The 1,081,643-nt window shown below is 43.8% G+C and overlaps 529 non-coding genes across 529 annotated transcripts; 264 read left to right on the forward strand and 265 right to left on the reverse strand.

Moving 5' to 3' along the window:
- The first annotated feature begins 148,001 nt into the window (after window positions 1–148,001).
- Window positions 148,002–148,083, forward strand: TRNAS-GCU (transfer RNA serine (anticodon GCU)). The gene has a single exon. It is a non-coding gene; the product is annotated as a tRNA-Ser (tRNA).
- Window positions 148,084–148,294: 211 nt separating this feature from the next.
- TRNAT-AGU (transfer RNA threonine (anticodon AGU)) lies at window positions 148,295–148,368 on the reverse strand. Its single transcript has one exon. It is a non-coding gene; the product is annotated as a tRNA-Thr (tRNA).
- Window positions 148,369–151,523: 3,155 nt separating this feature from the next.
- On the forward strand, window positions 151,524–151,605 carry TRNAS-GCU (transfer RNA serine (anticodon GCU)). The gene has a single exon. It is a non-coding gene; the product is annotated as a tRNA-Ser (tRNA).
- A 213-nt stretch (window positions 151,606–151,818) lies between these two features.
- Window positions 151,819–151,892, reverse strand: TRNAT-AGU (transfer RNA threonine (anticodon AGU)). Its single transcript has one exon. It is a non-coding gene; the product is annotated as a tRNA-Thr (tRNA).
- Window positions 151,893–155,041: 3,149 nt separating this feature from the next.
- TRNAS-GCU (transfer RNA serine (anticodon GCU)) lies at window positions 155,042–155,123 on the forward strand. Its single transcript has one exon. It is a non-coding gene; the product is annotated as a tRNA-Ser (tRNA).
- A 213-nt stretch (window positions 155,124–155,336) lies between these two features.
- TRNAT-AGU (transfer RNA threonine (anticodon AGU)) lies at window positions 155,337–155,410 on the reverse strand. Its single transcript has one exon. It is a non-coding gene; the product is annotated as a tRNA-Thr (tRNA).
- A 1,387-nt stretch (window positions 155,411–156,797) lies between these two features.
- On the forward strand, window positions 156,798–156,879 carry TRNAS-GCU (transfer RNA serine (anticodon GCU)). Its single transcript has one exon. It is a non-coding gene; the product is annotated as a tRNA-Ser (tRNA).
- Window positions 156,880–157,092: 213 nt separating this feature from the next.
- On the reverse strand, window positions 157,093–157,166 carry TRNAT-AGU (transfer RNA threonine (anticodon AGU)). Its single transcript has one exon. It is a non-coding gene; the product is annotated as a tRNA-Thr (tRNA).
- A 1,393-nt stretch (window positions 157,167–158,559) lies between these two features.
- On the forward strand, window positions 158,560–158,641 carry TRNAS-GCU (transfer RNA serine (anticodon GCU)). The gene has a single exon. It is a non-coding gene; the product is annotated as a tRNA-Ser (tRNA).
- Window positions 158,642–158,854: 213 nt separating this feature from the next.
- On the reverse strand, window positions 158,855–158,928 carry TRNAT-AGU (transfer RNA threonine (anticodon AGU)). The gene has a single exon. It is a non-coding gene; the product is annotated as a tRNA-Thr (tRNA).
- Window positions 158,929–160,616: 1,688 nt separating this feature from the next.
- TRNAT-AGU (transfer RNA threonine (anticodon AGU)) lies at window positions 160,617–160,690 on the reverse strand. Its single transcript has one exon. It is a non-coding gene; the product is annotated as a tRNA-Thr (tRNA).
- Window positions 160,691–162,378: 1,688 nt separating this feature from the next.
- On the reverse strand, window positions 162,379–162,452 carry TRNAT-AGU (transfer RNA threonine (anticodon AGU)). Its single transcript has one exon. It is a non-coding gene; the product is annotated as a tRNA-Thr (tRNA).
- A 1,392-nt stretch (window positions 162,453–163,844) lies between these two features.
- On the forward strand, window positions 163,845–163,926 carry TRNAS-GCU (transfer RNA serine (anticodon GCU)). Its single transcript has one exon. It is a non-coding gene; the product is annotated as a tRNA-Ser (tRNA).
- Window positions 163,927–167,366: 3,440 nt separating this feature from the next.
- On the forward strand, window positions 167,367–167,448 carry TRNAS-GCU (transfer RNA serine (anticodon GCU)). The gene has a single exon. It is a non-coding gene; the product is annotated as a tRNA-Ser (tRNA).
- Window positions 167,449–169,128: 1,680 nt separating this feature from the next.
- Window positions 169,129–169,210, forward strand: TRNAS-GCU (transfer RNA serine (anticodon GCU)). The gene has a single exon. It is a non-coding gene; the product is annotated as a tRNA-Ser (tRNA).
- A 1,680-nt stretch (window positions 169,211–170,890) lies between these two features.
- Window positions 170,891–170,972, forward strand: TRNAS-GCU (transfer RNA serine (anticodon GCU)). Its single transcript has one exon. It is a non-coding gene; the product is annotated as a tRNA-Ser (tRNA).
- A 1,680-nt stretch (window positions 170,973–172,652) lies between these two features.
- Window positions 172,653–172,734, forward strand: TRNAS-GCU (transfer RNA serine (anticodon GCU)). Its single transcript has one exon. It is a non-coding gene; the product is annotated as a tRNA-Ser (tRNA).
- A 1,973-nt stretch (window positions 172,735–174,707) lies between these two features.
- TRNAT-AGU (transfer RNA threonine (anticodon AGU)) lies at window positions 174,708–174,781 on the reverse strand. The gene has a single exon. It is a non-coding gene; the product is annotated as a tRNA-Thr (tRNA).
- Window positions 174,782–176,468: 1,687 nt separating this feature from the next.
- On the reverse strand, window positions 176,469–176,542 carry TRNAT-AGU (transfer RNA threonine (anticodon AGU)). Its single transcript has one exon. It is a non-coding gene; the product is annotated as a tRNA-Thr (tRNA).
- A 1,394-nt stretch (window positions 176,543–177,936) lies between these two features.
- On the forward strand, window positions 177,937–178,018 carry TRNAS-GCU (transfer RNA serine (anticodon GCU)). The gene has a single exon. It is a non-coding gene; the product is annotated as a tRNA-Ser (tRNA).
- Window positions 178,019–178,231: 213 nt separating this feature from the next.
- On the reverse strand, window positions 178,232–178,305 carry TRNAT-AGU (transfer RNA threonine (anticodon AGU)). The gene has a single exon. It is a non-coding gene; the product is annotated as a tRNA-Thr (tRNA).
- Window positions 178,306–179,992: 1,687 nt separating this feature from the next.
- On the reverse strand, window positions 179,993–180,066 carry TRNAT-AGU (transfer RNA threonine (anticodon AGU)). The gene has a single exon. It is a non-coding gene; the product is annotated as a tRNA-Thr (tRNA).
- Window positions 180,067–183,216: 3,150 nt separating this feature from the next.
- TRNAS-GCU (transfer RNA serine (anticodon GCU)) lies at window positions 183,217–183,298 on the forward strand. Its single transcript has one exon. It is a non-coding gene; the product is annotated as a tRNA-Ser (tRNA).
- Window positions 183,299–185,272: 1,974 nt separating this feature from the next.
- TRNAT-AGU (transfer RNA threonine (anticodon AGU)) lies at window positions 185,273–185,346 on the reverse strand. The gene has a single exon. It is a non-coding gene; the product is annotated as a tRNA-Thr (tRNA).
- A 1,394-nt stretch (window positions 185,347–186,740) lies between these two features.
- On the forward strand, window positions 186,741–186,822 carry TRNAS-GCU (transfer RNA serine (anticodon GCU)). Its single transcript has one exon. It is a non-coding gene; the product is annotated as a tRNA-Ser (tRNA).
- A 213-nt stretch (window positions 186,823–187,035) lies between these two features.
- Window positions 187,036–187,109, reverse strand: TRNAT-AGU (transfer RNA threonine (anticodon AGU)). Its single transcript has one exon. It is a non-coding gene; the product is annotated as a tRNA-Thr (tRNA).
- Window positions 187,110–188,796: 1,687 nt separating this feature from the next.
- Window positions 188,797–188,870, reverse strand: TRNAT-AGU (transfer RNA threonine (anticodon AGU)). Its single transcript has one exon. It is a non-coding gene; the product is annotated as a tRNA-Thr (tRNA).
- A 3,151-nt stretch (window positions 188,871–192,021) lies between these two features.
- On the forward strand, window positions 192,022–192,103 carry TRNAS-GCU (transfer RNA serine (anticodon GCU)). The gene has a single exon. It is a non-coding gene; the product is annotated as a tRNA-Ser (tRNA).
- An 8,726-nt stretch (window positions 192,104–200,829) lies between these two features.
- Window positions 200,830–200,911, forward strand: TRNAS-GCU (transfer RNA serine (anticodon GCU)). Its single transcript has one exon. It is a non-coding gene; the product is annotated as a tRNA-Ser (tRNA).
- Window positions 200,912–201,122: 211 nt separating this feature from the next.
- Window positions 201,123–201,196, reverse strand: TRNAT-AGU (transfer RNA threonine (anticodon AGU)). The gene has a single exon. It is a non-coding gene; the product is annotated as a tRNA-Thr (tRNA).
- A 3,155-nt stretch (window positions 201,197–204,351) lies between these two features.
- TRNAS-GCU (transfer RNA serine (anticodon GCU)) lies at window positions 204,352–204,433 on the forward strand. The gene has a single exon. It is a non-coding gene; the product is annotated as a tRNA-Ser (tRNA).
- Window positions 204,434–204,646: 213 nt separating this feature from the next.
- On the reverse strand, window positions 204,647–204,720 carry TRNAT-AGU (transfer RNA threonine (anticodon AGU)). The gene has a single exon. It is a non-coding gene; the product is annotated as a tRNA-Thr (tRNA).
- A 3,149-nt stretch (window positions 204,721–207,869) lies between these two features.
- Window positions 207,870–207,951, forward strand: TRNAS-GCU (transfer RNA serine (anticodon GCU)). Its single transcript has one exon. It is a non-coding gene; the product is annotated as a tRNA-Ser (tRNA).
- Window positions 207,952–208,164: 213 nt separating this feature from the next.
- On the reverse strand, window positions 208,165–208,238 carry TRNAT-AGU (transfer RNA threonine (anticodon AGU)). The gene has a single exon. It is a non-coding gene; the product is annotated as a tRNA-Thr (tRNA).
- A 1,387-nt stretch (window positions 208,239–209,625) lies between these two features.
- On the forward strand, window positions 209,626–209,707 carry TRNAS-GCU (transfer RNA serine (anticodon GCU)). Its single transcript has one exon. It is a non-coding gene; the product is annotated as a tRNA-Ser (tRNA).
- A 213-nt stretch (window positions 209,708–209,920) lies between these two features.
- On the reverse strand, window positions 209,921–209,994 carry TRNAT-AGU (transfer RNA threonine (anticodon AGU)). The gene has a single exon. It is a non-coding gene; the product is annotated as a tRNA-Thr (tRNA).
- A 1,688-nt stretch (window positions 209,995–211,682) lies between these two features.
- Window positions 211,683–211,756, reverse strand: TRNAT-AGU (transfer RNA threonine (anticodon AGU)). Its single transcript has one exon. It is a non-coding gene; the product is annotated as a tRNA-Thr (tRNA).
- A 3,154-nt stretch (window positions 211,757–214,910) lies between these two features.
- On the forward strand, window positions 214,911–214,992 carry TRNAS-GCU (transfer RNA serine (anticodon GCU)). The gene has a single exon. It is a non-coding gene; the product is annotated as a tRNA-Ser (tRNA).
- A 1,680-nt stretch (window positions 214,993–216,672) lies between these two features.
- TRNAS-GCU (transfer RNA serine (anticodon GCU)) lies at window positions 216,673–216,754 on the forward strand. Its single transcript has one exon. It is a non-coding gene; the product is annotated as a tRNA-Ser (tRNA).
- A 1,680-nt stretch (window positions 216,755–218,434) lies between these two features.
- On the forward strand, window positions 218,435–218,516 carry TRNAS-GCU (transfer RNA serine (anticodon GCU)). The gene has a single exon. It is a non-coding gene; the product is annotated as a tRNA-Ser (tRNA).
- A 1,973-nt stretch (window positions 218,517–220,489) lies between these two features.
- On the reverse strand, window positions 220,490–220,563 carry TRNAT-AGU (transfer RNA threonine (anticodon AGU)). Its single transcript has one exon. It is a non-coding gene; the product is annotated as a tRNA-Thr (tRNA).
- Window positions 220,564–222,250: 1,687 nt separating this feature from the next.
- On the reverse strand, window positions 222,251–222,324 carry TRNAT-AGU (transfer RNA threonine (anticodon AGU)). The gene has a single exon. It is a non-coding gene; the product is annotated as a tRNA-Thr (tRNA).
- Window positions 222,325–223,718: 1,394 nt separating this feature from the next.
- TRNAS-GCU (transfer RNA serine (anticodon GCU)) lies at window positions 223,719–223,800 on the forward strand. The gene has a single exon. It is a non-coding gene; the product is annotated as a tRNA-Ser (tRNA).
- Window positions 223,801–224,012: 212 nt separating this feature from the next.
- Window positions 224,013–224,086, reverse strand: TRNAT-AGU (transfer RNA threonine (anticodon AGU)). Its single transcript has one exon. It is a non-coding gene; the product is annotated as a tRNA-Thr (tRNA).
- Window positions 224,087–225,477: 1,391 nt separating this feature from the next.
- On the forward strand, window positions 225,478–225,559 carry TRNAS-GCU (transfer RNA serine (anticodon GCU)). Its single transcript has one exon. It is a non-coding gene; the product is annotated as a tRNA-Ser (tRNA).
- Window positions 225,560–227,532: 1,973 nt separating this feature from the next.
- TRNAT-AGU (transfer RNA threonine (anticodon AGU)) lies at window positions 227,533–227,606 on the reverse strand. The gene has a single exon. It is a non-coding gene; the product is annotated as a tRNA-Thr (tRNA).
- A 1,687-nt stretch (window positions 227,607–229,293) lies between these two features.
- On the reverse strand, window positions 229,294–229,367 carry TRNAT-AGU (transfer RNA threonine (anticodon AGU)). The gene has a single exon. It is a non-coding gene; the product is annotated as a tRNA-Thr (tRNA).
- Window positions 229,368–230,761: 1,394 nt separating this feature from the next.
- Window positions 230,762–230,843, forward strand: TRNAS-GCU (transfer RNA serine (anticodon GCU)). Its single transcript has one exon. It is a non-coding gene; the product is annotated as a tRNA-Ser (tRNA).
- Window positions 230,844–231,055: 212 nt separating this feature from the next.
- TRNAT-AGU (transfer RNA threonine (anticodon AGU)) lies at window positions 231,056–231,129 on the reverse strand. The gene has a single exon. It is a non-coding gene; the product is annotated as a tRNA-Thr (tRNA).
- A 3,150-nt stretch (window positions 231,130–234,279) lies between these two features.
- TRNAS-GCU (transfer RNA serine (anticodon GCU)) lies at window positions 234,280–234,361 on the forward strand. Its single transcript has one exon. It is a non-coding gene; the product is annotated as a tRNA-Ser (tRNA).
- Window positions 234,362–236,041: 1,680 nt separating this feature from the next.
- On the forward strand, window positions 236,042–236,123 carry TRNAS-GCU (transfer RNA serine (anticodon GCU)). Its single transcript has one exon. It is a non-coding gene; the product is annotated as a tRNA-Ser (tRNA).
- A 5,202-nt stretch (window positions 236,124–241,325) lies between these two features.
- On the forward strand, window positions 241,326–241,407 carry TRNAS-GCU (transfer RNA serine (anticodon GCU)). Its single transcript has one exon. It is a non-coding gene; the product is annotated as a tRNA-Ser (tRNA).
- A 212-nt stretch (window positions 241,408–241,619) lies between these two features.
- On the reverse strand, window positions 241,620–241,693 carry TRNAT-AGU (transfer RNA threonine (anticodon AGU)). The gene has a single exon. It is a non-coding gene; the product is annotated as a tRNA-Thr (tRNA).
- Window positions 241,694–243,381: 1,688 nt separating this feature from the next.
- On the reverse strand, window positions 243,382–243,455 carry TRNAT-AGU (transfer RNA threonine (anticodon AGU)). Its single transcript has one exon. It is a non-coding gene; the product is annotated as a tRNA-Thr (tRNA).
- Window positions 243,456–245,143: 1,688 nt separating this feature from the next.
- On the reverse strand, window positions 245,144–245,217 carry TRNAT-AGU (transfer RNA threonine (anticodon AGU)). Its single transcript has one exon. It is a non-coding gene; the product is annotated as a tRNA-Thr (tRNA).
- A 1,393-nt stretch (window positions 245,218–246,610) lies between these two features.
- On the forward strand, window positions 246,611–246,692 carry TRNAS-GCU (transfer RNA serine (anticodon GCU)). The gene has a single exon. It is a non-coding gene; the product is annotated as a tRNA-Ser (tRNA).
- Window positions 246,693–246,904: 212 nt separating this feature from the next.
- Window positions 246,905–246,978, reverse strand: TRNAT-AGU (transfer RNA threonine (anticodon AGU)). Its single transcript has one exon. It is a non-coding gene; the product is annotated as a tRNA-Thr (tRNA).
- Window positions 246,979–248,665: 1,687 nt separating this feature from the next.
- On the reverse strand, window positions 248,666–248,739 carry TRNAT-AGU (transfer RNA threonine (anticodon AGU)). Its single transcript has one exon. It is a non-coding gene; the product is annotated as a tRNA-Thr (tRNA).
- A 1,687-nt stretch (window positions 248,740–250,426) lies between these two features.
- TRNAT-AGU (transfer RNA threonine (anticodon AGU)) lies at window positions 250,427–250,500 on the reverse strand. The gene has a single exon. It is a non-coding gene; the product is annotated as a tRNA-Thr (tRNA).
- A 1,704-nt stretch (window positions 250,501–252,204) lies between these two features.
- Window positions 252,205–252,278, reverse strand: TRNAT-AGU (transfer RNA threonine (anticodon AGU)). Its single transcript has one exon. It is a non-coding gene; the product is annotated as a tRNA-Thr (tRNA).
- Window positions 252,279–253,671: 1,393 nt separating this feature from the next.
- Window positions 253,672–253,753, forward strand: TRNAS-GCU (transfer RNA serine (anticodon GCU)). The gene has a single exon. It is a non-coding gene; the product is annotated as a tRNA-Ser (tRNA).
- Window positions 253,754–253,965: 212 nt separating this feature from the next.
- Window positions 253,966–254,039, reverse strand: TRNAT-AGU (transfer RNA threonine (anticodon AGU)). Its single transcript has one exon. It is a non-coding gene; the product is annotated as a tRNA-Thr (tRNA).
- A 1,688-nt stretch (window positions 254,040–255,727) lies between these two features.
- Window positions 255,728–255,801, reverse strand: TRNAT-AGU (transfer RNA threonine (anticodon AGU)). Its single transcript has one exon. It is a non-coding gene; the product is annotated as a tRNA-Thr (tRNA).
- A 1,688-nt stretch (window positions 255,802–257,489) lies between these two features.
- Window positions 257,490–257,563, reverse strand: TRNAT-AGU (transfer RNA threonine (anticodon AGU)). The gene has a single exon. It is a non-coding gene; the product is annotated as a tRNA-Thr (tRNA).
- Window positions 257,564–258,956: 1,393 nt separating this feature from the next.
- TRNAS-GCU (transfer RNA serine (anticodon GCU)) lies at window positions 258,957–259,038 on the forward strand. The gene has a single exon. It is a non-coding gene; the product is annotated as a tRNA-Ser (tRNA).
- A 1,652-nt stretch (window positions 259,039–260,690) lies between these two features.
- Window positions 260,691–260,772, forward strand: TRNAS-GCU (transfer RNA serine (anticodon GCU)). Its single transcript has one exon. It is a non-coding gene; the product is annotated as a tRNA-Ser (tRNA).
- Window positions 260,773–260,984: 212 nt separating this feature from the next.
- TRNAT-AGU (transfer RNA threonine (anticodon AGU)) lies at window positions 260,985–261,058 on the reverse strand. The gene has a single exon. It is a non-coding gene; the product is annotated as a tRNA-Thr (tRNA).
- A 5,182-nt stretch (window positions 261,059–266,240) lies between these two features.
- TRNAT-AGU (transfer RNA threonine (anticodon AGU)) lies at window positions 266,241–266,314 on the reverse strand. Its single transcript has one exon. It is a non-coding gene; the product is annotated as a tRNA-Thr (tRNA).
- A 1,393-nt stretch (window positions 266,315–267,707) lies between these two features.
- TRNAS-GCU (transfer RNA serine (anticodon GCU)) lies at window positions 267,708–267,789 on the forward strand. The gene has a single exon. It is a non-coding gene; the product is annotated as a tRNA-Ser (tRNA).
- A 212-nt stretch (window positions 267,790–268,001) lies between these two features.
- Window positions 268,002–268,075, reverse strand: TRNAT-AGU (transfer RNA threonine (anticodon AGU)). The gene has a single exon. It is a non-coding gene; the product is annotated as a tRNA-Thr (tRNA).
- A 1,393-nt stretch (window positions 268,076–269,468) lies between these two features.
- On the forward strand, window positions 269,469–269,550 carry TRNAS-GCU (transfer RNA serine (anticodon GCU)). The gene has a single exon. It is a non-coding gene; the product is annotated as a tRNA-Ser (tRNA).
- A 213-nt stretch (window positions 269,551–269,763) lies between these two features.
- Window positions 269,764–269,837, reverse strand: TRNAT-AGU (transfer RNA threonine (anticodon AGU)). The gene has a single exon. It is a non-coding gene; the product is annotated as a tRNA-Thr (tRNA).
- A 1,393-nt stretch (window positions 269,838–271,230) lies between these two features.
- TRNAS-GCU (transfer RNA serine (anticodon GCU)) lies at window positions 271,231–271,312 on the forward strand. Its single transcript has one exon. It is a non-coding gene; the product is annotated as a tRNA-Ser (tRNA).
- Window positions 271,313–272,991: 1,679 nt separating this feature from the next.
- On the forward strand, window positions 272,992–273,073 carry TRNAS-GCU (transfer RNA serine (anticodon GCU)). The gene has a single exon. It is a non-coding gene; the product is annotated as a tRNA-Ser (tRNA).
- Window positions 273,074–273,285: 212 nt separating this feature from the next.
- TRNAT-AGU (transfer RNA threonine (anticodon AGU)) lies at window positions 273,286–273,359 on the reverse strand. Its single transcript has one exon. It is a non-coding gene; the product is annotated as a tRNA-Thr (tRNA).
- A 1,393-nt stretch (window positions 273,360–274,752) lies between these two features.
- On the forward strand, window positions 274,753–274,834 carry TRNAS-GCU (transfer RNA serine (anticodon GCU)). The gene has a single exon. It is a non-coding gene; the product is annotated as a tRNA-Ser (tRNA).
- A 212-nt stretch (window positions 274,835–275,046) lies between these two features.
- On the reverse strand, window positions 275,047–275,120 carry TRNAT-AGU (transfer RNA threonine (anticodon AGU)). The gene has a single exon. It is a non-coding gene; the product is annotated as a tRNA-Thr (tRNA).
- A 1,393-nt stretch (window positions 275,121–276,513) lies between these two features.
- TRNAS-GCU (transfer RNA serine (anticodon GCU)) lies at window positions 276,514–276,595 on the forward strand. Its single transcript has one exon. It is a non-coding gene; the product is annotated as a tRNA-Ser (tRNA).
- A 212-nt stretch (window positions 276,596–276,807) lies between these two features.
- On the reverse strand, window positions 276,808–276,881 carry TRNAT-AGU (transfer RNA threonine (anticodon AGU)). The gene has a single exon. It is a non-coding gene; the product is annotated as a tRNA-Thr (tRNA).
- A 3,421-nt stretch (window positions 276,882–280,302) lies between these two features.
- On the reverse strand, window positions 280,303–280,376 carry TRNAT-CGU (transfer RNA threonine (anticodon CGU)). Its single transcript has one exon. It is a non-coding gene; the product is annotated as a tRNA-Thr (tRNA).
- Window positions 280,377–281,769: 1,393 nt separating this feature from the next.
- TRNAS-GCU (transfer RNA serine (anticodon GCU)) lies at window positions 281,770–281,851 on the forward strand. Its single transcript has one exon. It is a non-coding gene; the product is annotated as a tRNA-Ser (tRNA).
- Window positions 281,852–282,063: 212 nt separating this feature from the next.
- TRNAT-AGU (transfer RNA threonine (anticodon AGU)) lies at window positions 282,064–282,137 on the reverse strand. Its single transcript has one exon. It is a non-coding gene; the product is annotated as a tRNA-Thr (tRNA).
- Window positions 282,138–283,530: 1,393 nt separating this feature from the next.
- TRNAS-GCU (transfer RNA serine (anticodon GCU)) lies at window positions 283,531–283,612 on the forward strand. Its single transcript has one exon. It is a non-coding gene; the product is annotated as a tRNA-Ser (tRNA).
- Window positions 283,613–283,824: 212 nt separating this feature from the next.
- TRNAT-AGU (transfer RNA threonine (anticodon AGU)) lies at window positions 283,825–283,898 on the reverse strand. Its single transcript has one exon. It is a non-coding gene; the product is annotated as a tRNA-Thr (tRNA).
- A 1,393-nt stretch (window positions 283,899–285,291) lies between these two features.
- On the forward strand, window positions 285,292–285,373 carry TRNAS-GCU (transfer RNA serine (anticodon GCU)). The gene has a single exon. It is a non-coding gene; the product is annotated as a tRNA-Ser (tRNA).
- A 1,973-nt stretch (window positions 285,374–287,346) lies between these two features.
- Window positions 287,347–287,420, reverse strand: TRNAT-AGU (transfer RNA threonine (anticodon AGU)). Its single transcript has one exon. It is a non-coding gene; the product is annotated as a tRNA-Thr (tRNA).
- Window positions 287,421–293,827: 6,407 nt separating this feature from the next.
- On the forward strand, window positions 293,828–293,909 carry TRNAS-GCU (transfer RNA serine (anticodon GCU)). Its single transcript has one exon. It is a non-coding gene; the product is annotated as a tRNA-Ser (tRNA).
- A 1,678-nt stretch (window positions 293,910–295,587) lies between these two features.
- On the forward strand, window positions 295,588–295,669 carry TRNAS-GCU (transfer RNA serine (anticodon GCU)). The gene has a single exon. It is a non-coding gene; the product is annotated as a tRNA-Ser (tRNA).
- A 212-nt stretch (window positions 295,670–295,881) lies between these two features.
- TRNAT-AGU (transfer RNA threonine (anticodon AGU)) lies at window positions 295,882–295,955 on the reverse strand. The gene has a single exon. It is a non-coding gene; the product is annotated as a tRNA-Thr (tRNA).
- A 1,393-nt stretch (window positions 295,956–297,348) lies between these two features.
- On the forward strand, window positions 297,349–297,430 carry TRNAS-GCU (transfer RNA serine (anticodon GCU)). The gene has a single exon. It is a non-coding gene; the product is annotated as a tRNA-Ser (tRNA).
- Window positions 297,431–300,870: 3,440 nt separating this feature from the next.
- On the forward strand, window positions 300,871–300,952 carry TRNAS-GCU (transfer RNA serine (anticodon GCU)). The gene has a single exon. It is a non-coding gene; the product is annotated as a tRNA-Ser (tRNA).
- Window positions 300,953–301,164: 212 nt separating this feature from the next.
- Window positions 301,165–301,238, reverse strand: TRNAT-AGU (transfer RNA threonine (anticodon AGU)). The gene has a single exon. It is a non-coding gene; the product is annotated as a tRNA-Thr (tRNA).
- Window positions 301,239–302,631: 1,393 nt separating this feature from the next.
- Window positions 302,632–302,713, forward strand: TRNAS-GCU (transfer RNA serine (anticodon GCU)). Its single transcript has one exon. It is a non-coding gene; the product is annotated as a tRNA-Ser (tRNA).
- Window positions 302,714–304,392: 1,679 nt separating this feature from the next.
- Window positions 304,393–304,474, forward strand: TRNAS-GCU (transfer RNA serine (anticodon GCU)). The gene has a single exon. It is a non-coding gene; the product is annotated as a tRNA-Ser (tRNA).
- A 3,441-nt stretch (window positions 304,475–307,915) lies between these two features.
- On the forward strand, window positions 307,916–307,997 carry TRNAS-GCU (transfer RNA serine (anticodon GCU)). The gene has a single exon. It is a non-coding gene; the product is annotated as a tRNA-Ser (tRNA).
- Window positions 307,998–308,209: 212 nt separating this feature from the next.
- Window positions 308,210–308,283, reverse strand: TRNAT-AGU (transfer RNA threonine (anticodon AGU)). The gene has a single exon. It is a non-coding gene; the product is annotated as a tRNA-Thr (tRNA).
- Window positions 308,284–309,676: 1,393 nt separating this feature from the next.
- TRNAS-GCU (transfer RNA serine (anticodon GCU)) lies at window positions 309,677–309,758 on the forward strand. The gene has a single exon. It is a non-coding gene; the product is annotated as a tRNA-Ser (tRNA).
- A 1,679-nt stretch (window positions 309,759–311,437) lies between these two features.
- On the forward strand, window positions 311,438–311,519 carry TRNAS-GCU (transfer RNA serine (anticodon GCU)). Its single transcript has one exon. It is a non-coding gene; the product is annotated as a tRNA-Ser (tRNA).
- Window positions 311,520–316,721: 5,202 nt separating this feature from the next.
- On the forward strand, window positions 316,722–316,803 carry TRNAS-GCU (transfer RNA serine (anticodon GCU)). Its single transcript has one exon. It is a non-coding gene; the product is annotated as a tRNA-Ser (tRNA).
- A 1,679-nt stretch (window positions 316,804–318,482) lies between these two features.
- TRNAS-GCU (transfer RNA serine (anticodon GCU)) lies at window positions 318,483–318,564 on the forward strand. Its single transcript has one exon. It is a non-coding gene; the product is annotated as a tRNA-Ser (tRNA).
- Window positions 318,565–318,776: 212 nt separating this feature from the next.
- TRNAT-AGU (transfer RNA threonine (anticodon AGU)) lies at window positions 318,777–318,850 on the reverse strand. Its single transcript has one exon. It is a non-coding gene; the product is annotated as a tRNA-Thr (tRNA).
- A 1,393-nt stretch (window positions 318,851–320,243) lies between these two features.
- TRNAS-GCU (transfer RNA serine (anticodon GCU)) lies at window positions 320,244–320,325 on the forward strand. Its single transcript has one exon. It is a non-coding gene; the product is annotated as a tRNA-Ser (tRNA).
- A 212-nt stretch (window positions 320,326–320,537) lies between these two features.
- On the reverse strand, window positions 320,538–320,611 carry TRNAT-AGU (transfer RNA threonine (anticodon AGU)). The gene has a single exon. It is a non-coding gene; the product is annotated as a tRNA-Thr (tRNA).
- A 1,393-nt stretch (window positions 320,612–322,004) lies between these two features.
- Window positions 322,005–322,086, forward strand: TRNAS-GCU (transfer RNA serine (anticodon GCU)). Its single transcript has one exon. It is a non-coding gene; the product is annotated as a tRNA-Ser (tRNA).
- A 1,679-nt stretch (window positions 322,087–323,765) lies between these two features.
- TRNAS-GCU (transfer RNA serine (anticodon GCU)) lies at window positions 323,766–323,847 on the forward strand. The gene has a single exon. It is a non-coding gene; the product is annotated as a tRNA-Ser (tRNA).
- A 212-nt stretch (window positions 323,848–324,059) lies between these two features.
- Window positions 324,060–324,133, reverse strand: TRNAT-AGU (transfer RNA threonine (anticodon AGU)). The gene has a single exon. It is a non-coding gene; the product is annotated as a tRNA-Thr (tRNA).
- Window positions 324,134–325,526: 1,393 nt separating this feature from the next.
- TRNAS-GCU (transfer RNA serine (anticodon GCU)) lies at window positions 325,527–325,608 on the forward strand. Its single transcript has one exon. It is a non-coding gene; the product is annotated as a tRNA-Ser (tRNA).
- A 212-nt stretch (window positions 325,609–325,820) lies between these two features.
- Window positions 325,821–325,894, reverse strand: TRNAT-AGU (transfer RNA threonine (anticodon AGU)). Its single transcript has one exon. It is a non-coding gene; the product is annotated as a tRNA-Thr (tRNA).
- A 1,393-nt stretch (window positions 325,895–327,287) lies between these two features.
- Window positions 327,288–327,369, forward strand: TRNAS-GCU (transfer RNA serine (anticodon GCU)). The gene has a single exon. It is a non-coding gene; the product is annotated as a tRNA-Ser (tRNA).
- A 1,678-nt stretch (window positions 327,370–329,047) lies between these two features.
- Window positions 329,048–329,129, forward strand: TRNAS-GCU (transfer RNA serine (anticodon GCU)). The gene has a single exon. It is a non-coding gene; the product is annotated as a tRNA-Ser (tRNA).
- Window positions 329,130–329,341: 212 nt separating this feature from the next.
- On the reverse strand, window positions 329,342–329,415 carry TRNAT-AGU (transfer RNA threonine (anticodon AGU)). The gene has a single exon. It is a non-coding gene; the product is annotated as a tRNA-Thr (tRNA).
- A 1,687-nt stretch (window positions 329,416–331,102) lies between these two features.
- On the reverse strand, window positions 331,103–331,176 carry TRNAT-AGU (transfer RNA threonine (anticodon AGU)). The gene has a single exon. It is a non-coding gene; the product is annotated as a tRNA-Thr (tRNA).
- A 1,393-nt stretch (window positions 331,177–332,569) lies between these two features.
- On the forward strand, window positions 332,570–332,651 carry TRNAS-GCU (transfer RNA serine (anticodon GCU)). The gene has a single exon. It is a non-coding gene; the product is annotated as a tRNA-Ser (tRNA).
- A 212-nt stretch (window positions 332,652–332,863) lies between these two features.
- TRNAT-AGU (transfer RNA threonine (anticodon AGU)) lies at window positions 332,864–332,937 on the reverse strand. The gene has a single exon. It is a non-coding gene; the product is annotated as a tRNA-Thr (tRNA).
- Window positions 332,938–334,624: 1,687 nt separating this feature from the next.
- Window positions 334,625–334,698, reverse strand: TRNAT-AGU (transfer RNA threonine (anticodon AGU)). Its single transcript has one exon. It is a non-coding gene; the product is annotated as a tRNA-Thr (tRNA).
- A 1,393-nt stretch (window positions 334,699–336,091) lies between these two features.
- Window positions 336,092–336,173, forward strand: TRNAS-GCU (transfer RNA serine (anticodon GCU)). The gene has a single exon. It is a non-coding gene; the product is annotated as a tRNA-Ser (tRNA).
- Window positions 336,174–336,385: 212 nt separating this feature from the next.
- TRNAT-AGU (transfer RNA threonine (anticodon AGU)) lies at window positions 336,386–336,459 on the reverse strand. Its single transcript has one exon. It is a non-coding gene; the product is annotated as a tRNA-Thr (tRNA).
- Window positions 336,460–337,852: 1,393 nt separating this feature from the next.
- TRNAS-GCU (transfer RNA serine (anticodon GCU)) lies at window positions 337,853–337,934 on the forward strand. Its single transcript has one exon. It is a non-coding gene; the product is annotated as a tRNA-Ser (tRNA).
- A 212-nt stretch (window positions 337,935–338,146) lies between these two features.
- TRNAT-AGU (transfer RNA threonine (anticodon AGU)) lies at window positions 338,147–338,220 on the reverse strand. Its single transcript has one exon. It is a non-coding gene; the product is annotated as a tRNA-Thr (tRNA).
- Window positions 338,221–339,907: 1,687 nt separating this feature from the next.
- On the reverse strand, window positions 339,908–339,981 carry TRNAT-AGU (transfer RNA threonine (anticodon AGU)). The gene has a single exon. It is a non-coding gene; the product is annotated as a tRNA-Thr (tRNA).
- Window positions 339,982–341,374: 1,393 nt separating this feature from the next.
- On the forward strand, window positions 341,375–341,456 carry TRNAS-GCU (transfer RNA serine (anticodon GCU)). The gene has a single exon. It is a non-coding gene; the product is annotated as a tRNA-Ser (tRNA).
- Window positions 341,457–341,668: 212 nt separating this feature from the next.
- On the reverse strand, window positions 341,669–341,742 carry TRNAT-AGU (transfer RNA threonine (anticodon AGU)). Its single transcript has one exon. It is a non-coding gene; the product is annotated as a tRNA-Thr (tRNA).
- Window positions 341,743–343,135: 1,393 nt separating this feature from the next.
- Window positions 343,136–343,217, forward strand: TRNAS-GCU (transfer RNA serine (anticodon GCU)). Its single transcript has one exon. It is a non-coding gene; the product is annotated as a tRNA-Ser (tRNA).
- Window positions 343,218–343,429: 212 nt separating this feature from the next.
- On the reverse strand, window positions 343,430–343,503 carry TRNAT-AGU (transfer RNA threonine (anticodon AGU)). Its single transcript has one exon. It is a non-coding gene; the product is annotated as a tRNA-Thr (tRNA).
- A 1,393-nt stretch (window positions 343,504–344,896) lies between these two features.
- TRNAS-GCU (transfer RNA serine (anticodon GCU)) lies at window positions 344,897–344,978 on the forward strand. Its single transcript has one exon. It is a non-coding gene; the product is annotated as a tRNA-Ser (tRNA).
- Window positions 344,979–345,190: 212 nt separating this feature from the next.
- Window positions 345,191–345,264, reverse strand: TRNAT-AGU (transfer RNA threonine (anticodon AGU)). Its single transcript has one exon. It is a non-coding gene; the product is annotated as a tRNA-Thr (tRNA).
- A 3,154-nt stretch (window positions 345,265–348,418) lies between these two features.
- TRNAS-GCU (transfer RNA serine (anticodon GCU)) lies at window positions 348,419–348,500 on the forward strand. Its single transcript has one exon. It is a non-coding gene; the product is annotated as a tRNA-Ser (tRNA).
- Window positions 348,501–348,712: 212 nt separating this feature from the next.
- On the reverse strand, window positions 348,713–348,786 carry TRNAT-AGU (transfer RNA threonine (anticodon AGU)). Its single transcript has one exon. It is a non-coding gene; the product is annotated as a tRNA-Thr (tRNA).
- Window positions 348,787–351,940: 3,154 nt separating this feature from the next.
- TRNAS-GCU (transfer RNA serine (anticodon GCU)) lies at window positions 351,941–352,022 on the forward strand. The gene has a single exon. It is a non-coding gene; the product is annotated as a tRNA-Ser (tRNA).
- A 1,679-nt stretch (window positions 352,023–353,701) lies between these two features.
- On the forward strand, window positions 353,702–353,783 carry TRNAS-GCU (transfer RNA serine (anticodon GCU)). The gene has a single exon. It is a non-coding gene; the product is annotated as a tRNA-Ser (tRNA).
- A 212-nt stretch (window positions 353,784–353,995) lies between these two features.
- Window positions 353,996–354,069, reverse strand: TRNAT-AGU (transfer RNA threonine (anticodon AGU)). Its single transcript has one exon. It is a non-coding gene; the product is annotated as a tRNA-Thr (tRNA).
- Window positions 354,070–355,462: 1,393 nt separating this feature from the next.
- TRNAS-GCU (transfer RNA serine (anticodon GCU)) lies at window positions 355,463–355,544 on the forward strand. Its single transcript has one exon. It is a non-coding gene; the product is annotated as a tRNA-Ser (tRNA).
- A 1,679-nt stretch (window positions 355,545–357,223) lies between these two features.
- On the forward strand, window positions 357,224–357,305 carry TRNAS-GCU (transfer RNA serine (anticodon GCU)). Its single transcript has one exon. It is a non-coding gene; the product is annotated as a tRNA-Ser (tRNA).
- Window positions 357,306–357,517: 212 nt separating this feature from the next.
- TRNAT-AGU (transfer RNA threonine (anticodon AGU)) lies at window positions 357,518–357,591 on the reverse strand. The gene has a single exon. It is a non-coding gene; the product is annotated as a tRNA-Thr (tRNA).
- Window positions 357,592–358,983: 1,392 nt separating this feature from the next.
- TRNAS-GCU (transfer RNA serine (anticodon GCU)) lies at window positions 358,984–359,065 on the forward strand. Its single transcript has one exon. It is a non-coding gene; the product is annotated as a tRNA-Ser (tRNA).
- Window positions 359,066–359,277: 212 nt separating this feature from the next.
- On the reverse strand, window positions 359,278–359,351 carry TRNAT-AGU (transfer RNA threonine (anticodon AGU)). Its single transcript has one exon. It is a non-coding gene; the product is annotated as a tRNA-Thr (tRNA).
- Window positions 359,352–362,505: 3,154 nt separating this feature from the next.
- On the forward strand, window positions 362,506–362,587 carry TRNAS-GCU (transfer RNA serine (anticodon GCU)). Its single transcript has one exon. It is a non-coding gene; the product is annotated as a tRNA-Ser (tRNA).
- A 1,679-nt stretch (window positions 362,588–364,266) lies between these two features.
- TRNAS-GCU (transfer RNA serine (anticodon GCU)) lies at window positions 364,267–364,348 on the forward strand. Its single transcript has one exon. It is a non-coding gene; the product is annotated as a tRNA-Ser (tRNA).
- A 212-nt stretch (window positions 364,349–364,560) lies between these two features.
- On the reverse strand, window positions 364,561–364,634 carry TRNAT-AGU (transfer RNA threonine (anticodon AGU)). The gene has a single exon. It is a non-coding gene; the product is annotated as a tRNA-Thr (tRNA).
- Window positions 364,635–366,027: 1,393 nt separating this feature from the next.
- Window positions 366,028–366,109, forward strand: TRNAS-GCU (transfer RNA serine (anticodon GCU)). The gene has a single exon. It is a non-coding gene; the product is annotated as a tRNA-Ser (tRNA).
- Window positions 366,110–366,321: 212 nt separating this feature from the next.
- TRNAT-AGU (transfer RNA threonine (anticodon AGU)) lies at window positions 366,322–366,395 on the reverse strand. Its single transcript has one exon. It is a non-coding gene; the product is annotated as a tRNA-Thr (tRNA).
- Window positions 366,396–367,787: 1,392 nt separating this feature from the next.
- Window positions 367,788–367,869, forward strand: TRNAS-GCU (transfer RNA serine (anticodon GCU)). Its single transcript has one exon. It is a non-coding gene; the product is annotated as a tRNA-Ser (tRNA).
- A 212-nt stretch (window positions 367,870–368,081) lies between these two features.
- Window positions 368,082–368,155, reverse strand: TRNAT-AGU (transfer RNA threonine (anticodon AGU)). The gene has a single exon. It is a non-coding gene; the product is annotated as a tRNA-Thr (tRNA).
- A 1,393-nt stretch (window positions 368,156–369,548) lies between these two features.
- Window positions 369,549–369,630, forward strand: TRNAS-GCU (transfer RNA serine (anticodon GCU)). Its single transcript has one exon. It is a non-coding gene; the product is annotated as a tRNA-Ser (tRNA).
- A 1,678-nt stretch (window positions 369,631–371,308) lies between these two features.
- On the forward strand, window positions 371,309–371,390 carry TRNAS-GCU (transfer RNA serine (anticodon GCU)). The gene has a single exon. It is a non-coding gene; the product is annotated as a tRNA-Ser (tRNA).
- A 212-nt stretch (window positions 371,391–371,602) lies between these two features.
- On the reverse strand, window positions 371,603–371,676 carry TRNAT-AGU (transfer RNA threonine (anticodon AGU)). Its single transcript has one exon. It is a non-coding gene; the product is annotated as a tRNA-Thr (tRNA).
- A 1,393-nt stretch (window positions 371,677–373,069) lies between these two features.
- TRNAS-GCU (transfer RNA serine (anticodon GCU)) lies at window positions 373,070–373,151 on the forward strand. Its single transcript has one exon. It is a non-coding gene; the product is annotated as a tRNA-Ser (tRNA).
- Window positions 373,152–373,363: 212 nt separating this feature from the next.
- Window positions 373,364–373,437, reverse strand: TRNAT-AGU (transfer RNA threonine (anticodon AGU)). Its single transcript has one exon. It is a non-coding gene; the product is annotated as a tRNA-Thr (tRNA).
- Window positions 373,438–374,830: 1,393 nt separating this feature from the next.
- Window positions 374,831–374,912, forward strand: TRNAS-GCU (transfer RNA serine (anticodon GCU)). Its single transcript has one exon. It is a non-coding gene; the product is annotated as a tRNA-Ser (tRNA).
- Window positions 374,913–376,591: 1,679 nt separating this feature from the next.
- TRNAS-GCU (transfer RNA serine (anticodon GCU)) lies at window positions 376,592–376,673 on the forward strand. Its single transcript has one exon. It is a non-coding gene; the product is annotated as a tRNA-Ser (tRNA).
- Window positions 376,674–376,885: 212 nt separating this feature from the next.
- On the reverse strand, window positions 376,886–376,959 carry TRNAT-AGU (transfer RNA threonine (anticodon AGU)). Its single transcript has one exon. It is a non-coding gene; the product is annotated as a tRNA-Thr (tRNA).
- Window positions 376,960–378,352: 1,393 nt separating this feature from the next.
- Window positions 378,353–378,434, forward strand: TRNAS-GCU (transfer RNA serine (anticodon GCU)). Its single transcript has one exon. It is a non-coding gene; the product is annotated as a tRNA-Ser (tRNA).
- A 212-nt stretch (window positions 378,435–378,646) lies between these two features.
- On the reverse strand, window positions 378,647–378,720 carry TRNAT-AGU (transfer RNA threonine (anticodon AGU)). Its single transcript has one exon. It is a non-coding gene; the product is annotated as a tRNA-Thr (tRNA).
- A 1,392-nt stretch (window positions 378,721–380,112) lies between these two features.
- Window positions 380,113–380,194, forward strand: TRNAS-GCU (transfer RNA serine (anticodon GCU)). Its single transcript has one exon. It is a non-coding gene; the product is annotated as a tRNA-Ser (tRNA).
- Window positions 380,195–380,406: 212 nt separating this feature from the next.
- Window positions 380,407–380,480, reverse strand: TRNAT-AGU (transfer RNA threonine (anticodon AGU)). Its single transcript has one exon. It is a non-coding gene; the product is annotated as a tRNA-Thr (tRNA).
- Window positions 380,481–383,634: 3,154 nt separating this feature from the next.
- TRNAS-GCU (transfer RNA serine (anticodon GCU)) lies at window positions 383,635–383,716 on the forward strand. The gene has a single exon. It is a non-coding gene; the product is annotated as a tRNA-Ser (tRNA).
- Window positions 383,717–383,928: 212 nt separating this feature from the next.
- On the reverse strand, window positions 383,929–384,002 carry TRNAT-AGU (transfer RNA threonine (anticodon AGU)). The gene has a single exon. It is a non-coding gene; the product is annotated as a tRNA-Thr (tRNA).
- A 1,393-nt stretch (window positions 384,003–385,395) lies between these two features.
- TRNAS-GCU (transfer RNA serine (anticodon GCU)) lies at window positions 385,396–385,477 on the forward strand. The gene has a single exon. It is a non-coding gene; the product is annotated as a tRNA-Ser (tRNA).
- A 212-nt stretch (window positions 385,478–385,689) lies between these two features.
- TRNAT-AGU (transfer RNA threonine (anticodon AGU)) lies at window positions 385,690–385,763 on the reverse strand. Its single transcript has one exon. It is a non-coding gene; the product is annotated as a tRNA-Thr (tRNA).
- A 1,393-nt stretch (window positions 385,764–387,156) lies between these two features.
- Window positions 387,157–387,238, forward strand: TRNAS-GCU (transfer RNA serine (anticodon GCU)). Its single transcript has one exon. It is a non-coding gene; the product is annotated as a tRNA-Ser (tRNA).
- Window positions 387,239–390,972: 3,734 nt separating this feature from the next.
- Window positions 390,973–391,046, reverse strand: TRNAT-AGU (transfer RNA threonine (anticodon AGU)). Its single transcript has one exon. It is a non-coding gene; the product is annotated as a tRNA-Thr (tRNA).
- A 1,393-nt stretch (window positions 391,047–392,439) lies between these two features.
- TRNAS-GCU (transfer RNA serine (anticodon GCU)) lies at window positions 392,440–392,521 on the forward strand. Its single transcript has one exon. It is a non-coding gene; the product is annotated as a tRNA-Ser (tRNA).
- A 212-nt stretch (window positions 392,522–392,733) lies between these two features.
- On the reverse strand, window positions 392,734–392,807 carry TRNAT-AGU (transfer RNA threonine (anticodon AGU)). Its single transcript has one exon. It is a non-coding gene; the product is annotated as a tRNA-Thr (tRNA).
- Window positions 392,808–394,199: 1,392 nt separating this feature from the next.
- Window positions 394,200–394,281, forward strand: TRNAS-GCU (transfer RNA serine (anticodon GCU)). Its single transcript has one exon. It is a non-coding gene; the product is annotated as a tRNA-Ser (tRNA).
- A 212-nt stretch (window positions 394,282–394,493) lies between these two features.
- TRNAT-AGU (transfer RNA threonine (anticodon AGU)) lies at window positions 394,494–394,567 on the reverse strand. Its single transcript has one exon. It is a non-coding gene; the product is annotated as a tRNA-Thr (tRNA).
- Window positions 394,568–395,960: 1,393 nt separating this feature from the next.
- On the forward strand, window positions 395,961–396,042 carry TRNAS-GCU (transfer RNA serine (anticodon GCU)). Its single transcript has one exon. It is a non-coding gene; the product is annotated as a tRNA-Ser (tRNA).
- Window positions 396,043–396,254: 212 nt separating this feature from the next.
- Window positions 396,255–396,328, reverse strand: TRNAT-AGU (transfer RNA threonine (anticodon AGU)). The gene has a single exon. It is a non-coding gene; the product is annotated as a tRNA-Thr (tRNA).
- A 1,687-nt stretch (window positions 396,329–398,015) lies between these two features.
- TRNAT-AGU (transfer RNA threonine (anticodon AGU)) lies at window positions 398,016–398,089 on the reverse strand. The gene has a single exon. It is a non-coding gene; the product is annotated as a tRNA-Thr (tRNA).
- Window positions 398,090–399,776: 1,687 nt separating this feature from the next.
- TRNAT-AGU (transfer RNA threonine (anticodon AGU)) lies at window positions 399,777–399,850 on the reverse strand. The gene has a single exon. It is a non-coding gene; the product is annotated as a tRNA-Thr (tRNA).
- Window positions 399,851–401,537: 1,687 nt separating this feature from the next.
- On the reverse strand, window positions 401,538–401,611 carry TRNAT-AGU (transfer RNA threonine (anticodon AGU)). Its single transcript has one exon. It is a non-coding gene; the product is annotated as a tRNA-Thr (tRNA).
- Window positions 401,612–403,004: 1,393 nt separating this feature from the next.
- On the forward strand, window positions 403,005–403,086 carry TRNAS-GCU (transfer RNA serine (anticodon GCU)). Its single transcript has one exon. It is a non-coding gene; the product is annotated as a tRNA-Ser (tRNA).
- A 212-nt stretch (window positions 403,087–403,298) lies between these two features.
- On the reverse strand, window positions 403,299–403,372 carry TRNAT-AGU (transfer RNA threonine (anticodon AGU)). Its single transcript has one exon. It is a non-coding gene; the product is annotated as a tRNA-Thr (tRNA).
- A 1,393-nt stretch (window positions 403,373–404,765) lies between these two features.
- On the forward strand, window positions 404,766–404,847 carry TRNAS-GCU (transfer RNA serine (anticodon GCU)). The gene has a single exon. It is a non-coding gene; the product is annotated as a tRNA-Ser (tRNA).
- Window positions 404,848–406,526: 1,679 nt separating this feature from the next.
- Window positions 406,527–406,608, forward strand: TRNAS-GCU (transfer RNA serine (anticodon GCU)). Its single transcript has one exon. It is a non-coding gene; the product is annotated as a tRNA-Ser (tRNA).
- Window positions 406,609–406,815: 207 nt separating this feature from the next.
- On the reverse strand, window positions 406,816–406,889 carry TRNAT-AGU (transfer RNA threonine (anticodon AGU)). The gene has a single exon. It is a non-coding gene; the product is annotated as a tRNA-Thr (tRNA).
- A 1,393-nt stretch (window positions 406,890–408,282) lies between these two features.
- TRNAS-GCU (transfer RNA serine (anticodon GCU)) lies at window positions 408,283–408,364 on the forward strand. Its single transcript has one exon. It is a non-coding gene; the product is annotated as a tRNA-Ser (tRNA).
- Window positions 408,365–408,576: 212 nt separating this feature from the next.
- TRNAT-AGU (transfer RNA threonine (anticodon AGU)) lies at window positions 408,577–408,650 on the reverse strand. Its single transcript has one exon. It is a non-coding gene; the product is annotated as a tRNA-Thr (tRNA).
- Window positions 408,651–410,043: 1,393 nt separating this feature from the next.
- TRNAS-GCU (transfer RNA serine (anticodon GCU)) lies at window positions 410,044–410,125 on the forward strand. The gene has a single exon. It is a non-coding gene; the product is annotated as a tRNA-Ser (tRNA).
- Window positions 410,126–411,818: 1,693 nt separating this feature from the next.
- TRNAS-GCU (transfer RNA serine (anticodon GCU)) lies at window positions 411,819–411,900 on the forward strand. Its single transcript has one exon. It is a non-coding gene; the product is annotated as a tRNA-Ser (tRNA).
- A 212-nt stretch (window positions 411,901–412,112) lies between these two features.
- TRNAT-AGU (transfer RNA threonine (anticodon AGU)) lies at window positions 412,113–412,186 on the reverse strand. The gene has a single exon. It is a non-coding gene; the product is annotated as a tRNA-Thr (tRNA).
- A 1,393-nt stretch (window positions 412,187–413,579) lies between these two features.
- TRNAS-GCU (transfer RNA serine (anticodon GCU)) lies at window positions 413,580–413,661 on the forward strand. The gene has a single exon. It is a non-coding gene; the product is annotated as a tRNA-Ser (tRNA).
- A 212-nt stretch (window positions 413,662–413,873) lies between these two features.
- On the reverse strand, window positions 413,874–413,947 carry TRNAT-AGU (transfer RNA threonine (anticodon AGU)). The gene has a single exon. It is a non-coding gene; the product is annotated as a tRNA-Thr (tRNA).
- Window positions 413,948–415,340: 1,393 nt separating this feature from the next.
- Window positions 415,341–415,422, forward strand: TRNAS-GCU (transfer RNA serine (anticodon GCU)). The gene has a single exon. It is a non-coding gene; the product is annotated as a tRNA-Ser (tRNA).
- A 212-nt stretch (window positions 415,423–415,634) lies between these two features.
- On the reverse strand, window positions 415,635–415,708 carry TRNAT-AGU (transfer RNA threonine (anticodon AGU)). Its single transcript has one exon. It is a non-coding gene; the product is annotated as a tRNA-Thr (tRNA).
- Window positions 415,709–417,101: 1,393 nt separating this feature from the next.
- TRNAS-GCU (transfer RNA serine (anticodon GCU)) lies at window positions 417,102–417,183 on the forward strand. Its single transcript has one exon. It is a non-coding gene; the product is annotated as a tRNA-Ser (tRNA).
- A 1,679-nt stretch (window positions 417,184–418,862) lies between these two features.
- TRNAS-GCU (transfer RNA serine (anticodon GCU)) lies at window positions 418,863–418,944 on the forward strand. Its single transcript has one exon. It is a non-coding gene; the product is annotated as a tRNA-Ser (tRNA).
- Window positions 418,945–419,156: 212 nt separating this feature from the next.
- TRNAT-AGU (transfer RNA threonine (anticodon AGU)) lies at window positions 419,157–419,230 on the reverse strand. Its single transcript has one exon. It is a non-coding gene; the product is annotated as a tRNA-Thr (tRNA).
- A 1,393-nt stretch (window positions 419,231–420,623) lies between these two features.
- On the forward strand, window positions 420,624–420,705 carry TRNAS-GCU (transfer RNA serine (anticodon GCU)). The gene has a single exon. It is a non-coding gene; the product is annotated as a tRNA-Ser (tRNA).
- Window positions 420,706–422,384: 1,679 nt separating this feature from the next.
- Window positions 422,385–422,466, forward strand: TRNAS-GCU (transfer RNA serine (anticodon GCU)). Its single transcript has one exon. It is a non-coding gene; the product is annotated as a tRNA-Ser (tRNA).
- Window positions 422,467–422,677: 211 nt separating this feature from the next.
- Window positions 422,678–422,751, reverse strand: TRNAT-AGU (transfer RNA threonine (anticodon AGU)). The gene has a single exon. It is a non-coding gene; the product is annotated as a tRNA-Thr (tRNA).
- Window positions 422,752–424,144: 1,393 nt separating this feature from the next.
- TRNAS-GCU (transfer RNA serine (anticodon GCU)) lies at window positions 424,145–424,226 on the forward strand. The gene has a single exon. It is a non-coding gene; the product is annotated as a tRNA-Ser (tRNA).
- A 1,679-nt stretch (window positions 424,227–425,905) lies between these two features.
- Window positions 425,906–425,987, forward strand: TRNAS-GCU (transfer RNA serine (anticodon GCU)). Its single transcript has one exon. It is a non-coding gene; the product is annotated as a tRNA-Ser (tRNA).
- A 212-nt stretch (window positions 425,988–426,199) lies between these two features.
- On the reverse strand, window positions 426,200–426,273 carry TRNAT-AGU (transfer RNA threonine (anticodon AGU)). Its single transcript has one exon. It is a non-coding gene; the product is annotated as a tRNA-Thr (tRNA).
- A 1,393-nt stretch (window positions 426,274–427,666) lies between these two features.
- Window positions 427,667–427,748, forward strand: TRNAS-GCU (transfer RNA serine (anticodon GCU)). Its single transcript has one exon. It is a non-coding gene; the product is annotated as a tRNA-Ser (tRNA).
- Window positions 427,749–427,960: 212 nt separating this feature from the next.
- Window positions 427,961–428,034, reverse strand: TRNAT-AGU (transfer RNA threonine (anticodon AGU)). The gene has a single exon. It is a non-coding gene; the product is annotated as a tRNA-Thr (tRNA).
- Window positions 428,035–429,427: 1,393 nt separating this feature from the next.
- Window positions 429,428–429,509, forward strand: TRNAS-GCU (transfer RNA serine (anticodon GCU)). Its single transcript has one exon. It is a non-coding gene; the product is annotated as a tRNA-Ser (tRNA).
- Window positions 429,510–431,188: 1,679 nt separating this feature from the next.
- Window positions 431,189–431,270, forward strand: TRNAS-GCU (transfer RNA serine (anticodon GCU)). The gene has a single exon. It is a non-coding gene; the product is annotated as a tRNA-Ser (tRNA).
- A 212-nt stretch (window positions 431,271–431,482) lies between these two features.
- TRNAT-AGU (transfer RNA threonine (anticodon AGU)) lies at window positions 431,483–431,556 on the reverse strand. The gene has a single exon. It is a non-coding gene; the product is annotated as a tRNA-Thr (tRNA).
- Window positions 431,557–432,949: 1,393 nt separating this feature from the next.
- On the forward strand, window positions 432,950–433,031 carry TRNAS-GCU (transfer RNA serine (anticodon GCU)). The gene has a single exon. It is a non-coding gene; the product is annotated as a tRNA-Ser (tRNA).
- Window positions 433,032–434,710: 1,679 nt separating this feature from the next.
- On the forward strand, window positions 434,711–434,792 carry TRNAS-GCU (transfer RNA serine (anticodon GCU)). The gene has a single exon. It is a non-coding gene; the product is annotated as a tRNA-Ser (tRNA).
- A 212-nt stretch (window positions 434,793–435,004) lies between these two features.
- TRNAT-AGU (transfer RNA threonine (anticodon AGU)) lies at window positions 435,005–435,078 on the reverse strand. Its single transcript has one exon. It is a non-coding gene; the product is annotated as a tRNA-Thr (tRNA).
- A 1,393-nt stretch (window positions 435,079–436,471) lies between these two features.
- On the forward strand, window positions 436,472–436,553 carry TRNAS-GCU (transfer RNA serine (anticodon GCU)). The gene has a single exon. It is a non-coding gene; the product is annotated as a tRNA-Ser (tRNA).
- Window positions 436,554–436,765: 212 nt separating this feature from the next.
- Window positions 436,766–436,839, reverse strand: TRNAT-AGU (transfer RNA threonine (anticodon AGU)). The gene has a single exon. It is a non-coding gene; the product is annotated as a tRNA-Thr (tRNA).
- Window positions 436,840–438,232: 1,393 nt separating this feature from the next.
- TRNAS-GCU (transfer RNA serine (anticodon GCU)) lies at window positions 438,233–438,314 on the forward strand. Its single transcript has one exon. It is a non-coding gene; the product is annotated as a tRNA-Ser (tRNA).
- A 212-nt stretch (window positions 438,315–438,526) lies between these two features.
- Window positions 438,527–438,600, reverse strand: TRNAT-AGU (transfer RNA threonine (anticodon AGU)). The gene has a single exon. It is a non-coding gene; the product is annotated as a tRNA-Thr (tRNA).
- Window positions 438,601–440,287: 1,687 nt separating this feature from the next.
- On the reverse strand, window positions 440,288–440,361 carry TRNAT-AGU (transfer RNA threonine (anticodon AGU)). Its single transcript has one exon. It is a non-coding gene; the product is annotated as a tRNA-Thr (tRNA).
- A 1,393-nt stretch (window positions 440,362–441,754) lies between these two features.
- TRNAS-GCU (transfer RNA serine (anticodon GCU)) lies at window positions 441,755–441,836 on the forward strand. Its single transcript has one exon. It is a non-coding gene; the product is annotated as a tRNA-Ser (tRNA).
- Window positions 441,837–443,810: 1,974 nt separating this feature from the next.
- Window positions 443,811–443,884, reverse strand: TRNAT-AGU (transfer RNA threonine (anticodon AGU)). The gene has a single exon. It is a non-coding gene; the product is annotated as a tRNA-Thr (tRNA).
- A 1,393-nt stretch (window positions 443,885–445,277) lies between these two features.
- Window positions 445,278–445,359, forward strand: TRNAS-GCU (transfer RNA serine (anticodon GCU)). Its single transcript has one exon. It is a non-coding gene; the product is annotated as a tRNA-Ser (tRNA).
- Window positions 445,360–445,571: 212 nt separating this feature from the next.
- Window positions 445,572–445,645, reverse strand: TRNAT-AGU (transfer RNA threonine (anticodon AGU)). Its single transcript has one exon. It is a non-coding gene; the product is annotated as a tRNA-Thr (tRNA).
- A 1,393-nt stretch (window positions 445,646–447,038) lies between these two features.
- TRNAS-GCU (transfer RNA serine (anticodon GCU)) lies at window positions 447,039–447,120 on the forward strand. Its single transcript has one exon. It is a non-coding gene; the product is annotated as a tRNA-Ser (tRNA).
- Window positions 447,121–449,093: 1,973 nt separating this feature from the next.
- TRNAT-AGU (transfer RNA threonine (anticodon AGU)) lies at window positions 449,094–449,167 on the reverse strand. The gene has a single exon. It is a non-coding gene; the product is annotated as a tRNA-Thr (tRNA).
- Window positions 449,168–450,560: 1,393 nt separating this feature from the next.
- Window positions 450,561–450,642, forward strand: TRNAS-GCU (transfer RNA serine (anticodon GCU)). The gene has a single exon. It is a non-coding gene; the product is annotated as a tRNA-Ser (tRNA).
- Window positions 450,643–452,615: 1,973 nt separating this feature from the next.
- TRNAT-AGU (transfer RNA threonine (anticodon AGU)) lies at window positions 452,616–452,689 on the reverse strand. The gene has a single exon. It is a non-coding gene; the product is annotated as a tRNA-Thr (tRNA).
- A 1,393-nt stretch (window positions 452,690–454,082) lies between these two features.
- TRNAS-GCU (transfer RNA serine (anticodon GCU)) lies at window positions 454,083–454,164 on the forward strand. The gene has a single exon. It is a non-coding gene; the product is annotated as a tRNA-Ser (tRNA).
- A 212-nt stretch (window positions 454,165–454,376) lies between these two features.
- On the reverse strand, window positions 454,377–454,450 carry TRNAT-AGU (transfer RNA threonine (anticodon AGU)). The gene has a single exon. It is a non-coding gene; the product is annotated as a tRNA-Thr (tRNA).
- Window positions 454,451–455,843: 1,393 nt separating this feature from the next.
- Window positions 455,844–455,925, forward strand: TRNAS-GCU (transfer RNA serine (anticodon GCU)). Its single transcript has one exon. It is a non-coding gene; the product is annotated as a tRNA-Ser (tRNA).
- Window positions 455,926–456,137: 212 nt separating this feature from the next.
- TRNAT-AGU (transfer RNA threonine (anticodon AGU)) lies at window positions 456,138–456,211 on the reverse strand. Its single transcript has one exon. It is a non-coding gene; the product is annotated as a tRNA-Thr (tRNA).
- A 1,687-nt stretch (window positions 456,212–457,898) lies between these two features.
- TRNAT-AGU (transfer RNA threonine (anticodon AGU)) lies at window positions 457,899–457,972 on the reverse strand. The gene has a single exon. It is a non-coding gene; the product is annotated as a tRNA-Thr (tRNA).
- A 1,393-nt stretch (window positions 457,973–459,365) lies between these two features.
- TRNAS-GCU (transfer RNA serine (anticodon GCU)) lies at window positions 459,366–459,447 on the forward strand. The gene has a single exon. It is a non-coding gene; the product is annotated as a tRNA-Ser (tRNA).
- A 212-nt stretch (window positions 459,448–459,659) lies between these two features.
- Window positions 459,660–459,733, reverse strand: TRNAT-AGU (transfer RNA threonine (anticodon AGU)). Its single transcript has one exon. It is a non-coding gene; the product is annotated as a tRNA-Thr (tRNA).
- Window positions 459,734–463,182: 3,449 nt separating this feature from the next.
- On the reverse strand, window positions 463,183–463,256 carry TRNAT-AGU (transfer RNA threonine (anticodon AGU)). The gene has a single exon. It is a non-coding gene; the product is annotated as a tRNA-Thr (tRNA).
- Window positions 463,257–464,649: 1,393 nt separating this feature from the next.
- TRNAS-GCU (transfer RNA serine (anticodon GCU)) lies at window positions 464,650–464,731 on the forward strand. Its single transcript has one exon. It is a non-coding gene; the product is annotated as a tRNA-Ser (tRNA).
- A 212-nt stretch (window positions 464,732–464,943) lies between these two features.
- TRNAT-AGU (transfer RNA threonine (anticodon AGU)) lies at window positions 464,944–465,017 on the reverse strand. Its single transcript has one exon. It is a non-coding gene; the product is annotated as a tRNA-Thr (tRNA).
- A 1,393-nt stretch (window positions 465,018–466,410) lies between these two features.
- Window positions 466,411–466,492, forward strand: TRNAS-GCU (transfer RNA serine (anticodon GCU)). The gene has a single exon. It is a non-coding gene; the product is annotated as a tRNA-Ser (tRNA).
- Window positions 466,493–468,465: 1,973 nt separating this feature from the next.
- TRNAT-AGU (transfer RNA threonine (anticodon AGU)) lies at window positions 468,466–468,539 on the reverse strand. The gene has a single exon. It is a non-coding gene; the product is annotated as a tRNA-Thr (tRNA).
- A 1,393-nt stretch (window positions 468,540–469,932) lies between these two features.
- TRNAS-GCU (transfer RNA serine (anticodon GCU)) lies at window positions 469,933–470,014 on the forward strand. Its single transcript has one exon. It is a non-coding gene; the product is annotated as a tRNA-Ser (tRNA).
- Window positions 470,015–471,987: 1,973 nt separating this feature from the next.
- Window positions 471,988–472,061, reverse strand: TRNAT-AGU (transfer RNA threonine (anticodon AGU)). Its single transcript has one exon. It is a non-coding gene; the product is annotated as a tRNA-Thr (tRNA).
- A 1,393-nt stretch (window positions 472,062–473,454) lies between these two features.
- On the forward strand, window positions 473,455–473,536 carry TRNAS-GCU (transfer RNA serine (anticodon GCU)). The gene has a single exon. It is a non-coding gene; the product is annotated as a tRNA-Ser (tRNA).
- A 1,973-nt stretch (window positions 473,537–475,509) lies between these two features.
- On the reverse strand, window positions 475,510–475,583 carry TRNAT-AGU (transfer RNA threonine (anticodon AGU)). The gene has a single exon. It is a non-coding gene; the product is annotated as a tRNA-Thr (tRNA).
- A 1,393-nt stretch (window positions 475,584–476,976) lies between these two features.
- TRNAS-GCU (transfer RNA serine (anticodon GCU)) lies at window positions 476,977–477,058 on the forward strand. The gene has a single exon. It is a non-coding gene; the product is annotated as a tRNA-Ser (tRNA).
- A 212-nt stretch (window positions 477,059–477,270) lies between these two features.
- TRNAT-AGU (transfer RNA threonine (anticodon AGU)) lies at window positions 477,271–477,344 on the reverse strand. Its single transcript has one exon. It is a non-coding gene; the product is annotated as a tRNA-Thr (tRNA).
- Window positions 477,345–478,737: 1,393 nt separating this feature from the next.
- TRNAS-GCU (transfer RNA serine (anticodon GCU)) lies at window positions 478,738–478,819 on the forward strand. The gene has a single exon. It is a non-coding gene; the product is annotated as a tRNA-Ser (tRNA).
- Window positions 478,820–479,031: 212 nt separating this feature from the next.
- Window positions 479,032–479,105, reverse strand: TRNAT-AGU (transfer RNA threonine (anticodon AGU)). The gene has a single exon. It is a non-coding gene; the product is annotated as a tRNA-Thr (tRNA).
- Window positions 479,106–480,498: 1,393 nt separating this feature from the next.
- On the forward strand, window positions 480,499–480,580 carry TRNAS-GCU (transfer RNA serine (anticodon GCU)). The gene has a single exon. It is a non-coding gene; the product is annotated as a tRNA-Ser (tRNA).
- A 1,679-nt stretch (window positions 480,581–482,259) lies between these two features.
- On the forward strand, window positions 482,260–482,341 carry TRNAS-GCU (transfer RNA serine (anticodon GCU)). Its single transcript has one exon. It is a non-coding gene; the product is annotated as a tRNA-Ser (tRNA).
- A 1,973-nt stretch (window positions 482,342–484,314) lies between these two features.
- On the reverse strand, window positions 484,315–484,388 carry TRNAT-AGU (transfer RNA threonine (anticodon AGU)). Its single transcript has one exon. It is a non-coding gene; the product is annotated as a tRNA-Thr (tRNA).
- A 1,393-nt stretch (window positions 484,389–485,781) lies between these two features.
- On the forward strand, window positions 485,782–485,863 carry TRNAS-GCU (transfer RNA serine (anticodon GCU)). The gene has a single exon. It is a non-coding gene; the product is annotated as a tRNA-Ser (tRNA).
- Window positions 485,864–487,542: 1,679 nt separating this feature from the next.
- Window positions 487,543–487,624, forward strand: TRNAS-GCU (transfer RNA serine (anticodon GCU)). Its single transcript has one exon. It is a non-coding gene; the product is annotated as a tRNA-Ser (tRNA).
- A 212-nt stretch (window positions 487,625–487,836) lies between these two features.
- TRNAT-AGU (transfer RNA threonine (anticodon AGU)) lies at window positions 487,837–487,910 on the reverse strand. The gene has a single exon. It is a non-coding gene; the product is annotated as a tRNA-Thr (tRNA).
- Window positions 487,911–491,064: 3,154 nt separating this feature from the next.
- Window positions 491,065–491,146, forward strand: TRNAS-GCU (transfer RNA serine (anticodon GCU)). The gene has a single exon. It is a non-coding gene; the product is annotated as a tRNA-Ser (tRNA).
- A 212-nt stretch (window positions 491,147–491,358) lies between these two features.
- TRNAT-AGU (transfer RNA threonine (anticodon AGU)) lies at window positions 491,359–491,432 on the reverse strand. The gene has a single exon. It is a non-coding gene; the product is annotated as a tRNA-Thr (tRNA).
- A 1,687-nt stretch (window positions 491,433–493,119) lies between these two features.
- Window positions 493,120–493,193, reverse strand: TRNAT-AGU (transfer RNA threonine (anticodon AGU)). Its single transcript has one exon. It is a non-coding gene; the product is annotated as a tRNA-Thr (tRNA).
- Window positions 493,194–494,586: 1,393 nt separating this feature from the next.
- Window positions 494,587–494,668, forward strand: TRNAS-GCU (transfer RNA serine (anticodon GCU)). Its single transcript has one exon. It is a non-coding gene; the product is annotated as a tRNA-Ser (tRNA).
- Window positions 494,669–496,347: 1,679 nt separating this feature from the next.
- TRNAS-GCU (transfer RNA serine (anticodon GCU)) lies at window positions 496,348–496,429 on the forward strand. The gene has a single exon. It is a non-coding gene; the product is annotated as a tRNA-Ser (tRNA).
- A 212-nt stretch (window positions 496,430–496,641) lies between these two features.
- On the reverse strand, window positions 496,642–496,715 carry TRNAT-AGU (transfer RNA threonine (anticodon AGU)). Its single transcript has one exon. It is a non-coding gene; the product is annotated as a tRNA-Thr (tRNA).
- Window positions 496,716–499,869: 3,154 nt separating this feature from the next.
- Window positions 499,870–499,951, forward strand: TRNAS-GCU (transfer RNA serine (anticodon GCU)). The gene has a single exon. It is a non-coding gene; the product is annotated as a tRNA-Ser (tRNA).
- Window positions 499,952–500,163: 212 nt separating this feature from the next.
- TRNAT-AGU (transfer RNA threonine (anticodon AGU)) lies at window positions 500,164–500,237 on the reverse strand. The gene has a single exon. It is a non-coding gene; the product is annotated as a tRNA-Thr (tRNA).
- A 1,393-nt stretch (window positions 500,238–501,630) lies between these two features.
- TRNAS-GCU (transfer RNA serine (anticodon GCU)) lies at window positions 501,631–501,712 on the forward strand. Its single transcript has one exon. It is a non-coding gene; the product is annotated as a tRNA-Ser (tRNA).
- Window positions 501,713–503,685: 1,973 nt separating this feature from the next.
- Window positions 503,686–503,759, reverse strand: TRNAT-AGU (transfer RNA threonine (anticodon AGU)). The gene has a single exon. It is a non-coding gene; the product is annotated as a tRNA-Thr (tRNA).
- Window positions 503,760–505,446: 1,687 nt separating this feature from the next.
- On the reverse strand, window positions 505,447–505,520 carry TRNAT-AGU (transfer RNA threonine (anticodon AGU)). Its single transcript has one exon. It is a non-coding gene; the product is annotated as a tRNA-Thr (tRNA).
- A 1,393-nt stretch (window positions 505,521–506,913) lies between these two features.
- On the forward strand, window positions 506,914–506,995 carry TRNAS-GCU (transfer RNA serine (anticodon GCU)). The gene has a single exon. It is a non-coding gene; the product is annotated as a tRNA-Ser (tRNA).
- A 1,679-nt stretch (window positions 506,996–508,674) lies between these two features.
- Window positions 508,675–508,756, forward strand: TRNAS-GCU (transfer RNA serine (anticodon GCU)). The gene has a single exon. It is a non-coding gene; the product is annotated as a tRNA-Ser (tRNA).
- A 212-nt stretch (window positions 508,757–508,968) lies between these two features.
- On the reverse strand, window positions 508,969–509,042 carry TRNAT-AGU (transfer RNA threonine (anticodon AGU)). The gene has a single exon. It is a non-coding gene; the product is annotated as a tRNA-Thr (tRNA).
- A 1,393-nt stretch (window positions 509,043–510,435) lies between these two features.
- Window positions 510,436–510,517, forward strand: TRNAS-GCU (transfer RNA serine (anticodon GCU)). The gene has a single exon. It is a non-coding gene; the product is annotated as a tRNA-Ser (tRNA).
- A 1,973-nt stretch (window positions 510,518–512,490) lies between these two features.
- Window positions 512,491–512,564, reverse strand: TRNAT-AGU (transfer RNA threonine (anticodon AGU)). The gene has a single exon. It is a non-coding gene; the product is annotated as a tRNA-Thr (tRNA).
- A 1,393-nt stretch (window positions 512,565–513,957) lies between these two features.
- On the forward strand, window positions 513,958–514,039 carry TRNAS-GCU (transfer RNA serine (anticodon GCU)). Its single transcript has one exon. It is a non-coding gene; the product is annotated as a tRNA-Ser (tRNA).
- A 212-nt stretch (window positions 514,040–514,251) lies between these two features.
- Window positions 514,252–514,325, reverse strand: TRNAT-AGU (transfer RNA threonine (anticodon AGU)). Its single transcript has one exon. It is a non-coding gene; the product is annotated as a tRNA-Thr (tRNA).
- Window positions 514,326–515,718: 1,393 nt separating this feature from the next.
- Window positions 515,719–515,800, forward strand: TRNAS-GCU (transfer RNA serine (anticodon GCU)). Its single transcript has one exon. It is a non-coding gene; the product is annotated as a tRNA-Ser (tRNA).
- Window positions 515,801–516,012: 212 nt separating this feature from the next.
- On the reverse strand, window positions 516,013–516,086 carry TRNAT-AGU (transfer RNA threonine (anticodon AGU)). Its single transcript has one exon. It is a non-coding gene; the product is annotated as a tRNA-Thr (tRNA).
- A 1,687-nt stretch (window positions 516,087–517,773) lies between these two features.
- On the reverse strand, window positions 517,774–517,847 carry TRNAT-AGU (transfer RNA threonine (anticodon AGU)). Its single transcript has one exon. It is a non-coding gene; the product is annotated as a tRNA-Thr (tRNA).
- Window positions 517,848–519,240: 1,393 nt separating this feature from the next.
- Window positions 519,241–519,322, forward strand: TRNAS-GCU (transfer RNA serine (anticodon GCU)). Its single transcript has one exon. It is a non-coding gene; the product is annotated as a tRNA-Ser (tRNA).
- Window positions 519,323–519,534: 212 nt separating this feature from the next.
- Window positions 519,535–519,608, reverse strand: TRNAT-AGU (transfer RNA threonine (anticodon AGU)). The gene has a single exon. It is a non-coding gene; the product is annotated as a tRNA-Thr (tRNA).
- Window positions 519,609–521,295: 1,687 nt separating this feature from the next.
- Window positions 521,296–521,369, reverse strand: TRNAT-AGU (transfer RNA threonine (anticodon AGU)). Its single transcript has one exon. It is a non-coding gene; the product is annotated as a tRNA-Thr (tRNA).
- A 1,687-nt stretch (window positions 521,370–523,056) lies between these two features.
- On the reverse strand, window positions 523,057–523,130 carry TRNAT-AGU (transfer RNA threonine (anticodon AGU)). The gene has a single exon. It is a non-coding gene; the product is annotated as a tRNA-Thr (tRNA).
- Window positions 523,131–524,523: 1,393 nt separating this feature from the next.
- Window positions 524,524–524,605, forward strand: TRNAS-GCU (transfer RNA serine (anticodon GCU)). Its single transcript has one exon. It is a non-coding gene; the product is annotated as a tRNA-Ser (tRNA).
- A 1,679-nt stretch (window positions 524,606–526,284) lies between these two features.
- Window positions 526,285–526,366, forward strand: TRNAS-GCU (transfer RNA serine (anticodon GCU)). The gene has a single exon. It is a non-coding gene; the product is annotated as a tRNA-Ser (tRNA).
- Window positions 526,367–528,045: 1,679 nt separating this feature from the next.
- TRNAS-GCU (transfer RNA serine (anticodon GCU)) lies at window positions 528,046–528,127 on the forward strand. The gene has a single exon. It is a non-coding gene; the product is annotated as a tRNA-Ser (tRNA).
- Window positions 528,128–528,339: 212 nt separating this feature from the next.
- On the reverse strand, window positions 528,340–528,413 carry TRNAT-AGU (transfer RNA threonine (anticodon AGU)). Its single transcript has one exon. It is a non-coding gene; the product is annotated as a tRNA-Thr (tRNA).
- A 1,687-nt stretch (window positions 528,414–530,100) lies between these two features.
- Window positions 530,101–530,174, reverse strand: TRNAT-AGU (transfer RNA threonine (anticodon AGU)). The gene has a single exon. It is a non-coding gene; the product is annotated as a tRNA-Thr (tRNA).
- A 1,393-nt stretch (window positions 530,175–531,567) lies between these two features.
- Window positions 531,568–531,649, forward strand: TRNAS-GCU (transfer RNA serine (anticodon GCU)). The gene has a single exon. It is a non-coding gene; the product is annotated as a tRNA-Ser (tRNA).
- A 212-nt stretch (window positions 531,650–531,861) lies between these two features.
- TRNAT-AGU (transfer RNA threonine (anticodon AGU)) lies at window positions 531,862–531,935 on the reverse strand. The gene has a single exon. It is a non-coding gene; the product is annotated as a tRNA-Thr (tRNA).
- Window positions 531,936–533,328: 1,393 nt separating this feature from the next.
- Window positions 533,329–533,410, forward strand: TRNAS-GCU (transfer RNA serine (anticodon GCU)). The gene has a single exon. It is a non-coding gene; the product is annotated as a tRNA-Ser (tRNA).
- Window positions 533,411–535,089: 1,679 nt separating this feature from the next.
- On the forward strand, window positions 535,090–535,171 carry TRNAS-GCU (transfer RNA serine (anticodon GCU)). Its single transcript has one exon. It is a non-coding gene; the product is annotated as a tRNA-Ser (tRNA).
- A 1,679-nt stretch (window positions 535,172–536,850) lies between these two features.
- Window positions 536,851–536,932, forward strand: TRNAS-GCU (transfer RNA serine (anticodon GCU)). Its single transcript has one exon. It is a non-coding gene; the product is annotated as a tRNA-Ser (tRNA).
- Window positions 536,933–537,144: 212 nt separating this feature from the next.
- On the reverse strand, window positions 537,145–537,218 carry TRNAT-AGU (transfer RNA threonine (anticodon AGU)). The gene has a single exon. It is a non-coding gene; the product is annotated as a tRNA-Thr (tRNA).
- Window positions 537,219–538,611: 1,393 nt separating this feature from the next.
- TRNAS-GCU (transfer RNA serine (anticodon GCU)) lies at window positions 538,612–538,693 on the forward strand. The gene has a single exon. It is a non-coding gene; the product is annotated as a tRNA-Ser (tRNA).
- Window positions 538,694–538,905: 212 nt separating this feature from the next.
- On the reverse strand, window positions 538,906–538,979 carry TRNAT-AGU (transfer RNA threonine (anticodon AGU)). The gene has a single exon. It is a non-coding gene; the product is annotated as a tRNA-Thr (tRNA).
- Window positions 538,980–540,372: 1,393 nt separating this feature from the next.
- On the forward strand, window positions 540,373–540,454 carry TRNAS-GCU (transfer RNA serine (anticodon GCU)). Its single transcript has one exon. It is a non-coding gene; the product is annotated as a tRNA-Ser (tRNA).
- A 212-nt stretch (window positions 540,455–540,666) lies between these two features.
- TRNAT-AGU (transfer RNA threonine (anticodon AGU)) lies at window positions 540,667–540,740 on the reverse strand. The gene has a single exon. It is a non-coding gene; the product is annotated as a tRNA-Thr (tRNA).
- Window positions 540,741–542,427: 1,687 nt separating this feature from the next.
- Window positions 542,428–542,501, reverse strand: TRNAT-AGU (transfer RNA threonine (anticodon AGU)). The gene has a single exon. It is a non-coding gene; the product is annotated as a tRNA-Thr (tRNA).
- Window positions 542,502–543,894: 1,393 nt separating this feature from the next.
- Window positions 543,895–543,976, forward strand: TRNAS-GCU (transfer RNA serine (anticodon GCU)). The gene has a single exon. It is a non-coding gene; the product is annotated as a tRNA-Ser (tRNA).
- Window positions 543,977–544,188: 212 nt separating this feature from the next.
- Window positions 544,189–544,262, reverse strand: TRNAT-AGU (transfer RNA threonine (anticodon AGU)). The gene has a single exon. It is a non-coding gene; the product is annotated as a tRNA-Thr (tRNA).
- A 1,393-nt stretch (window positions 544,263–545,655) lies between these two features.
- Window positions 545,656–545,737, forward strand: TRNAS-GCU (transfer RNA serine (anticodon GCU)). Its single transcript has one exon. It is a non-coding gene; the product is annotated as a tRNA-Ser (tRNA).
- A 212-nt stretch (window positions 545,738–545,949) lies between these two features.
- Window positions 545,950–546,023, reverse strand: TRNAT-AGU (transfer RNA threonine (anticodon AGU)). Its single transcript has one exon. It is a non-coding gene; the product is annotated as a tRNA-Thr (tRNA).
- Window positions 546,024–547,416: 1,393 nt separating this feature from the next.
- On the forward strand, window positions 547,417–547,498 carry TRNAS-GCU (transfer RNA serine (anticodon GCU)). Its single transcript has one exon. It is a non-coding gene; the product is annotated as a tRNA-Ser (tRNA).
- Window positions 547,499–547,710: 212 nt separating this feature from the next.
- On the reverse strand, window positions 547,711–547,784 carry TRNAT-AGU (transfer RNA threonine (anticodon AGU)). Its single transcript has one exon. It is a non-coding gene; the product is annotated as a tRNA-Thr (tRNA).
- A 1,393-nt stretch (window positions 547,785–549,177) lies between these two features.
- TRNAS-GCU (transfer RNA serine (anticodon GCU)) lies at window positions 549,178–549,259 on the forward strand. Its single transcript has one exon. It is a non-coding gene; the product is annotated as a tRNA-Ser (tRNA).
- A 212-nt stretch (window positions 549,260–549,471) lies between these two features.
- TRNAT-AGU (transfer RNA threonine (anticodon AGU)) lies at window positions 549,472–549,545 on the reverse strand. The gene has a single exon. It is a non-coding gene; the product is annotated as a tRNA-Thr (tRNA).
- Window positions 549,546–551,232: 1,687 nt separating this feature from the next.
- TRNAT-AGU (transfer RNA threonine (anticodon AGU)) lies at window positions 551,233–551,306 on the reverse strand. The gene has a single exon. It is a non-coding gene; the product is annotated as a tRNA-Thr (tRNA).
- Window positions 551,307–554,460: 3,154 nt separating this feature from the next.
- Window positions 554,461–554,542, forward strand: TRNAS-GCU (transfer RNA serine (anticodon GCU)). Its single transcript has one exon. It is a non-coding gene; the product is annotated as a tRNA-Ser (tRNA).
- Window positions 554,543–556,515: 1,973 nt separating this feature from the next.
- TRNAT-AGU (transfer RNA threonine (anticodon AGU)) lies at window positions 556,516–556,589 on the reverse strand. The gene has a single exon. It is a non-coding gene; the product is annotated as a tRNA-Thr (tRNA).
- A 1,687-nt stretch (window positions 556,590–558,276) lies between these two features.
- On the reverse strand, window positions 558,277–558,350 carry TRNAT-AGU (transfer RNA threonine (anticodon AGU)). The gene has a single exon. It is a non-coding gene; the product is annotated as a tRNA-Thr (tRNA).
- Window positions 558,351–559,743: 1,393 nt separating this feature from the next.
- On the forward strand, window positions 559,744–559,825 carry TRNAS-GCU (transfer RNA serine (anticodon GCU)). Its single transcript has one exon. It is a non-coding gene; the product is annotated as a tRNA-Ser (tRNA).
- Window positions 559,826–561,504: 1,679 nt separating this feature from the next.
- Window positions 561,505–561,586, forward strand: TRNAS-GCU (transfer RNA serine (anticodon GCU)). The gene has a single exon. It is a non-coding gene; the product is annotated as a tRNA-Ser (tRNA).
- Window positions 561,587–561,798: 212 nt separating this feature from the next.
- TRNAT-AGU (transfer RNA threonine (anticodon AGU)) lies at window positions 561,799–561,872 on the reverse strand. Its single transcript has one exon. It is a non-coding gene; the product is annotated as a tRNA-Thr (tRNA).
- Window positions 561,873–565,026: 3,154 nt separating this feature from the next.
- On the forward strand, window positions 565,027–565,108 carry TRNAS-GCU (transfer RNA serine (anticodon GCU)). Its single transcript has one exon. It is a non-coding gene; the product is annotated as a tRNA-Ser (tRNA).
- A 212-nt stretch (window positions 565,109–565,320) lies between these two features.
- Window positions 565,321–565,394, reverse strand: TRNAT-AGU (transfer RNA threonine (anticodon AGU)). The gene has a single exon. It is a non-coding gene; the product is annotated as a tRNA-Thr (tRNA).
- A 1,687-nt stretch (window positions 565,395–567,081) lies between these two features.
- Window positions 567,082–567,155, reverse strand: TRNAT-AGU (transfer RNA threonine (anticodon AGU)). Its single transcript has one exon. It is a non-coding gene; the product is annotated as a tRNA-Thr (tRNA).
- A 1,687-nt stretch (window positions 567,156–568,842) lies between these two features.
- On the reverse strand, window positions 568,843–568,916 carry TRNAT-AGU (transfer RNA threonine (anticodon AGU)). The gene has a single exon. It is a non-coding gene; the product is annotated as a tRNA-Thr (tRNA).
- Window positions 568,917–570,309: 1,393 nt separating this feature from the next.
- On the forward strand, window positions 570,310–570,391 carry TRNAS-GCU (transfer RNA serine (anticodon GCU)). The gene has a single exon. It is a non-coding gene; the product is annotated as a tRNA-Ser (tRNA).
- A 1,679-nt stretch (window positions 570,392–572,070) lies between these two features.
- On the forward strand, window positions 572,071–572,152 carry TRNAS-GCU (transfer RNA serine (anticodon GCU)). The gene has a single exon. It is a non-coding gene; the product is annotated as a tRNA-Ser (tRNA).
- A 212-nt stretch (window positions 572,153–572,364) lies between these two features.
- TRNAT-AGU (transfer RNA threonine (anticodon AGU)) lies at window positions 572,365–572,438 on the reverse strand. Its single transcript has one exon. It is a non-coding gene; the product is annotated as a tRNA-Thr (tRNA).
- A 3,153-nt stretch (window positions 572,439–575,591) lies between these two features.
- On the forward strand, window positions 575,592–575,673 carry TRNAS-GCU (transfer RNA serine (anticodon GCU)). Its single transcript has one exon. It is a non-coding gene; the product is annotated as a tRNA-Ser (tRNA).
- A 212-nt stretch (window positions 575,674–575,885) lies between these two features.
- TRNAT-AGU (transfer RNA threonine (anticodon AGU)) lies at window positions 575,886–575,959 on the reverse strand. Its single transcript has one exon. It is a non-coding gene; the product is annotated as a tRNA-Thr (tRNA).
- Window positions 575,960–579,112: 3,153 nt separating this feature from the next.
- On the forward strand, window positions 579,113–579,194 carry TRNAS-GCU (transfer RNA serine (anticodon GCU)). Its single transcript has one exon. It is a non-coding gene; the product is annotated as a tRNA-Ser (tRNA).
- Window positions 579,195–579,406: 212 nt separating this feature from the next.
- TRNAT-AGU (transfer RNA threonine (anticodon AGU)) lies at window positions 579,407–579,480 on the reverse strand. Its single transcript has one exon. It is a non-coding gene; the product is annotated as a tRNA-Thr (tRNA).
- Window positions 579,481–581,167: 1,687 nt separating this feature from the next.
- Window positions 581,168–581,241, reverse strand: TRNAT-AGU (transfer RNA threonine (anticodon AGU)). Its single transcript has one exon. It is a non-coding gene; the product is annotated as a tRNA-Thr (tRNA).
- Window positions 581,242–582,634: 1,393 nt separating this feature from the next.
- Window positions 582,635–582,716, forward strand: TRNAS-GCU (transfer RNA serine (anticodon GCU)). Its single transcript has one exon. It is a non-coding gene; the product is annotated as a tRNA-Ser (tRNA).
- A 3,440-nt stretch (window positions 582,717–586,156) lies between these two features.
- Window positions 586,157–586,238, forward strand: TRNAS-GCU (transfer RNA serine (anticodon GCU)). Its single transcript has one exon. It is a non-coding gene; the product is annotated as a tRNA-Ser (tRNA).
- Window positions 586,239–587,917: 1,679 nt separating this feature from the next.
- On the forward strand, window positions 587,918–587,999 carry TRNAS-GCU (transfer RNA serine (anticodon GCU)). Its single transcript has one exon. It is a non-coding gene; the product is annotated as a tRNA-Ser (tRNA).
- A 212-nt stretch (window positions 588,000–588,211) lies between these two features.
- Window positions 588,212–588,285, reverse strand: TRNAT-AGU (transfer RNA threonine (anticodon AGU)). Its single transcript has one exon. It is a non-coding gene; the product is annotated as a tRNA-Thr (tRNA).
- A 1,687-nt stretch (window positions 588,286–589,972) lies between these two features.
- Window positions 589,973–590,046, reverse strand: TRNAT-AGU (transfer RNA threonine (anticodon AGU)). Its single transcript has one exon. It is a non-coding gene; the product is annotated as a tRNA-Thr (tRNA).
- Window positions 590,047–591,733: 1,687 nt separating this feature from the next.
- On the reverse strand, window positions 591,734–591,807 carry TRNAT-AGU (transfer RNA threonine (anticodon AGU)). Its single transcript has one exon. It is a non-coding gene; the product is annotated as a tRNA-Thr (tRNA).
- Window positions 591,808–593,200: 1,393 nt separating this feature from the next.
- TRNAS-GCU (transfer RNA serine (anticodon GCU)) lies at window positions 593,201–593,282 on the forward strand. Its single transcript has one exon. It is a non-coding gene; the product is annotated as a tRNA-Ser (tRNA).
- Window positions 593,283–595,256: 1,974 nt separating this feature from the next.
- TRNAT-AGU (transfer RNA threonine (anticodon AGU)) lies at window positions 595,257–595,330 on the reverse strand. Its single transcript has one exon. It is a non-coding gene; the product is annotated as a tRNA-Thr (tRNA).
- A 1,392-nt stretch (window positions 595,331–596,722) lies between these two features.
- TRNAS-GCU (transfer RNA serine (anticodon GCU)) lies at window positions 596,723–596,804 on the forward strand. The gene has a single exon. It is a non-coding gene; the product is annotated as a tRNA-Ser (tRNA).
- A 212-nt stretch (window positions 596,805–597,016) lies between these two features.
- On the reverse strand, window positions 597,017–597,090 carry TRNAT-AGU (transfer RNA threonine (anticodon AGU)). Its single transcript has one exon. It is a non-coding gene; the product is annotated as a tRNA-Thr (tRNA).
- A 1,393-nt stretch (window positions 597,091–598,483) lies between these two features.
- Window positions 598,484–598,565, forward strand: TRNAS-GCU (transfer RNA serine (anticodon GCU)). The gene has a single exon. It is a non-coding gene; the product is annotated as a tRNA-Ser (tRNA).
- A 1,974-nt stretch (window positions 598,566–600,539) lies between these two features.
- On the reverse strand, window positions 600,540–600,613 carry TRNAT-AGU (transfer RNA threonine (anticodon AGU)). Its single transcript has one exon. It is a non-coding gene; the product is annotated as a tRNA-Thr (tRNA).
- Window positions 600,614–602,005: 1,392 nt separating this feature from the next.
- TRNAS-GCU (transfer RNA serine (anticodon GCU)) lies at window positions 602,006–602,087 on the forward strand. Its single transcript has one exon. It is a non-coding gene; the product is annotated as a tRNA-Ser (tRNA).
- A 212-nt stretch (window positions 602,088–602,299) lies between these two features.
- On the reverse strand, window positions 602,300–602,373 carry TRNAT-AGU (transfer RNA threonine (anticodon AGU)). Its single transcript has one exon. It is a non-coding gene; the product is annotated as a tRNA-Thr (tRNA).
- A 1,687-nt stretch (window positions 602,374–604,060) lies between these two features.
- Window positions 604,061–604,134, reverse strand: TRNAT-AGU (transfer RNA threonine (anticodon AGU)). The gene has a single exon. It is a non-coding gene; the product is annotated as a tRNA-Thr (tRNA).
- A 1,392-nt stretch (window positions 604,135–605,526) lies between these two features.
- TRNAS-GCU (transfer RNA serine (anticodon GCU)) lies at window positions 605,527–605,608 on the forward strand. Its single transcript has one exon. It is a non-coding gene; the product is annotated as a tRNA-Ser (tRNA).
- A 212-nt stretch (window positions 605,609–605,820) lies between these two features.
- Window positions 605,821–605,894, reverse strand: TRNAT-AGU (transfer RNA threonine (anticodon AGU)). The gene has a single exon. It is a non-coding gene; the product is annotated as a tRNA-Thr (tRNA).
- A 1,393-nt stretch (window positions 605,895–607,287) lies between these two features.
- Window positions 607,288–607,369, forward strand: TRNAS-GCU (transfer RNA serine (anticodon GCU)). Its single transcript has one exon. It is a non-coding gene; the product is annotated as a tRNA-Ser (tRNA).
- A 1,679-nt stretch (window positions 607,370–609,048) lies between these two features.
- TRNAS-GCU (transfer RNA serine (anticodon GCU)) lies at window positions 609,049–609,130 on the forward strand. The gene has a single exon. It is a non-coding gene; the product is annotated as a tRNA-Ser (tRNA).
- A 207-nt stretch (window positions 609,131–609,337) lies between these two features.
- Window positions 609,338–609,411, reverse strand: TRNAT-AGU (transfer RNA threonine (anticodon AGU)). Its single transcript has one exon. It is a non-coding gene; the product is annotated as a tRNA-Thr (tRNA).
- Window positions 609,412–610,804: 1,393 nt separating this feature from the next.
- Window positions 610,805–610,886, forward strand: TRNAS-GCU (transfer RNA serine (anticodon GCU)). The gene has a single exon. It is a non-coding gene; the product is annotated as a tRNA-Ser (tRNA).
- Window positions 610,887–611,093: 207 nt separating this feature from the next.
- TRNAT-AGU (transfer RNA threonine (anticodon AGU)) lies at window positions 611,094–611,167 on the reverse strand. The gene has a single exon. It is a non-coding gene; the product is annotated as a tRNA-Thr (tRNA).
- A 1,393-nt stretch (window positions 611,168–612,560) lies between these two features.
- Window positions 612,561–612,642, forward strand: TRNAS-GCU (transfer RNA serine (anticodon GCU)). Its single transcript has one exon. It is a non-coding gene; the product is annotated as a tRNA-Ser (tRNA).
- A 212-nt stretch (window positions 612,643–612,854) lies between these two features.
- TRNAT-AGU (transfer RNA threonine (anticodon AGU)) lies at window positions 612,855–612,928 on the reverse strand. Its single transcript has one exon. It is a non-coding gene; the product is annotated as a tRNA-Thr (tRNA).
- A 1,393-nt stretch (window positions 612,929–614,321) lies between these two features.
- Window positions 614,322–614,403, forward strand: TRNAS-GCU (transfer RNA serine (anticodon GCU)). Its single transcript has one exon. It is a non-coding gene; the product is annotated as a tRNA-Ser (tRNA).
- Window positions 614,404–614,615: 212 nt separating this feature from the next.
- TRNAT-AGU (transfer RNA threonine (anticodon AGU)) lies at window positions 614,616–614,689 on the reverse strand. Its single transcript has one exon. It is a non-coding gene; the product is annotated as a tRNA-Thr (tRNA).
- Window positions 614,690–616,082: 1,393 nt separating this feature from the next.
- TRNAS-GCU (transfer RNA serine (anticodon GCU)) lies at window positions 616,083–616,164 on the forward strand. The gene has a single exon. It is a non-coding gene; the product is annotated as a tRNA-Ser (tRNA).
- A 1,693-nt stretch (window positions 616,165–617,857) lies between these two features.
- On the forward strand, window positions 617,858–617,939 carry TRNAS-GCU (transfer RNA serine (anticodon GCU)). Its single transcript has one exon. It is a non-coding gene; the product is annotated as a tRNA-Ser (tRNA).
- A 212-nt stretch (window positions 617,940–618,151) lies between these two features.
- TRNAT-AGU (transfer RNA threonine (anticodon AGU)) lies at window positions 618,152–618,225 on the reverse strand. The gene has a single exon. It is a non-coding gene; the product is annotated as a tRNA-Thr (tRNA).
- Window positions 618,226–619,618: 1,393 nt separating this feature from the next.
- TRNAS-GCU (transfer RNA serine (anticodon GCU)) lies at window positions 619,619–619,700 on the forward strand. The gene has a single exon. It is a non-coding gene; the product is annotated as a tRNA-Ser (tRNA).
- Window positions 619,701–619,912: 212 nt separating this feature from the next.
- TRNAT-AGU (transfer RNA threonine (anticodon AGU)) lies at window positions 619,913–619,986 on the reverse strand. The gene has a single exon. It is a non-coding gene; the product is annotated as a tRNA-Thr (tRNA).
- A 1,393-nt stretch (window positions 619,987–621,379) lies between these two features.
- Window positions 621,380–621,461, forward strand: TRNAS-GCU (transfer RNA serine (anticodon GCU)). The gene has a single exon. It is a non-coding gene; the product is annotated as a tRNA-Ser (tRNA).
- A 212-nt stretch (window positions 621,462–621,673) lies between these two features.
- Window positions 621,674–621,747, reverse strand: TRNAT-AGU (transfer RNA threonine (anticodon AGU)). The gene has a single exon. It is a non-coding gene; the product is annotated as a tRNA-Thr (tRNA).
- A 1,393-nt stretch (window positions 621,748–623,140) lies between these two features.
- On the forward strand, window positions 623,141–623,222 carry TRNAS-GCU (transfer RNA serine (anticodon GCU)). Its single transcript has one exon. It is a non-coding gene; the product is annotated as a tRNA-Ser (tRNA).
- A 1,679-nt stretch (window positions 623,223–624,901) lies between these two features.
- TRNAS-GCU (transfer RNA serine (anticodon GCU)) lies at window positions 624,902–624,983 on the forward strand. The gene has a single exon. It is a non-coding gene; the product is annotated as a tRNA-Ser (tRNA).
- A 212-nt stretch (window positions 624,984–625,195) lies between these two features.
- On the reverse strand, window positions 625,196–625,269 carry TRNAT-AGU (transfer RNA threonine (anticodon AGU)). Its single transcript has one exon. It is a non-coding gene; the product is annotated as a tRNA-Thr (tRNA).
- Window positions 625,270–626,662: 1,393 nt separating this feature from the next.
- TRNAS-GCU (transfer RNA serine (anticodon GCU)) lies at window positions 626,663–626,744 on the forward strand. The gene has a single exon. It is a non-coding gene; the product is annotated as a tRNA-Ser (tRNA).
- Window positions 626,745–626,956: 212 nt separating this feature from the next.
- Window positions 626,957–627,030, reverse strand: TRNAT-AGU (transfer RNA threonine (anticodon AGU)). The gene has a single exon. It is a non-coding gene; the product is annotated as a tRNA-Thr (tRNA).
- A 1,393-nt stretch (window positions 627,031–628,423) lies between these two features.
- TRNAS-GCU (transfer RNA serine (anticodon GCU)) lies at window positions 628,424–628,505 on the forward strand. The gene has a single exon. It is a non-coding gene; the product is annotated as a tRNA-Ser (tRNA).
- Window positions 628,506–628,717: 212 nt separating this feature from the next.
- Window positions 628,718–628,791, reverse strand: TRNAT-AGU (transfer RNA threonine (anticodon AGU)). Its single transcript has one exon. It is a non-coding gene; the product is annotated as a tRNA-Thr (tRNA).
- A 1,392-nt stretch (window positions 628,792–630,183) lies between these two features.
- Window positions 630,184–630,265, forward strand: TRNAS-GCU (transfer RNA serine (anticodon GCU)). Its single transcript has one exon. It is a non-coding gene; the product is annotated as a tRNA-Ser (tRNA).
- A 212-nt stretch (window positions 630,266–630,477) lies between these two features.
- Window positions 630,478–630,551, reverse strand: TRNAT-AGU (transfer RNA threonine (anticodon AGU)). The gene has a single exon. It is a non-coding gene; the product is annotated as a tRNA-Thr (tRNA).
- A 1,393-nt stretch (window positions 630,552–631,944) lies between these two features.
- Window positions 631,945–632,026, forward strand: TRNAS-GCU (transfer RNA serine (anticodon GCU)). Its single transcript has one exon. It is a non-coding gene; the product is annotated as a tRNA-Ser (tRNA).
- Window positions 632,027–632,233: 207 nt separating this feature from the next.
- On the reverse strand, window positions 632,234–632,307 carry TRNAT-AGU (transfer RNA threonine (anticodon AGU)). Its single transcript has one exon. It is a non-coding gene; the product is annotated as a tRNA-Thr (tRNA).
- Window positions 632,308–633,700: 1,393 nt separating this feature from the next.
- TRNAS-GCU (transfer RNA serine (anticodon GCU)) lies at window positions 633,701–633,782 on the forward strand. Its single transcript has one exon. It is a non-coding gene; the product is annotated as a tRNA-Ser (tRNA).
- A 207-nt stretch (window positions 633,783–633,989) lies between these two features.
- TRNAT-AGU (transfer RNA threonine (anticodon AGU)) lies at window positions 633,990–634,063 on the reverse strand. The gene has a single exon. It is a non-coding gene; the product is annotated as a tRNA-Thr (tRNA).
- A 1,393-nt stretch (window positions 634,064–635,456) lies between these two features.
- TRNAS-GCU (transfer RNA serine (anticodon GCU)) lies at window positions 635,457–635,538 on the forward strand. Its single transcript has one exon. It is a non-coding gene; the product is annotated as a tRNA-Ser (tRNA).
- A 212-nt stretch (window positions 635,539–635,750) lies between these two features.
- Window positions 635,751–635,824, reverse strand: TRNAT-AGU (transfer RNA threonine (anticodon AGU)). Its single transcript has one exon. It is a non-coding gene; the product is annotated as a tRNA-Thr (tRNA).
- A 1,393-nt stretch (window positions 635,825–637,217) lies between these two features.
- On the forward strand, window positions 637,218–637,299 carry TRNAS-GCU (transfer RNA serine (anticodon GCU)). The gene has a single exon. It is a non-coding gene; the product is annotated as a tRNA-Ser (tRNA).
- Window positions 637,300–637,511: 212 nt separating this feature from the next.
- TRNAT-AGU (transfer RNA threonine (anticodon AGU)) lies at window positions 637,512–637,585 on the reverse strand. Its single transcript has one exon. It is a non-coding gene; the product is annotated as a tRNA-Thr (tRNA).
- Window positions 637,586–638,978: 1,393 nt separating this feature from the next.
- TRNAS-GCU (transfer RNA serine (anticodon GCU)) lies at window positions 638,979–639,060 on the forward strand. Its single transcript has one exon. It is a non-coding gene; the product is annotated as a tRNA-Ser (tRNA).
- Window positions 639,061–639,267: 207 nt separating this feature from the next.
- TRNAT-AGU (transfer RNA threonine (anticodon AGU)) lies at window positions 639,268–639,341 on the reverse strand. The gene has a single exon. It is a non-coding gene; the product is annotated as a tRNA-Thr (tRNA).
- A 1,393-nt stretch (window positions 639,342–640,734) lies between these two features.
- TRNAS-GCU (transfer RNA serine (anticodon GCU)) lies at window positions 640,735–640,816 on the forward strand. The gene has a single exon. It is a non-coding gene; the product is annotated as a tRNA-Ser (tRNA).
- A 212-nt stretch (window positions 640,817–641,028) lies between these two features.
- On the reverse strand, window positions 641,029–641,102 carry TRNAT-AGU (transfer RNA threonine (anticodon AGU)). The gene has a single exon. It is a non-coding gene; the product is annotated as a tRNA-Thr (tRNA).
- Window positions 641,103–642,495: 1,393 nt separating this feature from the next.
- TRNAS-GCU (transfer RNA serine (anticodon GCU)) lies at window positions 642,496–642,577 on the forward strand. The gene has a single exon. It is a non-coding gene; the product is annotated as a tRNA-Ser (tRNA).
- A 212-nt stretch (window positions 642,578–642,789) lies between these two features.
- Window positions 642,790–642,863, reverse strand: TRNAT-AGU (transfer RNA threonine (anticodon AGU)). Its single transcript has one exon. It is a non-coding gene; the product is annotated as a tRNA-Thr (tRNA).
- A 1,393-nt stretch (window positions 642,864–644,256) lies between these two features.
- On the forward strand, window positions 644,257–644,338 carry TRNAS-GCU (transfer RNA serine (anticodon GCU)). The gene has a single exon. It is a non-coding gene; the product is annotated as a tRNA-Ser (tRNA).
- Window positions 644,339–646,031: 1,693 nt separating this feature from the next.
- TRNAS-GCU (transfer RNA serine (anticodon GCU)) lies at window positions 646,032–646,113 on the forward strand. The gene has a single exon. It is a non-coding gene; the product is annotated as a tRNA-Ser (tRNA).
- A 212-nt stretch (window positions 646,114–646,325) lies between these two features.
- Window positions 646,326–646,399, reverse strand: TRNAT-AGU (transfer RNA threonine (anticodon AGU)). Its single transcript has one exon. It is a non-coding gene; the product is annotated as a tRNA-Thr (tRNA).
- A 1,393-nt stretch (window positions 646,400–647,792) lies between these two features.
- On the forward strand, window positions 647,793–647,874 carry TRNAS-GCU (transfer RNA serine (anticodon GCU)). The gene has a single exon. It is a non-coding gene; the product is annotated as a tRNA-Ser (tRNA).
- Window positions 647,875–648,086: 212 nt separating this feature from the next.
- TRNAT-AGU (transfer RNA threonine (anticodon AGU)) lies at window positions 648,087–648,160 on the reverse strand. The gene has a single exon. It is a non-coding gene; the product is annotated as a tRNA-Thr (tRNA).
- Window positions 648,161–649,553: 1,393 nt separating this feature from the next.
- Window positions 649,554–649,635, forward strand: TRNAS-GCU (transfer RNA serine (anticodon GCU)). Its single transcript has one exon. It is a non-coding gene; the product is annotated as a tRNA-Ser (tRNA).
- Window positions 649,636–649,847: 212 nt separating this feature from the next.
- Window positions 649,848–649,921, reverse strand: TRNAT-AGU (transfer RNA threonine (anticodon AGU)). The gene has a single exon. It is a non-coding gene; the product is annotated as a tRNA-Thr (tRNA).
- A 1,393-nt stretch (window positions 649,922–651,314) lies between these two features.
- On the forward strand, window positions 651,315–651,396 carry TRNAS-GCU (transfer RNA serine (anticodon GCU)). The gene has a single exon. It is a non-coding gene; the product is annotated as a tRNA-Ser (tRNA).
- Window positions 651,397–653,089: 1,693 nt separating this feature from the next.
- Window positions 653,090–653,171, forward strand: TRNAS-GCU (transfer RNA serine (anticodon GCU)). The gene has a single exon. It is a non-coding gene; the product is annotated as a tRNA-Ser (tRNA).
- A 212-nt stretch (window positions 653,172–653,383) lies between these two features.
- On the reverse strand, window positions 653,384–653,457 carry TRNAT-AGU (transfer RNA threonine (anticodon AGU)). Its single transcript has one exon. It is a non-coding gene; the product is annotated as a tRNA-Thr (tRNA).
- A 1,393-nt stretch (window positions 653,458–654,850) lies between these two features.
- On the forward strand, window positions 654,851–654,932 carry TRNAS-GCU (transfer RNA serine (anticodon GCU)). Its single transcript has one exon. It is a non-coding gene; the product is annotated as a tRNA-Ser (tRNA).
- Window positions 654,933–655,144: 212 nt separating this feature from the next.
- TRNAT-AGU (transfer RNA threonine (anticodon AGU)) lies at window positions 655,145–655,218 on the reverse strand. Its single transcript has one exon. It is a non-coding gene; the product is annotated as a tRNA-Thr (tRNA).
- A 1,393-nt stretch (window positions 655,219–656,611) lies between these two features.
- TRNAS-GCU (transfer RNA serine (anticodon GCU)) lies at window positions 656,612–656,693 on the forward strand. Its single transcript has one exon. It is a non-coding gene; the product is annotated as a tRNA-Ser (tRNA).
- A 212-nt stretch (window positions 656,694–656,905) lies between these two features.
- On the reverse strand, window positions 656,906–656,979 carry TRNAT-AGU (transfer RNA threonine (anticodon AGU)). The gene has a single exon. It is a non-coding gene; the product is annotated as a tRNA-Thr (tRNA).
- Window positions 656,980–658,372: 1,393 nt separating this feature from the next.
- On the forward strand, window positions 658,373–658,454 carry TRNAS-GCU (transfer RNA serine (anticodon GCU)). The gene has a single exon. It is a non-coding gene; the product is annotated as a tRNA-Ser (tRNA).
- Window positions 658,455–660,133: 1,679 nt separating this feature from the next.
- Window positions 660,134–660,215, forward strand: TRNAS-GCU (transfer RNA serine (anticodon GCU)). Its single transcript has one exon. It is a non-coding gene; the product is annotated as a tRNA-Ser (tRNA).
- Window positions 660,216–660,427: 212 nt separating this feature from the next.
- TRNAT-AGU (transfer RNA threonine (anticodon AGU)) lies at window positions 660,428–660,501 on the reverse strand. Its single transcript has one exon. It is a non-coding gene; the product is annotated as a tRNA-Thr (tRNA).
- A 1,393-nt stretch (window positions 660,502–661,894) lies between these two features.
- Window positions 661,895–661,976, forward strand: TRNAS-GCU (transfer RNA serine (anticodon GCU)). Its single transcript has one exon. It is a non-coding gene; the product is annotated as a tRNA-Ser (tRNA).
- Window positions 661,977–662,188: 212 nt separating this feature from the next.
- On the reverse strand, window positions 662,189–662,262 carry TRNAT-AGU (transfer RNA threonine (anticodon AGU)). The gene has a single exon. It is a non-coding gene; the product is annotated as a tRNA-Thr (tRNA).
- Window positions 662,263–663,655: 1,393 nt separating this feature from the next.
- TRNAS-GCU (transfer RNA serine (anticodon GCU)) lies at window positions 663,656–663,737 on the forward strand. The gene has a single exon. It is a non-coding gene; the product is annotated as a tRNA-Ser (tRNA).
- Window positions 663,738–663,949: 212 nt separating this feature from the next.
- On the reverse strand, window positions 663,950–664,023 carry TRNAT-AGU (transfer RNA threonine (anticodon AGU)). Its single transcript has one exon. It is a non-coding gene; the product is annotated as a tRNA-Thr (tRNA).
- A 1,393-nt stretch (window positions 664,024–665,416) lies between these two features.
- Window positions 665,417–665,498, forward strand: TRNAS-GCU (transfer RNA serine (anticodon GCU)). The gene has a single exon. It is a non-coding gene; the product is annotated as a tRNA-Ser (tRNA).
- A 212-nt stretch (window positions 665,499–665,710) lies between these two features.
- Window positions 665,711–665,784, reverse strand: TRNAT-AGU (transfer RNA threonine (anticodon AGU)). Its single transcript has one exon. It is a non-coding gene; the product is annotated as a tRNA-Thr (tRNA).
- Window positions 665,785–667,471: 1,687 nt separating this feature from the next.
- On the reverse strand, window positions 667,472–667,545 carry TRNAT-AGU (transfer RNA threonine (anticodon AGU)). Its single transcript has one exon. It is a non-coding gene; the product is annotated as a tRNA-Thr (tRNA).
- A 1,687-nt stretch (window positions 667,546–669,232) lies between these two features.
- On the reverse strand, window positions 669,233–669,306 carry TRNAT-AGU (transfer RNA threonine (anticodon AGU)). Its single transcript has one exon. It is a non-coding gene; the product is annotated as a tRNA-Thr (tRNA).
- Window positions 669,307–670,699: 1,393 nt separating this feature from the next.
- TRNAS-GCU (transfer RNA serine (anticodon GCU)) lies at window positions 670,700–670,781 on the forward strand. Its single transcript has one exon. It is a non-coding gene; the product is annotated as a tRNA-Ser (tRNA).
- A 212-nt stretch (window positions 670,782–670,993) lies between these two features.
- TRNAT-AGU (transfer RNA threonine (anticodon AGU)) lies at window positions 670,994–671,067 on the reverse strand. Its single transcript has one exon. It is a non-coding gene; the product is annotated as a tRNA-Thr (tRNA).
- A 1,393-nt stretch (window positions 671,068–672,460) lies between these two features.
- Window positions 672,461–672,542, forward strand: TRNAS-GCU (transfer RNA serine (anticodon GCU)). Its single transcript has one exon. It is a non-coding gene; the product is annotated as a tRNA-Ser (tRNA).
- Window positions 672,543–672,754: 212 nt separating this feature from the next.
- TRNAT-AGU (transfer RNA threonine (anticodon AGU)) lies at window positions 672,755–672,828 on the reverse strand. Its single transcript has one exon. It is a non-coding gene; the product is annotated as a tRNA-Thr (tRNA).
- Window positions 672,829–674,221: 1,393 nt separating this feature from the next.
- TRNAS-GCU (transfer RNA serine (anticodon GCU)) lies at window positions 674,222–674,303 on the forward strand. Its single transcript has one exon. It is a non-coding gene; the product is annotated as a tRNA-Ser (tRNA).
- Window positions 674,304–676,276: 1,973 nt separating this feature from the next.
- Window positions 676,277–676,350, reverse strand: TRNAT-AGU (transfer RNA threonine (anticodon AGU)). Its single transcript has one exon. It is a non-coding gene; the product is annotated as a tRNA-Thr (tRNA).
- Window positions 676,351–678,037: 1,687 nt separating this feature from the next.
- TRNAT-AGU (transfer RNA threonine (anticodon AGU)) lies at window positions 678,038–678,111 on the reverse strand. The gene has a single exon. It is a non-coding gene; the product is annotated as a tRNA-Thr (tRNA).
- A 1,393-nt stretch (window positions 678,112–679,504) lies between these two features.
- TRNAS-GCU (transfer RNA serine (anticodon GCU)) lies at window positions 679,505–679,586 on the forward strand. Its single transcript has one exon. It is a non-coding gene; the product is annotated as a tRNA-Ser (tRNA).
- A 3,440-nt stretch (window positions 679,587–683,026) lies between these two features.
- On the forward strand, window positions 683,027–683,108 carry TRNAS-GCU (transfer RNA serine (anticodon GCU)). The gene has a single exon. It is a non-coding gene; the product is annotated as a tRNA-Ser (tRNA).
- A 212-nt stretch (window positions 683,109–683,320) lies between these two features.
- TRNAT-AGU (transfer RNA threonine (anticodon AGU)) lies at window positions 683,321–683,394 on the reverse strand. Its single transcript has one exon. It is a non-coding gene; the product is annotated as a tRNA-Thr (tRNA).
- Window positions 683,395–684,787: 1,393 nt separating this feature from the next.
- TRNAS-GCU (transfer RNA serine (anticodon GCU)) lies at window positions 684,788–684,869 on the forward strand. The gene has a single exon. It is a non-coding gene; the product is annotated as a tRNA-Ser (tRNA).
- A 212-nt stretch (window positions 684,870–685,081) lies between these two features.
- Window positions 685,082–685,155, reverse strand: TRNAT-AGU (transfer RNA threonine (anticodon AGU)). The gene has a single exon. It is a non-coding gene; the product is annotated as a tRNA-Thr (tRNA).
- Window positions 685,156–686,548: 1,393 nt separating this feature from the next.
- Window positions 686,549–686,630, forward strand: TRNAS-GCU (transfer RNA serine (anticodon GCU)). Its single transcript has one exon. It is a non-coding gene; the product is annotated as a tRNA-Ser (tRNA).
- A 212-nt stretch (window positions 686,631–686,842) lies between these two features.
- TRNAT-AGU (transfer RNA threonine (anticodon AGU)) lies at window positions 686,843–686,916 on the reverse strand. The gene has a single exon. It is a non-coding gene; the product is annotated as a tRNA-Thr (tRNA).
- Window positions 686,917–688,309: 1,393 nt separating this feature from the next.
- On the forward strand, window positions 688,310–688,391 carry TRNAS-GCU (transfer RNA serine (anticodon GCU)). Its single transcript has one exon. It is a non-coding gene; the product is annotated as a tRNA-Ser (tRNA).
- Window positions 688,392–688,603: 212 nt separating this feature from the next.
- Window positions 688,604–688,677, reverse strand: TRNAT-AGU (transfer RNA threonine (anticodon AGU)). The gene has a single exon. It is a non-coding gene; the product is annotated as a tRNA-Thr (tRNA).
- Window positions 688,678–690,070: 1,393 nt separating this feature from the next.
- TRNAS-GCU (transfer RNA serine (anticodon GCU)) lies at window positions 690,071–690,152 on the forward strand. The gene has a single exon. It is a non-coding gene; the product is annotated as a tRNA-Ser (tRNA).
- A 3,440-nt stretch (window positions 690,153–693,592) lies between these two features.
- On the forward strand, window positions 693,593–693,674 carry TRNAS-GCU (transfer RNA serine (anticodon GCU)). Its single transcript has one exon. It is a non-coding gene; the product is annotated as a tRNA-Ser (tRNA).
- Window positions 693,675–693,886: 212 nt separating this feature from the next.
- TRNAT-AGU (transfer RNA threonine (anticodon AGU)) lies at window positions 693,887–693,960 on the reverse strand. The gene has a single exon. It is a non-coding gene; the product is annotated as a tRNA-Thr (tRNA).
- Window positions 693,961–695,353: 1,393 nt separating this feature from the next.
- Window positions 695,354–695,435, forward strand: TRNAS-GCU (transfer RNA serine (anticodon GCU)). The gene has a single exon. It is a non-coding gene; the product is annotated as a tRNA-Ser (tRNA).
- A 212-nt stretch (window positions 695,436–695,647) lies between these two features.
- TRNAT-AGU (transfer RNA threonine (anticodon AGU)) lies at window positions 695,648–695,721 on the reverse strand. The gene has a single exon. It is a non-coding gene; the product is annotated as a tRNA-Thr (tRNA).
- Window positions 695,722–697,408: 1,687 nt separating this feature from the next.
- TRNAT-AGU (transfer RNA threonine (anticodon AGU)) lies at window positions 697,409–697,482 on the reverse strand. The gene has a single exon. It is a non-coding gene; the product is annotated as a tRNA-Thr (tRNA).
- Window positions 697,483–698,875: 1,393 nt separating this feature from the next.
- Window positions 698,876–698,957, forward strand: TRNAS-GCU (transfer RNA serine (anticodon GCU)). Its single transcript has one exon. It is a non-coding gene; the product is annotated as a tRNA-Ser (tRNA).
- A 1,679-nt stretch (window positions 698,958–700,636) lies between these two features.
- Window positions 700,637–700,718, forward strand: TRNAS-GCU (transfer RNA serine (anticodon GCU)). The gene has a single exon. It is a non-coding gene; the product is annotated as a tRNA-Ser (tRNA).
- Window positions 700,719–700,930: 212 nt separating this feature from the next.
- TRNAT-AGU (transfer RNA threonine (anticodon AGU)) lies at window positions 700,931–701,004 on the reverse strand. Its single transcript has one exon. It is a non-coding gene; the product is annotated as a tRNA-Thr (tRNA).
- A 1,687-nt stretch (window positions 701,005–702,691) lies between these two features.
- On the reverse strand, window positions 702,692–702,765 carry TRNAT-AGU (transfer RNA threonine (anticodon AGU)). The gene has a single exon. It is a non-coding gene; the product is annotated as a tRNA-Thr (tRNA).
- A 1,393-nt stretch (window positions 702,766–704,158) lies between these two features.
- On the forward strand, window positions 704,159–704,240 carry TRNAS-GCU (transfer RNA serine (anticodon GCU)). The gene has a single exon. It is a non-coding gene; the product is annotated as a tRNA-Ser (tRNA).
- Window positions 704,241–707,680: 3,440 nt separating this feature from the next.
- On the forward strand, window positions 707,681–707,762 carry TRNAS-GCU (transfer RNA serine (anticodon GCU)). The gene has a single exon. It is a non-coding gene; the product is annotated as a tRNA-Ser (tRNA).
- Window positions 707,763–707,974: 212 nt separating this feature from the next.
- Window positions 707,975–708,048, reverse strand: TRNAT-AGU (transfer RNA threonine (anticodon AGU)). Its single transcript has one exon. It is a non-coding gene; the product is annotated as a tRNA-Thr (tRNA).
- Window positions 708,049–709,441: 1,393 nt separating this feature from the next.
- TRNAS-GCU (transfer RNA serine (anticodon GCU)) lies at window positions 709,442–709,523 on the forward strand. The gene has a single exon. It is a non-coding gene; the product is annotated as a tRNA-Ser (tRNA).
- A 212-nt stretch (window positions 709,524–709,735) lies between these two features.
- TRNAT-AGU (transfer RNA threonine (anticodon AGU)) lies at window positions 709,736–709,809 on the reverse strand. The gene has a single exon. It is a non-coding gene; the product is annotated as a tRNA-Thr (tRNA).
- Window positions 709,810–711,202: 1,393 nt separating this feature from the next.
- Window positions 711,203–711,284, forward strand: TRNAS-GCU (transfer RNA serine (anticodon GCU)). The gene has a single exon. It is a non-coding gene; the product is annotated as a tRNA-Ser (tRNA).
- A 212-nt stretch (window positions 711,285–711,496) lies between these two features.
- TRNAT-AGU (transfer RNA threonine (anticodon AGU)) lies at window positions 711,497–711,570 on the reverse strand. Its single transcript has one exon. It is a non-coding gene; the product is annotated as a tRNA-Thr (tRNA).
- A 1,393-nt stretch (window positions 711,571–712,963) lies between these two features.
- Window positions 712,964–713,045, forward strand: TRNAS-GCU (transfer RNA serine (anticodon GCU)). The gene has a single exon. It is a non-coding gene; the product is annotated as a tRNA-Ser (tRNA).
- A 1,679-nt stretch (window positions 713,046–714,724) lies between these two features.
- TRNAS-GCU (transfer RNA serine (anticodon GCU)) lies at window positions 714,725–714,806 on the forward strand. The gene has a single exon. It is a non-coding gene; the product is annotated as a tRNA-Ser (tRNA).
- Window positions 714,807–716,485: 1,679 nt separating this feature from the next.
- On the forward strand, window positions 716,486–716,567 carry TRNAS-GCU (transfer RNA serine (anticodon GCU)). The gene has a single exon. It is a non-coding gene; the product is annotated as a tRNA-Ser (tRNA).
- A 212-nt stretch (window positions 716,568–716,779) lies between these two features.
- Window positions 716,780–716,853, reverse strand: TRNAT-AGU (transfer RNA threonine (anticodon AGU)). The gene has a single exon. It is a non-coding gene; the product is annotated as a tRNA-Thr (tRNA).
- A 1,687-nt stretch (window positions 716,854–718,540) lies between these two features.
- Window positions 718,541–718,614, reverse strand: TRNAT-AGU (transfer RNA threonine (anticodon AGU)). The gene has a single exon. It is a non-coding gene; the product is annotated as a tRNA-Thr (tRNA).
- A 1,687-nt stretch (window positions 718,615–720,301) lies between these two features.
- Window positions 720,302–720,375, reverse strand: TRNAT-AGU (transfer RNA threonine (anticodon AGU)). Its single transcript has one exon. It is a non-coding gene; the product is annotated as a tRNA-Thr (tRNA).
- A 1,393-nt stretch (window positions 720,376–721,768) lies between these two features.
- Window positions 721,769–721,850, forward strand: TRNAS-GCU (transfer RNA serine (anticodon GCU)). The gene has a single exon. It is a non-coding gene; the product is annotated as a tRNA-Ser (tRNA).
- Window positions 721,851–723,529: 1,679 nt separating this feature from the next.
- TRNAS-GCU (transfer RNA serine (anticodon GCU)) lies at window positions 723,530–723,611 on the forward strand. The gene has a single exon. It is a non-coding gene; the product is annotated as a tRNA-Ser (tRNA).
- A 212-nt stretch (window positions 723,612–723,823) lies between these two features.
- Window positions 723,824–723,897, reverse strand: TRNAT-AGU (transfer RNA threonine (anticodon AGU)). The gene has a single exon. It is a non-coding gene; the product is annotated as a tRNA-Thr (tRNA).
- A 1,687-nt stretch (window positions 723,898–725,584) lies between these two features.
- TRNAT-AGU (transfer RNA threonine (anticodon AGU)) lies at window positions 725,585–725,658 on the reverse strand. The gene has a single exon. It is a non-coding gene; the product is annotated as a tRNA-Thr (tRNA).
- A 1,687-nt stretch (window positions 725,659–727,345) lies between these two features.
- Window positions 727,346–727,419, reverse strand: TRNAT-AGU (transfer RNA threonine (anticodon AGU)). The gene has a single exon. It is a non-coding gene; the product is annotated as a tRNA-Thr (tRNA).
- A 3,154-nt stretch (window positions 727,420–730,573) lies between these two features.
- On the forward strand, window positions 730,574–730,655 carry TRNAS-GCU (transfer RNA serine (anticodon GCU)). The gene has a single exon. It is a non-coding gene; the product is annotated as a tRNA-Ser (tRNA).
- Window positions 730,656–730,867: 212 nt separating this feature from the next.
- Window positions 730,868–730,941, reverse strand: TRNAT-AGU (transfer RNA threonine (anticodon AGU)). Its single transcript has one exon. It is a non-coding gene; the product is annotated as a tRNA-Thr (tRNA).
- Window positions 730,942–732,334: 1,393 nt separating this feature from the next.
- On the forward strand, window positions 732,335–732,416 carry TRNAS-GCU (transfer RNA serine (anticodon GCU)). The gene has a single exon. It is a non-coding gene; the product is annotated as a tRNA-Ser (tRNA).
- Window positions 732,417–732,628: 212 nt separating this feature from the next.
- Window positions 732,629–732,702, reverse strand: TRNAT-AGU (transfer RNA threonine (anticodon AGU)). The gene has a single exon. It is a non-coding gene; the product is annotated as a tRNA-Thr (tRNA).
- A 3,448-nt stretch (window positions 732,703–736,150) lies between these two features.
- TRNAT-AGU (transfer RNA threonine (anticodon AGU)) lies at window positions 736,151–736,224 on the reverse strand. The gene has a single exon. It is a non-coding gene; the product is annotated as a tRNA-Thr (tRNA).
- A 1,393-nt stretch (window positions 736,225–737,617) lies between these two features.
- TRNAS-GCU (transfer RNA serine (anticodon GCU)) lies at window positions 737,618–737,699 on the forward strand. Its single transcript has one exon. It is a non-coding gene; the product is annotated as a tRNA-Ser (tRNA).
- A 1,652-nt stretch (window positions 737,700–739,351) lies between these two features.
- Window positions 739,352–739,433, forward strand: TRNAS-GCU (transfer RNA serine (anticodon GCU)). Its single transcript has one exon. It is a non-coding gene; the product is annotated as a tRNA-Ser (tRNA).
- A 3,734-nt stretch (window positions 739,434–743,167) lies between these two features.
- TRNAT-AGU (transfer RNA threonine (anticodon AGU)) lies at window positions 743,168–743,241 on the reverse strand. The gene has a single exon. It is a non-coding gene; the product is annotated as a tRNA-Thr (tRNA).
- A 3,451-nt stretch (window positions 743,242–746,692) lies between these two features.
- On the reverse strand, window positions 746,693–746,766 carry TRNAT-AGU (transfer RNA threonine (anticodon AGU)). Its single transcript has one exon. It is a non-coding gene; the product is annotated as a tRNA-Thr (tRNA).
- A 1,396-nt stretch (window positions 746,767–748,162) lies between these two features.
- On the forward strand, window positions 748,163–748,244 carry TRNAS-GCU (transfer RNA serine (anticodon GCU)). The gene has a single exon. It is a non-coding gene; the product is annotated as a tRNA-Ser (tRNA).
- A 212-nt stretch (window positions 748,245–748,456) lies between these two features.
- On the reverse strand, window positions 748,457–748,530 carry TRNAT-AGU (transfer RNA threonine (anticodon AGU)). Its single transcript has one exon. It is a non-coding gene; the product is annotated as a tRNA-Thr (tRNA).
- Window positions 748,531–750,220: 1,690 nt separating this feature from the next.
- On the reverse strand, window positions 750,221–750,294 carry TRNAT-AGU (transfer RNA threonine (anticodon AGU)). Its single transcript has one exon. It is a non-coding gene; the product is annotated as a tRNA-Thr (tRNA).
- A 1,690-nt stretch (window positions 750,295–751,984) lies between these two features.
- On the reverse strand, window positions 751,985–752,058 carry TRNAT-AGU (transfer RNA threonine (anticodon AGU)). The gene has a single exon. It is a non-coding gene; the product is annotated as a tRNA-Thr (tRNA).
- Window positions 752,059–753,748: 1,690 nt separating this feature from the next.
- On the reverse strand, window positions 753,749–753,822 carry TRNAT-AGU (transfer RNA threonine (anticodon AGU)). The gene has a single exon. It is a non-coding gene; the product is annotated as a tRNA-Thr (tRNA).
- A 1,687-nt stretch (window positions 753,823–755,509) lies between these two features.
- Window positions 755,510–755,583, reverse strand: TRNAT-AGU (transfer RNA threonine (anticodon AGU)). The gene has a single exon. It is a non-coding gene; the product is annotated as a tRNA-Thr (tRNA).
- Window positions 755,584–757,270: 1,687 nt separating this feature from the next.
- Window positions 757,271–757,344, reverse strand: TRNAT-AGU (transfer RNA threonine (anticodon AGU)). Its single transcript has one exon. It is a non-coding gene; the product is annotated as a tRNA-Thr (tRNA).
- Window positions 757,345–759,034: 1,690 nt separating this feature from the next.
- TRNAT-AGU (transfer RNA threonine (anticodon AGU)) lies at window positions 759,035–759,108 on the reverse strand. Its single transcript has one exon. It is a non-coding gene; the product is annotated as a tRNA-Thr (tRNA).
- A 1,690-nt stretch (window positions 759,109–760,798) lies between these two features.
- On the reverse strand, window positions 760,799–760,872 carry TRNAT-AGU (transfer RNA threonine (anticodon AGU)). The gene has a single exon. It is a non-coding gene; the product is annotated as a tRNA-Thr (tRNA).
- Window positions 760,873–762,268: 1,396 nt separating this feature from the next.
- On the forward strand, window positions 762,269–762,350 carry TRNAS-GCU (transfer RNA serine (anticodon GCU)). Its single transcript has one exon. It is a non-coding gene; the product is annotated as a tRNA-Ser (tRNA).
- Window positions 762,351–762,562: 212 nt separating this feature from the next.
- On the reverse strand, window positions 762,563–762,636 carry TRNAT-AGU (transfer RNA threonine (anticodon AGU)). The gene has a single exon. It is a non-coding gene; the product is annotated as a tRNA-Thr (tRNA).
- A 1,393-nt stretch (window positions 762,637–764,029) lies between these two features.
- On the forward strand, window positions 764,030–764,111 carry TRNAS-GCU (transfer RNA serine (anticodon GCU)). The gene has a single exon. It is a non-coding gene; the product is annotated as a tRNA-Ser (tRNA).
- Window positions 764,112–764,323: 212 nt separating this feature from the next.
- On the reverse strand, window positions 764,324–764,397 carry TRNAT-AGU (transfer RNA threonine (anticodon AGU)). Its single transcript has one exon. It is a non-coding gene; the product is annotated as a tRNA-Thr (tRNA).
- Window positions 764,398–766,084: 1,687 nt separating this feature from the next.
- On the reverse strand, window positions 766,085–766,158 carry TRNAT-AGU (transfer RNA threonine (anticodon AGU)). The gene has a single exon. It is a non-coding gene; the product is annotated as a tRNA-Thr (tRNA).
- Window positions 766,159–767,551: 1,393 nt separating this feature from the next.
- TRNAS-GCU (transfer RNA serine (anticodon GCU)) lies at window positions 767,552–767,633 on the forward strand. The gene has a single exon. It is a non-coding gene; the product is annotated as a tRNA-Ser (tRNA).
- A 212-nt stretch (window positions 767,634–767,845) lies between these two features.
- Window positions 767,846–767,919, reverse strand: TRNAT-AGU (transfer RNA threonine (anticodon AGU)). Its single transcript has one exon. It is a non-coding gene; the product is annotated as a tRNA-Thr (tRNA).
- Window positions 767,920–769,312: 1,393 nt separating this feature from the next.
- On the forward strand, window positions 769,313–769,394 carry TRNAS-GCU (transfer RNA serine (anticodon GCU)). Its single transcript has one exon. It is a non-coding gene; the product is annotated as a tRNA-Ser (tRNA).
- A 212-nt stretch (window positions 769,395–769,606) lies between these two features.
- TRNAT-AGU (transfer RNA threonine (anticodon AGU)) lies at window positions 769,607–769,680 on the reverse strand. Its single transcript has one exon. It is a non-coding gene; the product is annotated as a tRNA-Thr (tRNA).
- A 1,393-nt stretch (window positions 769,681–771,073) lies between these two features.
- On the forward strand, window positions 771,074–771,155 carry TRNAS-GCU (transfer RNA serine (anticodon GCU)). The gene has a single exon. It is a non-coding gene; the product is annotated as a tRNA-Ser (tRNA).
- A 212-nt stretch (window positions 771,156–771,367) lies between these two features.
- TRNAT-AGU (transfer RNA threonine (anticodon AGU)) lies at window positions 771,368–771,441 on the reverse strand. Its single transcript has one exon. It is a non-coding gene; the product is annotated as a tRNA-Thr (tRNA).
- Window positions 771,442–772,834: 1,393 nt separating this feature from the next.
- TRNAS-GCU (transfer RNA serine (anticodon GCU)) lies at window positions 772,835–772,916 on the forward strand. The gene has a single exon. It is a non-coding gene; the product is annotated as a tRNA-Ser (tRNA).
- A 1,679-nt stretch (window positions 772,917–774,595) lies between these two features.
- TRNAS-GCU (transfer RNA serine (anticodon GCU)) lies at window positions 774,596–774,677 on the forward strand. The gene has a single exon. It is a non-coding gene; the product is annotated as a tRNA-Ser (tRNA).
- Window positions 774,678–774,889: 212 nt separating this feature from the next.
- TRNAT-AGU (transfer RNA threonine (anticodon AGU)) lies at window positions 774,890–774,963 on the reverse strand. The gene has a single exon. It is a non-coding gene; the product is annotated as a tRNA-Thr (tRNA).
- Window positions 774,964–776,356: 1,393 nt separating this feature from the next.
- On the forward strand, window positions 776,357–776,438 carry TRNAS-GCU (transfer RNA serine (anticodon GCU)). The gene has a single exon. It is a non-coding gene; the product is annotated as a tRNA-Ser (tRNA).
- Window positions 776,439–778,411: 1,973 nt separating this feature from the next.
- TRNAT-AGU (transfer RNA threonine (anticodon AGU)) lies at window positions 778,412–778,485 on the reverse strand. Its single transcript has one exon. It is a non-coding gene; the product is annotated as a tRNA-Thr (tRNA).
- A 21,239-nt stretch (window positions 778,486–799,724) lies between these two features.
- Window positions 799,725–799,798, reverse strand: TRNAT-AGU (transfer RNA threonine (anticodon AGU)). Its single transcript has one exon. It is a non-coding gene; the product is annotated as a tRNA-Thr (tRNA).
- Window positions 799,799–801,191: 1,393 nt separating this feature from the next.
- TRNAS-GCU (transfer RNA serine (anticodon GCU)) lies at window positions 801,192–801,273 on the forward strand. Its single transcript has one exon. It is a non-coding gene; the product is annotated as a tRNA-Ser (tRNA).
- A 1,973-nt stretch (window positions 801,274–803,246) lies between these two features.
- TRNAT-AGU (transfer RNA threonine (anticodon AGU)) lies at window positions 803,247–803,320 on the reverse strand. The gene has a single exon. It is a non-coding gene; the product is annotated as a tRNA-Thr (tRNA).
- Window positions 803,321–804,713: 1,393 nt separating this feature from the next.
- TRNAS-GCU (transfer RNA serine (anticodon GCU)) lies at window positions 804,714–804,795 on the forward strand. The gene has a single exon. It is a non-coding gene; the product is annotated as a tRNA-Ser (tRNA).
- A 212-nt stretch (window positions 804,796–805,007) lies between these two features.
- Window positions 805,008–805,081, reverse strand: TRNAT-AGU (transfer RNA threonine (anticodon AGU)). Its single transcript has one exon. It is a non-coding gene; the product is annotated as a tRNA-Thr (tRNA).
- Window positions 805,082–806,474: 1,393 nt separating this feature from the next.
- On the forward strand, window positions 806,475–806,556 carry TRNAS-GCU (transfer RNA serine (anticodon GCU)). Its single transcript has one exon. It is a non-coding gene; the product is annotated as a tRNA-Ser (tRNA).
- A 212-nt stretch (window positions 806,557–806,768) lies between these two features.
- Window positions 806,769–806,842, reverse strand: TRNAT-AGU (transfer RNA threonine (anticodon AGU)). Its single transcript has one exon. It is a non-coding gene; the product is annotated as a tRNA-Thr (tRNA).
- A 1,687-nt stretch (window positions 806,843–808,529) lies between these two features.
- Window positions 808,530–808,603, reverse strand: TRNAT-AGU (transfer RNA threonine (anticodon AGU)). The gene has a single exon. It is a non-coding gene; the product is annotated as a tRNA-Thr (tRNA).
- Window positions 808,604–809,996: 1,393 nt separating this feature from the next.
- TRNAS-GCU (transfer RNA serine (anticodon GCU)) lies at window positions 809,997–810,078 on the forward strand. The gene has a single exon. It is a non-coding gene; the product is annotated as a tRNA-Ser (tRNA).
- Window positions 810,079–810,290: 212 nt separating this feature from the next.
- Window positions 810,291–810,364, reverse strand: TRNAT-AGU (transfer RNA threonine (anticodon AGU)). The gene has a single exon. It is a non-coding gene; the product is annotated as a tRNA-Thr (tRNA).
- A 1,687-nt stretch (window positions 810,365–812,051) lies between these two features.
- TRNAT-AGU (transfer RNA threonine (anticodon AGU)) lies at window positions 812,052–812,125 on the reverse strand. Its single transcript has one exon. It is a non-coding gene; the product is annotated as a tRNA-Thr (tRNA).
- Window positions 812,126–813,518: 1,393 nt separating this feature from the next.
- On the forward strand, window positions 813,519–813,600 carry TRNAS-GCU (transfer RNA serine (anticodon GCU)). The gene has a single exon. It is a non-coding gene; the product is annotated as a tRNA-Ser (tRNA).
- Window positions 813,601–813,812: 212 nt separating this feature from the next.
- TRNAT-AGU (transfer RNA threonine (anticodon AGU)) lies at window positions 813,813–813,886 on the reverse strand. Its single transcript has one exon. It is a non-coding gene; the product is annotated as a tRNA-Thr (tRNA).
- A 1,393-nt stretch (window positions 813,887–815,279) lies between these two features.
- TRNAS-GCU (transfer RNA serine (anticodon GCU)) lies at window positions 815,280–815,361 on the forward strand. Its single transcript has one exon. It is a non-coding gene; the product is annotated as a tRNA-Ser (tRNA).
- Window positions 815,362–817,040: 1,679 nt separating this feature from the next.
- On the forward strand, window positions 817,041–817,122 carry TRNAS-GCU (transfer RNA serine (anticodon GCU)). Its single transcript has one exon. It is a non-coding gene; the product is annotated as a tRNA-Ser (tRNA).
- A 1,679-nt stretch (window positions 817,123–818,801) lies between these two features.
- TRNAS-GCU (transfer RNA serine (anticodon GCU)) lies at window positions 818,802–818,883 on the forward strand. Its single transcript has one exon. It is a non-coding gene; the product is annotated as a tRNA-Ser (tRNA).
- Window positions 818,884–819,095: 212 nt separating this feature from the next.
- Window positions 819,096–819,169, reverse strand: TRNAT-AGU (transfer RNA threonine (anticodon AGU)). Its single transcript has one exon. It is a non-coding gene; the product is annotated as a tRNA-Thr (tRNA).
- A 1,393-nt stretch (window positions 819,170–820,562) lies between these two features.
- Window positions 820,563–820,644, forward strand: TRNAS-GCU (transfer RNA serine (anticodon GCU)). Its single transcript has one exon. It is a non-coding gene; the product is annotated as a tRNA-Ser (tRNA).
- A 212-nt stretch (window positions 820,645–820,856) lies between these two features.
- TRNAT-AGU (transfer RNA threonine (anticodon AGU)) lies at window positions 820,857–820,930 on the reverse strand. Its single transcript has one exon. It is a non-coding gene; the product is annotated as a tRNA-Thr (tRNA).
- A 1,687-nt stretch (window positions 820,931–822,617) lies between these two features.
- On the reverse strand, window positions 822,618–822,691 carry TRNAT-AGU (transfer RNA threonine (anticodon AGU)). The gene has a single exon. It is a non-coding gene; the product is annotated as a tRNA-Thr (tRNA).
- Window positions 822,692–824,084: 1,393 nt separating this feature from the next.
- On the forward strand, window positions 824,085–824,166 carry TRNAS-GCU (transfer RNA serine (anticodon GCU)). The gene has a single exon. It is a non-coding gene; the product is annotated as a tRNA-Ser (tRNA).
- A 212-nt stretch (window positions 824,167–824,378) lies between these two features.
- Window positions 824,379–824,452, reverse strand: TRNAT-AGU (transfer RNA threonine (anticodon AGU)). The gene has a single exon. It is a non-coding gene; the product is annotated as a tRNA-Thr (tRNA).
- Window positions 824,453–825,845: 1,393 nt separating this feature from the next.
- On the forward strand, window positions 825,846–825,927 carry TRNAS-GCU (transfer RNA serine (anticodon GCU)). The gene has a single exon. It is a non-coding gene; the product is annotated as a tRNA-Ser (tRNA).
- A 1,679-nt stretch (window positions 825,928–827,606) lies between these two features.
- Window positions 827,607–827,688, forward strand: TRNAS-GCU (transfer RNA serine (anticodon GCU)). Its single transcript has one exon. It is a non-coding gene; the product is annotated as a tRNA-Ser (tRNA).
- A 1,679-nt stretch (window positions 827,689–829,367) lies between these two features.
- TRNAS-GCU (transfer RNA serine (anticodon GCU)) lies at window positions 829,368–829,449 on the forward strand. The gene has a single exon. It is a non-coding gene; the product is annotated as a tRNA-Ser (tRNA).
- A 212-nt stretch (window positions 829,450–829,661) lies between these two features.
- On the reverse strand, window positions 829,662–829,735 carry TRNAT-AGU (transfer RNA threonine (anticodon AGU)). The gene has a single exon. It is a non-coding gene; the product is annotated as a tRNA-Thr (tRNA).
- Window positions 829,736–831,128: 1,393 nt separating this feature from the next.
- On the forward strand, window positions 831,129–831,210 carry TRNAS-GCU (transfer RNA serine (anticodon GCU)). Its single transcript has one exon. It is a non-coding gene; the product is annotated as a tRNA-Ser (tRNA).
- A 212-nt stretch (window positions 831,211–831,422) lies between these two features.
- Window positions 831,423–831,496, reverse strand: TRNAT-AGU (transfer RNA threonine (anticodon AGU)). Its single transcript has one exon. It is a non-coding gene; the product is annotated as a tRNA-Thr (tRNA).
- A 1,687-nt stretch (window positions 831,497–833,183) lies between these two features.
- TRNAT-AGU (transfer RNA threonine (anticodon AGU)) lies at window positions 833,184–833,257 on the reverse strand. The gene has a single exon. It is a non-coding gene; the product is annotated as a tRNA-Thr (tRNA).
- Window positions 833,258–834,650: 1,393 nt separating this feature from the next.
- On the forward strand, window positions 834,651–834,732 carry TRNAS-GCU (transfer RNA serine (anticodon GCU)). Its single transcript has one exon. It is a non-coding gene; the product is annotated as a tRNA-Ser (tRNA).
- Window positions 834,733–834,943: 211 nt separating this feature from the next.
- On the reverse strand, window positions 834,944–835,017 carry TRNAT-AGU (transfer RNA threonine (anticodon AGU)). Its single transcript has one exon. It is a non-coding gene; the product is annotated as a tRNA-Thr (tRNA).
- Window positions 835,018–836,410: 1,393 nt separating this feature from the next.
- On the forward strand, window positions 836,411–836,492 carry TRNAS-GCU (transfer RNA serine (anticodon GCU)). The gene has a single exon. It is a non-coding gene; the product is annotated as a tRNA-Ser (tRNA).
- Window positions 836,493–838,171: 1,679 nt separating this feature from the next.
- TRNAS-GCU (transfer RNA serine (anticodon GCU)) lies at window positions 838,172–838,253 on the forward strand. Its single transcript has one exon. It is a non-coding gene; the product is annotated as a tRNA-Ser (tRNA).
- A 1,973-nt stretch (window positions 838,254–840,226) lies between these two features.
- Window positions 840,227–840,300, reverse strand: TRNAT-AGU (transfer RNA threonine (anticodon AGU)). The gene has a single exon. It is a non-coding gene; the product is annotated as a tRNA-Thr (tRNA).
- A 3,154-nt stretch (window positions 840,301–843,454) lies between these two features.
- Window positions 843,455–843,536, forward strand: TRNAS-GCU (transfer RNA serine (anticodon GCU)). The gene has a single exon. It is a non-coding gene; the product is annotated as a tRNA-Ser (tRNA).
- Window positions 843,537–843,748: 212 nt separating this feature from the next.
- Window positions 843,749–843,822, reverse strand: TRNAT-AGU (transfer RNA threonine (anticodon AGU)). Its single transcript has one exon. It is a non-coding gene; the product is annotated as a tRNA-Thr (tRNA).
- Window positions 843,823–845,215: 1,393 nt separating this feature from the next.
- On the forward strand, window positions 845,216–845,297 carry TRNAS-GCU (transfer RNA serine (anticodon GCU)). The gene has a single exon. It is a non-coding gene; the product is annotated as a tRNA-Ser (tRNA).
- A 1,679-nt stretch (window positions 845,298–846,976) lies between these two features.
- On the forward strand, window positions 846,977–847,058 carry TRNAS-GCU (transfer RNA serine (anticodon GCU)). The gene has a single exon. It is a non-coding gene; the product is annotated as a tRNA-Ser (tRNA).
- Window positions 847,059–847,270: 212 nt separating this feature from the next.
- On the reverse strand, window positions 847,271–847,344 carry TRNAT-AGU (transfer RNA threonine (anticodon AGU)). Its single transcript has one exon. It is a non-coding gene; the product is annotated as a tRNA-Thr (tRNA).
- Window positions 847,345–850,792: 3,448 nt separating this feature from the next.
- TRNAT-AGU (transfer RNA threonine (anticodon AGU)) lies at window positions 850,793–850,866 on the reverse strand. The gene has a single exon. It is a non-coding gene; the product is annotated as a tRNA-Thr (tRNA).
- A 1,393-nt stretch (window positions 850,867–852,259) lies between these two features.
- On the forward strand, window positions 852,260–852,341 carry TRNAS-GCU (transfer RNA serine (anticodon GCU)). Its single transcript has one exon. It is a non-coding gene; the product is annotated as a tRNA-Ser (tRNA).
- Window positions 852,342–852,553: 212 nt separating this feature from the next.
- Window positions 852,554–852,627, reverse strand: TRNAT-AGU (transfer RNA threonine (anticodon AGU)). Its single transcript has one exon. It is a non-coding gene; the product is annotated as a tRNA-Thr (tRNA).
- Window positions 852,628–854,020: 1,393 nt separating this feature from the next.
- TRNAS-GCU (transfer RNA serine (anticodon GCU)) lies at window positions 854,021–854,102 on the forward strand. Its single transcript has one exon. It is a non-coding gene; the product is annotated as a tRNA-Ser (tRNA).
- Window positions 854,103–854,314: 212 nt separating this feature from the next.
- Window positions 854,315–854,388, reverse strand: TRNAT-AGU (transfer RNA threonine (anticodon AGU)). The gene has a single exon. It is a non-coding gene; the product is annotated as a tRNA-Thr (tRNA).
- A 1,393-nt stretch (window positions 854,389–855,781) lies between these two features.
- Window positions 855,782–855,863, forward strand: TRNAS-GCU (transfer RNA serine (anticodon GCU)). Its single transcript has one exon. It is a non-coding gene; the product is annotated as a tRNA-Ser (tRNA).
- A 212-nt stretch (window positions 855,864–856,075) lies between these two features.
- TRNAT-AGU (transfer RNA threonine (anticodon AGU)) lies at window positions 856,076–856,149 on the reverse strand. Its single transcript has one exon. It is a non-coding gene; the product is annotated as a tRNA-Thr (tRNA).
- Window positions 856,150–857,542: 1,393 nt separating this feature from the next.
- On the forward strand, window positions 857,543–857,624 carry TRNAS-GCU (transfer RNA serine (anticodon GCU)). The gene has a single exon. It is a non-coding gene; the product is annotated as a tRNA-Ser (tRNA).
- A 1,679-nt stretch (window positions 857,625–859,303) lies between these two features.
- Window positions 859,304–859,385, forward strand: TRNAS-GCU (transfer RNA serine (anticodon GCU)). The gene has a single exon. It is a non-coding gene; the product is annotated as a tRNA-Ser (tRNA).
- Window positions 859,386–859,597: 212 nt separating this feature from the next.
- TRNAT-AGU (transfer RNA threonine (anticodon AGU)) lies at window positions 859,598–859,671 on the reverse strand. Its single transcript has one exon. It is a non-coding gene; the product is annotated as a tRNA-Thr (tRNA).
- Window positions 859,672–861,064: 1,393 nt separating this feature from the next.
- TRNAS-GCU (transfer RNA serine (anticodon GCU)) lies at window positions 861,065–861,146 on the forward strand. The gene has a single exon. It is a non-coding gene; the product is annotated as a tRNA-Ser (tRNA).
- Window positions 861,147–861,358: 212 nt separating this feature from the next.
- Window positions 861,359–861,432, reverse strand: TRNAT-AGU (transfer RNA threonine (anticodon AGU)). Its single transcript has one exon. It is a non-coding gene; the product is annotated as a tRNA-Thr (tRNA).
- Window positions 861,433–862,825: 1,393 nt separating this feature from the next.
- TRNAS-GCU (transfer RNA serine (anticodon GCU)) lies at window positions 862,826–862,907 on the forward strand. Its single transcript has one exon. It is a non-coding gene; the product is annotated as a tRNA-Ser (tRNA).
- A 212-nt stretch (window positions 862,908–863,119) lies between these two features.
- Window positions 863,120–863,193, reverse strand: TRNAT-AGU (transfer RNA threonine (anticodon AGU)). The gene has a single exon. It is a non-coding gene; the product is annotated as a tRNA-Thr (tRNA).
- Window positions 863,194–864,586: 1,393 nt separating this feature from the next.
- On the forward strand, window positions 864,587–864,668 carry TRNAS-GCU (transfer RNA serine (anticodon GCU)). Its single transcript has one exon. It is a non-coding gene; the product is annotated as a tRNA-Ser (tRNA).
- A 212-nt stretch (window positions 864,669–864,880) lies between these two features.
- Window positions 864,881–864,954, reverse strand: TRNAT-AGU (transfer RNA threonine (anticodon AGU)). Its single transcript has one exon. It is a non-coding gene; the product is annotated as a tRNA-Thr (tRNA).
- Window positions 864,955–866,347: 1,393 nt separating this feature from the next.
- TRNAS-GCU (transfer RNA serine (anticodon GCU)) lies at window positions 866,348–866,429 on the forward strand. The gene has a single exon. It is a non-coding gene; the product is annotated as a tRNA-Ser (tRNA).
- A 212-nt stretch (window positions 866,430–866,641) lies between these two features.
- TRNAT-AGU (transfer RNA threonine (anticodon AGU)) lies at window positions 866,642–866,715 on the reverse strand. Its single transcript has one exon. It is a non-coding gene; the product is annotated as a tRNA-Thr (tRNA).
- A 1,393-nt stretch (window positions 866,716–868,108) lies between these two features.
- TRNAS-GCU (transfer RNA serine (anticodon GCU)) lies at window positions 868,109–868,190 on the forward strand. The gene has a single exon. It is a non-coding gene; the product is annotated as a tRNA-Ser (tRNA).
- Window positions 868,191–868,402: 212 nt separating this feature from the next.
- TRNAT-AGU (transfer RNA threonine (anticodon AGU)) lies at window positions 868,403–868,476 on the reverse strand. Its single transcript has one exon. It is a non-coding gene; the product is annotated as a tRNA-Thr (tRNA).
- A 1,393-nt stretch (window positions 868,477–869,869) lies between these two features.
- Window positions 869,870–869,951, forward strand: TRNAS-GCU (transfer RNA serine (anticodon GCU)). Its single transcript has one exon. It is a non-coding gene; the product is annotated as a tRNA-Ser (tRNA).
- A 212-nt stretch (window positions 869,952–870,163) lies between these two features.
- On the reverse strand, window positions 870,164–870,237 carry TRNAT-AGU (transfer RNA threonine (anticodon AGU)). The gene has a single exon. It is a non-coding gene; the product is annotated as a tRNA-Thr (tRNA).
- Window positions 870,238–877,813: 7,576 nt separating this feature from the next.
- Window positions 877,814–877,887, reverse strand: TRNAT-AGU (transfer RNA threonine (anticodon AGU)). The gene has a single exon. It is a non-coding gene; the product is annotated as a tRNA-Thr (tRNA).
- Between the last annotated feature and the right edge of the window lie 203,756 nt (window positions 877,888–1,081,643).

Consider the following 1,081,643-nt stretch of genomic DNA (forward strand, 5'->3'; position numbering starts at 1 on the left):
CAGGCGGAGCGGCGGGCGCCGGACCCCCAGGCGGAGCGACAGGTCTCGGGCCCTCAGGCGGAGCGGCGGGCGCCGGACCCCCAGGTGGAGCGACAGGTCTCGGGCCCTCAGGCGGAGCGGCGGGCGCCGGACCCCCAGATGGAGCGACAGGTCTCGGGCCCTCAGGCGGAGCGGCGGGCGCCGGACCCCCAGATGGAGCGACAGGTCTCGGGCCCTCAGGCGGAGTGGCGGGCGCCGGACCCCCAGGTGGAGCGACAGGTCTCGGGCCCTCAGGCGGAGCGGCGGGCGCCGGACCCCCAGGTGGAGCGACAGGTCTCGGGCCCTCAGGCGGAGCGGCGGGCGCCGGACCCCCAGGTGGAGCGACAGGTCTCGGGCCCTCAGGCGGAGCGGCGGACGCCGGACCCCCAGATGGAGCGACAGGTCTCGGGCCCTCAGGCGGAGCGGCGGGCGCCGGACCCCCAGGTGGAGCGACAGGTCTCGGACCCTCAGGCGGAGCGACAGGTCTCAGGCCCCCAGGCGGGGCGGCGGGCGCCGGATCCCCAGGCGGAGCGGCAGGCGCTGGACCCCCAAGCGGAGCAACAGGTCTCGGGCCCCCAGGCGGAGCGGCGGGCACCGAGTCACCAGGCACGACAGTGGGCTCCGAGTCAACTGGTATGACCGCAGGCACTGGGTCAGACATTGTATGGTCTGGCTGGACAGCGGGCATCGGGTCACCAGGCATCAGGTCATTTGGCTCGACAGCGGGCACCGCGTCATCTGGCAAGGCAGTGGGCTCCGAGTCAACTGGTATGACCGCAGGCACTGGGTCAGACATTGGATCGTCTGACCGGACAGCGGGCATCGGGTCACCAGGCATCAGGTCATTTGGCTCGACCGCGGGCACCGCGTCATCTGGCAAGGCAGTGGGCTCCGAGTCAACTGGTATGACCGCAGGCACTGGGTCAGACATTGTATGGTCTGGCTGGACAGTGGGCATCGGGTCACCAGGCATCAGGTCATTTGGCTCGACAGCGGGCACCGCGTCATCTGGCAAGGCAGTGGGCTCCAAGTCAACTGGTATGACCGCGGGCACTGGGTCAGACATTGGATCGTCTGACTGGACAGCGGGCACTGGGTCACCAGGCATCAGGTCATTTGGCTCGACAGCGGGCACCGCGTCATCTGGCAAGGCAGTGGGCTCCAAGTCAACTGGTATGACCGCGGGCACTGGGTCAGACATTGGATCGTCTGACTGGACAGCGGGCACTGGGTCACCAGGCATCAGGTCATTTGGCTCGACAGCGGGCACCGCGTCATCTGGCAAGGCAGTGGGCACCGGGTCACCAGGCATTGGATCGTCTGGCTCGACAGCGGGCATCGGGTCACCAGGTATGACAGCGGGCACTGGGTCACCAGGCATCAGGTCATTTGGCTTGCCAGCGGGCACCGCGTCATCTGGCAAGGCAGTGGGCACCGGGTCACCAGGTATGACAGCGGGCTCTGAGTCAATTGGCACGACAGCGGGCACTGGATCAGGTACCGGATCATCTGGATCAACAGCGGGCATCGAGTCAACTGGCCTAATAGGATCGTCGGGCTGGATCAGTTCATCATGCGGAGTAGCGGCATCAGGCTGAATGCAGGCATCAGGCTGAGGAGAGGCTTCAGGCTGAAGAGAGGCATCCGGCTGAAGAGAGGCATCCGGCTGAAGAGAGGCATCCGGCTGAAGAGAGGCATCCGGCTGAAGAGAGGCATCCGGCTGAAGAGAGGCATCAGGCCGAGTAGAGGCTTCAGGCTGAGTAGAGGCTTCAGGCCGAGTCACGGAAGGCAGGCTCACCGGTTTGGATACTGGCAGGATGGTATTGGTTGGAAAGAATTTTCGCTTTTTTCTGGTTTTAACTACTGGAGCACTGCAAGTAAACGCAGGTCTGCAAACGAATGGAGCACCTGGAGACAGAGAAAAACTGGAGGATGGAACAGGAGAGGGAGCAGTTGCTACAGAGGGCTCTTTTACAGGGTTAAAGGCAGGATAGGTGCAGCGAGTGGGAACAGGGGACTGACATGCGGTAGATAGCAGGGCAGGAGGAGCTGGTGGGAATACAGGAGTAGAGTTAGAAGCAGGACTGGGTCTTTGTAAGCTGACTGAGGCTGGGTGCAACAAGTCTGTCCATGTCTGCAGTAGGGGTTGAACAAAGCTGAGCTTACACAAAGCCTGTCTGGTCAATGACTGCACTGCGTTGATACAATCTCTTAGTGTCTGTGGTGAACATGTGGAGTAACGCTCCAAAAGGTAACCCACATCATCCTCTAATAACCACACCAGGGACTCTACCTGGTCTGCACTAAATGGTGGCAAAAATTCATCCCTGCATTCGGGGGAACCAGATGAAACCAACTCTGCACAAACCTCAATCAATGGCTGCACCTCAGAGAACACTGTGCCCTGATCTACTAGAACATGAGCGAGCCGTATACATTCTAGCAATTCATCCCGGGTATACTCCTTCAGAGTTTGATAAGCATACTCCCTGTCATCAAACACTAGCAGATATAAATACTCAACCTCATCAAGATCCATCCTTCCCATCAACAAGCCAAGATGGCTTCCCTGTGCAGCCACTTCTGGTCAGGATTGGCCTTGGTGTAATGTCAGGGCTCCCAGGTATGACCAGAGATGTGTGACTGATGCAGGGAAACGCAGACTTCAGAAATGTGATAAACAATATAATTTATTAACACTAACCATACAAACATAAACGCAGGGCAATACTAAACATACTACAGTGCAAACAAACCAAACCAACCACCCACAGATAACAGTACATACAAGCAAGCGTCGTCAGGCAGGCCGGGTCAATATCAATTGGGCAGGTAGGTACGGGGGGAGCAAGCAGAGAATGGTCGGGGTCACAGGCCAGGTTCAGCAGGTAGCAAGCAGCGAGGTACAGAGGGTCAGACAGAGGGGTGGTCAGGGTCACAAGCCAGGATCAGAGCAGGAGAAGTCAGCAGCAGTTCAGATCAGGGTCAGCGAAGGAACAGAAACAGGATACAGGACAGATACAGGGCCCAGGACAAACACAACACCAAGGCAGAGTCTGCAAGTCTGGCCATCCCTTAAATACCCCAGTATCATCAGTTCCAGGTGTTAGCTGGCTGAAAGGTTGAGTCTCTGATTGCTGGGAGCACCCGCTGGCCAGCCCTGGTACTGCAGATCACAAGGCAGCTGAGTCCCACCATTATTGGTGAATTCATTCCTGAGAGAGGGTGTGTTGCACTTGTCTGCTGAGCTCCAGAAAGGCCCAAGAAGCCTGGGGCTAAAGTGCCCTGCCCAGCCCAGGCAGGATGGCGGATCCTGGGCCTGGGTCCAGCGGGGAGAAGGCCCTGGAGGGGCCTAGTACCGGCCTCTCTTTTCCACCAGTAGAGGACCTGGGAATGGCCCCTAGGAAGGGGGAAGTTTATTCTGCCTACCGGGACCGTGTGGCCGCTCGGGCCAGGTTAATAGAGAAGGAGGAAGCCAAGCTCCAGAAGCTGACTCTGGAGCTAAAGAAGCTCCGGTCATCCTACGACCGTGTATGGTCTACTAAGCGGCAGGCCATGAACCCGGACCTGGAGGCGCTGGAACTTCGTGTGTCACAGCAGGGGAGGTATGTGGCGGCGCTGCAGCGCCAGAGCGGCGTCCTAAGTGAGAAGTATCTGAATGAAGCGAGATTTAAGGCTGCAAGAAGCCGCAGTGTTGCGGCGATGCGGGGTCCGGTGGAGGAGGCCTCTTCGGTGGAGGAATTGTCGGGGGAGTTGCTGGTGGAAGGCGAGCAGGGGCAGGTTGAGCCCACAGCACCCTCAGAGGAAATGGCGTCTATCATGGAAGACAGCGTGGTGGCAGGATCATCAGAGTCCCTCCCCCCTGGGCAGCTGCCTGTGGATTGGGGGACCCAGGTGGAGGAGGAGGAGATAGTGGGCGGATTGCAGTTCCTGGCAGAGGCGGTTGCAGAGCTGCGTGGAGCCGACTTCAGGTTTACGTCCGAGGACTCAGAGGAAGAAGCTGAAAGTGATGTCATCCCCCGCAAGCCGGCTAAGCCGGTGGTGAAAGAGCATGCTGCCTTTGTCATGCTGCAACGCATCCCCAAGGACGTGTTGGCAAAGGCAGGGGAGCCACTGGAAGGGGAGAAGGACTCTGCTGATTGTGTTGGTGAGATGGTTCTGGACACTGGGGTAGCGGGTATAATGCCTGCAAAATTGTCTGAGCTGCAGGTTAGCCCTACAGTCCTGGCTAAGGGTGTTTCCCCTCCGGTGGTGGTCCCACTGGGCCCCGCCCCTTTGGGGGGCATGGTGGCCTCTGGTGTGCAACCAGCAGGTCCCCCGGTTTCTCCTCAGGGGGCTCCAAGTTCTCAGGTCCAGGCTCCTGCGGGTCCGGCTCAGGTGGGTTCTCCTGCTGGTATGGGTGGTCCCCAGCCCCGGGCTCCCCCAGGTCATGACTCATCAGCATCTGCCCCTTCAGTTGCTGCTGCTGGTGTGGCGGCTTCCCCTGGTCATGCCCCCTTGATGTTGAGTGCCCCTGGGGCTGGATCGGGGCTCAGTTACTCTGCTGCAGTTAGGGGAGGTCAGGGGTCAGTGGGATCGGCCCGGGCAAGGGCAGGTAACCTACCCACTTCCGCCGCAAGGCGAAATGTTGTTCAGTTGAAATGGTCAGGGGAGGGCCCCCCCCTTAGCAGGAGAGAGGTCATAGACCGCATATTAGAAATGGGCTTCCATGCCGCAGATATTTTTGCGTTTATTGCTCCAGTTGGTACTGGAGAATATGACGTGTCCTTCATGCGGCCAGAATTGTTGGACCTCTTTTGGCAGAGGTATGAGGCCACCTTTGTCACCAGCCCTAGGTGGGTGGGCCTAACCCCGAGGCTCGTCTCTCGCCAGTCCCTGATTAAAAAAATAACGGTGCTGGTGAGAAATGAATCCATCCCTGCATCAGATATTGTGGTCTGGCTAAGCAGATATGGGGATGTGATGGGGCCCCTTGGGAAGATCAAGGATGAGAGGGGAATATGGACAGGTGGGTGGACGACCACCGTCCGCTTAAAGGTGGTTGGAAATGTGCTCCAGCACATTCCCTCTTCCGCTTTTCTAGGGAAGGACCGCCTGATAATTTTTTATGCGGGTCAGCCGAGGGTCTGCCACCGGTGTGGGGGCAAGGGGCATTTTGCGGCCACCTGCCCCGTCATTAGATGTTCCCTGTGTCAGGAAATAGGACACCTGGCCAGGGACTGCAATGTTGTCCGATGCAATCTCTGCGGGGAGCTTGGGCATTCATACAACCAGTGCCCGGAGGCCCTCCACAACCTTCCGGTGGGGGAGCTTGAAGCAGAGTTGGATCGGGTAGATGCTGAAGAGGCGGAGGCGGCATTGGAGAGAGCGGCTTCGGTTGCTGTGGCGGCCCTTGTGAGGGAAGGGGAGGTTTCTGTGGCCCCTCCTGTCTCTGTCCCCCCTGTTTCGTCTACCCCTTTGGAGTCCCCTGTTGTTCCCCCTTGTGTGCCGGTTCCTCCTCCCAGGACTAAGAAACAGCTGAGGGAGGCTGCTAAAGGGGCCGGGATGGTTGAGGCTAGGTCTAGTCCCTCAGTGTCTGCTCCCCCCTTGCTCTTGCCGCTGCGGCGGAGTAGGAGGCCCGGTAGGGAGTCCCGTGAGTCCCAAGGTTCTGCTCCGGTAGGGGCTCGGGTGGAGGAGGGGTGGTCCCTGGTGGGTAGGCGGAGTAAGCCAGTTTTGTCCTCAGCAGGGTCGGTGTCCTCTTTAGAGGCGGGGGAGGTGGCCCTGGGGAATAGGTTTGGGGCTTTGTCGGGGGAGGAGGAGGGGTCAAGTGATCCCGCTTCCCCGATGGAGGACGAGGATGCTGGGGGGTCTCTTAAGAGAGTGAGGGACCCTGCCAAGAAAGTCAAGAGGAGGATTAAGAAACGTCCCTCTCAATTATCTTAATGGCAGTTCCCGCTCCGATAAAGGTGGCAACCATTAATGTTGCCAGCATAAAGTCTGTAAGTGCTAGAGAAACAGCCTTATTTTTGATCAGTGGGATGGAAGCTGATATTTTCTTTTTGCAGGAGACCAGGTTGCCCACCTTGGCTGATGTCCATCTGGCCAAGCGTGAGTGGAGGCGTGGGCCCTCCTACTGGTCTCTTGCGGCTGAGCTTTACAGCGGAGTTGCGGTGCTTTTTACCGGCATGGTAACGTGTCGGCGGATAATTGAGGTAGAGATCGGAAGATGTCTGATTCTGGATGTTCTCGTAAGGGGGCATGAGCTCCGTCTCATTAATATCTATGGCCCACAGTCCAAGTGGGACAGGAAGAACCTCTTTGCGAGGATTAAACCTTACCTCTTTACATCCCGGCTGGTAGTCTTTGGAGGTGATTTTAACACCATTACTAGGCCCAAGGACAGGAGAGGCTTCACTGACGGGCTGGGATATGATAGCAATTTTCTAAATGCTATAGTCAGGGAGGCAGGTCTGGTTGACGCTTGGATTCAAAGTGTCCCAGACGGCACGGGTTTCACCTTTAGGAGAGGTAATAGCCAGAGTAGGATAGACAGGTTTTTTTTGAAGGAGAACTCTGCCTTCTCGGCACCTGAGTGTCAGGCGGTGGAGTTTTCCGATCACCTTATGCTATCTGTCACCTTGAATATTTCAGACACGCCGCTGAGAGGAAAGGGCATCTGGAGGATGAATTCGTCTCTGCTGGAGGACGAGGAGGTGAGACGATCTTTCGAGGAGTTCTTTCAGGCGCAGGAGACGGTGCTGGATTTCTGCGGCAGTAAGTCTGAGTGGTGGGAGCTCACCAAAGTGCGGATCAGCAGGTTTTTCAAGGCTATTGGTAAGAGACGGCAGTTTAAACAGTATAACGCCTACCAGCGGTTGCGGAGGAAGCTCGACCGCCTTGTTTCTAGCGGTGGAGATTCGGGGGCAATCTCGGAGGTGAAGCTTCTCCTTAGGGAACTCCAGTATGATCGGCGTGCCTCTTTGGTTCTGGAGAGGGATTATGGGAAATACCACTCGCCTGACCCTTTCCAGAATTGCAAACAGAGTGCAGCAGTTAAGACGATCTCTGCTCTGAGGGATAGTACAGGGTCCCTGGCTAAATCCAGGTCAGGGATTCTGGAGGTCTCCAGGTCCTTTTATGCGGATTTCCTGAGTGAGAAACACCTTGACCGGACAGGGATGTCGAGCTTTTTGGAATCCACGCCTGGTCTGGACAGTGATGTCCCTCTGGCGAGTTTGACTGGGGAGATTACTGCAGAAGAGGTGTCCAGAGCGATTGATAGTCTGGCCATTAAAAAGACTCCTGGGCCAGACGGTCTGACTGCCGAATTTTTTAAGGCTTTTAAATCCCGCCTGGCACCTCGTCTCGCGGAAGTGTATAACAGCTGTCTGGATGAGGGATCTCTCCCTCCTTCCATGAGACAGTCTGCAGTTATTCTCCTGTCAAAGGGTAAAGATCCTTCGGCTATTGAGAACTGGCGCCCCATCAGCCTCCTCAATGTCGATAGAAAGGTTCTGGCGAAGATCTTGTTCTGGCGCTTGTCGTCAGTGGCAGACAGTTTGCTTTCTCGTCAGCAGCATTGCTCGGTCCGGGGCAGGAGTACCTTCACAGCGGTGTTAGCTGTCCGGGAGGCTCTGGAGCGATGTAAGGCTGAAGGATGGGGAAAGTACTTGCTGGCGGTGGATCAGGCAAAGGCCTTTGATCGAGTTGATCACAAGTACCTCTGGCATCTCCTGGACCGGTATGGTTTGGAGGGGAGGTTCATCGGCTGGTTGAAGACATTGTACCAAGGGGCGGAGAGCTTCATGTTGGTGAATGGTTGGGTTGGGCAGCCCTTTGAGGTTGGATCTGGGGTGCGCCAGGGGTGCCCGCTGAGTCCCTTGCTCTATGCCTTTGCCATTGACCCCTTCGTCAGGAGGCTAGATGGCGGGGCGGTGAGTGGGGTGCTGGTGGGTGCCACTGGAGATCCGCCTTTGAGAGTTGTGGCTTATGCTGATGACGTTTCTGTTTTCATTTCTGGACCGGAGGAGGCGCAGGAGGTGGTTTCAGTAATGGATCAGTATGCCGAGGCATCAGGTTCCAAGGTCAATCAGGACAAATGTGAAGTTCTCTGGATGGGTAGGGAGGGTGAGAGCTTCTCACTCCCGGACGCCTTCCCGGTGCCTCAGCCGAACATCAAAGTGTTGGGCATCAATTTTGGCTCTGCTGATTACAGCAAGCAAAATTGGGAATCCAAGCTGTCGGATGCCGAGGTCAAAGTGAGATGTTGGAAGGGGTGGCGGCTCTCCTTGAGGGAAAGGGTTGATTTGATCAAGACTTTCCTGCTCCCAGTCTTTTTGTACGTCAGCTTCGTTTGCCTCTTGCCAGAATCGCTCTATACGAGGATCTATAGCTGTTTCTTCCAGATGTTATGGGGGAATCGGCTGAACCTCGTCAAGAGGGACGTGACTTACTCATCCAGGCGGGAGGGTGGCCTAGGTATGGTCAACCCGGTGGTCTTTTTCTCTCTGATGTTCTTGAAACATAACTTTGGTAATATGCTGGCAGAGAGACCGCCTGCATGGGTAGGACTGTTCCGGATCTGGTTTGGACCCTTTCTGCACAGTTGGGAGAGTGGCGGGCCAGTGAGAAGCCTGCGGGTCAAGCATGGTAAGCTCCCGGCTTATGTGGCCCTGTGCCTGAAGTTACTCCGGCGGTGGCATGTGACTGCGGAGGAGGTCCGGTCCCTCCCCAGGAGGCTCCTGGGTGAGAGGATTGTGGCATCTGCTTTCCATGCGCCGCTGGCCTTGAGAGATTGCCCGGGCCATGTTATGAGGGAGGGTTTGCGGTTGATAAATCTGGAGCGGATCCCCCTGAAGTTGCGGGACCAGGCCTGGCTCGCCTTCCATGGCAGGCTCTACGTGAGGGGTAACCTGAAGTACCGTCCTGCGGATGACCGTGGTTGTCCGAGGTCGGAGTGTGGGGGTGAAGTGGAGACTATGGACCACTTCTTGCTTCAGTGCCCCTTTAACGTAGAGGTGTATAAACAGGTGGGAGGGGCTCTGGGTGTTCCTTTCCTCCATCGCATGTCGTATGCGGAGTGGGTGTACGGAGCATTCGAGAGTCGCATGGGTTTTAATTTGGACACCCTGTTTTTAGTCAGCTTAGTTGTCCGTTATTACACTTGGATGGCACGGTGTCAGGTCTCCATTCGGCAGAAGGTCCTCCCTGTTCAGGTGGTGGCAAGTGACATCCTTGGTGAGGTGGGGAAAATTCGGGGTCTTGAGAAAGACAGGCTGCGACGCAGAGCTTGGATGGAGGCGTGGAGGAACATCAAGCCTGTTGCTGCGGTCTGTTGATCTCGGGTGGTGGGATCTGTCCCTAGTTTCTGCCTTCAGCACTCCCTAGATTTTTGCGTTCGGATCTTTTTGGTAGCCTTTTGCATGGTAGGTTGTAGGGGTCAGACGTGGAAGATTTGCGGGTTCCTTAGCCCTCCCCTGTGGTGTATATAATAGTATGGTTAGGTCCTTTGTATATAGTTTAGGCCATATAGGCCGTAAGCAGCAGGTTTGAATATGGAAATTGCATATGGTTTATGTTTTTGTCTGAGCCATAAAGGCTCTTAGTCATGTGGTCTCGGCCATAAAGGCCTTGTACTGTAAATATTGTATATAGTTTCCGTTTTTTTTTTTTTCCTTTCAGGTTATGGACTTTTATTTATGAGCCGTTCAGGCTATGTTTGAGTTTTGTTTTTGTTTTTTTTTTTGTTTGTTTTTTTTTTTGTTTTTTTTCCCCAGGGACTGTTGGGACATTTTAGTTTCCTTTCTGTTGAGTTTTGTATTTATTTATTTATTTATTTATATTTATACTTTTATGCATAAGTCTGATGGATATGTATGACATCAATACATAATAAAAAATCTCCATTCCTAACAGATATATGCTTTGCTGTATGTCCTATGTGCACTTCATCTGTACATTTTCGTGTGATAATTTGTATCTTGTTTTCAATAAACTTTGTTTTTTGGAATAAAAAACCTTATATATATACATGTACAGCGATCAAGCGTAGTCAGGCTAGCCGGGGTCATACACGGGAGATCAAGCATGGGACACAGCGTGGATCACAGGTAACAGAGGCTCATGGGAACAAACACCAAAGCCCTGCTTGCAGGCCTGGTTACTGTTTAAATACACCTCCTGCAATCAGCCTCAGGTGATGGCTTGATTGCAGGAGGTGAGATCCTGGCTGCTGAAAAGGCACCTGCTGGTATGTCCCAGTACTGCAACCAGCGGTGAGTCCTTTCCTGACAATTAGGCTCAGAATACGAACCTGAAGAGAGCAGCAGTACCCTGACAGATAGCTCAGAAAATGGAGAAAGGTCCCTTTTAAGGTCAGCCATATCCGACCCCATGCCCAGGTTGATGAAGTGTAAGAATTGCATGATGATTCTCATATCCACAGAGTGCCAGTATTAGTGTCAAACTACCTTTTGGTGAACTGATGAGCAACAGCAGCCTAGTACATCATATGCTTTCACATGCCAGCACTGAAGTATCACTTGGTGGCGTGGCGAGTTCCATAAGGGCAGTACAAGCTGGTACAGTAACTAGCACTTAGTGTCCCGCCGCCACAAAGAATTTGAACTCAGGCCTGTAGAGCCCATAGTGTCCTTCCAGATGTTCTTGCAAATCCTGATTGGCAGCCCCCAAATTCTGAAGCATCTGTACTTCCCCTATCCACTGTCCAACTCGGAATTCAGGTGGAAACAGCAAATTTAACTATTCCCCTTGGCATTTTCCTGATGTCATTCCTGGTACCCCAACTCAAAAGTCACCCCAAAAAAGATGTGTCTGTAGCAAACACAGAATTAGATGTTACACCCTTTTTTTGTCCCTTTTGTCCTAGACAACCTGGTTTCTGCCTCAAGGACTGCTTCTGTCGCTACAACACACTAGTGGGGTATTAGTATAGGGTACAGCATGGTGTAGTCTAGGGTACACATTTACACAGGGTCTCAAAAGATGCTAGGTAGTCAGGAAACTGGCTATCCCATTTTAAGAGACCCTAAAATCAATCTGGAAAGTTTACTGTGTTTTAAGTTACAAAAAAGTTTAAAAAAGTAAAAAAAAAAAAAAAAAAAAGTAAAAAAAACATAAAAAATTACAAAGTACAAAAAAAAGCCAAGAAAAGTAGTTGTTTTATTAAGGTAATGTTCTGTTATTACTGTGTTTTATTGGTAACTGTTGTTGTTTTCTTGGCAGAACAGCATTTAGCTGCAGCACTGATCTGTTTATTCGGACAGCAACAGGGTGTGCTCTCAGAATAGATGTCAGTGTGTAGCACTGCTGGATAAGATTTTTCATTCACAGCTGAAAAAAGTAACCTTTATTTCCAAGCAGGGGTGCCTGGGGTGGTCAGTGGGTGGATCTCTCCTGTTATTCGGCATATATTTTTTTCATATTTTGTGGAACAGATTTCAATAAAAAAAGCTGCTGTTTTATTGAGTTAGTGTTCTATTGTTGCTGTGTTTTATTGTAAACCATTGTTGTTTTCTTTGCAGGAATGCCACTGAGCTGCAGCACCGATCTGTTTATTATTACAGCATAAGGGTGTGCTCTCAGAATATATGACAGTGCATGCAGCACTGCTGGATGACATTTCTTATCTGCAATTAAAGAAAGAATATATATACCCAAGCATGGGGGCCTGGGGTGGTCAGTGGGTGGATTGCTCCTATGCTTTGGCATATATTTTTTTTTTGCAGAGATTTCTTCATCCACACCAATTGATGTGAATGGAGGAATTTGTTAAGTTCTTTTTATTCATTCAGCCCACGGGCTGAATGGAAAAGAAAAGAACATTTCATGTATGCCCAACATTAGAAGTATATTCTAATGATGGGCATACTACACACTGTTTCTGGCAGTTATTTCTTCTCTTTCACTGGACTTTAAGTGGTTATACCAAAATGATCCTCAGCATCATCCTGGTTTCATGTTTTTCATCCATCGATCGGCTTTCATGTAAAACCAATACTAGTGCTGGATTGCTTTTACAACCCCCTGCTGCCATACATGGCTTTCTCGGGCTGTACCAAGCCATTGGGGGAATTCAATAATGCAGCCAACATTTCCACAAAATGACCACAGAGCTGATCAGAGACAGGAATGACTCCAATCATCTCTACAATATAAGAAACTGGAATCTACAAACATTGAGAAACTACAAAAAAAATTGACTAGTTATAGACTCGACAGGAATGGGGGATTAGTATATACAGGTATGTGAATAATACTAAAGGGAAATAATTCAAAAAGGAAGGAAAGGTGGTCAACGGCACACAAACACTTCTTTATTGACACAGACAACGTTAAAATTAAAAAAAAAAGATCATACCACACTCCATAGGTCCCGTGTATAGATCTCCTAAGGGGATACCCACTAGTGATAGATTAGTTATTAAGGATAACTCCCCTCATGAGCTGTAACATATACAGTATTCTATACAACAAAGTATGCAAATCACATATGACAAAGAAAATATGCTCCTATGCCCAATATCGGACCAGCCGAGAACACCAAGATAAGCCCAACACTGGACCACCCATGTACATATGGTGATTAGTGCAATACAGGGGAAGATTTAAAATTCAATACAGCACTTCCCTTATACACTTAATAAACACCCCTCCGAGAGGTGGATATAAACATGTGCCAGGAGAGGACTTGATAGACCAAATAAATATCCCTCTTGCACTACAAAGTATGAAGCAATAGCATCCAGTCCCAAATAGGTGACCACATGTAGTCCAGAGGAGGATGTTGATATTGTATAATATGTGTGGAAAGGCCTGTAGCTCCCTCAGGCACCAAACAATAGGGCACCATCCAGGGGAGATCTTAACAGGCCACCATAACCTCCCTCATACATGACATACAGTTGCAAGAAAAAGTATGTGAACCCCTTGGGATTACGTGGAGTTTTGCATGAATTGGGCATAAAATGTGCTCTGAACGTCATCTAAGTCACAATAGAAGAACACAGTCTGCTGAACATAATACTACACAAACATTAGATGTTGCCATGGTTTAATTGCACATAACATGTAAACATTCACAGTGTAGGGAGGAAAAAGTATGTGAACCTTTGGACTTAATAACTGGTTGACCCTCAACCAAACGTTTCAAACGCAGCAATAACCTCAACCAAACGTTTCCTGTAGTTGTAGACCAGACCTGCACAACGATCTGGAGTAATTTTGGACCACTCCTCTTCACAAAACTGTTTCAGTGTAGCAATATACTTGGGTGTAAGTGTAAGTGAGCATGCCAGCATGGAAATTCCTTGTATCAGAAGTGTTTGGATTGCAGTGTAATATGCACAGTGGCTTATCAAATGCAGAGTAGAGTAGTATAGGCACAAGCATGGCAATCAGTCTGAGCCTTCAATATGTGCAGCAGAAGTATGCAAGAAGATAGATAAGGCAGTCCCTTGAATATAAATGAGCATGCCAGCATAGAGTCTCCTTCAACAGCAGTAATTGAAGTTATAACATGGCATGCACAGTGACTAGCCATATGCAGGATCTGTTAATGCAATAAATAATTTGCGCTAGTAAATGTATATAAATATATAAAAAATATAAAAATCATCAAATCATGTCCAAAAAAATATATATGCCAATACCACAAAAAAAGTGCAAAAAAACTTTTAAAGTGCAAAAAACTTTTGTGCAAAAAAATGTCTAAATATGAAAAATTTCACCAAAAAAACCTTGATAATATGATGGCAGATCATCCATAGATATATTTTCAGAAACGAAACTCTGCAACACACCAATCCTCATAGATCAAATAACAGGATGAAAGAAACTTTGCAATTAATCGGAAATCCACTTCTCCAGAAGAAAGAGACCACCTTCAATCATATCCATGGGGGGAAATGCCAGACACTCGAGAGAAACAGAAAGACTTCATGGTGCAATATTGTAAAAGCCAATTCCTTTATTAGGTACTCATTGCACTTACTCAAGAGGTGTCCCAGCCGACACCAGCATCAACAGCATGACAGCAATCACATAAAACGAGCCTAGCTACTCAGCACATGCGCAGTAGCTGGCAGCCAAAAACGTAACGACGTCACATCAATCAAGCTCCGCCCTACGCGTTTCGTCATCGACGTCCTCACGGAGCAGATCTGGCATGTTTGGAAGAGACACAGTTCCTTTAATACACAGGGGTGCACATGATAGAGCCTCTGAGCAATATAAATGTGTAGCAACTCCTCAATCTATCAAAAAATGGCCACCGCACACTCCCTTTCAAGAGAAAAGCAGGCGGTCCCTTTAAACATTAAGCCTTATAGGTACCTTTTAATTCAGTTAGTAAAAAGTAGGTTTAGAGGTTCAAATATAAATTACGGTATCACCCAATATATGGCTTCCATCCAGTAGCCAAAAAATATGCAGACCAACAAAGAGATTTGTGAAAAGAGATTCACAAGAAAGCGGCTACATTATGGACAGAATGCGATACTCAGAAAAATTTCCAAAAATTATGCTTTATTACACATTAATGATTGACAATCGGGCAATCGCCCTGGTTTACCATCACCTCAGTATGAGACAATACACACAGACCTAAAACCATTAAAATCACACCAAGACCGATCTGGATATATATGTGCTGCAATGGCTATGACAACCATAGCCTAAAGCATTTGCAGCACCGCACATTGGTTACACTCCCTGTAGGAGGTGTTTTCAAAAAATTGTACCATAGGTATAAAATCACATGCTATGCATATAAGCAAATACAGTTACCACATGGGGAGAAGCATAACCCTAAGCCTATATAAGGCAATGTGGGTAAAAAAATTGGATGAAAAAAAGGGGGGTAAACCCCAGTAATATAATTATGGATTCATGCAGTACAACCCTGTAAAGGCACATGTGGTTGGGGCCCATCTATCTGTGGTAGATGCAAATAGTTGCAAGGATTCTTAAAGATGAAAGAGTCCCTGTTGATGTCTTGATGGAGAGATGAATGCAAATAACAGAGGCCTGCTTTATATGGTTTCTTCACCACAACCTGTGGACTGCAAACCACTATAATATTTGAAATAGAATGAGGCCCAATGGGTCTTCCGCCTGTTGCAATATATGTTGTATGCCTTGCATCTAGATAAAGCATCATAATGTCCCCATCCTGCAATAAGACAAATGATATAAGAATAGTCACTCTGGGTACTCTCACTCTGATGTATATATAGTATAGGTAACAAAGAGCCTTCTTCATTATTCCTGTAACAGTCCACTCACCACCTGTGCAATGGGTAGTAGAAAATAGAAATATCCTTCTTAGGTACTGCCGTGTTGATCCAGGGAACTACCGCTTACATCAGCCGACATTTCGCGTGTTCCAACCTCTCCATGGCGCCTGTACAGCTTTTGCATGACTCATGGCATGTGAAAATGGCTGCCTCCTTGTAGGTCGGCGTGCATATCGCCAATGCGCATGACCGGAAGTGACGTATCTGACGTATGACGCAATATAAATGTGTAGCAACTCCTCAATCAATCAAAAAATGGCCACCGCACACTCCCTTTCAAGAGAAAAAGCAGGCGGTCCCTTTAAACATTAAGCCTTATAGGTACCTTTTAATTCAGGCAGAGCATAATGAATAAAAAGTAAGCAAATGATGCAATATCAGCAATCCTTCCAAGTAATTGACAGCAAACCAGCAAGAGGTAGGAGAGTTGAGGCCTCTAGGAGGAGTATCCAAAACAGGTAAAGGTACTTATCGTAAGGTGGAAGTCCATGAAGTGTTCACTGGAGGACCTGGGAGTGTGGTATTGGCCCATTCCTGTCTGGTTTTGCCAGTACAACCGGCTGCTCAGAGGTAGGCTCAAAAATTGCTTGACAGATTTTTGCCTGAGCTGGGCACTTAAACTGGCCACCCTGTCTCCACTGCACATACGCAGGGCGTGACCACGTCATGACGCGGTGTGCATGTGATGTCACACGCATGCGCAGTACCGGGAAGCCAAGAGAAATATACAGGCAGGAAAAGTAATTGGTGCAAGACATCCATTGCATCATCTTGTTTTGTAGCCTTTGAGGCTATTAAACAAGGCCTGTTATTTTATTGAAACATGTGAGTGTCCTTATTCTATTGATTTATATGGTATTGAGTGGCAGTATTACACTATGTAGCCTTTCTTTCCTTGCACACTATTGAGGATTCCATGGAGAAGTAGAGTGGAGTCGATTGCTGTATCTAAGCAGGGTGAAGGCGATTTGAGTTCCTCCTGAGGGGCTATAGGATCCCTTATATCCTATGAGGCTTATTACTCACTTCCATCTGGTGAGTGCGGTCAATATTATTTTTCACGTGGTGATTAGGTGGAAGCACATTTTGGAACATTGTTTTGAAAATCCTTTTGGGAAAATAAGGACTTATGTTTGAAATATTATATATTTATTTTTGCATGGACATTTATTTATTTGTGATTATTTTTATGTATTTAATTTTTGCGCTGTTTTTTGTGTTATTTACTATTGGTGGTTTTCACTGGTGCACAGCTGCATAATTGTATACTTTCTTTGATTGGCGCTGGGATTTTTTTAGTTTGTTTGTGATAAGGATGCTAGCTTCCTATTGACCTAGCAGCCATGGATATATTTAATTTTGTTTCCCAGAAAAGAGTAAATGTAGAAGATATTTTTTCACAAAATGTTGAGCGTTTAGATTTAACCAAGGATTTTAGTAACCTTAAAAATGTCTTAGAAAAGCAAGTAAGGGTCTGGTAGGATATCCTTACCCTTGAAAAATATATCAAGGAGGGGATTACCCCCAGAAGATTAAGGTGGGATATTGGTCCAAATGATGGACTGATTGGAAAAGAATTAGATGATGAATGGTTTTCTTTCTTCAGTCATGTGGAGAAAAAGTTAATGGAACTCATAGTGCAGAGAAGGAAAAAGAAATTAAGGGGTTTGGAAGAAAGGATTCTGAATTTGAAAGAGAAAATGCAACCATTTAGTGAATCCAATGAATTTAAACAGAAAGTGAAGCAAGTTCAGGATCATATCAATAAGGTAGATGAGGACACTCAAAAGAAAAAAATTAAGAAATATTGTAGGGATATGCAGGATTTTAAATCGAATAACGTATATAAATGGCAAGAAGATGTTTCCGGTGGTAATGGTGACTCAAGGAACTCCTCTGTTGAGGAGGTGAGTGATGAGAAAAAAATCTTCCCTGAAAACATCTCTCACTACAACAAATGTGAAGGGTAATCCACCCAGTAGTATTACTAATTCATCTCCTAAAAAGAATTTTTGGAAAGATAACACATCTGGTTATAATGTACCTGTAAAAAATCGGTTTGAACCTCTTAACAATTGGGGTATGGCATCCCCTAGAGGATATAACTACAATACAGGGAGAGATAATAATTTTTCAAGGGGAGGCTTTGCAGGACCACCCCCTTGGAGAGGAGGGGGTCCAAGAGATTCTTTCCATTTGAGGGGGAGAGGGGGACCTTACTACCATCCCGGGAGGGGGAGAGGAGGGTGGGGGCCACCCAGGATGAATCAGTATCCCTATTGGGGGGGAGGAGAAGGAGGGGGTGAAGAGGAGGGCAAGGGAAAAAGAAAAAGGTCGACCTAAATCAAGGAATTTTTAACTTAAGTGATCATGTTTTAACTGAAGAATTGAAAGTGCTATCTTTGGGTCTGAAATTTGCACGAGATAGAGATCTTAACAAATTGGATGCATACATAGATTTACAGAAATATATTAGAAAAATGAATCTAAAGAAATTTTGGAGTAAGAAACAAAGTGGTAATAATGATATTGAGAAGGGTGTTGTTAGTGATAAATCAAGTCTATATCCTATTGGGAATTTGCAAAAGGATACTATAGGCCCTTATTTGCATACTAAATTAAGGAATAAATCAGTCTTTAATCCTAAAATAGCAAATAATCACTGTGTGGAAACTTTTAAAAAAAATGGTAGAGTATGATTTGGAGCATTTATCTATCCCCAAGTTGAGATCTAAACAGGATATAATTTCAGGAATTCGGAAGTTAGAAAAGATATCAAAATATTTCAGGGATTTTTAAGGAATTGTGATCTACATATGTACATTTGTTTTATTTATTTATTTTTTTTTAATTTATAATACATTTTTATTTTTATTCTTTCATTATTTCCAAGAGAGTATTAAAGATAATTGGAATATATGGTGATTTGTATTTATATTTATGAGGAATTTTGTTTCATTGTTTTAATTGCGGATCATTGTCTTGTATTTAAGTTGTGAAGGGTTCTCATGCTGAGTATATAGAGGATGAGGTAAGATCAGAGGGTGGGTACTTTGTATGGTAATTATAATGGTTTAATGATAAGGTGTGGTAGTGGGAGGTAGTTTCTATTAATTTGCATAGGAGATGGATGAGAGCTCTCCCTAAGGGGTATAAAAGACAGCCAGATACTGAAGGTGGTGTCTTGAAAACGCCCTGTGGGTGGGGCGAAATGCATTGATGCACTTCTGGTCTGCCGGCTTCTTGGCCTACGTCACTTCCGGTATTTGGAACGCACGCGACTTTTACGGTTAAAGCAGCCATTTTTGAGGTGGAAAGCTGGTCATCCTCTACAGTGATCCTTAAAGCGTGAGATCCCTATATTTACAATTTGGAAACTTGTTCCTTTGAAGCCTTTGAGGCTATTAAACAAGGCCTGTTATTTTATTGAAACATGTGAGTGTCCTTATTCTATCGATTTATATGGTATTGAGTGGCAGTATTACACTATGTAGCCTTTCTTTCCTTGCACATTATTGAGGATTCCATGGAGAAGTAGAGTGGAGTAGATTGCTGTATCTAAGCAGGGTGAAGGCGATTTGAGTTCCTCCTGAGGGGCTATAGGATCCCTTATATCCTATGAGGCTTATTACTCACCTCCATCTGGTGAGTGCGGTCAATATTATTTTTCACGTGGTGATTAGGTGGAAGCACATTTTGGAACATTGTTTTGAAAATCCTTTTGGGAAAATAAGGACTTATGTTTGAAATATTATATATATATTTTTGCACGGCATTTATTTGTGATTATTTTTATGTATTTAATTTTTGCGCTGCTTTTTGTGTTATTTACACCATAATGCTGTAGCTCAAGAAAGCACTAAATGTTTCTCAAGAAGCATAAAGGGATACAGGGATAAAAAAAAACCATAGGCATTATATCAACTAGCTCCCACCTGCCTACAGAACCCCTCTCCTCCCCTAGGGAAAGACCCCAATGAGGAGAAAATAAATTAGGCCAAAAAGAGCATCCAGCTAAGGGAGAAACAACCATGCCAACAGACCATGGAAATTTTTATTTTGTATCAGATTAAAATTCTTCTCACAGTCATGCACCAAGCTACAAGCATTTCATCACTTCAGTTTCACCGAATATAAACAGTGCCTTTTTTTCAAATGGGAAAGCATCTGATCATATCGATCTTCGTGTGATCAGATGATTTAAGGGCAGAGGAGAGATCTAGAGTCTAATAGACTAGCATGCACAGTTTTAAAGCATGTCATGTTTGGTATCTAATTACTCAGCGTAACATCATCTTTTATATTTTTTCAAACAATTGGCCAATATTTTGTGTGTTAAAATTCCAACAAATTTGCTTTTGAGAAATCACTGTGCAAGTCCTGCGTGATGTAACAAATTGCAACACCCACCATTTTATTCTCTAGGGCCTTTGTTTTAAAAATATGTAATGTTTGGGGTTTAATGTTTTTTTCCAGCAAAAAACACAAATTTTCAAATGTGAACAGAAAAGGCTTGGTCTTTAAGTGGTGAGAAGAGTGGGTGATGTGTGGTAGAAGCTTAAAACGTTGAGCATAAAATGCCAGGATAGCACAACCCCTGATATCACATGCTAAGATGCATGTTGAGTCAATGAAAGATTTAATTTTTTTGGAAAATGACGAAAAAAAATTTTTTTTACACAAAATTGTTACTTAAAGTGCTACTAAACCCACAACAGTAAAATAAGTCTGTATATGCAGTAAAGCATGCTTGTTATGCTCACTGTGGAACCTAAGGGGTTAATCCTCTTCATTGTGTAAAAAGGCTGGTTGATCCTGACTTCTCTGTCCTTCCTCTTGTTCAAATGTCCACGCTGGCAAGACAGGCTGAACCCATAGCCCTTCTGCACATGCTCAGTTTAGTGTGTATTGCTAGAGGTTTTTTTTTTCTTGGGAGAGTGCATGTGATCAGCACAGGGCCAATCAGCACTGTCCAGACAGAGGTCAGAGGTTTTGCATCCTCCTAGTGCAGAAAGAAAACTCCTCCTACAAGCTTTAATCAGTGCTCAGCTGAAGTCACAAGACTGCTCTAACTGCTGATGAGAAAAGGTATTTAGCAGTTTATATTTACTAAAATATTTGCACTTCCATGTTCTGTGTACTGAGGGAGACCAGATATAGTGAATACAGGGTCCTGGGTTTAGTAGCACTTTAAATGATATATCGCTCACACATGCCATGGGTGTATGTTGAATTACACCCCAAAATACATTTTGCTACTTTTCCTGGGTATGGGGATACCACATGTGAGAGACTTTTTGACAGTCTAACCACGCATAGGACCCCAAAATCCAATAAGCATCTTCAGGCTTTAAATGGGTTTATTTCCTTATTACACTTCCTGTTCTGGACACTAATATAGAAACTATTATAGATAGGCAACTCCTATCCTTATATTGATTAGTGGTTTCAAATTAATAACTACTGCGGTAGGAAACAGACACAAAAAGATGCACTCAGCATCTTTCCAAATCTCTTTGGAAGTTTGTTTATTCAGTGCATTTGAAGTTAAAACACATGATTACATAGGTATCACATTAATATTACAATTGTACTTTTAGGGTAACAAAGGGTGTTACATAGGCAGGCTAATTTCTAATCAGGACTTGAAGCAATGCAAACATAATGGAAACATTATTAGTGCTGTGTGCACTAGGAGTGCAGTGTACAATACATAGGCAAAGAATACAAAATAGAATACAATTTTATACAGAATGTACAAATTTAATTTACAATCTCCCCTCTTGATCAATATTTTACATTTTGATTACAGAACACACCTACTATGACCTTTAACCTGGAACCTCCTTACATTTAGGTGGAACTAGTTCTGGTCTAGGAGACAAACTACCCTGGGGAGAATCCAATAGCTGAGAGCAGCTATATCATGACAAAATTGCCTTTTATTATGACTAAAACCTACATAAAACAAGTAATTGGCTGTACACTCAGATCCTGAAGGCACAATGGCCTTGCAGCTTAATTGTGGACATGCTGACTTACCAGCATAGTTAAACACAGACAATTCTACATAGAATGGAAGAAATATAAAAGATAATATGACTTCAACATGGCTGAACTACTTTTCAAATCACATTAAATAGACATACAGTATATCCCTTACTAATATATTTATTGAAGCATTTGAATAAATAATACCCCATACTGTGATTCCAAGAGGAAAGCAAATTAAACACAGAGATACTTTCATTTAGTCATTTTTGCAGTGTCTGGTGTGGATCCAGGTGTCTTTTCCTTCATGTTTTGTAAACTATACATGAACCAGAAGCTGTGTTGTCTCCAACCATTTCTTTTATATATATATATATATATATATATATATATATATATATATATATATATATATATATTGTAAATGTCTCTTAACAGTCCACAAGTCAAATGGCTTTAGTTTATGAGATCCTTCCAAACTGTTAGGATCTGGAACTTGGGGAGAAAATACATAAATTAGTTTGTAAAAACTTTCTGAGATCGGCAAAATTCTCTCTGAGATCCAAGTGGAGGACTTCAGCTGCTGAGTAAGATATAAGCAAGCGAGCAACACGCTTCCACAATAAATATCCCCTTAGGGCAGGGGTGTTAAAATGGTGACCCTCTAGCTGTTGTGAAACTACAAGTCCCATCATGCCTCTGCCTTTGGGAGTCATGCTTATAACTGTCAATTTTGCAATGCCTCAGGGGACTTGTAGTTTGGCAACAGCTGGAGGGCCACCCATGACTTAGGGGATTAAAACACATGACGACATTCAGGACACAGTTTTCTAGTTTCTGACATTACCCTTAGAAGTTACTCTACTTTTTTCCACTATATTGTGGATGGTTGGGGGTGTAAAATAAAACCTCAAAATTTCTTGTAAGAACCCTCCCATAAAATGAGTTGCTCTGTTTTTCTTTCTAGCTTCTGAGGCTCTTTTCTTACAAACTACTTCTGATAACACTCTTTACTGTGGCCTTTGCAGTAACATTTTTTACTGACCAAACTTCTGGCCATTCAGAAAACATGTCCAGGCAGACCACTGCATACTCATAAAATCCTGACTTGGGCATCTGGATATGTCCTTTTGTAATCTCTGGAAGTGATCTTCAGTTTTTGGTAGCATCTTTGGTAATAAGTAACACAAGAAGTGATGAATTCAAAAACAACTGTGGTGAACCCTGGCGCTATCTGAGGCTGATTTACAAAGGCAGCCATAACTGCTTCTGATTGATGACATGGTCCATGTGTCAAGCTGAAGGGAAATGAATGGCTGGCAGACCTAAAAGATCACTTTTTTCCAAAGTCTTGTTTCATAAGAAGTTTCCCCCCCACTGTGGACCACTTTCTCTTCTTGTTATGGAGTCCTCAAAGTTTAATTATTAATCCCAGCTCTACTGAGCCAGAACCAGGGTATTATCTGTGAGTTACAGAGACCCAGCAAGTGTCCGGAGCTGTAATGCAGCATCCTTAGATGTCTGGTCTGCTTCCAATGTGTGCCTTTTAATGTTAGTATGGCTACCTCAGCAAGAAGCTGGAAGGTTGAAGACAGTCAATCAATGAACTTAGCATGCTTGATTGGTTTACCTTCCAAAGTAAAAAACTTCTAGCCCTTCCAATGGAACCAAAATTATGCTCCACCCCAAAAGCTCTCTAATTCTCTACTATCTATATAAATGTATACTCTTTTGATAGCTCACTGGCTTTGCTAAAGCATAGAGCTCTGCCTCTTGAGCTGGGGAAAGAGAATCTAATGACTCAGAATACAGAGCTTCCTTCTGGGTGATAACTGCATATTCAGTATGGGTCTAGCAATCCTCGGTATAAAACCGGGATCAAATCAACAAAAAATCAGGATCAAATCAACAAAAAATCAAATATCTGGGTCTTCAAATAGTGTCCTCACTGGGCTCACAGCAGATTACTCCTACATCATCAATTTATCACGTGATTTTTCTTTGTCTCCAGTCTCCTCCAATATAGGCAATAAGGTGGCTGAGTTCAATGGTACGACTTTTTCATTGTTATATTTTGCACATAAATAACGATACAAATTCATATTTTGTGAACCTTGCATTTGACAAGTATTTAGTTGGGTTGTTTGCAATAATTGCTGTACAAAATGTGGGGACCATTAAAGTTGAATAACACTGTTCAACAAATTTTTATTTTTTGCCAGTTTTGGAAACAAAAGGATCCATTTCTTAATGAATTTCACATTCTGAGTTCAAATATAACAATGAAATTTGTCAATTGGCTCTAGTTTTTCTGTAAACGGAAAGTTTTCTACTATAGGCGTAATGACTACATAATGCACAATAATTATATAGATAGATGTCTTTCCACAAATATAAAGCAAGTGATATTGACTACATAACAAAGCCTAAATGGCATAATATATTGCATAGGATTACCAAGAAAAATTATAGCCATAAGCTAAGTTGAATCATTTTAATACTTAGGATTCTCACTAGTTTTATCTTCAGTTTGTGTCGGTTTTGCTTCTCTTGGCTTTTCTCTTGTATTCGAGGAAAGGGCTATCTCTTACAACTGTCCAGCAATAGTCAGCAAGCATTGATGGGCTCCATTTACCTTGATATCTTCTTTCCATAGCTGCAATGTCTTGATGGAAGCGCTCTCCGTGTTCATCACTCACTGCTCCACAGTTTGGTGGGAAAAAAATCCACATGCGAATGTAGAAAATGAATTTTTAGAGACATGTTTTTAGAGAATTTTTAGAGACATTTTTAGAGACTCTCCAAATCATTGGCACAGCGAAAAGCATAGATGCCTTTTTTCCATTCAACCATTGCTCCAGTGCCGTCCCACAAGAATTGCAGCATATATGTGGTGCCCAGCTCTTGTCCTGGTCTCCTATCTTGCAGCCAAAATACAAGTTGTAGGCTTTCTTAATCATTCCTGTTATCCTCCTTTTTTCTGAGATAAAAGTTATTTCACCGCAGATATAGCAGAAATTATCTGCTTTATTCACACAAGTTCGAGGCATTACTGAGTAGCCTATATAAGCATAAAACGAAATGTAAAGACGCTGTCGAACTACAATCAGCTACAGATACTGCAGCTTTTATGCAGTGAAGTTATGCAATTAAAGGCTAATATTGCATCATCTCAGTATACATGCAATTTTCTATTGGTCACCAGTATCAATTGCGCAATATGCAGCTGAAGTTGCATCATAATTTTGAATGGCTTACATCATTAGATGGGTGAATATATCATGGAAACTAGAGCCAATCAACATTTTTTAGGGTCATTTTCGTTTTCAGCACCCCAAAATTATGTAAGATTAGCTAATTTTATGCCCAAAACTTTTTACCTGTTGAACAGTGTAATTGACCAAAATAATGTCTGTACCTTTGTCTAGTAGCACCTTGCATACAACTACTGCTTTTATATACCTGGGTGAACCCATCATTACTGGGTCCAGCTTACCTAAAATATATTTCAATGGCTTGTTTTTATCTACCATGCTCTTTGTGTAACAGCTCCAGTTTCATGTTCTAAAAAGATAACATTTTCCTGGCAATATTATAATTTCTCTTTTTTTGCTCTGTTAGTTTTAGTTAAATAATACAAGTCCCTAGTTTCCATCTTACATATTTTTCCAAAGTCACAACATAATTGATTACAGTACCATGAGGTCATGCAGAGATGTCCCTAAATCCAAAGTTTTTTTGAGCTTACCACCGCACTTAGAAGGAACAAGGACACATCATTTCACAGTCCACACATTCTGCTTTGGATTTCAAAAGTAAAAATAATTAAACAATAAGTTCCAACAATCTGTATATTTAAGAACAGAAAATCATCAGCCAGATCAAAAAACTATTAAACAGCTGGCTGCAGGTGGCATTTATCCTACCAGGGTGCGTGGACTTAATGAGATGGGGCTATCATTTTATTTATTACTCTCACATCATGGACCACACATCAAATTATTATCGAACCTTTAGATTTAATTTTTATAGAAAAAGTTCTCATCTATCCTGTCCATCTAGGCTGTTAAATATTAAGGTAGCTGCAATATAACCACCTCATGTTAATCTAAAGTAACCCCATACCCACCCTTTTAGATTGTAAGCTCTTATGATTAGGCCTCTCTTAATCTTGTTTTTTTATTGTAAAAGTACCATCTCCCTTTATATTGTAAAGTGCTGCGCAAACTGTTGGTGCTATATAAATCCTTTATAATTATAATAATAATTACAGATTTGCCCAATAACCAATAATGCATTTGCACCTAAATGTTATCTAAACCAATTAAAATGTATCTATATCATTAATAAAATTGTTAACATCATATCAGAAATTAATACTCAATTTCAATTACACAGATACATCTCCTTAAAGGAGGATGCTTTACCTCATTTCACTTTTATAAATGCACCGTTTTCACTGTCAAAGAATATTTCATTTGTGTTATTTTATACATGCTATATGCCCTTTTAAATGTAACCTTCATTTTACCATGATTACTGTGATCACATTGTTTATCAGATTAATGAAGCCGGCACACATAATATGACTACGAGTTTTCATAACATTATGTGTCCTTGCCAGTTATCACTGATATCTCATCCCAGCAAATTCTTCTCATGGGAAAGAGGAAAGGAGGGAGGGGGCAAATCTTCACAGACCTACAGGACTAAAAACCCCAGCAGACCCATTCACACACATACATAATTCCTAGATTGTAAGCTCGAAAGAGTAGGGCCCTCTTACCCCTTGTGTGCTGTTTGATGTTACTGTACTGTTTCATGTATTGTCCCCCCTCTATTGTACAGCGCTGAGCAAACCCTTTGGTGCTATATAAACTCAATAAATAAATAAATACACGATCATCTCTCAAAAATTGCTTGCATCTTTCCCATTTTCTACATAACACATGCTTATCATTCTCTCACTTTCTTTTAACGCTCTTCAAAATTTTCATGCCTAGATTAGTTGTCCTTATTTTGTTCTCTGATATCCCTTCATCCCATGTACTGAAATCCCATACTCAGCTTACTCCAGCTCCTATGATCAGGCGGGCAGCCATAGTGCTCATCCCATCTTCCTTCTCTGTCCATGTACTGTATAAAGCATTCTTTTTGGGCCAGGGCAAAAATTATATTCTTTCTATACACTTTGACTCTCATTTCCCCATGTTTTAGAATGTACTGGTTGTGGTGCCTTACTCTAAATTAGTTCCACAACTTAACATCAAAATTTCCCCTTATGTCTAATGTTACATTGCCTGTCACCCCTCATCCATCCTGCTCAAATAGATAGCTGTTACTCTGTTTAATCTGCATGACTCTTAGTCCCTGTGGACTTGGTAACCCTGTTACCTATTGTGAATCCCTGTCCACTTTAAACATTTATCTAGGGGCTCAGTATAGGCGGAACAGCGCCTTCAGTTTTCTAGCGCTCATCTTGCGCTGGGCATTTTCTTAGGGTACCCTCTTACCTTTCATTCCCTTAAAACTTAATAAAATGCCCAAATTTAATATAATGTCCATAATGCCTGGCCAGACTTATTTTCTCTTCTCTACATGTGCCTATACCCTCTTGCCTCTAGATTTGTTGCAGTAGATGTGTGCTTCATTTAACCTGTTAACCAGCACTATTCTAATTTTTCTTATCTATAACACTCCAATGGACAGTAGACAGTGAGAACATAACATACAACCACCAATCAATACAGTTTGATTAAGGGGAGTAAAATAGGTACCCTTTGTCCTGAAAATGCCTTACCGATCAAGGAATTCCGATGTCTCAAAATGTAAGCAAAGAGCTTACCTCAGATGGCTAATTATCAGAAATTCCCAGATTATCTCAGGCTCCTTGTTTCGGATTCTCAGGGTCACCTGTAAATCCCCTCCTAGCTGGCTCGCCATCTGTTTTGGACATTAATACTGAAAATGTTATAAATAGGCAACTCCTTTCCTCATATTGATTAGTGATTCCAAATTAAGAATAACTACTGCAGTAGAGATCAGACACAAAAAAATACACTCAGCATCTTTCCAAATCACTGTTCTGTTTATTCGGCGCATTTGAAGTTTTTTTATACACATGATTATGTAGGTATCACAATAATATTACAATTTTGTAACTTTTACTTTTATGGTAACAAGGGGTGTTACATAGGCAGGTTAATTTCTAATCAAGGGATGCAAACATAATCAAAACATTATTAATGCTGTGTGCACAAGGAGTGCAGTGTACAATACATAGGCAAAGCATATAAAATAGAATACAATTTTATACAGAATTTACAAATTTCCTTTACCTATCACAGTTTCGGAGGCCCTAAAGTGCCAGAATAGTTCAACCTCCGACCCAAATGACGCCTTTTTGGAAAGTAGACACTCCAAGGTATTTTCTAAGAGTCATGGTGAGTATTTTGCAGATCTCATTTGTTGCCACAAGGTTTTTGAAAAAAGATTTAACAGTAAGGAATTATATTTTGGCCAAAAAATATTAAACTTGCCACCACTACAAGGTAGACTCTTGATCAGGACCCTACACTAACACTAACTGCACTACCTTTTAAATGCCCCCCCACCCCCCCACCCACCTAATCTATCCTTCCCTAGCAGATCAAAGAAAACAAAAAAAAACGACAAAATTAAAAAACAAATATATTCAGCAAACAGACATCCCAATCCAGCGAAGAGTCAGCCCAATCAAGTAAAAGACATCCCCATATAGCAAAGAGACATCCCAATTCAGCACAGACATCCCCATATATTCAGCAAAGATATGGCTCAATCCAGCAAGAGACAGCCCAAACCAGAAGAAACATTCTGATATATAGCAAATAGACCGACCAATCCAGCAAAGAGAGATCCCCATATATTAAAGAGACAGCCCAATCTATCAAAAGACATCCTCATATATTCAGCAAAGAGATGCCCAAACCAGCAAAGATATCCCCATATATTCAGCAAAGAGATGGCCCAATCCAGCAAAGAGATGGCACAAACCAGCAGGGACACTTCCCAATATTTTCAGAAAAGAAACAGCCCAATGCAGCAAAGGGACATCTCCACCTAGAAAAGAGATGGCCCAATCCAACAAAAAGACTGCCCAATCCAGCAAAGAGACATCCCTATATAGCAAAGAGACATCCACATATATTATGTAAAGAGATGGTCCAAACCAGCAGAGACATCCCTATATATTTAGCAAAGAGACATCCCCAAATAGAATAAAGACATCCCCATAAAGCAAAAAGGCAGCCCAATCCAGCAAAGAGACATCCCCATCACAGGCCCACATCCAGCAACATTGTCTGCAGGGAGAGGAAGAGTGCAGACAATATCACTAAGCCTTAGCCCTGCAGCCAGAACTAAGTGAGCTGCAGTGGCTCACTCTGCTGACCCCCTTCTTTAGCAATTGCTAGTTACTACAGCAGCAACCAGGGGAAAACTGACAAACAAGCCTTCATAGACAGTCTCTGTTCCTCATATCTCCTCATGTAAACCTCTGGAGTGTTCTCCCCCCACCACCGAGGACAGTTCAATGCCTGACACAGACTCTGTAACTCATCCTAAGGATCTATAGAGATTTCAGCTGTGCTCTTGTCAGTAAAGAGTGGCAGACTGGATCAATGGCCATGACAGGGCATTGCAGGGACAGACTGCTGGTTGGACAGAAGCAAGTTCTGTTCTTAGCAGGAAGCTGGGAAATTCAGCACTAGAGGCTGCTGGGGAGGCCTTCCTGCAGCTGTTTGGTTGTTAAGACCTGCAAGGGGGGGCACATAGGAGGGCAAGGAATAAACTGGGGGGAATTGCTCCCCCTTGCCCGCCTGTAGCCACTGTTTATAAGGATCCACACATTTATGAATTATGAACACTCAAAATATAGTGTATTTGATTACTTGTTCGATTCGTGCAGTTCAATATGTTGGGATTACAACTAGGAGATTACAAGATCATTGTAGGGACCACGTATATCATACAATCAAGAAGAATAATACTCTACTGAAGCCCATGGGGGTGACACCACTGCTATACGCAATCAGGGCATTGAGAAAATAACTTGTATTAGGAGAGGGGGAGATGCCTTTAAGTTACTGTGCAGATGAGAAGTATATTGGATATTCTATTTGAGAATTAGAACTCAAGTGGCATTTGACACACTTTTATGATTGAATCTTGCAAGCACAATGGTGGAGGCATTTGCAGCTCATAAAAAAAGGGTGTCTCTGTACGGTTTGAAAGTGTAAAGTTCACAATAGCATCCTGTCCTAAGTGAACAGGATGTGGCCTGTTAAGATCTCCCCTAGACGGTGCCTTACAGTTTGTTGCCTGAGAGAGTCATGGGCCTTTACACATATTCCAATCAATACTGACATCCTCCTCTGGACTACATGTGGTCACCCCTTTAGGACAGAATGCTGTTGTAACCTTTACACTTTCCAGTGCAGGGGGGAGGTGTGTTTGGTCCTATGTCTTCCCCTGGTTATGTGAATGTATCTGCCCTTAAGTGTGATGACTGTTTAGTGTATGAGGGACGTTTTGTACATTTGGTTGCATCCTTCCCTGTATTACACTAACTATTACATGTATATGATTGGTCTGGTGCTGGGCTCATCCTGGCGCTCTTGGCTGGTCAATTTTGGGTGTAGGAGTACTTTTATTTTGTTACATGCCACTTGCACAATTTGCTGCATAGAATACATTATAGCTTATGAGTGAGTCATCCTAATAACTAATTTATTAATGGATATCCCCCTATGGGGATTTATATACATGGGACCTGTGGAGAGTGGTATGATTTTTTGTGTTTTGTTTTTAACTTTTAATTTTGTCTGTGTCAATAAAGAAGTTTCTGTGTGCCATTGATCACCTTTCCCTTTTTTGAATCATTATCCTTTAGTATTTACATTTATACAAATTCCCTACTCCGGTTGAGTCCATAACTAGTCAATTACTGGTAGTTTCTCAATGGCTTGGTGTCCAGGGACCCCTGGTATACATCTTTTCATTGGATCACATACTTGGGTACCTTGAGGCTACCTTTGGAAGTTTCAGAAAAAATGAGGAAGGGTTGTAACAGTAACACTGCAAAGTCCTGGGAAATGGTAGTATGGGGTGATCATGGTATTAGTGGCTACTGTATGAAGAGCGTAGGATTCCGTGTGGCACTGAGGGCAAGACTTACAAATAAGCTGTAGCAACCTCTGTAGATGAGAAAAGGAGAGAAGCGCCTCTAAGTGCAATAAGTCTTTTTATTCAAGTCTAAATGTAGAAACATTCACATGTGTGAAGTAATCATAAGCTTAAAAACCGTGGTTAACAATAGTTAACGGTGGGGTGGTAACCCGGGTGAAGAGCCGTCATCTTACTGCGATGTGGGGAGGTCAGCTCTCGGCTGGAACAGCGTGGTGGCTGGAGGGGAAAAGCGGTGAGGCTGGCCGGCGTGCACATCCTCCCTCAGAGCCCGATGGAACGCACGCTGGAACGTAGCGGCGACGTGGCCGTGATGATGTCAGATCCCAGGGTGCACTGCGACGCGTTTCGGAGCATGCGCTGGCCGTGGAAGGCGGCAGTGCCCTCCTTTTTCAAGAAGGGGGAGGTGGATGAACAGGGGTGAATATATAGGGAACGTGAGTCTAATTGATCAATTAACCAATTAACCAGTGATTGACCATTGCTGTAAGGTGAATAGTGTAAAGTCATGGATGTTAAATGGGGTGGTAAAGGAAACCAAATGGAAAAAAGAGAGGATGTAATCAATAAGAAAACAAAAGACGAAAGAAAAATGATGAAAAAAAGAGAAAAATGAAAAAAAATTAATGAAATGAAAAAATACATTAATAAAAGATTTTTGAACAGCTGAAAATCGAAGAAGCTATGTGAAAAAAAGTTGATGGGGGTAATAAGAATACAGAATAAAAAAGGAAACAGAGAGAAAAAAAAGTATATTCTGGGAGATACGTTCCAGCGTGCGTTCCATACGGCTCTGAGGGAGGACGTGCACGCCGGCCAGCCTCACCGCTGTTCCCCTCCAGCCACCATGCTGTTCCAGCCGAGAGCTGACCTCCCCACATCGCAGAGAGATGACGGCTCTTCACCCGGGTTACCACGCCACCGTTAACTATTGTTAACCACGGTTTTTAAGCTTATGATTGCTTCACACATGTGAGTGTTTCTACATTTAGACATGAATAAAAAGACTTATTGCACTTAGAGGCGCTTCTCTCCTTTTCTTACCTTTTGGAAGTTTTACAAGTGAAGCATACTGAGAGCATCAGTTGTACCCATATAACATTGGGATTATGATTATGGTTGTTATTATATAGGTGTGACACTTTATTATTGAAATGAATTCCAAAAAAGAAAGTTGGGTATGTAATTGTCCTCAATGTTTACATCTTGAAGCAAGTGAATAGTGATATGTCATTTGAGTCCCATAAACATTTGCTAAGACACTATATGCCGTTCTAGTCCTGTCAGATGCCAGGCATTGTGGTTTTGATTGGTGTGTGGACATGACAGAATGCATGGATTATTTTTATTTTGTCCTTGGTATGCTCATACATTGATTTTAGCTGTGGTTGAAATTTGTAAAAGTGTGGTTGAAATTTGAAAAGTGTGGGTGTTGCCAGGCGCTCTAGCATTGCAGGGTTGTGGGCTGAGTGTCTGACAGTACACTGAATCAAAAAGCTCATTCACAGCCTATTCCCAGAGTGGTCCCACCACCCCTTCTCCCCCTGTCCAGTCAAGGCTCCTGCTATTGTTGGCTGGGCTGGGAGTATGTGGAAGGAGGGGGGAAGTGGAGGCTGGAATTGTTGATGATTGCAGAAGGTATGTGAATTGACTAATACTGTGTAGTTGAATGATTTTTAAGTGTTTAAATGTTTACAAATGATGTTCTATGTTTTGACTCAAAGTTAATACTGTTTGTAATCTTACTTTGTATTTGATGACCGTGTGTGGGAGACATTTTTCTTAATTACCTCAGCAGCTGATGCTGCCATTAGACTGGATTGGTCTTTATATAGACAGCATAGTAAGCTAATTGATTATGACTAAGTATGAAGTGGGCACAAAATGTATCATCATCTCTTTCTACCTACTACTATATGACTTCCATTTTTCAGCATTGCATGAAATAGACTCAAGAATTGCAGGCATCCGGATTTTGTTTGCATACTGCAGTGTCACTATGGTAACATTGTACTGCTCTGGTCACAGTATGTGAAAAAAACAATTGTAAAAAAAAATGGAAAAAAGAAAAAAACTTTAATTTTTTTTTAAAATGCTATGCCTGTTATTAAATACACATTGGGTGTCTACTTTCCAAAAGGGGGTCATTCGGAGGGTATTTGTGCTGTCCTGGCATTTAAGGGCCTCAAGAAATGAGATAAGCCATCAGTGCATCAGAACTGATCAATTTTCAAATATATATACCATAGTTTGTAGACTCTATACCTTTCACACAGACTAAATAATACCCACTGATTTGGGCTATTTTTACCAAAGAAATATAGCAGAATACATTTTCACTAAATTTATGAAGAAAGATTATTTATTTGTAAAATTTATAACAGAAAAAAAGAAAAATGTGTTTTTATTCAAAATATGTTTTTATATATATATATATATATATATATATATATATATATATATATATATATATATATATATATAGCATAACAATAAATAAAAAACCCAGTAACAAGTAAATACCACCAAAAGAATGCTCTACCTGTCTCAAAATAATGATTTAAAATTGAATTTACATACAATGTTGCATGACTGAGTAATTGGCATTCAAAATGTGACAGTACTGAAATCTGAAAATCGTCCTGGGCAGGAAGGGGGTGACAGTGTCCCGTATTAAAGTGGTTAAGTTGACAGCAAATTATATCAGTAAATTATATTTCCCTCCTGGCTTTTTTTTTTAGCATGCTCTTGTATATTATGTATATTGGAGAACTTTTGGAGGAGTCTTTGTACATTTTTATTAATGAAGCCAGCATTGAAATGTCATTTGTCAGCAATTTAAACTTGTGTTTTTTGCATTGGAAATACCACTTTGCATGAGGTTCCCCTAAAACTCTATACCAGCCTCTAAATCCAGTCATGCAGCCAAGCTGGCTTGCAAAGTAGGAAGACAAGCCTGCACCCCCCTGTTAGTTATAGTTATACTAGGCTACGTGCCTCTCAACATGGCGAGAGTACTTTGCTAGGGGACCCCTGGCAAAGCACCTTGTCCCCATGTTGATCAGGACAAGTGCTTTTCCTCATGGTCCTGGCCTGGTGATTGTGGGGGTCTGAAAATGTGGGTGCTTTTGGAATCTGGATGCCTTTTTTAATAATTGGGGTGCACCCATATACCACCCCTCTTCCCCTATGTGAATGCTTAAGAGGTACATATTAACGTTAGATTGTATGTCCATTGAGGGTTAGGGACTGATGTGAATGTACAATAAATATGTAAAGCACTGCGGAAATTGATGGCGCTATATAAGTACCTGTAATAAATAATTAAATCTCTACTCATTAAAAAAAAAAAGTAAAGTATGAATGAAAAACTGATATCAATGGAATTTTGCTGGGCACATCAACCAAACTATGCTATATGAGATAATGGGATACTGGTCTTGCATCCAAAAAGAAGATAGGGTTTTGGTATAATTGTTTTCAACTATCCTATAGGGTATCGTGAATACATAACTGATTTAAGCTCATGTAAAAGTTCTTACTAGATGGTATCTGGTTCCCTCTTGCATGTCAAAACTCTATCTAACTTCCTTACCCCTCTGCTTTATGGGACACCATCTCCAATGTACTATGTACCATATATGGTGGGAATGCCCTAGACTCAAAGGATTTTGGAATACAGTTTTTGCCCCACTGAAACCTGTTACTGGAGTCTCAATCTCACAATCCTCATGTATGGCTCTATTCAATTAGCCATTCGAGAAGGTCTCTCGTGCTGTTCAAAGACTAATATATTTAATGTTTAGCGACTAAATAAACTTCTGTTAGATTGTGGGAAAATACTTCAGTTTCCATCTCTCAGGTGCTGCAGAAAATATTGTGGATCATGACCCAAGAAAAACTTGCTAGCATCCTTCAGGATACGAGCAAGCATTTTGAAAAGGGCATGCTACATGCGTGTTGATCTCTAATTTTCTTGGGCCATGCATTTATTCATCCCTACTGTCTTCTAGGATTCTCCTTTCTCTTTTCTTTTGTTCTTCTCTACTCCTCCCTTCTATCTCTCTTTCCCTTTATTTATTTCATTGGTCACTATATCCTCATGTAATTTTGACACTCTATTGCATATATATGCCTTATTGTGACTACTACGCTATTTCATGTGCAGTATGTGAGATTCTGTAGATTATCTCCTATGTTTGTCTTTTGAGTAACTTTAGCTAATATTCTTGTTGCAATGTTGGACTATTGTTACATTACTATCGAATCTGATTATCACAATAAATTGTTCTTGCTCTGGATTGTACCTTAATAAAAACATTGAAAACAATAAAAAACTGAGACCATTTTTGACAAGTCCTTTAGTTAAAAAAAGTCCCACAATGTCTGATGACCCTAACCCCACAAAGCTGCTGACTAAATCACAGTCCCCCCCTCCAAGGTATACACCATCTCCTACCAGTCGGTGATTTCCTATACTACTAGGAACTATCACACAGTGACCCATCCATCTTCAGGATAATTCACCGATGCCCTCAACATCCAGGGGTCATAGCAGTAAGCTGTTTCAGTTATCTAATACCAGCATGGTTCATAGGCTATATTGAATGCTATTATGCCAGCTCTACACTGGATATATGACTTAGTGTTGATGTTTGATGATTTTTACATTATTGGACAATAAAACTGTTTTAACCCTTGATATACTGTCTGTTGTTTGCATATGGTATTGATCCATTGGTCACACTAGTACCACTTTATGGCTTTATACCAATAGCGCTCTATTTTCATCCTATTCACACATTACTCCCAGTGGTTATCAGAGCAGCTGTGGTATCAGTCTTCATCCTGTACGTGCTACAATACTGATATATGGATAATAGCACCCATTGGTTTGAATTTTCCAGTTATATTATGTGTATCTAGGAAACAATCTAGGTCTTTTTAAAGCAATCTACTGAGATGGCTGGAATCAGCTCTTGAGGGAGTCTATTCCACATTTTCATAGCTCTTACCACAAAGAAACCATTCCATAATAGGAGAAATCTCTTTTTCTCTAGATGTAATGAGTGCCCCCTTGTCCTTTGTAATGACATTAAGGTGGATAACTCTACATTGAGTTCATTAAATGGACCACTTATGTATTTATACATGTTGACCATATCCCCCCCCCCCCCCAGTCTCTTCTTCTCAGGAGAGAATACATTCAGTTCCTCTAATCTTTTCTCATTTTCCTCTATGCCTCTTATCAGTTTCGTTGCCCTTCTCTGCAATTTCTCCAGTTTTCCGATTTTTCTTTTTCTGAATTGGTGCCCAAAACTGAACTGCATGTTCCAGATGTGGTATTACTAATGATTTGTACAGAGGTAAACTGATATCTCTCTCTATCTCTGGAGTCCATACCTCTTTTAATACAAGAGAGGATTTTGCTTGCTTTTTAAACTGCAGCTTGGCATTGCATGCCATTATTAAGCTTATGATCTATCAGAACCCCCAGATCCTTATCCACCATCGATTCCCCAGTTGTACTCCCCCTAGCATGTATGATGCATGCATATGCTTAGCTCCAAGTGCAAAACTTTAACTTTAGCAACATTAAACCTCATTTGCCACATACTTGCCCCAGCAAGGCAATGAGGTTGGCTTGTAAGAGTGAGACATCCTGTAAGGACGTTATTCCACCTCATAGCTTGGTATCATCTGCAAACACTTAAATGGTACTTTTAATCCTTGGCTCTATATCATTTATAAGTATACTAAAAAGTAAGGGTCCCAACACTGAACCTGTGACAATAGTGGTTGGTGAGGACATGGCCGGTGCAAGCATCCATTGCTTCCTTAGTAATCAATGACAGCTTGAAGCTGCTATGTTTGTCCACCATGAATGCTCTAAAGGTTTGGCCTTCATATACCGAAGCAAACATACCTAACACCATAGTACTAAGGGGTTATTGAGAATTTAGACAACTATAAAGGAAGACCAAATACAGCTGTTTATATTTTACCTCTGGGGGTTGACCTCTGAGGCTGTGGTTCATTATTCCCTCCCCCTTGTATGGGAGGGCATACAGGGGAGAGATTTATTTAAGAAGAGAGAATGTATACAGGCTAGCTTTGCTCTGAAGAAGAGGCCTTCTCCCTTGAAACACATCAGCTGGCACATCTGATGGATGTCAGCATCATATGAGCTTAATCTCTAATCAGAGGACCACCTTGCCATTTGGGTTCATGCATATCGCTGGTTAGCCTATGGTTTTTGTGTGCACTTATTTGTTTGGTTTAATTTTTAATACAAAAGATACTGGTAATGTACTGATCCTCTGCACCCTTTTGTTTAGTCTGTTTATCTGAAATGTTTAGCATTTGGACAGACATCAGGTCTCATGTTTAGATCACCCTAACTCATACACCAATCAATTGCCTGTGAGCAAATGTGCCCCCAGACAGTATTTATGGAAACAAACCTAACTTGAACTTGTCATGTTACGCAGCACAAAATTGAATCCCGACACAGTCCTGGATTCCACATAACTCACTGGTCTTCTGTAAAGTTCGCCATAGACAAACTGAAATTCAGGAGCTTTGTGTGTGCCTTTCTTGTTTGATAGTCGATCGTTAGATCGACAAATTGGAAAACGTTTGTTGATCAACAGCTTATCAGCATATTTTGACAGCGCTGGGTCATGTGATCAGAATACAATGTGGATAGAGGAATAAGTCTGCTGGCCTCCAGATATGTTTAGCAGTTTGCCCTAAATGCACAAGGACACCTTTTTTTTGATGCCAGCGTTCAAGAGGTCTATAGGAGGAGGGTCAGGGATAAATTCCCTTTTTATTTTTACTAAAAAAAGGTGTATATATCCTGTTACGTCTACTTTTCTGTTTTCTTGTAAAGCTGGTCATACTAAGAAATTGTCATTCAATTTTTTAATGAGGTGGTATTGTAAATCATTTTTGTGAAGCATTTCAACCCTGTTCATTACCTAGTATACTTTTACAATCCCAACACACCATAAGAACAGGCCAGCACACAATTGTGGGAAGTTGAAGTGGGGCCCTTGGCAGCTGCATTTTAAGCCAAAGGAGGAGCAGTTTTGATGCAGTAATAATACATTGTGTGGTTTTATCGCCCCTAGGTATAAATGAGCCCTTGGCATACAGATAATACTTTCCACCAATATTTTATTTTAAATACAGTGCATCCAGAAAGTATTCACAGTGCTTAACTTTTGCCACATTTTGTGATGTTATAGTCTTATTCCAAAATGGATTAAATTCTTTTTTTTCTTCAGCATTCTACAAACAATACCCCATAATGACAACTTGAAAGAAGTTTGTTTTGAAATCTTTGCAATTTAAAAATAAAAAATTAAAAAAAAAACACATGTACATCAGTATTCACAGTCTTTGCCATGACACTCAAAATTGAGCTCTGGTGCATCCTGTTCCCACTGATCATCCTTGAGATGTTTCCACAACTTGATTGGAGTCCACCTGTAGGAAATTCAGTTGATTGGCCATGATTAGGAAAGGCATAAACCTGTCTATATACGGTCCCACAATTATCAGTGCATGTCAGAGCACAAACCAAGCCATGAAGTCCAAGGAATTGTCCATAGACCTCCGAGACAGGATTGTATCAAGGCAAAGATCTGGGGAAGGGTACAGAAAAATTGAAGGTCCCAATGAGCACAGTAGCCTCCATCATATGTAAATGGAAGAAGTTTGGAACCACCAGGTATCTTCCTAGAGCCAAAATAAGTGATTGAGGGAGAAGGGCTAGGGAGGTAACAAAGCACCCGATGGTCACTCTGAAAGCTTCAGCGTTTCTCTCTGGAGAGGTGAGAACCTTCCACAAGAACAACCATCTCTGCAGCACTCCACCAATCAGGCCTGTATGTTAGAGTGGCCAGACAGAAGCCACTCCTCAGTAAAAGGCCAATGGCAGCCTGCCTGGAGTTTGCCAAAAGGCAAAGGGACTCTCAGACCATGAGAAACAAAACTCTCTGGTCTGATGAAACAAAGATTGAACTCTTTAGCCTGAATGCCAAGTGTCATGTCTGGAGGAAACCAGGCACCGCTCCCACCTGGCCAATACCATCCCTACAGTGAAGCATGGGGAAGCAGCATCATATTGTGGGGATATTTTTCAGCAGCAGGAACTGGGAGACTAGTCAGGATCGAAGGAAAGATAATGCAGCAATGTACAGAGACATATTTGATGAAAACCTGTTCCAGAGCGCTCTGGACCTTAGACTGGGGAGACGGTTCATCTTTCAACAGGACAATGACCCTAAGCACACAGCTCACATAACAAAGGACTGGCTACGGGCCAACTCTGTGAATGTCCTGGAGTTGCCCAGCTAGAGCCCAGACTTGAACGTGATTGAACATCTCTGGAGAGATCTGAAAATAGCTGTGCACCGATGCTCCCCATCCAACCTGATGGAGCTTAAGAGGTACTGCAATAAAGAATGGGAGAAATTGCCCAAAAATAGGTGTGCCAAGCTTGTAGCATCATACTCAAAATGACTTGAGCCTGTAATTGGTGCTAAAGGTGCTTCAAGAAAGTATTGAGCAAAAGCTGTGAATACTTATGTACATTTGGGGGTTTTTTTCATTTTTTTTATTTTTAATAAATTGCAAAGATTTCAAAACAAACTTCTTTCATGTTGTTACTATGGGGTATTGTTTGTAGAATGTTGAGGGAAAAAATGTATTTTAATCCATTTTGGAATAAGGCTGTAACATAACAAAATGTGGCAAAAGTTAAGCACGGTGAATACTTTCTGGATGCACTGTATGCTGCAGTCAATGCCACCTGAAGCTTGCTACCTTATGTGGTAAACCCAGTAAATGTGTACACTTTCCTATACACACACAAACACACTGAATCTGTATAGTGCAGGCTCAATTCCACTGAGCTATGTTCCTTGCTGGGTCTCTTGCCTCTGTTACAGGTGGCTGTGGCTGCACAGTAACAGCCATGATTGCTGTCACAGAGACCGTTCCCTGCAGTTGGACTGGGAGAACAGCTCAGTGACATTGAACCTGCACTCTACAGCAGGGGCAGACTGGGCTGGGGGTAGGGTGGCAATTGTCCCTTGGGCTGCTCTGCTGCCCCTTAAAAAGGCTCCACTGCTTCTACCATCACCCCTTGCTCAAGGGTTGTCTTAACTCCAAGGCCAGATTAATGTAGGGGTCATTGGAACTGCAGCTCCAGGCCCCTATCTTAATACAGTCCCACATTTTGATTGGCGAGACTTAGGGAGGGGGTTTGGCTGGCCTTGAAGGTGGTCACACCCAGCCCGCCTTCTCTGAGCAAACAAAAATGTGTCCCTGGAATTTTTTTTTCAATGTTGGCAACTATGACATATGAATTGGACAACCCTGAACAGAGACTGATCAATATATGAGTGAAATATCAACAGGAAAGAAATTAGCTGAAATTCTTGTTTCATTTAATTCAGATATGCGACTTGAAAATCATTTTGCAAAAGTAAAGTAGTGTAACCTTTAATTGTTCTGGTTGGAAACACATATGCAATAGGTAAAAATAAAACCAAGTACTGGCGTACCACGGTGCTGCTGTTCAAAACATGCCTGTGCTCCATGTCTAAACCAGTGTGTTCCAGACTTTGATTTTGAAGTAGAGCACAGTCACTGCTGTATGTTCCAGTGGCCTTTAGTGTCAAAAAGCCATTTAATTGTGACAGTCCTAGTCCAGAATTAGGTTCCTTGCTTTTGCTCCTGTACATCGCTGGACTTCAAGCAGTTATAGCGGGACATCGCTGGACTTCAAGCAGTTATAGCGGGAAGAAAGTAGAAGCTGCAGAAAGTATCATCTTTTAACTAGCTGCTCAATTGCTTTTACAGGCAGTGGGAGGTGACGTTGACCCTCCCCTCTCTGCCCTCCATGGCTCTATCGGGCTCTCCCATCCCACCAGGAGACCCCAGTGATTAGCTAGCACATCCACTGTCTGGCTGGACAGCCGAAGAAAGCCAGAATAGACGCTGATCAGTTGTCTGCTATAGTAACCCAGAAGCGATAATCTGACATCACTTTTGGTTTATTCAGAACTAAATGGCGCCATTTTTAAACAATTGAAAGCATTAAAAAACACCAATCTTGGTGTGATTGAATGTTTTTAGGTGCTTATTGACCCGAGATCCCTCCATAAAGAGTACCTGTCACGTGCCTATTGCTATCACAAGGGATGTTTACATTCCTTGTGACAGCAATAAAAGCAATACAAAAATTACAATGTAACAATAAAATAAGTTAGTAATTTAACCTCTTCACGCCAACAGTACGCAAATATGCGGCCTCTCAGTGACCTAGGCCTTGACCCAGAGCGGCCGCATATTTGCGTACCATTTGGAAACAAACGTGTTGAAAGTGCGCGCCCTTCGTGTCCCACAGAAAGGTCCTGATCTCTCTTTGCGATCAGGACCTTTCCGATCATGTGACTGCCATGACAGCCAATCACAGCGGTCACATGACCCTAAACCCTGCCCCACCTCCCAGCATCAGAAACCCCTGGCGTTAAAAAGACAAATGCTGTTCTCACACGTACGCAAACAGCGATCATTCCACACATGTAAGGTATCACTGCAAGCATCAGATCATGGGTAGTAATTCTAGTACTAGACCTCCTCTGTAAACCTAAATTGGTAACCTTTAAAGGCTTTTAAAGCCTTACCTATGGATATCAAAATGTATGCTGTTGCATAGGTGTGCACAATTTTTAAAGCATGCTTGCTATCTATTTACTCTGCATAACATTATCTTTTATACTTTACAAAAAAATGGGTTATGTAAAGTGTTTTTTTGCATTGAAATTCTTTAAAATTGCTTTTAAAAAAACCACTGCACAAATACTACAAAATTGCAAAAATCTAGCAAAATATATTGATATTTACATGTAAACAAAAGTGTCAGAAAAATCCTGGGAACAAGTGGTTGAAGTGGCAGTAAACACTTTCTTTTTACTGTTACTTACAGGTAACTTTATAATAAAGCTTACTTATTGGTAAAATTAATATCTCCTTAATGTGCACCATTTAGGAGATATTCGTTCTTTTTGAGAGCCGGCACATGCTCTCTAAAGGAAAGGCATATCTATTCTGTTCCTCCTGCGCATTCTAGCTCTAGTGTTCTAGTAGCACATTCTGACATTACCTTGCAGGGGATTTTTTTTTTCTAGCTTACGGTTACTACCACTTTAAGTGCCCAGCAGCAGCAGGACAATTCTACACATTGCCTTGGCACTTTTTTAAGGGAAGTGCCAAAATGTCATACGTGGCATAATTTGTGCCTTGATTATATGTTTAAAGCTATAAAAGACATTTTTTTAATAAAAGAAACAAAAATACAGCAAAAAAAAACAAGAAACCTTCCTCAAAGTATGTCTAAGGTTCCATTCACACTTGTATGACTCCTTGACATAACTTTGATGTAACTTTAGATGGGGCAACCTGGATAGAACTTTGGTTTTCATTAATGATTATGGACTGTTGCATGTACTGTAGAGCATTCAGATACAAATTTCATATGACTTTTGAAGGTTCACATTGCAGTCTATGGCACTCAAGTTGCATGAAGGTCATACCAAAGTAATGCATGAACTATTATTTATTTCAGGTACTTATATAGCGCTGTCAGTTTACGCAGTGCTTTACATATATGTTGTGCATTCACATCAGTCCCTAACCCTCAAGGAGCGTACAATCTAAGGTCCCTAACTTACAGTTGTGGCCAAAATTATTCAACCCCCAATGCTGTAAAGGGGTTTAGGGACTATAGTGTACATTTGGAATTGTATTCAGAATCAAATCCTACAAGGACGTTGTAACTACCCAAATGCAACTAAAATGACATCAATTGTTTATGTAATACAGTAGTAAATGGTTCTTATGTGGTTTCTTCATTGCCACAATTATTCAACCCCTTAAAGACTACCACTCTGAAGAACAGAGGTTCATACAGGTGCTTTCCATCAGGTATTGAAAACACCTGTGGATGTCACCGAGCAGCAATCAAGCATAATAAGCACCAATTAGGCAGCTTTAAAATGACTGTGATACTCAGCTCCTTCTAGACATTTACTGGTGTGGTTACAAACATGGTGAAGGCAAGAGAATGGTCCAGGAAGACAAGAGAAGAGGTGATTTCTCTTCACAGGAAGGGCAATGGCTATAAGAAGATTGCAAAGATGTTAAACATACCAAGAGACACCTTAGGAAGCATCATTCGCAAATTCAAGGCAAAGGGCACTGTTGAAACGCTACCTGGTCGTGGCAGAAAGAAGATGCTGACTTCGACTGCTGTGCGCTACCTGAAGCGTAGAGTGGAGAGAAGTCCCCGTGTGACTGCTGAGGAACTGAGAAAAGATTTGTCAGATGTGGGTACAGAAGTTTCAGCCCAGACAATAAGACGCACACTGCGTAATGAAGGCCTCCGTGCCAGAACTCCCAGGCGTACCCCCTTGCTGTCTCCAAAGAATAAGAAGAGTCGACTGCAGTATGCCAAAAGCCATGTGGACAAACCACAAAAGTTGTGGGATAGTGTTCTGTGGACTGATGAAACAAAATTAGAACTGTTTGGGCCCATGGATCAACGCTATGTTTGGAGGAGGAAGAACAAGGCCTATGATGAAAAGAACACCTTGCCTACTGTGAAGCATGGTGGAGGGTCAATCATGCTTTGGGGCTGTTTTGCTTCTGCAGGTACAGGGAAGCTTCAGCGTGTGCAAGGTACCATGAATTCTCTTCAGTACCAGGAGATATTGGATGGAAACGTGATGCAGTCCGTCACACACCTGAGGCTTGGGAGACGTTGGACCTTTCAACAGGACAATGATCCCAAGCATACCTCCAAGTCCACTAGAGCATGGTTGCAGAGGAAAGGCTGGAACATTTTGGAGTGGCCATCGCAGTCACCAGACTTAAATCCGATTGAGAACCTCTGGTGGGACTTAAAGAAAGCAGTTGCAGTGCGCAAGCCTAAGAATGTGACTGAACTGGAGGCCTTTGCCCATGAAGAATGGGCGAAGATACCCGTAGATCGCTGCAAGACACTTGTGTCAAGCTATGCTTCACGTTTAAAAGCTGTTATAACTGTAAAAGGATGCTGTACTAAGTACTAAGATTGAATGTCACTTGGGGGTTGAATAAAACTGATAATGCTGTGAGCACAGAAAAGACATTTGTGGTTATTTCATTATAACTGTTATGTTATATTTGTCTGACCTACAAGTGCCTCTTTAATGTAAATGTAAGCAAGATGACTGAATGATCAAAAGCAATGTCAAACTGGCCAAAACACTCAATTTCAGTGGGGGTTGAATAATTTTGGCCACAACTGTACATGGGCCAATTTATACAGGAACCAATTAACCTACCAGCATGTCTTTGGAGTGTGGGAGGAAATCAGAGGAAACCCACACAGGAACAGGGAGAACATGCAAACTCCAGGCAGGTGGTGCCATGGTTGGGATTTGATCTTATCGACCCTAGTACTGCCAGGCGGAAGTGCTAACCATTTTAGCCACTGTGCTGCCTGTTATGATGCTGCAACTCTAACCACTTGCCCTCCTGAGGATTTATCCCTCCCTTCCTGACCAGGACATTTTTTTGCATTAAGGCGCTGCGTTATTTTAACTGACAATTGCATGGTTATGCAACACTGCACCCAAAAGAAATTTATGTCTTTTTTTCCCCATAATTAAAGCTTTCTTTTGGTGGTATCTGACTGCCTCTGCATTTTTTTATTTTTTGTGCTATAAGAAAAAAATAGACTAACAATTTTGAGAAAAAAACTATAAAAAATGTATTTTGCTACATGTCTTCGCTAAAAAAAAATCCAAATACGGCGGTATATATACTGGGATTTTTTTTTTTTACTAGTAATGGCAGCAATCAGTGTCTTATAGTGGGATTGCGGGACTGCGGTGGGCATTCTGACACTGGGGGGAACTGAATTGGTGTCACTGACATCCCCAATGACACCAATACAGTGATCAGTGCTAATAAAAGCACTGACACTGTACTAATGGCACTGGGTAGGAAAGGTTTAACATGTGGGGCATTTAAAGGGTTAACTGTGTACTGTGTGCTGCTTTACTGTGTGCTGTATGTGTGCTTTACACTGTAAGCACACTGTTTTGTATGGCTCTGATATGCAGAGCCATACAAAGCAGTGTACAGGAGCTGACAGGGGAAATATCTGTGTTGTTTATACACAGGTCTCTCCCCATCTGTGATACTCGGCAATCACCGGGTGCCAGTGGGAAATCACTAGCCAGGACCCGGTGATTGACATGTGGGGTGATCAAAGGGTTAACTGTGTGCTGTGTGTGTGTTTTACTGTGTGCTTTGTGTTTGTGCTTCACTGTAAGCACATTACTATGCTATGCACAGCCATGCAAAATAGTGTGCAGGAGCTGACAGGGGAGAGAACTGTTTTGTATACAAACAGTTCTCCCCCCCTTCGGAGATGCTCGGCAATCACCGATCCCGGCCCGGTTAATGGCGGCCACGAATGTAAACAGAAATGCAAAATCGGGTATATTTATATATATATATACAGTCATGGCCGAAATTGTTGGCACCCTTGATATTTTTCCTGAAAATCAAGTATTTCACACAAAAAAGGTATTGCATTAACACATGTTTTGCTATACACATGTTTATTCCCTTTGTATGTATTGGAACAAATATAAAACAGAGGCAGAAAAGCAAATATGACATAATGTCACACAAAACCCCAAAAATGGGCTGGACAAAAGTATTGGCACCCTTAACTTAATATTTGGTTGCACACCCTTTGGAAAACATAACTGAAATCAGTCGCTTCCTATAACCATCAATAAGCTTCTGACACCTCTCACCCGGAATTTTGGACCACTCTTCCTTTGCAAACAGCTCCAGGTCTCTCTTATTGGAAGGACACCTTTTCCCAACAGCAATTTTAAGATCTCTCCACAGGTGTTCAATGGGATTTAGATCTGGGCTCATTGCTGGCCACTTCAGAACTCTCCAGCGCTTCTTTGCCATCCATTTCTGAGTGCTTTTTGACGTATGTTTGGGGTCATTGTCCTGCTGGAAGACCCAGGATCTTGGACGCAAACCCAGCTTTCTGACACTGGGCCCTACAGTGCGACCCAAAATCCTTTGGTAATCCTCAGATTTCATGATGCCTTGCACACAGTCAAGGCACCCAGTGCCAGAGGCAGCAAAACAACCCCAAAACATCATTGAACCTCCACCATATTTTACCGTAGGTACTGTGTTTTGTTCTTTGTAGGCCTCATTCCGTTTTCGGTAAACAGTAGAATGATGTGCTTTACCGAAAAGCTCTATCTTGGTCTCATCTGTCCACAAGACGTTTTCCCAGAAGGCTTTTGGCTTACTCAAGTACATTTTGGCAAACTGTAGTCTTGCTTTTTTATGTCTCTGTGTCAGCAGTGGGGTCCTCCTGGGTCTCCTGCCATAGCGTTTCATTTCATTTAAATGTCGACGGATAGTTCGCGCTGACACTGATGCTCCCTGAGCCTGCAGGACAGCTTGAATGTCTTTGGAACATGTTTGGGGCTGCTTATCCACCATCCGGACTATTCTGCGTTGCAATCTTTCATCAATTTTCCTCATCCGTCCACGACCAGGGAGATTAGCTACAGTGCCATGGGTTGCAAACTTCTTGATAATGTTGCGCACTGTGGACAAAGGCAAATCTAGTTCTCTGGAGATGGACTTGTAACCTTGAGATTGTTGATATTTTGCCACAATTTTGGTTCTCAGGTCCTCAGACAGTTCTCGTCTCCTCTTTCTGTTGTCCATGCTTAGTGTGGCACAGACAGACACACAATGCAAAGGTTAAGTGAACGTCTCTCCTTTTTATCTGCTTTCAGGTGTGATTTCTATATTGCCCACACCTGTTACTTGCCCCAGGTGAGTTTACAGGAGCATCACATGCTTGTAACATTCTTATTTATCCGCAGTTGTGAAAGGGTGCCAATACTTTTGTCCAGCCCATTTTTGGAGGTTTGTGTGACATTATGTCGAATTTGCTTTCTTTCCTCCCTTTTTTTGTTTTGTCCCAATACACACAAAGGGAATAAACATGTGTATAGCAAAACATGTGTTAATGCAATACGTTTCGTGAGAAATACATGATTTCCTGGAGAAATATCAAGGGTGCCAACAATTTCGGCCATGACTGTATATATATATATATATATATATATATATATATATATACAGTATTTCTGCTATAGGCCAGACAGGAAGCGGTTAAATTGTACATATTTAAAAGGTTGTCATTGAAAAGCATTGGGTACGACTGGAGGGAGGGCTCAAACCACCGTCAGGTTTTTTTTGTGTCTCATTAGGAAGACTTTCCATCACTTTCTGCACTGTAGATTTAAGAAGTGAGAGGATATATTTCCAATTTTAGGTAATTCTTAAACATGGAAACAAACATCCCCACTTGAAGATTTCCTCTCTATTCCTGTTGTGGTGGCTACTCCAAATTTTGGATGTACCCTTACTTTTACTATTGATGACACTGGTTAGCAGAACAGTTGGAGAGAGTAAATCTCCCTAATGGGATTGCAGACATCATTAAAACAGGTTACTCAAACCAGCTGCTAAATGTTACCTTTGTCATGGGAACAAGCATCCCCATTGGAAAATTTCCTCTCTATTCCTGTCCCGATGGCTACTCAAAATTTTGGTTGTACCCTCACTTTCATTCTTGATGACACTGGTTATTAGGACAGTTGGAGAGATTAAATCCCTAATGGGGGTGCCAAAAACATTAAAACAGGTTATTCTTTGACAAAAAAATACATTTAGAGCATAAATCGCCACCCAAGCCCACATGAATAGGTCTCACAATTCCAAAAGCACTGTTGAAGGGGAAATATGTGAACCCTGAAATGCGTTGGCTGCTGTACTAAGTTCATGTTTGGGAAAATACTCACTTTGGAACATTCTGGTGCAGTGTTTTGATTAAAATAAAGCAATAAAAACCTGACAGTGGTTCTAACCCTTGACAATTCTATCCAAATTTCCCAAAAAGTTTTGCTTTTAGTTATGCTTTAACCACTTATGTACATGTGCTGGACGGGAGCAGTGCAGAAGCGGGTGGCTGTTTATAAACGTCTTCCCGCTTCCCTGCCTGTGCGCGCTCCCTGGGACACAGCAGAACACCGATCATTGTATGGGACCTCTGCGTAAGGTCCTGATCAAGTGATCACTGATTGGCCAATCAGTGATCACATGAATAGTAGTAAGCAAGATGTCACTTCTGACATCATTGCTTACTTCTAGTGAAATCTGTGAATGATCGCAGAGGTCACATGGTACAAGGCTATTCACAACAGCCTTGTACCATGTGACAAGCTGTGACCAATCACAGTATTTCTCAATGGCTGCAAGAATGCAGCCAGAGAGGAGAAATTGTTTTTACAGCCTTTATGTGTGTAAAAGCAATCAGTGTAAAAAAAAAAGAAAATCTGCATCACCTCCCACAAGTAGTACAGTGTCACTATGGTGACACTGTACTGCTAGGGTGACAGTATGTTAAAAAAAAACATTAATATTAAAAAAAAAAATACAAATTTAAAAAAAATTTAGAAAAATTATAATTTTTGGTTAACTAATTTGGGTTAATTTTTTTTACTAAAAAGATAGCTGAATACATTTTGGCCAAGATTTATGAAGAAAGTTTATTTATTTGCAAAATAATTTTTTTTTCAAAATGTTTGGACTTTTTCATTTATATAGCAAAAAAATAAAAATTCCAGTGGTGAATAAATACCACCAAAATAAAGTTTTATCTGTCTCAAAAAATGCTACAAAATTCATATGGGTACAGTGTTGCATGACCGCGTAGTTGTCATTCAAAGTATGATAGCACTGAAAGCTGAAAATTGGCCTGGCCAGGAAGGGAGTGAAAGTGTCTGGACTTGAAGTAGTTAAACAGTAGTGTTTCTAGTTTGTCTGTTTGCTACAGGTAGCCTTTAGCCAGCATGAGTTTTGTTTGCTTTTTTGGCATTCTGCAGGTATTTCTAAGCTCATGATTGTATTTGCCTGCTACTGTTGAGGAGGTTCCAGCAGTGAAAGTGGAAGTCATTAGTGAAATTATAAATATGTATCCTCTCCAGGTGCAACTGTGTTGCAAAAGTTTCTGTTGTGAGAGTTTCATGCTACTCTGGGACCTATTTAGAGTGTGCTGCTAATGAAAGATATTTCCCTGCTAAGATCCTGCACAAAAGGAGCTGTGAAGATGCTGCAACTGTATTATTAAGGGTCCATTCACACTGAGTGTGCCAGGCTATATAAATTAACAAAAGCAAAATTCTATGGGAAGACAAAATTCTTTTTTTTTCAATAGGCTCAGTTCAGAGCTCCCATTGCACTTTGTGAAAATGAAACATGCTGCATTAAAATGAAGCACAATGCATTGCAACCCTCCATATGCTGCAATGCACATTAAAGAACTGTAGACAGGAAAGGAAATGGAATAACTGCCCAAACTCTTCATAATATATAAAAACAAGTGTAATGAACTCAGTGATTGTCTCAGGTGTTTATCTTGTATGATATATTGAGTGGTGGATTTTCGCCACCCCCACGCTCTGATACAGGCATCCTGTTTGAGCTTATTTTTTGCCTATCTTCCTGGAAGCCCCATCTGCCCACAAAGCTGGAAAAAACACACCACAATCAGCCTCCATGGCGACTGTAATGACGCTTGTACCTCAAAGCTGAAAAACATTTGCAGACTTCATCCATCCCTGCACATGCATCTGCCTGTTTTTACAAAAGCTTCCAGAATAGTTCTGCTAATTAAATGATGTGCTTTCTTCTCTCTTTACTATGTGTTTTTCCCTCACTGAGTAAATGGTCACATGGATGTCACACTCATCTTTTTCCTTGAATAATATCCAGCTCCAGGTTTTCCATTTGGCACTCAGCCACTAGAAATTCCAGATTTCACTTGAATTATCAATGCCACCCCCAGTGTGGAGACAGTTCTTCAGATCAGCACTGCGGCCAATCAGGAGACAGCTCCTGCGTGGCTTTAAATTGTGAAGTGAAGTGTGGTTTGACATTTTTTAGCTGAGTCCCCTCCTGCTAAAATCCAATAGGAGCCCTTCATGCCTGCCCTCAGTGATCCCTGTCTTCGGAGCCTTCCTTGCTTCAGTGTACATGAGTAAATTGGCCCCTTGTATGCTCCAGTATCTCTGTGCTTGCTTACCCTTGTGTACCATGTGACTCCAAGAGCACCTCAGCATCTTGTGTCATCAAGTGTCATCAATTGTGCCTAGAGCAGTCTGGGGTCACCCAGTGACCCCAGAATATCCTGTGAAATCCAGTGACCCCAGAATATCCTGTGAAACCCAGTGACCCCAGAATATCCTGTGACACCCAGTGACCAGGGGCGGACTGACCATTTGGAAACTCAGGCACTGCCCGAGGGCCTGGGGTCCGTAGAGGGCCCCATGAGATGCCGCTGGTACCTTTTTCATAGGCTTTTTTGAGTTTGGGCAAGGACACAGGGGCCCCATGATCCCCTATTGCCCGGGGGCCCCATGAGTTGTCAGTCCGCCCCTGCCAGTGACCCTAGAGCATCATGTGACCCCAGAACAGACTGTGTCACCCAGTGACTCCAGAGCATCATTTGTCCCAGTGCTCCAGGGTATCCTATACAGTGTCATACAGTGGCTTCAGTGTGTCTTGTCTACTTATGTGACACCTGTGTCTCCAGAATCCTGAAATCTGGACTGCCTCTTTCTCTCTCAGTGAATACATACCATTGTCCATAAAAATGGGAGGAAAAGAAAGGCATTGCAAAAGCTGGGGAAGGAGATAATAGAGAACTTCACATTTTGCCATCATTGCTATGCTGAGAATTCTGCACTGCCCATTCCAAGCGAACTTGACTGAATGAGAAACATGCATAATGGAAGAGGAAGAAAACTTTTCAAAGAGGTAAAGATAGCTAGACTGCTACATATTAGGGTAAGATTTGTTAGAGTGTAAAGTTGTATGGGATAATAAAGTTTCACTTTAAGGATATACCAATGTACTTTGGCCTCTGCTGTGAACAAAAAACCTGCACAACAATGCAACGCATTAAAAATGCACATTAAGTGCAATTCATTTAAAAATGGATGTCTTCACACTTCAAGTCAGATTGCATAAATGCCTGTCAACAAGAGCTAAATGCAATGGAGACAGTGGGAATACAGCCTGACCCTTGGTTCACACCTATGCAGTTTTTAATGCTTTATGTGTTTTGCAGAAATGCACTACATTCCGTTTAATATGGTTTCCTATTAATTTAGTTCACATCTGTGTTTTGAACGGGTGCTTCTTTTGGAAAGGTCAGGGACTTTTTTCCCCCGCAGCAGATTGCGTTTTCCATGTGATAGACTTCAATGAACCTACACCAGAAATGCAAGTGTTATGTTTTTGATGTGTTTTGCAGGAGGTTTTTTGGTAATAGGAAAGAAGGACAATTCTGTTCATGTGGAGTGATTTTGATGAGACTTTACACTCTGTGGCACTCAAGTAGCATCAACGTTGCATCAGAGTCGCATTAAAGTAGTGTAGGAACCTTTATGTGTCCAAAGTCGCATGTTGGAGTTAGGGTTGAAGGCTAGGGTTAGCGTTAAAGGCCAAGGGTTAGTATTAAACGTTAGGGTTAATGGATAGGGTTAGGGTTAAATGTTAGGGTTAATGGATAGGGTTAGGGTTAAATGTTAGGGTTAATGGATAGGGTTAGGGTTAAATGTTAGGGTTAATGGATAGGGTTAGGGTTAAATGTTAAGGTTAAGGGCTAGGATTAGGGTTAAATGTTAGGGTTAAGGGCTAGGATTAGGGTTAAATGTTAGGGTTAAGGGCTAGGATTAGGGTTAAATGTTGGGGTTGGGGTTAAGGGCTAGAGTTAGAGTTAAAGGCAAGGTTTATGTTTAAATGTTAGGGTTAAGGTTAAAATCTAGGGGACAATTCTGTTCATGTGGAGTAATTTTGATGCGACTTTACACTCTGTGGCACTCAAGTAGCATCAAAGTTGCATCAGAGTCGCATAAAAATAGTGTAGGAACCTTTATGTGTCCAAAGTCACATGTTGAAGTTAGGGTTAAAGGCTAGGGTTAGCGTTAAAGGCCAAGGGTTAGCATTAAACGTTAGGGTTAATTGATAGGGTTAGGGCTAAATGTTAGGGTTAATGGATAGGGTTAGAGTTAAATGTTAGGGTTAAGGGCTAGGATTAGGGTTAAATGTTTGGGTTAATGGATAGGGTTAGAGTTAAATGTTAGGGTTAAGGGCTAGGAATAGGGTTAAATGTTAAGGTTAAGGGCTAGGATTAGGGTTATGGGATATAATTAGGGTTAAATGTTAGGGTTAAGGGCTAGGATTAGGGTTAAATGTTAGGGTTAAGGGCTAGGATTAGGGCTAAATGTTAGGGTTGGGGTTAAGGGCTAGAGTTAGAGTTAAAGGCAAGGTTTATGTTTAAATGTTAGGGTTAAGGTTAAAATCTAGGGTTAAAGTTAAATGTTAGTGTTATGGGTAAGGGTTAGTGTTAAATGTTAGGGTTAGTGTTAGCGGTAACTGTTAGGGTTAGTGGTAATTGTTATGGTTAGAACGCTAACTTTAATGATTACCACCAGCCCTAACTCTAACCTTAACCCTTACCATAACTCTAACGCTAACATTTAACCCTAACCCTAAACCTAACACGTGACTTTGGGCACATTAAGGTTCCTGAACTACTTTGATGCAACTTGAGTGAAAAGTCACATCAAAGTCAAACTACATAAACAGAACTGTCATACTGTCCTATTAGCAAGAAAAATGCAAAAGGCATCAAAACTGTGTGTTCAGAAATGGAAATTGCACTGCAAAATGCTCAGGAAAACACATCAACAATACCCTGCATAGATGTTACAGGAAATCTCTTTCAGGCTAGATTCACAAGAGGAAAGCACCTTTGCCGACCCACAGATTTGAGATTCCATTTCTTTTTTAATTGAAACCATGACTTTATTGAAGACAAATGGGAGATCACATAACAGATGCTGAGTTCAAGGCAAAAGGTACATCCATATTTACAGAAATCCCTCAATAATGCAGAGCATAACAAGACAATGGGAGGTACATCATATTACAGTAATGATCAACACGGAGGTTTATATTTGAAAATAACAATCGTCATATCAAGGTACCCACATTGTTAGGCTAGAGAAAGTCTAGACAATAGTAACAAGTGCATAAAAGGGGAATTACCAGTGGTAGGGACATAAGAGCAATAAAATCTATAGGTGCACTAACAGATAATATGAGATATGAGAAACCACAACTAGCTTCAACACATTCAGAGAAAGGAGAAGCCATATACAGTACTGCTACAGTGGATTGCAGCCAATGGTCCAAGATTTGTTAATATTTGGATGGACAATCCCTTTTAATGTATATACATTTCTTACAGGGTAAAGTGTTATTTATTTCACTAATCCAAATGCATGGGGCGGGAGGGGGTACAGCCCTCATTCAGCGTCTTGTAATCAATTTCCTAGCCATGAAAAGGGTTTCATGTAAAAAGATTTTGGTGAATTTGTCAAGGTCTCAATTAGGGTAAAATCCCAACAAACACAGATTAGGGTATAGAGTTAATAGAGAACCCATGGTATTGTGCAAAAACCACTTGTGTACAAAATCCTTGGCTAGTAGGACAAGCCCACAACAGGTGATAAAAGGTACCTGGGCTAAGATGGCACAGAGGACAAAGGGTATTGTGGTCCCGCTGATAATGGTCCAATCTGACCCGGTGAGATAGGTATGATGAAGAACGTATAGCTGAGTAACGCAGTCGGATAACCCGTGATACTACCTTACATGTGTCAAGAACCTCACCCCAGTCCTCATCATCCATTTCTACCACCTGAGCTTCCCAATGTGGTTTAAGCCCATAGGCCAGACTGGTAGTGGAGGAAAGTAACATGCTATAAAATGTGGATATCAATTTTTGAGATTCCTCTCTCTTAATCACCTCCATTAGAAGACTGGACACAAGCTGTAGGTAAGAGGAGGAAAATTGGGTCTGTAGTGTATGACGGACCTGTAGGTACCTAAAAATTGTATGATTATGTAGATAAAACACCTTTAAATGTCTTGAGGGTCCCGGAGGGCAGGACATGATGTAGGAAGTATATACCCTTAGCCATCCAAATATCTCCCTGGGGAATCGTACGAAGTTCTGGGAGAGATTTGTTGTACCAGAGGGGGGTATAGTCATGATATATGTATGATATGTATAATAATGATATACCAGTAGGTAATATGGAAGGGCAGCTCCTCCAAGATTTGATTTTTAGGCCCATGCTAGGACAGTTTGTGTCTTATAGAGCCCCCTACAAATGGTTTAAGGATAGCCTCCAGGAGCTTAAAATAGTTAAAGGATAGATATATGGGGGAGTGCCATTGGAGGTACAATATCTTGGGCAAAAGTGTCATTTTTTACTAAGTTTATTCGTCCCATCACTCCCAATGGTTACCGAGTCCACTCTTGTGTCTTGGATTTAATCAAGGTATATGCTGTTTCGATATTAGTGGAAAGGTAGTCTGCGGGGGATTTGGTGACAGTAACGCTCATGTATTTAACCTTACTAATCTGTTGTAAGGGAAGAGAAGCCTGGTCACTGGGCAGTGGGAAACCATGGAGGGGTAGGATCTGAGATTTTTCCCAGTCTATTTTAAGGCCTGGAAACAGCCCAAACTGCTCAATAAGCTGTAAGATGGTTTGTAGGGAGGGGTCTGTGTCGGCTAAATAAAATATTATGTGTTATCTGCATACATACTAACCATTTTGGGCCTACTCACAGCCCCTGAATAGAAAGGATGGGATTGTAAGTCCAATGCTAGGGAATCTGCCATCAATGAATTCAGAAGTGGGGATAGGAGGGAGCCCTGCTTCATCCCTCTAGAAAGAGGGAACAGGTCAGAGCTCCAGCCATTAGCCAAGACTTTGTCCTCGGAGCCTGATACAATAGTTTCACCAATTTTATGAAGTTAAGGCCAACTCCATAGCATTCTAGCATTCTAGACATTTGAGTAACACCACTCAACCGAATCAAAGGCCTTAGCTGTATCTAGAGCCACGATCACTTGAGTACAATGTTATTGTGCTTTGCCTTTAGGTTAATAAACAGTTGCTTAAGATTAAAGAGGTGTTTAGACCAGTTGACCAATTAGACCTAATTGATCCGGGTGAATGAGGGATAGTATAACTTGATTCAGGTGCAAGGCCAATATCTTGGCAAGAATTTTAATTTCTACTTGCAAAAGTGAAATGGGGGTGCACTAGAAGTCTCAAAAATATGATGAAAAAGGGCAAATATTTTAGGGATTAGTGTGTCTCCGTACTGTGAGTAGAATTCAATAGGTAGACCATCCATGCCCAGGATTTGGAGCAAGAGAGTCGCACTATCGTCTCAGCTATTTCATCGTTCAAGAGTGGTGCTTCCATTACGGTAAACTGTTCTTCAGATAACTGAACTCCCTCAAGAAACAAAAACATAGGCTCCATGTCACATGTCATAGTGGATGTGTAAACATTACTAAAGAAGTCCTTAAATTGTGCAGTAATTATGTGGGGGTCTATAATGACTTCACCTCCCGGGGTCTGCAAGGTAATAACAACTGGGGGACATAGCCTCATGGTGAACCAGGTATGCAAGGAGTTTTCCTGAGTGTTCTCTGGGATAAAAAAATTTCTGTTTACAGAAAAAGAGCTTACAGTTAGTTTGTGTATTGAAGCTGTTCTACTAATCTTACTTGCACTTTTAAATAGGCGGCATGATCAGGTGTCGGAATTGTATTATCCACTTGCTGACCTGCCACAGTACATATACTGTGGCGGGGCTGCACAATCAGGTATCTTGTTGAGAATTTATTCACATCTGCTGTACAGAAGACTTGTAGCTATTGACCCCTACAACTCCAGACATTCAGAGACAGGAAGATGGGGCATCCCAAAAGGTTTCTACTGTATTCAAATGCCTACACAATATTGGACATACTGTACCTCATTACAGGTAAGTTAGCTCAATAAAGCTTTAGAGATTTTTTCTCTTTTTAGCTAAACTTCAGCTTTAATTCATCCAACATACTTTTACTCCAGCAACAACTTAATAATTTCTGAACTATGTGTAAGATGACATCTGGTCTATGGGTCTGTTTGATAAATTGCAAGACTCTCTCACTCCAATACTTTTCTTTATTATGTTTAGAAAAAGAAAAATATTTTCAGTTTTTATACAGGTAGATAAAAAATTGAATATGAATTTAATAAATGTATACGTGAAAATCTGTGCTCAGGTAATAAATAGATATTGTTTAAAAAATAAATCATGTATTCAGAAATGCAGGTTTATACAGTACCTTTAAATATGCATTAGTTTATATAAGCGCATCCTCCACATTATAGTGAATTTACCATCAAACAAATATAAAGTGAAAAATATTGTAAATTGTTCATTTCAAATATTTCTCATATAAAAAACAGTGTCATTGGTGAAAGCATGAACTGTGAAAGATAAGTAGTTCTCAAATACCATGCGTAATATAACATGCAAAATGTTCAGTTCATAGATGCCAAACTGTGAATATAAAAGAAGCCAGCAAAATGTTCCCTGTGATATTCCTGTCAGGAGCGTGTAATATTCCTGTTCCATGACAGCTGCTGGTCGCATTCCAGCATCCTGGTTTTGGCTGAACTGCATTCTCCCTGTCTGCCTGTCCAACTGCAAGATGTAGCCAGTCTCTGGGTGGAGACCAAACCTGTTTTAAGCCAGACAAACCCTCAGAGTCTTGTTTGTGACAGTTTTGTAACATGTGCTTCAAGATCCCTGTTCGTCTGCCCTGCTCTGCTGTTTGGATTCCCCTGTATATGGCCTTGCATTGGAACTTAGACTATTCCCTGAACTCTGCCTGCCTTTTGACTATGGATTGGAACCTGACTATTCTGAACCTTGCCTACCTGAACCTGGACTGTCATTGAAATATTCCACCTGTTTATTACAATTACCCGTTCTCTGTGCTCTCTTCAAGTACTGATTTACTGTGCTCATTCGCTCCTACCATGTCGTGGTAGCCAGGCACTGTAGCATTGTGTATAAGACCTGGGGTCAACTGAGTACCAATAGGCCTGCTTGCCTTCTGGGAAAGGGAGCTGCTATAGGTGAAGAACACAGAAGCTAGCTATAGTGCCTAACCACCCACGCAAATCCACTCTTGCTGGAAGGCAATAATCCTCTGTTATGAAGCTTCATAACAGCCCACCCTGTGGTTCCTAGGACAGAGCTCAGCAGCTCCTCAGTCCCATATCCAGAGCAATACATTACATGGTTATGCCATATAGGAAAAATACAAAGGAAGGAAAGGCACATCGCCAATAGTGTAATTCCACATATGGATCAATTTTATTAAAAACAGCCTAAAGTGGTTTTAAAGTCTTAAGGTTTTTCACCCTAATGCATTCTATGCATTAAGGTGAAAAGCCTTCTGTGCTGCAGAATCCCTCCCAGTCCCTGGTAATGTCATGGTGTCTTGGCTCTGTTCTACACATTTAATCAGATGTGACATCGTTAGGAGTATAGATGAAATCACATCTAATGTCATTTAAAGGTATAGTGCCGCATTTTTTATTACATTATTTAATGTAGGCATCAAATGCAGGTTCTAGGTTCCTTTTCACATGTTTACCAGGTGATGCTTAGCAGCTTTAACTATTTTCTCTTTTTGAAATTTCCCTGAAATAATGCAATTTTGGCAAAATGCATTAGATGCAATAAAAGAAAAATTAAATTAAGGTGGGTTAGGATGGTTTTTTTTTTACAAAGTTTAAAGTTTGTTAGTGTTTTTCCTATTTTCTTGTATTTTTTTACTTAATATAGCCAGGTACTGGTGGATCGGACCCTCCCCCTCTTTAAGCTTTAAAACTGTCAATAATAGAATTGCAAGCTCATACATGTCTATCTACTGTTTTTTTTTTTTTGGGGGGGGGGGGGGGGGCATCATCAGACTACAGAGAAGAAAATGCTGCTGAGAAGGACCATGGGGTATGTAGCTCCACTAGAAGAATGGTGGTGTTGCCCTAAAACTGAAAGGACTGAAAGTTCCCAGGAAGCCATAGTACAGCAGGGAGGAGTAGAGGGATACACAGTACACTGATTGGGAACATTCAGGGCAGTTGGCACCAGGATGCAGAGGAGTATAGACCTCTAGGGTACCGTGTCCAGAAGACCGAGGCAGAAGTATAGCCTGTGTGGTAGCTTCCGCCAGTCAGAAAGAAGCCCTATCATACTCATTGCTCATTGGTTCCAGCATACCCAACGGAAGGCAAGCGGGTTTGCCAGTCATCGCATCATCATCGTTCCTTGTGCGGGTTTGGCAGAGCTCAAGCCATTGCTGCATGAGGGGCCCCTTTTCTATCGGCACCAAACACTGAAGTACAGGACTGGTGAGAGGGTTGTTAACTCATTGTCTCCACTGTAGGGCAGGAACTGAGTCTCCTAAGCACCCGCTATTGCCATACTCTCCCTTTGTCTCTGGGCTATCGCCAATCACACTTCATCATAGACTTCTACCTTAATCTTCACTCAAAATTATCCTACTCCTGTGAACTAACTCTATATTCAATTCTGTAGCACCACTTTTTTTATTGCCTTCTTGTTTAATCCACCACTACAAGCAGGCAGTGCAACCTATTCATCATTCCCAGTGCACTAACAATAAAAGACCCCAACAATAGTCGGCAGAAGAAACTACTCAGAGACTGCACCAAAGACTGCCCCATTTCATTCAAATTGACAAAATTCCACCTTCTGTGATCTATCTTAGGCCGTTAGGCCTGGTAAAGTTGCAGGCAGCCTTGGACTTATCATGGCCACCGCAGTGCAACGGTGGGAGGTAAAGCTCAGAGGATTTAGACATTCTTCATTGTTTGACTACCCATACTGCACCTTCAGTGGCTGTGTTATTGTTTAAGGTGACCTAGGTGCCTAGTAAAAATTTGGGCCCAGGTACCATTGCTAACTGTTGCACATGGGTGATTCTGAATTAATTTACATTTAGACATACTTAGTGCATTATTTTGCTCTATTTATGGACCCTGTATGGTCCGTATGGTTTTAATCTGAGATACTGCACTATGGAATGTGTCTTCCTTCTTTAATATGCACTCAAGGAATGCTCTGTGGGTAGAGATATGTTAGTCGGCCCAGCCACAGAGCATTTTGAAGGCATGGTGATCTCCTTTTGGGATCAATATACTTATATAAAGGAGTGTGTCACACTGGCTGGTGGTGATTTAGTTTTCTGTATTTATTCCAATCTTTTCACTTGAATATCAGTGTGTTGCCATTGTGGATTTCACTGATTATCATATGTGCTGCTAGGGATTTAATTTTATATTGGACAGCCATTTTGGACATTTTCACCTGTGAGACTTTCATTTCACCTGGGTACACTTATGAATTGTGGACACTTATGAATTTCTAATAATATTAATTAATTCATTTATTTATTGTTGTATGCAATATGTATATTCGAGTTTGTTTATTGATTGCATGTATTCATATGTTTTATTTATTTGCAAATTTGCACATTTTGAATGGTTTGGTATATCTTAAAGGGACAGCACGTCTTTTTTTGGTATATGAAAAATATATATGCTTATAGATCTAATAAAATTATCCATTCAGCCCTGGAAATGGCAGATTATATAAAAAGTATAATCACCAGACCTTCATATTTTAAACTTTGTTAAATAAAATCTGATTAAAAAAATAGGCTGAAAAAGCCTGAGAAACTCAAAGTAGCTCCATAGCTGCAGGAGAGGAGTATGGAGAGCTGCAATGCAAGGATAGTATATGGAACAAGCCACAGCTCACAGCATTGCCGTGGGAATTAATGTAAACACAGAGCTTTTAAAAAGCTCAGCAGTTCAGTGACAACTGCTGCTGCTAGATGCAATTAAGCTTTCCCTTACTGCTGGGTACTGGCATAACACTGGGGCATAAAACAACACATAGAGCAAATATATCAGTTAAAATGTATTGTATATGTATAAAAACACATAAAAAATTTAAATAGTAGTATTAAATATAAAAGCATATTGTTATATAAACAATACTAACCAGAGAGACATATACTGTATATCAAGGAGAGTTTACATATGTTTTATGTGCAGTATGAAGAGGAAGAATGTAAGGACATTTCAGAAAGCAAATGCCATAGAGCAAGTGTGCTCAACATTTGATGTGGCCCTTTGCTTCAAACTATGCGGGTTTGGTGTGCTTTCTGAAAGTGCACCAAACCTCTTGAATGCAGGAGTTTTTGTGCACTTTCAGAAAGTGAACCGCACCTGCAAGATGTAATAGAAGTCTACGGCAAAGCGCAGCTAACGTGCAGGAAAGCCGGAGGTGTACTGTGCTGCACCTGTGATGCAGTTAAACTGCAGTGCATCAGTGTGAAAGCAGCCTTATAGGTGACTCAGGACAGTAAGGGCTCATTTACATTTGCAGTATGGGGGCAATAGTACCGGTACAGTATGGGGGCAGTGGTACTGGTGTAACACCATGGGTCACAACTGTGATTCTGCCCCTTGCTCCATGGGGCCATTTGGCCTCCCTGTCAAATTCTGTTTTACACTTGGACAGGAGGTGCAGTAAGGGCAGCATATACCTATTCCTTTCATTTTCCTCCTGCAACCAGGCAGGCTTCTCCTCCTTTCCCTCCCATTGGCATTTAGCGGCTGCAGGAGGAAAATGTTCATTATGCTATTCAAAATTTAAAAAACTAGAAATTCTGAACCACTTCATTTCATTGTGGCTTGCAACCAGTTACCAAATCACTTAAGTGGTCCTCGCTCTTCAAAAGCTTGAGCACCTCTGCTATAGAGTAAAAATAAGTAAAATAGTAAACAAGCGCTAGAAATGTACGTATGGATAGCAGCTTGCATAAATAGGTAAACCTCCAACCCTCTTAAACAATAATCACAAAAATGCAGCGCTCAAATAGACAATCTAGAATATCACCACACAAACATAGGTGTATCACTCAATGGCGTATTGAAAACGCATATAAATATAAGATAAACATTTTCAGTCCAATAAATCATGAAACATAAAATAAAGTGTCATCATCATCCTGGGATGCATGGAACATCACTGGCACCAGGTCTGCATATAGCCTCTCCTCCACTGACACTCTCCGGATTAATAGGAAGATTCTCTTCACTAATACGCACCCACTGGTCAGCACTCCACCTTAGTGGCTGCAGACGTAGATTACAAATACACTGAGTCCTTCTGAGGAATTCTCCAGAAGTGGTGTCTTTGAGACGAACTCCAAGTTCTGAGGACTTTACATTTTGATGGCAGACAGTGTCCTCTTTTCAGGTGTAGCTCTCCTCGGGAACAAGGAAAGCAGGCAAGACTCTTGTTGCACTCTTTTTATGACTGTGGCCTATGTCAGGATGATGATGACCAGGAGTGGTCCTGATTACTCAAAAGCGCTATAATTTGCTGGTTAGTGCAATTTACTCTATTTTCCATGCACACCTGAGACACAGATTTTCACATATAGAAGATTTATTGTGTCACTAATACACTTTCTAGACGTTTTTTACACGAATTTGCACTTTATTTTATGTTTCATGATTTATTGGACTGAAAATTTTTGTTATATTTATATGCGTTTTCAATACGCCATTGAGTGATACACCTATGTTTGTGTGGTGATATTCTAGATTGTCTATTTGAGTGCTGCATTTTTGTGATTATAGAGTAAAAATACATAAACATGTCCACTAGATGGCAACTGTGTTACTAAAGAACAAACAAATATTACAGACCTTTAAAAATGGGGAAAAAGGGGGTCAAGGTGGGTATTAAAGGAGGTTGTGAAAGGGGGATAAGGAAAGAGCATTAAAGCGGAAAGGAAGGGGGACATGAAAGGGTGGGCTAAAGCAGGGCGTGGAAGGGGGGATTGAAGGAGTCCATGAAATGGGGGGGACTGAAAGCACAAAATATTGCACAAACTATATTGTTTATTTAAAAAGCCACTGAAGACATTAAGGCTGGGTTCACACTTGAGCTGTGTGGTATATCGCATGTGTTTTGCACAGGAACCACACCGCATTCCTGTGCAAATCACATGCATTTTGTATGGCTCCAATTGCACTGCAAACGCACCAAGAAAGTGCAGGATCCTTTTTTTGGTCCTCACTAGAATCGGATTGCATGGGTATTCACACCCATGCGATCCAATTCTGCACATCGCACTGCGTTTTGCTTACAGATTTCGGGGTGTTGCTAACTTAACATACACACACGCAGTTTTTCACATGAATGTGGTGCGATCGTGATGCGGTGCGGAATTCACACAGAAAACGCTGCAAATTCCGCACCGCATCAGTGTGAACCTGGGCTAATACTCTTAACTTAGTGTGCCTTTGAGAGAGTGAGAGGTAGAGGAGGCATTGCTCAGCTTAATGGGAAGTTAGTGTGAGGTAGAGGAGACATTGCTTAAAGTTAAGGGGTATTGGTAGATATTTGTTTTATGTATGTTAAAATAATTATATATTTTAAAAGTCTAAAAAAAAGTGTTTTAATAGGTAAAAGTATGTACATTGTAGAATACTACTCAAGTTGTTTTGTGGAATGTATCATATTGTTTTGATAATTGTTATTTTTGGGCCGCGACTCAATGACCAAAGGCAAATGTTGGTCCTGAGGTTCCACAGGTTGAGAACCACTGGTTTAAAGTGTACACCTTCTGAAAGGCTAACATTTATAGCTTTCATCACAAAAACTGTAGGAAACGTATGATCACCACTGTGATGTTTCAAATATGATATGGAACACTATCATCCACTTTCTTATTATTAAATTATTTGTAAACCCTAATTTTATAAAACAGACCATTCAGTTAAAAATCGAAATTAAAGGCAAAACATTTGTGTATACATGTAAAAAACATATAAATATATTTTTTCCCTGTTTATAAGTCATCACATACTCTCTAGGTCAGTTCATTGGAGGAGAGTACACTAAGTTCCCAGAACAGCAAGAGAACTAACCATGCTTTTTTCTCATGCCTAATGTATCAGGTTTTAATAGGAAAGCAGATGGACTGGCAGAGATTTCAAACAGAAGAAGCAATACAAATGGAACAGGAAACGTTTTCATACACGTACATGGTACAGCAGACACATATCAGAAATATTAAATGATGGGTACTCTTTAATTTTCCTTTTGTTTTCTAAACGTGGTCCTGAGGACAAATATAGTATGACCTATATTTTTAAAGCCACAAGAACAGGTTAAATATTACACCACATATGGCAAGGAGCAGATGATAAACTGATGATGTGAAATTCTCTGCTTTTGTTATTTTTGAATGTTTTTTTTCTAGGTATCACACGTTCTACAGTTAAATATAATACATTCCCATTTTAAAAGAAAAGTTTTGGAATAGCAAAAAAAAAAATCATGCCTAAATGACTGCAGCACCGATCTCAGCTGCAGCTGTGCCCTGCTGGCTCTACACCGAGAACTGAATGATTTAACATCACTGATCACTCACTGCTCTCCAGCTCTGGTCTGAGCAGAAAGCTGTGACTGTCAGTCACCAGCGCTCTACTCCTCCAGCACTCACTGGAGCGTCGGGCTGTGGAGGGGGCTGGAGGGGCTGGCTCAGGCTCTGGGCAGTGTGCTGAGAGGCTGAGCCAGCTGCCAGTCCAGGTACCTGGGTGATTCCTGACTGTAAAGTCGGAATCTTTGCAGTCTGGACTGGCTGAGTGATGTCAACCAGTGATTCTCGGCTCAAAATGGGGCACAGGAGTGCAAAACGTACTGCACTCCTGTGATCCATAGGAGAAGCATAGCCAAAATAGTTTTTTCTATACTTCTCCTTCAAGCATTAATTTGTTTTTAACCCTGTTCATGATAAGTGTCATTTAATCACTTTACTTTATCAAATGGTTTTACATGATTGTACCACTGTATGTAAAAAAGAAGCTCTATTATATGTGCAGTTTGTCCCATAATGGATTGCTTTATATCTCGTTATATAGTTAGTCTGGCTGAAAAAAGACAAAAAATCCATCCAGTTCAACCATAAAAAAAAAAAAGAAAGTTAAAATCCTATACATACAGTTGATGACTAGTAATTGTCTAGGGATGAGGAATTATCTCTTAAATTTTTGAAAGAAAATCTGTGCCTTATCATCAAACAAGCATAAAATTCAGGGGGATTTTCAGTACAAACCAGACCCACTTATGTAAGCCGACATTTATTGACTGATATTTCCACATTCACATGAAAGCCGCAAGACCCTGTCCTTTCTTTTCAGATGCCCTTAGAACCATCTTAAATAGAGCCTTGGCTTCTGTTCAATTTCCATCCTCAAATTCAGTATTTATATCATATTCCTAAAATTCATAAAAATATTAATAACCTGGTCACCCATTTATTGCTGGTATGGGTAGTTTAACTAATCTATTATTACAATATATTGAAATATTTTGCAGCCCTTGCTTCATCAGCTACCAGCATTAGTTTTAGATCTTTCACTTATCCTAGATATTCTCCCTAATTATTAATGGGAAATGGATTACACTTGGCCCTCTTTAGATTTAAGATTTTTATTTACATGAATTTCTCAGTATCTGGGCCTGCAATCAGTGTAAAATTTTATACACAAATATTCTGATCTCAATCTCTCACAAGCTACCTTTCTTCTGGGATGTATTAATTTGGCTTTAACTCACAAATAGGTTAGGTTTGTTCCTAGCTATACTAATCTACTTTATAGGTTTCTGAGAAGATTTGCATGTTTGGATCAACAACTCCTTCAGAGCAATCCTTGGCCTCTACATTTGCCATGTAGATGATATTTTGATTCTCTGAAAAGACTCTACTGCTTTAATTCCAGATTTTGCCACAAACTGGAATGAGAACAGAATGGAAGGGCTGGAGCTGGCAATCAACGACTCGTCATCCATTCTTAGATCTCATTTCATTCATAGGAGTTGTAGTATGACTTCTATAAATAGAGCAGCTAGGCCAGGGGTTGTATCTATAAGTATCTGTGTCTGTATAAATGTATTTACTCTTTATCATATAAAATAATTCCCTCTGCATTTCATTATTACCATTTTTAGTAATAACTTAAAACTTAGGCTGTGACGGGCAGGTGCATACTGGCGTGGAGCCCACTCACACTGCTGTAGCAAGTGATGAAAGTCTGAAAAGGAGGGTCGCACACCACTAGTATCATCCACAAGAAACTTTATCGGATACTGCTCAGACAAAACATGGTTCTGCCATGGTGTTCTGTCTGAGCAGACTCCAATAAAGTTTCTGGTGGTTGATACCAGTGGTGTGTGACCCTCCTTTTCAACTGGCATAGGATTGTATTACCCTTATAATAATTAAAATCAGATGTCCACAGCACCCCATGCCCACTTACATCAGATGTCAAGAGCCCCCCTTATCATCAGACATCAAGGGTTTATTTACTAAAGCTGGAGAGTCCAAAATCAGACTCCCTTCTGCATAGAAACCAATCAGCTTCCAGGTTTCATTGCCAAAGCTTCATTGAACAAGCTGAGGTTAGATGCTGATTGGTTTCTCTGCAGAAGGGAGTCTGATTCTGGACTCTCCAGCTTTAGTAAATAAACCCCCAAGTGTCCCCCACTTTCCCTTACATTACAGTGCACCCACCTACCTTGTGCTGATTCCAGGAAAAAAGCTGGAGATGAAGCTGGGAAATAGAAAGTGCAGGGTCTGGAGGAGGACCAGAGGAGGATTGGAATCAGCCACAGGAGTCTGCTGAATGCTGAGATGAAGGGGTGTTGTAGCTGGACAGAGAGGTCCAGGATATGTAGGAGGAGTTCTGTCTTCTCTGCTGTTGGCTGCTGAGATGGGGCATGGAGACAAGCCTCTGCAGCTGCACGAAAAGAGCAGGATCTGGCCAAGGAATTCTGTCCACCTTTCTGCTACCAACTGCTGAGGCAAGGTGGGTGCTGCAACTGCAAGAGAGGTGTGATGGCCACATGAAATGTCTTTATGGACCTTGCTTTTTGCAGTCATGTTGGAACAGAAAGGGACATCCCCAAACTGCTATCACAAAGTTGGGAGCATGAAATTGTTCAAAATGCATGCTGGTATGCAGCTTCTTGGCCATGAAAATCCATTCCATTAGGCTCTCTAGATTGTGCTAATCTGAAGGCCACACAAAGTTTGGAGGACTTTAGCTAATGACTGTGCAGACAGTTGGAGACTTCTGTTCGCTGTGCCCTTCAGCATGCGCTGACCTCGTGGCTGAGTTGCTGTTGTTCTAAGTTGCTTCCACTTTGGTATAATACCACTAACAGCTGACTGTGGAATATTTAGCAGCAAGGAAATTTCACAGATGGACTTATTGCATGGGTGGTAACCTATCACGGTACCAAGCTTGAATTCACTGAGCTCCTGAGAGCGACCCATTCTTTCAAATGTTTATAGAAGCAGTCTGCATGCCTAAGTGCTTGATTTTATACATCTGTGGTCATGGAAGTGATTGGAAAACTTGAATCAAATGATTTGGAAGGGTGTCCCAATACTTATGGCAATATAGTGTATATTGGGGACAGTAGAAGAAGGGTAGGATCAGAGAAGACAGGATCAAACATCCTTTTTGCACAATGCAGAGCATTAATCCCTTAGGTTCCACAGTGAGTATAACAAGCATGCTTTACTGCATATACAGACTGATTTCACTGTTGTGGGTTTAGTCACACTTTAACGCTAAACTAATGCCCTGTAGGGGCTTTTAAATCTTCGCCTATGGAAAGTATAAGGTATAGAGGTTTATTGCCATTTCACAGGTGTACACAATTTTAAGGCTTGACATATTGGGTATCTGTTTACTCGACACAATCTCATCTATATTTATTTAAAAAATTAGGTAATTTATTTTGTTTGTTTGCCCTAAAATTAAATGTATATTTTTTACTGAACTTTTGAATTCCCTAATCTGTTGCACTAATATTGTTTGAAAAAAAAAAAATGAAGATACCACTATTTTATTCACTAGGGTATCTTCTTTCAGAAAAAATATCATGTTTAGGGGTAGGTAATTTTCAGGATTTAAATAATTTTTTAAACATGTGAGCAAAAATAATCAAAACATTTTTCGGCAGCAATGGGTTAAAGCCATGCAATAATATAAAGGTATATATTTGTATAATGTGTGCAAATGATGTGATGTCAACATGAGGTGTCGCAGTCACTGTCATTGAGAATTGTACTGTTGTGTAATACCACATACAGCTTAAAAGCATATTGCAAGTATATAATTTTCATGTTTTAATGTTTCTCCCATGTCAATATCAAAGTCACGTTAAAAACACCATGTTTCTGCTGTATGGTTTTTTAAAAATATCTTTTGCTTAAATGTAATTTTTTTGTTATATGTAGTGTTCAGCATCCTGTGCCCTTTTTTATATTAACTTGTCTATTAGCCTTCAATATACCATGAACTGAACTTCAAGATTCTCTACCATTGACTTCAATGGGGTTCAGTTGAATTTCCAGTATTTACGAGTTCAATGAACCCCCATGATCCCAGACAAATAGGCTCATCATTAATTATGAGTGTGATTTCCACTGGTCTCTTGTTAAGTGCTGCACATTGGCAAATTGCCTTACAAAGTGTTGGGGTGTGAATTGTTGAAGCCATGTCATAGAGCTATATGTCTTATACATTTACCCTCTGGGGCAATTTTTTAAATGCATGAATCTGCATTTTTGGCTATAAAATATATGAAACACCCAAAATATTTTCTAAATACAGTGGCCCTGTAGAACAAAAAAAACAATGTTGCAATTCTTTTGTGTCATGTGATATTTGCACAACTGTTCATAAAATCTATTTTTTCAGGAAAAAAATATACTAAAATTATCTTTAACACAAAGATGCCTAATTTAATCTCCATTTTTTTACAGATGAGGTTGTTTTCAGTAAATAGATATGAAACATTTCATGCCCTAATACTGAGTGTGCCTGTGAAATGGTGAAAAATTACAGTACCCAAAACTATAATTGGTATGAAGGTATAAATGGCAAAAACACAATTTCTTTAATGTATATTCTTGGGAGATGCCTTTAACCTGTTTTTGGTGTTAAAAAAAATATTCTCATTGAGAGTGCCGGTGACAGCATATGCTGGTCCCATGTATTTTGAATATATAATTGATTTTTTTTTTATTTGGCTTCATAGTAGCTCCATAGTTGGCAGCCTCTTAGCAAACAGTGATTCTGATAGTGGGAAGATTCTGTAGGGGAAGCTGAGCAAATTCACGGTAAGGTTCACTTGTGTTTGACAACAGCTAATTTTCAAAGAGATAAAAGTAGGGAATGCTTGGATTCTCAGTTTTCAGAAATTCTTTTTTGTTCCTAGTGAGTAGTCCATTTCTGTAACCCTCTTTGATGAGAAGGGATAGTTCTTGTGCAAAAGAGTTGGTTGGATTAACAGAAAGTATTGTATATAAAGTCTGGTAATTCAAAATCCTTCTTGTTCCCCAAGATAATCTGATTTGTTTTATTCTTTATTTTATTTTATTTCTAATTAAAATATTTTGATTTTGCTTCAAATTCAATAGGGCTTGACATTCTTTCTTTTTTAGGTTATATTTTGTTAAAGGGACCTTTTTATTCAGTTTGTTCTGGTTCTTCTAATATGGAAACAAAATTTCTTTTGAAGTGGATAGGATTAGCTATAGATAAATGTATGAAATCAGTCCTTAATACAGCTCTCAACTATTTCTATAAACATGTATATAGACCGTGCTGTCAAAAATGTGAATCAAGATTACTAAACAGTTTGCCACATGTAAAAGTGCAAAAAAAAAAGTAAGTAAATGAACAACACTAAAAAATACAACTAGAGTCCTATCTATCAGTAAATCCCATTCAAATAATAGTTGCTAAAAAACCCATATGATAAGTGAACTAGTGCTGGTGAGATTAGTAATGGATAAACAGGTGAACACGTCCAAGTGCTCCAGGTAACCCCAAATGGATTTGCACTCACCACAATGGATGGATCTGCTATTGCTAGATAGGTGTCACTGTGCTTTTTTGGTTGGACCCTCTGTGTATCTTGTCATCAACTTGCCCATTCACATGTTCCAGAATGCGATTTCTTCCAATGCAATACACCACCACTTAATATCAGGAAAAAGGTTAACTGCACAAACCAGCCACCTTTATTGAACCATAAAACCTTACAATTACACCACACTCACATGTACAGTATACAGAGCTTGTGGTTAGGATGGCCTCGTCGCCCCAAAACCAGAAGCTGGCTTGTGCTCCAGATATGAGATGTGACGCATTAGTTGGGGAACACTGCCTCAATTAGTTTCATCTGTAATTGGACATCTTCAGGAAGCCAATATGCATCACTGGATGTACCCTTATTACCCCCATATAATCACTTAATATGGGTACACATTCACAGGTCCAGCCTATGTTGCAATAAAATAAGACTAACAAACTGTCATGTAAAATTAGGTGGTAAACCAGGTTTCCAGGGCATCCACTTATTGTTTTACAGTATACCTAAACACTGCCCTAACCTATCTTTTTATGAACGTTGTGTATTTCACTAAAATTGCTTCCATGTGGGTCACATAATACAAGTTAATGACAGAAAACAATACTTAAAAATTATTAAAAACGTAATTCATGTAATCTAAAAATGCACTTAAAATACTAAATACTTTTGAAAATCCAAGCCTACATAATCTAGATTGTGTTTTGACATGATGCTTTTTATTTTCACCAATAAATAACATATTTTTCATAAATTCATGTACACATGCATACCATGTAAGCATGTGTAATTTTTATGAAACTTTAAAATAACAATTACTGATAAACAGTTGAAGTCAATAAATAAATCACTAATACATTATACACAAATGCATAAAACCATGCATGCCATGTAAACACATGTAGATTCTACAACACCTTTCAGAGATTTGAGCCTACATGATCTGGGTATTTTGGCACAATGCTTTCTATTCTCCTCAATAGATAATGATGCATTACACATAAACACATAAAAACATGTAGCCATGCATACCATGTAAATGCAGGTAATCCTACAAAAATTTTAAAATAAAAATTACTGATAAACAGTTAAACTCAACAAATAAATAGATAAGTAATGTATTATATACAAACACATGTACCCATGCCTACGATGTGAACGCATGTAAATTCTGCAAAACCTTTTAAGTTAAAATGTCTGATAAAACAGTTAACATAGATTTCCATATTTAACCAGTTTCCACCTGGCCTACAGGAGAATGATGGCTGAGCAGTACTCTCATCAATCCGGGTGGGCGTCATATGACGCCCTCACAGATCGCCACCTTGCGTGCTCCGGCAGAGAGATCTGTCACCGGCTGTGTCCATAGGACACAGCCAATGACCGATCTGTGTACCAGAACATTGCCGGTACCATGTGGCTGGTGTGACCAGTCACAGCAGATCACATGACAATTGTAAACAATGGATGGCTTCCTTTCATGCCATCCATTTTATACAATTGTGTTGTTAGCTTTGATTGGTCACAATGATCACATGTACAGACTGGGCCAATCGTAGCCCATCTGTATCATGTGATTAGCTGTGGCCTATCACAGCTAATCAGAACAAAAACCACTGAATGAATCAATTTCATTCAGTTAAATGCTTGCCTATAGCAGTAAAATTCACTGATTATAGGCAATCATAATGTGTTAAAAAAAAAGAAAACTTAGCACTTCCCCAGAGTAGTACAATGGTACTATGGTAACATTATATTACTCTGGTCACAGTGTTTTATTAGAAAACATCATAAAAAAAAGAAATAAATAATGTAATAAAATAATTATATATATATATACAGTATATATATATATATATATACAGTTGCAAGAAAAAGTATGTGAACCCCTTGGGATTACGTGGAGTTTTGCATGAATTGGGCATAAAATGTGCTCTGAACGTCATCTAAGTCACAACAATAGAAGAACACAGTCTGCTGAACATAATACTACACAAACATTAGATGTTGCCATGGTTTAATTGCACATAACATGTAAACATTCACAGTGCAGGGAGGAAAAAGTATGTGAGGCTCTAGCTTAATGACTTCTCCCAGAGTTAATTGGAGCCAGGAGTGAGCCAACCTTGACTCCAATCAGTGTGATGATATTGGATGTGTTGCTGACAGCTGTCCTGCCCTTAAAAAACACACGCCTGTTTTGGGTTTACTGGTTTCAAGAAGCACTGTCTGATGTGAACCATGCCTCGCAGAAAAGAGCTCTCAGAAGACCTACGATCAAGAATTGTTGACTTGCATGAAGCTGGAAAGGGTTACAAAAGTATCTCCTTGAGCCTTGATGTTCATGTGTCCACGGTAAGACAGACTGTCTACAAATGGAGAAAGTTTAGCACTGTTGCTACTCTCCCTAGGCGTGGTCGTCCTGTAAAAATGACTGCAAGAGCACAGCGCAGAATGCTGCATGAGGTAAAGAAGAATCCCAGAGTGTCAGCTAAAGACCTACAGAAATCTCTGACACATGCTAACATTTTTGTTGACACATCTACAATAAGGAAAACATTAAACAAGAATGGAGTACATGGGAGGACACCACGGAGGAAGCCATTGCTGTCCAAAAAGAATATTGCAGCACGTTTGAAGTTTGCAAAAGAGCACCTGGATGTTCCACAGCACTACTGGCAGAATATACTGTGGACAGATGAAACCAAGATTTAGTTGTTTGGGAAGAACACACAACACTATGTGTAGAGAAAAAAAGGCACAGCACACCAACATCAAAACCTCATCCCCACTGTGAAACATGGCGGAGGGAGCATCATGGTTTGGGGCTGCTTTGCTGCCTCAGGGCCTGGACGGATTGTTGTCATTGATGGGAAAATTAATTCCAGAGTTTATCAAGACATTTTGCAGGAAAACGTACGACCATCTGTCCGCCAACTGAAGCTCCGCAGAGGATGGGAGATGCAACAGGACAATGACCCAAAGCATACAAGTAATTTAACAAAACAATGGCTGCAACAGCACAGAATACGCCTTCTGGAGTGGCCCAGTCAGAGTCCTGACCTCAACCCGATTGAAATGCTGTGGCATGACCTTAATAGAGCGATTCACACCAGACATCCCAAGAATATTGCTACACTGAAACAGTTTTGTGAAGAGGAGTGGTCCAAAATGACTCCAGATCGTTGTGCAGGTCTGATCTGCAACTACAGGAAACGTTTGGTTGAGGTTATTGCTGCCAAAGGAGGGTCAACCAGTTATTCAGTCCAAAGGTTCACATACTTTTTCCTCCCTGCACTGTGAATTTTTACATGTTATGTGCAATTAAACCATGGCAACATCTAATGTTTGTGTAGTATTATGTTCAGCAGACTGTGTTCTTCTATTGTTGTGACTTAGATGACGTTCAGAGCACATTTTATGCCCAATTCATGCAAAACTCCACGTAATCCCAAGGGGTTCACATACTTTTTCTTGCAACTGTGTATATATATATATATATATATATATATATATACATACATATACACCCAGTTTTTTTTTCCCTACACGGTCACCAGTCAGTATCCCTGATCACTGCCACACCAATTATATGATGACTCAGTACTGCAATGTGTGCAAAAAAAAATTGTGAATTTTTTTTCTATTTATTTATTTTCCAAAAAATTATGACAAAAAATTACAACTTCAAAAAACTTGCCATGCCTCTTACTAAGCAACGCAGACTGTCTACTTTCCAAACAGGGGTAATTTGTGGGATATCTGTACCATCCTGTAATTTTTGTGCCTCAAGAAATGAGATCAGTGCTGTCTGTACATCAGGATTGATCGATTTTCAGATATATACCATAGTTTGTGGACTCTATACCTTCCTACAAACTAAATATGATACACTATTTTGGGTATTTTCATCAAAGAAATGTTACAGAATACATTTTGGCCTAAATTTATGAAGAATAATTATATACAGTTAGGTCCATATATACAGTATTTGGACACAGGCACATTTTCAGATTTTTTCAGGTATTGACCAAAACATATTCAAGCTATAGTTATATAATGGATATGGGCTGAAAGTGCACACTCTCAGGTTTAATTTGAGGGTATGTACATTCAAATTGGAGGAAGGGTTTAGGAATTACAACTCTTAGGAGTAGCCATTCCCCCTTTTTCAAGGGATCAAAAGTAATTGGACAATTGAGTCTAAAGCTGTTTCATGGCCAGGTGTGGCTGAGTACACTAGGTGCCAGGCTAAAGCACTTTATTTGTGAGTGATTTTCTATATATCTATTCTACTATAAAATATAAAACGTTTTTACACTATGGGTTTCCCCTTCCTGTTCTTTTTGTGATATGTCCATCCCAAGATTGCTGTGATCTGGAGAGAACCAACTTCATTGGGAAATGCCACACAAGCATTGCAGACCACTCTAGAAATAGATGGTCTTCTGCTAAGGGTGAGTTTTAGTCCATGTGGGGCACCTTTGAGCACTGTGGAGAACTTTAAACTAGTTGAACAAGTTAAGCACCTAAATCAAGTTGGAACACAAGCACGGGCACTTATTTCACTATTTGGGCAAATTATGTTGTAAACCACTGAGATGGTGTAATGTTTGATTCATAGATGTTCTAAATCTTTAGCAATATAGAGTAACAGGTTTAGCCTCACTCTAGTAGAGGTTACCCATTTAAGGAGGGCAGGTGAAGAGTGTGTCTTCCAGTCTGACTCCTAGAGAGTCAGTTGTGATGTTAATGTAATGATTTTAGATTCCCTATATTTCTTGATACAAGCACTGTGGAGCACTTTAAACTACCGTATTTTCCGGCGTATAAGACAACTTTTTACCCCTTGAAAATCTTCTCAAAAGTCGGGGGTCGCCTTATACGCCAGTATACGGCATACTGACACTTTTTACTTCCAACAGAAGGGACACTAAGTACAGGGGTGGGCAGGGGCTGTTTCTTACCTGGCTCCGGTCCCACGACGATCCGGTCCAGGAAGCACGGCTGCTCCTTCAGTTCGGCCACTGGATGTTTGCGCGGCTGGTCGGCTCCGCCTCCTCACCGTTGATTGGCCGCCAGAACTGTAGCTCAGGAAAGGTACACAGGCGGCGAGGGGGCGGAGCCGAATGGCCCCGCGAAAATCGAGTGCAGGAGCAGCAGGTAAGTGTTGAGTGTAGAGGTGCTGCTGCAACCACATATGCTGGCTGCAGCAGCACCATACTAGAACAGGGTCAGCAAGTGTAATTGGTGTCAGTGGGAGGAATAGTGCCCCATCATTGGTGTCACTGATACCAATGATGGAGCACTATTCCTCCCACTGACACCAATGATGGGGCACTATTCCTCCCACTGACACCAACGATGGGGCACTATTCCTCCCCCCCACTGACACCAACAATGGGACATTATTCCCCCCCCACTGACACCAATGATGGGGCACTATTCCACCCCCCACTGACACCAATGATGGGGCACTATTCCACCTCCCACTGACACCAATGATGGGGCACTATTCCACCTCCCACTGACACCAATGTTGGGACACTATTCCTCCCACTGACACCAATGATGGGGCACTATTCCCCCCACTGATACTAATGATGGGGCACTATTCCTGCCACTGATACCAATGATGGGGCACTATTCCTGCCACTGATACCAAAGATGGGGCACTATTCCTCCCACTGATACCAATGATGGGGAACCTATTCCCCCCACTGATACTAATGATGGGGCACTATTCCTGCCACTGATACCAATGATGGGGCACCTATTCCCCCCACTGATACTAATTATGGGGTACTATTAGTGCCACTAATGCCAATGATGGGGCACTATTCCTGCCACTAATACCAATGATGGGGCACTATTCCTCCCACTGACACTGATGGGGCACTATTCCTCCCACTGGTGTGCATTGGAAGAGGGGTAGTCTTATACGGCGAGTATAGCCCAAACACTACATTTTAGCAGGAAAAGTAGGGGGTCGTCTTATACGCCCAGTCGTCTTATACGCCGGCAAATACGGTAGTTGAACAAGTCAAGCACCTCGGTCAAGTTGGAACACAATCACGGGCACTTATTTCACTATTTGGGACTTTAATAATGGAAAATTATGTTGTAAACCACTGAGATGGTTTAATATTTGATTCATACATGCTCTAAATGTTTAGCAATATATAGTATATATGCACATTTTAAATGTTTAATTTAGATGTGCAGTCCAAACACATTTTTATTGTTTCTTATACTGTGGTAGCATTGCACATTTTTTGGGACTGCTGCAATAGCTTTAATGTTGGGTTGTTCTAAATTGTAATGTATTGCACATCCACAAGCACATGAGAACTATTTTTCAATAAACTTGTTACTCAATGACAAAGCTGAGAAACAAATAAGATGGGCAAAGAGGAATTATTACACCAGAGCTAATAAACCAGGCTCCATGCTCTCTAATCTACTCAACGCACAAGCTACCAGATTTCTCCTCATTAAATTGCTCCTCTCTGATGGTACCATCACAGCTAACCCAGCCACTATTGTGGACCGTTTTCACTCTATATTTTCAGATCTTTATAAAAAACCCTCCACCTTTCTTCCCTTGCTGACCACTTGTTGGCTGATATTTCACTCTACAAATTATCCCAGACAATGAAAAATAAAATGCATGAGGATATCATGACTCCTGAAATCCTCCTAGACATCAAATCCCTTAAACCCTCCAAGGCTCCTGGTCCAGATGGCTTTTCAGTCTTATATTATAAAACCTATGCAGATATTCTCGCTCCCCATATCACTGATTTTTGTATTAATCTAAAATCCTACCATGATCTCCACGCCACCTCTCTACAAACCCATACAGCCATACTGCCCAGGCTGTACAAAGATCACATGGACTTCCATAACTACAGTCCAAAATCTCTCCTTAATTTGGACAGTAAATTATTAGCAAACATATTAGCATTCTGGCTGAACTATTTTCTTCCTACGTTAATTCATAAGGATCAGGTGGGCTTTGTCCCAAGCAGGCAGGCCCCTGATAAAAGTCATGCATCTTATATACCTATTACACTATAATAAAATACAAGGCATGCTACTCTCCCTCGACATGCAAAAAGCATTCAATACTATCTCCTGGGACTACTTACATTACATATTACATACACGGGGCTTTGGGCAACACTTCACCTCTTAGCTAAAATACCTTTACTCCCGCCCGTCAACCACTATTAAATAACTATTACTCTTTCCTGTTCCCAGTTGAATGGGGTACCCTCTTCCCTCACCTATTTGTTTTGGCTTTAGAGCTCCTAGCACTCCTCATAAGAGAGAAGATGAACATCCATGGCATCTCCTCCAGCCAGCATTCCTATAAAGTTAGCCTTTTGCTGATGACCTGTTACTGACCCTGACCCAGCCCACAATCTCATTACCAGGTTCACTTTTTGTCCTCACCTCGTTTGAACCTCCATGTCAGTGAAGATAAGTCTGTGGCCCTCAATATCTCTTTACCTGATCCAACTCTCACAATGCTTAAAGCCTAAACCTTTTAGAGGTAAATGGGAGCAGGGAGATGGGTTTTACGTTGTTCAGGTTGTAGGGGTTCAGGAAGGGCTTTTTAAGTATGGGAGTGTTGTGTGGATGCTTTAGAGGGGAGGGGAAGGCACCGCTAGAGAGGGAGAGATCGAAGATGTGAATGAGGGAGCATAGAATGGAAGAAGAGGGTGACTGTAGTAGTTGTGATGGAACAGGATCCAGGGGGCAGGTAGTGAGACAGGCTTCTGAGAAAACCTTTGTGACTTCTTCGATAGTAGCAAGGTCAAAAGAGGAAAGTGTTGAGGGAGGTTTAGTATAAGGTATGCTAAGTGGGATGGATGTCTGTGCAGTGGAGATGCCCCTACGAATTGCATCAATCTTGTTTTTCAAATGATTTGCAATCTTGTAAGCAGTGAGTGAGGTACTGGGTGGAGGTGAAGGTGGAGAAAGTAGAGAGTAAAAAGTAGACGATGAGGACTGGATGACAAGCTATTGATGAGAGCGACAAAGTAGGCTTATTTGGCAGCATGGAGGGAGGAATTGTATGTTAAGAAGGCAGATTTATATAGGGTAAAAGCTTGGTGAGATTTGGTTTTACACCACAATCGCTCCAGCGCACGACTATGTCACTTAAGATATCTGGTGTCATCAGTGTATATCACATAACCCATCACAAAACCAAAATAAAAGAGTATAAATAATTACTGTCCCTTTATATGGAGTCTGTAAACCATGTGCATGTGATGTAGTATTTCTGCAACAATAATTTTTATTGTGGTATAACATAAGGAAGACACAAAAAAGAGTGATGTAGTATTTCAATGCAGTAAACCACCAATCCATGTGTACAAGAAATAAAAATGATAGCAGTGAAACAAAACAAGTGTCCATGTGTCCTTTAAAACATGTACATCCAGATAGATTCTGGTTCATTAGTACACTTTTCCACCATGTGAACCGCCACCAACACACTGTACTCACCAGAGGGTATGGCTGCTTAAGATATAGGCAGCACATACTGTAAGCACTGTAGTAATTACTCAGGGAACAGGTCTCTTATCTTCGGGAGTGATCCCTTTAGGAATGATAACTCTCTGGTGATGGCATTAATGAAAATGTTGTTTTCCAAGGGCCATTAAGAGTGTAGTGGAACTGAATGAAAAGAGTACTCAACACAAGAGCCAGAAGTACTCACATAGTGTATTTTTTTTAATTAAAATTAAGTTCACAAATATCTGTAAAAAAAAATAGACATTTAAAACTTCCAAGGATAGCTGTCACATGCCAAACCATGAGAGGACATGATGTCAGCACTCTTAGATCCACCCCAGAGGTTTACTTTTTTACAAGGGAGGTTTGGTTCATTGATCTTTTGTGCTAGCTGCTGTTTATTTTTCCACCAAGCGCTGATCTTTAAATTTTTTCCTATTTTTTCACACCTGCCTAAAACCTTTGCACAGTATTGTATATCACTTTATTTTACATATATTTTAAGAATGGAGTAAATATAATATTTCATGTTGTTTGTTTCCTAGCCCTGATGAAGTGGGAGTTTAGAGCCCCAGAAACATTGTGGCTATTTTCTTCTTTACCATGTCAAATGAATATTTTTTTACTGGACCTATCTTCCTATCAGTGTGGTGCCCTAATACACTATATTGCCGAAAGTATTGGGATACCTGACTTTACACACATATGAACTCAATATTGAGCTGGCCTACCCTTTGCAGCTATAACAGCTTCAACTCTACTGGGAAGGCTGTTCACGAGTTTTAGGAATGTATCTATCGGAATTTTTGACCATTCTTCCAGAAGCGCATTTGTGAGGTTGACGAGAAGGCCTGTGTCAGGGATGCCTCCATGCAGCTGTGCGACAGCGCCGTATCCCCTCGGGCCGCAGCATGCACAGAAGCGTGCGGGCACACATACGCAGGAGCGTGCAAGTGTGCGCATGCGCAGTTGTGTACAAGTCACCGCAAGGTAGGCTATTTAAACCTGCAATACAGTGTAATCAATACCTTCTGGTCTATAACGTCCTGCACTCCATAACCTGATTCTGTTGCCTGTATCCTGATCTGACCTGGCTAAGAAAGAACTCTGCCTGCACTGACCCCGGCTTATCCCTGACTATCCGCTTGCCTGCTCCCTTGTACTTGATTTGCTTGTTTGATCCTGACCCGGCTTGTCTGCACCTACTGACCTGTATTTGCATCCTGGTCACCGCCATACTTACCTGCTGCTGCACCCACAGTCCTGCACCCAGCCTGCATCCTGGTCACCGCCATACCTGCCTGCTGCCCCATCCATGCTCCTGTGTCTGTTCCCAACCTGAATCCTGATTGCCACCATACCTGCCTGCTCCTGCATCCGCACCTTGCCTGCATCCGGTTCTCCTGGGTCTTCGCCTACCTGCCACCAGCTCCAGACCTACCCGGCTCTCGCGCCACTCCTGGTTCTGCGCCCTCTGTTCCCACTATCAGGGGCTCCGAGCGGGAGTAGTAAGAGGACGCCTCCTCTATACGTTAGACTCCACAACCAGGTATGTGACAGCCTGGCTCACAGTCTCCGCTCTGATTCACCCCAAACGTGATCTATCAGGTTGAGGTCAGGACTCCATGCAGACCAGTCATGTTCCTCCACTCCAAACTTTCTCATCCATGTCTTTATGGACCTTGCTTTGTGCACTGGTGCGCAGTCATGTTGGAACAGGAAAGGGCCATCTCCAAATTGTTCCCACAAAGTTGGGAGCATAAAATTGTCCAAAATGTCTTGCTATGCTGATACCTTAAGAGCTCCCTTCACTGTAACTAAGGGGCCAAGCCCAACCCCTGAAAAACAACCCCACACCATAATCCCTCCTCCATCAATCTTTACACTTGGCACAATGCAGTCAGGCAAGTACCATTCTCCTGGCAAATGCCAAACCCAGACATCTCCATCCGATTTCCAGACAGTGAAGCGTGATTCATCACTCCAGAGAACATGTCTCCACTGTTTACACCACTGCATGAGACGCATTTGCATTGCACTTGGTGATGTAAGGTTTGGATGCAGCTGCTCGACCATGGAAACCCACTCCATGAAGCTCTCTGTTTTTGTGTTAATCTGAAGGCCACACTGACTTTGGAGGCCTTTAGCTATTGACTCTGCAGACAGTTGGTGACTTCTGCACACTGTGAGCTTCAGCATACGCTGCCCCCGCTCTGTCATTTTATGTGGCCTACCACTTGGTGGCTGAGTTGCTGTTGTTCCTAGTTGCTTCCACTTTGTTATAATACCACTAACAGTTGACCGTGGAATATTTAGTAGCACGGAAATATCATGGATGAACTTAATTAACAGGTGGCAACCTATCAAGGTACCACTCTTGAATTTAATGAGCTCCTGAGAGTGACCCAATCTTTCAAAAATGTTTGTAGAAGCAGTCTGCATGCCTAGGTGCTTGGTTTTATACATGTGTGGCCATGGAAGTGATTGGAATACCTGAATCCAATGATTTTTGAGGGGTTTCCCAATACATTTGGCAATATAGTGTACTTTAAAGACTCAGACTACTGCAAGGACTCTGATACTCTGGCTGACAAAGAGCAAGTTGTTTTAGACCACTGATCATCATACACTGGGAGGTCCAGCTCAGTTCCAATACACAACCAGTATAAAGTAGCAGGAGGCAAAGGAGAAATACAAGGAGGTAGGTCGGGGTGCTGTTGATGAGTGTTGAGGTGCTGGCAAAGAGGGGAGGGAACCAAGTTGGCCCCAATAAACTATTTCCAATACATAACAATGCTGCCTCACAGTGTGCTGATATATAGTGTAGTAGCATTAGCAGCCTATGATCATAGGATTCTGCGCTAGATTTTTGCTGCTGGCATCTGCCCTTTCCCCCAACCAGATGATACCTCTCCCCTCCAATTTTCTGCTGCCTGCCCTTTTCCCTGTGTTGAGCAAAGGTGGGCAGCCTATGGCTTCAGCTATGACTCTAGTGTGGGGGATCTTGCCACCAACAGAAAATGTGGAAAAGTTTCTTCACATACAGGTCCTAACCCTGAATCTCATCCCTAGCCCCCATCTTACCTAACCTCACCTCTAATCTTCAAAGTTTGCAACAGACCAAAATCTTATTGTTTTTCTAGTTAATTTCTATTGCAGCAGAATTTTGAAGTCTGCCAGCCTATGAATGGGAACACACAGTAGGTGTTTCTTTTTTAAATCTTTATTTAGAGGTATGCAACAGTAACAATGAAATGAAATGAAATGAAAAGGTGACTTCACCAACCAGATAAGTTAATCAAGGTAACAGTGGTATAATCAAGAAACAATTACATACTGAAGAACAGAAATAACACTGCATTAACTCGAGGCAATCAATATCATATGTAGATCTGAAGCCCAGTTACAGCATGGACTGAGTAATAGTCAGGAAGATCCCACTGGGCAAGGAAATGATATGCCCCCCCACACACACACAGTGCCTTCAGAGCCTAAAAGAAATGGTCAATCAAAGGGGAAGTCAACTGAAACTATCCCTTAAGGTCAGAGCATACTGAATTTTTTTTATGCATTAAAGTAAAGAAGAAAGAGGAAAGGAAAGAGAGGAAAAGAAAGAAAGGAAAAAAAAGAGGGGGTGGGGGAGAAGGGGGGGGGGGGTAGGTCAGGGGAGGGGCAGCTGGGCATATGTGGCAGCTGGCTCAAGAGTTCTGTGTTGAGATTGCCCGAAACCTAGGTTTACACTATTGCAGGCTGTGTGGCCCACATTTGCTCAGAGGGGACAGCCCATTCATTTGAATGGGCTGCCGTGCCCACATTTGCCACAGGAAAAGGTGCTTGCACTTTTTTAAAAATGTAGGGAAAAGACTGTGCAATTTCCCTGTGGTTCCCACACTATGCCATAAAGAATGAATGGCAGTACCACGCATCTCGTAAGAGCAGCGCAATTTGGCTGTGGGTGATTGTAGGTGTGGGAACAGGTGCGATTCCTGCACCCTCATCTGGCCCACAGACTGCAGGCAGGTGTGAACCTAGCCTTACTCCACTATAGTGACCAAGCTTTCGCCGGTCATCATTCACAACTGGGAGTTGGTGGGAGGGGCTCCCAATTATGTGATCATTGTGACAACCAATCACAGTGATCATATTACTGGGATGTATGCATTAGCACTCTGTCTTTCAAAACTTCTTAAGGGGCTGCAAGGAGCAGGCACCTAGAAGTCTCTAACCCATTTCCAATCTTTACATAAAAAAAAGAAAAAAAAATTTGGCTAAAATTGGGCTTTAAAATGTTTCTTCAGTTTATATTTGTAATGCTCATTTTTACTATATGTTCTTTTTTTAGCAACAGAAGTCACATAGGTTTAATTTTCAGCTTTTTTTTTCTTCCATGGGAATAGGTTATTAAAATATAAGTAATAATAAGTGATGAGAATGTTCTATTTATGTTTTGTGTATTTTGTTAATGGTACTTCATCCCAATTTATGTGCTGGAGAGCAGCTCTTAGAGCCCTCAGAAATTGTCTCTCTTAGAATGAAGTGTTTTTCTTTTACTAGTATGTGGTTGTTTCAAAAATACATATGTTTTAAAAACTTTTATCTGGTCAGGGTCATAGATAATTTTTTCTTTCTGGGGGGTTCAGCTTGCAGCTGAGCTGTGTTTTTTCCAACCCTCAGCTTCTTCCCCTCTAGCTGCAAAGGCAGCAGACAGGCATCCACCAAACATGACCTATTCATCAAACGATTGCAGTACGGTGGGGCAGATTTTTTGGTGTTAAAACAGGCTTGAGTATGTAACTTTAATACTTCTTCACTTCCTGTCAAATGCCCTCTGAAGATCATTTAATACAATTATTTATGACACAATTTTTAAAAGATTAAGGAAAAGCTGTGAGTGTACTGCCTAAAACAAAATGATGCCCTTTGCACATGCTCAGGTTACACACTAAGGACCCTTTCACATAGTTCGCTCTGCTCTGTTCAGCAGGGTGTACATGAGAAGATCTCCTGCTGAATTGGAGCAGAATTGGACAGATATCACTTTATGTGTAGCGCAGTACTGATCAACTTGTCTGTGCCACCACTAGACATTTATAATAATGACTTTGTTGAATCAATGCCTCCCTCTTTTATCCACTATAATGGTGATATTGTGTTTAGTGGCACTGAGAGAGCTGGGGATTGTGGGATATATAGTCCAGATGGGAGGGATTTGCCAGGAACCGATGCTGCTGGGAACTACGGGAGAGGTGAATGCTGGGGAAGGATGTATAAATCAGGCTCCAGGGAATGCCAAGAGGTTGGGACTACGGGATGAAGCTGCAAGCAGGGACCTGGCTGCTGTGGAGAGCTGAGCAGGCCTTGTGGTCCAAACAGAAGAGAAGTCTTTGGCGTGTGAGCTATTGACCATCCACCAAAACACCTGTCTGCAGTTTCCTGTGACTGAACCGACGCGCGAGCATCGTCACTGTCTCATCTATAGCAGAATCCCAGTGTCACAAGGCGCTAGCAGTGTCCCACGCCAGTTGCAGATTCTGCGGGAGCTTTTCAGGACACTCTGGATCCCCCCAACCACAGTATCATCAGGATTGATGAGCAGACAGAAGCCCACACTGTGTACACTCTGAAATAAGGGACACTGCATACAGACACCTTTTATACCTCTCACCTGCTTACAAGTTTGAAGCCTTTACCTGGAATCATCTATTAAAAATATCTATTAGTGCTGGTCACCATTGCACAGCAATCCTTTTGGACCTTATTGAGCTGGCTGAAGACCCCATACATCGCTTCCACCAGGACTCTCCTTGATACTCCTCAATGCTAGGACTCTGTGCTTATCTATGTATATATATGTTACAGGGGGACTCTTCAAAACTGTTCTTAACATAGCTGCTACATTTATTATACAGAGTATGCTGTTTTCAGGACCTGTGGCATCAGGATTCTGAGGGAGCAGGCTGACACCATAAAATATTCCTCTTCCCTTTTTGTACCTAAAATCAGAGGCCCCTTACTGGCCATATTTGAAACTTTATTTGATTTATTGTGTTTATCTCTTCTAAGTTCACCTGTGTTCAAAGTCTGAATTTCTAACAAAGTATTTACTGCCTAAGAGGTGTTCTCATAAATGTTTATTACGGTTTACTGACTGAATAATTCTTAGTAAATACCTAACCGCATTACTACATTCAAGTGTCTGTGGAACTTTTTCCTGTGTGCATTATGTCTGAACCCAGGGTGTCAGAGGTGTTGGCTACCTTGCAAGGGTTAAGGCAGCCTTTGGGGGCCCATGTCTTACAGCAGCCCTCACGAGAGTAGCGCTACACATGCCATTCAGTATTTTGTCAGCAAATGTTTGCAGACTGATGGTGGATCTTGGGGCTGTAGGGTTGCATAGTTGCCAACAGTCCCGAAATGCCCGGGCCACTCATGGATTTTTGACAGCTGTCAAGGACTGTCATTGTTCTGAGTCCCGGAAATGTAGATTTTTCACAGACTTGACAGCTCACAGCTGTCCTGTCAAAACTGATTCAAGCTGATTCTGCTGTCGGCTAGATTTTAGGTACTGCTGTGGCCACAGCCGGGACATATCCTGTCTGTTTCCTCCCCCCACATTCCCCTGTCCTCCCCAATCACTAATGACAGGAAGTCATGTGGTGCTCTCCTCTCATACGTGATTGGTCAGTTCTCTGAGGAGGCATGGCCAGCTGAGGAGCGCGGGGGTGTGGCAGAAGAAGCTGGTGGACTCCAGTGGAAGAGTGGACTCCGGACCAGCTAGGACACACACAGCTGGGGACCAGGTCGAGATGCAGGGACAGGAGAAGACAGACACCTGGGGGCTCAAGGTTTTGTTTTTGGGGGGTGTAGCAACAGATGGGAGTTGTCTATCTAATTTGGCTGTGATAGTGAGTCACTGTTATTTTTTTGGGGGTAATCAGGACCTAGTTTTTTTTAGGGGGGAGTGGGAGCAGTGGGTGAGGGTTGTGTCACTTGGCTGTGATGGAGTGAGTCTGTTTTTTTGGGGGGGTTTGGGGGGGCAAATGGTCCCCCACCCAAAAAAAACCCCACAAAAAAAAACCTCACTCCTCCATCACAGCCAAATGACACAGCCCTCACCCCCTGCTCTCCCTCCCCCCTACAATAAAAATTGCTTCTCTCAGGTCATGATTACCCCCCTCCCAAAAAAAAGCACCAAAAAAACAGAAACTCACTCTCACAGCCAAATGAGACAACCCCCACCCGCTGCTCCCTCCCAAAAGAAAAAAACCTCTCCCCTCAGGTCATGATTACCATAATCATGGCCTGAGAAGAGCAATTTATTTTCTCAGGGGAGGGGAGCAGCAGGGAAAGTTTGTCTCATTTGGCTGTGAAGGAGGAGTGAGTCTGTGGTTTTTTTTGGAGGGGTAATCATTACCCCCCCAAAAATAAAACAGTCTCTGGCCCTCTTCTGTACTATGTCTGCATTCTCTGACCCTCTCCTGTACTACATCTGCAATCTCCGACTATCTCCTGATCTGTGTTTGTAGTCTCTGACCATCTCCTGTAGTATTTCTGCAGTCTATATCTGCAGTCTCTGACCAACTCCTGTAGTGTGTCTGCAGTCTCTGACCATCTCCTGTAGTACATCTGCAGTCTAAGACATCTTCTGTAGTACGTCTGCAGTCTCAGACCATCTCCTGTAGTATGTCTGCAGTCTCAGACCATCTCCTGTAGTATGTCTGCAGTCTCAGACCATCTCCTGTAGTGTGTTTGCAGTCTCTGACCATCTCCTGTAGTATGTCTGCAGTCTCTGACCATCTCTTGTAGTGTGTCTGAAGTCTCTGACCATCTCCTGTAGCATGTCTGAAGTCTCTTGCCATCTTCTGTACTACACCTGCGGTCTCTGACCATCTCCTGTACTACACCTGCAGTCTCTGGCTATCTCCTGTACTATACCTGCAGTCTCAGATCATCTCCTGTAGTGTGTTTGCAGTCTCTGACCATCTCCTGTAGTATGTCTGCAGTCTCTGACCATCTCCTGTAGTGTGTCTGCAGTCTCTGACCATCTCCTGTAGTATGTCTGCAGTCTCTGACCATCTCCTGTAGTATGTCTGCAGTCTCTGACCATCTCCTGTAGCATGTCTACAGTCTCTGACCATCTTCTGTACTACACCTGCAGTCTCTGACCATCTCCTGTACTACACCTGCAGTCTCTGACCATCTCCTGTACTACACCTGCAGTCTCTGGCTATCTCCTGTACTATACCTGCAGTCTCAGATCATCTCCTGTAGTGTGTTTGCAGTCTCTGACCATCTCCTGTAGTATGTCTGCAGTCTCTGACCATCTCCTGTAGTGTGTCTGCAGTCTCTGACCATCTCCTGTAGTATGTCTGCAGTCTCTGACCATCTCCTGTAGTATGTCTGCAGTCTCTGACCATCTCCTGTAGCATGTCTACAGTCTCTGACCATCTTCTGTACTACACCTGCAGTCTCTGACCATCTCCTGTACTACACCTGCAGTCTATGACCATCTCCTGTACTATGTCTGCAGTCTCTGACCCTCTCCTGTACTATTCATGCAGTCTCTGACCAACTCCTGTACTATGCCTTCAGGCTCTGACCAACTCCTGTACTATGCCTTCAGGCTCTGACCAACTCCTGTACTATGCCTTCAGGCTCTGACCAACTCCTGTACTATGCCTTCAGGCTCTGACCAACTCCTGTACTATGCCTTCAGTCTCTGGCCAACACCTGTACTACTCCTGCAGTCTCTGACCATCTCTTGTACTATGCCTGCAGTCTCTGACCAACTCCTGTAATACGCATGCAGTCTCTGACCAACTCCTGTACTACTCCTGCACTGTCTGACCATCTCTTGTACTATGCCTGCAGTCTCTGACCCTCCCCTGTACTAACTGCAGTAACCTCTAGCAACCAATCAGTGAGTGTGGATCCGTTCTTTATGTTTATGTTATTAAAGTTTTTTTTAGATAAGTCTATGTGTGTTTATTTTTTTTCTGGGATGTTGGGGTGGAGAGCAAAATTGCATGGGGGAGTCCAAGAAAATATATTTAACCATACCCCCTTTAAGCCATGCCCAATATTTTTGCATAATTTAAACCACACCCATTCTCCCACAAATGAATGCCCCACCCCCTAATTACCATAAGGCTAAACTGGCTTTCCGGACATACTGAAAAAAAGTGTCCCTAAATTTTTTTTTGAAATGCTGCCAAATATGGAGTTGCCACCTCATCCCTTTAAAACTGGACACATATTAATGACACAGGTTCAGTGGCTGATTAAGGTGGTCATTAAAATCACTTAGTGCCTTATCTGCATTAAATTAGCCTTAGAACCTGTGTAATTATTTTTTGTTTGGTTTTACATCAGGTGTCTGTTTACATCAGGCTTCCTCTGATCTTTCACATTTAGGTCAGGAAAAATGGAAAAGAATGCAGTTTTTTTCTGGACCTGGGGCTTGGAGGTAGGGGGATTTAAATAGACTGAAATCCATTTACATCAGTGGTTCTCAACCTTTCTAATGCCGCGACCCCTTAATACAGTTCCTCATGTTGTGGTGACCCCCAACCATAAAATTATTTTCATTGCTACTTCATAACTGTAATTTTGCAGTGGGAGGAGTAGTGCCATGTCATTGGTGTCAGTGGAAGGAGTAGTGCCCCATCACTGATGTCAGTGGGATGAATAGTGCCCCATTGTTGGTATCAGTGGGAGGAATAGTGCCCCATCACTGATGTCAGTGGGATGAATAGTGCCCCATCATTGGTATCAGTGGGAGGAATAGTGCCCCATCGTTGGTATCAGTGTGAGGAATAGTGCCCCATCACTGATGTCAGTGGGATGAATAGTGCCCCATCACTGGTGTCAGTGGGAGGAATAGTGCCCCATCACTGGTGTCAGTGGGAGGAATAGTGCCCCATCGTTGGTGTCAGTGGGAGGAATAGTGCCCCATCGTTGGTGTCAGTGGGAGGAATAGTGCCCCATCGTTGGTGTCAGTGGGAGGAATAGTGCCCCATCGTTGGTGTCAGTGGGAGGAATAGTGCCCCATCGTTGGTGTCAGTGGGAGGAATAGTGCCCCATCGTTGGTGTCAGTGGGAGGAATAGTGCCCCATCGTTGGTGTCAGTGGGAGGAATAGTGCCCCATCGTTGGTGTCAGTGGGAGGAATAGTGCCCCATCGTTGGTGTCAGTGGGAGGAATAGTGCCCCATCGTTGGTGTCAGTGGGAGGAATAGTGCCCCATCGTTGGTGTCAGTGGGAGGAATAGTGCCCCATCGTTGGTGTCAGTGGGAGGAGTAGTGCCCCATCGTTGGTGTCAGTGGGAGGAGTAGTGCCCCATCATTGGTGTCAGTGGGAGGAGTAGTGCCCCATCATTGGTGTCAGTGGGAGGAGTAGTGCCCCATCATTGGTGTCAGTGGGGGGAGTAGTGCCCCATCACTGGTGTCAGTGGGAGGAGTAGTGCCCCATCACTGGTGTCAGTGGGAGGAATAGTGCCACATCACTGGTGTCAGTGGGAGGAGTAGTGCCCCATCATTGGTGTCAGTGGGAGGAGTAGTGCCCCATCATTGGTGTCAGTGGGGGGAGTAGTGCCCCATCATTGGTGTCAGTGGGGGGAGTAGTGCCCCATCATTGGTGTCAGTGGGGGGAGTAGTGCCCCATCATTGGTGTCAGTGGGGGGAGTAGTGCTCCATCACTGGTGTCAGTGGGGGGAGTAGTGCCCCATCACTGGTGTCAGTGGGAGGAGTAGTGTTCCATCACTGGTGTCAGTGGGAGGAATAGTGCCACATCATTGGTGTCAGTGGGAGGAATAGTGCCCCATCATTGGTGTCAGTGGGGGGAGTAGTGCCCCATCATTGGTGTCAGTGGGGGGAGTAGTGCCCCATCATTGGTGTCAGTGGGAGGAATAGTGCCCCATCACTGGTGTCAGTGGGGGGAGTAGTGCCCCATCACTGGTGTCAGTGGGAGTAGTGCCCCATCACTGGTGTCAGTGGGAGGAATAGTGCCACATCATTGGTGTCAGTGGGAGGAATAGTGCCCCATCATTGGTGTCAGTGGGAGGAATAGTGCCCCATCATTGATGTCAGTGTGGTGGAGGGGAGAATAGTGCCCCATCATTGGGGTCAGGGGGGGGGGAAATAGTGTCCCATCGTTGGTGTCAGTGGGGGGAGGAATAGTGCCCCATCATTGGTGTCAGTGGGAGGAATAGTGCCCCATCATTGATGTCAGTGTGGTGGAGGGGAGAATAGTGCCCCATCATTGGGGTCAGGGGGGGGGGGGGAAATAGTGCCCCATCGTTGGTGTCAGTGGGGGGAGGAATAGTGCCCCATCGTTGGTGTCAGTGGGGGAGGAATAGTGCCCCATCGTTGGTGTCAGTGGGGGGAGGAATAGTGCCCCATCGTTGGTGTCAGTGGGGGGAGGAATACTGCCCCATCGTTGGTGTCAGTGGGGGGAGGAATACTGCCCCATCGTTGGTGTCAGTGGGGGGAGGAATAGTGCCCCATCGTTGGTGTCAGTGGGGGGAGGAATAGTGCCCCATCGTTGGTGTCAGTGGGGGGAGGAATAGTGCCACATCGTTGGTGTCAGTGGGGGGAGGAATAGTGCCACATCGTTGGTGTCAGTGGGGGGAGGAATAGTGCCACATCGTTGGTGTCAGTGGGGGGAGGAATAGTGCCCCATCGTTGGTGTCAGTGGGGGGAGGAATAGTGCCCCATCGTTGGTGTCAGTGGGGGGAGGAATAGTGCCCCATCGTTGGTGTCAGTGGGGGGAGGAATAGTGCCCCATCGTTGGTGTCAGTGGGGGGAGGAATAGTGCCCCATCGTTGGTATTAGTGACACAAATGATGGGGCACTATTCCTCCCACTGACACCAATGATACTTACTTTGCTGACCCCTGCTCCAGCCTGGGCTCGCTCTCTCACTTACCTGTCAGCTGTCTTCCTTCTCTGGCCGCTCTCCTCTTCACTCGCTCCGGCAGCTCCCTCGGTCTTCTTTGGTGCACGCGCGCTGCCGCTCGGCTCCTCCTCTCCAAGCTCCACCTCCTCGCCGGTGATTGGCCGCCTGTGTGCCTCTCCTGAGCTACAGTTCCGGTGGCCAATCAGCGGCGAGGAGGCGGAGCTGCTGAGCAATCCCGGAGGTGTGGCCAGGTGACAGCAGCGTATCATCCCGCCCACACATCGCCGGAGACTGCAGCGGTGTCTCGGTTCCTAAGACCATCGGAAATATGTGTTTTCCGATGGTCTTAGGCGACCCCTGGGAAATGGTCGTTCGACCCCCAAAGGGGTCGCGACCCCCAGGTTGAGAACCGCTGATTTACATCCTCCTGCCCATAAACCTGCATGAAGTTTCTGATTACACATTTCTGAAAAACTGACAGATGGACCTCATCAGAGGCCATTCCAATGTAAAAGGGCCTATTGCCGGCCATAGACGGGTCAAAAATCGTCAGATTTGTCGACCGAAAAAAAAAAATATCGGCCGAATTTTGCACCATTAGTGGGTTAATTGGTCAGGGTCTTTGCACATTTTTTTTATCGGGCATGTTGGAAAGTTCGTGGCCGATTTTGACGTTCGGCCGATTTTCCCGGCAATGATGGGCAAATCGGTCGATTGTTTTACCGATAAAAAATCTGCGCATGAGCCGTGACCTGCAAGAAGAAGAAAAAGAAGAAGTAGAAGAGGAAGAAGAAGAGAAAGAAGAAGAAGAATTCCAGTCCACTATTATATTTTATATGAAAAAGTCTTGTGGTTGCAACAAATGTATCCATTTGTATCCAAATTAAAACATCTGTATTCAAATAAAAACATTGTAATCCAAATAATGTATTACAATGTTTTTATTTGGATACAGATGTTTTTATATGAATTCAAATGGATACATTTGTTGCAACCACAAGACTTTTTCATATAAAATTTAATAGCGGACTGGAATTCTTCTTCTTCTTTGCTGTCACATTGTATGGTGTGATCCCCTGTCTCTGCAATGGACAGAAGTTATGGGGTTAATGCCAGCCATAGACAGGACAAAAATCGGCCAATTTTTTTAATGTTGGTGGTAACGTCGGCCGATCAAATGACCGATTTTTCTTTTTTTTTTTGAAAATTCGGCCGATTTTCAACCCGTCTATGGCCTACATATGGCTGTATGTGCACAGGTGTTTAACCACACTGTGAATCCCAATGCCAAGAATCTCCTGATTCCTGCGGCTGGGGCTGACATTCGTTTGTACAGTCAGTGATTACCTGTGCTGATTGCAGCTGGACATATACAAAGTGCAGGTAATTGCTGGCTGTGTGAACAGTCAAAAATAGCCGCGTCTGCCAACAGCTTGTCATTGCATTGTATAAGCTCGGTGGCCACAGCTACCTACACAAGGTGTCAATCGCAGCATGATTAAAAGCCCACATAAATGCAACCTAAAACTCTATAATAGCCAACTTTCCTGTGCAACCTGAGCAGGTGCAAAGGGCTCCATACTATGGCAGACAGTACACTCATAGGTTTTTATAACACACACTAATTGAAAGATTGAAAAAAAACCTGTACATTACCTGACACAATAAGGTGCTCTTTGCACCTGCTTACTGAACAATCTTTCAATCAGAATATGTGTTATAAAAAGTTGTGAGTGCTCAATGCACTACCGATCATATACTGGTGCCTGCATTAGGGCTGGGGGCTATGTTGGACCAGGGCACTGAGGACAGACATGCGGTGCCGAGTTAGAGGGTTAAAAAAAAAAAAAACGTCAGCCACAATCACTTACCTATGTATATCAGCGGCGGCTGGGTCTGGGTGGTAAGTGGTTTGTGACAGATGGCTCTGAGACCAAAGGGGTGGCAGGTTGCAGGCAGACAACTGTGTCCTCCATTCCTGGCTCTTCCCACTGCAGAAGGCAATGGCAAGCAGTGGCAGGAAAATGCTAGAGAGCGGTGGTTAGGACTGCCAGGCAACAGGTGGAGTGATCTATCAGCTGTATGGCTCTGCATACAGTGTGAGTCCCCACTTACATTGGTGTCCTCAGATTCCCCCTCATTGGATAAAGGTCCCCGGGCATTTTTTGACATGTTTTTGATGCATTTTGTTTTTTCTGTTCCAATTTGTTGCTGCGCAGATTAAAACGCAAAACACATCAAAAACGCACTTCAAGCATTTCTGCAGCGTCTCCATTGAAGTCTACTGAACCGAAAAATGTAACATTTTTGCATTTAAAACAGTCCCTGACCCTTTCCAAAAAATGCATGGTGTGCAAATGCGGAGATGTGTCCCATAGGAAATCATGTTAAATGGACTGCTGTGCGTTCCTGCAAAATGCTATGGAAAATGCATAGGTGTGAACCTAGACTAACATCAGGGTCCCCAGAGTCATCTGCTTACATCAGAGTCCCCCATTTCATTAAGTTCTCCAAAGTTCCCCCCTTACTTTAGAGTCACCCCTTTGATTAGGGTTGCCAGAGTCCCCCCTTTCATTAGGGTGCCTTATGACATCCCCCTAACATCAAGGTCTCTAGAGTCCCCACTTTCATTAGGACGCCCAATGTCCTTCCCTCTTACATTAGGGTCCCCAGAGTTACCCCTTCCTTACATCAGGGTCCCCAGAGTTCCCCTTTATCTCAAAGTCCCCCCTTTCATTAGGGTCCCCAAAGTTCCCTCTGACATCAGGGTCCTCATAGCCCCCCATTATAACAGGGTCCCCAGAACCCCCCTTCCTACATTAGCGTCCCTCATACATCAGGATCCCAAGAGTCGCCCTTCACATCAGAGTCCCCCCACCTTACATCAGAGTCCTCAATTTCATTAGGGTCCTCAAAGTTCCCTCCTTAATTTAGAGTCACCCCTTTGATCAGGGTCCCCAAATACCCCCCTTACATCAGGGTCTCCATAGTCCCCCCTTTCATTAGGGTGCCCAATTTCCTTCCCCTTACATCATGGTCCCCAGAGTCCCCACTTTCATTAGGGTGCGGAATGCCCTCTCCTCTTACATTAGGTCCACAGAGTTCCCCCTTCCTTACATCAGGGTCCCCAGAGTTCCCCTTTATCTTAAAGTCCCCCCTTTCATTAGGGTCCCTCACGTTCCCTTTTACATCAGGGTCCTCATAGCCCCCCGTTACATCAGGGTCCCCAGAACCCCCCTCTTACATTAACGTCCCTCATACATCAGGATCCCAAGAGTTGCCCTTCACATCAGAGTCCCCCCACCTTACATCAGATTCCTCAGAGCCCTCCCTTACATCAGGGTCCGCAGAGTCCCCTTTCCATCAGAGTCCAATTTACATTGAGATCCCCAGAGTCCCCCTTTACATTAGGGCCCACAAAGTCCCCCTTTATATTGGGGTCCCCAAAGCTCCCTTTACATCAGGGTCCCTAGAATCCCCCCACTTTATATCAGAGTTCTCAGAGCCCTCCCTTACATCAGGGTCCCGAGAATCCACCCACCTTACATCCGAGTCCTCAGAACCCTCAATTACATCAGGGTCCCCAGAGCACCCTTTACATCAGAGTCCCCAGAGTCCTTTTTACATCAGGGTCCTCAGAGTCCCTCTTTACATCAGGGACAACAGAGTCCCCCTTTACACCAGAGTCTCCTTTTACATCAGGGTCCCCCAAAGCCCCTTTTGTATTAGAGTCCCCCATACATCAGGGTCCCCAGAGTCCCCCTTTACGTCAGAGTCCCCCCTACCTTACATCAGAGTCCTCAGAGCTCTCTCTTTCATCAAAGTCCCCAGAGTCCCCTTTACATCAGGGTCCCCAGAGTCCCCCACCTTACATCAGAGTCCTCCTTTACATCAGGGTCCCCAGAGTCCTCCCCTTACATCAGGGTCCCCAGAGTCCCCCCTTTATCTTATATAAGTATTCCATCTCCCCCTTACATCACCAAGCTTCATGCCCTTCATGGGCACTGGAATAGGGTAGGTCTCTGAGTAGGAAATTCCGTCCTTCCCTCCTCATTCTCATTCTTTGAATACTGGGGCCTGGTGCAAGCACATGATTGGTTGCTAGGATATCAGCAGTCCTAGCAATCAACCGCTAGCACTAACAACAGTGGGCAAACACAGTGGATGCTGTCAGACAGCATGTATCCGTGAACAGCTCTGATTGCTATGCTGATATGCTATTACAGCAGCTTAATGACATTGCTGCAGCAACATGGACACTGACTAGGCATTTTCTCATCAAGTACTTTTGCTAACTTTTCATAATAAACAATGTATGCATTTTAGTGCTATTTTTTAAGATTGGTACACACTGTACGTCTTTTTTTCGCTCAGCCCAGCGGACTGATTGAAAATTTAAAACCGTGGAGCTTGTAAGGAATTCACTGTACTAACAATGCAATGTTAGTACAGCGATCTCCCCGCTGAGCTATTGTGTTTTGACAGGCGGACTGCCCCCTCCACTGCCAGAACACACCAGTCAGCGCTCGCAGCCAGTGGCTGTGAACACTGATCAGATGCTGATCGGCAGCTGTTTTTCCAGTTTGCCCATTTGACAGATGTCAGATGTTCAGCCGACTTCTGTCAAACAGGATGCTGTACACACATGGACCAAATGTAGGCCGGTTTCTGTTAAACCAGTTGATAATGGCTGATATGTGGCCTTTGTGTACCAGGCTTTACAAAGCAAATCTATGCATCTTTTCAGTGCTGGACTATCAAATTGGAAAAATGGGCACCAGCCTATGTTTAAAGGTCCTTCAACAACATATTAAAATAATATTGATTTGATCTTGAAAGAAAATTACAATGAAGCAATCTTAAATTGTTTACAAAAGATAGAAAAAATGAATCAACTCAAAAAAATGAAAATTTTACATTAAAGACTCCATAGAGAAAATACTGTATTAATGTAATGTACCCAATAACAACTTATGTCTCTCACACGGGGCAGACTCCATTTTGATCAACATGTGATCCTTTTGCTGATTCCTCGCTGATCAGAGTAGATCATCCCCACAGCTCTATGGGTGGTCAGGAATAAATGGACTCCACTGTCCATTTACACCTGACTGCCTTCCAATCCAATCCGCCTAGATGTAGAAGGACCGACTCCCATTTTTTTTTGTTGTTGACCATATCAGAGGTAGGAGGGTGTAAATGGACATAAGTCCATTTACACCTGCTGGTCCAAAGGAGTGAATGGAGGGTCCGATCAGGACCACCTGAAAAACTGAACTGACAGGTGGACCTGATCAGACCCATTGTGTGAAAGATGACTGAATGTATATAAACCATAGAGATCAGGTTCACATTACAGTTTGTCTCTTAAAAACTCATCTTCTTTCAGCTGTCAGTTTGTAAAACATTTTGATCCAATCTATGTAAGTGTAATGTACAGTAGTGATGATCATTTCCATCTAGCAGACAACATGCACACATCTCATTTCAATGTTATTGTACTAGAGCACAGCCACAATAAATTTCCAGAAACCTTCTAGGGGTGCCCCAAGGTTTTGACTGCCTAGTGGCCTGCACAGAGTTTAATCCGGCACTGAGTCTGTTCATACAAACCCACCCCCAATCCTCAAAAATAATGTACACCCATGTGACTCATATCTCTACAGTTGGGAAGCAGAAAGGAGTTAAAGTGGTTTTAAAAATCTTTCTTCATGCAGCAAACCCCCCACCCCCCTAAGACCCCGTACATAGTTATTTGATAGTGATCTTGATTCAGCGATGTGCACAAGGGCAGTGGCTCTCTCAGCTCTCTCTCTCCTCATTGGACAGAGAGGCAGTAGAAAGAGTCATTGGCTCCTGCTGTCATAAAACACAGCCATTAAGGAGAGAGAAAGGCAGGGTGGGAAGAGCTGTCTTGGGAATGAGCATGCATGAGTGCCCCCATAGTGAGTGGCTTGTTATGGGGGGCACTCAGCAGGATGGAAGGGCCAGGAGCTCTGGCGGGGGACATGAGAAGATGAGAATCAGAACTATTCTGTGCAAAGTAAGCCCTGTGTAAGTATGACATGTTTGTTATTTAAAAAAAAATAAAATTTGTGCATTTACAATCATTTTAATGAAGTGTTATTTCCAGATCACTCTAGTGGCAAGTCTACAAATCACTGCATTTTAATACAATAACAAAAATATGACAAAGAGGTCTAGTTAAAAAGTATTTACTGCCAAAATTGCCATTTATTTTTTTCCAGCAATTCACCCCCTATAACAAACCCCCACTTTCACCTGCCATTTTATGCCCATATTCACTTCATGAATGCTACCCACTGCCATTTTGATATGAGCCCATCTGACATTCACAATAGGGAGAGTTGTTTGACATGGGTTCCTGCAAAAAGCAGTACTCCTCTGAAAGCACCCATGATAGATACTGATAGGAACCAGGCTCTTTGCACAGAAGGAACTCTGGGAAAATGTCTAACAGGAGTTCCCTGTGACCCTAAATACCAATTCACCTGGGGCATGAAGCTGACATATTAGCTTACTGCTGCCAACTTATTGTATTAAAATTACGGACACACATACAGTAAATACAGTACAATATATTTTTTTGGGGGAGGGGGGTTCTAAATATATCAATATATTGCAAATTGCATCTAATCTTGTTTCTCCAACATAAAATTGTGATTTCTTTACATAGGTATACTCTGACCCTATGTAAAGAAAACAAACAGATGGCGCACAGGCCTAGTGCATTACCTTTAAAAAAACATTTATTGTTGTAAAAGAAGTGGTAATATACTCACAAAAGACAATATTGTCAAAGGCACATCATGTAAAGAACAGCAATGTCCAGTCCACACTGGGTGATATCAACCATCTAACGCATTTCGAGGACTTACCTCTTCCTCAGAGGCAATCAAGAGGCAAGTCCTTGAATAGCGCTAGCCAGCTGGAGGTCCAGGGCTCCCATTGCAGATATCACCCAGTGCGGACTGGACATTGCTGTTCTTTACATGATGTGCCTTTGACAATATTGTCTTTTGTGACTATATTACCCCTTCTTTTATAACAATAAATGGTTCTTTAAAAGTTATGCACTAGGACTGTGCATCCTCTGTTTGTTTTCTTTGCATGCAGTTTATTTAGACTTCCCTGGTTCATTGAGGGCAGCAAGGCGTGCACTCTTCAAGGCATTCGATATGCGGTTGTAGCCTCTGTGGAGTCCATCCCCAAGCGCAGGAGTATATGTGTATGCTATAGTCTGACCCTAACCAGTGTGGCAGCGCGATATCCTGCTACGGTCAAAATCAAGCTTATAACCCTGGATTCTCAACCAGGCAGGTTGAGGGGCTCCAGAGGGTTTATGTAATGCAGAGGAAACTGGCTTTTCAGTTTCCTCATTTATTCATAAAGTCCGTTTTGGGATCTGGAGCCTGGAGATTTCCAAGTGATCTGGGAGGGATGAAATCTCCAATCTGGGGTCCATGTTTTTAAAAACCCAGCACACTGATTGCACAGGTGTGTGCAGGCCTTTTCACAGAGGCCTAACCATGATTCTGGGCTCCACCCCGACAGACAGGAAGACACTGCCTTGGAGTCAGGTGGGCTTCACTTAGGAAAGGTGAAAGTCAGAGTAGCTGTGTGCTAGTGGCTAGCTGTGTGGGAAACAACCATTTTGGAAAGAGTCTGCAGGAGACAGACGTAAATCTGTGTACAAGCCAGAATATTTGTTGCATTTGTTTGATGGTGGAAACCCCTTGATGGGAAGCATGTTATTGAACTTTCTTTTAAATAAAATTGGGCTAAAAGGCCTTTAAAAAAGAATAAAGTGAGTGGCTGTGTGCTGGAAAAACTCTACCATTTGATGCGAGTTCCCACTCCAGGGGAATAGATCAACTAAAAGAGCTGCTTTTTGTTGGTTCCAAGTGAACCTACTAGCCCATTTGAAGGTGTATTAAACCTGCTCTGTCCAGAAATTCACAGTTGTCTGAACACCTTCAGACAAATTTTGATAGACCATTTCTACCCGTAACAAAATTAGTTCATCTTTCTTATTGCAGGCATACAAAACATTACTTCCCCTAGCATATCAATATTTGTAAGTGGATCAGTCACTGTATACCTCATTTTAACTACACTCATAATGGGATTGAATCATCTTTCCTATTGCAAATATGCAACACATGAAATCCCATAGCATACAAACCACTGTTTATCTCATTTTGACCATGGGACATGCAGCAGTTAGCTATCTATTCACAGATTAGTCTATTTATGACATTTAAGACATCATTAGGCCCAAGAAACAACTACTTCACCCTAAATAGCATGCTGGGCAGCTTCTAGCGAACTTAATAGTCCATTTAAAGGTGTAATCATACATCATCATAATACATAATCAACATACTCTGTCCAAAGGTCCTCAGTAATTCTGACACCTTCAAACAATTGTATATGCAGAGATAATTTTTTACTCATAATAAGATTAGTTTATAAAAAATACAGAACATGAAATGCCCAGCACATCGATCAACACAAGCAGGTCAGGCACCGCTTACCTCATTATCACTGTCAGTCCTTTTACACTCATTGGACATCATAGGACCCATATTTTTATGTTTTCATACAGTCAAATGGAAGCAGTATGCTCATTTGCTTACTATCCTTCTGGTCTTTTTTGGTTGAAGAAAGCAGCCATCCAATTTGAGGGGAGTCTGCTTCTGAAATATGATTTATGGATAGGGTAATTGATTTTTTTTATTGTAAATTATTTTATTAAGGGCCAAAGCCCATTTTTTCAAGACAAAGTTGCAACAACACTTTAGGTGTAAACATTGCATTAAAAGAAAATCACAATTAATATAAAGAAGAACATAAAAGAAATATGAACATAAAATAATTAGACAGCTTGGCAAACTGTATAATACATAAGCACAAAATGACATTAACCTGCACATTGTTGGGTTACATTATTTGTCAGAGGCTTAGCAAGTAGAAAGGTATCTGAGCTATATAAGGTGGGGGGGGGGGGGGAAGGGGGGGGAGGAAGGAAGTCTACTAAAGCGAGAATGATCCCATGGTTCCCAAATAGATCAAAAATGACCTGAGTAATCACCCATTAGAGCTGTAAGATATTCCATTTCTCTGATTTCAGAGATCGCTCTTAAAAGATGATTTAGTGTGGGGATATCGACTGATTTCCAATGTCATGGTATTACCCATCTAGCAGCCATCAGAATATGTATTCCCAACCCCTTAGACTGTTTAGAAATACCCCTAAACGGTAGCCCCAAAAGGTAGTGAAATGAGTCTAGAGAAAGGTTAACATTCAGCACTTGCTCTAAGACAATCTTAAACATAGCCCAATAACTTGTTATCTGTGGACAAAACCAGAAAAATGTGCACCAAGGTGCCTACTCCACTCATGCACCTCCAGCACCTGTCAGACAGGTTTGGGTTGATTGTGTGAAGCACTACAGGGGTCATGTACTAATGCATCAATATCTTTTATATAAAGTTTCTTTGTACACAACACAACGAGAGGTCTTAGTAACAAAATCATTTGCCAACATTGCAAACAGATTGGGTATTGAAGTATAACGGTGAGGGTTATCAACAAGAGAACCTGTATTGAAGAGTAGTTTATATAAAGAGGTAATAAGATGTTGTTGGGAGGGACCTTTAGCAGCTATCCTCTCAAAATCTGTGGGGCGGTCTAGTGTTAAAGAAGAGTTTAAGGCATGTAAAAAGTGACAGAACTGTAGATAGGTATATCTGGCTGATACAGGTATTCTGGGTTTCCACGTCCTAATCTCCTAAAATGACTGTAGCCTTCACAAAACCGGATTGATCAGATGACAGAGTTGAAATATCCCATTGGTTGCCCAAGAGCTCATCTGTGGGTAAGACAGACTATCTGGGAGCTCCAGATTATACAAAACATTCAACAATGGAGAGCATACAGACAATAACTGTTGGGATTTCACACAGGCCGACCAAATTGTGAGGGTGAATTTCATAGATTCAAGCATAGGGAGAGGAGGAGACAGGGGTAATGCATAATGAAAAGGACATAACAAAGAACATGTGTGGATCAGATAGATATATCCTAATTCAATCTCTGCCCATCTATTCTGGGTTTTTTGGGTGAATCATGATAGCGTTTGTCTCAAATGAGTGGCTAGATAGTATTTAATAATATCTGGTACCCCCAGGCCTCCATTGTTTTTAGATGTCAGGAGAACAGTTTTCGCTATTAGAGGCTTTCTGGCATGCCAAATAAATCTAAGAAATGCTCGCTGCAATTGTGTAGTTGAGCTTGTGGTATTGCCACTGGGAGGGTCTCAGAAAGGTAAAGTAAGTTTGATACAATTGACATCTTTAACACATTCACCCTGCCCAGTAAATATATCTTATAGGCATCCCACTGGTTTAGGAGAGTGTAGATTTCCCAAAATAGTGGGGGATAGTTTGCCTCAAACAAATGAGCATAAGTTGGAGTTATATGAGTGCCAAGATATTGAATAGATGACATGCACTAGTGGTAAGAGTAATTTTGCTGGAGCAGTAAAAGGTCTTGGGATGGGGTATTGAAGGGAAGAGCTTCTGTTTTTGAAGTGTTTATCTTATAGCCAGACAAGTCACTAAAAGCTTGTAAAAGTTTATGAAAAGCAGGCAAAGACAAGTGTGGTTTTGTAATAGTCAATAAAACGTCATCTGCAAAAAGTGAGAGTTTATACTCCTTCCCCCTCACAGTCACTCCTGCTATGTCAGGGTGTGCTCTTCTAGCCACTGCCAATGGTTCAAGGCACAACACAAATAGGAACGGAGACAGAGGATACCCATGTCTAGTTCCGTTGAGCATGGGAAAAGTGTCAGATGTGGCAAAGGAAGCTTAACCTGTGCGATAGGTCGTGAATACAGTGCCGTAATTGCTTTAAAAAAAGGCCCTTGTACTCCCACATATCGCAGTAGGTCAAACATATAGGGCCATCATGAGTATATTAGTGTTCATGAGCCATTCAGTATATCAACCAAATGAATCATTTGCCTAGTAATCATTGTGTATGATTTTGGGAAGCAAAGGAGCTAAACGATTAGCTAAAAGTTTCGTAAAAATGTTATAATCCGTGTTTAATAATGCTATGGGCCTGTAGTTAGCTGGGGTCATTCGGTTTTGCCTGGTTTGGGAATGACTGTGATATGAGAATGTTGGAACTGTGAATGAGGTTCTTCTCCCTTCAGCAGGGAGGAGTAAAATTCTAGGGCAGGACCTATATCTGCGATAAATTGCTTATAAGATGTGTAAGAAAACCTGTCTGGGCCCAGCGCCTTGTGCGATGGGAGTTCCTTAACAGCTGCACATAGCTCCTCCATAGTAATGGGTGCATTCAAGATTAATCTATCTTCCCTTTTAAGTTTAGGGAGATGAAGGGCTGAGAAAAAAGTGTTGAAGGAATCTCTATGGAAAGTGGGGTGTACGTTTGGTGATAGACAATTATAGAGCTAACGATAGAAGTCTCCGAACACTTTGGGCTATCTGAGGGCAAAACGTGGGGGTGCCATCCATTTGAAAAAAAAATTCAGGAGCGGAAGTAGCCAAATGTGCTTTCAGTTTATTAACCAACATCCTAAGAGGTTTATTAGCATATTGATAAAACTTCGGTCTCATCCATAACATTTTCTTCGCTATAGAACTGGCCTCAAGTGTCTTAAGTTGATCTTTAAGTTTTATCACTAAGCGATGTTTAGGTAGAGAGGGTGAATCGATACGTTTTTTTTCTGCTTCTGATAATTGGTTCATAAGGTCAGTTTTATGATAGAGCAGGGACTTCTTAAGACATGAGCTTTCCATTAGAAAATGACCCTTAATAAACGCTTTATGAGCTTCCCACAAAGTTGAAGATGCTGACACAGATCCATTACTGAGTTAAAAAAATTCACGCAATGCTTTCGAAATAGAAGTGTTGACACTTGCTTGATGTAAGAGTGTGTCATTCAGGCGCCAATGGCATGTGCATGAATTTGATCAATCTACAAATAGATCTAAAGCCAAAAAAGAATGGTCTGACCAAGAGCTGGGGACAATATCGGAGCCTACTGTCTAAGTAGGGGGGCTGAAAGCAAAAAATAATCTAATCTGGTGTAGATGTGGTGCACCGTGGAAAAGAACAAAAAATGTTCAGCATTTGGATGTTGTGCTCTCCAAATATCAAACAGCTTATGTCCCCTGATCCACTGACGGAAGGAGGTAGACTGTTTCAAAACAAGTTTTGAGGGCAATTGGCCCTGAAGGGATCTCCTATCTTGTGCAGGTGATATAGCTAAATTAAAGTCTCCACCAATAATCGTGAAGGGGTGTGAAGAACCTAAAAGTGGGGATATAGAATCTTTAAAGAACACCAATTGATTAGTATTAGAAGCGTATACATTAATAATTGTAATATAGACATCACCATATTGACATTGGCCTGGGTGTCTAGTACCGAGGACAACACCCGGATAGGGCAACCTTTCTTGATAAGAATAGCAACACCTGCTTTACCAGTGCTATCCATAGCGGAGTATGCTATAGGAAAATACTTAAGAGCAAAGATAAATGAGCTTCCCTTTTTGAAATGTGTTTCCTGGATAAGAATAATATCAGCTTTAGACTGACAGAATTCCCTAAGAGATACAGTATGGACCTCTTCCTCATTGAATTTAAACCTTTAACATTACAAGAATATAGTCATAAAGACAGGTTGGTGTGTTTTTGAACATGAAGCAATTATATGCAGGGTGATATGACAAACCATGCTGTTCTAACAAAGAATAACACAAAAAACAATGACTAAGGAAAACGAATCCAGTGCTTCTCAGAAAAACTAACATACACATAATAAACCATTCCAAAAATGATTTGCAAACATAGTGGGGTACCAAAGTGTGGAGGAGGCCGGAGCAACTGAGGCCACCCAGGCATCTACAGCAAAAGCTGTAGATGTTTGGGGATGACATAGGGAGGGTGAAAACCAGGCAGTAGATTTACTCCTCCCTTCCAAGTTAAACAGCAAATAACAGGATAACATAGGAGAAGATCCCGATAGGGTATCTAATTTATCCCAAAAAGGGTATCAAAATTGACAGACAAGACATGTCTATAGACATTGAGTCTTAGGTAGCAGCTGCTGCAGTTTGCATGATGTCATTAAGTATTAGAAAATAACCGGGAAGCAGGAGACCGTTGAGGAATCGAAAGGCGTGCCTTATTTCTGGATCTTGCAGGGCCCACATCTTGTTAGGAGTGTTGACCGCTCTTGGCTTTTGTAAGGGTAGTGCTAAAGCTTCATCCGGGAGAGGGTGCAGACCCAAGTTACGCAGAAAAGCCTCTCCTTCTTGAAGATCTCTGATTGTGTGTTGAGTGCCATCTTTGGTTATGGTTAACCTGAATGGAGAGCCCCATCTGTATATAATGCAATGTTTCTGAAGGTGGAGAGTAAGCAGACAAAGTTTACTTCTCTTAGACAGTGTGATAGGAGACAAAACACTATAGATTTGAAATTTTTCCTCCTTTAAGTCAACCGAGGCTGTGTTACATGTATAATTTAGCAGAGAGTCCTTACTATCATAGAAATGAAACCGGACAATGATGTCTCTTGGTCTCGCACCCAGTGGAGGTTTCAGGGCAAGAGAGCGGTGGGCCCTATCCATTCGCCAATCTATGTCCAGAACCACCGGGGCCAATGCGGTGAACAGACCCCGCAAATAATCTTGCAGATCAGCGTCACCTATTGACTCAGGAACACCGCATATACGGAGATTCTGTCTCCACTCCCTATATCTGCCGCAGCAATAGTATGGGACAAACTCTGCAGAAGACCATGCAACTTATCATCATGAATGTCTACTGTGAGATAGGGGACAGGAGAAGGGGGGATAGTGCAGAGTGCTGTGTTACCTCCGCCTTGCGATCTGTTGGATCATCCGGTTCTGCCGCTGGGGTGATTTGATCACTCGAGGTCAGGGATACATTCATATGTGTAGGCCTCAACCTACCTTGTTTTCTGTGTACTTTAAGGGACCTTTGGAGGGGTTTGTGTGCTATTTTTACCCTTTTTTTTAAAGAAGAATTTGCTAGCAAATTAAACTGTACACTTTTTCCTTTCTGTCATTTCTGATGTAGCACATCCTACAGGGGATACCAAATGAAAAAAAAAATTGTGTGAGGTCCCGAAGGAAATCCATATCAGATCCTTTATGATTGGTATGGATTTTAAGGGTGATGCCGTACAAAAATCCATACCAGACATACAATACATAATTCCAATACAGCCACCCATAATGTGAATGAGTATGGTGTACATAATACCCCTACACATTCCAAGAAAAAAAGTTGTAACTTAGAAATAAAAAACACTCAAATGTTTTATCAGTCCTTTATTAAAAAAATAAAAATCCAAAATTTCCCTCACTGAAACCCATTGTCATATGCAACGCCCACCACCCAAACAAAACAAAACAAAACAAAAAACAGGCTAAAGTTTGGGTGTTTGTCCGAACACCCAAAAACACCCAAAGTTTGGTCCAAACCTAGGTTCAGACCGAACTGCCAGATGTGGTCCACCAGATTCTGTATTGCATGCTCCCTCATAGAAAGCTCCAATATTTGAAATATTGGGAAGTTTTTCACCCTAAAGAATGATCTTGTAACTGTAACGTCTTGTGTACACTGACATTTACATGCTGAAAAGTCCTCTAGCATAAAACTCCCAGCACTTCCCTACTGCCAAGGAGATGCACGTGCCTTGTACAGCCACCCAAACAAATGAATAGCTATATGAGGCTGTAGTGTTGTAAACACTGATGCTCCTCTGCAACATTAGGAGGAGCACAGCAGACTTCATTGATATAGTATATCAGGTTAGTCTGAGCACCTACAGAGTTTATTATTTTTGATCTACTCATCTGCGATCTTATTGTAATGGTGTTACATGCTGTACATAATTTATTTCCCTGCATAATTTGGTATTATTGGAAAACACTGAAATTAAGATTTGTAATTTCAACCTCTATATCAAGGGTCTCCAAACTTTCTAAACAAAGGGCCAGTTTACCGTCCTTCAGACTTTAGGGGGGCCAGAGTGTGCCCAGTGGGAGTGAACAATGTCCCATCTTTTAGATATATATCCTCCTGCGCTCTTATGGTGAACAGTAGAACAGACTAAAAAGCAGCCAGCATCTATCCCATACCAAGCAAAGGCAATATACATAAAATATAAAAGTTGATGCAGCGCTAAAGATTCTAATATCTAAACAAAATACAACATTGATATATATGAATATATATAGATATATATAGAGATGACCCAAATCCACAGGGGAATACGCTAGGACCAATGACCCTCAATGGACAAATAACAGTGGTTTAAGTGCAGGATAACGTGTCCATAGTTCATATATCTAAAGAAGTGCAGGTGAATCACAGCACACTCCAAACGTGATCCCAGGCAGTCTAGCTGCAGTGGCCTCTCACCTCCACTCTATGACCCCACAGGGCCACAAAGCATACTGTAAATCACCTCGAGATCCTCCAATTCAGTAACTCTTTATATAGGAAGGCATCACATGGACCAGGACAGTATTCATCCAGACCAGTAGGCAAACGGAAAGCACTCTCCTCCGATGTCACAACCGCTCATAAGCTCATAAATGAGGAGATAAACACAGTCCTCATAGTATATTACCGCTTTATTAGCAAATAGGCAACATATATCCAGAGAGAGGAGATAATCCACTTACATGGCAACAGCTTGTATCACAATGTGCTGGGTGTACAGCAAGATCACAAAGGTGCACCAAGATGGCGTCACGCCGGAAGTACGTCACCACGCCAATGCCGTCGACGCGTTGCGTCACGTGACTCGTGACTTCATCAGGACAGCGTGATTGGCCAGCAGTACTTCCTTATAAAGGCCAGAAACCGCACCCATCCAAACTACAATGGACGGTGCGATCGCGGCCATATTCTAATGGTCCAATTTACAAACAGCCTGTACAGCCATATTACTGTGGTCCAGTGTGGGCAGACCTTCTCCCATTAGGTCTGGCAATCCAAATAGGATAACAAAGCTTAGATGGAAAGCACCACACGACCAATACCTCTCACTAATGGGCACATAAACCATGAGAAAACTAATATTAAAAATTAGATGTGGAAAACCACATACTTTAATAGTAAAATTAAAATTTAGAACGAGCATGTCCATAGAATATATATATATATATAACATGCCCTGTATAAATGAATATCATACAAAAATGTATGAACTAAAATAATATAAACACAAATATTAAAAATGTAAAAAATATTTGAAAAATATGTAGAATAAAAAATATAATAAAGAAGCTCCTTTGTAATCATGCATGAACTCTTTACTTCAAATACCATAACACACATTAAATTGACATAAGGAATTTATCGATCACTGATAAAGCAATTTAGGTCGAACTCAATATTGAGTCCCATCGGGGCAAATGTATCCATAAGGAAAATGTATTTAGATTCTGTCTGACTTAACGATCTCACTTTATGGGACCCTCTCCAATGTTTCTTGTATTTTTCAACTCCCCAAAATTTAAGACTAGAGGGGTCTTGATTATGGTACAGCCGAAAATGGTTGGATAAACAGTGTTTCGGGAAACCCTTTTTTATATTCTGGACATGTTCTCTCAACCGGACCCATAAGGGTCTTTTTGTCCTTCCCACATATTGCAAACCACATCCACATTGGAGAACATAAACCACCCCCTCCGTCCTACAAGATATAAAATCCTTGATCTGAAAGGACCTACCATTGCTAGTGGCTGTGAAGGAGCTCAATCTAGTGTTCGAACCCCTTGTAGTTCTGCAAGCATAACAGATCTTACACGGGAAAAACCCTTTCTGATCAAGAAACGTGGTTTTAGAACTTTTAATGGGGGGGTCCAGTACACTACGTACCAATTTGGACCTAAGGGAAGGAGCCTTCCTATATATAAACTTGGGTGTGACCGGTAACAATTTTGAGAGAATGGGATCAGTTTTTAAAATCGGCCAGTAACGTCTAAAGACATTTTCTATCTGTTTATAGTTACTAGTAAAGTCCAGAATAATTGCTGTATGGTCCCCCGAGTCTGCTAATTTGGGTTTATCTATAAGGAGGTTACTCCTCGTCATAGTTCCCACTTCTACGATTTTATTATTAATTGTTTCTCTAGAGTACCCTTTACTACAAAATCTCTCTTCCATAATGTTAGCTTGCTCATAATATTCCTTAACATCTGAGCAATTCCTTCTAAGTCTGACCAGCTGTCCTTTCGGGATATTCATCAGCCAAGGAGGGAAATGGCAACTATCTAATGGAATATATCCATTCCGATCTACTTTTTTAAAAAAAGTTTTGGTATGGAGATTATTATCCCTCACCGAGATGCACAAATCCAGATAATTAATCGAAGTACCACTTATTTCCCACGAGAGCTTGATACATTTATCATTACTATTTAACTGATTTAGAAAGGACAATAAATCAGATTCCAATCCATCCCAGATAATGATAACATCGTCAATAAATCTTTTATAAAGAAGTAGTTGTCTAGGGGGGTTCCGATACACTGCCTCCTCCTCCCAGTGGGCCATGAACAAGTTGGCCACACTGGGAGCAAACCTAGCCCCCATAGCTACTCCTTACATTTGGTTGTAAAACTGTTTTTTATACCAGAAGTAGTTATGGGAGAGACAGTACTCAAGACTTTCCAAAATGAATTTCCTCTGTGGCCATTGAAGGTCACTAAATACTCTAATACCCCAGCCTACTGAGTCCACTGCATCTTTATGATCAATGATGGTATATAAAGCAGAGACATCTGCACTCGCAAGCAGGATACCATCTTTTATGTTAATACCATCTAACAGTTGTATAAGGTGTTTAGTGTCTCTCAGGTAGGCCTTAGTTTTAATGACCAGGGGTTGAAGGAAAATGTCAATATATTGACCCATCCTAGACATAACAGATTGTATCCCATTAACAATGGGTCGCCCTGGTGGATTCAAGGGGTCTTTATGCATCTTCGGTAGGGTATAGATAACTGGTAACCTGCATACATCCGGAACCAAATATAGGGCTTCTTTTTTATTTAGTATCTTGTTATCCTTTCCTTTCTTGACCAATGTGACAAGGTCTTTTCTAAATTGACTGGTCGGATCTTTTGATAAGGGGAGGTATGTACTGGTGTCCTCTAATTGTGACTCCAGTTCTTTCTCGTAATACTCTTTGGAAAGTATCACTATGCTCCCCCCTTTATCAGCAGGTCTGATAACTATATTGTCCCTTTTGGACAACCTCTTCTGTCCAATATATAATGCTTTGTTTTGCCTCACTTTCCCAGGATTAAGTTTTTTCATGTCACTAATGACCATTTTTTTGAAAACCTCTAGCTGATTGTTGTTAGTTATTTGAGGATTAAATAGAGATTTATTCCTCAATCCCGTATGGGTAAAAACATCACTACTCGCATTAGATATCACATTCTTGGCTCCTGGCAGACTATGGAAGTATTTCTTGATATTAAGTTTTCTAACATATTTGAGAGTATCTATATATACATTAAATCCATTCGCAGCTATGGGGGGAGCGTATTTAAGGCCTTTGTCTAACACCAACAGTTCTTCAGTGGTAAGTGTGACTGGGCTAAGATTGAACACCCCTTCCCCTACAACTCTCTTTTTCTTTTTGGCCTTCCAACCCCCTCTACATCCCCTCCTCTGTCGAAACTTCTCCGGACTGGGCTGAGATTGGCTCTGCCCCTCTCTAAAAAACCTTCATTCTGTTGAGACTCAATATGTTGTGTTCTCAAAGGTTCATATCTATTATGTGTAGATATAGGACTGCTGGTATAGGGGTGGTGATAATTCCTCTGACCATAGTACGGACCAGGGCTTCTGCCATGTGAGGATACAGGGCTTCTGCCTTGTGAAGGTCCGTAATATGGTCAGGATGGGGCTTCATTTGGATAGTGATTGTATCTCTGGGGTACATTACAATCACGTCTAGCATAATCCTGATAAGGTTGCTGATAGTAATTTCCCTGTGTGCAATTGGTATTTTTCCATTGTTTCCCCTTTTTATAAGGCTTTTTCTTAGGCTGTCCCCCACTGCGTGGTTGCCAACCTTTTTTGGGGGAATAGTTCATAGGACGATTGGAAGAATAATTGTAAGGAGGTTTGTGACCATTATTGGGAGATTTCAATGGTCCAGGATTTTTCCCGTGTAAGATCTGTTATGCTTGCAGAGCTACAAGGGGTTCGAACACTAGATTGAGCTCCTTCACAGCCACTAGCAATGGTAGGTCCTTTCAGATCAAGGATTTTATATCTTGTAGGACGGAGGGGGTGGTTTATGTTCTCCAATGTGGATGTGGTTTGCAATATGTGGGAAGGACAAAAAGACCCTTATGGGTCCGGTTGAGAGAACATGTCCAGAATATAAAAAAGGGTTTCCCGAAACACTGTTTATCCAACCATTTTCGGCTGTACCATAATCAAGACCCCTCTGGTCTTAAATTTTGGGGAGTTGAAAAATACAAGAAACATTGGAGAGGGTCCCATAAAGTGAGATCGTTAATTCAGACAGAATCTAAATACATTTTCCTTATGGATACATTTGCCCCGATGGGACTCAATATTGAGTTCGACCTAAATTGCTTTATCAGTGATCGATAAATTCCTTATGTCAATTTAATGTGTGTTATGGTATTTGAAGTAAAGAGTTCATGCATGATTACAAAGGAGCTTCTTTATTATATTTTTTATTCTACATATTTTTCAAATATTTTTTACATTTTTAATATTTGTGTTTATATTATTTTAGTTCATACATTTTTGTATGATATTCATTTATACAGGGCATGTTATATATATATATATATTCTATGGACATGCTCGTTCTAAATTTTAATTTTACTATTAAAGTATGTGGTTTTCCACATCTAATTTTTAATATTAGTTTTCTCATGGTTTATGTGCCCATTAGTGAGAGGTATTGGTCGTGTGGTGCTTTCCATCTAAGCTTTGTTATCCTATTTGGATCGCCAGACCTAATGGGAGAAGGTCTGCCCACACTGGACCACAGTAATATGGCTGTACAGGCTGTTTGTAAATTGGACCATTAGAATATGGCCGCGATCACACCGCCCATTGTAGTTTGGATGGGTGCGGTTTCTGGCCTTTATAAGGAAGTACTGCTGGCCAATCACGCTGTCCTGATGAAGTCACGAGTCACGTGACGCAACGCGTCGACGGCATTGACGTGGTGACGTACTTCCGGCGTGACGCCATCTTGGTGCACCTTTGTGATCTTGCTGTACACCCAGCACATTGTGATACAAGCTGTTGCCATGTAAGTGGATTATCTCCTCTCTCTGGATATATGTTGCCTATTTGCTAATAAAGCGGTAATATACTATGAGGACTGTGTTTATCTCCTCATTTATGAGCTTATGAGCGGTTGTGACATCGGAGGAGAGTGCTTTCCGTTTGCCTACTGGTCTGGATGAATACTGTCCTGGTCCATGTGATGCCTTCCTATATAAAGAGTTACTGAATTGGAGGATCTCGAGGTGATTTACAGTATGCTTTGTGGCCCTGTGGGGTCATAGAGTGGAGGTGAGAGGCCACTGCAGCTAGACTGCCTGGGATCACGTTTGGAGTGTGCTGTGATTCACCTGCACTTCTTTAGATATATGAACTATGGACACGTTATCCTGCACTTAAACCACTGTTATTTGTCCATTGAGGGTCATTGGTCCTAGCGTATTCCCCTGTGGATTTGGGTCATCTCTATATATATCTATATATATTCATATATATCAATGTTGTATTTTGTTTAGATATTAGAATCTTTAGCGCTGCATCAACTTTTATATTTTATTTAATGTCCCATCTTTTGTTCCCCATCGTTGCTGTTAGTTGGAGGAATAGTGCCTCCTCATTGGCATCAGTAGAAGAAAAAGAGCCTGATTGTTGGTGTCAATAGAAATGATAGTGCCCTATGGTTTATGTCAGTGGCAGAAATTATGCCCCATTATTGGTGTCAGTGGGAGGAAAAATGCCTCAAGGACCAGATATCAGCAAGCAAAGCGCCACATCTGGCCCCCAGGCTGCAGTTTGGAGATCAGTGCTCTATATCATTAATAAACAAATTGAATTTCATTGGTCTTAAGACAGATTCCTGGGAAACACCAGTCAGAACATTAGACCATTTAGAGAATGAGCTGTTTATGTAGACCTGCTCGTGTGACCAGTTTCCTATGTATGTACACACAATTTCATCAACTCCAGCAGAGCTTGTTTCATAGATTAAACCTTTCAGGAACAATATCAAATGCTTTAACAAAATCTAGATAAACTACATCAGCTTTATTGCTTATTTCCTCATAAAATAACAGGCTGGTGTGACAAGAATGGTCTTTCATTAATCCATGCTGGTTGTCACTTATGATACCTTTTTTGCAGACAAATTTCTGAATAGAACACCTTACTATTCTCTCAAATGCCTTATATATTATTAATGTAAGGCTGACTACTCTTTAGTTTCCTGGTATACATCTTGATTCTTTTTTGTAAATCGGTACCAGATTTGCTTTACACCAGTCAGTTGGTGTAAACTATTTTGATCTGGTGATTTGTTCACATTGGGGTAGATTTCCTAAAGCTGGTGCACTCAGAGTCTGATGCAGCTTGGCATGGTCGCAGTCAGCATCTAACTTCAACTTGCTCAATTAAGCTTTGGCAATAAAAAAAGCTGATTGGTTTCTATGCAGATTTGTACCAGATGTTGCAGTTTTAGTAAATAATCCCCATTGCTTCTCTAGTCTCTTTTTGTACCTGGTTTTCTGTCAGCCTTAGAGGTACTTTCAGAAAAACATAATATGTATTACTGTTAAGACTATCAAACCCATATTTTTTAACTGTACAAACTGACATGAAATAATGATTTATTACATCTGCATTTTCCCTGTCACTTCAAGGTTGCCCAAATTGTTCCTCTGCTGTGCAGCCAACCAGGAACAAAACCCAAGGAGCTCATTCCAACTCTCTGTAAAACGCATCACTGTGAAAGAAAGGACCACACTGCAAACATGTCAAAAAGTCTTAAAAGTTTATTGATTGAAAGCACACACCACGTCCTTTTGCCCTCGGTCCACCTATTTAATATGTTTCACCCATACGGGCTTAATTGTAGAGATGATTAGGCCCGGATGGATAAAGCTTGTTAGAGAGGCGGACCTAGGGTGAAAGGACGCAATGTGTGCTGTCAATCAATAAACTTGTCAGACTTTTCAGACATCATTAGGTTGCAGCCCTTTCTTTTACAATGTGATTGCTCCCTTGCATTATTTGTTGTATTTATTTGTAAATCTGGAATGGCGTCTGGTGTCTCTTATACTTTGTACTTTTTATAGGCCTGTTTTTATCATTTTTTGTTTTTCTTATACTAGCATTTAGCCACATAGGTTTTAACTTTCATTTATGTTTTTTACCCAGTGGAATACAATGACTAATTCACCAATTATTATTGACCTTTTAAACACTCAAACTTGCCTTGGTTGCTCCCCATTGCAAATACTAAAATGCTTCTCTTTTCTGTAACTTATGGCAAATGTGATTGTACCATGATCACAATTACCCAAGATGTCTCCAACTTGCACATCTGTAATGAGCTTTTTGTTGTTTGAAATTACTAGATCCAACAAATCATTTTTCATTGGAGCTTCCACCATCTGCTACATGAAATTGTCTTGCAATAAGTTTAGGAAATTACAAGGCTTTGTAAGTGTGCAGTTCCATTTGCATAATTAATATCAGGATGATTAAAATCACCCATAATAACTTTGCCCTGCTTTGCATCTATTTCAATCTGTGAAACAAGCTTAGCCTCATTCTTTATTTTAGGGGCCCTATAGCATAATCTAACAAGCAATTTGCTAATTTTTGTACCTGTATGAAGCTCTAGCGGTAATGAGGCTGCACCATCACAGTTCTTGTTAGGTTTATCATATCTCAAATATACTTTCAGATCACCCTTCGCCTACATGTATACCACCATTCCCCCAGTAAGCAGAATACCGTCACTTGTTTGGTCCTGTCTGTGTCAGTGTATGTATGTGGTGGCCTCAGCCTACTCTGCACCCCAAGCTATGCACTCTGATGCATTTTGACCTACCCACTGTGGCTTTGTCATAGAGGGAGAGCAACTTGTAAGATACACACTACTGGATGGTGATATGACATGCCAGCACCTCATTCCTGAGACCAGCCGGACAATATGCATTCCTTTCCCTTTCACAAATAGTGCAGCGCTCACTCAAAAATAATAATATTAAATGCTAAACCACTGGGTGTGAATTAATACACTCAAAAGTGCAAAGATATTACAATAAAGTGCCAAAATGAAACAATGAAAATAAGTAATTAAATATAATTAAATATAGTGCCACTATAAATAAAGTGACTCATAAACCATGTATACACACATAGAATGATGTATACCCCTTTGAAAAAAGGGGATATCAAAAGTGCTTATGTGCCAAATAAGTGTCCACACTTTAAAACACTCAAATAATCAAAAAGTCCATACAGCAAACAATATGTGATGGATGCATGCGTTCATGCAATGTGCAATGGTGCTTTGTAATTCCGTGACCGTGTCAACACACTTCTTCTATTGTGGCTAAAATGCCACCTCACCTCCTCCCGGTGACGCCCAGGAGCCAAACAGATTTTAGGATCACCCTGGATCCTTTACCATAAGGGCTGGTAACAATCCTCATGCAGTGGATCTCCTAAAGGGCTCCAGACAGGAAGTTTCTGTAGAACAATAGCTCACCAACCCATTGAGCCAAAAAAGATCCTCTATTGTGCAGTATTTCTTTACACCAAGACTCCTTTATTTAATGAAAGAATGCCACTCACATGTCAAGCAGTTCTCCCTTCTCACGTATGTATGGGTATACTGCATGTGTGTGGGACTTCCTGGGTATACCAAGATGGCCACCAACGCCGGAAGTGCGTCACCGCGCACCGGAAACTGCGTATTAGCGTACCTATGCGTTATGTCACAGACTGCTCGTGACTTCCTCAGGGTATCGCCATAGAAACACAGCTCCTTCCTTTTATACAGGACCTGATTACTAGTGACAGCTATGGCACGCCTCCCATGTTAATTAGTGGTGACCGCAGCCAATTTATTGAAGCTCAACTCGCATTTTGAATACAATGAGGGGAATGGAAAAAGATATTTTAATCCACAGTACCCAGTATAATTATTGCACGGAGACCAGGTAATCTTTACTTCCCAAAAATGAATACATAAACCTCTTTATTAATTACAAATAAAATTAAAATAAAAATACATATAAAAATAGTGTTGTATTTACACTATATTCTCAATATGAAAAATATTAAAAACAAGAATAAAAATAGAAAACAAAAAACCGGACACTAGGGGATAAATAAAACCTCTAACCTGACACTCAGAATCAACTATAAATAAAATAAATATAAAACTGAATATATATAAATAATTCTTGTTGATGAAATCCTCCTTTAAAATTAAAAAATATATATACCATAAAACTTATTATTTAAAATTCTGTCCCTTCATCATGCAATATACCCACATATTAACATAGACCACTGTAACAATAATCAATAATGTACATGAATAGATAAATAGATCCTATCATATATCAAAATAAAAAAAAAAATATCAATATATAAAAAATATATATGAAAAACATATATAAAATATATAATAAACAGCCATATAAAAACCAGCCTGACAATAGAAACAAAATTTAAAATCACTAATAAAACAATTTAGGTCGAATTCAACATTCAACCCCTTGGGGACCTGCGTTTGCATATAATAAATCCACCTGGACTCAGCCTGACTTAAAGCTTTAATTTTGTTACTACCCCTCCAGTGTTTCTTAAATTTCTCCATACCCCAAAATTTCATCTTACTAGGGTCCTTGTTATGGTATGTGGCAAAATGTCTGGAGACACTGTGTTTTGGGAATCCTTTCCTAATATTTTGGACATGTTCCCTTAATCTCTTCCACAATGGCCTTTTGGTTCTGCCTATGTATTGGAGTCCACATTCGCACTCTAAACAATACCCGACCCCCTCGGTCTTACATGAAATGAAATCATCAATAGTATACTCCTGGCCGGTGGCATTAGCAACAAAGCTTTTCCGTCTAATATTTTGTCGTTTTGTGGCTATACAGGCAAAGCAATTCCTACATGGAAAAGATCCTTTTTCGCCTAAAAAAGTAATATGATTTTTAATGGGAGGATCCAATACATTCTTAACCACCTTGGACCTAATAGTGGATGCTCTTCTGTAAATAAATCTAGGAATATCAGGTAACACCCCCCCCTTAAACCGGATCCAACTTTAAAATATTCCAATGTTTTTTATAAATACTCTCTATCTTTTTATACTGTGAATTAAAATCTAAAATAACCGCAATTTGTGAATCCACCTGCTCATCCTTAATTTTATCCTCCAAAAAAAGTTTTCTGTCAATGTTTCCTATTTCTTCTATTTCATAGTTGATCATATCCTTAGATTAACCTTTATCTATAAATCTTGATCTGGATAATGCTGATATAAATCCTTACTTTCCCAATGGGCCATGAATAGGTTTGCTACACTCGGCTCAAACCTTGCACCCATTGCTACTCCTCTTATTTGTTTATAGTACGTATTATTTTGCCAGAAGTAATTGTGATTCAAACAGAACTCCAAACAATCCAATAGATACTTCCTTTGAGTCCAGGATAGATTACTGTATGTTCTAAGTCCCCAACTGACCAATTCCATTGCGTGCTCATGTCCTATGATGGTATATAATGAGGACACATCTGCACTGGCCAAATATATCTCTTGTCCTCCTTTAAATTCTTCCAACAGCTGTATTAGTTGCTTAGTGTCTCTCAGAAACGACTTTGTTTTACCACCGGTTGCAAAAATTCATCAATATACTGTCCCATTCTCGCCAAAACAGATTGTATGCCATTTACTATGGGCCTACCTGGTGGATTCGTGGCATTTTTATGAATTTTGGAGACAGTATGAATAACTGGTACTCTACATGTCTCTGGTATAAGATATTTAGCTTCTTTTTTGTTCAAAATATTTTTCTCTGCACCCTCTTTTACCAATGATTCTAATTCTTTTTTGTATTGCATAGTAGGGTCTCTCCTTAAAATCTGATACATATGAGTATCTTCTAACTGGGTGGCTAACTCCCCAAGATAATATTCTTTGGACAGTATCACGATCTCTCCTCCCTTTTCCGCTGGTCTAATAACTATATCATCCCTCTTGGTTAATCTGTTTATACCTGTTTCCATACCAATGTTCCTATTTATTTTAGGGATGATAAGTTGTTCTAGGTCATGATTGACCATTTTTTTAAAAACATCAATCTGGCTGTTATTTTTAATTTGTGGGTTAAAAAGTGATTTTTAAAATTCGTGTGGGTAAATCTACTACTGGGGGCACTGTTTACAATACTCTTTGCCCCTGGTAATCCTAAAAAATACTTTTTAATATTTAGTTTTCTAATGAATTTGTGAGTGTCAATATAGATATTAAATTTATTCGCAGGTGCAGGGGGGGCATATTTAACCGTTTCAATACCGTGCAATTTTACACCTTCCTGCCCAGGCCATTTTTCAGGTTTCAGCGCTCTCACACTTTGAATGACAATTGCACGGTCATACAACACTGTACCCAAACTAAAATTTTATCATTTTCTTCACACAACTAGAGCTTTCTTTTGGTGGTATTTAATCACCACTGGGGTTTTTATTTTTTGCTAAATTAACAAAAAAAGACCAAAAATTTTGAAAAAAAAACACATTTTTCTTTGTTTCTGTTATAAAAGTTTACAAATAAATAATTGTTCTTCATAAATTTAGGCCGAGATGTATTCTGCTACATGTCTTTGGTGAAAATAACCCAAATTAGGATGTATTTTTTAGTTTTTAGGAAAGTTATAGAGTTCACAAACTATGGTATAGATCTGAAAATTGATCAATCCTGAAGTACTGATGGCCAATCTAATTTCTTGAGGTCCAAGAATGTCAGAATAGTACAGATATCCCCAAATGACCCCTTTTTGCAGAGTAGACAGTCCGACGTACTTCATAAGAGGCATGGCGAGTTTTTTGAAGTTGTATTTTTTTGTCATAATTTTTCGGAAAATGAAAAAATGAAAAAAATTATTTTCACTATTTTTTTTTTTTACATACTGTCACCAGTGCAGTACAGCGTCATCATATAACTGGCATGGCGGTGAACAGGGACACTGACTGGTGACAGTATGAAAAAAAAACATATATATATATTTTTTTATTTTTTTTTATTTTTTTATTATATTTAATTTTTTATTACATTTTTTTTTTATTTTTTTAAGATTTTTTTTCATATTTTACTATGACCAAAATAGTACAATGTTACCATAGTAACATTGTACTACTTTGGGGAAGTGATCAGTATTTTTTTTTTTTTTACATAATTTGCTTATAGCAAAGAATTACTTTGCTATAAGCAAGCATTTACCTGAATGAAATCGATTCATTCAGCTTTTTTTTTTTTTTTTTTTTTGTGCTTAGCTGTGATTTAGTCACAGCTAATCACATGACATGTGCATGTGATTAGCTGTGATCATTCACAGCTAGGCACTAGTATACAATGGATGGCATCATGAATGAAGCCATCCATTGTATACAACTGTCATGTGACCTGCTGTGATTGGTCACAGCAGGTCACATGGTACCAGCAACGGGAGCCGGTACTCGGATCTGTCATCGGCCGTGTCCGCAAACGGCGCATGTGCGGGAGCACGCCAAATGGCGTGCACCCGGAATGCAGATACACATCTGAAGCCGCCAAACGGCCATTGGCCGGGCGGCTAATGGTTAAGGCCCTTATCTAGGACCAATAATTCTTCTTTTGTCAGAGTGGAGCCACTAATATTAAATACCCCTTCTCCTGCTGTTCTCTTTTTCTTTTGTTTTTTGTAACCTGGCCTACATCCCCTCCTTTTCCTGGGCTTCTCCATTTCTCTCAGAGGACTTCTCTCCCCCTGATCCCTCTCTAAAAAATCCCCACAAGGATAATCCGGCCTCAGTGGATCAAACCTATTGTACATGGGAATGGGACTTCTCTCCTCATACCCCAGTGGGAAAGTAAGGATTTATATCAGAATTATCCAGAAGAGCTAAAATTTTATAAAAGATATATTGATGACGTGATCATCATTTGGGAAGGAGAATTAACCACCTTGGTGACATTTCTAAATAAACTTAATGTAAACAATAAAAATATTAAGTTCACATGGGAATTTCATAAAGAAGAGTTACATTTTCTGGACCTAAACATTAAGATTCACAATGGGGAATTTAATACTAAAACTTATTTCAAAACAGTTGATCGTAATGGATATATCCCTATGGGGATTTGCCACTATCCACCTTGGCCATTTAACATTCCTAAAGGCCAGTTTGTTAGAGTTAGAAGGAATTGTACCTCCAAGAATGATTATCTGAAACAAGCAGAGTTATTAGGGTCAAGATTTATAGATAAAGGTTACTCTAAGGATATGATCAACTATGAAATAGAAGAAATAGAAAACATTGACAGAAAACATTTTTTGGAGGATAAAATTAAGGATGAGCAGGTGGATTCACAAATTGCAGTTATTTTAGATTTTAATACACACTATAAAAAGATAGAGAGTATTTATAAAAAACATTGGAATATTTTAAAGTTGAATCCAGTTTTGAGGGGGGGTGTTACCTGATATTCCTAGGTTTATTTATAGAAGAGCACCGACTATTAGGTCCAAGGTGGTTAAGAATGTATTGGATCCTCCTATTAAAAATCATATTACTTTTTTAAACGAAAAAGGATTTTTTCCATGTAGGAATTGCTTTGCCTGTTTAGCCACAAAACTACAAAATATTAGGCGGAAAAGCTTTGTTGCTAATTCCACCGGCCAGGAGTATACTATTGATGATTTCATTTCATGTAAGACCGAGGGGGTCGTGTATTGTTTAGAGTGCGAATGTGGACTCCAATACATAGGCAGAACCAAAAGGCCATTGTGGAAGAGATTAAGGGAGCATGTCCAAAATTGTTTTATTAGTGATTTTTAATTTTATTTCTATTGTCAGGCTGGTTTTTATATGGCTGTTTATTATATATTTTATATATATTTTTCATATATATTTTTTATATATTGATATATATTTTTTTTATTTTGATATATGATAGGATCTATTATTGATTATTGTTACAGTGGTCTATGTTAATGTGTGGGTATATTGCATGATGAAGGGACAGAATTTTAAATAATAAGTTTTATGGTATATATATTTTTTAATTTTAAAGGAGGATTTTATCAACAAGAATTATTTATATATATTCGGTTTTATATTTATTTTATTTATAGTTGATTCTGAGTGTCAGGTTAGAGGTTTTATTTATCCCCTAGTGTCCGGTTTTTTGTTTTCTATTTTTATTCTTGTTTTTAATATTTTTCATATTGAGAATATAGTGTAAATACAACACTATTTTTATATGCATTTTTATTTTAATTTTATTTGTAATTAATAAAGAGGTTTATGCATTTATTTTTGGGAAGTATAGATTACCTGGTCTCCGTGCAATAATTATACTGGGTACTGTGGATTAAAATATCTTTTTCCATTCCCCACATTGTATCAAGCCGACTGTGCATTCAAATGCGAGTTGAGCTTCAATAAAATGGCTGCGGTCACCACTAGTTAACATGGGAGGCATGCCATAGCTGTCACTAGTAATCAGGTCCTGTATAAAAGGAAGGAGTTGCGTTTCCATGGCGATACCCTGAGGAAGTCACGAGCAGTCTGTGACGTAACGCATCGGTACGCTAATACGCAGTTTCCGGTGCGCGGTGACGTACTTCCGGCATTGGTGGCCATCTTGGTATACCCAGGAAGTCCCACACACATGCAGTATACCCATACATCGGTGAGGAGGGAGAACTGCTTGACATGTGAGTGGTATTCTTTCATTAAATAAAGGAGTCTTGGTGTAAAGAAATACTGCACAATAGAGGATCTTTTTTGGCTCACTGTGTTGGTGAGCTATTTTTCTACAGAAACTTCCTGTCTGGAGCCCTTTAGGAGATCCACTGCATGAGGATTGTTACCAGCCCTTATGGTAAAGGATCCAGGGTGATCCTGAAAGCTGTTTGGCCCCTGGGGGTCACCGGGAGGAGGTGAGGAGGCATTTTAGCCACAATAGAAGAAGTGTGTTGACACGGTCACAGAATTACAAAGCACCATTGCACATTGCATGAACGCATCCATCACATATTGTTTGCTGTATGGACTTTTTGATTATTTGAGTGTTTTAAAGTGTGGACACTTATTTGGCACATAAGCACTTTTGATATCCTCTTTTTTCAAAGGGGTGTACATCATCCTATATGTGTATACACGGTTTATGAGTTACTTTATTTATAGTGGCACTATATTTAATTATATTTAATTTAATTACTTATTTTCATTGTTTCATTTTGGCATTTTATTGTAATATCTTTGCACTTTTTACTGTATTAATTCACACCCAGTGGTTTAGCATTTAATATTATTATTTTTGAGTGAACGCTGCACTATTTGTGAATCATTTAACACTGTTTAGGTATCAGTTTTGAGTGTTGGCAGCTTCAAGTGAGGTTACACTTCCTTTTAAGTGCAGGAGGACCCTGGTTTATAACTATGCCTTTCCCTTTGCTTTGAGTTGCATCACAAGTAACAAGTGTATAAACCATTTTCCCAGTGTTGCATATCTTCTGTGCATCTTGCTTTTTTGATCCTGTGCACTCCAGCTTTTACTCTGCTCCAATGTGATACCATGCACTCTAACCTTTACTCTGCTCTAGTGTGACCCTGTGCATTCCAGACTGTACTCTACTTCAGTGTGAACCCAAGCACTTCAGACTGTACCCTGCTCCGGAGTGACTCCTGTACATTCCAGACTGTACACTACTCCAGCATGACCCCATGCACACCAGCCTGCACCCTGCTCCAATGTGACCCTGTTCACTCCTCCTGTATTCTGTTCCAGTGTCCTTGTATGCTACAGCCTGCATGGGGACACTGGAGTAGTTTTAGTCCACTGTTTTTAGGATCTAGTAGCTGCTGTCCAGGTGAATCAGAGGGCTGCAACCTGGGAGCTTTCAGCAGCCAAACCCATCTCTCGCATCAGGAGCTCTTCTGAAGACCATACAGCTCCTTACATCCTGGCACTTTACCCTTCTAAGGGCTCTCACCTTCCTTGATTGAATGGGTACACTAGGCTCTATATGGGTACTCCATGAATTTTGCCTATGTCTGCCCTAGATTCTATAACTAAATCCTGGTTAGCAGGTCTACCACCTAGTTGGGATGCACTCCCATCCATAACTGCATGACATACATTTTTAAACTGATTCTCAGGGCTCTATGGATTACTTAAATGATTTGTTAGATGGTTAGTTTCCTATAGTTTTTTAAACTTCAGACAGTATGGGGTTGATTTACTAAAACTGGAGTGTGCAAAGCCTTGTGCAGCTCTGCATAGAAACCAATCAGCTTCCAGGTTTTATTGTCAAAGCTTAATTGAACAAGCTGAAGTTAAAAGCTGATTGGCTACCAAGCGCAGCTGCACCAGATTTTGTCCTCCCCAGTTTTAGTAAATCTATCCCAATGAGTCTCTGCTGTGACCCATTCACTTGATATCAATTTTATCTTGAGCTACTTGGTTTTCTCAGGCAATATTTTATATTTGCCTGACAGCTTCAGTCCCCACTAGTGACAATTATATCAGCTATAACATTATAATCACATGCAAGATATAAGTTAAAGCCTAACTCCAGCTTTTTGGGCTTAAAGATGGCAGTGTAACTGATTAAATTAGTAACTGTGGACTACAATTACTGTATTAAATATATAATAGTCTAATTATTTTTGTTTTAAATATTGTTTTAATTTTACAACAAATGTGCAAAAATGTTTTAAAGCCATTTTCCAAAAAAAAAGCCCGTGTATATCCTTAAAATAAAAATGTAAACATTATTTGGGCAGGCAAATTAAATGTTATAAAAAAGGTTAGTGATGCATATTAATTCTCCTAGGATTGGTCTGGATATTTATGCTTTATTGGCGTCTGGTCACAAAAGGGTTAAAGCACAGCACAGATATAGCAAACTATAAATATATAAATTATATGCTTTTTCCGCTGCTGATGCTGTGATGTCTCTCTGCCTGACCGCTACATGTGCTCTATTTATATGCTATTCTGCATTATACCTTTTTTAACATTTTACCGCTTCTTTTTCAATAATTTGATCAGATAAGAGACAGGGATGAAATGGTCATGTCCAAAAATATTTTATCTTCAGACAAGAAAAAAAAAATAGAATAATTCTGGGCAATTCTGGTTGGGCAATTTGTACTGGTATACAGTATGGGTTACTACAGGAGGGTGAGAATGAGATTGAGTGAGGTATTTATCTATGCATCATTAAATCAATTACTTGTTCTGAAACATCTAAGTATACAAGAAAAAAAAACATTACAAAAGTAGAATGAAACTTTTCATACAAAGAAATAAACTGTCTCTACTATGTGCTTGACCTATAGGTAGATATTGTGCTAGGGAAAGGTAATTGAGTGGTGAATTAGTGTAGACTGGCCCAAGTTCATGCTAAAGATAACATGAAAAGTATTTGATGCAAAAGTAGTTTAATCTCTGAATGATGAAGTTAAAGCAAACCTTAATGCATGAACTTAGTTTTACAATGTTGACATGAGTTAGTAAAAATGTATATATCTTTGCAACCACTTATTATTGCTGTTTGTATCTTTCTTGTAAAATGCCCTTTACTTCCTGTCTAGTTAATCGGTTGTCACTGCGACCGAAAGTGCAAAATACATTAAAAACCCAACAGGCGTTCCAATTTTTTTTGCACTAACAGGAAGTACCTGGTCAAGGACATTTGTGTTAGAATAATTGGGTATTGTTTTAATCAAAGCTGCAGATTTTAAAATAATGTTTTTATTTATTTTTAAAATTATATTAACATGTTACAGTCCAGATGAGATCTTAGTAATGGGGTTTACATGTGCTTAAATAATTATCCCACCCAAACTTAATACCTGACCTAACCTACAAATTTGACTAACATTCACCTCTTCTCTAACTTCTGCATACTTACCTAACCCTTTGTATTTATAGCAAAAAGTTTCAATGTAAATTAATTCAGTGCTAAAATTCTGACAGGCACCAGATTCAGAAACCTGAATCCTAAGGAGCCATTTACTTATTTGCACAGCACTAACATATGTTATGTTACATGTTAATATACATTACAATTAGGTATTCCATTGAAAATGAATGCGCTGTCAATGCATCTTACTGTGGTCAAAAATTGTAGGTGACAATGCAACACATCAAAATAGTACAGTATCTTGACACCGTAGCTCTAAGGGATTTTAGATAAACCAAACAGACTAGCACAGGTGGTGACCATAAGCTCCCAACCAAGACAGAACAACCAATGCTGTCCTCTTAAGGTAGAGGGATTTTGTACCTGCACAAACAAAAACATAATGAAAGGGAGCAAAGGCCTAGTAAATTTTCAATGGCACTTTATTGCAAGATAAAAGAGAACATACTCACAAGAGCAAATGGTAAACCAGCGTTGTACTGTACATGAAGCCAGGGACAAAAAAGATATTCCACACAATGGAACTCATGGTCTGAATGAACATCATAATACCAGCTGATGGGTTTTGAGGAAATGTCCCCTTCATCAGAAAAAAGTAAAGCATGTGTGGAGCACCCCCTAAGGAGCTGCTGGTGAATGCAGTCCCCCATAGAGTACACCCAGCCAGGCACACAGAATTTTCCTCCTTCTTCATTTGGCTCAGAAAACAGTCTAGGAGTTCTTTCTATGGTTTTTATTGGGAACAATGAACTTGGATTAGGATAGAGAGCATGGAATACCCTTGAACTGTATAACTGGATTGAGAACTTCTCAATTTCTGGCTGCACTTCAGAGAACTGCTGGATGCACTGCACTGACTATTGGCTGCACTGCACACACTGCTGAATGTTCCAAAGTTAAAGCTACACACAGTCACTTTTTCTCCAGTATTGAGGGTCAACTACTCACTTAGCTACAGGATCATCAGTTGCCTCCTGCCTATATCCACCAGGCTCTTTCTTGTGAGGGGGCTGTAGACTGGTTTGTTTTAGTTCCTTGTGAGTGTGTTTTTAATATAAATAAAGCACTTTTTATTTAAACAGTTTTATTGGAGCCCTTTTTTCTTTCTTGTTCACAATATGGGGAGTTCAACAAAAGAGGAGAGTCAGGACCAGAAGTCATAGTAGAAGGAAGTCATCTGTGTATGCCAATCTGTAAAAAGAGTGGCATTGCTGTCTGGTGAGTCTTAGTCAGCTGGGGAGAGGTCTTTTGAGCACTGGAGCACATTCTATTCACGGTGGAGAGATTTAACTATTTTGAGACATTTTTTAAATTGTTTCAGGATGGACTAATCTTTATTTGAGCACTGGAGCACTTTTTATTCACAGTGGCAGGATGGACTAATCTTAAGTTGTCATACACCGGGTCACTTTGGTTTTCATTGTGGTGCTTATCTGATATAACGCACATTTTATGTTTGCAGCACCTTTTTTTTTATTACAGCGCCTGTATAATATAATACAAACCAACATGAATATTAAGAAGTCAGTACAATCCAAAAAAGCATAAGTCAAACAACCAAATATGATGAGGTATAGTACAGTGGAAACCACCAAAATATAATAGCAAACTCAGACATAAAAAGTCATAGAGGAAGGGGGCGTGGCCGAGCCGCGAGTGAGAATGGCCGCATAATTGCAGAGCTCCCGCCGGCCGGATCCTGCCTTGCTGCCGCTCTGCACAGACGGGTGAGACTTCTCCCCTCTGCTATGGGGAAGACTGACAGGGCACCCTCTGGGGCCAGATCGCGGTCCCCACGGGGTCAGAACACACAGGGGAGGCATATAAAGGAGCTCCTCCGCTCCCAGCAGAAAGATGGGCCGCAGCCCTCTCCCTCTCCAGCTTCATCCCCCTCTCCCCCTCCCTCTGCAGTCTCTGACACAGGCTGCTCTATAAGCACAGCCGAATATGCTGTGCTGGACATAGTGCCACAGCTGGATTCATCACCTGCTACACATTCCCTATCATTAAGGGACCTCCAGGCTGTGGCAGCTGATATAAAGACCACCTTGACCACCATATTAACCTCTGCCCTCACTGAATTAAGGGATGACATCCGCTCTATGGGCACAAGAGTGGAACGGGTGGAGCTGGCCACCAGTCAGAATCAGGCCGCCATTACTGATCTACAACAACAATCAGTGCTGCACGTGTCAACCATTCGAGATTTTTATAGACACATTGAAGACTTAGACAATCGTGGACGCAGACGCAACATTAGGGTCCGGGGCCTTCTTGAATCGGTGGAACCTTGTGATGTCCCTAAAGCGGTAATAGGGATCTTTAATGACCTCCTAGGTCGCCCACCTTCAACCATGATTGCTATTGAACGTGTACACCGGGCGACCCGTCCTAGGGGGGGAGACTCAGACCCTCCCAGGGACATAATTTGCTGTCTTGAAAGTTACCCGCTTAAAGAGGATATCCTCAAATGCGCTAGGGGGAGAAGACACCTTGCATATGAGGGGGCGGAGATACAGCTGTATCAGGACCTATCCAATCTGACCCTACGACAACGGCGGGTGCTGCGCCCCCTATTGGATACTCTCCGCACGCGCAACATCCCCTATAGATGGCGGTTTCCGTTCTGCCTTTCTGCTCAAGTGAATGGCTGTAATTTCAACCTACAAGTTCCTGAGGAACTGCCATCTTTTTGCTCTGCTTTGGATATTCCTCTGATTGCCTTACCCGATTGGAACGGGTCTATGTGGTTGCCACGTGCCCAAGATCTGAGAGCTGAAGATAGTGCAATGAGCGGGCCTAGCCCTGCTCAACGACGGCGCCGGACGGCCCCTTCGACACCTCCAAGACTCCCTACAGGGGCCTCTATGGACACTTCCAGTCCCACGGCCTCCCCGGCGCACAGGAAGCCTCGGCACGAGACCCAATGATCCGCCACGCCAGCAGGCGTTAGGCCTCCGTTTTTTCCAATTTTCCTGTTGATTTGTGTTTGGCCAGCTATTTTTGCTTTGAGTTGGGCTTTACTGGTTTGCCCCAACGGTTACTGTTGCCTCTTTACAGTCGCTCCCGCAGGCTTTAATCATCCATGTTGATATGCCACCTCCCCAGGTTTTGGGGTGATATTTTGTTAGCATACAGGTCAGGAGACTTGTTCAAGATCGACACCCGGTGTACACCCCATTAGTTTGCAGATTCACCTTGCTCTAACAAGCCTTTTGATCTTGCTATGGATCTCTGCGCCTATTGCATCGTGGAGCTATCTCTCAGCAGTATACTGACTACTGAAGAAGAACGGTCTTGCTCATACGGCAGGGGTCTCTATCTCCTTCCGGGTGCCTGGTTCACTTCCTGTTTTAAGTTCCTCTCGTTCAGGTTTGGTAACAGCTCGCGGGAAGACCGGCTCCTTCAAGTTTGTACTGCACTGCAAACCCAGGCCGTGACCCGGCTTCATCTGAGGGATTTTTGCAGCCTTTTGGGATTTGTCTGGAGGGAGTTGCCTCTGCTCCTGCTCCGGACACGTGCTCGATATGATACCCGTGGTTACATCTGATATCCTTTTTGAGTTCTGCACTAGATACGGGATTTTGATGGGGGGCAGTTGTTATTTAGGGGGAGGGGGGTGGGACGGGGGGGAGAGGGATCTTCCTCGCAATGTTGCCAGGGGATTGATGGGAGCTCTGTTACACTCTAAACGATGCCGCGTGGATGACCATCACCTATGCGCACTTTGTTTGAGGCCTCACGGAGCCGGTTGGGGTACACCCCTGTGACCTGCTCTTATGTAAGCACTTGCGGCTGTTTTAGGGCTCTATGCATCCCCCCAGTCCTAGGGGTGTACCCCCCCTCCTTTCAGCATTGGTTATGCGAGAGATGCTGCTCATTCTCGTGGGTGTCATAGGGGTTTTGGTGGAATCCGTTCCATATTTTGCAATACGTAGATGAGCTCATCTCCATTGGGTAACAGTTCTGGCACCGAGTCTGGGGATCCTAAGTAGTACGGATGCTTGAAGCTGGGGTATAATGTTTCCTAGGGTTCTCTCCTGACCTCAGTTTTTATATTGAAATTTGTTTTTCCTGTATGGCATTTGTTCATATGTTATGTTGTATTATTGCCTCTTTAATTGATAAGCCTGTATTACTCCTTATGGCCTCTCACAGATCCCCATTTAACATGTCCTGCCTGTAAGTTCTGCTCCTTTACAAATATAATTTGCCCTGTCCTCATGCAGGATTGGTTAGCCCCTAGATATCTTCTCAATACATATATTGGAATATCTGTGGCCTATTATCCAGTCACTGTTGCCCTTTTTTGCCAGCTTGCCTGCCGCGGGCACCCGCATACGCCTCTTGGCTTGTCACCTCTTGGGGCTGTCCAAGGTCTTTTCCCTTTTAGCTTGGCCTTTATAGTACATAGTTTACGTGCCTCACTTGAGCCCCCCCCCCCCTTTTCAACACTCACCCTCCTTTTGTTTTGTCTTTTTGGTCATGCACTTTACAAGGCGACCGGCCGGCGGTTGCTTCACTCTTGGCTCAACGCTTACTTCGTTCCCCACACAGTGAGCTCTGTGAGCTTTCACTGAACACATACGTTAGGCTACTATTATTAGTTTCCTCGCCTCTACTTTTTCTTTTCTCTCGTTTTCCTTCCCTTCTTTTTTGGCTCTACTCTTTTTCTCACTTTCCTCCCTCCTTCTGTACTCTTAATTTCCTACGTGGACTAGCTGGTCTTCTCCCCGAGCCGTGTAGTATTTTCCCCCCTTTCTTCCCTCTCTTTTTTTTTTCTCTCTTGGGAGTTCTCTTATTCCTTCTCTTTTCTCCCGCTCTCTACCCCCTTACCTCTCTCCCTTTTCTCCTCCCCCCCCCTTTTTTTTTTTTTGTTTTTTGTTTTTTTCCTCTCTCCCTGCACGTTTGAAGTTGTGTCATCAGGCTTCCGCGAACAAGCTCTGCAGTCATGCTTTCTCCCGATTCTAACGCGGGACTGCTGTCCTTAAAAATTCGTTCACTCAATGTTCAGGGTTTGAACACTCCCGAAAAGCGATCTATGTTGCTTTCTTACGCGCATAAGCAAAGGGCGGATATACTCCTCCTCCAGGAGACGCATTTTCACCGGGACTCCATACCCAAGCTTTTTAACTTCAGATACCCTACTGTTCTTCATGCCACCAATCCATTGGCTAAATCGAAAGGAGTGGCTATCCTGTTTGCCAGACATCTCCCATTCGTGCTACAAGATTCCCTTGCTGACCCGGAGGGCAGATATCTGTTTGTAAAGGGCTCTTTTTCCAACAGACCCATCACACTTGCCAACATTTATGCTCCTAATACCAAACAGGTCACGTTTATGCGTATGACTGCTGCTACTTTGGCTAAGTTTCAATTGGGTATGCTGATACTGGGGGGGGACTTGAATGTCCCATTAAACCCATTGCTAGACTCCTCCTCGGGCAGTTCGTTTTTGCCTTTTAAGGCCCTTAGGCAGATACACTTACAGTTGCAACACTTGCAATTACACGACTCCTGGCGCACACTCCACCCCACTGTTAAGGATTACACGTTCTTTTCTCCGCCGCACAATAAGTACTCTAGGATTGATTACCTTCTTCTGTCGCAGTCGGACCTCCCATTTCTACATGCTGCCTCTATAGAGCCCATGGTTCTCTCCGATCACCACCCAATAACCGTAACCTTGCAGCTCCCGGAGAAACTTGCTCGCTCGAAGCTATGGCGCTTAGATGCCTCGCTTCTAGCAGACTGTGCTATTGAACAAGACATTCGCTCTCATCTGCGTGAATATTTCTCTTTAAATGGCTCTTCTGATACCTCCCCCCTTACACAGTGGGAAGCTCATAAATGTGTTATCCGGGGTTGCCTTATAGCGGCAGCGACGAGACGTAAGAAAGACAGACAGCAACGTTTGAAGCTACTTACAGATAGGATACGCTCTCTGGAGAGGGCACATAAACAGACTCTGGCTGCGTCGACGCTTTCGGAACTCACAAATGCCCGCTTGCAACTTCTCACTGAGCTGGGCAAAGTGGTCAAGAAACGATTCATCCTCTCCCAAAAGCTTTATTATGAGTTTGCCAATAAAAGCGGGAGGTTTCTTGCTCGGGCTCTTTGGGAGAAACGATCCCATATGACTATACATAAAATAAGAAGCCCTGAGGGTGTGATGGCCACATCTAATCCTGATATTGCCTCTCAGTTTGAACATTTTTATAAGTCCCTTTATAATCTTCCATCGGAACGTCCCCCGATGCACATTGACAGGCCTAGAGCGTCTCTAATCTCTGATTTTCTTCGTCTTCATGGTCCAAACGCTCTCTCTGAGGAGACGGTTTTATCGCTGGACCAAGATCTGACCCTAACCGAATTGCAGTGCGCAGTACGGCAGTTGAAAGCGGTCAAAAGTCCGGGCCCTGACGGCTTGTCTGCGGCTTATTATAAATCCTTTCTGGACATTCTGAGTACCCCATTTCTTTCTGCTTTCAATACCCTTTCTCAGTCCCCTAGGCCACATCATAGGCTGTTGGAAGCACACATTTCCGTCATCCCCAAAAGCGGTAAAGATACTTCCCAGGTATCTAAATACAGACCCATCTCCCTGCTAAATGTGGATATTAAGTTGTTTGCAAAGATGCTTGCTAACCGACTTCTCCCTTTGATCCCCTCCCTCATTAACTTGGATCAGGTGGGATTTATCCCTGGTACAGAAGCTAGGGACAACACTATCAAGGCCCTTAATCTCCAACACTGGCTTTGCAAATCTAACTCTCCGGGCTTCTTCCTTTCATTAGACGCTGAGAAGGCCTTTGACAGGATTGCTTGGGATTATTTGCGGGGATCACTGATGGCTTTGGGCCTGTGCGAGAAAATGCTGAATTTTATTATGACCCTATACTCGGGCCCTACAGCTCAAGTTCGTGTTAATGGACACTTGTCAAACCCTTTCCGCCTTGGAAATGGCACTCGTCAGGGTTGCCCCCTATCCCCGCTTCTGTTCGTCATTTCCCTTGAACCTCTTTTGAGACAAATTCGCGCTAACCCAGATATTAAGGGGATCAGGATAGCAGACAAAGAATACAAACTTGCTGCTTATGCGGATGATATCCTCCTTTTTTTGGCTGACCCTCGCACCACACTACCGAGTTTGCTGAAAGACTTTGCTTTTTTCCGCTTTTTGTCGAACCTGAAAATTAATTTTTCCAAGTCATTCGCCCTCAACATAACCCTTCCCACTGATCTCGTCTCCTTCTGTGAGTCTCATTTTCCATTTCAGTGGGTGAGGGATGCCCTTCCATATCTTGGTATACAACTAACCCGTAATCTGGACGACCTTTATGCCAAAAATTTCTTACCGGTTTTCAAAGTCATTCAGGAAGACCTAAACAAGTGGCATCGCCCCTGCTTCTCTTGGTTTGGTAGGGCTGTAATTATTAAAATGAATATACTTCCGCTTCTCCTATATCTCTTCCAAACTTTGCCAATTCAACTTCCAATGACATTCTTTGCTTCTTGTAAGAAATTATGTTCCTTATTTCTATGGAATCACAAGCGTCCGCGGGTCTCGTTTTCTCAGCTAACTCGTCCCAAACTCAGCGGGGGCATTGGGCTCCCTGACCTTCACCGCTATTACTGGGCGTGTCATCTTTCCCGCATAGTCGACTGGCACATTCATTCTGCTTCCAAAGACTGGGTCCTTTTGGAGAAGGCCTTTTCGCCCACTCCCCTACCATCGATCCCTTGGCTATTGCCGAAACACACACCTCAAGTTCTCCTCTCCCATCCTTTGATAGGTCCCACGTTAGAAGTTTTCCGCAAGGCTTGTAAAACGTCGTCCGTTTCGGACTCTCCTAATCCCTTGACGTCGATCCGCTTGAATCCAGATTTTCCCCCAGGGTTGCACAAGGATTTTTTATCAAATTACTGGCCACACGATCAGATTCTAGTAAAACATTTTCTGCACTCAGGCAAGGTGAAATCATTACAGGAGCTGAAGGTTAGCTTGAATATCCGTGAATTCCCTCTCTGGGCCTTTCTTCAGATTAGACACTTCCTGCTTTTCCATAAATCCCGCCATAATTGGACTCGCCCTGTTACTCCATTTGAATCCTTGTGCTCTAAATCCGAACCGCGGACGCATTTGATCTCTGAGATTTATCCTCTCCTAAGGGACAGCAGGACTTGCAATTCTTTCCCCTCTTGCCGTGCGTGGAGCAGAGACCTAAAGACGGATTTATCGGAGTCGGATTGGGACCGCATATTTATGTACTCCCACACCTGCTCGAGTAATGTTTCGACGCAGGAAAATGGCTACAAATTGGCCACTAGATGGTATCGTACTCCCTCCAGACTTCATCGGTTTAACTCATCTGTCCCTGACGTGTGCTGGAGATGTGGGACACCTGATGGCTCTCTCTTACATATTTGGTGGTCCTGTCCACTTATTCAACCATTTTGGCAGGAGGTCCACCGGTTGGTGACTTCAGTGACCACTCTGCCCATAGTTTTCTCTCCTGCTCAGCTATTGCTTCATCATACCCCCATTCCTAGGAGTCAATATTTTAAGTCCCTAGCTATGCATATGATCAACGCAGCCAGACTCTGTCTTCCTGTGCTATGGGGCTCCACCCACCCCCCAACTGTACGCGATTGGCTCAATCGAGTGGACAAAGTGGCAGAGATGGAGGAACTGATTGCGACTGCACTTGATATGCCAACTAAATACTCACATGTTTGGGCCTGCTGGACACACTTTGTAACTACCCCTGAATTCGGATCTCTCATGGGTCGGGATACCTGATTGAGCTCAGCCCTACCTCTGGTTATGCCCTTGGTTCTTTCATAATCTGCATGGTTATGACCTCCATTTCGGTAATTTATATTTGCCTGCTTAGCTTTGGTGAGTGTTTAGGTTCTTGACACTCTCATTTACGATTTCCAATAGCAATGTTGACACAAACTTCGCAACCCGGACCTTTCGCTTCCCTTGCTTTCCTTTTTTTTTTGCCTCTTATCCCCCCTTCTCCCTCTCCCCCTACCCCCCCCCTCCTTTTTTTTTTTTTTCCTCTTTCTCTACTATGACTACCATTCTTTTCCTTTTCTTGTCCTTTTTCCTTCTTTTCCTTCTTTCTATTCCCCTTTTTTTTTTTTTTCCTTTCTCGACAAGCTCTTAGTCTTTGATCAGGCTTAGTCTTCGTTTCATTCAGGACTACTTGGTATATGGTTAGCTTACCTCCTCTAGGATAGTCAATGGTACTCACGACATCTTCTCTTATACTGCGATGCTCACTTAGCCTCATGATAGCGTACTGCTTTTGGTTTAGGCTCCGAAGGTTCATTTCCTCCATGCATAGGCCAGTACGCCAAATAATCAATTGGTGGAAGTAAGCTGTTATTACCTTCTATATTGTATATTTGTGAAACTTGAGTACTACAGGCCTATCTCTGCCGTAACTTGACATGCTTATGTTGTCCACAGTGTCGCACTCTACCATGTTGTTTCTTCCTGTATTTTGGTTTAAGCTGTGTCTATGACCTGATTGAGGCTATGTGTGCATTTCTTTATATTTTCCTGTAACATGTTGTCACTTCTAAATAAACTTTTATGGAACAAAAAAAAAGTCATAGAGGAGTCACAAGGCTATAACCGTCAAAGGGTTTGGAAATTTAAAAACTAAAGATTCAAGAAGGAGGAACATTTCTGTTCCCAGATAAATAGCGGCCTTCGCTGACGACATCTTACTCTTCTTAACAGACCCACATATTACATTACCTAACCTACTACACGACTTCAAATTATTTCAGTATTTGGCCAATTTTTTTTTTTTGTTTACAAACGGTTTTATTGTATAAAAGTAGACTGTAAAACAACAGTACATTTTCAAATGATATTTACAGCAAAAACAAGGCACTTTTGAAAAGTACAATACAGAAAAGTATATTAATGTAAGAAAGAGAAGAAATAGAAAGGAGTGGATTGCAAGTACATGAAATACGTAAATGATAAGGTAGGTTGAATGATACATCTGTCAACAGTATATGCCAGACAACTTTCACTGGAAATGCTGTTAATCATGCAATAAATGTCTATAATCCCTCCATGACTCCCATTTTTTATCAAAAAAGTGCATCTTATCCAGTAGGGTATAATGAATGCGTTCCATAAGCATTACAGCAGTATTTGGCCAATTTTAAAATAAACTTCAATGAATCCCAAGCCCTCAATATTTCCCAAACCCAAGATACGATCCGACAGGCAAAAATTAATTTTCCCTTCACATGGCAGTCCGAGGCCATCACTTATTTAGGTATTCAATTACGACCCATCTGACAGAACTCTATGCCAAAAACTTTCTACCCATCCTACGTAGCATTACCAAAGATCTACAGACGTGGGATAAACCGTTTTTCTCTTGGTTTGGCAGAGCAGCTATCTTCAAGATGAACGTGCTTCCTAGACTTCTGTACCTACTGCAAACGATTCCAATCAAACGGCCTAATTCCTTCTTTAAGTCTTATAAAACATTATGTACCTCGTTTCTATGGTGTAATAAACGCCCCAGAATCGGTTTTGACCAACTTACCATGCCTAAGAAAAGCGGAGGTATTGGACTACCTGACATCACCCGCTACTACAGAGCCTGTCAAATGGCAAGAATAGTAGACTGGTCTATGAACCGCAATTGTAAGGCTTGGGTTAATTTGGAAGCTGCCTTTTCGGAGACCCCACTCGCCATCTCCCCTTGGCTGAAAAACTCCCACGTTCAGTCTGAATTCAAGGAATAACTTCTTATAGGCCCTACTCTATCCTGTTATTATCAGATAAGTAAGAAAACAGATTTCTCTTCCACCCCTGGCCCACTCTCTCCTGTCAAAATGAATCCAGACTTCCCCCCCGGGTATGTTGCATGCCTTTCTTGCACGATATAGCCCCACAGACAGTTTGAGTTTGCACCAACTTTTTAAAGATGGACATTCTTATCCAGAGACCTCATTCTGAATAAATGGCCATCCCTGACCTTGACGCCGTGGATGTACAGTATAGACAACTCCACCACTTTATACATAGCTCCTTACATATAAAAGACTATACTAGACATGTTACCCCATTTGAAAAACTTTGCTTAACGGACTCTCCCCAGAGACATGTTATATCCCAGCTTTACACATGCCTTGAAACCACTATTGACCTTCCGTCTAGGAAAGCTTGCAAGGCCTGGAGCTCTGACTTACAATTCCAACTATCGCCGGAAGACTGGGACCACATTTATGAACATATACACAGGGTCCATATATGTCTACACACAAGAAAACAACTTTAAATTATACTTTAGATGGTACAGAGTTCCATCCCTGCTTCACCAATTCGACCCCAACATCTCAGATTTGTGTTGGAGATGTCACCAGGCGACGGGTACACTCTTGAATATTTGGTGAGGCTGCCCATTGTTGCAGCCTTTCTGGGGGAAAGTTCAATCTACAATCGCACAAGTAGCTACGTATACCCTAGACATCCCCCCCGCACAATTCTTGCTTCACCACTCCACAATTCCATTTCGTCCGTATCGTAAATCACTCGCCATGCATATGGTAAACACTGCAAAACAATGTATCCCAGTCCACTGGCGCTCATCACATGTTCCCACTATCCGAGAATGGTTTGCTAGGATCAACAAAATTTAGGAAATGGAGGAACTGATTTCTGTAGCTAAGGAACATCCCGAGAGATTCAGGAAGACATGGGCCTGTTGGAGTCATTTCAAAACCACTTCTACTTATCACCTACTAGTACATGAACAACCTATACCCCCTGTCTGAATGATTGGACATAATGTTGTACTGGGGAGCACCCTTTTCACCGGGGACACACTTGATGCACGTTTGGATAGGCTGTGGCTCTACATCATGGCATACCTTTCCGGGTTTTTAGCCCACGTGTTGCCCCATTGACTGACACTGACTGATCTTGCACGTACTGCATCTTAAGCTATATGACTATCTTTCTGGCTCGGCTCAATCTATTTTATCTGCAATTCTCCATTCTACATCCCCTCCACCCCTTACCCACCCCCCCCTTTTTTTTCCCATATTCCCCCCTCCCATTATACCACCCTACATATCTTTCTCTAACTACTCTTCTTTCTGACTTATCTTTATTTCACACCTGTTATACGCCTTTATTATTTACTTATCACCAACAAAATAGAGCATTTACCTTCATACAGGTGTGACTAACTTCACGTAACTCACACATTCCTGATATGGAAACACAAACCATAACATACACATCATCCTGTGCTATCCTTACCCAACACGCCACACTCAATATATCTAAATTGACTTATCTATTATACTCTTTGTATCTGCTAGTTTGCAATATTCACTTGATATAATGTTATATTCCATCTTGATCTGTGTTGCAGTTTGAATCCATGTACCGTCTGCGAAACGAGAGGCAACATGCTATGTCTATGTTCAGACTGTGATCCATAGTTGTATATGCATTGATATGCCTTTTTCCTTCTAATAAAAGTATTTTTGAAAAAAAAAAAGCATGGATCAATCTTTCAACAAAATAAGGCACATTAGGAATAGAGGCAAATAAAAGGCAGTTAGCTGCAGTTAGTTGTACATGTTGGTCTGAAATAATGGATGCCATTGACATAATGTTTTTGCCAGATAGAATAAACCACATCATATGACCAAAGGTCATTGAATTAAAGTGCCAGGACACTTGCATCCTCTAAAACATGTAGCAGGAGAATAGGGGCAAATTGCATGTATCCTGGTGGAGATATAATACCATCTGGCAATAACCTTGACTGCAGTTTCTCTAATTGCAAGAGATTTTGTACATTTTCTAAGGTTCTCAAACATTGTATCCCAATCATGAGGTGACAAATGAGTGTTACAGTTTGCCTTACATTTCCTTCACTGGGGTGGGGCTGAAGTTTGTAAATTAGATATTATATAACAATATACTTTAAGCTGGAAATCAACCACTTTACCTCTAGAAGAATTCTTGCAAAGTCCCTCAAAAATAGTACTGGAGTGAGGGTTGGCAGAAAAGATAGTGTATTGAGTCGAGAAAAAATGTTTAATTTAGAGCATTGTTTTTCTGTTGAAAAGTGGGAAAAACAATAAACTGGTCATCTGTGACAAATTTAGACAATGTGAATAAGTAATGTATCCACCAAGAGAAAGAAGATGGGGATGGGACGTCAGCAGTAAAGGTAAAGTTACCTAGGAACATTGCTCCAAGGAGAGACAAAGAAACCATTTGAAATATATTTTTAAATTGACAACCAAAGTTTAAAGGATTGAGCTGCTTGCAAGTTATAGGGGGCCAAATTACTATATGAAACATTATGTGACCAAAGAATACCAGGGAGATAATATGGTTTTATAGTGCCTGACTCTAATCAAAATCCAAGGGACTTTAGAGTTAGGAATATTCCATTGAGCAATTTGAGAGAGTCTAGATGCTATAAAGTAAGACCAAAAATGTGCTAAACCATCACTCAGATGTGGGCAATATAATGTTTGAAAATGCAATCTAGGTTTCTTTTTTTTTTTTTTTTTTTTTTTTTTTTTTTTTTTTTTTTTTTTGAAGAATAATAGGTCCGCTTTAATGTTCTGTACCATATAACAATATAATATTTAACAATTTGTTTGACATACTTCATACATATTGTTTTTTTTTTTTTTTTCCAAAAAAACGTTTTATTGAAGTATGAAAGGTAAACAAATGATAGACAGATACGGATCGCAGTCCGTGCAAAATTTCTCGTACGTTCTCCCGTAACGCAGACGGGATCAAGACAATATATTAATTTGTAGAACATCAGAGGACGGAGTTCCACAGTAAGGCAAAAGTGATAGACGTAACCATAGTAATACTGACAGCAGCAAGTACTTTAGATAATTATGGTATACACTAGGCTCTATGTAAGGAGAGTACACATAAGCGGATTCTGAAGTGGTCGACAAAAGTATCCTCACAAGGCATCTATGACATATATTTCCATCTCTAAAAAATGTGGGCTACTGTTGTAGAATATTGTTACATCTGTATAGCTATGAGTGTTCCGTACCTAATGAGAATAATAGCTAATTAGATTATGAGAAAAGCGGGTGTAAATGTGAGAAGGAAAAGAAAAGAAAGAGAGGAACGTGGGGATGGAGGAAGAATATGAGATGAGATATCAAAATGAGGTGGGAGGAGACCCACATGACAAATAGAAGGGGGGAATGGGGAGAGAGAGAGGGAGAGAAGAGGGAGAAAAGAAAAAAAAAAAAAAAAAAAAAAAAAAAAAAAAAAACAGGGGGGGGGGGGGGGAAGTGGTTGGATGATGAGGTTCATATTTAAATAAGCATAACCAAACCAGTTACATCTATTAGTAACAGCCTGGCTGTATCTAATTCCATCTTTTTAATTAGCGATATAATTCAGTGAATGACCGTTAATGGAGTTATTGCCGAGGTGAAAGTTCTAGAGGCCTTCTGTGTCTCCAAGTCTTTCTCGTTCAATCCTTCAGCAAGCCAAGGTAAGTATCAGTAGATTGGAAATGGGTCCAACAAGCCCAAGTCTTCCTGAATCGCTCGGGGTGATCTTTTGCCACTGAGATCAGTTCCTCCATTTCAGCAATCCTCTGGATCCTAAGAATCCACTCTCGTACGGTGGGAATATAGGCTGATCGCCAATGAACAGGGATACACTGCTTTGCCGCATTTAACATGTGTAATGCAAGGGACTTACGGTAAATCCTCACCGGAAGAGAGGAGTGATGGAGTAGACATTGTGCTGGTGTAAAGTCTAGGGTGTAAGTGGTTACTTGTCTAATGGTGTCCAAAACTTTTCTCCAGAAGGGCTGTAGCAGCGGGCATTCCCACCATATATGGAGAAGAGTACCTTTTGCCTGGGAGCATCGCCAGCATAAATCTGGCACTTTAGGATCAAATTTATGAATCACAGATGGAACTCTGTACCATCTGGAAAAAACTTTGTAGTTGCTTTCTTGTGTAGAAACACATATGGAACCTTTATGCATGTGATCGTAAATGTGGTTCCATTCCTCAGGTGAGATGGAAATATCTAGATCATGCTGCCAGGCTGCACAGGCCTTCAGTGAGTGAGATGTATTGGAACTTTCCAATAGGGAATATAATTTGGATATTACATGCCTCTGTGGGAGATCTGTAAAGCAGAGTTTTTCGAAAGCTGTAAGTGGTCTTGAATAATCCTTTAGATGTGGGGAGTTACGTAGAAAATGGTGGATTTGTCTATACATCCAAGGCGTTAAGGTAAGGGCTGGCCACGCCTTTGTAATGTCTTCTCTAGATCGGAGCTTAGAATCTTTGAGAAATTGACGTACTGTTAGGTTATCTTCCCGTTTATACCCAGCGAGAAAGGTCGTAGACATCCCTGGAATAAAGTCCGGGTTCAATTTGATCGGAGTGAAAGGGCTCGGAGAGGAAGAAAGTACTTTTTCCTGAAATACTTGCGCGCTACATCGTAAAGTGGGACCTATAAGTGGGTGCATCCGAAATTCAGAAGGGACATGGGCGGTTTTCAGCCATGGGGAGGTGGAAAGTGGTATCTTTGAAAAATCAGCCTCCAAACCGACCCAGATCTTACGAATGTGATTCGTGGTCCAGTCTACTAATCTGGCTAGGTGGCAAGACCTGTAGTAACGAGAAATATCCGGTAATCCAATCCCTCCATTCTTCTTGGGCATAGTGAGTTGGGTGAAGCTGATTCTTGGGCGTTTATTATACCAAAGAAAAGAGGAGCAGAGCGTTTTATATGATTGAAAGAAGCAATCTAGGTTTCTTATTAGACCAGATAAATGTGTTTATGTCATCTTGGATAACATATGTAGTTTTTCTATGTCTATATAGACTGATATGTTCTTGATTGCAATTCTTAGATACATCCTATTGTATATGCCTACACTGTACCTTTTTTATGTTGCTATTGAAATAAAAACTTTCTAAACAAAATAAAAATAGGGTAGTCCTCTTACCTGAATGTTGTAGATTAGAGTTATATTGATAGGGTGGTACTATGGATCAAAACGCATACATTTATAGGCACTTAAACAACATTTTTATATAAAATCTCTATACTCTTTACTGACAAATCACATAATTACAACAATTAACAATGATTTCTAAAATATGATACTAGATAAGTACCACAGTTAACAAAGACAACAAATTGAACCTCAAAGTTGAAATCCTACCGCTCCTAAATGACCATATAACCTTATTGCTACCAAATGTGGATCACCAATGTTTATGATGATCTTGTAATTGATAGAGCGCAGGCGTACTGTCATAGTGCAGAGCTAGTACAACCCCAGCTGAACATGGGTTCTACATGTTTTGCGAATCTCAGTTGCATCTTCAGAAGCTATGAAAAGGTGCATCTATAATAAAACAAAATGTAGTTGTTGGCCTGTATATGCTGATGTGTATAATCCAAAACAACAAAATCAAAAAGAAAACAAATAAAAAAAAATTTCCTACATACAAAAGCGCAAATTGGACAAATATTCACTTACAAATATTGCCATGAAAGCTTATGTATTTTGTTAGTCATCGGAGGAAACAAATTGCTTCAGAGTGGGTATCCAGACATGGAGGCACATCAGGGAAGCAGGGACGACATCATGTGATGACATGATCATCTGTTGAAAACAGAGCAGGTTTATAGGCTAATATTATGGACCAAAAATTTTTTATTTGGCTGAATATCTATTATGCCAATAGTCTATGGGCATTGGTCTACTATTCAGTCAGGTCCATAAATATTGGAACATCGACACAATTCTAACATTTTTGGCTCTATACACCACCACAATGGATTTGAAATGAAACAAACAAGATGTTCTTTAACTGCAGACTGTCAGCTTTAATTTGAGGGTATTTACAGCCAAATCAGGTGAACGGTGTAGGAATTACAACAGTTTGCATATGTGCCTCCCACTTGTTAAGGGACCAAAAGTAATGGGACAGAATAATAATCATAAATCAAACTTTCACTTTTTAATACTTGGTTGCAAATCCTTTGCAGTCAATTACAGCCTGAAGTCTGGAAGGCATAGACATCATTAGACGCTGGGTTTCATCCCTGGTGATGCTCTACTGCAACTGTCTTCAGTTCCTCCTTGTTCTTGGGGCATTTTCCCTTCAGTTTTGTCTTCAGCAAGTGAAATGCATGCTCAATCTGATTCAGGTCAGGTGATTGACTTGGCCATTGCATAACATTCCACTTCTTTCCCTTAAAAAACTCTTTGGTTGCTTTTGCAGTATGCTTTAGGTCATTGTCCATCTGCACTGTGAAGCGGCGTCCAATGAGTTCTGAAGCATTTGGCTGAATATGAGCAGATAATATTCCCCGAAACACTTCAGAATTCATCCTGCTGCTTTTGTCAGCAGTCACATCATTAATAAATACAAGAGAACCAGTTCCATTGGCAGCCATACATGCCCACGCCATGACACTACCACCACCATGCTTCACTGATGAGGTGGTATGCTTAGGATCATGAGCAGTTCCTTTCCTTCTCCATACTCTTCTCTTCCCATCACTCTGGTACAAGTTGATCTTGGTCTCATCTGTCCATAGGATGTTGTTCCAGAACTGTGAAGGCTTTTTTAGATGTCGTTTGGCAAACTCTAATCTGGCCTTCCTGTTTTTGAGGCTCACCAATGGTTTAGATCTTGTGTTGAACCCTCTGTATTCACTCTGGTGAAGTCTTCTCTTGATTGTTGACACACATACACCTACTTCCTGGAGAGTGTTCTTGATTTGGTCAACTGTTGTGAAGGGTGTTTTCTTCACCAGGGAAAGAATTCTTCGGTCATCCACCACAGTTGTTTTCCATGGTCTTCCGGGTCTTTTGGTGTTGCAGAGCTCACCAGTGCGTTCCTTCTTTTTAAGAATGTTCCAAACAGTTGTTTTGGCTACGCCTAATGTTTTTGCTATCTCTCTGATGGGTTTGTTTTGTTTTTTCAGCCTAATGATGGCTTGCTTCACTGATAGTGACAGCTCTTTGGATCTCATCTTGAAAGTTGACAGCAACAGATTCCAAATGCAAATAGCACACTTGAAATGAACTATGGACCTTTTATCTGCTCATTGTAATTGGGATAATGAGGGAATAACACACACCTGGCCATGGAACAGCTGAGAAGCCAATTGTCCTATTACTTTTGGTCCCTTAACAAGTGGGAGGCACATATGCAAACTGTTGTAATTCCTACACCGTTCACCTGATTTGGATGTAAATACCCTCAAATTAAAGCTGACAGTCTGCAGTTTAAGCACCTCTTGTTCATTTCATTTCAAATCCATTGTGGTGGTGCATAGAGCCAAAAATGTTATAATTGTGTCAATGTCCCAATATTTATGGACCTGACTGTATATACCAAGCATTTGCAATGTGGGACCTGAAACAAAACATCCTAAGCAGAAAAAAGGACAAAACATGTATGTATACTTACTAAGTCACATAAATCGAAGGATTTTGATTGGCCTTCAATCAGACTCAAAGTGACTTGATAGGTGTGATTATTTGCTGCAAAATAGGAGGGAGGAAGATGGGAAGGGGAAACAAGTGGGGAAAAAGGGTGCAGACCATCCAATCCCAGCAGAGCACAATGGACGCTAACAAAGCCTGCAGGTCTGCACACCCTTCCCCTCCCTGCATGGGTAACACTGTAAAAAGCAAAACCAGATGATCAATATCCTTCCCTTGTAATGTGGTCGGCTCCCACAGCACAAGGAGTTGGCCCCCAAAGAGAGAAAAAAAGGGGAATAGGTCTGAACTATTATAGCTTTCTCTATTACCTGAAATACTATCGGCACTAGATCCTTCTGTGATGATCAAACCACAATTGTGTGATTTTTTACCTTCTAAAAATTAGATTTATTGAATAAAAAGTAGTATACTCACAAAAGAATAAAATCAAAGGCACATCACAAAAAAGACAGCATGGTCCAATCTCCTTAGATGGTGGCTGTTGGGGGAATGTAGGCCTTCAAATAGTTGACACATTTCGAGGCAGAACCTCTTCCTCAGAGCCTAGTAGAAGGTAATGCACTAGGCCCGTGCACCCTCTGTTTGTTTCTTTGCACACAGCTTCTTTGGATTTCCTTGGTTCATTAAGGGCAACAAGGCTTGCATTCCCAAAAAGTACTAAATGTGGGGTTGCTGACATTGTGGAGCTTATCGTCAGGGCAGGAGTTTCAGCATTCATTTGCTCATGCTTTTTTATCAGATGCTGTCACACTGCCTGACTTTAAATAGCCCCGATATGAACACACACGCCTCTAGGCAGTGGTCTATGACATCACATGATGAGGTCAAAGAGATCCCGCACGTGCAGAAAGACCATGAATGCATGCTGGAATTGGCAGCCTCCCAGAAATCAGCCGCTGGACTGGAAGAACCGTGCTTGCGCGGAGGGACTGGCTGAGGGCCGGATCCAACTACTGAGGAGTGCGCAGTCAAAGGCGCGGAAAGGAGCCTCCCCCAGCCCTCTTGGAATAGCTGCAATGCATGGCAGAGGGGGAACCAAGTGCGCTAATGAAACATATATATGTACACCCCTCAGCCATGCACTGTGACCCCTATGGCTGCATGTCTGGACATATAACTCACCTCCAGCACATTAGTTCCCCCCGATCGATAATCATTTAAACAAATTACAATTTCAGAAATGCAACCAGGCATTTAAATGGGTGTTTTCTAAAGTATAAATACATTTCATTATATATCAACATTGGGTTTATTCAAAATGTATATACATTCCATTACAATTTACATACCAAGTGTCACGTACCTGGTTGGGGAGCCTGAGGTGGAGAGAGGGCGTCCTCTTACAACTCCCGCTTGGGGCCCCTGAGGTGGGAACAGGGGCGCAGAGCCAGGAGTGGCAGGAGTGCCGTGTAGATCCTGAAGCTATTGGCAGGTAGCTGGGGACCCAGGAGATCCGGACACAAGCCAGGTGTGGGTGCAGGAACATAGGTGCAGCAGTGAGCAGGTGAGGCGGCAGTCAGGATGCAGATCTTGGTACCGAGCACCGTTGCGTGGATGCGGTGGCTGACAGGTATGGCAGTGATCCGGATGCAGGCCAGATGCAGAGCCGTGGGTGCAACAGTAGATGAATATGGTAGCTGACAAGAAGCAGGCCAGGTGCAGGTGCAAGCAGGATAATATAGCAGAGTCAGGCAAGCCGGGTCAGTATCAAACGGGCAGATAAATACAAAAGGAGCAAGCAAGAGAATGGTCAGGGATAGCCGAGGTCAGTGCAGGCAGAGTTCTTTCTTAGTCGGGTAATGCAGAATAAAGGTATCAGGATCAGGAATGTATGCAGGAAAATAAATAAATAGCCCGCCTGACGTGACGTGTGCGCTTACTGCGCATATGCGTGTTTTCCTCGCTACTGCACATGCGCGGCCGCACGCTCCCGCGCCTGCGCACTTGCACCGCTGTGACTCGAGGGGATCTGTCGCCATTGCACCACTGCACAGCGACAGGATCCCTTACACCAAGATCTTATTAGATGTGCCAAACAATCCGGGGCTATATAACTGACATTTTCAGTTTGTAAATGTGTCAAAAAGAAAATCCTAGTATACTACTGTATGTCTACTTGATACCTAATTTCACAGAAATGGCTATATGACAAACTTTCATTAATCATTTCATTTCATCAAATTTATGGTAGAGGCCTAAATATCTGCTGACCAGAGCCAGAATTTTGCCATTACTAGAATAGTATATATGATCCTTAATTATTTGTCTAAATTGGCGAATAGTTTTCTGAACATATAAGGCCCCACACCAGCATAACATAAGATAGATGACCCCCTGTATGTCACAATTAGCATAGAAGCGTGGTGTGAATAACTCCCCATTGGGTAACTCAAAACGCCTACCACACTGTATTCAAGGGCAAAAAGGCATTGACCACATTGAAAGATGCCTCTCAAAGAGACCTTGGGAGTAGTTTGTGGTCTGTATAAACTGCATGTGATTTTGTCTCCTATATATTTGGTCAACATTGGGTCCTCAAGAAGTAAATGCCAGTGTTGCTGGAGGAATGAACGTAAATTGTAGATGCTGAGCTGAATATTTAATTATAAGTTTTTCTGTCGGAGAATGAGATTGGATGAGTCAAGACTGAAAAAGTAAAAAAGTGCGTGTTTTGCCAAGGAATTGATTGTAAGCCCTATGCAGAATAGATTTGCTGTAACCATGCATAGGAAGGCACTCCCACAATTGTTTGGCCTGCGATTTGAAATCTTCCAACTGTGTGCAGTTTCATCTTAGCCGTATGTACTGTGCATATGGTATACTCTGAACGAGAGTTGAAGGAAGGGCACTAGTGGCATGTAAAATAGTATTTCCTGCCGTGGTCTTTCGAAAAAGTTTGGTACCCAAACTACTGTTGGCATTTTTGGATATAGCCACATCCAAAAATGAAATAAAATCCATATGGTAATTCATAGTAAAGTAGAAATTATAATTGTTCCAGTTCAATTTAGCCATGAATTCATGGAGTACCTGAACTGACCAAGTCCAAGTCACCAAAATATCGTCAATGTATCTTAGCCAGCATAGCACATGGCAAAGATACATGATGAATGACTCATCTGAAAAGATTTCTGCTATGATGTACAGACCTGACAGTGGGTCATTTTACACACAATACAGTGGCAGCCACCGGGATTGTGTCTAAAACTGACAAGCAGACTCCTGCCTGTCAGGTGGAAGTAGACGGGCGCCGCCATAATCTGCACCCAAAGAAAGGAACTCAAAATCAAGATTTCCTCTTTACTAGACAGGTGCTTTAATCAAGAAACAGCACCACATGAGGATTCTGTGCCCGCACAAGATGCAGACAAGTGTCATCATACACACAGTTGTGTGGAGAAGTTTTACACAGATCAAGCTTCAAAATCTCTGGCGCAGCATGAAAAATAAAGGAGATTACAAAGGTGACTGTACAATGCTATTTTTACCTCATCACTCCTCAAAAAGGATTCTTGTTTTATGCATATTTTTCTTACCTGTTTGATGCCAATTAACATGAGCTTATTAGTAGTTTGCTTCTTTTTGCTAAAAGGTGTCAGGGATCCTGTCGCCATGCAGCGGTGCAACGGTGACGGATCCCCTCGAGTCACAGTGGTACAAGTGCACAGACGCAGGAATGTGTGGCCGCGCATGCGCGGAAGCATGTAAAACTTGCGCATGCACAGTAAGCGCACACGTCACGCCTGGCGGGCTATTTAAACCTGCTTCATAGTAAAATCACTGCCTTCAGGTCTAATACGGTCCTGCATACATTCCAGATCCTGATACCTGTATTCTGCATTACCCGACTAAGAAAGAACTCCGCCTGCACTGACCCCGGCTATCCCTGACCATTCTTTTGCCTGCTCCTCTTATACTTATTTGCCCGCTTGTTACCAACTCGGCCTGCCTGACTATGCTGTATTATTCTTCCTGCACCTGCACCTGACCTGCATCTTGTCAGCTACCATATCCAACTACCGCTGCACCCACGGCTCTGCATCTGGCCTACATCTGGATCACCGCCATACCAGCCAGCCACCGCATCCCCGCACTGGTGCTCGATCCCAAGACCCGCACTCTGACTTCCACCACACCTGCTTGCTGCTGCACCTATGTTCCTGCACCCGCACCTGGCTTGTGTCCGGATCTCCTGGGTCCCCAGCTACCTGCTGACAGCTGCAAGATCTTCACGGCACTCCTGCCCCTCCTGGCTCTGCGCCCCTGTTCCCACTTTCAGGGGTTCCGAGCGGGAGTTGTAAAAGGACGCCCTCTCTCCACTTCAGGCTCCCCAACCAGGTACATGACAAGAGGTTTAAGAGCCAAGACTACAACTTGGATATCTCTTGGAAAGTGAAGAGGTAACAGTCGGTCAATCAAGCTAAATCTTATTTAACACCGTGTTCCAAATTATTATGCAAATTATATTTTTCTCATTTACCTAAATAATTGATGTAAATAACAGTCAGCATAATTCTCATGTTATCAACTATTAAGAGTACAATTCAAATTTTTCTGAACAAACCTTCTAACGATAACAGTATTTTTGTTAAACATAAAAAACTTACAATGCACTTTTCCAAATTATTACGCACAATAAGTTTCAAAACACTTTATAGGTTGTAAAGAACTGAAAATTGTCATTTGTTGTGTTTGCAGCATATTTACTGAAATCAAAAGCTATTTCAATAAAACGTTTAACAACATTTTAACTTTTTAAACATTTTAACAGGTCACGTTACATTGTAACATAGGAATCCTTATTTGATAGCAGCTTCACAAGTCTTGCATCCATCAAACTTGTGAGTTTTTGGACAGTTTCTGCTTTAATTTGTTTGTAAGATGTCAGAATAGCCTCCCAGAGCTGCTGTTTGGATGTAAACTGCCTCCCACCCTCAAATATATTTTGCTTGAGGATGCTCCAAAGGTTCTCAATAGGATTGAGGTCAGGGGAGGATGGAGGCCACGCCATGACTTTCTCTCCTTTTATCCCCATAACAGCCATTGATGCAGAGGTATTCATTGCAGCATGAGATGGTGCATTGTCATGCATGAAGATGATTTTATTAAGGAAAGCATAGTTCTTCCTTCTGTACCAGGGAAGAAAGTGGTCAGTCATAAGCTCCAGATACTTTGCAGAGGTCAAATTTACACCTTCGGGACCCTAAAGGGGCCAACCAGCTCTGTTCCCATGATTCCGGCCCAAAACATGACTCCACCACTGCCTTGCTGACGTTGCAGCCTTGTTGGAACAGGGTGGATGTCCACAAACTATCCACTACTCTATCCATCTGGACCATCCAGGGTTGCACGGCACTCATCAGTGAACAGGACTGTTTGAAAATTAGTCTTCATGTATTTTTCTGCCCAATGCAGCCGTTTCTGCTTGTGAGCATTGGTTAGTGGTGGCTGAATAAAAGGTTTAAGCACAGTTGCAAGACTCTGGAGGACTCTACACCTTGATGTACGTGGGACTCCAGAGGCACCAGCAGCTTCAAATATCTGTTTGCTGCTATGTAATGGCATTTTAGCAGCTGCTCTCTTCATCCAATGCATGGATCTGGCAGAAATCTTCCTCAATGTGCCTTTATCTGCACGAACCCATCTGTGCTCTGAATCAGCCACAAATCTACTAATAGTGCCCTAATAGTGCGATGATCATGCTTAAGTTTTCGAGAAAAATATCTAAAGTTTTCAAACCACATCCAAGGCATTGAACTGTTTCACTTTTTTCGGCAGCACAGAGATCCTTTTTCTTCACCATATTACTTGAAAATGGTGCTCTGCCTAATAATGTGGAACACCCTCCTTTAGTAGTTTTTCCTTAAATTGGGTTCACTGGCCAATTTAATTATCAGAGGTGTCCGAGATTGTTTTCAGTGATCAAAAGAGCCCTGACACACAATGCCAACCATGAGTTAAACTGAAAAACAAAATATTTAATCTTTGTGACACTTAAATAGAATTTACATACTAATTTGGAATGCGGTATAAAAAGACAGAAATTGCCCATCTTTTGGCTTCCACTCCCGTGAAGATGAAATGCATGCGGGCAAAAAGATTTGGGGAAGGAAACTATCTGCATCTTGCTTCAGACCGTTTCTTACGCTTCTAACTTTTCATTTGTCCCTTGGAAGACAGCAGGCAGACATCCTCCTGTTTTTGGAAGAACACAGAGTCCTTGATCTAGAGCTAATCAACAGGCTGAAAATGAACAAAGATGGGGAAGAAAAATAGGAACGCTGCCATTTTTCATACATCCTCCACCCTTGACGTTTGAATTCATGCTCGCCAAGAGGAGTTTGTGAATATGACTATTTGTGGAAAGACATCCTGCATGTGTCTTTTAACCAAATGAATCATTGCCCGAGGTGAAGTCAAAGGGAACAGATACTGAAGCGGTGACAAGAGTTTTGGGACCCCAACCACAGTCCAACACTTTGCATTCATGTAAAAATGCCAGCCAGGTAGGAGAAAAGTGTAGACTTGAAATTGATGGTTGAGCTACATCTCTGAATGTCCTGGCAAAAGAGTGGCTCCATCCAGGCGAATTTCTCTTGACGCGGGCACAGTTCATCATCTAGAGCCAATAAAAAAGGAACAGCAGAAAGTGAAAAAAAAAGATGGGGAATACATGACATTTTGCACCTGTTGACGCTTCCTAATTCCATGCCGTTAGACTGCGTGTCTGCAGCAAAGTTGGTGAGCATTACTACTTGTGACTTGCTTTACACCCTTGATTGCATTTGTAACATTTGATTATACCCTTGGCAGAAAAGGAAGAATGAAGCTTTTGTCACAATGAATTGACAGCACGGAAGCAAGGTGCTCTATTAGGAGGTGAGAAACGGCATCCTGCTTGTGTCTTTTCCTCAAGTTCCTGCTTGTGACATGGAGCTCCCAAAATCAAAGCTCGCAAGCTTGCTGTGGATGAGGTGGCCGAGTGGTTAAGGCGATGGACTGCTAATCCATTGTGCTCTGCATGCATGGGTTCGAATCCCATCCTCATCGAGCCCTTCGTCTAAAGGTGCACTGTTTTGTGCTTGCCGTGGACACCAGGCTGGCATAACCTAGGCTAAAAGGTCCAGCAAACTCGCAGGGCTTTGAAGAGATCAGCTGGAAGCATTAGAGCAGGGCTGCTGCCTAAACCATGCCATTGTGGCAAAAAGCTCCCGAGGCCACTCTTAGAACCTTTTCAAGGGCTTAATCTGCAGCCAAAGAAAGGCGCTGCTGAGAGTCGAACTCAGGATCTCCTGTTTACTAGACAGGCGCTTTAACCAACTAAGCCACAGCACCACACCCAGACGCCATGCTCGTGCCAAAGGCAGATTTGTGTCAGCACAGGCACAGAACAGTTGTGAGGAACTTCTTGACAAATGTTACGCACATCAAGCTTCAAAATCTCTAACGCAGCATGAAAGGCAGAGGAGGAGATAGCAAAGGAGACTATGCAACGTCCTTTTGAACTCATCACTCCTCCAAAAGTTGTTGTTTTTTTCTTTTTCTTCTTTTTTCATTGCTTATTTTTCTTAGCTGTTTGGTGCCAAGAAAAACCAGCTTACGAGTAGCTTGAAAACTTTCCAGCTTTGTACATTGCTGCTTTTTTGCTAAAAGGTTTAAGAGCCAAGGCTACAACTCAGATATCTCTTGTGAAGTCAAGAGGTAACAGTGGGCCAATCCCACCTAATCTTATTTTAAACAGGCAGAGTCTGTGCTCTAGAATCAAACAATGGACCGAAAATAAAAGAAGGTGGGAAAAACCAATTTGCCCATCTTTTGGCTTCCACTCCCGTGAAGATGAAATGCATGCGGGCAAAAAGATTTGGGGAAGGAAACTATCTGCATCTTGCTTCAGACCGTTTCTTACGCTTCTAACTTTTCATTTGTCCCTTGGAAGACAGCAGGCAGACATCCTCCTGTTTTTGGAAGAACACAGAGTCCTTGATCTAGAGCTAATCAACAGGCTGAAAATGAACAGAGATGGGGAAGAAAAATAGGAACGCTGCCATTTTTCATACATCCTCTACCCTTGACGTTTGAATTCATGCTCGCCAAGAGGAGTTTGTGAATATGACTATTTGTGGAAAGACATCCTGCATGTGTCTTTTAACCAAATGAATCATTGCCCGAGGTGAAGTCAAAGGGAACAGATACTGAAGCGGTGACAAGACTTTTGGGACCCCAACCACAGTCCAACACTTTGCATTCATGTAAAAATGCCAGCCAAGTAGGAGAAAAGTGTAGACTTGAAATTGATGGTTGAGCTACATCTCTGAATGTCCTGGCAAAAGAGTGGCTCCATCCAGGCGAATTTCTCTTGACGCGGGCACAGTTCATCATCTAGAGCCAATAAAAAAGGAACAGCAGAAAGTGAAAAAAAAAGATGGGGAATACATGACATTTTGCACCTGTTGACGCTTCCTAATTCCATGCCGTTAGACTGCGTGTCTGCAGCAAAGTTGGTGAGCATTACTACTTGTGACTTGCTTTACACCCTTGATTGCATTTGTAACATTTGATTATACCCTTGGCAGAAAAGGAAGAATGAAGCTTTTGTCACAATGAATTGACAGCACGGAAGCAAGGTGCTCTATTAGGAGGTGAGAAACGGCATCCTGCTTGTGTCTTTTCCTCAAGTTCCTGCTTGTGACATGCAGCTCCCAAAATCAAATCTCGCAAGCTTGCTGTGGATGAGGTGGCCGAGTGGTTAAGGCGATGGACTGCTAATCCATTGTGCTTTGCATGCATGGGTTTGAATCCCATCCTCATCAAGCCCTTCGTCTAAAGGTGCACTGTTTTGTGCTTTGCCGTGGACACCAGGCTGGCATAACCTAGGCTAAAAGGTCCAGCAAACTCGCAGGGCTTTGAAGAGATCAGCTGGAAGCATCAAGAGCAGTGCTGCTGCCTAAACCATGCCATTGCGGCACAAAGCTCCCGAGGGCACTCTTAAAACCTTTTCAAGGGCTTAATCTGCAGCCAAAGAAAGGCACTGCTGAGAGTCAAACTCAGGATCTCCTGTTTACTAGACAGGCGCTTTAACCAACTAAGCCACAGCACCACACCCAGACACTGTGCTCGTGCCAAAGGCAGACTTGTGTCAGCACAGGCACAGAACAGTTGTGAGGAACTTCTTGACAAATGTTACGCACATCAAGCTTCAAAATCTCTAACACAGCATGAAAGGCAGAGGAGGAGATAGCAAAGGAGACTATGCAACGTCCTTTTGAACTCATCACTCCTCCAAAAGTTGTTGTTTTTTTCTTTTTCTTCTTTTTTCATTGCTTATTTTTCTTAGCTGTTTGGTGCCAAGAAAAACCAGCTTATGAGTAGCTTGAAAACTTTCCAGCTTTGTACATTGCTTCTTTTTTGATAAAAGGTTTAAGAGCCAAGGCTACAACTCAGATATCTCTTGTGAAGTCAAGAGGTAACAGTGGGCCAATCCCACCTAATCTTATTTTAAACAGGCAGAGTCTGTGCTCTAGAATCAAACAATGGACCAAAAATAAAAGAAGGTGGGAAAAACCAATTTGCCCATCTTTTGGCTTCCACTCCCGTGAAGATGAAATGCATGCGGGCAAAAAGACTTGGGGAAGGAAACAATCTGCATCTTGCTTCAGACCGTTTCTTACGCTTCTAACTTTTCATTTGTCCCTTGGAAGACAGCAGGCAGACATCCTCCTGTTTTTGGAAGAACACAGAGTCCTTGATCTAGAGCTAATCAACAGGCTGAAAATGAACAAAGATGGGGAAGAAAAATAGGAACGCTGCCATTTTTCATACATCCTCCACCCTTGACGTTTGAATTCATGCTCGCCAAGAGGAGTTTGTGAATATGACTATTTGTGGAAAGACATCCTGCATGTGTCTTTTAACCAAATGAATCATTGCCCGAGGTGAAGTCAAAGGGAACAGATACTGAAGCGGTGACAAGAGTTTTGGGACCCCAACCACAGTCCAACACTTTGCATTCATGTAAAAATGCCAGCCAGGTAGGAGAAAAGTGTAGACTTGAAATTGATGGTTGAGCTACATCTCTGAATGTCCTGGCAAAAGAGTGGCTCCATCCAGGCGAATTTCTCTTGACGCGGGCACAGCTCATCATCTAGAGCCAATAAAAAAGGAACAGCAGAAAGTGAAAAAAAAAGATGGGGAATACATGACATTTTACACCTGTTGACGCTTCCTAATTCCATGCCGTTAGACTGCGTGTCTGCAGCAAAGTTGGTGAGCATTACTACTTGTGACTTGATTTACACCCTTGATTGCATTTGTAACATTTGATTATACCCTTGGCAGAAAAGGAAGAATGAAGCTTTTGTCACAATGAATTGACAGCACGGAAGCAAGGTGCTCTTTTAGGAGGTGAGAAACGGCATCCTGCTTGTGTCTTTTCCTCAAGTTCCTGCTTGTGACATGGAGCTCCCAAAATCAAAGCTCGCAAGCTTTCTGTGGATGAGGTGGCCGAGTGGTTAAGGCGATGGACTGCTAATCCATTGTGCTCTGCATGCATGGGTTCGAATCCCATCCTCATCGAGCCCTTCGTCTAAAGGTGCACAGTTTTGTGCTTTGCCGTGGACACCAGGCTGGCATAACCAAGGCTAAAAGGTCCAGCAAACTCACAGGGCTTTGAAGAGATCAGCTGGAAGCATCAAGAGCAGGGCTGCTGCCTAAACCATGCCGTTGTGGCACAAAGCTCCCGAGGGCACTCTTAAAACCTTTTCAAGGGCTTAATCTGCAGCCAAAGAAAGGCGCTGCTGAGAGTTGAACTCAGGATCTCCTGTTTACTAGACAGGCGCTTTAACCAACTAAGCCACAGCACCACACCTTGACACTGTGCTCGTGCCAAAGGCAGACTTGTGTCAGCACAGGCACAGAACAGTTGTGAGGAACTTCTTGACAAATGTTACGCACATCAAGCTTCAAAATCTCTAACGCAGCATGAAAGGCAGAGGAGGAGATAGCAAAGGAGACTATGCAATGTCCTTTTGAACTCATCACTCCTCCAAAAGTTGTTGTCTTTTTCTTCTTTTTTCATTGCTTATTTTTCTTAGCTGTTTGGTGCCAAGAAAAACCAGCTTACGAGTAGCTTGAAAACTTTCCAGCTTTGTACATTGCTGCTTTTTTGCTAAAAGGTTTAAGAGCCAAGGCTACAACTCAGATATCTCTTGTGAAGTCAAGAGGTAACAGTGGGCCAATCCCACCTAATCTTATTTTAAACAGGCAGAGTCTGTGCTCTAGAATCAAACAATGGACCGAAAATAAAAGAAGGTGGGAAAAACCAATTTGCCCATCTTTTGGCTTCCACTCCCGTGAAGATGAAATGCATGCGGGCAAAAAGATTTGGGGAAGGAAACTATCTGCATCTTGCTTCAGACCATTTCTTACGCTTCTAACTTTTCATTTGTCCCTTGGAAGACAGCAGGCAGACATCCTCCTGTTTTTGGAAGAACACAGAGTCCTTGATCTAGAGCTAATCAACAGGCTGAAAATGAACAGAGATGGGGAAGAAAAATAGGAACGCTGCCATTTTTCATACATCCTCTACCCTTGACGTTTGAATTCATGCTCGCCAAGAGGAGTTTGTGAATATGACTATTTGTGGAAAGACATCCTGCATGTGTCTTTTAACCAAATGAATCATTGCCCAAGGTGAAGTCAAAGGGAACAGATACTGAAGCGGTGACAAGACTTTTGGGACCCCAACCACAGTCCAACACTTTGCATTCATGTAAAAATGCCAGCCAAGTAGGAGAAAAGTGTAGACTTGAAATTGATGGTTGAGCTACATCTCTGAATGTCCTGGCAAAAGAGTGGCTCCATCCAGGCGAATTTCTCTTGACGCGGGCACAGTTCATCATCTAGAGCCAATAAAAAAGGAACAGCAGAAAGTGAAAAAAAAAGATGGGGAATACATGACATTTTGCACCTGTTGACGCTTCCTAATTCCATGCCGTTAGACTGCGTGTCTGCAGCAAAGTTGGTGAGCATTACTACTTGTGACTTGCTTTACACCCTTGATTGCATTTGTAACATTTGATTATACCCTTGGCAGAAAAGGAAGAATGAAGCTTTTGTCACAATGAATTGACAGCACGGAAGCAAGGTGCTCTATTAGGAGGTGAGAAACGGCATCCTGCTTGTGTCTTTTCCTCACGTTCCTGCTTGTGACATGCAGCTCCCAAAATCAAATCTCGCAAGCTTGCTGTGGATGAGGTGGCCGAGTGGTTAAGGCGATGGACTGCTAATCCATTGTGCTTTGCATGCATGGGTTTGAATCCCATCCTCATCAAGCCCTTCGTCTAAAGGTGCACTGTTTTGTGCTTTGCCGTGGACACCAGGCTGGCATAACCTAGGCTAAAAGGTCCAGCAAACTCGCAGGGCTTTGAAGAGATCAGCTGGAAGCATCAAGAGCAGTGCTGCTGCCTAAACCATGCCATTGCGGCACAAAGCTCCCGAGGGCACTCTTAAAACCTTTTCAAGGGCTTAATCTGCAGCCAAAGAAAGGCACTGCTGAGAGTCAAACTCAGGATCTCCTGTTTACTAGACAGGCGCTTTAACCAACTAAGCCACAGCACCACACCCAGACACTGTGCTCGTGCCAAAGGCAGACTTGTGTCAGCACAGGCACAGAACAGTTGTGAGGAACTTCTTGACAAATGTTACGCACATCAAGCTTCAAAATCTCTAACACAGCATGAAAGGCAGAGGAGGAGATAGCAAAGGAGACTATGCAACGTCCTTTTGAACTCATCACTCCTCCAAAAGTTGTTGTTTTTTTCTTTTTCTTCTTTTTTCATTGCTTATTTTTCTTAGCTGTTTGGTGCCAAGAAAAACCAGCTTATGAGTAGCTTGAAAACTTTCCAGCTTTGTACATTGCTTCTTTTTTGATAAAAGGTTTAAGAGCCAAGGCTACAACTCAGATATCTCTTGTGAAGTCAAGAGGTAACAGTGGGCCAATCCCACCTAATCTTATTTTAAACAGGCAGAGTCTGTGCTCTAGAATCAAACAATGGACCAAAAATAAAAGAAGGTGGGAAAAACCAATTTGCCCATCTTTTGGCTTCCACTCCCGTGAAGATGAAATGCATGCGGGCAAAAAGACTTGGGGAAGGAAACAATCTGCATCTTGCTTCAGACCGTTTCTTACGCTTCTAACTTTTCATTTGTCCCTTGGAAGACAGCAGGCAGACATCCTCCTGTTTTTGGAAGAACACAGAGTCCTTGATCTAGAGCTAATCAACAGGCTGAAAATGAACAAAGATGGGGAAGAAAAATAGGAACGCTGCCATTTTTCATACATCCTCCACCCTTGACGTTTGAATTCATGCTCGCCAAGAGGAGTTTGTGAATATGACTATTTGTGGAAAGACATCCTGCATGTGTCTTTTAACCAAATGAATCATTGCCCGAGGTGAAGTCAAAGGGAACAGATACTGAAGCGGTGACAAGAGTTTTGGGACCCCAACCACAGTCCAACACTTTGCATTCATGTAAAAATGCCAGCCAGGTAGGAGAAAAGTGTAGACTTGAAATTGATGGTTGAGCTACATCTCTGAATGTCCTGGCAAAAGAGTGGCTCCATCCAGGCGAATTTCTCTTGACGCGGGCACAGCTCATCATCTAGAGCCAATAAAAAAGGAACAGCAGAAAGTGAAAAAAAAAGATGGGGAATACATGACATTTTACACCTGTTGACGCTTCCTAATTCCATGCCGTTAGACTGCGTGTCTGCAGCAAAGTTGGTGAGCATTACTACTTGTGACTTGATTTACACCCTTGATTGCATTTGTAACATTTGATTATACCCTTGGCAGAAAAGGAAGAATGAAGCTTTTGTCACAATGAATTGACAGCACGGAAGCAAGGTGCTCTTTTAGGAGGTGAGAAACGGCATCCTGCTTGTGTCTTTTCCTCAAGTTCCTGCTTGTGACATGGAGCTCCCAAAATCAAAGCTCGCAAGCTTTCTGTGGATGAGGTGGCCGAGTGGTTAAGGCGATGGACTGCTAATCCATTGTGCTCTGCATGCATGGGTTCGAATCCCATCCTCATCGAGCCCTTCGTCTAAAGGTGCACAGTTTTGTGCTTTGCCGTGGACACCAGGCTGGCATAACCTAGGCTAAAAGGTCCAGCAAACTCACAGGGCTTTGAAGAGATCAGCTGGAAGCATCAAGAGCAGGGCTGCTGCCTAAACCATGCCGTTGTGGCACAAAGCTCCCGAGGGCACTCTTAAAACCTTTTCAAGGGCTTAATCTGCAGCCAAAGAAAGGCGCTGCTGAGAGTTGAACTCAGGATCTCCTGTTTACTAGACAGGCGCTTTAACCAACTAAGCCACAGCACCACACCTTGACACTGTGCTCGTGCCAAAGGCAGACTTGTGTCAGCACAGGCACAGAACAGTTGTGAGGAACTTCTTGACAAATGTTACGCACATCAAGCTTCAAAATCTCTAACGCAGCATGAAAGGCAGAGGAGGAGATAGCAAAGGAGACTATGCAATGTCCTTTTGAACTCATCACTCCTCCAAAAGTTGTTGTCTTTTTCTTCTTTTTTCATTGCTTATTTTTCTTACCTGTTTGGTGCCAAGAAAAACCAGCTTACGAGTAGCTTGAAAACTTTCCAGCTTTGTACATTGCTTCTTTTTTGCTAAAAGGTTTAAGAGCCAAGGCTACAACTCAGATATCTCTTGTGAAGTCAAGAGGTAACAGTGGGCCAATCCCACCTAATCTTATTTTAAACAGGCAGAGTCTGTGCTCTAGAATCAAACAATGGACCGAAAATAAAAGAAGGTGGGAAAAACCAATTTGCCCATCTTTTGGCTTCCACTCCCGTGAAGATGAAATGCATGCGGGCAAAACGATTTGGGGAAGGAAACTATCTGCATCTTGCTTCAGACCGTTTCTTACGCTTCTAACTTTTCATTTGTCCCTTGGAAGACAGCAGGCAGACATCCTCCTGTTTTTGGAAGAACACAGAGTCCTTGATCTAGAGCTAATCAACAGGCTGAAAATGAACAAAGATGGGGAAGAAAAATAGGAACGCTGCCATTTTTCATACATCCTCCACCCTTGACGTTTGAATTCATGCTCGCCAAGAGGAGTTTGTGAATATGACTATTTGTGGAAAGACATCCTGCATGTGTCTTTTAACCAAATGAATCATTGCCCGAGGTGAAGTCAAAGGGAACAGATACTGAAGCGGTGACAAGAGTTTTGGGACCCCAACCACAGTCCAACACTTTGCATTCATGTAAAAATGCCAGCCAGGTAGGAGAAAAGTGTAGACTTGAAATTGATGGTTGAGCTACATCTCTGAATGTCCTGGCAAAAGAGTGGCTCCATCCAGGCGAATTTCTCTTGACGCGGGCACAGTTCATCATCTAGAGCCAATAAAAAAGGAACAGCAGAAAGTGAAAAAAAAAGATGGGGAATACATGACATTTTGCACCTGTTGACGCTTCCTAATTCCATGCCGTTAGACTGCGTGTCTGCAGCAAAGTTGGTGAGCATTACTACTTGTGACTTGCTTTACACCCTTGATTGCATTTGTAACATTTGATTATACCCTTGGCAGAAAAGGAAGAATGAAGCTTTTGTCACAATGAATTGACAGCACGGAAGCAAGGTGCTCTATTAGGAGGTGAGAAACGGCATCCTGCTTGTGTCTTTTCCTCAAGTTCCTGCTTGTGACATGGAGCTCCCAAAATCAAATCTCGCAAGCTTGCTGTGGATGAGGTGGCCGAGTGGTTAAGGCGATGGACTGCTAATCCATTGTGCTCTGCATGCATGGGTTCGAATCCCATCCTCATCGAGCCCTTCGTCTAAAGGTGCACTGTTTTGTGCTTTGCCGTGGACACCAGGCTGGCATAACCTAGGCTAAAAGGTCCAGCAAACTCGCAGGGCTTTGAAGAGATCTGCTGGAAGCAGCAAGAGCAGAGCTGCTGCCTAAACCATGCCATTGCGGCACAAAGCTCCCGAGGCCACTCTTAAAACCTTTTCAAGGGCTTAATCTGCAGCCAAAGAAAGGCACTGCTGAGAGTCGAACTCAGGATCTCCTGTTTACTAGACAGGCGCTTTAACCAACTAAGCCACAGCACCACACCCAGACACTGTGCTCGTGCCAAAGGCAGACTTGTGTCAGCACAGGCACAGAACAGTTGTGAGGAACTTCTTGACAAATGTTACGCACATCAAGCTTCAAAATCTCTAACGCAGCATGAAAGGCAGAGGAGGAGATAGCAAAGGAGACTATGCAACGTCCTTTTGAACTCATCACTCCTCCAAAAGTTGTTGTTTTTTTCTTTTTCTTCTTTTTTCATTGCTTATTTTTCTTAGCTGTTTGGTGCCAAGAAAAACCAGCTTACGAGTAGCTTGAAAACTTTCCAGCTTTGTACATTGCTTCTTTTTTGCTAAAAGGTTTAAGAGCCAAGGCTACAACTCAGATATCTCTTGTGAAGTCAAGAGGTAACAGTGGGCCAATCCCACCTAATCTTATTTTAAACAGGCAGAGTCTGTGCTCTAGAATCAAACAATGGACCGAAAATAAAAGAAGGTGGGAAAAACCAATTTGCCCATCTTTTGGCTTCCACTCCCGTGAAGATGAAATGCATGCGGGCAAAAAGATTTGGGGAAGGAAACTATCTGCATCTTGCTTCAGACCGTTTCTTACGCTTCTAACTTTTCATTTGTCCCTTGGAAGACAGCAGGCAGACATCCTCCTGTTTTTGGAAGAACACAGAGTCCTTGATCTAGAGCTAATCAACAGGCTGAAAATGAACAAAGATGGGGAAGAAAAATAGGAACGCTGCCATTTTTCATACATCCTCCACCCTTGACGTTTGAATTCATGCTCGCCAAGAGGAGTTTGTGAATATGACTATTTGTGGAAAGACATCCTGCATGTGTCTTTTAACCAAATGAATCATTGCCCGAGGTGAAGTCAAAGGGAACAGATACTGAAGCGGTGACAAGAGTTTTGGGACCCCAACCACAGTCCAACACTTTGCATTCATGTAAAAATGCCAGCCAGGTAGGAGAAAAGTGTAGACTTGAAATTGATGGTTGAGCTACATCTCTGAATGTCCTGGCAAAAGAGTGGCTCCATCCAGGCGAATTTCTCTTGACGCGGGCACAGTTCATCATCTAGAGCCAATAAAAAAGGAACAGCAGAAAGTGAAAAAAAAAGATGGGGAATACATGACATTTTGCACCTGTTGACGCTTCCTAATTCCATGCCGTTAGACTGCGTGTCTGCAGCAAAGTTGGTGAGCATTACTACTTGTGACTTGCTTTACACCCTTGATTGCATTTGTAACATTTGATTATACCCTTGGCAGAAAAGGAAGAATGAAGCTTTTGTCACAATGAATTGACAGCACGGAAGCAAGGTGCTCTATTAGGAGGTGAGAAACGGCATCCTGCTTGTGTCTTTTCCTCAAGTTCCTGCTTGTGACATGGAGCTCCCAAAATCAAATCTCGCAAGCTTGCTGTGGATGAGGTGGCCGAGTGGTTAAGGCGATGGACTGCTAATCCATTGTGCTCTGCATGCATGGGTTCGAATCCCATCCTCATCGAGCCCTTCGTCTAAAGGTGCACTGTTTTGTGCTTTGCCGTGGACACCAGGCTGGCATAACCTAGGCTAAAAGGTCCAGCAAACTCGCAGGGCTTTGAAGAGATCTGCTGGAAGCAGCAAGAGCAGGGCTGCTGCCTAAACCATGCCATTGCGGCACAAAGCTCCCGAGGCCACTCTTAAAACCTTTTCAAGGGCTTAATCTGCAGCCAAAGAAAGGCACTGCTGAGAGTCGAACTCAGGATCTCCTGTTTACTAGACAGGCGCTTTAACCAACTAAGCCACAGCACCACACCCAGACACTGTGCTCGTGCCAAAGGCAGACTTGTGTCAGCACAGGCACAGAACAGTTGTGAGGAACTTCTTGACAAATGTTACGCACATCAAGCTTCAAAATCTCTAACGCAGCATGAAAGGCAGAGGAGGAGATAGCAAAGGAGACTATGCAACGTCCTTTTGAACTCATCACTCCTCCAAAAGTTGTTGTTTTTTTCTTTTTCTTCTTTTTTCATTGCTTATTTTTCTTAGCTGTTTGGTGCCAAGAAAAACCAGCTTACGAGTAGCTTGAAAACTTTCCAGCTTTGTACATTGCTTCTTTTTTGCTAAAAGGTTTAAGAGCCAAGGCTACAACTCAGATATCTCTTGTGAAGTCAAGAGGTAACAGTGGGCCAATCCCACCTAATCTTATTTTAAACAGGCAGAGTCTGTGCTCTAGAATCAAACAATGGACCGAAAATAAAAGAAGGTGGGAAAAACCAATTTGCCCATCTTTTGGCTTCCACTCCCGTGAAGATGAAATGCATGCGGGCAAAAAGATTTGGGGAAGGAAACTATCTGCATCTTGCTTCAGACCGTTTCTTACGCTTCTAACTTTTCATTTGTCCCTTGGAAGACAGCAGGCAGACATCCTCCTGTTTTTGGAAGAACACAGAGTCCTTGATCTAGAGCTAATCAACAGGCTGAAAATGAACAAAGATGGGGAAGAAAAATAGGAACGCTGCCATTTTTCATACATCCTTTACCCTTGACGTTTGAATTCATGCTCGCCAAGAGGAGTTTGTGAATATGACTATTTGTGGAAAGACATCCTGCATGTGTCTTTTAACCAAATGAATCATTGCCCGAGGTGAAGTCAAAGGGAACAGATACTGAAGCGGTGACAAGACTTTTGGGACCCCAACCACAGTCCAACACTTTGCATTCATGTAAAAATGCCAGCCAGGTAGGAGAAAAGTGTAGACTTGAAATTGATGGTTGAGCTACATCTCTGAATGTCCTGGCAAAAGCGTGGCTCCATCCAGGCGAATTTCTCTTGACGCGGGCACAGTTCATCATCTAGAGCCAATAAAAAAGGAACAGCAGAAAGTGAAAAAAAAAGATGGGGAATACATGACATTTTGCACCTGTTGACGCTTCCTAATTCCATGCCGTTAGACTGCGTGTCTGCAGCAAAGTTGGTGAGCATTACTACTTGTGACTTGCTTTACACCCTTGATTGCATTTGTAACATTTGATTATACCCTTGGCAGAAAAGGAAGAATGAAGCTTTTGTCACAATGAATTGACAGCACGGAAGCAAGGTGCTCTATTAGGAGGTGAGAAACGGCATCCTGCTTGTGTCTTTTCCTCAAGTTCCTGCTTGTGACATGGAGCTCCCAAAATCAAATCTCGCAAGCTTGCTGTGGATGAGGTGGCCGAGTGGTTAAGGCGATGGACTGCTAATCCATTGTGCTCTGCATGCATGGGTTTGAATCCCATCCTCATTGAGCCCTTCGTCTAAAGGTGCACTGTTTTGTGCTTTGCCGTGGACACCAGGCTGGCATAACCTAGGCTAAAAGGTCCAGCAAACTCGCAGGGCTTTGAAGAGATCTGCTGGAAGCAGCAAGAGCAGGGCTGCTGCCTAAACCATGCCATTGCGGCACAAAGCTCCCGAGGCCACTCTTAAAACCTTTTCAAGGGCTTAATCTGCAGCCAAAGAAAGGCACTGCTGAGAGTCGAACTCAGGATCTCCTGTTTACTAGACAGGCGCTTTAACCAACTAAGCCACAGCACCACACCCAGACACTGTGCTCGTGCCAAAGGCAGACTTGTGTCAGCACAGGCACAGAACAGTTGTGAGGAACTTCTTGACAAATGTTACGCACATCAAGCTTCAAAATCTCTAACGCAGCATGAAAGGCAGAGGAGGAGATAGCAAAGGAGACTATGCAACGTCCTTTTGAACTCATCACTCCTCCAAAAGTTGTTGTTTTTTTCTTTTTCTTCTTTTTTCATTGCTTATTTTTCTTACCTGTTTGGTGCCAAGAAAAACCAGCTTACGAGTAGCTTGAAAACTTTCCAGCTTTGTACATTGCTTCTTTTTTGCTAAAAGGTTTAAGAGCCAAGGCTACAACTCAGATATCTCTTGTGAAGTCAAGAGGTAACAGTGGGCCAATCCCACCTAATCTTATTTTAAACAGGCAGAGTCTGTGCTCTAGAATCAAACAATGGACCGAAAATAAAAGAAGGTGGGAAAAACCAATTTGCCCATCTTTTGGCTTCCACTCCCGTGAAGATGAAATGCATGCGGGCAAAAAGATTTGGGGAAGGAAACTATCTGCATCTTGCTTCAGACCGTTTCTTACGCTTCTAACTTTTCATTTGTCCCTTGGAAGACAGCAGGCAGACATCCTCCTGTTTTTGGAAGAACACAGAGTCCTTGATCTAGAGCTAATCAACAGGCTGAAAATGAACAAAGATGGGGAAGAAAAATAGGAACGCTGCCATTTTTCATACATCCTTTACCCTTGACGTTTGAATTCATGCTCGCCAAGAGGAGTTTGTGAATATGACTATTTGTGGAAAGACATCCTGCATGTGTCTTTTAACCAAATGAATCATTGCCCGAGGTGAAGTCAAAGGGAACAGATACTGAAGCGGTGACAAGACTTTTGGGACCCCAACCACAGTCCAACACTTTGCATTCATGTAAAAATGCCAGCCAGGTAGGAGAAAAGTGTAGACTTGAAATTGATGGTTGAGCTACATCTCTGAATGTCCTGGCAAAAGAGTGGCTCCATCCAGGCGAATTTCTCTTGACGCGGGCACAGTTCATCATCTAGAGCCAATAAAAAAGGAACAGCAGAAAGTGAAAAAAAAAGATGGGGAATACATGACATTTTGCACCTGTTGACGCTTCCTAATTCCATGCCGTTAGACTGCGTGTCTGCAGCAAAGTTGGTGAGCATTACTACTTGTGACTTGCTTTACACCCTTGATTGCATTTGTAACATTTGATTATACCCTTGGCAGAAAAGGAAGAATGAAGCTTTTGTCACAATGAATTGACAGCACGGAAGCAAGGTGCTCTATTAGGAGGTGCGAAACGGCATCCTGCTTGTTTCTTTTCCTCAAGTTCCTGCTTGTGACATGGAGCTCCCAAAATCAAAGCTCGCAAGCTTGCTGTGGATGAGGTGGCCGAGTGGTTAAGGCGATGGACTGCTAATCCATTGTGCTTTGCATGCATGGGTTTGAATCCCATCCTCATCAAGCCCTTTGTCTAAAGGTGCACTGTTTTGTGCTTTGCCGTGGACACCAGGCTGGCATAACCTAGGCTAAAAGGTCCAGCAAACTCGCAGGGCTTTGAAGAGATCAGCTGGAAGCATCAAGAGCAGTGCTGCTGCCTAAACCATGCCATTGCGGCACAAAGCTCCCGAGGGCACTCTTAAAACCTTTTCAAGGGCTTAATCTGCAGCCAAAGAAAGGCGCTGCTGAGAGTCAAACTCAGGATCTCCTGTTTACTAGACAGGCGCTTTAACCAACTAAGCCACAGCACCACACCCAGACACTGTGCTCGTGCCAAAGGCAGACTTGTGTCAGCACAGGCACAGAACAGTTGTGAGGAACTTCTTGACAAATGTTACGCACATCAAGCTTCAAAATCTCTAACACAGCATGAAAGGCAGAGGAGGAGATAGCAAAGGAGACTATGCAACGTCCTTTTGAACTCATCACTCCTCCAAAAGTTGTTGTTTTTTTCTTTTTCTTCTTTTTTCATTGCTTATTTTTCTTAGCTGTTTGGTGCCAAGAAAAACCAGCTTATGAGTAGCTTGAAAACTTTCCAGCTTTGTACATTGCTTCTTTTTTGATAAAAGGTTTAAGAGCCAAGGCTACAACTCAGATATCTCTTGTGAAGTCAAGAGGTAACAGTGGGCCAATCCCACCTAATCTTATTTTAAACAGGCAGAGTCTGTGCTCTAGAATCAAACAATGGACCGAAAATAAAAGAAGGTGGGAAAAACCAATTTGCCCATCTTTTGGCTTCCACTCCCGTGAAGATGAAATGCATGCGGGCAAAAAGATTTGGGGAAGGAAACTGTCTGCATCTTGCTTCAGACCATTTCTTACGCTTCTAACTTTTCATTTGTCCCTTGGAAGACAGCAGGCAGACATCCTCCTGTTTTTGGAAGAACACAGAGTCCTTGATCTAGAGCTAATCAACAGGCTGAAAATGAACAAAGATGGGGAAGAAAAATAGGAACGCTGCCATTTTTCATACATCCTCCACCCTTGACGTTTGAATTCATGCTCGCCAAGAGGAGTTTGTGAATATTACTATTTGTGGAAAGACATCCTGCATGTGTCTTTTAACCAAATGAATCATTGCCCGAGGTGAAGTCAAAGGGAACAGATACTGAAGCGGTGACAAGAGTTTTGGGACCCCAACCACAGTCCAACACTTTGCATTCATGTAAAAATGCCAGCCAGGTAGGAGAAAAGTGTAGACTTGAAATTGATGGTTGAGCTACATCTCTGAATGTCCTGGCAAAAGAGTGGCTCCATCTAGGCGAATTTCTCTTGACGCGGGCACAGTTCATCATCTAGAGCCAATAAAAAAGGAACAGCAGAAAGTGAAAAAAAAGATGGGGAATACATGACATTTTGCACCTGTTGACGCTTCCTAATTCCATGCCGTTAGACTGTGTATCTGCAGCAAAGTTGGTGAGCATTACTACTTGTGACTTGCTTTACACCCTTGATTGCATTTGTAACATTTGATTATACCCTTGGGAGAAAAGGAAGAATGAAGCTTTTGTCACAATGAATGGACAGCACGGAAGCAAGGTGATCTTTTAGGAGGTGAGAAATGGCATCCTGCTTGTGTCTTTTCCTCAAGTTCCTGCTTGTGACATAAAGCTCCCAAAATCAAAGCTCGCAAGCTCGCTGTGGATGAGGTGGCCGAGTGGTTAAGGCGATGGACTGCTAATCCATTGTGCTCTGCATGCATGGGTTCGAATCCCATCCTCATCGAGCCCTTCGTCTAAAGGTGCACTGTTTTGTGCTTGCCGTGGACACCAGGCTGGCATAACCTAGGCTAAAAGGTCCAGCAAACTCGCAGGGCTTTGAAGAGATCAGCTGGAAGCATCAAGAGCAGGGCTGCTGCCTAAACCATGCCATTGTGGCAAAAAGCTCCCGAGGCAACTCTTAAAACCTTTTCAAGGGCTTAATCTGCAGCCAAAGAAAGGCGCTGATGAGAGACAAACTCAGGATCTCCTGTTTACTAGACAGGCGCTTTAACCAACTAAGCCACAGCACCACACCCAGACACTGTGCTCGTGCCAAAGGCAGACTTGTGTCAGCACAGGCACAGAACAGTTGTGAGGAACTTCTTGACAAATGTTACGCACATCAAGCTTCAAAATCTCTAACGCAGCATGAAAGGCAGAGGAGGAGATAGCAAAGGAGACTATGCAACGTCCTTTTGAACGCATCACTCCTCCAAAAGTTGTTGTTTTTTTCTTTTTCTTCTTTTTTCATTGCTTATTTTTCTTAGCTGTTTGGTGCCAAGAAAAACCAGCTTACGAGTAGCTTGAAAACTTTCCAGCTTTGTACATTGCTTCTTTTTTGCTAAAAGGTTTAAGAGCCAAGGCTACAACTCAGATATCTCTTGTGAAGTCAAGAGGTAACAGTGGGCCAATCCCACCTAATCTTATTTTAAACAGGCAGAGTCTGTGCTCTAGAATCAAACAATGGACCGAAAATAAAAGAAGGTGGGAAAAACCAATTTGCCCATCTTTTGGCTTCCACTCCCGTGAAGATGAAATGCATGCGGGCAAAAAGATTTGGGGAAGGAAACCATCTGCATCTTGCTTCAGACCGTTTCTTACGCTTCTAACTTTTCATTTGTCCCTTGGAAGACAGCAGGCAGACATCCTCCTGTTTTTGGAAGAACACAGAGTCCTTGATCTAGAGCTAATCAACAGGCTGAAAATGAACAAAGATGGGGAAGAAAAATAGGAACGCTGCCATTTTTCATACATCCTCCACCCTTGACGTTTGAATTCATGCTCGCCAAGAGGAGTTTGTGAATATGACTATTTGTGGAAAGACATCCTGCATGTGTCTTTTAACCAAATGAATCATTGCCCGAGGTGAAGTCAAAGGGAACAGATACTGAAGCGGTGACAAGAGTTTTGGGACCCCAACCACAGTCCAACACTTTGCATTCATGTTAAAAAGCCAGCCAGGTAGGAGAAAAGTGTAGACTTGAAATTGATGGTTGAGCTACATCTCTGAATGTCCTGGCAAAAGAGTGGCTCCATCTAGGCGAATTTCTCTTGACGCGGGCACAGTTCATCATCTAGAGCCAATAAAAAAGGAACAGCAGAAAGTGAAAAAAAAAGATGGGGAATACATGACATTTTGCATCTGTTGACGCTTCCTAATTCCATGCCGTTAGACTGCGTGTCTGCATCAAAGTTGGTGAGCATTACTACTTGTGACTTGCTTTACACCCTTGATTGCATTTGTAACATTTGATTATACCCTTGGCAGAAAAGGAAGAATGAAGCTTTTGTCACAATGAATTGACAGCACGGAAGCAAGGTGCTCTTTTAGGAGGTGAGAAACGGCATCCTGCTTGTGTCGTTTCCTCAAGTTCCTGCTTGTGACATGGAGCTCCCAAAATCAAAGCTCGCATGCTTGCTGTGGATGAGGTGGCCGAGTGGTTAAGGCAACGGACTGCTAATCCATTGTGCTTTGCATGCATGGTTTTGAATCCCATCCTCATCGAGCCCTTCGTCTAAAGGTGCACTGTTTTGTGCTTTGCCGTGGACACCAGGCTGGCATAACCTAGGCTAAAAGGTCCAGCAAACTCGCAGGGCTTTGAAGAGATCAGCTGGAAGCATCAAGAGCAGGGCTGCTGCCTAAACCATGCCATTGTGGCAAAAAGCTCCCGAGGCAACTCTTAAAACCTTTTCAAGGGCTTAATCTGCAGCCAAAGAAAGGCGCTGATGAGAGACAAACTCAGGATCTCCTGTTTACTAGACAGGCGCTTTAACCAACTAAGCCACAGCACCACACCCAGACACTGTGCTCGTGCCAAAGGCAGACTTGTGTCAGCACAGGCACAGAACAGTTGTGAGGAACTTCTTGACAAATGTTACGCACATCAAGCTTCAAAATCTCTAACGCAGCATGAAAGGCAGAGGAGGAGATAGCAAAGGAGACTATGCAACGTCCTTTTGAACTCATCACTCCTCCAAAAGTTGTTGTTTTTTTCTTTTTCTTCTTTTTTCATTGCTTATTTTTCTTACCTGTTTGGTGCCAAGAAAAACCAGCTTACGAGTAGCTTGAAAACTTTCCAGCTTTGTACATTGCTTCTTTTTTGCTAAAAGGTTTAAGAGCCAAGGCTACAACTCAGATATCTCTTGTGAAGTCAAGAGGTAACAGTGGGCCAATCCCACCTAATCTTATTTTAAACAGGCAGAGTCTGTGCTCTAGAATCAAACAATGGACCGAAAATAAAAGAAGGTGGGAAAAACCAATTTGCCCATCTTTTGGCTTCCACTCCCGTGAAGATGAAATGCATGCGGGCAAAAAGATTTGGGGAAGAAACTATCTGCATCTTGCTTCAGACCGTTTCTTACGCTTCTAACTTTTCATTTGTCCCTTGGAAGACAGCAGGCAGACATCCTCCTGTTTTTGGAAGAACACAGAGTCCTTGATCTAGAGCTAATCAACAGGCTGAAAATGAACAAAGATGGGGAAGAAAAATAGGAACGCTGCCATTTTTCATACATCCTCCACCCTTGACGTTTGAATTCATGCTCGCCAAGAGGAGTTTGTGAATATGACTATTTGTGGAAAGACATCCTGCATGTGTCTTTTAACCAAATGAATCATTGCCCGAGGTGAAGTCAAAGGGAACAGATACTGAAGCGGTGACAAGAGTTTTGGGAACCCAACCACAGTCCAACACTTTGCATTCATGTAAAAATGCCAGCCAAGTAGGAGAAAAGTGTAGACTTGAAATTGATGGTTGAGCTACATCTCTGAATGTCCTGGCAAAAGAGTGGATCCATCCAGGCGAATTTCTCTTGACGCGGGCACAGTTCATCATCTAGAGCCAATAAAAAAGGAACAGCAGAAAGTGAAAAAAAAAGATGGGGAATACATGACATTTTGCACCTGTTGACGCTTCCTAATTCCATGCCGTTAGACTGCGTGTCTGCAGCAAAGTTGGTGAGCATTACTACTTGTGACTTGCTTTACACCCTTGATTGCATTTGTAACATTTGATTATACCCTTGGCAGAAAAGGAAGAATGAAGCTTTTGTCACAATGAATTGACAGCACGGAAGCAAGGTGCTCTATTAGGAGGTGAGAAACGGCATCCTGCTTGTGTCTTTTCCTCAAGTTCCTGCTTGTGACATGAAGCTCCCAAAATCAAAGCTCACAAGCTTGCTGTGGATGAGGTGGCCGAGTGGTTAAGGCGATGGACTGCTAATCCATTGTGCTCTGCATGCATGGGTTCGAATCCCATCCTCATCGAGCCCTTCGTCTAAAGGTGCACTGTTTTGTGCTTGCCGTGGACACCAGGCTGGCATAACCTAGGCTAAAAGGTCCAGCAAACTCGCAGGGCTTTGAAGAGATCAGCTGGAAGCATCAAGAGCAGGGCTGCTGCCTAAACCATGCCATTGTGGCAAAAAGCTCCCGAGGCAACTCTTAAAACCTTTTCAAGGGCTTAATCTGCAGCCAAAGAAAGGCACTGCTGAGAGTCAAACTCAGGATCTCCTGTTTACTAGACAGGCGCTTTAACCAACTAAGCCACAGCACCACACCCAGACACTGTGCTCGTGCCAAAGGCAGACTTGTGTCAGCACAGGCACAGAACAGTTGTGAGGAACTTCTTGACAAATGTTACGCACATCAAGCTTCAAAATCTCTAACGCAGCATGAAAGGCAGAGGAGGAGATAGCAAAGGAGACTATGCAACGTCCTTTTGAACTCATCACTCCTCCAAAAGTTGTTGTTTTTTTCTTTTTCTTCTTTTTTCATTGCTTATTTTTCTTACCTGTTTGGTGCCAAGAAAAACCAGCTTACGAGTAGCTTGAAAACTTTCCAGCTTTGTACATTGCTTCTTTTTTGCTAAAAGGTTTAAGAGCCAAGGCTACAACTCAGATATCTCTTGTGAAGTCAAGAGGTAACAGTGGGCCAATCCCACCTAATCTTATTTTAAACAGGCAGAGTCTGTGCTCTAGAATCAAACAATGGACCGAAAATAAAAGAAGGTGGGAAAAACCAATTTGCCCATCTTTTGGCTTCCACTCCCGTGAAGATGAAATGCATGCGGGCAAAAAGATTTGGGGAAGGAAACTATCTGCATCTTGCTTCAGACAGTTTCTTACACTTCTAACTTTTCATTTGTCCCTTGGAAGACAGCAGGCAGACATCCTCCTGTTTTTGGAAGAACACAGAGTCCTTGATCTAGAGCTAATCAACAGGCTGAAAATGAACAAAGATGGGGAAGAAAAATAGGAACGCTGCCATTTTTCATACATCCTCCACCCTTGACGTTTGAATTCATGCTCGCCAAGAGGAGTTTGTGAATATGACTATTTGTGGAAAGACATCCTGCATGTGTCTTTTAACCAAATGAATCATTGCCCGAGGTGAAGTCAAAGGGAACAGATACTGAAGCGGTGACAAGAGTTTTTGGGACCCCAACCACAGTCCAACACTTTGCATTCATGTAAAAATGCCAGCCAGGTAGGAGAAAAGTGTAGACTTGAAATTGATGGTTGAGCTACATCTCTGAATGTCCTGGCAAAAGAGTGGCTCCATCTAGGCAAATTTCTCTTGACGCGGGCACAGTTCATCATCTAGAGCCAATAAAAAAGGAACAGCAGAAAGTGAAAAAAAAAGATGGGGAATACATGACATTTTGCACCTGTTGACGCTTCCTAATTCCATGCCGTTAGACTGCGTGTCTGCAGCAAAGTTGGTGAGCATTACTACTTGTGACTTGCTTTACACCCTTGATTGCATTTGTAACATTTGATTATACCCTTGGCAGAAAAGGAAGAATGAAGCTTTTGTCACAATGAATTGACAGCACGGAAGCAAGGTGCTCTATTAGGAGGTGAGAAACGGCATCCTGCTTGTGTCTTTTCCTCAAGTTCCTGCTTGTGACATGAAGCTCCCAAAATCAAAGCTCGCAAGCTTGCTGTGGATGAGGTGGCCGAGTGGTTAAGGCGATGGACTGCTAATCCATTGTGCTCTGCATGCATGGGTTCGAATCCCATCCTCATCGAGCCCTTCGTCTAAAGGTGCACTGTTTTGTGCTTGCCGTGGACACCAGGCTGGCATAACCTAGGCTAAAAGGTCCAGCAAACTCGCAGGGCTTTGAAGAGATCAGCTGGAAGCATCAAGAGCAGGGCTGCTGCCTAAACCATGCCATTGTGGCAAAAAGCTCCCGAGGCAACTCTTAAAACCTTTTCAAGGGCTTAATCTGCAGCCAAAGAAAGGCACTGCTGAGAGTCAAACTCAGGATCTCCTGTTTACTAGACAGGCGCTTTAACCAACTAAGCCACAGCACCACACCCAGACACTGTGCTCGTGCCAAAGGCAGACTTGTGTCAGCACAGGCACAGAACAGTTGTGAGGAACTTCTTGACAAATGTTACGCACATCAAGCTTCAAAATCTCTAACGCAGCATGAAAGGCAGAGGAGGAGATAGCAAAGGAGACTATGCAACGTCCTTTTGAACTCATCACTCCTCCAAAAGTTGTTGTTTTTTTCTTTTTCTTCTTTTTTCATTGCTTATTTTTCTTACCTGTTTGGTGCCAAGAAAAACCAGCTTACGAGTAGCTTGAAAACTTTCCAGCTTTGTACATTGCTTCTTTTTTGCTAAAAGGTTTAAGAGCCAAGGCTACAACTCAGATATCTCTTGTGAAGTCAAGAGGTAACAGTGGGCCAATCCCACCTAATCTTATTTTAAACAGGCAGAGTCTGTGCTCTAGAATCAAACAATGGACCGAAAATAAAAGAAGGTGGGAAAAACCAATTTGCCCATCTTTTGGCTTCCACTCCCGTGAAGATGAAATGCATGCGGGCAAAAAGATTTGGGGAAGGAAACTATCTGCATCTTGCTTCAGACAGTTTCTTACACTTCTAACTTTTCATTTGTCCCTTGGAAGACAGCAGGCAGACATCCTCCTGTTTTTGGAAGAACACAGAGTCCTTGATCTAGAGCTAATCAACAGGCTGAAAATGAACAAAGATGGGGAAGAAAAATAGGAACGCTGCCATTTTTCATACATCCTCCACCCTTGACGTTTGAATTCATGCTCGCCAAGAGGAGTTTGTGAATATGACTATTTGTGGAAAGACATCCTGCATGTGTCTTTTAACCAAATGAATCATTGCCCGAGGTGAAGTCAAAGGGAACAGATACTGAAGCGGTGACAAGAGTTTTTGGGACCCCAACCACAGTCCAACACTTTGCATTCATGTAAAAATGCCAGCCAGGTAGGAGAAAAGTGTAGACTTGAAATTGATGGTTGAGCTACATCTCTGAATGTCCTGGCAAAAGAGTGGCTCCATCTAGGCAAATTTCTCTTGACGCGGGCACAGTTCATCATCTAGAGCCAATAAAAAAGGAACAGCAGAAAGTGAAAAAAAAAGATGGGGAATACATGACATTTTGCACCTGTTGACGCTTCCTAATTCCATGCCGTTAGACTGCGTGTCTGCAGCAAAGTTGGTGAGCATTACTACTTGTGACTTGCTTTACACCCTTGATTGCATTTGTAACATTTGATTATACCCTTGGCAGAAAAGGAAGAATGAAGCTTTTGTCACAATGAATTGACAGCACGGAAGCAAGGTGCTCTATTAGGAGGTGAGAAACGGCATCCTGCTTGTGTCTTTTCCTCAAGTTCCTGCTTGTGACATGAAGCTCCCAAAATCAAAGCTCGCAAGCTTGCTGTGGATGAGGTGGCCGAGTGGTTAAGGCGATGGACTGCTAATCCATTGTGCTCTGCATGCATGGGTTCGAATCCCATCCTCATCGAGCCCTTCGTCTAAAGGTGCACTGTTTTGTGCTTGCCGTGGACACCAGGCTGGCATAACCTAGGCTAAAAGGTCCAGCAAACTCGCAGGGCTTTGAAGAGATCAGCTGGAAGCATCAAGAGCAGGGCTGCTGCCTAAACCATGCCATTGTGGCAAAAAGCTCCCGAGGCAACTCTTAAAACCTTTTCAAGGGCTTAATCTGCAGCCAAAGAAAGGCACTGCTGAGAGTCAAACTCAGGATCTCCTGTTTACTAGACAGGCGCTTTAACCAACTAAGCCACAGCACCACACCCAGACACTGTGCTCGTGCCAAAGGCAGACTTGTGTCAGCACAGGCACAGAACAGTTGTGAGGAACTTCTTGACAAATGTTACGCACATCAAGCTTCAAAATCTCTAACGCAGCATGAAAGGCAGAGGAGGAGATAGCAAAGGAGACTATGCAACGTCCTTTTGAACTCATCACTCCTCCAAAAGTTGTTGTTTTTTTCTTTTTCTTCTTTTTTCATTGCTTATTTTTCTTACCTGTTTGGTGCCAAGAAAAACCAGCTTACGAGTAGCTTGAAAACTTTCCAGCTTTGTACATTGCTTCTTTTTTGCTAAAAGGTTTAAGAGCCAAGGCTACAACTCAGATATCTCTTGTGAAGTCAAGAGGTAACAGTGGGCCAATCCCACCTAATCTTATTTTAAACAGGCAGAGTCTGTGCTCTAGAATCAAACAATGGACCGAAAATAAAAGAAGGTGGGAAAAACCAATTTGCCCATCTTTTGGCTTCCACTCCCGTGAAGATGAAATGCATGCGGGCAAAAAGATTTGGGGAAGGAAACTATCTGCATCTTGCTTCAGACAGTTTCTTACACTTCTAACTTTTCATTTGTCCCTTGGAAGACAGCAGGCAGACATCCTCCTGTTTTTGGAAGAACACAGAGTCCTTGATCTAGAGCTAATCAACAGGCTGAAAATGAACAAAGATGGGGAAGAAAAATAGGAACGCTGCCATTTTTCATACATCCTCCACCCTTGACGTTTGAATTCATGCTCGCCAAGAGGAGTTTGTGAATATGACTATTTGTGGAAAGACATCCTGCATGTGTCTTTTAACCAAATGAATCATTGCCCGAGGTGAAGTCAAAGGGAACAGATACTGAAGCGGTGACAAGAGTTTTTGGGACCCCAACCACAGTCCAACACTTTGCATTCATGTAAAAATGCCAGCCAGGTAGGAGAAAAGTGTAGACTTGAAATTGATGGTTGAGCTACATCTCTGAATGTCCTGGCAAAAGAGTGGCTCCATCTAGGCAAATTTCTCTTGACGCGGGCACAGTTCATCATCTAGAGCCAATAAAAAAGGAACAGCAGAAAGTGAAAAAAAAAGATGGGGAATACATGACATTTTGCACCTGTTGACGCTTCCTAATTCCATGCCGTTAGACTGCGTGTCTGCAGCAAAGTTGGTGAGCATTACTACTTGTGACTTGCTTTACACCCTTGATTGCATTTGTAACATTTGATTATACCCTTGGCAGAAAAGGAAGAATGAAGCTTTTGTCACAATGAATTGACAGCACGGAAGCAAGGTGCTCTATTAGGAGGTGAGAAACGGCATCCTGCTTGTGTCTTTTCCTCAAGTTCCTGCTTGTGACATGAAGCTCCCAAAATCAAAGCTCGCAAGCTTGCTGTGGATGAGGTGGCCGAGTGGTTAAGGCGATGGACTGCTAATCCATTGTGCTCTGCATGCATGGGTTCGAATCCCATCCTCATCGAGCCCTTCGTCTAAAGGTGCACTGTTTTGTGCTTGCCGTGGACACCAGGCTGGCATAACCTAGGCTAAAAGGTCCAGCAAACTCGCAGGGCTTTGAAGAGATCAGCTGGAAGCATCAAGAGCAGGGCTGCTGCCTAAACCATGCCATTGTGGCAAAAAGCTCCCGAGGCAACTCTTAAAACCTTTTCAAGGGCTTAATCTGCAGCCAAAGAAAGGCACTGCTGAGAGTCAAACTCAGGATCTCCTGTTTACTAGACAGGCGCTTTAACCAACTAAGCCACAGCACCACACCCAGACACTGTGCTCGTGCCAAAGGCAGACTTGTGTCAGCACAGGCACAGAACAGTTGTGAGGAACTTCTTGACAAATGTTACGCACATCAAGCTTCAAAATCTCTAACGCAGCATGAAAGGCAGAGGAGGAGATAGCAAAGGAGACTACGCAACGTCCTTTTGAACTCATCACTCCTCCAAAAGTTGTTGTTTTTTTCTTTTTCTTCTTTTTTCATTGCTTATTTTTCTTACCTGTTTGGTGCCAAGAAAAACCAGCTTACGAGTAGCTTGAAAACTTTCCAGCTTTGTACATTGCTTCATTTTTGCTAAAAGGTTTAAGAGCCAAGGCTACAACTCAGATATCTCTTGTGAAGTCAAGAGGTAACAGTGGGCCAATCCCACCTAATCTTATTTTAAACCGGCAGAGTCTGTGCTCTAGAATCAAACAATGGACCGAAAATAAAAGAAGGTGGGAAAAACCAATTTGCCCATCTTTTGGCTTCCACTCCCGTGAAGATGAAATGCATGCGGGCAAAAAGATTTGGGGAAGGAAACTATCTGCATCTTGCTTCAGACCGTTTCTTACGCTTCTAACTTTTCATTTGTCCCTTGGAAGACAGCAGGCAGACATCCTCCTGTTTTTGGAAGAACACAGAGTCCTTGATCTAGAGCTAATCAACAGGCTGAAAATGAACAAAGATGGGGAAGAAAAATAAGAACGCTGCCATTTTACATACATCCTCCACCCTTGACGTTTGAATTCATGATCGCCAAGAGGAGTTTGTGAATATGACTATTTGTGGAAAGACATCCTGCATGTGTCTTTTAACCAAATGAATCATTGCCCGAGGTGAAGTCAAAGGGAACAGATACTGAAGCGGTGACAAGAGTTTTGGGACCCCAACCACAGTCAAACACTTTGCATTCATGTAAAAATGCCAGCCAGGTAGGAGAAAAGTGTAGACTTGAAATTGATGGTTGAGCTACATCTCTGAATGTCCTGGCAAAAGAGTGGCTCCATCCAGGCGAATTTCTCTTGACGCGGGCACAGTTCATCATCTAGAGCCAATAAAAAAGGAACAGCAGAAAGTGAAAAAAAAAGATGGGGAATACATGACATTTTGCACCTGTTGACGCTTCCTAATTCCATGCCGTTAGACTGCGTGTCTGCAGCAAAGTTGGTGAGCATTACTACTTGTGACTTGCTTTACACCCTTGATTGCATTTGTAACATTTGATTATACCCTTGGCAGAAAAGGAAGAATGAAGCTTTTGTCACAATGAATTGACAGCACGGAAGCAAGGTGCTCTATTAGGAGGTGAGAAACGGCATCCTGCTTGTGTCTTTTCCTCAAGTTTCTGCTTGTGACATGCAGCTCCCAAAATCAAAGCTCACAAGCTTGCTGTGGATGAGGTGGCTGAGTGGTTAAGGCGATGGACTGCTAATCCATTGTGCTCTGCATGCATGGGTTCGAATCCCATCCTCATCGAGCCCTTCGTCTAAAAGTGCACTGTTTTGTGCTTGCCGTGGACACCAGGCTGGCATAACCTAGGCTAAAAGGTCCAGCAAACTCGCAGGGCTTTGAAGAGATCAGCTGGAAGCATCAAGAGCAGGGCTGCTGCCTAAACCATGCCATTGTGGCAAAAAGCTCCCGAGGCCACTCTTAAAACCTTTTCAAAGGCTTAATCTGCAGCCAAAGAAAGGCGCTGCTGAGAGTCGAACTCAGGATCTCCTGTTTACTAGACAGGCGCTTTAACCAACTAAGCCACAGCACCACACCCAGACACTGTGCTCGTGCCAAAGGCAGACTTGTGTCAGCACAGGCACAGAACAGTTGTGAGGAACTTCTTGACAAATGTTACGCACATCAAGCTTCAAAATCTCTAACGCAGCATGAAAGGCAGAGGAGGAGATAGCAAAGGAGACTATGCAACGTCCTTTTGAACTCATCACTCCTCCAAAAGTTGTTGTTTTTTTCTTTTTCTTCTTTTTTCATTGCTTATTTTTCTTAGCTGTTTGGTGCCAAGAAAAACCAGCTTACGAGTAGCTTGAAAACTTTCCAGCTTTGTACATTGTTTCTTTTTTGCTAAAAGGTTTAAGAGCCAAGGCTACAACTCAGATATCTCTTGTGAAGTCAAGAGGTAACAGTGGGCCAATCCCACCTAATCTTATTTTAAACCGGCAGAGTCTGTGCTCTAGAATCAAACAATGGACCGAAAATAAAAGAAGGTGGGAAAAACCAATTTGCCCATCTTTTGGCTTCCACTCCCGTGAAGATGAAATGCATGCGGGCAAAAAGATTTGGGGAAGGAAACTATCTGCATCTTGCTTCAGACCGTTTCTTACGCTTCTAACTTTTCATTTGTCCCTTGGAAGACAGCAGGCAGACATCCTCCTGTTTTTGGAAGAACACAGAGTCCTTGATCTAGAGCTAATCAACAGGCTGAAAATGAACAAAGATGGGGAAGAAAAATAAGAACGCTGCCATTTTTCATACATCCTCCACCCTTGACGTTTGAATTCATGATCGCCAAGAGGAGTTTGTGAATATGACTATTTGTGGAAAGACATCCTGCATGTGTCTTTTAACCAAATGAATCATTGCCCGAGGTGAAGTCAAAGGGAACAGATACTGAAGCGGTGACAAGAGTTTTGGGACCCCAACCACAGTCAAACACTTTGCATTCATGTAAAAATGCCAGCCAGGTAGGAGAAAAGTGTAGACTTGAAATTGATGGTTGAGCTACATCTCTGAATGTCCTGGCAAAAGAGTGGCTCCATCCAGGCGAATTTCTCTTGACGCGGGCACAGTTCATCATCTAGAGCCAATAAAAAAGGAACAGCAGAAAGTGAAAAAAAAAGATGGGGAATACATGACATTTTGCACCTGTTGACGCTTCCTAATTCCATGCCGTTAGACTGCGTGTCTGCAGCAAAGTTGGTGAGCATTACTACTTGTGACTTGCTTTACACCCTTGATTGCATTTGTAACATTTGATTATACCCTTGGCAGAAAAGGAAGAATGAAGCTTTTGTCACAATGAATTGACAGCACGGAAGCAAGGTGCTCTATTAGGAGGTGAGAAACGGCATCCTGCTTGTGTCTTTTCCTCAAGTTTCTGCTTGTGACATGCAGCTCCCAAAATCAAAGCTCACAAGCTTGCTGTGGATGAGGTGGCTGAGTGGTTAAGGTGATGGACTGCTAATCCATTGTGCTCTGCATGCATGGGTTCAAATCCCATCCTCATCGAGCCCTTCGTCTAAAAGTGCACTGTTTTGTGCTTGCCGTGGACACCAGGCTGGCATAACCTAGGCTAAAAGGTCCAGCAAACTCGCAGGGCTTTGAAGAGATCAGCTGGAAGCATCAAGAGCAGGGCTGCTGCCTAAACCATGCCATTGTGGCAAAAAGCTCCCGAGGCCACTCTTAAAACCTTTTCAAAGGCTTAATCTGCAGCCAAAGAAAGGCGCTGCTGAGAGTTGAACTCAGGATCTCCTGTTTACTAGACAGGCGCTTTAACCAACTAAGCCACAGCACCACACCCAGACACTGTGCTCGTGCCAAAGGCAGACTTGTGTCAGCACAGGCACAGAACAGTTGTGAGGAACTTCTTGACAAATGTTACGCACATCAAGCTTCAAAATCTCTAACGCAGCATGAAAGGCAGAGGAGGAGATAGCAAAGGAGACTATGCAACGTCCTTTTGAACTCATCACTCCTCCAAAAGTTGTTGTTTTTTTCTTTTTCTTCTTTTTTCATTGCTTATTTTTCTTAGCTGTTTGGTGCCAAGAAAAACCAGCTTACGAGTAGCTTGAAAACTTTCCAGCTTTGTACATTGTTTCTTTTTTGCTAAAAGGTTTAAGAGCCAAGGCTACAACTCAGATATCTCTTGTGAAGTCAAGAGGTAAAAGTGGGCCAATCCCACCTAATCTTATTTTAAACAGGCAGAGTCTGTGCTCTAGAATCAAACAATGGACCGAAAATAAAAGAAGGTGGGAAAAACCAATTTGCCCATCTTTTGGCTTCCACTCCCGTGAAGATGAAATGCATGCGGGCAAAAAGATTTGGGGAAGGAAACTATCTGCATCTTGCTTCAGACCGTTTCTTACGCTTCTAACTTTTCATTTGTCCCTTGGAAGACAGCAGGCAGACATCCTCCTGTTTTTGGAAGAACACAGAGTCCTTGATCTAGAGCTAATCAACAGGCTGAAAATGAACAAAGATGGGGAAGAAAAATAGGAACGCTGCCATTTTTCATACATCCTCCACCCTTGACGTTTGAATTCATGATCGCCAAGAGGAGTTTGTGAATATGACTATTTGTGGAAAGACATCCTGCATGTGTCTTTTAACCAAATGAATCATTGCCCGAGGTGAAGTCAAAGGGAACAGATACTGAAGCGGTGACAAGAGTTTTTGGGACCCCAACCACAGTCAAACACTTTGCATTCATGTAAAAATGCCAGCCAGGTAGGAGAAAAGTGTAGACTTGAAATTGATGGTTGAGCTACATCTCTGAATGTCCTGGCAAAAGAGTGGCTCCATCCAGGCGAATTTCTCTTGACGCGGGCACAGTTCATCATCTAGAGCCAATAAAAAAGGAACAGCAGAAAGTGAAAAAAAAAGATGGGGAATACATGACATTTTGCACCTGTTGACGCTTCCTAATTCCATGCCGTTAGACTGCGTGTCTGCAGCAAAGTTGGTGAGCATTACTACTTGTGACTTGCTTTACACCCTTGATTGCATTTGTAACATTTGATTATACCCTTGGCAGAAAAGGAAGAATGAAGCTTTTGTCACAATGAATTGACAGCACGGAAGCAAGGTGCTCTATTAGGAGGTGAGAAACGGCATCCTGCTTGTGTCTTTTCCTCAAGTTCCTGCTTGTGACATGGAGCTCCCAAAATCAAAGCTCGCAAGCTTGCTGTGGATGAGGTGGCCGAGTGGTTAAGGCGATGGACTGCTAATCCATTGTGCTCTGCATGCATGGGTTCGAATCCCATCCTCATCGAGCCCTTCGTCTAAAGGTGCAATGTTTTGTGCTTTGCCGTGGACACCAGGCTGGCATAACCTAGGCTAAAAGGTCCAGCAAACTCGCAGGGCTTTGAAGAGATCAGCTGGAAGCATCAAGAGCAGGGCTGCTGCCTAAACCATGCCATTGCGGCACAAAGCTCCCGAGGGCACTCTTAAAACCTTTTCAAGGGCTTAATCTGCAGCCAAAGAAAGGCGCTGCTGAGAGTCGAACTCAGGATCTCCTGTTTACTAGACAGGCGCTTTAACCAACTAAGCCACAGCACCACACCCAGACACTGTGCTCGTGCCAAAGGCAGACTTGTGTCAGCACAGGCACAGAACAGTTGTGAGGAACTTCTTGACAAATGTTACGCACATCAAGCTTCAAAATCTCTAACGCAGCATGAAAGGCAGAGGAGGAGATAGCAAAGGAGACTATGCAACGTCCTTTTGAACTCATCACTCCTCCAAAAGTTGTTGTTTTTTTCTTTTTCTTCTTTTTTCATTGCTTATTTTTCTTAGCTGTTTGGTGCCAAGAAAAACCAGCTTACAAGTAGCTTGAAAACTTTCCAGCTTTGTACATTGCTTCATTTTTGCTAAAAGGTTTAAGAGCCAAGGCTACAACTCAGATATCTCTTGTGAAGTCAAGAGGTAACAGTGGGCCAATCCCACCTAATCTTATTTTAAACCGGCAGAGTCTGTGCTCTAGAATCAAACAATGGACCGAAAATAAAAGAAGGTGGGAAAAACCAATTTGCCCATCTTTTGGCTTCCACTCCCGTGAAGATGAAATGCATGCGATCAAAAAGATTTGGGGAAGGAAACTATCTGCATCTTGCTTCAGACCGTTTCTTACGCTTCTAACTTTTCATTTGTCCCTTGGAAGACAGCAGGCAGACATCCTCCTGTTTTTGGAAGAACACAGAGTCCTTGATCTAGAGCTAATCAACAGGCTGAAAATGAACAAAGATGGGGAAGAAAAATAAGAACGCTGCCATTTTTCATACATCCTCCACCCTTGACGTTTGAATTCATGATCGCCAAGAGGAGTTTGTGAATATGACTATTTGTGGAAAGACATCCTGCATGTGTCTTTTAACCAAATGAATCATTGCCCGAGGTGAAGTCAAAGGGAACAGATACTGAAGCGGTGACAAGAGTTTTGGGACCCCAACCACAGTCAAACACTTTGCATTCATGTAAAAATGCCAGCCAGGTAGGAGAAAAGTGTAGACTTGAAATTGATGGTTGAGCTACATCTCTGAATGTCCTGGCAAAAGAGTGGCTCCATCCAGGCGAATTTCTCTTGACGCGGGCACAGTTCATCATCTAGAGCCAATAAAAAAGGAACAGCAGAAAGTGAAAAAAAAAGATGGGGAATACATGACATTTTGCACCTGTTGACGCTTCCTAATTCCATGCCGTTAGACTGCGTGTCTGCAGCAAAGTTGGTGAGCATTACTACTTGTGACTTGCTTTACACCCTTGATTGCATTTGTAACATTTGATTATACCCTTGGCAGAAAAGGAAGAATGAAGCTTTTGTCACAATGAATTGACAGCACGGAAGCAAGGTGCTCTATTAGGAGGTGAGAAACGGCATCCTGCTTGTGTCTTTTCCTCAAGTTTCTGCTTGTGACATGCAGCTCCCAAAATCAAAGCTCGCAAGCTTGCTGTGGATGAGGTGGCTGAGTGGTTAAGGCGATGGACTGCTAATCCATTGTGCTCTGCATGCATGGGTTCGAATCCCATCCTCATCGAGCCCTTCGTCTAAAAGTGCACTGTTTTGTGCTTGCCGTGGACACCAGGCTGGCATAACCTAGGCTAAAAGGTCCAGCAAACTCGCAGGGCTTTGAAGAGATCAGCTGGAAGCATCAAGAGCAGGGCTGCTGCCTAAACCATGCCATTGTGGCAAAAAGCTCCCGAGGCCACTCTTAAAACCTTTTCAAAGGCTTAATCTGCAGCCAAAGAAAGGCGCTGCTGAGAGTCGAACTCAGGATCTCCTGTTTACTAGACAGGCGCTTTAACCAACTAAGCCACAGCACCACACCCAGACACTGTGCTCGTGCCAAAGGCAGACTTGTGTCAGCACAGGCACAGAACAGTTGTGAGGAACTTCTTGACAAATGTTACGCACATCAAGCTTCAAAATCTCTAACGCAGCATGAAAGGCAGAGGAGGAGATAGCAAAGGAGACTATGCAACGTCCTTTTGAACTCATCACTCCTCCAAAAGTTGTTTTTTTCTTTTTCTTCTTTTTTCATTGCTTATTTTTCTTAGCTGTTTGGTGCCAAGAAAAACCAGCTTACGAGTAGCTTGAAAACTTTCCAGCTTTGTACATTGTTTCTTTTTTGCTAAAAGGTTTAAGAGCCAAGGCTACAACTCAGATATCTCTTGTGAAGTCAAGAGGTAACAGTGGGCCAATCCCACCTAATCTTATTTTAAACAGGCAGAGTCTGTGCTCTAGAATCAAACAATGGACCGAAAATAAAAGAAGGTGGGAAAAACCAATTTGCCCATCTTTTGGCTTCCACTCCCGTGAAGATGAAATGCATGCGGCCAAAAAGATTTGGGGAAGGAAACTATCTGCATCTTGCTTCAGACCGTTTCTTACGCTTCTAACTTTTCATTTGTCCCTTGGAAGACAGCAGGCAGACATCCTCCTGTTTTTGGAAGAACACAGAGTCCTTGATCTAGAGCTAATCAACAGGCTGAAAATGAACAGAGATGGGGAAGAAAAATAGGAACGCTGCCATTTTTCATACATCCTCCACCCTTGACGTTTGAATTCATGCTCGCCAAGAGGAGTTTGTGAATATGACTATTTGTGGAAAGACATCCTGCATGTGTCTTTTAACCAAATGAATCATTGCCCGAGGTGAAGTCAAAGGGAACAGATACTGAAGCGGTGACAAGAGTTTTGGGACCCCAACCACAGTCCAACACTTTGCATTCATGTAAAAATGCCAGCCAAGTAGGATAAAAGTGTAGACTTGAAATTGATGGTTGAGCTACATCTCTGAATGTCCTGGCAAAAGAGTGGCTCCATCCAGGCGAATTTCTCTTGAAGCGGGCACAGTTCATCATCTAGAGCCAATAAAAAAGGAACAGCAGAAAGTGAAAAAAAAAGATGGGGAATACATGACATTTTGCACCTGTTGACGCTTCCTAATTCCATGCCGTTAGACTGCGTGTCTGCAGCAAAGTTGGTGAGCATTACTACTTGTGACTTGCTTTACACCCTTGATTGCATTTGTAACATTTGATTATACCCTTGGTAGAAAAGGAAGAATGAAGCTTTTGTCACAATGAATTGACAGCACGGAAGCAAGGTGCTCTATTAGGAGGTGAGAAACGGCATCCTGATTGTGTCTTTTCCTCAAGTTCCTGCTTGTGACATGGAGCTCCCAAAATCAAAGCTCGCAAGCTTGCTGTGGATGAGGTGGCCGAGTGGTTAAGGTGATGGACTGCTAATCCATTGTGCTCTGCATGCATGGGTTCGAATCCCATCCTCATCGAGCCCTTCGTCTAAAGGTGCGCTGTTTTGTGCTTGCCGTGGACACCAGGCTGGCATAACCTAGGCTAAAAGGTCCAGCAAACTCGCAGGGCTTTGAAGAGATCAGCTGGAAGCATCAAGAGCAGGGCTGCTGCCTAAACCATGCCATTGTGGCAAAAAGCTCCCGAGGCAACTCTTAAAACCTTTTCAAGGGCTTAATCTGCAGCCAAAGAAAGGCACTGCTGAGAGTCAAACTCAGGATCTCCTGTTTACTAGACAGGCGCTTTAACCAACTAAGCCACAGCACCACACCCAGACACTGTGCTCGTGCCAAAGGCAGACTTGTGTCAGCACAGGCACAGAACAGTTGTGAGGAACTTCTTGACAAATGTTACGCACATCAAGCTTCAAAATCTCTAACGCAGCATGAAAGGCAGAGGAGGAGATAGCAAAGGAGACTATGCAACGTCCTTTTGAACTCATCACTCCTCCAAAAGTTGTTGTTTTTTTCTTTTTCTTCTTTTTTCATTGCTTATTTTTCTTACCTGTTTGGTGCCAAGAAAAACCAGCTTACGAGTAGCTTGAAAACTTTCCAGCTTTGTACATTGCTTCTTTTTTGCTAAAAGGTTTAAGAGCCAAGGCTACAACTCAGATATCTCTTGTGAAGTCAAGAGGTAACAGTGGGCCAATCCCACCTAATCTTATTTTAAACAGGCAGAGTCTGTGCTCTAGAATCAAACAATGGACCGAAAATAAAAGAAGGTGGGAAAAACCAATTTGCCCATCTTTTGGCTTCCACTCCCGTGAAGATGAAATGCATGCGGGCAAAAAGATTTGGGGAAGAAACTATCTGCATCTTGCTTCAGACCGTTTCTTACGCTTCTAACTTTTCATTTGTCCCTTGGAAGACAGCAGGCAGACATCCTCCTGTTTTTGGAAGAACACAGAGTCCTTGATCTAGAGCTAATCAACAGGCTGAAAATGAACAAAGATGGGGAAGAAAAATAGGAACGCTGCCATTTTTCATACATCCTCCACCCTTGACGTTTGAATTCATGCTCGCCAAGAGGAGTTTGTGAATATGACTATTTGTGGAAAGACATCCTGCATGTGTCTTTTAACCAAATGAATCATTGCCCGAGGTGAAGTCAAAGGGAACAGATACTGAAGCGGTGACAAGAGTTTTGGGAACCCAACCACAGTCCAACACTTTGCATTCATGTAAAAATGCCAGCCAAGTAGGAGAAAAGTGTAGACTTGAAATTGATGGTTGAGCTACATCTCTGAATGTCCTGGCAAAAGAGTGGATCCATCCAGGCGAATTTCTCTTGACGCGGGCACAGTTCATCATCTAGAGCCAATAAAAAAGGAACAGCAGAAAGTGAAAAAAAAAGATGGGGAATACATGACATTTTGCACCTGTTGACGCTTCCTAATTCCATGCCGTTAGACTGCGTGTCTGCAGCAAAGTTGGTGAGCATTACTACTTGTGACTTGCTTTACACCCTTGATTGCATTTGTAACATTTGATTATACCCTTGGCAGAAAAGGAAGAATGAAGCTTTTGTCACAATGAATTGACAGCACGGAAGCAAGGTGCTCTATTAGGAGGTGAGAAACGGCATCCTGCTTGTGTCTTTTCCTCAAGTTCCTGCTTGTGACATGAAGCTCCCAAAATCAAAGCTCGCAAGCTTGCTGTGGATGAGGTGGCCGAGTGGTTAAGGCGATGGACTGCTAATCCATTGTGCTCTGCATGCATGGGTTCGAATCCCATCCTCATCGAGCCCTTCGTCTAAAGGTGCACTGTTTTGTGCTTGCCGTGGACACCAGGCTGGCATAACCTAGGCTAAAAGGTCCAGCAAACTCGCAGGGCTTTGAAGAGATCAGCTGGAAGCATCAAGAGCAGGGCTGCTGCCTAAACCATGCCATTGTGGCAAAAAGCTCCCGAGGCAACTCTTAAAACCTTTTCAAGGGCTTAATCTGCAGCCAAAGAAAGGCACTGCTGAGAGTCAAACTCAGGATCTCCTGTTTACTAGACAGGCGCTTTAACCAACTAAGCCACAGCACCACACCCAGACACTGTGCTCGTGCCAAAGGCAGACTTGTGTCAGCACAGGCACAGAACAGTTGTGAGGAACTTCTTGACAAATGTTACGCACATCAAGCTTCAAAATCTCTAACGCAGCATGAAAGGCAGAGGAGGAGATAGCAAAGGAGACTATGCAACGTCCTTTTGAACTCATCACTCCTCCAAAAGTTGTTGTTTTTTTCTTTTTCTTCTTTTTTCATTGCTTATTTTTCTTACCTGTTTGGTGCCAAGAAAAACCAGCTTACGAGTAGCTTGAAAACTTTCCAGCTTTGTACATTGCTTCTTTTTTGCTAAAAGGTTTAAGAGCCAAGGCTACAACTCAGATATCTCTTGTGAAGTCAAGAGGTAACAGTGGGCCAATCCCACCTAATCTTATTTTAAACAGGCAGAGTCTGTGCTCTAGAATCAAACAATGGACCGAAAATAAAAGAAGGTGGGAAAAACCAATTTGCCCATCTTTTGGCTTCCACTCCCGTGAAGATGAAATGCATGCGGGCAAAAAGATTTGGGGAAGGAAACTATCTGCATCTTGCTTCAGACAGTTTCTTACACTTCTAACTTTTCATTTGTCCCTTGGAAGACAGCAGGCAGACATCCTCCTGTTTTTGGAAGAACACAGAGTCCTTGATCTAGAGCTAATCAACAGGCTGAAAATGAACAAAGATGGGGAAGAAAAATAGGAACGCTGCCATTTTTCATACATCCTCCACCCTTGACGTTTGAATTCATGCTCGCCAAGAGGAGTTTGTGAATATGACTATTTGTGGAAAGACATCCTGCATGTGTCTTTTAACCAAATGAATCATTGCCCGAGGTGAAGTCAAAGGGAACAGATACTGAAGCGGTGACAAGAGTTTTTGGGACCCCAACCACAGTCCAACACTTTGCATTCATGTAAAAATGCCAGCCAGGTAGGAGAAAAGTGTAGACTTGAAATTGATGGTTGAGCTACATCTCTGAATGTCCTGGCAAAAGAGTGGCTCCATCTAGGCAAATTTCTCTTGACGCGGGCACAGTTCATCATCTAGAGCCAATAAAAAAGGAACAGCAGAAAGTGAAAAAAAAAGATGGGGAATACATGACATTTTGCACCTGTTGACGCTTCCTAATTCCATGCCGTTAGACTGCGTGTCTGCAGCAAAGTTGGTGAGCATTACTACTTGTGACTTGCTTTACACCCTTGATTGCATTTGTAACATTTGATTATACCCTTGGCAGAAAAGGAAGAATGAAGCTTTTGTCACAATGAATTGACAGCACGGAAGCAAGGTGCTCTATTAGGAGGTGAGAAACGGCATCCTGCTTGTGTCTTTTCCTCAAGTTTCTGCTTGTGACATGCAGCTCCCAAAATCAAAGCTCACAAGCTTGCTGTGGATGAGGTGGCTGAGTGGTTAAGGTGATGGACTGCTAATCCATTGTGCTCTGCATGCATGGGTTCAAATCCCATCCTCATCGAGCCCTTCGTCTAAAAGTGCACTGTTTTGTGCTTGCCGTGGACACCAGGCTGGCATAACCTAGGCTAAAAGGTCCAGCAAACTCGCAGGGCTTTGAAGAGATCAGCTGGAAGCATCAAGAGCAGGGCTGCTGCCTAAACCATGCCATTGTGGCAAAAAGCTCCCGAGGCCACTCTTAAAACCTTTTCAAAGGCTTAATCTGCAGCCAAAGAAAGGCGCTGCTGAGAGTTGAACTCAGGATCTCCTGTTTACTAGACAGGCGCTTTAACCAACTAAGCCACAGCACCACACCCAGACACTGTGCTCGTGCCAAAGGCAGACTTGTGTCAGCACAGGCACAGAACAGTTGTGAGGAACTTCTTGACAAATGTTACGCACATCAAGCTTCAAAATCTCTAACGCAGCATGAAAGGCAGAGGAGGAGATAGCAAAGGAGACTATGCAACGTCCTTTTGAACTCATCACTCCTCCAAAAGTTGTTGTTTTTTTCTTTTTCTTCTTTTTTCATTGCTTATTTTTCTTACCTGTTTGGTGCCAAGAAAAACCAGCTTACGAGTAGCTTGAAAACTTTCCAGCTTTGTACATTGTTTCTTTTTTGCTAAAAGGTTTAAGAGCCAAGGCTACAACTCAGATATCTCTTGTGAAGTCAAGAGGTAAAAGTGGGCCAATCCCACCTAATCTTATTTTAAACAGGCAGAGTCTGTGCTCTAGAATCAAACAATGGACCGAAAATAAAAGAAGGTGGGAAAAACCAATTTGCCCATCTTTTGGCTTCCACTCCCGTGAAGATGAAATGCATGCGGGCAAAAAGATTTGGGGAAGGAAACTATCTGCATCTTGCTTCAGACCGTTTCTTACGCTTCTAACTTTTCATTTGTCCCTTGGAAGACAGCAGGCAGACATCCTCCTGTTTTTGGAAGAACACAGAGTCCTTGATCTAGAGCTAATCAACAGGCTGAAAATGAACAAAGATGGGGAAGAAAAATAGGAACGCTGCCATTTTTCATACATCCTCCACCCTTGACGTTTGAATTCATGATCGCCAAGAGGAGTTTGTGAATATGACTATTTGTGGAAAGACATCCTGCATGTGTCTTTTAACCAAATGAATCATTGCCCGAGGTGAAGTCAAAGGGAACAGATACTGAAGCGGTGACAAGAGTTTTTGGGACCCCAACCACAGTCAAACACTTTGCATTCATGTAAAAATGCCAGCCAGGTAGGAGAAAAGTGTAGACTTGAAATTGATGGTTGAGCTACATCTCTGAATGTCCTGGCAAAAGAGTGGCTCCATCCAGGCGAATTTCTCTTGACGCGGGCACAGTTCATCATCTAGAGCCAATAAAAAAGGAACAGCAGAAAGTGAAAAAAAAAGATGGGGAATACATGACATTTTGCACCTGTTGACGCTTCCTAATTCCATGCCGTTAGACTGCGTGTCTGCAGCAAAGTTGGTGAGCATTACTACTTGTGACTTGCTTTACACCCTTGATTGCATTTGTAACATTTGATTATACCCTTGGCAGAAAAGGAAGAATGAAGCTTTTGTCACAATGAATTGACAGCACGGAAGCAAGGTGCTCTATTAGGAGGTGAGAAACGGCATCCTGCTTGTGTCTTTTCCTCAAGTTCCTGCTTGTGACATGGAGCTCCCAAAATCAAAGCTCGCAAGCTTGCTGTGGATGAGGTGGCCGAGTGGTTAAGGCGATGGACTGCTAATCCATTGTGCTCTGCATGCATGGGTTCGAATCCCATCCTCATCGAGCCCTTCATCTAAAGGTGCAATGTTTTGTGCTTTGCCGTGGACACCAGGCTGGCATAACCTAGGCTAAAAGGTCCAGCAAACTCGCAGGGCTTTGAAGAGATCAGCTGGAAGCATCAAGAGCAGGGCTGCTGCCTAAACCATGCCATTGCGGCACAAAGCTCCCGAGGGCACTCTTAAAACCTTTTCAAGGGCTTAATCTGCAGCCAAAGAAAGGCGCTGCTGAGAGTCGAACTCAGGATCTCCTGTTTACTAGACAGGCGCTTTAACCAACTAAGCCACAGCACCACACCCAGACACTGTGCTCGTGCCAAAGGCAGACTTGTGTCAGCACAGGCACAGAACAGTTGTGAGGAACTTCTTGACAAATGTTACGCACATCAAGCTTCAAAATCTCTAACGCAGCATGAAAGGCAGAGGAGGAGATAGCAAAGGAGACTATGCAACGTCCTTTTGAACTCATCACTCCTCCAAAAGTTGTTGTTTTTTTCTTTTTCTTCTTTTTTCATTGCTTATTTTTCTTAGCTGTTTGGTGCCAAGAAAAACCAGCTTACGAGTAGCTTGAAAACTTTCCAGCTTTGTACATTGCTTCATTTTTGCTAAAAGGTTTAAGAGCCAAGGCTACAACTCAGATATCTCTTGTGAAGTCAAGAGGTAACAGTGGGCCAATCCCACCTAATCTTATTTTAAACCGGCAGAGTCTGTGCTCTAGAATCAAACAATGGACCGAAAATAAAAGAAGGTGGGAAAAACCAATTTGCCCATCTTTTGGCTTCCACTCCCGTGAAGATGAAATGCATGCGATCAAAAAGATTTGGGGAAGGAAACTATCTGCATCTTGCTTCAGACCGTTTCTTACGCTTCTAACTTTTCATTTGTCCCTTGGAAGACAGCAGGCAGACATCCTCCTGTTTTTGGAAGAACACAGAGTCCTTGATCTAGAGCTAATCAACAGGCTGAAAATGAACAAAGATGGGGAAGAAAAATAAGAACGCTGCCATTTTTCATACATCCTCCACCCTTGACGTTTGAATTCATGATCGCCAAGAGGAGTTTGTGAATATGACTATTTGTGGAAAGACATCCTGCATGTGTCTTTTAACCAAATGAATCATTGCCCGAGGTGAAGTCAAAGGGAACAGATACTGAAGCGGTGACAAGAGTTTTGGGACCCCAACCACAGTCAAACACTTTGCATTCATGTAAAAATGCCAGCCAGGTAGGAGAAAAGTGTAGACTTGAAATTGATGGTTGAGCTACATCTCTGAATGTCCTGGCAAAAGAGTGGCTCCATCCAGGCGAATTTCTCTTGACGCGGGCACAGTTCATCATCTAGAGCCAATAAAAAAGGAACAGCAGAAAGTGAAAAAAAAAGATGGGGAATACATGACATTTTGCACCTGTTGACGCTTCCTAATTCCATGCCGTTAGACTGCGTGTCTGCAGCAAAGTTGGTGAGCATTACTACTTGTGACTTGCTTTACACCCTTGATTGCATTTGTAACATTTGATTATACCCTTGGCAGAAAAGGAAGAATGAAGCTTTTGTCACAATGAATTGACAGCACGGAAGCAAGGTGCTCTATTAGGAGGTGAGAAACGGCATCCTGCTTGTGTCTTTTCCTCAAGTTTCTGCTTGTGACATGCAGCTCCCAAAATCAAAGCTCGCAAGCTTGCTGTGGATGAGGTGGCTGAGTGGTTAAGGCGATGGACTGCTAATCCATTGTGCTCTGCATGCATGGGTTCGAATCCCATCCTCATCGAGCCCTTCGTCTAAAAGTGCACTGTTTTGTGCTTGCCGTGGACACCAGGCTGGCATAACCTAGGCTAAAAGGTCCAGCAAACTCGCAGGGCTTTGAAGAGATCAGCTGGAAGCATCAAGAGCAGGGCTGCTGCCTAAACCATGCCATTGTGGCAAAAAGCTCCCGAGGCCACTCTTAAAACCTTTTCAAAGGCTTAATCTGCAGCCAAAGAAAGGCGCTGCTGAGAGTCGAACTCAGGATCTCCTGTTTACTAGACAGGCGCTTTAACCAACTAAGCCACAGCACCACACCCAGACACTGTGCTCGTGCCAAAGGCAGACTTGTGTCAGCACAGGCACAGAACAGTTGTGAGGAACTTCTTGACAAATGTTACGCACATCAAGCTTCAAAATCTCTAACGCAGCATGAAAGGCAGAGGAGGAGATAGCAAAGGAGACTATGCAACGTCCTTTTGAACTCATCACTCCTCCAAAAGTTGTTTTTTTCTTTTTCTTCTTTTTTCATTGCTTATTTTTCTTAGCTGTTTGGTGCCAAGAAAAACCAGCTTACGAGTAGCTTGAAAACTTTCCAGCTTTGTACATTGTTTCTTTTTTGCTAAAAGGTTTAAGAGCCAAGGCTACAACTCAGATATCTCTTGTGAAGTCAAGAGGTAACAGTGGGCCAATCCCACCTAATCTTATTTTAAACAGGCAGAGTCTGTGCTCTAGAATCAAACAATGGACCGAAAATAAAAGAAGGTGGGAAAAACCAATTTGCCCATCTTTTGGCTTCCACTCCCGTGAAGATGAAATGCATGCGGCCAAAAAGATTTGGGGAAGGAAACTATCTGCATCTTGCTTCAGACCGTTTCTTACGCTTCTAACTTTTCATTTGTCCCTTGGAAGACAGCAGGCAGACATCCTCCTGTTTTTGGAAGAACACAGAGTCCTTGATCTAGAGCTAATCAACAGGCTGAAAATGAACAGAGATGGGGAAGAAAAATAGGAACGCTGCCATTTTTCATACATCCTCCACCCTTGACGTTTGAATTCATGCTCGCCAAGAGGAGTTTGTGAATATGACTATTTGTGGAAAGACATCCTGCATGTGTCTTTTAACCAAATGAATCATTGCCCGAGGTGAAGTCAAAGGGAACAGATACTGAAGCGGTGACAAGAGTTTTGGGACCCCAACCACAGTCCAACACTTTGCATTCATGTAAAAATGCCAGCCAAGTAGGATAAAAGTGTAGACTTGAAATTGATGGTTGAGCTACATCTCTGAATGTCCTGGCAAAAGAGTGGCTCCATCCAGGCGAATTTCTCTTGAAGCGGGCACAGTTCATCATCTAGAGCCAATAAAAAAGGAACAGCAGAAAGTGAAAAAAAAAGATGGGGAATACATGACATTTTGCACCTGTTGACGCTTCCTAATTCCATGCCGTTAGACTGCGTGTCTGCAGCAAAGTTGGTGAGCATTACTACTTGTGACTTGCTTTACACCCTTGATTGCATTTGTAACATTTGATTATACCCTTGGTAGAAAAGGAAGAATGAAGCTTTTGTCACAATGAATTGACAGCACGGAAGCAAGGTGCTCTATTAGGAGGTGAGAAACGGCATCCTGATTGTGTCTTTTCCTCAAGTTCCTGCTTGTGACATGAAGCTCCCAAAATCAAAGCTCGCAAGCTTGCTGTGGATGAGGTGGCCGAGTGGTTAAGGTGATGGACTGCTAATCCATTGTGCTCTGCATGCATGGGTTCGAATCCCATCCTCATCGAGCCCTTCGTCTAAAGGTGCGCTGTTTTGTGCTTGCCGTGGACACCAGGCTGGCATAACCTAGGCTAAAAGGTCCAGCAAACTCGCAGGGCTTTGAAGAGATCAGCTGGAAGCATCAAGAGCAGGGCTGCTGCCTAAACCATGCCATTGTGGCAAAAAGCTCCCGAGGCAACTCTTAAAACCTTTTCAAGGGCTTAATCTGCAGCCAAAGAAAGGCACTGCTGAGAGTCAAACTCAGGATCTCCTGTTTACTAGACAGGCGCTTTAACCAACTAAGCCACAGCACCACACCCAGACACTGTGCTCGTGCCAAAGGCAGACTTGTGTCAGCACAGGCACAGAACAGTTGTGAGGAACTTCTTGACAAATGTTACGCACATCAAGCTTCAAAATCTCTAACGCAGCATGAAAGGCAGAGGAGGAGATAGCAAAGGAGACTATGCAACGTCCTTTTGAACTCATCACTCCTCCAAAAGTTGTTGTTTTTTTCTTTTTCTTCTTTTTTCATTGCTTATTTTTCTTAGCTGTTTGGTGCCAAGAAAAACCAGCTTACGAGTAGCTTGAAAACTTTCCAGCTTTGTACATTGCTTCTTTTTTGCTAAAAGGTTTAAGAGCCAAGGCTACAACTCAGATATCTCTTGTGAAGTCAAGAGGTAACAGTGGGCCAATCCCACCTAATCTTATTTTAAACAGGCAGAGTCTGTGCTCTAGAATCAAACAATGGACCGAAAATAAAAGAAGGTGGGAAAAACCAATTTGCCCATCTTTTGGCTTCCACTCCCGTGAAGATGAAATGCATGCGGGCAAAAAGATTTGGGGAAGAAACTATCTGCATCTTGCTTCAGACCGTTTCTTACGCTTCTAACTTTTCATTTGTCCCTTGGAAGACAGCAGGCAGACATCCTCCTGTTTTTGGAAGAACACAGAGTCCTTGATCTAGAGCTAATCAACAGGCTGAAAATGAACAAAGATGGGGAAGAAAAATAGGAACGCTGCCATTTTTCATACATCCTCCACCCTTGACGTTTGAATTCATGCTCGCCAAGAGGAGTTTGTGAATATGACTATTTGTGGAAAGACATCCTGCATGTGTCTTTTAACCAAATGAATCATTGCCCGAGGTGAAGTCAAAGGGAACAGATACTGAAGCGGTGACAAGAGTTTTTGGGACCCCAACCACAGTCCAACACTTTGCATTCATGTAAAAATGCCAGCCAGGTAGGAGAAAAGTGTAGACTTGAAATTGATGGTTGAGCTACATCTCTGAATGTCCTGGCAAAAGAGTGGCTCCATCTAGGCAAATTTCTCTTGACGCGGGCACAGTTCATCATCTAGAGCCAATAAAAAAGGAACAGCAGAAAGTGAAAAAAAAAGATGGGGAATACATGACATTTTGCACCTGTTGACGCTTCCTAATTCCATGCCGTTAGACTGCGTGTCTGCAGCAAAGTTGGTGAGCATTACTACTTGTGACTTGCTTTACACCCTTGATTGCATTTGTAACATTTGATTATACCCTTGGCAGAAAAGGAAGAATGAAGCTTTTGTCACAATGAATTGACAGCACGGAAGCAAGGTGCTCTATTAGGAGGTGAGAAACGGCATCCTGCTTGTGTCTTTTCCTCAAGTTCCTGCTTGTGACATGAAGCTCCCAAAATCAAAGCTCGCAAGCTTGCTGTGGATGAGGTGGCCGAGTGGTTAAGGCGATGGACTGCTAATCCATTGTGCTCTGCATGCATGGGTTCGAATCCCATCCTCATCGAGCCCTTCGTCTAAAGGTGCACTGTTTTGTGCTTGCCGTGGACACCAGGCTGGCATAACCTAGGCTAAAAGGTCCAGCAAACTCGCAGGGCTTTGAAGAGATCAGCTGGAAGCATCAAGAGCAGGGCTGCTGCCTAAACCATGCCATTGTGGCAAAAAGCTCCCGAGGCAACTCTTAAAACCTTTTCAAGGGCTTAATCTGCAGCCAAAGAAAGGCACTGCTGAGAGTCAAACTCAGGATCTCCTGTTTACTAGACAGGCGCTTTAACCAACTAAGCCACAGCACCACACCCAGACACTGTGCTCGTGCCAAAGGCAGACTTGTGTCAGCACAGGCACAGAACAGTTGTGAGGAACTTCTTGACAAATGTTACGCACATCAAGCTTCAAAATCTCTAACGCAGCATGAAAGGCAGAGGAGGAGATAGCAAAGGAGACTATGCAACGTCCTTTTGAACTCATCACTCCTCCAAAAGTTGTTGTTTTTTTCTTTTTCTTCTTTTTTCATTGCTTATTTTTCTTAGCTGTTTGGTGCCAAGAAAAACCAGCTTACGAGTAGCTTGAAAACTTTCCAGCTTTGTACATTGCTTCTTTTTTGCTAAAAGGTTTAAGAGCCAAGGCTACAACTCAGATATCTCTTGTGAAGTCAAGAGGTAACAGTGGGCCAATCCCACCTAATCTTATTTTAAACAGGCAGAGTCTGTGCTCTAGAATCAAACAATGGACCGAAAATAAAAGAAGGTGGGAAAAACCAATTTGCCCATCTTTTGGCTTCCACTCCCGTGAAGATGAAATGCATGCGGGCAAAAAGATTTGGGGAAGGAAACTATCTGCATCTTGCTTCAGACAGTTTCTTACACTTCTAACTTTTCATTTGTCCCTTGGAAGACAGCAGGCAGACATCCTCCTGTTTTTGGAAGAACACAGAGTCCTTGATCTAGAGCTAATCAACAGGCTGAAAATGAACAAAGATGGGGAAGAAAAATAGGAACGCTGCCATTTTTCATACATCCTCCACCCTTGACGTTTGAATTCATGCTCGCCAAGAGGAGTTTGTGAATATGACTATTTGTGGAAAGACATCCTGCATGTGTCTTTTAACCAAATGAATCATTGCCCGAGGTGAAGTCAAAGGGAACAGATACTGAAGCGGTGACAAGAGTTTTTGGGACCCCAACCACAGTCCAACACTTTGCATTCATGTAAAAATGCCAGCCAGGTAGGAGAAAAGTGTAGACTTGAAATTGATGGTTGAGCTACATCTCTGAATGTCCTGGCAAAAGAGTGGCTCCATCTAGGCAAATTTCTCTTGACGCGGGCACAGTTCATCATCTAGAGCCAATAAAAAAGGAACAGCAGAAAGTGAAAAAAAAAGATGGGGAATACATGACATTTTGCACCTGTTGACGCTTCCTAATTCCATGCCGTTAGACTGCGTGTCTGCAGCAAAGTTGGTGAGCATTACTACTTGTGACTTGCTTTACACCCTTGATTGCATTTGTAACATTTGATTATACCCTTGGCAGAAAAGGAAGAATGAAGCTTTTGTCACAATGAATTGACAGCACGGAAGCAAGGTGCTCTATTAGGAGGTGAGAAACGGCATCCTGCTTGTGTCTTTTCCTCAAGTTCCTGCTTGTGACATGAAGCTCCCAAAATCAAAGCTCGCAAGCTTGCTGTGGATGAGGTGGCCGAGTGGTTAAGGCGATGGACTGCTAATCCATTGTGCTTTGCATGCATGGGTTTGAATCCCATCCTCATCGAGCCCTTCGTCTAAAGGTGCACTGTTTTGTGCTTGCCGTGGACACCAGGCTGGCATAACCTAGGCTAAAAGGTCCAGCAAACTCGCAGGGCTTTGAAGAGATCAGCTGGAAGCATCAAGAGCAGGGCTGCTGCCTAAACCATGCCATTGTGGCAAAAAGCTCCCGAGGCAACTCTTAAAACCTTTTCAAGGGCTTAATCTGCAGCCAAAGAAAGGCACTGCTGAGAGTCAAACTCAGGATCTCCTGTTTACTAGACAGGCGCTTTAACCAACTAAGCCACAGCACCACACCCGGACACTGTGCTCGTGCCAAAGGCAGACTTGTGTCAGCACAGGCACAGAACAGTTGTGAGGAACTTCTTGACAAATGTTACGCACATCAAGCTTCAAAATCTCTAACGCAGCATGAAAGGCAGAGGAGGAGATAGCAAAGGAGACTACGCAACGTCCTTTTGAACTCATCACTCCTCCAAAAGTTGTTGTTTTTTTCTTTTTCTTCTTTTTTCATTGCTTATTTTTCTTAGCTGTTTGGTGCCAAGAAAAACCAGCTTACGAGTAGCTTGAAAACTTTCCAGCTTTGTACATTGCTTCATTTTTGCTAAAAGGTTTAAGAGCCAAGGCTACAACTCAGATATCTCTTGTGAAGTCAAGAGGTAACAGTGGGCCAATCCCACCTAATCTTATTTTAAACAGGCAGAGTCTGTGCTCTAGAATCAAACAATGGACCGAAAATAAAAGAAGGTGGGAAAAACCAATTTGCCCATCTTTTGGCTTCCACTCCCGTGAAGATGAAATGCATGCGGGCAAAAAGATTTGGGGAAGGAAACTGTCTGCATCTTGCTTCAGACCGTTTCTTACGCTTCTAACTTTTCATTTGTCCCTTGGAAGACAGCAGGCAGACATCCTCCTGTTTTTGGAAGAACACAGAGTCCTTGATCTAGAGCTAATCAACAGGCTGAAAATGAACAGAGATGGGGAAGAAAAATAGGAACGCTGCCATTTTTCATACATCCTCCACCCTTGACGTTTGAATTCATGCTCGCCAAGAGGAGTTTGTGAATATGACTATTTGTGGAAAGACATCCTGCATGTGTCTTTTAACCAAATGAATCATTGCCCGAGGTGAAGTCAAAGGGAACAGATACTGAAGCGGTGACAAGAGTTTTGGGACCCCAACCACAGTCCAACACTTTGCATTCATGTAAAAATGCCAGCCAAGTAGGAGAAAAGTGTAGACTTGAAATTGATGGTTGAGCTACATCTCTGAATGTCCTGGAAAAAGAGTGGCTCCATCCAGGCGAATTTCTCTTGACGCGGGCACAGTTCATCATCTAGAGCCAATAAAAAAGGAACAGCAGAAAGTGAAAAAAAAAGATGGGGAATACATGACATTTTGCACCTGTTGACGCTTCCTAATTCCATGCCGTTAGACTGCGTGTCTGCAGCAAAGTTGGTGAGCATTACTACTTGTGACTTGCTTTACACCCTTGATTGCATTTGTAACATTTGATTATACCCTTGGCAGAAAAGGAAGAATGAAGCTTTTGTCACAATGAATTGACAGCACGGAAGCAAGGTGCTCTATTAGGAGGTGAGAAACGGCATCCTGCTTGTGTCTTTTCCTCAAGTTCCTGCTTGTGACATGAAGCTCCCAAAATCAAAGCTCGCAAGCTTGCTGTGGATGAGGTGGCTGAGTGGTTAAGGCGATGGACTGCTAATCCATTGTGCTCTGCATGCATGGGTTCAAATCCCATCCTCATCGAGCCCTTCGTCTAAAGGTGCACTGTTTTGTGCTTTGCCGTGGACACCAGGCTGGCATAACCTAGGCTAAAAGGTCCAGCAAACTCGCAGGGCTTTGAAGAGATCAGCTGGAAGCATCAAGAGCAGGGCTGCTGCCTAAACCATGCTATTGCGGCACAAAGCTCCCAAGGCCACTCTTTAAACCTTTTCAAGGGCTTAATCTGCAGCCAAAGAAAGGCGCTGCTGAGAGTCAAACTCAGGATCTCTTGTTTACTAGACAGGCCCTTTTAACCAACTAAGCCACAGCACCTCACCAGACACTGTGCTTGTGCCAAAGGCAGACTTGTGTCAGCACAGGCACAGAACAGTTGTGAGGAACTTCTTGACAAATGTTACGCACATCAAGCTTCAAAATCTCTAACGCAGCATGAAAGGCAGAGGAGGAGATAGCAAAGGAGACTATGCAACGTCCTTTTGAACTCATCACTCCTCCAAAAGTTGTTGTTTTTTTCTTTTTCTTCTTTTTTCATTGCTTATTTTTCTTAGCTGTTTGGTGCCAAGAAAAACCAGCTTACGAGTAGCTTGAAAACTTTCCAGCTTTGTACATTGTTTCTTTTTTGCTAAAAGGTTTAAGAGCCAAGGCTACAACTCAGATATCTCTTGTGAAGTCAAGAGGTAACAGTGGGCCAATCCCACCTAATCTTATTTTAAACAGGCAGAGTCTGTGCTCTAGAATCAAACAATGGACCGAAAATAAAAGAAGGTGGGAAAAACCAATTTGCCCATCTTTTGGCTTCCACTCCCGTGAAGATGAAATGCATGCGGGCAAAAAGATTTGGGGAAGGAAACTATCTGCATCTTGCTTCAGACCGTTTCTTACGCTTCTAACTTTTCATTTGTCCCTTGGAAGACAGCAGGCAGACATCCTCCTGTTTTTGGAAGAACACAGAGTCCTTGATCTAGAGCTAATCAACAGGCTGAAAATGAACAAAGATGGGGAAGAAAAATAGGAACGCTGCCATTTTTCATACATCCTCCACCCTTGACGTTTGAATTCATGATCGCCAAGAGGAGTTTGTGAATATGACTATTTGTGGAAAGACATCCTGCATGTGTCTTTTAACCAAATGAATCATTGCCCGAGGTGAAGTCAAAGGGAACAGATACTGAAGCTGTGACAAGAGTTTTGGGACCCCAACCACAGTCAAACACTTTGCATTCATGTAAAAATGCCAGCCAGGTAGGAGAAAAGTGTAGACTTGAAATTGATGGTTGAGCTACATCTCTGAATGTCCTGGCAAAAGAGTGGCTCCATCTAGGCAAATTTCTCTTGACGCGGGCACAGTTCATCATCTAGAGCCAATAAAAAAGGAACAGCAGAAAGTGAAAAAAAAAGATGGGGAATACATGACATTTTGCACCTGTTGACGCTTCCTAATTCCATGCCGTTAGACTGCGTGTCTGCAGCAAAGTTGGTGAGCATTACTACTTGTGACTTGCTTTACACCCTTGATTGCATTTGTAACATTTGATTATACCCTTGGCAGAAAAGGAAGAATGAAGCTTTTGTCACAATGAATTGACAGCACGGAAGCAAGGTGCTCTATTAGGAGGTGAGAAACGGCATCCTGCTTGTGTCTTTTCCTCAAGTTCCTGCTTGTGACATGAAGCTCCCAAAATCAAAGCTCGCAAGCTTGCTGTGGATGAGGTGGCCGAGTGGTTAAGGCGATGGACTGCTAATCCATTGTGCTCTGCATGCATGGGTTTGAATCCCATCCTCATCGAGCCCTTCGTCTAAAGGTGCACTGTTTTGTGCTTGCCGTGGACACCAGGCTGGCATAACCTAGGCTAAAAGGTCCAGCAAACTCGCAGGGCTTTGAAGAGATCAGCTGGAAGCATCAAGAGCAGGGCTGCTGCCTAAACCATGCCATTGTGGCAAAAAGCTCCCGAGGCAACTCTTAAAACCTTTTCAAGGGCTTAATCTGCAGCCAAAGAAAGGCACTGCTGAGAGTCAAACTCAGGATCTCCTGTTTACTAGACAGGCGCTTTAACCAACTAAGCCACAGCACCACACCCGGACACTGTGCTCGTGCCAAAGGCAGACTTGTGTCAGCACAGGCACAGAACAGTTGTGAGGAACTTCTTGACAAATGTTACGCACATCAAGCTTCAAAATCTCTAACGCAGCATGAAAGGCAGAGGAGGAGATAGCAAAGGAGACTACGCAACGTCCTTTTGAACTCATCACTCCTCCAAAAGTTGTTGTTTTTTTCTTTTTCTTCTTTTTTCATTGCTTATTTTTCTTACCTGTTTGGTGCCAAGAAAAACCAGCTTACGAGTAGCTTGAAAACTTTCCAGCTTTGTACATTGCTTCATTTTTGCTAAAAGGTTTAAGAGCCAAGGCTACAACTCAGATATCTCTTGTGAAGTCAAGAGGTAACAGTGGGCCAATCCCACCTAATCTTATTTTAAACAGGCAGAGTCTGTGCTCTAGAATCAAACAATGGACCGAAAATAAAAGAAGGTGGGAAAAACCAATTTGCCCATCTTTTGGCTTCCACTCCCGTGAAGATGAAATGCATGCGGGCAAAAAGATTTGGGGAAGGAAACTGTCTGCATCTTGCTTCAGACCGTTTCATACGCTTCTAACTTTTCATTTGTCCCTTGGAAGACAGCAGGCAGACATCCTCCTGTTTTTGGAAGAACACAGAGTCCTTGATCTAGAGCTAATCAACAGGCTGAAAATGAACAGAGATGGGGAAGAAAAATAGGAACGCTGCCATTTTTCATACATCCTCCACCCTTGACGTTTGAATTCATGCTCGCCAAGAGGAGTTTGTGAATATGACTATTTGTGGAAAGACATCCTGCATGTGTCTTTTAACCAAATGAATCATTGCCCGAGGTGAAGTCAAAGGGAACAGATACTGAAGCGGTGACAAGAGTTTTGGGACCCCAACCACAGTCCAACACTTTGCATTCATGTAAAAATGCCAGCCAAGTAGGAGAAAAGTGTAGACTTGAAATTGATGGTTGAGCTACATCTCTGAATGTCCTGGAAAAAGAGTGGCTCCATCCAGGCGAATTTCTCTTGACGCGGGCACAGTTCATCATCTAGAGCCAATAAAAAAGGAACAGCAGAAAGTGAAAAAAAAAGATGGGGAATACATGACATTTTGCACCTGTTGACGCTTCCTAATTCCATGCCGTTAGACTGCGTGTCTGCAGCAAAGTTGGTGAGCATTACTACTTGTGACTTGCTTTACACCCTTGATTGCATTTGTAACATTTGATTATACCCTTGGCAGAAAAGGAAGAATGAAGCTTTTGTCACAATGAATTGACAGCACGGAAGCAAGGTGCTCTATTAGGAGGTGAGAAACGGCATCCTGCTTGTGTCTTTTCCTCAAGTTCCTGCTTGTGACATGAAGCTCCCAAAATCAAAGCTCGCAAGCTTGCTGTGGATGAGGTGGCTGAGTGGTTAAGGCGATGGACTGCTAATCCATTGTGCTCTGCATGCATGGGTTCAAATCCCATCCTCATCGAGCCCTTCGTCTAAAGGTGCACTGTTTTGTGCTTTGCCGTGGACACCAGGCTGGCATAACCTAGGCTAAAAGGTCCAGCAAACTCGCAGGGCTTTGAAGAGATCAGCTGGAAGCATCAAGAGCAGGGCTGCTGCCTAAACCATGCTATTGCGGCACAAAGCTCCCAAGGCCACTCTTTAAACCTTTTCAAGGGCTTAATCTGCAGCCAAAGAAAGGCGCTGCTGAGAGTCAAACTCAGGATCTCTTGTTTACTAGACAGGCCCTTTTAACCAACTAAGCCACAGCACCTCACCAGACACTGTGCTTGTGCCAAAGGCAGACTTGTGTCAGCACAGGCACAGAACAGTTGTGAGGAACTTCTTGACAAATGTTACGCACATCAAGCTTCAAAATCTCTAACGCAGCATGAAAGGCAGAGGAGGAGATAGCAAAGGAGACTATGCAACGTCCTTTTGAACTCATCACTCCTCCAAAAGTTGTTGTTTTTTTCTTTTTCTTCTTTTTTCATTGCTTATTTTTCTTAGCTGTTTGGTGCCAAGAAAAACCAGCTTACGAGTAGCTTGAAAACTTTCCAGCTTTGTACATTGCTTCATTTTTGCTAAAAGGTTTAAGAGCCAAGGCTACAACTCAGATATCTCTTGTGAAGTCAAGAGGTAACAGTGGGCCAATCCCACCTAATCTTATTTTAAACCGGCAGAGTCTGTGCTCTAGAATCAAACAATGGACCGAAAATAAAAGAAGGTGGGAAAAACCAATTTGCCCATCTTTTGGCTTCCACTCCCGTGAAGATGAAATGCATGCGGGCAAAAAGATTTGGGGAAGGAAACTATCTGCATCTTGCTTCAGACCGTTTCTTACGCTTCTAACTTTTCATTTGTCCCTTGGAAGACAGCAGGCAGACATCCTCCTGTTTTTGGAAGAACACAGAGTCCTTGATCTAGAGCTAATCAACAGGCTGAAAATGAACAAAGATGGGGAAGAAAAATAAGAACGCTGCCATTTTTCATACATCCTCCACCCTTGACGTTTGAATTCATGATCGCCAAGAGGAGTTTGTGAATATGACTATTTGTGGAAAGACATCCTGCATGTGTCTTTTAACCAAATGAATCATTGCCCGAGGTGAAGTCAAAGGGAACAGATACTGAAGCGGTGACAAGAGTTTTGGGACCCCAACCACAGTCCAACACTTTGCATTCATGTAAAAATGCCAGCCAGGTAGGAGAAAAGTGTAGACTTGAAATTGATGGTTGAGCTACATCTCTGAATGTCCTGGCAAAAGAGTGGCTCCATCCAGGCGAATTTCTCTTGACGCGGGCACAGTTCATCATCTAGAGCCAATAAAAAAGGAACAGCAGAAAGTGAAAAAAAAAGATGGGGAATACATGACATTTTGCACCTGTTGACGCTTCCTAATTCCATGCCGTTAGACTGCGTGTCTGCAGCAAAGTTGGTGAGCATTACTACTTGTGACTTGCTTTACACCCTTGATTGCATTTGTAACATTTGATTATACCCTTGGCAGAAAAGGAAGAATGAAGCTTTTGTCACAATGAATTGACAGCACGGAAGCAAGGTGCTCTATTAGGAGGTGAGAAACGGCATCCTGCTTGTGTCTTTTCCTCAAGTTCCTGCTTGTGACATGGAGCTCCCAAAATCAAAGCTCGCAAGCTTGCTGTGGATGAGGTGGCCGAGTGGTTAAGGCGATGGACTGCTAATCCATTGTGCTCTGCATGCATGGGTTCGAATCCCATCCTCATCGAGCCCTTCGTCTAAAGGTGCACTGTTTTGTGCTTGCCGTGGACACCAGGCTGGCATAACCTAGGCTAAAAGGTCCAGCAAACTCGCAGGGCTTTGAAGAGATCAGCTGGAAGCATTAGAGCAGGGCTGCTGCCTAAACCATGCCATTGTGGCAAAAAGCTCCCGAGGCCACTCTTAGAACCTTTTCAAGGGCTTAATCTGCAGCCAAAGAAAGGCGCTGCTGAGAGTCGAACTCAGGATCTCCTGTTTACTAGACAGGCGCTTTAACCAACTAAGCCACAGCACCACACCCAGACGCCATGCTCGTGCCAAAGGCAGATTTGTGTCAGCACAGGCACAGAACAGTTGTGAGGAACTTCTTGACAAATGTTACGCACATCAAGCTTCAAAATCTCTAACGCAGCATGAAAGGCAGAGGAGGAGATAGCAAAGGAGACTATGCAACGTCCTTTTGAACTCATCACTCCTCCAAAAGTTGTTGTTTTTTTCTTTTTCTTCTTTTTTCATTGCTTATTTTTCTTAGCTGTTTGGTGCCAAGAAAAACCAGCTTACGAGTAGCTTGAAAACTTTCCAGCTTTGTACATTGCTGCTTTTTTGCTAAAAGGTTTAAGAGCCAAGGCTACAACTCAGATATCTCTTGTGAAGTCAAGAGGTAACAGTGGGCCAATCCCACCTAATCTTATTTTAAACAGGCAGAGTCTGTGCTCTAGAATCAAACAATGGACCGAAAATAAAAGAAGGTGGGAAAAACCAATTTGCCCATCTTTTGGCTTCCACTCCCGTGAAGATGAAATGCATGCGGGCAAAAAGATTTGGGGAAGGAAACTATCTGCATCTTGCTTCAGACCGTTTCTTACGCTTCTAACTTTTCATTTGTCCCTTGGAAGACAGCAGGCAGACATCCTCCTGTTTTTGGAAGAACACAGAGTCCTTGATCTAGAGCTAATCAACAGGCTGAAAATGAACAGAGATGGGGAAGAAAAATAGGAACGCTGCCATTTTTCATACATCCTCTACCCTTGACGTTTGAATTCATGCTCGCCAAGAGGAGTTTGTGAATATGACTATTTGTGGAAAGACATCCTGCATGTGTCTTTTAACCAAATGAATCATTGCCCGAGGTGAAGTCAAAGGGAACAGATACTGAAGCGGTGACAAGACTTTTGGGACCCCAACCACAGTCCAACACTTTGCATTCATGTAAAAATGCCAGCCAAGTAGGAGAAAAGTGTAGACTTGAAATTGATGGTTGAGCTACATCTCTGAATGTCCTGGCAAAAGAGTGGCTCCATCCAGGCGAATTTCTCTTGACGCGGGCACAGTTCATCATCTAGAGCCAATAAAAAAGGAACAGCAGAAAGTGAAAAAAAAAGATGGGGAATACATGACATTTTGCACCTGTTGACGCTTCCTAATTCCATGCCGTTAGACTGCGTGTCTGCAGCAAAGTTGGTGAGCATTACTACTTGTGACTTGCTTTACACCCTTGATTGCATTTGTAACATTTGATTATACCCTTGGCAGAAAAGGAAGAATGAAGCTTTTGTCACAATGAATTGACAGCACGGAAGCAAGGTGCTCTATTAGGAGGTGAGAAACGGCATCCTGCTTGTGTCTTTTCCTCAAGTTCCTGCTTGTGACATGCAGCTCCCAAAATCAAATCTCGCAAGCTTGCTGTGGATGAGGTGGCCGAGTGGTTAAGGCGATGGACTGCTAATCCATTGTGCTTTGCATGCATGGGTTTGAATCCCATCCTCATCAAGCCCTTCGTCTAAAGGTGCACTGTTTTGTGCTTTGCCGTGGACACCAGGCTGGCATAACCTAGGCTAAAAGGTCCAGCAAACTCGCAGGGCTTTGAAGAGATCAGCTGGAAGCATCAAGAGCAGTGCTGCTGCCTAAACCATGCCATTGCGGCACAAAGCTCCCGAGGGCACTCTTAAAACCTTTTCAAGGGCTTAATCTGCAGCCAAAGAAAGGCACTGCTGAGAGTCAAACTCAGGATCTCCTGTTTACTAGACAGGCGCTTTAACCAACTAAGCCACAGCACCACACCCAGACACTGTGCTCGTGCCAAAGGCAGACTTGTGTCAGCACAGGCACAGAACAGTTGTGAGGAACTTCTTGACAAATGTTACGCACATCAAGCTTCAAAATCTCTAACACAGCATGAAAGGCAGAGGAGGAGATAGCAAAGGAGACTATGCAACGTCCTTTTGAACTCATCACTCCTCCAAAAGTTGTTGTTTTTTTCTTTTTCTTCTTTTTTCATTGCTTATTTTTCTTAGCTGTTTGGTGCCAAGAAAAACCAGCTTATGAGTAGCTTGAAAACTTTCCAGCTTTGTACATTGCTTCTTTTTTGATAAAAGGTTTAAGAGCCAAGGCTACAACTCAGATATCTCTTGTGAAGTCAAGAGGTAACAGTGGGCCAATCCCACCTAATCTTATTTTAAACAGGCAGAGTCTGTGCTCTAGAATCAAACAATGGACCAAAAATAAAAGAAGGTGGGAAAAACCAATTTGCCCATCTTTTGGCTTCCACTCCCGTGAAGATGAAATGCATGCGGGCAAAAAGACTTGGGGAAGGAAACAATCTGCATCTTGCTTCAGACCGTTTCTTACGCTTCTAACTTTTCATTTGTCCCTTGGAAGACAGCAGGCAGACATCCTCCTGTTTTTGGAAGAACACAGAGTCCTTGATCTAGAGCTAATCAACAGGCTGAAAATGAACAAAGATGGGGAAGAAAAATAGGAACGCTGCCATTTTTCATACATCCTCCACCCTTGACGTTTGAATTCATGCTCGCCAAGAGGAGTTTGTGAATATGACTATTTGTGGAAAGACATCCTGCATGTGTCTTTTAACCAAATGAATCATTGCCCGAGGTGAAGTCAAAGGGAACAGATACTGAAGCGGTGACAAGAGTTTTGGGACCCCAACCACAGTCCAACACTTTGCATTCATGTAAAAATGCCAGCCAGGTAGGAGAAAAGTGTAGACTTGAAATTGATGGTTGAGCTACATCTCTGAATGTCCTGGCAAAAGAGTGGCTCCATCCAGGCGAATTTCTCTTGACGCGGGCACAGCTCATCATCTAGAGCCAATAAAAAAGGAACAGCAGAAAGTGAAAAAAAAAGATGGGGAATACATGACATTTTACACCTGTTGACGCTTCCTAATTCCATGCCGTTAGACTGCGTGTCTGCAGCAAAGTTGGTGAGCATTACTACTTGTGACTTGATTTACACCCTTGATTGCATTTGTAACATTTGATTATACCCTTGGCAGAAAAGGAAGAATGAAGCTTTTGTCACAATGAATTGACAGCACGGAAGCAAGGTGCTCTTTTAGGAGGTGAGAAACGGCATCCTGCTTGTGTCTTTTCCTCAAGTTCCTGCTTGTGACATGCAGCTCCCAAAATCAAAGCTCGCAAGCTTTCTGTGGATGAGGTGGCCGAGTGGTTAAGGCGATGGACTGCTAATCCATTGTGCTCTGCATGCATGGGTTCGAATCCCATCCTCATCGAGCCCTTCGTCTAAAGGTGCACAGTTTTGTGCTTTGCCGTGGACACCAGGCTGGCATAACCAAGGCTAAAAGGTCCAGCAAACTCACAGGGCTTTGAAGAGATCAGCTGGAAGCATCAAGAGCAGGGCTGCTGCCTAAACCATGCCGTTGTGGCACAAAGCTCCCGAGGGCACTCTTAAAACCTTTTCAAGGGCTTAATCTGCAGCCAAAGAAAGGCGCTGCTGAGAGTTGAACTCAGGATCTCCTGTTTACTAGACAGGCGCTTTAACCAACTAAGCCACAGCACCACACCTTGACACTGTGCTCGTGCCAAAGGCAGACTTGTGTCAGCACAGGCACAGAACAGTTGTGAGGAACTTCTTGACAAATGTTACGCACATCAAGCTTCAAAATCTCTAACGCAGCATGAAAGGCAGAGGAGGAGATAGCAAAGGAGACTATGCAATGTCCTTTTGAACTCATCACTCCTCCAAAAGTTGTTGTCTTTTTCTTCTTTTTTCATTGCTTATTTTTCTTAGCTGTTTGGTGCCAAGAAAAACCAGCTTACGAGTAGCTTGAAAACTTTCCAGCTTTGTACATTGCTGCTTTTTTGCTAAAAGGTTTAAGAGCCAAGGCTACAACTCAGATATCTCTTGTGAAGTCAAGAGGTAACAGTGGGCCAATCCCACCTAATCTTATTTTAAACAGGCAGAGTCTGTGCTCTAGAATCAAACAATGGACCGAAAATAAAAGAAGGTGGGAAAAACCAATTTGCCCATCTTTTGGCTTCCACTCCCGTGAAGATGAAATGCATGCGGGCAAAAAGATTTGGGGAAGGAAACTATCTGCATCTTGCTTCAGACCATTTCTTACGCTTCTAACTTTTCATTTGTCCCTTGGAAGACAGCAGGCAGACATCCTCCTGTTTTTGGAAGAACACAGAGTCCTTGATCTAGAGCTAATCAACAGGCTGAAAATGAACAGAGAAGGGGAAGAAAAATAGGAACGCTGCCATTTTTCATACATCCTCTACCCTTGACGTTTGAATTCATGCTCGCCAAGAGGAGTTTGTGAATATGACTATTTGTGGAAAGACATCCTGCATGTGTCTTTTAACCAAATGAATCATTGCCCGAGGTGAAGTCAAAGGGAACAGATACTGAAGCGGTGACAAGACTTTTGGGACCCCAACCACAGTCCAACACTTTGCATTCATGTAAAAATGCCAGCCAAGTAGGAGAAAAGTGTAGACTTGAAATTGATGGTTGAGCTACATCTCTGAATGTCCTGGCAAAAGAGTGGCTCCATCCAGGCGAATTTCTCTTGACGCGGGCACAGTTCATCATCTAGAGCCAATAAAAAAGGAACAGCAGAAAGTGAAAAAAAAAGATGGGGAATACATGACATTTTGCACCTGTTGACGCTTCCTAATTCCATGCCGTTAGACTGCGTGTCTGCAGCAAAGTTGGTGAGCATTACTACTTGTGACTTGCTTTACACCCTTGATTGCATTTGTAACATTTGATTATACCCTTGGCAGAAAAGGAAGAATGAAGCTTTTGTCACAATGAATTGACAGCACGGAAGCAAGGTGCTCTATTAGGAGGTGAGAAACGGCATCCTGCTTGTGTCTTTTCCTCACGTTCCTGCTTGTGACATGCAGCTCCCAAAATCAAATCTCGCAAGCTTGCTGTGGATGAGGTGGCCGAGTGGTTAAGGCGATGGACTGCTAATCCATTGTGCTTTGCATGCATGGGTTTGAATCCCATCCTCATCAAGCCCTTCGTCTAAAGGTGCACTGTTTTGTGCTTTGCCGTGGACACCAGGCTGGCATAACCTAGGCTAAAAGGTCCAGCAAACTCGCAGGGCTTTGAAGAGATCAGCTGGAAGCATCAAGAGCAGTGCTGCTGCCTAAACCATGCCATTGCGGCACAAAGCTCCCGAGGGCACTCTTAAAACCTATTCAAGGGCTTAATCTGCAGCCAAAGAAAGGCACTGCTGAGAGTCAAACTCAGGATCTCCTGTTTACTAGACAGGCGCTTTAACCAACTAAGCCACAGCACCACACCCAGACACTGTGCTCGTGCCAAAGGCAGACTTGTGTCAGCACAGGCACAGAACAGTTGTGAGGAACTTCTTGACAAATGTTACGCACATCAAGCTTCAAAATCTCTAACACAGCATGAAAGGCAGAGGAGGAGATAGCAAAGGAGACTATGCAACGTCCTTTTGAACTCATCACTCCTCCAAAAGTTGTTGTTTTTTTCTTTTTCTTCTTTTTTCATTGCTTATTTTTCTTAGCTGTTTGGTGCCAAGAAAAACCAGCTTATGAGTAGCTTGAAAACTTTCCAGCTTTGTACATTGCTTCTTTTTTGATAAAAGGTTTAAGAGCCAAGGCTACAACTCAGATATCTCTTGTGAAGTCAAGAGGTAACAGTGGGCCAATCCCACCTAATCTTATTTTAAACAGGCAGAGTCTGTGCTCTAGAATCAAACAATGGACCAAAAATAAAAGAAGGTGGGAAAAACCAATTTGCCCATCTTTTGGCTTCCACTCCCGTGAAGATGAAATGCATGCGGGCAAAAAGACTTGGGGAAGGAAACAATCTGCATCTTGCTTCAGACCGTTTCTTACGCTTCTAACTTTTCATTTGTCCCTTGGAAGACAGCAGGCAGACATCCTCCTGTTTTTGGAAGAACACAGAGTCCTTGATCTAGAGCTAATCAACAGGCTGAAAATGAACAAAGATGGGGAAGAAAAATAGGAACGCTGCCATTTTTCATACATCCTCCACCCTTGACGTTTGAATTCATGCTCGCCAAGAGGAGTTTGTGAATATGACTATTTGTGGAAAGACATCCTGCATGTGTCTTTTAACCAAATGAATCATTGCCCGAGGTGAAGTCAAAGGGAACAGATACTGAAGCGGTGACAAGAGTTTTGGGACCCCAACCACAGTCCAACACTTTGCATTCATGTAAAAATGCCAGCCAGGTAGGAGAAAAGTGTAGACTTGAAATTGATGGTTGAGCTACATCTCTGAATGTCCTGGCAAAAGAGTGGCTCCATCCAGGCGAATTTCTCTTGACGCGGGCACAGCTCATCATCTAGAGCCAATAAAAAAGGAACAGCAGAAAGTGAAAAAAAAAGATGGGGAATACATGACATTTTACACCTGTTGACGCTTCCTAATTCCATGCCGTTAGACTGCGTGTCTGCAGCAAAGTTGGTGAGCATTACTACTTGTGACTTGATTTACACCCTTGATTGCATTTGTAACATTTGATTATACCCTTGGCAGAAAAGGAAGAATGAAGCTTTTGTCACAATGAATTGACAGCACGGAAGCAAGGTGCTCTTTTAGGAGGTGAGAAACGGCATCCTGCTTGTGTCTTTTCCTCAAGTTCCTGCTTGTGACATGGAGCTCCCAAAATCAAAGCTCGCAAGCTTTCTGTGGATGAGGTGGCCGAGTGGTTAAGGCGATGGACTGCTAATCCATTGTGCTCTGCATGCATGGGTTCGAATCCCATCCTCATCGAGCCCTTCGTCTAAAGGTGCACAGTTTTGTGCTTTGCCGTGGACACCAGGCTGGCATAACCTAGGCTAAAAGGTCCAGCAAACTCACAGGGCTTTGAAGAGATCAGCTGGAAGCATCAAGAGCAGGGCTGCTGCCTAAACCATGCCGTTGTGGCACAAAGCTCCCGAGGGCACTCTTAAAACCTTTTCAAGGGCTTAATCTGCAGCCAAAGAAAGGCGCTGCTGAGAGTTGAACTCAGGATCTCCTGTTTACTAGACAGGCGCTTTAACCAACTAAGCCACAGCACCACACCTTGACACTGTGCTCGTGCCAAAGGCAGACTTGTGTCAGCACAGGCACAGAACAGTTGTGAGGAACTTCTTGACAAATGTTACGCACATCAAGCTTCAAAATCTCTAACGCAGCATGAAAGGCAGAGGAGGAGATAGCAAAGGAGACTATGCAATGTCCTTTTGAACTCATCACTCCTCCAAAAGTTGTTGTCTTTTTCTTCTTTTTTCATTGCTTATTTTTCTTAGCTGTTTGGTGCCAAGAAAAACCAGCTTACGAGTAGCTTGAAAACTTTCCAGCTTTGTACATTGCTTCTTTTTTGCTAAAAGGTTTAAGAGCCAAGGCTACAACTCAGATATCTCTTGTGAAGTCAAGAGGTAACAGTGGGCCAATCCCACCTAATCTTATTTTAAACAGGCAGAGTCTGTGCTCTAGAATCAAACAATGGACCGAAAATAAAAGAAGGTGGGAAAAACCAATTTGCCCATCTTTTGGCTTCCACTCCCGTGAAGATGAAATGCATGCGGGCAAAACGATTTGGGGAAGGAAACTATCTGCATCTTGCTTCAGACCGTTTCTTACGCTTCTAACTTTTCATTTGTCCCTTGGAAGACAGCAGGCAGACATCCTCCTGTTTTTGGAAGAACACAGAGTCCTTGATCTAGAGCTAATCAACAGGCTGAAAATGAACAAAGATGGGGAAGAAAAATAGGAACGCTGCCATTTTTCATACATCCTCCACCCTTGACGTTTGAATTCATGCTCGCCAAGAGGAGTTTGTGAATATGACTATTTGTGGAAAGACATCCTGCATGTGTCTTTTAACCAAATGAATCATTGCCCGAGGTGAAGTCAAAGGGAACAGATACTGAAGCGGTGACAAGAGTTTTGGGACCCCAACCACAGTCCAACACTTTGCATTCATGTAAAAATGCCAGCCAGGTAGGAGAAAAGTGTAGACTTGAAATTGATGGTTGAGCTACATCTCTGAATGTCCTGGCAAAAGAGTGGCTCCATCCAGGCGAATTTCTCTTGACGCGGGCACAGTTCATCATCTAGAGCCAATAAAAAAGGAACAGCAGAAAGTGAAAAAAAAAGATGGGGAATACATGACATTTTGCACCTGTTGACGCTTCCTAATTCCATGCCGTTAGACTGCGTGTCTGCAGCAAAGTTGGTGAGCATTACTACTTGTGACTTGCTTTACACCCTTGATTGCATTTGTAACATTTGATTATACCCTTGGCAGAAAAGGAAGAATGAAGCTTTTGTCACAATGAATTGACAGCACGGAAGCAAGGTGCTCTATTAGGAGGTGAGAAACGGCATCCTGCTTGTGTCTTTTCCTCAAGTTCCTGCTTGTGACATGGAGATCCCAAAATCAAATCTCGCAAGCTTGCTGTGGATGAGGTGGCCGAGTGGTTAAGGCGATGGACTGCTAATCCATTGTGCTCTGCATGCATGGGTTCGAATCCCATCCTCATCGAGCCCTTCGTCTAAAGGTGCACTGTTTTGTGCTTTGCCGTGGACACCAGGCTGGCATAACCTAGGCTAAAAGGTCCAGCAAACTCGCAGGGCTTTGAAGAGATCTGCTGGAAGCAGCAAGAGCAGGGCTGCTGCCTAAACCATGCCATTGCGGCACAAAGCTCCCGAGGCCACTCTTAAAACCTTTTCAAGGGCTTAATCTGCAGCCAAAGAAAGGCACTGCTGAGAGTCGAACTCAGGATCTCCTGTTTACTAGACAGGCGCTTTAACCAACTAAGCCACAGCACCACACCCAGACACTGTGCTCGTGCCAAAGGCAGACTTGTGTCAGCACAGGCACAGAACAGTTGTGAGGAACTTCTTGACAAATGTTACGCACATCAAGCTTCAAAATCTCTAACGCAGCATGAAAGGCAGAGGAGGAGATAGCAAAGGAGACTATGCAACGTCCTTTTGAACTCATCACTCCTCCAAAAGTTGTTGTTTTTTTCTTTTTCTTCTTTTTTCATTGCTTATTTTTCTTAGCTGTTTGGTGCCAAGAAAAACCAGCTTACGAGTAGCTTGAAAACTTTCCAGCTTTGTACATTGCTTCTTTTTTGCTAAAAGGTTTAAGAGCCAAGGCTACAACTCAGATATCTCTTGTGAAGTCAAGAGGTAACAGTGGGCCAATCCCACCTAATCTTATTTTAAACAGGCAGAGTCTGTGCTCTAGAATCAAACAATGGACCGAAAATAAAAGAAGGTGGGAAAAACCAATTTGCCCATCTTTTGGCTTCCACTCCCGTGAAGATGAAATGCATGCGGGCAAAAAGATTTGGGGAAGGAAACTATCTGCATCTTGCTTCAGACCGTTTCTTACGCTTCTAACTTTTCATTTGTCCCTTGGAAGACAGCAGGCAGACATCCTCCTGTTTTTGGAAGAACACAGAGTCCTTGATCTAGAGCTAATCAACAGGCTGAAAATGAACAAAGATGGGGAAGAAAAATAGGAACGCTGCCATTTTTCATACATCCTTTACCCTTGACGTTTGAATTCATGCTCGCCAAGAGGAGTTTGTGAATATGACTATTTGTGGAAAGACATCCTGCATGTGTCTTTTAACCAAATGAATCATTGCCCGAGGTGAAGTCAAAGGGAACAGATACTGAAGCGGTGACAAGACTTTTGGGACCCCAACCACAGTCCAACACTTTGCATTCATGTAAAAATGCCAGCCAGGTAGGAGAAAAGTGTAGACTTGAAATTGATGGTTGAGCTACATCTCTGAATGTCCTGGCAAAAGAGTGGCTCCATCCAGGCGAATTTCTCTTGACGCGGGCACAGTTCATCATCTAGAGCCAATAAAAAAGGAACAGCAGAAAGTGAAAAAAAAAGATGGGGAATACATGACATTTTGCACCTGTTGACGCTTCCTAATTCCATGCCGTTAGACTGCGTGTCTGCAGCAAAGTTGGTGAGCATTACTACTTGTGACTTGCTTTACACCCTTGATTGCATTTGTAACATTTGATTATACCCTTGGCAGAAAAGGAAGAATGAAGCTTTTGTCACAATGAATTGACAGCACGGAAGCAAGGTGCTCTATTAGGAGGTGCGAAACGGCATCCTGCTTGTTTCTTTTCCTCAAGTTCCTGCTTGTGACATGGAGCTCCCAAAATCAAAGCTCGCAAGCTTGCTGTGGATGAGGTGGCCGAGTGGTTAAGGCGATGGACTGCTAATCCATTGTGCTTTGCATGCATGGGTTTGAATCCCATCCTCATCAAGCCCTTTGTCTAAAGGTGCACTGTTTTGTGCTTTGCCGTGGACACCAGGCTGGCATAACCTAGGCTAAAAGGTCCAGCAAACTCGCAGGGCTTTGAAGAGATCAGCTGGAAGCATCAAGAGCAGTGCTGCTGCCTAAACCATGCCATTGCGGCACAAAGCTCCCGAGGGCACTCTTAAAACCTTTTCAAGGGCTTAATCTGCAGCCAAAGAAAGGCGCTGCTGAGAGTCAAACTCAGGATCTCCTGTTTACTAGACAGGCGCTTTAACCAACTAAGCCACAGCACCACACCCAGACACTGTGCTCGTGCCAAAGGCAGACTTGTGTCAGCACAGGCACAGAACAGTTGTGAGGAACTTCTTGACAAATGTTACGCACATCAAGCTTCAAAATCTCTAACACAGCATGAAAGGCAGAAGAGGAGATAGCAAAGGAGACTATGCAACGTCCTTTTGAACTCATCACTCCTCCAAAAGTTGTTGTTTTTTTCTTTTTCTTCTTTTTTCATTGCTTATTTTTCTTAGCTGTTTGGTGCCAAGAAAAACCAGCTTATGAGTAGCTTGAAAACTTTCCAGCTTTGTACATTGCTTCTTTTTTGATAAAAGGTTTAAGAGCCAAGGCTACAACTCAGATATCTCTTGTGAAGTCAAGAGGTAACAGTGGGCCAATCCCACCTAATCTTATTTTAAACAGGCAGAGTCTGTGCTCTAGAATCAAACAATGGACCGAAAATAAAAGAAGGTGGGAAAAACCAATTTGCCCATCTTTTGGCTTCCACTCCCGTGAAGATGAAATGCATGCGGGCAAAAAGATTTGGGGAAGGAAACTGTCTGCATCTTGCTTCAGACCATTTCTTACGCTTCTAACTTTTCATTTGTCCCTTGGAAGACAGCAGGCAGACATCCTCCTGTTTTTGGAAGAACACAGAGTCCTTGATCTAGAGCTAATCAACAGGCTGAAAATGAACAAAGATGGGGAAGAAAAATAGGAACGCTGCCATTTTTCATACATCCTCCACCCTTGACGTTTGAATTCATGCTCGCCAAGAGGAGTTTGTGAATATGACTATTTGTGGAAAGACATCCTGCATGTGTCTTTTAACCAAATGAATCATTGCCCGAGGTGAAGTCAAAGGGAACAGATACTGAAGCGGTGACAAGAGTTTTGGGACCCCAACCACAGTCCAACACTTTGCATTCATGTTAAAAAGCCAGCCAGGTAGGAGAAAAGTGTAGACTTGAAATTGATGGTTGAGCTACATCTCTGAATGTCCTGGCAAAAGAGTGGCTCCATCTAGGCGAATTTCTCTTGACGCGGGCACAGTTCATCATCTAGAGCCAATAAAAAAGGAACAGCAGAAAGTGAAAAAAAAAGATGGGGAATACATGACATTTTGCATCTGTTGACGCTTCCTAATTCCATGCCGTTAGACTGCGTGTCTGCAGCAAAGTTGGTGAGCATTACTACTTGTGACTTGCTTTACACCCTTGATTGCATTTGTAACATTTGATTATACCCTTGGCAGAAAAGGAAGAATGAAGCTTTTGTCACAATGAATTGACAGCACGGAAGCAAGGTGCTCTTTTAGGAGGTGAGAAACGGCATCCTGCTTGTGTCGTTTCCTCAAGTTCCTGCTTGTGACATGGAGCTCCCAAAATCAAAGCTCGCATGCTTGCTGTGGATGAGGTGGCCGAGTGGTTAAGGCAACGGACTGCTAATCCATTGTGCTTTGCATGCATGGTTTTGAATCCCATCCTCATCGAGCCCTTCGTCTAAAGGTGCACTGTTTTGTGCTTTGCCGTGGACACCAGGCTGGCATAACCTAGGCTAAAAGGTCCAGCAAACTCGCAGGGCTTTGAAGAGATCAGCTGGAAGCATCAAGAGCAGGGCTGCTGCCTAAACCATGCCATTGTGGCAAAAAGCTCCCGAGGCAACTCTTAAAACCTTTTCAAGGGCTTAATCTGCAGCCAAAGAAAGGCGCTGATGAGAGACAAACTCAGGATCTCCTGTTTACTAGACAGGCGCTTTAACCAACTAAGCCACAGCACCACACCCAGACACTGTGCTCGTGCCAAAGGCAGACTTGTGTCAGCACAGGCACAGAACAGTTGTGAGGAACTTCTTGACAAATGTTACGCACATCAAGCTTCAAAATCTCTAACGCAGCATGAAAGGCAGAGGAGGAGATAGCAAAGGAGACTATGCAACGTCCTTTTGAACTCATCACTCCTCCAAAAGTTGTTGTTTTTTTCTTTTTCTTCTTTTTTCATTGCTTATTTTTCTTACCTGTTTGGTGCCAAGAAAAACCAGCTTACGAGTAGCTTGAAAACTTTCCAGCTTTGTACATTGCTTCTTTTTTGCTAAAAGGTTTAAGAGCCAAGGCTACAACTCAGATATCTCTTGTGAAGTCAAGAGGTAACAGTGGGCCAATCCCACCTAATCTTATTTTAAACAGGCAGAGTCTGTGCTCTAGAATCAAACAATGGACCGAAAATAAAAGAAGGTGGGAAAAACCAATTTGCCCATCTTTTGGCTTCCACTCCCGTGAAGATGAAATGCATGCGGGCAAAAAGATTTGGGGAAGAAACTATCTGCATCTTGCTTCAGACCGTTTCTTACGCTTCTAACTTTTCATTTGTCCCTTGGAAGACAGCAGGCAGACATCCTCCTGTTTTTGGAAGAACACAGAGTCCTTGATCTAGAGCTAATCAACAGGCTGAAAATGAACAAAGATGGGGAAGAAAAATAGGAACGCTGCCATTTTTCATACATCCTCCACCCTTGACGTTTGAATTCATGCTCGCCAAGAGGAGTTTGTGAATATGACTATTTGTGGAAAGACATCCTGCATGTGTCTTTTAACCAAATGAATCATTGCCCGAGGTGAAGTCAAAGGGAACAGATACTGAAGCGGTGACAAGAGTTTTGGGAACCCAACCACAGTCCAACACTTTGCATTCATGTAAAAATGCCAGCCAAGTAGGAGAAAAGTGTAGACTTGAAATTGATGGTTGAGCTACATCTCTGAATGTCCTGGCAAAAGAGTGGATCCATCCAGGCGAATTTCTCTTGACGCGGGCACAGTTCATCATCTAGAGCCAATAAAAAAGGAACAGCAGAAAGTGAAAAAAAAAGATGGGGAATACATGACATTTTGCACCTGTTGACGCTTCCTAATTCCATGCCGTTAGACTGCGTGTCTGCAGCAAAGTTGGTGAGCATTACTACTTGTGACTTGCTTTACACCCTTGATTGCATTTGTAACATTTGATTATACCCTTGGCAGAAAAGGAAGAATGAAGCTTTTGTCACAATGAATTGACAGCACGGAAGCAAGGTGCTCTATTAGGAGGTGAGAAACGGCATCCTGCTTGTGTCTTTTCCTCAAGTTCCTGCTTGTGACATGAAGCTCCCAAAATCAAAGCTCACAAGCTTGCTGTGGATGAGGTGGCCGAGTGGTTAAGGCGATGGACTGCTAATCCATTGTGCTCTGCATGCATGGGTTCGAATCCCATCCTCATCGAGCCCTTCGTCTAAAGGTGCACTGTTTTGTGCTTGCCGTGGACACCAGGCTGGCATAACCTAGGCTAAAAGGTCCAGCAAACTCGCAGGGCTTTGAAGAGATCAGCTGGAAGCATCAAGAGCAGGGCTGCTGCCTAAACCATGCCATTGTGGCAAAAAGCTCCCGAGGCAACTCTTAAAACCTTTTCAAGGGCTTAATCTGCAGCCAAAGAAAGGCACTGCTGAGAGTCAAACTCAGGATCTCCTGTTTACTAGACAGGCGCTTTAACCAACTAAGCCACAGCACCACACCCAGACACTGTGCTCGTGCCAAAGGCAGACTTGTGTCAGCACAGGCACAGAACAGTTGTGAGGAACTTCTTGACAAATGTTACGCACATCAAGCTTCAAAATCTCTAACGCAGCATGAAAGGCAGAGGAGGAGATAGCAAAGGAGACTATGCAACGTCCTTTTGAACTCATCACTCCTCCAAAAGTTGTTGTTTTTTTCTTTTTCTTCTTTTTTCATTGCTTATTTTTCTTACCTGTTTGGTGCCAAGAAAAACCAGCTTACGAGTAGCTTGAAAACTTTCCAGCTTTGTACATTGCTTCTTTTTTGCTAAAAGGTTTAAGAGCCAAGGCTACAACTCAGATATCTCTTGTGAAGTCAAGAGGTAACAGTGGGCCAATCCCACCTAATCTTATTTTAAACAGGCAGAGTCTGTGCTCTAGAATCAAACAATGGACCGAAAATAAAAGAAGGTGGGAAAAACCAATTTGCCCATCTTTTGGCTTCCACTCCCGTGAAGATGAAATGCATGCGGGCAAAAAGATTTGGGGAAGGAAACTATCTGCATCTTGCTTCAGACAGTTTCTTACACTTCTAACTTTTCATTTGTCCCTTGGAAGACAGCAGGCAGACATCCTCCTGTTTTTGGAAGAACACAGAGTCCTTGATCTAGAGCTAATCAACAGGCTGAAAATGAACAAAGATGGGGAAGAAAAATAGGAACGCTGCCATTTTTCATACATCCTCCACCCTTGACGTTTGAATTCATGCTCGCCAAGAGGAGTTTGTGAATATGACTATTTGTGGAAAGACATCCTGCATGTGTCTTTTAACCAAATGAATCATTGCCCGAGGTGAAGTCAAAGGGAACAGATACTGAAGCGGTGACAAGAGTTTTTGGGACCCCAACCACAGTCCAACACTTTGCATTCATGTAAAAATGCCAGCCAGGTAGGAGAAAAGTGTAGACTTGAAATTGATGGTTGAGCTACATCTCTGAATGTCCTGGCAAAAGAGTGGCTCCATCTAGGCAAATTTCTCTTGACGCGGGCACAGTTCATCATCTAGAGCCAATAAAAAAGGAACAGCAGAAAGTGAAAAAAAAAGATGGGGAATACATGACATTTTGCACCTGTTGACGCTTCCTAATTCCATGCCGTTAGACTGCGTGTCTGCAGCAAAGTTGGTGAGCATTACTACTTGTGACTTGCTTTACACCCTTGATTGCATTTGTAACATTTGATTATACCCTTGGCAGAAAAGGAAGAATGAAGCTTTTGTCACAATGAATTGACAGCACGGAAGCAAGGTGCTCTATTAGGAGGTGAGAAACGGCATCCTGCTTGTGTCTTTTCCTCAAGTTCCTGCTTGTGACATGAAGCTCCCAAAATCAAAGCTCGCAAGCTTGCTGTGGATGAGGTGGCCGAGTGGTTAAGGCGATGGACTGCTAATCCATTGTGCTCTGCATGCATGGGTTCGAATCCCATCCTCATCGAGCCCTTCGTCTAAAGGTGCACTGTTTTGTGCTTGCCGTGGACACCAGGCTGGCATAACCTAGGCTAAAAGGTCCAGCAAACTCGCAGGGCTTTGAAGAGATCAGCTGGAAGCATCAAGAGCAGGGCTGCTGCCTAAACCATGCCATTGTGGCAAAAAGCTCCCGAGGCAACTCTTAAAACCTTTTCAAGGGCTTAATCTGCAGCCAAAGAAAGGCACTGCTGAGAGTCAAACTCAGGATCTCCTGTTTACTAGACAGGCGCTTTAACCAACTAAGCCACAGCACCACACCCAGACACTGTGCTCGTGCCAAAGGCAGACTTGTGTCAGCACAGGCACAGAACAGTTGTGAGGAACTTCTTGACAAATGTTACGCACATCAAGCTTCAAAATCTCTAACGCAGCATGAAAGGCAGAGGAGGAGATAGCAAAGGAGACTATGCAACGTCCTTTTGAACTCATCACTCCTCCAAAAGTTGTTGTTTTTTTCTTTTTCTTCTTTTTTCATTGCTTATTTTTCTTACCTGTTTGGTGCCAAGAAAAACCAGCTTACGAGTAGCTTGAAAACTTTCCAGCTTTGTACATTGCTTCTTTTTTGCTAAAAGGTTTAAGAGCCAAGGCTACAACTCAGATATCTCTTGTGAAGTCAAGAGGTAACAGTGGGCCAATCCCACCTAATCTTATTTTAAACAGGCAGAGTCTGTGCTCTAGAATCAAACAATGGACCGAAAATAAAAGAAGGTGGGAAAAACCAATTTGCCCATCTTTTGGCTTCCACTCCCGTGAAGATGAAATGCATGCGGGCAAAAAGATTTGGGGAAGGAAACTATCTGCATCTTGCTTCAGACAGTTTCTTACACTTCTAACTTTTCATTTGTCCCTTGGAAGACAGCAGGCAGACATCCTCCTGTTTTTGGAAGAACACAGAGTCCTTGATCTAGAGCTAATCAACAGGCTGAAAATGAACAAAGATGGGGAAGAAAAATAGGAACGCTGCCATTTTTCATACATCCTCCACCCTTGACGTTTGAATTCATGCTCGCCAAGAGGAGTTTGTGAATATGACTATTTGTGGAAAGACATCCTGCATGTGTCTTTTAACCAAATGAATCATTGCCCGAGGTGAAGTCAAAGGGAACAGATACTGAAGCGGTGACAAGAGTTTTTGGGACCCCAACCACAGTCCAACACTTTGCATTCATGTAAAAATGCCAGCCAGGTAGGAGAAAAGTGTAGACTTGAAATTGATGGTTGAGCTACATCTCTGAATGTCCTGGCAAAAGAGTGGCTCCATCTAGGCAAATTTCTCTTGACGCGGGCACAGTTCATCATCTAGAGCCAATAAAAAAGGAACAGCAGAAAGTGAAAAAAAAAGATGGGGAATACATGACATTTTGCACCTGTTGACGCTTCCTAATTCCATGCCGTTAGACTGCGTGTCTGCAGCAAAGTTGGTGAGCATTACTACTTGTGACTTGCTTTACACCCTTGATTGCATTTGTAACATTTGATTATACCCTTGGCAGAAAAGGAAGAATGAAGCTTTTGTCACAATGAATTGACAGCACGGAAGCAAGGTGCTCTATTAGGAGGTGAGAAACGGCATCCTGCTTGTGTCTTTTCCTCAAGTTCCTGCTTGTGACATGAAGCTCCCAAAATCAAAGCTCGCAAGCTTGCTGTGGATGAGGTGGCCGAGTGGTTAAGGCGATGGACTGCTAATCCATTGTGCTCTGCATGCATGGGTTCGAATCCCATCCTCATCGAGCCCTTCGTCTAAAGGTGCACTGTTTTGTGCTTGCCGTGGACACCAGGCTGGCACAACCTAGGCTAGAAGGTCCAGCAAACTCGCAGGGCTTTGAAGAGATCAGCTGGAAGCATCAAGAGCAGGGCTGCTGCCTAAACCATGCCATTGTGGCAAAAAGCTCCCGAGGCAACTCTTAAAACCTTTTCAAGGGCTTAATCTGCAGCCAAAGAAAGGCACTGCTGAGAGTCAAACTCAGGATCTCCTGTTTACTAGACAGGCGCTTTAACCAACTAAGCCACAGCACCACACCCAGACACTGTGCTCGTGCCAAAGGCAGACTTGTGTCAGCACAGGCACAGAACAGTTGTGAGGAACTTCTTGACAAATGTTACGCACATCAAGCTTCAAAATCTCTAACGCAGCATGAAAGGCAGAGGAGGAGATAGCAAAGGAGACTACGCAACGTCCTTTTGAACTCATCACTCCTCCAAAAGTTGTTGTTTTTTTCTTTTTCTTCTTTTTTCATTGCTTATTTTTCTTACCTGTTTGGTGCCAAGAAAAACCAGCTTACGAGTAGCTTGAAAACTTTCCAGCTTTGTACATTGCTTCATTTTTGCTAAAAGGTTTAAGAGCCAAGGCTACAACTCAGATATCTCTTGTGAAGTCAAGAGGTAACAGTGGGCCAATCCCACCTAATCTTATTTTAAACCGGCAGAGTCTGTGCTCTAGAATCAAACAATGGACCGAAAATAAAAGAAGGTGGGAAAAACCAATTTGCCCATCTTTTGGCTTCCACTCCCGTGAAGATGAAATGCATGCGGGCAAAAAGATTTGGGGAAGGAAACTATCTGCATCTTGCTTCAGACCGTTTCTTACGCTTCTAACTTTTCATTTGTCCCTTGGAAGACAGCAGGCAGACATCCTCCTGTTTTTGGAAGAACACAGAGTCCTTGATCTAGAGCTAATCAACAGGCTGAAAATGAACAAAGATGGGGAAGAAAAATAAGAACGCTGCCATTTTACATACATCCTCCACCCTTGACGTTTGAATTCATGATCGCCAAGAGGAGTTTGTGAATATGACTATTTGTGGAAAGACATCCTGCATGTGTCTTTTAACCAAATGAATCATTGCCCGAGGTGAAGTCAAAGGGAACAGATACTGAAGCGGTGACAAGAGTTTTGGGACCCCAACCACAGTCAAACACTTTGCATTCATGTAAAAATGCCAGCCAGGTAGGAGAAAAGTGTAGACTTGAAATTGATGGTTGAGCTACATCTCTGAATGTCCTGGCAAAAGAGTGGCTCCATCCAGGCGAATTTCTCTTGACGCGGGCACAGTTCATCATCTAGAGCCAATAAAAAAGGAACAGCAGAAAGTGAAAAAAAAAGATGGGGAATACATGACATTTTGCACCTGTTGACGCTTCCTAATTCCATGCCGTTAGACTGCGTGTCTGCAGCAAAGTTGGTGAGCATTACTACTTGTGACTTGCTTTACACCCTTGATTGCATTTGTAACATTTGATTATACCCTTGGCAGAAAAGGAAGAATGAAGCTTTTGTCACAATGAATTGACAGCACGGAAGCAAGGTGCTCTATTAGGAGGTGAGAAACGGCATCCTGCTTGTGTCTTTTCCTCAAGTTTCTGCTTGTGACATGCAGCTCCCAAAATCAAAGCTCACAAGCTTGCTGTGGATGAGGTGGCTGAGTGGTTAAGGCGATGGACTGCTAATCCATTGTGCTCTGCATGCATGGGTTCGAATCCCATCCTCATCGAGCCCTTCGTCTAAAAGTGCACTGTTTTGTGCTTGCCGTGGACACCAGGCTGGCATAACCTAGGCTAAAAGGTCCAGCAAACTCGCAGGGCTTTGAAGAGATCAGCTGGAAGCATCAAGAGCAGGGCTGCTGCCTAAACCATGCCATTGTGGCAAAAAGCTCCCGAGGCCACTCTTAAAACCTTTTCAAAGGCTTAATCTGCAGCCAAAGAAAGGCGCTGCTGAGAGTCGAACTCAGGATCTCCTGTTTACTAGACAGGCGCTTTAACCAACTAAGCCACAGCACCACACCCAGACACTGTGCTCGTGCCAAAGGCAGACTTGTGTCAGCACAGGCACAGAACAGTTGTGAGGAACTTCTTGACAAATGTTACGCACATCAAGCTTCAAAATCTCTAACGCAGCATGAAAGGCAGAGGAGGAGATAGCAAAGGAGACTATGCAACGTCCTTTTGAACTCATCACTCCTCCAAAAGTTGTTGTTTTTTTCTTTTTCTTCTTTTTTCATTGCTTATTTTTCTTAGCTGTTTGGTGCCAAGAAAAACCAGCTTACGAGTAGCTTGAAAACTTTCCAGCTTTGTACATTGTTTCTTTTTTGCTAAAAGGTTTAAGAGCCAAGGCTACAACTCAGATATCTCTTGTGAAGTCAAGAGGTAACAGTGGGCCAATCCCACCTAATCTTATTTTAAACCGGCAGAGTCTGTGCTCTAGAATCAAACAATGGACCGAAAATAAAAGAAGGTGGGAAAAACCAATTTGCCCATCTTTTGGCTTCCACTCCCGTGAAGATGAAATGCATGCGGGCAAAAAGATTTGGGGAAGGAAACTATCTGCATCTTGCTTCAGACCGTTTCTTACGCTTCTAACTTTTCATTTGTCCCTTGGAAGACAGCAGGCAGACATCCTCCTGTTTTTGGAAGAACACAGAGTCCTTGATCTAGAGCTAATCAACAGGCTGAAAATGAACAAAGATGGGGAAGAAAAATAAGAACGCTGCCATTTTTCATACATCCTCCACCCTTGACGTTTGAATTCATGATCGCCAAGAGGAGTTTGTGAATATGACTATTTGTGGAAAGACATCCTGCATGTGTCTTTTAACCAAATGAATCCTTGCCCGAGGTGAAGTCAAAGGGAACAGATACTGAAGCGGTGACAAGAGTTTTGGGACCCCAACCACAGTCAAACACTTTGCATTCATGTAAAAATGCCAGCCAGGTAGGAGAAAAGTGTAGACTTGAAATTGATGGTTGAGCTACATCTCTGAATGTCCTGGCAAAAGAGTGGCTCCATCCAGGCGAATTTCTCTTGACGCGGGCACAGTTCATCATCTAGAGCCAATAAAAAAGGAACAGCAGAAAGTGAAAAAAAAAGATGGGGAATACATGACATTTTGCACCTGTTGACGCTTCCTAATTCCATGCCGTTAGACTGCGTGTCTGCAGCAAAGTTGGTGAGCATTACTACTTGTGACTTGCTTTACACCCTTGATTGCATTTGTAACATTTGATTATACCCTTGGCAGAAAAGGAAGAATGAAGCTTTTGTCACAATGAATTGACAGCACGGAAGCAAGGTGCTCTATTAGGAGGTGAGAAACGGCATCCTGCTTGTGTCTTTTCCTCAAGTTTCTGCTTGTGACATGCAGCTCCCAAAATCAAAGCTCACAAGCTTGCTGTGGATGAGGTGGCTGAGTGGTTAAGGTGATGGACTGCTAATCCATTGTGCTCTGCATGCATGGGTTCAAATCCCATCCTCATCGAGCCCTTCGTCTAAAAGTGCACTGTTTTGTGCTTGCCGTGGACACCAGGCTGGCATAACCTAGGCTAAAAGGTCCAGCAAACTCGCAGGGCTTTGAAGAGATCAGCTGGAAGCATCAAGAGCAGGGCTGCTGCCTAAACCATGCCATTGTGGCAAAAAGCTCCCGAGGCCACTCTTAAAACCTTTTCAAAGGCTTAATCTGCAGCCAAAGAAAGGCGCTGCTGAGAGTTGAACTCAGGATCTCCTGTTTACTAGACAGGCGCTTTAACCAACTAAGCCACAGCACCACACCCAGACACTGTGCTCGTGCCAAAGGCAGACTTGTGTCAGCACAGGCACAGAACAGTTGTGAGGAACTTCTTGACAAATGTTACGCACATCAAGCTTCAAAATCTCTAACGCAGCATGAAAGGCAGAGGAGGAGATAGCAAAGGAGACTATGCAACGTCCTTTTGAACTCATCACTCCTCCAAAAGTTGTTGTTTTTTTCTTTTTCTTCTTTTTTCATTGCTTATTTTTCTTAGCTGTTTGGTGCCAAGAAAAACCAGCTTACGAGTAGCTTGAAAACTTTCCAGCTTTGTACATTGTTTCTTTTTTGCTAAAAGGTTTAAGAGCCAAGGCTACAACTCAGATATCTCTTGTGAAGTCAAGAGGTAAAAGTGGGCCAATCCCACCTAATCTTATTTTAAACAGGCAGAGTCTGTGCTCTAGAATCAAACAATGGACCGAAAATAAAAGAAGGTGGGAAAAACCAATTTGCCCATCTTTTGGCTTCCACTCCCGTGAAGATGAAATGCATGCGGGCAAAAAGATTTGGGGAAGGAAACTATCTGCATCTTGCTTCAGACCGTTTCTTACGCTTCTAACTTTTCATTTGTCCCTTGGAAGACAGCAGGCAGACATCCTCCTGTTTTTGGAAGAACACAGAGTCCTTGATCTAGAGCTAATCAACAGGCTGAAAATGAACAAAGATGGGGAAGAAAAATAGGAACGCTGCCATTTTTCATACATCCTCCACCCTTGACGTTTGAATTCATGATCGCCAAGAGGAGTTTGTGAATATGACTATTTGTGGAAAGACATCCTGCATGTGTCTTTTAACCAAATGAATCATTGCCCGAGGTGAAGTCAAAGGGAACAGATACTGAAGCGGTGACAAGAGTTTTTGGGACCCCAACCACAGTCCAACACTTTGCATTCATGTAAAAATGCCAGCCAGGTAGGAGAAAAGTGTAGACTTGAAATTGATGGTTGAGCTACATCTCTGAATGTCCTGGCAAAAGAGTGGCTCCATCTAGGCGAATTTCTCTTGACGCGGGCACAGTTCATCATCTAGAGCCAATAAAAAAGGAACAGCAGAAAGTGAAAAAAAAAGATGGGGAATACATGACATTTTGCACCTGTTGACGCTTCCTAATTCCATGCCGTTAGACTGCGTGTCTGCAGCAAAGTTGGTGAGCATTACTACTTGTGACTTGCTTTACACCCTTGATTGCATTTGTAACATTTGATTATACCCTTGGCAGAAAAGGAAGAATGAAGCTTTTGTCACAATGAATTGACAGCACGGAAGCAAGGTGCTCTATTAGGAGGTGAGAAACGGCATCCTGCTTGTGTCTTTTCCTCAAGTTCCTGCTTGTGACATGGAGCTCCCAAAATCAAAGCTCGCAAGCTTGCTGTGGATGAGGTGGCCGAGTGGTTAAGGCGATGGACTGCTAATCCATTGTGCTCTGCATGCATGGGTTCGAATCCCATCCTCATCGAGCCCTTCGTCTAAAAGTGCACTGTTTTGTGCTTGCCGTGGACACCAGGCTGGCATAACCTAGGCTAAAAGGTCCAGCAAACTCGCAGGGCTTTGAAGAGATCAGCTGGAAGCATCAAGAGCAGGGCTGCTGCCTAAACCATGCCATTGTGGCAAAAAGCTCCCGAGGCCACTCTTAAAACCTTTTCAAAGGCTTAATCTGCAGCCAAAGAAAGGCGCTGCTGAGAGTCGAACTCAGGATCTCCTGTTTACTAGACAGGCGCTTTAACCAACTAAGCCACAGCACCACACCCAGACACTGTGCTCGTGCCAAAGGCAGACTTGTGTCAGCACAGGCACAGAACAGTTGTGAGGAACTTCTTGACAAATGTTACGCACATCAAGCTTCAAAATCTCTAACGCAGCATGAAAGGCAGAGGAGGAGATAGCAAAGGAGACTATGCAACGTCCTTTTGAACTCATCACTCCTCCAAAAGTTGTTTTTTTCTTTTTCTTCTTTTTTCATTGCTTATTTTTCTTAGCTGTTTGGTGCCAAGAAAAACCAGCTTACGAGTAGCTTGAAAACTTTCCAGCTTTGTACATTGTTTCTTTTTTGCTAAAAGGTTTAAGAGCCAAGGCTACAACTCAGATATCTCTTGTGAAGTCAAGAGGTAACAGTGGGCCAATCCCACCTAATCTTATTTTAAACAGGCAGAGTCTGTGCTCTAGAATCAAACAATGGACCGAAAATAAAAGAAGGTGGGAAAAACCAATTTGCCCATCTTTTGGCTTCCACTCCCGTGAAGATGAAATGCATGCGGCCAAAAAGATTTGGGGAAGGAAACTATCTGCATCTTGCTTCAGACCGTTTCTTACGCTTCTAACTTTTCATTTGTCCCTTGGAAGACAGCAGGCAGACATCCTCCTGTTTTTGGAAGAACACAGAGTCCTTGATCTAGAGCTAATCAACAGGCTGAAAATGAACAGAGATGGGGAAGAAAAATAGGAACGCTGCCATTTTTCATACATCCTCCACCCTTGACGTTTGAATTCATGCTCGCCAAGAGGAGTTTGTGAATATGACTATTTGTGGAAAGACATCCTGCATGTGTCTTTTAACCAAATGAATCATTGCCCGAGGTGAAGTCAAAGGGAACAGATACTGAAGCGGTGACAAGAGTTTTTGGGACCCCAACCACAGTCCAACACTTTGCATTCATGTAAAAATGCCAGCCAGGTAGGAGAAAAGTGTAGACTTGAAATTGATGGTTGAGCTACATCTCTGAATGTCCTGGCAAAAGAGTGGCTCCATCTAGGCAAATTTCTCTTGACGCGGGCACAGTTCATCATCTAGAGCCAATAAAAAAGGAACAGCAGAAAGTGAAAAAAAAAGATGGGGAATACATGACATTTTGCACCTGTTGACGCTTCCTAATTCCATGCCGTTAGACTGCGTGTCTGCAGCAAAGTTGGTGAGCATTACTACTTGTGACTTGCTTTACACCCTTGATTGCATTTGTAACATTTGATTATACCCTTGGCAGAAAAGGAAGAATGAAGCTTTTGTCACAATGAATTGACAGCACGGAAGCAAGGTGCTCTATTAGGAGGTGAGAAACGGCATCCTGCTTGTGTCTTTTCCTCAAGTTCCTGCTTGTGACATGAAGCTCCCAAAATCAAAGCTCGCAAGCTTGCTGTGGATGAGGTGGCCGAGTGGTTAAGGCGATGGACTGCTAATCCATTGTGCTCTGCATGCATGGGTTCGAATCCCATCCTCATCGAGCCCTTCGTCTAAAGGTGCACTGTTTTGTGCTTGCCGTGGACACCAGGCTGGCACAACCTAGGCTAGAAGGTCCAGCAAACTCGCAGGGCTTTGAAGAGATCAGCTGGAAGCATCAAGAGCAGGGCTGCTGCCTAAACCATGCCATTGTGGCAAAAAGCTCCCGAGGCAACTCTTAAAACCTTTTCAAGGGCTTAATCTGCAGCCAAAGAAAGGCACTGCTGAGAGTCAAACTCAGGATCTCCTGTTTACTAGACAGGCGCTTTAACCAACTAAGCCACAGCACCACACCCAGACACTGTGCTCGTGCCAAAGGCAGACTTGTGTCAGCACAGGCACAGAACAGTTGTGAGGAACTTCTTGACAAATGTTACGCACATCAAGCTTCAAAATCTCTAACGCAGCATGAAAGGCAGAGGAGGAGATAGCAAAGGAGACTACGCAACGTCCTTTTGAACTCATCACTCCTCCAAAAGTTGTTGTTTTTTTCTTTTTCTTCTTTTTTCATTGCTTATTTTTCTTACCTGTTTGGTGCCAAGAAAAACCAGCTTACGAGTAGCTTGAAAACTTTCCAGCTTTGTACATTGCTTCATTTTTGCTAAAAGGTTTAAGAGCCAAGGCTACAACTCAGATATCTCTTGTGAAGTCAAGAGGTAACAGTGGGCCAATCCCACCTAATCTTATTTTAAACCGGCAGAGTCTGTGCTCTAGAATCAAACAATGGACCGAAAATAAAAGAAGGTGGGAAAAACCAATTTGCCCATCTTTTGGCTTCCACTCCCGTGAAGATGAAATGCATGCGGGCAAAAAGATTTGGGGAAGGAAACTATCTGCATCTTGCTTCAGACCGTTTCTTACGCTTCTAACTTTTCATTTGTCCCTTGGAAGACAGCAGGCAGACATCCTCCTGTTTTTGGAAGAACACAGAGTCCTTGATCTAGAGCTAATCAACAGGCTGAAAATGAACAAAGATGGGGAAGAAAAATAAGAACGCTGCCATTTTACATACATCCTCCACCCTTGACGTTTGAATTCATGATCGCCAAGAGGAGTTTGTGAATATGACTATTTGTGGAAAGACATCCTGCATGTGTCTTTTAACCAAATGAATCATTGCCCGAGGTGAAGTCAAAGGGAACAGATACTGAAGCGGTGACAAGAGTTTTGGGACCCCAACCACAGTCAAACACTTTGCATTCATGTAAAAATGCCAGCCAGGTAGGAGAAAAGTGTAGACTTGAAATTGATGGTTGAGCTACATCTCTGAATGTCCTGGCAAAAGAGTGGCTCCATCCAGGCGAATTTCTCTTGACGCGGGCACAGTTCATCATCTAGAGCCAATAAAAAAGGAACAGCAGAAAGTGAAAAAAAAAGATGGGGAATACATGACATTTTGCACCTGTTGACGCTTCCTAATTCCATGCCGTTAGACTGCGTGTCTGCAGCAAAGTTGGTGAGCATTACTACTTGTGACTTGCTTTACACCCTTGATTGCATTTGTAACATTTGATTATACCCTTGGCAGAAAAGGAAGAATGAAGCTTTTGTCACAATGAATTGACAGCACGGAAGCAAGGTGCTCTATTAGGAGGTGAGAAACGGCATCCTGCTTGTGTCTTTTCCTCAAGTTTCTGCTTGTGACATGCAGCTCCCAAAATCAAAGCTCACAAGCTTGCTGTGGATGAGGTGGCTGAGTGGTTAAGGCGATGGACTGCTAATCCATTGTGCTCTGCATGCATGGGTTCGAATCCCATCCTCATCGAGCCCTTCGTCTAAAAGTGCACTGTTTTGTGCTTGCCGTGGACACCAGGCTGGCATAACCTAGGCTAAAAGGTCCAGCAAACTCGCAGGGCTTTGAAGAGATCAGCTGGAAGCATCAAGAGCAGGGCTGCTGCCTAAACCATGCCATTGTGGCAAAAAGCTCCCGAGGCCACTCTTAAAACCTTTTCAAAGGCTTAATCTGCAGCCAAAGAAAGGCGCTGCTGAGAGTCGAACTCAGGATCTCCTGTTTACTAGACAGGCGCTTTAACCAACTAAGCCACAGCACCACACCCAGACACTGTGCTCGTGCCAAAGGCAGACTTGTGTCAGCACAGGCACAGAACAGTTGTGAGGAACTTCTTGACAAATGTTACGCACATCAAGCTTCAAAATCTCTAACGCAGCATGAAAGGCAGAGGAGGAGATAGCAAAGGAGACTATGCAACGTCCTTTTGAACTCATCACTCCTCCAAAAGTTGTTGTTTTTTTCTTTTTCTTCTTTTTTCATTGCTTATTTTTCTTAGCTGTTTGGTGCCAAGAAAAACCAGCTTACGAGTAGCTTGAAAACTTTCCAGCTTTGTACATTGTTTCTTTTTTGCTAAAAGGTTTAAGAGCCAAGGCTACAACTCAGATATCTCTTGTGAAGTCAAGAGGTAACAGTGGGCCAATCCCACCTAATCTTATTTTAAACCGGCAGAGTCTGTGCTCTAGAATCAAACAATGGACCGAAAATAAAAGAAGGTGGGAAAAACCAATTTGCCCATCTTTTGGCTTCCACTCCCGTGAAGATGAAATGCATGCGGGCAAAAAGATTTGGGGAAGGAAACTATCTGCATCTTGCTTCAGACCGTTTCTTACGCTTCTAACTTTTCATTTGTCCCTTGGAAGACAGCAGGCAGACATCCTCCTGTTTTTGGAAGAACACAGAGTCCTTGATCTAGAGCTAATCAACAGGCTGAAAATGAACAAAGATGGGGAAGAAAAATAAGAACGCTGCCATTTTTCATACATCCTCCACCCTTGACGTTTGAATTCATGATCGCCAAGAGGAGTTTGTGAATATGACTATTTGTGGAAAGACATCCTGCATGTGTCTTTTAACCAAATGAATCCTTGCCCGAGGTGAAGTCAAAGGGAACAGATACTGAAGCGGTGACAAGAGTTTTGGGACCCCAACCACAGTCAAACACTTTGCATTCATGTAAAAATGCCAGCCAGGTAGGAGAAAAGTGTAGACTTGAAATTGATGGTTGAGCTACATCTCTGAATGTCCTGGCAAAAGAGTGGCTCCATCCAGGCGAATTTCTCTTGACGCGGGCACAGTTCATCATCTAGAGCCAATAAAAAAGGAACAGCAGAAAGTGAAAAAAAAAGATGGGGAATACATGACATTTTGCACCTGTTGACGCTTCCTAATTCCATGCCGTTAGACTGCGTGTCTGCAGCAAAGTTGGTGAGCATTACTACTTGTGACTTGCTTTACACCCTTGATTGCATTTGTAACATTTGATTATACCCTTGGCAGAAAAGGAAGAATGAAGCTTTTGTCACAATGAATTGACAGCACGGAAGCAAGGTGCTCTATTAGGAGGTGAGAAACGGCATCCTGCTTGTGTCTTTTCCTCAAGTTTCTGCTTGTGACATGCAGCTCCCAAAATCAAAGCTCACAAGCTTGCTGTGGATGAGGTGGCTGAGTGGTTAAGGTGATGGACTGCTAATCCATTGTGCTCTGCATGCATGGGTTCAAATCCCATCCTCATCGAGCCCTTCGTCTAAAAGTGCACTGTTTTGTGCTTGCCGTGGACACCAGGCTGGCATAACCTAGGCTAAAAGGTCCAGCAAACTCGCAGGGCTTTGAAGAGATCAGCTGGAAGCATCAAGAGCAGGGCTGCTGCCTAAACCATGCCATTGTGGCAAAAAGCTCCCGAGGCCACTCTTAAAACCTTTTCAAAGGCTTAATCTGCAGCCAAAGAAAGGCGCTGCTGAGAGTTGAACTCAGGATCTCCTGTTTACTAGACAGGCGCTTTAACCAACTAAGCCACAGCACCACACCCAGACACTGTGCTCGTGCCAAAGGCAGACTTGTGTCAGCACAGGCACAGAACAGTTGTGAGGAACTTCTTGACAAATGTTACGCACATCAAGCTTCAAAATCTCTAACGCAGCATGAAAGGCAGAGGAGGAGATAGCAAAGGAGACTATGCAACGTCCTTTTGAACTCATCACTCCTCCAAAAGTTGTTGTTTTTTTCTTTTTCTTCTTTTTTCATTGCTTATTTTTCTTAGCTGTTTGGTGCCAAGAAAAACCAGCTTACGAGTAGCTTGAAAACTTTCCAGCTTTGTACATTGTTTCTTTTTTGCTAAAAGGTTTAAGAGCCAAGGCTACAACTCAGATATCTCTTGTGAAGTCAAGAGGTAAAAGTGGGCCAATCCCACCTAATCTTATTTTAAACAGGCAGAGTCTGTGCTCTAGAATCAAACAATGGACCGAAAATAAAAGAAGGTGGGAAAAACCAATTTGCCCATCTTTTGGCTTCCACTCCCGTGAAGATGAAATGCATGCGGGCAAAAAGATTTGGGGAAGGAAACTATCTGCATCTTGCTTCAGACCGTTTCTTACGCTTCTAACTTTTCATTTGTCCCTTGGAAGACAGCAGGCAGACATCCTCCTGTTTTTGGAAGAACACAGAGTCCTTGATCTAGAGCTAATCAACAGGCTGAAAATGAACAAAGATGGGGAAGAAAAATAGGAACGCTGCCATTTTTCATACATCCTCCACCCTTGACGTTTGAATTCATGATCGCCAAGAGGAGTTTGTGAATATGACTATTTGTGGAAAGACATCCTGCATGTGTCTTTTAACCAAATGAATCATTGCCCGAGGTGAAGTCAAAGGGAACAGATACTGAAGCGGTGACAAGAGTTTTTGGGACCCCAACCACAGTCCAACACTTTGCATTCATGTAAAAATGCCAGCCAGGTAGGAGAAAAGTGTAGACTTGAAATTGATGGTTGAGCTACATCTCTGAATGTCCTGGCAAAAGAGTGGCTCCATCTAGGCGAATTTCTCTTGACGCGGGCACAGTTCATCATCTAGAGCCAATAAAAAAGGAACAGCAGAAAGTGAAAAAAAAAGATGGGGAATACATGACATTTTGCACCTGTTGACGCTTCCTAATTCCATGCCGTTAGACTGCGTGTCTGCAGCAAAGTTGGTGAGCATTACTACTTGTGACTTGCTTTACACCCTTGATTGCATTTGTAACATTTGATTATACCCTTGGCAGAAAAGGAAGAATGAAGCTTTTGTCACAATGAATTGACAGCACGGAAGCAAGGTGCTCTATTAGGAGGTGAGAAACGGCATCCTGCTTGTGTCTTTTCCTCAAGTTCCTGCTTGTGACATGGAGCTCCCAAAATCAAAGCTCGCAAGCTTGCTGTGGATGAGGTGGCCGAGTGGTTAAGGCGATGGACTGCTAATCCATTGTGCTCTGCATGCATGGGTTCGAATCCCATCCTCATCGAGCCCTTCGTCTAAAAGTGCACTGTTTTGTGCTTGCCGTGGACACCAGGCTGGCATAACCTAGGCTAAAAGGTCCAGCAAACTCGCAGGGCTTTGAAGAGATCAGCTGGAAGCATCAAGAGCAGGGCTGCTGCCTAAACCATGCCATTGTGGCAAAAAGCTCCCGAGGCCACTCTTAAAACCTTTTCAAAGGCTTAATCTGCAGCCAAAGAAAGGCGCTGCTGAGAGTCGAACTCAGGATCTCCTGTTTACTAGACAGGCGCTTTAACCAACTAAGCCACAGCACCACACCCAGACACTGTGCTCGTGCCAAAGGCAGACTTGTGTCAGCACAGGCACAGAACAGTTGTGAGGAACTTCTTGACAAATGTTACGCACATCAAGCTTCAAAATCTCTAACGCAGCATGAAAGGCAGAGGAGGAGATAGCAAAGGAGACTATGCAACGTCCTTTTGAACTCATCACTCCTCCAAAAGTTGTTTTTTTCTTTTTCTTCTTTTTTCATTGCTTATTTTTCTTAGCTGTTTGGTGCCAAGAAAAACCAGCTTACGAGTAGCTTGAAAACTTTCCAGCTTTGTACATTGTTTCTTTTTTGCTAAAAGGTTTAAGAGCCAAGGCTACAACTCAGATATCTCTTGTGAAGTCAAGAGGTAACAGTGGGCCAATCCCACCTAATCTTATTTTAAACAGGCAGAGTCTGTGCTCTAGAATCAAACAATGGACCGAAAATAAAAGAAGGTGGGAAAAACCAATTTGCCCATCTTTTGGCTTCCACTCCCGTGAAGATGAAATGCATGCGGCCAAAAAGATTTGGGGAAGGAAACTATCTGCATCTTGCTTCAGACCGTTTCTTACGCTTCTAACTTTTCATTTGTCCCTTGGAAGACAGCAGGCAGACATCCTCCTGTTTTTGGAAGAACACAGAGTCCTTGATCTAGAGCTAATCAACAGGCTGAAAATGAACAGAGATGGGGAAGAAAAATAGGAACGCTGCCATTTTTCATACATCCTCCACCCTTGACGTTTGAATTCATGCTCGCCAAGAGGAGTTTGTGAATATGACTATTTGTGGAAAGACATCCTGCATGTGTCTTTTAACCAAATGAATCATTGCCCGAGGTGAAGTCAAAGGGAACAGATACTGAAGCGGTGACAAGAGTTTTGGGACCCCAACCACAGTCCAACACTTTGCATTCATGTAAAAATGCCAGCCAAGTAGGATAAAAGTGTAGACTTGAAATTGATGGTTGAGCTACATCTCTGAATGTCCTGGCAAAAGAGTGGCTCCATCCAGGCGAATTTCTCTTGAAGCGGGCACAGTTCATCATCTAGAGCCAATAAAAAAGGAACAGCAGAAAGTGAAAAAAAAAGATGGGGAATACATGACATTTTGCACCTGTTGACGCTTCCTAATTCCATGCCGTTAGACTGCGTGTCTGCAGCAAAGTTGGTGAGCATTACTACTTGTGACTTGCTTTACACCCTTGATTGCATTTGTAACATTTGATTATACCCTTGGTAGAAAAGGAAGAATGAAGCTTTTGTCACAATGAATTGACAGCACGGAAGCAAGGTGCTCTATTAGGAGGTGAGAAACGGCATCCTGATTGTGTCTTTTCCTCAAGTTCCTGCTTGTGACATGGAGCTCCCAAAATCAAAGCTCGCAAGCTTGCTGTGGATGAGGTGGCCGAGTGGTTAAGGTGATGGACTGCTAATCCATTGTGCTCTGCATGCATGGGTTCGAATCCCATCCTCATCGAGCCCTTCGTCTAAAGGTGCGCTGTTTTGTGCTTGCCGTGGACACCAGGCTGGCATAACCTAGGCTAAAAGGTCCAGCAAACTCGCAGGGCTTTGAAGAGATCAGCTGGAAGCATCAAGAGCAGGGCTGCTGCCTAAACCATGCCATTGTGGCAAAAAGCTCCCGAGGCAACTCTTAAAACCTTTTCAAGGGCTTAATCTGCAGCCAAAGAAAGGCACTGCTGAGAGTCAAACTCAGGATCTCCTGTTTACTAGACAGGCGCTTTAACCAACTAAGCCACAGCACCACACCCAGACACTGTGCTCGTGCCAAAGGCAGACTTGTGTCAGCACAGGCACAGAACAGTTGTGAGGAACTTCTTGACAAATGTTACGCACATCAAGCTTCAAAATCTCTAACGCAGCATGAAAGGCAGAGGAGGAGATAGCAAAGGAGACTATGCAACGTCCTTTTGAACTCATCACTCCTCCAAAAGTTGTTGTTTTTTTCTTTTTCTTCTTTTTTCATTGCTTATTTTTCTTACCTGTTTGGTGCCAAGAAAAACCAGCTTACGAGTAGCTTGAAAACTTTCCAGCTTTGTACATTGCTTCTTTTTTGCTAAAAGGTTTAAGAGCCAAGGCTACAACTCAGATATCTCTTGTGAAGTCAAGAGGTAACAGTGGGCCAATCCCACCTAATCTTATTTTAAACAGGCAGAGTCTGTGCTCTAGAATCAAACAATGGACCGAAAATAAAAGAAGGTGGGAAAAACCAATTTGCCCATCTTTTGGCTTCCACTCCCGTGAAGATGAAATGCATGCGGGCAAAAAGATTTGGGGAAGAAACTATCTGCATCTTGCTTCAGACCGTTTCTTACGCTTCTAACTTTTCATTTGTCCCTTGGAAGACAGCAGGCAGACATCCTCCTGTTTTTGGAAGAACACAGAGTCCTTGATCTAGAGCTAATCAACAGGCTGAAAATGAACAAAGATGGGGAAGAAAAATAGGAACGCTGCCATTTTTCATACATCCTCCACCCTTGACGTTTGAATTCATGCTCGCCAAGAGGAGTTTGTGAATATGACTATTTGTGGAAAGACATCCTGCATGTGTCTTTTAACCAAATGAATCATTGCCCGAGGTGAAGTCAAAGGGAACAGATACTGAAGCGGTGACAAGAGTTTTGGGAACCCAACCACAGTCCAACACTTTGCATTCATGTAAAAATGCCAGCCAAGTAGGAGAAAAGTGTAGACTTGAAATTGATGGTTGAGCTACATCTCTGAATGTCCTGGCAAAAGAGTGGATCCATCCAGGCGAATTTCTCTTGACGCGGGCACAGTTCATCATCTAGAGCCAATAAAAAAGGAACAGCAGAAAGTGAAAAAAAAAGATGGGGAATACATGACATTTTGCACCTGTTGACGCTTCCTAATTCCATGCCGTTAGACTGCGTGTCTGCAGCAAAGTTGGTGAGCATTACTACTTGTGACTTGCTTTACACCCTTGATTGCATTTGTAACATTTGATTATACCCTTGGCAGAAAAGGAAGAATGAAGCTTTTGTCACAATGAATTGACAGCACGGAAGCAAGGTGCTCTATTAGGAGGTGAGAAACGGCATCCTGCTTGTGTCTTTTCCTCAAGTTCCTGCTTGTGACATGAAGCTCCCAAAATCAAAGCTCGCAAGCTTGCTGTGGATGAGGTGGCCGAGTGGTTAAGGCGATGGACTGCTAATCCATTGTGCTCTGCATGCATGGGTTCGAATCCCATCCTCATCGAGCCCTTCGTCTAAAGGTGCACTGTTTTGTGCTTGCCGTGGACACCAGGCTGGCATAACCTAGGCTAAAAGGTCCAGCAAACTCGCAGGGCTTTGAAGAGATCAGCTGGAAGCATCAAGAGCAGGGCTGCTGCCTAAACCATGCCATTGTGGCAAAAAGCTCCCGAGGCAACTCTTAAAACCTTTTCAAGGGCTTAATCTGCAGCCAAAGAAAGGCACTGCTGAGAGTCAAACTCAGGATCTCCTGTTTACTAGACAGGCGCTTTAACCAACTAAGCCACAGCACCACACCCAGACACTGTGCTCGTGCCAAAGGCAGACTTGTGTCAGCACAGGCACAGAACAGTTGTGAGGAACTTCTTGACAAATGTTACGCACATCAAGCTTCAAAATCTCTAACGCAGCATGAAAGGCAGAGGAGGAGATAGCAAAGGAGACTATGCAACGTCCTTTTGAACTCATCACTCCTCCAAAAGTTGTTGTTTTTTTCTTTTTCTTCTTTTTTCATTGCTTATTTTTCTTACCTGTTTGGTGCCAAGAAAAACCAGCTTACGAGTAGCTTGAAAACTTTCCAGCTTTGTACATTGCTTCTTTTTTGCTAAAAGGTTTAAGAGCCAAGGCTACAACTCAGATATCTCTTGTGAAGTCAAGAGGTAACAGTGGGCCAATCCCACCTAATCTTATTTTAAACAGGCAGAGTCTGTGCTCTAGAATCAAACAATGGACCGAAAATAAAAGAAGGTGGGAAAAACCAATTTGCCCATCTTTTGGCTTCCACTCCCGTGAAGATGAAATGCATGCGGGCAAAAAGATTTGGGGAAGGAAACTATCTGCATCTTGCTTCAGACAGTTTCTTACACTTCTAACTTTTCATTTGTCCCTTGGAAGACAGCAGGCAGACATCCTCCTGTTTTTGGAAGAACACAGAGTCCTTGATCTAGAGCTAATCAACAGGCTGAAAATGAACAAAGATGGGGAAGAAAAATAGGAACGCTGCCATTTTTCATACATCCTCCACCCTTGACGTTTGAATTCATGCTCGCCAAGAGGAGTTTGTGAATATGACTATTTGTGGAAAGACATCCTGCATGTGTCTTTTAACCAAATGAATCATTGCCCGAGGTGAAGTCAAAGGGAACAGATACTGAAGCGGTGACAAGAGTTTTTGGGACCCCAACCACAGTCCAACACTTTGCATTCATGTAAAAATGCCAGCCAGGTAGGAGAAAAGTGTAGACTTGAAATTGATGGTTGAGCTACATCTCTGAATGTCCTGGCAAAAGAGTGGCTCCATCTAGGCAAATTTCTCTTGACGCGGGCACAGTTCATCATCTAGAGCCAATAAAAAAGGAACAGCAGAAAGTGAAAAAAAAAGATGGGGAATACATGACATTTTGCACCTGTTGACGCTTCCTAATTCCATGCCGTTAGACTGCGTGTCTGCAGCAAAGTTGGTGAGCATTACTACTTGTGACTTGCTTTACACCCTTGATTGCATTTGTAACATTTGATTATACCCTTGGCAGAAAAGGAAGAATGAAGCTTTTGTCACAATGAATTGACAGCACGGAAGCAAGGTGCTCTATTAGGAGGTGAGAAACGGCATCCTGCTTGTGTCTTTTCCTCAAGTTCCTGCTTGTGACATGAAGCTCCCAAAATCAAAGCTCGCAAGCTTGCTGTGGATGAGGTGGCCGAGTGGTTAAGGCGATGGACTGCTAATCCATTGTGCTCTGCATGCATGGGTTCGAATCCCATCCTCATCGAGCCCTTCGTCTAAAGGTGCACTGTTTTGTGCTTGCCGTGGACACCAGGCTGGCATAACCTAGGCTAAAAGGTCCAGCAAACTCGCAGGGCTTTGAAGAGATCAGCTGGAAGCATCAAGAGCAGGGCTGCTGCCTAAACCATGCCATTGTGGCAAAAAGCTCCCGAGGCAACTCTTAAAACCTTTTCAAGGGCTTAATCTGCAGCCAAAGAAAGGCACTGCTGAGAGTCAAACTCAGGATCTCCTGTTTACTAGACAGGCGCTTTAACCAACTAAGCCACAGCACCACACCCGGACACTGTGCTCGTGCCAAAGGCAGACTTGTGTCAGCACAGGCACAGAACAGTTGTGAGGAACTTCTTGACAAATGTTACGCACATCAAGCTTCAAAATCTCTAACGCAGCATGAAAGGCAGAGGAGGAGATAGCAAAGGAGACTACGCAACGTCCTTTTGAACTCATCACTCCTCCAAAAGTTGTTGTTTTTTTCTTTTTCTTCTTTTTTCATTGCTTATTTTTCTTACCTGTTTGGTGCCAAGAAAAACCAGCTTACGAGTAGCTTGAAAACTTTCCAGCTTTGTACATTGCTTCATTTTTGCTAAAAGGTTTAAGAGCCAAGGCTACAACTCAGATATCTCTTGTGAAGTCAAGAGGTAACAGTGGGCCAATCCCACCTAATCTTATTTTAAACAGGCAGAGTCTGTGCTCTAGAATCAAACAATGGACCGAAAATAAAAGAAGGTGGGAAAAACCAATTTGCCCATCTTTTGGCTTCCACTCCCGTGAAGATGAAATGCATGCGGGCAAAAAGATTTGGGGAAGGAAACTGTCTGCATCTTGCTTCAGACCGTTTCTTACGCTTCTAACTTTTCATTTGTCCCTTGGAAGACAGCAGGCAGACATCCTCCTGTTTTTGGAAGAACACAGAGTCCTTGATCTAGAGCTAATCAACAGGCTGAAAATGAACAGAGATGGGGAAGAAAAATAGGAACGCTGCCATTTTTCATACATCCTCCACCCTTGACGTTTGAATTCATGCTCGCCAAGAGGAGTTTGTGAATATGACTATTTGTGGAAAGACATCCTGCATGTGTCTTTTAACCAAATGAATCATTGCCCGAGGTGAAGTCAAAGGGAACAGATACTGAAGCGGTGACAAGAGTTTTGGGACCCCAACCACAGTCCAACACTTTGCATTCATGTAAAAATGCCAGCCAAGTAGGAGAAAAGTGTAGACTTGAAATTGATGGTTGAGCTACATCTCTGAATGTCCTGGAAAAAGAGTGGCTCCATCCAGGCGAATTTCTCTTGACGCGGGCACAGTTCATCATCTAGAGCCAATAAAAAAGGAACAGCAGAAAGTGAAAAAAAAAGATGGGGAATACATGACATTTTGCACCTGTTGACGCTTCCTAATTCCATGCCGTTAGACTGCGTGTCTGCAGCAAAGTTGGTGAGCATTACTACTTGTGACTTGCTTTACACCCTTGATTGCATTTGTAACATTTGATTATACCCTTGGCAGAAAAGGAAGAATGAAGCTTTTGTCACAATGAATTGACAGCACGGAAGCAAGGTGCTCTATTAGGAGGTGAGAAACGGCATCCTGCTTGTGTCTTTTCCTCAAGTTCCTGCTTGTGACATAAAGCTCCCAAAATCAAAGCTCGCAAGCTTGCTGTGGATGAGGTGGCTGAGTGGTTAAGGCGATGGACTGCTAATCCATTGTGCTCTGCATGCATGGGTTCAAATCCCATCCTCATCGAGCCCTTCGTCTAAAGGTGCACTGTTTTGTGCTTTGCCGTGGACACCAGGCTGGCATAACCTAGGCTAAAAGGTCCAGCAAACTCGCAGGGCTTTGAAGAGATCAGCTGGAAGCATCAAGAGCAGGGCTGCTGCCTAAACCATGCTATTGCGGCACAAAGCTCCCAAGGCCACTCTTTAAACCTTTTCAAGGGCTTAATCTGCAGCCAAAGAAAGGCGCTGCTGAGAGTCAAACTCAGGATCTCTTGTTTACTAGACAGGCCCTTTTAACCAACTAAGCCACAGCACCTCACCAGACACTGTGCTTGTGCCAAAGGCAGACTTGTGTCAGCACAGGCACAGAACAGTTGTGAGGAACTTCTTGACAAATGTTACGCACATCAAGCTTCAAAATCTCTAACGCAGCATGAAAGGCAGAGGAGGAGATAGCAAAGGAGACTATGCAACGTCCTTTTGAACTCATCACTCCTCCAAAAGTTGTTGTTTTTTTCTTTTTCTTCTTTTTTCATTGCTTATTTTTCTTAGCTGTTTGGTGCCAAGAAAAACCAGCTTACGAGTAGCTTGAAAACTTTCCAGCTTTGTACATTGTTTCTTTTTTGCTAAAAGGTTTAAGAGCCAAGGCTACAACTCAGATATCTCTTGTGAAGTCAAGAGGTAACAGTGGGCCAATCCCACCTAATCTTATTTTAAACAGGCAGAGTCTGTGCTCTAGAATCAAACAATGGACCGAAAATAAAAGAAGGTGGGAAAAACCAATTTGCCCATCTTTTGGCTTCCACTCCCGTGAAGATGAAATGCATGCGGGCAAAAAGATTTGGGGAAGGAAACTATCTGCATCTTGCTTCAGACCGTTTCTTACGCTTCTAACTTTTCATTTGTCCCTTGGAAGACAGCAGGCAGACATCCTCCTGTTTTTGGAAGAACACAGAGTCCTTGATCTAGAGCTAATCAACAGGCTGAAAATGAACAAAGATGGGGAAGAAAAATAGGAACGCTGCCATTTTTCATACATCCTCCACCCTTGACGTTTGAATTCATGATCGCCAAGAGGAGTTTGTGAATATGACTATTTGTGGAAAGACATCCTGCATGTGTCTTTTAACCAAATGAATCATTGCCCGAGGTGAAGTCAAAGGGAACAGATACTGAAGCTGTGACAAGAGTTTTGGGACCCCAACCACAGTCAAACACTTTGCATTCATGTAAAAATGCCAGCCAGGTAGGAGAAAAGTGTAGACTTGAAATTGATGGTTGAGCTACATCTCTGAATGTCCTGGCAAAAGAGTGGCTCCATCTAGGCAAATTTCTCTTGACGCGGGCACAGTTCATCATCTAGAGCCAATAAAAAAGGAACAGCAGAAAGTGAAAAAAAAAGATGGGGAATACATGACATTTTGCACCTGTTGACGCTTCCTAATTCCATGCCGTTAGACTGCGTGTCTGCAGCAAAGTTGGTGAGCATTACTACTTGTGACTTGCTTTACACCCTTGATTGCATTTGTAACATTTGATTATACCCTTGGCAGAAAAGGAAGAATGAAGCTTTTGTCACAATGAATTGACAGCACGGAAGCAAGGTGCTCTATTAGGAGGTGAGAAACGGCATCCTGCTTGTGTCTTTTCCTCAAGTTCCTGCTTGTGACATGAAGCTCCCAAAATCAAAGCTCGCAAGCTTGCTGTGGATGAGGTGGCCGAGTGGTTAAGGCGATGGACTGCTAATCCATTGTGCTCTGCATGCATGGGTTTGAATCCCATCCTCATCGAGCCCTTCGTCTAAAGGTGCACTGTTTTGTGCTTGCCGTGGACACCAGGCTGGCATAACCTAGGCTAAAAGGTCCAGCAAACTCGCAGGGCTTTGAAGAGATCAGCTGGAAGCATCAAGAGCAGGGCTGCTGCCTAAACCATGCCATTGTGGCAAAAAGCTCCCGAGGCAACTCTTAAAACCTTTTCAAGGGCTTAATCTGCAGCCAAAGAAAGGCACTGCTGAGAGTCAAACTCAGGATCTCCTGTTTACTAGACAGGCGCTTTAACCAACTAAGCCACAGCACCACACCCGGACACTGTGCTCGTGCCAAAGGCAGACTTGTGTCAGCACAGGCACAGAACAGTTGTGAGGAACTTCTTGACAAATGTTACGCACATCAAGCTTCAAAATCTCTAACGCAGCATGAAAGGCAGAGGAGGAGATAGCAAAGGAGACTACGCAACGTCCTTTTGAACTCATCACTCCTCCAAAAGTTGTTGTTTTTTTCTTTTTCTTCTTTTTTCATTGCTTATTTTTCTTACCTGTTTGGTGCCAAGAAAAACCAGCTTACGAGTAGCTTGAAAACTTTCCAGCTTTGTACATTGCTTCATTTTTGCTAAAAGGTTTAAGAGCCAAGGCTACAACTCAGATATCTCTTGTGAAGTCAAGAGGTAACAGTGGGCCAATCCCACCTAATCTTATTTTAAACAGGCAGAGTCTGTGCTCTAGAATCAAACAATGGACCGAAAATAAAAGAAGGTGGGAAAAACCAATTTGCCCATCTTTTGGCTTCCACTCCCGTGAAGATGAAATGCATGCGGGCAAAAAGATTTGGGGAAGGAAACTGTCTGCATCTTGCTTCAGACCGTTTCTTACGCTTCTAACTTTTCATTTGTCCCTTGGAAGACAGCAGGCAGACATCCTCCTGTTTTTGGAAGAACACAGAGTCCTTGATCTAGAGCTAATCAACAGGCTGAAAATGAACAGAGATGGGGAAGAAAAATAGGAACGCTGCCATTTTTCATACATCCTCCACCCTTGACGTTTGAATTCATGCTCGCCAAGAGGAGTTTGTGAATATGACTATTTGTGGAAAGACATCCTGCATGTGTCTTTTAACCAAATGAATCATTGCCCGAGGTGAAGTCAAAGGGAACAGATACTGAAGCGGTGACAAGAGTTTTGGGACCCCAACCACAGTCCAACACTTTGCATTCATGTAAAAATGCCAGCCAAGTAGGAGAAAAGTGTAGACTTGAAATTGATGGTTGAGCTACATCTCTGAATGTCCTGGAAAAAGAGTGGCTCCATCCAGGCGAATTTCTCTTGACGCGGGCACAGTTCATCATCTAGAGCCAATAAAAAAGGAACAGCAGAAAGTGAAAAAAAAAGATGGGGAATACATGACATTTTGCACCTGTTGACGCTTCCTAATTCCATGCCGTTAGACTGCGTGTCTGCAGCAAAGTTGGTGAGCATTACTACTTGTGACTTGCTTTACACCCTTGATTGCATTTGTAACATTTGATTATACCCTTGGCAGAAAAGGAAGAATGAAGCTTTTGTCACAATGAATTGACAGCACGGAAGCAAGGTGCTCTATTAGGAGGTGAGAAACGGCATCCTGCTTGTGTCTTTTCCTCAAGTTTCTGCTTGTGACATGCAGCTCCCAAAATCAAAGCTCGCAAGCTTGCTGTGGATGAGGTGGCCGAGTGGTTAAGGCGATGGACTGCTAATCCATTGTGCTCTGCATGCATGGGTTCGAATCCCATCCTCATCGAGCCCTTCGTCTAAAGGTGCACTGTTTTGTGCTTGCCGTGGACACCAGGCTGGCATAACCTAGGCTAAAAGGTCCAGCAAACTCGCAGGGCTTTGAAGAGATCAGCTGGAAGCATCAAGAGCAGGGCTGCTGCCTAAACCATGCCATTGTGGCAAAAAGCTCCCGAGGCCACTCTTAAAACCTTTTCAAAGGCTTAATCTGCAGCCAAAGAAAGGCGCTGCTGAGAGTCGAACTCAGGATCTCCTGTTTACTAGACAGGCGCTTTAACCAACTAAGCCACAGCACCACACCCAGACACTGTGCTCGTGCCAAAGGCAGACTTGTGTCAGCACAGGCACAGAACAGTTGTGAGGAACTTCTTGACAAATGTTACGTACATCAAGCTTCAAAATCTCTAACGCAGCATGAAAGGCAGAGGAGGAGATAGCAAAGGAGACTATGCAACGTCCTTTTGAACTCATCACTCCTCCAAAAGTTGTTGTTTTTTTCTTTTTCTTCTTTTTTCATTGCTTATTTTTCTTAGCTGTTTGGTGCCAAGAAAAACCAGCTTACGAGTAGCTTGAAAACTTTCCAGCTTTGTACATTGTTTCTTTTTTGCTAAAAGGTTTAAGAGCCAAGGCTACAACTCAGATATCTCTTGTGAAGTCAAGAGGTAACAGTGGGCCAATCCCACCTAATCTTATTTTAAACAGGCAGAGTCTGTGCTCTAGAATCAAACAATGGACCGAAAATAAAAGAAGGTGGGAAAAACCAATTTGCCCATCTTTTGGCTTCCACTCCCGTGAAGATGAAATGCATGCGGGCAAAAAGATTTGGGGAAGGAAACTATCTGCATCTTGCTTCAGACCGTTTCTTACGCTTCTAACTTTTCATTTGTCCCTTGGAAGACAGCAGGCAGACATCCTCCTGTTTTTGGAAGAACACAGAGTCCTTGATCTAGAGCTAATCAACAGGCTGAAAATGAACAAAGATGGGGAAGAAAAATAGGAACGCTGCCATTTTTCATACATCCTCCACCCTTGACGTTTGAATTCATGATCGCCAAGAGGAGTTTGTGAATATGACTATTTGTGGAAAGACATCCTGCATGTGTCTTTTAACCAAATGAATCATTGCCCGAGGTGAAGTCAAAGGGAACAGATACTGAAGCTGTGACAAGAGTTTTGGGACCCCAACCACAGTCAAACACTTTGCATTCATGTAAAAATGCCAGCCAGGTAGGAGAAAAGTGTAGACTTGAAATTGATGGTTGAGCTACATCTCTGAATGTCCTGGCAAAAGAGTGGCTCCATCCAGGCGAATTTCTCTTGACGCGGGCACAGTTCATCATCTAGAGCCAATAAAAAAGGAACAGCAGAAAGTGAAAAAAAAAGATGGGGAATACATGACATTTTGCACCTGTTGACGCTTCCTAATTCCATGCCGTTAGACTGCGTGTCTGCAGCAAAGTTGGTGAGCATTACTACTTGTGACTTGCTTTACACCCTTGATTGCATTTGTAACATTTGATTATACCCTTGGCAGAAAAGGAAGAATGAAGCTTTTGTCACAATGAATTGACAGCACGGAAGCAAGGTGCTCTATTAGGAGGTGAGAAACGGCATCCTGCTTGTGTCTTTTCCTCAAGTTCCTGCTTGTGACATGGAGCTCCCAAAATCAAAGCTCGCAAGCTTGCTGTGGATGAGGTGGCCGAGTGGTTAAGGCGATGGACTGCTAATCCATTGTGCTCTGAATGCATGGGTTTGAATCCCATCCTCATCGAGCCCTTCGTCTAAAGGTGCAATGTTTTGTGCTTTGCCGTGGACACCAGGCTGGCATAACCTAGGCTAAAAGGTCCAGCAAACTCGCAGGGCTTTGAAGAGATCAGCTGGAAGCATCAAGAGCAGGGCTGCTGCCTAAACCATGCCATTGCGGCACAAAGCTCCCGAGGCCACTCTTAAAACCTTTTCAAGGGCTTAATCTGCAGCCAAAGAAAGGCGCTGCTGAGAGTCGAACTCAGGATCTCCTGTTTACTAGACAGGCGCTTTAACCAACTAAGCCACAGCACCACACCCGGACACTGTGCTCGTGCCAAAGGCAGACTTGTGTCAGCACAGGCACAGAACAGTTGTGAGGAACTTCTTGACAAATGTTACGCACATCAAGCTTCAAAATCTCTAACGCAGCATGAAAGGCAGAGGAGGAAATAGCAAAGGAGACTATGCAACGTCCTTTTGAACTCATCACTCCTCCAAAAGTTGTTGTTTTTTTCTTTTTCTTCTTTTTTCATTGCTTATTTTTCTTAGCTGTTTGGTGCCAAGAAAAACCAGCTTACGAGTAGCTTGAAAACTTTCCAGCTTTGTACTTTGCTTCATTTTTGCTAAAAGGTTTAAGAGCCAAGGCTACAACTCAGATATCTCTTGTGAAGTCAAGAGGTAACAGTGGGCCAATCCCACCTAATCTTATTTTAAACAGGCAGAGTCTGTGCTCTAGAATCAAACAATGGACCGAAAATAAAAGAAGGTGGGAAAAACCAATTTGCCCATCTTTTGGCTTCCACTCCCGTGAAGATGAAATGCATGCGGGCAAAAAGATTTGGGGAAGGAAACTATCTGCATCTTGCTTCAGACCGTTTCTTACGCTTCTAACTTTTCATTTGTCCCTTGGAAGACAGCAGGCAGACATCCTCCTGTTTTTGGAAGAACACAGAGTCCTTGATCTAGAGCTAATCAACAGGCTGAAAATGAACAAAGATGGGGAAGAAAAATAGGAACGCTGCCATTTTTCATACATCCTCCACCCTTGATGTTTGAATTCATGATCGCCAAGAGGAGTTTGTGAATATGACTATTTGTGGAAAGACATCCTGCATGTGTCTTTTAACCAAATGAATCATTGCCCGAGGTGAAGTCAAAGGGAACAGATACTGAAGCTGTGACAAGAGTTTTGGGACCCCAACCACAGTCAAACACTTTGCATTCATGTAAAAATGCCAGCCAGGTAGGAGAAAAGTGTAGACTTGAAATTGATGGTTGAGCTACATCTCTGAATGTCCTGGCAAAAGAGTGGCTCCATCCAGGCGAATTTCTCTTGACGCGGGCACAGTTCATCATCTAGAGCCAATAAAAAAGGAACAGCAGAAAGTGAAAAAAAAAGATGGGGAATACATGACATTTTGCACCTGTTGACGCTTCCTAATTCCATGCCGTTAGACTGCGTGTCTGCAGCAAAGTTGGTGAGCATTACTACTTGTGACTTGCTTTACACCCTTGATTGCATTTGTAACATTTGATTATACCCTTGGCAGAAAAGGAAGAATGAAGCTTTTGTCACAATGAATTGACAGCACGGAAGCAAGGTGCTCTATTAGGAGGTGAGAAACGGCATCCTGCTTGTGTCTTTTCCTCAAGTTCCTGCTTGTGACATGCAGCTCCCAAAATCAAAGCTCGCAAGCTTCCTGTGGATGAGGTGGCCGAGTGGTTAAGGCGATGGACTGCTAATCCATTGTGCTCTGAATGCATGGGTTCGAATCCCATCCTCATCGAGCCCTTCGTCTAAAGGTGCAATGTTTTGTGCTTTGCCGTGGACACCAGGCTGGCATAACCTTGGCTAAAAGGTCCAGCAAACTCGCAGGGCTTTGAAGAGATCAGCTGGAAGCATTAAGAGCAGGGCTGCTGCCTAAACCATGCCATTGCGGCACAAAGCTCCCGAGGGCACTCTTAAAACCTTTTCAAGGGCTTAATCTGCAGCCAAAGAAAGGCGCTGCTGAGAGTCGAACTCAGGATCTCCTGTTTACTAGACAGGCGCTTTAACCAACTAAGCCACAGCACCACACCCGGACACTGTGCTCGTGCCAAAGGCAGACTTGTGTCAGCACCGGCACAGAACAGTTGTGAGGAACTTCTTGACAAATGTTACGCACATCAAGCTTCAAAATCTCTAACGCAGCATGAAAGGCAGAGGAGGAGATAGCAAAGGAGACTATGCAACGTCCTTTTGAACTCATCACTCCTCCAAAAGTTGTTGTTTTTTTCTTTTTCTTCTTTTTTCATTGCTTATTTTTCTTAGCTGTTTGGTGCCAAGAAAAACCAGCTTACGAGTAGCTTGAAAACTTTCCAGCTTTGTACATTGTTTCTTTTTTGCTAAAAGGTTTAAGAGCCAAGGCTACAACTCAGATATCTCTTGTGAAGTCAAGAGGTAACAGTGGGCCAATCCCACCTAATCTTATTTTAAACAGGCAGAGTCTGTGCTCTAGAATCAAACAATGGACCGAAAATAAAAGAAGGTGGGAAAAACCAATTTGCCCATCTTTTGGCTTCCACTCCCGTGAAGATGAAATGCATGCGGGCAAAAAGATTTGGGGAAGGAAACTATCTGCATCTTGCTTCAGACCGTTTCTTACGCTTCTAACTTTTCATTTGTCCCTTGGAAGACAGCAGGCAGACATCCTCCTGTTTTTGGAAGAACACAGAGTCCTTGATCTAGAGCTAATCAACAGGCTGAAAATGAACAAAGATGGGGAAGAAAAATAGGAACGCTGCCATTTTTCATACATCCTCCACCCTTGACGTTTGAATTCATGATCGCCAAGAGGAGTTTGTGAATATGACTATTTGTGGAAAGACATCCTGCATGTGTCTTTTAACCAAATGAATCATTGCCCGAGGTGAAGTCAAAGGGAACAGATACTGAAGCGGTGACAAGAGTTTTGGGACCCCAACCACAGTCAAACACTTTGCATTCATGTAAAAATGCCAGCCAGGTAGGAGAAAAGTGTAGACTTGAAATTGATGGTTGAGCTACATCTCTGAATGTCCTGGCAAAAGAGTGGCTCCATCCAGGCGAATTTCTCTTGACGCGGGCACAGTTCATCATCTAGAGCCAATAAAAAAGGAACAGCAGAAAGTGAAAAAAAAAGATGGGGAATACATGACATTTTGCACCTGTTGACGCTTCCTAATTCCATGCCGTTAGACTGCGTGTCTGCAGCAAAGTTGGTGAGCATTACTACTTGTGACTTGCTTTACACCCTTGATTGCATTTGTAACATTTGATTATACCCTTGGCAGAAAAGGAAGAATGAAGCTTTTGTCACAATGAATTGACAGCACGGAAGCAAGGTGCTCTATTAGGAGGTGAGAAACGGCATCCTGCTTGTGTCTTTTCCTCAAGTTTCTGCTTGTGACATGCAGCTCCCAAAATCAAAGCTCGCAAGCTTGCTGTGGATGAGGTGGCCGAGTGGTTAAGGCGATGGACTGCTAATCCATTGTGCTCTGCATGCATGGGTTCGAATCCCATCCTCATCGAGCCCTTCGTCTAAAGGTGCACTGTTTTGTGCTTGCCGTGGACACCAGGCTGGCATAACCTAGGCTAAAAGGTCCAGCAAACTCGCAGGGCTTTGAAGAGATCAGCTGGAAGCATCAAGAGCAGGGCTGCTGCCTAAACCATGCCATTGTGGCAAAAAGCTCCCGAGGCCACTCTTAAAACCTTTTCAAAGGATTAATCTGCAGCCAAAGAAAGGCGCTGCTGAGAGTCGAACTCAGGATCTCCTGTTTACTAGACAGGCGCTTTAACCAACTAAGCCACAGCACCACACCCAGACACTGTGCTCGTGCCAAAGGCAGACTTGTGTCAGCACAGGCACAGAACAGTTGTGAGGAACTTCTTGACAAATGTTACGTACATCAAGCTTCAAAATCTCTAACGCAGCATGAAAGGCAGAGGAGGAGATAGCAAAGGAGACTATGCAACGTCCTTTTGAACTCATCACTCCTCCAAAAGTTGTTGTTTTTTTCTTTTTCTTCTTTTTTCATTGCTTATTTTTCTTAGCTGTTTGGTGTCAAGAAAAACCAGCTTACGAGTAGCTTGAAAACTTTCCAGCTTTGTACATTGTTTCTTTTTTGCTAAAAGGTTTAAGAGCCAAGGCTACAACTCAGATATCTCTTGTGAAGTCAAGAGGTAACAGTGGGCCAATCCCACCTAATCTTATTTTAAACAGGCAGAGTCTGTGCTCTAGAATCAAACAATGGACCGAAAATAAAAGAAGGTGGGAAAAACCAATTTGCCCATCTTTTGGCTTCCACTCCCGTGAAGATGAAATGCATGCGGGCAAAAAGATTTGGGGAAGGAAACTATCTGCATCTTGCTTCAGACCGTTTCTTACGCTTCTAACTTTTCATTTGTCCCTTGGAAGACAGCAGGCAGACATCCTCCTGTTTTTGGAAGAACACAGAGTCCTTGATCTAGAGCTAATCAACAGGCTGAAAATGAACAAAGATGGGGAAGAAAAATAGGAACGCTGCCATTTTTCATACATCCTCCACCCTTGACGTTTGAATTCATGATCGCCAAGAGGAGTTTGTGAATATGACTATTTGTGGAAAGACATCCTGCATGTGTCTTTTAACCAAATGAATCATTGCCCGAGGTGAAGTCAAAGGGAACAGATACTGAAGCGGTGACAAGAGTTTTGGGACCTCAACCACAGTCAAACACTTTGCATTCATGTAAAAATGCCAGCCAGGTAGGAGAAAAGTGTAGACTTGAAATTGATGGTTGAGCTACATCTCTGAATGTCCTGGCAAAAGAGTGGCTCCATCCAGGCGAATTTCTCTTGACGCGGGCACAGTTCATCATCTAGAGCCAATAAAAAAGGAACAGCAGAAAGTGAAAAAAAAAGATGGGGAATACATGACATTTTGCACCTGTTGACGCTTCCTAATTCCATGCCGTTAGACTGCGTGTCTGCAGCAAAGTTGGTGAGCATTACTACTTGTGACTTGCTTTACACCCTTGATTGCATTTGTAACATTTGATTATACCCTTGGCAGAAAAGGAAGAATGAAGCTTTTGTCACAATGAATTGACAGCACGGAAGCAAGGTGCTCTATTAGGAGGTGAGAAACGGCATCCTGCTTGTGTCTTTTCCTCAAGTTTCTGCTTGTGACATGCAGCTCCCAAAATCAAAGCTCGCAAGCTTGCTGTGGATGAGGTGGCCGAGTGGTTAAGGCGATGGACTGCTAATCCATTGTGCTCCGCATGCATGGGTTCGAATCCCATCCTCATCGAGCCCTTCGTCTAAAGGTGCACTGTTTTGTGCTTGCCGTGGACACCAGGCTGGCATAACCTAGGCTAAAAGGTCCAGCAAACTCGCAGGGCTTTGAAGAGATCAGCTGGAAGCATCAAGAGCAGGGCTGCTGCCTAAACCATGCCATTGTGGCAAAAAGCTCCCGAGGCCACTCTTAAAACCTTTTCAAAGGCTTAATCTGCAGCCAAAGAAAGGCGCTGCTGAGAGTCGAACTCAGGATCTCCTGTTTACTAGACAGGCGCTTTAACCAACTAAGCCACAGCACCACACCCAGACACTGTGCTCGTGCCAAAGGCAGACTTGTGTCAGCACAGGCACAGAACAGTTGTGAGGAACTTCTTGACAAATGTTACGTACATCAAGCTTCAAAATCTCTAACGCAGCATGAAAGGCAGAGGAGGAGATAGCAAAGGAGACTATGCAACGTCCTTTTGAACTCATCACTCCTCCAAAAGTTGTTGTTTTTTTCTTTTTCTTCTTTTTTCATTGCTTATTTTTCTTAGCTGTTTGGTGCCAAGAAAAACCAGCTTACGAGTAGCTTGAAAACTTTCCAGCTTTGTACATTGTTTCTTTTTTGCTAAAAGGTTTAAGAGCCAAGGCTACAACTCAGATATCTCTTGTGAAGTCAAGAGGTAACAGTGGGCCAATCCCACCTAATCTTATTTTAAACAGGCAGAGTCTGTGCTCTAGAATCAAACAATGGACCGAAAATAAAAGAAGGTGGGAAAAACCAATTTGCCCATCTTTTGGCTTCCACTCCCGTGAAGATGAAATGCATGCGGGCAAAAAGATTTGGGGAAGGAAACTATCTGCATCTTGCTTCAGACCGTTTCTTACGCTTCTAACTTTTCATTTGTCCCTTGGAAGACAGCAGGCAGACATCCTCCTGTTTTTGGAAGAACACAGAGTCCTTGATCTAGAGCTAATCAACAGGCTGAAAATGAACAAAGATGGGGAAGAAAAATAGGAACGCTGCCATTTTTCATACATCCTCCACCCTTGACGTTTGAATTCATGATCGCCAAGAGGAGTTTGTGAATATGACTATTTGTGGAAAGACATCCTGCATGTGTCTTTTAACCAAATGAATCATTGCCCGAGGTGAAGTCAAAGGGAACAGATACTGAAGCGGTGACAAGAGTTTTGGGACCCCAACCACAGTCAAACACTTTGCATTCATGTAAAAATGCCAGCCAGGTAGGAGAAAAGTGTAGACTTGAAATTGATGGTTGAGCTACATCTCTGAATGTCCTGGCAAAAGAGTGGCTCCATCCAGGCGAATTTCTCTTGACGCGGGCACAGTTCATCATCTAGAGCCAATAAAAAAGGAACAGCAGAAAGTGAAAAAAAAAGATGGGGAATACATGACATTTTGCACCTGTTGACGCTTCCTAATTCCATGCCGTTAGACTGCGTGTCTGCAGCAAAGTTGGTGAGCATTACTACTTGTGACTTGCTTTACACCCTTGATTGCATTTGTAACATTTGATTATACCCTTGGCAGAAAAGGAAGAATGAAGCTTTTGTCACAATGAATTGACAGCACGGAAGCAAGGTGCTCTATTAGGAGGTGAGAAACGGCATCCTGCTTGTGTCTTTTCCTCAAGTTTCTGCTTGTGACATGCAGCTCCCAAAATCAAAGCTCGCAAGCTTGCTGTGGATGAGGTGGCCGAGTGGTTAAGGCGATGGACTGCTAATCCATTGTGCTCTGCATGCATGGGTTCGAATCCCATTCTCATCGAGCCCTTCGTCTAAAGGTGCACTGTTTTGTGCTTGCCGTGGACACCAGGCTGGCATAACCTAGGCTAAAAGGTCCAGCAAACTCACAGGGCTTTGAAGAGATCAGCTGGAAGCATCAAGAGCAGGGCTGCTGCCTAAACCATGCCATTGCGGCACAAAGCTCCCGAGGCCACTCTTAAAACCTTTTCAAGGGCTTAATCTGCAGCCAAAGAAAGGCGCTGCTGAGAGTCGAACTCAGGATCTCCTGTTTACTAGACAGGCGCTTTAACCAACTAAGCCACAGCACCACACCCGGACACTGTGCTTGTGCCAAAGGCAGACTTGTGTCAGCACAGGCACAGAACAGTTGTGAGGAACTTCTTGACAAATGTTACGCACATCAAGCTTCAAAATCTCTAACGCAGCATGAAAGGCAGAGGAGGAGATAGCAAAGGAGACTATGCAACGTCCTTTTGAACTCATCACTCCTCCAAAAGTTGTTGTTTTTTTCTTTTTCTTCTTTTTTCATTGCTTATTTTTCTTAGCTGTTTGGTGCCAAGAAAAACCAGCTTACGAGTAGCTTGAAAACTTTCCAGCTTTGTACTTTGCTTCATTTTTGCTAAAAGGTTTAAGAGCCAAGGCTACAACTCAGATATCTCTTGTGAAGTCAAGAGGTAACAGTGGGCCAATCCCACCTAATCTTATTTTAAACAGGCAGAGTCTGTGCTCTAGAATCAAACAATGGACCGAAAATAAAAGAAGGTGGGAAAAACCAATTTGCCCATCTTTTGGCTTCCACTCCCGTGAAGATGAAATGCATGCGGGCAAAAAGATTTGGGGAAGGAAACTATCTGCATCTTGCTTCAGACCGTTTCTTACGCTTCTAACTTTTCATTTGTCCCTTGGAAGACAGCAGGCAGACATCCTCCTGTTTTTGGAAGAACACAGAGTCCTTGATCTAGAGCTAATCAACAGGCTGAAAATGAACAAAGATGGGGAAGAAAAATAGGAACGCTGCCATTTTTCATACATCCTCCACCCTTGACGTTTGAATTCATGATCGCCAAGAGGAGTTTGTGAATATGACTATTTGTGGAAAGACATCCTGCATGTGTCTTTTAACCAAATGAATCATTGCCCGAGGTGAAGTCAAAGGGAACAGATACTGAAGCGGTGACAAGAGTTTTGGGACCCCAACCACAGTCAAACACTTTGCATTCATGTAAAAATGCCAGCCAGGTAGGAGAAAAGTGTAGACTTGAAATTGATGGTTGAGCTACATCTCTGAATGTCCTGGCAAAAGAGTGGCTCCATCCAGGCGAATTTCTCTTGACGCGGGCACAGTTCATCATCTAGAGCCAATAAAAAAGGAACAGCAGAAAGTGAAAAAAAAAGATGGGGAATACATGACATTTTGCACCTGTTGACGCTTCCTAATTCCATGCCGTTAGACTGCGTGTCTGCAGCAAAGTTGGTGAGCATTACTACTTGTGACTTGCTTTACACCCTTGATTGCATTTGTAACATTTGATTATACCCTTGGCAGAAAAGGAAGAATGAAGCTTTTGTCACAATGAATTGACAGCACGGAAGCAAGGTGCTCTATTAGGAGGTGAGAAACGGCATCCTGCTTGTGTCTTTTCCTCAAGTTTCTGCTTGTGACATGCAGCTCCCAAAATCAAAGCTCGCAAGCTTGCTGTGGATGAGGTGGCCGAGTGGTTAAGGCGGCCGAGTGGTTAAGGCGATGGACTGCTAATCCATTGTGCTCTGCATGCATGGGTTCGAATCCCATCCTCATCGAGCCCTTCGTCTAAAGGTGCACTGTTTTGTGCTTGCCGTGGACACCAGGCTGGCATAACCTAGGCTAAAAGGTCCAGCAAACTCGCAGGGCTTTGAAGAGATCAGCTGGAAGCATCAAGAGCAGGGCTGCTGCCTAAACCATGCCATTGTGGCAAAAAGCTCCCGAGGCCACTCTTAAAACCTTTTCAAAGGCTTAATCTGCAGCCAAAGAAAGGCGCTGCTGAGAGTCGAACTCAGGATCTCCTGTTTACTAGACAGGCGCTTTAACCAACTAAGCCACAGCACCACACCCAGACACTGTGCTCGTGCCAAAGGCAGACTTGTGTCAGCACAGGCACAGAACAGTTGTGAGGAACTTCTTGACAAATGTTACGTACATCAAGCTTCAAAATCTCTAACGCAGCATGAAAGGCAGAGGAGGAGATAGCAAAGGAGACTATGCAACGTCCTTTTGAACTCATCACTCCTCCAAAAGTTGTTGTTTTTTTCTTTTTCTTCTTTTTTCATTGCTTATTTTTCTTAGCTGTTTGGTGCCAAGAAAAACCAGCTTACGAGTAGCTTGAAAACTTTCCAGCTTTGTACATTGTTTCTTTTTTGCTAAAAGGTTTAAGAGCCAAGGCTACAACTCAGATATCTCTTGTGAAGTCAAGAGGTAACAGTGGGCCAATCCCACCTAATCTTATTTTAAACAGGCAGAGTCTGTGCTCTAGAATCAAACAATGGACCGAAAATAAAAGAAGGTGGGAAAAACCAATTTGCCCATCTTTTGGCTTCCACTCCCGTGAAGATGAAATGCATGCGGGCAAAAAGATTTGGGGAAGGAAACTATCTGCATCTTGCTTCAGACCGTTTCTTACGCTTCTAACTTTTCATTTGTCCCTTGGAAGACAGCAGGCAGACATCCTCCTGTTTTTGGAAGAACACAGAGTCCTTGATCTAGAGCTAATCAACAGGCTGAAAATGAACAAAGATGGGGAAGAAAAATAGGAACGCTGCCATTTTTCATACATCCTCCACCCTTGACGTTTGAATTCATGATCGCCAAGAGGAGTTTGTGAATATGACTATTTGTGGAAAGACATCCTGCATGTGTCTTTTAACCAAATGAATCATTGCCCGAGGTGAAGTCAAAGGGAACAGATACTGAAGCGGTGACAAGAGTTTTGGGACCCCAACCACAGTCAAACACTTTGCATTCATGTAAAAATGCCAGCCAGGTAGGAGAAAAGTGTAGACTTGAAATTGATGGTTGAGCTACATCTCTGAATGTCCTGGCAAAAGAGTGGCTCCATCCAGGCGAATTTCTCTTGACGCGGGCACAGTTCATCATCTAGAGCCAATAAAAAAGGAACAGCAGAAAGTGAAAAAAAAAGATGGGGAATACATGACATTTTGCACCTGTTGACGCTTCCTAATTCCATGCCGTTAGACTGCGTGTCTGCAGCAAAGTTGGTGAGCATTACTACTTGTGACTTGCTTTACACCCTTGATTGCATTTGTAACATTTGATTATACCCTTGGCAGAAAAGGAAGAATGAAGCTTTTGTCACAATGAATTGACAGCACGGAAGCAAGGTGCTCTATTAGGAGGTGAGAAACGGCATCCTGCTTGTGTCTTTTCCTCAAGTTTCTGCTTGTGACATGCAGCTCCCAAAATCAAAGCTCGCAAGCTTGCTGTGGATGAGGTGGCCGAGTGGTTAAGGCGATGGACTGCTAATCCATTGTGCTCTGCATGCATGGGTTCGAATCCCATCCTCATCGAGCCCTTCGTCTAAAGGTGCACTGTTTTGTGCTTGCCGTGGACACCAGGCTGGCATAACCTAGGCTAAAAGGTCCAGCAAACTCGCAGGGCTTTGAAGAGATCAGCTGGAAGCATCAAGAGCAGGGCTGCTGCCTAAACCATGCCATTGCGGCACAAAGCTCCCGAGGCCACTCTTAAAACCTTTTCAAGGGCTTAATCTGCAGCCAAAGAAAGGCGCTGCTGAGAGTCGAACTCAGGATCTCCTGTTTACTAGACAGGCGCTTTAACCAACTAAGCCACAGCACCACACCCGGACACTGTGCTCGTGCCAAAGGCAGACTTGTGTCAGCACAGGCACAGAACAGTTGTGAGGAACTTCTTGACAAATGTTACGCACATCAAGCTTCAAAATCTCTAACGCAGCATGAAAGGCAGAGGAGGAGATAGCAAAGGAGACTATGCAACGTCCTTTTGAACTCATCACTCCTCCAAAAGTTGTTGTTTTTTTCTTTTTCTTCTTTTTTCATTGCTTATTTTTCTTAGCTGTTTGGTGCCAAGAAAAACCAGCTTACGAGTAGCTTGAAAACTTTCCAGCTTTGTACATTGTTTCTTTTTTGCTAAAAGGTTTAAGAGCCAAGGCTACAACTCAGATATCTCTTGTGAAGTCAAGAGGTAACAGTGGGCCAATCCCACCTAATCTTATTTTAAACAGGCAGAGTCTGTGCTCTAGAATCAAACAATGGACCGAAAATAAAAGAAGGTGGGAAAAACCAATTTGCCCATCTTTTGGCTTCCACTCCCGTGAAGATGAAATGCATGCGGGCAAAAAGATTTGGGGAAGGAAACTATCTGCATCTTGCTTCAGACCATTTCTTACGCTTCTAACTTTTCATTTGTCCCTTGGAAGACAGCAGGCAGACATCCTCCTGTTTTTGGAAGAACACAGAGTCCTTGATCTAGAGCTAATCAACAGGCTGAAAATGAACAAAGATGGGGAAGAAAAATAGGAACGCTGCCATTTTTCATACATCCTCCACCCTTGACGTTTGAATTCATGATCGCCAAGAGGAGTTTGTGAATATGACTATTTGTGGAAAGACATCCTGCATGTGTCTTTTAACCAAATGAATCATTGCCCGAGGTGAAGTCAAAGGGAACAGATACTGAAGCTGTGACAAGAGTTTTGGGACCCCAACCACAGTCAAACACTTTGCATTCATGTAAAAATGCCAGCCAGGTAGGAGAAAAGTGTAGACTTGAAATTGATGGTTGAGCTACATCTCTGAATGTCCTGGCAAAAGAGTGGCTCCATCCAGGCGAATTTCTCTTGACGCGGGCACAGTTCATCATCTAGAGCCAATAAAAAAGGAACAGCAGAAAGTGAAAAAAAAAGATGGGGAATACATGACATTTTGCACCTGTTGACGCTTCCTAATTCCATGCCGTTAGACTGCGTGTCTGCAGCAAAGTTGGTGAGCATTACTACTTGTGACTTGCTTTACACCCTTGATTGCATTTGTAACATTTGATTATACCCTTGGCAGAAAAGGAAGAATGAAGCTTTTGTCACAATGAATTGACAGCACGGAAGCAAGGTGCTCTATTAGGAGGTGAGAAACGGCATCCTGCTTGTGTCTTTTCCTCAAGTTCCTGCTTGTGACATGGAGCTCCCAAAATCAAAGCTCGCAAGCTTGCTGTGGATGAGGTGGCCGAGTGGTTAAGGCGATGGACTGCTAATCCATTGTGCTCTGAATACATGGGTTTGAATCCCATCCTCATCGAGCCCTTCGTCTAAAGGTGCAATGTTTTGTGCTTTGCCGTGGACACCAGGCTGGCATAACCTAGGCTAAAAGGTCCAGCAAACTCGCAGGGCTTTGAAGAGATCAGCTGGAAGCATCAAGAGCAGGGCTGCTGCCTAAACCATGCCATTGCGGCACAAAGCTCCCGAGGCCACTCTTAAAACCTTTTCAAGGGCTTAATCTGCAGCCAAAGAAAGGCGCTGCTGAGAGTCGAACTCAGGATCTCCTGTTTACTAGACAGGCGCTTTAACCAACTAAGCCACAGCACCACACCCGGACACTGTGCTCGTGCCAAAGGCAGACTTGTGTCAGCACAGGCACAGAACAGTTGTGAGGAACTTCTTGACAAATGTTACGCACATCAAGCTTCAAAATCTCTAACGCAGCATGAAAGGCAGAGGAGGAGATAGCAAAGGAGACTATGCAACGTCCTTTTGAACTCATCACTCCTCCAAAAGTTGTTGTTTTTTTCTTTTTCTTCTTTTTTCATTGCTTATTTTTCTTAGCTGCTTGGTGCCAAGAAAAACCAGCTTACGAGTAGCTTGAAAACTTTCCAGCTTTGTACTTTGCTTCATTTTTGCTAAAAGGTTTAAGAGCCAAGGCTACAACTCAGATATCTCTTGTGAAGTCAAGAGGTAACAGTGGGCCAATCCCACCTAATCTTATTTTAAACAGGCAGAGTCTGTGCTCTAGAATCAAACAATGGACCGAAAATAAAAGAAGGTGGGAAAAACCAATTTGCCCATCTTTTGGCTTCCACTCCCGTGAAGATGAAATGCATGCGGGCAAAAAGATTTGGGGAAGGAAACTATCTGCATCTTGCTTCAGACCGTTTCTTACGCTTCTAACTTTTCATTTGTCCCTTGGAAGACAGCAGGCAGACATCCTCCTGTTTTTGGAAGAACACAGAGTCCTTGATCTAGAGCTAATCAACAGGCTGAAAATGAACAAAGATGGGGAAGAAAAATAGGAACGCTGCCATTTTTCATACATCCTCCACCCTTGATGTTTGAATTCATGATCGCCAAGAGGAGTTTGTGAATATGACTATTTGTGGAAAGACATCCTGCATGTGTCTTTTAACCAAATGAATCATTGCCCGAGGTGAAGTCAAAGGGAACAGATACTGAAGCTGTGACAAGAGTTTTGGGACCCCAACCACAGTCAAACACTTTGCATTCATGTAAAAATGCCAGCCAGGTAGGAGAAAAGTGTAGACTTGAAATTGATGGTTGAGCTACATCTCTGAATGTCCTGGCAAAAGAGTGGCTCCATCCAGGCGAATTTCTCTTGACGCGGGCACAGTTCATCATCTAGAGCCAATAAAAAAGGAACAGCAGAAAGTGAAAAAAAAAGATGGGGAATACATGACATTTTGCACCTGTTGACGCTTCCTAATTCCATGCCGTTAGACTGCGTGTCTGCAGCAAAGTTGGTGAGCATTACTACTTGTGACTTGCTTTACACCCTTGATTGCATTTGTAACATTTGATTATACCCTTGGCAGAAAAGGAAGAATGAAGCTTTTGTCACAATGAATTGACAGCACGGAAGCAAGGTGCTCTATTAGGAGGTGAGAAACGGCATCCTGCTTGTGTCTTTTCCTCAAGTTCCTGCTTGTGACATGGAGCTCCCAAAATCAAAGCTCGCAAGCTTCCTGTGGATGAGGTGGCCGAGTGGTTAAGGCGATGGACTGCTAATCCATTGTGCTCTGAATGCATGGGTTCGAATCCCATCCTCATCGAGCCCTTCGTCTAAAGGTGCAATGTTTTGTGCTTTGCCGTGGACACCAGGCTGGCATAACCTAGGCTAAAAGGTCCAGCAAACTCGCAGGGCTTTGAAGAGATCAGCTGGAAGCATTAAGAGCAGGGCTGCTGCCTAAACCATGCCATTGCGGCACAAAGCTCCCGAGGGCACTCTTAAAACCTTTTCAAGGGCTTAATCTGCAGCCAAAGAAAGGCGCTGCTGAGAGTCGAACTCAGGATCTCCTGTTTACTAGACAGGCGCTTTAACCAACTAAGCCACAGCACCACACCCGGACACTGTGCTCGTGCCAAAGGCAGACTTGTGTCAGCACAGGCACAGAACAGTTGTGAGGAACTTCTTGACAAATGTTACGCACATCAAGCTTCAAAATCTCTAACGCAGCATGAAAGGCAGAGGAGGAGATAGCAAAGGAGACTATGCAACGTCCTTTTGAACTCATCACTCCTCCAAAAGTTGTTGTTTTTTTCTTTTTCTTCTTTTTTCATTGCTTATTTTTCTTAGCTGTTTGGTGCCAAGAAAAACCAGCTTACGAGTAGCTTGAAAACTTTCCAGCTTTGTACTTTGCTTCATTTTTGCTAAAAGGTTTAAGAGCCAAGGCTACAACTCAGATATCTCTTGTGAAGTCAAGAGGTAACAGTGGGCCAATCCCACCTAATCTTATTTTAAACAGGCAGAGTCTGTGCTCTAGAATCAAACAATGGACCGAAAATAAAAGAAGGTGGGAAAAACCAATTTGCCCATCTTTTGGCTTCCACTCCCGTGAAGATGAAATGCATGCGGGCAAAAAGATTTGGGGAAGGAAACTATCTGCATCTTGCTTCAGACCGTTTCTTACGCTTCTAACTTTTCATTTGTCCCTTGGAAGACAGCAGGCAGACATCCTCCTGTTTTTGGAAGAACACAGAGTCCTTGATCTAGAGCTAATCAACAGGCTGAAAATGAACAAAGATGGGGAAGAAAAATAGGAACGCTGCCATTTTTCATACATCCTCCACCCTTGACGTTTGAATTCATGATCGCCAAGAGGAGTTTGTGAATATGACTATTTGTGGAAAGACATCCTGCATGTGTCTTTTAACCAAATGAATCATTGCCCGAGGTGAAGTCAAAGGGAACAGATACTGAAGCGGTGACAAGAGTTTTGGGACCCCAACCACAGTCAAACACTTTGCATTCATGTAAAAATGCCAGCCAGGTAGGAGAAAAGTGTAGACTTGAAATTGATGGTTGAGCTACATCTCTGAATGTCCTGGCAAAAGAGTGGCTCCATCCAGGCGAATTTCTCTTGACGCGGGCACAGTTCATCATCTAGAGCCAATAAAAAAGGAACAGCAGAAAGTGAAAAAAAAAGATGGGGAATACATGACATTTTGCACCTGTTGACGCTTCCTAATTCCATGCCGTTAGACTGCGTGTCTGCAGCAAAGTTGGTGAGCATTACTACTTGTGACTTGCTTTACACCCTTGATTGCATTTGTAACATTTGATTATACCCTTGGCAGAAAAGGAAGAATGAAGCTTTTGTCACAATGAATTGACAGCACGGAAGCAAGGTGCTCTATTAGGAGGTGAGAAACGGCATCCTGCTTGTGTCTTTTCCTCAAGTTTCTGCTTGTGACATGCAGCTCCCAAAATCAAAGCTCGCAAGCTTGCTGTGGATGAGGTGGCCGAGTGGTTAAGGCGATGGACTGCTAATCCATTGTGCTCTGCATGCATGGGTTCGAATCCCATCCTCATCGAGCCCTTCGTCTAAAGGTGCACTGTTTTGTGCTTGCCGTGGACACCAGGCTGGCATAACCTAGGCTAAAAGGTCCAGCAAACTCGCAGGGCTTTGAAGAGATCAGCTGGAAGCATCAAGAGCAGGGCTGCTGCCTAAACCATGCCATTGTGGCAAAAAGCTCCCGAGGTCACTCTTAAAACCTTTTCAAAGGCTTAATCTGTAAACTCAGGATCTCCTGTTTACTAGACAGGCGCTTTAACCAACTAAGCCACAGCACCACACCCAGACACTGTGCTCGTGCCAAAGGCAGACTTGTGTCAGCACAGGCACAGAACAGTTGTGAGGAACTTCTTGACAAATGTTACGTACATCAAGCTTCAAAATCTCTAACGCAGCATGAAAGGCAGAGGAGGAGATAGCAAAGGAGACTATGCAACGTCCTTTTGAACTCATCACTCCTCCAAAAGTTGTTGTTTTTTTCTTTTTCTTCTTTTTTCATTGCTTATTTTTCTTAGCTGTTTGGTGCCAAGAAAAACCAGCTTACGAGTAGCTTGAAAACTTTCCAGCTTTGTACATTGTTTCTTTTTTGCTAAAAGGTTTAAGAGCCAAGGCTACAACTCAGATATCTCTTGTGAAGTCAAGAGGTAACAGTGGGCCAATCCCACCTAATCTTATTTTAAACAGGCAGAGTCTGTGCTCTAGAATCAAACAATGGACCGAAAATAAAAGAAGGTGGGAAAAACCAATTTGCCCATCTTTTGGCTTCCACTCCCGTGAAGATGAAATGCATGCGGGCAAAAAGATTTGGGGAAGGAAACTATCTGCATCTTGCTTCAGACCGTTTCTTACGCTTCTAACTTTTCATTTGTCCCTTGGAAGACAGCAGGCAGACATCCTCCTGTTTTTGGAAGAACACAGAGTCCTTGATCTAGAGCTAATCAACAGGCTGAAAATGAACAAAGATGGGGAAGAAAAATAGGAACGCTGCCATTTTTCATACATCCTCCACCCTTGACGTTTGAATTCATGATCGCCAAGAGGAGTTTGTGAATATGACTATTTGTGGAAAGACATCCTGCATGTGTCTTTTAACCAAATGAATCATTGCCCGAGGTGAAGTCAAAGGGAACAGATACTGAAGCGGTGACAAGAGTTTTGGGACCCCAACCACAGTCAAACACTTTGCATTCATGTAAAAATGCCAGCCAGGTAGGAGAAAAGTGTAGACTTGAAATTGATGGTTGAGCTACATCTCTGAATGTCCTGGCAAAAGAGTGGCTCCATCCAGGCGAATTTCTCTTGACGCGGGCACAGTTCATCATCTAGAGCCAATAAAAAAGGAACAGCAGAAAGTGAAAAAAAAAGATGGGGAATACATGACATTTTGCACCTGTTGACGCTTCCTAATTCCATGCCGTTAGACTGCGTGTCTGCAGCAAAGTTGGTGAGCATTACTACTTGTGACTTGCTTTACACCCTTGATTGCATTTGTAACATTTGATTATACCCTTGGCAGAAAAGGAAGAATGAAGCTTTTGTCACAATGAATTGACAGCACGGAAGCAAGGTGCTCTATTAGGAGGTGAGAAACGGCATCCTGCTTGTGTCTTTTCCTCAAGTTTCTGCTTGTGACATGCAGCTCCCAAAATCAAAGCTCGCAAGCTTGCTGTGGATGAGGTGGCCGAGTGGTTAAGGCGATGGACTGCTAATCCATTGTGCTCTGCATGCATGGGTTCGAATCCCATCCTCATCGAGCCCTTCGTCTAAAGGTGCACTGTTTTGTGCTTGCCGTGGACACCAGGCTGGCATAACCTAGGCTAAAAGGTCCAGCAAACTCGCAGGGCTTTGAAGAGATCAGCTGGAAGCATCAAGAGCAGGGCTGCTGCCTAAACCATGCCATTGTGGCAAAAAGCTCCCGAGGCCACTCTTAAAACCTTTTCAAAGGCTTAATCTGCAGCCAAAGAAAGGCGCTGCTGAGAGTCGAACTCAGGATCTCCTGTTTACTAGACAGGCGCTTTAACCAACTAAGCCACAGCACCACACCCAGACACTGTGCTCGTGCCAAAGGCAGACTTGTGTCAGCACAGGCACAGAACAGTTGTGAGGAACTTCTTGACAAATGTTACGTACATCAAGCTTCAAAATCTCTAACGCAGCATGAAAGGCAGAGGAGGAGATAGCAAAGGAGACTATGCAACGTCCATTTGAACTCATCACTCCTCCAAAAGTTGTTGTTTTTTTCTTTTTCTTCTTTTTTCATTGCTTATTTTTCTTAGCTGTTTGGTGCCAAGAAAAACCAGCTTACGAGTAGCTTGAAAACTTTCCAGCTTTGTACATTGTTTCTTTTTTGCTAAAAGGTTTAAGAGCCAAGGCTACAACTCAGATATCTCTTGTGAAGTCAAGAGGTAACAGTGGGCCAATCCCACCTAATCTTATTTTAAACAGGCAGAGTCTGTGCTCTAGAATCAAACAATGGACCGAAAATAAAAGAAGGTGGGAAAAACCAATTTGCCCATCTTTTGGCTTCCACTCCCGTGAAGATGAAATGCATGCGGGCAAAAAGATTTGGGGAAGGAAACTATCTGCATCTTGCTTCAGACCGTTTCTTACGCTTCTAACTTTTCATTTGTCCCTTGGAAGACAGCAGGCAGACATCCTCCTGTTTTTGGAAGAACACAGAGTCCTTGATCTAGAGCTAATCAACAGGCTGAAAATGAACAAAGATGGGGAAGAAAAATAGGAACGCTGCCATTTTTCATACATCCTCCACCCTTGACGTTTGAATTCATGATCGCCAAGAGGAGTTTGTGAATATGACTATTTGTGGAAAGACATCCTGCATGTGTCTTTTAACCAAATGAATCATTGCCCGAGGTGAAGTCAAAGGGAACAGATACTGAAGCGGTGACAAGAGTTTTGGGACCCCAACCACAGTCAAACACTTTGCATTCATGTAAAAATGCCAGCCAGGTAGGAGAAAAGTGTAGACTTGAAATTGATGGTTGAGCTACATCTCTGAATGTCCTGGCAAAAGAGTGGCTCCATCCAGGCGAATTTCTCTTGACGCGGGCACAGTTCATCATCTAGAGCCAATAAAAAAGGAACAGCAGAAAGTGAAAAAAAAAGATGGGGAATACATGACATTTTGCACCTGTTGACGCTTCCTAATTCCATGCCGTTAGACTGCGTGTCTGCAGCAAAGTTGGTGAGCATTACTACTTGTGACTTGCTTTACACCCTTGATTGCATTTGTAACATTTGATTATACCCTTGGCAGAAAAGGAAGAATGAAGCTTTTGTCACAATGAATTGACAGCACGGAAGCAAGGTGCTCTATTAGGAGGTGAGAAACGGCATCCTGCTTGTGTCTTTTCCTCAAGTTTCTGCTTGTGACATGCAGCTCCCAAAATCAAAGCTCGCAAGCTTGCTGTGGATGAGGTGGCCGAGTGGTTAAGGCGATGGACTGCTAATCCATTGTGCTCCGCATGCATGGGTTCGAATCCCATCCTCATCGAGCCCTTCGTCTAAAGGTGCACTGTTTTGTGCTTGCCGTGGACACCAGGCTGGCATAACCTAGGCTAAAAGGTCCAGCAAACTCGCAGGGCTTTGAAGAGATCAGCTGGAAGCATCAAGAGCAGGGCTGCTGCCTAAACCATGCCATTGTGGCAAAAAGCTCCCGAGGCCACTCTTAAAACCTTTTCAAAGGCTTAATCTGTAAACTCAGGATCTCCTGTTTACTAGACAGGCGCTTTAACCAACTAAGCCACAGCACCACACCCAGACACTGTGCTCGTGCCAAAGGCAGACTTGTGTCAGCACAGGCACAGAACAGTTGTGAGGAACTTCTTGACAAATGTTACGTACATCAAGCTTCAAAATCTCTAACGCAGCATGAAAGGCAGAGGAGGAGATAGCAAAGGAGACTATGCAACGTCCTTTTGAACTCATCACTCCTCCAAAAGTTGTTGTTTTTTTCTTTTTCTTCTTTTTTCATTGCTTATTTTTCTTAGCTGTTTGGTGCCAAGAAAAACCAGCTTACGAGTAGCTTGAAAACTTTCCAGCTTTGTACATTGTTTCTTTTTTGCTAAAAGGTTTAAGAGCCAAGGCTACAACTCAGATATCTCTTGTGAAGTCAAGAGGTAACAGTGGGCCAATCCCACCTAATCTTATTTTAAACAGGCAGAGTCTGTGCTCTAGAATCAAACAATGGACCGAAAATAAAAGAAGGTGGGAAAAACCAATTTGCCCATCTTTTGGCTTCCACTCCCGTGAAGATGAAATGCATGCGGGCAAAAAGATTTGGGGAAGGAAACTATCTGCATCTTGCTTCAGACCGTTTCTTACGCTTCTAACTTTTCATTTGTCCCTTGGAAGACAGCAGGCAGACATCCTCCTGTTTTTGGAAGAACACAGAGTCCTTGATCTAGAGCTAATCAACAGGCTGAAAATGAACAAAGATGGGGAAGAAAAATAGGAACGCTGCCATTTTTCATACATCCTCCACCCTTGACGTTTGAATTCATGATCGCCAAGAGGAGTTTGTGAATATGACTATTTGTGGAAAGACATCCTGCATGTGTCTTTTAACCAAATGAATCATTGCCCGAGGTGAAGTCAAAGGGAACAGATACTGAAGCGGTGACAAGAGTTTTGGGACCCCAACCACAGTCAAACACTTTGCATTCATGTAAAAATGCCAGCCAGGTAGGAGAAAAGTGTAGACTTGAAATTGATGGTTGAGCTACATCTCTGAATGTCCTGGCAAAAGAGTGGCTCCATCCAGGCGAATTTCTCTTGACGCGGGCACAGTTCATCATCTAGAGCCAATAAAAAAGGAACAGCAGAAAGTGAAAAAAAAAGATGGGGAATACATGACATTTTGCACCTGTTGACGCTTCCTAATTCCATGCCGTTAGACTGCGTGTCTGCAGCAAAGTTGGTGAGCATTACTACTTGTGACTTGCTTTACACCCTTGATTGCATTTGTAACATTTGATTATACCCTTGGCAGAAAAGGAAGAATGAAGCTTTTGTCACAATGAATTGACAGCACGGAAGCAAGGTGCTCTATTAGGAGGTGAGAAACGGCATCCTGCTTGTGTCTTTTCCTCAAGTTTCTGCTTGTGACATGCAGCTCCCAAAATCAAAGCCCGCAAGCTTGCTGTGGATGAGGTGGCCGAGTGGTTAAGGCGATGGACTGCTAATCCATTGTGCTCTGCATGCATGGGTTCGAATCCCATTCTCATCGAGCCCTTCGTCTAAAGGTGCACTGTTTTGTGCTTGCCGTGGACACCAGGCTGGCATAACCTAGGCTAAAAGGTCCAGCAAACTCACAGGGCTTTGAAGAGATCAGCTGGAAGCATCAAGAGCAGGGCTGCTGCCTAAACCATGCCATTGCGGCACAAAGCTCCCGAGGCCACTCTTAAAACCTTTTCAAGGGCTTAATCTGCAGCCAAAGAAAGGCGCTGCTGAGAGTCAAACTCGGGATCTCCTGTTTACGAGACATGCGCTTTAACCAACTAAGCCACAGCACCACACCCGGACACTGTGCTCGTGCCAAAGGCAGACTTGTGTCAGCACAGGCACAGAACAGTTGTGAGGAACTTCTTGACAAATGTTACGCACATCAAGCTTCAAAATCTCTAACGCAGCATGAAAGGCAGAGGAGGAGATAGCAAAGGAGACTATGCAACGTCCTTTTGAACTCATCACTCCTCCAAAAGTTGTTGTTTTTTTCTTTTTCTTCTTTTTTCATTGCTTATTTTTCTTAGCTGTTTGGTGCCAAGAAAAACCAGCTTACGAGTAGCTTGAAAACTTTCCAGCTTTGTACTTTGCTTCATTTTTGCTAAAAGGTTTAAGAGCCAAGGCTACAACTCAGATATCTCTTGTGAAGTCAAGAGGTAACAGTGGGCCAATCCCACCTAATCTTATTTTAAACAGGCAGAGTCTGTGCTCTAGAATCAAACAATGGACCGAAAATAAAAGAAGGTGGGAAAAACCAATTTGCCCATCTTTTGGCTTCCACTCCCGTGAAGATGAAATGCATGCGGGCAAAAAGATTTGGGGAAGGAAACTATCTGCATCTTGCTTCAGACCGTTTCTTACGCTTCTAACTTTTCATTTGTCCCTTGGAAGACAGCAGGCAGACATCCTCCTGTTTTTGGAAGAACACAGAGTCCTTGATCTAGAGCTAATCAACAGGCTGAAAATGAACAAAGATGGGGAAGAAAAATAGGAACGCTGCCATTTTTCATACATCCTCCACCCTTGACGTTTGAATTCATGATCGCCAAGAGGAGTTTGTGAATATGACTATTTGTGGAAAGACATCCTGCATGTGTCTTTTAACCAAATGAATCATTGCCCGAGGTGAAGTCAAAGGGAACAGATACTGAAGCGGTGACAAGAGTTTTGGGACCCCAACCACAGTCAAACACTTTGCATTCATGTAAAAATGCCAGCCAGGTAGGAGAAAAGTGTAGACTTGAAATTGATGGTTGAGCTACATCTCTGAATGTCCTGGCAAAAGAGTGGCTCCATCCAGGCGAATTTCTCTTGACGCGGGCACAGTTCATCATCTAGAGCCAATAAAAAAGGAACAGCAGAAAGTGAAAAAAAAAGATGGGGAATACATGACATTTTGCACCTGTTGACGCTTCCTAATTCCATGCCGTTAGACTGCGTGTCTGCAGCAAAGTTGGTGAGCATTACTACTTGTGACTTGCTTTACACCCTTGATTGCATTTGTAACATTTGATTATACCCTTGGCAGAAAAGGAAGAATGAAGCTTTTGTCACAATGAATTGACAGCACGGAAGCAAGGTGCTCTATTAGGAGGTGAGAAACGGCATCCTGCTTGTGTCTTTTCCTCAAGTTTCTGCTTGTGACATGCAGCTCCCAAAATCAAAGCTCGCAAGCTTGCTGTGGATGAGGTGGCCGAGTGGTTAAGGCGATGGACTGCTAATCCATTGTGCTCTGCATGCATGGGTTCGAATCCCATTCTCATCGAGCCCTTCGTCTAAAGGTGCACTGTTTTGTGCTTGCCGTGGACACCAGGCTGGCATAACCTAGGCTAAAAGGTCCAGCAAAATCACAGGGCTTTGAAGAGATCAGCTGGAAGCATCAAGAGCAGGGCTGCTGCCTAAACCATGCCATTGTGGCAAAAAGCTCCCGAGGCCACTCTTAAAACCTTTTCAAAGGCTTAATCTGCAGCCAAAGAAAGGCGCTGCTGAGAGTCGAACTCAGGATCTCCTGTTTACTAGACAGGCGCTTTAACCAACTAAGCCACAGCACCACACCCAGACACTGTGCTCGTGCCAAAGGCAGACTTGTGTCAGCACAGGCACAGAACAGTTGTGAGGAACTTCTTGACAAATGTTACGCACATCAAGCTTCAAAATCTCTAACGCAGCATGAAAGGCAGAGGAGGAGATAGCAAAGGAGACTATGCAACGTCCTTTTGAACTCATCACTCCTCCAAAAGTTGTTGTTTTTTTCTTTTTCTTCTTTTTTCATTGCTTATTTTTCTTAGCTGTTTGGTGCCAAGAAAAACCAGCTTACGAGTAGCTTGAAAACTTTCCAGCTTTGTACATTGTTTCTTTTTTGCTAAAAGGTTTAAGAGCCAAGGCTAAAACTCAGATATCTCTTGTGAAGTCAAGAGGTAACAGTGGGCCAATCCCACCTAATCTTATTTTAAACAGGCAGAGTCTGTGCTCTAGAATCAAACAATGGACCGAAAATAAAAGAAGGTGGGAAAAACCAATTTGCCCATCTTTTGGCTTCCACTCCCGTGAAGATGAAATGCATGCGGGCAAAAAGATTTGGGGAAGGAAACTATCTGCATCTTGCTTCAGACCATTTCTTACGCTTCTAACTTTTCATTTGTCCCTTGGAAGACAGCAGGCAGACATCCTCCTGTTTTTGGAAGAACACAGAGTCCTTGATCTAGAGCTAATCAACAGGCTGAAAATGAACAAAGATGGGGAAGAAAAATAGGAACGCTGCCATTTTTCATACATCCTCCACCCTTGACGTTTGAATTCATGATCGCCAAGAGGAGTTTGCGAATATGACTATTTGTGGAAAGACATCCTGCATGTGTCTTTTAACCAAATGAATCATTGCCCGAGGTGAAGTCAAAGGGAACAGATACTGAAGCGGTGACAAGAGTTTTGGGACCCCAACCACAGTCAAACACTTTGCATTCATGTAAAAATGCCAGCCAGGTAGGAGAAAAGTGTAGACTTGAAATTGATGGTTGAGCTACATCTCTGAATGTCCTGGCAAAAGAGTGGCTCCATCCAGGCGAATTTCTCTTGACGCGGGCACAGTTCATCATCTAGAGCCAATAAAAAAGGAACAGCAGAAAGTGAAAAAAAAAGATGGGGAATACATGACATTTTGCACCTGTTGACGCTTCCTAATTCCATGCCGTTAGACTGCGTGTCTGCAGCAAAGTTGGTGAGCATTACTACTTGTGACTTGCTTTACACCCTTGATTGCATTTGTAACATTTGATTATACCCTTGGCAGAAAAGGAAGAATGAAGCTTTTGTCACAATGAATTGACAGCACGGAAGCAAGGTGCTCTATTAGGAGGTGAGAAACGGCATCCTGCTTGTGTCTTTTCCTCAAGTTTCTGCTTGTGACATGCAGCTCCCAAAATCAAAGCTCGCAAGCTTGCTGTGGATGAGGTGGCCGAGTGGTTAAGGCGATGGACTGCTAATCCATTGTGCTCTGCATGCATGGGTTCGAATCCCATCCTCATCGAGCCCTTCGTCTAAAGGTGCACTGTTTTGTGCTTGCCGTGGACACCAGGCTGGCATAACCTAGGCTAAAAGGTCCAGCAAACTCGCAGGGCTTTGAAGAGATCAGCTGGAAGCATCAAGAGCAGGGCTGCTGCCTAAACCATGCCATTGTGGCAAAAAGCTCCCGAGGCCACTCTTAAAACCTTTTCAAAGGCTTAATCTGCAGCCAAAGAAAGGCGCTGCTGAGAGTCGAACTCAGGATCTCCTGTTTACTAGACAGGCGCTTTAACCAACTAAGCCACAGCACCACACCCAGACACTGTGCTCGTGCCAAAGGCAGACTTGTGTCAGCACAGGCACAGAACAGTTGTGAGGAACTTCTTGACAAATGTTACGCACATCAAGCTTCAAAATCTCTAACGCAGCATGAAAGGCAGAGGAGGAGATAGCAAAGGAGACTATGCAACGTCCTTTTGAACTCATCACTCCTCCAAAAGTTGTTGTTTTTTTCTTTTTCTTCTTTTTTCATTGCTTATTTTTCTTAGCTGTTTGGTGCCAAGAAAAACCAGCTTACGAGTAGCTTGAAAACTTTCCAGCTTTGTACATTGCTTCATTTTTGCTAAAAGGTTTAAGAGCCAAGGCTACAACTCAGATATCTCTTGTGAAGTCAAGAGGTAACAGTGGGCCAATCCCACCTAATCTTATTTTAAACAGGCAGAGTCTGTGTTCTAGAATCAAACAATGGACCGAAAATAAAAGAAGGTGGGAAAAACCAATTTGCCCATCTTTTGGCTTCCACTCCCGTGAAGATGAAATGCATGCGGGCAAAAAGATTTGGGGAAGGAAACTATCTGCATCTTGCTTCAGACCGTTTCTTACGCTTCTAACTTTTCATTTGTCCCTTGGAAGACAGCAGGCAGACATCCTCCTGTTTTTGGAAGAACACAGAGTCCTTGATCTAGAGCTAATCAACAGGCTGAAAATGAACAAAGATGGGGAAGAAAAATAGGAACGCTGCCATTTTTCATACATCCTCCACCCTTGACGTTTGAATTCATGATCGCCAAGAGGAGTTTGTGAATATGACTATTTGTGGAAAGACATCCTGCATGTGTCTTTTAACCAAATGAATCATTGCCCGAGGTGAAGTCAAAGGGAACAGATACTGAAGCGGTGACAAGAGTTTTGGGACCCCAACCACAGTCAAACACTTTGCATTCATGTAAAAATGCCAGCCAGGTAGGAGAAAAGTGTAGACTTGAAATTGATGGTTGAGCTACATCTCTGAATGTCCTGGCAAAAGAGTGGCTCCATCCAGGCGAATTTCTCTTGACGCGGGCACAGTTCATCATCTAGAGCCAATAAAAAAGGAACAGCAGAAAGTGAAAAAAAAAGATGGGGAATACATGACATTTTGCACCTGTTGACGCTTCCTAATTCCATGCCGTTAGACTGCGTGTCTGCAGCAAAGTTGGTGAGCATTACTACTTGTGACTTGCTTTACACCCTTGATTGCATTTGTAACATTTGATTATACCCTTAGCAGAAAAGGAAGAATGAAGCTTTTGTCACAATGAATTGACAGCACGGAAGCAAGGTGCTCTATTAGGAGGTGAGAAACGGCATCCTGCTTGTGTCTTTTCCTCAAGTTTCTGCTTGTGACATGCAGCTCCCAAAATCAAAGCTCGCAAGCTTGCTGTGGATGAGGTGGCCGAGTGGTTAAGGCGATGGACTGCTAATCCATTGTGCTCTGCATGCATGGGTTCGAATCCCATCCTCATCGAGCCCTTCGTCTAAAGGTGCACTGTTTTGTGCTTTGCCGTGGACACCAGGCTGGCATAACCTAGGCTAAAAGGTCCAGCAAACTCGCAGGGCTTTGAAGAGATCAGCTGGAAGCATCAAGAGCAGGGCTGCTGCCTAAACCATGCCATTCTGGCAAAAAGCTCCCGAGGCCACTCTTAAAACCTTTTCAAAGGCTTAATCTGCAGCCAAAGAAAGGCGCTGCTGAGAGTCGAACTCAGGATCTCCTGTTTACTAGACAGGCGCTTTAACCAACTAAGCCACAGCACCACACCCGGACACTGTGCTCGTGCCAAAGGCAGACTTGTGTCAGCACAGGCACAGAACAGTTGTGAGGAACTTCTTGACAAATGTTACGCACATCAAGCTTCAAAATCTCTAACGCAGCATGAAAGGCAGAGGAGGAGATAGCAAAGGAGACTATGCAACGTCCTTTTGAACTCATCACTCCTCCAAAAGTTGTTGTTTTTTTCTTTTTCTTCTTTTTTCATTGCTTATTTTTCTTAGCTGTTTGGTGCCAAGAAAAACCAGCTTACGAGTAGCTTGAAAACTTTCCAGCTTTGTACATTGCTTCATTTTTGCTAAAAGGTTTAAGAGCCAAGGCTACAACTCAGATATCTCTTGTGAAGTCAAGAGGTAACAGTGGGCCAATCCCACCTAATCTTATTTTAAACAGGCAGAGTCTGTGCTCTAGAATCAAACAATGGACCGAAAATAAAAGATTGTGGGAAAAACCAATTTGCCCATCTTTTGGCTTCCACTCCCGTGAAGATGAAATGCATGCGGGCAAAAAGATTTGGGGAAGGAAACTATCTGCATCTTGCTTCAGACCGTTTCTTACGCTTCTAACTTTTCATTTGTCCCTTGGAAGACAGCAGGCAGACATCCTCCTGTTTTTGGAAGAACACAGAGTCCTTGATCTAGAGCTAATCAACAGGCTGAAAATGAACAAAGATGGGGAAGAAAAATAGGAACGCTGCCATTTTTCATACATCCTCCACCCTTGACGTTTGAATTCATGATCGCCAAGAGGAGTTTGTGAATATGACTATTTGTGGAAAGACATCCTGCATGTGTCTTTTAACCAAATGAATCATTGCCCGAGGTGAAGTCAAAGGGAACAGATACTGAAGCGGTGACAAGAGTTTTGGGACCCCAACCACAGTCAAACACTTTGCATTCATGTAAAAATGCCAGCCAGGTAGGAGAAAAGTGTAGACTTGAAATTGATGGTTGAGCTACATCTCTGAATGTCCTGGCAAAAGAGTGGCTCCATCCAGGCGAATTTCTCTTGACGCGGGCACAGTTCATCATCTAGAGCCAATAAAAAAGGAACAGCAGAAAGTGAAAAAAAAAGATGGGGAATACATGACATTTTGCACCTGTTGACGCTTCCTAATTCCATGCCGTTAGACTGCGTGTCTGCAGCAAAGTTGGTGAGCATTACTACTTGTGACTTGCTTTACACCCTTGATTGCATTTGTAACATTTGATTATACCCTTGGCAGAAAAGGAAGAATGAAGCTTTTGTCACAATGAATTGACAGCACGGAAGCAAGGTGCTCTATTAGGAGGTGAGAAACGGCATCCTGCTTGTGTCTTTTCCTCAAGTTTCTGCTTGTGACATGCAGCTCCCAAAATCAAAGCTCGCAAGCTTGCTGTGGATGAGGTGGCCGAGTGGTTAAGGCGATGGACTGCTAATCCATTGTGCTCTGCATGCATGGGTTCGAATCCCATCCTCATCGAGCCCTTCGTCTAAAGGTGCACTGTTTTGTGCTTGCCGTGGACACCAGGCTGGCATAACCTAGGCTAAAAGGTCCAGCAAACTCGCAGGGCTTTGAAGAGATCAGCTGGAAGCATCAAGAGCAGGGCTGCTGCCTAAACCATGCCATTGTGGCAAAAAGCTCCCGAGGCCACTCTTAAAACCTTTTCAAAGGCTTAATCTGCAGCCAAAGAAAGGCGCTGCTGAGAGTCGAACTCGGGATCTCCTGTTTACTAGACAGGCGCTTTAACCAACTAAGCCACAGCACCACACCCGGACACTGTGCTCGTGCCAAAGGCAGACTTGTGTCAGCACAGGCACAGAACAGTTGTGAGGAACTTCTTGACAAATGTTACGCACATCAAGCTTCAAAATCTCTAACGCAGCATGAAAGGCAGAGGAGGAGATAGCAAAGGAGACTATGCAACGTCCTTTTGAACTCATCACTCCTCCAAAAGTTGTTGTTTTTTTCTTTTTCTTCTTTTTTCATTGCTTATTTTTCTTAGCTGTTTGGTGCCAAGAAAAACCAGCTTACGAGTAGCTTGAAAACTTTCCAGCTTTGTACATTGCTTCATTTTTGCTAAAAGGTTTAAGAGCCAAGGCTACAACTCAGATATCTCTTGTGAAGTCAAGAGGTAACAGTGGGCCAATCCCACCTAATCTTATTTTAAACAGGCAGAGTCTGTGTTCTAGAATCAAACAATGGACCGAAAATAAAAGAAGGTGGGAAAAACCAATTTGCCCATCTTTTGGCTTCCACTCCCGTGAAGATGAAATGCATGCGGGCAAAAAGATTTGGGGAAGGAAACTATCTGCATCTTGCTTCAGACCGTTTCTTACGCTTCTAACTTTTCATTTGTCCCTTGGAAGACAGCAGGCAGACATCCTCCTGTTTTTGGAAGAACACAGAGTCCTTGATCTAGAGCTAATCAACAGGCTGAAAATGAACAAAGATGGGGAAGAAAAATAGGAACGCTGCCATTTTTCATACATCCTCCACCCTTGACGTTTGAATTCATGATCGCCAAGAGGAGTTTGTGAATATGACTATTTGTGGAAAGACATCCTGCATGTGTCTTTTAACCAAATGAATCATTGCCCGAGGTGAAGTCAAAGGGAACAGATACTGAAGCGGTGACAAGAGTTTTGGGACCCCAACCACAGTCAAACACTTTGCATTCATGTAAAAATGCCAGCCAGGTAGGAGAAAAGTGTAGACTTGAAATTGATGGTTGAGCTACATCTCTGAATGTCCTGGCAAAAGAGTGGCTCCATCCAGGCGAATTTCTCTTGACGCGGGCACAGTTCATCATCTAGAGCCAATAAAAAAGGAACAGCAGAAAGTGAAAAAAAAAGATGGGGAATACATGACATTTTGCACCTGTTGACGCTTCCTAATTCCATGCCGTTAGACTGCGTGTCTGCAGCAAAGTTGGTGAGCATTACTACTTGTGACTTGCTTTACACCCTTGATTGCATTTGTAACATTTGATTATACCCTTGGCAGAAAAGGAAGAATGAAGCTTTTGTCACAATAAATTGACAGCACGGAAGCAAGGTGCTCTATTAGGAGGTGAGAAATGGCATCCTGCTTGTGTCTTTTCCTCAAGTTTCTGCTTGTGACATGCAGCTCCCAAAATCAAAGCTCGCAAGCTTGCTGTGGATGAGGTGGCCGAGTGGTTAAGGCGATGGACTGCTAATCCATTGTGCTCTGCATGCATGGGTTCGAATCCCATCCTCATCGAGCCCTTCGTCTAAAGGTGCACTGTTTTGTGCTTGCCGTGGACACCAGGCTGGCATAACCTAGGCTAAAAGGTCCAGCAAACTCGCAGGGCTTTGAAGAGATCAGCTGGAAGCATCAAGAGCAGGGCTGCTGCCTAAACCATGCCATTGTGGCAAAAAGCTCCCGAGGCCACTCTTAAAACCTTTTCAAAGGCTTAATCTGCAGCCAAAGAAAGGCGCTGCTGAGAGTCGAACTCAGGATCTCCTGTTTACTAGACAGGCGCTTTAACCAACTAAGCCACAGCACCACACCCAGACACTGTGCTCGTGCCAAAGGCAGACTTGTGTCAGCACAGGCACAGAACAGTTGTGAGGAACTTCTTGACAAATGTTACGCACATCAAGCTTCAAAATCTCTAACGCAGCATGAAAGGCAGAGGAGGAGATAGCAAAGGAGACTATGCAACGTCCTTTTGAACTCATCACTCCTCCAAAAGTTGTTGTTTTTTTCTTTTTCTTCTTTTTTCATTGCTTATTTTTCTTAGCTGTTTGGTGCCAAGAAAAACCAGCTTACGAGTAGCTTGAAAACTTTCCAGCTTTGTACATTGCTTCATTTTTGCTAAAAGGTTTAAGAGCCAAGGCTACAACTCAGATATCTCTTGTGAAGTCAAGAGGTAACAGTGGGCCAATCCCACCTAATCTTATTTTAAACAGGCAGAGTCTGTGCTCTAGAATCAAACAATGGACCGAAAATAAAAGAAGGTGGGAAAAACCAATTTGCCCATCTTTTGGCTTCCACTCCCGTGAAGATGAAATGCATGCGGGCAAAAAGATTTGGGGAAGGAAACTATCTGCATCTTGCTTCAGACCGTTTCTTACGCTTCTAACTTTTCATTTGTCCCTTGGAAGACAGCAGGCAGACATCCTCCTGTTTTTGGAAGAACACAGAGTCCTTGATCTAGAGCTAATCAACAGGCTGAAAATGAACAAAGATGGGGAAGAAAAATAGGAACGCTGCCATTTTTCATACATCCTCCACCCTTGACGTTTGAATTCATGATCGCCAAGAGGAGTTTGTGAATATGACTATTTGTGGAAAGACATCCTGCATGTGTCTTTTAACCAAATGAATCATTGCCCGAGGTGAAGTCAAAGGGAACAGATACTGAAGCGGTGACAAGAGTTTTGGGACCCCAACCACAGTCAAACACTTTGCATTCATGTAAAAATGCCAGCCAGGTAGGAGAAAAGTGTAGACTTGAAATTGATGGTTGAGCTACATCTCTGAATGTCCTGGCAAAAGAGTGGCTCCATCCAGGCGAATTTCTCTTGACGCGGGCACAGTTCATCATCTAGAGCCAATAAAAAAGGAACAGCAGAAAGTGAAAAAAAAAGATGGGGAATACATGACATTTTGCACCTGTTGACGCTTCCTAATTCCATGCCGTTAGACTGCGTGTCTGCAGCAAAGTTGGTGAGCATTACTACTTGTGACTTGCTTTACACCCTTGATTGCATTTGTAACATTTGATTATACCCTTGGCAGAAAAGGAAGAATGAAGCTTTTGTCACAATGAATTGACAGCACGGAAGCAAGGTGCTCTATTAGGAGGTGAGAAACGGCATCCTGCTTGTGTCTTTTCCTCAAGTTTCTGCTTGTGACATGCAGCTCCCAAAATCAAAGCTCGCAAGCTTGCTGTGGATGAGGTGGCCGAGTGGTTAAGGCGATGGACTGCTAATCCATTGTGCTCTGCATGCATGGGTTCGAATCCCATCCTCATCGAGCCCTTCGTCTAAAGGTGCACTGTTTTGTGCTTGCCGTGGACACCAGGCTGGCATAACCTAGGCTAAAAGGTCCAGCAAACTCGCAGGGCTTTGAAGAGATCAGCTGGAAGCATCAAGAGCAGGGCTGCTGCCTAAACCATGCCATTGCGGCACAAAGCTCCCGAGGCCACTCTTAAAACCTTTTCAAGGGCTTAATCTGCAGCCAAAGAAAGGCGCTGCTGAGAGTCGAACTCAGGATCTCCTGTTTACTAGACAGGCGCTTTAACCAACTAAGCCACAGCACCACACCTGGACACTGTGCTCGTGCCAAAGGCAGACTTGTGTCAGCACAGGCACAGAACAGTTGTGAGGAACTTCTTGACAAATGTTACGCACATCAAGCTTCAAAATCTCTAACGCAGCATGAAAGGCAGAGGAGGAGATAGCAAAGGAGACTATGCAACGTCCTTTTGAACTCATCACTCCTCCAAAAGTTGTTGTTTTTTTCTTTTTCTTCTTTTTTCATTGCTTATTTTTCTTAGCTGTTTGGTGCCAAGAAAAACCAGCTTACGAGTAGCTTGAAAACTTTCCAGCTTTGTACATTGCTTCATTTTTGCTAAAAGGTTTAAGAGCCAAGGCTACAACTCAGATATCTCTTGTGAAGTCAAGAGGTAACAGTGGGCCAATCCCACCTAATCTTATTTTAAACAGGCAGAGTCTGTGCTCTAGAATCAAACAATGGACCGAAAATAAAAGAAGGTGGGAAAAACCAATTTGCCCATCTTTTGGCTTCCACTCCCGTGAAGATGAAATGCATGCGGGCAAAAAGATTTGGGGAAGGAAACTATCTGCATCTTGCTTCAGACCGTTTCTTACACTTCTAACTTTTCATTTGTCCCTTGGAAGACAGCAGGCAGACATCCTCCTGTTTTTGGAAGAACACAGAGTCCTTGATCTAGAGCTAATCAACAGGCTGAAAATGAACAAAGATGGGGAAGAAAAATAGGAACGCTGCCATTTTTCATACATCCTCCACCCTTGACGTTTGAATTCATGATCGCCAAGAGGAGTTTGTGAATATGACTATTTGTGGAAAGACATCCTGCATGTGTCTTTTAACCAAATGAATCATTGCCCGAGGTGAAGTCAAAGGGAACAGATACTGAAGCAGTGACAAGAGTTTTGGGACCCCAACCACAGTCAAACACTTTGCATTCATGTAAAAATGCCAGCCAGGTAGGAGAAAAGTGTAGACTTGAAATTGATGGTTGAGCTACATCTCTGAATGTCCTGGCAAAAGAGTGGCTCCATCCAGGCGAATTTCTCTTGACGCGGGCACAGTTCATCATCTAGAGCCAATAAAAAAGGAACAGCAGAAAGTGAAAAAAAAAGATGGGGAATACATGACATTTTGCACCTGTTGACGCTTCCTAATTCCATGCCGTTAGACTGCGTGTCTGCAGCAAAGTTGGTGAGCATTACTACTTGTGACTTGCTTTACACCCTTGATTGCATTTGTAACATTTGATTATACCCTTGGCAGAAAAGGAAGAATGAAGCTTTTGTCACAATGAATTGACAGCACGGAAGCAAGGTGCTCTATTAGGAGGTGAGAAATGGCATCCTGCTTGTGTCTTTTCCTCAAGTTTCTGCTTGTGACATGCAGCTCCCAAAATCAAAGCTCGCAAGCTTGCTGTGGATGAGGTGGCCGAGTGGTTAAGGCGATGGACTGCTAATCCATTGTGCTCTGCATGCATGGGTTCGAATCCCATCCTCATCGAGCCCTTCGTCTAAAGGTGCACTGTTTTGTGCTTGCCGTGGACACCAGGCTGGCATAACCTAGGCTAAAAGGTCCAGCAAACTCGCAGGGCTTTGAAGAGATCAGCTGGAAGCATCAAGAGCAGGGCTGCTGCCTAAACCATGCCATTGTGGCAAAAAGCTCCCGAGGCCACTCTTAAAACCTTTTCAAAGGCTTAATCTGCAGCCAAAGAAAGGCGCTGCTGAGAGTCGAACTCAGGATCTCCTGTTTACTAGACAGGCGCTTTAACCAACTAAGCCACAGCACCACACCCAGACACTGTGCTCGTGCCAAAGGCAGACTTGTGTCAGCACAGGCACAGAACAGTTGTGAGGAACTTCTTGACAAATGTTACGCACATCAAGCTTCAAAATCTCTAACGCAGCATGAAAGGCAGAGGAGGAGATAGCAAAGGAGACTATGCAACGTCCTTTTGAACTCATCACTCCTCCAAAAGTTGTTGTTTTTTTCTTTTTCTTCTTTTTTCATTGCTTATTTTTCTTAGCTGTTTGGTGCCAAGAAAAACCAGCTTACGAGTAGCTTGAAAACTTTCCAGCTTTGTACATTGCTTCATTTTTGCTAAAAGGTTTAAGAGCCAAGGCTACAACTCAGATATCTCTTGTGAAGTCAAGAGGTAACAGTGGGCCAATCCCACCTAATCTTATTTTAAACAGGCAGAGTCTGTACTCTAGAATCAAACAATGGACCGAAAATAAAAGAAGGTGGGAAAAACCAATTTGCCCATCTTTTGGCTTCCACTCCCGTGAAGATGAAATGCATGCGGGCAAAAAGATTTGGGGAAGGAAACTATCTGCATCTTGCTTCAGACCGTTTCTTACGCTTCTAACTTTTCATTTGTCCCTTGGAAGACAGCAGGCAGACATCCTCCTGTTTTTGGAAGAACACAGAGTCCTTGATCTAGAGCTAATCAACAGGCTGAAAATGAACAAAGATGGGGAAGAAAAATAGGAACGCTGCCATTTTTCATACATCCTCCACCCTTGACGTTTGAATTCATGATCGCCAAGAGGAGTTTGTGAATATGACTATTTGTGGAAAGACATCCTGCATGTGTCTTTTAACCAAATGAATCATTGCCCGAGGTGAAGTCAAAGGGAACAGATACTGAAGCGGTGACAAGAGTTTTGGGACCCCAACCACAGTCAAACACTTTGCATTCATGTAAAAATGCCAGCCAGGTAGGAGAAAAGTGTAGACTTGAAATTGATGGTTGAGCTACATCTCTGAATGTCCTGGCAAAAGAGTGGCTCCATCCAGGCGAATTTCTCTTGACGCGGGCACAGTTCATCATCTAGAGCCAATAAAAAAGGAACAGCAGAAAGTGAAAAAAAAAGATGGGGAATACATGACATTTTGCACCTGTTGACGCTTCCTAATTCCATGCCGTTAGACTGCGTGTCTGCAGCAAAGTTGGTGAGCATTACTACTTGTGACTTGCTTTACACCCTTGATTGCATTTGTAACATTTGATTATACCCTTGGCAGAAAAGGAAGAATGAAGCTTTTGTCACAATGAATTGACAGCACGGAAGCAAGGTGCTCTATTAGGAGGTGAGAAACGGCATCCTGCTTGTGTCTTTTCCTCAAGTTTCTGCTTGTGACATGCAGCTCCCAAAATCAAAGCTCGCAAGCTTGCTGTGGATGAGGTGGCCGAGTGGTTAAGGCGATGGACTGCTAATCCATTGTGCTCCGCATGCATGGGTTCGAATCCCATCCTCATCGAGCCCTTCGTCTAAAGGTGCACTGTTTTGTGCTTGCCGTGGACACCAGGCTGGCATAACCTAGGCTAAAAGGTCCAGCAAACTCGCAGGGCTTTGAAGAGATCAGCTGGAAGCATCAAGAGCAGGGCTGCTGCCTAAACCATGCCATTGTGGCAAAAAGCTCCCGAGGCCACTCTTAAAACCTTTTCAAAGGCTTAATCTGTAAACTCAGGATCTCCTGTTTACTAGACAGGCGCTTTAACCAACTAAGCCACAGCACCACACCCAGACACTGTGCTCGTGCCAAAGGCAGACTTGTGTCAGCACAGGCACAGAACAGTTGTGAGGAACTTCTTGACAAATGTTACGTACATCAAGCTTCAAAATCTCTAACGCAGCATGAAAGGCAGAGGAGGAGATAGCAAAGGAGACTATGCAACGTCCTTTTGAACTCATCACTCCTCCAAAAGTTGTTGTTTTTTTCTTTTTCTTCTTTTTTCATTGCTTATTTTTCTTAGCTGTTTGGTGCCAAGAAAAACCAGCTTACGAGTAGCTTGAAAACTTTCCAGCTTTGTACATTGTTTCTTTTTTGCTAAAAGGTTTAAGAGCCAAGGCTACAACTCAGATATCTCTTGTGAAGTCAAGAGGTAACAGTGGGCCAATCCCACCTAATCTTATTTTAAACAGGCAGAGTCTGTGCTCTAGAATCAAACAATGGACCGAAAATAAAAGAAGGTGGGAAAAACCAATTTGCCCATCTTTTGGCTTCCACTCCCGTGAAGATGAAATGCATGCGGGCAAAAAGATTTGGGGAAGGAAACTATCTGCATCTTGCTTCAGACCGTTTCTTACGCTTCTAACTTTTCATTTGTCCCTTGGAAGACAGCAGGCAGACATCCTCCTGTTTTTGGAAGAACACAGAGTCCTTGATCTAGAGCTAATCAACAGGCTGAAAATGAACAAAGATGGGGAAGAAAAATAGGAACGCTGCCATTTTTCATACATCCTCCACCCTTGACGTTTGAATTCATGATCGCCAAGAGGAGTTTGTGAATATGACTATTTGTGGAAAGACATCCTGCATGTGTCTTTTAACCAAATGAATCATTGCCCGAGGTGAAGTCAAAGGGAACAGATACTGAAGCGGTGACAAGAGTTTTGGGACCCCAACCACAGTCAAACACTTTGCATTCATGTAAAAATGCCAGCCAGGTAGGAGAAAAGTGTAGACTTGAAATTGATGGTTGAGCTACATCTCTGAATGTCCTGGCAAAAGAGTGGCTCCATCCAGGCGAATTTCTCTTGACGCGGGCACAGTTCATCATCTAGAGCCAATAAAAAAGGAACAGCAGAAAGTGAAAAAAAAAGATGGGGAATACATGACATTTTGCACCTGTTGACGCTTCCTAATTCCATGCCGTTAGACTGCGTGTCTGCAGCAAAGTTGGTGAGCATTACTACTTGTGACTTGCTTTACACCCTTGATTGCATTTGTAACATTTGATTATACCCTTGGCAGAAAAGGAAGAATGAAGCTTTTGTCACAATGAATTGACAGCACGGAAGCAAGGTGCTCTATTAGGAGGTGAGAAACGGCATCCTGCTTGTGTCTTTTCCTCAAGTTTCTGCTTGTGACATGCAGCTCCCAAAATCAAAGCTCGCAAGCTTGCTGTGGATGAGGTGGCCGAGTGGTTAAGGCGATGGACTGCTAATCCATTGTGCTCTGCATGCATGGGTTCGAACCCCATTCTCATCGAGCCCTTCGTCTAAAGGTGCACTGTTTTGTGCTTGCCGTGGACACCAGGCTGGCATAACCTAGGCTAAAAGGTCCAGCAAACTCACAGGGCTTTGAAGAGATCAGCTGGAAGCATCAAGAGCAGGGCTGCTGCCTAAACCATGCCATTGCGGCACAAAGCTCCCGAGGCCACTCTTAAAACCTTTTCAAGGGCTTAATCTGCAGCCAAAGAAAGGCGCTGCTGAGAGTCAAACTCAGGATCTCCTGTTTACGAGACATGCGCTTTAACCAACTAAGCCACAGCACCACACCCGGACACTGTGCTCGTGCCAAAGGCAGACTTGTGTCAGCACAGGCACAGAACAGTTGTGAGGAACTTCTTGACAAATGTTACGCACATCAAGCTTCAAAATCTCTAACGCAGCATGAAAGGCAGAGGAGGAGATAGCAAAGGAGACTATGCAACGTCCTTTTGAACTCATCACTCCTCCAAAAGTTGTTGTTTTTTTCTTTTTCTTCTTTTTTCATTGCTTATTTTTCTTAGCTGTTTGGTGCCAAGAAAAACCAGCTTACGAGTAGCTTGAAAACTTTCCAGCTTTGTACTTTGCTTCATTTTTGCTAAAAGGTTTAAGAGCCAAGGCTACAACTCAGATATCTCTTGTGAAGTCAAGAGGTAACAGTGGGCCAATCCCACCTAATCTTATTTTAAACAGGCAGAGTCTGTGCTCTAGAATCAAACAATGGACCGAAAATAAAAGAAGGTGGGAAAAACCAATTTGCCCATCTTTTGGCTTCCACTCCCGTGAAGATGAAATGCATGCGGGCAAAAAGATTTGGGGAAGGAAACTATCTGCATCTTGCTTCAGACCGTTTCTTACGCTTCTAACTTTTCATTTGTCCCTTGGAAGACAGCAGGCAGACATCCTCCTGTTTTTGGAAGAACACAGAGTCCTTGATCTAGAGCTAATCAACAGGCTGAAAATGAACAAAGATGGGGAAGAAAAATAGGAACGCTGCCATTTTTCATACATCCTCCACCCTTGACGTTTGAATTCATGATCGCCAAGAGGAGTTTGTGAATATGACTATTTGTGGAAAGACATCCTGCATGTGTCTTTTAACCAAATGAATCATTGCCCGAGGTGAAGTCAAAGGGAACAGATACTGAAGCGGTGACAAGAGTTTTGGGACCCCAACCACAGTCAAACACTTTGCATTCATGTAAAAATGCCAGCCAGGTAGGAGAAAAGTGTAGACTTGAAATTGATGGTTGAGCTACATCTCTGAATGTCCTGGCAAAAGAGTGGCTCCATCCAGGCGAATTTCTCTTGACGCGGGCACAGTTCATCATCTAGAGCCAATAAAAAAGGAACAGCAGAAAGTGAAAAAAAAAGATGGGGAATACATGACATTTTGCACCTGTTGACGCTTCCTAATTCCATGCCGTTAGACTGCGTGTCTGCAGCAAAGTTGGTGAGCATTACTACTTGTGACTTGCTTTACACCCTTGATTGCATTTGTAACATTTGATTATACCCTTGGCAGAAAAGGAAGAATGAAGCTTTTGTCACAATGAATTGACAGCACGGAAGCAAGGTGCTCTATTAGGAGGTGAGAAACGGCATCCTGCTTGTGTCTTTTCCTCAAGTTTCTGCTTGTGACATGCAGCTCCCAAAATCAAAGCTCGCAAGCTTGCTGTGGATGAGGTGGCCGAGTGGTTAAGGCGATGGACTGCTAATCCATTGTGCTCTGCATGCATGGGTTCGAATCCCATCCTCATCGAGCCCTTCGTCTAAAGGTGCACTGTTTTGTGCTTGCCGTGGACACCAGGCTGGCATAACCTAGGCTAAAAGGTCCAGCAAACTCGCAGGGCTTTGAAGAGATCAGCTGGAAGCATCAAGAGCAGGGCTGCTGCCTAAACCATGCCATTGCGGCAAAAAGCTCCCGAGGCCACTCTTAAAACCTTTTCAAAGGCTTAATCTGCAGCCAAAGAAAGGCGCTGCTGAGAGTCGAACTCAGGATCTCCTGTTTACTAGACAGGCGCTTTAACCAACTAAGCCACAGCACCACACCCAGACACTGTGCTCGTGCCAAAGGCAGACTTGTGTCAGCACAGGCACAGAACAGTTGTGAGGAACTTCTTGACAAATGTTACGCACATCAAGCTTCAAAATCTCTAACGCAGCATGAAAGGCAGAGGAGGAGATAGCAAAGGAGACTATGCAACATCCTTTTGAACTCATCACTCCTCCAAAAGTTGTTGTTTTTTTCTTTTTCTTCTTTTTTCATTGCTTATTTTTCTTAGCTGTTTGGTGCCAAGAAAAACCAGCTTACGAGTAGCTTGAAAACTTTCCAGCTTTGTACATTGTTTCTTTTTTGCTAAAAGGTTTAAGAGCCAAGGCTAAAACTCAGATATCTCTTGTGAAGTCAAGAGGTAACAGTGGGCCAATCCCACCTAATCTTATTTTAAACAGGCAGAGTCTGTGCTCTAGAATCAAACAATGGACCGAAAATAAAAGAAGGTGGGAAAAACCAATTTGCCCATCTTTTGGCTTCCACTCCCGTGAAGATGAAATGCATGCGGGCAAAAAGATTTGGGGAAGGAAACTATCTGCATCTTGCTTCAGACCGTTTCTTACGCTTCTAACTTTTCATTTGTCCCTTGGAAGACAGCAGGCAGACATCCTCCTGTTTTTGGAAGAACACAGAGTCCTTGATCTAGAGCTAATCAACAGGCTGAAAATGAACAAAGATGGGGAAGAAAAATAGGAACGCTGCCATTTTTCATACATCCTCCACCCTTGACGTTTGAATTCATGATCGCCAAGAGGAGTTTGTGAATATGACTATTTGTGGAAAGACATCCTGCATGTGTCTTTTAACCAAATGAATCATTGCCCGAGGTGAAGTCAAAGGGAACAGATACTGAAGCGGTGACAAGAGTTTTGGGACCCCAACCACAGTCAAACACTTTGCATTCATGTAAAAATGCCAGCCAGGTAGGAGAAAAGTGTAGACTTGAAATTGATGGTTGAGCTACATCTCTGAATGTCCTGGCAAAAGAGTGGCTCCATCCAGGCGAATTTCTCTTGACGCGGGCACAGTTCATCATCTAGAGCCAATAAAAAAGGAACAGCAGAAAGTGAAAAAAAAAGATGGGGAATACATGACATTTTGCACCTGTTGACGCTTCCTAATTCCATGCCGTTAGACTGCGTGTCTGCAGCAAAGTTGGTGAGCATTACTACTTGTGACTTGCTTTACACCCTTGATTGCATTTGTAACATTTGATTATACCCTTGGCAGAAAAGGAAGAATGAAGCTTTTGTCACAATGAATTGACAGCACGGAAGCAAGGTGCTCTATTAGGAGGTGAGAAACGGCATCCTGCTTGTGTCTTTTCCTCAAGTTTCTGCTTGTGACATGCAGCTCCCAAAATCAAAGCTCGCAAGCTTGCTGTGGATGAGGTGGCCGAGTGGTTAAGGCGATGGACTGCTAATCCATTGTGCTCTGCATGCATGGGTTCGAATCCCATCCTCATCGAGCCCTTCGTCTAAAGGTGCACTGTTTTGTGCTTGCCGTGGACACCAGGCTGGCATAACCTAGGCTAAAAGGTCCAGCAAACTCGCAGGGCTTTGAAGAGATCAGCTGGAAGCATCAAGAGCAGGGCTGCTGCCTAAACCATGCCATTGCGGCACAAAGCTCCCGAGGCCACTCTTAAAACCTTTTCAAGGGCTTAATCTGCAGCCAAAGAAAGGCACTGCTGAGAGTCGAACTCAGGATCTCCTGTTTACTAGACAGGCGCTTTAACCAACTAAGCCACAGCACCACACCCGGACACTGTGCTCGTGCCAAAGGCAGACTTGTGTCAGCACAGGCACAGAACAGTTGTGAGGAACTTCTTGACAAATGTTACGCACATCAAGCTTCAAAATCTCTAACGCAGCATGAAAGGCAGAGGAGGAGATAGCAAAGGAGACTATGCAACGTCCTTTTGAACTCATCACTCCTCCAAAAGTTGTTGTTTTTTTCTTTTTCTTCTTTTTTCATTGCTTATTTTTCTTAGCTGTTTGGTGCCAAGAAAAACCAGCTTACGAGTAGCTTGAAAACTTTCCAGCTTTGTACATTGCTTCATTTTTGCTAAAAGGTTTAAGAGCCAAGGCTACAACTCAGATATCTCTTGTGAAGTCAAGAGGTAACAGTGGGCCAATCCCACCTAATCTTATTTTAAACAGGCAGAGTCTGTGCTCTAGAATCAAACAATGGACCGAAAATAAAAGAAGGTGGGAAAAACCAATTTGCCCATCTTTTGGCTTCCACTCCCGTGAAGATGAAATGCATGCGGGCAAAAAGATTTGGGGAAGGAAACTATCTGCATCTTGCTTCAGACCGTTTCTTACGCTTCTAACTTTTCATTTGTCCCTTGGAAGACAGCAGGCAGACATCCTCCTGTTTTTGGAAGAACACAGAGTCCTTGATCTAGAGCTAATCAACAGGCTGAAAATGAACAAAGATGGGGAAGAAAAATAGGAACGCTGCCATTTTTCATACATCCTCCACCCTTGACGTTTGAATTCATGATCGCCAAGAGGAGTTTGTGAATATGACTATTTGTGGAAAGACATCCTGCATGTGTCTTTTAACCAAATGAATCATTGCCCGAGGTGAAGTCAAAGGGAACAGATACTGAAGCGGTGACAAGAGTTTTGGGACCCCAACCACAGTCAAACACTTTGCATTCATGTAAAAATGCCAGCCAGGTAGGAGAAAAGTGTAGACTTGAAATTGATGGTTGAGCTACATCTCTGAATGTCCTGGCAAAAGAGTGGCTCCATCCAGGCGAATTTCTCTTGACGCGGGCACAGTTCATCATCTAGAGCCAATAAAAAAGGAACAGCAGAAAGTGAAAAAAAAAGATGGGGAATACATGACATTTTGCACCTGTTGACGCTTCCTAATTCCATGCCGTTAGACTGCGTGTCTGCAGCAAAGTTGGTGAGCATTACTACTTGTGACTTGCTTTACACCCTTGATTGCATTTGTAACATTTGATTATACCCTTGGCAGAAAAGGAAGAATGAAGCTTTTGTCACAATGAATTGACAGCACGGAAGCAAGGTGCTCTATTAGGAGGTGAGAAACGGCATCCTGCTTGTGTCTTTTCCTCAAGTTTCTGCTTGTGACATGCAGCTCCCAAAATCAAAGCTCGCAAGCTTGCTGTGGATGAGGTGGCCGAGTGGTTAAGGCGATGGACTGCTAATCCATTGTGCTCTGCATGCATGGGTTCGAATCCCATCCTCATCGAGCCCTTCGTCTAAAGGTGCACTGTTTTGTGCTTGCCGTGGACACCAGGCTGGCATAACCTAGGCTAAAAGGTCCAGCAAACTCGCAGGGCTTTGAAGAGATCAGCTGGAAGCATCAAGAGCAGGGCTGCTGCCTAAACCATGCCATTGTGGCAAAAAGCTCCCGAGGCCACTCTTAAAACCTTTTCAAGGGCTTAATCTGCAGCCAAAGAAAGGCGCTGCTGAGAGTCGAACTCGGGATCTCCTGTTTACTAGACAGGCGCTTTAACCAACTAAGCCACAGCACCACACCCAGACACTGTGCTCGTGCCAAAGGCAGACTTGTGTCAGCACAGGCACAGAACAGTTGTGAGGAACTTCTTGACAAATGTTACGCACATCAAGCTTCAAAATCTCTAACGCAGCATGAAAGGCAGAGGAGGAGATAGCAAAGGAGACTATGCAACGTCCTTTTGAACTCATCACTCCTCCAAAAGTTGTTGTTTTTTTCTTTTTCTTCTTTTTTCATTGCTTATTTTTCTTAGCTGTTTGGTGCCAAGAAAAACCAGCTTACGAGTAGCTTGAAAACTTTCCAGCTTTGTACATTGCTTCATTTTTGCTAAAAGGTTTAAGAGCCAAGGCTACAACTCAGATATCTCTTGTGAAGTCAAGAGGTAACAGTGGGCCAATCCCACCTAATCTTATTTTAAACAGGCAGAGTCTGTGCTCTAGAATCAAACAATGGACCGAAAATAAAAGAAGGTGGGAAAAACCAATTTGCCCATCTTTTGGCTTCCACTCCCGTGAAGATGAAATGCATGCGGGCAAAAAGATTTGGGGAAGGAAACTATCTGCATCTTGCTTCAGACCGTTTCTTACGCTTCTAACTTTTCATTTGTCCCTTGGAAGACAGCAGGCAGACATCCTCCTGTTTTTGGAAGAACACAGAGTCCTTGATCTAGAGCTAATCAACAGGCTGAAAATGAACAAAGATGGGGAAGAAAAATAGGAACGCTGCCATTTTTCATACATCCTCCACCCTTGACGTTTGAATTCATGATCGCCAAGAGGAGTTTGTGAATATGACTATTTGTGGAAAGACATCCTGCATGTGTCTTTTAACCAAATGAATCATTGCCCGAGGTGAAGTCAAAGGGAACAGATACTGAAGCGGTGACAAGAGTTTTGGGACCCCAACCACAGTCAAACACTTTGCATTCATGTAAAAATGCCAGCCAGGTAGGAGAAAAGTGTAGACTTGAAATTGATGGTTGAGCTACATCTCTGAATGTCCTGGCAAAAGAGTGGCTCCATCCAGGCGAATTTCTCTTGACGCGGGCACAGTTCATCATCTAGAGCCAATAAAAAAGGAACAGCAGAAAGTGAAAAAAAAAGATGGGGAATACATGACATTTTGCACCTGTTGACGCTTCCTAATTCCATGCCGTTAGACTGCGTGTCTGCAGCAAAGTTGGTGAGCATTACTACTTGTGACTTGCTTTACACCCTTGATTGCATTTGTAACATTTGATTATACCCTTGGCAGAAAAGGAAGAATGAAGCTTTTGTCACAATGAATTGACAGCACGGAAGCAAGGTGCTCTATTAGGAGGTGAGAAACGGCATCCTGCTTGTGTCTTTTCCTCAAGTTTCTGCTTGTGACATGCAGCTCCCAAAATCAAAGCTCGCAAGCTTGCTGTGGATGAGGTGGCCGAGTGGTTAAGGCGATGGACTGCTAATCCATTGTGCTCTGCATGCATGGGTTCAAATCCCATCCTCATCGAGCCCTTCGTCTAAAGGTGCACTGTTTTGTGCTTGCCGTGGACACCAGGCTGGCATAACCTAGGCTAAAAGGTCCAGCAAACTCGCAGGGCTTTGAAGAGATCAGCTGGAAGCATCAAGAGCAGGGCTGCTGCCTAAACCATGCCATTGCGGCACAAAGCTCCCGAGGCCACTCTTAAAACCTTTTCAAGGGCTTAATCTGCAGCCAAAGAAAGGCGCTGCTGAGAGTCGAACTCAGGATCTCCTGTTTACTAGACAGGCGCTTTAACCAACTAAGCCACAGCACCACACCCGGACACTGTGCTCGTGCCAAAGGCAGACTTGTGTCAGCACAGGCACAGAACAGTTGTGAGGAACTTCTTGACAAATGTTACGCACATCAAGCTTCAAAATCTCTAACGCAGCATGAAAGGCAGAGGAGGAGATAGCAAAGGAGACTATGCAACGTCCTTTTGAACTCATCACTCCTCCAAAAGTTGTTGTTTTTTTCTTTTTCTTCTTTTTTCATTGCTTATTTTTCTTACCTGTTTGGTGCCAAGAAAAACCAGCTTACGAGTAGCTTGAAAACTTTCCAGCTTTGTACATTGCTTCATTTTTGCTAAAAGGTTTAAGAGCCAAGGCTACAACTCAGATATCTCTTGTGAAGTCAAGAGGTAACAGTGGGCCAATCCCACCTAATCTTATTTTAAACAGGCAGAGTCTGTGCTCTAGAATCAAACAATGAACCGAAAATAAAAGAAGGTGGGAAAAACCAATTTATACTATAGGTAGTTATTAAGAGGTTGTTAATTAAGTTATCGTGTCACCCAATGTTTGGTTTCCATTCAGTAGCCAAAAAAGGCATTCAAAAAAGGGGGGTTTGTGAAAAGAGATTCACAGAAAAGCGGCTACATTATGAACAGACCGTGACACTCAGAAAATTTTCCAAAAATTATGCTTTATTACACAGATATAAATATGACATATGGGCATTCGCCCTGGTTTACCATCACCTCAGTATGAGACAGTAACACACAGACCTAAAACCATATAAAATGACATCAAGACCGGTCTAAATGTATGTGCAACAGAAAAAGTGACTGCAAGAGTCTAATATCTCTGTAGTACAAACACACAGGTAAACACTTCCCAAAAGAGGTGTATCCAAAAATTATACCATAGGTATACCATAATATTGAATAGTGAATTTACACCAATATCATAATGGTGAATCCCGAACAGGGAATCCAAAAATTATACTATGGATATACGTATATCACATGTATGAAATGCAGTAAGCACAATAAGCGTGAAGAGGGGAACAGTAAGCCTCAGGCCTGTTTGGAAAAAGACATAAATGTCAAATATATGATGCAATACATTCCTGTGCCGGCACACGTGGTTGGGGCCCGTTCATCTGTAATGTGAACAGCTGTGTCATAAAGCTCTTGAATGGAAATAAGCCCCATTTATTCCCAGGATGGGAGAAAAGGTGCAGATTGCAGCACTCTGCTTGAAATGGTGTCTTCACCACTGTATGTGGACTACACACCACCCTTTGTAGGAAAAGCAAGACATATCCCAAGGAATCTTCTGCCTGTTGAACTATATGCGGTATGTCCTGTATCCTACACAAAGCACCATAATGTCCCCATCCTGTAGTGAAACAAATAATGTTGGAAGTCACTGACAGAGCTTGCACTCAATAAGATATGTAGGTCATATTGATCACAGAGGACCATATATCTAATGTCCTGTAACAATCCACTCACCACCTGTGCCGTGGATAAAGGGAATGAAAGAGATGTCCTTCATGGATATTGCCAAACACGGCCACAGAGGCCCAGGAACCACCGCTGACATCCGCCGATATACCGCGGGTTCCAGCCCCCTCTCAGCGCCTGTGCTGCTCACGCTTGCCTCATGGCATGTGAAGATGGCTTCCTCCTTATGGGTCAGCGTGCGTTCCACCTAGTGCGCATGACCGGAAGTGACGTATCTGACGTATGACGTCAACGCGTTTCGCCGATGGGCGTATCTCACTCAGCTTCGTCAGGACCAATGGGACAACTGCATTTCAATATCCTATTTATAGTGGGTAAAGACCCACCCATTTATGCAAAAGAGGTGACCTGCAGTTGTTCCTAATGGAAGAAAACAAGGGGGGGGGGCTAAATACTTAGCACAACTACTGGTCTTAATTAAAATTAAAAAGGCAGGCGGCTGGAGTCCACAGAGAGGGGAGAGGCTTAATATTTTTACCAAAACATATATTAATCAAAGGTCATAAATTACATATACCAGTCTGTTGGGGCTTTTGTCACACTTTAACCAGGAGATGGCGATATAAATCAGAGAATCACCAATTCCATCCACTGAATCGGGTTTTTAGGGAGACAATATCAATTATCAAAAGATACCAACAAATACCACAAGATGGCAATATAATCTGAAAATTCACATGAGGGTCATTATAACAAAAATACCCCAATTTTTTACATCCATCCTATGGTATGGTTATTGTTCAGAGACGAAAGGTATTAAGGGACATATAACCAGACAGTGAGTCCTTTTGCATTATTTAGAGCTATATAAAAAACTCATATCGTAATGTCATCCATATTTACGTTAACATTCCCAATATACACAGGTTTATCGCAATTCCAGCCATTAAGAGAAACTGAGAAATGCCATCAACTAACCGCCACATGGCAGTAAATCAGAGAATCAACAGTTCCATCTACTGAATCGGGTTTTTTGGGGGAGACAATATCAATTATCAGAAAATACCAACAAATACCACAAGATGGCAATATAATCTGAAAATTCACATGAGGGTCATAATAACAGAAATACCCCAGTTTTTTAACATCCATCCTATGGTATGGTTATTGTTCAGAGGCAGAAGGTATTAAGGGACATTTAACCAGACAGTAAGTCTTTTTGCATTGTTTAGAGCTATATAAAAAACTCATATCGTAAGATCATCCATATTTTCATTAATATTCCCAACACCGGTACATAGTCCCATAAACCTATTTTTCCAAAAACACTTGGAGATCACATTCCACATTTAACCCCTTAGGGTACAGTGTATCAAGTTTATATATCCAATGTTTCTCCTTTTTAAGCAGTTCTCTATCAAAATCACCTCTCCTCTGTGGGAAGTGCAGTGCATAGAAACCTTTTACTTTAGTGCCGTCCAGTTTACCTCCATGATATTTAGCGTAATGTTGGGCAAGGTTACTATCAGGATCATTTGATCTAATATCTCTAAAGTGTTCACCAATTCTTACTTTAAGTTGTCTTTTAGTCTTACCTACATACATCTTTTTACAGGGACAGGTTAAGATATATAATACCCTTACTGTGGAACAGTTTATAAGACTCTGAATCTTATAGTGAGTGTTATTTCCTGAATCATAAAAGGAATCCGTGCGATCCACATATTTGCAGATTTGACATTTTCCACATTTAAACATCCCCTTGGTACGTGATTTTAACCATGTTGTTTGTTTTAATGGTTGATAATCTGAATGAATAAGGAGGTCACCAAGATTTGGTGCTCTTCTTGCTACCATCTGGGGACGTTCACCTACAATCTTACTCAACCTGGGGCATTGAGTAAGAATCTTCCAGTGTTTTTCCAATATTAATTTAACATCTTGCCATTGAGCTCCAAATTGGGTAATCATTCTCACAGGCTGATCACTCAATCTAGCCTTCACTTCCTTTTTGGTAGATAATAAATCCTCACGATCAATTTGATATGCCCGTCTCCGAGCATTTCTAATTTGGGAGTGGGAATATCCCCTTTCTCTAAATCTTCTATAGAGATCCTGAGCCTCCATTTTAAAGTCATTGATGTTTGAGCAGTTTCTCCGACATCTCAAAAACTGTCCCACTGGAATCCCTGAGATCAGTGAACGTGGATGGTAGCTTCTTGCCTCTAATAGGGTATTGGCAGCAGTAGGTTTCCTATATGTCTTAGTGAGGAGTTTTCCATTTTCAAGTCTAATCTCCAGATCCAGAAAAGAAATACATCTTTCGTCACATATATATGTAAGTCCAATATTGAAGGAGTTCTGATTTAACTCTCCCAAAAATGATTTTAATTCCTCAGATGTTCCTTGCCACACAAGGAACACATCATCTATATATCTCAACCAGATCTGGACATTAGCAAGAAATCTTGATGATTTAAAGACAACCTGTTCCTCCCAAAACCCCAAATGGAGACATGCGTAGGCCGGAGCCCACGGTGCTCCCATACTAGTACCTCTAGTTTGTTGATAGAAGGTATTATTAAATTGAAAAAAGTTATGTTTTAAAGCAAACTCCAATAACTCACTAATGAATTCATTCTGTCCTCCCAAAGTAGGATATGTTTTTTCAAGAAAATAGGAAACTGATCTCACGCCACATTCATGTGGGATAGAGGTGTAAAGTGATTCCACATCTATTCCCACTAGAATGGAGTTATCCTTAATGATCATATTTTCAATCTTAGCCAACACATCCTTAGTGTCCCTCACATAAGAGGGAAGATTCGGAACCATATCCTTAAGAAACAAATCTATATATTTCCCTGTTTTATCTAGGGGACCATTAATGGCTGAAACAATAGGTCTACCTGGAGGGTTTTCTTGGTTTTTATGTATTTTGGGGATAATGTAAAACGTAGGGTGATTGAATTCTTCAGTTCTCAAATAGTCATATTCTTTCTTAGTTAACAAACCCACTTCTTTTCCTAGTGTCAAAATGGAATTTAATTTTTTAACCACCAGATGGAAAGGATTCGCAGTCACTTTCCTATATGTGGATGAGTCACTCAATAAGCGCTTCACCTCCCTGACATAGTCTTGTTCATTCAAAATCACTACATTGCCCCCTTTATCACTTCTCTTAATGACAATATCTTTGGTCTCTTTTAGTTCTTTAAGAGCTTTTCTTTCTTTTTTGGTAAGGTTATCACCAATTGGCATTTTCCACTCAAGATTTTTAAGGTCTTCAGCAACAAAATCTAGAAATGTCGAGATCCTCATATTGGAACGAATTTTCGGCATTTTTGTCGATCTAATATTTAGATCAACCTTTCTAATTATATTGTTGGAATTATTCAAGTTTGTTATACTTTCATCACCATCCTCATTTTCCTCTATGAGAGATATCAACATATCCAGTATCTTGCGGTCCTCCATGGACGAGTCGGAGGCCATATCCTCCAAACTGGTAGGATTACCATGTATCATTCTCAAGAAGACTTTTCTTAGAAATAAGTTCACATCTTTGAATACCTCGAACTCGTCCATGGGGGTCACTGGTGAGAAGGACATACCTTTGTTTAATAGAGAGATATGTTCCCTTTTGAGTGGAAAATTGGCCAAATTAATTACCTTTTTGTCATGAATATTCTCTTCTACTACCTCCTCTGACTTCTTGTTCTGCCCTTGTCCTCCTGATGTTTGTTTTTTAAGGATTCCTCTACTTTCTTTTTGGATCCTCTTCCCATCTGTGATTGATGGATATGAGGAGGTTCTCCATTTTGTTGGTCTAAAAAAAAGAAACAGATGTCATTGATGTCATTTTATATGGTTTTAGGTCTGTGTGTTACTGTCTCATACTGAGGTGATGGTAAACCAGGGCGAATGCCCATATGTCATATTTATATCTGTGTAATAAAGCATAATTTTTGGAAAATTTTCTGAGTGTCACGGTCTGTTCATAATGTAGCCGCTTTTCTGTGAATCTCTTTTCACAAACCCCCCCTTTTTGAATGGGAAAAACCAATTTGCCCATCTTTTGGCTTCCACTCCCGTGAAGATGAAATGCATGCGGGCAAAAAGATTTGGGGAAGGAAACTATCTGCATCTTGCTTCAGACCGTTTCTTACGCTTCTAACTTTTCATTTGTCCCTTGGAAGACAGCAGGCAGACATCCTCCTGTTTTTGGAAGAACACAGAGTCCTTGATCTAGAGCTAATCAACAGGCTGAAAATGAACAAAGATGGGGAAGAAAAATAGGAACGCTGCCATTTTTCATACATCCTCCACCCTTGACGTTTGAATTCATGATCGCCAAGAGGAGTTTGTGAATATGACTATTTGTGGAAAGACATCCTGCATGTGTCTTTTAACCAAATGAATCATTGCCCGAGGTGAAGTCAAAGGGAACAGATACTGAAGCGGTGACAAGAGTTTTGGGACCCCAACCACAGTCAAACACTTTGCATTCATGTAAAAATGCCAGCCAGGTAGGAGAAAAGTGTAGACTTGAAATTGATGGTTGAGCTACATCTCTGAATGTCCTGGCAAAAGAGTGGCTCCATCCAGGCGAATTTCTCTTGACGCGGGCACAGTTCATCATCTAGAGCCAATAAAAAAGGAACAGCAGAAAGTGAAAAAAAAAGATGGGGAATACATGACATTTTGCACCTGTTGACGCTTCCTAATTCCATGCCGTTAGACTGCGTGTCTGCAGCAAAGTTGGTGAGCATTACTACTTGTGACTTGCTTTACACCCTTGATTGCATTTGTAACATTTGATTATACCCTTGGCAGAAAAGGAAGAATGAAGCTTTTGTCACAATGAATTGACAGCACGGAAGCAAGGTGCTCTATTAGGAGGTGAGAAACGGCATCCTGCTTGTGTCTTTTCCTCAAGTTTCTGCTTGTGACATGCAGCTCCCAAAATCAAAGCTTGCAAGCTTGCTGTGGATGAGGTGGCCGAGTGGTTAAGGCGATGGACTGCTAATCCATTGTGCTCTGCATGCATGGGTTCGAATCCCATCCTCATCGAGCCCTTTGTCTAAAGGTGCACTGTTTTGTGCTTGCCGTGGACACCAGGCTGGCATAACCTAGGCTAAAAGGTCCAGCAAACTCGCAGGGCTTTGAAGAGATCAGCTGGAAGCATCAAGAGCAGGGCTGCTGCCTAAACCATGCCATTGTGGCAAAAAGCTCCCGAGGCCACTCTTAAAACCTTTTCAAAGGCTTAATCTGCAGCCAAAGAAAGGCGCTGCTGAGAGTCGAACTCAGGATCTCCTGTTTACTAGACAGGCGCTTTAACCAACTAAGTCACAGCACCACACCAAGACACTGTGCTTGTGCCAAAGGCAGACTTGTGTCAGCACAGGCACAGAACAGTTGTGAGGAACTTCTTGACAAATGTTACGCACATCAAGCTTCAAAATCTCTAACGCAGCATGAAAGGCAGAGGAGGAGATAGCAAAGGAGACTATGCAACGTCCTTTTGAACTCATCACTCCTCCAAAAGTTGTTGTTTTTTTCTTTTTCTTCTTTTTTCATTGCTTATTTTTCTTAGCTGTTTGGTGCCAAGAAAAACCAGCTTACGAGTAGCTTGAAAACTTTCCAGCTTTGTACATTGCTTCATTTTTGCTAAAAGGTTTAAGAGCCAAGGCTACAACTCAGATATCTCTTGTGAAGTCAAGAGGTAACAGTGGGCCAATCCCACCTAATCTTATTTTAAACAGGCAGAGTCTGTGCTCTAGAATCAAACAATGGACCGAAAATAAAAGAAGGTGGGAAAAACCAATTTGCCCATCTTTTGGCTTCCACTCCCGTGAAGATGAAATGCATGCGGGCAAAAAGATTTGGGGAAGGAAACTATCTGCATCTTGCTTCAGACCGTTTCTTACGCTTCTAACTTTTCATTTGTCCCTTGGAAGACAGCAGGCAGACATCCTCCTGTTTTTGGAAGAACACAGAGTCCTTGATCTAGAGCTAATCAACAGGCTGAAAATGAACAAAGATGGGGAAGAAAAATAGGAACGCTGCCATTTTTCATACATCCTCCACCCTTGACGTTTGAATTCATGATCGCCAAGAGGAGTTTGTGAATATGACTATTTGTGGAAAGACATCCTGCATGTGTCTTTTAACCAAATGAATCATTGCCCGAGGTGAAGTCAAAGGGAACAGATACTGAAGCGGTGACAAGAGTTTTGGGACCCCAACCACAGTCAAACACTTTGCATTCATGTAAAAATGCCAGCCAGGTAGGAGAAAAGTGTAGACTTGAAATTGATGGTTGAGCTACATCTCTGAATGTCCTGGCAAAAGAGTGGCTCCATCCAAGCGATTTCTCTTGACGCGGGCACAGTTCATCATCTAGAGCCAATAAAAAAGGAACAGCAGAAAGTGAAAAAAAAAGATGGGGAATACATGACATTTTGCACCTGTTGACGCTTCCTAATTCCATGCCGTTAGACTGCGTGTCTGCAGCAAAGTTGGTGAGCATTACTACTTGTGACTTGCTTTACACCCTTGATTGCATTTGTAACATTTGATTATACCCTTGGCAGAAAAGGAAGAATGAAGCTTTTGTCACAATGAATTGACAGCACGGAAGCAAGGTGCTCTATTAGGAGGTGAGAAACGGCATCCTGCTTGTGTCTTTTCCTCAAGTTTCTGCTTGTGACATGCAGCTCCCAAAATCAAAGCTCGCAAGCTTGCTGTGGATGAGGTGGCCGAGTGGTTAAGGCGATGGACTGCTAATCCATTGTGCTCTGCATGCATGGGTTCGAATCCCATCCTCATCGAGCCCTTCGTCTAAAGGTGCACTGTTTTGTGCTTGCCGTGGACACCAGGCTGGCATAACCTAGGCTAAAAGGTCCAGCAAACTCGCAGGGCTTTGAAGAGATCAGCTGGAAGCATCAAGAGCAAGGCTGCTGCCTAAACCATGCCATTGCGGCACAAAGCTCCCGAGGCAACTCTTAAAACCTTTTCAAGGGCTTAATCTGCAGCCAAAGAAAGGCGCTGCTGAGAGTCGAACTCAGGATCTCCTGTTTACTAGACAGGCGCTTTAACCAACTAAGCCACAGCACCACACCCGGACACTGTGCTTGTGCCAAAGGCAGACTTGTGTCAGCACAGGCACAGAACAGTTGTGAGGAACTTCTTGACAAATGTTACGCACATCAAGCTTCAAAATCTCTAACGCAGCATGAAAGGCAGAGGAGGAGATAGCAAAGGAGACTATGCAACGTCCTTTTGAACTCATCACTCCTCCAAAAGTTGTTGTTTTTTTCTTTTTCTTCTTTTTTCATTGCTTATTTTTCTTAGCTGTTTGGTGCCAAGAAAAACCAGCTTACGAGTAGCTTGAAAACTTTCCAGCTTTGTACATTGCTTCATTTTTGCTAAAAGGTTTAAGAGCCAAGGCTACAACTCAGATATCTCTTGTGAAGTCAAGAGGTAACAGTGGGCCAATCCCACCTAATCTTATTTTAAACAGGCAGAGTCTGTGCTCTAGAATCAAACAATGGACCGAAAATAAAAGAAGGTGGGAAAAACCAATTTGCCCATCTTTTGGCTTCCACTCCTGTGAAGATGAAATGCATGCGGGCAAAAAGATTTGGGGAAGGAAACTATCTGCATCTTGCTTCAGACCGTTTCTTACGCTTCTAACTTTTCATTTGTCCCTTGGAAGACAGCAGGCAGACATCCTCCTGTTTTTGGAAGAACACAGAGTCCTTGATCTAGAGCTAATCAACAGGCTGAAAATGAACAAAGATGGGGAAGAAAAATAGGAACGCTGCCATTTTTCATACATCCTCCACCCTTGACGTTTGAATTCATGATCGCCAAGAGGAGTTTGTGAATATGACTATTTGTGGAAAGACATCCTGCATGTGTCTTTTAACCAAATGAATCATTGCCCGAGGTGAAGTCAAAGGGAACAGATACTGAAGCGGTGACAAGAGTTTTGGGACCCCAACCACAGTCAAACACTTTGCATTCATGTAAAAATGCCAGCCAGGTAGGAGAAAAGTGTAGACTTGAAATTGATGGTTGAGCTACATCTCTGAATGTCCTGGCAAAAGAGTGGCTCCATCCAGGCGAATTTCTCTTGACGCGGGCACAGTTCATCATCTAGAGCCAATAAAAAAGGAACAGCAGAAAGTGAAAAAAAAAGATGGGGAATACATGACATTTTGCACCTGTTGACGCTTCCTAATTCCATGCCGTTAGACTGCGTGTCTGCAGCAAAGTTGGTGAGCATTACTACTTGTGACTTGCTTTACACCCTTGATTGCATTTGTAATATTTGATTATACCCTTGGCAGAAAAGGAAGAATGAAGCTTTTGTCACAATGAATTGACAGCACGGAAGCAAGGTGCTCTATTAGGAGGTGAGAAACGGCATCCTGCTTGTGTCTTTTCCTCAAGTTTCTGCTTGTGACATGCAGCTCCCAAAATCAAAGCTCGCAAGCTTGCTGTGGATGAGGTGGCCGAGTGGTTAAGGCGATGGACTGCTAATCCATTGTGCTCTGCATGCATGGGTTCGAATCCCATCCTCATCGAGCCCTTCGTCTAAAGGTGCACTGTTTTGTGCTTGCCGTGGACACCAGGCTGGCATAACCTAGGCTAAAAGGTCCAGCAAACTCGCAGGGCTTTGAAGAGATCAGCTGGAAGCATCAAGAGCAGGGCTGCTGCCTAAACCATGCCATTGCGGCACAAAGCTCCCGATTCCACTCTTAAAACCTTTTCAAGGGCTTAATGTGCAGCCAAAGAAAGGCGCTGCTGAGAGTCGAACTCAGGATCTTCCTGTTTACTAGACAGGCGCTTTAACCAACTAAGCCACAGCACCACACCCGGACACTGTGCTCGTGCCAAAGGCAGACTTGTGTCAGCACAGGCACAGAACAGTTGTGAGGAACTTCTTGACAAATGTTACGCACATCAAGCTTCAACATCTCTAACGCAGCATGAAAGGCAGAGGAGGAGATAGCAAAGGAGACTATGCAACGTCCTTTTAAACTCATCACTCCTCCAAAAGTTGTTGTTTTTTTCTTTTTCTTCTTTTTTCATTGCTTATTTTTCTTAGCTGTTTGGTGCCAAGAAAAACCAGCTTACGAGTAGCTTGAAAACTTTCCAGCTTTGTACATTGCTTCATTTTTGCTAAAAGGTTTAAGAGCCAAGGCTACAACTCAGATATCTCTTGTGAAGTCAAGAGGTAACAGTGGGCCAATCCCACCTAATCTTATTTTAAACAGGCAGAGTCTGTACTCTAGAATCAAACAATGGACCGAAAATAAAAGAAGGTGGGAAAAACCAATTTGCCCATCTTTTGGCTTCCACTCCCGTGAAGATGAAATGCATGCGGGCAAAAAGATTTGGGGAAGGAAACTATCTGCATCTTGCTTCAGACCGTTTCTTACGCTTCTAACTTTTCATTTGTCCCTTGGAAGACAGCAGGCAGACATCCTCCTGTTTTTGGAAGAACACAGAGTCCTTGATCTAGAGCTAATCAACAGGCTGAAAATGAACAAAGATGGGGAAGAAAAATAGGAACGCTGCCATTTTTCATACATCCTCCACCCTTGACGTTTGAATTCATGATCGCCAAGAGGAGTTTGTGAATATGACTATTTGTGGAAAGACATCCTGCATGTGTCTTTTAACCAAATGAATCATTGCCCGAGGTGAAGTCAAAGGGAACAGATACTGAAGCGGTGACAAGAGTTTTGGGACCCCAACCACAGTCAAACACTTTGCATTCATGTAAAAATGCCAGCCAGGTAGGAGAAAAGTGTAGACTTGAAATTGATGGTTGAGCTACATCTCTGAATGTCCTGGCAAAAGAGTGGCTCCATCCAGGCGAATTTCTCTTGACGCGGGCACAGTTCATCATCTAGAGCCAATAAAAAAGGAACAGCAGAAAGTGAAAAAAAAAGATGGGGAATACATGACATTTTGCACCTGTTGACGCTTCCTAATTCCATGCCGTTAGACTGCGTGTCTGCAGCAAAGTTGGTGAGCATTACTACTTGTGACTTGCTTTACACCCTTGATTGCATTTGTAACATTTGATTATACCCTTGGCAGAAAAGGAAGAATGAAGCTTTTGTCACAATGAATTGACAGCACGGAAGCAAGGTGCTCTATTAGGAGGTGAGAAACGGCATCCTGCTTGTGTCTTTTCCTCAAGTTTCTGCTTGTGACATGCAGCTCCCAAAATCAAAGCTCGCAAGCTTGCTGTGGATGAGGTGGCCGAGTGGTTAAGGCGATGGACTGCTAATCCATTGTGCTCTGCATGCATGGGTTCGAATCCCATCCTCATCTAGCCCTTTGTCTAAAGGTGCACTGTTTTGTGCTTGCCGTGAACACCAGGCTGGCATAACCTAGGCTAAAAGGTCCAGCAAACTCGCAGGGCTTTGAAGAGATCAGCTGGAAGCATCAAGAGCAGGGCTGCTGCCTAAACCATGCCATTGTGGCAAAAAGCTCCCGAGGCCACTCTTAAAACCTTTTCAAAGGCTTAATCTGCAGCCAAAGAAAGGCGCTGCTGAGAGTCGAACTCAGGATCTCCTGTTTACTAGACAGGCGCTTTAACCAACTAAGTCACAGCACCACACCAAGACACTGTGCTTGTGCCAAAGGCAGACTTGTGTCAGCACAGGCACAGAACAGTTGTGAGGAACTTCTTGACAAATGTTACGCACATCAAGCTTCAAAATCTCTAACGCAGCATGAAAGGCAGAGGAGGAGATAGCAAAGGAGACTATGCAACGTCCTTTTGAACTCATCACTCCTCCAAAAGTTGTTGTTTTTTTCTTTTTCTTCTTTTTTCATTGCTTATTTTTCTTAGCTGTTTGGTGCCAAGAAAAACCAGCTTACGAGTAGCTTGAAAACTTTCCAGCTTTGTACATTGCTTCATTTTTGCTAAAAGGTTTAAGAGCCAAGGCTACAACTCAGATATCTCTTGTGAAGTCAAGAGGTAACAGTGGGCCAATCCCACCTAATCTTATTTTAAACAGGCAGAGTCTGTGCTCTAGAATCAAACAATGGACCGAAAATAAAAGAAGGTGGGAAAAACCAATTTGCCCATCTTTTGGCTTCCACTCCCGTGAAGATGAAATGCATGCGGGCAAAAAGATTTGGGGAAGGAAACTATCTGCATCTTGCTTCAGACCGTTTCTTACGCTTCTAACTTTTCATTTGTCCCTTGGAAGACAGCAGGCAGACATCCTCCTGTTTTTGGAAGAACACAGAGTCCTTGATCTAGAGCTAATCAACAGGCTGAAAATGAACAAAGATGGGGAAGAAAAATAGGAACGCTGCCATTTTTCATACATCCTCCACCCTTGACGTTTGAATTCATGATCGCCAAGAGGAGTTTGTGAATATGACTATTTGTGGAAAGACATCCTGCATGTGTCTTTTAACCAAATGAATCATTGCCCGAGGTGAAGTCAAAGGGAACAGATACTGAAGCGGTGACAAGAGTTTTGGGACCCCAACCACAGTCAAACACTTTGCATTCATGTAAAAATGCCAGCCAGGTAGGAGAAAAGTGTAGACTTGAAATTGATGGTTGAGCTACATCTCTGAATGTCCTGGCAAAAGAGTGGCTCCATCCAAGCGATTTCTCTTGATGCGGGCACAGTTCATCATCTAGAGCCAATAAAAAAGGAACAGCAGAAAGTGAAAAAAAAAGATGGGGAATACATGACATTTTGCACCTGTTGACGCTTCCTAATTCCATGCCGTTAGACTGCGTGTCTGCAGCAAAGTTGGTGAGCATTACTACTTGTGACTTGCTTTACACCCTTGATTGCATTTGTAACATTTGATTATACCCTTGGCAGAAAAGGAAGAATGAAGCTTTTGTCACAATGAATTGACAGCACGGAAGCAAGGTGCTCTATTAGGAGGTGAGAAACGGCATCCTGCTTGTGTCTTTTCCTCAAGTTTCTGCTTGTGACATGCAGCTCCCAAAATCAAAGCTCGCAAGCTTGCTGTGGATGAGGTGGCCGAGTGGTTAAGGCGATGGACTGCTAATCCATTGTGCTCTGCATGCATGGGTTCGAATCCCATCCTCATCGAGCCCTTCGTCTAAAGGTGCACTGTTTTGTGCTTGCCGTGGACACCAGGCTGGCATAACCTAGGCTAAAAGGTCCAGCAAACTCGCAGGGCTTTGAAGAGATCAGCTGGAAGCATCAAGAGCAAGGCTGCTGCCTAAACCATGCCATTGCGGCACAAAGCTCCCGAGGCAACTCTTAAAACCTTTTCAAGGGCTTAATCTGCAGCCAAAGAAAGGAGCTGCTGAGAGTCGAACTCAGGATCTCCTGTTTACTAGACAGGCGCTTTAACCAACTAAGCCACAGCACCACACCCGGACACTGTGCTCGTGCCAAAGGCAGACTTGTGTCAGCACAGGCACAGAACAGTTGTGAGGAACTTCTTGACAAATGTTACGCACATCAAGCTTCAAAATCTCTAACGCAGCATGAAAGGCAGAGGAGGAGATAGCAAAGGAGACTATGCAACGTCCTTTTGAACTCATCACTCCTCCAAAAGTTGTTGTTTTTTTCTTTTTCTTCTTTTTTCATTGCTTATTTTTCTTAGCTGTTTGGTGCCAAGAAAAACCAGCTTACGAGTAGCTTGAAAACTTTCCAGCTTTGTACATTGCTTCATTTTTGCTAAAAGGTTTAAGAGCCAAGGCTACAACTCAGATATCTCTTGTGAAGTCAAGAGGTAACAGTGGGCCAATCCCACCTAATCTTATTTTAAACAGGCAGAGTCTGTGCTCTAGAATCAAACAATGGACCGAAAATAAAAGAAGGTGGGAAAAACCAATTTGCCCATCTTTTGGCTTCCACTCCTGTGAAGATGAAATGCATGCGGGCAAAAAGATTTGGGGAAGGAAACTATCTGCATCTTGCTTCAGACCGTTTCTTACGCTTCTAACTTTTCATTTGTCCCTTGGAAGACAGCAGGCAGACATCCTCCTGTTTTTGGAAGAACACAGAGTCCTTGATCTAGAGCTAATCAACAGGCTGAAAATGAACAAAGATGGGGAAGAAAAATAGGAACGCTGCCATTTTTCATACATCCTCCACCCTTGACGTTTGAATTCATGATCGCCAAGAGGAGTTTGTGAATATGACTATTTGTGGAAAGACATCCTGCATGTGTCTTTTAACCAAATGAATCATTGCCCGAGGTGAAGTCAAAGGGAACAGATACTGAAGCGGTGACAAGAGTTTTGGGACCCCAACCACAGTCAAACACTTTGCATTCATGTAAAAATGCCAGCCAGGTAGGAGAAAAGTGTAGACTTGAAATTGATGGTTGAGCTACATCTCTGAATGTCCTGGCAAAAGAGTGGCTCCATCCAGGCGAATTTCTCTTGACGCGGGCACAGTTCATCATCTAGAGCCAATAAAAAAGGAACAGCAGAAAGTGAAAAAAAAAGATGGGGAATACATGACATTTTGCACCTGTTGACGCTTCCTAATTCCATGCCGTTAGACTGCGTGTCTGCAGCAAAGTTGGTGAGCATTACTACTTGTGACTTGCTTTACACCCTTGATTGCATTTGTAATATTTGATTATACCCTTGGCAGAAAAGGAAGAATGAAGCTTTTGTCACAATGAATTGACAGCACGGAAGCAAGGTGCTCTATTAGGAGGTGAGAAACGGCATCCTGCTTGTGTCTTTTCCTCAAGTTTCTGCTTGTGACATGCAGCTCCCAAAATCAAAGCTCGCAAGCTTGCTGTGGATGAGGTGGCCGAGTGGTTAAGGCGATGGACTGCTAATCCATTGTGCTCTGCATGCATGGGTTCGAATCCCATCCTCATCGAGCCCTTCGTCTAAAGGTGCACTGTTTTGTGCTTGCCGTGGACACCAGGCTGGCATAACCTAGGCTAAAAGGTCCAGCAAACTCGCAGGGCTTTGAAGAGATCAGCTGGAAGCATCAAGAGCAGGGCTGCTGCCTAAACCATGCCATTGCGGCAAAAAGCTCCCGAGGCCACTCTTAAAACCTTTTCAAAGGCTTAATCTGCAGCCAAAGAAAGGCGCTGCTGAGAGTCGAACTCGGGATCTCCTGTTTACTAGACAGGCGCTTTAACCAACTAAGCCACAGCACCACACGCAGACCCTGTGCTCGTGCCAAAGGCAGACTTGTGTCAGCACAGGCACAGAACAGTTGTGAGGAACTTCTTGACAAATGTTACGCACATCAAGCTTCAAAATCTCTAACGCAGCATGAAAGGCAGAGGAGGAGATAGCAAAGGAGACTATGCAACGTCCTTTTGAACTCATCACTCCTCCAAAAGTTGTTGTTTTTTTCTTTTTCTTCTTTTTTCATTGCTTATTTTTCTTAGCTGTTTGGTGCCAAGAAAAACCAGCTTACGAGTAGCTTGAAAACTTTCCAGCTTTGTACATTGCTTCATTTTTGCTAAAAGGTTTAAGAGCCAAGGCTACAACTCAGATATCTCTTGTGAAGTCAAGAGGTAACAGTGGGCCAATCCCACCTAATCTTATTTTAAACAGGCAGAGTCTGTACTCTAGAATCAAACAATGGACCGAAAATAAAAGAAGGTGGGAAAAACCAATTTGCCCATCTTTTGGCTTCCACTCCCGTGAAGATGAAATGCATGCGGGCAAAAAGATTTGGGGAAGGAAACTATCTGCATATTGCTTCAGACCGTTTCTTACGCTTCTAACTTTTCATTTGTCCCTTGGAAGACAGCAGGCAGACATCCTCCTGTTTTTGGAAGAACACAGAGTCCTTGATCTAGAGCTAATCAACAGGCTGAAAATGAACAAAGATGGGGAAGAAAAATAGGAACGCTGCCATTTTTCATACATCCTCCACCCTTGACGTTTGAATTCATGATCGCCAAGAGGAGTTTGTGAATATGACTATTTGTGGAAAGACATCCTGCATGTGTCTTTTAACCAAATGAATCATTGCCCGAGGTGAAGTCAAAGGGAACAGATACTGAAGCGGTGACAAGAGTTTTGGGACCCCAACCACAGTCAAACACTTTGCATTCATGTAAAAATGCCAGCCAGGTAGGAGAAAAGTGTAGACTTGAAATTGATGGTTGAGCTACATCTCTGAATGTCCTGGCAAAAGAGTGGCTCCATCCAGGCGAATTTCTCTTGACGCGGGCACAGTTCATCATCTAGAGCCAATAAAAAAGGAACAGCAGAAAGTGAAAAAAAAAGATGGGGAATACATGACATTTTGCACCTGTTGACGCTTCCTAATTCCATGCCGTTAGACTGCGTGTCTGCAGCAAAGTTGGTGAGCATTACTACTTGTGACTTGCTTTACACCCTTGATTGCATTTGTAACATTTGATTATACCCTTGGCAGAAAAGGAAGAATGAAGCTTTTGTCACAATGAATTGACAGCACGGAAGCAAGGTGCTCTATTAGGAGGTGAGAAACGGCATCCTGCTTGTGTCTTTTCCTCAAGTTTCTGCTTGTGACATGCAGCTCCCAAAATCAAAGCTCGCAAGCTTGCTGTGGATGAGGTGGCCGAGTGGTTAAGGCGATGGACTGCTAATCCATTGTGCTCTGCATGCATGGGTTCGAATCCCATCCTCATCGAGCCCTTCATCTAAAGGTGCTCTGTTTTGTGCTTGCCGTGGACACCAGGCTGGCATAACCTAGGCTAAAAGGTCCAGCAAACTCGCAGGGCTTTGAAGAGATCAGCTGGAAGCATCAAGAGCAGGGCTGCTGCCTAAACCATGCCATTGCGGCACAAAGCTCCCGATTCCACTCTTAAAACCTTTTCAAGGGCTTAATGTGCAGCCAAAGAAAGGCGCTGCTGAGAGTCGAACTCAGGATCTTCCTGTTTACTAGACAGGCGCTTTAACCAACTAAGCCACAGCACCACACCCGGACACTGTGCTCGTGCCAAAGGCAGACTTGTGTCAGCACAGGCACAGAACAGTTGTGAGGAACTTCTTGACAAATGTTACGCACATCAAGCTTCAACATCTCTAACGCAGCATGAAAGGCAGAGGAGGAGATAGCAAAGGAGACTATGCAACGTCCTTTTAAACTCATCACTCCTCCAAAAGTTGTTGTTTTTTTCTTTTTCTTCTTTTTTCATTGCTTATTTTTCTTAGCTGTTTGGTGCCAAGAAAAACCAGCTTACGAGTAGCTTGAAAACTTTCCAGCTTTGTACATTGCTTCATTTTTGCTAAAAGGTTTAAGAGCCAAGGCTACAACTCAGATATCTCTTGTGAAGTCAAGAGGTAACAGTGGGCCAATCCCACCTAATCTTATTTTAAACAGGCAGAGTCTGTACTCTAGAATCAAACAATGGACCGAAAATAAAAGAAGGTGGGAAAAACCAATTTGCCCATCTTTTGGCTTCCACTCCCGTGAAGATGAAATGCATGCGGGCAAAAAGATTTGGGGAAGGAAACTATCTGCATCTTGCTTCAGACCGTTTCTTACGCTTCTAACTTTTCATTTGTCCCTTGGAAGACAGCAGGCAGACATCCTCCTGTTTTTGGAAGAACACAGAGTCCTTGATCTAGAGCTAATCAACAGGCTGAAAATGAACAAAGATGGGGAAGAAAAATAGGAACGCTGCCATTTTTCATACATCCTCCACCCTTGACGTTTGAATTCATGATCGCCAAGAGGAGTTTGTGAATATGACTATTTGTGGAAAGACATCCTGCATGTGTCTTTTAACCAAATGAATCATTGCCCGAGGTGAAGTCAAAGGGAACAGATACTGAAGCGGTGACAAGAGTTTTGGGACCCCAACCACAGTCAAACACTTTGCATTCATGTAAAAATGCCAGCCAGGTAGGAGAAAAGTGTAGACTTGAAATTGATGGTTGAGCTACATCTCTGAATGTCCTGGCAAAAGAGTGGCTCCATCCAGGCGAATTTCTCTTGACGCGGGCACAGTTCATCATCTAGAGCCAATAAAAAAGGAACAGCAGAAAGTGAAAAAAAAAGATGGGGAATACATGACATTTTGCACCTGTTGACGCTTCCTAATTCCATGCCGTTAGACTGCGTGTCTGCAGCAAAGTTGGTGAGCATTACTACTTGTGACTTGCTTTACACCCTTGATTGCATTTGTAACATTTGATTATACCCTTGGCAGAAAAGGAAGAATGAAGCTTTTGTCACAATGAATTGACAGCACGGAAGCAAGGTGCTCTATTAGGAGGTGAGAAACGGCATCCTGCTTGTGTCTTTTCCTCAAGTTTCTGCTTGTGACATGCAGCTCCCAAAATCAAAGCTCGCAAGCTTGCTGTGGATGAGGTGGCCGAGTGGTTAAGGCGATGGACTGCTAATCCATTGTGCTCTGCATGCATGGGTTTGAATCCCATCCTCATCGAGCCCTTTGTCTAAAGGTGCACTGTTTTGTGCTTGCCGTGGACACCAGGCTGGCATAACCTAGGCTAAAAGGTCCAGCAAACTCGCAGGGCTTTGAAGAGATCAGCTGGAAGCATCAAGAGCAGGGCTGCTGCCTAAACCATGCCATTGCGGCAAAAAGCTCCCGAGGCCACTCTTAAAACCTTTTCAAAGGCTTAATCTGCAGCCAAAGAAAGGCGCTGCTGAGAGTCGAACTCGGGATCTCCTGTTTACTAGACAGGCGCTTTAACCAACTAAGCCACAGCACCACACCCAGACGCTGTGCTCGTGCCAAAGGCAGACTTGTGTCAGCACAGGCACAGAACAGTTGTGAGGAACTTCTTGACAAATGTTACGCACATCAAGCTTCAAAATCTCTAACGCAGCATGAAAGGCAGAGGAGGAGATAGCAAAGGAGACTATGCAACGTCCTTTTGAACTCATCACTCCTCCAAAAGTTGTTGTTTTTTTCTTTTTCTTCTTTTTTCATTGCTTATTTTTCTTAGCTGTTTGGTGCCAAGAAAAACCAGCTTACGAGTAGCTTGAAAACTTTCCAGCTTTGTACATTGCTTCATTTTTGCTAAAAGGTTTAAGAGCCAAGGCTACAACTCAGATATCTCTTGTGAAGTCAAGAGGTAACAGTGGGCCAATCCCACCTAATCTTATTTTAAACAGGCAGAGTCTGTACTCTAGAATCAAACAATGGACCGAAAATAAAAGAAGGTGGGAAAAACCAATTTGCCCATCTTTTGGCTTCCACTCCCGTGAAGATGAAATGCATGCGGGCAAAAAGATTTGGGGAAGGAAACTATCTGCATCTTGCTTCAGACCGTTTCTTACGCTTCTAACTTTTCATTTGTCCCTTGGAAGACAGCAGGCAGACATCCTCCTGTTTTTGGAAGAACACAGAGTCCTTGATCTAGAGCTAATCAACAGGCTGAAAATGAACAAAGATGGGGAAGAAAAATAGGAACGCTGCCATTTTTCATACATCCTCCACCCTTGACGTTTGAATTCATGATCGCCAAGAGGAGTTTGTGAATATGACTATTTGTGGAAAGACATCCTGCATGTGTCTTTTAACCAAATGAATCATTGCCCGAGGTGAAGTCAAAGGGAACAGATACTGAAGCGGTGACAAGAGTTTTGGGACCCCAAACACAGTCAAACACTTTGCATTCATGTAAAAATGCCAGCCAGGTAGGAGAAAAGTGTAGACTTGAAATTGATGGTTGAGCTACATCTCTGAATGTCCTGGCAAAAGAGTGGCTCCATCCAGGCGAATTTCTCTTGACGCGGGCACAGTTCATCATCTAGAGCCAATAAAAAAGGAACAGCAGAAAGTGAAAAAAAAAGATGGGGAATACATGACATTTTGCACCTGTTGACGCTTCCTAATTCCATGCCGTTAGACTGCGTGTCTGCAGCAAAGTTGGTGAGCATTACTACTTGTGACTTGCTTTACACCCTTGATTGCATTTGTAACATTTGATTATACCCTTGGCAGAAAAGGAAGAATGAAGCTTTTGTCACAATGAATTGACAGCACGGAAGCAAGGTGCTCTATTAGGAGGTGAGAAACGGCATCCTGCTTGTGTCTTTTCCTCAAGTTTCTGCTTGTGACATGCAGCTCCCAAAATCAAAGCTCGCAAGCTTGCTGTGGATGAGGTGGCCGAGTGGTTAAGGCGATGGACTGCTAATCCATTGTGCTCTGCATGCATGGGTTCGAATCCCATCCTCATCGAGCCCTTCGTCTAAAGGTGCACTGTTTTGTGCTTGCCGTGGACACCAGGCTGGCATAACCTAGGCTAAAAGGTCCAGCAAACTCGCAGGGCTTTGAAGAGATCAGCTGGAAGCATCAAGAGCAAGGCTGCTGCCTAAACCATGCCATTGCGGCACAAAGCTCCCGAGGCAACTCTTAAAACCTTTTCAAGGGCTTAATCTGCAGCCAAAGAAAGGAGCTGCTGAGAGTCGAACTCAGGATCTCCTGTTTACTAGACAGGCGCTTTAACCAACTAAGCCACAGCACCACACCCGGACACTGTGCTCGTGCCAAAGGCAGACTTGTGTCAGCACAGGCACAGAACAGTTGTGAGGAACTTCTTGACAAATGTTACGCACATCAAGCTTCAAAATCTCTAACGCAGCATGAAAGGCAGAGGAGGAGATAGCAAAGGAGACTATGCAACGTCCTTTTGAACTCATCACTCCTCCAAAAGTTGTTGTTTTTTTCTTTTTCTTCTTTTTTCATTGCTTATTTTTCTTAGCTGTTTGGTGCCAAGAAAAACCAGCTTACGAGTAGCTTGAAAACTTTCCAGCTTTGTACATTGCTTCATTTTTGCTAAAAGGTTTAAGAGCCAAGGCTACAACTCAGATATCTCTTGTGAAGTCAAGAGGTAACAGTGGGCCAATCCCACCTAATCTTATTTTAAACAGGCAGAGTCTGTACTCTAGAATCAAACAATGGACCGAAAATAAAAGAAGGTGGGAAAAACCAATTTGCCCATCTTTTGGCTTCCACTCCCGTGAAGATGAAATGCATGCGGGCAAAAAGATTTGGGGAAGGAAACTATCTGCATATTGCTTCAGACCGTTTCTTACGCTTCTAACTTTTCATTTGTCCCTTGGAAGACAGCAGGCAGACATCCTCCTGTTTTTGGAAGAACACAGAGTCCTTGATCTAGAGCTAATCAACAGGCTGAAAATGAACAAAGATGGGGAAGAAAAATAGGAACGCTGCCATTTTTCATACATCCTCCACCCTTGACGTTTGAATTCATGATCGCCAAGAGGAGTTTGTGAATATGACTATTTGTGGAAAGACATCCTGCATGTGTCTTTTAACCAAATGAATCATTGCCCGAGGTGAAGTCAAAGGGAACAGATACTGAAGCGGTGACAAGAGTTTTGGGACCCCAACCACAGTCAAACACTTTGCATTCATGTAAAAATGCCAGCCAGGTAGGAGAAAAGTGTAGACTTGAAATTGATGGTTGAGCTACATCTCTGAATGTCCTGGCAAAAGAGTGGCTCCATCCAGGCGAATTTCTCTTGACGCGGGCACAGTTCATCATCTAGAGCCAATAAAAAAGGAACAGCAGAAAGTGAAAAAAAAAGATGGGGAATACATGACATTTTGCACCTGTTGACGCTTCCTAATTCCATGCCGTTAGACTGCGTGTCTGCAGCAAAGTTGGTGAGCATTACTACTTGTGACTTGCTTTACACCCTTGATTGCATTTGTAACATTTGATTATACCCTTGGCAGAAAAGGAAGAATGAAGCTTTTGTCACAATGAATTGACAGCACGGAAGCAAGGTGCTCTATTAGGAGGTGAGAAACGGCATCCTGCTTGTGTCTTTTCCTCAAGTTTCTGCTTGTGACATGCAGCTCCCAAAATCAAAGCTCGCAAGCTTGCTGTGGATGAGGTGGCCGAGTGGTTAAGGCGATGGACTGCTAATCCATTGTGCTCTGCATGCATGGGTTCGAATCCCATCCTCATCGAGCCCTTCATCTAAAGGTGCTCTGTTTTGTGCTTGCCGTGGACACCAGGCTGGCATAACCTAGGCTAAAAGGTCCAGCAAACTCGCAGGGCTTTGAAGAGATCAGCTGGAAGCATCAAGAGCAGGGCTGCTGCCTAAACCATGCCATTGCGGCAAAAAGCTCCCGAGGCCACTCTTAAAACCTTTTCAAAGGCTTAATCTGCAGCCAAAGAAAGGCGCTGCTGAGAGTCGATCTCGGGATCTCCTGTTTACTAGACAGGCGCTTTAACCAACTAAGCCACAGCACCACACGCAGACCCTGTGCTCGTGCCAAAGGCAGACTTGTGTCAGCACAGGCACAGAACAGTTGTGAGGAACTTCTTGACAAATGTTACGCACATCAAGCTTCAAAATCTCTAACGCAGCATGAAAGGCAGAGGAGGAGATAGCAAAGGAGACTATGCAACGTCCTTTTGAACTCATCACTCCTCCAAAAGTTGTTGTTTTTTTCTTTTTCTTCTTTTTTCATTGCTTATTTTTCTTAGCTGTTTGGTGCCAAGAAAAACCAGCTTACGAGTAGCTTGAAAACTTTCCAGCTTTGTACATTGCTTCATTTTTGCTAAAAGGTTTAAGAGCCAAGGCTACAACTCAGATATCTCTTGTGAAGTCAAGAGGTAACAGTGGGCCAATCCCACCTAATCTTATTTTAAACAGGCAGAGTCTGTACTCTAGAATCAAACAATGGACCGAAAATAAAAGAAGGTGGGAAAAACCAATTTGCCCATCTTTTGGCTTCCACTCCCGTGAAGATGAAATGCATGCGGGCAAAAAGATTTGGGGAAGGAAACTATCTGCATATTGCTTCAGACCGTTTCTTACGCTTCTAACTTTTCATTTGTCCCTTGGAAGACAGCAGGCAGACATCCTCCTGTTTTTGGAAGAACACAGAGTCCTTGATCTAGAGCTAATCAACAGGCTGAAAATGAACAAAGATGGGGAAGAAAAATAGGAACGCTGCCATTTTTCATACATCCTCCACCCTTGACGTTTGAATTCATGATCGCCAAGAGGAGTTTGTGAATATGACTATTTGTGGAAAGACATCCTGCATGTGTCTTTTAACCAAATGAATCATTGCCCGAGGTGAAGTCAAAGGGAACAGATACTGAAGCGGTGACAAGAGTTTTGGGACCCCAACCACAGTCAAACACTTTGCATTCATGTAAAAATGCCAGCCAGGTAGGAGAAAAGTGTAGACTTGAAATTGATGGTTGAGCTACATCTCTGAATGTCCTGGCAAAAGAGTGGCTCCATCCAGGCGAATTTCTCTTGACGCGGGCACAGTTCATCATCTAGAGCCAATAAAAAAGGAACAGCAGAAAGTGAAAAAAAAAGATGGGGAATACATGACATTTTGCACCTGTTGACGCTTCCTAATTCCATGCCGTTAGACTGCGTGTCTGCAGCAAAGTTGGTGAGCATTACTACTTGTGACTTGCTTTACACCCTTGATTGCATTTGTAACATTTGATTATACCCTTGGCAGAAAAGGAAGAATGAAGCTTTTGTCACAATGAATTGACAGCACGGAAGCAAGGTGCTCTATTAGGAGGTGAGAAACGGCATCCTGCTTGTGTCTTTTCCTCAAGTTTCTGCTTGTGACATGCAGCTCCCAAAATCAAAGCTCGCAAGCTTGCTGTGGATGAGGTGGCCGAGTGGTTAAGGCGATGGACTGCTAATCCATTGTGCTCTGCATGCATGGGTTCGAATCCCATCCTCATCGAGCCCTTCATCTAAAGGTGCTCTGTTTTGTGCTTGCCGTGGACACCAGGCTGGCATAACCTAGGCTAAAAGGTCCAGCAAACTCGCAGGGCTTTGAAGAGATCAGCTGGAAGCATCAAGAGCAGGGCTGCTGCCTAAACCATGCCATTGCGGCACAAAGCTCCCGATTCCACTCTTAAAACCTTTTCAAGGGCTTAATGTGCAGCCAAAGAAAGGCGCTGCTGAGAGTCGAACTCAGGATCTTCCTGTTTACTAGACAGGCGCTTTAACCAACTAAGCCACAGCACCACACCCGGACACTGTGCTCGTGCCAAAGGCAGACTTGTGTCAGCACAGGCACAGAACAGTTGTGAGGAACTTCTTGACAAATGTTACGCACATCAAGCTTCAACATCTCTAACGCAGCATGAAAGGCAGAGGAGGAGATAGCAAAGGAGACTATGCAACGTCCTTTTAAACTCATCACTCCTCCAAAAGTTGTTGTTTTTTTCTTTTTCTTCTTTTTTCATTGCTTATTTTTCTTAGCTGTTTGGTGCCAAGAAAAACCAGCTTACGAGTAGCTTGAAAACTTTCCAGCTTTGTACATTGCTTCATTTTTGCTAAAAGGTTTAAGAGCCAAGGCTACAACTCAGATATCTCTTGTGAAGTCAAGAGGTAACAGTGGGCCAATCCCACCTAATCTTATTTTAAACAGGCAGAGTCTGTACTCTAGAATCAAACAATGGACCGAAAATAAAAGAAGGTGGGAAAAACCAATTTGCCCATCTTTTGGCTTCCACTCCCGTGAAGATGAAATGCATGCGGGCAAAAAGATTTGGGGAAGGAAACTATCTGCATCTTGCTTCAGACCGTTTCTTACGCTTCTAACTTTTCATTTGTCCCTTGGAAGACAGCAGGCAGACATCCTCCTGTTTTTGGAAGAACACAGAGTCCTTGATCTAGAGCTAATCAACAGGCTGAAAATGAACAAAGATGGGGAAGAAAAATAGGAACGCTGCCATTTTTCATACATCCTCCACCCTTGACGTTTGAATTCATGATCGCCAAGAGGAGTTTGTGAATATGACTATTTGTGGAAAGACATCCTGCATGTGTCTTTTAACCAAATGAATCATTGCCCGAGGTGAAGTCAAAGGGAACAGATACTGAAGCGGTGACAAGAGTTTTGGGACCCCAACCACAGTCAAACACTTTGCATTCATGTCAAAATGCCAGCCAGGTAGGAGAAAAGTGTAGACTTGAAATTGATGGTTGAGCTACATCTCTGAATGTCCTGGCAAAAGAGTGGCTCCATCCAGGCGAATTTCTCTTGACGCGGGCACAGTTCATCATCTAGAGCCAATAAAAAAGGAACAGCAGAAAGTGAAAAAAAAAGATGGGGAATACATGACATTTTGCACCTGTTGACGCTTCCTAATTCCATGCCGTTAGACTGCGTGTCTGCAGCAAAGTTGGTGAGCATTACTACTTGTGACTTGCTTTACACCCTTGATTGCATTTGTAACATTTGATTATACCCTTGGCAGAAAAGGAAGAATGAAGCTTTTGTCACAATGAATTGACAGCACGGAAGCAAGGTGCTCTATTAGGAGGTGAGAAACGGCATCCTGCTTGTGTCTTTTCCTCAAGTTTCTGCTTGTGACATGCAGCTCCCAAAATCAAAGCTCGCAAGCTTGCTGTGGATGAGGTGGCCGAGTGGTTAAGGCGATGGACTGCTAATCCATTGTGCTCTGCATGCATGGGTTTGAATCCCATCCTCATCGAGCCCTTCGTCTAAAGGTGCACTGTTTTGTGCTTGCCGTGGACACCAGGCTGGCATAACCTAGGCTAAAAGGTCCAGCAAACTCGCAGGGCTTTGAAGAGATCAGCTGGAAGCATCAAGAGCAGGGCTGCTGCCTAAACCATGCCATTGCGGCAAAAAGCTCCCGAGGCCACTCTTAAAACCTTTTCAAAGGCTTAATCTGCAGCCAAAGAAAGGCGCTGCTGAGAGTCGAACTCGGGATCTCCTGTTTACTAGACAGGCGCTTTAACCAACTAAGCCACAGCACCACACCCAGACGCTGTGCTCGTGCCAAAGGCAGACTTGTGTCAGCACAGGCACAGAACAGTTGTGAGGAACTTCTTGACAAATGTTACGCACATCAAGCTTCAAAATCTCTAACGCAGCATGAAAGGCAGAGGAGGAGATAGCAAAGGAGACTATGCAACGTCCTTTTGAACTCATCACTCCTCCAAAAGTTGTTGTTTTTTTCTTTTTCTTCTTTTTTCATTGCTTATTTTTCTTAGCTGTTTGGTGCCAAGAAAAACCAGCTTACGAGTAGCTTGAAAACTTTCCAGCTTTGTACATTGCTTCATTTTTGCTAAAAGGTTTAAGAGCCAAGGCTACAACTCAGATATCTCTTGTGAAGTCAAGAGGTAACAGTGGGCCAATCCCACCTAATCTTATTTTAAACAGGCAGAGTCTGTGCTCTAGAATCAAACAATGGACCGAAAATAAAAGAAGGTGGGAAAAACCAATTTGCCCATCTTTTGGCTTCCACTCCCGTGAAGATGAAATGCATGCGGGCAAAAAGATTTGGGGAAGGAAACTATCTGCATCTTGCTTCAGACCGTTTCTTACGCTTCTAACTTTTCATTTGTCCCTTGGAAGACAGCAGGCAGACATCCTCCTGTTTTTGGAAGAACACAGAGTCCTTGATCTGGAGCTAATCAACAGGCTGAAAATGAACAAAGATGGGGAAGAAAAATAGGAACGCTGCCATTTTTCATACATCCTCCACCCTTGACGTTTGAATTCATGATCGCCAAGAGGAGTTTGTGAATATGACTATTTGTGGAAAGACATCCTGCATGTGTCTTTTAACCAAATGAATCATTGCCCGAGGTGAAGTCAAAGGGAACAGATACTGAAGCGGTGACAAGAGTTTTGGGACCCCAACCACAGTCAAACACTTTGCATTCATGTAAAAATGCCAGCCAGGTAGGAGAAAAGTGTAGACTTGAAATTGATGGTTGAGCTACATCTCTGAATGTCCTGGCAAAAGAGTGGCTCCATCCAGGCGAATTTCTCTTGACGCGGGCACAGTTCATCATCTAGAGCCAATAAAAAAGGAACAGCAGAAAGTGAAAAAAAAAGATGGGGAATACATGACATTTTGCACCTGTTGACGCTTCCTAATTCCATGCCGTTAGACTGCGTGTCTGCAGCAAAGTTGGTGAGCATTACTACTTGTGACTTGATTTACACCCTTGATTGCATTTGTAACATTTGATTATACCCTTGGCAGAAAAGGAAGAATGAAGCTTTTGTCACAATGAATTGACAGCACGGAAGCAAGGTGCTCTATTAGGAGGTGAGAAACGGCATCCTGCTTGTGTCTTTTCCTCAAGTTTCTGCTTGTGACATGCAGCTCCCAAAATCAAAGCTCGCAAGCTTGCTGTGGATGAGGTGGCCGAGTGGTTAAGGCGATGGACTGCTAATCCATTGTGCTCTGCATGCATGGGTTCGAATCCCATCCTCATTGAGCCCTTCGTCTAAAGGTGCACTGTTTTGTGCTTGCCGTGGACACCAGGCTGGCATAACCTAGGCTAAAAGGTCCAGCAAACTCGCAGGGCTTTGAAGAGATCAGCTGGAAGCATCAAGAGCAGGGCTGCTGCCTAAACCATGCCATTGCGGCAAAAAGCTCCCGAGGCAACTCTTAAAACCTTTTCAAAGGCTTAATCTGCAGCCAAAGAAAGACGCTGCTGAGAGTCAAACTCAGGATCTCCTGTTTACTAGACAGGCGCTTTAACCAACTAAGCCACAGCACCACACCCAGACACTGTGCTCGTGCCAAAGGCAGACTTGTGTCAGCACAGGCACAGAACAGTTGTGAGGAACTTCTTGACAAATGTTACGCACATCAAGCTTCAAAATCTCTAACGCAGCATGAAAGGCAGAGGAGGAGATAGCAAAGGAGACTATGCAACGTCCTTTTGAACTCATCACTCCTCCAAAAGTTGTTGTTTTTTTCTTTTTCTTCTTTTTTCATTGCTTATTTTTCTTAGCTGTTTGGTGCCAAGAAAAACCAGCTTACGAGTAGCTTGAAAACTTTCCAGCTTTGTACATTGCTTCATTTTTGCTAAAAGGTTTAAGAGCCAAGGCTACAACTCAGATATCTCTTGTGAAGTCAAGAGGTAACAGTGGGCCAATCCCACCTAATCTTATTTTAAACAGGCAGAGTCTGTGCTCTAGAATCAAACAATGGACCGAAAATAAAAGAAGGTGGGAAAAACCAATTTGCCCATCTTTTGGCTTCCACTCCCGTGAAGATGAAATGCATGCGGGCAAAAAGATTTGGGGAAGGAAACTATCTGCATCTTGCTTCAGACCGTTTCTTACGCTTCTAACTTTTCATTTGTCCCTTGGAAGACAGCAGGCAGACATCCTCCTGTTTTTGGAAGAACACAGAGTCCTTGATCTAGAGCTAATCAACAGGCTGAAAATGAACAAAGATGGGGAAGAAAAATAGGAACGCTGCCATTTTTCATACATCCTCCACCCTTGACGTTTGAATTCATGATCGCCAAGAGGAGTTTGTGAATATGACTATTTGTGGAAAGACATCCTGCATGTGTCTTTTAACCAAATGAATCATTGCCCGAGGTGAAGTCAAAGGGAACAGATACTGAAGCGGTGACAAGAGTTTTGGGACCCCAACCACAGTCAAACACTTTGCATTCATGTAAAAATGCCAGCCAGGTAGGAGAAAAGTGTAGACTTGAAATTGATGGTTGAGCTACATCTCTGAATGTCCTGGCAAAAGAGTGGCTCCATCCAGGCGAATTTCTCTTGACGCGGGCACAGTTCATCATCTAGAGCCAATAAAAAAGGAACAGCAGAAAGTGAAAAAAAAAGATGGGGAATACATGACATTTTGCACCTGTTGACGCTTCCTAATTCCATGCCGTTAGACTGCGTGTCTGCAGCAAAGTTGGTGAGCATTACTACTTGTGACTTGCTTTACACCCTTGATTGCATTTGTAACATTTGATTATACCCTTGGCAGAAAAGGAAGAATGAAGCTTTTGTCACAATGAATTGACAGCACGGAAGCAAGGTGCTCTATTAGGAGGTGAGAAACGGCATCCTGCTTGTGTCTTTTCCTCAAGTTTCTGCTTGTGACATGCAGCTCCCAAAATCAAAGCTCGCAAGCTTGCTGTGGATGAGGTGGCCGAGTGGTTAAGGCGATGGACTGCTAATCCATTGTGCTCTGCATGCATGGGTTCGAATCCCATCCTCATCGAGCCCTTCGTCTAAAGGTGCACTGTTTTGTGCTTGCCGTGGACACCAGGCTGGCATAACCTAGGCTAAAAGGTCCAGCAAACTCGCAGGGCTTTGAAGAGATCAGCTGGAAGCATCAAGAGCAGGGCTGCTGCCTAAACCATGCCATTGCGGCACAAAGCTCCCGAGGCCACTCTTAAAACCTTTTCAAGGGCTTAATCTGCAGCCAAAGAAAGGCGCTGCTGAGAGTCGAACTCAGGATCTCCTGTTTACTAGACAAGCGCTTTAACCAACTAAGTCACAGCACCACACCAAGACACTGTGCTCGTGCCAAAGGCAGACTTGTGTCAGCACAGGCACAGAACAGTTGTGAGGAACTTCTTGACAAATGTTACGCACATCAAGCTTCAAAATCTCTAACGCAGCATGAAAGGCAGAGGAGGAGATAGCAAAGGAGACTATGCAACGTCCTTTTGAACTCATCACTCCTCCAAAAGTTGTTGTTTTTTTCTTTTTCTTCTTTTTTCATTGCTTATTTTTCTTAGCTGTTTGGTGCCAAGAAAAACCAGCTTACGAGTAGCTTGAAAACTTTCCAGCTTTGTACATTGCTTCATTTTTGCTAAAAGGTTTAAGAGCCAAGGCTACAACTCAGATATCTCTTGTGAAGTCAAGAGGTAACAGTGGGCCAATCCCACCTAATCTTATTTTAAACAGGCAGAGTCTGTGCTCTAGAATCAAACAATGGACCGAAAATAAAAGAAGGTGGGAAAAACCAATTTGCCCATCTTTTGGCTTCCACTCCCGTGAAGATGAAATGCATGTGGGCAAAAAGATTTGGGGAAGGAAACTATCTGCATCTTGCTTCAGACCGTTTCTTACGCTTCTAACTTTTCATTTGTCCCTTGGAAGACAGCAGGCAGACATCCTCCTGTTTTTGGAAGAACACAGAGTCCTTGATCTAGAGCTAATCAACAGGCTGAAAATGAACAAAGATGGGGAAGAAAAATAGGAACGCTGCCATTTTTCATACATCCTCCACCCTTGACGTTTGAATTCATGATCGCCAAGAGGAGTTTGTGAATATGACTATTTGTGGAAAGACATCCTGCATGTGTCTTTTAACCAAATGAATCATTGCCCGAGGTGAAGTCAAAGGGAACAGATACTGAAGCGGTGACAAGAGTTTTGGGACCCCAACCACAGTCAAACACTTTGCATTCATGTAAAAATGCCAGCCAGGTAGGAGAAAAGTGTAGACTTGAAATTGATGGTTGAGCTACATCTCTGAATGTCCTGGCAAAAGAGTGGCTCCATCCAGGCGAATTTCTCTTGACGCGGGCACAGTTCATCATCTAGAGCCAATAAAAAAGGAACAGCAGAAAGTGAAAAAAAAAGATGGGGAATACATGACATTTTGCACCTGTTGACGCTTCCTAATTCCATGCCGTTAGACTGCGTGTCTGCAGCAAAGTTGGTGAGCATTACTACTTGTGACTTGCTTTACACCCTTGATTGCATTTGTAACATTTGATTATACCCTTGGCAGAAAAGGAAGAATGAAGCTTTTGTCACAATGAATTGACAGCACGGAAGCAAGGTGCTCTATTAGGAGATGAGAAACGGCATCCTGCTTGTGTCTTTTCCTCAAGTTTCTGCTTGTGACATGCAGCTCCCAAAATCAAAGCTCGCAAGCTTGCTGTGGATGAGGTGGCCGAGTGGTTAAGGCGATGGACTGCTAATCCATTGTGCTCTGCATGCATGGGTTCGAATCCCATCCTCATCGAGCCCTTCGTCTAAAGGTGCACTGTTTTGTGCTTGCCGTGGACACCAGGCTGGCATAACCTAGGCTAAAAGGTCCAGCAAACTCGCAGGGCTTTGAAGAGATCAGCTGGAAGCATCAAGAGCAGGGCTGCTGCCTAAACCATGCCATTGCGGCACAAAGCTCCCGAGGCCACTCTTAAAAACTTTTCAAGGGCTTAATCTGCAGCCAAAGAAAGGCGCTGCTGAGAGTCAAACTCAGGATCTCCTGTTTACTAGACAGGCGCTTTAACCAACTAAGCCACAGCACCACACCCGGACACTGTGCTCGTGCCAAAGGCAGACTTGTGTCAGCACAGGCACAGAACAGTTGTGAGGAACTTCTTGACAAATGTTACGCACATCAAGCTTCAAAATCTCTAACGCAGCATGAAAGGCAGAGGAGGAGATAGCAAAGGAGACTATGCAACGTCCTTTTGAACTCATCACTCCTCCAAAAGTTGTTGTTTTTTTCTTTTTCTTCTTTTTTCATTGCTTATTTTTCTTAGCTGTTTGGTGCCAAGAAAAACCAGCTTACGAGTAGCTTGAAAACTTTCCAGCTTTGTACATTGCTTCATTTTTGCTAAAAGGTTTAAGAGCCAAGGCTACAACTCAGATATCTCTTGTGAAGTCAAGAGGTAACAGTGGGCCAATCCCACCTAATCTTATTTTAAACAGGCAGAGTCTGTGCTCTAGAATCAAACAATGGACCGAAAATAAAAGAAGGTGGGAAAAACCAATTTGCCCATCTTTTGGCTTCCACTCCCGTGAAGATGAAATGCATGCGGGCAAAAAGATTTGGGGAAGGAAACTATCTGCATCTTGCTTCAGACCGTTTCTTACGCTTCTAACTTTTCATTTGTCCCTTGGAAGACAGCAGGCAGACATCCTCCTGTTTTTGGAAGAACACAGAGTCCTTGATCTAGAGCTAATCAACAGGCTGAAAATGAACAAAGATGGGGAAGAAAAATAGGAACGCTGCCATTTTTCATACATCCTCCACCCTTGACGTTTGAATTCATGATCGCCAAGAGGAGTTTGTGAATATGACTATTTGTGGAAAGACATCCTGCATGTGTCTTTTAACCAAATGAATCATTGCCCGAGGTGAAGTCAAAGGGAACAGATACTGAAGCGGTGACAAGAGTTTTGGGACCCCAACCACAGTCCAACACTTTGCATTCATGTAAAAATGCCAGCCAGGTAGGAGAAAAGTGTAGACTTGAAATTGATGGTTGAGCTACATCTCTGAATGTCCTGGCAAAAGAGTGGCTCCATCCAGGCGAATTTCTCTTGACGCGGGCACAGTTCATCATCTAGAGCCAATAAAAAAGGAACAGCAGAAAGTGAAAAAAAAAGATGGGGAATACATGACATTTTGCACCTGTTGACGCTTCCTAATTCCATGCCGTTAGACTGCGTGTCTGCAGCAAAGTTGGTGAGCATTACTACTTGTGACTTGCTTTACACCCTTGATTGCATTTGTAACATTTGATTATACCCTTGGCAGAAAAGGAAGAATGAAGCTTTTGTCACAATGAATTGACAGCACGGAAGCAAGGTGCTCTATTAGGAGGTGAGAAACGGCATCCTGCTTGTGTCTTTTCCTCAAGTTTCTGCTTGTGACATGCAGCTCCCAAAATCAAAGCTCGCAAGCTTGCTGTGGATGAGGTGGCCGAGTGGTTAAGGCGATGGACTGCTAATCCATTGTGCTCTGCATGCATGGGTTCGAATCCCATCCTCATCGAGCCCTTCGTCTAAAGGTGCACTGTTTTGTGCTTGCCGTGGACACCAGGCTGGCATAACCTAGGCTAAAAGGTCCAGAAAACTCGCAGGGCTTTGAAGAGATCAGCTGGAAGCATCAAGAGCAGGGCTGCTGCCTAAACCATGCCATTGCGGCACAAAGCTCCCGAGGCCACTCTTAAAACCTTTTCAAGGGCTTAATCTGCAGCCAAAGAAAGGCGCTGCTGAGAGTCGAACTCAGGATCTCCTGTTTACTAGACAGGCGCTTTAACCAACTAAGCCACAGCACCACACCCGGACACTGTGCTCGTGCCAAAGGCAGACTTGTGTCAGCACAGGCACAGAACAGTTGTGAGGAACTTCTTGACAAATGTTACGCACATCAAGCTTCAAAATCTCTAACGCAGCATGAAAGGCAGAGGAGGAGATAGCAAAGGAGACTATGCAACGTCCTTTTGAACTCATCACTCCTCCAAAAGTTGTTGTTTTTTTCTTTTTCTTCTTTTTTCATTGCTTATTTTTCTTAGCTGTTTGGTGCCAAGAAAAACCAGCTTACGAGTAGCTTGAAAACTTTCCAGCTTTGTACATTGCTTCATTTTTGCTAAAAGGTTTAAGAGCCAAGGCTACAACTCAGATATCTCTTGTGAAGTCAAGAGGTAACAGTGGGCCAATCCCACCTAATCTTATTTTAAACAGGCAGAGTCTGTACTCTAGAATCAAACAATGGACCGAAAATAAAAGAAGGTGGGAAAAACCAATTTGCCCATCTTTTGGCTTCCACTCCCGTGAAGATGAAATGCATGCGGGCAAAAAGATTTGGGGAAGGAAACTATCTGCATCTTGCTTCAGACCGTTTCTTACGCTTCTAACTTTTCATTTGTCCCTTGGAAGACAGCAGGCAGACATCCTCCTGTTTTTGGAAGAACACAGAGTCCTTGATCTAGAGCTAATCAACAGGCTGAAAATGAACAAAGATGGGGAAGAAAAATAGGAACGCTGCCATTTTTCATACATCCTCCACCCTTGACGTTTGAATTCATGATCGCCAAGAGGAGTTTGTGAATATGACTATTTGTGGAAAGACATCCTGCATGTGTCTTTTAACCAAATGAATCATTGCCCGAGGTGAAGTCAAAGGGAACAGATACTGAAGCGGTGACAAGAGTTTTGGGACCCCAACCACAGTCAAACACTTTGCATTCATGTAAAAATGCCAGCCAGGTAGGAGAAAAGTGTAGACTTGAAATTGATGGTTGAGCTACATCTCTGAATGTTCTGGCAAAAGAATGGCTCCATCCAGGCGAATTTCTCTTGACGCGGGCACAGTTCATCATCTAGAGCCAATAAAAAAGGAACAGCAGAAAGTGAAAAAAAAAGATGGGGAATACATGACATTTTGCACCTGTTGACGCTTCCTAATTCCATGCCGTTAGACTGCGTGTCTGCAGCAAAGTTGGTGAGCATTACTACTTGTGACTTGCTTTACACCCTTGATTGCATTTGTAACATTTGATTATACCCTTGGCAGAAAAGGAAGAATGAAGCTTTTGTCACAATGAATTGACAGCACGGAAGCAAGGTGCTCTATTAGGAGGTGAGAAACGGCATCCTGCTTGTGTCTTTTCCTCAAGTTTCTGCTTGTGACATGCAGCTCCCAAAATCAAAGCTCGCAAGCTTGCTGTGGATGAGGTGGCCGAGTGGTTAAGGCGATGGACTGCTAATCCATTGTGCTCTGCATGCATGGGTTCGAATCCCATCCTCATCGAGCCCTTCGTCTAAAGGTGCACTGTTTTGTGCTTGCCGTGGACACCAGGCTGGCATAACCTAGGCTAAAAGGTCCAGCAAACTCGCAGGGCTTTGAAGAGATCAGCTGGAAGCATCAAGAGCAGGGCTGCTGCCTAAACCATGCCATTGCGGCACAAAGCTCCCGAGGCCACTCTTAAAACCTTTTCAAGGGCTTAATCTGCAGCCAAAGAAAGGCGCTGCTGAGAGTCGAACTCAGGATCTCCTGTTTACTAGACAAGCGCTTTAACCAACTAAGTCACAGCACCACACCAAGACACTGTGCTCGTGCCAAAGGCAGACTTGTGTCAGCACAGGCACAGAACAGTTGTGAGGAACTTCTTGACAAATGTTACGCACATCAAGCTTCAAAATCTCTAACGCAGCATGAAAGGCAGAGGAGGAGATAGCAAAGGAGACTATGCAACGTCCTTTTGAACTCATCACTCCTCCAAAAGTTGTTGTTTTTTTCTTTTTCTTCTTTTTTCATTGCTTATTTTTCTTAGCTGTTTGGTGCCAAGAAAAACCAGCTTACGAGTAGCTTGAAAACTTTCCAGCTTTGTACATTGCTTCATTTTTGCTAAAAGGTTTAAGAGCCAAGGCTACAACTCAGATATCTCTTGTGAAGTCAAGAGGTAACAGTGGGCCAATCCCACCTAATCTTATTTTAAACAGGCAGAGTCTGTGCTCTAGAATCAAACAATGGACCGAAAATAAAAGAAGGTGGGAAAAACCAATTTGCCCATCTTTTGGCTTCCACTCCCGTGAAGATGAAATGCATGTGGGCAAAAAGATTTGGGGAAGGAAACTATCTGCATCTTGCTTCAGACCGTTTCTTACGCTTCTAACTTTTCATTTGTCCCTTGGAAGACAGCAGGCAGACATCCTCCTGTTTTTGGAAGAACACAGAGTCCTTGATCTAGAGCTAATCAACAGGCTGAAAATGAACAAAGATGGGGAAGAAAAATAGGAACGCTGCCATTTTTCATACATCCTCCACCCTTGACGTTTGAATTCATGATCGCCAAGAGGAGTTTGTGAATATGACTATTTGTGGAAAGACATCCTGCATGTGTCTTTTAACCAAATGAATCATTGCCCGAGGTGAAGTCAAAGGGAACAGATACTGAAGCGGTGACAAGAGTTTTGGGACCCCAACCACAGTCAAACACTTTGCATTCATGTAAAAATGCCAGCCAGGTAGGAGAAAAGTGTAGACTTGAAATTGATGGTTGAGCTACATCTCTGAATGTCCTGGCAAAAGAGTGGCTCCATCCAGGCGAATTTCTCTTGACGCGGGCACAGTTCATCATCTAGAGCCAATAAAAAAGGAACAGCAGAAAGTGAAAAAAAAAGATGGGGAATACATGACATTTTGCACCTGTTGACGCTTCCTAATTCCATGCCGTTAGACTGCGTGTCTGCAGCAAAGTTGGTGAGCATTACTACTTGTGACTTGCTTTACACCCTTGATTGCATTTGTAACATTTGATTATACCCTTGGCAGAAAAGGAAGAATGAAGCTTTTGTCACAATGAATTGACAGCACGGAAGCAAGGTGCTCTATTAGGAGATGAGAAACGGCATCCTGCTTGTGTCTTTTCCTCAAGTTTCTGCTTGTGACATGCAGCTCCCAAAATCAAAGCTCGCAAGCTTGCTGTGGATGAGGTGGCCGAGTGGTTAAGGCGATGGACTGCTAATCCATTGTGCTCTGCATGCATGGGTTCGAATCCCATCCTCATCGAGCCCTTCGTCTAAAGGTGCACTGTTTTGTGCTTGCCGTGGACACCAGGCTGGCATAACCTAGGCTAAAAGGTCCAGCAAACTCGCAGGGCTTTGAAGAGATCAGCTGGAAGCATCAAGAGCAGGGCTGCTGCCTAAACCATGCCATTGCGGCACAAAGCTCCCGAGGCCACTCTTAAAAACTTTTCAAGGGCTTAATCTGCAGCCAAAGAAAGGCGCTGCTGAGAGTCAAACTCAGGATCTCCTGTTTACTAGACAGGCGCTTTAACCAACTAAGCCACAGCACCACACCCGGACACTGTGCTCGTGCCAAAGGCAGACTTGTGTCAGCACAGGCACAGAACAGTTGTGAGGAACTTCTTGACAAATGTTACGCACATCAAGCTTCAAAATCTCTAACGCAGCATGAAAGGCAGAGGAGGAGATAGCAAAGGAGACTATGCAACGTCCTTTTGAACTCATCACTCCTCCAAAAGTTGTTGTTTTTTTCTTTTTCTTCTTTTTTCATTGCTTATTTTTCTTAGCTGTTTGGTGCCAAGAAAAACCAGCTTACGAGTAGCTTGAAAACTTTCCAGCTTTGTACATTGCTTCATTTTTGCTAAAAGGTTTAAGAGCCAAGGCTACAACTCAGATATCTCTTGTGAAGTCAAGAGGTAACAGTGGGCCAATCCCACCTAATCTTATTTTAAACAGGCAGAGTCTGTGCTCTAGAATCAAACAATGGACCGAAAATAAAAGAAGGTGGGAAAAACCAATTTGCCCATCTTTTGGCTTCCACTCCCGTGAAGATGAAATGCATGCGGGCAAAAAGATTTGGGGAAGGAAACTATCTGCATCTTGCTTCAGACCGTTTCTTACGCTTCTAACTTTTCATTTGTCCCTTGGAAGACAGCAGGCAGACATCCTCCTGTTTTTGGAAGAACACAGAGTCCTTGATCTAGAGCTAATCAACAGGCTGAAAATGAACAAAGATGGGGAAGAAAAATAGGAACGCTGCCATTTTTCATACATCCTCCACCCTTGACGTTTGAATTCATGATCGCCAAGAGGAGTTTGTGAATATGACTATTTGTGGAAAGACATCCTGCATGTGTCTTTTAACCAAATGAATCATTGCCCGAGGTGAAGTCAAAGGGAACAGATACTGAAGCGGTGACAAGAGTTTTGGGACCCCAACCACAGTCCAACACTTTGCATTCATGTAAAAATGCCAGCCAGGTAGGAGAAAAGTGTAGACTTGAAATTGATGGTTGAGCTACATCTCTGAATGTCCTGGCAAAAGAGTGGCTCCATCCAGGCGAATTTCTCTTGACGCGGGCACAGTTCATCATCTAGAGCCAATAAAAAAGGAACAGCAGAAAGTGAAAAAAAAAGATGGGGAATACATGACATTTTGCACCTGTTGACGCTTCCTAATTCCATGCCGTTAGACTGCGTGTCTGCAGCAAAGTTGGTGAGCATTACTACTTGTGACTTGCTTTACACCCTTGATTGCATTTGTAACATTTGATTATACCCTTGGCAGAAAAGGAAGAATGAAGCTTTTGTCACAATGAATTGACAGCACGGAAGCAAGGTGCTCTATTAGGAGGTGAGAAACGGCATCCTGCTTGTGTCTTTTCCTCAAGTTTCTGCTTGTGACATGCAGCTCCCAAAATCAAAGCTCGCAAGCTTGCTGTGGATGAGGTGGCCGAGTGGTTAAGGCGATGGACTGCTAATCCATTGTGCTCTGCATGCATGGGTTCGAATCCCATCCTCATCGAGCCCTTCGTCTAAAGGTGCACTGTTTTGTGCTTGCCGTGGACACCAGGCTGGCATAACCTAGGCTAAAAGGTCCAGAAAACTCGCAGGGCTTTGAAGAGATCAGCTGGAAGCATCAAGAGCAGGGCTGCTGCCTAAACCATGCCATTGCGGCACAAAGCTCCCGAGGCCACTCTTAAAACCTTTTCAAGGGCTTAATCTGCAGCCAAAGAAAGGCGCTGCTGAGAGTCGAACTCAGGATCTCCTGTTTACTAGACAGGCGCTTTAACCAACTAAGCCACAGCACCACACCCGGACACTGTGCTCGTGCCAAAGGCAGACTTGTGTCAGCACAGGCACAGAACAGTTGTGAGGAACTTCTTGACAAATGTTACGCACATCAAGCTTCAAAATCTCTAACGCAGCATGAAAGGCAGAGGAGGAGATAGCAAAGGAGACTATGCAACGTCCTTTTGAACTCATCACTCCTCCAAAAGTTGTTGTTTTTTTCTTTTTCTTCTTTTTTCATTGCTTATTTTTCTTAGCTGTTTGGTGCCAAGAAAAACCAGCTTACGAGTAGCTTGAAAACTTTCCAGCTTTGTACATTGCTTCATTTTTGCTAAAAGGTTTAAGAGCCAAGGCTACAACTCAGATATCTCTTGTGAAGTCAAGAGGTAACAGTGGGCCAATCCCACCTAATCTTATTTTAAACAGGCAGAGTCTGTACTCTAGAATCAAACAATGGACCGAAAATAAAAGAAGGTGGGAAAAACCAATTTGCCCATCTTTTGGCTTCCACTCCCGTGAAGATGAAATGCATGCGGGCAAAAAGATTTGGGGAAGGAAACTATCTGCATCTTGCTTCAGACCGTTTCTTACGCTTCTAACTTTTCATTTGTCCCTTGGAAGACAGCAGGCAGACATCCTCCTGTTTTTGGAAGAACACAGAGTCCTTGATCTAGAGCTAATCAACAGGCTGAAAATGAACAAAGATGGGGAAGAAAAATAGGAACGCTGCCATTTTTCATACATCCTCCACCCTTGACGTTTGAATTCATGATCGCCAAGAGGAGTTTGTGAATATGACTATTTGTGGAAAGACATCCTGCATGTGTCTTTTAACCAAATGAATCATTGCCCGAGGTGAAGTCAAAGGGAACAGATACTGAAGCGGTGACAAGAGTTTTGGGACCCCAACCACAGTCAAACACTTTGCATTCATGTAAAAATGCCAGCCAGGTAGGAGAAAAGTGTAGACTTGAAATTGATGGTTGAGCTACATCTCTGAATGTTCTGGCAAAAGAATGGCTCCATCCAGGCGAATTTCTCTTGACGCGGGCACAGTTCATCATCTAGAGCCAATAAAAAAGGAACAGCAGAAAGTGAAAAAAAAAGATGGGGAATACATGACATTTTGCACCTGTTGACGCTTCCTAATTCCATGCCGTTAGACTGCGTGTCTGCAGCAAAGTTGGTGAGCATTACTACTTGTGACTTGCTTTACACCCTTGATTGCATTTGTAACATTTGATTATACCCTTGGCAGAAAAGGAAGAATGAAGCTTTTGTCACAATGAATTGACAGCACGGAAGCAAGGTGCTCTATTAGGAGGTGAGAAACGGCATCCTGCTTGTGTCTTTTCCTCAAGTTTCTGCTTGTGACATGCAGCTCCCAAAATCAAAGCTCGCAAGCTTGCTGTGGATGAGGTGGCCGAGTGGTTAAGGCGATGGACTGCTAATCCATTGTGCTCTGCATGCATGGGTTCGAATCCCATCCTCATCGAGCCCTTCGTCTAAAGGTGCACTGTTTTGTGCTTGCCGTGGACACCAGGCTGGCATAACCTAGGCTAAAAGGTCCAGCAAACTCGCAGGGCTTTGAAGAGATCAGCTGGAAGCATCAAGAGCAGGGCTGCTGCCTAAACCATGCCATTGCGGCAAAAAGCTCCCGAGGCCACTCTTAAAACCTTTTCAAAGGCTTAATCTGCAGCCAAAGAAAGGCGCTGCTGAGAGTCGAACTCGGGATCTCCTGTTTACTAGACAGGCGCTTTAACCAACTAAGCCACAGCACCACACCCAGACACTGTGCTCGTGCCAAAGGCAGACTTGTGTCAGCACAGGCACAGAACAGTTGTGAGGAACTTCTTGACAAATGTTACGCACATCAAGCTTCAAAATCTCTAACGCAGCATGAAAGGCAGAGGAGGAGATAGCAAAGGAGACTATGCAACATCCTTTTGAACTCATCACTCCTCCAAAAGTTGTTGTTTTTTTCTTTTTCTTCTTTTTTCATTGCTTATTTTTCTTAGCTGTTTGGTGCCAAGAAAAACCAGCTTACGAGTAGCTTGAAAACTTTCCAGCTTTGTACATTGCTTCATTTTTGCTAAAAGGTTTAAGAGCCAAGGCTACAACTCAGATATCTCTTGTGAAGTCAAGAGGTAACAGTGGGCCAATCCCACCTAATCTTATTTTAAACAGGCAGAGTCTGTGCTCTAGAATCAAACAATGGACCGAAAATAAAAGAAGGTGGGAAAAACCAATTTGCCCATCTTTTGGCTTCCACTCCCGTGAAGATGAAATGCATGCGGGCAAAAAGATTTGGGGAAGGAAACTATCTGCATCTTGCTTCAGACCGTTTCTTACGCTTCTAACTTTTCATTTGTCCCTTGGAAGACAGCAGGCAGACATCCTCCTGTTTTTGGAAGAACACAGAGTCCTTGATCTAGAGCTAATCAACAGGCTGAAAATGAAAAAGATGGGGAAGAAAAATAGGAACGCTGCCATTTTTCATACATCCTCCACCCTTGACGTTTGAATTCATGATCGCCAAGAGGAGTTTGTGAATATGACTATTTGTGGAAAGACATCCTGCATGTGTCTTTTAACCAAATGAATCATTGCCCGAGGTGAAGTCAAAGGGAACAGATACTGAAGCGGTGACAAGAGTTTTGGGACCCCAACCACAGTCAAACACTTTGCATTCATGTAAAAATGCCAGCCAGGTAGGAGAAAAGTGTAGACTTGAAATTGATGGTTGAGCTACATCTCTGAATGTCCTGGCAAAAGAGTGGCTCCATCCAGGCGAATTTCTCTTGACGCGGGCACAGTTCATCATCTAGAGCCAATAAAAAAGGAACAGCAGAAAGTGAAAAAAAAAGATGGGGAATACATGACATTTTGCACCTGTTGACGCTTCCTAATTCCATGCCGTTAGACTGCGTGTCTGCAGCAAAGTTGGTGAGCATTACTACTTGTGACTTGCTTTACACCCTTGATTGCATTTGTAACATTTGATTATACCCTTGGCAGAAAAGGAAGAATGAAGCTTTTGTCACAATGAATTGACAGCACGGAAGCAAGGTGCTCTATTAGGAGGTGAGAAACGGCATCCTGCTTGTGTCTTTTCCTCAAGTTTCTGCTTGTGACATGCAGCTCCCAAAATCAAAGCTCGCAAGCTTGCTGTGGATGAGGTGGCCGAGTGGTTAAGGCGATGGACTGCTAATCCATTGTGCTCTGCATGCATGGGTTCGAATCCCATCCTCATCGAGCCCTTCGTCTAAAGGTGCACTGTTTTGTGCTTGCCGTGGACACCAGGCTGGCATAACCTAGGCTAAAAGGTCCAGCAAACTCGCAGGGCTTTGAAGAGATCAGCTGGAAGCATCAAGAGCAGAGCTGCTGCCTAAACCATGCCATTGCGGCACAAAGCTCCCGAGGCCACTCTTAAAACCTTTTCAAGGGCTTAATCTGCAGCCAAAGAAAGGCGCTGCTGAGAGTCGAACTCAGGATCTCCTGTTTACTAGACAGGCGCTTTAACCAACTAAGCCACAGCACCACACCCGGACACTGTGCTCGTGCCAAAGGCAGACTTGTGTCAGCACAGGCACAGAACAGTTGTGAGGAACTTCTTGACAAATGTTACGCACATCAAGCTTCAAAATCTCTAACGCAGCATGAAAGGCAGAGGAGGAGATAGCAAAGGAGACTATGCAACGTCCTTTTGAACTCATCACTCCTCCAAAAGTTGTTGTTTTTTTCTTTTTCTTCTTTTTTCATTGCTTATTTTTCTTAGCTGTTTGGTGCCAAGAAAAACCAGCTTACGAGTAGCTTGAAAACTTTCCAGCTTTGTACATTGCTTCATTTTTGCTAAAAGGTTTAAGAGCCAAGGCTACAACTCAGATATCTCTTGTGAAGTCAAGAGGTAACAGTGGGCCAATCCCACCTAATCTTATTTTAAACAGGCAGAGTCTGTGCTCTAGAATCAAACAATGGACCGAAAATAAAAGAAGGTGGGAAAAACCAATTTGCCCATCTTTTGGCTTCCACTCCCGTGAAGATGAAATGCATGTGGGCAAAAAGATTTGGGGAAGGAAACTATCTGCATCTTGCTTCAGACCGTTTCTTACGCTTCTAACTTTTCATTTGTCCCTTGGAAGACAGCAGGCAGACATCCTCCTGTTTTTGGAAGAACACAGAGTCCTTGATCTAGAGCTAATCAACAGGCTGAAAATGAACAAAGATGGGGAAGAAAAATAGGAACGCTGCCATTTTTCATACATCCTCCACCCTTGACGTTTGAATTCATGATCGCCAAGAGGAGTTTGTGAATATGACTATTTGTGGAAAGACATCCTGCATGTGTCTTTTAACCAAATGAATCATTGCCCGAGGTGAAGTCAAAGGGAACAGATACTGAAGCGGTGACAAGAGTTTTGGGACCCCAACCACAGTCCAACACTTTGCATTCATGTAAAAATGCCAGCCAGGTAGGAGAAAAGTGTAGACTTGAAATTGATGGTTGAGCTACATCTCTGAATGTCCTGGCAAAAGAGTGGCTCCATCCAGGCGAATTTCTCTTGACGCGGGCACAGTTCATCATCTAGAGCCAATAAAAAAGGAACAGCAGAAAGTGAAAAAAAAAGATGGGGAATACATGACATTTTGCACCTGTTGACGCTTCCTAATTCCATGCCGTTAGACTGCGTGTCTGCAGCAAAGTTGGTGAGCATTACTACTTGTGACTTGCTTTACACCCTTGATTGCATTTGTAACATTTGATTATACCCTTGGCAGAAAAGGAAGAATGAAGCTTTTGTCACAATGAATTGACAGCACGGAAGCAAGGTGCTCTATTAGGAGGTGAGAAACGGCATCCTGCTTGTGTCTTTTCCTCAAGTTTCTGCTTGTGACATGCAGCTCCCAAAATCAAAGCTCGCAAGCTTGCTGTGGATGAGGTGGCCGAGTGGTTAAGGCGATGGACTGCTAATCCGTTGTGCTCTGCATGCATGGGTTCGAATCCCATCCTCATCGAGCCCTTTGTCTAAAGGTGCACTGTTTTGTGCTTGCCGTGGACACCAGGCTGGCATAACCTAGGCTAAAAGGTCCAGCAAACTCGCAGGGCCTTGAAGAGATCAGCTGGAAGCATCAAGAGCAGGGCTGCTGCCTAAACCATGCCATTGCGGCACAAAGCTCCCGAGGCCACTCTTAAAACCTTTTCAAGGGCTTAATCTGCAGCCAAAGAAAGGCGCTGCTGAGAGTCGAACTCAGGATCTCCTGTTTACTAGACAGGCGCTTTAACCAACTAAGCCACAGCACCACACCCGGACACTGTGCTCGTGCCAAAGGCAGACTTGTGTCAGCACAGGCACAGAACAGTTGTGAGGAACTTCTTGACAAATGTTACGCACATCAAGCTTCAAAATCTCTAACGCAGCATGAAAGGCAGAGGAGGAGATAGCAAAGGAGACTATGCAACGTCCTTTTGAACTCATCACTCCTCCAAAAGTTGTTGTTTTTTTCTTTTTCTTCTTTTTTCATTGCTTATTTTTCTTAGCTGTTTGGTGCCAAGAAAAACCAGCTTACGAGTAGCTTGAAAACTTTCCAGCTTTGTACATTGCTTCATTTTTGCTAAAAGGTTTAAGAGCCAAGGCTACAACTCAGATATCTCTTGTGAAGTCAAGAGGTAACAGTGGGCCAATCCCACCTAATCTTATTTTAAACAGGCAGAGTCTGTACTCTAGAATCAAACAATGGACCGAAAATAAAAGAAGGTGGGAAAAACCAATTTGCCCATCTTTTGGCTTCCACTCCCGTGAAGATGAAATGCATGCGGGCAAAAAGATTTGGGGAAGGAAACTATCTGCATCTTGCTTCAGACCGTTTCTTACGCTTCTAACTTTTCATTTGTCCCTTGGAAGACAGCAGGCAGACATCCTCCTGTTTTTGGAAGAACACAGAGTCCTTGATCTAGAGCTAATCAACAGGCTGAAAATGAACAAAGATGGGGAAGAAAAATAGGAACGCTGCCATTTTTCATACATCCTCCACCCTTGACGTTTGAATTCATGATCGCCAAGAGGAGTTTGTGAATATGACTATTTGTGGAAAGACATCCTGCATGTGTCTTTTAACCAAATGAATCATTGCCCGAGGTGAAGTCAAAGGGAACAGATACTGAAGCGGTGACAAGAGTTTCGGGACCCCAACCACAGTCAAACACTTTGCATTCATGTAAAAATGCCAGCCAGGTAGGAGAAAAGTGTAGACTTGAAATTGATGGTTGAGCTACATCTCTGAATGTCCTGGCAAAAGAGTGGCTCCATCCAGGCGAATTTCTCTTGACGCGGGCACAGTTCATCATCTAGAGCCAATAAAAAAGGAACAGCAGAAAGTGAAAAAAAAAGATGGGGAATACATGACATTTTGCACCTGTTGACGCTTCCTAATTCCATGCCGTTAGACTGCGTGTCTGCAGCAAAGTTGGTGAGCATTACTACTTGTGACTTGCTTTACACCCTTGATTGCATTTGTAACATTTGATTATACCCTTGGCAGAAAAGGAAGAATGAAGCTTTTGTCACAATGAATTGACAGCACGGAAGCAAGGTGCTCTATTAGGAGGTGAGAAATGGCATCCTGCTTGTGTCTTTTCCTCAAGTTTCTGCTTGTGACATGCAGCTCCCAAAATCAAAGCTCGCAAGCTTGCTGTGGATGAGGTGGCCGAGTGGTTAAGGCGATGGACTGCTAATCCATTGTGCTCTGCATGCATGGGTTCGAATCCCATCCTCATCGAGCCCTTCGTCTAAAGGTGCACTGTTTTGTGCTTGCCGTGGACACCAGGCTGGCATAACCTAGGCTAAAAGGTCCAGCAAACTCGCAGGGCTTTGAAGAGATCAGCTGGAAGCATCAAGAGCAGGGCTGCTGCCTAAACCATGCCATTGCGGCACAAAGCTCCCGAGGCCACTCTTAAAACCTTTTCAAGGGCTTAATCTGCAGCCAAAGAAAGGCGCTGCTGAGAGTCGAACTCAGGATCTCCTGTTTACTAGACAGGCGCTTTAACCAACTAAGCCACAGCACCACACCCGGACACTGTGCTCGTGCCAAAGGCAGACTTGTGTCAGCACAGGCACAGAACAGTTGTGAGGAACTTCTTGACAAATGTTACGCACATCAAGCTTCAAAATCTCTAACGCAGCATGAAAGGCAGAGGAGGAGATAGCAAAGGAGACTATGCAACGTCCTTTTGAACTCATCACTCCTCCAAAAGTTGTTGTTTTTTTCTTTTTCTTCTTTTTTCATTGCTTATTTTTCTTAGCTGTTTGGTGCCAAGAAAAACCAGCTTACGAGTAGCTTGAAAACTTTCCAGCTTTGTACATTGCTTCATTTTTGCTAAAAGGTTTAAGAGCCAAGGCTACAACTCAGATATCTCTTGTGAAGTCAAGAGGTAACAGTGGGCCAATCCCACCTAATCTTATTTTAAACAGGCAGAGTCTGTGCTCTAGAATCAAACAATGGACCGAAAATAAAAGAAGGTGGGAAAAAGCAATTTGCTTATCTTTTGGCTTCCACTCCCGTGAAGATGAAATGCATGCGGGCAAAAAGATTTGGGGAAGGAAACTATCTGCATCTTGCTTCAGACCGTTTCTTACGCTTCTAACTTTTCATTTGTCCCTTGGAAGACAGCAGGCAGACATCCTCCTGTTTTTGGAAGAACACAGAGTCCTTGATCTAGAGCTAATCAACAGGCTGAAAATGAACAAAGATGGGGAAGAAAATTAGGAACGCTGCCATTTTTCATACATCCTCCACCCTTGACGTTTGAATTCATGATCGCCAAGAGGAGTTTGTGAATATGACTATTTGTGGAAAGACATCCTGCATGTGTCTTTTAACCAAATGAATCATTGCCCGAGGTGAAGTCAAAGGGAACAGATACTGAAGCGGTGACAAGAGTTTTGGGACCCCAACCACAGTCAAACACTTTGCATTCATGTAAAAATGCCAGCCAGGTAGGAGAAAAGTGTAGACTTGAAATTGATGGTTGAGCTACATCTCTGAATGTCCTGGCAAAAGAGTGGCTCCATCCAGGCGAATTTCTCTTGACGCGGGCACAGTTCATCATCTAGAGCCAATAAAAAAGGAACAGCAGAAAGTGAAAAAAAAAGATGGGGAATACATGACATTTTGCACCTGTTGACGCTTCCTAATTCCATGCCGTTAGACTGCGTGTCTGCAGCAAAGTTGGTGAGCATTACTACTTGTGACTTGCTTTACACCCTTGATTGCATTTGTAACATTTGATTATACCCTTGGCAGAAAAGGAAGAATGAAGCTTTTGTCACAATGAATTGACAGCACGGAAGCAAGGTGCTCTATTAGGAGGTGAGAAACGGCATCCTGCTTGTGTCTTTTCCTCAAGTTTCTGCTTGTGACATGCAGCTCCCAAAATCAAAGCTCGCAAGCTTGCTGTGGATGAGGTGGCCGAGTGGTTAAGGCGATGGACTGCTAATCCATTGTGCTCTGCATGCATGGGTTTGAATCCCATCCTCATCAAGCCCTTCGTCTAAAGGTGCACTGTTTTGTGCTTGCCGTGGACACCAGGCTGGCATAACCTAGGCTAAAAGGTCCAGCAAACTCGCAGGGCTTTGAAGAGATCAGCTGGAAGCATCAAGAGCAGGGCTGCTGCCTAAACCATGCCATTGTGGCAAAAAGCTCCCGAGGCCACTCTTAAAACCTTTTCAAAGGCTTAATCTGCAGCCAAAGAAAGGCGCTGCTGAGAGTCGAACTCAGGATCTCCTATTTACTAGACAGGCGCTTTAACCAACTAAGCCACAGCACCACACCCAGACACTGTGCTCATGCCAAAGGCAGACTTGTGTCAGCACAGGCACAGAACAGTTGTGAGGAACTTCTTGACAAATGTTACGCACATCAAGCTTCAAAATCTCTAACGCAGCATGAAAGGCAGAGGAGGAGATAGCAAAGGAGACTATGCAACGTCCTTTTGAACTCATCACTCCTCCAAAAGTTGTTGTTTTTTTCTTTTTCTTCTTTTTTCATTGCTTATTTTTCTTAGCTGTTTGGTGCCAAGAAAAACCAGCTTACGAGTAGCTTGAAAACTTTCCAGCTTTGTACATTGCTTCATTTTTGCTAAAAGGTTTAAGAGCCAAGGCTACAACTCAGATATCTCTTGTGAAGTCAAGAGGTAACAGTGGGCCAATCCCACCTAATCTTATTTTAAACAGGCAGAGTCTGTGCTCTAGAATCAAACAATGGACCGAAAATAAAAGAAGGTGGGAAAAACCAATTTGCTTATCTTTTGGCTTCCACTCCCGTGAAGATGAAATGCATGCGGGCAAAAAGATTTGGGGAAGGAAACTATCTGCATCTTGCTTCAGACCGTTTCTTACGCTTCTAACTTTTCATTTGTCCCTTGGAAGACAGCAGGCAGACATCCTCCTGTTTTTGGAAGAACACAGAGTCCTTGATCTAGAGCTAATCAACAGGCTGAAAATGAACAAAGATGGGGAAGAAAAATAGGAACGCTGCCATTTTTCATACATCCTCCACCCTTGACGTTTGAATTCATGATCGCCAAGAGGAGTTTGTGAATATGACTATTTGTGGAAAGACATCCTGCATGTGTCTTTTAACCAAATGAATCATTGCCCGAGGTGAAGTCAAAGGGAACAGATACTGAAGCGGTGACAAGAGTTTTGGGACCCCAACCACAGTCAAACACTTTGCATTCATGTAAAAATGCCAGCCAGGTAGGAGAAAAGTGTAGACTTGAAATTGATGGTTGAGCTACATCTCTGAATGTCCTGGCAAAAGAGTGGCTCCATCCAGGCGAATTTCTCTTGACGCGGGCACAGTTCATCATCTAGAGCCAATAAAAAAGGAACAGCAGAAAGTGAAAAAAAAAGATGGGGAATACATGACATTTTGCACCTGTTGACGCTTCCTAATTCCATGCCGTTAGACTGCGTGTCTGCAGCAAAGTTGGTGAGCATTACTACTTGTGACTTGCTTTACACCCTTGATTGCATTTGTAACATTTGATTATACCCTTGGCAGAAAAGGAAGAATGAAGCTTTTGTCACAATGAATTGACAGCACGGAAGCAAGGTGCTCTATTAGGAGGTGAGAAACGGCATCCTGCTTGTGTCTTTTCCTCAAGTTTCTGCTTGTGACATGCAGCTCCCAAAATCAAAGCTCGCAAGCTTGCTGTGGATGAGGTGGCCGAGTGGTTAAGGCGATGGACTGCTAATCCATTGTGCTCTGCATGCATGGGTTCGAATCCCATCCTCATCGAGCCCTTCGTCTAAAGGTGCACAGTTTTGTGCTTGCCGTGGACACCAGGCTGGCATAACCTAGGCTAAAAGGTCCAGCAAACTCGCAGGGCTTTGAAGAGATCAGCTGGAAGCATCAAGAGCAGGGCTGCTGCCTAAACCATGCCATTGTGGCAAAAAGCTCCCGAGGCCACTCTTAAAACCTTTTCAAAGGCTTAATCTGCAGCCAAAGAAAGGCGCTGCTGAGAGTTGAACTCAGGATCTCCTGTTTACTAGACAGGCGCTTTAACCAACTAAGCCACAGCACCACACCAAGACACTGTGCTCGTGCCAAAGGCAGACTTGTGTCAGCACAGGCACAGAACAGTTGTGAGGAACTTCTTGACAAATGTTACGCACATCAAGCTTCAAAATCTCTAACGCAGCATGAAAGGCAGAGGAGGAGATAGCAAAGGAGACTATGCAACGTCCTTTTGAACTCATCACTCCTCCAAAAGTTGTTGTTTTTTTCTTTTTCTTCTTTTTTCATTGCTTATTTTTCTTAGCTGTTTGGTGCCAAGAAAAACCAGCTTACGAGTAGCTTGAAAACTTTCCAGCTTTGTACATTGCTTCATTTTTGCTAAAAGGTTTAAGAGCCAAGGCTACAACTCAGATATCTCTTGTGAAGTCAAGAGGTAACAGTGGGCCAATCCCACCTAATCTTATTTTAAACAGGCAGAGTCTGTACTCTAGAATCAAACAATGGACCGAAAATAAAAGAAGGTGGGAAAAACCAATTTGCCCATCTTTTGGCTTCCACTCCCGTGAAGATGAAATGCATGCGGGCAAAAAGATTTGGGGAAGGAAACTATCTGCATCTTGCTTCAGACCGTTTCTTACGCTTCTAACTTTTCATTTGTCCCTTGGAAGACAGCAGGCAGACATCCTCCTGTTTTTGGAAGAACACAGAGTCCTTGATCTAGAGCTAATCAACAGGCTGAAAATGAACAAAGATGGGGAAGAAAAATAGGAACGCTGCCATTTTTCATACATCCTCCACCCTTGACGTTTGAATTCATGATCGCCAAGAGGAGTTTGTGAATATGACTATTTGTGGAAAGACATCCTGCATGTGTCTTTTAACCAAATGAATCATTGCCCGAGGTGAAGTCAAAGGGAACAGATACTGAAGCGGTGACAAGAGTTTTGGGACCCCAACCACAGTCAAACACTTTGCATTCATGTAAAAATGCCAGCCAGGTAGGAGAAAAGTGTAGACTTGAAATTGATGGTTGAGCTACATCTCTGAATGTCCTGGCAAAAGAGTGGCTCCATCCAGGCGAATTTCTCTTGACGCGGGCACAGTTCATCATCTAGAGCCAATAAAAAAGGAACAGCAGAAAGTGAAAAAAAAAGATGGGGAATACATGACATTTTGCACCTGTTGACGCTTCCTAATTCCATGCCGTTAGACTGCGTGTCTGCAGCAAAGTTGGTGAGCATTACTACTTGTGACTTGCTTTACACCCTTGATTGCATTTGTAACATTTGATTATACCCTTGGCAGAAAAGGAAGAATGAAGCTTTTGTCACAATGAATTGACAGCATGGAAGCAAGGTGCTCTATTAGGAGGTGAGAAACGGCATCCTGCTTGTGTCTTTTCCTCAAGTTTCTGCTTGTGACATGCAGCTCCCAAAATCAAAGCTCGCAAGCTTGCTGTGGATGAGGTGGCCGAGTGGTTAAGGCGATGGACTGCTAATCCATTGTGCTCTGCATGCATGGGTTCGAATCCCATCCTCATCGAGCCCTTCGTCTAAAGGTGCACTGTTTTGTGCTTGCCGTGGACACCAGGCTGGCATAACCTAGGCTAAAAGGTCCAGCAAACTCGCAGGGCTTTGAAGAGATCAGCTGGAAGCATCAAGAGCAGGGCTGCTGCCTAAACCATGCCATTGTGGCACAAAGCTCCCGAGGCCACTCTTAAAACCTTTTCAAGGGCTTAATCTGCAGCCAAAGAAAGGCGCTGCTGAGAGTCGAACTCAGGATCTCCTGTTTACTAGACAGGCGCTTTAACCAACTAAGCCACAGCACCACACCCGGACACTGTGCTCGTGCCAAAGGCAGACTTGTGTCAGCACAGGCACAGAACAGTTGTGAGGAACTTCTTGACAAATGTTACGCACATCAAGCTTCAAAATCTCTAACGCAGCATGAAAGGCAGAGGAGGAGATAGCAAAGGAGACTATGCAACGTCCTTTTGAACTCATCACTCCTCCAAAAGTTGTTGTTTTTTTCTTTTTCTTCTTTTTTCATTGCTTATTTTTCTTAGCTGTTTGGTGCCAAGAAAAACCAGCTTACGAGTAGCTTGAAAACTTTCCAGCTTTGTACATTGCTTCATTTTTGCTAAAAGGTTTAAGAGCCAAGGCTACAACTCAGATATCTCTTGTGAAGTCAAGAGGTAACAGTGGGCCAATCCCACCTAATCTTATTTTAAACAGGCAGAGTCTGTGCTCTAGAATCAAACAATGGACCGAAAATAAAAGAAGGTGGGAAAAACCAATTTGCCCATCTTTTGGCTTCCACTCCTGTGAAGATGAAATGCATGCGGGCAAAAAGATTTGGGGAAGGAAACTATCTGCATCTTGCTTCAGACCGTTTCTTACGCTTCTAACTTTTCATTTGTCCCTTGGAAGACAGCAGGCAGACATCCTCCTGTTTTTGGAAGAACACAGAGTCCTTGATCTAGAGCTAATCAACAGGCTGAAAATGAACAAAGATGGGGAAGAAAAATAGGAACGCTGCCATTTTTCATACATCCTCCACCCTTGACGTTTGAATTCATGATCGCCAAGAGGAGTTTGTGAATATGACTATTTGTGGAAAGACATCCTGCATGTGTCTTTTAACCAAATGAATCATTGCCCGAGGTGAAGTCAAAGGGAACAGATACTGAAGCGGTGACAAGAGTTTTGGGACCCCAACCACAGTCAAACACTTTGCATTCATGTAAAAATGCCAGCCAGGTAGGAGAAAAGTGTAGACTTGAAATTGATGGTTGAGCTACATCTCTGAATGTCCTGGCAAAAGAGTGGCTCCATCCAGGCGAATTTCTCTTGACGCGGGCACAGTTCATCATCTAGAGCCAATAAAAAAGGAACAGCAGAAAGTGAAAAAAAAAGATGGGGAATACATGACATTTTGCACCTGTTGACGCTTCCTAATTCCATGCCGTTAGACTGCGTGTCTGCAGCAAAGTTGGTGAGCATTACTACTTGTGACTTGCTTTACACCCTTGATTGCATTTGTAACATTTGATTATACCCTTGGCAGAAAAGGAAGAATGAAGCTTTTGTCACAATGAATTGACAGCACGGAAGCAAGGTGCTCTATTAGGAGGTGAGAAACGGCATCCTGCTTGTGTCTTTTCCTCAAGTTTCTGCTTGTGACATGCAGCTCCCAAAATCAAAGCTCGCAAGCTTGCTGTGGATGAGGTGGCCGAGTGGTTAAGGCGATGGACTGCTAATCCATTGTGCTCTGCATGCATGGGTTTGAATCCCATCCTCATCGAGCCCTTCGTCTAAAGGTGCACTGTTTTGTGCTTGCCGTGGACACCAGGCTGGCATAACCTAGGCTAAAAGGTCCAGCAAACTCGCAGGGCTTTGAAGAGATCAGCTGGAAGCATCAAGAGCAGGGCTGCTGCCTAAACCATGCCATTGTGGCAAAAAGCTCCCGAGGCCACTCTTAAAACCTTTTCAAAGGCTTAATCTGCAGCCAAAGAAAGGCGCTGCTGAGAGTTGAACTCAGGATCTCCTGTTTACTAGACAGGCGCTTTAACCAACTAAGCCACAGCACCACACCAAGACACTGTGCTCGTGCCAAAGGCAGACTTGTGTCAGCACAGGCACAGAACAGTTGTGAGGAACTTCTTGACAAATGTTACGCACATCAAGCTTCAAAATCTCTAACGCAGCATGAAAGGCAGAGGAGGAGATAGCAAAGGAGACTATGCAACGTCCTTTTGAACTCATCACTCCTCCAAAAGTTGTTGTTTTTTTCTTTTTCTTCTTTTTTCATTGCTTATTTTTCTTAGCTGTTTGGTGCCAAGAAAAACCAGCTTACGAGTAGCTTGAAAACTTTCCAGCTTTGTACATTGCTTCATTTTTGCTAAAAGGTTTAAGAGCCAAGGCTACAACTCAGATATCTCTTGTGAAGTCAAGAGGTAACAGTGGGCCAATCCCACCTAATCTTATTTTAAACAGGCAGAGTCTGTGCTCTAGAATCAAACAATGGACCGAAAATAAAAGAAGGTGGGAAAAACCAATTTGCCCATCTTTTGGCTTCCACTCCCGTGAAGATGAAATGCATGCGGGCAAAAAGATTTGGGGAAGGAAACTATCTGCATCTTGCTTCAGACCGTTTCTTACGCTTCTAACTTTTCATTTGTCCCTTGGAAGACAGCAGGCAGACATCCTCCTGTTTTTGGAAGAACACAGAGTCCTTGATCTAGAGCTAATCAACAGGCTGAAAATGAACAAAGATGGGGAAGAAAAATAGGAACGCTGCCATTTTTCATACATCCTCCACCCTTGACGTTTGAATTCATGATCGCCAAGAGGAGTTTGTGAATATGACTATTTGTGGAAAGACATCCTGCATGTGTCTTTTAACCAAATGAATCATTGCCCGAGGTGAAGTCAAAGGGAACAGATACTGAAGCGGTGACAAGAGTTTTGGGACCCCAACCACAGTCAAACACTTTGCATTCATGTAAAAATGCCAGCCAGGTAGGAGAAAAGTGTAGACTTGAAATTGATGGTTGAGCTACATCTCTGAATGTCCTGGCAAAAGAGTGGCTCCATCCAGGCGAATTTCTCTTGACGCGGGCACAGTTCATCATCTAGAGCCAATAAAAAAGGAACAGCAGAAAGTGAAAAAAAAAGATGGGGAATACATGACATTTTGCACCTGTTGACGCTTCCTAATTCCATGCCGTTAGACTGCGTGTCTGCAGCAAAGTTGGTGAGCATTACTACTTGTGACTTGCTTTACACCCTTGATTGCATTTGTAACATTTGATTATACCCTTGGCAGAAAAGGAAGAATGAAGCTTTTGTCACAATGAATTGACAGCACGGAAGCAAGGTGCTCTATTAGGAGGTGAGAAACGGCATCCTGCTTGTGTCTTTTCCTCAAGTTTCTGCTTGTGACATGCAGCTCCCAAAATCAAAGCTCGCAAGCTTGCTGTGGATGAGGTGGCCGAGTGGTTAAGGCGATGGACTGCTAATCCATTGTGCTCTGCATGCATGGGTTCGAATCCCATCCTCATCGAGCCCTTCGTCTAAAGGTGCACTGTTTTGTGCTTGCCGTGGACACCAGGCTGGCATAACCTAGGCTAAAAGGTCCAGCAAACTCGCAGGGCTTTGAAGAGATCAGCTGGAAGCATCAAGAGCAGGGCTGCTGCCTAAACCATGCCATTGCGGCACAAAGCTCCCGAGGCCACTCTTAAAACCTTTTCAAGGGCTTAATCTGCAGCCAAAGAAAGGCGCTGCTGAGAGTCGAACTCAGGATCTCCTGTTTACTAGACAGGCGCTTTAACCAACTAAGCCACAGCACCACACCCGGACACTGTGCTCGTGCCAAAGGCAGACTTGTGTCAGCACAGGCACAGAACAGTTGTGAGGAACTTCTTGACAAATGTTACGCACATCAAGCTTCAAAATCTCTAACGCAGCATGAAAGGCAGAGGAGGAGATAGCAAAGGAGACTATGCAACGTCCTTTTGAACTCATCACTCCTCCAAAAGTTGTTGTTTTTTTCTTTTTCTTCTTTTTTCATTGCTTATTTTTCTTAGCTGTTTGGTGCCAAGAAAAACCAGCTTACGAGTAGCTTGAAAACTTTCCAGCTTTGTACATTGCTTCATTTTTGCTAAAAGGTTTAAGAGCCAAGGCTACAACTCAGATATCTCTTGTGAAGTCAAGAGGTAACAGTGGGCCAATCCCACCTAATCTTATTTTAAACAGGCAGAGTCTGTGCTCTAGAATCAAACAATGGACCGAAAATAAAAGAAGGTGGGAAAAACCAATTTGCCCATCTTTTGGCTTCCACTCCTGTGAAGATGAAATGCATGCGGGCAAAAAGATTTGGGGAAGGAAACTATCTGCATCTTGCTTCAGACCGTTTCTTACGCTTCTAACTTTTCATTTGTCCCTTGGAAGACAGCAGGCAGACATCCTCCTGTTTTTGGAAGAACACAGAGTCCTTGATCTAGAGCTAATCAACAGGCTGAAAATGAACAAAGATGGGGAAGAAAAATAGGAACGCTGCCATTTTTCATACATCCTCCACCCTTGACGTTTGAATTCATGATCGCCAAGAGGAGTTTGTGAATATGACTATTTGTGGAAGGACATCCTGCATGTGTCTTTTAACCAAATGAATCATTGCCCGAGGTGAAGTCAAAGGGAACAGATACTGAAGCGGTGACAAGAGTTTTGGGACCCCAACCACAGTCAAACACTTTGCATTCATGTAAAAATGCCAGCCAGGTAGGAGAAAAGTGTAGACTTGAAATTGATGGTTGAGCTACATCTCTGAATGTCCTGGCAAAAGAGTGGCTCCATCCAGGCGAATTTCTCTTGACGCGGGCACAGTTCATCATCTAGAGCCAATAAAAAAGGAACAGCAGAAAGTGAAAAAAAAAGATGGGGAATACATGACATTTTGCACCTGTTGACGCTTCCTAATTCCATGCCGTTAGACTGCGTGTCTGCAGCAAAGTTGGTGAGCATTACTACTTGTGACTTGCTTTACACCCTTGATTGCATTTGTAACATTTGATTATACCCTTGGCAGAAAAGGAAGAATGAAGCTTTTGTCACAATGAATTGACAGCACGAAAGCAAGGTGCTCTATTAGGAGGTGAGAAACGGCATCCTGCTTGTGTCTTTTCCTCAAGTTTCTGCTTGTGACATGCAGCTCCCAAAATCAAAGCTCGCAAGCTTGCTGTGGATGAGGTGGCCGAGTGGTTAAGGCGATGGACTGCTAATCCATTGTGCTCTGCATGCATGGGTTCGAATCCCATCCTCATCGAGCCCTTCGTCTAAAGGTGCACTGTTTTGTGCTTGCCGTGGACACCAGGCTGGCATAACCTAGGCTAAAAGGTCCAGCAAACTCGCAGGGCTTTGAAGAGATCAGCTGGAAGCATCAAGAGCAGGGCTGCTGCCTAAACCATGCCATTGTGGCAAAAAGCTCCCGAGGCCACTCTTAAAACCTTTTCAAAGGCTTAATCTGCAGCCAAAGAAAGGCGCTGCTGAGAGTCGAACTCAGGATCTCCTGTTTACTAGACAGGCGCTTTAACCAACTAAGCCACAGCACCACACCCAGACACTGTGCTCGTGCCAAAGGCAGACTTGTGTCAGCACAGGCACAGAACAGTTGTGAGGAACTTCTTGACAAATGTTACGCACATCAAGCTTCAAAATCTCTAACGCAGCATGAAAGGCAGAGGAGGAGATAGCAAAGGAGACTATGCAACGTCCTTTTGAACTCATCACTCCTCCAAAAGTTGTTGTTTTTTTCTTTTTCTTCTTTTTTCATTGCTTATTTTTCTTAGCTGTTTGGTGCCAAGAAAAACCAGCTTACGAGTAGCTTGAAAACTTTCCAGCTTTGTACATTGCTTCATTTTTGCTAAAAGGTTTAAGAGCCAAGGCTACAACTCAGATATCTCTTGTGAAGTCAAGAGGTAACAGTGGGCCAATCCCACCTAATCTTATTTTAAACAGGCAGAGTCTGTACTCTAGAATCAAACAATGGACCGAAAATAAAAGAAGGTGGGAAAAACCAATTTGCCCATCTTTTGGCTTCCACTCCCGTGAAGATGAAATGCATGCGGGCAAAAAGATTTGGGGAAGGAAACTATCTGCATCTTGCTTCAGACCGTTTCTTACGCTTCTAACTTTTCATTTGTCCCTTGGAAGACAGCAGGCAGACATCCTCCTGTTTTTGGAAGAACACAGAGTCCTTGATCTAGAGCTAATCAACAGGCTGAAAATGAACAAAGATGGGGAAGAAAAATAGGAACGCTGCCATTTTTCATACATCCTCCACCCTTGACGTTTGAATTCATGATCGCCAAGAGGAGTTTGTGAATATGACTATTTGTGGAAAGACATCCTGCATGTGTCTTTTAACCAAATGAATCATTGCCCGAGGTGAAGTCAAAGGGAACAGATACTGAAGCGGTGACAAGAGTTTCGGGACCCCAACCACAGTCAAACACTTTGCATTCATGTAAAAATGCCAGCCAGGTAGGAGAAAAGTGTAGACTTGAAATTGATGGTTGAGCTACATCTCTGAATGTCCTGGCAAAAGAGTGGCTCCATCCAGGCGAATTTCTCTTGACGCGGGCACAGTTCATCATCTAGAGCCAATAAAAAAGGAACAGCAGAAAGTGAAAAAAAAAGATGGGGAATACATGACATTTTGCACCTGTTGACGCTTCCTAATTCCATGCCGTTAGACTGCGTGTCTGCAGCAAAGTTGGTGAGCATTACTACTTGTGACTTGCTTTACACCCTTGATTGCATTTGTAACATTTGATTATACCCTTGGCAGAAAAGGAAGAATGAAGCTTTTGTCACAATGAATTGACAGCACGGAAGCAAGGTGCTCTATTAGGAGGTGAGAAACGGCATCCTGCTTGTGTCTTTTCCTCAAGTTTCTGCTTGTGACATGCAGCTCCCAAAATCAAAGCTCGCAAGCTTGCTGTGGATGAGGTGGCCGAGTGGTTAAGGCGATGGACTGCTAATCCATTGTGCTCTGCATGCATGGGTTCGAATCCCATCCTCATCGAGCCCTTCGTCTAAAGGTGCACTGTTTTGTGCTTGCCGTGGACACCAGGCTGGCATAACCTAGGCTAAAAGGTCCAGCAAACTCGCAGGGCTTTGAAGAGATCAGCTGGAAGCATCAAGAGCAGGGCTGCTGCCTAAACCATGCCATTGCGGCACAAAGCTCCCGAGGCCACTCTTAAAACCTTTTCAAGGGCTTAATCTGCAGCCAAAGAAAGGCGCTGCTGAGAGTTGAACTCAGGATCTCCTGTTTACTAGACAGGCGCTTTAACCAACTAAGCCACAGCACCACACCCGGACACTGTGCTCGTGCCAAAGGCAGACTTGTGTCAGCACAGGCACGGAACAGTTGTGAGGAACTTCTTGACAAATGTTACGCACATCAAGCTTCAAAATCTCTAACGCAGCATGAAAGGCAGAGGAGGAGATAGCAAAGGAGACTATGCAACGTCCTTTTGAACTCATCACTCCTCCAAAAGTTGTTGTTTTTTTCTTTTTCTTCTTTTTTCATTGCTTATTTTTCTTAGCTGTTTGGTGCCAAGAAAAACCAGCTTACGAGTAGCTTGAAAACTTTCCAGCTTTGTACATTGCTTCATTTTTGCTAAAAGGTTTAAGAGCCAAGGCTACAACTCAGATATCTCTTGTGAAGTCAAGAGGTAACAGTGGGCCAATCCCACCTAATCTTATTTTAAACAGGCAGAGTCTGTGCTCTAGAATCAAACAATGGACCGAAAATAAAAGAAGGTGGGAAAAAGCAATTTGCTTATCTTTTGGCTTCCACTCCCGTGAAGATGAAATGCATGCGGGCAAAAAGATTTGGGGAAGGAAACTATCTGCATCTTGCTTCAGACCGTTTCTTACGCTTCTAACTTTTCATTTGTCCCTTGGAAGACAGCAGGCAGACATCCTCCTGTTTTTGGAAGAACACAGAGTCCTTGATCTAGAGCTAATCAACAGGCTGAAAATGAACAAAGATGGGGAAGAAAAATAGGAACGCTGCCATTTTTCATACATCCTCCACCCTTGACGTTTGAATTCATGATCGCCAAGAGGAGTTTGTGAATATGACTATTTGTGGAAAGACATCCTGCATGTGTCTTTTAACCAAATGAATCATTGCCCGAGGTGAAGTCAAAGGGAACAGATACTGAAGCGGTGACAAGAGTTTTGGGACCCCAACCACAGTCAAACACTTTGCATTCATGTAAAAATGCCAGCCAGGTAGGAGAAAAGTGTAGACTTGAAATTGATGGTTGAGCTACATCTCTGAATGTCCTGGCAAAAGAGTGGCTCCATCCAGGCGAATTTCTCTTGACGCGGGCACAGTTCATCATCTAGAGCCAATAAAAAAGGAACAGCAGAAAGTGAAAAAAAAAGATGGGGAATACATGACATTTTGCACCTGTTGACGCTTCCTAATTCCATGCCGTTAGACTGCGTGTCTGCAGCAAAGTTGGTGAGCATTACTACTTGTGACTTGCTTTACACCCTTGATTGCATTTGTAACATTTGATTATACCCTTGGCAGAAAAGGAAGAATGAAGCTTTTGTCACAATGAATTGACAGCACGGAAGCAAGGTGCTCTATTAGGAGGTGAGAAACGGCATCCTGCTTGTGTCTTTTCCTCAAGTTTCTGCTTGTGACATGCAGCTCCCAAAATCAAAGCTCGCAAGCTTGCTGTGGATGAGGTGGCCGAGTGGTTAAGGCGATGGACTGCTAATCCATTGTGCTCTGCATGCATGGGTTTGAATCCCATCCTCATCGAGCCCTTCGTCTAAAGGTGCACTGTTTTGTGCTTGCCGTGGACACCAGGCTGGCATAACCTAGGCTAAAAGGTCCAGCAAACTCGCAGGGCTTTGAAGAGATCAGCTGGAAGCATCAAGAGCAGGGCTGCTGCCTAAACCATGCCATTGTGGCAAAAAGCTCCCGAGGCCACTCTTAAAACCTTTTCAAAGGCTTAATCTGCAGCCAAAGAAAGGCGCTGCTGAGAGTCAAACTCAGGATCTCCTATTTACTAGACAGGCACTTTAACCAACTAAGCCACAGCACCACACCCAGACACTGTGCTCGTGCCAAAGGCAGACTTGTGTCAGCACAGGCACAGAACAGTTGTGAGGAACTTCTTGACAAATGTTACGCACATCAAGCTTCAAAATCTCTAACGCAGCATGAAAGGCAGAGGAGGAGATAGCAAAGGAGACTATGCAACGTCCTTTTGAACTCATCACTCCTCCAAAAGTTGTTGTTTTTTTCTTTTTCTTCTTTTTTCATTGCTTATTTTTCTTAGCTGTTTGGTGCCAAGAAAAACCAGCTTACGAGTAGCTTGAAAACTTTCCAGCTTTGTACATTGCTTCATTTTTGCTAAAAGGTTTAAGAGCCAAGGCTACAACTCAGATATCTCTTGTGAAGTCAAGAGGTAACAGTGGGCCAATCCCACCTAATCTTATTTTAAACAGGCAGAGTCTGTGCTCTAGAATCAAACAATGGACCGAAAATAAAAGAAGGTGGGAAAAACCAATTTGCCCATCTTTTGGCTTCCACTCCCGTGAAGATGAAATGCATGCGGGCAAAAAGATTTGGGGAAGGAAACTATCTGCATCTTGCTTCAGACCGTTTCTTACGCTTCTAACTTTTCATTTGTCCCTTGGAAGACAGCAGGCAGACATCCTCCTGTTTTTGGAAGAACACAGAGTCCTTGATCTAGAGCTAATCAACAGGCTGAAAATGAACAAAGATGGGGAAGAAAAATAGGAACGCTGCCATTTTTCATACATCCTCCACCCTTGACGTTTGAATTCATGATCGCCAAGAGGAGTTTGTGAATATGACTATTTGTGGAAAGACATCCTGCATGTGTCTTTTAACCAAATGAATCATTGCCCGAGGTGAAGTCAAAGGGAACAGATACTGAAGCGGTGACAAGAGTTTTGGGACCCCAACCACAGTCAAACACTTTGCATTCATGTAAAAATGCCAGCCAGGTAGGAGAAAAGTGTAGACTTGAAATTGATGGTTGAGCTACATCTCTGAATGTCCTGGCAAAAGAGTGGCTCCATCCAGGCGAATTTCTCTTGACGCGGGCACAGTTCATCATCTAGAGCCAATAAAAAAGGAACAGCAGAAAGTGAAAAAAAAAGATGGGGAATACATGACATTTTGCACCTGTTGACGCTTCCTAATTCCATGCCGTTAGACTGCGTGTCTGCAGCAAAGTTGGTGAGCATTACTACTTGTGACTTGCTTTACACCCTTGATTGCATTTGTAACATTTGATTATACCCTTGGCAGAAAAGGAAGAATGAAGCTTTTGTCACAATGAATTGACAGCACGGAAGCAAGGTGCTCTATTAGGAGGTGAGAAACGGCATCCTGCTTGTGTCTTTTCCTCAAGTTTCTGCTTGTGACATGCAGCTCCCAAAATCAAAGCTCGCAAGCTTGCTGTGGATGAGGTGGCCGAGTGGTTAAGGCGATGGACTGCTAATCCATTGTGCTCTGCATGCATGGGTTCGAATCCCATCCTCATCGAGCCCTTCGTCTAAAGGTGCACTGTTTTGTGCTTGCCGTGGACACCAGGCTGGCATAACCTAGGCTAAAAGGTCCAGCAAACTCGCAGGGCTTTGAAGAGATCAGCTGGAAGCATCAAGAGCAGGGCTGCTGCCTAAACCATGCCATTGCGGCACAAAGCTCCCGAGGCCACTCTTAAAACCTTTTCAAGGGCTTAATCTGCAGCCAAAGAAAGGCGCTGCTGAGAGTTGAACTCAGGATCTCCTGTTTACTAGACAGGCGCTTTAACCAACTAAGCCACAGCACCACACCCGGACACTGTGCTCGTGCCAAAGGCAGACTTGTGTCAGCACAGGCACGGAACAGTTGTGAGGAACTTCTTGACAAATGTTACGCACATCAAGCTTCAAAATCTCTAACGCAGCATGAAAGGCAGAGGAGGAGATAGCAAAGGAGACTATGCAACGTCCTTTTGAACTCATCACTCCTCCAAAAGTTGTTGTTTTTTTCTTTTTCTTCTTTTTTCATTGCTTATTTTTCTTAGCTGTTTGGTGCCAAGAAAAACCAGCTTACGAGTAGCTTGAAAACTTTCCAGCTTTGTACATTGCTTCATTTTTGCTAAAAGGTTTAAGAGCCAAGGCTACAACTCAGATATCTCTTGTGAAGTCAAGAGGTAACAGTGGGCCAATCCCACCTAATCTTATTTTAAACAGGCAGAGTCTGTGCTCTAGAATCAAACAATGGACCGAAAATAAAAGAAGGTGGGAAAAAGCAATTTGCTTATCTTTTGGCTTCCACTCCCGTGAAGATGAAATGCATGCGGGCAAAAAGATTTGGGGAAGGAAACTATCTGCATCTTGCTTCAGACCGTTTCTTACGCTTCTAACTTTTCATTTGTCCCTTGGAAGACAGCAGGCAGACATCCTCCTGTTTTTGGAAGAACACAGAGTCCTTGATCTAGAGCTAATCAACAGGCTGAAAATGAACAAAGATGGGGAAGAAAAATAGGAACGCTGCCATTTTTCATACATCCTCCACCCTTGACGTTTGAATTCATGATCGCCAAGAGGAGTTTGTGAATATGACTATTTGTGGAAAGACATCCTGCATGTGTCTTTTAACCAAATGAATCATTGCCCGAGGTGAAGTCAAAGGGAACAGATACTGAAGCGGTGACAAGAGTTTTGGGACCCCAACCACAGTCAAACACTTTGCATTCATGTAAAAATGCCAGCCAGGTAGGAGAAAAGTGTAGACTTGAAATTGATGGTTGAGCTACATCTCTGAATGTCCTGGCAAAAGAGTGGCTCCATCCAGGCGAATTTCTCTTGACGCGGGCACAGTTCATCATCTAGAGCCAATAAAAAAGGAACAGCAGAAAGTGAAAAAAAAAGATGGGGAATACATGACATTTTGCACCTGTTGACGCTTCCTAATTCCATGCCGTTAGACTGCGTGTCTGCAGCAAAGTTGGTGAGCATTACTACTTGTGACTTGCTTTACACCCTTGATTGCATTTGTAACATTTGATTATACCCTTGGCAGAAAAGGAAGAATGAAGCTTTTGTCACAATGAATTGACAGCACGGAAGCAAGGTGCTCTATTAGGAGGTGAGAAACGGCATCCTGCTTGTGTCTTTTCCTCAAGTTTCTGCTTGTGACATGCAGCTCCCAAAATCAAAGCTCGCAAGCTTGCTGTGGATGAGGTGGCCGAGTGGTTAAGGCGATGGACTGCTAATCCATTGTGCTCTGCATGCATGGGTTTGAATCCCATCCTCATCGAGCCCTTCGTCTAAAGGTGCACTGTTTTGTGCTTGCCGTGGACACCAGGCTGGCATAACCTAGGCTAAAAGGTCCAGCAAACTCGCAGGGCTTTGAAGAGATCAGCTGGAAGCATCAAGAGCAGGGCTGCTGCCTAAACCATGCCATTGTGGCAAAAAGCTCCCGAGGCCACTCTTAAAACCTTTTCAAAGGCTTAATCTGCAGCCAAAGAAAGGCGCTGCTGAGAGTCAAACTCAGGATCTCCTATTTACTAGACAGGCACTTTAACCAACTAAGCCACAGCACCACACCCAGACACTGTGCTCGTGCCAAAGGCAGACTTGTGTCAGCACAGGCACAGAACAGTTGTGAGGAACTTCTTGACAAATGTTACGCACATCAAGCTTCAAAATCTCTAACGCAGCATGAAAGGCAGAGGAGGAGATAGCAAAGGAGACTATGCAACGTCCTTTTGAACTCATCACTCCTCCAAAAGTTGTTGTTTTTTTCTTTTTCTTCTTTTTTCATTGCTTATTTTTCTTAGCTGTTTGGTGCCAAGAAAAACCAGCTTACGAGTAGCTTGAAAACTTTCCAGCTTTGTACATTGCTTCATTTTTGCTAAAAGGTTTAAGAGCCAAGGCTACAACTCAGATATCTCTTGTGAAGTCAAGAGGTAACAGTGGGCCAATCCCACCTAATCTTATTTTAAACAGGCAGAGTCTGTGCTCTAGAATCAAACAATGGACCGAAAATAAAAGAAGGTGGGAAAAACCAATTTGCCCATCTTTTGGCTTCCACTCCCGTGAAGATGAAATGCATGCGGGCAAAAAGATTTGGGGAAGGAAACTATCTGCATCTTGCTTCAGACCGTTTCTTACGCTTCTAACTTTTCATTTGTCCCTTGGAAGAGAGCAGGCAGACATCCTCCTGTTTTTGGAAGAACACAGAGTCCTTGATCTAGAGCTAATCAACAGGCTGAAAATGAACAAAGATGGGGAAGAAAAATAGGAACGCTGCCATTTTTCATACATCCTCCACCCTTGACGTTTGAATTCATGATCGCCAAGAGGAGTTTGTGAATATGACTATTTGTGGAAAGACATCCTGCATGTGTCTTTTAACCAAATGAATCATTGCCCGAGGTGAAGTCAAAGGGAACAGATACTGAAGCGGTGACAAGAGTTTTGGGACCCCAACCACAGTCAAACACTTTGCATTCATGTAAAAATGCCAGCCAGGTAGGAGAAAAGTGTAGACTTGAAATTGATGGTTGAGCTACATCTCTGAATGTCCTGGCAAAAGAGTGGCTCCATCCAGGCGAATTTCTCTTGACGCGGGCACAGTTCATCATCTAGAGCCAATAAAAAAGGAACAGCAGAAAGTGAAAAAAAAAGATGGGGAATACATGACATTTTGCACCTGTTGACGCTTCCTAATTCCATGCCGTTAGACTGCGTGTCTGCAGCAAAGTTGGTGAGCATTACTACTTGTGACTTGCTTTACACCCTTGATTGCATTTGTAACATTTGATTATACCCTTGGCAGAAAAGGAAGAATGAAGCTTTTGTCACAATGAATTGACAGCACGGAAGCAAGGTGCTCTATTAGGAGGTGAGAAACGGCATCCTGCTTGTGTCTTTTCCTCAAGTTTCTGCTTGTGACATGCAGCTCCCAAAATCAAAGCTCGCAAGCTTGCTGTGGATGAGGTGGCCGAGTGGTTAAGGCGATGGACTGCTAATCCATTGTGCTCTGCATGCATGGGTTCGAATCCCATCCTCATCGAGCCCTTCGTCTAAAGGTGCACTGTTTTGTGCTTGCCGTGGACACCAGGCTGGCATAACCTAGGCTAAAAGGTCCAGCAAACTCGCAGGGCTTTGAAGAGATCAGCTGGAAGCATCAAGAGCAGGGCTGCTGCCTAAACCATGCCATTGCGGCAAAAAGCTCCCGAGGCCACTCTTAAAACCTTTTCAAAGGCTTAATCTGCAGCCAAAGAAAGGCGCTGCTGAGAGTCGAACTCGGGATCTCCTGTTTACTAGGCAGGAGCTTTAACCAACTAAGCCACAGCACCACACCCAGACACTGTGCTCGTGCCAAAGGCAGACTTGTGTCAGCACAGGCACAGAACAGTTGTGAGGAACTTCTTGACAAATGTTACGCACATCAAGCTTCAAAATCTCTAACGCAGCATGAAAGGCAGAGGAGGAGATAGCAAAGGAGACTATGCAACGTCCTTTTGAACTCATCACTCCTCCAAAAGTTGTTGTTTTTTTCTTTTTCTTCTTTTTTCATTGCTTATTTTTCTTAGCTGTTTGGTGCCAAGAAAAACCAGCTTACGAGTAGCTTGAAAACTTTCCAGCTTTGTACATTGCTTCATTTTTGCTAAAAGGTTTAAGAGCCAAGGCTACAACTCAGATATCTCTTGTGAAGTCAAGAGGTAACAGTGGGCCAATCCCACCTAATCTTATTTTAAACAGGCAGAGTCTGTACTCTAGAATCAAACAATGGACCGAAAATAAAAGAAGGTGGGAAAAACCAATTTGCCCATCTTTTGGCTTCCACTCCCGTGAAGATGAAATGCATGCGGGCAAAAAGATTTGGGGAAGGAAACTATCTGCATCTTGCTTCAGACCGTTTCTTACGCTTCTAACTTTTCATTTGTCCCTTGGAAGACAGCAGGCAGACATCCTCCTGTTTTTGGAAGAACACAGAGTCCTTGATCTAGAGCTAATCAACAGGCTGAAAATGAACAAAGATGGGGAAGAAAAATAGGAACGCTGCCATTTTTCATACATCCTCCACCCTTGACGTTTGAATTCATGATCGCCAAGAGGAGTTTGTGAATATGACTATTTGTGGAAAGACATCCTGCATGTGTCTTTTAACCAAATGAATCATTGCCCGAGGTGAAGTCAAAGGGAACAGATACTGAAGCGGTGACAAGAGTTTTGGGACCCCAACCACAGTCAAACACTTTGCATTCATGTAAAAATGCCAGCCAGGTAGGAGAAAAGTGTAGACTTGAAATTGATGGTTGAGCTACATCTCTGAATGTCCTGGCAAAAGAGTGGCTCCATCCAGGCGAATTTCTCTTGACGCGGGCACAGTTCATCATCTAGAGCCAATAAAAAAGGAACAGCAGAAAGTGAAAAAAAAAGATGGGGAATACATGACATTTTGCACCTGTTGACGCTTCCTAATTCCATGCCGTTAGACTGCGTGTCTGCAGCAAAGTTGGTGAGCATTACTACTTGTGACTTGCTTTACACCCTTGATTGCATTTGTAACATTTGATTATACCCTTGGCAGAAAAGGAAGAATGAAGCTTTTGTCACAATGAATTGACAGCACGGAAGCAAGGTGCTCTATTAGGAGGTGAGAAACGGCATCCTGCTTGTGTCTTTTCCTCAAGTTTCTGCTTGTGACATGCAGCTCCCAAAATCAAAGCTCGCAAGCTTGCTGTGGATGAGGTGGCCGAGTGGTTAAGGCGATGGACTGCTAATCCATTGTGCTCTGCATGCATGGGTTCGAATCCCATCCTCATCGAGCCCTTCGTCTAAAGGTGCACTGTTTTGTGCTTGCCGTGGACACCAGGCTGGCATAACCTAGGCTAAAAGGTCCAGCAAACTCGCAGGGCTTTGAAGAGATCAGCTGGAAGCATCAAGAGCAGGGCTGCTGCCTAAACCATGCCATTGTGGCAAAAAGCTCCCGAGGCCACTCTTAAAACCTTTTCAAAGGCTTAATCTGCAGCCAAAGAAAGGCGCTGCTGAGAGTCGAACTCAGGATCTCCTGTTTACTAGACAGGCGCTTTAACCAACTAAGCCACAGCACCACACCCAGACACTGTGCTCGTGCCAAAGGCAGACTTGTGTCAGCACAGGCACAGAACAGTTGTGAGGAACTTCTTGACAAATGTTACGCACATCAAGCTTCAAAATCTCTAACGCAGCATGAAAGGCAGAGGAGGAGATAGCAAAGGAGACTATGCAACGTCCTTTTGAACTCATCACTCCTCCAAAAGTTGTTGTTTTTTTCTTTTTCTTCTTTTTTCATTGCTTATTTTTCTTAGCTGTTTGGTGCCAAGAAAAACCAGCTTACGAGTAGCTTGAAAACTTTCCAGCTTTGTACATTGTTTCTTTTTTGCTAAAAGGTTTAAGAGCCAAGGCTACAACTCAGATATCTCTTGTGAAGTCAAGAGGTAACAGTGGGCCAATCCCACCTAATCTTATTTTAAACAGGCAGAGTCTGTGCTCTAGAATCAAACAATGGACCGAAAATAAAAGAAGGTGGGAAAAACCAATTTGCCCATCTTTTGGCTTCCACTCCCGTGAAGATGAAATGCATGCGGGCAAAAAGATTTGGGGAAGGAAACTATCTGCATCTTGCTTCAGACCGTTTCTTACGCTTCTAACTTTTCATTTGTCCCTTGGAAGAGAGCAGGCAGACATCCTCCTGTTTTTGGAAGAACACAGAGTCCTTGATCTAGAGCTAATCAACAGGCTGAAAATGAACAAAGATGGGGAAGAAAAATAGGAACGCTGCCATTTTTCATACATCCTCCACCCTTGACGTTTGAATTCATGATCGCCAAGAGGAGTTTGTGAATATGACTATTTGTGGAAAGACATCCTGCATGTGTCTTTTAACCAAATGAATCATTGCCCGAGGTGAAGTCAAAGGGAACAGATACTGAAGCGGTGACAAGAGTTTTGGGACCCCAACCACAGTCAAACACTTTGCATTCATGTAAAAATGCCAGCCAGGTAGGAGAAAAGTGTAGACTTGAAATTGATGGTTGAGCTACATCTCTGAATGTCCTGGCAAAAGAGTGGCTCCATCCAGGCGAATTTCTCTTGACGCGGGCACAGTTCATCATCTAGAGCCAATAAAAAAGGAACAGCAGAAAGTGAAAAAAAAAGATGGGGAATACATGACATTTTGCACCTGTTGACGCTTCCTAATTCCATGCCGTTAGACTGCGTGTCTGCAGCAAAGTTGGTGAGCATTACTACTTGTGACTTGCTTTACACCCTTGATTGCATTTGTAACATTTGATTATACCCTTGGCAGAAAAGGAAGAATGAAGCTTTTGTCACAATGAATTGACAGCACGGAAGCAAGGTGCTCTATTAGGAGGTGAGAAACGGCATCCTGCTTGTGTCTTTTCCTCAAGTTTCTGCTTGTGACATGCAGCTCCCAAAATCAAAGCTCGCAAGCTTGCTGTGGATGAGGTGGCCGAGTGGTTAAGGCGATGGACTGCTAATCCATTGTGCTCTGCATGCATGGGTTCGAATCCCATCCTCATCGAGCCCTTCGTCTAAAGGTGCACTGTTTTGTGCTTGCCGTGGACACCAGGCTGGCATAACCTAGGCTAAAAGGTCCAGCAAACTCGCAGGGCTTTGAAGAGATCAGCTGGAAGCATCAAGAGCAGGGCTGCTGCCTAAACCATGCCATTGCGGCAAAAAGCTCCCGAGGCCACTCTTAAAACCTTTTCAAAGGCTTAATCTGCAGCCAAAGAAAGGCGCTGCTGAGAGTCGAACTCGGGATCTCCTGTTTACTAGGCAGGCGCTTTAACCAACTAAGCCACAGCACCACACCCAGACACTGTGCTCGTGCCAAAGGCAGACTTGTGTCAGCACAGGCACAGAACAGTTGTGAGGAACTTCTTGACAAATGTTACGCACATCAAGCTTCAAAATCTCTAACGCAGCATGAAAGGCAGAGGAGGAGATAGCAAAGGAGACTATGCAACGTCCTTTTGAACTCATCACTCCTCCAAAAGTTGTTGTTTTTTTCTTTTTCTTCTTTTTTCATTGCTTATTTTTCTTAGCTGTTTGGTGCCAAGAAAAACCAGCTTACGAGTAGCTTGAAAACTTTCCAGCTTTGTACATTGCTTCATTTTTGCTAAAAGGTTTAAGAGCCAAGGCTACAACTCAGATATCTCTTGTGAAGTCAAGAGGTAACAGTGGGCCAATCCCACCTAATCTTATTTTAAACAGGCAGAGTCTGTGCTCTAGAATCAAACAATGGACCGAAAATAAAAGAAGGTGGGAAAAACCAATTTGCCCATCTTTTGGCTTCCACTCCCGTGAAGATGAAATGCATGCGGGCAAAAAGATTTGGGGAAGGAAACTATCTGCATCTTGCTTCAGACCGTTTCTTACGCTTCTAACTTTTCATTTGTCCCTTGGAAGAGAGCAGGCAGACATCCTCCTGTTTTTGGAAGAACACAGAGTCCTTGATCTAGAGCTAATCAACAGGCTGAAAATGAACAAAGATGGGGAAGAAAAATAGGAACGCTGCCATTTTTCATACATCCTCCACCCTTGACGTTTGAATTCATGATCGCCAAGAGGAGTTTGTGAATATGACTATTTGTGGAAAGACATCCTGCATGTGTCTTTTAACCAAATGAATCATTGCCCGAGGTGAAGTCAAAGGGAACAGATACTGAAGCGGTGACAAGAGTTTTGGGACCCCAACCACAGTCAAACACTTTGCATTCATGTAAAAATGCCAGCCAGGTAGGAGAAAAGTGTAGACTTGAAATTGATGGTTGAGCTACATCTCTGAATGTCCTGGCAAAAGAGTGGCTCCATCCAGGCGAATTTCTCTTGACGCGGGCACAGTTCATCATCTAGAGCCAATAAAAAAGGAACAGCAGAAAGTGAAAAAAAAAGATGGGGAATACATGACATTTTGCACCTGTTGACGCTTCCTAATTCCATGCCGTTAGACTGCGTGTCTGCAGCAAAGTTGGTGAGCATTACTACTTGTGACTTGCTTTACACCCTTGATTGCATTTGTAACATTTGATTATACCCTTGGCAGAAAAGGAAGAATGAAGCTTTTGTCACAATGAATTGACAGCACGGAAGCAAGGTGCTCTATTAGGAGGTGAGAAACGGCATCCTGCTTGTGTCTTTTCCTCAAGTTTCTGCTTGTGACATGCAGCTCCCAAAATCAAAGCTCGCAAGCTTGCTGTGGATGAGGTGGCCGAGTGGTTAAGGCGATGGACTGCTAATCCATTGTGCTCTGCATGCATGGGTTCGAATCCCATCCTCATCGAGCCCTTCGTCTAAAGGTGCACTGTTTTGTGCTTGCCGTGGACACCAGGCTGGCATAACCTAGGCTAAAAGGTCCAGCAAACTCGCAGGGCTTTGAAGAGATCAGCTGGAAGCATCAAGAGCAGGGCTGCTGCCTAAACCATGCCATTGTGGCAAAAAGCTCCCGAGGCCACTCTTAAAACCTTTTCAAAGGCTTAATCTGCAGCCAAAGAAAGGCGCTGCTGAGAGTTGAACTCAGGATCTCCTGTTTACTAGACAGGCGCTTTAACCAACTAAGCCACAGCACCACACCAAGACACTGTGCTCGTGCCAAAGGCAGACTTGTGTCAGCACAGGCACAGAACAGTTGTGAGGAACTTCTTGACAAATGTTACGCACATCAAGCTTCAAAATCTCTAACGCAGCATGAAAGGCAGAGGAGGAGATAGCAAAGGAGACTATGCAACGTCCTTTTGAACTCATCACTCCTCCAAAAGTTGTTGTTTTTTTCTTTTTCTTCTTTTTTCATTGCTTATTTTTCTTAGCTGTTTGGTGCCAAGAAAAACCAGCTTACGAGTAGCTTGAAAACTTTCCAGCTTTGTACATTGCTTCATTTTTGCTAAAAGGTTTAAGAGCCAAGGCTACAACTCAGATATCTCTTGTGAAGTCAAGAGGTAACAGTGGGCCAATCCCACCTAATCTTATTTTAAACAGGCAGAGTCTGTACTCTAGAATCAAACAATGGACCGAAAATAAAAGAAGGTGGGAAAAACCAATTTGCCCATCTTTTGGCTTCCACTCCCGTGAAGATGAAATGCATGCGGGCAAAAAGATTTGGGGAAGGAAACTATCTGCATCTTGCTTCAGACCGTTTCTTACGCTTCTAACTTTTCATTTGTCCCTTGGAAGACAGCAGGCAGACATCCTCCTGTTTTTGGAAGAACACAGAGTCCTTGATCTAGAGCTAATCAACAGGCTGAAAATGAACAAAGATGGGGAAGAAAAATAGGAACGCTGCCATTTTTCATACATCCTCCACCCTTGACGTTTGAATTCATGATCGCCAAGAGGAGTTTGTGAATATGACTATTTGTGGAAAGACATCCTGCATGTGTCTTTTAACCAAATGAATCATTGCCCGAGGTGAAGTCAAAGGGAACAGATACTGAAGCGGTGACAAGAGTTTTGGGACCCCAACCACAGTCAAACACTTTGCATTCATGTAAAAATGCCAGCCAGGTAGGAGAAAAGTGTAGACTTGAAATTGATGGTTGAGCTACATCTCTGAATGTCCTGGCAAAAGAGTGGCTCCATCCAGGCGAATTTCTCTTGACGCGGGCACAGTTCATCATCTAGAGCCAATAAAAAAGGAACAGCAGAAAGTGAAAAAAAAGATGGGGAATACATGACATTTTGCACCTGTTGACGCTTCCTAATTCCATGCCGTTAGACTGCGTGTCTGCAGCAAAGTTGGTGAGCATTACTACTTGTGACTTGCTTTACACCCTTGATTGCATTTGTAACATTTGATTATACCCTTGGCAGAAAAGGAAGAATGAAGCTTTTGTCACAATGAATTGACAGCACGGAAGCAAGGTGCTCTATTAGGAGGTGAGAAACGGCATCCTGCTTGTGTCTTTTCCTCAAGTTTCTGCTTGTGACATGCAGCTCCCAAAATCAAAGCTCGCAAGCTTGCTGTGGATGAGGTGGCCGAGTGGTTAAGGCGATGGACTGCTAATCCATTGTGCTCTGCATGCATGGGTTCGAATCCCATCCTCATCGAGCCCTTCGTCTAAAGGTGCACTGTTTTGTGCTTGCCGTGGACACCAGGCTGGCATAACCTAGGCTAAAAGGTCCAGCAAACTCGCAGGGCTTTGAAGAGATCAGCTGGAAGCATCAAGAGCAGGGCTGCTGCCTAAACCATGCCATTGCGGCACAAAGCTCCCGAGGCCACTCTTAAAACCTTTTCAAGGGCTTAATCTGCAGCCAAAGAAAGGCGCTGCTGAGAGTTGAACTCAGGATCTCCTGTTTACTAGACAGGCGCTTTAACCAACTAAGCCACAGCACCACACCCGGACACTGTGCTCGTGCCAAAGGCAGACTTGTGTCAGCACAGGCACGGAACAGTTGTGAGGAACTTCTTGACAAATGTTACGCACATCAAGCTTCAAAATCTCTAACGCAGCATGAAAGGCAGAGGAGGAGATAGCAAAGGAGACTATGCAACGTCCTTTTGAACTCATCACTCCTCCAAAAGTTGTTGTTTTTTTCTTTTTCTTCTTTTTTCATTGCTTATTTTTCTTAGCTGTTTGGTGCCAAGAAAAACCAGCTTACGAGTAGCTTGAAAACTTTCCAGCTTTGTACATTGCTTCATTTTTGCTAAAAGGTTTAAGAGCCAAGGCTACAACTCAGATATCTCTTGTGAAGTCAAGAGGTAACAGTGGGCCAATCCCACCTAATCTTATTTTAAACAGGCAGAGTCTGTGCTCTAGAATCAAACAATGGACCGAAAATAAAAGAAGGTGGGAAAAAGCAATTTGCTTATCTTTTGGCTTCCACTCCCGTGAAGATGAAATGCATGCGGGCAAAAAGATTTGGGGAAGGAAACTATCTGCATCTTGCTTCAGACCGTTTCTTACGCTTCTAACTTTTCATTTGTCCCTTGGAAGACAGCAGGCAGACATCCTCCTGTTTTTGGAAGAACACAGAGTCCTTGATCTAGAGCTAATCAACAGGCTGAAAATGAACAAAGATGGGGAAGAAAAATAGGAACGCTGCCATTTTTCATACATCCTCCACCCTTGACGTTTGAATTCATGATCGCCAAGAGGAGTTTGTGAATATGACTATTTGTGGAAAGACATCCTGCATGTGTCTTTTAACCAAATGAATCATTGCCCGAGGTGAAGTCAAAGGGAACAGATACTGAAGCGGTGACAAGAGTTTTGGGACCCCAACCACAGTCAAACACTTTGCATTCATGTAAAAATGCCAGCCAGGTAGGAGAAAAGTGTAGACTTGAAATTGATGGTTGAGCTACATCTCTGAATGTCCTGGCAAAAGAGTGGCTCCATCCAGGCGAATTTCTCTTGACGCGGGCACAGTTCATCATCTAGAGCCAATAAAAAAGGAACAGCAGAAAGTGAAAAAAAAAGATGGGGAATACATGACATTTTGCACCTGTTGACGCTTCCTAATTCCATGCCGTTAGACTGCGTGTCTGCAGCAAAGTTGGTGAGCATTACTACTTGTGACTTGCTTTACACCCTTGATTGCATTTGTAACATTTGATTATACCCTTGGCAGAAAAGGAAGAATGAAGCTTTTGTCACAATGAATTGACAGCACGGAAGCAAGGTGCTCTATTAGGAGGTGAGAAACGGCATCCTGCTTGTGTCTTTTCCTCAAGTTTCTGCTTGTGACATGCAGCTCCCAAAATCAAAGCTCGCAAGCTTGCTGTGGATGAGGTGGCCGAGTGGTTAAGGCGATGGACTGCTAATCCATTGTGCTCTGCATGCATGGGTTTGAATCCCATCCTCATCGAGCCCTTCGTCTAAAGGTGCACTGTTTTGTGCTTGCCGTGGACACCAGGCTGGCATAACCTAGGCTAAAAGGTCCAGCAAACTCGCAGGGCTTTGAAGAGATCAGCTGGAAGCATCAAGAGCAGGGCTGCTGCCTAAACCATGCCATTGTGGCAAAAAGCTCCCGAGGCCACTCTTAAAACCTTTTCAAAGGCTTAATCTGCAGCCAAAGAAAGGCGCTGCTGAGAGTCAAACTCAGGATCTCCTATTTACTAGACAGGCACTTTAACCAACTAAGCCACAGCACCACACCCAGACACTGTGCTCGTGCCAAAGGCAGACTTGTGTCAGCACAGGCACAGAACAGTTGTGAGGAACTTCTTGACAAATGTTACGCACATCAAGCTTCAAAATCTCTAACGCAGCATGAAAGGCAGAGGAGGAGATAGCAAAGGAGACTATGCAACGTCCTTTTGAACTCATCACTCCTCCAAAAGTTGTTGTTTTTTTCTTTTTCTTCTTTTTTCATTGCTTATTTTTCTTAGCTGTTTGGTGCCAAGAAAAACCAGCTTACGAGTAGCTTGAAAACTTTCCAGCTTTGTACATTGCTTCATTTTTGCTAAAAGGTTTAAGAGCCAAGGCTACAACTCAGATATCTCTTGTGAAGTCAAGAGGTAACAGTGGGCCAATCCCACCTAATCTTATTTTAAACAGGCAGAGTCTGTGCTCTAGAATCAAACAATGGACCGAAAATAAAAGAAGGTGGGAAAAACCAATTTGCCCATCTTTTGGCTTCCACTCCCGTGAAGATGAAATGCATGCGGGCAAAAAGATTTGGGGAAGGAAACTATCTGCATCTTGCTTCAGACCGTTTCTTACGCTTCTAACTTTTCATTTGTCCCTTGGAAGAGAGCAGGCAGACATCCTCCTGTTTTTGGAAGAACACAGAGTCCTTGATCTAGAGCTAATCAACAGGCTGAAAATGAACAAAGATGGGGAAGAAAAATAGGAACGCTGCCATTTTTCATACATCCTCCACCCTTGACGTTTGAATTCATGATCGCCAAGAGGAGTTTGTGAATATGACTATTTGTGGAAAGACATCCTGCATGTGTCTTTTAACCAAATGAATCATTGCCCGAGGTGAAGTCAAAGGGAACAGATACTGAAGCGGTGACAAGAGTTTTGGGACCCCAACCACAGTCAAACACTTTGCATTCATGTAAAAATGCCAGCCAGGTAGGAGAAAAGTGTAGACTTGAAATTGATGGTTGAGCTACATCTCTGAATGTCCTGGCAAAAGAGTGGCTCCATCCAGGCGAATTTCTCTTGACGCGGGCACAGTTCATCATCTAGAGCCAATAAAAAAGGAACAGCAGAAAGTGAAAAAAAAAGATGGGGAATACATGACATTTTGCACCTGTTGACGCTTCCTAATTCCATGCCGTTAGACTGCGTGTCTGCAGCAAAGTTGGTGAGCATTACTACTTGTGACTTGCTTTACACCCTTGATTGCATTTGTAACATTTGATTATACCCTTGGCAGAAAAGGAAGAATGAAGCTTTTGTCACAATGAATTGACAGCACGGAAGCAAGGTGCTCTATTAGGAGGTGAGAAACGGCATCCTGCTTGTGTCTTTTCCTCAAGTTTCTGCTTGTGACATGCAGCTCCCAAAATCAAAGCTCGCAAGCTTGCTGTGGATGAGGTGGCCGAGTGGTTAAGGCGATGGACTGCTAATCCATTGTGCTCTGCATGCATGGGTTCGAATCCCATCCTCATCGAGCCCTTCGTCTAAAGGTGCACTGTTTTGTGCTTGCCGTGGACACCAGGCTGGCATAACCTAGGCTAAAAGGTCCAGCAAACTCGCAGGGCTTTGAAGAGATCAGCTGGAAGCATCAAGAGCAGGGCTGCTGCCTAAACCATGCCATTGCGGCAAAAAGCTCCCGAGGCCACTCTTAAAACCTTTTCAAAGGCTTAATCTGCAGCCAAAGAAAGGCGCTGCTGAGAGTCGAACTCGGGATCTCCTGTTTACTAGGCAGGCGCTTTAACCAACTAAGCCACAGCACCACACCCAGACACTGTGCTCGTGCCAAAGGCAGACTTGTGTCAGCACAGGCACAGAACAGTTGTGAGGAACTTCTTGACAAATGTTACGCACATCAAGCTTCAAAATCTCTAACGCAGCATGAAAGGCAGAGGAGGAGATAGCAAAGGAGACTATGCAACGTCCTTTTGAACTCATCACTCCTCCAAAAGTTGTTGTTTTTTTCTTTTTCTTCTTTTTTCATTGCTTATTTTTCTTAGCTGTTTGGTGCCAAGAAAAACCAGCTTACGAGTAGCTTGAAAACTTTCCAGCTTTGTACATTGCTTCATTTTTGCTAAAAGGTTTAAGAGCCAAGGCTACAACTCAGATATCTCTTGTGAAGTCAAGAGGTAACAGTGGGCCAATCCCACCTAATCTTATTTTAAACAGGCAGAGTCTGTACTCTAGAATCAAACAATGGACCGAAAATAAAAGAAGGTGGGAAAAACCAATTTGCCCATCTTTTGGCTTCCACTCCCGTGAAGATGAAATGCATGCGGGCAAAAAGATTTGGGGAAGGAAACTATCTGCATCTTGCTTCAGACCGTTTCTTACGCTTCTAACTTTTCATTTGTCCCTTGGAAGACAGCAGGCAGACATCCTCCTGTTTTTGGAAGAACACAGAGTCCTTGATCTAGAGCTAATCAACAGGCTGAAAATGAACAAAGATGGGGAAGAAAAATAGGAACGCTGCCATTTTTCATACATCCTCCACCCTTGACGTTTGAATTCATGATCGCCAAGAGGAGTTTGTGAATATGACTATTTGTGGAAAGACATCCTGCATGTGTCTTTTAACCAAATGAATCATTGCCCGAGGTGAAGTCAAAGGGAACAGATACTGAAGCGGTGACAAGAGTTTTGGGACCCCAACCACAGTCAAACACTTTGCATTCATGTAAAAATGCCAGCCAGGTAGGAGAAAAGTGTAGACTTGAAATTGATGGTTGAGCTACATCTCTGAATGTCCTGGCAAAAGAGTGGCTCCATCCAGGCGAATTTCTCTTGACGCGGGCACAGTTCATCATCTAGAGCCAATAAAAAAGGAACAGCAGAAAGTGAAAAAAAAAGATGGGGAATACATGACATTTTGCACCTGTTGACGCTTCCTAATTCCATGCCGTTAGACTGCGTGTCTGCAGCAAAGTTGGTGAGCATTACTACTTGTGACTTGCTTTACACCCTTGATTGCATTTGTAACATTTGATTATACCCTTGGCAGAAAAGGAAGAATGAAGCTTTTGTCACAATGAATTGACAGCACGGAAGCAAGGTGCTCTATTAGGAGGTGAGAAACGGCATCCTGCTTGTGTCTTTTCCTCAAGTTTCTGCTTGTGACATGCAGCTCCCAAAATCAAAGCTCGCAAGCTTGCTGTGGATGAGGTGGCCGAGTGGTTAAGGCGATGGACTGCTAATCCATTGTGCTCTGCATGCATGGGTTCGAATCCCATCCTCATCGAGCCCTTCGTCTAAAGGTGCACTGTTTTGTGCTTGCCGTGGACACCAGGCTGGCATAACCTAGGCTAAAAGGTCCAGCAAACTCGCAGGGCTTTGAAGAGATCAGCTGGAAGCATCAAGAGCAGGGCTGCTGCCTAAACCATGCCATTGTGGCAAAAAGCTCCCGAGGCCACTCTTAAAACCTTTTCAAAGGCTTAATCTGCAGCCAAAGAAAGGCGCTGCTGAGAGTCGAACTCAGGATCTCCTGTTTACTAGGCAGGCGCTTTAACCAACTAAGCCACAGCACCACACCCAGACACTGTGCTCGTGCCAAAGGCAGACTTGTGTCAGCACAGGCACAGAACAGTTGTGAGGAACTTCTTGACAAATGTTACGCACATCAAGCTTCAAAATCTCTAACGCAGCATGAAAGGCAGAGGAGGAGATAGCAAAGGAGACTATGCAACGTCCTTTTGAACTCATCACTCCTCCAAAAGTTGTTGTTTTTTTCTTTTTCTTCTTTTTTCATTGCTTATTTTTCTTAGCTGTTTGGTGCCAAGAAAAACCAGCTTACGAGTAGCTTGAAAACTTTCCAGCTTTGTACATTGCTTCATTTTTGCTAAAAGGTTTAAGAGCCAAGGCTACAACTCAGATATCTCTTGTGAAGTCAAGAGGTAACAGTGGGCCAATCCCACCTAATCTTATTTTAAACAGGCAGAGTCTGTGCTCTAGAATCAAACAATGGACCGAAAATAAAAGAAGGTGGGAAAAACCAATTTGCCCATCTTTTGGCTTCCACTCCCGTGAAGATGAAATGCATGCGGGCAAAAAGATTTGGGGAAGGAAACTATCTGCATCTTGCTTCAGACCGTTTCTTACGCTTCTAACTTTTCATTTGTCCCTTGGAAGACAGCAGGCAGACATCCTCCTGTTTTTGGAAGAACACAGAGTCCTTGATCTAGAGCTAATCAACAGGCTGAAAATGAACAAAGATGGGGAAGAAAAATAGGAACGCTGCCATTTTTCATACATCCTCCACCCTTGACGTTTGAATTCATGATCGCCAAGAGGAGTTTGTGAATATGACTATTTGTGGAAAGACATCCTGCATGTGTCTTTTAACCAAATGAATCATTGCCCGAGGTGAAGTCAAAGGGAACAGATACTGAAGCGGTGACAAGAGTTTTGGGACCCCAACCACAGTCAAACACTTTGCATTCATGTAAAAATGCCAGCCAGGTAGGAGAAAAGTGTAGACTTGAAATTGATGGTTGAGCTACATCTCTGAATGTCCTGGCAAAAGAGTGGCTCCATCCAGGCGAATTTCTCTTGACGCGGGCACAGTTCATCATCTAGAGCCAATAAAAAAGGAACAGCAGAAAGTGAAAAAAAAAGATGGGGAATACATGACATTTTGCACCTGTTGACGCTTCCTAATTCCATGCCGTTAGACTGCGTGTCTGCAGCAAAGTTGGTGAGCATTACTACTTGTGACTTGCTTTACACCCTTGATTGCATTTGTAACATTTGATTATACCCTTGGCAGAAAAGGAAGAATGAAGCTTTTGTCACAATGAATTGACAGCACGGAAGCAAGGTGCTCTATTAGGAGGTGAGAAACGGCATCCTGCTTGTGTCTTTTCCTCAAGTTTCTGCTTGTGACATGCAGCTCCCAAAATCAAAGCTCGCAAGCTTGCTGTGGATGAGGTGGCCGAGTGGTTAAGGCGATGGACTGCTAATCCATTGTGCTCTGCATGCATGGGTTCGAATCCCATCCTCATCGAGCCCTTCGTCTAAAGGTGCACTGTTTTGTGCTTGCCGTGGACACCAGGCTGGCATAACCTAGGCTAAAAGGTCCAGCAAACTCGCAGGGCTTTGAAGAGATCAGCTGGAAGCATCAAGAGCAGGGCTGCTGCCTAAACCATGCCATTGTGGCAAAAAGCTCCCGAGGCCACTCTTAAAACCTTTTCAAAGGCTTAATCTGCAGCCAAAGAAAGGCGCTGCTGAGAGTTGAACTCAGGATCTCCTGTTTACTAGACAGGCGCTTTAACCAACTAAGCCACAGCACCACACCAAGACACTGTGCTCGTGCCAAAGGCAGACTTGTGTCAGCACAGGCACAGAACAGTTGTGAGGAACTTCTTGACAAATGTTACGCACATCAAGCTTCAAAATCTCTAACGCAGCATGAAAGGCAGAGGAGGAGATAGCAAAGGAGACTATGCAACGTCCTTTTGAACTCATCACTCCTCCAAAAGTTGTTGTTTTTTTCTTTTTCTTCTTTTTTCATTGCTTATTTTTCTTAGCTGTTTGGTGCCAAGAAAAACCAGCTTACGAGTAGCTTGAAAACTTTCCAGCTTTGTACATTGCTTCATTTTTGCTAAAAGGTTTAAGAGCCAAGGCTACAACTCAGATATCTCTTGTGAAGTCAAGAGGTAACAGTGGGCCAATCCCACCTAATCTTATTTTAAACAGGCAGAGTCTGTACTCTAGAATCAAACAATGGACCGAAAATAAAAGAAGGTGGGAAAAACCAATTTGCCCATCTTTTGGCTTCCACTCCCGTGAAGATGAAATGCATGCGGGCAAAAAGATTTGGGGAAGGAAACTATCTGCATCTTGCTTCAGACCGTTTCTTACGCTTCTAACTTTTCATTTGTCCCTTGGAAGACAGCAGGCAGACATCCTCCTGTTTTTGGAAGAACACAGAGTCCTTGATCTAGAGCTAATCAACAGGCTGAAAATGAACAAAGATGGGGAAGAAAAATAGGAACGCTGCCATTTTTCATACATCCTCCACCCTTGACGTTTGAATTCATGATCGCCAAGAGGAGTTTGTGAATATGACTATTTGTGGAAAGACATCCTGCATGTGTCTTTTAACCAAATGAATCATTGCCCGAGGTGAAGTCAAAGGGAACAGATACTGAAGCGGTGACAAGAGTTTTGGGACCCCAACCACAGTCAAACACTTTGCATTCATGTAAAAATGCCAGCCAGGTAGGAGAAAAGTGTAGACTTGAAATTGATGGTTGAGCTACATCTCTGAATGTCCTGGCAAAAGAGTGGCTCCATCCAGGCGAATTTCTCTTGACGCGGGCACAGTTCATCATCTAGAGCCAATAAAAAAGGAACAGCAGAAAGTGAAAAAAAAGATGGGGAATACATGACATTTTGCACCTGTTGACGCTTCCTAATTCCATGCCGTTAGACTGCGTGTCTGCAGCAAAGTTGGTGAGCATTACTACTTGTGACTTGCTTTACACCCTTGATTGCATTTGTAACATTTGATTATACCCTTGGCAGAAAAGGAAGAATGAAGCTTTTGTCACAATGAATTGACAGCACGGAAGCAAGGTGCTCTATTAAGAGGTGAGAAACGGCATCCTGCTTGTGTCTTTTCCTCAAGTTTCTGCTTGTGACATGCAGCTCCCAAAATCAAAGCTCGCAAGCTTGCTGTGGATGAGGTGGCCGAGTGGTTAAGGCGATGGACTGCTAATCCATTGTGCTCTGCATGCATGGGTTCGAATCCCATCCTCATCGAGCCCTTCGTCTAAAGGTGCACTGTTTTGTGCTTGCCGTGGACACCAGGCTGGCATAACCTAGGCTAAAAGGTCCAGCAAACTCGCAGGGCTTTGAAGAGATCAGCTGGAAGAATCAAGAGCAGGGCTGCTGCCTAAACCATGCCATTGCGGCACAAAGCTCCCGAGGCCACTCTTAAAACCTTTTCAAAGGCTTAATCTGCAGCCAAAGAAAGGCGCTGCTGAGAGTCGAACTCAGGATCTCCTGTTTACTAGACAGGCGCTTTAACCAACTAAGCCACAGCACCACACCAAGACACTGTGCTCGTGCCAAAGGCAGACTTGTGTCAGCACAGGCACAGAACAGTTGTGAGGAACTTCTTGACAAATGTTACGCACATCAAGCTTCAAAATCTCTAACGCAGCATGAAAGGCAGAGGAGGAGATAGCAAAGGAGACTATGCAACGTCCTTTTGAACTCATCACTCCTCCAAAAGTTGTTGTTTTTTTCTTTTTCTTCTTTTTTCATTGCTTATTTTTCTTAGCTGTTTGGTGCCAAGAAAAACCAGCTTACGAGTAGCTTGAAAACTTTCCAGCTTTGTACATTGCTTCATTTTTGCTAAAAGGTTTAAGAGCCAAGGCTACAACTCAGATATCTCTTGTGAAGTCAAGAGGTAACAGTGGGCCAATCCCACCTAATCTTATTTTAAACAGGCAGAGTCTGTACTCTAGAATCAAACAATGGACCGAAAATAAAAGAAGGTGGGAAAAACCAATTTGCCCATCTTTTGGCTTCCACTCCCGTGAAGATGAAATGCATGCGGGCAAAAAGATTTGGGGAAGGAAACTATCTGCATCTTGCTTCAGACCGTTTCTTACGCTTCTAACTTTTCATTTGTCCCTTGGAAGACAGCAGGCAGACATCCTCCTGTTTTTGGAAGAACACAGAGTCCTTGATCTAGAGCTAATCAACAGGCTGAAAATGAACAAAGATGGGGAAGAAAAATAGGAACGCTGCCATTTTTCATACATCCTCCACCCTTGACGTTTGAATTCATGATCGCCAAGAGGAGTTTGTGAATATGACTATTTGTGGAAAGACATCCTGCATGTGTCTTTTAACCAAATGAATCATTGCCCGAGGTGAAGTCAAAGGGAACAGATACTGAAGCGGTGACAAGAGTTTTGGGACCCCAACCACAGTCAAACACTTTGCATTCATGTAAAAATGCCAGCCAGGTAGGAGAAAAGTGTAGACTTGAAATTGATGGTTGAGCTACATCTCTGAATGTCCTGGCAAAAGAGTGGCTCCATCCAGGCGAATTTCTCTTGACGCGGGCACAGTTCATCATCTAGAGCCAATAAAAAAGGAACAGCAGAAAGTGAAAAAAAAAGATGGGGAATACATGACATTTTGCACCTGTTGACGCTTCCTAATTCCATGCCGTTAGACTGCGTGTCTGCAGCAAAGTTGGTGAGCATTACTACTTGTGACTTGCTTTACACCCTTGATTGCATTTGTAACATTTGATTATACCCTTGGCAGAAAAGGAAGAATGAAGCTTTTGTCACAATGAATTGACAGCACGGAAGCAAGGTGCTCTATTAGGAGGTGAGAAACGGCATCCTGCTTGTGTCTTTTCCTCAAGTTTCTGCTTGTGACATGCAGCTCCCAAAATCAAAGCTCGCAAGCTTGCTGTGGATGAGGTGGCCGAGTGGTTAAGGCGATGGACTGCTAATCCATTGTGCTCTGCATGCATGGGTTCGAATCCCATCCTCATCGAGCCCTTCGTCTAAAGGTGCACTGTTTTGTGCTTGCCGTGGACACCAGGCTGGCATAACCTAGGCTAAAAGGTCCAGCAAACTCGCAGGGCTTTGAAGAGATCAGCTGGAAGCATCAAGAGCAGGGCTGCTGCCTAAACCATGCCATTGTGGCAAAAAGCTCCCGAGGCCACTCTTAAAACCTTTTCAAAGGCTTAATCTGCAGCCAAAGAAAGGCGCTGCTGAGAGTCGAACTCGGGATCTCCTGTTTACTAGACAGGCGCTTTAACCAACTAAGCCACAGCACCACACCCAGACACTGTGCTCGTGCCAAAGGCAGACTTGTGTCAGCACAGGCACAGAACAGTTGTGAGGAACTTCTTGACAAATGTTACGCACATCAAGCTTCAAAATCTCTAACGCAGCATGAAAGGCAGAGGAGGAGATAGCAAAGGAGACTATGCAACGTCCTTTTGAACTCATCACTCCTCCAAAAGTTGTTGTTTTTTTCTTTTTCTTCTTTTTTCATTGCTTATTTTTCTTAGCTGTTTGGTGCCAAGAAAAACCAGCTTACGAGTAGCTTGAAAACTTTCCAGCTTTGTACATTGCTTCATTTTTGCTAAAAGGTTTAAGAGCCAAGGCTACAACTCAGATATCTCTTGTGAAGTCAAGAGGTAACAGTGGGCCAATCCCACCTAATCTTATTTTAAACAGGCAGAGTCTGTGCTCTAGAATCAAACAATGAACCGAAAATAAAAGAAGGTGGGAAAAACCAATTTGCCCATCTTTTGGCTTCCACTCCCGTGAAGATGAAATGCATGCGGGCAAAAAGATTTGGGGAAGGAAACTATCTGCATCTTGCTTCAGACCGTTTCTTACGCTTCTAACTTTTCATTTGTCCCTTGGAAGACAGCAGGCAGACATCCTCCTGTTTTTGGAAGAACACAGAGTCCTTGATCTAGAGCTAATCAACAGGCTGAAAATGAACAAAGATGGGGAAGAAAAATAGGAACGCTGCCATTTTTCATACATCCTCCACCCTTGACGTTTGAATTCATGATCGCCAAGAGGAGTTTGTGAATATGACTATTTGTGGAAAGACATCCTGCATGTGTCTTTTAACCAAATGAATCATTGCCCGAGGTGAAGTCAAAGGGAACAGATACTGAAGCGGTGACAAGAGTTTTGGGACCCCAACCACAGTCAAACACTTTGCATTCATGTAAAAATGCCAGCCAGGTAGGAGAAAAGTGTAGACTTGAAATTGATGGTTGAGCTACATCACTGAATGTCCTGGCAAAAGAGTGGCTCCATCCAGGCGAATTTCTCTTGACGCGGGCACAGTTCATCATCTAGAGCCAATAAAAAAGGAACAGCAGAAAGTGAAAAAAAAGATGGGGAATACATGACATTTTGCACCTGTTGACGCTTCCTAATTCCATGCCGTTAGACTGCGTGTCTGCAGCAAAGTTGGTGAGCATTACTACTTGTGACTTGCTTTACACCCTTGATTGCATTTGTAACATTTGATTATACCCTTGGCAGAAAAGGAAGAATGAAGCTTTTGTCACAATGAATTGACAGCATGGAAGCAAGGTGCTCTATTAGGAGGTGAGAAACGGCATCCTGCTTGTGTCTTTTCCTCAAGTTTCTGCTTGTGACATGCAGCTCCCAAAATCAAAGCTCGCAAGCTTGCTGTGGATGAGGTGGCCGAGTGGTTAAGGCGATGGACTGCTAATCCATTGTGCTCTGCATGCATGGGTTCGAATCCCATCCTCATCGAGCCCTTCGTCTAAAGGTGCACTGTTTTGTGCTTGCCGTGGACACCAGGCTGGCATAACCTAGGCTAAAAGGTCCAGCAAACTCGCAGGGCTTTGAAGAGATCAGCTGGAAGCATCAAGAGCAGGGCTGCTGCCTAAACCATGCCATTGTGGCAAAAAGCTCCCGAGGCCACTCTTAAAACCTTTTCAAGGGCTTAATCTGCAGCCAAAGAAAGGCGCTGCTGAGAGTCGAACTCAGGATCTCCTGTTTACTAGACAGGCGCTTTAACCAACTAAGCCACAGCACCACACCAAGACACTGTGCTCGTGCCAAAGGCAGACTTGTGTCAGCACAGGCACAGAACAGTTGTGAGGAACTTCTTGACAAATGTTACGCACATCAAGCTTCAAAATCTCTAACGCAGCATGAAAGGCAGAGGAGGAGATAGCAAAGGAGACTATGCAACGTCCTTTTGAACTCATCACTCCTCCAAAAGTTGTTGTTTTTTTCTTTTTCTTCTTTTTTCATTGCTTATTTTTCTTAGCTGTTTGGTGCCAAGAAAAACCAGCTTACGAGTAGCTTGAAAACTTTCCAGCTTTGTACATTGCTTCATTTTTGCTAAAAGGTTTAAGAGCCAAGGCTACAACTCAGATATCTCTTGTGAAGTCAAGAGGTAACAGTGGGCCAATCCCACCTAATCTTATTTTAAACAGGCAGAGTCTGTGCTCTAGAATCAAACAATGGACCGAAAATAAAAGAAGGTGGGAAAAACCAATTTGCCCATCTTTTGGCTTCCACTCCCGTGAAGATGAAATGCATGCGGGCAAAAAGATTTGGGGAAGGAAACTATCTGCATCTTGCTTCAGACCGTTTCTTACGCTTCTAACTTTTCATTTGTCCCTTGGAAGACAGCAGGCAGACATCCTCCTGTTTTTGGAAGAACACAGAGTCCTTGATCTAGAGCTAATCAACAGGCTGAAAATGAACAAAGATGGGGAAGAAAAATAGGAACGCTGCCATTTTTCATACATCCTCCACCCTTGACGTTTGAATTCATGATCGCCAAGAGGAGTTTGTGAATATGACTATTTGTGGAAAGACATCCTGCATGTGTCTTTTAACCAAATGAATCATTGCCCGAGGTGAAGTCAAAGGGAACAGATACTGAAGCGGTGACAAGAGTTTTGGGACCCCAACCACAGTCAAACACTTTGCATTCATGTAAAAATGCCAGCCAGGTAGGAGAAAAGTGTAGACTTGAAATTGATGGTTGAGCTACATCTCTGAATGTCCTGGCAAAAGAGTGGCTCCATCCAGGCGAATTTCTCTTGACGCGGGCACAGTTCATCATCTAGAGCCAATAAAAAAGGAACAGCAGAAAGTGAAAAAAAAAGATGGGGAATACATGACATTTTGCACCTGTTGACGCTTCCTAATTCCATGCCGTTAGACTGCGTGTCTGCAGCAAAGTTGGTGAGCATTACTACTTGTGACTTGCTTTACACCCTTGATTGCATTTGTAACATTTGATTATACCCTTGGCAGAAAAGGAAGAATGAAGCTTTTGTCACAATGAATTGACAGCACGGAAGCAAGGTGCTCTATTAGGAGGTGAGAAACGGCATCCTGCTTGTGTCTTTTCCTCAAGTTTCTGCTTGTGACATGCAGCTCCCAAAATCAAAGCTCGCAAGCTTGCTGTGGATGAGGTGGCCGAGTGGTTAAGGCGATGGACTGCTAATCCATTGTGCTCTGCATGCATGGGTTCGAATCCCATCCTCATCGAGCCCTTCGTCTAAAGGTGCACTGTTTTGTGCTTGCCGTGGACACCAGGCTGGCATAACCTAGGCTAAAAGGTCCAGCAAACTCGCAGGGCTTTGAAGAGATCAGCTGGAAGCATCAAGAGCAGGGCTGCTGCCTAAACCATGCCATTGTGGCAAAAAGCTCCCGAGGCCACTCTTAAAACCTTTTCAAAGGCTTAATCTGCAGCCAAAGAAAGGCGCTGCTGAGAGTCGAACTCAGGATCTCCTATTTACTAGACAGGCGCTTTAACCAACTAAGCCACAGCACCACACCCAGACACTGTGCTCGTGCCAAAGGCAGACTTGTGTCAGCACAGGCACAGAACAGTTGTGAGGAACTTCTTGACAAATGTTACGCACATCAAGCTTCAAAATCTCTAACGCAGCATGAAAGGCAGAGGAGGAGATAGCAAAGGAGACTATGCAACGTCCTTTTGAACTCATCACTCCTCCAAAAGTTGTTGTTTTTTTCTTTTTCTTCTTTTTTCATTGCTTATTTTTCTTAGCTGTTTGGTGCCAAGAAAAACCAGCTTACGAGTAGCTTGAAAACTTTCCAGCTTTGTACATTGCTTCATTTTTGCTAAAAGGTTTAAGAGCCAAGGCTACAACTCAGATATCTCTTGTGAAGTCAAGAGGTAACAGTGGGCCAATCCCACCTAATCTTATTTTAAACAGGCAGAGTCTGTGCTCTAGAATCAAACAATGGACCGAAAATAAAAGAAGGTGGGAAAAACCAATTTGCCCATCTTTTGGCTTCCACTCCCGTGAAGATGAAATGCATGCGGGCAAAAAGATTTGGGGAAGGAAACTATCTGCATCTTGCTTCAGACCGTTTCTTACGCTTCTAACTTTTCATTTGTCCCTTGGAAGACAGCAGGCAGACATCCTCCTGTTTTTGGAAGAACACAGAGTCCTTGATCTAGAGCTAATCAACAGGCTGAAAATGAACAAAGATGGGGAAGAAAAATAGGAACGCTGCCATTTTTCATACATCCTCCACCCTTGACGTTTGAATTCATGATCGCCAAGAGGAGTTTGTGAATATGACTATTTGTGGAAAGACATCCTGCATGTGTCTTTTAACCAAATGAATCATTGCCCGAGGTGAAGTCAAAGGGAACAGATACTGAAGCGGTGACAAGAGTTTTGGGACCCCAACCACAGTCAAACACTTTGCATTCATGTAAAAATGCCAGCCAGGTAGGAGAAAAGTGTAGACTTGAAATTGATGGTTGAGCTACATCTCTGAATGTCCTGGCAAAAGAGTGGCTCCATCCAGGCGAATTTCTCTTGACGCGGGCACAGTTCATCATCTAGAGCCAATAAAAAAGGAACAGCAGAAAGTGAAAAAAAAAGATGGGGAATACATGACATTTTGCACCTGTTGACGCTTCCTAATTCCATGCCGTTAGACTGCGTGTCTGCAGCAAAGTTGGTGAGCATTACTACTTGTGACTTGCTTTACACCCTTGATTGCATTTGTAACATTTGATTATACCCTTGGCAGAAAAGGAAGAATGAAGCTTTTGTCACAATGAATTGACAGCACGGAAGCAAGGTGCTCTATTAGGAGGTGAGAAACGGCATCCTGCTTGTGTCTTTTCCTCAAGTTTCTGCTTGTGACATGCAGCTCCCAAAATCAAAGCTCGCAAGCTTGCTGTGGATGAGGTGGCCGAGTGGTTAAGGCGATGGACTGCTAATCCATTGTGCTCTGCATGCATGGGTTCGAATCCCATCCTCATCGAGCCCTTCGTCTAAAGGTGCACTGTTTTGTGCTTGCCGTGGACACCAGGCTGGCATAACCTAGGCTAAAAGGTCCAGCAAACTCGCAGGGCTTTGAAGAGATCAGCTGGAAGCATCAAGAGCAGGGCTGCTGCCTAAACCATGCCATTGCGGCAAAAAGCTCCCGAGGCCACTCTTAAAACCTTTTCAAAGGCTTAATCTGCAGCCAAAGAAAGGCGCTGCTGAGAGTCGAACTCGGGATCTCCTGTTTACTAGGCAGGCGCTTTAACCAACTAAGCCACAGCACCACACCCAGACACTGTGCTCGTGCCAAAGGCAGACTTGTGTCAGCACAGGCACAGAACAGTTGTGAGGAACTTCTTGACAAATGTTACGCACATCAAGCTTCAAAATCTCTAACGCAGCATGAAAGGCAGAGGAGGAGATAGCAAAGGAGACTATGCAACGTCCTTTTGAACTCATCACTCCTCCAAAAGTTGTTGTTTTTTTCTTTTTCTTCTTTTTTCATTGCTTATTTTTCTTAGCTGTTTGGTGCCAAGAAAAACCAGCTTACGAGTAGCTTGAAAACTTTCCAGCTTTGTACATTGCTTCATTTTTGCTAAAAGGTTTAAGAGCCAAGGCTACAACTCAGATATCTCTTGTGAAGTCAAGAGGTAACAGTGGGCCAATCCCACCTAATATTATTTTAAACAGGCAGAGTCTGTACTCTAGAATCAAACAATGGACCGAAAATAAAAGAAGGTGGGAAAAACCAATTTGCCCATCTTTTGGCTTCCACTCCCGTGAAGATGAAATGCATGCGGGCAAAAAGATTTGGGGAAGGAAACTATCTGCATCTTGCTTCAGACCGTTTCTTACGCTTCTAACTTTTCATTTGTCCCTTGGAAGACAGCAGGCAGACATCCTCCTGTTTTTGGAAGAACACAGAGTCCTTGATCTAGAGCTAATCAACAGGCTGAAAATGAACAAAGATGGGGAAGAAAAATAGGAACGCTGCCATTTTTCATACATCCTCCACCCTTGACGTTTGAATTCATGATCGCCAAGAGGAGTTTGTGAATATGACTATTTGTGGAAAGACATCCTGCATGTGTCTTTTAACCAAATGAATCATTGCCCGAGGTGAAGTCAAAGGGAACAGATACTGAAGCGGTGACAAGAGTTTTGGGACCCCAACCACAGTCAAACACTTTGCATTCATGTAAAAATGCCAGCCAGGTAGGAGAAAAGTGTAGACTTGAAATTGATGGTTGAGCTACATCTCTGAATGTCCTGGCAAAAGAGTGGCTCCATCCAGGCGAATTTCTCTTGACGCGGGCACAGTTCATCATCTAGAGCCAATAAAAAAGGAACAGCAGAAAGTGAAAAAAAAAGATGGGGAATACATGACATTTTGCACCTGTTGACGCTTCCTAATTCCATGCCGTTAGACTGCGTGTCTGCAGCAAAGTTGGTGAGCATTACTACTTGTGACTTGCTTTACACCCTTGATTGCATTTGTAACATTTGATTATACCCTTGGCAGAAAAGGAAGAATGAAGCTTTTGTCACAATGAATTGACAGCACGGAAGCAAGGTGCTCTATTAGGAGGTGAGAAACGGCATCCTGCTTGTGTCTTTTCCTCAAGTTTCTGCTTGTGACATGCAGCTCCCAAAATCAAAGCTCGCAAGCTTGCTGTGGATGAGGTGGCCGAGTGGTTAAGGCGATGGACTGCTAATCCATTGTGCTCTGCATGCATGGGTTCGAATCCCATCCTCATCGAGCCCTTTGTCTAAAGGTGCACTGTTTTGTGCTTGCCGTGGACACCAGGCTGGCATAACCTAGGCTAAAAGGTCCAGCAAACTCGCAGGGCTTTGAAGAGATCAGCTGGAAGCATCAAGAGCAGGGCTGCTGCCTAAACCATGCCATTGTGGCAAAAAGCTCCCGAGGCCACTCTTAAAACCTTTTCAAAGGCTTAATCTGCAGCCAAAGAAAGGCGCTGCTGAGAATCGAACTCAGGATCTCCTGTTTACTAGGCAGGCGCTTTAACCAACTAAGCCACAGCACCACACCCAGACACTGTGCTCGTGCCAAAGGCAGACTTGTGTCAGCACAGGCACAGAACAGTTGTGAGGAACTTCTTGACAAATGTTACGCACATCAAGCTTCAAAATCTCTAACGCAGCATGAAAGGCAGAGGAGGAGATAGCAAAGGAGACTATGCAACGTCCTTTTGAACTCATCACTCCTCCAAAAGTTGTTGTTTTTTTCTTTTTCTTCTTTTTTCATTGCTTATTTTTCTTAGCTGTTTGGTGCCAAGAAAAACCAGCTTACGAGTAGCTTGAAAACTTTCCAGCTTTGTACATTGCTTCATTTTTGCTAAAAGGTTTAAGAGCCAAGGCTACAACTCAGATATCTCTTGTGAAGTCAAGAGGTAACAGTGGGCCAATCCCACCTAATCTTATTTTAAACAGGCAGAGTCTGTGCTCTAGAATCAAACAATGGACCGAAAATAAAAGAAGGTGGGAAAAACCAATTTGCCCATCTTTTGGCTTCCACTCCCGTGAAGATGAAATGCATGCGGGCAAAAAGATTTGGGGAAGGAAACTATCTGCATCTTGCTTCAGACCGTTTCTTACGCTTCTAACTTTTCATTTGTCCCTTGGAAGACAGCAGGCAGACATCCTCCTGTTTTTGGAAGAACACAGAGTCCTTGATCTAGAGCTAATCAACAGGCTGAAAATGAACAAAGATGGGGAAGAAAAATAGGAACGCTGCCATTTTTCATACATCCTCCACCCTTGACGTTTGAATTCATGATCGCCAAGAGGAGTTTGTGAATATGACTATTTGTGGAAAGACATCCTGCATGTGTCTTTTAACCAAATGAATCATTGCCCGAGGTGAAGTCAAAGGGAACAGATACTGAAGCGGTGACAAGAGTTTTGGGACCCCAACCACAGTCAAACACTTTGCATTCATGTAAAAATGCCAGCCAGGTAGGAGAAAAGTGTAGACTTGAAATTGATGGTTGAGCTACATCTCTGAATGTCCTGGCAAAAGAGTGGCTCCATCCAGGCGAATTTCTCTTGACGCGGGCACAGTTCATCATCTAGAGCCAATAAAAAAGGAACAGCAGAAAGTGAAAAAAAAAGATGGGGAATACATGACATTTTGCACCTGTTGACGCTTCCTAATTCCATGCCGTTAGACTGCGTGTCTGCAGCAAAGTTGGTGAGCATTACTACTTGTGACTTGCTTTACACCCTTGATTGCATTTGTAACATTTGATTATACCCTTGGCAGAAAAGGAAGAATGAAGCTTTTGTCACAATGAATTGACAGCACGGAAGCAAGGTGCTCTATTAGGAGGTGAGAAACGGCATCCTGCTTGTGTCTTTTCCTCAAGTTTCTGCTTGTGACATGCAGCTCCCAAAATCAAAGCTCGCAAGCTTGCTGTGGATGAGGTGGCCGAGTGGTTAAGGCGATGGACTGCTAATCCATTGTGCTCTGCATGCATGGGTTCGAATCCCATCCTCATCGAGCCCTTCGTCTAAAGGTGCACTGTTTTGTGCTTGCCGTGGACACCAGGCTGGCATAACCTAGGCTAAAAGGTCCAGCAAACTCGCAGGGCTTTGAAGAGATCAGCTGGAAGCATCAAGAGCAGGGCTGCTGCCTAAACCATGCCATTGTGGCAAAAAGCTCCCGAGGCCACTCTTAAAACCTTTTCAAAGGCTTAATCTGCAGCCAAAGAAAGGCGCTGCTGAGAGTTGAACTCAGGATCTCCTGTTTACTAGACAGGCGCTTTAACCAACTAAGCCACAGCACCACACCAAGACACTGTGCTCGTGCCAAAGGCAGACTTGTGTCAGCACAGGCACAGAACAGTTGTGAGGAACTTCTTGACAAATGTTACGCACATCAAGCTTCAAAATCTCTAACGCAGCATGAAAGGCAGAGGAGGAGATAGCAAAGGAGACTATGCAACGTCCTTTTGAACTCATCACTCCTCCAAAAGTTGTTGTTTTTTTCTTTTTCTTCTTTTTTCATTGCTTATTTTTCTTAGCTGTTTGGTGCCAAGAAAAACCAGCTTACGAGTAGCTTGAAAACTTTCCAGCTTTGTACATTGCTTCATTTTTGCTAAAAGGTTTAAGAGCCAAGGCTACAACTCAGATATCTCTTGTGAAGTCAAGAGGTAACAGTGGGCCAATCCCACCTAATCTTATTTTAAACAGGCAGAGTCTGTACTCTAGAATCAAACAATGGACCGAAAATAAAAGAAGGTGGGAAAAACCAATTTGCCCATCTTTTGGCTTCCACTCCCGTGAAGATGAAATGCATGCGGGCAAAAAGATTTGGGGAAGGAAACTATCTGCATCTTGCTTCAGACCGTTTCTTACGCTTCTAACTTTTCATTTGTCCCTTGGAAGACAGCAGGCAGACATCCTCCTGTTTTTGGAAGAACACAGAGTCCTTGATCTAGAGCTAATCAACAGGCTGAAAATGAACAAAGATGGGGAAGAAAAATAGGAACGCTGCCATTTTTCATACATCCTCCACCCTTGACGTTTGAATTCATGATCGCCAAGAGGAGTTTGTGAATATGACTATTTGTGGAAAGACATCCTGCATGTGTCTTTTAACCAAATGAATCATTGCCCGAGGTGAAGTCAAAGGGAACAGATACTGAAGCGGTGACAAGAGTTTTGGGACCCCAACCACAGTCAAACACTTTGCATTCATGTAAAAATGCCAGCCAGGTAGGAGAAAAGTGTAGACTTGAAATTGATGGTTGAGCTACATCTCTGAATGTCCTGGCAAAAGAGTGGCTCCATCCAGGCGAATTTCTCTTGACGCGGGCACAGTTCATCATCTAGAGCCAATAAAAAAGGAACAGCAGAAAGTGAAAAAAAAGATGGGGAATACATGACATTTTGCACCTGTTGACGCTTCCTAATTCCATGCCGTTAGACTGCGTGTCTGCAGCAAAGTTGGTGAGCATTACTACTTGTGACTTGCTTTACACCCTTGATTGCATTTGTAACATTTGATTATACCCTTGGCAGAAAAGGAAGAATGAAGCTTTTGTCACAATGAATTGACAGCACGGAAGCAAGGTGCTCTATTAAGAGGTGAGAAACGGCATCCTGCTTGTGTCTTTTCCTCAAGTTTCTGCTTGTGACATGCAGCTCCCAAAATCAAAGCTCGCAAGCTTGCTGTGGATGAGGTGGCCGAGTGGTTAAGGCGATGGACTGCTAATCCATTGTGCTCTGCATGCATGGGTTCGAATCCCATCCTCATCGAGCCCTTCGTCTAAAGGTGCACTGTTTTGTGCTTGCCGTGGACACCAGGCTGGCATAACCTAGGCTAAAAGGTCCAGCAAACTCGCAGGGCTTTGAAGAGATCAGCTGGAAGAATCAAGAGCAGGGCTGCTGCCTAAACCATGCCATTGCGGCACAAAGCTCCCGAGGCCACTCTTAAAACCTTTTCAAAGGCTTAATCTGCAGCCAAAGAAAGGCGCTGCTGAGAGTCGAACTCAGGATCTCCTGTTTACTAGACAGGCGCTTTAACCAACTAAGCCACAGCACCACACCAAGACACTGTGCTCGTGCCAAAGGCAGACTTGTGTCAGCACAGGCACAGAACAGTTGTGAGGAACTTCTTGACAAATGTTACGCACATCAAGCTTCAAAATCTCTAACGCAGCATGAAAGGCAGAGGAGGAGATAGCAAAGGAGACTATGCAACGTCCTTTTGAACTCATCACTCCTCCAAAAGTTGTTGTTTTTTTCTTTTTCTTCTTTTTTCATTGCTTATTTTTCTTAGCTGTTTGGTGCCAAGAAAAACCAGCTTACGAGTAGCTTGAAAACTTTCCAGCTTTGTACATTGCTTCATTTTTGCTAAAAGGTTTAAGAGCCAAGGCTACAACTCAGATATCTCTTGTGAAGTCAAGAGGTAACAGTGGGCCAATCCCACCTAATCTTATTTTAAACAGGCAGAGTCTGTACTCTAGAATCAAACAATGGACCGAAAATAAAAGAAGGTGGGAAAAACCAATTTGCCCATCTTTTGGCTTCCACTCCCGTGAAGATGAAATGCATGCGGGCAAAAAGATTTGGGGAAGGAAACTATCTGCATCTTGCTTCAGACCGTTTCTTACGCTTCTAACTTTTCATTTGTCCCTTGGAAGACAGCAGGCAGACATCCTCCTGTTTTTGGAAGAACACAGAGTCCTTGATCTAGAGCTAATCAACAGGCTGAAAATGAACAAAGATGGGGAAGAAAAATAGGAACGCTGCCATTTTTCATACATCCTCCACCCTTGACGTTTGAATTCATGATCGCCAAGAGGAGTTTGTGAATATGACTATTTGTGGAAAGACATCCTGCATGTGTCTTTTAACCAAATGAATCATTGCCCGAGGTGAAGTCAAAGGGAACAGATACTGAAGCGGTGACAAGAGTTTTGGGACCCCAACCACAGTCAAACACTTTGCATTCATGTAAAAATGCCAGCCAGGTAGGAGAAAAGTGTAGACTTGAAATTGATGGTTGAGCTACATCTCTGAATGTCCTGGCAAAAGAGTGGCTCCATCCAGGCGAATTTCTCTTGACGCGGGCACAGTTCATCATCTAGAGCCAATAAAAAAGGAACAGCAGAAAGTGAAAAAAAAAGATGGGGAATACATGACATTTTGCACCTGTTGACGCTTCCTAATTCCATGCCGTTAGACTGCGTGTCTGCAGCAAAGTTGGTGAGCATTACTACTTGTGACTTGCTTTACACCCTTGATTGCATTTGTAACATTTGATTATACCCTTGGCAGAAAAGGAAGAATGAAGCTTTTGTCACAATGAATTGACAGCACGGAAGCAAGGTGCTCTATTAGGAGGTGAGAAACGGCATCCTGCTTGTGTCTTTTCCTCAAGTTTCTGCTTGTGACATGCAGCTCCCAAAATCAAAGCTCGCAAGCTTGCTGTGGATGAGGTGGCCGAGTGGTTAAGGCGATGGACTGCTAATCCATTGTGCTCTGCATGCATGGGTTCGAATCCCATTCTCATCGAGCCCTTCGTCTAAAGGTGCACTGTTTTGTGCTTGCCGTGGACACCAGGCTGGCATAACCTAGGCTAAAAGGTCCAGCAAACTCGCAGGGCTTTGAAGAGATCAGCTGGAAGCATCAAGAGCAGGGCTGCTGCCTAAACCATGCCATTGTGGCAAAAAGCTCCCGAGGCCACTCTTAAAACCTTTTCAAAGGCTTAATCTGCAGCCAAAGAAAGGCGCTGCTGAGAGTCGAACTCGGGATCTCCTGTTTACTAGACAGGCGCTTTAACCAACTAAGCCACAGCACCACACCCAGACACTGTGCTCGTGCCAAAGGCAGACTTGTGTCAGCACAGGCACAGAACAGTTGTGAGGAACTTCTTGACAAATGTTACGCACATCAAGCTTCAAAATCTCTAACGCAGCATGAAAGGCAGAGGAGGAGATAGCAAAGGAGACTATGCAACGTCCTTTTGAACTCATCACTCCTCCAAAAGTTGTTGTTTTTTTCTTTTTCTTCTTTTTTCATTGCTTATTTTTCTTAGCTGTTTGGTGCCAAGAAAAACCAGCTTACGAGTAGCTTGAAAACTTTCCAGCTTTGTACATTGCTTCATTTTTGCTAAAAGGTTTAAGAGCCAAGGCTACAACTCAGATATCTCTTGTGAAGTCAAGAGGTAACAGTGGGCCAATCCCACCTAATCTTATTTTAAACAGGCAGAGTCTGTGCTCTAGAATCAAACAATGAACCGAAAATAAAAGAAGGTGGGAAAAACCAATTTGCCCATCTTTTGGCTTCCACTCCCGTGAAGATGAAATGCATGCGGGCAAAAAGATTTGGGGAAGGAAACTATCTGCATCTTGCTTCAGACCGTTTCTTACGCTTCTAACTTTTCATTTGTCCCTTGGAAGACAGCAGGCAGACATCCTCCTGTTTTTGGAAGAACACAGAGTCCTTGATCTAGAGCTAATCAACAGGCTGAAAATGAACAAAGATGGGGAAGAAAAATAGGAACGCTGCCATTTTTCATACATCCTCCACCCTTGACGTTTGAATTCATGATCGCCAAGAGGAGTTTGTGAATATGACTATTTGTGGAAAGACATCCTGCATGTGTCTTTTAACCAAATGAATCATTGCCCGAGGTGAAGTCAAAGGGAACAGATACTGAAGCGGTGACAAGAGTTTTGGGACCCCAACCACAGTCAAACACTTTGCATTCATGTAAAAATGCCAGCCAGGTAGGAGAAAAGTGTAGACTTGAAATTGATGGTTGAGCTACATCACTGAATGTCCTGGCAAAAGAGTGGCTCCATCCAGGCGAATTTCTCTTGACGCGGGCACAGTTCATCATCTAGAGCCAATAAAAAAGGAACAGCAGAAAGTGAAAAAAAAAGATGGGGAATACATGACATTTTGCACCTGTTGACGCTTCCTAATTCCATGCCGTTAGACTGCGTGTCTGCAGCAAAGTTGGTGAGCATTACTACTTGTGACTTGCTTTACACCCTTGATTGCATTTGTAACATTTGATTATACCCTTGGCAGAAAAGGAAGAATGAAGCTTTTGTCACAATGAATTGACAGCATGGAAGCAAGGTGCTCTATTAGGAGGTGAGAAACGGCATCCTGCTTGTGTCTTTTCCTCAAGTTTCTGCTTGTGACATGCAGCTCCCAAAATCAAAGCTCGCAAGCTTGCTGTGGATGAGGTGGCCGAGTGGTTAAGGCGATGGACTGCTAATCCATTGTGCTCTGCATGCATGGGTTCGAATCCCATCCTCATCGAGCCCTTCGTCTAAAGGTGCACTGTTTTGTGCTTGCCGTGGACACCAGGCTGGCATAACCTAGGCTAAAAGGTCCAGCAAACTCGCAGGGCTTTGAAGAGATCAGCTGGAAGCATCAAGAGCAGGGCTGCTGCCTAAACCATGCCATTGTGGCAAAAAGCTCCCGAGGCCACTCTTAAAACCTTTTCAAGGGCTTAATCTGCAGCCAAAGAAAGGCGCTGCTGAGAGTCGAACTCAGGATCTCCTGTTTACTAGACAGGCGCTTTAACCAACTAAGCCACAGCACCACACCAAGACACTGTGCTCGTGCCAAAGGCAGACTTGTGTCAGCACAGGCACAGAACAGTTGTGAGGAACTTCTTGACAAATGTTACGCACATCAAGCTTCAAAATCTCTAACGCAGCATGAAAGGCAGAGGAGGAGATAGCAAAGGAGACTATGCAACGTCCTTTTGAACTCATCACTCCTCCAAAAGTTGTTGTTTTTTTCTTTTTCTTCTTTTTTCATTGCTTATTTTTCTTAGCTGTTTGGTGCCAAGAAAAACCAGCTTACGAGTAGCTTGAAAACTTTCCAGCTTTGTACATTGCTTCATTTTTGCTAAAAGGTTTAAGAGCCAAGGCTACAACTCAGATATCTCTTGTGAAGTCAAGAGGTAACAGTGGGCCAATCCCACCTAATCTTATTTTAAACAGGCAGAGTCTGTGCTCTAGAATCAAACAATGGACCGAAAATAAAAGAAGGTGGGAAAAACCAATTTGCCCATCTTTTGGCTTCCACTCCCGTGAAGATGAAATGCATGCGGGCAAAAAGATTTGGGGAAGGAAACTATCTGCATCTTGCTTCAGACCGTTTCTTACGCTTCTAACTTTTCATTTGTCCCTTGGAAGACAGCAGGCAGACATCCTCCTGTTTTTGGAAGAACACAGAGTCCTTGATCTAGAGCTAATCAACAGGCTGAAAATGAACAAAGATGGGGAAGAAAAATAGGAACGCTGCCATTTTTCATACATCCTCCACCCTTGACGTTTGAATTCATGATCGCCAAGAGGAGTTTGTGAATATGACTATTTGTGGAAAGACATCCTGCATGTGTCTTTTAACCAAATGAATCATTGCCCGAGGTGAAGTCAAAGGGAACAGATACTGAAGCGGTGACAAGAGTTTTGGGACCCCAACCACAGTCAAACACTTTGCATTCATGTAAAAATGCCAGCCAGGTAGGAGAAAAGTGTAGACTTGAAATTGATGGTTGAGCTACATCTCTGAATGTCCTGGCAAAAGAGTGGCTCCATCCAGGCGAATTTCTCTTGACGCGGGCACAGTTCATCATCTAGAGCCAATAAAAAAGGAACAGCAGAAAGTGAAAAAAAAAGATGGGGAATACATGACATTTTGCACCTGTTGACGCTTCCTAATTCCATGCCGTTAGACTGCGTGTCTGCAGCAAAGTTGGTGAGCATTACTACTTGTGACTTGCTTTACACCCTTGATTGCATTTGTAACATTTGATTATACCCTTGGCAGAAAAGGAAGAATGAAGCTTTTGTCACAATGAATTGACAGCACGGAAGCAAGGTGCTCTATTAGGAGGTGAGAAACGGCATCCTGCTTGTGTCTTTTCCTCAAGTTTCTGCTTGTGACATGCAGCTCCCAAAATCAAAGCTCGCAAGCTTGCTGTGGATGAGGTGGCCGAGTGGTTAAGGCGATGGACTGCTAATCCATTGTGCTCTGCATGCATGGGTTCGAATCCCATCCTCATCGAGCCCTTCGTCTAAAGGTGCACTGTTTTGTGCTTGCCGTGGACACCAGGCTGGCATAACCTAGGCTAAAAGGTCCAGCAAACTCGCAGGGCTTTGAAGAGATCAGCTGGAAGCATCAAGAGCAGGGCTGCTGCCTAAACCATGCCATTGTGGCAAAAAGCTCCCGAGGCCACTCTTAAAACCTTTTCAAAGGCTTAATCTGCAGCCAAAGAAAGGCGCTGCTGAGAGTCGAACTCAGGATCTCCTATTTACTAGACAGGCGCTTTAACCAACTAAGCCACAGCACCACACCCAGACACTGTGCTCGTGCCAAAGGCAGACTTGTGTCAGCACAGGCACAGAACAGTTGTGAGGAACTTCTTGACAAATGTTACGCACATCAAGCTTCAAAATCTCTAACGCAGCATGAAAGGCAGAGGAGGAGATAGCAAAGGAGACTATGCAACGTCCTTTTGAACTCATCACTCCTCCAAAAGTTGTTGTTTTTTTCTTTTTCTTCTTTTTTCATTGCTTATTTTTCTTAGCTGTTTGGTGCCAAGAAAAACCAGCTTACGAGTAGCTTGAAAACTTTCCAGCTTTGTACATTGCTTCATTTTTGCTAAAAGGTTTAAGAGCCAAGGCTACAACTCAGATATCTCTTGTGAAGTCAAGAGGTAACAGTGGGCCAATCCCACCTAATCTTATTTTAAACAGGCAGAGTCTGTGCTCTAGAATCAAACAATGGACCGAAAATAAAAGAAGGTGGGAAAAACCAATTTGCCCATCTTTTGGCTTCCACTCCCGTGAAGATGAAATGCATGCGGGCAAAAAGATTTGGGGAAGGAAACTATCTGCATCTTGCTTCAGACCGTTTCTTACGCTTCTAACTTTTCATTTGTCCCTTGGAAGACAGCAGGCAGACATCCTCCTGTTTTTGGAAGAACACAGAGTCCTTGATCTAGAGCTAATCAACAGGCTGAAAATGAACAAAGATGGGGAAGAAAAATAGGAACGCTGCCATTTTTCATACATCCTCCACCCTTGACGTTTGAATTCATGATCGCCAAGAGGAGTTTGTGAATATGACTATTTGTGGAAAGACATCCTGCATGTGTCTTTTAACCAAATGAATCATTGCCCGAGGTGAAGTCAAAGGGAACAGATACTGAAGCGGTGACAAGAGTTTTGGGACCCCAACCACAGTCAAACACTTTGCATTCATGTAAAAATGCCAGCCAGGTAGGAGAAAAGTGTAGACTTGAAATTGATGGTTGAGCTACATCTCTGAATGTCCTGGCAAAAGAGTGGCTCCATCCAGGCGAATTTCTCTTGACGCGGGCACAGTTCATCATCTAGAGCCAATAAAAAAGGAACAGCAGAAAGTGAAAAAAAAAGATGGGGAATACATGACATTTTGCACCTGTTGACGCTTCCTAATTCCATGCCGTTAGACTGCGTGTCTGCAGCAAAGTTGGTGAGCATTACTACTTGTGACTTGCTTTACACCCTTGATTGCATTTGTAACATTTGATTATACCCTTGGCAGAAAAGGAAGAATGAAGCTTTTGTCACAATGAATTGACAGCACGGAAGCAAGGTGCTCTATTAGGAGGTGAGAAACGGCATCCTGCTTGTGTCTTTTCCTCAAGTTTCTGCTTGTGACATGCAGCTCCCAAAATCAAAGCTCGCAAGCTTGCTGTGGATGAGGTGGCCGAGTGGTTAAGGCGATGGACTGCTAATCCATTGTGCTCTGCATGCATGGGTTCGAATCCCATCCTCATCGAGCCCTTCGTCTAAAGGTGCACTGTTTTGTGCTTGCCGTGGACACCAGGCTGGCATAACCTAGGCTAAAAGGTCCAGAAAACTCGCAGGGCTTTGAAGAGATCAGCTGGAAGCATCAAGAGCAGGGCTGCTGCCTAAACCATGCCATTGCGGCAAAAAGCTCCCGAGGCCACTCTTAAAACCTTTTCAAAGGCTTAATCTGCAGCCAAAGAAAGGCGCTGCTGAGAGTCAAACTCGGGATCTCCTGTTTACTAGACAGGCGCTTTAACCAACTAAGCCACAGCACCACACCCAGACACTGTGCTCGTGCCAAAGGCAGACTTGTGTCAGCACAGGCACAGAACAGTTGTGAGGAACTTCTTGACAAATGTTACGCACATCAAGCTTCAAAATCTCTAACGCAGCATGAAAGGCAGAGGAGGAGATAGCAAAGGAGACTATGCAACGTCCTTTTGAACTCATCACTCCTCCAAAAGTTGTTGTTTTTTTCTTTTTCTTCTTTTTTCATTGCTTATTTTTCTTAGCTGTTTGGTGCCAAGAAAAACCAGCTTACGAGTAGCTTGAAAACTTTCCAGCTTTGTACATTGCTTCATTTTTGCTAAAAGGTTTAAGAGCCAAGGCTACAACTCAGATATCTCTTGTGAAGTCAAGAGGTAACAGTGGGCCAATCCCACCTAATCTTATTTTAAACAGGCAGAGTCTGTGCTCTAGAATCAAACAATGGACCGAAAATAAAAGAAGGTGGGAAAAACCAATTTGCTTATCTTTTGGCTTCCACTCCCGTGAAGATGAAATGCATGCGGGCAAAAAGATTTGGGGAAGGAAACTATCTGCATCTTGCTTCAGACCGTTTCTTACGCTTCTAACTTTTCATTTGTCCCTTGGAAGACAGCAGGCAGACATCCTCCTGTTTTTGGAAGAACACAGAGTCCTTGATCTAGAGCTAATCAACAGGCTGAAAATGAACAAAGATGGGGAAGAAAAATAGGAACGCTGCCATTTTTCATACATCCTCCACCCTTGACGTTTGAATTCATGATCGCCAAGAGGAGTTTGTGAATATGACTATTTGTGGAAAGACATCCTGCATGTGTCTTTTAACCAAATGAATCATTGCCCGAGGTGAAGTCAAAGGGAACAGATACTGAAGCGGTGACAAGAGTTTTGGGACCCCAACCACAGTCAAACACTTTGCATTCATGTAAAAATGCCAGCCAGGTAGGAGAAAAGTGTAGACTTGAAATTGATGGTTGAGCTACATCTCTGAATGTCCTGGCAAAAGAGTGGCTCCATCCAGGCGAATTTCTCTTGACGCGGGCACAGTTCATCATCTAGAGCCAATAAAAAAGGAACAGCAGAAAGTGAAAAAAAAAGATGGGGAATACATGACATTTTGCACCTGTTGACGCTTCCTAATTCCATGCCGTTAGACTGCGTGTCTGCAGCAAAGTTGGTGAGCATTACTACTTGTGACTTGCTTTACACCCTTGATTGCATTTGTAACATTTGATTATACCCTTGGCAGAAAAGGAAGAATGAAGCTTTTGTCACAATGAATTGACAGCACGGAAGCAAGGTGCTCTATTAGGAGGTGAGAAACGGCATCCTGCTTGTGTCTTTTCCTCAAGTTTCTGCTTGTGACATGCAGCTCCCAAAATCAAAGCTCGCAAGCTTGCTGTGGATGAGGTGGCCGAGTGGTTAAGGCGATGGACTGCTAATCCATTGTGCTCTGCATGCATGGGTTCGAATTCCATCCTCATCGAGCCCTTCGTCTAAAGGTGCACTGTTTTGTGCTTGCCGTGGACACCAGGCTGGCATAACCTAGGCTAAAAGGTCCAGCAAACTCGCAGGGCTTTGAAGAGATCAGCTGGAAGCATCAAGAGCAGGGCTGCTGCCTAAACCATGCCATTGCGGCAAAAAGCTCCCGAGGCCACTCTTAAAACCTTTTCAAAGGCTTAATCTGCAGCCAAAGAAAGGCGCTGCTGAGAGTCGAACTCGGGATCTCCTGTTTACTAGACAGGCGCTTTAACCAACTAAGCCACAGCACCACACCCAGACACTGTGCTCGTGCCAAAGGCAGACTTGTGTCAGCACAGGCACAGAACAGTTGTGAGGAACTTCTTGACAAATGTTACGCACATCAAGCTTCAAAATCTCTAACGCAGCATGAAAGGCAGAGGAGGAGATAGCAAAGGAGACTATGCAACGTCCTTTTGAACTCATCACTCCTCCAAAAGTTGTTGTTTTTTTCTTTTTCTTCTTTTTTCATTGCTTATTTTTCTTAGCTGTTTGGTGCCAAGAAAAACCAGCTTACGAGTAGCTTGAAAACTTTCCAGCTTTGTACATTGCTTCATTTTTGCTAAAAGGTTTAAGAGCCAAGGCTACAACTCAGATATCTCTTGTGAAGTCAAGAGGTAACAGTGGGCCAATCCCACCTAATCTTATTTTAAACAGGCAGAGTCTGTGCTCTAGAATCAAACAATGGACCGAAAATAAAAGAAGGTGGGAAAAACCAATTTGCCCATCTTTTGGCTTCCACTCCCGTGAAGATGAAATGCATGCGGGCAAAAAGATTTGGGGAAGGAAACTATCTGCATCTTGCTTCAGACCGTTTCTTACGCTTCTAACTTTTCATTTGTCCCTTGGTAGACAGCAGGCAGACATCCTCCTGTTTTTGGAAGAACACAGAGTCCTTGATCTAGAGCTAATCAACAGGCTGAAAATGAACAAAGATGGGGAAGAAAAATAGGAACGCTGCCATTTTTCATACATCCTCCACCCTTGACGTTTGAATTCATGATCGCCAAGAGGAGTTTGTGAATATGACTATTTGTGGAAAGACATCCTGCATGTGTCTTTTAACCAAATGAATCATTGCCCGAGGTGAAGTCAAAGGGAACAGATACTGAAGCGGTGACAAGAGTTTTGGGACCCCAACCACAGTCAAACACTTTGCATTCATGTAAAAATGCCAGCCAGGTAGGAGAAAAGTGTAGACTTGAAATTGATGGTTGAGCTACATCTCTGAATGTCCTGGCAAAAGAGTGGCTCCATCCAGGCGAATTTCTCTTGACGCGGGCACAGTTCATCATCTAGAGCCAATAAAAAAGGAACAGCAGAAAGTGAAAAAAAAAGATGGGGAATACATGACATTTTGCACCTGTTGACGCTTCCTAATTCCATGCCGTTAGACTGCGTGTCTGCAGCAAAGTTGGTGAGCATTACTACTTGTGACTTGCTTTACACCCTTGATTGCATTTGTAACATTTGATTATACCCTTGGCAGAAAAGGAAGAATGAAGCTTTTGTCACAATGAATTGACAGCACGGAAGCAAGGTGCTCTATTAGGAGGTGAGAAACGGCATCCTGCTTGTGTCTTTTCCTCAAGTTTCTGCTTGTGACATGCAGCTCCCAAAATCAAAGCTCGCAAGCTTGCTGTGGATGAGGTGGCCGAGTGGTTAAGGCAATGGACTGCTAATCCATTGTGCTCTGCATGCATGGGTTCGAATCCCATCCTCATCGAGCCCTTCGTCTAAAGGTGCACTGTTTTGTGCTTGCCGTGGACACCAGGCTGGCATAACCTAGGCTAAAAGGTCCAGCAAACTCGCAGGGCTTTGAAGAGATCAGCTGGAAGCATCAAGAGCAGGGCTGCTGCCTAAACCATGCCATTGCGGCACAAAGCTCCCGAGGCCACTCTTAAAACCTTTTCAAGGGCTTAATCTGCAGCCAAAGAAAGGCGCTGCTGAGAGTCGAACTCAGGATCTCCTGTTTACTAGACAGGCGCTTTAACCAACTAAGCCACAGCACCACACCCGGACACTGTGCTCGTGCCAAAGGCAGACTTGTGTCAGCACAGGCACAGAACAGTTGTGAGGAACTTCTTGACAAATGTTACGCACATCAAGCTTCAAAATCTCTAACGCAGCATGAAAGGCAGAGGAGGAGATAGCAAAGGAGACTATGCAACGTCCTTTTGAACTCATCACTCCTCCAAAAGTTGTTGTTTTTTTCTTTTTCTTCTTTTTTCATTGCTTATTTTTCTTAGCTGTTTGGTGCCAAGAAAAACCAGCTTACGAGTAGCTTGAAAACTTTCCAGCTTTGTACATTGCTTCATTTTTGCTAAAAGGTTTAAGAGCCAAGGCTACAACTCAGATATCTCTTGTGAAGTCAAGAGGTAACAGTGGGCCAATCCCACCTAATCTTATTTTAAACAGGCAGAGTCTGTGCTCTAGAATCAAACAATGGACCGAAAATAAAAGAAGGTGGGAAAAACCAATTTGCCCATCTTTTGGCTTCCACTCCCGTGAAGATGAAATGCATGCGGGCAAAAAGATTTGGGGAAGGAAACTATCTGCATCTTGCTTCAGACCGTTTCTTACGCTTCTAACTTTTCATTTGTCCCTTGGAAGAGAGCAGGCAGACATCCTCCTGTTTTTGGAAGAACACAGAGTCCTTGATCTAGAGCTAATCAACAGGCTGAAAATGAACAAAGATGGGGAAGAAAAATAGGAACGCTGCCATTTTTCATACATCCTCCACCCTTGACGTTTGAATTCATGATCGCCAAGAGGAGTTTGTGAATATGACTATTTGTGGAAAGACATCCTGCATGTGTCTTTTAACCAAATGAATCATTGCCCGAGGTGAAGTCAAAGGGAACAGATACTGAAGCGGTGACAAGAGTTTTGGGACCCCAACCACAGTCAAACACTTTGCATTCATGTAAAAATGCCAGCCAGGTAGGAGAAAAGTGTAGACTTGAAATTGATGGTTGAGCTACATCTCTGAATGTCCTGGCAAAAGAGTGGCTCCATCCAGGCGAATTTCTCTTGACGCGGGCACAGTTCATCATCTAGAGCCAATAAAAAAGGAACAGCAGAAAGTGAAAAAAAAAGATGGGGAATACATGACATTTTGCACCTGTTGACGCTTCCTAATTCCATGCCGTTAGACTGCGTGTCTGCAGCAAAGTTGGTGAGCATTACTACTTGTGACTTGCTTTACACCCTTGATTGCATTTGTAACATTTGATTATACCCTTGGCAGAAAAGGAAGAATGAAGCTTTTGTCACAATGAATTGACAGCACGGAAGCAAGGTGCTCTATTAGGAGGTGAGAAACGGCATCCTGCTTGTGTCTTTTCCTCAAGTTTCTGCTTGTGACATGCAGCTCCCAAAATCAAAGCTCGCAAGCTTGCTGTGGATGAGGTGGCCGAGTGGTTAAGGCGATGGACTGCTAATCCATTGTGCTCTGCATGCATGGGTTCGAATCCCATCCTCATCGAGCCCTTCGTCTAAAGGTGCACTGTTTTGTGCTTGCCGTGGACACCAGGCTGGCATAACCTAGGCTAAAAGGTCCAGCAAACTCGCAGGGCTTTGAAGAGATCAGCTGGAAGCATCAAGAGCAGGGCTGCTGCCTAAACCATGCCATTGCGGCACAAAGCTCCCGAGGCCACTCTTAAAACCTTTTCAAGGGCTTAATCTGCAGCCAAAGAAAGGCGCTGCTGAGAGTCGAACTCAGGATCTCCTGTTTACTAGACAGGCGCTTTAACCAACTAAGCCACAGCACCACACCCGGACACTGTGCTCGTGCCAAAGGCAGACTTGTGTCAGCACAGGCACAGAACAGTTGTGAGGAACTTCTTGACAAATGTTACGCACATCAAGCTTCAAAATCTCTAACGCAGCATGAAAGGCAGAGGAGGAGATAGCAAAGGAGACTATGCAACGTCCTTTTGAACTCATCACTCCTCCAAAAGTTGTTGTTTTTTTCTTTTTCTTCTTTTTTCATTGCTTATTTTTCTTAGCTGTTTGGTGCCAAGAAAAACCAGCTTACGAGTAGCTTGAAAACTTTCCAGCTTTGTACATTGCTTCATTTTTGCTAAAAGGTTTAAGAGCCAAGGCTACAACTCAGATATCTCTTGTGAAGTCAAGAGGTAACAGTGGGCCAATCCCACCTAATCTTATTTTAAACAGGCAGAGTCTGTGCTCTAGAATCAAACAATGGACCGAAAATAAAAGAAGGTGGGAAAAACCAATTTGCCCATCTTTTGGCTTCCACTCCCGTGAAGATGAAATGCATGCGGGCAAAAAGATTTGGGGAGGAAACTATCTGCATCTTGCTTCAGACCGTTTCTTACGCTTCTAACTTTTCATTTGTCCCTTGGAAGACAGCAGGCAGACATCCTCCTGTTTTTGGAAGAACACAGAGTCCTTGATCTAGAGCTAATCAACAGGCTGAAAATGAACAAAGATGGGGAAGAAAAATAGGAACGCTGCCATTTTTCATACATCCTCCACCCTTGACGTTTGAATTCATGATCGCCAAGAGGAGTTTGTGAATATGACTATTTGTGGAAAGACATCCTGCATGTGTCTTTTAACCAAATGAATCATTGCCCGAGGTGAAGTCAAAGGGAACAGATACTGAAGCGGTGACAAGAGTTTTGGGACCCCAACCACAGTCAAACACTTTGCATTCATGTAAAAATGCCAGCCAGGTAGGAGAAAAGTGTAGACTTGAAATTGATGGTTGAGCTACATCTCTGAATGTCCTGGCAAAAGAGTGGCTCCATCCAGGCGAATTTCTCTTGACGCGGGCACAGTTCATCATCTAGAGCCAATAAAAAAGGAACAGCAGAAAGTGAAAAAAAAAGATGGGGAATACATGACATTTTGCACCTGTTGACGCTTCCTAATTCCATGCCGTTAGACTGCGTGTCTGCAGCAAAGTTGGTGAGCATTACTACTTGTGACTTGCTTTACACCCTTGATTGCATTTGTAACATTTGATTATACCCTTGGCAGAAAAGGAAGAATGAAGCTTTTGTCACAATGAATTGACAGCACGGAAGCAAGGTGCTCTATTAGGAGGTGAGAAACGGCATCCTGCTTGTGTCTTTTCCTCAAGTTTCTGCTTGTGACATGCAGCTCCCAAAATCAAAGCTCGCAAGCTTGCTGTGGATGAGGTGGCCGAGTGGTTAAGGCGATGGACTGCTAATCCATTGTGCTCTGCATGCATGGGTTCGAATCCCATCCTCATCGAGCCCTTCGTCTAAAGGTGCACTGTTTTGTGCTTGCCGTGGACACCAGGCTGGCATAACCTAGGCTAAAAGGTCCAGCAAACTCGCAGGGCTTTGAAGAGATCAGCTGGAAGCATCAAGAGCAGGGCTGCTGCCTAAACCATGCCATTGCGGCACAAAGCTCCCGAGGCCACTCTTAAAACCTTTTCAAGGGCTTAATCTGCAGCCAAAGAAAGGCGCTGCTGAGAGTCGAACTCAGGATCTCCTGTTTACTAGACAGGCGCTTTAACCAACTAAGCCACAGCACCACACCCGGACACTGTGCTCGTGCCAAAGGCAGACTTGTGTCAGCACAGGCACAGAACAGTTGTGAGGAACTTCTTGACAAATGTTACGCACATCAAGCTTCAAAATCTCTAACGCAGCATGAAAGGCAGAGGAGGAGATAGCAAAGGAGACTATGCAACGTCCTTTTGAACTCATCACTCCTCCAAAAGTTGTTGTTTTTTTCTTTTTCTTCTTTTTTCATTGCTTATTTTTCTTAGCTGTTTGGTGCCAAGAAAAACCAGCTTACGAGTAGCTTGAAAACTTTCCAGCTTTGTACATTGCTTCATTTTTGCTAAAAGGTTTAAGAGCCAAGGCTACAACTCAGATATCTCTTGTGAAGTCAAGAGGTAACAGTGGGCCAATCCCACCTAATCTTATTTTAAACAGGCAGAGTCTGTGCTCTAGAATCAAACAATGGACCGAAAATAAAAGAAGGTGGGAAAAACCAATTTGCCCATCTTTTGGCTTCCACTCCCGTGAAGATGAAATGCATGCGGGCAAAAAGATTTGGGGAAGGAAACTATCTGCATCTTGCTTCAGACCGTTTCTTACGCTTCTAACTTTTCATTTGTCCCTTGGAAGACAGCAGGCAGACATCCTCCTGTTTTTGGAAGAACACAGAGTCCTTGATCTAGAGCTAATCAACAGGCTGAAAATGAACAAAGATGGGGAAGAAAAATAGGAACGCTGCCATTTTTCATACATCCTCCACCCTTGACGTTTGAATTCATGATCGCCAAGAGGAGTTTGTGAATATGACTATTTGTGGAAAGACATCCTGCATGTGTCTTTTAACCAAATGAATCATTGCCCGAGGTGAAGTCAAAGGGAACAGATACTGAAGCGGTGACAAGAGTTTTGGGACCCCAACCACAGTCAAACACTTTGCATTCATGTAAAAATGCCAGCCAGGTAGGAGAAAAGTGTAGACTTGAAATTGATGGTTGAGCTACATCTCTGAATGTCCTGGCAAAAGAGTGGCTCCATCCAGGCGAATTTCTCTTGACGCGGGCACAGTTCATCATCTAGAGCCAATAAAAAAGGAACAGCAGAAAGTGAAAAAAAAAGATGGGGAATACATGACATTTTGCACCTGTTGACGCTTCCTAATTCCATGCCGTTAGACTGCGTGTCTGCAGCAAAGTTGGTGAGCATTACTACTTGTGACTTGCTTTACACCCTTGATTGCATTTGTAACATTTGATTATACCCTTGGCAGAAAAGGAAGAATGAAGCTTTTGTCACAATGAATTGACAGCACGGAAGCAAGGTGCTCTATTAGGAGGTGAGAAACGGCATCCTGCTTGTGTCTTTTCCTCAAGTTTCTGCTTGTGACATGCAGCTCCCAAAATCAAAGCTCGCAAGCTTGCTGTGGATGAGGTGGCCGAGTGGTTAAGGCGATGGACTGCTAATCCATTGTGCTCTGCATGCATGGGTTCGAATCCCATCCTCATCGAGCCCTTCGTCTAAAGGTGCACTGTTTTGTGCTTGCCGTGGACACCAGGCTGGCATAACCTAGGCTAAAAGGTCCAGCAAACTCGCAGGGCTTTGAAGAGATCAGCTGGAAGCATCAAGAGCAGGGCTGCTGCCTAAACCATGCCATTGCGGCACAAAGCTCCCGAGGCCACTCTTAAAACCTTTTCAAGGGCTTAATCTGCAGCCAAAGAAAGGCGCTGCTGAGAGTCGAACTCAGGATCTCCTGTTTACTAGACAGGCGCTTTAACCAACTAAGCCACAGCACCACACCCGGACACTGTGCTCGTGCCAAAGGCAGACTTGTGTCAGCACAGGCACAGAACAGTTGTGAGGAACTTCTTGACAAATGTTACGCACATCAAGCTTCAAAATCTCTAACGCAGCATGAAAGGCAGAGGAGGAGATAGCAAAGGAGACTATGCAACGTCCTTTTGAACTCATCACTCCTCCAAAAGTTGTTGTTTTTTTCTTTTTCTTCTTTTTTCATTGCTTATTTTTCTTAGCTGTTTGGTGCCAAGAAAAACCAGCTTACGAGTAGCTTGAAAACTTTCCAGCTTTGTACATTGCTTCATTTTTGCTAAAAGGTTTAAGAGCCAAGGCTACAACTCAGATATCTCTTGTGAAGTCAAGAGGTAACAGTGGGCCAATCCCACCTAATCTTATTTTAAACAGGCAGAGTCTGTGCTCTAGAATCAAACAATGGACCGAAAATAAAAGAAGGTGGGAAAAACCAATTTGCCCATCTTTTGGCTTCCACTCCCGTGAAGATGAAATGCATGCGGGCAAAAAGATTTGGGGAAGGAAACTATCTGCATCTTGCTTCAGACCGTTTCTTACGCTTCTAACTTTTCATTTGTCCCTTGGAAGACAGCAGGCAGACATCCTCCTGTTTTTGGAAGAACACAGAGTCCTTGATCTAGAGCTAATCAACAGGCTGAAAATGAACAAAGATGGGGAAGAAAAATAGGAACGCTGCCATTTTTCATACATCCTCCACCCTTGACGTTTGAATTCATGATCGCCAAGAGGAGTTTGTGAATATGACTATTTGTGGAAAGACATCCTGCATGTGTCTTTTAACCAAATGAATCATTGCCCGAGGTGAAGTCAAAGGGAACAGATACTGAAGCGGTGACAAGAGTTTTGGGACCCCAACCACAGTCAAACACTTTGCATTCATGTAAAAATGCCAGCCAGGTAGGAGAAAAGTGTAGACTTGAAATTGATGGTTGAGCTACATCTCTGAATGTCCTGGCAAAAGAGTGGCTCCATCCAGGCGAATTTCTCTTGACGCGGGCACAGTTCATCATCTAGAGCCAATAAAAAAGGAACAGCAGAAAGTGAAAAAAAAAGATGGGGAATACATGACATTTTGCACCTGTTGACGCTTCCTAATTCCATGCCGTTAGACTGCGTGTCTGCAGCAAAGTTGGTGAGCATTACTACTTGTGACTTGCTTTACACCCTTGATTGCATTTGTAACATTTGATTATACCCTTGGCAGAAAAGGAAGAATGAAGCTTTTGTCACAATGAATTGACAGCACGGAAGCAAGGTGCTCTATTAGGAGGTGAGAAACGGCATCCTGCTTGTGTCTTTTCCTCAAGTTTCTGCTTGTGACATGCAGCTCCCAAAATCAAAGCTCGCAAGCTTGCTGTGGATGAGGTGGCCGGGTGGTTAAGGCAATGGACTGCTAATCCATTGTGCTCTGCATGCATGGGTTCGAATCCCATCCTCATCGAGCCCTTCGTCTAAAGGTGCACTGTTTTGTGCTTGCCGTGGACACCAGGCTGGCATAACCTAGGCTAAAAGGTCCAGCAAACTCGCAGGGCTTTGAAGAGATCAGCTGGAAGCATCAAGAGCAGGGCTGCTGCCTAAACCATGCCATTGCGGCACAAAGCTCCCGAGGCCACTCTTAAAACCTTTTCAAGGGCTTAATCTGCAGCCAAAGAAAGGCGCTGCTGAGAGTCAAACTCAGGATCTCCTGTTTACTAGACAGGCGCTTTAACCAACTAAGCCACAGCACCACACCCGGACACTGTGCTCGTGCCAAAGGCAGACTTGTGTCAGCACAGGCACAGAACAGTTGTGAGGAACTTCTTGACAAATGTTACGCACATCAAGCTTCAAAATCTCTAACGCAGCATGAAAGGCAGAGGAGGAGATAGCAAAGGAGACTATGCAACGTCCTTTTGAACTCATCACTCCTCCAAAAGTTGTTGTTTTTTTCTTTTTCTTCTTTTTTCATTGCTTATTTTTCTTAGCTGTTTGGTGCCAAGAAAAACCAGCTTACGAGTAGCTTGAAAACTTTCCAGCTTTGTACATTGCTTCATTTTTGCTAAAAGGTTTAAGAGCCAAGGCTACAACTCAGATATCTCTTGTGAAGTCAAGAGGTAACAGTGGGCCAATCCCACCTAATCTTATTTTAAACAGGCAGAGTCTGTGCTCTAGAATCAAACAATGGACCGAAAATAAAAGAAGGTGGGAAAAACCAATTTGCCCATCTTTTGGCTTCCACTCCCGTGAAGATGAAATGCATGCGGGCAAAAAGATTTGGGGAAGGAAACTATCTGCATCTTGCTTCAGACCGTTTCTTACGCTTCTAACTTTTCATTTGTCCCTTGGAAGACAGCAGGCAGACATCCTCCTGTTTTTGGAAGAACACAGAGTCCTTGATCTAGAGCTAATCAAAAGGCTGAAAATGAACAAAGATGGGGAAGAAAAATAGGAACGCTGCCATTTTTCATACATCCTCCACCCTTGACGTTTGAATTCATGATCGCCCAGAGGAGTTTGTGAATATGACTAATTGTGGAAAGACATCCTGCATGTGTCTTTTAACCAAATGAATCATTGCCCGAGGTGAAGTCAAAGGGAACAGATACTGAAGCGGTGACAAGAGTTTTGGGACCCCAACCACAGTCAAACACTTTGCATTCATGTAAAAATGCCAGCCAGGTAGGAGAAAAGTGTAGACTTGAAATTGATGGTTGAGCTACATCTCTGAATGTCCTGGCAAAAGAGTGGCTCCATCCAGGCGAATTTCTCTTGACGCGGGCACAGTTCATCATCTAGAGCCAATAAAAAAGGAACAGCAGAAAGTGAAAAAAAAAGATGGGGAATACATGACATTTTGCACCTGTTGACGCTTCCTAATTCCATGCCGTTAGACTGCGTGTCTGCAGCAAAGTTGGTGAGCATTACTACTTGTGACTTGCTTTACACCCTTGATTGCATTTGTAACATTTGATTATACCCTTGGCAGAAAAGGAAGAATGAAGCTTTTGTCACAATGAATTGACAGCACGGAAGCAAGGTGCTCTATTAGGAGGTGAGAAACGGCATCCTGCTTGTGTCTTTTCCTCAAGTTTCTGCTTGTGACATGCAGCTCCCAAAATCAAAGCTCGCAAGCTTGCTGTGGATGAGGTGGCCGAGAGGTTAAGGCGATGGACTGCTAATCCATTGTGCTCTGCATGCATGGGTTCGAATCCCATCCTCATCGAGCCCTTCGTCTAAAGGTGCACTGTTTTGTGCTTGCCGTGGACACCAGGCTGGCATAACCTAGGCTAAAAGGTCCAGCAAACTCGCAGGGCTTTGAAGAGATCAGCTGGAAGCATCAAGAGCAGGGCTGCTGCCTAAACCATGCCATTGCGACACAAAGCTCCCGAGGCCACTCTTAAAACCTTTTCAAGGGCTTAATCTGCAGCCAAAGAAAGGCGCTGCTGAGAGTCGAACTCAGGATCTCCTGTTTACTAGACAGGCGCTTTAACCAACTAAGCCACAGCACCACACCCGGACACTGTGCTCGTGCCAAAGGCAGACTTGTGTCAGCACAGGCACAGAACAGTTGTGAGGAACTTCTTGACAAATGTTACGCACATCAAGCTTCAAAATCTCTAACGCAGCATGAAAGGCAGAGGAGGAGATAGCAAAGGAGACTATGCAACGTCCTTTTGAACTCATCACTCCTCCAAAAGTTGTTGTTTTTTTCTTTTTCTTCTTTTTTCATTGCTTATTTTTCTTAGCTGTTTGGTGCCAAGAAAAACCAGCTTACGAGTAGCTTGAAAACTTTCCAGCTTTGTACATTGCTTCATTTTTGCTAAAAGGTTTAAGAGCCAAGGCTACAACTCAGATATCTCTTGTGAAGTCAAGAGGTAACAGTGGGCCAATCCCACCTAATCTTATTTTAAACAGGCAGAGTCTGTGCTCTAGAATCAAACAATGGACCGAAAATAAAAGAAGGTGGGAAAAACCAATTTGCCCATCTTTTGGCTTCCACTCCTGTGAAGATGAAATGCATGCGGGCAAAAAGATTTGGGGAAGGAAACTATCTGCATCTTGCTTCAGACCGTTTCTTACGCTTCTAACTTTTCATTTGTCCCTTGGAAGACAGCAGGCAGACATCCTCCTGTTTTTGGAAGAACACAGAGTCCTTGATCTAGAGCTAATCAACAGGCTGAAAATGAACAAAGATGGGGAAGAAAAATAGGAACGCTGCCATTTTTCATACATCCTCCACCCTTGACGTTTGAATTCATGATCGCCAAGAGGAGTTTGTGAATATGACTATTTGTGGAAAGACATCCTGCATGTGTCTTTTAACCAAATGAATCATTGCCCGAGGTGAAGTCAAAGGGAACAGATACTGAAGCGGTGACAAGAGTTTTGGGACCCCAACCACAGTCAAACACTTTGCATTCATGTAAAAATGCCAGCCAGGTAGGAGAAAAGTGTAGACTTGAAATTGATGGTTGAGCTACATCTCTGAATGTCCTGGCAAAAGAGTGGCTCCATCCAGGCGAATTTCTCTTGACGCGGGCACAGTTCATCATCTAGAGCCAATAAAAAAGGAACAGCAGAAAGTGAAAAAAAAAGATGGGGAATACATGACATTTTGCACCTGTTGACGCTTCCTAATTCCATGCCGTTAGACTGCGTGTCTGCAGCAAAGTTGGTGAGCATTACTACTTGTGACTTGCTTTACACCCTTGATTGCATTTGTAACATTTGATTATACCCTTGGCAGAAAAGGAAGAATGAAGCTTTTGTCACAATGAATTGACAGCACGGAAGCAAGGTGCTCTATTAGGAGGTGAGAAACGGCATCCTGCTTGTGTCTTTTCCTCAAGTTTCTGCTTGTGACATGCAGCTCCCAAAATCAAAGCTCGCAAGCTTGCTGTGGATGAGGTGGCCGAGAGGTTAAGGCGATGGACTGCTAATCCATTGTGCTCTGCATGCATGGGTTCGAATCCCATCCTCATCGAGCCCTTCGTCTAAAGGTGCACTGTTTTGTGCTTGCCGTGGACACCAGGCTGGCATAACCTAGGCTAAAAGGTCCAGCAAACTCACAGGGCTTTGAAGAGATCAGCTGGAAGCATCAAGAGCAGGGCTGCTGCCTAAACCATGCCATTGCGACACAAAGCTCCCGAGGCCACTCTTAAAACCTTTTCAAGGGCTTAATCTGCAGCCAAAGAAAGGCGCTGCTGAGAGTCGAACTCAGGATCTCCTGTTTACTAGACAGGCGCTTTAACCAACTAAGCCACAGCACCACACCCGGACACTGTGCTCGTGCCAAAGGCAGACTTGTGTCAGCACAGGCACAGAACAGTTGTGAGGAACTTCTTGACAAATGTTACGCACATCAAGCTTCAAAATCTCTAACGCAGCATGAAAGGCAGAGGAGGAGATAGCAAAGGAGACTATGCAACGTCCTTTTGAACTCATCACTCCTCCAAAAGTTGTTGTTTTTTTCTTTTTCTTCTTTTTTCATTGCTTATTTTTCTTAGCTGTTTGGTGCCAAGAAAAACCAGCTTACGAGTAGCTTGAAAACTTTCCAGCTTTGTACATTGCTTCATTTTTGCTAAAAGGTTTAAGAGCCAAGGCTACAACTCAGATATCTCTTGTGAAGTCAAGAGGTAACAGTGGGCCAATCCTACCTAATCTTATTTTAAACAGGCAGAGTCTGTGCTCTAGAATCAAACAATGGACCGAAAATAAAAGAAGGTGGGAAAAACCAATTTGCCCATCTTTTGGCTTCCACTCCTGTGAAGATGAAATACATGCGGGCAAAAAGATTTGGGGAAGGAAACTATCTGCATCTTGCTTCAGACCGTTTCTTACGCTTCTAACTTTTCATTTGTCCCTTGGAAGACAGCAGGCAGACATCCTCCTGTTTTTGGAAGAACACAGAGTCCTTGATCTAGAGCTAATCAACAGGCTGAAAATGAACAAAGATGGGGAAGAAAAATAGGAACGCTGCCATTTTTCATACATCCTCCACCCTTGACGTTTGAATTCATGATCGCCAAGAGGAGTTTGTGAATATGACTATTTGTGGAAAGACATCCTGCATGTGTCTTTTAACCAAATGAATCATTGCCCGAGGTGAAGTCAAAGGGAACAGATACTGAAGCGGTGACAAGAGTTTTGGGACCCCAACCACAGTCAAACACTTTGCATTCATGTAAAAATGCCAGCCAGGTAGGAGAAAAGTGTAGACTTGAAATTGATGGTTGAGCTACATCTCTGAATGTCCTGGCAAAAGAGTGGCTCCATCCAGGCGAATTTCTCTTGACGCGGGCACAGTTCATCATCTAGAGCCAATAAAAAAGGAACAGCAGAAAGTGAAAAAAAAAGATGGGGAATACATGACATTTTGCACCTGTTGACGCTTCCTAATTCCATGCCGTTAGACTGCGTGTCTGCAGCAAAGTTGGTGAGCATTACTACTTGTGACTTGCTTTACACCCTTGATTGCATTTGTAACATTTGATTATACCCTTGGCAGAAAAGGAAGAATGAAGCTTTTGTCACAATGAATTGACAGCACGGAAGCAAGGTGCTCTATTAGGAGGTGAGAAACGGCATCCTGCTTGTGTCTTTTCCTCAAGTTTCTGCTTGTGACATGGAGCTCCCAAAATCAAAGCTCGCAAGCTTGCTGTGGATGAGGTGGCCGAGTGGTTAAGGCGATGGACTGCTAATCCATTGTGCTCTGCATGCATGGGTTCGAATCCCATCCTCATCGAGCCCTTCGTCTAAAGGTGCACTGTTTTGTGCTTGCCGTGGACACCAGGCTGGCATAACCTAGGCTAAAAGGTCCAGCAAACTCGCAGGGCTTTGAAGAGATCAGCTGGAAGCATCAAGAGCAGGGCTGCTGCCTAAACCATGCCATTGCGGCACAAAGCTCCCGAGGCCACTCTTAAAACCTTTTCAAGGGCTTAATCTGCAGCCAAAGAAAGGCGCTGCTGAGAGTCGAACTCAGGATCTCCTGTTTACTAGACAGGCGCTTTAACCAACTAAGCCACAGCACCACACCCGGACACTGTGCTCGTGCCAAAGGCAGACTTGTGTCAGCACAGGCACAGAACAGTTGTGAGGAACTTCTTGACAAATGTTACGCACATCAAGCTTCAAAATCTCTAACGCAGCATGAAAGGCAGAGGAGGAGATAGCAAAGGAGACTATGCAACGTCCTTTTGAACTCATCACTCCTCCAAAAGTTGTTGTTTTTTTCTTTTTCTTCTTTTTTCATTGCTTATTTTTCTTAGCTGTTTGGTGCCAAGAAAAACCAGCTTACGAGTAGCTTGAAAACTTTCCAGCTTTGTACATTGCTTCATTTTTGCTAAAAGGTTTAAGAGCCAAGGCTACAACTCAGATATCTCTTGTGAAGTCAAGAGGTAACAGTGGGCCAATCCCACCTAATCTTATTTTAAACAGGCAGAGTCTGTGCTCTAGAATCAAACAATGGACCGAAAATAAAAGAAGTTGGGAAAAACCAATTTGCCCATCTTTTGGCTTCCACTCCAGTGAAGATGAAATGCATGCGGGCAAAAAGATTTGGGGAAGGAAACTATCTGCATCTTGCTTCAGACCGTTTCTTACGCTTCTAACTTTTCATTTGTCCCTTGGAAGACAGCAGGCAGACATCCTCCTGTTTTTGGAAGAACACAGAGTCCTTGATCTAGAGCTAATCAACAGGCTGAAAATGAACAAAGATGGGGAAGAAAAATAGGAACGCTGCCATTTTTCATACATCCTCCACCCTTGACGTTTGAATTCATGATCGCCAAGAGGAGTTTGTGAATATGACTATTTGTGGAAAGACATCCTGCATGTGTCTTTTAACCAAATGAATCATTGCCCGAGGTGAAGTCAAAGGGAACAGATACTGAAGCGGTGACAAGAGTTTTGGGACCCCAACCACAGTCAAACACTTTGCATTCATGTAAAAATGCCAGCCAGGTAGGAGAAAAGTGTAGACTTGAAATTGATGGTTGAGCTACATCTCTGAATGTCCTGGCAAAAGAGTGGCTCCATCCAGGCGAATTTCTCTTGACGCGGGCACAGTTCATCATCTAGAGCCAATAAAAAAGGAACAGCAGAAAGTGAAAAAAAAAGATGGGGAATACATGACATTTTGCACCTGTTGACGCTTCCTAATTCCATGCCGTTAGACTGCGTGTCTGCAGCAAAGTTGGTGAGCATTACTACTTGTGACTTGCTTTACACCCTTGATTGCATTTGTAACATTTGATTATACCCTTGGCAGAAAAGGAAGAATGAAGCTTTTGTCACAATGAATTGACAGCACGGAAGCAAGGTGCTCTATTAGGAGGTGAGAAACGGCATCCTGCTTGTGTCTTTTCCTCAAGTTTCTGCTTGTGACATGCAGCTCCCAAAATCAAAGCTCGCAAGCTTGCTGTGGATGAGGTGGCCGAGTGGTTAAGGCGATGGACTGCTAATCCATTGTGCTCTGCATGCATGGGTTCGAATCCCATCCTCATCGAGCCCTTCGTCTAAAGGTGCACTGTTTTGTGCTTGCCGTGGACACCAGGCTGGCATAACCTAGGCTAAAAGGTCCAGCAAACTCGCAGGGCTTTGAAGAGATCAGCTGGAAGCATCAAGAGCAGGGCTGCTGCCTAAACCATGCCATTGCAGCACAAAGCTCCCGAGGCCACTCTTAAAACCTTTTCAAGGGCTTAATCTGCAGCCAAAGAAAGGCGCTGCTGAGAGTCAAACTCAGGATCTCCTGTTTACTAGACAGGCGCTTTAACCAACTAAGCCACAGCACCACACCCGGACACTGTGCTCGTGCCAAAGGCAGACTTGTGTCAGCACAGGCACAGAACAGTTGTGAGGAACTTCTTGACAAATGTTACGCACATCAAGCTTCAAAATCTCTAATGCAGCATGAAAGGCAGAGGAGGAGATAGCAAAGGAGACTATGCAACGTCCTTTTGAACTCATCACTCCTCCAAAAGTTGTTGTTTTTTTCTTTTTCTTCTTTTTTCATTGCTTATTTTTCTTAGCTGTTTGGTGCCAAGAAAAACCAGCTTACGAGTAGCTTGAAAACTTTCCAGCTTTGTACATTGCTTCATTTTTGCTAAAAGGTTTAAGAGCCAAGGCTACAACTCAGATATCTCTTGTGAAGTCAAGAGGTAACAGTGGGCCAATCCCACCTAATCTTATTTTAAACAGGCAGAGTCTGTGCTCTAGAATCAAACAATGGACCGAAAATAAAAGAAGGTGGGAAAAACCAATTTGCCCATCTTTTGGCTTCCACTCCCGTGAAGATGAAATGCATGCGGGCAAAAAGATTTGGGGAAGGAAACTATCTGCATCTTGCTTCAGACCGTTTCTTACGCTTCTAACTTTTCATTTGTCCCTTGGAAGACAGCAGGCAGACATCCTCCTGTTTTTGGAAGAACACAGAGTCCTTGATCTAGAGCTAATCAACAGGCTGAAAATGAACAAAGATGGGGAAGAAAAATAGGAACGCTGCCATTTTTCATACATCCTCCACCCTTGACGTTTGAATTCATGATCGCCAAGAGGAGTTTGTGAATATGACTATTTGTGGAAAGACATCCTGCATGTGTCTTTTAACCAAATGAATCATTGCCCGAGGTGAAGTCAAAGGGAACAGATACTGAAGCGGTGACAAGAGTTTTGGGACCCCAACCACAGTCAAACACTTTGCATTCATGTAAAAATGCCAGCCAGGTAGGAGAAAAGTGTAGACTTGAAATTGATGGTTGAGCTACATCTCTGAATGTCCTGGCAAAAGAGTGGCTCCATCCAGGCGAATTTCTCTTGACGCGGGCACAGTTCATCATCTAGAGCCAATAAAAAAGGAACAGCAGAAAGTGAAAAAAAAAGATGGGGAATACATGACATTTTGCACCTGTTGACGCTTCCTAATTCCATGCCGTTAGACTGTGTGTCTGCAGCAAAGTTGGTGAGCATTACTACTTGTGACTTGCTTTACACCCTTGATTGCATTTGTAACATTTGATTATACCCTTGGCAGAAAAGGAAGAATGAAGCTTTTGTCACAATGAATTGACAGCACGGAAGCAAGGTGCTCTATTAGGAGGTGAGAAACGGCATCCTGCTTGTGTCTTTTCCTCACGTTTCTGCTTGTGACATGCAGCTCCCAAAATCAAAATTCGCAAGCTTGCTGTGGATGAGGTGGCCGAGTGGTTAAGGCGATGGACTGCTAATCCATTGTGCTCTGCATGCATGGGTTCGAATCCCATCCTCATCGAGCCCTTCGTCTAAAGGTGCACTGTTTTGTGCTTGCCGTGGACACCAGGCTGGCATAACCTAGGCTAAAAGGTCCAGCAAACTCGCAGGGCTTTGAAGAGATCAGCTGGAAGCATCAAGGGCTCCTGCCTAAACCATGCCATTGCGGCACAAAGCTCCCGAGGCCACTCTTAAAACCTTTTCAAGGGCTTAATCTGCAGCCAAAGAAAGGCGCTGCTGAGAGTCGAACTCAGGATCTCCTGTTTACTAGACAGGCGCTTTAACCAACTAAGCCACAGCACCACACCCGGACACTGTGCTCGTGCCAAAGGCAGACTTGTGTCAGCACAGGCACAGAACAGTTGTGAGGAACTTCTTGACAAATGTTACGCACATCAAGCTTCAAAATCTCTAACGCAGCATGAAAGGCAGAGGAGGAGATAGCAAAGGAGACTATGCAACGTCCTTTTGAACTCATCACTCCTCCAAAAGTTGTTGTTTTTTTCTTTTTCTTCTTTTTTCATTGCTTATTTTTCTTAGCTGTTTGGTGCCAAGAAAAACCAGCTTACGAGTAGCTTGAAAACTTTCCAGCTTTGTACATTGCTTCATTTTTGCTAAAAGGTTTAAGAGCCAAGGCTACAACTCAGATATCTCTTGTGAAGTCAAGAGGTAACAGTGGGCCAATCCTACCTAATCTTATTTTAAACAGGCAGAGTCTGTGCTCTAGAATCAAACAATGGACCGAAAATAAAAGAAGGTGGGAAAAACCAATTTGCCCATCTTTTGGCTTCCACTCCTGTGAAGATGAAATGCATGCGGGCAAAAAGATTTGGGGAAGGAAACTATCTGCATCTTGCTTCAGACCGTTTCTTACGCTTCTAACTTTTCATTTGTCCCTTGGAAGACAGCAGGCAGACATCCTCCTGTTTTTGGAAGAACACAGAGTCCTTGATCTAGAGCTAATCAACAGGCTGAAAATGAACAAAGATGGGGAAGAAAAATAGGAACGCTGCCATTTTTCATACATCCTCCACCCTTGACGTTTGAATTCATGATCGCCAAGAGGAGTTTGTGAATATGACTATTTGTGGAAAGACATCCTGCATGTGTCTTTTAACCAAATGAATCATTGCCCGAGGTGAAGTCAAAGGGAACAGATACTGAAGCGGTGACAAGAGTTTTGGGACCCCAACCACAGTCAAACACTTTGCATTCATGTAAAAATGCCAGCCAGGTAGGAGAAAAGTGTAGACTTGAAATTGATGGTTGAGCTACATCTCTGAATGTCCTGGCAAAAGAGTGGCTCCATCCAGGCGAATTTCTCTTGACGCGGGCACAGTTCATCATCCAGAGCCAATAAAAAAGGAACAGCAGAAAGTGAAAAAAAAAGATGGGGAATACATGACATTTTGCACCTGTTGACGCTTCCTAATTCCATGCCGTTAGACTGCGTGTCTGCAGCAAAGTTGGTGAGCATTACTACTTGTGACTTGCTTTACACCCTTGATTGCATTTGTAACATTTGATTATACCCTTGGCAGAAAAGGAAGAATGAAGCTTTTGTCACAATGAATTGACAGCACGGAAGCAAGGTGCTCTATTAGGAGGTGAGAAACGGCATCCTGCTTGTGTCTTTTCCTCAAGTTTCTGCTTGTGACATGCAGCTCCCAAAATCAAAGCTCGCAAGCTTGCTGTGGATGAGGTGGCCGAGTGGTTAAGGCGATGGACTGCTAATCCATTGTGCTCTGCATGCATGGGTTCGAATCCCATCCTCATCGAGCCCTTCGTCTAAAGGTGCACTGTTTTGTGCTTGCCGTGGACACCAGGCTGGCATAACCTAGGCTAAAAGGTCCAGCAAACTCGCAGGGCTTTGAAGAGATCAGCTGGAAGCATCAAGAGCAGGGCTGCTGCCTAAACCATGCCATTGCGGCACAAAGCTCCCGAGGCCACTCTTAAAACCTTTTCAAGGGCTTAATCTGCAGCCAAAGAAAGGCGCTGCTGAGAGTCGAACTCAGGATCTCCTGTTTACTAGACAGGCGCTTTAACCAACTAAGCCACAGCACCACACCCGGACACTGTGCTCGTGCCAAAGGCAGACTTGTGTCAGCACAGGCACAGAACAGTTGTGAGGAACTTCTTGACAAATGTTACGCACATCAAGCTTCAAAATCTCTAACGCAGCATGAAAGGCAGAGGAGGAGATAGCAAAGGAGACTATGCAACGTCCTTTTGAACTCATCACTCCTCCAAAAGTTGTTGTTTTTTTCTTTTTCTTCTTTTTTCATTGCTTATTTTTCTTAGCTGTTTGGTGCCAAGAAAAACCAGCTTACGAGTAGCTTGAAAACTTTCCAGCTTTGTACATTGCTTCATTTTTGCTAAAAGGTTTAAGAGCCAAGGCTACAACTCAGATATCTCTTGTGAAGTCAAGAGGTAACAGTGGGCCAATCCCACCTAATCTTATTTTAAACAGGCAGAGTCTGTGCTCTAGAATCAAACAATGGACCGAAAATAAAAGAAGTTGGGAAAAACCAATTTGCCCATCTTTTGGCTTCCACTCCAGTGAAGATGAAATGCATGCGGGCAAAAAGATTTGGGGAAGGAAACTATCTGCATCTTGCTTCAGACCGTTTCTTACGCTTCTAACTTTTCATTTGTCCCTTGGAAGACAGCAGGCAGACATCCTCCTGTTTTTGGAAGAACACAGAGTCCTTGATCTAGAGCTAATCAACAGGCTGAAAATGAACAAAGATGGGGAAGAAAAATAGGAACGCTGCCATTTTTCATACATCCTCCACCCTTGACGTTTGAATTCATGATCGCCAAGAGGAGTTTGTGAATATGACTATTTGTGGAAAGACATCCTGCATGTGTCTTTTAACCAAATGAATCATTGCCCGAGGTGAAGTCAAAGGGAACAGATACTGAAGCGGTGACAAGAGTTTTGGGACCCCAACCACAGTCAAACACTTTGCATTCATGTAAAAATGCCAGCCAGGTAGGAGAAAAGTGTAGACTTGAAATTGATGGTTGAGCTACATCTCTGAATGTCCTGGCAAAAGAGTGGCTCCATCCAGGCGAATTTCTCTTGACGCGGGCACAGTTCATCATCTAGAGCCAATAAAAAAGGAACAGCAGAAAGTGAAAAAAAAAGATGGGGAATACATGACATTTTGCACCTGTTGACGCTTCCTAATTCCATGCCGTTAGACTGCGTGTCTGCAGCAAAGTTGGTGAGCATTACTACTTGTGACTTGCTTTACACCCTTGATTGCATTTGTAACATTTGATTATACCCTTGGCAGAAAAGGAAGAATGAAGCTTTTGTCACAATGAATTGACAGCACGGAAGCAAGGTGCTCTATTAGGAGGTGAGAAACGGCATCCTGCTTGTGTCTTTTCCTCAAGTTTCTGCTTGTGACATGCAGCTCCCAAAATCAAAGCTCGCAAGCTTGCTGTGGATGAGGTGGCCGAGTGGTTAAGGCGATGGACTGCTAATCCATTGTGCTCTGCATGCATGGGTTCGAATCCCATCCTCATCGAGCCCTTCGTCTAAAGGTGCACTGTTTTGTGCTTGCCGTGGACACCAGGCTAACCTAGGCTAAAAGGCATAACCTAGGCTAAAAGGTCCAGCAAACTTGCAGGGCTTTGAAGAGATCAGCTGGAAGCATCAAGAGCAGGGCTGCTGCCTAAACCATGCCATTGCGGCAAAAAGCTCCCGAGGCCACTCTTAAAACCTTTTCAAAGGCTTAATCTGCAGCCAAAGAAAGGCGCTGCTGAGAGTTGAACTCGGGATCTCCTGTTTACTAGACAGGCGCTTTAACCAACTAAGCCACAGCACCACACCCAGACACTGTGCTCGTGCCAAAGGCAGACTTGTGTCAGCACAGGCACAGAACAGTTGTGAGGAACTTCTTGACAAATGTTACGCACATCAAGCTTCAAAATCTCTAACGCAGCATGAAAGGCAGAGGAGGAGATAGCAAAGGAGACTATGCAACGTCCTTTTGAACTCATCACTCCTCCAAAAGTTGTTGTTTTTTTCTTTTTCTTCTTTTTTCATTGCTTATTTTTCTTAGCTGTTTGGTGCCAAGAAAAACCAGCTTACGAGTAGCTTGAAAACTTTCCAGCTTTGTACATTGCTTCATTTTTGCTAAAAGGTTTAAGAGCCAAGGCTACAACTCAGATATCTCTTGTGAAGTCAAGAGGTAACAGTGGGCCAATCCCACCTAATCTTATTTTAAACAGGCAGAGTCTGTGCTCTAGAATCAAACAATGGACCGAAAATAAAAGAAGGTGGGAAAAACCAATTTGCCCATCTTTTGGCTTCCACTCCTGTGAAGATGAAATGCATGCGGGCAAAAAGATTTGGGGAAGGAAACTATCTGCATCTTGCTTCAGACCGTTTCTTACGCTTCTAACTTTTCATTTGTCCCTTGGAAGACAGCAGGCAGACATCCTCCTGTTTTTGGAAGAACACAGAGTCCTTGATCTAGAGCTAATCAACAGGCTGAAAATGAACAAAGATGGGGAAGAAAAATAGGAACGCTGCCATTTTTCATACATCCTCCACCCTTGACGTTTGAATTCATGATCGCCAAGAGGAGTTTGTGAATATGACTATTTGTGGAAAGACATCCTGCATGTGTCTTTTAACCAAATGAATCATTGCCCGAGGTGAAGTCAAAGGGAACAGATACTGAAGCGGTGACAAGAGTTTTGGGACCCCAACCACAGTCAAACACTTTGCATTCATGTAAAAATGCCAGCCAGGTAGGAGAAAAGTGTAGACTTGAAATTGATGGTTGAGCTACATCTCTGAATGTCCTGGCAAAAGAGTGGCTCCATCCAGGCGAATTTCTCTTGACGCGGGCACAGTTCATCATCTAGAGCCAATAAAAAAGGAACAGCAGAAAGTGAAAAAAAAAGATGGGGAATACATGACATTTTGCACCTGTTGACGCTTCCTAATTCCATGCCGTTAGACTGCGTGTCTGCAGCAAAGTTGGTGAGCATTACTACTTGTGACTTGCTTTACACCCTTGATTGCATTTGTAACATTTGATTATACCCTTGGCAGAAAAGGAAGAATGAAGCTTTTGTCACAATGAATTGACAGCACGGAAGCAAGGTGCTCTATTAGGAGGTGAGAAACGGCATCCTGCTTGTGTCTTTTCCTCAAGTTTCTGCTTGTGACATGCAGCTCCCAAAATCAAAATTCGCAAGCTTGCTGTGGATGAGGTGGCCGAGTGGTTAAGGCGATGGACTGCTAATCCATTGTGCTCTGCATGCATGGGTTCGAATCCCATCCTCATCGAGCCCTTCGTCTAAAGGTGCACTGTTTTGTGCTTGCCGTGGACACCAGGCTGGCATAACCTAGGCTAAAAGGTCCAGCAAACTCGCAGGGCTTTGAAGAGATCAGCTGGAAGCATCAAGAGCAGGGCTGCTGCCTAAACCATGCCATTGCGGCACAAAGCTCCCGAGGCCACTCTTAAAACCTTTTCAAGGGCTTAATCTGCAGCCAAAGAAAGGCGCTGCTGAGAGTCGAACTCAGGATCTCCTGTTTACTAGACAGGCGCTTTAACCAACTAAGCCACAGCACCACACCCGGACACTGTGCTCGTGCCAAAGGCAGACTTGTGTCAGCACAGGCACAGAACAGTTGTGAGGAACTTCTTGACAAATGTTACGCACATCAAGCTTCAAAATCTCTAACGCAGCATGAAAGGCAGAGGAGGAGATAGCAAAGGAGACTATGCAACGTCCTTTTGAACTCATCACTCCTCCAAAAGTTGTTGTTTTTTTCTTTTTCTTCTTTTTTCATTGCTTATTTTTCTTAGCTGTTTGGTGCCAAGAAAAACCAGCTTACGAGTAGCTTGAAAACTTTCCAGCTTTGTACATTGCTTCATTTTTGCTAAAAGGTTTAAGAGCCAAGGCTACAACTCAGATATCTCTTGTGAAGTCAAGAGGTAACAGTGGGCCAATCCTACCTAATCTTATTTTAAACAGGCAGAGTCTGTGCTCTAGAATCAAACAATGGACCGAAAATAAAAGAAGGTGGGAAAAACCAATTTGCCCATCTTTTGGCTTCCACTCCTGTGAAGATGAAATGCATGCGGGCAAAAAGATTTGGGGAAGGAAACTATCTGCATCTTGCTTCAGACCGTTTCTTACGCTTCTAACTTTTCATTTGTCCCTTGGAAGACAGCAGGCAGACATCCTCCTGTTTTTGGAAGAACACAGAGTCCTTGATCTAGAGCTAATCAACAGGCTGAAAATGAACAAAGATGGGGAAGAAAAATAGGAACGCTGCCATTTTTCATACATCCTCCACCCTTGACGTTTGAATTCATGATCGCCAAGAGGAGTTTGTGAATATGACTATTTGTGGAAAGACATCCTGCATGTGTCTTTTAACCAAATGAATCATTGCCCGAGGTGAAGTCAAAGGGAACAGATACTGAAGCGGTGACAAGAGTTTTGGGACCCCAACCACAGTCAAACACTTTGCATTCATGTAAAAATGCCAGCCAGGTAGGAGAAAAGTGTAGACTTGAAATTGATGGTTGAGCTACATCTCTGAATGTCCTGGCAAAAGAGTGGCTCCATCCAGGCGAATTTCTCTTGACGCGGGCACAGTTCATCATCCAGAGCCAATAAAAAAGGAACAGCAGAAAGTGAAAAAAAAAGATGGGGAATACATGACATTTTGCACCTGTTGACGCTTCCTAATTCCATGCCGTTAGACTGCGTGTCTGCAGCAAAGTTGGTGAGCATTACTACTTGTGACTTGCTTTACACCCTTGATTGCATTTGTAACATTTGATTATACCCTTGGCAGAAAAGGAAGAATGAAGCTTTTGTCACAATGAATTGACAGCACGGAAGCAAGGTGCTCTATTAGGAGGTGAGAAACGGCATCCTGCTTGTGTCTTTTCCTCAAGTTTCTGCTTGTGACATGCAGCTCCCAAAATCAAAGCTCGCAAGCTTGCTGTGGATGAGGTGGCCGAGTGGTTAAGGCGATGGACTGCTAATCCATTGTGCTCTGCATGCATGGGTTCGAATCCCATCCTCATCGAGCCCTTCGTCTAAAGGTGCACTGTTTTGTGCTTGCCGTGGACACCAGGCTGGCATAACCTAGGCTAAAAGGTCCAGCAAACTCGCAGGGCTTTGAAGAGATCAGCTGGAAGCATCAAGAGCAGGGCTGCTGCCTAAACCATGCCATTGCGGCACAAAGCTCCCGAGGCCACTCTTAAAACCTTTTCAAGGGCTTAATCTGCAGCCAAAGAAAGGCGCTGCTGAGAGTCGAACTCAGGATCTCCTGTTTACTAGACAGGCGCTTTAACCAACTAAGCCACAGCACCACACCCGGACACTGTGCTCGTGCCAAAGGCAGACTTGTGTCAGCACAGGCACAGAACAGTTGTGAGGAACTTCTTGACAAATGTTACGCACATCAAGCTTCAAAATCTCTAACGCAGCATGAAAGGCAGAGGAGGAGATAGCAAAGGAGACTATGCAACGTCCTTTTGAACTCATCACTCCTCCAAAAGTTGTTGTTTTTTTCTTTTTCTTCTTTTTTCATTGCTTATTTTTCTTAGCTGTTTGGTGCCAAGAAAAACCAGCTTACGAGTAGCTTGAAAACTTTCCAGCTTTGTACATTGCTTCATTTTTGCTAAAAGGTTTAAGAGCCAAGGCTACAACTCAGATATCTCTTGTGAAGTCAAGAGGTAACAGTGGGCCAATCCCACCTAATCTTATTTTAAACAGGCAGAGTCTGTGCTCTAGAATCAAACAATGGACCGAAAATAAAAGAAGTTGGGAAAAACCAATTTGCCCATCTTTTGGCTTCCACTCCTGTGAAGATGAAATGCATGCGGGCAAAAAGATTTGGGGAAGGAAACTATCTGCATCTTGCTTCAGACCGTTTCTTACGCTTCTAACTTTTCATTTGTCCCTTGGAAGACAGCAGGCAGACATCCTCCTGTTTTTGGAAGAACACAGAGTCCTTGATCTAGAGCTAATCAACAGGCTGAAAATGAACAAAGATGGGGAAGAAAAATAGGAACGCTGCCATTTTTCATACATCCTCCACCCTTGACGTTTGAATTCATGATCGCCAAGAGGAGTTTGTGAATATGACTATTTGTGGAAAGACATCCTGCATGTGTCTTTTAACCAAATGAATCATTGCCCGAGGTGAAGTCAAAGGGAACAGATACTGAAGTGGTGACAAGAGTTTTGGGACCCCAACCACAGTCAAACACTTTGCATTCATGTAAAAATGCCAGCCAGGTAGGAGAAAAGTGTAGACTTGAAATTGATGGTTGAGCTACATCTCTGAATGTCCTGGCAAAAGAGTGGCTCCATCCAGGCGAATTTCTCTTGACGCGGGCACAGTTCATCATCCAGAGCCAATAAAAAAGGAACAGCAGAAAGTGAAAAAAAAAGATGGGGAATACATGACATTTTGCACCTGTTGACGCTTCCTAATTCCATGCCGTTAGACTGCGTGTCTGCAGCAAAGTTGGTGAGCATTACTACTTGTGACTTGCTTTACACCCTTGATTGCATTTGTAACATTTGATTATACCCTTGGCAGAAAAGGAAGAATGAAGCTTTTGTCACAATGAATTGACAGCACGGAAGCAAGGTGCTCTATTAGGAGGTGAGAAACGGCATCCTGCTTGTGTCTTTTCCTCAAGTTTCTGCTTGTGACATGCAGCTCCCAAAATCAAAGCTCGCAAGCTTGCTGTGGATGAGGTGGCCGAGTGGTTAAGGCGATGGACTGCTAATCCATTGTGCTCTGCATGCATGGGTTCGAATCCCATCCTCATCGAGCCCTTCGTCTAAAGGTGCACTGTTTTGTGCTTGCCGTGGACACCAGGCTGGCATAACCTAGGCTAAAAGGTCCAGCAAACTCGCAGGGCTTTGAAGAGATCAGCTGGAAGCATCAAGAGCAGGGCTGCTGCCTAAACCATGCCATTGCGGCACAAAGCTCCCGAGGCCACTCTTAAAACCTTTTCAAGGGCTTAATCTGCAGCCAAAGAAAGGCGCTGCTGAGAGTCGAACTCAGGATCTCCTGTTTACTAGACAGGCGCTTTAACCAACTAAGCCACAGCACCACACCCGGACACTGTGCTCGTGCCAAAGGCAGACTTGTGTCAGCACAGGCACAGAACAGTTGTGAGGAACTTCTTGACAAATGTTACGCACATCAAGCTTCAAAATCTCTAACGCAGCATGAAAGGCAGAGGAGGAGATAGCAAAGGAGACTATGCAACGTCCTTTTGAACTCATCACTCCTCCAAAAGTTGTTGTTTTTTTCTTTTTCTTCTTTTTTCATTGCTTATTTTTCTTAGCTGTTTGGTGCCAAGAAAAACCAGCTTACGAGTAGCTTGAAAATTTTCCAGCTTTGTACATTGCTTCATTTTTGCTAAAAGGTTTAAGAGCCAAGGCTACAACTCAGATATCTCTTGTGAAGTCAAGAGGTAACAGTGGGCCAATCCCACCTAATCTTATTTTAAACAGGCAGAGTCTGTGCTCTAGAATCAAACAATGGACCGAAAATAAAAGAAGTTGGGAAAAACCAATTTGCCCATCTTTTGGCTTCCACTCCAGTGAAGATGAAATGCATGCGGGCAAAAAGATTTGGGGAAGGAAACTATCTGCATCTTGCTTCAGACCGTTTCTTACGCTTCTAACTTTTCATTTGTCCCTTGGAAGACAGCAGGCAGACATCCTCCTGTTTTTGGAAGAACACAGAGTCCTTGATCTAGAGCTAATCAACAGGCTGAAAATGAACAAAGATGGGGAAGAAAAATAGGAACGCTGCCATTTTTCATACATCCTCCACCCTTGACGTTTGAATTCATGATCGCCAAGAGGAGTTTGTGAATATGACTATTTGTGGAAAGACATCCTGCATGTGTCTTTTAACCAAATGAATCATTGCCCGAGGTGAAGTCAAAGGGAACAGATACTGAAGCGGTGACAAGAGTTTTGGGACCCCAACCACAGTCAAACACTTTGCATTCATGTAAAAATGCCAGCCAGGTAGGAGAAAAGTGTAGACTTGAAATTGATGGTTGAGCTACATCTCTGAATGTCCTGGCAAAAGAGTGGCTCCATCCAGGCGAATTTCTCTTGACGCGGGCACAGTTCATCATCCAGAGCCAATAAAAAAGGAACAGCAGAAAGTGAAAAAAAAAGATGGGGAATACATGACATTTTGCACCTGTTGACGCTTCCTAATTCCATGCCGTTAGACTGCGTGTCTGCAGCAAAGTTGGTGAGCATTACTACTTGTGACTTGCTTTACACCCTTGATTGCATTTGTAACATTTGATTATACCCTTGGCAGAAAAGGAAGAATGAAGCTTTTGTCACAATGAATTGACAGCACGGAAGCAAGGTGCTCTATTAGGAGGTGAGAAACGGCATCCTGCTTGTGTCTTTTCCTCAAGTTTCTGCTTGTGACATGCAGCTCCCAAAATCAAAGCTCGCAAGCTTGCTGTGGATGAGGTGGCCGAGTGGTTAAGGCGATGGACTGCTAATCCATTGTGCTCTGCATGCATGGGTTCGAATCCCATCCTCATCGAGCCCTTCGTCTAAAGGTGCACTGTTTTGTGCTTGCCGTGGACACCAGGCTGGCATAACCTAGGCTAAAAGGTCCAGCAAACTCGCAGGGCTTTGAAGAGATCAGCTGGAAGCATCAAGAGCAGGGCTGCTGCCTAAACCATGCCATTGCGGCACAAAGCTCCCGAGGCCACTCTTAAAACCTTTTCAAGGGCTTAATCTGCAGCCAAAGAAAGGCGCTGCTGAGAGTCGAACTCGGGATCTCCTGTTTACTAGACAGGCGCTTTAACCAACTAAGCCACAGCACCACACCCGGACACTGTGCTCGTGCCAAAGGCAGACTTGTGTCAGCACAGGCACAGAACAGTTGTGAGGAACTTCTTGACAAATGTTACGCACATCAAGCTTCAAAATCTCTAACGCAGCATGAAAGGCAGAGGAGGAGATAGCAAAGGAGACTATGCAACGTCCTTTTGAACTCATCACTCCTCCAAAAGTTGTTGTTTTTTTCTTTTTCTTCTTTTTTCATTGCTTATTTTTCTTAGCTGTTTGGTGCCAAGAAAAACCAGCTTACGAGTAGCTTGAAAACTTTCCAGCTTTGTACATTGCTTCATTTTTGCTAAAAGGTTTAAGAGCCAAGGCTACAACTCAGATATCTCTTGTGAAGTCAAGAGGTAACAGTGGGCCAATCCCACCTAATCTTATTTTAAACAGGCAGAGTCTGTGCTCTAGAATCAAACAATGGACCGAAAATAAAAGAAGTTGGGAAAAACCAATTTGCCCATCTTTTGGCTTCCACTCCTGTGAAGATGAAATGCATGCGGGCAAAAAGATTTGGGGAAGGAAACTATCTGCATCTTGCTTCAGACCGTTTCTTACGCTTCTAACTTTTCATTTGTCCCTTGGAAGACAGCAGGCAGACATCCTCCTGTTTTTGGAAGAACACAGAGTCCTTGATCTAGAGCTAATCAACAGGCTGAAAATGAACAAAGATGGGGAAGAAAAATAGGAACACTGCCATTTTTCATACATCCTCCACCCTTGACGTTTGAATTCATGATCGCCAAGAGGAGTTTGTGAATATGACTATTTGTGGAAAGACATCCTGCATGTGTCTTTTAACCAAATGAATCATTGCCCGAGGTGAAGTCAAAGGGAACAGATACTGAAGCGGTGACAAGAGTTTTGGGACCCCAACCACAGTCAAACACTTTGCATTCATGTAAAAATGCCAGCCAGGTAGGAGAAAAGTGTAGACTTGAAATTGATGGTTGAGCTACATCTCTGAATGTCCTGGCAAAAGAGTGGCTCCATCCAGGCGAATTTCTCTTGACGCGGGCACAGTTCATCATCCAGAGCCAATAAAAAAGGAACAGCAGAAAGTGAAAAAAAAAGATGGGGAATACATGACATTTTGCACCTGTTGACGCTTCCTAATTCCATGCCGTTAGACTGCGTGTCTGCAGCAAAGTTGGTGAGCATTACTACTTGTGACTTGCTTTACACCCTTGATTGCATTTGTAACATTTGATTATACCCTTGGCAGAAAAGGAAGAATGAAGCTTTTGTCACAATGAATTGACAGCACGGAAGCAAGGTGCTCTATTAGGAGGTGAGAAACGGCATCCTGCTTGTGTCTTTTCCTCAAGTTTCTGCTTGTGACATGCAGCTCCCAAAATCAAAGCTCGCAAGCTTGCTGTGGATGAGGTGGCCGAGTGGTTAAGGCGATGGACTGCTAATCCATTGTGCTCTGCATGCATGGGTTCGAATCCCATCCTCATCGAGCCCTTCGTCTAAAGGTGCACTGTTTTGTGCTTGCCGTGGACACCAGGCTGGCATAACCTAGGCTAAAAGGTCCAGCAAACTCGCAGGGCTTTGAAGAGATCAGCTGGAAGCATCAAGAGCAGGGCTGCTGCCTAAACCATGCCATTGCGGCACAAAGCTCCCGAGGCCACTCTTAAAACCTTTTCAAGGGCTTAATCTGCAGCCAAAGAAAGGCGCTGCTGAGAGTCGAACTCAGGATCTCCTGTTTACTAGACAGGCGCTTTAACCAACTAAGCCACAGCACCACACCCGGACACTGTGCTCGTGCCAAAGGCAGACTTGTGTCAGCACAGGCACAGAACAGTTGTGAGGAACTTCTTGACAAATGTTACGCACATCAAGCTTCAAAATCTCTAACGCAGCATGAAAGGCAGAGGAGGAGATAGCAAAGGAGACTATGCAACGTCCTTTTGAACTCATCACTCCTCCAAAAGTTGTTGTTTTTTTCTTTTTCTTCTTTTTTCATTGCTTATTTTTCTTAGCTGTTTGGTGCCAAGAAAAACCAGCTTACGAGTAGCTTGAAAATTTTCCAGCTTTGTACATTGCTTCATTTTTGCTAAAAGGTTTAAGAGCCAAGGCTACAACTCAGATATCTCTTGTGAAGTCAAGAGGTAACAGTGGGCCAATCCCACCTAATCTTATTTTAAACAGGCAGAGTCTGTGCTCTAGAATCAAACAATGGACCGAAAATAAAAGAAGTTGGGAAAAACCAATTTGCCCATCTTTTGGCTTCCACTCCAGTGAAGATGAAATGCATGCGGGCAAAAAGATTTGGGGAAGGAAACTATCTGCATCTTGCTTCAGACCGTTTCTTACGCTTCTAACTTTTCATTTGTCCCTTGGAAGACAGCAGGCAGACATCCTCCTGTTTTTGGAAGAACACAGAGTCCTTGATCTAGAGCTAATCAACAGGCTGAAAATGAACAAAGATGGGGAAGAAAAATAGGAACGCTGCCATTTTTCATACATCCTCCACCCTTGACGTTTGAATTCATGATCGCCAAGAGGAGTTTGTGAATATGACTATTTGTGGAAAGACATCCTGCATGTGTCTTTTAACCAAATGAATCATTGCCCGAGGTGAAGTCAAAGGGAACAGATACTGAAGCGGTGACAAGAGTTTTGGGACCCCAACCACAGTCAAACACTTTGCATTCATGTAAAAATGCCAGCCAGGTAGGAGAAAAGTGTAGACTTGAAATTGATGGTTGAGCTACATCTCTGAATGTCCTGGCAAAAGAGTGGCTCCATCCAGGCGAATTTCTCTTGACGCGGGCACAGTTCATCATCAAGAGCCAATAAAAAAGGAACAGCAGAAAGTGAAAAAAAAAGATGGGGAATACATGACATTTTGCACCTGTTGACGCTTCCTAATTCCATGCCGTTAGACTGCGTGTCTGCAGCAAAGTTGGTGAGCATTACTACTTGTGACTTGCTTTACACCCTTGATTGCATTTGTAACATTTGATTATACCCTTGGCAGAAAAGGAAGAATGAAGCTTTTGTCACAATGAATTGACAGCACGGAAGCAAGGTGCTCTATTAGGAGGTGAGAAACGGCATCCTGCTTGTGTCTTTTCCTCAAGTTTCTGCTTGTGACATGCAGCTCCCAAAATCAAAGCTCGCAAGCTTGCTGTGGATGAGGTGGCCGAGTGGTTAAGGCGATGGACTGCTAATCCATTGTGCTCTGCATGCATGGGTTCGAATCCCATCCTCATCGAGCCCTTCGTCTAAAGGTGCACTGTTTTGTGCTTGCCGTGGACACCAGGCTGGCATAACCTAGGCTAAAAGGTCCAGCAAACTCGCAGGGCTTTGAAGAGATCAGCTGGAAGCATCAAGAGCAGGGCTGCTGCCTAAACCATGCCATTGCGGCAAAAAGCTCCCGAGGCCACTCTTAAAACCTTTTCAAAGGCTTAATCTGCAGCCAAAGAAAGGCGCTGCTGAGAGTTGAACTCGGGATCTCCTGTTTACTAGACAGGCGCTTTAACCAACTAAGCCACAGCACCACACCCAGACACTGTGCTCGTGCCAAAGGCAGACTTGTGTCAGCACAGGCACAGAACAGTTGTGAGGAACTTCTTGACAAATGTTACGCACATCAAGCTTCAAAATCTCTAACGCAGCATGAAAGGCAGAGGAGGAGATAGCAAAGGAGACTATGCAACGTCCTTTTGAACTCATCACTCCTCCAAAAGTTGTTGTTTTTTTCTTTTTCTTCTTTTTTCATTGCTTATTTTTCTTAGCTGTTTGGTGCCAAGAAAAACCAGCTTACGAGTAGCTTGAAAACTTTCCAGCTTTGTACATTGCTTCATTTTTGCTAAAAGGTTTAAGAGCCAAGGCTACAACTCAGATATCTCTTGTGAAGTCAAGAGGTAACAGTGGGCCAATCCCACCTAATCTTATTTTAAACAGGCAGAGTCTGTGCTCTAGAATCAAACAATGGACCGAAAATAAAAGAAGGTGGGAAAAACCAATTTGCCCATCTTTTGGCTTCCACTCCCGTGAAGATGAAATGCATGCGGGCAAAAAGATTTGGGGAAGGAAACTATCTGCATCTTGCTTCAGACCGTTTCTTACGCTTCTAACTTTTCATTTGTCCCTTGGAAGACAGCAGGCAGACATCCTCCTGTTTTTGGAAGAACACAGAGTCCTTGATCTAGAGCTAATCAACAGGCTGAAAATGAACAAAGATGGGGAAGAAAAATAGGAACGCTGCCATTTTTCATACATCCTCCACCCTTGACGTTTGAATTCATGATCGCCAAGAGGAGTTTGTGAATATGACTATTTGTGGAAAGACATCCTGCATGTGTCTTTTAACCAAATGAATCATTGCCCGAGGTGAAGTCAAAGGGAACAGATACTGAAGCGGTGACAAGAGTTTTGGGACCCCAACCACAGTCAAACACTTTGCATTCATGTAAAAATGCCAGCCAGGTAGGAGAAAAGTGTAGACTTGAAATTGATGGTTGAGCTACATCTCTGAATGTCCTGGCAAAAGAGTGGCTCCATCCAGGCGAATTTCTCTTGACGCGGGCACAGTTCATCATCTAGAGCCAATAAAAAAGGAACAGCAGAAAGTGAAAAAAAAAGATGGGGAATACATGACATTTTGCACCTGTTGACGCTTCCTAATTCCATGCCGTTAGACTGCGTGTCTGCAGCAAAGTTGGTGAGCATTACTACTTGTGACTTGCTTTACACCCTTGATTGCATTTGTAACATTTGATTATACCCTTGGCAGAAAAGGAAGAATGAAGCTTTTGTCACAATGAATTGACAGCACGGAAGCAAGGTGCTCTATTAGGAGGTGAGAAACGGCATCCTGCTTGTGTCTTTTCCTCAAGTTTCTGCTTGTGACATGCAGCTCCCAAAATCAAAATTCGCAAGCTTGCTGTGGATGAGGTGGCCGAGTGGTTAAGGCGATGGACTGCTAATCCATTGTGCTCTGCATGCATGGGTTCGAATCCCATCCTCATCGAGCCCTTCGTCTAAAGGTGCACTGTTTGTGCTTGCCGTGGACACCAGGCTGGCATAACCTAGGCTAAAAGGTCCAGCAAACTCGCAGGGCTTTGAAGAGATCAGCTGGAAGCATCAAGAGCAGGGCTGCTGCCTAAACCATGCCATTGCGGCACAAAGCTCCCAAGGCCACTCTTAAAACCTTTTCAAGGGCTTAATCTGCAGCCAAAGAAAGGCGCTGCTGAGAGTCGAACTCAGGATCTCCTGTTTACTAGACAGGCGCTTTAACCAACTAAGCCACAGCACCACACCCGGACACTGTGCTCGTGCCAAAGGCAGACTTGTGTCAGCACAGGCACAGAACAGTTGTGAGGAACTTCTTGACAAATGTTACGCACATCAAGCTTCAAAATCTCTAACGCAGCATGAAAGGCAGAGGAGGAGATAGCAAAGGAGACTATGCAACGTCCTTTTGAACTCATCACTCCTCCAAAAGTTGTTGTTTTTTTCTTTTTCTTCTTTTTTCATTGCTTATTTTTCTTAGCTGTTTGGTGCCAAGAAAAACCAGCTTACGAGTAGCTTGAAAACTTTCCAGCTTTGTACATTGCTTCATTTTTGCTAAAAGGTTTAAGAGCCAAGGCTACAACTCAGATATCTCTTGTGAAGTCAAGAGGTAACAGTGGGCCAATCCTACCTAATCTTATTTTAAACAGGCAGAGTCTGTGCTCTAGAATCAAACAATGGACCGAAAATAAAAGAAGGTGGGAAAAACCAATTTGCCCATCTTTTGGCTTCCACTCCTGTGAAGATGAAATGCATGCGGGCAAAAAGATTTGGGGAAGGAAACTATCTGCATCTTGCTTCAGACCGTTTCTTACGCTTCTAACTTTTCATTTGTCCCTTGGAAGACAGCAGGCAGACATCCTCCTGTTTTTGGAAGAACACAGAGTCCTTGATCTAGAGCTAATCAACAGGCTGAAAATGAACAAAGATGGGGAAGAAAAATAGGAACGCTGCCATTTTTCATACATCCTCCACCCTTGACGTTTGAATTCATGATCGCCAAGAGGAGTTTGTGAATATGACTATTTGTGGAAAGACATCCTGCATGTGTCTTTTAACCAAATGAATCATTGCCCGAGGTGAAGTCAAAGGGAACAGATACTGAAGCGGTGACAAGAGTTTTGGGATCCCAACCACAGTCAAACACTTTGCATTCATGTAAAAATGCCAGCCAGGTAGGAGAAAAGTGTAGACTTGAAATTGATGGTTGAGCTACATCTCTGAATGTCCTGGCAAAAGAGTGGCTCCATCCAGGCGAATTTCTCTTGACGCGGGCACAGTTCATCATCCAGAGCCAATAAAAAAGGAACAGCAGAAAGTGAAAAAAAAAGATGGGGAATACATGACATTTTGCACCTGTTGACGCTTCCTAATTCCATGCCGTTAGACTGCGTGTCTGCAGCAAAGTTGGTGAGCATTACTACTTGTGACTTGCTTTACACCCTTGATTGCATTTGTAACATTTGATTATACCCTTGGCAGAAAAGGAAGAATGAAGCTTTTGTCACAATGAATTGACAGCACGGAAGCAAGGTGCTCTATTAGGAGGTGAGAAACGGCATCCTGCTTGTGTCTTTTCCTCAAGTTTCTGCTTGTGACATGCAGCTCCCAAAATCAAAGCTCACAAGCTTGCTGTGGATGAGGTGGCCGAGTGGTTAAGGCGATGGACTGCTAATCCATTGTGCTCTGCATGCATGGGTTCGAATCCCATCCTCATCGAGCCCTTCGTCTAAAGGTGCACTGTTTTGTGCTTGCCGTGGACACCAGGCTGGCATAACCTAGGCTTAAAGGTCCAGCAAACTCGCAGGGCTTTGAAGAGATCAGCTGGAAGCATCAAGAGCAGGGCTGCTGCCTAAACCATGCCATTGTGGCAAAAAGCTCCCGAGGCCACTCTTAAAACCTTTTCAAAGGCTTAATCTGCAGCCAAAGAAAGGCGCTGCTGAGAGTCGAACTCGGGATCTCCTATTTACTAGACAGGCGCTTTAACCAACTAAGCCACAGCACCACACCCAGACACTGTGCTCGTGCCAAAGGCAGACTTGTGTCAGCACAGGCACAGAACAGTTGTGAGGAACTTCTTGACAAATGTTACGCACATCAAGCTTCAAAATCTCTAACGCAGCATGAAAGGCAGAGGAGGAGATAGCAAAGGAGACTATGCAACGTTCTTTTGAACTCATCACTCCTCCAAAAGTTGTTGTTTTTTTCTTTTTCTTCTTTTTTCATTGCTTATTTTTCTTAGCTGTTTGGTGCCAAGAAAAACCAGCTTACGAGTAGCTTGAAAACTTTCCAGCTTTGTACATTGCTTCATTTTTGCTAAAAGGTTTAAGAGCCAAGGCTACAACTCAGATATCTCTTGTGAAGTCAAGAGGTAACAGTGGGCCAATCCCACCTAATCTTATTTTAAACAGGCAGAGTCTGTGCTCTAGAATCAAACAATGGACCGAAAATAAAAGAAGGTGGGAAAAACCAATTTGCCCATCTTTTGGCTTCCACTCCTGTGAAGATGAAATGCATGCGGGCAAAAAGATTTGGGGAAGGAAACTATCTGCATCTTGCTTCAGACCGTTTCTTACGCTTCTAACTTTTCATTTGTCCCTTGGAAGACAGCAGGCAGACATCCTCCTGTTTTTGGAAGAACACAGAGTCCTTGATCTAGAGCTAATCAACAAGCTGAAAATGAACAAAGATGGGGAAGAAAAATAGGAACGCTGCCATTTTTCATACATCCTCCACCCTTGACGTTTGAATTCATGATCGCCAAGAGGAGTTTGTGAATATGACTATTTGTGGAAAGACATCCTGCATGTGTCTTTTAACCAAATGAATCATTGCCCGAGGTGAAGTCAAAGGGAACAGATACTGAAGCGGTGACAAGAGTTTTGGGACCCCAACCACAGTCAAACACTTTGCATTCATGTAAAAATGCCAGCCAGGTAGGAGAAAAGTGTAGACTTGAAATTGATGGTTGAGCTACATCTCTGAATGTCCTGGCAAAAGAGTGGCTCCATCCAGGCGAATTTCTCTTGACGCGGGCACAGTTCATCATCCAGAGCCAATAAAAAAGGAACAGCAGAAAGTGAAAAAAAAAGATGGGGAATACATGACATTTTGCACCTGTTGACGCTTCCTAATTCCATGCCGTTAGACTGCGTGTCTGCAGCAAAGTTGGTGAGCATTACTACTTGTGACTTGCTTTACACCCTTGATTGCATTTGTAACATTTGATTATACCCTTGGCAGAAAAGGAAGAATGAAGCTTTTGTCACAATGAATTGACAGCACGGAAGCAAGGTGCTCTATTAGGAGGTGAGAAACGGCATCCTGCTTGTGTCTTTTCCTCAAGTTTCTGCTTGTGACATGCAGCTCCCAAAATCAAAGCTCGCAAGCTTGCTGTGGATGAGGTGGCCGAGTGGTTAAGGCGATGGACTGCTAATCCATTGTGCTCTGCATGCATGGGTTCGAATCCCATCCTCATCGAGCCCTTCGTCTAAAGGTGCACTGTTTTGTGCTTGCCGTGGACACCAGGCTGGCATAACCTAGGCTAAAAGGTCCAGCAAACTCGCAGGGCTTTGAAGAGATCAGCTGGAAGCATCAAGAGCAGGGCTGCTGCCTAAACCATGCCATTGCGGCACAAAGCTCCCGAGGCCACTCTTAAAACCTTTTCAAGGGCTTAATCTGCAGCCAAAGAAAGGCGCTGCTGAGAGTCGAACTCAGGATCTCCTGTTTACTAGACAGGCGCTTTAACCAACTAAGCCACAGCACCACACCCGGACACTGTGCTCGTGCCAAAGGCAGACTTGTGTCAGCACAGGCACAGAACAGTTGTGAGGAACTTCTTGACAAATGTTACGCACATCAAGCTTCAAAATCTCTAACGCAGCATGAAAGGCAGAGGAGGAGATAGCAAAGGAGACTATGCAACGTCCTTTTGAACTCATCACTCCTCCAAAAGTTGTTGTTTTTTTCTTTTTCTTCTTTTTTCATTGCTTATTTTTCTTAGCTGTTTGGTGCCAAGAAAAACCAGCTTACGAGTAGCTTGAAAACTTTCCAGCTTTGTACATTGCTTCATTTTTGCTAAAAGGTTTAAGAGCCAAGGCTACAACTCAGATATCTCTTGTGAAGTCAAGAGGTAACAGTGGGCCAATCCCACCTAATCTTATTTTAAACAGGCAGAGTCTGTGCTCTAGAATCAAACAATGGACCGAAAATAAAAGAAGTTGGGAAAAACCAATTTGCCCATCTTTTGGCTTCCACTCCTGTGAAGATGAAATGCATGCGGGCAAAAAGATTTGGGGAAGGAAACTATCTGCATCTTGCTTCAGACCGTTTCTTACGCTTCTAACTTTTCATTTGTCCCTTGGAAGACAGCAGGCAGACATCCTCCTGTTTTTGGAAGAACACAGAGTCCTTGATCTAGAGCTAATCAACAGGCTGAAAATGAACAAAGATGGGGAAGAAAAATAGGAACGCTGCCATTTTTCATACATCCTCCACCCTTGACGTTTGAATTCATGATCGCCAAGAGGAGTTTGTGAATATGACTATTTGTGGAAAGACATCCTGCATGTGTCTTTTAACCAAATGAATCATTGCCCGAGGTGAAGTCAAAGGGAACAGATACTGAAGCGGTGACAAGAGTTTTGGGACCCCAACCACAGTCAAACACTTTGCATTCATGTAAAAATGCCAGCCAGGTAGGAGAAAAGTGTAGACTTGAAATTGATGGTTGAGCTACATCTCTGAATGTCCTGGCAAAAGAGTGGCTCCATCCAGGCGAATTTCTCTTGACGCGGGCACAGTTCATCATCCAGAGCCAATAAAAAAGGAACAGCAGAAAGTGAAAAAAAAAGATGGGGAATACATGACATTTTGCACCTGTTGACGCTTCCTAATTCCATGCCGTTAGACTGCGTGTCTGCAGCAAAGTTGGTGAGCATTACTACTTGTGACTTGCTTTACACCCTTGATTGCATTTGTAACATTTGATTATACCCTTGGCAGAAAAGGAAGAATGAAGCTTTTGTCACAATGAATTGACAGCACGGAAGCAAGGTGCTCTATTAGGAGGTGAGAAACGGCATCCTGCTTGTGTCTTTTCCTCAAGTTTCTGCTTGTGACATGCAGCTCCCAAAATCAAAGCTCGCAAGCTTGCTGTGGATGAGGTGGCCGAGTGGTTAAGGCGATGGACTGCTAATCCATTGTGCTCTGCATGCATGGGTTCGAATCCCATCCTCATCGAGCCCTTCGTCTAAAGGTGCACTGTTTTGTGCTTGCCGTGGACACCAGGCTGGCATAACCTAGGCTAAAAGGTCCAGCAAACTCGCAGGGCTTTGAAGAGATCAGCTGGAAGCATCAAGAGCAGGGCTGCTGCCTAAACCATGCCATTGCGGCACAAAGCTCCCGAGGCCACTCTTAAAACCTTTTCAAGGGCTTAATCTGCAGCCAAAGAAAGGCGCTGCTGAGAGTCGAACTCAGGATCTCCTGTTTACTAGACAGGCGCTTTAACCAACTAAGCCACAGCACCACACCCGGACACTGTGCTCGTGCCAAAGGCAGACTTGTGTCAGCACAGGCACAGAACAGTTGTGAGGAACTTCTTGACAAATGTTACGCACATCAAGCTTCAAAATCTCTAACGCAGCATGAAAGGCAGAGGAGGAGATAGCAAAGGAGACTATGCAACGTCCTTTTGAACTCATCACTCCTCCAAAAGTTGTTGTTTTTTTCTTTTTCTTCTTTTTTCATTGCTTATTTTTCTTAGCTGTTTGGTGCCAAGAAAAACCAGCTTACGAGTAGCTTGAAAATTTTCCAGCTTTGTACATTGCTTCATTTTTGCTAAAAGGTTTAAGAGCCAAGGCTACAACTCAGATATCTCTTGTGAAGTCAAGAGGTAACAGTGGGCCAATCCCACCTAATCTTATTTTAAACAGGCAGAGTCTGTGCTCTAGAATCAAACAATGGACCGAAAATAAAAGAAGTTGGGAAAAACCAATTTGCCCATCTTTTGGCTTCCACTCCAGTGAAGATGAAATGCATGCGGGCAAAAAGATTTGGGGAAGGAAACTATCTGCATCTTGCTTCAGACCGTTTCTTACGCTTCTAACTTTTCATTTGTCCCTTGGAAGACAGCAGGCAGACATCCTCCTGTTTTTGGAAGAACACAGAGTCCTTGATCTAGAGCTAATCAACAGGCTGAAAATGAACAAAGATGGGGAAGAAAAATAGGAACGCTGCCATTTTTCATACATCCTCCACCCTTGACGTTTGAATTCATGATCGCCAAGAGGAGTTTGTGAATATGACTATTTGTGGAAAGACATCCTGCATGTGTCTTTTAACCAAATGAATCATTGCCCGAGGTGAAGTCAAAGGGAACAGATACTGAAGCGGTGACAAGAGTTTTGGGACCCCAACCACAGTCAAACACTTTGCATTCATGTAAAAATGCCAGCCAGGTAGGAGAAAAGTGTAGACTTGAAATTGATGGTTGAGCTACATCTCTGAATGTCCTGGCAAAAGAGTGGCTCCATCCAGGCGAATTTCTCTTGACGCGGGCACAGTTCATCATCTAGAGCCAATAAAAAAGGAACAGCAGAAAGTGAAAAAAAAAGATGGGGAATACATGACATTTTGCACCTGTTGACGCTTCCTAATTCCATGCCGTTAGACTGCGTGTCTGCAGCAAAGTTGGTGAGCATTACTACTTGTGACTTGCTTTACACCCTTGATTGCATTTGTAACATTTGATTATACCCTTGGCAGAAAAGGAAGAATGAAGCTTTTGTCACAATGAATTGACAGCACGGAAGCAAGGTGCTCTATTAGGAGGTGAGAAACGGCATCCTGCTTGTGTCTTTTCCTCAAGTTTCTGCTTGTGACATGCAGCTCCCAAAATCAAAGCTCGCAAGCTTGCTGTGGATGAGGTGGCCGAGTGGTTAAGGCGATGGACTGCTAATCCATTGTGCTCTGCATGCATGGGTTCGAATCCCATCCTCATCGAGCCCTTCGTCTAAAGGTGCACTGTTTTGTGCTTGCCGTGGACACCAGGCTGGCATATCCTAGGCTAAAAGGTCCAGCAAACTCGCAGGGCTTTGAAGAGATCAGCTGGAAGCATCAAGAGCAGGGCTGCTGCCTAAACCATGCCATTGCGGCAAAAAGCTCCCGAGGCCACTCTTAAAACCTTTTCAAAGGCTTAATCTGCAGCCAAAGAAAGGCGCTGCTGAGAGTTGAACTCGGGATCTCCTGTTTACTAGACAGGCGCTTTAACCAACTAAGCCACAGCACCACACCCAGACACTGTGCTCGTGCCAAAGGCAGACTTGTGTCAGCACAGGCACAGAACAGTTGTGAGGAACTTCTTGACAAATGTTACGCACATCAAGCTTCAAAATCTCTAACGCAGCATGAAAGGCAGAGGAGGAGATAGCAAAGGAGACTATGCAACGTCCTTTTGAACTCATCACTCCTCCAAAAGTTGTTGTTTTTTTCTTTTTCTTCTTTTTTCATTGCTTATTTTTCTTAGCTGTTTGGTGCCAAGAAAAACCAGCTTACGAGTAGCTTGAAAACTTTCCAGCTTTGTACATTGCTTCATTTTTGCTAAAAGGTTTAAGAGCCAAGGCTACAACTCAGATATCTCTTGTGAAGTCAAGAGGTAACAGTGGGCCAATCCCACCTAATCTTATTTTAAACAGGCAGAGTCTGTGCTCTAGAATCAAACAATGGACCGAAAATAAAAGAAGGTGGGAAAAACCAATTTGCCCATCTTTTGGCTTCCACTCCCGTGAAGATGAAATGCATGCGGGCAAAAAGATTTGGGGAAGGAAACTATCTGCATCTTGCTTCAGACCGTTTCTTACGCTTCTAACTTTTCATTTGTCCCTTGGAAGACAGCAGGCAGACATCCTCCTGTTTTTGGAAGAACACAGAGTCCTTGATCTAGAGCTAATCAACAGGCTGAAAATGAACAAAGATGGGGAAGAAAAATAGGAACGCTGCCATTTTTCATACATCCTCCACCCTTGACGTTTGAATTCATGATCGCCAAGAGGAGTTTGTGAATATGACTATTTGTGGAAAGACATCCTGCATGTGTCTTTTAACCAAATGAATCATTGCCCGAGGTGAAGTCAAAGGGAACAGATACTGAAGCGGTGACAAGAGTTTTGGGACCCCAACCACAGTCAAACACTTTGCATTCATGTAAAAATGCCAGCCAGGTAGGAGAAAAGTGTAGACTTGAAATTGATGGTTGAGCTACATCTCTGAATGTCCTGGCAAAAGAGTGGCTCCATCCAGGCGAATTTCTCTTGACGCGGGCACAGTTCATCATCTAGAGCCAATAAAAAAGGAACAGCAGAAAGTGAAAAAAAAAGATGGGGAATACATGACATTTTGCACCTGTTGACGCTTCCTAATTCCATGCCGTTAGACTGCGTGTCTGCAGCAAAGTTGGTGAGCATTACTACTTGTGACTTGCTTTACACCCTTGATTGCATTTGTAACATTTGATTATACCCTTGGCAGAAAAGGAAGAATGAAGCTTTTGTCACAATGAATTGACAGCACGGAAGCAAGGTGCTCTATTAGGAGGTGAGAAACGGCATCCTGCTTGTGTCTTTTCCTCAAGTTTCTGCTTGTGACATGCAGCTCCCAAAATCAAAATTCGCAAGCTTGCTGTGGATGAGGTGGCCGAGTGGTTAAGGCGATGGACTGCTAATCCATTGTGCTCTGCATGCATGGGTTCGAATCCCATCCTCATCGAGCCCTTCGTCTAAAGGTGCACTGTTTTGTGCTTGCCGTGGACACCAGGCTGGCATAACCTAGGCTAAAAGGTCCAGCAAACTCGCAGGGCTTTGAAGAGATCAGCTGGAAGCATCAAGAGCAGGGCTGCTGCCTAAACCATGCCATTGCGGCACAAAGCTCCCAAGGCCACTCTTAAAACCTTTTCAAGGGCTTAATCTGCAGCCAAAGAAAGGCGCTGCTGAGAGTCGAACTCAGGATCTCCTGTTTACTAGACAGGCGCTTTAACCAACTAAGCCACAGCACCACACCCGGACACTGTGCTCGTGCCAAAGGCAGACTTGTGTCAGCACAGGCACAGAACAGTTGTGAGGAACTTCTTGACAAATGTTACGCACATCAAGCTTCAAAATCTCTAACGCAGCATGAAAGGCAGAGGAGGAGATAGCAAAGGAGACTATGCAACGTCCTTTTGAACTCATCACTCCTCCAAAAGTTGTTGTTTTTTTCTTTTTCTTCTTTTTTCATTGCTTATTTTTCTTAGCTGTTTGGTGCCAAGAAAAACCAGCTTACGAGTAGCTTGAAAACTTTCCAGCTTTGTACATTGCTTCATTTTTGCTAAAAGGTTTAAGAGCCAAGGCTACAACTCAGATATCTCTTGTGAAGTCAAGAGGTAACAGTGGGCCAATCCTACCTAATCTTATTTTAAACAGGCAGAGTCTGTGCTCTAGAATCAAACAATGGACCGAAAATAAAAGAAGGTGGGAAAAACCAATTTGCCCATCTTTTGGCTTCCACTCCCGTGAAGATGAAATGCATGCGGGCAAAAAGATTTGGGGAAGGAAACTATCTGCATCTTGCTTCAGACCGTTTCTTACGCTTCTAACTTTTCATTTGTCCCTTGGAAGACAGCAGGCAGACATCCTCCTGTTTTTGGAAGAACACAGAGTCCTTGATCTAGAGCTAATCAACAGGCTGAAAATGAACAAAGATGGGGAAGAAAAATAGGAACGCTGCCATTTTTCATACATCCTCCACCCTTGACGTTTGAATTCATGATCGCCAAGAGGAGTTTGTGAATATGACTATTTGTGGAAAGACATCCTGCATGTGTCTTTTAACCAAATGAATCATTGCCCGAGGTGAAGTCAAAGGGAACAGATACTGAAGCGGTGACAAGAGTTTTGGGACCCCAACCACAGTCAAACACTTTGCATTCATGTAAAAATGCCAGCCAGGTAGGAGAAAAGTGTAGACTTGAAATTGATGGTTGAGCTACATCTCTGAATGTCCTGGCAAAAGAGTGGCTCCATCCAGGCGAATTTCTCTTGACGCGGGCACAGTTCATCATCCAGAGCCAATAAAAAAGGAACAGCAGAAAGTGAAAAAAAAAGATGGGGAATACATGACATTTTGCACCTGTTGACGCTTCCTAATTCCATGCCGTTAGACTGCGTGTCTGCAGCAAAGTTGGTGAGCATTACTACTTGTGACTTGCTTTACACCCTTGATTGCATTTGTAACATTTGATTATACCCTTGGCAGAAAAGGAAGAATGAAGCTTTTGTCACAATGAATTGACAGCACGGAAGCAAGGTGCTCTATTAGGAGGTGAGAAACGGCATCCTGCTTGTGTCTTTTCCTCAAGTTTCTGCTTGTGACATGCAGCTCCCAAAATCAAAGCTCACAAGCTTGCTGTGGATGAGGTGGCCGAGTGGTTAAGGCGATGGACTGCTAATCCATTGTGCTCTGCATGCATGGGTTCGAATCCCATCCTCATCGAGCCCTTCGTCTAAAGGTGCACTGTTTTGTGCTTGCCGTGGACACCAGGCTGGCATAACCTAGGCTTAAAGGTCCAGCAATCTCGCAGGGCTTTGAAGAGATCAGCTGGAAGCATCAAGAGCAGGGCTGCTGCCTAAACCATGCCATTGTGGCAAAAAGCTCCCGAGGCCACTCTTAAAACCTTTTCAAAGGCTTAATCTGCAGCCAAAGAAAGGCGCTGCTGAGAGTTGAACTCGGGATCTCCTATTTACTAGACAGGCGCTTTAACCAACTAAGCCACAGCACCACACCCAGACACTGTGCTTGTGCCAAAGGCAGACTTGTGTCAGCACAGGCACAGAACAGTTGTGAGGAACTTCTTGACAAATGTTACGCACATCAAGCTTCAAAATCTCTAACGCAGCATGAAAGGCAGAGGAGGAGATAGCAAAGGAGACTATGCAACGTTCTTTTGAACTCATCACTCCTCCAAAAGTTGTTGTTTTTTTCTTTTTCTTCTTTTTTCATTGCTTATTTTTCTTAGCTGTTTGGTGCCAAGAAAAACCAGCTTACGAGTAGCTTGAAAACTTTCCAGCTTTGTACATTGCTTCATTTTTGCTAAAAGGTTTAAGAGCCAAGGCTACAACTCAGATATCTCTTGTGAAGTCAAGAGGTAACAGTGGGCCAATCCCACCTAATCTTATTTTAAACAGGCAGAGTCTGTGCTCTAGAATCAAACAATGGACCGAAAATAAAAGAAGGTGGGAAAAACCAATTTGCCCATCTTTTGGCTTCCACTCCCGTGAAGATGAAATGCATGCGGGCAAAAAGATTTGGGGAAGGAAACTATCTGCATCTTGCTTCAGACCGTTTCTTACGCTTCTAACTTTTCATTTGTCCCTTGGAAGACAGCAGGCAGACATCCTCCTGTTTTTGGAAGAACACAGAGTCCTTGATCTAGAGCTAATCAACAGGCTGAAAATGAACAAAGATGGGGAAGAAAAATAGGAACGCTGCCATTTTTCATACATCCTCCACCCTTGACGTTTGAATTCATGATCGCCAAGAGGAGTTTGTGAATATGACTATTTGTGGAAAGACATCCTGCATGTGTCTTTTAACCAAATGAATCATTGCCCGAGGTGAAGTCAAAGGGAACAGATACTGAAGCGGTGACAAGAGTTTTGGGACCCCAACCACAGTCAAACACTTTGCATTCATGTAAAAATGCCAGCCAGGTAGGAGAAAAGTGTAGACTTGAAATTGATGGTTGAGCTACATCTCTGAATGTCCTGGCAAAAGAGTGGCTCCATCCAGGCGAATTTCTCTTGACGCGGGCACAGTTCATCATCTAGAGCCAATAAAAAAGGAACAGCAGAAAGTGAAAAAAAAAGATGGGGAATACATGACATTTTGCACCTGTTGACGCTTCCTAATTCCATGCCGTTAGACTGCGTGTCTGCAGCAAAGTTGGTGAGCATTACTACTTGTGACTTGCTTTACACCCTTGATTGCATTTGTAACATTTGATTATACCCTTGGCAGAAAAGGAAGAATGAAGCTTTTGTCACAATGAATTGACAGCACGGAAGCAAGGTGCTCTATTAGGAGGTGAGAAACGGCATCCTGCTTGTGTCTTTTCCTCAAGTTTCTGCTTGTGACATGCAGCTCCCAAAATCAAAGCTCGCAAGCTTGCTGTGGATGAGGTGGCCGAGTGGTTAAGGCGATGGACTGCTAATCCATTGTGCTCTGCATGCATGGGTTCGAATCCCATCCTCATCGAGCCCTTCGTCTAAAGGTGCACTGTTTTGTGCTTGCCGTGGACACCAGGCTGGCATAACCTAGGCTAAAAGGTCCAGCAAACTCGCAGGGCTTTGAAGAGATCAGCTGGAAGCATCAAGAGCAGGGCTGCTGCCTAAACCATGCCATTGCGGCACAAAGCTCCCGAGGCCACTCTTAAAACCTTTTCAAGGGCTTAATCTGCAGCCAAAGAAAGGCACTGCTGAGAGTCGAACTCAGGATCTCCTGTTTACTAGACAGGCGCTTTAACCAACTAAGCCACAGCACCACACCCGGACACTGTGCTCGTGCCAAAGGCAGACTTGTGTCAGCACAGGCACAGAACAGTTGTGAGGAACTTCTTGACAAATGTTACGCACATCAAGCTTCAAAATCTCTAACGCAGCATGAAAGGCAGAGGAGGAGATAGCAAAGGAGACTATGCAACGTCCTTTTGAACTCATCACTCCTCCAAAAGTTGTTGTTTTTTTCTTTTTCTTCTTTTTTCATTGCTTATTTTTCTTAGCTGTTTGGTGCCAAGAAAAACCAGCTTACGAGTAGCTTGAAAACTTTCCAGCTTTGTACATTGCTTCATTTTTGCTAAAAGGTTTAAGAGCCAAGGCTACAACTCAGATATCTCTTGTGAAGTCAAGAGGTAACAGTGGGCCAATCCCACCTAATCTTATTTTAAACAGGCAGAGTCTGTGCTCTAGAATCAAACAATGGACCGAAAATAAAAGAAGGTGGGAAAAACCAATTTGCCCATCTTTTGGCTTCCACTCCTGTGAAGATGAAATGCATGCGGGCAAAAAGATTTGGGGAAGGAAACTATCTGCATCTTGCTTCAGACCGTTTCTTACGCTTCTAACTTTTCATTTGTCCCTTGGAAGACAGCAGGCAGACATCCTCCTGTTTTTGGAAGAACACAGAGTCCTTGATCTAGAGCTAATCAACAGGCTGAAAATGAACAAAGATGGGGAAGAAAAATAGGAACGCTGCCATTTTTCATACATCCTCCACCCTTGACGTTTGAATTCATGATCGCCAAGAGGAGTTTGTGAATATGACTATTTGTGGAAAGACATCCTGCATGTGTCTTTTAACCAAATGAATCATTGCCCGAGGTGAAGTCAAAGGGAACAGATACTGAAGCGGTGACAAGAGTTTTGGGACCCCAACCACAGTCAAACACTTTGCATTCATGTAAAAATGCCAGCCAGGTAGGAGAAAAGTGTAGACTTGAAATTGATGGTTGAGCTACATCTCTGAATGTCCTGGCAAAAGAGTGGCTCCATCCAGGCGAATTTCTCTTGACGCGGGCACAGTTCATCATCTAGAGCCAATAAAAAAGGAACAGCAGAAAGTGAAAAAAAAAGATGGGGAATACATGACATTTTGCACCTGTTGACGCTTCCTAATTCCATGCCGTTAGACTGCGTGTCTGCAGCAAAGTTGGTGAGCATTACTACTTGTGACTTGCTTTACACCCTTGATTGCATTTGTAACATTTGATTATACCCTTGGCAGAAAAGGAAGAATGAAGCTTTTGTCACAATGAATTGACAGCACGGAAGCAAGGTGCTCTATTAGGAGGTGAGAAACGGCATCCTGCTTGTGTCTTTTCCTCAAGTTTCTGCTTGTGACATGCAGCTCCCAAAATCAAAGCTCGCAAGCTTGCTGTGGATGAGGTGGCCGAGTGGTTAAGGCGATGGACTGCTAATCCATTGTGCTCTGCATGCATGGGTTCGAATCCCATCCTCATCGAGCCCTTCGTCTAAAGGTGCACTGTTTTGTGCTTGCCGTGGACACCAGGCTGGCATAACCTAGGCTAAAAGGTCCAGCAAACTCGCAGGGCTTTGAAGAGATCAGCTGGAAGCATCAAGAGCAGGGCTGCTGCCTAAACCATGCCGTTGCGGCACAAAGCTCCCGAGGCCACTCTTAAAACCTTTTCAAGGGCTTAATCTGCAGCCAAAGAAAGGCGCTGCTGAGAGTCGAACTCAGGATCTCCTGTTTACTAGACAGGCGCTTTAACCAACTAAGCCACAGCACCACACCCGGACACTGTGCTCGTGCCAAAGGCAGACTTGTGTCAGCACAGGCACAGAACAGTTGTGAGGAACTTCTTGACAAATGTTACGCACATCAAGCTTCAAAATCTCTAACGCAGCATGAAAGGCAGAGGAGGAGATAGCAAAGGAGACTATGCAACGTCCTTTTGAACTCATCACTCCTCCAAAAGTTGTTGTTTTTTTCTTTTTCTTCTTTTTTCATTGCTTATTTTTCTTAGCTGTTTGGTGCCAAGAAAAACCAGCTTACGAGTAGCTTGAAAACTTTCCAGCTTTGTACATTGCTTCATTTTTGCTAAAAGGTTTAAGAGCCAAGGCTACAACTCAGATATCTCTTGTGAAGTCAAGAGGTAACAGTGGGCCAATCCTACCTAATCTTATTTTAAACAGGCAGAGTCTGTGCTCTAGAATCAAACAATGGACCGAAAATAAAAGAAGGTGGGAAAAACCAATTTGCCCATCTTTTGGCTTCCACTCCTGTGAAGATGAAATGCATGCGGGCAAAAAGATTTGGGGAAGGAAACTATCTGCATCTTGCTTCAGACCGTTTCTTACGCTTCTAACTTTTCATTTGTCCCTTGGAAGACAGCAGGCAGACATCCTCCTGTTTTTGGAAGAACACAGAGTCCTTGATCTAGAGCTAATCAACAGGCTGAAAATGAACAAAGATGGGGAAGAAAAATAGGAACGCTGCCATTTTTCATACATCCTCCACCCTTGACGTTTGAATTCATGATCGCCAAGAGGAGTTTGTGAATATGACTATTTGTGGAAAGACATCCTGCATGTGTCTTTTAACCAAATGAATCATTGCCCGAGGTGAAGTCAAAGGGAACAGATACTGAAGCGGTGACAAGAGTTTTGGGACCCCAACCACAGTCAAACACTTTGCATTCATGTAAAAATGCCAGCCAGGTAGGAGAAAAGTGTAGACTTGAAATTGATGGTTGAGCTACATCTCTGAATGTCCTGGCAAAAGAGTGGCTCCATCCAGGCGAATTTCTCTTGACGCGGGCACAGTTCATCATCTAGAGCCAATAAAAAAGGAACAGCAGAAAGTGAAAAAAAAAGATGGGGAATACATGACATTTTGCACCTGTTGACGCTTCCTAATTCCATGCCGTTAGACTGCGTGTCTGCAGCAAAGTTGGTGAGCATTACTACTTGTGACTTGCTTTACACCCTTGATTGCATTTGTAACATTTGATTATACCCTTGGCAGAAAAGGAAGAATGAAGCTTTTGTCACAATGAATTGACAGCACGGAAGCAAGGTGCTCTATTAGGAGGTGAGAAACGGCATCCTGCTTGTGTCTTTTCCTCAAGTTTCTGCTTGTGACATGCAGCTCCCAAAATCAAAGCTCGCAAGCTTGCTGTGGATGAGGTGGCCGAGTGGTTAAGGCGATGGACTGCTAATCCATTGTGCTCTGCATGCATGGGTTCGAATCCCATCCTCATCGAGCCCTTCGTCTAAAGGTGCACTGTTTTGTGCTTGCCGTGGACACCAGGCTGGCATAACCTAGGCTAAAAGGTCCAGCAAACTCGCAGGGCTTTGAAGAGATCAGCTGGAAGCATCAAGAGCAGGGCTGCTGCCTAAACCATGCCGTTGCGGCACAAAGCTCCCGAGGCCACTCTTAAAACCTTTTCAAGGGCTTAATCTGCAGCCAAAGAAAGGCGCTGCTGAGAGTCGAACTCAGGATCTCCTGTTTACTAGACAGGCGCTTTAACCAACTAAGCCACAGCACCACACCCGGACACTGTGCTCGTGCCAAAGGCAGACTTGTGTCAGCACAGGCACAGAACAGTTGTGAGGAACTTCTTGACAAATGTTACGCACATCAAGCTTCAAAATCTCTAACGCAGCATGAAAGGCAGAGGAGGAGATAGCAAAGGAGACTATGCAACGTCCTTTTGAACTCATCACTCCTCCAAAAGTTGTTGTTTTTTTCTTTTTCTTCTTTTTTCATTGCTTATTTTTCTTAGCTGTTTGGTGCCAAGAAAAACCAGCTTACGAGTAGCTTGAAAACTTTCCAGCTTTGTACATTGCTTCATTTTTGCTAAAAGGTTTAAGAGCCAAGGCTACAACTCAGATATCTCTTGTGAAGTCAAGAGGTAACAGTGGGCCAATCCTACCTAATCTTATTTTAAACAGGCAGAGTCTGTGCTCTAGAATCAAACAATGGACCGAAAATAAAAGAAGGTGGGAAAAACCAATTTGCCCATCTTTTGGCTTCCACTCCTGTGAAGATGAAATGCATGCGGGCAAAAAGATTTGGGGAAGGAAACTATCTGCATCTTGCTTCAGACCGTTTCTTACGCTTCTAACTTTTCATTTGTCCCTTGGAAGACAGCAGGCAGACATCCTCCTGTTTTTGGAAGAACACAGAGTCCTTGATCTAGAGCTAATCAACAGGCTGAAAATGAACAAAGATGGGGAAGAAAAATAGGAACGCTGCCATTTTTCATACATCCTCCACCCTTGACGTTTGAATTCATGATCGCCAAGAGGAGTTTGTGAATATGACTATTTGTGGAAAGACATCCTGCATGTGTCTTTTAACCAAATGAATCATTGCCCGAGGTGAAGTCAAAGGGAACAGATACTGAAGCGGTGACAAGAGTTTTGGGACCCCAACCACAGTCCAACACTTTGCATTCATGTAAAAATGCCAGCCAGGTAGGAGAAAAGTGTAGACTTGAAATTGATGGTTGAGCTACATCTCTGAATGTCCTGGCAAAAGAGTGGCTCCATCCAGGCGAATTTCTCTTGACGCGGGCACAGTTCATCATCTAGAGCCAATAAAAAAGGAACAGCAGAAAGTGAAAAAAAAAGATGGGGAATACATGACATTTTGCACCTGTTGACGCTTCCTAATTCCATGCCGTTAGACTGCGTGTCTGCAGCAAAGTTGGTGAGCATTACTACTTGTGACTTGCTTTACACCCTTGATTGCATTTGTAACATTTGATTATACCCTTGGCAGAAAAGGAAGAATGAAGCTTTTGTCACAATGAATTGACAGCACGGAAGCAAGGTGCTCTATTAGGAGGTGAGAAACGGCATCCTGCTTGTGTCTTTTCCTCAAGTTTCTGCTTGTGACATGCAGCTCCCAAAATCAAAGCTCGCAAGCTTGCTGTGGATGAGGTGGCCGAGTGGTTAAGGCGATGGACTGCTAATCCATTGTGCTCTGCATGCATGGGTTTGAATCCCATCCTCATCGAGCCCTTCGTCTAAAGGTGCACTGTTTTGTGCTTGCCGTGGACACCAGGCTGGCATAACCTAGGCTAAAAGGTCCAGCAAACTCGCAGGGCTTTGAAGAGATCAGCTGGAAGCATCAAGAGCAGGGCTGCTGCCTAAACCATGCCATTGTGGCAAAAAGCTCCCGAGGCCACTCTTAAAACCTTTTCAAAGGCTTAATCTGCAGCCAAAGAAAGGCGCTGCTGAGAGTCGAACTCAGGATCTCCTGTTTACTAGACAGGCGCTTTAACCAACTAAGCCACAGCACCACACCCGGACACTGTGCTCGTGCCAAAGGCAGACTTGTGTCAGCACAGGCACAGAACAGTTGTGAGGAACTTCTTGACAAATGTTACGCACATCAAGCTTCAAAATCTCTAACGCAGCATGAAAGGCAGAGGGGGAGATAGCAAAGGAGACTATGCAACGTCCTTTTGAACTCATCACTCCTCCAAAAGTTGTTGTTTTTTTCTTTTTCTTCTTTTTTCATTGCTTATTTTTCTTAGCTGTTTGGTGCCAAGAAAAACCAGCTTACGAGTAGCTTGAAAACTTTCCAGCTTTGTACATTGCTTCATTTTTGCTAAAAGGTTTAAGAGCCAAGGCTACAACTCAGATATCTCTTGTGAAGTCAAGAGGTAACAGTGGGCCAATCCCACCTAATCTTATTTTAAACAGGCAGAGTCTGTGCTCTAGAATCAAACAATGGACCGAAAATAAAAGAAGGTGGGAAAAACCAATTTGCCCATCTTTTGGCTTCCACTCCTGTGAAGATGAAATGCATGCGGGCAAAAAGATTTGGGGAAGAAAACTATCTGCATCTTGCTTCAGACCGTTTCTTACGCTTCTAACTTTTCATTTGTCCCTTGGAAGACAGCAGGCAGACATCCTCCTGTTTTTGGAAGAACACAGAGTCCTTGATCTAGAGCTAATCAACAGGCTGAAAATGAACAAAGATGGGGAAGAAAAATAGGAACGCTGCCATTTTTCATACATCCTCCACCCTTGACGTTTGAATTCATGATCGCCAAGAGGAGTTTGTGAATATGACTATTTGTGGAAAGACATCCTGCATGTGTCTTTTAACCAAATGAATCATTGCCCGAGGTGAAGTCAAAGGGAACAGATACTGAAGCGGTGACAAGAGTTTTGGGACCCCAACCACAGTCAAACACTTTGCATTCATGTAAAAATGCCAGCCAGGTAGGAGAAAAGTGTAGACTTGAAATTGATGGTTGAGCTACATCTCTGAATGTCCTGGCAAAAGAGTGGCTCCATCCAGGCGAATTTCTCTTGACGCGGGCACAGTTCATCATCTAGAGCCAATAAAAAAGGAACAGCAGAAAGTGAAAAAAAAAGATGGGGAATACATGACATTTTGCACCTGTTGACGCTTCCTAATTCCATGCCGTTAGACTGCGTGTCTGCAGCAAAGTTGGTGAGCATTACTACTTGTGACTTGCTTTACACCCTTGATTGCATTTGTAACATTTGATTATACCCTTGGCAGAAAAGGAAGAATGAAGCTTTTGTCACAATGAATTGACAGCACGGAAGCAAGGTGCTCTATTAGGAGGTGAGAAACGGCATCCTGCTTGTGTCTTTTCCTCAAGTTTCTGCTTGTGACATGCAGCTCCCAAAATCAAAGCTCGCAAGCTTGCTGTGGATGAGGTGGCCGAGTGGTTAAGGCGATGGACTGCTAATCCATTGTGCTCTGCATGCATGGGTTCGAATCCCATCCTCATCGAGCCCTTCGTCTAAAGGTGCACTGTTTTGTGCTTGCCGTGGACACCAGGCTGGCATAACCTAGGCTAAAAGGTCCAGCAAACTCGCAGGGCTTTGAAGAGATCAGCTGGAAGCATCAAGAGCAGGGCTGCTGCCTAAACCATGCCGTTGCGGCACAAAGCTCCCGAGGCCACTCTTAAAACCTTTTCAAGGGCTTAATCTGCAGCCAAAGAAAGGCGCTGCTGAGAGTCGAACTCAGGATCATCCTATTTACTAGACAGGCGCTTTAACCAACTAAGCCACAGCACCACACCCGGACACTGTGCTCGTGCCAAAGGCAGACTTGTGTCAGCACAGGCACAGAACAGTTGTGAGGAACTTCTTGACAAATGTTACGCACATCAAGCTTCAAAATCTCTAACGCAGCATGAAAGGCAGAGGAGGAGATAGCAAAGGAGACTATGCAACGTCCTTTTGAACTCATCACTCCTCCAAAAGTTGTTGTTTTTTTCTTTTTCTTCTTTTTTCATTGCTTATTTTTCTTAGCTGTTTGGTGCCAAGAAAAACCAGCTTACGAGTAGCTTGAAAACTTTCCAGCTTTGTACATTGCTTCATTTTTGCTAAAAGGTTTAAGAGCCAAGGCTACAACTCAGATATCTCTTGTGAAGTCAAGAGGTAACAGTGGGCCAATCCCACCTAATCTTATTTTAAACAGGCAGAGTCTGTGCTCTAGAATCAAACAATGGACCGAAAATAAAAGAAGGTGGGAAAAACCAATTTGCCCATCTTTTGGCTTCCACTCCCGTGAAGATGAAATGCATGCGGGCAAAAAGATTTGGGGAAGGAAACTATCTGCATCTTGCTTCAGACCGTTTCTTACGCTTCTAACTTTTCATTTGTCCCTTGGAAGACAGCAGGCAGACATCCTCCTGTTTTTGGAAGAACACAGAGTCCTTGATCTAGAGCTAATCAACAGGCTGAAAATGAACAAAGATGGGGAAGAAAAATAGGAACGCTGCCATTTTTCATACATCCTCCACCCTTGACGTTTGAATTCATGATCGCCAAGAGGAGTTTGTGAATATGACTATTTGTGGAAAGACATCCTGCATGTGTCTTTTAACCAAATGAATCATTGCCCGAGGTGAAGTCAAAGGGAACAGATACTGAAGCGGTGACAAGAGTTTTGGGACCCCAACCACAGTCAAACACTTTGCATTCATGTAAAAATGCCAGCCAGGTAGGAGAAAAGTGTAGACTTGAAATTGATGGTTGAGCTACATCTCTGAATGTCCTGGCAAAAGAGTGGCTCCATCCAGGCGAATTTCTCTTGACGCGGGCACAGTTCATCATCTAGAGCCAATAAAAAAGGAACAGCAGAAAGTGAAAAAAAAAGATGGGGAATACATGACATTTTGCACCTGTTGACGCTTCCTAATTCCATGCCGTTAGACTGCGTGTCTGCAGCAAAGTTGGTGAGCATTACTACTTGTGACTTGCTTTACACCCTTGATTGCATTTGTAACATTTGATTATACCCTTGGCAGAAAAGGAAGAATGAAGCTTTTGTCACAATGAATTGACAGCACGGAAGCAAGGTGCTCTATTAGGAGGTGAGAAACGGCATCCTGCTTGTGTCTTTTCCTCAAGTTTCTGCTTGTGACATGCAGCTCCCAAAATCAAAGCTCGCAAGCTTGCTGTGGATGAGGTGGCCGAGTGGTTAAGGCGATGGACTGCTAATCCATTGTGCTCTGCATGCATGGGTTTGAATCCCATCCTCATCGAGCCCTTCGTCTAAAGGTGCACTGTTTTGTGCTTGCCGTGGACACCAGGCTGGCATAACCTAGGCTAAAAGGTCCAGCAAACTCGCAGGGCTTTGAAGAGATCAGCTGGAAGCATCAAGAGCAGGGCTGCTGCCTAAACCATGCCATTGCGGCACAAAGCTCCCGAGGCCACTCTTAAAACCTTTTCAAGGGCTTAATCTGCAGCCAAAGAAAGGCGCTGCTGAGAGTCGAACTCAGGATCTCCTGTTTACTAGACAGGCGCTTTAACCAACTAAGCCACAGCACCACACCCGGACACTGTGCTCGTGCCAAAGGCAGACTTGTGTCAGCACAGGCACAGAACAGTTGTGAGGAACTTCTTGACAAATGTTACGCACATCAAGCTTCAAAATCTCTAACGCAGCATGAAAGGCAGAGGAGGAGATAGCAAAGGAGACTATGCAACGTCCTTTTGAACTCATCACTCCTCCAAAAGTTGTTGTTTTTTTCTTTTTCTTCTTTTTTCATTGCTTATTTTTCTTAGCTGTTTGGTGCCAAGAAAAACCAGCTTACGAGTAGCTTGAAAACTTTCCAGCTTTGTACATTGCTTCATTTTTGCTAAAAGGTTTAAGAGCCAAGGCTACAACTCAGATATCTCTTGTGAAGTCAAGAGGTAACAGTGAGCCAATCCTACCTAATCTTATTTTAAACAGGCAGAGTCTGTGCTCTAGAATCAAACAATGGACCGAAAATAAAAGAAGGTGGGAAAAACCAATTTGCCCATCTTTTGGCTTCCACTCCCGTGAAGATGAAATGCATGCGGGCAAAAAGATTTGGGGAAGGAAACTATCTGCATCTTGCTTCAGACCGTTTCTTACGCTTCTAACTTTTCATTTGTCCCTTGGAAGACAGCAGGCAGACATCCTCCTGTTTTTGGAAGAACACAGAGTCCTTGATCTAGAGCTAATCAACAGGCTGAAAATGAACAAAGATGGGGAAGAAAAATAGGAACGCTGCCATTTTTCATACATCCTCCACCCTTGACGTTTGAATTCATGATCGCCAAGAGGAGTTTGTGAATATGACTATTTGTGGAAAGACATCCTGCATGTGTCTTTTAACCAAATGAATCATTGCCCGAGGTGAAGTCAAAGGGAACAGATACTGAAGCGGTGACAAGAGTTTCGGGACCCCAACCACAGTCAAACACTTTGCATTCATGTAAAAATGCCAGCCAGGTAGGAGAAAAGTGTAGACTTGAAATTGATGGTTGAGCTACATCTCTGAATGTCCTGGCAAAAGAGTGGCTCCATCCAGGCGAATTTCTCTTGACGCGGGCACAGTTCATCATCTAGAGCCAATAAAAAAGGAACAGCAGAAAGTGAAAAAAAAAGATGGGGAATACATGACATTTTGCACCTGTTGACGCTTCCTAATTCCATGCCGTTAGACTGCGTGTCTGCAGCAAAGTTGGTGAGCATTACTACTTGTGACTTGCTTTACACCCTTGATTGCATTTGTAACATTTGATTATACCCTTGGCAGAAAAGGAAGAATGAAGCTTTTGTCACAATGAATTGACAGCACGGAAGCAAGGTGCTCTATTAGGAGGTGAGAAACGGCATCCTGCTTGTGTCTTTTCCTCAAGTTTCTGCTTGTGACATGCAGCTCCCAAAATCAAAGCTCGCAAGCTTGCTGTGGATGAGGTGGCCGAGTGGTTAAGGCGATGGACTGCTAATCCATTGTGCTCTGCATGCATGGGTTCGAATCCCATCCTCATCGAGCCCTTCGTCTAAAGGTGCACTGTTTTGTGCTTGCCGTGGACACCAGGCTGGCATAACCTAGGCTAAAAGGTCCAGCAAACTCGCAGGGCTTTGAAGAGATCAGCTGGAAGCATCAAGAGCAGGGCTGCTGCCTAAACCATGCCATTGCGGCACAAAGCTCCCGAGGCCACTCTTAAAACCTTTTCAAGGGCTTAATCTGCAGCCAAAGAAAGGCGCTGCTGAGAGTCGAACTCAGGATCTCCTGTTTACTAGACAGGCGCTTTAACCAACTAAGCCACAGCACCACACCCGGACACTGTGCTCGTGCCAAAGGCAGACTTGTGTCAGCACAGGCACGGAACAGTTGTGAGGAACTTCTTGACAAATGTTACGCACATCAAGCTTCAAAATCTCTAACGCAGCATGAAAGGCAGAGGAGGAGATAGCAAAGGAGACTATGCAACGTCCTTTTGAACTCATCACTCCTCCAAAAGTTGTTGTTTTTTTCTTTTTCTTCTTTTTTCATTGCTTATTTTTCTTAGCTGTTTGGTGCCAAGAAAAACCAGCTTACGAGTAGCTTGAAAACTTTCCAGCTTTGTACATTGCTTCATTTTTGCTAAAAGGTTTAAGAGCCAAGGCTACAACTCAGATATCTATTGTGAAGTCAAGAGGTAACAGTGGGCCAATCCCACCTAATCTTATTTTAAACAGGCAGAGTCTGTGCTCTAGAATCAAACAATGGACCGAAAATAAAAGAAGGTGGGAAAAACCAATTTGCCCATCTTTTGGCTTCCACTCCCGTGAAGATGAAATGCATGCGGGCAAAAAGATTTGGGGAAGGAAACTATCTGCATCTTGCTTCAGACCGTTTCTTACGCTTCTAACTTTTCATTTGTCCCTTGGAAGAGAGCAGGCAGACATCCTCCTGTTTTTGGAAGAACACAGAGTCCTTGATCTAGAGCTAATCAACAGGCTGAAAATGAACAAAGATGGGGAAGAAAAATAGGAACGCTGCCATTTTTCATACATCCTCCACCCTTGACGTTTGAATTCATGATCGCCAAGAGGAGTTTGTGAATATGACTATTTGTGGAAAGACATCCTGCATGTGTCTTTTAACCAAATGAATCATTGCCCGAGGTGAAGTCAAAGGGAACAGATACTGAAGCGGTGACAAGAGTTTTGGGACCCCAACCACAGTCAAACACTTTGCATTCATGTAAAAATGCCAGCCAGGTAGGAGAAAAGTGTAGACTTGAAATTGATGGTTGAGCTACATCTCTGAATGTCCTGGCAAAAGAGTGGCTCCATCCAGGCGAATTTCTCTTGACGCGGGCACAGTTCATCATCTAGAGCCAATAAAAAAGGAACAGCAGAAAGTGAAAAAAAAAGATGGGGAATACATGACATTTTGCACCTGTTGACGCTTCCTAATTCCATGCCGTTAGACTGCGTGTCTGCAGCAAAGTTGGTGAGCATTACTACTTGTGACTTGCTTTACACCCTTGATTGCATTTGTAACATTTGATTATACCCTTGGCAGAAAAGGAAGAATGAAGCTTTTGTCACAATGAATTGACAGCACGGAAGCAAGGTGCTCTATTAGGAGGTGAGAAACGGCATCCTGCTTGTGTCTTTTCCTCAAGTTTCTGCTTGTGACATGCAGCTCCCAAAATCAAAGCTCGCAAGCTTGCTGTGGATGAGGTGGCCGAGTGGTTAAGGCGATGGACTGCTAATCCATTGTGCTCTGCATGCATGGGTTCGAATCCCATCCTCATCGAGCCCTTCGTCTAAAGGTGCACTGTTTTGTGCTTGCCGTGGACACCAGGCTGGCATAACCTAGGCTAAAAGGTCCAGCAAACTCGCAGGGCTTTGAAGAGATCAGCTGGAAGCATCAAGAGCAGGGCTGCTGCCTAAACCATGCCATTGCGGCAAAAAGCTCCCGAGGCCACTCTTAAAACCTTTTCAAAGGCTTAATCTGCAGCCAAAGAAAGGCGCTGCTGAGAGTCGAACTCGGGATCTCCTGTTTACTAGGCAGGCGCTTTAACCAACTAAGCCACAGCACCACACCCAGACACTGTGCTCGTGCCAAAGGCAGACTTGTGTCAGCACAGGCACAGAACAGTTGTGAGGAACTTCTTGACAAATGTTACGCACATCAAGCTTCAAAATCTCTAACGCAGCATGAAAGGCAGAGGAGGAGATAGCAAAGGAGACTATGCAACGTCCTTTTGAACTCATCACTCCTCCAAAAGTTGTTGTTTTTTTCTTTTTCTTCTTTTTTCATTGCTTATTTTTCTTAGCTGTTTGGTGCCAAGAAAAACCAGCTTACGAGTAGCTTGAAAACTTTCCAGCTTTGTACATTGCTTCATTTTTGCTAAAAGGTTTAAGAGCCAAGGCTACAACTCAGATATCTCTTGTGAAGTCAAGAGGTAACAGTGGGCCAATCCCACCTAATCTTATTTTAAACAGGCAGAGTCTGTACTCTAGAATCAAACAATGGACCGAAAATAAAAGAAGGTGGGAAAAACCAATTTGCCCATCTTTTGGCTTCCACTCCCGTGAAGATGAAATGCATGCGGGCAAAAAGATTTGGGGAAGGAAACTATCTGCATCTTGCTTCAGACCGTTTCTTACGCTTCTAACTTTTCATTTGTCCCTTGGAAGACAGCAGGCAGACATCCTCCTGTTTTTGGAAGAACACAGAGTCCTTGATCTAGAGCTAATCAACAGGCTGAAAATGAACAAAGATGGGGAAGAAAAATAGGAACGCTGCCATTTTTCATACATCCTCCACCCTTGACGTTTGAATTCATGATCGCCAAGAGGAGTTTGTGAATATGACTATTTGTGGAAAGACATCCTGCATGTGTCTTTTAACCAAATGAATCATTGCCCGAGGTGAAGTCAAAGGGAACAGATACTGAAGCGGTGACAAGAGTTTTGGGACCCCAACCACAGTCAAACACTTTGCATTCATGTAAAAATGCCAGCCAGGTAGGAGAAAAGTGTAGACTTGAAATTGATGGTTGAGCTACATCTCTGAATGTCCTGGCAAAAGAGTGGCTCCATCCAGGCGAATTTCTCTTGACGCGGGCACAGTTCATCATCTAGAGCCAATAAAAAAGGAACAGCAGAAAGTGAAAAAAAAAGATGGGGAATACATGACATTTTGCACCTGTTGACGCTTCCTAATTCCATGCCGTTAGACTGCGTGTCTGCAGCAAAGTTGGTGAGCATTACTACTTGTGACTTGCTTTACACCCTTGATTGCATTTGTAACATTTGATTATACCCTTGGCAGAAAAGGAAGAATGAAGCTTTTGTCACAATGAATTGACAGCATGGAAGCAAGGTGCTCTATTAGGAGGTGAGAAACGGCATCCTGCTTGTGTCTTTTCCTCAAGTTTCTGCTTGTGACATGCAGCTCCCAAAATCAAAGCTCGCAAGCTTGCTGTGGATGAGGTGGCCGAGTGGTTAAGGCGATGGACTGCTAATCCATTGTGCTCTGCATGCATGGGTTTGAATCCCATCCTCATCGAGCCCTTCGTCTAAAGGTGCACTGTTTTGTGCTTGCCGTGGACACCAGGCTGGCATAACCTAGGCTAAAAGGTCCAGCAAACTCGCAGGGCTTTGAAGAGATCAGCTGGAAGCATCAAGAGCAGGGCTGCTGCCTAAACCATGCCATTGCGGCACAAAGCTCCCGAGGCCACTCTTAAAACCTTTTCAAGGGCTTAATCTGCAGCCAAAGAAAGGCGCTGCTGAGAGTCGAACTCAGGATCTCCTGTTTACTAGACAGGCGCTTTAACCAACTAAGCCACAGCACCACACCCGGACACTGTGCTCGTGCCAAAGGCAGACTTGTGTCAGCACAGGCACAGAACAGTTGTGAGGAACTTCTTGACAAATGTTACGCACATCAAGCTTCAAAATCTCTAACGCAGCATGAAAGGCAGAGGAGGAGATAGCAAAGGAGACTATGCAACGTCCTTTTGAACTCATCACTCCTCCAAAAGTTGTTGTTTTTTTCTTTTTCTTCTTTTTTCATTGCTTATTTTTCTTAGCTGTTTGGTGCCAAGAAAAACCAGCTTACGAGTAGCTTGAAAACTTTCCAGCTTTGTACATTGCTTCATTTTTGCTAAAAGGTTTAAGAGCCAAGGCTACAACTCAGATATCTATTGTGAAGTCAAGAGGTAACAGTGGGCCAATCCCACCTAATCTTATTTTAAACAGGCAGAGTCTGTGCTCTAGAATCAAACAATGGACCGAAAATAAAAGAAGGTGGGAAAAACCAATTTGCCCATCTTTTGGCTTCCACTCCCGTGAAGATGAAATGCATGCGGGCAAAAAGATTTGGGGAAGGAAACTATCTGCATCTTGCTTCAGACCGTTTCTTACGCTTCTAACTTTTCATTTGTCCCTTGGAAGAGAGCAGGCAGACATCCTCCTGTTTTTGGAAGAACACAGAGTCCTTGATCTAGAGCTAATCAACAGGCTGAAAATGAACAAAGATGGGGAAGAAAAATAGGAACGCTGCCATTTTTCATACATCCTCCACCCTTGACGTTTGAATTCATGATCGCCAAGAGGAGTTTGTGAATATGACTATTTGTGGAAAGACATCCTGCATGTGTCTTTTAACCAAATGAATCATTGCCCGAGGTGAAGTCAAAGGGAACAGATACTGAAGCGGTGACAAGAGTTTTGGGACCCCAACCACAGTCAAACACTTTGCATTCATGTAAAAATGCCAGCCAGGTAGGAGAAAAGTGTAGACTTGAAATTGATGGTTGAGCTACATCTCTGAATGTCCTGGCAAAAGAGTGGCTCCATCCAGGCGAATTTCTCTTGACGCGGGCACAGTTCATCATCTAGAGCCAATAAAAAAGGAACAGCAGAAAGTGAAAAAAAAAGATGGGGAATACATGACATTTTGCACCTGTTGACGCTTCCTAATTCCATGCCGTTAGACTGCGTGTCTGCAGCAAAGTTGGTGAGCATTACTACTTGTGACTTGCTTTACACCCTTGATTGCATTTGTAACATTTGATTATACCCTTGGCAGAAAAGGAAGAATGAAGCTTTTGTCACAATGAATTGACAGCACGGAAGCAAGGTGCTCTATTAGGAGGTGAGAAACGGCATCCTGCTTGTGTCTTTTCCTCAAGTTTCTGCTTGTGACATGCAGCTCCCAAAATCAAAGCTCGCAAGCTTGCTGTGGATGAGGTGGCCGAGTGGTTAAGGCGATGGACTGCTAATCCATTGTGCTCTGCATGCATGGGTTCGAATCCCATCCTCATCGAGCCCTTCGTCTAAAGGTGCACTGTTTTGTGCTTGCCGTGGACACCAGGCTGGCATAACCTAGGCTAAAAGGTCCAGCAAACTCGCAGGGCTTTGAAGAGATCAGCTGGAAGCATCAAGAGCAGGGCTGCTGCCTAAACCATGCCATTGCGGCAAAAAGCTCCCGAGGCCACTCTTAAAACCTTTTCAAAGGCTTAATCTGCAGCCAAAGAAAGGCGCTGCTGAGAGTCGAACTCGGGATCTCCTGTTTACTAGGCAGGCGCTTTAACCAACTAAGCCACAGCACCACACCCAGACACTGTGCTCGTGCCAAAGGCAGACTTGTGTCAGCACAGGCACAGAACAGTTGTGAGGAACTTCTTGACAAATGTTACGCACATCAAGCTTCAAAATCTCTAACGCAGCATGAAAGGCAGAGGAGGAGATAGCAAAGGAGACTATGCAACGTCCTTTTGAACTCATCACTCCTCCAAAAGTTGTTGTTTTTTTCTTTTTCTTCTTTTTTCATTGCTTATTTTTCTTAGCTGTTTGGTGCCAAGAAAAACCAGCTTACGAGTAGCTTGAAAACTTTCCAGCTTTGTACATTGCTTCATTTTTGCTAAAAGGTTTAAGAGCCAAGGCTACAACTCAGATATCTCTTGTGAAGTCAAGAGGTAACAGTGGGCCAATCCCACCTAATCTTATTTTAAACAGGCAGAGTCTGTACTCTAGAATCAAACAATGGACCGAAAATAAAAGAAGGTGGGAAAAACCAATTTGCCCATCTTTTGGCTTCCACTCCCGTGAAGATGAAATGCATGCGGGCAAAAAGATTTGGGGAAGGAAACTATCTGCATCTTGCTTCAGACCGTTTCTTACGCTTCTAACTTTTCATTTGTCCCTTGGAAGACAGCAGGCAGACATCCTCCTGTTTTTGGAAGAACACAGAGTCCTTGATCTAGAGCTAATCAACAGGCTGAAAATGAACAAAGATGGGGAAGAAAAATAGGAACGCTGCCATTTTTCATACATCCTCCACCCTTGACGTTTGAATTCATGATCGCCAAGAGGAGTTTGTGAATATGACTATTTGTGGAAAGACATCCTGCATGTGTCTTTTAACCAAATGAATCATTGCCCGAGGTGAAGTCAAAGGGAACAGATACTGAAGCGGTGACAAGAGTTTTGGGACCCCAACCACAGTCAAACACTTTGCATTCATGTAAAAATGCCAGCCAGGTAGGAGAAAAGTGTAGACTTGAAATTGATGGTTGAGCTACATCTCTGAATGTCCTGGCAAAAGAGTGGCTCCATCCAGGCGAATTTCTCTTGACGCGGGCACAGTTCATCATCTAGAGCCAATAAAAAAGGAACAGCAGAAAGTGAAAAAAAAAGATGGGGAATACATGACATTTTGCACCTGTTGACGCTTCCTAATTCCATGCCGTTAGACTGCGTGTCTGCAGCAAAGTTGGTGAGCATTACTACTTGTGACTTGCTTTACACCCTTGATTGCATTTGTAACATTTGATTATACCCTTGGCAGAAAAGGAAGAATGAAGCTTTTGTCACAATGAATTGACAGCATGGAAGCAAGGTGCTCTATTAGGAGGTGAGAAACGGCATCCTGCTTGTGTCTTTTCCTCAAGTTTCTGCTTGTGACATGCAGCTCCCAAAATCAAAGCTCGCAAGCTTGCTGTGGATGAGGTGGCCGAGTGGTTAAGGCGATGGACTGCTAATCCATTGTGCTCTGCATGCATGGGTTTGAATCCCATCCTCATCGAGCCCTTCGTCTAAAGGTGCACTGTTTTGTGCTTGCCGTGGACACCAGGCTGGCATAACCTAGGCTAAAAGGTCCAGCAAACTCGCAGGGCTTTGAAGAGATCAGCTGGAAGCATCAAGAGCAGGGCTGCTGCCTAAACCATGCCATTGTGGCAAAAAGCTCCCGAGGCCACTCTTAAAACCTTTTCAAAGGCTTAATCTGCAGCCAAAGAAAGGCGCTGCTGAGAGTCGAACTCAGGATCTCCTGTTTACTAGACAGGCGCTTTAACCAACTAAGCCACAGCACCACACCCGGACACTGTGCTCGTGCCAAAGGCAGACTTGTGTCAGCACAGGCACAGAACAGTTGTGAGGAACTTCTTGACAAATGTTACGCACATCAAGCTTCAAAATCTCTAACGCAGCATGAAAGGCAGAGGGGGAGATAGCAAAGGAGACTATGCAACGTCCTTTTGAACTCATCACTCCTCCAAAAGTTGTTGTTTTTTTCTTTTTCTTCTTTTTTCATTGCTTATTTTTCTTAGCTGTTTGGTGCCAAGAAAAACCAGCTTACGAGTAGCTTGAAAACTTTCCAGCTTTGTACATTGCTTCATTTTTGCTAAAAGGTTTAAGAGCCAAGGCTACAACTCAGATATCTCTTGTGAAGTCAAGAGGTAACAGTGGGCCAATCCCACCTAATCTTATTTTAAACAGGCAGAGTCTGTGCTCTAGAATCAAACAATGGACCGAAAATAAAAGAAGGTGGGAAAAACCAATTTGCCCATCTTTTGGCTTCCACTCCTGTGAAGATGAAATGCATGCGGGCAAAAAGATTTGGGGAAGAAAACTATCTGCATCTTGCTTCAGACCGTTTCTTACGCTTCTAACTTTTCATTTGTCCCTTGGAAGACAGCAGGCAGACATCCTCCTGTTTTTGGAAGAACACAGAGTCCTTGATCTAGAGCTAATCAACAGGCTGAAAATGAACAAAGATGGGGAAGAAAAATAGGAACGCTGCCATTTTTCATACATCCTCCACCCTTGACGTTTGAATTCATGATCGCCAAGAGGAGTTTGTGAATATGACTATTTGTGGAAAGACATCCTGCATGTGTCTTTTAACCAAATGAATCATTGCCCGAGGTGAAGTCAAAGGGAACAGATACTGAAGCGGTGACAAGAGTTTTGGGACCCCAACCACAGTCAAACACTTTGCATTCATGTAAAAATGCCAGCCAGGTAGGAGAAAAGTGTAGACTTGAAATTGATGGTTGAGCTACATCTCTGAATGTCCTGGCAAAAGAGTGGCTCCATCCAGGCGAATTTCTCTTGACGCGGGCACAGTTCATCATCTAGAGCCAATAAAAAAGGAACAGCAGAAAGTGAAAAAAAAAGATGGGGAATACATGACATTTTGCACCTGTTGACGCTTCCTAATTCCATGCCGTTAGACTGCGTGTCTGCAGCAAAGTTGGTGAGCATTACTACTTGTGACTTGCTTTACACCCTTGATTGCATTTGTAACATTTGATTATACCCTTGGCAGAAAAGGAAGAATGAAGCTTTTGTCACAATGAATTGACAGCACGGAAGCAAGGTGCTCTATTAGGAGGTGAGAAACGGCATCCTGCTTGTGTCTTTTCCTCAAGTTTCTGCTTGTGACATGCAGCTCCCAAAATCAAAGCTCGCAAGCTTGCTGTGGATGAGGTGGCCGAGTGGTTAAGGCGATGGACTGCTAATCCATTGTGCTCTGCATGCATGGGTTCGAATCCCATCCTCATCGAGCCCTTCGTCTAAAGGTGCACTGTTTTGTGCTTGCCGTGGACACCAGGCTGGCATAACCTAGGCTAAAAGGTCCAGCAAACTCGCAGGGCTTTGAAGAGATCAGCTGGAAGCATCAAGAGCAGGGCTGCTGCCTAAACCATGCCGTTGCGGCACAAAGCTCCCGAGGCCACTCTTAAAACCTTTTCAAGGGCTTAATCTGCAGCCAAAGAAAGGCGCTGCTGAGAGTCGAACTCAGGATCTCCTGTTTACTAGACAGGCGCTTTAACCAACTAAGCCACAGCACCACACCCGGACACTGTGCTCGTGCCAAAGGCAGACTTGTGTCAGCACAGGCACAGAACAGTTGTGAGGAACTTCTTGACAAATGTTACGCACATCAAGCTTCAAAATCTCTAACGCAGCATGAAAGGCAGAGGAGGAGATAGCAAAGGAGACTATGCAACGTCCTTTTGAACTCATCACTCCTCCAAAAGTTGTTGTTTTTTTCTTTTTCTTCTTTTTTCATTGCTTATTTTTCTTAGCTGTTTGGTGCCAAGAAAAACCAGCTTACGAGTAGCTTGAAAACTTTCCAGCTTTGTACATTGCTTCATTTTTGCTAAAAGGTTTAAGAGCCAAGGCTACAACTCAGATATCTCTTGTGAAGTCAAGAGGTAACAGTGGGCCAATCCTACCTAATCTTATTTTAAACAGGCAGAGTCTGTGCTCTAGAATCAAACAATGGACCGAAAATAAAAGAAGGTGGGAAAAACCAATTTGCCCATCTTTTGGCTTCCACTCCTGTGAAGATGAAATGCATGCGGGCAAAAAGATTTGGGGAAGGAAACTATCTGCATCTTGCTTCAGACCGTTTCTTACGCTTCTAACTTTTCATTTGTCCCTTGGAAGACAGCAGGCAGACATCCTCCTGTTTTTGGAAGAACACAGAGTCCTTGATCTAGAGCTAATCAACAGGCTGAAAATGAACAAAGATGGGGAAGAAAAATAGGAACGCTGCCATTTTTCATACATCCTCCACCCTTGACGTTTGAATTCATGATCGCCAAGAGGAGTTTGTGAATATGACTATTTGTGGAAAGACATCCTGCATGTGTCTTTTAACCAAATGAATCATTGCCCGAGGTGAAGTCAAAGGGAACAGATACTGAAGCGGTGACAAGAGTTTTGGGACCCCAACCACAGTCAAACACTTTGCATTCATGTAAAAATGCCAGCCAGGTAGGAGAAAAGTGTAGACTTGAAATTGATGGTTGAGCTACATCTCTGAATGTCCTGGCAAAAGAGTGGCTCCATCCAGGCGAATTTCTCTTGACGCGGGCACAGTTCATCATCTAGAGCCAATAAAAAAGGAACAGCAGAAAGTGAAAAAAAAAGATGGGGAATACATGACATTTTGCACCTGTTGACGCTTCCTAATTCCATGCCGTTAGACTGCGTGTCTGCAGCAAAGTTGGTGAGCATTACTACTTGTGACTTGCTTTACACCCTTGATTGCATTTGTAACATTTGATTATACCCTTGGCAGAAAAGGAAGAATGAAGCTTTTGTCACAATGAATTGACAGCACGGAAGCAAGGTGCTCTATTAGGAGGTGAGAAACGGCATCCTGCTTGTGTCTTTTCCTCAAGTTTCTGCTTGTGACATGCAGCTCCCAAAATCAAAGCTCGCAAGCTTGCTGTGGATGAGGTGGCCGAGTGGTTAAGGCGATGGACTGCTAATCCATTGTGCTCTGCATGCATGGGTTCGAATCCCATCCTCATCGAGCCCTTCGTCTAAAGGTGCACTGTTTTGTGCTTGCCGTGGACACCAGGCTGGCATAACCTAGGCTAAAAGGTCCAGCAAACTCGCAGGGCTTTGAAGAGATCAGCTGGAAGCATCAAGAGCAGGGCTGCTGCCTAAACCATGCCGTTGCGGCACAAAGCTCCCGAGGCCACTCTTAAAACCTTTTCAAGGGCTTAATCTGCAGCCAAAGAAAGGCGCTGCTGAGAGTCGAACTCAGGATCTCCTGTTTACTAGACAGGCGCTTTAACCAACTAAGCCACAGCACCACACCCGGACACTGTGCTCGTGCCAAAGGCAGACTTGTGTCAGCACAGGCACAGAACAGTTGTGAGGAACTTCTTGACAAATGTTACGCACATCAAGCTTCAAAATCTCTAACGCAGCATGAAAGGCAGAGGAGGAGATAGCAAAGGAGACTATGCAACGTCCTTTTGAACTCATCACTCCTCCAAAAGTTGTTGTTTTTTTCTTTTTCTTCTTTTTTCATTGCTTATTTTTCTTAGCTGTTTGGTGCCAAGAAAAACCAGCTTACGAGTAGCTTGAAAACTTTCCAGCTTTGTACATTGCTTCATTTTTGCTAAAAGGTTTAAGAGCCAAGGCTACAACTCAGATATCTCTTGTGAAGTCAAGAGGTAACAGTGGGCCAATCCTACCTAATCTTATTTTAAACAGGCAGAGTCTGTGCTCTAGAATCAAACAATGGACCGAAAATAAAAGAAGGTGGGAAAAACCAATTTGCCCATCTTTTGGCTTCCACTCCTGTGAAGATGAAATGCATGCGGGCAAAAAGATTTGGGGAAGGAAACTATCTGCATCTTGCTTCAGACCGTTTCTTACGCTTCTAACTTTTCATTTGTCCCTTGGAAGACAGCAGGCAGACATCCTCCTGTTTTTGGAAGAACACAGAGTCCTTGATCTAGAGCTAATCAACAGGCTGAAAATGAACAAAGATGGGGAAGAAAAATAGGAACGCTGCCATTTTTCATACATCCTCCACCCTTGACGTTTGAATTCATGATCGCCAAGAGGAGTTTGTGAATATGACTATTTGTGGAAAGACATCCTGCATGTGTCTTTTAACCAAATGAATCATTGCCCGAGGTGAAGTCAAAGGGAACAGATACTGAAGCGGTGACAAGAGTTTTGGGACCCCAACCACAGTCCAACACTTTGCATTCATGTAAAAATGCCAGCCAGGTAGGAGAAAAGTGTAGACTTGAAATTGATGGTTGAGCTACATCTCTGAATGTCCTGGCAAAAGAGTGGCTCCATCCAGGCGAATTTCTCTTGACGCGGGCACAGTTCATCATCTAGAGCCAATAAAAAAGGAACAGCAGAAAGTGAAAAAAAAAGATGGGGAATACATGACATTTTGCACCTGTTGACGCTTCCTAATTCCATGCCGTTAGACTGCGTGTCTGCAGCAAAGTTGGTGAGCATTACTACTTGTGACTTGCTTTACACCCTTGATTGCATTTGTAACATTTGATTATACCCTTGGCAGAAAAGGAAGAATGAAGCTTTTGTCACAATGAATTGACAGCACGGAAGCAAGGTGCTCTATTAGGAGGTGAGAAACGGCATCCTGCTTGTGTCTTTTCCTCAAGTTTCTGCTTGTGACATGCAGCTCCCAAAATCAAAGCTCGCAAGCTTGCTGTGGATGAGGTGGCCGAGTGGTTAAGGCGATGGACTGCTAATCCATTGTGCTCTGCATGCATGGGTTTGAATCCCATCCTCATCGAGCCCTTCGTCTAAAGGTGCACTGTTTTGTGCTTGCCGTGGACACCAGGCTGGCATAACCTAGGCTAAAAGGTCCAGCAAACTCGCAGGGCTTTGAAGAGATCAGCTGGAAGCATCAAGAGCAGGGCTGCTGCCTAAACCATGCCATTGTGGCAAAAAGCTCCCGAGGCCACTCTTAAAACCTTTTCAAAGGCTTAATCTGCAGCCAAAGAAAGGCGCTGCTGAGAGTCGAACTCAGGATCTCCTGTTTACTAGACAGGCGCTTTAACCAACTAAGCCACAGCACCACACCCGGACACTGTGCTCGTGCCAAAGGCAGACTTGTGTCAGCACAGGCACAGAACAGTTGTGAGGAACTTCTTGACAAATGTTACGCACATCAAGCTTCAAAATCTCTAACGCAGCATGAAAGGCAGAGGGGGAGATAGCAAAGGAGACTATGCAACGTCCTTTTGAACTCATCACTCCTCCAAAAGTTGTTGTTTTTTTCTTTTTCTTCTTTTTTCATTGCTTATTTTTCTTAGCTGTTTGGTGCCAAGAAAAACCAGCTTACGAGTAGCTTGAAAACTTTCCAGCTTTGTACATTGCTTCATTTTTGCTAAAAGGTTTAAGAGCCAAGGCTACAACTCAGATATCTCTTGTGAAGTCAAGAGGTAACAGTGGGCCAATCCCACCTAATCTTATTTTAAACAGGCAGAGTCTGTGCTCTAGAATCAAACAATGGACCGAAAATAAAAGAAGGTGGGAAAAACCAATTTGCCCATCTTTTGGCTTCCACTCCTGTGAAGATGAAATGCATGCGGGCAAAAAGATTTGGGGAAGAAAACTATCTGCATCTTGCTTCAGACCGTTTCTTACGCTTCTAACTTTTCATTTGTCCCTTGGAAGACAGCAGGCAGACATCCTCCTGTTTTTGGAAGAACACAGAGTCCTTGATCTAGAGCTAATCAACAGGCTGAAAATGAACAAAGATGGGGAAGAAAAATAGGAACGCTGCCATTTTTCATACATCCTCCACCCTTGACGTTTGAATTCATGATCGCCAAGAGGAGTTTGTGAATATGACTATTTGTGGAAAGACATCCTGCATGTGTCTTTTAACCAAATGAATCATTGCCCGAGGTGAAGTCAAAGGGAACAGATACTGAAGCGGTGACAAGAGTTTTGGGACCCCAACCACAGTCAAACACTTTGCATTCATGTAAAAATGCCAGCCAGGTAGGAGAAAAGTGTAGACTTGAAATTGATGGTTGAGCTACATCTCTGAATGTCCTGGCAAAAGAGTGGCTCCATCCAGGCGAATTTCTCTTGACGCGGGCACAGTTCATCATCTAGAGCCAATAAAAAAGGAACAGCAGAAAGTGAAAAAAAAAGATGGGGAATACATGACATTTTGCACCTGTTGACGCTTCCTAATTCCATGCCGTTAGACTGCGTGTCTGCAGCAAAGTTGGTGAGCATTACTACTTGTGACTTGCTTTACACCCTTGATTGCATTTGTAACATTTGATTATACCCTTGGCAGAAAAGGAAGAATGAAGCTTTTGTCACAATGAATTGACAGCACGGAAGCAAGGTGCTCTATTAGGAGGTGAGAAACGGCATCCTGCTTGTGTCTTTTCCTCAAGTTTCTGCTTGTGACATGCAGCTCCCAAAATCAAAGCTCGCAAGCTTGCTGTGGATGAGGTGGCCGAGTGGTTAAGGCGATGGACTGCTAATCCATTGTGCTCTGCATGCATGGGTTCGAATCCCATCCTCATCGAGCCCTTCGTCTAAAGGTGCACTGTTTTGTGCTTGCCGTGGACACCAGGCTGGCATAACCTAGGCTAAAAGGTCCAGCAAACTCGCAGGGCTTTGAAGAGATCAGCTGGAAGCATCAAGAGCAGGGCTGCTGCCTAAACCATGCCGTTGCGGCACAAAGCTCCCGAGGCCACTCTTAAAACCTTTTCAAGGGCTTAATCTGCAGCCAAAGAAAGGCGCTGCTGAGAGTCGAACTCAGGATCTCCTGTTTACTAGACAGGCGCTTTAACCAACTAAGCCACAGCACCACACCCGGACACTGTGCTCGTGCCAAAGGCAGACTTGTGTCAGCACAGGCACAGAACAGTTGTGAGGAACTTCTTGACAAATGTTACGCACATCAAGCTTCAAAATCTCTAACGCAGCATGAAAGGCAGAGGAGGAGATAGCAAAGGAGACTATGCAACGTCCTTTTGAACTCATCACTCCTCCAAAAGTTGTTGTTTTTTTCTTTTTCTTCTTTTTTCATTGCTTATTTTTCTTAGCTGTTTGGTGCCAAGAAAAACCAGCTTACGAGTAGCTTGAAAACTTTCCAGCTTTGTACATTGCTTCATTTTTGCTAAAAGGTTTAAGAGCCAAGGCTACAACTCAGATATCTCTTGTGAAGTCAAGAGGTAACAGTGGGCCAATCCTACCTAATCTTATTTTAAACAGGCAGAGTCTGTGCTCTAGAATCAAACAATGGACCGAAAATAAAAGAAGGTGGGAAAAACCAATTTGCCCATCTTTTGGCTTCCACTCCTGTGAAGATGAAATGCATGCGGGCAAAAAGATTTGGGGAAGGAAACTATCTGCATCTTGCTTCAGACCGTTTCTTACGCTTCTAACTTTTCATTTGTCCCTTGGAAGACAGCAGGCAGACATCCTCCTGTTTTTGGAAGAACACAGAGTCCTTGATCTAGAGCTAATCAACAGGCTGAAAATGAACAAAGATGGGGAAGAAAAATAGGAACGCTGCCATTTTTCATACATCCTCCACCCTTGACGTTTGAATTCATGATCGCCAAGAGGAGTTTGTGAATATGACTATTTGTGGAAAGACATCCTGCATGTGTCTTTTAACCAAATGAATCATTGCCCGAGGTGAAGTCAAAGGGAACAGATACTGAAGCGGTGACAAGAGTTTTGGGACCCCAACCACAGTCAAACACTTTGCATTCATGTAAAAATGCCAGCCAGGTAGGAGAAAAGTGTAGACTTGAAATTGATGGTTGAGCTACATCTCTGAATGTCCTGGCAAAAGAGTGGCTCCATCCAGGCGAATTTCTCTTGACGCGGGCACAGTTCATCATCTAGAGCCAATAAAAAAGGAACAGCAGAAAGTGAAAAAAAAAGATGGGGAATACATGACATTTTGCACCTGTTGACGCTTCCTAATTCCATGCCGTTAGACTGCGTGTCTGCAGCAAAGTTGGTGAGCATTACTACTTGTGACTTGCTTTACACCCTTGATTGCATTTGTAACATTTGATTATACCCTTGGCAGAAAAGGAAGAATGAAACTTTTGTCACAATGAATTGACAGCACGGAAGCAAGGTGCTCTATTAGGAGGTGAGAAACGGCATCCTGCTTGTGTCTTTTCCTCAAGTTTCTGCTTGTGACATGCAGCTCCCAAAATCAAAGCTCGCAAGCTTGCTGTGGATGAGGTGGCCGAGTGGTTAAGGCGATGGACTGCTAATCCATTGTGCTCTGCATGCATGGGTTTGAATCCCATCCTCATCGAGCCCTTCGTCTAAAGGTGCACTGTTTTGTGCTTGCCGTGGACACCAGGCTGGCATAACCTAGGCTAAAAGGTCCAGCAAACTCGCAGGGCTTTGAAGAGATCAGCTGGAAGCATCAAGAGCAGGGCTGCTGCCTAAACCATGCCATTGTGGCAAAAAGCTCCCGAGGCCACTCTTAAAACCTTTTCAAAGGCTTAATCTGCAGCCAAAGAAAGGCGCTGCTGAGAGTCGAACTCAGGATCATCCTATTTACTAGACAGGCGCTTTAACCAACTAAGCCACAGCACCACACCCAGACACTGTGCTCGTGCCAAAGGCAGACTTGTGTCAGCACAGGCACAGAACAGTTGTGAGGAACTTCTTGACAAATGTTACGCACATCAAGCTTCAAAATCTCTAACGCAGCATGAAAGGCAGAGGAGGAGATAGCAAAGGAGACTATGCAACGTCCTTTTGAACTCATCACTCCTCCAAAAGTTGTTGTTTTTTTCTTTTTCTTCTTTTTTCATTGCTTATTTTTCTTAGCTGTTTGGTGCCAAGAAAAACCAGCTTACGAGTAGCTTGAAAACTTTCCAGCTTTGTACATTGCTTCATTTTTGCTAAAAGGTTTAAGAGCCAAGGCTACAACTCAGATATCTCTTGTGAAGTCAAGAGGTAACAGTGGGCCAATCCCACCTAATCTTATTTTAAACAGGCAGAGTCTGTGCTCTAGAATCAAACAATGGACCGAAAATAAAAGAAGGTGGGAAAAACCAATTTGCCCATCTTTTGGCTTCCACTCCCGTGAAGATGAAATGCATGCGGGCAAAAAGATTTGGGGAAGGAAACTATCTGCATCTTGCTTCAGACCGTTTCTTACGCTTCTAACTTTTCATTTGTCCCTTGGAAGACAGCAGGCAGACATCCTCCTGTTTTTGGAAGAACACAGAGTCCTTGATCTAGAGCTAATCAACAGGCTGAAAATGAACAAAGATGGGGAAGAAAAATAGGAACGCTGCCATTTTTCATACATCCTCCACCCTTGACGTTTGAATTCATGATCGCCAAGAGGAGTTTGTGAATATGACTATTTGTGGAAAGACATCCTGCATGTGTCTTTTAACCAAATGAATCATTGCCCGAGGTGAAGTCAAAGGGAACAGATACTGAAGCGGTGACAAGAGTTTTGGGACCCCAACCACAGTCAAACACTTTGCATTCATGTAAAAATGCCAGCCAGGTAGGAGAAAAGTGTAGACTTGAAATTGATGGTTGAGCTACATCTCTGAATGTCCTGGCAAAAGAGTGGCTCCATCCAGGCGAATTTCTCTTGACGCGGGCACAGTTCATCATCTAGAGCCAATAAAAAAGGAACAGCAGAAAGTGAAAAAAAAAGATGGGGAATACATGACATTTTGCACCTGTTGACGCTTCCTAATTCCATGCCGTTAGACTGCGTGTCTGCAGCAAAGTTGGTGAGCATTACTACTTGTGACTTGCTTTACACCCTTGATTGCATTTGTAACATTTGATTATACCCTTGGCAGAAAAGGAAGAATGAAGCTTTTGTCACAATGAATTGACAGCACGGAAGCAAGGTGCTCTATTAGGAGGTGAGAAACGGCATCCTGCTTGTGTCTTTTCCTCAAGTTTCTGCTTGTGACATGCAGCTCCCAAAATCAAAGCTCGCAAGCTTGCTGTGGATGAGGTGGCCGAGTGGTTAAGGCGATGGACTGCTAATCCATTGTGCTCTGCATGCATGGGTTTGAATCCCATCCTCATCGAGCCCTTCGTCTAAAGGTGCACTGTTTTGTGCTTGCCGTGGACACCAGGCTGGCATAACCTAGGCTAAAAGGTCCAGCAAACTCGCAGGGCTTTGAAGAGATCAGCTGGAAGCATCAAGAGCAGGGCTGCTGCCTAAACCATGCCATTGCGGCACAAAGCTCCCGAGGCCACTCTTAAAACCTTTTCAAGGGCTTAATCTGCAGCCAAAGAAAGGCGCTGCTGAGAGTCGAACTCAGGATCTCCTGTTTACTAGACAGGCGCTTTAACCAACTAAGCCACAGCACCACACCCGGACACTGTGCTCGTGCCAAAGGCAGACTTGTGTCAGCACAGGCACAGAACAGTTGTGAGGAACTTCTTGACAAATGTTACGCACATCAAGCTTCAAAATCTCTAACGCAGCATGAAAGGCAGAGGAGGAGATAGCAAAGGAGACTATGCAACGTCCTTTTGAACTCATCACTCCTCCAAAAGTTGTTGTTTTTTTCTTTTTCTTCTTTTTTCATTGCTTATTTTTCTTAGCTGTTTGGTGCCAAGAAAAACCAGCTTACGAGTAGCTTGAAAACTTTCCAGCTTTGTACATTGCTTCATTTTTGCTAAAAGGTTTAAGAGCCAAGGCTACAACTCAGATATCTCTTGTGAAGTCAAGAGGTAACAGTGAGCCAATCCTACCTAATCTTATTTTAAACAGGCAGAGTCTGTGCTCTAGAATCAAACAATGGACCGAAAATAAAAGAAGGTGGGAAAAACCAATTTGCCCATCTTTTGGCTTCCACTCCCGTGAAGATGAAATGCATGCGGGCAAAAAGATTTGGGGAAGGAAACTATCTGCATCTTGCTTCAGACCGTTTCTTACGCTTCTAACTTTTCATTTGTCCCTTGGAAGACAGCAGGCAGACATCCTCCTGTTTTTGGAAGAACACAGAGTCCTTGATCTAGAGCTAATCAACAGGCTGAAAATGAACAAAGATGGGGAAGAAAAATAGGAACGCTGCCATTTTTCATACATCCTCCACCCTTGACGTTTGAATTCATGATCGCCAAGAGGAGTTTGTGAATATGACTATTTGTGGAAAGACATCCTGCATGTGTCTTTTAACCAAATGAATCATTGCCCGAGGTGAAGTCAAAGGGAACAGATACTGAAGCGGTGACAAGAGTTTCGGGACCCCAACCACAGTCAAACACTTTGCATTCATGTAAAAATGCCAGCCAGGTAGGAGAAAAGTGTAGACTTGAAATTGATGGTTGAGCTACATCTCTGAATGTCCTGGCAAAAGAGTGGCTCCATCCAGGCGAATTTCTCTTGACGCGGGCACAGTTCATCATCTAGAGCCAATAAAAAAGGAACAGCAGAAAGTGAAAAAAAAAGATGGGGAATACATGACATTTTGCACCTGTTGACGCTTCCTAATTCCATGCCGTTAGACTGCGTGTCTGCAGCAAAGTTGGTGAGCATTACTACTTGTGACTTGCTTTACACCCTTGATTGCATTTGTAACATTTGATTATACCCTTGGCAGAAAAGGAAGAATGAAGCTTTTGTCACAATGAATTGACAGCACGGAAGCAAGGTGCTCTATTAGGAGGTGAGAAACGGCATCCTGCTTGTGTCTTTTCCTCAAGTTTCTGCTTGTGACATGCAGCTCCCAAAATCAAAGCTCGCAAGCTTGCTGTGGATGAGGTGGCCGAGTGGTTAAGGCGATGGACTGCTAATCCATTGTGCTCTGCATGCATGGGTTCGAATCCCATCCTCATCGAGCCCTTCGTCTAAAGGTGCACTGTTTTGTGCTTGCCGTGGACACCAGGCTGGCATAACCTAGGCTAAAAGGTCCAGCAAACTCGCAGGGCTTTGAAGAGATCAGCTGGAAGCATCAAGAGCAGGGCTGCTGCCTAAACCATGCCATTGCGGCACAAAGCTCCCGAGGCCACTCTTAAAACCTTTTCAAGGGCTTAATCTGCAGCCAAAGAAAGGCGCTGCTGAGAGTCGAACTCAGGATCTCCTGTTTACTAGACAGGCGCTTTAACCAACTAAGCCACAGCACCACACCCGGACACTGTGCTCGTGCCAAAGGCAGACTTGTGTCAGCACAGGCACGGAACAGTTGTGAGGAACTTCTTGACAAATGTTACGCACATCAAGCTTCAAAATCTCTAACGCAGCATGAAAGGCAGAGGAGGAGATAGCAAAGGAGACTATGCAACGTCCTTTTGAACTCATCACTCCTCCAAAAGTTGTTGTTTTTTTCTTTTTCTTCTTTTTTCATTGCTTATTTTTCTTAGCTGTTTGGTGCCAAGAAAAACCAGCTTACGAGTAGCTTGAAAACTTTCCAGCTTTGTACATTGCTTCATTTTTGCTAAAAGGTTTAAGAGCCAAGGCTACAACTCAGATATCTATTGTGAAGTCAAGAGGTAACAGTGGGCCAATCCCACCTAATCTTATTTTAAACAGGCAGAGTCTGTGCTCTAGAATCAAACAATGGACCGAAAATAAAAGAAGGTGGGAAAAACCAATTTGCCCATCTTTTGGCTTCCACTCCCGTGAAGATGAAATGCATGCGGGCAAAAAGATTTGGGGAAGGAAACTATCTGCATCTTGCTTCAGACCGTTTCTTACGCTTCTAACTTTTCATTTGTCCCTTGGAAGAGAGCAGGCAGACATCCTCCTGTTTTTGGAAGAACACAGAGTCCTTGATCTAGAGCTAATCAACAGGCTGAAAATGAACAAAGATGGGGAAGAAAAATAGGAACGCTGCCATTTTTCATACATCCTCCACCCTTGACGTTTGAATTCATGATCGCCAAGAGGAGTTTGTGAATATGACTATTTGTGGAAAGACATCCTGCATGTGTCTTTTAACCAAATGAATCATTGCCCGAGGTGAAGTCAAAGGGAACAGATACTGAAGCGGTGACAAGAGTTTTGGGACCCCAACCACAGTCAAACACTTTGCATTCATGTAAAAATGCCAGCCAGGTAGGAGAAAAGTGTAGACTTGAAATTGATGGTTGAGCTACATCTCTGAATGTCCTGGCAAAAGAGTGGCTCCATCCAGGCGAATTTCTCTTGACGCGGGCACAGTTCATCATCTAGAGCCAATAAAAAAGGAACAGCAGAAAGTGAAAAAAAAAGATGGGGAATACATGACATTTTGCACCTGTTGACGCTTCCTAATTCCATGCCGTTAGACTGCGTGTCTGCAGCAAAGTTGGTGAGCATTACTACTTGTGACTTGCTTTACACCCTTGATTGCATTTGTAACATTTGATTATACCCTTGGCAGAAAAGGAAGAATGAAGCTTTTGTCACAATGAATTGACAGCACGGAAGCAAGGTGCTCTATTAGGAGGTGAGAAACGGCATCCTGCTTGTGTCTTTTCCTCAAGTTTCTGCTTGTGACATGCAGCTCCCAAAATCAAAGCTCGCAAGCTTGCTGTGGATGAGGTGGCCGAGTGGTTAAGGCGATGGACTGCTAATCCATTGTGCTCTGCATGCATGGGTTCGAATCCCATCCTCATCGAGCCCTTCGTCTAAAGGTGCACTGTTTTGTGCTTGCCGTGGACACCAGGCTGGCATAACCTAGGCTAAAAGGTCCAGCAAACTCGCAGGGCTTTGAAGAGATCAGCTGGAAGCATCAAGAGCAGGGCTGCTGCCTAAACCATGCCATTGCGGCAAAAAGCTCCCGAGGCCACTCTTAAAACCTTTTCAAAGGCTTAATCTGCAGCCAAAGAAAGGCGCTGCTGAGAGTCGAACTCGGGATCTCCTGTTTACTAGGCAGGCGCTTTAACCAACTAAGCCACAGCACCACACCCAGACACTGTGCTCGTGCCAAAGGCAGACTTGTGTCAGCACAGGCACAGAACAGTTGTGAGGAACTTCTTGACAAATGTTACGCACATCAAGCTTCAAAATCTCTAACGCAGCATGAAAGGCAGAGGAGGAGATAGCAAAGGAGACTATGCAACGTCCTTTTGAACTCATCACTCCTCCAAAAGTTGTTGTTTTTTTCTTTTTCTTCTTTTTTCATTGCTTATTTTTCTTAGCTGTTTGGTGCCAAGAAAAACCAGCTTACGAGTAGCTTGAAAACTTTCCAGCTTTGTACATTGCTTCATTTTTGCTAAAAGGTTTAAGAGCCAAGGCTACAACTCAGATATCTCTTGTGAAGTCAAGAGGTAACAGTGGGCCAATCCCACCTAATCTTATTTTAAACAGGCAGAGTCTGTACTCTAGAATCAAACAATGGACCGAAAATAAAAGAAGGTGGGAAAAACCAATTTGCCCATCTTTTGGCTTCCACTCCCGTGAAGATGAAATGCATGCGGGCAAAAAGATTTGGGGAAGGAAACTATCTGCATCTTGCTTCAGACCGTTTCTTACGCTTCTAACTTTTCATTTGTCCCTTGGAAGACAGCAGGCAGACATCCTCCTGTTTTTGGAAGAACACAGAGTCCTTGATCTAGAGCTAATCAACAGGCTGAAAATGAACAAAGATGGGGAAGAAAAATAGGAACGCTGCCATTTTTCATACATCCTCCACCCTTGACGTTTGAATTCATGATCGCCAAGAGGAGTTTGTGAATATGACTATTTGTGGAAAGACATCCTGCATGTGTCTTTTAACCAAATGAATCATTGCCCGAGGTGAAGTCAAAGGGAACAGATACTGAAGCGGTGACAAGAGTTTTGGGACCCCAACCACAGTCAAACACTTTGCATTCATGTAAAAATGCCAGCCAGGTAGGAGAAAAGTGTAGACTTGAAATTGATGGTTGAGCTACATCTCTGAATGTCCTGGCAAAAGAGTGGCTCCATCCAGGCGAATTTCTCTTGACGCGGGCACAGTTCATCATCTAGAGCCAATAAAAAAGGAACAGCAGAAAGTGAAAAAAAAAGATGGGGAATACATGACATTTTGCACCTGTTGACGCTTCCTAATTCCATGCCGTTAGACTGCGTGTCTGCAGCAAAGTTGGTGAGCATTACTACTTGTGACTTGCTTTACACCCTTGATTGCATTTGTAACATTTGATTATACCCTTGGCAGAAAAGGAAGAATGAAGCTTTTGTCACAATGAATTGACAGCATGGAAGCAAGGTGCTCTATTAGGAGGTGAGAAACGGCATCCTGCTTGTGTCTTTTCCTCAAGTTTCTGCTTGTGACATGCAGCTCCCAAAATCAAAGCTCGCAAGCTTGCTGTGGATGAGGTGGCCGAGTGGTTAAGGCGATGGACTGCTAATCCATTGTGCTCTGCATGCATGGGTTTGAATCCCATCCTCATCGAGCCCTTCGTCTAAAGGTGCACTGTTTTGTGCTTGCCGTGGACACCAGGCTGGCATAACCTAGGCTAAAAGGTCCAGCAAACTCGCAGGGCTTTGAAGAGATCAGCTGGAAGCATCAAGAGCAGGGCTGCTGCCTAAACCATGCCATTGCGGCACAAAGCTCCCGAGGCCACTCTTAAAACCTTTTCAAGGGCTTAATCTGCAGCCAAAGAAAGGCGCTGCTGAGAGTCGAACTCAGGATCTCCTGTTTACTAGACAGGCGCTTTAACCAACTAAGCCACAGCACCACACCCGGACACTGTGCTCGTGCCAAAGGCAGACTTGTGTCAGCACAGGCACAGAACAGTTGTGAGGAACTTCTTGACAAATGTTACGCACATCAAGCTTCAAAATCTCTAACGCAGCATGAAAGGCAGAGGAGGAGATAGCAAAGGAGACTATGCAACGTCCTTTTGAACTCATCACTCCTCCAAAAGTTGTTGTTTTTTTCTTTTTCTTCTTTTTTCATTGCTTATTTTTCTTAGCTGTTTGGTGCCAAGAAAAACCAGCTTACGAGTAGCTTGAAAACTTTCCAGCTTTGTACATTGCTTCATTTTTGCTAAAAGGTTTAAGAGCCAAGGCTACAACTCAGATATCTATTGTGAAGTCAAGAGGTAACAGTGGGCCAATCCCACCTAATCTTATTTTAAACAGGCAGAGTCTGTGCTCTAGAATCAAACAATGGACCGAAAATAAAAGAAGGTGGGAAAAACCAATTTGCCCATCTTTTGGCTTCCACTCCCGTGAAGATGAAATGCATGCGGGCAAAAAGATTTGGGGAAGGAAACTATCTGCATCTTGCTTCAGACCGTTTCTTACGCTTCTAACTTTTCATTTGTCCCTTGGAAGAGAGCAGGCAGACATCCTCCTGTTTTTGGAAGAACACAGAGTCCTTGATCTAGAGCTAATCAACAGGCTGAAAATGAACAAAGATGGGGAAGAAAAATAGGAACGCTGCCATTTTTCATACATCCTCCACCCTTGACGTTTGAATTCATGATCGCCAAGAGGAGTTTGTGAATATGACTATTTGTGGAAAGACATCCTGCATGTGTCTTTTAACCAAATGAATCATTGCCCGAGGTGAAGTCAAAGGGAACAGATACTGAAGCGGTGACAAGAGTTTTGGGACCCCAACCACAGTCAAACACTTTGCATTCATGTAAAAATGCCAGCCAGGTAGGAGAAAAGTGTAGACTTGAAATTGATGGTTGAGCTACATCTCTGAATGTCCTGGCAAAAGAGTGGCTCCATCCAGGCAAATTTCTCTTGACGCGGGCACAGTTCATCATCTAGAGCCAATAAAAAAGGAACAGCAGAAAGTGAAAAAAAAAGATGGGGAATACATGACATTTTGCACCTGTTGACGCTTCCTAATTCCATGCCGTTAGACTGCGTGTCTGCAGCAAAGTTGGTGAGCATTACTACTTGTGACTTGCTTTACACCCTTGATTGCATTTGTAACATTTGATTATACCCTTGGCAGAAAAGGAAGAATGAAGCTTTTGTCACAATGAATTGACAGCACGGAAGCAAGGTGCTCTATTAGGAGGTGAGAAACGGCATCCTGCTTGTGTCTTTTCCTCAAGTTTCTGCTTGTGACATGCAGCTCCCAAAATCAAAGCTCGCAAGCTTGCTGTGGATGAGGTGGCCGAGTGGTTAAGGCGATGGACTGCTAATCCATTGTGCTCTGCATGCATGGGTTCGAATCCCATCCTCATCGAGCCCTTCGTCTAAAGGTGCACTGTTTTGTGCTTGCCGTGGACACCAGGCTGGCATAACCTAGGCTAAAAGGTCCAGCAAACTCGCAGGGCTTTGAAGAGATCAGCTGGAAGCATCAAGAGCAGGGCTGCTGCCTAAACCATGCCATTGCGGCAAAAAGCTCCCGAGGCCACTCTTAAAACCTTTTCAAAGGCTTAATCTGCAGCCAAAGAAAGGCGCTGCTGAGAGTCGAACTCGGGATCTCCTGTTTACTAGGCAGGCGCTTTAACCAACTAAGCCACAGCACCACACCCAGACACTGTGCTCGTGCCAAAGGCAGACTTGTGTCAGCACAGGCACAGAACAGTTGTGAGGAACTTCTTGACAAATGTTACGCACATCAAGCTTCAAAATCTCTAACGCAGCATGAAAGGCAGAGGAGGAGATAGCAAAGGAGACTATGCAACGTCCTTTTGAACTCATCACTCCTCCAAAAGTTGTTGTTTTTTTCTTTTTCTTCTTTTTTCATTGCTTATTTTTCTTAGCTGTTTGGTGCCAAGAAAAACCAGCTTACGAGTAGCTTGAAAACTTTCCAGCTTTGTACATTGCTTCATTTTTGCTAAAAGGTTTAAGAGCCAAGGCTACAACTCAGATATCTCTTGTGAAGTCAAGAGGTAACAGTGGGCCAATCCCACCTAATCTTATTTTAAACAGGCAGAGTCTGTACTCTAGAATCAAACAATGGACCGAAAATAAAAGAAGGTGGGAAAAACCAATTTGCCCATCTTTTGGCTTCCACTCCCGTGAAGATGAAATGCATGCGGGCAAAAAGATTTGGGGAAGGAAACTATCTGCATCTTGCTTCAGACCGTTTCTTACGCTTCTAACTTTTCATTTGTCCCTTGGAAGACAGCAGGCAGACATCCTCCTGTTTTTGGAAGAACACAGAGTCCTTGATCTAGAGCTAATCAACAGGCTGAAAATGAACAAAGATGGGGAAGAAAAATAGGAACGCTGCCATTTTTCATACATCCTCCACCCTTGACGTTTGAATTCATGATCGCCAAGAGGAGTTTGTGAATATGACTATTTGTGGAAAGACATCCTGCATGTGTCTTTTAACCAAATGAATCATTGCCCGAGGTGAAGTCAAAGGGAACAGATACTGAAGCGGTGACAAGAGTTTTGGGACCCCAACCACAGTCAAACACTTTGCATTCATGTAAAAATGCCAGCCAGGTAGGAGAAAAGTGTAGACTTGAAATTGATGGTTGAGCTACATCTCTGAATGTCCTGGCAAAAGAGTGGCTCCATCCAGGCGAATTTCTCTTGACGCGGGCACAGTTCATCATCTAGAGCCAATAAAAAAGGAACAGCAGAAAGTGAAAAAAAAAGATGGGGAATACATGACATTTTGCACCTGTTGACGCTTCCTAATTCCATGCCGTTAGACTGCGTGTCTGCAGCAAAGTTGGTGAGCATTACTACTTGTGACTTGCTTTACACCCTTGATTGCATTTGTAACATTTGATTATACCCTTGGCAGAAAAGGAAGAATGAAGCTTTTGTCACAATGAATTGACAGCATGGAAGCAAGGTGCTCTATTAGGAGGTGAGAAACGGCATCCTGCTTGTGTCTTTTCCTCAAGTTTCTGCTTGTGACATGCAGCTCCCAAAATCAAAGCTCGCAAGCTTGCTGTGGATGAGGTGGCCGAGTGGTTAAGGCGATGGACTGCTAATCCATTGTGCTCTGCATGCATGGGTTTGAATCCCATCCTCATCGAGCCCTTCGTCTAAAGGTGCACTGTTTTGTGCTTGCCGTGGACACCAGGCTGGCATAACCTAGGCTAAAAGGTCCAGCAAACTCGCAGGGCTTTGAAGAGATCAGCTGGAAGCATCAAGAGCAGGGCTGCTGCCTAAACCATGCCATTGCGGCACAAAGCTCCCGAGGCCACTCTTAAAACCTTTTCAAGGGCTTAATCTGCAGCCAAAGAAAGGCGCTGCTGAGAGTCGAACTCAGGATCTCCTGTTTACTAGACAGGCGCTTTAACCAACTAAGCCACAGCACCACACCCGGACACTGTGCTCGTGCCAAAGGCAGACTTGTGTCAGCACAGGCACAGAACAGTTGTGAGGAACTTCTTGACAAATGTTACGCACATCAAGCTTCAAAATCTCTAACGCAGCATGAAAGGCAGAGGAGGAGATAGCAAAGGAGACTATGCAACGTCCTTTTGAACTCATCACTCCTCCAAAAGTTGTTGTTTTTTTCTTTTTCTTCTTTTTTCATTGCTTATTTTTCTTAGCTGTTTGGTGCCAAGAAAAACCAGCTTACGAGTAGCTTGAAAACTTTCCAGCTTTGTACATTGCTTCATTTTTGCTAAAAGGTTTAAGAGCCAAGGCTACAACTCAGATATCTATTGTGAAGTCAAGAGGTAACAGTGGGCCAATCCCACCTAATCTTATTTTAAACAGGCAGAGTCTGTGCTCTAGAATCAAACAATGGACCGAAAATAAAAGAAGGTGGGAAAAACCAATTTGCCCATCTTTTGGCTTCCACTCCCGTGAAGATGAAATGCATGCGGGCAAAAAGATTTGGGGAAGGAAACTATCTGCATCTTGCTTCAGACCGTTTCTTACGCTTCTAACTTTTCATTTGTCCCTTGGAAGAGAGCAGGCAGACATCCTCCTGTTTTTGGAAGAACACAGAGTCCTTGATCTAGAGCTAATCAACAGGCTGAAAATGAACAAAGATGGGGAAGAAAAATAGGAACGCTGCCATTTTTCATACATCCTCCACCCTTGACATTTGAATTCATGATCGCCAAGAGGAGTTTGTGAATATGACTATTTGTGGAAAGACATCCTGCATGTGTCTTTTAACCAAATGAATCATTGCCCGAGGTGAAGTCAAAGGGAACAGATACTGAAGCGGTGACAAGAGTTTTGGGACCCCAACCACAGTCAAACACTTTGCATTCATGTAAAAATGCCAGCCAGGTAGGAGAAAAGTGTAGACTTGAAATTGATGGTTGAGCTACATCTCTGAATGTCCTGGCAAAAGAGTGGCTCCATCCAGGCGAATTTCTCTTGACGCGGGCACAGTTCATCATCTAGAGCCAATAAAAAAGGAACAGCAGAAAGTGAAAAAAAAAGATGGGGAATACATGACATTTTGCACCTGTTGACGCTTCCTAATTCCATGCCGTTAGACTGCGTGTCTGCAGCAAAGTTGGTGAGCATTACTACTTGTGACTTGCTTTACACCCTTGATTGCATTTGTAACATTTGATTATACCCTTGGCAGAAAAGGAAGAATGAAGCTTTTGTCACAATGAATTGACAGCACGGAAGCAAGGTGCTCTATTAGGAGGTGAGAAACGGCATCCTGCTTGTGTCTTTTCCTCAAGTTTCTGCTTGTGACATGCAGCTCCCAAAATCAAAATTCGCAAGCTTGCTGTGGATGAGGTGGCCGAGTGGTTAAGGCGATGGACTGCTAATCCATTGTGCTCTGCATGCATGGGTTCGAATCCCATCCTCATCGAGCCCTTCGTCTAAAGGTGCACTGTTTTGTGCTTGCCGTGGACACCAGGCTGGCATAACCTAGGCTAAAAGGTCCAGCAAACTCGCAGGGCTTTGAAGAGATCAGCTGGAAGCATCAAGAGCAGGGCTGCTGCCTAAACCATGCCATTGCGGCAAAAAGCTCCCGAGGCCACTCTTAAAACCTTTTCAAAGGCTTAATCTGCAGCCAAAGAAAGGCGCTGCTGAGAGTCGAACTCGGGATCTCCTGTTTACTAGGCAGGCGCTTTAACCAACTAAGCCACAGCACCACACCCAGACACTGTGCTCGTGCCAAAGGCAGACTTGTGTCAGCACAGGCACAGAACAGTTGTGAGGAACTTCTTGACAAATGTTACGCACATCAAGCTTCAAAATCTCTAACGCAGCATGAAAGGCAGAGGAGGAGATAGCAAAGGAGACTATGCAACGTCCTTTTGAACTCATCACTCCTCCAAAAGTTGTTGTTTTTTTCTTTTTCTTCTTTTTTCATTGCTTATTTTTCTTAGCTGTTTGGTGCCAAGAAAAACCAGCTTACGAGTAGCTTGAAAACTTTCCAGCTTTGTACATTGCTTCATTTTTGCTAAAAGGTTTAAGAGCCAAGGCTACAACTCAGATATCTCTTGTGAAGTCAAGAGGTAACAGTGGGCCAATCCCACCTAATCTTATTTTAAACAGGCAGAGTCTGTACTCTAGAATCAAACAATGGACCGAAAATAAAAGAAGGTGGGAAAAACCAATTTGCCCATCTTTTGGCTTCCACTCCCGTGAAGATGAAATGCATGCGGGCAAAAAGATTTGGGGAAGGAAACTATCTGCATCTTGCTTCAGACCGTTTCTTACGCTTCTAACTTTTCATTTGTCCCTTGGAAGACAGCAGGCAGACATCCTCCTGTTTTTGGAAGAACACAGAGTCCTTGATCTAGAGCTAATCAACAGGCTGAAAATGAACAAAGATGGGGAAGAAAAATAGGAACGCTGCCATTTTTCATACATCCTCCACCCTTGACGTTTGAATTCATGATCGCCAAGAGGAGTTTGTGAATATGACTATTTGTGGAAAGACATCCTGCATGTGTCTTTTAACCAAATGAATCATTGCCCGAGGTGAAGTCAAAGGGAACAGATACTGAAGCGGTGACAAGAGTTTTGGGACCCCAACCACAGTCAAACACTTTGCATTCATGTAAAAATGCCAGCCAGGTAGGAGAAAAGTGTAGACTTGAAATTGATGGTTGAGCTACATCTCTGAATGTCCTGGCAAAAGAGTGGCTCCATCCAGGCGAATTTCTCTTGACGCGGGCACAGTTCATCATCTAGAGCCAATAAAAAAGGAACAGCAGAAAGTGAAAAAAAAAGATGGGGAATACATGACATTTTGCACCTGTTGACGCTTCCTAATTCCATGCCGTTAGACTGCGTGTCTGCAGCAAAGTTGGTGAGCATTACTACTTGTGACTTGCTTTACACCCTTGATTGCATTTGTAACATTTGATTATACCCTTGGCAGAAAAGGAAGAATGAAGCTTTTGTCACAATGAATTGACAGCACGGAAGCAAGGTGCTCTATTAGGAGGTGAGAAACGGCATCCTGCTTGTGTCTTTTCCTCAAGTTTCTGCTTGTGACATGCAGCTCCCAAAATCAAAGCTCGCAAGCTTGCTGTGGATGAGGTGGCCGAGTGGTTAAGGCGATGGACTGCTAATCCATTGTGCTCTGCATGCATGGGTTTGAATCCCATCCTCATCGAGCCCTTCGTCTAAAGGTGCACTGTTTTGTGCTTGCCGTGGACACCAGGCTGGCATAACCTAGGCTAAAAGGTCCAGCAAACTCGCAGGGCTTTGAAGAGATCAGCTGGAAGCATCAAGAGCAGGGCTGCTGCCTAAACCATGCCATTGCGGCACAAAGCTCCCGAGGCCACTCTTAAAACCTTTTCAAGGGCTTAATCTGCAGCCAAAGAAAGGCGCTGCTGAGAGTCGAACTCAGGATCTCCTGTTTACTAGACAGGCGCTTTAACCAACTAAGCCACAGCACCACACCCGGACACTGTGCTCGTGCCAAAGGCAGACTTGTGTCAGCACAGGCACAGAACAGTTGTGAGGAACTTCTTGACAAATGTTACGCACATCAAGCTTCAAAATCTCTAACGCAGCATGAAAGGCAGAGGAGGAGATAGCAAAGGAGACTATGCAACGTCCTTTTGAACTCATCACTCCTCCAAAAGTTGTTGTTTTTTTCTTTTTCTTCTTTTTTCATTGCTTATTTTTCTTAGCTGTTTGGTGCCAAGAAAAACCAGCTTACGAGTAGCTTGAAAACTTTCCAGCTTTGTACATTGCTTCATTTTTGCTAAAAGGTTTAAGAGCCAAGGCTACAACTCAGATATCTCTTGTGAAGTCAAGAGGTAACAGTGAGCCAATCCTACCTAATCTTATTTTAAACAGGCAGAGTCTGTGCTCTAGAATCAAACAATGGACCGAAAATAAAAGAAGGTGGGAAAAACCAATTTGCCCATCTTTTGGCTTCCACTCCTGTGAAGATGAAATGCATGCGGGCAAAAAGATTTGGGGAAGGAAACTATCTGCATCTTGCTTCAGACCGTTTCTTACGCTTCTAACTTTTCATTTGTCCCTTGGAAGACAGCAGGCAGACATCCTCCTGTTTTTGGAAGAACACAGAGTCCTTGATCTAGAGCTAATCAACAGGCTGAAAATGAACAAAGATGGGGAAGAAAAATAGGAACGCTGCCATTTTTCATACATCCTCCACCCTTGACGTTTGAATTCATGATCGCCAAGAGGAGTTTGTGAATATGACTATTTGTGGAAAGACATCCTGCATGTGTCTTTTAACCAAATGAATCATTGCCCGAGGTGAAGTCAAAGGGAACAGATACTGAAGCGGTGACAAGAGTTTTGGGACCCCAACCACAGTCAAACACTTTGCATTCATGTAAAAATGCCAGCCAGGTAGGAGAAAAGTGTAGACTTGAAATTGATGGTTGAGCTACATCTCTGAATGTCCTGGCAAAAGAGTGGCTCCATCCAGGCGAATTTCTCTTGACGCGGGCACAGTTCATCATCTAGAGCCAATAAAAAAGGAACAGCAGAAAGTGAAAAAAAAAGATGGGGAATACATGACATTTTGCACCTGTTGACGCTTCCTAATTCCATGCCGTTAGACTGCGTGTCTGCAGCAAAGTTGGTGAGCATTACTACTTGTGACTTGCTTTACACCCTTGATTGCATTTGTAACATTTGATTATACCCTTGGCAGAAAAGGAAGAATGAAGCTTTTGTCACAATGAATTGACAGCACGGAAGCAAGGTGCTCTATTAGGAGGTGAGAAACGGCATCCTGCTTGTGTCTTTTCCTCAAGTTTCTGCTTGTGACATGCAGCTCCCAAAATCAAAGCTCGCAAGCTTGCTGTGGATGAGGTGGCCGAGTGGTTAAGGCGATGGACTGCTAATCCATTGTGCTCTGCATGCATGGGTTCGAATCCCATCCTCATCGAGCCCTTCGTCTAAAGGTGCACTGTTTTGTGCTTGCCGTGGACACCAGGCTGGCATAACCTAGGCTAAAAGGTCCAGCAAACTCGCAGGGCTTTGAAGAGATCAGCTGGAAGCATCAAGAGCAGGGCTGCTGCCTAAACCATGCCATTGCGGCACAAAGCTCCCGAGGCCACTCTTAAAACCTTTTCAAGGGCTTAATCTGCAGCCAAAGAAAGGCGCTGCTGAGAGTCGAACTCAGGATCTCCTGTTTACTAGACAGGCGCTTTAACCAACTAAGCCACAGCACCACACCCGGACACTGTGCTCGTGCCAAAGGCAGACTTGTGTCAGCACAGGCACAGAACAGTTGTGAGGAACTTCTTGACAAATGTTACGCACATCAAGCTTCAAAATCTCTAACGCAGCATGAAAGGCAGAGGAGGAGATAGCAAAGGAGACTATGCAACGTCCTTTTGAACTCATCACTCCTCCAAAAGTTGTTGTTTTTTTCTTTTTCTTCTTTTTTCATTGCTTATTTTTCTTAGCTGTTTGGTGCCAAGAAAAACCAGCTTACGAGTAGCTTGAAAACTTTCCAGCTTTGTACATTGCTTCATTTTTGCTAAAAGGTTTAAGAGCCAAGGCTACAACTCAGATATCTCTTGTGAAGTCAAGAGGTAACAGTGGGCCAATCCTACCTAATCTTATTTTAAACAGGCAGAGTCTGTGCTCTAGAATCAAACAATGGACCGAAAATAAAAGAAGGTGGGAAAAACCAATTTGCCCATCTTTTGGCTTCCACTCCTGTGAAGATGAAATGCATGCGGGCAAAAAGATTTGGGGAAGGAAACTATCTGCATCTTGCTTCAGACCGTTTCTTACGCTTCTAACTTTTCATTTGTCCCTTGGAAGACAGCAGGCAGACATCCTCCTGTTTTTGGAAGAACACAGAGTCCTTGATCTAGAGCTAATCAACAGGCTGAAAATGAACAAAGATGGGGAAGAAAAATAGGAACGCTGCCATTTTTCATACATCCTCCACCCTTGACGTTTGCATTCATGATCGCCAAGAGGAGTTTGTGAATATGACTATTTGTGGAAAGACATCCTGCATGTGTCTTTTAACCAAATGAATCATTGCCCGAGGTGAAGTCAAAGGGAACAGATACTGAAGCGGTGACAAGAGTTTTGGGACCCCAACCACAGTCAAACACTTTGCATTCATGTAAAAATGCCAGCCAGGTAGGAGAAAAGTGTAGACTTGAAATTGATGGTTGAGCTACATCTCTGAATGTCCTGGCAAAAGAGTGGCTCCATCCAGGCGAATTTCTCTTGACGCGGGCACAGTTCATCATCTAGAGCCAATAAAAAAGGAACAGCAGAAAGTGAAAAAAAAAGATGGGGAATACATGACATTTTGCACCTGTTGACGCTTCCTAATTCCATGCCGTTAGACTGTGTGTCTGCAGCAAAGTTGGTGAGCATTACTACTTGTGACTTGCTTTACACCCTTGATTGCATTTGTAACATTTGATTATACCCTTGGCAGAAAAGGAAGAATGAAGCTTTTGTCACAATGAATTGACAGCACGGAAGCAAGGTGCTCTATTAGGAGGTGAGAAACGGCATCCTGCTTGTGTCTTTTCCTCAAGTTTCTGCTTGTGACATGCAGCTCCCAAAATCAAAGCTCGCAAGCTTGCTGTGGATGAGGTGGCCGAGTGGTTAAGGCGATGGACTGCTAATCCATTGTGCTCTGCATGCATGGGTTCGAATCCCATCCTCATCGAGCCCTTCGTCTAAAGGTGCACTGTTTTGTGCTTGCCGTGGACACCAGGCTGGCATAACCTAGGCTAAAAGGTCCAGCAAACTCGCAGGGCTTTGAAGAGATCAGCTGGAAGCATCAAGAGCAGGGCTGCTGCCTAAACCATGCCATTGCGGCACAAAGCTCCCGAGGCCACTCTTAAAACCTTTTCAAGGGCTTAATCTGCAGCCAAAGAAAGGCGCTGCTGAGAGTCGAACTCAGGATCTCCTGTTTACTAGACAGGCGCTTTAACCAACTAAGCCACAGCACCACACCCGGACACTGTGCTCGTGCCAAAGGCAGACTTGTGTCAGCACAGGCACAGAACAGTTGTGAGGAACTTCTTGACAAATGTTACGCACATCAAGCTTCAAAATCTCTAACGCAGCATGAAAGGCAGAGGAGGAGATAGCAAAGGAGACTATGCAACGTCCTTTTGAACTCATCACTCCTCCAAAAGTTGTTGTTTTTTTCTTTTTCTTCTTTTTTCATTGCTTATTTTTCTTAGCTGTTTGGTGCCAAGAAAAACCAGCTTACGAGTAGCTTGAAACCTTTCCAGCTTTGTACATTGCTTCATTTTTGCTAAAAGGTTTAAGAGCCAAGGCTACAACTCAGATATCTCTTGTGAAGTCAAGAGGTAACAGTGGGCCAATCCTACCTAATCTTATTTTAAACAGGCAGAGTCTGTGCTCTAGAATCAAACAATGGACCGAAAATAAAAGAAGGTGGGAAAAACCAATTTGCCCATCTTTTGGCTTCCACTCCCGTGAAGATGAAATGCATGCGGGCAAAAAGATTTGGGGAAGGAAACTATCTGCATCTTGCTTCAGACCGTTTCTTACGCTTCTAACTTTTCATTTGTCCCTTGGAAGACAGCAGGCAGACATCCTCCTGTTTTTGGAAGAACACAGAGTCCTTGATCTAGAGCTAATCAACAGGCTGAAAATGAACAAAGATGGGGAAGAAAAATAGGAACGCTGCCATTTTTCATACATCCTCCACCCTTGACGTTTGAATTCATGATCGCCAAGAGGAGTTTGTGAATATGACTATTTGTGGAAAGACATCCTGCATGTGTCTTTTAACCAAATGAATCATTGCCCGAGGTGAAGTCAAAGGGAACAGATACTGAAGCGGTGACAAGAGTTTTGGGACCCCAACCACAGTCAAACACTTTGCATTCATGTAAAAATGCCAGCCAGGTAGGAGAAAAGTGTAGACTTGAAATTGATGGTTGAGCTACATCTCTGAATGTCCTGGCAAAAGAGTGGCTCCATCCAGGCGAATTTCTCTTGACGCGGGCACAGTTCATCATCTAGAGCCAATAAAAAAGGAACAGCAGAAAGTGAAAAAAAAAGATGGGGAATACATGACATTTTGCACCTGTTGACGCTTCCTAATTCCATGCCGTTAGACTGCGTGTCTGCAGCAAAGTTGGTGAGCATTACTACTTGTGACTTGCTTTACACCCTTGATTGCATTTGTAACATTTGATTATACCCTTGGCAGAAAAGGAAGAATGAAGCTTTTGTCACAATGAATTGACAGCACGGAAGCAAGGTGCTCTATTAGGAGGTGAGAAACGGCATCCTGCTTGTGTCTTTTCCTCAAGTTTCTGCTTGTGACATGCAGCTCCCAAAATCAAAGCTCGCAAGCTTGCTGTGGATGAGGTGGCCGAGTGGTTAAGGCGATGGACTGCTAATCCATTGTGCTCTGCATGCATGGGTTCGAATCCCATCCTCATCGAGCCCTTCGTCTAAAGGTGCATTGTTTTGTGCTTGCCGTGGACACCAGGCTGGCATAACCTAGGCTAAAAGGTCCAGCAAACTCGCAGGGCTTTGAAGAGATCAGCTGGAAGCATCAAGAGCAGGGCTGCTGCCTAAACCATGCCATTGTGGCAAAAAGCTCCCGAGGCCACTCTTAAAACCTTTTCAAAGGCTTAATCTGCAGCCAAAGAAAGGCGCTGCTGAGAGTCAAACTCGGGATCTCCTGTTTACTAGACAGGCGCTTTAACCAACTAAGCCACAGCACCACACCCGGACACTGTGCTCGTGCCAAAGGCAGACTTGTGTCAGCACAGGCACAGAACAGTTGTGAGGAACTTTTTGACAAATGTTACGCACATCAAGCTTCAAAATCTCTAACGCAGCATGAAAGGCAGAGGAGGAGATAGCAAAGGAGACTATGCAACGTCCTTTTGAACTCATCACTCCTCCAAAAGTTGTTGTTTTTTTCTTTTTCTTCTTTTTTCATTGCTTATTTTTCTTAGCTGTTTGGTGCCAAGAAAAACCAGCTTACGAGTAGCTTGAAAACTTTCCAGCTTTGTACATTGCTTCATTTTTGCTAAAAGGTTTAAGAGCCAAGGCTACAACTCAGATATCTCTTGTGAAGTCAAGAGGTAACAGTGGGCCAATCCCACCTAATCTTATTTTAAACAGGCAGAGTCTGTGCTCTAGAATCAAACAATGGACCGAAAATAAAAGAAGGTGGGAAAAACCAATTTGCCCATCTTTTGGCTTCCACTCCTGTGAAGATGAAATGCATGCGGGCAAAAAGATTTGGGGAAGGAAACTATCTGCATCTTGCTTCAGACCGTTTCTTACGCTTCTAACTTTTCATTTGTCCCTTGGAAGACAGCAGGCAGACATCCTCCTGTTTTTGGAAGAACACAGAGTCCTTGATCTAGAGCTAATCAACAGGCTGAAAATGAACAAAGATGGGGAAGAAAAATAGGAACGCTGCCATTTTTCATACATCCTCCACCCTTGACGTTTGAATTCATGATCGCCAAGAGGAGTTTGTGAATATGACTATTTGTGGAAAGACATCCTGCATGTGTCTTTTAACCAAATGAATCATTGCCCGAGGTGAAGTCAAAGGGAACAGATACTGAAGCGGTGACAAGAGTTTTGGGACCCCAACCACAGTCAAACACTTTGCATTCATGTAAAAATGCCAGCCAGGTAGGAGAAAAGTGTAGACTTGAAATTGATGGTTGAGCTACATCTCTGAATGTCCTGGCAAAAGAGTGGCTCCATCCAGGCGAATTTCTCTTGACGCGGGCACAGTTCATCATCTAGAGCCAATAAAAAAGGAACAGCAGAAAGTGAAAAAAAAAGATGGGGAATACATGACATTTTGCACCTGTTGATGCTTCCTAATTCCATGCCGTTAGACTGCGTGTCTGCAGCAAAGTTGGTGAGCATTACTACTTGTGACTTGCTTTACACCCTTGATTGCATTTGTAACATTTGATTATACCCTTGGCAGAAAAGGAAGAATGAAGCTTTTGTCACAATGAATTGACAGCACGGAAGCAAGGTGCTCTATTAGGAGGTGAGAAACGGCATCCTGCTTGTGTCTTTTCCTCAAGTTTCTGCTTGTGACATGCAGCTCCCAAAATCAAAGCTCGCAAGCTTGCTGTGGATGAGGTGGCCGAGTGGTTAAGGCGATGGACTGCTAATCCATTGTGCTCTGCATGCATGGGTTCGAATCCCATCCTCATCGAGCCCTTCGTCTAAAGGTGCACTGTTTTGTGCTTGCCGTGGACACCAGGCTGGCATAACCTAGGCTAAAAGGTCCAGCAAACTCGCAGGGCTTTGAAGAGATCAGCTGGAAGCATCAAGAGCAGGGCTGCTGCCTAAACCATGCCATTGCGGCACAAAGCTCCCGAGGCCACTCTTAAAACCTTTTCAAGGGCTTAATCTGCAGCCAAAGAAAGGCGCTGCTGAGAGTCAAACTCAGGATCTCCTGTTTACTAGACAGGCGCTTTAACCAACTAAGCCACAGCACCACACCCAGACACTGTGCTCGTGCCAAAGGCAGACTTGTGTCAGCACAGGCACAGAACAGTTGTGAGGAACTTCTTGACAAATGTTACGCACATCAAGCTTCAAAATCTCTAACGCAGCATGAAAGGCAGAGGAGGAGATAGCAAAGGAGACTATGCAACGTCCTTTTGAACTCATCACTCCTCCAAAAGTTGTTGTTTTTTTCTTTTTCTTCTTTTTTCATTGCTTATTTTTCTTAGCTGTTTGGTGCCAAGAAAAACCAGCTTACGAGTAGCTTGAAAACTTTCCAGCTTTGTACATTGCTTCATTTTTGCTAAAAGGTTTAAGAGCCAAGGCTACAACTCAGATATCTCTTGTGAAGTCAAGAGGTAACAGTGGGCCAATCCCACCTAATCTTATTTTAAACAGGCAGAGTCTGTGCTCTAGAATCAAACAATGGACCGAAAATAAAAGAAGGTGGGAAAAACCAATTTGCCCATCTTTTGGCTTCCACTCCCGTGAAGATGAAATGCATGCGGGCAAAAAGATTTGGGGAAGGAAACTATCTGCATCTTGCTTCAGACCGTTTCTTACGCTTCTAACTTTTCATTTGTCCCTTGGAAGACAGCAGGCAGACATCCTCCTGTTTTTGGAAGAACACAGAGTCCTTGATCTAGAGCTAATCAACAGGCTGAAAATGAACAAAGATGGGGAAGAAAAATAGGAACGCTGCCATTTTTCATACATCCTCCACCCTTGACGTTTGATATCATGATCGCCAAGAGGAGTTTGTGAATATGACTATTTGTGGAAAGACATCCTGCATGTGTCTTTTAACCAAATGAATCATTGCCCGAGGTGAAGTCAAAGGGAACAGATACTGAAGCGGTGACAAGAGTTTTGGGACCCCAACCACAGTCAAACACTTTGCATTCATGTAAAAATGCCAGCCAGGTAGGAGAAAAGTGTAGACTTGAAATTGATGGTTGAGCTACATCTCTGAATGTCCTGGCAAAAGAGTGGCTCCATCCAGGCGAATTTCTCTTGACGCGGGCACAGTTCATCATCTAGAGCCAATAAAAAAGGAACAGCAGAAAGTGAAAAAAAAAGATGGGGAATACATGACATTTTGCACCTGTTGACGCTTCCTAATTCCATGCCGTTAGACTGCGTGTCTGCAGCAAAGTTGGTGAGCATTACTACTTGTGACTTGCTTTACACCCTTGATTGCATTTGTAACATTTGACTATACCCTTGGCAGAAAAGGAAGAATGAAGCTTTTGTCACAATGAATTGACAGCACGGAAGCAAGGTGCTCTATTAGGAGGTGAGAAACGGCATCCTGCTTGTGTCTTTTCCTCAAGTTTCTGCTTGTGACATGCAGCTCCCAAAATCAAAGCTCGCAAGCTTGCTGTGGATGAGGTGGCCAAGTGGTTAAGGCGATGGACTGCTAATCCATTGTGCTCTGCATGCATGGGTTCGAATCCCATCCTCATCGAGCCCTTCGTCTAAAGGTGCACTGTTTTGTGCTTGCCGTGGACACCAGGCTGGCATAACCTAGGCTAAAAGGTCCAGCAAACTCGCAGGGCTTTGAAGAGATCAGCTGGAAGCATCAAGAGCAGGGCTGCTGCCTAAACCATGCCATTGCGGCACAAAGCTCCCGAGGCCACTCTTAAAACCTTTTCAAGGGCTTAATCTGCAGCCAAAGAAAGGCGCTGCTGAGAGTCGAACTCAGGATCTCCTGTTTACTAGACAGGCGCTTTAACCAACTAAGCCACAGCACCACACCCAGACACTGTGCTCGTGCCAAAGGCAGACTTGTGTCAGCACAGGCACAGAACAGTTGTGAGGAACTTCTTGACAAATGTTACGCACATCAAGCTTCAAAATCTCTAACGCAGCATGAAAGGCAGAGGAGGAGATAGCAAAGGAGACTATGCAACGTCCTTTTGAACTCATCACTCCTCCAAAAGTTGTTGTTTTTTTCTTTTTCTTCTTTTTTCATTGCTTATTTTTCTTAGCTGTTTGGTGCCAAGAAAAACCAGCTTACGAGTAGCTTGAAAACTTTCCAGCTTTGTACATTGCTTCATTTTTGCTAAAAGGTTTAAGAGCCAAGGCTACAACTCAGATATCTCTTGTGAAGTCAAGAGGTAACAGTGGGCCAATCCCACCTAATCTTATTTTAAACAGGCAGAGTCTGTGCTCTAGAATCAAACAATGGACCGAAAATAAAAGAAGGTGGGAAAAACCAATTTGCCCATCTTTTGGCTTCCACTCCCGTGAAGATGAAATGCATGCGGGCAAAAAGATTTGGGGAAGGAAACTATCTGCATCTTGCTTCAGACCGTTTCTTACGCTTCTAACTTTTCATTTGTCCCTTGGAAGACAGCAGGCAGACATCCTCCTGTTTTTGGAAGAACACAGAGTCCTTGATCTAGAGCTAATCAACAGGCTGAAAATGAACAAAGATGGGGAAGAAAAATAGGAACGCTGCCATTTTTCATACATCCTCCACCCTTGACGTTTGATATCATGATCGCCAAGAGGAGTTTGTGAATATGACTATTTGTGGAAAGACATCCTGCATGTGTCTTTTAACCAAATGAATCATTGCCCGAGGTGAAGTCAAAGGGAACAGATACTGAAGCGGTGACAAGAGTTTTGGGACCCCAACCACAGTCAAACACTTTGCATTCATGTAAAAATGCCAGCCAGGTAGGAGAAAAGTGTAGACTTGAAATTGATGGTTGAGCTACATCTCTGAATGTCCTGGCAAAAGAGTGGCTCCATCCAGGCGAATTTCTCTTGACGCGGGCACAGTTCATCATCTAGAGCCAATAAAAAAGGAACAGCAGAAAGTGAAAAAAAAAGATGGGGAATACATGACATTTTGCACCTGTTGACGCTTCCTAATTCCATGCCGTTAGACTGCGTGTCTGCAGCAAAGTTGGTGAGCATTACTACTTGTGACTTGCTTTACACCCTTGATTGCATTTGTAACATTTGACTATACCCTTGGCAGAAAAGGAAGAATGAAGCTTTTGTCACAATGAATTGACAGCACGGAAGCAAGGTGCTCTATTAGGAGGTGAGAAACGGCATCCTGCTTGTGTCTTTTCCTCAAGTTTCTGCTTGTGACATGCAGCTCCCAAAATCAAAGCTCGCAAGCTTGCTGTGGATGAGGTGGCCGAGTGGTTAAGGCGATGGACTGCTAATCCATTGTGCTCTGCATGCATGGGTTCGAATCCCATCCTCATCGAGCCCTTCGTCTAAAGGTGCATTGTTTTGTGCTTGCCGTGGACACCAGGCTGGCATAACCTAGGCTAAAAGGTCCAGCAAACTCGCAGGGCTTTGAAGAGATCAGCTGGAAGCATCAAGAGCAGGGCTGCTGCCTAAACCATGCCATTGTGGCAAAAAGCTCCCGAGGCCACTCTTAAAACCTTTTCAAAGGCTTAATCTGCAGCCAAAGAAAGGCGCTGCTGAGAGTCAAACTCGGGATCTCCTGTTTACTAGACAGGCGCTTTAACCAACTAAGCCACAGCACCACACCCGGACACTGTGCTCGTGCCAAAGGCAGACTTGTGTCAGCACAGGCACAGAACAGTTGTGAGGAACTTCTTGACAAATGTTACGCACATCAAGCTTCAAAATCTCTAACGCAGCATGAAAGGCAGAGGAGGAGATAGCAAAGGAGACTATGCAACGTCCTTTTGAACTCATCACTCCTCCAAAAGTTGTTGTTTTTTTCTTTTTCTTCTTTTTTCATTGCTTATTTTTCTTAGCTGTTTGGTGCCAAGAAAAACCAGCTTACGAGTAGCTTGAAAACTTTCCAGCTTTGTACATTGCTTCATTTTTGCTAAAAGGTTTAAGAGCCAAGGCTACAACTCAGATATCTCTTGTGAAGTCAAGAGGTAACAGTGGGCCAATCCCACCTAATCTTATTTTAAACAGGCAGAGTCTGTGCTCTAGAATCAAACAATGGACCGAAAATAAAAGAAGGTGGGAAAAACCAATTTGCCCATCTTTTGGCTTCCACTCCTGTGAAGATGAAATGCATGCGGGCAAAAAGATTTGGGGAAGGAAACTATCTGCATCTTGCTTCAGACCGTTTCTTACGCTTCTAACTTTTCATTTGTCCCTTGGAAGACAGCAGGCAGACATCCTCCTGTTTTTGGAAGAACACAGAGTCCTTGATCTAGAGCTAATCAACAGGCTGAAAATGAACAAAGATGGGGAAGAAAAATAGGAACGCTGCCATTTTTCATACATCCTCCACCCTTGACGTTTGAATTCATGATCGCCAAGAGGAGTTTGTGAATATGACTATTTGTGGAAAGACATCCTGCATGTGTCTTTTAACCAAATGAATCATTGCCCGAGGTGAAGTCAAAGGGAACAGATACTGAAGCGGTGACAAGAGTTTTGGGACCCCAACCACAGTCAAACACTTTGCATTCATGTAAAAATGCCAGCCAGGTAGGAGAAAAGTGTAGACTTGAAATTGATGGTTGAGCTACATCTCTGAATGTCCTGGCAAAAGAGTGGCTCCATCCAGGCGAATTTCTCTTGACGCGGGCACAGTTCATCATCTAGAGCCAATAAAAAAGGAACAGCAGAAAGTGAAAAAAAAAGATGGGGAATACATGACATTTTGCACCTGTTGACGCTTCCTAATTCCATGCCGTTAGACTGCGTGTCTGCAGCAAAGTTGGTGAGCATTACTACTTGTGACTTGCTTTACACCCTTGATTGCATTTGTAACATTTGATTATACCCTTGGCAGAAAAGGAAGAATGAAGCTTTTGTCACAATGAATTGACAGCACGGAAGCAAGGTGCTCTATTAGGAGGTGAGAAACGGCATCCTGCTTGTGTCTTTTCCTCAAGTTTCTGCTTGTGACATGCAGCTCCCAAAATCAAAGCTCGCAAGCTTGCTGTGGATGAGGTGGCCGAGTGGTTAAGGCGATGGACTGCTAATCCATTGTGCTCTGCATGCATGGGTTCGAATCCCATCCTCATCGAGCCCTTCGTCTAAAGGTGCACAGTTATGTGCTTGCCGTGGACACCAGGCTGGCATAACCTAGGCTAAAAGGTCCAGCAAACTCGCAGGGCTTTGAAGAGATCAGCTGGAAGCATCAAGAGCAGGGCTGCTGCCTAAACCATGCCATTGTGGCAAAAAGCTCCCGAGGCCACTCTTAAAACCTTTTCAAAGGCTTAATCTGCAGCCAAAGAAAGGCGCTGCTGAGAGTCGAACTCAGGATCTCCTGTTTACTAGACAGGCGCTTTAACCAACTAAGCCACAGCACCACACCCAGACACTGTGCTCGTGCCAAAGGCAGACTTGTGTCAGCACAGGCACAGAACAGTTGTGAGGAACTTCTTGACAAATGTTACGCACATCAAGCTTCAAAATCTCTAACGCAGCATGAAAGGCAGAGGAGGAGATAGCAAAGGAGACTATGCAACGTCCTTTTGAACTCATCACTCCTCCAAAAGTTGTTGTTTTTTTCTTTTTCTTCTTTTTTCATTGCTTATTTTTCTTAGCTGTTTGGTGCCAAGAAAAACCAGCTTACGAGTAGCTTGAAAACTTTCCAGCTTTGTACATTGCTTCATTTTTGCTAAAAGGTTTAAGAGCCAAGGCTACAACTCAGATATCTCTTGTGAAGTCAAGAGGTAACAGTGGGCCAATCCCACCTAATCTTATTTTAAACAGGCAGAGTCTGTACTCTAGAATCAAACAATGGACCGAAAATAAAAGAAGGTGGGAAAAACCAATTTGCCCATCTTTTGGCTTCCACTCCCGTGAAGATGAAATGCATGCGGGCAAAAAGATTTGGGGAAGGAAACTATCTGCATCTTGCTTCAGACCGTTTCTTACGCTTCTAACTTTTCATTTGTCCCTTGGAAGACAGCAGGCAGACATCCTCCTGTTTTTGGAAGAACACAGAGTCCTTGATCTAGAGCTAATCAACAGGCTGAAAATGAACAAAGATGGGGAAGAAAAATAGGAACGCTGCCATTTTTCATACATCCTCCACCCTTGACGTTTGAATTCATGATCGCCAAGAGGAGTTTGTGAATATGACTATTTGTGGAAAGACATCCTGCATGTGTCTTTTAACCAAATGAATCATTGCCCGAGGTGAAGTCAAAGGGAACAGATACTGAAGCGGTGACAAGAGTTTTGGGACCCCAACCACAGTCAAACACTTTGCATTCATGTAAAAATGCCAGCCAGGTAGGAGAAAAGTGTAGACTTGAAATTGATGGTTGAGCTACATCTCTGAATGTCCTGGCAAAAGAGTGGCTCCATCCAGGCGAATTTCTCTTGACGCGGGCACAGTTCATCATCTAGAGCCAATAAAAAAGGAACAGCAGAAAGTGAAAAAAAAAGATGGGGAATACATGACATTTTGCACCTGTTGACGCTTCCTAATTCCATGCCGTTAGACTGCGTGTCTGCAGCAAAGTTGGTGAGCATTACTACTTGTGACTTGCTTTACACCCTTGATTGCATTTGTAACATTTGATTATACCCTTGGCAGAAAAGGAAGAATGAAGCTTTTGTCACAATGAATTGACAGCACGGAAGCAAGGTGCTCTATTAGGAGGTGAGAAACGGCATCCTGCTTGTGTCTTTTCCTCAAGTTTCTGCTTGTGACATGCAGCTCCCAAAATCAAAGCTCGCAAGCTTGCTGTGGATGAGGTGGCCGAGTGGTTAAGGCGATGGACTGCTAATCCATTGTGCTCTGCATGCATGGGTTTGAATCCCATCCTCATCGAGCCCTTCGTCTAAAGGTGCACTGTTTTGTGCTTGCCGTGGACACCAGGCTGGCATAACCTAGGCTAAAAGGTCCAGCAAACTCGCAGGGCTTTGAAGAGATCAGCTGGAAGCATCAAGAGCAGGGCTGCTGCCTAAACCATGCCATTGCGGCACAAAGCTCCCGAGGCCACTCTTAAAACCTTTTCAAGGGCTTAATCTGCAGCCAAAGAAAGGCGCTGCTGAGAGTCAAACTCAGGATCTCCTGTTTACTAGACAGGCGCTTTAACCAACTAAGCCACAGCACCACACCCGGACACTGTGCTCGTGCCAAAGGCAGACTTGTGTCAGCACAGGCACAGAACAGTTGTGAGGAACTTCTTGACAAATGTTACGCACATCAAGCTTCAAAATCTCTAACGCAGCATGAAAGGCAGAGGAGGAGATAGCAAAGGAGACTATGCAACGTCCTTTTGAACTCATCACTCCTCCAAAAGTTGTTGTTTTTTTCTTTTTCTTCTTTTTTCATTGCTTATTTTTCTTAGCTGTTTGGTGCCAAGAAAAACCAGCTTACGAGTAGCTTGAAAACTTTCCAGCTTTGTACATTGCTTCATTTTTGCTAAAAGGTTTAAGAGCCAAGGCTACAACTCAGATATCTCTTGTGAAGTCAAGAGGTAACAGTGAGCCAATCCTACCTAATCTTATTTTAAACAGGCAGAGTCTGTGCTCTAGAATCAAACAATGGACCGAAAATAAAAGAAGGTGGGAAAAACCAATTTGCCCATCTTTTGGCTTCCACTCCTGTGAAGATGAAATGCATGCGGGCAAAAAGATTTGGGGAAGGAAACTATCTGCATCTTGCTTCAGACCGTTTCTTACGCTTCTAACTTTTCATTTGTCCCTTGGAAGACAGCAGGCAGACATCCTCCTGTTTTTGGAAGAACACAGAGTCCTTGATCTAGAGCTAATCAACAGGCTGAAAATGAACAAAGATGGGGAAGAAAAATAGGAACGCTGCCATTTTTCATACATCCTCCACCCTTGACGTTTGAATTCATGATCGCCAAGAGGAGTTTGTGAATATGACTATTTGTGGAAAGACATCCTGCATGTGTCTTTTAACCAAATGAATCATTGCCCGAGGTGAAGTCAAAGGGAACAGATACTGAAGCGGTGACAAGAGTTTTGGGACCCCAACCACAGTCAAACACTTTGCATTCATGTAAAAATGCCAGCCAGGTAGGAGAAAAGTGTAGACTTGAAATTGATGGTTGAGCTACATCTCTGAATGTCCTGGCAAAAGAGTGGCTCCATCCAGGCGAATTTCTCTTGACGCGGGCACAGTTCATCATCTAGAGCCAATAAAAAAGGAACAGCAGAAAGTGAAAAAAAAAGATGGGGAATACATGACATTTTGCACCTGTTGACGCTTCCTAATTCCATGCCGTTAGACTGCGTGTCTGCAGCAAAGTTGGTGAGCATTACTACTTGTGACTTGCTTTACACCCTTGATTGCATTTGTAACATTTGATTATACCCTTGGCAGAAAAGGAAGAATGAAGCTTTTGTCACAATGAATTGACAGCACGGAAGCAAGGTGCTCTATTAGGAGGTGAGAAACGGCATCCTGCTTGTGTCTTTTCCTCAAGTTTCTGCTTGTGACATGCAGCTCCCAAAATCAAAGCTCGCAAGCTTGCTGTGGATGAGGTGGCCGAGTGGTTAAGGCGATGGACTGCTAATCCATTGTGCTCTGCATGCATGGGTTCGAATCCCATCCTCATCGAGCCCTTCGTCTAAAGGTGCACTGTTTTGTGCTTGCCGTGGACACCAGGCTGGCATAACCTAGGCTAAAAGGTCCAGCAAACTCGCAGGGCTTTGAAGAGATCAGCTGGAAGCATCAAGAGCAGGGCTGCTGCCTAAACCATGCCATTGCGGCACAAAGCTCCCGAGGCCACTCTTAAAACCTTTTCAAGGGCTTAATCTGCAGCCAAAGAAAGGCGCTGCTGAGAGTCGAACTCAGGATCTCCTGTTTACTAGACAGGCGCTTTAACCAACTAAGCCACAGCACCACACCCAGACACTGTGCTCGTGCCAAAGGCAGACTTGTGTCAGCACAGGCACAGAACAGTTGTGAGGAACTTCTTGACAAATGTTACGCACATCAAGCTTCAAAATCTCTAACGCAGCATGAAAGGCAGAGGAGGAGATAGCAAAGGAGACTATGCAACGTCCTTTTGAACTCATCACTCCTCCAAAAGTTGTTGTTTTTTTCTTTTTCTTCTTTTTTCATTGCTTATTTTTCTTAGCTGTTTGGTGCCAAGAAAAACCAGCTTACGAGTAGCTTGAAAACTTTCCAGCTTTGTACATTGCTTCATTTTTGCTAAAAGGTTTAAGAGCCAAGGCTACAACTCAGATATCTCTTGTGAAGTCAAGAGGTAACAGTGGGCCAATCCCACCTAATCTTATTTTAAACAGGCAGAGTCTGTGCTCTAGAATCAAACAATGGACCGAAAATAAAAGAAGGTGGGAAAAACCAATTTGCCCATCTTTTGGCTTCCACTCCCGTGAAGATGAAATGCATGCGGGCAAAAAGATTTGGGGAAGGAAACTATCTGCATCTTGCTTCAGACCGTTTCTTACGCTTCTAACTTTTCATTTGTCCCTTGGAAGACAGCAGGCAGACATCCTCCTGTTTTTGGAAGAACACAGAGTCCTTGATCTAGAGCTAATCAACAGGCTGAAAATGAACAAAGATGGGGAAGAAAAATAGGAACGCTGCCATTTTTCATACATCCTCCACCCTTGACGTTTGATATCATGATCGCCAAGAGGAGTTTGTGAATATGACTATTTGTGGAAAGACATCCTGCATGTGTCTTTTAACCAAATGAATCATTGCCCGAGGTGAAGTCAAAGGGAACAGATACTGAAGCGGTGACAAGAGTTTTGGGACCCCAACCACAGTCAAACACTTTGCATTCATGTAAAAATGCCAGCCAGGTAGGAGAAAAGTGTAGACTTGAAATTGATGGTTGAGCTACATCTCTGAATGTCCTGGCAAAAGAGTGGCTCCATCCAGGCGAATTTCTCTTGACGCGGGCACAGTTCATCATCTAGAGCCAATAAAAAAGGAACAGCAGAAAGTGAAAAAAAAAGATGGGGAATACATGACATTTTGCACCTGTTGACGCTTCCTAATTCCATGCCGTTAGACTGCGTGTCTGCAGCAAAGTTGGTGAGCATTACTACTTGTGACTTGCTTTACACCCTTGATTGCATTTGTAACATTTGACTATACCCTTGGCAGAAAAGGAAGAATGAAGCTTTTGTCACAATGAATTGACAGCACGGAAGCAAGGTGCTCTATTAGGAGGTGAGAAACGGCATCCTGCTTGTGTCTTTTCCTCAAGTTTCTGCTTGTGACATGCAGCTCCCAAAATCAAAGCTCGCAAGCTTGCTGTGGATGAGGTGGCCAAGTGGTTAAGGCGATGGACTGCTAATCCATTGTGCTCTGCATGCATGGGTTCGAATCCCATCCTCATCGAGCCCTTCGTCTAAAGGTGCACTGTTTTGTGCTTGCCGTGGACACCAGGCTGGCATAACCTAGGCTAAAAGGTCCAGCAAACTCGCAGGGCTTTGAAGAGATCAGCTGGAAGCATCAAGAGCAGGGCTGCTGCCTAAACCATGCCATTGCGGCACAAAGCTCCCGAGGCCACTCTTAAAACCTTTTCAAGGGCTTAATCTGCAGCCAAAGAAAGGCGCTGCTGAGAGTCGAACTCAGGATCTCCTGTTTACTAGACAGGCGCTTTAACCAACTAAGCCACAGCACCACACCCAGACACTGTGCTCGTGCCAAAGGCAGACTTGTGTCAGCACAGGCACAGAACAGTTGTGAGGAACTTCTTGACAAATGTTACGCACATCAAGCTTCAAAATCTCTAACGCAGCATGAAAGGCAGAGGAGGAGATAGCAAAGGAGACTATGCAACGTCCTTTTGAACTCATCACTCCTCCAAAAGTTGTTGTTTTTTTCTTTTTCTTCTTTTTTCATTGCTTATTTTTCTTAGCTGTTTGGTGCCAAGAAAAACCAGCTTACGAGTAGCTTGAAAACTTTCCAGCTTTGTACATTGCTTCATTTTTGCTAAAAGGTTTAAGAGCCAAGGCTACAACTCAGATATCTCTTGTGAAGTCAAGAGGTAACAGTGGGCCAATCCCACCTAATCTTATTTTAAACAGGCAGAGTCTGTGCTCTAGAATCAAACAATGGACCGAAAATAAAAGAAGGTGGGAAAAACCAATTTGCCCATCTTTTGGCTTCCACTCCCGTGAAGATGAAATGCATGCGGGCAAAAAGATTTGGGGAAGGAAACTATCTGCATCTTGCTTCAGACCGTTTCTTACGCTTCTAACTTTTCATTTGTCCCTTGGAAGACAGCAGGCAGACATCCTCCTGTTTTTGGAAGAACACAGAGTCCTTGATCTAGAGCTAATCAACAGGCTGAAAATGAACAAAGATGGGGAAGAAAAATAGGAACGCTGCCATTTTTCATACATCCTCCACCCTTGACGTTTGATATCATGATCGCCAAGAGGAGTTTGTGAATATGACTATTTGTGGAAAGACATCCTGCATGTGTCTTTTAACCAAATGAATCATTGCCCGAGGTGAAGTCAAAGGGAACAGATACTGAAGCGGTGACAAGAGTTTTGGGACCCCAACCACAGTCAAACACTTTGCATTCATGTAAAAATGCCAGCCAGGTAGGAGAAAAGTGTAGACTTGAAATTGATGGTTGAGCTACATCTCTGAATGTCCTGGCAAAAGAGTGGCTCCATCCAGGCGAATTTCTCTTGACGCGGGCACAGTTCATCATCTAGAGCCAATAAAAAAGGAACAGCAGAAAGTGAAAAAAAAAGATGGGGAATACATGACATTTTGCACCTGTTGACGCTTCCTAATTCCATGCCGTTAGACTGCGTGTCTGCAGCAAAGTTGGTGAGCATTACTACTTGTGACTTGCTTTACACCCTTGATTGCATTTGTAACATTTGACTATACCCTTGGCAGAAAAGGAAGAATGAAGCTTTTGTCACAATGAATTGACAGCACGGAAGCAAGGTGCTCTATTAGGAGGTGAGAAACGGCATCCTGCTTGTGTCTTTTCCTCAAGTTTCTGCTTGTGACATGCAGCTCCCAAAATCAAAGCTCGCAAGCTTGCTGTGGATGAGGTGGCCGAGTGGTTAAGGCGATGGACTGCTAATCCATTGTGCTCTGCATGCATGGGTTCGAATCCCATCCTCATCGAGCCCTTCGTCTAAAGGTGCATTGTTTTGTGCTTGCCGTGGACACCAGGCTGGCATAACCTAGGCTAAAAGGTCCAGCAAACTCGCAGGGCTTTGAAGAGATCAGCTGGAAGCATCAAGAGCAGGGCTGCTGCCTAAACCATGCCATTGTGGCAAAAAGCTCCCGAGGCCACTCTTAAAACCTTTTCAAAGGCTTAATCTGCAGCCAAAGAAAGGCGCTGCTGAGAGTCAAACTCGGGATCTCCTGTTTACTAGACAGGCGCTTTAACCAACTAAGCCACAGCACCACACCCGGACACTGTGCTCGTGCCAAAGGCAGACTTGTGTCAGCACAGGCACAGAACAGTTGTGAGGAACTTCTTGACAAATGTTACGCACATCAAGCTTCAAAATCTCTAACGCAGCATGAAAGGCAGAGGAGGAGATAGCAAAGGAGACTATGCAACGTCCTTTTGAACTCATCACTCCTCCAAAAGTTGTTGTTTTTTTCTTTTTCTTCTTTTTTCATTGCTTATTTTTCTTAGCTGTTTGGTGCCAAGAAAAACCAGCTTACGAGTAGCTTGAAAACTTTCCAGCTTTGTACATTGCTTCATTTTTGCTAAAAGGTTTAAGAGCCAAGGCTACAACTCAGATATCTCTTGTGAAGTCAAGAGGTAACAGTGGGCCAATCCCACCTAATCTTATTTTAAACAGGCAGAGTCTGTGCTCTAGAATCAAACAATGGACCGAAAATAAAAGAAGGTGGGAAAAACCAATTTGCCCATCTTTTGGCTTCCACTCCTGTGAAGATGAAATGCATGCGGGCAAAAAGATTTGGGGAAGGAAACTATCTGCATCTTGCTTCAGACCGTTTCTTACGCTTCTAACTTTTCATTTGTCCCTTGGAAGACAGCAGGCAGACATCCTCCTGTTTTTGGAAGAACACAGAGTCCTTGATCTAGAGCTAATCAACAGGCTGAAAATGAACAAAGATGGGGAAGAAAAATAGGAACGCTGCCATTTTTCATACATCCTCCACCCTTGACGTTTGAATTCATGATCGCCAAGAGGAGTTTGTGAATATGACTATTTGTGGAAAGACATCCTGCATGTGTCTTTTAACCAAATGAATCATTGCCCGAGGTGAAGTCAAAGGGAACAGATACTGAAGCGGTGACAAGAGTTTTGGGACCCCAACCACAGTCAAACACTTTGCATTCATGTAAAAATGCCAGCCAGGTAGGAGAAAAGTGTAGACTTGAAATTGATGGTTGAGCTACATCTCTGAATGTCCTGGCAAAAGAGTGGCTCCATCCAGGCGAATTTCTCTTGACGCGGGCACAGTTCATCATCTAGAGCCAATAAAAAAGGAACAGCAGAAAGTGAAAAAAAAAGATGGGGAATACATGACATTTTGCACCTGTTGACGCTTCCTAATTCCATGCCGTTAGACTGCGTGTCTGCAGCAAAGTTGGTGAGCATTACTACTTGTGACTTGCTTTACACCCTTGATTGCATTTGTAACATTTGATTATACCCTTGGCAGAAAAGGAAGAATGAAGCTTTTGTCACAATGAATTGACAGCACGGAAGCAAGGTGCTCTATTAGGAGGTGAGAAACGGCATCCTGCTTGTGTCTTTTCCTCAAGTTTCTGCTTGTGACATGCAGCTCCCAAAATCAAAGCTCGCAAGCTTGCTGTGGATGAGGTGGCCGAGTGGTTAAGGCGATGGACTGCTAATCCATTGTGCTCTGCATGCATGGGTTCGAATCCCATCCTCATCGAGCCCTTCGTCTAAAGGTGCACAGTTATGTGCTTGCCGTGGACACCAGGCTGGCATAACCTAGGCTAAAAGGTCCAGCAAACTCGCAGGGCTTTGAAGAGATCAGCTGGAAGCATCAAGAGCAGGGCTGCTGCCTAAACCATGCCATTGTGGCAAAAAGCTCCCGAGGCCACTCTTAAAACCTTTTCAAAGGCTTAATCTGCAGCCAAAGAAAGGCGCTGCTGAGAGTCGAACTCAGGATCTCCTGTTTACTAGACAGGCGCTTTAACCAACTAAGCCACAGCACCACACCCAGACACTGTGCTCGTGCCAAAGGCAGACTTGTGTCAGCACAGGCACAGAACAGTTGTGAGGAACTTCTTGACAAATGTTACGCACATCAAGCTTCAAAATCTCTAACGCAGCATGAAAGGCAGAGGAGGAGATAGCAAAGGAGACTATGCAACGTCCTTTTGAACTCATCACTCCTCCAAAAGTTGTTGTTTTTTTCTTTTTCTTCTTTTTTCATTGCTTATTTTTCTTAGCTGTTTGGTGCCAAGAAAAACCAGCTTACGAGTAGCTTGAAAACTTTCCAGCTTTGTACATTGCTTCATTTTTGCTAAAAGGTTTAAGAGCCAAGGCTACAACTCAGATATCTCTTGTGAAGTCAAGAGGTAACAGTGGGCCAATCCCACCTAATCTTATTTTAAACAGGCAGAGTCTGTACTCTAGAATCAAACAATGGACCGAAAATAAAAGAAGGTGGGAAAAACCAATTTGCCCATCTTTTGGCTTCCACTCCCGTGAAGATGAAATGCATGCGGGCAAAAAGATTTGGGGAAGGAAACTATCTGCATCTTGCTTCAGACCGTTTCTTACGCTTCTAACTTTTCATTTGTCCCTTGGAAGACAGCAGGCAGACATCCTCCTGTTTTTGGAAGAACACAGAGTCCTTGATCTAGAGCTAATCAACAGGCTGAAAATGAACAAAGATGGGGAAGAAAAATAGGAACGCTGCCATTTTTCATACATCCTCCACCCTTGACGTTTGAATTCATGATCGCCAAGAGGAGTTTGTGAATATGACTATTTGTGGAAAGACATCCTGCATGTGTCTTTTAACCAAATGAATCATTGCCCGAGGTGAAGTCAAAGGGAACAGATACTGAAGCGGTGACAAGAGTTTTGGGACCCCAACCACAGTCAAACACTTTGCATTCATGTAAAAATGCCAGCCAGGTAGGAGAAAAGTGTAGACTTGAAATTGATGGTTGAGCTACATCTCTGAATGTCCTGGCAAAAGAGTGGCTCCATCCAGGCGAATTTCTCTTGACGCGGGCACAGTTCATCATCTAGAGCCAATAAAAAAGGAACAGCAGAAAGTGAAAAAAAAAGATGGGGAATACATGACATTTTGCACCTGTTGACGCTTCCTAATTCCATGCCGTTAGACTGCGTGTCTGCAGCAAAGTTGGTGAGCATTACTACTTGTGACTTGCTTTACACCCTTGATTGCATTTGTAACATTTGATTATACCCTTGGCAGAAAAGGAAGAATGAAGCTTTTGTCACAATGAATTGACAGCACGGAAGCAAGGTGCTCTATTAGGAGGTGAGAAACGGCATCCTGCTTGTGTCTTTTCCTCAAGTTTCTGCTTGTGACATGCAGCTCCCAAAATCAAAGCTCGCAAGCTTGCTGTGGATGAGGTGGCCGAGTGGTTAAGGCGATGGACTGCTAATCCATTGTGCTCTGCATGCATGGGTTTGAATCCCATCCTCATCGAGCCCTTCGTCTAAAGGTGCACTGTTTTGTGCTTGCCGTGGACACCAGGCTGGCATAACCTAGGCTAAAAGGTCCAGCAAACTCGCAGGGCTTTGAAGAGATCAGCTGGAAGCATCAAGAGCAGGGCTGCTGCCTAAACCATGCCATTGCGGCACAAAGCTCCCGAGGCCACTCTTAAAACCTTTTCAAGGGCTTAATCTGCAGCCAAAGAAAGGCGCTGCTGAGAGTCAAACTCAGGATCTCCTGTTTACTAGACAGGCGCTTTAACCAACTAAGCCACAGCACCACACCCGGACACTGTGCTCGTGCCAAAGGCAGACTTGTGTCAGCACAGGCACAGAACAGTTGTGAGGAACTTCTTGACAAATGTTACGCACATCAAGCTTCAAAATCTCTAACGCAGCATGAAAGGCAGAGGAGGAGATAGCAAAGGAGACTATGCAACGTCCTTTTGAACTCATCACTCCTCCAAAAGTTGTTGTTTTTTTCTTTTTCTTCTTTTTTCATTGCTTATTTTTCTTAGCTGTTTGGTGCCAAGAAAAACCAGCTTACGAGTAGCTTGAAAACTTTCCAGCTTTGTACATTGCTTCATTTTTGCTAAAAGGTTTAAGAGCCAAGGCTACAACTCAGATATCTCTTGTGAAGTCAAGAGGTAACAGTGAGCCAATCCTACCTAATCTTATTTTAAACAGGCAGAGTCTGTGCTCTAGAATCAAACAATGGACCGAAAATAAAAGAAGGTGGGAAAAACCAATTTGCCCATCTTTTGGCTTCCACTCCTGTGAAGATGAAATGCATGCGGGCAAAAAGATTTGGGGAAGGAAACTATCTGCATCTTGCTTCAGACCGTTTCTTACGCTTCTAACTTTTCATTTGTCCCTTGGAAGACAGCAGGCAGACATCCTCCTGTTTTTGGAAGAACACAGAGTCCTTGATCTAGAGCTAATCAACAGGCTGAAAATGAACAAAGATGGGGAAGAAAAATAGGAACGCTGCCATTTTTCATACATCCTCCACCCTTGACGTTTGAATTCATGATCGCCAAGAGGAGTTTGTGAATATGACTATTTGTGGAAAGACATCCTGCATGTGTCTTTTAACCAAATGAATCATTGCCCGAGGTGAAGTCAAAGGGAACAGATACTGAAGCGGTGACAAGAGTTTTGGGACCCCAACCACAGTCAAACACTTTGCATTCATGTAAAAATGCCAGCCAGGTAGGAGAAAAGTGTAGACTTGAAATTGATGGTTGAGCTACATCTCTGAATGTCCTGGCAAAAGAGTGGCTCCATCCAGGCGAATTTCTCTTGACGCGGGCACAGTTCATCATCTAGAGCCAATAAAAAAGGAACAGCAGAAAGTGAAAAAAAAAGATGGGGAATACATGACATTTTGCACCTGTTGACGCTTCCTAATTCCATGCCGTTAGACTGCGTGTCTGCAGCAAAGTTGGTGAGCATTACTACTTGTGACTTGCTTTACACCCTTGATTGCATTTGTAACATTTGATTATACCCTTGGCAGAAAAGGAAGAATGAAGCTTTTGTCACAATGAATTGACAGCACGGAAGCAAGGTGCTCTATTAGGAGGTGAGAAACGGCATCCTGCTTGTGTCTTTTCCTCAAGTTTCTGCTTGTGACATGCAGCTCCCAAAATCAAAGCTCGCAAGCTTGCTGTGGATGAGGTGGCCGAGTGGTTAAGGCGATGGACTGCTAATCCATTGTGCTCTGCATGCATGGGTTCGAATCCCATCCTCATCGAGCCCTTCGTCTAAAGGTGCACTGTTTTGTGCTTGCCGTGGACACCAGGCTGGCATAACCTAGGCTAAAAGGTCCAGCAAACTCGCAGGGCTTTGAAGAGATCAGCTGGAAGCATCAAGAGCAGGGCTGCTGCCTAAACCATGCCATTGCGGCACAAAGCTCCCGAGGCCACTCTTAAAACCTTTTCAAGGGCTTAATCTGCAGCCAAAGAAAGGCGCTGCTGAGAGTCGAACTCAGGATCTCCTGTTTACTAGACAGGCGCTTTAACCAACTAAGCCACAGCACCACACCCGGACACTGTGCTCGTGCCAAAGGCAGACTTGTGTCAGCACAGGCACAGAACAGTTGTGAGGAACTTCTTGACAAATGTTACGCACATCAAGCTTCAAAATCTCTAACGCAGCATGAAAGGCAGAGGAGGAGATAGCAAAGGAGACTATGCAACGTCCTTTTGAACTCATCACTCCTCCAAAAGTTGTTGTTTTTTTCTTTTTCTTCTTTTTTCATTGCTTATTTTTCTTAGCTGTTTGGTGCCAAGAAAAACCAGCTTACGAGTAGCTTGAAAACTTTCCAGCTTTGTACATTGCTTCATTTTTGCTAAAAGGTTTAAGAGCCAAGGCTACAACTCAGATATCTCTTGTGAAGTCAAGAGGTAACAGTGGGCCAATCCTACCTAATCTTATTTTAAACAGGCAGAGTCTGTGCTCTAGAATCAAACAATGGACCGAAAATAAAAGAAGGTGGGAAAAACCAATTTGCCCATCTTTTGGCTTCCACTCCCGTGAAGATGAAATGCATGCGGGCAAAAAGATTTGGGGAAGGAAACTATCTGCATCTTGCTTCAGACCGTTTCTTACGCTTCTAACTTTTCATTTGTCCCTTGGAAGACAGCAGGCAGACATCCTCCTGTTTTTGGAAGAACACAGAGTCCTTGATCTAGAGCTAATCAACAGGCTGAAAATGAACAAAGATGGGGAAGAAAAATAGGAACGCTGCCATTTTTCATACATCCTCCACCCTTGACGTTTGAATTCATGATCGCCAAGAGGAGTTTGTGAATATGACTATTTGTGGAAAGACATCCTGCATGTGTCTTTTAACCAAATGAATCATTGCCCGAGGTGAAGTCAAAGGGAACAGATACTGAAGCGGTGACAAGAGTTTTGGGACCCCAACCACAGTCAAACACTTTGCATTCATGTAAAAATGCCAGCCAGGTAGGAGAAAAGTGTAGACTTGAAATTGATGGTTGAGCTACATCTCTGAATGTCCTGGCAAAAGAGTGGCTCCATCCAGGCGAATTTCTCTTGACGCGGGCACAGTTCATCATCTAGAGCCAATAAAAAAGGAACAGCAGAAAGTGAAAAAAAAAGATGGGGAATACATGACATTTTGCACCTGTTGACGCTTCCTAATTCCATGCCGTTAGACTGCGTGTCTGCAGCAAAGTTGGTGAGCATTACTACTTGTGACTTGCTTTACACCCTTGATTGCATTTGTAACATTTGATTATACCCTTGGCAGAAAAGGAAGAATGAAGCTTTTGTCACAATGAATTGACAGCACGGAAGCAAGGTGCTCTATTAGGAGGTGAGAAACGGCATCCTGCTTGTGTCTTTTCCTCAAGTTTCTGCTTGTGACATGCAGCTCCCAAAATCAAAGCTCGCAAGCTTGCTGTGGATGAGGTGGCCGAGTGGTTAAGGCGATGGACTGCTAATCCATTGTGCTCTGCATGCATGGGTTCGAATCCCATCCTCATCGAGCCCTTCGTCTAAAGGTGCACTGTTTTGTGCTTGCCGTGGACACCAGGCTGGCATAACCTAGGCTAAAAGGTCCAGCAAACTCGCAGGGCTTTGAAGAGATCAGCTGGAAGCATCAAGAGCAGGGCTGCTGCCTAAACCATGCCATTGCGGCAAAAAGCTCCCGAGGCCACTCTTAAAACCTTTTCAAAGGCTTAATCTGCAGCCAAAGAAAGGCGCTGCTGAGAGTCGAACTCGGGATCTCCTGTTTACTAGGCAGGCGCTTTAACCAACTAAGCCACAGCACCACACCCAGACACTGTGCTCGTGCCAAAGGCAGACTTGTGTCAGCACAGGCACAGAACAGTTGTGAGGAACTTCTTGACAAATGTTACGCACATCAAGCTTCAAAATCTCTAACGCAGCATGAAAGGCAGAGGAGGAGATAGCAAAGGAGACTATGCAACGTCCTTTTGAACTCATCACTCCTCCAAAAGTTGTTGTTTTTTTCTTTTTCTTCTTTTTTCATTGCTTATTTTTCTTAGCTGTTTGGTGCCAAGAAAAACCAGCTTACGAGTAGCTTGAAAACTTTCCAGCTTTGTACATTGCTTCATTTTTGCTAAAAGGTTTAAGAGCCAAGGCTACAACTCAGATATCTCTTGTGAAGTCAAGAGGTAACAGTGGGCCAATCCCACCTAATCTTATTTTAAACAGGCAGAGTCTGTACTCTAGAATCAAACAATGGACCGAAAATAAAAGAAGGTGGGAAAAACCAATTTGCCCATCTTTTGGCTTCCACTCCCGTGAAGATGAAATGCATGCGGGCAAAAAGATTTGGGGAAGGAAACTATCTGCATCTTGCTTCAGACCGTTTCTTACGCTTCTAACTTTTCATTTGTCCCTTGGAAGACAGCAGGCAGACATCCTCCTGTTTTTGGAAGAACACAGAGTCCTTGATCTAGAGCTAATCAACAGGCTGAAAATGAACAAAGATGGGGAAGAAAAATAGGAACGCTGCCATTTTTCATACATCCTCCACCCTTGACGTTTGAATTCATGATCGCCAAGAGGAGTTTGTGAATATGACTATTTGTGGAAAGACATCCTGCATGTGTCTTTTAACCAAATGAATCATTGCCCGAGGTGAAGTCAAAGGGAACAGATACTGAAGCGGTGACAAGAGTTTTGGGACCCCAACCACAGTCAAACACTTTGCATTCATGTAAAAATGCCAGCCAGGTAGGAGAAAAGTGTAGACTTGAAATTGATGGTTGAGCTACATCTCTGAATGTCCTGGCAAAAGAGTGGCTCCATCCAGGCGAATTTCTCTTGACGCGGGCACAGTTCATCATCTAGAGCCAATAAAAAAGGAACAGCAGAAAGTGAAAAAAAAAGATGGGGAATACATGACATTTTGCACCTGTTGACGCTTCCTAATTCCATGCCGTTAGACTGCGTGTCTGCAGCAAAGTTGGTGAGCATTACTACTTGTGACTTGCTTTACACCCTTGATTGCATTTGTAACATTTGATTATACCCTTGGCAGAAAAGGAAGAATGAAGCTTTTGTCACAATGAATTGACAGCATGGAAGCAAGGTGCTCTATTAGGAGGTGAGAAACGGCATCCTGCTTGTGTCTTTTCCTCAAGTTTCTGCTTGTGACATGCAGCTCCCAAAATCAAAGCTCGCAAGCTTGCTGTGGATGAGGTGGCCGAGTGGTTAAGGCGATGGACTGCTAATCCATTGTGCTCTGCATGCATGGGTTTGAATCCCATCCTCATCGAGCCCTTCGTCTAAAGGTGCACTGTTTTGTGCTTGCCGTGGACACCAGGCTGGCATAACCTAGGCTAAAAGGTCCAGCAAACTCGCAGGGCTTTGAAGAGATCAGCTGGAAGCATCAAGAGCAGGGCTGCTGCCTAAACCATGCCATTGCGGCACAAAGCTCCCGAGGCCACTCTTAAAACCTTTTCAAGGGCTTAATCTGCAGCCAAAGAAAGGCGCTGCTGAGAGTCGAACTCAGGATCTCCTGTTTACTAGACAGGCGCTTTAACCAACTAAGCCACAGCACCACACCCAGACACTGTGCTCGTGCCAAAGGCAGACTTGTGTCAGCACAGGCACAGAACAGTTGTGAGGAACTTCTTGACAAATGTTACGCACATCAAGCTTCAAAATCTCTAACGCAGCATGAAAGGCAGAGGAGGAGATAGCAAAGGAGACTATGCAACGTCCTTTTGAACTCATCACTCCTCCAAAAGTTGTTGTTTTTTTCTTTTTCTTCTTTTTTCATTGCTTATTTTTCTTAGCTGTTTGGTGCCAAGAAAAACCAGCTTACGAGTAGCTTGAAAACTTTCCAGCTTTGTACATTGCTTCATTTTTGCTAAAAGGTTTAAGAGCCAAGGCTACAACTCAGATATCTCTTGTGAAGTCAAGAGGTAACAGTGGGCCAATCCCACCTAATCTTATTTTAAACAGGCAGAGTCTGTGCTCTAGAATCAAACAATGGACCGAAAATAAAAGAAGGTGGGAAAAACCAATTTGCCCATCTTTTGGCTTCCACTCCCGTGAAGATGAAATGCATGCGGGCAAAAAGATTTGGGGAAGGAAACTATCTGCATCTTGCTTCAGACCGTTTCTTACGCTTCTAACTTTTCATTTGTCCCTTGGAAGACAGCAGGCAGACATCCTCCTGTTTTTGGAAGAACACAGAGTCCTTGATCTAGAGCTAATCAACAGGCTGAAAATGAACAAAGATGGGGAAGAAAAATAGGAACGCTGCCATTTTTCATACATCCTCCACCCTTGACGTTTGATATCATGATCGCCAAGAGGAGTTTGTGAATATGACTATTTGTGGAAAGACATCCTGCATGTGTCTTTTAACCAAATGAATCATTGCCCGAGGTGAAGTCAAAGGGAACAGATACTGAAGCGGTGACAAGAGTTTTGGGACCCCAACCACAGTCAAACACTTTGCATTCATGTAAAAATGCCAGCCAGGTAGGAGAAAAGTGTAGACTTGAAATTGATGGTTGAGCTACATCTCTGAATGTCCTGGCAAAAGAGTGGCTCCATCCAGGCGAATTTCTCTTGACGCGGGCACAGTTCATCATCTAGAGCCAATAAAAAAGGAACAGCAGAAAGTGAAAAAAAAAGATGGGGAATACATGACATTTTGCACCTGTTGACGCTTCCTAATTCCATGCCGTTAGACTGCGTGTCTGCAGCAAAGTTGGTGAGCATTACTACTTGTGACTTGCTTTACACCCTTGATTGCATTTGTAACATTTGACTATACCCTTGGCAGAAAAGGAAGAATGAAGCTTTTGTCACAATGAATTGACAGCACGGAAGCAAGGTGCTCTATTAGGAGGTGAGAAACGGCATCCTGCTTGTGTCTTTTCCTCAAGTTTCTGCTTGTGACATGCAGCTCCCAAAATCAAAGCTCGCAAGCTTGCTGTGGATGAGGTGGCCAAGTGGTTAAGGCGATGGACTGCTAATCCATTGTGCTCTGCATGCATGGGTTCGAATCCCATCCTCATCGAGCCCTTCGTCTAAAGGTGCACTGTTTTGTGCTTGCCGTGGACACCAGGCTGGCATAACCTAGGCTAAAAGGTCCAGCAAACTCGCAGGGCTTTGAAGAGATCAGCTGGAAGCATCAAGAGCAGGGCTGCTGCCTAAACCATGCCATTGCGGCACAAAGCTCCCGAGGCCACTCTTAAAACCTTTTCAAGGGCTTAATCTGCAGCCAAAGAAAGGCGCTGCTGAGAGTCGAACTCAGGATCTCCTGTTTACTAGACAGGCGCTTTAACCAACTAAGCCACAGCACCACACCCAGACACTGTGCTCGTGCCAAAGGCAGACTTGTGTCAGCACAGGCACAGAACAGTTGTGAGGAACTTCTTGACAAATGTTACGCACATCAAGCTTCAAAATCTCTAACGCAGCATGAAAGGCAGAGGAGGAGATAGCAAAGGAGACTATGCAACGTCCTTTTGAACTCATCACTCCTCCAAAAGTTGTTGTTTTTTTCTTTTTCTTCTTTTTTCATTGCTTATTTTTCTTAGCTGTTTGGTGCCAAGAAAAACCAGCTTACGAGTAGCTTGAAAACTTTCCAGCTTTGTACATTGCTTCATTTTTGCTAAAAGGTTTAAGAGCCAAGGCTACAACTCAGATATCTCTTGTGAAGTCAAGAGGTAACAGTGGGCCAATCCCACCTAATCTTATTTTAAACAGGCAGAGTCTGTGCTCTAGAATCAAACAATGGACCGAAAATAAAAGAAGGTGGGAAAAACCAATTTGCCCATCTTTTGGCTTCCACTCCCGTGAAGATGAAATGCATGCGGGCAAAAAGATTTGGGGAAGGAAACTATCTGCATCTTGCTTCAGACCGTTTCTTACGCTTCTAACTTTTCATTTGTCCCTTGGAAGACAGCAGGCAGACATCCTCCTGTTTTTGGAAGAACACAGAGTCCTTGATCTAGAGCTAATCAACAGGCTGAAAATGAACAAAGATGGGGAAGAAAAATAGGAACGCTGCCATTTTTCATACATCCTCCACCCTTGACGTTTGATATCATGATCGCCAAGAGGAGTTTGTGAATATGACTATTTGTGGAAAGACATCCTGCATGTGTCTTTTAACCAAATGAATCATTGCCCGAGGTGAAGTCAAAGGGAACAGATACTGAAGCGGTGACAAGAGTTTTGGGACCCCAACCACAGTCAAACACTTTGCATTCATGTAAAAATGCCAGCCAGGTAGGAGAAAAGTGTAGACTTGAAATTGATGGTTGAGCTACATCTCTGAATGTCCTGGCAAAAGAGTGGCTCCATCCAGGCGAATTTCTCTTGACGCGGGCACAGTTCATCATCTAGAGCCAATAAAAAAGGAACAGCAGAAAGTGAAAAAAAAAGATGGGGAATACATGACATTTTGCACCTGTTGACGCTTCCTAATTCCATGCCGTTAGACTGCGTGTCTGCAGCAAAGTTGGTGAGCATTACTACTTGTGACTTGCTTTACACCCTTGATTGCATTTGTAACATTTGACTATACCCTTGGCAGAAAAGGAAGAATGAAGCTTTTGTCACAATGAATTGACAGCACGGAAGCAAGGTGCTCTATTAGGAGGTGAGAAACGGCATCCTGCTTGTGTCTTTTCCTCAAGTTTCTGCTTGTGACATGCAGCTCCCAAAATCAAAGCTCGCAAGCTTGCTGTGGATGAGGTGGCCGAGTGGTTAAGGCGATGGACTGCTAATCCATTGTGCTCTGCATGCATGGGTTCGAATCCCATCCTCATCGAGCCCTTCGTCTAAAGGTGCATTGTTTTGTGCTTGCCGTGGACACCAGGCTGGCATAACCTAGGCTAAAAGGTCCAGCAAACTCGCAGGGCTTTGAAGAGATCAGCTGGAAGCATCAAGAGCAGGGCTGCTGCCTAAACCATGCCATTGTGGCAAAAAGCTCCCGAGGCCACTCTTAAAACCTTTTCAAAGGCTTAATCTGCAGCCAAAGAAAGGCGCTGCTGAGAGTCAAACTCGGGATCTCCTGTTTACTAGACAGGCGCTTTAACCAACTAAGCCACAGCACCACACCCGGACACTGTGCTCGTGCCAAAGGCAGACTTGTGTCAGCACAGGCACAGAACAGTTGTGAGGAACTTCTTGACAAATGTTACGCACATCAAGCTTCAAAATCTCTAACGCAGCATGAAAGGCAGAGGAGGAGATAGCAAAGGAGACTATGCAACGTCCTTTTGAACTCATCACTCCTCCAAAAGTTGTTGTTTTTTTCTTTTTCTTCTTTTTTCATTGCTTATTTTTCTTAGCTGTTTGGTGCCAAGAAAAACCAGCTTACGAGTAGCTTGAAAACTTTCCAGCTTTGTACATTGCTTCATTTTTGCTAAAAGGTTTAAGAGCCAAGGCTACAACTCAGATATCTCTTGTGAAGTCAAGAGGTAACAGTGGGCCAATCCCACCTAATCTTATTTTAAACAGGCAGAGTCTGTGCTCTAGAATCAAACAATGGACCGAAAATAAAAGAAGGTGGGAAAAACCAATTTGCCCATCTTTTGGCTTCCACTCCTGTGAAGATGAAATGCATGCGGGCAAAAAGATTTGGGGAAGGAAACTATCTGCATCTTGCTTCAGACCGTTTCTTACGCTTCTAACTTTTCATTTGTCCCTTGGAAGACAGCAGGCAGACATCCTCCTGTTTTTGGAAGAACACAGAGTCCTTGATCTAGAGCTAATCAACAGGCTGAAAATGAACAAAGATGGGGAAGAAAAATAGGAACGCTGCCATTTTTCATACATCCTCCACCCTTGACGTTTGAATTCATGATCGCCAAGAGGAGTTTGTGAATATGACTATTTGTGGAAAGACATCCTGCATGTGTCTTTTAACCAAATGAATCATTGCCCGAGGTGAAGTCAAAGGGAACAGATACTGAAGCGGTGACAAGAGTTTTGGGACCCCAACCACAGTCAAACACTTTGCATTCATGTAAAAATGCCAGCCAGGTAGGAGAAAAGTGTAGACTTGAAATTGATGGTTGAGCTACATCTCTGAATGTCCTGGCAAAAGAGTGGCTCCATCCAGGCGAATTTCTCTTGACGCGGGCACAGTTCATCATCTAGAGCCAATAAAAAAGGAACAGCAGAAAGTGAAAAAAAAAGATGGGGAATACATGACATTTTGCACCTGTTGACGCTTCCTAATTCCATGCCGTTAGACTGCGTGTCTGCAGCAAAGTTGGTGAGCATTACTACTTGTGACTTGCTTTACACCCTTGATTGCATTTGTAACATTTGATTATACCCTTGGCAGAAAAGGAAGAATGAAGCTTTTGTCACAATGAATTGACAGCACGGAAGCAAGGTGCTCTATTAGGAGGTGAGAAACGGCATCCTGCTTGTGTCTTTTCCTCAAGTTTCTGCTTGTGACATGCAGCTCCCAAAATCAAAGCTCGCAAGCTTGCTGTGGATGAGGTGGCCGAGTGGTTAAGGCGATGGACTGCTAATCCATTGTGCTCTGCATGCATGGGTTCGAATCCCATCCTCATCGAGCCCTTCGTCTAAAGGTGCACAGTTATGTGCTTGCCGTGGACACCAGGCTGGCATAACCTAGGCTAAAAGGTCCAGCAAACTCGCAGGGCTTTGAAGAGATCAGCTGGAAGCATCAAGAGCAGGGCTGCTGCCTAAACCATGCCATTGTGGCAAAAAGCTCCCGAGGCCACTCTTAAAACCTTTTCAAAGGCTTAATCTGCAGCCAAAGAAAGGCGCTGCTGAGAGTCGAACTCAGGATCTCCTGTTTACTAGACAGGCGCTTTAACCAACTAAGCCACAGCACCACACCCAGACACTGTGCTCGTGCCAAAGGCAGACTTGTGTCAGCACAGGCACAGAACAGTTGTGAGGAACTTCTTGACAAATGTTACGCACATCAAGCTTCAAAATCTCTAACGCAGCATGAAAGGCAGAGGAGGAGATAGCAAAGGAGACTATGCAACGTCCTTTTGAACTCATCACTCCTCCAAAAGTTGTTGTTTTTTTCTTTTTCTTCTTTTTTCATTGCTTATTTTTCTTAGCTGTTTGGTGCCAAGAAAAACCAGCTTACGAGTAGCTTGAAAACTTTCCAGCTTTGTACATTGCTTCATTTTTGCTAAAAGGTTTAAGAGCCAAGGCTACAACTCAGATATCTCTTGTGAAGTCAAGAGGTAACAGTGGGCCAATCCCACCTAATCTTATTTTAAACAGGCAGAGTCTGTGCTCTAGAATCAAACAATGGACCGAAAATAAAAGAAGGTGGGAAAAACCAATTTGCCCATCTTTTGGCTTCCACTCCCGTGAAGATGAAATGCATGCGGGCAAAAAGATTTGGGGAAGGAAACTATCTGCATCTTGCTTCAGACCGTTTCTTACGCTTCTAACTTTTCATTTGTCCCTTGGAAGACAGCAGGCAGACATCCTCCTGTTTTTGGAAGAACACAGAGTCCTTGATCTAGAGCTAATCAACAGGCTGAAAATGAACAAAGATGGGGAAGAAAAATAGGAACGCTGCCATTTTTCATACATCCTCCACCCTTGACGTTTGAATTCATGATCGCCAAGAGGAGTTTGTGAATATGACTATTTGTGGAAAGACATCCTGCATGTGTCTTTTAACCAAATGAATCATTGCCCGAGGTGAAGTCAAAGGGAACAGATACTGAAGCGGTGACAAGAGTTTTGGGACCCCAACCACAGTCAAACACTTTGCATTCATGTAAAAATGCCAGCCAGGTAGGAGAAAAGTGTAGACTTGAAATTGATGGTTGAGCTACATCTCTGAATGTCCTGGCAAAAGAGTGGCTCCATCCAGGCGAATTTCTCTTGACGCGGGCACAGTTCATCATCTAGAGCCAATAAAAAAGGAACAGCAGAAAGTGAAAAAAAAAGATGGGGAATACATGACATTTTGCACCTGTTGACGCTTCCTAATTCCATGCCGTTAGACTGCGTGTCTGCAGCAAAGTTGGTGAGCATTACTACTTGTGACTTGCTTTACACCCTTGATTGCATTTGTAACATTTGATTATACCCTTGGCAGAAAAGGAAGAATGAAGCTTTTGTCACAATGAATTGACAGCACGGAAGCAAGGTGCTCTATTAGGAGGTGAGAAACGGCATCCTGCTTGTGTCTTTTCCTCAAGTTTCTGCTTGTGACATGCAGCTCCCAAAATCAAAGCTCGCAAGCTTGCTGTGGATGAGGTGGCCGAGTGGTTAAGGCGATGGACTGCTAATCCATTGTGCTCTGCATGCATGGGTTCGAATCCCATCCTCATCGAGCCCTTCGTCTAAAGGTGCACTGTTTTGTGCTTGCCGTGGACACCAGGCTGGCATAACCTAGGCTAAAAGGTCCAGCAAACTCGCAGGGCTTTGAAGAGATCAGCTGGAAGCATCAAGAGCAGGGCTGCTGCCTAAACCATGCCATTGCGGCACAAAGCTCCCGAGGCCACTCTTAAAACCTTTTCAAGGGCTTAATCTGCAGCCAAAGAAAGGCGCTGCTGAGAGTCAAACTCAGGATCTCCTGTTTACTAGACAGGCGCTTTAACCAACTAAGCCACAGCACCACACCCGGACACTGTGCTCGTGCCAAAGGCAGACTTGTGTCAGCACAGGCACAGAACAGTTGTGAGGAACTTCTTGACAAATGTTACGCACATCAAGCTTCAAAATCTCTAACGCAGCATGAAAGGCAGAGGAGGAGATAGCAAAGGAGACTATGCAACGTCCTTTTGAACTCATCACTCCTCCAAAAGTTGTTGTTTTTTTCTTTTTCTTCTTTTTTCATTGCTTATTTTTCTTAGCTGTTTGGTGCCAAGAAAAACCAGCTTACGAGTAGCTTGAAAACTTTCCAGCTTTGTACATTGCTTCATTTTTGCCAAAAGGTTTAAGAGCCAAGGCTACAACTCAGATATCTCTTGTGAAGTCAAGAGGTAACAGTGGGCCAATCCCACCTAATCTTATTTTAAACAGGCAGAGTCTGTGCTCTAGAATCAAACAATGGACCGAAAATAAAAGAAGGTGGGAAAAGCCAATTTGCCCATCTTTTGGCTTCCACTCCTGTGAAGATGAAATGCATGCGGGCAAAAAGATTTGGGGAAGGAAACTATCTGCATCTTGCTTCAGACCGTTTCTTACGCTTCTAACTTTTCATTTGTCCCTTGGAAGACAGCAGGCAGACATCCTCCTGTTTTTGGAAGAACACAGAGTCCTTGATCTAGAGCTAATCAACAGGCTGAAAATGAACAAAGATGGGGAAGAAAAATAGGAACGCTGCCATTTTTCATACATCCTCCACCCTTGACGTTTGAATTCATGATCGCCAAGAGGAGTTTGTGAATATGACTATTTGTGGAAAGACATCCTGCATGTGTCTTTTAACCAAATGAATCATTGCCCGAGGTGAAGTCAAAGGGAACAGATACTGAAGCGGTGACAAGAGTTTTGGGACCCCAACCACAGTCAAACACTTTGCATTCATGTAAAAATGCCAGCCAGGTAGGAGAAAAGTGTAGACTTGAAATTGATGGTTGAGCTACATCTCTGAATGTCCTGGCAAAAGAGTGGCTCCATCCAGGCGAATTTCTCTTGACGCGGGCACAGTTCATCATCTAGAGCCAATAAAAAAGGAACAGCAGAAAGTGAAAAAAAAAGATGGGGAATACATGACATTTTGCACCTGTTGACGCTTCCTAATTCCATGCCGTTAGACTGCGTGTCTGCAGCAAAGTTGGTGAGCATTACTACTTGTGACTTGCTTTACACCCTTGATTGCATTTGTAACATTTGATTATACCCTTGGCAGAAAAGGAAGAATGAAGCTTTTGTCACAATGAATTGACAGCACGGAAGCAAGGTGCTCTATTAGGAGGTGAGAAACGGCATCCTGCTTGTGTCTTTTCCTCAAGTTTCTGCTTGTGACATGCAGCTCCCAAAATCAAAGCTCGCAAGCTTGCTGTGGATGAGGTGGCCGAGTGGTTAAGGCGATGGACTGCTAATCCATTGTGCTCTGCATGCATGGGTTCAAATCCCATCCTCATCGAGCCCTTCGTCTAAAGGTGCACTGTTTTGTGCTTGCCGTGGACACCAGGCTGGCATAACCTAGGCTAAAAGGTCCAGCAAACTCGCAGGGCTTTGAAGAGATCAGCTGGAAGCATCAAGAGCAGGGCTGCTGCCTAAACCATGCCATTGCGGCACAAAGCTCCCGAGGCCACTCTTAAAACCTTTTCAAGGGCTTAATCTGCAGCCAAAGAAAGGCGCTGCTGAGAGTCGAACTCAGGATCTCCTGTTTACTAGACAGGCGCTTTAACCAACTAAGCCACAGCACCACACCTGGACACTGTGCTCGTGCCAAAGGCAGACTTGTGTCAGCACAGGCACAGAACAGTTGTGAGGAACTTCTTGACAAATGTTACGCACATCAAGCTTCAAAATCTCTAACGCAGCATGAAAGGCAGAGGAGGAGATAGCAAAGGAGACTATGCAACGTCCTTTTGAACTCATCACTCCTCCAAAAGTTGTTGTTTTTTTCTTTTTCTTCTTTTTTCATTGCTTATTTTTCTTAGCTGTTTGGTGCCAAGAAAAACCAGCTTACGAGTAGCTTGAAAACTTTCCAGCTTTGTACATTGCTTCATTTTTGCTAAAAGGTTTAAGAGCCAAGGCTACAACTCAGATATCTCTTGTGAAGTCAAGAGGTAACAGTGGGCCAATCCCACCTAATCTTATTTTAAACAGGCAGAGTCTGTGCTCTAGAATCAAACAATGGACCGAAAATAAAAGAAGGTGGGAAAAACCAATTTGCCCATCTTTTGGCTTCCACTCCCGTGAAGATGAAATGCATGCGGGCAAAAAGATTTGGGGAAGGAAACTATCTGCATCTTGCTTCAGACCGTTTCTTACGCTTCTAACTTTTCATTTGTCCCTTGGAAGACAGCAGGCAGACATCCTCCTGTTTTTGGAAGAACACAGAGTCCTTGATCTAGAGCTAATCAACAGGCTGAAAATGAACAAAGATGGGGAAGAAAAATAGGAACGCTGCCATTTTTCATACATCCTCCACCCTTGACGTTTGAATTCATGATCGCCAAGAGGAGTTTGTGAATATGACTATTTGTGGAAAGACATCCTGCATGTGTCTTTTAACCAAATGAATCATTGCCCGAGGTGAAGTCAAAGGGAACAGATACTGAAGCGGTGACAAGAGTTTTGGGACCCCAACCACAGTCAAACACTTTGCATTCATGTAAAAATGCCAGCCAGGTAGGAGAAAAGTGTAGACTTGAAATTGATGGTTGAGCTACATCTCTGAATGTCCTGGCAAAAGAGTGGCTCCATCCAGGCGAATTTCTCTTGACGCGGGCACAGTTCATCATCTAGAGCCAATAAAAAAGGAACAGCAGAAAGTGAAAAAAAAAGATGGGGAATACATGACATTTTGCACCTGTTGACGCTTCCTAATTCCATGCCGTTAGACTGCGTGTCTGCAGCAAAGTTGGTGAGCATTACTACTTGTGACTTGCTTTACACCCTTGATTGCATTTGTAACATTTGATTATACCCTTGGCAGAAAAGGAAGAATGAAGCTTTTGTCACAATGAATTGACAGCACGGAAGCAAGGTGCTCTATTAGGAGGTGAGAAACGGCATCCTGCTTGTGTCTTTTCCTCAAGTTTCTGCTTGTGACATGCAGCTCCCAAAATCAAAGCTCGCAAGCTTGCTGTGGATGAGGTGGCCGAGTGGTTAAGGCGATGGACTGCTAATCCATTGTGCTCTGCATGCATGGGTTCGAATCCCATCCTCATCGAGCCCTTCGTCTAAAGGTGCACTGTTTTGTGCTTGCCGTGGACACCAGGCTGGCATAACCTAGGCTAAAAGGTCCAGCAAACTCGCAGGGCTTTGAAGAGATCAGCTGGAAGCATCAAGAGCAGGGCTGCTGCCTAAACCATGCCATTGCGGCACAAAGCTCCCGAGGCCACTCTTAAAACCTTTTCAAGGGCTTAATCTGCAGCCAAAGAAAGGCGCTGCTGAGAGTCGAACTCAGGATCTCCTGTTTACTAGACAGGCGCTTTAACCAACTAAGCCACAGCACCACACCCGGACACTGTGCTCGTGCCAAAGGCAGACTTGTGTCAGCACAGGCACAGAACAGTTGTGAGGAACTTCTTGACAAATGTTACGCACATCAAGCTTCAAAATCTCTAACGCAGCATGAAAGGCAGAGGAGGAGATAGCAAAGGAGACTATGCAACGTCCTTTTGAACTCATCACTCCTCCAAAAGTTGTTGTTTTTTTCTTTTTCTTCTTTTTTCATTGCTTATTTTTCTTAGCTGTTTGGTGCCAAGAAAAACCAGCTTACGAGTAGCTTGAAAACTTTCCAGCTTTGTACATTGCTTCATTTTTGCTAAAAGGTTTAAGAGCCAAGGCTACAACTCAGATATCTCTTGTGAAGTCAAGAGGTAACAGTGGGCCAATCCCACCTAATCTTATTTTAAACAGGCAGAGTCTGTGCTCTAGAATCAAACAATGGACCAAAAATAAAAGAAGGTGGGAAAAACCAATTTGCCCATCTTTTGGCTTCCACTCCCGTGAAGATGAAATGCATGCGGGCAAAAAGATTTGGGGAAGGAAACTATCTGCATCTTGCTTCAGACCGTTTCTTACGCTTCTAACTTTTCATTTGTCCCTTGGAAGACAGCAGGCAGACATCCTCCTGTTTTTGGAAGAACACAGAGTCCTTGATCTAGAGCTAATCAACAGGCTGAAAATGAACAAAGATGGGGAAGAAAAATAGGAACGCTGCCATTTTTCATACATCCTCCACCCTTGACGTTTGAATTCATGATCGCCAAGAGGAGTTTGTGAATATGACTATTTGTGGAAAGACATCCTGCATGTGTCTTTTAACCAAATGAATCATTGCCCGAGGTGAAGTCAAAGGGAACAGATACTGAAGCGGTGACAAGAGTTTTGGGACCCCAACCACAGTCAAACACTTTGCATTCATGTAAAAATGCCAGCCAGGTAGGAGAAAAGTGTAGACTTGAAATTGATGGTTGAGCTACATCTCTGAATGTCCTGGCAAAAGAGTGGCTCCATCCAGGCGAATTTCTCTTGACGCGGGCACAGTTCATCATCTAGAGCCAATAAAAAAGGAACAGCAGAAAGTGAAAAAAAAAGATGGGGAATACATGACATTTTGCACCTGTTGACGCTTCCTAATTCCATGCCGTTAGACTGCGTGTCTGCAGCAAAGTTGGTGAGCATTACTACTTGTGACTTGCTTTACACCCTTGATTGCATTTGTAACATTTGATTATACCCTTGGCAGAAAAGGAAGAATGAAGCTTTTGTCACAATGAATTGACAGCACGGAAGCAAGGTGCTCTATTAGGAGGTGAGAAACGGCATCCTGCTTGTGTCTTTTCCTCAAGTTTCTGCTTGTGACATGCAGCTCCCAAAATCAAAGCTCGCAAGCTTGCTGTGGATGAGGTGGCCGAGTGGTTAAGGCGATGGACTGCTAATCCATTGTGCTCTGCATGCATGGGTTCGAATCCCATCCTCATCGAGCCCTTCGTCTAAAGGTGCACTGTTTTGTGCTTGCCGTGGACACCAGGCTGGCATAACCTAGGCTAAAAGGTCCAGCAAACTCGCAGGGCTTTGAAGAGATCAGCTGGAAGCATCAAGAGCAGGGCTGCTGCCTAAACCATGCCATTGCGGCACAAAGCTCCCGAGGCCACTCTTAAAACCTTTTCAAGGGCTTAATCTGCAGCCAAAGAAAGGCGCTGCTGAGAGTCGAACTCAGGATCTCCTGTTTACTAGACAGGCGCTTTAACCAACTAAGCCACAGCACCACACCCGGACACTGTGCTCGTGCCAAAGGCAGACTTGTGTCAGCACAGGCACAGAACAGTTGTGAGGAACTTCTTGACAAATGTTACGCACATCAAGCTTCAAAATCTCTAACGCAGCATAAAAGGCAGAGGAGGAGATAGCAAAGGAGACTATGCAACGTCCTTTTGAACTCATCACTCCTCCAAAAGTTGTTGTTTTTTTCTTTTTCTTCTTTTTTCATTGCTTATTTTTCTTAGCTGTTTGGTGCCAAGAAAAAACAGCTTACGAGTAGCTTGAAAACTTTCCAGCTTTGTACATTGCTTCATTTTTGCTAAAAGGTTTAAGAGCCAAGGCTACAACTCAGATATCTCTTGTGAAGTCAAGAGGTAACAGTGGGCCAATCCCACCTAATCTTATTTTAAACAGGCAGAGTCTGTGCTCTAGAATCAAACAATGGACCGAAAATAAAAGAAGGTGGGAAAAACCAATTTGCCCATCTTTTGGCTTCCACTCCCGTGAAGATGAAATGCATGCGGGCAAAAAGATTTGGGGAAGGAAACTATCTGCATCTTGCTTCAGACCGTTTCTTACGCTTCTAACTTTTCATTTGTCCCTTGGAAGACAGCAGGCAGACATCCTCCTGTTTTTGGAAGAACACAGAGTCCTTGATCTAGAGCTAATCAACAGGCTGAAAATGAACAAAGATGGGGAAGAAAAATAGGAACGCTGCCATTTTTCATACATCCTCCACCCTTGACGTTTGAATTCATGATCGCCAAGAGGAGTTTGTGAATATGACTATTTGTGGAAAGACATCCTGCATGTGTCTTTTAACCAAATGAATCATTGCCCGAGGTGAAGTCAAAGGGAACAGATACTGAAGCGGTGACAAGAGTTTTGGGGCCCCAACCACAGTCAAACACTTTGCATTCATGTAAAAATGCCAGCCAGGTAGGAGAAAAGTGTAGACTTGAAATTGATGGTTGAGCTACATCTCTGAATGTCCTGGCAAAAGAGTGGCTCCATCCAGGCGAATTTCTCTTGACGCGGGCACAGTTCATCATCTAGAGCCAATAAAAAAGGAACAGCAGAAAGTGAAAAAAAAAGATGGGGAATACATGACATTTTGCACCTGTTGACGCTTCCTAATTCCATGCCGTTAGACTGCGTGTCTGCAGCAAAGTTGGTGAGCATTACTACTTGTGACTTGCTTTACACCCTTGATTGCATTTGTAACATTTGATTATACCCTTGGCAGAAAAGGAAGAATGAAGCTTTTGTCACAATGAATTGACAGCACGGAAGCAAGGTGCTCTATTAGGAGGTGAGAAACGGCATCCTGCTTGTGTCTTTTCCTCAAGTTTCTGCTTGTGACATGCAGCTCCCAAAATCAAAGCTCGCAAGCTTGCTGTGGATGAGGTGGCCGAGTGGTTAAGGCGATGGACTGCTAATCCATTGTGCTCTGCATGCATGGGTTCAAATCCCATCCTCATCGAGCCCTTCGTCTAAAGGTGCACTGTTTTGTGCTTGCCGTGGACACCAGGCTGGCATAACCTAGGCTAAAAGGTCCAGCAAACTCGCAGGGCTTTGAAGAGATCAGCTGGAAGCATCAAGAGCAGGGCTGCTGCCTAAACCATGCCATTGCGGCACAAAGCTCCCGAGGCCACTCTTAAAACCTTTTCAAGGGCTTAATCTGCAGCCAAAGAAAGGCGCTGCTGAGAGTCGAACTCAGGATCTCCTGTTTACTAGACAGGCGCTTTAACCAACTAAGCCACAGCACCACACCCGGACACTGTGCTCGTGCCAAAGGCAGACTTGTGTCAGCACAGGCACAGAACAGTTGTGAGGAACTTCTTGACAAATGTTACGCACATCAAGCTTCAAAATCTCTAACGCAGCATGAAAGGCAGAGGAGGAGATAGCAAAGGAGACTATGCAACGTCCTTTTGAACTCATCACTCCTCCAAAAGTTGTTGTTTTTTTCTTTTTCTTCTTTTTTCATTGCTTATTTTTCTTAGCTGTTTGGTGCCAAGAAAAACCAGCTTACGAGTAGCTTGAAAACTTTCCAGCTTTGTACATTGCTTCATTTTTGCTAAAAGGTTTAAGAGCCAAGGCTACAACTCAGATATCTCTTGTGAAGTCAAGAGGTAACAGTGGGCCAATCCCACCTAATCTTATTTTAAACAGGCAGAGTCTGTGCTCTAGAATCAAACAATGGACCGAAAATAAAAGAAGGTGGGAAAAACCAATTTGCCCATCTTTTGGCTTCCACTCCCGTGAAGATGAAATGCATGCGGGCAAAAAGATTTGGGGAAGGAAACTATCTGCATCTTGCTTCAGACCGTTTCTTACGCTTCTAACTTTTCATTTGTCCCTTGGAAGACAGCAGGCAGACATCCTCCTGTTTTTGGAAGAACACAGAGTCCTTGATCTAGAGCTAATCAACAGGCTGAAAATGAACAAAGATGGGGAAGAAAAATAGGAACGCTGCCATTTTTCATACATCCTCCACCCTTGACGTTTGAATTCATGATCGCCAAGAGGAGTTTGTGAATATGACTATTTGTGGAAAGACATCCTGCATGTGTCTTTTAACCAAATGAATCATTGCCCGAGGTGAAGTCAAAGGGAACAGATACTGAAGCGGTGACAAGAGTTTTGGGACCCCAACCACAGTCAAACACTTTGCATTCATGTAAAAATGCCAGCCAGGTAGGAGAAAAGTGTAGACTTGAAATTGATGGTTGAGCTACATCTCTGAATGTCCTGGCAAAAGAGTGGCTCCATCCAGGCGAATTTCTCTTGACGCGGGCACAGTTCATCATCTAGAGCCAATAAAAAAGGAACAGCAGAAAGTGAAAAAAAAAGATGGGGAATACATGACATTTTGCACCTGTTGACGCTTCCTAATTCCATGCCGTTAGACTGCGTGTCTGCAGCAAAGTTGGTGAGCATTACTACTTGTGACTTGCTTTACACCCTTGATTGCATTTGTAACATTTGATTATACCCTTGGCAGAAAAGGAAGAATGAAGCTTTTGTCACAATGAATTGACAGCACGGAAGCAAGGTGCTCTATTAGGAGGTGAGAAACGGCATCCTGCTTGTGTCTTTTCCTCAAGTTTCTGCTTGTGACATGCAGCTCCCAAAATCAAAGCTCGCAAGCTTGCTGTGGATGAGGTGGCCGAGTGGTTAAGGCGATGGACTGCTAATCCATTGTGCTCTGCATGCATGGGTTCGAATCCCATCCTCATCGAGCCCTTCGTCTAAAGGTGCACTGTTTTGTGCTTGCCGTGGACACCAGGCTGGCATAACCTAGGCTAAAAGGTCCAGCAAACTCGCAGGGCTTTGAAGAGATCAGCTGGAAGCATCAAGAGCAGGGCTGCTGCCTAAACCATGCCATTGCGGCACAAAGCTCCCGAGGCCACTCTTAAAACCTTTTCAAGGGCTTAATCTGCAGCCAAAGAAAGGCGCTGCTGAGAGTCGAACTCAGGATCTCCTGTTTACTAGACAGGCGCTTTAACCAACTAAGCCACAGCACCACACCCGGACACTGTGCTCGTGCCAAAGGCAGACTTGTGTCAGCACAGGCACAGAACAGTTGTGAGGAACTTCTTGACAAATGTTACGCACATCAAGCTTCAAAATCTCTAACGCAGCATGAAAGGCAGAGGAGGAGATAGCAAAGGAGACTATGCAACGTCCTTTTGAACTCATCACTCCTCCAAAAGTTGTTGTTTTTTTCTTTTTCTTCTTTTTTCATTGCTTATTTTTCTTAGCTGTTTGGTGCCAAGAAAAACCAGCTTACGAGTAGCTTGAAAACTTTCCAGCTTTGTACATTGCTTCATTTTTGCTAAAAGGTTTAAGAGCCAAGGCTACAACTCAGATATCTCTTGTGAAGTCAAGAGGTAACAGTGGGCCAATCCCACCTAATCTTATTTTAAACAGGCAGAGTCTGTGCTCTAGAATCAAACAATGGACCGAAAATAAAAGAAGGTGGGAAAAACCAATTTGCCCATCTTTTGGCTTCCACTCCCGTGAAGATGAAATGCATGCGGGCAAAAAGATTTGGGGAAGGAAACTATCTGCATCTTGCTTCAGACCGTTTCTTACGCTTCTAACTTTTCATTTGTCCCTTGGAAGACAGCAGGCAGACATCCTCCTGTTTTTGGAAGAACACAGAGTCCTTGATCTAGAGCTAATCAACAGGCTGAAAATGAACAAAGATGGGGAAGAAAAATAGGAACGCTGCCATTTTTCATACATCCTCCACCCTTGACGTTTGAATTCATGATCGCCAAGAGGAGTTTGTGAATATGACTATTTGTGGAAAGACATCCTGCATGTGTCTTTTAACCAAATGAATCATTGCCCGAGGTGAAGTCAAAGGGAACAGATACTGAAGCGGTGACAAGAGTTTTGGGACCCCAACCACAGTCAAACACTTTGCATTCATGTAAAAATGCCAGCCAGGTAGGAGAAAAGTGTAGACTTGAAATTGATGGTTGAGCTACATCTCTGAATGTCCTGGCAAAAGAGTGGCTCCATCCAGGCGAATTTCTCTTGACGCGGGCACAGTTCATCATCTAGAGCCAATAAAAAAGGAACAGCAGAAAGTGAAAAAAAAAGATGGGGAATACATGACATTTTGCACCTGTTGACGCTTCCTAATTCCATGCCGTTAGACTGCGTGTCTGCAGCAAAGTTGGTGAGCATTACTACTTGTGACTTGCTTTACACCCTTGATTGCATTTGTAACATTTGATTATACCCTTGGCAGAAAAGGAAGAATGAAGCTTTTGTCACAATGAATTGACAGCACGGAAGCAAGGTGCTCTATTAGGAGGTGAGAAACGGCATCCTGCTTGTGTCTTTTCCTCAAGTTTCTGCTTGTGACATGCAGCTCCCAAAATCAAAGCTCGCAAGCTTGCTGTGGATGAGGTGGCCGAGTGGTTAAGGCGATGGACTGCTAATCCATTGTGCTCTGCATGCATGGGTTCGAATCCCATCCTCATTGAGCCCTTCGTCTAAAGGTGCACTGTTTTGTGCTTGCCGTGGACACCAGGCTGGCATAACCTAGGCTAAAAGGTCCAGCAAACTCGCAGGGCTTTGAAGAGATCAGCTGGAAGCATCAAGAGCAGGGCTGCTGCCTAAACCATGCCATTGCGGCACAAAGCTCCCGAGGCCACTCTTAAAACCTTTTCAAGGGCTTAATCTGCAGCCAAAGAAAGGCGCTGCTGAGAGTCGAACTCAGGATCTCCTGTTTACTAGACAGGCGCTTTAACCAACTAAGCCACAGCACCACACCCGGACCCTGTGCTCGTGCCAAAGGCAGACTTGTGTCAGCACAGGCACAGAACAGTTGTGAGGAACTTCTTGACAAATGTTACGCACATCAAGCTTCAAAATCTCTAACGCAGCATGAAAGGCAGAGGAGGAGATAGCAAAGGAGACTATGCAACGTCCTTTTGAACTCATCACTCCTCCAAAAGTTGTTGTTTTTTTCTTTTTCTTCTTTTTTCATTGCTTATTTTTCTTAGCTGTTTGGTGCCAAGAAAAACCAGCTTACGAGTAGCTTGAAAACTTTCCAGCTTTGTACATTGCTTCATTTTTGCTAAAAGGTTTAAGAGCCAAGGCTACAACTCAGATATCTCTTGTGAAGTCAAGAGGTAACAGTGGGCCAATCCCACCTAATCTTATTTTAAACAGGCAGAGTCTGTGCTCTAGAATCAAACAATGGACCGAAAATAAAAGAAGGTGGGAAAAACCAATTTGCCCATCTTTTGGCTTCCACTCCCGTGAAGATGAAATGCATGCGGGCAAAAAGATTTGGGGAAGGAAACTATCTGCATCTTGCTTCAGACCGTTTCTTACGCTTCTAACTTTTCATTTGTCCCTTGGAAGACAGCAGGCAGACATCCTCCTGTTTTTGGAAGAACAAAGAGTCCTTGATCTAGAGCTAATCAACAGGCTGAAAATGAACAAAGATGGGGAAGAAAAATAGGAACGCTGCCATTTTTCATACATCCTCCACCCTTGACGTTTGAATTCATGATCGCCAAGAGGAGTTTGTGAATATGACTATTTGTGGAAAGACATCCTGCATGTGTCTTTTAACCAAATGAATCATTGCCCGAGGTGAAGTCAAAGGGAACAGATACTGAAGCGGTGACAAGAGTTTTGGGACCCCAACCACAGTCAAACACTTTGCATTCATGTAAAAATGCCAGCCAGGTAGGAGAAAAGTGTAGACTTGAAATTGATGGTTGAGCTACATCTCTGAATGTCCTGGCAAAAGAGTGGCTCCATCCAGGCGAATTTCTCTTGACGCGGGCACAGTTCATCATCTAGAGCCAATAAAAAAGGAACAGCAGAAAGTGAAAAAAAAAGATGGGGAATACATGACATTTTGCACCTGTTGACGCTTCCTAATTCCATGCCGTTAGACTGCGTGTCTGCAGCAAAGTTGGTGAGCATTACTACTTGTGACTTGCTTTACACCCTTGATTGCATTTGTAACATTTGATTATACCCTTGGCAGAAAAGGAAGAATGAAGCTTTTGTCACAATGAATTGACAGCACGGAAGCAAGGTGCTCTATTAGGAGGTGAGAAACGGCATCCTGCTTGTGTCTTTTCCTCAAGTTTCTGCTTGTGACATGCAGCTCCCAAAATCAAAGCTCGCAAGCTTGCTGTGGATGAGGTGGCCGAGTGGTTAAGGCGATGGACTGCTAATCCATTGTGCTCTGCATGCATGGGTTCAAATCCCATCCTCATCGAGCCCTTCGTCTAAAGGTGCACTGTTTTGTGCTTGCCGTGGACACCAGGCTGGCATAACCTAGGCTAAAAGGTCCAGCAAACTCGCAGGGCTTTGAAGAGATCAGCTGGAAGCATCAAGAGCAGGGCTGCTGCCTAAACCATGCCATTGTGGCAAAAAGCTCCCGAGGCCACTCTTAAAACCTTTTCAAAGGCTTAATCTGCAGCCAAAGAAAGGCACTGCTGAGAGTCGAACTCAGGATCTCCTGTTTACTAGACAGGCGCTTTAACCAACTAAGCCACAGCACCACACCCGGACACTGTGCTCGTGCCAAAGGCAGACTTGTGTCAGCACAGGCACAGAACAGTTGTGAGGAACTTCTTGACAAATGTTACGCACATCAAGCTTCAAAATCTCTAACGCAGCATGAAAGGCAGAGGAGGAGATAGCAAAGGAGACTATGCAACGTCCTTTTGAACTCATCACTCCTCCAAAAGTTGTTGTTTTTTTCTTTTTCTTCTTTTTTCATTGCTTATTTTTCTTAGCTGTTTGGTGCCAAGAAAAACCAGCTTACGAGTAGCTTGAAAACTTTCCAGCTTTGTACATTGCTTCATTTTTGCTAAAAGGTTTAAGAGCCAAGGCTACAACTCAGATATCTCTTGTGAAGTCAAGAGGTAACAGTGGGCCAATCCCACCTAATCTTATTTTAAACAGGCAGAGTCTGTACTCTAGAATCAAACAATGGACCGAAAATAAAAGAAGGTAGGAAAAACCAATTTGCCCATCTTTTGGCTTCCACTCCCGTGAAGATGAAATGCATGCGGGCAAAAAGATTTGGGGAAGGAAACTATCTGCATCTTGCTTCAGACCGTTTCTTACGCTTCTAACTTTTCATTTGTCCCTTGGAAGACAGCAGGCAGACATCCTCCTGTTTTTGGAAGAACACAGAGTCCTTGATCTAGAGCTAATCAACAGGCTGAAAATGAACAAAGATGGGGAAGAAAAATAGGAACGCTGCCATTTTTCATACATCCTCCACCCTTGACGTTTGAATTCATGATCGCCAAGAGGAGTTTGTGAATATGACTATTTGTGGAAAGACATCCTGCATGTGTCTTTTAACCAAATGAATCATTGCCCGAGGTGAAGTCAAAGGGAACAGATACTGAAGCGGTGACAAGAGTTTTGGGACCCCAACCACAGTCAAACACTTTGCATTCATGTAAAAATGCCAGCCAGGTAGGAGAAAAGTGTAGACTTGAAATTGATGGTTGAGCTACATCTCTGAATGTCCTGGCAAAAGAGTGGCTCCATCCAGGCGAATTTCTCTTGACGCGGGCACAGTTCATCATCTAGAGCCAATAAAAAAGGAACAGCAGAAAGTGAAAAAAAAAGATGGGGAATACATGACATTTTGCACCTGTTGACGCTTCCTAATTCCATACCGTTAGACTGCGTGTCTGCAGCAAAGTTGGTGAGCATTACTACTTGTGACTTGCTTTACACCCTTGATTGCATTTGTAACATTTGATTATACCCTTGGCAGAAAAGGAAGAATGAAGCTTTTGTCACAATGAATTGACAGCACGGAAGCAAGGTGCTCTATTAGGAGGTGAGAAACGGCATCCTGCTTGTGTCTTTTCCTCAAGTTTCTGCTTGTGACATGCAGCTCCCAAAATCAAAGCTCGCAAGCTTGCTGTGGATGAGGTGGCCGAGTGGTTAAGGCGATGGACTGCTAATCCATTGTGCTCTGCATGCATGGGTTCGAATCCCATCCTCATCGAGCCCTTCGTCTAAAGGTGCACTGTTTTGTGCTTGCCGTGGACACCAGGCTGGCATAACCTAGGCTAAAAGGTCCAGCAAACTCGCAGGGCTTTGAAGAGATCAGCTGGAAGCATCAAGAGCAGGGCTGCTGCCTAAACCATGCCATTGCGGCACAAAGCTCCCGAGGCCACTCTTAAAACCTTTTCAAGGGCTTAATCTGCAGCCAAAGAAAGGCGCTGCTGAGAGTCAAACTCAGGATCTCCTGTTTACTAGACAGGCGCTTTAACCAACTAAGCCACAGCACCACACCCGGACACTGTGCTTGTGCCAAAGGCAGACTTGTGTCAGCACAGGCACAGAACAGTTGTGAGGAACTTCTTGACAAATGTTACGCACATCAAGCTTCAAAATCTCTAACGCAGCATGAAAGGCAGAGGAGGAGATAGCAAAGGAGACTATGCAACGTCCTTTTGAACTCATCACTCCTCCAAAAGTTGTTGTTTTTTTCTTTTTCTTCTTTTTTCATTGCTTATTTTTCTTAGCTGTTTGGTGCCAAGAAAAACCAGCTTACGAGTAGCTTGAAAACTTTCCAGCTTTGTACATTGCTTCATTTTTGCTAAAAGGTTTAAGAGCCAAGGCTACAACTCAGATATCTCTTGTGAAGTCAAGAGGTAACAGTGGGCCAATCCTACCTAATCTTATTTTAAACAGGCAGAGTCTGTGCTCTAGAATCAAACAATGGACCGAAAATAAAAGAAGGTGGGAAAAACCAATTTGCCCATCTTTTGGCTTCCACTCCTGTGAAGATGAAATGCATGCGGGCAAAAAGATTTGGGGAAGGAAACTATCTGCATCTTGCTTCAGACCGTTTCTTACGCTTCTAACTTTTCATTTGTCCCTTGGAAGACAGCAGGCAGACATCCTCCTGTTATTGGAAGAACACAGAGTCCTTGATCTAGAGCTAATCAACAGGCTGAAAATGAACAAAGATGGGGAAGAAAAATAGGAACGCTGCCATTTTTCATACATCCTCCACCCTTGACGTTTGAATTCATGATCGCCAAGAGGAGTTTGTGAATATGACTATTTGTGGAAAGACATCCTGCATGTGTCTTTTAACCAAATGAATCATTGCCCGAGGTGAAGTCAAAGGGAACAGATACTGAAGCGGTGACAAGAGTTTTGGGACCCCAACCACAGTCAAACACTTTGCATTCATGTAAAAATGCCAGCCAGGTAGGAGAAAAGTGTAGACTTGAAATTGATGGTTGAGCTACATCTCTGAATGTCCTGGCAAAAGAGTGGCTCCATCCAGGCGAATTTCTCTTGACGCGGGCACAGTTCATCATCTAGAGCCAATAAAAAAGGAACAGCAGAAAGTGAAAAAAAAAGATGGGGAATACATGACATTTTGCACCTGTTGACGCTTCCTAATTCCATGCCGTTAGACTGCGTGTCTGCAGCAAAGTTGGTGAGCATTACTACTTGTGACTTGCTTTACACCCTTGATTGCATTTGTAACATTTGATTATTCCCTTGGCAGAAAAGGAAGAATGAAGCTTTTGTCACAATGAATTGACAGCACGGAAGCAAGGTGCTCTATTAGGAGGTGAGAAACGGCATCCTGCTTGTGTCTTTTCCTCAAGTTTCTGCTTGTGACATGCAGCTCCCAAAATCAAAGCTCGCAAGCTTGCTGTGGATGAGGTGGCCGAGTGGTTAAGGCGATGGACTGCTAATCCATTGTGCTCTGCATGCATGGGTTCGAATCCCATCCTCATCGAGCCCTTCGTCTAAAGGTGCACTGTTTTTTGCTTGCCGTGGACACCAGGCTGGCATAACCTAGGCTAAAAGGTCCAGCAAACTCGCAGGGCTTTGAAGAGATCAGCTGGAAGCATCAAGAGCAGGGCTGCTGCCTAAACCATGCCATTGTGGCAAAAAGCTCCCGAGGCCACTCTTAAAACCTTTTCAAAGGCTTAATCTGCAGCCAAAGAAAGGCGCTGCTGAGAGTCGAACTCGGGATCTCCTGTTTACTAGACAGGCGCTTTAACCAACTAAGCCACAGCACCACACCCAGACGCTGTGCTCGTGCCAAAGGCAGACTTGTGTCAGCACAGGCACAGAACAGTTGTGAGGAACTTCTTGACAAATGTTACGCACATCAAGCTTCAAAATCTCTAACGCAGCATGAAAGGCAGAGGAGGAGATAGCAAAGGAGACTATGCAACGTCCTTTTGAACTCATCACTCCTCCAAAAGTTGTTGTTTTTTTCTTTTTCTTCTTTTTTCATTGCTTATTTTTCTTAGCTGTTTGGTGCCAAGAAAAACCAGCTTACGAGTAGCTTGAAAACTTTCCAGCTTTGTACATTGCTTCATTTTTGCTAAAAGGTTTAAGAGCCAAGGCTACAACTCAGATATCTCTTGTGAAGTCAAGAGGTAACAGTGGGCCAATCCCACCTAATCTTATTTTAAACAGGCAGAGTCTGTGCTCTAGAATCAAACAATGGACCGAAAATAAAAGAAGGTGGGAAAAACCAATTTGCCCATCTTTTGGCTTCCACTCCCGTGAAGATGAAATGCATGCGGGCAAAAAGATTTGGGGAAGGAAACTATCTGCATCTTGCTTCAGACCGTTTCTTACGCTTCTAACTTTTCATTTGTCCCTTGGAAGACAGCAGGCAGACATCCTCCTGTTTTTGGAAGAACACAGAGTCCTTGATCTAGAGCTAATCAACAGGCTGAAAATGAACAAAGATGGGGAAGAAAAATAGGAACGCTGCCATTTTTCATACATCCTCCACCCTTGACGTTTGAATTCATGATCGCCAAGAGGAGTTTGTGAATATGACTATTTGTGGAAAGACATCCTGCATGTGTCTTTTAACCAAATGAATCATTGCCCGAGGTGAAGTCAAAGGGAACAGATACTGAAGCGGTGACAAGAGTTTTGGGACCCCAACCACAGTCAAACACTTTGCATTCATGTAAAAATGCCAGCCAGGTAGGAGAAAAGTGTAGACTTGAAATTGATGGTTGAGCTACATCTCTGAATGTCCTGGCAAAAGAGTGGCTCCATCCAGGCGAATTTCTCTTGACGCGGGCACAGTTCATCATCTAGAGCCAATAAAAAAGGAACAGCAGAAAGTGAAAAAAAAAGATGGGGAATACATGACATTTTGCACCTGTTGACGCTTCCTAATTCCATGCCGTTAGACTGCGTGTCTGCAGCAAAGTTGGTGAGCATTACTACTTGTGACTTGCTTTACACCCTTGATTGCATTTGTAACATTTGATTATACCCTTGGCAGAAAAGGAAGAATGAAGCTTTTGTCACAATGAATTGACAGCACGGAAGCAAGGTGCTCTATTAGGAGGTGAGAAACGGCATCCTGCTTGTGTCTTTTCCTCAAGTTTCTGCTTGTGACATGCAGCTCCCAAAATCAAAGCTCGCAAGCTTGCTGTGGATGAGGTGGCCGAGTGGTTAAGGCGATGGACTGCTAATCCATTGTGCTCTGCATGCATGGGTTCGAATCCCATCCTCATCGAGCCCTTCGTCTAAAGGTGCACTGTTTTGTGCTTGCCGTGGACACCAGGCTGGCATAACCTAGGCTAAAAGGTCCAGCAAACTCGCAGGGCTTTGAAGAGATCAGCTGGAAGCATCAAGAGCAGGGCTGCTGCCTAAACCATGCCATTGCGGCACAAAGCTCCCGAGGCCACTCTTAAAACCTTTTCAAGGGCTTAATCTGCAGCCAAAGAAAGGCGCTGCTGAGAGTCGAACTCAGGATCTCCTGTTTACTAGACAGGCGCTTTAACCAACTAAGCCACAGCACCACACCCGGACACTGTGCTCGTGCCAAAGGCAGACTTGTGTCAGCACAGGCACAGAACAGTTGTGAGGAACTTCTTGACAAATGTTACGCACATCAAGCTTCAAAATCTCTAACGCAGCATGAAAGGCAGAGGAGGAGATAGCAAAGGAGACTATGCAACGTCCTTTTGAACTCATCACTCCTCCAAAAGTTGTTGTTTTTTTCTTTTTCTTCTTTTTTCATTGCTTATTTTTCTTAGCTGTTTGGTGCCAAGAAAAACCAGCTTACGAGTAGCTTGAAAACTTTCCAGCTTTGTACATTGCTTCATTTTTGCTAAAAGGTTTAAGAGCCAAGGCTACAACTCAGATATCTCTTGTGAAGTCAAGAGGTAACAGTGGGCCAATCCCACCTAATCTTATTTTAAACAGGCAGAGTCTGTGCTCTAGAATCAAACAATGGACCGAAAATAAAAGAAGGTGGGAAAAACCAATTTGCCCATCTTTTGGCTTCCACTCCCGTGAAGATGAAATGCATGCGGGCAAAAAGATTTGGGGAAGGAAACTATCTGCATCTTGCTTCAGACCGTTTCTTACGCTTCTAACTTTTCATTTGTCCCTTGGAAGACAGCAGGCAGACATCCTCCTGTTTTTGGAAGAACACAGAGTCCTTGATCTAGAGCTAATCAACAGGCTGAAAATGAACAAAGATGGGGAAGAAAAATAGGAACGCTGCCATTTTTCATACATCCTCCACCCTTGACGTTTGAATTCATGATCGCCAAGAGGAGTTTGTGAATATGACTATTTGTGGAAAGACATCCTGCATGTGTCTTTTAACCAAATGAATCATTGCCCGAGGTGAAGTCAAAGGGAACAGATACTGAAGCGGTGACAAGAGTTTTGGGACCCCAACCACAGTCAAACACTTTGCATTCATGTAAAAATGCCAGCCAGGTAGGAGAAAAGTGTAGACTTGAAATTGATGGTTGAGCTACATCTCTGAATGTCCTGGCAAAAGAGTGGCTCCATCCAGGCGAATTTCTCTTGACGCGGGCACAGTTCATCATCTAGAGCCAATAAAAAAGGAACAGCAGAAAGTGAAAAAAAAAGATGGGGAATACATGACATTTTGCACCTGTTGACGCTTCCTAATTCCATGCCGTTAGACTGCGTGTCTGCAGCAAAGTTGGTGAGCATTACTACTTGTGACTTGCTTTACACCCTTGATTGCATTTGTAACATTTGATTATACCCTTGGCAGAAAAGGAAGAATGAAGCTTTTGTCACAATGAATTGACAGCACGGAAGCAAGGTGCTCTATTAGGAGGTGAGAAACGGCATCCTGCTTGTGTCTTTTCCTCAAGTTTCTGCTTGTGACATGCAGCTCCCAAAATCAAAGCTCGCAAGCTTGCTGTGGATGAGGTGGCCGAGTGGTTAAGGCGATGGACTGCTAATCCATTGTGCTCTGCATGCATGGGTTCGAATCCTATCCTCATCGAGCCCTTCGTCTAAAGGTGCACTGTTTTGTGCTTGCCGTGGACACCAGGCTGGCATAACCTAGGCTAAAAGGTCCAGCAAACTCGCAGGGCTTTGAAGAGATCAGCTGGAAGCATCAAGAGCAGGGCTGCTGCCTAAACCATGCCATTGCGGCACAAAGCTCCCGAGGCCACTCTTAAAACCTTTTCAAGGGCTTAATCTGCAGCCAAAGAAAGGCGCTGCTGAGAGTCGAACTCAGGATCTCCTGTTTACTAGACAGGCGCTTTAACCAACTAAGCCACAGCACCACACCCGGACACTGTGCTCGTGCCAAAGGCAGACTTGTGTCAGCACAGGCACAGAACAGTTGTGAGGAACTTCTTGACAAATGTTACGCACATCAAGCTTCAAAATCTCTAACGCAGCATGAAAGGCAGAGGAGGAGATAGCAAAGGAGACTATGCAACGTCCTTTTGAACTCATCACTCCTCCAAAAGTTGTTGTTTTTTTCTTTTTCTTCTTTTTTCATTGCTTATTTTTCTTAGCTGTTTGGTGCCAAGAAAAACCAGCTTACGAGTAGCTTGAAAACTTTCCAGCTTTGTACATTGCTTCATTTTTGCTAAAAGGTTTAAGAGCCAAGGCTACAACTCAGATATCTCTTGTGAAGTCAAGAGGTAACAGTGGGCCAATCCCACCTAATCTTATTTTAAACAGGCAGAGTCTGTGCTCTAGAATCAAACAATGGACCGAAAATAAAAGAAGGTGGGAAAAACCAATTTGCCCATCTTTTGGCTTCCACTCCCGTGAAGATGAAATGCATGCGGGCAAAAAGATTTGGGGAAGGAAACTATCTGCATCTTGCTTCAGACCGTTTCTTACGCTTCTAACTTTTCATTTGTCCCTTGGAAGACAGCAGGCAGACATCCTCCTGTTTTTGGAAGAACACAGAGTCCTTGATCTAGAGCTAATCAACAGGCTGAAAATGAACAAAGATGGGGAAGAAAAATAGGAACGCTGCCATTTTTCATACATCCTCCACCCTTGACGTTTGAATTCATGATCGCCAAGAGGAGTTTGTGAATATGACTATTTGTGGAAAGACATCCTGCATGTGTCTTTTAACCAAATGAATCATTGCCCGAGGTGAAGTCAAAGGGAACAGATACTGAAGCGGTGACAAGAGTTTTGGGACCCCAACCACAGTCAAACACTTTGCATTCATGTAAAAATGCCAGCCAGGTAGGAGAAAAGTGTAGACTTGAAATTGATGGTTGAGCTACATCTCTGAATGTCCTGGCAAAAGAGTGGCTCCATCCAGGCGAATTTCTCTTGACGCGGGCACAGTTCATCATCTAGAGCCAATAAAAAAGGAACAGCAGAAAGTGAAAAAAAAAGATGGGGAATACATGACATTTTGCACCTGTTGACGCTTCCTAATTCCATGCCGTTAGACTGCGTGTCTGCAGCAAAGTTGGTGAGCATTACTACTTGTGACTTGCTTTACACCCTTGATTGCATTTGTAACATTTGATTATACCCTTGGCAGAAAAGGAAGAATGAAGCTTTTGTCACAATGAATTGACAGCACGGAAGCAAGGTGCTCTATTAGGAGGTGAGAAACGGCATCCTGCTTGTGTCTTTTCCTCAAGTTTCTGCTTGTGACATGCAGCTCCCAAAATCAAAGCTCGCAAGCTTGCTGTGGATGAGGTGGCCGAGTGGTTAAGGCGATGGACTGCTAATCCATTGTGCTCTGCATGCATGGGTTCGAATCCCATCCTCATCGAGCCCTTCGTCTAAAGGTGCACTGTTTTGTGCTTGCCGTGGACACCAGGCTGGCATAACCTAGGCTAAAAGGTCCAGCAAACTCGCAGGGCTTTGAAGAGATCAGCTGGAAGCATCAAGAGCAGGGCTGCTGCCTAAACCATGCCATTGCGGCACAAAGCTCCCGAGGCCACTCTTAAAACCTTTTCAAGGGCTTAATCTGCAGCCAAAGAAAGGCGCTGCTGAGAGTCGAACTCAGGATCTCCTGTTTACTAGACAGGCGCTTTAACCAACTAAGCCACAGCACCACACCCGGACACTGTGCTCCTGCCAAAGGCAGACTTGTGTCAGCACAGGCACAGAACAGTTGTGAGGAACTTCTTGACAAATGTTACGCACATCAAGCTTCAAAATCTCTAACGCAGCATGAAAGGCAGAGGAGGAGATAGCAAAGGAGACTATGCAACGTCCTTTTGAACTCATCACTCCTCCAAAAGTTGTTGTTTTTTTCTTTTTCTTCTTTTTTCATTGCTTATTTTTCTTAGCTGTTTGGTGCCAAGAAAAACCAGCTTACGAGTAGCTTGAAAACTTTCCAGCTTTGTACATTGCTTCATTTTTGCTAAAAGGTTTAAGAGCCAAGGCTACAACTCAGATATCTCTTGTGAAGTCAAGAGGTAACAGTGGGCCAATCCCACCTAATCTTTTTTTAAACAGGCAGAGTCTGTGCTCTAGAATCAAACAATGGACCGAAAATAAAAGAAGGTGGGAAAAACCAATTTGCCCATCTTTTGGCTTCCACTCCCGTGAAGATGAAATGCATGCGGGCAAAAAGATTTGGGGAAGGAAACTATCTGCATCTTGCTTCAGACCGTTTCTTACGCTTCTAACTTTTCATTTGTCCCTTGGAAGACAGCAGGCAGACATCCTCCTGTTTTTGGAAGAACACAGAGTCCTTGATCTAGAGCTAATCAACAGGCTGAAAATGAACAAAGATGGGGAAGAAAAATAGGAACGCTGCCATTTTTCATACATCCTCCACCCTTGACGTTTGAATTCATGATCGCCAAGAGGAGTTTGTGAATATGACTATTTGTGGAAAGACATCCTGCATGTGTCTTTTAACCAAATGAATCATTGCCCGAGGTGAAGTCAAAGGGAACAGATACTGAAGCGGTGACAAGAGTTTTGGGACCCCAACCACAGTCAAACACTTTGCATTCATGTAAAAATGCCAGCCAGGTAGGAGAAAAGTGTAGACTTGAAATTGATGGTTGAGCTACATCTCTGAATGTCCTGGCAAAAGAGTGGCTCCATCCAGGCGAATTTCTCTTGACGCGGGCACAGTTCATCATCTAGAGCCAATAAAAAAGGAACAGCAGAAAGTGAAAAAAAAAGATGGGGAATACATGACATTTTGCACCTGTTGACGCTTCCTAATTCCATGCCGTTAGACTGCGTGTCTGCAGCAAAGTTGGTGAGCATTACTACTTGTGACTTGCTTTACACCCTTGATTGCATTTGTAACATTTGATTATACCCTTGGCAGAAAAGGAAGAATGAAGCTTTTGTCACAATGAATTGACAGCACGGAAGCAAGGTGCTCTATTAGGAGGTGAGAAACGGCATCCTGCTTGTGTCTTTTCCTCAAGTTTCTGCTTGTGACATGCAGCTCCCAAAATCAAAGCTCGCAAGCTTGCTGTGGATGAGGTGGCCGAGTGGTTAAGGCGATGGACTGCTAATCCATTGTGCTCTGCATGCATGGGTTCGAATCCCATCCTCATCGAGCCCTTCGTCTAAAGGTGCACTGTTTTGTGCTTGCCGTGGACACCAGGCTGGCATAACCTAGGCTAAAAGGTCCAGCAAACTCGCAGGGCTTTGAAGAGATCAGCTGGAAGCATCAAGAGCAGGGCTGCTGCCTAAACCGCGCCATTGTGGCACAAAGCTCCCGAGGCCACTCTTAAAACCTTTTCAAGGGCTTAATCTGCAGCCAAAGAAAGGCGCTGCTGAGAGTAGAACTCAGGATCTCCTGTTTACTAGACAGGCGCTTTAACCAACTAAGCCACAGCACCACACCCGGACACTGTGCTCATGCCAAAGGCAGACTTGTGTCAGCACAGGCACAGAACAGTTGTGAGGAACTTCTTGACAAATGTTACGCACATCAAGCTTCAAAATCTCTAACGCAGCATGAAAGGCAGAGGGGGAGATAGCAAAGGAGACTATGCAACGTCCTTTTGAACTCATCACTCCTCCAAAAGTTGTTGTTTTTTTCTTTTTCTTCTTTTTTCATTGCTTATTTTTCTTAGCTGTTTGGTGCCAAGAAAAACCAGCTTACGAGTAGCTTGAAAACTTTCCAGCTTTGTACATTGCTTCATTTTTGCTAAAAGGTTTAAGAGCCAAGGCTACAACTCAGATATCTCTTGTGAAGTCAAGAGGTAACAGTGGGCCAATCCCACCTAATCTTATTTTAAACAGGCAGAGTCTGTGCTCTAGAATCAAACAATGGACCAAAAATAAAAGAAGGTGGGAAAAACCAATTTGCCCATCTTTTGGCTTCCACTCCCGTGAAGATGAAATGCATGCGGGCAAAAAGATTTGGGGAAGGAAACTATCTGCATCTTGCTTCAGACCGTTTCTTACGCTTCTAACTTTTCATTTGTCCCTTGGAAGACAGCAGGCAGACATCCTCCTGTTTTTGGAAGAACACAGAGTCCTTGATCTAGAGCTAATCAACAGGCTGAAAATGAACAAAGATGGGGAAGAAAAATAGGAACGCTGCCATTTTTCATACATCCTCCACCCTTGACGTTTGAATTCATGATCGCCAAGAGGAGTTTGTGAATATGACTATTTGTGGAAAGACATCCTGCATGTGTCTTTTAACCAAATGAATCATTGCCCGAGGTGAAGTCAAAGGGAACAGATACTGAAGCGGTGACAAGAGTTTTGGGACCCCAACCACAGTCAAACACTTTGCATTCATGTAAAAATGCCAGCCAGGTAGGAGAAAAGTGTAGACTTGAAATTGATGGTTGAGCTACATCTCTGAATGTCCTGGCAAAAGAGTGGCTCCATCCAGGCGAATTTCTCTTGACGCGGGCACAGTTCATCATCTAGAGCCAATAAAAAAGGAACAGCAGAAAGTGAAAAAAAAAGATGGGGAATACATGACATTTTGCACCTGTTGACGCTTCCTAATTCCATGCCGTTAGACTGCGTGTCTGCAGCAAAGTTGGTGAGCATTACTACTTGTGACTTGCTTTACACCCTTGATTGCATTTGTAACATTTGATTATACCCTTGGCAGAAAAGGAAGAATGAAGCTTTTGTCACAATGAATTGACAGCACGGAAGCAAGGTGCTCTATTAGGAGGTGAGAAACGGCATCCTGCTTGTGTCTTTTCCTCAAGTTTCTGCTTGTGACATGCAGCTCCCAAAATCAAAGCTCGCAAGCTTGCTGTGGATGAGGTGGCCGAGTGGTTAAGGCGATGGACTGCTAATCCATTGTGCTCTGCATGCATGGGTTCGAATCCCATCCTCATCGAGCCCTTCGTCTAAAGGTGCACTGTTTTGTGCTTGCCGTGGACACCAGGCTGGCATAACCTAGGCTAAAAGGTCCAGCAAACTCGCAGGGCTTTGAAGAGATCAGCTGGAAGCATCAAGAGCAGGGCTGCTGCCTAAACCGCGCCATTGTGGCACAAAGCTCCCGAGGCCACTCTTAAAACCTTTTCAAGGGCTTAATCTGCAGCCAAAGAAAGGCGCTGCTGAGAGTAGAACTCAGGATCTCCTGTTTACTAGACAGGCGCTTTAACCAACTAAGCCACAGCACCACACCCGGACACTGTGCTCATGCCAAAGGCAGACTTGTGTCAGCACAGGCACAGAACAGTTGTGAGGAACTTCTTGACAAATGTTACGCACATCAAGCTTCAAAATCTCTAACGCAGCATGAAAGGCAGAGGGGGAGATAGCAAAGGAGACTATGCAACGTCCTTTTGAACTCATCACTCCTCCAAAAGTTGTTGTTTTTTTCTTTTTCTTCTTTTTTCATTGCTTATTTTTCTTAGCTGTTTGGTGCCAAGAAAAACCAGCTTACGAGTAGCTTGAAAACTTTCCAGCTTTGTACATTGCTTCATTTTTGCTAAAAGGTTTAAGAGCCAAGGCTACAACTCAGATATCTCTTGTGAAGTCAAGAGGTAACAGTGGGCCAATCCCACCTAATCTTATTTTAAACAGGCAGAGTCTGTGCTCTAGAATCAAACAATGGACCAAAAATAAAAGAAGGTGGGAAAAACCAATTTGCCCATCTTTTGGCTTCCACTCCCGTGAAGATGAAATGCATGCGGGCAAAAAGATTTGGGGAAGGAAACTATCTGCATCTTGCTTCAGACCGTTTCTTACGCTTCTAACTTTTCATTTGTCCCTTGGAAGACAGCAGGCAGACATCCTCCTGTTTTTGGAAGAACACAGAGTCCTTGATCTAGAGCTAATCAACAGGCTGAAAATGAACAAAGATGGGGAAGAAAAATAGGAACGCTGCCATTTTTCATACATCCTCCACCCTTGACGTTTGAATTCATGATCGCCAAGAGGAGTTTGTGAATATGACTATTTGTGGAAAGACATCCTGCATGTGTCTTTTAACCAAATGAATCATTGCCCGAGGTGAAGTCAAAGGGAACAGATACTGAAGCGGTGACAAGAGTTTTGGGACCCCAACCACAGTCAAACACTTTGCATTCATGTAAAAATGCCAGCCAGGTAGGAGAAAAGTGTAGACTTGAAATTGATGGTTGAGCTACATCTCTGAATGTCCTGGCAAAAGAGTGGCTCCATCCAGGCGAATTTCTCTTGACGCGGGCACAGTTCATCATCTAGAGCCAATAAAAAAGGAACAGCAGAAAGTGAAAAAAAAAGATGGGGAATACATGACATTTTGCACCTGTTGACGCTTCCTAATTCCATGCCGTTAGACTGCGTGTCTGCAGCAAAGTTGGTGAGCATTACTACTTGTGACTTGCTTTACACCCTTGATTGCATTTGTAACATTTGATTATACCCTTGGCAGAAAAGGAAGAATGAAGCTTTTGTCACAATGAATTGACAGCACGGAAGCAAGGTGCTCTATTAGGAGGTGAGAAACGGCATCCTGCTTGTGTCTTTTCCTCAAGTTTCTGCTTGTGACATGCAGCTCCCAAAATCAAAGCTCGCAAGCTTGCTGTGGATGAGGTGGCCGAGTGGTTAAGGCGATGGACTGCTAATCCATTGTGCTCTGCATGCATGGGTTCGAATCCCATCCTCATCGAGCCCTTCGTCTAAAGGTGCACTGTTTTGTGCTTGCCGTGGACACCAGGCTGGCATAACCTAGGCTAAAAGGTCCAGCAAACTCGCAGGGCTTTGAAGAGATCAGCTGGAAGCATCAAGAGCAGGGCTGCTGCCTAAACCATGCCATTGCGGCACAAAGCTCCCGAGGCCACTCTTAAAACCTTTTCAAGGGCTTAATCTGCAGCCAAAGAAAGGCGCTGCTGAGAGTCGAACTCAGGATCTCCTGTTTACTAGACAGGCGCTTTAACCAACTAAGCCACAGCACCACACCCGGACACTGTGCTCATGCCAAAGGCAGACTTGTGTCAGCACAGGCACAGAACAGTTGTGAGGAACTTCTTGACAAATGTTACGCACATCAAGCTTCAAAATCTCTAACGCAGCATGAAAGGCAGAGGAGGAGATAGCAAAGGAGACTATGCAACGTCCTTTTGAACTCATCACTCCTCCAAAAGTTGTTGTTTTTTTCTTTTTCTTCTTTTTTCATTGCTTATTTTTCTTAGCTGTTTGGTGCCAAGAAAAACCAGCTTACGAGTAGCTTGAAAACTTTCCAGCTTTGTACATTGCTTCATTTTTGCTAAAAGGTTTAAGAGCCAAGGCTACAACTCAGATATCTCTTGTGAAGTCAAGAGGTAACAGTGGGCCAATCCCACCTAATCTTATTTTAAACAGGCAGAGTCTGTGCTCTAGAATCAAACAATGGACCGAAAATAAAAGAAGGTGGGAAAAACCAATTTGCCCATCTTTTGGCTTCCACTCCCGTGAAGATGAAATGCATGCGGGCAAAAAGATTTGGGGAAGGAAACTATCTGCATCTTGCTTCAGACCGTTTCTTACGCTTCTAACTTTTCATTTGTCCCTTGGAAGACAGCAGGCAGACATCCTCCTGTTTTTGGAAGAACACAGAGTCCTTGATCTAGAGCTAATCAACAGGCTGAAAATGAACAAAGATGGGGAAGAAAAATAGGAACGCTGCCATTTTTCATACATCCTCCACCCTTGACGTTTGAATTCATGATCGCCAAGAGGAGTTTGTGAATATGACTATTTGTGGAAAGACATCCTGCATGTGTCTTTTAACCAAATGAATCATTGCCCGAGGTGAAGTCAAAGGGAACAGATACTGAAGCGGTGACAAGAGTTTTGGGACCCCAACCACAGTCAAACACTTTGCATTCATGTAAAAATGCCAGCCAGGTAGGAGAAAAGTGTAGACTTGAAATTGATGGTTGAGCTACATCTCTGAATGTCCTGGCAAAAGAGTGGCTCCATCCAGGCGAATTTCTCTTGACGCGGGCACAGTTCATCATCTAGAGCCAATAAAAAAGGAACAGCAGAAAGTGAAAAAAAAAGATGGGGAATACATGACATTTTGCACCTGTTGACGCTTCCTAATTCCATGCCGTTAGACTGCGTGTCTGCAGCAAAGTTGGTGAGCATTACTACTTGTGACTTGCTTTACACCCTTGATTGCATTTGTAACATTTGATTATACCCTTGGCAGAAAAGGAAGAATGAAGCTTTTGTCACAATGAATTGACAGCACGGAAGCAAGGTGCTCTATTAGGAGGTGAGAAACGGCATCCTGCTTGTGTCTTTTCCTCAAGTTTCTGCTTGTGACATGCAGCTCCCAAAATCAAAGCTCGCAAGCTTGCTGTGGATGAGGTGGCCGAGTGGTTAAGGCGATGGACTGCTAATCCATTGTGCTCTGCATGCATGGGTTCGAATCCCATCCTCATCGAGCCCTTCGTCTAAAGGTGCACTGTTTTGTGCTTGCCGTGGACACCAGGCTGGCATAACCTAGGCTAAAAGGTCCAGCAAACTCGCAGGGCTTTGAAGAGATCAGCTGGAAGCATCAAGAGCAGGGCTGCTGCCTAAACCATGCCATTGCGGCACAAAGCTCCCGAGGCCACTCTTAAAACCTTTTCAAGGGCTTAATCTGCAGCCAAAGAAAGGTGCTGCTGAGAGTCGAACTCAGGATCTCCTGTTTACTAGACAGGCGCTTTAACCAACTAAGCCACAGCACCACACCCGGACACTGTGCTCGTGCCAAAGGCAGACTTGTGTCAGCACAGGCACAGAACAGTTGTGAGGAACTTCTTGACAAATGTTACGCACATCAAGCTTCAAAATCTCTAACGCAGCATGAAAGGCAGAGGAGGAGATAGCAAAGGAGACTATGCAACGTCCTTTTGAACTCATCACTCCTCCAAAAGTTGTTGTTTTTTTCTTTTTCTTCTTTTTTCATTGCTTATTTTTCTTAGCTGTTTGGTGCCAAGAAAAACCAGCTTACGAGTAGCTTGAAAACTTTCCAGCTTTGTACATTGCTTCATTTTTGCTAAAAGGTTTAAGAGCCAAGGCTACAACTCAGATATCTCTTGTGAAGTCAAGAGGTAACAGTGGGCCAATCCCACCTAATCTTATTTTAAACAGGCAGAGTCTGTACTCTAGAATCAAACAATGGACCGAAAATAAAAGAAGGTGGGAAAAACCAATTTGCCCATCTTTTGGCTTCCACTCCCGTGAAGATGAAATGCATGCGGGCAAAAAGATTTGGGGAAGGAAACTATCTGCATCTTGCTTCAGACCGTTTCTTACGCTTCTAACTTTTCATTTGTCCCTTGGAAGACAGCAGGCAGACATCCTCCTGTTTTTGGAAGAACACAGAGTCCTTGATCTAGAGCTAATCAACAGGCTGAAAATGAACAAAGATGGGGAAGAAAAATAGGAACGCTGCCATTTTTCATACATCCTCCACCCTTGACGTTTGAATTCATGATCGCCAAGAGGAGTTTGTGAATATGACTATTTGTGGAAAGACATCCTGCATGTGTCTTTTAACCAAATGAATCATTGCCCGAGGTGAAGTCAAAGGGAACAGATACTGAAGCGGTGACAAGAGTTTTGGGACCCCAACCACAGTCAAACACTTTGCATTCATGTAAAAATGCCAGCCAGGTAGGAGAAAAGTGTAGACTTGAAATTGATGGTTGAGCTACATCTCTGAATGTCCTGGCAAAAGAGTGGCTCCATCCAGGCGAATTTCTCTTGACGCGGGCACAGTTCATCATCTAGAGCCAATAAAAAAGGAACAGCAGAAAGTGAAAAAAAAAGATGGGGAATACATGACATTTTGCACCTGTTGACGCTTCCTAATTCCATGCCGTTAGACTGCGTGTCTGCAGCAAAGTTGGTGAGCATTACTACTTGTGACTTGCTTTACACCCTTGATTGCATTTGTAACATTTGATTATACCCTTGGCAGAAAAGGAAGAATGAAGCTTTTGTCACAATGAATTGACAGCACGGAAGCAAGGTGCTCTATTAGGAGGTGAGAAACGGCATCCTGCTTGTGTCTTTTCCTCAAGTTTCTGCTTGTGACATGCAGCTCCCAAAATCAAAGCTCGCAAGCTTGCTGTGGATGAGGTGGCCGAGTGGTTAAGGCGATGGACTGCTAATCCATTGTGCTCTGCATGCATGGGTTCGAATCCCATCCTCATCGAGCCCTTCGTCTAAAGGTGCACTGTTTTGTGCTTGCCGTGGACACCAGGCTGGCATAACCTAGGCTAAAAGGTCCAGCAAACTCGCAGGGCTTTGAAGAGATCAGCTGGAAGCATCAAGAGCAGGGCTGCTGCCTAAACCATGCCATTGCGGCACAAAGCTCCCGAGGCCACTCTTAAAACCTTTTCAAGGGCTTAATCTGCAGCCAAAGAAAGGCGCTGCTGAGAGTCGAACTCAGGATCTCCTGTTTACTAGACAGGCGCTTTAACCAACTAAGCCACAGCACCACACCCGGACACTGTGCTCGTGCCAAAGGCAGACTTGTGTCAGCACAGGCACAGAACAGTTGTGAGGAACTTCTTGACAAATGTTACGCACATCAAGCTTCAAAATCTCTAACGCAGCATGAAAGGCAGAGGAGGAGATAGCAAAGGAGACTATGCAACGTCCTTTTGAACTCATCACTCCTCCAAAAGTTGTTGTTTTTTTCTTTTTCTTCTTTTTTCATTGCTTATTTTTCTTAGCTGTTTGGTGCCAAGAAAAACCAGCTTACGAGTAGCTTGAAAACTTTCCAGCTTTGTACATTGCTTCATTTTTGCTAAAAGGTTTAAGAGCCAAGGCTACAACTCAGATATCTCTTGTGAAGTCAAGAGGTAACAGTGGGCCAATCCCACCTAATCTTATTTTAAACAGGCAGAGTCTGTGCTCTAGAATCAAACAATGGACCGAAAATAAAAGAAGGTGGGAAAAACCAATTTGCCCATCTTTTGGCTTCCACTCCCGTGAAGATGAAATGCATGCGGGCAAAAAGATTTGGGGAAGGAAACTATCTGCATCTTGCTTCAGACCGTTTCTTACGCTTCTAACTTTTCATTTGTCCCTTGGAAGACAGCAGGCAGACATCCTCCTGTTTTTGGAAGAACACAGAGTCCTTGATCTAGAGCTAATCAACAGGCTGAAAATGAACAAAGATGGGGAAGAAAAATAGGAACGCTGCCATTTTTCATACATCCTCCACCCTTGACGTTTGAATTCATGATCGCCAAGAGGAGTTTGTGAATATGACTATTTGTGGAAAGACATCCTGCATGTGTCTTTTAACCAAATGAATCATTGCCCGAGGTGAAGTCAAAGGGAACAGATACTGAAGCGGTGACAAGAGTTTTGGGACCCCAACCACAGTCAAACACTTTGCATTCATGTAAAAATGCCAGCCAGGTAGGAGAAAAGTGTAGACTTGAAATTGATGGTTGAGCTACATCTCTGAATGTCCTGGCAAAAGAGTGGCTCCATCCAGGCGAATTTCTCTTGACGCGGGCACAGTTCATCATCTAGAGCCAATAAAAAAGGAACAGCAGAAAGTGAAAAAAAAAGATGGGGAATACATGACATTTTGCACCTGTTGACGCTTCCTAATTCCATGCCGTTAGACTGCGTGTCTGCAGCAAAGTTGGTGAGCATTACTACTTGTGACTTGCTTTACACCCTTGATTGCATTTGTAACATTTGATTATACCCTTGGCAGAAAAGGAAGAATGAAGCTTTTGTCACAATGAATTGACAGCACGGAAGCAAGGTGCTCTATTAGGAGGTGAGAAACGGCATCCTGCTTGTGTCTTTTCCTCAAGTTTCTGCTTGTGACATGCAGCTCCCAAAATCAAAGCTCGCAAGCTTGCTGTGGATGAGGTGGCCGAGTGGTTAAGGCGATGGACTGCTAATCCATTGTGCTCTGCATGCATGGGTTTGAATCCCATCCTCATCGAGCCCTTCGTCTAAAGGTGCACTGTTTTGTGCTTGCCGTGGACACCAGGCTGGCATAACCTAGGCTAAAAGGTCCAGCAAACTCGCAGGGCTTTGAAGAGATCAGCTGGAAGCATCAAGAGCAGGGCTGCTGCCTAAACCATGCCATTGCGGCACAAAGCTCCCGAGGCCACTCTTAAAACCTTTTCAAGGGCTTAATCTGCAGCCAAAGAAAGGCGCTGCTGAGAGTCGAACTCAGGATCTCCTGTTTACTAGACAGGCGCTTTAACCAACTAAGCCACAGCACCACACCCGGACACTGTGCTCGTGCCAAAGGCAGACTTGTGTCAGCACAGGCACAGAACAGTTGTGAGGAACTTCTTGACAAATGTTACGCACATCAAGCTTCAAAATCTCTAACGCAGCATGAAAGGCAGAGGAGGAGATAGCAAAGGAGACTATGCAACGTCCTTTTGAACTCATCACTCCTCCAAAAGTTGTTGTTTTTTTCTTTTTCTTCTTTTTTCATTGCTTATTTTTCTTAGCTGTTTGGTGCCAAGAAAAACCAGCTTACGAGTAGCTTGAAAACTTTCCAGCTTTGTACATTGCTTCATTTTTGCTAAAAGGTTTAAGAGCCAAGGCTACAACTCAGATATCTCTTGTGAAGTCAAGAGGTAACAGTGGGCCAATCCCACCTAATCTTATTTTAAACAGGCAGAGTCTGTGCTCTAGAATCAAACAATGGACCGAAAATAAAAGAAGGTGGGAAAAACCAATTTGCCCATCTTTTGGCTTCCACTCCCGTGAAGATGAAATGCATGCGGGCAAAAAGATTTGGGGAAGGAAACTATCTGCATCTTGCTTCAGACCGTTTCTTACGCTTCTAACTTTTCATTTGTCCCTTGGAAGACAGCAGGCAGACATCCTCCTGTTTTTGGAAGAACACAGAGTCCTTGATCTAGAGCTAATCAACAGGCTGAAAATGAACAAAGATGGGGAAGAAAAATAGGAACGCTGCCATTTTTCATACATCCTCCACCCTTGACGTTTGAATTCATGATCGCCAAGAGGAGTTTGTGAATATGACTATTTGTGGAAAGACATCCTGCATGTGTCTTTTAACCAAATGAATCATTGCCCGAGGTGAAGTCAAAGGGAACAGATACTGAAGCGGTGACAAGAGTTTTGGGACCCCAACCACAGTCAAACACTTTGCATTCATGTAAAAATGCCAGCCAGGTAGGAGAAAAGTGTAGACTTGAAATTGATGGTTGAGCTACATCTCTGAATGTCCTGGCAAAAGAGTGGCTCCATCCAGGCGAATTTCTCTTGACGCGGGCACAGTTCATCATCTAGAGCCAATAAAAAAGGAACAGCAGAAAGTGAAAAAAAAAGATGGGGAATACATGACATTTTGCACCTGTTGACGCTTCCTAATTCCATGCCGTTAGACTGCGTGTCTGCAGCAAAGTTGGTGAGCATTACTACTTGTGACTTGCTTTACACCCTTGATTGCATTTGTAACATTTGATTATACCCTTGGCAGAAAAGGAAGAATGAAGCTTTTGTCACAATGAATTGACAGCACGGAAGCAAGGTGCTCTATTAGGAGGTGAGAAACGGCATCCTGCTTGTGTCTTTTCCTCAAGTTTCTGCTTGTGACATGCAGCTCCCAAAATCAAAGCTCGCAAGCTTGCTGTGGATGAGGTGGCCGAGTGGTTAAGGCGATGGACTGCTAATCCATTGTGCTCTGCATGCATGGGTTCGAATCCCATCCTCATCGAGCCCTTCGTCTAAAGGTGCACTGTTTTGTGCTTGCCGTGGACACCAGGCTGGCATAACCTAGGCTAAAAGGTCCAGCAAACTCGCAGGGCTTTGAAGAGATCAGCTGGAAGCATCAAGAGCAGGGCTGCTGCCTAAACCATGCCATTGCGGCACAAAGCTCCCGAGGCCACTCTTAAAACCTTTTCAAGGGCTTAATCTGCAGCCAAAGAAAGGTGCTGCTGAGAGTCGAACTCAGGATCTCCTGTTTACTAGACAGGCGCTTTAACCAACTAAGCCACAGCACCACACCCGGACACTGTGCTCGTGCCAAAGGCAGACTTGTGTCAGCACAGGCACAGAACAGTTGTGAGGAACTTCTTGACAAATGTTACGCACATCAAGCTTCAAAATCTCTAACGCAGCATGAAAGGCAGAGGAGGAGATAGCAAAGGAGACTATGCAACGTCCTTTTGAACTCATCACTCCTCCAAAAGTTGTTGTTTTTTTCTTTTTCTTCTTTTTTCATTGCTTATTTTTCTTAGCTGTTTGGTGCCAAGAAAAACCAGCTTACGAGTAGCTTGAAAACTTTCCAGCTTTGTACATTGCTTCATTTTTGCTAAAAGGTTTAAGAGCCAAGGCTACAACTCAGATATCTCTTGTGAAGTCAAGAGGTAACAGTGGGCCAATCCCACCTAATCTTATTTTAAACAGGCAGAGTCTGTACTCTAGAATCAAACAATGGACCGAAAATAAAAGAAGGTGGGAAAAACCAATTTGCCCATCTTTTGGCTTCCACTCCCGTGAAGATGAAATGCATGCGGGCAAAAAGATTTGGGGAAGGAAACTATCTGCATCTTGCTTCAGACCGTTTCTTACGCTTCTAACTTTTCATTTGTCCCTTGGAAGACAGCAGGCAGACATCCTCCTGTTTTTGGAAGAACACAGAGTCCTTGATCTAGAGCTAATCAACAGGCTGAAAATGAACAAAGATGGGGAAGAAAAATAGGAACGCTGCCATTTTTCATACATCCTCCACCCTTGACGTTTGAATTCATGATCGCCAAGAGGAGTTTGTGAATATGACTATTTGTGGAAAGACATCCTGCATGTGTCTTTTAACCAAATGAATCATTGCCCGAGGTGAAGTCAAAGGGAACAGATACTGAAGCGGTGACAAGAGTTTTGGGACCCCAACCACAGTCAAACACTTTGCATTCATGTAAAAATGCCAGCCAGGTAGGAGAAAAGTGTAGACTTGAAATTGATGGTTGAGCTACATCTCTGAATGTCCTGGCAAAAGAGTGGCTCCATCCAGGCGAATTTCTCTTGACGCGGGCACAGTTCATCATCTAGAGCCAATAAAAAAGGAACAGCAGAAAGTGAAAAAAAAAGATGGGGAATACATGACATTTTGCACCTGTTGACGCTTCCTAATTCCATGCCGTTAGACTGCGTGTCTGCAGCAAAGTTGGTGAGCATTACTACTTGTGACTTGCTTTACACCCTTGATTGCATTTGTAACATTTGATTATACCCTTGGCAGAAAAGGAAGAATGAAGCTTTTGTCACAATGAATTGACAGCACGGAAGCAAGGTGCTCTATTAGGAGGTGAGAAACGGCATCCTGCTTGTGTCTTTTCCTCAAGTTTCTGCTTGTGACATGCAGCTCCCAAAATCAAAGCTCGCAAGCTTGCTGTGGATGAGGTGGCCGAGTGGTTAAGGCGATGGACTGCTAATCCATTGTGCTCTGCATGCATGGGTTCGAATCCCATCCTCATCGAGCCCTTCGTCTAAAGGTGCACTGTTTTGTGCTTGCCGTGGACACCAGGCTGGCATAACCTAGGCTAAAAGGTCCAGCAAACTCGCAGGGCTTTGAAGAGATCAGCTGGAAGCATCAAGAGCAGGGCTGCTGCCTAAACCATGCCATTGCGGCACAAAGCTCCCGAGGCCACTCTTAAAACCTTTTCAAAGGCTTAATCTGCAGCCAAAGAAAGGCGCTGCTGAGAGTCGAACTCAGGATCTCCTGTTTACTAGACAGGCGCTTTAACCAACTAAGCCACAGCACCACACCCGGACACTGTGCTCGTGCCAAAGGCAGACTTGTGTCAGCACAGGCACAGAACAGTTGTGAGGAACTTCTTGACAAATGTTACGCACATCAAGCTTCAAAATCTCTAACGCAGCATGAAAGGCAGAGGAGGAGATAGCAAAGGAGACTATGCAACGTCCTTTTGAACTCATCACTCCTCCAAAAGTTGTTGTTTTTTTCTTTTTCTTCTTTTTTCATTGCTTATTTTTCTTAGCTGTTTGGTGCCAAGAAAAACCAGCTTACGAGTAGCTTGAAAACTTTCCAGCTTTGTACATTGCTTCATTTTTGCTAAAAGGTTTAAGAGCCAAGGCTACAACTCAGATATCTCTTGTGAAGTCAAGAGGTAACAGTGGGCCAATCCCACCTAATCTTATTTTAAACAGGCAGAGTCTGTGCTCTAGAATCAAACAATGGACCGAAAATAAAAGAAGGTGGGAAAAACCAATTTGCCCATCTTTTGGCTTCCACTCCTGTGAAGATGAAATGCATGCGGGCAAAAAGATTTGGGGAAGGAAACTATCTGCATCTTGCTTCAGACCGTTTCTTACGCTTCTAACTTTTCATTTGTCCCTTGGAAGACAGCAGGCAGACATCCTCCTGTTTTTGGAAGAACACAGAGTCCTTGATCTAGAGCTAATCAACAGGCTGAAAATGAACAAAGATGGGGAAGAAAAATAGGAACGCTGCCATTTTTCATACATCCTCCACCCTTGACGTTTGAATTCATGATCGCCAAGAGGAGTTTGTGAATATGACTATTTGTGGAAGGACATCCTGCATGTGTCTTTTAACCAAATGAATCATTGCCCGAGGTGAAGTCAAAGGGAACAGATACTGAAGCGGTGACAAGAGTTTTGGGACCCCAACCACAGTCAAACACTTTGCATTCATGTAAAAATGCCAGCCAGGTAGGAGAAAAGTGTAGACTTGAAATTGATGGTTGAGCTACATCTCTGAATGTCCTGGCAAAAGAGTGGCTCCATCCAGGCGAATTTCTCTTGACGCGGGCACAGTTCATCATCTAGAGCCAATAAAAAAGGAACAGCAGAAAGTGAAAAAAAAAGATGGGGAATACATGACATTTTGCACCTGTTGACGCTTCCTAATTCCATGCCGTTAGACTGCGTGTCTGCAGCAAAGTTGGTGAGCATTACTACTTGTGACTTGCTTTACACCCTTGATTGCATTTGTAACATTTGATTATACCCTTGGCAGAAAAGGAAGAATGAAGCTTTTGTCACAATGAATTGACAGCACGAAAGCAAGGTGCTCTATTAGGAGGTGAGAAACGGCATCCTGCTTGTGTCTTTTCCTCAAGTTTCTGCTTGTGACATGCAGCTCCCAAAATCAAAGCTCGCAAGCTTGCTGTGGATGAGGTGGCCGAGTGGTTAAGGCGATGGACTGCTAATCCATTGTGCTCTGCATGCATGGGTTCGAATCCCATCCTCATCGAGCCCTTCGTCTAAAGGTGCACTGTTTTGTGCTTGCCGTGGACACCAGGCTGGCATAACCTAGGCTAAAAGGTCCAGCAAACTCGCAGGGCTTTGAAGAGATCAGCTGGAAGCATCAAGAGCAGGGCTGCTGCCTAAACCATGCCATTGTGGCAAAAAGCTCCCGAGGCCACTCTTAAAACCTTTTCAAAGGCTTAATCTGCAGCCAAAGAAAGGCGCTGCTGAGAGTCGAACTCAGGATCTCCTGTTTACTAGACAGGCGCTTTAACCAACTAAGCCACAGCACCACACCCAGACACTGTGCTCGTGCCAAAGGCAGACTTGTGTCAGCACAGGCACAGAACAGTTGTGAGGAACTTCTTGACAAATGTTACGCACATCAAGCTTCAAAATCTCTAACGCAGCATGAAAGGCAGAGGAGGAGATAGCAAAGGAGACTATGCAACGTCCTTTTGAACTCATCACTCCTCCAAAAGTTGTTGTTTTTTTCTTTTTCTTCTTTTTTCATTGCTTATTTTTCTTAGCTGTTTGGTGCCAAGAAAAACCAGCTTACGAGTAGCTTGAAAACTTTCCAGCTTTGTACATTGCTTCATTTTTGCTAAAAGGTTTAAGAGCCAAGGCTACAACTCAGATATCTCTTGTGAAGTCAAGAGGTAACAGTGGGCCAATCCCACCTAATCTTATTTTAAACAGGCAGAGTCTGTACTCTAGAATCAAACAATGGACCGAAAATAAAAGAAGGTGGGAAAAACCAATTTGCCCATCTTTTGGCTTCCACTCCCGTGAAGATGAAATGCATGCGGGCAAAAAGATTTGGGGAAGGAAACTATCTGCATCTTGCTTCAGACCGTTTCTTACGCTTCTAACTTTTCATTTGTCCCTTGGAAGACAGCAGGCAGACATCCTCCTGTTTTTGGAAGAACACAGAGTCCTTGATCTAGAGCTAATCAACAGGCTGAAAATGAACAAAGATGGGGAAGAAAAATAGGAACGCTGCCATTTTTCATACATCCTCCACCCTTGACGTTTGAATTCATGATCGCCAAGAGGAGTTTGTGAATATGACTATTTGTGGAAAGACATCCTGCATGTGTCTTTTAACCAAATGAATCATTGCCCGAGGTGAAGTCAAAGGGAACAGATACTGAAGCGGTGACAAGAGTTTCGGGACCCCAACCACAGTCAAACACTTTGCATTCATGTAAAAATGCCAGCCAGGTAGGAGAAAAGTGTAGACTTGAAATTGATGGTTGAGCTACATCTCTGAATGTCCTGGCAAAAGAGTGGCTCCATCCAGGCGAATTTCTCTTGACGCGGGCACAGTTCATCATCTAGAGCCAATAAAAAAGGAACAGCAGAAAGTGAAAAAAAAAGATGGGGAATACATGACATTTTGCACCTGTTGACGCTTCCTAATTCCATGCCGTTAGACTGCGTGTCTGCAGCAAAGTTGGTGAGCATTACTACTTGTGACTTGCTTTACACCCTTGATTGCATTTGTAACATTTGATTATACCCTTGGCAGAAAAGGAAGAATGAAGCTTTTGTCACAATGAATTGACAGCACGAAAGCAAGGTGCTCTATTAGGAGGTGAGAAACGGCATCCTGCTTGTGTCTTTTCCTCAAGTTTCTGCTTGTGACATGCAGCTCCCAAAATCAAAGCTCGCAAGCTTGCTGTGGATGAGGTGGCCGAGTGGTTAAGGCGATGGACTGCTAATCCATTGTGCTCTGCATGCATGGGTTCGAATCCCATCCTCATCGAGCCCTTCGTCTAAAGGTGCACTGTTTTGTGCTTGCCGTGGACACCAGGCTGGCATAACCTAGGCTAAAAGGTCCAGCAAACTCGCAGGGCTTTGAAGAGATCAGCTGGAAGCATCAAGAGCAGGGCTGCTGCCTAAACCATGCCATTGTGGCAAAAAGCTCCCGAGGCCACTCTTAAAACCTTTTCAAAGGCTTAATCTGCAGCCAAAGAAAGGCGCTGCTGAGAGTCGAACTCAGGATCTCCTGTTTACTAGACAGGCGCTTTAACCAACTAAGCCACAGCACCACACCCAGACACTGTGCTCGTGCCAAAGGCAGACTTGTGTCAGCACAGGCACAGAACAGTTGTGAGGAACTTCTTGACAAATGTTACGCACATCAAGCTTCAAAATCTCTAACGCAGCATGAAAGGCAGAGGAGGAGATAGCAAAGGAGACTATGCAACGTCCTTTTGAACTCATCACTCCTCCAAAAGTTGTTGTTTTTTTCTTTTTCTTCTTTTTTCATTGCTTATTTTTCTTAGCTGTTTGGTGCCAAGAAAAACCAGCTTACGAGTAGCTTGAAAACTTTCCAGCTTTGTACATTGCTTCATTTTTGCTAAAAGGTTTAAGAGCCAAGGCTACAACTCAGATATCTCTTGTGAAGTCAAGAGGTAACAGTGGGCCAATCCCACCTAATCTTATTTTAAACAGGCAGAGTCTGTACTCTAGAATCAAACAATGGACCGAAAATAAAAGAAGGTGGGAAAAACCAATTTGCCCATCTTTTGGCTTCCACTCCCGTGAAGATGAAATGCATGCGGGCAAAAAGATTTGGGGAAGGAAACTATCTGCATCTTGCTTCAGACCGTTTCTTACGCTTCTAACTTTTCATTTGTCCCTTGGAAGACAGCAGGCAGACATCCTCCTGTTTTTGGAAGAACACAGAGTCCTTGATCTAGAGCTAATCAACAGGCTGAAAATGAACAAAGATGGGGAAGAAAAATAGGAACGCTGCCATTTTTCATACATCCTCCACCCTTGACGTTTGAATTCATGATCGCCAAGAGGAGTTTGTGAATATGACTATTTGTGGAAAGACATCCTGCATGTGTCTTTTAACCAAATGAATCATTGCCCGAGGTGAAGTCAAAGGGAACAGATACTGAAGCGGTGACAAGAGTTTCGGGACCCCAACCACAGTCAAACACTTTGCATTCATGTAAAAATGCCAGCCAGGTAGGAGAAAAGTGTAGACTTGAAATTGATGGTTGAGCTACATCTCTGAATGTCCTGGCAAAAGAGTGGCTCCATCCAGGCGAATTTCTCTTGACGCGGGCACAGTTCATCATCTAGAGCCAATAAAAAAGGAACAGCAGAAAGTGAAAAAAAAAGATGGGGAATACATGACATTTTGCACCTGTTGACGCTTCCTAATTCCATGCCGTTAGACTGCGTGTCTGCAGCAAAGTTGGTGAGCATTACTACTTGTGACTTGCTTTACACCCTTGATTGCATTTGTAACATTTGATTATACCCTTGGCAGAAAAGGAAGAATGAAGCTTTTGTCACAATGAATTGACAGCACGGAAGCAAGGTGCTCTATTAGGAGGTGAGAAACGGCATCCTGCTTGTGTCTTTTCCTCAAGTTTCTGCTTGTGACATGCAGCTCCCAAAATCAAAGCTCGCAAGCTTGCTGTGGATGAGGTGGCCGAGTGGTTAAGGCGATGGACTGCTAATCCATTGTGCTCTGCATGCATGGGTTTGAATCCCATCCTCATCGAGCCCTTCGTCTAAAGGTGCACTGTTTTGTGCTTGCCGTGGACACCAGGCTGGCATAACCTAGGCTAAAAGGTCCAGCAAACTCGCAGGGCTTTGAAGAGATCAGCTGGAAGCATCAAGAGCAGGGCTGCTGCCTAAACCATGCCATTGCGGCACAAAGCTCCCGAGGCCACTCTTAAAACCTTTTCAAGGGCTTAATCTGCAGCCAAAGAAAGGCGCTGCTGAGAGTCGAACTCAGGATCTCCTGTTTACTAGACAGGCGCTTTAACCAACTAAGCCACAGCACCACACCCGGACACTGTGCTCGTGCCAAAGGCAGACTTGTGTCAGCACAGGCACGGAACAGTTGTGAGGAACTTCTTGACAAATGTTACGCACATCAAGCTTCAAAATCTCTAACGCAGCATGAAAGGCAGAGGAGGAGATAGCAAAGGAGACTATGCAACGTCCTTTTGAACTCATCACTCCTCCAAAAGTTGTTGTTTTTTTCTTTTTCTTCTTTTTTCATTGCTTATTTTTCTTAGCTGTTTGGTGCCAAGAAAAACCAGCTTACGAGTAGCTTGAAAACTTTCCAGCTTTGTACATTGCTTCATTTTTGCTAAAAGGTTTAAGAGCCAAGGCTACAACTCAGATATCTCTTGTGAAGTCAAGAGGTAACAGTGGGCCAATCCCACCTAATCTTATTTTAAACAGGCAGAGTCTGTGCTCTAGAATCAAACAATGGACCGAAAATAAAAGAAGGTGGGAAAAAGCAATTTGCTTATCTTTTGGCTTCCACTCCCGTGAAGATGAAATGCATGCGGGCAAAAAGATTTGGGGAAGGAAACTATCTGCATCTTGCTTCAGACCGTTTCTTACGCTTCTAACTTTTCATTTGTCCCTTGGAAGACAGCAGGCAGACATCCTCCTGTTTTTGGAAGAACACAGAGTCCTTGATCTAGAGCTAATCAGCAGGCTGAAAATGAACAAAGATGGGGAAGAAAAATAGGAACGCTGCCATTTTTCATACATCCTCCACCCTTGACGTTTGAATTCATGATCGCCAAGAGGAGTTTGTGAATATGACTATTTGTGGAAAGACATCCTGCATGTGTCTTTTAACCAAATGAATCATTGCCCGAGGTGAAGTCAAAGGGAACAGATACTGAAGCGGTGACAAGAGTTTTGGGACCCCAACCACAGTCAAACACTTTGCATTCATGTAAAAATGCCAGCCAGGTAGGAGAAAAGTGTAGACTTGAAATTGATGGTTGAGCTACATCTCTGAATGTCCTGGCAAAAGAGTGGCTCCATCCAGGCGAATTTCTCTTGACGCGGGCACAGTTCATCATCTAGAGCCAATAAAAAAGGAACAGCAGAAAGTGAAAAAAAAAGATGGGGAATACATGACATTTTGCACCTGTTGACGCTTCCTAATTCCATGCCGTTAGACTGCGTGTCTGCAGCAAAGTTGGTGAGCATTACTACTTGTGACTTGCTTTACACCCTTGATTGCATTTGTAACATTTGATTATACCCTTGGCAGAAAAGGAAGAATGAAGCTTTTGTCACAATGAATTGACAGCACGGAAGCAAGGTGCTCTATTAGGAGGTGAGAAACGGCATCCTGCTTGTGTCTTTTCCTCAAGTTTCTGCTTGTGACATGCAGCTCCCAAAATCAAAGCTCGCAAGCTTGCTGTGGATGAGGTGGCCGAGTGGTTAAGGCGATGGACTGCTAATCCATTGTGCTCTGCATGCATGGGTTTGAATCCCATCCTCATCGAGCCCTTCGTCTAAAGGTGCACTGTTTTGTGCTTGCCGTGGACACCAGGCTGGCATAACCTAGGCTAAAAGGTCCAGCAAACTCGCAGGGCTTTGAAGAGATCAGCTGGAAGCATCAAGAGCAGGGCTGCTGCCTAAACCATGCCATTGTGGCAAAAAGCTCCCGAGGCCACTCTTAAAACCTTTTCAAAGGCTTAATCTGCAGCCAAAGAAAGGCGCTGCTGAGAGTCAAACTCAGGATCTCCTATTTACTAGACAGGCGCTTTAACCAACTAAGCCACAGCACCACACCCAGACACTGTGCTCGTGCCAAAGGCAGACTTGTGTCAGCACAGGCACAGAACAGTTGTGAGGAACTTCTTGACAAATGTTACGCACATCAAGCTTCAAAATCTCTAACGCAGCATGAAAGGCAGAGGAGGAGATAGCAAAGGAGACTATGCAACGTCCTTTTGAACTCATCACTCCTCCAAAAGTTGTTGTTTTTTTCTTTTTCTTCTTTTTTCATTGCTTATTTTTATTAGCTGTTTGGTGCCAAGAAAAACCAGCTTACGAGTAGCTTGAAAACTTTCCAGCTTTGTACATTGCTTCATTTTTGCTAAAAGGTTTAAGAGCCAAGGCTACAACTCAGATATCTATTGTGAAGTCAAGAGGTAACAGTGGGCCAATCCCACCTAATCTTATTTTAAACAGGCAGAGTCTGTGCTCTAGAATCAAACAATGGACCGAAAATAAAAGAAGGTGGGAAAAACCAATTTGCCCATCTTTTGGCTTCCACTCCCGTGAAGATGAAATGCATGCGGGCAAAAAGATTTGGGGAAGGAAACTATCTGCATCTTGCTTCAGACCGTTTCTTACGCTTCTAACTTTTCATTTGTCCCTTGGAAGAGAGCAGGCAGACATCCTCCTGTTTTTGGAAGAACACAGAGTCCTTGATCTAGAGCTAATCAACAGGCTGAAAATGAACAAAGATGGGGAAGAAAAATAGGAACGCTGCCATTTTTCATACATCCTCCACCCTTGACGTTTGAATTCATGATCGCCAAGAGGAGTTTGTGAATATGACTATTTGTGGAAAGACATCCTGCATGTGTCTTTTAACCAAATGAATCATTGCCCGAGGTGAAGTCAAAGGGAACAGATACTGAAGCGGTGACAAGAGTTTTGGGACCCCAACCACAGTCAAACACTTTGCATTCATGTAAAAATGCCAGCCAGGTAGGAGAAAAGTGTAGACTTGAAATTGATGGTTGAGCTACATCTCTGAATGTCCTGGCAAAAGAGTGGCTCCATCCAGGCGAATTTCTCTTGACGCGGGCACAGTTCATCATCTAGAGCCAATAAAAAAGGAACAGCAGAAAGTGAAAAAAAAAGATGGGGAATACATGACATTTTGCACCTGTTGACGCTTCCTAATTCCATGCCGTTAGACTGCGTGTCTGCAGCAAAGTTGGTGAGCATTACTACTTGTGACTTGCTTTACACCCTTGATTGCATTTGTAACATTTGATTATACCCTTGGCAGAAAAGGAAGAATGAAGCTTTTGTCACAATGAATTGACAGCACGGAAGCAAGGTGCTCTATTAGGAGGTGAGAAACGGCATCCTGCTTGTGTCTTTTCCTCAAGTTTCTGCTTGTGACATGCAGCTCCCAAAATCAAAGCTCGCAAGCTTGCTGTGGATGAGGTGGCCGAGTGGTTAAGGCGATGGACTGCTAATCCATTGTGCTCTGCATGCATGGGTTCGAATCCCATCCTCATCGAGCCCTTCGTCTAAAGGTGCACTGTTTTGTGCTTGCCGTGGACACCAGGCTGGCATAACCTAGGCTAAAAGGTCCAGCAAACTCGCAGGGCTTTGAAGAGATCAGCTGGAAGCATCAAGAGCAGGGCTGCTGCCTAAACCATGCCATTGCGGCAAAAAGCTCCCGAGGCCACTCTTAAAACCTTTTCAAAGGCTTAATCTGCAGCCAAAGAAAGGCGCTGCTGAGAGTCAAACTCGGGATCTCCTGTTTACTAGGCAGGCGCTTTAACCAACTAAGCCACAGCACCACACCCAGACACTGTGCTCGTGCCAAAGGCAGACTTGTGTCAGCACAGGCACAGAACAGTTGTGAGGAACTTCTTGACAAATGTTACGCACATCAAGCTTCAAAATCTCTAACGCAGCATGAAAGGCAGAGGAGGAGATAGCAAAGGAGACTATGCAACGTCCTTTTGAACTCATCACTCCTCCAAAAGTTGTTGTTTTTTTCTTTTTCTTCTTTTTTCATTGCTTATTTTTCTTAGCTGTTTGGTGCCAAGAAAAACCAGCTTACGAGTAGCTTGAAAACTTTCCAGCTTTGTACATTGCTTCATTTTTGCTAAAAGGTTTAAGAGCCAAGGCTACAACTCAGATATCTCTTGTGAAGTCAAGAGGTAACAGTGGGCCAATCCCACCTAATCTTATTTTAAACAGGCAGAGTCTGTACTCTAGAATCAAACAATGGACCGAAAATAAAAGAAGGTGGGAAAAACCAATTTGCCCATCTTTTGGCTTCCACTCCCGTGAAGATGAAATGCATGCGGGCAAAAAGATTTGGGGAAGGAAACTATCTGCATCTTGCTTCAGACCGTTTCTTACGCTTCTAACTTTTCATTTGTCCCTTGGAAGACAGCAGGCAGACATCCTCCTGTTTTTGGAAGAACACAGAGTCCTTGATCTAGAGCTAATCAACAGGCTGAAAATGAACAAAGATGGGGAAGAAAAATAGGAACGCTGCCATTTTTCATACATCCTCCACCCTTGACGTTTGAATTCATGATCGCCAAGAGGAGTTTGTGAATATGACTATTTGTGGAAAGACATCCTGCATGTGTCTTTTAACCAAATGAATCATTGCCCGAGGTGAAGTCAAAGGGAACAGATACTGAAGCGGTGACAAGAGTTTTGGGACCCCAACCACAGTCAAACACTTTGCATTCATGTAAAAATGCCAGCCAGGTAGGAGAAAAGTGTAGACTTGAAATTGATGGTTGAGCTACATCTCTGAATGTCCTGGCAAAAGAGTGGCTCCATCCAGGCGAATTTCTCTTGACGCGGGCACAGTTCATCATCTAGAGCCAATAAAAAAGGAACAGCAGAAAGTGAAAAAAAAAGATGGGGAATACATGACATTTTGCACCTGTTGACGCTTCCTAATTCCATGCCGTTAGACTGCGTGTCTGCAGCAAAGTTGGTGAGCATTACTACTTGTGACTTGCTTTACACCCTTGATTGCATTTGTAACATTTGATTATACCCTTGGCAGAAAAGGAAGAATGAAGCTTTTGTCACAATGAATTGACAGCATGGAAGCAAGGTGCTCTATTAGGAGGTGAGAAACGGCATCCTGCTTGTGTCTTTTCCTCAAGTTTCTGCTTGTGACATGCAGCTCCCAAAATCAAAGCTCGCAAGCTTGCTGTGGATGAGGTGGCCGAGTGGTTAAGGCGATGGACTGCTAATCCATTGTGCTCTGCATGCATGGGTTTGAATCCCATCCTCATCGAGCCCTTCGTCTAAAGGTGCACTGTTTTGTGCTTGCCGTGGACACCAGGCTGGCATAACCTAGGCTAAAAGGTCCAGCAAACTCGCAGGGCTTTGAAGAGATCAGCTGGAAGCATCAAGAGCAGGGCTGCTGCCTAAACCATGCCATTGTGGCACAAAGCTCCCGAGGCCACTCTTAAAACCTTTTCAAGGGCTTAATCTGCAGCCAAAGAAAGGCGCTGCTGAGAGTCGAACTCAGGATCTCCTGTTTACTAGACAGGCGCTTTAACCAACTAAGCCACAGCACCACACCCGGACACTGTGCTCGTGCCAAAGGCAGACTTGTGTCAGCACAGGCACAGAACAGTTGTGAGGAACTTCTTGACAAATGTTACGCACATCAAGCTTCAAAATCTCTAACGCAGCATGAAAGGCAGAGGAGGAGATAGCAAAGGAGACTATGCAACGTCCTTTTGAACTCATCACTCCTCCAAAAGTTGTTGTTTTTTTCTTTTTCTTCTTTTTTCATTGCTTATTTTTCTTAGCTGTTTGGTGCCAAGAAAAACCAGCTTACGAGTAGCTTGAAAACTTTCCAGCTTTGTACATTGCTTCATTTTTGCTAAAAGGTTTAAGAGCCAAGGCTACAACTCAGATATCTCTTGTGAAGTCAAGAGGTAACAGTGGGCCAATCCCACCTAATCTTATTTTAAACAGGCAGAGTCTGTGCTCTAGAATCAAACAATGGACCGAAAATAAAAGAAGGTGGGAAAAACCAATTTGCCCATCTTTTGGCTTCCACTCCTGTGAAGATGAAATGCATGCGGGCAAAAAGATTTGGGGAAGGAAACTATCTGCATCTTGCTTCAGACCGTTTCTTACGCTTCTAACTTTTCATTTGTCCCTTGGAAGACAGCAGGCAGACATCCTCCTGTTTTTGGAAGAACACAGAGTCCTTGATCTAGAGCTAATCAACAGGCTGAAAATGAACAAAGATGGGGAAGAAAAATAGGAACGCTGCCATTTTTCATACATCCTCCACCCTTGACGTTTGAATTCATGATCGCCAAGAGGAGTTTGTGAATATGACTATTTGTGGAAAGACATCCTGCATGTGTCTTTTAACCAAATGAATCATTGCCCGAGGTGAAGTCAAAGGGAACAGATACTGAAGCGGTGACAAGAGTTTTGGGACCCCAACCACAGTCAAACACTTTGCATTCATGTAAAAATGCCAGCCAGGTAGGAGAAAAGTGTAGACTTGAAATTGATGGTTGAGCTACATCTCTGAATGTCCTGGCAAAAGAGTGGCTCCATCCAGGCGAATTTCTCTTGACGCGGGCACAGTTCATCATCTAGAGCCAATAAAAAAGGAACAGCAGAAAGTGAAAAAAAAAGATGGGGAATACATGACATTTTGCACCTGTTGACGCTTCCTAATTCCATGCCGTTAGACTGCGTGTCTGCAGCAAAGTTGGTGAGCATTACTACTTGTGACTTGCTTTACACCCTTGATTGCATTTGTAACATTTGATTATACCCTTGGCAGAAAAGGAAGAATGAAGCTTTTGTCACAATGAATTGACAGCACGGAAGCAAGGTGCTCTATTAGGAGGTGAGAAACGGCATCCTGCTTGTGTCTTTTCCTCAAGTTTCTGCTTGTGACATGCAGCTCCCAAAATCAAAGCTCGCAAGCTTGCTGTGGATGAGGTGGCTGAGTGGTTAAGGCGATGGACTGCTAATCCATTGTGCTCTGCATGCATGGGTTTGAATCCCATCCTCATCGAGCCCTTCGTCTAAAGGTGCACTGTTTTGTGCTTGCCGTGGACACCAGGCTGGCATAACCTAGGCTAAAAGGTCCAGCAAACTCGCAGGGCTTTGAAGAGATCAGCTGGAAGCATCAAGAGCAGGGCTGCTGCCTAAACCATGCCATTGTGGCAAAAAGCTCCCGAGGCCACTCTTAAAACCTTTTCAAAGGCTTAATCTGCAGCCAAAGAAAGGCGCTGCTGAGAGTCGAACTCAGGATCTCCTATTTACTAGACAGGCGCTTTAACCAACTAAGCCACAGCACCACACCCAGACACTGTGCTCGTGCCAAAGGCAGACTTGTGTCAGCACAGGCACAGAACAGTTGTGAGGAACTTCTTGACAAATGTTACGCACATCAAGCTTCAAAATCTCTAACGCAGCATGAAAGGCAGAGGAGGAGATAGCAAAGGAGACTATGCAACGTCCTTTTGAACTCATCACTCCTCCAAAAGTTGTTGTTTTTTTCTTTTTCTTCTTTTTTCATTGCTTATTTTTCTTAGCTGTTTGGTGCCAAGAAAAACCAGCTTACGAGTAGCTTGAAAACTTTCCAGCTTTGTACATTGCTTCATTTTTGCTAAAAGGTTTAAGAGCCAAGGCTACAACTCAGATATCTCTTGTGAAGTCAAGAGGTAACAGTGGGCCAATCCCACCTAATCTTATTTTAAACAGGCAGAGTCTGTGCTCTAGAATCAAACAATGGACCGAAAATAAAAGAAGGTGGGAAAAACCAATTTGCCCATCTTTTGGCTTCCACTCCCGTGAAGATGAAATGCATGCGGGCAAAAAGATTTGGGGAAGGAAACTATCTGCATCTTGCTTCAGACCGTTTCTTACGCTTCTAACTTTTCATTTGTCCCTTGGAAGAGAGCAGGCAGACATCCTCCTGTTTTTGGAAGAACACAGAGTCCTTGATCTAGAGCTAATCAACAGGCTGAAAATGAACAAAGATGGGGAAGAAAAATAGGAACGCTGCCATTTTTCATACATCCTCCACCCTTGACGTTTGAATTCATGATCGCCAAGAGGAGTTTGTGAATATGACTATTTGTGGAAAGACATCCTGCATGTGTCTTTTAACCAAATGAATCATTGCCCGAGGTGAAGTCAAAGGGAACAGATACTGAAGCGGTGACAAGAGTTTTGGGACCCCAACCACAGTCAAACACTTTGCATTCATGTAAAAATGCCAGCCAGGTAGGAGAAAAGTGTAGACTTGAAATTGATGGTTGAGCTACATCTCTGAATGTCCTGGCAAAAGAGTGGCTCCATCCAGGCGAATTTCTCTTGACGCGGGCACAGTTCATCATCTAGAGCCAATAAAAAAGGAACAGCAGAAAGTGAAAAAAAAAGATGGGGAATACATGACATTTTGCACCTGTTGACGCTTCCTAATTCCATGCCGTTAGACTGCGTGTCTGCAGCAAAGTTGGTGAGCATTACTACTTGTGACTTGCTTTACACCCTTGATTGCATTTGTAACATTTGATTATACCCTTGGCAGAAAAGGAAGAATGAAGCTTTTGTCACAATGAATTGACAGCACGGAAGCAAGGTGCTCTATTAGGAGGTGAGAAACGGCATCCTGCTTGTGTCTTTTCCTCAAGTTTCTGCTTGTGACATGCAGCTCCCAAAATCAAAGCTCGCAAGCTTGCTGTGGATGAGGTGGCCGAGTGGTTAAGGCGATGGACTGCTAATCCATTGTGCTCTGCATGCATGGGTTCGAATCCCATCCTCATCGAGCCCTTCGTCTAAAGGTGCACTGTTTTGTGCTTGCCGTGGACACCAGGCTGGCATAACCTAGGCTAAAAGGTCCAGCAAACTCGCAGGGCTTTGAAGAGATCAGCTGGAAGCATCAAGAGCAGGTCTGCTGCCTAAACCATGCCATTGCGGCAAAAAGCTCCCGAGGCCACTCTTAAAACCTTTTCAAAGGCTTAATCTGCAGCCAAAGAAAGGCGCTGCTGAGAGTCAAACTCGGGATCTCCTGTTTACTAGACAGGCGCTTTAACCAACTAAGCCACAGCACCACACCCAGACACTGTGCTCGTGCCAAAGGCAGACTTGTGTCAGCACAGGCACAGAACAGTTGTGAGGAACTTCTTGACAAATGTTACGCACATCAAGCTTCAAAATCTCTAACGCAGCATGAAAGGCAGAGGAGGAGATAGCAAAGGAGACTATGCAACGTCCTTTTGAACTCATCACTCCTCCAAAAGTTGTTGTTTTTTTCTTTTTCTTCTTTTTTCATTGCTTATTTTTCTTAGCTGTTTGGTGCCAAGAAAAACCAGCTTACGAGTAGCTTGAAAACTTTCCAGCTTTGTACATTGCTTCATTTTTGCTAAAAGGTTTAAGAGCCAAGGCTACAACTCAGATATCTCTTGTGAAGTCAAGAGGTAACAGTGGGCCAATCCCACCTAATCTTATTTTAAACAGGCAGAGTCTGTGCTCTAGAATCAAACAATGGACCGAAAATAAAAGAAGGTGGGAAAAACCAATTTGCTTATCTTTTGGCTTCCACTCCCGTGAAGATGAAATGCATGCGGGCAAAAAGATTTGGGGAAGGAAACTATCTGCATCTTGCTTCAGACCGTTTCTTACGCTTCTAACTTTTCATTTGTCCCTTGGAAGACAGCAGGCAGACATCCTCCTGTTTTTGGAAGAACACAGAGTCCTTGATCTAGAGCTAATCAACAGGCTGAAAATGAACAAAGATGGGGAAGAAAAATAGGAACGCTGCCATTTTTCATACATCCTCCACCCTTGACGTTTGAATTCATGATCGCCAAGAGGAGTTTGTGAATATGACTATTTGTGGAAAGACATCCTGCATGTGTCTTTTAACCAAATGAATCATTGCCCGAGGTGAAGTCAAAGGGAACAGATACTGAAGCGGTGACAAGAGTTTCGGGACCCCAACCACAGTCAAACACTTTGCATTCATGTAAAAATGCCAGCCAGGTAGGAGAAAAGTGTAGACTTGAAATTGATGGTTGAGCTACATCTCTGAATGTCCTGGCAAAAGAGTGGCTCCATCCAGGCGAATTTCTCTTGACGCGGGCACAGTTCATCATCTAGAGCCAATAAAAAAGGAACAGCAGAAAGTGAAAAAAAAAGATGGGGAATACATGACATTTTGCACCTGTTGACGCTTCCTAATTCCATGCCGTTAGACTGCGTGTCTGCAGCAAAGTTGGTGAGCATTACTACTTGTGACTTGCTTTACACCCTTGATTGCATTTGTAACATTTGATTATACCCTTGGCAGAAAAGGAAGAATGAAGCTTTTGTCACAATGAATTGACAGCACGGAAGCAAGGTGCTCTATTAGGAGGTGAGAAACGGCATCCTGCTTGTGTCTTTTCCTCAAGTTTCTGCTTGTGACATGCAGCTCCCAAAATCAAAGCTCGCAAGCTTGCTGTGGATGAGGTGGCCGAGTGGTTAAGGCGATGGACTGCTAATCCATTGTGCTCTGCATGCATGGGTTCGAATCCCATCCTCATCGAGCCCTTCGTCTAAAGGTGCACTGTTTTGTGCTTGCCGTGGACACCAGGCTGGCATAACCTAGGCTAAAAGGTCCAGCAAACTCGCAGGGCTTTGAAGAGATCAGCTGGAAGCATCAAGAGCAGGGCTGCTGCCTAAACCATGCCATTGCGGCACAAAGCTCCCGAGGCCACTCTTAAAACCTTTTCAAGGGCTTAATCTGCAGCCAAAGAAAGGCGCTGCTGAGAGTCGAACTCAGGATCTCCTGTTTACTAGACAGGCGCTTTAACCAACTAAGCCACAGCACCACACCCGGACACTGTGCTCGTGCCAAAGGCAGACTTGTGTCAGCACAGGCACGGAACAGTTGTGAGGAACTTCTTGACAAATGTTACGCACATCAAGCTTCAAAATCTCTAACGCAGCATGAAAGGCAGAGGAGGAGATAGCAAAGGAGACTATGCAACGTCCTTTTGAACTCATCACTCCTCCAAAAGTTGTTGTTTTTTTCTTTTTCTTCTTTTTTCATTGCTTATTTTTCTTAGCTGTTTGGTGCCAAGAAAAACCAGCTTACGAGTAGCTTGAAAACTTTCCAGCTTTGTACATTGCTTCATTTTTGCTAAAAGGTTTAAGAGCCAAGGCTACAACTCAGATATCTCTTGTGAAGTCAAGAGGTAACAGTGGGCCAATCCCACCTAATCTTATTTTAAACAGGCAGAGTCTGTGCTCTAGAATCAAACAATGGACCGAAAATAAAAGAAGGTGGGAAAAAGCAATTTGCTTATCTTTTGGCTTCCACTCCCGTGAAGATGAAATGCATGCGGGCAAAAAGATTTGGGGAAGGAAACTATCTGCATCTTGCTTCAGACCGTTTCTTACGCTTCTAACTTTTCATTTGTCCCTTGGAAGACAGCAGGCAGACATCCTCCTGTTTTTGGAAGAACACAGAGTCCTTGATCTAGAGCTAATCAGCAGGCTGAAAATGAACAAAGATGGGGAAGAAAAATAGGAACGCTGCCATTTTTCATACATCCTCCACCCTTGACGTTTGAATTCATGATCGCCAAGAGGAGTTTGTGAATATGACTATTTGTGGAAAGACATCCTGCATGTGTCTTTTAACCAAATGAATCATTGCCCGAGGTGAAGTCAAAGGGAACAGATACTGAAGCGGTGACAAGAGTTTTGGGACCCCAACCACAGTCAAACACTTTGCATTCATGTAAAAATGCCAGCCAGGTAGGAGAAAAGTGTAGACTTGAAATTGATGGTTGAGCTACATCTCTGAATGTCCTGGCAAAAGAGTGGCTCCATCCAGGCGAATTTCTCTTGACGCGGGCACAGTTCATCATCTAGAGCCAATAAAAAAGGAACAGCAGAAAGTGAAAAAAAAAGATGGGGAATACATGACATTTTGCACCTGTTGACGCTTCCTAATTCCATGCCGTTAGACTGCGTGTCTGCAGCAAAGTTGGTGAGCATTACTACTTGTGACTTGCTTTACACCCTTGATTGCATTTGTAACATTTGATTATACCCTTGGCAGAAAAGGAAGAATGAAGCTTTTGTCACAATGAATTGACAGCACGGAAGCAAGGTGCTCTATTAGGAGGTGAGAAACGGCATCCTGCTTGTGTCTTTTCCTCAAGTTTCTGCTTGTGACATGCAGCTCCCAAAATCAAAGCTCGCAAGCTTGCTGTGGATGAGGTGGCCGAGTGGTTAAGGCGATGGACTGCTAATCCATTGTGCTCTGCATGCATGGGTTTGAATCCCATCCTCATCGAGCCCTTCGTCTAAAGGTGCACTGTTTTGTGCTTGCCGTGGACACCAGGCTGGCATAACCTAGGCTAAAAGGTCCAGCAAACTCGCAGGGCTTTGAAGAGATCAGCTGGAAGCATCAAGAGCAGGGCTGCTGCCTAAACCATGCCATTGTGGCAAAAAGCTCCCGAGGCCACTCTTAAAACCTTTTCAAAGGCTTAATCTGCAGCCAAAGAAAGGCGCTGCTGAGAGTCAAACTCAGGATCTCCTATTTACTAGACAGGCGCTTTAACCAACTAAGCCACAGCACCACACCCAGACACTGTGCTCGTGCCAAAGGCAGACTTGTGTCAGCACAGGCACAGAACAGTTGTGAGGAACTTCTTGACAAATGTTACGCACATCAAGCTTCAAAATCTCTAACGCAGCATGAAAGGCAGAGGAGGAGATAGCAAAGGAGACTATGCAACGTCCTTTTGAACTCATCACTCCTCCAAAAGTTGTTGTTTTTTTCTTTTTCTTCTTTTTTCATTGCTTATTTTTCTTAGCTGTTTGGTGCCAAGAAAAACCAGCTTACGAGTAGCTTGAAAACTTTCCAGCTTTGTACATTGCTTCATTTTTGCTAAAAGGTTTAAGAGCCAAGGCTACAACTCAGATATCTCTTGTGAAGTCAAGAGGTAACAGTGGGCCAATCCCACCTAATCTTATTTTAAACAGGCAGAGTCTGTGCTCTAGAATCAAACAATGGACCGAAAATAAAAGAAGGTGGGAAAAACCAATTTGCCCATCTTTTGGCTTCCACTCCCGTGAAGATGAAATGCATGCGGGCAAAAAGATTTGGGGAAGGAAACTATCTGCATCTTGCTTCAGACCGTTTCTTACGCTTCTAACTTTTCATTTGTCCCTTGGAAGAGAGCAGGCAGACATCCTCCTGTTTTTGGAAGAACACAGAGTCCTTGATCTAGAGCTAATCAACAGGCTGAAAATGAACAAAGATGGGGAAGAAAAATAGGAACGCTGCCATTTTTCATACATCCTCCACCCTTGACGTTTGAATTCATGATCGCCAAGAGGAGTTTGTGAATATGACTATTTGTGGAAAGACATCCTGCATGTGTCTTTTAACCAAATGAATCATTGCCCGAGGTGAAGTCAAAGGGAACAGATACTGAAGCGGTGACAAGAGTTTTGGGACCCCAACCACAGTCAAACACTTTGCATTCATGTAAAAATGCCAGCCAGGTAGGAGAAAAGTGTAGACTTGAAATTGATGGTTGAGCTACATCTCTGAATGTCCTGGCAAAAGAGTGGCTCCATCCAGGCGAATTTCTCTTGACGCGGGCACAGTTCATCATCTAGAGCCAATAAAAAAGGAACAGCAGAAAGTGAAAAAAAAAGATGGGGAATACATGACATTTTGCACCTGTTGACGCTTCCTAATTCCATGCCGTTAGACTGCGTGTCTGCAGCAAAGTTGGTGAGCATTACTACTTGTGACTTGCTTTACACCCTTGATTGCATTTGTAACATTTGATTATACCCTTGGCAGAAAAGGAAGAATGAAGCTTTTGTCACAATGAATTGACAGCACGGAAGCAAGGTGCTCTATTAGGAGGTGAGAAACGGCATCCTGCTTGTGTCTTTTCCTCAAGTTTCTGCTTGTGACATGCAGCTCCCAAAATCAAAGCTCGCAAGCTTGCTGTGGATGAGGTGGCCGAGTGGTTAAGGCGATGGACTGCTAATCCATTGTGCTCTGCATGCATGGGTTCGAATCCCATCCTCATCGAGCCCTTCGTCTAAAGGTGCACTGTTTTGTGCTTGCCGTGGACACCAGGCTGGCATAACCTAGGCTAAAAGGTCCAGCAAACTCGCAGGGCTTTGAAGAGATCAGCTGGAAGCATCAAGAGCAGGGCTGCTGCCTAAACCATGCCATTGCGGCAAAAAGCTCCCGAGGCCACTCTTAAAACCTTTTCAAAGGCTTAATCTGCAGCCAAAGAAAGGCGCTGCTGAGAGTCGAACTCAGGATCTCCTGTTTACTAGGCAGGCGCTTTAACCAACTAAGCCACAGCACCACACCCAGACACTGTGCTCGTGCCAAAGGCAGACTTGTGTCAGCACAGGCACAGAACAGTTGTGAGGAACTTCTTGACAAATGTTACGCACATCAAGCTTCAAAATCTCTAACGCAGCATGAAAGGCAGAGGAGGAGATAGCAAAGGAGACTATGCAACGTCCTTTTGAACTCATCACTCCTCCAAAAGTTGTTGTTTTTTTCTTTTTCTTCTTTTTTCATTGCTTATTTTTCTTAGCTGTTTGGTGCCAAGAAAAACCAGCTTACGAGTAGCTTGAAAACTTTCCAGCTTTGTACATTGCTTCATTTTTGCTAAAAGGTTTAAGAGCCAAGGCTACAACTCAGATATCTCTTGTGAAGTCAAGAGGTAACAGTGGGCCAATCCCACCTAATCTTATTTTAAACAGGCAGAGTCTGTACTCTAGAATCAAACAATGGACCGAAAATAAAAGAAGGTGGGAAAAACCAATTTGCCCATCTTTTGGCTTCCACTCCCGTGAAGATGAAATGCATGCGGGCAAAAAGATTTGGGGAAGGAAACTATCTGCATCTTGCTTCAGACCGTTTCTTACGCTTCTAACTTTTCATTTGTCCCTTGGAAGACAGCAGGCAGACATCCTCCTGTTTTTGGAAGAACACAGAGTCCTTGATCTAGAGCTAATCAACAGGCTGAAAATGAACAAAGATGGGGAAGAAAAATAGGAACGCTGCCATTTTTCATACATCCTCCACCCTTGACGTTTGAATTCATGATCGCCAAGAGGAGTTTGTGAATATGACTATTTGTGGAAAGACATCCTGCATGTGTCTTTTAACCAAATGAATCATTGCCCGAGGTGAAGTCAAAGGGAACAGATACTGAAGCGGTGACAAGAGTTTTGGGACCCCAACCACAGTCAAACACTTTGCATTCATGTAAAAATGCCAGCCAGGTAGGAGAAAAGTGTAGACTTGAAATTGATGGTTGAGCTACATCTCTGAATGTCCTGGCAAAAGAGTGGCTCCATCCAGGCGAATTTCTCTTGACGCGGGCACAGTTCATCATCTAGAGCCAATAAAAAAGGAACAGCAGAAAGTGAAAAAAAAAGATGGGGAATACATGACATTTTGCACCTGTTGACGCTTCCTAATTCCATGCCGTTAGACTGCGTGTCTGCAGCAAAGTTGGTGAGCATTACTACTTGTGACTTGCTTTACACCCTTGATTGCATTTGTAACATTTGATTATACCCTTGGCAGAAAAGGAAGAATGAAGCTTTTGTCACAATGAATTGACAGCATGGAAGCAAGGTGCTCTATTAGGAGGTGAGAAACGGCATCCTGCTTGTGTCTTTTCCTCAAGTTTCTGCTTGTGACATGCAGCTCCCAAAATCAAAGCTCGCAAGCTTGCTGTGGATGAGGTGGCCGAGTGGTTAAGGCGATGGACTGCTAATCCATTGTGCTCTGCATGCATGGGTTTGAATCCCATCCTCATCGAGCCCTTCGTCTAAAGGTGCACTGTTTTGTGCTTGCCGTGGACACCAGGCTGGCATAACCTAGGCTAAAAGGTCCAGCAAACTCGCAGGGCTTTGAAGAGATCAGCTGGAAGCATCAAGAGCAGGGCTGCTGCCTAAACCATGCCATTGTGGCACAAAGCTCCCGAGGCCACTCTTAAAACCTTTTCAAGGGCTTAATCTGCAGCCAAAGAAAGGCGCTGCTGAGAGTCGAACTCAGGATCTCCTATTTACTAGACAGGCGCTTTAACCAACTAAGCCACAGCACCACACCCGGACACTGTGCTCGTGCCAAAGGCAGACTTGTGTCAGCACAGGCACAGAACAGTTGTGAGGAACTTCTTGACAAATGTTACGCACATCAAGCTTCAAAATCTCTAACGCAGCATGAAAGGCAGAGGAGGAGATAGCAAAGGAGACTATGCAACGTCCTTTTGAACTCATCACTCCTCCAAAAGTTGTTGTTTTTTTCTTTTTCTTCTTTTTTCATTGCTTATTTTTCTTAGCTGTTTGGTGCCAAGAAAAACCAGCTTACGAGTAGCTTGAAAACTTTCCAGCTTTGTACATTGCTTCATTTATGCTAAAAGGTTTAAGAGCCAAGGCTACAACTCAGATATCTCTTGTGAAGTCAAGAGGTAACAGTGGGCCAATCCCACCTAATCTTATTTTAAACAGGCAGAGTCTGTGCTCTAGAATCAAACAATGGACCGAAAATAAAAGAAGGTGGGAAAAACCAATTTGCCCATCTTTTGGCTTCCACTCCTGTGAAGATGAAATGCATGCGGGCAAAAAGATTTGGGGAAGGAAACTATCTGCATCTTGCTTCAGACCGTTTCTTACGCTTCTAACTTTTCATTTGTCCCTTGGAAGACAGCAGGCAGACATCCTCCTGTTTTTGGAAGAACACAGAGTCCTTGATCTAGAGCTAATCAACAGGCTGAAAATGAACAAAGATGGGGAAGAAAAATAGGAACGCTGCCATTTTTCATACATCCTCCACCCTTGACGTTTGAATTCATGATCGCCAAGAGGAGTTTGTGAATATGACTATTTGTGGAAAGACATCCTGCATGTGTCTTTTAACCAAATGAATCATTGCCCGAGGTGAAGTCAAAGGGAACAGATACTGAAGCGGTGACAAGAGTTTTGGGACCCCAACCACAGTCAAACACTTTGCATTCATGTAAAAATGCCAGCCAGGTAGGAGAAAAGTGTAGACTTGAAATTGATGGTTGAGCTACATCTCTGAATGTCCTGGCAAAAGAGTGGCTCCATCCAGGCGAATTTCTCTTGACGCGGGCACAGTTCATCATCTAGAGCCAATAAAAAAGGAACAGCAGAAAGTGAAAAAAAAAGATGGGGAATACATGACATTTTGCACCTGTTGACGCTTCCTAATTCCATGCCGTTAGACTGCGTGTCTGCAGCAAAGTTGGTGAGCATTACTACTTGTGACTTGCTTTACACCCTTGATTGCATTTGTAACATTTGATTATACCCTTGGCAGAAAAGGAAGAATGAAGCTTTTGTCACAATGAATTGACAGCACGGAAGCAAGGTGCTCTATTAGGAGGTGAGAAACGGCATCCTGCTTGTGTCTTTTCCTCAAGTTTCTGCTTGTGACATGCAGCTCCCAAAATCAAAGCTCGCAAGCTTGCTGTGGATGAGGTGGCTGAGTGGTTAAGGCGATGGACTGCTAATCCATTGTGCTCTGCATGCATGGGTTTGAATCCCATCCTCATCGAGCCCTTCGTCTAAAGGTGCACTGTTTTGTGCTTGCCGTGGACACCAGGCTGGCATAACCTAGGCTAAAAGGTCCAGCAAACTCGCAGGGCTTTGAAGAGATCAGCTGGAAGCATCAAGAGCAGGGCTGCTGCCTAAACCATGCCATTGTGGCAAAAAGCTCCCGAGGCCACTCTTAAAACCTTTTCAAAGGCTTAATCTGCAGCCAAAGAAAGGCGCTGCTGAGAGTCGAACTCAGGATCTCCTATTTACTAGACAGGCGCTTTAACCAACTAAGCCACAGCACCACACCCAGACACTGTGCTCGTGCCAAAGGCAGACTTGTGTCAGCACAGGCACAGAACAGTTGTGAGGAACTTCTTGACAAATGTTACGCACATCAAGCTTCAAAATCTCTAACGCAGCATGAAAGGCAGAGGAGGAGATAGCAAAGGAGACTATGCAACGTCCTTTTGAACTCATCACTCCTCCAAAAGTTGTTGTTTTTTTCTTTTTCTTCTTTTTTCATTGCTTATTTTTCTTAGCTGTTTGGTGCCAAGAAAAACCAGCTTACGAGTAGCTTGAAAACTTTCCAGCTTTGTACATTGCTTCATTTTTGCTAAAAGGTTTAAGAGCCAAGGCTACAACTCAGATATCTCTTGTGAAGTCAAGAGGTAACAGTGGGCCAATCCCACCTAATCTTATTTTAAACAGGCAGAGTCTGTGCTCTAGAATCAAACAATGGACCGAAAATAAAAGAAGGTGGGAAAAACCAATTTGCCCATCTTTTGGCTTCCACTCCCGTGAAGATGAAATGCATGCGGGCAAAAAGATTTGGGGAAGGAAACTATCTGCATCTTGCTTCAGACCGTTTCTTACGCTTCTAACTTTTCATTTGTCCCTTGGAAGAGAGCAGGCAGACATCCTCCTGTTTTTGGAAGAACACAGAGTCCTTGATCTAGAGCTAATCAACAGGCTGAAAATGAACAAAGATGGGGAAGAAAAATAGGAACGCTGCCATTTTTCATACATCCTCCACCCTTGACGTTTGAATTCATGATCGCCAAGAGGAGTTTGTGAATATGACTATTTGTGGAAAGACATCCTGCATGTGTCTTTTAACCAAATGAATCATTGCCCGAGGTGAAGTCAAAGGGAACAGATACTGAAGCGGTGACAAGAGTTTTGGGACCCCAACCACAGTCAAACACTTTGCATTCATGTAAAAATGCCAGCCAGGTAGGAGAAAAGTGTAGACTTGAAATTGATGGTTGAGCTACATCTCTGAATGTCCTGGCAAAAGAGTGGCTCCATCCAGGCGAATTTCTCTTGACGCGGGCACAGTTCATCATCTAGAGCCAATAAAAAAGGAACAGCAGAAAGTGAAAAAAAAAGATGGGGAATACATGACATTTTGCACCTGTTGACGCTTCCTAATTCCATGCCGTTAGACTGCGTGTCTGCAGCAAAGTTGGTGAGCATTACTACTTGTGACTTGCTTTACACCCTTGATTGCATTTGTAACATTTGATTATACCCTTGGCAGAAAAGGAAGAATGAAGCTTTTGTCACAATGAATTGACAGCACGGAAGCAAGGTGCTCTATTAGGAGGTGAGAAACGGCATCCTGCTTGTGTCTTTTCCTCAAGTTTCTGCTTGTGACATGCAGCTCCCAAAATCAAAGCTCGCAAGCTTGCTGTGGATGAGGTGGCCGAGTGGTTAAGGCGATGGACTGCTAATCCATTGTGCTCTGCATGCATGGGTTCGAATCCCATCCTCATCGAGCCCTTCGTCTAAAGGTGCACTGTTTTGTGCTTGCCGTGGACACCAGGCTGGCATAACCTAGGCTAAAAGGTCCAGCAAACTCGCAGGGCTTTGAAGAGATCAGCTGGAAGCATCAAGAGCAGGTCTGCTGCCTAAACCATGCCATTGCGGCAAAAAGCTCCCGAGGCCACTCTTAAAACCTTTTCAAAGGCTTAATCTGCAGCCAAAGAAAGGCGCTGCTGAGAGTCAAACTCGGGATCTCCTGTTTACTAGACAGGCGCTTTAACCAACTAAGCCACAGCACCACACCCAGACACTGTGCTCGTGCCAAAGGCAGACTTGTGTCAGCACAGGCACAGAACAGTTGTGAGGAACTTCTTGACAAATGTTACGCACATCAAGCTTCAAAATCTCTAACGCAGCATGAAAGGCAGAGGAGGAGATAGCAAAGGAGACTATGCAACGTCCTTTTGAACTCATCACTCCTCCAAAAGTTGTTGTTTTTTTCTTTTTCTTCTTTTTTCATTGCTTATTTTTCTTAGCTGTTTGGTGCCAAGAAAAACCAGCTTACGAGTAGCTTGAAAACTTTCCAGCTTTGTACATTGCTTCATTTTTGCTAAAAGGTTTAAGAGCCAAGGCTACAACTCAGATATCTCTTGTGAAGTCAAGAGGTAACAGTGGGCCAATCCCACCTAATCTTATTTTAAACAGGCAGAGTCTGTGCTCTAGAATCAAACAATGGACCGAAAATAAAAGAAGGTGGGAAAAACCAATTTGCTTATCTTTTGGCTTCCACTCCCGTGAAGATGAAATGCATGCGGGCAAAAAGATTTGGGGAAGGAAACTATCTGCATCTTGCTTCAGACCGTTTCTTACGCTTCTAACTTTTCATTTGTCCCTTGGAAGACAGCAGGCAGACATCCTCCTGTTTTTGGAAGAACACAGAGTCCTTGATCTAGAGCTAATCAACAGGCTGAAAATGAACAAAGATGGGGAAGAAAAATAGGAACGCTGCCATTTTTCATACATCCTCCACCCTTGACGTTTGAATTCATGATCGCCAAGAGGAGTTTGTGAATATGACTATTTGTGGAAAGACATCCTGCATGTGTCTTTTAACCAAATGAATCATTGCCCGAGGTGAAGTCAAAGGGAACAGATACTGAAGCGGTGACAAGAGTTTTGGGACCCCAACCACAGTCAAACACTTTGCATTCATGTAAAAATGCCAGCCAGGTAGGAGAAAAGTGTAGACTTGAAATTGATGGTTGAGCTACATCTCTGAATGTCCTGGCAAAAGAGTGGCTCCATCCAGGCGAATTTCTCTTGACGCGGGCACAGTTCATCATCTAGAGCCAATAAAAAAGGAACAGCAGAAAGTGAAAAAAAAAGATGGGGAATACATGACATTTTGCACCTGTTGACGCTTCCTAATTCCATGCCGTTATACTGCGTGTCTGCAGCAAAGTTGGTGAGCATTACTACTTGTGACTTGCTTTACACCCTTGATTGCATTTGTAACATTTGATTATACCCTTGGCAGAAAAGGAAGAATGAAGCTTTTGTCACAATGAATTGACAGCACGGAAGCAAGGTGCTCTATTAGGAGGTGAGAAACGGCATCCTGCTTGTGTCTTTTCCTCAAGTTTCTGCTTGTGACATGCAGCTCCCAAAATCAAAGCTCGCAAGCTTGCTGTGGATGAGGTGGCCGAGTGGTTAAGGCGATGGACTGCTAATCCATTGTGCTCTGCATGCATGGGTTCGAATCCCATCCTCATCGAGCCCTTCGTCTAAAGGTGCACTGTTTTGTGCTTGCCGTGGACACCAGGCTGGCATAACCTAGGCTAAAAGGTCCAGCAAACTCGCAGGGCTTTGAAGAGATCAGCTGGAAGCATCAAGAGCAGGGCTGCTGCCTAAACCATGCCATTGTGGCAAAAAGCTCCCGAGGCCACTCTTAAAACCTTTTCAAAGGCTTAATCTGCAGCCAAAGAAAGGCGCTGCTGAGAGTTGAACTCAGGATCTCCTGTTTACTAGACAGGCGCTTTAACCAACTAAGCCACAGCACCACACCAAGACACTGTGCTCGTGCCAAAGGCAGACTTGTGTCAGCACAGGCACAGAACAGTTGTGAGGAACTTCTTGACAAATGTTACGCACATCAAGCTTCAAAATCTCTAACGCAGCATGAAAGGCAGAGGAGGAGATAGCAAAGGAGACTATGCAACGTCCTTTTGAACTCATCACTCCTCCAAAAGTTGTTGTTTTTTTCTTTTTCTTCTTTTTTCATTGCTTATTTTTCTTAGCTGTTTGGTGCCAAGAAAAACCAGCTTACGAGTAGCTTGAAAACTTTCCAGCTTTGTACATTGCTTCATTTTTGCTAAAAGGTTTAAGAGCCAAGGCTACAACTCAGATATCTCTTGTGAAGTCAAGAGGTAACAGTGGGCCAATCCCACCTAATCTTATTTTAAACAGGCAGAGTCTGTGCTCTAGAATCAAACAATGGACCGAAAATAAAAGAAGGTGGGAAAAACCAATTTGCCCATCTTTTGGCTTCCACTCCCGTGAAGATGAAATGCATGCGGGCAAAAAGATTTGGGGAAGGAAACTATCTGCATCTTGCTTCAGACCGTTTCTTACGCTTCTAACTTTTCATTTGTCCCTTGGAAGAGAGCAGGCAGACATCCTCCTGTTTTTGGAAGAACACAGAGTCCTTGATCTAGAGCTAATCAACAGGCTGAAAATGAACAAAGATGGGGAAGAAAAATAGGAACGCTGCCATTTTTCATACATCCTCCACCCTTGACGTTTGAATTCATGATCGCCAAGAGGAGTTTGTGAATATGACTATTTGTGGAAAGACATCCTGCATGTGTCTTTTAACCAAATGAATCATTGCCCGAGGTGAAGTCAAAGGGAACAGATACTGAAGCGGTGACAAGAGTTTTGGGACCCCAACCACAGTCAAACACTTTGCATTCATGTAAAAATGCCAGCCAGGTAGGAGAAAAGTGTAGACTTGAAATTGATGGTTGAGCTACATCTCTGAATGTCCTGGCAAAAGAGTGGCTCCATCCAGGCGAATTTCTCTTGACGCGGGCACAGTTCATCATCTAGAGCCAATAAAAAAGGAACAGCAGAAAGTGAAAAAAAAAGATGGGGAATACATGACATTTTGCACCTGTTGACGCTTCCTAATTCCATGCCGTTAGACTGCGTGTCTGCAGCAAAGTTGGTGAGCATTACTACTTGTGACTTGCTTTACACCCTTGATTGCATTTGTAACATTTGATTATACCCTTGGCAGAAAAGGAAGAATGAAGCTTTTGTCACAATGAATTGACAGCACGGAAGCAAGGTGCTCTATTAGGAGGTGAGAAACGGCATCCTGCTTGTGTCTTTTCCTCAAGTTTCTGCTTGTGACATGCAGCTCCCAAAATCAAAGCTCGCAAGCTTGCTGTGGATGAGGTGGCCGAGTGGTTAAGGCGATGGACTGCTAATCCATTGTGCTCTGCATGCATGGGTTTGAATCCCATCCTCATCGAGCCCTTCGTCTAAAGGTGCACTGTTTTGTGCTTGCCGTGGACACCAGGCTGGCATAACCTAGGCTAAAAGGTCCAGCAAACTCGCAGGGCTTTGAAGAGATCAGCTGGAAGCATCAAGAGCAGGGCTGCTGCCTAAACCATGCCATTGCGGCAAAAAGCTCCCGAGGCCACTCTTAAAACCTTTTCAAAGGCTTAATCTGCAGCCAAAGAAAGGCGCTGCTGAGAGTCGAACTCGGGATCTCCTGTTTACTAGGCAGGCGCTTTAACCAACTAAGCCACAGCACCACACCCAGACACTGTGCTCGTGCCAAAGGCAGACTTGTGTCAGCACAGGCACAGAACAGTTGTGAGGAACTTCTTGACAAATGTTACGCACATCAAGCTTCAAAATCTCTAACGCAGCATGAAAGGCAGAGGAGGAGATAGCAAAGGAGACTATGCAACGTCCTTTTGAACTCATCACTCCTCCAAAAGTTGTTGTTTTTTTCTTTTTCTTCTTTTTTCATTGCTTATTTTTCTTAGCTGTTTGGTGCCAAGAAAAACCAGCTTACGAGTAGCTTGAAAACTTTCCAGCTTTGTACATTGCTTCATTTTTGCTAAAAGGTTTAAGAGCCAAGGCTACAACTCAGATATCTCTTGTGAAGTCAAGAGGTAACAGTGGGCCAATCCCACCTAATCTTATTTTAAACAGGCAGAGTCTGTACTCTAGAATCAAACAATGGACCGAAAATAAAAGAAGGTGGGAAAAACCAATTTGCCCATCTTTTGGCTTCCACTCCCGTGAAGATGAAATGCATGCGGGCAAAAAGATTTGGGGAAGGAAACTATCTGCATCTTGCTTCAGACCGTTTCTTACGCTTCTAACTTTTCATTTGTCCCTTGGAAGACAGCAGGCAGACATCCTCCTGTTTTTGGAAGAACACAGAGTCCTTGATCTAGAGCTAATCAACAGGCTGAAAATGAACAAAGATGGGGAAGAAAAATAGGAACGCTGCCATTTTTCATACATCCTCCACCCTTGACGTTTGAATTCATGATCGCCAAGAGGAGTTTGTGAATATGACTATTTGTGGAAAGACATCCTGCATGTGTCTTTTAACCAAATGAATCATTGCCCGAGGTGAAGTCAAAGGGAACAGATACTGAAGCGGTGACAAGAGTTTTGGGACCCCAACCACAGTCAAACACTTTGCATTCATGTAAAAATGCCAGCCAGGTAGGAGAAAAGTGTAGACTTGAAATTGATGGTTGAGCTACATCTCTGAATGTCCTGGCAAAAGAGTGGCTCCATCCAGGCGAATTTCTCTTGACGCGGGCACAGTTCATCATCTAGAGCCAATAAAAAAGGAACAGCAGAAAGTGAAAAAAAAGATGGGGAATACATGACATTTTGCACCTGTTGACGCTTCCTAATTCCATGCCGTTAGACTGCGTGTCTGCAGCAAAGTTGGTGAGCATTACTACTTGTGACTTGCTTTACACCCTTGATTGCATTTGTAACATTTGATTATACCCTTGGCAGAAAAGGAAGAATGAAGCTTTTGTCACAATGAATTGACAGCACGGAAGCAAGGTGCTCTATTAGGAGGTGAGAAACGGCATCCTGCTTGTGTCTTTTCCTCAAGTTTCTGCTTGTGACATGCAGCTCCCAAAATCAAAGCTCGCAAGCTTGCTGTGGATGAGGTGGCCGAGTGGTTAAGGCGATGGACTGCTAATCCATTGTGCTCTGCATGCATGGGTTCGAATCCCATCCTCATCGAGCCCTTCGTCTAAAGGTGCACTGTTTTGTGCTTGCCGTGGACACCAGGCTGGCATAACCTAGGCTAAAAGGTCCAGCAAACTCGCAGGGCTTTGAAGAGATCAGCTGGAAGAATCAAGAGCAGGGCTGCTGCCTAAACCATGCCATTGCGGCACAAAGCTCCCGAGGCCACTCTTAAAACCTTTTCAAAGGCTTAATCTGCAGCCAAAGAAAGGCGCTGCTGAGAGTCGAACTCAGGATCTCCTGTTTACTAGACAGGCGCTTTAACCAACTAAGCCACAGCACCACACCAAGACACTGTGCTCGTGCCAAAGGCAGACTTGTGTCAGCACAGGCACAGAACAGTTGTGAGGAACTTCTTGACAAATGTTACGCACATCAAGCTTCAAAATCTCTAACGCAGCATGAAAGGCAGAGGAGGAGATAGCAAAGGAGACTATGCAACGTCCTTTTGAACTCATCACTCCTCCAAAAGTTGTTGTTTTTTTCTTTTTCTTCTTTTTTCATTGCTTATTTTTCTTAGCTGTTTGGTGCCAAGAAAAACCAGCTTACGAGTAGCTTGAAAACTTTCCAGCTTTGTACATTGCTTCATTTTTGCTAAAAGGTTTAAGAGCCAAGGCTACAACTCAGATATCTCTTGTGAAGTCAAGAGGTAACAGTGGGCCAATCCCACCTAATCTTATTTTAAACAGGCAGAGTCTGTACTCTAGAATCAAACAATGGACCGAAAATAAAAGAAGGTGGGAAAAACCAATTTGCCCATCTTTTGGCTTCCACTCCCGTGAAGATGAAATGCATGCGGGCAAAAAGATTTGGGGAAGGAAACTATCTGCATCTTGCTTCAGACCGTTTCTTACGCTTCTAACTTTTCATTTGTCCCTTGGAAGACAGCAGGCAGACATCCTCCTGTTTTTGGAAGAACACAGAGTCCTTGATCTAGAGCTAATCAACAGGCTGAAAATGAACAAAGATGGGGAAGAAAAATAGGAACGCTGCCATTTTTCATACATCCTCCACCCTTGACGTTTGAATTCATGATCGCCAAGAGGAGTTTGTGAATATGACTATTTGTGGAAAGACATCCTGCATGTGTCTTTTAACCAAATGAATCATTGCCCGAGGTGAAGTCAAAGGGAACAGATACTGAAGCGGTGACAAGAGTTTTGGGACCCCAACCACAGTCAAACACTTTGCATTCATGTAAAAATGCCAGCCAGGTAGGAGAAAAGTGTAGACTTGAAATTGATGGTTGAGCTACATCTCTGAATGTCCTGGCAAAAGAGTGGCTCCATCCAGGCGAATTTCTCTTGACGCGGGCACAGTTCATCATCTAGAGCCAATAAAAAAGGAACAGCAGAAAGTGAAAAAAAAAGATGGGGAATACATGACATTTTGCACCTGTTGACGCTTCCTAATTCCATGCCGTTAGACTGCGTGTCTGCAGCAAAGTTGGTGAGCATTACTACTTGTGACTTGCTTTACACCCTTGATTGCATTTGTAACATTTGATTATACCCTTGGCAGAAAAGGAAGAATGAAGCTTTTGTCACAATGAATTGACAGCATGGAAGCAAGGTGCTCTATTAGGAGGTGAGAAACGGCATCCTGCTTGTGTCTTTTCCTCAAGTTTCTGCTTGTGACATGCAGCTCCCAAAATCAAAGCTCGCAAGCTTGCTGTGGATGAGGTGGCCGAGTGGTTAAGGCGATGGACTGCTAATCCATTGTGCTCTGCATGCATGGGTTTGAATCCCATCCTCATCGAGCCCTTCGTCTAAAGGTGCACTGTTTTGTGCTTGCCGTGGACACCAGGCTGGCATAACCTAGGCTAAAAGGTCCAGCAAACTCGCAGGGCTTTGAAGAGATCAGCTGGAAGCATCAAGAGCAGGGCTGCTGCCTAAACCATGCCATTGTGGCAAAAAGCTCCCGAGGCCACTCTTAAAACCTTTTCAAAGGCTTAATCTGCAGCCAAAGAAAGGCGCTGCTGAGAGTCGAACTCGGGATCTCCTGTTTACTAGACAGGCGCTTTAACCAACTAAGCCACAGCACCACACCCAGACACTGTGCTCGTGCCAAAGGCAGACTTGTGTCAGCACAGGCACAGAACAGTTGTGAGGAACTTCTTGACAAATGTTACGCACATCAAGCTTCAAAATCTCTAACGCAGCATGAAAGGCAGAGGAGGAGATAGCAAAGGAGACTATGCAACGTCCTTTTGAACTCATCACTCCTCCAAAAGTTGTTGTTTTTTTCTTTTTCTTCTTTTTTCATTGCTTATTTTTCTTAGCTGTTTGGTGCCAAGAAAAACCAGCTTACGAGTAGCTTGAAAACTTTCCAGCTTTGTACATTGCTTCATTTTTGCTAAAAGGTTTAAGAGCCAAGGCTACAACTCAGATATCTCTTGTGAAGTCAAGAGGTAACAGTGGGCCAATCCCACCTAATCTTATTTTAAACAGGCAGAGTCTGTGCTCTAGAATCAAACAATGAACCGAAAATAAAAGAAGGTGGGAAAAACCAATTTGCCCATCTTTTGGCTTCCACTCCCGTGAAGATGAAATGCATGCGGGCAAAAAGATTTGGGGAAGGAAACTATCTGCATCTTGCTTCAGACCGTTTCTTACGCTTCTAACTTTTCATTTGTCCCTTGGAAGACAGCAGGCAGACATCCTCCTGTTTTTGGAAGAACACAGAGTCCTTGATCTAGAGCTAATCAACAGGCTGAAAATGAACAAAGATGGGGAAGAAAAATAGGAACGCTGCCATTTTCATACATCCTCCACCCTTGACGTTTGAATTCATGATCGCCAAGAGGAGTTTGTGAATATGACTATTTGTGGAAAGACATCCTGCATGTGTCTTTTAACCAAATGAATCATTGCCCGAGGTGAAGTCAAAGGGAACAGATACTGAAGCGGTGACAAGAGTTTTGGGACCCCAACCACAGTCAAACACTTTGCATTCATGTAAAAATGCCAGCCAGGTAGGAGAAAAGTGTAGACTTGAAATTGATGGTTGAGCTACATCACTGAATGTCCTGGCAAAAGAGTGGCTCCATCCAGGCGAATTTCTCTTGACGCGGGCACAGTTCATCATCTAGAGCCAATAAAAAAGGAACAGCAGAAAGTGAAAAAAAAAGATGGGGAATACATGACATTTTGCACCTGTTGACGCTTCCTAATTCCATGCTGTTAGACTGCGTGTCTGCAGCAAAGTTGGTGAGCATTACTACTTGTGACTTGCTTTACACCCTTGATTGCATTTGTAACATTTGATTATACCCTTGGCAGAAAAGGAAGAATGAAGCTTTTGTCACAATGAATTGACAGCATGGAAGCAAGGTGCTCTATTAGGAGGTGAGAAACGGCATCCTGCTTGTGTCTTTTCCTCAAGTTTCTGCTTGTGACATGCAGCTCCCAAAATCAAAGCTCGCAAGCTTGCTGTGGATGAGGTGGCCGAGTGGTTAAGGCGATGGACTGCTAATCCATTGTGCTCTGCATGCATGGGTTCGAATCCCATCCTCATCGAGCCCTTCGTCTAAAGGTGCACTGTTTTGTGCTTGCCGTGGACACCAGGCTGGCATAACCTAGGCTAAAAGGTCCAGCAAACTCGCAGGGCTTTGAAGAGATCAGCTGGAAGCATCAAGAGCAGGGCTGCTGCCTAAACCATGCCATTGTGGCAAAAAGCTCCCGAGGCCACTCTTAAAACCTTTTCAAGGGCTTAATCTGCAGCCAAAGAAAGGCGCTGCTGAGAGTCGAACTCAGGATCTCCTGTTTACTAGACAGGCGCTTTAACCAACTAAGCCACAGCACCACACCAAGACACTGTGCTCGTGCCAAAGGCAGACTTGTGTCAGCACAGGCACAGAACAGTTGTGAGGAACTTCTTGACAAATGTTACGCACATCAAGCTTCAAAATCTCTAACGCAGCATGAAAGGCAGAGGAGGAGATAGCAAAGGAGACTATGCAACGTCCTTTTGAACTCATCACTCCTCCAAAAGTTGTTGTTTTTTTCTTTTTCTTCTTTTTTCATTGCTTATTTTTCTTAGCTGTTTGGTGCCAAGAAAAACCAGCTTACGAGTAGCTTGAAAACTTTCCAGCTTTGTACATTGCTTCATTTTTGCTAAAAGGTTTAAGAGCCAAGGCTACAACTCAGATATCTCTTGTGAAGTCAAGAGGTAACAGTGGGCCAATCCCACCTAATCTTATTTTAAACAGGCAGAGTCTGTGCTCTAGAATCAAACAATGGACCGAAAATAAAAGAAGGTGGGAAAAACCAATTTGCCCATCTTTTGGCTTCCACTCCTGTGAAGATGAAATGCATGCGGGCAAAAAGATTTGGGGAAGGAAACTATCTGCATCTTGCTTCAGACCGTTTCTTACGCTTCTAACTTTTCATTTGTCCCTTGGAAGACAGCAGGCAGACATCCTCCTGTTTTTGGAAGAACACAGAGTCCTTGATCTAGAGCTAATCAACAGGCTGAAAATGAACAAAGATGGGGAAGAAAAATAGGAACGCTGCCATTTTTCATACATCCTCCACCCTTGACGTTTGAATTCATGATCGCCAAGAGGAGTTTGTGAATATGACTATTTGTGGAAAGACATCCTGCATGTGTCTTTTAACCAAATGAATCATTGCCCGAGGTGAAGTCAAAGGGAACAGATACTGAAGCGGTGACAAGAGTTTTGGGACCCCAACCACAGTCAAACACTTTGCATTCATGTAAAAATGCCAGCCAGGTAGGAGAAAAGTGTAGACTTGAAATTGATGGTTGAGCTACATCTCTGAATGTCCTGGCAAAAGAGTGGCTCCATCCAGGCGAATTTCTCTTGACGCGGGCACAGTTCATCATCTAGAGCCAATAAAAAAGGAACAGCAGAAAGTGAAAAAAAAAGATGGGGAATACATGACATTTTGCACCTGTTGACGCTTCCTAATTCCATGCCGTTAGACTGCGTGTCTGCAGCAAAGTTGGTGAGCATTACTACTTGTGACTTGCTTTACACCCTTGATTGCATTTGTAACATTTGATTATACCCTTGGCAGAAAAGGAAGAATGAAGCTTTTGTCACAATGAATTGACAGCACGGAAGCAAGGTGCTCTATTAGGAGGTGAGAAACGGCATCCTGCTTGTGTCTTTTCCTCAAGTTTCTGCTTGTGACATGCAGCTCCCAAAATCAAAGCTCGCAAGCTTGCTGTGGATGAGGTGGCTGAGTGGTTAAGGCGATGGACTGCTAATCCATTGTGCTCTGCATGCATGGGTTTGAATCCCATCCTCATCGAGCCCTTCGTCTAAAGGTGCACTGTTTTGTGCTTGCCGTGGACACCAGGCTGGCATAACCTAGGCTAAAAGGTCCAGCAAACTCGCAGGGCTTTGAAGAGATCAGCTGGAAGCATCAAGAGCAGGGCTGCTGCCTAAACCATGCCATTGTGGCAAAAAGCTCCCGAGGCCACTCTTAAAACCTTTTCAAAGGCTTAATCTGCAGCCAAAGAAAGGCGCTGCTGAGAGTCGAACTCAGGATCTCCTATTTACTAGACAGGCGCTTTAACCAACTAAGCCACAGCACCACACCCAGACACTGTGCTCGTGCCAAAGGCAGACTTGTGTCAGCACAGGCACAGAACAGTTGTGAGGAACTTCTTGACAAATGTTACGCACATCAAGCTTCAAAATCTCTAACGCAGCATGAAAGGCAGAGGAGGAGATAGCAAAGGAGACTATGCAACGTCCTTTTGAACTCATCACTCCTCCAAAAGTTGTTGTTTTTTTCTTTTTCTTCTTTTTTCATTGCTTATTTTTCTTAGCTGTTTGGTGCCAAGAAAAACCAGCTTACGAGTAGCTTGAAAACTTTCCAGCTTTGTACATTGCTTCATTTTTGCTAAAAGGTTTAAGAGCCAAGGCTACAACTCAGATATCTCTTGTGAAGTCAAGAGGTAACAGTGGGCCAATCCCACCTAATCTTATTTTAAACAGGCAGAGTCTGTGCTCTAGAATCAAACAATGGACCGAAAATAAAAGAAGGTGGGAAAAACCAATTTGCCCATCTTTTGGCTTCCACTCCCGTGAAGATGAAATGCATGCGGGCAAAAAGATTTGGGGAAGGAAACTATCTGCATCTTGCTTCAGACCGTTTCTTACGCTTCTAACTTTTCATTTGTCCCTTGGAAGACAGCAGGCAGACATCCTCCTGTTTTTGGAAGAACACAGAGTCCTTGATCTAGAGCTAATCAACAGGCTGAAAATGAACAAAGATGGGGAAGAAAAATAGGAACGCTGCCATTTTTCATACATCCTCCACCCTTGACGTTTGAATTCATGATCGCCAAGAGGAGTTTGTGAATATGACTATTTGTGGAAAGACATCCTGCATGTGTCTTTTAACCAAATGAATCATTGCCCGAGGTGAAGTCAAAGGGAACAGATACTGAAGCGGTGACAAGAGTTTTGGGACCCCAACCACAGTCAAACACTTTGCATTCATGTAAAAATGCCAGCCAGGTAGGAGAAAAGTGTAGACTTGAAATTGATGGTTGAGCTACATCTCTGAATGTCCTGGCAAAAGAGTGGCTCCATCCAGGCGAATTTCTCTTGACGCGGGCACAGTTCATCATCTAGAGCCAATAAAAAAGGAACAGCAGAAAGTGAAAAAAAAAGATGGGGAATACATGACATTTTGCACCTGTTGACGCTTCCTAATTCCATGCCGTTAGACTGCGTGTCTGCAGCAAAGTTGGTGAGCATTACTACTTGTGACTTGCTTTACACCCTTGATTGCATTTGTAACATTTGATTATACCCTTGGCAGAAAAGGAAGAATGAAGCTTTTGTCACAATGAATTGACAGCACGGAAGCAAGGTGCTCTATTAGGAGGTGAGAAACGGCATCCTGCTTGTGTCTTTTCCTCAAGTTTCTGCTTGTGACATGCAGCTCCCAAAATCAAAGCTCGCAAGCTTGCTGTGGATGAGGTGGCCGAGTGGTTAAGGCGATGGACTGCTAATCCATTGTGCTCTGCATGCATGGGTTCGAATCCCATCCTCATCGAGCCCTTCGTCTAAAGGTGCACTGTTTTGTGCTTGCCGTGGACACCAGGCTGGCATAACCTAGGCTAAAAGGTCCAGCAAACTCGCAGGGCTTTGAAGAGATCAGCTGGAAGCATCAAGAGCAGGGCTGCTGCCTAAACCATGCCATTGCGGCAAAAAGCTCCCGAGGCCACTCTTAAAACCTTTTCAAAGGCTTAATCTGCAGCCAAAGAAAGGCGCTGCTGAGAGTCAAACTCGGGATCTCCTGTTTACTAGACAGGCGCTTTAACCAACTAAGCCACAGCACCACACCCAGACACTGTGCTCGTGCCAAAGGCAGACTTGTGTCAGCACAGGCACAGAACAGTTGTGAGGAACTTCTTGACAAATGTTACGCACATCAAGCTTCAAAATCTCTAACGCAGCATGAAAGGCAGAGGAGGAGATAGCAAAGGAGACTATGCAACGTCCTTTTGAACTCATCACTCCTCCAAAAGTTGTTGTTTTTTTCTTTTTCTTCTTTTTTCATTGCTTATTTTTCTTAGCTGTTTGGTGCCAAGAAAAACCAGCTTACGAGTAGCTTGAAAACTTTCCAGCTTTGTACATTGCTTCATTTTTGCTAAAAGGTTTAAGAGCCAAGGCTACAACTCAGATATCTCTTGTGAAGTCAAGAGGTAACAGTGGGCCAATCCCACCTAATCTTATTTTAAACAGGCAGAGTCTGTACTCTAGAATCAAACAATGGACCGAAAATAAAAGAAGGTGGGAAAAACCAATTTGCCCATCTTTTGGCTTCCACTCCCGTGAAGATGAAATGCATGCGGGCAAAAAGATTTGGGGAAGGAAACTATCTGCATCTTGCTTCAGACCGTTTCTTACGCTTCTAACTTTTCATTTGTCCCTTGGAAGACAGCAGGCAGACATCCTCCTGTTTTTGGAAGAACACAGAGTCCTTGATCTAGAGCTAATCAACAGGCTGAAAATGAACAAAGATGGGGAAGAAAAATAGGAACGCTGCCATTTTTCATACATCCTCCACCCTTGACGTTTGAATTCATGATCGCCAAGAGGAGTTTGTGAATATGACTATTTGTGGAAAGACATCCTGCATGTGTCTTTTAACCAAATGAATCATTGCCCGAGGTGAAGTCAAAGGGAACAGATACTGAAGCGGTGACAAGAGTTTTGGGACCCCAACCACAGTCAAACACTTTGCATTCATGTAAAAATGCCAGCCAGGTAGGAGAAAAGTGTAGACTTGAAATTGATGGTTGAGCTACATCTCTGAATGTCCTGGCAAAAGAGTGGCTCCATCCAGGCGAATTTCTCTTGACGCGGGCACAGTTCATCATCTAGAGCCAATAAAAAAGGAACAGCAGAAAGTGAAAAAAAAAGATGGGGAATACATGACATTTTGCACCTGTTGACGCTTCCTAATTCCATGCCGTTAGACTGCGTGTCTGCAGCAAAGTTGGTGAGCATTACTACTTGTGACTTGCTTTACACCCTTGATTGCATTTGTAACATTTGATTATACCCTTGGCAGAAAAGGAAGAATGAAGCTTTTGTCACAATGAATTGACAGCACGGAAGCAAGGTGCTCTATTAGGAGGTGAGAAACGGCATCCTGCTTGTGTCTTTTCCTCAAGTTTCTGCTTGTGACATGCAGCTCCCAAAATCAAAGCTCGCAAGCTTGCTGTGGATGAGGTGGCCGAGTGGTTAAGGCGATGGACTGCTAATCCATTGTGCTCTGCATGCATGGGTTCGAATTCCATCCTCATCGAGCCCTTCGTCTAAAGGTGCACTGTTTTGTGCTTGCCGTGGACACCAGGCTGGCATAACCTAGGCTAAAAGGTCCAGCAAACTCGCAGGGCTTTGAAGAGATCAGCTGGAAGCATCAAGAGCAGGGCTGCTGCCTAAACCATGCCATTGCGGCAAAAAGCTCCCGAGGCCACTCTTAAAACCTTTTCAAAGGCTTAATCTGCAGCCAAAGAAAGGCGCTGCTGAGAGTCGAACTCGGGATCTCCTGTTTACTAGACAGGCGCTTTAACCAACTAAGCCACAGCACCACACCCAGACACTGTGCTCGTGCCAAAGGCAGACTTGTGTCAGCACAGGCACAGAACAGTTGTGAGGAACTTCTTGACAAATGTTACGCACATCAAGCTTCAAAATCTCTAACGCAGCATGAAAGGCAGAGGAGGAGATAGCAAAGGAGACTATGCAACGTCCTTTTGAACTCATCACTCCTCCAAAAGTTGTTGTTTTTTTCTTTTTCTTCTTTTTTCATTGCTTATTTTTCTTAGCTGTTTGGTGCCAAGAAAAACCAGCTTACGAGTAGCTTGAAAACTTTCCAGCTTTGTACATTGCTTCATTTTTGCTAAAAGGTTTAAGAGCCAAGGCTACAACTCAGATATCTCTTGTGAAGTCAAGAGGTAACAGTGGGCCAATCCCACCTAATCTTATTTTAAACAGGCAGAGTCTGTGCTCTAGAATCAAACAATGGACCGAAAATAAAAGAAGGTGGGAAAAACCAATTTGCCCATCTTTTGGCTTCCACTCCCGTGAAGATGAAATGCATGCGGGCAAAAAGATTTGGGGAAGGAAACTATCTGCATCTTGCTTCAGACCGTTTCTTACGCTTCTAACTTTTCATTTGTCCCTTGGAAGAGAGCAGGCAGACATCCTCCTGTTTTTGGAAGAACACAGAGTCCTTGATCTAGAGCTAATCAACAGGCTGAAAATGAACAAAGATGGGGAAGAAAAATAGGAACGCTGCCATTTTTCATACATCCTCCACCCTTGACGTTTGAATTCATGATCGCCAAGAGGAGTTTGTGAATATGACTATTTGTGGAAAGACATCCTGCATGTGTCTTTTAACCAAATGAATCATTGCCCGAGGTGAAGTCAAAGGGAACAGATACTGAAGCGGTGACAAGAGTTTTGGGACCCCAACCACAGTCAAACACTTTGCATTCATGTAAAAATGCCAGCCAGGTAGGAGAAAAGTGTAGACTTGAAATTGATGGTTGAGCTACATCTCTGAATGTCCTGGCAAAAGAGTGGCTCCATCCAGGCGAATTTCTCTTGACGCGGGCACAGTTCATCATCTAGAGCCAATAAAAAAGGAACAGCAGAAAGTGAAAAAAAAAGATGGGGAATACATGACATTTTGCACCTGTTGACGCTTCCTAATTCCATGCCGTTAGACTGCGTGTCTGCAGCAAAGTTGGTGAGCATTACTACTTGTGACTTGCTTTACACCCTTGATTGCATTTGTAACATTTGATTATACCCTTGGCAGAAAAGGAAGAATGAAGCTTTTGTCACAATGAATTGACAGCACGGAAGCAAGGTGCTCTATTAGGAGGTGAGAAACGGCATCCTGCTTGTGTCTTTTCCTCAAGTTTCTGCTTGTGACATGCAGCTCCCAAAATCAAAGCTCGCAAGCTTGCTGTGGATGAGGTGGCCGAGTGGTTAAGGCGATGGACTGCTAATCCATTGTGCTCTGCATGCATGGGTTCGAATCCCATCCTCATCGAGCCCTTCGTCTAAAGGTGCACTGTTTTGTGCTTGCCGTGGACACCAGGCTGGCATAACCTAGGCTAAAAGGTCCAGCAAACTCGCAGGGCTTTGAAGAGATCAGCTGGAAGCATCAAGAGCAGGGCTGCTGCCTAAACCATGCCATTGCGGCAAAAAGCTCCCGAGGCCACTCTTAAAACCTTTTCAAAGGCTTAATCTGCAGCCAAAGAAAGGCGCTGCTGAGAGTCAAACTCAGGATCTCCTGTTTACTAGACAGGCGCTTTAACCAACTAAGCCACAGCACCACACCCAGACACTGTGCTCGTGCCAAAGGCAGACTTGTGTCAGCACAGGCACAGAACAGTTGTGAGGAACTTCTTGACAAATGTTACGCACATCAAGCTTCAAAATCTCTAACGCAGCATGAAAGGCAGAGGAGGAGATAGCAAAGGAGACTATGCAACGTCCTTTTGAACTCATCACTCCTCCAAAAGTTGTTGTTTTTTTCTTTTTCTTCTTTTTTCATTGCTTATTTTTCTTAGCTGTTTGGTGCCAAGAAAAACCAGCTTACGAGTAGCTTGAAAACTTTCCAGCTTTGTACATTGCTTCATTTTTGCTAAAAGGTTTAAGAGCCAAGGCTACAACTCAGATATCTCTTGTGAAGTCAAGAGGTAACAGTGGGCCAATCCCACCTAATCTTATTTTAAACAGGCAGAGTCTGTGCTCTAGAATCAAACAATGGACCGAAAATAAAAGAAGGTGGGAAAAACCAATTTGCTTATCTTTTGGCTTCCACTCCCGTGAAGATGAAATGCATGCGGGCAAAAAGATTTGGGGAAGGAAACTATCTGCATCTTGCTTCAGACCGTTTCTTACGCTTCTAACTTTTCATTTGTCCCTTGGAAGACAGCAGGCAGACATCCTCCTGTTTTTGGAAGAACACAGAGTCCTTGATCTAGAGCTAATCAACAGGCTGAAAATGAACAAAGATGGGGAAGAAAAATAGGAACGCTGCCATTTTTCATACATCCTCCACCCTTGACGTTTGAATTCATGATCGCCAAGAGGAGTTTGTGAATATGACTATTTGTGGAAAGACATCCTGCATGTGTCTTTTAACCAAATGAATCATTGCCCGAGGTGAAGTCAAAGGGAACAGATACTGAAGCGGTGACAAGAGTTTTGGGACCCCAACCACAGTCAAACACTTTGCATTCATGTAAAAATGCCAGCCAGGTAGGAGAAAAGTGTAGACTTGAAATTGATGGTTGAGCTACATCTCTGAATGTCCTGGCAAAAGAGTGGCTCCATCCAGGCGAATTTCTCTTGACGCGGGCACAGTTCATCATCTAGAGCCAATAAAAAAGGAACAGCAGAAAGTGAAAAAAAAAGATGGGGAATACATGACATTTTGCACCTGTTGACGCTTCCTAATTCCATGCCGTTATACTGCGTGTCTGCAGCAAAGTTGGTGAGCATTACTACTTGTGACTTGCTTTACACCCTTGATTGCATTTGTAACATTTGATTATACCCTTGGCAGAAAAGGAAGAATGAAGCTTTTGTCACAATGAATTGACAGCACGGAAGCAAGGTGCTCTATTAGGAGGTGAGAAACGGCATCCTGCTTGTGTCTTTTCCTCAAGTTTCTGCTTGTGACATGCAGCTCCCAAAATCAAAGCTCGCAAGCTTGCTGTGGATGAGGTGGCCGAGTGGTTAAGGCGATGGACTGCTAATCCATTGTGCTCTGCATGCATGGGTTCGAATCCCATCCTCATCGAGCCCTTCGTCTAAAGGTGCACTGTTTTGTGCTTGCCGTGGACACCAGGCTGGCATAACCTAGGCTAAAAGGTCCAGCAAACTCGCAGGGCTTTGAAGAGATCAGCTGGAAGCATCAAGAGCAGGGCTGCTGCCTAAACCATGCCATTGTGGCAAAAAGCTCCCGAGGCCACTCTTAAAACCTTTTCAAAGGCTTAATCTGCAGCCAAAGAAAGGCGCTGCTGAGAGTTGAACTCAGGATCTCCTGTTTACTAGACAGGCGCTTTAACCAACTAAGCCACAGCACCACACCAAGACACTGTGCTCGTGCCAAAGGCAGACTTGTGTCAGCACAGGCACAGAACAGTTGTGAGGAACTTCTTGACAAATGTTACGCACATCAAGCTTCAAAATCTCTAACGCAGCATGAAAGGCAGAGGAGGAGATAGCAAAGGAGACTATGCAACGTCCTTTTGAACTCATCACTCCTCCAAAAGTTGTTGTTTTTTTCTTTTTCTTCTTTTTTCATTGCTTATTTTTCTTAGCTGTTTGGTGCCAAGAAAAACCAGCTTACGAGTAGCTTGAAAACTTTCCAGCTTTGTACATTGCTTCATTTTTGCTAAAAGGTTTAAGAGCCAAGGCTACAACTCAGATATCTCTTGTGAAGTCAAGAGGTAACAGTGGGCCAATCCCACCTAATCTTATTTTAAACAGGCAGAGTCTGTACTCTAGAATCAAACAATGGACCGAAAATAAAAGAAGGTGGGAAAAACCAATTTGCCCATCTTTTGGCTTCCACTCCCGTGAAGATGAAATGCATGCGGGCAAAAAGATTTGGGGAAGGAAACTATCTGCATCTTGCTTCAGACCGTTTCTTACGCTTCTAACTTTTCATTTGTCCCTTGGAAGACAGCAGGCAGACATCCTCCTGTTTTTGGAAGAACACAGAGTCCTTGATCTAGAGCTAATCAACAGGCTGAAAATGAACAAAGATGGGGAAGAAAAATAGGAACGCTGCCATTTTTCATACATCCTCCACCCTTGACGTTTGAATTCATGATCGCCAAGAGGAGTTTGTGAATATGACTATTTGTGGAAAGACATCCTGCATGTGTCTTTTAACCAAATGAATCATTGCCCGAGGTGAAGTCAAAGGGAACAGATACTGAAGCGGTGACAAGAGTTTTGGGACCCCAACCACAGTCAAACACTTTGCATTCATGTAAAAATGCCAGCCAGGTAGGAGAAAAGTGTAGACTTGAAATTGATGGTTGAGCTACATCTCTGAATGTCCTGGCAAAAGAGTGGCTCCATCCAGGCGAATTTCTCTTGACGCGGGCACAGTTCATCATCTAGAGCCAATAAAAAAGGAACAGCAGAAAGTGAAAAAAAAAGATGGGGAATACATGACATTTTGCACCTGTTGACGCTTCCTAATTCCATGCCGTTAGACTGCGTGTCTGCAGCAAAGTTGGTGAGCATTACTACTTGTGACTTGCTTTACACCCTTGATTGCATTTGTAACATTTGATTATACCCTTGGCAGAAAAGGAAGAATGAAGCTTTTGTCACAATGAATTGACAGCACGGAAGCAAGGTGCTCTATTAGGAGGTGAGAAACGGCATCCTGCTTGTGTCTTTTCCTCAAGTTTCTGCTTGTGACATGCAGCTCCCAAAATCAAAGCTTGCAAGCTTGCTGTGGATGAGGTGGCCGAGTGGTTAAGGCAATGGACTGCTAATCCATTGTGCTCTGCATGCATGGGTTCGAATCCCATCCTCATCGAGCCCTTCGTCTAAAGGTGCACTGTTTTGTGCTTGCCGTGGACACCAGGCTGGCATAACCTAGGCTAAAAGGTCCAGCAAACTCGCAGGGCTTTGAAGAGATCAGCTGGAAGCATCAAGAGCAGGGCTGCTGCCTAAACCATGCCATTGCGGCACAAAGCTCCCGAGGCCACTCTTAAAACCTTTTCAAGGGCTTAATCTGCAGCCAAAGAAAGGCGCTGCTGAGAGTCGAACTCAGGATCTCCTGTTTACTAGACAGGCGCTTTAACCAACTAAGCCACAGCACCACACCCGGACACTGTGCTCGTGCCAAAGGCAGACTTGTGTCAGCACAGGCACAGAACAGTTGTGAGGAACTTCTTGACAAATGTTACGCACATCAAGCTTCAAAATCTCTAACGCAGCATGAAAGGCAGAGGAGGAGATAGCAAAGGAGACTATGCAACGTCCTTTTGAACTCATCACTCCTCCAAAAGTTGTTGTTTTTTTCTTTTTCTTCTTTTTTCATTGCTTATTTTTCTTAGCTGTTTGGTGCCAAGAAAAACCAGCTTACGAGTAGCTTGAAAACTTTCCAGCTTTGTACATTGCTTCATTTTTGCTAAAAGGTTTAAGAGCCAAGGCTACAACTCAGATATCTCTTGTGAAGTCAAGAGGTAACAGTGGGCCAATCCCACCTAATCTTATTTTAAACAGGCAGAGTCTGTGCTCTAGAATCAAACAATGGACCGAAAATAAAAGAAGGTGGGAAAAACCAATTTGCCCATCTTTTGGCTTCCACTCCCGTGAAGATGAAATGCATGCGGGCAAAAAGATTTGGGGAAGGAAACTATCTGCATCTTGCTTCAGACCGTTTCTTACGCTTCTAACTTTTCATTTGTCCCTTGGAAGAGAGCAGGCAGACATCCTCCTGTTTTTGGAAGAACACAGAGTCCTTGATCTAGAGCTAATCAACAGGCTGAAAATGAACAAAGATGGGGAAGAAAAATAGGAACGCTGCCATTTTTCATACATCCTCCACCCTTGACGTTTGAATTCATGATCGCCAAGAGGAGTTTGTGAATATGACTATTTGTGGAAAGACATCCTGCATGTGTCTTTTAACCAAATGAATCATTGCCCGAGGTGAAGTCAAAGGGAACAGATACTGAAGCGGTGACAAGAGTTTTGGGACCCCAACCACAGTCAAACACTTTGCATTCATGTAAAAATGCCAGCCAGGTAGGAGAAAAGTGTAGACTTGAAATTGATGGTTGAGCTACATCTCTGAATGTCCTGGCAAAAGAGTGGCTCCATCCAGGCGAATTTCTCTTGACGCGGGCACAGTTCATCATCTAGAGCCAATAAAAAAGGAACAGCAGAAAGTGAAAAAAAAAGATGGGGAATACATGACATTTTGCACCTGTTGACGCTTCCTAATTCCATGCCGTTAGACTGCGTGTCTGCAGCAAAGTTGGTGAGCATTACTACTTGTGACTTGCTTTACACCCTTGATTGCATTTGTAACATTTGATTATACCCTTGGCAGAAAAGGAAGAATGAAGCTTTTGTCACAATGAATTGACAGCACGGAAGCAAGGTGCTCTATTAGGAGGTGAGAAACGGCATCCTGCTTGTGTCTTTTCCTCAAGTTTCTGCTTGTGACATGCAGCTCCCAAAATCAAAGCTCGCAAGCTTGCTGTGCATGAGGTGGCCAAGTGGTTAAGGCGATGGACTGCTAATCCATTGTGCTCTGCATGCATGGGTTCGAATCCCATCCTCATCGAGCCCTTCGTCTAAAGGTGCACTGTTTTGTGCTTGCCGTGGACACCAGGCTGGCATAACCTAGGCTAAAAGGTCCAGCAAACTCGCAGGGCTTTGAAGAGATCAGCTGGAAGCATCAAGAGCAGGGCTGCTGCCTAAACCATGCCATTGCGGCACAAAGCTCCCGAGGCCACTCTTAAAACCTTTTCAAGGGCTTAATCTGCAGCCAAAGAAAGGCGCTGCTGAGAGTCGAACTCAGGATCTCCTGTTTACTAGACAGGCGCTTTAACCAACTAAGCCACAGCACCACACCCGGACACTGTGCTCGTGCCAAAGGCAGACTTGTGTCAGCACAGGCACAGAACAGTTGTGAGGAACTTCTTGACAAATGTTACGCACATCAAGCTTCAAAATCTCTAACGCAGCATGAAAGGCAGAGGAGGAGATAGCAAAGGAGACTATGCAACGTCCTTTTGAACTCATCACTCCTCCAAAAGTTGTTGTTTTTTTCTTTTTCTTCTTTTTTCATTGCTTATTTTTCTTAGCTGTTTGGTGCCAAGAAAAACCAGCTTACGAGTAGCTTGAAAACTTTCCAGCTTTGTACATTGCTTCATTTTTGCTAAAAGGTTTAAGAGCCAAGGCTACAACTCAGATATCTCTTGTGAAGTCAAGAGGTAACAGTGGGCCAATCCCACCTAATCTTATTTTAAACAGGCAGAGTCTGTGCTCTAGAATCAAACAATGGACCGAAAATAAAAGAAGGTGGGAAAAACCAATTTGCCCATCTTTTGGCTTCCACTCCCGTGAAGATGAAATGCATGCGGGCAAAAAGATTTGGGGAAGGAAACTATCTGCATCTTGCTTCAGACCGTTTCTTACGCTTCTAACTTTTCATTTGTCCCTTGGAAGACAGCAGGCAGACATCCTCCTGTTTTTGGAAGAACACAGAGTCCTTGATCTAGAGCTAATCAACAGGCTGAAAATGAACAAAGATGGGGAAGAAAAATAGGAACGCTGCCATTTTTCATACATCCTCCACCCTTGACGTTTGAATTCATGATCGCCAAGAGGAGTTTGTGAATATGACTATTTGTGGAAAGACATCCTGCATGTGTCTTTTAACCAAATGAATCATTGCCCGAGGTGAAGTCAAAGGGAACAGATACTGAAGCGGTGACAAGAGTTTTGGGACCCCAACCACAGTCAAACACTTTGCATTCATGTAAAAATGCCAGCCAGGTAGGAGAAAAGTGTAGACTTGAAATTGATGGTTGAGCTACATCTCTGAATGTCCTGGCAAAAGAGTGGCTCCATCCAGGCGAATTTCTCTTGACGCGGGCACAGTTCATCATCTAGAGCCAATAAAAAAGGAACAGCAGAAAGTGAAAAAAAAAGATGGGGAATACATGACATTTTGCACCTGTTGACGCTTCCTAATTCCATGCCGTTAGACTGCGTGTCTGCAGCAAAGTTGGTGAGCATTACTACTTGTGACTTGCTTTACACCCTTGATTGCATTTGTAACATTTGATTATACCCTTGGCAGAAAAGGAAGAATGAAGCTTTTGTCACAATGAATTGACAGCACGGAAGCAAGGTGCTCTATTAGGAGGTGAGAAACGGCATCCTGCTTGTGTCTTTTCCTCAAGTTTCTGCTTGTGACATGCAGCTCCCAAAATCAAAGCTCGCAAGCTTGCTGTGGATGAGGTGGCCGAGTGGTTAAGGCGATGGACTGCTAATCCATTGTGCTCTGCATGCATGGGTTCGAATCCCATCCTCATCGAGCCCTTCGTCTAAAGGTGCACTGTTTTGTGCTTGCCGTGGACACCAGGCTGGCATAACCTAGGCTAAAAGGTCCAGCAAACTCGCAGGGCTTTGAAGAGATCAGCTGGAAGCATCAAGAGCAGGGCTGCTGCCTAAACCATGCCATTGCGGCACAAAGCTCCCGAGGCCACTCTTAAAACCTTTTCAAGGGCTTAATCTGCAGCCAAAGAAAGGCGCTGCTGAGAGTCGAACTCAGGATCATCCTGTTTACTAGACAGGCGCTTTAACCAACTAAGCCACAGCACCACACCCGGACACTGTGCTCGTGCCAAAGGCAGACTTGTGTCAGCACAGGCACAGAACAGTTGTGAGGAACTTCTTGACAAATGTTACGCACATCAAGCTTCAAAATCTCTAACGCAGCATGAAAGGCAGAGGAGGAGATAGCAAAGGAGACTATGCAATGTCCTTTTGAACTCATCACTCCTCCAAAAGTTGTTGTTTTTTTCTTTTTCTTCTTTTTTCATTGCTTATTTTTCTTAGCTGTTTGGTGCCAAGAAAAACCAGCTTACGAGTAGCTTGAAAACTTTCCAGCTTTGTACATTGCTTCATTTTTGCTAAAAGGTTTAAGAGCCAAGGCTACAACTCAGATATCTCTTGTGAAGTCAAGAGGTAACAGTGGGCCAATCCCACCTAATCTTATTTTAAACAGGCAGAGTCTGTGCTCTAGAATCAAACAATGGACCGAAAATAAAAGAAGGTGGGAAAAACCAATTTGCCCATCTTTTGGCTTCCACTCCTGTGAAGATGAAATGCATGCGGGCAAAAAGATTTGGGGAAGGAAACTATCTGCATCTTGCTTCAGACCGTTTCTTACGCTTCTAACTTTTCATTTGTCCCTTGGAAGACAGCAGGCAGACATCCTCCTGTTTTTGGAAGAACACAGAGTCCTTGATCTAGAGCTAATCAAAAGGCTGAAAATGAACAAAGATGGGGAAGAAAAATAGGAACGCTGCCATTTTTCATACATCCTCCACCCTTGACGTTTGAATTCATGATCGCCCAGAGGAGTTTGTGAATATGACTAATTGTGGAAAGACATCCTGCATGTGTCTTTTAACCAAATGAATCATTGCCCGAGGTGAAGTCAAAGGGAACAGATACTGAAGTGGTGACAAGAGTTTTGGGACCCCAACCACAGTCAAACACTTTGCATTCATGTAAAAATGCCAGCCAGGTAGGAGAAAAGTGTAGACTTGAAATTGATGGTTGAGCTACATCTCTGAATGTCCTGGCAAAAGAGTGGCTCCATACAGGCGAATTTCTCTTGACGCGGGCACAGTTCATCATCTAGAGCCAATAAAAAAGGAACAGCAGAAAGTGAAAAAAAAAGATGGGGAATACATGACATTTTGCACCTGTTGACGCTTCCTAATTCCATGCCGTTAGACTGCGTGTCTGCAGCAAAGTTGGTGAGCATTACTACTTGTGACTTGCTTTACACCCTTGATTGCATTTGTAACATTTGATTATACCCTTGGCAGAAAAGGAAGAATGAAGCTTTTGTCACAATGAATTGACAGCACGGAAGCAAGGTGCTCTATTAGGAGGTGAGAAACGGCATCCTGCTTGTGTCTTTTCCTCAAGTTTCTGCTTGTGACATGCAGCTCCCAAAATCAAAGCTCGCAAGCTTGCTGTGGATGAGGTGGCCGAGAGGTTAAGGCGATGGACTGCTAATCCATTGTGCTCTGCATGCATGGGTTCGAATCCCATCCTCATCGAGCCCTTCGTCTAAAGGTGCACTGTTTTGTGCTTGCCGTGGACACCAGGCTGGCATAACCTAGGCTAAAAGGTCCAGCAAACTCGCAGGGCTTTGAAGAGATCAGCTGGAAGCATCAAGAGCAGGGCTGCTGCCTAAACCATGCCATTGCGACACAAAGCTCCCGAGGCCACTCTTAAAACCTTTTCAAGGGCTTAATCTGCAGCCAAAGAAAGGCGCTGCTGAGAGTCGAACTCAGGATCTCCCGTTTACTAGACAGGCGCTTTAACCAACTAAGCCACAGCACCACACCCGGACACTGTGCTCGTGCCAAAGGCAGACTTGTGTCAGCACAGGCACAGAACAGTTGTGAGGAACTTCTTGACAAATGTTACGCACATCAAGCTTCAAAATCTCTAACGCAGCATGAAAGGCAGAGGAGGAGATAGCAAAGGAGACTATGCAACGTCCTTTTGAACTCATCACTCCTCCAAAAGTTGTTGTTTTTTTCTTTTTCTTCTTTTTTCATTGCTTATTTTTCTTAGCTGTTTGGTGCCAAGAAAAACCAGCTTACGAGTAGCTTGAAAACTTTCCAGCTTTGTACATTGCTTCATTTTTGCTAAAAGGTTTAAGAGCCAAGGCTACAACTCAGATATCTCTTGTGAAGTCAAGAGGTAACAGTGGGCCAATCCTACCTAATCTTATTTTAAACAGGCAGAGTCTGTGCTCTAGAATCAAACAATGGACCGAAAATAAAAGAAGGTGGGAAAAACCAATTTGCCCATCTTTTGGCTTCCACTCCTGTGAAGATGAAATGCATGCGGGAAAAAGATTTGGGGAAGGAAACTATCTGCATCTTGCTTCAGACCGTTTCTTACGCTTCTAACTTTTCATTTGTCCCTTGGAAGACAGCAGGCAGACATCCTCCTGTTTTTGGAAGAACACAGAGTCCTTGATCTAGAGCTAATCAACAGGCTGAAAATGAACAAAGATGGGGAAGAAAAATAGGAACGCTGCCATTTTTCATACATCCTCCACCCTTGACGTTTGAATTCATGATCGCCAAGAGGAGTTTGTGAATATGACTATTTGTGGAAAGACATCCTGCATGTGTCTTTTAACCAAATGAATCATTGCCCGAGGTGAAGTCAAAGGGAACAGATACTGAAGCGGTGACAAGAGTTTTGGGACCCCAACCACAGTCAAACACTTTGCATTCATGTAAAAATGCCAGCCAGGTAGGAGAAAAGTGTAGACTTGAAATTGATGGTTGAGCTACATCTCTGAATGTCCTGGCAAAAGAGTGGCTCCATCCAGGCGAATTTCTCTTGACGCGGGCACAGTTCATCATCTAGAGCCAATAAAAAAGGAACAGCAGAAAGTGAAAAAAAAAGATGGGGAATACATGACATTTTGCACCTGTTGACGCTTCCTAATTCCATGCCGTTAGACTGCGTGTCTGCAGCAAAGTTGGTGAGCATTACTACTTGTGACTTGCTTTACACCCTTGATTGCATTTGTAACATTTGATTATACCCTTGGCAGAAAAGGAAGAATGAAGCTTTTGTCACAATGAATTGACAGCACGGAAGCAAGGTGCTCTATTAGGAGGTGAGAAACGGCATCCTGCTTGTGTCTTTTCCTCAAGTTTCTGCTTGTGACATGCAGCTCCCAAAATCAAAGCTCGCAAGCTTGCTGTGGATGAGGTGGCCGAGTGGTTAAGGCGATGGACTGCTAATCCATTGTGCTCTGCATGCATGGGTTCGAATCCCATCCTCATCGAGCCCTTCGTCTAAAGGTGCACTGTTTTGTGCTTGCCGTGGACACCAGGCTGGCATAACCTAGGCTAAAAGGTCCAGCAAACTCGCAGGGCTTTGAAGAGATCAGCTGGAAGCATCAAGAGCAGGGCTGCTGCCTAAACCATGCCATTGCGGCACAAAGCTCCCGAGGCCACTCTTAAAACCTTTTCAAGGGCTTAATCTGCAGCCAAAGAAAGGCGCTGCTGAGAGTCGAACTCAGGATCTCCTGTTTACTAGACAGGCGCTTTAACCAACTAAGCCACAGCACCACACCCGGACACTGTGCTCGTGCCAAAGGCAGACTTGTGTCAGCACAGGCACAGAACAGTTGTGAGGAACTTCTTGACAAATGTTACGCACATCAAGCTTCAAAATCTCTAACGCAGCATGAAAGGCAGAGGAGGAGATAGCAAAGGAGACTATGCAACGTCCTTTTGAACTCATCACTCCTCCAAAAGTTGTTGTTTTTTTCTTTTTCTTCTTTTTTCATTGCTTATTTTTCTTAGCTGTTTGGTGCCAAGAAAAACCAGCTTACGAGTAGCTTGAAAACTTTCCAGCTTTGTACATTGCTTCATTTTTGCTAAAAGGTTTAAGAGCCAAGGCTACAACTCAGATATCTCTTGTGAAGTCAAGAGGTAACAGTGGGCCAATCCCACCTAATCTTATTTTAAACAGGCAGAGTCTGTGCTCTAGAATCAAACAATGGACCGAAAATAAAAGAAGGTGGGAAAAACCAATTTGCCCATCTTTTGGCTTCCACTCCCGTGAAGATGAAATGCATGCGGGCAAAAAGATTTGGGGAAGGAAACTATCTGCATCTTGCTTCAGACCGTTTCTTACGCTTCTAACTTTTCATTTGTCCCTTGGAAGACAGCAGGCAGACATCCTCCTGTTTTTGGAAGAACACAGAGTCCTTGATCTAGAGCTAATCAACAGGCTGAAAATGAACAAAGATGGGGAAGAAAAATAGGAACGCTGCCATTTTTCATACATCCTCCACCCTTGACGTTTGAATTCATGATCGCCAAGAGGAGTTTGTGAATATGACTATTTGTGGAAAGACATCCTGCATGTGTCTTTTAACCAAATGAATCATTGCCCGAGGTGAAGTCAAAGGGAACAGATACTGAAGCGGTGACAAGAGTTTTGGGACCCCAACCACAGTCAAACACTTTGCATTCATGTAAAAATGCCAGCCAGGTAGGAGAAAAGTGTAGACTTGAAATTGATGGTTGAGCTACATCTCTGAATGTCCTGGCAAAAGAGTGGCTCCATCCAGGCGAATTTCTCTTGACGCGGGCACAGTTCATCATCTAGAGCCAATAAAAAAGGAACAGCAGAAAGTGAAAAAAAAAGATGGGGAATACATGACATTTTGCACCTGTTGACGCTTCCTAATTCCATGCCGTTAGACTGCGTGTCTGCAGCAAAGTTGGTGAGCATTACTACTTGTGACTTGCTTTACACCCTTGATTGCATTTGTAACATTTGATTATACCCTTGGCAGAAAAGGAAGAATGAAGCTTTTGTCACAATGAATTGACAGCACGGAAGCAAGGTGCTCTATTAGGAGGTGAGAAACGGCATCCTGCTTGTGTCTTTTCCTCAAGTTTCTGCTTGTGACATGCAGCTCCCAAAATCAAAGCTCGCAAGCTTGCTGTGGATGAGGTGGCCGAGTGGTTAAGGCGATGGACTGCTAATCCATTGTGCTCTGCATGCATGGGTTCGAATCCCATCCTCATCGAGCCCTTCGTCTAAAGGTGCACTGTTTTGTGCTTGCCGTGGACACCAGGCTGGCATAACCTAGGCTAAAAGGTCCAGCAAACTCGCAGGGCTTTGAAGAGATCAGCTGGAAGCATCAAGAGCAGGGCTGCTGCCTAAACCATGCCATTGCGGCACAAAGCTCCCGAGGCCACTCTTAAAACCTTTTCAAGGGCTTAATCTGCAGCCAAAGAAAGGCGCTGCTGAGAGTCGAACTCAGGATCATCCTGTTTACTAGACAGGCGCTTTAACCAACTAAGCCACAGCACCACACCCGGACACTGTGCTCGTGCCAAAGGCAGACTTGTGTCAGCACAGGCACAGAACAGTTGTGAGGAACTTCTTGACAAATGTTACGCACATCAAGCTTCAAAATCTCTAACGCAGCATGAAAGGCAGAGGAGGAGATAGCAAAGGAGACTATGCAATGTCCTTTTGAACTCATCACTCCTCCAAAAGTTGTTGTTTTTTTCTTTTTCTTCTTTTTTCATTGCTTATTTTTCTTAGCTGTTTGGTGCCAAGAAAAACCAGCTTACGAGTAGCTTGAAAACTTTCCAGCTTTGTACATTGCTTCATTTTTGCTAAAAGGTTTAAGAGCCAAGGCTACAACTCAGATATCTCTTGTGAAGTCAAGAGGTAACAGTGGGCCAATCCCACCTAATCTTATTTTAAACAGGCAGAGTCTGTGCTCTAGAATCAAACAATGGACCGAAAATAAAAGAAGGTGGGAAAAACCAATTTGCCCATCTTTTGGCTTCCACTCCTGTGAAGATGAAATGCATGCGGGCAAAAAGATTTGGGGAAGGAAACTATCTGCATCTTGCTTCAGACCGTTTCTTACGCTTCTAACTTTTCATTTGTCCCTTGGAAGACAGCAGGCAGACATCCTCCTGTTTTTGGAAGAACACAGAGTCCTTGATCTAGAGCTAATCAAAAGGCTGAAAATGAACAAAGATGGGGAAGAAAAATAGGAACGCTGCCATTTTTCATACATCCTCCACCCTTGACGTTTGAATTCATGATCGCCCAGAGGAGTTTGTGAATATGACTAATTGTGGAAAGACATCCTGCATGTGTCTTTTAACCAAATGAATCATTGCCCGAGGTGAAGTCAAAGGGAACAGATACTGAAGTGGTGACAAGAGTTTTGGGACCCCAACCACAGTCAAACACTTTGCATTCATGTAAAAATGCCAGCCAGGTAGGAGAAAAGTGTAGACTTGAAATTGATGGTTGAGCTACATCTCTGAATGTCCTGGCAAAAGAGTGGCTCCATACAGGCGAATTTCTCTTGACGCGGGCACAGTTCATCATCTAGAGCCAATAAAAAAGGAACAGCAGAAAGTGAAAAAAAAAGATGGGGAATACATGACATTTTGCACCTGTTGACGCTTCCTAATTCCATGCCGTTAGACTGCGTGTCTGCAGCAAAGTTGGTGAGCATTACTACTTGTGACTTGCTTTACACCCTTGATTGCATTTGTAACATTTGATTATACCCTTGGCAGAAAAGGAAGAATGAAGCTTTTGTCACAATGAATTGACAGCACGGAAGCAAGGTGCTCTATTAGGAGGTGAGAAACGGCATCCTGCTTGTGTCTTTTCCTCAAGTTTCTGCTTGTGACATGCAGCTCCCAAAATCAAAGCTCGCAAGCTTGCTGTGGATGAGGTGGCCGAGAGGTTAAGGCGATGGACTGCTAATCCATTGTGCTCTGCATGCATGGGTTCGAATCCCATCCTCATCGAGCCCTTCGTCTAAAGGTGCACTGTTTTGTGCTTGCCGTGGACACCAGGCTGGCATAACCTAGGCTAAAAGGTCCAGCAAACTCGCAGGGCTTTGAAGAGATCAGCTGGAAGCATCAAGAGCAGGGCTGCTGCCTAAACCATGCCATTGCGACACAAAGCTCCCGAGGCCACTCTTAAAACCTTTTCAAGGGCTTAATCTGCAGCCAAAGAAAGGCGCTGCTGAGAGTCGAACTCAGGATCTCCCGTTTACTAGACAGGCGCTTTAACCAACTAAGCCACAGCACCACACCCGGACACTGTGCTCGTGCCAAAGGCAGACTTGTGTCAGCACAGGCACAGAACAGTTGTGAGGAACTTCTTGACAAATGTTACGCACATCAAGCTTCAAAATCTCTAACGCAGCATGAAAGGCAGAGGAGGAGATAGCAAAGGAGACTATGCAACGTCCTTTTGAACTCATCACTCCTCCAAAAGTTGTTGTTTTTTTCTTTTTCTTCTTTTTTCATTGCTTATTTTTCTTAGCTGTTTGGTGCCAAGAAAAACCAGCTTACGAGTAGCTTGAAAACTTTCCAGCTTTGTACATTGCTTCATTTTTGCTAAAAGGTTTAAGAGCCAAGGCTACAACTCAGATATCTCTTGTGAAGTCAAGAGGTAACAGTGGGCCAATCCTACCTAATCTTATTTTAAACAGGCAGAGTCTGTGCTCTAGAATCAAACAATGGACCGAAAATAAAAGAAGGTGGGAAAAACCAATTTGCCCATCTTTTGGCTTCCACTCCTGTGAAGATGAAATGCATGCGGGAAAAAGATTTGGGGAAGGAAACTATCTGCATCTTGCTTCAGACCGTTTCTTACGCTTCTAACTTTTCATTTGTCCCTTGGAAGACAGCAGGCAGACATCCTCCTGTTTTTGGAAGAACACAGAGTCCTTGATCTAGAGCTAATCAACAGGCTGAAAATGAACAAAGATGGGGAAGAAAAATAGGAACGCTGCCATTTTTCATACATCCTCCACCCTTGACGTTTGAATTCATGATCGCCAAGAGGAGTTTGTGAATATGACTATTTGTGGAAAGACATCCTGCATGTGTCTTTTAACCAAATGAATCATTGCCCGAGGTGAAGTCAAAGGGAACAGATACTGAAGCGGTGACAAGAGTTTTGGGACCCCAACCACAGTCAAACACTTTGCATTCATGTAAAAATGCCAGCCAGGTAGGAGAAAAGTGTAGACTTGAAATTGATGGTTGAGCTACATCTCTGAATGTCCTGGCAAAAGAGTGGCTCCATCCAGGCGAATTTCTCTTGACGCGGGCACAGTTCATCATCTAGAGCCAATAAAAAAGGAACAGCAGAAAGTGAAAAAAAAAGATGGGGAATACATGACATTTTGCACCTGTTGACGCTTCCTAATTCCATGCCGTTAGACTGCGTGTCTGCAGCAAAGTTGGTGAGCATTACTACTTGTGACTTGCTTTACACCCTTGATTGCATTTGTAACATTTGATTATACCCTTGGCAGAAAAGGAAGAATGAAGCTTTTGTCACAATGAATTGACAGCACGGAAGCAAGGTGCTCTATTAGGAGGTGAGAAACGGCATCCTGCTTGTGTCTTTTCCTCAAGTTTCTGCTTGTGACATGCAGCTCCCAAAATCAAAGCTCGCAAGCTTGCTGTGGATGAGGTGGCCGAGTGGTTAAGGCGATGGACTGCTAATCCATTGTGCTCTGCATGCATGGGTTCGAATCCCATCCTCATCGAGCCCTTCGTCTAAAGGTGCACTGTTTTGTGCTTGCCGTGGACACCAGGCTGGCATAACCTAGGCTAAAAGGTCCAGCAAACTCGCAGGGCTTTGAAGAGATCAGCTGGAAGCATCAAGAGCAGGGCTGCTGCCTAAACCATGCCATTGCGGCACAAAGCTCCCGAGGCCACTCTTAAAACCTTTTCAAGGGCTTAATCTGCAGCCAAAGAAAGGCGCTGCTGAGAGTCGAACTCAGGATCTCCTGTTTACTAGACAGGCGCTTTAACCAACTAAGCCACAGCACCACACCCGGACACTGTGCTCGTGCCAAAGGCAGACTTGTGTCAGCACAGGCACAGAACAGTTGTGAGGAACTTCTTGACAAATGTTACGCACATCAAGCTTCAAAATCTCTAACGCAGCATGAAAGGCAGAGGAGGAGATAGCAAAGGAGACTATGCAACGTCCTTTTGAACTCATCACTCCTCCAAAAGTTGTTGTTTTTTTCTTTTTCTTCTTTTTTCATTGCTTATTTTTCTTAGCTGTTTGGTGCCAAGAAAAACCAGCTTACGAGTAGCTTGAAAACTTTCCAGCTTTGTACATTGCTTCATTTTTGCTAAAAGGTTTAAGAGCCAAGGCTACAACTCAGATATCTCTTGTGAAGTCAAGAGGTAACAGTGGGCCAATCCCACCTAATCTTATTTTAAACAGGCAGAGTCTGTGCTCTAGAATCAAACAATGGACCGAAAATAAAAGAAGGTGGGAAAAACCAATTTGCCCATCTTTTGGCTTCCACTCCTGTGAAGATGAAATGCATGCGGGCAAAAAGATTTGGGGAAGGAAACTATCTGCATCTTGCTTCAGACCGTTTCTTACGCTTCTAACTTTTCATTTGTCCCTTGGAAGACAGCAGGCAGACATCCTCCTGTTTTTGGAAGAACACAGAGTCCTTGATCTAGAGCTAATCAAAAGGCTGAAAATGAACAAAGATGGGGAAGAAAAATAGGAACGCTGCCATTTTTCATACATCCTCCACCCTTGACGTTTGAATTCATGATCGCCCAGAGGAGTTTGTGAATATGACTAATTGTGGAAAGACATCCTGCATGTGTCTTTTAACCAAATGAATCATTGCCCGAGGTGAAGTCAAAGGGAACAGATACTGAAGTGGTGACAAGAGTTTTGGGACCCCAACCACAGTCAAACACTTTGCATTCATGTAAAAATGCCAGCCAGGTAGGAGAAAAGTGTAGACTTGAAATTGATGGTTGAGCTACATCTCTGAATGTCCTGGCAAAAGAGTGGCTCCATCCAGGCGAATTTCTCTTGACGCGGGCACAGTTCATCATCTAGAGCCAATAAAAAAGGAACAGCAGAAAGTGAAAAAAAAAGATGGGGAATACATGACATTTTGCACCTGTTGACGCTTCCTAATTCCATGCCGTTAGACTGCGTGTCTGCAGCAAAGTTGGTGAGCATTACTACTTGTGACTTGCTTTACACCCTTGATTGCATTTGTAACATTTGATTATACCCTTGGCAGAAAAGGAAGAATGAAGCTTTTGTCACAATGAATTGACAGCACGGAAGCAAGGTGCTCTATTAGGAGGTGAGAAACGGCATCCTGCTTGTGTCTTTTCCTCAAGTTTCTGCTTGTGACATGCAGCTCCCAAAATCAAAGCTCGCAAGCTTGCTGTGGATGAGGTGGCCGAGAGGTTAAGGCGATGGACTGCTAATCCATTGTGCTCTGCATGCATGGGTTCGAATCCCATCCTCATCGAGCCCTTCGTCTAAAGGTGCACTGTTTTGTGCTTGCCGTGGACACCAGGCTGGCATAACCTAGGCTAAAAGGTCCAGCAAACTCGCAGGGCTTTGAAGAGATCAGCTGGAAGCATCAAGAGCAGGGCTGCTGCCTAAACCATGCCATTGCGACACAAAGCTCCCGAGGCCACTCTTAAAACCTTTTCAAGGGCTTAATCTGCAGCCAAAGAAAGGCGCTGCTGAGAGTCGAACTCAGGATCTCCCGTTTACTAGACAGGCGCTTTAACCAACTAAGCCACAGCACCACACCCGGACACTGTGCTCGTGCCAAAGGCAGACTTGTGTCAGCACAGGCACAGAACAGTTGTGAGGAACTTCTTGACAAATGTTACGCACATCAAGCTTCAAAATCTCTAACGCAGCATGAAAGGCAGAGGAGGAGATAGCAAAGGAGACTATGCAACGTCCTTTTGAACTCATCACTCCTCCAAAAGTTGTTGTTTTTTTCTTTTTCTTCTTTTTTCATTGCTTATTTTTCTTAGCTGTTTGGTGCCAAGAAAAACCAGCTTACGAGTAGCTTGAAAACTTTCCAGCTTTGTACATTGCTTCATTTTTGCTAAAAGGTTTAAGAGCCAAGGCTACAACTCAGATATCTCTTGTGAAGTCAAGAGGTAACAGTGGGCCAATCCTACCTAATCTTATTTTAAACAGGCAGAGTCTGTGCTCTAGAATCAAACAATGGACCGAAAATAAAAGAAGGTGGGAAAAACCAATTTGCCCATCTTTTGGCTTCCACTCCTGTGAAGATGAAATGCATGCGGGAAAAAGATTTGGGGAAGGAAACTATCTGCATCTTGCTTCAGACCGTTTCTTACGCTTCTAACTTTTCATTTGTCCCTTGGAAGACAGCAGGCAGACATCCTCCTGTTTTTGGAAGAACACAGAGTCCTTGATCTAGAGCTAATCAACAGGCTGAAAATGAACAAAGATGGGGAAGAAAAATAGGAACGCTGCCATTTTTCATACATCCTCCACCCTTGACGTTTGAATTCATGATCGCCAAGAGGAGTTTGTGAATATGACTATTTGTGGAAAGACATCCTGCATGTGTCTTTTAACCAAATGAATCATTGCCCGAGGTGAAGTCAAAGGGAACAGATACTGAAGCGGTGACAAGAGTTTTGGGACCCCAACCACAGTCAAACACTTTGCATTCATGTAAAAATGCCAGCCAGGTAGGAGAAAAGTGTAGACTTGAAATTGATGGTTGAGCTACATCTCTGAATGTCCTGGCAAAAGAGTGGCTCCATCCAGGCGAATTTCTCTTGACGCGGGCACAGTTCATCATCTAGAGCCAATAAAAAAGGAACAGCAGAAAGTGAAAAAAAAAGATGGGGAATACATGACATTTTGCACCTGTTGACGCTTCCTAATTCCATGCCGTTAGACTGCGTGTCTGCAGCAAAGTTGGTGAGCATTACTACTTGTGACTTGCTTTACACCCTTGATTGCATTTGTAACATTTGATTATACCCTTGGCAGAAAAGGAAGAATGAAGCTTTTGTCACAATGAATTGACAGCACGGAAGCAAGGTGCTCTATTAGGAGGTGAGAAACGGCATCCTGCTTGTGTCTTTTCCTCAAGTTTCTGCTTGTGACATGGAGCTCCCAAAATCAAAGCTCGCAAGCTTGCTGTGGATGAGGTGGCCGAGTGGTTAAGGCGATGGACTGCTAATCCATTGTGCTCTGCATGCATGGGTTCGAATCCCATCCTCATCGAGCCCTTCGTCTAAAGGTGCACTGTTTTGTGCTTGCCGTGGACACCAGGCTGGCATAACCTAGGCTAAAAGGTCCAGCAAACTCGCAGGGCTTTGAAGAGATCAGCTGGAAGCATCAAGAGCAGGGCTGCTGCCTAAACCATGCCATTGCGGCACAAAGCTCCCGAGGCCACTCTTAAAACCTTTTCAAGGGCTTAATCTGCAGCCAAAGAAAGGCGCTGCTGAGAGTCGAACTCAGGATCTCCTGTTTACTAGACAGGCGCTTTAACCAACTAAGCCACAGCACCACACCCGGACACTGTGCTCGTGCCAAAGGCAGACTTGTGTCAGCACAGGCACAGAACAGTTGTGAGGAACTTCTTGACAAATGTTACGCACATCAAGCTTCAAAATCTCTAACGCAGCATGAAAGGCAGAGGAGGAGATAGCAAAGGAGACTATGCAACGTCCTTTTGAACTCATCACTCCTCCAAAAGTTGTTGTTTTTTTCTTTTTCTTCTTTTTTCATTGCTTATTTTTCTTAGCTGTTTGGTGCCAAGAAAAACCAGCTTACGAGTAGCTTGAAAACTTTCCAGCTTTGTACATTGCTTCATTTTTGCTAAAAGGTTTAAGAGCCAAGGCTACAACTCAGATATCTCTTGTGAAGTCAAGAGGTAACAGTGGGCCAATCCCACCTAATCTTATTTTAAACAGGCAGAGTCTGTGCTCTAGAATCAAACAATGGACCGAAAATAAAAGAAGTTGGGAAAAACCAATTTGCCCATCTTTTGGCTTCCACTCCAGTGAAGATGAAATGCATGCGGGCAAAAAGATTTGGGGAAGGAAACTATCTGCATCTTGCTTCAGACCGTTTCTTACGCTTCTAACTTTTCATTTGTCCCTTGGAAGACAGCAGGCAGACATCCTCCTGTTTTTGGAAGAACACAGAGTCCTTGATCTAGAGCTAATCAACAGGCTGAAAATGAACAAAGATGGGGAAGAAAAATAGGAACGCTGCCATTTTTCATACATCCTCCACCCTTGACGTTTGAATTCATGATCGCCAAGAGGAGTTTGTGAATATGACTATTTGTGGAAAGACATCCTGCATGTGTCTTTTAACCAAATGAATCATTGCCCGAGGTGAAGTCAAAGGGAACAGATACTGAAGCGGTGACAAGAGTTTTGGGACCCCAACCACAGTCAAACACTTTGCATTCATGTAAAAATGCCAGCCAGGTAGGAGAAAAGTGTAGACTTGAAATTGATGGTTGAGCTACATCTCTGAATGTCCTGGCAAAAGAGTGGCTCCATCCAGGCGAATTTCTCTTGACGCGGGCACAGTTCATCATCTAGAGCCAATAAAAAAGGAACAGCAGAAAGTGAAAAAAAAAGATGGGGAATACATGACATTTTGCACCTGTTGACGCTTCCTAATTCCATGCCGTTAGACTGCGTGTCTGCAGCAAAGTTGGTGAGCATTACTACTTGTGACTTGCTTTACACCCTTGATTGCATTTGTAACATTTGATTATACCCTTGGCAGAAAAGGAAGAATGAAGCTTTTGTCACAATGAATTGACAGCACGGAAGCAAGGTGCTCTATTAGGAGGTGAGAAACGGCATCCTGCTTGTGTCTTTTCCTCAAGTTTCTGCTTGTGACATGCAGCTCCCAAAATCAAAGCTCGCAAGCTTGCTGTGGATGAGGTGGCCGAGTGGTTAAGGCGATGGACTGCTAATCCATTGTGCTCTGCATGCATGGGTTCGAATCCCATCCTCATCGAGCCCTTCGTCTAAAGGTGCACTGTTTTGTGCTTGCCGTGGACACCAGGCTGGCATAACCTAGGCTAAAAGGTCCAGCAAACTCGCAGGGCTTTGAAGAGATCAGCTGGAAGCATCAAGAGCAGGGCTGCTGCCTAAACCATGCCATTGCAGCACAAAGCTCCCGAGGCCACTCTTAAAACCTTTTCAAGGGCTTAATCTGCAGCCAAAGAAAGGCGCTGCTGAGAGTCAAACTCAGGATCTCCTGTTTACTAGACAGGCGCTTTAACCAACTAAGCCACAGCACCACACCCGGACACTGTGCTCGTGCCAAAGGCAGACTTGTGTCAGCACAGGCACAGAACAGTTGTGAGGAACTTCTTGACAAATGTTACGCACATCAAGCTTCAAAATCTCTAATGCAGCATGAAAGGCAGAGGAGGAGATAGCAAAGGAGACTATGCAACGTCCTTTTGAACTCATCACTCCTCCAAAAGTTGTTGTTTTTTTCTTTTTCTTCTTTTTTCATTGCTTATTTTTCTTAGCTGTTTGGTGCCAAGAAAAACCAGCTTACGAGTAGCTTGAAAACTTTCCAGCTTTGTACATTGCTTCATTTTTGCTAAAAGGTTTAAGAGCCAAGGCTACAACTCAGATATCTCTTGTGAAGTCAAGAGGTAACAGTGGGCCAATCCCACCTAATCTTATTTTAAACAGGCAGAGTCTGTGCTCTAGAATCAAACAATGGACCGAAAATAAAAGAAGGTGGGAAAAACCAATTTGCCCATCTTTTGGCTTCCACTCCCGTGAAGATGAAATGCATGCGGGCAAAAAGATTTGGGGAAGGAAACTATCTGCATCTTGCTTCAGACCGTTTCTTACGCTTCTAACTTTTCATTTGTCCCTTGGAAGACAGCAGGCAGACATCCTCCTGTTTTTGGAAGAACACAGAGTCCTTGATCTAGAGCTAATCAACAGGCTGAAAATGAACAAAGATGGGGAAGAAAAATAGGAACGCTGCCATTTTTCATACATCCTCCACCCTTGACGTTTGAATTCATGATCGCCAAGAGGAGTTTGTGAATATGACTATTTGTGGAAAGACATCCTGCATGTGTCTTTTAACCAAATGAATCATTGCCCGAGGTGAAGTCAAAGGGAACAGATACTGAAGCGGTGACAAGAGTTTTGGGACCCCAACCACAGTCAAACACTTTGCATTCATGTAAAAATGCCAGCCAGGTAGGAGAAAAGTGTAGACTTGAAATTGATGGTTGAGCTACATCTCTGAATGTCCTGGCAAAAGAGTGGCTCCATCCAGGCGAATTTCTCTTGACGCGGGCACAGTTCATCATCTAGAGCCAATAAAAAAGGAACAGCAGAAAGTGAAAAAAAAAGATGGGGAATACATGACATTTTGCACCTGTTGACGCTTCCTAATTCCATGCCGTTAGACTGCGTGTCTGCAGCAAAGTTGGTGAGCATTACTACTTGTGACTTGCTTTACACCCTTGATTGCATTTGTAACATTTGATTATACCCTTGGCAGAAAAGGAAGAATGAAGCTTTTGTCACAATGAATTGACAGCACGGAAGCAAGGTGCTCTATTAGGAGGTGAGAAACGGCATCCTGCTTGTGTCTTTTCCTCAAGTTTCTGCTTGTGACATGCAGCTCCCAAAATCAAAGCTCGCAAGCTTGCTGTGGATGAGGTGGCCGAGTGGTTAAGGCGATGGACTGCTAATCCATTGTGCTCTGCATGCATGGGTTCGAATCCCATCCTCATCGAGCCCTTCGTCTAAAGGTGCACTGTTTTGTGCTTGCCGTGGACACCAGGCTGGCATAACCTAGGCTTAAAGGTCCAGCAAACTCGCAGGGCTTTGAAGAGATCAGCTGGAAGCATCAAGGGCTGCTGCCTAAACCATGCCATTGCGGCACAAAGCTCCCGAGGCCACTCTTAAAACCTTTTCAAGGGCTTAATCTGCAGCCAAAGAAAGGCGCTGCTGAGAGTCGAACTCAGGATCTCCTGTTTACTAGACAGGCGCTTTAACCAACTAAGCCACAGCACCACACCCGGACACTGTGCTCGTGCCAAAGGCAGACTTGTGTCAGCACAGGCACAGAACAGTTGTGAGGAACTTCTTGACAAATGTTACGCACATCAAGCTTCAAAATCTCTAACGCAGCATGAAAGGCAGAGGAGGAGATAGCAAAGGAGACTATGCAACGTCCTTTTGAACTCATCACTCCTCCAAAAGTTGTTGTTTTTTTCTTTTTCTTCTTTTTTCATTGCTTATTTTTCTTAGCTGTTTGGTGCCAAGAAAAACCAGCTTACGAGTAGCTTGAAAACTTTCCAGCTTTGTACATTGCTTCATTTTTGCTAAAAGGTTTAAGAGCCAAGGCTACAACTCAGATATCTCTTGTGAAGTCAAGAGGTAACAGTGGGCCAATCCTACCTAATCTTATTTTAAACAGGCAGAGTCTGTGCTCTAGAATCAAACAATGGACCGAAAATAAAAGAAGGTGGGAAAAACCAATTTGCCCATCTTTTGGCTTCCACTCCTGTGAAGATGAAATGCATGCGGGCAAAAAGATTTGGGGAAGGAAACTATCTGCATCTTGCTTCAGACCGTTTCTTACGCTTCTAACTTTTCATTTGTCCCTTGGAAGACAGCAGGCAGACATCCTCCTGTTTTTGGAAGAACACAGAGTCCTTGATCTAGAGCTAATCAACAGGCTGAAAATGAACAAAGATGGGGAAGAAAAATAGGAACGCTGCCATTTTTCATACATCCTCCACCCTTGACGTTTGAATTCATGATCGCCAAGAGGAGTTTGTGAATATGACTATTTGTGGAAAGACATCCTGCATGTGTCTTTTAACCAAATGAATCATTGCCCGAGGTGAAGTCAAAGGGAACAGATACTGAAGCGGTGACAAGAGTTTTGGGACCCCAACCACAGTCAAACACTTTGCATTCATGTAAAAATGCCAGCCAGGTAGGAGAAAAGTGTAGACTTGAAATTGATGGTTGAGCTACATCTCTGAATGTCCTGGCAAAAGAGTGGCTCCATCCAGGCGAATTTCTCTTGACGCGGGCACAGTTCATCATCTAGAGCCAATAAAAAAGGAACAGCAGAAAGTGAAAAAAAAAGATGGGGAATACATGACATTTTGCACCTGTTGACGCTTCCTAATTCCATGCCGTTAGACTGCGTGTCTGCAGCAAAGTTGGTGAGCATTACTACTTGTGACTTGCTTTACACCCTTGATTGCATTTGTAACATTTGATTATACCCTTGGCAGAAAAGGAAGAATGAAGCTTTTGTCACAATGAATTGACAGCACGGAAGCAAGGTGCTCTATTAGGAGGTGAGAAACGGCATCCTGCTTGTGTCTTTTCCTCAAGTTTCTGCTTGTGACATGCAGCTCCCAAAATCAAAATTCGCAAGCTTGCTGTGGATGAGGTGGCCGAGTGGTTAAGGCGATGGACTGCTAATCCATTGTGCTCTGCATGCATGGGTTCGAATCCCATCCTCATCGAGCCCTTCGTCTAAAGGTGCACTGTTTTGTGCTTGCCGTGGACACCAGGCTGGCATAACCTAGGCTAAAAGGTCCAGCAAACTCGCAGGGCTTTGAAGAGATCAGCTGGAAGCATCAAGGGCTGCTGCCTAAACCATGCCATTGCGGCACAAAGCTCCCAAGGCCACTCTTAAAACCTTTTCAAGGGCTTAATCTGCAGCCAAAGAAAGGCGCTGCTGAGAGTCGAACTCAGGATCTCCTGTTTACTAGACAGGCGCTTTAACCAACTAAGCCACAGCACCACACCCGGACACTGTGCTCGTGCCAAAGGCAGACTTGTGTCAGCACAGGCACAGAACAGTTGTGAGGAACTTCTTGACAAATGTTACGCACATCAAGCTTCAAAATCTCTAACGCAGCATGAAAGGCAGAGGAGGAGATAGCAAAGGAGACTATGCAACGTCCTTTTGAACTCATCACTCCTCCAAAAGTTGTTGTTTTTTTCTTTTTCTTCTTTTTTCATTGCTTATTTTTCTTAGCTGTTTGGTGCCAAGAAAAACCAGCTTACGAGTAGCTTGAAAACTTTCCAGCTTTGTACATTGCTTCATTTTTGCTAAAAGGTTTAAGAGCCAAGGCTACAACTCAGATATCTCTTGTGAAGTCAAGAGGTAACAGTGGGCCAATCCTACCTAATCTTATTTTAAACAGGCAGAGTCTGTGCTCTAGAATCAAACAATGGACCGAAAATAAAAGAAGGTGGGAAAAACCAATTTGCCCATCTTTTGGCTTCCACTCCTGTGAAGATGAAATGCATGCGGGCAAAAAGATTTGGGGAAGGAAACTATCTGCATCTTGCTTCAGACCGTTTCTTACGCTTCTAACTTTTCATTTGTCCCTTGGAAGACAGCAGGCAGACATCCTCCTGTTTTTGGAAGAACACAGAGTCCTTGATCTAGAGCTAATCAACAGGCTGAAAATGAACAAAGATGGGGAAGAAAAATAGGAACGCTGCCATTTTTCATACATCCTCCACCCTTGACGTTTGAATTCATGATCGCCAAGAGGAGTTTGTGAATATGACTATTTGTGGAAAGACATCCTGCATGTGTCTTTTAACCAAATGAATCATTGCCCGAGGTGAAGTCAAAGGGAACAGATACTGAAGCGGTGACAAGAGTTTTGGGACCCCAACCACAGTCAAACACTTTGCATTCATGTAAAAATGCCAGCCAGGTAGGAGAAAAGTGTAGACTTGAAATTGATGGTTGAGCTACATCTCTGAATGTCCTGGCAAAAGAGTGGCTCCATCCAGGCGAATTTCTCTTGACGCGGGCACAGTTCATCATCTAGAGCCAATAAAAAAGGAACAGCAGAAAGTGAAAAAAAAAGATGGGGAATACATGACATTTTGCACCTGTTGACGCTTCCTAATTCCATGCCGTTAGACTGCGTGTCTGCAGCAAAGTTGGTGAGCATTACTACTTGTGACTTGCTTTACACCCTTGATTGCATTTGTAACATTTGATTATACCCTTGGCAGAAAAGGAAGAATGAAGCTTTTGTCACAATGAATTGACAGCACGGAAGCAAGGTGCTCTATTAGGAGGTGAGAAACGGCATCCTGCTTGTGTCTTTTCCTCAAGTTTCTGCTTGTGACATGCAGCTCCCAAAATCAAAATTCGCAAGCTTGCTGTGGATGAGGTGGCCGAGTGGTTAAGGCGATGGACTGCTAATCCATTGTGCTCTGCATGCATGGGTTCGAATCCCATCCTCATCGAGCCCTTCGTCTAAAGGTGCACTGTTTTGTGCTTGCCGTGGACACCAGGCTGGCATAACCTAGGCTAAAAGGTCCAGCAAACTCGCAGGGCTTTGAAGAGATCAGCTGGAAGCATCAAGAGCATGGCTGCTGCCTAAACCATGCCATTGCGGCACAAAGCTCCCGAGGCCACTCTTAAAACCTTTTCAAGGGCTTAATCTGCAGCCAAAGAAAGGCGCTGCTGAGAGTCGAACTCAGGATCTCCTGTTTACTAGACAGGCGCTTTAACCAACTAAGCCACAGCACCACACCCGGACACTGTGCTCGTGCCAAAGGCAGACTTGTGTCAGCACAGGCACAGAACAGTTGTGAGGAACTTCTTGACAAATGTTACGCACATCAAGCTTCAAAATCTCTAACGCAGCATGAAAGGCAGAGGAGGAGATAGCAAAGGAGACTATGCAACGTCCTTTTGAACTCATCACTCCTCCAAAAGTTGTTGTTTTTTTCTTTTTCTTCTTTTTTCATTGCTTATTTTTCTTAGCTGTTTGGTGCCAAGAAAAACCAGCTTACGAGTAGCTTGAAAACTTTCCAGCTTTGTACATTGCTTCATTTTTGCTAAAAGGTTTAAGAGCCAAGGCTACAACTCAGATATCTCTTGTGAAGTCAAGAGGTAACAGTGGGCCAATCCCACCTAATCTTATTTTAAACAGGCAGAGTCTGTGCTCTAGAATCAAACAATGGACCGAAAATAAAAGAAGTTGGGAAAAACCAATTTGCCCATCTTTTGGCTTCCACTCCAGTGAAGATGAAATGCATGCGGGCAAAAAGATTTGGGGAAGGAAACTATCTGCATCTTGCTTCAGACCGTTTCTTACGCTTCTAACTTTTCATTTGTCCCTTGGAAGACAGCAGGCAGACATCCTCCTGTTTTTGGAAGAACACAGAGTCCTTGATCTAGAGCTAATCAACAGGCTGAAAATGAACAAAGATGGGGAAGAAAAATAGGAACGCTGCCATTTTTCATACATCCTCCACCCTTGACGTTTGAATTCATGATCGCCAAGAGGAGTTTGTGAATATGACTATTTGTGGAAAGACATCCTGCATGTGTCTTTTAACCAAATGAATCATTGCCCGAGGTGAAGTCAAAGGGAACAGATACTGAAGCGGTGACAAGAGTTTTGGGACCCCAACCACAGTCAAACACTTTGCATTCATGTAAAAATGCCAGCCAGGTAGGAGAAAAGTGTAGACTTGAAATTGATGGTTGAGCTACATCTCTGAATGTCCTGGCAAAAGAGTGGCTCCATCCAGGCGAATTTCTCTTGACGCGGGCACAGTTCATCATCCAGAGCCAATAAAAAAGGAACAGCAGAAAGTGAAAAAAAAAGATGGGGAATACATGACATTTTGCACCTGTTGACGCTTCCTAATTCCATGCCGTTAGACTGCGTGTCTGCAGCAAAGTTGGTGAGCATTACTACTTGTGACTTGCTTTACACCCTTGATTGCATTTGTAACATTTGATTATACCCTTGGCAGAAAAGGAAGAATGAAGCTTTTGTCACAATGAATTGACAGCACGGAAGCAAGGTGCTCTATTAGGAGGTGAGAAACGGCATCCTGCTTGTGTCTTTTCCTCAAGTTTCTGCTTGTGACATGCAGCTCCCAAAATCAAAGCTCGCAAGCTTGCTGTGGATGAGGTGGCCGAGTGGTTAAGGCGATGGACTGCTAATCCATTGTGCTCTGCATGCATGGGTTCGAATCCCATCCTCATCGAGCCCTTCGTCTAAAGGTGCACTGTTTTGTGCTTGCCGTGGACACCAGGCTGGCATAACCTAGGCTAAAAGGTCCAGCAAACTCGCAGGGCTTTGAAGAGATCAGCTGGAAGCATCAAGAGCAGGGCTGCTGCCTAAACCATGCCATTGCGGCACAAAGCTCCCGAGGCCACTCTTAAAACCTTTTCAAGGGCTTAATCTGCAGCCAAAGAAAGGCGCTGCTGAGAGTCGAACTCAGGATCTCCTGTTTACTAGACAGGCGCTTTAACCAACTAAGCCACAGCACCACACCCGGACACTGTGCTCGTGCCAAAGGCAGACTTGTGTCAGCACAGGCACAGAACAGTTGTGAGGAACTTCTTGACAAATGTTACGCACATCAAGCTTCAAAATCTCTAACGCAGCATGAAAGGCAGAGGAGGAGATAGCAAAGGAGACTATGCAACGTCCTTTTGAACTCATCACTCCTCCAAAAGTTGTTGTTTTTTTCTTTTTCTTCTTTTTTCATTGCTTATTTTTCTTAGCTGTTTGGTGCCAAGAAAAACCAGCTTACGAGTAGCTTGAAAACTTTCCAGCTTTGTACATTGCTTCATTTTTGCTAAAAGGTTTAAGAGCCAAGGCTACAACTCAGATATCTCTTGTGAAGTCAAGAGGTAACAGTGGGCCAATCCCACCTAATCTTATTTTAAACAGGCAGAGTCTGTGCTCTAGAATCAAACAATGGACCGAAAATAAAAGAAGTTGGGAAAAACCAATTTGCCCATCTTTTGGCTTCCACTCCAGTGAAGATGAAATGCATGCGGGCAAAAAGATTTGGGGAAGGAAACTATCTGCATCTTGCTTCAGACCGTTTCTTACGCTTCTAACTTTTCATTTGTCCCTTGGAAGACAGCAGGCAGACATCCTCCTGTTTTTGGAAGAACACAGAGTCCTTGATCTAGAGCTAATCAACAGGCTGAAAATGAACAAAGATGGGGAAGAAAAATAGGAACGCTGCCATTTTTCATACATCCTCCACCCTTGACGTTTGAATTCATGATCGCCAAGAGGAGTTTGTGAATATGACTATTTGTGGAAAGACATCCTGCATGTGTCTTTTAACCAAATGAATCATTGCCCGAGGTGAAGTCAAAGGGAACAGATACTGAAGCGGTGACAAGAGTTTTGGGACCCCAACCACAGTCAAACACTTTGCATTCATGTAAAAATGCCAGCCAGGTAGGAGAAAAGTGTAGACTTGAAATTGATGGTTGAGCTACATCTCTGAATGTCCTGGCAAAAGAGTGGCTCCATCCAGGCGAATTTCTCTTGACGCGGGCACAGTTCATCATCTAGAGCCAATAAAAAAGGAACAGCAGAAAGTGAAAAAAAAAGATGGGGAATACATGACATTTTGCACCTGTTGACGCTTCCTAATTCCATGCCGTTAGACTGCGTGTCTGCAGCAAAGTTGGTGAGCATTACTACTTGTGACTTGCTTTACACCCTTGATTGCATTTGTAACATTTGATTATACCCTTGGCAGAAAAGGAAGAATGAAGCTTTTGTCACAATGAATTGACAGCACGGAAGCAAGGTGCTCTATTAGGAGGTGAGAAACGGCATCCTGCTTGTGTCTTTTCCTCAAGTTTCTGCTTGTGACATGCAGCTCCCAAAATCAAAGCTCGCAAGCTTGCTGTGGATGAGGTGGCCGAGTGGTTAAGGCGATGGACTGCTAATCCATTGTGCTCTGCATGCATGGGTTCGAATCCCATCCTCATCGAGCCCTTCGTCTAAAGGTGCACTGTTTTGTGCTTGCCGTGGACACCAGGCTAACCTAGGCTAAAAGGCATAACCTAGGCTAAAAGGTCCAGCAAACTTGCAGGGCTTTGAAGAGATCAGCTGGAAGCATCAAGAGCAGGGCTGCTGCCTAAACCATGCCATTGCGGCAAAAAGCTCCCGAGGCCACTCTTAAAACCTTTTCAAAGGCTTAATCTGCAGCCAAAGAAAGGCGCTGCTGAGAGTTGAACTCGGGATCTCCTGTTTACTAGACAGGCGCTTTAACCAACTAAGCCACAGCACCACACCCAGACACTGTGCTCGTGCCAAAGGCAGACTTGTGTCAGCACAGGCACAGAACAGTTGTGAGGAACTTCTTGACAAATGTTACGCACATCAAGCTTCAAAATCTCTAACGCAGCATGAAAGGCAGAGGAGGAGATAGCAAAGGAGACTATGCAACGTCCTTTTGAACTCATCACTCCTCCAAAAGTTGTTGTTTTTTTCTTTTTCTTCTTTTTTCATTGCTTATTTTTCTTAGCTGTTTGGTGCCAAGAAAAACCAGCTTACGAGTAGCTTGAAAACTTTCCAGCTTTGTACATTGCTTCATTTTTGCTAAAAGGTTTAAGAGCCAAGGCTACAACTCAGATATCTCTTGTGAAGTCAAGAGGTAACAGTGGGCCAATCCCACCTAATCTTTTTTTAAACAGGCAGAGTCTGTGCTCTAGAATCAAACAATGGACCGAAAATAAAAGAAGGTGGGAAAAACCAATTTGCCCATCTTTTGGCTTCCACTCCCGTGAAGATGAAATGCATGCGGGCAAAAAGATTTGGGGAAGGAAACTATCTGCATCTTGCTTCAGACCGTTTCTTACGCTTCTAACTTTTCATTTGTCCCTTGGAAGACAGCAGGCAGACATCCTCCTGTTTTTGGAAGAACACAGAGTCCTTGATCTAGAGCTAATCAACAGGCTGAAAATGAACAAAGATGGGGAAGAAAAATAGGAACGCTGCCATTTTTCATACATCCTCCACCCTTGACGTTTGAATTCATGATCGCCAAGAGGAGTTTGTGAATATGACTATTTGTGGAAAGACATCCTGCATGTGTCTTTTAACCAAATGAATCATTGCCCGAGGTGAAGTCAAAGGGAACAGATACTGAAGCGGTGACAAGAGTTTTGGGACCCCAACCACAGTCAAACACTTTGCATTCATGTAAAAATGCCAGCCAGGTAGGAGAAAAGTGTAGACTTGAAATTGATGGTTGAGCTACATCTCTGAATGTCCTGGCAAAAGAGTGGCTCCATCCAGGCGAATTTCTCTTGACGCGGGCACAGTTCATCATCTAGAGCCAATAAAAAAGGAACAGCAGAAAGTGAAAAAAAAAGATGGGGAATACATGACATTTTGCACCTGTTGACGCTTCCTAATTCCATGCCGTTAGACTGCGTGTCTGCAGCAAAGTTGGTGAGCATTACTACTTGTGACTTGCTTTACACCCTTGATTGCATTTGTAACATTTGATTATACCCTTGGCAGAAAAGGAAGAATGAAGCTTTTGTCACAATGAATTGACAGCACGGAAGCAAGGTGCTCTATTAGGAGGTGAGAAACGGCATCCTGCTTGTGTCTTTTCCTCAAGTTTCTGCTTGTGACATGCAGCTCCCAAAATCAAAATTCGCAAGCTTGCTGTGGATGAGGTGGCCGAGTGGTTAAGGCGATGGACTGCTAATCCATTGTGCTCTGCATGCATGGGTTCGAATCCCATCCTCATCGAGCCCTTCGTCTAAAGGTGCACTGTTTTGTGCTTGCCGTGGACACCAGGCTGGCATAACCTAGGCTAAAAGGTCCAGCAAACTCGCAGGGCTTTGAAGAGATCAGCTGGAAGCATCAAGAGCAGGGCTGCTGCCTAAACCATGCCATTGCGGCACAAAGCTCCCGAGGCCACTCTTAAAACCTTTTCAAGGGCTTAATCTGCAGCCAAAGAAAGGCGCTGCTGAGAGTCGAACTCAGGATCTCCTGTTTACTAGACAGGCGCTTTAACCAACTAAGCCACAGCACCACACCCGGACACTGTGCTCGTGCCAAAGGCAGACTTGTGTCAGCACAGGCACAGAACAGTTGTGAGGAACTTCTTGACAAATGTTACGCACATCAAGCTTCAAAATCTCTAACGCAGCATGAAAGGCAGAGGAGGAGATAGCAAAGGAGACTATGCAACGTCCTTTTGAACTCATCACTCCTCCAAAAGTTGTTGTTTTTTTCTTTTTCTTCTTTTTTCATTGCTTATTTTTCTTAGCTGTTTGGTGCCAAGAAAAACCAGCTTACGAGTAGCTTGAAAACTTTCCAGCTTTGTACATTGCTTCATTTTTGCTAAAAGGTTTAAGAGCCAAGGCTACAACTCAGATATCTCTTGTGAAGTCAAGAGGTAACAGTGGGCCAATCCCACCTAATCTTATTTTAAACAGGCAGAGTCTGTACTCTAGAATCAAACAATGGACCGAAAATAAAAGAAGGTGGGAAAAACCAATTTGCCCATCTTTTGGCTTCCACTCCTGTGAAGATGAAATGCATGCGGGCAAAAAGATTTGGGGAAGGAAACTATCTGCATCTTGCTTCAGACCGTTTCTTACGCTTCTAACTTTTCATTTGTCCCTTGGAAGACAGCAGGCAGACATCCTCCTGTTTTTGGAAGAACACAGAGTCCTTGATCTAGAGCTAATCAACAGGCTGAAAATGAACAAAGATGGGGAAGAAAAATAGGAACGCTGCCATTTTTCATACATCCTCCACCCTTGACGTTTGAATTCATGATCGCCAAGAGGAGTTTGTGAATATGACTATTTGTGGAAAGACATCCTGCATGTGTCTTTTAACCAAATGAATCATTGCCCGAGGTGAAGTCAAAGGGAACAGATACTGAAGCGGTGACAAGAGTTTTGGGACCCCAACCACAGTCAAACACTTTGCATTCATGTAAAAATGCCAGCCAGGTAGGAGAAAAGTGTAGACTTGAAATTGATGGTTGAGCTACATCTCTGAATGTCCTGGCAAAAGAGTGGCTCCATCCAGGCGAATTTCTCTTGACGCGGGCACAGTTCATCATCCAGAGCCAATAAAAAAGGAACAGCAGAAAGTGAAAAAAAAAGATGGGGAATACATGACATTTTGCACCTGTTGACGCTTCCTAATTCCATGCCGTTAGACTGCGTGTCTGCAGCAAAGTTGGTGAGCATTACTACTTGTGACTTGCTTTACACCCTTGATTGCATTTGTAACATTTGATTATACCCTTGGCAGAAAAGGAAGAATGAAGCTTTTGTCACAATGAATTGACAGCACGGAAGCAAGGTGCTCTATTAGGAGGTGAGAAACGGCATCCTGCTTGTGTCTTTTCCTCAAGTTTCTGCTTGTGACATGCAGCTCCCAAAATCAAAGCTCGCAAGCTTGCTGTGGATGAGGTGGCCGAGTGGTTAAGGCGATGGACTGCTAATCCATTGTGCTCTGCATGCATGGGTTCGAATCCCATCCTCATCGAGCCCTTCGTCTAAAGGTGCACTGTTTTGTGCTTGCCGTGGACACCAGGCTGGCATAACCTAGGCTAAAAGGTCCAGCAAACTCGCAGGGCTTTGAAGAGATCAGCTGGAAGCATCAAGAGCAGGGCTGCTGCCTAAACCATGCCATTGCGGCACAAAGCTCCCGAGGCCACTCTTAAAACCTTTTCAAGGGCTTAATCTGCAGCCAAAGAAAGGCGCTGCTGAGAGTCGAACTCAGGATCTCCTGTTTACTAGACAGGCGCTTTAACCAACTAAGCCACAGCACCACACCCGGACACTGTGCTCGTGCCAAAGGCAGACTTGTGTCAGCACAGGCACAGAACAGTTGTGAGGAACTTCTTGACAAATGTTACGCACATCAAGCTTCAAAATCTCTAACGCAGCATGAAAGGCAGAGGAGGAGATAGCAAAGGAGACTATGCAACGTCCTTTTGAACTCATCACTCCTCCAAAAGTTGTTGTTTTTTTCTTTTTCTTCTTTTTTCATTGCTTATTTTTCTTAGCTGTTTGGTGCCAAGAAAAACCAGCTTACGAGTAGCTTGAAAACTTTCCAGCTTTGTACATTGCTTCATTTTTGCTAAAAGGTTTAAGAGCCAAGGCTACAACTCAGATATCTCTTGTGAAGTCAAGAGGTAACAGTGGGCCAATCCCACCTAATCTTATTTTAAACAGGCAGAGTCTGTGCTCTAGAATCAAACAATGGACCGAAAATAAAAGAAGTTGGGAAAAACCAATTTGCCCATCTTTTGGCTTCCACTCCAGTGAAGATGAAATGCATGCGGGCAAAAAGATTTGGGGAAGGAAACTATCTGCATCTTGCTTCAGACCGTTTCTTACGCTTCTAACTTTTCATTTGTCCCTTGGAAGACAGCAGGCAGACATCCTCCTGTTTTTGGAAGAACACAGAGTCCTTGATCTAGAGCTAATCAACAGGCTGAAAATGAACAAAGATGGGGAAGAAAAATAGGAACGCTGCCATTTTTCATACATCCTCCACCCTTGACGTTTGAATTCATGATCGCCAAGAGGAGTTTGTGAATATGACTATTTGTGGAAAGACATCCTGCATGTGTCTTTTAACCAAATGAATCATTGCCCGAGGTGAAGTCAAAGGGAACAGATACTGAAGCGGTGACAAGAGTTTTGGGACCCCAACCACAGTCAAACACTTTGCATTCATGTAAAAATGCCAGCCAGGTAGGAGAAAAGTGTAGACTTGAAATTGATGGTTGAGCTACATCTCTGAATGTCCTGGCAAAAGAGTGGCTCCATCCAGGCGAATTTCTCTTGACGCGGGCACAGTTCATCATCCAGAGCCAATAAAAAAGGAACAGCAGAAAGTGAAAAAAAAAGATGGGGAATACATGACATTTTGCACCTGTTGACGCTTCCTAATTCCATGCCGTTAGACTGCGTGTCTGCAGCAAAGTTGGTGAGCATTACTACTTGTGACTTGCTTTACACCCTTGATTGCATTTGTAACATTTGATTATACCCTTGGCAGAAAAGGAAGAATGAAGCTTTTGTCACAATGAATTGACAGCACGGAAGCAAGGTGCTCTATTAGGAGGTGAGAAACGGCATCCTGCTTGTGTCTTTTCCTCAAGTTTCTGCTTGTGACATGCAGCTCCCAAAATCAAAGCTCGCAAGCTTGCTGTGGATGAGGTGGCCGAGTGGTTAAGGCGATGGACTGCTAATCCATTGTGCTCTGCATGCATGGGTTCGAATCCCATCCTCATCGAGCCCTTCGTCTAAAGGTGCACTGTTTTGTGCTTGCCGTGGACACCAGGCTGGCATAACCTAGGCTAAAAGGTCCAGCAAACTCGCAGGGCTTTGAAGAGATCAGCTGGAAGCATCAAGAGCAGGGCTGCTGCCTAAACCATGCCATTGCGGCACAAAGCTCCCGAGGCCACTCTTAAAACCTTTTCAAGGGCTTAATCTGCAGCCAAAGAAAGGCGCTGCTGAGAGTCGAACTCAGGATCTCCTGTTTACTAGACAGGCGCTTTAACCAACTAAGCCACAGCACCACACCCGGACACTGTGCTCGTGCCAAAGGCAGACTTGTGTCAGCACAGGCACAGAACAGTTGTGAGGAACTTCTTGACAAATGTTACGCACATCAAGCTTCAAAATCTCTAACGCAGCATGAAAGGCAGAGGAGGAGATAGCAAAGGAGACTATGCAACGTCCTTTTGAACTCATCACTCCTCCAAAAGTTGTTGTTTTTTTCTTTTTCTTCTTTTTTCATTGCTTATTTTTCTTAGCTGTTTGGTGCCAAGAAAAACCAGCTTACGAGTAGCTTGAAAATTTTCCAGCTTTGTACATTGCTTCATTTTTGCTAAAAGGTTTAAGAGCCAAGGCTACAACTCAGATATCTCTTGTGAAGTCAAGAGGTAACAGTGGGCCAATCCCACCTAATCTTATTTTAAACAGGCAGAGTCTGTGCTCTAGAATCAAACAATGGACCGAAAATAAAAGAAGTTGGGAAAAACCAATTTGCCCATCTTTTGGCTTCCACTCCAGTGAAGATGAAATGCATGCGGGCAAAAAGATTTGGGGAAGGAAACTATCTGCATCTTGCTTCAGACCGTTTCTTACGCTTCTAACTTTTCATTTGTCCCTTGGAAGACAGCAGGCAGACATCCTCCTGTTTTTGGAAGAACACAGAGTCCTTGATCTAGAGCTAATCAACAGGCTGAAAATGAACAAAGATGGGGAAGAAAAATAGGAACGCTGCCATTTTTCATACATCCTCCACCCTTGACGTTTGAATTCATGATCGCCAAGAGGAGTTTGTGAATATGACTATTTGTGGAAAGACATCCTGCATGTGTCTTTTAACCAAATGAATCATTGCCCGAGGTGAAGTCAAAGGGAACAGATACTGAAGCGGTGACAAGAGTTTTGGGACCCCAACCACAGTCAAACACTTTGCATTCATGTAAAAATGCCAGCCAGGTAGGAGAAAAGTGTAGACTTGAAATTGATGGTTGAGCTACATCTCTGAATGTCCTGGCAAAAGAGTGGCTCCATCCAGGCGAATTTCTCTTGACGCGGGCACAGTTCATCATCTAGAGCCAATAAAAAAGGAACAGCAGAAAGTGAAAAAAAAAGATGGGGAATACATGACATTTTGCACCTGTTGACGCTTCCTAATTCCATGCCGTTAGACTGCGTGTCTGCAGCAAAGTTGGTGAGCATTACTACTTGTGACTTGCTTTACACCCTTGATTGCATTTGTAACATTTGATTATACCCTTGGCAGAAAAGGAAGAATGAAGCTTTTGTCACAATGAATTGACAGCACGGAAGCAAGGTGCTCTATTAGGAGGTGAGAAACGGCATCCTGCTTGTGTCTTTTCCTCAAGTTTCTGCTTGTGACATGCAGCTCCCAAAATCAAAGCTCGCAAGCTTGCTGTGGATGAGGTGGCCGAGTGGTTAAGGCGATGGACTGCTAATCCATTGTGCTCTGCATGCATGGGTTCGAATCCCATCCTCATCGAGCCCTTCGTCTAAAGGTGCACTGTTTTGTGCTTGCCGTGGACACCAGGCTGGCATAACCTAGGCTAAAAGGTCCAGCAAACTCGCAGGGCTTTGAAGAGATCAGCTGGAAGCATCAAGAGCAGGGCTGCTGCCTAAACCATGCCATTGCGGCAAAAAGCTCCCAAGGCCACTCTTAAAACCTTTTCAAAGGCTTAATCTGCAGCCAAAGAAAGGCGCTGCTGAGAGTTGAACTCGGGATCGCCTGTTTACTAGACAGGCGCTTTAACCAACTAAGCCACAGCACCACACCCAGACACTGTGCTCGTGCCAAAGGCAGACTTGTGTCAGCACAGGCACAGAACAGTTGTGAGGAACTTCTTGACAAATGTTACGCACATCAAGCTTCAAAATCTCTAACGCAGCATGAAAGGCAGAGGAGGAGATAGCAAAGGAGACTATGCAACGTCCTTTTGAACTCATCACTCCTCCAAAAGTTGTTGTTTTTTTCTTTTTCTTCTTTTTTCATTGCTTATTTTTCTTAGCTGTTTGGTGCCAAGAAAAACCAGCTTACGAGTAGCTTGAAAACTTTCCAGCTTTGTACATTGCTTCATTTTTGCTAAAAGGTTTAAGAGCCAAGGCTACAACTCAGATATCTCTTGTGAAGTCAAGAGGTAACAGTGGGCCAATCCCACCTAATCTTATTTTAAACAGGCAGAGTCTGTGCTCTAGAATCAAACAATGGACCGAAAATAAAAGAAGGTGGGAAAAACCAATTTGCCCATCTTTTGGCTTCCACTCCTGTGAAGATGAAATGCATGCGGGCAAAAAGATTTGGGGAAGGAAACTATCTGCATCTTGCTTCAGACCGTTTCTTACGCTTCTAACTTTTCATTTGTCCCTTGGAAGACAGCAGGCAGACATCCTCCTGTTTTTGGAAGAACACAGAGTCCTTGATCTAGAGCTAATCAACAGGCTGAAAATGAACAAAGATGGGGAAGAAAAATAGGAACGCTGCCATTTTTCATACATCCTCCACCCTTGACGTTTGAATTCATGATCGCCAAGAGGAGTTTGTGAATATGACTATTTGTGGAAAGACATCCTGCATGTGTCTTTTAACCAAATGAATCATTGCCCGAGGTGAAGTCAAAGGGAACAGATACTGAAGCGGTGACAAGAGTTTTGGGACCCCAACCACAGTCAAACACTTTGCATTCATGTAAAAATGCCAGCCAGGTAGGAGAAAAGTGTAGACTTGAAATTGATGGTTGAGCTACATCTCTGAATGTCCTGGCAAAAGAGTGGCTCCATCCAGGCGAATTTCTCTTGACGCGGGCACAGTTCATCATCTAGAGCCAATAAAAAAGGAACAGCAGAAAGTGAAAAAAAAAGATGGGGAATACATGACATTTTGCACCTGTTGACGCTTCCTAATTCCATGCCGTTAGACTGCGTGTCTGCAGCAAAGTTGGTGAGCATTACTACTTGTGACTTGCTTTACACCCTTGATTGCATTTGTAACATTTGATTATACCCTTGGCAGAAAAGGAAGAATGAAGCTTTTGTCACAATGAATTGACAGCACGGAAGCAAGGTGCTCTATTAGGAGGTGAGAAACGGCATCCTGCTTGTGTCTTTTCCTCAAGTTTCTGCTTGTGACATGCAGCTCCCAAAATCAAAGCTCGCAAGCTTGCTGTGGATGAGGTGGCCGAGTGGTTAAGGCGATGGACTGCTAATCCATTGTGCTCTGCATGCATGGGTTCGAATCCCATCCTCATCGAGCCCTTCGTCTAAAGGTGCACTGTTTTGTGCTTGCCGTGGACACCAGGCTGGCATAACCTAGGCTAAAAGGTCCAGCAAACTCGCAGGGCTTTGAAGAGATCAGCTGGAAGCATCAAGAGCAGGGCTGCTGCCTAAACCATGCCGTTGTGGCAAAAAGCTCCCGAGGCCACTCTTAAAACCTTTTCAAGGGCTTAATCTGCAGCCAAAGAAAGGCGCTGCTGAGAGTCGAACTCAGGATCTCCTGTTTACTAGACAGGCGCTTTAACCAACTAAGCCACAGCACCACACCCAGACACTGTGCTCATGCCAAAGGCAGACTTGTGTCAGCACAGGCACAGAACAGTTGTGAGGAACTTCTTGACAAATGTTACGCACATCAAGCTTCAAAATCTCTAACGCAGCATGAAAGGCAGAGGGGGAGATAGCAAAGGAGACTATGCAACGTCCTTTTGAACTCATCACTCCTCCAAAAGTTGTTGTTTTTTTCTTTTTCTTCTTTTTTCATTGCTTATTTTTCTTAGCTGTTTGGTGCCAAGAAAAACCAGCTTACGAGTAGCTTGAAAACTTTCCAGCTTTGTACATTGCTTCATTTTTGCTAAAAGGTTTAAGAGCCAAGGCTACAACTCAGATATCTCTTGTGAAGTCAAGAGGTAACAGTGGGCCAATCCCACCTAATCTTATTTTAAACAGGCAGAGTCTGTGCTCTAGAATCAAACAATGGACCGAAAATAAAAGAAGGTGGGAAAAACCAATTTGCCCATCTTTTGGCTTCCACTCCTGTGAAGATGAAATGCATGCGGGCAAAAAGATTTGGGGAAGAAAACTATCTGCATCTTGCTTCAGACCGTTTCTTACGCTTCTAACTTTTCATTTGTCCCTTGGAAGACAGCAGGCAGACATCCTCCTGTTTTTGGAAGAACACAGAGTCCTTGATCTAGAGCTAATCAACAGGCTGAAAATGAACAAAGATGGGGAAGAAAAATAGGAACGCTGCCATTTTTCATACATCCTCCACCCTTGACGTTTGAATTCATGATCGCCAAGAGGAGTTTGTGAATATGACTATTTGTGGAAAGACATCCTGCATGTGTCTTTTAACCAAATGAATCATTGCCCGAGGTGAAGTCAAAGGGAACAGATACTGAAGCGGTGACAAGAGTTTTGGGACCCCAACCACAGTCAAACACTTTGCATTCATGTAAAAATGCCAGCCAGGTAGGAGAAAAGTGTAGACTTGAAATTGATGGTTGAGCTACATCTCTGAATGTCCTGGCAAAAGAGTGGCTCCATCCAGGCGAATTTCTCTTGACGCGGGCACAGTTCATCATCTAGAGCCAATAAAAAAGGAACAGCAGAAAGTGAAAAAAAAAGATGGGGAATACATGACATTTTGCACCTGTTGACGCTTCCTAATTCCATGCCGTTAGACTGCGTGTCTGCAGCAAAGTTGGTGAGCATTACTACTTGTGACTTGCTTTACACCCTTGATTGCATTTGTAACATTTGATTATACCCTTGGCAGAAAAGGAAGAATGAAGCTTTTGTCACAATGAATTGACAGCACGGAAGCAAGGTGCTCTATTAGGAGGTGAGAAACGGCATCCTGCTTGTGTCTTTTCCTCAAGTTTCTGCTTGTGACATGCAGCTCCCAAAATCAAAGCTCGCAAGCTTGCTGTGGATGAGGTGGCCGAGTGGTTAAGGCGATGGACTGCTAATCCATTGTGCTCTGCATGCATGGGTTCGAATCCCATCCTCATCGAGCCCTTCGTCTAAAGGTGCACTGTTTTGTGCTTGCCGTGGACACCAGGCTGGCATAACCTAGGCTAAAAGGTCCAGCAAACTCGCAGGGCTTTGAAGAGATCAGCTGGAAGCATCAAGAGCAGGGCTGCTGCCTAAACCATGCCGTTGCGGCACAAAGCTCCCGAGGCCACTCTTAAAACCTTTTCAAGGGCTTAATCTGCAGCCAAAGAAAGGCGCTGCTGAGAGTCGAACTCAGGATCTCCTGTTTACTAGACAGGCGCTTTAACCAACTAAGCCACAGCACCACACCCGGACACTGTGCTCGTGCCAAAGGCAGACTTGTGTCAGCACAGGCACAGAACAGTTGTGAGGAACTTCTTGACAAATGTTACGCACATCAAGCTTCAAAATCTCTAACGCAGCATGAAAGGCAGAGGAGGAGATAGCAAAGGAGACTATGCAACGTCCTTTTGAACTCATCACTCCTCCAAAAGTTGTTGTTTTTTTCTTTTTCTTCTTTTTTCATTGCTTATTTTTCTTAGCTGTTTGGTGCCAAGAAAAACCAGCTTACGAGTAGCTTGAAAACTTTCCAGCTTTGTACATTGCTTCATTTTTGCTAAAAGGTTTAAGAGCCAAGGCTACAACTCAGATATCTCTTGTGAAGTCAAGAGGTAACAGTGGGCCAATCCCACCTAATCTTATTTTAAACAGGCAGAGTCTGTGCTCTAGAATCAAACAATGGACCGAAAATAAAAGAAGGTGGGAAAAACCAATTTGCCCATCTTTTGGCTTCCACTCCTGTGAAGATGAAATGCATGCGGGCAAAAAGATTTGGGGAAGGAAACTATCTGCATCTTGCTTCAGACCGTTTCTTACGCTTCTAACTTTTCATTTGTCCCTTGGAAGACAGCAGGCAGACATCCTCCTGTTTTTGGAAGAACACAGAGTCCTTGATCTAGAGCTAATCAACAGGCTGAAAATGAACAAAGATGGGGAAGAAAAATAGGAACGCTGCCATTTTTCATACATCCTCCACCCTTGACGTTTGAATTCATGATCGCCAAGAGGAGTTTGTGAATATGACTATTTGTGGAAAGACATCCTGCATGTGTCTTTTAACCAAATGAATCATTGCCCGAGGTGAAGTCAAAGGGAACAGATACTGAAGCGGTGACAAGAGTTTCGGGACCCCAACCACAGTCAAACACTTTGCATTCATGTAAAAATGCCAGCCAGGTAGGAGAAAAGTGTAGACTTGAAATTGATGGTTGAGCTACATCTCTGAATGTCCTGGCAAAAGAGTGGCTCCATCCAGGCGAATTTCTCTTGACGCGGGCACAGTTCATCATCTAGAGCCAATAAAAAAGGAACAGCAGAAAGTGAAAAAAAAAGATGGGGAATACATGACATTTTGCACCTGTTGACGCTTCCTAATTCCATGCCGTTAGACTGCGTGTCTGCAGCAAAGTTGGTGAGCATTACTACTTGTGACTTGCTTTACACCCTTGATTGCATTTGTAACATTTGATTATACCCTTGGCAGAAAAGGAAGAATGAAGCTTTTGTCACAATGAATTGACAGCACGGAAGCAAGGTGCTCTATTAGGAGGTGAGAAACGGCATCCTGCTTGTGTCTTTTCCTCAAGTTTCTGCTTGTGACATGCAGCTCCCAAAATCAAAGCTCGCAAGCTTGCTGTGGATGAGGTGGCCGAGTGGTTAAGGCGATGGACTGCTAATCCATTGTGCTCTGCATGCATGGGTTCGAATCCCATCCTCATCGAGCCCTTCGTCTAAAGGTGCACTGTTTTGTGCTTGCCGTGGACACCAGGCTGGCATAACCTAGGCTAAAAGGTCCAGCAAACTCGCAGGGCTTTGAAGAGATCAGCTGGAAGCATCAAGAGCAGGGCTGCTGCCTAAACCATGCCATTGCGGCACAAAGCTCCCGAGGCCACTCTTAAAACCTTTTCAAGGGCTTAATCTGCAGCCAAAGAAAGGCGCTGCTGAGAGTCGAACTCAGGATCTCCTGTTTACTAGACAGGCGCTTTAACCAACTAAGCCACAGCACCACACCCGGACACTGTGCTCGTGCCAAAGGCAGACTTGTGTCAGCACAGGCACAGAACAGTTGTGAGGAACTTCTTGACAAATGTTACGCACATCAAGCTTCAAAATCTCTAACGCAGCATGAAAGGCAGAGGAGGAGATAGCAAAGGAGACTATGCAACGTCCTTTTGAACTCATCACTCCTCCAAAAGTTGTTGTTTTTTTCTTTTTCTTCTTTTTTCATTGCTTATTTTTCTTAGCTGTTTGGTGCCAAGAAAAACCAGCTTACGAGTAGCTTGAAAACTTTCCAGCTTTGTACATTGCTTCATTTTTGCTAAAAGGTTTAAGAGCCAAGGCTACAACTCAGATATCTCTTGTGAAGTCAAGAGGTAACAGTGGGCCAATCCTACCTAATCTTATTTTAAACAGGCAGAGTCTGTGCTCTAGAATCAAACAATGGACCGAAAATAAAAGAAGGTGGGAAAAACCAATTTGCCCATCTTTTGGCTTCCACTCCTGTGAAGATGAAATGCATGCGGGAAAAAGATTTGGGGAAGGAAACTATCTGCATCTTGCTTCAGACCGTTTCTTACGCTTCTAACTTTTCATTTGTCCCTTGGAAGACAGCAGGCAGACATCCTCCTGTTTTTGGAAGAACACAGAGTCCTTGATCTAGAGCTAATCAACAGGCTGAAAATGAACAAAGATGGGGAAGAAAAATAGGAACGCTGCCATTTTTCATACATCCTCCACCCTTGACGTTTGAATTCATGATCGCCAAGAGGAGTTTGTGAATATGACTATTTGTGGAAAGACATCCTGCATGTGTCTTTTAACCAAATGAATCATTGCCCGAGGTGAAGTCAAAGGGAACAGATACTGAAGCGGTGACAAGAGTTTTGGGACCCCAACCACAGTCAAACACTTTGCATTCATGTAAAAATGCCAGCCAGGTAGGAGAAAAGTGTAGACTTGAAATTGATGGTTGAGCTACATCTCTGAATGTCCTGGCAAAAGAGTGGCTCCATCCAGGCGAATTTCTCTTGACGCGGGCACAGTTCATCATCTAGAGCCAATAAAAAAGGAACAGCAGAAAGTGAAAAAAAAAGATGGGGAATACATGACATTTTGCACCTGTTGACGCTTCCTAATTCCATGCCGTTAGACTGCGTGTCTGCAGCAAAGTTGGTGAGCATTACTACTTGTGACTTGCTTTACACCCTTGATTGCATTTGTAACATTTGATTATACCCTTGGCAGAAAAGGAAGAATGAAGCTTTTGTCACAATGAATTGACAGCACGGAAGCAAGGTGCTCTATTAGGAGGTGAGAAACGGCATCCTGCTTGTGTCTTTTCCTCAAGTTTCTGCTTGTGACATGGAGCTCCCAAAATCAAAGCTCGCAAGCTTGCTGTGGATGAGGTGGCCGAGTGGTTAAGGCGATGGACTGCTAATCCATTGTGCTCTGCATGCATGGGTTCGAATCCCATCCTCATCGAGCCCTTCGTCTAAAGGTGCACTGTTTTGTGCTTGCCGTGGACACCAGGCTGGCATAACCTAGGCTAAAAGGTCCAGCAAACTCGCAGGGCTTTGAAGAGATCAGCTGGAAGCATCAAGAGCAGGGCTGCTGCCTAAACCATGCCATTGCGGCACAAAGCTCCCGAGGCCACTCTTAAAACCTTTTCAAGGGCTTAATCTGCAGCCAAAGAAAGGCGCTGCTGAGAGTCGAACTCAGGATCTCCTGTTTACTAGACAGGCGCTTTAACCAACTAAGCCACAGCACCACACCCGGACACTGTGCTCGTGCCAAAGGCAGACTTGTGTCAGCACAGGCACAGAACAGTTGTGAGGAACTTCTTGACAAATGTTACGCACATCAAGCTTCAAAATCTCTAACGCAGCATGAAAGGCAGAGGAGGAGATAGCAAAGGAGACTATGCAACGTCCTTTTGAACTCATCACTCCTCCAAAAGTTGTTGTTTTTTTCTTTTTCTTCTTTTTTCATTGCTTATTTTTCTTAGCTGTTTGGTGCCAAGAAAAACCAGCTTACGAGTAGCTTGAAAACTTTCCAGCTTTGTACATTGCTTCATTTTTGCTAAAAGGTTTAAGAGCCAAGGCTACAACTCAGATATCTCTTGTGAAGTCAAGAGGTAACAGTGGGCCAATCCCACCTAATCTTATTTTAAACAGGCAGAGTCTGTGCTCTAGAATCAAACAATGGACCGAAAATAAAAGAAGTTGGGAAAAACCAATTTGCCCATCTTTTGGCTTCCACTCCAGTGAAGATGAAATGCATGCGGGCAAAAAGATTTGGGGAAGGAAACTATCTGCATCTTGCTTCAGACCGTTTCTTACGCTTCTAACTTTTCATTTGTCCCTTGGAAGACAGCAGGCAGACATCCTCCTGTTTTTGGAAGAACACAGAGTCCTTGATCTAGAGCTAATCAACAGGCTGAAAATGAACAAAGATGGGGAAGAAAAATAGGAACGCTGCCATTTTTCATACATCCTCCACCCTTGACGTTTGAATTCATGATCGCCAAGAGGAGTTTGTGAATATGACTATTTGTGGAAAGACATCCTGCATGTGTCTTTTAACCAAATGAATCATTGCCCGAGGTGAAGTCAAAGGGAACAGATACTGAAGCGGTGACAAGAGTTTTGGGACCCCAACCACAGTCAAACACTTTGCATTCATGTAAAAATGCCAGCCAGGTAGGAGAAAAGTGTAGACTTGAAATTGATGGTTGAGCTACATCTCTGAATGTCCTGGCAAAAGAGTGGCTCCATCCAGGCGAATTTCTCTTGACGCGGGCACAGTTCATCATCTAGAGCCAATAAAAAAGGAACAGCAGAAAGTGAAAAAAAAAGATGGGGAATACATGACATTTTGCACCTGTTGACGCTTCCTAATTCCATGCCGTTAGACTGCGTGTCTGCAGCAAAGTTGGTGAGCATTACTACTTGTGACTTGCTTTACACCCTTGATTGCATTTGTAACATTTGATTATACCCTTGGCAGAAAAGGAAGAATGAAGCTTTTGTCACAATGAATTGACAGCACGGAAGCAAGGTGCTCTATTAGGAGGTGAGAAACGGCATCCTGCTTGTGTCTTTTCCTCAAGTTTCTGCTTGTGACATGCAGCTCCCAAAATCAAAGCTCGCAAGCTTGCTGTGGATGAGGTGGCCGAGTGGTTAAGGCGATGGACTGCTAATCCATTGTGCTCTGCATGCATGGGTTCGAATCCCATCCTCATCGAGCCCTTCGTCTAAAGGTGCACTGTTTTGTGCTTGCCGTGGACACCAGGCTGGCATAACCTAGGCTAAAAGGTCCAGCAAACTCGCAGGGCTTTGAAGAGATCAGCTGGAAGCATCAAGGGCTGCTGCCTAAACCATGCCATTGCGGCACAAAGCTCCCGAGGCCACTCTTAAAACCTTTTCAAGGGCTTAATCTGCAGCCAAAGAAAGGCGCTGCTGAGAGTCGAACTCAGGATCTCCTGTTTACTAGACAGGCGCTTTAACCAACTAAGCCACAGCACCACACCCGGACACTGTGCTCGTGCCAAAGGCAGACTTGTGTCAGCACAGGCACAGAACAGTTGTGAGGAACTTCTTGACAAATGTTACGCACATCAAGCTTCAAAATCTCTAACGCAGCATGAAAGGCAGAGGAGGAGATAGCAAAGGAGACTATGCAACGTCCTTTTGAACTCATCACTCCTCCAAAAGTTGTTGTTTTTTTCTTTTTCTTCTTTTTTCATTGCTTATTTTTCTTAGCTGTTTGGTGCCAAGAAAAACCAGCTTACGAGTAGCTTGAAAACTTTCCAGCTTTGTACATTGCTTCATTTTTGCTAAAAGGTTTAAGAGCCAAGGCTACAACTCAGATATCTCTTGTGAAGTCAAGAGGTAACAGTGGGCCAATCCTACCTAATCTTATTTTAAACAGGCAGAGTCTGTGCTCTAGAATCAAACAATGGACCGAAAATAAAAGAAGGTGGGAAAAACCAATTTGCCCATCTTTTGGCTTCCACTCCTGTGAAGATGAAATGCATGCGGGCAAAAAGATTTGGGGAAGGAAACTATCTGCATCTTGCTTCAGACCGTTTCTTACGCTTCTAACTTTTCATTTGTCCCTTGGAAGACAGCAGGCAGACATCCTCCTGTTTTTGGAAGAACACAGAGTCCTTGATCTAGAGCTAATCAACAGGCTGAAAATGAACAAAGATGGGGAAGAAAAATAGGAACGCTGCCATTTTTCATACATCCTCCACCCTTGACGTTTGAATTCATGATCGCCAAGAGGAGTTTGTGAATATGACTATTTGTGGAAAGACATCCTGCATGTGTCTTTTAACCAAATGAATCATTGCCCGAGGTGAAGTCAAAGGGAACAGATACTGAAGCGGTGACAAGAGTTTTGGGACCCCAACCACAGTCAAACACTTTGCATTCATGTAAAAATGCCAGCCAGGTAGGAGAAAAGTGTAGACTTGAAATTGATGGTTGAGCTACATCTCTGAATGTCCTGGCAAAAGAGTGGCTCCATCCAGGCGAATTTCTCTTGACGCGGGCACAGTTCATCATCTAGAGCCAATAAAAAAGGAACAGCAGAAAGTGAAAAAAAAAGATGGGGAATACATGACATTTTGCACCTGTTGACGCTTCCTAATTCCATGCCGTTAGACTGCGTGTCTGCAGCAAAGTTGGTGAGCATTACTACTTGTGACTTGCTTTACACCCTTGATTGCATTTGTAACATTTGATTATACCCTTGGCAGAAAAGGAAGAATGAAGCTTTTGTCACAATGAATTGACAGCACGGAAGCAAGGTGCTCTATTAGGAGGTGAGAAACGGCATCCTGCTTGTGTCTTTTCCTCAAGTTTCTGCTTGTGACATGCAGCTCCCAAAATCAAAATTCGCAAGCTTGCTGTGGATGAGGTGGCCGAGTGGTTAAGGCGATGGACTGCTAATCCATTGTGCTCTGCATGCATGGGTTCGAATCCCATCCTCATCGAGCCCTTCGTCTAAAGGTGCACTGTTTTGTGCTTGCCGTGGACACCAGGCTGGCATAACCTAGGCTAAAAGGTCCAGCAAACTCGCAGGGCTTTGAAGAGATCAGCTGGAAGCATCAAGGGCTGCTGCCTAAACCATGCCATTGCGGCACAAAGCTCCCGAGGCCACTCTTAAAACCTTTTCAAGGGCTTAATCTGCAGCCAAAGAAAGGCGCTGCTGAGAGTCGAACTCAGGATCTCCTGTTTACTAGACAGGCGCTTTAACCAACTAAGCCACAGCACCACACCCGGACACTGTGCTCGTGCCAAAGGCAGACTTGTGTCAGCACAGGCACAGAACAGTTGTGAGGAACTTCTTGACAAATGTTACGCACATCAAGCTTCAAAATCTCTAACGCAGCATGAAAGGCAGAGGAGGAGATAGCAAAGGAGACTATGCAACGTCCTTTTGAACTCATCACTCCTCCAAAAGTTGTTGTTTTTTTCTTTTTCTTCTTTTTTCATTGCTTATTTTTCTTAGCTGTTTGGTGCCAAGAAAAACCAGCTTACGAGTAGCTTGAAAACTTTCCAGCTTTGTACATTGCTTCATTTTTGCTAAAAGGTTTAAGAGCCAAGGCTACAACTCAGATATCTCTTGTGAAGTCAAGAGGTAACAGTGGGCCAATCCTACCTAATCTTATTTTAAACAGGCAGAGTCTGTGCTCTAGAATCAAACAATGGACCGAAAATAAAAGAAGGTGGGAAAAACCAATTTGCCCATCTTTTGGCTTCCACTCCTGTGAAGATGAAATGCATGCGGGCAAAAAGATTTGGGGAAGGAAACTATCTGCATCTTGCTTCAGACCGTTTCTTACGCTTCTAACTTTTCATTTGTCCCTTGGAAGACAGCAGGCAGACATCCTCCTGTTTTTGGAAGAACACAGAGTCCTTGATCTAGAGCTAATCAACAGGCTGAAAATGAACAAAGATGGGGAAGAAAAATAGGAACGCTGCCATTTTTCATACATCCTCCACCCTTGACGTTTGAATTCATGATCGCCAAGAGGAGTTTGTGAATATGACTATTTGTGGAAAGACATCCTGCATGTGTCTTTTAACCAAATGAATCATTGCCCGAGGTGAAGTCAAAGGGAACAGATACTGAAGCGGTGACAAGAGTTTTGGGACCCCAACCACAGTCAAACACTTTGCATTCATGTAAAAATGCCAGCCAGGTAGGAGAAAAGTGTAGACTTGAAATTGATGGTTGAGCTACATCTCTGAATGTCCTGGCAAAAGAGTGGCTCCATCCAGGCGAATTTCTCTTGACGCGGGCACAGTTCATCATCTAGAGCCAATAAAAAAGGAACAGCAGAAAGTGAAAAAAAAAGATGGGGAATACATGACATTTTGCACCTGTTGACGCTTCCTAATTCCATGCCGTTAGACTGCGTGTCTGCAGCAAAGTTGGTGAGCATTACTACTTGTGACTTGCTTTACACCCTTGATTGCATTTGTAACATTTGATTATACCCTTGGCAGAAAAGGAAGAATGAAGCTTTTGTCACAATGAATTGACAGCACGGAAGCAAGGTGCTCTATTAGGAGGTGAGAAACGGCATCCTGCTTGTGTCTTTTCCTCAAGTTTCTGCTTGTGACATGCAGCTCCCAAAATCAAAATTCGCAAGCTTGCTGTGGATGAGGTGGCCGAGTGGTTAAGGCGATGGACTGCTAATCCATTGTGCTCTGCATGCATGGGTTCGAATCCCATCCTCATCGAGCCCTTCGTCTAAAGGTGCACTGTTTTGTGCTTGCCGTGGACACCAGGCTGGCATAACCTAGGCTAAAAGGTCCAGCAAACTCGCAGGGCTTTGAAGAGATCAGCTGGAAGCATCAAGAGCATGGCTGCTGCCTAAACCATGCCATTGCGGCACAAAGCTCCCGAGGCCACTCTTAAAACCTTTTCAAGGGCTTAATCTGCAGCCAAAGAAAGGCGCTGCTGAGAGTCGAACTCAGGATCTCCTGTTTACTAGACAGGCGCTTTAACCAACTAAGCCACAGCACCACACCCGGACACTGTGCTCGTGCCAAAGGCAGACTTGTGTCAGCACAGGCACAGAACAGTTGTGAGGAACTTCTTGACAAATGTTACGCACATCAAGCTTCAAAATCTCTAACGCAGCATGAAAGGCAGAGGAGGAGATAGCAAAGGAGACTATGCAACGTCCTTTTGAACTCATCACTCCTCCAAAAGTTGTTGTTTTTTTCTTTTTCTTCTTTTTTCATTGCTTATTTTTCTTAGCTGTTTGGTGCCAAGAAAAACCAGCTTACGAGTAGCTTGAAAACTTTCCAGCTTTGTACATTGCTTCATTTTTGCTAAAAGGTTTAAGAGCCAAGGCTACAACTCAGATATCTCTTGTGAAGTCAAGAGGTAACAGTGGGCCAATCCCACCTAATCTTATTTTAAACAGGCAGAGTCTGTGCTCTAGAATCAAACAATGGACCGAAAATAAAAGAAGTTGGGAAAAACCAATTTGCCCATCTTTTGGCTTCCACTCCAGTGAAGATGAAATGCATGCGGGCAAAAAGATTTGGGGAAGGAAACTATCTGCATCTTGCTTCAGACCGTTTCTTACGCTTCTAACTTTTCATTTGTCCCTTGGAAGACAGCAGGCAGACATCCTCCTGTTTTTGGAAGAACACAGAGTCCTTGATCTAGAGCTAATCAACAGGCTGAAAATGAACAAAGATGGGGAAGAAAAATAGGAACGCTGCCATTTTTCATACATCCTCCACCCTTGACGTTTGAATTCATGATCGCCAAGAGGAGTTTGTGAATATGACTATTTGTGGAAAGACATCCTGCATGTGTCTTTTAACCAAATGAATCATTGCCCGAGGTGAAGTCAAAGGGAACAGATACTGAAGCGGTGACAAGAGTTTTGGGACCCCAACCACAGTCAAACACTTTGCATTCATGTAAAAATGCCAGCCAGGTAGGAGAAAAGTGTAGACTTGAAATTGATGGTTGAGCTACATCTCTGAATGTCCTGGCAAAAGAGTGGCTCCATCCAGGCGAATTTCTCTTGACGCGGGCACAGTTCATCATCCAGAGCCAATAAAAAAGGAACAGCAGAAAGTGAAAAAAAAAGATGGGGAATACATGACATTTTGCACCTGTTGACGCTTCCTAATTCCATGCCGTTAGACTGCGTGTCTGCAGCAAAGTTGGTGAGCATTACTACTTGTGACTTGCTTTACACCCTTGATTGCATTTGTAACATTTGATTATACCCTTGGCAGAAAAGGAAGAATGAAGCTTTTGTCACAATGAATTGACAGCACGGAAGCAAGGTGCTCTATTAGGAGGTGAGAAACGGCATCCTGCTTGTGTCTTTTCCTCAAGTTTCTGCTTGTGACATGCAGCTCCCAAAATCAAAGCTCGCAAGCTTGCTGTGGATGAGGTGGCCGAGTGGTTAAGGCGATGGACTGCTAATCCATTGTGCTCTGCATGCATGGGTTCGAATCCCATCCTCATCGAGCCCTTCGTCTAAAGGTGCACTGTTTTGTGCTTGCCGTGGACACCAGGCTGGCATAACCTAGGCTAAAAGGTCCAGCAAACTCGCAGGGCTTTGAAGAGATCAGCTGGAAGCATCAAGAGCAGGGCTGCTGCCTAAACCATGCCATTGCGGCACAAAGCTCCCGAGGCCACTCTTAAAACCTTTTCAAGGGCTTAATCTGCAGCCAAAGAAAGGCGCTGCTGAGAGTCGAACTCAGGATCTCCTGTTTACTAGACAGGCGCTTTAACCAACTAAGCCACAGCACCACACCCGGACACTGTGCTCGTGCCAAAGGCAGACTTGTGTCAGCACAGGCACAGAACAGTTGTGAGGAACTTCTTGACAAATGTTACGCACATCAAGCTTCAAAATCTCTAACGCAGCATGAAAGGCAGAGGAGGAGATAGCAAAGGAGACTATGCAACGTCCTTTTGAACTCATCACTCCTCCAAAAGTTGTTGTTTTTTTCTTTTTCTTCTTTTTTCATTGCTTATTTTTCTTAGCTGTTTGGTGCCAAGAAAAACCAGCTTACGAGTAGCTTGAAAACTTTCCAGCTTTGTACATTGCTTCATTTTTGCTAAAAGGTTTAAGAGCCAAGGCTACAACTCAGATATCTCTTGTGAAGTCAAGAGGTAACAGTGGGCCAATCCCACCTAATCTTATTTTAAACAGGCAGAGTCTGTGCTCTAGAATCAAACAATGGACCGAAAATAAAAGAAGTTGGGAAAAACCAATTTGCCCATCTTTTGGCTTCCACTCCAGTGAAGATGAAATGCATGCGGGCAAAAAGATTTGGGGAAGGAAACTATCTGCATCTTGCTTCAGACCGTTTCTTACGCTTCTAACTTTTCATTTGTCCCTTGGAAGACAGCAGGCAGACATCCTCCTGTTTTTGGAAGAACACAGAGTCCTTGATCTAGAGCTAATCAACAGGCTGAAAATGAACAAAGATGGGGAAGAAAAATAGGAACGCTGCCATTTTTCATACATCCTCCACCCTTGACGTTTGAATTCATGATCGCCAAGAGGAGTTTGTGAATATGACTATTTGTGGAAAGACATCCTGCATGTGTCTTTTAACCAAATGAATCATTGCCCGAGGTGAAGTCAAAGGGAACAGATACTGAAGCGGTGACAAGAGTTTTGGGACCCCAACCACAGTCAAACACTTTGCATTCATGTAAAAATGCCAGCCAGGTAGGAGAAAAGTGTAGACTTGAAATTGATGGTTGAGCTACATCTCTGAATGTCCTGGCAAAAGAGTGGCTCCATCCAGGCGAATTTCTCTTGACGCGGGCACAGTTCATCATCTAGAGCCAATAAAAAAGGAACAGCAGAAAGTGAAAAAAAAAGATGGGGAATACATGACATTTTGCACCTGTTGACGCTTCCTAATTCCATGCCGTTAGACTGCGTGTCTGCAGCAAAGTTGGTGAGCATTACTACTTGTGACTTGCTTTACACCCTTGATTGCATTTGTAACATTTGATTATACCCTTGGCAGAAAAGGAAGAATGAAGCTTTTGTCACAATGAATTGACAGCACGGAAGCAAGGTGCTCTATTAGGAGGTGAGAAACGGCATCCTGCTTGTGTCTTTTCCTCAAGTTTCTGCTTGTGACATGCAGCTCCCAAAATCAAAATTCGCAAGCTTGCTGTGGATGAGGTGGCCGAGTGGTTAAGGCGATGGACTGCTAATCCATTGTGCTCTGCATGCATGGGTTCGAATCCCATCCTCATCGAGCCCTTCGTCTAAAGGTGCACTGTTTTGTGCTTGCCGTGGACACCAGGCTGGCATAACCTAGGCTAAAAGGTCCAGCAAACTCGCAGGGCTTTGAAGAGATCAGCTGGAAGCATCAAGGGCTGCTGCCTAAACCATGCCATTGCGGCACAAAGCTCCCGAGGCCACTCTTAAAACCTTTTCAAGGGCTTAATCTGCAGCCAAAGAAAGGCGCTGCTGAGAGTCGAACTCAGGATCTCCTGTTTACTAGACAGGCGCTTTAACCAACTAAGCCACAGCACCACACCCGGACACTGTGCTCGTGCCAAAGGCAGACTTGTGTCAGCACAGGCACAGAACAGTTGTGAGGAACTTCTTGACAAATGTTACGCACATCAAGCTTCAAAATCTCTAACGCAGCATGAAAGGCAGAGGAGGAGATAGCAAAGGAGACTATGCAACGTCCTTTTGAACTCATCACTCCTCCAAAAGTTGTTGTTTTTTTCTTTTTCTTCTTTTTTCATTGCTTATTTTTCTTAGCTGTTTGGTGCCAAGAAAAACCAGCTTACGAGTAGCTTGAAAACTTTCCAGCTTTGTACATTGCTTCATTTTTGCTAAAAGGTTTAAGAGCCAAGGCTACAACTCAGATATCTCTTGTGAAGTCAAGAGGTAACAGTGGGCCAATCCTACCTAATCTTATTTTAAACAGGCAGAGTCTGTGCTCTAGAATCAAACAATGGACCGAAAATAAAAGAAGGTGGGAAAAACCAATTTGCCCATCTTTTGGCTTCCACTCCTGTGAAGATGAAATGCATGCGGGCAAAAAGATTTGGGGAAGGAAACTATCTGCATCTTGCTTCAGACCGTTTCTTACGCTTCTAACTTTTCATTTGTCCCTTGGAAGACAGCAGGCAGACATCCTCCTGTTTTTGGAAGAACACAGAGTCCTTGATCTAGAGCTAATCAACAGGCTGAAAATGAACAAAGATGGGGAAGAAAAATAGGAACGCTGCCATTTTTCATACATCCTCCACCCTTGACGTTTGAATTCATGATCGCCAAGAGGAGTTTGTGAATATGACTATTTGTGGAAAGACATCCTGCATGTGTCTTTTAACCAAATGAATCATTGCCCGAGGTGAAGTCAAAGGGAACAGATACTGAAGCGGTGACAAGAGTTTTGGGACCCCAACCACAGTCAAACACTTTGCATTCATGTAAAAATGCCAGCCAGGTAGGAGAAAAGTGTAGACTTGAAATTGATGGTTGAGCTACATCTCTGAATGTCCTGGCAAAAGAGTGGCTCCATCCAGGCGAATTTCTCTTGACGCGGGCACAGTTCATCATCTAGAGCCAATAAAAAAGGAACAGCAGAAAGTGAAAAAAAAAGATGGGGAATACATGACATTTTGCACCTGTTGACGCTTCCTAATTCCATGCCGTTAGACTGCGTGTCTGCAGCAAAGTTGGTGAGCATTACTACTTGTGACTTGCTTTACACCCTTGATTGCATTTGTAACATTTGATTATACCCTTGGCAGAAAAGGAAGAATGAAGCTTTTGTCACAATGAATTGACAGCACGGAAGCAAGGTGCTCTATTAGGAGGTGAGAAACGGCATCCTGCTTGTGTCTTTTCCTCAAGTTTCTGCTTGTGACATGCAGCTCCCAAAATCAAAATTCGCAAGCTTGCTGTGGATGAGGTGGCCGAGTGGTTAAGGCGATGGACTGCTAATCCATTGTGCTCTGCATGCATGGGTTCGAATCCCATCCTCATCGAGCCCTTCGTCTAAAGGTGCACTGTTTTGTGCTTGCCGTGGACACCAGGCTGGCATAACCTAGGCTAAAAGGTCCAGCAAACTCGCAGGGCTTTGAAGAGATCAGCTGGAAGCATCAAGAGCATGGCTGCTGCCTAAACCATGCCATTGCGGCACAAAGCTCCCGAGGCCACTCTTAAAACCTTTTCAAGGGCTTAATCTGCAGCCAAAGAAAGGCGCTGCTGAGAGTCGAACTCAGGATCTCCTGTTTACTAGACAGGCGCTTTAACCAACTAAGCCACAGCACCACACCCGGACACTGTGCTCGTGCCAAAGGCAGACTTGTGTCAGCACAGGCACAGAACAGTTGTGAGGAACTTCTTGACAAATGTTACGCACATCAAGCTTCAAAATCTCTAACGCAGCATGAAAGGCAGAGGAGGAGATAGCAAAGGAGACTATGCAACGTCCTTTTGAACTCATCACTCCTCCAAAAGTTGTTGTTTTTTTCTTTTTCTTCTTTTTTCATTGCTTATTTTTCTTAGCTGTTTGGTGCCAAGAAAAACCAGCTTACGAGTAGCTTGAAAACTTTCCAGCTTTGTACATTGCTTCATTTTTGCTAAAAGGTTTAAGAGCCAAGGCTACAACTCAGATATCTCTTGTGAAGTCAAGAGGTAACAGTGGGCCAATCCCACCTAATCTTATTTTAAACAGGCAGAGTCTGTGCTCTAGAATCAAACAATGGACCGAAAATAAAAGAAGTTGGGAAAAACCAATTTGCCCATCTTTTGGCTTCCACTCCAGTGAAGATGAAATGCATGCGGGCAAAAAGATTTGGGGAAGGAAACTATCTGCATCTTGCTTCAGACCGTTTCTTACGCTTCTAACTTTTCATTTGTCCCTTGGAAGACAGCAGGCAGACATCCTCCTGTTTTTGGAAGAACACAGAGTCCTTGATCTAGAGCTAATCAACAGGCTGAAAATGAACAAAGATGGGGAAGAAAAATAGGAACGCTGCCATTTTTCATACATCCTCCACCCTTGACGTTTGAATTCATGATCGCCAAGAGGAGTTTGTGAATATGACTATTTGTGGAAAGACATCCTGCATGTGTCTTTTAACCAAATGAATCATTGCCCGAGGTGAAGTCAAAGGGAACAGATACTGAAGCGGTGACAAGAGTTTTGGGACCCCAACCACAGTCAAACACTTTGCATTCATGTAAAAATGCCAGCCAGGTAGGAGAAAAGTGTAGACTTGAAATTGATGGTTGAGCTACATCTCTGAATGTCCTGGCAAAAGAGTGGCTCCATCCAGGCGAATTTCTCTTGACGCGGGCACAGTTCATCATCCAGAGCCAATAAAAAAGGAACAGCAGAAAGTGAAAAAAAAAGATGGGGAATACATGACATTTTGCACCTGTTGACGCTTCCTAATTCCATGCCGTTAGACTGCGTGTCTGCAGCAAAGTTGGTGAGCATTACTACTTGTGACTTGCTTTACACCCTTGATTGCATTTGTAACATTTGATTATACCCTTGGCAGAAAAGGAAGAATGAAGCTTTTGTCACAATGAATTGACAGCACGGAAGCAAGGTGCTCTATTAGGAGGTGAGAAACGGCATCCTGCTTGTGTCTTTTCCTCAAGTTTCTGCTTGTGACATGCAGCTCCCAAAATCAAAGCTCGCAAGCTTGCTGTGGATGAGGTGGCCGAGTGGTTAAGGCGATGGACTGCTAATCCATTGTGCTCTGCATGCATGGGTTCGAATCCCATCCTCATCGAGCCCTTCGTCTAAAGGTGCACTGTTTTGTGCTTGCCGTGGACACCAGGCTGGCATAACCTAGGCTAAAAGGTCCAGCAAACTCGCAGGGCTTTGAAGAGATCAGCTGGAAGCATCAAGAGCAGGGCTGCTGCCTAAACCATGCCATTGCGGCACAAAGCTCCCGAGGCCACTCTTAAAACCTTTTCAAGGGCTTAATCTGCAGCCAAAGAAAGGCGCTGCTGAGAGTCGAACTCAGGATCTCCTGTTTACTAGACAGGCGCTTTAACCAACTAAGCCACAGCACCACACCCGGACACTGTGCTCGTGCCAAAGGCAGACTTGTGTCAGCACAGGCACAGAACAGTTGTGAGGAACTTCTTGACAAATGTTACGCACATCAAGCTTCAAAATCTCTAACGCAGCATGAAAGGCAGAGGAGGAGATAGCAAAGGAGACTATGCAACGTCCTTTTGAACTCATCACTCCTCCAAAAGTTGTTGTTTTTTTCTTTTTCTTCTTTTTTCATTGCTTATTTTTCTTAGCTGTTTGGTGCCAAGAAAAACCAGCTTACGAGTAGCTTGAAAACTTTCCAGCTTTGTACATTGCTTCATTTTTGCTAAAAGGTTTAAGAGCCAAGGCTACAACTCAGATATCTCTTGTGAAGTCAAGAGGTAACAGTGGGCCAATCCCACCTAATCTTATTTTAAACAGGCAGAGTCTGTGCTCTAGAATCAAACAATGGACCGAAAATAAAAGAAGTTGGGAAAAACCAATTTGCCCATCTTTTGGCTTCCACTCCAGTGAAGATGAAATGCATGCGGGCAAAAAGATTTGGGGAAGGAAACTATCTGCATCTTGCTTCAGACCGTTTCTTACGCTTCTAACTTTTCATTTGTCCCTTGGAAGACAGCAGGCAGACATCCTCCTGTTTTTGGAAGAACACAGAGTCCTTGATCTAGAGCTAATCAACAGGCTGAAAATGAACAAAGATGGGGAAGAAAAATAGGAACGCTGCCATTTTTCATACATCCTCCACCCTTGACGTTTGAATTCATGATCGCCAAGAGGAGTTTGTGAATATGACTATTTGTGGAAAGACATCCTGCATGTGTCTTTTAACCAAATGAATCATTGCCCGAGGTGAAGTCAAAGGGAACAGATACTGAAGCGGTGACAAGAGTTTTGGGACCCCAACCACAGTCAAACACTTTGCATTCATGTAAAAATGCCAGCCAGGTAGGAGAAAAGTGTAGACTTGAAATTGATGGTTGAGCTACATCTCTGAATGTCCTGGCAAAAGAGTGGCTCCATCCAGGCGAATTTCTCTTGACGCGGGCACAGTTCATCATCTAGAGCCAATAAAAAAGGAACAGCAGAAAGTGAAAAAAAAAGATGGGGAATACATGACATTTTGCACCTGTTGACGCTTCCTAATTCCATGCCGTTAGACTGCGTGTCTGCAGCAAAGTTGGTGAGCATTACTACTTGTGACTTGCTTTACACCCTTGATTGCATTTGTAACATTTGATTATACCCTTGGCAGAAAAGGAAGAATGAAGCTTTTGTCACAATGAATTGACAGCACGGAAGCAAGGTGCTCTATTAGGAGGTGAGAAACGGCATCCTGCTTGTGTCTTTTCCTCAAGTTTCTGCTTGTGACATGCAGCTCCCAAAATCAAAGCTCGCAAGCTTGCTGTGGATGAGGTGGCCGAGTGGTTAAGGCGATGGACTGCTAATCCATTGTGCTCTGCATGCATGGGTTCGAATCCCATCCTCATCGAGCCCTTCGTCTAAAGGTGCACTGTTTTGTGCTTGCCGTGGACACCAGGCTAACCTAGGCTAAAAGGCATAACCTAGGCTAAAAGGTCCAGCAAACTTGCAGGGCTTTGAAGAGATCAGCTGGAAGCATCAAGAGCAGGGCTGCTGCCTAAACCATGCCATTGCGGCAAAAAGCTCCCGAGGCCACTCTTAAAACCTTTTCAAAGGCTTAATCTGCAGCCAAAGAAAGGCGCTGCTGAGAGTTGAACTCGGGATCTCCTGTTTACTAGACAGGCGCTTTAACCAACTAAGCCACAGCACCACACCCAGACACTGTGCTCGTGCCAAAGGCAGACTTGTGTCAGCACAGGCACAGAACAGTTGTGAGGAACTTCTTGACAAATGTTACGCACATCAAGCTTCAAAATCTCTAACGCAGCATGAAAGGCAGAGGAGGAGATAGCAAAGGAGACTATGCAACGTCCTTTTGAACTCATCACTCCTCCAAAAGTTGTTGTTTTTTTCTTTTTCTTCTTTTTTCATTGCTTATTTTTCTTAGCTGTTTGGTGCCAAGAAAAACCAGCTTACGAGTAGCTTGAAAACTTTCCAGCTTTGTACATTGCTTCATTTTTGCTAAAAGGTTTAAGAGCCAAGGCTACAACTCAGATATCTCTTGTGAAGTCAAGAGGTAACAGTGGGCCAATCCCACCTAATCTTTTTTTAAACAGGCAGAGTCTGTGCTCTAGAATCAAACAATGGACCGAAAATAAAAGAAGGTGGGAAAAACCAATTTGCCCATCTTTTGGCTTCCACTCCCGTGAAGATGAAATGCATGCGGGCAAAAAGATTTGGGGAAGGAAACTATCTGCATCTTGCTTCAGACCGTTTCTTATGCTTCTAACTTTTCATTTGTCCCTTGGAAGACAGCAGGCAGACATCCTCCTGTTTTTGGAAGAACACAGAGTCCTTGATCTAGAGCTAATCAACAGGCTGAAAATGAACAAAGATGGGGAAGAAAAATAGGAACGCTGCCATTTTTCATACATCCTCCACCCTTGACGTTTGAATTCATGATCGCCAAGAGGAGTTTGTGAATATGACTATTTGTGGAAAGACATCCTGCATGTGTCTTTTAACCAAATGAATCATTGCCCGAGGTGAAGTCAAAGGGAACAGATACTGAAGCGGTGACAAGAGTTTTGGGACCCCAACCACAGTCAAACACTTTGCATTCATGTAAAAATGCCAGCCAGGTAGGAGAAAAGTGTAGACTTGAAATTGATGGTTGAGCTACATCTCTGAATGTCCTGGCAAAAGAGTGGCTCCATCCAGGCGAATTTCTCTTGACGCGGGCACAGTTCATCATCTAGAGCCAATAAAAAAGGAACAGCAGAAAGTGAAAAAAAAAGATGGGGAATACATGACATTTTGCACCTGTTGACGCTTCCTAATTCCATGCCGTTAGACTGCGTGTCTGCAGCAAAGTTGGTGAGCATTACTACTTGTGACTTGCTTTACACCCTTGATTGCATTTGTAACATTTGATTATACCCTTGGCAGAAAAGGAAGAATGAAGCTTTTGTCACAATGAATTGACAGCACGGAAGCAAGGTGCTCTATTAGGAGGTGAGAAACGGCATCCTGCTTGTGTCTTTTCCTCAAGTTTCTGCTTGTGACATGCAGCTCCCAAAATCAAAATTCGCAAGCTTGCTGTGGATGAGGTGGCCGAGTGGTTAAGGCGATGGACTGCTAATCCATTGTGCTCTGCATGCATGGGTTCGAATCCCATCCTCATCGAGCCCTTCGTCTAAAGGTGCACTGTTTTGTGCTTGCCGTGGACACCAGGCTGGCATAACCTAGGCTAAAAGGTCCAGCAAACTCGCAGGGCTTTGAAGAGATCAGCTGGAAGCATCAAGAGCAGGGCTGCTGCCTAAACCATGCCATTGCGGCACAAAGCTCCCGAGGCCACTCTTAAAACCTTTTCAAGGGCTTAATCTGCAGCCAAAGAAAGGCGCTGCTGAGAGTCGAACTCAGGATCTCCTGTTTACTAGACAGGCGCTTTAACCAACTAAGCCACAGCACCACACCCGGACACTGTGCTCGTGCCAAAGGCAGACTTGTGTCAGCACAGGCACAGAACAGTTGTGAGGAACTTCTTGACAAATGTTACGCACATCAAGCTTCAAAATCTCTAACGCAGCATGAAAGGCAGAGGAGGAGATAGCAAAGGAGACTATGCAACGTCCTTTTGAACTCATCACTCCTCCAAAAGTTGTTGTTTTTTTCTTTTTCTTCTTTTTTCATTGCTTATTTTTCTTAGCTGTTTGGTGCCAAGAAAAACCAGCTTACGAGTAGCTTGAAAACTTTCCAGCTTTGTACATTGCTTCATTTTTGCTAAAAGGTTTAAGAGCCAAGGCTACAACTCAGATATCTCTTGTGAAGTCAAGAGGTAACAGTGGGCCAATCCCACCTAATCTTATTTTAAACAGGCAGAGTCTGTACTCTAGAATCAAACAATGGACCGAAAATAAAAGAAGTTGGGAAAAACCAATTTGCCCATCTTTTGGCTTCCACTCCTGTGAAGATGAAATGCATGCGGGCAAAAAGATTTGGGGAAGGAAACTATCTGCATCTTGCTTCAGACCGTTTCTTACGCTTCTAACTTTTCATTTGTCCCTTGGAAGACAGCAGGCAGACATCCTCCTGTTTTTGGAAGAACACAGAGTCCTTGATCTAGAGCTAATCAACAGGCTGAAAATGAACAAAGATGGGGAAGAAAAATAGGAACGCTGCCATTTTTCATACATCCTCCACCCTTGACGTTTGAATTCATGATCGCCAAGAGGAGTTTGTGAATATGACTATTTGTGGAAAGACATCCTGCATGTGTCTTTTAACCAAATGAATCATTGCCCGAGGTGAAGTCAAAGGGAACAGATACTGAAGCGGTGACAAGAGTTTTGGGACCCCAACCACAGTCAAACACTTTGCATTCATGTAAAAATGCCAGCCAGGTAGGAGAAAAGTGTAGACTTGAAATTGATGGTTGAGCTACATCTCTGAATGTCCTGGCAAAAGAGTGGCTCCATCCAGGCGAATTTCTCTTGACGCGGGCACAGTTCATCATCCAGAGCCAATAAAAAAGGAACAGCAGAAAGTGAAAAAAAAAGATGGGGAATACATGACATTTTGCACCTGTTGACGCTTCCTAATTCCATGCCGTTAGACTGCGTGTCTGCAGCAAAGTTGGTGAGCATTACTACTTGTGACTTGCTTTACACCCTTGATTGCATTTGTAACATTTGATTATACCCTTGGCAGAAAAGGAAGAATGAAGCTTTTGTCACAATGAATTGACAGCACGGAAGCAAGGTGCTCTATTAGGAGGTGAGAAACGGCATCCTGCTTGTGTCTTTTCCTCAAGTTTCTGCTTGTGACATGCAGCTCCCAAAATCAAAGCTCGCAAGCTTGCTGTGGATGAGGTGGCCGAGTGGTTAAGGCGATGGACTGCTAATCCATTGTGCTCTGCATGCATGGGTTCGAATCCCATCCTCATCGAGCCCTTCGTCTAAAGGTGCACTGTTTTGTGCTTGCCGTGGACACCAGGCTGGCATAACCTAGGCTAAAAGGTCCAGCAAACTCGCAGGGCTTTGAAGAGATCAGCTGGAAGCATCAAGAGCAGGGCTGCTGCCTAAACCATGCCATTGCGGCACAAAGCTCCCGAGGCCACTCTTAAAACCTTTTCAAGGGCTTAATCTGCAGCCAAAGAAAGGCGCTGCTGAGAGTCGAACTCAGGATCTCCTGTTTACTAGACAGGCGCTTTAACCAACTAAGCCACAGCACCACACCCGGACACTGTGCTCGTGCCAAAGGCAGACTTGTGTCAGCACAGGCACAGAACAGTTGTGAGGAACTTCTTGACAAATGTTACGCACATCAAGCTTCAAAATCTCTAACGCAGCATGAAAGGCAGAGGAGGAGATAGCAAAGGAGACTATGCAACGTCCTTTTGAACTCATCACTCCTCCAAAAGTTGTTGTTTTTTTCTTTTTCTTCTTTTTTCATTGCTTATTTTTCTTAGCTGTTTGGTGCCAAGAAAAACCAGCTTACGAGTAGCTTGAAAACTTTCCAGCTTTGTACATTGCTTCATTTTTGCTAAAAGGTTTAAGAGCCAAGGCTACAACTCAGATATCTCTTGTGAAGTCAAGAGGTAACAGTGGGCCAATCCCACCTAATCTTATTTTAAACAGGCAGAGTCTGTGCTCTAGAATCAAACAATGGACCGAAAATAAAAGAAGTTGGGAAAAACCAATTTGCCCATCTTTTGGCTTCCACTCCAGTGAAGATGAAATGCATGCGGGCAAAAAGATTTGGGGAAGGAAACTATCTGCATCTTGCTTCAGACCGTTTCTTACGCTTCTAACTTTTCATTTGTCCCTTGGAAGACAGCAGGCAGACATCCTCCTGTTTTTGGAAGAACACAGAGTCCTTGATCTAGAGCTAATCAACAGGCTGAAAATGAACAAAGATGGGGAAGAAAAATAGGAACGCTGCCATTTTTCATACATCCTCCACCCTTGACGTTTGAATTCATGATCGCCAAGAGGAGTTTGTGAATATGACTATTTGTGGAAAGACATCCTGCATGTGTCTTTTAACCAAATGAATCATTGCCCGAGGTGAAGTCAAAGGGAACAGATACTGAAGCGGTGACAAGAGTTTTGGGACCCCAACCACAGTCAAACACTTTGCATTCATGTAAAAATGCCAGCCAGGTAGGAGAAAAGTGTAGACTTGAAATTGATGGTTGAGCTACATCTCTGAATGTCCTGGCAAAAGAGTGGCTCCATCCAGGCGAATTTCTCTTGACGCGGGCACAGTTCATCATCCAGAGCCAATAAAAAAGGAACAGCAGAAAGTGAAAAAAAAAGATGGGGAATACATGACATTTTGCACCTGTTGACGCTTCCTAATTCCATGCCGTTAGACTGCGTGTCTGCAGCAAAGTTGGTGAGCATTACTACTTGTGACTTGCTTTACACCCTTGATTGCATTTGTAACATTTGATTATACCCTTGGCAGAAAAGGAAGAATGAAGCTTTTGTCACAATGAATTGACAGCACGGAAGCAAGGTGCTCTATTAGGAGGTGAGAAACGGCATCCTGCTTGTGTCTTTTCCTCAAGTTTCTGCTTGTGACATGCAGCTCCCAAAATCAAAGCTCGCAAGCTTGCTGTGGATGAGGTGGCCGAGTGGTTAAGGCGATGGACTGCTAATCCATTGTGCTCTGCATGCATGGGTTCGAATCCCATCCTCATCGAGCCCTTCGTCTAAAGGTGCACTGTTTTGTGCTTGCCGTGGACACCAGGCTGGCATAACCTAGGCTAAAAGGTCCAGCAAACTCGCAGGGCTTTGAAGAGATCAGCTGGAAGCATCAAGAGCAGGGCTGCTGCCTAAACCATGCCATTGCGGCACAAAGCTCCCGAGGCCACTCTTAAAACCTTTTCAAGGGCTTAATCTGCAGCCAAAGAAAGGCGCTGCTGAGAGTCGAACTCAGGATCTCCTGTTTACTAGACAGGCGCTTTAACCAACTAAGCCACAGCACCACACCCGGACACTGTGCTCGTGCCAAAGGCAGACTTGTGTCAGCACAGGCACAGAACAGTTGTGAGGAACTTCTTGACAAATGTTACGCACATCAAGCTTCAAAATCTCTAACGCAGCATGAAAGGCAGAGGAGGAGATAGCAAAGGAGACTATGCAACGTCCTTTTGAACTCATCACTCCTCCAAAAGTTGTTGTTTTTTTCTTTTTCTTCTTTTTTCATTGCTTATTTTTCTTAGCTGTTTGGTGCCAAGAAAAACCAGCTTACGAGTAGCTTGAAAACTTTCCAGCTTTGTACATTGCTTCATTTTTGCTAAAAGGTTTAAGAGCCAAGGCTACAACTCAGATATCTCTTGTGAAGTCAAGAGGTAACAGTGGGCCAATCCCACCTAATCTTATTTTAAACAGGCAGAGTCTGTGCTCTAGAATCAAACAATGGACCGAAAATAAAAGAAGTTGGGAAAAACCAATTTGCCCATCTTTTGGCTTCCACTCCAGTGAAGATGAAATGCATGCGGGCAAAAAGATTTGGGGAAGGAAACTATCTGCATCTTGCTTCAGACCGTTTCTTACGCTTCTAACTTTTCATTTGTCCCTTGGAAGACAGCAGGCAGACATCCTCCTGTTTTTGGAAGAACACAGAGTCCTTGATCTAGAGCTAATCAACAGGCTGAAAATGAACAAAGATGGGGAAGAAAAATAGGAACGCTGCCATTTTTCATACATCCTCCACCCTTGACGTTTGAATTCATGATCGCCAAGAGGAGTTTGTGAATATGACTATTTGTGGAAAGACATCCTGCATGTGTCTTTTAACCAAATGAATCATTGCCCGAGGTGAAGTCAAAGGGAACAGATACTGAAGCGGTGACAAGAGTTTTGGGACCCCAACCACAGTCAAACACTTTGCATTCATGTAAAAATGCCAGCCAGGTAGGAGAAAAGTGTAGACTTGAAATTGATGGTTGAGCTACATCTCTGAATGTCCTGGCAAAAGAGTGGCTCCATCCAGGCGAATTTCTCTTGACGCGGGCACAGTTCATCATCTAGAGCCAATAAAAAAGGAACAGCAGAAAGTGAAAAAAAAAGATGGGGAATACATGACATTTTGCACCTGTTGACGCTTCCTAATTCCATGCCGTTAGACTGCGTGTCTGCAGCAAAGTTGGTGAGCATTACTACTTGTGACTTGCTTTACACCCTTGATTGCATTTGTAACATTTGATTATACCCTTGGCAGAAAAGGAAGAATGAAGCTTTTGTCACAATGAATTGACAGCACGGAAGCAAGGTGCTCTATTAGGAGGTGAGAAACGGCATCCTGCTTGTGTCTTTTCCTCAAGTTTCTGCTTGTGACATGCAGCTCCCAAAATCAAAGCTCGCAAGCTTGCTGTGGATGAGGTGGCCGAGTGGTTAAGGCGATGGACTGCTAATCCATTGTGCTCTGCATGCATGGGTTCGAATCCCATCCTCATCGAGCCCTTCGTCTAAAGGTGCACTGTTTTGTGCTTGCCGTGGACACCAGGCTAACCTAGGCTAAAAGGCATAACCTAGGCTAAAAGGTCCAGCAAACTTGCAGGGCTTTGAAGAGATCAGCTGGAAGCATCAAGAGCAGGGCTGCTGCCTAAACCATGCCATTGCGGCAAAAAGCTCCCGAGGCCACTCTTAAAACCTTTTCAAAGGCTTAATCTGCAGCCAAAGAAAGGCGCTGCTGAGAGTTGAACTCGGGATCTCCTGTTTACTAGACAGGCGCTTTAACCAACTAAGCCACAGCACCACACCCAGACACTGTGCTCGTGCCAAAGGCAGACTTGTGTCAGCACAGGCACAGAACAGTTGTGAGGAACTTCTTGACAAATGTTACGCACATCAAGCTTCAAAATCTCTAACGCAGCATGAAAGGCAGAGGAGGAGATAGCAAAGGAGACTATGCAACGTCCTTTTGAACTCATCACTCCTCCAAAAGTTGTTGTTTTTTTCTTTTTCTTCTTTTTTCATTGCTTATTTTTCTTAGCTGTTTGGTGCCAAGAAAAACCAGCTTACGAGTAGCTTGAAAACTTTCCAGCTTTGTACATTGCTTCATTTTTGCTAAAAGGTTTAAGAGCCAAGGCTACAACTCAGATATCTCTTGTGAAGTCAAGAGGTAACAGTGGGCCAATCCCACCTAATCTTTTTTTAAACAGGCAGAGTCTGTGCTCTAGAATCAAACAATGGACCGAAAATAAAAGAAGGTGGGAAAAACCAATTTGCCCATCTTTTGGCTTCCACTCCCGTGAAGATGAAATGCATGCGGGCAAAAAGATTTGGGGAAGGAAACTATCTGCATCTTGCTTCAGACCGTTTCTTATGCTTCTAACTTTTCATTTGTCCCTTGGAAGACAGCAGGCAGACATCCTCCTGTTTTTGGAAGAACACAGAGTCCTTGATCTAGAGCTAATCAACAGGCTGAAAATGAACAAAGATGGGGAAGAAAAATAGGAACGCTGCCATTTTTCATACATCCTCCACCCTTGACGTTTGAATTCATGATCGCCAAGAGGAGTTTGTGAATATGACTATTTGTGGAAAGACATCCTGCATGTGTCTTTTAACCAAATGAATCATTGCCCGAGGTGAAGTCAAAGGGAACAGATACTGAAGCGGTGACAAGAGTTTTGGGACCCCAACCACAGTCAAACACTTTGCATTCATGTAAAAATGCCAGCCAGGTAGGAGAAAAGTGTAGACTTGAAATTGATGGTTGAGCTACATCTCTGAATGTCCTGGCAAAAGAGTGGCTCCATCCAGGCGAATTTCTCTTGACGCGGGCACAGTTCATCATCTAGAGCCAATAAAAAAGGAACAGCAGAAAGTGAAAAAAAAAGATGGGGAATACATGACATTTTGCACCTGTTGACGCTTCCTAATTCCATGCCGTTAGACTGCGTGTCTGCAGCAAAGTTGGTGAGCATTACTACTTGTGACTTGCTTTACACCCTTGATTGCATTTGTAACATTTGATTATACCCTTGGCAGAAAAGGAAGAATGAAGCTTTTGTCACAATGAATTGACAGCACGGAAGCAAGGTGCTCTATTAGGAGGTGAGAAACGGCATCCTGCTTGTGTCTTTTCCTCAAGTTTCTGCTTGTGACATGCAGCTCCCAAAATCAAAATTCGCAAGCTTGCTGTGGATGAGGTGGCCGAGTGGTTAAGGCGATGGACTGCTAATCCATTGTGCTCTGCATGCATGGGTTCGAATCCCATCCTCATCGAGCCCTTCGTCTAAAGGTGCACTGTTTTGTGCTTGCCGTGGACACCAGGCTGGCATAACCTAGGCTAAAAGGTCCAGCAAACTCGCAGGGCTTTGAAGAGATCAGCTGGAAGCATCAAGAGCAGGGCTGCTGCCTAAACCATGCCATTGCGGCACAAAGCTCCCGAGGCCACTCTTAAAACCTTTTCAAGGGCTTAATCTGCAGCCAAAGAAAGGCGCTGCTGAGAGTCGAACTCAGGATCTCCTGTTTACTAGACAGGCGCTTTAACCAACTAAGCCACAGCACCACACCCGGACACTGTGCTCGTGCCAAAGGCAGACTTGTGTCAGCACAGGCACAGAACAGTTGTGAGGAACTTCTTGACAAATGTTACGCACATCAAGCTTCAAAATCTCTAACGCAGCATGAAAGGCAGAGGAGGAGATAGCAAAGGAGACTATGCAACGTCCTTTTGAACTCATCACTCCTCCAAAAGTTGTTGTTTTTTTCTTTTTCTTCTTTTTTCATTGCTTATTTTTCTTAGCTGTTTGGTGCCAAGAAAAACCAGCTTACGAGTAGCTTGAAAACTTTCCAGCTTTGTACATTGCTTCATTTTTGCTAAAAGGTTTAAGAGCCAAGGCTACAACTCAGATATCTCTTGTGAAGTCAAGAGGTAACAGTGGGCCAATCCCACCTAATCTTATTTTAAACAGGCAGAGTCTGTACTCTAGAATCAAACAATGGACCGAAAATAAAAGAAGTTGGGAAAAACCAATTTGCCCATCTTTTGGCTTCCACTCCTGTGAAGATGAAATGCATGCGGGCAAAAAGATTTGGGGAAGGAAACTATCTGCATCTTGCTTCAGACCGTTTCTTACGCTTCTAACTTTTCATTTGTCCCTTGGAAGACAGCAGGCAGACATCCTCCTGTTTTTGGAAGAACACAGAGTCCTTGATCTAGAGCTAATCAACAGGCTGAAAATGAACAAAGATGGGGAAGAAAAATAGGAACGCTGCCATTTTTCATACATCCTCCACCCTTGACGTTTGAATTCATGATCGCCAAGAGGAGTTTGTGAATATGACTATTTGTGGAAAGACATCCTGCATGTGTCTTTTAACCAAATGAATCATTGCCCGAGGTGAAGTCAAAGGGAACAGATACTGAAGCGGTGACAAGAGTTTTGGGACCCCAACCACAGTCAAACACTTTGCATTCATGTAAAAATGCCAGCCAGGTAGGAGAAAAGTGTAGACTTGAAATTGATGGTTGAGCTACATCTCTGAATGTCCTGGCAAAAGAGTGGCTCCATCCAGGCGAATTTCTCTTGACGCGGGCACAGTTCATCATCCAGAGCCAATAAAAAAGGAACAGCAGAAAGTGAAAAAAAAAGATGGGGAATACATGACATTTTGCACCTGTTGACGCTTCCTAATTCCATGCCGTTAGACTGCGTGTCTGCAGCAAAGTTGGTGAGCATTACTACTTGTGACTTGCTTTACACCCTTGATTGCATTTGTAACATTTGATTATACCCTTGGCAGAAAAGGAAGAATGAAGCTTTTGTCACAATGAATTGACAGCACGGAAGCAAGGTGCTCTATTAGGAGGTGAGAAACGGCATCCTGCTTGTGTCTTTTCCTCAAGTTTCTGCTTGTGACATGCAGCTCCCAAAATCAAAGCTCGCAAGCTTGCTGTGGATGAGGTGGCCGAGTGGTTAAGGCGATGGACTGCTAATCCATTGTGCTCTGCATGCATGGGTTCGAATCCCATCCTCATCGAGCCCTTCGTCTAAAGGTGCACTGTTTTGTGCTTGCCGTGGACACCAGGCTGGCATAACCTAGGCTAAAAGGTCCAGCAAACTCGCAGGGCTTTGAAGAGATCAGCTGGAAGCATCAAGAGCAGGGCTGCTGCCTAAACCATGCCATTGCGGCACAAAGCTCCCGAGGCCACTCTTAAAACCTTTTCAAGGGCTTAATCTGCAGCCAAAGAAAGGCGCTGCTGAGAGTCGAACTCAGGATCTCCTGTTTACTAGACAGGCACTTTAACCAACTAAGCCACAGCACCACACCCGGACACTGTGCTCGTGCCAAAGGCAGACTTGTGTCAGCACAGGCACAGAACAGTTGTGAGGAACTTCTTGACAAATGTTACGCACATCAAGCTTCAAAATCTCTAACGCAGCATGAAAGGCAGAGGAGGAGATAGCAAAGGAGACTATGCAACGTCCTTTTGAACTCATCACTCCTCCAAAAGTTGTTGTTTTTTTCTTTTTCTTCTTTTTTCATTGCTTATTTTTCTTAGCTGTTTGGTGCCAAGAAAAACCAGCTTACGAGTAGCTTGAAAACTTTCCAGCTTTGTACATTGCTTCATTTTTGCTAAAAGGTTTAAGAGCCAAGGCTACAACTCAGATATCTCTTGTGAAGTCAAGAGGTAACAGTGGGCCAATCCCACCTAATCTTATTTTAAACAGGCAGAGTCTGTGCTCTAGAATCAAACAATGGACCGAAAATAAAAGAAGTTGGGAAAAACCAATTTGCCCATCTTTTGGCTTCCACTCCAGTGAAGATGAAATGCATGCGGGCAAAAAGATTTGGGGAAGGAAACTATCTGCATCTTGCTTCAGACCGTTTCTTACGCTTCTAACTTTTCATTTGTCCCTTGGAAGACAGCAGGCAGACATCCTCCTGTTTTTGGAAGAACACAGAGTCCTTGATCTAGAGCTAATCAACAGGCTGAAAATGAACAAAGATGGGGAAGAAAAATAGGAACGCTGCCATTTTTCATACATCCTCCACCCTTGACGTTTGAATTCATGATCGCCAAGAGGAGTTTGTGAATATGACTATTTGTGGAAAGACATCCTGCATGTGTCTTTTAACCAAATGAATCATTGCCCGAGGTGAAGTCAAAGGGAACAGATACTGAAGCGGTGACAAGAGTTTTGGGACCCCAACCACAGTCAAACACTTTGCATTCATGTAAAAATGCCAGCCAGGTAGGAGAAAAGTGTAGACTTGAAATTGATGGTTGAGCTACATCTCTGAATGTCCTGGCAAAAGAGTGGCTCCATCCAGGCGAATTTCTCTTGACGCGGGCACAGTTCATCATCCAGAGCCAATAAAAAAGGAACAGCAGAAAGTGAAAAAAAAAGATGGGGAATACATGACATTTTGCACCTGTTGACGCTTCCTAATTCCATGCCGTTAGACTGCGTGTCTGCAGCAAAGTTGGTGAGCATTACTACTTGTGACTTGCTTTACACCCTTGATTGCATTTGTAACATTTGATTATACCCTTGGCAGAAAAGGAAGAATGAAGCTTTTGTCACAATGAATTGACAGCACGGAAGCAAGGTGCTCTATTAGGAGGTGAGAAACGGCATCCTGCTTGTGTCTTTTCCTCAAGTTTCTGCTTGTGACATGCAGCTCCCAAAATCAAAGCTCGCAAGCTTGCTGTGGATGAGGTGGCCGAGTGGTTAAGGCGATGGACTGCTAATCCATTGTGCTCTGCATGCATGGGTTCGAATCCCATCCTCATCGAGCCCTTCGTCTAAAGGTGCACTGTTTTGTGCTTGCCGTGGACACCAGGCTGGCATAACCTAGGCTAAAAGGTCCAGCAAACTCGCAGGGCTTTGAAGAGATCAGCTGGAAGCATCAAGAGCAGGGCTGCTGCCTAAACCATGCCATTGCGGCACAAAGCTCCCGAGGCCACTCTTAAAACCTTTTCAAGGGCTTAATCTGCAGCCAAAGAAAGGCGCTGCTGAGAGTCGAACTCAGGATCTCCTGTTTACTAGACAGGCGCTTTAACCAACTAAGCCACAGCACCACACCCGGACACTGTGCTCGTGCCAAAGGCAGACTTGTGTCAGCACAGGCACAGAACAGTTGTGAGGAACTTCTTGACAAATGTTACGCACATCAAGCTTCAAAATCTCTAACGCAGCATGAAAGGCAGAGGAGGAGATAGCAAAGGAGACTATGCAACGTCCTTTTGAACTCATCACTCCTCCAAAAGTTGTTGTTTTTTTCTTTTTCTTCTTTTTTCATTGCTTATTTTTCTTAGCTGTTTGGTGCCAAGAAAAACCAGCTTACGAGTAGCTTGAAAATTTTCCAGCTTTGTACATTGCTTCATTTTTGCTAAAAGGTTTAAGAGCCAAGGCTACAACTCAGATATCTCTTGTGAAGTCAAGAGGTAACAGTGGGCCAATCCCACCTAATCTTATTTTAAACAGGCAGAGTCTGTGCTCTAGAATCAAACAATGGACCGAAAATAAAAGAAGTTGGGAAAAACCAATTTGCCCATCTTTTGGCTTCCACTCCAGTGAAGATGAAATGCATGCGGGCAAAAAGATTTGGGGAAGGAAACTATCTGCATCTTGCTTCAGACCGTTTCTTACGCTTCTAACTTTTCATTTGTCCCTTGGAAGACAGCAGGCAGACATCCTCCTGTTTTTGGAAGAACACAGAGTCCTTGATCTAGAGCTAATCAACAGGCTGAAAATGAACAAAGATGGGGAAGAAAAATAGGAACGCTGCCATTTTTCATACATCCTCCACCCTTGACGTTTGAATTCATGATCGCCAAGAGGAGTTTGTGAATATGACTATTTGTGGAAAGACATCCTGCATGTGTCTTTTAACCAAATGAATCATTGCCCGAGGTGAAGTCAAAGGGAACAGATACTGAAGCGGTGACAAGAGTTTTGGGACCCCAACCACAGTCAAACACTTTGCATTCATGTAAAAATGCCAGCCAGGTAGGAGAAAAGTGTAGACTTGAAATTGATGGTTGAGCTACATCTCTGAATGTCCTGGCAAAAGAGTGGCTCCATCCAGGCGAATTTCTCTTGACGCGGGCACAGTTCATCATCTAGAGCCAATAAAAAAGGAACAGCAGAAAGTGAAAAAAAAAGATGGGGAATACATGACATTTTGCACCTGTTGACGCTTCCTAATTCCATGCCGTTAGACTGCGTGTCTGCAGCAAAGTTGGTGAGCATTACTACTTGTGACTTGCTTTACACCCTTGATTGCATTTGTAACATTTGATTATACCCTTGGCAGAAAAGGAAGAATGAAGCTTTTGTCACAATGAATTGACAGCACGGAAGCAAGGTGCTCTATTAGGAGGTGAGAAACGGCATCCTGCTTGTGTCTTTTCCTCAAGTTTCTGCTTGTGACATGCAGCTCCCAAAATCAAAGCTCGCAAGCTTGCTGTGGATGAGGTGGCCGAGTGGTTAAGGCGATGGACTGCTAATCCATTGTGCTCTGCATGCATGGGTTCGAATCCCATCCTCATCGAGCCCTTCGTCTAAAGGTGCACTGTTTTGTGCTTGCCGTGGACACCAGGCTGGCATAACCTAGGCTAAAAGGTCCAGCAAACTCGCAGGGCTTTGAAGAGATCAGCTGGAAGCATCAAGAGCAGGGCTGCTGCCTAAACCATGCCATTGCGGCAAAAAGCTCCCAAGGCCACTCTTAAAACCTTTTCAAAGGCTTAATCTGCAGCCAAAGAAAGGCGCTGCTGAGAGTTGAACTCGGGATCGCCTGTTTACTAGACAGGCGCTTTAACCAACTAAGCCACAGCACCACACCCAGACACTGTGCTCGTGCCAAAGGCAGACTTGTGTCAGCACAGGCACAGAACAGTTGTGAGGAACTTCTTGACAAATGTTACGCACATCAAGCTTCAAAATCTCTAACGCAGCATGAAAGGCAGAGGAGGAGATAGCAAAGGAGACTATGCAACGTCCTTTTGAACTCATCACTCCTCCAAAAGTTGTTGTTTTTTTCTTTTTCTTCTTTTTTCATTGCTTATTTTTCTTAGCTGTTTGGTGCCAAGAAAAACCAGCTTACGAGTAGCTTGAAAACTTTCCAGCTTTGTACATTGCTTCATTTTTGCTAAAAGGTTTAAGAGCCAAGGCTACAACTCAGATATCTCTTGTGAAGTCAAGAGGTAACAGTGGGCCAATCCCACCTAATCTTATTTTAAACAGGCAGAGTCTGTGCTCTAGAATCAAACAATGGACCGAAAATAAAAGAAGGTGGGAAAAACCAATTTGCCCATCTTTTGGCTTCCACTCCTGTGAAGATGAAATGCATGCGGGCAAAAAGATTTGGGGAAGGAAACTATCTGCATCTTGCTTCAGACCGTTTCTTACGCTTCTAACTTTTCATTTGTCCCTTGGAAGACAGCAGGCAGACATCCTCCTGTTTTTGGAAGAACACAGAGTCCTTGATCTAGAGCTAATCAACAGGCTGAAAATGAACAAAGATGGGGAAGAAAAATAGGAACGCTGCCATTTTTCATACATCCTCCACCCTTGACGTTTGAATTCATGATCGCCAAGAGGAGTTTGTGAATATGACTATTTGTGGAAAGACATCCTGCATGTGTCTTTTAACCAAATGAATCATTGCCCGAGGTGAAGTCAAAGGGAACAGATACTGAAGCGGTGACAAGAGTTTTGGGACCCCAACCACAGTCAAACACTTTGCATTCATGTAAAAATGCCAGCCAGGTAGGAGAAAAGTGTAGACTTGAAATTGATGGTTGAGCTACATCTCTGAATGTCCTGGCAAAAGAGTGGCTCCATCCAGGCGAATTTCTCTTGACGCGGGCACAGTTCATCATCTAGAGCCAATAAAAAAGGAACAGCAGAAAGTGAAAAAAAAAGATGGGGAATACATGACATTTTGCACCTGTTGACGCTTCCTAATTCCATGCCGTTAGACTGCGTGTCTGCAGCAAAGTTGGTGAGCATTACTACTTGTGACTTGCTTTACACCCTTGATTGCATTTGTAACATTTGATTATACCCTTGGCAGAAAAGGAAGAATGAAGCTTTTGTCACAATGAATTGACAGCACGGAAGCAAGGTGCTCTATTAGGAGGTGAGAAACGGCATCCTGCTTGTGTCTTTTCCTCAAGTTTCTGCTTGTGACATGCAGCTCCCAAAATCAAAGCTCGCAAGCTTGCTGTGGATGAGGTGGCCGAGTGGTTAAGGCGATGGACTGCTAATCCATTGTGCTCTGCATGCATGGGTTCGAATCCCATCCTCATCGAGCCCTTCGTCTAAAGGTGCACTGTTTTGTGCTTGCCGTGGACACCAGGCTGGCATAACCTAGGCTAAAAGGTCCAGCAAACTCGCAGGGCTTTGAAGAGATCAGCTGGAAGCATCAAGAGCAGGGCTGCTGCCTAAACCATGCCGTTGTGGCAAAAAGCTCCCGAGGCCACTCTTAAAACCTTTTCAAGGGCTTAATCTGCAGCCAAAGAAAGGCGCTGCTGAGAGTCGAACTCAGGATCTCCTGTTTACTAGACAGGCGCTTTAACCAACTAAGCCACAGCACCACACCCAGACACTGTGCTCATGCCAAAGGCAGACTTGTGTCAGCACAGGCACAGAACAGTTGTGAGGAACTTCTTGACAAATGTTACGCACATCAAGCTTCAAAATCTCTAACGCAGCATGAAAGGCAGAGGGGGAGATAGCAAAGGAGACTATGCAACGTCCTTTTGAACTCATCACTCCTCCAAAAGTTGTTGTTTTTTTCTTTTTCTTCTTTTTTCATTGCTTATTTTTCTTAGCTGTTTGGTGCCAAGAAAAACCAGCTTACGAGTAGCTTGAAAACTTTCCAGCTTTGTACATTGCTTCATTTTTGCTAAAAGGTTTAAGAGCCAAGGCTACAACTCAGATATCTCTTGTGAAGTCAAGAGGTAACAGTGGGCCAATCCCACCTAATCTTATTTTAAACAGGCAGAGTCTGTGCTCTAGAATCAAACAATGGACCGAAAATAAAAGAAGGTGGGAAAAACCAATTTGCCCATCTTTTGGCTTCCACTCCTGTGAAGATGAAATGCATGCGGGCAAAAAGATTTGGGGAAGAAAACTATCTGCATCTTGCTTCAGACCGTTTCTTACGCTTCTAACTTTTCATTTGTCCCTTGGAAGACAGCAGGCAGACATCCTCCTGTTTTTGGAAGAACACAGAGTCCTTGATCTAGAGCTAATCAACAGGCTGAAAATGAACAAAGATGGGGAAGAAAAATAGGAACGCTGCCATTTTTCATACATCCTCCACCCTTGACGTTTGAATTCATGATCGCCAAGAGGAGTTTGTGAATATGACTATTTGTGGAAAGACATCCTGCATGTGTCTTTTAACCAAATGAATCATTGCCCGAGGTGAAGTCAAAGGGAACAGATACTGAAGCGGTGACAAGAGTTTTGGGACCCCAACCACAGTCAAACACTTTGCATTCATGTAAAAATGCCAGCCAGGTAGGAGAAAAGTGTAGACTTGAAATTGATGGTTGAGCTACATCTCTGAATGTCCTGGCAAAAGAGTGGCTCCATCCAGGCGAATTTCTCTTGACGCGGGCACAGTTCATCATCTAGAGCCAATAAAAAAGGAACAGCAGAAAGTGAAAAAAAAAGATGGGGAATACATGACATTTTGCACCTGTTGACGCTTCCTAATTCCATGCCGTTAGACTGCGTGTCTGCAGCAAAGTTGGTGAGCATTACTACTTGTGACTTGCTTTACACCCTTGATTGCATTTGTAACATTTGATTATACCCTTGGCAGAAAAGGAAGAATGAAGCTTTTGTCACAATGAATTGACAGCACGGAAGCAAGGTGCTCTATTAGGAGGTGAGAAACGGCATCCTGCTTGTGTCTTTTCCTCAAGTTTCTGCTTGTGACATGCAGCTCCCAAAATCAAAGCTCGCAAGCTTGCTGTGGATGAGGTGGCCGAGTGGTTAAGGCGATGGACTGCTAATCCATTGTGCTCTGCATGCATGGGTTCGAATCCCATCCTCATCGAGCCCTTCGTCTAAAGGTGCACTGTTTTGTGCTTGCCGTGGACACCAGGCTGGCATAACCTAGGCTAAAAGGTCCAGCAAACTCGCAGGGCTTTGAAGAGATCAGCTGGAAGCATCAAGAGCAGGGCTGCTGCCTAAACCATGCCGTTGCGGCACAAAGCTCCCGAGGCCACTCTTAAAACCTTTTCAAGGGCTTAATCTGCAGCCAAAGAAAGGCGCTGCTGAGAGTCGAACTCAGGATCTCCTGTTTACTAGACAGGCGCTTTAACCAACTAAGCCACAGCACCACACCCGGACACTGTGCTCGTGCCAAAGGCAGACTTGTGTCAGCACAGGCACAGAACAGTTGTGAGGAACTTCTTGACAAATGTTACGCACATCAAGCTTCAAAATCTCTAACGCAGCATGAAAGGCAGAGGAGGAGATAGCAAAGGAGACTATGCAACGTCCTTTTGAACTCATCACTCCTCCAAAAGTTGTTGTTTTTTTCTTTTTCTTCTTTTTTCATTGCTTATTTTTCTTAGCTGTTTGGTGCCAAGAAAAACCAGCTTACGAGTAGCTTGAAAACTTTCCAGCTTTGTACATTGCTTCATTTTTGCTAAAAGGTTTAAGAGCCAAGGCTACAACTCAGATATCTCTTGTGAAGTCAAGAGGTAACAGTGGGCCAATCCTACCTAATCTTATTTTAAACAGGCAGAGTCTGTGCTCTAGAATCAAACAATGGACCGAAAATAAAAGAAGGTGGGAAAAACCAATTTGCCCATCTTTTGGCTTCCACTCCTGTGAAGATGAAATGCATGCGGGCAAAAAGATTTGGGGAAGGAAACTATCTGCATCTTGCTTCAGACCGTTTCTTACGCTTCTAACTTTTCATTTGTCCCTTGGAAGACAGCAGGCAGACATCCTCCTGTTTTTGGAAGAACACAGAGTCCTTGATCTAGAGCTAATCAACAGGCTGAAAATGAACAAAGATGGGGAAGAAAAATAGGAACGCTGCCATTTTTCATACATCCTCCACCCTTGACGTTTGAATTCATGATCGCCAAGAGGAGTTTGTGAATATGACTATTTGTGGAAAGACATCCTGCATGTGTCTTTTAACCAAATGAATCATTGCCCGAGGTGAAGTCAAAGGGAACAGATACTGAAGCGGTGACAAGAGTTTTGGGACCCCAACCACAGTCAAACACTTTGCATTCATGTAAAAATGCCAGCCAGGTAGGAGAAAAGTGTAGACTTGAAATTGATGGTTGAGCTACATCTCTGAATGTCCTGGCAAAAGAGTGGCTCCATCCAGGCGAATTTCTCTTGACGCGGGCACAGTTCATCATCTAGAGCCAATAAAAAAGGAACAGCAGAAAGTGAAAAAAAAAGATGGGGAATACATGACATTTTGCACCTGTTGACGCTTCCTAATTCCATGCCGTTAGACTGCGTGTCTGCAGCAAAGTTGGTGAGCATTACTACTTGTGACTTGCTTTACACCCTTGATTGCATTTGTAACATTTGATTATACCCTTGGCAGAAAAGGAAGAATGAAGCTTTTGTCACAATGAATTGACAGCACGGAAGCAAGGTGCTCTATTAGGAGGTGAGAAACGGCATCCTGCTTGTGTCTTTTCCTCAAGTTTCTGCTTGTGACATGCAGCTCCCAAAATCAAAGCTCGCAAGCTTGCTGTGGATGAGGTGGCCGAGTGGTTAAGGCGATGGACTGCTAATCCATTGTGCTCTGCATGCATGGGTTCGAATCCCATCCTCATCGAGCCCTTCGTCTAAAGGTGCACTGTTTTGTGCTTGCCGTGGACACCAGGCTGGCATAACCTAGGCTAAAAGGTCCAGCAAACTCGCAGGGCTTTGAAGAGATCAGCTGGAAGCATCAAGAGCAGGGCTGCTGCCTAAACCATGCCGTTGCGGCACAAAGCTCCCGAGGCCACTCTTAAAACCTTTTCAAAGGCTTAATCTGCAGCCAAAGAAAGGCGCTGCTGAGAGTCGAACTCAGGATCTCCTGTTTACTAGACAGGCGCTTTAACCAACTAAGCCACAGCACCACACCCGGACACTGTGCTCGTGCCAAAGGCAGACTTGTGTCAGCACAGGCACAGAACAGTTGTGAGGAACTTCTTGACAAATGTTACGCACATCAAGCTTCAAAATCTCTAACGCAGCATGAAAGGCAGAGGGGGAGATAGCAAAGGAGACTATGCAACGTCCTTTTGAACTCATCACTCCTCCAAAAGTTGTTGTTTTTTTCTTTTTCTTCTTTTTTCATTGCTTATTTTTCTTAGCTGTTTGGTGCCAAGAAAAACCAGCTTACGAGTAGCTTGAAAACTTTCCAGCTTTGTACATTGCTTCATTTTTGCTAAAAGGTTTAAGAGCCAAGGCTACAACTCAGATATCTCTTGTGAAGTCAAGAGGTAACAGTGGGCCAATCCCACCTAATCTTATTTTAAACAGGCAGAGTCTGTGCTCTAGAATCAAACAATGGACCGAAAATAAAAGAAGGTGGGAAAAACCAATTTGCCCATCTTTTGGCTTCCACTCCTGTGAAGATGAAATGCATGCGGGCAAAAAGATTTGGGGAAGAAAACTATCTGCATCTTGCTTCAGACCGTTTCTTACGCTTCTAACTTTTCATTTGTCCCTTGGAAGACAGCAGGCAGACATCCTCCTGTTTTTGGAAGAACACAGAGTCCTTGATCTAGAGCTAATCAACAGGCTGAAAATGAACAAAGATGGGGAAGAAAAATAGGAACGCTGCCATTTTTCATACATCCTCCACCCTTGACGTTTGAATTCATGATCGCCAAGAGGAGTTTGTGAATATGACTATTTGTGGAAAGACATCCTGCATGTGTCTTTTAACCAAATGAATCATTGCCCGAGGTGAAGTCAAAGGGAACAGATACTGAAGCGGTGACAAGAGTTTTGGGACCCCAACCACAGTCAAACACTTTGCATTCATGTAAAAATGCCAGCCAGGTAGGAGAAAAGTGTAGACTTGAAATTGATGGTTGAGCTACATCTCTGAATGTCCTGGCAAAAGAGTGGCTCCATCCAGGCGAATTTCTCTTGACGCGGGCACAGTTCATCATCTAGAGCCAATAAAAAAGGAACAGCAGAAAGTGAAAAAAAAAGATGGGGAATACATGACATTTTGCACCTGTTGACGCTTCCTAATTCCATGCCGTTAGACTGCGTGTCTGCAGCAAAGTTGGTGAGCATTACTACTTGTGACTTGCTTTACACCCTTGATTGCATTTGTAACATTTGATTATACCCTTGGCAGAAAAGGAAGAATGAAGCTTTTGTCACAATGAATTGACAGCACGGAAGCAAGGTGCTCTATTAGGAGGTGAGAAACGGCATCCTGCTTGTGTCTTTTCCTCAAGTTTCTGCTTGTGACATGCAGCTCCCAAAATCAAAGCTCGCAAGCTTGCTGTGGATGAGGTGGCCGAGTGGTTAAGGCGATGGACTGCTAATCCATTGTGCTCTGCATGCATGGGTTCGAATCCCATCCTCATCGAGCCCTTCGTCTAAAGGTGCACTGTTTTGTGCTTGCCGTGGACACCAGGCTGGCATAACCTAGGCTAAAAGGTCCAGCAAACTCGCAGGGCTTTGAAGAGATCAGCTGGAAGCATCAAGAGCAGGGCTGCTGCCTAAACCATGCCGTTGCGGCACAAAGCTCCCGAGGCCACTCTTAAAACCTTTTCAAGGGCTTAATCTGCAGCCAAAGAAAGGCGCTGCTGAGAGTCGAACTCAGGATCTCCTGTTTACTAGACAGGCGCTTTAACCAACTAAGCCACAGCACCACACCCGGACACTGTGCTCGTGCCAAAGGCAGACTTGTGTCAGCACAGGCACAGAACAGTTGTGAGGAACTTCTTGACAAATGTTACGCACATCAAGCTTCAAAATCTCTAACGCAGCATGAAAGGCAGAGGAGGAGATAGCAAAGGAGACTATGCAACGTCCTTTTGAACTCATCACTCCTCCAAAAGTTGTTGTTTTTTTCTTTTTCTTCTTTTTTCATTGCTTATTTTTCTTAGCTGTTTGGTGCCAAGAAAAACCAGCTTACGAGTAGCTTGAAAACTTTCCAGCTTTGTACATTGCTTCATTTTTGCTAAAAGGTTTAAGAGCCAAGGCTACAACTCAGATATCTCTTGTGAAGTCAAGAGGTAACAGTGGGCCAATCCTACCTAATCTTATTTTAAACAGGCAGAGTCTGTGCTCTAGAATCAAACAATGGACCGAAAATAAAAGAAGGTGGGAAAAACCAATTTGCCCATCTTTTGGCTTCCACTCCTGTGAAGATGAAATGCATGCGGGCAAAAAGATTTGGGGAAGGAAACTATCTGCATCTTGCTTCAGACCGTTTCTTACGCTTCTAACTTTTCATTTGTCCCTTGGAAGACAGCAGGCAGACATCCTCCTGTTTTTGGAAGAACACAGAGTCCTTGATCTAGAGCTAATCAACAGGCTGAAAATGAACAAAGATGGGGAAGAAAAATAGGAACGCTGCCATTTTTCATACATCCTCCACCCTTGACGTTTGAATTCATGATCGCCAAGAGGAGTTTGTGAATATGACTATTTGTGGAAAGACATCCTGCATGTGTCTTTTAACCAAATGAATCATTGCCCGAGGTGAAGTCAAAGGGAACAGATACTGAAGCGGTGACAAGAGTTTTGGGACCCCAACCACAGTCAAACACTTTGCATTCATGTAAAAATGCCAGCCAGGTAGGAGAAAAGTGTAGACTTGAAATTGATGGTTGAGCTACATCTCTGAATGTCCTGGCAAAAGAGTGGCTCCATCCAGGCGAATTTCTCTTGACGCGGGCACAGTTCATCATCCAGAGCCAATAAAAAAGGAACAGCAGAAAGTGAAAAAAAAAGATGGGGAATACATGACATTTTGCACCTGTTGACGCTTCCTAATTCCATGCCGTTAGACTGCGTGTCTGCAGCAAAGTTGGTGAGCATTACTACTTGTGACTTGCTTTACACCCTTGATTGCATTTGTAACATTTGATTATACCCTTGGCAGAAAAGGAAGAATGAAACTTTTGTCACAATGAATTGACAGCACGGAAGCAAGGTGCTCTATTAGGAGGTGAGAAACGGCATCCTGCTTGTGTCTTTTCCTCAAGTTTCTGCTTGTGACATGCAGCTCCCAAAATCAAAGCTCGCAAGCTTGCTGTGGATGAGGTGGCCGAGTGGTTAAGGCGATGGACTGCTAATCCATTGTGCTCTGCATGCATGGGTTTGAATCCCATCCTCATCGAGCCCTTCGTCTAAAGGTGCACTGTTTTGTGCTTGCCGTGGACACCAGGCTGGCATAACCTAGGCTAAAAGGTCCAGCAAACTCGCAGGGCTTTGAAGAGATCAGCTGGAAGCATCAAGAGCAGGGCTGCTGCCTAAACCATGCCATTGTGGCAAAAAGCTCCCGAGGCCACTCTTAAAACCTTTTCAAAGGCTTAATCTGCAGCCAAAGAAAGGCGCTGCTGAGAGTCGAACTCAGGATCTCCTATTTACTAGACAGGCGCTTTAACCAACTAAGCCACAGCACCACACCCAGACACTGTGCTCGTGCCAAAGGCAGACTTGTGTCAGCACAGGCACAGAACAGTTGTGAGGAACTTCTTGACAAATGTTACGCACATCAAGCTTCAAAATCTCTAACGCAGCATGAAAGGCAGAGGAGGAGATAGCAAAGGAGACTATGCAACGTCCTTTTGAACTCATCACTCCTCCAAAAGTTGTTGTTTTTTTCTTTTTCTTCTTTTTTCATTGCTTATTTTTCTTAGCTGTTTGGTGCCAAGAAAAACCAGCTTACGAGTAGCTTGAAAACTTTCCAGCTTTGTACATTGCTTCATTTTTGCTAAAAGGTTTAAGAGCCAAGGCTACAACTCAGATATCTCTTGTGAAGTCAAGAGGTAACAGTGGGCCAATCCCACCTAATCTTATTTTAAACAGGCAGAGTCTGTGCTCTAGAATCAAACAATGGACCGAAAATAAAAGAAGGTGGGAAAAACCAATTTGCCCATCTTTTGGCTTCCACTCCCGTGAAGATGAAATGCATGCGGGCAAAAAGATTTGGGGAAGGAAACTATCTGCATCTTGCTTCAGACCGTTTCTTACGCTTCTAACTTTTCATTTGTCCCTTGGAAGACAGCAGGCAGACATCCTCCTGTTTTTGGAAGAACACAGAGTCCTTGATCTAGAGCTAATCAACAGGCTGAAAATGAACAAAGATGGGGAAGAAAAATAGGAACGCTGCCATTTTTCATACATCCTCCACCCTTGACGTTTGAATTCATGATCGCCAAGAGGAGTTTGTGAATATGACTATTTGTGGAAAGACATCCTGCATGTGTCTTTTAACCAAATGAATCATTGCCCGAGGTGAAGTCAAAGGGAACAGATACTGAAGCGGTGACAAGAGTTTTGGGACCCCAACCACAGTCAAACACTTTGCATTCATGTAAAAATGCCAGCCAGGTAGGAGAAAAGTGTAGACTTGAAATTGATGGTTGAGCTACATCTCTGAATGTCCTGGCAAAAGAGTGGCTCCATCCAGGCGAATTTCTCTTGACGCGGGCACAGTTCATCATCTAGAGCCAATAAAAAAGGAACAGCAGAAAGTGAAAAAAAAAGATGGGGAATACATGACATTTTGCACCTGTTGACGCTTCCTAATTCCATGCCGTTAGACTGCGTGTCTGCAGCAAAGTTGGTGAGCATTACTACTTGTGACTTGCTTTACACCCTTGATTGCATTTGTAACATTTGATTATACCCTTGGCAGAAAAGGAAGAATGAAGCTTTTGTCACAATGAATTGACAGCACGGAAGCAAGGTGCTCTATTAGGAGGTGAGAAACGGCATCCTGCTTGTGTCTTTTCCTCAAGTTTCTGCTTGTGACATGCAGCTCCCAAAATCAAAGCTCGCAAGCTTGCTGTGGATGAGGTGGCCGAGTGGTTAAGGCGATGGACTGCTAATCCATTGTGCTCTGCATGCATGGGTTTGAATCCCATCCTCATCGAGCCCTTCGTCTAAAGGTGCACTGTTTTGTGCTTGCCGTGGACACCAGGCTGGCATAACCTAGGCTAAAAGGTCCAGCAAACTCGCAGGGCTTTGAAGAGATCAGCTGGAAGCATCAAGAGCAGGGCTGCTGCCTAAACCATGCCATTGCGGCACAAAGCTCCCGAGGCCACTCTTAAAACCTTTTCAAGGGCTTAATCTGCAGCCAAAGAAAGGCGCTGCTGAGAGTCGAACTCAGGATCTCCTGTTTACTAGACAGGCGCTTTAACCAACTAAGCCACAGCACCACACCCGGACACTGTGCTCGTGCCAAAGGCAGACTTGTGTCAGCACAGGCACAGAACAGTTGTGAGGAACTTCTTGACAAATGTTACGCACATCAAGCTTCAAAATCTCTAACGCAGCATGAAAGGCAGAGGAGGAGATAGCAAAGGAGACTATGCAACGTCCTTTTGAACTCATCACTCCTCCAAAAGTTGTTGTTTTTTTCTTTTTCTTCTTTTTTCATTGCTTATTTTTCTTAGCTGTTTGGTGCCAAGAAAAACCAGCTTACGAGTAGCTTGAAAACTTTCCAGCTTTGTACATTGCTTCATTTTTGCTAAAAGGTTTAAGAGCCAAGGCTACAACTCAGATATCTCTTGTGAAGTCAAGAGGTAACAGTGGGCCAATCCTACCTAATCTTATTTTAAACAGGCAGAGTCTGTGCTCTAGAATCAAACAATGGACCGAAAATAAAAGAAGGTGGGAAAAACCAATTTGCCCATCTTTTGGCTTCCACTCCTGTGAAGATGAAATGCATGCGGGCAAAAAGATTTGGGGAAGGAAACTATCTGCATCTTGCTTCAGACCGTTTCTTACGCTTCTAACTTTTCATTTGTCCCTTGGAAGACAGCAGGCAGACATCCTCCTGTTTTTGGAAGAACACAGAGTCCTTGATCTAGAGCTAATCAACAGGCTGAAAATGAACAAAGATGGGGAAGAAAAATAGGAACGCTGCCATTTTTCATACATCCTCCACCCTTGACGTTTGAATTCATGATCGCCAAGAGGAGTTTGTGAATATGACTATTTGTGGAAAGACATCCTGCATGTGTCTTTTAACCAAATGAATCATTGCCCGAGGTGAAGTCAAAGGGAACAGATACTGAAGCGGTGACAAGAGTTTTGGGACCCCAACCACAGTCAAACACTTTGCATTCATGTAAAAATGCCAGCCAGGTAGGAGAAAAGTGTAGACTTGAAATTGATGGTTGAGCTACATCTCTGAATGTCCTGGCAAAAGAGTGGCTCCATCCAGGCGAATTTCTCTTGACGCGGGCACAGTTCATCATCTAGAGCCAATAAAAAAGGAACAGCAGAAAGTGAAAAAAAAAGATGGGGAATACATGACATTTTGCACCTGTTGACGCTTCCTAATTCCATGCCGTTAGACTGCGTGTCTGCAGCAAAGTTGGTGAGCATTACTACTTGTGACTTGCTTTACACCCTTGATTGCATTTGTAACATTTGATTATACCCTTGGCAGAAAAGGAAGAATGAAGCTTTTGTCACAATGAATTGACAGCACGGAAGCAAGGTGCTCTATTAGGAGGTGAGAAACGGCATCCTGCTTGTGTCTTTTCCTCAAGTTTCTGCTTGTGACATGCAGCTCCCAAAATCAAAGCTCGCAAGCTTGCTGTGGATGAGGTGGCCGAGTGGTTAAGGCGATGGACTGCTAATCCATTGTGCTCTGCATGCATGGGTTCGAATCCCATCCTCATCGAGCCCTTCGTCTAAAGGTGCACTGTTTTGTGCTTGCCGTGGACACCAGGCTGGCATAACCTAGGCTAAAAGGTCCAGCAAACTCGCAGGGCTTTGAAGAGATCAGCTGGAAGCATCAAGAGCAGGGCTGCTGCCTAAACCATGCCATTGCGGCACAAAGCTCCCGAGGCCACTCTTAAAACCTTTTCAAGGGCTTAATCTGCAGCCAAAGAAAGGCGCTGCTGAGAGTCGAACTCAGGATCTCCTGTTTACTAGACAGGCGCTTTAACCAACTAAGCCACAGCACCACACCCGGACACTGTGCTCGTGCCAAAGGCAGACTTGTGTCAGCACAGGCACAGAACAGTTGTGAGGAACTTCTTGACAAATGTTACGCACATCAAGCTTCAAAATCTCTAACGCAGCATGAAAGGCAGAGGAGGAGATAGCAAAGGAGACTATGCAACGTCCTTTTGAACTCATCACTCCTCCAAAAGTTGTTGTTTTTTTCTTTTTCTTCTTTTTTCATTGCTTATTTTTCTTAGCTGTTTGGTGCCAAGAAAAACCAGCTTACGAGTAGCTTGAAAACTTTCCAGCTTTGTACATTGCTTCATTTTTGCTAAAAGGTTTAAGAGCCAAGGCTACAACTCAGATATCTCTTGTGAAGTCAAGAGGTAACAGTGGGCCAATCCTACCTAATCTTATTTTAAACAGGCAGAGTCTGTGCTCTAGAATCAAACAATGGACCGAAAATAAAAGAAGGTGGGAAAAACCAATTTGCCCATCTTTTGGCTTCCACTCCTGTGAAGATGAAATGCATGCGGGCAAAAAGATTTGGGGAAGGAAACTATCTGCATCTTGCTTCAGACCGTTTCTTACGCTTCTAACTTTTCATTTGTCCCTTGGAAGACAGCAGGCAGACATCCTCCTGTTTTTGGAAGAACACAGAGTCCTTGATCTAGAGCTAATCAACAGGCTGAAAATGAACAAAGATGGGGAAGAAAAATAGGAACGCTGCCATTTTTCATACATCCTCCACCCTTGACGTTTGAATTCATGATCGCCAAGAGGAGTTTGTGAATATGACTATTTGTGGAAAGACATCCTGCATGTGTCTTTTAACCAAATGAATCATTGCCCGAGGTGAAGTCAAAGGGAACAGATACTGAAGCGGTGACAAGAGTTTTGGGACCCCAACCACAGTCAAACACTTTGCATTCATGTAAAAATGCCAGCCAGGTAGGAGAAAAGTGTAGACTTGAAATTGATGGTTGAGCTACATCTCTGAATGTCCTGGCAAAAGAGTGGCTCCATCCAGGCGAATTTCTCTTGACGCGGGCACAGTTCATCATCTAGAGCCAATAAAAAAGGAACAGCAGAAAGTGAAAAAAAAAGATGGGGAATACATGACATTTTGCACCTGTTGACGCTTCCTAATTCCATGCCGTTAGACTGTGTGTCTGCAGCAAAGTTGGTGAGCATTACTACTTGTGACTTGCTTTACACCCTTGATTGCATTTGTAACATTTGATTATACCCTTGGCAGAAAAGGAAGAATGAAGCTTTTGTCACAATGAATTGACAGCACGGAAGCAAGGTGCTCTATTAGGAGGTGAGAAACGGCATCCTGCTTGTGTCTTTTCCTCAAGTTTCTGCTTGTGACATGCAGCTCCCAAAATCAAAGCTCGCAAGCTTGCTGTGGATGAGGTGGCCGAGTGGTTAAGGCGATGGACTGCTAATCCATTGTGCTCTGCATGCATGGGTTCGAATCCCATCCTCATCGAGCCCTTCGTCTAAAGGTGCACTGTTTTGTGCTTGCCGTGGACACCAGGCTGGCATAACCTAGGCTAAAAGGTCCAGCAAACTCGCAGGGCTTTGAAGAGATCAGCTGGAAGCATCAAGAGCAGGGCTGCTGCCTAAACCATGCCATTGCGGCACAAAGCTCCCGAGGCCACTCTTAAAACCTTTTCAAGGGCTTAATCTGCAGCCAAAGAAAGACGCTGCTGAGAGTCGAACTCAGGATCTCCTGTTTACTAGACAGGCGCTTTAACCAACTAAGCCACAGCACCACACCCGGACACTGTGCTCGTGCCAAAGGCAGACTTGTGTCAGCACAGGCACAGAACAGTTGTGAGGAACTTCTTGACAAATGTTACGCACATCAAGCTTCAAAATCTCTAACGCAGCATGAAAGGCAGAGGAGGAGATAGCAAAGGAGACTATGCAACGTCCTTTTGAACTCATCACTCCTCCAAAAGTTGTTGTTTTTTTCTTTTTCTTCTTTTTTCATTGCTTATTTTTCTTAGCTGTTTGGTGCCAAGAAAAACCAGCTTACGAGTAGCTTGAAACCTTTCCAGCTTTGTACATTGCTTCATTTTTGCTAAAAGGTTTAAGAGCCAAGGCTACAACTCAGATATCTCTTGTGAAGTCAAGAGGTAACAGTGGGCCAATCCTACCTAATCTTATTTTAAACAGGCAGAGTCTGTGCTCTAGAATCAAACAATGGACCGAAAATAAAAGAAGGTGGGAAAAACCAATTTGCCCATCTTTTGGCTTCCACTCCCGTGAAGATGAAATGCATGCGGGCAAAAAGATTTGGGGAAGGAAACTATCTGCATCTTGCTTCAGACCGTTTCTTACGCTTCTAACTTTTCATTTGTCCCTTGGAAGACAGCAGGCAGACATCCTCCTGTTTTTGGAAGAACACAGAGTCCTTGATCTAGAGCTAATCAACAGGCTGAAAATGAACAAAGATGGGGAAGAAAAATAGGAACGCTGCCATTTTTCATACATCCTCCACCCTTGACGTTTGAATTCATGATCGCCAAGAGGAGTTTGTGAATATGACTATTTGTGGAAAGACATCCTGCATGTGTCTTTTAACCAAATGAATCATTGCCCGAGGTGAAGTCAAAGGGAACAGATACTGAAGCGGTGACAAGAGTTTTGGGACCCCAACCACAGTCAAACACTTTGCATTCATGTAAAAATGCCAGCCAGGTAGGAGAAAAGTGTAGACTTGAAATTGATGGTTGAGCTACATCTCTGAATGTCCTGGCAAAAGAGTGGCTCCATCCAGGCGAATTTCTCTTGACGCGGGCACAGTTCATCATCTAGAGCCAATAAAAAAGGAACAGCAGAAAGTGAAAAAAAAAGATGGGGAATACATGACATTTTGCACCTGTTGACGCTTCCTAATTCCATGCCGTTAGACTGCGTGTCTGCAGCAAAGTTGGTGAGCATTACTACTTGTGACTTGCTTTACACCCTTGATTGCATTTGTAACATTTGATTATACCCTTGGCAGAAAAGGAAGAATGAAGCTTTTGTCACAATGAATTGACAGCACGGAAGCAAGGTGCTCTATTAGGAGGTGAGAAACGGCATCCTGCTTGTGTCTTTTCCTCAAGTTTCTGCTTGTGACATGCAGCTCCCAAAATCAAAGCTCGCAAGCTTGCTGTGGATGAGGTGGCCGAGTGGTTAAGGCGATGGACTGCTAATCCATTGTGCTCTGCATGCATGGGTTCGAATCCCATCCTCATCGAGCCCTTCGTCTAAAGGTGCATTGTTTTGTGCTTGCCGTGGACACCAGGCTGGCATAACCTAGGCTAAAAGGTCCAGCAAACTCGCAGGGCTTTGAAGAGATCAGCTGGAAGCATCAAGAGCAGGGCTGCTGCCTAAACCATGCCATTGTGGCAAAAAGCTCCCGAGGCCACTCTTAAAACCTTTTCAAAGGCTTAATCTGCAGCCAAAGAAAGGCGCTGCTGAGAGTCAAACTCGGGATCTCCTGTTTACTAGACAGGCGCTTTAACCAACTAAGCCACAGCACCACACCCGGACACTGTGCTCGTGCCAAAGGCAGACTTGTGTCAGCACAGGCACAGAACAGTTGTGAGGAACTTTTTGACAAATGTTACGCACATCAAGCTTCAAAATCTCTAACGCAGCATGAAAGGCAGAGGAGGAGATAGCAAAGGAGACTATGCAACGTCCTTTTGAACTCATCACTCCTCCAAAAGTTGTTGTTTTTTTCTTTTTCTTCTTTTTTCATTGCTTATTTTTCTTAGCTGTTTGGTGCCAAGAAAAACCAGCTTACGAGTAGCTTGAAAACTTTCCAGCTTTGTACATTGCTTCATTTTTGCTAAAAGGTTTAAGAGCCAAGGCTACAACTCAGATATCTCTTGTGAAGTCAAGAGGTAACAGTGGGCCAATCCCACCTAATCTTATTTTAAACAGGCAGAGTCTGTGCTCTAGAATCAAACAATGGACCGAAAATAAAAGAAGGTGGGAAAAACCAATTTGCCCATCTTTTGGCTTCCACTCCTGTGAAGATGAAATGCATGCGGGCAAAAAGATTTGGGGAAGGAAACTATCTGCATCTTGCTTCAGACCGTTTCTTACGCTTCTAACTTTTCATTTGTCCCTTGGAAGACAGCAGGCAGACATCCTCCTGTTTTTGGAAGAACACAGAGTCCTTGATCTAGAGCTAATCAACAGGCTGAAAATGAACAAAGATGGGGAAGAAAAATAGGAACGCTGCCATTTTTCATACATCCTCCACCCTTGACGTTTGAATTCATGATCGCCAAGAGGAGTTTGTGAATATGACTATTTGTGGAAAGACATCCTGCATGTGTCTTTTAACCAAATGAATCATTGCCCGAGGTGAAGTCAAAGGGAACAGATACTGAAGCGGTGACAAGAGTTTTGGGACCCCAACCACAGTCAAACACTTTGCATTCATGTAAAAATGCCAGCCAGGTAGGAGAAAAGTGTAGACTTGAAATTGATGGTTGAGCTACATCTCTGAATGTCCTGGCAAAAGAGTGGCTCCATCCAGGCGAATTTCTCTTGACGCGGGCACAGTTCATCATCTAGAGCCAATAAAAAAGGAACAGCAGAAAGTGAAAAAAAAAGATGGGGAATACATGACATTTTGCACCTGTTGATGCTTCCTAATTCCATGCCGTTAGACTGCGTGTCTGCAGCAAAGTTGGTGAGCATTACTACTTGTGACTTGCTTTACACCCTTGATTGCATTTGTAACATTTGATTATACCCTTGGCAGAAAAGGAAGAATGAAGCTTTTGTCACAATGAATTGACAGCACGGAAGCAAGGTGCTCTATTAGGAGGTGAGAAACGGCATCCTGCTTGTGTCTTTTCCTCAAGTTTCTGCTTGTGACATGCAGCTCCCAAAATCAAAGCTCGCAAGCTTGCTGTGGATGAGGTGGCCGAGTGGTTAAGGTGATGGACTGCTAATCCATTGTGCTCTGCATGCATGGGTTCGAATCCCATCCTCATCGAGCCCTTCGTCTAAAGGTGCACTGTTTTGTGCTTGCCGTGGACACCAGGCTGGCATAACCTAGGCTAAAAGGTCCAGCAAACTCGCAGGGCTTTGAAGAGATCAGCTGGAAGCATCAAGAGCAGGGCTGCTGCCTAAACCATGCCATTGCGGCACAAAGCTCCCGAGGCCACTCTTAAAACCTTTTCAAGGGCTTAATCTGCAGCCAAAGAAAGGCGCTGCTGAGAGTCGAACTCAGGATCTCCTGTTTACTAGACAGGCGCTTTAACCAACTAAGCCACAGCACCACACCCAGACACTGTGCTCGTGCCAAAGGCAGACTTGTGTCAGCACAGGCACAGAACAGTTGTGAGGAACTTCTTGACAAATGTTACGCACATCAAGCTTCAAAATCTCTAACGCAGCATGAAAGGCAGAGGAGGAGATAGCAAAGGAGACTATGCAACGTCCTTTTGAACTCATCACTCCTCCAAAAGTTGTTGTTTTTTTCTTTTTCTTCTTTTTTCATTGCTTATTTTTCTTAGCTGTTTGGTGCCAAGAAAAACCAGCTTACGAGTAGCTTGAAAACTTTCCAGCTTTGTACATTGCTTCATTTTTGCTAAAAGGTTTAAGAGCCAAGGCTACAACTCAGATATCTCTTGTGAAGTCAAGAGGTAACAGTGTGCCAATCCCACCTAATCTTATTTTAAACAGGCAGAGTCTGTGCTCTAGAATCAAACAATGGACCGAAAATAAAAGAAGGTGGGAAAAACCAATTTGCCCATCTTTTGGCTTCCACTCCCGTGAAGATGAAATGCATGCGGGCAAAAAGATTTGGGGAAGGAAACTATCTGCATCTTGCTTCAGACCGTTTCTTACGCTTCTAACTTTTCATTTGTCCCTTGGAAGACAGCAGGCAGACATCCTCCTGTTTTTGGAAGAACACAGAGTCCTTGATCTAGAGCTAATCAACAGGCTGAAAATGAACAAAGATGGGGAAGAAAAATAGGAACGCTGCCATTTTTCATACATCCTCCACCCTTGACGTTTGAATTCATGATCGCCAAGAGGAGTTTGTGAATATGACTATTTGTGGAAAGACATCCTGCATGTGTCTTTTAACCAAATGAATCATTGCCCGAGGTGAAGTCAAAGGGAACAGATACTGAAGCGGTGACAAGAGTTTTGGGACCCCAACCACAGTCAAACACTTTGCATTCATGTAAAAATGCCAGCCAGGTAGGAGAAAAGTGTAGACTTGAAATTGATGGTTGAGCTACATCTCTGAATGTCCTGGCAAAAGAGTGGCTCCATCCAGGCGAATTTCTCTTGACGCGGGCACAGTTCATCATCTAGAGCCAATAAAAAAGGAACAGCAGAAAGTGAAAAAAAAAGATGGGGAATACATGACATTTTGCACCTGTTGACGCTTCCTAATTCCATGCCGTTAGACTGCGTGTCTGCAGCAAAGTTGGTGAGCATTACTACTTGTGACTTGCTTTACACCCTTGATTGCATTTGTAACATTTGATTATACCCTTGGCAGAAAAGGAAGAATGAAGCTTTTGTCACAATGAATTGACAGCACGGAAGCAAGGTGCTCTATTAGGAGGTGAGAAACGGCATCCTGCTTGTGTCTTTTCCTCAAGTTTCTGCTTGTGACATGCAGCTCCCAAAATCAAAGCTCGCAAGCTTGCTGTGGATGAGGTGGCCGAGTGGTTAAGGCGATGGACTGCTAATCCATTGTGCTCTGCATGCATGGGTTTGAATCCCATCCTCATCGAGCCCTTCGTCTAAAGGTGCACTGTTTTGTGCTTGCCGTGGACACCAGGCTGGCATAACCTAGGCTAAAAGGTCCAGCAAACTCGCAGGGCTTTGAAGAGATCAGCTGGAAGCATCAAGAGCAGGGCTGCTGCCTAAACCATGCCATTGTGGCACAAAGCTCCCGAGGCCACTCTTAAAACCTTTTCAAGGGCTTAATCTGCAGCCAAAGAAAGGCGCTGCTGAGAGTCGAACTCAGGATCTCCTGTTTACTAGACAGGCGCTTTAACCAACTAAGCCACAGCACCACACCCGGACACTGTGCTCGTGCCAAAGGCAGACTTGTGTCAGCACAGGCACAGAACAGTTGTGAGGAACTTCTTGACAAATGTTACGCACATCAAGCTTCAAAATCTCTAACGCAGCATGAAAGGCAGAGGAGGAGATAGCAAAGGAGACTATGCAACGTCCTTTTGAACTCATCACTCCTCCAAAAGTTGTTGTTTTTTTCTTTTTCTTCTTTTTTCATTGCTTATTTTTCTTAGCTGTTTGGTGCCAAGAAAAACCAGCTTACGAGTAGCTTGAAAACTTTCCAGCTTTGTACATTGCTTCATTTTTGCTAAAAGGTTTAAGAGCCAAGGCTACAACTCAGATATCTCTTGTGAAGTCAAGAGGTAACAGTGGGCCAATCCCACCTAATCTTATTTTAAACAGGCAGAGTCTGTGCTCTAGAATCAAACAATGGACCGAAAATAAAAGAAGGTGGGAAAAACCAATTTGCCCATCTTTTGGCTTCCACTCCTGTGAAGATGAAATGCATGCGGGCAAAAAGATTTGGGGAAGGAAACTATCTGCATCTTGCTTCAGACCGTTTCTTACGCTTCTAACTTTTCATTTGTCCCTTGGAAGACAGCAGGCAGACATCCTCCTGTTTTTGGAAGAACACAGAGTCCTTGATCTAGAGCTAATCAACAGGCTGAAAATGAACAAAGATGGGGAAGAAAAATAGGAACGCTGCCATTTTTCATACATCCTCCACCCTTGACGTTTGAATTCATGATCGCCAAGAGGAGTTTGTGAATATGACTATTTGTGGAAAGACATCCTGCATGTGTCTTTTAACCAAATGAATCATTGCCCGAGGTGAAGTCAAAGGGAACAGATACTGAAGCGGTGACAAGAGTTTTGGGACCCCAACCACAGTCAAACACTTTGCATTCATGTAAAAATGCCAGCCAGGTAGGAGAAAAGTGTAGACTTGAAATTGATGGTTGAGCTACATCTCTGAATGTCCTGGCAAAAGAGTGGCTCCATCCAGGCGAATTTCTCTTGACGCGGGCACAGTTCATCATCTAGAGCCAATAAAAAAGGAACAGCAGAAAGTGAAAAAAAAAGATGGGGAATACATGACATTTTGCACCTGTTGACGCTTCCTAATTCCATGCCGTTAGACTGCGTGTCTGCAGCAAAGTTGGTGAGCATTACTACTTGTGACTTGCTTTACACCCTTGATTGCATTTGTAACATTTGATTATACCCTTGGCAGAAAAGGAAGAATGAAGCTTTTGTCACAATGAATTGACAGCACGGAAGCAAGGTGCTCTATTAGGAGGTGAGAAACGGCATCCTGCTTGTGTCTTTTCCTCAAGTTTCTGCTTGTGACATGCAGCTCCCAAAATCAAAGCTCGCAAGCTTGCTGTGGATGAGGTGGCCGAGTGGTTAAGGCGATGGACTGCTAATCCATTGTGCTCTGCATGCATGGGTTCGAATCCCATCCTCATCGAGCCCTTCGTCTAAAGGTGCACAGTTATGTGCTTGCCGTGGACACCAGGCTGGCATAACCTAGGCTAAAAGGTCCAGCAAACTCGCAGGGCTTTGAAGAGATCAGCTGGAAGCATCAAGAGCAGGGCTGCTGCCTAAACCATGCCATTGTGGCAAAAAGCTCCCGAGGCCACTCTTAAAACCTTTTCAAAGGCCTAATCTGCAGCCAAAGAAAGGCGCTGCTGAGAGTCGAACTCAGGATCTCCTGTTTACTAGACAGGCATTTTAACCAACTAAGCCACAGCACCACACCCAGACACTGTGCTCGTGCCAAAGGCAGACTTGTGTCAGCACAGGCACAGAACAGTTGTGAGGAACTTCTTGACAAATGTTACGCACATCAAGCTTCAAAATCTCTAACGCAGCATGAAAGGCAGAGGAGGAGATAGCAAAGGAGACTATGCAACGTCCTTTTGAACTCATCACTCCTCCAAAAGTTGTTGTTTTTTTCTTTTTCTTCTTTTTTCATTGCTTATTTTTCTTAGCTGTTTGGTGCCAAGAAAAACCAGCTTACGAGTAGCTTGAAAACTTTCCAGCTTTGTACATTGCTTCATTTTTGCTAAAAGGTTTAAGAGCCAAGGCTACAACTCAGATATCTCTTGTGAAGTCAAGAGGTAACAGTGGGCCAATCCCACCTAATCTTATTTTAAACAGGCAGAGTCTGTACTCTAGAATCAAACAATGGACCGAAAATAAAAGAAGATGGGAAAAACCAATTTGCCCATCTTTTGGCTTCCACTCCCGTGAAGATGAAATGCATGCGGGCAAAAAGATTTGGGGAAGGAAACTATCTGCATCTTGCTTCAGACCGTTTCTTACGCTTCTAACTTTTCATTTGTCCCTTGGAAGACAGCAGGCAGACATCCTCCTGTTTTTGGAAGAACACAGAGTCCTTGATCTAGAGCTAATCAACAGGCTGAAAATGAACAAAGATGGGGAAGAAAAATAGGAACGCTGCCATTTTTCATACATCCTCCACCCTTGACGTTTGAATTCATGATCGCCAAGAGGAGTTTGTGAATATGACTATTTGTGGAAAGACATCCTGCATGTGTCTTTTAACCAAATGAATCATTGCCCGAGGTGAAGTCAAAGGGAACAGATACTGAAGCGGTGACAAGAGTTTCGGGACCCCAACCACAGTCAAACACTTTGCATTCATGTAAAAATGCCAGCCAGGTAGGAGAAAAGTGTAGACTTGAAATTGATGGTTGAGCTACATCTCTGAATGTCCTGGCAAAAGAGTGGCTCCATCCAGGCGAATTTCTCTTGACGCGGGCACAGTTCATCATCTAGAGCCAATAAAAAAGGAACAGCAGAAAGTGAAAAAAAAAGATGGGGAATACATGACATTTTGCACCTGTTGACGCTTCCTAATTCCATGCCGTTAGACTGCGTGTCTGCAGCAAAGTTGGTGAGCATTACTACTTGTGACTTGCTTTACACCCTTGATTGCATTTGTAACATTTGATTATACCCTTGGCAGAAAAGGAAGAATGAAGCTTTTGTCACAATGAATTGACAGCACGGAAGCAAGGTGCTCTATTAGGAGGTGAGAAACGGCATCCTGCTTGTGTCTTTTCCTCAAGTTTCTGCTTGTGACATGCAGCTCCCAAAATCAAAGCTCGCAAGCTTGCTGTGGATGAGGTGGCCGAGTGGTTAAGGCGATGGACTGCTAATCCATTGTGCTCTGCATGCATGGGTTTGAATCCCATCCTCATCGAGCCCTTTGTCTAAAGGTGCACTGTTTTGTGCTTGCCGTGGACACCAGGCTGGCATAACCTAGGCTAAAAGTTCCAGCAAACTCGCAGGGCTTTGAAGAGATCAGCTGGAAGCATCAAGAGCAGGGCTGCTGCCTAAACCATGCCATTGTGGCAAAAAGCTCCCGAGGCCACTCTTAAAACCTTTTCAAAGGCTTAATCTGCAGCCAAAGAAAGGCGCTGCTGAGAGTCGAACTCGGGATCTCCTATTTACTAGACAGGCGCTTTAACCAACTAAGCCACAGCACCACACCCAGACACTGTGCTCGTGCCAAAGGCAGACTTGTGTCAGCACAGGCACAGAACAGTTGTGAGGAACTTCTTGACAAATGTTACGCACATCAAGCTTCAAAATCTCTAACGCAGCATGAAAGGCAGAGGAGGAGATAGCAAAGGAGACTATGCAACGTCCTTTTGAACTCATCACTCCTCCAAAAGTTGTTGTTTTTTTCTTTTTCTTCTTTTTTCATTGCTTATTTTTCTTAGCTGTTTGGTGCCAAGAAAAACCAGCTTACGAGTAGCTTGAAAACTTTCCAGCTTTGTACATTGCTTCATTTTTGCTAAAAGGTTTAAGAGCGAAGGCTACAACTCAGATATCTCTTGTGAAGTCAAGAGGTAACAGTGGGCCAATCCCACCTAATCTTATTTTAAACAGGCAGAGTCTGTGCTCTAGAATCAAACAATGGACCGAAAATAAAAGAAGGTGGGAAAAACCAATTTGCCCATCTTTTGGCTTCCACTCCCGTGAAGAAGAAATGCATGCGGGCAAAAAGATTTGGGGAAGGAAACTATCTGCATCTTGCTTCAGACCGTTTCTTACGCTTCTAACTTTTCATTTGTCCCTTGGAAGACAGCAGGCAGACATCCTCCTGTTTTTGGAAGAACACAGAGTCCTTGATCTAGAGCTAATCAACAGGCTGAAAATGAACAAAGATGGGGAAGAAAAATAGGAACGCTGCCATTTTTCATACATCCTCCACCCTTGACGTTTGAATTCATGATCGCCAAGAGGAGTTTGTGAATATGACTATTTGTGGAAAGACATCCTGCATGTGTCTTTTAACCAAATGAATCATTGCCCGAGGTGAAGTCAAAGGGAACAGATACTGAAGCGGTGACAAGAGTTTTGGGACCCCAACCACAGTCAAACACTTTGCATTCATGTAAAAATGCCAGCCAGGTAGGAGAAAAGTGTAGACTTGAAATTGATGGTTGAGCTACATCTCTGAATGTCCTGGCAAAAGAGTGGCTCCATCCAGGCGAATTTCTCTTGACGCGGGCACAGTTCATCATCTAGAGCCAATAAAAAAGGAACAGCAGAAAGTGAAAAAAAAAGATGGGGAATACATGACATTTTGCACCTGTTGACGCTTCCTAATTCCATGCCGTTAGACTGCGTGTCTGCAGCAAAGTTGGTGAGCATTACTACTTGTGACTTGCTTTACACCCTTGATTGCATTTGTAACATTTGATTATACCCTTGGCAGAAAAGGAAGAATGAAGCTTTTGTCACAATGAATTGACAGCACGGAAGCAAGGTGCTCTATTAGGAGGTGAGAAACGGCATCCTGCTTGTGTCTTTTCCTCAAGTTTCTGCTTGTGACATGCAGCTCCCAAAATCAAAGCTCGCAAGCTTGCTGTGGATGAGGTGGCCGAGTGGTTAAGGCGATGGACTGCTAATCCATTGTGCTCTGCATGCATGGGTTCGAATCCCATCCTCATCGAGCCCTTCGTCTAAAGGTGCACTGTTTTGTGCTTGCCGTGGACACCAGGCTGGCATAACCTAGGCTAAAAGGTCCAGCAAACTCGCAGGGCTTTGAAGAGATCAGCTGGAAGCATCAAGAGCAGGGCTGCTGCCTAAACCATGCCATTGCGGCACAAAGCTCCCGAGGCCACTCTTAAAACCTTTTCAAGGGCTTAATCTGCAGCCAAAGAAAGGCGCTGCTGAGAGTCGAACTCAGGATCTCCTGTTTACTAGACAGGCGCTTTAACCAACTAAGCCACAGCACCACACCCGGACACTGTGCTCGTGCCAAAGGCAGACTTGTGTCAGCACAGGCACAGAACAGTTGTGAGGAACTTCTTGACAAATGTTACGCACATCAAGCTTCAAAATCTCTAACGCAGCATGAAAGGCAGAGGAGGAGATAGCAAAGGAGACTATGCAACGTCCTTTTGAACTCATCACTCCTCCAAAAGTTGTTGTTTTTTTCTTTTTCTTCTTTTTTCATTGCTTATTTTTCTTAGCTGTTTGGTGCCAAGAAAAACCAGCTTACGAGTAGCTTGAAAACTTTCCAGCTTTGTACATTGCTTCATTTTTGCTAAAAGGTTTAAGAGCCAAGGCTACAACTCAGATATCTCTTGTGAAGTCAAGAGGTAACAGTGGGCCAATCCCACCTAATCTTATTTTAAACAGGCAGAGTCTGTGCTCTAGAATCAAACAATGGACCGAAAATAAAAGAAGGTGGGAAAAACCAATTTGCCCATCTTTTGGCTTCCACTCCCGTGAAGATGAAATGCATGCGGGCAAAAAGATTTGGGGAAGGAAACTATCTGCATCTTGCTTCAGACCGTTTCTTACGCTTCTAACTTTTCATTTGTCCCTTGGAAGACAGCAGGCAGACATCCTCCTGTTTTTGGAAGAACACAGAGTCCTTGATCTAGAGCTAATCAACAGGCTGAAAATGAACAAAGATGGGGAAGAAAAATAGGAACGCTGCCATTTTTCATACATCCTCCACCCTTGACGTTTGAATTCATGATCGCCAAGAGGAGTTTGTGAATATGACTATTTGTGGAAAGACATCCTGCATGTGTCTTTTAACCAAATGAATCATTGCCCGAGGTGAAGTCAAAGGGAACAGATACTGAAGCGGTGACAAGAGTTTTGGGACCCCAACCACAGTCAAACACTTTGCATTCATGTAAAAATGCCAGCCAGGTAGGAGAAAAGTGTAGACTTGAAATTGATGGTTGAGCTACATCTCTGAATGTCCTGGCAAAAGAGTGGCTCCATCCAGGCGAATTTCTCTTGACGCGGGCACAGTTCATCATCTAGAGCCAATAAAAAAGGAACAGCAGAAAGTGAAAAAAAAAGATGGGGAATACATGACATTTTGCACCTGTTGACGCTTCCTAATTCCATGCCGTTAGACTGCGTGTCTGCAGCAAAGTTGGTGAGCATTACTACTTGTGACTTGCTTTACACCCTTGATTGCATTTGTAACATTTGATTATACCCTTGGCAGAAAAGGAAGAATGAAGCTTTTGTCACAATGAATTGACAGCACGGAAGCAAGGTGCTCTATTAGGAGGTGAGAAACGGCATCCTGCTTGTGTCTTTTCCTCAAGTTTCTGCTTGTGACATGCAGCTCCCAAAATCAAAGCTCGCAAGCTTGCTGTGGATGAGGTGGCCGAGTGGTTAAGGCGATGGACTGCTAATCCATTGTGCTCTGCATGCATGGGTTCGAATCCCATCCTCATCGAGCCCTTCGTCTAAAGGTGCACTGTTTTGTGCTTGCCGTGGACACCAGGCTGGCATAACCTAGGCTAAAAGGTCCAGCAAACTCGCAGGGCTTTGAAGAGATCAGCTGGAAGCATCAAGAGCAGGGCTGCTGCCTAAACCATGCCATTGCGGCACAAAGCTCCCGAGGCCACTCTTAAAACCTTTTCAAGGGCTTAATCTGCAGCCAAAGAAAGGCGCTGCTGAGAGTCGAACTCAGGATCTCCTGTTTACTAGACAGGCGCTTTAACCAACTAAGCCACAGCACCACACCCGGACACTGTGCTCGTGCCAAAGGCAGACTTGTGTCAGCACAGGCACAGAACAGTTGTGAGGAACTTCTTGACAAATGTTACGCACATCAAGCTTCAAAATCTCTAACGCAGCATGAAAGGCAGAGGAGGAGATAGCAAAGGAGACTATGCAACGTCCTTTTGAACTCATCACTCCTCCAAAAGTTGTTGTTTTTTTCTTTTTCTTCTTTTTTCATTGCTTATTTTTCTTAGCTGTTTGGTGCCAAGAAAAACCAGCTTACGAGTAGCTTGAAAACTTTCCAGCTTTGTACATTGCTTCATTTTTGCTAAAAGGTTTAAGAGCCAAGGCTACAACTCAGATATCTCTTGTGAAGTCAAGAGGTAACAGTGGGCCAATCCCACCTAATCTTATTTTAAACAGGCAGAGTCTGTGCTCTAGAATCAAACAATGGACCGAAAATAAAAGAAGGTGGGAAAAACCAATTTGCCCATCTTTTGGCTTCCACTCCCGTGAAGATGAAATGCATGCGGGCAAAAAGATTTGGGGAAGGAAACTATCTGCATCTTGCTTCAGACCGTTTCTTACGCTTCTAACTTTTCATTTGTCCCTTGGAAGACAGCAGGCAGACATCCTCCTGTTTTTGGAAGAACACAGAGTCCTTGATCTAGAGCTAATCAACAGGCTGAAAATGAACAAAGATGGGGAAGAAAAATAGGAACGCTGCCATTTTTCATACATCCTCCACCCTTGACGTTTGATATCATGATCGCCAAGAGGAGTTTGTGAATATGACTATTTGTGGAAAGACATCCTGCATGTGTCTTTTAACCAAATGAATCATTGCCCGAGGTGAAGTCAAAGGGAACAGATACTGAAGCGGTGACAAGAGTTTTGGGACCCCAACCACAGTCAAACACTTTGCATTCATGTAAAAATGCCAGCCAGGTAGGAGAAAAGTGTAGACTTGAAATTGATGGTTGAGCTACATCTCTGAATGTCCTGGCAAAAGAGTGGCTCCATCCAGGCGAATTTCTCTTGACGCGGGCACAGTTCATCATCTAGAGCCAATAAAAAAGGAACAGCAGAAAGTGAAAAAAAAAGATGGGGAATACATGACATTTTGCACCTGTTGACGCTTCCTAATTCCATGCCGTTAGACTGCGTGTCTGCAGCAAAGTTGGTGAGCATTACTACTTGTGACTTGCTTTACACCCTTGATTGCATTTGTAACATTTGATTATACCCTTGGCAGAAAAGGAAGAATGAAGCTTTTGTCACAATGAATTGACAGCACGGAAGCAAGGTGCTCTATTAGGAGGTGAGAAACGGCATCCTGCTTGTGTCTTTTCCTCAAGTTTCTGCTTGTGACATGCAGCTCCCAAAATCAAAGCTCGCAAGCTTGCTGTGGATGAGGTGGCCGAGTGGTTAAGGCGATGGACTGCTAATCCATTGTGCTCTGCATGCATGGGTTCGAATCCCATCCTCATCGAGCCCTTCGTCTAAAGGTGCACTGTTTTGTGCTTGCCGTGGACACCAGGCTGGCATAACCTAGGCTAAAAGGTCCAGCAAACTCGCAGGGCTTTGAATAGATCAGCGGGAAGCATCAAGAGCAGGGCTGCTGCCTAAACCATGCCATTGCGGCACAAAGCTCCCGAGGCCACTCTTAAAACCTTTTCAAGGGCTTAATCTGCAGCCAAAGAAAGGCGCTGCTGAGAGTCGAACTCAGGATCTCCTGTTTACTAGACAGGCGCTTTAACCAACTAAGCCACAGCACCACACCCGGACACTGTGCTCGTGCCAAAGGCAGACTTGTGTCAGCACAGGCACAGAACAGTTGTGAGGAACTTCTTGACAAATGTTACGCACATCAAGCTTCAAAATCTCTAACGCAGCATGAAAGGCAGAGGAGGAGATAGCAAAGGAGACTATGCAACGTCCTTTTGAACTCATCACTCCTCCAAAAGTTGTTGTTTTTTTCTTTTTCTTCTTTTTTCATTGCTTATTTTTCTTAGCTGTTTGGTGCCAAGAAAAACCAGCTTACGAGTAGCTTGAAACCTTTCCAGCTTTGTACATTGCTTCATTTTTGCTAAAAGGTTTAAGAGCCAAGGCTACAACTCAGATATCTCTTGTGAAGTCAAGAGGTAACAGTGGGCCAATCCTACCTAATCTTATTTTAAACAGGCAGAGTCTGTGCTCTAGAATCAAACAATGGACCGAAAATAAAAGAAGGTGGGAAAAACCAATTTGCCCATCTTTTGGCTTCCACTCCCGTGAAGATGAAATGCATGCGGGCAAAAAGATTTGGGGAAGGAAACTATCTGCATCTTGCTTCAGACCGTTTCTTACGCTTCTAACTTTTCATTTGTCCCTTGGAAGACAGCAGGCAGACATCCTCCTGTTTTTGGAAGAACACAGAGTCCTTGATCTAGAGCTAATCAACAGGCTGAAAATGAACAAAGATGGGGAAGAAAAATAGGAACGCTGCCATTTTTCATACATCCTCCACCCTTGACGTTTGAATTCATGATCGCCAAGAGGAGTTTGTGAATATGACTATTTGTGGAAAGACATCCTGCATGTGTCTTTTAACCAAATGAATCATTGCCCGAGGTGAAGTCAAAGGGAACAGATACTGAAGCGGTGACAAGAGTTTTGGGACCCCAACCACAGTCAAACACTTTGCATTCATGTAAAAATGCCAGCCAGGTAGGAGAAAAGTGTAGACTTGAAATTGATGGTTGAGCTACATCTCTGAATGTCCTGGCAAAAGAGTGGCTCCATCCAGGCGAATTTCTCTTGACGCGGGCACAGTTCATCATCTAGAGCCAATAAAAAAGGAACAGCAGAAAGTGAAAAAAAAAGATGGGGAATACATGACATTTTGCACCTGTTGACGCTTCCTAATTCCATGCCGTTAGACTGCGTGTCTGCAGCAAAGTTGGTGAGCATTACTACTTGTGACTTGCTTTACACCCTTGATTGCATTTGTAACATTTGATTATACCCTTGGCAGAAAAGGAAGAATGAAGCTTTTGTCACAATGAATTGACAGCACGGAAGCAAGGTGCTCTATTAGGAGGTGAGAAACGGCATCCTGCTTGTGTCTTTTCCTCAAGTTTCTGCTTGTGACATGCAGCTCCCAAAATCAAAGCTCGCAAGCTTGCTGTGGATGAGGTGGCCGAGTGGTTAAGGCGATGGACTGCTAATCCATTGTGCTCTGCATGCATGGGTTCGAATCCCATCCTCATCGAGCCCTTCGTCTAAAGGTGCACTGTTTTGTGCTTGCCGTGGACACCAGGCTGGCATAACCTAGGCTAAAAGGTCCAGCAAACTCGCAGGGCTTTGAAGAGATCAGCTGGAAGCATCAAGAGCAGGGCTGCTGCCTAAACCATGCCATTGCGGCACAAAGCTCCCGAGGCCACTCTTAAAACCTTTTCAAGGGCTTAATCTGCAGCCAAAGAAAGGCGCTGCTGAGAGTCGAACTCAGGATCTCCTGTTTACTAGACAGGCGCTTTAACCAACTAAGCCACAGCACCACACCCGGACACTGTGCTCGTGCCAAAGGCAGACTTGTGTCAGCACAGGCACAGAACAGTTGTGAGGAACTTCTTGACAAATGTTACGCACATCAAGCTTCAAAATCTCTAACGCAGCATGAAAGGCAGAGGAGGAGATAGCAAAGGAGACTATGCAACGTCCTTTTGAACTCATCACTCCTCCAAAAGTTGTTGTTTTTTTCTTTTTCTTCTTTTTTCATTGCTTATTTTTCTTAGCTGTTTGGTGCCAAGAAAAACCAGCTTACGAGTAGCTTGAAAACTTTCCAGCTTTGTACATTGCTTCATTTTTGCTAAAAGGTTTAAGAGCCAAGGCTACAACTCAGATATCTCTTGTGAAGTCAAGAGGTAACAGTGGGCCAATCCCACCTAATCTTATTTTAAACAGGCAGAGTCTGTACTCTAGAATCAAACAATGGACCGAAAATAAAAGAAGGTGGGAAAAACCAATTTGCCCATCTTTTGGCTTCCACTCCCGTGAAGATGAAATGCATGCGGGCAAAAAGATTTGGGGAAGGAAACTATCTGCATCTTGCTTCAGACCGTTTCTTACGCTTCTAACTTTTCATTTGTCCCTTGGAAGACAGCAGGCAGACATCCTCCTGTTTTTGGAAGAACACAGAGTCCTTGATCTAGAGCTAATCAACAGGCTGAAAATGAACAAAGATGGGGAAGAAAAATAGGAACGCTGCCATTTTTCATACATCCTCCACCCTTGACGTTTGAATTCATGATCGCCAAGAGGAGTTTGTGAATATGACTATTTGTGGAAAGACATCCTGCATGTGTCTTTTAACCAAATGAATCATTGCCCGAGGTGAAGTCAAAGGGAACAGATACTGAAGCGGTGACAAGAGTTTTGGGACCCCAACCACAGTCAAACACTTTGCATTCATGTAAAAATGCCAGCCAGGTAGGAGAAAAGTGTAGACTTGAAATTGATGGTTGAGCTACATCTCTGAATGTCCTGGCAAAAGAGTGGCTCCATCCAGGCGAATTTCTCTTGACGCGGGCACAGTTCATCATCTAGAGCCAATAAAAAAGGAACAGCAGAAAGTGAAAAAAAAAGATGGGGAATACATGACATTTTGCACCTGTTGACGCTTCCTAATTCCATACCGTTAGACTGCGTGTCTGCAGCAAAGTTGGTGAGCATTACTACTTGTGACTTGCTTTACACCCTTGATTGCATTTGTAACATTTGATTATACCCTTGGCAGAAAAGGAAGAATGAAGCTTTTGTCACAATGAATTGACAGCACGGAAGCAAGGTGCTCTATTAGGAGGTGAGAAACGGCATCCTGCTTGTGTCTTTTCCTCAAGTTTCTGCTTGTGACATGCAGCTCCCAAAATCAAAGCTCGCAAGCTTGCTGTGGATGAGGTGGCCGAGTGGTTAAGGCGATGGACTGCTAATCCATTGTGCTCTGCATGCATGGGTTCGAATCCCATCCTCATCGAGCCCTTCGTCTAAAGGTGCACTGTTTTGTGCTTGCCGTGGACACCAGGCTGGCATAACCTAGGCTAAAAGGTCCAGCAAACTCGCAGGGCTTTGAAGAGATCAGCTGGAAGCATCAAGAGCAGGGCTGCTGCCTAAACCATGCCATTGCGGCACAAAGCTCCCGAGGCCACTCTTAAAACCTTTTCAAGGGCTTAATCTGCAGCCAAAGAAAGGCGCTGCTGAGAGTCAAACTCAGGATCTCCTGTTTACTAGACAGGCGCTTTAACCAACTAAGCCACAGCACCACACCCGGACACTGTGCTTGTGCCAAAGGCAGACTTGTGTCAGCACAGGCACAGAACAGTTGTGAGGAACTTCTTGACAAATGTTACGCACATCAAGCTTCAAAATCTCTAATGCAGCATGAAAGGCAGAGGAGGAGATAGCAAAGGAGACTATGCAACGTCCTTTTGAACTCATCACTCCTCCAAAAGTTGTTGTTTTTTTCTTTTTCTTCTTTTTTCATTGCTTATTTTTCTTAGCTGTTTGGTGCCAAGAAAAACCAGCTTACGAGTAGCTTGAAAACTTTCCAGCTTTGTACATTGCTTCATTTTTGCTAAAAGGTTTAAGAGCCAAGGCTACAACTCAGATATCTCTTGTGAAGTCAAGAGGTAACAGTGGGCCAATCCTACCTAATCTTATTTTAAACAGGCAGAGTCTGTGCTCTAGAATCAAACAATGGACCGAAAATAAAAGAAGGTGGGAAAAACCAATTTGCCCATCTTTTGGCTTCCACTCCTGTGAAGATGAAATGCATGCGGGCAAAAAGATTTGGGGAAGGAAACTATCTGCATCTTGCTTCAGACCGTTTCTTACGCTTCTAACTTTTCATTTGTCCCTTGGAAGACAGCAGGCAGACATCCTCCTGTTATTGGAAGAACACAGAGTCCTTGATCTAGAGCTAATCAACAGGCTGAAAATGAACAAAGATGGGGAAGAAAAATAGGAACGCTGCCATTTTTCATACATCCTCCACCCTTGACGTTTGAATTCATGATCGCCAAGAGGAGTTTGTGAATATGACTATTTGTGGAAAGACATCCTGCATGTGTCTTTTAACCAAATGAATCATTGCCCGAGGTGAAGTCAAAGGGAACAGATACTGAAGCGGTGACAAGAGTTTTGGGACCCCAACCACAGTCAAACACTTTGCATTCATGTAAAAATGCCAGCCAGGTAGGAGAAAAGTGTAGACTTGAAATTGATGGTTGAGCTACATCTCTGAATGTCCTGGCAAAAGAGTGGCTCCATCCAGGCGAATTTCTCTTGACGCGGGCACAGTTCATCATCTAGAGCCAATAAAAAAGGAACAGCAGAAAGTGAAAAAAAAAGATGGGGAATACATGACATTTTGCACCTGTTGACGCTTCCTAATTCCATGCCGTTAGACTGCGTGTCTGCAGCAAAGTTGGTGAGCATTACTACTTGTGACTTGCTTTACACCCTTGATTGCATTTGTAACATTTGATTATTCCCTTGGCAGAAAAGGAAGAATGAAGCTTTTGTCACAATGAATTGACAGCACGGAAGCAAGGTGCTCTATTAGGAGGTGAGAAACGGCATCCTGCTTGTGTCTTTTCCTCAAGTTTCTGCTTGTGACATGCAGCTCCCAAAATCAAAGCTCGCAAGCTTGCTGTGGATGAGGTGGCCGAGTGGTTAAGGCGATGGACTGCTAATCCATTGTGCTCTGCATGCATGGGTTCAAATCCCATCCTCATCGAGCCCTTCGTCTAAAGGTGCACTGTTTTGTGCTTGCCGTGGACACCAGGCTGGCATAACCTAGGCTAAAAGGTCCAGCAAACTCGCAGGGCTTTGAAGAGATCAGCTGGAAGCATCAAGAGCAGGGCTGCTGCCTAAACCATGCCATTGTGGCAAAAAGCTCCCGAGGCCACTCTTAAAACCTTTTCAAAGGCTTAATCTGCAGCCAAAGAAAGGCGCTGCTGAGAGTCGAACTCGGGATCTCCTGTTTACTAGACAGGCGCTTTAACCAACTAAGCCACAGCACCACACCCAGACGCTGTGCTCGTGCCAAAGGCAGACTTGTGTCAGCACAGGCACAGAACAGTTGTGAGGAACTTCTTGACAAATGTTACGCACATCAAGCTTTAAAATCTCTAACGCAGCATGAAAGGCAGAGGAGGAGATAGCAAAGGAGACTATGCAACGTCCTTTTGAACTCATCACTCCTCCAAAAGTTGTTGTTTTTTTCTTTTTCTTCTTTTTTCATTGCTTATTTTTCTTAGCTGTTTGGTGCCAAGAAAAACCAGCTTACGAGTAGCTTGAAAACTTTCCAGCTTTGTACATTGCTTCATTTTTGCTAAAAGGTTTAAGAGCCAAGGCTACAACTCAGATATCTCTTGTGAAGTCAAGAGGTAACAGTGGGCCAATCCCACCTAATCTTATTTTAAACAGGCAGAGTCTGTGCTCTAGAATCAAACAATGGACCGAAAATAAAAGAAGGTGGGAAAAACCAATTTGCCCATCTTTTGGCTTCCACTCCCGTGAAGATGAAATGCATGCGGGCAAAAAGATTTGGGGAAGGAAACTATCTGCATCTTGCTTCAGACCGTTTCTTACGCTTCTAACTTTTCATTTGTCCCTTGGAAGACAGCAGGCAGACATCCTCCTGTTTTTGGAAGAACACAGAGTCCTTGATCTAGAGCTAATCAACAGGCTGAAAATGAACAAAGATGGGGAAGAAAAATAGGAACGCTGCCATTTTTCATACATCCTCCACCCTTGACGTTTGAATTCATGATCGCCAAGAGGAGTTTGTGAATATGACTATTTGTGGAAAGACATCCTGCATGTGTCTTTTAACCAAATGAATCATTGCCCGAGGTGAAGTCAAAGGGAACAGATACTGAAGCGGTGACAAGAGTTTTGGGACCCCAACCACAGTCAAACACTTTGCATTCATGTAAAAATGCCAGCCAGGTAGGAGAAAAGTGTAGACTTGAAATTGATGGTTGAGCTACATCTCTGAATGTCCTGGCAAAAGAGTGGCTCCATCCAGGCGAATTTCTCTTGACGCGGGCACAGTTCATCATCTAGAGCCAATAAAAAAGGAACAGCAGAAAGTGAAAAAAAAAGATGGGGAATACATGACATTTTGCACCTGTTGACGCTTCCTAATTCCATGCCGTTAGACTGCGTGTCTGCAGCAAAGTTGGTGAGCATTACTACTTGTGACTTGCTTTACACCCTTGATTGCATTTGTAACATTTGATTATACCCTTGGCAGAAAAGGAAGAATGAAGCTTTTGTCACAATGAATTGACAGCACGGAAGCAAGGTGCTCTATTAGGAGGTGAGAAACGGCATCCTGCTTGTGTCTTTTCCTCAAGTTTCTGCTTGTGACATGCAGCTCCCAAAATCAAAGCTCGCAAGCTTGCTGTGGATGAGGTGGCCGAGTGGTTAAGGCGATGGACTGCTAATCCATTGTGCTCTGCATGCATGGGTTCGAATCCCATCCTCATCGAGCCCTTCGTCTAAAGGTGCACTGTTTTGTGCTTGCCGTGGACACCAGGCTGGCATAACCTAGGCTAAAAGGTCCAGCAAACTCGCAGGGCTTTGAAGAGATCAGCTGGAAGCATCAAGAGCAGGGCTGCTGCCTAAACCATGCCATTGCGGCACAAAGCTCCCGAGGCCACTCTTAAAACCTTTTCAAGGGCTTAATCTGCAGCCAAAGAAAGGCGCTGCTGAGAGTCGAACTCAGGATCTCCTGTTTACTAGACAGGCGCTTTAACCAACTAAGCCACAGCACCACACCCGGACACTGTGCTCGTGCCAAAGGCAGACTTGTGTCAGCACAGGCACAGAACAGTTGTGAGGAACTTCTTGACAAATGTTACGCACATCAAGCTTCAAAATCTCTAACGCAGCATGAAAGGCAGAGGAGGAGATAGCAAAGGAGACTATGCAACGTCCTTTTGAACTCATCACTCCTCCAAAAGTTGTTGTTTTTTTCTTTTTCTTCTTTTTTCATTGCTTATTTTTCTTAGCTGTTTGGTGCCAAGAAAAACCAGCTTACGAGTAGCTTGAAAACTTTCCAGCTTTGTACATTGCTTCATTTTTGCTAAAAGGTTTAAGAGCCAAGGCTACAACTCAGATATCTCTTGTGAAGTCAAGAGGTAACAGTGGGCCAATCCCACCTAATCTTATTTTAAACAGGCAGAGTCTGTGCTCTAGAATCAAACAATGGACCGAAAATAAAAGAAGGTGGGAAAAACCAATTTGCCCATCTTTTGGCTTCCACTCCCGTGAAGATGAAATGCATGCGGGCAAAAAGATTTGGGGAAGGAAACTATCTGCATCTTGCTTCAGACCGTTTCTTACGCTTCTAACTTTTCATTTGTCCCTTGGAAGACAGCAGGCAGACATCCTCCTGTTTTTGGAAGAACACAGAGTCCTTGATCTAGAGCTAATCAACAGGCTGAAAATGAACAAAGATGGGGAAGAAAAATAAGAACGCTGCCATTTTTCATACATCCTCCACCCTTGACGTTTGAATTCATGATCGCCAAGAGGAGTTTGTGAATATGACTATTTGTGGAAAGACATCCTGCATGTGTCTTTTAACCAAATGAATCATTGCCCGAGGTGAAGTCAAAGGGAACAGATACTGAAGCGGTGACAAGAGTTTTGGGACCCCAACCACAGTCAAACACTTTGCATTCATGTAAAAATGCCAGCCAGGTAGGAGAAAAGTGTAGACTTGAAATTGATGGTTGAGCTACATCTCTGAATGTCCTGGCAAAAGAGTGGCTCCATCCAGGCGAATTTCTCTTGACGCGGGCACAGTTCATCATCTAGAGCCAATAAAAAAGGAACAGCAGAAAGTGAAAAAAAAAGATGGGGAATACATGACATTTTGCACCTGTTGACGCTTCCTAATTCCATGCCGTTAGACTGCGTGTCTGCAGCAAAGTTGGTGAGCATTACTACTTGTGACTTGCTTTACACCCTTGATTGCATTTGTAACATTTGATTATACCCTTGGCAGAAAAGGAAGAATGAAGCTTTTGTCACAATGAATTGACAGCACGGAAGCAAGGTGCTCTATTAGGAGGTGAGAAACGGCATCCTGCTTGTGTCTTTTCCTCAAGTTTCTGCTTGTGACATGCAGCTCCCAAAATCAAAGCTCGCAAGCTTGCTGTGGATGAGGTGGCCGAGTGGTTAAGGCGATGGACTGCTAATCCATTGTGCTCTGCATGCATGGGTTCGAATCCCATCCTCATCGAGCCCTTCGTCTAAAGGTGCACTGTTTTGTGCTTGCCGTGGACACCAGGCTGGCATAACCTAGGCTAAAAGGTCCAGCAAACTCGCAGGGCTTTGAAGAGATCAGCTGGAAGCATCAAGAGCAGGGCTGCTGCCTAAACCATGCCATTGCGGCACAAAGCTCCCGAGGCCACTCTTAAAACCTTTTCAAGGGCTTAATCTGCAGCCAAAGAAAGGCGCTGCTGAGAGTCGAACTCAGGATCTCCTGTTTACTAGACAGGCGCTTTAACCAACTAAGCCACAGCACCACACCCGGACACTGTGCTCGTGCCAAAGGCAGACTTGTGTCAGCACAGGCACAGAACAGTTGTGAGGAACTTCTTGACAAATGTTACGCACATCAAGCTTCAAAATCTCTAACGCAGCATGAAAGGCAGAGGAGGAGATAGCAAAGGAGACTATGCAACGTCCTTTTGAACTCATCACTCCTCCAAAAGTTGTTGTTTTTTTCTTTTTCTTCTTTTTTCATTGCTTATTTTTCTTAGCTGTTTGGTGCCAAGAAAAACCAGCTTACGAGTAGCTTGAAAACTTTCCAGCTTTGTACATTGCTTCATTTTTGCTAAAAGGTTTAAGAGCCAAGGCTACAACTCAGATATCTCTTGTGAAGTCAAGAGGTAACAGTGGGCCAATCCCACCTAATCTTATTTTAAACAGGCAGAGTCTGTGCTCTAGAATCAAACAATGGACCGAAAATAAAAGAAGGTGGGAAAAACCAATTTGCCCATCTTTTGGCTTCCACTCCCGTGAAGATGAAATGCATGCGGGCAAAAAGATTTGGGGAAGGAAACTATCTGCATCTTGCTTCAGACCGTTTCTTACGCTTCTAACTTTTCATTTGTCCCTTGGAAGACAGCAGGCAGACATCCTCCTGTTTTTGGAAGAACACAGAGTCCTTGATCTAGAGCTAATCAACAGGCTGAAAATGAACAAAGATGGGGAAGAAAAATAGGAACGCTGCCATTTTTCATACATCCTCCACCCTTGACGTTTGAATTCATGATCGCCAAGAGGAGTTTGTGAATATGACTATTTGTGGAAAGACATCCTGCATGTGTCTTTTAACCAAATGAATCATTGCCCGAGGTGAAGTCAAAGGGAACAGATACTGAAGCGGTGACAAGAGTTTTGGGACCCCAACCACAGTCAAACACTTTGCATTCATGTAAAAATGCCAGCCAGGTAGGAGAAAAGTGTAGACTTGAAATTGATGGTTGAGCTACATCTCTGAATGTCCTGGCAAAAGAGTGGCTCCATCCAGGCGAATTTCTCTTGACGCGGGCACAGTTCATCATCTAGAGCCAATAAAAAAGGAACAGCAGAAAGTGAAAAAAAAAGATGGGGAATACATGACATTTTGCACCTGTTGACGCTTCCTAATTCCATGCCGTTAGACTGCGTGTCTGCAGCAAAGTTGGTGAGCATTACTACTTGTGACTTGCTTTACACCCTTGATTGCATTTGTAACATTTGATTATACCCTTGGCAGAAAAGGAAGAATGAAGCTTTTGTCACAATGAATTGACAGCACGGAAGCAAGGTGCTCTATTAGGAGGTGAGAAACGGCATCCTGCTTGTGTCTTTTCCTCAAGTTTCTGCTTGTGACATGCAGCTCCCAAAATCAAAGCTCGCAAGCTTGCTGTGGATGAGGTGGCCGAGTGGTTAAGGCGATGGACTGCTAATCCATTGTGCTCTGCATGCATGGGTTTGAATCCCATCCTCATCGAGCCCTTCGTCTAAAGGTGCACTGTTTTGTGCTTGCCGTGGACACCAGGCTGGCATAACCTAGGCTAAAAGGTCCAGCAAACTCGCAGGGCTTTGAAGAGATCAGCTGGAAGCATCAAGAGCAGGGCTGCTGCCTAAACCATGCCATTGCGGCACAAAGCTCCCGAGGCCACTCTTAAAACCTTTTCAAGGGCTTAATCTGCAGCCAAAGAAAGGCGCTGCTGAGAGTCGAACTCAGGATCTCCTGTTTACTAGACAGGCGCTTTAACCAACTAAGCCACAGCACCACACCCGGACACTGTGCTTGTGCCAAAGGCAGACTTGTGTCAGCACAGGCACAGAACAGTTGTGAGGAACTTCTTGACAAATGTTACGCACATCAAGCTTCAAAATCTCTAACGCAGCATGAAAGGCAGAGGAGGAGATAGCAAAGGAGACTATGCAACGTCCTTTTGAACTCATCACTCCTCCAAAAGTTGTTGTTTTTTTCTTTTTCTTCTTTTTTCATTGCTTATTTTTCTTAGCTGTTTGGTGCCAAGAAAAACCAGCTTACGAGTAGCTTGAAAACTTTCCAGCTTTGTACATTGCTTCATTTTTGCTAAAAGGTTTAAGAGCCAAGGCTACAACTCAGATATCTCTTGTGAAGTCAAGAGGTAACAGTGGGCCAATCCCACCTAATCTTATTTTAAACAGGCAGAGTCTGTGCTCTAGAATCAAACAATGGACCGAAAATAAAAGAAGGTGGGAAAAACCAATTTGCCCATCTTTTGGCTTCCACTCCCGTGAAGATGAAATGCATGCGGGCAAAAAGATTTGGGGAAGGAAACTATCTGCATCTTGCTTCAGACCGTTTCTTACGCTTCTAACTTTTCATTTGTCCCTTGGAAGACAGCAGGCAGACATCCTCCTGTTTTTGGAAGAACACAGAGTCCTTGATCTAGAGCTAATCAACAGGCTGAAAATGAACAAAGATGGGGAAGAAAAATAGGAACGCTGCCATTTTTCATACATCCTCCACCCTTGACGTTTGAATTCATGATCGCCAAGAGGAGTTTGTGAATATGACTATTTGTGGAAAGACATCCTGCATGTGTCTTTTAACCAAATGAATCATTGCCCGAGGTGAAGTCAAAGGGAACAGATACTGAAGCGGTGACAAGAGTTTTGGGACCCCAACCACAGTCAAACACTTTGCATTCATGTAAAAATGCCAGCCAGGTAGGAGAAAAGTGTAGACTTGAAATTGATGGTTGAGCTACATCTCTGAATGTCCTGGCAAAAGAGTGGCTCCATCCAGGCGAATTTCTCTTGACGCGGGCACAGTTCATCATCTAGAGCCAATAAAAAAGGAACAGCAGAAAGTGAAAAAAAAAGATGGGGAATACATGACATTTTGCACCTGTTGACGCTTCCTAATTCCATGCCGTTAGACTGCGTGTCTGCAGCAAAGTTGGTGAGCATTACTACTTGTGACTTGCTTTACACCCTTGATTGCATTTGTAACATTTGATTATACCCTTGGCAGAAAAGGAAGAATGAAGCTTTTGTCACAATGAATTGACAGCACGGAAGCAAGGTGCTCTATTAGGAGGTGAGAAACGGCATCCTGCTTGTGTCTTTTCCTCAAGTTTCTGCTTGTGACATGCAGCTCCCAAAATCAAAGCTCGCAAGCTTGCTGTGGATGAGGTGGCCGAGTGGTTAAGGCGATGGACTGCTAATCCATTGTGCTCTGCATGCATGGGTTCGAATCCCATCCTCATCGAGCCCTTCGTCTAAAGGTGCACTGTTTTGTGCTTGCCGTGGACACCAGGCTGGCATAACCTAGGCTAAAAGGTCCAGCAAACTCGCAGGGCTTTGAAGAGATCAGCTGGAAGCATCAAGAGCAGGGCTGCTGCCTAAACCGCGCCATTGTGGCACAAAGCTCCCGAGGCCACTCTTAAAACCTTTTCAAGGGCTTAATCTGCAGCCAAAGAAAGGCGCTGCTGAGAGTAGAACTCAGGATCTCCTGTTTACTAGACAGGCGCTTTAACCAACTAAGCCACAGCACCACACCCGGACACTGTGCTCATGCCAAAGGCAGACTTGTGTCAGCACAGGCACAGAACAGTTGTGAGGAACTTCTTGACAAATGTTACGCACATCAAGCTTCAAAATCTCTAACGCAGCATGAAAGGCAGAGGGGGAGATAGCAAAGGAGACTATGCAACGTCCTTTTGAACTCATCACTCCTCCAAAAGTTGTTGTTTTTTTCTTTTTCTTCTTTTTTCATTGCTTATTTTTCTTAGCTGTTTGGTGCCAAGAAAAACCAGCTTACGAGTAGCTTGAAAACTTTCCAGCTTTGTACATTGCTTCATTTTTGCTAAAAGGTTTAAGAGCCAAGGCTACAACTCAGATATCTCTTGTGAAGTCAAGAGGTAACAGTGGGCCAATCCCACCTAATCTTATTTTAAACAGGCAGAGTCTGTGCTCTAGAATCAAACAATGGACCAAAAATAAAAGAAGGTGGGAAAAACCAATTTGCCCATCTTTTGGCTTCCACTCCCGTGAAGATGAAATGCATGCGGGCAAAAAGATTTGGGGAAGGAAACTATCTGCATCTTGCTTCAGACCGTTTCTTACGCTTCTAACTTTTCATTTGTCCCTTGGAAGACAGCAGGCAGACATCCTCCTGTTTTTGGAAGAACACAGAGTCCTTGATCTAGAGCTAATCAACAGGCTGAAAATGAACAAAGATGGGGAAGAAAAATAGGAACGCTGCCATTTTTCATACATCCTCCACCCTTGACGTTTGAATTCATGATCGCCAAGAGGAGTTTGTGAATATGACTATTTGTGGAAAGACATCCTGCATGTGTCTTTTAACCAAATGAATCATTGCCCGAGGTGAAGTCAAAGGGAACAGATACTGAAGCGGTGACAAGAGTTTTGGGACCCCAACCACAGTCAAACACTTTGCATTCATGTAAAAATGCCAGCCAGGTAGGAGAAAAGTGTAGACTTGAAATTGATGGTTGAGCTACATCTCTGAATGTCCTGGCAAAAGAGTGGCTCCATCCAGGCGAATTTCTCTTGACGCGGGCACAGTTCATCATCTAGAGCCAATAAAAAAGGAACAGCAGAAAGTGAAAAAAAAAGATGGGGAATACATGACATTTTGCACCTGTTGACGCTTCCTAATTCCATGCCGTTAGACTGCGTGTCTGCAGCAAAGTTGGTGAGCATTACTACTTGTGACTTGCTTTACACCCTTGATTGCATTTGTAACATTTGATTATACCCTTGGCAGAAAAGGAAGAATGAAGCTTTTGTCACAATGAATTGACAGCACGGAAGCAAGGTGCTCTATTAGGAGGTGAGAAACGGCATCCTGCTTGTGTCTTTTCCTCAAGTTTCTGCTTGTGACATGCAGCTCCCAAAATCAAAGCTCGCAAGCTTGCTGTGGATGAGGTGGCCGAGTGGTTAAGGCGATGGACTGCTAATCCATTGTGCTCTGCATGCATGGGTTCGAATCCCATCCTCATCGAGCCCTTCGTCTAAAGGTGCACTGTTTTGTGCTTGCCGTGGACACCAGGCTGGCATAACCTAGGCTAAAAGGTCCAGCAAACTCGCAGGGCTTTGAAGAGATCAGCTGGAAGCATCAAGAGCAGGGCTGCTGCCTAAACCATGCCATTGCGGCACAAAGCTCCCGAGGCCACTCTTAAAACCTTTTCAAGGGCTTAATCTGCAGCCAAAGAAAGGTGCTGCTGAGAGTCGAACTCAGGATCTCCTGTTTACTAGACAGGCGCTTTAACCAACTAAGCCACAGCACCACACCCGGACACTGTGCTCGTGCCAAAGGCAGACTTGTGTCAGCACAGGCACAGAACAGTTGTGAGGAACTTCTTGACAAATGTTACGCACATCAAGCTTCAAAATCTCTAACGCAGCATGAAAGGCAGAGGAGGAGATAGCAAAGGAGACTATGCAACGTCCTTTTGAACTCATCACTCCTCCAAAAGTTGTTGTTTTTTTCTTTTTCTTCTTTTTTCATTGCTTATTTTTCTTAGCTGTTTGGTGCCAAGAAAAACCAGCTTACGAGTAGCTTGAAAACTTTCCAGCTTTGTACATTGCTTCATTTTTGCTAAAAGGTTTAAGAGCCAAGGCTACAACTCAGATATCTCTTGTGAAGTCAAGAGGTAACAGTGGGCCAATCCCACCTAATCTTATTTTAAACAGGCAGAGTCTGTACTCTAGAATCAAACAATGGACCGAAAATAAAAGAAGGTGGGAAAAACCAATTTGCCCATCTTTTGGCTTCCACTCCCGTGAAGATGAAATGCATGCGGGCAAAAAGATTTGGGGAAGGAAACTATCTGCATCTTGCTTCAGACCGTTTCTTACGCTTCTAACTTTTCATTTGTCCCTTGGAAGACAGCAGGCAGACATCCTCCTGTTTTTGGAAGAACACAGAGTCCTTGATCTAGAGCTAATCAACAGGCTGAAAATGAACAAAGATGGGGAAGAAAAATAGGAACGCTGCCATTTTTCATACATCCTCCACCCTTGACGTTTGAATTCATGATCGCCAAGAGGAGTTTGTGAATATGACTATTTGTGGAAAGACATCCTGCATGTGTCTTTTAACCAAATGAATCATTGCCCGAGGTGAAGTCAAAGGGAACAGATACTGAAGCGGTGACAAGAGTTTTGGGACCCCAACCACAGTCAAACACTTTGCATTCATGTAAAAATGCCAGCCAGGTAGGAGAAAAGTGTAGACTTGAAATTGATGGTTGAGCTACATCTCTGAATGTCCTGGCAAAAGAGTGGCTCCATCCAGGCGAATTTCTCTTGACGCGGGCACAGTTCATCATCTAGAGCCAATAAAAAAGGAACAGCAGAAAGTGAAAAAAAAAGATGGGGAATACATGACATTTTGCACCTGTTGACGCTTCCTAATTCCATGCCGTTAGACTGCGTGTCTGCAGCAAAGTTGGTGAGCATTACTACTTGTGACTTGCTTTACACCCTTGATTGCATTTGTAACATTTGATTATACCCTTGGCAGAAAAGGAAGAATGAAGCTTTTGTCACAATGAATTGACAGCACGGAAGCAAGGTGCTCTATTAGGAGGTGAGAAACGGCATCCTGCTTGTGTCTTTTCCTCAAGTTTCTGCTTGTGACATGCAGCTCCCAAAATCAAAGCTCGCAAGCTTGCTGTGGATGAGGTGGCCGAGTGGTTAAGGCGATGGACTGCTAATCCATTGTGCTCTGCATGCATGGGTTTGAATCCCATCCTCATCGAGCCCTTCGTCTAAAGGTGCACTGTTTTGTGCTTGCCGTGGACACCAGGCTGGCATAACCTAGGCTAAAAGGTCCAGCAAACTCGCAGGGCTTTGAAGAGATCAGCTGGAAGCATCAAGAGCAGGGCTGCTGCCTAAACCATGCCATTGTGGCACAAAGCTCCCGAGGCCACTCTTAAAACCTTTTCAAGGGCTTAATCTGCAGCCAAAGAAAGGCGCTGCTGAGAGTCGAACTCAGGATCTCCTGTTTACTAGACAGGCGCTTTAACCAACTAAGCCACAGCACCACACCCGGACACTGTGCTCGTGCCAAAGGCAGACTTGTGTCAGCACAGGCACAGAACAGTTGTGAGGAACTTCTTGACAAATGTTACGCACATCAAGCTTCAAAATCTCTAACGCAGCATGAAAGGCAGAGGAGGAGATAGCAAAGGAGACTATGCAACGTCCTTTTGAACTCATCACTCCTCCAAAAGTTGTTGTTTTTTTCTTTTTCTTCTTTTTTCATTGCTTATTTTTCTTAGCTGTTTGGTGCCAAGAAAAACCAGCTTACGAGTAGCTTGAAAACTTTCCAGCTTTGTACATTGCTTCATTTTTGCTAAAAGGTTTAAGAGCCAAGGCTACAACTCAGATATCTCTTGTGAAGTCAAGAGGTAACAGTGGGCCAATCCCACCTAATCTTATTTTAAACAGGCAGAGTCTGTGCTCTAGAATCAAACAATGGACCGAAAATAAAAGAAGGTGGGAAAAACCAATTTGCCCATCTTTTGGCTTCCACTCCTGTGAAGATGAAATGCATGCGGGCAAAAAGATTTGGGGAAGGAAACTATCTGCATCTTGCTTCAGACCGTTTCTTACGCTTCTAACTTTTCATTTGTCCCTTGGAAGACAGCAGGCAGACATCCTCCTGTTTTTGGAAGAACACAGAGTCCTTGATCTAGAGCTAATCAACAGGCTGAAAATGAACAAAGATGGGGAAGAAAAATAGGAACGCTGCCATTTTTCATACATCCTCCACCCTTGACGTTTGAATTCATGATCGCCAAGAGGAGTTTGTGAATATGACTATTTGTGGAAAGACATCCTGCATGTGTCTTTTAACCAAATGAATCATTGCCCGAGGTGAAGTCAAAGGGAACAGATACTGAAGCGGTGACAAGAGTTTTGGGACCCCAACCACAGTCAAACACTTTGCATTCATGTAAAAATGCCAGCCAGGTAGGAGAAAAGTGTAGACTTGAAATTGATGGTTGAGCTACATCTCTGAATGTCCTGGCAAAAGAGTGGCTCCATCCAGGCGAATTTCTCTTGACGCGGGCACAGTTCATCATCTAGAGCCAATAAAAAAGGAACAGCAGAAAGTGAAAAAAAAAGATGGGGAATACATGACATTTTGCACCTGTTGACGCTTCCTAATTCCATGCCGTTAGACTGCGTGTCTGCAGCAAAGTTGGTGAGCATTACTACTTGTGACTTGCTTTACACCCTTGATTGCATTTGTAACATTTGATTATACCCTTGGCAGAAAAGGAAGAATGAAGCTTTTGTCACAATGAATTGACAGCACGGAAGCAAGGTGCTCTATTAGGAGGTGAGAAACGGCATCCTGCTTGTGTCTTTTCCTCAAGTTTCTGCTTGTGACATGCAGCTCCCAAAATCAAAGCTCGCAAGCTTGCTGTGGATGAGGTGGCCGAGTGGTTAAGGCGATGGACTGCTAATCCATTGTGCTCTGCATGCATGGGTTCGAATCCCATCCTCATCGAGCCCTTCGTCTAAAGGTGCACAGTTATGTGCTTGCCGTGGACACCAGGCTGGCATAACCTAGGCTAAAAGGTCCAGCAAACTCGCAGGGCTTTGAAGAGATCAGCTGGAAGCATCAAGAGCAGGGCTGCTGCCTAAACCATGCCATTGTGGCAAAAAGCTCCCGAGGCCACTCTTAAAACCTTTTCAAAGGCCTAATCTGCAGCCAAAGAAAGGCGCTGCTGAGAGTCGAACTCAGGATCTCCTGTTTACTAGACAGGCGTTTTAACCAACTAAGCCACAGCACCACACCCAGACACTGTGCTCGTGCCAAAGGCAGACTTGTGTCAGCACAGGCACAGAACAGTTGTGAGGAACTTCTTGACAAATGTTACGCACATCAAGCTTCAAAATCTCTAACGCAGCATGAAAGGCAGAGGAGGAGATAGCAAAGGAGACTATGCAACGTCCTTTTGAACTCATCACTCCTCCAAAAGTTGTTGTTTTTTTCTTTTTCTTCTTTTTTCATTGCTTATTTTTCTTAGCTGTTTGGTGCCAAGAAAAACCAGCTTACGAGTAGCTTGAAAACTTTCCAGCTTTGTACATTGCTTCATTTTTGCTAAAAGGTTTAAGAGCCAAGGCTACAACTCAGATATCTCTTGTGAAGTCAAGAGGTAACAGTGGGCCAATCCCACCTAATCTTATTTTAAACAGGCAGAGTCTGTACTCTAGAATCAAACAATGGACCGAAAATAAAAGAAGATGGGAAAAACCAATTTGCCCATCTTTTGGCTTCCACTCCCGTGAAGATGAAATGCATGCGGGCAAAAAGATTTGGGGAAGGAAACTATCTGCATCTTGCTTCAGACCGTTTCTTACGCTTCTAACTTTTCATTTGTCCCTTGGAAGACAGCAGGCAGACATCCTCCTGTTTTTGGAAGAACACAGAGTCCTTGATCTAGAGCTAATCAACAGGCTGAAAATGAACAAAGATGGGGAAGAAAAATAGGAACGCTGCCATTTTTCATACATCCTCCACCCTTGACGTTTGAATTCATGATCGCCAAGAGGAGTTTGTGAATATGACTATTTGTGGAAAGACATCCTGCATGTGTCTTTTAACCAAATGAATCATTGCCCGAGGTGAAGTCAAAGGGAACAGATACTGAAGCGGTGACAAGAGTTTCGGGACCCCAACCACAGTCAAACACTTTGCATTCATGTAAAAATGCCAGCCAGGTAGGAGAAAAGTGTAGACTTGAAATTGATGGTTGAGCTACATCTCTGAATGTCCTGGCAAAAGAGTGGCTCCATCCAGGCGAATTTCTCTTGACGCGGGCACAGTTCATCATCTAGAGCCAATAAAAAAGGAACAGCAGAAAGTGAAAAAAAAAGATGGGGAATACATGACATTTTGCACCTGTTGACGCTTCCTAATTCCATGCCGTTAGACTGCGTGTCTGCAGCAAAGTTGGTGAGCATTACTACTTGTGACTTGCTTTACACCCTTGATTGCATTTGTAACATTTGATTATACCCTTGGCAGAAAAGGAAGAATGAAGCTTTTGTCACAATGAATTGACAGCACGGAAGCAAGGTGCTCTATTAGGAGGTGAGAAACGGCATCCTGCTTGTGTCTTTTCCTCAAGTTTCTGCTTGTGACATGCAGCTCCCAAAATCAAAGCTCGCAAGCTTGCTGTGGATGAGGTGGCCGAGTGGTTAAGGCGATGGACTGCTAATCCATTGTGCTCTGCATGCATGGGTTTGAATCCCATCCTCATCGAGCCCTTTGTCTAAAGGTGCACTGTTTTGTGCTTGCCGTGGACACCAGGCTGGCATAACCTAGGCTAAAAGTTCCAGCAAACTCGCAGGGCTTTGAAGAGATCAGCTGGAAGCATCAAGAGCAGGGCTGCTGCCTAAACCATGCCATTGTGGCAAAAAGCTCCCGAGGCCACTCTTAAAACCTTTTCAAAGGCTTAATCTGCAGCCAAAGAAAGGCGCTGCTGAGAGTCGAACTCGGGATCTCCTATTTACTAGACAGGCGCTTTAACCAACTAAGCCACAGCACCACACCCAGACACTGTGCTCGTGCCAAAGGCAGACTTGTGTCAGCACAGGCACAGAACAGTTGTGAGGAACTTCTTGACAAATGTTACGCACATCAAGCTTCAAAATCTCTAACGCAGCATGAAAGGCAGAGGAGGAGATAGCAAAGGAGACTATGCAACGTCCTTTTGAACTCATCACTCCTCCAAAAGTTGTTGTTTTTTTCTTTTTCTTCTTTTTTCATTGCTTATTTTTCTTAGCTGTTTGGTGCCAAGAAAAACCAGCTTACGAGTAGCTTGAAAACTTTCCAGCTTTGTACATTGCTTCATTTTTGCTAAAAGGTTTAAGAGCCAAGGCTACAACTCAGATATCTCTTGTGAAGTCAAGAGGTAACAGTGGGCCAATCCCACCTAATCTTATTTTAAACAGGCAGAGTCTGTGCTCTAGAATCAAACAATGGACCGAAAATAAAAGAAGGTGGGAAAAACCAATTTGCCCATCTTTTGGCTTCCACTCCCGTGAAGAAGAAATGCATGCGGGCAAAAAGATTTGGGGAAGGAAACTATCTGCATCTTGCTTCAGACCGTTTCTTACGCTTCTAACTTTTCATTTGTCCCTTGGAAGACAGCAGGCAGACATCCTCCTGTTTTTGGAAGAACACAGAGTCCTTGATCTAGAGCTAATCAACAGGCTGAAAATGAACAAAGATGGGGAAGAAAAATAGGAACGCTGCCATTTTTCATACATCCTCCACCCTTGACGTTTGAATTCATGATCGCCAAGAGGAGTTTGTGAATATGACTATTTGTGGAAAGACATCCTGCATGTGTCTTTTAACCAAATGAATCATTGCCCGAGGTGAAGTCAAAGGGAACAGATACTGAAGCGGTGACAAGAGTTTTGGGACCCCAACCACAGTCAAACACTTTGCATTCATGTAAAAATGCCAGCCAGGTAGGAGAAAAGTGTAGACTTGAAATTGATGGTTGAGCTACATCTCTGAATGTCCTGGCAAAAGAGTGGCTCCATCCAGGCGAATTTCTCTTGACGCGGGCACAGTTCATCATCTAGAGCCAATAAAAAAGGAACAGCAGAAAGTGAAAAAAAAAGATGGGGAATACATGACATTTTGCACCTGTTGACGCTTCCTAATTCCATGCCGTTAGACTGCGTGTCTGCAGCAAAGTTGGTGAGCATTACTACTTGTGACTTGCTTTACACCCTTGATTGCATTTGTAACATTTGATTATACCCTTGGCAGAAAAGGAAGAATGAAGCTTTTGTCACAATGAATTGACAGCACGGAAGCAAGGTGCTCTATTAGGAGGTGAGAAACGGCATCCTGCTTGTGTCTTTTCCTCAAGTTTCTGCTTGTGACATGCAGCTCCCAAAATCAAAGCTCGCAAGCTTGCTGTGGATGAGGTGGCCGAGTGGTTAAGGCGATGGACTGCTAATCCATTGTGCTCTGCATGCATGGGTTCGAATCCCATCCTCATCGAGCCCTTCGTCTAAAGGTGCACTGTTTTGTGCTTGCCGTGGACACCAGGCTGGCATAACCTAGGCTAAAAGGTCCAGCAAACTCGCAGGGCTTTGAAGAGATCAGCTGGAAGCATCAAGAGCAGGGCTGCTGCCTAAACCATGCCATTGCGGCACAAAGCTCCCGAGGCCACTCTTAAAACCTTTTCAAGGGCTTAATCTGCAGCCAAAGAAAGGCGCTGCTGAGAGTCGAACTCAGGATCTCCTGTTTACTAGACAGGCGCTTTAACCAACTAAGCCACAGCACCACACCCGGACACTGTGCTCGTGCCAAAGGCAGACTTGTGTCAGCACAGGCACAGAACAGTTGTGAGGAACTTCTTGACAAATGTTACGCACATCAAGCTTCAAAATCTCTAACGCAGCATGAAAGGCAGAGGAGGAGATAGCAAAGGAGACTATGCAACGTCCTTTTGAACTCATCACTCCTCCAAAAGTTGTTGTTTTTTTCTTTTTCTTCTTTTTTCATTGCTTATTTTTCTTAGCTGTTTGGTGCCAAGAAAAACCAGCTTACGAGTAGCTTGAAAACTTTCCAGCTTTGTACATTGCTTCATTTTTGCTAAAAGGTTTAAGAGCCAAGGCTACAACTCAGATATCTCTTGTGAAGTCAAGAGGTAACAGTGGGCCAATCCCACCTAATCTTATTTTAAACAGGCAGAGTCTGTGCTCTAGAATCAAACAATGGACCGAAAATAAAAGAAGGTGGGAAAAACCAATTTGCCCATCTTTTGGCTTCCACTCCCGTGAAGATGAAATGCATGCGGGCAAAAAGATTTGGGGAAGGAAACTATCTGCATCTTGCTTCAGACCGTTTCTTACGCTTCTAACTTTTCATTTGTCCCTTGGAAGACAGCAGGCAGACATCCTCCTGTTTTTGGAAGAACACAGAGTCCTTGATCTAGAGCTAATCAACAGGCTGAAAATGAACAAAGATGGGGAAGAAAAATAGGAACGCTGCCATTTTTCATACATCCTCCACCCTTGACGTTTGAATTCATGATCGCCAAGAGGAGTTTGTGAATATGACTATTTGTGGAAAGACATCCTGCATGTGTCTTTTAACCAAATGAATCATTGCCCGAGGTGAAGTCAAAGGGAACAGATACTGAAGCGGTGACAAGAGTTTTGGGACCCCAACCACAGTCAAACACTTTGCATTCATGTAAAAATGCCAGCCAGGTAGGAGAAAAGTGTAGACTTGAAATTGATGGTTGAGCTACATCTCTGAATGTCCTGGCAAAAGAGTGGCTCCATCCAGGCGAATTTCTCTTGACGCGGGCACAGTTCATCATCTAGAGCCAATAAAAAAGGAACAGCAGAAAGTGAAAAAAAAAGATGGGGAATACATGACATTTTGCACCTGTTGACGCTTCCTAATTCCATGCCGTTAGACTGCGTGTCTGCAGCAAAGTTGGTGAGCATTACTACTTGTGACTTGCTTTACACCCTTGATTGCATTTGTAACATTTGATTATACCCTTGGCAGAAAAGGAAGAATGAAGCTTTTGTCACAATGAATTGACAGCACGGAAGCAAGGTGCTCTATTAGGAGGTGAGAAACGGCATCCTGCTTGTGTCTTTTCCTCAAGTTTCTGCTTGTGACATGCAGCTCCCAAAATCAAAGCTCGCAAGCTTGCTGTGGATGAGGTGGCCGAGTGGTTAAGGCGATGGACTGCTAATCCATTGTGCTCTGCATGCATGGGTTCGAATCCCATCCTCATCGAGCCCTTCGTCTAAAGGTGCACTGTTTTGTGCTTGCCGTGGACACCAGGCTGGCATAACCTAGGCTAAAAGGTCCAGCAAACTCGCAGGGCTTTGAAGAGATCAGCTGGAAGCATCAAGAGCAGGGCTGCTGCCTAAACCATGCCATTGCGGCACAAAGCTCCCGAGGCCACTCTTAAAACCTTTTCAAGGGCTTAATCTGCAGCCAAAGAAAGGCGCTGCTGAGAGTCGAACTCAGGATCTCCTGTTTACTAGACAGGCGCTTTAACCAACTAAGCCACAGCACCACACCCGGACACTGTGCTCGTGCCAAAGGCAGACTTGTGTCAGCACAGGCACAGAACAGTTGTGAGGAACTTCTTGACAAATGTTACGCACATCAAGCTTCAAAATCTCTAACGCAGCATGAAAGGCAGAGGAGGAGATAGCAAAGGAGACTATGCAACGTCCTTTTGAACTCATCACTCCTCCAAAAGTTGTTGTTTTTTTCTTTTTCTTCTTTTTTCATTGCTTATTTTTCTTAGCTGTTTGGTGCCAAGAAAAACCAGCTTACGAGTAGCTTGAAACCTTTCCAGCTTTGTACATTGCTTCATTTTTGCTAAAAGGTTTAAGAGCCAAGGCTACAACTCAGATATCTCTTGTGAAGTCAAGAGGTAACAGTGGGCCAATCCTACCTAATCTTATTTTAAACAGGCAGAGTCTGTGCTCTAGAATCAAACAATGGACCGAAAATAAAAGAAGGTGGGAAAAACCAATTTGCCCATCTTTTGGCTTCCACTCCCGTGAAGATGAAATGCATGCGGGCAAAAAGATTTGGGGAAGGAAACTATCTGCATCTTGCTTCAGACCGTTTCTTACGCTTCTAACTTTTCATTTGTCCCTTGGAAGACAGCAGGCAGACATCCTCCTGTTTTTGGAAGAACACAGAGTCCTTGATCTAGAGCTAATCAACAGGCTGAAAATGAACAAAGATGGGGAAGAAAAATAGGAACGCTGCCATTTTTCATACATCCTCCACCCTTGACGTTTGAATTCATGATCGCCAAGAGGAGTTTGTGAATATGACTATTTGTGGAAAGACATCCTGCATGTGTCTTTTAACCAAATGAATCATTGCCCGAGGTGAAGTCAAAGGGAACAGATACTGAAGCGGTGACAAGAGTTTTGGGACCCCAACCACAGTCAAACACTTTGCATTCATGTAAAAATGCCAGCCAGGTAGGAGAAAAGTGTAGACTTGAAATTGATGGTTGAGCTACATCTCTGAATGTCCTGGCAAAAGAGTGGCTCCATCCAGGCGAATTTCTCTTGACGCGGGCACAGTTCATCATCTAGAGCCAATAAAAAAGGAACAGCAGAAAGTGAAAAAAAAAGATGGGGAATACATGACATTTTGCACCTGTTGACGCTTCCTAATTCCATGCCGTTAGACTGCGTGTCTGCAGCAAAGTTGGTGAGCATTACTACTTGTGACTTGCTTTACACCCTTGATTGCATTTGTAACATTTGATTATACCCTTGGCAGAAAAGGAAGAATGAAGCTTTTGTCACAATGAATTGACAGCACGGAAGCAAGGTGCTCTATTAGGAGGTGAGAAACGGCATCCTGCTTGTGTCTTTTCCTCAAGTTTCTGCTTGTGACATGCAGCTCCCAAAATCAAAGCTCGCAAGCTTGCTGTGGATGAGGTGGCCGAGTGGTTAAGGCGATGGACTGCTAATCCATTGTGCTCTGCATGCATGGGTTCGAATCCCATCCTCATCGAGCCCTTCGTCTAAAGGTGCACTGTTTTGTGCTTGCCGTGGACACCAGGCTGGCATAACCTAGGCTAAAAGGTCCAGCAAACTCGCAGGGCTTTGAAGAGATCAGCTGGAAGCATCAAGAGCAGGGCTGCTGCCTAAACCATGCCATTGCGGCACAAAGCTCCCGAGGCCACTCTTAAAACCTTTTCAAGGGCTTAATCTGCAGCCAAAGAAAGGCGCTGCTGAGAGTCGAACTCAGGATCTCCTGTTTACTAGACAGGCGCTTTAACCAACTAAGCCACAGCACCACACCCGGACACTGTGCTCGTGCCAAAGGCAGACTTGTGTCAGCACAGGCACAGAACAGTTGTGAGGAACTTCTTGACAAATGTTACGCACATCAAGCTTCAAAATCTCTAACGCAGCATGAAAGGCAGAGGAGGAGATAGCAAAGGAGACTATGCAACGTCCTTTTGAACTCATCACTCCTCCAAAAGTTGTTGTTTTTTTCTTTTTCTTCTTTTTTCATTGCTTATTTTTCTTAGCTGTTTGGTGCCAAGAAAAACCAGCTTACGAGTAGCTTGAAAACTTTCCAGCTTTGTACATTGCTTCATTTTTGCTAAAAGGTTTAAGAGCCAAGGCTACAACTCAGATATCTCTTGTGAAGTCAAGAGGTAACAGTGGGCCAATCCCACCTAATCTTATTTTAAACAGGCAGAGTCTGTACTCTAGAATCAAACAATGGACCGAAAATAAAAGAAGGTGGGAAAAACCAATTTGCCCATCTTTTGGCTTCCACTCCCGTGAAGATGAAATGCATGCGGGCAAAAAGATTTGGGGAAGGAAACTATCTGCATCTTGCTTCAGACCGTTTCTTACGCTTCTAACTTTTCATTTGTCCCTTGGAAGACAGCAGGCAGACATCCTCCTGTTTTTGGAAGAACACAGAGTCCTTGATCTAGAGCTAATCAACAGGCTGAAAATGAACAAAGATGGGGAAGAAAAATAGGAACGCTGCCATTTTTCATACATCCTCCACCCTTGACGTTTGAATTCATGATCGCCAAGAGGAGTTTGTGAATATGACTATTTGTGGAAAGACATCCTGCATGTGTCTTTTAACCAAATGAATCATTGCCCGAGGTGAAGTCAAAGGGAACAGATACTGAAGCGGTGACAAGAGTTTTGGGACCCCAACCACAGTCAAACACTTTGCATTCATGTAAAAATGCCAGCCAGGTAGGAGAAAAGTGTAGACTTGAAATTGATGGTTGAGCTACATCTCTGAATGTCCTGGCAAAAGAGTGGCTCCATCCAGGCGAATTTCTCTTGACGCGGGCACAGTTCATCATCTAGAGCCAATAAAAAAGGAACAGCAGAAAGTGAAAAAAAAAGATGGGGAATACATGACATTTTGCACCTGTTGACGCTTCCTAATTCCATACCGTTAGACTGCGTGTCTGCAGCAAAGTTGGTGAGCATTACTACTTGTGACTTGCTTTACACCCTTGATTGCATTTGTAACATTTGATTATACCCTTGGCAGAAAAGGAAGAATGAAGCTTTTGTCACAATGAATTGACAGCACGGAAGCAAGGTGCTCTATTAGGAGGTGAGAAACGGCATCCTGCTTGTGTCTTTTCCTCAAGTTTCTGCTTGTGACATGCAGCTCCCAAAATCAAAGCTCGCAAGCTTGCTGTGGATGAGGTGGCCGAGTGGTTAAGGCGATGGACTGCTAATCCATTGTGCTCTGCATGCATGGGTTCGAATCCCATCCTCATCGAGCCCTTCGTCTAAAGGTGCACTGTTTTGTGCTTGCCGTGGACACCAGGCTGGCATAACCTAGGCTAAAAGGTCCAGCAAACTCGCAGGGCTTTGAAGAGATCAGCTGGAAGCATCAAGAGCAGGGCTGCTGCCTAAACCATGCCATTGCGGCACAAAGCTCCCGAGGCCACTCTTAAAACCTTTTCAAGGGCTTAATCTGCAGCCAAAGAAAGGCGCTGCTGAGAGTCAAACTCAGGATCTCCTGTTTACTAGACAGGCGCTTTAACCAACTAAGCCACAGCACCACACCCGGACACTGTGCTTGTGCCAAAGGCAGACTTGTGTCAGCACAGGCACAGAACAGTTGTGAGGAACTTCTTGACAAATGTTACGCACATCAAGCTTCAAAATCTCTAATGCAGCATGAAAGGCAGAGGAGGAGATAGCAAAGGAGACTATGCAACGTCCTTTTGAACTCATCACTCCTCCAAAAGTTGTTGTTTTTTTCTTTTTCTTCTTTTTTCATTGCTTATTTTTCTTAGCTGTTTGGTGCCAAGAAAAACCAGCTTACGAGTAGCTTGAAAACTTTCCAGCTTTGTACATTGCTTCATTTTTGCTAAAAGGTTTAAGAGCCAAGGCTACAACTCAGATATCTCTTGTGAAGTCAAGAGGTAACAGTGGGCCAATCCTACCTAATCTTATTTTAAACAGGCAGAGTCTGTGCTCTAGAATCAAACAATGGACCGAAAATAAAAGAAGGTGGGAAAAACCAATTTGCCCATCTTTTGGCTTCCACTCCTGTGAAGATGAAATGCATGCGGGCAAAAAGATTTGGGGAAGGAAACTATCTGCATCTTGCTTCAGACCGTTTCTTACGCTTCTAACTTTTCATTTGTCCCTTGGAAGACAGCAGGCAGACATCCTCCTGTTATTGGAAGAACACAGAGTCCTTGATCTAGAGCTAATCAACAGGCTGAAAATGAACAAAGATGGGGAAGAAAAATAGGAACGCTGCCATTTTTCATACATCCTCCACCCTTGACGTTTGAATTCATGATCGCCAAGAGGAGTTTGTGAATATGACTATTTGTGGAAAGACATCCTGCATGTGTCTTTTAACCAAATGAATCATTGCCCGAGGTGAAGTCAAAGGGAACAGATACTGAAGCGGTGACAAGAGTTTTGGGACCCCAACCACAGTCAAACACTTTGCATTCATGTAAAAATGCCAGCCAGGTAGGAGAAAAGTGTAGACTTGAAATTGATGGTTGAGCTACATCTCTGAATGTCCTGGCAAAAGAGTGGCTCCATCCAGGCGAATTTCTCTTGACGCGGGCACAGTTCATCATCTAGAGCCAATAAAAAAGGAACAGCAGAAAGTGAAAAAAAAAGATGGGGAATACATGACATTTTGCACCTGTTGACGCTTCCTAATTCCATGCCGTTAGACTGCGTGTCTGCAGCAAAGTTGGTGAGCATTACTACTTGTGACTTGCTTTACACCCTTGATTGCATTTGTAACATTTGATTATTCCCTTGGCAGAAAAGGAAGAATGAAGCTTTTGTCACAATGAATTGACAGCACGGAAGCAAGGTGCTCTATTAGGAGGTGAGAAACGGCATCCTGCTTGTGTCTTTTCCTCAAGTTTCTGCTTGTGACATGCAGCTCCCAAAATCAAAGCTCGCAAGCTTGCTGTGGATGAGGTGGCCGAGTGGTTAAGGCGATGGACTGCTAATCCATTGTGCTCTGCATGCATGGGTTCGAATCCCATCCTCATCGAGCCCTTCGTCTAAAGGTGCACTGTTTTGTGCTTGCCGTGGACACCAGGCTGGCATAACCTAGGCTAAAAGGTCCAGCAAACTCGCAGGGCTTTGAAGAGATCAGCTGGAAGCATCAAGAGCAGGGCTGCTGCCTAAACCATGCCATTGTGGCAAAAAGCTCCCGAGGCCACTCTTAAAACCTTTTCAAAGGCTTAATCTGCAGCCAAAGAAAGGCGCTGCTGAGAGTCGAACTCGGGATCTCCTGTTTACTAGACAGGCGCTTTAACCAACTAAGCCACAGCACCACACCCAGACGCTGTGCTCGTGCCAAAGGCAGACTTGTGTCAGCACAGGCACAGAACAGTTGTGAGGAACTTCTTGACAAATGTTACGCACATCAAGCTTTAAAATCTCTAACGCAGCATGAAAGGCAGAGGAGGAGATAGCAAAGGAGACTATGCAACGTCCTTTTGAACTCATCACTCCTCCAAAAGTTGTTGTTTTTTTCTTTTTCTTCTTTTTTCATTGCTTATTTTTCTTAGCTGTTTGGTGCCAAGAAAAACCAGCTTACGAGTAGCTTGAAAACTTTCCAGCTTTGTACATTGCTTCATTTTTGCTAAAAGGTTTAAGAGCCAAGGCTACAACTCAGATATCTCTTGTGAAGTCAAGAGGTAACAGTGGGCCAATCCCACCTAATCTTATTTTAAACAGGCAGAGTCTGTGCTCTAGAATCAAACAATGGACCGAAAATAAAAGAAGGTGGGAAAAACCAATTTGCCCATCTTTTGGCTTCCACTCCCGTGAAGATGAAATGCATGCGGGCAAAAAGATTTGGGGAAGGAAACTATCTGCATCTTGCTTCAGACCGTTTCTTACGCTTCTAACTTTTCATTTGTCCCTTGGAAGACAGCAGGCAGACATCCTCCTGTTTTTGGAAGAACACAGAGTCCTTGATCTAGAGCTAATCAACAGGCTGAAAATGAACAAAGATGGGGAAGAAAAATAGGAACGCTGCCATTTTTCATACATCCTCCACCCTTGACGTTTGAATTCATGATCGCCAAGAGGAGTTTGTGAATATGACTATTTGTGGAAAGACATCCTGCATGTGTCTTTTAACCAAATGAATCATTGCCCGAGGTGAAGTCAAAGGGAACAGATACTGAAGCGGTGACAAGAGTTTTGGGACCCCAACCACAGTCAAACACTTTGCATTCATGTAAAAATGCCAGCCAGGTAGGAGAAAAGTGTAGACTTGAAATTGATGGTTGAGCTACATCTCTGAATGTCCTGGCAAAAGAGTGGCTCCATCCAGGCGAATTTCTCTTGACGCGGGCACAGTTCATCATCTAGAGCCAATAAAAAAGGAACAGCAGAAAGTGAAAAAAAAAGATGGGGAATACATGACATTTTGCACCTGTTGACGCTTCCTAATTCCATGCCGTTAGACTGCGTGTCTGCAGCAAAGTTGGTGAGCATTACTACTTGTGACTTGCTTTACACCCTTGATTGCATTTGTAACATTTGATTATACCCTTGGCAGAAAAGGAAGAATGAAGCTTTTGTCACAATGAATTGACAGCACGGAAGCAAGGTGCTCTATTAGGAGGTGAGAAACGGCATCCTGCTTGTGTCTTTTCCTCAAGTTTCTGCTTGTGACATGCAGCTCCCAAAATCAAAGCTCGCAAGCTTGCTGTGGATGAGGTGGCCGAGTGGTTAAGGCGATGGACTGCTAATCCATTGTGCTCTGCATGCATGGGTTCGAATCCCATCCTCATCGAGCCCTTCGTCTAAAGGTGCACTGTTTTGTGCTTGCCGTGGACACCAGGCTGGCATAACCTAGGCTAAAAGGTCCAGCAAACTCGCAGGGCTTTGAAGAGATCAGCTGGAAGCATCAAGAGCAGGGCTGCTGCCTAAACCATGCCATTGCGGCACAAAGCTCCCGAGGCCACTCTTAAAACCTTTTCAAGGGCTTAATCTGCAGCCAAAGAAAGGCGCTGCTGAGAGTCGAACTCAGGATCTCCTGTTTACTAGACAGGCGCTTTAACCAACTAAGCCACAGCACCACACCCGGACACTGTGCTCGTGCCAAAGGCAGACTTGTGTCAGCACAGGCACAGAACAGTTGTGAGGAACTTCTTGACAAATGTTACGCACATCAAGCTTCAAAATCTCTAACGCAGCATGAAAGGCAGAGGAGGAGATAGCAAAGGAGACTATGCAACGTCCTTTTGAACTCATCACTCCTCCAAAAGTTGTTGTTTTTTTCTTTTTCTTCTTTTTTCATTGCTTATTTTTCTTAGCTGTTTGGTGCCAAGAAAAACCAGCTTACGAGTAGCTTGAAAACTTTCCAGCTTTGTACATTGCTTCATTTTTGCTAAAAGGTTTAAGAGCCAAGGCTACAACTCAGATATCTCTTGTGAAGTCAAGAGGTAACAGTGGGCCAATCCCACCTAATCTTATTTTAAACAGGCAGAGTCTGTGCTCTAGAATCAAACAATGGACCGAAAATAAAAGAAGGTGGGAAAAACCAATTTGCCCATCTTTTGGCTTCCACTCCCGTGAAGATGAAATGCATGCGGGCAAAAAGATTTGGGGAAGGAAACTATCTGCATCTTGCTTCAGACCGTTTCTTACGCTTCTAACTTTTCATTTGTCCCTTGGAAGACAGCAGGCAGACATCCTCCTGTTTTTGGAAGAACACAGAGTCCTTGATCTAGAGCTAATCAACAGGCTGAAAATGAACAAAGATGGGGAAGAAAAATAGGAACGCTGCCATTTTTCATACATCCTCCACCCTTGACGTTTGAATTCATGATCGCCAAGAGGAGTTTGTGAATATGACTATTTGTGGAAAGACATCCTGCATGTGTCTTTTAACCAAATGAATCATTGCCCGAGGTGAAGTCAAAGGGAACAGATACTGAAGCGGTGACAAGAGTTTTGGGACCCCAACCACAGTCAAACACTTTGCATTCATGTAAAAATGCCAGCCAGGTAGGAGAAAAGTGTAGACTTGAAATTGATGGTTGAGCTACATCTCTGAATGTCCTGGCAAAAGAGTGGCTCCATCCAGGCGAATTTCTCTTGACGCGGGCACAGTTCATCATCTAGAGCCAATAAAAAAGGAACAGCAGAAAGTGAAAAAAAAAGATGGGGAATACATGACATTTTGCACCTGTTGACGCTTCCTAATTCCATGCCGTTAGACTGCGTGTCTGCAGCAAAGTTGGTGAGCATTACTACTTGTGACTTGCTTTACACCCTTGATTGCATTTGTAACATTTGATTATACCCTTGGCAGAAAAGGAAGAATGAAGCTTTTGTCACAATGAATTGACAGCACGGAAGCAAGGTGCTCTATTAGGAGGTGAGAAACGGCATCCTGCTTGTGTCTTTTCCTCAAGTTTCTGCTTGTGACATGCAGCTCCCAAAATCAAAGCTCGCAAGCTTGCTGTGGATGAGGTGGCCGAGTGGTTAAGGCGATGGACTGCTAATCCATTGTGCTCTGCATGCATGGGTTTGAATCCCATCCTCATCGAGCCCTTCGTCTAAAGGTGCACTGTTTTGTGCTTGCCGTGGACACCAGGCTGGCATAACCTAGGCTAAAAGGTCCAGCAAACTCGCAGGGCTTTGAAGAGATCAGCTGGAAGCATCAAGAGCAGGGCTGCTGCCTAAACCATGCCATTGCGGCACAAAGCTCCCGAGGCCACTCTTAAAACCTTTTCAAGGGCTTAATCTGCAGCCAAAGAAAGGCGCTGCTGAGAGTCGAACTCAGGATCTCCTGTTTACTAGACAGGCGCTTTAACCAACTAAGCCACAGCACCACACCCGGACACTGTGCTCGTGCCAAAGGCAGACTTGTGTCAGCACAGGCACAGAACAGTTGTGAGGAACTTCTTGACAAATGTTACGCACATCAAGCTTCAAAATCTCTAACGCAGCATGAAAGGCAGAGGAGGAGATAGCAAAGGAGACTATGCAACGTCCTTTTGAACTCATCACTCCTCCAAAAGTTGTTGTTTTTTTCTTTTTCTTCTTTTTTCATTGCTTATTTTTCTTAGCTGTTTGGTGCCAAGAAAAACCAGCTTACGAGTAGCTTGAAAACTTTCCAGCTTTGTACATTGCTTCATTTTTGCTAAAAGGTTTAAGAGCCAAGGCTACAACTCAGATATCTCTTGTGAAGTCAAGAGGTAACAGTGGGCCAATCCCACCTAATCTTATTTTAAACAGGCAGAGTCTGTGCTCTAGAATCAAACAATGGACCGAAAATAAAAGAAGGTGGGAAAAACCAATTTGCCCATCTTTTGGCTTCCACTCCCGTGAAGATGAAATGCATGCGGGCAAAAAGATTTGGGGAAGGAAACTATCTGCATCTTGCTTCAGACCGTTTCTTACGCTTCTAACTTTTCATTTGTCCCTTGGAAGACAGCAGGCAGACATCCTCCTGTTTTTGGAAGAACACAGAGTCCTTGATCTAGAGCTAATCAACAGGCTGAAAATGAACAAAGATGGGGAAGAAAAATAGGAACGCTGCCATTTTTCATACATCCTCCACCCTTGACGTTTGAATTCATGATCGCCAAGAGGAGTTTGTGAATATGACTATTTGTGGAAAGACATCCTGCATGTGTCTTTTAACCAAATGAATCATTGCCCGAGGTGAAGTCAAAGGGAACAGATACTGAAGCGGTGACAAGAGTTTTGGGACCCCAACCACAGTCAAACACTTTGCATTCATGTAAAAATGCCAGCCAGGTAGGAGAAAAGTGTAGACTTGAAATTGATGGTTGAGCTACATCTCTGAATGTCCTGGCAAAAGAGTGGCTCCATCCAGGCGAATTTCTCTTGACGCGGGCACAGTTCATCATCTAGAGCCAATAAAAAAGGAACAGCAGAAAGTGAAAAAAAAAGATGGGGAATACATGACATTTTGCACCTGTTGACGCTTCCTAATTCCATGCCGTTAGACTGCGTGTCTGCAGCAAAGTTGGTGAGCATTACTACTTGTGACTTGCTTTACACCCTTGATTGCATTTGTAACATTTGATTATACCCTTGGCAGAAAAGGAAGAATGAAGCTTTTGTCACAATGAATTGACAGCACGGAAGCAAGGTGCTCTATTAGGAGGTGAGAAACGGCATCCTGCTTGTGTCTTTTCCTCAAGTTTCTGCTTGTGACATGCAGCTCCCAAAATCAAAGCTCGCAAGCTTGCTGTGGATGAGGTGGCCGAGTGGTTAAGGCGATGGACTGCTAATCCATTGTGCTCTGCATGCATGGGTTTGAATCCCATCCTCATCGAGCCCTTCGTCTAAAGGTGCACTGTTTTGTGCTTGCCGTGGACACCAGGCTGGCATAACCTAGGCTAAAAGGTCCAGCAAACTCGCAGGGCTTTGAAGAGATCAGCTGGAAGCATCAAGAGCAGGGCTGCTGCCTAAACCATGCCATTGCGGCACAAAGCTCCCGAGGCCACTCTTAAAACCTTTTCAAGGGCTTAATCTGCAGCCAAAGAAAGGCGCTGCTGAGAGTCGAACTCAGGATCTCCTGTTTACTAGACAGGCGCTTTAACCAACTAAGCCACAGCACCACACCCGGACACTGTGCTTGTGCCAAAGGCAGACTTGTGTCAGCACAGGCACAGAACAGTTGTGAGGAACTTCTTGACAAATGTTACGCACATCAAGCTTCAAAATCTCTAACGCAGCATGAAAGGCAGAGGAGGAGATAGCAAAGGAGACTATGCAACGTCCTTTTGAACTCATCACTCCTCCAAAAGTTGTTGTTTTTTTCTTTTTCTTCTTTTTTCATTGCTTATTTTTCTTAGCTGTTTGGTGCCAAGAAAAACCAGCTTACGAGTAGCTTGAAAACTTTCCAGCTTTGTACATTGCTTCATTTTTGCTAAAAGGTTTAAGAGCCAAGGCTACAACTCAGATATCTCTTGTGAAGTCAAGAGGTAACAGTGGGCCAATCCCACCTAATCTTATTTTAAACAGGCAGAGTCTGTGCTCTAGAATCAAACAATGGACCGAAAATAAAAGAAGGTGGGAAAAACCAATTTGCCCATCTTTTGGCTTCCACTCCCGTGAAGATGAAATGCATGCGGGCAAAAAGATTTGGGGAAGGAAACTATCTGCATCTTGCTTCAGACCGTTTCTTACGCTTCTAACTTTTCATTTGTCCCTTGGAAGACAGCAGGCAGACATCCTCCTGTTTTTGGAAGAACACAGAGTCCTTGATCTAGAGCTAATCAACAGGCTGAAAATGAACAAAGATGGGGAAGAAAAATAGGAACGCTGCCATTTTTCATACATCCTCCACCCTTGACGTTTGAATTCATGATCGCCAAGAGGAGTTTGTGAATATGACTATTTGTGGAAAGACATCCTGCATGTGTCTTTTAACCAAATGAATCATTGCCCGAGGTGAAGTCAAAGGGAACAGATACTGAAGCGGTGACAAGAGTTTTGGGACCCCAACCACAGTCAAACACTTTGCATTCATGTAAAAATGCCAGCCAGGTAGGAGAAAAGTGTAGACTTGAAATTGATGGTTGAGCTACATCTCTGAATGTCCTGGCAAAAGAGTGGCTCCATCCAGGCGAATTTCTCTTGACGCGGGCACAGTTCATCATCTAGAGCCAATAAAAAAGGAACAGCAGAAAGTGAAAAAAAAAGATGGGGAATACATGACATTTTGCACCTGTTGACGCTTCCTAATTCCATGCCGTTAGACTGCGTGTCTGCAGCAAAGTTGGTGAGCATTACTACTTGTGACTTGCTTTACACCCTTGATTGCATTTGTAACATTTGATTATACCCTTGGCAGAAAAGGAAGAATGAAGCTTTTGTCACAATGAATTGACAGCACGGAAGCAAGGTGCTCTATTAGGAGGTGAGAAACGGCATCCTGCTTGTGTCTTTTCCTCAAGTTTCTGCTTGTGACATGCAGCTCCCAAAATCAAAGCTCGCAAGCTTGCTGTGGATGAGGTGGCCGAGTGGTTAAGGCGATGGACTGCTAATCCATTGTGCTCTGCATGCATGGGTTCGAATCCCATCCTCATCGAGCCCTTCGTCTAAAGGTGCACTGTTTTGTGCTTGCCGTGGACACCAGGCTGGCATAACCTAGGCTAAAAGGTCCAGCAAACTCGCAGGGCTTTGAAGAGATCAGCTGGAAGCATCAAGAGCAGGGCTGCTGCCTAAACCGCGCCATTGTGGCACAAAGCTCCCGAGGCCACTCTTAAAACCTTTTCAAGGGCTTAATCTGCAGCCAAAGAAAGGCGCTGCTGAGAGTAGAACTCAGGATCTCCTGTTTACTAGACAGGCGCTTTAACCAACTAAGCCACAGCACCACACCCGGACACTGTGCTCATGCCAAAGGCAGACTTGTGTCAGCACAGGCACAGAACAGTTGTGAGGAACTTCTTGACAAATGTTACGCACATCAAGCTTCAAAATCTCTAACGCAGCATGAAAGGCAGAGGGGGAGATAGCAAAGGAGACTATGCAACGTCCTTTTGAACTCATCACTCCTCCAAAAGTTGTTGTTTTTTTCTTTTTCTTCTTTTTTCATTGCTTATTTTTCTTAGCTGTTTGGTGCCAAGAAAAACCAGCTTACGAGTAGCTTGAAAACTTTCCAGCTTTGTACATTGCTTCATTTTTGCTAAAAGGTTTAAGAGCCAAGGCTACAACTCAGATATCTCTTGTGAAGTCAAGAGGTAACAGTGGGCCAATCCCACCTAATCTTATTTTAAACAGGCAGAGTCTGTGCTCTAGAATCAAACAATGGACCAAAAATAAAAGAAGGTGGGAAAAACCAATTTGCCCATCTTTTGGCTTCCACTCCCGTGAAGATGAAATGCATGCGGGCAAAAAGATTTGGGGAAGGAAACTATCTGCATCTTGCTTCAGACCGTTTCTTACGCTTCTAACTTTTCATTTGTCCCTTGGAAGACAGCAGGCAGACATCCTCCTGTTTTTGGAAGAACACAGAGTCCTTGATCTAGAGCTAATCAACAGGCTGAAAATGAACAAAGATGGGGAAGAAAAATAGGAACGCTGCCATTTTTCATACATCCTCCACCCTTGACGTTTGAATTCATGATCGCCAAGAGGAGTTTGTGAATATGACTATTTGTGGAAAGACATCCTGCATGTGTCTTTTAACCAAATGAATCATTGCCCGAGGTGAAGTCAAAGGGAACAGATACTGAAGCGGTGACAAGAGTTTTGGGACCCCAACCACAGTCAAACACTTTGCATTCATGTAAAAATGCCAGCCAGGTAGGAGAAAAGTGTAGACTTGAAATTGATGGTTGAGCTACATCTCTGAATGTCCTGGCAAAAGAGTGGCTCCATCCAGGCGAATTTCTCTTGACGCGGGCACAGTTCATCATCTAGAGCCAATAAAAAAGGAACAGCAGAAAGTGAAAAAAAAAGATGGGGAATACATGACATTTTGCACCTGTTGACGCTTCCTAATTCCATGCCGTTAGACTGCGTGTCTGCAGCAAAGTTGGTGAGCATTACTACTTGTGACTTGCTTTACACCCTTGATTGCATTTGTAACATTTGATTATACCCTTGGCAGAAAAGGAAGAATGAAGCTTTTGTCACAATGAATTGACAGCACGGAAGCAAGGTGCTCTATTAGGAGGTGAGAAACGGCATCCTGCTTGTGTCTTTTCCTCAAGTTTCTGCTTGTGACATGCAGCTCCCAAAATCAAAGCTCGCAAGCTTGCTGTGGATGAGGTGGCCGAGTGGTTAAGGCGATGGACTGCTAATCCATTGTGCTCTGCATGCATGGGTTCGAATCCCATCCTCATCGAGCCCTTCGTCTAAAGGTGCACTGTTTTGTGCTTGCCGTGGACACCAGGCTGGCATAACCTAGGCTAAAAGGTCCAGCAAACTCGCAGGGCTTTGAAGAGATCAGCTGGAAGCATCAAGAGCAGGGCTGCTGCCTAAACCATGCCATTGCGGCACAAAGCTCCCGAGGCCACTCTTAAAACCTTTTCAAGGGCTTAATCTGCAGCCAAAGAAAGGTGCTGCTGAGAGTCGAACTCAGGATCTCCTGTTTACTAGACAGGCGCTTTAACCAACTAAGCCACAGCACCACACCCGGACACTGTGCTCGTGCCAAAGGCAGACTTGTGTCAGCACAGGCACAGAACAGTTGTGAGGAACTTCTTGACAAATGTTACGCACATCAAGCTTCAAAATCTCTAACGCAGCATGAAAGGCAGAGGAGGAGATAGCAAAGGAGACTATGCAACGTCCTTTTGAACTCATCACTCCTCCAAAAGTTGTTGTTTTTTTCTTTTTCTTCTTTTTTCATTGCTTATTTTTCTTAGCTGTTTGGTGCCAAGAAAAACCAGCTTACGAGTAGCTTGAAAACTTTCCAGCTTTGTACATTGCTTCATTTTTGCTAAAAGGTTTAAGAGCCAAGGCTACAACTCAGATATCTCTTGTGAAGTCAAGAGGTAACAGTGGGCCAATCCCACCTAATCTTATTTTAAACAGGCAGAGTCTGTACTCTAGAATCAAACAATGGACCGAAAATAAAAGAAGGTGGGAAAAACCAATTTGCCCATCTTTTGGCTTCCACTCCCGTGAAGATGAAATGCATGCGGGCAAAAAGATTTGGGGAAGGAAACTATCTGCATCTTGCTTCAGACCGTTTCTTACGCTTCTAACTTTTCATTTGTCCCTTGGAAGACAGCAGGCAGACATCCTCCTGTTTTTGGAAGAACACAGAGTCCTTGATCTAGAGCTAATCAACAGGCTGAAAATGAACAAAGATGGGGAAGAAAAATAGGAACGCTGCCATTTTTCATACATCCTCCACCCTTGACGTTTGAATTCATGATCGCCAAGAGGAGTTTGTGAATATGACTATTTGTGGAAAGACATCCTGCATGTGTCTTTTAACCAAATGAATCATTGCCCGAGGTGAAGTCAAAGGGAACAGATACTGAAGCGGTGACAAGAGTTTTGGGACCCCAACCACAGTCAAACACTTTGCATTCATGTAAAAATGCCAGCCAGGTAGGAGAAAAGTGTAGACTTGAAATTGATGGTTGAGCTACATCTCTGAATGTCCTGGCAAAAGAGTGGCTCCATCCAGGCGAATTTCTCTTGACGCGGGCACAGTTCATCATCTAGAGCCAATAAAAAAGGAACAGCAGAAAGTGAAAAAAAAAGATGGGGAATACATGACATTTTGCACCTGTTGACGCTTCCTAATTCCATGCCGTTAGACTGCGTGTCTGCAGCAAAGTTGGTGAGCATTACTACTTGTGACTTGCTTTACACCCTTGATTGCATTTGTAACATTTGATTATACCCTTGGCAGAAAAGGAAGAATGAAGCTTTTGTCACAATGAATTGACAGCACGGAAGCAAGGTGCTCTATTAGGAGGTGAGAAACGGCATCCTGCTTGTGTCTTTTCCTCAAGTTTCTGCTTGTGACATGCAGCTCCCAAAATCAAAGCTCGCAAGCTTGCTGTGGATGAGGTGGCCGAGTGGTTAAGGCGATGGACTGCTAATCCATTGTGCTCTGCATGCATGGGTTTGAATCCCATCCTCATCGAGCCCTTCGTCTAAAGGTGCACTGTTTTGTGCTTGCCGTGGACACCAGGCTGGCATAACCTAGGCTAAAAGGTCCAGCAAACTCGCAGGGCTTTGAAGAGATCAGCTGGAAGCATCAAGAGCAGGGCTGCTGCCTAAACCATGCCATTGCGGCACAAAGCTCCCGAGGCCACTCTTAAAACCTTTTCAAGGGCTTAATCTGCAGCCAAAGAAAGGCGCTGCTGAGAGTCGAACTCAGGATCTCCTGTTTACTAGACAGGCGCTTTAACCAACTAAGCCACAGCACCACACCCGGACACTGTGCTCGTGCCAAAGGCAGACTTGTGTCAGCACAGGCACAGAACAGTTGTGAGGAACTTCTTGACAAATGTTACGCACATCAAGCTTCAAAATCTCTAACGCAGCATGAAAGGCAGAGGAGGAGATAGCAAAGGAGACTATGCAACGTCCTTTTGAACTCATCACTCCTCCAAAAGTTGTTGTTTTTTTCTTTTTCTTCTTTTTTCATTGCTTATTTTTCTTAGCTGTTTGGTGCCAAGAAAAACCAGCTTACGAGTAGCTTGAAAACTTTCCAGCTTTGTACATTGCTTCATTTTTGCTAAAAGGTTTAAGAGCCAAGGCTACAACTCAGATATCTCTTGTGAAGTCAAGAGGTAACAGTGGGCCAATCCCACCTAATCTTATTTTAAACAGGCAGAGTCTGTGCTCTAGAATCAAACAATGGACCGAAAATAAAAGAAGGTGGGAAAAACCAATTTGCCCATCTTTTGGCTTCCACTCCCGTGAAGATGAAATGCATGCGGGCAAAAAGATTTGGGGAAGGAAACTATCTGCATCTTGCTTCAGACCGTTTCTTACGCTTCTAACTTTTCATTTGTCCCTTGGAAGACAGCAGGCAGACATCCTCCTGTTTTTGGAAGAACACAGAGTCCTTGATCTAGAGCTAATCAACAGGCTGAAAATGAACAAAGATGGGGAAGAAAAATAGGAATGCTGCCATTTTTCATACATCCTCCACCCTTGACGTTTGAATTCATGATCGCCAAGGGGAGTTTGTGAATATGACTATTTGTGGAAAGACATCCTGCATGTGTCTTTTAACCAAATGAATCATTGCCCGAGGTGAAGTCAAAGGGAACAGATACTGAAGCGGTGACAAGAGTTTTGGGACCCCAACCACAGTCAAACACTTTGCATTCATGTAAAAATGCCAGCCAGGTAGGAGAAAAGTGTAGACTTGAAATTGATGGTTGAGCTACATCTCTGAATGTCCTGGCAAAAGAGTGGCTCCATCCAGGCGAATTTCTCTTGACGCGGGCACAGTTCATCATCTAGAGCCAATAAAAAAGGAACAGCAGAAAGTGAAAAAAAAAGATGGGGAATACATGACATTTTGCACCTGTTGACGCTTCCTAATTCCATGCCGTTAGACTGCGTGTCTGCAGCAAAGTTGGTGAGCATTACTACTTGTGACTTGCTTTACACCCTTGATTGCATTTGTAACATTTGATTATACCCTTGGCAGAAAAGGAAGAATGAAGCTTTTGTCACAATGAATTGACAGCACGGAAGCAAGGTGCTCTATTAGGAGGTGAGAAACGGCATCCTGCTTGTGTCTTTTCCTCAAGTTCCTGCTTGTGACATGGAGCTCCCAAAATCAAAGCTCGCAAGCTTGCTGTGGATGAGGTGGCCGAGTGGTTAAGGCGATGGACTGCTAATCCATTGTGCTCTGCATGCATGGGTTTGAATCCCATCCTCATCGAGCCCTTCGTCTAAAGGTGCACTGTTTTGTGCTTGCCGTGGACACCAGGCTGGCATAACCTAGGCTAAAAGGTCCAGCAAACTCGCAGGGCTTTGAAGAGATCAGCTGGAAGCATCAAGAGCAGGGCTGCTGCCTAAACCATGCCATTGCGGCACAAAGCTCCCGAGGCCACTCTTAAAACCTTTTCAAGGGCTTAATCTGCAGCCAAAGAAAGGCGCTGCTGAGAGTCGAACTCAGGATCTCCTGTTTACTAGACAGGCGCTTTAACCAACTAAGCCACAGCACCACACCCGGACACTGTGCTCGTGCCAAAGGCAGACTTGTGTCAGCACAGGCACAGAACAGTTGTGAGGAACTTCTTGACAAATGTTACGCACATCAAGCTTCAAAATCTCTAACGCAGCATGAAAGGCAGAGGAGGAGATAGCAAAGGAGACTATGCAACGTCCTTTTGAACTCATCACTCCTCCAAAAGTTGTTGTTTTTTTCTTTTTCTTCTTTTTTCATTGCTTATTTTTCTTAGCTGTTTGGTGCCAAGAAAAACCAGCTTACGAGTAGCTTGAAAACTTTCCAGCTTTGTACATTGCTTCATTTTTGCTAAAAGGTTTAAGAGCCAAGGCTACAACTCAGATATCTCTTGTGAAGTCAAGAGGTAACAGTGGGCCAATCCCACCTAATCTTATTTTAAACAGGCAGAGTCTGTGCTCTAGAATCAAACAATGGACCGAAAATAAAAGAAGGTGGGAAAAACCAATTTGCCCATCTTTTGGCTTCCACTCCCGTGAAGATGAAATGCATGCGGGCAAAAAGATTTGGGGAAGGAAACTATCTGCATCTTGCTTCAGACCGTTTCTTACGCTTCTAACTTTTCATTTGTCCCTTGGAAGACAGCAGGCAGACATCCTCCTGTTTTTGGAAGAACACAGAGTCCTTGATCTAGAGCTAATCAACAGGCTGAAAATGAACAAAGATGGGGAAGAAAAATAGGAATGCTGCCATTTTTCATACATCCTCCACCCTTGACGTTTGAATTCATGATCGCCAAGGGGAGTTTGTGAATATGACTATTTGTGGAAAGACATCCTGCATGTGTCTTTTAACCAAATGAATCATTGCCCGAGGTGAAGTCAAAGGGAACAGATACTGAAGCGGTGACAAGAGTTTTGGGACCCCAACCACAGTCAAACACTTTGCATTCATGTAAAAATGCCAGCCAGGTAGGAGAAAAGTGTAGACTTGAAATTGATGGTTGAGCTACATCTCTGAATGTCCTGGCAAAAGAGTGGCTCCATCCAGGCGAATTTCTCTTGACGCGGGCACAGTTCATCATCTAGAGCCAATAAAAAAGGAACAGCAGAAAGTGAAAAAAAAAGATGGGGAATACATGACATTTTGCACCTGTTGACGCTTCCTAATTCCATGCCGTTAGACTGCGTGTCTGCAGCAAAGTTGGTGAGCATTACTACTTGTGACTTGCTTTACACCCTTGATTGCATTTGTAACATTTGATTATACCCTTGGCAGAAAAGGAAGAATGAAGCTTTTGTCACAATGAATTGACAGCACGGAAGCAAGGTGCTCTATTAGGAGGTGAGAAACGGCATCCTGCTTGTGTCTTTTCCTCAAGTTCCTGCTTGTGACATGGAGCTCCCAAAATCAAAGCTCGCAAGCTTGCTGTGGATGAGGTGGCCGAGTGGTTAAGGCGATGGACTGCTAATCCATTGTGCTCTGCATGCATGGGTTTGAATCCCATCCTCATCGAGCCCTTCGTCTAAAGGTGCACTGTTTTGTGCTTGCCGTGGACACCAGGCTGGCATAACCTAGGCTAAAAGGTCCAGCAAACTCGCAGGGCTTTGAAGAGATCAGCTGGAAGCATCAAGAGCAGGGCTGCTGCCTAAACCATGCCATTGTGGCAAAAAGCTCCCGAGGCCTCTCTTAAAACCTTTTCAAAGGCTTAATCTGCAGCCAAAGAAAGGCGCTGCTGAGAGTCAAACTCAGGATCTCCTGTTTACTAGACAGGCGCTTTAACCAACTAAGCCACAGCACCACACCCAGACACTGTGCTCGTGCCAAAGGCAGACTTGTGTCAGCACAGGCACAGAACAGTTGTGAGGAACTTCTTGACAAATGTTACGCACATCAAGCTTCAAAATCTCTAACGCAGCATGAAAGGCAGAGGAGGAGATAGCAAAGGAGACTATGCAACGTCCTTTTGAACTCATCACTCCTCCAAAAGTTGTTGTTTTTTTCTTTTTCTTCTTTTTTCATTGCTTATTTTTCTTAGCTGTTTGGTGCCAAGAAAAACCAGCTTACGAGTAGCTTGAAAACTTTCCAGCTTTGTACATTGCTTCATTTTTGCTAAAAGGTTTAAGAGCCAAGGCTACAACTCAGATATCTCTTGTGAAGTCAAGAGGTAACAGTGGGCCAATCCCACCTAATCTTATTTTAAACAGGCAGAGTCTGTGCTCTAGAATCAAACAATGGACCGAAAATAAAAGAAGGTGGGAAAAACCAATTTGCCCATCTTTTGGCTTCCACTCCCGTGAAGATGAAATGCATGCGGGCAAAAAGATTTGGGGAAGGAAACTATCTGCATCTTGCTTCAGACCGTTTCTTACGCTTCTAACTTTTCATTTGTCCCTTGGAAGACAGCAGGCAGACATCCTCCTGTTTTTGGAAGAACACAGAGTCCTTGATCTAGAGCTAATCAACAGGCTGAAAATGAACAAAGATGGGGAAGAAAAATAGGAACGCTGCCATTTTTCATACATCCTCCACCCTTGACGTTTGAATTCATGATCGCCAAGAGGAGTTTGTGAATATGACTATTTGTGGAAAGACATCCTGCATGTGTCTTTTAACCAAATGAATCATTGCCCGAGGTGAAGTCAAAGGGAACAGATACTGAAGCGGTGACAAGAGTTTTGGGACCCCAACCACAGTCAAACACTTTGCATTCATGTAAAAATGCCAGCCAGGTAGGAGAAAAGTGTAGACTTGAAATTGATGGTTGAGCTACATCTCTGAATGTCCTGGCAAAAGAGTGGCTCCATCCAGGCGAATTTCTCTTGACGCGGGCACAGTTCATCATCTAGAGCCAATAAAAAAGGAACAGCAGAAAGTGAAAAAAAAAGATGGGGAATACATGACATTTTGCACCTGTTGACGCTTCCTAATTCCATGCCGTTAGACTGCGTGTCTGCAGCAAAGTTGGTGAGCATTACTACTTGTGACTTGCTTTACACCCTTGATTGCATTTGTAACATTTGATTATACCCTTGGCAGAAAAGGAAGAATGAAGCTTTTGTCACAATGAATTGACAGCACGGAAGCAAGGTGCTCTATTAGGAGGTGAGAAACGGCATCCTGCTTGTGTCTTTTCCTCAAGTTTCTGCTTGTGACATGCAGCTCCCAAAATCAAAGCTCGCAAGCTTGCTGTGGATGAGGTGGCCGAGTGGTTAAGGCGATGGACTGCTAATCCATTGTGCTCTGCATGCATGGGTTCGAATCCCATCCTCATCGAGCCCTTCGTCTAAAGGTGCACTGTTTTGTGCTTGCCGTGGACACCAGGCTGGCATAACCTAGGCTAAAAGGTCCAGCAAACTCGCAGGGCTTTGAAGAGATCAGCTGGAAGCATCAAGAGCAGGGCTGCTGCCTAAACCATGCCATTGCGGCACAAAGCTCCCGAGGCCACTCTTAAAACCTTTTCAAGGGCTTAATCTGCAGCCAAAGAAAGGCGCTGCTGAGAGTCGAACTCAGGATCTCCTGTTTACTAGACAGGCGCTTTAACCAACTAAGCCACAGCACCACACCCGGACACTGTGCTCGTGCCAAAGGCAGACTCGTGTCAGCACAGGCACAGAACAGTTGTGAGGAACTTCTTGACAAATGTTACGCACATCAAGCTTCAAAATCTCTAACGCAGCATGAAAGGCAGAGGAGGAGATAGCAAAGGAGACTATGCAACGTCCTTTTGAACTCATCACTCCTCCAAAAGTTGTTGTTTTTTTCTTTTTCTTCTTTTTTCATTGCTTATTTTTCTTAGCTGTTTGGTGCCAAGAAAAACCAGCTTACGAGTAGCTTGAAAACTTTCCAGCTTTGTACATTGCTTCATTTTTGCTAAAAGGTTTAAGAGCCAAGGCTACAACTCAGATATCTCTTGTGAAGTCAAGAGGTAACAGTGGGCCAATCCCACCTAATCTTATTTTAAACAGGCAGAGTCTGTGCTCTAGAATCAAACAATGGACCGAAAATAAAAGAAGGTGGGAAAAACCAATTTGCCCATCTTTTGGCTTCCACTCCTGTGAAGATGAAATGCATGCGGGCAAAAAGATTTGGGGAAGGAAACTATCTGCATCTTGCTTCAGACCGTTTCTTACGCTTCTAACTTTTCATTTGTCCCTTGGAAGACAGCAGGCAGACATCCTCCTGTTTTTGGAAGAACACAGAGTCCTTGATCTAGAGCTAATCAACAGGCTGAAAATGAACAAAGATGGGGAAGAAAAATAGGAACGCTGCCATTTTTCATACATCCTCCACCCTTGACGTTTGAATTCATGATCGCCAAGAGGAGTTTGTGAATATGACTATTTGTGGAAAGACATCCTGCATGTGTCTTTTAACCAAATGAATCATTGCCCGAGGTGAAGTCAAAGGGAACAGATACTGAAGCGGTGACAAGAGTTTTGGGACCCCAACCACAGTCAAACACTTTGCATTCATGTAAAAATGCCAGCCAGGTAGGAGAAAAGTGTAGACTTGAAATTGATGGTTGAGCTACATCTCTGAATGTCCTGGCAAAAGAGTGGCTCCATCCAGGCGAATTTCTCTTGACGCGGGCACAGTTCATCATCTAGAGCCAATAAAAAAGGAACAGCAGAAAGTGAAAAAAAAAGATGGGGAATACATGACATTTTGCACCTGTTGACGCTTCCTAATTCCATGCCGTTAGACTGCGTGTCTGCAGCAAAGTTGGTGAGCATTACTACTTGTGACTTGCTTTACACCCTTGATTGCATTTGTAACATTTGATTATACCCTTGGCAGAAAAGGAAGAATGAAGCTTTTGTCACAATGAATTGACAGCACGGAAGCAAGGTGCTCTATTAGGAGGTGAGAAACGGCATCCTGCTTGTGTCTTTTCCTCAAGTTTCTGCTTGTGACATGCAGCTCACAAAATCAAAGCTCGCAAGCTTGCTGTGGATGAGGTGGCCGAGTGGTTAAGGCGATGGACTGCTAATCCATTGTGCTCTGCATGCATGGGTTCGAATCCCATCCTCATCGAGCCCTTTGTCTAAAGGTGCACTGTTTTGTGCTTGCCGTGGACACCAGGCTGGCATAACCTAGGCTAAAAGGTCCAGCAAACTCGCAGGGCTTTGAAGAGATCAGCTGGAAGCATCAAGAGCAGGGCTGCTGCCTAAACCATGCCATTGCGGCACAAAGCTCCCGAGGCCACTCTTAAAACCTTTTCAAAGGCTTAATCTGCAGCCAAAGAAAGGCGCTGCTGAGAGTCGAACTCAGGATCTCCTGTTTACTAGACAGGCGCTTTAACCAACTAAGCCACAGCACCACACTCAGACACTGTGCTCGTGCCAAAGGCAGACTTGTGTCAGCACAGGCACAGAACAGTTGTGAGGAACTTCTTGACAAATGTTACGCACATCAAGCTTCAAAATCTCTAACGCAGCATGAAAGGCAGAGGAGGAGATAGCAAAGGAGACTATGCAACGTCCTTTTGAACTCATCACTCCTCCAAAAGTTGTTGTTTTTTTCTTTTTCTTCTTTTTTCATTGCTTATTTTTCTTAGCTGTTTGGTGCCAAGAAAAACCAGCTTACGAGTAGCTTGAAAACTTTCCAGCTTTGTACATTGCTTCATTTTTGCTAAAAGGTTTAAGAGCCAAGGCTACAACTCAGATATCTCTTGTGAAGTCAAGAGGTAACAGTGGGCCAATCCCACCTAATCTTATTTTAAACAGGCAGAGTCTGTGCTCTAGAATCAAACAATGGACCGAAAATAAAAGAAGGTGGGAAAAACCAATTTGCCCATCTTTTGGCTTCCACTCCCGTGAAGATGAAATGCATGCGGGCAAAAAGATTTGGGGAAGGAAACTATCTGCATCTTGCTTCAGACCGTTTCTTACGCTTCTAACTTTTCATTTGTCCCTTGGAAGACAGCAGGCAGACATCCTCCTGTTTTTGGAAGAACACAGAGTCCTTGATCTAGAGCTAATCAACAGGCTGAAAATGAACAAAGATGGGGAAGAAAAATAGGAACGCTGCCATTTTTCATACATCCTCCACCCTTGACATTTGAATTCATGATCGCCAAGAGGAGTTTGTGAATATGACTATTTGTGGAAAGACATCCTGCATGTATCTTTTAACCAAATGAATCATTGCCCGAGGTGAAGTCAAAGGGAACAGATACTGAAGCGGTGACAAGAGTTTTGGGACCCCAACCACAGTCAAACACTTTGCATTCATGTAAAAATACCAGCCAGGTAGGAGAAAAGTGTAGACTTGAAATTGATGGTTGAGCTACATCTCTGAATGTCCTGGCAAAAGAGTGGCTCCATCCAGGCGAATTTCTCTTGACGCGGGCACAGTTCATCATCTAGAGCCAATAAAAAAGGAACAGCAGAAAGTGAAAAAAAAAGATGGGGAATACATGACATTTTGCACCTGTTGACGCTTCCTAATTCCATGCCGTTAGACTGCGTGTCTGCAGCAAAGTTGGTGAGCATTACTACTTGTGACTTGCTTTACACCCTTGATTGCATTTGTAACATTTGATTATACCCTTGGCATAAAAGGAAGAATGAAGCTTTTGTCACAATGAATTGACAGCACGGAAGCAAGGTGCTCTATTAGGAGGTGAGAAACGGCATCCTGCTTGTGTCTTTTCCTCAAGTTTCTGCTTGTGACATGCAGCTCCCAAAATCAAAGCTCGCAAGCTTGCTGTGGATGAGGTGGCCGAGTGGTTAAGGCGATGGACTGCTAATCCATTGTGCTCTGCATGCATGGGTTCGAATACCATCCTCATCGAGCCCTTCGTCTAAAGGTGCACTGTTTTGTGCTTGCCGTGGACACCAGGCTGGCATAACCTAGGCTAAAAGGTCCAGCACACTCGCAGGGCTTTGAAGAGATCAGCTGGAAGCATCAAGAGCAGGGCTGCTGCCTAAACCATGCCATTGCGACACAAAGCTCCCGAGGCCACTCTTAAAACCTTTTCAAGGGCTTAATCTGCAGCCAAAGAAAGGCGCTGCTGAGAGTCAAACTCAGGATCTCCTGTTTACTAGACAGGCGCTTTAACCAACTAAGCCACAGCACCACACCCGGACACTGTGCTCGTGCCAAAGGCAGACTTGTGTCAGCACAGGCACAGAACAGTTGTGAGGAACTTCTTGACAAATGTTACGCACATCCAGCTTCAAAATCTCTAACGCAGCATGAAAGGCAGAGGAGGAGATAGCAAAGGAGACTATGCAACGTCCTTTTGAACTCATCACTCCTCCAAAAGTTGTTGTTTTTTTCTTTTTCTTCTTTTTTCATTGCTTATTTTTCTTAGCTGTTTGGTGCCAAGAAAAACCAGCTTACGAGTAGCTTGAAAACTTTCCAGCTTTGTACATTGCTTCATTTTTGCTAAAAGGTTTAAGAGCCAAGGCTACAACTCAGATATCTCTTGTGAAGTCAAGAGGTAACAGTGGGCCAATCCCACCTAATCTTATTTTAAACAGGCAGAGTCTGTGCTCTAGAATCAAACAATGGACCGAAAATAAAAGAAGGTGGGAAAAACCAATTTGCCCATCTTTTGGCTTCCACTCCCGTGAAGATGAAATGCATGCGGGCAAAAAGATTTGGGGAAGGAAACTATCTGCATCTTGCTTCAGACCGTTTCTTACGCTTCTAACTTTTCATTTGTCCCTTGGAAGACAGCAGGCAGACATCCTCCTGTTTTTGGAAGAACACAGAGTCCTTGATCTAGAGCTAATCAACAGGCTGAAAATGAACAAAGATGGGGAAGAAAAATAGGAACGCTGCCATTTTTCATACATCCTCCACCCTTGACGTTTGAATTCATGATCGCCAAGAGGAGTTTGTGAATATGACTATTTGTGGAAAGACATCCTGCATGTGTCTTTTAACCAAATGAATCATTGCCCGAGGTGAAGTCAAAGGGAACAGATACTGAAGCGGTGACAAGAGTTTTGGGACCCCAACCACAGTCAAACACTTTGCATTCATGTAAAAATGCCAGCCAGGTAGGAGAAAAGTGTAGACTTGAAATTGATGGTTGAGCTACATCTCTGAATGTCCTGGCAAAAGAGTGGCTCCATCCAGGCGAATTTCTCTTGACGCGGGCACAGTTCATCATCTAGAGCCAATAAAAAAGGAACAGCAGAAAGTGAAAAAAAAAGATGGGGAATACATGACATTTTGCACCTGTTGACGCTTCCTAATTCCATGCCGTTAGACTGCGTGTCTGCAGCAAAGTTGGTGAGCATTACTACTTGTGACTTGCTTTACACCCTTGATTGCATTTGTAACATTTGATTATACCCTTGGCAGAAAAGGAAGAATGAAGCTTTTGTCACAATGAATTGACAGCACGGAAGCAAGGTGCTCTATTAGGAGGTGAGAAACGGCATCCTGCTTGTGTCTTTTCCTCAAGTTTCTGCTTGTGACATGCAGCTCCCAAAATCAAAGCTCGCAAGCTTGCTGTGGATGAGGTGGCCGAGTGGTTAAGGCGATGGACTGCTAATCCATTGTGCTCTGCATGCATGGGTTCGAATACCATCCTCATCGAGCCCTTCGTCTAAAGGTGCACTGTTTTGTGCTTGCCGTGGACACCAGGCTGGCATAACCTAGGCTAAAAGGTCCAGCACACTCGCAGGGCTTTGAAGAGATCAGCTGGAAGCATCAAGAGCAGGGCTGCTGCCTAAACCATGCCATTGCGGCACAAAGCTCCCGAGGCCACTCTTAAAACCTTTTCAAGGGCTTAATCTGCAGCCAAAGAAAGGCGCTGCTGAGAGTCGAACTCAGGATCTCCTGTTTACTAGACAGGCGCTTTAACCAACTAAGCCACAGCACCACACTCGGACACTGTGCTCGTGCCAAAGGCAGACTTGTGTCAGCACAGGCACAGAACAGTTGTGAGGAACTTCTTGACAAATGTTACGCACATCAAGCTTCAAAATCTCTAACGCAGCATGAAAGGCAGAGGAGGAGATAGCAAAGGAGACTATGCAACGTCCTTTTGAACTCATCACTCCTCCAAAAGTTGTTGTTTTTTTCTTTTTCTTCTTTTTTCATTGCTTATTTTTCTTAGCTGTTTGGTGCCAAGAAAAACCAGCTTACGAGTAGCTTGAAAACTTTCCAGCTTTGTACATTGCTTCATTTTTGCTAAAAGGTTTAAGAGCCAAGGCTACAACTCAGATATCTCTTGTGAAGTCAAGAGGTAACAGTGGGCCAATCCCACCTAATCTTATTTTAAACAGGCAGAGTCTGTGCTCTAGAATCAAACAATGGACCGAAAATAGAAGAAGGTGGGAAAAACCAATTTGCCCATCTTTTGGCTTCCACTCCCGTGAAGATGAAATGCATGCGGGCAAAAAGATTTGGGGAAGGAAACTATCTGCATCTTGCTTCAGACCGTTTCTTACGCTTCTAACTTTTCATTTGTCCCTTGGAAGACAGCAGGCAGACATCCTCCTGTTTTTGGAAGAACACAGAGTCCTTGATCTAGAGCTAATCAACAGGCTGAAAATGAACAAAGATGGGGAAGAAAAATAGGAACGCTGCCATTTTTCATACATCCTCCACCCTTGACGTTTGAATTCATGATCGCCAAGAGGAGTTTGTGAATATGACTATTTGTGGAAAGACATCCTGCATGTGTCTTTTAACCAAATGAATCATTGCCCGAGGTGAAGTCAAAGGGAACAGATACTGAAGCGGTGACAAGAGTTTTGGGACCCCAACCACAGTCCAACACTTTGCATTCATGTAAAAATGCCAGCCAGCTAGGAGAAAAGTGTAGACTTGAAATTGATGGTTGAGCTACATCTCTGAATGTCCTGGCAAAAGAGTGGCTCCATCCAGGCGAATTTCTCTTGACGCGGGCACAGTTCATCATCTAGAGCCAATAAAAAAGGAACAGCAGAAAGTGAAAAAAAAAGATGGGGAATACATGACATTTTGCACCTGTTGACGCTTCCTAATTCCATGCCGTTAGACTGCGTGTCTGCAGCAAAGTTGGTGAGCATTACTACTTGTGACTTGCTTTACACCCTTGATTGCATTTGTAACATTTGATTATACCCTTGGCAGAAAAGGAAGAATGAAGCTTTTGTCACAATGAATTGACAGCACGGAAGCAAGGTGCTCTATTAGGAGGTGAGAAACGGCATCCTGCTTGTGTCTTTTCCTCAAGTTTCTGCTTGTGACATGCAGCTCCCAAAATCAAAGCTCGCAAGCTTGCTGTGGATGAGGTGGCCGAGTGGTTAAGGCGATGGACTGCTAATCCATTGTGCTCTGCATGCATGGGTTCGAATCCCATCCTCATCGAGCCCTTCGTCTAAAGGTGCACAGTTTTGTGCTTGCCGTGGACACCAGGCTGGCATAACCTAGGCTAAAAGGTCCAGCAAACTCGCAGGGCTTTGAAGAGATCAGCTGGAAGCATCAAGAGCAGGGCTGCTGCCTAAACCATGCCATTGTGGCAAAAAGCTCCCGAGGCCACTCTTAAAACCTTTTCAAAGGCTTAATCTGTAAACTCAGGATCTCCTGTTTACTAGACAGGCGCTTTAACCAACTAAGCCACAGCACCACACCCAGACACTGTGCTCGTGCCAAAGGCAGACTTGTGTCAGCACAGGCACAGAACAGTTGTGAGGAACTTCTTGACAAATGTTACGCACATCAAGCTTCAAAATCTCTAACGCAGCATGAAAGGCAGAGGAGGAGATAGCAAAGGAGACTATGCAACGTCCTTTTGAACTCATCACTCCTCCAAAAGTTGTTGTTTTTTTCTTTTTCTTCTTTTTTCATTGCTTATTTTTCTTAGCTGTTTGGTGCCAAGAAAAACCAGCTTACGAGTAGCTTGAAAACTTTCCAGCTTTGTACATTGCTTCATTTTTGCTAAAAGGTTTAAGAGCCAAGGCTACAACTCAGATATCTCTTGTGAAGTCAAGAGGTAACAGTGGGCCAATCCCACCTAATCTTATTTTAAACAGGCAGAGTCTGTGCTCTAGAATCAAACAATGGACCGAAAATAAAAGAAGGTGGGAAAAACCAATTTGCCCATCTTTTGGCTTCCACTCCTGTGAAGATGAAATGCATGCGGGCAAAAAGATTTGGGGAAGGAAACTATCTGCATCTTGCTTCAGACCGTTTCTTACGCTTCTAACTTTTCATTTGTCCCTTGGAAGACAGCAGGCAGACATCCTCCTGTTTTTGGAAGAACACAGAGTCCTTGATCTAGAGCTAATCAACAGGCTGAAAATGAACAAAGATGGGGAAGAAAAATAGGAACGCTGCCATTTTTCATACATCCTCCACCCTTGACGTTTGAATTCATGATCGCCAAGAGGAGTTTGTGAATATGACTATTTGTGGAAAGACATCCTGCATGTGTCTTTTAACCAAATGAATCATTGCCCGAGGTGAAGTCAAAGGGAACAGATACTGAAGCGGTGACAAGAGTTTTGGGACCCCAACCACAGTCAAACACTTTGCATTCATGTAAAAATGCCAGCCAGGTAGGAGAAAAGTGTAGACTTGAAATTGATGGTTGAGCTACATCTCTGAATGTCCTGGCAAAAGAGTGGCTCCATCCAGGCGAATTTCTCTTGACGCGGGCACAGTTCATCATCTAGAGCCAATAAAAAAGGAACAGCAGAAAGTGAAAAAAAAAGATGGGGAATACATGACATTTTGCACCTGTTGACGCTTCCTAATTCCATGCCGTTAGACTGCGTGTCTGCAGCAAAGTTGGTGAGCATTACTACTTGTGACTTGCTTTACACCCTTGATTGCATTTGTAACATTTGATTATACCCTTGGCATAAAAGGAAGAATGAAGCTTTTGTCACAATGAATTGACAGCACGGAAGCAAGGTGCTCTATTAGGAGGTGAGAAACGGCATCCTGCTTGTGTCTTTTCCTCAAGTTTCTGCTTGTGACATGCAGCTCCCAAAATCAAAGCTCGCAAGCTTGCTGTGGATGAGGTGGCCGAGTGGTTAAGGCGATGGACTGCTAATCCATTGTGCTCTGCATGCATGGGTTCGAATCCCATCCTCATCGAGCCCTTCGTCTAAAGGTGCACTGTTTTGTGCTTGCCGTGGACACCAGGCTGGCATAACCTAGGCTAAAAGGTCCAGCACACTCGCAGGGCTTTGAAGAGATCAGCTGGAAGCATCAAGAGCAGGGCTGCTGCCTAAACCATGCCATTGCGGCACAAAGCTCCCGAGGCCACTCTTAAAACCTTTTCAAGGGCTTAATCTGCAGCCAAAGAAAGGCGCTGCTGAGAGTCAAACTCAGGATCTCCTGTTTACTAGACAGGCGCTTTAACCAACTAAGCCACAGCACCACACCCGGACACTGTGCTCGTGCCAAAGGCAGACTTGTGTCAGCACAGGCACAGAACAGTTGTGAGGAACTTCTTGACAAATGTTACGCACATCAAGCTTCAAAATCTCTAACGCAGCATGAAAGGCAGAGGAGGAGATAGCAAAGGAGACTATGCAACGTCCTTTTGAACTCATCACTCCTCCAAAAGTTGTTGTTTTTTTCTTTTTCTTCTTTTTTCATTGCTTATTTTTCTTAGCTGTTTGGTGCCAAGAAAAACCAGCTTACGAGTAGCTTGAAAACTTTCCAGCTTTGTACATTGCTTCATTTTTGCTAAAAGGTTTAAGAGCCAAGGCTACAACTCAGATATCTCTTGTGAAGTCAAGAGGTAACAGTGGGCCAATCCCACCTAATCTTATTTTAAACAGGCAGAGTCTGTGCTCTAGAATCAAACAATGGACCGAAAATAAAAGAAGGTGGGAAAAACCAATTTGCCCATCTTTTGGCTTCCACTCCCGTGAAGATGAAATGCATGCGGGCAAAAAGATTTGGGGAAGGAAACTATCTGCATCTTGCTTCAGACCGTTTCTTACGCTTCTAACTTTTCATTTGTCCCTTGGAAGACAGCAGGCAGACATCCTCCTGTTTTTGGAAGAACACAGAGTCCTTGATCTAGAGCTAATCAACAGGCTGAAAATGAACAAAGATGGGGAAGAAAAATAGGAACGCTGCCATTTTTCATACATCCTCCACCCTTGACGTTTGAATTCATGATCGCCAAGAGGAGTTTGTGAATATGACTATTTGTGGAAAGACATCCTGCATGTGTCTTTTAACCAAATGAATCATTGCCCGAGGTGAAGTCAAAGGGAACAGATACTGAAGCGGTGACAAGAGTTTTGGGACCCCAACCACAGTCCAACACTTTGCATTCATGTAAAAATGCCAGCCAGGTAGGAGAAAAGTGTAGACTTGAAATTGATGGTTGAGCTACATCTCTGAATGTCCTGGCAAAAGAGTGGCTCCATCCAGGCGAATTTCTCTTGACGCGGGCACAGTTCATCATCTAGAGCCAATAAAAAAGGAACAGCAGAAAGTGAAAAAAAAAGATGGGGAATACATGACATTTTGCACCTGTTGACGCTTCCTAATTCCATGCCGTTAGACTGCGTGTCTGCAGCAAAGTTGGTGAGCATTACTACTTGTGACTTGCTTTACACCCTTGATTGCATTTGTAACATTTGATTATACCCTTGGCAGAAAAGGAAGAATGAAGCTTTTGTCACAATGAATTGACAGCACGGAAGCAAGGTGCTCTATTAGGAGGTGAGAAACGGCATCCTGCTTGTGTCTTTTCCTCAAGTTTCTGCTTGTGACATGCAGCTCCCAAAATCAAAGCTCGCAAGCTTGCTGTGGATGAGGTGGCCGAGTGGTTAAGGCGATGGACCGCTAATCCATTGTGCTCTGCATGCATGGGTTCGAATCCCATCCTCATCGAGCCCTTCGTCTAAAGGTGCACTGTTTTGTGCTTGCCGTGGACACCAGGCTGGCATAACCTAGGCTAAAAGGTCCAGCAAACTCGCAGGGCTTTGAAGAGATCAGCTGGAAGCATCAAGAGCAGGGCTGCTGCCTAAACCATGCCATTGCGGCACAAAGCTCCCGAGGCCACTCTTAAAACCTTTTCAAGGGCTTAATCTGCAGCCAAAGAAAGGCGCTGCTGAGAGTCAAACTCAGGATCTCCTGTTTACTAGACAGGCGCTTTAACCAACTAAGCCACAGCACCACACCCGGACACTGTGCTCGTGCCAAAGGCAGACTTGTGTCAGCACAGGCACAGAACAGTTGTGAGGAACTTCTTGACAAATGTTACGCACATCAAGCTTCAAAATCTCTAACGCAGCATGAAAGGCAGAGGAGGAGATAGCAAAGGAGACTATGCAACGTCCTTTTGAACTCATCACTCCTCCAAAAGTTGTTGTTTTTTTCTTTTTCTTCTTTTTTCATTGCTTATTTTTCTTAGCTGTTTGGTGCCAAGAAAAACCAGCTTACGAGTAGCTTGAAAACTTTCCAGCTTTGTACATTGCTTCATTTTTGCTAAAAGGTTTAAGAGCCAAGGCTACAACTCAGATATCTCTTGTGAAGTCAAGAGGTAACAGTGGGCCAATCCCACCTAATCTTATTTTAAACAGGCAGAGTCTGTGCTCTAGAATCAAACAATGGACCGAAAATAAAAGAAGGTGGGAAAAACCAATTTGCCCATCTTTTGGCTTCCACTCCCGTGAAGATGAAATGCATGCGGGCAAAAAGATTTGGGGAAGGAAACTATCTGCATCTTGCTTCAGACCGTTTCTTACGCTTCTAACTTTTCATTTGTCCCTTGGAAGACAGCAGGCAGACATCCTCCTGTTTTTGGAAGAACACAGAGTCCTTGATCTAGAGCTAATCAACAGGCTGAAAATGAACAAAGATGGGGAAGAAAAATAGGAACGCTGCCATTTTTCATACATCCTCCACCCTTGACGTTTGAATTCATGATCGCCAAGAGGAGTTTGTGAATATGACTATTTGTGGAAAGACATCCTGCATGTGTCTTTTAACCAAATGAATCATTGCCCGAGGTGAAGTCAAAGGGAACAGATACTGAAGCGGTGACAAGAGTTTTGGGACCCCAACCACAGTCCAACACTTTGCATTCATGTAAAAATGCCAGCCAGGTAGGAGAAAAGTGTAGACTTGAAATTGATGGTTGAGCTACATCTCTGAATGTCCTGGCAAAAGAGTGGCTCCATCCAGGCGAATTTCTCTTGACGCGGGCACAGTTCATCATCTAGAGCCAATAAAAAAGGAACAGCAGAAAGTGAAAAAAAAAGATGGGGAATACATGACATTTTGCACCTGTTGACGCTTCCTAATTCCATGCCGTTAGACTGCGTGTCTGCAGCAAAGTTGGTGAGCATTACTACTTGTGACTTGCTTTACACCCTTGATTGCATTTGTAACATTTGATTATACCCTTGGCAGAAAAGGAAGAATGAAGCTTTTGTCACAATGAATTGACAGCACGGAAGCAAGGTGCTCTATTAGGAGGTGAGAAACGGCATCCTGCTTGTGTCTTTTCCTCAAGTTTCTGCTTGTGACATGCAGCTCCCAAAATCAAAGCTCGCAAGCTTGCTGTGGATGAGGTGGCCGAGTGGTTAAGGCGATGGACTGCTAATCCATTGTGCTCTGCATGCATGGGTTCAAATCCCATCCTCATCGAGCCCTTCGTCTAAAGGTGCACTGTTTTGTGCTTGCCGTGGACACCAGGCTGGCATAACCTAGGCTAAAAGGTCCAGCAAACTCGCAGGGCTTTGAAGAGATCAGCTGGAAGCATCAAGAGCAGGGCTGCTGCCTAAACCATGCCATTGCGGCACAAAGCTCCCGAGGCCACTCTTAAAACCTTTTCAAGGGCTTAATCTGCAGCCAAAGAAAGGCGCTGCTGAGAGTCGAACTCAGGATCTCCTGTTTACTAGACAGGCGCTTTAACCAACTAAGCCACAGCACCACACCCGGACACTGTGCTCGTGCCAAAGGCAGACTTGTGTCAGCACAGGCACAGAACAGTTGTGAGGAACTTCTTGACAAATGTTACGCACATCAAGCTTCAAAATCTCTAACGCAGCATGAAAGGCAGAGGAGGAGATAGCAAAGGAGACTATGCAACGTCCTTTTGAACTCATCACTCCTCCAAAAGTTGTTGTTTTTTTCTTTTTCTTCTTTTTTCATTGCTTATTTTTCTTAGCTGTTTGGTGCCAAGAAAAACCAGCTTACGAGTAGCTTGAAAACTTTCCAGCTTTGTACATTGCTTCATTTTTGCTAAAAGGTTTAAGAGCCAAGGCTACAACTCAGATATCTCTTGTGAAGTCAAGAGGTAACAGTGGGCCAATCCTACCTAATCTTATTTTAAACAGGCAGAGTCTGTGCTCTAGAATCAAACAATGGACCGAAAATAAAAGAAGGTGGGAAAAACCAATTTGCCCATCTTTTGGCTTCCACTCCTGTGAAGATGAAATGCATGCGGGCAAAAAGATTTGGGGAAGGAAACTATCTGCATCTTGCTTCAGACCGTTTCTTACGCTTCTAACTTTTCATTTGTCCCTTGGAAGACAGCAGGCAGACATCCTCCTGTTTTTGGAAGAACACAGAGTCCTTGATCTAGAGCTAATCAACAGGCTGAAAATGAACAAAGATGGGGAAGAAAAATAGGAACGCTGCCATTTTTCATACATCCTCCACCCTTGACGTTTGAATTCATGATCGCCAAGAGGAGTTTGTGAATATGACTATTTGTGGAAAGACATCCTGCATGTGTCTTTTAACCAAATGAATCATTGCCCGAGGTGAAGTCAAAGGGAACAGATACTGAAGCGGTGACAAGAGTTTTGGGACCCCAACCACAGTCCAACACTTTGCATTCATGTAAAAATGCCAGCCAGGTAGGAGAAAAGTGTAGACTTGAAATTGATGGTTGAGCTACATCTCTGAATGTCCTGGCAAAAGAGTGGCTCCATCCAGGCGAATTTCTCTTGACGCGGGCACAGTTCATCATCTAGAGCCAATAAAAAAGGAACAGCAGAAAGTGAAAAAAAAAGATGGGGAATACATGACATTTTGCACCTGTTGACGCTTCCTAATTCCATGCCGTTAGACTGCGTGTCTGCAGCAAAGTTGGTGAGCATTACTACTTGTGACTTGCTTTACACCCTTGATTGCATTTGTAACATTTGATTATACCCTTGGCAGAAAAGGAAGAATGAAGCTTTTGTCACAATGAATTGACAGCACGGAAGCAAGGTGCTCTATTAGGAGGTGAGAAACGGCATCCTGCTTGTGTCTTTTCCTCAAGTTTCTGCTTGTGACATGCAGCTCCCAAAATCAAAGCTCGCAAGCTTGCTGTGGATGAGGTGGCCGAGTGGTTAAGGCGATGGACCGCTAATCCATTGTGCTCTGCATGCATGGGTTCGAATCCCATCCTCATCGAGCCCTTCGTCTAAAGGTGCACTGTTTTGTGCTTGCCGTGGACACCAGGCTGGCATAACCTAGGCTAAAAGGTCCAGCAAACTCGCAGGGCTTTGAAGAGATCAGCTGGAAGCATCAAGAGCAGGGCTGCTGCCTAAACCATGCCATTGCGGCACAAAGCTCCCGAGGCCACTCTTAAAACCTTTTCAAGGGCTTAATCTGCAGCCAAAGAAAGGCGCTGCTGAGAGTCAAACTCAGGATCTCCTGTTTACTAGACAGGCGCTTTAACCAACTAAGCCACAGCACCACACCCGGACACTGTGCTCGTGCCAAAGGCAGACTTGTGTCAGCACAGGCACAGAACAGTTGTGAGGAACTTCTTGACAAATGTTACGCACATCAAGCTTCAAAATCTCTAACGCAGCATGAAAGGCAGAGGAGGAGATAGCAAAGGAGACTATGCAACGTCCTTTTGAACTCATCACTCCTCCAAAAGTTGTTGTTGTTTTTTTCTTTTTCTTCTTTTTTCATTGCTTATTTTTCTTAGCTGTTTGGTGCCAAGAAAAACCAGCTTACGAGTAGCTTGAAAACTTTCCAGCTTTGTACATTGCTTCATTTTTGCTAAAAGGTTTAAGAGCCAAGGCTACAACTCAGATATCTCTTGTGAAGTCAAGAGGTAACAGTGGGCCAATCCCACCTAATCTTATTTTAAACAGGCAGAGTCTGTGCTCTAGAATCAAACAATGGACCGAAAATAAAAGAAGGTGGGAAAAACCAATTTGCCCATCTTTTGGCTTCCACTCCCGTGAAGATGAAATGCATGCGGGCAAAAAGATTTGGGGAAGGAAACTATCTGCATCTTGCTTCAGACCGTTTCTTACGCTTCTAACTTTTCATTTGTCCCTTGGAAGACAGCAGGCAGACATCCTCCTGTTTTTGGAAGAACACAGAGTCCTTGATCTAGAGCTAATCAACAGGCTGAAAATGAACAAAGATGGGGAAGAAAAATAGGAACGCTGCCATTTTTCATACATCCTCCACCCTTGACGTTTGAATTCATGATCGCCAAGAGGAGTTTGTGAATATGACTATTTGTGGAAAGACATCCTGCATGTGTCTTTTAACCAAATGAATCATTGCCCGAGGTGAAGTCAAAGGGAACAGATACTGAAGCGGTGACAAGAGTTTTGGGACCCCAACCACAGTCCAACACTTTGCATTCATGTAAAAATGCCAGCCAGGTAGGAGAAAAGTGTAGACTTGAAATTGATGGTTGAGCTACATCTCTGAATGTCCTGGCAAAAGAGTGGCTCCATCCAGGCGAATTTCTCTTGACGCGGGCACAGTTCATCATCTAGAGCCAATAAAAAAGGAACAGCAGAAAGTGAAAAAAAAAGATGGGGAATACATGACATTTTGCACCTGTTGACGCTTCCTAATTCCATGCCGTTAGACTGCGTGTCTGCAGCAAAGTTGGTGAGCATTACTACTTGTGACTTGCTTTACACCCTTGATTGCATTTGTAACATTTGATTATACCCTTGGCAGAAAAGGAAGAATGAAGCTTTTGTCACAATGAATTGACAGCACGGAAGCAAGGTGCTCTATTAGGAGGTGAGAAACGGCATCCTGCTTGTGTCTTTTCCTCAAGTTTCTGCTTGTGACATGCAGCTCCCAAAATCAAAGCTCGCAAGCTTGCTGTGGATGAGGTGGCCGAGTGGTTAAGGCGATGGACTGCTAATCCATTGTGCTCTGCATGCATGGGTTCAAATCCCATCCTCATCGAGCCCTTCGTCTAAAGGTGCACTGTTTTGTGCTTGCCGTGGACACCAGGCTGGCATAACCTAGGCTAAAAGGTCCAGCAAACTCGCAGGGCTTTGAAGAGATCAGCTGGAAGCATCAAGAGCAGGGCTGCTGCCTAAACCATGCCATTGCGGCACAAAGCTCCCGAGGCCACTCTTAAAACCTTTTCAAGGGCTTAATCTGCAGCCAAAGAAAGGCGCTGCTGAGAGTCGAACTCAGGATCTCCTGTTTACTAGACAGGCGCTTTAACCAACTAAGCCACAGCACCACACCCGGACACTGTGCTCGTGCCAAAGGCAGACTTGTGTCAGCACAGGCACAGAACAGTTGTGAGGAACTTCTTGACAAATGTTACGCACATCAAGCTTCAAAATCTCTAACGCAGCATGAAAGGCAGAGGAGGAGATAGCAAAGGAGACTATGCAACGTCCTTTTGAACTCATCACTCCTCCAAAAGTTGTTGTTGTTTTTTTCTTTTTCTTCTTTTTTCATTGCTTATTTTTCTTAGCTGTTTGGTGCCAAGAAAAACCAGCTTACGAGTAGCTTGAAAACTTTCCAGCTTTGTACATTGCTTCATTTTTGCTAAAAGGTTTAAGAGCCAAGGCTACAACTCAGATATCTCTTGTGAAGTCAAGAGGTAACAGTGGGCCAATCCCACCTAATCTTATTTTAAACAGGCAGAGTCTGTGCTCTAGAATCAAACAATGGACCGAAAATAAAAGAAGGTGGGAAAAACCAATTTGCCCATCTTTTGGCTTCCACTCCCGTGAAGATGAAATGCATGCGGGCAAAAAGATTTGGGGAAGGAAACTATCTGCATCTTGCTTCAGACCGTTTCTTACGCTTCTAACTTTTCATTTGTCCCTTGGAAGACAGCAGGCAGACATCCTCCTGTTTTTGGAAGAACACAGAGTCCTTGATCTAGAGCTAATCAACAGGCTGAAAATGAACAAAGATGGGGAAGAAAAATAGGAACGCTGCCATTTTTCATACATCCTCCACCCTTGACGTTTGAATTCATGATCGCCAAGAGGAGTTTGTGAATATGACTATTTGTGGAAAGACATCCTGCATGTGTCTTTTAACCAAATGAATCATTGCCCGAGGTGAAGTCAAAGGGAACAGATACTGAAGCGGTGACAAGAGTTTTGGGACCCCAACCACAGTCCAACACTTTGCATTCATGTAAAAATGCCAGCCAGGTAGGAGAAAAGTGTAGACTTGAAATTGATGGTTGAGCTACATCTCTGAATGTCCTGGCAAAAGAGTGGCTCCATCCAGGCGAATTTCTCTTGACGCGGGCACAGTTCATCATCTAGAGCCAATAAAAAAGGAACAGCAGAAAGTGAAAAAAAAAGATGGGGAATACATGACATTTTGCACCTGTTGACGCTTCCTAATTCCATGCCGTTAGACTGCGTGTCTGCAGCAAAGTTGGTGAGCATTACTACTTGTGACTTGCTTTACACCCTTGATTGCATTTGTAACATTTGATTATACCCTTGGCAGAAAAGGAAGAATGAAGCTTTTGTCACAATGAATTGACAGCACGGAAGCAAGGTGCTCTATTAGGAGGTGAGAAACGGCATCCTGCTTGTGTCTTTTCCTCAAGTTTCTGCTTGTGACATGCAGCTCCCAAAATCAAAGCTCGCAAGCTTGCTGTGGATGAGGTGGCCGAGTGGTTAAGGCGATGGACTGCTAATCCATTGTGCTCTGCATGCATGGGTTCGAATCCCATCCTCATCGAGCCCTTCGTCTAAAGGTGCACTGTTTTGTGCTTGCCGTGGACACCAGGCTGGCATAACCTAGGCTAAAAGGTCCAGCAAACTCGCAGGGCTTTGAAGAGATCAGCTGGAAGCATCAAGAGCACGGCTGCTGCCTAAACCATGCCATTGCGGCACAAAGCTCCCGAGGCCACTCTTAAAACCTTTTCAAGGGCTTAATCTGCAGCCAAAGAAAGGCGCTGCTGAGAGTCGAACTCAGGATCTCCTGTTTACTAGACAGGCGCTTTAACCAACTAAGCCACAGCACCACACCCGGACACTGTGCTCGTGCCAAAGGCAGACTTGTGTCAGCACAGGCACAGAACAGTTGTGAGGAACTTCTTGACAAATGTTACGCACATCAAGCTTCAAAATCTCTAACGCAGCATGAAAGGCAGAGGAGGAGATAGCAAAGGAGACTATGCAACGTCCTTTTGAACTCATCACTCCTCCAAAAGTTGTTGTTGTTTTTTTCTTTTTCTTCTTTTTTCATTGCTTATTTTTCTTAGCTGTTTGGTGCCAAGAAAAACCAGCTTACGAGTAGCTTGAAAACTTTCCAGCTTTGTACATTGCTTCATTTTTGCTAAAAGGTTTAAGAGCCAAGGCTACAACTCAGATATCTCTTGTGAAGTCAAGAGGTAACAGTGGGCCAATCCCACCTAATCTTATTTTAAACAGGCAGAGTCTGTGCTCTAGAATCAAACAATGGACCGAAAATAAAAGAAGGTGGGAAAAACCAATTTGCCCATCTTTTGGCTTCCACTCCCGTGAAGATGAAATGCATGCGGGCAAAAAGATTTGGGGAAGGAAACTATCTGCATCTTGCTTCAGACCGTTTCTTACGCTTCTAACTTTTCATTTGTCCCTTGGAAGACAGCAGGCAGACATCCTCCTGTTTTTGGAAGAACACAGAGTCCTTGATCTAGAGCTAATCAACAGGCTGAAAATGAACAAAGATGGGGAAGAAAAATAGGAACGCTGCCATTTTTCATACATCCTCCACCCTTGACGTTTGAATTCATGATCGCCAAGAGGAGTTTGTGAATATGACTATTTGTGGAAAGACATCCTGCATGTGTCTTTTAACCAAATGAATCATTGCCCGAGGTGAAGTCAAAGGGAACAGATACTGAAGCGGTGACAAGAGTTTTGGGACCCCAACCACAGTCCAACACTTTGCATTCATGTAAAAATGCCAGCCAGGTAGGAGAAAAGTGTAGACTTGAAATTGATGGTTGAGCTACATCTCTGAATGTCCTGGCAAAAGAGTGGCTCCATCCAGGCGAATTTCTCTTGACGCGGGCACAGTTCATCATCTAGAGCCAATAAAAAAGGAACAGCAGAAAGTGAAAAAAAAAGATGGGGAATACATGACATTTTGCACCTGTTGACGCTTCCTAATTCCATGCCGTTAGACTGCGTGTCTGCAGCAAAGTTGGTGAGCATTACTACTTGTGACTTGCTTTACACCCTTGATTGCATTTGTAACATTTGATTATACCCTTGGCAGAAAAGGAAGAATGAAGCTTTTGTCACAATGAATTGACAGCACGGAAGCAAGGTGCTCTATTAGGAGGTGAGAAACGGCATCCTGCTTGTGTCTTTTCCTCAAGTTTCTGCTTGTGACATGCAGCTCCCAAAATCAAAGCTCGCAAGCTTGCTGTGGATGAGGTGGCCGAGTGGTTAAGGCGATGGACTGCTAATCCATTGTGCTCTGCATGCATGGGTTCAAATCCCATCCTCATCGAGCCCTTCGTCTAAAGGTGCACTGTTTTGTGCTTGCCGTGGACACCAGGCTGGCATAACCTAGGCTAAAAGGTCCAGCAAACTCGCAGGGCTTTGAAGAGATCAGCTGGAAGCATCAAGAGCAGGGCTGCTGCCTAAACCATGCCATTGCGGCACAAAGCTCCCGAGGCCACTCTTAAAACCTTTTCAAGGGCTTAATCTGCAGCCAAAGAAAGGCGCTGCTGAGAGTCGAACTCAGGATCTCCTGTTTACTAGACAGGCGCTTTAACCAACTAAGCCACAGCACCACACCCGGACACTGTGCTCGTGCCAAAGGCAGACTTGTGTCAGCACAGGCACAGAACAGTTGTGAGGAACTTCTTGACAAATGTTACGCACATCAAGCTTCAAAATCTCTAACGCAGCATGAAAGGCAGAGGAGGAGATAGCAAAGGAGACTATGCAACGTCCTTTTGAACTCATCACTCCTCCAAAAGTTGTTGTTGTTTTTTTCTTTTTCTTCTTTTTTCATTGCTTATTTTTCTTAGCTGTTTGGTGCCAAGAAAAACCAGCTTACGAGTAGCTTGAAAACTTTCCAGCTTTGTACATTGCTTCATTTTTGCTAAAAGGTTTAAGAGCCAAGGCTACAACTCAGATATCTCTTGTGAAGTCAAGAGGTAACAGTGGGCCAATCCCACCTAATCTTATTTTAAACAGGCAGAGTCTGTGCTCTAGAATCAAACAATGGACCGAAAATAAAAGAAGGTGGGAAAAACCAATTTGCCCATCTTTTGGCTTCCACTCCCGTGAAGATGAAATGCATGCGGGCAAAAAGATTTGGGGAAGGAAACTATCTGCATCTTGCTTCAGACCGTTTCTTACGCTTCTAACTTTTCATTTGTCCCTTGGAAGACAGCAGGCAGACATCCTCCTGTTTTTGGAAGAACACAGAGTCCTTGATCTAGAGCTAATCAACAGGCTGAAAATGAACAAAGATGGGGAAGAAAAATAGGAACGCTGCCATTTTTCATACATCCTCCACCCTTGACGTTTGAATTCATGATCGCCAAGAGGAGTTTGTGAATATGACTATTTGTGGAAAGACATCCTGCATGTGTCTTTTAACCAAATGAATCATTGCCCGAGGTGAAGTCAAAGGGAACAGATACTGAAGCGGTGACAAGAGTTTTGGGACCCCAACCACAGTCCAACACTTTGCATTCATGTAAAAATGCCAGCCAGGTAGGAGAAAAGTGTAGACTTGAAATTGATGGTTGAGCTACATCTCTGAATGTCCTGGCAAAAGAGTGGCTCCATCCAGGCGAATTTCTCTTGACGCGGGCACAGTTCATCATCTAGAGCCAATAAAAAAGGAACAGCAGAAAGTGAAAAAAAAAGATGGGGAATACATGACATTTTGCACCTGTTGACGCTTCCTAATTCCATGCCGTTAGACTGCGTGTCTGCAGCAAAGTTGGTGAGCATTACTACTTGTGACTTGCTTTACACCCTTGATTGCATTTGTAACATTTGATTATACCCTTGGCAGAAAAGGAAGAATGAAGCTTTTGTCACAATGAATTGACAGCACGGAAGCAAGGTGCTCTATTAGGAGGTGAGAAACGGCATCCTGCTTGTGTCTTTTCCTCAAGTTTCTGCTTGTGACATGCAGCTCCCAAAATCAAAGCTCGCAAGCTTGCTGTGGATGAGGTGGCCGAGTGGTTAAGGCGATGGACTGCTAATCCATTGTGCTCTGCATGCATGGGTTCAAATCCCATCCTCATCGAGCCCTTCGTCTAAAGGTGCACTGTTTTGTGCTTGCCGTGGACACCAGGCTGGCATAACCTAGGCTAAAAGGTCCAGCAAACTCGCAGGGCTTTGAAGAGATCAGCTGGAAGCATCAAGAGCAGGGCTGCTGCCTAAACCATGCCATTGCGGCACAAAGCTCCCGAGGCCACTCTTAAAACCTTTTCAAGGGCTTAATCTGCAGCCAAAGAAAGGCGCTGCTGAGAGTCGAACTCAGGATCTCCTGTTTACTAGACAGGCGCTTTAACCAACTAAGCCACAGCACCACACCCGGACACTGTGCTCGTGCCAAAGGCAGACTTGTGTCAGCACAGGCACAGAACAGTTGTGAGGAACTTCTTGACAAATGTTACGCACATCAAGCTTCAAAATCTCTAACGCAGCATGAAAGGCAGAGGAGGAGATAGCAAAGGAGACTATGCAACGTCCTTTTGAACTCATCACTCCTCCAAAAGTTGTTGTTGTTTTTTTCTTTTTCTTCTTTTTTCATTGCTTATTTTTCTTAGCTGTTTGGTGCCAAGAAAAACCAGCTTACGAGTAGCTTGAAAACTTTCCAGCTTTGTACATTGCTTCATTTTTGCTAAAAGGTTTAAGAGCCAAGGCTACAACTCAGATATCTCTTGTGAAGTCAAGAGGTAACAGTGGGCCAATCCCACCTAATCTTATTTTAAACAGGCAGAGTCTGTGCTCTAGAATCAAACAATGGACCGAAAATAAAAGAAGGTGGGAAAAACCAATTTGCCCATCTTTTGGCTTCCACTCCCGTGAAGATGAAATGCATGCGGGCAAAAAGATTTGGGGAAGGAAACTATCTGCATCTTGCTTCAGACCGTTTCTTACGCTTCTAACTTTTCATTTGTCCCTTGGAAGACAGCAGGCAGACATCCTCCTGTTTTTGGAAGAACACAGAGTCCTTGATCTAGAGCTAATCAACAGGCTGAAAATGAACAAAGATGGGGAAGAAAAATAGGAACGCTGCCATTTTTCATACATCCTCCACCCTTGACGTTTGAATTCATGATCGCCAAGAGGAGTTTGTGAATATGACTATTTGTGGAAAGACATCCTGCATGTGTCTTTTAACCAAATGAATCATTGCCCGAGGTGAAGTCAAAGGGAACAGATACTGAAGCGGTGACAAGAGTTTTGGGACCCCAACCACAGTCAAACACTTTGCATTCATGTAAAAATGCCAGCCAGGTAGGAGAAAAGTGTAGACTTGAAATTGATGGTTGAGCTACATCTCTGAATGTCCTGGCAAAAGAGTGGCTCCATCCAGGCGAATTTCTCTTGACGCGGGCACAGTTCATCATCTAGAGCCAATAAAAAAGGAACAGCAGAAAGTGAAAAAAAAAGATGGGGAATACATGACATTTTGCACCTGTTGACGCTTCCTAATTCCATGCCGTTAGACTGCGTGTCTGCAGCAAAGTTGGTGAGCATTACTACTTGTGACTTGCTTTACACCCTTGATTGCATTTGTAACATTTGATTATACCCTTGGCAGAAAAGGAAGAATGAAGCTTTTGTCACAATGAATTGACAGCACGGAAGCAAGGTGCTCTATTAGGAGGTGAGAAACGGCATCCTGCTTGTGTCTTTTCCTCAAGTTTCTGCTTGTGACATGCAGCTCCCAAAATCAAAGCTCGCAAGCTTGCTGTGGATGAGGTGGCCGAGTGGTTAAGGCGATGGACTGCTAATCCATTGTGCTCTGCATGCATGGGTTCAAATCCCATCCTCATCGAGCCCTTCGTCTAAAGGTGCACTGTTTTGTGCTTGCCGTGGACACCAGGCTGGCATAACCTAGGCTAAAAGGTCCAGCAAACTCGCAGGGCTTTGAAGAGATCAGCTGGAAGCATCAAGAGCAGGGCTGCTGCCTAAACCATGCCATTGCGGCACAAAGCTCCCGAGGCCACTCTTAAAACCTTTTCAAGGGCTTAATCTGCAGCCAAAGTAAGGCGCTGCTGAGAGTCGAACTCAGGATCTCCTGTTTACTAGACAGGCGCTTTAACCAACTAAGCCACAGCACCACACCCGGACACTGTGCTCGTGCCAAAGGCAGACTTGTGTCAGCACAGGCACAGAACAGTTGTGAGGAACTTCTTGACAAATGTTACGCACATCAAGCTTCAAAATCTCTAACGCAGCATGAAAGGCAGAGGAGGAGATAGCAAAGGAGACTATGCAACGTCCTTTTGAACTCATCACTCCTCCAAAAGTTGTTGTTTTTTTCTTTTTCTTCTTTTTTCATTGCTTATTTTTCTTAGCTGTTTGGTGCCAAGAAAAACCAGCTTACGAGTAGCTTGAAAACTTTCCAGCTTTGTACATTGCTTCATTTTTGCTAAAAGGTTTAAGAGCCAAGGCTACAACTCAGATATCTCTTGTGAAGTCAAGAGGTAACAGTGGGCCAATCCCACCTAATCTTATTTTAAACAGGCAGAGTCTGTGCTCTAGAATCAAACAATGGACCGAAAATAAAAGAAGGTGGGAAAAACCAATTTGCCAATCTTTTGGCTTCCACTCCTGTGAAGATGAAATGCATGCGGGCAAAAAGATTTGGGGAAGGAAACTATCTGCATCTTGCTTCAGACCGTTTCTTACGCTTCTAACTTTTCATTTGTCCCTTGGAAGACAGCAGGCAGACATCCTCCTGTTTTTGGAAGAACACAGAGTCCTTGATCTAGAGCTAATCAACAGGCTGAAAATGAACAAAGATGGGGAAGAAAAATAGGAACGCTGCCATTTTTCATACATCCTCCACCCTTGACGTTTGAATTCATGATCGCCAAGAGGAGTTTGTGAATATGACTATTTGTGGAAAGACATCCTGCATGTGTCTTTTAACCAAATGAATCATTGCCCGAGGTGAAGTCAAAGGGAACAGATACTGAAGCGGTGACAAGAGTTTTGGGACCCCAACCACAGTCAAACACTTTGCATTCATGTAAAAATGCCAGCCAGGTAGGAGAAAAGTGTAGACTTGAAATTGATGGTTGAGCTACATCTCTGAATGTCCTGGCAAAAGAGTGGCTCCATCCAGGCGAATTTCTCTTGACGCGGGCACAGTTCATCATCTAGAGCCAATAAAAAAGGAACAGCAGAAAGTGAAAAAAAAAGATGGGGAATACATGACATTTTGCACCTGTTGACGCTTCCTAATTCCATGCCGTTAGACTGCGTGTCTGCAGCAAAGTTGGTGAGCATTACTACTTGTGACTTGCTTTACACCCTTGATTGCATTTGTAACATTTGATTATACCCTTGGCAGAAAAGGAAGAATGAAGCTTTTGTCACAATGAATTGACAGCACGGAAGCAAGGTGCTCTATTAGGAGGTGAGAAACGGCATCCTGCTTGTGTCTTTTCCTCAAGTTTCTGCTTGTGACATGCAGCTCCCAAAATCAAAGCTCGCAAGCTTGCTGTGGATGAGGTGGCCGAGTGGTTAAGGCGATGGACTGCTAATCCATTGTGCTCTGCATGCATGGGTTCAAATCCCATCCTCATCGAGCCCTTCGTCTAAAGGTGCACTGTTTTGTGCTTGCCGTGGACACCAGGCTGGCATAACCTAGGCTAAAAGGTCCAGCAAACTCGCAGGGCTTTGAAGAGATCAGCTGGAAGCATCAAGAGCAGGGCTGCTGCCTAAACCATGCCATTGCGGCACAAAGCTCCCGAGGCCACTCTTAAAACCTTTTCAAGGGCTTAATCTGCAGCCAAAGTAAGGCGCTGCTGAGAGTCGAACTCAGGATCTCCTGTTTACTAGACAGGCGCTTTAACCAACTAAGCCACAGCACCACACCCGGACACTGTGCTCGTGCCAAAGGCAGACTTGTGTCAGCACAGGCACAGAACAGTTGTGAGGAACTTCTTGACAAATGTTACGCACATCAAGCTTCAAAATCTCTAACGCAGCATGAAAGGCAGAGGAGGAGATAGCAAAGGAGACTATGCAACGTCCTTTTGAACTCATCACTCCTCCAAAAGTTGTTGTTTTTTTCTTTTTCTTCTTTTTTCATTGCTTATTTTTCTTAGCTGTTTGGTGCCAAGAAAAACCAGCTTACGAGTAGCTTGAAAACTTTCCAGCTTTGTACATTGCTTCATTTTTGCTAAAAGGTTTAAGAGCCAAGGCTACAACTCAGATATCTCTTGTGAAGTCAAGAGGTAACAGTGGGCCAATCCCACCTAATCTTATTTTAAACAGGCAGAGTCTGTGCTCTAGAATCAAACAATGGACCGAAAATAAAAGAAGGTGGGAAAAACCAATTTGCCCATCTTTTGGCTTCCACTCCCGTGAAGATGAAATGCATGCGGGCAAAAAGATTTGGGGAAGGAAACTATCTGCATCTTGCTTCAGACCGTTTCTTACGCTTCTAACTTTTCATTTGTCCCTTGGAAGACAGCAGGCAGACATCCTCCTGTTTTTGGAAGAACACAGAGTCCTTGATCTAGAGCTAATCAACAGGCTGAAAATGAACAAAGATGGGGAAGAAAAATAGGAACGCTGCCATTTTTCATACATCCTCCACCCTTGACGTTTGAATTCATGATCGCCAAGAGGAGTTTGTGAATATGACTATTTGTGGAAAGACATCCTGCATGTGTCTTTTAACCAAATGAATCATTGCCCGAGGTGAAGTCAAAGGGAACAGATACTGAAGCGGTGACAAGAGTTTTGGGACCCCAACCACAGTCCAACACTTTGCATTCATGTAAAAATGCCAGCCAGGTAGGAGAAAAGTGTAGACTTGAAATTGATGGTTGAGCTACATCTCTGAATGTCCTGGCAAAAGAGTGGCTCCATCCAGGCGAATTTCTCTTGACGCGGGCACAGTTCATCATCTAGAGCCAATAAAAAAGGAACAGCAGAAAGTGAAAAAAAAAGATGGGGAATACATGACATTTTGCACCTGTTGACGCTTCCTAATTCCATGCCGTTAGACTGCGTGTCTGCAGCAAAGTTGGTGAGCATTACTACTTGTGACTTGCTTTACACCCTTGATTGCATTTGTAACATTTGATTATACCCTTGGCAGAAAAGGAAGAATGAAGCTTTTGTCACAATGAATTGACAGCACGGAAGCAAGGTGCTCTATTAGGAGGTGAGAAACGGCATCCTGCTTGTGTCTTTTCCTCAAGTTTCTGCTTGTGACATGCAGCTCCCAAAATCAAAGCTCGCAAGCTTGCTGTGGATGAGGTGGCCGAGTGGTTAAGGCGATGGACTGCTAATCCATTGTGCTCTGCATGCATGGGTTCAAATCCCATCCTCATCGAGCCCTTCGTCTAAAGGTGCACTGTTTTGTGCTTGCCGTGGACACCAGGCTGGCATAACCTAGGCTAAAAGGTCCAGCAAACTCGCAGGGCTTTGAAGAGATCAGCTGGAAGCATCAAGAGCAGGGCTGCTGCCTAAACCATGCCATTGCGGCACAAAGCTCCCGAGGCCACTCTTAAAACCTTTTCAAGGGCTTAATCTGCAGCCAAAGAAAGGCGCTGCTGAGAGTCGAACTCAGGATCTCCTGTTTACTAGACAGGCGCTTTAACCAACTAAGCCACAGCACCACACCCGGACACTGTGCTCGTGCCAAAGGCAGACTTGTGTCAGCACAGGCACAGAACAGTTGTGAGGAACTTCTTGACAAATGTTACGCACATCAAGCTTCAAAATCTCTAACGCAGCATGAAAGGCAGAGGAGGAGATAGCAAAGGAGACTATGCAACGTCCTTTTGAACTCATCACTCCTCCAAAAGTTGTTGTTGTTTTTTTCTTTTTCTTCTTTTTTCATTGCTTATTTTTCTTAGCTGTTTGGTGCCAAGAAAAACCAGCTTACGAGTAGCTTGAAAACTTTCCAGCTTTGTACATTGCTTCATTTTTGCTAAAAGGTTTAAGAGCCAAGGCTACAACTCAGATATCTCTTGTGAAGTCAAGAGGTAACAGTGGGCCAATCCCACCTAATCTTATTTTAAACAGGCAGAGTCTGTGCTCTAGAATCAAACAATGGACCGAAAATAAAAGAAGGTGGGAAAAACCAATTTGCCCATCTTTTGGCTTCCACTCCCGTGAAGATGAAATGCATGCGGGCAAAAAGATTTGGGGAAGGAAACTATCTGCATCTTGCTTCAGACCGTTTCTTACGCTTCTAACTTTTCATTTGTCCCTTGGAAGACAGCAGGCAGACATCCTCCTGTTTTTGGAAGAACACAGAGTCCTTGATCTAGAGCTAATCAACAGGCTGAAAATGAACAAAGATGGGGAAGAAAAATAGGAACGCTGCCATTTTTCATACATCCTCCACCCTTGACGTTTGAATTCATGATCGCCAAGAGGAGTTTGTGAATATGACTATTTGTGGAAAGACATCCTGCATGTGTCTTTTAACCAAATGAATCATTGCCCGAGGTGAAGTCAAAGGGAACAGATACTGAAGCGGTGACAAGAGTTTTGGGACCCCAACCACAGTCCAACACTTTGCATTCATGTAAAAATGCCAGCCAGGTAGGAGAAAAGTGTAGACTTGAAATTGATGGTTGAGCTACATCTCTGAATGTCCTGGCAAAAGAGTGGCTCCATCCAGGCGAATTTCTCTTGACGCGGGCACAGTTCATCATCTAGAGCCAATAAAAAAGGAACAGCAGAAAGTGAAAAAAAAAGATGGGGAATACATGACATTTTGCACCTGTTGACGCTTCCTAATTCCATGCCGTTAGACTGCGTGTCTGCAGCAAAGTTGGTGAGCATTACTACTTGTGACTTGCTTTACACCCTTGATTGCATTTGTAACATTTGATTATACCCTTGGCAGAAAAGGAAGAATGAAGCTTTTGTCACAATGAATTGACAGCACGGAAGCAAGGTGCTCTATTAGGAGGTGAGAAACGGCATCCTGCTTGTGTCTTTTCCTCAAGTTTCTGCTTGTGACATGCAGCTCCCAAAATCAAAGCTCGCAAGCTTGCTGTGGATGAGGTGGCCGAGTGGTTAAGGCGATGGACTGCTAATCCATTGTGCTCTGCATGCATGGGTTCAAATCCCATCCTCATCGAGCCCTTCGTCTAAAGGTGCACTGTTTTGTGCTTGCCGTGGACACCAGGCTGGCATAACCTAGGCTAAAAGGTCCAGCAAACTCGCAGGGCTTTGAAGAGATCAGCTGGAAGCATCAAGAGCAGGGCTGCTGCCTAAACCATGCCATTGCGGCACAAAGCTCCCGAGGCCACTCTTAAAACCTTTTCAAGGGCTTAATCTGCAGCCAAAGAAAGGCGCTGCTGAGAGTCGAACTCAGGATCTCCTGTTTACTAGACAGGCGCTTTAACCAACTAAGCCACAGCACCACACCCGGACACTGTGCTCGTGCCAAAGGCAGACTTGTGTCAGCACAGGCACAGAACAGTTGTGAGGAACTTCTTGACAAATGTTACGCACATCAAGCTTCAAAATCTCTAACGCAGCATGAAAGGCAGAGGAGGAGATAGCAAAGGAGACTATGCAACGTCCTTTTGAACTCATCACTCCTCCAAAAGTTGTTGTTGTTTTTTTCTTTTTCTTCTTTTTTCATTGCTTATTTTTCTTAGCTGTTTGGTGCCAAGAAAAACCAGCTTACGAGTAGCTTGAAAACTTTCCAGCTTTGTACATTGCTTCATTTTTGCTAAAAGGTTTAAGAGCCAAGGCTACAACTCAGATATCTCTTGTGAAGTCAAGAGGTAACAGTGGGCCAATCCCACCTAATCTTATTTTAAACAGGCAGAGTCTGTGCTCTAGAATCAAACAATGGACCGAAAATAAAAGAAGGTGGGAAAAACCAATTTGCCCATCTTTTGGCTTCCACTCCCGTGAAGATGAAATGCATGCGGGCAAAAAGATTTGGGGAAGGAAACTATCTGCATCTTGCTTCAGACCGTTTCTTACGCTTCTAACTTTTCATTTGTCCCTTGGAAGACAGCAGGCAGACATCCTCCTGTTTTTGGAAGAACACAGAGTCCTTGATCTAGAGCTAATCAACAGGCTGAAAATGAACAAAGATGGGGAAGAAAAATAGGAACGCTGCCATTTTTCATACATCCTCCACCCTTGACGTTTGAATTCATGATCGCCAAGAGGAGTTTGTGAATATGACTATTTGTGGAAAGACATCCTGCATGTGTCTTTTAACCAAATGAATCATTGCCCGAGGTGAAGTCAAAGGGAACAGATACTGAAGCGGTGACAAGAGTTTTGGGACCCCAACCACAGTCCAACACTTTGCATTCATGTAAAAATGCCAGCCAGGTAGGAGAAAAGTGTAGACTTGAAATTGATGGTTGAGCTACATCTCTGAATGTCCTGGCAAAAGAGTGGCTCCATCCAGGCGAATTTCTCTTGACGCGGGCACAGTTCATCATCTAGAGCCAATAAAAAAGGAACAGCAGAAAGTGAAAAAAAAAGATGGGGAATACATGACATTTTGCACCTGTTGACGCTTCCTAATTCCATGCCGTTAGACTGCGTGTCTGCAGCAAAGTTGGTGAGCATTACTACTTGTGACTTGCTTTACACCCTTGATTGCATTTGTAACATTTGATTATACCCTTGGCAGAAAAGGAAGAATGAAGCTTTTGTCACAATGAATTGACAGCACGGAAGCAAGGTGCTCTATTAGGAGGTGAGAAACGGCATCCTGCTTGTGTCTTTTCCTCAAGTTTCTGCTTGTGACATGCAGCTCCCAAAATCAAAGCTCGCAAGCTTGCTGTGGATGAGGTGGCCGAGTGGTTAAGGCGATGGACTGCTAATCCATTGTGCTCTGCATGCATGGGTTCAAATCCCATCCTCATCGAGCCCTTCGTCTAAAGGTGCACTGTTTTGTGCTTGCCGTGGACACCAGGCTGGCATAACCTAGGCTAAAAGGTCCAGCAAACTCGCAGGGCTTTGAAGAGATCAGCTGGAAGCATCAAGAGCAGGGCTGCTGCCTAAACCATGCCATTGCGGCACAAAGCTCCCGAGGCCACTCTTAAAACCTTTTCAAGGGCTTAATCTGCAGCCAAAGAAAGGCGCTGCTGAGAGTCGAACTCAGGATCTCCTGTTTACTAGACAGGCGCTTTAACCAACTAAGCCACAGCACCACACCCGGACACTGTGCTCGTGCCAAAGGCAGACTTGTGTCAGCACAGGCACAGAACAGTTGTGAGGAACTTCTTGACAAATGTTACGCACATCAAGCTTCAAAATCTCTAACGCAGCATGAAAGGCAGAGGAGGAGATAGCAAAGGAGACTATGCAACGTCCTTTTGAACTCATCACTCCTCCAAAAGTTGTTGTTGTTTTTTTCTTTTTCTTCTTTTTTCATTGCTTATTTTTCTTAGCTGTTTGGTGCCAAGAAAAACCAGCTTACGAGTAGCTTGAAAACTTTCCAGCTTTGTACATTGCTTCATTTTTGCTAAAAGGTTTAAGAGCCAAGGCTACAACTCAGATATCTCTTGTGAAGTCAAGAGGTAACAGTGGGCCAATCCCACCTAATCTTATTTTAAACAGGCAGAGTCTGTGCTCTAGAATCAAACAATGGACCGAAAATAAAAGAAGGTGGGAAAAACCAATTTGCCCATCTTTTGGCTTCCACTCCCGTGAAGATGAAATGCATGCGGGCAAAAAGATTTGGGGAAGGAAACTATCTGCATCTTGCTTCAGACCGTTTCTTACGCTTCTAACTTTTCATTTGTCCCTTGGAAGACAGCAGGCAGACATCCTCCTGTTTTTGGAAGAACACAGAGTCCTTGATCTAGAGCTAATCAACAGGCTGAAAATGAACAAAGATGGGGAAGAAAAATAGGAACGCTGCCATTTTTCATACATCCTCCACCCTTGACGTTTGAATTCATGATCGCCAAGAGGAGTTTGTGAATATGACTATTTGTGGAAAGACATCCTGCATGTGTCTTTTAACCAAATGAATCATTGCCCGAGGTGAAGTCAAAGGGAACAGATACTGAAGCGGTGACAAGAGTTTTGGGACCCCAACCACAGTCAAACACTTTGCATTCATGTAAAAATGCCAGCCAGGTAGGAGAAAAGTGTAGACTTGAAATTGATGGTTGAGCTACATCTCTGAATGTCCTGGCAAAAGAGTGGCTCCATCCAGGCGAATTTCTCTTGACGCGGGCACAGTTCATCATCTAGAGCCAATAAAAAAGGAACAGCAGAAAGTGAAAAAAAAAGATGGGGAATACATGACATTTTGCACCTGTTGACGCTTCCTAATTCCATGCCGTTAGACTGCGTGTCTGCAGCAAAGTTGGTGAGCATTACTACTTGTGACTTGCTTTACACCCTTGATTGCATTTGTAACATTTGATTATACCCTTGGCAGAAAAGGAAGAATGAAGCTTTTGTCACAATGAATTGACAGCACGGAAGCAAGGTGCTCTATTAGGAGGTGAGAAACGGCATCCTGCTTGTGTCTTTTCCTCAAGTTTCTGCTTGTGACATGCAGCTCCCAAAATCAAAGCTCGCAAGCTTGCTGTGGATGAGGTGGCCGAGTGGTTAAGGCGATGGACTGCTAATCCATTGTGCTCTGCATGCATGGGTTCGAATCCCATCCTCATCGAGCCCTTCGTCTAAAGGTGCACTGTTTTGTGCTTGCCGTGGACACCAGGCTGGCATAACCTAGGCTAAAAGGTCCAGCAAACTCGCAGGGCTTTGAAGAGATCAGCTGGAAGCATCAAGAGCAGGGCTGCTGCCTAAACCATGCCATTGCGGCACAAAGCTCCCGAGGCCACTCTTAAAACCTTTTCAAGGGCTTAATCTGCAGCCAAAGAAAGGCGCTGCTGAGAGTCGAACTCAGGATCTCCTGTTTACTAGACAGGCGCTTTAACCAACTAAGCCACAGCACCACACCCGGACACTGTGCTCGTGCCAAAGGCAGACTTGTGTCAGCACAGGCACAGAACAGTTGTGAGGAACTTCTTGACAAATGTTACGCACATCAAGCTTCAAAATCTCTAACGCAGCATGAAAGGCAGAGGAGGAGATAGCAAAGGAGACTATGCAACGTCCTTTTGAACTCATCACTCCTCCAAAAGTTGTTGTTTTTTTCTTTTTCTTCTTTTTTCATTGCTTATTTTTCTTAGCTGTTTGGTGCCAAGAAAAACCAGCTTACGAGTAGCTTGAAAACTTTCCAGCTTTGTACATTGCTTCATTTTTGCTAAAAGGTTTAAGAGCCAAGGCTACAACTCAGATATCTCTTGTGAAGTCAAGAGGTAACAATGGGCCAATCCCACCTAATCTTATTTTAAACAGGCAGAGTCTGTGCTCTAGAATCAAACAATGGACCGAAAATAAAAGAAGGTGGGAAAAACCAATTTGCCCATCTTTTGGCTTCCACTCCCGTGAAGATGAAATGCATGCGGGCAAAAAGATTTGGGGAAGGAAACTATCTGCATCTTGCTTCAGACCGTTTCTTACGCTTCTAACTTTTCATTTGTCCCTTGGAAGACAGCAGGCAGACATCCTCCTGTTTTTGGAAGAACACAGAGTCCTTGATCTAGAGCTAATCAACAGGCTGAAAATGAACAAAGATGGGGAAGAAAAATAGGAACGCTGCCATTTTTCATACATCCTCCACCCTTAACGTTTGAATTCATGATCGCCAAGAGGAGTTTGTGAATATGACTATTTGTGGAAAGACATCCTGCATGTGTCTTTTAACCAAATGAATCATTGCCCGAGGTGAAGTCAAAGGGAACAGATACTGAAGCGGTGACAAGAGTTTTGGGACCCCAACCACAGTCCAACACTTTGCATTCATGTAAAAATGCCAGCCAGGTAGGAGAAAAGTGTAGACTTGAAATTGATGGTTGAGCTACATCTCTGAATGTCCTGGCAAAAGAGTGGCTCCATCCAGGCGAATTTCTCTTGACGCGGGCACAGTTCATCATCTAGAGCCAATAAAAAAGGAACAGCAGAAAGTGAAAAAAAAAGATGGGGAATACATGACATTTTGCACCTGTTGACGCTTCCTAATTCCATGCCGTTAGACTGCGTGTCTGCAGCAAAGTTGGTGAGCATTACTACTTGTGACTTGCTTTACACCCTTGATTGCATTTGTAACATTTGATTATACCCTTGGCAGAAAAGGAAGAATGAAGCTTTTGTCACAATGAATTGACAGCACGGAAGCAAGGTGCTCTATTAGGAGGTGAGAAACGGCATCCTGCTTGTGTCTTTTCCTCAAGTTTCTGCTTGTGACATGCAGCTCCCAAAATCAAAGCTCGCAAGCTTGCTGTGGATGAGGTGGCCGAGTGGTTAAGGCGATGGACTGCTAATCCATTGTGCTCTGCATGCATGGGTTCGAATCCCATCCTCATCGAGCCCTTCGTCTAAAGGTGCACTGTTTTGTGCTTGCCGTGGACACCAGGCTGGCATAACCTAGGCTAAAAGGTCCAGCAAACTCGCAGGGCTTTGAAGAGATCAGCTGGAAGCATCAAGAGCAGGGCTGCTGCCTAAACCATGCCATTGCGGCACAAAGCTCCCGAGGCCACTCTTAAAACCTTTTCAAGGGCTTAATCTGCAGCCAAAGAAAGGCGCTGCTGAGAGTCGAACTCAGGATCTCCTGTTTACTAGACAGGCGCTTTAACCAACTAAGCCACAGCACCACACCCGGACACTGTGCTCGTGCCAAAGGCAGACTTGTGTCAGCACAGGCACAGAACAGTTGTGAGGAACTTCTTGACAAATGTTACGCACATCAAGCTTCAAAATCTCTAACGCAGCATGAAAGGCAGAGGAGGAGATAGCAAAGGAGACTATGCAACGTCCTTTTGAACTCATCACTCCTCCAAAAGTTGTTGTTTTTTTCTTTTTCTTCTTTTTTCATTGCTTATTTTTCTTAGCTGTTTGGTGCCAAGAAAAACCAGCTTACGAGTAGCTTGAAAACTTTCCAGCTTTGTACATTGCTTCATTTTTGCTAAAAGGTTTAAGAGCCAAGGCTACAACTCAGATATCTCTTGTGAAGTCAAGAGGTAACAGTGGGCCAATCCCACCTAATCTTATTTTAAACAGGCAGAGTCTGTGCTCTAGAATCAAACAATGGGCCGAAAATAAAAGAAGGTGGGAAAAACCAATTTGCCCATCTTTTGGCTTCCACTCCCGTGAAGATGAAATGCATGCGGGCAAAAAGATTTGGGGAAGGAAACTATCTGCATCTTGCTTCAGACCGTTTCTTACGCTTCTAACTTTTCATTTGTCCCTTGGAAGACAGCAGGCAGACATCCTCCTGTTTTTGGAAGAACACAGAGTCCTTGATCTAGAGCTAATCAACAGGCTGAAAATGAACAAAGATGGGGAAGAAAAATAGGAACGCTGCCATTTTTCATACATCCTCCACCCTTGACGTTTGAATTCATGATCGCCAAGAGGAGTTTGTGAATATGACTATTTGTGGAAAGACATCCTGCATGTGTCTTTTAACCAAATGAATCATTGCCCGAGGTGAAGTCAAAGGGAACAGATACTGAAGCGGTGACAAGAGTTTTGGGACCCCAACCACAGTCCAACACTTTGCATTCATGTAAAAATGCCAGCCAGGTAGGAGAAAAGTGTAGACTTGAAATTGATGGTTGAGCTACATCTCTGAATGTCCTGGCAAAAGAGTGGCTCCATCCAGGCGAATTTCTCTTGACGCGGGCACAGTTCATCATCTAGAGCCAATAAAAAAGGAACAGCAGAAAGTGAAAAAAAAAGATGGGGAATACATGACATTTTGCACCTGTTGACGCTTCCTAATTCCATGCCGTTAGACTGCGTGTCTGCAGCAAAGTTGGTGAGCATTACTACTTGTGACTTGCTTTACACCCTTGATTGCATTTGTAACATTTGATTATACCCTTGGCAGAAAAGGAAGAATGAAGCTTTTGTCACAATGAATTGACAGCACGGAAGCAAGGTGCTCTATTAGGAGGTGAGAAACGGCATCCTGCTTGTGTCTTTTCCTCAAGTTTCTGCTTGTGACATGCAGCTCCCAAAATCAAAGCTCGCAAGCTTGCTGTGGATGAGGTGGCCGAGTGGTTAAGGCGATGGACTGCTAATCCATTGTGCTCTGCATGCATGGGTTCAAATCCCATCCTCATCGAGCCCTTCGTCTAAAGGTGCACTGGTTTGTGCTTGCCGTGGACACCAGGCTGGCATAACCTAGGCTAAAAGGTCCAGCAAACTCGCAGGGCTTTGAAGAGATCAGCTGGAAGCATCAAGAGCAGGGCTGCTGCCTAAACCATGCCATTGCGGCACAAAGCTCCCGAGGCCACTCTTAAAACCTTTTCAAGGGCTTAATCTGCAGCCAAAGAAAGGCGCTGCTGAGAGTCGAACTCAGGATCTCCTGTTTACTAGACAGGCGCTTTAACCAACTAAGCCACAGCACCACACCCGGACACTGTGCTCGTGCCAAAGGCAGACTTGTGTCAGCACAGGCACAGAACAGTTGTGAGGAACTTCTTGACAAATGTTACGCACATCAAGCTTCAAAATCTCTAACGCAGCATGAAAGGCAGAGGAGGAGATAGCAAAGGAGACTATGCAACGTCCTTTTGAACTCATCACTCCTCCAAAAGTTGTTGTTTTTTTCTTTTTCTTCTTTTTTCATTGCTTATTTTTCTTAGCTGTTTGGTGCCAAGAAAAACCAGCTTACGAGTAGCTTGAAAACTTTCCAGCTTTGTACATTGCTTCATTTTTGCTAAAAGGTTTAAGAGCCAAGGCTACAACTCAGATATCTCTTGTGAAGTCAAGAGGTAACAGTGGGCCAATCCCACCTAATCTTATTTTAAACAGGCAGAGTCTGTGCTCTAGAATCAAACAATGGACCGAAAATAAAAGAAGGTGGGAAAAACCAATTTGCCCATCTTTTGGCTTCCACTCCCGTGAAGATGAAATGCATGCGGGCAAAAAGATTTGGGGAAGGAAACTATCTGCATCTTGCTTCAGACCGTTTCTTACGCTTCTAACTTTTCATTTGTCCCTTGGAAGACAGCAGGCAGACATCCTCCTGTTTTTGGAAGAACACAGAGTCCTTGATCTAGAGCTAATCAACAGGCTGAAAATGAACAAAGATGGGGAAGAAAAATAGGAACGCTGCCATTTTTCATACATCCTCCACCCTTGACGTTTGAATTCATGATCGCCAAGAGGAGTTTGTGAATATGACTATTTGTGGAAAGACATCCTGCATGTGTCTTTTAACCAAATGAATCATTGCCCGAGGTGAAGTCAAAGGGAACAGATACTGAAGCGGTGACAAGAGTTTTGGGACCCCAACCACAGTCAAACACTTTGCATTCATGTAAAAATGCCAGCCAGGTAGGAGAAAAGTGTAGACTTGAAATTGATGGTTGAGCTACATCTCTGAATGTCCTGGCAAAAGAGTGGCTCCATCCAGGCGAATTTCTCTTGACGCGGGCACAGTTCATCATCTAGAGCCAATAAAAAAGGAACAGCAGAAAGTGAAAAAAAAAGATGGGGAATACATGACATTTTGCACCTGTTGACGCTTCCTAATTCCATGCCGTTAGACTGCGTGTCTGCAGCAAAGTTGGTGAGCATTACTACTTGTGACTTGCTTTACACCCTTGATTGCATTTGTAACATTTGATTATACCCTTGGCAGAAAAGGAAGAATGAAGCTTTTGTCACAATGAATTGACAGCACGGAAGCAAGGTGCTCTATTAGGAGGTGAGAAACGGCATCCTGCTTGTGTCTTTTCCTCAAGTTTCTGCTTGTGACATGCAGCTCCCAAAATCAAAGCTCGCAAGCTTGCTGTGGATGAGGTGGCCGAGTGGTTAAGGCGATGGACTGCTAATCCATTGTGCTCTGCATGCATGGGTTCGAATCCCATCCTCATCGAGCCCTTCGTCTAAAGGTGCACTGTTTTGTGCTTGCCGTGGACACCAGGCTGGCATAACCTAGGCTAAAAGGTCCAGCAAACTCGCAGGGCTTTGAAGAGATCAGCTGGAAGCATCAAGAGCAGGGCTGCTGCCTAAACCATGCCATTGTGGCACAAAGCTCCCGAGGCCACTCTTAAAACCTTTTCAAGGGCTTAATCTGCAGCCAAAGAAAGGCGCTGCTGAGAGTCGAACTCAGGATCTCCTGTTTACTAGACAGGCGCTTTAACCAACTAAGCCACAGCACCACACCCGGACACTGTGCTCGTGCCAAAGGCAGACTTGTGTCAGCACAGGCACAGAACAGTTGTGAGGAACTTCTTGACAAATGTTACGCACATCAAGCTTCAAAATCTCTAACGCAGCATGAAAGGCAGAGGAGGAGATAGCAAAGGAGACTATGCAACGTCCTTTTGAACTCATCACTCCTCCAAAAGTTGTTGTTTTTTTCTTTTTCTTCTTTTTTCATTGCTTATTTTTCTTAGCTGTTTGGTGCCAAGAAAAACCAGCTTACGAGTAGCTTGAAAACTTTCCAGCTTTGTACATTGCTTCATTTTTGCTAAAAGGTTTAAGAGCCAAGGCTACAACTCAGATATCTCTTGTGAAGTCAAGAGGTAACAGTGGGCCAATCCCACCTAATCTTATTTTAAACAGGCAGAGTCTGTGCTCTAGAATCAAACAATGGACCGAAAATAAAAGAAGGTGGGAAAAACCAATTTGCCCATCTTTTGGCTTCCACTCCCATGAAGATGAAATGCATGCGGGCAAAAAGATTTGGGGAAGGAAACTATCTGCATCTTGCTTCAGACCGTTTCTTACGCTTCTAACTTTTCATTTGTCCCTTGGAAGACAGCAGGCAGACATCCTCCTGTTTTTGGAAGAACACAGAGTCCTTGATCTAGAGCTAATCAACAGGCTGAAAATGAACAAAGATGGGGAAGAAAAATAGGAACGCTGCCATTTTTCATACATCCTCCACCCTTGACGTTTGAATTCATGATCGCCAAGAGGAGTTTGTGAATATGACTATTTGTGGAAAGACATCCTGCATGTGTCTTTTAACCAAATGAATCATTGCCCGAGGTGAAGTCAAAGGGAACAGATACTGAAGCGGTGACAAGAGTTTTGGGACCCCAACCACAGTCAAACACTTTGCATTCATGTAAAAATGCCAGCCAGGTAGGAGAAAAGTGTAGACTTGAAATTGATGGTTGAGCTACATCTCTGAATGTCCTGGCAAAAGAGTGGCTCCATCCAGGCGAATTTCTCTTGACGCGGGCACAGTTCATCATCTAGAGCCAATAAAAAAGGAACAGCAGAAAGTGAAAAAAAAAGATGGGGAATACATGACATTTTGCACCTGTTGACGCTTCCTAATTCCATGCCGTTAGACTGCGTGTCTGCAGCAAAGTTGGTGAGCATTACTACTTGTGACTTGCTTTACACCCTTGATTGCATTTGTAACATTTGATTATACCCTTGGCAGAAAAGGAAGAATGAAGCTTTTGTCACAATGAATTGACAGCACGGAAGCAAGGTGCTCTATTAGGAGGTGAGAAACGGCATCCTGCTTGTGTCTTTTCCTCAAGTTTCTGCTTGTGACATGCAGCTCCCAAAATCAAAGCTCACAAGCTTGCTGTGGATGAGGTGGCCGAGTGGTTAAGGCGATGGACTGCTAATCCATTGTGCTCTGCATGCATGGGTTCGAATCCCATCCTCATCGAGCCCTTCGTCTAAAGGTGCACTGTTTTGTGCTTGCCGTGGACACCAGGCTGGCATAACCTAGGCTAAAAGGTCCAGCAAACTCGCAGGGCTTTGAAGAGATCAGCTGGAAGCATCAAGAGCAGGGCTGCTGCCTAAACCATGCCATTGTGGCAAAAAGCTCCCGAGGCCACTCTTAAAACCATTTCAAAGGCTTAATCTGCAGCCAAAGAAAGGCACTGCTGAGAGTCGAACTCAGGATCTCCTGTTTACTAGACAGGCGCTTTAACCAACTAAGCCACAGCACCACACCCAGACACTGTGCTCGTGCCAAAGGCAGACTTGTGTCAGCACAGGCACAGAACAGTTGTGAGGAACTTCTTGACAAATGTTACGCACATCAAGCTTCAAAATCTCTAACGCAGCATGAAAGGCAGAGGAGGAGATAGCAAAGGAGACTATGCAACGTCCTTTTGAACTCATCACTCCTCCAAAAGTTGTTGTTTTTTTCTTTTTCTTCTTTTTTCATTGCTTATTTTTCTTAGCTGTTTGGTGCCAAGAAAAACCAGCTTACGAGTAGCTTGAAAACTTTCCAGCTTTGTACATTGCTTCATTTTTGCTAAAAGGTTTAAGAGCCAAGGCTACAACTCAGATATCTCTTGTGAAGTCAAGAGGTAACAGTGGGCCAATCCCACCTAATCTTATTTTAAACAGGCAGAGTCTGTGCTCTAGAATCAAACAATGGACCGAAAATAAAAGAAGGTGGGAAAAACCAATTTGCCAATCTTTTGGCTTCCACTCCTGTGAAGATGAAATGCATGCGGGCAAAAAGATTTGGGGAAGGAAACTATCTGCATCTTGCTTCAGACCGTTTCTTACGCTTCTAACTTTTCATTTGTCCCTTGGAAGACAGCAGGCAGACATCCTCCTGTTTTTGGAAGAACACAGAGTCCTTGATCTAGAGCTAATCAACAGGCTGAAAATGAACAAAGATGGGGAAGAAAAATAGGAACGCTGCCATTTTTCATACATCCTCCACCCTTGACGTTTGAATTCATGATCGCCAAGAGGAGTTTGTGAATATGACTATTTGTGGAAAGACATCCTGCATGTGTCTTTTAACCAAATGAATCATTGCCCGAGGTGAAGTCAAAGGGAACAGATACTGAAGCGGTGACAAGAGTTTTGGGACCCCAACCACAGTCAAACACTTTGCATTCATGTAAAAATGCCAGCCAGGTAGGAGAAAAGTGTAGACTTGAAATTGATGGTTGAGCTACATCTCTGAATGTCCTGGCAAAAGAGTGGCTCCATCCAGGCGAATTTCTCTTGACGCGGGCACAGTTCATCATCTAGAGCCAATAAAAAAGGAACAGCAGAAAGTGAAAAAAAAAGATGGGGAATACATGACATTTTGCACCTGTTGACGCTTCCTAATTCCATGCCGTTAGACTGCGTGTCTGCAGCAAAGTTGGTGAGCATTACTACTTGTGACTTGCTTTACACCCTTGATTGCATTTGTAACATTTGATTATACCCTTGGCAGAAAAGGAAGAATGAAGCTTTTGTCACAATGAATTGACAGCACGGAAGCAAGGTGCTCTATTAGGAGGTGAGAAACGGCATCCTGCTTGTGTCTTTTCCTCAAGTTTCTGCTTGTGACATGCAGCTCCCAAAATCAAAGCTTGCAAGCTTGCTGTGGATGAGGTGGCCGAGTGGTTAAGGCGATGGACTGCTAATCCATTGTGCTCTGCATGCATGGGTTCGAATCCCATCCTCATCGAGCCCTTCGTCTAAAGGTGCACTGCTTTGTGCTTGCCGTGGACACCAGGCTGGCATAACCTAGGCTAAAAGGTCCAGCAAACTCGCAGGGCTTTGAAGAGATCAGCTGGAAGCATCAAGAGCAGGGCTGCTGCCTAAACCATGCCATTGCGGCAAAAAGCTCCCGAGGCCACTCTTAAAACCTTTTCAAAGGCTTAATCTGCAGCCAAAGAAAGGCACTGCTGAGAGTCGAACTCAGGATCTCCTGTTTACTAGACAGGCGCTTTAACCAACTAAGCCACAGCACCACACCCGGACACTGTGCTCGTGCCAAAGGCAGACTTGTGTCAGCACAGGCACAGAACAGTTGTGAGGAACTTCTTGACAAATGTTACGCACATCAAGCTTCAAAATCTCTAACGCAGCATGAAAGGCAGAGGAGGAGATAGCAAAGGAGACTATGCAACGTCCTTTTGAACTCATCACTCCTCCAAAAGTTGTTGTTTTTTTCTTTTTCTTCTTTTTTCATTGCTTATTTTTCTTAGCTGTTTGGTGCCAAGAAAAACCAGCTTACGAGTAGCTTGAAAACTTTCCAGCTTTGTACATTGCTTCATTTTTGCTAAAAGGTTTAAGAGCCAAGGCTACAACTCAGATATCTCTTGTGAAGTCAAGAGGTAACAGTGGGCCAATCCCACCTAATCTTATTTTAAACAGGCAGTGTCTGTGCTCTAGAATCAAACAATGGACCGAAAATAAAAGAAGGTGGGAAAAACCAATTTGCCCATCTTTTGGCTTCCACTCCCGTGAAGATGAAATGCATGCGGGCAAAAAGATTTGGGGAAGGAAACTATCTGCATCTTGCTTCAGACCGTTTCTTACGCTTCTAACTTTTCATTTGTCCCTTGGAAGACAGCAGGCAGACATCCTCCTGTTTTTGGAAGAACACAGAGTCCTTGATCTAGAGCTAATCAACAGGCTGAAAATGAACAAAGATGGGGAAGAAAAATAGGAACGCTGCCATTTTTCATACATCCTCCACCCTTGACGTTTGAATTCATGATCGCCAAGAGGAGTTTGTGAATATGACTATTTGTGGAAAGACATCCTGCATGTGTCTTTTAACCAAATGAATCATTGCCCGAGGTGAAGTCAAAGGGAACAGATACTGAAGCGGTGACAAGAGTTTTGGGACCCCAACCACAGTCAAACACTTTGCATTCATGTAAAAATGCCAGCCAGGTAGGAGAAAAGTGTAGACTTGAAATTGATGGTTGAGCTACATCTCTGAATGTCCTGGCAAAAGAGTGGCTCCATCCAGGCGAATTTCTCTTGACGCGGGCACAGTTCATCATCTAGAGCCAATAAAAAAGGAACAGCAGAAAGTGAAAAAAAAAGATGGGGAATACATGACATTTTGCACCTGTTGACGCTTCCTAATTCCATGCCGTTAGACTGCGTGTCTGCAGCAAAGTTGGTGAGCATTACTACTTGTGACTTGCTTTACACCCTTGATTGCATTTGTAACATTTGATTATACCCTTGGCAGAAAAGGAAGAATGAAGCTTTTGTCACAATGAATTGACAGCACGGAAGCAAGGTGCTCTATTAGGAGGTGAGAAACGGCATCCTGCTTGTGTCTTTTCCTCAAGTTTCTGCTTGTGACATGCAGCTCCCAAAATCAAAGCTCGCAAGCTTGCTGTGGATGAGGTGGCCGAGTGGTTAAGGCGATGGACTGCTAATCCATTGTGCTCTGCATGCATGGGTTCGAATCCCATCCTCATCGAGCCCTTCGTCTAAAGGTGCACTGTTTTGTGCTTGCCGTGGACACCAGGCTGGCATAACCTAGGCTAAAAGGTCCAGCAAACTCGCAGGGCTTTGAAGAGATCAGCTGGAAGCATCAAGAGCAGGGCTGCTGCCTAAACCATGCCATTGCGGCACAAAGCTCCCGAGGCCACTCTTAAAACCTTTTCAAGGGCTTAATCTGCAGCCAAAGAAAGGCGCTGCTGAGAGTCAAACTCAGGATCTCCTGTTTACTAGACAGGCGCTTTAACCAACTAAGCCACAGCACCACACCCGGACACTGTGCTCGTGCCAAAGGCAGACTTGTGTCAGCACAGGCACAGAACAGTTGTGAGGAACTTCTTGACAAATGTTACGCACATCAAGCTTCAAAATCTCTAACGCAGCATGAAAGGCAGAGGAGGAGATAGCAAAGGAGACTATGCAACGTCCTTTTGAACTCATCACTCCTCCAAAAGTTGTTGTTTTTTTCTTTTTCTTCTTTTTTCATTGCTTATTTTTCTTAGCTGTTTGGTGCCAAGAAAAACCAGCTTACGAGTAGCTTGAAAACTTTCCAGCTTTGTACATTGCTTCATTTTTGCTAAAAGGTTTAAGAGCCAAGGCTACAACTCAGATATCTCTTGTGAAGTCAAGAGGTAACAGTGGGCCAATCCCACCTAATCTTATTTTAAACAGGCAGAGTCTGTGCTCTAGAATCAAACAATGGACCGAAAATAAAAGAAGGTGGGAAAAACCAATTTGCCAATCTTTTGGCTTCCACTCCTGTGAAGATGAAATGCATGCGGGCAAAAAGATTTGGGGAAGGAAACTATCTGCATCTTGCTTCAGACCGTTTCTTACGCTTCTAACTTTTCATTTGTCCCTTGGAAGACAGCAGGCAGACATCCTCCTGTTTTTGGAAGAACACAGAGTCCTTGATCTAGAGCTAATCAACAGGCTGAAAATGAACAAAGATGGGGAAGAAAAATAGGAACGCTGCCATTTTTCATACATCCTCCACCCTTGACGTTTGAATTCATGATCGCCAAGAGGAGTTTGTGAATATGACTATTTGTGGAAAGACATCCTGCATGTGTCTTTTAACCAAATGAATCATTGCCCGAGGTGAAGTCAAAGGGAACAGATACTGAAGCGGTGACAAGAGTTTTGGGACCCCAACCACAGTCCAACACTTTGCATTCATGTAAAAATGCCAGCCAGGTAGGAGAAAAGTGTAGACTTGAAATTGATGGTTGAGCTACATCTCTGAATGTCCTGGCAAAAGAGTGGCTCCATCCAGGCGAATTTCTCTTGACGCGGGCACAGTTCATCATCTAGAGCCAATAAAAAAGGAACAGCAGAAAGTGAAAAAAAAAGATGGGGAATACATGACATTTTGCACCTGTTGACGCTTCCTAATTCCATGCCGTTAGACTGCGTGTCTGCAGCAAAGTTGGTGAGCATTACTACTTGTGACTTGCTTTACACCCTTGATTGCATTTGTAACATTTGATTATACCCTTGGCAGAAAAGGAAGAATGAAGCTTTTGTCACAATGAATTGACAGCACGGAAGCAAGGTGCTCTATTAGGAGGTGAGAAACGGCATCCTGCTTGTGTCTTTTCCTCAAGTTTCTGCTTGTGACATGCAGCTCCCAAAATCAAAGCTCGCAAGCTTGCTGTGGATGAGGTGGCCGAGTGGTTAAGGCGATGGACTGCTAATCCATTGTGCTCTGCATGCATGGGTTCGAATCCCATCCTCATCGAGCCCTTCGTCTAAAGGTGCACTGTTTTGTGCTTGCCGTGGACACCAGGCTGGCATAACCTAGGCTAAAAGGTCCAGCAAACTCGCAGGGCTTTGAAGAGATCAGCTGGAAGCATCAAGAGCAGGGCTGCTGCCTAAACCATGCCATTGCGGCACAAAGCTCCCGAGGCCACTCTTAAAACCTTTTCAAGGGCTTAATCTGCAGCCAAAGAAAGGCGCTGCTGAGAGTCGAACTCAGGATCTCCTGTTTACTAGACAGGCGCTTTAACCAACTAAGCCACAGCACCACACCCGGACACTGTGCTCGTGCCAAAGGCAGACTTGTGTCAGCACAGGCACAGAACAGTTGTGAGGAACTTCTTGACAAATGTTACGCACATCAAGCTTCAAAATCTCTAACGCAGCATGAAAGGCAGAGGAGGAGATAGCAAAGGAGACTATGCAACGTCCTTTTGAACTCATCACTCCTCCAAAAGTTGTTGTTTTTTTCTTTTTCTTCTTTTTTCATTGCTTATTTTTCTTAGCTGTTTGGTGCCAAGAAAAACCAGCTTACGAGTAGCTTGAAAACTTTCCAGCTTTGTACATTGCTTCATTTTTGCTAAAAGGTTTAAGAGCCAAGGCTACAACTCAGATATCTCTTGTGAAGTCAAGAGGTAACAGTGGGCCAATCCCACCTAATCTTATTTTAAACAGGCAGAGTCTGTGCTCTAGAATCAAACAATGGACCGAAAATAAAAGAAGGTGGGAAAAACCAATTTGCCCATCTTTTGGCTTCCACTCCCGTGAAGATGAAATGCATGCGGGCAAAAAGATTTGGGGAAGGAAACTATCTGCATCTTGCTTCAGACCGTTTCTTACGCTTCTAACTTTTCATTTGTCCCTTGGAAGACAGCAGGCAGACATCCTCCTGTTTTTGGAAGAACACAGAGTCCTTGATCTAGAGCTAATCAACAGGCTGAAAATGAACAAAGATGGGGAAGAAAAATAGGAACGCTGCCATTTTTCATACATCCTCCACCCTTGACGTTTGAATTCATGATCGCCAAGAGGAGTTTGTGAATATGACTATTTGTGGAAAGACATCCTGCATGTGTCTTTTAACCAAATGAATCATTGCCCGAGGTGAAGTCAAAGGGAACAGATACTGAAGCGGTGACAAGAGTTTTGGGACCCCAACCACAGTCAAACACTTTGCATTCATGTAAAAATGCCAGCCAGGTAGGAGAAAAGTGTAGACTTGAAATTGATGGTTGAGCTACATCTCTGAATGTCCTGGCAAAAGAGTGGCTCCATCCAGGCGAATTTCTCTTGACGCGGGCACAGTTCATCATCTAGAGCCAATAAAAAAGGAACAGCAGAAAGTGAAAAAAAAAGATGGGGAATACATGACATTTTGCACCTGTTGACGCTTCCTAATTCCATGCCGTTAGACTGCGTGTCTGCAGCAAAGTTGGTGAGCATTACTACTTGTGACTTGCTTTACACCCTTGATTGCATTTGTAACATTTGATTATACCCTTGGCAGAAAAGGAAGAATGAAGCTTTTGTCACAATGAATTGACAGCACGGAAGCAAGGTGCTCTATTAGGAGGTGAGAAACGGCATCCTGCTTGTGTCTTTTCCTCAAGTTTCTGCTTGTGACATGCAGCTCCCAAAATCAAAGCTCGCAAGCTTGCTGTGGATGAGGTGGCCGAGTGGTTAAGGCGATGGACTGCTAATCCATTGTGCTCTGCATGCATGGGTTCGAATCCCATCCTCATCGAGCCCTTCGTCTAAAGGTGCACTGTTTTGTGCTTGCCGTGGACACCAGGCTGGCATAACCTAGGCTAAAAGGTCCAGCAAACTCGCAGGGCTTTGAAGAGATCAGCTGGAAGCATCAAGAGCAGGGCTGCTGCCTAAACCATGCCATTGCGGCACAAAGCTCCCGAGGCCACTCTTAAAACCTTTTCAAGGGCTTAATCTGCAGCCAAAGAAAGGCGCTGCTGAGAGTCAAACTCAGGATCTCCTGTTTACTAGACAGGCGCTTTAACCAACTAAGCCACAGCACCACACCCGGACACTGTGCTCGTGCCAAAGGCAGACTTGTGTCAGCACAGGCACAGAACAGTTGTGAGGAACTTCTTGACAAATGTTACGCACATCAAGCTTCAAAATCTCTAACGCAGCATGAAAGGCAGAGGAGGAGATAGCAAAGGAGACTATGCAACGTCCTTTTGAACTCATCACTCCTCCAAAAGTTGTTGTTTTTTTCTTTTTCTTCTTTTTTCATTGCTTATTTTTCTTAGCTGTTTGGTGCCAAGAAAAACCAGCTTACGAGTAGCTTGAAAACTTTCCAGCTTTGTACATTGCTTCATTTTTGCCAAAAGGTTTAAGAGCCAAGGCTACAACTCAGATATCTCTTGTGAAGTCAAGAGGTAACAGTGGGCCAATCCCACCTAATCTTATTTTAAACAGGCAGAGTCTGTGCTCTAGAATCAAACAATGGACCGAAAATAAAAGAAGGTGGGAAAAGCCAATTTGCCCATCTTTTGGCTTCCACTCCTGTGAAGATGAAATGCATGCGGGCAAAAAGATTTGGGGAAGGAAACTATCTGCATCTTGCTTCAGACCGTTTCTTACGCTTCTAACTTTTCATTTGTCCCTTGGAAGACAGCAGGCAGACATCCTCCTGTTTTTGGAAGAACACAGAGTCCTTGATCTAGAGCTAATCAACAGGCTGAAAATGAACAAAGATGGGGAAGAAAAATAGGAACGCTGCCATTTTTCATACATCCTCCACCCTTGACGTTTGAATTCATGATCGCCAAGAGGAGTTTGTGAATATGACTATTTGTGGAAAGACATCCTGCATGTGTCTTTTAACCAAATGAATCATTGCCCGAGGTGAAGTCAAAGGGAACAGATACTGAAGCGGTGACAAGAGTTTTGGGACCCCAACCACAGTCAAACACTTTGCATTCATGTAAAAATGCCAGCCAGGTAGGAGAAAAGTGTAGACTTGAAATTGATGGTTGAGCTACATCTCTGAATGTCCTGGCAAAAGAGTGGCTCCATCCAGGCGAATTTCTCTTGACGCGGGCACAGTTCATCATCTAGAGCCAATAAAAAAGGAACAGCAGAAAGTGAAAAAAAAAGATGGGGAATACATGACATTTTGCACCTGTTGACGCTTCCTAATTCCATGCCGTTAGACTGCGTGTCTGCAGCAAAGTTGGTGAGCATTACTACTTGTGACTTGCTTTACACCCTTGATTGCATTTGTAACATTTGATTATACCCTTGGCAGAAAAGGAAGAATGAAGCTTTTGTCACAATGAATTGACAGCACGGAAGCAAGGTGCTCTATTAGGAGGTGAGAAACGGCATCCTGCTTGTGTCTTTTCCTCAAGTTTCTGCTTGTGACATGCAGCTCCCAAAATCAAAGCTCGCAAGCTTGCTGTGGATGAGGTGGCCGAGTGGTTAAGGCGATGGACTGCTAATCCATTGTGCTCTGCATGCATGGGTTCGAATCCCATCCTCATTGAGCCCTTTGTCTAAAGGTGCACTGTTTTGTGCTTGCCGTGGACACCAGGCTGGCATAACCTAGGCTAAAAGGTCCAGCAAACTCGCAGGGCTTTGAAGAGATCAGCTGGAAGCATCAAGAGCAGGGCTGCTGCCTAAACCATGCCATTGCGGCACAAAGCTCCCGAGGCCACTCTTAAAACCTTTTCAAGGGCTTAATCTGCAGCCAAAGAAAGGCGCTGCTGAGAGTCGAACTCAGGATCTCCTGTTTACTAGACAGGCGCTTTAACCAACTAAGCCACAGCACCACACCCAGACACTGTGCTCGTGCCAAAGGCAGACTTGTGTCAGCACAGGCACAGAACAGTTGTGAGGAACTTCTTGACAAATGTTACGCACATCAAGCTTCAAAATCTCTAACGCAGCATAAAAGGCAGAGGAGGAGATAGCAAAGGAGACTATGCAACGTCCTTTTGAACTCATCACTCCTCCAAAAGTTGTTGTTTTTTTCTTTTTCTTCTTTTTTCATTGCTTATTTTTCTTAGCTGTTTGGTGCCAAGAAAAACCAGCTTACGAGTAGCTTGAAAACTTTCCAGCTTTGTACATTGCTTCATTTTTGCTAAAAGGTTTAAGAGCCAAGGCTACAACTCAGATATCTCTTGTGAAGTCAAGAGGTAACAGTGGGCCAATCCCACCTAATCTTATTTTAAACAGGCAGAGTCTGTGCTCTAGAATCAAACAATGGACCGAAAATAAAAGAAGGTGGGAAAAACCAATTTGCCCATCTTTTGGCTTCCACTCCCGTGAAGATGAAATGCATGCGGGCAAAAAGATTTGGGGAAGGAAACTATCTGCATCTTGCTTCAGACCGTTTCTTACGCTTCTAACTTTTCATTTGTCCCTTGGAAGACAGCAGGCAGACATCCTCCTGTTTTTGGAAGAACACAGAGTCCTTGATCTAGAGCTAATCAACAGGCTGAAAATGAACAAAGATGGGGAAGAAAAATAGGAACGCTGCCATTTTTCATACATCCTCCACCCTTGACGTTTGAATTCATGATCGCCAAGAGGAGTTTGTGAATATGACTAGAGATGAGCGAATCGAAGTATCCGAAGTGGAATTCGAGTCGAATATCGGAAAAATTTCGATTCGTGCCGAATCCGAAAAACAGCCTAATTCGGACGCGCGAATCGAAATTTTTCCGAAAATGGCGGCTGACATGTGCGGCGACGGAGCGGGGATGTCGGGGAAGGCGCGCAGACAAGGCGCGCTGCCCCATAATGCATTCCTCAACGACATGTGATCGCATCAGCCAATCAGCAGCCAGCCAGCCAGCACTGTGTAATGGTCGAGGTATATATAGCGGCCATTTTGGAAATCTTCATTTGCCTGCAGTCATTGAACAGAGGCAGACCGCTCTGTACTAGGGACAGGGACAGAGTTAGGGCCACAGAAACGAGAATTGGGGACAGAGAGAAGTTACTTAGGGACAGAGAACCATTACTCAGGGACACAGACTTGTTAATGAGGGCCACAGAATCGTTATTTAGGGACAAAGAAACGCTAGTTAGGGCCACAGAATTCATACTCAGGGACAGACAGAATTGTTACTCAGTGCCAGAGAATTGTTACTTAGGGCCACAGAAACGTTATTAGGGCCACAGAATTTTTACTCAGGGACAGACAGAATTGTTACTGAGTGCCAGAGAATTGTTACTCAGGGACAGACAGAATTGTTACTGAGTGCCAGAGAATTCTTACTCAGGGCCACAGAATTCATTCTCAGGGACAGACAGAATTGTTACTCAGGGACAGACAGAATTGTTACTGAGTGCCAGAGAATTGTTACTCAGGGACAGACAGAATTGTTACTGAGTGCCAGAGAATTGTTACTCAGGGACAGACAGAATTGTTACTGAGTGCCAGAGAATTGTTACTCAGGGACAGACAGAATTGTTACTGAGTGCCAGAGAATTGTTACTCTCACAGACACAAAATTGTTACTTGCACAGACACAGAATTGTTACTTGCACAGACACACAATTGTTACTCAGGGCCACTGAATTCATACTCAGGGACAGACAGAATTGTTACTGAGTGCCAGAGAATTCTTACTCAGGGCCACAGAATTCATACTCAGGGACAGACAGAATTGTTACTCAGGGACAGACAGAATTGTTACTGAGTGCCAGAGAATTGTTACTCAGGGACAGACAGAATTGTTACTGAGTGCCAGAGAATTCTTACTCAGGGACAGACAGAATTGTTACTGAGTGCCAGAGAATTGTTACTCTCACAGACACAAAATTGTTACTTGCACAGACACAGAATTGTTACTCGCACAGAGACAGAATTGTTACTCAGGGCCACAGAATTCATACTCAGGGACAGACAGAATTGTTACTGAGTGCCAGAGAATTGTTACTCAGGGACAGACAGAATTGTTACTGAGTGCCAGAGAATTGTTACTCTCACAGACACAAAATTGTTACTTGCACAGACACAGAATTGTTACTTGCACAGACACACAATTGTTACTCAGGGCCACAGAATTCATACTCAGGGACAGACAGAATTGTTACTGAGTGCCAGAGAATTCTTACTCAGGGCCACAGAATTCATACTCAGGGACAGACAGAATTGTTACTCAGGGACAGACAGAATTGTTACTGAGTGCCAGAGAATTGTTACTCAGGGACAGACAGAATTGTTACTGAGTGCCAGAGAATTGTTACTCTCACAGACACAAAATTGTTACTTGCACAGACACAGAATTGTTACTTGCACAGACACACAATTGTTACTCAGGGCCACAGAATTCATACTCAGGGACAGACAGAATTGTTACTGAGTGCCAGAGAATTGTTACTCAGGGACAGACAGAATTGTTACTGAGTGCCAGAGAATTCTTACTCAGGGCCACAGAATTCATTCTCAGGGACAGACAGAATTGTTACTCAGGGACAGACAGAATTGTTACTGAGTGCCAGAGAATTGTTACTCAGGGACAGACAGAATTGTTACTGAGTGCCAGAGAATTGTTACTCAGGGACAGACAGAATTGTTACTGAGTGCCAGAGAATTGTTACTCAGGGACAGACAGAATTGTTACTGAGTGCCAGAGAATTGTTACTCTCACAGACACAAAATTGTTACTTGCACAGACACAGAATTGTTACTTGCACAGACACACAATTGTTACTCAGGGCCACAGAATTCATACTCAGGGACAGACAGAATTGTTACTGAGTGCCAGAGAATTCTTACTCAGGGCCACAGAATTCATACTCAGGGACAGACAGAATTGTTACTCAGGGACAGACAGAATTGTTACTGAGTGCCAGAGAATTGTTACTCAGGGACAGACAGAATTGTTACTGAGTGCCAGAGAATTCTTACTCAGGGACAGACAGAATTGTTACTGAGTGCCAGAGAATTGTTACTCTCACAGACACAAAATTGTTACTTGCACAGACACAGAATTGTTACTCGCACAGAGACAGAATTGTTACTCAGGGCCACAGAATTCATACTCAGGGACAGACAGAATTGTTACTGAGTGCCAGAGAATTGTTACTCAGGGACAGACAGAATTGTTACTGAGTGCCAGAGAATTGTTACTCTCACAGACACAAAATTGTTACTTGCACAGACACAGAATTGTTACTTGCACAGACACACAATTGTTACTCAGGGCCACAGAATTCATACTCAGGGACAGACAGAATTGTTACTGAGTGCCAGAGAATTCTTACTCAGGGCCACAGAATTCATACTCAGGGACAGACAGAATTGTTACTCAGGGACAGACAGAATTGTTACTGAGTGCCAGAGAATTGTTACTCAGGGACAGACAGAATTGTTACTGAGTGCCAGAGAATTGTTACTCAGGGACAGACAGAATTGTTACTGAGTGCCAGAGAATTGTTACTCAGGGACAGACAGAATTGTTACTGAGTGCCAGAGAATTGTTACTCTCACAGACACAAAATTGTTACTTGCACAGACACAGAATTGTTACTTGCACAGACACACAATTGTTACTCAGGGCCACAGAATTCATACTCAGGGACAGACAGAATTGTTACTGAGTGCCAGAGAATTCTTACTCAGGGCCACAGAATTCATACTCAGGGACAGACAGAATTGTTACTCAGGGACAGACAGAATTGTTACTGAGTGCCAGAGAATTGTTACTCAGGGACAGACAGAATTGTTACTGAGTGCCAGAGAATTCTTACTCAGGGACAGACAGAATTGTTACTGAGTGCCAGAGAATTGTTACTCTCACAGACACAAAATTGTTACTTGCACAGACACAGAATTGTTACTCGCACAGAGACAGAATTGTTACTCAGGGCCACAGAATTCATACTCAGGGACAGACAGAATTGTTACTGAGTGCCAGAGAATTGTTACTCAGGGACAGACAGAATTGTTACTGAGTGCCAGAGAATTGTTACTCTCACAGACACAAAATTGTTACTTGCACAGACACAGAATTGTTACTTGCACAGACACACAATTGTTACTCAGGGCCACAGAATTCATACTCAGGGACAGACAGAATTGTTACTGAGTGCCAGAGAATTCTTACTCAGGGCCACAGAATTCATACTCAGGGACAGACAGAATTGTTACTCAGGGACAGACAGAATTGTTACTGAGTGCCAGAGAATTGTTACTCAGGGACAGACAGAATTGTTACTGAGTGCCAGAGAATTGTTACTCTCACAGACACAAAATTGTTACTTGCACAGACACAGAATTGTTACTTGCACAGACACACAATTGTTACTCAGGGCCACAGAATTCATACTCAGGGACAGACAGAATTGTTACTGAGTGCCAGAGAATTGTTACTCAGGGACAGACAGAATTGTTACTGAGTGCCAGAGAATTGTTACTCTCACAGACACAAAATTGTTACTTGCACAGACACAGAATTGTTACTCGCACAGAGACAGAATTGTTACTCAGGGCCACAGAATTCATACTCAGGGACAGACAGAATTGTTACTGAGTGCCAGAGAATTGTTACTCAGGGAAGACAGAATTGTTACTGAGTGCCAGAGAATTGTTACTCAGGGACAGACAGAATTGTTACTGAGTGCCAGAGAATTGTTACTCTCACAGACACAAAATTGTTACTTGCACAGACACAGAATTGTTACTCGCACAGAGACAGAATTGTTACTCAGGGCCACAGAATTCATACTCAGGGACAGACAGAATTGTTACTGAGTGCCAGAGAATTGTTACTCAGGGACAGACAGAATTGTTACTGAGTGCCAGAGAATTGTTACTCTCACAGACACAAAATTGTTACTTGCACAGACACAGAATTGTTACTTGCACAGACACACAATTGTTACTGAGTGCCAGAGAATTGTTACTCAGGGACAGACAGAATTGTTACTGAGTGCCAGAGAATTGTTACTCAGGGACAGACAGAATTGTTACTGAGTGCCAGAGAATTGTTACTCAGGGACAGACAGAATTGTTACTGAGTGCCAGAGAATTGTTACTCAGGGACAGACAGAATTGTTACTGAGTGCCAGAGAATTGTTACTCGCACAGACACAAAATTGTTACTTGCACAGACACAGAATTGTTACTCGCACAGACACAGAATTGTTACTCGCACAGACACAGAATTGTTACTCAGGGCCACAGAATTCATACTCAGGGACAGACAGAATTGTTACTGAGTGCCAGAGAATTGTTACTCAGGGACACCTAATCGTTGAATTAAATAGTATGTCAGACAACATGCAGAGGAGTGGCAGAGGAGGCAATGTTTTAGGAGCGAGCAGACGTGGCAGCAGAGGAAGGGGTCGAGGCAGCAGTATTCGCAGCCAGAGGCCAGTGCTCCCGGTGTCATCCAGCGGTCGTGTCTCCACCGACAACCCTGCCATCATTGATTGGTTGGCTCGGTCGTCTTCCTCTTCCCAGGTCACCTCTGACACCTACAGCCAACGGTCGGTGGGTACGTCAGACACAACCGTTAGTTGGCATGGCCCGGGACCAAGCCCACTGAAATCACGTGTCCTCTACCTGCCCCTGTCCTTTGCTGTTCCCTCACCAAGCGAAGTATCGCATGCTGTGGGCTCAGCCCCACTGTACAGTGAGGAAGAGCTAACAGAGGGCGGTCAGGAACGGGGGGAGACATCGGCCTTTTCAGCAGCCAAGCGAACAAGTACTGGCGAGGAGAGTGGCTCGGTAGCCGGTCTAGAGACAGGTCTGTCTCCTGACCCAGACGCAGCCGAGGGGGCTAGTAGTGAGGCGGAGACCCTACTTGATGATGAGGAGGTTGATCGCACTTGGCAGCCTCGTCGTCATCAGGCAATTTCTTCCGCATCATCAGGAGAAGAGGGTGGCAGCTTGGCAGCGAGCAAAACAGTCGGTGGGTTGCCCAGGAGACAGCAGCAGGGTCGCATCAGTGTCAGTGGAGCCAAACGTCCACGGAGTAGAGCACCAGCTCCACTGCAGCCTACCACCACGGCCAGTAGTGGTGCCGGTGCGCACGGAGGAAGTAGCAGTCAGCCAGTGAAGAGTAGCGGGGGCAAAGTTTCCTACTCGGTGGTGTGGCAATTTTTCCTCAAGCCGCCCGAGGAAGTAAATGTAGCCGTATGTCGACTATGTGGCCAGAAATGCAAGCGTGGCCAGGGGGCCCATGTTGGGACTACAGCGTTGCGTCAGCATATGCAGCGTCACCATTCGGTGGCCTGGGAAAACCGTGATAAACATACGGCGGTTCTGCCTGCCCCAGCCCCCGCTCCATCACCCGCTCCGTTACTTGCTCCGTCACCCGACGTCGTCAATCGCCCTCTATCAGCCAGTCAAGGCTCCAACACCTCTGCTGAGGGGAGTTGTCGCTCATTGGCATCTTCCGCTCGTTCAGATGCTCCTTCTCCTGCTACTCCTCTTCTCGGATTCCGTCAACAGTCTTTCTTGGAATCCGTATCCAAGAGACAACAGTTTGCGAGCACGCACCCGACGGTGCAAAAGCTGAACGTCCTCCTGTCCAAGTTGCTGGTGCTGCAGTCCCTCCCTTTCCAACTGGTGGACTCAGCACCTTTCCGAGAAATGATGGCTTGTGCCGCGCCGCGGTGGAGAGTGCCAAGCCGTCATTTCTTTGCCCAAAAGGCAGTGCCAGCCCTGCATTCACATGTAGAAGAGATGGTGGGCCAGTCTTTGAGCATGTCGGTCTCTGCCAAAGTGCACGGCAGCGCCGACGTGTGGAGCTGTAACTACGGTCAGGGACAGTACATGTCATTTACGGCCCACTGGGTGAACGTGGTGCCGGCACAGCCGCACCAGCAACTTGGACAGGTCACGACGCTTTTGCCTCCACGTTTGCACGTCCTTGGTCCAGCAAGCATGTCCGCCTCTACCACCTCTTTTTCCGCCGTGTCCTCAGCCGCCACCCCCGTGCCAAGTCCCATTACCCGACCGGCATATCACATGTGCAGGGCGCAACGGTGTCACGCTGTGCTGCACCTGGTATGCCTTGGCGAACGTAGTCACACAGGGGAGGAACTGCTGAGTGTAATGAACAGAGAAATCGACAGATGGCTGTCTCCGCGCAAACTAAAAATCGGAACCATGTTGACTGACAACGGAAAGAACATGGTGTCTGCTCTGCGTCAAGGAAGGTTGTGCCATGCACCATGCATGGCTCACGTGTTCAATCTGGTTGTCAAGCGGTTCCTAAAATCCACCATCCCACTGCAAGACATCCTTAAAATGTCACGTAAACTGTGCATGCATTTCAGCCATTCCTACACCGCAAAGAACACCCTCATTGAGCTGCAGCGGCAGAACGGAATTCCACAGCATCGCCTGATCTGCGACGTTGCAACAAGGTGGAATTCAACCCTACACATGTTAGACCGCCTTTACGAGCAGCGAAAGGCCATCACCGATTTCCTGATGTTACAAGCGGATAAAGGTACTCCCCTGTGTAACTTAGATGTCAGCCATTGGCAGCTCATGCGTGACACCTGCCGCTTGCTCAGGCCCTTTGAGGAGGCCACGCTATTCGTGAGTCGGCAGGACTATGGGATGAACGACGTCATTCCTCTGTTGCACGTCCTGGAACAAATGCTGTTAACAATGGCTGGTCAGGGTGCGGTAGACGTGGCGCACAGATCTCAACGCCACATGACCCCTGTGGGGGCAGGACAGGAAGAAGAGGAGGAGGTAGAGGAGGACATTTGTGCTCAGGAATTATTGAGTGAAATGGGTGGTTTTTCCACTCAGCGGACAGGAGTGGAGGAGCAGGAGCATCTGGTAGAGGAGGAGGAGGAGGAGACAGAGGACCCAGACGCACCGTGGCAGTATGCTGTGGAGATGGAGGCAGGGAGTCCCTCGCATTCCTTGGCACAAATGGCCCATAGCATGCTCGGTTGCTTGCGTAGCGACAGCCGAATAATAACCATCAGACAGAGGGATGACTTTTGGCTGTCCACCTTGTTGGACCCTCGCTACCGGTCCAAAATGGTGGCCTTTTTCACACCTGCTGAGAGGGAGGCCAAAATTACGTACTATAAAAACCACCTATGTAGTCAGTTGGTCTCTGCCTTTGTGCGCCATCGTCCATCCTCAGACACTGTGGGCCCTGTGCGCTCGCGTTCCGCTGGCATGGCAGCAGGGGAGGGGTGGGGTGGTAGGAGCAGTGGCAGCTCCACCAGCAGCGGCTGCCTCAGTCTGCAGTCGATGATGAGTAGCTTTCTTCACCAGCGCAGTGAGGAAACTACTAACCAGCCGCAGCAGCAGCAGCAGCATCAGGTGGACCTGGAGCAGGAGCTCAAACAACAGGCTTGGGCCTACTTGGACAGCACCCTGCCAACCGAGGTAGACAATCCCCTTGACTACTGGGCAACGAAACTTGACCTTTGGCCCCAACTAGCTGAATTTGCCCTTGAAAGGCTGTCATGCCCGGCCAGTAGCGTGGCATCGGAGCGCGTGTTTAGTGCGGCAGGAGGTATTGTAACTCCGCGGAGGACACGACTGTCCACCCAAAGTGTGGAGAGACTCACGTTTGTGAAAATGAATCAGGCGTGGATTAGTCTGGATTTCAAACCACCAGTTCCTGACACAACTGACTAAATCCGCCATGAATCATGCCTCAAACATGTGCCACTTTCAGGTCTCCTCACACTGCTGGTGTGTTGAATTTTTTGACATAGGGTGCTGGCAGATTACGGGCCTCCTATAGCTGCTGCCAGGCCCCTAATCTGCCATAGGCCCCTATATACCACCTCCTCCTGCTGCTGCCAGGTCCAGAGTCTCTCATGGGTCCCTGTACGGCCTCCCATTGCTGCTGTCTCCATCGCCACACTCTGCTGCCATGTGCCACTTTCAGGTCTCTTCACACTGCTGGTGTGTTAAATTTTTTGACATAGGGTGCAGGCAGATTACGGGCCTCACATAGCTGCTGCCAGGCCCCTAATCTGCCATGGGCCCCTATATACCACCTCCTCCTGCTGCTGCCAGGTCCAGAGTCTCTCATGGGTCCCTGTACGGCCTCCCATTGCTGCTGTCTCCATCGCCACACTCTGCTGCCATGTGCCACTTTCAGGTCTCTTCACACTGCTGGTGTGTTAAATTTTTTGACATAGGGTGCTGCAAGATAACGGGCCTCACATAGCTGCTGCCAGGCCCCTAATCAGCCATGGGCCCCTATACCGCCTCCTCCTGCTGCTGCCAGGTCCAGAGTCTCTCATGCCATGTGCCACTTTCAGGTCTCTTCACACTGCTGGTGTGTTAAATTTTTTGACATAGGGTGCAGGCAGATTACGGGCCTCACATAGCTGCTGCCAGGCCCCTAATCTGCCATAGGCCCCTATATACCGCCTCCTCATGCTGCTGCCAGGTCCAGAGTCTCTCATGGGTCCCTGTACGGCCTCCCATTGCTGCTTTCTCCATCGCCACACTCTGCTGCCATGTGCCACTTTCAGGTCTCTTCACACTGCTGGTGTGTTAAATTTTTTGACATAGGGTGCAGGCAGATTACGGGCCTCACATAGCTGCTGCCAGGCCCCTAATCTGCCATGGGCCCCTATATACCGCCTCCTCATGCTGCTGCCAAGTCCAGAGTCTGTCATGGTCCCTGTACGGCCTCCCATTGCTGCTGTCTCCATCGCCACACTCTGCTGCCATGTGCCACTTTCAGGTCTCTTCACACTGCTGGTGTGTTTAATTTTTTGACATAGGGTGCAGGCAGATTACGGGCCTCACATAGCTGCTGCCAGGCCCCTAATCTGCCATGGGCCCCTATATACCGCCTCCTCATGCTGCTGCCAAGTCCAGAGTCTGTCATGGTCCCTGTACGGCCTCCCATTGCTGCTGTCTCCATCGCCACACTCTGCTGCCATGTGCCACTTTCAGGTCTCTTCACACTGCTGGTGTGTTAAATTTTTTGACATAGGGTGCAGGCAGATTACGGGCCTCACATAGCTGCTGCCAGGCCCCTAATCTGCCATGGGCCCCTATATACCGCCTCCTCATGCTGCTGCCAAGTCCAGAGTCTGTCATGGTCCCTGTACGGCCTCCCATTGCTGCTGTCTCCATCGCCACACTCTGCTGCCATGTGCCACTTTCAGGTCTCTTCACACTGCTGGTGTGTTAAATTTTTTGACATAGGGTGCAGGCAGATTACGGGCCTCACATAGCTGCTGCCAGGCCCCTAATCTGCCATGGGCCCCTATATACCGCCTCCTCATGCTGCTGCCAAGTCCAGAGTCTGTCATGGTCCCTGTACGGCCTCCCATTGCTGCTGTCTCCATCGCCACACTCTGCTGCCATGTGCCACTTTCAGGTCTCTTCACACTGCTGGTGTGTTAAATTTTTTGACATAGGGTGCAGGCAGATTACGGGCCTCACATAGCTGCTGCCAGGCCCCTAATCTGCCATGGGCCCCTATATACCGCCTCCTCATGCTGCTGCCAAGTCCAGAGTCTGTCATGGTCCCTGTACGGCCTCCCATTGCTGCTGTCTCCATCGCCACACTCTGCTGCCATGTGCCACTTTCAGGTCTCTTCACACTGCTGGTGTGTTAAATTTTTTGACATAGGGTGCAGGCAGATTACGGGCCTCACATAGCTGCTGCCAGGCCCCTAATCTGCCATGGGCCCCTATATACCGCCTCCTCATGCTGCTGCCAAGTCCAGAGTCTGTCATGGTCCCTGTACGGCCTCCCATTGCTGCTGTCTCCATCGCCACACTCTGCCATGTGCCACTTTCAGGTCTCTTCACACTGCTGGTGTGTTAAATTTTTTGACATAGGGTGCAGGCAGATTACGGGCCTCACATAGCTGCTGCCAGGCCCCTAATCTGCCATGGGCCCCTATATACCGCCTCCTCATGCTGCTGCCAAGTCCAGAGTCTGTCATGGTCCCTGTACGGCCTCCCATTGCTGCTGTCTCCATCGCCACACTCTGCCATGTGCCACTTTCAGGTCTCTTCACACTGCTGGTGTGTTAAATTTTTTGACATAGGGTGCAGGCAGATTACGGGCCTCACATAGCTGCTGCCAGGCCCCTAATCTGCCATGGGCCCCTATATACCGCCTCCTCATGCTGCTGCCAAGTCCAGAGTCTGTCATGGTCCCTGTACGGCCTCCCATTGCTGCTGTCTCCATCGCCACACTCTGCCATGTGCCACTTTCAGGTCTCTTCACACTGCTGGTGTGTTTAATTTTTTGACATAGGGTGCAGGCAGATTACGGGCCTCACATAGCTGCTGCCAGGCCCCTAATCTGCCATGGGCCCCTATATACCGCCTCCTCATGCTGCTGCCAAGTCCAGAGTCTGTCATGGTCCCTGTACGGCCTCCCATTGCTGCTGTCTCCATCGCCACACTCTGCTGCCATGTGCCACTTTCAGGTCTCTTCACACTGCTGGTGTGTTAAATTTTTTGACATAGGGTGCAGGCAGATTACGGGCCTCACATAGCTGCTGCCAGGCCCCTAATCTGCCATGGGCCCCTATATACCACCTCCTCCTGCTGCTGCCAGGTCCAGAGTCTCTCATGGGTCCCTGTACGGCCTCCCATTGCTGCTGTCTCCATCGCCACACTCTGCTGCCATGTGCCACTTTCAGGTCTCTTCACACTGCTGGTGTGTTAAATTTTTTGACATAGGGTGCTGCAAGATAACGGGCCTCACATAGCTGCTGCCAGGCCCCTAATCAGCCATGGGCCCCTATACCGCCTCCTCCTGCTGCTGCCAGGTCCAGAGTCTCTCATGCCATGTGCCACTTTCAGGTCTCTTCACACTGCTGGTGTGTTTAATTTTTTGACATAGGGTGCAGGCAGATTACGGGCCTCACATAGCTGCTGCCAGGCCCCTAATCTGCCATGGGCCCCTATATACCGCCTCCTCATGCTGCTGCCAAGTCCAGAGTCTGTCATGGTCCCTGTACGGCCTCCCATTGCTGCTGTCTCCATCGCCACACTCTGCTGCCATGTGCCACTTTCAGGTCTCTTCACACTGCTGGTGTGTTAAATTTTTTGACATAGGGTGCAGGCAGATTACGGGCCTCACATAGCTGCTGCCAGGCCCCTAATCTGCCATGGGCCCCTATATACCGCCTCCTCATGCTGCTGCCAAGTCCAGAGTCTGTCCTGGTCCCTGTACGGCCTCCCATTGCTGCTGTCTCCATCGCCACACTCTGCTGCCATGTGCCACTTTCAGGTCTCTTCACACTGCTGGTGTGTTAAATTTTTTGACATAGGGTGCAGGCAGATTACGGGCCTCACATAGCTGCTGCCAGGCCCCTAATCTGCCATGGGCCCCTATATACCGCCTCCTCATGCTGCTGCCAAGTCCAGAGTCTGTCATGGTCCCTGTACGGCCTCCCATTGCTGCTGTCTCCATCGCCACACTCTGCTGCCATGTGCCACTTTCAGGTCTCTTCACACTGCTGGTGTGTTAAATTTTTTGACATAGGGTGCAGGCAGATTACGGGCCTCACATAGCTGCTGCCAGGCCCCTAATCTGCCATGGGCCCCTATATACCGCCTCCTCATGCTGCTGCCAAGTCCAGAGTCTGTCATGGTCCCTGTACGGCCTCCCATTGCTGCTGTCTCCATCGCCACACTCTGCTGCCATGTGCCACTTTCAGGTCTCTTCACACTGCTGGTGTGTTAAATTTTTTGACATAGGGTGCAGGCAGATTACGGGCCTCACATAGCTGCTGCCAGGCCCCTAATCTGCCATGGGCCCCTATATACCGCCTCCTCATGCTGCTGCCAAGTCCAGAGTCTGTCATGGTCCCTGTACGGCCTCCCATTGCTGCTGTCTCCATCGCCACACTCTGCCATGTGCCACTTTCAGGTCTCTTCACACTGCTGGTGTGTTAAATTTTTTGACATAGGGTGCAGGCAGATTACGGGCCTCACATAGCTGCTGCCAGGCCCCTAATCTGCCATGGGCCCCTATATACCGCCTCCTCATGCTGCTGCCAAGTCCAGAGTCTGTCATGGTCCCTGTACGGCCTCCCATTGCTGCTGTCTCCATCGCCACACTCTGCCATGTGCCACTTTCAGGTCTCTTCACACTGCTGGTGTGTTTAATTTTTTGACATAGGGTGCAGGCAGATTACGGGCCTCACATAGCTGCTGCCAGGCCCCTAATCTGCCATGGGCCCCTATATACCGCCTCCTCATGCTGCTGCCAAGTCCAGAGTCTGTCATGGTCCCTGTACGGCCTCCCATTGCTGCTGTCTCCATCGCCACACTCTGCTGCCATGTGCCACTTTCAGGTCTCTTCACACTGCTGGTGTGTTAAATTTTTTGACATAGGGTGCAGGCAGATTACGGGCCTCACATAGCTGCTGCCAGGCCCCTAATCTGCCATGGGCCCCTATATACCACCTCCTCCTGCTGCTGCCAGGTCCAGAGTCTCTCATGGGTCCCTGTACGGCCTCCCATTGCTGCTGTCTCCATCGCCACACTCTGCTGCCATGTGCCACTTTCAGGTCTCTTCACACTGCTGGTGTGTTAAATTTTTTGACATAGGGTGCTGCAAGATAACGGGCCTCACATAGCTGCTGCCAGGCCCCTAATCAGCCATGGGCCCCTATACCGCCTCCTCCTGCTGCTGCCAGGTCCAGAGTCTCTCATGCCATGTGCCACTTTCAGGTCTCTTCACACTGCTGGTGTGTTTAATTTTTTGACATAGGGTGCAGGCAGATTACGGGCCTCACATAGCTGCTGCCAGGCCCCTAATCTGCCATGGGCCCCTATATACCGCCTCCTCATGCTGCTGCCAAGTCCAGAGTCTGTCATGGTCCCTGTACGGCCTCCCATTGCTGCTGTCTCCATCGCCACACTCTGCTGCCATGTGCCACTTTCAGGTCTCTTCACACTGCTGGTGTGTTAAATTTTTTGACATAGGGTGCAGGCAGATTACGGGCCTCACATAGCTGCTGCCAGGCCCCTAATCTGCCATGGGCCCCTATATACCGCCTCCTCATGCTGCTGCCAAGTCCAGAGTCTGTCATGGTCCCTGTACGGCCTCCCATTGCTGCTGTCTCCATCGCCACACTCTGCCATGTGCCACTTTCAGGTCTCTTCACACTGCTGGTGTGTTTAATTTTTTGACATAGGGTGCAGGCAGATTACGGGCCTCACATAGCTGCTGCCAGGCCCCTAATCTGCCATGGGCCCCTATATACCGCCTCCTCATGCTGCTGCCAAGTCCAGAGTCTGTCATGGTCCCTGTACGGCCTCCCATTGCTGCTGTCTCCATCGCCACACTCTGCTGCCATGTGCCACTTTCAGGTCTCTTCACACTGCTGGTGTGTTAAATTTTTTGACATAGGGTGCAGGCAGATTACGGGCCTCACATAGCTGCTGCCAGGCCCCTAATCTGCCATGGGCCCCTATATACCACCTCCTCCTGCTGCTGCCAGGTCCAGAGTCTCTCATGGGTCCCTGTACGGCCTCCCATTGCTGCTGTCTCCATCGCCACACTCTGCTGCCATGTGCCACTTTCAGGTCTCTTCACACTGCTGGTGTGTTAAATTTTTTGACATAGGGTGCTGCAAGATAACGGGCCTCACATAGCTGCTGCCAGGCCCCTAATCAGCCATGGGCCCCTATACCGCCTCCTCCTGCTGCTGCCAGGTCCAGAGTCTCTCATGCCATGTGCCACTTTCAGGTCTCTTCACACTGCTGGTGTGTTTAATTTTTTGACATAGGGTGCAGGCAGATTACGGGCCTCACATAGCTGCTGCCAGGCCCCTAATCTGCCATGGGCCCCTATATACCGCCTCCTCATGCTGCTGCCAAGTCCAGAGTCTGTCATGGTCCCTGTACGGCCTCCCATTGCTGCTGTCTCCATCGCCACACTCTGCTGCCATGTGCCACTTTCAGGTCTCTTCACACTGCTGGTGTGTTAAATTTTTTGACATAGGGTGCAGGCAGATTACGGGCCTCACATAGCTGCTGCCAGGCCCCTAATCTGCCATGGGCCCCTATATACCGCCTCCTCATGCTGCTGCCAAGTCCAGAGTCTGTCATGGTCCCTGTACGGCCTCCCATTGCTGCTGTCTCCATCGCCACACTCTGCTGCCATGTGCCACTTTCAGGTCTCTTCACACTGCTGGTGTGTTAAATTTTTTGACATAGGGTGCAGGCAGATTACGGGCCTCACATAGCTGCTGCCAGGCCCCTAATCTGCCATGGGCCCCTATATACCACCTCCTCCTGCTGCTGCCAGGTCCAGAGTCTCTCATGGGTCCCTGTACGGCCTCCCATTGCTGCTGTCTCCATCGCCACACTCTGCTGCCATGTGCCACTTTCAGGTCTCTTCACACTGCTGGTGTGTTAAATTTTTTGACATAGGGTGCTGCAAGATAACGGGCCTCACATAGCTGCTGCCAGGCCCCTAATCAGCCATGGGCCCCTATACCGCCTCCTCCTGCTGCTGCCAGGTCCAGAGTCTCTCATGCCATGTGCCACTTTCAGGTCTCTTCACACTGCTGGTGTGTTTAATTTTTTGACATAGGGTGCAGGCAGATTACGGGCCTCACATAGCTGCTGCCAGGCCCCTAATCTGCCATGGGCCCCTATATACCGCCTCCTCATGCTGCTGCCAAGTCCAGAGTCTGTCATGGTCCCTGTACGGCCTCCCATTGCTGCTGTCTCCATCGCCACACTCTGCTGCCATGTGCCACTTTCAGGTCTCTTCACACTGCTGGTGTGTTAAATTTTTTGACATAGGGTGCAGGCAGATTACGGGCCTCACATAGCTGCTGCCAGGCCCCTAATCTGCCATGGGCCCCTATATACCGCCTCCTCATGCTGCTGCCAAGTCCAGAGTCTGTCATGGTCCCTGTACGGCCTCCCATTGCTGCTGTCTCCATCGCCACACTCTGCCATGTGCCACTTTCAGGTCTCTTCACACTGCTGGTGTGTTTAATTTTTTGACATAGGGTGCAGGCAGATTACGGGCCTCACATAGCTGCTGCCAGGCCCCTAATCTGCCATAGGCCCCTATATACCGCCTCCTCATGCTGCTGCCAGGTCCAGAGTCTCTCATGGGTCCCTGTACGGCCTCCCATTGCTGCTTTCTCCATCGCCACACTCTGCCATGTGCCACTTTCAGGTCTCCTCACACACTGCTGGTGTGTTGAATTTTTTGACATAGGGTGCTGGCAGATTACGGGCCTCCCATAGCTGCTGCCAGGCCCCTAATCTGCCATGGGCCCCTATATACCGCCTCCTCATGCTGCTGCCAAGTCCAGAGTCTGTCATGGGTCCCTGTACGGCCTCCCATTGCTGCTGTCTCCATCGCCACACTCTGCCATGTGCCACTTTCAGGTCTCCTCACACACTGCTGGTGTGTAGAATTTTTTGACATAGGGTGCTGGCAGATTACGGGCCTCCCATAGCTGCTGCCAGGCCCCTAATCTGCCATGGGCCCCTATATACCGCCTCCTCATGCTGCTGCCAAGTCCAGAGTCTGTCATGGGTCCCTGTACGGCCTCCCATTGCTGCTGTCTCCATCGCCACACTCTGCCATGTGCCACTTTCAGGTCTCCTCACACTGCTGGTGTGTTGAATTTTTTGACATAGGGTGCTGGCAGATTACGGGCCTCCTATAGCTGCTGCCAGGCCCCTAATCTGCCATGGGCCCCTATATACCGCCTCCTCATGCTGCTGCCAAGTTCAGAGTCTGTCATGGGTCCCTGTACGGCCTCCCATTGCTGCTGTCTCCATCGCCACACTCTGCCATGTGCCACTTTCAGGTCTCCTCACACTGCTGGTGTGTTGAATTTTTTGACATAGGGTGCTGGCAGATTACGGGCCTCCTATAGCTGCTGCCAGGCCCCTAATCTGCCATAAGCCCCTATATACCGCCTCCTCATGCTGCTGCCAAGTCCAGAGTCTGTCATGGGTCCCTGTACGGCCTCCCATTGCTGCTGTCTCCATCGCCACACTCTGCCATGTGCCACTTTCAGGTCTCCTCACACACTGCTGGTGTGTTGAATTTTTTGACATAGGGTGCTGGCAGATTACGGGCCTCCTATAGCTGCTGCCAGGCCCCTAATCTGCCGTAGGCCCCTATATACCGCCTCCTCATGCTGCTGCCAGGTCCAGAGTCTCTCATGGGTCCCTGTACGGCCTCCCATTGCTGCTGTCTCCATCGCCACACTCTGCCATGTGCCACTTTCAGGTCTCCTCACACTGCTGGTGTGTTCCATTTTTTGTCATAGGGTGCTGGCAGATTATGGGCCTCCCATAACTGCTGCCAGGCCCCTAATCTGCCATGGGCCCCTATACCGACTCCTCATGCTGTGACGTTGCAACAAGGTGGAATTCAACCCTACATATGTTAGACCGCCTTTACGAACAGCAAAAGGCCATCACAGATTTCCTGATGTTAAAAGCAGATAAAGGTACTCCCTGTGTAACTTAGATGTCAGCCATTGGCAGCTCATGCGTGACACCTGCGCTTGCTCAGGCCCTTTGAGGAGGCCACGCTATTCGTGAGTCGGCAGGACTATGGGATGAACGACGTCATTCCTCTGTTGCACGTCCTGGAACAAATGCTGTTAACAATGGCTGGTCAGGGTGCGGTAGACGTGGCGCACAGATCTCAACGCCACATGGCCCCTGTGGGGGCAGGACTGGAAGAAGAGGAGGAGGTAGAGGAGGACATTGGTGCTCAGGAATTATTGAGTGAAATGGGTGGTTTTTCCACTCAGCGGACAGGAGTGGAGGAGCAGGAGCATCTGGTAGAGGAGGAGGAAGAGGAGACAGAGGACCTAGACGCACCGTGGCAGTATGCTGTGGAGATGGAGGCAGGGAGTCCCTCGCATTCCTTGGCACAAATGGCCCATAGCATGCTCGGTTGCTTGCGTAGCGACAGCCGAATAATAACCATCAGACAGAGGGATGACTTTTGGCTGTCCACCTTGTTGGACCCTCGCTACCGTTCAAAAATGGTGGCCTTTTTCACACCTGCTGAGAGGGAGGCCAAAATAACGTACTATAAAAAACACCTATGTAGTCAGCTGGTCTCTGCCTGTCTGCGCCAACGTCCATCCTCAGACACTGTGGGCCCTGTGCGCTCGTGTTCCGCTGCCATGGCAGCAGGGGAGGGGTGGGGTGGTAGGAGCAGTGGCAGCTCCACCAGCAGCGGCTGCCTCAGTCTGCAGTCGATGATGAGTAGCTTTCTTCACCAGCGCAGTGAGGAAACTACTAACCAGCCGCAGCAGCAGCAGCAGCATCAGGTGGACCTGGAGCAGGACCTCAAACAACAGGCTTAGGCCTACTTGGACAGCACCCTGCCAACCGAGGTAGACAATCCCCTTGACTACTGGGCAACGAAACTTGACCTTTGGCCCCAACTAGCTGAATTTGCCCTTGAAAGGCTGTCATGCCCGGCCAGTAGCGTGGCATCGGAGCGCGTGTTTAGTGCGGCAGGAGGTATTGCAACTCCGCGGAGGACACGACTGTCCACCCAAAGTGTGGAGAGACTCACGTTTGTGAAAATGAATCAGGCGTGGATTAGTCTGGATTTCAAACCACCAGTTCCTGACACAACTGACTAAATCCGCCATGAATCATGCCCCAAACATGTGCCACTTTCAGGTCTCCTCACACTGCTGGTGTGTTCCATTTTTTGTCATAGGGTGCTGGCAGATTACGGGCCTCCCATAGCTGCTGCCAGGCCCCTAATCTGCCATGGGCCCCTATACCGCCTCCTCATGCTGCTGCCAAGTCCAGAGTCTCTCATGGGTCCCTGTACGGCCTCCCATTGCTGCTGCCTCCATCGCCACACTCTGCCATGTGCCACTTTCAGGTCTCCTCACACTGCTGGTGTGTTCCATTTTTTGTCATAGGGTGCTGGCAGATTACGGGCCTCCCATAGCTGCTGCCAGGCCCCTAATCTGCCATGGGCCCCTATACCGCCTCCTCATGCTGCTGCCAGGTCCAGAGTCTCTCATGGGTCCCTGTACGGCCTCCCATTGCTGCTGTCTCCATCGCCACACTCTGCCATGTGCCACTTTCAGGTCTCCTCACACTGCTGGTGGGTTCCATTTTTTGTCATAGGGTGCTGGCAGATTACGGGCCTCCCATAGCTGCTGCCAGGCCCGTAATCTGCCATGGGCCCCCGTACCGACTCCTCATGCTGCTGCCAGGCCCGTAATCTGTCATGGGCCACTGTTGTCGCTTGTTGGCATATTCCGCTCGTTCAGATGCTCCTTCTCCTGCTACTCCTCTTCACGGATTCCGTCAGCAGTCTTTCTTGGAATCCGTTTCCAAGAGACAACAGTTTGCGAGCACGCACCCGACGGTGCAGAAGCTGAACGTCCTCCTGTCCAAGTTGCTGCTGCCAGGCTCGTAATCTGTCATGCGCCCCTGTACCGCCTCCTCATGCTGCTGCCAGGTCCAGAGTGTGTCATGGGCCCCCGTACCGACTCCTCATGCTGCTGCCAGGCCCGTAATCTGTCATGGGCCCCTGTACCGCCTCCCCATGCTGCTGCCAGGTCCAGAGTGTGTCATGGGTCCCTGTACGGCCTCCCATTGCTGCTGCCAGGCCCGTAATCTGCCATGGGCCCCTGTACCGACTCCTCATGCTGCTGCCAGGCCCGTAATCTGTCATGGGCCCCTGTACCGCCTCCTCATGCTGCTGCCAGGTCCAGAGTGTGTCATGGGTCCCTGTACGGCCTCCCATTGCTGCTGTCTCTATCGCCACACTCTGCCATGTGCCACTTTCAGGTCTCCTCACACTGCTGGTGGTTTCCATTTTTGTCATAGGGTGCTGTATGGCCTCCCATTGCTGCTGCCTCCACCGCCACACTGTGGCTCCACACTCTGGTTTTGGCCCCGTGACTGCCCAAATGAGTGAAGTGTGCGGTGATTCTAAGATCGACGGCACTCATCTGCATGTCATACTGACTGACAGTATTATTTCTCTTCCCCAGCAGACTCCAAGGGCATTTAAATTAAAGGTACAGTGTTCTGCACTAATATTAAGTCTCTCTGAAGCCTAGAAACACCCTTTTTTAAGTTAAATTCACAGCGAATTTATTCGACTCGAATCGAATATTGTCCACGAATTCGCCGAATCAGTCGAATCGAATTTTTCATTTCTTCGCTCATCTCTAAATATGACTATTTGTGGAAAGACATCCTGCATGTGTCTTTTAACCAAATGAATCATTGCCCGAGGTGAAGTCAAAGGGAACAGATACTGAAGCGGTGACAAGAGTTTTGGGGCCCCAACCACAGTCAAACACTTTGCATTCATGTAAAAATGCCAGCCAGGTAGGAGAAAAGTGTAGACTTGAAATTGATGGTTGAGCTACATCTCTGAATGTCCTGGCAAAAGAGTGGCTCCATCCAGGCGAATTTCTCTTGACGCGGGCACAGTTCATCATCTAGAGCCAATAAAAAAGGAACAGCAGAAAGTGAAAAAAAAAGATGGGGAATACATGACATTTTGCACCTGTTGACGCTTCCTAATTCCATGCCGTTAGACTGCGTGTCTGCAGCAAAGTTGGTGAGCATTACTACTTGTGACTTGCTTTACACCCTTGATTGCATTTGTAACATTTGATTATACCCTTGGCAGAAAAGGAAGAATGAAGCTTTTGTCACAATGAATTGACAGCACGGAAGCAAGGTGCTCTATTAGGAGGTGAGAAACGGCATCCTGCTTGTGTCTTTTCCTCAAGTTTCTGCTTGTGACATGCAGCTCCCAAAATCAAAGCTCGCAAGCTTGCTGTGGATGAGGTGGCCGAGTGGTTAAGGCGATGGACTGCTAATCCATTGTGCTCTGCATGCATGGGTTCAAATCCCATCCTCATCGAGCCCTTCGTCTAAAGGTGCACTGTTTTGTGCTTGCCGTGGACACCAGGCTGGCATAACCTAGGCTAAAAGGTCCAGCAAACTCGCAGGGCTTTGAAGAGATCAGCTGGAAGCATCAAGAGCAGGGCTGCTGCCTAAACCATGCCATTGCGGCACAAAGCTCCCGAGGCCACTCTTAAAACCTTTTCAAGGGCTTAATCTGCAGCCAAAGAAAGGCGCTGCTGAGAGTCGAACTCAGGATCTCCTGTTTACTAGACAGGCGCTTTAACCAACTAAGCCACAGCACCACACCCGGACACTGTGCTCGTGCCAAAGGCAGACTTGTGTCAGCACAGGCACAGAACAGTTGTGAGGAACTTCTTGACAAATGTTACGCACATCAAGCTTCAAAATCTCTAACGCAGCATGAAAGGCAGAGGAGGAGATAGCAAAGGAGACTATGCAACGTCCTTTTGAACTCATCACTCCTCCAAAAGTTGTTGTTTTTTTCTTTTTCTTCTTTTTTCATTGCTTATTTTTCTTAGCTGTTTGGTGCCAAGAAAAACCAGCTTACGAGTAGCTTGAAAACTTTCCAGCTTTGTACATTGCTTCATTTTTGCTAAAAGGTTTAAGAGCCAAGGCTACAACTCAGATATCTCTTGTGAAGTCAAGAGGTAACAGTGGGCCAATCCCACCTAATCTTATTTTAAACAGGCAGAGTCTGTGCTCTAGAATCAAACAATGGACCGAAAATAAAAGAAGGTGGGAAAAACCAATTTGCCCATCTTTTGGCTTCCACTCCCGTGAAGATGAAATGCATGCGGGCAAAAAGATTTGGGGAAGGAAACTATCTGCATCTTGCTTCAGACCGTTTCTTACGCTTCTAACTTTTCATTTGTCCCTTGGAAGACAGCAGGCAGACATCCTCCTGTTTTTGGAAGAACACAGAGTCCTTGATCTAGAGCTAATCAACAGGCTGAAAATGAACAAAGATGGGGAAGAAAAATAGGAACGCTGCCATTTTTCATACATCCTCCACCCTTGACGTTTGAATTCATGATCGCCAAGAGGAGTTTGTGAATATGACTATTTGTGGAAAGACATCCTGCATGTGTCTTTTAACCAAATGAATCATTGCCCGAGGTGAAGTCAAAGGGAACAGATACTGAAGCGGTGACAAGAGTTTTGGGACCCCAACCACAGTCAAACACTTTGCATTCATGTAAAAATGCCAGCCAGGTAGGAGAAAAGTGTAGACTTGAAATTGATGGTTGAGCTACATCTCTGAATGTCCTGGCAAAAGAGTGGCTCCATCCAGGCGAATTTCTCTTGACGCGGGCACAGTTCATCATCTAGAGCCAATAAAAAAGGAACAGCAGAAAGTGAAAAAAAAAGATGGGGAATACATGACATTTTGCACCTGTTGACGCTTCCTAATTCCATGCCGTTAGACTGCGTGTCTGCAGCAAAGTTGGTGAGCATTACTACTTGTGACTTGCTTTACACCCTTGATTGCATTTGTAACATTTGATTATACCCTTGGCAGAAAAGGAAGAATGAAGCTTTTGTCACAATGAATTGACAGCACGGAAGCAAGGTGCTCTATTAGGAGGTGAGAAACGGCATCCTGCTTGTGTCTTTTCCTCAAGTTTCTGCTTGTGACATGCAGCTCCCAAAATCAAAGCTCGCAAGCTTGCTGTGGATGAGGTGGCCGAGTGGTTAAGGCGATGGACTGCTAATCCATTGTGCTCTGCATGCATGGGTTCGAATCCCATCCTCATCGAGCCCTTCGTCTAAAGGTGCACTGTTTTGTGCTTGCCGTGGACACCAGGCTGGCATAACCTAGGCTAAAAGGTCCAGCAAACTCGCAGGGCTTTGAAGAGATCAGCTGGAAGCATCAAGAGCAGGGCTGCTGCCTAAACCATGCCATTGCGGCACAAAGCTCCCGAGGCCACTCTTAAAACCTTTTCAAGGGCTTAATCTGCAGCCAAAGAAAGGCGCTGCTGAGAGTCAAACTCAGGATCTCCTGTTTACTAGACAGGCGCTTTAACCAACTAAGCCACAGCACCACACCCGGACACTGTGCTCGTGCCAAAGGCAGACTTGTGTCAGCACAGGCACAGAACAGTTGTGAGGAACTTCTTGACAAATGTTACGCACATCAAGCTTCAAAATCTCTAACGCAGCATGAAAGGCAGAGGAGGAGATAGCAAAGGAGACTATGCAACGTCCTTTTGAACTCATCACTCCTCCAAAAGTTGTTGTTTTTTTCTTTTTCTTCTTTTTTCATTGCTTATTTTTCTTAGCTGTTTGGTGCCAAGAAAAACCAGCTTACGAGTAGCTTGAAAACTTTCCAGCTTTGTACATTGCTTCATTTTTGCCAAAAGGTTTAAGAGCCAAGGCTACAACTCAGATATCTCTTGTGAAGTCAAGAGGTAACAGTGGGCCAATCCCACCTAATCTTATTTTAAACAGGCAGAGTCTGTGCTCTAGAATCAAACAATGGACCGAAAATAAAAGAAGGTGGGAAAAGCCAATTTGCCCATCTTTTGGCTTCCACTCCTGTGAAGATGAAATGCATGCGGGCAAAAAGATTTGGGGAAGGAAACTATCTGCATCTTGCTTCAGACCGTTTCTTACGCTTCTAACTTTTCATTTGTCCCTTGGAAGACAGCAGGCAGACATCCTCCTGTTTTTGGAAGAACACAGAGTCCTTGATCTAGAGCTAATCAACAGGCTGAAAATGAACAAAGATGGGGAAGAAAAATAGGAACGCTGCCATTTTTCATACATCCTCCACCCTTGACGTTTGAATTCATGATCGCCAAGAGGAGTTTGTGAATATGACTATTTGTGGAAAGACATCCTGCATGTGTCTTTTAACCAAATGAATCATTGCCCGAGGTGAAGTCAAAGGGAACAGATACTGAAGCGGTGACAAGAGTTTTGGGACCCCAACCACAGTCAAACACTTTGCATTCATGTAAAAATGCCAGCCAGGTAGGAGAAAAGTGTAGACTTGAAATTGATGGTTGAGCTACATCTCTGAATGTCCTGGCAAAAGAGTGGCTCCATCCAGGCGAATTTCTCTTGACGCGGGCACAGTTCATCATCTAGAGCCAATAAAAAAGGAACAGCAGAAAGTGAAAAAAAAAGATGGGGAATACATGACATTTTGCACCTGTTGACGCTTCCTAATTCCATGCCGTTAGACTGCGTGTCTGCAGCAAAGTTGGTGAGCATTACTACTTGTGACTTGCTTTACACCCTTGATTGCATTTGTAACATTTGATTATACCCTTGGCAGAAAAGGAAGAATGAAGCTTTTGTCACAATGAATTGACAGCACGGAAGCAAGGTGCTCTATTAGGAGGTGAGAAACGGCATCCTGCTTGTGTCTTTTCCTCAAGTTTCTGCTTGTGACATGCAGCTCCCAAAATCAAAGCTCGCAAGCTTGCTGTGGATGAGGTGGCCGAGTGGTTAAGGCGATGGACTGCTAATCCATTGTGCTCTGCATGCATGGGTTCAAATCCCATCCTCATCGAGCCCTTCGTCTAAAGGTGCACTGTTTTGTGCTTGCCGTGGACACCAGGCTGGCATAACCTAGGCTAAAAGGTCCAGCAAACTCGCAGGGCTTTGAAGAGATCAGCTGGAAGCATCAAGAGCAGGGCTGCTGCCTAAACCATGCCATTGCGGCACAAAGCTCCCGAGGCCACTCTTAAAACCTTTTCAAGGGCTTAATCTGCAGCCAAAGAAAGGCGCTGCTGAGAGTCGAACTCAGGATCTCCTGTTTACTAGACAGGCGCTTTAACCAACTAAGCCACAGCACCACACCTGGACACTGTGCTCGTGCCAAAGGCAGACTTGTGTCAGCACAGGCACAGAACAGTTGTGAGGAACTTCTTGACAAATGTTACGCACATCAAGCTTCAAAATCTCTAACGCAGCATGAAAGGCAGAGGAGGAGATAGCAAAGGAGACTATGCAACGTCCTTTTGAACTCATCACTCCTCCAAAAGTTGTTGTTTTTTTCTTTTTCTTCTTTTTTCATTGCTTATTTTTCTTAGCTGTTTGGTGCCAAGAAAAACCAGCTTACGAGTAGCTTGAAAACTTTCCAGCTTTGTACATTGCTTCATTTTTGCTAAAAGGTTTAAGAGCCAAGGCTACAACTCAGATATCTCTTGTGAAGTCAAGAGGTAACAGTGGGCCAATCCCACCTAATCTTATTTTAAACAGGCAGAGTCTGTGCTCTAGAATCAAACAATGGACCGAAAATAAAAGAAGGTGGGAAAAACCAATTTGCCCATCTTTTGGCTTCCACTCCCGTGAAGATGAAATGCATGCGGGCAAAAAGATTTGGGGAAGGAAACTATCTGCATCTTGCTTCAGACCGTTTCTTACGCTTCTAACTTTTCATTTGTCCCTTGGAAGACAGCAGGCAGACATCCTCCTGTTTTTGGAAGAACACAGAGTCCTTGATCTAGAGCTAATCAACAGGCTGAAAATGAACAAAGATGGGGAAGAAAAATAGGAACGCTGCCATTTTTCATACATCCTCCACCCTTGACGTTTGAATTCATGATCGCCAAGAGGAGTTTGTGAATATGACTATTTGTGGAAAGACATCCTGCATGTGTCTTTTAACCAAATGAATCATTGCCCGAGGTGAAGTCAAAGGGAACAGATACTGAAGCGGTGACAAGAGTTTTGGGACCCCAACCACAGTCAAACACTTTGCATTCATGTAAAAATGCCAGCCAGGTAGGAGAAAAGTGTAGACTTGAAATTGATGGTTGAGCTACATCTCTGAATGTCCTGGCAAAAGAGTGGCTCCATCCAGGCGAATTTCTCTTGACGCGGGCACAGTTCATCATCTAGAGCCAATAAAAAAGGAACAGCAGAAAGTGAAAAAAAAAGATGGGGAATACATGACATTTTGCACCTGTTGACGCTTCCTAATTCCATGCCGTTAGACTGCGTGTCTGCAGCAAAGTTGGTGAGCATTACTACTTGTGACTTGCTTTACACCCTTGATTGCATTTGTAACATTTGATTATACCCTTGGCAGAAAAGGAAGAATGAAGCTTTTGTCACAATGAATTGACAGCACGGAAGCAAGGTGCTCTATTAGGAGGTGAGAAACGGCATCCTGCTTGTGTCTTTTCCTCAAGTTTCTGCTTGTGACATGCAGCTCCCAAAATCAAAGCTCGCAAGCTTGCTGTGGATGAGGTGGCCGAGTGGTTAAGGCGATGGACTGCTAATCCATTGTGCTCTGCATGCATGGGTTCGAATCCCATCCTCATCGAGCCCTTCGTCTAAAGGTGCACTGTTTTGTGCTTGCCGTGGACACCAGGCTGGCATAACCTAGGCTAAAAGGTCCAGCAAACTCGCAGGGCTTTGAAGAGATCAGCTGGAAGCATCAAGAGCAGGGCTGCTGCCTAAACCATGCCATTGCGGCACAAAGCTCCCGAGGCCACTCTTAAAACCTTTTCAAGGGCTTAATCTGCAGCCAAAGAAAGGCGCTGCTGAGAGTCGAACTCAGGATCTCCTGTTTACTAGACAGGCGCTTTAACCAACTAAGCCACAGCACCACACCCGGACACTGTGCTCGTGCCAAAGGCAGACTTGTGTCAGCACAGGCACAGAACAGTTGTGAGGAACTTCTTGACAAATGTTACGCACATCAAGCTTCAAAATCTCTAACGCAGCATGAAAGGCAGAGGAGGAGATAGCAAAGGAGACTATGCAACGTCCTTTTGAACTCATCACTCCTCCAAAAGTTGTTGTTTTTTTCTTTTTCTTCTTTTTTCATTGCTTATTTTTCTTAGCTGTTTGGTGCCAAGAAAAACCAGCTTACGAGTAGCTTGAAAACTTTCCAGCTTTGTACATTGCTTCATTTTTGCTAAAAGGTTTAAGAGCCAAGGCTACAACTCAGATATCTCTTGTGAAGTCAAGAGGTAACAGTGGGCCAATCCCACCTAATCTTATTTTAAACAGGCAGAGTCTGTGCTCTAGAATCAAACAATGGACCAAAAATAAAAGAAGGTGGGAAAAACCAATTTGCCCATCTTTTGGCTTCCACTCCCGTGAAGATGAAATGCATGCGGGCAAAAAGATTTGGGGAAGGAAACTATCTGCATCTTGCTTCAGACCGTTTCTTACGCTTCTAACTTTTCATTTGTCCCTTGGAAGACAGCAGGCAGACATCCTCCTGTTTTTGGAAGAACACAGAGTCCTTGATCTAGAGCTAATCAACAGGCTGAAAATGAACAAAGATGGGGAAGAAAAATAGGAACGCTGCCATTTTTCATACATCCTCCACCCTTGACGTTTGAATTCATGATCGCCAAGAGGAGTTTGTGAATATGACTATTTGTGGAAAGACATCCTGCATGTGTCTTTTAACCAAATGAATCATTGCCCGAGGTGAAGTCAAAGGGAACAGATACTGAAGCGGTGACAAGAGTTTTGGGACCCCAACCACAGTCAAACACTTTGCATTCATGTAAAAATGCCAGCCAGGTAGGAGAAAAGTGTAGACTTGAAATTGATGGTTGAGCTACATCTCTGAATGTCCTGGCAAAAGAGTGGCTCCATCCAGGCGAATTTCTCTTGACGCGGGCACAGTTCATCATCTAGAGCCAATAAAAAAGGAACAGCAGAAAGTGAAAAAAAAAGATGGGGAATACATGACATTTTGCACCTGTTGACGCTTCCTAATTCCATGCCGTTAGACTGCGTGTCTGCAGCAAAGTTGGTGAGCATTACTACTTGTGACTTGCTTTACACCCTTGATTGCATTTGTAACATTTGATTATACCCTTGGCAGAAAAGGAAGAATGAAGCTTTTGTCACAATGAATTGACAGCACGGAAGCAAGGTGCTCTATTAGGAGGTGAGAAACGGCATCCTGCTTGTGTCTTTTCCTCAAGTTTCTGCTTGTGACATGCAGCTCCCAAAATCAAAGCTCGCAAGCTTGCTGTGGATGAGGTGGCCGAGTGGTTAAGGCGATGGACTGCTAATCCATTGTGCTCTGCATGCATGGGTTCGAATCCCATCCTCATCGAGCCCTTCGTCTAAAGGTGCACTGTTTTGTGCTTGCCGTGGACACCAGGCTGGCATAACCTAGGCTAAAAGGTCCAGCAAACTCGCAGGGCTTTGAAGAGATCAGCTGGAAGCATCAAGAGCAGGGCTGCTGCCTAAACCATGCCATTGCGGCACAAAGCTCCCGAGGCCACTCTTAAAACCTTTTCAAGGGCTTAATCTGCAGCCAAAGAAAGGCGCTGCTGAGAGTCGAACTCAGGATCTCCTGTTTACTAGACAGGCGCTTTAACCAACTAAGCCACAGCACCACACCCGGACACTGTGCTCGTGCCAAAGGCAGACTTGTGTCAGCACAGGCACAGAACAGTTGTGAGGAACTTCTTGACAAATGTTACGCACATCAAGCTTCAAAATCTCTAACGCAGCATAAAAGGCAGAGGAGGAGATAGCAAAGGAGACTATGCAACGTCCTTTTGAACTCATCACTCCTCCAAAAGTTGTTGTTTTTTTCTTTTTCTTCTTTTTTCATTGCTTATTTTTCTTAGCTGTTTGGTGCCAAGAAAAAACAGCTTACGAGTAGCTTGAAAACTTTCCAGCTTTGTACATTGCTTCATTTTTGCTAAAAGGTTTAAGAGCCAAGGCTACAACTCAGATATCTCTTGTGAAGTCAAGAGGTAACAGTGGGCCAATCCCACCTAATCTTATTTTAAACAGGCAGAGTCTGTGCTCTAGAATCAAACAATGGACCGAAAATAAAAGAAGGTGGGAAAAACCAATTTGCCCATCTTTTGGCTTCCACTCCCGTGAAGATGAAATGCATGCGGGCAAAAAGATTTGGGGAAGGAAACTATCTGCATCTTGCTTCAGACCGTTTCTTACGCTTCTAACTTTTCATTTGTCCCTTGGAAGACAGCAGGCAGACATCCTCCTGTTTTTGGAAGAACACAGAGTCCTTGATCTAGAGCTAATCAACAGGCTGAAAATGAACAAAGATGGGGAAGAAAAATAGGAACGCTGCCATTTTTCATACATCCTCCACCCTTGACGTTTGAATTCATGATCGCCAAGAGGAGTTTGTGAATATGACTATTTGTGGAAAGACATCCTGCATGTGTCTTTTAACCAAATGAATCATTGCCCGAGGTGAAGTCAAAGGGAACAGATACTGAAGCGGTGACAAGAGTTTTGGGGCCCCAACCACAGTCAAACACTTTGCATTCATGTAAAAATGCCAGCCAGGTAGGAGAAAAGTGTAGACTTGAAATTGATGGTTGAGCTACATCTCTGAATGTCCTGGCAAAAGAGTGGCTCCATCCAGGCGAATTTCTCTTGACGCGGGCACAGTTCATCATCTAGAGCCAATAAAAAAGGAACAGCAGAAAGTGAAAAAAAAAGATGGGGAATACATGACATTTTGCACCTGTTGACGCTTCCTAATTCCATGCCGTTAGACTGCGTGTCTGCAGCAAAGTTGGTGAGCATTACTACTTGTGACTTGCTTTACACCCTTGATTGCATTTGTAACATTTGATTATACCCTTGGCAGAAAAGGAAGAATGAAGCTTTTGTCACAATGAATTGACAGCACGGAAGCAAGGTGCTCTATTAGGAGGTGAGAAACGGCATCCTGCTTGTGTCTTTTCCTCAAGTTTCTGCTTGTGACATGCAGCTCCCAAAATCAAAGCTCGCAAGCTTGCTGTGGATGAGGTGGCCGAGTGGTTAAGGCGATGGACTGCTAATCCATTGTGCTCTGCATGCATGGGTTCAAATCCCATCCTCATCGAGCCCTTCGTCTAAAGGTGCACTGTTTTGTGCTTGCCGTGGACACCAGGCTGGCATAACCTAGGCTAAAAGGTCCAGCAAACTCGCAGGGCTTTGAAGAGATCAGCTGGAAGCATCAAGAGCAGGGCTGCTGCCTAAACCATGCCATTGCGGCACAAAGCTCCCGAGGCCACTCTTAAAACCTTTTCAAGGGCTTAATCTGCAGCCAAAGAAAGGCGCTGCTGAGAGTCGAACTCAGGATCTCCTGTTTACTAGACAGGCGCTTTAACCAACTAAGCCACAGCACCACACCCGGACACTGTGCTCGTGCCAAAGGCAGACTTGTGTCAGCACAGGCACAGAACAGTTGTGAGGAACTTCTTGACAAATGTTACGCACATCAAGCTTCAAAATCTCTAACGCAGCATGAAAGGCAGAGGAGGAGATAGCAAAGGAGACTATGCAACGTCCTTTTGAACTCATCACTCCTCCAAAAGTTGTTGTTTTTTTCTTTTTCTTCTTTTTTCATTGCTTATTTTTCTTAGCTGTTTGGTGCCAAGAAAAACCAGCTTACGAGTAGCTTGAAAACTTTCCAGCTTTGTACATTGCTTCATTTTTGCTAAAAGGTTTAAGAGCCAAGGCTACAACTCAGATATCTCTTGTGAAGTCAAGAGGTAACAGTGGGCCAATCCCACCTAATCTTATTTTAAACAGGCAGAGTCTGTGCTCTAGAATCAAACAATGGACCGAAAATAAAAGAAGGTGGGAAAAACCAATTTGCCCATCTTTTGGCTTCCACTCCCGTGAAGATGAAATGCATGCGGGCAAAAAGATTTGGGGAAGGAAACTATCTGCATCTTGCTTCAGACCGTTTCTTACGCTTCTAACTTTTCATTTGTCCCTTGGAAGACAGCAGGCAGACATCCTCCTGTTTTTGGAAGAACACAGAGTCCTTGATCTAGAGCTAATCAACAGGCTGAAAATGAACAAAGATGGGGAAGAAAAATAGGAACGCTGCCATTTTTCATACATCCTCCACCCTTGACGTTTGAATTCATGATCGCCAAGAGGAGTTTGTGAATATGACTATTTGTGGAAAGACATCCTGCATGTGTCTTTTAACCAAATGAATCATTGCCCGAGGTGAAGTCAAAGGGAACAGATACTGAAGCGGTGACAAGAGTTTTGGGACCCCAACCACAGTCAAACACTTTGCATTCATGTAAAAATGCCAGCCAGGTAGGAGAAAAGTGTAGACTTGAAATTGATGGTTGAGCTACATCTCTGAATGTCCTGGCAAAAGAGTGGCTCCATCCAGGCGAATTTCTCTTGACGCGGGCACAGTTCATCATCTAGAGCCAATAAAAAAGGAACAGCAGAAAGTGAAAAAAAAAGATGGGGAATACATGACATTTTGCACCTGTTGACGCTTCCTAATTCCATGCCGTTAGACTGCGTGTCTGCAGCAAAGTTGGTGAGCATTACTACTTGTGACTTGCTTTACACCCTTGATTGCATTTGTAACATTTGATTATACCCTTGGCAGAAAAGGAAGAATGAAGCTTTTGTCACAATGAATTGACAGCACGGAAGCAAGGTGCTCTATTAGGAGGTGAGAAACGGCATCCTGCTTGTGTCTTTTCCTCAAGTTTCTGCTTGTGACATGCAGCTCCCAAAATCAAAGCTCGCAAGCTTGCTGTGGATGAGGTGGCCGAGTGGTTAAGGCGATGGACTGCTAATCCATTGTGCTCTGCATGCATGGGTTCGAATCCCATCCTCATCGAGCCCTTCGTCTAAAGGTGCACTGTTTTGTGCTTGCCGTGGACACCAGGCTGGCATAACCTAGGCTAAAAGGTCCAGCAAACTCGCAGGGCTTTGAAGAGATCAGCTGGAAGCATCAAGAGCAGGGCTGCTGCCTAAACCATGCCATTGCGGCACAAAGCTCCCGAGGCCACTCTTAAAACCTTTTCAAGGGCTTAATCTGCAGCCAAAGAAAGGCGCTGCTGAGAGTCGAACTCAGGATCTCCTGTTTACTAGACAGGCGCTTTAACCAACTAAGCCACAGCACCACACCCGGACACTGTGCTCGTGCCAAAGGCAGACTTGTGTCAGCACAGGCACAGAACAGTTGTGAGGAACTTCTTGACAAATGTTACGCACATCAAGCTTCAAAATCTCTAACGCAGCATGAAAGGCAGAGGAGGAGATAGCAAAGGAGACTATGCAACGTCCTTTTGAACTCATCACTCCTCCAAAAGTTGTTGTTTTTTTCTTTTTCTTCTTTTTTCATTGCTTATTTTTCTTAGCTGTTTGGTGCCAAGAAAAACCAGCTTACGAGTAGCTTGAAAACTTTCCAGCTTTGTACATTGCTTCATTTTTGCTAAAAGGTTTAAGAGCCAAGGCTACAACTCAGATATCTCTTGTGAAGTCAAGAGGTAACAGTGGGCCAATCCCACCTAATCTTATTTTAAACAGGCAGAGTCTGTGCTCTAGAATCAAACAATGGACCGAAAATAAAAGAAGGTGGGAAAAACCAATTTGCCCATCTTTTGGCTTCCACTCCCGTGAAGATGAAATGCATGCGGGCAAAAAGATTTGGGGAAGGAAACTATCTGCATCTTGCTTCAGACCGTTTCTTACGCTTCTAACTTTTCATTTGTCCCTTGGAAGACAGCAGGCAGACATCCTCCTGTTTTTGGAAGAACACAGAGTCCTTGATCTAGAGCTAATCAACAGGCTGAAAATGAACAAAGATGGGGAAGAAAAATAGGAACGCTGCCATTTTTCATACATCCTCCACCCTTGACGTTTGAATTCATGATCGCCAAGAGGAGTTTGTGAATATGACTATTTGTGGAAAGACATCCTGCATGTGTCTTTTAACCAAATGAATCATTGCCCGAGGTGAAGTCAAAGGGAACAGATACTGAAGCGGTGACAAGAGTTTTGGGACCCCAACCACAGTCAAACACTTTGCATTCATGTAAAAATGCCAGCCAGGTAGGAGAAAAGTGTAGACTTGAAATTGATGGTTGAGCTACATCTCTGAATGTCCTGGCAAAAGAGTGGCTCCATCCAGGCGAATTTCTCTTGACGCGGGCACAGTTCATCATCTAGAGCCAATAAAAAAGGAACAGCAGAAAGTGAAAAAAAAAGATGGGGAATACATGACATTTTGCACCTGTTGACGCTTCCTAATTCCATGCCGTTAGACTGCGTGTCTGCAGCAAAGTTGGTGAGCATTACTACTTGTGACTTGCTTTACACCCTTGATTGCATTTGTAACATTTGATTATACCCTTGGCAGAAAAGGAAGAATGAAGCTTTTGTCACAATGAATTGACAGCACGGAAGCAAGGTGCTCTATTAGGAGGTGAGAAACGGCATCCTGCTTGTGTCTTTTCCTCAAGTTTCTGCTTGTGACATGCAGCTCCCAAAATCAAAGCTCGCAAGCTTGCTGTGGATGAGGTGGCCGAGTGGTTAAGGCGATGGACTGCTAATCCATTGTGCTCTGCATGCATGGGTTCGAATCCCATCCTCATTGAGCCCTTCGTCTAAAGGTGCACTGTTTTGTGCTTGCCGTGGACACCAGGCTGGCATAACCTAGGCTAAAAGGTCCAGCAAACTCGCAGGGCTTTGAAGAGATCAGCTGGAAGCATCAAGAGCAGGGCTGCTGCCTAAACCATGCCATTGCGGCACAAAGCTCCCGAGGCCACTCTTAAAACCTTTTCAAGGGCTTAATCTGCAGCCAAAGAAAGGCGCTGCTGAGAGTCGAACTCAGGATCTCCTGTTTACTAGACAGGCGCTTTAACCAACTAAGCCACAGCACCACACCCGGACCCTGTGCTCGTGCCAAAGGCAGACTTGTGTCAGCACAGGCACAGAACAGTTGTGAGGAACTTCTTGACAAATGTTACGCACATCAAGCTTCAAAATCTCTAACGCAGCATGAAAGGCAGAGGAGGAGATAGCAAAGGAGACTATGCAACGTCCTTTTGAACTCATCACTCCTCCAAAAGTTGTTGTTTTTTTCTTTTTCTTCTTTTTTCATTGCTTATTTTTCTTAGCTGTTTGGTGCCAAGAAAAACCAGCTTACGAGTAGCTTGAAAACTTTCCAGCTTTGTACATTGCTTCATTTTTGCTAAAAGGTTTAAGAGCCAAGGCTACAACTCAGATATCTCTTGTGAAGTCAAGAGGTAACAGTGGGCCAATCCCACCTAATCTTATTTTAAACAGGCAGAGTCTGTGCTCTAGAATCAAACAATGGACCGAAAATAAAAGAAGGTGGGAAAAACCAATTTGCCCATCTTTTGGCTTCCACTCCCGTGAAGATGAAATGCATGCGGGCAAAAAGATTTGGGGAAGGAAACTATCTGCATCTTGCTTCAGACCGTTTCTTACGCTTCTAACTTTTCATTTGTCCCTTGGAAGACAGCAGGCAGACATCCTCCTGTTTTTGGAAGAACAAAGAGTCCTTGATCTAGAGCTAATCAACAGGCTGAAAATGAACAAAGATGGGGAAGAAAAATAGGAACGCTGCCATTTTTCATACATCCTCCACCCTTGACGTTTGAATTCATGATCGCCAAGAGGAGTTTGTGAATATGACTATTTGTGGAAAGACATCCTGCATGTGTCTTTTAACCAAATGAATCATTGCCCGAGGTGAAGTCAAAGGGAACAGATACTGAAGCGGTGACAAGAGTTTTGGGACCCCAACCACAGTCAAACACTTTGCATTCATGTAAAAATGCCAGCCAGGTAGGAGAAAAGTGTAGACTTGAAATTGATGGTTGAGCTACATCTCTGAATGTCCTGGCAAAAGAGTGGCTCCATCCAGGCGAATTTCTCTTGACGCGGGCACAGTTCATCATCTAGAGCCAATAAAAAAGGAACAGCAGAAAGTGAAAAAAAAAGATGGGGAATACATGACATTTTGCACCTGTTGACGCTTCCTAATTCCATGCCGTTAGACTGCGTGTCTGCAGCAAAGTTGGTGAGCATTACTACTTGTGACTTGCTTTACACCCTTGATTGCATTTGTAACATTTGATTATACCCTTGGCAGAAAAGGAAGAATGAAGCTTTTGTCACAATGAATTGACAGCACGGAAGCAAGGTGCTCTATTAGGAGGTGAGAAACGGCATCCTGCTTGTGTCTTTTCCTCAAGTTTCTGCTTGTGACATGCAGCTCCCAAAATCAAAGCTCGCAAGCTTGCTGTGGATGAGGTGGCCGAGTGGTTAAGGCGATGGACTGCTAATCCATTGTGCTCTGCATGCATGGGTTCGAATCCCATCCTCATCGAGCCCTTCGTCTAAAGGTGCACTGTTTTGTGCTTGCCGTGGACACCAGGCTGGCATAACCTAGGCTAAAAGGTCCAGCAAACTCGCAGGGCTTTGAAGAGATCAGCTGGAAGCATCAAGAGCAGGGCTGCTGCCTAAACCATGCCATTGCGGCACAAAGCTCCCGAGGCCACTCTTAAAACCTTTTCAAGGGCTTAATCTGCAGCCAAAGAAAGGCGCTGCTGAGAGTCGAACTCAGGATCTCCTGTTTACTAGACAGGCGCTTTAACCAACTAAGCCACAGCACCACACCCGGACACTGTGCTCGTGCCAAAGGCAGACTTGTGTCAGCACAGGCACAGAACAGTTGTGAGGAACTTCTTGACAAATGTTACGCACATCAAGCTTCAAAATCTCTAACGCAGCATGAAAGGCAGAGGAGGAGATAGCAAAGGAGACTATGCAACGTCCTTTTGAACTCATCACTCCTCCAAAAGTTGTTGTTTTTTTCTTTTTCTTCTTTTTTCATTGCTTATTTTTCTTAGCTGTTTGGTGCCAAGAAAAACCAGCTTACGAGTAGCTTGAAAACTTTCCAGCTTTGTACATTGCTTCATTTTTGCTAAAAGGTTTAAGAGCCAAGGCTACAACTCAGATATCTCTTGTGAAGTCAAGAGGTAACAGTGGGCCAATCCCACCTAATCTTATTTTAAACAGGCAGAGTCTGTACTCTAGAATCAAACAATGGACCGAAAATAAAAGAAGGTGGGAAAAACCAATTTGCCCATCTTTTGGCTTCCACTCCCGTGAAGATGAAATGCATGCGGGCAAAAAGATTTGGGGAAGGAAACTATCTGCATCTTGCTTCAGACCGTTTCTTACGCTTCTAACTTTTCATTTGTCCCTTGGAAGACAGCAGGCAGACATCCTCCTGTTTTTGGAAGAACACAGAGTCCTTGATCTAGAGCTAATCAACAGGCTGAAAATGAACAAAGATGGGGAAGAAAAATAGGAACGCTGCCATTTTTCATACATCCTCCACCCTTGACGTTTGAATTCATGATCGCCAAGAGGAGTTTGTGAATATGACTATTTGTGGAAAGACATCCTGCATGTGTCTTTTAACCAAATGAATCATTGCCCGAGGTGAAGTCAAAGGGAACAGATACTGAAGCGGTGACAAGAGTTTTGGGACCCCAACCACAGTCAAACACTTTGCATTCATGTAAAAATGCCAGCCAGGTAGGAGAAAAGTGTAGACTTGAAATTGATGGTTGAGCTACATCTCTGAATGTCCTGGCAAAAGAGTGGCTCCATCCAGGCGAATTTCTCTTGACGCGGGCACAGTTCATCATCTAGAGCCAATAAAAAAGGAACAGCAGAAAGTGAAAAAAAAAGATGGGGAATACATGACATTTTGCACCTGTTGACGCTTCCTAATTCCATACCGTTAGACTGCGTGTCTGCAGCAAAGTTGGTGAGCATTACTACTTGTGACTTGCTTTACACCCTTGATTGCATTTGTAACATTTGATTATACCCTTGGCAGAAAAGGAAGAATGAAGCTTTTGTCACAATGAATTGACAGCACGGAAGCAAGGTGCTCTATTAGGAGGTGAGAAACGGCATCCTGCTTGTGTCTTTTCCTCAAGTTTCTGCTTGTGACATGCAGCTCCCAAAATCAAAGCTCGCAAGCTTGCTGTGGATGAGGTGGCCGAGTGGTTAAGGCGATGGACTGCTAATCCATTGTGCTCTGCATGCATGGGTTCGAATCCCATCCTCATCGAGCCCTTCGTCTAAAGGTGCACTGTTTTGTGCTTGCCGTGGACACCAGGCTGGCATAACCTAGGCTAAAAGGTCCAGCAAACTCGCAGGGCTTTGAAGAGATCAGCTGGAAGCATCAAGAGCAGGGCTGCTGCCTAAACCATGCCATTGCGGCACAAAGCTCCCGAGGCCACTCTTAAAACCTTTTCAAGGGCTTAATCTGCAGCCAAAGAAAGGCGCTGCTGAGAGTCAAACTCAGGATCTCCTGTTTACTAGACAGGCGCTTTAACCAACTAAGCCACAGCACCACACCCGGACACTGTGCTTGTGCCAAAGGCAGACTTGTGTCAGCACAGGCACAGAACAGTTGTGAGGAACTTCTTGACAAATGTTACGCACATCAAGCTTCAAAATCTCTAATGCAGCATGAAAGGCAGAGGAGGAGATAGCAAAGGAGACTATGCAACGTCCTTTTGAACTCATCACTCCTCCAAAAGTTGTTGTTTTTTTCTTTTTCTTCTTTTTTCATTGCTTATTTTTCTTAGCTGTTTGGTGCCAAGAAAAACCAGCTTACGAGTAGCTTGAAAACTTTCCAGCTTTGTACATTGCTTCATTTTTGCTAAAAGGTTTAAGAGCCAAGGCTACAACTCAGATATCTCTTGTGAAGTCAAGAGGTAACAGTGGGCCAATCCTACCTAATCTTATTTTAAACAGGCAGAGTCTGTGCTCTAGAATCAAACAATGGACCGAAAATAAAAGAAGGTGGGAAAAACCAATTTGCCCATCTTTTGGCTTCCACTCCTGTGAAGATGAAATGCATGCGGGCAAAAAGATTTGGGGAAGGAAACTATCTGCATCTTGCTTCAGACCGTTTCTTACGCTTCTAACTTTTCATTTGTCCCTTGGAAGACAGCAGGCAGACATCCTCCTGTTATTGGAAGAACACAGAGTCCTTGATCTAGAGCTAATCAACAGGCTGAAAATGAACAAAGATGGGGAAGAAAAATAGGAACGCTGCCATTTTTCATACATCCTCCACCCTTGACGTTTGAATTCATGATCGCCAAGAGGAGTTTGTGAATATGACTATTTGTGGAAAGACATCCTGCATGTGTCTTTTAACCAAATGAATCATTGCCCGAGGTGAAGTCAAAGGGAACAGATACTGAAGCGGTGACAAGAGTTTTGGGACCCCAACCACAGTCAAACACTTTGCATTCATGTAAAAATGCCAGCCAGGTAGGAGAAAAGTGTAGACTTGAAATTGATGGTTGAGCTACATCTCTGAATGTCCTGGCAAAAGAGTGGCTCCATCCAGGCGAATTTCTCTTGACGCGGGCACAGTTCATCATCTAGAGCCAATAAAAAAGGAACAGCAGAAAGTGAAAAAAAAAGATGGGGAATACATGACATTTTGCACCTGTTGACGCTTCCTAATTCCATGCCGTTAGACTGCGTGTCTGCAGCAAAGTTGGTGAGCATTACTACTTGTGACTTGCTTTACACCCTTGATTGCATTTGTAACATTTGATTATTCCCTTGGCAGAAAAGGAAGAATGAAGCTTTTGTCACAATGAATTGACAGCACGGAAGCAAGGTGCTCTATTAGGAGGTGAGAAACGGCATCCTGCTTGTGTCTTTTCCTCAAGTTTCTGCTTGTGACATGCAGCTCCCAAAATCAAAGCTCGCAAGCTTGCTGTGGATGAGGTGGCCGAGTGGTTAAGGCGATGGACTGCTAATCCATTGTGCTCTGCATGCATGGGTTCGAATCCCATCCTCATCGAGCCCTTCGTCTAAAGGTGCACTGTTTTTTGCTTGCCGTGGACACCAGGCTGGCATAACCTAGGCTAAAAGGTCCAGCAAACTCGCAGGGCTTTGAAGAGATCAGCTGGAAGCATCAAGAGCAGGGCTGCTGCCTAAACCATGCCATTGTGGCAAAAAGCTCCCGAGGCCACTCTTAAAACCTTTTCAAAGGCTTAATCTGCAGCCAAAGAAAGGCGCTGCTGAGAGTCGAACTCGGGATCTCCTGTTTACTAGACAGGCGCTTTAACCAACTAAGCCACAGCACCACACCCAGACGCTGTGCTCGTGCCAAAGGCAGACTTGTGTCAGCACAGGCACAGAACAGTTGTGAGGAACTTCTTGACAAATGTTACGCACATCAAGCTTCAAAATCTCTAACGCAGCATGAAAGGCAGAGGAGGAGATAGCAAAGGAGACTATGCAACGTCCTTTTGAACTCATCACTCCTCCAAAAGTTGTTGTTTTTTTCTTTTTCTTCTTTTTTCATTGCTTATTTTTCTTAGCTGTTTGGTGCCAAGAAAAACCAGCTTACGAGTAGCTTGAAAACTTTCCAGCTTTGTACATTGCTTCATTTTTGCTAAAAGGTTTAAGAGCCAAGGCTACAACTCAGATATCTCTTGTGAAGTCAAGAGGTAACAGTGGGCCAATCCCACCTAATCTTATTTTAAACAGGCAGAGTCTGTGCTCTAGAATCAAACAATGGACCGAAAATAAAAGAAGGTGGGAAAAACCAATTTGCCCATCTTTTGGCTTCCACTCCCGTGAAGATGAAATGCATGCGGGCAAAAAGATTTGGGGAAGGAAACTATCTGCATCTTGCTTCAGACCGTTTCTTACGCTTCTAACTTTTCATTTGTCCCTTGGAAGACAGCAGGCAGACATCCTCCTGTTTTTGGAAGAACACAGAGTCCTTGATCTAGAGCTAATCAACAGGCTGAAAATGAACAAAGATGGGGAAGAAAAATAGGAACGCTGCCATTTTTCATACATCCTCCACCCTTGACGTTTGAATTCATGATCGCCAAGAGGAGTTTGTGAATATGACTATTTGTGGAAAGACATCCTGCATGTGTCTTTTAACCAAATGAATCATTGCCCGAGGTGAAGTCAAAGGGAACAGATACTGAAGCGGTGACAAGAGTTTTGGGACCCCAACCACAGTCAAACACTTTGCATTCATGTAAAAATGCCAGCCAGGTAGGAGAAAAGTGTAGACTTGAAATTGATGGTTGAGCTACATCTCTGAATGTCCTGGCAAAAGAGTGGCTCCATCCAGGCGAATTTCTCTTGACGCGGGCACAGTTCATCATCTAGAGCCAATAAAAAAGGAACAGCAGAAAGTGAAAAAAAAAGATGGGGAATACATGACATTTTGCACCTGTTGACGCTTCCTAATTCCATGCCGTTAGACTGCGTGTCTGCAGCAAAGTTGGTGAGCATTACTACTTGTGACTTGCTTTACACCCTTGATTGCATTTGTAACATTTGATTATACCCTTGGCAGAAAAGGAAGAATGAAGCTTTTGTCACAATGAATTGACAGCACGGAAGCAAGGTGCTCTATTAGGAGGTGAGAAACGGCATCCTGCTTGTGTCTTTTCCTCAAGTTTCTGCTTGTGACATGCAGCTCCCAAAATCAAAGCTCGCAAGCTTGCTGTGGATGAGGTGGCCGAGTGGTTAAGGCGATGGACTGCTAATCCATTGTGCTCTGCATGCATGGGTTCGAATCCCATCCTCATCGAGCCCTTCGTCTAAAGGTGCACTGTTTTGTGCTTGCCGTGGACACCAGGCTGGCATAACCTAGGCTAAAAGGTCCAGCAAACTCGCAGGGCTTTGAAGAGATCAGCTGGAAGCATCAAGAGCAGGGCTGCTGCCTAAACCATGCCATTGCGGCACAAAGCTCCCGAGGCCACTCTTAAAACCTTTTCAAGGGCTTAATCTGCAGCCAAAGAAAGGCGCTGCTGAGAGTCGAACTCAGGATCTCCTGTTTACTAGACAGGCGCTTTAACCAACTAAGCCACAGCACCACACCCGGACACTGTGCTCGTGCCAAAGGCAGACTTGTGTCAGCACAGGCACAGAACAGTTGTGAGGAACTTCTTGACAAATGTTACGCACATCAAGCTTCAAAATCTCTAACGCAGCATGAAAGGCAGAGGAGGAGATAGCAAAGGAGACTATGCAACGTCCTTTTGAACTCATCACTCCTCCAAAAGTTGTTGTTTTTTTCTTTTTCTTCTTTTTTCATTGCTTATTTTTCTTAGCTGTTTGGTGCCAAGAAAAACCAGCTTACGAGTAGCTTGAAAACTTTCCAGCTTTGTACATTGCTTCATTTTTGCTAAAAGGTTTAAGAGCCAAGGCTACAACTCAGATATCTCTTGTGAAGTCAAGAGGTAACAGTGGGCCAATCCCACCTAATCTTATTTTAAACAGGCAGAGTCTGTGCTCTAGAATCAAACAATGGACCGAAAATAAAAGAAGGTGGGAAAAACCAATTTGCCCATCTTTTGGCTTCCACTCCCGTGAAGATGAAATGCATGCGGGCAAAAAGATTTGGGGAAGGAAACTATCTGCATCTTGCTTCAGACCGTTTCTTACGCTTCTAACTTTTCATTTGTCCCTTGGAAGACAGCAGGCAGACATCCTCCTGTTTTTGGAAGAACACAGAGTCCTTGATCTAGAGCTAATCAACAGGCTGAAAATGAACAAAGATGGGGAAGAAAAATAGGAACGCTGCCATTTTTCATACATCCTCCACCCTTGACGTTTGAATTCATGATCGCCAAGAGGAGTTTGTGAATATGACTATTTGTGGAAAGACATCCTGCATGTGTCTTTTAACCAAATGAATCATTGCCCGAGGTGAAGTCAAAGGGAACAGATACTGAAGCGGTGACAAGAGTTTTGGGACCCCAACCACAGTCAAACACTTTGCATTCATGTAAAAATGCCAGCCAGGTAGGAGAAAAGTGTAGACTTGAAATTGATGGTTGAGCTACATCTCTGAATGTCCTGGCAAAAGAGTGGCTCCATCCAGGCGAATTTCTCTTGACGCGGGCACAGTTCATCATCTAGAGCCAATAAAAAAGGAACAGCAGAAAGTGAAAAAAAAAGATGGGGAATACATGACATTTTGCACCTGTTGACGCTTCCTAATTCCATGCCGTTAGACTGCGTGTCTGCAGCAAAGTTGGTGAGCATTACTACTTGTGACTTGCTTTACACCCTTGATTGCATTTGTAACATTTGATTATACCCTTGGCAGAAAAGGAAGAATGAAGCTTTTGTCACAATGAATTGACAGCACGGAAGCAAGGTGCTCTATTAGGAGGTGAGAAACGGCATCCTGCTTGTGTCTTTTCCTCAAGTTTCTGCTTGTGACATGCAGCTCCCAAAATCAAAGCTCGCAAGCTTGCTGTGGATGAGGTGGCCGAGTGGTTAAGGCGATGGACTGCTAATCCATTGTGCTCTGCATGCATGGGTTCGAATCCCATCCTCATCGAGCCCTTCGTCTAAAGGTGCACTGTTTTGTGCTTGCCGTGGACACCAGGCTGGCATAACCTAGGCTAAAAGGTCCAGCAAACTCGCAGGGCTTTGAAGAGATCAGCTGGAAGCATCAAGAGCAGGGCTGCTGCCTAAACCATGCCATTGCGGCACAAAGCTCCCGAGGCCACTCTTAAAACCTTTTCAAGGGCTTAATCTGCAGCCAAAGAAAGGCGCTGCTGAGAGTCGAACTCAGGATCTCCTGTTTACTAGACAGGCGCTTTAACCAACTAAGCCACAGCACCACACCCGGACACTGTGCTCGTGCCAAAGGCAGACTTGTGTCAGCACAGGCACAGAACAGTTGTGAGGAACTTCTTGACAAATGTTACGCACATCAAGCTTCAAAATCTCTAACGCAGCATGAAAGGCAGAGGAGGAGATAGCAAAGGAGACTATGCAACGTCCTTTTGAACTCATCACTCCTCCAAAAGTTGTTGTTTTTTTCTTTTTCTTCTTTTTTCATTGCTTATTTTTCTTAGCTGTTTGGTGCCAAGAAAAACCAGCTTACGAGTAGCTTGAAAACTTTCCAGCTTTGTACATTGCTTCATTTTTGCTAAAAGGTTTAAGAGCCAAGGCTACAACTCAGATATCTCTTGTGAAGTCAAGAGGTAACAGTGGGCCAATCCCACCTAATCTTATTTTAAACAGGCAGAGTCTGTGCTCTAGAATCAAACAATGGACCGAAAATAAAAGAAGGTGGGAAAAACCAATTTGCCCATCTTTTGGCTTCCACTCCCGTGAAGATGAAATGCATGCGGGCAAAAAGATTTGGGGAAGGAAACTATCTGCATCTTGCTTCAGACCGTTTCTTACGCTTCTAACTTTTCATTTGTCCCTTGGAAGACAGCAGGCAGACATCCTCCTGTTTTTGGAAGAACACAGAGTCCTTGATCTAGAGCTAATCAACAGGCTGAAAATGAACAAAGATGGGGAAGAAAAATAGGAACGCTGCCATTTTTCATACATCCTCCACCCTTGACGTTTGAATTCATGATCGCCAAGAGGAGTTTGTGAATATGACTATTTGTGGAAAGACATCCTGCATGTGTCTTTTAACCAAATGAATCATTGCCCGAGGTGAAGTCAAAGGGAACAGATACTGAAGCGGTGACAAGAGTTTTGGGACCCCAACCACAGTCAAACACTTTGCATTCATGTAAAAATGCCAGCCAGGTAGGAGAAAAGTGTAGACTTGAAATTGATGGTTGAGCTACATCTCTGAATGTCCTGGCAAAAGAGTGGCTCCATCCAGGCGAATTTCTCTTGACGCGGGCACAGTTCATCATCTAGAGCCAATAAAAAAGGAACAGCAGAAAGTGAAAAAAAAAGATGGGGAATACATGACATTTTGCACCTGTTGACGCTTCCTAATTCCATGCCGTTAGACTGCGTGTCTGCAGCAAAGTTGGTGAGCATTACTACTTGTGACTTGCTTTACACCCTTGATTGCATTTGTAACATTTGATTATACCCTTGGCAGAAAAGGAAGAATGAAGCTTTTGTCACAATGAATTGACAGCACGGAAGCAAGGTGCTCTATTAGGAGGTGAGAAACGGCATCCTGCTTGTGTCTTTTCCTCAAGTTTCTGCTTGTGACATGCAGCTCCCAAAATCAAAGCTCGCAAGCTTGCTGTGGATGAGGTGGCCGAGTGGTTAAGGCGATGGACTGCTAATCCATTGTGCTCTGCATGCATGGGTTCGAATCCCATCCTCATTGAGCCCTTCGTCTAAAGGTGCACTGTTTTGTGCTTGCCGTGGACACCAGGCTGGCATAACCTAGGCTAAAAGGTCCAGCAAACTCGCAGGGCTTTGAAGAGATCAGCTGGAAGCATCAAGAGCAGGGCTGCTGCCTAAACCATGCCATTGCGGCACAAAGCTCCCGAGGCCACTCTTAAAACCTTTTCAAGGGCTTAATCTGCAGCCAAAGAAAGGCGCTGCTGAGAGTCGAACTCAGGATCTCCTGTTTACTAGACAGGCGCTTTAACCAACTAAGCCACAGCACCACACCCGGACCCTGTGCTCGTGCCAAAGGCAGACTTGTGTCAGCACAGGCACAGAACAGTTGTGAGGAACTTCTTGACAAATGTTACGCACATCAAGCTTCAAAATCTCTAACGCAGCATGAAAGGCAGAGGAGGAGATAGCAAAGGAGACTATGCAACGTCCTTTTGAACTCATCACTCCTCCAAAAGTTGTTGTTTTTTTCTTTTTCTTCTTTTTTCATTGCTTATTTTTCTTAGCTGTTTGGTGCCAAGAAAAACCAGCTTACGAGTAGCTTGAAAACTTTCCAGCTTTGTACATTGCTTCATTTTTGCTAAAAGGTTTAAGAGCCAAGGCTACAACTCAGATATCTCTTGTGAAGTCAAGAGGTAACAGTGGGCCAATCCCACCTAATCTTATTTTAAACAGGCAGAGTCTGTGCTCTAGAATCAAACAATGGACCGAAAATAAAAGAAGGTGGGAAAAACCAATTTGCCCATCTTTTGGCTTCCACTCCCGTGAAGATGAAATGCATGCGGGCAAAAAGATTTGGGGAAGGAAACTATCTGCATCTTGCTTCAGACCGTTTCTTACGCTTCTAACTTTTCATTTGTCCCTTGGAAGACAGCAGGCAGACATCCTCCTGTTTTTGGAAGAACAAAGAGTCCTTGATCTAGAGCTAATCAACAGGCTGAAAATGAACAAAGATGGGGAAGAAAAATAGGAACGCTGCCATTTTTCATACATCCTCCACCCTTGACGTTTGAATTCATGATCGCCAAGAGGAGTTTGTGAATATGACTATTTGTGGAAAGACATCCTGCATGTGTCTTTTAACCAAATGAATCATTGCCCGAGGTGAAGTCAAAGGGAACAGATACTGAAGCGGTGACAAGAGTTTTGGGACCCCAACCACAGTCAAACACTTTGCATTCATGTAAAAATGCCAGCCAGGTAGGAGAAAAGTGTAGACTTGAAATTGATGGTTGAGCTACATCTCTGAATGTCCTGGCAAAAGAGTGGCTCCATCCAGGCGAATTTCTCTTGACGCGGGCACAGTTCATCATCTAGAGCCAATAAAAAAGGAACAGCAGAAAGTGAAAAAAAAAGATGGGGAATACATGACATTTTGCACCTGTTGACGCTTCCTAATTCCATGCCGTTAGACTGCGTGTCTGCAGCAAAGTTGGTGAGCATTACTACTTGTGACTTGCTTTACACCCTTGATTGCATTTGTAACATTTGATTATACCCTTGGCAGAAAAGGAAGAATGAAGCTTTTGTCACAATGAATTGACAGCACGGAAGCAAGGTGCTCTATTAGGAGGTGAGAAACGGCATCCTGCTTGTGTCTTTTCCTCAAGTTTCTGCTTGTGACATGCAGCTCCCAAAATCAAAGCTCGCAAGCTTGCTGTGGATGAGGTGGCCGAGTGGTTAAGGCGATGGACTGCTAATCCATTGTGCTCTGCATGCATGGGTTCGAATCCCATCCTCATCGAGCCCTTCGTCTAAAGGTGCACTGTTTTGTGCTTGCCGTGGACACCAGGCTGGCATAACCTAGGCTAAAAGGTCCAGCAAACTCGCAGGGCTTTGAAGAGATCAGCTGGAAGCATCAAGAGCAGGGCTGCTGCCTAAACCATGCCATTGCGGCACAAAGCTCCCGAGGCCACTCTTAAAACCTTTTCAAGGGCTTAATCTGCAGCCAAAGAAAGGCGCTGCTGAGAGTCGAACTCAGGATCTCCTGTTTACTAGACAGGCGCTTTAACCAACTAAGCCACAGCACCACACCCGGACACTGTGCTCGTGCCAAAGGCAGACTTGTGTCAGCACAGGCACAGAACAGTTGTGAGGAACTTCTTGACAAATGTTACGCACATCAAGCTTCAAAATCTCTAACGCAGCATGAAAGGCAGAGGAGGAGATAGCAAAGGAGACTATGCAACGTCCTTTTGAACTCATCACTCCTCCAAAAGTTGTTGTTTTTTTCTTTTTCTTCTTTTTTCATTGCTTATTTTTCTTAGCTGTTTGGTGCCAAGAAAAACCAGCTTACGAGTAGCTTGAAAACTTTCCAGCTTTGTACATTGCTTCATTTTTGCTAAAAGGTTTAAGAGCCAAGGCTACAACTCAGATATCTCTTGTGAAGTCAAGAGGTAACAGTGGGCCAATCCCACCTAATCTTATTTTAAACAGGCAGAGTCTGTACTCTAGAATCAAACAATGGACCGAAAATAAAAGAAGGTGGGAAAAACCAATTTGCCCATCTTTTGGCTTCCACTCCCGTGAAGATGAAATGCATGCGGGCAAAAAGATTTGGGGAAGGAAACTATCTGCATCTTGCTTCAGACCGTTTCTTACGCTTCTAACTTTTCATTTGTCCCTTGGAAGACAGCAGGCAGACATCCTCCTGTTTTTGGAAGAACACAGAGTCCTTGATCTAGAGCTAATCAACAGGCTGAAAATGAACAAAGATGGGGAAGAAAAATAGGAACGCTGCCATTTTTCATACATCCTCCACCCTTGACGTTTGAATTCATGATCGCCAAGAGGAGTTTGTGAATATGACTATTTGTGGAAAGACATCCTGCATGTGTCTTTTAACCAAATGAATCATTGCCCGAGGTGAAGTCAAAGGGAACAGATACTGAAGCGGTGACAAGAGTTTTGGGACCCCAACCACAGTCAAACACTTTGCATTCATGTAAAAATGCCAGCCAGGTAGGAGAAAAGTGTAGACTTGAAATTGATGGTTGAGCTACATCTCTGAATGTCCTGGCAAAAGAGTGGCTCCATCCAGGCGAATTTCTCTTGACGCGGGCACAGTTCATCATCTAGAGCCAATAAAAAAGGAACAGCAGAAAGTGAAAAAAAAAGATGGGGAATACATGACATTTTGCACCTGTTGACGCTTCCTAATTCCATACCGTTAGACTGCGTGTCTGCAGCAAAGTTGGTGAGCATTACTACTTGTGACTTGCTTTACACCCTTGATTGCATTTGTAACATTTGATTATACCCTTGGCAGAAAAGGAAGAATGAAGCTTTTGTCACAATGAATTGACAGCACGGAAGCAAGGTGCTCTATTAGGAGGTGAGAAACGGCATCCTGCTTGTGTCTTTTCCTCAAGTTTCTGCTTGTGACATGCAGCTCCCAAAATCAAAGCTCGCAAGCTTGCTGTGGATGAGGTGGCCGAGTGGTTAAGGCGATGGACTGCTAATCCATTGTGCTCTGCATGCATGGGTTCGAATCCCATCCTCATCGAGCCCTTCGTCTAAAGGTGCACTGTTTTGTGCTTGCCGTGGACACCAGGCTGGCATAACCTAGGCTAAAAGGTCCAGCAAACTCGCAGGGCTTTGAAGAGATCAGCTGGAAGCATCAAGAGCAGGGCTGCTGCCTAAACCATGCCATTGCGGCACAAAGCTCCCGAGGCCACTCTTAAAACCTTTTCAAGGGCTTAATCTGCAGCCAAAGAAAGGCGCTGCTGAGAGTCAAACTCAGGATCTCCTGTTTACTAGACAGGCGCTTTAACCAACTAAGCCACAGCACCACACCCGGACACTGTGCTTGTGCCAAAGGCAGACTTGTGTCAGCACAGGCACAGAACAGTTGTGAGGAACTTCTTGACAAATGTTACGCACATCAAGCTTCAAAATCTCTAATGCAGCATGAAAGGCAGAGGAGGAGATAGCAAAGGAGACTATGCAACGTCCTTTTGAACTCATCACTCCTCCAAAAGTTGTTGTTTTTTTCTTTTTCTTCTTTTTTCATTGCTTATTTTTCTTAGCTGTTTGGTGCCAAGAAAAACCAGCTTACGAGTAGCTTGAAAACTTTCCAGCTTTGTACATTGCTTCATTTTTGCTAAAAGGTTTAAGAGCCAAGGCTACAACTCAGATATCTCTTGTGAAGTCAAGAGGTAACAGTGGGCCAATCCTACCTAATCTTATTTTAAACAGGCAGAGTCTGTGCTCTAGAATCAAACAATGGACCGAAAATAAAAGAAGGTGGGAAAAACCAATTTGCCCATCTTTTGGCTTCCACTCCTGTGAAGATGAAATGCATGCGGGCAAAAAGATTTGGGGAAGGAAACTATCTGCATCTTGCTTCAGACCGTTTCTTACGCTTCTAACTTTTCATTTGTCCCTTGGAAGACAGCAGGCAGACATCCTCCTGTTATTGGAAGAACACAGAGTCCTTGATCTAGAGCTAATCAACAGGCTGAAAATGAACAAAGATGGGGAAGAAAAATAGGAACGCTGCCATTTTTCATACATCCTCCACCCTTGACGTTTGAATTCATGATCGCCAAGAGGAGTTTGTGAATATGACTATTTGTGGAAAGACATCCTGCATGTGTCTTTTAACCAAATGAATCATTGCCCGAGGTGAAGTCAAAGGGAACAGATACTGAAGCGGTGACAAGAGTTTTGGGACCCCAACCACAGTCAAACACTTTGCATTCATGTAAAAATGCCAGCCAGGTAGGAGAAAAGTGTAGACTTGAAATTGATGGTTGAGCTACATCTCTGAATGTCCTGGCAAAAGAGTGGCTCCATCCAGGCGAATTTCTCTTGACGCGGGCACAGTTCATCATCTAGAGCCAATAAAAAAGGAACAGCAGAAAGTGAAAAAAAAAGATGGGGAATACATGACATTTTGCACCTGTTGACGCTTCCTAATTCCATGCCGTTAGACTGCGTGTCTGCAGCAAAGTTGGTGAGCATTACTACTTGTGACTTGCTTTACACCCTTGATTGCATTTGTAACATTTGATTATTCCCTTGGCAGAAAAGGAAGAATGAAGCTTTTGTCACAATGAATTGACAGCACGGAAGCAAGGTGCTCTATTAGGAGGTGAGAAACGGCATCCTGCTTGTGTCTTTTCCTCAAGTTTCTGCTTGTGACATGCAGCTCCCAAAATCAAAGCTCGCAAGCTTGCTGTGGATGAGGTGGCCGAGTGGTTAAGGCGATGGACTGCTAATCCATTGTGCTCTGCATGCATGGGTTCGAATCCCATCCTCATCGAGCCCTTCGTCTAAAGGTGCACTGTTTTTTGCTTGCCGTGGACACCAGGCTGGCATAACCTAGGCTAAAAGGTCCAGCAAACTCGCAGGGCTTTGAAGAGATCAGCTGGAAGCATCAAGAGCAGGGCTGCTGCCTAAACCATGCCATTGTGGCAAAAAGCTCCCGAGGCCACTCTTAAAACCTTTTCAAAGGCTTAATCTGCAGCCAAAGAAAGGCGCTGCTGAGAGTCGAACTCGGGATCTCCTGTTTACTAGAGAGGCGCTTTAACCAACTAAGCCACAGCACCACACCCAGACGCTGTGCTCGTGCCAAAGGCAGACTTGTGTCAGCACAGGCACAGAACAGTTGTGAGGAACTTCTTGACAAATGTTACGCACATCAAGCTTCAAAATCTCTAACGCAGCATGAAAGGCAGAGGAGGAGATAGCAAAGGAGACTATGCAACGTCCTTTTGAACTCATCACTCCTCCAAAAGTTGTTGTTTTTTTCTTTTTCTTCTTTTTTCATTGCTTATTTTTCTTAGCTGTTTGGTGCCAAGAAAAACCAGCTTACGAGTAGCTTGAAAACTTTCCAGCTTTGTACATTGCTTCATTTTTGCTAAAAGGTTTAAGAGCCAAGGCTACAACTCAGATATCTCTTGTGAAGTCAAGAGGTAACAGTGGGCCAATCCCACCTAATCTTATTTTAAACAGGCAGAGTCTGTGCTCTAGAATCAAACAATGGACCGAAAATAAAAGAAGGTGGGAAAAACCAATTTGCCCATCTTTTGGCTTCCACTCCCGTGAAGATGAAATGCATGCGGGCAAAAAGATTTGGGGAAGGAAACTATCTGCATCTTGCTTCAGACCGTTTCTTACGCTTCTAACTTTTCATTTGTCCCTTGGAAGACAGCAGGCAGACATCCTCCTGTTTTTGGAAGAACACAGAGTCCTTGATCTAGAGCTAATCAACAGGCTGAAAATGAACAAAGATGGGGAAGAAAAATAGGAACGCTGCCATTTTTCATACATCCTCCACCCTTGACGTTTGAATTCATGATCGCCAAGAGGAGTTTGTGAATATGACTATTTGTGGAAAGACATCCTGCATGTGTCTTTTAACCAAATGAATCATTGCCCGAGGTGAAGTCAAAGGGAACAGATACTGAAGCGGTGACAAGAGTTTTGGGACCCCAACCACAGTCAAACACTTTGCATTCATGTAAAAATGCCAGCCAGGTAGGAGAAAAGTGTAGACTTGAAATTGATGGTTGAGCTACATCTCTGAATGTCCTGGCAAAAGAGTGGCTCCATCCAGGCGAATTTCTCTTGACGCGGGCACAGTTCATCATCTAGAGCCAATAAAAAAGGAACAGCAGAAAGTGAAAAAAAAAGATGGGGAATACATGACATTTTGCACCTGTTGACGCTTCCTAATTCCATGCCGTTAGACTGCGTGTCTGCAGCAAAGTTGGTGAGCATTACTACTTGTGACTTGCTTTACACCCTTGATTGCATTTGTAACATTTGATTATACCCTTGGCAGAAAAGGAAGAATGAAGCTTTTGTCACAATGAATTGACAGCACGGAAGCAAGGTGCTCTATTAGGAGGTGAGAAACGGCATCCTGCTTGTGTCTTTTCCTCAAGTTTCTGCTTGTGACATGCAGCTCCCAAAATCAAAGCTCGCAAGCTTGCTGTGGATGAGGTGGCCGAGTGGTTAAGGCGATGGACTGCTAATCCATTGTGCTCTGCATGCATGGGTTCGAATCCCATCCTCATCGAGCCCTTCGTCTAAAGGTGCACTGTTTTGTGCTTGCCGTGGACACCAGGCTGGCATAACCTAGGCTAAAAGGTCCAGCAAACTCGCAGGGCTTTGAAGAGATCAGCTGGAAGCATCAAGAGCAGGGCTGCTGCCTAAACCATGCCATTGCGGCACAAAGCTCCCGAGGCCACTCTTAAAACCTTTTCAAGGGCTTAATCTGCAGCCAAAGAAAGGCGCTGCTGAGAGTCGAACTCAGGATCTCCTGTTTACTAGACAGGCGCTTTAACCAACTAAGCCACAGCACCACACCCGGACACTGTGCTCGTGCCAAAGGCAGACTTGTGTCAGCACAGGCACAGAACAGTTGTGAGGAACTTCTTGACAAATGTTACGCACATCAAGCTTCAAAATCTCTAACGCAGCATGAAAGGCAGAGGAGGAGATAGCAAAGGAGACTATGCAACGTCCTTTTGAACTCATCACTCCTCCAAAAGTTGTTGTTTTTTTCTTTTTCTTCTTTTTTCATTGCTTATTTTTCTTAGCTGTTTGGTGCCAAGAAAAACCAGCTTACGAGTAGCTTGAAAACTTTCCAGCTTTGTACATTGCTTCATTTTTGCTAAAAGGTTTAAGAGCCAAGGCTACAACTCAGATATCTCTTGTGAAGTCAAGAGGTAACAGTGGGCCAATCCCACCTAATCTTATTTTAAACAGGCAGAGTCTGTGCTCTAGAATCAAACAATGGACCGAAAATAAAAGAAGGTGGGAAAAACCAATTTGCCCATCTTTTGGCTTCCACTCCCGTGAAGATGAAATGCATGCGGGCAAAAAGATTTGGGGAAGGAAACTATCTGCATCTTGCTTCAGACCGTTTCTTACGCTTCTAACTTTTCATTTGTCCCTTGGAAGACAGCAGGCAGACATCCTCCTGTTTTTGGAAGAACACAGAGTCCTTGATCTAGAGCTAATCAACAGGCTGAAAATGAACAAAGATGGGGAAGAAAAATAGGAACGCTGCCATTTTTCATACATCCTCCACCCTTGACGTTTGAATTCATGATCGCCAAGAGGAGTTTGTGAATATGACTATTTGTGGAAAGACATCCTGCATGTGTCTTTTAACCAAATGAATCATTGCCCGAGGTGAAGTCAAAGGGAACAGATACTGAAGCGGTGACAAGAGTTTTGGGACCCCAACCACAGTCAAACACTTTGCATTCATGTAAAAATGCCAGCCAGGTAGGAGAAAAGTGTAGACTTGAAATTGATGGTTGAGCTACATCTCTGAATGTCCTGGCAAAAGAGTGGCTCCATCCAGGCGAATTTCTCTTGACGCGGGCACAGTTCATCATCTAGAGCCAATAAAAAAGGAACAGCAGAAAGTGAAAAAAAAAGATGGGGAATACATGACATTTTGCACCTGTTGACGCTTCCTAATTCCATGCCGTTAGACTGCGTGTCTGCAGCAAAGTTGGTGAGCATTACTACTTGTGACTTGCTTTACACCCTTGATTGCATTTGTAACATTTGATTATACCCTTGGCAGAAAAGGAAGAATGAAGCTTTTGTCACAATGAATTGACAGCACGGAAGCAAGGTGCTCTATTAGGAGGTGAGAAACGGCATCCTGCTTGTGTCTTTTCCTCAAGTTTCTGCTTGTGACATGCAGCTCCCAAAATCAAAGCTCGCAAGCTTGCTGTGGATGAGGTGGCCGAGTGGTTAAGGCGATGGACTGCTAATCCATTGTGCTCTGCATGCATGGGTTCGAATCCCATCCTCATCGAGCCCTTCGTCTAAAGGTGCACTGTTTTGTGCTTGCCGTGGACACCAGGCTGGCATAACCTAGGCTAAAAGGTCCAGCAAACTCGCAGGGCTTTGAAGAGATCAGCTGGAAGCATCAAGAGCAGGGCTGCTGCCTAAACCATGCCATTGCGGCACAAAGCTCCCGAGGCCACTCTTAAAACCTTTTCAAGGGCTTAATCTGCAGCCAAAGAAAGGCGCTGCTGAGAGTCGAACTCAGGATCTCCTGTTTACTAGACAGGCGCTTTAACCAACTAAGCCACAGCACCACACCCGGACACTGTGCTCGTGCCAAAGGCAGACTTGTGTCAGCACAGGCACAGAACAGTTGTGAGGAACTTCTTGACAAATGTTACGCACATCAAGCTTCAAAATCTCTAACGCAGCATGAAAGGCAGAGGAGGAGATAGCAAAGGAGACTATGCAACGTCCTTTTGAACTCATCACTCCTCCAAAAGTTGTTGTTTTTTTCTTTTTCTTCTTTTTTCATTGCTTATTTTTCTTAGCTGTTTGGTGCCAAGAAAAACCAGCTTACGAGTAGCTTGAAAACTTTCCAGCTTTGTACATTGCTTCATTTTTGCTAAAAGGTTTAAGAGCCAAGGCTACAACTCAGATATCTCTTGTGAAGTCAAGAGGTAACAGTGGGCCAATCCCACCTAATCTTATTTTAAACAGGCAGAGTCTGTGCTCTAGAATCAAACAATGGACCGAAAATAAAAGAAGGTGGGAAAAACCAATTTGCCCATCTTTTGGCTTCCACTCCCGTGAAGATGAAATGCATGCGGGCAAAAAGATTTGGGGAAGGAAACTATCTGCATCTTGCTTCAGACCGTTTCTTACGCTTCTAACTTTTCATTTGTCCCTTGGAAGACAGCAGGCAGACATCCTCCTGTTTTTGGAAGAACACAGAGTCCTTGATCTAGAGCTAATCAACAGGCTGAAAATGAACAAAGATGGGGAAGAAAAATAGGAACGCTGCCATTTTTCATACATCCTCCACCCTTGACGTTTGAATTCATGATCGCCAAGAGGAGTTTGTGAATATGACTATTTGTGGAAAGACATCCTGCATGTGTCTTTTAACCAAATGAATCATTGCCCGAGGTGAAGTCAAAGGGAACAGATACTGAAGCGGTGACAAGAGTTTTGGGACCCCAACCACAGTCAAACACTTTGCATTCATGTAAAAATGCCAGCCAGGTAGGAGAAAAGTGTAGACTTGAAATTGATGGTTGAGCTACATCTCTGAATGTCCTGGCAAAAGAGTGGCTCCATCCAGGCGAATTTCTCTTGACGCGGGCACAGTTCATCATCTAGAGCCAATAAAAAAGGAACAGCAGAAAGTGAAAAAAAAAGATGGGGAATACATGACATTTTGCACCTGTTGACGCTTCCTAATTCCATGCCGTTAGACTGCGTGTCTGCAGCAAAGTTGGTGAGCATTACTACTTGTGACTTGCTTTACACCCTTGATTGCATTTGTAACATTTGATTATACCCTTGGCAGAAAAGGAAGAATGAAGCTTTTGTCACAATGAATTGACAGCACGGAAGCAAGGTGCTCTATTAGGAGGTGAGAAACGGCATCCTGCTTGTGTCTTTTCCTCAAGTTTCTGCTTGTGACATGCAGCTCCCAAAATCAAAGCTCGCAAGCTTGCTGTGGATGAGGTGGCCGAGTGGTTAAGGCGATGGACTGCTAATCCATTGTGCTCTGCATGCATGGGTTCGAATCCCATCCTCATTGAGCCCTTCGTCTAAAGGTGCACTGTTTTGTGCTTGCCGTGGACACCAGGCTGGCATAACCTAGGCTAAAAGGTCCAGCAAACTCGCAGGGCTTTGAAGAGATCAGCTGGAAGCATCAAGAGCAGGGCTGCTGCCTAAACCATGCCATTGCGGCACAAAGCTCCCGAGGCCACTCTTAAAACCTTTTCAAGGGCTTAATCTGCAGCCAAAGAAAGGCGCTGCTGAGAGTCGAACTCAGGATCTCCTGTTTACTAGACAGGCGCTTTAACCAACTAAGCCACAGCACCACACCCGGACCCTGTGCTCGTGCCAAAGGCAGACTTGTGTCAGCACAGGCACAGAACAGTTGTGAGGAACTTCTTGACAAATGTTACGCACATCAAGCTTCAAAATCTCTAACGCAGCATGAAAGGCAGAGGAGGAGATAGCAAAGGAGACTATGCAACGTCCTTTTGAACTCATCACTCCTCCAAAAGTTGTTGTTTTTTTCTTTTTCTTCTTTTTTCATTGCTTATTTTTCTTAGCTGTTTGGTGCCAAGAAAAACCAGCTTACGAGTAGCTTGAAAACTTTCCAGCTTTGTACATTGCTTCATTTTTGCTAAAAGGTTTAAGAGCCAAGGCTACAACTCAGATATCTCTTGTGAAGTCAAGAGGTAACAGTGGGCCAATCCCACCTAATCTTATTTTAAACAGGCAGAGTCTGTGCTCTAGAATCAAACAATGGACCGAAAATAAAAGAAGGTGGGAAAAACCAATTTGCCCATCTTTTGGCTTCCACTCCCGTGAAGATGAAATGCATGCGGGCAAAAAGATTTGGGGAAGGAAACTATCTGCATCTTGCTTCAGACCGTTTCTTACGCTTCTAACTTTTCATTTGTCCCTTGGAAGACAGCAGGCAGACATCCTCCTGTTTTTGGAAGAACACAGAGTCCTTGATCTAGAGCTAATCAACAGGCTGAAAATGAACAAAGATGGGGAAGAAAAATAGGAACGCTGCCATTTTTCATACATCCTCCACCCTTGACGTTTGAATTCATGATCGCCAAGAGGAGTTTGTGAATATGACTATTTGTGGAAAGACATCCTGCATGTGTCTTTTAACCAAATGAATCATTGCCCGAGGTGAAGTCAAAGGGAACAGATACTGAAGCGGTGACAAGAGTTTTGGGACCCCAACCACAGTCAAACACTTTGCATTCATGTAAAAATGCCAGCCAGGTAGGAGAAAAGTGTAGACTTGAAATTGATGGTTGAGCTACATCTCTGAATGTCCTGGCAAAAGAGTGGCTCCATCCAGGCGAATTTCTCTTGACGCGGGCACAGTTCATCATCTAGAGCCAATAAAAAAGGAACAGCAGAAAGTGAAAAAAAAAGATGGGGAATACATGACATTTTGCACCTGTTGACGCTTCCTAATTCCATGCCGTTAGACTGCGTGTCTGCAGCAAAGTTGGTGAGCATTACTACTTGTGACTTGCTTTACACCCTTGATTGCATTTGTAACATTTGATTATACCCTTGGCAGAAAAGGAAGAATGAAGCTTTTGTCACAATGAATTGACAGCACGGAAGCAAGGTGCTCTATTAGGAGGTGAGAAACGGCATCCTGCTTGTGTCTTTTCCTCAAGTTTCTGCTTGTGACATGCAGCTCCCAAAATCAAAGCTCGCAAGCTTGCTGTGGATGAGGTGGCCGAGTGGTTAAGGCGATGGACTGCTAATCCATTGTGCTCTGCATGCATGGGTTCGAATCCCATCCTCATCGAGCCCTTCGTCTAAAGGTGCACTGTTTTGTGCTTGCCGTGGACACCAGGCTGGCATAACCTAGGCTAAAAGGTCCAGCAAACTCGCAGGGCTTTGAAGAGATCAGCTGGAAGCATCAAGAGCAGGGCTGCTGCCTAAACCATGCCATTGTGGCAAAAGCTCCCGAGGCCACTCTTAAAACCTTTTCAAAGGCTTAATCTGCAGCCAAAGAAAGGCACTGCTGAGAGTCGAACTCAGGATCTCCTGTTTACTAGACAGGCGCTTTAACCAACTAAGCCACAGCACCACACCCGGACACTGTGCTCGTGCCAAAGGCAGACTTGTGTCAGCACAGGCACAGAACAGTTGTGAGGAACTTCTTGACAAATGTTACGCACATCAAGCTTCAAAATCTCTAACGCAGCATGAAAGGCAGAGGAGGAGATAGCAAAGGAGACTATGCAACGTCCTTTTGAACTCATCACTCCTCCAAAAGTTGTTGTTTTTTTCTTTTTCTTCTTTTTTCATTGCTTATTTTTCTTAGCTGTTTGGTGCCAAGAAAAACCAGCTTACGAGTAGCTTGAAAACTTTCCAGCTTTGTACATTGCTTCATTTTTGCTAAAAGGTTTAAGAGCCAAGGCTACAACTCAGATATCTCTTGTGAAGTCAAGAGGTAACAGTGGGCCAATCCCACCTAATCTTATTTTAAACAGGCAGAGTCTGTGCTCTAGAATCAAACAATGGACCGAAAATAAAAGAAGGTGGGAAAAACCAATTTGCCCATCTTTTGGCTTCCACTCCCGTGAAGATGAAATGCATGCGGGCAAAAAGATTTGGGGAAGGAAACTATCTGCATCTTGCTTCAGACCGTTTCTTACGCTTCTAACTTTTCATTTGTCCCTTGGAAGACAGCAGGCAGACATCCTCCTGTTTTTGGAAGAACACAGAGTCCTTGATCTAGAGCTAATCAACAGGCTGAAAATGAACAAAGATGGGGAAGAAAAATAGGAACGCTGCCATTTTTCATACATCCTCCACCCTTGACGTTTGAATTCATGATCGCCAAGAGGAGTTTGTGAATATGACTATTTGTGGAAAGACATCCTGCATGTGTCTTTTAACCAAATGAATCATTGCCCGAGGTGAAGTCAAAGGGAACAGATACTGAAGCGGTGACAAGAGTTTTGGGACCCCAACCACAGTCAAACACTTTGCATTCATGTAAAAATGCCAGCCAGGTAGGAGAAAAGTGTAGACTTGAAATTGATGGTTGAGCTACATCTCTGAATGTCCTGGCAAAAGAGTGGCTCCATCCAGGCGAATTTCTCTTGACGCGGGCACAGTTCATCATCTAGAGCCAATAAAAAAGGAACAGCAGAAAGTGAAAAAAAAAGATGGGGAATACATGACATTTTGCACCTGTTGACGCTTCCTAATTCCATGCCGTTAGACTGCGTGTCTGCAGCAAAGTTGGTGAGCATTACTACTTGTGACTTGCTTTACACCCTTGATTGCATTTGTAACATTTGATTATACCCTTGGCAGAAAAGGAAGAATGAAGCTTTTGTCACAATGAATTGACAGCACGGAAGCAAGGTGCTCTATTAGGAGGTGAGAAACGGCATCCTGCTTGTGTCTTTTCCTCAAGTTTCTGCTTGTGACATGCAGCTCCCAAAATCAAAGCTCGCAAGCTTGCTGTGGATGAGGTGGCCGAGTGGTTAAGGCGATGGACTGCTAATCCATTGTGCTCTGCATGCATGGGTTCGAATCCCATCCTCATCGAGCCCTTCGTCTAAAGGTGCACTGTTTTGTGCTTGCCGTGGACACCAGGCTGGCATAACCTAGGCTAAAAGGTCCAGCAAACTCGCAGGGCTTTGAAGAGATCAGCTGGAAGCATCAAGAGCAGGGCTGCTGCCTAAACCATGCCATTGCGGCACAAAGCTCCCGAGGCCACTCTTAAAACCTTTTCAAGGGCTTAATCTGCAGCCAAAGAAAGGCGCTGCTGAGAGTCAAACTCAGGATCTCCTGTTTACTAGACAGGCGCTTTAACCAACTAAGCCACAGCACCACACCCGGACACTGTGCTCGTGCCAAAGGCAGACTTGTGTCAGCACAGGCACAGAACAGTTGTGAGGAACTTCTTGACAAATGTTACGCACATCAAGCTTCAAAATCTCTAACGCAGCATGAAAGGCAGAGGAGGAGATAGCAAAGGAGACTATGCAACGTCCTTTTGAACTCATCACTCCTCCAAAAGTTGTTGTTTTTTTCTTTTTCTTCTTTTTTCATTGCTTATTTTTCTTAGCTGTTTGGTGCCAAGAAAAACCAGCTTACGAGTAGCTTGAAAACTTTCCAGCTTTGTACATTGCTTCATTTTTGCTAAAAGGTTTAAGAGCCAAGGCTACAACTCAGATATCTCTTGTGAAGTCAAGAGGTAACAGTGGGCCAATCCCACCTAATCTTATTTTAAACAGGCAGAGTCTGTGCTCTAGAATCAAACAATGGACCGAAAATAAAAGAAGGTGGGAAAAACCAATTTGCCCATCTTTTGGCTTCCACTCCCGTGAAGATGAAATGCATGCGGGCAAAAAGATTTGGGGAAGGAAACTATCTGCATCTTGCTTCAGACCGTTTCTTACGCTTCTAACTTTTCATTTGTCCCTTGGAAGACAGCAGGCAGACATCCTCCTGTTTTTGGAAGAACACAGAGTCCTTGATCTAGAGCTAATCAACAGGCTGAAAATGAACAAAGATGGGGAAGAAAAATAGGAACGCTGCCATTTTTCATACATCCTCCACCCTTGACGTTTGAATTCATGATCGCCAAGAGGAGTTTGTGAATATGACTATTTGTGGAAAGACATCCTGCATGTGTCTTTTAACCAAATGAATCATTGCCCGAGGTGAAGTCAAAGGGAACAGATACTGAAGCGGTGACAAGAGTTTTGGGACCCCAACCACAGTCAAACACTTTGCATTCATGTAAAAATGCCAGCCAGGTAGGAGAAAAGTGTAGACTTGAAATTGATGGTTGAGCTACATCTCTGAATGTCCTGGCAAAAGAGTGGCTCCATCCAGGCGAATTTCTCTTGACGCGGGCACAGTTCATCATCTAGAGCCAATAAAAAAGGAACAGCAGAAAGTGAAAAAAAAAGATGGGGAATACATGACATTTTGCACCTGTTGACGCTTCCTAATTCCATGCCGTTAGACTGCGTGTCTGCAGCAAAGTTGGTGAGCATTACTACTTGTGACTTGCTTTACACCCTTGATTGCATTTGTAACATTTGATTATACCCTTGGCAGAAAAGGAAGAATGAAGCTTTTGTCACAATGAATTGACAGCACGGAAGCAAGGTGCTCTATTAGGAGGTGAGAAACGGCATCCTGCTTGTGTCTTTTCCTCAAGTTTCTGCTTGTGACATGCAGCTCCCAAAATCAAAGCTCGCAAGCTTGCTGTGGATGAGGTGGCCGAGTGGTTAAGGCGATGGACTGCTAATCCATTGTGCTCTGCATGCATGGGTTCGAATCCCATCCTCATCGAGCCCTTCGTCTAAAGGTGCACTGTTTTGTGCTTGCCGTGGACACCAGGCTGGCATAACCTAGGCTAAAAGGTCCAGCAAACTCGCAGGGCTTTGAAGAGATCAGCTGGAAGCATCAAGAGCAGGGCTGCTGCCTAAACCATGCCATTGCGGCACAAAGCTCCCGAGGCCACTCTTAAAACCTTTTCAAGGGCTTAATCTGCAGCCAAAGAAAGGCGCTGCTGAGAGTCAAACTCAGGATCTCCTGTTTACTAGACAGGCGCTTTAACCAACTAAGCCACAGCACCACACCCGGACACTGTGCTCGTGCCAAAGGCAGACTTGTGTCAGCACAGGCACAGAACAGTTGTGAGGAACTTCTTGACAAATGTTACGCACATCAAGCTTCAAAATCTCTAACGCAGCATGAAAGGCAGAGGAGGAGATAGCAAAGGAGACTATGCAACGTCCTTTTGAACTCATCACTCCTCCAAAAGTTGTTGTTTTTTTCTTTTTCTTCTTTTTTCATTGCTTATTTTTCTTAGCTGTTTGGTGCCAAGAAAAACCAGCTTACGAGTAGCTTGAAAACTTTCCAGCTTTGTACATTGCTTCATTTTTGCCAAAAGGTTTAAGAGCCAAGGCTACAACTCAGATATCTCTTGTGAAGTCAAGAGGTAACAGTGGGCCAATCCCACCTAATCTTATTTTAAACAGGCAGAGTCTGTGCTCTAGAATCAAACAATGGACCGAAAATAAAAGAAGGTGGGAAAAGCCAATTTGCCCATCTTTTGGCTTCCACTCCTGTGAAGATGAAATGCATGCGGGCAAAAAGATTTGGGGAAGGAAACTATCTGCATCTTGCTTCAGACCGTTTCTTACGCTTCTAACTTTTCATTTGTCCCTTGGAAGACAGCAGGCAGACATCCTCCTGTTTTTGGAAGAACACAGAGTCCTTGATCTAGAGCTAATCAACAGGCTGAAAATGAACAAAGATGGGGAAGAAAAATAGGAACGCTGCCATTTTTCATACATCCTCCACCCTTGACGTTTGAATTCATGATCGCCAAGAGGAGTTTGTGAATATGACTATTTGTGGAAAGACATCCTGCATGTGTCTTTTAACCAAATGAATCATTGCCCGAGGTGAAGTCAAAGGGAACAGATACTGAAGCGGTGACAAGAGTTTTGGGACCCCAACCACAGTCAAACACTTTGCATTCATGTAAAAATGCCAGCCAGGTAGGAGAAAAGTGTAGACTTGAAATTGATGGTTGAGCTACATCTCTGAATGTCCTGGCAAAAGAGTGGCTCCATCCAGGCGAATTTCTCTTGACGCGGGCACAGTTCATCATCTAGAGCCAATAAAAAAGGAACAGCAGAAAGTGAAAAAAAAAGATGGGGAATACATGACATTTTGCACCTGTTGACGCTTCCTAATTCCATGCCGTTAGACTGCGTGTCTGCAGCAAAGTTGGTGAGCATTACTACTTGTGACTTGCTTTACACCCTTGATTGCATTTGTAACATTTGATTATACCCTTGGCAGAAAAGGAAGAATGAAGCTTTTGTCACAATGAATTGACAGCACGGAAGCAAGGTGCTCTATTAGGAGGTGAGAAACGGCATCCTGCTTGTGTCTTTTCCTCAAGTTTCTGCTTGTGACATGCAGCTCCCAAAATCAAAGCTCGCAAGCTTGCTGTGGATGAGGTGGCCGAGTGGTTAAGGCGATGGACTGCTAATCCATTGTGCTCTGCATGCATGGGTTCAAATCCCATCCTCATCGAGCCCTTCGTCTAAAGGTGCACTGTTTTGTGCTTGCCGTGGACACCAGGCTGGCATAACCTAGGCTAAAAGGTCCAGCAAACTCGCAGGGCTTTGAAGAGATCAGCTGGAAGCATCAAGAGCAGGGCTGCTGCCTAAACCATGCCATTGTGGCAAAAAGCTCCCGAGGCCACTCTTAAAACCTTTTCAAAGGCTTAATCTGCAGCCAAAGAAAGGCACTGCTGAGAGTCGAACTCAGGATCTCCTGTTTACTAGACAGGCGCTTTAACCAACTAAGCCACAGCACCACACCCAGACACTGTGCTCGTGCCAAAGGCAGACTTGTGTCAGCACAGGCACAGAACAGTTGTGAGGAACTTCTTGACAAATGTTACGCACATCAAGCTTCAAAATCTCTAACGCAGCATGAAAGGCAGAGGAGGAGATAGCAAAGGAGACTATGCAACGTCCTTTTGAACTCATCACTCCTCCAAAAGTTGTTGTTTTTTTCTTTTTCTTCTTTTTTCATTGCTTATTTTTCTTAGCTGTTTGGTGCCAAGAAAAACCAGCTTACGAGTAGCTTGAAAACTTTCCAGCTTTGTACATTGCTTCATTTTTGCTAAAAGGTTTAAGAGCCAAGGCTACAACTCAGATATCTCTTGTGAAGTCAAGAGGTAACAGTGGGCCAATCCCACCTAATCTTATTTTAAACAGGCAGAGTCTGTGCTCTAGAATCAAACAATGGACCGAAAATAAAAGAAGGTGGGAAAAACCAATTTGCCCATCTTTTGGCTTCCACTCCCGTGAAGATGAAATGCATGCGGGCAAAAAGATTTGGGGAAGGAAACTATCTGCATCTTGCTTCAGACCGTTTCTTACGCTTCTAACTTTTCATTTGTCCCTTGGAAGACAGCAGGCAGACATCCTCCTGTTTTTGGAAGAACACAGAGTCCTTGATCTAGAGCTAATCAACAGGCTGAAAATGAACAAAGATGGGGAAGAAAAATAGGAACGCTGCCATTTTTCATACATCCTCCACCCTTGACGTTTGAATTCATGATCGCCAAGAGGAGTTTGTGAATATGACTATTTGTGGAAAGACATCCTGCATGTGTCTTTTAACCAAATGAATCATTGCCCGAGGTGAAGTCAAAGGGAACAGATACTGAAGCGGTGACAAGAGTTTTGGGACCCCAACCACAGTCAAACACTTTGCATTCATGTAAAAATGCCAGCCAGGTAGGAGAAAAGTGTAGACTTGAAATTGATGGTTGAGCTACATCTCTGAATGTCCTGGCAAAAGAGTGGCTCCATCCAGGCGAATTTCTCTTGACGCGGGCACAGTTCATCATCTAGAGCCAATAAAAAAGGAACAGCAGAAAGTGAAAAAAAAAGATGGGGAATACATGACATTTTGCACCTGTTGACGCTTCCTAATTCCATGCCGTTAGACTGCGTGTCTGCAGCAAAGTTGGTGAGCATTACTACTTGTGACTTGCTTTACACCCTTGATTGCATTTGTAACATTTGATTATACCCTTGGCAGAAAAGGAAGAATGAAGCTTTTGTCACAATGAATTGACAGCACGGAAGCAAGGTGCTCTATTAGGAGGTGAGAAACGGCATCCTGCTTGTGTCTTTTCCTCAAGTTTCTGCTTGTGACATGCAGCTCCCAAAATCAAAGCTCGCAAGCTTGCTGTGGATGAGGTGGCCGAGTGGTTAAGGCGATGGACTGCTAATCCATTGTGCTCTGCATGCATGGGTTCGAATCCCATTCTCATCGAGCCCTTCGTCTAAAGGTGCACTGTTTTGTGCTTGCCGTGGACACCAGGCTGGCATAACCTAGGCTAAAAGGTCCAGCAAACTCGCAGGGCTTTGAAGAGATCAGCTGGAAGCATCAAGAGCAGGGCTGCTGCCTAAACCATGCCATTGCGGCACAAAGCTCCCGAGGCCACTCTTAAAACCTTTTCAAGGGCTTAATCTGCAGCCAAAGAAAGGCGCTGCTGAGAGTCAAACTCAGGATCTCCTGTTTACTAGACAGGCGCTTTAACCAACTAAGCCACAGCACCACACCCGGACACTGTGCTCGTGCCAAAGGCAGACTTGTGTCAGCACAGGCACAGAACAGTTGTGAGGAACTTCTTGACAAATGTTACGCACATCAAGCTTCAAAATCTCTAACGCAGCATGAAAGGCAGAGGAGGAGATAGCAAAGGAGACTATGCAACGTCCTTTTGAACTCATCACTCCTCCAAAAGTTGTTGTTTTTTTCTTTTTCTTCTTTTTTCATTGCTTATTTTTCTTAGCTGTTTGGTGCCAAGAAAAACCAGCTTACGAGTAGCTTGAAAACTTTCCAGCTTTGTACATTGCTTCATTTTTGCTAAAAGGTTTAAGAGCCAAGGCTACAACTCAGATATCTCTTGTGAAGTCAAGAGGTAACAGTGGGCCAATCCCACCTAATCTTATTTTAAACAGGCAGAGTCTGTGCTCTAGAATCAAACAATGGACCGAAAATAAAAGAAGGTGGGAAAAACCAATTTGCCCATCTTTTGGCTTCCACTCCCGTGAAGATGAAATGCATGCGGGCAAAAAGATTTGGGGAAGGAAACTATCTGAATCTTGCTTCAGACCGTTTCTTACGCTTCTAACTTTTCATTTGTCCCTTGGAAGACAGCAGGCAGACATCCTCCTGTTTTTGGAAGAACACAGAGTCCTTGATCTAGAGCTAATCAACAGGCTGAAAATGAACAAAGATGGGGAAGAAAAATAGGAACGCTGCCATTTTTCATACATCCTCCACCCTTGACGTTTGAATTCATGATCGCCAAGAGGAGTTTGTGAATATGACTATTTGTGGAAAGACATCCTGCATGTGTCTTTTAACCAAATGAATCATTGCCCGAGGTGAAGTCAAAGGGAACAGATACTGAAGCGGTGACAAGAGTTTTGGGACCCCAACCACAGTCAAACACTTTGCATTCATGTAAAAATGCCAGCCAGGTAGGAGAAAAGTGTAGACTTGAAATTGATGGTTGAGCTACATCTCTGAATGTCCTGGCAAAAGAGTGGCTCCATCCAGGCGAATTTCTCTTGACGTGGGCACAGTTCATCATCTAGAGCCAATAAAAAAGGAACAGCAGAAAGTGAAAAAAAAAGATGGGGAATACAGGACATTTTGCACCTGTTGACGCTTCCTAATTCCATGCCGTTAGACTGCGTGTCTGCAGCAAAGTTGGTGAGCATTACTACTTGTGACTTGCTTTACACCCTTGATTGCATTTGTAACATTTGATTATACCCTTGGCAGAAAAGGAAGAATGAAGCTTTTGTCACAATGAATTGACAGCACGGAAGCAAGGTGCTCTATTAGGAGGTGAGAAACGGCATCCTGCTTGTGTCTTTTCCTCAAGTTTCTGCTTGTGACATGCAGCTCCCAAAATCAAAGCTCGCAAGCTTGCTGTGGATGAGGTGGCCGAGTGGTTAAGGCGATGGACTGCTAATCCATTGTGCTCTGCATGCATGGGTTCGAATCCCATCCTCATCGAGCCCTTTGTCTAAAGGTGCATTGTTTTGTGCTTGCCGTGGACACCAGGCTGGCATAACCTAGGCTAAAAGGTCCAGCAAACTCGCAGGGCTTTGAAGAGATCAGCTGGAAGCATCAAGAGCAGGGCTGCTGCCTAAACCATGCCATTGCGGCACAAAGCTCCCGAGGCCACTCTTAAAACCTTTTCAAGGGCTTAATCTGCAGCCAAAGAAAGGCGCTGCTGAGAGTCGAACTCAGGATCTCCTGTTTACTAGACAGGCGCTTTAACCAACTAAGCCACAGCACCACACCCGGACACTGTGCTCGTGCCAAAGGCAGACTTGTGTCAGCACAGGCACAGAACAGTTGTGAGGAACTTCTTGACAAATGTTACGCACATCAAGCTTCAAAATCTCTAGCGCAGCATGAAAGGCAGAGGAGGAGATAGCAAAGGAGACTATGCAACGTCCTTTTGAACTCATCACTCCTCCAAAAGTTGTTGTTTTTTTCTTTTTCTTCTTTTTTCATTGCTTATTTTTCTTAGCTGTTTGGTGCCAAGAAAAACCAGCTTACGAGTAGCTTGAAAACTTTCCAGCTTTGTACATTGCTTCATTTTTGCTAAAAGGTTTAAGAGCCAAGGCTACAACTCAGATATCTCTTGTGAAGTCAAGAGGTAACAGTGGGCCAATCCCACCTAATCTTATTTTAAACAGGCAGAGTCTGTGCTCTAGAATCAAACAATGGACCGAAAATAAAAGAAGGTGGGAAAAACCAATTTGCCCATCTTTTGGCTTCCACTCCCGTGAAGATGAAATGCATGCGGGCAAAAAGATTTGGGGAAGGAAACTATCTGCATCTTGCTTCAGACCGTTTCTTACGCTTCTAACTTTTCATTTGTCCCTTGGAAGACAGCAGGCAGACATCCTCCTGTTTTTGGAAGAACACAGAGTCCTTGATCTAGAGCTAATCAACAGGCTGAAAATGAACAAAGATGGGGAAGAAAAATAGGAACGCTGCCATTTTTCATACATCCTCCACCCTTGACGTTTGAATTCATGATCGCCAAGAGGAGTTTGTGAATATGACTATTTGTGGAAAGACATCCTGCATGTGTCTTTTAACCAAATGAATCATTGCCCGAGGTGAAGTCAAAGGGAACAGATACTGAAGCGGTGACAAGAGTTTTGGGACCCCAACCACAGTCAAACACTTTGCATTCATGTAAAAATGCCAGCCAGGTAGGAGAAAAGTGTAGACTTGAAATTGATGGTTGAGCTACATCTCTGAATGTCCTGGCAAAAGAGTGGCTCCATCCAGGCGAATTTCTCTTGACGCGGGCACAGTTCATCATCTAGAGCCAATAAAAAAGGAACAGCAGAAAGTGAAAAAAAAAGATGGGGAATACATGACATTTTGCACCTGTTGACGCTTCCTAATTCCATGCCGTTAGACTGCGTGTCTGCAGCAAAGTTGGTGAGCATTACTACTTGTGACTTGCTTTACACCCTTGATTGCATTTGTAACATTTGATTATACCCTTGGCAGAAAAGGAAGAATGAAGCTTTTGTCACAATGAATTGACAGCACGGAAGCAAGGTGCTCTATTAGGAGGTGAGAAACGGCATCCTGCTTGTGTCTTTTCCTCAAGTTTCTGCTTGTGACATGCAGCTCCCAAAATCAAAGCTCGCAAGCTTGCTGTGGATGAGGTGGCCGAGTGGTTAAGGCGATGGACTGCTAATCCATTGTGCTCTGCATGCATGGGTTCGAATCCCATCCTCATCGAGCCCTTCGTCTAAAGGTGCACTGTTTTGTGCTTGCCGTGGACACCAGGCTGGCATAACCTAGGCTAAAAGGTCCAGCAAACTCGCAGGGCTTTGAAGAGATCAGCTGGAAGCATCAAGAGCAGGGCTGCTGCCTAAACCATGCCATTGCGGCACAAAGCTCCCGAGGCCACTCTTAAAACCTTTTCAAGGGCTTAATCTGCAGCCAAAGAAAGGCGCTGCTGAGAGTCAAACTCAGGATCTCCTGTTTACTAGACAGGCGCTTTAACCAACTAAGCCACAGCACCACACCCGGACACTGTGCTCGTGCCAAAGGCAGACTTGTGTCAGCACAGGCACAGAACAGTTGTGAGGAACTTCTTGACAAATGTTACGCACATCAAGCTTCAAAATCTCTAACGCAGCATGAAAGGCAGAGGAGGAGATAGCAAAGGAGACTATGCAACGTCCTTTTGAACTCATCACTCCTCCAAAAGTTGTTGTTTTTTTCTTTTTCTTCTTTTTTCATTGCTTATTTTTCTTAGCTGTTTGGTGCCAAGAAAAACCAGCTTACGAGTAGCTTGAAAACTTTCCAGCTTTGTACATTGCTTCATTTTTGCCAAAAGGTTTAAGAGCCAAGGCTACAACTCAGATATCTCTTGTGAAGTCAAGAGGTAACAGTGGGCCAATCCCACCTAATCTTATTTTAAACAGGCAGAGTCTGTGCTCTAGAATCAAACAATGGACCGAAAATAAAAGAAGGTGGGAAAAGCCAATTTGCCCATCTTTTGGCTTCCACTCCTGTGAAGATGAAATGCATGCGGGCAAAAAGATTTGGGGAAGGAAACTATCTGCATCTTGCTTCAGACCGTTTCTTACGCTTCTAACTTTTCATTTGTCCCTTGGAAGACAGCAGGCAGACATCCTCCTGTTTTTGGAAGAACACAGAGTCCTTGATCTAGAGCTAATCAACAGGCTGAAAATGAACAAAGATGGGGAAGAAAAATAGGAACGCTGCCATTTTTCATACATCCTCCACCCTTGACGTTTGAATTCATGATCGCCAAGAGGAGTTTGTGAATATGACTATTTGTGGAAAGACATCCTGCATGTGTCTTTTAACCAAATGAATCATTGCCCGAGGTGAAGTCAAAGGGAACAGATACTGAAGCGGTGACAAGAGTTTTGGGACCCCAACCACAGTCAAACACTTTGCATTCATGTAAAAATGCCAGCCAGGTAGGAGAAAAGTGTAGACTTGAAATTGATGGTTGAGCTACATCTCTGAATGTCCTGGCAAAAGAGTGGCTCCATCCAGGCGAATTTCTCTTGACGCGGGCACAGTTCATCATCTAGAGCCAATAAAAAAGGAACAGCAGAAAGTGAAAAAAAAAGATGGGGAATACATGACATTTTGCACCTGTTGACGCTTCCTAATTCCATGCCGTTAGACTGCGTGTCTGCAGCAAAGTTGGTGAGCATTACTACTTGTGACTTGCTTTACACCCTTGATTGCATTTGTAACATTTGATTATACCCTTGGCAGAAAAGGAAGAATGAAGCTTTTGTCACAATGAATTGACAGCACGGAAGCAAGGTGCTCTATTAGGAGGTGAGAAACGGCATCCTGCTTGTGTCTTTTCCTCAAGTTTCTGCTTGTGACATGCAGCTCCCAAAATCAAAGCTCGCAAGCTTGCTGTGGATGAGGTGGCCGAGTGGTTAAGGCGATGGACTGCTAATCCATTGTGCTCTGCATGCATGGGTTCGAATCCCATCCTCATCGAGCCCTTCGTCTAAAGGTGCACTGTTTTGTGCTTGCCGTGGACACCAGGCTGGCATAACCTAGGCTAAAAGGTCCAGCAAACTCGCAGGGCTTTGAAGAGATCAGCTGGAAGCATCAAGAGCAGGGCTGCTGCCTAAACCATGCCATTGTGGCAAAAAGCTCCCGAGGCCACTCTTAAAACCTTTTCAAAGGCTTAATCTGCAGCCAAAGAAAGGCACTGCTGAGAGTCGAACTCAGGATCTCCTGTTTACTAGACAGGCGCTTTAACCAACTAAGCCACAGCACCACACCCAGACACTGTGCTCGTGCCAAAGGCAGACTTGTGTCAGCACAGGCACAGAACAGTTGTGAGGAACTTCTTGACAAATGTTACGCACATCAAGCTTCAAAATCTCTAACGCAGCATGAAAGGCAGAGGAGGAGATAGCAAAGGAGACTATGCAACGTCCTTTTGAACTCATCACTCCTCCAAAAGTTGTTGTTTTTTTCTTTTTCTTCTTTTTTCATTGCTTATTTTTCTTAGCTGTTTGGTGCCAAGAAAAACCAGCTTACGAGTAGCTTGAAAACTTTCCAGCTTTGTACATTGCTTCATTTTTGCTAAAAGGTTTAAGAGCCAAGGCTACAACTCAGATATCTCTTGTGAAGTCAAGAGGTAACAGTGGGCCAATCCCACCTAATCTTATTTTAAACAGGCAGAGTCTGTGCTCTAGAATCAAACAATGGACCGAAAATAAAAGAAGGTGGGAAAAACCAATTTGCCCATCTTTTGGCTTCCACTCCCGTGAAGATGAAATGCATGCGGGCAAAAAGATTTGGGGAAGGAAACTATCTGCATCTTGCTTCAGACCGTTTCTTACGCTTCTAACTTTTCATTTGTCCCTTGGAAGACAGCAGGCAGACATCCTCCTGTTTTTGGAAGAACACAGAGTCCTTGATCTAGAGCTAATCAACAGGCTGAAAATGAACAAAGATGGGGAAGAAAAATAGGAACGCTGCCATTTTTCATACATCCTCCACCCTTGACGTTTGAATTCATGATCGCCAAGAGGAGTTTGTGAATATGACTATTTGTGGAAAGACATCCTGCATGTGTCTTTTAACCAAATGAATCATTGCCCGAGGTGAAGTCAAAGGGAACAGATACTGAAGCGGTGACAAGAGTTTTGGGACCCCAACCACAGTCAAACACTTTGCATTCATGTAAAAATGCCAGCCAGGTAGGAGAAAAGTGTAGACTTGAAATTGATGGTTGAGCTACATCTCTGAATGTCCTGGCAAAAGAGTGGCTCCATCCAGGCGAATTTCTCTTGACGCGGGCACAGTTCATCATCTAGAGCCAATAAAAAAGGAACAGCAGAAAGTGAAAAAAAAAGATGGGGAATACATGACATTTTGCACCTGTTGACGCTTCCTAATTCCATGCCGTTAGACTGCGTGTCTGCAGCAAAGTTGGTGAGCATTACTACTTGTGACTTGCTTTACACCCTTGATTGCATTTGTAACATTTGATTATACCCTTGGCAGAAAAGGAAGAATGAAGCTTTTGTCACAATGAATTGACAGCACGGAAGCAAGGTGCTCTATTAGGAGGTGAGAAACGGCATCCTGCTTGTGTCTTTTCCTCAAGTTTCTGCTTGTGACATGCAGCTCCCAAAATCAAAGCTCGCAAGCTTGCTGTGGATGAGGTGGCCGAGTGGTTAAGGCGATGGACTGCTAATCCATTGTGCTCTGCATGCATGGGTTCGAATCCCATTCTCATCGAGCCCTTCGTCTAAAGGTGCACTGTTTTGTGCTTGCCGTGGACACCAGGCTGGCATAACCTAGGCTAAAAGGTCCAGCAAACTCGCAGGGCTTTGAAGAGATCAGCTGGAAGCATCAAGAGCAGGGCTGCTGCCTAAACCATGCCATTGCGGCACAAAGCTCCCGAGGCCACTCTTAAAACCTTTTCAAGGGCTTAATCTGCAGCCAAAGAAAGGCGCTGCTGAGAGTCAAACTCAGGATCTCCTGTTTACTAGACAGGCGCTTTAACCAACTAAGCCACAGCACCACACCCGGACACTGTGCTCGTGCCAAAGGCAGACTTGTGTCAGCACAGGCACAGAACAGTTGTGAGGAACTTCTTGACAAATGTTACGCACATCAAGCTTCAAAATCTCTAACGCAGCATGAAAGGCAGAGGAGGAGATAGCAAAGGAGACTATGCAACGTCCTTTTGAACTCATCACTCCTCCAAAAGTTGTTGTTTTTTTCTTTTTCTTCTTTTTTCATTGCTTATTTTTCTTAGCTGTTTGGTGCCAAGAAAAACCAGCTTACGAGTAGCTTGAAAACTTTCCAGCTTTGTACATTGCTTCATTTTTGCTAAAAGGTTTAAGAGCCAAGGCTACAACTCAGATATCTCTTGTGAAGTCAAGAGGTAACAGTGGGCCAATCCCACCTAATCTTATTTTAAACAGGCAGAGTCTGTGCTCTAGAATCAAACAATGGACCGAAAATAAAAGAAGGTGGGAAAAACCAATTTGCCCATCTTTTGGCTTCCACTCCCGTGAAGATGAAATGCATGCGGGCAAAAAGATTTGGGGAAGGAAACTATCTGAATCTTGCTTCAGACCGTTTCTTACGCTTCTAACTTTTCATTTGTCCCTTGGAAGACAGCAGGCAGACATCCTCCTGTTTTTGGAAGAACACAGAGTCCTTGATCTAGAGCTAATCAACAGGCTGAAAATGAACAAAGATGGGGAAGAAAAATAGGAACGCTGCCATTTTTCATACATCCTCCACCCTTGACGTTTGAATTCATGATCGCCAAGAGGAGTTTGTGAATATGACTATTTGTGGAAAGACATCCTGCATGTGTCTTTTAACCAAATGAATCATTGCCCGAGGTGAAGTCAAAGGGAACAGATACTGAAGCGGTGACAAGAGTTTTGGGACCCCAACCACAGTCAAACACTTTGCATTCATGTAAAAATGCCAGCCAGGTAGGAGAAAAGTGTAGACTTGAAATTGATGGTTGAGCTACATCTCTGAATGTCCTGGCAAAAGAGTGGCTCCATCCAGGCGAATTTCTCTTGACGCGGGCACAGTTCATCATCTAGAGCCAATAAAAAAGGAACAGCAGAAAGTGAAAAAAAAAGATGGGGAATACAGGACATTTTGCACCTGTTGACGCTTCCTAATTCCATGCCGTTAGACTGCGTGTCTGCAGCAAAGTTGGTGAGCATTACTACTTGTGACTTGCTTTACACCCTTGATTGCATTTGTAACATTTGATTATACCCTTGGCAGAAAAGGAAGAATGAAGCTTTTGTCACAATGAATTGACAGCACGGAAGCAAGGTGCTCTATTAGGAGGTGAGAAACGGCATCCTGCTTGTGTCTTTTCCTCAAGTTTCTGCTTGTGACATGCAGCTCCCAAAATCAAAGCTCGCAAGCTTGCTGTGGATGAGGTGGCCGAGTGGTTAAGGCGATGGACTGCTAATCCATTGTGCTCTGCATGCATGGGTTCAAATCCCATCCTCATCGAGCCCTTCGTCTAAAGGTGCATTGTTTTGTGCTTGCCGTGGACACCAGGCTGGCATAACCTAGGCTAAAAGGTCCAGCAAACTCGCAGGGCTTTGAAGAGATCAGCTGGAAGCATCAAGAGCAGGGCTGCTGCCTAAACCATGCCATTGCGGCACAAAGCTCCCGAGGCCACTCTTAAAACCTTTTCAAGGGCTTAATCTGCAGCCAAAGAAAGGCGCTGCTGAGAGTCGAACTCAGGATCTCCTGTTTACTAGACAGGCGCTTTAACCAACTAAGCCACAGCACCACACCCGGACACTGTGCTCGTGCCAAAGGCAGACTTGTGTCAGCACAGGCACAGAACAGTTGTGAGGAACTTCTTGACAAATGTTACGCACATCAAGCTTCAAAATCTCTAGCGCAGCATGAAAGGCAGAGGAGGAGATAGCAAAGGAGACTATGCAACGTCCTTTTGAACTCATCACTCCTCCAAAAGTTGTTGTTTTTTTCTTTTTCTTCTTTTTTCATTGCTTATTTTTCTTAGCTGTTTGGTGCCAAGAAAAACCAGCTTACGAGTAGCTTGAAAACTTTCCAGCTTTGTACATTGCTTCATTTTTGCTAAAAGGTTTAAGAGCCAAGGCTACAACTCAGATATCTCTTGTGAAGTCAAGAGGTAACAGTGGGCCAATCCCACCTAATCTTATTTTAAACAGGCAGAGTCTGTGCTCTAGAATCAAACAATGGACCGAAAATAAAAGAAGGTGGGAAAAACCAATTTGCCCATCTTTTGGCTTCCACTCCCGTGAAGATGAAATGCATGCGGGCAAAAAGATTTGGGGAAGGAAACTATCTGCATCTTGCTTCAGACCGTTTCTTACGCTTCTAACTTTTCATTTGTCCCTTGGAAGACAGCAGGCAGACATCCTCCTGTTTTTGGAAGAACACAGAGTCCTTGATCTAGAGCTAATCAACAGGCTGAAAATGAACAAAGATGGGGAAGAAAAATAGGAACGCTGCCATTTTTCATACATCCTCCACCCTTGACGTTTGAATTCATGATCGCCAAGAGGAGTTTGTGAATATGACTATTTGTGGAAAGACATCCTGCATGTGTCTTTTAACCAAATGAATCATTGCCCGAGGTGAAGTCAAAGGGAACAGATACTGAAGCGGTGACAAGAGTTTTGGGACCCCAACCACAGTCAAACACTTTGCATTCATGTAAAAATGCCAGCCAGGTAGGAGAAAAGTGTAGACTTGAAATTGATGGTTGAGCTACATCTCTGAATGTCCTGGCAAAAGAGTGGCTCCATCCAGGCGAATTTCTCTTGACGCGGGCACAGTTCATCATCTAGAGCCAATAAAAAAGGAACAGCAGAAAGTGAAAAAAAAAGATGGGGAATACATGACATTTTGCACCTGTTGACGCTTCCTAATTCCATGCCGTTAGACTGCGTGTCTGCAGCAAAGTTGGTGAGCATTACTACTTGTGACTTGCTTTACACCCTTGATTGCATTTGTAACATTTGATTATACCCTTGGCAGAAAAGGAAGAATGAAGCTTTTGTCACAATGAATTGACAGCACGGAAGCAAGGTGCTCTATTAGGAGGTGAGAAACGGCATCCTGCTTGTGTCTTTTCCTCAAGTTTCTGCTTGTGACATGCAGCTCCCAAAATCAAAGCTCGCAAGCTTGCTGTGGATGAGGTGGCCGAGTGGTTAAGGCGATGGACTGCTAATCCATTGTGCTCTGCATGCATGGGTTCGAATCCCATCCTCATCGAGCCCTTCGTCTAAAGGTGCACTGTTTTGTGCTTGCCGTGGACACCAGGCTGGCATAACCTAGGCTAAAAGGTCCAGCAAACTCGCAGGGCTTTGAAGAGATCAGCTGGAAGCATCAAGAGCAGGGCTGCTGCCTAAACCATGCCATTGCGGCACAAAGCTCCCGAGGCCACTCTTAAAACCTTTTCAAGGGCTTAATCTGCAGCCAAAGAAAGGCGCTGCTGAGAGTCGAACTCAGGATCTCCTGTTTACTAGACAGGCGCTTTAACCAACTAAGCCACAGCACCACACCCGGACACTGTGCTCGTGCCAAAGGCAGACTTGTGTCAGCACAGGCACAGAACAGTTGTGAGGAACTTCTTGACAAATGTTACGCACATCAAGCTTCAAAATCTCTAACGCAGCATGAAAGGCAGAGGAGGAGATAGCAAAGGAGACTATGCAACGTCCTTTTGAACTCATCACTCCTCCAAAAGTTGTTGTTTTTTTCTTTTTCTTCTTTTTTCATTGCTTATTTTTCTTAGCTGTTTGGTGCCAAGAAAAACCAGCTTACGAGTAGCTTGAAAACTTTCCAGCTTTGTACATTGCTTCATTTTTGCTAAAAGGTTTAAGAGCCAAGGCTACAACTCAGATATCTCTTGTGAAGTCAAGAGGTAACAGTGGGCCAATCCCACCTAATCTTATTTTAAACAGGCAGAGTCTGTGCTCTAGAATCAAACAATGGACCGAAAATAAAAGAAGGTGGGAAAAACCAATTTGCCCATCTTTTGGCTTCCACTCCCGTGAAGATGAAATGCATGCGGGCAAAAAGATTTGGGGAAGGAAACTATCTGCATCTTGCTTCAGACCGTTTCTTACGCTTCTAACTTTTCATTTGTCCCTTGGAAGACAGCAGGCAGACATCCTCCTGTTTTTGGAAGAACACAGAGTCCTTGATCTAGAGCTAATCAACAGGCTGAAAATGAACAAAGATGGGGAAGAAAAATAGGAACGCTGCCATTTTTCATACATCCTCCACCCTTGACGTTTGAATTCATGATCGCCAAGAGGAGTTTGTGAATATGACTATTTGTGGAAAGACATCCTGCATGTGTCTTTTAACCAAATGAATCATTGCCCGAGGTGAAGTCAAAGGGAACAGATACTGAAGCGGTGACAAGAGTTTTGGGACCCCAACCACAGTCAAACACTTTGCATTCATGTAAAAATGCCAGCCAGGTAGGAGAAAAGTGTAGACTTGAAATTGATGGTTGAGCTACATCTCTGAATGTCCTGGCAAAAGAGTGGCTCCATCCAGGCGAATTTCTCTTGACGCGGGCACAGTTCATCATCTAGAGCCAATAAAAAAGGAACAGCAGAAAGTGAAAAAAAAAGATGGGGAATACATGACATTTTGCACCTGTTGACGCTTCCTAATTCCATGCCGTTAGACTGCGTGTCTGCAGCAAAGTTGGTGAGCATTACTACTTGTGACTTGCTTTACACCCTTGATTGCATTTGTAACATTTGATTATACCCTTGGCAGAAAAGGAAGAATGAAGCTTTTGTCACAATGAATTGACAGCACGGAAGCAAGGTGCTCTATTAGGAGGTGAGAAACGGCATCCTGCTTGTGTCTTTTCCTCAAGTTTCTGCTTGTGACATGCAGCTCCCAAAATCAAAGCTCGCAAGCTTGCTGTGGATGAGGTGGCCGAGTGGTTAAGGCGATGGACTGCTAATCCATTGTGCTCTGCATGCATGGGTTCGAATCCCATCCTCATCGAGCCCTTCGTCTAAAGGTGCACTGTTTTGTGCTTGCCGTGGACACCAGGCTGGCATAACCTAGGCTAAAAGGTCCAGCAAACTCGCAGGGCTTTGAAGAGATCAGCTGGAAGCATCAAGAGCAGGGCTGCTGCCTAAACCATGCCATTGCGGCACAAAGCTCCCGAGGCCACTCTTAAAACCTTTTCAAGGGCTTAATCTGCAGCCAAAGAAAGGCGCTGCTGAGAGTCGAACTCAGGATCTCCTGTTTACTAGACAGGCGCTTTAACCAACTAAGCCACAGCACCACACCCGGACACTGTGCTCGTGCCAAAGGCAGACTTGTGTCAGCACAGGCACAGAACAGTTGTGAGGAACTTCTTGACAAATGTTACGCACATCAAGCTTCAAAATCTCTAGCGCAGCATGAAAGGCAGAGGAGGAGATAGCAAAGGAGACTATGCAACGTCCTTTTGAACTCATCACTCCTCCAAAAGTTGTTGTTTTTTTCTTTTTCTTCTTTTTTCATTGCTTATTTTTCTTAGCTGTTTGGTGCCAAGAAAAACCAGCTTACGAGTAGCTTGAAAACTTTCCAGCTTTGTACATTGCTTCATTTTTGCTAAAAGGTTTAAGAGCCAAGGCTACAACTCAGATATCTCTTGTGAAGTCAAGAGGTAACAGTGGGCCAATCCCACCTAATCTTATTTTAAACAGGCAGAGTCTGTGCTCTAGAATCAAACAATGGACCGAAAATAAAAGAAGGTGGGAAAAACCAATTTGCCCATCTTTTGGCTTCCACTCCCGTGAAGATGAAATGCATGCGGGCAAAAAGATTTGGGGAAGGAAACTATCTGCATCTTGCTTCAGACCGTTTCTTACGCTTCTAACTTTTCATTTGTCCCTTGGAAGACAGCAGGCAGACATCCTCCTGTTTTTGGAAGAACACAGAGTCCTTGATCTAGAGCTAATCAACAGGCTGAAAATGAACAAAGATGGGGAAGAAAAATAGGAACGCTGCCATTTTTCATACATCCTCCACCCTTGACGTTTGAATTCATGATCGCCAAGAGGAGTTTGTGAATATGACTATTTGTGGAAAGACATCCTGCATGTGTCTTTTAACCAAATGAATCATTGCCCGAGGTGAAGTCAAAGGGAACAGATACTGAAGCGGTGACAAGAGTTTTGGGACCCCAACCACAGTCAAACACTTTGCATTCATGTAAAAATGCCAGCCAGGTAGGAGAAAAGTGTAGACTTGAAATTGATGGTTGAGCTACATCTCTGAATGTCCTGGCAAAAGAGTGGCTCCATCCAGGCGAATTTCTCTTGACGCGGGCACAGTTCATCATTTAGAGCCAATAAAAAAGGAACAGCAGAAAGTGAAAAAAAAAGATGGGGAATACATGACATTTTGCACCTGTTGACGCTTCCTAATTCCATGCCGTTAGACTGCGTGTCTGCAGCAAAGTTGGTGAGCATTACTACTTGTGACTTGCTTTACACCCTTGATTGCATTTGTAACATTTGATTATACCCTTGGCAGAAAAGGAAGAATGAAGCTTTTGTCACAATGAATTGACAGCACGGAAGCAAGGTGCTCTATTAGGAGGTGAGAAACGGCATCCTGCTTGTGTCTTTTCCTCAAGTTTCTGCTTGTGACATGCAGCTCCCAAAATCAAAGCTCGCAAGCTTGCTGTGGATGAGGTGGCCGAGTGGTTAAGGCGATGGACTGCTAATCCATTGTGCTCTGCATGCATGGGTTCGAATCCCATCCTCATCGAGCCCTTCGTCTAAAGGTGCACTGTTTTGTGCTTGCCGTGGACACCAGGCTGGCATAACCTAGGCTAAAAGGTCCAGCAAACTCGCAGGGCTTTGAAGAGATCAGCTGGAAGCATCAAGAGCAGGGCTGCTGCCTAAACCATGCCATTGCGGCACAAAGCTCCCGAGGCCACTCTTAAAACCTTTTCAAGGGCTTAATCTGCAGCCAAAGAAAGGCGCTGCTGAGAGTCGAACTCAGGATCTCCTGTTTACTAGACAGGCGCTTTAACCAACTAAGCCACAGCACCACACCCGGACACTGTGCTCGTGCCAAAGGCAGACTTGTGTCAGCACAGGCACAGAACAGTTGTGAGGAACTTCTTGACAAATGTTACGCACATCAAGCTTCAAAATCTCTAACGCAGCATGAAAGGCAGAGGAGGAGATAGCAAAGGAGACTATGCAACGTCCTTTTGAACTCATCACTCCTCCAAAAGTTGTTGTTTTTTTCTTTTTCTTCTTTTTTCATTGCTTATTTTTCTTAGCTGTTTGGTGCCAAGAAAAACCAGCTTACGAGTAGCTTGAAAACTTTCCAGCTTTGTACATTGCTTCATTTTTGCTAAAAGGTTTAAGAGCCAAGGCTACAACTCAGATATCTCTTGTGAAGTCAAGAGGTAACAGTGGGCCAATCCCACCTAATCTTATTTTAAACAGGCAGAGTCTGTGCTCTAGAATCAAACAATGGACCGAAAATAAAAGAAGGTGGGAAAAACCAATTTGCCCATCTTTTGGCTTCCACTCCCGTGAAGATGAAATGCATGCGGGCAAAAAGATTTGGGGAAGGAAACTATCTGCATCTTGCTTCAGACCGTTTCTTACGCTTCTAACTTTTCATTTGTCCCTTGGAAGACAGCAGGCAGACATCCTCCTGTTTTTGGAAGAACACAGAGTCCTTGATCTAGAGCTAATCAACAGGCTGAAAATGAACAAAGATGGGGAAGAAAAATAGGAACGCTGCCATTTTTCATACATCCTCCACCCTTGACGTTTGAATTCATGATCGCCAAGAGGAGTTTGTGAATATGACTATTTGTGGAAAGACATCCTGCATGTGTCTTTTAACCAAATGAATCATTGCCCGAGGTGAAGTCAAAGGGAACAGATACTGAAGCGGTGACAAGAGTTTTGGGACCCCAACCACAGTCAAACACTTTGCATTCATGTAAAAATGCCAGCCAGGTAGGAGAAAAGTGTAGACTTGAAATTGATGGTTGAGCTACATCTCTGAATGTCCTGGCAAAAGAGTGGCTCCATCCAGGCGAATTTCTCTTGACGCGGGCACAGTTCATCATCTAGAGCCAATAAAAAAGGAACAGCAGAAAGTGAAAAAAAAAGATGGGGAATACATGACATTTTGCACCTGTTGACGCTTCCTAATTCCATGCCGTTAGACTGCGTGTCTGCAGCAAAGTTGGTGAGCATTACTACTTGTGACTTGCTTTACACCCTTGATTGCATTTGTAACATTTGATTATACCCTTGGCAGAAAAGGAAGAATGAAGCTTTTGTCACAATGAATTGACAGCACGGAAGCAAGGTGCTCTATTAGGAGGTGAGAAACGGCATCCTGCTTGTGTCTTTTCCTCAAGTTTCTGCTTGTGACATGCAGCTCCCAAAATCAAAGCTCGCAAGCTTGCTGTGGATGAGGTGGCCGAGTGGTTAAGGCGATGGACTGCTAATCCATTGTGCTCTGCATGCATGGGTTCGAATCCCATCCTCATCGAGCCCTTCGTCTAAAGGTGCACTGTTTTGTGCTTGCCGTGGACACCAGGCTGGCATAACCTAGGCTAAAAGGTCCAGCAAACTCGCAGGGCTTTGAAGAGATCAGCTGGAAGCATCAAGAGCAGGGCTGCTGCCTAAACCATGCCATTGCGGCACAAAGCTCCCGAGGCCACTCTTAAAACCTTTTCAAGGGCTTAATCTGCAGCCAAAGAAAGGCGCTGCTGAGAGTCAAACTCAGGATCTCCTGTTTACTAGACAGGCGCTTTAACCAACTAAGCCACAGCACCACACCCGGACACTGTGCTCGTGCCAAAGGCAGACTTGTGTCAGCACAGGCACAGAACAGTTGTGAGGAACTTCTTGACAAATGTTACGCACATCAAGCTTCAAAATCTCTAACGCAGCATGAAAGGCAGAGGAGGAGATAGCAAAGGAGACTATGCAACGTCCTTTTGAACTCATCACTCCTCCAAAAGTTGTTGTTTTTTTCTTTTTCTTCTTTTTTCATTGCTTATTTTTCTTAGCTGTTTGGTGCCAAGAAAAACCAGCTTACGAGTAGCTTGAAAACTTTCCAGCTTTGTACATTGCTTCATTTTTGCTAAAAGGTTTAAGAGCCAAGGCTACAACTCAGATATCTCTTGTGAAGTCAAGAGGTAACAGTGGGCCAATCCCACCTAATCTTATTTTAAACAGGCAGAGTCTGTGCTCTAGAATCAAACAATGGACCGAAAATAAAAGAAGGTGGGAAAAACCAATTTGCCAATCTTTTGGCTTCCACTCCTGTGAAGATGAAATGCATGCGGGCAAAAAGATTTGGGGAAGGAAACTATCTGCATCTTGCTTCAGACCGTTTCTTACGCTTCTAACTTTTCATTTGTCCCTTGGAAGACAGCAGGCAGACATCCTCCTGTTTTTGGAAGAACACAGAGTCCTTGATCTAGAGCTAATCAACAGGCTGAAAATGAACAAAGATGGGGAAGAAAAATAGGAACGCTGCCATTTTTCATACATCCTCCACCCTTGACGTTTGAATTCATGATCGCCAAGAGGAGTTTGTGAATATGACTATTTGTGGAAAGACATCCTGCATGTGTCTTTTAACCAAATGAATCATTGCCCGAGGTGAAGTCAAAGGGAACAGATACTGAAGCGGTGACAAGAGTTTTGGGACCCCAACCACAGTCAAACACTTTGCATTCATGTAAAAATGCCAGCCAGGTAGGAGAAAAGTGTAGACTTGAAATTGATGGTTGAGCTACATCTCTGAATGTCCTGGCAAAAGAGTGGCTCCATCCAGGCGAATTTCTCTTGACGCGGGCACAGTTCATCATCTAGAGCCAATAAAAAAGGAACAGCAGAAAGTGAAAAAAAAAGATGGGGAATACATGACATTTTGCACCTGTTGACGCTTCCTAATTCCATGCCGTTAGACTGCGTGTCTGCAGCAAAGTTGGTGAGCATTACTACTTGTGACTTGCTTTACACCCTTGATTGCATTTGTAACATTTGATTATACCCTTGGCAGAAAAGGAAGAATGAAGCTTTTGTCACAATGAATTGACAGCACGGAAGCAAGGTGCTCTATTAGGAGGTGAGAAACGGCATCCTGCTTGTGTCTTTTCCTCAAGTTTCTGCTTGTGACATGCAGCTCCCAAAATCAAAGCTCGCAAGCTTGCTGTGGATGAGGTGGCCGAGTGGTTAAGGCGATGGACTGCTAATCCATTGTGCTCTGCATGCATGGGTTCGAATCCCATCCTCATCGAGCCCTTCGTCTAAAGGTGCACTGTTTTGTGCTTGCCGTGGACACCAGGCTGGCATAACCTAGGCTAAAAGGTCCAGCAAACTCGCAGGGCTTTGAAGAGATCAGCTGGAAGCATCAAGAGCAGGGCTGCTGCCTAAACCATGCCATTGCGGCACAAAGCTCCCGAGGCCACTCTTAAAACCTTTTCAAGGGCTTAATCTGCAGCCAAAGAAAGGCGCTGCTGAGAGTCGAACTCAGGATCTCCTGTTTACTAGACAGGCGCTTTAACCAACTAAGCCACAGCACCACAACCGGACACTGTGCTCGTGCCAAAGGCAGACTTGTGTCAGCACAGGCACAGAACAGTTGTGAGGAACTTCTTGACAAATGTTACGCACATCAAGCTTCAAAATCTCTAACGCAGCATGAAAGGCAGAGGAGGAGATAGCAAAGGAGACTATGCAACGTCCTTTTGAACTCATCACTCCTCCAAAAGTTGTTGTTTTTTTCTTTTTCTTCTTTTTTCATTGCTTATTTTTCTTAGCTGTTTGGTGCCAAGAAAAACCAGCTTACGAGTAGCTTGAAAACTTTCCAGCTTTGTACATTGCTTCATTTTTGCTAAAAGGTTTAAGAGCCAAGGCTACAACTCAGATATCTCTTGTGAAGTCAAGAGGTAACAGTGGGCCAATCCCACCTAATCTTATTTTAAACAGGCAGAGTCTGTGCTCTAGAATCAAACAATGGACCGAAAATAAAAGAAGGTGGGAAAAACCAATTTGCCCATCTTTTGGCTTCCACTCCCGTGAAGATGAAATGCATGCGGGCAAAAAGATTTGGGGAAGGAAACTATCTGCATCTTGCTTCAGACCGTTTCTTACGCTTCTAACTTTTCATTTGTCCCTTGGAAGACAGCAGGCAGACATCCTCCTGTTTTTGGAAGAACACAGAGTCCTTGATCTAGAGCTAATCAACAGGCTGAAAATGAACAAAGATGGGGAAGAAAAATAGGAACGCTGCCATTTTTCATACATCCTCCACCCTTGACGTTTGAATTCATGATCGCCAAGAGGAGTTTGTGAATATGACTATTTGTGGAAAGACATCCTGCATGTGTCTTTTAACCAAATGAATCATTGCCCGAGGTGAAGTCAAAGGGAACAGATACTGAAGCGGTGACAAGAGTTTTGGGACCCCAACCACAGTCAAACACTTTGCATTCATGTAAAAATGCCAGCCAGGTAGGAGAAAAGTGTAGACTTGAAATTGATGGTTGAGCTACATCTCTGAATGTCCTGGCAAAAGAGTGGCTCCATCCAGGCGAATTTCTCTTGACGCGGGCACAGTTCATCATCTAGAGCCAATAAAAAAGGAACAGCAGAAAGTGAAAAAAAAAGATGGGGAATACATGACATTTTGCACCTGTTGACGCTTCCTAATTCCATGCCGTTAGACTGCGTGTCTGCAGCAAAGTTGGTGAGCATTACTACTTGTGACTTGCTTTACACCCTTGATTGCATTTGTAACATTTGATTATACCCTTGGCAGAAAAGGAAGAATGAAGCTTTTGTCACAATGAATTGACAGCACGGAAGCAAGGTGCTCTATTAGGAGGTGAGAAACGGCATCCTGCTTGTGTCTTTTCCTCAAGTTTCTGCTTGTGACATGCAGCTCCCAAAATCAAAGCTCGCAAGCTTGCTGTGGATGAGGTGGCCGAGTGGTTAAGGCGATGGACTGCTAATCCATTGTGCTCTGCATGCATGGGTTCGAATCCCATCCTCATCGAGCCCTTCGTCTAAAGGTGCACTGTTTTGTGCTTGCCGTGGACACCAGGCTGGCATAACCTAGGCTAAAAGGTCCAGCAAACTCGCAGGGCTTTGAAGAGATCAGCTGGAAGCATCAAGAGCAGGGCTGCTGCCTAAACCATGCCATTGCGGCACAAAGCTCCCGAGGCCACTCTTAAAACCTTTTCAAGGGCTTAATCTGCAGCCAAAGAAAGGCGCTGCTGAGAGTCGAACTCAGGATCTCCTGTTTACTAGACAGGCGCTTTAACCAACTAAGCCACAGCACCACACCCGGACACTGTGCTCGTGCCAAAGGCAGACTTGTGTCAGCACAGGCACAGAACAGTTGTGAGGAACTTCTTGACAAATGTTACGCACATCAAGCTTCAAAATCTCTAACGCAGCATGAAAGGCAGAGGAGGAGATAGCAAAGGAGACTATGCAACGTCCTTTTGAACTCATCACTCCTCCAAAAGTTGTTGTTTTTTTCTTTTTCTTCTTTTTTCATTGCTTATTTTTCTTAGCTGTTTGGTGCCAAGAAAAACCAGCTTACGAGTAGCTTGAAAACTTTCCAGCTTTGTACATTGCTTCATTTTTGCTAAAAGGTTTAAGAGCCAAGGCTACAACTCAGATATCTCTTGTGAAGTCAAGAGGTAACAGTGGGCCAATCCCACCTAATCTTATTTTAAACAGGCAGAGTCTGTGCTCTAGAATCAAACAATGGACCGAAAATAAAAGAAGGTGGGAAAAACCAATTTGCCCATCTTTTGGCTTCCACTCCCGTGAAGATGAAATGCATGCGGGCAAAAAGATTTGGGGAAGGAAACTATCTGCATCTTGCTTCAGACCGTTTCTTACGCTTCTAACTTTTCATTTGTCCCTTGGAAGACAGCAGGCAGACATCCTCCTGTTTTTGGAAGAACACAGAGTCCTTGATCTAGAGCTAATCAACAGGCTGAAAATGAACAAAGATGGGGAAGAAAAATAGGAACGCTGCCATTTTTCATACATCCTCCACCCTTGACGTTTGAATTCATGATCGCCAAGAGGAGTTTGTGAATATGACTATTTGTGGAAAGACATCCTGCATGTGTCTTTTAACCAAATGAATCATTGCCCGAGGTGAAGTCAAAGGGAACAGATACTGAAGCGGTGACAAGAGTTTTGGGACCCCAACCACAGTCAAACACTTTGCATTCATGTAAAAATGCCAGCCAGGTAGGAGAAAAGTGTAGACTTGAAATTGATGGTTGAGCTACATCTCTGAATGTCCTGGCAAAAGAGTGGCTCCATCCAGGCGAATTTCTCTTGACGCGGGCACAGTTCATCATTTAGAGCCAATAAAAAAGGAACAGCAGAAAGTGAAAAAAAAAGATGGGGAATACATGACATTTTGCACCTGTTGACGCTTCCTAATTCCATGCCGTTAGACTGCGTGTCTGCAGCAAAGTTGGTGAGCATTACTACTTGTGACTTGCTTTACACCCTTGATTGCATTTGTAACATTTGATTATACCCTTGGCAGAAAAGGAAGAATGAAGCTTTTGTCACAATGAATTGACAGCACGGAAGCAAGGTGCTCTATTAGGAGGTGAGAAACGGCATCCTGCTTGTGTCTTTTCCTCAAGTTTCTGCTTGTGACATGCAGCTCCCAAAATCAAAGCTCGCAAGCTTGCTGTGGATGAGGTGGCCGAGTGGTTAAGGCGATGGACTGCTAATCCATTGTGCTCTGCATGCATGGGTTCGAATCCCATCCTCATCGAGCCCTTCGTCTAAAGGTGCACTGTTTTGTGCTTGCCGTGGACACCAGGCTGGCATAACCTAGGCTAAAAGGTCCAGCAAACTCGCAGGGCTTTGAAGAGATCAGCTGGAAGCATCAAGAGCAGGGCTGCTGCCTAAACCATGCCATTGCGGCACAAAGCTCCCGAGGCCACTCTTAAAACCTTTTCAAGGGCTTAATCTGCAGCCAAAGAAAGGCGCTGCTGAGAGTCGAACTCAGGATCTCCTGTTTACTAGACAGGCGCTTTAACCAACTAAGCCACAGCACCACACCCGGACACTGTGCTCGTGCCAAAGGCAGACTTGTGTCAGCACAGGCACAGAACAGTTGTGAGGAACTTCTTGACAAATGTTACGCACATCAAGCTTCAAAATCTCTAACGCAGCATGAAAGGCAGAGGAGGAGATAGCAAAGGAGACTATGCAACGTCCTTTTGAACTCATCACTCCTCCAAAAGTTGTTGTTTTTTTCTTTTTCTTCTTTTTTCATTGCTTATTTTTCTTAGCTGTTTGGTGCCAAGAAAAACCAGCTTACGAGTAGCTTGAAAACTTTCCAGCTTTGTACATTGCTTCATTTTTGCTAAAAGGTTTAAGAGCCAAGGCTACAACTCAGATATCTCTTGTGAAGTCAAGAGGTAACAGTGGGCCAATCCCACCTAATCTTATTTTAAACAGGCAGAGTCTGTGCTCTAGAATCAAACAATGGACCGAAAATAAAAGAAGGTGGGAAAAACCAATTTGCCCATCTTTTGGCTTCCACTCCCGTGAAGATGAAATGCATGCGGGCAAAAAGATTTGGGGAAGGAAACTATCTGCATCTTGCTTCAGACCGTTTCTTACGCTTCTAACTTTTCATTTGTCCCTTGGAAGACAGCAGGCAGACATCCTCCTGTTTTTGGAAGAACACAGAGTCCTTGATCTAGAGCTAATCAACAGGCTGAAAATGAACAAAGATGGGGAAGAAAAATAGGAACGCTGCCATTTTTCATACATCCTCCACCCTTGACGTTTGAATTCATGATCGCCAAGAGGAGTTTGTGAATATGACTATTTGTGGAAAGACATCCTGCATGTGTCTTTTAACCAAATGAATCATTGCCCGAGGTGAAGTCAAAGGGAACAGATACTGAAGCGGTGACAAGAGTTTTGGGACCCCAACCACAGTCAAACACTTTGCATTCATGTAAAAATGCCAGCCAGGTAGGAGAAAAGTGTAGACTTGAAATTGATGGTTGAGCTACATCTCTGAATGTCCTGGCAAAAGAGTGGCTCCATCCAGGCGAATTTCTCTTGACGCGGGCACAGTTCATCATCTAGAGCCAATAAAAAAGGAACAGCAGAAAGTGAAAAAAAAAGATGGGGAATACATGACATTTTGCACCTGTTGACGCTTCCTAATTCCATGCCGTTAGACTGCGTGTCTGCAGCAAAGTTGGTGAGCATTACTACTTGTGACTTGCTTTACACCCTTGATTGCATTTGTAACATTTGATTATACCCTTGGCAGAAAAGGAAGAATGAAGCTTTTGTCACAATGAATTGACAGCACGGAAGCAAGGTGCTCTATTAGGAGGTGAGAAACGGCATCCTGCTTGTGTCTTTTCCTCAAGTTTCTGCTTGTGACATGCAGCTCCCAAAATCAAAGCTCGCAAGCTTGCTGTGGATGAGGTGGCCGAGTGGTTAAGGCGATGGACTGCTAATCCATTGTGCTCTGCATGCATGGGTTCGAATCCCATCCTCATCGAGCCCTTCGTCTAAAGGTGCACTGTTTTGTGCTTGCCGTGGACACCAGGCTGGCATAACCTAGGCTAAAAGGTCCAGCAAACTCGCAGGGCTTTGAAGAGATCAGCTGGAAGCATCAAGAGCAGGGCTGCTGCCTAAACCATGCCATTGCGGCACAAAGCTCCCGAGGCCACTCTTAAAACCTTTTCAAGGGCTTAATCTGCAGCCAAAGAAAGGCGCTGCTGAGAGTCGAACTCAGGATCTCCTGTTTACTAGACAGGCGCTTTAACCAACTAAGCCACAGCACCACACCCGGACACTGTGCTCGTGCCAAAGGCAGACTTGTGTCAGCACAGGCACAGAACAGTTGTGAGGAACTTCTTGACAAATGTTACGCACATCAAGCTTCAAAATCTCTAACGCAGCATGAAAGGCAGAGGAGGAGATAGCAAAGGAGACTATGCAACGTCCTTTTGAACTCATCACTCCTCCAAAAGTTGTTGTTTTTTTCTTTTTCTTCTTTTTTCATTGCTTATTTTTCTTAGCTGTTTGGTGCCAAGAAAAACCAGCTTACGAGTAGCTTGAAAACTTTCCAGCTTTGTACATTGCTTCATTTTTGCTAAAAGGTTTAAGAGCCAAGGCTACAACTCAGATATCTCTTGTGAAGTCAAGAGGTAACAGTGGGCCAATCCCACCTAATCTTATTTTAAACAGGCAGAGTCTGTGCTCTAGAATCAAACAATGGACCGAAAATAAAAGAAGGTGGGAAAAACCAATTTGCCCATCTTTTGGCTTCCACTCCCGTGAAGATGAAATGCATGCGGGCAAAAAGATTTGGGGAAGGAAACTATCTGCATCTTGCTTCAGACCGTTTCTTACGCTTCTAACTTTTCATTTGTCCCTTGGAAGACAGCAGGCAGACATCCTCCTGTTTTTGGAAGAACACAGAGTCCTTGATCTAGAGCTAATCAACAGGCTGAAAATGAACAAAGATGGGGAAGAAAAATAGGAACGCTGCCATTTTTCATACATCCTCCACCCTTGACGTTTGAATTCATGATCGCCAAGAGGAGTTTGTGAATATGACTATTTGTGGAAAGACATCCTGCATGTGTCTTTTAACCAAATGAATCATTGCCCGAGGTGAAGTCAAAGGGAACAGATACTGAAGCGGTGACAAGAGTTTTGGGACCCCAACCACAGTCAAACACTTTGCATTCATGTAAAAATGCCAGCCAGGTAGGAGAAAAGTGTAGACTTGAAATTGATGGTTGAGCTACATCTCTGAATGTCCTGGCAAAAGAGTGGCTCCATCCAGGCGAATTTCTCTTGACGCGGGCACAGTTCATCATCTAGAGCCAATAAAAAAGGAACAGCAGAAAGTGAAAAAAAAAGATGGGGAATACATGACATTTTGCACCTGTTGACGCTTCCTAATTCCATGCCGTTAGACTGCGTGTCTGCAGCAAAGTTGGTGAGCATTACTACTTGTGACTTGCTTTACACCCTTGATTGCATTTGTAACATTTGATTATACCCTTGGCAGAAAAGGAAGAATGAAGCTTTTGTCACAATGAATTGACAGCACGGAAGCAAGGTGCTCTATTAGGAGGTGAGAAACGGCATCCTGCTTGTGTCTTTTCCTCAAGTTTCTGCTTGTGACATGCAGCTCCCAAAATCAAAGCTCGCAAGCTTGCTGTGGATGAGGTGGCCGAGTGGTTAAGGCGATGGACTGCTAATCCATTGTGCTCTGCATGCATGGGTTCGAATCCCATCCTCATCGAGCCCTTCGTCTAAAGGTGCACTGTTTTGTGCTTGCCGTGGACACCAGGCTGGCATAACCTAGGCTAAAAGGTCCAGCAAACTCGCAGGGCTTTGAAGAGATCAGCTGGAAGCATCAAGAGCAGGGCTGCTGCCTAAACCATGCCATTGCGGCACAAAGCTCCCGAGACCACTCTTAAAACCTTTTCAAGGGCTTAATCTGCAGCCAAAGAAAGGCGCTGCTGAGAGTCGAACTCAGGATCTCCTGTTTACTAGACAGGCGCTTTAACCAACTAAGCCACAGCACCACACCCGGACACTGTGCTCGTGCCAAAGGCAGACTTGTGTCAGCACAGGCACAGAACAGTTGTGAGGAACTTCTTGACAAATGTTACGCACATCAAGCTTCAAAATCTCTAACGCAGCATGAAAGGCAGAGGAGGAGATAGCAAAGGAGACTATGCAACGTCCTTTTGAACTCATCACTCCTCCAAAAGTTGTTGTTTTTTTCTTTTTCTTCTTTTTTCATTGCTTATTTTTCTTAGCTGTTTGGTGCCAAGAAAAACCAGCTTACGAGTAGCTTGAAAACTTTCCAGCTTTGTACATTGCTTCATTTTTGCTAAAAGGTTTAAGAGCCAAGGCTACAACTCAGATATCTCTTGTGAAGTCAAGAGGTAACAGTGGGCCAATCCCACCTAATCTTATTTTAAACAGGCAGAGTCTGTGCTCTAGAATCAAACAATGGACCGAAAATAAAAGAAGGTGGGAAAAACCAATTTGCCCATCTTTTGGCTTCCACTCCCGTGAAGATGAAATGCATGCGGGCAAAAAGATTTGGGGAAGGAAACTATCTGCATCTTGCTTCAGACCGTTTCTTACGCTTCTAACTTTTCATTTGTCCCTTGGAAGACAGCAGGCAGACATCCTCCTGTTTTTGGAAGAACACAGAGTCCTTGATCTAGAGCTAATCAACAGGCTGAAAATGAACAAAGATGGGGAAGAAAAATAGGAACGCTGCCATTTTTCATACATCCTCCACCCTTGACGTTTGAATTCATGATCGCCAAGAGGAGTTTGTGAATATGACTATTTGTGGAAAGACATCCTGCATGTGTCTTTTAACCAAATGAATCATTGCCCGAGGTGAAGTCAAAGGGAACAGATACTGAAGCGGTGACAAGAGTTTTGGGACCCCAACCACAGTCAAACACTTTGCATTCATGTAAAAATGCCAGCCAGGTAGGAGAAAAGTGTAGACTTGAAATTGATGGTTGAGCTACATCTCTGAATGTCCTGGCAAAAGAGTGGCTCCATCCAGGCGAATTTCTCTTGACGCGGGCACAGTTCATCATCTAGAGCCAATAAAAAAGGAACAGCAGAAAGTGAAAAAAAAAGATGGGGAATACATGACATTTTGCACCTGTTGACGCTTCCTAATTCCATGCCGTTAGACTGCGTGTCTGCAGCAAAGTTGGTGAGCATTACTACTTGTGACTTGCTTTACACCCTTGATTGCATTTGTAACATTTGATTATACCCTTGGCAGAAAAGGAAGAATGAAGCTTTTGTCACAATGAATTGACAGCACGGAAGCAAGGTGCTCTATTAGGAGGTGAGAAACGGCATCCTGCTTGTGTCTTTTCCTCAAGTTTCTGCTTGTGACATGCAGCTCCCAAAATCAAAGCTCGCAAGCTTGCTGTGGATGAGGTGGCCGAGTGGTTAAGGCGATGGACTGCTAATCCATTGTGCTCTGCATGCATGGGTTCGAATCCCATCCTCATCGAGCCCTTCGTCTAAAGGTGCACTGTTTTGTGCTTGCCGTGGACACCAGGCTGGCATAACCTAGGCTAAAAGGTCCAGCAAACTCGCAGGGCTTTGAAGAGATCAGCTGGAAGCATCAAGAGCAGGGCTGCTGCCTAAACCATGCCATTGCGGCACAAAGCTCCCGAGACCACTCTTAAAACCTTTTCAAGGGCTTAATCTGCAGCCAAAGAAAGGCACTGCTGAGAGTCGAACTCAGGATCTCCTGTTTACTAGACAGGCGCTTTAACCAACTAAGCCACAGCACCACACCCGGACACTGTGCTCGTGCCAAAGGCAGACTTGTGTCAGCACAGGCACAGAACAGTTGTGAGGAACTTCTTGACAAATGTTACGCACATCAAGCTTCAAAATCTCTAACGCAGCATGAAAGGCAGAGGAGGAGATAGCAAAGGAGACTATGCAACGTCCTTTTGAACTCATCACTCCTCCAAAAGTTGTTGTTTTTTTCTTTTTCTTCTTTTTTCATTGCTTATTTTTCTTAGCTGTTTGGTGCCAAGAAAAACCAGCTTACGAGTAGCTTGAAAACTTTCCAGCTTTGTACATTGCTTCATTTTTGCTAAAAGGTTTAAGAGCCAAGGCTACAACTCAGATATCTCTTGTGAAGTCAAGAGGTAACAGTGGGCCAATCCCACCTAATCTTATTTTAAACAGGCAGAGTCTGTGCTCTAGAATCAAACAATGGACCGAAAATAAAAGAAGGTGGGAAAAACCAATTTGCCCATCTTTTGGCTTCCACTCCCGTGAAGATGAAATGCATGCGGGCAAAAAGATTTGGGGAAGGAAACTATCTGCATCTTGCTTCAGACCGTTTCTTACGCTTCTAACTTTTCATTTGTCCCTTGGAAGACAGCAGGCAGACATCCTCCTGTTTTTGGAAGAACACAGAGTCCTTGATCTAGAGCTAATCAACAGGCTGAAAATGAACAAAGATGGGGAAGAAAAATAGGAACGCTGCCATTTTTCATACATCCTCCACCCTTGACGTTTGAATTCATGATCGCCAAGAGGAGTTTGTGAATATGACTATTTGTGGAAAGACATCCTGCATGTGTCTTTTAACCAAATGAATCATTGCCCGAGGTGAAGTCAAAGGGAACAGATACTGAAGCGGTGACAAGAGTTTTGGGACCCCAACCACAGTCAAACACTTTGCATTCATGTAAAAATGCCAGCCAGGTAGGAGAAAAGTGTAGACTTGAAATTGATGGTTGAGCTACATCTCTGAATGTCCTGGCAAAAGAGTGGCTCCATCCAGGCGAATTTCTCTTGACGCGGGCACAGTTCATCATCTAGAGCCAATAAAAAAGGAACAGCAGAAAGTGAAAAAAAAAGATGGGGAATACATGACATTTTGCACCTGTTGACGCTTCCTAATTCCATGCCGTTAGACTGCGTGTCTGCAGCAAAGTTGGTGAGCATTACTACTTGTGACTTGCTTTACACCCTTGATTGCATTTGTAACATTTGATTATACCCTTGGCAGAAAAGGAAGAATGAAGCTTTTGTCACAATGAATTGACAGCACGGAAGCAAGGTGCTCTATTAGGAGGTGAGAAACGGCATCCTGCTTGTGTCTTTTCCTCAAGTTTCTGCTTGTGACATGCAGCTCCCAAAATCAAAGCTCGCAAGCTTGCTGTGGATGAGGTGGCCGAGTGGTTAAGGCGATGGACTGCTAATCCATTGTGCTCTGCATGCATGGGTTCGAATCCCATCCTCATCGAGCCCTTCGTCTAAAGGTGCACTGTTTTGTGCTTGCCGTGGACACCAGGCTGGCATAACCTAGGCTAAAAGGTCCAGCAAACTCGCAGGGCTTTGAAGAGATCAGCTGGAAGCATCAAGAGCAGGGCTGCTGCCTAAACCATGCCATTGCGGCACAAAGCTCCCGAGGCCACTCTTAAAACCTTTTCAAAGGCTTAATCTGCAGCCAAAGAAAGGCGCTGCTGAGAGTCGAACTCAGGATCTCCTGTTTACTAGACAGGCGCTTTAACCAACTAAGCCACAGCACCACACCCGGACACTGTGCTCGTGCCAAAAGCAGACTTGTGTCAGCACAGGCACAGAACAGTTGTGAGGAACTTCTTGACAAATGTTACGCACATCAAGCTTCAAAATCTCTAACGCAGCATGAAAGGCAGAGGAGGAGATAGCAAAGGAGACTATGCAGCGTCCTTTTGAACTCATCACTCCTCCAAAAGTTGTTGTTTTTTTCTTTTTCTTCTTTTTTCATTGCTTATTTTTCTTAGCTGTTTGGTGCCAAGAAAAACCAGCTTACGAGTAGCTTGAAAACTTTCCAGCTTTGTACATTGCTTCTTTTTTGCTAAAAGGTTTAAGAGCCAAGGCTACAACTTAGATATCTCTTGTGAAGTCAAGAGGTAACAGTGGGCCAATCCCACCTAATCTTATTTTATATTCAAATGTTTTTATTGAAATTTTAACATACAAAGAAGAAAAAAAACATAGTAAAATGCAATGATCAATCTTGTTCGATTCACATTTGGAGAAATTGAGACATGGAAAGGAAAGTTAAGAGACAAGAGAAGGTTCCCCACCTAGTGGCCGTGGAGCCTGTGTATCTTTAATTTATTTACATGAGAGGTATGCTCGGTCTGTTGTGAACCGTTCAAGAAAACTTGTGAGGTGTAAATATTGGGGGGAAATTGAGGGAGGGGTGGAACGTTAGAGAAAACATGGGGAGGGGGGAGGGGGGGAAGAGGAAGAGCACCAATGAAGTACTGTTATGGAGTATTATATCCATTACAAATAGTAATCATGTTATTACGCATCTGGGATTGTTTAACCATCGCGACCACTGACTTGTAAATTTGTGGAGGGAGGAATTATAAATTGCTATTCTTCTCTCCATTGCACATTGGAGGTTAAGGTCAGATAAGAGGCGGGATACTGATGGGACGGTGATGGATCTCCATAGTCTGGTGATGTTAGTTTTTGCAGCTGCTAAGGTGTGGATGATTATGGTGCGTACGTTTATCGGGAATGCGTCTATTCCAATGTATAGAAGCGCCAAGGCGGGATTTGGAGTTACTAAAGTTCCAGAGAGTAAGGAAATTATCTGGAATACTTTATTCCAGTATGACTTGAGCGATTTACATGCCCAAAAGATGTGGAGAAGTGTTCCTTTTTCTCCGCAATGTCTCCAGCAGGTGTTCGTATGTTGAGGGTAAAAGAGGGCTAATTTAGTTGGGGTTAGATACCAATGATGTAGTATTTTTAAGTATGTTTCCCAATGGGAACTACATTTGGAAGCTTTAAAGGTGATGGCAAATGTTTTTTCCCGAATGTATGGGGTTATTGTTTGGCAAATATTCTGCTCCCAACTGATTAAGGAAGAAGTGTGTGTAGTAAATTGTGTCTCGGTAATGAGTGAATAGAAGGTCGAAATTCCTTTCTTAGGATACTGTTTCCTTTGATAGAAATTCTGTGTAGTAGCAGGAGTCTCTATTTCGATTGGTATTTTTGCTGTGTTAATGGAGTGGGCTATGCGCATATAGGTATATTGTTCCCTATCAGGAAGATGAAATTTCCGCTGGATAACAGAGAATGAGTCTAATTTATGATTCGTGTAAATGTCTTTTATGAAAAGTATACCGCGGCTTCTCCATGATGATATATTTAGGTGAGGAGTGATGAAGTGTAAAGACGTCAGGGGAGTGGGGCTTTTCACATTGCTTGTGTTGCCTTGAGCGCGGGTTGAGAAATCAAACCAAGCATTTAGAGAAGCCTGTATGCAGGGGTGTGTTTGCAGGGTTTTAGGTAGAACTGCTCTGGGTATGAATAGTATGTCTGTTATTGCGTGTGGTAGGCATAAGGAGGTTTCCATTTTGGTCCATATCTTCTCTTCGGTAGGGTGCCACCAGAAGAAAAGCTGGTCTAGTAAAGCGGCTTGGTAGTATGATTTCAAGTGAGGAAGACCCGCTCCACCTCTGGAGGGAGGGCGTAGTAATAGATTCGCAGAGCATCTGGGTCTGCTAGAGTTCCATAGAAATTTGTTTATTAGAGATTGAAGTTTAGCGAAAAAGGTGTGTGTGAGTGGTATAGGAAGCATCCGAAATATATATAGTATTTTAGGTAATATGCACATTTTCACCGTTGCTACTCTGCCTAGAGTCGATAGTGAGGATGTGCGTAAGCATTTTAGTTCTTGAGGAATGGTTTCCAGTAGAGGTTTGAAATTAGTTGTGTAGAGTTGGTTAGTAGTTGCAGTGAGTTTGAGCCCTAGATAGGGTATGCTATGTGTTTCCCATGTAAAGGGAAAATGTGTGGATATTAAGGCTTGGGTTTCAATAGGTGTGTGTAGGTTTAGTATAGATGATTTAGGTTCGTTAAGTTTGTAGTATGAAACATCTGCGTATCTGCGTATATGTGTACGTATTGAGCGAAGTGAATTGTAGGGGTTCGTAATCATAAGGATAATATCGTCTGCAAAGAGACTAAGTTTGTGTTCATATTGGTGAAGTTTAATTCCCGTGAAGGCTGGGTCGCTTCTAAGATTGGTTGCTAATGGTTCAATAAGTAAGGCAAAAATTATGGGGGACAGAGGGCATCCTTGTCTGGTGCCGTTTGATATGCAGAAAGGCTGTGAGCGTGTACCGTTGGTCAGTACTCTGGCAGTGGGTTTGGAGTAGAGAGAGAGAATTGCTGAAAGCATCCAGGCTTGTATTTCCGAATTTTTGTAAAGTAAGGTTCATAAATTGCCAGTGGATTCAATCAAATGCTTTTTCCGCATCTAGTGATAGAAGGATGGAGGGTTGTTTTTTGGTCTCAAGATGGTGTATTAGGGAGATAATTTGTCTTGTAGCGTCAGGAGCCTGTCTACCAGGTATAAATCCCACTTGATCTGGATGGATTAATGTGGGTAAATATGGAAGTAATCGTAGGGCAATTATTTTGGCGTAAATTTTTATATCCGTATTGAGTAAAGAGATTGGTCTGTAATTTTTTATTAACTGGGGGTCTTTGCCCGGTTTAGGGATAGTAGTTATTATGGACTGTAGCATGTCAGAGGGGAATTCCCCATTCGTTGCGGCATGGTTATAAAGTGCAGATAGGTGAGAGGTAAGATTGGGTTCTAGTGACTTGAAAAATTCATTAGTATAGCAGTCATTCCCTGGTGATTTGTTTAAGGGGAGAGTGTTTATGGCTTTCTTAATTTCTGGTGGTGATATCGGTACCGAAAGCGATTCAAGTTGGGAGGGGGTGATGCATGGGAGAGTTATGTTCTGTAGGAAGTCGCCAATGGAGAGAGTCGTTGGCTGAATTGTACTTGAGTCATCTTTTATATTGTATAGGTTTTGGTAATATATTGCAAAAGCATTGGCTATATCTTGCGGATTAGTTAATGTGGTGTGAGTGCTAGGGTGTTAGATTGTGGAGATTTTAGCTTTGATTCTCTTTTGTTTGACAATTTTAGCAAGGAGTGAGTTTGCCTTATTTCCTAGAGCATAGAATTTGGTTTTAGTTTTTTGAAGATTAGTGTCATAATTTTGGAGTAAAATAGTTCGTAGTTTGTTTCTTTCTAAAGTTAGGGTCGCGGATGTGGAAGGGTTCGGGGTCTGTTTGTTTATTGTTTCATGTAAACGGATTGAGGTCAGTAGTTGGGCAATTTGTTGGGATCTCTGTCTATTTATGCGGGATTTCAATTGTATGAGGATACCTCTCATGTAGGCTTTGTATGTCAGCCAAAGTGTAGTGATTGAGATATCCGGGGTAGAGTTCATTTCGAAAAAGAGTTTGTGGGCGTCTAGGATATGCTTCTGGTTTTCTGGGCTTTTCAGAAGTGAAGAATCTAATCTCCAAATAGGTGGGATTGCAGAGCGTGTGTCGTCTTCCAAGGATATACTGATCGGAGCGTGGTCTGACCAAGTTATGGTTCCGATTTTGGATGATCTCACGTGCTGTAATGTCCACTTGTCAGTGATGAAATTGTCGATTCTCGAATATGAGAGGTGAGGAGGGGAGTAGTAGGTGTAATCTCTCTCGGTGCCATGTTGACATCTCCAGATATCATATAGGTCGTGATCGTGTAGGAAATGGTTAAAGTCAAGTTTGGTAGGTTTTTTAGTAGAAGACGAATCTAAGAGCGGATTACCAAGTACATTGACATCGCCACCAATAATGAGTCTGCCTTGTTTATGGCGCGATATGGTTTTGTAAAGATTGCGGAAAAAGGACAGTTGTTTGCTGTTTGGGCCATAAGCATTCACTAGGCTGTATGTCATATCATTTATTTGACACACTAAGATATGATATCGGCCATGTGGGTCGGCTATGCTCAAAATAGTTCTAAGTGAAATAGAGTCTTTAATAGCGGTGAGAACTCCATTCTTCTTTTTGGTTTCAGTTGCCATAAATGTGTGGGAGAAGTGGTGAAGTTGTAATTTTGGTATTTTTCCCGTGACTAAGTGGGTCTCTTGTATGAAGATGATGTCGGCTTGGGATTTCTTTATTTCTTTGGAGAGCATCGATCTCTTGAAGGGGGAGTTAAGGCCTCGTACATTGAGGGAAGTGATGTTAATCATTTAATAGTCCATTCCTGAGGTGTGTAGTTAAATGGTTTGTTATTTGATAGAGGTGTAGTCCCATGAGTGTCTCTTTGCGAGAGTTAAGATTTATAACACTGCGGTGTAGGTTGGGTGCGATTTGTAAGCTGTATGTAGTTTTCCATGTAAAGTCATAGTAAATAGCTGTTAGATTGAGGGTAGATAAGTGATGGTGCCATCTTTGAGGGGGAGAAGGGAAACTTAAAACACTAAAAAAGAACTTGCAAGAAATGCAAGAAAATCGAATAGCTTCCATAGCTACTTAAAAACTGGGGGGTGCGAACAATTCTTGACCGCCGAAGGGGTCAGGCCAAGTGTAAACTTGAAAATCGAGTTTCAACAATTCTAGGCCGATCGCCAGTAGATCGGTATTGAATGAAAGTCTCTCTGGGGACAAGTTCCCGTATAATTTTGCCTCGTGTATTTTGTTTATCCTTGTTAGTTAGTTATGACGCCTCCATATGTTGAACAGGAGGGAGAGCAGTTCCCTGTGCGTCTACGGGAATGATATTCCATGCTTTGAGTAGGTCTAGGCCTGCTTCAAGGGATCTGATTGTGAAAATTCTACCTTGGTGCCGAACTGTTAGCTTTGTAGGGAAGCCCCATTGGTAGGCTATGTTATGATTTCTTAGGGCCTTGGTAATGGAAATCATTTTTTTCCTGTTGAGAAATGTGGCCTTGGAGAGATCCGCATATAATCTAAGATTGGCATGCGTTGGTGGAAGTGGTGGCGGGTTTCTAGCCACTTTCATGATTCTCTCTTTGATATGGTAAAAATGTATACGTGCCAATACGTCTCTTGGAATGGCCGCTGGTAGAAAAGCAGGTTTGGGTAGTTTGTGGGCCCGATCGATCGCAAGCTCTAAGTCAGGAATCGATGGGATGAGGATTTTGATGTATTGTTGTAAATAAGGGAGCAGCGTCTCATTGGTTACTGATTCAGGTATCCCTCTAAATTTAATGTTGTTGCGGCGTGATCTGTCCTCTAAGTCGGCTAATTTTAGATTGATTTGTTCGATGTCAGAAGTGTGATCCGTATGAGCGTCAATCAGATCATTATGTGCCTTTATTATATCTCCCATATTTGTTTCAACGTGTTGTATTCTGCGTTCTTGCTGGTTTATAGCGCAAGTAATTTGGTTGAGTGATGTGGAAAAATCTGTGTGCAGGGTCTGCCGTAGTGATGAGAGCATGTTTTTCATGCATAGTTCTGTCAGCGGTTGATCTGATGCAGGGAACGCATCTATGTCAGGAAAGGACGCATGAGGTGGTGGAGGCGGAGTATTTAAGGCCTGATATGAGGGGTCAAGGTCATGATCTAGTCGTGGCCGAGATTTGGCTGGGCTGCTGGATGTAGGGGACAGTGGGGGTGATAACTCACCAGGGTCCCCTGGGTACAGTGACTGTCTCAGCCTGGGATCCGTGTGCTGGTCCCTGTAGTCCTCCTCATGGCTGCCTCTGTCTCCCTGCATGCTGCTGTTGTGGCTGTTGCGGGCGCCATCTTGGATTCCCGGCCCGACGGCCGGGAAGAAATCAGTGAATTTTTCCGGCTGCCCCGGGGTTTTCCTCTTGCGGGGCATGGTCATCGAGGTGTGGGTGCCTGTCGGTAAGAGCTGGGAGCCGTTTGTTGTCCCCAGAGCCGGTGTGAGCCGCTTAATGCTGGCAGGTGGACGGAGCTGTCAGCAATGCACATCCATCCGGGTGCCGGCCACGCATGCGCCCTCCTAATCTTATTTTAAACAGGCAGAGTCTGTGCTCTAGAATCAAACAATGGACCGAAAATAAAAGAAGGTGGGAAAAATCTATTTGCCCATCTTTTGGCTTCCACTCCCGTGAAGATGAAATGCATGCGGGCAAAAAGATTTGGGGAAGGAAACTATCTGCATCTTGCTTCAGACCGTTTCTTACGCTTCTAACTTTTCATTTGTCCCTTGGAAGACAGCAGGCAGACATCCTCCTGTTTTTGGAAGAACACAGAGTCCTTGATCTAGAGCCAATCAACAGGCTGAAAATGAACAAAGATGGGGAAGAAAATTAGGAACGCTGCCATTTTTCATACATCCTCCACCCTTGACGTTTGAATTCATGCTCGCCAAGAGGAGTTTGTGAATATGACTATTTGTGGAAAGACATCCTGCATGTGTCTTTTAACCAAATGAATCATTGCCCGAGGTGAAGTCAAAGGGAAGAGATACTGAAGCGGTGACAAGAGTTTTGGGACCCCAACTACAGTCCAACACTTTGCATTCATGTAAAAATGACAGCCAAGTAGGAGAAAAGTGTAGACTTGAAATTGATGGTTGAGCTACATCTCTGAATGTCCTGGCAAAAGAGTGGCTCCATCCAGGCGAATTTCTCTTGACGCGGGCACAGTTCATCATCTAGAGCCAATAAAAAAGGAACAGCAGAAAATGAAAAAAAAAGATGGGGAATACATGACATTTTGCACCTGTTGACGCTTCCTAATTCCATGCCGTTAGACTGCGTGTCTGCAGCAAAGTTGGTGAGCATTACTACTTGTGACTTGCTTTACACCCTTGATTGCATTTGTAACATTTGATTATACCCTTGGCAGAAAAGGAAGAATGAAGCTTTTGTCACAAGGAATTGACAGCACGGAAGCAAGGTGCTCTTTTAGGAGGTGAGAAACGGCATCCTGCTTGTGTCTTTTCCTCAAGTTCCTGCTTGTGACATGGAGCTCCCAAAATCAAAGCTTGCAAGCTTGCTGTGGATGAGGTGGCTGAGTGGTTAAGGCGATGGATTGCTAATCCATTGTGCTCTGCATGCATGGGTTTGAATCCCATCCTCATTGAGCCCTTCGTCTAAAGGTGCACTGTTTTGTGCTTTGCCGTGGACACCAGGCTGGCATAACCTAGGCTAAAAGGTCCAGCAAACTCGCAGGGCTTTGAAGAGATCAGCTGGAAGCATCAAGCGCAGGGCTGCTGCCTAAACCATGCCATTTCGGCAAAAAGCTCCCGAGGCCACTCTTAAAACCTTTTCAAGGGCTTAATCTGAAGCCAAAGAAAGGCGCTGCTGAGAGTCGAACTCAGGATCTCCTGCTTACTAGACAGGTGCTTTAACCAACTAAGCCACAGCACCACACCCGGACACCGTGCTCGTGCCAAAGGCAGACTTGTGTCAGCACAGGCACAGAACAGTTGTGAGGAACTCCTTGACAAATGTTACGCACATCAAGCTTCAAAATCTTTAACGCAGCATGAAAGGCAGAGGAGGAGATAGCAAAGGAGACTATGCAACGTCCTTTTGAACTCATCACTCCTCCAAAAGTTGTTGTTTTTTTCTTTTTCTTCTTTTTTCATTGCTTATTTTTCTTAGCTGTTTGGTGCCAAGAAAAACCAGCTTACGAGTAGCTTGAAAACTTTCCAGCTTTGTACATTGCTTCTTTTTTGCTAAAAGGTTTAAGAGCCAAGGCTACAACTCAGATATCTCTTGTGAAGTCAAGAGGTAACAGTGGGCCAATCCCACCTAATCTTATTTTAAACAGGCAGAGTCTGTGCTCTAGAATCAAACAATGGACCGAAAATAAAAGAAGGTGGGAAAAACCAATTTGCCCATCTTTTGGCTTCCACTCCCGTGAAGATGAAATGCATGCGGGCAAAAAGATTTGGGGAAGGAAACTATCTGCATCTTGCTTCAGACCGTTTCTTACGCTTCTAACTTTTCATTTGTCCCTTGGAAGACAGCAGGCAGACATCCTCCTGTTTTTGGAAGAACACAGAGTCCTTGATCTAGAGCTAATCAACAGGCTGAAAATGAACAAAGATGGGGAAGAAAAATAGGAACGCTGCCATTTTTCATACATCCTCCACCCTTGACGTTTGAATTCATGCTCGCCAAGAGGAGTTTGTGAATATGACTATTTGTGGAAAGACATCCTGCATGTGTCTTTTAACCAAATGAATCATTGCCCGAGGTGAAGTCAAAGGGAACAGATACTGAAGCGGTGACAAGAGTTTTGGGACCCCAACCACAGTCCAACACTTTGCATTCATGTAAAAATGACAGCCAAGTAGGAGAAAAGTGTAGACTTGAAATTGATGGTTGAGCTATATCTCTGAATGTCCTGGCAAAAGAGTGGCTCCATCCAGGCGAATTTCTCTTGACGCGGGCACAGTTCATCATCTAGAGCCAATAAAAAAGGAACAGCAGAAAATGAAAAAAAAAGATGGGGAATACATGACATTTTGCACCTGTTGACGCTTCCTAATTCCATGCCGTTAGACTGCGTGTCTGCAGCAAAGTTGGTGAGCATTACTACTTGTGACTTGCTTTACACCCTTGATTGCATTTGTAACATTTGATTATACCCTTGGCAGAAAAGGAAGAATGAAGCTTTTGTCACAATGAATTGACAGCACGGAAGCAAGGTGCTCTTTTAGGAGGTGAGAAACGGCATCCTGCTTGTGTCTTTTCCTCAAGTTCCTGCTTGTGACATTGAGCTCCCAAAATCAAAGCTCGTAAGCTTGCTGCGGATGAGGTGGCCGAGTGGTTAAGTTAATAGACTGCTAATGTATTGTGCGCTGCATGTATTGGTTCAAACCCCTTCCTTATCAAGCCCTTTGTCTAAAACTGTAGTGTTTTGTGCTTGCCGTGGACACCAGGCTGGCATAACCTAGGCGAAAAGGTCAGCAAAATGATAGGGCTTTGAAGAGATCAACTGTAAAGATAGGCGAAAGGCTACTTAAACCATGCCATTTCAGCAGAAGGCATGCCCCCCCCCAGAGCACCATCAAATCCTTTTCTTGGGAAGGAAACTATCTGCTTCTTCTTTCAGACCGTTTCTTACGCTTCTAACATTTCATTTGTCCCTTGAAAGACAGCAGGCAGACATCCTCGTGTTTTAGGAAGAACACAGGCTTAAAATGTAAAAAGATAGGGAAGAAAATTAAGAACGTTGCCATTTTAATGCATTTTCCACCTGTGACGTTAATGTGTGTGTAACAGAACATAGCTGGAGTGCAGTGGCACACAAGGCTTTTATTGAGTGCTTTGAGGGGTACTTAATAGGTATAGCAAGTTTTAAGTCCTGCGGCACACAGCAGAGATATAGTTCAGGCAGGGAATAGGTAATGTCCAGGCACACAGCAGAGCGCAGTTCAGGCAGGCAATGGGTAAGTCCAGGCACACAGCAGAGGGCAGTTCAGACAGGCAATGGGTAAAGGCTAGGCACACAACAGCGGGCTGTCTGGCAGGCGATGAGTAAGTCCGGGCACACAGCAGAGTGCAGGCTTGCAGGCGATGAGTAAGTCCGGGAACACAGCAGAGGGCAGTGTATGCAGGCAATGGGTAAAGTCCGGGCACACAGCAGTGGGCAGTTCAGGCAGGTAATGGGTAACGTTTGGGCACACGGCAGAGGGCAGGCAGGCAGGCAATGGATAAGTCTGGGCATACAGCAGAGGGCAGTTCAGGAAGGCAATGGGTAAAGTCTGGGAACACAGCAGAGGGCAGTTCAGGCAGGCAATAGGTAAAGTCCAGTCACACAGTAGAGGGCAGTTCAGGCAGGCAATGGGTAACGTCCGGGCACACAGCAGAGGGCAGGCTGGCAGGCGAAGAGTAAGTCTGGGAAAACAACAGACGGCAGTTCAGGCAGGCAATGGGTAAAATCCGGGCACACATCAGAGGGCAGTTCAGGCAGGCAATGGATAAAGTCCGGGCACACAGCAGAGGGCAGGCAGGCAGTGGGTAAGTCCGGGCACACAGCAGAGGACAGTTCAGGCAGGTAATGAGTAAAGTCCAGGCACACAGCAGAGGGCAGGCAGGCAGGAGATGAGTAAGTGTTTGCACACAGTAGAGGGCAGGCTGGCAGGCGATTAGTAAGTCCGGGAACACAGCAGAGGGCAGTTCAGACAGGCAATGGGTAAAGTCCGGGCACACAGCAGAGAGCAGGCTGGCAGGCGATGAGTACATTTGGGCACACAGCAGAGGGCAGTTCAGGCAGGCAATGGGTAAAGTCCAGGCACAAAGCAGAGAGCAGTGTGGCAGGCAATGGGAAAGTCCGGGCACACAGCAGAGGGCAGGCAGGCAATAGGTAAGTCCGGGCACACAGGAGAGGGCAATTCACAGGGTAGCAATTCAGGGACTCACCAGCCAGCAGTGGCCTCAGCAGAGGAAGTCTAGGCATATAGGCACCAACTTCTCACCATGCTGTCTGCGCTTCCTTCTGGGATTAAATATCTCTGCAAGGAAAAGTGTGTGTTGGTATTCTCACCATTAGAATACCTCCCTGCATCCACACACTTCTAATGGTGAGCAAACATGAAATGTGCCAACAAATATTCTAAAATATATATGCCGAAGCATAGGGGCCATCCACCCAGGCCCCCGTGCTTCGGCATATATGCTCTTTTTTAAACTGCGGATAAAAAATCTCATCCAACAGCGCTGCCCACACTGATTTATGTATATGCTGAGAGCAAGTTCCTGTTGCTGTCAGTGCTGCAACTGAAAGCATTTCTGCAAAGAAAACAGCAATGGTTAACAATAAAACAGTAACAATAAAACAGTAAAAGTAGAACAATAACAAAAATGACAACAACAAAAAAAACTATAACTATTTTTGGCTTTTACATTTTTAATTTTTGGGGGGGATTTGTACTTTTATTTTATTTGTTTTATTGCTTCTTTTTTTTTCAAACTTTAACATTTTAAAAACATATGGTAGGGTCTCTCCAAATGCTATATCCAGTTTCCGGACTTCCTAACATCTTTTGAGACGCTGTGTAAATGTGCCCTGAACTGTGCCATGCTGTACCCTATACTAATACTCCACTAGCGTATGGTAGCAATAGAAGCAGTCCTTGATGCAGAGGACAGGTTGGTCAGGACAGGAGGGACAAAAAAAGCGGCTGTCATGCCTAATTCCATGTCTGCTACAGATACAACATCTTTTTGGGGGGTTCCTTTGGGTTGGGATACCAGGAATGGCATCGGGAAAATGCCTCTCATGCAGCCGGCTAACTGCATCTGGGTTGGGGTCACAGCACCCTCTAGATACAAAAAGGCCGTGATGATCTCTTCTTGGAATTTTAGGAAGAATCCACTATGTCCAGTTGCTTTGTAAAGAACAAAAGAGTTATGTAAAGCCAATTGAAATAAATAAACAGACAATTTTTTGTACCAGCATCTGGCTTTTCAGGAAACTAAGTACGGCTTCATCATCTGGTCATTGAAGTCCACCCCTCCCATGTTAAGGTTATAACTGTGGACACAGAGGGGCTTCTCAACAACACCAGCTGCCATGGTAATTTGGATGGTTGTATCTGCGTGAATGGAAGATAGGAAGAAAACATCCCATTTGTCCTTCCACTTGACTGAGAGCAATTCTTCATTTCTCAAGCAGTCTTTTTCCTCCTTTCTAAGATGGGTATTTACAAGCCATTGGGATAAGCCCCACTGATTATGTCGCACAGTGCCACATGCGCCAATTCCAAGATTGTACAAATGTCTAAATAGTGGCACACTTGAATAAAAATTGTCCACGTATAAACGGTACCCCATATGGAAAAAAGATGACGCCAAGTCCCAAACTATCTTGCCACTGCTCCCCATGTAGTCTGGGCATCCGAAGTGCTCCATATGACTATATATCTTTTCCCTCGTAAATACGAAACTTATATGTATAGCCTGTTGCCCTCTCACATTTCTTATACATCTTGACTCTATATCTGGCATGCTCTCTGGGGATAAATTGTTTGAATGCAAGGTGGCCAGAAAAATTAATGAGGGACTCATCAATGCATATGTTTTGCTAGGGAGATTACACATTTGCAAATTTTTGCTTAAAGTGATTTACGAGGAGCCGGTAAAATTCAGAGTCGCCCCAAGGACGACTGTGTGTGTTGTCGTTGAAGTGCATAAAACGCAATATCGTCTCATATCTATGCCTGGCCATGGCAGCAGAGAACATGGGCATATGATGAATCGTGAATATAAATATGCTAATACTACCAATATTATATATCCCCAGTTATATCACAGAAATCATATATTAAATCACACAAAAATGTCCAAAAAATGTAATAATGTCCTTCCAAAAAGTATATATAGTCACAATATAGTACAATTCCAAACCACAATCTTCGTATTAAGCCTTCCCAATGGCTCCTATGGCCAAAAAAAAAAACCTCAAACAGAAGAGAAAAATCACATAGTGCATTATCTTTGATAACCCTTTCTATAATACAACACTAAATAAACCAATGTGATAAAACGCAAAAAAACATGCGTGATAACAATTAGTGATAAAGTGAATGTGTCAAAACGTGCCAGTGAATCAATCAAAGTGAAAACATGTCAATCTAAAACAACACGTGCAACAACTGTGTCCACTTCTATAGTGTAAGGAGCAAATACCCTTATCAAAAATTAAAAATAATACACCTTATAGCCACCCGGACAGGATAATTTCACGTAGTCTGCTCCACCAAAGAGATTATCACAGCCTAATAGATATGCTCAAGAAGTCATCCGAATACAGCAGCTTTCATGTTCCTTATCCTTCCACCATCAATCTCCAAGTTCCACCGATGCCTACCATGTATGGAATAAAGTATAGTGTAAACATGTAGCGAATATTAGAAAAGGAAAAAAGGATCTCTGCCTTTCTGGACACTTTAGAAACCTCTGAAGAAGTGCGTGAGCACGAAACGCGTCAGTTGGAGCCCAGGACATTGTGACGTCATGCCGCTGATGCCACGTGGAGGCCCAGCGCCATCTTAGATATTGGATGGTCAGTCATTCGAAATTTAACTGACACTGCGATTCATTGCATCCCTACTATACTTGCTTTAATAAAGATTTAACTTATATACTACACTATGAGTATTTCCCTTGGTTTCCTGTGAGGAGCTTTTCAATTTTCAGAACCCTGATGTGATCCATCAGCTCCAGAGAGGGGAACGTTTTTTACCATCAAGGATTTTTTATCTACACATCCCTGGAAGGGAATCTCTGACTTTCTGGATCCCATCTTCACCAGACGAGGGCGCTTCTTCCTCATTATCTCCAGTTCCAGTCCATGTTCTGACCAGAGAGAGGGGGGATCTTGAGGATAATTACACACCGCGTATTTTGAATACGCTTCTGGTTAGTGCGCATTTCTACCATATGCACTGGGAACACAGAGAGCACCTTCACAGAACTTTATTTCATTTCATTTTCATTTTTATTTTACAATATTGTTTGTGCATTTGTATCATTGGCACCTTCTATTTGTCAGCGCTGCATTTTACATTTTAGCAAATAAAGGCACAGCTGAGAGTTTAAATCAGAATCTTTAATCAATTCAGCCACAGCATTACACTTAGATGCCCCACTTGCAGCACAGGCAGTCTTCTGTCAGCACACTTCTTGAGACGTTTTTCACAGTTCAAAATTCTAAATCTCTGACACAGCATGAAAAGTAGAAGAGGTTTATAAGGTTACTTTGCAAAGCCATTTTTAACTCATTACTTCTCAAATTTTTTTTATGTTAACCGATTGTGCTTGACCCACTGATAGCCTTTCTGCATGGGAGATCAAAAATATCTCAATAGCCCAATTCAAATTATTACAACAGGTTGTCAAAGCAGTCAAGCAAACTGTACTATGCAACTAAGAACCGAGTATAGTAAACCATGATCCATGCCAATATCAAGGCAATATTGCAAGACAGATTTGAAAAATACACTATGGTATGGCATCCATGGGTAGACTATTGTCTTCCTTCTCCCTCTTACACTTTACTCCTACTCCTGCACTACTGAACTTTGTCCATTCTGGAATGTCTCTTTCCTCCTGAGCAGTTACCCAGTGAATCTCATGATATACACTCCCCTTACCAACCTCTTATCCACACCCTATTCTTTCATCCTCTCTTTTTGCTTATGGGTACTTACCTGCTTACCTATATCCTATTGTCACTTCACTTCAGTTAAAATGGGTCAATTTGAGAAAAATACTATTGACTGACTGAGTGGAGTTTCTTAATTCCTGCACATGCTTTAGAAATACTCTTTGTGTGTGTGTTTGCCTTTCAGTCATATCTCTTATTTTCTTTAACCCAAATGTATGTTTTCATAAATAAAAATAGACACATTGATCAAGACAGAAAGCTTTTTTGTTTTTATGCTTATTTTTCTTACCTGTTTGACACCAAATAAAATTAGCTTGCTATTAGCTTGAAAAGTTTCCAGCTTTGCAGATTCCTCCTCTTTGCTAGAAAATACTGTTTTAATGTCTTTTCATCTTTTTTTTGGAGCCCACTGTGGCTTTCCTCCAGCCTCCCTGCAGCCACTTCCTGTCTTTATGCACCTGCTACAGTGGCTGCTGTATATTATTGGTCAGGGCAAGTTATCTGATGGTGACAGCAGTAAAACATGCATATGTAGACAGGTTATAGTCTCCTCGAATCTACTGAAACTTGCATTATGAGATTTATTTATTTAAAAATATAAGTTAAATACATTATTCTGGCTGAAAAACAACAAAATAATTAATTATCAGAAAACATCTTTGTGAAAAAAAAGAAACAAATAAGTAAGTGAGTGAGTCATGCTAAATCAATTGTAGTGAGTGGACAGCAATTTTAACATATGTTATTCTGTCATGATGTATAATACTAGATGGTTGATCAGAAAATTATTTTCTAGGCCTACTCAGTTCCAACTATCAAATCAATAATTTCTAAGAAAGAATTGATCTGCTTTTGTTGCGCAGTGAACATCTTTGCAAGGGTTCAGTGGCTTGGTGCCAAGCTACTAGGCTGACAGCACTTTTAAAAACCTTTGGTTTCTAAAGTCTCTTATCAAGCAGGAATGACAATACTACTTAACTGACCTATACCTTACCTTTTTACCTTTAGCCAATATAAATTTCTAAAATGCTAAAATGCATACATTAAATATGTCAACATAAGCTGAAAATTCATATTCAAAGTTGCATAAGCTAGCCCTCAAAAAAGTGCTGTATCATAAAACAGAAAATGAGGGGGCCCACAGAACCGGACAGAAAAAGATGAGGGGTCCATAGAGCCTCACAGAAAGTAAACATCAAAATTAAGACGTGTCCTCTGGATTTCTACAGACCTGATTCTTAAAATAACAACCAAAAATATAAGGCTGGAACATGAATTCCATAGATTTGTTTATACAAAATTAAAATCTTATACCATGGTACATAAATATATTCTGAATGGTTGGATAACTGGTTACTGAGACATCCCTCGTGTACACATATCTACTTGATAGAACAACCTGTCAAAAGAGCCCATACCATCAATGTATACAAATTTTCAACATAAACAAATATTGTGGGCCATACATGGGTGCCGTGCAGAGAGGTGCACTTAGAAGCTGAACCTCCGCATGGTACTCCTGCACCTATCTCCCTTCCATTTACAGGGACATGCACATACTGTCCATGTGCATGGTTTAGTGTGTTTGATTAAAACTTAAAATAAAGGGTATATGATGAAAAGATGTCCCACAGATGCTACCTCCCACAAAATGTGAAATAGATCTTATAAAATTGGGCACTGTATGTTGACTAAGAGGATAACAGTTTCTTCTCAAAGGTTGACTATTCCAAGAGCTACTTTTACCAAAATAGACTGTACAACAAAACATTAGTTTAGGTTGACCAATGGCCATACTGTATGTTCATAGATAAAACCACTGTAACATTCAATGGCCAATGGCATTTTAAGCAGTGTAGTACTCCTCTGCCTTTAAAGCTATTGCTACAGGTGCTCCACAAACTGATCAAAAGAAAAGTTTGTCAAACTGTGTATTATGTTACCTTTATTAATAACAGTTTTCCTTTTTAAAGTTCGAAGGACTATTGCTCCATAACAGACTGTGCAATAAAATGTTAGTTCCTTCTCACAGGAGTGGTTGAAACCCCTTAAGTAAGCACATGGAAATGTATGATCATGTATATATCTCCATAAACATGCATTATCTTGTGCAAAAGTATTCATCTATAGTTGCATAGTTAGTCTGGTTGAAAAAAGATGCAAGTCCATCCAGTTCAACCAATAGAAGGGGACAAGAAATTATTTCCAATCATATATACTGTATATACACTGCTCAAAAAACACTTTTTAATCAGAGAATAGCATCAAGTCAATTCAACTCCTGGAATATTGATCTGGTCAGTTAATTGGCACAGGGGGTTGTTAATCGGTTTCAGCTGCTTTGGTGTTAATGAAATTAACAACAGGTGAACTAGATGGGCAACAAATAGACAACCCCCAAAACAGGAATGGTTTTACAAATGGAGGCCACTGACATATTTTTCTATACTCATCTTTTCTGATTGTTTTTCACTAGTTTTGGCTAGGGTCAGTGTCACTACTGGTAGCATGAGGCGATACCTGGACCCTACAGAGGTTGCACAGGCAGTCCAACTCTTCCAGGATGGCACATCAATACATGTCATTGCCAGAAGGTTTGCTGTGTCTCTCAGCACAGTCTCAAGAGCATGGAGGAGATTCCAGGAGACAGGAAATTACTCTAGGAGAGCTGGACAGGGCCAAAGAAGGTCCTTAACCCATCAGCAGGACTGGTATCTGCTCCTTTGTGCAATGAGGAAGAGGATGAACACTGCCAGAGCACTACAAAATGACCCCCAGCAGGCCACTGGTGTGAATGTCTCTGATCAAACAATCAGAAACAGACTTCATGAGGGTGGCCTGAGGACCCGACAACCTCTAGTGGGCCCTGTGCACACTGCCTAGCACCATAGAGCTCAACTGGCATTTGCCATTGAGCACTAGAATTGGTAGGTCTGCCGCTGGCGCCCTGTGCTTTTCACAGATGAGAGCAGGTTCACCCTGAGCACATGTGACAGACGTGAAAGAGTCTGGAGAAACCATGGAGAATGTTATGCTGCCTGTAACATCAGTCAGCATGACCGTTTCAGTGGTGGGTCAGTGATGATCTCTACAGGCTAGACTGCCATTAGGTATTGGAATGAAATCATTGGTCCCATTGTCAGACCCTACTCTGGTGCAGTAGGTCCTGGGTTCCTCCTGGTGCACGACAATGCCCGGCCTCATGTGGCAAGAGTATGCAGACAGTTCCTGGAGGATGAAGGAATTGATACCATTGAATGGCCTCCATGCTCGCCTGACCTAAATCCAATAGAACACCTCTGGGATATCATGTTTCAGTCCATCCACCACCACCAGGTTGCACCTCAGACTTGCCAGGAGCTCAGTGATGCCCTGGTCCAGATCTGGGAGGAAATACCCCAGGACACCATCCGTCATCTCATTAGGAGCATGCTCTAATGTTGCCATGCATGCATACAACCACATGGTGGCCATATAAACTAACTGAGTACAGTTACAAACTGAAATTTCAGCAAAATGGACTACCGTGCTGCATATTTTTTTCACTTTGATTTTTGGGGTGTCTTTGAATTCAGTCCTCTGTTGGTTGATAATTTTCATTTCCATCAAACGATTGGGCATCCTTACATTCCTAACTCATTACCCAGTCCATATCAGTATAGATATCCAGGATGATATTTTTCTCATTGAGATCTGATGTGTTTTCAGTGTTCCTTTAATTTTTTTGACCAGTGTATATACACTATATTGCCAAAAGTATTGGGACATCTGCCTTTACACGCACATGAACTTTAATGGCACCCCAGTCTTAGTCCATAGGGTTCAATATTGAGTTGGCCCACTCTTTGCAGCTATAACAGCTTCAACTCTTCTGGGAAGGCTATTCACAAGGTTTAGGAGTGTGTCTATGGGAAGATTTCACCATTCTTTCAGAAGCGCATTTGTGAGGTCAGTCACTAATGTCGGATGAGAAGGCCTGGCTCAGTCTCTGCTCTAATTCATCCCAAAGGTGTTCTATTGAGTTGAGGTCAGTACTCTAGAAGCCAGTCAAGTTCCTCCACCCCAAACTCGCTCATCCATGTATGGGCCTTGCTTTGTGCACTGGTGTGCAGTCATGTTGGAACAGGAAGGGGCCATCCCCAAACTGTTCCCACAAAGTTGGGAGCATGAGATTGTCCAAAATGTCTTTTTATGCTGATGCCTTAAGAGTTCTTTCACTGGAACTAAGGAGCCAAGCCCAACCCCTGAAAAACAACCCCACACAGCAATCCCTCCTCCACCAAACTCTACACTTGGCAGAATGCAATCAGGCAAGTATCTTTCTCCTGGCAACTGCCAATCCCAGACTCACTCATCAGATTGCCTGAGAGAGAAGTGTGATTTGTCACTCCATAGAACACATCTCCACTGCTCTAAAGTCCAATGGCGGCATGCTTTACATCACTGCATCTGATGCTTTGCATTGCATTTGATGATGAAAGGCTTGGATGCAGCTGCTCAGCCATGGAAACTCATTCCATGAAGCTATCTACGCAGTGTTGTTGCCAGTGGTGTATTTTGGTTTTGTGCTGCCCTAGGCAAGACTAAAATCGGGCACCTCCCAGCATCTAAATTTGTCCCACCCCTTCCTGTTTCAGATCCACTCCTTCATCTGTAAACCCCACCCCTTCCTATTTAGGCACCACCTCTTCCTATTAGAGCTCCGCCCACTGACAACGATGGGGCACTATTCCTCCCACTGACACCAACAATGGGGCACTATTCCTCCCACTGACACCAATGATGGGGTACTATTACTTCTACACTGACACCAATGATGGGGCACTATTCCTCCCATTGACACCAATGATGGGGTACTATTACTTCCACACTGACACCAGTGATGGGGCACTATTCCTCCCACGCTGAGACCAATGATGGGGCACTATAACTCCCACTGACACCAATGATGGGGTACTATTACTTCAACACTGACACCAATGATGGGGCACTATTCCTCCCACACTGGCACTAATGATAGGGGAACTATTCCTCCCACTGACACCAATCAGAGAGAGAGAGGAGGGAGGGAGAGAGAGAGAGGAGAGAGAGGGAGAGGGGAGAGAGAGGGGAGAGAGAGAGGGGGAGAGAGAGGGGAGAGAGAGAGGGGTAGGGTAGGGCACTGATGTGCGCTAATGAGGCTGCAGTGATGGGCACTGATAGGCTGCACTGATAGGTGGCACTGATGGGCACTGATGAGGAAGCACTAGTAGGTGGCAGTGATGGGCATTGACAGGCATCACTGATGGGCACTGAAAGGCAGAACTCATATATGGCACTGATAGGTGGCACTGACAGGTGGAACTGATAGGCGGCACTGAAAGGCAATGATAGGCGGCACTGATTGGCAGAACTGATAGGTGGCACTGACTGGCATTGATAGGGGACACTGACTGGCACTGATAGGTGACACTGAAAGGCAGCTCAGATGGGCACTGATATGTGGCATTGATGTGCACTGGTAGGCACTGATATGTGGCATTGATGTGCACTGATGGGCACTGGCAGGTGACATTGATGAGTATTGACAGCTGGCATTGATGGGCACTGACAGGTGGCACTGCTGGGGCTACACTGATCATCAGGGCACACTGATCACCAGTGCCCTGATGATCAGTGTACATGTCCCCTCCGAGGAATGCTTATTACCGGCTCTCCTCTCCTCTCGAGCTGTCTACGTGACAGCTCATGAGGAGAAAAATGCCGATAACTGGCATTTCCCTATTTACATGCGATCAGCTGTGATTGGACACAGCTGATCACAAGACCGAGCTGACATCTTCGGCTCTTTCCATTGATTGGTGATCCACTGTGTCTTAGAGACACAGCGCACCACCGATCACCGCTCTGCGTGCTCCCAGAGCTGTGCACGTGCGGTTAGAGTGGGAGGACATCATATGACATCCTCCCAGAAAGAGAGAACCGCCTTGCGCCCGTCATTACCTTATATGGCAGGCAGGAGGTGGTTAATGATGCTTCAACAGAACAACGAAAGCACATACATCACCATCCAACATGTGTTCACAAGGAGCACGTCCATAGAGGTCTTCCACCCATCTATAATCAATCTCAGCAGCAATGTCCAGGAAGAGAGTATACCTCCAAAGTAGGTGTAGCACCCGCCCAGCTTAATAGTAGGTTGCTAGGCAAATTTAGTTTGGTTCCTCTGTAAGGGTTTGATTAATTGTGGCTGCCTAGAGTTTCACACTTTGCTGCTCTGCTACTTCCCCCTGCATTTCAGAGTGCTCTGGAACATAGTTGTCAGAAATGTGAAACCAGCCATCGGGTTAAGAATTGCTGTGTGGCTAATGTGTGTGCGCATGGGCATGAGCATAGAAGACAGATTGCTTGTTTGCCCTCACATATGAGCATGCGCATGCGCACATGCGTGCGCACACTGCTGACAGGCAGTTTATGTAATCCAGTGACCTCCACTGCTCCTGTGCTGTACGGTCTTAGGCCTTTTTCCTGTGATCCAGTCTTGATGCACATCCTTGATCCTGTTACCGACCTGGCTCCTGCTCTGACTTTTCTCTTGGATTATCTTTACCTGCTTGTGGCTGCTATGTGTCTCTGCTACCCACCCTGGCCTAGGCTACTGACAATGCTTCTGCCTAGTGTCTCTGTACCATGCTGCCCAATTGTTGCCGACTTCTGCCTGTTCCTGACTGATTCAGTGTACCTCTCGGGGTGCGCCATTCACTAAACTTGGTGCTACTTCAGTGCATTAGAACAAAAAAAAATCTCCTATGAATGGGACATTAAAGGCAGCATCAATAAACAAGCCACAAATACAAGACACAAAAATAAAAAACACAATCATTTATTTAAAATCCATTAAAAAGACAATATACCAACAAATTATATGTTCATAGTGGCATATGACCATATCTATATAGCAAATTGTAGTCAAGCATCAGATGTGTTCCGAGATCAATAGACTGCTCTTCTTCAGGGTTGCAATAGCTGACTACTGTATAATATATTCTAAGGTGTAAATCAACAATACATACCGGTATAAGCTTTTTAAAATTTTACATGACATTTATATATTACATGATAACATATTGACCCATATGTTAAAATACGTATCAGGTCAATATGTTATCATGTAATAAATAAATGTTGTGTTGTAAAATTTATAAAATTCTTATATGTAATGTTCTTTTACACCTTAGAATATATTATAGTCAGGTATTGCATCTATGAAGAAGAGCAGTCTATTGATCTTGAAGCTTGACTACAATTTGCTATATGTATGCGATCATATGCCAATATTGAAAATCAACTGGGATATTTTTCTTTGAGGGATCGTTCACATCCATACGTGTAAGGGAATGGGACTGTTTAAGAGGTGGTGAAGAGGCGATATGTTGCCACCTCACCACCTGATATAATTAAATATCTGCCTTACTACCATACCATAGTTAGATGTGGGGTGGCTGCAGAGTGACCTCAATGGGCTACATTTTTCACTTTAAGTGGTAGCCAAAAGCAACCTGCTTTTTTAGCTCAGTATTGTGGCTGTGATATTTGACCAGCTGGTAGCAGCTGTATGTTTTGTGCTCAGGCAGTTGGGTGTGGGGAACCCTAAAAATCCTTTCACACAGAACAGAGCCCACTTCAATCCTCAGGGGATCTGTGAACAAATCCCATGCTGAATCAGAGCTCTAGGGCTAGTTTACAATTGCAATGGCTCTCTGAAAAATGATTTGCACTGGATTGATTTTCGGAGGCCATTTGACAGATGGAGAGAAGGCATTAAATCACCTCCTCACCACCTATTTTAACCTAGTAAAATCCAACACCATGTACCAAAACCATATGCATTACATAGGGTTGCAGAATGGCTGTAGCTCAGCCCCATTTACTTGCATGGATCACATTCAGCAGGATATCTGCCTGTCAAATGTGACATGAGATTAAACATTGTAATTTTTGCCATGCATGTGTATTCCCCCGTTATGACTGTCTTTGTAGCTTGTTGGGAGAAGAGGGGAGGTCAGTTGAGAGGCAGTAAAAGCACATTTCAGCAACTGTTTTTACCACCCCATGAATCAAAAGTGTAAACAAGGACTTTGTTGGGTTTGTTCACATGAGAAGGCCAAAGGGGCTAAATTCAAGCAGCTGAGTGAATTTTTTTACCACCCCCCAACCACCAACCTGAATAAGGAGATGCAGCTGTTCTGTTCACATGTCATGACCACAGCGCTTTGCGTCCACAGCAAAAATTAAATGGAACAAAGCCAAACTGCAATTGCAATACACACATCTGCAGGGCAGTGGGTTAGTGGGTTAAAAGAAGCAGGGAGAAGGTGACATATTGCCTCCTCACCGCTTCTCAAACACCCTCTGAAAATTGATCTGCCACATCATTTTTCTGAGCAACAGCAATCCTTATGGGCTCTTTCAGCACAACTTCCTTGCTAACCCTAGATCCCTCTAGTTCCATGCACCCCACAGAGCCCACTTTCCCATCCTTACTTCTTCCTCAGACTGACACTAGTGATGTAGAACCATTTTTTCTCTTAGCAGCACCGCTAACACAGGAAAATGTTTCCCTTTCAAAGATACCACTGACACAGGGACATTGTTTTCTCCACCACTGTTAACCCCATATTCAAACTTCAGTTTGCTGCAGTGTACCACAATAATTGGTACTATTTCAATGCATACCGCAAACATTACATACATTTCACTCTGTTTATTGCTATTAACCACACCCCCTCATCTTGGGTAAGGCGGAGGCGTAGTTTGTCATATTAACCCTGGGAGCTGGATGACTTTGTCCCAGTGCTGGCCTTCTTTTGCCCCTGCAGTCCCTGTCTCGCTATCCAGGGTTGTTTGAATGGGAACTGTGCAAGAAGCCACCCTCATCATCTCAGGCTCCACTTACAGGTACATGGCAATAGTGGGAAGGAGGGCAGAGTCTGCAGCCTGAATATTTATGGGACTCCAACCAATCCCTGGGGTGGTGTGCCCTGGTGAGGGGAGAGCCCATAAATAGTCTGAGGCCTGAGCAACAGGGGATAGCTTGAAGGGTGTGTAGGGCAGTGTTCCTGAGTCCAGAATGCAAGAGAAGACCCCTGTTGAGGGACCTTGCCCTCCTGGGCAAAATCCTGGGGTGGAAGCTAGCCTGAAGACACTGAAGTCCTAGCTAGGCTTAGCTGGGGGGCCCACCTGAAAAGACAGTAAAAAAATTCAGTGGGGTCAGGAGGAAGCTCACGGGAGAGAGCCGGAAGGAAGCTATGGGAGGGAGCCCAGGTTGTCCAGAGGCAGTGTGAGTCTACATTTCCAACAATAGGTAGAACCTTGAGGGATATCATTAGGAGGCCAATCAATGATCCTGTGACTAAGACCCCAGTGCAGCAGGGTTGACAGAGAGATACTTTGGGACTCTTAGTAAAGTACAGGTAACAGAAAGCTGCAGCTTCTGTGGGACTTTGTTGAGAAATTGTGGCCAGAAGTTGTACAGTACAGCCAAGTAGTTGTGCAATACAGCTGAGAGTTGTGCAGTGTAACCAAAGTTGTGCAAGACGTACAGGAGTTGTGCAGAGTGGACAGAATGTAAGCAGTCCTCAAGTTGTACAGTTTTTTTTTTCAGTTCCAGGGTATTCCATGCTCCCCATCCCTATCCAAGTTCATCATTCTCTGATAAAACAAAAAGAAACCCCTAGCCTGATCTTTTGAGTCAGAAGAAAAATACCAAAAATACTCTTTGTCTGGCTGTGTGTGCTCTAAAGGGGAAATAGGCCCAAATTCACCCATGGCTTTTTAGTGGGTGTGCTACAAGTACATCTACAGTTACCAATCATGGGACTCAGAGTACGATATAATTCCAGGTTAATGCTCTCCATCATTAGTCCCACCAGTATCCATCTTAATTCAGCATTTGGCAGATTTTGCTGGTAAATCCTGGCTACCTCAGATGTTTCTAGTTTTCCCAAGTGATCATTTCCTTTATATGTCGTGTGGGGCTGCAATATGGTGCCTCACATCACAAGACCTGCTCCTCTAACAGTTCCATGAGTCTCTGCAGGTTTCCACCTTTCATCCTGACTGCACATACTTGGTCTGTCACACTGCAACCCCATGTCAGGCTCATACCATCAGCATTATTAGAGAACCAGAGGCAAAGAGGAACCACAGTTAGCGCATGCAACCACTAAGTGTATCTATGTATTTATATAACTTTTCATAACTTCCCCTTCTATGTCACATCTAGAGATGAGCGAATCGAACTCGGCGAAGTGGAATTCGTTTCGAATATTAGAAAAATTTCGAAATTTTTCCAAAAATGGCGGCGACATGTGCGGCGACGGAGCAGGGATCTCTGGGAAGGCGCGCAGACAAGGCGCGCTGACCCATAATGCATTCATTCATGACATGTGATCGCATTAGCCAATCAGCAGCCAGCCAGCCAGCACTGTGTAATGGTGGAGCTATAAATTGCGGCCATCTTACAATTCCCCATTTGCCTCTGGTCATTCAAGAGAGACAGATCTCTCTGTATTAGGGACACAGAATCTTTACTTAGGGACACAGAACCGTTACTTAGGGACACAGAACCGTTACTTAGGGACACAGAACCATTACTTAGGGACACAGAATTGTTACTCAGGGACAGACACAGAATTGTTACTCAGGGACAGACACAGAATTGTTACTCAGGGACAGACACAGAATTGTTACTGAGGGACACAGAATTGTTACTGAGGGACACAGAATTGTGACTGAGGGACACAGAATTGTTACTCAGGGACACAGAATTGTTACTCAGGGACAGACACAGAATTGTTACTGAGGGACACAGAATTGTTACTGAGGGACACAGAATTGTTACTGAGGGACACAGAATTGTTACTCAGGGACACAGAATTGTTACTCAGGGACACAGAATTGTTACTCAGGGACATACACAGAATTGTTACTGAGGGACACAGAATTGTTACTGAGGGACACAGAATTGTTACTCAGGGACAGACACAGAATTGTTACTGAGGGACACAGAATTGTTACTGAGGGACACAGAATTGTTACTGAGGGACACAGAATTCTTACTCAGGGACAGACACAGAATTGTTACTGAGGGACACAGAATTGTTACTGAGGGACACAGAATTGTTACTCAGGGACAGACACAGAATTGTTACTGAGGGACACAGAATTGTTACTCAGGGACAGACACAGAATTGTTACTGAGGGAAACAGAATTGTTACTGAGGGACACAGAATTGTTACTGAGGGACACAGAATTGTTACTCAGGGACAGACACAGAATTGTTACTCAGGGACAGACACAGAAGTGTTACTGAGGGACACAGAATTGTTACTGAGGGACACAGAATTGTTACTCAGGGACAGAGACAGAATTGTTACTCAGGGACAGACACAGAATTGTTACTCAGGGACAGACACAGAATTGTTACTCAGGGACAGACACAGAATTGTTACTGAGGGACACAGAATTGTTACTGAGGGACACAGAATTGAAACTGAGGGACACAGAATTGTTACTCAGGGACAGACACAGAATTGTTACTCAGGGACAGACACAGAATTGTTACTGAGGGACAGACACAGAATTGTTACTCAGGGACACAGAATTGTTACTGAGGGACACAGAATTCTTACTGAGGGACACAGAATTGTTACTCAGGGACACAGAATTGTTACTCAGGGACAGACACAGAATTGTTACTGAGGGACACATAATTGTTACTGAGGGACACAGAATTGTTATTCAGGGACAGACACAGAATTGTTACTGAGGGACACAGAATTGTTACTGAGGGACACAGAATTGTTACTCAGGGACAGACACAGAATTGTTACTCAGGGACAGACACAGAATTGTTACTCAGGGACAGACACAGAATTGTTACTGAGGGACACAGAATTGTTACTGAGGGACACAGAATTCTTACTGAGGGACACAGAATTGTTACTCAGGGACACAGAATTGTTACTCAGGGACAGACACAGAATTGTTACTGAGGGTAACAGAATTGTTACTGAGGGACACAGAATTGTTACTCAGGGTCAGACACAGAATTGTTACTGAGGGACACAGAATTGTTACTGAGGGACACAGAATTGTTACTGAGGGACCCAGAATTGTTACTCAGGGACACAGAATTGTTATTCAGGGACACAGAATTGTTACTGAGGGACACAGAATTGTTACTCAGGGACAGACACAGAATTGTTACTGAGGGACACAGAATTGTTACTGAGGGACACAGAATTGTTACTCAGGGACAGACACAGAATTGTTACTGAGGGACACAGAATTGTTACTGAGGGACACAGAATTGTTACTGAGGGACACAGAATTGTTACTCAGGGACACAGAATTGTTACTCAGGGACAGACACAGAATTGTTACTGAGGGACACAGAATTGTTACTGAGGGACACAGAATTGTTACTCAGGGACACAGAATTGTTACTCAGGGACACAGAATTGTTACTCAGGGACAGACACAGAATTGTTACTGAGGGACACAGAATTGTTACTCAGGGACAGACACAGAATTGTTACTGAGGGACACAGAATTGTTACTGAGGGACACAGAATTGTTACTCAGGGACAGACACAGAATTGTTACTGAGGGACACAGAATTGTTACTCAGGGACAGACACAGAATTGTTACTGAGGGACACAGAATTGTTACTGAGGGACACAGAATTGTTACTCAGGGACACAGAATTGTTACTCAGGAACAGACACAGAATTGTTACTGAGGGACACAGAATTGTTACTCAGGGACAGACACAGAATTGTTACTCAGGGACAGACACAGAATTGTTACTGAGGGACACAGAATTGTTACTCAGGGACACAGAATTGTTACTCAGGGAAACAGAATTGTTACTGAGGGACACAGAATTGTTACACAGGGACACAGAATTGTTACTCAGGGACACAGAATTGTTACTCAAGGACAGACACAGAATTGTTACTGAGGGACACAGAATTGTTACTCAGGGACACAGAATCGTTGAATTAAAGAGTATGTCAGACAACATGCAGAGGAGTGGCAGAGGAGGCAATGTTTTAGGAGCGAGCAGACGTGGCAGCAGAGGAAGGGGTCGAGGCAGCACTAGTCACAGCCAGAGGCCAGTGCTCCCGGTGTCATCCAGCGGTCGTGTCTCCACCGACAACCCTGCCGTCATCGATTGGTTGGCTCGGTCGTCTTCCTCTTCCCAGGTCACCTCTCACACCTACAGCCAACGGTCGGTGGGTACGTCAGACACAACCGTTAGTTGGCATGGCCCGGGAGCAAGCCCACTGAAATCACGTGTCCTCTACCTGCCCCTGTCCTTTGGTGTTCCCTCACCAAGCGAAGTATCGCATGCTGTGGGCTCAGCCCCACTGTACAGTGAGGAAGAGCTAACAGAGGGCGGTCAGGAACGGGGGGAGACATCCGCCTCTTCAGCAGCCAGGCGAAGAAGTACTGGCAAGGAGAGTGGCTCGGCAGCCGGTCTAGAGACAGGTCTGTCTCCTGACCCACACGCAGCCGAGGGGGCTAGTAGTGAGGCGGAGACCCTAATTGATGATGATGAGGCTGATCGCACTTGGCAGCCTCGTCGTCATCAGGCTATTGCTTCCGCATCATCAGGAGAAGAGGGTGCCAGCTTGGCAGCGAGCAAAACAGTCGGTGGGTTGCCCAGGAGGCAGCAGGGTCGCAGCAGTGTCAGTGGAGGCAAACGGCCACGGAGTAGAGCACCAGCTCCACTGCAGCCTACCACCACGGCCAGTAGTGGTGCCGGTGTGCACGGAGGAAGTAGCAGTCAGCCAGTGAGGAGTAGCGGGGGCAAAGTTTCCTACTCGGCGGTGTGGCAATTTTTTGTCAAGCCGCCCGAGGAAGTAAACGTAGCCGTATGTCGACTATGTGGCCAGAAAGTCAAGCGTGGCCAGGGGGCCCATGTTGGGACTATAGCGTTGCGGCAGCATATGCAGCGTCGCCATTTGGTGGCCTGGGAAAACCGTGATAAAGATACGGCGGTTCTGCCTGCCCCAGCCCCCGCTCCATCACCCGCTCCGTTACTTGCTCCGTCACCCGACGTCAATCGCCCTCTATCAGCCAGTCAAGGCTCCAACACCTCTGCTGAGGGGAGTTGTCGCTCGTTGGCATCTTCCGCTCGTTCAGATGCTCCTTCTCCTGCTACTCCTCTTCACGGATTCCGTCAGCAGTCTTTCTTGGAATCCGTTTCCAAGAGACAACAGTTTGCGAGCACGCACCCGACGGTGCAGAAGCTGAACGTCCTCCTGTCCAAGTTGCTGGTGCTGCAGTCCCTCCCTTTCCAAGTGGTGGACTCAGCACCTTTCCGAGAAATGATGGCTTGTGCCGCGCCGCGGTGGAGAGTGCCAAGCCGGCATTTCTTTGCCAAAAAGGCAGTGCCAGCCCTGCATTCACATGTAGAAGAGATGGTGGGCCAGTCTTTGAGCATGTCGGTCTCTGCCAAAGTGCACGGCAGCGCCGACGTGTGGAGCTGTAACTACGGTCAGGGACAGTACATGTCATTTACGGCCCACTGGGTGAACGTGGTGCCGGCACAGCCGCACCAGCAACTTGGACAGGTCACGCCGCTTTTGCCTCCACGTTTGCACGTCCTTGGTCCGGCAAAGATGTCCGCCTCTACCACCTCTTCTTCCGCCGTGTCCTCAGCCGCCACCCCCGTGCCAAGTCCCATTACCCGACCGGCATATCACATGTGCAGGGCGCAACGGTGTCACGCTGTGCTGCACCTGGTATGCCTTGGTGAACGTAGTCACACAGGGGAGGAACTTCTGAGTGTAATGAACAGAGAAATCGACAGATGGCTGTCTCCGCACAAACTGAAAATCGGAACCATGTTGACCGACAACGGAAAGAACATGGTGTCTGCTCTGCGTCAAGGAAGGTTGTGCCATGCGCCATGCATGGCTCACGTGTTCAATCTGGTTGTCAAGCGGTTCCTAAAATCCACCATCCCACTGCAAGACATCCTTAAAATGTCACGTAAACTTTGCATGCATTTCAGCCATTCCTACACCGCAAAGCACACCCTCCTTGAGCTGCAGCGGCAGAACGGAATTCCACATCATCGCCTGATCTGCGACGTTGCAACAAAGTGGAATTCAACCCTACACATGTTAGACCGCCTTTACGAACAGCGAAAGGCCATCACCGATTTCCTGATGTTACAAGCGGATAAAGGTACTCCCCTGTGAAACTTCGATGTCAGCCATTGGCAGCTCATGCGGGACACCTGCCGCTTGCTCAGGCCCTTTGAGGAGGGTACGCTATTCGTGAGTCGGCAGGACTATGGGATGAACGACGTCATTCCTCTGTTGCACGTCCTGGAACAAATGCTGTTAACAATGGCTGGTCAGGGTGCGGTAGACGTGGCGCACAGATCTCAACGCCACATGACCCCTGTGGGGGCAGGACAGGAAGAAGAGGAGGAGGTAGAGGAGGACATTGGTGCTCAGGAATTATTGAGTGAAATGGGTGGTTTTTCCACTCAGCGGACAGGAGTGGAGGAGCAGGAGCATCTGGTAGAGGAGGAGGAGGAGGAGACAGAGGACCCAGACGCACCGTGGCAGTATGCTGTGGAGATGGAGGCAGGGAGTCCCTCGCATTCCTTGGCACAAATGGCCCATAGCATGCTCGGTTGCTTGCGTAGCGACAGCCGAATAATAACCATCAGACAGAGGGATGGCTTTTGGCTGTCCACCTTGTTGGACCCTCGCTACCGTTCAAAAATGGTGGCCTTTTTCACACCTGCTGAGAGGGAGGCCAAAATAACGTACTATAAAAACCACCTATGTAGTCAGTTGGTCTCTGCCTTTGTGCGCCAACGTCCATCCTCAGACACTGTGGGCCCTGTGCGCTCGCGTTCCGCTGCCATGGCAGCAGGGGAGGGGTGGGGTGGTAGGAGCAGTGGCAGCTCCACCAGCAGCGGCTGCCACAGTCTGCAGTCGATGATGAGTAGCTTTCTTCACCAGCGCAGTGAGGAAACTACTAACCAGCCGCAGCAGCAGCAGCATCAGGTGGACCTGGAGCAGGACCTCAAACAACAGGCTTGGGCCTACTTGGACAGCACCCTGCCAACCGAGGTAGACAATCCCCTTGACTGCTGGGCAACGAAACTTGACCTTTGGCCCCAACTAGCTGAATTTGCCCTTGAACGGCTGTCATGCCCGGCCAGTAGCGTGGCATCGGAGCGCGTGTTTAGTGCGGCAGGAGGTATTGTAACTCCGCGGAGGACACGACTGTCCACCCAAAGTGTGGAGAGACTCACGTTTGTGAAAATGAATCAGGCGTGGATTAGTCTGGATTTCAAACCACCAGTTCCTGACACAACTGACTAAATCCGCCATGAATCATGCCCCAAACATGTGCCACTTTCAGGTCTCCTCACACTGCTGCTGGGTTCCATTTTGTCATAGGGTGCTGGCAGATTACGGGCCTCCCATTGCTGCTGCCAGGCCCGTAATCTGCCATGGGCCCCTGTACCGCCTCCTCATGCTGCTGCCAGCTCCAGAGAGTGTCATGGGTCCCTGTACGGCCTCCCATTGCTGCTGTCTCCATCGCCACACTCTGCCATGTGTCACTTTCAGGTCTCCTCACACTGCTGGTGTGTTCCATTTTGTCATAGGGTGCTGGCAGATTACGGGCCTCCCATTGCTGCTGCCAGGCCTGTAATCTGCCATGGGCCCCTGTACCGCCTCCTCATGCTGCTGCCAGGTCCAGAGTGTCTCATGGGTCCCTGTACGGCCTCCCATTGCTGCTGTCTCCATCGCCACACTCTGCCATGTGCCACTTTCAGGTCTCCTCACACTGTTCGTGTGTTCCATTTTGTCATAGGATGCTGGCAGATTACGGGCCTCCCATTGCTGCTGCCAGGCCTGTAATCTGCCATGGGCCCCTGTACCGCCTCCTAATGCTGCTGCCAGGTACAGAGTGTCTAATGGGTCCCTGTACGGCCTCCCATTGCTGCTGTCTCCATCGCCACACTCTGCCATGTGCCACTTTCAGGTCTCCTCACACTGCTGGTGTGTTCCATTTTGTCATAGGGTGCTGGCAGATTACGGGCCTCCCATTGCTGCTGCCAGGCCCGTAATCTGCCATGGGCCCCTGTACCGCCTCCTCATGCTGCTGCCAGGTCCAGAGTCTCTCATGGGTCCCTGTACGGCCTCCCATTGCTGCTGTCTCCATCGCCACACTCTGCCATGTGCCACTTTCAGGTCTCCTCACACTGCTGGTGTGTTCCATTTTGTCAGAGGGTGCTGGCAGATTACGGGCCTCCCATTGCTGCTGCCAGGCCTGTAATCTGCCATGGGCCCGCGTACCGCCTCCTCATGCTGCTGCCAGGTCCACAGTGTCTCATGGGTCCCTGTACGGCCTCCCATTGCTGCTGTCTCCATCGCCACACTCTGCCATTGGCCACTTTCAGGTCTCCTCACACTGCTGGTGTGTTCCATTTTGTCATAGGGTGCTGGCAGATTACGGGCCTCCCATTGCTGCTGCCAGGCCTGTAATCTGCCATGGGCCCCTGTACCGCCTCCTCATGCTGCTGCCAGGTCCAGAGTCTCTCATGGGTCCCTGTACGGCCTCCCATTGCTGCTGTCTCCATCGCCACACTCTGCCATGTGCCACTTTCAGGTCTCTTCACACTGCTGGTGTGTTCCATTTTGTCATAGGGTGCTGGCAGATTACGGGCCTCCCATTGATGCTGCCAGGCCTGTAATCTGCAATGGGCCCCTGTACCGCCTCCTCATGCTGCTGCCAGGTCCAGAGTGTCTCATGGGTCCCTGTACGGCCTCCCATTGCTGCTGTCTCCATCGCCACACTCTGCCATGTGCCACTTTCAGGTCTCCTCACACTGCTGGTGTGTTCCATTTTGTCATAGGGTGCTGGCAGATTACAGGCCTCCCATTGCTGCTGCCAGGCCTGTAATCTGCCATGGGCCCCCGTACCGCCTCCTCATGCTGCTGCCAGGTCCAGAGTCTCTCATGGGTCCCTGTACGGCCTCCCATTGCTGCTGTCTCCATCGCCACACTCTGCCATGTGCCACTTTCAGGTCTCCTCACACTGCTGGTGTGTTCCATTTTGTCATAGGGTGCTGGCAGATTACGGGCCTCCCATTGCTGCTGCCAGGCCTGTAATCTGCCATGGGCCCCCGTACCGCCTCCTCATGCTGCTGCCAGGTCCAGAGTCTCTCATGGGTCCCTGTACGGCCTCCCATTGCTGCTGTCTCCATCGCCACACTCTGCCATGTGCCACTTTCAGGTCTCCTCACACTGCTGGTGTGTTCCATTTTGTCATAGGGTGCTGGCAGATTACGGGCCTCCCATTGCTGCTGCCAGGCCCGTAATCTGCCATGGGCCGCTGTACCGCCTCCTCATGCTGCTGCCAGGTCCACAGTGTCTCATGGGTCCCTGTACGGCCTCCCATTGCTGCTGTCTCCATCGCCACACTCTGCCATGTGCCACTTTCAGGTCTCCTCACACTGCTGGTGTGTTCCATTTTGTCATAGGGTGCTGGCAGATTACGGGCCTCCCATTGCTGCTGCCAGGCCTGTAATCTGCCATGGGCCCCTGTACTGCCTCCTCATGCTGCTGCCAGGTCCACAGTGTCTCATGGGTCCCTGTACGGCCTCCCATTGCTGCTGTCTCCATCGCCACACTCTGCCATGTGCCACTTTCAGGTCTCCTCACACTGCTGGTGCTGTCCATTTTGTCATAGGGTGCTGGCAGATTACGGGCCTCCCATTGCTGCTGCCAGGCCTGTAATCTGCCATGGGCCCCTGTACCGCCTCCTCATGCTGCTGCCAGGTCCACAGTGTCTCATGGCTCCCTGTACGGCCTCCCATTGCTGCTGTCTCCATCGCCACACTCTGCCATGTGCCACTTTCAGGTCTCCTCACACTGCTGGTGTGTTCCATTTTGTCATAGGGTGCTGGCAGATTACGGGCCTTCCATTGCTGCTGCCAGGCCCGTAATCTGCCATGGGCCCCTGTACCGCCTCCTCATGCTGCTGCCAGGGCCAGAGTCTCTCATGGGTCCCTGTACGGCCTCCCATTGCTGCTGTCTCCATCGCCACACTCTGCCATGTGCCACTTTCAGGTCTCCTCACACCGCTGGTGTGTTCCATTTTGTCATAGGGTGCTGGCAGATTACGGGCCTCCCATTGCTGCTGCCAGGCCTGTAATCTGCCATGGGCCCCCGTACCGCCTCCTCATGCTGCTGCCAGGTCCAGAGTGTCTCATGGGTCCCTGTACGGCCTCCCATTGCTGCTGTCTCCATCGCCACACTCTGCCATGTGCCACTTTCAGACCTCCTCACACTGCTGGTGCTGTCCATTTTGTCATAGGGTGCTGGCAGATTACGGGCCTCCCATTGCTGCTGCCAGGCCCGTAATCTGCCATGGGCCCCTGTACCGCCTCCTCATGCTGCTGCCAGGTCCAGAGTCTCTCATGGGTCCCTGTACGGCCTCCCATTGCTGCTGTCTCCATCGCCACACTCTGCCATGTGCCACTTTCAGGTCTCCTCACACTGCTGGTGGGTTCCATTTTGTCATAGGGTGCTGGCAGATTACGGGCCTCCCATTGCTGCTGCCAGGCCCGTAATCTGCCATGGGCCCCTGTACCGACTCCTCATGCTGTGACGTTGCAACAAGGTGGAATTCAACCCTACATATGTTAACCGCCTTTACGAACAGCGAAAGGCCATCACCGATTTCCTGATGTTACAAGCGGATAAAGGTACTCCCCTGTGTAACTTAGATGTCAGCCATTGGCAGCTCATGCGTGACACCTGCCGCTTGCTCAGGCCCTTTGAGGAGGCCACGCTATTCGTGAGTCGACAGGACTATGGGATGAACGACGTCATTCCTCTGTTGCACGTCCTGGAACAAATGCTGTTAACAATGGCTGGTCAGGGTGCGGTAGACGTGGCGCACAGATCTCAACGCCACATGACCCCTGTGGGGGCAGGACAGGAAGAAGAGGAGGAGGTAGAGGAGGACATTGGTGCTCAGGAATTATTGAGTGAAATGGGTGGTTTTTCCACTCAGCGGACAGGAGTGGAGGAGCAGGAGCATCTGGTAGAGGAGGAGGAGGAGGAGACAGAGGACCCAGACGCACCGTGGCAGTATGCTGTGGAGATGGAGGCAGGGAGTCCCTCGCATTCCTTGGCACAAATGGCCCATAGCATGCTCGGTTGCTTGCGTAGCGACAGCAGAATAATAACCATCAGACAGAGGGATGACTTTTGGCTGTCCACCTTGTTGGACCCTCGCTACCGTTCAAAAATGGTGGCCTTTTCACACCTGCTGAGAGGGAGGCCAAAATAACGTACTATAAAAACCACCTATGTAGTCAGTTGGTCTCTGCCTTTGTGCACCAACGTCCATCCTCAGACACTGTGGGCCCTGTGCGCTCGCGTTCCGCTGCCATGGCAGCAAAGGAGGGGTGGGGTGGTAGGAGCAGTGGCAGCTCCACCAGCAGCAGCTGCCTCAGTCTGCAGTCGATGATGAGTAGCTTTCTTCACCAGCGCAGTGAGGAAACTACTAACCAGCCGCAGCAGCAGCAGGTGGACCTGGAGCAGGACCTCAAACAACAGGCTTGGGCCTACTTGGACAGCACCCTGCCAACCGAGGTAGACAATCCCCTTGACTACTGGGCAACGAAACTTGACCTTTGGCCCCAACTAGCTGAATTTGCCCTTGAAAGGCTGTCATGCCCGGCCAGTAGCGTGGCATCGGAGCGCGTGTTTAGTGCGGCAGGAGGTATTGTAACTCCGCGGAGGACACGACTGTCCACCCAAAGTGTGGAGAGACTCACGTTTGTGAAAATGAATCAGGCGTGGATTAGTCTGGATTTCAAACCACCAGTTCCTGACACAACTGACTAAATCCGCCATGAATCATGCCCCAAACATGTTATTATTTTTAACATAGGCCTCTGTATGGCCTTCAATTTAAGCTGCTTACGCTTCGCCACTCTGCCATGGGCCCCTGTACAGCCTCCTCTTGCTGCTGCCAGGTCCAGAGTGTGTCATGGGTCCCTGTACGGCCTCCCATTGCTGCTGACTTCATCGCCAGACTCTGCCATGTGCCACTTTCAGGTCTCCTTACACTGTTGGTGGATTCCATTTTGTCATAGGGTGCTGGCAGATTACGGGCCTCCCATTGCTGCTGCCAGGCCCGTAATCTGCCATGGGCCCCTGTACCGCCTCCTCATGCTGCTGCCAGGTCCAGAGTGTGTCATGGGTCCCTGTACGGCCTCCCATTGCTGCTGTCTCCATCGCCACACTCTGCCATGTGCCACTTTCAGGTCTCCTCACACTGCTGGTGGGTTCCATTTTGTCATAGGGTGCTGGCAGATTACGGGCCTCCCATTGCTGCTGCCAGGCCCGTAATCTGCCATGGGCCCCCGTACCGCCTCCTCATGCTGCTGCCAGGTCCACAGTGTCTCATGGGTCCCTGTACGGCCTCCCATTGCTGCTGTCTCCATCGCCACACTCTGCCATGTGCCACTTTCAGGTCTCCTCACACTGCTGGTGGGTTCCATTTTTGTCATAGGGTGCTGTATGGCCTCCCATTGCTGCTGCCTCCACCGCCACACTGTGGCTCCACACTCTGGTTTTGGCCCCGTGACTGCCCAAATGAGTGAAGTGTGCGGTGATTCTAAGATCGACGGCACTCATCTGCATGTCATACTGACTGACAGTATTATTTCTCTTCCTCAGCAGACTCCAAGGGCATTTAAATTAAAGGTACAGTGTTCTGCACTAATATAAAGGCTCTCTGAAGCCTAGAAACCCTTTTTATAAGTTAAATTTGCAGCGAATATATTCGCATCGAATCAAATTTATTCCTCGAATTCGCCGAATCAGCCGAATCGAATTTTTGAATACTTCGCTCATCTCTAGTCACATCACTAGGGGAGTTCACAGAAACAAAGACTTCTGCAATCCAGTGGAAGGAACTTTTTTCACCTCCAGCATCATGACATGATGTCTATACATCCACAATGTTATGTTGGCTGCATTGTATATCCTCATATACATCTCTCCTCCTTTTATATACATAAAATTCAGCCAACATGGTCATCATATTTTTAGAACAATTCTGCAGATTTGAGGCTGAAGTCACCAGTGACCTCCCTTAACTATTGGAATATTTGAATTCTATGTCCCTGAAGGCATATATGGGAGGTATCAGCTCCCTAAGAACCATAAGGAAGGTGGTAATAAGACCACTGCTAAGTGTTTTGCTTGGCACATGAATATCCATAGACTATGCACAATGTAAAAGTCTCCATCATTTCCCTTGCTAGTTGAATGTTCTTAGCCTATAGTGTTAGGCTATTTTCTCTATCGGTGCATGCTAATTCTGAAATGTTCCTATAGCTATTTTTATAAAATGTTAGGGACTGTTACATTTACTCTGTGAAAGGCAACAAGGAAACTATTACACATATTTTACAAACATTACGGGTATTATTCATTATGTTTGCACAAATATTGGGACATTCTCAAAGAATGAAATAATAAATAATTTAGAATTAAATAACAAAGAAATAAATGGTCCTCTAAATAGATGAGCAATACATTTTTGTTATGAATTATTAAAATGTTTCAAATGTTTGTTTTACATTATACAATTGAGGTGATATTAGGTGCATATTGGATACAATTGGATACAATTATTATGTAAATAATAACAATGAGAAAAACTTTTAAAAACATACCCCAATGTGTATTTTTAATGTTACACTAAATTAGAACAATTTTGCTGCTTCACAAAAAAAGCAGTGTTCTTGCAAATATTTTCAACACAGATCAAAGACAAAAAGTTTTTTTGCAGTAATATTTTCAAACTTAATAAATGATTTGAATGTCTTGTGTGGTCAATAGAAATTAAATGTTATTCATTACCTTGTGATACTGTAAAAGTACATTTTCTTACCATCAAGTAAAATCAAACCTAAGGAAACATGATGTGAAAATGAACCCAAGATTATATCCACAGTCAAAGCAATATATATAAATTGCTCTGCTTGAGTAAAACAAGCACTTTTATGCAGGAAGTTAAAGCAAAAACAAACAAAAATGATTTATGCAAAAATGTGCAGTCAGCTTTACAAAGGAGAAAATGTAATAGATTCTACTCCACTGTTGATAAAATAATTTATTGGTACATCACACATATTGTGTTTTCAATTTTATGAATATTTGAAAATGCAATGAAATGCAATATAGTGTTCTTTGCAGAAGAGTACATAGATGCGCTATTTAAAGTATTCTTAACATTACCAATATAGTACAGTTAACGTAGGCATATGTTTTCTACATGAATATCAAATTAAATAAAAATCATTTTTTTCCCCATGGGTTCTGCTGATTTTGTAATCATGGTTAAACGAATATGTCGGAGATCCTTCAAAATACACTCAACAGGGATCCTGGTGATGTGAGACTATTGTATCTGGAGGCGACAAAAACACTTTTTATATTCATTTTCATTGTGTTTTCCAGAGATACAAAAGCATATATAAATAACACTTGTTAGTTATCAAAACAAGTCTACAACATCAAAGGAAAGGAAAGCAAAGATATCGAAGAGAAATGAATCATCAAAATTGACATCAACTGAGATAAAAATAATTTATATTACTACGTTTCCCCTAAAAGCTAATTTCCAAGTAAAAAATCTTTGATGTTACTGGAAAATAGAAAAGGGCATTGAAATAAACCTGGTAAACCCCAATATCTTTTGGTAAACTCTCAAGATTACTGTCATTTAGAGTACCTTTAACCTAAACACAAGTAACCTAAAAACAAATAAAAAAAGAACAAAATGTGATGAAATGGTAAAAGAAAGAAAAAAATGGAATAAAGACAGTTCCTTGAAAGGTGTTGAACCCCATTTAGCAGTGTTTAATTACTGCATATATTTATATTGTTTATCTAGGTTTTTAATATTCATTTAAATCTTGACAAACCCTTTAAAAAATGGCTCCATTTTATGTGCTATTTGTTTACAATCCTTTTAAGCTCAATGCCATTCATTAACAGTTATTTTATAAATGGCTTAATATGATCTCTATGGATGTGAAATTATACCCTTTGCAAAATTCAGAGGAAGAGATCTTTTGATCTTTTACAGCTGCCTCCTGGGAATGGTATATTTTGAAAGAAGACTAATTAAATATCTAAGCAAATAGAAAGCCTAAGTAAACAAAACAATGTAATGCATGATTCCAGAATCCAACGATATGTCCACATATGGTGCTGGAATTGTAATAATAATCCAGATAATACCAGCTCAGTGACAAGTGTGAATGTGGGTTGGCGCTTGTGCAATCTTCCTCTTCATCAGAAAGCTATCAGTTGAATTCCATGTAAGGATAACATAGCAGGTATAGTAGTTCATTATCAACAGTGTACAACTAATTGTGGCTAATTGGTCTTGAGCTGGGCTAGTGAAACTGTAGTTAGATCAATTAGGCAAAACTAAAGTCTGGGCAGTTTGGACAACAAGGTATATCAGAGAGTGCTTAGGGTCTGCATGATGACCTTTCAAGTGCCTGTTCTTCACTAAGGATGAATGAACCAGGGAAAGTTCAGTTTGCTAAAAACAGCAGGAAATCCGTGATCACTGAATGTCACTGAATGTGATCACTGAATAGAAATCTATGGGAGCCAAATCTTGTCATTCTTGTCAGTTTTTCTGGTATTTTCCAAACAAATATTTAAAAAAAATGAAGTGGTGCACCTGTAGAATGTACTGTACAGCCACCAAAGTGACATTAAAAAAACACCATCACAGTTTACATTCCTCACCTGCTTTGGGGGATCCCGAGTGATGCCATTGACCACATATGCTCATGACCATATTAGGTCAATGACATCAGTCATCATCCCTAGACAGTTTGTTGATTTTTAGAAACCAGATGTGGAACTGTCATTTGTGACAGAAGTATCACCGGAAAAGTGTCATGGGATAGATGGGATCAATCACCGCATCCACAGGTTTTTAGGGCATTGCTTATCATGATTGATGATGATGTAATTGAAAATCCTGCGCAGCGGACAGAGGAATAAAAACCTGTGGGCTGCTGCTAGCAATTAACACAAATATGTGTGTGGTAATAGGACAATTGGAATGCTGCACTACCACTCCTATAACTGTGAGACACTAGTTAAGGGGATATTAATGTGTGTGATTAAATAAACAAGTAGTGATGCTACAATGCACCTCCCTTTTCAGTGTGTAATTGTGTGATCTCAACTCTAGAGATATAGAAATAATGATAATAATAATAGAATAGAAAATTCCAGTTGTGTATTTCATGTTGCAATGCACCTATCTCTTAACTAAATGTGTTACTACAAACCACCATATTGCATGGTGCTACAATACACCTCCCTCTCAAATGTAAACTTCTGCAACACTTTAAAAATAACACATGAAATATTTGTGATATAAATCATAGGTGAAACCCCTATATACCAATCAATAAATGTACTGGGGACTACTGCACACCTGCCCCTGAAAATGACAAAATAAGTTGATAGTGCAAGGAAATTGCCCTAAAGCATAAAGTGTTCTTGGAAAAGGAATCATAATTATAATATGAGCAAATCATATACCATAAGTGAAAACATCCATATATCAAACTTTAAATAATGTGATAACTATAAAACACCTCCCTCAAAAATAGCAAACTATGTAGATTGTGCTAGAAATGATCCTCTGAAAAGAAAGTGTCCTTGAAAAAAAAGGTCAATATATAAGTAAACAAATATGCCAGTTCATATTATAAAGTCCTGGTGCTACAAAACACCTTCCACAACGGAAATGCCATAGTGACTTAGTGATATACTGGTGACCTTGACAACAATTAATGATGCGTGCTTCACTGGAGCTCCCCCTCCAGAGCCTCACTCACAGCAAGATATTGACCACCTAAATTAGGTAGGTCAAACAGCACTTTTGGGTGCTTCAAGCCCCTGTATTGGACCAGCCTCCTGTGAACTTCCAAGACCGTTGTCCCCTGAGCCAGGATCCTCCTGGTAAGAAGAAAACACTCCAACACTCCAAATGACCACCAATTCTTCTCCACCACAGTAGGAATAATCAAAGGGAAACTTCCATAGTGTTATACTGTTTTTATTTGAGTAAAATCACCTAAAATTGCACTTACATCATATCCATGTATGTAGCACTTTAAAAACAATATGTCCTAGGACACTGTTACACTTTGCATACACCCTTGTGTAGACCGGAAGTGGTCACTTTCAGTCTACACAAGGGTGTATGCAGAGTGTAACAGCGTTTCCCTTTGATATTCCTACTGTGGTGGAGGAGAATTGGTGGAGGAGAATTGGTGTACTGACAAATAGGGATTAATGTTGAGGTGGGAGAAAATTTGGGTTCTAGTGATCACCAATGTCTTTGGTTTGATATTAAAATGAGAACTGAAAAATCATAGACAAAAACAAACGTTTTAGATTTCACAAAAATGGATTTCGCTGAAATGGGTGAATTTCTAAAAAATGAATAGAAAGGTTGGAGTAAAACAGCAGGAATAAGTAATCAGTGGGTACTGTTAAAGTCTATCAACCTGGAGGCAACTAGATTATATGTCAGGCAAGTTAGTAAGAATAAACGGAAGAAAAAAATAATATGGTTCACTAAAGAGATAATTAGGATAGTAAAAGAAAAAAATCAGCATATAGAAGATTCAAGGAAAATAGGAGGTGTAACTGAGAAGAGTATAAGAATAGACAAAAGGAGGCCAAACACATTATCAGTGCTACCAAAGCAATTGCTAAATCTATTAAGAAAGGAGATAAAACCTTTCTTAGGTACATTAGTGATAAAAAGAAAAATATGATGGGATCAGTAAAATGAAAACTGGGCACAACACTTTTGTTGAGGGAGACCTGGATGCAGCAAGCCAATTAAACAATTACTTTTGTTCAGTCTTCTCAAAAATAAAGTATACTAACAATATTAAGTTGGGAAATCGTATTGGTTCTAGTAATGATGGTTCATTTGTAGGATTTCCGGAGACAGAGGTAGCAGAGGAACTGGCTCAGTTAAAGATTAATAAAGCAATGGGCCCTGATGGTATTCATCCCAGAGTTCTAAGAGAACTTTGAGGTTTATTTTTTGGACAGTTAACTGATCTTTTTAATCAATCTCTTCAAACAGGAGAAGTTCCCCATGACTGGCAGACAGCTAATATTGTACCTATTCACAAGGAGGGCAGCAAGGTAGAAGCTGGCTATTACTGGACAGTGAGTTTAACATCAGTTGAAGTAAAGTTAATGGAATCATTCCTGAAAAGAATAATCATTGAACACCTAAAAACACACTGGACTTGCTGGATCCAAAGCAGCATGGCTTTACTGAAGGCAGATCATGTCAGACTAATCTGATTGGATTTTTTTACTATATTACCAATGTTTTGGACCAGAGTGGTTCTGTGGACATAGCATATCTTGATTTTAGCAAGGCATTTCATACAGTTCCAAAATGATCTAATACAAACGTTGTACAAGCTAGGACATAGCCCTTGGGTGGTTCAGTGGATATGCAGCTGGCTAAAGGCTACATATCAGAGTGTGGTTGTAAATGGGATTCACTTGGAAAAGAGACTGGTGCTGTGCCACAAGGCTCTGTACTAGGTCCTGTTCTATTTATTCTATATGTAAGTGATATAACTAAAGGTTTTTTGGGTAAGGTATGTCTTTTTGCTGATGACAAAAGGAGTGCAATGCGTGCAATAGGGTTGATATCCCTGGAGGTGTTTGTAACATGGAACATGATTTGGAATTTCTGGAAGATTGGTCAAAAAAGTGGAACTTGCAGTTCAATGTTTCTAAATGTCAAATAATGCACCTAGGGAAAAAGAAACCCTTGAGAGGGTACAGCATTGTTGGCCAGCACGTCAGAGGAAAACAACTTGAGGGTACTTATTTCAGATGATTGCAAAATGAGCAAATAGTGTGACCAGGCAGTGGGGAAAGCAAATAGAATTCTAGGATGCATCACTAGAGGGGTTACCAGCAAGGAGGAAGGAGGTCCTGGTTCCCCTGTATAGATATTTAGTTAGACCTCATTTAGAATACTGTGTCCAGTTCTGGAGACCCCACTTACAAAAGTCCAGAGACAGGTAGCAAAAATTGTGAACAGTCTGGGGGGATAAAACGTATCAAGAGCGACTTCAGAAACTTAACATGTACGGTCTGGAGGAACGAAGGGAAAGGGGAGACATGAATGAAACCCTTAAATACATCAAGGGGGCGAATAAGGTTCAGGAGGGCAGTATTTTCAACATGAAACCAAAATTAAGAACACGGGGACATGACCTTAAACTAACTGGAGGAAAGTTCTAAACTAATCTCAGAAAGTACAATTTTACTGAAAGAGTAGTTGATGCTTGGAATAAACTTCCAGCAGAGGTAGTGAGCCAGTCAACAGTAAATAGCTTCAAACATGCTTGGAACAAGCAAAGATCTATGTTATACTCAAAAAAAAGGTAAAAGAGGCAGATCCCTGCTAGATAGATTGGTGCAAAGCCACTATGAGGAGAGGGGGTGGGGGAAAGAAAGATGACCTCCTAAAATGTGGGAGGTGTTCATATTGTCAATACATCAATGATAAAAATCAAACCATGTTGCTGAATAACTTTCTATTTAAAACCAAACACGTTGTTACCATTATTATCTGTTTACTTGCCAGTGCAGGGCCTACTATATAGATAAAACTAAAAGAGAATTTTGGAGACAAATTCATGACTACATCTCATGACCAGTTTCCGTCGAATGGGCATGCTGGAAAACCAGCATCCAATCATCGCTGTCAGTGTGTGTCCTGGTGGGGGAAGTCCCCCTGTCAGAATACGATAGCACATCTGGGGAGATTATTGTACTAACACAAGCAATGTTAGTGCTATGATCTTCCCTATTGTGTTCTGACAGGGAGGTTTTCCTCTGTCTGGGTTGAACGAAAAAAACCTCTAGTGTACCCAGCTTAAGTAAGGACTAAGCCCAGTACTGGTGGTCCTGCAGCAGTGGATACAGACAGAGGGCTTTGGAGAAGGGTATGTGTACAAGAAAGACCATCTGCAAATACTTATCAGTTAAACATTTAGTGGCTTAATTCTGTAGTATTAAAGTAGTATTCCGTGATAAACTTAACTAATCAAAAAAAAATGCTTCCTCCACCCACCTAACACCTATTCTGATTAGAGATCTGTATACATACTGTAACTATTTTTCTACTCCTGAACTTCTATTCCTGAACTTGCATTATACAAAAGATTTTTTGACGATAATTATACGGAAATGATCAGAGGAAACTTTGAAGACCTTTCTGTCTACCATCAATAAAAACTGGTATGATATTTCCTTTACAGGAAATTGGGATAGGAAGCAGGTTAGCTTCCTAAACCTGGTAATATTTAAACAGGGGAATAAATTAAATAACTGGATATATTTTAAGTAGACTGACAGAAACAGTTAGTTACCCACGAGCAGTTGCCATCACCCCAAATGGGTAGAAGATACTGAAGGGGTAATTCATAAGAGTTAGGAGTAACTGTGGGAATATTGAGGATTATGACCAACAGGCTGACATATTGGTAAAAAAAAGTTTTAAGGATAAGGGGTATAAACAAAAATCCCTACAAGGTATTAAGCAACAAGGAAGAACTATGCATAGAAAAAATTTACTTAAGAATAGAAACAAAGTAGTAAACACTTAAGGTCCACCCTATAGCAGTTTTACTCCTACGGGGGGCCCACCTGTGCAAAATCATGTATATATACGTGATTTTTCACTTCTGCCATAGGGGATGTGCACATGCCACCAGGAGATTTCCTCTGCTGTGAACACTCACAGCAGGAGCCTATCTAAACACAAGATGGCAGTATCATCTCAGCAGCAGAGTCCTGTACAAGCTGAAAACAGACCCCATCCGTAATATAATGCAAGGCAAGGCACGGGCCCACTTAATGAATGCAATTGCCTGCTGTAATGTCATTTCTAGAGCCGTTTGTAGAGTCCCAATGAATGGCAACATTGTGACGTCATCAACACACTCCTCCCCTAGGATGACGTCACGATGTTGCCATTCATCGGGATAGCGGCTTGTAGTACTCTACAAATGGCTCTTGAAACGACATTACAGCAGGCAATAGCATTCATTAAGTGGACCCGACATTACAGCAGGCAATAGCATTCATTAAGTGGGCCCGTGCTTTGCTTTGCCTTGCATTATATTACGGATGGTGTCTGTTTTGAGCTTGTACAGGACTCTGCTGCTGAGATGATACTACCATCTTGTGTTTAATCAGTACAACACTGGATCTTCATCATACCTGGTGCAAAATACACCTCTGGAACGTGAGTGTATTTCATATGGTTTAATTGATGAATAAAAGTTTAAAAGGATAAAGCACTATGTCGAGTTCTTTTTAATGAGGGATACGGCCGATACAAAGATGCTTATCAGGAGGGAGCTTACTTTGGAGTCTTCATTCAGCAAGCTGATCTTCTGAGTCCATATGAGACCAAAAGTGCAGTTAGACCGTAACATTGTATAATGTGCGGTCACACTGCGTGAGGTGAGCAGATATATGGTGGAGGATGTCTTTCCACGGGAATTCATGCCAGATGCACATATTTTTTGTTATCCAAAGGAGGGTTCACTGAATGAACACTTTATTGATTGAACTTGATTTTTTGAATTACTTTTATTTGATTCATACTCAAAAAATTTTTTATTTTTTGTGTGGTTTTTGTTTTTTTATATATATATATATACTGTATATATATATATATATATATATATATATATATATATATATATATATACACATATATTCATTTATTTATATTTTTATTTATTATTAATATTTTTTCTACTATTCTTTCTTCTAATATATATTTATTTTTTCACTTTGTTTTTTGGTTAAATAATGGTTTGTACCATTGTTTCATGTAGTGCAGCATTTTTTCACTTCACATTATGACAGAACAAAGCTCTCTCTATGTAACAAGGCAGAGCTCTGCTCTAACAAGGGGGTTCCCTGCAAAGCTGAGAACAGGATCCTTCACTTCCCCTAGTAAAAGCACCACCTAGTGTACAGCAAGCACATAGCTAGGCACACAGTTAACCCTTTGATCACCCTAGATGTTTAACCCCTTTCCAGCCAGTGTCATTAATACAGTGTCAGTGCATATTTTTAGCACTGTTCACTGTATTAGTATCTCTGCTTCCCACAAAGTGTAAGTTAGTGTCAGTGTAAAAATATCCACCACAATATTGCAATAAGTTACTGATCGACACCATTACTATTATTACAAAAATAAATTTAAAAAATTCCAGTATATTTCCCATAGTTTGTAGACGCTATACTTTTTGCTCAAACTAATCAATATATGCTTATTGGTATTTTTTGTAAACAAAAATATGTAGCAGAATACATTTTGGCGTACATTTATGAAGAAATTAGATTTTTTTAATTTGTATATTGGATATGATTTATAGCAGAAGATAAAAAATATTGTTTTTTTTGCAACATTGTTGGTCTTTTTTTGTTTATAATGATTGTGGTCTGATTGTATGTAAATCCCTCTGAGTACTTGGATGGAGTAAAGTATACCTTAAACGGATGGATTATCTGTATTGAAGTCCTGGAAAAGTGGAGGCCATTTGACAAGTGTTGGAACACGTGGGGTGATGGAAAGTGTATTTTGACTTAATTGCACACACAAGTGGTCACATACCATCTGGTGAGTGGGGTGTGTGATGGAGAGACATGCAATTCCACAGGGTGATTTATTCATTGAAGGTGGATCCACAAGGAATTTGCCATCTAACCCATGAACTCTATATTTGGTTGGGAAGAGAACATGAGCACATTTTAATTTGGACATTTATATTATATTTTCAATCTTTCATTCTTGATCACGGATGTTTACACATATTTACAGGGGTTGGACAAAATTATAAAAAAACTAGGTAAAAGAACAAAATCATTACCTAATATGGTGTTGGACCACCTTTGGCATCCAAGACAGCCTAAATTCTTCTGTGAATTGACAAATACAGTATGAGTCTTGGATGGTGGATAATGGATTCTAATACCACTCTTCATGCAAAAATAATTTCTTGCAGAGATACTGGAGTTCTTGCAGAGACACTGGAGGCAGAAAATAAGCCTAAACCTTGTTCTCCAAAATTTACCACAGTGGCTCTATTATATTGAGGTTCGGCGACTGCAGCACACCAAGAAAAGTATAAGACGTCATCTGCATGCTTGTCAAACTATGACAACACCAGATGTGTGAATTAGAGCATTATTATCTTGGTAAATGGAGCTGTCTTCTGCAAACCATGTCTGCACCATGATGTGCACATGGTTGGCCAACATTTTTTACATAGTCACTGGCAGTGACTCCACCTTTCAAGGTGGCGATGGTACCTACAGAATACAAGATATGGCTGCCAAAACCATGATTGCGCCACCATCATGCAGACAGTCTTGGTCATAAGCTTGAGACAGTGTTCACAACATGTAAACATTTCCGGTGGTCGGGAACAATGTGAAGCTTGATACTAGGACCATATTACAGTCTTCCATTGATTGATAGTCCACAATGTATGTGTGTTGCAGTACTCTCTCCTCTTCTGAGCATTAATATCGGTCACTAGTGGGTTAGCAATTGCAGCTCACCTGTGAATGTTTGAGGATTTGTGGACATGGACTTTGGAAGACTGAGATTGAGCTCTGCAGTCAATGTTCTTTTGTCTCGTTTAGTTAGTTGACCAAGATGACCGTGCTTATGCTTATCAGACGTTGTAATCCTGGAAACTGTATATGCTTTCATAAATACTGTACCTCACAACACAGCAAATAAATTGCCAACTTCAGTCACAGAGGCAACAGCTAAGTGGGCACCAACGATTTGCCCTCTTTGAAGCTCATTAAGCTCTGACATGACTCCGTATTACTAGCAGCGCACACAGTGAATGACGAAAGTGAAGTTTTCACACAGTGGAAGCAAAGGAATATTACATCACTTCTGTGTTCAATGCATGACATGCCGTCACCTGCATACCTGCAAATCACGTAGTGTTTCCATATTTTTGTTTAACACCTGTATATTAGCGCTGTCTTACTTTGTTTTCTTTCCAGTTATCACAAATTATTTGAGCTTGGTTAGAAATAGCTGCTGTATGTATCACACATACACATTTGCTTTGGTCACAAATATTACTTGTTGAGCGTGGGAATTTGGTTCCTAGTATAATGCCTGGAAGTGGTGACATCACCCATAGGCTTGCTATGATCTATCCCTTTTTGTCACACCCTCTTCCACCCTGCAAGTGCCATTGGCTGGTACAGTGGAGCCATATCACGTGACTAGACTGGAGTGGCCTGAAAATAGGTAGGTATACAGATCTTTCTTGGTAATAAAAAGGGGGGTGGAGCATTTTTTACTGGTTCCCACTGCTATCCTGGGTGGACAGCATATGACATGGTGGCTGTGTGAATGATTCCTCTGCCTGAGCCACCACAGACCAACCTGAGGTGAGTGAGCTGAGCTCTGCACTATGACTAAACTTTCCCCATCTCCTCCCTTTCTCTTCCCCATCTGTCTCTTTCCCTCTCTCTGTTTATGTACAGATAACACTAAGGGACAAATTTAGTATTATTGGGAGATGGTTGACAATCTGCCAGTTGAATAAACTGATGGAGTGGGAGCTGTGGAATGGACAGGCAGGCCTAGTGGCAGGGACACGCACTGACTGACGACAACCACCACCCACAGACCGGAGTCCCTCAGGGCGCGGAGTCTAAGTCCCAGGCTGTCCTTCACCAGGGCCCCTGATGGTGGGGATGGACTTGACGCAGCCAGGAACCAGGTCACTCGAGACACCCCAGCTGCGGTAATGGCCGCCGCCAATGAAGTGTAGCTGGTAGGAACCAGATCAGACAAGAATAACAGATCACAGGTCGGGTTCAGCAACGGGAGGTCAGATCAAAGGAAACCGCAGAGAATGGTCTAGTCAAAAGCCGAGTCAGATTCCAGGAGAGTCACGAGAGTATAAACAGAGCTGTTGCAACACTAACACACAAGACACAAATGCAAAAAGCACGTGCGGACAACAGGCTTATATGTGATCAACCACACCCCTCTGGGGGATGGACCGCAGAGGCCTGAAGGCATAAAAGACTCCCACCATGCTCTGCAGAAACCCAAGATGGATGCCAGCACATGGAGCAGCATAACCTCAGGGAAAAGGTAGGACCTTGACATGGAGTTATTACTCACAGGTTTGTGATGCTTCTGTTTAACCCCTTCGTACTCAGAATCCATTTTGAAATTGTTCACATGTGCTTTGCTCTCTGAAGAGACTGTATGCATTCAGATCGCTCTTCAGAGAGCATTTGGTAGGCAGTGAGGTGGTGTTGTATCACCTCCTCACCACCTGTTTAACCCCCAGAACCTCACATAGCTCAGTGCAACTGCGTGCAGAGCATGCAGTTGTGGGGTTCTTTCAGAGCAGCCTGATTTACTTGAATGGGTCATGTTCAGCAGGCACTGTGCCCACAGAAAGCAACAATGGATAGAATTCCTGCTGCAGCCACAAAACATTGCAGTGGCAGTATGTGTACACCCCAACTCTGTGTTGCCAACCATCCATGAATTTAGACAGTTAGTATAAAACAGATACTTTTCTCCTATCAATAAATGCCCATGGACAGCAGAAAAGTGCCTGTAAAAATCCTGTTGTCATGGGCTCTGACTTCGGAGCATTCTGCCAAACTCTGATTTAAGGGGGACTCTACTAGACTCTTATTAAAAATACAATTTCAGTCTTTGCAGTTGACACCAAGCTGTGCAGTGGACTAACGTCCTTACAGGATGTCTTCAACTTGTAAGCCAACCTCAATGCATTGTTTAATTGGTAAACTATGTGGCAAATGAGGTTTAATGTTGATAAATGTAAGGTTATGAACTTGGGGGCTAAGAATATGCATGCATCATACATACTAGGGGGGTACAACTGGGGGAATCAATGGTGGAGAAGGATCTGTGGGTTCTGGTAGATCACAAGCTTAATAATGGCATGCAATGCCAAGCTGCAGTTTCTAAAGCGAGCAATATCCTCTCTTGTATTAAAAGATGTATAGACTCCAGAGAGAGAGATATCATTTTACCCCTGTACAAATCATTAGTAACACCTCATCTAGAATATGCAGTTCAATTTTGGGCAGCAATTCACAAAAAGAACATTGGGGAACTGGAGAAAGTACAGAGAAGGGAAACCAAACTGATAAGAGGCATGGAGGAGCTCAGCTATGAGGAAAGATTAAAGGAACTGAATGTATTCTCTCTTGAGAAGAGGAGATTAAGAGGGGATATGATCAACATGTATAAATACATCAGTGGTTCATATAGTGAATTTGGTTTTTAGCTATTCACCCTGAGGTCATCACAGAGGCACCCTTACGTCTAGAGGAAAAGAAATTTAATCTCCAAACAGGGAAAGGTTTCTTCATAGTGAGAGCTGTGAAAATGTAGAATGGACTCCCTCAAGAGTTGGTTCTGGCCAGCTCAGTGGATTGCTTTAAAAAAGGCCTGGATTATTTCTTAGATACACAGAATATAACTGGATCAGGGGCGGACTGGCCCGGGGTCAGTAGGGGACCCCATGAGATGCCCCTGGTACCATTTTCATAGGCTTTTTTGAGTTTGGGCAAGGACACAGGGGCCCCATGATCCCCAATTGCCCGGGGGCCCCATGAGTTGTCAGTCCGCCCCTGAACTGGATACAAACATTTACAGGTAAAGTTGATCCAGGGAATATCCGATTGCCTCTCGGGGGATCAGGAAGGAATTTTTTTCCCCTGCAGGAGCAAATTGGTTCATGCTTTACTGGGTTTTTTTGCCTTCCTCTGGATCAACTGTGGGTATAGGATTATAACTTTTTTTTTTTTTAATGGTTGAACTGGATGGACTTTTGTCTTTTTTCAGCCAGACTAACTATGTAAATATGTAACTATGATGTAATTGAGTACTCTGATGTAAGGGGGGCACTCTGCCAGACTCTGATGTAAGGGGGACCTCTGCCAGACTCTGATGTAAGGGGGACCTCTGCCAGACTCTGATGTAATGGGGACCTCTGCAAGACTCTGATGTAAGGCTGACCTCTGCTAGACTTTGATATAAGGCGGACCTCTGCTGGACTCTGATGTAAGGGGGGCACTCTGCCAGACTCTGATGTGGGGGGGACCTCTACCAGACTCTGATGTAAGGGGGACCTCTGCCAGACTCTGATGTAATGGGGTCCTCTGCCAGACTCTGATGTAAGGGGGACCTCTGCTAGACTCTGATATAAGGCGGACCTCTGCTGGACTCTGATGTAAGGGGGGCACTCTGCCAGACTCTGATGTGGGGGGGACCTCTCCCAGACTCTGATGTAAGGGGGGCACTAAGCCAGACTCTGATGTAAGAGTAGCACTCTGACAGACTCTGATATAAGGGGGGACCTCGGCCAAACTCTTATGTAAGGGGGGATCTCTGCTGGACTCTCATGTAAAGAGGTCATTCTGCCAGACTCTCATGGAAGGGAGGACTCTGCTGGACCTGCATATAAGGGGGGCACATTGCTAGACTCTGATGTAAGGTGGCAGTCTGCCTGACTCTGGTGTAAGAGGGGCACTCTGCCGGACTCTGATGTAAGGGGGAACTCTGATGGACTTTGATGTAAGGGGAGACTCTGATATAAGGGGTCACTCTGCTGGACTGTCATGTAAGGGGGACTCTGCCAGACTCTCATGTAAAGGGGGGAACTCTGCCGGACTCTGATGTAAGGGGGACTCTGCTAGACTCTCATGTAAGGGGAGCACTCTGCCAGACTCTGATATAAGATGGACTCTGCAGACTCTCATGTAAGGTTGTGTCACTCTGCTCAGTAAGGCAGTACACAAATTAGTCATTGTTTTTAATTCAACAGTGGGTTGAACAAAAAAAAGAAACAACTCAATTCATCAAACTTGATGTGGATTGGGGAATCACTCCCGCTGAGATATTGTGTCCTGACAGTGAAGAGACTTCCATGCTTCCAGAATACACTGATCAGTGCTGCCACCTATAGTCGGCAGTGCTGATGGTGCAGAAATTTACCAAGAGGCTGGTTGTACAGAAGTCAATCGGTGGATCGACTTCTGCACAACCAGCCTGCCCATACATGGATCAAAATTTCTCTACTGAACAATAATATCATTTTTGTGTGCATAAAAACATATGCAATGGAAATATTTAATTTAGAAAAATGTTCCTTTGTCCTGAGGTTTATTTGTGACTGTGCCCTGCTGTGAACCCCATGATGTGTCTCATGTTCTTCTATGTGCCTTGTGATGTGCCCTGTAACAGCGTATACCCAGAGACTGACGCAGTCCTCCATTTTGTTAAGAATCTCCATGTTGTCCCTCATTTTTCCCCCTTTCCTCTCTGTTATCCACAGGGACATATGTGTGTTGGAAGGGTCACAGGCAGGCTAGAGCACGGCAGGGAGTCCAGAGCTATAGGACCCCAAGGGAGCCGGGGCCTAGCTGTCCAAAGAACCTGTGCAATTCAACAACTCGTATAAGATAAGGCAAGCTTTCCCCCGAGTTCAAAGAACATTCCAAGGAAACACGACCAGATAACCTTTGTTAAAATACATTTTTCCCCTACGTCTCATATCTTGGAATATGAGAGACTTACATAAAAACTGGACATATTGTCAGATTGGCCACGAGAAGACGAACAGTTTGGTAGGTCACTCGCCTTGTCTCGAATACATAGGAAAGCAGAAAAGTAGATCTTGTGAACCAGGCAGTGTATAATTTCATATTTTATATCTAATCAATCCTCAGACGTGTCAGCATAATAATCTACCCGCGGGTGGAATGTCACTTATGAGCCAAAGTATGAACTATAAGAGATTTTGACTCTAGTTTAGGTCCACGCCCAGACGATCCCTCCCTACACGGGGTATTGGTCCTTGACTTCAGAGACACCCCCTGCCAGGGAACTGCAAAAATGGGCTGCCAGGCCTAAGAAAGTTAAGGTTGAAGACGACTCCCATTTTAACATCAGTACCACCTGGGGAGACCCATGCCCTTTCGCTCTGAAAAGTGGATCTGCTAACCCAGGACTTTAACAAGTACTTTAACCCTTTCACCTCTCTCTGATATCTCTTTGCTGTGCTGTTAGTCTCTGTATATTTATATATATATATATATATATATATATATATATATATATCTTAGTTACATCTTTTTCTGTAAATATTTTTATTGCACCCGTTTGACCTTTTAGTAATAAATCTTTCCTGCTGAAAGAGTTGAACTGTTTCTATAGCGCTTTATTGCAATTTACGAATTCCTGCCTCTACAGAGAATGCTACTGTATTATTATTATGCAGACGATTATCTCAGCCATTATAGTGTTTTAGCTGATATTGCCGAGTTTCCTCTTTCTCTGTACAAAAAGGAGGTGGTGGCAGTGTGAAGGGTTAATTGCGTAATTAACCTGACCCAGTAACAACCGCTCAGGCTGCGGTCCAATTAGCTGGAAAATCGTTGTGCAGGGTGCAGCTGGGTGTGGCATTGTTACGCACATCGCGGTTTCAGATTGGCTAGTCCTTAATCACGAGTTTGGTGAGAAGTCTGGGGTTGACTCCGCGTTCATGACATGCTCCATGCCTTGCTTTGTGCCCTATCCATTCTGTGAACCCCATGATGTGCCCCATTTTCTGCTGTGAACCCCATGATGTTCCCCATGTTCTGCTGTGCCTCATGATGTGCCCCATGTTCTTCTGTGAACCCCATGATGTTCCCCATGTTCTGCTGTGTGTCCCATGATGTTCCCCTTGTGCTGCTGTGTGCCCCGTGATGTTCTTCATGTTCTGCTGTATGCCCTATGCCCTACTGTGTGCCCCATAATGTGCCCCATGTTCTTCTGTGTGCCCCATGATGTGCCCCATGTTCTGCTGTGTACCCCATGCCCTTCTGTGAACTCCATGATGTGCCTCATATTCTGCTGTGTGCCCTGTGATGTGCCCCATGCCCTGCTGCATGCAATATGACCTGCTGTGAGCCCCATGATGTGCCCATGATGTGCCCTATGTTCTGCTATGTGCTCCATGATGTGCTCTATGCCCTGCTGTGAGCCCCATGATGTTCCCCATCATTTTGTAAACAAAATAAATTAAATAATTTCTTATTTTTCCAAAGAATTGTGAGAAAAAATACAACTTCAAAAAGCTCATCATGCCTTTTAGTAAATGCTTTAGACTGTCTACTTTCCAAAGAAGGGTAATTTGGGGGTATTTGTACTGTCCTGGTATTTTAGGGCCTCAAGAAATTAGATAGGCAGTCAGTACATCACAAATAAATTAATGTCCAACGAAAATGTCCATATAAATATTAGTGTTAATGAAATTAATAATGAATCCATAAATCTTCTTCAATAATTCTTAAAACATCTGTATAATATGACCAAATAACACTGTGAGAATCCACCACCAAACGAAATGAATACACTCACCAGAGCTCCATGCTGGTAAAATTATAAATCAGCTTCAAGCACTTAAGCTCTGGGAGCAACGATCTGCAGAGGCATACACCAGCTGATTTAAACTCCATCAAATGACAATTGACTCTTCATATTCTCAGAATGGGATCATAAAGGAATAAAAAGGAATCCACATAGTGTAAAACCATGCAGGCATTTATTCAGTAAAAAAAGCATCAAATCCATTCACATTTAACAGTGTCAAAGCCGACACTAGCATATAATGCATAAGGTGGTAATAATCATAGGTTTTCTCTGGTCCCATAAGACATCGGAAGCTCACCCATACGTGGTGACATCACCTCTGAGGCCCTGCCCTACATGTTTCGTCATCCAGGAGTGGAAGCATTCACAGAGTTAATAGTTTTTTCTCTGCTTCACTTGTTTTGCATAGTATTATTTTATTTTATTTTTTGCACCAATATAAATCTGCTGAGTTCACATACTCAGAGATATATTATGCCTGAGGAGTGCTGTCTTAAGTGATCAATTGTCCTACATATACCTTGTCTTTCAAGGGTGAGATAACTGCTTTTTATAATATATCTTTTTCATCTGACATACGTTTTCATAATACTGTTCCCAGTGGCACTGTCCATATTTTTTAAATAGTCAGTACATCAGGAATATTCAATTATCAATGATCCAGCATTGTCCTGCTGCGCCCTGCTGTGTGCCTTATGCCCTGCTGTGAGCCCCATGATGTGCCCTATGCTCTTCTGTGAGCCACATGATGTGCCCCATGTTCTGCTTTGTGTCCCATAATGTTCCCCATGTTCTGCTGTAAGCCCCATGATGTGCCTCTTGTTCTGTTGTGTGCCCCATGATGTGCCCCATGTTTTGCTGTGAGCTCCATGATGTGCCCCATGTTCTGCTGCGGGCCTCATGATGTGCCCTGTGTTCTGCTGTGTTCCCCAATGATATGACCCTTGTTCTGCTGTGTGCCTTATGATGTGTCTCATGCCCTGCTGTGTGCCATATGCTCTGCTGTGTGCCCTATGATGTGCCCCATGTTCTGCTGTGTGGTCCATAATGTGCCCTGCTGAATCCCCTGGCCACTCTGTGTGTCTGGTCCTACAGACTCCTGGAAGATGTGATATGAGCATCCCAGGAGGCTGCAGGACCAGAAACATGTCATTCTGGCCTAGAGTACTAAATAATTATACAAACAAAGAATAAAACACATTTGATTGTGTGATTGTGGATGGAGGAGGGTTTGAAAGTTCAGCTGTAATTCTGTGCAAAAACAAATCCAGGCTGCTCCTTATAATTGTAGTGAATATGGTGTAAAGAGGCTGTGGGACTATAGCAGCACTAATATGTAATGAAGAACAAAAAAAAGTAAAAACCCTTTCCTCCTCTCACCCCCAAATTCTCAAAGAATAGCAATTTGCTATCTAAATGACATTCATTAGATGCAGATGCACTTTTTTGCCAGCCAAAATTTCTTGGCCTAAAAAGTGCCACATCCCAATTATTAGAATTTAAACGGACATTTGACATGGTGGGATTTTCAAGGCACAATACAACCATTCAATATATACATTTTATCGATACATAAACAATAAAAAATTTTAACATCAAATAGTATAGCTAAAATCGCAGTTGCCTTGAAGGCAACAACTCAAAATACATTATAAATCGCGAAATGCAGATGTAAATTCTCTGAAAGCTCAATGAGTTTCTTGGATTTTATCCACTGTGTCAGGAGCCAGGGGTGATTTAACACTAAATCTAAAAAGACATATACATCACATTAACATTAACAAATATTTGGTGTGCTACATACCCCATAAGTGTACAACTTCTCCATTTCACCACGTTTTTGTTAGACGATCATACTACCAGTATGATCGTCTAATGTCCTTCAACAAGCATATCAGCTGATGTTTTACATCTACATGTGCCTCTCCTCTCGAACCTCTGACAGTTTCTTTTCTTTTTGCATGTATTCAGGTACATTATTATTTACAACACATGAACAAAAAAGCGGAATACATTAATATGTGTTAATGTTAATGTGATGTATATGTCTTTGCCAGCCAAAAGTTGGGTAAATTTAAAAGGAATATTCTGAACAGAGTGAATGTTGCCCATTGAATTTTCAATGTGTTTTTGTCAAATGTAAAGCAGTGTTATGGCAAATGCTGTATAAACAGACCCCTAAGTCTATATTTATAAAAGTCTATATTTTTTAAAAGCAAGTATGTTTCTTCATTACATAAAAAATATATCTTATAAATTTGTCATTTCAGAAGTATTTACATTATAGTAAAAGGTCCAGACCTTAGCTAGTAGGTTACGACAAAAAAAATTACCTAGTATAACATATTCCCTCCTAGCCATTAAGAATGCAATCTAAAGACTTTGCCTTCATAAAAATGATCCATGTTAAAGCAACAGTAGTTTATCTGCTGTATAGTTCTTTATCAGTCATGCACCTTTTTCCCATGGTAAACACCTTTTCCAAGACTCTCAGTCTGTGTCCCAATGTTGGGATCCAACCTGGGTAGGATAGAAGGAGCACTCAGTGTCCAGAAAACTGAAAGTTTGATGTATAGTTCATAAGACATTTGTTAAAAGTGTAAACATATACATCAAGCCAACACGTTTCGGGGGAACGGACTGCCCCTTCTTCAGGGCTTTTACTGCATGCTATTGGATGGATGGTTCCCAAAATGATATATTGAGCATGAGGTTTTAGAAAGCAGAATGGCTAGGCAGAACAGCTAGGGATGCAGATGCTGCTGTTTAATAAATGTTTTATGAACCATACATAAAAGTTGCAGTTTTCTGGACACCAGACACTCCTTCTATTCTACCCAAGACTTCTTGCTGAAATGACCATAGGCCAATTTGGAAAGGTAGAAGCCCAAGTCCCCAAAAGGATCCACCACCATCTACCACTGAACACAACTTATTGGAAGAAATGTTTTCGTCTTTGCCCATACAATCACCCACCCATGACCATTGAGATAGCATCAGATTGCCCACCACACTAACACCATTTACATTTAACTTCTTGATTTCCAGCAACACTATCATAGTCATACTATAACCGCCATTGCTAGTATAGTGTCTAAGAGGAGCAGTATCTTTGATCAGATCAGAACTACACTAGTGTCCCCGATAGTGTCCCCAAAAACACAGTGTTTGAAGGGTCAGCCCCATTCGCTGCCAGCGTTTGCATTTAGCCACCCTCCCCCCAACAATTGCAGTGTCAGTGTAATTTCTGATTATTGCCACATCTGATACATTGTACACAAAACCACAGTGTTAGCATAATCAGGCTTGATCTCTACTAGTACTAGCAGGTAATTTTTATTAGTAGTGGTTCAAGCAGTCCCTAACAGCCAGGAGATCTATTTCCCATGAGTCACACTAGGTACCTATAAATTTAGTGGTCAAAATGTCTTAAGAAGGGTAAACTTGTGAAGAAGTCTACAGGATTTTGAGTATGACGGATGAGAGCGAAGGAGAGTCCTCACTGTCAGAATCAGACAGTAGAAAACAGCAGCACCCCAACAGGCAGCTCAGATAATGGAGAAGAGGTCTGTGCTAAGATCAGGCATACCTGACCTCTGCCCAGGTTTTCGGAGGTGCTAGAAGGTCACAATTATTCTCATATGCGGCAAGGAGCCAGTACTAGTACTGCACTACCTTTTGCTGAATTGGTAAGCACCAGCAGATTAGTACATCCTGGCCTTTTACACACCAGCATTGCAGCATCACATGGTGACGTGGTAGGTCCCATAAGTTTAGTCCAAGCTGGTGAGGTGCTAGAACTAGTAGCACCAACAAAGAATTCGAGCACAGGCCCGTAGAGACAATAATTTCCTTCCAGATGTGCTTGCAAATCCTGATTGGCAGCCCCCAGGTTCAGCAGCACTCATTATCTCCCATTCACAGTCCAACACAGAATTCAAATCCAAATTTAACAACTCCCTTTTATTTTTTTTAGGTGTGTTTCAAAGAAGAACTGTAAAATTGGATTGTGGATGAAAGCAATCTTTACACATACAGTGAGGAACAGAAGTATTTGAACACCCTGCGATTTTTCAAGTTCTCCCACTTTGAAATCATGGATGGGTCTGAAATTCACATTGTAGGTGCATTCCCACTCTGAGAGACAGAATTTAAAACAAAATTCAGGAAATCATATTGTATGATTTTTAAAGAATGTATTTGTCTTGAACTGCTGAACATAAGTATTTGAACAATTAAGAAACAGCAAGAATTCTGGCTCTTAAAGACCTATTACTGTGCCTTTAAAAAGTCCACCTCTACTCCACTCATTAATCTAACTTACTAGCACATGTCTGAGCTCTTTAAAGACACCTGTCCACCCCACAGTCAGTCAGACGCCAACTACTACCATGGGCAAGACCAAAGAGCTGTCAAAAGACACCAGAGACAAAATTGTGGACCTCCACAAGGCTGGAAAGGGCTACAGTACAATTGCCAAGCAGCTTGGTGAAAATAGATAGTAGGCATGTCTACAAAGAATAAAATCTAATGCCAGTTTACCGTTCGATGCATTTTGCCACTATACTAAATTTGTTATGAAGTTAAAACAGAATATTTACATGCAAATGTTTTCTCCACCAAAGCGAGTCTGACTCTTTTTTGAGTATAAGAGGAGTCGGTGAGTGGGACCACTGGTGGGGAGCACAGAGCACAGACTGCATGATTATATGAAGAGCACTTTAATATTACTTGAAAGCTATGGCTCTTACCAGTAAACAAGTCATAAGGGAATATGTTGATATCTATTTACATTTGTTTGTTATTGTAAGGGGGCAGCACTCTTATATTTTCTAATTGTATATTTTGTGGGGGTCAGTACCCCTAATAGGAGTTGCAGCCTCTTTAAATATTTTGTACTGGCTATTTATGTTTTCCGATTATTTTGGATGAATATTTTCATTTAGGGAATGTTTTACAGTGAAGCTACAAGTAATGTATGCATTATTAGATCTTAATGGGATAACTCAGTATCCAGTGACCAAAAACCTTCAAATGATAACAATAAACATTACCTCAGTCTATAAAGCAATAAAGTCTATGATCAGATTACTTTTTAATGCATTTTAACATTATGCCAAACTTGTTATTAATACAGAACATTAATCTACAAATTTCAAAGAATTTTAAGTGATTTTGTTTAGCAGAACTGAGAGATGAGTCTGAGATAAATTCAGAATAGATTGTTTTAATGTTCTAGGTGTATTTGTCACTTACATTTCTAGACATTCATAAGAGGAATTTTTAAAATGAAATCAGTTCACATAAAGGTAATGCATGCATAATTACTGTACAGTACATCTGAGATAACTATATTTTGATGGCACAACACCTAATGATAAACAGTTGGTCTGTCTACAAAGAATAAAATCTAATGCCAGCTTACCGTTCGATGCATTTTGACACTATATTAAATTTGTTATGAAGTTAAAACAGAATATTTACATGAAAATGTCCTAAATAATTTTAATACATGACTTGGCAATTGTGTTGTTGTCTTTCTATTTGAAAAAATTATTTATTCTGTGTTTTTTTTGTCCCTTAACAAAAGTATTGACGGACAGAATAATATGATACTACTGCTAATGATAAAACTACTTTTTTTTTTCTACTACCACTACTAATATTAATAATCATCATCATAATACTTAAAGTGGACCTTGCTCTGTTGTACATATTACTATGTTATTTCATCATAATTCTTCCCCCCACAATATTAAAAAAAGACAACATTTATTTCTAAACATCCAGTATCCAGTATTCACTGCCATTCACAGCCCCTCCAGGATATCCATGTCCCATATCCTACAAGGCTGCAGTCATGTAAGTCCAATGGTTTCCAAAATTTAAGGTGACCTTGCCCTGATTGCCTTGATAGCAAAAAGTAAATAAACCAATGGCCAGCTAGATGTCCATGTGCATATACAGTATATGAGATCTAGTGACATGTCACATGAGAGGGTGCTGAAAATGTCAGAAAGTAACAGCCAGATCCCCATACACCAGAATCCAAAATGGCAGCATGGGAGTAGCGAGGCAGAGGAGCTACAAACAGGACATCAGGTGACTACTTTGACTGGTTAGTAAGTATTTTCTAATTGTAATGACCTATCACGTATTTTAGTGCCCTAATTATGATTTTGTCAGATAGATGGAAGCTCCTTTCAGTGGATAAAATTATACAAACAGGAATGCACTCAAACCAGAATAATAAATGATTGTATATATAAATAAATATATATATATATATATATAAGGATGCCCCATCGTTTGATGGAAATGAAAATTATCAACCTACAGAGGACTGAATTCAAATACACCCCGAAAATCAAAGTGAAAAAATGATGCAGCAGACTAGTCCATTTTGCTGAAATTTCATTACAGCAACGCAAAATGGTACTCAGTAGTTTGTATGGCCCCACGTGCTTGTATGCATGCCTGACAACGTTGGGGCATGCTCCTAATGAGAGGACGGATGGTGTCCTGGGGTATTTCCTCCCAGATCTGGACCAGGACATCACTGAGCTCCTGGACAGTCTGAGGTGCATTAAGGTTTGTTGGATGGACCATAACATGATATTCCAGAGGTGTTCTATTGGATGTAGGTCAGGCGAGCATGGGGGCCATTGAATGGTATCAATTCCTTCAGCCTCCAGGAACTGCCTGCATACTCTTGCCACATGGGGCCGGGCATTGTTGTGCACCAGGAGGAACCCAGGACCCACTGCACTAGCATAGGGTCTGACAATGGGCCCAAGGATTTTATCCCGATACTTAACGACAGTCAGGGTGCCATTGTCTAGACTGTAGAGGTCTGTGCATCCCACCATGGATATGCTTCCCCAGACCATCACTGCTCCACCACCAGTACGGTCATGCTGAATGATGTTACAGGCAGCATAACGTTCTCCACCGCTTCTCCAGACCCTTTTATGTTTGTCACATGTGCTCAGGCTGAACCTGCTCTCATCTGTGAAAAGCACAGTGTGACAATGGTGGATCTGCCAATTCTGGTGTTCAATTTCAAATGCCAATTGAGATCTATGGTGTCGGGCAGTGAGTACAAGGCCCACTAGAGTACTTTGGGTCCTCTGGCCACTCTCATGAAGTCTGTTTCTGAATGTTTGGTCAGAGACATTCACACCTGTGGCCTGCTGGAGGTCATTTTGTAGGGCTCTGACAGTGCTTTAATTTGTTTGAGCAGTGTATATACTGTATAGTGTTTATATATATATATATATATATATATATATATACACCAGGTATAAATTGTCCTGCTAATGCTTTTATTTTTGGTTTCTTTTTCTAAATTATGTCTTAACCATTAGCCGCCCGGCCAATGGCCGTTTGGCGGCTTCAGATGTGTATCTGCATTCCGGGTGCACGCCATTTGGCGTGCTCCCGCACATGCGCCGTTTGCGCTAGTGCAGAGCGGAGCAGCAGTGCGATCTGTCATCGTCCGTGCACCTCGGACACAGCCGATGACAGATCCGAGTACCGGCTCCCATTGCTGGTACCATGTGACCTGCTGTGACCAATCACAGCAGGTCACATGACAGTTGTATACAATGGATGGCTTCATTCATGATGCCATCCATTGTATACTAGTGCCTAGCTGTGAATGGTCACAGCTAATCACATGCACATGTCATGTGATTAGCTGTGACCAAATCACAGCTAAGCACAAAAAAAAAAAAAAAAAAAAGCTGAATGAATCGATTTCATTCAGGTAAATGCTTGCTTATAGCAAAGTAATTCTTTGCTATAAGCAAATTGTGTAAAAAAAAAAAAAAAAATACTGATCACTTCCCCAAAGTAGTACAATGTTACTATGGTAACATTGTACTATTTTGGTCATAGTAAAATATGAAAAAAAATCTTAAAAAAAATAAAAAAAAATGTAATAAAAAATTAAATATAATAAAAAAATAAAAAAAAATTAAAAAAAAAAATATATTTTTTTTTTTTCATACTGTCACCAGTCAGTGTCCCTGATCACCGCCATTCCAGTTATATGATGATGCTGTACTGCACTGGTGACAGTATGTAAAAAAAAAAAATAGTGAAAATAATTTTTTTCATTTTTTCATTTTCCGAAAAATTATGACAAAAAAATACAACTTCAAAAAACTCGCCATGCCTCTTATGAAGTAAGTCAGACTGTCTACTCTGCAAAAAGGGGTCATTTGGGGATATCTGTACTATTCTGACATTCTTGGACCTCAAGAAATTAGATTGGCTGTCAGTACTGCAGGATTGATCAATTTTCAGATCTATACCATAGTTTGTGAACTCTATAACTTTCCTAAAAACTAAAAAATACATCCTAATTTGGGTTATTTTCACCAAAGACATGTAGCAGAATACATCTCGGCCTAAATTTATGAAGAACAATTATTTATTTGTAAACTTTTATAACAGAAACAAAGAAAAATGTGGGTTTTTTTCAAAATTTTTGGTCTTTTTTTGTTAATTTAGCAAAAAATAAAAACCCCAGTGGTGATTAAATACCACCAAAAGAAAGCTCTAGTTGTGTGAAGAAAATGATAAAATTTTAGTTTGGGTACAGTGTTGTATGACCGCGCAATTGTCATTCAAAGTGTGAGAGCGCTGAAACCTGAAAAATGGCCTGGGCAGGAAGGTGTAAAATTGCCCGGTATTGAAACGGTTAAAGTGTGTGGAAGGTGCAGCATGGTACAGCATAGAAGACAGAGTCCGGTTGCAATAAAATGTGGAACTTGTATTGAAGGAAGTGCCAAACTACAAACACCCTAGGCGGGAGAGCACCTGTTAAGGAAACACTCACAATTCAGTTGAATTGAAGAGATACTCTACAATGGGAGGAGCTGTGACTACAGAGTCTGCTTCAGAGGGTGGAGTACAGCCTGGCTGGTCTTCTCCAAAAGGAGAGGATTCCTAGAAGGATGGTGACTCCCTAACCTGTCCCTTCTCATCAGGAACTTTTCCCTGCCGCTAATCATTCTCCCTGGCAGACGGGGTCTCTACCTACAATATATTAGCTTGCCAAAACCTGGTGGCAGGGAATTATAAAAGGGTCTGATGACCCAAGATGACTGCCATGGGTCACCTGGATGCAGCATAGACGCTGCTTCCAAAACCCAGGAAACCATAGAGAAACCTTGTTTTCCTTGACTTCCTCTCCAGCTGTGGTACCACTCAAGTCAAGCACTACCTACACTGGAGAAAACAGACTGCAACTGCCTACAAGCATTTATAGGTAAAGTTGATCCAGGGAATATCCAATTGACTCTCGGGGGGATCAGGAAGGAATTTTTTCCCCTGCAGGAGCATATTGAATAATGCTTTGCTGGGTTTTCTTGCCTTCCTCTGGATTAACTCCGGGTGTAGGATTATAACTATTTTTATTATGGTTGAACTGGGAGGACTTTTGTCTTTTTTCAGCCAGACTATGTAACTATGTAACAAAATCTTTTTAGTTTTGGATACAGTGAGGAAGGCTGAGCATTTCTGTCATGTTTGTGTTCCTGCTGGGGGAGTTTACCTCCTCTTACTAACTATTTTTATCCATGAAAATGTATGAATGAGTCTGAGGGAAAATCCCAAATGCTTTGTTGCCAGTGTAACAGTGAAATAAAGGTAATCTTTACAAAGAGTCAATAGTTTTCCTGGCTACTGCCTTAGTATTTCCTTCACTTTGAAGAGATATTGTCTCAATTTCTGTCGGGTCTGTAGGACCAAAAATCTTCCCAGTAGGATACAGAAACAAATGATCTCATACTCTTTGCAAAAAAGGCTTCAGATATATATTTACCAATATTACGTATTAACTGTACAGTTATCAGTACTCTGCAAAGAGGTCCACAGGAGAGAATTTTTTTTTTTTTATGTAACAGCCAGACTTAGTTTAATGTGATATTCACCACTCATAATTGTCAAAAAAGACGGAGCTTTCTGGTACTGGTAAAAGTATGAATCTCTTTCAGAAACACCAATGTTGCTGGACTATTAACAGATAGAAATCCCATCATGCTGCCTCAGATAGGTTACAAATGAGCCTCTACACAAAATATAGGTCATTGTGATATCAAGAGAACTATGCAAGTAATACATCAAAATAGGAAACTAAATCTCCATAGTCTGCAATGTTTTACAACATGGTAGAATTTCTCCTTCAATTTTGACATTGATTTTGTCCAGTAATATACTGTTGCAGATAATCAATTAGATGTCGGTGAGTTTTTCATTAGAGAATTCTGGTAGTTCCTATTCCTGATTTACTAAAGGAGTTGACACTGCTTGTGCAAGTTTTACTTTATGTTATATATGCTTTCTTTGGATAATATGATTCACTGGTAGAAATTTGTAAGCATGGTATTGTTCTATAAATACTTGGATTGAATTATATGATTTGTTGTTACCTGACTGCATGCCTGTCATAGCTCAAGCTGTATGCCGGATTCTATTTAGAGTACCCCACTACCAGTTTTCAGGGTTAAATCTGGATAGCTGTTGATTTTTTTTAGTGAAGGATATTGCTGATGTCTGAAAATAAAGAAACAGCATCACGAGATATTTGTGTGCTCACTGCAACAGTATAACGTGTCTTCAGTTGAAGGCACTTTATACTGTTGCAGTGAGGTCAAGAATGACGCTTGATGTTGTTTCTTTTAGTCACATTGTACACTATACTAATTTGGGGGTATCAGTGTTTGGAGATTGCAGCTGCTACTGCTGTAATCCAGTTGGTTTGTTCTAAGCTCTGCAATTTCCCTTTTACTGCATAATAATGGAATATATATTATACATAGATAACTTAATTGTCATTGTGGTTTTCAGCAATTTTCAAACAAGATTCATCAAACATTCACCCATTCAATATTGCATCAAGCAAGATTCTCCCACATCTTGTCTTCAATGGGAGAACTGCTTTTCTGAACTAATCAGCTTACATATAGGGATGAGCTTAGTGTTTGGCCTGAACGTTAAGGTGTTTGGCTTGGACAAGCATGACAGCTTCTGGTTATCAAAGGTTGCTAAGGAAGCAGATGATGCTTGCAGCCCCTATGTATCTACCAAATGCTAACATCACCCGGCCCATTCTCTTTCATGTCTGGGAAATCCTGACCAAATAATCAAATGTGCAGGTAAAGGAGCCTTAGGTTATTGACTAAATGTGGCCACATGGCCATATTTGGGTAATGATTTCACCACTATCACCATCCCTTCCTTTATAAAGCTATTGACAGGTTGGGGTGCTGTCATTTGGCTAGTGTTACTAGTAGGAATTAGTCACGTACAGTGGATCGAAAAATTTTTTTTAGCAAAGCAGCAGGGGCAAGCATCATGATTGATGATATATTTAGGGACTTGAATTTTGTTTTTGAATAAAGCACTTGTCAAACATTTGGGTAACTTTATTTCTAGGTTACACCTTTTTTTTGTTTTTTCATGTAACCCATATTCATTTTTGTAGGGGTATGGTATCTGGAGCTCCCTTATTATTAATCAGGGCTTCAAGATTCCAATAAGCCCTCCGCTCACAGACCCCCACAACCATTAAGCTATAAGGATGAGCCCCTTCTCCTCACCAACTTGAGGAGAAATCACTTTACCAGGGAATGGGTCTCCTTTTGGCACCCCCATGTTGAGGGCATATGACCCTTGGGTTAAGGGTTTGGTATGGATTTTTACGGGGACTTCATGCATTTTGTTTTGCATGGAGTCCAATGCTTTTTTTCATTATGGTCTGGTATGCCTTATTTTTGGGGGAGGGGGGATCTATGCACATTTTTTTCATAGATGAGTTAAAAAAAAATTATATTTGCAAAGAAAAAAAAATAGAGTTTAAATTACAGTTTATATTGTTGGCAAAGAAAATTACATGGCCCGGCTTCTTTAAAAAACAAAAACGGCACACAGACCACTCCAACGTTCCCTTGCAATATATACCAGATCCTTAGGGGTCTGATATGTATTTTTTTTTTTTGGGGGGGGGTACTTTCTAGTCTGTCTGCCTTTTTTCTTTTATTAGGAGCAAGAAGAAGAACTCATTTGCCAACAATTTAAAACTATTTTGTCCTTTGGAAATGTCAGTGCTAAAAACCATTCCTTCTGGTCCCATGAAATGATTTAAAAATATTTTTTGTATAGGTACAGGGCAGTGCTCCCCTCCTCCCATGCTATTTTTAATTTTACAGATTATGAACCCATTGTTGTCAATGGGGTTTGGGTTTGGCATTGAAATCCCTGCCAAACTGAACCTAGGGCAGTTTGGCTCATCAATAATTACTTATCACTCAGTGAATTTAAATTCATTTTGAAATTCCTCTATCATTCATCCATTTTTCACCTTGCACAATATTCAAATATTCCCTGGTTTGGAGTGAGTGAATGTGTACAGTATTGTAACATGCTTTTTGCTTTGCAGCTGTGAATATTGAACATTTTAAAATACAGCTTTAGCACTTCAAAGGAGTCATTTATAAAAACTGCGTGCACCTCCCCCCCTACCAGAGTTAATCTGCCAGTTATACAGATTGGTGGACCCAGAGCAAGAGAGTCGCAAGTGTGAAGCCCCCTTGCTATGTAAATATTAGTCTACCTGCCCTTCAGAACTGGGGGTAACATTGACAGGGTTTTCCCTCAAAAATTGGGGCCAACTTCCCAAAGCACTGGTGCCTAATGATGATGGGCAAAGTGTCCAGAAGAGGGTGTTGATAAGAAAGGGGTTACACAGCATGCCATCAGAGGCAGTCTCTCTTTGACAGGCTGGGGCTGTTTCAGTATTCATGCTGCAATCTGCATAGCTCCACACCCGTTATCCAGAAACTTCTCAAGCTTTCTGAATGCAGAGGGAGCTATCAGGCTGGCTGCAGCTGGGCAAACTGAGCAGACCTAACTAGCAGAACACAGCAACACTGATTACAGTGGGAAAATGATGCTTTTGCCTAACAACAATTATACTGTAACCACACTGATTACAGTGTGACAACTAAATTTACCTATCAAAGCATAAACTAAATCTATCTATCTAAACCAACACCTATCTAGGAGGGCGCTACAACAGGTTCCAGCAATGATCAAAAATGTCCTGTAGTTCCTAATCCAGCATTAGCAGGTGAGAGGGATGAGCAACATAATTCTTCTTCTCACTCACACAACTCACTCAACTCATAGCTGAGCAATTTTGGGTTCTCTGCAGTTTGCATAGTTTCAAGTGCACTCTGGGGATGAAGATCCCTGTGACATATTGCCTATATTTAGACTTAGGACACATTCAGACATTACTGTAACCTGGTGGTAAATATTACTTTAAAAATAATACAAAAAATTGTTACTTATCCACATGCATTGGTGAAATAGTTATGGGTCTGAGGGACCCCGAAAAAAAAGTTTACTGGGAAGGGGTGTTCACCTACTTGTTCCTCATGGGAGGCAAATAGATGGGACTTAAGCCCCTTTGCCATTTTGGACACCCTCCCTTATGCACTAAAGTTGATAAGGAATCTGGCAACCCTCAACATAGGTCATGGGGCTTTGGAAGGTCAAAGTACTGTTGAATTGATGAAGAGCCTGTTGGCTGGTAATTGCATAGCAAAGAGGCTGCATGCTGCTCCTTACATCGTGCAAGTCTGGCATGCTTGGCTTTCTAAATCTTTGAGGGGAGACCACTTACTTGCTTCATTTATGCAGCTGCTTACCTAATAAATAGAGCAGAAATGTATGAATCCTGTAAGATCTTTGGCAAATTCTTTTGATTACAATTACAATTATTTGACCATATATATAAACAGAGTTTTCTACATGCCAATACTAAATACACACATTCTTACTGACTGGTTTATGAAATCTGTATTTCTATAAGAGATGTACTAATAGGAAGTATTAAGAGATGAGGGGGTAAGGGGGTGGCTACTAGGGATGAGCTGCAGGTTCAGTCCGGACCCTGGTTCAGTAAAAAATAAATAAAAAAACATTTAATAAAATCCAATCTATTCCCCAAAATTTTAATGTGGAAGGGTCTTTATGATGGTACTTAGCAAAATGCTCCGATACGTTGGTACTTTTTTGGGGAATAGATTGGATTCCTCCAAAATGGTGAGGATCAAATAGAGTTAGAGACTTATCACAAAGAGAAACGAAATGTATTTTTCTTCTAAAATCGTTAACACCAGGGGGTTTGAATGTTGAACTAGATATAAATTGCTTTATTAGTGATGCCTGATATGTAATGTCATTTGATAATATAAAATTCTTATAAGGGATTAATGTAATATTTCAAAAGATTAAATATAATAATTCTTTTCAAATAGGTGTCAATGAATACTTTAGATTGTAGTCTTAAGCTCCCTGGCGGTATTCCTAGTGTAGCTCGGTGTAAAGTTTCAGTACCACAAGCGGTAACCCCGAGCTACACTCGGGCTTACCATGCGGCGCTGCTCCGGGATCTGTTCTTCTCTTACCTTGTCCTGCGCTCCAGCGATGTCCCTCCTGCAGTGTCCCCTGTAATGTCCTCCGGCCGATGCCGCCATCTGTCTTCTGCGACGGAGGGACGGAGGGACGGAGCGGCGGGAAATTTGAAAATGACATAAAGTGACATTTACTAAATTCACTAAAATAACATAGTAAAACATTACTGTATCAAACCATTTCACATACATTTTGTCCCTAGTGCTTTGTCCTGTGCCCTGCCTGCATTTTTACTGTTCTTTCTGCCTGGAAACTGAGAAAAGTCCATAGCATCCAAAAAGCGTCCCTTAAGGTCAAAATCAGTTTTAGACCAGCTAGAGAACAGCGATAGTAAATTAGAACTACTTGCAGAATTGAGTGATAATGATTCGTGGGGAAATTCGTCATCAGACACTGAAAACAATTTTGCGACTTTGCTCAGCGATGTGCGAACTTGGCGCTATATTTTAAAGTTCAGTGTTTATGGTTTGATTATATTATTGAATTCAATTTATTATTATTATATTATTATTTTTTATGATAATTTATTAAATTATAATTTATGATATTTTTCGTGTTTCAAATTTTAACATACCCGGGATGTTTAATAGCCTCTTGTTCGGACAGATTTCAGTGAGTTATTCCTAAAAATTACAGGCCTACAATAAAAAAAATACATATTTCCATGCAAAAAAATTTACCGCTTTAGGCACAGAAATATGGACATAATCAGACCACTAGGGAGGTTAATCCATATATGATATATATCATTTACAGGATTTTATTAAATGTTTTTATTTATTTATTTTATATAATTAAATTAGTTTATATGGTATTAATATATAATTATATAATTTTTAATTAATTAATATTACAATTTATTAGTTTATTTTTATTTTCAGTTTTTTTGTTGTTTAATTATAGTTATGAAATAAATTAATATGTATGTCAACAATGTTATAGAAACCCAATGATGTTGAAATATACATCTACATTCATTATTCAACTTGATTTATATATATACATCTTTTGCCCATTGTTGGTAAGCCAGAAGCAACAGACTTCTGCCAGTTTCAGGGCGTTGATGGCAACTAGCAGTGACGGATCGTTTTAACCAATGATCATGTCCATTGAAGTAATCATACGCACATTATAAATGACAAAACGTGTCAAAGATTTGATTAAGCGGCAACCGGATGTGACGAACATTGGAACCGGAAGTGACATGGGATTGTTCAAGAGCGAGGACCGACAGTGGTGAGAGCATTGTGCGGTCTTCCCTCTCTGATATTACCGACATATTCATATCTTTAGGCTTGACTTATTCATATGTCTTGTAAGTAACATTCTCGGACAGAGAATAAATGGTTTTAAGTGATACTGCACCATGTCGGGTCTCTACTTTTTATTTTTTATGTGATGTTTGTGGGAAGTATCCATCAGAGGTACTATTATATTGGAGAATTTGGGCCATCTTTGGAAGAACTCGTGTTGTGTCCTGAGAAAATATCTTTCCCTTGGAGAATTATATACACAAATGCGCAAATGCCAACCATGAGAATGGAAGGCAATTATTTCTGGTGAGTGCACACCTAAAAGGGGAGCACGGCACAACTGAAGATTTTTCTTGAATATTCACGTGGTGATTTTGGAAATATGATAATGAAAGAATTTCACGTGGTGGTCATAAAAGGACTGGAATTTTTGGACTTTTTATGTGTTTATTATATTATGATTTACAGAGCGTCGCACTAATATTTTTTATTCACAGAATATGATTTATATATTTTATTTTATTTAGTTTAATGTGGCAGCAGGTTATTTGTTTTATTCACTTTCACATTATTATAGCTCAGTTTGTGTTTTGAAGGTCATTTTGATCTATAAAAATATGTCGTTTGTCATATAAAGCTTGTGTCCCTTTAATGGGTCAAGTATGGATGGGATTGGTATCCAACAGATCTGGATCCCGTTCATTCCTCTAGTTGCTCTCCTGAATCTGTCCTGGTGTAGGCTTCTTGCAGTACCTGTACAGGACAGATTCAGGAGAGCAACTAGAGGAGTGAAGGGGATCCAGATCTGTTGGATACCAATCCGATCCATACTTGACCCATTAAAGGGACACAAGCTTTATATGACCTCACTTAACGATCTGGTCATATATCTAAGGTGAGCGCACAACTGGTGGGGGTGCACAAGTGCTGAATAATTACAGACACCAAAGGGGGACATAGGAGCACTTGATATATTGCACTAAAGTGATTGAAGATAACCAAGGAGTTAATACAAACATTTTCTTATATTCTGTTGGATTAATTTAATTTTTGCACTAATGTTTTAGTTTGCTGCAATTTTGAGTGGCACATTTTCGATATTTTCTTACCACTAGCACACTTGTATGAGTATGTGTTTGGTGCAAGCGATCTGCTAATTGAATCACATATTTTGCACTAAGTATTTTAGCATAGTAGTTCACAAGTTTTCTTTGTATTTGTCAATAATAAAAATACACTGAAGTTCTGCTTTACCAACCCCTAACATTCAATCCTAAGTGAAAAATAGCTTTAAGAACATTTGACCATGAGAGTTAATAGGCTAAGAACATTCAATCAGCAAGGGACATAATATGAGGGAGTCTTCTGTACTGTGTGTGGTCTATGGAAATTCCTGCGTGAGCAACTGAACGAATGGGTGTTTCAAACAAACAAACTTCCAGCTGCAGAGTGAATCAAACCATTTGGCAAGGATATTATTACCACTTCTAAATGTGACAGCTTTATTCTGGTTGTTAGGCAGCCGACATCCACTGGTGTGACTCACCTCCAACCAGCACTTTCAGCTGTCAGCCAGGGATTCTTGACTGACAAGAAAATGTAGACAAACAGCATGATGTCATCCCCAAAATCTACATAAGCCCTTTATGTCTGGTGCGGATTTTCAGGGGGAACCTCACACAAAAAACAAAATCAAAAAAGTGTGGGATCCCTCCCAAACTCCCTATCAGACCCTTATCTGAGCATGCAGCCTGGGTGCAAAGGTAAGGGGGGTGAAAACATGTAGCCCCCTTTTTGAACCATACCAAGCCATAAGCCCTTAATATCGGGGGTATCTTGCCAGGGGGGTCCCCCTGGCAAAGCATCTTGTTTCCATGTTGATGAGGTCAAGGGTCTCTTACCCACATCCCAGGCCTGAGGGTTGTGGAGGTTTGTGGGCAAAGGGCTTATCGGAGTCTGGAAGCCCCTTTTAAAAATGCACAACCATTGTCAGTCACATTGTCCAGCGATGCAGGTCCCCGTCAATCATGATGAACAATGGCAGTTGACCTGCTAAAAGAAAAAAACTCGATGAACACCAAGAGACATATAATGCTGTCACTTCCATTTTGTTGAATGACATCTCTGAGAAAAATAAACAAGGGGGAGGGGTCACCTGGTGATGTCATTAACCAGTTATGGTCTCCATATTATGTCCCGCACTGGTATAATTTTTTTAACCTATAAACTCTCATAATCAAATGTTTAAGCTATTTTTCTCTTAGGATCAAATGTTAGGGGTTGTGAAAAGAAGGAAACAAGAAAACTATTGCAGACATATTACAAACATTACAGGAATTATTTATTAAACTTGCATGAATGTTGAGAAATCCGCACATCACATCTTTCATAAATGTCCCTTATTTAAAAAATGTCCCTTATTTCTATGCATAAAGGTAAAAAACCTTCCACAGTATGTTCTGCTCCCCCATAGTCCCCCCAGTACTCACCTGTTACCCCTCTTGATCCAGCAATGTGCATGAGAGCCTCGGCTGTCCAAGGCTCTCTCTCCTCATTGGCTCCCACTGCTGTCAATCACAGCCACTGAGCCAATGAAGAGAAAGTAGGGGGCAAGGCTGAGAAGTGGCTCTATGTGTCTTATAAACTAATAGAGTTAGGCTCAAGAGTGAGCATGCAACAGTGCCCCCATAGCAAGCAGCTTGCTATTTGGGGCACTGGTCAAGGGGATGGAGCCAGGAGTATCAGCCGGGGACCCGAGAAGAGGAGGATCAGGGCTTCTCTGTGCAAAATCACATCACTACACAGAGCAGGTAAGTATGACGTTTATTTTTTTTTTGTAAAAGCCAAACCTTTAATACCACTTTAAAGTAACACGGACTAACAGTGATTCTTTAAACAGAAACCTCCTGCCTCACTCGGTATCTCTGAAGTTAGCTTCATTGAAAAACATTTCTAAAATCTGTGCTGATAATTTGGACAATATTTTTTATATTTATCATAAGAAGAATACAATCTTTTTTGTAATTGAATATGATGTCTGCCTACTCTTTTCATTTTGAATTAACTCCTATAAAAAAGAATTAGAATCTTCACCAAATCTGTATAATTTTTAGAGTTAGTATCAGAAAAATAACAGCCTAATTTAATATTTTAGAACCAAAATATGATTTTTGTGCATCAGATCTTTGAAATTTGTATACAGTTCTCTGAAAATTAAAGTGTGATTGTTTTTAACTTGTAAAAATATGCCTGATCACTGCTTCTGAAATTGTCCCCTATTGAAAATATGATTCTGTGCAGCAAAGCAATATAATATTAAAGTAGAGAAATAGCCAAAACTTTTTTTTTTCATTTTGGATAGAGCAAGAAAGGGTTATAACCCGTTAGATTTTTTTTTTGCCATTGCAGAGATTTCCATTCACCTCCTGTCCCATAGCCAAACAGAAAATGAGAGGAAATCCCTACAAATTAAGGGAATTACTTTGGGACCTCCAGGACACCAGAACTAGTGTCCCCATTGGAAGATTTTCCCTCTGCTATTTTTCAGGGGACAACCCAATGTTTGGGATTTTCTTTTACTTTCACATTCAATGATAACGGTAAACAGGACAAATAGAGAGGGTGAATTTACTTAATGGGTTTACAGTCAGCAATATAAACTGACAAACGCTCTAATCTTCTCCACTCTATCCAAAACTAAAAAAAAAAGTTTTGCCTTTAATTATATGTTCTTTTTCTTCATCTTCCCTCTCCAAAACAGGAGGCAATTTTTTTTATTTACAGATGCAATATACCTGCTCAGTCTCTTAGAAATTGTGGCCTGTCCATACAGGCTTAAAGGATAAGTTCACCTTTGGGAACATGTTACATGTTCCTCCCATTTTAAGGTGGAACATGTAACATGTTCCCATAGCTGCAACTGCCGCCCGCTGCCCCCCTCCCTCTGACAAAATCAAATCTGAAAACAGAGCAGCCGTACGGGGCTCTGCGTTATGCGGCAAGTTAATTGAAGCTTCCTATCAGAATATCTGCTTGCTTGTACATCCCGTAAGGCAAGCAGATATTCTGACAAGTTTGCAGGAGACCTGTATGGCATCAGTGGTATAGTGTTCGCTGTTGCAATGCTTTTCAGGCTCCTGTAGACAAAAATAATAAATGCACATTTTTTTTACGTGCACAAAAATGTGCATTTATTATTTTTGTCTAAAAGGTGAACTTATCCTTTAAAGCTGTGGTGCTACATTATAACATTTCAAGGTACTTTTAATGCAGTGCAATATGCTCTCTTAATCACTCTGAAACCTGTCTGAAAAGATATAAGAGCTGTGGTGCAAATCTTTAAATGTTTCTCTCTTCAGTCTCCAAATAGAGACACTGATTTTCTATTTCCAGATGCAGTCTGCTTTCTCTCTCTCTCAAAAATAAAACCAGTTCAGTGAAGGCTTGTAAAGTGTACTTCTAATCTGTAAAGCTTTTCAGCCTTCAGTTATAGAAAATAGACAAAAATCCATTTTTTTGATACAGTGCCTTGAAAAAGTATTCATATCCCTTGAAATGTTCCATATTTTGTCATGTTACAACCAAAAACGTAAATATTTTATTGGGATTTTATGTGATAGACCAACACAAAATGGCACATAATTGTGAAGTGGAAGGAAACTGATGAATGGTTTTCAAAATTTTTTACAAATAAATATCTGAAAAGTGTGGAGTGCATTTGTATTCAGCGCTCTTTACTCTGATACCTCTAACTAAAATCTAGTGGAACCAATTGCCTTCAGAAGTCACTTAATTAGTAAAGAGAGTCCATCTGTGTGTAATTTAATCTCAGTATAAATACAGCTGTTCTGTTAGAGAACATTAGTGAACAAACAGCATGGTAACTCTAGAGGAGCTGCAGAGATCCACAGCTTAGGTGGGAGAATATCTGTCCACAGGACTATTAGTTGTGCACTCCACAAATCTGGCCTTTATGGAAGAGTGGCAAGAAGAAAGCCATTGTTGAAAGAAAGCCATAAGAAGTCCTGTTTGCAGTTTGCGAGAAGCCATGTGGGGGACACAGCAAACATATGGAAGAAGGTGCTCTGGTCAGATGAGACCAAAATTTAACTTTTTGGCCTAAAAGCAAAACACTATGTGTGGATGGAAATCTAACACTGCACATCACCCTGAACAGCACCCCGAACACACCATCCCCACTGTGAAACATGGTGGTGGCAGCGTCATGTTGTGGGGATGTTTTTCTTCAGCAAGGACAGGGAAGCTGGTCCGAGTTGATGGGAAGATAAATGGAGCCAAATACAGGGCAATCTTAGAAGAAAACCTGTTAGAGTCTGCAAAAGACTTGAGACTGGGGTGGAGGTTCACCTTTCAGCAGGACAATGACCCTAAACATACAGCCAGAACTACAATGAAATGGTTTAGATAAAAGCATATTCATGTGTTAGAATGGCCCAGTCAAAGTCCAGACCTAAATCCAATTGAGAATATGTGGCAAAACTTGAAAGTTGCTGTTCACAGACGCTCTCCATCCAATCTGACAGAGCTTGAGCTATTTTGCAAAGAATGGGCAAAAATTTCACTCTCTAGATGTGCAAAGCTGGTAGAGACATCCCCAAAAAGACTTCCAGCTGTAATTGCAGCGAAAGGTGGTTCTACAAAGTATTGACTCCGGGGGGCTGAATACAAATGCACACCACACTTTTTAGATATTTATTTGTAAAAATATTGAAAACCATTTATCATTTTCCTTCCACTTCACAATTATGTGTCAGTTCATGTTGGTCTATCACATATAATCCCAATAAAATACATTTACATTTTTGGATGTAACATGAAAAAATGTGGAAAATTTCAAGGGGTATGAATACTTTTTCAAGGCACTGTACATGAAGCCTGTCTGCTCCCTCTCACTATACAAAAAAGGCTTCAAAAACTCTGCTACGAATATCTTTGGTCTCTGAAAAATTACACTTGTTTATTCGAGATAAAATCTGAATGCTCTAACGCTCTCATTGCATCTTGGCAAAAAGAGTATAATAAATATCATAAAACAATAGTGCAGCACTAGGATAAAACAAAATGTATGTGCAATACAATAGTGCAATGCACATATATCAAACTCTTATGTGTCATCACAAATTGAAAAAATAAAACAAAGAAATCCAAATGTGAAGCAAACACTGAATTCAGTGCAAAATAAAATATAAAGTAGTGCAGCGCTATGCGTACATTCCTTCACACAGTGAAAAACAATATAAACATGTGATGAACACGAGTAAAACATAAATGGCAAGCAATAGTTATATGTATACATATACTAATATATTAAGATCCCCCTCTATTCCTCATCTGAGGGATCAATCTATATAAAGTGCAAATGTGTGCATCCCTACTCAGGGATGAAATACAAAAATGTGAACTGTGAACCACACTATAAAATCAACAATCAACATCAAAATCCCCCACATATAAATAAGACAATAAATAAAGTCCACAAACACATCAAATAGTGCTCCAAATGGTCACCAAACACATGCAGGTGATACTCGTGGTCATAGGTGTGAATCCTCAAATGGCCAACAATGTTCACAACAGGACATGAGGATAATCATCGATGGAATTTTGGGATATGATATGGAATCAGGTTGGATTTGGGACAATGTACCTACTATTTCTTATTTTCATGAACCGGCTGCAGATTACGAGTGAAGGAACCGTCGTGGGACAGGAACAGATGTGGAAGGAGTTAACTGAAGAAATGCAAAGGTTAAGGAAAGATAAACAATCAGTTGCTTGTAAAAAAGATTTAAGAAGGTCTGGAAAGAAGAGGCAGGATTATATTTGACAACAAGGGAATTAGGAATTATATATATACAGGCAGTTATGAAGGGGTTAAAACCAGAAATTTCAGTACTGATCAAACAATTAGTTTTGGAGTGGACAAACACGGATGTTAAAACATTTGAGTAATGGAGAAAGATTCAGCGGGCTGTTTTGATTTTCCTAAAGCAAGTACAAAGGTTAATTTCCAAGGATTACAGCATTGTGATCCTAGAAATGCCAGACCGAGGGATCAGACCCCACCCCACGCACCTCATTTTATTCCCACTGCACAGCCTGCCATGAAATATCCCCTCCAATGGCAAAATCAACAATAAGGCTGCCCGGAATGTGTTCCCCTCATGCTTCCCAGCTCTCTTCTGAATACGCTGAACAACCCTCTATATCTCTTTTGGTAGGAGGTGTGATGTTATCTTTTTTAACTGATACGGGAGCTACCCATTCATGTTTAAGGTCAGCGTGTTACAAGGGTGCTGTACTGGAGTGTGAACCTTCTATGGGAATAACTGGGGTTTTAACCAAAACTTGGGAAACTCCACCATTAGAGTTGAGCAATCCCTGTGGGCGAGATCACATTGTAAATCGTTCTTTTAAGGTCATTCCAAATAGTCCAAAAATTTGTTAGGCAGAGATTTATTGGGAAAGTTTGAAAGTGTCATTACAGTAAGCCCTGAAGGAGGTGTTCACATGGAATCCCCATATTGTTTTCTTGCTAGAGAAGAATTGGAGGAGGTAGATCCCAAAGTGTGTGCAAGGGATACGTTGGATGTAGGATTTATACCTTGTACACCATATAAAGCCAACCTGAAGCCCAACACACACTCAGTTTTCCAAAAGCAATACCCTTTGGCCAAGGAAAAGTTGGAAGGCATCCAACCCATGGTTGAAATATTTTTAAAAGAGGGAATTTTAATCCCTGTGATATCACCTTATAATACCCCACTCAATCCTGTAAAAAGTCCAATCATTCATACAGATTTGTTCAAGATTTAAGGGCAGTTAATGCTCTTGTAGTACCAGTGGCCCCAATTGTCCCAGATGTATCGTCTTTGGTGACCTCTATTCCCTGCACAACGCCATATTACACCGTCCTTCATTTAAGTAATACATTTTTTTCTGTCCCAGTTGACGAAGAGAGACAACTACTTTTTGCCTTTACCATTGGCAACTAACCTGGTGTCATATGCTTATGGTAAAATGTCGATTCTCCAGCGGTATACTCAATGGCATTCCGTTAGCTTATTTGGGTGATGAAGGACACAAGGTGGCAAGGCATAAAATTCAATATGTCCCAACACAGACATCCACGTGAACTGTTAAAACAACCGGAAAATGTCTGGGTTTATATGGCAAGGAGAGTGATGAATGTTTCCAATTTTTGTCTGTCAGATATGCTTAATCCTACTGGTCTCTTAACTACATGTCTTTTAGCCATTCCCACTCAACTCCCATGTTGATGGACATTTTCAGAGTAATGGCTAATGATACTGATGTAAGAATGGATGATGTACCCTTTATTTAATTGTATGAGTAATTGTCCAGGTTCATTTAAACGCTGGGAAAATATGACTAGCATAAAAACGTTAAATGTTACCCAAGGAGACGTGTGTTACAATATGACATGTGATTCTGAAAAGATTCCCCAGTGTTGGTATCTAAGATTTACATTCACAAAGCGCAGTGCTACCCGTGCATGCACAGTGGGCACCCGAATGTGAAGCCACAAGCTGTCACAGTCAGGTGCCCACACTGAAGATGCCAGTGCCAGGGATACAGGATGGCCGGTGAACCTGGCTAGTGTGAGGACACTGTTACTGACTTTTATGTTTTTTAATATTGACTGGAAAGCGCTTTAAGCTTAGGGGAGTTGCTGAAACAATGCCACATAGTGATCTCAGATGATATGTGCAGCAGTTCATTTCCACTTCCTTCTGTTCCTGAAAATGAATTAGTGGTTGATAGGCACACAGGCTTCCCAAGCCCTCTTACTTATCCGACAAAATTCTGCTTGATGTCATAGCAAGAATTCACATCTACCATGTAAAGGAACAACCAATGCAAGTTACTAGAAAAGCCAATCCTCTTCCAGATGCATACGCACACATCCATGTTTTTTGCTGAGCTATTTCAGTACACCATCCTAGCCAGAAAACAGCTGATCTCCATCAAATAAATTCTCTGCAACCATGGGGTGACCTACAAGTGGGGATATCCTACTAATTACTTGTTACTGAGGAAGGAGTCTCTCATGAAATCTATATAGTTGGGGTTTCTTACCATCAGATGATCAAGCCTCTTCTCCAACTCCTTCCACTAAGACACATTCACAAATCTGGGAACTTTCCATGGGATGACATGTTGTATGAGATGTCTCTTATGGTTCTACCTGTATGACTCTATTTACTATTTTCTATGTCTGGTCATGAGGGACCCTCTAAGGAACTAAATGCTACTAAAATCATGACTGACAAATAGCCATAACATATTTATATAAGGTCTCAGGGTGTGCTACTCATTGCAAAATTTCCAAAAAATCATACATACAGTAGATGATATATGACTCCACATATATTTATCTAAAATGCTTGAGACAAACTCACCCTATAGGTGTAACTGTGGTCAGGTAAGCAATATCATGTACGTTTTATGGGAGTGTAAATGCTTAACTAGTTTCTGGAACTCAGTGTTCTCACTAATTTCCAAAGTCTCAGGCATAATCACTAAACCTGAACCACAGCTTGCTTTATTAGATCTTTCCATAAATAATTTCCCAAAACAATGCAGAACCATAGTTTTTTACATTTTATTTGCAGCAAGATTAAACATTACAATGGAAACAAGTATTAGCTCCAAATATTTCTGAAGTCTCAAAGGGTTAATATCCAATAAAGGAGCCTTTTTATTTACACATAGGAAGTCAAGGGATTTTCATTTCTTGTATAATCCTTAGTTGCAATTACTGTTTATGGTAAATCTCAATTGTAATTGATAGTATACCTACTCACCCTAAAAAGTTATGTTCTTGTCGACTGATGATATTCAGTCACTGTTGACTCTCTGCCGAAATGTTCTGGTTTTCTTTCTTGATCTATGTTTTTCATCGCCTTTTTTCCATCTTGATTTATCTGTATAATCTGTATTTGATACTATAACACTCGATCTTGAAGTATACACTTGAAGTGCTGATATTATTGTTGGTGCTGTGTACACCACTCTTTATTATGCTATATGTTATGGATTACACTGTCAGTCAAGCTGTGACACAAATTGGATTATGCATCTTCCATGTGTATTGTAACAGATTCTAATAAAAATTATTGAAATTAAAAATTGATCAACCCTGATGTACTGACTGCCTGTCTCATTTCTTGAGGCCCCAAAATGTTAGAAATAGTATGACTACTTTCCAATTGACCTCTTTTTGGAAAGTAGACAGTCTTAGGTATTTAGTAATAGGCGTAGTATGTTTTTCTTAGGTTTTTGTAGAAATTAAATAAAATGTTTGTTTTTTTCACAAAGTTGTCATTTTAACAATTTATTTCTCATACACAGCATAGGCTTACTTAAAATTACACCTCAAAACACATTTTTCTATGCCTCACGGGTACGGGGATACCACATGTTTTTATGTACCTGACTGCATGAAATGATGAGGGTGGCCTCTTGTGCAATTCCCGAACCAAGCAGCCCTGGTAGTGGAGACAGGGACTGCTAGGTCAGTGGAAGAGTGCAGGTGCCAGGAAGCTGTAGTGGACTGAAGCTTGGCAGCACAGGAGACCTTCCAGTGGTAGTATGGAGGCTGGTTACAAGCCTTTTTCAGCATCAGCCAGGCAGACAGGTGCAGAATCAGGATAAAGTTCAAGGTAAGAAATGGGCAGAAGTTGGTAATGTGCTGGCAGCGAGGTACAAGTCAGCAGGCAGAGGCGTAGTCAGGGATCCAAGCCGAGGTTGGTAACACAAGCTACAGCATATGTAACACGTAGGGTGATCCAAGAGAGGTGTCAGACGGAGCCGGGTAAGGAACCAAGTTTAGCAGACTTTCAAGAACCAGGGAACACAGGAACTAGAGCTGAAGACAATCCAGCACTGAAATCAGGAAGACTCTTAGTTTAAATAGGCTGTTGGGTGCCACAATCCGTGGATTCGTGCTCATGCCTACGTGTGCAAATACATGCTAGCACATATGTGCCAATGCTCGCTGTGTGCGCATTCTAGTCCTTGCTCATCTTTTAGGCTTCTATGCGCACAATTTTGCGCATGCGCATAAGAATGTACATAAGCATGAGCACCTGCTGCACAGAATTGAGCACCTGCTGTACGAGGTCTCTGACACATGTTTGGGACTTTTTCACAGTCTAGATACGTAGAGGAACGCAAAATCCAAGGAACAACTTAGGCATAAATTACATGTTTAATTTTCTGACTTCCTATTATATTTCTTTAATGACAGGAGGAACACCCACAAATTGACCACTGTGACAGTGAGAGGCTCTGTCACTATGAAAATGGCTGGAAAAAAGACACAGAGTTTGCATGTCTGCTTAGTGCACTACTACAGAGCATAGATTTGGAGTGGAGCAAACTGCTTGTGCAGTTTTCTCTGGATCTGGTTATTGCCAGATGGGGCTCTGTAGTTTGAAGATTCCTAAGAGTCTTGGGCGGAATGTAATCTCCAACCCGGTATCCAGGTGTTGTGAACAACCAAAAGGGTGTGTGCCCAGGTGCACACAGCCCTTATAACGATGGGCTTTTGAGAGCAGTTAGTGGTGGAGATGGAATAGGAGTTGCTATTGCTGAAAGTCTGAAAGCAGAGCCCTGTCAGGAGAGCTGGAAGCACCTGGTGGAGACTACAACCCCGGTGAGGGGGATTTTGGGTCCAAGTACTGGGAAATTCTGGCCAGCTACAAGTGTCTGGGAGACCAAGAGAGGGTCTGGGAGGCTGAGGAAGCTGCAGAGGCCAGTGAGTCCAAGGGGCTGGAGGGAATCCGTGAGTCTCTGGAGGAAGCATGCTAAGGTACAGGGAAAACTCTTTCAAGAGGCCACGTGGGGCCTGAACATCAAGGAGCTGTCACCTAGGCTGAGTGAGCCTGAATAGACCAAGAGAGGGTCTGGGAGGCTGAGGAAGCTGCAGAGGCCAGTGAGTCCAAGGGGCTGGAGGGAATCCGTGAGTCTCTGGAGGAAGCATGCTAAGGTACAGGGAAAACTCTTTCAAGAGGCCACGTGGGGCCTGAACATCAAGGAGCTGTCACCTAGGCTGAGTGAGCCTGAATAGTCAATGGTCTGGGAGACCAAGCCAAGCAGTGCTAACTGGAGAGCCAAGTGGCTTGACATTTTCACTATGTATTATTTTTAGTGAATTTGAAACCCCCTGTGTGGGAAACCTTGTATTAAATGGACGTTTCAGTTACTGTTTATTAAAAGTGGGCTACCAGGCCCTTAATTTTAGTTCCTGTCTGGCCTAAACTCACTTAAAAAAGCATCAACCGCTGAGCTAAGCATCCCCCATATCATACCACATTATGGAAAACAAACACCACAAGGTATTTTCTGAAAGGTATATTAAGTTTTTTTTTAAAATGTCAAATTTTTTGTTAATTAATAGAATATTTCTGCATACAACCAGTGCGCTGTAATACACCAAAATATAATTCATAAATTAAAAAAAAATGAAGAATATAGAAATATCCATATAAAGTCTTTGAATAAAAACAGGTGCTCAATACATGAATACAGTCTTCTTTAAACACTACTCCAGTGCTTCAAATACCATACAAATGCACTCAGAAATGCTTACCAGACATATATAGCTCTCTGAGCAGAAGAGTCATATAAGGCTTTACAGATATATACACTTCATCCAGCCAGGTCTCCAGATATTATTATTATTATTATTACTACGAGTTTATATAGCGCCAAAGGGTTTGCTCAGCGCTGTACAATAGGGGGGGACAATACATGGCACAGTACAACAAAGACAGACAGCGTACGAGGGGTAAGAGGGCCCTACTCTTACGAGCTTACAATCTAGGAGGGAGGGGGTAAAGGTACAGTAGGAAGTGGCTGGGGGGGATGAAGTGGTAGGAGGACTGAGGGAGGATGGCCGTTAGGTGAGGGTGGGGTAGGCTTCCCTGAAGAGATGGGTTTTGAGGGAGCGCCTGAATGTGAATAGAGAAGGCGACAGTCTGATGGATTGGGGCAGTGAGTTCCAGAGGATGGGGGAGGACCTGGAGAAGTCCTGCAGTCGTGCATGGGAGGAGGAGACCAGGGAGCAGGATAGAAGGAGGTCCTGTGAGGAGCGAAGGGTACGGGTAGGGTGGTACCTGGTGATCAGATTGGTGAGGTAGTCAGGGGCAGTGTTGTGAACGGCTTTGTAGGTCAGGGTAAGGAGTTTAAATTTGATGCGTTGGGCAATCGGGAGCCAGTGGAGGGAGAGGCAGAGGGGGGTGTCTATATCTTCCTCTGCCTGAGCCTTGTACTACATGAGCCTTCTACCCAACTGCTTTTCCAGCCGTTACTCCAGGCTTGCAAGTATTTACCAATAAAAGAACATCCAAAGGCTTCACATAGTGTGAGAACTGTATGGCTATTTAGCTGTGTATAAAATCTCAGGTTAATGAAAAAAAGTACTTCCAGGTCACTTCATGAACTTAATTATGTTACACAGTGATCACAGTAGTAAACAAGGCCTTCATGAATGAAAGGCTTTGTTTACTACTACTACTGTGATTGTTGTGATGGTCACCCAAGGTAAGTCTTGTGGTAAGTCCAAAGTAAGGAAAGGTAACTTGTGGTTATCATTTAAGGGCCTATTCACACTGCCTCTAAGCTAAAACAATCTCTTTGAATGAATGAAAGGCTTTGTTTACTACTCTTGAATGAATGAAAGGCTTTGCCTACTACTACTACTGCGATTGTTGTGATGGTCACCCAAGGTAAGTCTTGTGGTAAGTCCAAAGTAAGGAAAGGTAACATGTGGTTATCATTTAAGGGCCTATTCACACTGCCTCTAAGCTAAAACAATGTCTTTTAGCACGTGGACTGCTTTAATTTTGCCCTGCAGTTTAAGTGGAACAATGCACTGTTCAAAGTACTGTTTCCTTTTTTTTGTACTTTATTGGAAGTTTGCAAAGGGTACATTTTTTTTAGGTCTTTGCACAGCAGTGCTGTGGTGCAAAAACTACCAGTGCCATCCAGTGCAATGCAGCATGTCTTTCCCACAGAGTACCACACCAGCATTGTGAAAGGATTTAGATGGAGATGGATTATTTACATGCAAATAAAAAATACTTGTTGTGTTTGGAAAAATAAGAGATCATTGGCATAAACCACTGTTCAAGGCTTTATTCACACATACGGCACCCAGTTGCAGAACAGTGGGGCACCATTTACAGGGTTCATCAAGAAGTAAGGAAGTGACATAATGCTTCCTCACTGCTTGTCAAATACCCTCTGAAGATAGATCTAACACAGACCACTCTTCAGAAGGCACTGCAAGTGGGTTGGTGTAAATGGCTTCAAGCCATTCGCGTATATTGGTCTCCAGACCTATATGCTTGATTGTATTTTTGAGAAAATGCCAGTCTACTTAGTCAAGGACCCTTTTTCCACATTGGCCAGAAGTAGCAGGAAGTACCCTGACTGTATTATCTTTAGTGTCTTGGTTGGGCATAAAGCCCACTTGGTCTCCATGTATGTACCATTGCATGTGAGGTAAAAGTCTGTTTGCTAGGATTCTTTGAATATGTTGGGATCCATATTTAGGAGAGATAAAGGGTGGTAGTTATCAAGGAGATGTGTGCACGTAGGATGTCAACAGGTGTCTGTTTTGAAGTGAGTTATATACTCTAGTAAACTATGTTTTGAGAAAAATATATATTGTACAGTAATAAGATAAGATCAGGACATCTGGGCTTGGGGCTTTGCCTGATTTCATCTGTTTAGGGCTCTAGCCTCACTGGCTTTCATGGGAATCTGTGGCATGTGAGAGTCGACTAGCCAGTTTTTAATTATATAGTTAGTTAATCATGCTGAAGAATGACATCCAGCTCAACCAATAGAAAAAAAAAAATAGAAACCCTTAATTTACACTATCCTATTCCTACAGTTTTTCCAGAGGAAGATAAAAAAAATCCCCAATAAATCATGATCCAATTTGTTTCAGCGGTTGAAAATAAATCTTCCTGATCCCCCAGGAGGTAAGTGAATATTCACTGGATCATCTATCCCTGGTGTCATTACTTATAAAAGTGTCAGATTACATTTTGTGCATTTAGGAATGCATCCAGTTCTTTAACCACTAGCCTACAGGGCACTTATACCCCCTTCCTACCTAGGCCAATTTCTAGCTTTCAGCGCTGTCACACTTTGAATAACAATTGCGCAGTCAAACAACACTGTACCCATATGAAATTTGTATAATTTTTTTGTGACAGAGCTTTCTTTTGGTGGTATTTAATCACCTCCTGGGTTTTTTATTTTTTCTTAAACAAACCAAAAACCACTAAAAATTTTGAAAAAATATGTTTTTTCTTAGTTTTTGTTATAAAAAGTTGTAAATAAGTGATTTTTCTCCTTCACTGATGAGCGCTAATGAGGGTGCACTGATGGGCACTGATAGGCTGCACTGATGGACACTGATAGGTGGCACTGATGGGCACTGTTGAGGAGGCACTGGTAGGTGGCACTGATGTGTATTGACAGGCATCACTGATTGGCACTGAAAGGCAGCACTGATACATGGCACTGATACATGGCACTGATAGGCAGCACTTATAGGCGGCACTGACTGGCACTGATAGGCGTTACTGACTGGCACTGATAGGCGGCACTGACTGGCACTGTTAGGCGGCATTGACTGGCACTGTTGCGCACTAATAGGCAGCACTGACTGGCACTGATAGGCGGCACTGACTGGCACTGATTGGCAGCACTGATTGGCATTGATAGGTGGCACTGATGGGTGACACTGAAAGGCAGCTCAGATGGGCACTGATATGTGGCATTGATGTGCACTGGTGTGCACTGATATGTGGCACTGATGGGCACTGGCACAAGGCACTGATGGACACTGACAGGTGGCACTTCTGGGGCCACACTGATCATCATGGCACACTGATCATCAGTGCCCTGATGATCAGTGTACATGTCCCCTCCGTGGAAAGCCGATTACCGGCTCTCCTCTCCTCTCGAGCTGTCAGCGTGACAGCTTGAGAGGAGAGAAATGCCGATAACCGGCATTTCCCTGTTTACATGTGATCAGCTGTGATTGGACACAGCTGATCACATGACGGAGCCGACATCTTCGACTCTTTCTGTGATCGGTGATCCGCTGTGTCCGAGGGACACAGTATACCGCCGATCGCCGCGCTGCGTGCTCCCTGAGCCACGCATGCGCAGTGAGAATGGGAGGACGTCATATAATGTCCTCCAAGAATGAGAGAACCACCTTGCGCTTTTCATATTACTATATGGCGGGCGGGAGGTGGTTAAAACAATCTACCAAGCTTGCTAGGACTCTTCTAGAGGGATTCTATCCACATTTTAACAGCTCTTACTGTGAAGAATCCTTTCCATATGTGGAGGTTAAATTTATTTTCCTCCAGATGCAAAGACTGCCCTCTTGTCCACTGTAATGTCCTGAAAGTGAATAATTAACACCAAGTTCATGTTTACATAACACCAGTTATGTATTTCTACATGGTGATCACATCCTGCCTTAATTGCCTCTTTTTAAGAAAGAATAAATTAAGTTCAGCTAATCTTTCTTTAAATCTGAGCTCCTCCAATAGTCTTTTGAGAACTAGCGTAAAATGGTGGAACTTTAAAAGGACAGCTTCTGTCAGGGATCTCCTCGATCCCCGCCGCGATGGTCCCGGCGCAGGCACAGTGCACCGCCCTGTGCAGGGAAACGGGCACTAGGTCCGGCCCGGCCGCGGCGTTCGAGTTCGCGCATGCGCAGTAGAAGCCGCGGCCGCCCGCTGGCCACCAATGGCAGCGCAGGGCGGGATATTTAAATTGCCCTGAGCTGTCATTCAGTGCCTTCTGGTCTTCCCTGCATCCTGTATCCTGTGAACCTGTACCTTGTAAGTTTTGACCCGGATTGTACCTGACCTTGCTGCTTTCTCCTATTCTGACCCTTGCTTTGCCTGACCTCTCTCCCGAATGCCCCTTATTGGATTTGACCTGCTGTTGCTGACCTGGCGTGTGACCCGACCATTCTATGCCCGCTGCCTTGTACCTTGCCGTCCTCTCTGTTACCGACCCGGCCCGTCTGACCTTGCTCATCCATCCATCCCTTGCAGTGGGGTCTTCTGACCTCCTCACATCAGACTCTTCCCCGCGGGAGCCCTTGGCGCATACCACTACCACTGACAGACGCACCCAGTAGCCACGACCTGGTCTCGGGGGGCTCCAAGTCCATCCCCACCATCAGGGGCCCTGGTGAACAAACACCCTGGGACTTAGATTCCGTATGCTGGGGACGCCTATTCAGTGGAGTGCTAGTGGTACCGCCAGGCGGTCCCTTACAGTACCAGAAGGCCATGACTGAGTCTAGAGGAGGGCCCTCGCCACTTGAGGAGATCTCCAGGCACCTGTCTAATTTGACACAGGCCGTATCGGCCCTGCAGGATAGATGTCAGCAGATTGAAACCCAATTCCAGACCTGCACTATATCCGTTCCTGCCCCACAGGCCGCGGTCCCCGCACCCCCAGCCGTAGCAGCCCCTGTGCCGGTTTCTGGGGCGTCCGCACCACTCCCGGCGGCCGAACCCCGAGTACCCTTACCGGAACGTTTTCACGGGGACCGCACACGCTTCAGGTCATTCCGTGAGTCCTGTCTTCTCTATTTTGAGTTACAACCCCGGACCTTCGTGACTGAATCCGTGAAGGTGGGGTTCGTCATCTCCCTCCTGCAGGGTGAACCCCAGGACTGGGCCCACCGATTACGGGGAAAAAATGACCCTCACCTTAGATCGGTTGACAATTTTTTTGACGCAATGGCCATCCTATATGATGACCCACAGCGGGCAGCTTCTGCTGAAGCTACTTTGTACACGCTCCGGCAAGGCCGCCGAGCGGCGGAGGAGTACGCGTCTGAGTTTAGGCGCTGAATGGGGGACACACGCTGGAACGAGTTCGCACTCCTGCATCAGTTCTGTATAGGCCTATCAGAAGGCCTGAAAGATGAGCTCACCCGGGTAGAGGTGCCTGAGACTTTAGAGGACTTAATAGCACTGACCATTAAAATTGACCGTAGACTGCGGGAACGCAGGTTTGAGAGGTCTGGCCAGGGTCATGGAAATCCCTGGGGGTCATTTCAAGGTCCCAGTCAAGCACCTAGGCCAAACATCCAGAACCGGCCACCTGGAGATATCCCTGAACCCATGCAACTCGGCCTGGCACGGCCTAAACTATCTCCAGAGGAACATCAGCGCAGACGATCCCAGAACCTGTGCCTCTACTGTGGTGAAGCTGGTCATATGGTACGATCCTGCCCGCAGAAACTGAGTAAGTGCACCTCTTCTTCCTTATCCATTGGCAATGTTGGTCCATCCCAATACTTAGTGGTGCCCCTTTCCTTTCAGCTTCCAGAAAGGACCGTGGAAGTATCGGCCATAGTTGATTCGGGGGCATGCAGCTGCTTCTTGGACATTAATTTTGCTCACCAGCAGGGTATTCCTCTCCAATTTAAACAGAAGGGGTTCAATATTTATTTGGCCGACGGTTCCCGAATAAAATCGGGGGTAGTGAACCAGGAAACCCCCTCCATCGCCACTGTCATTGCCGGCCAGCACCAGGAACTCCTCCGCCTGGATGCTATAGCTTCACCCCTCTTCCCAGTCATTCTGGGGCTCCCATGGTTACGGGCCCATAACCCCCAGATTGACTGGGAGACCGGAGTAATCTCGTTCCCTTCCCCATACTGTCGGGTATACTGCCGCACTTCGGGCCCGGGGGTCCCCCAAATCCTCCTGTGCTCTGGGGGGGAAGCTGAATTAAAACAAGTAATCCCTGCAGCCTAAGAAAAATTAATAATAGCGCCTATGGTCAAAATTATATAACTTACTAATAGTGTACCAGCTGCAAAAAATCACCATATATAAAGTGTACCAATAAATAAATAATTTGCGCTAGTAAATGTGTATAAATATATAAATATATATAAAGAAATCATCAAATCATAAGTCCAGAAAAAAATATATATATATGCCAATACCACAAAAAAATATAAAAAAACTTTTAAGTGCAAAAAACTTTTGTGCAAAAAAAGTGTCTAAATATGAAAAATTTCACCAAAAAACCTTGATAATATAATGGCAGATCATCCATAAATATATCTTCAGAAACGGAAACTCTGCAACACACCGATCCTCATCGATCGAAATAACAGGATGAAAAACTTTGTAGTTAATCGAAAATCCACTTCTCCAATAGATAAAGGACCACCTTCAAACGTATCCATGGGGGGAAATGCCAAGCACTCGAGAGAAACAGAAAGACTTCATGGTGCAATATTATAAAAACCAATTCCTTTATTAGGTACTCATTGCACTTACTCAAGAGGTGTCCCAGCCGACACCAGCATCAACAGCATAACAGCAATCACATAAAAGAGCCTGGCTACTCAGCACATGCGCAGTAGCTGGCAGCCAAAAATGTAATGACGTCACATCAATCAAGCTCCGCCCTACGCGTTTCGTCATCGACGTCCTCACGGAGCGGATAGATGTGAGACGTCTCAACCTCCTTAAATATTCACTCACAGGAAACGAACAGCTGACATCAATGGGGAATCAAGCAAAGCAAGCCGCCCCACAGATGACAGGAGTCCACAAAGGATATACAATGTATCCAATATATTTGCCATCACAAGCAAAAAAACTTTAAAACAAGAGAACAAAAATAGAATAAAAAGAAATTTAAATAAAACACTAATGATAAATAAATTAAATAAGTAAATACATTAACGGGCCAGCACCCTCTAAGACTGTGTTTCAAAAAGGGAACTTAAAGGGCCAGTAACACTTTCAACACAAATAAAGGGGAACTCTAGTAATAATACAAAAATAATGCAAAAATTGTACAAAAAACATACAATCTCCCATATATCATCTTTAAACAGTTGCCTATATAAAAATATACTTAAAATAACATAAAAATTAAAAATTAAAAATTTGTGAGAAAACAATTCAAATCTATATCGACATTTAACCCAAATGGTTGCAAGGAATTTAGTTCATAAATCCAAAACGTCTCTTTTTTGGAAATCTCATTAACCAAATCCGAGCCCCTCCAATGGGGTTTTACCATCTCGATCCCATAAAAGGTAAGTAAGCTCGGATCACAATTATGTACCAATTTGAAATGTTTGGATACACTATGTTTATCAAATCCTTTTACTATGTTTCTTATATGTTCGCCTATTCTTGTTTTTAAACATCTCCCAGTTCTCCCAATATATCTCAAATGACATGGACATTCTAAAACATAAATCACATGTGTAGAATTGCATGTAATCAGGGATTTAATATCATATTCTTTTTTGGAAAATGAAGAGCAGAATGACTTTCTTTTTTTATTATTACCAACTTTTACAGTCCTACAAACTTTACACTTCCTACAAGGAAAAAAACCATTTAAATTTGGAAACAGATCGAACTTTTTTGGGGGTTCGATGACATTGCGAGCCAGTTTCATCCTAAGAGACTTATTTTTCTTATAAATGAATTTAGGAGTTTTAGATAAGAATTTATTTAGTATATCATCTTTTAACAAAATGGGCCAATATTTTTTAAAAATTCGTTCAATATTTTTGTATTGCATATTATAGTTAGTAATAAAGGGTACATTATTTTCAAATCCCAAATGATACGTTTGAAGGTGGTCCTTTATCTATTGGAGAAGTGGATTTTCGATTAACTACAAAGTTTTTCATCCTGTTATTTCGATCGATGAGGATCGGTGTGTTGCAGAGTTTCCGTTTCTGAAGATATATTTATGGATGATCTGCCATTATATTATCAAGGTTTTTTGGTGAAATTTTTCATATTTAGACACTTTTTTTGCACAAAAGTTTTTTGCACTTAAAAGTTTTTTTATATTTTTTTGTGGTATTGGCATATATATATATTTTTTTCTGGACTTATGATTTGATGATTTCTTTATATATATTTATATATTTATACACATTTACTAGCGCAAATTATTTATTTATTAATCCCTGCAGCCTGCCATGAGTTTCTAGATGTGTTCAGCAAACGGGGAGCCGATACTCTACCCCCCCACCGCCCTTATGACTGTCCCGTTGACCTGTTACCCGGTTCAGAAATTCCTTTTGGGCGAATCTTCCCCCTCTCAGAGCTCGAATTGGGGGCCCTAAAGGAATATATCGAGGACAGCCTCCAGAAGGGGTTCATCCGCCCCTCCACTTCACCGGCGGGGGCGGGAATTTTCTTTGTTGAACAGAAAGACAAAACCTTAAGGCCGTGTATCGATTACAGGGAATTGAACAGGGTCACGATAAAGAACCGTTACCCACTGCCGTTAGTACCGGAGTTGTTCCAAAGTTTAAAAACAGCACTGGTTTTTACAAAGCTGGATTTGAGGGGGGCGTACAACTTGATTCGCATAAGGGAGGGGGACGAGTGGAAGACGGCCTTCTGCACCCGCTTCAGCCATTTTGAATATTTGGTCATGCCGTTCGGGTTGTGTAATGCTCCGGCCACGTTTCAACACTTTGTGAATGATATTTTTAGGGACTTTCTGGATGTCTTTGTTATCGTTTATTTAGACGACATTCTGATTTTCTCCCCTTCTTTGGGGGAACACAGAATACATGTAGCAAGGGTATTGGGGCGATTGCGGCAGCATGGGTTGTACGCCAAGGCAGAGAAATGTTGTTTTGAACAATCCAGCATTGCCTTCTTGGGCCTGATTATCTCCACCGCGGGGGTCGCGATGGATCCCCAGAAAGTTGCTGCAATACTGGATTGGCCTGAACCCACGGACAGGAAAGGCGTCCAACGATTTATCGGTTTTGCAAATTTTTACCGGAAGTTCATCAAGAACTTCTCGGGTCTGGTCTCCCCCATTACTCAGCTAACCAAGCTGGGAACCCGGTTCAGATGGACACCAGAGGCGCAGGAAGCTTTTGAAGCCTTGAAGAAGCTGTTCACCTCGGCACCCATTTTGGGTCACCCAGACGACGCCCTGCCCTATATCTTGGAAGTGGATGCATCGGAGAATGCAGTAGGTTCCATCCTCTCCCAGCGGAAAGGCACCAAGGAACTGCTCCATCCTGTAGCATTCTTCTCACGGAAGCTTACCCCAGCGGAGAAGAATTATGATATCGGTGATCGAGAGCTACTGGCGATCAAAACGGCGTTAGAGGAATGGAGGTACCTGCTGGAAGGTGCGATGCACCCCATCTTAATATTTACTGACCACAAAAACTTGGAATATCTGAGAACCGCCAAGCGTCTACGCCCGCGACAGGCAAGATGGGCACTATTCTTTTCAAGATTCAACTTCCACATTACGTACCGGACTGGATCAAAGAACACTAAGCCAGATGCGTTATCACGTATGTACGAGGACGCCAAGGAGATCCCAGTACCCGACACCATCCTGTCCTCGGGTAACTTCTTGGCCCTTCAGTCGGACCTTCGTTCCAAGCTAATGGAGGCATCCACAACCATCTCTACCCCAGGCGGAGGGCCGCTCCAGAACAAGGGGGGACTCCTATGGAGGGAAGATCGAATTGTGGTGCCGGTGGAAGCCCGAACCCTGGTCTTGGGGCATTGCCATGACCACCCGATGGCGGGGCACTTTGGCCCAGAAAAGACCCTGGAACTTCTCCGACGCTCCTTCTGGTGGCCGGACATGGCTAAAGATTGTAAGGGCTATGTAAGGTCCTGTATCACCTTCCAGAAGAACAAGCCAGCAAGAAACAAAGTTTGGGGTCTGCTGCGACCCTTACCGATTCCTGAACGGCCTTGGCAAAAGATCTCGTTAGACTTTATAGTCGAACTTCCACCATCACTAGATCACACGGCAATCCTGGTGGTCGTGGACCGCTTGTCCAAGATGGCCCACTTCATCCCGTTGAAGAAAACCCCCTCGGCGGCCGAGACTGCGCGAGTCTTCATTCGTGAGGTAGTAAGGCTGCATGGGGTCCCCGAAGACATTGTCTCAGACCGGGGGTCCAGTTCACATCAAGATTTTGGAGAGCACTGTGCAAAGCCCTGGACATCAAATTGTCTCTCTCCTCTGCGTTCCACCCTCAAACTAACGGTCAAACCGAAAGGACCAATCAGACCCTAGAGCAATACTTAAGATGCTACACTTCGTTTACTCAAGATGACTGGATGCCACTTCTACCCCTAGCGGAATTTGCGTACAACAACGCCCGCCACTCAGCGACGGGACAGTCACCATTCTTTGCCAACTATGGCTTTCACCCAGTCTTCCTCCCGGATTTGGTCTCGGAATGCCCAGTACCAGCAACGCAAGATATGGTAACGTTTTTCTCCGCGAACAATAAGAAGCTTCAAGAGGCCATCAGTCGGGCCCAGGAAGACTACAGGAAGGCATTCAACAGGAAACGGAGGGGAGATCTGGTGTTGCGGCCTGGGGAGAAGGTTTGGCTAGCGACGTCCAATTTAAAGATGCTTTGCCCGTCAAAGAAATTGGGACCCAAATTTATAGGCCCCTTCTGCATTAAACGGATGGTTAATGAAGTGGCCTACGAACTCGTCCTTCCTGACACGCTCAAGATCAACCCAGTCTTCCTTGTGTCCCTGCTGAAGCCAGTAGTCCCAGATGCCTTCCCTGACTGGGAATCCAGACCCCCGGAAGCCATAACGGTCGAGGGAGAAGAAGAATTTGAGGTAGAAACAATCCTGAAGTGTCGAAGGAGGGGAGGCCAGACCCAATTCCTTATCAAATGGAAGGGCTATGGCCCTGAGGACAATTCATGGGAGCCAGCCCATAATGTCCCTGCACCCAGACTTGTCCGGAGGTTTTTTCGCGATCACCCGTGGTGGAGAGATCAGGTGGGCATCCGGAGGTTGCCCATGGGGGGGGGCAATGTCAGGGATCTCCTCGATCCCCGCCGCGATGGTCCCGGCGGAGGCGCAGTGCACCGCCCTGTGCAGGGACACGGGCACTAGGTCCGGCCCGGCCGCGGCGTTCGAGTTCGCGCATGCGCAGTAGAAGCCGCGGCCGCCCGCTGGCCACCAATGGCAGCGCAGGGCGGGATATTTAAATGACCCTGAGCTGTCATTCAGTGCCTTCTGGTCTTCCCTGCATCCTGTATCCTGTGAACCTGTACCTTGTAAGTTTTGACCCGGATTGTACCTGACCTTGCTGCTTTCTCCTATTCTGACCCTTGCTTTGCCTGACCTCTCTCCTGAATGCCCCTTATTGGATTTGACCTGCTGTTGCTGACCTGGCGTGTGACCCGACCATTCTATGCCCGCTGCCTTGTACCTTGCCGTCCTCTCTGTTACCGACCCGGCCCGTCTGACCTTGCTCATCCGTCCATCCCTTGCAGTGGAGTCTTCTGACCTCCTCACATCAGACTCTTCCCCGTGGGAGCCCTTGGCGCATACCACTACCACTGACGGACGCACCCAGTAGCCACGACCTGGTCTCGGGGGGCTCCAAGTCCATCCCCACCATCAGGGGCCCTGGTGAACAAGCACCCTGGGACTTAGATTCCGTACGCTGGGGACGCCTATTCAGTGGAGTGCTAGTGGTACCGCCAGGCGGTCCCTTACAGCTTCACTTGCTTTCTTCTTTTTAAGGGCCTTTCTAGCCCAATTTTATTAAAAGAAAGTTCAAAGTTCAATGAAATCAAAACCAGAGGTTTCCCTCACAGGGGCTTTCAGCATTTCACTCTTGCACAGAAAAAGACATTCAGCTTCAGCTTATACATACAACATGGTCAATCTGGCCTTCCTCTTTAGGCTCTTGTCTGTCTCCTGCAAACTGTTTTCTCACCAGCACTGTCCAAATTGCTAGCAGCCCCTTGCTGCCCTGGCTCCCACCTCTCCTAGGGCAAAGACTCCTGTCTGCCAGGGTGGAACCTAGAACCATGGTTAGGTCAACACTAAAAGCCCAGCACACACCTGACCAATTAGTGTGCTGGCTACTCACAAAATCTGGACTCAGGATTGGAGAATTTATCCCTCCTGCATCACTTTGAAATCTCCAGGCTCCAGGTCCCAAAACGTACTTTACTAAACTCTGAGGAAACTAAACATTTCCTAAACATATGATATAAGCTCACTGGAGCCCCTCAACCTGCCTGGCCCAGAATCCTGGGTCATAACCTCTATTTAGACCTTGGCAGGGTGCTACACTGCCACACCCTTATCAGTTTGGTTGACCTTATTTATACTTTAGCAGTTCTTCAATGCCCTTTTAGGAAACTGGTGTTCAATTTGATCTGCATATTGCAGAAGATGGGTTACTAATGGTTTGTATAGGGGCTCTCTGGAGTCTATACCTATTTTAATACAAGAAAGTATTTTGCTGGCTTTAGAAACTGCAGCTTGGAATTGCATGGAATTATTACGTTTATGATCTACCAGAACACCCAGATCTTTCTCAAGCAGAGGCTCTCCCAGCTGTTCTCCCCATAGAATGCTCAAAGTTATTGGCTTGGCATGGATTGGCATGTAGCAGTAGTCATTTGGTAGGAGGAGTGATGTCTTGAGAATGGAGAGGGAGAAGCAAAGAATAGAAATATTAAAAAAGGGTGGCCTTAGGAGAAAGAGGACAGTAGTAGGAGTGGAAAGAGTGGATTAGATAGTAGGTGTATATATGATATAGGGGTATAGGTGTGCATGTGTGTTGGGGGGGGGTTTCTCCCTTGAAGTGTATGACATTACTGAAGGGAAGCTATGGGAGGGTGGAGGAGGGATGGATAAATCATCTTGTCAGCTGTAAAAAGGTGAGGAGGGCAGGTGGGGGATAGATAGATATAATAACAGTCATAAAACTATTGAAACAAGTATTTCCATGGTCTCCAAACCTTCCCTGGGTCAGGGGTTTACTCAGAAGATGGTAATGAGATGGTAATGGTATGTAAATAGCAGTAAAAAAAAAACTTGAGATGCCCCAAACTAAATTGTAATTGAGAATGCAGCATCAGAGTAGAAATCCTAATACAGGAAACATTGTTATGGAACTGTATTTTCTACTTTCTAAGTATTTTAAGCCCTTTACAAAAGAGAAGAGTAAGCATTTACTCCAACAATGGTTGGACAAAGACTTTGAATTGGGAGGTCCCATATAATAACATTTGAACAAAGAACCCAAAGAGTTTCAACCTTAACTTTAAACTCCAGCATGTTTAACCAGGGATTTTTCAAACCAAGAGAGGTGGGAATACAAATGGTGTGACACTATCATTCCTGTGGGCAACGTTGCCTAGTTGAAGATAACATATAAGCATTTTGGATCACCATACTATCTGGAAAGCCTTCAATAAAAAGGGTGTCTGCCTGGGATTGTTATCGCAGCCCAATCAAACTAGAAAGGCAATGTTTTCCAAGCAATTATCAGAATGCTGTCTTTTACAGTCATAAAGTGTACTCTGCAGAGCACATTCCTGGAGAATTTAAGTTATGGGTCCTTTTTGAGAGTTCCCTTTAGACTCTAGCCAGCTGAATTTCTGCTGTGGGTGGTTTCTCCTACACAGAGTTTTCCACCATATCCTAACATTCCCACCTCAGTTGCTTTCAAGTCTTCTCCTCTTGGTGCCTCTGGTATACCCCTTTTTTAAGAAAATGCACCTGCTCATTTTCAAGATTGCCTTGAATGAGCTGCTGACCAGAAGATTGCTGATCCCTGATGGCCTTCTTTGTCTCCAATTGAGCAACTGTGTCTTGGAGCGCAGCTCTTTCTGACTCAAGAGTCCTTCACCTCCTTAAAGCATTGTTCCAGGCTCCCCCCAAAAACTTAAAAGTCAGCAGCTACAAATACTGTAGTTCCTGACTTTTAATATAAGTAAACTTACCTGTTCAGATATCCAGTGATGTCCTCACCCAAGCCAATTCTTCAATAAGGGAAACCGGAAGTGAAGCCTTGTGGCTTTATAGCTGGTTCCCCTACTGCGCATTTGTGTGAAGCACGCTGTGGTCTGTGAATGGTCCTGCAGTCTTCTGTGACCTGTGAAGTGTTACACAAGGCTGTGGGCGAAGGAGGGGGGCAGAACTTTTGGCTCATAACCAGGTACCTGCTTCTCTCAAAAAGTGCCAAATGTGGCAGTGGAGGGAGGGAGCAGACAAACAAGCAGTGAAGTAACGCTTTAATGTCTTTACATGGCCTACTAGTGAGTCAAAATTCTGTTTGATGAGAAGATTGTCATTCAGGGCTCTCTTCCATCGTTAAAGTGTATGGTGGTCGCTGGTATGTCCTTCTGTTGAGTCTTTTATTTTGTTGAAGAGATCTGTTGCTCCAAGCCAATGGCAGTAATGGAGGTCTGGGCGTCAGATCACTGGAGGGTTCTCATTGTCCAATTGTTGTTTTCCAGTCATGAATGATCTCTTTGTACAGGACAGTGCTGTGTCTGGTATCGCTAAAAGGTTTATATCTCTTTATTCATCATTATATAGCAATTTAGCTTTTTTTCTATATAATCACATGAGAGGCCTCATTTAGGATGCAAATGTAGGGGATTATATCGCCTTTTCAATGGCAAATATTCTGCAGTCCTGGTATTCATAACAACATTAGCATGGACCTACAAGAAAAAAAAGCCAATCTTTCTTGAATTAATTCATGCATATGCACCTTTATGCTATAATAACGTACACCTGTGAGTCTAGAAATGGAATGGAAAAGCACATACAAGAAAGCACTTATAAGCCCTTCATATTTAATCATAATTTTATGTTTAGTTCTGTCTCTGTTGTGAAAGAGTATTTTATTTATGTAAGGCATTCACATAAATACACATGTAAAATAATCTGTAAATGCATCCTTAGATTTCGATAATTGCAATGTAATTACTTTAGTTTGTGGACCAGTAAAGTGATTCTAGTGAAATTATTTTTTTCTTCAATAATGCTGAACAATATGTAGCAAGATTACTTTTTTCTCTTGAAAACTCAAAACTATGGAGTGCTCTTATATTAGATTATATCCTCTAGCACATTATTGATCCGTTCAAGCATTAACCTAACATGCACAATTTTTACATTAATGGCAATGGAAAACAAGATTTAGAGTATTCTAAAACATTGTGTAAGTATCAATAGTGCTTACCCTAAACGGTTGCATTCTTGTTGCCTTTATTTAGCGTTTACAAAAACATCTTCTCATATAAACAAATAAAATCACAATAAAAAGTAATTTGGCTTTACTTTCTAATCAAGAAACATTGCGTTATATTGTGCCACAGTACCACTTTTATCCATATATATGTTGTATATCAGTGTTCTGTTTTAAATACATCTTTATGCATTGACATACTCCCTTAGACCCAGTCTGTCCTGACAGTATGGTCACCTGCTGACTTGACACCAACCATAGACAGCTTAACTCTTCAATAAGACATAGAAATTGAATCCAACACAATTTTACTTAGCTAATTACAGTTCAGAGGATGTTTTTCCAGTCTTTAGAAGTGTAAAAAGATAAATGACTTGTCCTGTCCTAAGCCCTGTCCCTGTAAATAATTAACACTGACTGAGGGAACAAAGAAGAAGTGGGGAATGTCTAGTTAGAACTAAACTAACTAGCACTAAACAGAATGAGAGGACAGAGGAAAACACCAAAATCACATTAGTAAATAAGTCGCAGTGGCCCAAAACCAGTACTAGATGTCATCATACTAAATAAAAAAATTACAACTAATGCAATTCAAGACAAGATATAAAAAGTACATGACTGCATGGTTGTTCTAGGTGATATTGCTGGTTGCTACGTAACACATCTGTAATCCAACGCATTGTGCATAGGAATGAGGTTTGGGTTCAAGGAGAAATCTGCTTGCTCAAGGTTCCTGATCCCTGACCAAATTTTTTTTTAAACAAAATGCATATAGGTGTGCTACCTTACAAAAGCAAATAATGTGGGATTTTTTTTACATGCCAACCCCCTCACTCTACCAGGGTGGGTTCCTAGCAGCCATTTATCAGTTCATGTTGGAATACTTTAGGGAGAGCTGTCAGTCTGCGCAGGGAGCATTATTGGCTAAATGGTGTTTTTTTTAAATATTGGACTACATTACAGTGAATAGCATTTTTGTCTATGTATTCCTGTATCCACTATGTATTTACAGTTCAGAGACCCAACTGTTCTTATCTTTTGTGTGTGTCAGCAGTAACTGTAGTTTTGTTTTGTTGCTGTCTTATTGAGTTTCTATTTCTTAACTACTTCAAGACTGGACTGTTTCACCCTCTACCAGTCCAAGCCATTTTTCAGCTTTCAGTGCTATCAAACTTTAAATGACAATTACTCAGTCAGTCAACTCCGTAGCCAAATTAATTTTAATTTTTATTGTATAAAAGAAAAAAAGACCAAATGTTAAAAAAAGTTTTTCTTAGTTTTTTTTATAAGAATTTGCAGATACATAATTTTTTTCATACATTTATGGCAAAATATATCCTGCTACATTTGTTTGGTGAAAAAAAAGCCAGTCTACAAACTATGGTGTATATATATTTAAAAACTGATCAGTCCTGATGTACTGATTGCCTATCTCATTTCTTAAAGCCCCAAAATGCCAGGACAGTACAAATACCCCCAAAATTACCACTTTTTGGAAAACAGACAGTCCAAGGTAGGATTTGTGAGTTTTTGATGTAATTTTTTTTATCGCAAATTTATGGAAAATTAAGAAATTAAATAATTTTTTTTTCCACAAAGGTGTCATTTTAATAAGTTATTTCTAGCACACATAATAGGCATACCTAAATTTACATCCCAAAACAACTGCTACTCCTACCAAGTATGGGGATACTACATGTGTTATACTTTCACAGCCTAGATGCATAGAGGGGTCAAAATCCAAGGAGTACCTGTGGATTTTCAAGGCGCATAAATTAAATATCTATCACATTTCTTGTGTCTCTGCCAGAACATGAGAAACACCCACAAAATGGCTCCATTTTGGAAAGCAAACACCCCAATATATTGTATGAAAGTCTTTTGAAAATGTAATTTTTGGTACAAGTGTTTGGAAAATTCAGGAAAATGTAAAACACATTCTGCTACTCTTCCCAAGTATAGTGATACCACATGTGTGAGATTTTTTAACAGTCGAACGACGTAGAGGAACCCAAAATCTAAGGAACACCTTTAGGTGTTCCAGGGGAATAAAGGGGCATAAATTACACATCTAATTTCCTGACTACCTATCACATTTTTGAAGGCCCTGGAGCACCAGGACAGTGGAAACACCTGCAAAATTACCACATTTTAGAAAGCAAACACCCTAAAGTATTTTCTAAGAGGCACGGTGAGTCTTTTGAAGACTTCATTGTTTGCCACAAGTTTCTGGAAAATGCAGAGTGAAAATGAACATTTTTTTTTTACACACATTTGTCAGTTAATATGATATCTCTATTGAACAGCAAAAGCGTACTTAGAATTATACTCCAAAACATATTTTTTTACTTCTCTCATGTAAACTGACATGTGTCAAAATATCAACATTTACAGTTGCATCTCACTGGATGTATTTGTTTATTTCCACTGTGAATTTTTAATTGGTTCACAATAATTTAATATTTTTCTGGCACTGCAAAGACATGCTTATATGCTTGACAAATGCTCTCTGAAGGGTGATCTGAACATGGATTGCTCTTCTGAGAGCACTGCACATGGCAATGAGGCCTTATGGTGACACTGGGACTGGTGTTGTAGTGACTGTGCACCAGGGCCAGATCTAGCCTGTCTGATGTGGGGGTGCAGTAAAAAAATGTCAGGGGGGCAGAGGATGCAAGGTCAACAGGGCAGTGTATAGAAGTCAGTAGAGCAGTAAACAGGGGGGCCAGCATGGCAGAGAGATAAGGTCAGCAATTTGTAGGGCAGAGTACAGAGGCTCTCAGTAATAAAATAAAAAATCAACTCGCCAGCCAGCTTGCCAACAACCAAATTAACCTGTCTAACAGTATGCGTTAAAAACAGGGATTTAGTTAGCACACATTTGCAAATACATACATAAGCCACAGAGCCACATCACAGCACCCTGATATTCTGTGGTCCTAACTCTACAAATTTGAGAGTCCCCATAGTAGAGGCACATGCATTTAAAGGATAGACCAGGGGCAGGTGCACGTAAAGGGAGCCCACCCCTCTTAAAGGTACAGGAGTACAAAGAACACCCAGCATATAGCACAATGGCAGCCAGGGTGCCCAGTGCACTCACTCACCTTAAAATCAAAAATAAAATAAAACATGGCACCCGCCCCGGTCTATAACTGGCTATAACAGAGTACAGAGGCTGTTAGTTTGTAGGGCAGTTTACAGCAGGTTATCAAGGCAGTGTACAGGGAGTCATCAGGAAAGAGGATGAGAGGTCAGCAGGGGAGTGTACAAGAGTCAGTAGATCACAAAATAAGGGTCAGTAGGGCAGAGGATGGGAGATCAGCAGGGAAGTGTACAAGAGTCAGTGGGACAGTACATAGGGGTTCAGTAGGGCACAGGATAGGGGTAAGCAGGGCAGAGGATGGGAGGTCAGCAGGGGAGAGTACAATAGTCAGTAGGGCAGTATACAGGTTTTCAGTAGTGCAGAAGATATGGGTCAGCAGGGCAAAGGACAGGGGTCAACAGAAGAGATGACGGGGTCAGCAGGCTGGAGAACAGATGTTATCATGGCAAAGACAGAGCAGTAGGGCAGAATATGGGGCAGTAGGGCAGAAGAAAGGAGGTCAGCAGGGCAAGGAAAATGGGGTCAGAAGGGCAGAGGACAGTGGTCATAAGGGCAGTGTACTGGGGTTAACAGGATGGCGGACAGGGGTCAGCAGGGTAGGGGACAGGTGTCCGAGGAGAAGAGGACAGGGTCAGAACTGCAACATAACAGCCAGCTATACACTGCAGATTGAGGCTGTGTCTGTAAGGGAATTTGGTCTCAGCCATGTGCTGTTTGGGGAGGAGGAGATCTATTGACTGCTCTATGTGTGTGATGCGGCCTGTGCTAGGACAAGGTCATCTAGCTCCCAGGGTGAAGATTGCAAACTAAGCCCCTCCCATGTGTGAGCATCCTGTTTCAGCATAAATCCCTCCCCCTCAAAACAAAGCAATAATCAACATGCTCCCCCCAAGCATAAATTCTGTCTGCAAGCTAAAATTCTCCCCAAACAACAATACAAAATTTTCCCCTCCTTGCCTGTATAAACCCCCCTCCCAGCACAAATTTTTTTTCCCCCAATCCCGCCTCCAGTGGTCGGAGCAATCCTGTGTCATCAGCTATATGGAGCAGTGCTGTTCTGACAGGAGGAGGGGGCAAAGCACAGCACAGCACTGCTCCTCCAGGCTCTCTCTTTTGTGTCACTTTCTGGACTTTACTGCTCCAGACTTCCATTCCCTTGTCCCGGCTCTGAGTGTGGGGATGGGGGAAAAGAGCTCAGCAGTCTGGGGGGCACAACTGAAATCTGGGGGGCACAGCCTACCCCAGCACCCCCTAGATCTGGTCATGCTGTGCACTGTGACTGGCTGCACTGGTCTGGTGACATTGTGCAAGTGATAATAGAAATGTAAAAAGAAAAAAGAAAACTATATATATAATTATATGCTCTGCTCAAAATAATTAAAGGAACACTTTACAAGCACATCAGACTTCAATGGGGAAAATATCATGCTTTATATCTATACTGATATGGACTGGGTAATGTTTTAGGAACATAAGTATGCCCCATCATTTGATGGAAATGAAAATGATAAATCTACAGAAGACTTAATTCAAAGACACCTTGAAAATCAAAGTGAAAAAATTATGCAGCAGGCTAGTCCATTTTGCTTAAATGTCATTGCAGCAACTCAAAATGGTCCTCAGTAGTTTTTATGGCTCCCAAGGGCTTGTATGCATGCCTGACAACATTGGGGCAAGCTCCTAATGAGACGACAGATTGTGTCCTGGGGTATTTCCTCCCAGATCTGGACCAGGGCATCACTGAGCTCCTGAAAAGTCTGAGGTGCAACCTGGCGCAGTTGGATGGACTGAAACATGATATCCCAGAGGTGTTCTATTGAATTTAGGTCAGGTGTGGGGGCCATTCAATAGTATCAATTCCTTCATCCTCCAGGAACTGCCTGCATACTCTTACCACATGAGGCCGGGCATTGTCATGCACCAGGAGGAACCCAGGACCCACTGCACCAGCATAGGGTCTGACAATGGGTCCAAGGATTTCATTCCGATACCTAATGGCAGTCAAGGTGCCATTGTCTAGACTGTAGAGGTCTGTGTGTCCCTTCATGGATATGCCTCCCCAGACCATCACTGACCCACCACCAAAATGGTCATGCTGAACAATGTTACAGGCAGCATAATGTTCTTCACAGCTTCTCCAGACCCTTTCACATCTGTCACATTTGCTCAGGGTGAATCTGCTTTCATCTGTGAAAAACACAGGGCGCCAGTGGTGGACCTGCCAATTCTGGTGTTCAATGGCAAATGCCAATCGAGCTCTATGGTGTCGGGCAGTGAGCACAGAGCCCACTAGAGGACTTTTGGTCCTCAGGCCACCCTCATGAAGTCTGTTTCTGGTTGTTTAGTCAGAGATATTCACACCAGTGGCCTGCTAGAGGTCGTTTTGTAGGGCTCAGGGAGTGCTCATCCTGTTGTACAAAGAAGCACATACCGGCCCTGCTGATGGAATAATGACCTTCTACGACCCTGTCCAATTTTCCTAGAGTAACTGCCTGTCTCCTGGAATCTCCTTCATGCTCTTGAGACTGTGCTGGGGGGGACAGCAAACCTTTTGGCAATGGCACGTATTGATGTGCCATCCTGGGGGAGTTGGACTGCCTGTGCAACCTCTGTAGGGTCCAGGTATCGTCTCATGCTACCAGTAGTGACATTGACCCTAGCCAAATGCAAAACTACTGGAAAACAGTCAGAAAAGATGAGTAGGGAACAAATGTCAGTGGCCTCCACCTGTAAAGCAATTCCTGTTTTGGGGGTCGTCTCATTTTTGCCCATTTAGTGCACCCATTGTTAACTTCATTAACACCAAAGCAGCTGAAACTGATTAACAACCCCCTCTGCTAATTAACTGACCAGATACATTTCACAGGAGTTGAATTGACTCAATGCTATGCTCTGATTAAAAAGTGTCCCTTTAATTATTTTTGAGCAGTGTATTATTCCACCTACTACCCTATCTATGATTTACATATTTCTCCAAAATAGGATATCATAACTTTTCAGGTCCCAAACGTTTGCGTACTTGAACCAGAGATGGACAAATTGTACATTTATTAACAAAAAGTAGTTTCTCATTAAAAGTTTTATTTTAAAACAAAGAATTAAAGAATTCCCATATGAGCTTGCTTTGTTGAGCATGTAATTGGTTTGGGTGTCCTGTACGTTTACTATAATTGCCACAGATGTCATTTTTGTTGGATTGCTGTTTTAAACAGGTTAACAGCAGATGGGGTGAAAAAGCCTCAGTTTTTGCAACTGCACTGCTGACTCATTCATTCTGCCATCTTTCCTATTTTCTGTCTTCTAGCTATTCCACGCATTGTCATTTGTCTTTTCCACTTCTTGTCATTTATCTCTTCCAAAACCTCAGTTCAAATATGGACAGCTAATAAGAACTCTACAAAAAGTAACCAGAACATCTTTATCTTTGCTTGATAGCAGTTTGTCATTCAAGCTCCCATTTCTACTCATCTGATTCAAATGCTATACAAGCCACCTTTTGTACCAGACATTCAATTTTACAGCTGACTCACTAAAATATATATGTTTACTTTTATTTCATTAAAATATAGTGCCAGTCTCCTTTTCCTCCTGTCATCATATTCTGTTTATTTGCACCTAACCTAGTGCATAGCTAAGTGATGCAAGAATACCATCTGCATAGACCTAGAGCTCCCTTTGTCTGCAATTTGTGATTCAAATTGCTCTTCCCTCTTTCATCTAATTCAAGTGCAATGTAAGCCACCCTTTTCTACCTATCAGCATCAATTGCTAGACTCTTTCTAATGTTTTTTTAGAGGCAAACCTTGTGCAGATAACTTGATTCTATGTATATTTAATAAAGTCTGTTTTTGTTCTGGCGTAAGCTATTCTATCACTTTGTAATCAAGTAACAGCTAACTGCTCTATAGCTTTTAACTTTTTTTTTCTTTGAAAGGAAGAGTTAAATTCCTATCTGGTTATTTTTCTACTTTCTGTATCCTGCAGAGAAGATTCTCTTCACTACATTAGTAAAATGCAAAACTAAGCTAATACACCCCCAAATCACAAGATCAGTGCACAAAGAGTTAAAGTGTTACTAAACCCATAACAGTATAATCAGTCTTTATAATCAGTAAAGCATGATTGTTATACTCACTGTGGAACCTAAGGGGTTAAACCTCTGCAATGCGTAAAAATGCTATTTGATCCCGTCTTCTCTGATCCTACATTTCTTGCAGTGCCCCCCTCTTAACTCCTGATAAGAGCTTTTTTAGCTTTTTTTAGCTTCTTTTTTCCTTTACATGTACTGTAAAAATATTAACAAACCGCTAATGCTCCTAAAATGCTACTAAAAAATGCTATTACCAGTGTTTTTTTATCCAGCGTTTTTTCAAGCATTTTTTGAGATCGTGTGCATGGAGTCCTAATATATAATACGGAGCACTCCAGACAGCTAACATTTCAAGTTGCATATATTTATGAAAGGAAGAATCATATAAAGGCAAAACAGTAAGTTGTATTATACACACAAGATCTCACCACAGTTCCTCTAGACCAGGGGTCCTCAAATGTTTTAAACAGGGGGCCAGTTCACAGACCTTCAATCTGTTGGGGGCGCCAAATTATAGTTTGAAAAAAATATGAACAAATTCCTACGCACACCGCACATATCTTTTTTCTAGTTCAAAAAACAGGAAAAAAAATACAATATTTAAAATGCACTGTACTCTGTAACGCACTGGACACCGCCATACACTGTACATTGTAACGTACTGGACACCGCAATGCACTGTACTCTGCAACTCACTGAATACCGCAATGCACTGTACACTAATGCACTGGACACCACAATGCGCTGTACACTGTAACGCACTGGACACCGCCATTCACTGTACACTAATGCACTGGACACCACAATGCGCTGTACACTGTAATGCACTGGACACCGCCATGCACTGTACACTAATGCACTGGACACCACAATGCGTTGTACACTGTAATGCACTGGACACCGCCATGTACTGTACACTGTAACGCACTGGACACCGCCATGCACTGTACACTAATGCACTGGACACCACAATGCGTTGTACACTGTAATGCACTGGACAACGCCATGTACTGTACACTGTAACGCACTGGACACCGCCATGCACTGTACACTAATGCACTGGACACCGCAATGCTCTGTGCACTGTAACGCACTGGACACCACCATGCACTCACTGTATACTAATGCACTGGACACCGCAATGCTCTGTGCACTGGACACCGCCATGCACTGTACACTGTAAGACATTGGACAAAAAAATGCACTGTACACTGTACACTGTAAGGCACTGAACATTGCAATGCACTGTACACTGTAACACACTGTACACCAAAATGCACTGGACACCGCAATGCACTGTAAACTGTAATGCACTGTACTCTGTAATACACTGGACAACGCAATGCACTGTACACTTTAGCACACTGGACACCACAATGCACTGTACACTGTAATGCACTGGACACCACAATGCACTGTACAATGTAACGCACTAGACACCGCAATGTACTGTACTCTGTAATACACTGGACACCGCAATCACTGTACACTGTAATGCACTGGACACCGCAATGCACTGTACTCTGTAACGCACTGGACACCGCAATGCATTGTACACTGTAACGCACTGGGCACCACCATTGCATTGTACACTGTAACGCACTGGACATCGCAATGCACTGTACTCTGTAACACACTGGACAACAAAATGCACTGTACTCTGTAACTCACTGTACTCTAACACACTGGACACTGCACTGTACTTTGTGCCTGGTGTGCTCTTCTCCTTTCCAGGCCTATTGCTCCTCTGGCTGCAGCAGGTGAAATCTGGGGCTTGCAGGCTGCCGCTCGCTGGGTCCTCTTGGCCGAGGACCCAGCGAGCAGCCTAATTAATTGCCGGCCATTGATCATTTTGTTTTATTTTGTTTGGCTGGCCTGTCTGGCCTGATAAATGTCTTTGGCGAGCCGTATCCGGCCCGTGGGCCATAGTTTGAGGACCCCTGCTCTAGACAGTGGCAAACTCTCAGCTACAAGCATCATATACTGTACATTATCATAAGAACAGGGAGGATATCTAGGCTAAAAGTAAAGCGACTAACAAACATCAATACACATGTACATTTAACACTTTCTGATTAAAAAAGAAGTTTTGCTTTTACATACATGTAAATAAAAGTACACTCACTCTCAGTTTAAAATGAACCTGTCAGGGTCTCAAATCTTAAACCAAGGTGCAAACCAAGATAAACGCTATTACCTCGACGACACCTGCATCTCCTACCATTGCTTAATGCTACAGCCGCTATCAATCTGTAAGGTAAACCAGATTCCCAGCACCAGAACACCAGTGTGGGCTTATGAGCATTGTACACAGAATTATACTTCTAAGCAAAGAGACAATGTTAGATGTACTAGTTCATCATGCTCATGTTCGTGCCTGGACACATGCACGTGCGCACACCAATTAGCTTGCCCATTGCACACATGTTTATAGTTCTAAGCAAAGAGACAATGTTAGACATACTATTCCAGTTCATTGTGCTCATGTTTGTGTGCATTAATTAGTGCGTGCCCTTGGCGCCCAGTGGCCTATTTAAGCTTGTCTATCACAATGAGCAGTTGCTGAATGGTCTTCAGCTTGTACCTGTATTCCTGAGACCTGATCACTGAACCTGTTTACCTGTGTATGACCAGTCTTTCCCCTGGACTTTGCTTCTGCCTAAATCTTGTTCATCTGATAACTCTGATTTTGGCCTGTTTCCTTTGTCTGCTGATTCTGTACTGTGCCGTCTGGCTGTGTGGCTTTTACTGACCTTGGCCTACTTCCTAGGTTTGCTCTGTGACTCAGTCCCTTATTGCCTGGCTGTCACTGGTTACTGCCTGCTTAACTGCTCTGCTACCATCTTCTGCTGTGTTGCCAAGATGCTTCAGCATCCTGTTTTAAGGACTGGGACCCACAGCTAAACCAACCTAAAAAGCGGACTTTGTGCCATTCCGTGCCCTCACACTTTCTGTCTCCACCTTCAGGAGTGTTGGGCAGGAGGTGCAAGAGAGGCCTCCACAACATTCCAGTCAACACCAGGTACATGATACTGTCACTTTGAAATTCAATGCATCTGAGGGCATCAGATTCCCATGCCCCCTTATGCATACTGTGATTCCATCTTTCATCCTCTTTGCCAATGCGGGGTCCTATTGTGACGCAGGGGTTGGAGGATGGAAGCAAAGTGTATGGCTTACATAGAAAGTAAAGAGCTTTTTTCTTTCAGGGTATTTTTTTTTTTTGATACTCTGGCAGAGTTGCTAAAAAAAATATCTTTGCTACTCTTTTTAAAGTAAACGCCAAGTGCTTTGTTCATTTGCTGCCTCACTGCAAAGGGTAAGTCAATAGTTTTTCTTCAAGTATAAATTTTAGTGTTGAAACAAATTTTCTCACTTTTAGGAGTTGAAATGTATCATTTGTGAGGCCAAGGAGTAATAAGGGTGTGATGGGGAAGACCTAATGGGGAAATGTCTGATAATTGCTACTGAACACAATCCTATAACAAGAAAAGTGTAACAACACTTCTAAATCTTCAATTTGCATGAGCTATAGATAATGGGGTCTGAATACACTGCCATGAGTGCTGTCAAAATTACCAATGCAATGAACACCGCCCTTCCTGATGGGTGAGGGCAAATGCCAGCACAATAGACAATGAAACAAAATCTGGTGCAGCTCTGTATAGAAACCAATCAGCTTCCAGGTTCAAAGCTTAATTGAACAAGCTGAAGTTAGAAGCTGATTCGCTACCATGCACAATTGCACCAGTTTTAGAAAATCCCCCCAATATTATGCTAATTTCCAAATGTTCATAAATAACCACATCGGGTTCCGGATTGGTTACTGCTGGTTTGTTCTAATTGGTCCACTTATTTATTTTTAGATTCAGGTGTCCTCATTGTACGATAAACAAAGGCATCACATTCCAACAGCATATTGTAGCTATACATCAAACAATTACATTGGCATTTATCTGTTTTCATTATAAATTTATATTTTCATTCACTTTGCAAAATGCAGATTTTGATCTATATTCATACCTTAGTTCAGAATGTCTGTTTTTGTTGTAATGCAGGCTTCAAACATAATTTCTCCTGGACAGGACATTGCTCATTCAAATTATGCGATGTCATGCAAGGTTAATAAAGGCTTTGTCAGTTTTAATATATACAACACAGATGAGCAGCTTATACATCTCTTGAGCTGAATCAAAAAGAATATGTAATGTAACCTTGGAATAGCTCAGAAAAATACACACAATTATAATGAACTGTTCAATAGTTAATTTTACAAGTTTGCAGAAATAGACTTCTAACATGAAAGTGTGTGTGTGTGCCACAGTACATATACATAATCAAGTAAAATTTTATATGACATTTTAGTGTTTGGTTTTAAATCTACCTTAACGTACTTGAGTTCTTCATATTGCAGTGCTGTGGTACATTTTATCATGTTCCCTGCCTGTGTACACAGATCTACACACTCAAAATTATTTTATGGACCAACAACTAAAGCTAATTCTTCAATTGTCAAAATTGTAAAAACTTTTTTTCTGTTAATTGGATTCTTTTCCCTTTTTTTTACATTATCACTTTTAGCTTAAGATGGTCATACATGTTAGTTAGCTGGCTGAATGAAATAAAACCGCAAACAAATGTGGATGGAGGAATTCCCCCCATAGGGACATAGTATTCTGACAACAGCACCTGCTGCTGTCAGAATATACTGATGAACAGCTGCGGTTGATTCCTTGCTGCTACTGATCAAGGAAAATATTCCAACATGTCACTTAAACAGAAGTTAGTAGAAATAATTACTTCTGTCAAGTGGGGGCGATCACACACTGATCGAATTTTGTCTGTTCCCTGCTGAGCCAACCCAATTAGATCAGTGAATGTTGAGATTTAGGGTGATTCAGCTTCTCAGTCACAAATCCCCCCAATATGCTGAAGGTTTCCATGACACGCCGTAGGTCAGGTTATTACCTCAAGCAAAAAAAATTGAGCCACATTAAGCCATTGACTGACCTCTCCATTCATAACCCAGGAGTGGGGGATTATGCTTCCACAAGGATACTTGTGTGGCTCCATTAGATCCTTAGATGATGAGGCTTTAATAATTTTCAAGCTAAGTACAGTTTCTGCAAGTACAGAAAAATGCCTATTGATCTTGCCAGAAATACTGTGCAACTTCCTGTGCAGTGAACTGAAATCTTGAACAGTATTAACCTTTCCCATTAACTATAGAACTATAGTGAACTATAGAACACCTCACTCTTATGGTATGGTGATAAGGAGAAGGGAAAATGCTTGCAGTCCAAATCAAGAGGGCAGCCTGTGAGTAGGGGCTATCAAGAAAACAAGAAAGCAACTCACCCACTAGAGGGCAGGTTAGAAACCACAAGCCAATCAAATCATGCTACTCACCCCTTTATGGCTGAATGGGAACAACCCCTACCTCTCTCTTTGGGGCTTCCACACATTATGTCAACATTTTCCATACTTATATTTGCACTTATGGCAAGAGCTGTATGTGGGGAATGTGATGTTTGATCACTGGAAACGGGTGCTTATGTGGATTAAAATAATATGCTGCTGCTCACCATGTCAAAATAAATAGGTAAACAAAATAACACAATTAAAGACAAATAAAATAAAATATAATACCAAAAATATCACCCCCAAACACTACAAACTACTACCGTTTGTGTTTTTGTGTTTTGTTGTATTTATGCTATTTTATATATTTTCCATGCTTTCATGTTGTTTATGTCAAATTCTGACACTACCATCTGAATGTCGCAGCAACCAGTCTGCCCATTCTCCTCTGACCTCTGACATCAACAAGGAATTTTTGAACACAGCTGTCGCTCACTGGATATTTTCTCTTTTTTGGATCATCTTCTGTAAAGAGATGGTTGTGCGTGAAAATCTCCCAGTAGATCAATTATTTTTTAAATACTCAGACCAACCTGTTTGGCACCAACAACCATGCCACGTTCAAAGTCACTTAAATTCCCTTTCTTTCTCTTTCTGATGCTTGGTTTGAACTTCAGCAAGTCGTCTTCACCACATCTACACAACTAAATGCATTGTGTTGCTGCCATGTGATTGGATGATTAGCAATTTGTTTTACCAAGCAATTGAACAGGTGTACCTAACAAAGTGGCCGGTGAACATATATACGTGTATGTTAAGACGAAAGTGGTCTCGTATAATTAAGGCTGATCTGAACAAACATATAGCAAAAAGAGTTTGAATTAAGTCAGGATATTATCTCTGTATACATATTCTGGATTAGTAGAACTAAACTTACATAAAGAATATATAGTTTGTAGAATACTTGAAGTAAAATAAAATTATTCATTATTTCCCCTTGCTCTTGTATCTCCCAACACTGCACCTGCTCTTTGTATAAAGTTCCATGGACAAAGTTCCCTTTTTTAGGAGCAACAGAGTTAAAAAAAAAAGTATTACTGCAATGACTACAGCAGAACATGCTAACACACTATTAGATGGTACACTTGCTTGTGATCTTACCTGGAAGTGTACAGGTGGGGGCATGCCATAGCTGTACTGTCAATCAATGCCACCCTAAGAGAGGACATACCTGTGGCTATACCTTGCAGGTAGGATTACCAGGAATGATTTAACTAAAAAAAGAAAATATAGGAACATTTTTTTATATATTCAAGAACAACATATTTGGTTTATTTTAGAAAAAAACAAATATTTTTTTTGGATTAACTGAACTTGGTTCCAGACTATATCCAGAGAACTCTTCGACTGATATCAGCAACAAATAAATGTATTATTATTATTATTATTATTATTATAATACATGATTTATATAGTACCAACAGTTTGCACAGAGCTTTACAATATAAAGGGAGACAGTACAATTACAATACATTTCAGTACAGAAAGAATGGGATGGCCCTGCTCATGGAGCTTACAATCTAAATGAAGGGGGAGGTGGTAAAAAAGGTAATAGCAGCAGGGGATGATCTGATGGAGGTGACTTGAGTATTGTTTTTAGGTGGAGATGGGGCAGGCTTCCCTGAATAAGTGAGTTTTCAAAGATCGCCTAAGGGCAGACAGGGTGGGGGCTGACTGGAAATACTCGGGTAGGGAGTTCCAGAGGATAGGAGAGGCTCTGGAGATGTCCTGGTGGTGAGCGTAGGAGGAGGTGATGAGGGAGCTAGAGAGCAAGATGTCTTGGGAGGAGCGGAGCGGGCGATTTGGATGATATCTGTGGATGAGCTTGGTGATATAGCTAGGGGCAGTGTTGTGGATGGCTTTGCATGCTTTGGTTAGTATTTTTAATTTTATTCGTTGGGAAGCCAGTGAAGGGATTGGCAGAGAGGGGCAGAAGCCGCTGATTGGTTGGTAAGGTGTATGGGTCTAGCAGCAGCATTCATAATAAACTGACGGGAGATAACCTGTGTAACGGTAGGCCAGGGAGGAGGGAGTTGCAGTAATCAAGGTGGGATATAGCCAAGGTGTGGATAAGCTGTTTTGTGGGGTCATTGGTCTGAAAAGGGTGAATTTTGGAAATGTGCAGGCTGAGACAGCAGTATTTAGCCAGTGATTGGATGTGGGAGAGGTCAGAGTCTAGGATTACACCTAGCACCCTGGCATGAGGGGAAGGACCAATGGTTGTGCTGTTGATCTTAATGGTAAAGTCATGAGTAAGGGATCGGGGAGGAGGAAATATTACAAGCTTGGTTTTGGAAAGATTGAGTTTATAGGAGTGGTGTGACATCCATACTGATATGTTGTTTAGTAGATTTGTGATACATGAAGAGATTGAGGGGCTGAGCTGGGGAGTGGAGAGATAGATCTGGGGGTCTTTAGCATAGAGGTGGCATTGGAAGCCATGGGAGGTTATCAATTTGCCCAGGGAGGAGGTGTAGAAAGAAAAGGTGGGGCCCAAAGACGGAGCCTTGGGCTACCCCAATGGAAAGAGGAAGAGGAGCAGAGTTATTGTATGTGATGCTGAAAGTGTGCTTAGAAAGGTAAGAGGAGAATCAGGAAAGGGCAGAGTCATGGAGGCCAATGGACTGCAGTTTACTGAGGAGGGGCAGGTTGTCGACTGTGTCAAAGGCTGCGTAAAGGTCTAGGAGTATTAGTATGGAGTAATGGCTATTGGTTTTAGCAGTTAGTAGGTTGTTAGTGAGTTTTAGTAGGGCAGTTTCAGTGGAATGTTGTGGGTGGAAGCCAGACCGTAGAGGATTGAGAAGGTTGTTGTCGGGTAGCAATTCAAACGGTTGTGAACAAGGCGCTCGAGAAGCTTGGAGGCAAACGGGAGCAGGGAGATGGGTCTTAAGTTATTCAACTGGTGGGGTCCAGCAAGGGTTTTGTTAAGTAAGGGGGTAAGCAGTGTATGTTTGAACAGGGAGGGAAAGGTGCCCATGGAGAGTCAAAGACTGAATATGTGGGTTAGAGAGTTTAGGTAGAGCAGGAAGGAGGCTCCAATAAGTGGAAGGGAAAAGGGGACAGGTGGTAAAGTAAACCTTAGAAAGGAGTTCGGTAACTTCCTCGGTGATAACAGGGTAGAAAGAGGAGAGTATTGAGTGTGGTGTTGGGCCTAGTATGTTGGTTGGAGGAGGAAGCTGTTGATATTTGCTTTAGTTTCGGGATACAATGTGAAGCGTTATAGTAACTATAACTTCAGTAACTCTTATTTTCATACATATGCTTTCTTAAAAGGTTTACCTTTTCCTCACTGCCTGCATCTAAACCTTCTAAAGAAAAGTAGCTGCTTTACCTCAATAATTATTTCTGGCACTAGTTCAGTTATGGCTATTTTTTTTATGTTTTAATTAGAGATGAGCGAATTATTCAAAAAAACGATTCGGCTGATTCGCCGAATTTGCAGGAGAAATTCGATTCGATGCGAAATTATTCGCCGCGAATTTAACTTATTTAAAGGGTTTCTAGGCTTCAGAGAGCCTTTATATTAGTGCAGAACACTGTACCTTTAATTTAAATGCCCTTGGAGTCTGCTGGGGAAGAGAAATAATACTGTCAGTCAGTATGACATGCAGATGAGTGCCGTCGATCTTAGAATCACCGCACACTTCACTCATTTGGGCAGTCACGGGGCACGACGAAGAAGAAGAAGAAGAAGAATGAAAAGAAGAATGAAAAGAAGAAGAAGAAGAATGAAAAGAAGAAGAAGAAGAATGAAAAGAAGAATGAAAAGAAGAAGAAGAAGAATGAAAAGAAGAATGAAAAGAAGAAGAATGAAAAGAAGAAGAATGAAAAGAAGAAGAAGAAGAATGAAAAGAAGAAGAAGAATGAAAAGAAGAAGAAGAATAATGAAAAGAAGAATGAGAAGAAGAATGAAAAGAAGAATGAGAAGAATGAAAAGAAGAATGAAAAGAAGAAGAAGAATGAAAAGAAGAATGAAAAGAAGAAGAATGAAAAGAAGAAGAAGAAGAATGAAAAGAAGAATGAAAAGAAGAAGAAGAAGAATGAAAAGAAGAAGAATGAAAAGAAGAATGAAAAGAAGAAGAATGAAAAGAAGAAGAAGAAGAATGAAAAGAAGAATGAAAAGAAGAAGAAGAAGAATGAAAAGAAGAAGAATGAAAAGAAGAATGAGAAGAAGAATGAAAAGAAGAATGAGAAGAATGAAAAGAAGAAGAAGAAGAATGAAAAGAAGAATGAAAAGAAGAAGAAGAATGAAAAGAAGAAGAATGAAACGAAGAATGAAAAGAAGAAGAAGAAGAATGACAAGAAGAAGAAGAAGAATGAAAAGAAGAATGAAAAGAAGAAGAAGAATGAAAAGAAGAAGAAGAAGAATGAAAAGAAGAATTAAAAGAAGAAGAAGAATGAAAAGAAGAAGAAGAAGAATGAAAAGAAGAATGAGAAGAAGAATGAAAAGAAGAATGAAAAGAAGAATGAGAAGAATGAAAAGAAGAATGAAAAGAAGAAGAAGAATGAAAAGAAGAATGAAAAGAAGAAGAAGAAGAATGAAAAGAAGAAGAATGAAAAGAAGAATGAAAAGAAGAAGAAGAAGAATGAAAAGAAGAAGAATGAAAAGAAGAATGAAAAGAAGCAGAAGAAGAATGAAAAGAAGAAGAATGAAAAGAAGAAGAAGAAGAATGAAAAGAAGAAGAAGAAGAATGAAAAGAAGAATGAAAAGAAGAAGAAGAAGAATGAAAAGAAAAAGAAGAATAATGAAAAGAAGAATGAAAAGAAGAAGAAGAAGAATGAAAAGAAGAAGAAGAATGAAAAGAAGAAGAAGAAGAATGAAAAGAAGAATGAGAAGAAGAATGAAAAGAAGAAGAAGAAGAATGAAAAGAAGAAGAAGAAGAAGAAGAAGAAGAATGAAAAGAAGAATGAAAAGAAGAAGAAGAAGAAGAATGAAAAGAAGAAGAAGAAGAATGAAAAGAAGAAGAAGAAGAATGAAAAGAAGAAGAAGTAGAATGAAAAGAAGAATGAAAAGAAGAAGAAGAAGAATGAAAAGAAGAAGAAGAAGAATGAAAAGAAGAAGAATGAAAAGAAGAATGAAAAGAAGAAGAAGAAGAATGAAAAGAAGAAGAATGAAAAGAAGAAGAAGAATGAAAAGAAGAAGAAGAATGAAAAGAAGAAGAAGAAGAATGAAAAGAAGAATGAGAAGAAGAATGAAAAGAAGAATGAAAAGAAGAATGAGAAGAAGAAGAAGAAGAAGAAGAAGAATGAAAAGAAGAAGAAGAAGAATGAAAAGAAGAATGAAAAGAAGAATGAAAAGAAGAAGAAGAAGAATGAAAAGAAGAAGAAGAATGAAAAGAAGAATGAAAAGAAGAAGAAGAAGAATGAAAAGAAGAAGAATGAAAAGAAGAATGAAAAGAAGAAGAAGAAGAATGAAAAGAAGAATGAAAAGAAGAATGAAAAGAAGAAGAAGAAGAATGAAAAGAAGAAGAAGAAGAATGAAAAGAAGAAGAAGAATGAAAAGAAGAATGAAAAGAAGAAGAAGAAGAATGAAAAGAAGAAGAAGAAGAATGAAAAGAAGAATGAAAAGAAGAAGAAGAAGAATGAAAAGAAGAAGAAGAATGAAAAGAAGAAGAATTCCAGTACAGCAAAAAGTGTATCTGCAGAGAGCTCCGCTATTTCTGACAGTTCTCTGACAGTTCTGACAGTTCATTTACAGCGGTTGAAACATTGTATCTATTTATTTCCGAATAAAAACATCTGTATCCTAAATGGAAACAAATAGATACAATGTTTCAACCGCTGTAAATGAACTGTCAGAACTGTCAGAGAACTGTCAGAAATAGCAGAGCTCTCTGCAGTGACACTTTTGCCGGCTGATTGGGGAAAATTCGATTCGTGCATCCGAAGTTTGCTAAAATTCGGATTCGATGCGAATCGAATTTTTCCTAATATTCGAAACGAATTCCACTTCGCCAAGTTCGATTCACTCATCTCTAGTTTTAATGTAATTTTTTTCAAATGCCTACTTGTTTTTCTCATTTGAAGAAATGTCAAGCTTCTGCACGTTTTTGTCAAAAATACAGAACAGCTGAGGGATGTTCATCACCCATTACCACTTAAGGATTGTCAACATATTATTGCCTATGCAAATTTTTCACTAAATATTACGTGTACCTTCGATAAAATGCACTTTATATCCTCATTTATACAAGTCAAAATTATATGTCTGTTACATGGCAAATGTGTGTTATTTGAAGTAGTTTGAAATACTTCAGTTATTTTTATATATTTATTTTAAAAATCCGTAAAGATCCATAAAGTAGAAACTAGAATTAATTTTCCTCTCTCTTTCTCTCTGGGGTTTAGTTATCAATGTTTTCATCTATGGTTTACACACTTTCACTCAATATTCAGTTGGAAAAACTGTATGAATATTGGGTGAAAATATTGAGAACAATAACCCTAAGGGTATGTAGAAAAATTGAGTGAAGAGGTTTATAATTGTCTTAAATGTTTACCATAACATAGGATTATTTACACTGGCAAACATATACTTACAAAGCCAAGGTTAATTAATAACATTGACCCATGCACTTGGATCTATATTATTGTTATTATACAGGATTTATATAGCGCCAACAGTTTGCTCAGCACTTTACAATATAAAGGAGACAATACAGCAACGATACAGTTCAATACAAGAGGGTTAGGAGAGCCCTGCTCCTTACAATCTAAGATAATTCCAAGAAGACAGTTGGGTTGATTTGCTGAAGGAACAGAGACTGTTGACTTAACAAAATGAATGTTCACTTTGTAAAGTATATGTTCACTTTACACATGATGGGAGTTCAGAGTGAACACAAGTTAATCCTATTTACTAATATCCATTTTGGTAGGTCACAGCCTCTACTTCTTTAGTAAAGCTTAGTAATCTTATATTTAATAGAAAAATGAATTTACATTGTGTATATGATATTTACTTTATATTAAATTTATGGAATTCTACAAAACCAAACTATAGTTTAATGACTGATTATACGTAGCTTAACAAGCTAATTAGGAACTCGGCAAATCTAATATATTTAGACAGCTACAGTACATTTTCAAAGCATTAGCTATAGGCAGGTAGATCTGTCCAACATATACAGAGTGTTACAATTATGAATGTCTGCCTCTACATAATTCATTAAATCAAAACATATTGCCAAAATGATGATAATACTACACTTGCCATATATGCCAAATCCACAGATTTGCTTATATCTAATTAAACTGTCTTCTATTACAATGTAATATGTTATATTAAGATGAAAAAGCATGCTGTTTTCTATAGCAAATAGTAAAAAATGCAAGTATACTATATACCTGTCAGTTTATTGCCCTTGGCTGATAGTGTTCTATTTCTTTAGAGAAGCTGTGAAATAGAAGTACTACAAGTTAATTTTAAAAATCACTTCTATGCCCTTTTCTGCTATTTCTTTTGGTTCAAATAAAAGGCTTTAATATGTTTCACTGAGTTATTTTAACAAGGTTCAATGTCTTATCTTCATGTAATTCATTTTTGGTAATATACATGTTACTAAAATAAAATTCTATTCTTCTTCCTCCAGCTTTCAGATCAGCATATTACTGTAGATGAACTTTGCCTGTCAAACTGTTCCCTTTATTGCCAAGAATAAATAATTTTATGCAACTGAACCATATTGTAACCTAGAGAAATATAAATTTTTGACTGCTGAATAATTTCCCTGTGCTAGTACCATATATCTAGAGATGGACCCACTATATAAAAAGGTTGATTGACACACAATAATGGTGAAAACATTATCTTTCGCTTATTTATACATTTGCATGTCTATTGTTAATAGATGATTAATTAAAAAAGGTTTAAAAGTTCATTATAGTAATAAGTACAGTTTCTGTCCCTTTTTGCATGCTCAGAAGCATAGAAATAGATGTGTAGAAATATTAATGTACTGACATTATCTAATAATAAATTACAGAATATGTGTTGAAGCCAATATTTTGGTAATCCCTGGTTTAATTTTTTTATTTAAAGTGAACCTGTTGGAAATGTAAAATTTTTTATTTTGTTTTGGATACAGTGGGAAAGGGTAACAGCTTCGCCAGGTGTTTGTAGTTGTTTGTGCTTGTGACAGACTCAACCAGGACAAGGTCTTTTGGAGAAGACTGCAGGCTAGCCTCTTGACTATGGGCCCTGGCATTTGAAGGGGCTCTATTATTTGGGAGGTGTGTGCCTGGGGGACATGGACTTGAATCTGAAGTAAAGCGACTCCAAAAGGTCCCCCAGACACACACCTCCAGAAGAATAGAGTCCCCTCAAATGCCAGGGCACATAGTCAGTAGGCAAGAGGCTAGCCTGCAGTCACCCCCAAAAGACCTTGTGCCGGTTGGTTCTGTCACAGTGCTGCCATTGAAGAGATTTATCTCCCCTTCTTTAAGGACAGAGAATGATGGGAAGATCTCTTTAATGAAGAGACATGAAAAATGTATATTTACTATAGTTGGGTCCAGGAATCATGAATGGCCACTGAAATGCTTTTACTGGACGGTGAAATGACAGTTGAGTGGGGTTTAAGGAAAAAAATGGTGCTGCACTCCCATACACAATACTATATACTAAATAAACTCAAATGACATGATAAATGCATAAATGTAATACATTTCTTAAAAACTCAACTGTGTGAGATATTAAAACATCAATATTGAGCAATCTCATGTGATAATGTGCAAAGAAAATACACACATATAAAAGAAAAAATGCACATCAAAAACTGAAGAAAATGGTGAAAAAATACACATGCATCCCTTAACTAAGGGCAAAAGTGACATAAATCACAAATAGAAAAAGTGATAGACATATGGCACAAACATGCCTGCAAAAGTGCCGTGAAAATGGACTCACAACTGGCATGAATAATAACTGTTGAGACTGTCAAGATGAAAACCCGACTCAAGACGAGACTTTAAGACCAAACAAATTCCTTCCACATAAATGTGTTTCAAAAGTGTGATAGGTGACCAAAAATAAACTTTAAATAAACGAATATAAATAACGTGCTCCAGTTCCTAATTGGGGCTACTTGTGCTGATACAAACACATGAAATGTGACACAAAGTAAATGACACAATGTGCTACAAGAAAATATAAACTACACTACTAAGCCAAAAATGCCACAAAATATGTGGCACCAATAATGACAATAAACAGCAAAATGTCCCCGTGTGAAATCTTCAAACAACTGGATAAAGTGAAAAATTCCAGCAGAAAAAAAATGGGTGATGCAGGTATAAGAAAATGGGATCCGTCACCGGCTGGATTGCCCCCTCACTTTCATGTAGCAACCCAGAGGGGCCAATAAGCCTTCAGAATATTGGACGCAGCAATATGGCCAATCAGCAGGTATGGATCTGGTTTAGCAGTGGTGGTGGTATTCCCCTTATGGAACAACAGGTATAACCAATCCTGATATCCGGGCTTCTTTTATGCAGGATGATAAGCTCAGCCAACTAAACACTGTTGTTATAAGGTGTAAGATGTCTGCAGATCCTTAGCTGTGACCCTAGAGTTCAACGAGAGGCCCATGTTTGCAGGAATATTTCATAACCCTTTTCATTATCAACAGCTCTTCCTTTTGGCAGAGTTCAGACATTCACATCTAATACTCATCTAGTTGTTATCCCAATTTCCAGTCCAACTTAGACCAGGTCACAATGATATTTCAAGGAATGGCAAACCTCACAGCAACAGTGGGGTTTAGCTCATTACTTGGGAAAGTGGGGTCCATAGTAATAAAGTGAAACGGAACAGCACACAGAGACAGGTTCTCTAGCTATCAAAGAAAATGGTGTCTCATTGTAACTGCTCCTAGGTAGGACTTTTAGTTTTAAAGTTTTAATGTGAAACTTCAGACAAAACATATTTATTACTATTTTTAATAGAACCAGGAGACTAAGAACATCTCTTAAATTATTCTATCATGGAACGTGTATCTCTCTTATTATCCCTGTGACACCTGTAAGGAAATATGTTTTATTAACTGGCATCCATTTTGTATAATGCCTCCATTTCTACGTGTGTGAACAGTTAGTTTCGCTTGTAACTTCTCTCGTTTTCTGAGAATAGTTTGATTTCACTGCAAACGGAACTACCTTATATGGTATCCCTCAGTTTCTGTTCTTTACGTAACTATATTGATAAGAGTGGCATGTTTCTTTGGTCATCCTAAGATTAAGCAACACCAACTGAGTTCTGTATAACCGTTCTTGTTTTGCAATTAAACTTTCAGAGATTTAGCTTGCACACTTCAGTGTCCGAAGCTTTATTTCTCCCAGGCCTAGTGGTGAAAATAAAAAGGACAGGAGGCTACAGGCATAGGATGATTTCTATTAACACCAAGACAATTAATTAGGTGAACAGCGATCACAGTTTTATCTATTACCACTTTACATCTACTTTTTAAAAAATACATATTTGTCCCCAGTGAGGAATATTTCCCTTTATTTGTTGTTCCTTTAACCCCAATGTCATTGGGAAGAGAAGTGAAAGGAGATTTCTCCAGTGTGAACATAGTGACAAAAATTTGACATAGATTCTAACTTTTCACCACAATACTGAAAACTTAAAAAGAAAAAGTTTGGGCAGAAGTTTAAAATAGATGATGGGCACATTTTAAAGAAATTGCATTATAGTATTGTATAAATGGCCATAACAACTGGTGTAACACTTAGTTGAGTGACTGAAAATGTACTTTTTGTCTGCATGACATTGTTATGATCTCATGTCTACCAGTGCATTATTGTAATGCACAGCCCAATGCCTAGGTCAAGAAATATAGCTAGCAAGTGTCTTTTTAATTACCTACTGTAACATAAATGTAAAATTTGGGTAAAATTACCAACAGCTGACATGTGAGAACCTTTAAAAGTAGTGTGATTGTAGATATATATTTAATTCAGTGGTATTGAAGATACGCTATTCTCTTAACGTAATAATCAGTAGTAGACAGATGGTCCCAAATTACAAGCCGAAAGGAACAAGCAGGCCTGTTGGCCTATTTTGTGTATTTTCAGCTTTAGCTACTGAACTCTGAAAACAACAAGCTTTTTTTTGGAAAAGCAAGAAAGTCTTGCCTGATAAAAATGCAATACATTTTGTACAGTTTGCCCTGGTGGTTGTAAACGTCAGTATTAAATAAATATGAAATGTTAATAGGCTATATTTTAGATTTTTCTGAACATGTTAAAACTTTTTAGTCCCGGACGTAATAAATATATCACAAAATCTACAGAGAAAAAGTATACTTTCCCTAAAATATGTAATAACTAATGTTCCGAAACCAAAGTGCAGTGGGGTTCAATGAAAAAATTTGTAGAATTTGAATTTTTTAATCTCCTTTAAATATTTGACCTTCACCACTTGCAGCCAGCATGTGGCAAACATGTGCTTTCCAGTATGTTTAGGTGCATTCTGGTGTGTTCAGTGCAGACAAAAAGCAGCATGTTCTACTTTTCTTTTCTTGAACTGGAACACACTGGAACCGATTGCACTGGTGTGAACTATGCCATGTAACCTACTATCAATGAGTTTTTGATGCAGAAAAAACACACTGGACTGCACGTGGTGTGACCTGTCCCTCAATGTGTTTCGATACGGCTTTACAGTACTTCATCAGGGGTGCCCATATGTAAGATCAGACATATTCCAACTGTATCAGACATTTTACATGCATAGCTGCATTGGTTAAAATACAAGATAAATATATGCTGTCGCTGTCCATCAGAACCTCTCAGTATCAGAAACAAGCCTGGCTGCTGAGGCCGCCATAAGACAGTGAAGGCTGAAAGTTTACAAAAAACTATACATGTAGCAATAAGCCAGATAGTAGGGAGTCTATTGGGTATGCTGAGACTAAATAAATGCTAGTCCAGTGTTAGCAGATAGCATAATAGTGAATCCAGCAAGTCAGTACAAACAGCTCCTCTGGCGTGCAACAGTGATTTGGGGCAGCAGAAAGAAGCTGAATGGGATGGACAGTATGGGGTCATATAGAGGAACCAATCCTCTCCATCTTCCTCCTGCTGCTGAATGCCTGGGGGAAAGGAGGAGAAACAAGCATTCAGCAATTGCAGGAGGAACAGGGAAAGGATTGGTTCCTCTATATGCTGCCCCACCGCCCCGATATTCAGGTATATAGGGGAGATGCACAGTTCCCCTAAAAGATAGGACAGGGTCTCAATTACAACCCCTGCAACCTCTGTACTTACAACCCTGCTAATAATAAAGCCAAATGAGTAAGAAGTGGGACACATCCTCTCCCTCTGTCCTAGTAAAGGCCTAGGAGTAAAGAGTTCTGGAAATATTATATTATTACACAGGATTTATGTAGCGCCAAGAACTTACGCAGTGCTTTACAACCTAAGGGCAGATAGTGCAATTACACTACAAATTAATACAGGAGGATTCAGAGGACCCTGCTTGTTAGAACTTACAATCTAAGAGGAGGAGGGTTGAGAGATACAAAAGGTATCAATTAGTCAGTCTGCAGAATCTGCAAAAAAGGCAGAAATCCAAGTTGGGTATTATGAGATATACCCTTTTATTTATTTATTAAATGCTTCTCGAAATATATGTGTAGCCAAAAGTTATTTTTTTGCTTTTGAATAAAGCAGGGTAAGATTAGAAACCTTTTAAAGTGTGTAATGCTGTCTGTGTACCTGTTGGACAAAGTCACCTTCAAGTTGTCACTTGTCCCTGTAACAACTGTTAAGGAAAGGAATTACCCTCAACGTGTAGAAATTCCTTCTCATTTTCTATTGCATCTCCGGGAATTGAGAAGAATCTCCTCAATAGGACACAGCAAAAAAGGACACAGCAAAAAAAGAAACTCACAGGTTTTTATAACCCTTCCTACATACATTTTGTTATACTAATACTTACATAATTAGACTGCATAACATATGATAAAAATCAGTTGAAAATAATTTACATTTAATACTTTAATTGCAGCATTGCATTATTTAAATTGCATTACCTAATTAATTCCCATCTGTCAGAAACTATTGTGATTACATTTTTCCACTTCTCAGTCTCTTTTACTTAAAATACAGAGAACTGGAGTCATTAGGGAATATAAAGTGAAGATTCATAAACTACTAGAAATGCTATACTTTAATGCTACAGTTAATTACTTTCTTCCTTAGACTGCATTTTTACATGCTTCTAGCAAGTCTGTAAATATTGTATTCTGAAACTATATAGTACTAAAAACTCCATTATCTCATAAGATATTTTTACGAAAGGCATATTTTTTGAACATTTACTTTCTATCTTGTGATAATATTAACCAGTTAAGGACCAACAACTGAGAAAATACCCTTCACATTCTACAGTCCATTCCTGCTAAGTACATGCCCACATGTATAGCTACCCTGACCTGCTGTCAATTTGACAGCTGAGGTCTTGATCTGTGCAAAGGTCACCACGGGGTGGCTTTATATTCCATTGCACAGAGCAGGTAACCATAAACCTGTTTATTATAAAAAAAAAACAAAAAAAACAATTTGCAATCACTTTAAAAGAGCTGCTATTATCAACTCTATTTTCCCGTCAGTGTTTGTTGAACAAGCATACAGTATCTATTGCAGCTAGTTGCTTCCCTCTTAGCAAGTAATTAGATAGAATAATAATAGATAGATACCAGATCCCTATGAGCTCCTGTACAACTTTTAACCAATGACTCTTTTGACCTTCTTATTCAGTTAAGAGATCAAATGTTATTGGTGTTTATGGATATTTAAAGTGATGAATCTAGACAATTAACTATTATTCTGGATGTGTAGTAATAATAAGAAAAGCGCCAAAAAAAAAACTAAACAAGACTAAGCTGCAAACCTAACCCAAATAAGGTGTATAACATAAATAAATAAATAAAGAACTGAGCTAATAAACAATATAGTATCAAATTCACCCACAAAAAATATATATAAATAATAAAATGCGAAATAATGTCCACAAAAACTTGTGTACAGTCCAACCACCATAAAGTGACAATTGATTCTGAGGTCTTGTGTTAAACAAATAGCACAGTGAAAAAATCCACCACCGAATGAAATGAATAAACTCAACAGAGCTATATGCTAATCAAATTATAAAGCAGCATAAGCGCTATTGCTCTGGGAGCGATGATCTGTAGAAATTTCCAAAGTTTGGAAGCAATCTACTGCAATCAGCCAATCAGCACTGATGGAAAAATCCTTCAATCAAATGGTCATCCTCTTTCCATACAATGTGGCAATGCTCGGGGAATTAAAAAAGATATGATGGTGCAGTACGTATTTAAAAACATAAACTTTATTATACATCAAATGTACACTCACAAGAAAGGTGGCTAAGCCGACACCAGCAATGACAGCCTCTGAAAAAAGCAGGGACGAGCCTCACTCACCGCGGTAACACAGCCGACAGTCTCGAGGTGCATCCTGACGGCACATACATTAAGCCCCTCCCTACGCGTTTCGTCATTCAATGTCCTCACAGAGCCGATTCCGGGGTTTAATTCCCTTTTTTTCTCTTTTCCTGGGACTTTTTCTTGCAGAGATCTTCAATCAACAACAGAACTGGTCAATGGCCTAGATAATATGCATCAAGTGGTCACCCTCACCTGGCCAGCAAACACGTGCAGACCTTTAGCTGGGCTCTGTGTCAGCCATGACAAAGCCACCTTCTGGAGTGGACAGTGAGTTAAACATCTCACAGGGACAAATTTTACTGGGTGCCGGAGTCCACATCACAGTGTTACCCTGGCCGACAGCCCCCACCTCAGTGGTGAGGTGGACCTGTCTCAGGAGTGTTACCCACATGCTCTGCTGGATCGGTAAGTAGATGCCCGCTTACTTCCCTTTCCGGATGCAGTATGGGGTGCAAGTACTCCCTGGGGTGGTCAGTATTGTGGGGTTTCCTCCTCCCCTTCTGACTTATGTGGTAGTTTTCATGCTACTCCTTTTACCTCCCATTCCCCTCCTTCCCGCGATATGGGGCCCACCTGCCGGCAACATGTTCTATGTGTGTCTTGCCTGGGTCCCCTGATGGAGATGCAGACCCCTGGGTTTGCCTGGGGGGTACAATGGGCCAGGGTACACCTTTCTTTAAGCGCGCTTCCCTCCCTCCCTTCCCCAGTGGATACGGGAACGGCGGCTGTGGGAGTTGTGAAGTGTGGGGTTTCATTCTGTACTATGGAGTCTGGTCAGTGTCATTATTGCCTGCCCGGGATGCTTTGAGCTGCCTCCCATTTTGGTGCTGAGTTTTTTCTGTGGATGGGTGCACCACGTGTTTGGCCTGGGTTGTTCTAATTTAGGCCATTACTTTGCAGCCCCCTAGGCAGGCTCTGGCACCCACCAACCCAGGGCATTGCCTAGTTTCCCTTGTGCTCCCACCCGGCTCCCATGACTGATGACTGGTGCCCATATTGGTGTTGGCAGGCATCTTTGTGTAGCCTTGGCCAGCGACAATTTGGTCAGTGCAAACTTCCTCTGTGGAGGCAGAAAGTGGGAGGCAGTTCAGAGCTGTGGACAAATGCTTGCTATGATGGGACAATATGGAAGTGTAAGGCAGGGTAGCATGAATTGCATCTTATCACCCTTCCCCTGTTACGGCATGTCCCACCTGGGTGATTGTTGTCTTTTGGGCATTCCACTGTTGGGCGCCTATGTCTTCAATTGCAAAGTGACTTCCCAGTTGTCTGTGTATATTTTTTTCCTTGTTTACAGAGTTGTTGTGTTTGTATCAGATGCTTGTTTGGCTACAAGATTTTGTAGACCGCTGTTTACAGTTCCTTGTTTACCCCTTGAGAATTTTGTGAGGGTAGTAGGCATGTTTTCCTTTTTGATCTATTTCTTTGGCTTGCCCATCCCTCATTGATGCACTGCTTTGCAACATCCCTATGGTCAAGAATAGAGGAGCTATGTTCTTCAATGAACCTAAGAGAAAATTAGATTTTTTGCTACTGACTGTAAAAATCCCTTTCTCTGAATTCATTGACAAACACAATACCCATCCTATCTTCTTACACTGTTTTGTGATTAACTGGTTTTCCCATAGCAAAGACAGGGTTTTATACCAGCTAGGATTGCCCATAGGCGGTGCTTTGTTCTTTTTCTGCCTAGTGTCCTACTCCTGTAGGTGGTGCTATAAAACCTATGGCCAAGAATTGAACAGCTGTGTCCATCAATGCAAATAAAATATAAATAGATAGGCGTAACATTTGCCCAAACAATAAACTTCATCTAGTGCAATAAGTGCATGATTAGTACCACCTGTGGATTATCTCAATTTTGGTCCATGCAAAAAAGTTTTGCCTACAGCACCTGGTATTCCCAGGTGGTTTCCCATCCAGGTACTAAGCAGGTCCAACCCTGCTTAGCTTCTGAGAACAGACAAGATTAGGTGCATTCATGGTGATGTGGTTGTGGGTGGCTAAGTGTGCTTAGACCAAAGAGATATTGTAACCCCCCGTATAGCAATTCAACCAATAGTGAACATGGAAATTAATTAATAAAAAACCATGAATATAATGACAGCTCTTGTAACTGTCCCAAAATAGGACAATAGAAAATTCCAGAGAGGGTAAAAAAAATCAAAAAATGTGAAAAAATCAAAAGAGTTAAAAAATATATAAAAAATATAAAATTATTTTAAAAATATATAAAAAATAAATGTGACTGTGATCATCACTGCGTGTTCATAACCGTGTAGATGACTCACTCACCAGATCCTTTGACCCCACTTATGGTGGTCAAATGCGCCTGTGGTTATATAGGGAACCACCCTTTCTTGTTGGATTCTCCATTTTCTCCCTCTAAATCTCCATGGGTTATAGCCAGATATAAGGGATTCCAATAGGTTTTCCAGTAATATACTTTAGGTTGGTTTTAGATATTCCTCCCATGGGAATGCAGCCAGCCAATGAATGGATCAGACAAGTGAATAGCTTATCTAAGTGTAGTACTTTAATAGGAATCAAAATCACAATTTTTCACGCATATATGTTTTTAAAGATGGCAGCTTTGCACTTCAAGCCTTGCTTTCACTTAGCTATTCCCGGACCCGAAAGTGACGTAATGACACTGTGATGTACGTTTCGCCCAAAACTGCATCTAACGTAGCACACTACAATGAATAGTAGTGGGATACCATGCATTGTAATGCTCTACAATTCATGTGTGTTGTTAGTGCTATTAAGAATGCATATGTTGCGGTAACGCATTCATTCCCAAAGTAAAATGTTGTGAACAGAGCCATGCCCCCCTAGCTGCTCTGCTGTGGTCAGTGTTTTCCGCCTTGCTGTTTAGTGTACCCTCATTGTGGTAGTCAGTTGAAACAGTGTACTCACACAGGATCACAGGAGATCACTTACAGGGGAACTCTGAGAGGATTGACAGCAGAGGAGGAAGGGGTGGGCTCTTCAATGTATACAGTAATACTGTTTACATCAGAGATTACTGCAACTAGCCAATACAGCAATCACAAGGCACAGAGCCACTTGGATTGGATGGCCTTGGGATTGCCAATCGGCACTCCAGAAATAGATATCTACCTCCCCCTATGTTTTTCTCAATGCATTTTACAATACGTCAGTTTTCTTTGCAACTTGGTTTGAGTTGACATACTGGGTGAATAAAAACAGTGAGCACGGATTTTATGAAAGCCAAAGGAAAAAAACATAGCCCTCACAATGAGCAAATGGAATCTGTATGGTTAAAAACAATATTACAGACTGCTCAAGGTAGTTTTCCAGAATTCCATTAATGCTAATCCTTTCAACTAGATACCAGCAAAAATAAATTTGTTCCACTAAAATATGAGGAAGTCTATTGTATTTTGACTGCATTTACTGAAACTAGTCAGATAAATTTCTCCAGACTTCTAGGCATGAAAATGTATTTTTTATTAGATGCATTAGGTATAAAAAAGGAAAATACATTGAAATGAAAACAGAATAAATACCATAACCACTGCTTTATGGAATAAATGTTTGCCAAAGCTCACTTAATGACTAACACATTCTACAAGCAATGGAATTTGTGGCATGGTGACCCCAGAAGCATCACTTTAACCTAAACTCCCAAAACATTCACACCCCACAAAATTAACTGGTCTGACCTTGATTTGACAACCCAATCCTATAAGAGCTATTTAATTTTATTTCTAAAAACATTCTTGGTTGTACACATCTCTATTATTCTATACCTTGTACCTGCTTTAACCATTTCAATCCTGGGCAATTTTACAACTTCCTGCCCAGGCCATTTTTCACGTTTCAGCGCTCTCACACTTTGAATGACAATTGCGTGGTCATACAACATTGTACCCAAACTAAAATTTTATCATTTTCTTCACACAACTAGAGCTTTCTTTTTGTGGTATTTAATCACCGCTGGGGTTTTTATTTTTTGCTAAATTAACAAAAAAAGACCAAAAACACGTTTTTCTTTGTTTTTGTTATAAAAGTTTACAAATAAATAATTGTTCTTCATAAATTTAGGCCAAGATGTATTCTGCTACATGTCTTTGGTGAAAATAACCCAAATTAGGATGTATTATTTAGTTTGTAGGAAGGTTATAGAGTTCACAAACTATGGTATAGATCTGAAGTTGTATTTTTTTTGTCATAATTTTTCGGAAAATGAAAAAAATTATTTTCACTATTTTTTTTTACATACTGTCACCTGTGCAGTACAGCGTCATCATATAACTGGCATGGCAGTGAACAGGGACACTGACTGCTGACAGTATGAAAAAAAATTATATATATATATATATATATATATTTTTTTTTTTTTTTTTTTTTTTTTTTTAATTATTATTTTTAATTTTTTATTACATTTTTTATTATTTTTTTTAAGATTTTTTTTTCATATTTTACTATGACCAAAGTAGTACAGTGTTACCATAGTAACATTGTACTACTTTGGGGAAGTGATCAGTATTTTTTTTTTTCTACACAATTTGCTTATAGCAAAGAATTACTTTGCTATAAGCAAGCATTTACCTGAATGAAATCGATTCATTCTTTTTTTTTTTTTTTTTTTTTTTTTTTTTTTTGTGCTTAGCTGTGATTAGGCCACAGCTAATCACATGACATGTGCATGTGACCTGCTGTGACCATTCACAGCTAGGCACTAGTATACAATGGATGGCATGAATGAAGCCATCCATTGTATACAACTGTCATGTGACCTGCTGTGATTGGTCACAGCAGGTCACATGGTACCGGCAACGGGGGCTGGTACTCAGATCTGTCATCGGCCGTGTCCGAGGTGCGTGGCCGGTGACAGATCGCGCCGCTGCGCGGCTCTGCAACCTCGCAAACTGCACATGTGAGGGAGGACGCCAAATGGCGTGCACCTGGAAAGCTAGAGCATTTTTGCTGCCACCAGACGGCTATAGGCCGGGCGGCTAATGGTTAAAAGCTTCTACCCCATATACAATGCAGTATCTCGTTAACCTATTTTTTTCATATTGATAGGGAATTCTCTATTCTTATATTCCCCCCTCTTTCCATGTTGTTTCTATGATAGGCATGTTGCACCCCCCCTGTGGTAACGGTGCAACCCCTTACTGCACATCTTGCTGTTTATGTCCACAGCAATGCCTTTACAGCTCACAACTGATCGCAGTATATACTGGAAGAATCCTATTTGTCACATTTTTGCAGAAATCACAGCTACCTCTTGTGTTTCTTCCTTTGCCTATGTTGAAAAACTTTAAAATAAAGTCTTGGTTAAAAAAAAAAATTTAAATGTAAGTTATATAACCTTTATGACACAGAGCTGGAGATCCATTCTTCCCCATTCCCCCATTTGTTTGAAGGTACAGAAAATTCTTTAATTACTAATGTAAATGGAAAGGCTAATTTGTATCTGTTGATCATTTGTGAAACTTATTTTATAAAAAGGTAAGAATTTCATTTCATGAGACTTTATAATATGTAGGAAAATAAAAGTTGGGAAAACAGGGTAAACTTATTTCAACCTAGAAAATCAATTTTTAAATATGTAAGCATAACTATGATATCCAAGTAAGCAGTTTATATGCAGACATCTTCCCCATCATTTTCTTTGGTTTAATTTATGAGTGGTTTGGCATTACCAAATAATATTGATCTACTGTATCCTCTGGAGTAACGTTGAATTTAATTGGTAAATGTTTTTGCAGGGGCAAAGCTTTACTGTGTTCTTCCTTTGTTATTACTGGCATCTCACTCAAAAAGCAGCCGGCAAAGGCTGGGAACAGGGAGTGTTTCTTATGTAATTGCCTAAAGAGGACTAGCATGCAGAGGAAATGTCAATGAAGAGATTCCATCCCCCCCAGCGCAGCTGCAGAAAAAATACTAGTCTTAAACAAAGAAAAATTTTAGTCACTTAGGCAGCTTATGTGAGTAATGCTATCTATTCCATGTATGCTGGGAAACTTATCAGTGAAAGCAATATGTTTTTACTGAACTCAGAGTTAGGGATGCTTTCCTTTGAATATACAGGGCAAAGTAAAGGCCTGTGTTAATGGGTTTTGTTTGTTTCAGATTGGTTTTGCACTCCTATACATGTCTATGAGAAATCTTGAAGTAGGTTACGTGCAGGTGAGAAAAAGTCAAATGTAAGTCAAATGTACCATTCAATGAATTCTAAATGATCCTAGAAGCATCCCAAACTTTTTTTTTTTTTAAATTTAAATATTTATTAAATTTTTCATATTAATACAAAAACCCAAAAAGGGAAATAATTCTCATACAAATAGACAATTATATAACCTTTCTACCTTTCCCTTACTAAAAACTCTTTTCCCTCCCGTCTCACTACCCCCCCCCTCCCGCCCCTCCTCCCCCCTCCTCCCCCTCTGCAGACTCTAGCCCTTTCTAATCTCTTGAGGCTTATTAATTTTTTTGCTAACATCCTAGTTCATATCTTCCTATATTTCTCTTTCAATCCTGCTCTTTCCCACTTTTCCCATCTCTTGGAATAAACTCTCATCCTATCTTCTTGCATATGGTATGATCTTTTCGTTCTACCTATCTGGTTTACTCTATTAATCCAGTCTACCTCCTTCGGTACCTCAGCTTTCCGCCAAAACTTGGGTATCAACCCTTTCGCCGCATTCAAGAAGTACCAAATACCTGAATCTTTATATTTATTTACAGATGTCTCCACATTGTGTAGGAGGCACGTTGTTGGGTCTAACCCTATGTCAATTCCAGTTATTTCTTCAATTAATTTAACTATTATCTTCCAAAAAGCCTGGATTTTCGGACATTCCCACCATATGTGAAACACTGTGCCTATCTCTCCACATCCTCTCCAACACATATTTGAGTTTTCCCCATTCATCTTGTGCTCTACACTCGGTGTAATATGCCATCGTGTCACACACTTATAATTAACGTCAACCTCTCTCATACTAACATTATCGTGTATCAATCTAAACATCTTTCTCTGTCTATCTTCATCAAACCCAACTCCCATATCCCTTTCCCATTTTGTCATAAAAATTAACTTTGTGTTTGTGTCTAATTCTGTGAGTATTCTATACACTTTTGAGATACCGTGCTTCCCATCCCTTCGTGTCTCTAACAACCTTTCAAACATATTCCACTCCCGTTTTATTCTCAGGGGTTTCGGTAGGTTTCCAATAAAACTTTTCAATTGATGATATTTCCACTCATCTATTCTAATAAAAATATCTCCCTTCTTCTCTATTAACTCTTTAAGTGATCTCAATTCTCCCTCCACCAAAACATCTCTCAATTGGGTATCCTCCTTTCTAAACCATCTCCCTGATATCTTATCCTGTCCCGGGGGGAAGTACTCAGTATTTGTGAGAGGCATTAATATAGAGTTAAATTCCCATTTCATGTTTTTGTGTAAATTGTCCCATACCCTAAAGACATTTAAAGTGTAGATACTTGTGCTTTCTTTAATTCCCCTGAACTGTGGTGGAACCCATATTATCTGACTCAATCTATTGCCACTAAGATCATTTTCAATTGTTACCCAGCTTTTCCCCTTATGGTTAAATGTCCAGTCATATATTCTTGCTAAAACTACTGCTTTATAGTATCTCTTGACATCTGGTAGGCCCAATCCCCCTTTCTCTTTAGAAAGGGGGATATGAAACCCAATGTTTCATATGCTATTCTAGGTTTTTTATTCTTCCAAATATATCTTGTTAACATTTTTTTCATTATCTTAAAGAAGGCTTCTGGAATTTTAATTGGTACCATTTGAAATCTATACAGTATTTTAGGCATAATTACCATTTTAACTAGGTTTATACGTCCTATCCAGGATGGATTTCCTCCTTCTAGTCTTTTTAAGTCTTCCCTGATCTCATTTATTAAAGAGATATAATTTAATCTATACAAATGCTTAGATGAGGCAGTGAGTTTTATTCCTAGGTATTTTATCTCTTTTTCTCTCCATATAAAGGGGAATTCTTTTTGTAGTTTTTCTTTTTCATTCTTTGGTATATTAATATTCAGGATCTCTGTTTTCGTTGGATTAATTTTTAAATTTGATAGTTCACCATACTCCTTCAGAATCTTCATTATATTTGGGAGAGTTATTCGGGGATTCCCCACATAGAACAATAAGTCGTCCGCAAAGGCCGCTACTCTATGTTCTATGGATTCTATCTGAATTCCCTTTACCGATCCACTATTTCTTATTATTGACAACAGAGGTTCGAGTGACAATACATATAGCAGAGGGGACAGTGGACAGCCCTGTCTTGTACCATTAGACATTCCGATGGGTTCTGATCTCTCCCCATTTACCGTGATGATTGCAGTAGGCTCTCTATATAATTTACTTATCCACTCTCGCATTCTCTCACCTATCCCCAGCACTTTTAAGTTGTCCATCATAAAGCCCCAGTCCACTCTATCAAATGCCTTTTCTGCATCAATTGACAAGAGCACCACCGGGGCTTTCCCCTTTCTACTTTTCTGAATAAGCATCAGGGTTCTCAAGCCGTTATCTCTACCTTCTCTCCCCGGTACAAAGCCCACCTGGTCTCCATGAATCCATTCAGGCATCAGATCCCTCAACCTGTTTGCTAACACCTTTGCATACAGTTTAGTGTCTGTGTTCAATAATGAGATAGGTCTATAGCTGGAGCACTGAGATGGATCTTTTCCCTCCTTGTGAATAAGTACTACATGGGCCTGTAGGGATTCTCTCCTCACTTCCATCCCACCTCCCAGAGCATTCATATATTTCTCCAACTTGGGTAGCAGTACTTCACTAAATTTCTTATAGTACTTAACTGTATATCCATCCGGGCCTGGGCTTTTTCCCCCCCTGTGCTTCTTAATGCTATTTTAATTTCTTCCTGGGAGATTTCTGCGTCTAGGGAGTTCAACTGTGCTTCACTTAGTTTTGGTAATCCCGCATTTTTTAAGTATGTCATCTTTTTTTCATTAATTCCCTCTTGGGCTTCTTTTAGGGGGCCTTGGGGGCTAATATTATATAACTTTTTGTAATACTCCGTAAACACTTTAATAATCTCTTTATTTGAGTGGACCAACTCCCCCTTTGAACTTTTTATCTTTTCTATATAGTTCCTATTTTTCTTTTTATTCAAAGATCTCATTAGATATCTTCCTGGTCTGTCCCCCCATCTATATCTCTCGTTCAAAACCCTGTTGTATACTCTTCTCCTCATCCATCAACCTCTCTAGCTCATCTTTTTTATCAGATAACCTCTGTCTCGTATCTTTTGTTATTTTCTTCTTATGGATCTGCTCCAAGTCCAATATTTCTTTTAAGAGCCCAATGACCCTCTCTCTTCTTTCCTTTTTCTTCTTTGCTCCCCCCGCAATCAAGATTCCTCTTATGAATACCTTATGACTTTCCCAGACTGTAGCTATCGATACGTCCTCTGTTTCATTCTCCTTAAAGTATACTTTAATCTCTTTCTCGATTTTCTGAACTACATCCTCATCCAGAAGAAGACCCTCATTTAACCTCCACCCTAATCCTCCCGTCCACCTTCTTCCCCATCCCATTTTCATTACAACCGGAGCATGGTCCGAGAACGTCCTTGTCTCTATATCATTTTTAACCAGATGATCTATAAGGTGATGGTCTATTAAGATGTAATCTAATCTCGAGTATATCTCATGTGCATTAGAGAAGAAGGTATAGTCTCTGTCTTTCATATGCTTTATTCTCCAAGTGTCCACTAGTTGATATTCATGCATCACTTTTTTCAGAGCTCTCAGAGACCTACTCCCCTCTCTTTGCACGGAAGAGGTATTATCCTTTTGTGGGTCCATACAGAAATTTAGGTCTCCAGCTACTATCAGGCGCTCGTTTTTAAATTCCATTAATTTTTTCAGCAGACCCTTCATATACATCTCCGGGTTTTTATTAGGGCAGTATATATTGGCTAAAGTACACTCAATCCCCTGGAGTCTACCTTTTAAGAATAAAAACCTCCCCTCCGGATCGGTTCTTCTATCCTCCAGCTCAAATCTCATATTTAGAGATGAGCGAATCGAAGTAGGCGAAGTGGAATTCGTTTCGAATATTAGGAAAATTTCGATTCGCGTCGAATCCGAAAATAAGCAGACTTCGGATGCGCGAATCGAAATTTTTCCTAAAATGGCGGCGACATGTGCGGCGACGGAGCGGGGATGTCTGGGAAGGCGCGCAGACAAGGCGCGCTGACCCATAATGCATTCATTCATGACATGTGATCGCATTAGCCAATCAGCAGCCAGCCAGCCAGCACAGTGTAATGGTCGAGCTATAAATGGCGGCAATTTTAGAATTCTCCATTTGCCTCCAGTCATTCAACAGAGGCAGACCTGGCTGTATTCAGGGAGAGAGTTAGGGACAGAGAAACGTTACTTAGGGACACAGAAACGTTAGTTAGGTCCACAGAATCGTTACTTATGGCCACAGAAACGTTACTTAGGGCCACAGAAACGTTACTTAGGGCCACAGAATAGTTAGTTAGGGCCACAGAAACGTTACTTAGGGACACAGAATTGTTACTCAGGGACAGACAGAATTGTTACTGAGGGATACAGAATTGTTACTGAGGGCCACAGAATCGTTACTTAGGGCCACAGAAACGTTACTTAGGGCCACAGAATTGTTACTTAGGGACAGACACAGAATTGTTACTGAGGGACACAGATTTGTTACTGAGGGCCACAGAATCGTTAATTAGGGCCACAGAAACGTTACTTAGGGCCACAGAAACGTTACTTAGGGCCACAGAATTGTTACTTAGGGACAGACACAGAATTGTTATTGAGGGACACAGAATTGTTACTGAGGGCCACAGAACCGTTACTTAGGGCCACAGAAACGTTACTTAGGGCCACAGAATTGTTACTTAGGGACAGACACAGAATTGTTACTGAGGGACACAGATTTGTTACTGAGGGCCACAGAAACGTTACTTAGGGCCACAGAAACGTTACTTAGGGCCACAGAATTGTTAGTTAGGGCCACAGAAACGTTACTTAGGGCCACAGAAACGTTACTTAGGGCCACAGAATTGTTACTTAGGGACAGACACAGAATTGTTATTGAGGGACACAGAATTGTTACTGAGGGCCACAGAACCGTTACTTAGGGCCACAGAATCGTTACTTAGGGCCACAGAATTGTTACTTAGGGACAGACACAGAATTGTTACTGAGGGGCACAGATTTGTTACTGAGGGCCACAGAAACGTTACTTAGGGCCACAGAAATGTTACTTAGGGCCACAGAATCGTTAGTTAGGGCCACAGAATTGTTACTTAGGGACACAGAATTGTTACTCAGGGACAGACAGAATTGTTACTGAGGGATACAGAATTGTTACTGAGGGCCACAGAATCGTTACTTAGGGCCACAGAAACGTTACTTAGGGCCACAGAATTGTTACTTAGGGACAGACAAAGAATTGTTACTGAGGGACACAGAATTGTTACTGAGGGCCACAGAACCGTTACTTAGGGCCACAGAAACGTTACTTAGGGACACAGAATTGTTACTCAGGGACAGACACAGAATTGTTACTGAGGGATACAGAATTGTTACTGAGGGACACAGAACCGTTACTTAGGGCCACAGAAACGTTACTTAGGGCCACAGAAACGTTACTTAGGGCCACAGAAACGTTACTTAGGGCCACAGAATTGTTACTTAGGGACAGACACAGAATTGTTATTGAGGGACACAGAATTGTTACTGAGGGCCACAGAACCGTTACTTAGGGCCACAGAAACGTTACTTAGGGCCACAGAATCGTTACTTACGGCCACAGAAACGTTACTTAGGGCCACAGAATTGTTACTTAGGGACAGACACAGAATTGTTATTGAGGGACACAGAATTGTTACTGAGGGCCACAGAACCGTTACTTAGGGCCACAGAAACGTTACTTAGGGCCACAGAATTGTTACTTAGGGACAGACACAGAATTGTTACTGAGGGACACAGATTTGTTACTGAGGGCCACAGAAACGTTACTTAGGGCCACAGAAACATTACTTAGGGCCACAGAATCGTTACTTAGGGCCACAGAAACGTTACTTAGGGCCACAGAATTGTTACTTAGGGACAGACCCAGAATTGTTATTGAGGGACACAGAATTGTTACTGAGGGCCACAGAACCGTTACTTAGGGCCACAGAAACGTTACTTAGGGCCACAGAATTGTTACTTAGGGACAGACACAGAATTGTTACTGAGGGACACAGATTTGTTACTGAGGGCCACAGAAACGTTACTTAGGGCCACAGAAACCTTACTTAGCGCCACAGAATCGTTAGTTAGGGCCACAGAATCGTTACTTAGGGCCACAGAAACGTTACTTAGGGCCACAGAATTGTTACTTAGGGACAGACACAGAATTGTTATTGAGGGACACAGATTTGTTACTGAGGGCCACAGAAACGTTACTTAGGGCCACAGAAACGTTACTTAGGGCCACAGAAATGTTACTTAGGACTACAGAAACGTTACTTTGGGCCACAGAAATGTTACTTAGGGCTACAGAAATGTTACTTAGGGCCACAGAATCGTTACTTAGGGCCACAGAATCGTTACTTAGGGACACAGAAACGTTACTTAGGGCCACAGAAACTTTACTTAGGGCCACAGAATTGTTACTTAGGGACAGACACAGAATTGTTACTTAGGGACACAGAATTGTTACTGAGGGCCACAGAACCGTTATTTAGGGCCACAGAAACGTTACTTAGGGACACAGAATTGTTACTCAGGGACAGACACAGAATTGTTACTGAGGGATACAGAATTGTTACTGAGGGACACAGAACCGTTACTTAGGGCCACAGAAACGTTACTTAGTGCCACAGAAACGTTACTTAGGGCTACAGAAACGTTACTTAGGGCCACAGAATCGTTACTTAGGGACACAGAAACGTTACTTAGGGACACAGAAACGTTACTTAGGGACACAGAATTGTTACTCAGGGACAGACACAGAATTGTTACTGAGGGACACAGAATTGTTACTGAGGGACACAGAATTGTTACTGAGGGACACAGAATTGTTACTCAGGGACAGACACAGAATTGTTACTCAGGGACAGACACAGAATTGTTACTGAGGGACACAGAATTGTTACTGAGGGCTACAGAACTGTTACTTAGGGCCACAGAAACGTTACTCAGGGACACAGAATTGTTACTCAGGGACAGACACAGAATTGTTACTCAGGGACAGACACAGAATTGTTACTGAGGGAAAGACACAGAATTGTTACTGAGGGACACAGAATTGTTACTGAGGGACACAGAATTGTTACTCAGGGACAGACACAGAATTGTTACTGAGGGACACAGAATTGTTACTGAGGGCCACAGAACTGTTACTTAGGGCCACAGAAACGTTACTCAGGGACACAGAATTGTTACTCAGGGACAGACACAGAATTGTTACTCAGGGACAGACACAGAATTGTTACTGAGGGACACAGAATTGTTACTGAGGGACACATAATTGTTACTGAGGGACACAGAATTGTTACTGAGGGCCACAGAACTGTTACTTAGGGCCACAGAAACGTTACTCAGGGACACAGAATTGTTACTCAGGGACAGACACAGAATTGTTACTCAGGGACACAGAATCGTTTAATTAAAGAGTATGTCAGACAACATGCAGAGGAGTGGCAGAGGAGGCAATGTTTTAGGAGCGAGCAGACGTGGCAGCAGAGGAAGGGGTCGAGGCAGCACTATTCGCAGCCAGAGGCCAGTGCTCCCGGTGTCATCCAGTACAGTGAGGAAGAGCTAACAGAGGGCGGTCAGGAACGGGGGGAGACATCCGCCTCTTCAGCAGCCAGGCGAAGAAGTAGTGGCGAGGAGAGTGGCTCGGTAGCCGGTCTAGAGACAGGTCTGTCTCCTGACCCACACGCAGCCGAGGGGGCTAGTAGTGACGCGGAGACCCTAATTGATGATGATGAGGCTGATCACACTTGGCAGCCTCGTCGTCATCAGGCTATTGCTTCCGCATCATCAGGAGAAGAGGGTGGCAGCTTGGCAGCGAGCAAAAATGTCGGTGGGTTGTCTCCATCGCCACACTCTGCCATGTGCCACTTTCAGGTCTCCTCACACACTGCTGGTGTGTTCCATTTTTTGTCATAGGGTGCTGGCAGATTACGGGCCTCCCATAGCTGCTGCCAGGCCCCTAATCTGCCATGGGCCCCTGTACCGCCTCCTCATGCTGCTGCCAGGTCCACAGTGTCTCATGCCATGTGCCACTTTCAGGTCTCCTCACACTGCTGGTGTGTTCCATTTTTTGTCATAGGGTGCTGGCAGAATACGGGCCTCCCATAGCTGCTGCCAGGCCCCTAATCTGCCATGGGCCTCTGTACCGCCTCCTCATGCTGCTGCCAGGTCCAAAGTGTCTCATGGGTCCCTGTACGGCCTCTCATTGCTGCTGTATCCATCGCCACACTCTGCCATGTGCCACTTTCAGGTCTCCTCACACACTGCTGGTGTGTTCAAATTTTTGACATAGGGTGCTGGCAGATTACGGGCCTCTCATAGCTGCTGCCAGGCCCCTAATCTGCCATGGGCCCCTGTACCGCCTCCTCATGCTGCTGCCAGGTCCACAGTGTCTCATGCCATGTGCCACTTTCAGGTCTCCTCACACTGCTGTTGTGTTCCATTTTTTGTCATAGGGTGCTGGCAGAATACGGGCCTCCCATAGCTGCTGCCAGGCCCCTAATCTGCCATGGGCCCCTGTACCGCCTCCTCATGCTGCTGCCAGGTCCAGAGTGTCTCATGGGTCCCTGTACGGCCTCCCATTGCTGCTGTCTCCATCGCCACACTCTGCCATGTGCCACTTTCAGGTCTCCTCACACACTGCTGGTGTGTTCCATTTTTTGTCATAGGGTGCTGGCAGATTACGGGCCTCCCATAGCTGCTGCCAGGCCCCTAATCTGCCATGGGTCCCTGTACCGCCTCCTCATGCTGCTGCCAGGTCCACAGTGTCTCATGCCATGTGCCACTTTCAGGTCTCCTCACACTGCTGGTGTGTTCCATTTTTTGTCATAGGGTGCTGGCATAATACGGGCCTCCCATAGCTGCTGCCAGGCCCCTAATCTGCCATAGGCCCCTGTACCGCCTCCTCATGCTGCTGCCAGGTCCAGAGTGTCTCCTGGGTCCCTGTACGGCCTCCCATTGCAGCTGTCTCCATCGCCACACTCTGCCATGTACCACTTTCAGGTCTCCTCACACACTGCTGGTGTGTTCAATTTTTTGACATAGGGTGCTGGCAGATTACGGGCCTCCCATAGCTGCTGCCAGGCCCCTAATCTGCCATGGGCCCCTATACCGCCTCCTCATGCTGCTGCCAGGTCCAGAGTCTCTCATGGGTCCCTGTACGGCCTCCCATTGCTGCTGTCTCCATCGCCACACTCTGCCATGTGCCACTTTCAGGTCTCCTCACACACTGCTGGTGTGTTCCATTTTTTGTCATAGGGTGCTGGCAGATTACGGGCCTCCCATAGCTGCTGCCAGGCCCCTAATCTGCCATGGGCCCCTGTACCGCCTCCTCATGCTGCTGCCAGGTCCACAGTGTCTCATGCCATGTGCCACTTTCAGGTCTCCTCACACTGCTGGTGTGTTCAATTTTTTGACATAGGGTGCTGGCAGATTACGGGCCTCCCATAGCTGCTGCCAGGCCCCTAATCTGCCATGGGCCCCTGTACCGCCTCCTCATGCTGCTGCCAGGTCCACAGTCTCTCATGCCATGTGCCACTTTCAGGTCTCCTCACACTGCTGGTGTGTTCCATTTTTTGTCATAGGGTGCTGGCAGATTACGGGCCTCCCATAGCTGCTGCCAGGCCCCTAATCTGCCATGGGCCCCTATACCGCCTCCTCATGCTGCTGCCAAGTCCAGAGTCTCTCATGGGTCCCTGTACGGCCTCCCATTGCTGCTGTCTCCATCGCCACACTCTGCCATGTGCCACTTTCAGGTCTCCTCACACTGCTGGTGTGTTACATTTTTTGTCATAGGGTGCTGGCAGATTACGGGCCTCCCATAGCTGATGCCAGGCCCCTAATCTGCCATGGGCCCCTGTACCGCCTCCTCATGCTGCTGCCAGGTCCACAGTGTCTCATGCCATGTGCCACTTTCAGGTCTCCTCACACTGCTGGTGTGTTCAATTTTTTGACATAGGGTGCTGGCAGATTACGGGCCTCCCATAGCTGCTGCCAGGCCCGTAATCTGCCATGGGCCCCTGTACCGCCTCCTCATGCTGCTGCCAGGTCCACAGTCCCTCATGCCATGTGCCACTTTCAGGTCTCCTCACACTGCTGGTGTGTTCCATTTTTTGTCATAGGGTGCTGGCAGATTACGGGCCTCCTATAGCTGCTGCCAGGCCCCTAATCTGCCATGGGCCCCTATACCGCCTCCTCATGCTGCTGCCAAGTCCAGAGTCTCTCATGGGTCCCTGTACGGCCTCCCATTGCTGCTGTCTCCATCGCCACACTCTGCCATGTGCCACTTTCAGGTCTCCTCACACTGCTGGTGTGTTACATTTTTTGTCATAGGGTGCTGGCAGATTACGGGCCTCCCATAGCTGCTGCCAGGCCCCTAATCTGCCATGGGCCCCTGTACCACCTCCTCATGCTGCTGCCAGGTCCACAGTGTCTCATGCCATGTGCCACTTTCAGGTCTCCTCACACTGCTGGTGTGTTCAATTTTTTGACATAGGGTGCTGGCAGATTACGGGCCTCCCATAGCTGCTGCCAGGCCCCTAATCTGCCATGGGCCCCTGTACCGCCTCTTCATGCTGCTGCCAGGTCCACAGTGTCTCATGCCATGTGCCACTTTCAGGTCTCCTCACACTGCTGGTGTGTTACATTTTTTGTCATAGGGTGCTGGCAGATTACGGGCCTCCTATAGCTGCTGCCAGGCCCCTAATCTGCCATGGGCCCCTATACCGCCTCCTCATGCTGCTGCCAAGTCCAGAGTCTCTCATGGGTCCCTGTAAGGCCTCCCATTGCTGCTGTCTCCATCGCCACACTCTGCCATGTGCCACTTTCAGGTCTCCTCACACTGCTGGTGTGTTACATTTTTTGTCATAGGGTGCTGGCAGATTACTGGCCTCCCATAGCTGCTGCCAGGCCCCTAATCTGCCATGGGCCCCTGTACCGCCTCCTCATGCTGCTGCCAGGTCCACAGTCTCTCATGCCATGTGCCACTTTCAGGTCTCCTCACACTGCTGGTGTGTTCAATTTTTTGACATAGGGTGCTGGCAGATTACGGGCCTCCCATTGCTGCTGCCAGGCCCCTAATCTGCCATGGGCCCCTGTACCACCTCCTCATGCTGCTGCCAGGTCCACAGTCTCTCATGCCATGTGCCACTTTCAGGTCTCCTCACACTGCTGTTGTGTTCCATTTTTTGTCATAGGGTGCTGGCAGATTACGGGCCTCCTATAGCTGCTGCCAGGCCCCTAATCTGCCATGGGCCCCTATACCGCCTCCTCATGCTGCTGCCAAGTCCAGAGTCTCTCATGGGTCCCTGTACGGCCTCCCATTGCTGCTGTCTCCATCGCCACACTCTGCCATGTGCCACTTTCAGGTCTCCTCACACTGCTGGTGTGTTCAATTTTTTGTCATAGGGTGCTGGCAGATTACGGGCCTCCCATAGCTGCTGCCAGGCCCCTAATCTGCCATGGGCCCCTGTACCGCCTCCTCATGCTGCTGCCAGGTCCACAGTCTCTCATGCCATGTGCCACTTTCAGGTCTCCTCACACTGCTGGTGTGTTCAATTTTTTGACATAGGGTGCTGGCAGATTACGGGCCCCCCATAGCTGCTGCCAGGCCCCTAATCTGCCATGGGCCCCTGTACCGCCTCCTCATGCTGCTGCCAGGTCCAGAGTCTCTCATGGGTCCCTGTACGGCCTCCCATTGCTGCTGTCTCCATCGCCACACTCTGCCATGTGCCACTTTCAGGTCTCCTCACACTGCTGGTGTGTTCCATTTTTTGTCATAGGGTGCTGGCAGATTACGGGCCTCCTATAGCTGCTGCCAGGCCCCTAATCTGCCATGGGCCCCTATACCGCCTCCTCATGCTGCTGCCAAGTCCAGAGTCTCTCATGGGTCCCTGTAAGGCCTCCCATTGCTGCTGTCTCCATCGCCACACTCTGCCATGTGCCACTTTCAGGTCTCCTCACACTGCTAGTGTGTTACATTTTTTGTCATAGGGTGCTGGCAGATTACGGGCCTCCCATTGCTGCTGCCAGGCCCGTAATCTGCCATGGGCCCCCGTACCGACTCCTCATGCTGTGACGTTGCAACAAGGTGGAATTCAACCCTACATATGTTAGACCGCCTTTACGAACAGCGAAAGGCCATCACAGATTTCCTGATGTTACAAGCGGATAAAGGTACTCCCTGTGTAACTTAGATGTCAGCCATTGGCAGCTCATGCGTGACACCTGCGCTTGCTCAGGCCCTTTGAGGAGGCCACGCTATTCGTGAGTCGGCAGGACTATGGGATGAACGACGTCATTCCTCTGTTGCACGTCCTGGAACAAATGCTGTTAACAATGGCTGGTCAGGGTGCGGTAGACGTGGCGCACAGATCTCAACGCCACATGACCCCTGTGGGGGCAGGACAGGAAGAAGAGGAGGAGGTAGAGGAGGACATTGGTGCTCAGGAATTATTGAGTGAAATGGGTGGTTTTTCCACTCAGCGGACAGGAGTGGAGGAGCAGGAGCATCTGGTAGAGGAGGAGGAGGAGGAGACAGAGGACCCAGACGCACCGTGGCAGTATGCTGTGGAGATGGAGGCAGGGAGTCCCTCGCATTCCTTGGCACAAATGGCCCATAGCATGCTCGCTTGCTTGCGTACCGACAGCCGAATAATAACCATCAGACAGAGGGATGACTTTTGGCTTTCCACCTTGTTGGACCCTCGCTACCGTTCAAAAATGGTGGCCTTTTTCACACCTGCTGAGAGGGAGGCCAAAATAACGTACTATAAAAACCACCTATGTAGTCAGCTGGTCTCTGCCTTTCTGCGCCAACGTCCATCCTCAGACACTGTGGGCCCTGTGCGCTCGCGTTCTGCTGCCATGGCAGCATGGGAGGGGTGGGGTGGTAGGAGCAGTGGCAGCTCCACCAGCAGCGGCTGCCTCAGTCTGCAGTCGATGATGAGTAGCTTTCTTCACCAGCGCAGTGAGGAAACTACTAAGCAGCCGCAGCAGCAGCAGCATCAGGTGGACCTGGAGCAGGACCTCAAACAACAGGCTTAGGCCTACTTGGACAGCACCCTGCCAACCGAGGTAGACAATCCCCTTGACTACTGGGCAATGAAACTTGACCTTTGGCCCCAACTAGCTGAATTTGCCCTTGAAAGGCTGTCATGCCCGGCCAGTAGCGTGGCATCGGTGCGCGTGTTTAGTGCGGCAGGAGGTATTGTAACTCCGCGGAGGACACGACTGTCCACCCAAAGTGTGGAGAGACTCACGTTTGTGAAAATGAATCAGGCGTGGATTAGTCTGGATTTCAAACCACCAGTTCCTGACACAACTGACTAAATCCGCCATGAATCATGCCCCAAACATGTGCCACTTTCAGGTCTCCTCACACTGCTGGTGTGTTCCATTTTTTGTCATAGGGTGCTGGCAGATTACGGGCCTCCCATTGCTGCTGCCAGGCCCGTAATCTGCCATGGGCCCCTGTACCGCCTCCTCATTCTGCTGCCAGGTCCAGAGTGTGTCATGGGTCCCTGTACGGCCTCCCATTGCTGCTGTCTCCATCGCCACACTCTGCCATGTGCCACTTTCAGGTCTCCTCACACACTGCTGGTGTGTTCCATTTTTTGTCATAGGGTGCTGGCAGATTATGGGCCTCCCATAGCTGCTGCCAGGCCCCTAATCTGCCATGGGCCCCTGTACCGCCTCCTCATGCTGCTGCCAGGTCCACAGTGTCTCATGCCATGTGCCACTTTCAGGTCTCCTCACACTGCTGTTGTGTTCCATTTTTTGTCATAGGGTGCTGGCAGATTACGGGCCTCCCATTGCTGCTGCCAGGCCCGTAATCTGCCATGGGCCCCTGTACTGACTCCTCATGCTGCTGCCAGGTCCAGAGTCTCTCATGGGTCCCTGTACGGCCTCCCATTGCTGCTGTCTCCATCGCCACACTCTGCCATGTGCCACTTTCAGGTCTCCTCACACACTGCTGGTGTGTTCCATTTTTTGTCATAGGGTGCTGGCAGATTACGGGCCTCCCATTGCTGCTGCCAGGCCCGTAATCTGCCATGGGCCCCCGTACCGACTCCTCATGCTGCTGCCAGGCCCGTAATCTGTCATGGGCCCCTGTTGTCGCTTGTTGGCATATTCCGCTCGTTCAGATGCTCCTTCTCCTGCTACTCCTCTTCACGGATTCCGTCAGCAGTCTTTCTTGGAATATGTTTCCAAGAGACAACAGTTTGCGAGCACGCACCCGACGGTGCAGAAGCTGAACGTCCTCCTGTCCAAGTTGCTGCTGCCAGGCTCGTAATCTGTCATGGGCCCCTGTACCGCCTCCTCATGCTGCTGCCAGGTCCAGAGTGTGTCATGGGTCCCTGTACGGCCTCCCATTGCTGCTGTCTCCATCGCCACACTCTGCCATGTGCCACTTTCAGGTCTCCTCACACTGCTGGTGGTTTCCATTTTTGTCATAGGGTGCTGTATGGCCTCCCATTGCTCCTGCCTCCACCGCCACACTGTGGCTCCACACTCTGGTTTTGGCCCCGTGACTGCCCAAATGAGTGAAGTGTGCGGTGATTCTAAGATCGACGGCACTCATCTGCATGTCATACTGACTGTCAGTATTATTTCTCTTCCCCAGCAGACTCCAAGGGCATTTAAATTAAAGGTACAGTGTTCTGCACTAATATAAAGGCTCTCTGAAGCCTAGAAACACCCTTTTATAAGTTAAATTCGCAGCGAATATATTCGACTCGAATCGAAATTTTTCCACGAAATCAGTCAAATCGAATTTTTGAATACTTCGCTCATCTCTACTCATATTCTTTGCAAAACCTATTGCAACCCCTTTTGCTCTTTTAATTGGAGAATCTGCATAATACCATGTTGGGTAGTGTTTGGATTTCAATTTCACGTTTGCCTCTATCTCAAAATGCGTCTCCTGCAAAAATACCACTGACGTAGCCCTATGATGTAACTCATTAAACAACCTAAATCTCTTCCCTGGACAACTCTTTATAGGACACATTATAGGTTATAAACTGTATTTCTTCCATCATTCCCAATTAACTCCATCTCTCTTCCAGATTGCCTCTTCCTCTTTATCCCTTCTGTCATGCAGAGTATTGACCCAATACCTCCTCCCCTCCCTCCCTCCCACCCAACTTAGAAGCATCCCAAACTGATATTAAACTGATGGCATCAAAACAAGCTCAACACTTGTTGACATGGGGTTCATTTTCCCTGTTTCATTTGGCTGCCAAGACAATGAAAAAAAGTCTTTGGAAAATCTTGTTGCTCATACAACTATGGACATTTTATGAATTTTTTCCCTTGCCACATGTGACAGTTCTTGGCTAATCCTGAATAATGATGAGCAGATTGCTTGGGTTCCATTTGAACAGGGTTCAGCAAAGTTTAGATGCCAAATCTGAACCCCATTGAAATCAGTAGAAGCTCTGTCAAATCAAAAATGCACATTTTCTGGGCTAATAGGCAAGGGGGGGGGTAAGAAATGGCATGGGGGTGGGCACTGCCCTGGGAAACCAATGTAAAATAAAAAATAAAAAATTAAATTAGCCAGGAGCAGTTGATTTTTTAAATTTTTTTTTTTTAAGAAGCCAGAAATGATGTTGTTTGCTGGTAATTTAAACTTTATGATTTTTTTTTTTTTACAAATGTAACTTTTGCTTTAGTACATGCTACATTAAGAATGAAAACAAAATTCTTAGAGTATCCCCCAAAATGGATACCAGACCTTTTGAGTCTGGTATGGATTGATGTATATTTGCATCACTGAACAACGCATTTGACAATTGATTTTATTTTTTTTAATAAAGGACTTGTCAAACATTTGACTGTCTTTATTTCTTGATTTTTTTGCTTTACATGGTTGGGGATTACCAGCCATGTTAGTGAATGGGGTCAGTGACATCACTGGCTGGTTGTCCACCAAACAGGTAAAAGTTTGGGCATTTGTCTGAACGCAACCAAAGTTTGGTCCAAACTTGTGATTGCACTAAACCTTGAGATCATCCCAAATCACATGAAAGTGGAGAAATGGCTATGGCTGTCCCATTGACAGAAGTACCAGTGCTTGAGCTGAAAAACTTTCAGCTAGGAGTCAAGCCAAAACCTTTTACTTAGTTTTAGATTGAGTGGGGAGAGATTGGAAACAATTTAAGGTTTACTACTACAGTATATGAAACTTGTTAGAAACTGTCAGGGATCTCCTCGATCCCCACCGCGATGGTCCCGGCGCAGGCGCAGTGCACCGCCCTGTGCAGGGACACGGGCACTAGGTCCGGGCCGGCCACGGCGTTCGAGTTCGCGCATGCGCAGTAGAAGCCGCGGCCGCCCGCTGGGCACCAATGGCAGCGCAGGGCGGGATATTTAAATGGCCCAGAGCTGTCATTCAGTGCCTTCTGGTCTTCCCTGCATCCTGTATCCTGTGAGCCTGTACCCTGCAAGTTTTTGACCCAGATTGTACCTGACCTTGCTGCTTTCTCCTATTCTGACCCTTGCTTTGCCTGACCTCTCTCCTGAATGCCCCCTATTGACCTGCTGTTGCTGACCTGGCGTGTGACCCGACCATTCTATGCCCGCTGCCTTGTACCTTGCCGTCCTCTCTGTTACTGACCCGGCCCGTCTGACCTTGCTCATCCATCCATCCATCCCTTGCAGTGGGGTCTTCTGACCTCCTCATATCAGACTCTTCCCCGTGGGAGCCCTTGGCGCATACCACTACCACTGACGGACGCACCCAGTAGTCACGACCTGGTCTCGGGGGGGGCTCCAAGTCCATCCCCACCATCAGGGGCCCTGGTGAACAAGCACCCTGGGACTTAGATTCCGTGCGCTGGGGACGCCTATTCAGTGGAGTGCTAGTGGTACCGCCAGGCGGTCCCTTACAGAAACATTTATCTTCACTGTCTGTCCACTGATAATAGTTTCACAAGACAGGAGCGAAAATATGCAAAAGCAACACAGACAGAAATAATAAGCTGGCAGAGGTTCTATTCTTCCCCCACTCACCCTCAAAAAATGTGTTTTTGTTGATAGCTGCTAAAGGTTCTAGTGTGCTTATGTTCATTATTTCCCTCACATGGCTGATATCATAGCTGATCACTAGTAATGAAGTGATCTGCTTGGGTTAGATTTATGGTTTTATTCGATGAACACCTCCAAAAATGCACAAAATTGCATCTTTAATACAGACCTATTGAAGTAAAGGGGAGACTAATCATAAAATTCAATTATGTCCATTTCAAGACAAATAGGCAAGGGACTGTAAGTCAAAGGGCATGGGCATGGGGAGCTGGGGACATGTAGCAATTCATTTTTTTTTTTGGCTAATAGGCAAGAGATTATCAAACAAAGGGCTTGGGAAACAGCACTACTCTGGAGAACAAATACCAATACAACCTTTAAAAAATGCCAAAGGAGAGCAGATCATTTAATAGGGCTTTAGGGGCAACATTAAAATTAAACATGCAGATAAATCTCATCCTAGTTCAACTGCTATACTAAAGAGTGTAAGAGCAGAGAACCAGTGCTCAGGCTAGGGTGTTCACTTTCACAATCCAAGTCCTTAAAGATTCAAACCAGCAGCTTGGATGCTTCTTTATATAAATCATTATTGGTACAATGTATCAGATACAGAATCCACAGAAATGCTATAGTACCAATAATATGGAATTACAGTTTTTGTGCATGGCAGTTGAGTTTCTTTTGAAACATAATTTTTTCATGTTTGATCTGAAATACTATATATAATGCCAAGGTGCCTCAATGAGAGCAAAGTTCTCTCCCTCATTGGCAAACCCTATATATGGGCTGGTGACAGGAAATCTTTTTATTCTCCCACAATAATCCCTTTAGAGTTCATATTGCAAATTACACTGTTCCTTTAAATAACACGCAAAATAATAAAGTGATCTTCTGGTCACATGGTGAGGAAATGGCAAAATGGCCATTTCCTCACCATGTTACTAGAAGATCACTTTATTATTTTTTTATTGCTCACTTTATTTTCTTTTTCACCTTACATTGTCCCTGAGGAAGCTCTGCTTTTGAGCAAACCATGTAGGGTTTGGTACTTTTATTTTGTCTTTTTTTAGCACTTTTCTATGGAAACACATGGTCACTTCTCCACAAAGATTTTTCTGGGGCAAGGAGTATTGCACACATTGTTGTAAGACATGGTGATGCCACCAGCCAGTTAGGATCTGTTTGTGTTTATGGTGATGTATGGGGCGCGTCCATTAGTTGTCTAAGTTATTGCCACATGGATGAGTGTACCCATATTACATATCTGTAGTAAGAGAGATTATATGGTCTTGACATAGGTAGGAGGACCTGACAAATATTATAAGGCAGATGGGACATGGATGATTCTTTCCTAACCCTGAATACCAATATATCTGTCCTCCCCCTTTCTATATAGATGACCAATTGTAAATGTTGGTTATTTTTAGAGCAGTAGTCAACTCTGATGGACCTACAATTTATCCTCATATTTACAAGTACATGTACTGGATAAACCAAGGCATGAAGTTATTTGCGACAACAGGGGTCACATATGTTGCGACTTGTGTGCACTCCTTGCTCTATAGTTATATATATAAGTACAATCATGAACATACTATTTTATATAAATTCCTTAATAAAGGTTATAATTTAATAGTGGGAATTTGGTGGGTATGGGCAATCACCCTCGTACAGATAAGGATAATTTTCCCCTCAACCTCCCTATCAGACCCTTATCTGAGCAAGCAGCCTGGCTGGTCAGAAAGTGAAGGGGCAACTAGTATGCACACCAATCCCCTGAACCATACCATTCTACCTGCCCTCAATGCAGGCCACCCCATTGATGTGATGCTCTCCTGACAGACAGATGAATGGCATTTCCCAGCCCAGCATCTTCACCCCCCTTTTTTTTCCCCTCCGTCCTCCTATCTTTTCTTCCCCTTTTGCTCTTCTTTTTTTCTCCCTCTCTTCCTCCTTTTGGGTATAGGTGTTTTTTGCAGAGATATATTACCCTGCTGTTGCTTTTTCAATATGTATGATGCTTGGCTAATTTGTATCTTCCAAATACTATTTCAGTGGTCACTGTGGCTACATTTGAGATCTAATGTCCTGAGGAAGTGGGTCATCCAACAAATTGCGTCGACTTACATTCAAAGATCTCTGAGGACTTCCATGATATAGTTCTTCCATTGACTTATGTGGAAGGTAAGTGGTAGAGTTAACGTCCTGTTTCAAACTATATGTGCTTTAAATGAAAGACATTTTTTTGTAAACTGGTTTAATAAAGACGTTATTATTTTTAATACTTGTGTCATGTGTATATTTGACTATTGGAAGGGTATTTAAAGTCCCACCATTTGTTTTTCCTTTTGCTATGTCTCTTATGGGGATGATACCCTCCAGTAACACCTTTCCCCTATATACGGTTTGTTTTAAAGCATTGTAGGGAAATAGATATGGTTCTATAGATGGCCATTAAACATTACCCATACTGTGTAGGATATACTGTTGTTCTTTTGTTGTTTAGAAAATTCTCACCTTTCAATGTAATTTTAAACACTTTCCCTCTGTGATATTTTAAATCTCATCTTTTAACAGTCATCTATATTTGTATAATTGTTAGTTACCAGGTAAAACTGATAACTGTGGTTTTTTATAGATAATTTTTTGCCATATTGCTTCACCATCATTTAAATAATGCGCCTCTAAAGTACATTTTTAAAATCTATATATATCATAGAGGATTGAAGATTGCCTTCAGAGTATGAAATTGATGACACTAAAGAAAAGCAATGAACATTATTCTGGCCTACGGAGTATGAACTTGATGACACTAAAGAACAGCAATGAATTTTATTCTGACAGCTTAGTAGCAAAGCTGCCACATTAAAATATGTTAACCACTTTTGTATGAGAGTAAGAAAATTGTAACAAGTTATAAACACTAATGTAATAAAAGGTTGTATCCTATCTTACTTTACTTATTGTTTTACAGCATCCAGAAGCATAATATGCTTTGTTTAGTGGTGAATAAATAACCAATAAATGAATAGGCTCATAGCTATAAAAAAAGCAGTTTTATATCATGAAATATAATATTTTAATAATGTGCAGTGGTTTCTTTTTGCACCCAGAGGTCATTGATGATTCAAGAAAAAGGTAGTCCTGCCTCAAAATGCGTACCCACACCCAAGCAAGTGACATCACTTCCTGAGACATGTGCTTTCTACTGTCAGCCAACTTGTGGTCTCCCAGTGTTCTCCAGGGCTCCCATTCACATCCATATGCTTCGGTTACAGCTGAAGCCTGCTCAGATTTCCTACATCTGGATGATTAATAGATGATCGGACCCACATGAGGAGGAAGACCCACATGTTATAAGGCTTTTAACTCTTTACCATTGTGAGTTGCTATTTACATAGCTTGCTTTTCATTCACCTATTACAACAGTTAGTCTGCTGTCCCTGGTGGTGTCTCCTTTGCATTACAGCTACAGGCACTGCAATTCCTCCCAAAGAAGTTCATCCTGTTCTACGAAGGTCCATACCCAGAAGCTGACCCTGAATGATGTTTCAATATGTATAGCACAACATTGCCCTGTAAGTTGCCAATTGCCGTGCAAATAAAGATTTTTCATTCTGCTACACTTAGGTGCGCCCTCTGATGTCCTTATCTAATAAAATAAATATAGCCCATTATGTAGCTGTATTATAACTTTGTGTACTGACACATTTGTAAGCCTAAATAGTTAACAGAAAAGGGGTTGGACTATAATGTCATCCTGGTGTTTAAGAATTTGAAGCAACAGTTCCATTTTTGTGCATGCAATTAGAGATGAGCGAATTATTCAAAAATTCGATTCGGCTGATTCGCCGAATTTGCAGAATAAATTCGATTCGATGCGAATTTATTCGCTGCGAATTTAACTTATTAAAAGGGTTTCTAGGCTTCAGAGAGCCTTTATATTAGTGCAGAACACTGTACCTTTAATTTAAATGCCCTTGGAGTCTGCTGGGGAAGAGAAATAATACTGTCAGTCAGTATGACATGCAGATGAGTGCCGTCGATCTTAGAATCACCGCACACTTCACTCATTTGGCCAGTCACGGGGCCAAAACCAGAGTGTGGAGCCACAGTGTGGCGGTGGAGGCAGCAGCAATGGGAGGCCATACAGCACCCTATGACAAAATGGAACCCACCAGCAGTGTGAGGAGACCTGAAAGTGGCACATGGCAGAGTGTGGCGATGGAGACAGCAGCAATGGGAGGCCGTACAGGGACCCATGACACACTCTGGACCTGGCAGCAGCATGAGGAGGCGGTACAGGGGCCCATGGCAGAGTGGCGAAGCGTAATCAGCTTAAATTGAAGGCCATACAGAGGCCTATGTTAAAAAGTCCCCCCAGCAGCAAGAAGAAGAAGAAGAAGAGGATGAGGAAGCAGAAGAAGAAGAAGATGAGGATGAAGAAGAAGAAGAAGAGGATGAGGATGAAGAAGAAGAAGAAGAAGAGGATGAGGATGAGGAAGAAGAAGAAGAGGATGAGGATGAGGATGAAGAAGAAGAAGAAGAGGACGAGGATGAAGAAGAGGATGAGGATGAAGAAGAAGAAGAAGAGGATGATGGTGAGGAAGAAGAAGAAGAAGAAGAAGAGGATGATGAAGAAGAAGAAGAGGAGGATGAGGATGAAGAAGAATAAGAAGAAGAAGAAGAGGATGAGGATGAAGAAGAAGAAGAGGATGAGGATGAAGAAGAAGAGAATGAGGATGAAGAAGAGGATGAGGATGATGAAGAAGAAGAAGAAGAAGAGGATGAGGATGAAGAAGAAGAAGAAGAAGAAGAAGAAGAGGATGAGGAGGAAGAAGAAGAAGAAGAAGAAGAAGAAGAAGAGGACAAGGATGAAGAAGAAGAAGAAGAGGATGAGGATGATGATGAAGAAGAAGAAGAAGAAGAAGAGGATGAGGATGAAGAAGAAGAAGAAGAGGATGAGGATGAAGAAGAAGAAGAGGATGATGATGAAGAAGAGGATGATGATGATGAAGAAGAAGAGGATGAGGATGAGGATGAAGAAGAAGAAGAGGATGAGGATGAGGAAGAAGAGGATGAGGATGAAGAAGAAGAAGAAGAAGAAGAAGAGGATGAGGATGAAGAAGAGGATGAGGATGAAGAAGAAGAAGAAGAAGAGGATGAGGATGAAGAAGAAGAAGAAGAGGATGAGGATGAAGAAGAAGAAGAGGATGAGGATGAAGAAGAAGAGGATGAGGATGAAGAAGAAGAGAATGAGGATGAAGAAGAGGATGAGGATGAAGAAGAAGAAGAAGAAGAAGAGGAAGAGGATGAAGAAGAAGAAGAAGAAGAGGATGAGGATGAAGAAGAAGAAGAAGAAGAGGATGAGGATGAAGAAGAAGAAGAAGAATTAGGATGAAAATAAGAAGAATTCCAGTCCAGCAAAAAGTGTATCTGCAGAGAGCTCCGCTATTTCTGACAGTTCTCTGACAGTTCCTTCACATTTACAGCGGTTGAAACATTGTATCTATTTGTTTCCGAATAAAAACATCTGTATGCTAAATGGAAACAAATAGATACAATGTTTCAACCGCTGTAAATGTGAAGGAACTGTCAGAGAACTGTCAGAAATAGCGGAGCTCTCTGCAGGGACACTTTTTGCCGGCTGTAGAAGGGATGAAAATCGGCCGATCGGGGAAAATTCGATTCGTGCATCCGAAGTTTGCTAATTTTCGGATTCGACGCGAATCGAATTTTTCCTAATATTCAAAACGAATTCCACTTCGCCAAGTTCGATTCGCTCATCTCTACATGCAATCATAGGGAAAACAGAAATAAAAGTACACAAATTAAAAAAAGGGATGAGGTGTAAAAATCATTTGAACCCCCTTTAATGACAGAAACCTCAGCCTATCAATTTCTGAAGCTGCTTACCCTTCAGCACACCTGAACATCCGTTAAAGAGCATTTTTACATATTCTCATGTTAGGTGTCATGCTTGAAAGACCCATCATGGTATTTCTTGACCCTAATAAATATGCTTTTCTTCAGGTTGAACGATTCCATTATTGATTTACTTTGTGTTGGACCATAGCTGCCTTGCATGGCACAATTGATAAGCTCCTAGGGGTGTAGTAATGCCATGTCATGTGAATGTAAGAATTGCCTGTAAGTAAAACCACAATAAATATATCAGTAGTCCTTTAATATATATATAACTCATGGGTGATTGCTTGACAAAGAGAAGCAACCACATCAAACATATTTAACAGTTTGTATATATGCCTGTATACATTCCTGGTAGACCAATTTTAAAAGAGCTAATATCAGACAATTTTATTTTTTTAGGAAAAAAAATGAAGCACTTTTTTTGCACATAGTGACCAAAAAGTGAGAAGACCATCAAAAAGATAAATTTCTTATATTTTACCACGGAACCTGCAAGCCCAATACATATATGAAGTCCAGCCTTTTTGTTTTTGGGTTTAGGTGTATTTTTATACAAATCATGGCTATATGTCAGCTTTTAACTTCAAACATTTTCCTGTTTTTAACTGGCCATATTATAAGATATGTGCTAAAATCAGAATTCCTTGATCGGGTGTCATTATTGTGCTTTTTAACCTCTGGAGTCCCCAGTGCCATTTTAAGCCAGTGCTGGGATATCAGATATTCATTCCAGCACCACTGTAAAACCAGGCTGGAGCTTCCAGCTATCTGTAACAACTTGCAACCAGCATTAATCCCAGGAGTTGAAATGATGAGCTTCCAGGCTTCTGCACATGCTGCATAGTGCTCCATAGGAATGCTTGTAACAGATCAATGTAAACACATGGGGAGAATGCTAAAACTACTGCACTGAATCTGGTGCAGCTGTGCATGGTAGCCAATCAGCTTCTATCTTCAGCTTGTACAGTTAAAGTGGTTGTAAAGGCTCAAGGTTTTTTACCTTCATGCCTTCTATACATGAAGGTAAAAAAACCTTCAATGTGCAGCAGCCACCCCAATACTCACCTAAGCCCCTTCTCAATCCAACAATGTGCACTGGAATCTCAGCTATCCTGGGACTCCCTTTTCTCAATGACTGAGACAGCAGCGGGATCCATTGCTGCTGTCAATCACAGCCAGTGAGCCAATGAGAATAAAGAGGGGGCAGGGTCGAGTAGTGGCTCCATGTGTGAATGAACATGGAGCAGCGGCTGAGGAGTACGCATGCTCGTTGCACCTGACCTGAGAAGAGGAGGATCCGGGCTGCTCTGTGTAAATCCACTGCACACAGCAGGTAAGTATAGACATGTTTGTTTGTTTTGTTTTTTTACATTTAAGCCTTTAGAATCACTTTGAGGTTTGGCAATAAATCCTGGAAGCTGATTGGTTTCTATGCAGAGTTGCACCATATTTTGCACTAATAACTAATCCCCAATGTAGTGTATTTATATTGGGATTGTGGTAAATTCAAGGGTGATGTCATAGCACTTCTCTGAGTGCATAGGCTGGAAAAAAAGCATTGCAGCAATACATCAATACTATGGTGATCTATTGCTGGATGATTGCATGGTGCATGCAAGGGGGCAGGGGGTCTGAAAAAAAAATATTGTAGAAAGCAGCAAGGATATGTTGTGGAGGGGTGTTATTTTTGTCCCTTTTGAGAGGTTCTCAGCCCTAGCTGAGAGATTTCAGGGAAATGCAGACAAGAGGGAAAATTGGTTAGCAGTTTTCCTGGAGTCTGGAGACTTTAGGAGTTAATGGAAGGGTTAATGGCCTCATCTGGGAGGAGAGGTGTGTTAAGAGCGTAGCCCTCACCTAGCAAGGGGTGCTGTGTGAGCTGGTTGTAGGAAGACACATGACTAAGTGCTGGGTTTGACCCTCAGAGGAAGGCAAGCACACAGCCCTGGAGTGACAGTGCTGTGGAATGACCTACTCTGTAGATGGCGGAAAGCCACAAAGATTATTTTTGTGTGAATGACTATTATCCCACTGCTGGGACAGTTTTATTTCTTTTTTTGCTGCCAGAAAGCTGTTTTTGTTATCAGTATTTGAAAAATAAAGACTGACCTTGATTTCACATGCCGCCAATGTGAGCTTAATCCCCCCAGAATATCAGAGTTTGTGGCTCAGATGCGGGCAGTCCACTTTACCAGACATTGCTGTGTTGTGAATGAACTGGACAGTTAAAAGAAAAAGTGCTGTTTAAAGTCCTGGGGTTAAGGTTGCACAATCGGTGCAACCCATAGACCACAAGATGGAGGAGCTGATAAAACAGTTGGTTGCTGCCAGTGAGCAAACGCAGCAAGCTATAGCAGTGCAGCAGCAAACTAGCACAGAGGCTCAAGGTCAACACAAACAGGCAATGGCACTACAAAAGCAAGCCACGGCGATGCAACAGGAAACCAATATGCGCCAGGCTGCCCAGCTTGAGGCACACAAGGAGGCGGTGCAAGCACAGATAGATGCTTTAGCCAAACAAGTAAAAACAGCAGTTGTCCCTAGCAACCCAATGACCTCAAAGGAGAGCCACTTCCTACAGAAGTTGACCCCTCATGATGATGTGTCCTTTTGCTCCCGCAGTGTCTGTGCCACCCACCTAGACCTGACAGAGGGATGCTTTGAGTGCGAGTCTGGGTAAACCAATGCCCTGCCCGTGCACTACTGGACTCAGGTAGTATGGTGACCCTGGTTCATCCCAGAGTTCCTCCAACATAACAGGAATATGTTTACCGATTTACCAGGTCTCACCAGTGTGATAGAGCATGACATTATCACAGATCCAAATGTAAAGGTATGGGTAAAACCCTACTGAATTCCCGAGGCCCATAGAAAGACAGTCTCAGAGGAAATAAAAAGGATGTTGGAGCTTGACATCATTGAAGAATCACAGAGCAAATGGTCAAGTCCGATTGCGCTGGTACCGAAGCCCAACAGAACTCTGCAATTCTGTAATGACTGCCGAAAGCTCAATGAGATGTCGAAGTATGATGCCTACCCCATGCCGCAGGTAGATGAGGTGATAGAGAGATTGAGATCAGCCCGGTATATCACTACCCTAGACCTTACCAAAGGGTACTGGCAGATACTTTTGACTAAGGAGGCCAGAGAGAAAACAGGGTTCTCCTGAGGGCCAGTTCCAGTACAAAAGAATACCATTTGGGTTGCACTCTGCCCCAGCCACTTTCCAGAGGATTATGGACATCACTCTTCATCTGCACCCGGGAGTACACCTCAGTCTATCTTGATGGCATTGTAATCTTTAGCATGGATTGCGAGACCCATCTTCCCAAAGTCCAGGCTGTGGTGGTTTCTCTGAGGAAAGGAGGGTTTACCATCAACCCTGAAAAGTGTGCCATAGCAATGGAAGAAGGGAAGTACTTGGGGTACGTGCAGGGGCGGACTGACCATTTGGAAACTCAGGCACTGCCCGAGGGCCCAGGGTCAGTAGGGGGCCCCATGAGATGCCCCTGGTACCTTTTTCATAGGCTTTTTTGACAAGGACACAGGGGCCCCATGATCCCCTATTGCCCGGGGGCCCCATGAGTTGTCAGTCCACCCCTGGGTACATGGTAGGTAGAGGGTTGGTGAAGCCTCAAGTGAATAAAGTGGAGGCTGTCCAGGCTTGGTCCTGCCCAGCCACCATGAAGTAGTTGCGTGCGTTCCTGGGCATAGTGGGTTACTGCCAGTGGTTTGTGCCCAATTTTGCCATGATAGCTGTCCCATTGACTGACCTGACAAAAGGGAAAAAGTCAGTCATGGTTCAGTGGAACGACAGGGCAGAAAAAGCCTTTCAGGAGCTGAAAGTTATGTTATGCCAATATCCTGTGCTGATTGCTGGTGAGTGACAGTGCTGTGGAATGACCTACTCTATGAATGGCGGTAAGCCACAAAGATTATTTTTGTGTGAAGGACTATTATCTCAGTGAAGGCAAATTTATGAAATATCTTCTTCAGCTCTGTCTATACAAAGGAGCATGGGGAGCTCTTGTCCCTAATGGACATGGTATTGACACAGCTCCAGATGATCCAGAGTGGCTCACAATTGATATGATCTAAAAATATTTAGAGAGAATAAAGGTGAATAAACCACCTGGACCTGATGGCATACACCCACGGGTCCTTAAAAAATTGAGCCCTGTCATTTCAAAGCCATTGTTTCTAATTTTTAGGGACTCTTTAATGACTGGCATAGTACCACTGGATTGGCATAAGGCCAATGTGGTGTCAATATTTAAAAAGGAGTCCACATCTTTACCAAATAATTATAGGCCTGTTAGTTTAACTTCTATGGTTGGAAAGATACTGGAGAGTTTAATAAAAGAACACATAGATGAGTTCTTGCTGGAAAAAAATATTTTAAGCAACATGCAGCATGGATTCATGAAAGACAGAAGTTGTCAAACAAATCTGATTTCTTTTTATGAGGAGGTGAGCAAAACCTTGGACAGAGGGGTGGCTGTGGATGTGGTATACTTCGATTTTGCAAAAGCGTTTGACACAGTTCCCCATACACGGCTTATGTGTAAGGTAAGTCTACAGGGATAAGATCAATATGTATAAATACATCAGTGGTTCATATAGTGAACTCAGTGTAGAGTTATTCACCCTGAGGTCATCACAGAGGACAAGGGGGCACTGTTTAGGTCTGGAGGAAAAGAAATGTAATCTCCAAACACAGAAAGGTTTCTTCACAGTAAGAGCTGTCAAAATGTGGAATAGACTCCCTCAAGAGTTGGTTCTGGCCAGCTCAGTGGATTCCTTTAAAAAAGGCCTGGATTGTTTCTTGGATACACACAATATAACTGGATACTAACATTTATAAGTAAAGTTGATCTAGGGAATATCCAATTGCCTCTCGGGGGATCAGGAAGGAATTTTGTCCCCTGCAGGAGCAAATTGGGTCATGCTTTGCTGTTTTTTTTTGCCTTTCTCTGGGTCAACTGTGGGTGTAGGATTATAACTTTTTTTTTCTTAATGGTTGAACTGGATGGGCTTTTGTCTTTTTTCACCCAGACAAACTATGTAACTCCCACAAATGTGGGCCATTGATTGCAAACAAGATTTGTTCATTTGCATACACAAAAAAGTATTTTTCCTAAAAAATTCATGCACGACCATGTTGCAAAAATGAATACACCCTAATGAAAGTCTTAATTGCAAAGCTAAATTTTTGACAACAAAATCCTAATTAACAATAATTCAAGTACAGATGAGCCTAATTATTCATTAAACAGGTAGCCAGCAGGCAGTTGATTATAAAAGGGCATTACTTAACAAAGAAAACCCCTTCCCATTGCATGCTATCAGCAATGGCACCACATGGAAGAGGAATGTCACAAGGCCTGAGAAAGTAAATAATTTCTTTACACAAGAAAGATGAAGGCTACAAGAAGATCAGCAAAGCTTTACTTATCAGCCAGAACACTGTAGCAAAAGTGATACAAAAGTGTAACAAAGATTGAACTGCAACCATCTCAAAAAGACATCCAGGCCATCCACAGAAGTTAACACCTCGACAGCAGTATCTTCTGATGAAAAGGGTTGAAGAAAATCACCATGCAAGTTCACTGCAGTTAGCTAAAAAAGAACTTCTGCACACCTGTGGGACACCATTTCGCACAACTGGACCACACTATGGAAGACCTCAATATTTTAGTTCTTAAAGGAAATTTCAAAACTATCCAGGAAAGGAAAACTTTTGAACTAAGAATAATATTTGTATTTGATACAAGAGATAACAGCCTTAATTTGGACATAGGATTCCTCACTCATTATCCAACAGTTTTACAGACCCCCTCTGCGAGTGTTGTCCCAAACCCCCCCCCCCCAGTCTTTGCTTTTGCTCTGTCTTATCTCTAGTCTAATCCTAGTTTTATAACCATTGCTGTATACATTTGTTTGTGCGTGTTTTTTTCTGGGTTTGTTCCTTTTTTCCTTTTTTCTCTTTTTCTCCCCCCTAGAGATTGTTTCTTTTAACATTCTGCTAAGTCTTTGTGAAGAAGTACTGCTTGGACCTTGAAGCAGGAGACATACCTGAAAGCTTGTCCTCAAAATTGTATGTTAGTGCAAATAAAAAAATGTATCATGGACAGTACTCAATTATTTCTAAAGAAGTAGAAATCCAAACTTGGGTGATTGTTTCCTGTGACAAAATACGGCGTACACTACAGAGGAATGTCATGCATAGGTGTCGTCCATGAAGGAAGCCTCTCCTAAAGTCCATGAACCAAAAAGCCCCCCTAGAATTTGCCAGGGCCCATGCTGAAAAAGAAGACTACTGGGGCTCTATACTCTGAAGTGACGAGACCAAGATAAATGTTTTTGGAACTGATGGCATCAAAACTGTATGGTGTCGCAAAAGTGAGGACTACAAAGCAAAATGCATGGTGCCTACAGTGAAACATGGTGGTGGCAGTGTCCTTCTGTGGGGCTGCATGAGTGCTGCTGGTGTTGAGGAGCTGCATTTCATTGATGATATCATGAATTCACAGATGTACTGCTCTAAATTGAAAGAGAAGATGCTATAATCACTCTGTGCCCTTGGTCGTCAGGCACTTTTCCAACATGACAATGATCCAAAACACACATCTAAGGCCACTGTTGCATTTCTGAAAAAGAACAGGGAAGCTGAGCATAACACTCCATCCAGCATCCAGGCTCTAAAAGAGGTGATTCTTGAAAAATAGCTAGAAGACTTGGTGCTCTCCGTAGAAATCATGGAGGTCATACAAAATATTAGATGTAGTAGTTTTTGTTGTGGGGTGTACTCATTTATGCTGAGCACTGTATGTGTGTGTGTATATATGTTTGTGTGTGTATAGATAGATAGATAGCATTGTACATTTTACTTATTCATTTACTTATTTTTTTTTTATTCCCTTCCCAGATTAATCCCCAGGTTCCAGGAATGACATCACATTTTGCAAGCATCATATGCTTATATAAGTGAATGTAATCTCAATAAGATATTTAGCAATGCAGGCTTTTGCAAGAGTCATCATAGGGCTAATCTGTGCCTGTCAGGAATCTAGGAATGACCAGAAAGGTGTGAACTGACACAGGGAAACGCAGGTTTCAGGTATAGTATAATAATACAGTTTATTATTAGCCACCCATATATATATATAAACGCACAGTGAACAAACCAACCTTCCACTAATCTTAGTACGTGCAGGAACACAGGCGTATCAGGGCTGGAGAGGTGGAATGGTCAGGCCGGCCGTAGGGTTTTGTAATGACCGTTTGGTGGTACCTCTAGCGGCCCTCAGGACAGGATTCCCCAGGGCACCGAGTCTAAGTCCCAGTCTGCTTATTCACCAGGGCCCCTGATGGTGGGGATGGACTTGGAGCAGACAGGAACCAGGTCGCGGCCCCTGAGTACACCTGCTAGTGGTAGAGGGATCCGCCAGAGGTATGTGCAGGTAGAAAGCCTGATGTGAAGAGGCAGAAGGTGTGAGCAGGGACAGCTGGATCCGTGCAGGATGGATGGATGGCAGAGTAGTTAGCGTGGTCAGATGGGCCAGGTCAGCAACGTGCGGGCAGCAAGGTACCAAAGGAGCAGGCAGAGAATGGTCAGGGTCACAAGCTGGGTTCAGTAACTCACAGGCAGCGTGGTACAGGGGATCAGGCAGAAGGATGGTCAGGCAAGCCAGGGGTTCAACAGGAGACGGTCAGCAGAGGTCAGGATCAAGCAGGGTCAGCAACGAAGCAGGAACACAGGATACCAGGTACAGGGGCTCATGGGAAAACATACACCAAGGCCCTGATCACAGGCCTGGTCATGCCTTAAATACACCTTCTGCAATCAGCCCCAGGTTTGGCTGATTGCAGGAGAGAGCTTCTGGCTGCTGAGAGCACCCGCTGGTCAGCCCTGGTACTGCAGCCCACACGGCAGGTGAGTCCCACCACCAGTGCTGAGTCCATTCCTGACAGTGCCCTTGCCAACCCAACTTGATCTTATCTTAATGTTATGGTACCCATTTAAGCAAACCATTTTTTTCCCTGTGGATTACTCACTGCAGTGTCAAAAGGGGAATACAGTTCCCATAAAGCTTTATCATTCCACTATAATACATAAACGTCACACTAATGTGGTATAATTTTATTCAGCAGACGTTGTTGATTATAATATATGGGGGTGTGCAAGTACTAGGAATTAATTTTGGCTCAAAATGGATTGAATGTGGCCAGATTGTTAGTAAGGGGTCTGTTTATCAATTATTGAAGGGCAATTTTACCAATACCACACCAGTACAATGTCACTATAGGGACATTGCATTGTTTTGGCGAAAGTTTGTGTAACACCCTCCTAGTTAGCTAGGGGAGCTAGAATCCTGATTGTTAGAGAAAAGGGCTGAGTAGCAGCCTGGGTGTAATAGTCAGGAGGTCAAAATTGGGTTAGGAGCTGCGTGGCTCTGCAGACCAGTCCTCTGGAATTACCCCTTGTTCTAGGCCTTTGGAGAAAGGTCTCAATGCAGTGGGCAGATATGAGGAGTGGCTGGCCTGAACGCTTGAAGAATCCTGGCCAATCCCCAACAGGAGGCTTGGAAAGGGGCTGGGACAACCTTTAAGAGTATTTGAGCCTGCTCAGCTGTAGGAGAGTTCAGGTGGAAGATAGTGAGGAAGATGTGATTCTGAAGGCAGGAGCCTGGGAGGAGCCCAAATGGAGAGAGGGGCTCTCCTACAGGTAGTGGAGCTGGAAAGAAAGAAAGTTCAGAACTTCACTGACCCCCAGAGTGAGGACCACCTGTACAGCAGGGAAGGAGAGGCCCAACTAAAAGGCCTGGCAGCAGCCACCAACTCATTAGCGTTACAGGAGAGGATCTGAGTGAGCACCCCTGCACCCCCTGGGGATACGGAAAGGAGCGCTCTGGTGGTGAACCAGATTCACTGCCTACCTGGGACTGTCCATTTCTTAAAGCGTCAGGAACCGGATCCCCTGTTCAAGAGTACTTCCAGATTGCTGGGTGAAGGAAGATGATTTCTAGGGTCTGAGATGGTACACTAGGAGATGATGGCTGGCTCTCCTGCAGAGACTCTGTTGCAGTGAAATCTTGTAAATAGTTCCAGGAAGTTGTCCTCAGTTCATCAGTTCCCTTGAGCATCCTGTACACCCCTAACCCTATCCCAGTTCAAATACCTTAAATAAAAACCACAAAACCAAAGCTCAAGGACTGATCTCTTTCTCAGAATGCAAGCCTGTGTGAAGATGCCTGTTGCCTGGCTGTGCAGGACTATAGGGGGACCCAAATACTCAGCAACTCCTAAGGGGGCAGTGCTACCTATGTAAAAACATGTTTTACATAGTATCATCAGAACAAGTGCAGTGTACTGCTGTTGCAGGGATCATGTGCAATAGCTGGCTGCTCTGTTATAACTGTAAGTAAGTGCCACCAGCCATTTTCTTTGATCAGTTGCCACAACAGTACAATGTCACCAGACCAGTAAAGCCTGTCACAGTGTCCCCAATCACCATTAATTGCACCAGTCACAGTGTCCCTGAAAACTGCCACACCAATCCCTGTGTCATTATAAGGCCTCGTTCACATGTTTGTCTTTGTGGCCACTATACCTTGCCAAACTGCATTTTTTCACAGGCTGTTTAATTATGCATGTCCAGCTGCATTATTCTTGTGCTCATCACTGAATTACTATAATTCCATAATAGAAGGTAGATAAAGTGAATTTATGTTAGATATTGTCTTAGCGATATATGGTCTCTATTGTGTGCATGTAGTTTGAGGGACCTGTGAATATGCTTGACTGGTCACATTTTTGTTAGTTTGATATGAACCTTGCCCCTAGGAGGATTCTTTATGATTGGTAATTTGTGAATGTGGCCACAGAGATATTATAGGTGGCCTAACCATAGCCTCTCACTATCATAATTACATATTTGCAGTTACATTATTTGATTTTTCCAGGGTATTCAAGGTGTGAATGTGCAACTGGTATCAGGTCTTTGTTTTTATGACAATGTTGTCATTTTTTTATTGGTAATGGGTAAAGGTTTAAAATGTAAAAAATATAGTGAGCGCTCCTGTATAATAATAAAGTAAGCAGCTAATAGCACTAAAAGGAGATCACAACCGCCTCAAGTAAAAGTAAATAGATAAAGTGCAGCGCTAAAATCAACAAGCAGAGAATTCGATCTAAAAAGTTCGATCTAAAAAGTTCGATCTAAAATTTGTTTTCAAATGTTCGTTTAATTCATCAATATGATATTAAAGTGGGCACAGCTATGAGGAATCCGGAAGAAATGGCAAAAATGCGCACTCACCGACCGCGCATAGGAAATGCGCATGTGTGTATTAAATTCCACAGGTATCGATCTCCCTCAGGAAGGGATGTCATCAAACGATAGTCTGCTGGGCTCACAGGACCTCCTTAGGATCAGGATGGATCAACCGGATAAAGAATCCCTCCAGGTGAAGGCTTCCCTGCTCTGGATGTAGTATAAATTGGAAGCTGTGTCTGCTGACCCCTCAATGAGGGGCAAAAAGTGGAAGAGTACCCATAGTGTAGTATGTCAAAAAACTTTATTGGTAACAAACTTAGTGCAGGGTAGATCTGTATAGGTGCTGGCAAATGCCAAGAAATATAATGCAGGAAAAAAAGGGTTAAAAAAGTTACTGACCCTGAATAGTAGAATGGCCGCCAGACCTCCTCATGGTCTGGGCGGCAATAAGGCGTCACAGGCTGTCAGTTCCTCCTGAGGCCTTTCGTGCTAAGACACATCATCAGAGGGGACACTGACAGCTCTGTGACAGACGCCAAATGTTTAAATAATGAAAAACGGGATGCGCACTAACTCGCCGCCATTTTCGAAGAGACCAGGCAACTGCGCATGCGCGCGCGGCTAGGCACCATTTTGCCGTGGATATAGAAAACTGTCAGCTGGAGTGTATTACACATTGCTGGCAGAGCACACAGAGCGGTGCATTTGAGCCAGAAGCAGTGGCTCATTAATCCCAGGGGAAATAATCAGTATAATAACCCTGGTTTTCATTAAAAGAAGACAGCCATAAGCCACTTCCCAAATAGTGCAGCACCAAATTGGTGATTAAATGAGGGGAATAAAGCTAATATACCCACGGCATAAAAAGGTGCTCTGGGTGCTCAAGTCTGTAAACTAATTAAAATATAGCATAAAATACACAATAATATTTACAATTAATTTAAAAGAGCGGGGACAATTTCTAATGTACAATAATCGCCACCATTAAAGGAAAGGACCGGTTAAACTGCATTTTGAGACACCACTTTTTGCCAAGGAAATTAAAGCAATAGCTGAAATATATTTATAACAGCGATCTTAAGCGCATCAAATCGCTTATATGCCACTAAATAGTGGTACTTAGTCCCAGGGAGATAATCATAGATAGCGAGTCCCCCTACTCAATGATTATTCACCAACTGGTGAGTTCTCGGGGAAAATACTAATTTGTCCATGGCATATAAAGGTGCTCTGGTACAGGAGTAAATAGTAACCATAATTAAAAAAGTTCAATTACATGAATAAAAGGGGGAAATATATTCCTATGTGAAAACACCAATAATAATATACTAAAAACTATTCATAAATTAGTGAATAGGATAGCATAAAATTAATAGAATAGCTATAAAAATGTGTGAACTAGATAAAAAACCCATATTAGTCAATCCTAAATATACAATCGATAAAAACCACAAACATGACTAAAAAATATATTAATGGGTGTACAGGATGCTAATTATGGCATGGATATTGGAGGAGATACACCACAAATTTACTATTACATGAAATGAACCGATTGATTGTGTATGGTTTCCCAGTTGTAAACGATTCAAAGGTATTAGTTCTACATTTCCTAATACCATTGTATTTACAGATGACACACTTATTACAAGGGTAAAACCCTTTTAGCTCATCAAAAAATGTGGTGCCGGTCGGGGGGTTCACTACGTTCGGTGCTATTTGGTGCCTGATTGCTGTCGCTTTCCGGAAAATGATCTCCGGTTTTTCAGGCAAGATTTTAGACAGTGTGGGATCCAGTTTCAATAAGTTCCAATTTTTCTTTATGATTCCCCCAATCTGTCTAAACTGCGTGGAAAAGGTTGTGACAAAGGGGCAGATCCTTGATTCTGTTGGTCTCGGTTTAGCAGATAGCATGTTATTTCTGTCACTTTGAGCAATCATCTGTATAGTGTTGTCCAGAATGTCCTCCTTGTAACCCTTTTCTAGGAACCTTTTCTTTAATATCATAGCCTGATCAAAGTAAGTATCCATATCTGTACAGTTGCGTCAGATGCGCATGAACTGACCTTTCTAAATATTACTCAACCAGTTAGGGTGGTGACAGCTACTGGTTGGAATATAGCTATTCCTATCTGTACTTTTAAAAAAGGATTTTGTGACAATTTTACCATTAAAATTAATCAGTGTAAGATCTAAAAAATTGATTTCGGATTGACTGTACGTAAACGTAAGACTGATATTGAGCTTATTGTAATTGAGGCTAGTAAAAAAGTTAACCAAAGATTCTTTTTCCCCATTCCAGAGGAGAATAATATCATCAATGTACCTCTTATACATAACTAATTCCGGCCAGTCTCTAGCGTAAATGAGGTCCTCTTCCCACCGAGACATGAAGAGGTTCGCTAGGCTGGGGGCAAACTTGGCCCCCATTGCGACTCCCTTAGTTTGCAAGTAATATGACTGGTTAAACCAAAAGTAATTGTGGTCCATTGCAAATTCAAGTAACTCCAGTATAAAGTGTTTTTGTGCCACAGGTAAAGTGCTATAGTTAGTGAGTTAGAACTCTACACCCTCCATACCATCAGCATGGTTAATGTTAGTATAGAGAGAGGCTACGTCAGTGGTAACCAAGTAAGTGTTAGATGATATGTTTAAAGTGCTAATTATATTTAACACCTGTTTCGTATCGCGAAGGTAAGATGGGGTTTGTACCACCAACGGTTGTAGATAACAATCTATATATTCCCCTGTCTTGGAGCTGAGGGACGGCCTGGTGGATGGACTGGGTCCTTGTGTATCTTGGGCAAGATGTATAGGCAAACATTCACTTTCAAATCATTATAGAATGTTCCATAATAATGATCCCTTAAGTTTGTGGGAATAGATGTGATATCACCACACTGGAGAGGCATGAATAAAATCAGAGCCGTATCGCAATCAGAAACTAAATGGGTCTACGAATTGGATACCCTGTACCCTAGGGGACACAATATCGAAATCAATGTTAATTGCTTTATAGCAAATAATTAGCATCCTGTACACCCATTAATATATTTTTTAGTCATGTTTGTGGTTTTTATCGATTGTATATTTAGGATTGACTAATATGGGTTTTTTATCTAGTTCACAAATTTTTATAGCTATACTATTCATTTTATGCTATCCTATTCACTAATTTATGAATAGTTTTTAGTATATTATTATTGGTGTTTTCACATAGGAATATATTTCCCCCTTTTATTCATGTAATTGAACTTTTTTAATTATGGTTACTATTTACTGCTGTACCCTGAGCACCTTTATATGCCATGGACAAATTAGTATTTTCCCCGAGAACTCACCAGTTGGTGAATAATCATTGAGTAGGGGGACTCGCTATCTATGATTATCTCCCTGGGACTAAGTACCACTATTTAGTGGCATATAAGCGATTTGATGCGCTTAAGATCGCTGTTTTAAATATATTTCAGCTATTGCTTTAATTTCCTTGGCAAAAAGTGGTGTCTCAAAATGCAGTTTAACCGGTCCTTTCCTTTAATGGTGGCGATTATTGTACATTAGAAATTGTCCCCGCTCTTTTAAATTAATTGTAAATATTATCGTGTATTTTATGCTATATTTTAATTAGTTTACAGACTTGAGCACCCAGAGCACCTTTTTATGCCGTGGGTATATTAGCTTTATTCCCCTCATTTAATCACCAATTTGTTGCTGCACTATTTGGGAAGTGGCTTATGGCTGTCTTCTTTTAATGAAAACCAGGGTTATTATACTGATTATTTCCCCTGGGATTAATGAGCCACTGCTTCTGGCTCAAATGCACCTTTCTGTGTGCTCTGCCAGCGATGTGTAATACACTCCAGCTGACAGTTTTCTATATCCACGGCAAAATGGTGCCTAGCCGCGCGCGCATGTGCAGTTGCCTGGTCTCTTCGAAAATGGCGGCGAGTTAGTGCGCATCCCGTTTTTCATTATTTAAACATTTGGCGTCTGTCACAGAGCTGTCAGTGTCCCCTCTGATGATGTGTCTTAGCACGAAAGGCCTCAGGAGGAACTGACAGCCTGTGACGCCTTATTGCCGCCCAGACCATGAGGAGGTCTGGCGGCCATTCTACTATTCAGGGTCAGTAACTTTTTTAACCCTTTTTTTCCTGCATTATATTTCTTGGCATTTGCCAGCACCTATACAGATCTACCCTGCACTAAGTTTGTTACCAATAAAGTTTTTTGACATACTACACTATGGGTACTCTTCCACTTTTTGCCCCTCATTGAGGGGTCAGCAGACACAGCTTCCAATTTATACTACATCCAGAGCAGGGAAGCCTTCACCTGGAGGGATTCTTTATCCGGTTGATCCATCCTGATCCTAAGGAGGTCCTGTGAGCCCAGCTGTCAGGAATGGACTTGCCAGTAATGGTGGGACTCACCTGCCTTGTGGGCTGCAGTACCAGGGCTGGCCAGCGGGTGCTCCCGGCAATCAGAGACTCAACCCTGCAGCCAGCCAAACACCTGAAGTTGATTATACAGGTGTATTTAAGGGATGGCCAGACCTGCAGTCTCTGCCTTGGTGTGTGTTTTTTCCTGGGCCCTGTATCTTGTTCCTGCATCCCTGTCCCTGTCCCTGTCTGATTCGTTGCTGACCCTGCCTGATCCGGACCTCTGCTGACTTCTCCTGTTTTATCCCTGGTTTGTGACCCCGACCATTCTCTGCCTGACCCCCTGTACCTACCTGCCCGATTGTTATTGACCCGGCCTGCCTGACGACGCTTGCATTATATGTACTGTTATCTGTGGGTGGTTTGGTTTGGTTCGTTTGCACTGTGTTATGTTTTAGTATTGCACTGCGTTTATGTTTGTATTGTTAGTCTTTAATAAATTATATTGTTTATAACTTATCTAAAGCCTGCGCTTCCCTGAGTCAGTCACATACCTCTGGTCACACCCAGGAGCCCTGACATTACACCAAGGCCATTCCTGACCAGAAGTGGCCACACAGGGAAACCATCTTGGCTTGTTGTTTGTGGAGGATGCATCCTAAGGAGGTTGAGTACTTGTCTTTGCTAGTCCTGGAAGACAGAGTATACAGCTATCAGATTCTGAAGAAGTATGCCAGGGATCAGCTGCTAGAGTGCATGCAGGTTGCTCATTCACTAGTGGATCGGGGCATGGAGTTTTCTGAGGTACAACCATTGATCCAGGTTTGTGCTGAGTTGGCTCTGTCCTGTACCCCTGAAAGCAGGGATGACTTTTTTCCACCATTTAGTGCAGATCAAGTGGAATCACTGGTATGGTTGTTGGAGGAGGATCCAGATTGCTTCCATGAGTATTATGCAGCTTGTCCATCACATGTGCTTATGGATTGCATAAACGCAGTGCAGTCTTTGGTCAGACAGGCTATGTGTAAGTTGAGCTTCGTTCAACCTGTATTACAGACATGGTCAGATTTGTTACACCCAGCCTCAGTCAGCTTGCAAAAACCCAGTCCTGCTTCTAACCTATTTCTTCAAAGCTCTATTCCTGCATTCCCAACAGCACCTCCAGTTACAGCCCAGTATACCCTGCTATCTACCGCATGTCAGTACCCTGTTCCCACTCGCTGCACCTATCCTGCCTTTAACCCTGTAAAGAAGCCCTCTGTAGCAACTGTTCCCTCCCCTGTTCCATCCTCCAGCTCTTCTCTGTCTCCAGCTGCTTCATCCATTTACAAACCTGCGCTTACGTACAGTACTCCAGTAACTAAAACCAGGAAAAGGTGAAAGTTCTTTCCAACCAATACCATCCTGCCAGTATCCAAACCGGTCAGCCTCCCATCTGAGAACCTGCCTTCCATGGTGCAGCCTGGTGCCTCGGCGCCCACAATTCAGCCTGATGCCTCTACCCAGCCTGATGCCTCCATTCAGCCTGATGCCTCTACCCAGCCTGATGCCTCTACCCAGCCTGATGCCTCTACCCAGCCTGATGCCTCCATTCAGCCTGATGCCTCCATTCAGCCTGATGTCTCTACCCAGCATGATGAACTGAGCCAGCCTGATGATCCTATTATGCCAGACGACTCGGTGCCCGCAGTCTTGCCAGACGACTCGGTGTCCGCAGTCTTGCCAGACGACTCCATGCCCGCTGTTCCGCCAGTTGACTCGATGCCCGCTGTTCCGCCAGTTGACTCGATGCCCACTGTTCCGCCAGTTGACTCGGTGCCCGCAGTCTTGCCAGACGACTCGGTGCCCGCAGTCTTGCCAGATGACTCGGTGCCCGCAGTCTTGCCAGACGACTCGGTGCCCGCTGTTCCGCCAGTTGACTCGATGCCCGCTGTTCCGCCAGTTGACTCGGTGCCCGCAGTCTTGCCAGACGACTCGGTGCCCGCAGTCTTGCCAGGCGACTCGGTGCCCGCTGTTCCGCCAGTTGACTCGCTGCCCGCTGTTCCGCCAGTTGACTCGCTGCCCGCAGTCTTGCCAGACGACTCGGTGCCCGCAGTCTTGCCAGACGACTCGGTGCCCGCTGTTGCGGCAGTTGACTCGATGCCCGCTGTTCCGCCAGTTTACTCGCTGCCCGCTGTCATGCCTGGTGACCCGATGCCCACTGTCGAGCCAGACGATCCAGTGCCAGATGACCCGGTGCCCGCTGTCGTGCCAATTGACTCAGAGCCCACTGTTGTGCCTGGTGACTCGGTGCCCACTGCCTTGCCAGATGACACGGTGCCTGCTGTCGAGCCAAATGACCTGATGCCTGGTGACCCGATGCCCGCTGTCGGGCCAGACGATCCAATGTCTGACCCAGTGCCCGCGGTCATGCCAGTTGACTCGGAGCCCACTGTCGTGCCTGGTGACTCGGTGCCCAATGCCTTGCCAGATGACGCGGTGCCCGCTGTCGAGACAAATGACCTGATGCCTAGTGACCCGATGCCCGTTGTCGTGCCTGATGACCCGGTGCCCACCGCTCCTCCTGGGGGCCCGGCACCTGTCGCTCTTCCTGGGGGCCCGGTGCACGCCACCCCTCCTGGGGGCCCGGTGCCTGTCGCTCCACCTGGGGGCCTGGCGCCCGCCGCCCCGCCCCGCCTGGGGGCCCGGCGCCCGCCGCTCCGCCTGGGGGCCCGATGCCTGTCGCTCCGCCTGGGGGCCCGGCGCCCACCGCCCCTCCTGGGGGCCCGATGCCTGTCGCCCCTCCTGGGGGCCCGATGCCCGCTGCTCCGCCTGGTGGCCCGGTGCCCGCTGCTCCGTTTGGTGGCCCGGTGCCCGCTGCTCCGCCTGGTGGCCCTGTGCCCGCTGCTCTGCCTGGTGATCCGGTGTCCAGCTCGATGTGCCTCTGCCCGGAGTCCTGCCCGATGTGCCGCTGCCCGGAGTCCTGCCCGATGTGCCGCTGCCCGGAGTCCTGCCCGATGTGCCGCTGCCCGGAGTCCTGCCCGATGTGCCGCTGCCCGGAGTCCTGCCCGATGTGCCGCTGCCCAGGAATGGACTTGCCAGTAATGGTGGGACTCACCTGCCTTGTGGGCTGCAGTACCAGGGCTGGCCAGCGGGTGCTCCCGGCAATCAGAGACTCAACCCTGCAGCCAGCCAAACACCTGAAGTTGATTATACAGGTGTATTTAAGGGATGGCCAGACCTGCAGTCTCTGCCTTGGTGTGTGTTTTTTCCTGGGCCCTGTATCTTGTTCCTGCATCCCTGTCCCTGTCCCTGTTCCTGTCCCTGTCTCTGTCTGATTCGTTGCTGACCCTGCCTGATCCGGACCTCTGCTGACTTCTCCTGTTTTATCCCTGGCTTGTGACCCCGACCATTCTCTGCCTGACCCCCTGTACCTACCTGCCCGATTGTTATTGACCCGGCCTGCCTGACGACGCTTCAATTGTATGTACTGTTATCTGTGGGTGGCTTGGTTTGGTTCGTTTGCACTGTGTTATGTTTTAGTATTGCACTGCGTTTATGTTTGTATTGTTAGTCTTTAATAAATTATATTGTTTATAACTTATCTGAAGCCTGCTCTTCCCTGCGTCAGTCACATACCTCTGGTCACACCCTGGAGCCCTGACACCAGCAGACTATCGTTTGATGACATCCCTTCCTGAGGGAGATCGATACCTGTGGAATTTAATACACACATGCGCATTTCCTATGCGCGGTCGGTGAGTGCGCATTTTTGCCAATGGGTAAAGGTTGTTTTTTAATTCATATCGGTTTTGGTCAAAATTAAATATTTTTTTCTAAAACATGCGTTAAGTAAAATCACATGGCTCCTTATTGGTAACCACTGTACCCCATGAGGCCAACTTAAACCTTAGTGTTTGTTTTCTTTATACTCTGGTTACTAGGACCACAGCAAAAATAGTGAGTTGGTTAACTACTTAATAGTCACATATCTCATGCTTTTATCTTAGAAATCTGTACCTTGTTGGAAGAAAGGCAAGAACCACAGTTGCAACTACATTGTACATGCATCTCGTAAAATGATTGCTGTCAGGGAATTTGTTAGTCAGCTGGCTTGGGAAGCTACACATGCACATATTTAGTATTTGTGGCTCTACACATATATTTACTGAAAAAAATGGTGCACACAAAATCTGGTGCAGCTGTGCATAGTAACCAATCAGTTTCTAAGTTTGATTGCCAAAGCATAATTGAACAAGCCGATGTTAGAAGCTGATTACTATGCACAGCTGCCCCAGATTCTGTGTGCACCAGTTTTAGTAAATCTCCACATAGAGTCACGGTTAGGTGCACCTGTCTGCAGGGGTGTGGGCAATCATACGAGTGATTCCCAGTGTGTGTGCAGATATGTGTGCATGCCCTGATCACTGCCACCAGACAATCTATTTAAGGGATGCTTTAACTCAGTGTCAGTGTTGACTAGTCTTCAGCTTGTTCTTTATGTTCTGACCTGTGCCCTGCCCTGCATATGCTTTCTGTTACTGACCAGGCTCCATCCTGACCAGGGGCGGACTGACAACTCATGGGGCCCCCGGGCAATAGGGTATCATGGGGCCCCCGTGTCCTTGCCCGCACCCAAAAAAGCCTATGAAAAAGCCAATGAAACGTACCAGGGGCATCTCATGGGGCCCCCCACTGACCCTGGGCCCTCGGGCAGTGCCCGAGTGTTCGAATGGTCAGTCCGCCCCTGCTTCTGACCTGATTTTGTATACTGCTGTTTACTAGTTTCTGACCTCAACTTAATCCACAACCTTCATTTGGCCTGTGATTTGGTACTGTGCTGCTTACTCATTGCTGGCCTTGGCTTGCTCTGCAATTTAGCTATTGCCCCTGATTCTTTTCCATTCTAGCGCCTAGTATCTGCCCTGGACTACTCCAGGAATTAGCTGTAGCCTATGTGTACTCCTGCTGGGATCACTGGTGGACTCTGCCATCCTGAACCTGCAACATAACCAGATTTTCCCTTTACTAATGCTGGTTTTACTTGTGGCTCTGCTGATCACTCAGCTAATGCTTCTGCTGCATGTTCTTCTGGATCTTCCTGGTTGGCATCTCCAATCTAAGGTTTTACAAGCAACATCTTCCAAGACTTGTTTTCCTCCTGTCCCTTGGCAGTTTGCACCTTCTGTACCACCTTCAGGGGTGCTTTTGCTAGGGATACATGAATGGCCCCCATCATTATTTCAGTCTTCTGTCAGGTACGTAGCAACTACACAATAATAGATGATCCTCCTTTATATCCTATATCACCAGCAGGTGAGTTGAACAGTCAAGCCTAGGCCATGAATTGCCTGAGGCATCCAGTTCCCATATAATCCCTATAAGTAAGCCCAGTGGGAAATAAAAAGTAGGGGAGTCCTAACAGCCATCAGGACATATCACAAGCTGAAAGAATTCTAGAAGTCCTAAGAAATTATAGCATGTAAATCTATATATCCCACGGCATGTAAATCTAAATATCTCTAGATATTTACAGTACATATCTATTGTTATTCAGGTATACCAACCTTCAATCAATATTTAGAACTTTCAGCATTGCATCTATAATCTCGCCTCTGAATTAATACTAGTCACCTAATTGAGACTACCTTGTTTTGCACCCTGTAAACAACACTGTAGACATAATATAATACACCAATTTCAAAATAATCAATTCTATTTCTTCCTGTAAAAAAATGATATTTGTCTGTGTTTACTTGTTCATACTTCTGCTAATGGATTAACCCTGCTCAATTTATTGACATCAACGTTTAATAGAACTGAAGAGATACAGAATATAATAGATAATGATTTACTCTCAAATAACTAAGCAAACCAAGTATTCATCCGTGCATGTATAGTCATTCACCTGTATTTGCTGCTTCTCATACTGTATATCCATTTCACTTCACTTTAATCTGTCCATGGAGCTGCACAGGGTATTGTAACTAAACATTAGATGCCTTTTGTATTAAATGCAATGCAAATGACAAATTTGTATCGATATTATAAAGCACAAACTGCCAGGCTACTAATCTTACACCTATAGTTGCTATCTATCCACAGCAACCAGATTAGGACTGTACAAAGTTGGGGGGAGAAAGTTTGCCCTCTACAGTGTCCCCCAAGGACTGAGGAAGGATGTCTGGACACATTCACTCCCAGGTTTTATCCCCCACTGATTAAACAACCAAACGAAAAAGAGCCACCTGATATGACACCTATAAATATGTCATATTAATATCTCCGTCTCACTCATACTAAGTGTGGATTTATAAACCCAATATATACCTAAAAAAAGGGCAGTATGACAGATGCAGTACTGCTTAAACAAAAGTGGTTACTTCAAAATCCAAGCGGAGTAATATTGTTGTTCAAAAAACTTTATTCGATCACATGGATCATATAGAGGTTAGACATGGATATGGTAAACAAGTAATAATAAAATCACTTAAAAACATTTGGCATCTCCAAATACAGTAGTTGTGCGGCAGTTTGAGGATCCACATAAGGCAATGGAGTTCCTAACCACTAGATCAAAGAATTTTCCATATTTTCCATAGAAACTCAGCATAGGGAGATCATTCTTCAGAAACCATTATGGTAATAATCACAATGAGTAGAATGACTTCCTAAAATGGAAAAACCAAAAAGAGAGATCATAGTAGGTGGAACTATAGTAGGGTAAATATACTGGGCGAATGGATCAGCCCAGCAAACACAAACCTAGTGTATATTTAAATCATTACCTTCTCAAAAGCTTGACCATCATTGAAGGATGGATATATGGCCTTCCTGGGTAACCACCCCAGATGAAAGTGTATCCACATTAATAGATGTCTCTAAAGAGGTGTATAAATGTGAAACATCAATGACAAAAAGCATATACCTGAATAAAAATAAATAGAGGTAAAAAAACTAAATATTACCATATGGAAGATCAAGAGGACTTAATCCACTTGAAGTACGATCAGGTCTTGATGAAAAAAAAGAATGCAGGGGTGGGAAGCCAGGTGGTAAATGTATATAGCCCAGACTGATATATCTCAGTCTCAATATAGAGACTTGAGATATTGAGACTGAGATATATCAGTCTGGAAACTGATTACAGAAAATCAGGGTCAGGAAAATGGGGGTCAATACAGGTAGTGGCAGCAGAAACGAAGAGCAATAGATCACTAGTATAAGGGATTGTTTTTTGCAGAGTTTCATAGAGAAGATAGCTATATCCTGACGTTATGAGGCTGACAAGAAAAATGAAAACTATTACACATTTAAAAATAAATAAATGCAAGTAAAATACACACCCCCTATTAACCCTTGATGCCACTATACACATTCCAGACTCTCTAAATAACCATTCAGGATTATCTTAGTACTAAACTAATAATTTACACAGATTCTTTCCACTTGTAAAGGGACTTAGGCCTTTATTGCTATTTTATATTTTGTAGAAATCATAAGTATACAGTATCTTTTAAGTCAGAGTTAGTATTCTGACTCCAACTGTTGTATTAGTGACTTTTCCCTTGCTGAGACCTCTATGCCTGGCCTGTATAAGCAGATACAGTGAAAAATACCTTTTTTTCATCCAAGAAGATCTTTTATTGAATCCAGTAGGTTAATGGCAGACAACAGGATGTAGCAGATAATTGAAAAGACAGTATTTGCAGGACAAAACATGGTAATGCATCCCCCCCATGAGAGCAGATTAACATGTGGCCATGAGACTAGTAGCAATTTTTATCCCATGAAAGCAGTGTGAGAAGGAAGGGGAAATACATCATAAACTGGGAGGGAATATAGAAAAAGATGGTGAAATAAACAAAATGACCACAAGATGACAGTATATTAACCAACTATACTGAGGTCAATAAACAATGGCTTAAGGAAAATCAAAAATATATAAATTCTCAATTTACAGTAATATGAACAATACCTCGACTATGTATTGTATTATATTTTCACACAACAAGTGTAACAGCACAGCTAGGCTTTGCTCATTATATTTAAGGCATGATGTATATTTGACACTGAAATATATGTATATAAATCTGCTACAAAATTAAAAACTTAATAGTCCCAATACAAAACGTTGTATGATACGATATATCAGGACAGACTACAAATAAGTATTTGACATGAAATGAACAAACAAGCAGAACCAGAAAAAACTGTGGCAGTATATGTGTTTAAAGGAGCTTAAAGTATGGAAGTTAAGCGGTTAAGCATTGTAATAAAATTCAGTACAATATTGAAAAAAAACTGTCTGCTGTTAGCAAGGTTATGAGTGGAAACGTGGTTCTCCTTTTTTATATCAATATTCGTTTAATATGTAAGACACCACATGTTGAAAACAAACATCGTAGAGAACACACAGGAGAGGACAAATAAAATACATATTGAGAAAAATACTGTATGCAGACAGGTTTGCTCACAGACATCTTCAGTTGAAAATTAAATCACGTTGCAGACACAAGAACACATTAAAGGCTGTCATACATAACTGATTTCTCTTCTCTTGAAAAGACAAATGTCATTACATAATATTTTCAACCACTCTTGTAGAAATGTAATAAGGGGTGCAAGTGACAGCACAAGAAGTTGATTGCAATAAAACAACTGACAGTAACAAGAAATAAGTTTATACTGAGGTACAAAGTTTTGTGAGAGAAAAAAGAGACAGAAGTTGAATAACGATGAAGAGAAGAACAATGAAACAGGTAACAGGCATTTTTTTCAGTATTCAATTGTCTTTAGTATTACAGGTATTGTAATACTACCACCCCACTAAAGACTTGCATAGAAAAAGAAGAGCTTCCAACATAAGGTCAACCTGTTTCCAATCATTTTAGGTTTTCCCAGAAATAGCTTCCTAGGTTTTCCCAGAAATAGCTTCCCCTAACGTGTCAACAGGAGGGAACTTTATATGCATGGTGCCAAAGCACTCAAGAAGGTCAGAGATGTCCTTTTAAAGGATAATCACTCATTTATGGTGGATTTACTCTTATAAGTGCCATGTCCCTAAGACATAACCGAAAAGACTATTCCCCCAATAGGACTTTCAAGGCACTATCACCACTATCACCACAACGTATTATAAAAACGTTTTAACCTTTTTATTTTATTACAAAATCAAGTGTCTTAAAACCATAAATACTGCTTACAACATGGGATATCACAAAATACAAAAACTGTCAATAGATGGTAATAGGCTTTATGAGGTGTCTCTATTCACCCAACTCGTTTCAGAGATATGTAACGCTTTCTTCAAGGGTTTGAGGGATATCACATCTAGTTAGACAGACAGTTGTAGATACAGAAGTAAATCCATATTGTTTGAAAACATGTGAAATTGTCACCACCCTGCCTACCAACCATGGAAAGCCAAGATCCCCAATCCCACCTAGGGGGGAAGGAGGCATATAGCCTCCTTCCCCCCTAACTGGTTATTGCGACCAAACTGGTTATTGCGACCACTGGGGCTCACAATCCCAGTATCTGTAGCAGACTTAAGATATATATTTATGGGACTTCAATGTAATAAATGAGACTTCAGGAGATATATAACAATACCAAACGAATAGCAAGAATCCCAGTTCAGGAAGGTTTGTAGCAGAATACATTTTGGCCTATGTTTACGCCAAAATTTGATTTTTGACATTTTTTTACTGGACATGTTAAATAGCAAAAAGTAAAAAATATTTTTTTTCTCAAAATTGTCAGTCTTTTTTTGTACATAGCGCAAGAAAACGCACAGGAGATCAAATACCACCGAAAGAAAGCTCCATTTGTGGGAAAAAAAGGACATAAATTTACTTGTGCAGTGTTGCATGATCACGCAATTGTCAGTTAAAGTAACGCAGAGTGTATCACAAAGAATTGCCTGGTCAGGAAGGGGGGTAAATCCTCTGGAGGGCAAGTGGTTAAGAATTAGATTTAGACTTTGGGTAAAGTTTTGGGGTTAGGTCAGGGAAATGTCATTAATAAATTTAGTTTTAAAGCATCCCACTATTATGTGCCAGGCATAACTCCCCCACTGCACTGATTCCCATCCCACTTGGAATATATACAGTATTTCTTTCACATTTTTTATACACCCCTGCCCCCCGCATGCCAGCGCTGAGGCTTGGTTATTGGCAGCTCAGGCATAGTCTCTTAGGCTTAGTGAACTCAGTACTATTAGAAGGAAAGGCAGCCACACTGCAAGCTAAAAGCTATAACCAGGGGTGGACTGACAACTCATGGGGCCCCTGTGGGGCAATAGGGGATCATGGGGCCCCTGTGTCCTTGCCCAAACTCAAAAAAGCCTATGAAAAAGGTACCAGGGGCATCTCATGGGGCCCCCTACTGACCTCGGGCCCTCGGACAGTGCCCGAGTTTCCAAATGGTCAGTCCACCCCTGGCTATAACTGAACATTTAATGAATATTCCGGTGCAAGATGGACCAACTGGACTCTGCCCATTGATGCATTCACTCATATTGAGCTTATTCATATTGTATTCATCAGAAGGCTGAGTTCAGGCTGTCACTCTTCCACAGGACCCTTCATTAAAATGACTGTAAACCCTTGCCTTGTGAAGCAACACATTCAGTTTAAAATAGAAATGGAATGCAAAACACTTGTGTTTAGATATAAAAAAAAATACATATACACCTTTTTTCCCTTTTTTTATAAGTGATTACATACCCTCTGTTCTCAGCTGCATAAAAGCTAGGGGAGGAGAAAGAGCAGGACACTGATCCTCCCATTGAATCACTGTGCGGGTGTGTGTTGGGGGGTAGTAAGCAGAAGTCTGATCATTGGAGAAGAGCTGACTGAATTCCCAGCATAGCTAGAGAACTGACCATGCTGTGCTCTCATGCCTGCCTAGTGTAGTCAGTTTTTAATAGGAAAGCAGAGGGACTGGCAGAAACATCAGGTATTTCACATGAAGAAAGCAATACAAAGAAAAAAATATATTTTTTAATTTTTTTTCATACAAGTACATTGTACAGCAGGCACATATCAGGTTTATGAAATGTTCACTTTATATATTCTTTAAAGAGTAACTATACTTTTGTTGAGAAAAAAATATTCCCATCTGGGTGATCTATGTACATTGGAATGATTTAAAAAACTTTATTGCATTTTCCTATGCTTTGTTATTCTGAAGAAATAGCTTTTGGTTTTTCTGTGTCCATGTGCAGAGTGAATCTATAGGAGTGGTTTTATAATTATCAATCAGCTGCTGCACCTGCAGAGCTCTAATGAGGAAAATTGCAGAGTCTGTATCCCGTTAGATGTGATTTCCCTTTAGGAGTATCTCACCACAAATGACATTTTTGTTGCAGGGGATGCCAGAAATGTGAATTATCTTAGTGCAGAATTCTGGGAAAATCAATGAGCCAATCACACAAGCAGGAAATGACATTTCCGGGGGGGGGGTGTTCTGTACACCATCTGTGTACAGAGCACCTCCAGGTAGCCATATTGCATTGCATTTTACAGAAAACTACAGCGCTACAAATTGAAAAGGAAAGGTAATTTTTTAGAACATTCAGTTACAATATGGCTTGAGTTGCAATTGTATATGCTATATTATTTTTTTTTATTATTTGCTATTTTTTTACCTACAAAAGTGGATTTACCCTTTACATTTTCAACTATGGCTTTTAACTTGGAGTGTGGCTACCTTTGTATTTACTAGTACCGAATACAAAGGTGAATGGAGAACCACTGGAAGCTAACACCCAGCTTGGGGAGTACAGAGACAAGTATCTCCAGCTGATAATAGCACATTTTGAGCTTAGTCACAGCATATTATATGAATACAAAAGAGACAGTAAGAAGCTTTAACACAGACTTGCTCTTGTAACATGTACTAGAGGCAGACAGATATATTAGTTAAACAGTGAAGGGCTTGTCTATTGTGGTTCCCACTAAGCTTTTCCTTCGGATTGTTATATACATTTAACCCCAATCTCTGACCATAAACACCAGTGATCACACTAGTAATGATTCCATTACTAATGTACCCTCCCAGTGCTTAACCTCCTGCCCTCCAGAGGATTTACCCCCCTTCCTGACCAGGCCATTTTTTGCGCTATAGCGCTGAGTTACTTTAACTGACAATTGTGCTGTCATGGAATGCTGCACCCAAATTACATTTATGTCCTTTTTTCCCAAAAATAGAGCTTTCTTTCAGTGGTATTTGATCACCTGTGCATTTTTTATTTTTTCCGCTATAAAAAAAAAAAAAAGACCAACAATTTTGAGAAAAAAAACAAAAATTTAAACAATTTCGTCATAAATTTAGGCCAAAATGTATTCTGCGATATGTCTTTGCTAGAAAAAATCCCAATACGTGTAAACTAATTGGTTCACGTGAAAGGTATAGTGTTTACAAATGGCAGTATATATACTGGAATGTTTTTTAAATTTTTACTAGTAATGGCGGCGATCAGCGACTTATACCGAGACTGCAGTGGGCATTCTGACACTGGGGGGAACTGACTTGGTGTCACTGACATCCCCAGTGGCACCAATACAGTGATCAGTGCTAATAAAAAGCACTGACACTGTGCTAATGCCACTGGGCATGAAGGGGTTAACATCTGAGGCGATCAAAGGGTTTACTGTGTGCTGTGTGTGCTGTTTCACTATGTGGGCTGTGTGTGTGCTTCACTGTAAGCACATTGCTTTGTATGGCTCTGCTCTTCTATGCAGAGCCATACAAACAAGTGTGCAGTAGCTGACAGGGGAAAGATCTGTGTTGCTTATACACAGGTCTCTCCCCCATCGATAATACTCGCCAATCACCGGGTGCCGACAAGGAATCACTGGCCGGGACACGGTGATTGACTTATTGTATTTAAGTTTCATGCTGCCCTAGGCAACACAAAAATCGCCCCCCCCCCCCGGAGAGACCCTGACACCGACCAATATCCCCCCCCCCACAAAGAGAGCCTGACATTGACAAACAACACCTTAGCCCCCCCACTGAGAGAGCCTTCTACAACCACCGCCCCCCATACACAGGCAACCCCACCCGGCGAGAGAGAACACAGTCACCTTTACAGCTCTGGACATCCCCTGGAACATCAGGCTCTGCATACACCATCAAGCAGTCCGCAGCCTCTCTCAGATCCCAACTGGTCCCCATGCTGCATGTGTCTCTTCTTCCATCCCTTCTTTTGGGGGGTCAGCATTGCCCCCCTGAAAAATGCCACTGCCCCCCTGAAAAATGCCTCCCTAGGCAAATGCCTTGTTTGCCTTGTGGTAAATACGCCCCTGCAGCCAACGCCACAAATGGCGCCCACCCCCACCCGGAACAGCAAAATCTTGTATATATACACGTGATTTTGCGCACCCATGCCGCCCTGTAGCAGTATTTCTGCTATAGCGCGGCGTGGAAGTGGGTAAATGTGTCAGATATGTTTACTTTTGGATTCAGACAAACCGCTGTGAACGGAATCAGCACACATTTTAAATTAAAAAGCCGAGAGCATTGACAACAAGGTTTTTTTTTTCTTCAGCTGCTGGGATTCAGGTTTCCTTGACTGTCTAAATTTAGAGTAACTATATAACATGAAAATGAATAGTCTCTTTGCATATTCATATATAGCTATCAGGTCTACTTTACTAAGATAAAACTGACCTGAGCGGATGCTGTGACTTTTTTATGCTGATTGACGAATATATTATAGGTAAGGAGAAAACATTCACACAGCTATATTTAGAGTACTGAGGGCATGGAAGAAGCAGAAACTTGAACACTTTAACAAAGTAGCACATAGCACTCTGGTATTTTCATATTACCCAGTAATATACAATCCATCCTTAATCATTAGACAAGCCTCCTAATTTACACCCATAACATTGTTACATAAAGAAACAGACAGTTACTTGAACATTTTAAAATTTACAAGAATACTGTACATGGTAAAGTGCTTATAACGAATAAGTCTATAATGACCATGTTTTTCATCTAACTCTTTGCTGTTTAGTATTATCCTTACAAAATGACATAATCTGCATATTCTGCCAAAGCTGCCAATTGCCAATTATCATTAATCATCTATGTTGTAAACAAATATCAGTTTCATATTATTTGCATATATCCTGGAATTTCCGTCACTTGATGGATCCATCATCTTAATGGATCTTGACGTTTTCCTGAGCATGATTTTTTTAAATTTAAATTACATTTTATTGATTTAAATTCTTATTATACAAAGTTGTGTTTTCAGTAAAGTGAAAATGATCATCTGTCAGGGATCGCCGCAGCGCTGGTCCCAGCGCAGATGCTGTGCACCGCCTCGCACGGGAATGCGGGCACTGGGTCCGGGCCGGCCGCGGCGGCGAGCCCGCGCATGCGCACTGAGTGATGCGGCGGCGAGCTCGCACATGCGCACTGGGTGACGCGGGTGCGCGCCGGGCACCAATGACAGCGCAGGGCGCAGTATTTAAATCGCCCTGAGCTGTCATTATGTGCCGTTCGGTCTATTCCTGTTCCTGATCTGCGTACCTGTATTGCTGTGAGTTGCTTTCCCGGATTGTCTGACCCTGCTGTCTTCTCCCTGACCTTTGGCTTGCCTGACCTCTCTCCTGGATGCCCCCCGTTTATTCTGATCTACTGTTGCTGACCCGGCGTGTGACCCGACTATTCTGACCCGGCTTGTTTGACCCTGCACCTGCTCAGCCATCCATCCATCCATCCATCCTGTCGGGACCACCCGACCTCCTCACATCAGGCTCTTACTCTGCGGGAGCCCTCAGCGGATACCTCTACCAGTGGTGAGTGTGCCCAGTAGTCGCGACCTGATCTCTGAGTGCTCCATGTCCATCCCCACCATCAGGGGCCCTGGTGAACAAGTGCTCTGGGACTTAGACTCTGCGCTCTGGAAGCACCTGACCAGTGGATTGCTAGTGGTACCGCCGGGCGGTCCCTTACATCATCTATCATCAGTATTCCATATGTAGATACCCTGCTTCACTCAGTAATATTCAGTTTTATGTTTGCATTTACAGGGAGGAGCATAGACTGCAGCCAACCAAAGTCTTTGAGGGTGTGCTAGTGTTCTTGAGCCTATAGTGTTAATTGCTACTGTTGAACAATTTCAGAAGTATATTTCAGTGAAGGTTGTAAATACAAGTTATAGATATTGATTACATCTATGATGTTATTATTGCTGTCTGTGGCTCTCTTGGGTGTTTTCATTCACTTCCCCTTCCCTCTCTGTCGGATCGTGAGCCAAATTGCCCCAGCAGCCGAACATCGGATAACAGCGCACATAGGGGCCAATGCGCATGCTCACAAAGGAGTAACGGTGCCAGGCAATGACGTCATGAGCTGCCCCTCATTAGCCGTGACTCTTTCGAGCTTTTGCATGGCCTGTCAGTGCGCTGCCAAGGATATACAGTGAGGAACAGAAGTATTTGAACACCCTGCGATTTTGCAAGTTCTCCCACTTAGAAATCATGGAGGGGTCTGAAATTCACATTGTAGATGCATTCGCACTCTGAGAGACAGAGTTGAAAAAAAAAATCAGGAAAACACATTGTATGATTTTTATTTATTTGTCTTGCACTGCTGAACATAAGTATTTGAACACCTAAGACACAGCAAGAATTCTGGCTCTCAAAGACCTGTTACTGTGCCTTCAAAAAGTCCACCTCTACTCCACTCATTAATATAACTTAGTAGCACCTGTCTGAGCTCTTTAAAGACACCTGTCCACCCCACAGATGCCAGTCAGACGCCAACTAACACCATGGGAAAGACCAAAGAGCTGTCAAAAGACACCAGAGACAAAATTGTGGACCTCCACAAGGCTGGAAAGGGCTACGGGGCAATTGCCAAGCAGCTTGGTGAAAATAGATCAACTGTTGGAGCAATTGTTAGAAAATGGAAGAGGCTAAAGACGACTGTCAGTCTCCCTCGGACTGGGGCTCCATGCAAGATCTCACCTCGTGGGGTATCACTGATGATAAGAAAGGTGAGGAATCAGCCCAGAACTACAAGGGAGGAGCTGGTCAATGACATGAAGAGAGCAGGGACCACAGTTTCAAAGGTCAATGTTGGTAGAACACTACGTCATCATGGTTTCAAATCATGCATTGCACAGAAGGTTCCCCTGCTCAAGTCATCACATGTCCAGGCCCGTCTGAATTTTGCCAATGACCATCTGGATGATTCAGAGGAGGCATGGGAGAAAGTCATGTGGTCAGATGAGAGTAGAAATTAGAACTTTTTGGTCTAAACTTCACTCGTCGTGTTTGGAGCAAAGCGAAGGATGAGTTGCATCCCAAGAACACCATCCCTACTGTGAAGCATGGGGGTGGTAACATCATGCTTTGGAGGTGCTTTTCTGCGAAGGGGACAGGACGACTGCACTGTATTAAGGAGAGGATGAATGGGGCCATTTATTGTGAGATCTTGAGCAACAACCTCCTTCCCTCAGTCAGAGCATTGAAGATGGGTCGTGGCTGGGTCTTCCAACACGACAATGGCCCGAAGCACAAAGCCAGGATAACCAAGGAGTGGCTCTGTAAGAAGCATATCAAGGTTCTGGAGTGGCCTAGCCAGTCTCCAGACCTAAATCCAATAGAACATCTTTGGTGGGAGCTGAAACTCTGTGTTGCTCAGCGACAGCCCCAAAACCTGACAGATCTGGAGGAGATCTGTGTGGAGAAGTGGGCCAAAATCCCTGTTGCAGTGTGTGCAAACCTGGTCAAGAACTACAGCAAACGTCTGACCTCTGTAATTGCAAACAAAGGCTTCTGTACCAAATATTAACACTGATTTTCTCAGGTGTTCAAATACTTATGTTTAGCAGTGGAAGACAAATAAATTCTTTAAAAATCATACAATGTGATTTCCTAAATTTTTAAAAAAAATTCTGTCTCTTAGAGTGGGAATGCACCTACAATGTGAATTTCAGACCCCTCCATGATTTCTAAGTGGGAGAACTTGCAAAATCGCTGGGTGTTCAAATACTTCTGTTCCTCACGGTATATATACTGGACTGGCTGTGATTTTTAATACATTCATTTTTTTTAACACAAGATTTTAGCTTGTGCTGGTGGTCAGTGAAACTTTGCCCCCTTGTGCTGGTGGCCAGTGGAACATTGCCCCTTTGTGTTGGTGGTCAGTGGAACATTGCCCCTTTGTGTTGGTGGTTGTGGAACTCTGCCCCTTTGTGCTGGTGGTCAGTGGAACATTGCCCCTTTGTGCTGGTGGTCAGTGGAACTCTGCCCCTTTGTGCTGGTGGTCAGTGGAACTTTGCCCCCTTGTGCTGGTAGTCAGTGGAACTTTGCCCCCTTGTGCTGGTGGTCAGTGGAAGTTCTGTTATTGTGTTTTCTTTTAAGACAAAAGATATTAATGTATGGGTTGTTTTTTCTAAACTAAAACCTTAGTATTCAGGTTTAATTGCAGTGTTGGCGATAAATAAGTGGGTTTTGGGTTGAAGTTTTGGCACTTGGTCTCTAAGAGGTTCGCCATTACTGCCTTAAAGTGATTGTAAACCATCACCTTGTAAAACAACCCATTCAGTTTAAAATAGAAATGAAAGGTAACATTTGTGTATAGATATAAAAAAAATTATACATATCTTTGTTTCCCCTTTTTTATAAGTGATTGCATTCTCTCCGTTCTCAGCTGTATAAGAGCTAGGAGAGGAGAAACAGCAGTAAACTGAACTTCTCAGTGAAAGGCTTTGCAGGGGGGGTTTCAGCACAAGTTTGATCATTGAAGGTGACCACATTGAGTTCCCAGCATAGCTAGAAGAGTGTGTTCTCCTGCTTAATGTGGTCAGTTTTTAATAGAAAATCAGAGGGACTGGCAGGAACACTAGGCATTTCACACAAAGGAATCAATACAAAGAGAACATACTTTTTTATACATGGTACAGCAGGTACATACCAGTAAAATGAAATGTTGGGTTTACATATTCTCTAAGACAAGAAGCATGACCCATTATATAATAAATAGTCACACTGATAGCAGATGTCCTTCACAGTATGGCATTAAAGTGTCAAGCCAAAAACAATTTTTTTCAAGTTCTCCTCTTGGTTTTTACTGCTATTCCAGTCTCCATTAGAAAGATTTCATTAGACAAAAAGTATAGAAAAAACTGCAAAGGGAGCACAGATAGGACTAAAAAACCAACAGGGGTTCTGGCCTTCCTCTACTTTTACTAGTTTTGTCTGAACTGCTCTGAATTGCTTACTAGTTCTGTCTGCATAAATACTTATGTTCAGCAGTGGAAGACAAATAAATTCTTTAAAAATCATACAATGTGATTTCCTGAATTTTTTTTAAATTCTGTCTCTCAGAGTGGGAATGCACCTACAATGTGAATTTCAGACCCCTCCATGATTTCTAAGTGAGAGAACTTGCAAAATCGCAGGGTGTTCAAATACTTCTGTTCCTCACTGTAAGTCAGTATCTCATCTGTATTTTAATCCTTGAGGCATTTTAGAACAGAGCCTAAAAATATAAAAGACTTGAAGATGTAAATTCCCCCTGGTCCCCTTTACGGGATGGGAAAACACTCTCTTTATCATGAAAAGAAAAAGTAGACATATCCCCTCCAAGTTCAATAAAACATACAGTATCTCAAACAATGGAATCCTGCATCTCCTGGGCATTCTATCCTACACTGAAATGCTCCCTTATTGTAGTTTTCATTTTGTGAGTGTGCTGCTTTTTCATAGTTAACTTGGGTTTGGTGTAATTTTGTAATGTTTTTATAATGTATGTCTTGTAAATTGCTCACCCCTTCCAGGTGAATGGAGGGAACAAGTATTTTACGCATTTTTGGTGTGCAAGCAAACAGCTATAACTAAGGTCCTTCTGGTCTGAAATTTGTAAGTAGTGTTTGTATTTATGTGCCATTTGTAAGCTTTAATAAAGGTTATCACAGAGAACTGAAGTGTGTGCTGGAACCTTTTGTTTCGTGATGAAAACATTGCTCTAATCGTTTAGTTTAAAACCAAAATTTTAGACTAAAAGCAGTCAATATAATTTTTTTACTTTAGCTGTGATTATTCTAGGTAACCTTTACAAGCTTCATGAATACAAAATATTAATTTGTTGCCCTATCCAAAAAATTACTATCGCTAAGTTTCACACTGGAAAATATTAAAGTATTTTATTCATCTCAATATTTTGACAGCTCATCGGGTTGTATAATTCAAAGAGATTAGCAAATTTCCATTCACATCTGTCCAATACTCTGTTCAGATTAATACATTTCTGACATACTTAGACATATACTATACTGTATGTCAAAGCAAAATCAATGACTTGCATTAAAGCATAAAAGCTAATGAATATGAATGCTTCTTAATTCAAAGTTTAATTTCAAACTAATTACTCTTCCCAGAGCTATACTTTTCATAGTCACTCTGGGGAAAAAAAGGAAGCCTGCTATCTTAAGAATGTAATGCATAAACACACTAATTAGGTAATAATTATGGATGTGACAAATACACATTTATTTTAGCTAATTTTTCAACGTTAGCAAAGATATAAAAGAAACAAGCACTCATGCCTGTAAATAATATGCTCTACCATTCCTAAAACATTAAATTAATTATAAGTAACTGTGACAAAAGAGCAAATGTTGAAATTGTTGTTTTATTTTCAATCCACTTACTCATTGCAAATTGGACATTTTAGATACATAACACATAAACTTTTATTAAAACAAAATCAAAACCAAACTGATTACTTCCATAAGACCCTTGTGGCATGATGATCATATCATGATGTCACGAGGATTTTATGGACATAATCAGTCTGGTTTTGATTTTGCAATAATAAAAGTTTATACTTTTTTAATGAAAAATACAAATGTGTATTGTATATTTGGCACCTAAAAAGTCCCATTTGCTGTGAATGAGTTGTATTTTGATATGGTAAGGAATGTGGTGCCCTTTAGCACCCACCAATCAGATTTATTTAGATTCTTTCTTTTTCAATCATGAATTGTAACCTAAAGCTCAACTCCAGCCCAGTTTTTATTTTTCAGCTTTGCATAGAACCTTCTGCTAAAAGCTGCTTGTGTTTTATGTTCTTCTTCTATCTATCGCCTGGACAGAAAGTGTGGGGAAATATATCAATGAAGATGGAGGGCTTAACCCTTCTTTAGTCTTTTTATGGCTGTCTATGTTGCCACAATAAAAATCCTTCCAACTTTTTGGTTTGCCTGGCACCCATTAAAAAGTCTGGACTTGCTAGGAAATCTTCCAGCCAGCAATGAAAACCTGTCATCAACTTTTACACTTTTCTAAAAGTTGTGCTGGAGTTAGAATTTTATAGTACACCCTGAGCAAAGACTGACTGTATTATGACATTGCTCCTGCATGTAATCTCTGTCAACTTGGAAATATTCCTTCGATCTAAAAGGTTAGTCCAAGGTCCTGAGGGGACTTTAACTGCAGCATTCTGTTAAACTCCTGAACAATTTTGCATCAGCTCAGCATACAAATCACTAGTAAAAGCTATGTTCCTCTCAGATATGGGGATTCTCTTAAAAAATAGACTGCCAATAGTGACAAATCAAAGCCAGGAAATTATAAGCTGCTAAGCAAGACTTTTGTTTGTGCATTCTTGAAACCAGTACAAAGGATGCCATTTGCTGTCAATATGTCCTTGTGAAACAGCAATTTTAACAAACTAAAATGATTCATTTTTAGCTGTAATAAATTAAAAATTGGATCAAGGAAAAGCACTATATGGAAAATTAGGATTTTTTTTACAAGGATCCATTACAGATAAATTGGTGTTTGTAAAGGGAATATCTTTAAATGTCTATTACTGTTTATATGCGAAATATTCTAATGTAATTTATTGCTCCATCTATGGACATTTTCTTTAAAAAATACAATACCAATAGGGATGAAATGCAAGGCAGGAAATTATAAACGGCAAAGCAAGACTTGTGTTCACGCACACCTGAAATTAGTACAAAGGGTGACATTCACTGTTAATATGACCTTGTAATGAAGCAAAAAACTAACATGACTACATTTGAGCAGGTTGAAAGTTGAAAAGTGGACCAAAGAAAAGCATTAGATGGTATATCAGGAGTTTCAAAAGAATCCATTACTATCTGTAATATATTAATGGTTGGAAAGAGAACATATTATTAAAGATCTATCACTGCATACTGTATATGCACAATATTTTACTATAAAAAAGATGTATATTTATAAAATAACAATATTACAGGGATTGAATAATCATTGGTCATCATTGGTCCTGGAATTGGAGGAGTTGCTTAAACTACAGGTGAATCTTGTTCTTATAAAATGGCACACTATATTGGAAAGTCATTACCTGATTTTCTGGCAGGCATACAATAAACTGCCTTTTACATTAATAAAGGTAAGTTGATGAATAGATGGTAAATTGCTTGAGCTGCAATTGCTTTATAATTTCAGGATAATGATTATATAATTTGGGCTTTGAGTTATTTGTAGCTTTAAAATGCTAATAATACAGTGAAAATAAGACCCTTCAGTGAGTGAAATACTGAGCTAGTTAGACATAAAATGTCAAACTCAATTTCTACACCATATCAGGATGCCTTACCTATGCATATATATTGGTTGTATTATTAATTTATGAATTTTTTTCTTTGCTGTATACATATTCACAGTTCTCGACATTTTATGCCCATTAGAAACTAAAAATAGATTTTAAAAGATGTAATTAATGACAAACTTATTTCAAATATCATTTAATCCTCAGGGGTCCAAAATCTATATTCTTAATTGAAAGAAAAAATTTAAGGAGAATTTACATTGTTTTAATATATGATATCAGAAAATTTACAAGGAATCTTTACATGGATGTTTTTCACAATTGCACAGCAACCAGAAATAACTTTATTTTTAGATCAGCAAGCATGCTCACTTGTCCAGGTGGTAATAAGGAGACCAAGTTTCTGCACTTTATTAAATTAGAACCATATGATTTAATTTGGTTTTGATTCCCAGGAAGAAAGAGATTATCGGTTATGAGTTATCTACTCTCAGTGGTTGCATGGAAGCCAATGCACTAAATGTTATTTTAGATGAACTCTAGGCAAACAACTAAAATACACAGTTGAAATAAATATATTGATGAACTGTTTTACTCCACAAAACAATTTTAGCTTAGTTCAGCCAATCCTGAGAAATATCCAGCCCTTCCAGACATTGACAGTGTTCAAAATTTTCTCTACTGCATTTAGGCACTAAAAGTTGGTCACTTGACTACTTTCAACCTGTGACTGGACACTGAAGAGGCAGCATCCTTTATGAGCACATGTGCATGTAATACAGGTAAAACTCAAAAAATTGGAATATTGTGCAAAAGTTCATTTATTTCAGTAATGCAACTTAAAAGGTGAAACTAATATATGAGATAGACTCATTACATGCAAAGCAAGATAGTTCAAGCCGTGATTTGTCATAATTGTGATGATTATGGCTTACAGCTCAAGAAAGCCCCAAATCCACAATCTCAGAAAATTAGAATATTGTGAAAAGGTGCAATATTCTAGGCTCAAAGTGTCCCACTCTAATCAGCCAATTAAGCCATAACACCTGCAAAGGGTTCCTGAGCCTTTAAATGGTCTCTCAGTCTGGTTCAGTAGGAATCACAATCATGGGAAAGACTGCTGACCTGACAGTTGTGCAGAAAACCATCACTGACACCCTCCATAAGGAGGGAAAGCCTCAAAAGGTAATTGCAAAAGAAGTTGGATGTTCCCAAAGTGCTATATCAAAGCACATTAATAGGAAGTTATGTTGAAGGGTAAAGTGTGGAAGAAAAAGGTGCACAAGCAGCAGGGACGACCGCAGCCTGGAGAGGATTGTCAGGAAAAGGCCATTCAAAAGTGTTGGGGACTTTCACAAGGAGTGGACTGAGACTGGAGTCAGGGCATCAAAAGCCACCACACACAGACGGATCCTGGACATGGGCTTCAAATGTTGCATTCCTCTTGTCAAGCCATTCCTGAACAACAAACAATGTCAGAAGCGTCTTACCTGGGCTAAAGAAAAACAGACCTGGTCTGTTGCTCAATAGTCCAAAGTCCTCTTTTCTGATGAGAGCAACTTTTGCATCTCATTTGCAAACCAAGGACCCCGAGTATGGAGGAAGAATGGAGAGGCACACACTGCAAGATGCTTGAAGTCCAGTGTGAAGTTTCCACAGTCTGTGTTGATTTGGGGAGCCATGTCATCTGCTGGTGTTGGTCCACTGTGCTTCATTAAGTCCAGGGTCAAAGCAGCCATCTACCAGGAGATTTTGGAGCACTTCATGCTTCCTTCCGCAGACGAGCTTCATGGGGATGCTGACTTAATTTTCCAACAGGACTTGGCACCTGCCCACACTGCCAAAAGTACTAAAACCTGGTTCAATGACCGTGGGATTACTGTGCTTGACTGGCCAGCAAACTCGCCTGACCTGAACCCCATAGAGAATCTATAGGGCATTGCCAAGAGAAAGATGAGAGACATGAGACGGAACAATGCAGAAGAGCTGAAGGCCGCTATTGAAGCATCCTGGTCTTCCACAACACCTCAGCAGTGCCACAGGCTGATAGCTTCCATGCCACGCCACATTGAGGCAGTAATTGCTGCAAAAGGGGCCCAAACCAAGTACTGAGTACATATGCATGCTTATACTTTTCAGAGGTCCGATATTGTTCTATGTACAATCCTTGTTTTATTGATTGCATGCAATATTATAATTTTCTGAGATTGTGGATTTGGGATTTTCATGAGCTGTAAGCCATAATCATCACAAATATGACAAATCACGGCTTGAATTATCTTGCTCTGCATGTAATGAGTCTATCTCATATATTAGTTTTACCTTTTAAGTTGCATTACTGAAATAAATGAACTTTTGCACAATATTCTAATTTTTCGAGTTTCACCTGTACATTTGAATTTCTACTAATGCTGTTCCTTCTTTTATTAATCCTAGTTCTTTTTTTTACAGAGAATCACAGAAGGATAATATCATGACACATCCAGGTACTTAACCACTAGCCTACAGGGCACTTATACCCCCTTCCTGCCCAGGCCAATTTTTAGCTTTCAGTGCTGTCACACTTTGACTGACAATTGCGCGGTCATACAACACTGTACCCATATAAAATTTTTATCATTTTTTTGTGACAGATAGAGCTTTATTTTGGTGGTATTTAATCACCTCCTGGGTTTTTTATTTTTTCTTAAACAAACCAAAAACCACTGAAAATTTTGAAAAAAAAAAACGTTTTTTCTTAGTTTTTGTTATACAATTCTGTAAATAAGTGATTTTTCACCTTCACTGATGTGCGCTATTGAGGCTGTAGGGATGGGCACTGATAGGCTGCACTGATGGACACTGATAGGTGGCACTGATGGGCACTGATGAGGAGGCACTGGTAGGTGGCACTGATGGGCATTGACAGGCATCACCGATGGGCACGGAAAGGCAGCACTCATATATGGCACTGATAGGCGGCACTGACTGGCACTGTTAGGTGGCACTGACTGGCACTGTTAGGCGGCACTGATAGGCAGCACTGATGGGCACTGTTAGGTAGCACTGATAGGCAGCAGTGACGGGCACTGATAGGCGGCACTGATGCACACTGATAGGCGACGCTGACTGGCACTGATAGGCGGCACGGACTGGCACTGATAGGTGGCACTGTTTGGCAGCACTGATAGGTGGCACTGACTGGCATTGATAGGTGGCACTGACTGGCACTGATGGGTGACACTGAAAAGCAGTTCAGATGGGCACTGATATGTGGCATTGATGTGCACTGGTAGGCACTGAAATGTGGCACTGATGTGGCATTGATGGGCACTGGCAGGTGGCACTGATGAGCACTGACAGCTGGCACTGATAGACACTGAAAAGTGACACTGCTGGGGCTACACAGATCATCAGGGTGAAAAAGTGTGTCTTATGGAGCGAAAAATACGGTAAACACATTTACTGTAGATCCATTTACAGGCATCAAGCGGTTTTTTTTCTGCCACAAAAACGCCACTGCAGAACTGGCAGTGGGTTTTTTTTCTGTCTCTAAATACTCTGTCTCTAAAGTGGAGGCTGTCTAATAAAGTGGAACTGGCTACTCCACATGGCAGGCCCTGTTTATATTCTATTACATTGGTTTATTGGGGGTCCTTTCCTCTCCTTTTTGTATGATCATTTTTTTGGCTTTGATGACAATTTGTCTTTTAGATTGAATCATTGGCTAGAAGAATGGACCATCAGATACAATAGGTGGCAGGCATGGATCCTAAAGAAGCAATTTAATAGCCATCGATTCTATACACCATTCTACGGACAGTTGTCTATGTCTAATATGCTTTCAGACACTATTTAGGATGCAGCTGCTTATACCAATTATGTAGATTTAAGTTGAATCAGAATTTGCGGATGGTCATGTATTAATCTATTATATAGACTGTGTTTTATCTGTACAATGATTATATTGTTGGTTTTCTATGTATGTGTTCGTTTTCTCTGCAAGGCACTTTAATGTCCCATTTTTCCCCCACCCAATTTCTTTCAAGATGGAGGTTATTTTGGTTTGCTATATTATACCTGTCAAGATAAGTCCATCATCATCATCACACTAGAAAATATGTAAATTAATTCCTGCCCTTTGCAAAAGGCTAGTCAATGTAAAGTGATTTGTCCCACAATTTCAAAACCATGTTAAAGTGAAAACTCTGACCTATAATTTTGCTATCTGAACACATCTGTCTATTGCCGCTACTGGCCACATTTACTGATTGCTAATGATAGTTTTCCTGTATGAAAGCAAATTCTACCTCTTAATCTATAATGCTAAGTGGTTATACATTTAGTGAACACACATAACTGTAGTAGCACCTTCTGTGAATGCTATAGAAAGAGCTTTATAACCACAAATTAGGAGGTGGACATTGGCTTTGCTGAGTGACACTGACATTCAGAAGTGACAGAAAAAAGCAAACAGTTCATTCAAAGGTATAATTAGCACTGATGGTTTCATTTAATAACTTCCTTCCGCTCTTTAGACTCAGTCTCCTCCTGTGTTGCTTATCTATCTAAATAACACAAGAGAATCAGGATTCTAGGCAGTTTCAATCTGAATTCTTTGAAGACTTAAATAAATTTTAAGGTCCATTGAGGAATTCAGACTCTATTGAACCACCCTACTTCCACTTGCTTTAGTTTTACTCCTAAATAACTATTGGGCTTACAGTAAGGGGGCCCTTAGTCAAGGTGTCTGCATACAGTCTGGTGTATTGCCCTACTGTTAGACCTGTGTTTCTACTGCTTACGTACAGTATATTGAAGTCTTGTATACCTGTGCTTATACTGCTTATGTATATTTGAAGTTTTGTATTGAAGTATAATTTGTGGCATTCTATGGATACATAAACCGCTTGCTACCCAGACCAATTCCAACATTTCTCATATGCATGTAAAAACCAGTATTTTTTTTTTCGCTAGAAAATTACTTACAGTAGAACTTTTGGAAAAAAAAAAACTTTAAAGAATGTTATTGCACACAACACTGTTTAATACCTATTTTTTTGTTCAAATATAAAAGATGATATTACATTGAGTAAATAGATACCTAAAACGTCATGCTTTAAAATTGCGTCAGTGGAAAGGCAACATACTACAGTACCTAAACATATCCATAGGCGAGGCTTTAAAAATCTTTACAGGTTACCAGTTTAGAGTCACACAGGAGGTCTGGGGCTAAAATTATTGTTCTCACTCTGACTTTCGCGACTATACCTCACAAGTGTGATGCGATCACCGTTTGCATATGCTTGCAGGATTTACGTAGGCATTCCTGTTTGTGCATAAGCAAGGGAGGAGAGGGCACTTTAATTTTTTTTATATTATTTTTATTATTTATTTTATTTTAAACTTTTTTTTCTACCCTGTCTTTCTTTTTTTTTAAATCAACTTTATTGCTTTCATGAGGGATGAACAACAGCCCTTGTGAAAGCATAGGCCATGACAGGTCCTCTTTATGGAGAGATCTGGGGACTATTAGACCCCAAATCTCTCCTATAGCCTCTAATACAGCTGATCAAATGCAGATCAGCTCTCAAAAAAGAACCAGAAGTGATGAAATCCTCGTCGCTTCCAGTTTCTACAGTCACAGAGAGGGAGGAACCACATCAGGAGAGCCCGGGAAAGGCAGCAGCAGGAAAGGGGGACACCCTTACACTGCCCACAGAATTGATAGAGTTGCTGTTCAGCCACTTGAATCACTTCTGCCTTAAAGGGAATCACCTCTTGCATATTTTGATACCTGAATGATGATTGCAGGTACATGGCCGGTATAACCACTGAACCTGAAGACGTAATATGGCGTCCTACAGGCAAGACATTGTTAAGGCCCAACTCTGCACTTGCACTGCAAGAGTTTCTTTCTAAAGGGTGGGAAAGCAATTTTTCTTACCTGAGTATCCACTCCTCATGTAGATGGCACTCCCCTAAGTTCCAGTAGTGGCCTTTCTCTCCCCTAAGTTCCAGTAGTGGCCTATCTCTCCCCTAAGTTTCAGTAGTGGCCTGTCCAGGGGTGGACTGACAACTCATGGGGCCCCCGGGCAATAGGGGATCATGGGGCCCCTGTGTCCTTGCCCAAACTCAAAAAAGCCTATGAAAAAGGTACCAGGGGCATCTCATGGGGCCCCCTACTGACCCCGGACCCTCGGGCAGTGCCGAGTTTCCAAATGGTCAGTCCGCCCCTGAGCCTGTCTCTCTCCTAAGTTCCAGTAGTGGCCTGTCTCTCTGTGTCTTCACTTCTAATGCTGGACCATGGGTCCAAAATCAGTTTTGATGATGCCATTGAAATTTAGACTGCATGAGTGCTGGTGAGAAGAGCCTGCAGGGACTGGTGTAGTAATGTTAAGGAAGCCTGTGGGAATAGAGGATTAAATAAGTAAAGTGCTGTACCTGGGCCCCCTAGACATGAAGGAGCAGTTTTCCTTACAGTGTGGGTGCATCCTTACTGCAAGGGAGGACTTTTATAGTTTTACTGAAGTTCAACTTTAAAGCAAATCTGTGTTTTGTGAATGTTGAGTTCCACATCCAACAGCTATTCTTGGAGTTCAGCTTTAAAGCACTTTGGACAGTGATTGGATGTGGGGCTGAAAGGATAGTTCAGAGTCCAGGATTACAGCTAGAACCTTGGCATGCTGGGACGGGTTGTTAGCTGAGCCATTGATTTTGATGGCAAAGTCAGGAGAAGGGGCATGTGGGTGATGAAATATTATGAGCTCACTTTTGGAAAGATTTCTTTTCAGGAAGTGGTGTGATATGCAGGTTTATATGTCCATTAGTAGATTAGTGATACGTGAGGAGACTGATTGAGTGAGCTGATGGGTAGAGAGATAGATGTGGATGTCATCAACATAGAAATGGTATTGAAAGCCATGGGAGGTCCAAGAATAGAACCTTGGGGAACCCCAAAAAAGAAAGGAAGAGGAGAAGCAGAAGTAGAATTATAAGTGAATTGCACTGAAGGTGCAGTGGGATAGGTAGGATGAGAACCAGCGAAGAGTACAGTCATGAAGACCAAAGGAAAAGAGTTTTATGAGGAGGAGGGAGAGGTCCAATGTGTCAAAGGCAGCAGAGGGGTCCAGGAGTAGTAGTGCAGAATAGTGTCCATGGGTTTTTAACCGTTAGTAGATAGTTTGTGAGTTTAAGGAGAGCAGTTATGATCATTATTAGAACTAGTATTTTACAGCTTGCTGTCTTTCGATGTGTGTTACAAAACTTTTGCTTTGCCCATGTAGGTAAAATAATAGGATTACTTTAAAGGGTTAAACCTCATGCACAATGTGAATATTGGACAAATGATCATCCGTATATTTTTAAATGCTAGTCTTATATCGAAAATGAAGAGGTTACTAAAGTTACAAAATTTCTCGTACGACAGAATACAACTTCAGAAGTGATGTAACTATTGTGTTGTATTGTAATGTATTCTTTCGTTTCCGAGCATGCACAGTCTTGGTCACTTGATTTTTTATGGACGAACACTGTTCATTCTGGTATTGTACAAGAAATATTTTTGTGCTTGTCCCTTCAGATAATTTAGCATAAACTGTTGTGATTGGCTCTCGAAAGATATGTACTAATGACAAGATTATCGGACGATCACTTTGAAAGTGGTATAGATAACAGTTGTCTGTAGATGATAAAAACTGTGCAGCTCTGACTAAAGTTGAATAATGAGAATACCCTGGCAGAGGTGAAAGGCATCATCTGACAGCTGCTGGTGATGTCATTTCCAGCCGGTGAGGCGCACACCAGTGCACTACTTCTGGTTCGGCAATTTGCTTTGTTTTTAATATACCGTATATGTGAGTGTAATGTTTTTTGTCACACTTCTGCATTAAAACGGAATCACATTATACAGATCTTCTATATTATCTTTCAGATATAGGTACCATGAGATAAATATACTTTGCTATGATCCCCTCCTAGATTGTAAGCTCGGAAGAGCAGGGCCCTCGATCCCCTCATGTTTTGCATTGTATTGTATTGTTATTGTTCTGTCCCCCATTGTAATGTACAGTGCTGAGCGAACTATTGGCGCTTTATAAATACTGTATAATAATAATAATATAGAGAAGTGGGAAACAGAATATAAATATCCAGGATGACTCCAATCTGCAAACCATCCAAGGTTACCATAGAGAGCATATGACTCTTATTAATATCTCAGAGTCTACATGTTCTGGTGAGTGAGTGGGCACAAAGGAGGGGAGCACCATAATTGCACTGTCACCAAAGGAATAGCATGAAGCAGTTTATGAAAATGTACAGATGCTTGTCACTGTCCGAATAAATGAAGAATCACAAGAATATGGACTTATTTATTTAATTTAATTTAATTGATTTTCACAATGTTTTGTTTTTAATGTAATTCATTGGTTTTGAATGTATACTTATCATTTTAATCATACATAGCACAGACCAGGCTGCGCCTATAGTAATTCATGCAATTTAAAGGTACAGTACCACATTAGAGCTGCAGCCAGTCATTTCTTGCCGTTTGGTGTATTGCAACATAATTGGTCCTAAGCAAGGGTGCACAAAACACATTTTAATAAAGTTGAATAATGCCCTGACTATAGGTGTAGGCTATTTGCATACAGTTGCAAGAAAAAGTATGTGAACCCCTTGGGATTACGTGGAGTTTTGCATGAATTGGGCATAAAATGTGCTCTGAACGTCATCTAAGTCACAACAACAGAAGAACGCAGTCTGCTGAACATAATACTACACAAACATTAGATGTTGCCATGGTTTAATTGCAAATAACATGTAAACATTCACAGTGCAGTGAGGAAAAAGTATGTGAGGCCCTAGCTTAATGACTTCTCCTAGAGCTAATTAGAGCCAAGAGTGAGCCAACCTTGACTCCAATCAGTGTAATGATATTGGATGTGTTGCTGACAGCTGTCCTGCCCTTAAAAAACACACACCTGTTTTGGGTTTACTGGTTTCATGACACACTGTCTGATGTGAACCATGCCTCGCAGAAAAGAGCTCTCAGAAGACCTACGATCAAGAATTGTTGACTTGCATGAAGCTGGAAAGGGTTACAAAAGTATCTTTAAAAGCCTTGATGTTCATGTGTCCACGGTAAGACAGACTGTCTACAAATGGAGAAAGTTTAGCACTGTTGCTACTCTCCCTAGGCGTGGTCGTCCTGTAAAAATGACTGCAAGAGCACAGCGCAGAATGCTGCATGAGGTAAAGAAGAATCCCAGAGTGTCAGCTAAAGACCTACAGAAATCTCTGGCACATCCTAACATTTTTGTTGACACATCTACAATAAGGAAAACATTAAACAAGAATGGAGTACATGGGAGGACACCACGGAGGAAGCCATTGCTGTCCAAAAAGAATATTACAGCACGTTTGAAGTTTGCAAAAGAGCACCTGGATGTTCCACAGCACTACTGGCAAAATATACTGTGGACAGATGAAACCAAGATTGAGTTGTTTGGGAAGAACACACAACACTATGTGTGGAGAAAAAAAGGCACAGCACACCAACATCAAAACCTCATCCCCACTGTAAAACATGGCGGAGGGAGCATCATGGTTTGGGGCTGCTTTGCTGCCACAGGGCCTGGACGGATTGTTGTCATTGATGGGAAAATGAATTCCAGAGTTTATCAAGACATTTTGCAGGAAAAACGTACGACCATCTGTCCGCCAACTGAAGATCCGCAGAGGATGGGTGATGCAACAGGACAATGACCCAAAGCATACAAGTAATTCAACAAAACAATGGCTGCAACAGCACAGAATACGCCTTCTGGAGTGGCCCAGTCAGAGTCCTGACCTCAACCCGATTGAAATGCTGTGGCATGACCTTAAGAGAGCGATTCACACCAGACACCCCAAGAATATTGCTACACTGAAACAGTTTTGTGAAGAGGAGTGGTCCAAAATTACTCCAGATCGTTGTGCAGGTCTGATCTGCAACTACAGGAAACGTTTGGTTGAGGTTATTGCTGCCAAAGGAGGGTCAACCAGTTATTAAGTCCAAAGGTTCACATACTTTTTCCTCCCTGCACTGTGAATGTTTACATGTTATGTGCAATTAAACCATGGCAACATCTAATGTTTGTGTAGTATTATGTTCAGCAGACTGTGTTCTTCTATTGTTGTGACTTAGATGACATTCAGAGCATATTTTATGCCCAATTCATGCAAAACTCCACGTAATCCCAAGGGGTTCACATACTTTTTCTTGCAACTGTAACTCATAAAACCTTGCCTGAAAATGTCCAGGTCATTGCTAGGATGTTGCTAAGAGAGGCACAGCTGTTACTGTTCACCCCCATCATTGAAGCATTGAGCACTCAAACTCTGAGCTCAGAGCTTCTGCATCAGGGGGAAAAAAACATGGGGCTTTGAATCAGAGAAAGAGCTCAATCCTGTGATGGTGAAGCATACAGTGGAGATATTCAACATCAGAACTAGCAAAAAATAGACTAATTACTAATTAACAGATATCTACCCTGGTGGGAGAAAATCCCGGACAGAAAATATTGGAAAGATATCAACCATGGATCAAATAGATCCATTGTAATTGAATGGGTAAATGGTTCTTTGCAGCTCTTACCAGCTCATTCAGGTCCCTGCCTGTGTGTAGGATTTTTCATGGAATAGCATCACTTTTGTCTCTCTGGTTGTGCAAATATAGGAAGTATTAAGTTTAATCACAACAGTTAAATGACATTGAAGATTGTATGTAAATTATTTAAATGATTTAAATGCTATATTTTTTTGTTAACTGGCGGTTCAGTGATAACAACCAGTTTTGAGATTACTACAAATACTGCCATTTTAATTTATTACACTAGTATAATTATTATTATAATTATTTCAACAAAGCTATTTTTTTAACTAATGATGCTTGGAAGCAATATCTTATATTCTTTTATTTTTATTACCATCATCCTTATCAGTATTAGTAGATATTCAATTTATATTTAATTCTAATGTATTTTGCTAACAAAAAAAAAAGTTTAAAGGTTTGAAACAAATTTCAGTGTTACAGTAGATATTAATGCTAAATCACATTTTATTAGGGCATCAAAGTCTCTTTGAATACTCCTCAGTCTTGTGTTACATCTTTTTTGGATGGGACAAATGTATGATTAAAAACGCTACAACTGCAACATCGCCACCTTGTGTTTTTTTATATTACTTCAACCAAGTTTTTAGTGCGCAATTTCGAAAGTTTCAAAATTGTATTCACTACAAGCAGAATAAAAATCTAAGGATAATAAACATGTCACCAAACTTAGGAAAATGTATTATTGCACTTACATTTAAGAAACCAATCAGAGGACAAAATTTCTGTTTCAAAGTCCCAATGGAGCTAACAATTGTTAACAAAGGCAATATAAATCTGGCAGCAGCAATTCACCAATACGCAGTTCCCTGCAACTTGGTACAAAAAAGCCCAAAACTTAATTTGTGTCAAAAATGCTCACCTAAATCCACAGAATAAATTAGATACATTATAAAGATATAAACTATATTTGAGTCATTAATCGTGCAATGAAAACAATTAAAAAAAAACCTTTTCTTTCTTTTTTTTTACCGACTGATTATGCCAGAATCATACTTTCTGTCTTAGGGTTACAATAATGGTAGCAGTTGTCATCCTAGGCTACCCTTCTGATTAGGACTACAAAAATCTCCCTTCTTCTCATCTCAGTTAACCAAGGGAGCTTCTGTAGCTCTGCGCTCTTAAATTTAGATATATTGAAAGGAGAAGTTGCAGAAATGATGACAGGTGCGTTATGCTTGTAAATTGAGTTTCCACAATTATCACACTCACCAAAGTAATTTCTCATTTAGACCATGATGATACATGATGTACACTTTGTATATTTCATCTTTAGTTTTTGTATATATTTTTTGTTGTGTTGAAATGTTTCTTTTGTTTAATTCCTATACTGTATAGCCCCTTTCACACGAGTGGACTGATGGGGTCCACATGTCCATTTTCAGGAGGACCTGATTGGTCCATCCATAGACTTCAATGGACCTGCAGATAATAGTCTGCCGACACCCACAGGCATCAGATCTGATCCTGTACACCAAAAACAGACAGATAGGGATCCGTTCCCCATCCGTCCAGCAGAAATCAGATCGGATGACAATTGGGGGGGAAATGGACAGGCGGTCCCTTTCCTTCCGACCATCCCATTGAAATCAGCGGGCAGTGTCTGTGTCCACTCTGCAGCAGCAGAGACCTCTCATCCACCTGCTCAGCAGGGACCAGAAGAGAGATACCCTGCTGAGCAGGTGGATCACTCTGACGGATCCACCCCATCTGAAAAGAGCCTAAAAATACCAACTCCAAGAAGTCTTCTTACGGCTTGTCCGTTATTTTGAAATTGTTATTTGATAGGTGCAAGCAGTAAAGTGATTGCATGGTAAAGTGTTTTCATTGTAGGCAAATGGTTTTCCTTGATTAAGTATTACTGAAGATATGCACTCTTGCATTTACTAAACAAATAGAGAGAGTAGTGAATACAGTTAACATATTCACCTTGTAACCTTTGTAGTTAAAGAAGTTTAGCACAATGTTTTGTAGTCTTTGAAAAATACATCTTTAAAAGCAATAAAGGAAGAAAATAGCCTTACTATGAAAAAAAGAATTCTTAATGTTAGTTAGGCTTTAATTTGTGCCCTAATTATATTTGTAATGATATTATGCCTGTATTACTTGAAATCGCAGAAAAATATTATATAAAGCCTTAAGGCACCATGGTTACAAGACAACCACTTTCCTAAATAAAGCATTTTCTATATGAGTCTTTTATGGTACCCTCTGTCAGATACTGGTGTAGCAACACATTATACATGTTGCTAATAAAGATCAATTGGTCCTCCTGACCTGTCTGTTTTGATCACTAGTTAATTATTTTAAGGATAGATTTTTGCTTATATAAACCTAGTATGTTTAATGAAAGCCAAGCTTGCACATCTTATTTTCAATTAAGTTTTAACCAGAAGAAAAGTTCTGGGATTTGAGCTACCCAAACTAATACCCATGAGAAAATATGAAGCCAGCTGAGATAACCAGACACAACTGACATTAAACACTGCACAAAACAATTGCACAGGTATTATAAAATAGTCTTTTAAGTTGTGGTTATGAAGAGTAGTATTGTAATATAGCATGATGTTAATGAACTTTGAAAATTAGGGTAGTCTAGAATTCCTTGTTTTGTTACATTTTTGACAGAGGTACAGGCAATCAGTTGGCACTATAGCCTTTTAGGGCTTGAGTTCTGTATCTAATTCTCATAAGAACTCTGCGTGCATGGAGTTATTGCGTGTCCTTTTCATATCAATTATGTAAGTTATAGTTATGAGAAAAGAAAATTGCATTTTTTCTTGCTCCAGAATATATGTAGGAAGAAGATCACACAATTAAAATGTATGTAAAGATAAAACTTTTTTTAATAAAGTAGAGAAGGTAAGTCTCATGCTAGTCTTTTCGTTTTTTATTGCTTCAGCAATATTGAATGCATGGCCAGAACCAGCAAAAAGCAGCTTAGGCAGCAGTCTGAGGATGCCAGGATGAGGGGTGGGGGTGAGTAGAGCCCAGTGCAGGCACTTAGCTCTGATGACTTGGTTTTAGGTTCTATGTGATGAGATCCACACCCAGGAATTACCTATAATTACTGCTACCAAGATGCCTATAGAATTCACCAAATACACAAAATATAAAATGAACACAAAATTTGTAAAGTTTCTGGCCGCCAGGATATTACTTCCCCCCTGGGAAGACACAGATGTATCTAGGAAACCCAGCGTTCAAATCCACCATACAATAAATAATCCCTTTTGACAATCACATAGGGTGTTTGTGCTATAAGATCTCCAATTCTCCAAAGGTTCACACCGGCTAAATTGTTCAAATATCCCAATTCACATGTAGCACAAACATGTGTACTCCTCTTCCTCTTTTCTTTGAATAGTGTCCTCTTTTCATGCAAAAATGTACAAAAATGCATATAGTGCATTATCTCTTAAATATAGTGAAAATAAAAAAATAAAATATGACATTCACATAGAAGTGCTACTAATGTGCCAACTTATCCACCATGTGACAACATTCACTATCCGTAATTCTTACTCTTAACCTCCAATCCAAAAGTATTCACTTCTATATAAAAAAGGGTTGGGTCTTGGAAATCTCTTCCTTTTCTTTCTCGTCTTTACATCATAATGTGATACTCCCCCAAAAAACTAAATCATATAGTGTAATATTTCCAATTAAATTCAAGAAGCAATAGTTCTAATGTCCCCACACTCTTACAATCTCTGTGATCACCATAGACCAGTGCCCAATCCACCTTAGGTGCCCCACCACCTCACAGCTCATGCACCTTACCAAATCTTCCTAGGTCTGAAGCATAGAAATCTCATACACCACCGCTATGCTTTATAGATCTCCTCTATTGCTGGTTTTCCACTCCAATGTTATCCATATGCAACCAAACCAAACATAGACAGACCATAGTGTAGCAAATAAAACAAACTGGTTTATTTATTAAAAAAGCACTTACAGTATATAAAAGAACACAAGCATACAACACCTGCATTTGATCTATACCAAGATAGCCACTGCTGGACTTCCTGCTTGCATCATACGTCATCCCTGACGCGTTTCATCATTACGACTTTATCAAAGACTTGTGGCTGGCTCTTACATAGTTTACTTCCGCCCACAATGGGATGCTCATCGGCCATCTTACAAGAGGGATTACATGAAATACGGAATTGTGTCTAGTGCTTACTCCTAGTTCTTCCCATAATTAACAATATTCCAACAACCTATATGAATAATGAATGCAATACTGAACATACCGTATCTGATAAAATCAGAATGAATACATGGATGAGTGTGTGTATTAGAAATACTGGATTATGTCAATACCATATAGCCCCCTTGTGGTGAAATACATAAAAACATGCTAACCTATATTCACAGATGTCCAAGTCCCACTTATGTTTATAAATAAATAAATAAAAATGCCATCTTCATACTCTGATACCACACAGGATAGCAGGACTATATGACTCCCAGGTTCCTAACTATCAACTACATATGTATATTTTAACAAAAAACCACCTCCTAAATAAATGTGATAAACAATAACCCTTAACACAAACAACACCTTCCCCTGAAGGTGTAACAGATTTATATATGTAATAAATATGTATGTATATGTAAAAGTGTTATAAACAAACTTTAAATAAAAACTGTGAAGTCCATCAATCAGTCCATCAAACAGTTATTAACTCTCACTATCCTATAATATCAAGTTCAAGATGTTCAGAAATTCTTGTAACGATCTCCCATGTGCATGGGATAATTGTGTAAATGATCTTCACAAGAGGGAAGGGGATAAGTATATAGAGTTCAGCCCCATTGTCCAGGGAAGAGACAGCTGTCTTGGATCTGGGGCTGAAATTCACCCCTAAATCGAATGTGAACAAATTTCAAGCCTATATAGATCTTAATAAATATTTAAGAAAATTGAATATTAAAAAGTACTTTGCCTCCCTCCCAGGATCTACTAAAAAAGAGAATATGGGGGGATTAACCAAGGATTTATTAATAGTGGCCTAAGAAATAAATTCACCTTTAATCCTTCAGTCACATCCAACCACAATGTTGAAGCTTTCAAGCAAATGGTTGATATGGTCTTGAAGGAACTAGAGACTAAGCGACATAGAGATGAGCATATAATCCACCAGGGGTTGGAACAATTAGAAAAAAAAAGAAGAATATAGTCATATGCCCTGCTGATAGGGATGAAGGGGTGGTCATTTTGGATAGGAAAGATTATGAGGGAGAAATGGAGAAGATTTTAAGTGATACTAGTACCTATGAGAAAGGGAGATCCCACTAGGAAGTTTAAAAAAGAATGAAGCAGTCTGGTAGCAAAAGCCAAAAACTAGTGATATACTTAATGATAAAGAAGCAAAATATTTGGTTCACATGTTTATGCTACACGTGAATTGTGATATTTGAATGACTGAGACGGTGAGAACCTTTGGAGAATTGGAGATTTTATAGCATGAACACCCTATGTGACTGTAAAAAGAGTCTATTTATTGTATGGTGGATTTGGATGCTGGGTTTCCTAGATACATCTGTGTATTCACAGGGGGAAGTAATATCCTAGCGGCCAGAAACTTTATCAGTTTTGTGTTCATTTTATATTTTGTGAATTCTATAGGCATCTTGGTAGCAGTGATTATAGGTGATTCCTGGGTGTGGATCTCATCACACAGAATCTGAACCCAAGTCATCGGAGCCAAGTGCCTGCACTGGGCTCTACTTCTAGGGATTTGAATATTACCACCACCACCCACCCCTCATCCTGGCACCCTCAGGTGGCTGCCTAAGCTGTCTTATGCTGGTGCTGGTCATGCCTTCAATATTGCTGAAGCAAAAAAAAAATACTAGCGATGTTTCCTAGAAACATTGGTTTCAAGTTCCACACGCTGCGATTGCTCTATATGGCAGACACATCTTTCCCTCTCCCCACCTGATCCCACCCTGTCTGTAGTAATTGCATAAATATACATCATGAGACTTGAAGTGGAAGGAAGCGTACATATTTGCAAGCACATTCCTGACAAAGGGGTCCTGTGTGGCTTTGAAACATTGCACTTCACTTCTTCTGTGATGTGATCCTTCTGTAATAAAAACTTCTTTGGACCATATTCGGAAATCCATGGCGTGCTGGAGAATATGTACGTTTGCTTATGATGTTTCCAGTTCCAGTTGGTAGTCGCTACAGCACCTGCTATTGATGAGCCCTGTTTCCACGAACGTGTGTGATGGGAATATAGACAAGATTGCAGTGGGAAGGGACACAGAGAAGAGGAATGGGGGGGACAAGCTGTTAAAGATAAATATTTGTAGTGATTTGGGGGGAGGGTAATAGGATACTGTATGTATGAGGGGTGCTTTTGGAGGGGAGAGGACTCGTGCTGGGGGGGCATATTTCATATTCAACCCCCCTTCTAGAACAAGGTCTTTCCCCTCCCAAAGCTAACCCTAGAAAATACAGTATCTTCTTACCACCACCACCACCCCCCAAATCAAAGAGATGTTGGTTCTGTGAAGAAAGGACAATCATGGATTGCATGGTACTTCTGTAACATATGATCTGGTGCAGGCAAACACACTGCATTTGTGATCTGTGTTTGGGGTGCCGTTAAGTTGACACCCGCTGCAGCTTGCAACTGCAGTGCATTTTGAATGGAAAAGCGGGTTTCCCTCATAGTGTTCTGGTGTGAACAGACCCTTAGTCTGGATGCAGTCACAATGTGGAGGGTTTGCATTGTGGAGGGGAGGGGGTGATAGGATGACAGTGTGGTGCAGGGGGCACCAAAATGCACCTTCACCAGTGTAGACAAAAATCCTTGCACCATCCCTGACTGCAGGATCAGGCAGGATTAAGTAACATGAGATCTCTTAAAAGCTAGGGGATACTCCCTTTAGACAACTGCCACAAGAACACATGTTCCTACTGTGTCAAGGAACACAGAGAACAATAAAAAAACAAGCCTTTCGCCATTCAATCCAAAACTAAAAAATAATTTTGGCTTTACATGCACTTTAACAAATCATTGTTGACTTAACCTCCCTAGCGGTCTGATTATGTTCATATTTCTGTGCTCAAAGCGGTACATTTTTTTGCATGGAAATATGTATTTTTTTTATTGTAGGCCTGTAATTTTTAGGAATAACTCACTGAAATCTGTCCGAACAAGAGTCTAGTAAGCATCCCGGGTATGATAAATTTTGAAACACGAAATCATAAATTGTAATTTAATAAATAATCATAAAAAATAATAATATAATAATAATAAATTTCATTCAATAATATAATCAAACCAAAAACACTGAAATTTGAAATATAGCGCCAAGTTCGCACATCATTGAGCAAAGTCGCAAAATCGTTTTCAGTGTCTGATGACGAATTTCCCCACGAATCATTATCACTCAATTCTGCAAGTAGTTCTAATTTACTATCGCTGTTCTCTAGCTGGTCTAAAACTGCTTTTGACCTAAAGGGACACTTTTTGTACATCATGGACGTTTCTCAGTTTCCAGGCAGAAAGAATGGTAAAAATGCAGGCAGGGCACAGGACAAAGCACTAGGGACAAAATGTATGTGAAATGGTTTGATACAGTAATGTTTTACTATGTGATTTTAGTGTATTTAGTGAATGTCACTTTTTTTCATTTTCAAATTTCCCGCCGGTCCTTCTCCGTACGTCCCGACGCTCGCACGGGACGGAACCCAGAAGACAGATGCCGGCATCCGCCAGAGTACATTGCCGGGGACACTGCAGGAGGGACATCGCGGGAGCGCAGGACAAGGTAAGTGAATAACAGATGCCGGAGCCGGAGCAGCAGGGTATTCCCGAGTGTAGCTCGGGGTTACCGCTTTTGGTACTGAAACGTTACCCCGAGCTACACTCGGGAATACCGTAAGGGAGGCTACAACCTAAATGGCACAAATCTCCTTAGACCAGGCAGGCCTAAATGTAAGTATTTACGGGGATCAAAAATTGCAGTAACAGCAATTATCCTGATTTATTCACCTCTGTTTAATACCATCTCATTGATTAAATTATCTATGTTCTAAGTTTTCTGCAAAAAATCCTTGCAATCTGCATCTATACTTGTTTTTACTGGCCAGCATTGGAGGCACTTCTCCAGCAACCACCAATGTAAGGGCATGTCGAATGACAACCACCTATGGGAAAGGTGGGAGGGAGATTTACACTGACCACGAATATAGGAAGCACTACAATTTGTGCTTTCCACTTTTTTTTCTGGCATTTAGTTCCATTTGTTTCATTTCATGATTATTATTGAAAATAATTATGTTGTATGGGTGGAAGGCAGCGTGCCAGTTGTCAAATAGCAGCCGTGTGGCAAGAATTAACCAGGAGGCTGAAGTTGTTTGTTTTGACATTTTCAATGATGATGGAATCTCCCCCTTAGTATTCTCAATGATACAGTGAGTGAACAGTACCCATCACTCACTGAATTAATTCTTAACTGAAGCATAGTAAACTGTTTTTTCCATACTTCAGTTTGTGAATGAACAAGAAGCCACTCACCGAAGAGCACTTCCCATTCATTCACTGTTAGTGCAGCTGAGGCTGCAGAGAAAGGGACAAGGGAATCTTTGTTCTCAGTCCCCTTTTCTGTCTGAAAAGTCAGAGTCTGTGTAGACCCCTAATATTTTACCAAAGCCCCCAACTGCCTTTTTTAAGCTCAACTGGTTTTAAGCTCACTCCATAGTGTTCCTGTTATATGTCTATGCACTTGTACTGGTGCCTCATTTGTATTCTGGCATATACGTATATCAGAAGGGGAATAGTCAAGCATACTCACAAGGTAGTATGCATGTACCAATTAGAATGGCTCTCTTTTTAGTCCCCATGCACACTGGACGTTTTTACAGCTGCTGTTTTTGGTTTTTGGCATTTTTTTCTACAACCAGTAAACTCCATTATCTCCTGTTATCCTATGTGTCCATGCATACATAGGCTTTAATCAGCATTTTTTGGCAGGGGCGTTTTTTGCTTGGAAAAAAGCCTGGAACTAGTGGGTTTCTAGAGATTTTTAGCAGTAAAACATGGTAAAACGTGGTAAAACGCAGCAAACCAGCATTTTGGACATTTTTTGAGCAAAACTGTTATTTATTATTTCTGTAAAAAATGATAAAAAAACACGGAAAACAGCAACTAAATGCTAATGCGAAATGTTAAAAAAACTTGCGTTTTTAACGTGACTTTGCACAGCTAATGCTACCAGCGTTATTAAAACTCCCAGTGTGCATGGAGCCTTAAGAGTAACTTTATTAGTGTGAAGTTGCTCATCACAGAGTTTATTAGCTTTTACTCTGTCCTTGATGTAATGGGTTACTACATGTTTACTTCTATCTCTGGATAGGAACCTTGGCTTTGAATACCCAATGGAAAAAAGTTTGGTCATACTCCCAGCCTCACTTTTTTCATCCTTTGGCATTATCTAATCCTTGCTCAAGTAACTTGATCCTTATGAATCTACCAAAATGAATAATTCTCCCTCTTGGTCTGTATGTACAGTAGCTGTTGTGGTTAACATCAGAAAAGCCTTCTAAAGGACAACACTATGGGAGTACCTGCTCCAAACCCAGCACCAAGACTACAACTGAATGTAAGGAACTTGCCTGCCCCTTGATGAAACCTTTTTTTCCTCCTGCTGGTTTATGACCAGCCCTCAGCCACTCTGTCTTTCATTATATGGATTTTGAGCATTGATGAAAGATTTTTATATTGTTACCTGTGAAAGGAAAAAAGGCTACAGATATTTTAACCTGATAAAATTGTCTGCCGAATGCTGCTTTGATGCTTCAAAGACCCTTAAATGTTTTTTGGGTTGGAGTCATCTTTAACAAAACAAAACGGAAAAAATCTTAATCATCAGACTCTCTGCCTGGAACATCTGGTCCATGAAGCATTGATGTGGTGTACACTTGTTTTATTTATTGTTTATCCTTTATAGTTCTTGAGTCATAGCCCATAATGATGTTTTGCAGTGTTTCTATGGCTTTTTAACAAATCTATAAAATATTAATCTTTCTTCTCTCTTATTAAAGCTTTTGATTTCACACACCATTGATCCTAAACTTTCTTATTTTTCATCACCAGCCTCTTTGCTTAGTTGAAATGTGTAGTACTTTAGTAGTGTTTAGTTGTGGAATGTAGTACTTTACAAAGATAATAAAATCAATGCACTCAGTTAGATGTGAAGAAACTATGGTGGTAATTGTTGTATATACTAACAAGGTCTCATCAAAAAGTGTGCT

The sequence above is a fragment of the Staurois parvus genome, unplaced genomic scaffold (genome assembly GCF_062004578.1).
Source record: "Staurois parvus isolate SC_StPar_1 unplaced genomic scaffold, SC_StPar_1.0 ptg000020l, whole genome shotgun sequence".
Classification (NCBI taxonomy): domain Eukaryota; kingdom Metazoa; phylum Chordata; class Amphibia; order Anura; family Ranidae; genus Staurois; species Staurois parvus.